This window comes from Macaca mulatta, chromosome 5, assembly GCF_049350105.2.
Source record: "Macaca mulatta isolate MMU2019108-1 chromosome 5, T2T-MMU8v2.0, whole genome shotgun sequence".
Lineage (NCBI taxonomy): Eukaryota > Metazoa > Chordata > Mammalia > Primates > Cercopithecidae > Macaca > Macaca mulatta.
The window spans coordinates 117,789,348-118,762,208 of record NC_133410.1 but is presented as its reverse complement, the minus strand read 5'-3'; the positions used below and the strand labels follow the sequence as shown (position 1 = coordinate 118,762,208).

Here is a 972,861-nt window from a genome sequence, read left to right as displayed (position 1 = left end):
AATAAGCACAGGAAAAACAAAAAAATTAGAAAAATGAATTTAAAATGCATGGTAGTCTGACACAATTAGTTACATTGAACAACCCTATTTATTCCACTGGAAATATGATAAACATAGTCCACAAGTTTCTGCCATCTGAGAAATTTCTAACCTAATATACTGATGGAAATAAAGTGAATGGAACTGTCATATACCAAACACCTGCTTTATAACTTGAAAGTGCTTTGTGACATCACCATGTCTCAGGACCAAAACAGATATTCATAGCTTTGGCCCTCAATTACAAAGAAAAATTAAATTATGCTCTGTACTCTGTTTCAGAAGATTAGAGGAATATAGAACCCACTTTGGAACTTTGGAAACTCTTTTACATATGAACAGGTTAGGTTCCAAAATTTCGATTGTTCATAAGTCCCAATACTCCCAAGTTCAGAGTAAGCCACATGTGCATTTCCAGAAAACAGAAAAGTGAGCCAGTCCTTTGCAACTTTAGAACCAAGCTTACTCTTCTCCTTTTTACTGATATAAGTTGTATATGGTGCACTCCAAACTAAGGCACGTATGAATCTCTTGATGATCATGTTAAAATGAAGATGCTTATTGGGTAGGGTTAGGATGACATGAGAATCTACATTTCTAGCAAGCTCCCAGGTGATGCGAATTCTGTTGATCCATGGACCACACTTTGAGTAGCAAGGTTCTAAAGGGCATTTTTTGTTGGATTTACATTTGAAGTCCCTTAAGGAAGGAAATTCCCCTCCTTGATGATCCTAAAGGAACTTCTTAGCAGCTGCAGTATATTCACACCTGCTACCACTCATGTTGATGTTGTACAGATTAAAATGGGCCTAGCACCCTTGCTTTCCATAATTTTACTTTCTTAGGCCTTTAAGATACTTGAACCATCTCCTAATGGGTTAATGGGCCCCCAAGGTTGACAGTGATCTCCTCATCACATAGTCAACAGTGTGTACATTTTGCCAATTACTTTTCTTCTTACTGATTATTGTTTATTATAGAAAAATGGTGAATTAGTCTGCTTTGGCCACCTTAACAAAATACCTTAAACGAGGTGGCTTAAACAACAGAAATGTGTTTTCCCACAATTCTGGAAGCTGAAAGTCTGAGATGAGAGTGCCAGCATGATCAGGTTCTGGTAAAGGTTCTCCTCCTGGCTTGTAGATGGCCACCTTCTCTCGCTGGTCCATACATGACACGCAGAGATGGGGAGAGAGCAAGCTGTCTGGTGTCTCTTGGTATAAGGGCACCAGTTCTATTGGACAACGCTCTGCCTTTATGACTGCATTTAACCTTAATCACCTCCTTAAAGGCCCTCTCTTGAATACAGTTACATGGGGGGTTAGGGCTTCAACATTTGGATTTTGGGGGTATGGAATTCAGTCCATAGCAAATGGAGATTTCATACAGCATGAGTCACTCTTTGCTTTTCAGAATTGTTCCTAATTTCAACTGGGTCATACTACTTTATTGTATATTTATTATTATGAATTTTCATTTTTAAATCTCTGCTTTTTAAATCTTCACGTCACTCTTACTACCACCTTCAAAATTCTCACTTCTTTCTCACTGACATCGATGTTGGGATTAATATTTATAAAGCACAGTTTTAAAACATAAACTCATAATAGGCCCCAAATTAATAAAAAGATGACCTACATCAGGGCACCACTATACCAGGGCACACTGAATGAGTGCAATTCATTATAAGATGTACCAAGATATTAAACCTCTTCAGACGCTGGGACAGCTAAGGGGTACTCAAGTGATCCTCAGGCTAGTCTTCTTTGGCTGCAAGCATCCTTGTCTTTTACCCAACAAAAATATCCTTATTTTCTAGCTGTGTTATGACATGAAGAGGCTGGGAAGCACTGCCCTAGACTAAAATTACTGTGCACAATCTTCAGTGCCATCTGCTGGAAGGAGACAAAGTTGCTATATTATGGCTCTAGAAGGTAGATTTATATATTCATTCATTCATTTGAGATAGGGTTTCACTCTGCTGCCCAGGCTGGAATGCAGTGGCGCAATCACAGCTCACTACAGTTTCAACCTCCTAGGCTCAAGTGATCCTCAGCCTCCCAAGCAGCTGGGATTACAGGAGTGCACCACCACACTGGGCTAATTTTTAAAATTTTTTAATAGAGATGTCTCTATTGTCTCGCTGTGTTGCCCAGGCTGGTCTCTCAAGTGATCCTCCAGCCTTGGCCTCCCAGAGTGCTGGGATTACGGGTGTGAGCCACCATGCCCAGCCTAGATTTATTGTTATGTGTAAAATTAAGTTAAAAGATCATAAGGAAGTATTTATGAGTTACTAAGGATTGGTTTAAAAACTTTTTTTACTAGTTAAAAGAATAAACTTCAATTACATGAAAAATGTAAAACACAGCTGTTTCTTAAAAAATAATAATAATAATGCCAGACAAAAAATGTTGCTGGGGCAGACCCAGTGGCTCACGCCTGTAATCCCAACAGTTTTGGTGGCCAAGGTGGGAGGATCACTTAAGCCCAGGAATTTGAGACCAGCCTGGGCAACAGAGTGAGACCTTGTCTGTACAAAAGTTAAAAAATTAGCCAGGTATGATGGTGTGTACCTGTGGTCATAGCTACTCAGCAGGCTGAGGCAGGAGGATCACTTGAGCCTAGGAGATCGAGCCTGCAGTGAGCCATAATTGAGCCACTTGCACACTCCAGCCTGGGCAGCAGAGACTCTGTCTCTAAATAAATAAATAAATAAATAAATAAATAAATAGTTGAACATACTAATTCAGTTAAAAAGGACACACTTTTAAAAAAGAATATTGATAAGTCAGAGCACCACTATGATGGCAGGGTGTTTACAAAGTTTGTGGTATACCATATACAAAAATCAACTCAAAATGGACGAAAGACTTAAAGACCTGGAACTATAAAACTAATGGAAGAAAACATAGGGGAGAAGCTCCATGGTATTTGTCTGGGCAAAGATTTCTTGAATATGAAAATCACGGGCAACAAAAGCAAAAATTAACAAATGAGATTGTATCAAACTAAAAACCTTTTGCACAAGAAAGGAAACAATAAAGAGACAACCTACAGATTGGGAGTAAAAACTATTTGCAAAGCATACATTTGAGAAGGGGATAATATTCAAAATATATAAGGAACTTAAACAATTCAATAGCAAGAAAACATATAACCCAATCAAAAAATGGGCAAAGAATCTAAACAGACATTTCTCAAAAGACATAAGAATGGCCAACGGATATGTGAAAAGATGCTCATCATCACTAATCATCAGGGAAATGCAAATTCAAACCACAATGAGATATCACCACATACCTGTCAGAATGGCTTTTATCAAAAAGACAAAAGATAGTGTTGGTGAAGGTGTGGAGAAAAGGGAACTCATGCACTGTTGGTAGGAATCATGGAAAACTATGGAGTTTCTACAAAAAACTAAAAGTTGAATTGCTGTATGATCCAACGATCTCACTTCTGGGTATGTCTCCAAAGGAATGAAAATCAATATGTCCAGGAGATATCTGCATTGCTATATTCATTGTAGCACTGTTCACAATAAATAACATACGGAACCAATCTTGGTGAATCAGATAAATAGATAAAGAAAATGTGGGCCAGGGAAAGGTGGCTCACACATGTAATTCCAGCACTTTGGGAGGCTGAGGTGGGAGGATTCCTTGAGCACAGCAGTTTAAGGATGCAGTGAGCTAGGATTGCACCATTGCACTCCAGCTTGGGCAACAGAGTGAGATCCTGTCTCTTAAAAAAAACAAATACAAAAACAAAAAGAAAGAAAAAAAGAAAATGTGAAATATACACACTTCCCAGTCTGGAGTGTGGTTGTGCTATCCTAGCTGACTATAGCCTGGAACTCATGGGGTCAAGTGATCTCCCCACCTCAGCCTCCAGAGTAGCTGAGACTACAGGTGTATGCCACCTCCCCTGACTAATTTTTAAGAATATTTTTGTAGAAATGGGATCTCACTAAGTTGCCCAGGCTGGAATGGGAAGATGTTGATCCAAAAGTACAAAGTTTCAGTTAGGAGGAATAAGCTTTAGTAATCTATTGCACAGAATTATGACTATAATAAATAATAACACATTTTATATTTCAAAATTGTAAAACAGTAGATTTTAAATGTTTTCACCACACAAAAAAGTAAGTATGTGAAATAATGGATTTGTTCATTAATTTAACCATTCCAAAATGTAAACAGATATCAAAACATCATATTGTACCCCATAAATATATCCAATTATCTGTCTATTAAAAATAAATTTTTGTTAATTTTTGAATTGATACATCCTATTTGATCATATATCAAATTGAGCATACATATTTCTGGGGTATGTGTACTATTTCGATGTATGCATGCAATGTTTAGTGATCAAATCAGGGTAACTGGGATATTAATCATCTCAAACATTTATCATTTCTTTGCGTTGGGAACATTCCAAATCTTTCTTCTAGCTTCTTAAATATACAATAAATTATTTTTAACTATTTTGCACTCTGCTGTGCCATCAAACACTAGAACCTATTCCTATCAAAATGTATTTTTGTGCCCATTAAAAATACAATTAAAAAATGCTTGTGATGTAAGAAATATTAAGGAATTGGGGGATTTGGGTTAGAGAAAAGATCATGAAAAATGATAAATTTCTTAAAATATTTTATAAAGTTACCTACTGAAGATTGGTCAAGGCTGTTGCTTCAGATGGCAGAACAAGGAAACACTAGTTGAATTTTGATATATGAGATATGTTCAAGCACAGGTGGATATACTTGTGCTGGGATTTCTGGAAAAACTATTCCCACATTGGGAGGAAAATTCCACTATATGCTCCCTAAGCTTTCCCCCAACTCCAGATTCTATATCTAATCTGTGATTCTATTTGATACTTGGATCTCATGTAGTTTGATATGTTCCATAATTATAAAAACTTGTATTAATGTCCTTAAAGCTTTTAAAGCCACATCCAACTTTAACTCTGGTATAAGCACCCTTCCTGTGGGGTTCTTCCTTTTCTCTGTATTGTATCCAAGGATTGAAGTTTATTTTCTTTATTTTGTTGATTCATGATCTCGTTCAAAAAGGTTTTTCCTGCCGGGCGCAGTGGCTTACGCCTGTAATCCCAGCACTTTGGGAGGCCGAGGCGGGTGGATCACAAGGTCTAGAGATCGAGACCATCCTGTCCAACATGGTGAAACCCCGTCTCTACTAAAAATACAAAAATTAGCTGGGAGTGGTGGCACGCCTGTAGTCCCAGCTACTCGGGAAGCTGAGGCAGGAGAATTGCTTGAACCCAGGAGGCAGAAGTTGCAGTGAGCTGAGATTGTGCCACTGCACTCCAGCGTAGCAACAGAGTGAGAGTTCATCTCAAAAAAAACAAAAAACATAATGTTTTTTCCTTATAACAACTTTCTTCTTCACTGATGAAAAGTAGAAATCTAGTATAGTCCTGTAGACAGTTTCTATGTAATAGATTAAAACAAATTAAAACAGGAATTTCTCCCATAAGATTCTCTCCTTCTAAATACAACAGAGTAGAAGGGGCAGGTGTGGTGGCTCATGCCTATAATCCCAGGACTTTGGGAGGCCAAGGCAGGAGGATCATTTGAGTCCAGGAGTTTGAGATCAGCCTGGGCAGCATAGAGAGATCTCATCTCTACAAAAAATTTAGAAATTAGCCAGGCATGGTGACACAGCCTTGTAGTCCTAGCTGCTCAGGAAGCTGAGGTGGGAGGAGTGCTTGAGCCTAGGTGGTCGAGGCTGCAATGAACCAGATATGTGTGTGTGTATATATACATATATGGCTTTATATATACATCTTTTTTTTTTTTTTTTTTTTTTTTTTTTTTTTTTTTGAGACGGAGTTTCATGCTTGTTGCCTAGGCTGGAATGCAATGGTGCAATCTCAGCTCACCGCAACCTCTGCCTCCCAGGTTCAAGCAATTCTCCTGTCTCAGCCTCCCGAGTAGCTGGGATTAGAGGCACGCACCACCACGCCTGGCTAATTTTTTGTATTTTTAGTAGAGACGGGGATTCTCTACGTTGAGGCTAATCTCGAACTCTTGACCTCAGGTGATCCGCTTGCCTCGGCCTCCCAAAGTGCTGGGATTACAGGTGTGAGCCACCACGCCCAGCACATCTTTGTTATATATATGTTATATACTCTGTTTTGTATACATAAAACAAAGTAGAGAATGTTAGTCCCCAGAATTTCTCTGTAAGAAAATGTCTCATGCAAAAAACATTCAGGAGGAGAGAAATACACTTTGTAGGGGATGCCACATGCTTCTTGCCAAGAAGAGAGAGAGAACTGGGAGGCCTTTAGCTGTCCTCTATGTATGGTTGGTGCAGGGGTACAAGAAAAACTTCTCACTTTTACACCATGTGGGAAGAAGGTAGTAAACAGGAGAGAAAGAAAACTGTTACATAACAACATGGAAGGATTGGGAGATTGAAAGAGGAGAGGGAGGATTTTAGCAGCTGTCATGAGTAGGGAACTTTGGAGAGAGGAGAGAGATAGAGAAGTATTGTAGGAAGTTTTACTTTCTATTTTTCTGGGAGAGACCCTTGTGTTACACCTTTAAGGAAACTCAATAAAAATCTCGATTGTTTATTAACATCAGTCTCATTATCTCGGAATGAGAATCCTCACAGAAATGATATCACATGGCACCTGAGTTGTAAATTGTGCAAACTGCCTAGCTGTTCTTTTTCCTGAATCTAGGCGATTTATGTCATGTGAGTGTCTACTTTCCAAAACTGAAAGCTCCTCACTTGGTCTTCCACAGAACTCCAGTGGAGTTCTAAATTGTATAGCTGAAAACAGGTCATAGAATTCATACACTTTCACCATAATTCAGGGCAGGGAGGGAAAGTCACTGGTTGTGGTATCTATGAGTTTTCCCTGTTAACTGACATTTGGAAAATATGTGCTCTGAGATGCTCACACTCTAGGTTTACATAACATTTCTTCTCTCGGTGTCTGTGTTTCATGTTGTTGTTGTAATTGGCCAATAGCACTGTAGTTGCTGCCAATATATGAGTTTGTTATAGATACAAAATATGGACATTTTGATAGTTAATGTGCACACACACACATAACACTATGCAATCAGAATTTTGTTACATGATCATTTAGCACAAATGAAAAAACTGTATACAAGTTACTATAATTAATGCCCTATAGTTTCTTTTTTCTTTTTCCTTTTTCTTCTTTTTGAAATAGAGTTTTGCTCTTATAGCCCAGGCTGGAGTGCAATGGCTTGATCTCAGCTCACCGCAACCTCCACTTCCCAGGTTCAAGTGATTCTCCTGCCTCAGCCTCAGAAATAGCTGGGATTACAGGTATGCACTATGCCCAGCTAATTTTGTATTTTTAGTAGAGTAGGGTCCAGCCCTACAGGGCCTATGGCTTTTTTCTTTGGGTGCAGAGACGAGACAGAGTAGAAAAATAAAGACACAAGACAAAGAGATAGAAGGAAACACAGCTGGGCCCAGGGGACCACGACCACCAGTGCTCAGAGTCTGGTAGTGGCCCCCAATGCCTGCAGGCGCTGCTATTTATCGTATACAAGGCAAGGGGGCAGGGTAAGGAGTGTGAGTCATCTCAAATGATTGATAAGGTCTAGCAAGTCACGTGTCCACGTGATGGGGCCTTTCCCTTTGTGACAGCCGAAACAGAGAGGGAGGACAGTATATGTCAGCATTTCTTCTGTGCACTTATCAGAAAGATCGAAGACTTTAATACTTTCACTGATTTTGTTACTGCTATCTTTTAAGAACTTAAAAGGAGGTGCCAGGTGTGCAGGCGGAACATGAAAGTGGACAAGGAGCGTGACCACTGAAGCACAGCACCACAGGGAGACGTTTAAGCCCCCGGATGACTGCAGGCAGGCCTGGTAATGTCGGGCCTCCCACAAGAGTTGGTGGAGCAGAGTGTTCTCTAACTCCCCCGGGGAAAGGGAGACTCCCTTTCCCGGTCTGCTAAGTAACGAGTGCCTTCCCAGGCACTGACGTTACCGCTAGACCAAAGAGCCCTCAAGTAGCCCTTATCCCGGCGTGACAGAGGGCTCACACTCTTGTCTTTTGGTCACTTCTCACAATGTCCCTTCAGCTCCTGACTCTATGGCCTGGTGTTTTCTAGGATATGATTATAAAACAGAAATTATGATAATAATAAAACAAAGAGCAACACTACCAACTAATGATTGATAATATTCATATATAATCATATCTATATCTTATTTTTTACTATAACTTTTTGTATTCTAATTATTTTTGTTTTAGTATACTGGAACAGTTTGTGCCTTCAGTCTCTTGCCTCGGCACCTGGGTGGCTTTCCACCCACAAGTAGAGACAGGGTTTCTCCATGTTGGTCAGGCTGGTCTCGAACTCCCGACCTTAGGTGATCTGCCCGCCTCGGCCTCCCAAAGTGCTGAGATTACAGGCATAAGCCACCATGCCCAGCCTGCTTACTTTCAAAATAAGGTAAAAGTCTGAGGAGAAAATAATAATTGTTCTCATTTTTGGAGCATTTAGCCTGTGCCAGACATTGTTCTATGTATGTTCGTATATTATTTCCTCAAAAAAGTAGACACTTTAATTCCACAGATGAGAAATCTGAAGCTCAAAGAGATTGAGAATCTCCTCCACACACATGATTATCCCAATCTGGTGAGTTGAATGAGAAACAGAAGTCAAAGGGGAAGAAGGGAGGGTTGCCTGAAAGACTCCAGAATCTGGATATAAAGGTGCATTCTCCAGCAGCTGCTGATGGCCACTGACAGGATTTTCTCTTATATATCTTAGTTGGGCATGAAGAGCATGAGAGATTTCAAGCATACTGAGGAATGACACTTTCAATTGCTTCCCCAGCCAAGTACCTTCAATGGACAGATTACCCAGAATTTAAAATTTAAACAAAAAATATAATCTAATTAGATACTAAAATTACATTGTCATGCCATATCTTTCTAATAATTAAAAAAAAATGGAGGTTTAAAAAAAGCATCGTGTCTGAGGCTCTAACATCCAACAGTCCTCTTCATTTTAATGATTAGTTTTGTCTGTTTTTGTTTTGAGACGGAGTCTCACTCTGTCGCCCAGGCTGGAGTGCAGTGCTGCAATCTCAGCTCCCTGCAACCTCCGCCTCCCTGGTTCAAGCAGTTCTCCTGCCTCAGCCTCCCAAAATGATTAGTTTTAAACACAGACCAGAGGCCGGGTGCAGTGGCTCATGCCTGTAATCCCAGCATTTTGGGAGGCCAAGGTGGGTGGATCACAAGGTCAGGAGTTCGAGACCAACCTGGTCAATATGGTGAAACCCCTGTGTCTACTAAAAATACAAAAATAAGCCAGGAGTGGTGGCGGGAGCCTGTAGTCCCAGCTACTCAGGAGGCTGAGGCAGAAGAATCGCTTGAACCTGGGAAGTGGAGGTTGCAGTGAGCCAGGATCTCACTGCTGCACTCCAGCCTGGGCGACAGAGAGAGACTCCGTCTTAAAAATTTAACGACGACGACGACAACAACAACAACAACAACAAAAATACCCAACAAACAAACAAACAAATAAAAAAACAAAACAAAACAAACCAGACCAGAAAGCCCCAACCCGCTTTTCCATCTGGACACTCTTCCTATGTGGTCTACAATGTCGGTGGGCTTCCACCGCCATCTGGTGGACAATGTGTAGATGTGCTCTGACTTGAGGAGACTTCACTGGCATGGAGAGGAGAGTGATTAATGAGAAGAGTTTTCCGTTCATGCAATTGATTTGAAAGCAATGCATAGGAATCTAAAAACTGAATAGATAAAAGTGCTTACTTCTAGGCAATCAAAAAGGGGAACAATTTATATATGTTGACTTATTGACTAGGATGAGATGAAACCAAATAAATTAACATTTTCTTTAATGCTGCTAGAATCCTTCAACTCCTTGCTCCATAGCATGTAACACTTTTTGAACAGTCCCAGCATCATGGACCTGCTTAAGTAAAGCTGTTTATGCAGTCGTCTCATTTGAGAGTACAGGAAGCTCTCTATCTACATCCATTTCTGTTTATCCTTATAATCAATCCCCTTGTCCTACACCTAAAATTTCAACATTAAGAATCTGCTTTCTCACTGGGGCCTGTCAGGGGTGTGGGGGGAGGGAGAGCATAAGAAAAATAGCTAATGTATGCTGGACTTAGCACCTAGATGATGGGTTGATAGGTGCAGCAAACCACCATGGCACATGTTTACCTATGTAAAAAACCTGCACATCCCATACATGTACCATGGAACTTAAAATCATAAAATAAAATAAAAAGAATCTACTTTCTGAGCTGGCTCACATCTGTAATCCCACCACTTTGGGAGGCTAAACTGGGAGGATCACTTGATCTCAGTGGTCCAAGACCAGCCTGGGCAACAGAATAAGATCCCATCTTTATTACAAAAAGAATCTGCTCTGTTCTGATAACACTGTACTATTTGTTTTTATTTTAAAATTCAGGTAAAGTTTTATCTGCATTTTAACCTTAAAGTGTTAGGGTGGGACATGGCGGGGGAAAGTGTGTGGCAGAGAATAAGCATTGGTACTGCAGCTACCATGTTGTCCTAGCATTCCACCGTCGGCACATGACTGCATTGCACGTGGTGATTAGGTTGGACCACGGGACCAGTTCTGGTCAGTGAGTTATGTGTTAATATTTTAAAAATCTATATGATCCTAGGCAAGTAGTTACCATGTGACAATAAGGCAGCAGAGTAGATCTCATAATGTTCAGTAATTTGGGGGGTTAATTTCCTTTGTATCCTCTTAGTTTGTAAAACAAATGAGACATTAAGTATACACCATGCTCAATGTCATCTTCTCCTACCATAAATATAGGACAAATGGTATGAATTGTGATACAATATAATGAAGTTAATTTTCTTCATACTTCTCAGAACATAGCCACATAAATAAATGCTGTCTTTCAAAGCAATCAGCTTGGGTAGTGATATGCTTATTTTAGCGATGTGCATGATAGGGTTTGGCTCAATGTTCCCACCCAAATCTCATGTTGAATTGTAATCCCCAGTGTTGGAGAGGACCTGGTGGGAGGTGATTGGATCATGGGGGCACATTTCCACCTTGCTGTTCTCATAATAGTGAGTGAGTTCTCATGAGATCTGGTTGTTTGAAAATGTGGAGCACTTCCTCCTTCACTCTCTGTCTCTCCTGCTCTGCCATGTGAAGACGTGCCTCCTTCCCCTTCACCTTCCACCATAATTGTAAGTTTCCTGAGTCCACCCCAGAAGCAGACACTAGTACAGTCCACAGAACCATGAGCCAATTAAACTTCTTTTCTTTATAAATACCAAGTCTCAGGTTTGTGTTTATAGCAGTGTGAGAATGGACTAATACAGTGCTAGTACTCGAAATAAAATCATAAGCTTCAATATTTTCTTAGTTCTGCCTGCTCATGCCTGTAATCCCAGCACTTTGAGAAGCCAAGGTGGGTGGATCACCTGAGGTCAGGAGTTTGAAACAAGCCTGGCACATGGCAGGGACACAGGGCACAAACATGGCAAAACCCCGTCACTACTAAAAATACAAAAATTAGCTGGGTGTGGTAGTGGACACCTGTAATCACAGCTACGCAAGAGGCTGAGGCAGGGAGAACTGCTTGAACCCAGGAGGCAGAGGTTGCAGTGAGCTGAGATTGCACCACTGCATTCCGGCCTGGGCAACAGACTGACACTCCATCTCAAAAAAAAAAACCAAAAATAATTTTTTTTTTCTTAGTCCCAATACCTTTAAAGTTGTCTGGGCTCAATCAATAGATAAGCTACTACTAAGCAAGCTATATAAGGAGCCTCAGCCCCATTGGTGGTTGTATCTAATATGTACACAAATGAGACCTAAGCCCTTTGTGTCGGCCAAAACACATCAAATCTGACTCTGCTCTACTTACATTGAATTGCCTACTACCAAATTTAGGGTCAGCCCTATAGTTGTATAGGTTCCTGGAAGACTTAGTTTCTTCCTTTTAACCTCTGACCCAGGTGGCTTGGTGTAGTGGATAACTTATTAGGATACTGTAACCAGACACAGATTTGGCTGCTCATAGCTGAAAAGCCAGACACGAGAGGCGAGGGTTGGTGGAAGGAAAAGCAGGTTTAATTGGAGAGCCAGCAAACCTTGCCATCTTAAATTGTAAAATTTATCATAGAGTTTTTTTTTTTTTTCTTTTTTTTCTTTTCTTTTTTTTTTTTTTGAGACGGAGTCTTGCTCTGTCGCCCAGGCTGGAGTGCAGTGGCCGGATCTCAGCTCACTGCAAGCTCCGCCTCCCGGGTTCACGCCATTCTCCTGCCTCGGCCTCCCGAGTAGCTGGGACTACAGGCGCCCGCCACCTCGCCTGGCTATTTTTTTGTATTTTTTAGTAGAGACGGGGTTTCACCGTGTTAGCCGGGATGGTCTCTCGATCTCCTGACCTCGTGATCCGCCCGTCTCGGCCTCCCAAAGTGCTGGGATTACAGGCTTGAGCCACCGCGCCCGGCCTATCATAGAGTTTTTAAAGGGAAATTTGGTATGGGAGACATGGGGGAGTGGTGCAGGATGTGGGGTCTGTGTGTCTTTGTTCAGATGGCTAGGTTGCATAATTCTCTCTGGAGGTCTGCTTGGCGTCATCTTTACTCCAGCCTGGTGGTGGTGGACTAATTGTTTGTGACCCCTGCTAAGTGGGAGGATGCTGCAGTTGGGACTCCACACCTAGTTTGTTTCAAAATTAGCCTCTGGAATTTCTTAAGTAGGAACATAATTAGATAAGCTTGCATTGCTGGAGGGGAGTGTCTAGAGAGGGAAGGAATGAAGAGGTAAGAGAGGAGGGAAGGAGGAAAGGGAGAAAAAGAGAATGGGTGATTAAAAAATATTTTTAAAACTGAGATCCTGGGTTCCAATTCTTCTGTCTAGTTCCACTGAATTTTCCTTCCTCCCTATTCCCATCTACTCCCTGGTTCTCATAGTTACAGCCATTCTTTCCCTACGGACCCTACTTGGACCCTTGTTGCTTGGACTAGGAGTAGACACTTGACAAAAACAAAATTTTGATTTTTAAAAAGGTAAATAAGAGTTCCTTCGCTCTCAATTCGGGAGTGAGAATAAAATAATCCAGTCTCAGTTTGGAATCTGTCTTAAATGGAGGAGCTGTAAATTCTTGAGTTGTAGGGGTCCATCTTCAACCAGACAGAATGCTTACCAAGGCATGTCCCTCCTCCACCTTGTCATTCCATTCATTGATATCAGTGAAGAAAAGGAGGAAAAGGATGAAAGACTGAATGAAGTATCACTGTGAGTGGAGGACTTGCAGAAAGGAATGACAAAGAGTACTGCTGCCAGTGATGAAGGGCCTGATTCCAGGCCGTTCCAGAGTCTCGGCTGTAGTCCCACTCCTTATAGTAAGAAACGCTCCTTCCTTTCTATTTAAACTGCAGGTTGAGTATCCCCAGTACAAAAGTTTCAAATCCGAAATGCTACACTGAGCATTTCCTTAGAGTCATGTTGATGCTCAAAAAGTTTTGGATTTTGGAGGATTTGGGATTTTCAAGTTATGAATACTCAGCCTGTAACTTGATAGAGTTTGTTTCCTGCAGCCAAATGAGTATAAACCAATACTCCAAGATTCTTGCATGCCTTCTGATAAAATTATTTAAAAAATATCTTCAGAGCCAGTTTATATGCCAACCACAAAATCAGTTTTACAACATTATAATTACCTTTTATGAGTTTGATGACATTTAATACAGCAAATAATCAGCAAATGCTTACTTTGTGCAATGCACAGTGCTTGTCAATCAAAGGAATCCAAAGATTAGTACAAGCTAACAGTTTTTGTGGGACAGAAAACAATTTACAAAAATAGTAATACCTAATAAGTTCCCTGACAAAAGTACAAGTAAAAAGACTAAGGGACAGAGAAAAGAGTGATTTATTCAGATTTTTAAAAATTATCAAATGTTGAAATACTAGCAATGTGCTGAGGAGTATATTATGATCCAGAGACAGAATGCAGAATAGAACATAGTCTCTTACTTCAAGGATTTTATCACAAGGGTAAACACAAGGGTGTTTGGCAGCCAAAGGAGCACTAACCATGTGTTGGGGCTGGGGGCAGGTTTGAGAAGGTGTCCAGAAGAGACAATGAGACAATATCTAGGCAGATATGGAAAGATAAAAGGTTAAATAAAATTAAATGAAGATGGGCTAGAAGAAAGAAATCTCAAATACAAAAGACTGATAATTTCTTTTCTTTTCTTTTCTTTTCTTTTCTTTTCTTTTCTTTTCTTTTCTTTTCTTTCTTTCGACTGAGTCTCGCTCTGTCGCCCAGGCTGGAGTGCAATGGAACAATCTCGGCTCACTGCAACCTCCACTTCCTGGGTTCAAGCAATTCCTCTGCCTCAGCCTCCCGAGTAGCTGGGACTACAGGCACCCACCACCACACCTGGCTAATTTTTGTATTTTTAGTAGAGACAGGGTTTCACCATATTGGTCAGGCTGGTCTCAAACTCCTGACCTTGTGATCACCTGCCTTGGCCTCCCAAAGTGCTGGGATTACAGTTATGAGCCACCACACCCAGCCAATAATTCTTTTAGCAGCATTAAATGCCCAACTCTCAGATTCCAATACTCCCTACTTTTCTGTTTTTCCTCTTACCCATTTGGCTCCTTTTCCGTCTTCTTCGCTCTAGGTTCCCTCCTCTTTCCCCTCCCCTCTCCTCTCTTGCTTGGAGTGTTTTTAACTAAGCAGTTCAAATCTTGAGACCAGAGCTGTGGTCAGTGAGTCCTGTTAACCTCCTGAGATCTGTGCCCTTCACCAAGTTCCTCTGTCACCTAGGGGTAGGCTGCTGGGTTCCCATCCTCCAGAAGTTTCCATGCCACCAGCAGGCTGAATGTTTCTGTGGCAGTCATACCTCTTCTGAGAGGCCTCTCAGCCTTAGTGGGGAAGATGCCCCTTCTAAATTTTTTATTTTTAGTTTTATTTATTTTTTGAGACAAGGTCTCACTCTGTCACCCAGTCTGGAGTGCAGTGGCGCGATCATGGCTCACTGCAGGCTCGACCTCCTGGGTTCAAGCGGTCCTCCCACCCAGTCTCCCAAAGAGCGGGGAATACAAGAGTGAGCCACTGTGCCTGGCCTGCCCCCTCTAAATTTTCACATTTTCTTCTTCGTGCATTCTCCATTGGCTTTAGAGGTAGTAGCTGCCATCTGCAGTTGCTATTTCTATACCCCTTAGAGTCTTCTTTATCTCTTTTAGTAGTTCGCCATATTTACTACTTAATAATTATTTATATTAAACTTTTCTGTTGATATAATTGGCATGTTTTTAGTCTCCTTATTCATCCCTGGTTGACATAATGAGGCAGAGAGGTGACTTGGGAATGACTCCACAAAAAAGCACAAACCAGCTGGGCACAGTGGCTTATGCCTATAATCCCAGCACTTTGGAGGCTGAGGTGGGAGGATCACTTCAGCTCAGGAGTTCAAGACCAGCCTGGGCAGCATAGTGGGACCTTGTCTCTGCCAAAAACAAAAAACAAAAATAGCCAGGCATGGTGGTACACACCCGTGGTCCCAGCTACTCAGGAGGCTGAGGTGGGAGGATCTCTTGGGCCCAGGAATTTGAGGCTGCAGTGAGCTGCGATCGTCCCACTGCACTCCAGCCTGGGTGACAGAGTGAGATCCTGTCTTAAAAAAAAGAAAAAAGAAAACCACAAACCATAATATAGAAGAACTGAATAATTTGACTTTATGAAAATTAAAGACATCTATTCTTTAAGTGATACTTTTCAGAAAATAAGCCAAGTAGGTTCAGTAGAAAATATTTGCAATACATATATCTGACAAAGACTTGTGTATGGAATACGCAAAGTATCTAAAAACTAAGAAGACTGTTAATTTGCTAGGGCTGTCATAACAAAATACCACAGTCTGGGTGGCTTAAACAACCCAGATTTATTTTCTCATGGTTCTGGAGGTTAGAAGTTCTAGATCAAGGTGTCGGCAGATTTGATTTCTTCTGAGGCCTCTCTCCTTGGCTTGCAGATAGCCCTCCATCTATTAGAAGCTTGTCTTCCCGTGGTGGTGTCCTCACATGCTCTTTCCTCTGTGCATGCACATGTCTGTGTGCTAATCTCCTTATAAAGACCAACGAGAAACTTGCAGGTTGCATGATCCAAGTGTTCTCCCTATTGCCATAGTCCTACTCCTCCCACTGTAGTAACCATTGTGAATCAAGTCTCTCCTTACCCAAATCCACATTTGGTTTTATTTGCCATTTCCATCTTGCTTACCATGTGTTCAGCAGTGGCAGCCTCGTGGGAATTGAGTAAATAAATAGCCAACTACAACCTAGGAAGGTATGTATTGTGCAGGGCCTGTTACATCATCTTCATGTAAGACGAAAATGCTGAATGCCTTATTCAAAAGAGAAAGGCAAAAGTGCCACTAACGTACTAAAATACGTTTTTCCTTTTCTTCTACAGTCTCTCTCAACTTGTTACGGTGTCTCTTTTAATTTAGTGTCATTGTAAATAAATAAAAATTAAAAGTTTTATTAGCATGAATTTACTGTTTATCATTATATTGTGCAATGTCAGTTAAATATATGTGTGGCCAGGTGTGGTGGCTCATGCCTGTAATCTCTGCACTTTGGGAGGCTGAAGTGGGAGGATTGCTTGAGCCCAGGAGTTCAAGACCAGCCTGGGCAAAAGAATGAGAGCCCTCTCTCTACAAAAAAACAAAAACAAAAAAGCTAGCTGGGCATGGTGGCACATGCCTGTGGTTCCAGCTACTTGGGAGGCTGAGGTAGGAAGATCTTTGAGCACAGGTGGTTAAGGCTATAGTGAGCCATGATCACATCACTGCACTCCAGCATGGGTAGCAGAGCAAGACCCTGTCTCTAAAAATTACATAAATAATAACCAAGCAAATAAATGCAAATATAAAAGCACTTAACCCATATGTGGAATTACCAAAATTACACAATTCATACATGCATATGCATTTTGTTTCCGAAAGAAGAGTGGAAATGCCTCACAAAATTAATTATTTTTTTCACTTCTTGATAGATGCACATTTTATGAACACTCTACTTTTAACTTGCTGAAAAATAAGGAAGGGTTGAAAGTAAAAGAACTATGAGTTCTTCCATATTTCCCTTTCCTTCTGCGTCATTTTTAGCATAGGTGGTTGGCCAATACTGGGAAGTAACATGCATAAGAAAGGATATGGTAAGCTTCCTTGATTGTTCGTGTTTCTTACAGTGCCATTCATTGTCTTCCTTTTTCATTCAAAGCAAATTCTTGTTTGAATGAAAAATGTGGCTTTTGGGGCTGTGTGCCAACTCTACAGTCATAGACCTAACATGCTTACCTTACGCTCCCTTAGAGTTTTTCATCTCCTCCACCATCACCACCATCCTCGTACAAGCTGCCGTCCTCTATCACTTGGACTACAGAAATAATTTACTGAGTAGTCTATCTGCATCCTGTAATCCATTCTACATAAATGCAGCCAGAGGGCTCTTCTCAGTGCCAAATCTGATCGTGTTATCCTCAGCAAAAAAAACCCTTTAAAGCTTTGAGATTAAAGATAAAACTCCTGTAGACGCCTGCACATTTTGCTCCTACATTTTCCCCCTAGTTTCAGTTTGTAGCAGGCTCCATATCAGTGCTCTCCATTCTTGAACACTGGCCTAGCAGCACCTTGATTAGCCCATTTATTTAGACTCTTTTCTAGAGAACTCTTCCCCACCTCCATCCAGCCCCTTGTGGAGGAAAAGGTAAATATTAAATTTGAACTCAATCGAACATAGACACAAACAATGGTCACCAAGTCCTGGAACAGGTTGCATGAGCCCCTTGAGGCATGCGTCCAGCACTGTTTCACAGAAATCTCTATTTCAGTCTAGTCCTATATGTTAGTTGTTGAAAAACAACAGACAATCGCAAAAACAAGTTGACCTTTTTGTGTTCCTTGAGTCCAGTCGCGAAGGGCCCTCGTGACTGGGCCTCATGCCAAACAACTCGTTACAAAACGAGCTATGGTCCCAGACCACACCAGAGCTTCATAAGACCTCTCCTCGTCTGTGCATGGACAAGTGTCCGACTCTGGAGCCCAGGCTGTTGCTTCCCAGTCTGGTGGTGAATCGTTCACAGTCTGGTGACTGTAAATATATATATCTTTTCCCTTCTCCTCTCCCCATTGCAATTTGCTTATTACATCCATTTGCTTATTATATCATTTGCTTATTATAGCTGCATTGCCATTTACGTGGGATAAAGGTTGTTTGCCCTTAAAGGTATTGTGTGTGTGTCTTTTCTTCTCCCCTCACGTGTTTCCAGCACAGAACACCCCCTTTTCGCCTAATGAAATTCCACTTATTCTGTAGATGAAAGTTCAAATATCCCTTCCTCAAGGAAGCCATCCCTTACCTTGCTGACAAGGCCAAATATTCTGATTATTTCTCATAGAACCATCTACTTCGCCTTGTAGCACTCATCACATTTGCACTTGTGTATTTATTTTTGTTATTTGATTATTATCCATCTTTTCTAATATGTGCATAGAAGAAAAAGAAGAAACCCCCTTCCTACATATATATTTTTTGTTTTCTTAACACTTGTTGTAGATGGTGATTGATCATTTATACAGGAGATTGCCTAAATAATGTATCTTTTGGAACAGACCTTTTTTTATTGTTCATTATTATTCTGCGCCACCTTCCATACTTGGAACTTTTCCTGATACACACTAGAAGCTTAACAATTAATCATCAAAGGAAATGATAGCCAAGTTGATTAGACTTTTCCTTCTTAATTTTAAAGAATTGCTGATTTCAGTGAGTGTCTAAGCACTGGAAATAACACGTCAGGATGTCTGAACCCTTCCTTTCTCCTTTGTCTTCCAGCTTTATCTTAGTCTCTTTCAAAATCTCAATTGCAGGATGGGTATTCTCCTAGCACTTTGAGGTGGAGAGCTTAAGGATTCCCATGAATCTTTATCTGCTTATCCCTCTTCATGTCCACTCACCTATGGGCCCTTTCCTTTTCTGTCTGTCACCTACAAAGCTCATGTTCAAATCCCCACCTCTCCTCTTCTTAGGCCAGTCTCATAATGTTTCCAACATCTGGAATGGCTTAAAGGAACTCTTGCCTGGAAATAGAAGTTCTTTCCAGACCATGATATAAATTTCTAGTAAAAGCAAATGAATGAATATATAGCAAGAAACAACAATTCACAAGGAAGTTGCCCTCGAAGTGGGCTGTTGTAGTAAAAGGAGGCATTTGCCTGTTACTGAGTCCCAATAGCCTGGTCACTCTTGCCCAATCAGGAACGTTCTGTCATATTGTGCAGTTTGCCATTGCAGTGCTCAGCAGACTGAGGATTACAGTATGTGCATTGGCACTTGTTATACAGCAAGTGCAAACAGCTGGGTTTCTTGCTGTTCATCAGTGCCAAGATATTATTCCTCATAAAACTTTTTAACTGCTTTTGCAGTTAGTAACATCAGTGACTGGGAAATCAAACATTTTATCTAGTGGTTTGTTAACTTAATACTATTTTCCAGATGTTTTTTAGGGCTGTTCCTCCAATGTTGATTTGTGGTGGCATTGATATTTTCTTTCTATAGCATTTTATTATTTTTGAGCAGTGATATTTAATTTAGTTTGGGGAAATGTCTTTTCCAAACTTTTGTTTCTGATGACACACAGTTATTCTGAATCTTGTATCAATCCCACAAACTATAAGACTTGGCCTGATCATAGACATGACTAGACGAAAGAAGCTCTAGAAGAGCTGTCACACCAGACTTTCACTTTTATTGAGGTTACCAGGTACACTGATAGATTACAGGCCCACGGCATTTTAGAGTCAGAGACATTCTTTACTCAGATCCCCTCTTTATTCACAACAAAATAACTGGAACTCATAGATGTCAAATAATTTTACCTTGGCCCACACAGCTAGCTGTTAGTAAAATCAGAACTACGACCAGGTCTCCGAGGTACAGGGGAGAGGAAGCCTTTTTTCCATGCCTCTCACCTGGAGGTGTATGTGTGAATCCACTTACCCCCTTTGGTGGCCCAGGGATTCATTCATTGGCAAAGAAGTCTCCTGACAGCGTTTTGAAGAGGCAGAACAAACTCCTGCTGCCAGTCTACAGGAGCCATCACTCTTTCCCAGTGAGCAGCTGGCATGTGGCCAGCCTTCCCTTCCTGCAGCTTGGACTGCTAAGGTATCACGTGGATGGAGCAGCTCTGTGCAAAGCCACTTTGCCAGAACTGTTTCCATGTCTCCACTCCCCAATCCATACTTCTCCCCACAAGCTCTCTCCTACCACACAAACCCACCAAGGGCCTCTTAAAGCTTTCTCCATCCACAGTGAGAGAGAGAGGGGGAGAGAATCAAGTTTGGTATGCTAGAACATACACGTGAGGCAGAAAAGTTCTGAAAGTTTGACAGCAGCTTATAAATAATTCAAGGTAGATGTTGCCGATGATAGGAAGTATATATGGGAAACACCATCATTAAAAAAATGTATTCCTTGAAAAATGAAGGATGACAGCATACAGACTAAACTCCCAAAAGCTTAACAGAAATTCTCATAAAGCTGTAGGTAGGCTTACTTTATATTACACAAATTTTAAACTCTGGATCTGGGCCGAAAACCTCACCTGCTTTAGGTCTTCAAATAGACACTTAAGAGCTGTGGAATAATACAATTGACCGGGAAAACACTTTAAGATTTGGTTGTAATCTACAGACTGTCAGCTTAGGGGTAACTGGTAAAGTAATTTGTGGTCTCCTTTTGTCTGTTTTAATTGATGATATTCCTCTGCAGCAAGCCTTACAGGAGAAATCGAAACACAGCTGCTACACTGTAAGTCCACAAAGTGAAATAAGCAGTGTCCAGTGGATAACAAGAAGGCTCCCAGAATAGCTCCTCAAAAAATCTGCCTTCTTCCTTTACTACCAAGAATCCTAACTTGCAGGCTCAAAGATGATTGACGGCAGTAGTACTTGGGATTCAAAGGCACGTTGGCCCAGAAAGGAGCCCACAGCATGCTGTTGGCAATTTGACCAGGTGAGTCAACAATAGCAAAGGCCTGGAATATGAGCTTTGAAATCCGAGTGCAAAGTCACCCCTATGAGAATATACTTGATTTATCTTATTTGATTATATTGACACTTTTGCTATTTGTCATCCTTTCAGCATGCATGCACTTAGATTTGTTAGTCCCACTCTCCTGTAACATCTCCCAATCCAGAACACATTAATGATCAGTAGACGGTGGCTGTCCAGTTCGGTGTCATCTTTAAGGGGCTCCTCTCTCCACGCAGGCCAGGCAAGACTTCACTGCACATTTACAGAACAAGGACCTACTGTCTCAGATGCCTGAGTCACCAGCTCCACTGCCCTGCGTTCCGTTCTCCCACACTCTTGGCTTCCAGTGTTGTTGCCAGTGGTTTGGGTCCTCACCCTACTCTTTCAACTCAGTGCTTAATATAGCCATGTTTGGCTTTTGAATTTGCTTTTCCCCTCAACTACATTTTCATCTCTCCACCTTGGCTTGAAGTAATCACAATCTCGGGACAACAAAGTCATTCTATGCTTGACTTTGGTAAGTCCTTAGAATTTACCAAGTCACAGCCAGGCATGGTGGCTCACGCCTGTAGTCCCAGCACTTTGGGAGGCCAAGGCAGGTCGACCACAAGGTCAGGAGTTCGAGACCAGCCTGGCCAACATGATGAAACTCCGTCTCTACTAAAAATAAAAAAATTAGCCGGGCATGGTGGCGGGCACCTGTAATCCCAGCTACTCTGGAGGCTGAGGCAGGGGAATCACTTGAACCCAGGATGCGGAGCTTGCAGTGAGCCGAGATCGCACCACTGTACTCCAGCCTGAGCGACAGAGCGAGACTCCATCTCAAAAAAAAAAAAAAAAAAGAATTTACCAAGTCACTTCCTGCCCTTTATTATGGACTCACCACCAATCTGTCCCAGCAAGGCCCAGATACTGTTTAAGGAGTGATGATAGTAAGTAGCATTTAAAAAAATTTATTCAAGGAGGTTGAAATAAAGAGGTTGGACATGTAAATGGGGAGTGAAACAATGGTTAAACTCACCTGTTCAGATTATTCAGCTATACAAAAAAAGAATACATGCCTTAAGTGCTCCAAAGGAATACAATTTGATGGCATCAACATGTTGCTTTTTAAAAATGTCCTGTATTCATTTGGTATATATATTCCGTTTGCCTATTAAACTCTTAACTCCTCAAGGGCAGAGATTGGAACTTCCCTTCTTTCCCTTCTTTCCCCTGCTGAATAGACACTCAATTTTAGTTTTAATTTTTTAATTTTACAAAAATTGAGATAGTGTCTCGCTCTGTCACCCAGGTTGGAGTGCAGAGGCACCATCATAGCTCACTGCAGCCTTGACCTCCTGGGCTAAAGTGATCCTCTGTCCTAGCTCCCTGAGTAGCTAGGACTACAGTTGAGATCACCATGCCCAGCTAATTTTTAAAAAAATTTTATAGAGATGGGGTTTCACTATGTTGCCTAGGCTCGTCTTGAACTTCTCACCTCAAGTGATCCTCCTGCCTCAGTCTGCCAAAGTGCTGGGATGACAAGCGTGAGCCACCACGCCTGGCCTATAGTCCATATTTTAAAGTGACAGATTCATTAAACCAAGGCCTATCTGTCTGAAGTGTGAGTTGTTGATTTGGATACAGATGTTGCAACCCATGTAGAGGGCAATTCCTGTGGATTGTAAACATGGTAAATCATGGTGTGTGGCATTGTTTTCCCCACCTCTCCACTCAACCTCGAAACACTGACGTTTTTATTCAGGTGAAATTCCATTAAAGTAAATTTGACTTTATCAAGATAACCAATGTTGGGCTCTTCAGTCAGTAAAACTGATGTCCATACATGTGTGTACCCGTGTGCATGTGTTTATGCATGGTAGTGTGGTGGCACAAGGCTGGGGAAAAAGTAGCGACAATTATCAAAAGAAGACAACATTTAGCCTTTATGGGGGGTCTGAGGAAGCGGGGTGGGGGGGTTGTCATTGCCAGGCCACTTACCTTTTCCTTCTTGCATTACTTAGTGAGTAGCTTTGGTAGGTGGAGACCTTAACAATACATTTTCCTCTCTAGCATGCTGTTTTCACTGTCTCTACTCTAGTTCAGGTCTTCATCATCTCAGACCTGGATTATTGTTAATAGCCTACTCATTTATTTTCCTGTCTCCAGTTCTTTTAATCCATCCAGAACACCCTTGTAAGATTAACCTCCCCATAGCACAGGGCTGATTATGTCAACTGTTTAGTCATAAATGTCCAGTCACTTTCATTTATTTAAATTCCCCATTTTTCCTTAATTCAGCACCATCCACAGTCTAGCTCTAACCGAGGTTCCCTACTCATCTCCCAGTAGTATCTTCCTGTACCTTCTCTTTCTGCTAAGTGGGGGGCTCGCTGCTCCCCAACACCCTCGATGCTTCTGCCCCTACGCTGTTCCAAAGCTGGCTGCCCTTCCCTGCAGTGTCAGGCATCTGAATCACTCTCATCTTCCAAGGCCCAACTTAAAAACTACCATGGTCCAAGGATCTTCCCTGAACAGCCCTCTGGAAGTGTTATCTGCCACCTCTGTTTTGCTGTAGTATATTGTAGTTTTATATTTCTCTACTCTTTTTTTTGTTCTTATTTATGTACCTGAGCTGAGTGGTTAAGTGCTGTGGGCTAGATGGCCTAGATTTTAATCCCAGATTTGGTCATTTACATGATCTTATTTGTTAGCCTTTTTAAGTCTTGGGTTATTCATTGTTAAATTGATAATAATTATAACTACCTCATACTTTCTTTGGTGAAGATTAATATAGTACACTTACCCCAATTCTATTTTAATTAATTAATTTTTTTTTTTTTTTTTTTTTTTTTTGAGATAGAGTCTCGCTCTGTCCCCAAGCTAGAGTGCAGTGGTACGATCTTGGCTCACTGCAACCTCTGCCTCCCAGGTTCAAGCAATTCTCCTGCCTCAGTCTCCTGAGTAGCTGGGACTACAGGTGCAGGCCACCAAGCCTGGCTACTTTTTGTATTTTTAGTAGAGACAGGGTTTCACCATGTTGGCCAAGATGGTCTCGATCTCCTGACCTTGTGATCTACCCACCTTGGCCTCCCAAAGTGCTGGGATTACAGGCGTGAGCCACTGTGCCCAGACTAATTAATTAATTTTTTTAAGAGACAGGGTCTAGCTCTGTCAACCAGGCTGGAGTGCAGTGGTGCATTCATAGCCCAGTGCAGCATCAAAATCTTGGGTTCAAGTGACTTTCCTGCCTCAGCTTCCCAAGTATCTAGGACTACAGGTATGTGTCACCTCTTATGATTAATTTTTATTTGGTATTTTTTGTACAAATGGGGTCTTGTTATATTGCCCAGGCTAGTCTCAAACTCCTGGGCTCAAGCAATGCTCCCGCCTGGTCCTTCCAAAGTGCTGAGATGACAGGTATCAACCATCACAACCAGCCTTAACCCAGTTCTGAACACACAGTAAATGACTGAAAGTTATAAGTTATTGAGTTTTTTCTATTGTTATTGTTTTAGTATCCTTTCCAGACTCTAACTTTATTGAGTGTTAAATCTCTGTCAATGGCAGGGGTCAGCAAACTTTTTCTGTAAAAGACAAGATAGTCAGTATTTTAGGTTTTGCTGGCAAAATATCTCAGTCATATACTCTTTATTCTCTCTGTCTCCTTTTTAAACAAGCTTTTAAAATGTAAATTCATCCCCAGCTCACAGGCTGTAGAAAACCAGGCCACATACTAGTTGCGGTTTGCCAACTCCTGCTATATAGTCCATAGTGCCTGGATCAGTGCTTTGTATGTAGACGTTAACTGAGAAATGTCTGGTTAATTCAACAAGTAATTGCATGATTGAACTCTGTGGAAGTGACTGTGTTTTTTATCTTTTGCAAATGACTCCATTTCCTCCTTTTCACCTTGCACCATTCTAAGTCCTGAATATTTCCAGTGAGTCTGATTCTATGAACAAACTGGGTGAAGCCCCTAAAGCATGCGGCTGGGGGTAAGCTGCCCCTTCTACACAATGCTTCCTCTCTGGGTTGTCAATTTGTTTCTGATCCAATCTAACCAGGGAGTTAGTACTCTGAGTCAGGGAGGATAAATTATTCTGGGACAAAAAGTGGTGTGAGTCTTAAAACAATAGTAAATACTGTATTATTGCATTTAGATGGCAGCTCTTTATGTTTCTCCATGAATGTGCAAAATCCATGCTCCCATGCTGATTTTAATTGATGTCTGACAAATCCAAACTTACTGTGGCGAAAGAAAATGAGAATGTTAATATTAGCATAACTTTTCTCTTTGTTAACTGGATTTACATATCAACTCCTGGGATAGCATACATGATTATTTTTTTCTTTGTGCCTTGATTTAATCGCAACAGCAATAATTACCTCTATTAGGCATCTTTCTATAGATATGTAGGAATGTGGATGAGGATGAATGGCTTACTCTGAGAATTATTATTACTAAAAATCTAAGCATTAGTTTTGCTTCCCTTACAAAGTCTACTTTAGGATATAATTAGTATTACATAGTAAATTAGAAACACAGACTTATGTGTATCTTCACACTTATTTTAAAATACTTCTCTTTTATCTTTTCACAATAATTGTGAGGCTGAATATTATTCTTATATTAGGTAAAATCTGTAACTTCACATTTGCTCACCAGAGCAATATTAAGAGAGATAATCGTCAGCAATATCCACACAAATTGCATTCCTTAAAGCAAACCAATTTCCTACTTTGAAGGTAAGTGAAATGATTCTTCACAGAGAAGTACCAAAATGTCCACTATGTGGTGCTGCTGTACCTGAATTACACAAAAGAGGGTAAAGAAGTACATTGTACCCTGAATTATACAAAAGAGGGTAAAGAAGGACAAAGTAATAATAATCCCACCCACAAATTCATTATCATCATTGTTCAAGCAATTGTTATTGGGAAGACAAAGAAGAATATATATGATACTTAACTTATTACTATATGATGTAAAATAAGCTATTTTTTTCAACTTTGTTTCATATATGGAAAGAAAACTATCTTAGGAGAGAAGCTAATAAGTCAATGTGGGTGTTAATTTTTTGGAAAAACAATCAGAAAGAATACATAAACAGAAATTTTAGGGCATGCAAAAATTATAAATAAAGTCTGTGTGCATCTATATATACATACACACAGAGAGAGAGAGAGACTTTAGACAATGCTATGTTTTAACAATGTTGAAAAAGTTTTGGCCAAGATAACAATTATTAATCTGGGAATTTGGTAAAAAACTTTTAGCAAGCAGAATTTTACTAAAAATTTTTCAGAAATTTTTCTGTAGAAATCAGAATTATGTAGCAAGCCAAGTCATAAAAGAAAAAGAAAACCTTAATTTTGATTTTGACTCAAAATTCAAGCCCTATTTATTTTACTTTCAGACCTATGGAGTACCAATGGTTGCCAAAATACTAAGCATAAGCTGTAAATTTTATGGACCATGCTTTCATTTACTTTTTAGGATTGAGATGTTGGAAGCTTTATAATGTTGATTATGATGATACCCAAGACTCAAGTTTAAGAAGAAAGGAGGCAATAAGATCACGCCTGCTGTTAGTATAGTCATCACAGTTATTGTGCAAAGGTAATGTGAAATAATGCAGAATATTTATGTTTTAATAGTTTCCTTTTTATGCAACCTGTGGGGAATGAGAGTTATCTAAGCTGTGGACTGTGCCCCTCTTCCCTCCAAAGCAGCAAAGCCCGCCATGAGAACATTACTGCTGCTCTGGTACTTCCCTCTTATGGAACGAATTTGCAAAGTCTGTGGCAGTGATTCATAGTTCAGGAAAGACACACCTTTCAGAAGCAAAGACGAAGAAAGAAGGATATTATATGTTTAGTCTTTGCTATTTTTACCCTCTGGTTTTCAGTTAAATTGTGACTTACAATTATTTGGTTATGGTGACCCATTAATTCACCAAACAGAAGCTCCATTTGAGTCAAAGACTCCTTTTTTTCAAACTTAAAAGAAAATGAATCTGTATGTTCTTATACTTTCCCTGTAACATGTTCTGTCATTTTACTAATGCTGAACGTCTATCCAATAGACCTGGACTCATCACAAGTAAAAATTCAGAGTTTCACAGAAATGGGTAAGGAGTAATTAGTATTTTCATTAAAAATTAACAAATATAAAGTTCAAATTAGGGTTTTTCTTTCGTGGCCCGTGTATATAATATGCACTAAAAATTACTGTTGTACTTAGGAAGTATTTTTAACATTGAAGTTGACCTCAATTGTACTGAAATACTTGAACCTTCTGGTTGGGTCATACGGCAGGGACTCTGTGCCACATAAAAGTGCTTTTTATGTATTAAGTGTGCCTATATTTCTTTAGCATCTGCCTCTCTCATTGAACTACAGACACCACAAAGACTGTTTTATGTCAACAGTGTCTATACAAATAGGTGCTTAAAATTTTTTGTAGAATCAACTGGCAAATGAATAAATGATGATAAACATTGCTGAATTAAATAAATGATATATAAGCCATGGCTAAATTCAACCTTAGTAAAAAAATTTGTGAACTGTGAGCCAGTCAGACTATTCCTAAGACTGGGTGTAGAAGTCCATTGGTAGGAGAAACATTAAAGATGCTAAGGAACTTACCATCTCGGTTGTTTCCTAAACTTTCTAGATCCTTAACTCCTACTGCAGAATACAGTTTTCAGCACTTTTCTTTCTTTCTCTTTCCTTCTTTCCTTCTTTCCTTCTTTCCTTCCTTCCTTCCTTCCTTCCTTCCTTCCTTCCTTCCTTCCTTCCTTCCTTCCTTCCTTTCCTCCTTCTTTCCCTCCCTCCCTCCTTCCTTCCTTCTTTCCTTCCTTCTTTTCTCTTTCTTTCCTTCCTTCCTTCTTCCTCTTTCTTCTTTCTCCTTCCTTCCTTCCTTCCCTCCCTCCCTCCCTCCCTCCCTCTTTCTTTCTTTCTTTCTTTCTTTCTTTCTTTCTTTCTTTCTTTCTTTCTTTCTTTCTTTCCTTCCTTCCTTCCTTCCTTCCTTCCTTCCTTCCTTCCTTCCTTCCTTCCTTCTCTCTCTCTCTCTCTCTTTCTTCTTTTTTCTTTTCTTTTTTCTGGAGTCTTGCTCTGTCACCCAGGCTGGAGTGCAGTGGCAAGATCTTGGCTCATCGCAACCTCTGCCTCCCACGTTCAAGCAATTCTCCTGCCTCAGCCTCCTGAGTAGCTGGGATTACAGGCATGTGCCACCATGCCTGGCTAATTTTTGTATTTTTAGTAGAGATGGAGTTTCACCATGTTGGCCAGGCTGGTCTCAAATTCCTGACCACAAGTGATTCGCCAGTCTCGGTCTCCCAGAGTGTTGGGATTACAGATGTGAGCCAACACACCTGGCCAGCATCTTGTTTCTTGACTCTGCTGTTTCATGACAATAAAACCAACACTCAGATTACAAATAACTGCATAATACTTTCTAATTTCATCTATGATCTCTAGTCACATTAGATATGCCAGGTCCGTGCCAATAAGCATTATTGTTGCCCAGGCTGGAGTGCAGTGGCATGATCACAGCTCACTGCAGCCTTGACTGCTGGGGCTCAAGCGATCCTCCTGCCTCAGCCTCTTGAGCAGCTAGGACCACAGGCACATGCCACCACACCCAGCTAGTTTTTTAAAAAATATATATTTGTAGAGATGAGGTTTTGCTATCTTGCTAAGGCTGGTATCGAACTCCTGGCCTCAAGTGGTCCTCCTGCCTTGGCCTCCCAAAGTGCTGGGATTACAGGCGTGAACCACGGGGCCCAGCCTTGTGTTTGGTTCTGTGCTAGTATTCTATATACATCATGATGTTTCATTCCTTTGTGCCTTTATTAATGGTGATTTCACCACCTTGAATCCTTTTTCTTTCCTTCTTTACTTGTGTAACTACTACACATTCTTTAAGGCTCATCTCAGGCATTACTTGCTCCATAAATCCTTTCTTGAGCCACAAAGCTGGAGTCCCATAAGCTGCCAGACATAGCTCTACTGGAGAACTTAGTATATTTTGTTTTGGTACACATAAACATTACCTGTTTATACGTCCATATGCTCCATTAGATCATGAGCTCCTCAAAGTAAAGCCATCAGAAGCACATTAAAGAGAAATACCTCCTATTTCCATTATCAAATATACAGACCTACTTGTTTCAGTATCCAAATACTCTGTCGTGCTTCCAAGAGAAATGGATGGACAGCCATTGATTCAGCTAAGGCCAATTCATCTACTTGGGCACTTCCCTTGCACTTGATTTACAGTTTGTCTCGGTATAGAATTCTACTTTGGAAATAGTAGAATTTTTCTTTCAGGATTTTGAAGCCATTGCTTCATTGTCTTCTTGCTTCCAGTGTTGCTAAGAAATCGACATCATTCCTATCATTCCTTCTTTGTTTATAAAAAGAAATCTGTATTATAGAAAATTTAAAATATGTTCAAAGAGAATTATATGATGAATATATAATATAATGAATTTCCATGTACCCATCACTCCACAATTGTCAACTTATAGCCAATTGCATTGCCTCTACAGCATATCCCCCACTTCTGACCTTTTAATTATTTTATTTTATTTATTTATTTACTTCCTTTTTTGAGGCAGGGTCTGGCTCTGTCACTCAGGCTGGAGTGTAGTGGTGCGATCATGGTTCATTGCAGCTTTGAACTCCTGGCCTCAAGGGATCCTCCCACCTCAGACTCCTGAGTAGTCGGGATTACAGTTGTGCACCACCACGCCTGGCTAATTTTCTGTAGAGGTGGGGTTTCACCAGGTGGCCCATGCTGGTCTCAAACTCCTGGGCTAAAGCGATCTGCCCACCTCGGGCTGCCAAAGTGTTGGGATTATGGGTGTGAGCCACCATGCATGGCCAACTTTTAATTATTTTAAATCAAAATTCAGAATTACTCTGTTTTATTGTAAATATTCAGTGTTTGTCTCTAAAAAAGATAAAGGATCATATTTCCAATCCTTTGCATGTAATTTGTTTTATTCTCTCTGAAAGTTTAGGAGATTATTTTTCTTCTTAGAGTTCTGAAATTTTATGATATGTCCGTTGTGCCTGTTTTTCTGTGGAACTTTTCTATCTGTAATCTCATGTTCTTTGCTTCCAAGAAGTGTTCTTGAATTGTTTCATTGATGATTTCTTTGCCCCATTACTCAGATGTTGGACCTCTTAGAATGGTGCTCTAACTTTCTTTCCTTTCTGTTTTTCATCACTTTGATTTTTTTGTTCCACTTTCCTGACAGATATTCTCAACTTTCTCTTCCTATCCACCTATAACAGTTTCCATTTCTGTTATTATATTTTAATGTCTTAGAGTACATTTCTGATTCTCTGAATGTTTCTTTTTTATGGCATCTTGTTTTTGTTTCATGGATGCAATATATTCTCTCTTTTTCTTTTTGATAACATATTTTTGAAGCTTCTCTCTCCTCCAAAGTTGCCTTTTTTCGTTTGCTTATTTTGGGTTCCATCTTGTTGAAAGAGGCTTTCTTCACTGGGCTTCTAATTCCTTTGCTCTCTGCTCATGATCAGCAAAGTGTGAGACTGAAAAACTGACGGGCACACTGAGCCTGTGGGAAAGACTTAACCTGGAGCTTCACTGAAGTGGAATCTGGGTGGGCCATTTGTAGAGGAACCTCTGCAGTTAGTATCCAGGTCTTGCTCTTGAGCAGGTCAGATTCTGCAGAAAAGAGGTTTACTCTTTCCCTTCTGGAGGATAAAGGTCTGGCTGCCAGCATTCTGGGAGTCGGATTGGGGAAGAAGACTCGTGCTGCCTGCATTTAGCACTAGATGTGGGATCACCAGATGCCTAGTCTCAAGATATCCCTCCTCTGTTTCCTCTAGGTTGGGGTCGGGGATTTGGGAATCTAACTGCTTCTCAAACAACTTTACCCACATCTCCTTATTTAGAAACCTGCTTTTACACTCAGTTTTAGATTTTTCCGGTGTTGCCAGTTTCTGATCATTTTGAGGACTATGGTGCAAATTATGTTGGTTTTGAACTTTCCTTGTTGCCAGCTAGGGATGTGGATTTCTCAGGAGTGTTAAATCAGTTATCACACATTGGTTAGCTTGCCAACTTCCAAAATTTTGTTGCTGCTGTATCCTTTACTATTTTCCTTACACTAGTAGGTTTAGGTATAAAACAAAACTCATTTATTATACTTCTGTGGGTTTTTAGGAAGGAGAAAAATAGGTGTCTATGTTCACATCATCTTAACTTGAAAGAGTCCCTCCTTTCCCCTTTTTTAAACCTTAAAATCCCACAATCATTGTTTAATATAAAAGTGAACCCTGTTTCCCTGTTTCTCATGGAGGGCTTATTGGTAAGATTTCTGGTGGCCAACACAGCCACCGGGGCCTCTGAATTTCTTGGATTTGCAATGAGGGGAGTCAGCTGGCAGTAGGGGCTGATCATACTGGGTGAGGATATCTTCAATCGCCTTCTTGAAAGCCTCATCCATGTTTTTCTGGTAATAGGCTTTGGAGATCAACTGGCAGATTTTGTAAATCTAGGTTATTTGACCCATGGGCATACCAGTGAATTGGTCTTTGTCCAGAAGCAGAACAGATTCTGCTTCTGTTGCAGTGTGCTTGGCTCAGTCATTTCCAGAGTCATCCATTCACCTTGTTGAAAGTGTTGGCCCGTTTGCGGTGCACCAAGACCCACACAGACTGCAGAGGGCCCTTGGACAGCAAGGCTGCTGGTGAGGACAAGAGTGCCTACCGTGCAGCTCTGCAACCAGAAAAGGAAGGGTCCCTTTTTGAAAATAACCTTCTTCCCTTGAAATCTGGGATTCCACACTTGTCTAGTTTTTTGTTTGTTTGTTTGTTTTGTTTTGTTTTTCTTACCTCACTGGCCATCCAATCAAAAATAATTATTTGAGAAATATTTTTTGAAGTGTTTTCTAGATGCTAGGAGCCATTTAAAATAAAGGCAAAACAGTCTGTTTTGTCTGTGATCAAAGCAGACAAGTTTCTCTCTCATGGGCCACATATTTTCTCTTTTCTTTGCTGGGTTCCTATTGTTTTTCTGGCCTCTAAATTATGTCGGGCCCCGAGGTATGGTCCCTATGTGTTTCCTTTTCTTCCTAAGTGATTTCCTTCAGTTTCATAGCTTAAAAACATCTATAAGATGATAACTCCAAATTTACATATTTACAACTCAGATCACTTTCCTGAATTCTAATCTCATATACCTCATTGTCTACTCAACATAATCACTTTACATCTGTAATGGCCTGAATGGTGGTGCCAAAGAAGATATTCTGCTTTCTAATCCCCAGATCCTATGACTGCTAAGTTATTTGAAAAAAAAAAAGGGGGTCTTTGCATATTTAATTAAAGATGTTGACATTAGATTATCCTGGATTATCCAGATGGAGACCAAACCCAATGACAGGTATCCTTATAAGAGACATGCAGAGGAGAAGACAGACACAGGAGAAAAGTCATTGTGAATGTGGAGGCAAAGATTGGAGTGATGTGGCTACAAGCCAAAGAATGCCAGGGAATGGTAACAGCCACCAGATGCTTTATTTGAAATGAAGATTGGCAATAATCTAAATGCCTGTCCATAGGACATTGGTTAAATAATTATAGTTCAGCCATTAAATGGAGTGCTGTGAATTGGTTAAAAAGTAAAAAAGAACAGGAAAGTTCTGTTTGTGTAAGAATGAAATCATTTCATTTTGAGTAGAAAAAAGCAAGGTGCAGAATAGTATGCTACCACATGGATTTTATGTTTACAAATGCATAGTTGCAATTATAAACATAGACTCTTTGTAACTATACACAAGAAACTGGCAACAACGCTTGACTTTGGTGGGGGGTGGGAGGGTTTGAGGAAAGGTTTGAGAATAAATCTTTTCTCTCCTGCTGAAGTTTTAGCTCACACACTTATTTGTTCTCTTTTATGTTTCTCTCTGTACCGCCTCCCCACTTCCTCTGACTCTTGTTCCTTCTCTCCTCCCACTCCCTCCCTCTTTCTCTTCTCCTCCTCCTCCTCATTCTTCTTTTCCCCAGCATTTTAAAAAGAAGTTTATTTTATTTTTATTTTTATTTTTATTATTTTTTTTTTTGAGACGGAGTCTCGCTCTGTCGCCCAGGCTGGAGTGTAGTGGCCAGATCTCAGCTCACTGCAAGCTCCGCCTCCCGGGTTCGGGCCATTCTCCTGTCTTAGCCTCCCGAGTAGCTGGGTCTACAGGCGCCCGCCACCTCGCCCGGCTAGTTTTTTGTATTTTTTAGTAGAGACGGTTTCACTGTGTTAGCCAGGATGGTCTCGATCTCCTGACCTAGTGATCCACCCGTCTCGGCCTCCCAAAGTGCTGGGATTACAGGCTTGAGCCACCGCGCCCGGTCAATAAGTTTATTTTAAATACAACATTTTGGTTGTTTTCCAGGAGGAAGAATTTGAGGTTACAAAGTCCACAATATTTATAGATATTGAAGTCATTATTTTTTAAACATATTTCGCAAGTGGAAACTGGGTAAAAAGGTCTGATCTTGTTAAAAAAAATTTTTGGAAGCATATTGCCAAATTGCTTCTTAGAAGATTATACCAATTTGCATTCTCACCTGCAGTTAATGGAAATGCCCCCTTCCTTGAACTCTCATTGGCATTTGGGCTATCATTTTTTAAAATGCCAATTTGATGGGCTAAATTCATATCTCATTATTTTAATTTGCACTTTTAAATTATAATGAGTTGAATGTTTTTTCAAAGTTATATTGGTCATCTGATTTCTCTTTTTATCTTTTTTTAAAAATAAAAATTTACACAAGAAAGGCATTGATCGCATTCTCACCATGTGTGATTGAAATCACAGGGGAAATACACAAATATAGGATAACGTGGTATTAGGTAAGGAATCTAACTTTTTTTCAGAATTAACAAAATTTTAAACCAGTTATTTATTGAAAATCTACCTTTTCTCTATTGATTAAAAAAGCACTTGACTAATTTTAAATTTGTATGTATTTTGGATGTGTCACTGGATTTGGAATCTTTTTCATTGATCTGTCTAGTATCATGCCAGAATTAAGTTGTCTACATATTTTGTCTAATAGTTTAAATTCTTCTATTTATTCTTTTGTTACATAATTTTGGAGTTGAAATTTTGAATGGAATTATATTACATTTATAAATGAAATTTGGAAGATTTGAAATTTTAAAACATCAATTATTTTCATCTGAGAACAAGGTATTTTGCTCCATTTATTTAGAACTTCTTTTAAATTATCCAATAAAATTTATATTTTTCCTTATGTCAGCACTGCATATTTCTTGTTAAGTTTACTCCAAGCTATTTGGAATTTATAGCCCCTTCCCCAGTGGTTAGGTTACTTTATTGTGTTCTTTGTGTCATATTATATGACTCAGTATCACTGTAGCTCCTGGCAGTACCCCTGCTGTCAGAATAGTTGATGTGAGCTTTGAATACCAAAGGTCTGGTGGATATTATTTATTCTTCTTGTGCTTGAATGTGGCCACTTCTTATTCTTTTTACTCTTTTTGTTATGGAGAGTTTGTGTGGAGCGTTTACAGTGACCTACTGCTGGACCAAGAACCAGAATCGGTAGTAGCCTTCCTTATTTACATAAACAGTTAACAGGTTGGCTGCCAGTTTTTATAGTGCCACCCCGCAGCGCGGAGAATACACCACTTGTGCTTGTGATCTCTGTTTGCATATCTAATTTCAGGTACTTCCTTTCTCACAGGACTTGTCCCCACCCAGGGCCCCCTGAAGAACCCTAGAAAAAACTTAATTGCTTGCTTTCATTTGAACCCAGAGGCTTGCTACTATATTTGTTAAATAGCTACCTGATATTATAGGACATATAAACTGCCTTATCCTGAATCAGAACATTTCAAAAACAAAGAGAAAAACAATAGCTTTTTTCTACCGAAGCTCTTTATGCCATAAGTGGGGAGTTGATTTTGTTTGAAGGTAAAATAAAATCTTATTAAAAAATTGTTTTCCATTTTTTTCTTTTTTATTGTGGTAAAATACACATAAAATTGACCATCTTAGCCATTTTTATGTGTATAATTCAATAGTGTTAAGTATAGATACATCATTATGCAACTAATCTCCAGAATTTTTCATCTTGTAAAACACATCTCTGCCCATTAAACGATAGCTTTCTATTCCCTGTCCCCTGACAACTACCATTCTCTTTTCTATCTGTGAGTTTGACTATTGTAGGTAACTTTTTGTAAGTGAAGTCATATAGTATTTGTCTTTTTGTGACTGGCTTATTTAATTTAGCAGAATGTTCTCAAGTTTCATCTATGCTGTAGCATGCATCAGAATTTCCTTCTTCTTTTTTTTTTTCCTGGAGTGCTGTGGTGCGATCTTGGCTCACTGAAACATCTACCTCCTGGGTTCAAGTGATTCTCCTGCCTCAGCCTCCCAAGTAGTTGGGATTACAGGCATGTGCCACCACGCCCAGCTAATTTTTGTATTTTTAGTAGAGACAGGGTTTCACCATGTTGGCCAGGCTGGTCTTGAACTCTTTACCTCAAGTGATCCATCTGCTTCAGCCTCTCAAATGTTGGGATTACAGGCAAGAGCCAGTGTGCCTGGCCAAGAGAAATCTCACCATTTCTGTGGGGTTTTGCTTGTTTGTTTTTTAGAGATAGGGTCTCACTATGTTGACCAGCCTGGTTTTGAACTCCTGGCCTCACGCAATCCTCCCATCTCAGCCTCCCAAAGTGCTGGGATTACAGGCATGAGCCACCCCACTCAGCCTCCTTCCTTTTTAGGACTGAACAATATTTCATCCTATGTGTATACCACATACATTCTTTTTTTAAATCCATTTATCTGTTGATAAACATTGAGTTGCTTCCACTTTTGGCTATTGTGAATAATGCTGCTATGAATACGGGTGTATAAATATTTCTTCAAGATCCTGTTTTCAAATACTTTCTAAGTGTTTTACTAGATGTATCTTATTTGATCCTTACTACAACTTTATAAATCAAAGTACTCTTAAGATCCCAGTTTTATTGATGTGGAAACTGAGGCGTATAGAGGGTGAGTTATTGTGATTCTAAAACTCCTGTGTTTAACACCTCTCTATACTGTTTTCCAACAGAAACTCTAGATATCTTGCACCAAGAAATGGAAAATAAAGAAGAGAAATGAGAACCAAGTTTGCACTGGCTGTCTATAAAATAAGAGGTTGGCATTAACTTTTATCATTCACTATATTCAAAGAATAGTATAGTAAAAATTATATTCAGGCTATATCTCTTCTGACAGAATGAATTCCAACAGACCCCAACCTTTTTGGCACCAGGGACCAGTTTCGCTGAAGACAATTTTTCCGTGGGGAGGGTGTGTGGGGCGTGGTGTTTCAGGATGAAACTGTTCCGCCTCAGATCATCAGGCATTAGTTAGATTCTTATAAGGAGCTCGCAGCGTAGATCCCCGCATGTGCAAGTTCACAATAGGGTCCGTGCTCCTGTGAGAATCTAATGCCGCCACTGATCTGACAGGAGGCGGAACTCAGGCCGTCATACTGCCCCGCCCGCTGCTCACCTCCTGCTGTGCCGCCCGGTTCCTAACAGGTCAGGTACTAGCACTGGTCCGTGGCTCGGGGGTTGGGGACCACTGAATTACAAATTTGAGCGCTTTCGAGATAATTCAGGAAAACAACTTGCTTTTGAGTTGCCTTTCAAAATAAATTTTATTCAGATGATTGCTTTGATATAAGTAATCTAGTAAGGCTATTCCGTATTTTCAAAATTAAACTCTCAATTTCCTGTTTGTGTAAATACAGCCATAATGAAATAGATAAGAAGCAAATTAAAAAGGAAAGAGAATGACTGGTCTGTGAAAACCTCATGAAACAGAGTTTCTTATTTAAACTGTTACTATCCACAATTATTGCTTTTAGGGTATTTCTTATATACTAAAATATCCTGTATAATCATTTGAAATATTATTCTAGGAAGGAAAAATGAGCCTGAACAATAGACTCTTCATTGTTAAATAGCCCCTGTGGGAAATACGGAGAACCTGGTGATGACTGTCACCGCATGGCGTGCATTCCTGTGCTATTGATGCGACTGTGTCTTAACTTGCATATATTCCACATATGCTTTTGCAGCACAAATTTCAAAATCTCATGAGAAATGTAAAAATGTGTGCTGGGGACTGTTTCTTAATGGGTTGTCTATAAAGTAAGTGTGTGTGTTGCGTATATCTTGATATTTTTTCTTTTTCACTTTTTTCAACTTAGCTGCACATTAAAATCATCCATCTTCCTTGGTCTCAAAACACGGCTGTATTTTCAGGATCAGGAAATAAACATGTTTTTGTTTCCTGCCCCCAAAATAAATTATTTGAGTTGTTTTTCTAGGCTGAATTGTATTTCACTTCCTTTTAGTTTTCTTTTACCACCAGACATTTTTTCAGTCAGTGTAAAATTTATACCCAGTAAACACATTTCTTTCAAAAATGTCAAGTCCTTTCTAAAAACAGATACTATTTAATACTTCTTCCACAAAATTATCCTCAAGATAGATGGAGAATGTTTTACCAAGTCTGATTAGTTTTGGTTGTAAAAAGATATATGTAGCCGTGGATAAATAAAGAACATATCTGAGGCAATTTAAAAATGGTCCCAACTTAAAAATAAGTAAAAGAAAACCTTGCTACTGAGAAAAATATGGAGGTTAGAGGTGAAGTTTTTATAATTGTTACTCTATACTGATCATATTTATACGATGGGGTTTTAGGGTGACAGTACTGGAATCTCATCACAGGGATGTCGATGACAATATCTTAAGTTTAATACATTGCTTTTGGTTATGTGACAGGAACTCAACTCAAATTTGTTGAGCTATGAAGGTGATTTTATTTACTCACTGATTCCAAGAAAAGGTTGAACAGGCAAAGCTGTGGCTTGGGCCTCAAGAAAAATTGGAACCAGGTTTTCAATTGCTGTCAGCACCTTGGTCTTTGTTTCTTTCTCTGCAAGTCTCCTTCCCTGTCACTGTAGACCAGATTCCTCCATGTGGCAGGAAGCATGGCCCACTGACAATTGCCCGAATCCTCCACTGCTAACCACTGTTCCAGACACTGCTGCTGCCCTAAACATGTGCCCTCGGCCCATCTCTGAGGTTACTTGCTGTTGGACAATTGTTCATCTATGGGTCCCAGGCCTCCTACCTCAAGCACCTACATCTTTCTGCCTGAGGATGTTCTCTGACTGGGGGCTGGGGGAAATGGGCTGGGTTGGTAGGACAAAAGTGGCAGGTGATTAATAGGCCCAGGAGTAACACTCAGCCACAGATGATGGGAATGTGTGCATAAATATGTTTCCTTACACTGCAGGGAGAGCATTGTGAGTTTTGTTCTATAGGCCTCTTAGAGGGTGCTCAGCAGGACTGAATATCTTTTATTATTGCTTTCTCCTTTCCCTTTCTCACTTCCACACTCTCTTACCATGCTTCCTGGGATCAGCTCCCAACTAAACTGATGGAATCCAAATCCTTGTCTCAGAGTGAGATTTTGAGACAATCCAGACAAGGACAACCACCAAAGAATAACAGGTTTGGGTTTCCTTTGTAACCCAGTGTAAAATCATGGAGAGATTGTTAGATTGGCTCATCTTAGGTCGAGTGTTTACCCACAGGCCAAGCAGCTGTAGCCATGTCTTGTAAGGACATGTCATTCACATGGTTAGAATAGGGGATAAAGTATTCTGAGTTCGAGATAAAGGGAGGAAGAGAAGGAGCAGGTTAAAAACACAGGAGGATATTATTCACAGAAGATAGGATATATTGGGATGGTGCATTGGTTGGGCATGTAGGACAATAGATATTTACCCATAAAGTAGTTAATAGCATAGTTTATAAAAAGTTTGTTCTGAGTCAATGTTTTTTGATAATTTTATTTTAAATTAATTTCGAACTTACTAAAAAGCTACAAGCATAGTCAAGGAACTCTCATACACCTATTGCCCAGATTTATCAATAATTTATGTTTTGTCTAATTTGTTTTTATAATTTTCTCTCTCTCTCTGTAAATGTATATATACATCTATACACACATATTATATATATAAAAATAACTTCATAGGTACAAATATATATTCATATGTATTTTTTCCTGAACCATTTCAGAGCATGTTATTTCATCTTATTTTACTTTATTTTAAGAGACAGGATCTCACTGTGCTGCTCAGGCTGGTCTTGAACTCCTAGCCTCAAGCAGTCTTCCTGCCTTGGCCTCACAAAGTGCTGGGATTATAGATGTGTACCACCGCACCCAGTCTGAGAGTACATTACAGATATCATGCTGCTTTACCCCTAAATACTTCAGTGTGTATTTACTAAGCACAAGGAGTTCTTACATAATTTAAGTGCAGCAGAAAATGCTCAGGAAATTTATCATTGATTTTATGTTATTATTTAACCTACCATCCATATTTAAATTTTTTCAAATTATTAACAGTGTACTTTGTATGTTTTATATTGCTATTTTCCTGCAGTCCAGGATTCAATCCAGCAGCATATGTTCCATTTAATTATCAAGTTTCTCTATTCTCCTTTATCTGCAATAGTTTCTTTAACCTTTCTTTTAAAAAAAAAATTTTCAAATTTATTTAAATTCGGGAGGGTGGTATATGTGCAGGTTTGTCACATGGGCATGTTGTGTGACATTGAGGTTTGGGGTACAAGTGATCCCGTCACCCAGGTAGTGAGCAGAGTACCCGGTAGGTAACTTTTCTGCCGTTCCCTCTCTCCCTCTCTCCTGCCTTAGTAGTTTACCATCTTATGTCCATGTGTACCCAGTGCTTAGCTCCCACTTATAAATGAGAACATGTGGTATTAGGTTTTCTGTTTCTGTATTAATCTGCTTAGCCTCTAGTTGCATCCATGTTGTTGCAAAGGACATGATTTTGTTCTTCCTTGTGGCTGTATAATATTCCCTCATGCATATGTACTACATTTTCTTTATCCAGTCCTCCATTGATGAGCATCTAGGTTGACTCCATATCCCTTCTATTGTGAATAGTGCTGTGATGATGAACATACAAGTACACATGTCTTTTTTGGTAGAACGATTTATTTTCCTTTGTGTATATATGCAGTAATGAAATTACTGGGTTGAATGGTAGTTCTGTTTTAAGTTCTTTGAGAAATCCCTAAACTGCTTTCCATAGTGGCTGAACTAATTTACTTTCCCACCAACGGTTTGTAAGTGTTCAAAGAACATTTTGAAGTTAATTGAGGAAATCTGAATTTGTGCTGTGCATCAGATGAAATGAACATTTACCAAAAAAAGGTAAAGATAATTGCCAGAGCCACTGGGGCCAACAATGCAGGTGAACCTCCTGAAGGGGCTGATGGCCTGGCAGCCCTGCCATGACTTGAAGTTCTCCACTAGGAACAGCTCCAGGAGACCCATGGTTGCATCCTTTGCACCTCAGCTATGTTCTCTTTTTTTTGACTTTGACATTTTTGAAGAGTACAAGCCAGGTACTTTATAGAATGCCCCTTAATTATGAAGCCAATATATTTTTCACTGGTGGGTATGTGGGAAGTAGAAAGAGAGGTAGCAGTGAGCAGGGTCTCCACAGATAGCCTTGACAGTTAGTTCATTAATTTTGAAGTGGCTTCTATTCCACCTGAAATGGTTTGGCTGTGTCCCCACCCAAATCTCATCTTGAACTGTAACTCCCATAATTCCCTCATGTTGTGGGAGGGACCCAATAATGGGAGATACTTGAATCATGTGGGCAGTTTCCCCATACTGTTCTTGTGGTCGTAAATAACTCACGAGGTCGGATGGTTTTATGAGGAGAAACCCCTTGCATGGTTCTCATTCTCTTTTTTTGCCTACTGCCATCCATGTAAGATGTGACTTGCTTTTCCTTGCCTTCCACCATGATTGTGAGGTCTCCTCAACCATGTGGAACTGTAAGTCCATTAAACCTTTTTTCCTGTGTAAATTACCCAGTCTCAGGTATGTCTTTATTAGCAGTGTGAAAACAGATTAATATGGTAAATTGGTACCAGCAGAGTGGGGCACTGCTGAAAAGATACCCCAAAATGTGGAAGTGACTTTGGAACTGGGCAACAGGCAGAGGTTGGGACAGTTTGGAGGGCTAAGAAGAAGACAGGAAAATGTGGGAAAGTGTGGAACTTCCTAGAGACTTATTGAATGGCTTTGACCAAAATGTTGATAGTGATATGGACAATGAAATCCAGGCTGGGGTGGTCTCATCTGGAGATGAGGAACTTGTTGGGAACTGGAGCAAAGGTGACTCTTGTTATATTTCAGCAAAGAGACTGGCAGCATTTTGCCTCTGCCCTAGAGATTTGTGGAACTTTGAACTTGAGAGAGATGATTTAGGGTATCTGATAGAAGAAATTTCTAAGCAGCAAAGCATTCAAGAGGAGACTTGGGTGCTGTAAAACCATTCAGTTTTAAAAGAGAAACAGCATAAAAGTTCAGAAAATTTGCAGCCTGACAATGCAATAGAAAAGAAAATCCCATTTTCTGAGGAGAAATTCAAGCTGGCTGCAGATATTTGCATAAGTAACAAGGAGCCAAATTAATCCCCAAGACAATGGGGAAAATGTCTCCAGGGCATGTCAGATGTCTTCACTGCAGCCCCTCCCATTACAGGCCCAGAGATCTAGGAGGAAAAAATGGTTTTGTGGGCTGGGCCAGGGTCCCTCTGCTGTGTGCAGGCTAGGGACTTGGTGCCCTGTGTCCCAGCTGGCCCAGCTAGGACTGAAAGGGACCAAGGTGAATAACTAGGGCTGTGGTTTCAGAAGGTGCAAGCCCCCAAGCCTTGGCAGCTTCCACGTGGTATTGAGTCTGAGGGTGCACAGAAGTCAAGAATTGAGGTTTGGGAACCTCTGCCTAGATTTCAGAGGATGTATGGAAATGCCTGGATGCCCAGGCAGAAGTTTGCTGCAGGGGCAGGGCCCTCATGGAGAACCTCTGCTAGGGCAGTGTGGAAGGAAAATGTGGGGTTGGAGCCCCCACACAGAATCCCTACTGTGGCACTGCCTAGTGGAGCTGTGAGAAGAGGGCCACTGTCTTCCAGACCCTAGAATGGTAGATCCATGGACAGCTTGCATTGTGCACCTGGAAAAGCCACAGATAGTCAATGCCAGCCAGTGAAAATAGCCAGGCTATACCCTGCAAAGCCACAGGGGTGGAGCTGCCCAAGACAATGGGAACCCACCTCTTACATCAACACGACCTGTATGTGAGACATGGAGTCAAAGGAGATCATTTTGGAAGATTTTGCCCTGCTGGATTTTGGACTTGCATAGGGCCTGTAGCCCCTTTGTTTTGGCCAATTTCTCCCATTTGGGATGGCTGTATTTACCCAATGCCTGTACTCCACTTGTATCTAGGAAGTAACAAACTTGCTTTTGATTTTACAGGCTCATAGGCAGAAGGGACTTGCCTTGTCTTAGATGAGACATTGGACTGTGGACTTTTGAGTTACTGCTGAAATAAGTTAAGACTTTGGGAGACTGTTGGGAAGGCATGATTGGTTTTGAAATGTTAGGACAGAATGATATGGTTTGGCTGTGTCCCTACCAAAATCTCATCTTGAATTGTAACTCCCATAATTCCCTCATGCTGTGGGAGGGACCCAATGGGAGATAATCAAATCATGGGAGTGGTTCTTCCATACTGTTCTTGTGGTAGTGAATACGTCTCATGAGATCTGATGGTTTTATATGGAGAAACTCCTTTTGCTTGGTTCTCATTCTCTTTTTTTGCCTGCTGCCATCTATGTCTAAGATGTGACTTGCCTCTCCTTGCCTTCCACCATGATTGTAAGGCCTCCCCAGCCATGTGGAACTGTAAGTCTACCTTATATTATGTCTAGCTCTGAGTAGACTAACACATGAAAGAGAATGTTCATTGATTTAACCTAGACAATACAGTATCAATGGAACATCTGGATGTAATCAAAATATCAGTGATGACTTTTTCAAATCATTCTTTTTAAAAAAATAATACTATTCAAAGGTGGTCTATAACCAAAACTTCTATACAGTACATGGATATGTTGAATATATCATAGGTATTTACAGCTAGGTGGAACTAGAGATTATTTAGTGCATTGTACAGAACAAAAACTGTAGATATACTGAACTTAGGAAATTTGACTATGGTAGTCCACAGAAAGTCAAGAGTAGATCCCACATCCTCCTGATATTCTGATCCCTTGCCCAGTGTGCTCTTTCTATTCTTCCCCAAGTCATCAAAACTATGGTACCCTCTGAAGCTGTCATCTAGATTCCTATCTGTGATTTGGTGGTAATGCCATTTTCAGTGTAGTTGATTAATCTCATTATCAAATGAAGCTTTACCTGGAAAGTTTTTACTTTAAGGGCTACTAACAAATGACACTAAAAATTAAACAGCTCTTCTGTACCTCAAAACATTCTGCCAATAGAAAGCCCTCCATATCTCAATGAACAACTGTTTTAATACATTAATCTCTGATGTTTAGATTATTATATTTTAGTTATTATTTTTAATTAGAAAAAGAAAGGAGTCTCTACTCCTTATATTAATTTAAGAGCAATGCACTTCGAAGGAATGCAGACCCATTCCTCTCAGTCGTGACAAAACAAGGGAGAGCAGAGCTCTCTCTTTAAAAGGAAGACGTGGCCGAAAGGCCTTCTGGTGTAGTGGGAAGCACAAGTGCTTTAGAGTCACTCAAATGGAGTTTCAAATTCTGTATCAGTCAATATTTGCAGTATGGCTTGGGCACATTAAGCAACCATTCTGAACTTCAGTTTCCTTATCTGTGTAATAGGATATAGTAATAATATCAATTATTTAACTCTCTCTGGTGCTGTAAGCGCTTACCCTTCTGGATGACAGAAAATGTATTTTAAAGTCTCTGATGTGTTGTTAATGCTCAATGGACTATCTTAGCAATAATTTTCAACTGGGTAATTGTCCACGACCTGTGCTATGAGTAGGTAGTCAGAAGCATCATTATAGGGTGAGGAAGCTGATCCTCTCAGCTGGTGCTAAAAATCATTCAAGACTGTTATAAACAGTCCATACAGTTAGTTATCTTTTAAATTTGCTTTGCTCCAGGTTTGGGACTAGCAGTTAGCAAGAGTTCCCCTTTTCTCCCCGACTTTTGTGACTGGTTAGTTGCATTAAAAACAGGCCGGGCGTGGTGGCTCACGCCTGTAATCCCAGCACTTTGGGAGGCCGAGGTAGGCGGGTCACGAGGTCAGGAGATCGAGACCATCCTGGCTAACACAGTGAAACCCTGTCTCTACTAAATATTCAAAAAAATTAGCAGGCATGGTGGCGGGTGCCTGTAGTCCCAGCTACTCGGGAGGCTGAGGCAGGAGAATGGCGTGAACCCGGGAGGCGGAGCTTGCAGTGAGCCGAGATGGCACCACTGGACTCCAGCCTGGGTGACAGAGCGAGACTCCATCTCAAAAAAAAAAAAAAAAAAAAAATTTCTTCACTTTTCAAAGTTGTCCTAGATTTTTTATTTTCATAGGTTTCACCAGCATAAGAATGTTTTGGGTTAGGGAGTCCTTACAACAAGACTTGTTCTGCACTCCCCTTCGGTGGCCAATGCTGTGATTATGTACCTTTTTCCTTTCTTAATTGAAAATGTGACTTAAGTGTCACATTTGGTATGTTAGTGAAACTAGACATGGTAAAGAGGCTTCTTGAAATGTAAAAACATCTTTATGTTTTTTGCTTTTGTATTAGTTTTCTCACCTCTAAAGCAAATTAATAAAATAAATTTCACAGTTTTTCATAGAAACATTTCTTCCCAGATTAAAGTCAGTAACGTTAAGTTAGGCATGAATTACAAAGCTCTGAACATGGGACCTGTAATGAAAACTGCAACTCAGCCATGTAAACACAGCTTTGCACATGTGAACCTATGATACAGACTCAGTCGCTGCCTGAATAGATTTCTCTACTTTCAAGTCCCATGGAATTGTTCCTCTCTATCCTTCTCTTCCTGTCTAAACAGAAAATATACCAATTGTATTAGCAGTTATCAGTATGAATCAGCTGCTTTTGAGCTTGATAATTTTCTTGGAAAAATGTTTTAATAGCAATTTGCCCAGCACAGGACAATCACAGAATTGCTAATTTGGGAAGAACAGGGAAGGTCACCAGTCCAACCTTCCAGTTGCAGTAGGCATTCCCTATTCAGTTTCTGATAGATGGCTAACTAGGCTCTAGCTCATTCAAAAGATAAAATAAGTCATTCTAAGGAAAAAGGTAAGTTTCTGTATGTTGGGCTTTACAATCCTTTCTACCTCATTTCAATCATCATTTTCCAGAAACAGAAAATACAAAACGAAAGCAAACTGGACGTTGTATTATAAACATGCACATGGGCACGCACAACCACACAGATGCTTAAAATATTAATTAAAAGTCTGGTGGTGAGACTGCTGAGCCTGATAATGAGGACTGGACATTTTACAAACAGCAGTCATGTGCTAGATGCAATGGTGTCTCACAGCAAGGTGTGATTTGTGTGCTCTAGCAGGGAGCTCTCAATCATAAGCCACACGGAGGTTCAGTCTCCTGGTATCTTTATTTCAGAAAGAGCCAGCAGGTGACGGGAAAGCTGTAACAGCTGAAAATAGAACCAGATATGATAGAAAGTACAAGTAGATTTTCTGTGGCATATTGTAAGCTTTATTTCTTGGTAGTCTTATATAGTAGGAAATTTTGTTTTCTGCCTGTCTTTTTATCTCTTCCTTGGGGAGATACTTTGATGATCAGTCCTGGTCTGATATTGAGCCTTCCAGCCAAAGACTACTGCTCATGTTGGGCTGCAGTTCCTGCTGGTGCCTCATTTCACACATGGATTGGTGTGTGAGGTGGAGGAATGACCACGGAGAGCTGGGAGGGAACAGCTGTCTGTCACATAGCAAACAGGGACGGCTGCAGATCAAGGCCAAGCTGAAACACATGGCGGGCTGCAAGGCTTTCAGAGTTGCTGAAAATTGAATCCTTCCTTCTAACTCCTGACCCTATCAAATCACAATGCAGGAGTTATTCTTAAGAAATTAGAGTTCCTAATTTTTATTTTACTCCACATATTTGCTTCTGATTTTACTCATGGTAACCAAAAGAAGACTTAAAAAGCAAAGAGATTAATATTTCGAGAGGTTGAGAGCATATGTCTCTATTGAAACCTCACTTGTGCTAACCAATAGGCACTCACAGAATTCAGTTCTGTTTTCCACAGCTTGAGTCTCTCGGTGCCAACCTTTTGAATGAATGCTCTTACGCTATCTATTACCAACCATTGAGCCTACCTTATGGTTACTGTTTATTATATACCGGTGGGTCACAAAATGAAAGATTAAGGTCACTATATGTTTATTTGCTATTGGAGATGACTTTAAAAAACAAACTCAGTGGCTGCAGAAATGAAATGTTTAGTCATTCCTGAACACTGATGTGGCCAGAGCAGCTTGTTTACCAGGTTTTAGACACTGACTACTTTCAGGACTCAAGAAATTCTAGCAATTAATGCTTGTTTAGGGTTGTTCCACCTACTTAGCATGGTGACTCTACCCAGCAGCCACGGTTTATTGACAATCCTTTATGTGCCAAGCACTCTACTAGGGGCTTCGGAGAATTACAAAAGAAGAAAGCACACATTAAATTGTAAACTCCTCAAGAGCAATTCAACCAGAGAAACATAAATAAATAGATACCTGTAAATGTAAGTGACAAAATAAAAATCAGTTCTATTCCCTTGAGTGTACTTGGTGCCCTTCGTAATAGATGTGCTACTCCCACGCCATAGGCACTAGGAACAGATACTTTCAGGGGTTCAGGAAATAAAAATCTTGTTAGTGTTTTTTTCTCTCTTGTCCCCAAAATGGTAACTGGAGTGCCATAGTTTCACAGTTCCTAATTAGTAAAGTATGCAACACAGTTTTGACTGAAAAACAGCAATGTTCTCAAGTATCAGAAATGATGCTTGAATTTGGCAAAGTAGTCAGTCCCAATTATGTAGTGAACATGCTCTTTTTTGGAACTAAATGGCCAGGATAGCATGTGTGGGATTCTGAGGATAGACTTTGTGATGCCATGGATCTAAACTAGGCTTGTCAATTTAGTTAATTCACTTAAGAAACACTGATTGAATGCCAACTACCTGCTCAATTCTGTTTTAGATTTGCGAGATTTAAAAATGAATAGCAGAGAGGACTTTTTCTCAATGAGTTCATAGTATATGGGTGAAGGGGAGAAGCTTGGGTGGAGTGCAAGTAAGCAGAAAACTGTATTATCTTATGGCAATTGCTATAGTGATTTTTATTTCCTACTTTGATTTTGTAGTGGCGTTCAGAAGGTTGGCAGCTGGCTTTTGGATTAACACCTCTAGTAAAGTAAAGAAAAATCTACAGATACTTAAAAGTCATGTCAAAATTATTGACAGGTTCAGGGAAAATGCCGGCTTCAGCCCTGAGTGGCTACAGTCCCTCTTTATTAAATTCCAGTCTTCTTTAAGGAATTGGTCAACCCCTTTATTAAGCCCTCTCTTGCTTATATGTCTTGTATTGATATTTGGACCCTGTATACACAATACTATACCTTGAATTGTTTCTTCTTGCCTAGAAGCAAACTCCAAATGGTGCTGTAAACTACACACGGACATGCCATTCTTTGGAGGACCCTTAGATCCACCCCAAGAGGCGCCCTAGCTGCTGTTCCCCATTCGAGGCCCCTTTTCAGCAGGAAGCAGCCAGAAGGAGTCATCGCCCAAAACCCCCTAACAGCAGTTAGTGTGGCATCTCCACATGGGGGAATGTTGTGGGAGTTATTAAGAAATTATTTTAGGCAGATAGACAGGAAAAGGGGTCCTTGGGAAGTTTTCTTTCTTTTTTTTCTTTTTCTTTTTTTTGAGATGGAGTTTCACTTTTGTTGCCCAGGTTGGAGTGCAATGGCACAATCTTGGCTCACCACAACCTCTGCCTCCCAGGTTCAAGCGATTCTCTTCCCTCAGCCTCCCGAGTAGCTGGGATTACAGGCATGCACCACACCCGGCTAATTTTGCATTTTCAGTAGAGACGGGATTTCTCCATGTTGGTCAGGCTGGTCTTGAACTCCCGACCTCAGGTGATCCGCCTGCCTCGGCCTCCCAAAGTGCTGGGATTACAGGCGTGAGCCACCGTGCCCCGCCCGAAGTCTTCCTTTTATTAAAGCATCTCCGCAAAACTTTCTTGTAAAGCCCCGGCTCTTATAGCCAGGACGGCAACCTTTGATATGCAAATACAAGCCATTAGAAACTGGGTCCACCCAAACATGGCGATTCCAGCGGCCTTCTTGCCGTTTGCCACATGTTTCTGGCAACATGGCCGCCCCCACGTAACCCCAGGTGTGTAGAAAGTCTTGGTGCCCTGCATTTGTATTTTAAAAGGCTTGGGTGGGAGGGCCAGCTTTTTCGCCGGCTATGTGAATGACATGCCTAGTCAAACCAATCCCCTGGGCCCTATGCAAATCTGACACCGCCTCCTGCAGCCTCTGTATATATACCTAGCTGGTATCTGTGGCAGGCGGGGTTCCCTCTCTCGGCTTTGGTCTCTGTACAGGGACGCTTCTTTCTTCTCCCTGCCTTCTTGCCCCTCCTTGCCTGTTAAATTCGCCTCTCATTAGAAAAAAAAAAAAAAGAGGTTGGCAGCTCTGCTGCTACTAACGTTTCTGAGGGTGGGGAGGATTTGGAGAGATGGTTCTGTGGCTGTGGATAAGTGTTGTGGGTCACAGACTTAAGGAACAAAATAGAGTGATGCTGTCTCCTGGAATTCTAAAATTCTGGGGCAGTGAATTATCAGGCATGACCATAAGGTGGAAGAGAGTCTGTAATAATCACTGTCAGTGCCTGGGCCTATTTTCTCTCTGGCTTGTCATTGTAGTTCACTATTATCGCTAACTTCTGACAACCTGATCAAGGTATTCTCTGGCAACATGGGCAGGCTGGGTAAGCCAGGAATCTAATGACCCCTTCCCAGACCTCCAGCCCCACCCATAACTGATGGGAGGAGGTGTATGTATCCCAGTTCTTTCACTTGTCTGGTAGAATAACTGAGACTTGACATGCAGAGTTCCAGAGAGCAATTAAGTTCCAGTTGCCCAGAGTGGGTAACACAGCCAGAGTGAAAACACATCTTAATTAGCTGATTTTTTCCCCCTCATGTCTCATTTCTTTATTCCTTCATTGGGATGACATCTATATCAACTGCAGCACTCAAAACTTTGTTTCAGAATCTGCTCTAAGGGAACCCCCGTCTTTGCAAACAATTGTTCACTGACATCCTGGCTGAAAACTAACTCAGCTGGTGGAAGTTTTTGGATGATCCTAGACAGCTGGTAAGGGTGGTCTTTATCAACTTCTCTTCTCAACCAACCCAGTTTTTTTCCTCTCCTGGGTCTAAATAAGATAAAGAATGTCCAAAGGTGAATGGCTGTAGATAAATATTCATGTTCTCAGCCTTACCCATAGACTCCTGCTGACCTAGGCTGATTTTCAGATTTGTTATGTGTAACTGGGTAAATTCCATAATGTGTAAGCTTGCTTTCTTGGCTATAATATAAATAGGTCTGGAGTGGGCCAGTCTATGAGTTGACTTACACAAGGCATTCATTCATTCATTCATTCATTCATTCAAAAAATACTTATTGTGTGCCAAGCAGTATACTAGGCATTGTGAATGTAGCATTAAATAAGGTAGATTTAAACTCATCCTTTATTAGGCTTTGAATGCAAAGCTTATAGAGATGGCAAGAATGAAATTGTTACACGATTCTTGGGGTGTCACTTCACCAGCTGGAAACCTCTGTGGCCAGCTGTGCCTTTGCCTGAGATTTGCTCAGGCCTGCTGGGCCCACTCAGCCTGGAAGGCTGTATTTGCCTCATGTTACTGGCCTGGATCCCATGCCTGCCAAGGATGACTGGAGTGGTGAGGGGTATGTGAGGCAGCAAGTGTGGTGTCTGGCCACTGCACACAGCCAGGCATACTGGCTGTGGTGGGGCGGGTAGCTTCAGGTGCCAGCATGAGCGCTGGCTCCCTGCGAGGCTGTGGCTGGACCGGGTATCCTGCAAGCAGCTTCCATGGCTGGCACGGGGGAACATGGTGGCGCCTGGAAGGTTGGGCGAGGCTGTGGCTGGACTGGGCATCCTGCAAGCAGCTTCCATGGCTGGCATGGGGGAACACGGTGGTGCCTGGAAGGTTGGAGATGTCAGGAACTGCAGAGCCCCAAAAAGAGTGTCACAGCCCTGGCTCAGGGAGCTCCTAGGTCTGGGCTTTCTGAAGGGCTGCAGCTTTTCTCTTTTTTTGTCACCTGCAATATGGTGAGCAAGGGGCATGTTTCAGCCCTGTCTGTGTTATAGCTCTTTCATCCCTGCCATTCGGTGGGTCTCTCATTCTTGTCTTGCACCCAGGAAGAATGAGGTATGTGGACAAGTGGAGGGTGAGCAAGGTGAAGAGGAGCTTTATTGACCAATAGAACAGCTCAGAGGAGACTCACAGTGGGTAGCTCCTCTCTGTAGCGGGGTGTCCTGACTAGTGTTCAGCCCTCAGCAGAGAGGAAACCCTGGAGAGGGCAGCTCCTCTCTGCATCTGGCTATCCCAATGTCTCCTGATTCTGGGGTTTTTATGGGCTTCATAAGGGAGGAAGTGCATATTGATTCGTCCATGGGTGGTCATGGGCAGGCCAGAAAAAGCACTATAAGTTCCCATTTCTGTCCTTGGGCTGGCAGCCTGGCCCCCAAGCTTCAGGCCTTCCCTGGCTTCACTGGGGACCCACCTCTTTTCATCCAGGAGCCTGTCTGCTTCCTGCTGCTGTTCATGGTGCCCAGGCTGTTCATGCCGAGGGGTGCCTGCAGGCCCATGCCAAGCTGCCCTTACCCCTGACTCAGTCTGCCTCTCATGCTCATTGGTGCCCAAAGTCCAGAGTGGGCTGAGGTGGAAGGAAGCTGGCATGTCAGTGCTGCTCCAAGCGTGCACACACACTGCGGAGAGATTGTCCAGATTGTCACAGCATCCAGGCTCAGCCTCAACTTTGCTCTGAGATTGAAGTGGGTGCTGGGAGCAGGGAGAGGCTAGGCAGCAGGAGCAGGCATTTCCGAGCCTGTGGGGGCAGGGGGTCTTCCTGGGCCCCCAACAGTGCAGAGATGCCCAGGTCTGCAGCCATGGCTTGGGTGGCTATAGCTGCATCTGGGAGGGCAGGGTTCCTGCCTGTTCCCAGACTCCAAGAGCACAGGGAGACCTTAGTCTGAAGCCATGGCTGTGAGGCTGCAGCTGTGCCTGGGGAGGGTGAAGCTCCGCCCTGCCAACACGGAAAGGGGTGGGGCTTCCACCTGTTCCCAGCTCCCACCGGTTCCATGAAGCGCACAGCCCCAGCTGTACTTCCCACACTGCAGCCAGTGTCATGACAGTGGCCATTCTAGACGGGCTGCTGCTGCCATCAAAATGGTGCCAGAAACTGGGAGGTATACAATAGTTACATTACACGGAAATACAGAAGCTATGAGAAAAGGAGAGTAGAGACCATTTGGTAGTAGAAGGAGAAGCTGAGAGAGACATATTAATAGAAGCAGAGATGAAGACTTGCAAGGTCATGGTAATGTTACAACACTAGATTTTTGGGACCCGTGAGCCTGCTGATGAGATGGCAGCAAAGTAACTGGGTTGTAAACGCTTCACTAGGTTCCAAGGATAACCCAGTTTTCAAACTCCATTCTGTGAGCTGCCTCTGCTTTAGGTCCTGTTCATCCATGTCTTTGGGATCTGAGATTCTGGTTTTTTATTTTCTGATATATTATAATTGTTATTATTTTTACAACAGAACTTCATTAGTTAAGGAACCTGTGAGTTCTTTTTCATTTTATAGCTGATTAACACAGAACTGTGAACATGAAATTTAATTCTCACTTTTAACAGATAATGAAACTGAAGCCCAATGAGGCAAAGTGATTTTCTGTTGAAGTAAAAACTCCGACTCCAAATTCACAGCATTTTAGATCTATCAGAACAAATAATAGTAACCTCACTTACTGTGAAGAGGCCCAGAAACAAGGCAATCTGTAGAATAGCCAGCATCCTAAAACTGGCATTTCATATAATTTTCAGGCCCAGAAACAAGGCGATCTGTAGAATAGCCAGCATCCTAAAACTGGCATTTCATATAGTTTTCAGAGGCTCATAAAAATCCTGTACATTTCACTAAATTTTCACTGGTCCAATTCACATTTATCAGTGCAATCCTCCAATCTTCCTTTTTGTTTTTGGTTTGTTTTGTGTTACCCCATATACATCTAAGTCAGTAGTATCAGGTTCACCTGGGAAATTGTCAGAGATGAAAATTAACAGACCCCATCCCGAACCTACTAAATCAGAAATTCAAGGTTTGGAGTTGAGCAGTTTGTTTTGATGAGCTCTCCAGGTAATTCCGATGGCATGCTAAAGTTTGAGAATCTTTGCTTTAGGCTAAGAAAATATCTGGATCCACTTATAGCAAATATTTTCCTATAGAAAAATTTTTAAAGAAGAAACAGTATGTTATCTTAAAAATTAATCCCTCTGATGCTTTTTAGGTGTAGTTTTGCTGTTTCTATTGTTGTTGTTGATGATGATGATGATGCGTGTTTGTATCTGTGTGTTTTTCAGTTCTAGGTACATGAAATCCAGTGGTGTGCTGGTAAATGTTTAATAACCAGTTCTCTGGAAAGGAGAAAGGTAAATATCCCATTTATACATTTGCTCATTTCTGTGGTGTAAATACTCTGAAAATAGCTGATTTCGAGCTATCAATATGACATTACTGAAGATGGAGCTGGGAAGAGGTGAGCATAAGTGACACTCAAAAGTCAGTACTGGCTGTACTCATTACTTTGGATTCCATAAATTTAAGCATAAAGTTAGAGATCTAGTTGTTATACTTAAATGTTAACTGAATGAATTGTGGAAGAGTAAACTAAGACTATGGGACTGGAATTTTATTTTTTGGGTAGGGAAAAATTTAGTGTGAATAAAGACTTTAACATATCAGAGTATTCTTCCTGGATTTTAGTGAGTGTCACAAAAGTAACAACAGAAAGAAAATTAAGAATGCATTTATTTAGAATATATTCTTTAAATAGCACTCTTTATTACATACTGTAACAAATCAGGCTATTTAAACACAGGCTGTTTTCAGCATAGCACTTTATGGCAATAAAACACTTTGCAAATCAATTTTATTGTTCCTCTCTGCAACCTCAGGAGGTAATAGATATGAGTTCCCTATTTTTACAGATGAAGAAAGTAAGGCACAAAGAGATCTTCAAACTTTCACATAGTGTGTTAATAGAAAAACTGGGATTACGACTTGAGCCCTGGAATTTCCCAGTCATAGTTTATTAGGTTATGTTTTCTGAAATGTGCATAATTTAATATGAGACTTTAATTGGCTTTCGTCTGCAGGGGTGGCTATGCTTTCTGTTGGTACAGTGTTGCAGACCTGAGCTACATTATGATGCTTGTTCTGTCCCTTCTTGCCAGCCTTGATCTGTCCAGAGTCTTTGCTGAGAAGGGCCCTTAGAGGGCCATGATTTCTATGGGATTCCTAAAATCATTCATCCCCCAAACCACAGCTGCTTGGATTAGAGGTGAACGCCAGACCCAGGGGTGACCGATCAATAGATTGGCCCGTGGCCTAAACATAACAGGACTACCATACTCTTCTCCAGAATTTGGAATAACAAAGAATGAGAAAATCAGTGTGGGAGCTGAAAGGTGAAAATCATGATGTAAAGATATGTTGGAAAGGGCAGGGTGAACTGTGGTTAACTAAAATCATGAGAGCAGAAATTACTAGTAAGTAGAAAGTTTGACTCAGAGAACAGATAGAATGATTAGATAAGAAAGCAAGTCGTTAGAGTAAGAAAAATAAATAAATATTCAGGAAAAATAAAATAGACATCATGAGAGACAAACCATGTAGCAACTGGGAGCTGGGGGAGACAGAGCAGTCAGTTCTTAGGGCTGCTCCTGTGACTGGCAGCTTTCCAGCTTCTATCCATGTATATATGTACAAGTTCTGCTGCACAGTCAGGAACTCTGCATTAGTGACTTCGCCCAAAGGGGGTTTGTAGTCTTCACATAACAAGAAGTCTGCAGGCAGGCAGCTCAGGGCTGCAGCAGCAGCCCCACAACATCAACAACACACCAAGCTGAGCTAGCTTTCCACTTCACCATCCTGGACAAGCAACTTTTCTCCTCATATTTGCCATCTCACAGCCTCCAGCTTCACATCTATTTCCACGAGAGAAGAAATGATGAAGAGAAATGTGTTTTCCATGTATAAGTATCCGGAATGCAAAACTTCCCCCAAAGATCCTGCTTTTTTTCTCATTACCTAAACAGTGACGTGGACTCTTCGCAAGGAAAACTTTTTTTTTTTTTTTTTTTTTTTTTTTTAGACAGAGTCTCAGTCTGTTGCCAGGGCTGGAGTGCAGTGGCATGATCTCGACTCATTGCAACCTCCACTTCCTGGGTTCAAGCGATTCTCCTGCCTCAGCTTCCCGAGTAGCTGGGATTACAGGCGTCTGCCATTACGCCCAGCTAATTTTTTGTATTTTTAGTAGAGACGGGGTTTCGCTATATTGGCCAGGCTGCTCTTGAACTCCTGACCTCGTGATTCACCCGCCTCGGCCTCCCAAAGTGCTGGGATTACAGGTGTGAGCCACCGCACCTGGCCAAGAAAACTTCAAGAAATATAAACCCCTTCTCCTTTTTCTGTTTTTAGTTTAGCACATTGTTGCCCAGGACAAAAATGGGAGTCCAGGGCTGGGTGCAGTGGCTCACGCCTGTAATCTCAGCACTTTGGGAGGCCAAGGCAGGTGGATCATGAGGTCAGGAGTTCAAGACCAGCCTGGCCAAGACAGTGAAACCCTGTCTCTACTAAAAATATAAAAATTAGCCAGGCATGGTGATGTGTGCCTGTAGTCACAGCTACTCAGGAGGCTGAGGCAGGAGAATTGCTTGAACTCGGGAGGCAGAGGTTGCAGTGAACTGAGATCCCACCACTGTACTCCAGCCTGGGCAACAGAGTGAGACTCCATCTCAGAAAAAAAAAAGAAAGAAAGAAAGAAAGAAAATTGGGAGTCCAGTTAGTAAGAAGAAGGGAAAGATTGGTGAAGCAACTAGCACTGCCTTCCCAGCATACTTATACCTAGACCCCCATTACTTGAGGAACTCGTGTGAATCTTGAAATAAATTAGAACCAGCTTGGAGGTAAGAGGTATGTGGTTGTTCCAGGAAAGGTAGTCTGGTCATCAGTCATCATAATTCTGCCATCTCCGACTTTGAGCAAATATAGCTGGCCCACCCAGAAGAGTGCTATCTTGTTTTAAAGTACTTGGGGGAAAAAATCCAAAACATTAACTGCTAATAGCAAATATGGATTTGTTAACAAGTTGTGCCACACTAACTTTATAAAACATTTAAAAAAATTACACTGAGAGGTGGGGAAATGCTGTAGATACAGAATGTTTTGGTTTTGGCAAGGCAATTAATAAACCCTCTTGGTGTCGCTGAAAAAAGATGGAGATATTTAATTTGATGATGGTAGAATTATCTAAACAAAAAGCTAGTTACATGTATTTACGAAGCTTGATGTTGACAAATAAATTGCTAATCCAACGAGAAGTCTGTAGAGGTGAACCAAGAGAACCTGCCCTTGACTCTGTCCTGTTCAATGTTTCTGGTGGTGACTAGGAAGAAGAGAGAGTTCACTGATCCACAGTTGGAAGAATAGCTTTTAATGATGAGTGATGGAATAAAAATATATGAGCAGAATGGCCATAGGTTGAAAGACTCAGTGACACAAATACAGCAGAGAGAGGATCTGGTTTAATAACAGTTCAAGGGAGAAAAAATAAAAAGGACTCCATTCAAAGTCAACTGTGATGATGCATGGCTTGCTTGCCCCTCTCTCCCTTTATCTTACTCACTTAGCAAATCCCCAACCCAGGTGAAATCCAATCCTTACCATCCCACACCTGCATTTGAGCAGCTGCAAATGGCAGGAGAAAAACACAACCGCATGGGAAGTCCTCACTTTAGATTTATGACCAAATAGGCCCTTAATGCTGCCACTCGTAGAAACATATAAATGTTCCTGGTTGCTTTAGGACTTTTCCTCATTTTACTCTCCTAAGTGAATATTTCACACATCCTCCTCTCTCCTTAATTCCTCAGCATCTCCTCCATTATCCTCCTTCTAAGCTGATGCTCCTGCTTTCTGCTTAACTGAGAAAACTGAGGTGATCATAAGAGAAGTTGCACGGTTCCCGCATCACCACTGCGTCTGCTCACCACTCAGCATCTCCACCCACAGGTACCACTTTCTTGTCTGTGACAGAACTATCTCAAGCACATACCTTTCTTTGTGGAGGCACCTTTCTTGTCCCCACAGAGACATTGCTTGAGCAATTCTCCCCTTCCTCTCCTACATCATCAGTTGTTCCCTCTCTGTTGAATAATTCCCATTAGCATTGAAACATGCAGTTCTTACTCCTTGAATTATTTTCAGTCCTGTGTGACTCTGGGAATTATTTCTCGCTTCTTTTCTGTGTTTCTTTCCTGGGCCTTGGGGAGTTTCTTCAGTTGAAGCCCCTCTAGAGGGAACCCCTGCAGGCCTCCAGAGCTTTTTCTTTGAGCAGTCCTCTTTGCTGTGCTATTCTGCTCTGTGAATTCTTGCACTGCCTTGTTCTCCCTGAATTCTCAACTCTGTCCCTCACCTCGGGGCACTCTGTTTGGTGTCCCCCACTGCGCAATGTGGCCGGAATCTCTATGGAGTTCGCTGGGCAGTCATATGGAGCACCTCATTTGTGTCCCGGCTCTCAGGGATCACTGTCCTGTGCTGTGTGTTTTCCACTGACTGAAAATTCTTTGTTTCATGAATTTTGTCCAGTTTTTCAGGCGTTTAAGGTGGGAGGGTAAATTCAGTCTCTGGTGCCTCATCATGACTGGACACAGTCTTTTCATTCTTCTTAAGCCCACTTTGGTGAGATTTTTTTTGCATCCGGCGCGTCCTCAAAATTTCTCTTGTCTGGGTTAGCCCTGATTTTTGGTGGTTTAATCTAATGCTCAGTCCTCACTTTATTGGCCCTGCTAGCCACATTTGATACATTTGATTGTGGTTTTGTACTACCTACGTTTTCTTCATGTGGCTTTCGAGGCCCATTTCTTTAGACCCAGAATCGTACCATTGCTCGTCCCCTCCACCGCCACCACCCTGGTCTAGTCGCCGTCCTCTTTCTACTACAATATGGCAAGAATCTACCTTGCTTTCCCCTCAGCCTGAAGGAGGTGGGGAGAGGAAAGATATTCAAGTCTTTTCTCAAACTAGCATCCTGAGTGATCCATTTAAAATACAAATCAGATCATTCCCTTCCTTATTCAAATCCCTGCAAGGGCTGTAGATTTCCCTCCGATAGAAACCCACCAGCTCCGAGGGTCTGTCGCTCACCTTTCTGATTTCCTCTCTTACTGCTCCCCCACCCACTCACTGGGCTCCAGTCACAATGGACTCTTTTTGTTCCCATAACATGCCACGTGGGTCCCACCATAGCATCTGTGCACTGCTGAAACATTCTTTTTCTTGGAGTCCCTGTAGTTAACTCCCTTGCTTCAAATCATTGCTCAGATATCACCTTCTCATTGAGGACTACCCTGATGAATTGATTTAATACAGCACCTTTCCTAACCCTCCAAGTCACCCATCCCTCTACATACTCACAGCAGGAACATGATAGATACTTGTTGAATAGAAGAATAAACAAGGGCTGGAAAGAAAAATCAAATATAATTTTAGATTCCTTTAGTAGAATCACAGTTTCCAAGCAAGAAATGTATAGTCTACTGCACTCTGGAGTAATGGTAATAGTTAAAAATTTTCAATAATTACTATGTGCTCTCTATATATCATTATCCCATTAAATATTCACAGCTATATGATAAGGTAGGTTTTCTGTTTTGTTGGTGAAGAAAATGAGACAGAAAGGTTTCATAAATTTCCCCATATGCACAGCTAAGAATTGGTAGAACCACAATTCAAACCCAGACAATTGACTCCAGAACCCAAATCTACTATTTTAAGCGACTACTTCTCTGTCACAAGAAGTTTATGCAGAACTCAGATGACCACCTCTTGGGTATAAAGGTCTTCAGGTGGAAGTTTAGACTTGCATTCTACCTGGCAGATTCTGTGATTCACATGCCCTTTACCTGGCGGCCCATTTAGATGCCAAGGGAAGTACAAGGAAGGGACATCTGAGACCAGAACTGCTCACCAGTGTGGGACAGAGAAGTAGCCCACTCCCATTCCCACCCCCTCCATTTTACAGATACCCTGGAGATGGGGGTATCATTTCTATTTCCTAAATGGGTGTGTTCCTGATAGGAATGCAGTGAGATTAAACACACAGCACGTTGTATTTTGCCTTAGTTGGAAGTAGGGCATATATTAACTGGACTCATGGAAAACTTGTCATTGCTCAAACTGGAGGAAGTCTGATGAGATAAATCATGTAGCTTTATTTGAAAAGAACTCAAGGAAACACATCTGACTAAATGCATCAAAAGAGGGTATCTCTGGGCGGGTGCGGTGGCTCATACCTGTAATCCAAGCACTTTAGGGAGGCCTAGGAGGGCAGATCACTTGAGGTTAGGAGTTCAAGACCAACCTGGCCAACATGGTGAAACCCTGTTTCTACAAAAAATACAAAGATTAGCCAGGTGTGGTGGCCCACACCTGTAGTCCCAGCTATTCAGGAGTCTGAGGCATGAGAATAGTTTGAACCTGGGAGGCGGAGGTTGCAGTGAGCTGAGATTGCACCACTGCACTCCAGCCTGGGTGAAAGAGCAAGACTCCACCAAAAAAAAAGAAAGAAAAAAAAAAAAAAGACATGTCTGTAGGGTGAGTGGGTAGGAAAGGACTTGAGGATGGTGGTGGTACAAGACTGGAAGCTGAGAAAAGCAAACTCCAAGTTTGCCCATTTCACACATTTTCCAGAGCCCTGGAACTGTTTTATTCCTTATTCTTGGTCTGAGTGGCTCCTTGGAAGTGGGAGGCGTCATGTCACAGCCTGCAGTCTGTTTGGACACCTGTCCGATCCCCATTCACATCCTGTCTATTCCACTTACTATCTGTGAGACTGTGAAATAGACAGTTCAGCACATCGATTAACTCCTGCCTTAAAGGGCTGTCTGTAGGATCACATGGACAAAGCCAAGGAGACATTGTTGCTCAAAAGTGTTAGCTCCCTTCCTTCTTTCAATCCAGGGAAGATAATCTTCTAAGGTCACACCACTCAAAAGGCGATTTGCCCATCAGGCACGGTGGCTCACACCTGTAATCCCAGCACTTTGGGAAGACAAGGCGGGCAGATCACTTGAGGTCAGGAGTTTGTGACCAGCCTGGCTAACATGGTGAAACCCTTTCTCTACTGAAAATACAAAAATACAAAAATTAACTGGGCGTGGTGGCAGGTGCCTGTAATCCCAGCTACTCAGGAGGCTGAGGCAGGAGAATCTCTTGAACCCAGGAGGCAGAGGTTGCAGTGAGCTGAGATTGCACCACTGCACTCCAGACTGGGTGACAGCAGAGTGAGACTCTCTCAAAAAAATAAAAAAGGCAATTTGCAGACTGTTGCTAGTCCAAGAACCGTTACTGGTTGAAGATGAGATAAGCAACTTGAGCCAAGCTGTAAACAGGCACACTACTTCTTCCATGTATAAAATCCACCAAAATGATGATGATGATGATAATAATAATAATTATTATTATTATAATGATAATAATAATAATGTCAGCTTATCTGTACGGTGTGTTTAGTGACCTAGTTGTTACATTCTGGTTGCAAGCACCTTATCTCATTGTAGACCAGTAATGAACATTCCATGAACAAGCACTTTGAGTAGCACTGTATCTAGATATGCTGTAATAAAGACTAAGGACACAGCAACTAGCTCCTGAAGACAGAACTGTCTAGGTTCAGATGCTGATTCCACTGCTTAGTAATTCTGGGCAAGTTATTTACCTCCCTGTGCCTCAGTAACCTCATCTGTAGTGTGAACATAATAATAGTGTACCTCGAGTTAATATATATGACACCTTTAGAACAGAGCCTGGCGTAAAGCAAGTACCATTAAAATGATGCCATTATTATTATTATTATGGACCTTTAAAGGGTTTGGGCTTATAGGGACTGAGGCAGTTTGCTTTCACTCTATTATAGATTGCGAACACGTTTGTGGATCTTTATTTTTTTGTGTCCTTCTCTTGCCTTCCCTTCCTTCCCTTTCCCTTCTCCTTCTCTCCTTCCTTCCCCTTCCCTTCTCCTTCTCTTCTTCCTTCCTTCCTTCCTTCCTTCCTTCCTTCCTTCCTTCCTTCCTTCCTTCCTTCCTTCCTTCCTTCCTTCTTCTTCTTCTTCTTCCTCCTCCTCTCCTACCCCTCTCTTTCTCCTCTTGAAATAAGTGACATCATGACTTTTCTGGTATTTTACTACCACTAAAGTTATAGTGAGCCCTTGGTGAATTCACTCATCAATGTTAACATTTTGGAAACTTGGCTTGTAGTGGATTGTGACTTAAAGTATAAGTTCTAGGTATGAAGATCTCTACATCAATTTTTCAGAGGAGGGCTGGCAAGGTGGCTCATACCTGTAATCCCAGCAATTTGAGAGGCCAAGGTGGAAGGATAGCTTGAGGCCATGAGGTCAACACTAGCCTTGGCAGCAAAGTGAACCTGTCTCATAAAAAAATAAAAATAAAAAACTCAAAAAACAAAATTAGCTGCTCATGGTGGTGTGCACCTGTAGTCCCAGCTACCTGGGAAGCTGAGGCAGAAGGGTCACTTGAGCTTGAGGAGGTTGAGGCTGCGGTGAGCCAAGATTGTGCCACCACACTCCAGCATGGGTGACATAGTGAGACCTTGTCTCAAAAAATTTGTATTTTCTGAACTGTAGTGAATGAAGTGCACAACAGCACCCTGTTGATTAGAATGGTGATCTCTGTTCTGTTGATGCAGCTCATCTTGACACTTGCTCTTTCTACCCACATAAAAACCACCAGAGTCAATCTTTTGTGACTTGGTTCTAAGAATAATTGATGTCACATTTGTGAAATGATAACATAGGAATAAAAGGTTAAGCACTTCTGTTAAAAAGTATATAATACAAGGATAAGTTTAATCCTGTAGTGTTTCAGGGCAGTGAGAACACATAGCCATTTGTGCCTGTGTACATTTCTGCTAGATATTTCAACTTGCTAATTCCATACTCTATTACATTCAAGGTCAGCTTTGAATAATACCCATTTGTTTTCCCAGATAGTCAGTTTCTTAGACAATCTGTTTTTATATAGTGTCCTCTTGAAACAGCACTTCAACTACTTACTTGGTTTGGTTTGTTTTTTTCTATGTGTGTGCCACTTGGATGACACTGTTCTAAATTTTAATTCTTTCTTGTTTGCACCGAGTAAATACATGAAGAATCAGTATTGCACTGTCAGTAGAATTATTTGTAGAATAAGAGAAAACATTAACCATCTAGATGTCTTCTCTCCACATACATCCTTTTTATCTCATATAAGACAGAGACTTAATTTTGGGGAGTTTCCAAAGCATGTAGATTCTTATAATGATATCACTAGCAACGATAATAGACATCATCAAGTCATCTTCACGGTGGCTTTTTATATATTTTTAGAAAAGGTAGAATACTCACTTCATAAAATAGGTACCTTATGCTATTGACGAATGTGCATTGTAGGGTTGTGTCCAATCTTGCCCTTCACATTGATCCTTTACTGGTCTTATAGGTCTGACTCTCAAGTTTTAGAAGTAGACAGAAAGTTATTGGAATAGAGTTTACTGGTTTTTGAAATAGGCTCTGCTGGCTTCTCATCAATTTTAGCTTTTATGATGCTATAAGCATAATCACTAAGCAACTAAATAAATTTTGAGAGTCTGCTTATTGGACTCCAAAATCGTATATTTTTAGGATTTCTGGTAATATTCCCAAATTAACAGAACCTACAGTGCTTGAGAAGCAAAACAACAATTTGAATGATAAAGTAGTAGAGTGTTAGGAAAACAAACTCATTTGGAAACCAGGTCTCAATTTCTATTCATGGTCCTCAGAAAAGATTCAGATGAAGCCAAGGAACGAAGTACCAATATTCCTTTTGTGTAAACTATGCTTTTTTTCTTTTTCTTTTTTTTTTGGGACAGAGTCTTGCTCTGTCGCGCAGGCTGGAGTGCAGTGGCGCGATCTCTGCTCACTGCAAGCTCCACCTCCCGGGTTCATGCCATTCTCCTGCCTCAGCCTCCCAAGTAGCTGGGACTACAGGCACCCAGCACCACACCCAGCTAATTTTTTGTATTTTTAGTAGAGACGGGGTTTCACCGTGTTAGACAGGATGGTCTTGATCTCCTGACCTCGTGATCTGCCCACCTCGGCCACCCAAAGTGCTGGGATTACAGGCGTGAGGCACTGTGCCCGGCACTATGTTTTTTTTCTATGTGTGAAATGAAGGTAGTGCTTGCTTACTAATTGGAAAGTGCTTTGAGTCTTTCTTTTTTTTTTTTTTTTTTTTTTTTGAGACGGAGTCTTGCTCTGTCACCCAGGCTGGAGTGCAGTGGCGGGATCTCAGCTCACTGCAAGCTCCGCCTCCCGGGTTCACGCCATTCTCCGGCCTCAGCCTCCCGAGTAGCTGGGACTACAGGCACCCGCCACTTCGCCCGGCTAGTTTTTTGTATTTTTTAGTAGAGACGGGGTTTCACCGTGTTAGCCAGGATGGTCTCGATCTCCTGACCTCATGATCCGCCCGTCTCGGCTTCCCAAAGTGCTGGGATTACAGGCTTGAGCCACCGCGCCCGGCCTTGAGTCTTTCTTATTGTAGGTATCCTAGGTGTACATATCATCCACATGGAGAACTAAGATAATTGAAGCATGATGGTAAAGATAATAATAAAGTAAACAATAAAGAAAATATTGGTTGTGTTCCCAGGGGAATAATCTGGCTTGGCTCTCCACCACAATTACACCTACAGGGCAATTGTTGAGACCTTGATTCCTTTCTCTCCTATATGTCTCCAAGCAAGTTCAATCTGTCTTCCAGTCCTATGACGTCACCACATCAATTTTCTTGAATACATTCCCTTTGTTCCTCCTCACTTTTGAACCTTGGTCTAGGTCATCATTATCTCCAGCCTGGATTCATGGGCAATGGCTCCTAACTGGTCTCTCTGACTACTCCTTGCTCCATATTGAGGAAAGAGGACTCTTACAAAATGCAAATCTGATGGTGATACTGCCTTGCTTACATCCCCTCAGCCCCTTCTCGTTGTCTTCAGGGTAAAGCCCAAATTCCTTAATGCGCTTAAAGTGCCCTCCCTGACCTTGCCACTGCCCGTTCCTCCAGTATCACCATTAACCACTTTTCCCCTTCCCCTCAAGTTCTTTTTACCTTTTCAAAGCAACCACACATTTTAATGTGCTGTTTCCTCTCACAAGAACATTCTGCTCCCACTTTTCACCTGCTATACTATCTCTCAGGTCGCAAAGATGCTGCTTTATCAGTGTCAAGACCTTGGGTTGGTTAGATTCCTTGCTATAATGTTTTTTAAATGTTTGTTTTCTTTACTAGACTATAAGCTTCATGAGGAACAGGCTATGTTTGTCCTTTTAGCTTCTATGTTCTTAATATCTAATCCAGTGTCTGACACATCAGAGGTGTTCAATAAATATTTGTTAAACAAATGAGTGAAGTGATTAGCACATTGCCTGGCATAGAGTGAGCATTTAATGAATGGCAGCTATCTGCATCTACATCTATTGATTCATACATACACACACGTGGCACAGTCAACATTAAGAAAATAATCTTGTTGTATATAACAGATGTACAGTGAAGACTGTGATAGGAAGGATATAGCCTACTTGTTTATTGAAATTATTGAAAGTGTATAAATTGGCTCTCCACCCAAACTGGAAAATAACATTATAAATAAACATGTTTCAGTGCTCCTGAGACTTAAAGTTGAATGAGCTTTCTGTGCAGTAGAGGTGGTAGAAAAGTACATGCGTAGTGAAATTTTAGTAGCCCATATTATTTGAACATATGCCGAGGTTATGGTGAGCAAATGTTGAAGTTATTACTGTTTGACACGTATGTTTGGTGCTGAGTGCTCACGTTGTGCCTGGGTACGGTGTATATTTTAAAAGTAGATGTGGTGCCTTGCCAAGTGGAGCTGCACATTCTGATTTAGAAAGGGCTACCACAGGCTTAGGTTTTATATTGGAACTTCATGGCATTAAAGGTGAAGGAGACGGTGAAGTGAGAGGCATGAGGAGTGTGAAGTTAGGGGAGTAACTGAAAGGAAGGAACCTTCAGCTGCTGGCTTCCAGTTGCTCCTTCCTTTCCAAAGGAAACAGTAGCAGGCATGAGGGAAAGCAAATTAGGGAGTTAGGAAATCGCAGCCTGTGACATTTGCGTCACCTTCCATGATTGAAATTTTGAGATAGGAAAGTGACTTTCCTAACTGATTTCTCATTGATAAGCTCTGTTTCAAGAATAGCTAAGCTATACTGAACCAATGAAGGTAATTGCTTTCACTTACTATTTTCTGATTTCAGTGTCGGCAGGACAAGATACATGCTCAGGAGGCTCTGTAAGTCTGCAGTGTTTTCCCTAAGGCATATCCACTTTTAAGCTCTCAAATATAGAAATGTATGTTTTATTTCTTAAAAGTTAAAATCAGAAATATCTTGAAAGATCAGCATATATACAGATTGGATAAATATCATTATTCAGCCATTCTCTCTAGCTCAATCAAAATCTGTTAAGTGGATACCATCTTTAAAGATTTCACTCTACACAGGGGAGCATGGTTGACTGGGCTCTGTTAAATATCTGTTTCCCATAACTATGTGTAATATTAATTCTGTGTTAATGTGTGTGATATATATTCCTGTAGTCTCTCTTTTGACTCTTTTTTTTTTTTTTTTTTTTTTTTTTTTTTGAGACAGAGTCTCACTCTGTCTCCCAGGCTGGAGTGCAGAGGCATGAACACAGCTCACTGTAGCCTCAACCTCCTGGGCTCAAGTGATCCTCCTACTTAGCCTTCCAAGTAACTGGGACTATAGGTGCATGTTGACACGCCCAGCTAATTTTTAAATTTTTTTGAAGAGATAAGGTCTTGGGTATTGTTATGTTGCCCAGGCTGGTCTCAAAATCCTGAGCTCAAGTGATCGGCCCGCCTTGGCCTCTCAAAGTGCTAGAATTACAGGCATGAGCCACTGTGTCTGTCTTTTGGCTCTCACTGTTCTCTTTTATTTTATTCACTCCAGTGGCATGGTGCACTATCTTTTTTATATCTGGATTGAGCATTTTCAATCTGTATGAAAAAGATGTCCATTAGGAAATCCATTTATGGCTGGATATGGTGGCTCATGCCTGTAATCCCAGCACTTTGGGAGGTTGAAGTGAGTGGATTACCTGAGGTCAGGAGTTTGAGACCAGGATAGCCAACATAGCAAAATCCCCACTCTACTAAAAATAGGAAAATTAGCCGGGTGTGGTGGCAGGTGCCTGTAATCTCAGGATTACACGAGGCTGAGACAGAATAATTGCTTGAACCTGGGAGGTGGAGGTTGTAGTGAGCCGAGATCATGTCACTGAACTCCAGCCTGGGTGACAGAGCGCGACTCCACCTCAAAAAAAAAAAAAAAAAAAAAAGAAATCTCTTTATGTATGAACATAATTAATAAAGTTAATATACAAAATACCTCACTTGATGTCCCCCTTCTGATTCCTAAATAAGAGCCATGTGGCCCTAGGAAGTACAGAATTCAATTTTCTTTCTCTTTTTCTTTTGAATTCTTCATTGAAAGGATTTGAACAGGTAACTATTTTTGTTAAGCTGTTAAAAATCCCGTACAAACAATATTTGCTTGCAACAAAGGCAGTCATGGAACAAGAAAAGTACTCCAAAATATGTAAAAGACTATAGCTCACCATACCCCAACCTTGGCCCAGTTGCAAACTCAAATTGCCCTGTCCTGTTTGCTGCAAAGCAGCAATGCATATTCATCCAGAGCTGGAGCCAGACTAACTCTTTTCCCCACAGTGACACTTTTCAGATCCCAAAGGAAGTTTGCTGTATGTGTTTAGTTACATTCTTTTTTGATTTTAGACACAACATTCGAGATTACATTAGACATCTTTGCAATACTTTTCTTCCAAATAAAGTTTTAAAAATATATGTCATAATCATGTCTTCCTATTAATGATCTGATGAAAAGATAGACATGCTCTTTATATATAATTTCCAAATTGAAGCAAAATCCATTAAGGATTTATATATTTTCAAAACATATTAGGAATTAATGGCATATTGACATGCATATTATATAGCAGCATTGTCTTTCCTACCATAGAAAAAGAGCCCATACTTATATAATTATATATTAGCTTTTTATTCATGAGAAGTAGGAAATTTTTTGACATGATTTTGTATAAATTATAGCTGTGAACATCCCTTCTTTTATTATTCTTTCTGTCTTTTTTGGTTTACTGGAAAAATAAAATCCACACTCAGTGATTTGAATAAGCAAACAATTTCTAAGAATATCTGTCATGGCTGTTCATAGTACTGCACAGCTGTTATTTTATTTAAATATCACAATTTTTAAGAGACACCGTCATTGTGGGACATATGATGCATGCATGGTATATAGCTGTTCTAGAAAGAGTCAAGGCAAATCCCATTTTTATGGCTTTAGTTTTTAAATCCCAGGAAGACTTTATAGAAAGAGACTGACAAGAGGGACAGGTGGATATTGGCTCCAACTTGGTGACAAGTTTTCAACCTCAGCTGCATTCTTACGACAGGGGAGTGAAGAGCAGCTGGCAGCCTGGGAGCCTCTGTTCTACAGATGGAATTCTTGTGGTGGAGAGAAGAATGTTCTATCTGGCTCCTCATGCTTAATGAACAAAGAGCACAACTTAAGAGATTGAAGCTACTGTTTGATCTAAACAGTGGAGCCCCACTCCCCCTTCCTTGTCACATCTTTTGTATTACAGTTCTAGTGATTTATGTTTAGAAAAGAATATAAAGTTTCCCAAATTACTATTAGTTACTGATGTCTTGAACTCAATATATTCTTTTAAAGGCCATTCTTTACAATTGTGAGATTTGGGGCAAGAATATAAATAGAGGCCTACAAATCATATATCGAAATATTTCCAAGTTATAAATCAAGTGAACAAATTGTTCAGTAAGAGATGCTCTTTCTCCTAACCTGGTGTTTCCTACCAGAGCGCGGAGGCATGGGGAGAGCCAGGCCCTGTCTCCTCCATGGCTGGCTGCATCTTACATGGCAAGGGGCTTCCTGTGTATGTGTGGACACCCCAATTCGCATACCCACGCGCCAACCACACTTCCTTGCTGACAGCTGCCACTTGATCACCCTTAGGTCTAGAAACTCTGGAAGCAGGTTGAGGATTATCTGGGCAAGGAATTCTGGGGTCTTGGAATTCAGAAATGGTCCCAAAGGGTGGGGGGTGTAACCTCTGAGTGGGCACAGGAGAATACTTGCAACATGGGGAAGAGTGGGGCCCTCTACAGCATGGGGCTTAGGACAAGGGTCCATTCACCTGGGTCTAAGAATGATACTTTTCTTTTTAAACCTCAATGTATATAATATTGTTCCCTCCATAGCCAGGTAGGAAGGAGAACTTTGTGGTCAACTTCTAAGTTCTCCATTTAATTAAAAATTATTAAAGCCAGTATTATTTACCTGGTGTTTATGGTCCATCTGCTCTTAAACTGGGAATGGTTTCAGTAACCACCAGGTACAGCCTTACTGCTGCATTTAAAGTATGCAACCTGGGGGTCTGACGTGACGACCACTCTTCCCCTGCATTTCTATAGCATTTGGAAGGGTAACTGCAACTGTGGAATGACCTCCTTCTAGTTGTATTTGAAAGAACTTTGGTCTGAAAGGTAAATGGCAACCATTATTCTAATCCTATAAATAAGGTAACTTGGCAAATCTTTTCGCTTTATGGTTACTTCAAATACACAATAAACTAGGAAAGGAGCCAGCAACAGATGAAAGAGTTCTACCTGTGCTTATAAACCAGTGAAATATGAGTTGAGGTAGAACATGAAAGATCTGAATAATAGTGCCTTTTGGTCCATCTCACAGAGATTCAAATGAAAGTGCACAGGAAGGAATCCCTATTTGCATTATTCACAGTATCCCCTGTAAATTAGTGGCATGATGTAGGTGGAACTCATATAGTGTAAGCAGGAAATCTCACAGAGATTCAAATGAAAGCGCACAGGAAGGAATCCCTATTTGCATTATTCACAGTATCCCCTGTAAATTAGTGGCATGATGTAGGTGGAACCCATATAGTGTAAGTAGGAAAGCTAATGTTACATAGGTTTTTACTTTACGGTCCAAAGGGACTCAGCCAAGTGGAAAAATAGCAGAGTTATGGTGGAAACCAGTCACCTTGTTAAAACTGAATAACCAGGTGTTTAGGAAAAGAATGGTATGAGAGACTGGTTTCTTTCCTGCTGAACACAGTCATTCAGTGTGAACACAGAGAGAAGGAATCTTTGTTACAAGCGTAGAGGAAGATAAAAATGTGTGTATTTCAATGTTTGAAAACTAACCTGTGTCACAAGTCCATTTTGGGTTTCATAATATAATCAAGGAGAGCTACATTTTGAGCTATAATTATGCTATATTTCCTGGACGAATCTTATTTGGGGTGTTTCAACACATGGTCTATAGCAATTCAAACTGGAATGCATTTGTGCATAGGTGCAGGGTATATTCATTTTTTCTATGTGATTTTCATTTTAAAGAAAAGTGAATTTTAGAAACTAGGGTACATGGATCATTCTCATTTCAAAATTAAAAGTTTTGGTGAGTATGTTGTGATAATGGATGAGAGAAGTTCAGGGTAATATTCTTGGCTTTAAAAAACCAGTGTTACCAAAAACAGTCATAAAATTTGACCTGAAAATATAAAGAATTATATTCATAAATACAAAATACAAAAAACTCTTCAGTGGCTTCCTATTGATTTTAAGATAAAACCCGGCGTGATCTGGCCCCTCTCTGCCTATCCAGCCTCATTTACCAGATGAGGGAAACTTCTTTCTCCCTGCTCTGCCCTGACCACGTTGACCGTCTTGTTCCGCCAGTGCCGTGCTCTTTTCTATCTCCTTCATGTCCTCTTCTTCCCTCTCTCCACTAACTGCTTCTTCTTCCAGTCTCAACTTAAATGTTATTTTCCCACGGATTTTTCTCTATTTTTACCAGACTGGCTGGGCTTTCCTGTTGAATGCTTCTATTAAACCCTGTAGTTTTCCTTCTGCACAGTAATAAAAATTAATATCAGAGAATATCCCTGGCCTTTTTCTCTCAACTTGGAAAAGTGTGCTGCTTTGTTTATTCCATTCTTACACCTCCAAGGAGGATTTGGGGATATTGTTGGGGAAGGGAGTGGAATGGGAATGGCGAAGAAACCAGGGAAGTGGAAAATGGGAAACAAACAGAAATTAAGAGACCAGTGTGGCCTCAGGATAGGGAATGAGAAGTTTTGTGGCTCTGAGGAGTCAGGCAAGTAAGAAAGGAGAGGGAATTTTTGGAAGTGTCGGTGAAGGAGAAATATTTTCTTCCCATTGTTACACTGGAATTACTCGTTAGTTCTAGACTTACTGGAGTTACTTATTAGTTCCTGGAATTAGTCATTAGTTCCTGAAATAATTACTCATTATTTCTTTGAAAGAATGCTGAGACTGCATCACTTGTGTCCTGATGTAACACTTCTTGAGGTGTACCATTTTTTATAATTATGCAGTTGTTTGTGCAATTGTTTTATGCTTTTATTTTCTTCCTCTCCTCCCGAGACCACAAGGCAGGGACCATACATATGTTGTTCACAGCTAAATTCCCAGGGCATTGGACAGAATTTGGCCTTTGGTGTATTCTCAACAAGTGATGAATGAATGAATGAATGTGTCAATCCATTGTGATTAGATGTCTAATCTCTAAATATCAACCTGGGGCTCAGTGACAAAATTATGCTTTCCTTAATGAAAGGTCTCTAGAAGAAGATGTTTTGAGCTAATTTCCAAATTACTGTAATTAGAAATCTTTAAAATAGTTTTTGTTTGTTTTCCCTGACACATTTCTCTGATGTTAAGAAGTGTAGAGATTGACAAGTTGTGTATTGCAGCACTATTTACAATAGCAAAGACTTGGAACCAACCCAAATGTCCATCAATGATAGACTGGATAAAGAAAATATGGCACATATACACCATGGAATACTATGCAGCCATAAAAAAGAATGAGTTCATGTCCTATACAGGGACATAGATGAAGCAGGAAAACATCATTCTCAGCAGACTAACACAGGAACAGAAAACCAAACACCACATATTCTCACTCATAAGTGGGAGTTGAACAATGAGAACACATGGACACAGGGAGGGGAACATCACACACCAGGATCTGTCAGGGAGAGGGGGGCAAGGGGAGGGAAAGCATTAGGACAAATATGCGGGGCTTAAAACCTAGATGACAGGTTGATGGGTGCAGCAAACCACCATGGCACACGTACACCTATGTAACAAACCTGCATGTTCTGCACATGTATCCCAGAACTTAAAGTAAAAAAAAAAAAAAAAGAAGTGTAGAGATTGAGTATTGACATGATTATTGTAATTGAGATGAAACGCACTAAGTACTTATGTTCTTTTCAAAGTATATTAAGATATTTGCTAAAATAATCACATCTTGGTATACATATAAGCTAAGGATTACTTTTCTACTGAAGAGAAAGACAAAACCTGGGATTATGTATTTATTGCTGCTTACTGAAAACTGACTATATGCCTAGCAATATGGTATTTGTCATACACATACTACATTTAACTACATTTAAACACATAAACAATATTTTGAGGTAGGTATTAGTTCCTGATTTTATCAATTAAAAAAACAATCAATTAAAAAAAACTGATGCCTGTAATCCCAGCACTTTGGGAGGCCAAGGCAGGCAGATCACTTGAGGTCAGGAGTTCGAGACCAACATGGCCAACAAGGTGAAACCCTGTCTCTACTAAAAATACCAAAATTAGCCGGGCGTGGTAGTGTGTGCTGGTAGTCCCAGCTACTTGGGAAGCTGAGGCAGGAGAATTGCTTGAACCCAGGAGGTGGAGGTTGCAGTTTGCCAAGATTACACTACTGCATTCCAGCCTGGGTGACAGAGCGAGACTCTGCCTCAAACAAACAAACAAACAAACAAAAAAGAAAACCAAGGTTGATTGACTTGCCCAGGACCTCTAAATTAGGAAATAGTGGAGCTGAGATTCACACCTAGGTCTGTTGATTCCAGAGCCAATGCTGGTGAACAACAAAATTCTCTTTTTAATTTTGAGGAATACATCACCTACTTTATTAAGAGTTTTATTTAATATATAACTATAAGAGGAAATAATGAGTTCACAGTTCTGGTCTGCCTTCTCTTCTCCAGGGATCACCCCAACTCACACTGCCTCTAGTTTACACTGTCAAGTCTAGAACCTGACTCCTATCCACTACAGGGCTAGATATAGACAACTTGCATTGTTAATGTACTTCCCATGTAGTCTTATGTTAGTTGAGTAACTTGTCAGAAGTTTAAAATAAGACAAACACTTACATTCAGGAATTCCTGGTTGTCACTTCAGCCCACCAGCTAATCCTCTGGATCAACTACCTGTTGATTTTTTTTGTTGTGGTTAACTAAAAATTCGCTTTGGCTTTTGCAATTTCAAGCTTTGTGTTATTAGCCCTCCAAGTCCATCTAGAAATTTTTCTCCCCATGGAAAGGATCACCAAATCCTCCTCTTAAAGATTCATGTAACAAAAATATAAATTGAAGCTAGCCACAAATTGGTCCTAGGAAATAAAGTACTTTGTAATTAATTAATTAATTAATTAATTTTTTTTTTTTTGAGATGGAATCTTGCTCTGTGGCCCAGGCTGGAGTGCAGAGGCACAATCTCGGCTCACAGCAACCTCCACCTCCTGGGTTCAAGCAATTCTCCTGCCTCAGCCTCCGAGGTAGCTGGGACTACAGGGTGAGCCACCACACCTGGCTAACTTTTCTATATTTAGTAGAGAGGGGGTTTTGCCATGTTGGCCAGGCTGGTCTCAAACTCCTGACCTCAAGTGATCTACCCATCCCAGCCTCCCAAAGTGCTGGGATTACAGGTGTGAGCCACCACACTTGGCCTAGAAAGTACTTATTGTTTTATGTACACATACACGCACACGCACATGCACGCACACACACGCACAGTCAATTCTCATTATTTTTAGTAGTTTATATTCTATAAAGTTACTGCTAATTCTGGATTAGTCAATACTGAACCTAGGGGAAATACAGGGTTATATTTCTGTGAGTCTCTAATCATAACATGTTTGTCAATTGATCAATACATAGCCTGTTTTATGTGTATTTCTGTACCTTATTTAATATACATTGTGGATTTACTAACATTGAACGCATGGCCAACAGAATTGTAATGCATGAGTGAACAAAGTTTACCTTTCATAGGTATTGCCTCTGTGAGGTGCATGACAGCCTTCTTGCGCTTACTGGACAGCACTTCAGCAGTACAGTTGGGGATGATTTTAAACAGTGAAGTCACCAACAAAAAGCACAAAAATGTAAACACTAAATAGACTGAGGAAAGGTCACTTGTTTACAGTATGAGAGTTGAAAAATGGAAAGTGTCACCTTGTTCAACTCAGTGGGGAATGTGAGCATTGGGCGACGCAAAATTTTCACTGCTCTATGAATGACCACAGAAGCCCATAAGCATTGATTGTTGGGGTTCAAATACGTTTTAGTGAGTAGGCGAATTTGCAAACACAGAATGTGCGAATAATGAGGGTCAGCTGTTATATGTACTTACTGCTAGTTAATATTTGTTGAGTGCTTGCTAATGCCAGTATTTATTTTAGGTTTTAGAAATATATCAATGTAGTTAATTCTTATAAAAGCTCTATTAGGTAGGTATTGATATTTTCTCTATTTACATATTACGAGGAAAAGTTAAGTGAAGTTTTCCAACCCACAGCTGGTAAGTATCCGAGTAAGGATTGGAGCCAGGCAGAGTGGTTCCAGAGCCCACACATTTATCCATAGTGCTATGCTTCCTTGTTTTAAAAGTCTTTCTATGATTATTGTTCACATTTGGAGAATATTATCCTATCAATGATCTTTTTCAAGGGGGTGTTTTTATGGATCATTCATTTATTCACTTAATTAGAGAAATGTTTCATGTGTGCCTACTTTGTGCTGGCACTGTGAGGGTTTAGCAGTGAAGAAATACATGACTTCTGCCCTCACACAATTTCATTTAGCTTACAATTAGGAAAGATAATATACATTACATAGCTTAGGATTACAATTAGCATTATATGATTTTAAAAATACAAATTAAGAGTGAGTTAAACATGATAGAAATTGATTTTTCTTTTACATGAATGGAGTCTGGAGGTAGGTTGCTCAGGGCTAGTAGGAAAACTCCACCATTGTCAGTGACCCAGCATCAGTGACCCAGGCTGCTTCTATGTTGCTGCTCTGCCATCCGCATGCTGCTTGTGGTTCACAACATCTGGTCTAAGCTCCAAGCATCCTGCCTACACTGCAGCCAACAAAAAGGAGGGAAAGGGAAGAAGAGCACTTCTCTTAAGGTGACTTGCTGTATGTTCCACTCACCTCACTAGATCTCATTTGTCAGAACTCAGCTACCTGGCTACAACTAACTGCAGAGGAGGCTGGGGAATGTAGTCTGTTAGTTTGGTGGCTATATGCTCAACTAAAACCCAGACTTCTACTTCTGTTCCCAAGGCAAAGGGGAAGAACTGTACATGGGAGGCAATTAGCAAACCTCTACATATATGGAAACATTTTCTAAACTGCAGGGACCTTTATAAAATTAAAGATCTATTAAATAGTGGGATAATGGCTGCATTTATTTGATATTACATCTATTGTCTAATGGTTTTCAGTCTTCCCTTGTAGTAATTATTTTTCATTTAGGATCTAGAGTTTTCATTTGATTTCTTCAGCAACTCCAGTATCCCTGAACTTATGCTGATCTTTTTGCTGTGCTTTGGAAAAAAGAAAGCTACATGACTTCATATATATTTTAGCAAATATATTTGGGGGGTGCCCAAACCTGGGAGTGAACCAGGCACTTGTTACATGAAAATTATAATGTTTGGCATTATACATTACACAAAAATCTTTCAAAATACCTCCAAGAGGTGAATAATCTTTGGAGGATAGTTAAATAATTAATATTATAATAAAGATTTTAAAAAGAACCTGTATAAAAAAAACTGGGGAAAATGAAGACACTGTTTTGAATGGAGTTGATTCTTGCACTGTCCACATGGAAAAGGATGAAGCATTGAAATACTTTAATTATGTAAAAATCTCAGATAAAAGTCGTTTTATGTTTTCTTTTACATCTGTGTAACCTAGAAATTTCTTCAATTCTCCATTTTATCGTTTGTGCATGTATCATTCAGTATCCTTGCAGGAAGCAGATAATACAATTAAAGGGGTCAATTGAAATGAGTTTGATGGAGCGACTATTCAAAATGGCTGGGCATGGTTATGAGAAGCAACAAGAAGCAGTGACTACCTAAGGATTAGTGTCAGTGGGAAGCTGTTAGAACTGTGAGGCCTGAAGTGGCAAGTGGAGAGGAAATGACTTTACTGAAAGCTGATGAGAACTGCAGCCATGCCACAAGGCCCATCCAACATGATCTCTGGCCCTACATAGAGTCACACAGTCATTGTCAAACCAGACCCTGGCACAGAGAAAGAGGGAGTTGGACAGGAAAGGATGCAGAACATATCCCCCAATTTCTCCATCCTCCAGCTTTCTCTGATCTCCTGATGGTTCCCTGTCATAGAATAGATCTATATGACAAATAAAGAATAACCAGCCACCGGGCGCGGTGGCTCACTCCTGTAATCCCAGTACTTTGGGAAGCTGAGGCGGGCGGATCACGAGGTCAAGAGATAGAGACCATCCTGGCCAACACGGTGAAACCCCATCTCTACTAAAAATACAAAAATTATCTGGGCGTGGTGGTGTGTGCCTTTAGTCCCAGCTACTTGGGAGGCTGATGCAGGAGAATTGCTTGAACCCGGGAGGTGGAGGTTGCAGTGACCCGAGATTGCGCCACTGCACTCCAACCTGGTGACAGAGCAAGACTGCGTCTCAAAAAAAAGAAAGAAAGAAAAAAAAAAGAATAACCAGCACAACTTGTAAAGGTGATTGCAGTCATTTGAACAGACCCTATCTCTCAGTCGTTATCACTGATTAAACAATGCCTGCTGACATCAGTATTATGCATTAATATTCCCAATCTTGCTGCAGATTAGCTTTTCAAGTGAAAACTTCACACACATACTTTTTATTTCATTTTATTTTTTTGAAACGGAGTCTCACTCTGTTGCCCAGGCTGGAGTGCAGTGGGGCAACCTTGGCTCACTGCAACTTCTGCCTCCTGGGTTCAAGCCATTCTCCTGCCTCAGCTTCCCGAGTAGCTGGGACTACAGGCACACACCACCATGCCCGGCTAATTTTTGTATTTTTAGTAGAGATGGGGTTTCAACACCATGTTGACCAGGCTGGTCTCGAACTCCTGACCTCAAGTGATCTGCCTGCCTTGGCCTCCCAAAGTGCTGGGATTACAGGCGTGAGCCACTGTGCCCAACTGAGAGACACATTTGTAATTTTACAACATGTTATCTATTTTTGTTCTTTTGATTTTGACTATACCTGTCTCTGAAAATGGCCATAGTTTTAGAAAATCACGCTAGTGTATAAAGATGTTAGACATAGAACAAGCGCACCTGCACTACTTGAGTTGACTACCAGGATCCATCAGTTGGGTTTTCGCTCTGAATCCTTGTTCTATCACTTCAGTGTTAACTACGAGCTGATGGAATCAGTCATGGATGGCTTAGGGGGGAGGTTCAGGAAACTCCAAAATTCTCTCTGTTCTCAAATGGTTCTTCCATCTATTTTTTGCCGTCACATTCTACCTGATGTGATATTCCTGCCATTAGATACCACTCTTCTAGACCAGAAAAATGTAGGGCCTTCTTTGTAAAAGGAAGCCCACCAGGCAAACTAGAAGGAGAGTGAGACCCATTTACCTTTTTCTATTAGCCAAGAGGTTTTTATGTTTTATGTTTTTCAGATTACTTGGTTTTCTTTTGACATGTTCAATGAAACAAATGTTGAGGAATCTTGGACAGGCAAGATTTAATGTTTGGGACAGAGAGAACAAGCAAATAACTAGGCCAAAATGAGCTGGCAGTGCGAGTGGCCTGCAGACTTAGAGGAAGGAGGTCTGAGAAGGAGGTTTTCACATGTATTGTCAAACTTTTCTTATTTGAGCCTCATCATCAGCCAGTGGCTTACACACAAAATACAGTATTTCTTTTTTAAAAAGTTAAAGCTTATAAAACAAAAAAAAACCAAACTGAAACCCAGATAAGCTTAAGTAACTTACCAAGAAAAATGGCTCAGCAGGCCAGGCCAACAACAGGAAACCGTAGATCTTCCCCGTAATTGTCGTGTGGCTAAGGGCAGACCACTTTGCTATTCGTGGTTCATTTCCTTTTCCTCCTTGCGGTATAAAAGAGTCTTTGAGAAACACACAGTGAAAAGTTCTAGAAATTCTTTAAAAATACACCTTGCATAAAATATTAGTAACCTGGCTTTTTAGTCCTTTGACTTAAGCCATCTAAGGCTTATTTTTCTTTCCCTCACTTAGCCTAGGCAAAAACAATGGGAAAAGCAGGAAGAGAACTGGGAGAGACTGCCATTGAGGAGAGCTGGAGCCTGGGCTGAGGGGTGGGGGTTCAGGTACAGCCTCACACTCTTCCAAGAACCTCTGCTCCTTCTGATGCCTGGATTGCATTAGTCAGTTCTCCAAAGAAACAGAACTAATAGCATATATAGAGAGATATATAAGAGGGGATTTATTATGGGAATTGGTTCGCATGATTATGGATGCTGAGAAGTCCCATGGTATGCCATCTGCAAGCTGGAGACCCAGTGGGGTAATTCAGTCTGAGTCCAAAGGCCTGAGAACCAGGGGAGCCAACAATGGAACTCCCAGTCTGAGGCCAAAGGATTGGAAACTAGGGGGTGCTGCTGTAAGTCCTGGAGTCCTTTAAGGCCCAAGAACCAGGAGCTGTGATATGCAAGGGCAGGAGAAGATAGATGTCTCAAGAACAGAGAGAAAAGTTACCCTTTCTTTCTCCAACTTTCTGTTCTATTTGGGCCCCGAATAGATTGGATGGTGCCCATGCCCACCCATCTTAGTGAGGACAGATTTTCTTTACTCATCTCCTGATTCAAATGCTAATCGCTTCTAGAAGCAACCTTACAGACACACTCAGAAATAATGTTTTACCAGGTATCCAGGTATCTTTAGTCCAGTCAAGTTGACACATAAAATTAACTATCACTCTGGACCGACTAGCGGGGTCATTAACCTCCCTGATTTGCCCAGGACTGAGGAGCTTCTCAGGATATGGGACTCTTAGTGCTAAAACTAGGAAACTCCTGAGCAAACCAGGACAAATTGGTGACCCTATGCCTGTATTCTCTATCTCTCTCTCTCTTTGTTTTTTCCACCAAGACAGAGTCTTGCTCTGTTGCCCAGGCTGGAAGGCAGTGGTGCAATCTCAGCCCACTGCAACCTCCACCTCCCAGGTTCAAGCAATTCTCTTGCCTCAGCCTCCTGAGCAGCTGGGATTACAGGCACGTACCACCACAGCCAGCTATTTTTTGTATTTTTAGTACAAACAGGGTTTCACCATGTTGGCCAGGCTGATCTCCAACTCCTGACCTCAAGGGATCTCCCTAACTTGTCCTCCCAAAGTGCTGGGATTACAGGTGTGAGCCACTGTGCCTTGCCTCTTTTTTTTTTTACACAAGTTAATTTTCAGTTTCCCGTCTAGCTTTAGAAATGATCAGTGTGTTTCCTCATTAAGAACCCCATGTATTTTGGTTTGCATTTAGGGGCTATAGGTACGAAAAACATTTTTTAAAAAATAATAGACTCATGCTCAATAAGGTGAGATGCTCATAGTATAAAAGCATATCAGGAACAGAATATATCCTATGAAATAGCAGACTCAACTCCAGCTGGAGCTTACACAGGGTTATAAATTCACTGAGAAGAATGGCCATGGAACTGCAAGCATTGTTGATATTGTTATTTATCTTTTCACTACCCAATACTCCTTGCTCCACAGGCATGTAAAATTAAATTCACAGAAATTAAATCCCTCCACTGATGAAAAAGGCATCAGGGTGTAAAAAGAAGATTAATCTAGCAATCAAAGACCTCGATGAATGTGCAGAGTGGCTTGGAAGTGAGCAGTAGTTAAAAACAAATGTAACAAAACATAAGATGGAATACTTTACATCACAGTTTTGGCTGAGGCTCCGAAGACTGAGAATGAATCAGTATCTGCCCAATCACCGCTGTGTCCCAAAGGAGGTGCTGGATTGCCTCTTCAGGACATGCTACATGGATGGAGAGAAGATTCCTTGGGGAGATTTGGGGTGTGGGTAACCAGTCCTTCCAGCACTGGAGAAAGGAGGAGGCCTGCACAAGTTGTACACGATTCTGTTCACCTGGAAACTTGAAACATGTGCCCTGGAGTTGAGGATGTTGGTTTAATGATACTGACCTACAATTGAGAAGACAAAAAAGGCGAGCCATACCTTCACGCAAGGAGGATGCGTGAGTTTTCCTGCCAAGCAAGTGAGATCACTGGACTATGGTATGGGGGAGTGGACTATTGGGGCCAACTTAAAAGTCATCTGGCTGATGGGTGTGGTGGCTCACGCCTGTAATCCCAGCACTTTGGGAGCCCGAAGCGGGCGGATCACGAGGTCAGGAGATCGACTCCACGGTTAAATCCCGTCTCTACTAAAAATACAAAAAATTAGCCGGGCGCGGTGGCGGGCGCCTGTAGTCCCAGGCGGGAAGCAGAGGCAGGAGAATGGTGTGAAACCGGGAGGCTAAGGTTGCAGTGAGCCGAGACAGCACCACTGCACTCCAGCCTGCGTGACAGAGCCAGACTCTGTCTCGAAAAAAAAAAAAAAAGTCATCCGGGTGAGAGGGCTGTTTGGACGGCGACGGAACCCCAGTAGAGAGAGGCTGGGGTGGACTGCCAAATGCCCGGGAGATTAGAGTTGAGGTAATTAGTGACCAGCCAGAGAAAAACGACCCCTTCCTTTAAAAAATGTAAACTTCTGAGAAAACTTCCGAAGCACTCTGCTAGGAAAAGTACCAGCTCCAATCAAGTCCCAAGCTCAGAGTGCTCCCATAATACCCGCTTCTCCCGGGGCAGGCTTTGGAAGGGTCAGGAGTGCTGACAAGGATGCTAGGAGAGGGGGTAAAGCTAGTTGGTGAGAAGGAGGGAGAGCAAAAGCTGACCCTTCACATCCCCTCTCGTCCCAGCCAATGCACAAAGCCTTCCAGGTATAAACGGGTTCAAGCTGGGACAGAGGAAAATCTCTACAGTAGATAAAAGTTGGAAATTTTAGTGATTTAATACTACTGGATGTTTTAATTATTCAAATATAACTTATTGGGATAGAAGATGATTGGAGTAATCTTGAAAATTGTGGAAAAGTTATAGGATCAGTCCAATATTTCATCCAAGGAAGAAACAAGATCTTATAATGGATTTAAAGGGACTCATGTGAGAGTGTGTGTGCGGGGTGGGGAAGAGGAAGTGCACCTATTGAGTTCAGCCTGTTTAATAACAGCTGGCATTTACAAAACGCCTACTGCATGCCTGGTACTGTTCTGTTACATGTGATAAGTCATTTAATGTTCACAGAAAATCTGTGAAACAGGCGTTATAATTACCCTCATTTAACAGGTGACGAAATTGAGACTGAGAGGTCTCAATTTGGCAAAAAAATTGGCAAAAACATTTGCCAAGTCCACACACTTAATAAGTGGAGAATCTGAGGTTTAAATCTAGGGGTGTATAGCTCAGGAGTTCATACTCCTAATCACACTGTGCTTTGCTTATTGGCTGAGAAAATGGCTACATAAAGATGCTGTGGGACTCAACAGAAAAGGGATTTTTGAATGAGCAAGTTAGAACAATGGTCTAGAAGCAGCAATGGGAGGATCTAAGCACCAGCACTTTGGATCTCCAACTGGAACTTGGGTTCAAAATTATTCTGGGGCTGCAGTGAGTTTTCACCCCCAGCGAGCTCTCAGTTGACCTGGCATGGTGGGCTTCCACTTCTGAATAACAGAGAAGACATTCTCAAAGGTGGGCCCATTTAGGGTTTTTTGTTTTAAACATTACCTAATCTGTTTCATCGTTGTGGTTTTGAATTATTTTGTTTCTGCTCTGGCCCCACTATCTGGGTGACTTTCTTTCCTGAGTCAGCAAGGGGCTAATGATAAAAGCCATCATAATTATTTAATCATGATCCCCTTTTAACTCCAAAATGACACTGCGCTGAACTGAAAAGCTTTTCTGATTAAGTGTCTACTAAATACCATATTTCATTTATAATGCTCACCTTTGTATGCAAGGAAAGTAGATGTCACAGCTCCAGAATGGGCTCAAAACCATTTTATCTGATTAGTTATTCTGATAAAGACTTGATTCCCATAATAAATTGGACATAATGGAGAATACATTCATGAAAAGAGTGGGTAGATACATTTTTGCACAGAGTTTAATTTTCCAATTGTGAAAGTCAGAGAATACAAAGTAAGCTTTCATAAACTGTATTACTTTCTCATGCTTTTTACATTCCTATGATATAGTGAAAGTTATTTTATTGCATGAATGCAAAATTAATGTCAAAATAATGAGGTTGCATTGAGGCTTACAGCAGGAAAACTAAGGAACTCAAATGATTTTTTTCTATCCTGTTAATTCTGGCCATAGCACCTAAAGTGCCCCATACCCTCCTGCCAGTCAGCTGTGAGAAAAAGGTGGCTGGAAATAGTGAGGAATCAGAGAAAAAAAGGTAAGATTGTGAAGTCGAGTTAAAGTTACCTAAGAGTATCCTGAGTTCCCCTCTTCTCTCACTATCACCTTTACCTTCCAACTTGGAGTTAAATGCTTAAAAGAATAAAATTTTGATAAGTTCAATAGGAAATTCAAGTTTTTCATATTAATTTTTTATCATATTAATATTTGCATGTAGTTAAAATGCAAATGATATAAAGTCTCATATAGCAGTCTAAATTGGGTCAAAAATTTCAATTGGGTAGAATATAGGGTTGCAGTATTGTAAACTTAACATAATTGGGGTGAATCTAGTTCAGAACCCATCACCAATTTCTTCGGTTATACTGAAATTCATAATATTGTGAGGTGTATGGTCAAGGGGTTTTCCTGAAGTTCTAAATGTCATAATTAAAAGTGGAAATTTCCCTCTCACCTTTTCATACTTCCCCAGCCATAATCTGCTTCAATATTTTGAACTCTTCCTACTGGTATTGACATTTTTAGATAATAATTCAGATAATTCTAATAGACTTATAGGGATCTGCAAGAGAGGCATTTAATTTTGATTAATGGCATAATGTATAGATAGTTTGTATTTTTAGATAATATTTTGGAATAACTAAAGAGAGTTATCTGGTTGTGATATCTGAATATTATTTGCTGAACAGTTAAGTAGTATACTATAATTATGGTTTCTTTCTTGTATAATTTTTAATTAAATTTACTTATTCAGTTTTTCATATGTTTATCCTCAATTCTTTCCACACACACCATCGGATCTTTCATATATCAATTTATTTTCCAAATGCTCAAATATATCAGAATATCATCTATCTATAATGTAAATTCAAGCTTACCTTTAGTAGCAATTAATTAATATTAGATTTGCTGTACCCTGTTGTTATAACTCCCCCCACCCCCAAACTGAATCAGAAAACAACAGGGACTAGTCAATTTTAGAGTTTTATTCCATTAAATGACTGGGAAAAGTTCATTGCTTAATGTGTATTTTAACTACCTTAGACTATTATTTTAATTTTTGAAATTAGAATAAAAATAAAATTTTAGGCCGGGCGTGGTGGCTCACGCCTGTAATCCCAGCACTTTGGGAGGCCGAGGTGGGCGGATCACAAGGTCAGGAGATCGAGACCATGGTGAAACCCCGTCTCTACTAAAAATAGAAAAAATTAGCCGGGCGCAGGGGCGTGCGCCTGTAGTCCCAGCTACTCGGGAGGCTGAGGCAGGAGAATGGCGTGAACCCGGGAGGCGGAGCTTGCAGTGAGCCGAGATTGCGCCACTGCACTCCAGCCTGGGCGACAGAGCGAGACTCCGTCTCAAAATAAATAAATAAATAAATAAATAAATAAATAAATAAAATAAAATTTTACTCTTGAAAGAGACTTCATTCATTCACTTATTTATTTTTTTAACAGATGTATTCAACAGATTTTAAAAACACTTATTCAACAGCTTTTCATTTAGCAAAATGGCAGTTTCATGTGATTCAAATTAATGCTGTGAGTCTGGCACTCTGCTAGGCACTTGGTCATAACAGTTTTATTCAGTCTCTCACTTTACATAGGGGAAGGAAAAACAAAGCTGTCTATTGATAAAGATTATTTATATTAAGAACAATAAAGGGTAATGCATTTCTAAGAGCTAAACAAAAATACGATTGTTAGTGTACGCATTAGAGGTTTACTTTCTGCAGCGTTATAGTTCCAAAGGCATTTCCTGATACTTTACTGTTCTAAATTTGAGCATGTTGCTGAAGTCCTATGTGATAGGTACTTAAGAGATGAAAAAAAAAAAAAAAAAAAACCTCCCTAAAGTATAAACAAATAAAAACATTATAGTGAGAGAGTCTGAAATCATGCCTATTTATTTGCATGTTAACGTGGAAAAGTCTTTAGCCTTCTGGGTAAATTCATTATCTTAATTGGCTCCTGACTAGTTAAGTCTTCAGGAGGATTAAAAAAAAAAAAAAAAAAAAAAAAAACTACCCTGTGGGTTAAATATATTTGCCGGAAAGTAAGAACTGGAATGAAAGCAACATCTGAATTTCACACTGAAACCAGAAAATCTAATACAGTAGTAATGATTTAGTCATGCTGCTTTTTCCAGGAATGATCAATAAAAGAGGGGAAGTCGAGTCCTACCTTGAGCCCTGGAATTCAATAAAAAATAAAGCATAAGAGCTGAAAAAGAAATCAGAACTATATTATTTGGAAGCACAGATTGGCAAAAGAAAGTCCAAACAGAGGAGTGTGAAGAGGAATGGAAAGAAACAAAACTGTTCCATTAAAAAGGTGTTTAAGGGGCTTATTCTCCCTCAGTGTGCATGCATATAAATTCCATTAGTGTTAATAGGACCTAAATGCATGACTCAAGAGGAGAATAGAGTGACTTGTGTACATATGGTTACATGAAGTCTAGGAAAAGTCTATTAAAGACGACAAAGGGCAGTTTAGGAGTCTAATAGACTTATAGGTATCTGCAAGAGAGGCATTTAATTTTAATTAATGGCATAATGCATTTTTCTTTTACTAAGGCCAAGAAAAAAAAAAACCTCATGAAAATGACAAAGGGAAAATAATTTTAAATAAGCCCAAACTTAGCTCTCAAAATCATAGCTTAATGCTAAGGAATATATTCTTGCACTCCAGGTGGTAAAATTGATCCCTTGTGCAAGGTTTGTAATTTACATTCAAATTGTAATATTGAGTTGTAGAGAGAATTCAGCTCATTATTCCCAGCTTTCACTGTGAGTGTGTGTGTGTGTGTGTGTGTGTGTGTGAGAGAGAGAGAGAGAGATGAGAGAGAGAGAGAGAGAGAGAGAGGTTGATTTCCATAGAAACTAAACTCTAGTCTTTGGTTATTTACAAAAGGGAGCATAATCAAGTCAGATTTTAAAAAATACATAATGGTGCACAAAGTAATAGATGGAAATCTCTTAACTGAGGGAGAAATCTGTTTCTAGGAGAATAATTTGAGATTTCTTTGCTGTAGTTAATACAGTTTCAAGTAAACAATAAAGTTATTTACCCAAAAGAGATAGAAAACTAAGGATGTCTTTCTTTATAGAGAAAAGCTGGGGGTTACAAATAAAAAAAATTAAAGAATATTTATTTCATATAAGCCATAAGAACGTTGAAACCAGGAACATTATAATCCTCCACTTTATTCTTCATAATGCTATGTGTATTAAATAGGTGCTCAAACACTTATGTAAAGAAGAATGCATGAACATGAGGGTGGATTTGAAGAAAATGCAATGTCTTACCTGAAGTGCTTTCTTTGAAGTGTCTCATCTATCCTCTGCATTTGGAAAAAGTTGAATTTAGCACTGAGAAATGCTTTAGCGGGAAATTGAATGCCTAGGCATTTATATGATCTCTTTTCTAGTAAAAAGAACTACATTTAGGAAGAAGAACATGAGTGAATGCTCTTTTGGGTAAATTTAATAAGAAGCAGATCTTAGAGGGACTCAATATCATACACTTGCATTACACTTTAATCTTCACTCTATGATGTTTCCAATATTACGGCACTGAAGTCATACTTCTTGCTGTGAACAAGTAATTCTCTAATATTGCTATGTTATTCCCATTCACTTTGTTTTTAGTCATTTTAAAGGGTTCTTTATATTTTAGGATCTAATACAGCATGATTTTTTTTTGAAATATAAGGTGTATAAAATTTGTACATTCACCTACTAGCACCAAGGGTGTGTGTGTATGTGTGTGTGTGTTTGTGTGTGTGTGTGGCTGTGACTATATATCTATGATTGTTACTACCAAATAGCTCCAAGTTAAGAAAAGTTAACTATGAGAAGTCTAAGGAGACTATACAGTGTGTAGTGCCATTTCTTTACTGACGATAGTGCATATCAGGTAGTACCAGAGGGGTGAATTTAAGTTTAGTGTAAATACTTATTAGCACAGGGAATGTAGGGATAGAAGGTGGGGATGGGAAGCCAAAAACTCTCAATACAGTGGGAGGCAGGTGAGCTGTATAGCATAAATGAGGAAATTTATTATGAGGAATTGTATTTATTTGCCATTACTTTTAATGGCAGAAACTGCAATTACTTTTGCACCAACCTAATAAAAGGGCTCTGCAATACCAAGTGTGGTAGGTACATTGTTGCAATCGCTTTGAAAAACTGGGTGGCAATATTTATTAAAGCTGAACATTTGCAAATCATATGAACCAGCCATCTCACTTCTAGGTACTTAAGCAACAGAAATGTTTAGATATTTGCCAAAAGACTCAGGCAAGTGTGTTATAACAACATTTCTAATAACCAAAAAACTAGACTCAACCCCAATAGTCATTAATAATAAGATGAGTAAATAAATTGTGTTATATCAAGTAAATAAATACATATGGGAACAGAAATAAATGAACTACAGCCATCTGCAAAAATATGAATGAATCTCACAAACATAGTATTGAGCAAAGAAGTCAGATAAAGACAAGTCAGTATTGTTTAATTTTATTTATGGAAAGTTAATAAAAAGCAGATCAAATTAAACTAGTAGGTCTCCAATGGGAAAAAGGAGAGGGACTGCGACTGTTTCTTAACCTGGGTACAGGTTACACGGGAGTGTTCATTTTGTGAAAAGCTATAAAGCTGTACACTTACATTTTGTACAGTGTTCTGTTTTTGTATGTGTGTTAACCTTCAATAAAAAATTTACTCTCCTTCTCAAATAAGTATAGATTTTGTAGACTCTTGAAAACTACCTATAAAGGCAGAACTTTAGGAAAACAAGGTGATGCAGAGCTTCAAATAGGAAGAAAAGTTGGGGGAAGTGTGCAGCCGATGCCTCCAATCTGAAATCACTTAGGGGGATAGAATTTGTATTTGGGTAAAACCTTAGGTCATGACAAATCACAATATAGACTGATATCCAAAAGATCTGAGGAGACTTAAGCTTGAGTCAGAATAGATACAAATAAGCATCTGGTAATTTGTCTGATAATGGATATCAAATAAGACCAAAGGCAGGGACAGGCTGGAATGCCAGAGTTTAAAAACTAAAGTTTCGAGGTAGGAGCAGTTTGTCACACAGTAGCTTGGAGCTGTCTGCCAAACTCTGCTTGGGTTTAAATGACTCTTGTCCAGGAGTGAGAGTGTGGCAACTTTATATGGGTTATAATTATGTAAAAGGCTAGAGAAAAAAACTACATGATGTAACATTTTATTTATAAGTCATTTACTCATATATAGTCATGCCTTGTATGTGAAAATCTCATTTTTCAAACTATGCTGGGACTTCTACATGTAAAACATGGTGTAACAAACACACCAGCTTTTATTTACTCATTTAATTCTTAGTCTCCCATCAATGTAGGGTTATAATTAAGACTGACGAAGACCCAAAATAAAATTCTTACTGATTTATGGATTCTTTGTGCCTTAGTCCATTCAGGCTGCTATGACAAAAATACCATAGGCTGGGTGGCTTAAACAGCATTTATTTCTCACAGTTCTGAAGGCTGGGGAGTTCTAGATCAAGATGCTGGCAGATTCGGTGTCTGGTAAGGGCCTGCTTCCTAGTTCGCAGACTGCTGTCTTCTCCCTGTGTCCTCACATGGTGGAAGAGGTAAGGGAGCTCTCCGAGGTCTCTCTTATAAGAGCACTAATCTCATTCATGAGGGCTGCATCCTCATGGTCTAATCACCTCCCAAAGGCCCCAGTGTCTATCATCATCACACTGCGGGCTAGGATTTCAACATATGCATTTTGAAGAGCTACAAATATTCAATCCATAACACTATATAAAGAGAAGCAATAATAAAAGCTAACAATTATGGAGTAGTTGCTACATACCAGGCATTGTTCTCAATACTTTACATATATTATTTAATCTTCACGGCTACTTTGAAACTTAGAGGAAAAGGCACATAGTAGTAAAGGACAGAGCCAGGGTTCAAGGCCAGGTTAGTCTGACTTCAATCTTTCTGCTGTGTTATTCTGTCAACTATATTTAGCTATCAGGCATAAAAATGCTTTGAAATCTCAATGAACATGCCTGTAGGTTTCCCTTAGTTCAGCCCTCAGCAAAAAGAGGTTACCCTTATACCCTACGAGGCCTCTTTTCAATTATGAGAGCTGGAGCATATCCACAGAGAGTAGGCAGAGGTAGATGCATAGGGCAGTGGGAGATTTTTCACTCCAGGAAAGACTAGGTGACCAGCTGTCAAAGACAATATAGTACACAGCTCTCACACACTTGAATAGTGCCCCTTTCTAGATTCTTTCTCTGTGCTGCCAGGTTTCAGCTCTTTCCACTCCTGAAAGGTAAGCTCCAGTTTCCCCTTTTGTCATTCTTGGTGCAAGCTCCAGTAGCTTAATTTATTTCCCCAGTAGTCCATAAAAATAGAGCCCAAAGTTTTCCTCTTTTTGGGAGAACAAAGAAGGGTGAGTCTTTGTGTGTGTGTGTGTGTGTGTGAGACGGAGGCTTGCTCTGTCACCTAGGCTGGAGTCCAATGACATGGTCTCGGCTCACTGCAAGCTCTGCCTCCTGGGTTCAAATGATTCTCCCGTCTCAGCCTCCTGAGTAGCTGGGACTACAGGCATGTGCCACAACGCCCAGCTGATTTTTGTATTTTTAGTAGAGACAGGGTTTCACCATATTGGCCATGCTGGTCTCGAACTCCTGACCTCATGATCCGCCCACCTTGGCCTCCCAAAGTGTTGGGATTACAGGCGTGAGCCACCACGCCTGGCCGAGGGGTGAGTTTTTAAACACAATTTCTTCTTTACTTTTCAGGAAAGTTTAAAAATTCACGGTTGCGCAGTAGCACTAGTGGCTTCGTGGTTTGGTCCTCAGACCTGGCAGCCGCCACTGGTGGTGAGCTGCTAGGAAGCCTCTGTTGGTGAGCTCGTTGGAGCTTGAACCCATTGTCACCCCTCTGACTCACTGGCAAAAAAACAAACAAAAAAAAAAGTTGAAGCAGATCGCCCAGGAAAGGTCTTCGTTGGTGGACTTAGTACGGAAACAAATAAGAAAGCTCTTGAAGCAGTATTTGGCAAATATGGACGAATAGTGGAAGCACTCTTGAGGAAAGACCATGAAACCAACAAATCAAGAGGATTTGCTTTTGTCACCTTTGAAAGCCCAGCAGACGCTAAGGATGCAGCCAGAGACATGAATGGAAAGTCATTAGATGGAAAAGCGATCAAGGTGGAACAAGCCACCAAACCATCATTTGAAAGTGGTAGACGTGGACTGCCTCCACCTCCAAGAAGTAGAGGCCCTCCAAGAGGTCTTAGAGGTGGAAGAGGAGGAAGTGGAGGAACCAGGGGAACACTCACGGAGAAGACACATGGATGACGGTGGATATTCCATGAATTTTAACATGAGTTCTTCCAGGGGACCACTCCCAGTAAAAAGAGGATCACCACTAAGAAGTGGGAGTCCTCCTCCTAAGACATCTGCACCTTCAGGACCAGTTTGCAGCAGCAGTGGAATGGGAGGAAGAGCTCCTGTGTCACGTGGAAGAGATAGTTACGGAGATCCACCTCGAAGGGAACAGCTACCCTCTGGTAGAGATGTTTATTTGTCCCCAAGAGATGATGGGTATTCTACAAAAGACAGCTATCCAAGCAGAGATTACCCAAGTTCTTGTGATACAAGAGATTATGCACCACCACCACGAGATTATACTTACTGTGATTATGGTCATTTCAGTTCACATGGTGACTATCCATCAAGAGGCTATAGCGATAGAGATGGATATAGTCGTGATTGTGACTATTCAGGTCATCCAATGGAGGTTCCTACAGAGATTCACATGAAAGTTATGGTAACTCAGGGAGTGCTCCACCTACACGAGGACCCCCGCCATCTTATGGGGAAGCTGTGGCTACGATGATTACAGCAGCTCACCTGACAGATATGGTGGAAGTTGAGACAGTTATTCAAGCAGCCAAAGTGATCTCTACTCAAGTGGTGGTGATCAAGTTGGCAGACAAGAAAGAGGGCTTCACCCTTCTGTGGAAATCCTCAACGTGATTCCTACCGCAATTCAAGCTGTGGAGCACTAAGAGGTGGTGGCCATGGAGGAAGCCAATCTGATAGAGGGGGAGGCAGAAGCAGATACTAGAAACAAACAAAACTTTGGACCAAAATCCCAGTTCAAAGAAACAAACAAAAAGTGCAAACTATTCTGTCATAACTACCCAAGGACTACTTAAAGGCAAAATTGTGTTGCCTTTTTAAAATTCCCTGTTAAGTTCCCCTCCATCATTTTTATGTTCTTGTGAGGAAAAAAGTAAAACATGTTTAATTTTTTTAACCTTATTTATTTATTTATTGATTGATTGATTGATTGATTGTACTTTAAGTTCTAGGGTACATGTGCACAACGTGCAGCTTTGTTACATAGGTATACATGTGCCATGTTGGTTTGCTGCACCCATCAACTCGTCACTTACATTAGGTATTTCTCCTAATGCTATCCCTCCCCAAGCCCTCCACCCCCCGACAGGCCCTGGGGTGTGATGTTCCCCTCTCTGTGTCTAAGTATTCTCATTGTTCAATTCCCACCTATGAGTGAGAACATGCGGTGTTTGGTTTTCTGCCCTGGTGATAGTTTGCTCAGAATGATGGTTTCCAGCTACATCCATGTATCTGCAAAGGACATGAACTCATGCTTTTTTATGGCTGCATAGTATTCCATGGTGTACATGTGCCACATTTTCTTAATCCAGTCTATCATTGATGGACATTTGGGTTGGTTCCAAGTCTTTGCTATTGTGAATAATGCCACAACAAACATATGTGTGCATGTGTCTTTATAGTAGCATGATTTATAATCCTTTGGGTATATACCCAATAATGGGATCACTGGATCAAATGGTATTTCTAGTTCTAGATCTTTGAGGAATCGCCACACTGCCTTCCACAATAGTTGAACTAGTTTACACTCCCACCAACAGTGTAAAAGTGTTCCTATTTCTCCACATCCTCTCCAGCACCTGTTGTTTCCTGACTTTTTAGTGATCGCTATTCTAACTGGCATGAGATGGTATCTCATTGTGGTTTTGATTTGCATTTCTCTGATGACCAGTGATGATGTACATTTTTTCATGTGTCTGTTGGCTGCATAAATGTCTTCTTTTCAGAAGTGTCTGTTCATATCCTTTGCCCACTTTTTGATGGGGTTGTTTGTTTTTTTCTTGTAAATTTGTTTAAGTTCTTTGTAGATTCTGGATGTTAGCTCTTTGTCAGATGAATAGATTGCAAAAATTTTCTCCCATTCTGTAGGTTGCCTGTTCACTCTGATGGTAGTTTCTTTTGCTATGCAGAAGCTCTTTAGTTTAATTAGATCCCATTTGCCTATTTTGGCTTTTGTTGCCATCGGTTTTGGTGTTTTAGTCATGAAGTCCTTGCCCATGCCTATGTCCTGAATAGTATTGCCTAGGTTTTCTTCTAGGGTTTTTATGGTTTTAGGTCTAACATTTAAGTCTTTCATCCATCTTGAATTAATTTTTGTATAAGGTGTAAGGAAGTGATTCAGTTTCAGCTTTCTACATATGGCTAGCCAGTTTTCCCAGCACCATTTATTAAATAGGCAATCCTTTCCCCATTTCTTGTTTCTGTCAGATTTGTCAAAGATCAGATGGTTGTAGATGTGTGGTGTCATTTCTGAGGCCTCTGTTCTGTTCCATTGGTCTATATCTCTGTTTTGGTACCAGTACCATGCTGTTTTGGTTACTGTAGCCTTGTAGTATAGTTTGAAGTCAGGGAGCATGATGCCTCCAGCTTTGTTCTTTTGGCTTAGGATTGTCTTGGCAATGCAGGCTCTTTTTTAGTTCCATATGAACTTTAAAGTAGTCTTTTCCAATTCTGTGAAGAAAGTCATTGCTGGCTTGATGGGGATGGTATTGAATCTATAAATTACCTTGGGCAGTATGGCCATTTTCACGATATTGATTCTTCCTATTCATGAGCATGGAATGTTCTTCAATTTGTTTGTGTCCTCTCTTATTTAGTTGAGCAGTGGTTTGTAGTTCTCCTTGAAGAGGTCCTTGACATCCCTTGTAAGTTGGATTCCTAGGTATTTTATTCTCTTTGTAGCAATTGTGAGTGGGAGTTCACTCATGATTTGGCTCTCTGTTCTTGGTATATAGGAATGCTTGTGATATTTGCGCATTGATTTTGTATCCTGAGACTTTGCCAAAGTTGCTTATCAGTTTAAGGAGATTTTGGGCTGAGACGATGGGGTTTTCTAAATATACAATGATGTCATCTGCAAACAGGGACAATTTGACTTCCACTTTTCCTAATTGAATACTCTTTATTTCTTTCTCTTGCCTGATTGCCCTGGCCAGAACTTCCAACACCATGTTGAATAAGAGTGGTGAGAGAGGGCATCCCTGTCTTGTGCCAGTTTTCAAAGGGAATCCTTCCAGGTTTTGTCCATTGAGTATGATATTGGCTGTGGGTTTGTCTTAAATAGCTCTTATTATTTTGAGATACATTCCATCAATACCTAGTTTATTGAGAGTTTTTAGCATGAAGGGCTGTTGAATTTTGTTAAAGGCCTTTTCTGCATCTGTTGAGATAATCATATGATTTTTGCCATTGGTTCTGTTTATGTGATGGATTACATTTATTGATTTGTGTATGTTGAGCCAGCCTTTCATCCCAGGGATGAAGCTGACTTGATTATGGTGGATAAGCTTTCTGATATGCTGCTGGATTTGGTTTGCCAATATTTTATTGAGAATTTTTACACTGATGTTCATCAGGGATATTGGTCTAAAATTCTCTTTTTTGTGTGTGTGTCTCTGCCAGGCTTTGGTGTCAGGATGATGCTGGCCTCATAAAATGAATTAGGGAGGATTCCCTATTTTTCTATTGATTGGTATAGTTTCAGAAGGAATGGCATCAGCTCCTTTTGTACCTCTGGTAGAATTCGGCTGTGAATCCTTCTGGTCCTGGACTTTTTTTGGTTGGTAGGCTATTAATTATTGCCTCAATTTCAGAGCCTGTTATTGGTCTATTCAGGGATTCAACTTCTTCCTGGTTTAGTCTTGGGAGGGTGTATGTGTCCAGGAATTTATCAATTTCTTCTAGATTCTTTAGTTTATTTGCATAGAGGTGTTTATAGTATTCTCTGATGGTAGTTTGTGTTACTGTGGGATCGATGGTGGTATCCCCTTTATCATTTTTTTATTGCATCTATTTGATTCTTAGCTTTTTTCTACTTTATTAGTCTTGCTCACAATCTGTCAGTTTTGTTGATCCTTTCAAAAAACCAGCTCCTGGATTCACGGATTTTTTGAAGGTTTTTTTTGTTTGTGTTTCTATCTCCTTCAGTTCTGCTCTGATCTTAGTTTTTTCTTGCCTTCTGGTAGCTTTTGAATGTGTTTGCTCTTGCTTCTCTAATTCTTTTAATTGTGATGTTAGGGTGTTGATTTTAGATCTTTTCTGCTTTCTTTTGTGGGCATTTAGTGCTATAAATTTCCCTCTACACACGGCTTTAAATGTGTCCCAGAGATTCTGGCACGTTGTGTCTTTGTTCTCATTGGTTTCAAAGGACATCTTTATTTCTGCCTTCATTTCGTTATTTACCCAGTAGTTATTCAGGAGCAGGTGTTCAGTTTCCATGTAATTGTGTGGTTTTGCGTGAGTTTCTTAATCTTGAGTTCTAATTTGATTGCACTGTGGTCTGAGAGACAGTTTGTTGTGATTTCTGTTCTTTTACATTTTCTGAGGAGTGCATTACTTCCAACTATATGGTCAATTTTGGAATAAGTGTGACGTAGTGCTGAGAAGAATGTATATTCTGTTGATTTGGAGTGTAGAGTTTTGTAGATGTCTATTAGGTCTGCTTGGTGCAGAGTTGTATTCAAGTCCTGGATATCCTTATTAACCTTGTGTCTCATTGATCTGTCTAATATTGACAGCGGGGTGTTAAAATCTCCCATTATTATTGTGTGGGAATCTAAGTCTCTTTGTAGGTCTCTAAGGACTTGCTTTATGAATCTGGGTGCTCCCGTATTGGGTGCATATGTATTTAGGATAGTGAGCTCTTCTAGTTGAATTGATCCCTTTACCATTATGTCATGGCTTTCTTTGTCTCTTTTGATCTTTGTTTGTTTAAAGTCTGTTTTATCAGAGAGTAGGATTGCAAATACTGCTTTTTTTGCTTTCCATTTGCTTGGTAGATCTTCCTCCATCCCTTTTTTTTTGAGCCTATGCGTGTCTCTGCACGTGAGATGGGTCCCCTGAATACAGCACATTGATGGGTCTTGACTCTGTATCCAATTTGCCAGTCTGTGTCTTTTAATTGGGGCATTTAGCCCATTTACATTTAAGGTTAATATTGTTATGTGTGAATTTGATCCTGTCATTATGATGTTAGCTGGTTATTTTGCCCGTTAGTTGATGTAGTTTCTTCCTAGCATTGATGATCTTTACAATTCGGCATATTTTTGCAGTGCTGGTACTGGTTGTTCCTTTCCATGTTTAGTGCTTCTTTCAGGAGCTCTTGTAAGGCAGGCCTGGTGGTGACAAAATCTTTCAGCATTTGCTTGTGTGTAAAGGATTTTATTTCTCCTTCATGTATGAAGCTTAGTTGGGCTGGATATGAAATTGTGGGTTGAAAATTCTTTCCTTTAAGAATGTTGAATATTGGCCCCCACTCTCTTCAGGCTTGTAGAGTTTTTTCTGCCGAGATATCCACTGTTAGTCTCATGGGCTTCCCTTTGTGGGTAACCCAACCTATCTCTCTGGCTGCCCTTAATATTTTTTCCTTCATTTCAACCTTGGTGATTCTGACAATTATGTGTCTTGGGGTTGTTCTTCTCGATGAGTATCTGTGTGGTGTTCTCTGTATTTCCTGAATTTGATTGTTGGCCTGCCTTGCTAGTTTGGGGAAGTTCTCCTAGATAGTGTCCTGAATAGTGTTTTCCAACTTGGTTCCATTCTCTCCATCACTTTCGGATACACCAATCAAACATAGATTTGGTCTTTTCACAGAGTCCCATATTTCTTTGAGGCTTTTTTTTTTACTCTTTTTTTTCTAAACTTCTCTTCTCACTTTATTTCATTCATTTGGTCTTCAATCACTGATACCCTTTCTTCCACTTGATCGAATTTGCTATTGAAGCTTGTGCGTGAGGCATGTAGTTCTCATGCCATGATTTTCAGCTCCATCAGGTCATTTAAGGTCCTCTCTACACCGTTTATTCTAGTTAGCCATTCGTCTTGATCTTTTTTCAAGGTTTTTAACTTCCTTGTGATGGGTTTGAACATCCTCCTTTAGCTCAGAGAAGTTTGTTATTACCGACCTTCTGAAGCCTACTTCTGTCAGTTTGTCAAAGTTATTCTCCATCCAGCTTTGTTCCGTTGCTGGCAATGAGCTGTGATTCTTTGGAGGAGAAGTGGCACTCTGGTTTTTAGAATTTTCAGCTTTTCTGCTCTGGCTTCTCCACATCTTTTTGGTTTTACCTACCTTTGGTCTTTGATGTTGGTGACCTACAGATGGGGTTTTGGTGTGGATGTCCTTTTTGTTGATGTTGATGCTATTCCTTTCTGTTTGTTAGTTTTCCTTCTAATAGTCAGATCCCTCAGCTGCAGGTCTGTTGGAGTTTGCTGGAGGTCCACTCCAGACCCTGTTTACCTGGGTATCAGCAGCAGAGGCTGCAGTATAGCAAATATTGCAGAACAGCAAATATTGCTGCCTGATCCTTCCTCTGGAAGCTTTGTCCCAGAGTGGCACCTGCCTGTACGAGGTGTCAGTAGACCCCTATTGGGATGTGTCTCCCAATTAGGCTACACAGGGATCAGGGACCCACTTGAGCAGCAGGCAGTCTGTCTGTTCTCTGAGCTCAAACACCATGCCGAGAGAACCACTGCTCTCTTCAGAGCTGTCAGACAGGGACGTTTAAGATTGCAGAAGTTTCTGCTGCCTTTTGTTCAGCTATGCCCTGCCCCCAGATGTGGAGACTACAGAAGTAGCTGACCTTGCTGAGCTGTGGTGGGCTCCACCTAGTTAGAGCTTCCCTGGCCACTTTGTTTATCTACTCAAGCCTCAGCAATGGCAGACGCCCCTCCCCCTGCCAGGCTGCTGCCTTGCAGGTCGATCTCAGACTGCTGCACTAGCAGTGAGCAAGGCTCTGTGGGCATAGGACCCCCCAAGCCAGGCACAGGATATAATCTCCTGCTGTGCCATTTGCTAAGACCATTGGAAAAGTGCAGTATTTGGTTGGGAGTGTCTTGTTTTTCCAGGTATAGTCTGTCATGGCTTCCCTTGGCTAGGAAAGGGAAATTCCTTGACCCCTTGTGCTTCCCAGGTGAGGCGATGCTCCGCCCTGCTTTGGCTCTCACTCCGTGGGCTGGACCCACTGTCCAACCAGACCTAATGAGATGAACCAGGTACCTCAGTTGGAAATGCAGAAATCATGTGTCTTCTGTGTTGATCACGCTGGGAGCTGCAGACTGGAGCTGTTCCTATTTGGCCATCTTGGAACAGAATCCAGAACATGTTTAATTTTATTTGATTTTATGACATTGCTTTCCAACAAGCAAATATTAAATGTGTTAAGACTTGTTGCACTAGTGTAACTTTCCAAGTAAAAGTGTCCCTAAAGGCCACTTCTGTCTGATTTTTCACAGTAAGTGAGACAAACAGTACTGAGATCTTCTACAAAGCATCTAGCCATGTAAAATGGAGAAATGAATCATTCTGCCTATACAAACAAGCTAGCTATTAGAGGGTGGTTGGGGTATGCTACTCATAAGATTTCAGTGTGTCTTCCAACTGAAATCTCAGTGTTCCCAGTATGAAAAACCTGAAATCAGATACCTATGTAAGGAAAGTGCTATTAACCCAGTAAACCCAAAAAAGCAAATGGATAATGCTGGCCCTTTTGCCTTTCTGACATTTCCTTAGGAATCTGCAAGAACCTCCTCTTTCCCCTCCCCCAACAAGACCATTTAAGTGTGTGTCAAGTAACTAGATAATACTAAATAAAAAGTTTGGCCAAAAGAAGAAATTCACATTTCATATAGGCTAGGAGTAAGGTAAAGCCACTCATTTTCCATGTGTTAAGTCAGTCCTCCTAATGAAACAAAACAAAAGGGGAAATATCAGTTTAGCTTCATAATAAAACAAGTTAAATATTTACATCCTGCTAATATAGTATTAATCCAAAAGATTAAGAAGAAGAGGAAAAAAAGTATAAGTACAAATGTGATAAATAGTAAACAAATAGCAAGACGACAGGTAAAAATCCAACTATATCAATAATTATGATATACATAAAGTATATAAATGTTCCAATGAAAATACAGATTTCTCTGACTGAATAAAAAAGCAAGACCCAACAACAATAACAAAATTCACATACACACACACACACACACACAATTGTACTTTAAATAAAAAGAGACAGGTTAAGAATAAAAGGATGGAAAAAGATATACTATGTAAACATTAAGAACAATAAATAGATAAAATAGCTGTATTAATATAATATAAATTAGACTTGAGAGCATGAAATATTATTAGGCATAAAGAGAATCTTTTCATAATTATAGAGAGGTGAATTCATCAGGAAAATATGATCGTAAATGTTTATGCACCCCAAAACAATGCTTCAAAGTACACAAAATAAAAAAGACCTGAAAAAAGAAGAGACCAGAACCCTCTTCAATTACATTGGAAGATTCTATGGCTCATGTCTCCATCATTGATGGGAAAAAATAGACAAATCACTAAGGATAATAGAAGACTTGAGTAACACTATCAAACCAACCAGCTAATTGATGTTTTAAAACACTTCACCTAACAATAGCAGAATACAAATTTTTTAACTTCATGTGAACCATTCATCAAATTGGATGATATGGTGTCCATAAAACATGTATCAACAAATCTATTTTAAAAATTGTTCTATTTTATTTATTTATTTTTTTTAGGGAAAGGATATTGCTATGTTGCCCAGGCTGGTCTTGAACTCCTGGCCTCAGGTGATCCCCCTGCCTTGGTCTCCCAAAGTGCTGGGATTATAGGTGTGAGTCACTGCACCCAGACGATCAACAAATTTTAAAGGACAAAAATCATAGAAATGATATTCTATGACTGTTATGAAATTAAATTAGAAACAAACACAAAAAGTTAATCTGTCAAATCTGAAGTTTTGGAAATTAGACACGACAGTTCTAAATAAACTATAAGTAAAAGAAGAAATTATAAGAAATATTACAAAATAACTTGAACTAAATGAAAATAAAAACAAAACAAATTAACATTTGTGGGATACAGTAAAGCAGTGCTTAGAGGGGAATGTATGGCTTTAAATGCTTTTATTAGAAAAATCTAAAATCTGTGGTGTAAACTTCACCTTTAGAAAGTAGAAAAAGGAAAAGCCAAAAAGAAACAAACAAAAATGAACACAAAATAATTATAAACAAGAATATGTTAAAGATAAGAGCAAAAGTCAATGAAAAGAAAATAGACAAATAATAGAGACAAACTACAAATATTGTGGTCAACTTGTGCCAGCATATTTACTAATTTAAATAAAATGGACAAATTCCTTTAAAGACATATATTACAGCATTTACTGAAGTCATATGAATAGCCTTTATCTATTAAATAAATTGAATTAGTTATTAAAGCCTTCTCCAGAAAAAAACGCTAGGCCCAGATGGCTTCTTATTTAAGGAGAAATATTACCAATTTCACATATACTCTTTCAGAAAAATGAGGAGAAAACATGTATCAACTTACTTTTCAAGGCCAGTATTACCTCAATACCCAAACCAGACCAAGACAGTATAGGAAATGAAAATCAAATTTAATCCCCAATACTAAATAAAAGGACCAGGAATCTAAGGTTGGTTTAACATTCAAAATCAATCAATGTAATTAATCATACAGACTAAAAATGAAAGACCATATGATCATCTTAGTAAATGTTGAAAAAGTTTTCTACAAAATCGAGCATATATTCATATTTTTTTTAAAAAGACAACTTCTCAACCAATTAGGGATAGAATGAAATTTCCTAAATCTGATCTAAGTCGTTTACAGAAAACTGGAAAATAATATCATACATATTATCAGAAAGCTGAATGTTTTTTCCCTATCATCTGGAACAAGACTAGGATGCTTACTCCTACTATTCATACTCTACTATCTATTAGAATTTCTAGTCAGTGCAACAAAGCAGGGAATAGAAGTAAAAGGCATATATACATCTATATACGCAAACAACATGATTGTGTATGCAGAAAATCCTAAGAAATCTACCAAAAACTCCTTACCAGATTAATGATTAAGTTTAATGAAGTCACATGGTACAAGGGTAATATTAAAAAATCAATTGTTCTTCTAAATATTTTCAATGTTTAATTGGAATTGAAATGGGAAAAGCCAGATTACTTTCAATTACATAGAAAATATAAAATACTTATGGATAAATTTAACAAAATATAAGCAAGACCTATACAAAGAAAATTACAAAAATGTTGCTTTGACCTTAAAGAAGATCTAATAAATGGAGAGATACACTATGTTCATGGACTAGAGATTTCATATGGTTGAGATGTCAATTCTTTCAAAGTCAGATCCAATACAATAAGTACCAAAATCCCAATAGGTTTTTCTGTAGAAATTGACAAGTTGATTTTTAAAATTTATATGGAAAGACAAAAGAACTAGAATAGCTAAAAAGATTTTTCAAAAACAAGAATGAAGTTGGAGAGTTATACTACCTAGTTTCCAACTTACAGAGTTACAGATTTCAAGATAGTGTGGTATTGGCATTAAGATACAAATCTAGATCAATGGACCAGGATAGAGAGTCCAGAAGTTGGCCCACACATATTATTGGTTGATTTTTTACAAAGATTATTAATGCCATAAGAAGAAATGACAGTCTTTTCAACAAAGGTGCTGGAACCACTGAATATTCATATGGAAAAAAAGGACTCTTGATCCTTATTTCGTACCATACATAAAATTAATTAAAATAAATCATCGACCAAAATATTTACAAAACCAAAACTATAACATTTCTAGAGATAAATATTCATAACCTTGGGTTAAGCAGATTCCATAGAACACCGAAAGCGTAAACCATAAAGGAAAACATCGATAAATTGGATTTCATTGAATTAAAATTATTTAACAAAAGATTTTGTTAAATAATTAAAAGGCAAGTTATAGACGGAGAGAAAAACACTTGAAGTACATGTCTCACAAAGGACTTAGATCCAGAACATATAAAGAACTCTTTTAAAATCTTAGTTTGGTCAAAATCTTAGTTTGGACCTCAGTGGCATGCATCCAATCCCTCCCCACTTTAAGGTGTTCACTTCCACAGCAGGCTGCCCACCCTTCAAGTCAGTTTGGACAGTGCTGGTCTTCAGTGCTAAGCTTTCCTACCTGACTCTGTTCCACTGGAATCTGCTCTGTGTACTTCCTTTAGCACACTATTATTTGCCCTTTATGGATACCTTAAATTTCTGGCCACTGTGCTTCTGGCTCCTCATTTCCTCTTTATAGAGCCAGATCTTAGAAATTCATGTTATTTTCACCTAACCCCCGCCCTATTAGATGACAACCTTACTCATCAACTAGATTTAGTTATATTTTTCCTGATTAGCCAGCTGAAAGGGACACCTCTTGATGGACCACACCGAGAGCTTTGACTGGAGGCTCTTGACAGAGAAAACAACAGGGAGTTTACTGACAGAATCAAACAAGCTTTCACAAGGCCTACAAGAAATAGGGCTGTTATTAATAATGATCACAAATTACCAATGTCTATCCAGAAACTTGTTCCTCCTTAGGATTTCACCAGTTAGCTCAAGTTGCAGGAGCCTTCTCAACGCTAGGAATCTGGTGTGAAGGTAGAGCCAGGATCCCTGGTCCCCTACAGATGAGTTTCTATTCCTCCTGCATCTCTGAGCTGGACTACAAATTTTCCTCTAGTTCAGAATGATTAGATGATTAAATATGCCCTAAAGGCTCATGGAAGAATAGTAGAATCTGATACTCAGACTTCAACTTATACGTAATAGGACACAATCCCTAAATCCTATTCTGAAACAGAACTCTTAGGGGGGGCTTCTCCTCTAAAGCCTCTGGCAGTAAAACTACTGGGAAGGAACTTTCATGGACTTGCTCTCCCACGGATTATGCTGCAGGGACAGGATCAACACACAGAGGTCATAAACTTAAGTGCCTACAGGAAGGATATTTCAATGACTGACAGTGGTGGTGAGTCCTTGTGGTCTAGATTTTCTATATAGAAAAATGGGGTTAACAATGTGTGTGTGTGTGTGTGTGTGTGTGTGTGTGTGTGTGTGTGTAGAGGGGGTGAGGGGGTTGGGGGATGAAATTGAAGGCCTAAAATTGGCTTTCTGATTACTAGAAGAAGGACTGGAAGCTTCATTTATGTAGCACTTTTCATTAGGTGGAGAAGGTGAACTGTGCGGGGTGTGAAGGCTGATGGCAGGGGACTGATGGGAAATGTGGTGACTGGAAGAAATGAGGCCCTCTCCAAGGAGGCAGCTTCCACTCGGCTCCAGCTGACGCTTGCCAGTTGGCAATGAGGACAGTTGCCAGATATACTGAGTTTTCAGAAGATGGAAATACAGATTTTTTTAAAATGGGAAATCTCTTATTTTTAAAACACGATGTGGGCCAAACCAAACACGTTTGTGGGCTGAATTCAGTCTGTGGCCTACCATTTTGAGACCTTTGATTTATAGTCCTCACAAAACATGACATTTCTGTTCCAATTTGTAATCTCGAGGCGTGTTACTTCCAGACTCAGTTCATTCTCTGCACTTCACCTTCCTCCTTCACTCCTTTATTATTTATACCTATGTCTGACTCCCCCTCAAGATTATACATTCTTTTAATGGCACAACTTACACTGTTTTCATTTTTGTATCTTCTCTGTGGTTTACTATAGTGCCTTAAAGAGGGTAACACTCAGTAAGTGCTGGTTAAAGAAGTGTTTGTTAAATAACGCATTTTCAAAGCTAATCTAAGGAAACTTGAAGCTCTACTTGGGGTCCATTCACTGAAACACAGTTTGCCAAAAACCAACTATCTGAAAGCCAATTGGGGATTTCCACTTCCAGTAACAGTCAACTATAATTCAGTCCAACCTTCTTACAAAATAAATTACAAAATATATCCAGAAAAAATATAGAAAACATCTTGTTATTAGCATGAAATACCTAAGAAAACTGGGAAGAATTGCCTTGAGAGAATAGAGTGATTGTAAGAGCAGAAATTGGTGAACTGGTAAATGTTTTATCCTGGGGGTGTTTGCCATCCTTAGGAGGTGACAGAAACAAGGGGATTGATAAATGGGGCAGGCTGGAGAACAAGACAGAGACCCTGGAGACCTACCCACCTTTCTTCCTATGTCCTTGGGGCTCTCCTTCTCCAACTTTAGATCTTTGACCTATTTGGGGAAACCGAGCAGTCCTTTGGGGTTTTCAGTGGCAGGAATAGAAGCTCAGAAACATCTGAGCTCAGAAACTGCTGTGACATACCCTTTCCCTGGGACAGGCGGGTGGCCTGGGTTTCCTTATTCAGCTTCCTTTTCTTGTAACTCACTTGATAAGGCTAGTGCTAAGTGAAATGACTCCCGAATCTATGGTTAATGCAGCTGTGTAAAGCTATGCAAAGTGTGCTGAGCATTAGTCTGAGGCAGTACCACCCTTGTTCTCCAGGCCTGTCCTTTCCAGAGTCCCTGTTTAGACCCTCGTCCGGCAATTCTCCTCCTCACAGAGTGAAGAATCCACTGGGCCAAGGACATATGCCCACCCAGTTCCACTGCTATACTCTCTTCCCAACCCCAGCCGTGCTCAACATACTGGACAGTGGAATTCCCTATCAAATAGTGCCAAGCCCCATTTCATAGGCCTCCACCTTCTTCTTCAGACTCATCCTCCAAAGGGTATAACTTACCATTGGGGTGTGCATCCCTTGGCCCCAGAGGGCGCTACAGAGCAGGCTGTGTGTGTTTGTGTGAAATGGGGGTAGAGAGGTGTGGACAAAGTTTGCCTATGAGGTTGAGTACCCACAAGACCCCACATGGTGTTTGATTACAGGACCCAAAACAGGTTACTGAAAAGAAGCAAACTATCAGTCATCCTGGGAGTGTTATGAACCTGGGGCTGTGTAAGGTTCTCTGCATGCGATTTGTTACTATGATAATACCAGAGTAGCCAAGTCATGATGACAAAATTGTACCTAACACCAGTCCTATTGTAAGGTTTGGATTCCCAAATCAGAGAAAGTTCTTTTTCAGGTGCCAGTTGTGTAATAGATGCCTTTATAATAGGTGGCCTGGAAGACTTAATTAATGAGGCAATTCAAATACATAGCCTGTCTGGATCTCTGCCTATATGACTCTTTTTATATGATATATCCAGAATAGGCAAATCTGGCATTGTACCCACTGCCAGGCCCCTCCTGATGCCATGCTCCATCCAGTACCAGAGATTTCCATGCAGTACTTATTTCTAGGAATTTACTTAATCACATCTTAGATCCAGACACATTAGTGACAAGAGTAATAACACGGACACTATGTTAGCAATGAGCTAAATATACTATTATATATATTAATATACTATTAATTATAGTAAGTGGTGTCTCAAAAAGTGAGACCTCAAATATCCTTTGAGATGGTAACATGCTCCAGAAAAAGCTTTTTGCTTTTCACAAACAAGCACTTCTGTCTTTAACACTTGTTTTAGGGATGTTGGGACCTCATGCCAAACACATTGTGTTGGGAGAAAATTTTGTTTTTTAAAAATTTTTCCTCTGAAAAACTACAAACTCTAACTGCATATTATATTCTATTTCAATTTGTATGTGGCAGATATGCTGCATGGGTGAGATGCTTAATCTTGATGTCTGTTTAATGTTTTAATTCTGTTGAATACTTGGTACTGTGTCTGGAATTGGTGGGTTCTACAATCCTTTAGCTAGATACAGAGTGCTAGTCAGAAAAGTTCTCCAAGTCCCCACTAGATTAGCTAGATACAGAGTGCTGATTGGTGCCTTTACAATCCCTGAGCTAGACACAGAGTGCTGATTGGTGCGTTTACAATCCTTTAGCTAGACACAGAGTGCTAGACAGAAGAGTTCTCCAAGTCCCCACTAGATTAGCTAGATACAGAGTACCAATTGGTGCATTTACAAACCCTGAGCTAGACACAGAGTGCTGATTGGTGCATCTACAATCCTCCAGCTAGACATAAAAGTTCTCCAAGTCCCCACCGGACTCAGGAGCCCAGCCGGCCTCACCCGGTGGAGCTTACGCTGGGGCCACGGACCGAGCTGCCCGTCAGTCCCGCGCCGCGCGCCTGCACTCCTCAGCCCCTGGGCGGCTCATGGGACCCAGCGCTGCGGAACAGCGGGGCGGCGCTCATAGGGGAGGATCGGGCAGCGCAGGCCCGATATAAAGAACTGTTCTTTATAAGCCATCCAGTCTATGATATTTTGTTATAGCAGACCAAGACACTAACACTTGTTATTATTCATGGTTTTATTATGACCATCTTAGTGGTGTGAAGTAGTATTTCACTGCAGTTTTGATTTGCATTTCCTTGAAAGTTATTGGTGTTGTGCGTTTTTGTATGCACTTGTTGGCCATTTGTATATCTTCTTTAGAAGAAATGTCTATTCAGATCCTTTGTCTGTTCTTTAATTGGGTTATTTGCTTTTTTATTATTGAGATTTAAGAGTTCTTTGTATTTTTTAGATGCAAGTCTCTTATCAGATAGACGATTTGCAAATTTCTTTCCCATTTTGTGGGGTGTCTTTTCTCATTCTTGATGGTGATCTTGGAAAAGTTTTTAATTTTGAGGAAGCCCAATTTATTTGTTTTTTCTAATGTTGCTTGTGTTGTTGGTGACATATCTGATGAGATTGGACACAATCAGGGTGGTATGGCCATAGATTATAGGTGTTGTGTCTGAGAAATTGTTGCCTACACCAGAGCCATAAATATTTACCCGTATGCTTTTTCTAAGCGCTTATTTTTGTTTTTGTTTTGAGACAGAGTCTTGCTTTGTCGCCCAGACTGGAGTGTAATGGCATGATCTCTGCTCACCACAACCTCCGCCTCCTGGGTTCAAGCGATTCTCCTGCCTCAGCCTTCCAAGTAACTGGGATTACAGGCGTGCGCCACCACGCCCGGCAAATTTTTTGTATTTTTAGTAGAAACAGGGGTTTTACCATGTTGGCCAGGCTGGTCTCGAACTCCTGACCTCGTGATCCGTCCGCTTCGGCCTCCCAAAGTGCTGGGATTACAGATGTGAGCCACCGCGCCTGGCCCTTCTAAGTGCTTTTTATTTTTAGCTCTCACATTTAGATCTTTGATTATTTTGGGTTAATTTTTGTATGTTTTGAAGTGGGATCCAATTTCATTCTTTAGCACATAGATATGCAGTTATCCCTGCCATATTATGTCTTTATATTATTTATATTATTTTGTCTAAAAATCTGAACACCTCCCCTACAAATAAATTTCTCTGCCATATTTCCCCATTTCTGCCCATATTATCATCATTTTTCCATAAAATGGAAACCTGGAATTACTGATCCTCTTTCCTTGAATCTTTCAGTCCTAAACTTCTCATTCTTTATCACTCCTCCTTTCATATTTTTTTTGTGTGAAATTTCAGTGTTCAGGCAGGTGATTATTTCAATCGCCTTGTGATAGTTTTTTGTTTAATTTTTTTGTTCCAAATGATTTTGTCCTGCAGCTCATCTCAGCCATTCCCCTTAAGGTCATATTCTAAATCAGTGGTTCTTAATTTGAATTAGAATTAGCTCTCAAGTAGAGTTATCCAAGGACCTTTAAACTAATGCCAGTGACAGCCCCACTCCAGTCTAATTATATCAAAATCTTATGGCATATGGGATATATTTCTAACACCACACCAGGGTTGAGAAACACTGCCCTAGACGTTGCCATCACCAGTGACTTTAATCCTTTCCTTCTATCAAGGATTCTACTCTCCAGTTGCCACACCTATTTTCCCATCTCATTGCTTTGAGTGTCCTAACTCCAACAAATCTACTGGGATCTAGAATCCATTTCTTTGCACATCTTGTCATTGTCCCTCACATCCCTGGTGCCTATACTTCCCTTATGTGGTAGTTTCTTATATGAGTAGTTTCCAGGCAATCAGGCCTCCCTGCATTCATGTTTATCTTTAGTCTCCTCTTGAAATGATGTTAGCCATATTACTTGTTTTAACCACTAACATTCAGTGGAAATGACATTGTTCTATGAGAAGAAGCCCAATTACCCTGATGAAGAAATGGTGTGAAAAGACCACAGAAAAAGGCCACGTGGAGAAGCAGTGGCCCCGAGGAAACATGTAGTAGATTCAGAGAAGGCAAATTACAGTGCGAATTCATAGTTCAGACAGTCCAGGTGATTCCAATGTGCAGCAAAAGTTGAGAACTACTGATTTCTATATGGATGAATCCTAAATATCTCTACTGTCCAATGGTACTTTCTGTGAAGCTCTATAAGGTTCTCGATGATGTACTCTCCACCTTGTTATCCCTCTAAATTTATCCCTACTTCCCCTTGCTTACTGTACTCCTGCTAGGCTGCCCTTGCTTTTCCTCAGACACACCCAGTATGCACCCATTTCTGAGCCTCGGCCTGTTGCCACTTTCTGCAGTGATCTTTTTTCAGATAGTCATATAATCCATGTCTCACTCCATCATCATTTTCTGGTCTTTTCTCAATGCAGTATAATAAATGCTGCAATTGAGTTAATTTTGCTAGTCTTGTTGAAGTGTCAACTAGCGCAGATTTATTAAAATATGTAAAGCTAAGAAAATAATAAAAAATATTACAAATGCCAGTTGGTGAGGATGTGGAAAAAGAGAAACTGTTATCTATTGCTAGTAGGTGTATAAATTGGTACAACATTTTTGGAGTATAATTTGGCATTATCTAACAAAATTAATGATGCATATATTCTTTTTTTAAATTTTAATTTTAATTTGAAGTTCCAGGGTACATGTGCAGGATGTGCAGGTTTGTTACACAGGCAAATGTATGCCATGGTGGTTTGCTGCACCTGTCAACCCATCACCTAGGTATTAAGCCCAGCGTGCATTACCTATTTTTCCTAATGCTCTCCCTCCCCTGGCCCCACCCTCTGACAGGCCCCAGTGTGTGTTATTCCCCTCCCTGTGTCCACGTGTTCTCATTGTTCAGCTCCCACTTATAAGTGAGCACATGCAGTATTTGGTTTTCTGCTCCTGTATGAGTTTGCTGAGGATAATGGCTTCCAGCTCCAGATGATGCATATATTCTATCAACTAGGGACACAGCTGTGGTGGTTTTAAAATAAGTCTGGAAATTATGTGATAGGTGGGGCTTAATCCCCTCAGCTTGAATAGGGACTAGATTTAGTGACTCACTTCTAATGAATGAAATATGGTGGAAATGACAGTGTATGACTTCCATGAATAGGTCATAAAGGCATCATAGCTTCTTTCTTACTTTGTCTCAGATCACTTGCTGTGTGGGAGAAGCCAGCTGCCATGTCATAAGAACACCCAAGCAGACTTTTGGAGAGACCTAAGTGACAAGGAACTGAAGTCTCCTGACAACAGCCAGGGAGATACTAAGGCTTCTCACCAACAGCCATGTGAGTGATCCATTTTGAAAGATCCTTCAACTCCAATGAAGCCTTCAGATGACTACAGCCCCAGCTGACATCTTGACTGCAACTTCATGATAGGCCTTAAGGGGCACCATTCTCAAATTTCTGTTCCACAGAAAGTGTGAAATAATTAAGTTTTGTTGTTTTAAGCTGCTATGTCTTGGGATAATTTGTTACACAGCAAAAATAGCGAGAGAAACTCTCGCATATCTGTAAAAGGAGATGTGTGTGTGGAATTCTTTTTTTTTTTTTTTTTTTTTTGAGACGGAGTCTCGCTCTGTCGCCCAAGCCAGAGTGCAGTGGCGGGATCTCAGCTCACTGCAAGCTCTGCCTCCTGGGTTCACACCATTTTCCTGCCTCAGCCTCCCGAGTAGCTGGGACTACAGGCGCCCGCCAACTCGCCCGGCTAATTTTTTGTATGTTTGGTAGAGACGGAGTTTCACCATCTTAGCCAGGATGGTCTCAATCTCCTGACCTTGTGATCCACCTGCCTTGGCCTCTGAAAGTGCTGGGATTACAGGCGTGAGCCACCGCGCCTGGCTGTGTGGAAGAATTCTTCTGGCAGCATTGCTTGAAATGGGGGAGGGGGGAAGGAAACAGAGACAACTCAAAGGCCCATTAACAAGATAATGGATACATTGTGGTATAGTCATACAGTGGTATATTTACAGCAGTAAAAATGTTTAAACAGTTACAACTTAAACAGATCCCTCAAATACAATACTGAGAAAAAAAGGAGTACATTATATGAAGTTAAAAAAGCTATATAAAGCTAAATAATACATTGCTTATGAATATATATGTGGAAAAATAAATGAAGGAAAATTAATAATCATATTCAGGATATGTTATATTTGTTATCTATTGCTTCATAATAAATGGTCACCAACATGAAGTGGCTTATAACAATAAACATTTACCTCATAGTTTTTGTAGGTCAGTAATTTGGGAGCAGATTACCTAGGTATTTCTGACTCTAGTTTTCTTATGAGATTTCATTTAAAATATTGGTTGGCACTACTGTCATCTGAAGGCCTGAATGGGGCAGGAGGATCCATTTCATCCACATACTTGGTAAATTGGTGCTGGCTATTAATAGAAGGCTTCAGTTCTTCACCACACGGGCTTCCTCTTAGGCTGGTTGAAAGTCTTCATGACATGGCAACTTGCTTGTCTTAGAGAAAGCAATCCAGGGGGAGGCAAACTTTACTCCTTCTCTCCCAAAACCTCCCCAGATCTCATCATATTGCAGCATCAATTTGAAATGTATCATGTTCAGGGCTCCTTAGTGGTCCTAGTTAACCAGCTTCCCCAGGAGCAATTTCCCTTTGGTCCAATTTGTATCAAAGATGAGTCTTAGAAACTGTCTGATAGTCAAGCAGTTTATTCATTCTGGCATCATTCTTACAAGATGGATAGCAAGAGCAGACTGTAGCATGGGCCAGATACAGTTGGGAGTCAGATGACTCCCTGACCAGGAGGGTCTTCCTCTGAAGACCATTCTCAGAGTTTGGGAGATTCTTCCCCATTTTTCATACTTGTATTCATTCTGGGTCAGTTACCAGGTCCTTGTTTTTTTTTGTTTGTTTGTTTGTTTGTTTGTTTGAGACAGGGCCTCCAGCCCAGGCTGGAATGCACTGGTGAGATCACATAGCTGCAGCCTCAAACTCCTGGGCTCAAGTAATCCTCCCACTTCAAGCTTCTTGAGTAACTAGAACTACGGGCACACATCACCATGCCCAATTAATTAAAAAAATTTTTTTGTACAGACGGGATCTTGCTATAATTGCTTAGGCTCATCTTGAACTCCTGGTCTCAAGGAATCTTCCTGTGTCAGCTTCCCAAAGTGCTGGGATTATAGGCATGAGCCACCATGTCCAGTCTCAGATGTTTCTTTCAAAAAGACAGGTTAAGCTATTCTTTTAACAGTAAGCAATGTTTTAAGGTTTATGAGTTGCATTGTGTTGAGGTGATTTTATCTCCTGGAAGTCTCTGGGCCAGGGTTAGAAATCACCAGGCCAGGCTGCATGCAGCATCATGCTGCTAAGTGACACATAGTGTTGGCTCTCTGAGAAGTTTGTGTGGGCCTTATGGCTATCATAGGCACACTACATCTCTCACTATATCACAGGCCTTATGGCTATCATTGGCACACTATATACTGTATCTGTCATAGTATACAACAAAATCAAAGATCTCATCATCTGATCAGACCCAGGTGTGAATGAAGCTCTTCAGATGTGGTTTCTTGATTAGGAACCTCAAGTTCCTCTCCTCAAGTATAGTTACTCTGCGTATGAGGACCTGTGAACTAAAGAGACAAGTTGTGTGCCCCACATCTTCCAAGCATACGATAGTGAGACTGACGTAAGATAAATGCTATAGTTACTTCTCTTTAAAAGTGGGAGAAAAAAGACCACAGGAATAACCAATCCACAGAACTTCTGAAATTCAGCTAGAATTTGGAATGTTTGAGGTTCTTCGATTAAGACTGAGGCCTCTTCCTTTCCAGGAATGATTTTTTTTGTGGCTATTGGCTCTGCATTCTGGCTCCTTTTTCCTGCTTTTAAGGTATTTTTCCTTTCTATAAAAGGTAGCTTGTGTTTGCAGCTCTACAATTTTCTCAGCCTGCTTCCTGCCTATAGAGATTTTGGGGTCCAAAGGCCTCTTTTCCTTTTTTACTGTTTCTGTTCATTTCAGTCTAAGTAGATGTTTTTGAAATTATTATTTTCTTTAAACATCTGTTGGTCTCCTATAAATATTATTGGCATTGACTCTACCTTGAGTTTCTGCTGAGCCTACTGAGGAACAGCATCCTTAAACTTTTAAGAAGCTCCATTGTTTGACTAAGTGTTCTGAGGTATTTCTAAAGTCTTAAAAGATTTTTATAACCATACGCTCAGCTTTTCTGTGAGTCACTTGATTCGACTTTCTTCAATAGTCATTTATTAATATTAGTATCAGTTATCATCTGGAGAGGCTGAGAATTTTTAATCCCTACAATTCCTAGCTTCTTTGATTTAACTGTCATTAGCTTATCTACCTTCTTTTATATTTTACCATACACAACCAGAAGAAATCTGTTGGCATCTTCAAAACTCTAAATGGAATCTACTCAGGTAGGTCACATAGTCATTAAGTACATTTTTTATACTCTTTATGTTATTGCAGGCAACAATGTTGTAGCATCAGACTCTACATAGTACAAATCTCTTTCATTATAGTTTCCAATGACACTTCCTCACTATCCTTTAAGCTGTCATCTGAAGTCTCTGGTAAGGCAATTAGGCATTGATATGTTGTGGCTGTGTATCCCCACCCAAATCTCATCTAGAATTGTAATCCCTATGTATTAGGGAGTGACTTGATGGGAGGTGATTAGATCATGGGAGTGGTTTTCCCCATGCTGTTCTCATGACAGCGAGTGAATTGTCATGAGATCTGATGGTTTAAAAGTGTGGCATTTCCTCCTCCTCTCTCTTTCTCCTGCCACCATGTAAGATGTGTCTTGCCTTCCCCTTTGCCTTCTGCCATAATTGTAAGCTTCCTGAGGCCTCCCAAGCCACACAGAACTGTGAGTCAATTAAACCTCTTTTCTTTATAAATTACCCAGTCTCAGGTAGTTCTTTGTAGCAATGTGAAAACTAATACAGAAAACTGGTACCAAGAGTGGGATACTGCTATAAAGATAGCCTGAAAATGTGGAAGTGACTTTGGAACTGGGTAAGAGGCAGATGTTGGAACAACTTAGAGGGCTCAGAAAAAGAAAGATATGAGAAAGTTTGTAACTTCCTAGAGGCTTGAATGGTTTTGTCCAAAATGCTGATAGTGATATGGAAATGAAATTCAGGGTGAAGTAGTCTCAGATGGAGATGAGGAACTTATTAGGAACTAGAGCAAAGGTTGGATTTGCTATGCTTTAGCAAAGAGACTGGCAGCATTTGGCCTCTGCCCTAGAGATCTATGGAGCTATGAACTTGAGAGAGATAATTTAGGGTATCTGGCAGAATAAATCTCTAAGCAGCAAAGCATTCAAGAGTTGACCTGGCTTTTTCTGAAAGTGTACAGTCATATGCATTCACAAAGAAATGATCTGAAATTGGAACTTATGCTTAAAAGGGAAGTAGAACATTAAAGTTTGGAAAATTTGTAGCCTGACCATGTAGTAGAAAGAAAAACCTGGGGAGAAATTCAAGCTGGCTGCATACATTTGCATAAGTAACAAGGAGCCAAATGTGAATAGCCAAGAAAATAGGAAAAATGTCTCCAGGGCATTTCAGGGATCTTCACAGCATCCCCTCCCATCACAGGCCTGGGGACCTAGGAAGGAAAAAATGATTTCATGGACCAGGCCAAGGGCCCTGTTGCTCTGTGCAGCCTCAGGACATGGCACCCTATATCCCAACCACTCCACCTCCAGTCATGGCTAAAGGGGGCCAAAGTACAGCTCAGGCCATTGCTTCAGAGGGTGCAAGCCCGAAGCCTTGGTGGCTTCCACATAGTGTTGGGCCTACAGGTGCACAGAAGACAGGAGTTGAGCTTTGTGAACCTCTGCCTAGATTTAAGAGGATGTATGGAAATGTCTGGATGTCCAGGCAGAAGTCTGCTGCAGGGGCAGAGCCCTCATGGAGAACCTCTACTAGGGCAATGCAGAGGGGAAATGTGGGGTTGAAGCCCCCACACTGAGTCCCCACTGGGGCACTGCCTAGTGGAGCTGTGAGAATCCTCCACACCCCAGACTGGTAGATCTATCAACAGCTTGCACTGCACATCTGGAAAAGCTGCAGGAACTGAATGCCAGCCCGTGAAAGCAGCCAAGGGGGCTGTACCCTGCAGAACCACAAGGGCAGAGCTGCCTAAGGCCTTGTGAGCCCGCTTCTTGCATCAGCATGCCCTGGTTGTGAGGCATAGAGCAAAAAATTATTTTGGCACTTTAAGATTTAATGGCATCCCTGTTGGGTTTTGGACTTGCATGTGGCCTGTAACCCCTTTTTTTGGCCAATTCCTCCCATTTGGAATGGAAGCATTTACCTAATGCCTGTATCCTCATTTTATCTTGGAAGAAACTAACTTGCTTTTATTTTATGGGCTCATAGGTGAAAGGGACTTGTCTTGTCTCAGATGAGACTTTGAACTTGGACTTTTAGGTTAATGCTGGAATGAGTTAAGACACTGGGGGACTATTGGGAAGACATGATTGTGTTTTGAAATGTGAGAAGAAAATAAGATTTGGGAGGGTCCAGGGGTAGTATGATATGGTTTGGCTCTGTGTTACCACTCAAATCTCATCTCGAACTGTAATCCCCACATATTAGGGAGGGACCTGGTGGGAGGTGACTGAATCATGGCAGCGGTTTTCCCCATGCTGTTCTCATGATAGTAAGTGAGTTATCATGAGATCTGATGGTTTTAAAGTGTGGCACTTCCTCTCTCCTGCTGCTGTGTAAGATGTGCCTTGCTCCCCCTTTGCCTTCTGCCATGATTGTAAGTTTCCTGAGGTGTCCCCAGCCACACAGAACTGTGAGTCAATTAAACCTCTTTTTTTTTTTTTTTTTTTTTTTTAATAAATTACCCAGTCTCAGGTAGTTCTTTATAGCAGTTTTAAAGTGGACTAATACAGGCATCTACTAACACAGTTTTCTAGGCTTTCAGACTTTTTCTATTACTCTCTTCAAGGTCCTTCCATAAAGTGTTCACGTGTGTTCAATTTTACAGATAGTGACAGTTTTCTGAAGTACTTGTGCAAATTTACATTACAACCAGCAGTGTGTGAGTTCTAGTTGCTCTACATTCTTGTTTAAATTTTTTATTGTTTATCTCTTTCATTTTAACCATTGTGATAGGTGAACAGTGGTATCATATGGTGTTTCAATGTGCATTTTTTCTTATAGGGTTGAGCACATTTAAGAATGTTTATTGTCCAAACAACCTCATTAAAAAGTGGGCAAAGGACATGAATAGGTACTTTTCAAAAGAAGACATCTATGTGACAACAATCATATGAAAAAAATCTCAACATCACTGATCATTAGAGAAATGCAAATCAAAACCACAATGAGATAGCATCTCACACCAGTCAGAATGGCTATTATTAAAAAGTCAAAAAATAACAGATGCTGATGTTGCAGCTTCTTTACTCCCACAGTTCAGTGAGCAGGAGGGAGTGATGCCCAGTGGCTTCTTCATTCCTGTAGTTTAGTGAGGAGGAGGGAGTGTTATGGCTCTTTCACTCCCGCAGTGTGGCAGGTTCCAGGTTCTTGTCTCATGACCAAGTGGAATGAGGTACAGAGACACTGCAAAGTGAATAAGACAGAGTAGAATTTTATTGAGCGACAGAAAGAAAGTTCTCAGCAGCAAAGAGAACCTGAAAGTGGGTTGCCATCTGTGAGGCTGAGTCCAGGGTTTTTATTGGGTTAGAAATGGGGGTATATATGCTTATTGCTTAAGAGTGGGCTTGGAAGAGGCATCATTCAGAAAGAACTCAGAGAGAGTGTGGGTACAATGGGGATGGAAGTTCTCACTCAGGTCCATGGATTCTATCCAAAACTGGTAGCTTGGTTTTTAGGCGTTAGACTGTCGTTGGCTTGAAGGTCAAGTTTCACCAGGGACCTGTCCCTGTCTGCCCAGGAATTTGTCTGTCTCCTGTCCCTATCAATTCCCCCTCTGAAGAGGTATATCTAGCTGCCATTAGGATAGGGAAAATGACTACTGTACCTGCTTCATGCTGACAAGGGGTATTGTTTTGGGAAAATGGCAGTCAGATCTCTCTCAGAGGCCTATTTAAGGGTCCCTGGTATAAAGGAGGCTGTCATTCAAGGCTCCATTTGCATGACCATCTATTGTTCGATGACCTCTAGGTGAGAAGAAACAAATTTTACAAGGAGGTTAAGTATTCATGGACCAATTACGAGATTATACAAAGAGGAGCTAAAAGGGAAAAATCCACGCCAGTGCGAGAGATAACAGAAATAAGAAGTAAAATAAACTAGCCAGTTTGAAAACAACGTTGTGACCAGAGCTGTTTCACTCTTGTGAAATAAATAAAATCTTATATAGGGGAGGGCAGTTACATTTTAGAAGAGATAGCAGTTTAGGAGAGTAGATAATCTCATGGGTGTTCAGAATTAAGAGGTCCTTGGCAAATATGCTTTATGGTGAGGAACAGAACAAAGGCAAGAACAGCAAGTATAAGCAAGACTATAAAGAGGATATCCATGGAAGGTTAATTATTGACACTTATCTTTTATGATCTTCAGCTCGAGGTCTCTCTTCACATTGGTACTTTGGGTGCTGTTCTGGGTCAACAGAAGTAATTCTGTCAGTTCCTCAGGCCTTTACTTCAGTATATGAATCCAAGAATCTATTCAAGTGACCTTTACTGCTGAAAGAGTAGAAAGAAGTGCAGTCTAAGTTCCCTCCAAATCCAGGCCTAGAGAGGGAGAAAGAGAAGGAAGAGCCTTTACCAGTACTAGGTCCCCTGGGTTGAATAAAGGTGGCCCCCTAGTTCATGGGATTGGGCCTCCAAGTTGTTTCAGTTCCTGTTGGAAATGGGCCAAAGAAGTTACATGTTTAATCAAATAAGAGGTTTCTTGGTCTAGGAAGAAATCATTGGTGAGAAAAGGCTGTCCATCCATCATTTTCAAGGGACTTCAAAGGGGTGTTTTTAACACATAGTAGGGTCATAGGAAGAAGAGTAATCCAGGGGAGATGAGTCTCCTGAGACAGTTTTCTGAGGTGCCTTTTGATAATATCATTTGTCTTTTCTACCTTTCCCGAGGATTGTAGTCTGCAAGCACGATGAAGATGGTATTGTATGCCTAATGCCTTTGAGACCCCCTCGGTGATAGCTTCCTTGAATGAGGGGCCATTATCGCTCTGGAGGTACTTAGGGCATCCAAAGTGAGGAACTGTCTCATTAATTAGTACTTTTATCACCTCATTGGCTTTCTCTGTTCAACATGGAAATGCTTCTACCCAGTTAGTGAAGACATCTACTCAAATCAGGAGGTATTGGATGCCCCTTATCTTTGGCATATGGGTGAAATCTATATGCTAGTCTTTTCCTGGGTAGCCTCACACTCTTTGGGTTCTTGCAGGGAGAAGCCGTTGATTGAGGGGATTATTTTTAAGGCAAGTCTCACAAGCATTAATGAGCTGTTTGGTCATTTTTTAGCAGATTTTTACCTGAGAACAACCTTTGGGCCAATTAATAGGTTTTATCCTTTCCTAGGTGGAAGGCTTGGTGAAGAATTTTAAGAACTTTCCATTGGCTGGAAGCTGGTAGATGAAGTTTGCCAACCTCATTGTAGCCACTCTAAGGGCTAAAAGGTGTATCCCCAAGAGGTGGCCCATTCTATTTCTGCAGGAGAATATTGAGGTTTTTATTTCTGTTACGGAGCCCTCCTATATCAGAGGGGCTTCAAGTGGATCAGAAATCTGGGGCCCTCTCATTGCCGATTTAATTGCTTGGTCTGCCAGTTTATTTCCCTCAGCTATCTCATCCATCCCCTATGGGGGCTTTTACAATGTATTACTGTCACTTCCCATGGAAGGAAAACTGAGGATAATAGTCTATTAATTTATTGACAGTATTTAATGGCAGACCCATTAGCTGTGAGGAAGTCTCTCTTTGCAGATAGTGGGATGGGCATGAAGGACTAGGAAAGCATGCTTATAATCAGTATAAATGCCAACTGCTTTCCTTCTGCTTAATTCAAGCACCCTCAAGCTCAGCTAGTTGAGAAACTGTGCCCAAAGAGAGGTGCACTCTCAGTAGTGTCATTCAGGGTGACTACTGCATACCCTGCTTCATGGATCCCTTGTTCTACAAAAGAACTTCCATCCATAAAGAGAATCCAGTCTGGGTTCTCTAAGGAGATTTCCTTGAGGTCCTCTCTGGCTGCTTAGGTTTTTCTCTGCTATCTGTTTGCAGTCATGTTCAGTCTCCTCAGGTTCCTCTGGGAGGAATGTGGCTGGGTTTAGACAGGGACAGGTTCTTTTTTTTTTTTTTTTTTGAGATGGAGTCTCGCCCTGTCGCCCAGGCTGGAGTGCAGTGGCACAATCTCGGCTCACTGCAATCTCCACCTCCTGGGTTCACGCCATTGTCCTGCCTCAGCCTCATGAGTAGCTGGGACTACAGGTGCCCGCCACCACGCCTGGCTAATTTTTTGTATTTTTAGTAGAGACGGGGGTTTCACTGTGTTAGCCAGGACAGGTTCTTAACTGAACTGTAGATCCCTCCAGTCGCAGAGCCTGATATTTGAGGAGGCAGTTGTCTGTTAGCTAGAGACTCCCTTTAGAAGACAGCAGTCCTGCCACATTATGTTGTTGTTCTCCATGGTTAACTTAGTGGACTCTGGCACTAGCAAAGCTACCACTGCAACTGCCTGGAGGCAGGCTGGCCATCCTTTAGCTACCAAATCAAGCTCCTTGCTTAGGTAGCTTACAGGCTGCTGGGCTGGACCTCAGGCCTGGGTTAGAACTCCCAGGGCCATTCCCTTCCTTTTTGATACATAAAGATCAAACAACTTCCCTATGGGAAGACTAAGGGCTGGTGCCCCAAGCAAGGCTTATTTCAACTGGTCAAAGGCCCTTCTGGCCTCTGGTTCACAAATTCAGGAGGGAGTCTTAGCTGCCTGAGTTTCTTTTATTAGGTGATATAAGGGATGAGCTATCTCATCCTACCCAGGTATCCATAATCTGCAGAATCCTGTCATGCCCAAGAATCCCTTCAGTTGTTTGAGGGTTTGGGGGAAGGGAAAGCAAGAGAAAGGCTTAATCCTTTCTTCACCCAGTGCCCTGGTCCCCTCTGACAAGTCTAGACCTAAGTACTTCACTGAAGTCTGACAGAGCTGAGCCTTAGATTTTGAGACTCTGTTAGCTAGGAAATTAAGAAGAGCCTTAGTGTCTTCCTGAGAGATTTCCTCAGTTGGGGCACAAAGGGGAATGTCATTTACATTTTGTAAAACTTTAACCTGAGGATGAAAGAACCCAGAGAGATCTTTTGAGAATGCCTGCCCAAATGGGTGAGGACTATCCCAGAATCCTTGGAGTAGCACCATCCAGGTTAACTGGGTGGTCTAGTTGGAGAGACCCTTGAATGCAAACAAATACTGGGAGTCAGGATATAGTGGTATGCAGAAAAATATGTCCGTTAGGTCCAGGACTGTGAGCCATAGTTCCCTCAGGTATTTGAGTTATGAAGGTATAGGGATTGGGAAACACTGGATGAATTGGAAACACAGCCATTAATGTGGCAGAAGTCCTGGACCAGTCTCCATTCCCCATTGGGTTTCTGTACTCCCAATATTGGGGCACTATAAGGGCTGTTGCAGGGTTTGAGGAGGCCCTGCATCCTCAAGTTATCAATGATGGCTTCCAGCCCTTTCCTAGCTTCTAGTTTTAGGGCATATTTTCTCTGGTTAGGGAAGGAGGTGAGATCCTTAAGGTGGATCCAGATCAGTATGGTGGTTGTGGCTCAGTCAGTTTTCCCTTGAGTTACCCAAATTTCTGGATTGATATCAGTCTCCACCAGGGAGAGGCAAGGAGTCTGTCCTGGAGCCATAGGATAGTGGTTCACATACGAGCTAAAATATCCCTGCCTCACAGAGAAGTTGGGCTTTCAGGCATGATTAAAAAGACATGAGTAAACACGACTTCACCCCAACTACAACTAAGGGGTTGGGAAAATTATCAGGTTAAAAGCTTTCCTGAGACATCCCTCATAGTCATGCTAAGGGAAGAAGGGAGGCCTGGATTGCAGAGGAGACTAGAAATGGCTGCTCTGTTATCCAGGAAGAAGTTCACCTTCCTCCCTTCGACCTCCAGAATCATTCAGGGCTCCTGGATGGTAATGGAAGTCTGAGCTGTCAGAGCCAGGGAGAGGAGCCCTGGGACCCATCAGTCCTGCTGGACCACTTGTGAGACTGGCTTTGGATCTGGTGACCTGCATCTCTGGGGACAGTCTACCCTCCAGTGGTCCCCACCGTAGATTGGACAGGGTCAAGGTGGCTTCCTCATGCTGCCTGGGAAGTCCTTTTTAACATCCCTGGTTTGCCACATTTGTTGCAGTTAACAGGTACATCTTTGGGATTCTGGGGTTTGTAAGCCTGCAGGTGACCAATAGATCTCAATACCTAGTACTGATGCCATGGATGGGCTCATGGCGTTTACACCATGGATGTGAACATGACCTCTACCCACGAAGTGGGAAGACCTAATTGGCAGGGATAGGCACTGTGCTGTGCCCTAGTCTTCTGCTGTTGACTGCCTCTTGGTCCCTCAAATCTAGTTTTCTTTATAGGGCTTCAAATCGAAGCTTGGAAAATACAATGGAGTAATGCTAAGGTGAAGCTGTGGAACCAGATCCTCTTCAAACAAAGGAAAGAAAAGGAATCCTGGGAATTGGGGACCTGGTCTAATAAGATGCCTTCCAAAAGGAAAACATTGATTCCTTGCATAGAAAAGCTCCTTGTATTCGCAGAATTATGTTGACTCTTGACAGGGTGGCAAAAAACAATTTAAATGCAGAGGAGGGAAGGTACCTGGGTGAAATAGCCTCTTGTTCTGTGGTAATGAGTTTCTTCAACAGGGGAAAGAGAAAACTATTTTAATTGTTACATCCGTCTATTTCTAAGAATAGACAGAAGCAACATTGTTCTGGATTACACTCCTGATGACTAAGCCAGTACTCATTCTATCCAGTAATAGTATCTCTTTTGGTTGCAAAAACACCCGTAACATTATCTATAAAGGGGATAGCAGTCAGGACACTTTTGAAAGAAAGAAAATGAGATAGGAAGGACTCAAAGCCATGGCCCAGCACCTGAATGGGCTGTGGGGGATTGGAGCTGATCCAGGAGCCTTCAGGTAACACCAAGGTGTGCCTTGGCTAGATACCTTCAGTTGTCCCAGGACCTTTTTCCAATCCCATGTGATGGCTAGACTTCCATGAAAGGAAAGTGGAGTGGAACAAGGCCAACATTCCCAACACTCGAGGATGAAGGGGGACTGACAATGTCCTCCTGAGCAAGCCTGTCCTCTGAGTCTTGTAGATTGGCAGTTGCTCTATTCACCCTTAACTGTCTGACAGAGACTTGGTGTTTTATCTGTTTTCAAAAAAAATGTGAGGATGAAAACCCTCAGAAACGAAAGTAAAGGGTCACAGATCTGATCTTACCCTTCTGAAGACCTGGATGAGCCTCCAGAAGGGTTGCAGCTTCTTTACTCCCGTAGTTCGGTGAGTGAGAGGGAGCGACTCCCAGTGGCTTCTTCACTCCTGTAGTTCAGCAAGAGGGAGAGAGTGGTGCCAAGCAACTTCTTTACTCCCATAGTTCAGTGAGTGGGAGGGAGTGTTACTGCTCTTTCACTCCTGCAGTTTGGTGAGTTCCGAGTTCTTGTCTCATGACCAAGAGGAATGAGGTACATGGACATTGGAGAGTGAGTAAGGCAGAGTTGAATTTTACTGAGTGACAGAAAGAAAGCTCTCAGCAGCAAGAGGCGACCCAAAAGTAGACTGCCATCAGTGAGGCTGAGTCCAGGGTTTTTATGGGCTTAGAATGGGGGAACATGTGCTGATTGGTTTATGGGTGGGCTTGGAAAAGACACCATTCAATTGGTTAAAAGGCATCATTCAGTAAGAACCTATATATAGAGAAAGTGGATAAGGCGGGGATGGAAGTTCTCACTCAGATCTGTGGATTCTATCCTGAATTAGTAGCTCAGTTTTCAGGCTTTAGACTGTCTGGCTTGAAGGTCGAGTTTCACCAAGGAACCATCCTGCCTGCCTAGAAATTTGTCTATCTTCTGTGGCTATCACAGCCAAGGTTGTGAAGAAAAAGGAACATTAATACACTGTTGTTGGGAGTGTAAATTAGTTCAACCATTGTGGGAGACAGTGTGGTGATTCCTCAAATACCTAAAGACAGAAATACCATTTGACCCAGTAATTCCATTACTGGGTATATAGCTACAGAAATATAAATTGTTCTATTATAAAAAACATGTGTATGTTAATTGCAGCACTATTCACAATAGCAAAGACATGGAATCAACCTAAATGCCCATCAGTGATAGACTGGATAAAGAAAACATGATACAAATACACCATGGAATACTATTCAGCCATTAAAAAAAGGTGAGATCATGTCCTTTGCAGGGACATGGATGGAGTTGGATGCTTAACCTTAGTAAACTAATATGGGAACAAAAAATCAAATGCTGCCTGTTCTCACTCATAACTGGGAGCTAAATCATGAGAGTATAGGACACATAGTGGGGAACAACACACATTGAGGCCTACTAGAGGGTGAAGGGTGGGATGAAGGAGAGGATTTGGAGAAATACTAATGGATATTAGGCTTAATACCTGGGTGATGAAATAATCTTTACAGCAAACTCCTATAAGTTTACCTATGTAACAAACCTGCACATGTACGAACTTAAAAGTTAAAAATGTTTATTGGCTGTTTTTTGTTTTTCATTTGTAAAAGTGCTTATTTAAGCTTCTGCTAATTTTTTTTATTAGGTTGGTGCTTTTTTGTACTGATTTGCAAGAAATCTTATACATTCTAGATAACAGTCTTTTTTCATTTCTATATTTTGCAAATATCTTTTCTCATTCTGTGTCTTGTATTTCAATCATTTTAATAAACAGAAGATCTTGATTTAATATATTCCAATTTATCAATCATTTCCTCTGTGGCTAGCTCTTTATGTGTATTATTTAGAAAACCCTGCCTCAATCCAAGGTCATGTTTACATTCTCCTTTATTATCTTTTAAATGCTTTATGCAAGAGATCTTCAAAAAGTTCATGGAAAAATGGAATTAAAAGGTAAAAATAAAAAATATAAACTTTATTTCTCAAATTAAGCTCCATCGAGTTCTAGGCACTTTTGTCATCAATCATCCCAACCTTTATTTAGTGCATTCCTAAAGAACTGAGGATCTTGGGAATTTAACAATGTTAATGCAGTCTTTTTTAACATTATTACCTAAAGAAAAATGAATGTCCCTTAAAGATTTTTTTAACATTAGGAAACAAAGAGAAGTCAGAAGGAGACAAATCAGGACTGTAGAAACTCTACCCAATTTCTGGGCATCTTTCTGCTAAAGCTTTGGCTAAGTTTCTCAAAACATTCTCATAATAAGTAGATATTATAATTCTTTGACCCTCTAGAAAGTCAACAAGCAAAATGCCTTCCTTGAGCATCCCCAAAATTTGTTGCCATGACCTTTGCTTTTGACTGGGCTGCTTTTGCTTTGACTGGACCATGTCCACCTCTTGGTAGCCATTGCTTCGATTGTGCTTTGTCTTCAGGAGCATACTGGTAAAGCCATGTTTCATCCCTGTTACAGTTCTTCAAAGAAATGCTTCGGGATCTTGATCCCACTTGTTTAACATTTTCATTGAAAGCTTTACTATTGTTGGCAGTTAATCTGGGTGCAATGGTTTTGGCACTCACTGAGTGGAAAGTTTTCTCAACTTTAATTTTACAGTCAGATTGTGTAAGCCAAACCAATCGCAATGTCTATGATGTTGGCTATTGTCTCTGTTCTTAATTGTTGGTCCTTTCCAATTAGGGGATGAACACAATTATTTTTTTTCTCATGTCAACGAAAAGAGTAAAACTCTGTAAAATATATGAAGAGTTTTATTCTGCACCAAATATGAGTGACTAATAGCGTGGGGCACAGTCCCAAGGAGTCCTGGGAACATGCGCCTGAGATGGTCAGGCTATAGCTTAGATTTACATACTTTAGGGAGACATAAGACATCAATCAGTACATGTAAGATGTACATTGGTTTGGTCTGAAAAGGTGAGACAACTCAAAGCAGGTGCTTCCAGGTCATAGGTGAATTCAACGATTTTCTGACTGCCAATTGGGTGAAAGAGTTGAATTACTGTCTAAAGACCTAGAATCAATAGAAAGGAATGTCTGGGCTAAGATAAGGGGTTGTGATGACCAAGGTTTCCATTATGCAGATGAAGTCTCCAGGGAATAGGCTTTAGAGAGAACAGGTTGCAAATGTTTCTTTTCAGACTTAAAAAAGTGCCAGACTCCCAGTTGATTCTCTCCTGGATCAGGAAAAATGCCTGAAAAGGGAAGGGGATTCTCTACAAAATGTAGATTTTCCCCACGAGACAACTTTGCAGGGCTATTTCAAGATATGGCAAAGAAACATATTTTGGGGTAAAATACTTTGGTTTCTAACAGCCCTTGCTATCTGTCACGTTGGTATCTTCTTGCTATAAAAAGACTGTTCTATCAGTCTTACGGTCTCATTTTAATGTTAATGCTGGTCAGCTGTGCCTGAATTTTAATGGGAGAAAGGTATAATGAGGCATGTCCGACCACCATTCCCATCATAGCCTGAACTACTGTTTCAGGTTTACCTTAGAATGCCCTTGGCTGAGAGGAGGGGTCCATGCAATTGGATGGGGGAGCTTAGAATTTTTGGTTTACACTCACAAATACATCAATTTGTGAATGTAAACTGTGATGATAAACTGGAGCTTTATCTTCAAAATCATCTTGTCCCTTCTAAAAATGAGTTATCCATTTGCAAATTGGTGATTTCTTTGTGGACACTGTCTCCTTAAGCTTTTTGTAAAACATCAGTGATTTCACCATTGTGCCACCTAGCTTCACCATAAATTCCATAAATTTGGTATCTTTTCTTGCTTCAATTTTAGGAGAACTCCTGTTGTTCTGATGGGGACTTTTTTTCAAACTGATGTTTTATCCTTAATACCTCAAACTAGATCCTATTAATATATGGTCTAACAAATTAGTATGAGTTTATTTTGGTGCAAAACATTTTGAAATCCATACATAGTTTTTTCATAACATGCATCTTCCATGAACTTTTTGAAGATCCCTCATATTATCACCTTTTATATTTAGGTTTATAAACTATCTCCCTTTAATTTTTGTGAATTCTATGCAGAAAAATTTAATTTTTTCTGTCTGAATATATAGCAAAATTGATCGAAAAGTTCACCTTTTCCTTACCCCTCTGCAGTGTTATTTCATTTTCATTTTCAGTACCTATATATATGTGGGTCTTTATTCTACTTCTTTGGTTTAATTTCTGTCCCTGAAGCAATGCTAAACTGGCTTAATTACTATATCTTTATAATATATTTTACTATCTGATAGAACCACATTCTCTTTTCTGTTCTTTATAAAAAGTATCTTAGTTAATCATCATCTCTAAGTGAAATGAAATTGTTCTCTTTGTTTTTGAAATACACAAAATAAAAAGTTGTTTATAAGTGTTCATAGCAGTTTTATTTATACAGCAAAAAAAATGGACCAAGTGAACAGATGAACAAGTCATGGTGTATTCTAACAGTGGAATATTACATCATAATAAAAATGAACAAAATATAACACTATAGACAAATCTCAAAAACATGTTGAGCAAAAGATGCTAGGCACATAAGAATATCTATGACTGGGCAGAGTGGCTCATATCTGTAATGCCAAAAATTTGAGAAGCTGAGGTGGGAGGATCACTTGAGCCCAGGAGTTTAATACCAGCCTGGGCAACATAGTGAGACCCCATCTCTAAAAAAAAAAAATTGCTGGGCATGGTGGCATCTGCCTGTAGTTCTAACTACTACTCAGGAGGCTGAGGTGGGAGGATCACATGAACCCAGGAGTTTAAGGCTACGGTGAGCTGTGATGATGCCACTGCACTCCAGCCTGGGAGACAGAGTGAGACCCTGTGTCAAATAAAACAAAAAAACCCCAAAACACCCACCAAAAACAAATAACAAAAATATATACTGTATGCTTCTATTTATATGAAGCTCTAAAACAGGCAAAACTAACCTAAAATGATATCAAATACATTAATGGTTGCCTGTTGTAGGGACTTTTCCAAATTATCCAGTAGCTGAAATGTTGCCCTGACGCTGTTTTATACTTGTAAACTGAAATAGGACTAAAATCACGATTAGGATATACCGTTGCCCCAGAGCATAATCGTATGGATTGTTCTTGCTTTTCAGTGTCGATGGGTCAATAAACGGACACTTTTAAAGTAATAATAATAATAGCAACAACAAGAGGTAAATGTATATTGCACTTAATATCTACCAGGCATTGTAATGCCTTCACAAACCATTCCAGCAAAAGATCCTAATGGTTAAGTATTATCATTCTTCTTTTATAGATGGCCCAGAAAAATAAGGCACAGAAAAGTGAAGTAATTTACCCAATGTCCCATAGCTATTAAATGGCAGAGCTGGATAATGAATGCAGGCAGACTGGCCTTGGGTTCTGTGTTCTTAATCATGAGCTGACTCAATGATATGAACATGTTCAGTGTATGTAGCATTATAAGAAAAAGTTGATTTGGAAGTTCAATGAAAAGTTGCCTCTTGTTTGAGTTAGCAATATAATTGGTGACTTTTGGGGAAGAACCCATTAAGTGGGGCTATTACCTTGTTATTTAAGATTTGAGGAAAAAAATTACCTCCTCCTTCCAAATAAAACAAAACAAGAACAAACAGCAAACATAAAACTGACTCTGCATAGAGGATTGATATTTTGGAGGGCTTGTATTATCCAGATTATTGCATTCATACAGCTGTAAGCCCCTTGCTTAACCAGGCTTGTATAAATGGGATCAGTTCCTTGATCTGTTTGAAAAAGAATTTTTCAGCCTGTCACTAAGAGCTAAATCCTTCTTTTCTGCTCTTCTGCTCCTAAAGATATTTATAATTTGTTTATGATTTATTGAAATTTGCCTGGCTGTGGGAGAACTGCATCTTTTAAGTTTCGGTTCACTTAACTCTTTGCTGCCTTCTCCATTCCCTTTAGGAAACTTTGTCTTCTTAAAAGATGTTTCCATGAGCTCACATTCTCATCTGAAGAATATAAAATAACATGCTTAATACTGTACACAATGTATTCTCCCATTTTCTTTATTAAGGTACTGAGTGGACGCAACGGGTGGTTGTGGGTATATAAAGACGGCCACAGGCCGGGTGTGGTGGCTCACGCCTGTAATCCCAGCACTTTGGGAGGCTGAGGCAGGCGGATCCCCTGAGGTCGGGAGTCTGAGACCAGCCTGACCCACATGGAGAAACCCCGTCTCTACTAAAAATACAATATTAGCCGGGTGTGGTAGTGCATGCCTGTAATCCCAGCTACTGAGGCAGGAGAATTACTTGAACCCGGGGGGGCAGAGCTTGCAGTGAGCTGAGATCGTGCCATTGCACTCCAGCCTGGGCAACAAGAGTGAAACTCAGTGTCCAAAAAAAAAAAAAAAAAAAAGGCCACAAATCTTTTCATACATTCGCTTCTGCTTGATAGCTTTGTTGGTGAACTTAGGTGAAAACTGTGATTATAAAAACCTTAGCCTCAAAAACCAATGATGCTAAAATATATTTTCTAATAAAACTAAATTTTTTTTTGCAATGTAGTTAATATCTAAAAAGAGCATACCATGATTATCTTAGCTATTTACTTTGGGCAGATAATCTTTCTAAATACACATAAACCATCAGAAATTTTAGTATATGTTAGTTTCTCACTTCTATGCTTTATGTCCTTTAAAGATTAGCCTCCTAGAGGTATATAGGAGTGGATTATGTCTTTTTCTTTTTAAAAAACACTTTTACCCACTTAAAAAGCTCCTTTCTTCTGTCTCAGTTTTCCCCTTTATCTTTTCTTGCTCTTTCTCCAGGTACTTTCTTTCTTACTTTAACTTCCTGATATGCCTCTCTGTCATTAATCTTTATTTCATTTTTTTCTGTCATGGAGATTGGTAACAATAGTACTAGCAGTGGGCCGGGTGCGGTGGCTCATGCCTGTAATCCCAGCACTTTTGGAAGCCAAGGCAGGAGGATCACTTGAGCCCCGGAGTTTGAGGACAGCCTGGACAACACAGAGAGACCCCATCTCTACAAAAAATAAAAAATTAGCCTGGTGATTACCTGTGGTCCCAGCTGCTCAGGAGGCTGAGGTGGGAGGATCATTTGAGCCCAGGTGGTCTGGGCTCAGGAGGCTGGAGTGAGCCATGATCATGCCACTGGGCTCCAGCCTGGGCAACAGAGTGAGACGCACTCTCAAAAACAAAGCAGAAAACAGTAGCAATGCTGAGTCCTGGGTCAGGATTCTGGCTAGGCTAGCATTAGTAGGGAGGAGAGATGAAAGTGACTATACAGCTTGGATGATTTATTGTTTTTGAGTTGCATTAATGGGAGGCATCAAAGAAACAACTTATTTTATTCAGTTTAATATGTCTTCATAAAGCGCATCTTAATTTTATATGACATGAGAGAGGGCATATCTCTCTGATCCTTTCCCAGTGGGCATGTCAATGAAATAGAAATGTATAAACATTTGACAGACAGCGCTTTGTTACTACAGGGTCTGCTTGAGTTGTAGGGCATTATGGTGGTTCCAATATCACTTATGATGCTGTAGCAGATGAACATTGATTTCTTGTGATCGTGATGATATTGGTTTCCTTTGCTCTTGTAACAAATTATCACAAATTAGTGGTTTAAAACAACACAAACTTATTAATTATAGTTCTGATAGCCAGAGGTCTTAAAATCAAGGTGTTGGCAGGGCTGTGTTCTTTCTGTAGGATCTAGGGGAGAACTTGTTCCTTATCTTTTGCAGCTTCTGGAAGTTGCTTATATTCCTTGATTTGTGACCCCCTTCCATCTTCTATGCCAGTATTCACATCACTCTCACCTCTGCTTTTATTGTTACATTGCCTCTCACTCTGAGACCCTGCCTTCCCCTTAGAAGGACCCTTGTGCTACACTGGGCCCACCCACATAATTGAAGAAAATCTCCCCACCTCAAGATCTTTAACTGAATCATATCTGCCAATCTGTTTTTGCATGCAAGGCAGCACATTCACTGTTTTGGAGATTAGGACATGGACATGTTTGGGTGTCCATTATTCTTCCCACTGCATACCTGTCCTATAGCCCGCTGTTTGCATTTTACTATTAATAACTATTGATATTAGTCAGGCAAATTGGAGTCAGCTGGACTATAGCATTTTTAGTGCTATTTTTACTTTTTTGAAGCCTCCACATTGGAACCAAAATAACAACTGTGCTTTGATGAATATACAGAACAACATGCGTTCAAACCCTCAGAGCTTTGTTGATCCACACGTTCTCTGTGCTTAATGCAGAGAATCTACTGGGTTTTGAAATCTTAGCACTAATGGCTGGTATATTTCTGAGGTATTGTGCCCACCAAAGACATAAAGCAAATCTAATCCTTTGGATAAAGATCTCAAAGCCACAAAATTCCAACTCTATCTCTCTACTAAGATCTAATAGTGCTGAGGGCTTGCAAGAGTTGTTAATGTACCTTCTCATGGCCAATTTACACAAAGCATGCTATAAGAACATTGCATCATCCAAATTAAATGTGTAACCTACTGTAGGCATCAGTCAAGACAGAAAATGGCTTTTCTAATGAAATTTTAAGAGCGGTGTGTTGTCCAAAAGAAAAAGCTCTTTATTCCCATTGTTTCCACACTTCAGAGAAGTTGATGTGGAGTGTCTGAGAGGAAGAATGAGCAATGAGGCTGTTGAGATGGTAGACAAGGGAGTTTGTTGTGGGGGTTGAAAGATGTAAGATCTTTGTCCTAAGGACAACCGGAAGTATTGAAGGACTCTAAATAGATGAGGAGAGGAGGGCAAGGGAGAAGTCAGGGCCGGCTACTGGGTATTTTGGCTTGGGGAGACTGGATGGATGGCAACTCCATTGGCTGAGATGGGAAACAGAGAAAGCAGAGTAGAGTTTGGAGGTAAGCTGCAGGTTAAAGAGTGAGACATCCAAATGGAGATGGCAAAGAGGCAACTGGCTACATGGATCTAAGGTTCAGGAGAGAGGTTTGGGCTTTCGATATGAATTTATGACTCATCAGTGTAATGATGGCCACTGCGAACTCTACTGGAGAGAGTATACAGAGAAGAGAAGATGGAATAGACAGAGGCCCAGGGAGCACCAACTTTCAGAGAAATGACAGGAAAAGCCTGCAGAGGAGACTAAGGAATAGTTAGAGGTTACGGAAAGAGTTGGTACATTAAAACATTTGTTCCCATTATTTGGGTCATTATTGGAAACATGTTTAATCACAATTAAATGTGACTTGAAATTTATCTCTTTAAAATTTACTTAAAAATTTTATTTATATTTAAAAGAGGAACAGTAATTCCTCACGTCGCAGGGTTATGAGGTTCAAAAAAGTATTTGAAAATATTTTGGAAAGTATTATACCAGTGGTTCTCAAACTTTAGTAGTATATATCAAAATCATTTGGAGGGCTTGTTAAAACACATTGCTGTTTTTTTTTTTTTTTTTTCCAGTAGTGGTAGTAGCTAGCATTTCTGATTCAGATCTGTGGTAGGAACCTAGAATTTAAATGTTGGCTAAGTTCTCAGGTGATGCTGATGTTATTGGTCTAGGACCATCCTTTCAGAACCACTGTGTAATATAAATGAATTATGGTTTTCACTTTATAGCAAAATTCATTGAGTTTTCCTCCAATGTTAGTCTCTTTCTTCCTCTAATGCTGTTATTTCCTTACCTTGCTTCATACCAAGCAATATCCGTTTACACGTGTGAAAGACCAACTAAGTGTAAGTATTTTGTTGATTACAGTCAACAACGTTACAACAAGCAACGACCTCAGGTTAGCTTGATCAAGGAGAATAGGAAAAATATATGTGTTTTTTTTTTTTTTTTTTTTTTTTTTTTTTTTTTTAATAGGGAGATAAAAAGGAACTCTTTGGAATAAGAGGTGGGATTTCTGTTTTCCCCAAAGTCAATTAGATGTCAAATGCTACTTGTTACCAACTTTCCAAAATCCCATTAGAGACCCTGTAATTTGTTCCAGCGGGAACAGCATGAGGAGAGTCAGGTAAGAGGAAAAACTGACTTCATTCTTCATTCCTTTCCTAAATCCTGAGAAATGCGTATACTTCAACACTCCCTTTTACAATCCCGCAAACCAGGGAATCAGGAAAACACATTAGCATCCTAGTACAGACTAGGAATACAGAGCTGGGAGGAGACTCTGCCGTCAAGACAAGGAAACTGGGGGAGGGGAGAGAAAACTTCCCCTCGTTGGAGAATCTGCGGGCGGCATTGGGAAGAGAAGGGAAGTGGGGAAATGTACCTCAGACGTCCGCCAGACACTTTGCCTCCGGGCATGTGGGAAAGTGAGGGAGGAGAGAAAAACGCTGCACCAGAGCGAGACAGCAAGAGCTCCTGCGGCTGCTTTTGAGTGAAGATCGGGAGAGATAGAGCGTTCTGCTTCACATCTTCCTCCCGGAGGCCATTTCTCCATTTTTAAGTGGGATAAAGAGGGGGCGCTGAACTGAGTCAGTATAAGCCAAAGTTGCCGCCTCTTGCGCAGCAGACCCCGCTTCGGCCTCTGGCCCAGGCCAGAGAGGTGGCCTTCGGGGACGCTGAAGTTACTCTGCGCAGGGGGAGGGGTCGCCAGGCTCCTCTCCAATCACGGTGGCCGCTCCAGCTATTTGCATGCATTATGCTAATAACAGACCTCCTGCCCCGCTCCCACCCAAGCTTCCCGCCCCCCTTGGGGGTTCCCTGGGCCGGCCCGCGGGCTGGGCCAAGGTGAATACATTATGATAATAAGGCGGGTTCCTGCTTTGGCTTCGGAAGGGGGGCGCGCAGCAGCGGCAGCAGCGGGAGCCGCGGGCCGGACGCCGGGCGCCGGGAGGGGGTCGGGGGAGGGACGTCGTGCTCGGAGCGCGCGCGCACTCACACTCACACACACACACTCACACGAGCATCCCGAAGGGTATTTAAGGATCGCGCACGCGGGGTTGCGGAGATCCTTCGGGCAGCCGCGACTTCGGCTTCGCGACTAGCATTGGCTCCTTGGGTTTATTTGGTTTTCCTCTCTTCTCCCCCTTAGCCGCCCCTTTCGCGCTGCGCTCTAGCGTGCTCTCCCAGCCTTTTTGCCTTGAACTGAATGCAGGTGGGAAACAGGTCGGCGTGCTGAAAGACACCGAGTAGGTAGAAATAAGGCAAACTCACAGAGGCGCAACAGGTTCGGTCCTCCGTGGCCAGGGCGAGCCGCGGCCCCGCGCCGTGCCTCCGTAGCGGTCCCTCGGACCCTGAGCGACCGCTGTCTGGGACCTCGGAAGAGGTGTCTGTCCTCTGGGAGTCGGAAGAGCTCTCTGGGTGGGCTTCGTCTTGCTTTTTACCCCACCACCACCCGGTCCCCGGTCTGAGGGTGCTTTTCACTTCCAGCTGGGAGGAGAGAAGAAAGCGGGGATTAGTGCACGCCTGCGGGTCTGGACGCTGAGCAAGGCAGGGGTCCATCTCCGCTCGCGGGCTTGACTCCACCAGCTAGTTGTGCAACCACAGGGACTGAACTTTGGAGGAATCGACCTTTTTCTTTCCTTTTAGGATTATTTAAGGTGTAGAGGGTGGGAAGCGAAGCCGAGACGGCCGACCCCGCCACGATGCTGCTGAAGAAGCACGCAGGAAAAGGAGGGGCCCGGGAGCCCGGATCCGAGGACTCGAGCCCTGCCGAGCAGCATTGTGCCCGGACCATGTCACCGTGCGCCTTCCTGGCGGCTCTTCTGTCAGTGGTAGCCGTGGTGTCTTGCCTGTACCTGGGTGTGAAAACCAACAACCTCCAGGCGAGGATCGCCGCTCTCGAATCCGCCAAAGGGGCCCCTTCCATTCATCTGCTGCCTGATACCCTGGATCAGCTCAAGGCTATGGTGCAAGAGAAAGTGGAGCGACTTCTGGCTCAGGTGTGAGAGGCTGGGGTATTTTGCATCTTGTACAAGCGTGACTCTGTGTGCATGACTAGCCGCTACCCTTACTGTACGCAAACTTGGTGTGGCTGTGTGTGTGCGTGCGCGTGCGTGTGTTAGGCAAGGATCTATGCTCACTGTAGCATATATTTACATGTGCACATCCCTTGATATCCCCATCCCTATTTCTAATCTTCCCTCACTCTCTCTTAATGTTTGCATATTAAACATATAGGAAGTTCTAAAAGGGGGAAAGGGCATTTTACCTCTTTTTAGTTATCCTAAGTCACATGTGAGGCTTTCCCAATTGTGGAGAGAATATTTCTTGCAGAAATAGCATCTGTTAAATCTTTTACATGTTATAAGATGGTTACGGTCATAGATATTAATATACAAAAAAGGTAATCACTCTTAAATGTAAAATAATCTCATGTATAATGTAAAGTCAATAATTTCACACCTTCAATCTTTTCATATTAAAAGTTTAAACGTTTTTTTAAAAGTAGCTTTATTTTTGGTAAAGGTTGCAGTGCCGGAGTATTTACGAATGCAGAGCCCTTGGAGTTGAGAGTTGAAAGGAATCTATGTTATGTTTAAGGGCAACTTTAGACTAGAGTAAGGGGGTTTTCTGGAACCTTACCCTAGCGGGGAGCCTATTTGGCAGTTGTTGCAGCCTAGCATGATAAAGCAGTTGACCTTCATGTATAAAATATTGGCTGTTATTGGTAAGCCACAGCTTACCTAGTACTGCAACATTTTAGTGCTAGGTTTTTACATTGACTGCATATGAGGGAGAGAGTGGTGGTAGGGAAGAATGGAGAAAGATGTTACACAAGTCCAGCAATGTTGATACCCTATCAGTGGTCATTGTCTTTTTTTAGGGCTTAGGCATGGTTACTTTCTTGACTAGAGTCCAAGTACTTATGTAAATGTTAATTATGCAGGTTATGAAATGCCGGTAAATCAGGCGTATGGCCAGAGTCCCTAAAGACTCCATGTCTCTACAGTGCTACTGATGATTGTTAATAACTCTTCTTTTCCTACAGAAATCCTATGAACATATGGCTAAAATAAGAATCACAAGAGAAGCACCTTCAGAATGTAACTGCCCAGCAGGTAAAATGGAACTTCTTTAACAAGGTTTCCTCCAGAGCAGAGCATTTTAAGACAAAGGTCTTGTGTCTGTCAAGTCTACCTGTAATAATAGTAAAGAAAGAATGCAGACTGCAACTTGCTTTAATAAAATCAACATGTCTCATTCAGAAGGATGGAAAATAAAGCCCCAAATATTATTTTAAGCAGCATACCAAGGCCTGTTGTGGGAAAGCAAAGGAGATAGAGATAATCACCAAAGAAAATATAGGCAAGGTGATGTACAAAAACAAACATCTTAGATTCACAAATTGAAAAATATTCTTCAATTAAATTGTCTTAATGTCCACAGTGAAAAGGACTGTAGAACTGTTAGATTCTGAATTCCTGGCTCGCTCATATTGCGTTAGTGCAGATTTTTTTTTTTTTTGGTTTATTCCCTTTGGCATACGATTATGTTAGTAAACCACCTTCACTTCCTTTCCTGCTGTTTCTATTCTCTTAAAAAGATTCCATCTCCTATTCTATAGCTAGAGATGATGACTGAAAGAAAATCAGTTCTTTATCTTGAGCTTCCCATTACAAACTCTTGCATTCTCAATGACTTTTGAAGAAGAGGCTCTTATACTTTTACCTTTTTTTTCTGTGTAGCTTCAGGGAACTATATTAAAGACAGCATATTAGTAGAAGGACAGGGAAGAAGGACATAATGAATAAGACCCCCTGGGTAATCATTAAGTCTTCCTTCATGTACCTTTGATGGCTTGGTAGTTATCTCAGACCTGACAATTTAGAAGCCCTTGGAATATGGCCATTGGAAACATCTAGTGGATTCAACTCATATAAGTCATGGAAAACTCCCATGAGTTGAGATGTTTATTTCAGATAAACATTGTTAACACATTTGTGAATATGATAGTTTCTTTTATCATCACTCATGGAAAGTGAGTCTCTTAAAATTTCTTTAGTATTAAGGAACATGATACTTAGGTACTTATATATGAAAAGGCAAGTTCTTGTTTTTTTCATATTCTGAAACCTTTTCCCCCTCATGATAACTTGTTTTGGCACAGCTAAACAAGGCACCACATTTAGAAATTTTAAATGTCAACTCCAGGTTGTACATTATACAAATTTTACTATTTATATTCTGTTAAATTTTTGAACATAAGGGAGTTATATTTTTTAAATGAAGCCCTTTTGAGTGAGAAGACATATACGTTAGGTACCAGAAAAACAAAGAGTTAACCTTTGACAGTGTAGGTCTCATTCTTAGTTGTTTTAAGTTGGAAAATATCTCAGAAGTCAAATATTCAAGGAAGGCACTTTTCTTGTGCGGGAATTAACTCACAACCACCTCATCAGCCTGTAGGGATTATTTAAATTCCCAGGACAGTTGGTACAGAACTTCACTGATCATACCACTTAGAGTCCAGCATTTTTTCGTATACGGTATTCTTACTAGCTCTGTGAACAATAGCTAGTGCTTAATTAATATGATTCTTAATGAACTTAGTAAAATTAGAAAAATGACAACCACAGCATTGAGTTCTATTTTTTGAGAAGATATAATTGTTTCAGGATGTTTAATGTAGGCTAGCTACGAAGTCTAACTTGTAATCTAAAAGAAATCTATTACATTTAAAATTTACTGTATATTATCTTGGATTATTTTGGACCATTTTTCATCTTAGCATTTTAATGTAATAATAAATGGAGATTTCCTAGGCTTTTTTGTTGGCTCCCACTAATAGCTGCTTTACCTCTTGCCACCACTAGAGCTCCACATTACATCAATTTTTACCTGGCAACTTTCGAGGTAAACATTTGAAGGTGTGCATTCTAATATGCAGAATCAAGCAGGTTTCTTGCTGACAAACTGCTATGATGGAAACACTATCTTTGGCTTGAGGAATAATCAGACATCATCAAAATAAGGACATTATGTTGAAAATAATATCCTGGGGAAAACTCGTTATTTCGAATTATGGTCTGTGAAGAATTGTTTTAGGGAATGAACGGGCTGACCAAGAGGATTAGAAAAGAGATTCAGCACTTCCACCTGGTTTGGCTCTAACCCTGGTTTGCAGTGACTAAGAGATGTCACCTAGACATCTGTTTGTAGGGCAGAGTGAGACAAGTCTGTGACCTCAGCTCAGTTCCTGTGGACAGATGCCTACCCCTTGAAGTTGACACTCTTGTTGACAGTTTCAGTCACAGAGCCAAGGACTGATAGCAAAGAAGCAATGCTGTGTTGTTTGCGTTCACTCTAATTGCTCTTGATAGAACTCAATCCCAGTGAGGTTTATTCAGGTAGGCTCTAAGGTAATCATAGAATTTATAGATATATTTTTATGCACAAGAAGGAACCTCTGTGAGGGAGAGATGAAAAAGACAGTTTTTAAAAAATGGCTTCTAATGGCAGGGGATGTACTCTCTAATTTAATTTTCACAAGGACCCTGAGTTAAGTATTAGTAATCTCATTTTACAGATGAGGAAACTGAGATTCAGAGAAGATGATTAATTTAACATAGTAAAGGCAAGGTCAGGATTCATGCCCATATCTGATAGAACCAAAAGCCCATTCTACCAAGGAATAGAGAATAAGTATAGGTTTTAAACCTGGATAATTCTGGATTGGAATCTTGGATCTGGTACTAAATAACTGTGTGACATTGGTAAAACTAATGAACTTTCCTATGTTCTAATTTCCTCATCTGCAAAACAAACAAACAAACAAACAAAAAAACAAGGAAAAAAAGACTAATAATACCTTCCTTAGGGTAAGCGTTTACCTAAATAGTCTGGCATATTAGTGGCTATCCATTAGACAATAGCAATTACTATTCTTTTTAGTATATTATATGCTACTTAGCTCTACTGTGATCTACAGAGACATAAGAAATAGGTGGGAAAACTGAGACCTGGAGATATTGTATAATTTGCTAAAAACCCAGTGGCTAACTAATGGCAGGTTTGGACTAGAACACTATACTTAATTAAATAAATATATCTGTAGATTATTCATGCAGATAACCATACTGGTCAGTATTTCTTGGTGCTATATAAATATTGGTTCTTTTTTGATATTTATATAAGTCTCCTAAATTATTCTTACAAAAATTGCAGGGAAAACTTTTGACCTTTTAGGTAAACCATGGTTGAAGTGGATAGGACCTGGGCTTAAAAGACCATGGGGATATTAAAGAATATCTTTACAGTTTTAATACCAGATGTTTACAGAAAGAAATAGCTTAATTGTGTGACTCCTTTTCATTTTTTAACAGCCTATTGCAGTAAAATTTATAATATTTACCTATTTTAAGATTTTAAAAACAGATTTATAGAGTTGGGCAGCCATCACCACAATCCCGTTTTAGATCATCTTGTCACCCTGGGAAACTTGCATTTATTTCTTTCATGCACTCAGAAAAACTCTATTTTAAAAAATATTTGGTTTAAAGAAACCCAAAATAATTTAAAAAATAATAATTTTTAAATTTCCATACAAATTGAAGCTTTATTTAACAGAATATTTGTTTTAGCAGTAGCCGAACCAGAGAAATTCAGCTGGAATCTGTGGCTTGGCCTCTGTAAAATTCAACTCTAATTGGAGAGAATAAGTTGGCTCTTTGCTATGGCTGTAGAATTTAGTTTTGGGTTCTGTTCTTGGAATCTTACATAAAGTATGCATAAACCAGGCATATCTATGAGAAGGTTTTTATGTTCCAGCTGATGAAGAACACTGGGAGCCAGGCAGCCAACCAAAAGATGTGTAGATCACAAAGCTTTCCGTATTTTACTCATCAGTAGTGTTGCCTGCCCAGGATGTTAGGTATAAGAACCTCTTTGGTATAGTGGAGGAAGAATGAGGATGCGGAATAAAGAATCCAAAGTTCTAATCCTGGCTTTGTCATTAACTTGTTATGTAATTTTGGGAAGTCATTTCCAAGAACACCTCTCACAGTTTCTATTTTCATATCTCCAAAATAGGAGTGCTGCACAAGAATGATTTTGAAGGGCATTTGTCAGTTCTTCAGGTTAAATGAAAAGGCTGCTGTATGCCAAATACCGTACTAGACATTGGGAAAATGTTGGTGTACAAGGCAGACTTGGTATCTTCCCTCATGAAGCTTACATTTTGATGAGGATGACAGACAATTCTTTAAAAATGACATGAATATACAGGTATGACAAATGCAACCAGGAAAAAGTATAGTGGGCTTTGGGGCAGATGACTAAAATCTCTTCCATTTTTGTAAACCCAAAGATTTTATTTTTCTTTTCTCTGGGGAAAATAGAGAAAAAAGTATAATTCTCTTCTAGAAGTTCACAATAGGAGAAAATCTGGTTTCTGATGAAAATAAAAGTTCTAGCAATGGATAAAAAGCTGATTTGCCTTTTAGCTCTCCAAGAATTTATGAACAGATAAGGGTGTACTGATACCTGGTATACTTACCCCATGTGAAACAAAAAAGTCACTTTTAATATGTAAAGGGTTGTTGTAGACAGGAGGAGGATGGCTTATTCTTCTACTTTTCTCCTGAAAATAGGGAGAGTTAGGTTGAATAAGGAGAGAAACTTCATGTCTGGCTTACTGAACAGTACCACTGGACCTGGCTCCTGTACATTCGTGATCATCATTCCATGTAACACAGCTAGTCATTTGCTTAGAGAATTTAACTAGACATAAAAAACATACAGTAGATAACTTCTGAGGTCTCTCTGTACACTCCAAGTCCATAAAAATGATGGTGTACAAAATAAGAATACAGGTAGGCAAGCAATTCACATAGGCAAGCAAGATTCATAAATGCAAACAATATTGCCCCTGGTGACTGACCTCGTTGTCTGTGTTCTCAGTTTTGGGTGGAAATAAATGTTAACTGTAGCTTGATGGTTGTGTACTCTTTCCCATTGTATAAGAAGAACCTTTAAATTACCTTTCTAACATAAATTTACTTTCTCACATAAAACTTGTGTTTCTTACTATACATGGTTTTTCACTTAGGCTGTATGTTTTTATCCTAACACGCTGCACAGTGAATGGAAAGAGTGCATCAAGTAAGGGAGTAATAATAGATTTTCAATTATGTAAGGTAAAGAATAGTCAGAAACAGTTTGCAGAAAGAAATCAAATTAAAATGCTATAAATTTTATTTAAATGAGAATAGCAGGCATTCCTCTCTTCTTATAAGGCCAAACAATACAATGTGATATCCGAGTGCCTTCAGGCATCCATGTTAAATTGTTTCAGTCCTAATGAGTACAACAGTTTGGATGTAACACTTTTAGTTGGTCCAGGAGTGACAGCTGGTAAAAATGCCCAGTCACCCAAAGGGCAAATGACAAATTGTCTCTTGAAGCAGTGTTCTTGTTTCTTGGCTTCTCTTGTCTACAAGTTATTAGGAAGCTAATTCTTAAACTACTCGTTTCTCTTTCTTGCCTTAATAATTCTATTTTTTTCATTAGCTGGGAATTACTTAAGAAAAGGGTACAAATTCTGCATAGAGTTTCATTCATTCCAGCTCATTCAAATTATACGTAGACATAAGAAGCCTTTCAGGGCCATAATATCCTACCATGCTTCTGATTGCTTTGTAATTGTACAAAATCAACTATGTGATGTTAATGAAAATAGTATCTGAATGTCAGGCTTAGGTCTAGGGATGAGAAGGGGCATCCTCTTAACAACAGGATTAGGTAAATGGAGAGCTGATGAGGAAATACGTCAGAATCAGGACTGCTTTGCAGCCCAGGGGGGCATTTCCTGTTGCAGGGAACCTCACAAGACATTTATCCAAATAACATCAATCTATGTTATCTCTAGTGGAAACCGTCCAAAACCTATCATGAAAAAGGTTTTTATTTCATACTATCACTTTATAAACAATTACTTGGTGGTTTGAAGGAAGCTGAGAATGTGAAAACAATGTATGAGTCAATCTGGGCTGCGGCTATAGCCTAGTATGTGATGGTTAAATATAGATGCATCCCCAGCCTCCCTGGTTTGCCAATATGGGTGAAGTTCCATGTGGTGGTTTAACACACCATGATATTTAACACTGTTTCCCCGGTTTGTTTTAAAAAATTACTGTGGTGTGCCCGCATACTAAATTCTTAGACATGGATAGTTACTGCTTCATTTGGGATTTATTCAGAAATCTTGCAATTAAGAAATATTATTTTAAAATTGACTGTTTTAAATAAGTATAGAAGAGTGAGAAGCAGAAGCAAGTGGAAATCACCTACAAATTAAAATTGAGCACTTTTCATTGGCATCATGTATTCCTCCAAATGACTATTCTGTGTCATTTAAACGAAAGGAGCCCTTGAGGAAATGACACCAGATGGCAGGTACCTCCCCTTTGTGACCACTAGGAGGAGGAACTGAGCTGAATAGCAGGACTTCCTCTCTTCTGCCTCCTCCTTCCCAGTTAAATCTATAGCTGACTTCTATCTTTTGACTTCTGTTTGCAATGAAAAAGATTCATGGAGGCAGCAAGGAATTTCTTCCACCTATATTTGAAAACTCTAGTGTCCTATCAGCTTTAAGATATTTAGAATAATCTAGTAAATTTCACATTTATATTAGTCAAAATGTTCATTTAGTAGATAAACTCACAGATATGAAGTTTAAGCTACTATCCCAGTAGATAGAATAAATGAACTAAATGTAATTGAACTTACCTGTTGAGGATTTTGTACTTACATTTTGGAATTTCTCAAAATCCAGAATCATTTGGAATCACTGTCATGCTTTTGACATAATTTCATCTAGAGTCTTCATTTCAACTTTAAGTTGCTACATAATATGAGAGTTGAAATGCATTTTTTATTTTTCTTCATATTGTATTCTTTAGTCTTATTGCTAAATTCATCTTTTTGCTATAAAGGCATATTTAGTAGACATACACCTTATTTGTCATGAATGCCAAGTCTATGTCTGTTCATTTGGATGTTAATTATTTAAATTTTAGGAACTCTAGTTTCCTGGATTATGTACACAATATTTTTATTCTTGTATTTGAAATGTGGTCAGCACATTTTAAAACACAATTTTCGCATTTAGGCTAAGTGGCTGAGTAAATTGTATGAATTGTAGCCAGCTCTAGTTTGTACATTATGGTAGTATTGAGAGTCAGAATGCGTCTAACTAAAAGTAGCTGATCAGGGAAGGGGTAAAGTCTATTGTTTTCCCTTCTTTACCAAAGAGTTCACATGTAAGGAGAGTAAAAGAGGGGAGGAAAAAGCCTCTTATATTTCCTAGTCTCTCAGAGTCATGTTTCTCTATCATCATATTTAGAAAACTTGATATTTTAGAGTTCTTATTGTTATATAATTCTGGACAATAGTTAGGGAGTCAGAGGAATTCTCCATTATAGCTTTGTATTATACCTCCATTTTTGATCTTTAAGATGCTACAGTGAAATATGTCAGGAAAATTGATCCATTTCTTACTCAGCATTCTGATGTCTTAGGTCAATGCTGGGAGCTATCAAAGGTAAGTTGTTTGTATTACCCTTCTAGGAATTATGAAACCCCAATGTGTCATCTCAGAGACTCCAGATTCCAGCCAGCATTTTAAGATAATATATGATACGATCATAAGATGAAAGTGATTTCCACAAACCACTCAAAAACCAACGCTTTTACTTTAAAGTCATGCCAGAAATGCTGGCCAGTTCTAGGGCTCCTAAGTGAACTTTGGAACACTAAAAATCATTTTTTACTGAAAGAATTAGGGCACAAGGTCAGAGCAGATGACGTTCAAATGGAAAAATGCTTCTTAAATAACTGCTTTTCTCAGGATGGTTATCAACTTGATTGGGAATCAAGTGGGTTAAATGGGTCAAGGACCAAGTGACTTTTGTGGGCAGATCCTGACACATGCTAACTGGTAGGTGGTCTCATGGTATAACTATTCTACTACCAATGTCATTTATGGGCTCACCGCATCCCCTAAACTTCCCTCCAAACCCCTGTAGAAATACTGACAGTCTCTTCCCAGATAAGCGATCTCATGGTACAGCTGTATTCCACTACCAATCTCACTCGTGAGCTCCTTGGCAGGGACTCTGGGTTGTATCTGTGTATCTCTAGGACTCATCATAAAGCTCTCTATAGAAGGTTCTCTATAAAATGGCAAGATGTTTATAACGAAGATCTGAAAATGTGGGTTGAGGCTTTTAATGTGGTGCATCACTTTCCATGCATTACTATTCTCATCCCCATGCCTTTTAAACCTTTTCTCTGAGAACTTTGTGAGCCATAACATATTAAAACTAATATAAATCTTGGAGATTAAGTAGTACAGGGATTTTATAACATTTATTTAAAAGGCTGAACCTTTTTAAAAAATGAAATTATATGAGAAACCCCAGCATATGAAATTGCACACAATGTTAGCTACACTGATTGACATCAGAGACTAGAGTGGGCAGAAGCCAATAGCCTCCATGCTCTTTCTTTCTGCTGCCCACCTCTCTCCCCGATGCTGGCCCCTGAGGCATCTCCAAAGAACCTTAGGACTCTGTAGGACACTATTAGAAAATTGTTGAAATTGCAAGCCCCAGAGGACTTACACTTGTCAACACAGAAGTGATCTTTGAAATACTGTACTAGAAGCATGACTAGAAATGATGGTAGTAAAATTATTTATTCAAATTAAAGTCTGAAAATGACTATTGTTGTAATATCATCTCTTTAATGGGTTGGAGTATTCTAGCAAGGAAGCTGATGTAATAATAGTATCACAGGAAAGCTGGGTAAATGCACTGTGTAACTGAGCATGGTACTGTTCACTAGAAAATCTACATCTCACCTCATCCTTTTTCTTAAAGTCTCTTATTTTTTAAGACTTCAAGTCACAATATTGTTCTTGTTCTTCTAATGACAATTTTCTGTTTTTTCAAATTTCTTCCCTTATGTTTTTACTTATTTTTTGATTCTAGATATTCACACAGAGCTTTATTACCAAGTTACAGCAGTTCATTCTTTTAAAATGTATTTACTTAAAGCAGTTGATTTTTTGATAAATAGTTAATATTTAGTCCACGAGGTAGTATATGAAAAATAACTCTTCCCTAAATTATATTATTTATAGAAAATATGTGTTATAAGACTTCTAAGATCTTCTAAAGATATTTCTAAAATCTCTGAGACTTTCTTACTTGATTTGATTTTTGGTTGTGTATGAAAATGATGATGTTTGCATATTGAAATTTAAGTTGATGGCACAATGAGAATACATGAATTGCACATAAATAGTAATAGGAAATATCTCTAGGAATTAACAGGATTTTAGCCAATAGTGAGATATGCAATACATTTCACATAGAAAGTATAAATCTGGCTACAATCATACTGTAATAAGTACTGCAAAAGAAAAGTTGAAAGACAATACTCTCCCTCACATTGAAATGAATGCCCACTGTCATCAGCAGCACTATTTACTGTATGAGTAGCTAGCTGTGGACAGTTGTTTGGCTAAGTGAAGCACCTTCGTCACTTGTCTGGTAGGACACAGAATGACACAGCAGTTATACAAGTTATCAAGCTTTGGTGAGCAATTTATTTTCTCTTTAATACACAGTCTCAAACTGTGGACTTCAAGGAAGACTGGAAGAGAAAATGACTTCTTTTTTAACTGGTTACTTTGTCTTCTGCAAAAAGACTATCAGTAAAGCAACAAAAATAGGAAAGTTGAACAAGTAATAAAGGCTGGAAAGACCATATAGGCCAAGCTTGTCCAACCCATGTCCCTGCAGGCTGCATGTGGCCCAGGATGGCTTTGAATGTAGTGCAACACAAGTTCGTAAACTTTCTTAAGACATTATGAGTTTTTTTGCAATTTTTTTTTTCTCATTGACTATCGTTAATGTGTGGTCCAAGACAATTCTTCCAACGTGACCCAGGGAAGCCAAAAGATTGGACGCCCCTGATACATGCCAACCAAAGCTATTATAAACTACAAAAAAAGAGATTTAACTAAACTGTATTCCTTAAATTTCCTTCCCAACCCCTATAGATATACTGACAGTTTCCCAGGATTTTAAGCAGCAAGTCTGACAAGTTTGACTTAGTACTACCATACATGTTAAGCATCTGGAAGTTTTTAATTTGAAAAACCCCAAACCTCTAGCATTGAGAAATTACATCCGTAAAGAGACCAGGACTTTTATGTTCTTGCATATAATTTCCTCTGTACAAAATTATTTAATGCTCCAAGTTTTAGCTACTTCTGGGGATACTTTCCTGAATATTGGGTTGGTTCTGCAACCAAGTTCTGTATGAGGAATGCTGTATATTGGTGGTAAAATTTATGTTACCATTTTTGGTATATTTAAAAAAGGTTCATTTATTTTTATAACAAAAAATGCCTTGAATGGAGAAGTTTCAGGTATACATTCTGTATTCTGTGGGTGAGCGCATGACATATTAGATTCAGAATGTCTTTTTTTTTTTTTCTTTTTTTCTTTTTTTTTTTTGTTGAGACAGAGTCTCGCTTTGTCGCCCAGACTGGAGTGCAGTGGCCGGATCTCAGCTCACTGCAAGCTCCGCCTCCCGGGTTCACGCCATTCTCCTGCCTCAGCCTCCCGAGTAGCTGGGACTACAGACACCCGCCACCTCGCCCGGCTAGGTTTTTGTATTTTTTAGTAGAGACGGGGTTTCACCGTGTTAGCCAGGATGGTCTCGATCTCCTGACCTTGTGATCCGCCCGTCTCGGCCTCCCAAAGTGCTGGGATTACAGGCTTGAGCCACCGCGCCCGGCCCAGAATGTCTTTTATTCTTTTAAGCTTTCATCTTTTTGAGCAGAAAACCCTTGCTTCTATCATCAATCCTCAAGAAGAAATCTCAGACAGAGGAATTTTATAATCAGTAACATGTATCCCCTGTATATATGTATCATACATCATTTTTTTCTCATCATTTTCAAGTTATTACATCCATACTTTTGTTTATTTGTAATCATATACTGCTAGCATTTTAAACATTCACACTGTTTCACATTTATAGGATGTGATGAGATTAATAATGTTAATTGGATTCCTAAAGCACCAAGAGCAAATACAGCAAACAGGCCCTCAATCAACAAGCATTGCCCTAATGTGATCCGCGGTTGGCAAGCAGAGTGGACAGGAATGTCTTTGGGAGGTAGCCATATAGCTATGAAACTACAAAAACAGAGGATGTTCTATGTCCCTACATAAGAACCCCATTCTACTCAGGGGGATCTCCTATCTTCCCTCCCCTTCTCTAGCATGGATAGAACCCCTATTTTGCCTCCATTCTGTTGATGACACTTTACCTGGATTACTGTCAGCTTCTGATTTGGAGCTTCATCACCCTTGGGTCCTAAAACCTCTAGACCTTTCCTGGGTGATAGCTATATTCATGATTCAATTTAGCAGCATAACTGAGAAAACATCAATGGCAAATATCAATATTTCTCCCACATTTCAAAAAGTAGCTGATTGTTTTCTCAAAAATTACTATTAAAATACAAATTTCAAGGAATAAAATTATGAGTTTCATACAGGTGTAAAATTAACAAGTGTTAAAGATTTTACTTAAATCATTAAAGAAGGAACTAGTAAGGTATTATAACCACTTCAAAGGAGAGTTTAAAGACATACATATTTTTAGTTCAGGAATGTTGAAATTGATGTACGAAGGGAGGCAAAACGGACTTTTTCACAGTGGGAAGTCGGTTATACTCAGATAGAGTTTGTATGTCTATAGACAAAAGTGATTTTGTGATATTGTCTACAACTTACACAGTTATAAAATAGCTCTCAAAGAATCAGAATCAGATACATAGGAAAGATGTGCTATAGACAATGCATAGTTTTCCATAGGAGCACACATTTTTCCCTATATGACTAAAGCAACTACATAGGAAACAGTTCTTTAGGTAAGCAAAAAATTTTGTGTATATATGTGTGTGTGTGTGTGTGTGTAATTTAGTATTCCTGGTAGTAATGATTATTTATTATTCTGTTTCCTTTCATATTCCTAACCTATGGATTTGGGAGACTAAATGGTTTCATTTCTGTTAAAATTAGTTATTTAAAAGACAGTTCCTCTGAGTTTGGGCTTTATATACTTTATCTGCTAGGCCCATGGGGGTGGTGCTAATTGTTATGCTATTGCATTACTGGTATGATTTACATCAGTGTAAAATGGAAAATTGTAACACTGACAATTTGTTTGAGTTGGACACCACTTTGGAAGACTCTGCTTCCTATATTTAGGTACCAATGAATAGTTCCACTAATGTTGAAGAAGGAGTTGCTGACCTTGTCTTTGTGTTTTGGGAAATTATGTACAGGCAGTTACATTAGCCTTTCTCCCTTTTCTGTACTTTCAGGGAACCACCCTATTAATAATAGTGCCTATTGTAAATATTTAATATAAAAAACCTGAAAAGTAAGATATACAAAGGGGTTAAAGATCATGTTTCATCATAACGGATTTTGCAGGGAACCACATTGTGATTAGAAAAGAAAATGTTTGTGAGTAAATCAATTCCATGTTCCTGTCTTATATTTTTCACTGTGTGTATTTAGCAACAGAGCAAACAGAGCATGTTATACTAACCCCATTACTGTATTTAAAATTTTGAGCTCATAAATGACATTTGTTTCGTAATCTACAAAAATATCTAGCCTTTTACTCTAGCAAGGGGTGTAGAGGAGGAAATCCTTAGTTATTCCTGAGCCTGAATAAGGCTGAGGAAGGGGAAGGACTGAAGGACCTTTTTGAATGGAGAAACCATTCATCTGTAGACTGCATTTGCTTGATATGAGCATATGGTTGCCTCTGGGATTTTATACTGCTATTTTGGCCCTCCTGGCTTTGACTTCAGATATCTCATCTCCTAGTTTGTTTTTTTCTTGGATACTTCCAGCCAGTTCCCATCTTACTCATGCATGTGTTGTTGCTTCAGACAACGTTGTTTTTAATCCATGCTTTGAAAAATTTGTCTATTCTTGGCCCATATGTCTCCCATTGGCCTGCCTTGTTTGATCTTGCTTTACCTCTTCTACCCACATGCAGCATTCACTTTATCAGCTCCTCAAACAGCTCGGCCTTCAGCTTCCTCGGTATGTGGATGCTCTCCTCTGCTCTTGCTTGTCTCAGTTGCTGCCACCTCAGCAACTTGGATTTTGGCAGAAAAATGGCTGAAGCTAGATGATGGCCTTGCCTATACATTCTAGGAAGAAAGTATGTCAGAATGGGGGCTATGGGTGAGGGGAATCCATTGAAACTACAGGTGGATTGGTGGGTTTAGTAGGGAAATACTTATCTTCATTTAAAAGCAAGTTACATTCTGGTTGTCTCATATTATTAGGTAGAGGAGGGATTAATTATAAATATTAAACATTTTAGATATTAGTATTTAAAAATGATATATTGTGGTTGATAACTGACCTCTGGTATTACCTAACGCCAGTAGACTCAGACAAAGGTGAAAGATCATGTGTATAGCAGTCTTTAAAAATTTTTTTAATTAACTAATAAAATGTTTATTGTGACTTACCATGGGTGAGACCCTGTGCCAAATGCCTGACTGTTTAGGGAAATAAGTAGGCTGCTAAACCCTTGTGAAGAGCTAATGGTGTCAGATAAGCAGACTGAAGACTGCAATAGAATTAATAGTTACACAAGTATGGCCTGTAGCCAACCGTATACAATTTTAATGGATTTAAACCTACAATGATCAATGATAATTGGTATTTGAACTCATAATTCCAGTTTACTTTTCATAACTTCAAAAATAGTAACGTGTTATCAGAGAAATTGGTATTTGGATTTTTTTTGTGTGTGTGTATTATGATACTTTGCAGAAATGCTGCTAACACACCAATGAGATGGTTTTTCTGAAGATAAATGATCTCTGCCAGTTGTTAGGTCAACTGTCACATTTTTAACCCTTCTCCCAAGATGCCTTCCATGGCAGTTATTGGAGCCTTGCTGGCTCTCCTAAATGTTGGATCAGACTCCATGGTCATGTTTTCTAGCGAAGGCGGCATCTCTGGGTCTTGGTTAGACTCCCTTGGGTTGTAAGAACAGAGATGGAATTAGGTGGCCTTCAGTAACAGTGATATACAGATTTTCAACCTTCCCATTACTGATATTTTGGATTGGTTAATTCTTTATTGTTGGGGGCTGGTCTGTGCATCATAGGATGCTTAGCAGCATCCTTTGTTTCTATCCACTAGATGCCAGTTGCACTCCTTGGCTTCCATAACCAAAACTGTTTCCAGATCTTACCAAATGTCCCAGAGGAAGCAAAAATCATTCCCAGTCGAGAATCATTCTTTACTTATTCCCAGTGAATGAAAAAGGCAAGAATATATACTCTGCAGCTAGTTCTCTTAGAAGAACAGGAAATGAAGGGTAGTCAGAACAGTCAGGATATATGATCATCTTCTCACCAGGAGGCATCCATTTATAGTACCTGCTGGGGCCTAAGAATTTTTATTTCTATTTCTATTGTTTTGTCAAAGCTGTTCTTTCCTCTGCATTGTAGCTGCTTCTGTTGCCTTATGCTCAAGGTGTACCTCAAGGTTGAACTCTTTCTTCGTGTTTGATGATAGTATTGTTATTATTAAATGATCCATGCATATAACAAAAATGCAAATATTTGAATTAAAAGTGGTACACAATATACCATCTCTGTTCAGAGGTGTCTGTTGCTATAGTTTGTTGCCTGTTTTCCTAACACAAATTGATTTACATCATTCTTTTCGAAGGCTATACACTATTGTATAATTATACCACAGTTTAATAGGATGACAGATAACTTTTGAAAGTTCAGATACTATTTCCTGTTTCTAATTTTTCTGTTTCCTGAGGAAGATTACTTTGATTCCTACTTCTCTTCCACCAGCCTCAAGCTGTATATGTGGGAGCCCAGTTAATTCTTCTTGGCTAAGATATTACTGATGTGGTATGCTGCTAATAAATGCTTAAGCACTTAAAAAAAAAAAACGCGACAAAAAACAACACAACTCTGATTTGTAGCATTTGCAAGTTTTTCGGTTGTAAATATCCTACCAGTGTTGCTTTCAAGTTAACAAAGTAACATTAGGAAGTGATATTTGAGTGTTTATTAGCTTTGCTTTTAGGGTAATTTTTAAATGGTAAGTTTATAAAATTTGTTTTAATAATCGCTGTGTTTAACAGTGGGCTTGCAAAATCCTGAAAGTTGAACCATCAGCTCTCTTGAGTCAGCATTCAGCTTCTCACACCCACTGGCACTGATAATCCCTTTTTTAGATTGTGTGAATTGCATTATTCCTGATAATGTTCTCTCCAAGGGACAATGCTGCCTTGGCTAGTATTTTAGAATCTCAGTGTTGGAGAGAGTGTGTTTGAAGGTTATCTAGACATACATTACATTTGATACTTGAATTCCCTTGATGACATTCTGGCTATAATGGTTGGTGACATAAGTCATTCAATTTATGATTATCATTTGAAATAGTACTTTCAATTTTGGACAAGTTTGTTAGAAAACTTCATCTTTTTGTTAGATTGAGATTCTTCTCTTTATATAGCATGGATCATTTGACTCTACATACCATTCTCGCTCTACATCATAAAAAACAAGTTGAGTACCTCGGTACTATGATAACTCTTCAAGTATTTAAAGTGACCTATTATATTTCCTATTGATGGTTTTATTTTTAGAATAAATTCCCTTAATTCATTCAGAGGTTCAAGCTCATCTATTTCTTTCTTAAATTTGTGCAATTGATTCTCAATGAAGCTCCAGATGTGGCCTGATGCATATGCAGGAATGGGAGAGAAAAAAACTTCCCTAGTTCTAGAAACTAGACTGCTAAGTAAGGCAGACTAAAATTATAATAACTTTCTTGCTGGTCTCATAATTCTATTGGTTGATACTGAATTTAGCACTGATGAAAATCCTTAAGTATTTTTTATATATGCTGTTAAGTCCTGTCTTCCTCACTCTTTATTGTATAGGATTTTTTTTCCTGGGTGGGGCATAGGGGGGGCAAATTCAAGACTATGTATGTATTTTTACTAAATATTTATCTATGTTTATAAAACCTAAATCCAGCCTTATCAGAATTTGTTGGAATAATTATTCTTTCAATAAATTTCTAGCTTCCTTTGCCTTCATGTGACTTGGAAATTTGATGAAAACTGACTAATGGTGTTCTCTTCTGATTTTGTAATAAAATACTTAAGCATGAGAGAGTTCAGCACAAAGCCCCATGGTTTTCTGGTAGTTTTTCTCTTTTAGTTGCCAATAATCTATTTATGAGCACCTTTGGAATTGCTTTTTTACAATGATCCATTTACTTGTCTTCTGTGCTTTGCAGTGCTTTCGACTGTGTTCCTCAGAGAACTACCGCTCTTTCTTTTCCCTTTGTTTCTTTTCTTTCTTTCTTTCTTTCTTTCTTTTTCTTTCTTTCTTTCTTTCTTTCTTTCTTTCTTTCTTTCTTTCTTTCTTTCTTTCTTTCTTTCTCTTTCTTTCTTTCTTTCTTTCTTTCTTTCTTTCTTTCTTTCTTTCTTTCTTTCTCTCTCTCTCTCTTTCCTTCCTTCCTTCCTTCCTTCCTTCCTTCCTTCCTTCCTTCCTTCCTTCCTTCCTTTTTCTTCCTTTCCTTCCTTTCTTCCTTTCTTTTCTTTCTTTTCTTTCTCCTTCCTTCCTTCCTTCCTTCCTTCCTTCCTTCCTTCCTTCCTTCCTTCCTTCCTTCCTTCCTTCCTTTCTTTCTTTCTTTCTGTCTCTCTATTTTTTTTTTTTTTTTGACAGTCTCTGTCATTTAGGCCAGGCTGGAGTGCACTGGTGTGATCTTGGCTCACTGCAACCTCCACCTCCTGGGTTCAAGTATTTCTCCTACCTCAGTCTCCTGAGTAGCTGGGATTACAGGCACGTGCCACCATGCCTGGCTAATTTTTGTGTTTTTAGTAGAGATGGGGTTTTGCCATGTTGGCCAGACTGGTCTTGAACACCCGACCTCAGGTGATCTGCCCGCCTCGGCCTCCCAAAGTGCTGGGATTACAGGTGTGAGCCACAGCACCTGGTCCCATTTCCACTTTATTGTTAACAAATATTGTAAGGAAGAAGATATCAAGATCAAATAAATCAGAGATACATTAAATTAAACACATACATGCAGATTTATTTACTGTAGGTTTTGTGCCTCGTGAATCTCCAAACTGGAGCATGTAATATAGCTGGAGCATGTAATATAGAATTTCCAAACGTTTTTGGTTATAGAACACTGTTTTTTTTCGCATTTAGATAAAATAATATAACTAAGAGTAAGCTGTTCTGTGGATTGATAGATGTTTTCCCCCAAGGGTATTTGGAGGGAAGTAGTTTGGAGGTTTGCAGAACTTTAGCTGAGATAGTCTAAGGTTAATAAAGAAAGTGTTTCTCAACTTGCAGAAGTAGGGCTTGATGAGTTTCTAGAAAGCAGGAAGAAACGGAAGAGAGGGGGAACAAATGTTAGTATAAATGAAGATACTCTGGGTCAGACTAAAGTCTAAAGCCAGATGGCAAACTCAAATGTCAGACAAGTAACACACTTGTGTGAAGTTTGTTAGACTAGGCTATCTTGCCAGCAGATTGGATTGTAAGACCTACCTAAAAGCATTCAAGTAATTTTTAAAAACACATTGCCAGCTGATGGGTCTCACGCCTGTAGTCCTAGCACTTTGGGATGCCAAAGTGGGAGGATCACTTAAGCACAGGAGTTTGAGACCAGCCTGGGCAACATGGTGAGACCCTTTCTTGAAAAAAAAAAAAAAAAAAAGAAAGAAAAATTAGCTTGGTATGGTGGCACATGCCTGTAATCCCAGCTACCTGGTGGGCTGAGCCAGGAGGATTGCTTGAGCCCAGAAGTTTGAGGCTGTACGAGCCATGGCCACGCCACTGCAGTCCAGCCTATACAGTAGAGTGAAACCCTTTTTGTTTAGTGAGGTCTAAAGCCTGAACTTCTGCTTTTCGTTCAGTGACCCAACTCAGCTATAGCAGCTATCTAATTCAAATACGCGGAGATATTTTCAGTTTTGGAGAAAAAAAGAAGTAATTTATATTTTATATAAATTTCTCCTTTTCAGCTCAATTATCCTCTCTACTTAATGCTGCTTAGTTTTTGTGTGTGACACATTTCAGAGTATATAGCTAGTTCTTATGTTCATTAAGAATATTATAGTATTTTTCTTTCCTTAAAAATATGATCTTTATCCTTTTTTTCTTCAGTGCTCTACAATGCATAGAACAATAATAATAAAGTTTAGGTAGTAACTAGTCATAATTAGGTACAATAAATATTTTCGTTTCATCAAAGCCTTTTATGTATAGCCTGAATCAAGTAACCTTTTTTTTTTTTTTTTTTTTTTTGAGACAGAGTCTCGCTCTGTTGCCCAGGCTGGAGTGCAGTGGCGCGATCTCGGCTCACTGCAAGCTCCGCCTCCCGGGTTCACGCCATTCTCCTGCCTCAGCCTCCTGAGTAGCTGGGACTACAGGCGCCCGCCACCGCGCCCGGCTAATTTTTTGTATTTTTAGTAGAAACGGGGTTTCACCGTGGTCTCGATCTCCTGACCTTGTGATCCCCCCGCCTCGGCCTCCCAAAGTGCTGGGATTACAGGCGTGAGCCACCGCGCCCGGCGAATCAAGTAACCTTAATACGACGTAGCTTAAGTGAGTGTTCTCAAGACTTCACATCTAGAACACAGCAAACTTAATATATCTGTGTGCATTGTTGATAATTACCTATAGGTGGAATTACTGATTCTAATTTTATGAACCCGTAATGTGAACAGCTAAATGGCACATTAGCCAGGGAAAGAAAATTCTGATCTCCAGGTATCCCCACCAGCATTGTGGTGAACTCTCAAAGGCAGGGTGATATAACCATAGTATAAATGATTAGCAAATGATATTGAAGAATATCTTTAGCAGTTCTTGACTCTATAAATAGTTAAATGACACCTTCTCAGAATTCCTTCCAAAATCCCTGCTCATTTTTCCACTGTACCACACATCAGTGATGTTTTATTGGGTTCAGCTTTGTCTTTTTTATTATTTTTTCTCATTTTTGTGCAACACCTTTTAGTTCTTTTCCACTTCTGCTACTGGCTCCATTTTTGTGCCTTAGAGGGGAAAACATTATAGTTATCTAAGATCAAAGGAGTATTTTTGTTAATAATAATCACTCTTGACGTTTTGTCCTGAAGATTTTGCAGGAACTTTCGTTTCTGTTGTTCTTACTCTTTGGGGAGCTGGATTTAAAACCCAGCCAGAAATCCATCAACATTTTACTGTGTTTTTTAGAGTAGCTGAAAAATTGCTTAGTATGAATGTCAGTGTTCATGTTAAAAAAATGATTTCGTTGAGAGATGAACTAGCTTTAAAAACAAACTTGAAGCAAAAGTATATAATTTAACTGTGCAAATCATCATTTTTCCCATTGAGTTGGTTTTCTGCTGCCTGCAGCATGGCATAATGACATACCCCCTTAGGCTCAGCTAGGAGAATTTATGCTTATATTAAAAATAGCACATTCGACTGTGACTTAGAAAGAGCACTCACTGTTCTTGGGGGCAAGTGTTTCTAAGGAAGAAAGTTTAGTAGTATAACAAACAAAAGTGCTTATATTGCTCTAAAATGAATGTATAGTTTTAAAAAGAAAACATCCTCTTGTAGTTTTCTTTGCTTAGCATTACTCCTTATTAACTAGATGGGTATAATCTTTTAGACCAGTTTCCTTCAAAATGATTAGATTAATAACCATGGAATAAACATTTAAGAACTTAGAAGTTGCTTTTTCTGTTATTAAATATTTGTTATCAAATATGTTGCTTTGTGCATATAAAATATAGTTTTGAGTAGATTATTAGTAGTTAACACATTGTTATCCCTTTAGGTCACAAGCAGCTCATATCCAGGTACCTTCTAGAAGGGACTGTCTGATCACCTAAACATTCCTAAGGTGGTTTGAGTGGTGGAGTGCTAGTAGAAATTAAAATTTCTACTGTTTGATTAAAAAGGAGCCTAAAACATCAAAATAACTGTTATTTCCATTCCTCCCACTTAAAAAAATACCATATTTATTTGGAATTTAGTTTTTTTTTTTTTTGCTATTGTAAGAAAAACATAGGAGCTGATGTGGAAATTTGTTCAAGAAAACAGTTTTTGGCCGGGCGCGGTGGCTCAAGCCTGTAATCCCAGCACTTTGGGAGGCCGAGGCGGGCGGATCACGAGGTCAGGAGATCGAGACCATCCTGGCTAACACGGTGAAACCCCGTCTCTACTAAAAATACAAAAAGAAATTAGCCGGGCGTGGTGGCGGGCGCCTGTAGTCCCAGCTACTCCGGAGGCTGAGGCAGGAGAATGGCGTGAACCCGGGAGGCGGAGCTTGCAGTGAGCCGAGATCGCGCCACTGCACTCCAGTCTGGGCGACAGAGCGAGACTCCGTCTCAAAAAAAAAAAAAAAAAAAAAAAAAAAAAAGAAAACAGTTTTTGGAGAATGACTTTAAGTCAATTTATAACAACCTTTGCACTGTATGGTTACTTGATTACATGCTGGATAATCAAGAAAAGTTAAGCAATCCCTGATCAGCTTTAGTTTAATTGTAATTTTATTCTCTGAAAACTAGTGAATGGTAACTAGTATATATATTGCTTGTAGTTAACTACACTTATTTAGAGGAGCCCTTTGCATACTGTTTTGTAAAGTGTTTTCTTGTACTCTCCCAATTAATTAATTAATTTCTTTTCTTATTTAATATTAAAGTCTAACATTTTAAGATGTGCTTTGTCTACCTACATATTTATATTTCTTATATCTATAGCTACATGTGTATGTAAACACATACATTTTGTTGAACCATTTGAATGTAAGCTGTAGATATTATGACACTTTACCATTAAGTATTTCAGCCACTTTGGGAGGCTGAGGTGGGCGGATCACGAGGTCAGGAGTTTGAGACCAGCCTGGCCAACATGGTGAAACCCCATCTCTACTAAAAATACAAAAAATTAGTCAGGTGTGGTGGTGCGTGCCTATAGTCCCAGCTACTTGGGAGGCTGAGGCAGGAGAATCGCTTGAACCCAGTAGGTGGAGGTTGCAGTGAGCGGAGATCTTGCCATTGCACTCCAGCCTGGGTGACAGAGCAAGACTCTGTCTCAGAAAAAAAAATTTCAGCATGAATTTTATAAAGATATAACCACAATACTCTAATCATACCTAAGAAAATAATTTCCTAATGTCATCTAATATTCAGTATACGTTCAGGTTTCTAGCACTGTCTCATGAATGTCTTTATAGCTAACTTTACTCCCCCAGACTAAGATCTACTCAAGATTTATGCATTGTATTTGTTAGAACGTTCTATGTTCTCAATTTATTTGTTTATGCATGGTGTTATTTCACTTGTCTGCTATTTCTTATGTACCTGTAAACTTGATAAGATTCAGGTTAAACATTTTTGGCAAGAGTATTTTATAGATTATGCTGTCTCATCTTTTGCTGCTTTAATATCTGAGTAGAATTCTATTGAATGGATGTGTAATTTCTAAAATACTCTGAATTGATGGATATTTGAGGTGTTTCTTGTCTCTAAACTTCTTTTGAACATATAGTAATGCACGATGGTGATCAAGAGAAAGTAAGCCTCCACATTTAATTATGTTGTCATTTTCATTGGTCAGTCCTGTGAAGTGTTTAACATTTTAAATTTTTATGTTTGTTTCTATAGCAGACCCAGATAGACCAGTCCAGGTAGTGCAGACCAAACTTGTGGAAAAGCTCTAGGAACTCTAGTTTCCTCACAAAACAATGTAAACCCTTTGCTAGATCTTAGACCCTGCCTCATCTTTCAGTATCCTGAGGATCATCAGATTGAGAATTCTTTATTAGAGCAGACTGTTCATGTTGGTACCCCAAATGTAGAATTTTCAGAACTGATTTGGTCTGCAGAAAACAAATGTAAGATAAGAAAGTAAAGTTCCAGGATGCTGGAGAAAGAGGAAATGTAGATACGTAGTAGAATAAAGAGCAAATGTTCACACGGTTGTTGTGGATATGGCTCATTAACAAAAAATGATTAATGCAATTGATAAAAGCTTTTCAACACGTGTGTGTGCGCCTGTGTATACATTTATCTTTTATATTGGTTTACTTTTATAAACATTTTACTTTTCAAAAACTCACAGTTTATTTCCAATTATGAGAGAGGTGTATTTTTTATTTTAATTGATTGAGACAGGGTCTTGCTCTGTCACCCAAGCTCACAGTCAGGGCTCACTATCGCCTCAAAATCCTGGACCCAAGCAATTCTCAGCTCAGCTTCTGGAGCAGCTGGGACTGAGGTGTGCGCCACCAGACCTGGCTCATCTTTTAGTTTTTTGTAGAGATGGAGTCTTATTATTTTGCCCAGGATGGTCTCAATTGACCTCCCAAAGCACAGGGATTACTGGCGTGAGTCACTGCACCCAGCCAGAGAGGTATATTTTAAAAAAATCCTAAAATTCCCTTCTTACTGGCCAAACACGAAATCTGTGTCCTTGACTATGTGCTTTCTTTGACTTGGAAATCTTACAGGAAGCCATATCATTAATGCAGGAATTAAAACAGAATTGTGAACTTGGTCCTTGACTATGTTCTTGACTATGAAAATCTTACAGTAAGCCATATAATTAATGCAGAAATTAAAATAGAATTGTGAACCAGTTACAACAAATTAGAGGATTAATTTATTTTTTGATGTGGTCTGGGTGTCTGTGTCTCCCCCGCCCCCTGCCCAAAAGTCATACGTTAAAAATGAATCTCCAGTGTGATAGAATTAAGAGGTAGGTCTTTTGAGAGGTAAGGAGTTCATGAGGACAGAGGTTAGATAAATTGGATTAGTGCCCACATAAAAAGGTCCGTAGGGAGTTGACATGCCCCTTCCACCAAGTGTGAACACAGCTAGAAGGTGCCATTCAAGAGGAAGCGGGCCCTCCCCAGGTACTGAATCTTCTGGCACCTTGATTTTCGACTTCCCAGCCTCCAGAACTGTGGGAAATAAATGTTAGTTTTATAAGCTACCTATTTTATGGTATTTTTGTTAGAACAGTCTAAAGGACTAAGAAGCTCTTCTTAAAAAAGAATCATTTGTCAAGAGAGAGTCCTTTAAGGGAAGTGAACGTTATGCCAACTCACCAAATTCCTTATAAACAGAATTGTAACTAGAAGGTGTTCCATGGGGACAATATTTTTGTTTTAACTACATCATTAACAGAAGGCCATTTCCTGCAATTAGCCAGACCTAAGTACTCAGTGTATTGTATTGTAAATTTTCATAAGAATACATTTCATATATATTTGGTAGTGTATTTAGTTTTTCAGAATACTCAAGGAGCTGGCCAATGGACCTTCAGCTCTACAAATATAATTTTCACAGGAAAAACATATAAAACATTTCCCAAAGAATTATAGGACTAAATTCAATACAAATTAATAGTTTAAGGCATCCAACCTTTTTCTTTGATGAAACTGCCAAATATTTTTTTGTAAGATACCATTTCAACATATAAGAAATATGAATGCCAGACAAAGGATATAATCACTGAACATTTATAAAGCTACATAGCTGCATGTTCTCTGACAAGTAGATTATGTTGGATTTGAAATTATATAGATCAAGTTCTAGTTCTGTGCTGTAGAGAGGTGACCTGAGTAGATATGCTGAGTCAGGTCAAGCTCATTAAAATAATAGCACTTTCTTTTTTTTTTTTTTGAGACAGAGTCTCGCTGTGTTGCCCAGACTGGCGTGCAGTGTTGTGATCTCGGCTCACTGCAACTTCCGCCTCCCGGGTTCAAGTGATTCTTCTGCCTCAGCCTCCTGAGTAACTGGGACTACAGGCATATGCCACCATGCCCGGCTGATTTTTTGTATTTTTAGTAGAGATGGGGTTTCACGGTGTTAGCCAGGATAGTCTTGATCTCCTGACCTCGTGATCCACCCGCCTTGGCCTCCCAAAGTGCTGGGATTAGAGGCATGAGCCACCGCGCCTGGCCAATAATAACACATTTTGTTTGCAGTTCTAGAAATGGGGAATTATATTAACATGGAAGTCATGGTATAACATAATAATAAAATGTATTAGTTGGGCCAGAAAACTCAAATATTGGACAGTAGAATCAAAAATGGATACATGGAAATGCTATATAATCTAAGTTCTCTGGAAGATTCCAAGGGTATTTACTATTAAGTGAAATTTTTCTGTGATTTATGTGTTGGTATTTTCAACAAAGACTCTTATTTGTTGTTTGAAGTATATGAAAATACAGGTTCTCTGGGGATGTTGTTCTGACATTTTCACATAGGACAAATCTAATTTAGTTGCTAGATACTTTCAGAAGAGAACATTTTTGAAAAATCTATTTCAAAACTGAAGAATTAGTTAAGATTTTTCCTCCCCCACTCTTCAGCTCCCACCCTAGCCCCACTCTTCTTTCTGTCTTTCAACCAGACTAATTACTTGAAGCAACTGCTTGTAATCTGTGGCTTTTAACAAAAGCTCTAAATTAGTATGAATGTATGGATAATAATGGACTTTATACACGAGTTTCTCTCTGTTTGGTTAAATACATGGTCATTGAGGAAACAGAATTTCTAAATTCTATTGAAGTTTTTAATCATCCCTTTCAGAAGCAAGGAGAGAGGGATACCAAGGAGAAGGCTAAAGGGGAATAATTAATGCAATATTAATAACAATATTGTTCCTGGAACAAAGTAAATAGTAGTTCTATTACATGATGCACAGTTTGAATCATGCATGCAGTATTTAGTTTCATTTAGAAGGAAATGGTTACAAATTAGAGCGGTTGCAGGCCGGAGCAATGAAGATGAAAGCATCTAAAATGTATCTTGTAGGAATAACAGCAGAAGAGAATGGAAACATTTACCTTGCAAAGGACAAGAACTAGAAGTGGTTGGTGGTAGTGATGTTAAGGAAAGCGTAATGGTTGTCTTCCAATGTGTGGTGGGCTATTTCTACTACAGGGCAGAACTTGGGTCCCAGGGTGGAAATGAACAGGGAGCACATTTCTGTTGAAAATAAGAGAACTTTTCCCCTCTAACAAGATTGTTTAAAAAATGGCTTTCTTTTCATGTGGTGGGCTCACCATCATTGAGAGAATTCAAGAATTCAGTATAGAGCAATTCCTGCCTAGGCCACACTGACTAACTTCTACCCTGAAACTACTCTATGACTGGACACCAGCCGCTAAAACCCTGAATGTTTCCTTCCCTAACCTCTTCTACCCTTTTGGAGATCCTGCTAAGACTTCTTCAAGGTGATGCTCTCTTCTGCTCAGTAAGTTGAATAAAACCCAGTTTTGTAAGATTTCCCCCAAAAGAATTGTACTATAAATAGTTATTAAGCACCTACTATGGCAAGTACTGTGTTAGATGTATAAAAAATAAGACTTTTTTTTTTGAGACAGAGTCTTGGTCTGTCACCCAAGCTGGAGTGCAATGGTGTGATCTCGGCTCACTGCAACCTCTGCCTTCTGGGTTCAAGTGATTCTCCTGCCTCAGCCTCCTGAGTAGCTGGGATTACAGGCACCCACCACCATGCCTGGCTAATTTTTTGTAGTTTTAGTAGAGATGAAGTTTCACCATGTTAGCCAGGATGGTCTTGATCTCCTGACCTCAGGTGATCCACCCGCCTCAGCCTCCCAAAGTGCTGGGATTATAGGCTTGAGCCACCACGCCCGGCTAAGAAATAAGACAATCTTTATCCTTGAGGGCTTATCATCCAGTAAGAACATGTAATGACAATTAAATGTTATCAGTTCTATGACAGCAGTATATATGGAGGAGAAGAATGAGCAGGGAAGTCTATAGAAAAGATTGTCTTTGAGTTGAATGCTGAATAATGGGTAGGTGTTTGCCCAGTGGATTGAGAAGCAGGGGTGGTGGAGGGAGGCTGTGAGGAAGGAAAATGCCCACACGACTTTCTCTGAAAATGCTGTAGAAGGCCTCTTGCCATTTTGGCATCAGGGTGGTGGCTAGACAAACCCTAGGGACTGTGACAATTCAACAACCCTACCAAGTGATTGCCTTCTAAAAAAAACTTTACAGAGAGAAACCTAATATTGCACTCCAGTTTTAAGTTTGCCTGGGGTTGAATAGGAATTGTCATTTGTATGAATATTTCTTGGAGAAACAGTGAAGGAGACAGGATCAGTACAACTCTTTGAGAGAATGCTTGTTAGCATTAAAGAGCACTTGTTTCCAAATGAAGACAGAAGCCCTTAGCCATCCTCATTTCTTTTCCCCCAGGCGCCTTTGCATATTCTGTAGTTGACTACATTCACTGTTCTCCATTCTGTATGGCGAGTGGGTCACACATCTCTGTCTCACTTTATGCTGGGACACACTAATCTTTTTGTTAGGACATGGTTGGTCACCTTAGCCTAAACCCTATGAAACCTCTGGGGAAAAATAGCTAGAGATGAACTTTTTGTGACAGATAGCCATCAGTTCAAAGCCTGTTTAGTGTCAGGGTTGAAGGAAACTATAATGACTCGTGAGAAGAGGCTCACAGGGGGTCCTTTTTCAGGGCAAAAGGACAGATGGTTTTCTCTACTTGAGATCATACACAATACACAATAGACCCAGTACTTGCTTCCCAGCCATGCTACGTGCACGCCTTCTTCATGAGGGGAACATACACTTTTTGTAGACCCAGCGGGGGGACATTTACTCATTGCTACTGTTCTTTTCAGCTGTTTTGTTGGTAGGCTCAGAGTGCCCTTTTGTAGAGTGACAAAAAGGGGTTTTAATAAAACATTGGCTTCATAAAGAGGGCCATTGTGTATACATGTACCTCTGTCTAAAAACTAATTTTATATTTTAAGTACAATGAAAGGGAAGTTCAATAACCAAAAACTCTGGGTCTCAATTATTTGAGGTAGTATATGATCAATGGTTTCACTGTGCCGACACATACTGAGAATTTTCATAGAGAGAGTTAATTATTCGCGTGTTATATAAGAAGATTCACAGTATAATATTCCTAGACAATATGTATTATAGACATATGTTTTGTACCAGGTTATTAAATAACCATTGTGCCAGTTTAGCTTGCTGAATTTTGTAATTATTTTCTAGTTATATATAAAATATCGCTTTCCAATTAATATTTTCAGGGGTCTTAAGTACTTAGTTTAATTTTAAAAAGGAAAAGATAGCGGTGCATATTTCTATGAATTCTTAAATTATTTGTTTTAACAAAAATTAATTGGCAAGATAATTTTTAGCATTTTAAAATGTCTGCCTCTTTTCTTTAGGATGTTTTGACATATGTTCCAGATATTCAACAATGTTAATATAAAATATTAGATGAAAGACTCTTTATTAGCTATTCATTATACGGAAATAAATAATCTTTCCATAGTTGTTAACGAATGTGAGGAAATCATCTCTCTCTGTAAACCAGTCTAAAGCTAAAAAGAATAGCTGTTGATTTATTGGAATCTTATAAAATGATATATTTTTGTTTTCATCTGTTTTTGTTATGTCCATCCTTATGACTTAGAAATTTGAGATGAAAGTAATTTGTACACAGGAATTAGGGTATGTTTAATTAGGGAATTGGAAGAGTAGACTTTGAACTTTTGATTATCAATTTTTTAATCAAAAAGGTAAATAGAACATTTGATTGAAAGGAAAATAAAAGATACTTTGAACAATTCAAAATGGTGTAACGTATATACAAAGGAATATGACACCATCCAAGGTTGATTTTCAAGTGAGTGATACTGTGTGTGCTATCAATTCTGAGGAAAGATGATTAGTAGTTCCGATTTTTGCCACCTGTACCCATTACATGAGGGAATTGGATTAAATGATTTCCAACAAGTATTCCTGCTTTAAAATTTGGCTATGAAAGGGTAGTAACAACTTGGTGTATTTAAAAGATTCCTTAATTTGTTTTCATTTTTTTTTTTTTACAGTTTATAATTGATCTCACATTAATTGTCTTATTTGATTCCAAGCAATAACTTGGACAGTAGATCTGACAGGCATTACTGTCACAATTTGCATATAAGAAAACTGAGACCCAGGGGTAAGGCTGTTTGCCCGAGGTGGAGGTGTTAGTGTCTTATTTTTCTCATTATAAGGATGGGTTTTCTGGTGATGCACAGAGTGATTATTAGCTTTACAACAGGATTGCTGTTGAACAGAGAAAGGTTGTCTTTAGTACTTTTGATAATATTGGAAACCACTGGGTCAAATATAATTGCTTTCAACCAACTAATTATATGTATTCAAAAGTAATAATCATATGAGAACATATTGTTTTGACAAGTTGGCATTTTGTCGTTTTCTAATAAGCAAGAAATATAAAGGTTATGTTACTTTTCTCTGTATTGATGATTATTTAACAGCCTAATTTACTGATGTAGTTCAGTGCCAATTTGTTCCTTCCATAGGACTGTATAAGACTCTGCATGGCACTTAGTAATTTGAGCTAAATTAAAATGTTCAATTGTTAGCATCTAGTTAAATAAACAATTGGGGATATATTTTTTACACAATTAATTTTTAATTTAAAGATCCATTATCTTTTATTGGAAGATTTCTTCTTAGTAACGAGGACAATTACTATAATCTTTGTTTTTTTAATCAATTGAGAATCTGGTAAGAATGAAATATCTTAGTGAGCCTATGGCTATAGTGGATTACAAAGAAAGTAACACCATGCGTGGCATCTGACCTCTTTTCATCCCTTTTGCCTTTATTTCATATATCCTCTTTCCCCTTTCCCATCCTCCCTTCCCCCGTTGATTTTTCACGGGGCATATATTGGGACATTTCTAAAATGCAAATCTTATATCATGCTTAAATACCTCCATTCCTTCACCATTGCTTTTTGGATGAAGCCCAAATTGACCCTAACTTTCCTTTTCTGTCCTACTTGATATTGTACTTAATACCCAGCCATGGAGGCCTTCACTCCCTCAGACCTGCTCTATTCCTGCTGTGTGACTTTGTCTTCCCTGCCTGGAATGTTCAGCACTCTCAATGTCTGCCTGGTAAATGCCTACCTATACTTCATGACATGCTCAAATGTCAGTTCAGATGATAAGGCTCCCTGCAAATCTTCCAAGTGTGGTTGGAAGCTTTATTAGGCCTTGATCCATTGCTTTTTGTAGTAATACCACTTTGCATCTCAATTATTTATTTCTGGGCCTAACTCCCATAGTACCTTGTCCATAGTACATACTTAGCTTCCATTTGGTGGAAAAGCTCTGCTTTCAAAGAACTTTATGAACAGTTGGGAAACGAATACAAACACCAATGAACACATATTACAAAGGAGATTATTTGGCTAATCTTAGCTAATACTCTCATAATTCCCTCTGTTCTATACCCATTACATGAGGGTATTGGATTAAATGATTTCCAACATGTATTCCTGCTTTAAAATTTGGCTCTGAAAGGGCAGTAACAAGCTGGTGTATTTAAATAATCTCATGTAGCCAGTGGTAGTTCATTTATACAGTGTGGCACACATTAATGAACACTTTCATCCTACTCTATAATTTTGTTGTAATATAACTGAAAAGAGATATAACTTTGATTTTTATTTGATTTATTTTTGAGACAGGGTCTCATTGTGTTGTCCAGGCTAGAGTGCAGTGGTGATCATGGCTCACTGCAGCCTTGACCTCTTGGGCTCAGGAGACTCTCCTACCTCAGCCTCCTGAGTGGCAGGAACTACAGGCACACACCACCATGACTGGTTAATTTTGTATTTATTGTAGAGATGGGGCTTCACGTTGCCCGGGCTGGTCTTGAACTCCTGGGCTCAAGCAATCCACCTGCCTCAGCCTCTCAAAGTGCTAGGATTACAGGCGTGAGCCACCATGCCCACCTTTTATTTTTAACTTTAAAAAAATTTACAAAAATGCACTGTATACCAAGTTGAATGAGAATTTACTGAAAATACCACTTAGAATAAAAACATTATTCGAATTCTGAGAGGATTTTTTTTCCTGCAAATTCTTTGAAAAAGTTTAGTGTGGGTACTATAAAATTATATACTTTTTCCTCAGGTTCTTAACCCCTATCTTAAAATTTGAAGTAAGAAGGAAATCATTGGTATGAAAAATCACTGTGGTGTTCAGGGTTGAAGTTTCTGATGTAAAGAACTCCCTGGAAAGATGCTGGTCAAATTTCTCTTCTGCATAGTTCATAGCATGTGACTGACACTCAATAATGTTTAATATAATGAATTACACAGACTTTGAAAATGTAGGCCTCCAAAGAGCAAATCCAAGATGGTAGATGGGATTTTCACATTACGGCGAAGACAGGGGTGGGTGTTGACATAGTTGGTCTTCTGGGAGTGCTTCATCACCTAAGTGAAAGAACCATATTCACCTAATTTATTTGACCAAGGGAAAGACTATTTATTCTCTTTATTAGCTGCTTATTTAAGGTCAAAGAGAAAAGAAGGCCAAAGGAAATATGTAATATAGTTTTCAGCTGGGTGAATTGGAATTTAGTACACTATAAAATTGGGCATTTTCTCTTCCAACTTCCTTTAACCAAGAACCTTATTTTATTGGCCTTCATTAAATTTACATTTTAGTTTTGCTTTTCTATGTTACTAGGAAATTTGCACCTAAGTGATTTTGTGTAACAATAATAATAAAAAAAGAAAAATAGCATTATATTCAAAACTGATGCAAAAAGAATCTTGGTTATTTTCCACTGAGGCAGCAGTGGTATAGCCAGTGGAAGGGGCTCAGCCTTTGGAACCAGATAGACCTGTCCCTAATTCTGGCTCAGCTATTTACCCACTATCCGGGCTTGGCAAATAACTAAAATCCTTCCAGTCTCAGTTTCCTCATCCATAAAATTGAAATACTAATATCTGTCAAGAATTAGAAATAATGTATAGTAGGCATTTAGTACATTGCTGGCTCAGAGGAGGGTATTCAATAAGTGAGTTTTGGTAATTATACTGGCAAGGTATTAGATAATTATGATCTTTAGATTCTAATTTTTATTGAAATAATTATATGCCATAGGTTTTCCAGGTGCCCAACACAGGACCTGACACATAGTATAGTCTCAAAAAATATTTACTGAGTAAATAAATGGGTTTAATTTTGTGCAAAAGGGGCTTGGTTGCATATACCATTAGTGTCACATGGTAAAATATGAGATCGGAGTAATTGAGGAACTCAAAAGTGGAGAAGTAACCAAGTGTGCCAGAATCCTTGAGATGTCATGAAGCAGTGCTGGACTGTATTCTCCAGGAGAAGGCTGTAGGAGAGGGACCTGCCCTTTAAGACTTTGCATCTTTATAGGGATGGGTGGAGGGATGGTAACAGTGAGGTAACCATGACCGTGGGAGCCACAGGAAGCCTCCTAGTTGAGGAAGCGGTCTCCTTAGAAAGAGGGAGCCTTTGGTCTCACAAGCTGGGAAGCTTGTTCTTCTGTTGAGCCAGCTCACACCGTTGGGGCTGGCTTTGCTGTGCCTCAAGGCATCTGGATTTGTTTCCTTTGAGCAGTGAAAGAAATATTCTTTAGAGATTACTTCTTCTGGTTTATACATTTTAGGTTATCATGATTGACATGTAATCTGTTTCATAAATGATAGTTTTAAATTTGCACATGTCTTTGGCTCTATATGTTTAATTTTAGAATATTTTGTTGTTTTTAAAAGGGTTACACAGGTTCATTGTACAGGAACAGAAAGGTGAAAGAGTTGTTACCCCACCCCTGAGCCAAACTGCTCATCTACCCAGAAGAAATTACAGTAACTGATAACTTGTCTATTTTTCTAGAGGTGTCCTATGCATGCAAGTAGCTATGTTCCATATCCTTTATAAACTTGAGCAGTGGTCGTCATTTTCTCACCTCACAGCAACAATAATTTACAGCATTAAATGGATATAAGAATCATGAAAAAATAGACATAAATGTTTATCTAATTTTAATAGTCTCCTGAAAAGAAAGCAAAGAAAAAGGAAAATGTTCAGATTATTGCAGACATTTTTCAGTCACCCAAATCTCTTTATTTTTTATTTTTTTATTATACTTTAAGTTCTAGGGTACATGTGCACAATGTGCAGGTTTATTACATATGTATACATGTGCCATGTTGGTGTGCTGCACCCATTAACTCATCATTTACATTAGGTATATCTCCTAATGCTATCCCTTCCCCCTCCTCCCACCCCAAAACAGGCCTGGTGTGTGATGTTCCCCTTCCTCAGTCACCCAAATCTCTTAATGCCTATGCCATTACCTGTGACAAAAGTAATTGTGCTTTGATAAAACAATACGCTCTTTATAATATATTGCAGATATTCACACCTCATTTTAACATGTTCAAAAGTGAGTTTTCAATCAGTAAAATGATGTACTTGCAGTGAAGATTTTATGGTTAATTTAGCTTGACATTTTAAAGTTTTGGATTTCTCCCCAAATTATTTCTCCTACAATGCACATTTATTTTTTTTTGTAATAATGAAGCGATCTTGACTGATGTATGTCATAACCAAGGAAAGAAGACAATATAGACTAGATCCAAACGTCAGATGGAGTCAGATTTGATTAAAGCTCTTTTAGGCTGTTTTATATAGGTCGAGTATCTTTCATCTGAGATGCTTGGGACCTGAAATATTTTAGATTTCAGACTTTTTTTTTAAGTTAGAAATATTTGCATTATATACTTACAGTTGAGCATCCCTAATCTGGACAATCCAAAATCTTAAATGCTCCAGAGTGTTTCTTTTGGACATCATGTTGGTGCTCAAAAAGTTTGGAATTTTGGAGCTCTTCAGAGTTCAGATTTTTCGATTAGGGATGATTCAACATGTATGATGTTATCCATAAAGGAGATATACTATACTGACTAAAGAAGAAACTGAAGAGTTAAAATACCTTGTTTGATTATAACACCAAAAACTTACAATGGAAATGCATTTAGTTTGATGGGAGACATTGAAGATTTTCTTTTAATTGGGTTCTTTTCTAGTTTCTTTGATTTGTTTTTCTTTTTTAGATTTCTGGATCTTTACAAATACAATTGAATAGGAGAGAACATTTAATGTTTTGAATTGAAAATGTGTTTTGTTTACCATGACTTTAGAAAGCTTTTATTCAAATAACAGGTAAATACAAGATTTAACCTGATTTATTGGGCTTTCTACATTTTGCCAGTTATGGGAATGAGAATTTGCAGTATTATTTGTCACTAGTGCTCGATGAATGCGAGTTTCTGATACCATATTTATACCATTTTTCATAAACCCACAGAAAACTCAGTGGACTTTTCCTATCTGGTTTTAAGAGCTATAGGTCGGCATTTGGGTTCATTAGCCTCTCTATCAGAGAAAGGACTGCATGCTGACATCACTTGGTTGCAGTTTCTATTGCTTAAAAAAATGCACACCAGTAAAATTTGTTACATTCTTTCTGTTTTCTTTCCTTGATTTTCTGAGTGCTTATTCTCTTAATGTTGCCTGTTTTAAATTGCCATTTAGCAGGCAGATTTAGGATGATCTCAGATTCAAGTGATGCAGTTTAATCTAATTAAGACATAAAGCAGAATAACTTGGAGTGCAATAGCGAAGGCTCCCAGAGGAGTCCCAAAAAATCTAACAGCACAAGTCATAGGTTCAGTTTATAACTATAATTCTACTTAGTTTTTGCTTGAAGAAAATGTAATTCAAATGTACAGAAAAAGATTTGTATCCACGTTTTCATGTCACTTTTTCTATGGTTGAGAGTAATCTTTATCTTCTCTTCCTACAATGAATACTATTTTTTTTTTTTAATCGTAGTGATGGATGTAAACATTACAGACTGAGGTCATGCCGACTGGTCAGGAGGCAACCATTTATTTATGAAAGCCTGTCCTAGATTATTAGTATATCCTCCCTGACCCCCCATATCTTCATAGGGTTAGTGCCAACAACATAAACAATCCACAAAGTCTATTTTAGGGTCAATGGAACCTTTAAAAAATTCTGTTACACTGCTTAAGGCATGAGATTGATATTGGCGTTCCTTCTTCAAATCGCTCCATTGTCATGTGAAGATATCTGAAGGTCATTCGTCTTCACCTCATCATTTCCAGAGAATAATTATAGCTTGTTCACTTCCTCAGCTGTTCATCCATAGCCTGCCAAGCAAATTAGAAAAATAATAGCTGACATTCATTATTCTGACTACCAAGCACTGTTTTAAGATCTTTTTCATGTATTATCTTAGTTAATTTTTACAACAACTTGTTATCCTAATTTAATAGACAGGATAAATGAGCCCTGAAGAAGTTAAAAAACTTTCATGTGTCATGTAACTTTTAAGTAGCAGAAGTTAGCTATGTCTTATTCAAGTTCAAGGTTTTAACTCTTTAACGGTTGCACCTGTTACTTCTCAAGAGAAGACCCTGTTTTAAAAAAGCTTTAGCACAGGAAATGTTTGGAGATAGTATTGGTAGCAGGAAGAAAAGTACCTGAGAGAAGAGAAGAGCTATGGAAAAGCACTAGGTTAATCTGAGAGGAATCCAGAGAAAGGGCTGTATGCTGACATGACTTGGTTGTAGTTTCTATTGCTTAAAAAATGTATGCCAGTAAAATTTGTTACATTCTTTCCATTTTCTTTGGTTGCTTTTGTGAGCGCTTATCCTCTTAATGTTGCCTGTTTTAAATTACCATGTAGCAGGCAGATAATGAGAGAAAGCAGATTAACAATTTGAAAGTAACATTTAGGAAGGTCTGGTGTTGTGCAGCACAGGACCGCAACAGTGGCTGTTCTGGAGGAGAATCCTGACATCACTGGTATTCTCCAGTTGTGGTATCTTGAATTCTTTATATAGTTCAAATGACGTAAAAACACAAACACTTCCTGCTCCTCCTTGACACACACACACACACACACACACACACACACACACACACACACACACACGTACTGTTATTACTGTAAGAAAACACATGCAAGAATAGGTATTTCTTGCCTTAATTATAACTTTAGTTTGATGGAAAAAATATAAGGAAAATGTTACTGTTAATTGGAAAGAGATACTAAAGAGAAAGCATAGTAGATTTATTTAAAGGAACCAGGGCTGTTTAAATTGTCCTTTGGCCTTCAGTGCAGAGTATTTATTGCCTATGTGATCATGAATTCAAAGCTGTAGCTCATGCTGAATACTGTGCAGTGTTTCAGCTCCCGAATGTTAATAGATAGGTTAATAGAATAGCAGAGTTAAGACAGATATAGCTTGTGGTTTGCCCTGAAAACTTGAGGATTTTCTAATTAAATACTGGATGATCAGTGAACTTTGCTCGGCTTACTAAATCATGAATTTTTCCATCTTAGTGACATGGCTAAAATTGGAAATGTCAAATATGTCTGAACAAGAGCATGATTCATGAACTTGGACCTGAACTTACTTTCCGTTTTCTTTATATAAAAAAAGGCATTATAAATAGATTAACTAGAAATTATGCTAAAAGAAGTTAACCTTTCTTTTAGCAAGACTGTGTTTCTAAGTTGGAAAACATTTCCTTCCTTCAACAAAGGTGATGTTGATCTTTATAAAATATAATGAAATTAATTAATTATTTAACATTAGAGTCAAAACCACGTGGTCCTCATTGGTGGGAATGAGTGGGAATGCTGAAGATACTTGTAAACCAGGGAGTGGCAATGATACCACATGTTGCTGGATTTCATTTGAAATTGCCTTGGGGGAATTTGATCAGTGGGCCTGATCTGTAGTTGGGCATCTCCAATTAAAAATGGCTCAGACTGAATCTATCATTCCCCATTCCACACTGAATCTGCTCTTCGCCCAGGCTTTTCTCAGTGAATGATGCTCATCGTTGGCACTAGACACTTGAGAACTATTCTTGACTTTCCTGGCACCACCCATAATTTTTCATTCACCATGTCCTGTCTATTTTCCTCGCGATTTTCTCAAGTTTGTCCATTTCTCTCTGTTCCTTGTGTGACTCCTTTAGTTCTGCCAACCAGTATTGTTCCTTGCGTGATGGTAACAGCTACCAGTGGGTTTCCCCCACTCCATTATCGCTCTCCTCCGTGTGTTCTGCACACCATACCCAGAGTGTTCCTTCTAAAGTGAAATCCGTGCAATCCCTAATAAAACCCAACCATGCCAGCATGGCTAACAGGCTGAAGTTTTCATTATCCTGCTTAGCTGAGTCTTTCACCCTTCCCTCTCCTGGTCGCACCATTTTCTGTTGTTTTCTTTTTTCAACTTTTTGGCCTTCACCCAAGATGTTATTGGAGAGCCTTCACCCTCCTTAGCCTTTAATTCCAAGCTTAAGCTTCTCTTCCTTTTTGAAGCTTAAGTTATCTTGCTTATATGCTTTCACAGAAATCTGAATTTCATAGAATTTTGTTTGTGTCTTAAAAATAATTTGTACTTAAAATCCTTTTTTGTTACTTCTTCTTGTACAGTTTTTCTGGTCCATTAGGCTCTAAGTGACATGAGTGAAACGGCTGTCTTGCTCACCATTGTATGCTGAGAGCTTCTCATGGTTTCTCGTGATGCTTGGTCCATAGAGGACATTTAACAAGTATTAATGAATGAACGTTTGAGGAGGTGTGCTGTTTTGTTTTTCCTTCTTGGTAGAGCACAGTATCTTTTATGTCATATTGCTAAATGCCTTCTCAAGGCAGTAGGAGAGAAGAATATTTAGTAAAAGTAAGTAGTAGAGAGCAGAGGGCCCAGTGTTCAGTGACAGAAAGCAAGGCAGCAATACAGTATGAAATTCCGAGGCAGAGAGGGCTTTGTTTTAAACAATGTTCAGTTTATCGTTCTGTCCATCAATTTCCTAGCAATTTCCAAGGGAACAGAGCTATAGTTTTCCATGGCAATTGATTGTAGAAACCAATAAACTTTAGGGAATTCTTTTTAATATCTAACTTAAATTTCTCTGCTTTAATATAAACTCATTTCTGATTTTTCGTCGGTGAAATCGAGAGCCCAATACACTTATACCATTGCCAAGTTTTCCGTGTTTCCCTCCACTATCCAATTTCTCCCCTTACATATAACTCTTGTTTTCTAATATTTTAATTATTTTTCTTACTAGTATTTGCAGCTTTTTGAGTATGCCACCCTCTGTCATTAACGGGGATAATAAAAATCTGTTTAGCACTGAATTCAGTGAAAGGACTACTGCTCTTTAAAGGCCCATTATTGTGTTCTTTTAAAATATGTTGCCAGAAACTCCCCAACATGATATATTGTAAAAGACTTCATAATTTACAATTTAAAAATATTGCTCTTAGTTTGAAAGTTTTCTTCTTGTTGTTGTTGTTTTGAGACGGAGTCTTTCTCTGTCACCCAGGCTGGAGTGCAATGGTGCAATCTTGGCTCACTGCAACCTCAGTTTCCCGGGTTCAAGTGATTCTCCTGCCTCAGCCTCCCAAGTGGTTGGAATTTACAGGCGTCCACCATCACGTCCAGCTAATTTTTATGCTTTTAGTAGAGTTGGGGTTTCGCCATGTTGGTCAGGCTAGTCTGGAGCTCCTGACCTCAGGTGATCCACCCACCTCGGCCTCCCAAAGTGCTTTTTTCATCAATGCAAGAATAAGTGGTAAGGAACATGCCTTCATGGGCCAGCATCATCTTGATTTCTAACCTGTTCATTTAAGAGCATTTCCCCATCCTCCCACACATTTATTTACCTACTGTATTTTTAAATGACCCATCTCGCCCAGCCTGAAAGATTTTTTTTGATAGATAAATTGCCAGAGATTTATTTTCTCTAATAAAATACTATTGTGCTTAACTTAAAATCACCTTGTATGATTTTTGGGGATGTTAACATGTGTAACTATTTAAGTGTTTTGTCTATATTGTGACTCTTATTACAGAAATTCTAAAGAAATAAATATGCATTTTGCAAAGTGGATGAAATTTTGCTTCTGAAATTAATAACTTTTACTGATGAACTGAAAGGAATGGTTCTTTCCCACCTGCAGTGGTTATAAACATATAGTATGATGCTTACCCTAAACTTTTTTGTTAATAGGTAAACTTGGTTATGACTAATGTAGGAGGATTTTTTTTTTTTTTGACAAGAGTCTTACTCTGTCGCCCAGGCTGGAGTGCAGTGGTGCGATCTCTGCTCACCGTAACCTCCGCCTCCCGGGTTCAAGCGATTCTTCTGCCTCAGCTTCCCAAGTAGCTGGGACTACAGGTGCATGCCACCATGCCCGGCTAATTTTTGTATTTTTAGTAGAGACAGGGTTTCGCCATGTTGGCCAAGCTGGTCTTGAACTCCTGACCCCAGATGATCCACCAGCCTCGGCCTCCCAAAGTGCTGAGATTACAGGTGAGTCACTGGACCTGGCCTGTAGGAGGCTTTTAGAGCTTGCATTATTTCATGCATTTAAAAATATAGTAGGTAAATAAATGTGTGGGAAGATGGGGAAATGCTCTCAAATGAACAGGTTAGAAATCAAGATGATGCTGGCCCATGAAGGCATGTTCTCTTACCACTTATTCTTGTATTGATGAAAAGTGCCCTACTTTAGGGGAATGAAAGGGAAACAACATGGAACAAGGATGTTTGAAATTATTGTATATCAAAATATTACTTGCCTATACTATTATTACCTGTGTAAGTCAATAATAATCTACTACGGGAGCATCATAACAGATACTTGCAGCGATGCTCAAGGGAACAAATGTTGCCTACTAAAGGGAAACAAAATGAATTTCTTTACATTTCTTCATTTTACAGACAGAGTCTTGCTTTGTTGCCTATGCTGGAGTGCCATGGCACGATTTTGACTCATTGCAACCTCTGCTCCCCTACACCCACCTGGTTTCAAGTGATTCTTGTGTCTCAACCTCCCAGATAACTGGGTCTACAGGCATGCTCTACCACACCTGGCTAATTTTTGTATTTTTAGTAGAGATGAGGTTTCGCGATGTTGACCAGGCTGGTTTTGAACTCCTGACCTCAAGTGACCCACTTGCCTCCCGAAGGGCTGGGATTACAGGAATAAGCTACCATGCGTGGTATAATTTCTTTATATTTAAAAGCTTGTTTCAATTAAATACATAATTATCACTTATAATGCCTAGAGTTAAACTGTGTAATGTGAGGAATGCTCTTTTTGATTTTAAGACTAAAGATAATAAAATCTCAAGGAAATATATTTTGAAATACAATAATTTGAAGTAAGGCTGCTTAAGCAATTCTATGGCTTTTACCTCCCAGTTTTTATCAGAAATATCGCTTGTTGCTTTATTTTGAAAAATGGTAATAACAATAACAATAATTTATATCATTCTTGTAATTTACAGATTACTTTTACATATAGAAATAAATTGGGCTAGTCCTTTCATCTTGATATTTCCTCTGAAACTAACTTTTGAAAATCTTTTTTCTTTTGTAATGTTGTTTTTTTTCCCTCCTGATTGCAAAATTAATATAAACTTTTTGGGAGAAAATGTAGCAAATAGAACTTATAGGAAAAATAGTCCTACTCACCCATGGTGACAACCGTTAATGTTTTAGCATGTGTCCTTTTACTTTGTTTAATGTAAAATACATTTTTTCATAGTTGAGATATGCTATGTTTTATTTTACTTTTTCATTTAATATAATTTAAACATTTTTCATGTAGTTAAAAATCTTCATAAACATTTTTCTTAATATTTACATGATAAAGATATGCCATAATTTATATAATATGGCTACCTATTTCATATACCTTAATTTGTCTTGTAGTACAGCTTAAGAGAACAAACAAACAAAAACCAGTATATGGCTAGGCATGGTGGCTCACGCCTGTAATCCCAGCACTTTGGGAGGCCAAGGCAGGCAGATCTCTTGAGGTCAGGAATTTGAGACCAGCCTGGCCAACATGGTGAAACCCCCATCTCTATTAAAAATACAAAAATTAGCCAGGTGTGGTGGTATGTACCTGTAGTCTCAGCTACTCAAGAGACTGAGGCGGGAGAATGGCTTGAACCCGGGAGGCGGAGCTTGCAGTGAGGCGAGATTGTGCCACTGCACTCCAGCCTGGGTGACACAGTGAGACTCTGCCTCAAAAAAACAAACGAAAAAACCAACAAAACAAACAAACAAAAATCCTAAACAAACAGTATGCTTTCAAGATAAGACTTTGAGAGGGGGGATAAGATATATTAAAACAATAATGGTTACTTGTATGAGTAGAGATGTGTATTCCCTGTTTAAGTTCCAAAATCGTTACTCCTTCCCCCTTGTACCCAATTTAAAAAAAAATTTGACCCACTCTTTTCCCTGTTACTTTTCTATGTAGCTCTCTCCAAATAAAGAACTCAGCTTATTATGAGAATATTTCTTCTCTTGCTTGCTGTTGACCAATACCTATTGAATAAAAAGATATTTCAAAGAACTTACAATATGATATCTAGCAAAGAAAACATTGCCAAAATATTGATGTGGAAAATGGAGGCAGCTTTGAATCAGGAACTGGGTTAAACTAAGGACAGTTTTTTACCTGTTCTACTTTGTACCTGGTACAGTTGCTCCTTGACTCATAAGTGGGAATTCTAGCTCTCCAGTAAAAATTTGAGAAAGAGTTCATGCATCTCCTGTTAGTCGTAAACTAAATCACTATTTTCAAGACTCTTCCCGCAAAGCATACAATGCATGGATGATAGGGCAGCCTTTGGCTACACTGCTTGTGTCTTTTCCTTTATGTTTTTCTATTGTTTTGAAACTGGCATTGCTTTAATGGGATGCCAGAGAAAGGTATAGATGCCAGAGATAGGTATAAAAAATGGAAATAGTAGCTATCTGCCTGCACACCCATCAAAGGTTGTTTATGTGAATGCAAATACTTAGAAGCAGAAACATGAATATATATTACATGTTTAAATTGATGCTTTGGGTAATTCTAACTATAATCTTTGAAGGTAGCCACAAGTCTTGGTAAGACTGTGCTGTTGAAGTTTAATGTGGCATTCCTACTGCAGCAGAACTAGGGTAATGCCTTGTGTAATGGAAATTAATCAAGCTTGCCTTTGGGCTTTATATATTAAATCAAAATAAAGATGTAGGAAAGGAAAATGCCATTAGTCACAGTGACAGAATTGTAGTTCCTGTCTACAGACTTATTCTTCCAGTCACCATGGCAATGAAACCCCATTTTTCTAGTGATTAAGAAGTACCAACAATATATTTGGAAAAAACAGGTGGTAGTTTGCAGCAACAGACATTTTAAATGAAAATGGATTCTTTTAAAGTTGAAAAGCCACTTCTTAAAGAAAAATGAGATTTAGTATCTGAAAACCTCGATTGAATTTTTGTTCCTCATTGTGAAAAGTAGTTTGGTTACCTTTTTCAACCACTCTATTGAAACTACTTGCATGTGAGAGATCAATAATCTCCGCACAGGAATCTGTACAGGCCTCCTTTATGTAAGGTGCAGTACTAAGGGACAGTGACGTTACATAGAGGTGTAATTCACAGTCCCTGCCCTCAGGGGCTTTACACAGAGAAAGCAAACATAAGGAGTTATCACTTATAAAAATATATCACATATATTTAAAAGTGATTTGTAAACTTTGACATAATATGAAAATATAGTGGGTTAAAATTTACTAACAATAAATTATTAAGTGCCACATAAAATGAAGATGAAAGTGTAAATGGAATTCAAAATTGTTAGACCATGACTTTTAGCTGGAAAAAAGATGTCTTAAAAGGGGTAGTAATTGGGCTGGATTTTTAATGATTATATTTAAGAATTTGATAATTTGAGAATGAGAGGATCCTTTAGATATAGAAAATAGCAAGAACAAATGCTTGGAATTATATTTAATGACACTAATCAGATAATTTTTAATGGGATTATAGCATAGTGGTTAAAAGCATAACTTTAAAGCCATATTACTTGTATTTAAATCTTGGTGCCAACACTGCTATCATTATTATTGTTAATAACATTTATGTTGAGGTGTTATACAGTATTTGGCCAAAAAAGCAATAGCAATTATAATTGCATTATTTTATTATAAACTTAATAATGTAACAATGATAGTGATTACTGATATTTTAAAAGAACTTTCTGCCTGCACTGTTCCAAGTATTTTACATATTTTATTCTCAAAATAATTATGAGAGGTACATACTGTTATTTATTCCCATTTTACAGATGATATAGTGAGGTACAGATAGAATAATTAACTCACAGCAGGTCAAACAGCTAGTAAAATGGTTATAGAGCCCACAGGTTGACTATGGCAATATTGGGATTCAGCTTTAATGTGAAAATGCATATGGGCAGTAGAAAAGACTGTAAGGATGAATACCGTATGGTTAGTGGAAAACCATTTTGATTTCTGCACAGAAGTGTAATATGGTCAAAACAGTGTTTTAGGAATATTAAGCTGGAAAATATGAAGTGTAGATGGACCAGGGCACAAACTGGAGACCACGCCAGTACATTTGTTCAGCTGTGAAATGATGAGTCTGAGATTGGGTGGGAGCAGGAAGAATGGAAAGGAAGGGCTGGAACTCAACTGGGCTCTGTTAACTGGTAAGGGAGAAGGCGGCATCATGATTTATAGGTGTCTCATTAGGTTAATGGGGATATCACTAACAGGTGGTCAGTGTGTTCTCATATTTTACCAACTTCCTAATGCTTAACATTTCCCACCATCCTTCCTTTGAAATTCTCTTTCCTTCTTCATGTTGGTGACCATTGTTAAGTTTTGGTTCTCCTCTTAATTCCTTCTTCACAGTTCTTTTCTGGAGTGTACAGTCTATGACGTCTCAATCTGGGACTAATTTCTCTTTCCTTTACATGCCCACTTCATCATACACTGCATATGCTGTCCCATTACCTTTAATCTGGAGGCAGCATAACCTCATCGAGGGAGACCACGCTGGGCCTGAATTCCAACTACACCATGCTTAGTTGTGGAATAACAATGTCTTTGATATTGGTTTACTCGTTTATAGATGGAAACAGCCTGTCTAATGGAGTTACTATGAGCACTAAAGTCTATGGAAGGATAGAACACAGTAGCCCCCTGACAAGTTTCATTTGCTCCTTCTTCCTATCCAAATATTTCTCTATAGTTCAAGTTGCTTTCCTGATGGGGACTCTTCCTACATTAAGAGAAGTAGTCATGATTTTCTTTTGCTTACCAGATGTTAAACTGTACGTGATCATCTTTCATAGATGAATAGCACAGTAATTGTCTTTCCGTTGTAAGCATGGAATGAGTTAATACTCTAAAAATATAAGAAAGGAACTACAAAGAGATGTAATAATAAACTGGTTTTATGTGAAATTACATTTCAGACTGTGGGTGAAAATTTATCTTCACATTGGATTCTTAAGTGCAGCATGAAGACAAGTTGTGGGAACATGATATATGAAATATAAAATCTTCCAAACTCCTTACATATCTAGAAATTTTATTTGTACAGATGTTACGAATGATATAATGATCTTTTATGTAGCAATTAGGCTAGGAATTTCATTTGATTGAACAGATGCTATTGTGAAAAGTACTTATCTCAGCAAAATACTGACTCATACGGAATGATATAAACCACTTTTTTCTGTAGATAGATGAGCCTAGATAAAATTGCTAAGAGAAACTTGTCAGTGTGGTCAAGTTAGTTAAGTTCTTGTTAGGGGATTAGAAGTGACCCAGAGAAGACTTTTCCCTGATTCAGTTAACCTTCTTAGATTCCAGTTATCTCAAAGATAAAATATTAAAAATAATCACAGAATATAGACTAGAAAGAGGTTTCGGTATGATCTAGAACAACCACCTTGTTTCACAGAGGAAGAAACTCAGACATAAAGACTTAAAAGAACTTGCCAAGGCATCCTATAATGATAGTGGCGAGTCAGAGGTCAACTTAGGTCTTTTTAATACCTAGTATTTTCACTGTTTTGCCACAAAAGCTCCAGGAGTGTTAACATTATGTCAACCAAACACTGGTCTAAAAATGAGGCTTCTGTGAAATTGGAAAAATGTGAGTAATAAGACTTGGAACTAAAACTTGTTCAATCATTATCCCTGATTACCTTTTCTACTCTTATTTTTTAAAAAATAAATTAAAAAACTGTTTGAGATCACAAAAATTCAGTTACCTCTCAAATATTCATGTGAAATGGCTGTGTTAGGAGCCTGTACCATGTTGGCACCCTGTGCACTTTCATTCTGCTGATGGACATATACCCAGTTTGAGAAGATGCCTTAAAGATCGCTTATGGCTAGGCTATTTGCAATTGTATGTATTCACCCAAGGTGAATTTGATCTGAAGAAAATTTATTTAACTGTCCATACATTTTCTGAATGAAAAAAATCTTACCATTTAACTATTGATCAAGTTTAGTTTTGCAAAATATCAGACATATAGCACCAGAAGGCTACTTTAAAACAATATGGTAAACTCTTTTGCTCTTCTCTCTAGGTTAAACTTGTACTCACACACACACACAGACACACACACACACACACATACAAACAATGCTTAACATGTTCATATCCACAAGTAGTTTCTCCATGTGGCTACTTTAGGAAAGGTTTCAGGTTCATGTGGGATGAGGTGAGATTAGCATTGATGAGCAGATGATGTGGGAACTAGGTATGCTCTGTTCTAAACCCTATTTGTGACTTCTGGACTGTCACTTGAAATCTTCTGTAAAATACTCATTTTACTTAACTTACTAAAGGTGCAAGAGCAGAATGGAATTGCAATGTTCTAAACTCAAAGCAAGTTTTGATGGAGCATATAACAGATGTAGTATTCATTGCGAGGTAAATATAGAGGAGACTGTCAGAAAGCATCAATATTATGAAATTACCAAGCATTTTAATGAGAGGAATTTATTTGTTGTTGCTATTTTCATTTTTCTATCAGCTTCTGACTTTTCTTCTGGCTCAGGGGAAAGCCAGAAAAGGTAAAGAGGTTTTTAAAAAGAGTCTAGTGCATAATAATGCTTGTTTGAATGAATGAATGAGCAGTTTCTCATTTGGGAGATGGGGTAGTTGTGAGGAGGGAAGGGGTTTCTTTAAGGATTCTCTAGGTAGTCTGTCCGACTACAGATATTCATCCTCTTTCCCATTCAGAGACACTCTACTTAGGGGAGAGCTGTGGCTTTAGAGCAGCAGTTGAAATACATTTGGAAAACACCCAAACCACAAGCCCTGTGAGCTTTGCACCAAATTTTCAACTTCAGTGGGGTCTGGGTTTGTTTTAGCAATGTGGCATTTTTTGGGTTTTGTGATTTAAGTTTTATTTTTTAAATTAATTTGGAATATAAGATGAAGTTATCCTTGAAATATATGAGTTTAAATATTACAAAGGTACTATTTTATGGGCAAAATAATTTTTCATTATGGCTCAGCTCAGAATTTTTGATAAATTACAAAAGTCATATTCATATTGTCCCCAATGGCAGAGATCTCCCATCAAGTAAACTTTCATTGAGAAAAGGCATATTCCCACCCAAACGGGATACTTATTTTTAATAATAGTTCAATTGCCAGCTTTCACTTAATAGAAGACAGGATTTTCCTTGCCCAGTGACTCCAGTTCATCCCTGAAAGGTGAGATTTTGTTAGCCTTGTATTTGCATTAGTGCTTTTTGGAACTAAAATAATTCTGTGAAAGCACTTAGCACAGTGCCTGGTGCATGATAGAAGCTCAATAAATGCTAATTTTCTCTTTTTCCTTTTTTTTTTTCTTTTGGAGATATATCTAGAGACATACAGAAGTCTTTTAAAAGAATATATTTACTGGTTTGAAAACCCTGTCAAAAATCTAGAAAAATCTCTTTGCTGGGCAATGTGTCTTATTTTTAAGCATATTGATCAAAACATAGTAATAGTCAAGCTTATTAAAGGAATTTCTTTAAATTCAGTTCAATTTAACTAAAATTTATTTACTATGTACTGTATGCAAGGCACTTGTGTAAACATTGTTGGAGACAGAAAGATGAGTACAACATTATTCCTATGTTTAAGGAGTTGATAATCCAGGGTTGGTGAAAATGAGGGGGCATATATTAAATATATTACACATGAACAGATATATATGTATATACACACATACTAATATATATATAAATATATGGCTATGTGTACATAGCACCCTGTTGTTGCTATTATGTGAGTGCAGACCACAGGAAACTGCTCAATAGCTTTCCCAGGCTTGTGACCTTGGGTAAGTGATTTAAACCCCCTTCAGCCTCAATGTCTTTGGCAAATGAAATGAACAATAATAATAGTAATAATGTTACTCTACCTTCCTCATAGGATTGCTTCGAGAATCAAATTGAGTACTGAGACAAAGGCAAATTTAAACTACAAATTCCCTTACAAATATTAATTATGATAGTGATTAAGACATGCAATACATAGTCTTTTCTGGCTATGGTGACATATAATGATCTATACCACAACTTGTTGGTGGGATTCATCAGGGTTTTTGCTTCGTTTCTTCTTTAAACAATTCTTTTAAAAATTTTTTACCTTTAAAAATCCTGTAAAAAGAAATACTTTATTTTTCTAACATTGTTATTATTTGGCGTTGGTCAAAAAGTGGATTTTAGAGTGATTCTAGGTGGAAAAAACACCTAGATTTTTTGAGTAAAAAGTTAGATTAAATGTTTATGAGTTTTTAAACTAGGGTATGATAGTTAATTTTGTGTGTCAACTTGGCTGGGCTGTATGGTACTTAAATATTTGGTTAAACATTTTTCTGGATGTGTCTATTAGGATGTTTCTGGATGAGATAAACAGTTAATTCCATAGACTGAGTAAAGCAGGTGGCCTTCCCCAGTGTGGGTGGGCCCGAATAGAACGAAAAAGCAGGGTAAGGGAAAATTTGCTCTCCCTGCCCGTCTTCAAGCTAGGGCATAGGTCTTCTCCTGCCTTTCTTTTTTTTTTTTTTTTGAGACGGAGCCTTGCTCTGCCGCCCAGGCTGGATGGAGTGCAGTGGCACGATCTCGGCTCACTGCAAGCTCCGCCTCCTGGGTTCACGCCATTCTCCTGCCTCAGCCTCCCGAGTAGCTGGGACTACAGGCACCCGCCACTTCGCCCGGCTAGTTTTTGTAGTTTTTAGTAGAGATGGGATTTCACCGTGTCAGCCAGGATGATCTCGATCTCCTGACCTCGTGATCCGCCCGTCTCGGCCTCCCAAAGTGCTGGGATTACAGGCGTGAGCCACCGCGCCCGGCCTTTCCTGCCTTTCAACTCAGACTTGGACTGGGCCTTATACCTTTGGCTTTCCTGGTTCTCAGGCCTTAGGACTCAGGTTGGAATTATACTTCCAACTCTCCTGGGTCTCTACTTTGCTGGCTGAAGATCTTGGAATCTTTCAGCCTCCATAATCATCTGCACAAATTCCTTATCATAAATCTCCTTACACCATCATATTGTCTCTGTTTCTCAGGAGAATCCTGCGTAATATAGATTTTGGTACCAAGAGTGGTTCTAGAGGAACAGAACCTTTAGTTTGAGTTTTCTGAATTGGTTATGGGGTTTCTGGAATTGGCTTTCTCATTTGATTAGATTTAAAAAGCTAACTGACTCAATTTCCAGTAGGAAAGAGAAGACACAAGTAAGTTACACGAGGAAGCAGTCCAGAAACCTATGATCGCAACTCCCTCTGCCTTGCCTTCTTTCTCCTAGCCTGTGCCTATGGCCTCACAGAAAGTTTGCTATGATCAGTTGAGAGAGGAGGAAAGACCTGGGCCAGCTTTACAGATGTTTCCACAGGCACTATGTGAAAGTGGACAGCAATAACACTATAGTCTTTTTCTGGGATACCCCTGAAGGACAGTGGTAAAGGAAAACTCACCTGGTGGGCAGAGTTCAAGCTGTGCACCTGGTTGTAAACTTTGCTTGGAAGGAGAAATGACCAGACATGCGATTATATACTGATTCATGGGTTGTATCCAGTGATTTCTCTGGACAGTCAGGGACTTGGAAGGAACTGATTGGAACATTGGTGACAAGGAAATTTGGAGAAGAGGTATATGGATAGACCCACCTGAGTGGGCAAAAACTATGAAGATGTTTGTGCTCTATGTAAATGCTTACCAAAGGGTGACCTCAGTAGAAGAGGATTTTAATAATCAAGTAGATAGGGTGACAGTTTTTGTGGATACCAGTGAGCCTCTTGCCCCAGCCACACCTGTTCTCACCCAGTTGGCTCATAAACTAGCCACCGTGGCAGGGATAAAGGTTTTACATGGGCTCAGCAGTGTGGACTTCCACTCACAAAAGATGATCTGGATACAGCCACTGCTGAGTGCCCATTCTGACAGCAGCAGAGACCAGCACTTAGTCCCTGATATGGCACTATTGGCCAGGGTGATCAGCCAGCTACCTGGTGGCAGGTTGATTTCATTGGACCTCGTCCATCATAGAAGGGGCAGCATTTTGTTCTTACTGGAATAGACACTGTAGATATGGATTTGCCTTCCCTATATGTAATGTTTTTGCTAAACTACCATCCATGGACTCATAGAATGTCTTATCTACCCTAGCAGCATACACACAACATTGCTTCTGATCAGAACTCACTTTACAGCTAAAGAAGTGGGGCAAAAGTCCCATGCTCATGGAATTCATTGGCCTTACAGTGTTCCCCAACATTCTGAAGCTGCTGGCTTGAAAGACTGTGGAAAGGCCTTTTGAAGCCTCAGTTACAGTGCCACTTCAGGTGGCAGTACCTTGCAAGGCTGAGGCAAGATTCTCCAAAAGACTATATATCCTCTGAATCAGTGTTAAATATATGGTGCTATTTCTCTCATAGCCAGAATTTATGGGTCTAAGAATCAAGGGTAAAAATGGGAGTGGCACCACTCACTATTACCCTTAGTGACCAACTAGCAAAATTTTTGCTTCCTGTTCCCATGACCTTATGCTCTGCTGGTCTAGAGGTCTCAGTTCCCAAAGGAAGAATGCTTCTATCAGGAGACACAACAATGATTCCATTGAAATGAAAGTTAAGATTGCTCCCTGGCCACTGTGGATTCCTCATGCCTCTGAACCAGCAGGCAAAGAAGGGAGTTACTGTGCTGGCTGGGGTGACTGGTCCTGACTAGCAAGGGGAAATTGGACGGCTATTCTACCATGAAGATAAGGAGGAGTATGTGTGGTATATAGGGGATCTCCTAGGGTGTCTCTTAGTCTACCATGCCCTGTGATTCATGTCAATGGAAAACTAAAACAACCCAATCCAGACAGCACTGCTAACAGCCTAGATCCTTCAGGAATGAAAGTTTGAGTCACTCTATCAGGTAAGGAAACATAGTCAACGGATGTGATTGCTGGAGGCAAAGGGAATACAGAATGGGTGGTAGAAGAAGGTAGTTATCAATACCATCTATGACCACATGACCAGCTACAAAAACAAGAATTATAGTTATCCTGAGTATTTCCTCTTTATTTTGTTATGAATATGTTTTTTTTTGTGTGTGTAAATATATGTGCGTGTAAATATATGTAAATATATTAAGCAAAAATCTGTTTTCTTCCCTGATTCCCTTATTATGTAACATAAGATGTATCACTTTCATATCATAGTATTAAGTAGTATTAATTTTACATCATAGTATTAAAATTATGGGATATCAAGAAAAAGATATAAACATAACTCAAGCACTTTACATCCTCTTCTGGGGAAAGGGTTAATGTGTTTTTGGTTGTATGCAGAATTGTTGTATCATGTTAGGCAGAGTTATAATCTTGTTATTGTCTTTAATTGGAGATTAAGTATGGTTTAAGAGGATGTATATGGGTTAACAAGGGTGAACTTCTGGTGGCTAGTGTTATGTGACAACTTGACTGATCTACAGAGTGCCCAGATATTTGGTTAAATATTATTCTGGGTGTGTTTGTGAAGCTGTTTCTGGATGTGATTAACATTTACATTGGTATATTCAGTAAAGTAGATTGCCCACCCCAATATGGGAAAACCTCTTCCAAGCCACTGAAAGACCCGAATAGAACAAAAAGGTAGAATAAGGGAGAATTTGCTTTCTCTATCACCAAGCTGGGGCACAGACTTCTACCTTTGGGATCAGACTTGGACTGGAACTCACACCATCGGCTCTCCTGGTTCTCAGGTCTTAAGACTTGAACCAAAACTACACCATTGGCTCTTTTGGTTCTCCAGCTTGCCAGCTGTAAATCTTGGGACTTGAACTTCTCATCTTCCATAATCATGTGAAGTAATTCTTTACATTCTCTCTCTCTCCCCATACGTGTGTGTGTGTGTGTGTGTGTGTGTGTATGTGTCTCTGTGTGTATATCTCCTATTTGTTCAATATCCGTGGAAAACTCTAATACATATGGTTAGTAAGTTTGTCTCCCCCCAGATATTTATGCCTTAAAACCCTTATGTTGTTTGGACAATACTAATTCTCTATGATATATCTTGGAGACAATTCAGAGTGAGACTATTGTTGTTTTATAGCAAATCTATCAAGCTGACATTTTTAGAAAAGTGAACAGACCCGGAAAGTTTAAATTTCTTGCCCCAGAACAAAGAGCTTATCATACCAGCATGGGGCCTAGAATCTAGGTCTTCAAACTCTTAAGCTGTTACTCTTTCCACTGTAACATGCCCCCAATACTACTGGTTGTCCGTCTCCTCCACAAAAAAAGTGGGTTTTGATTCCTACCTTTCATTTACTTAGTCAATGTAGCCCTTAAGGTCTTCAGTATCCTCCACACATTAAGATTTCTCTCTTGAAATTAGAGCATTTGAAGCAAGTGGGGGGTGAATTTGCAAAGTATAATTATATAGATTATTTATAAGTAAGTATAACTTTAAAATTATCTCAAGTACAGTTACCCAACTTCCTTGCTAACAAATGTTTTGTTGATAGAGGAAAGTAGGAATGTTATTTGGCCTCTTTCAATGAATATGTAAGATTTTAGTATAATTGATGTTTTAAAAATACCTAAAAACAGTTCATCTAGAAAGCTTAAGTAGGTCATAAATATTTAATAAGTTTTTCTTTTTTTTAATTTTTGAGATGGAGTCTCGCTGTGTCGCCCAGGCTGGAGTGCAGTGGCGTGATCTCTGCTCACTGCAACCTCCGCCTCCCGGGTTCACACCATTCTCCTGCCTCAGCCTCTTGGTAGCTGGGACTACAGGAGCCTGCCACCATGCCCGGCTAATTTTTTGTATTTTTAGTAGAAATGGGGTTTCACCGTGTTTGCCAGGATGGTTTCGATCTCCTGACCTTGTGATCCTCCTGCCTCGGCCTCCCAAAGTGCTGGGATTACAGGCATGAGCCACCGCCCCTGGCCAAGTTTTTCTCTTTAGTAAATCCTTTCTTTAATAGATGTAAAGGTGACGTTAAAACCTATCTTAATCAAAATGTGCTACGTTCAGTATTATTGACATTGGAATTATGATTATTTACTGTATTATACTGATATATAAAAACATTTTTGTTGTTTATTTTGTCTCTCTATTTAAATTTTTAAATTGATTTTAGCTGTAGAGAATAGACGATTCCCTCCCCACCCCACCCCCAAGCATCTAACTGTGTTGGGCCAAAGTGGACAGCAGGTAGTTTATTAATTCATTAATTATGCAAAGAACTACATTATGTTCTGGGGAATATGAAGATGTTAGAGATATGAGATATGAAGATCACATGAATCTTGGCTTCAAGTTACTTATTGTCTATTAGGAGATGATACATATAAGGAATTAAAATGTGGAATGTTCATCACGTTCCATAACAGAGGTCCAGATAGAGTGCTGTGAGATTTTAGAGAAAAGTCGTTACTTTTGCCTATGGAAACTCAGAGAAACCTTCCTAGAGGAGCTGGTATTTGAGTTGGGCTTTTAAAGGCTGGACTAGATTTGAAGAAAAGAAGACATTCCTGGACAGTGTCTACCATGTATGTAAGTTAGTTAAGTTGATAAAATATCTAGTCTTTATTATAATGTCTGGCACCTAGTGGATATACATTAAGTATATGCTGAATAAGTCCATGAACCACAGAGTTAATTGTATGCCACTAGCTGACTGTCTTCCTTATATGAGGGAGGTCAGAAAAGCAATTGGAAAATTTTTGGCCAGGAGATGACTTGAGCAGTGCTTATCAAGGACTTTAACTGCTGTTTCCTTACATTCATCTTCCCATAGACATTAACCATCATGCTTTGTCCCTGAAAAATGGTGCAGCTGCTTGGTGGCTATTTCACCCACCCCTCACTGATCAGCTGTTCACCAGAGGGCTGGACTGATGTCTGACAAACTTGATCCCCTGCAGGGCATGAGAGGAGGAGCCTGGCAGCTGGGAGGTACTAGTGGTTTGGCTTGGCTTTACTGCATGGCATGGGTGGAGATAGATGGATGCTTATTTTCATGTCATTTATGAAGATAGGAAGATGCTGATTCTTTTTGTGGAGGTACTTCTGAAATGCTGTGTCCGTGGAGGCAAGCAGAGTGTAGAGCCGAGTACAATGCGGCTCTGGATTCCTTGTCTTCACTGCTGCTAGTCGAATGGGTGGTTGGAGCAGGGGACTTTGTCAACACAACTGCCCTGATAACCAGTGAAGATTTCAACCTTCTTCTAGAGTCAAGATATATTCTGGACACACTTGTTAGTAAAATAAATCTTTGCCATAGTTGAATATATGCATATTTATTGATGAAAAGTTTGAGAGTGTAAAAAAAGGAAATATTAATTTTCTTGAATACTTAGAATTCTGAATAAGCTAAATGAAGAATAAAAGGTTTCAAATTACTCTGGCTAAGGACTAGAGAATGATAGTTAAAATTGTAGCAATACATTTATATAGGTATGTGTAGAAGGTAAAATATTCTCATATATTATCTTGACTTGGGACAATATGAGTTTTTCAACTCTTTTAGCAATTAACTCTGTTGACTATACCTCCTTCTGTGAACTTTGTTTCCCTTGACTTTCATGACATTAAGCTCTCTTGATTCTCTTCTTTCTCGTATCTCTCTCCCATCTTGACCCGTTTCTTGCCTTTGCTGGCTAAAAGCATCCCTTGATGTTTTACTTGGATCTTGTCTCTTATGTTTCTATATTCTTCCTCTTGGTGTCATCTGTTCTGATGAATCTCAGATCTTTGCTTTGGGTTTTGATCTTCTGAGTTGAAGACACATGTTTTTAACTACCTGGTAGTTATCCCATGTAGAATGCCTTAGTTTTTCTTCCCACCTAGCATGTTCAAGACTAACTTCATTTGCTAAATATGCTCCTCCTCTATCTATCTATTTACTGTTTTTTCAGTGTTAACTTCCTCCAGGTCTTCCTTTCCTATGATTCTTACATTCATTGGTGTTAAAGCCTTTGCATTGTACCTAAGCAATATTACATGTTCCCTAATTTAGGCCCACGTGACTGTCTGTAGGCTTGTCTAATAGTTTGAACTGGTCTTAATTGCTGTTTTGCTACATAAAAGCGTTAACTGGCTTCCTTTCTTTCACTTGTCCTTACCTGACATTCAAGCCTTCCATGATGGGCTCCTTTCCACATTTTCAATCATCCCTCCCTCCCTTCCTTTTTTTTTCAATCTCGCTGTGTCACCCAGGCTGGAGTGCAGTGGTTCCATCTCTGCTCACTGCAAACTCCACCTCCTGGGTTCAAGCCATTCTCCTGCTTCACTCAGCTTCCTGAGTAGCTTGGATTACAGGACCATGCCCGGCTAATTTTTGTATTTTTAGTAGAGACGGGGTTTTACCATGTTGGCCAGGCTGGTCTTGAATTCCTGACCTCAGGTGATCTGCCTGCCTCAGCCTCCCAAAGTGCTGGGATTACAGGTGTGAGCCACCACACTTGGCCTCAAGCTTATCTTTCTTTACTTCCTTTTCCTATGTTCCAGCAGATCTGGAATACTTTACGTTTCTCACATGCACAAACATCAAGCCTTTTGTTTTTTAGGTCTTTTATTACATTCTTCCCCCTTTAAATCCCAGTTCAGATGTAAGTTTCCTATATAGAAATAATTTGTTCATCTTCTGAACCTACCTTGCATTCCAGGGCATATTTTGTGCATTTTCCACCTAAGCTTGAAGATAGGACTCATGTTTGGTTTCATCCTTGTGTCCCTTACAAACCCTAAAACAGAGGCCTCCTTAATGATTTAACAAGTTTGTACAGTAGATAAATAAATTAATGAAGAAGTTTAACACAGAGTAGGTAAGAGAGAGAGAATAGAATCATATACAGGAGAAAAATGAGCATAGTAGTGTCAATTTTGTAGAAGAATTAAATTGGAATATAATTTAATTCTAAAGTATTTATACAATTTTAAGATTTGTTGAATGCCTACTCAGATTTTTAAAAATTTATAAAGATATAGATGTACTAATTATCAGAAACTTGGTAGGAAAGTGGATATGGTAAGATATCAAATAACTTTTGAGAAAACAAGAATTCCTTGAGATTTGGTGGAGTACTCACTCATCAATTAGAATACCATTTAATGTCTTTACCCTATTTGACTATCCAAGGTCAGAATTTCATTGATGTAGATGAAAATGATGTACTCTCTAGAGCTTACTTTTACTTTAATTATTTGTTTATGGCTAGAACTAGTAGTTTTCTAGCTCTACCAATTTACTGATTTGTCATTTGCATTTAATATCTCTGCTTAATTTTATGTTAAGATATTGGCATTTGCATGTCATACCTGGAGGACAATTTGAATATTAATCATTATAATCATCATTGTTTTAAAATGTTGCATGTGAGCAGTCTTAGGAATTTGAAGTATCTGCTATGATAGTATCTATTTTCGTGCTTAAATATTTTTTCCTACTTTAGGTATCCTTATTGCTGTTAATGTTTTCATTTTATGTATTGTTTATGCTTTTTAATTTTTTTTTTGCTTTTTAACAAAAAAGCAACTAGAGTTTCTTCTACTGAAAAACTAGTTTTTAGGCCTGGCCTCTGCATGTCTCTCCTCCCCATGGGCAAGGCACCCGGGTCTTCCATCAGCCGGCCTAACCCTGATCCTGATCACCGGGACAACTTCCTATCATGTGGCGTAAATTTGCCTGTCTTTAATCATTGAGTCGTTTTTTTGCTGCTACCTTTGGGGTGTAGTTGTATTAACTGAAGCTCTATCCTATTTCTGTTCCATGATTATTAACATAGGACTTCTATCTTTTTCTTTCAGATTTAATCCTTACTTTGTGCTGTAGTTTTTGTAAACAATCATCTGCTTTGTTTTTAGCTGATACCCTCTGTTGGTAGCTACTGCTGTACTCATGAACCCAAGGTTAAGGTAGACTTTGGTTCACAGCAGGTATTCATATAATGCTTATAGGTAATTGGATGATTAGATTCAATTCCAAGGGCTTACTGATTCTTTCCCTGCTTGTCTGGTACTCTGAAATGTTCCTGCATTTTCTTCTCGCATCACCATGCTCCACACATACCTTTGTTATTTCAAGTTTGGTTTCCATCATTGCTGACTTCTCCAGACTGGCTTTTGATAGATGCTTTGACCTCCAAAATAAACTTCCTTTCTGCACCTTCATACCAGTTAATTACCTCCTGTATACCAGTCCCAACCCAGAGGACCAAGTTCCTGGAGACCTTGCAGATTCCTATATTTGGCTATAACAAACTAGACTGTATTGGTCTATAATAAGGATGTTCATATTTTCTAGGTTTGCCTGGGAAAGTTAGTTTTTTTTTTTTTTTCCTATTCTGGTGTAATTATCAATGGGGCCTCCTTTACTCTCAAAGTATCTAGGTTTAGATAATCAATTATATAATATGGTCACTGAAACCCTTCCTAAGATATGGCAGAAGCTGAACTCTTAAATTTTGTCTTAACTGTGTCAATTGTAGTGCCATATTGAGAAAGTTGGAGGTTTACTTTTAAAAATCAGATAATATTAGTTATCCAGTGTGTTAAGTGACTTTTAGTTTATGGCTCTTTGAATAGAGATTATAAAAATATAGAGATACGAAGACACAAAATATTTTTCTAGCGATCTGCATATTTATCGGGCACTATATTATCATAGTATTAAGAGTTTCTGGGGAGCAAATTTTAAAAGATTTGCTTCGTGCCCTTCATCAAATATTCTGTGAGGCAACGTACTACCCAGACACTTAATTTGAAGCCTCTGTGATTGTATGTGTTTGGTTATGTAAGCTCTTTTGAGGACTGCAGTGCAAGTGCTGCAGTTATTGAATCGCTCAAGTGAAGAATGATAATTCTGAAAATACTTCATCTTGGGTATTTTTTAAAAAAGTGATCGGATGCCTTTCATGTGCAACATAGCAGAAAATAACTAGGCCCTCGTAATTATTCTCAGGGCTGCTTTGTGAATTAAAGCTTAAATGCCTTGAATTGCAGATGCTTCAACTCCTTTTTATTCACTTTGCAAAGTTGCTTAAAATTGTTGCAAATTACTGCAATAGAAGGGGAAGAGTGGGATCTTCTAAGTACTTTTAAATGAGGCATAATCATAGGAAGGCCTACAAAGTGACACTTTTCCTGATATAGTCTGTGAATTTAAGGATATTATCTCCTGCTTTTTTTAGTATGTCAGTGGATACTAAAATATTGGAAAGCGGAAAAAGATAATTCACAGTGTAGACACTGTTTTTCTATTGCGCGTAACTTAGGGAATTCAATGCCTGTTTTTCAGCTATTTTTCATGATGAAAAAAATAAACGTGCTTTTTTTTTTCTTTCTATTTCTCTTTACTTCTTCCAGGATAGGTAAAGAGGATAGTGTTTGTGTATGACTGTGAGATCAGCAAAGGTAGGGGTTTACTGTAGTCTAGAGCTGCTTTATGTAGGTCTGAGAATCCTCTACATAGAAAAGAACCTTTATCTACTGGACCGTTTTAATCTTTGATGGTCAACTTCACTGCCTTCAGTACTTTCTTACACAAGTAATTCTACATGCTCAATAGATGCAAAAGAAATTGACTCAAAAAACATAGATTTTATAGGTATAGAAGGGACAATGAAAGAATTTATCCTCTGACCTTCCGTTAGTACCACAACTCTCTTCTACAGGAAGATGGTAATCTATGTCAGATATAAAGACTTCAGAGTGGCTATTTCATTCCAATATTAAAAACCTCACTCTCAGAGAAATTTTTCTTAGATCTAATCTACATTTTTCATATTGGAATTTAAGGCTATTTCTTTTGGTTCTGTCTTCATTGTAGATAGAGAACAGCTGGTCACTGGAATAACTGATCAAATACGTTTAGAATGTTTTTAAATCACCCATCAGTCTTCCCTTCACCAGGTGGAATAATCCTAGTTTCTTTATTCTTTCCCAATAGATACTACCTACCCACCCTTTAATCATCTTTGTGGCTCTTCTCTAGTTGAGTTAAATTCGAACCCTCCAACTTAGGTACGGATTTTAAATAATTATTTCTTTTAGAATAAAGAGTAACTATCTGGTCCTACAGAGCTCTTGGCTTAATTACAGCTGCTCCAAAGGCCCCTCTCATCTCACAAGCAAAACTGGTTCATAGACCTTTTCCTTCCAAGTTCACAGAACCATTTCTTCTTTGTGTACTAATGGCATGAAGATGCCTGGAGTCGCAAAGAGATAAAGACTCAACTTGAAGGTTATACTCTTTTTAACTCCTATTCACTCACTCATTCCACATTGAAAAATTGTATTTAGTTTATGAATAGAACTATTAGTTGAAGATTTAAATAGTTTTAATATTAAGATATGAAAGTTTTCAGAGATACTGAAATCTACCTAGAAAAAGCTTTTTAAAAATTTTATAAAAGAAATACAAGGGAGATGTCGGTCAAAGGGTATAAAGTTGCAGATATGTAGGATGACTAAGTCTGGAGATACAATATCCAGCATGAAAACCTTAGTTACTAACATTGTATTTATATTAGAAATTGCTAAAAGAGTAGATTTTAGGTATTCTTAATACATATACACACACAAGATAACTATGTGAGATGATGGATGTCTTAAGTGGCTTGACTGTGGTAATCACTTGTGTATATCAAAACATCAATCATGTTGTATACCTTAAATATATACAATAAAAGATAAAAGAAAAGAAATATATTTGCTAAGTTCGTAATGAACAATTGTTACGCCTAAGGAACTTCCCAAACTCTGGAAATAAAAGAATTAAGAAAACTTCGGTGAAATAAAAAGCCAGTCACTTCTATCTATTTTAGAAAAGCGTTGGTGTCTAAATGCAAATAATGTCAATATCAAGCCACCTTTTACACAGAATGTGAGTTTTAAGGAATAGGTAAGAATCATCCAGAATAGTAGGTGGCTTATGGTCTCCTGGGATTATACCATAAGCCTTGTCCAGTTCAAGCTCCATCTTAAGAACACTAGTGTTGGCTAGTCTCCCAGACCATAAAACAACCATTCTTAATTTGACCTTCAGCCTCATCCCCTCACCTCTTGAAAAACTTTGACAAATTGAGTGTTGGTGTGTGTGTTTATTGCAAAGAGTGAAGTGAAGTGCAGGTGGGTTAAGGACGTTCATTATTCCAAGGTTAGTATTTGCCTTTAAAAAATGGGACTAAATACTTTTGAGCAGAATAGGCTGTTAGAAAAATTGTTAGTGGAATTGACTGTTTCTTAAATACATGATGTGAAGCAGGGGAAATGTCAATGTGAAACAGCAGCTATTAGAGCGTTTGTAGAAAAAGCTGGATGGCAAGAAGATAAGTGTAGCATTCCATTTTACAAAGCCTCAGGACACTAATGTCACAGAGAATGTGACATATATGAAAGGTGAAGCCCATCAGCCATTAATATTCCAGACCCAGGGCACTTGGTCTTTGTAGTCAGCTCCCACTACAAGGTTGACACAACTCAAGGACACAAAGTGGAAAGAAGTCAAGTCTCGATATGGTGACTTTCAACCTTTTTTAAAAAAGTGCAATAGAAGGATATTTTACTTGTAATAAAAAAGACTTATGAATACATCAGGAATCTGTACAAATGAATTAAAGTCATGGAGGTAGTTGTCTGGGGGTGAGATTGGGGTTACTAGGTTCCACTAACTCTACTTCTACAACAAATTCTAAATGTTTCCTGTGTTGTAAATTAGAAACTACTTGTGTTTAATTAAGACCATCTGTAAGCTCAAAAGGACATGGGGACTAACAGAGTGCCAAGGTGAAAACTGGTGGTGTCTACCCGAGTCATTTATTCCTCAAGCAATTTTTTTTTTCTTGGCTAGACAAATGTTTCATAGATTTGACTTAGCACATGACTTGTTTCCTCCACAGGTCCCCCATTAAGTGGCTACCAGGTGATTTAATGAGGCTGTATTCAGAAACCATCTAGAAAACAGACCACCCTCCCTGGTGTATATATGACTTAGTAGAATTTTTAGCAATAGATCTTGATTATTAAAACAAGGTTTCTATTATTTTAAAGATTGCACAAAGAAGGTGAAAGTGAAGAGACAAGACACTCTAGAAAATACAAACCATATTAGATGACATTTTGGAAAGAAAGAGGTCATTTAAGGGAGAATGTTGGCAAAGCTAAAAAGGAGTAGCTTCAAAACAGAGGAAAAATTATTTGACTCTAATGGACATTACAGGTTTCTAGAATGTGAGAATTAAAAGATACCTTAGAGATTCTGTAGCCCACTCGTTTGCATTTGTAGATTAAAAAAGGAAAAACAAAACCAAACAAAAAACCTCTTACATCCAAGAAAAGGCTTCCTTTCTTTTGTTTCTGTATTCTTCTACTGATAGGCTGATGGGATGAATGCTAAGGTAATGAACAGTAGTTCAACAAATAGATGTGAGAGGCATTGTGTAGTGTTCTGGAAGAATTAATCTCTGTTCAAATTAAAAAATAATAACAAATTGGCTTTAGGAAAAGCAAATAAGTACCCTCAAAAAATTATTTGTACTCTCTATTGTTTCTGATAGGATTTATACTATCATATGGGATAAAAAGATGTACAAGTGATCACAGTAACAATTGTTGAACTTAATGAACTCCCAGACTCCTGGACAGACAACTTAAATGTACTATTTCATTTAATTCTTTCAGTGACCTATAAGGTCACTTAAGAAGATGAAGTACAGAGATATTAAATCACTAACCCAAGTGACTGCATCAGGGTTTGAACTCAGGTCTTTCTGTCAGTGGGGTCTCTTTATGACTGTGATGTTACTGTGTCGCTGATTATAAAGGCAAAATACTAACATACTGCCAGAAAGATGTAAATGGACGTGTGAATTCAATAAGTGATGAAAACCATTTGGGCCATTGGAGCACAGGGCTGGAGGTGCATCTGAGTTGGTGGTCCTGGTAATGGCTTTTGAAGGAAGATTTTAGACATATATGAATGAGAACTATGTTCCTGAAAGTTTAAGGATGCCACATTACAGTTTTGCACTGCATGACAATGCTTAAAACAGTGATGAACTGCATATATGACCTTGGTCCCATCAGATTTTAATAGAGCGGAAAAACTGTCACCTAATAATGTCATAGCTGTTGTGATGTCATGGCACAATGCATTACTCACATGTTTTTGGTGATGCTGGTGTAAACAAACCTACTGCACTTCCAGTCATACAAAAGTATAGCACATAGTTATGCACAGTATATAATACTTGGTAATGATAATAAACAACTATGTTACTGGTTTATGTATTTACTGTGCTATACTATTTATCGTTATTTTAGACTGCTCTCCTATTTATTAAAAAAATTTTTAACTGTAAAATAGCCTTAGGCTATTTTACATCAGGAGGCATCCTGAAAAAAGCATTGCTATCACAGGAGATGACAACTCCGTGTGTGTCACTGTCCCTGAAGACCTTCCAATGAGACAAGATGTGGAGGTGGAAAGACAGTGATATTGATGATCCTGACCCTGAGTAGGCCTTGGCTAAAGTGTGTGTTTGTGTTTTAGTTTTTTAACAAAATGTTTTAAAAAGTAAAACCAAAAAAATGTAAAAATTGGAACTGTCTATAAAGAAAGTGTACAATGTGTTTGTGTTATAAGGTAAGATTTATTACAAGATAGTCAAAAAATTAAAAACACAATAAAGTTTGTAAAGTAAATAGCTAAGGTTAATTTACTGTTGAAGAGAAAATTTTTAAAAATAATTTTACTGTAGCCTAAGTATACTGTGTTTATAAGGTCTACAGTGGTGTACAGTAATGTCCTAGGCTTTCCCATTCACTCACCACTCACTCACTGACTCACCCAGAGCAACTTCCAGTCCTGCAAGCTCCATTCATGGTAAGTGACTTATACAAGTACCATTTAAAAAATCTTTTATACTATATTTTTACTGTAACGTTCCTATGTTAAGGCATACAAATACCATTGTGTTACAACTGCCTACCTGCTGTACAGGTTTATAGCCTACAAGCAATAGAATATAAATAATAAATAAATATACATATATAGACACAGACATATATACACACATATATATAATATAGCTACATTATACAATATAAATATTATGATATTACTATAATATAAATATAATATTACTACAATATACCTATTGTACATAGTGTAGCTGTATTATATAGCCTAGGTGTATAGTAGGCTATACCATGTAGGTTTGTTTAAGTACACTCTATGATGCTTGCACAATGACAAAATTGCCTAATGACGCAATTCTCAGAATGTATCCCCATCATTAAACAAAAGATGACCGTATTCCTTTAGCAATGATGGGATGGATTTAAGAGTAGTTGGTTCAAAGATCGCCATCAGCAGAAACCTAGTTGACTTGAGTAGATGTCATTGCCCTTATTGGGCCTCTCCTCAGGAGTTACTGGTTAGCCTATGAATGGGTTCCCCTTGGGTTGATAACACTGCTTCCATCCAGAAAGTGGCTATCTCTACTCTCCTACCCTCACCACTCTGCATGCAGGAGCCGTTATCATCGAAAGGGAATTTCCATGGCCTGCTCTGTACCAGAGAAGTGCTGGGCTTCATAAATATTGGTAATGGATGCCTGAATGGGGTGCAAGTTGGCAGACCCTCTGGAATCTGGACCAAGGATATACAGAGAATGGGCTAGGAATGGGGAAAACAAGGAGTAGTCCCAAGGAGAAGCAGAGCTGCTGTGAGAGGCAGAGAGCAGCCCATTCATGGTTCTCTGACCACACACCTTCTAGTTCCAAGGTGGTCAGAGGGATCTCTGTTTGTAAATGAATGAGCACAAAACACAGGACCATTCATTTGGCAGAAAATTGAGATCAAAGCTCCAAAATGCGTGATAGTGATACCTGGTACTGCAAGGACAAAAGGAAAGTTCATTAATACTTAGTCTACAGAGCCTCACATGCAGTAAGCCCTCAAGCACTTGGTCGATGATTGAACAAAAATTGCAAGCAGAGATAACAAAACTTTGAGATAGTTGCCTGACATAACCTTTCTTTGAATTCACATATTCAGTACATGGTTGTTACTGAGATTATCATAATGGGCCAAAACTCTGCCTAAAGTCTGTGGCAATACTTAAAAAGTATGTGTTTCTCTATTCTCTCCCTAAAGCTGCTTGGTAAAAAAACTTGATTAGGAAAAAGAAATCTAAGCCCAATAATAAAAATGTACCAAAATATTAAAAACAGAATTACCATAAGATCCAGCAATTCCACTTACGGGTATGTACCTCAAAAGAAATGAAAACAGGATCTCAAAGAGATAGTTGTATACCCACATTCACAGCAACATATTAACAATAGTCAAAATGTAGAAGCAACACAAGTATCCATTGACAGATGAATAGATAAACAAAATGTAGTATGTATATACAGTGGAATATCATATAGGCTTGAAAAGAAAAGATATTCTGACACATGCTATGACATGAATGATCCTTGAAGATATTATGTTAAGTGAAAGAAGGTAGGAACAAAAGGACAAAAACTATATTATTTTACTTAATGAGATACTTAGAGTAGTCAAATTCAGAGACAAAGTAGAATAGTGATTGCCAAGGGCTGGGATGGGGGCCTAGAAGAGGCAATTATTGTTTAACGGGCACAGAGTTTCAGTTTTGCAGGTGAAAAATGTTCTGTGGATGGGAGATAGTGATGGTTGTATAACAGTATGAGTATACTTAATGCCCCTGAACTGTACAATTAAAAATGTTAAAAGGTAGTTTTTCCATTATGCATATTTTATCACAAAAATACATAATTTTTTAAAGCAAAAAAAAAAAAAAGATTGCCATCAAACCATTCCTTTACCAGTATACATTCTGTGCATTAATACCAGTGGAAACTTGCTAATTGTGGCTTTAAATAAGCCTTATGGCAACTCTCTTATTTATTCATGTAATTTTTATTTCTCTTTTTACTGCCCTGGTTGAAGGTTTATGCCCTTGTAAATTTTTCATTTGAAAAGTTCCATCTGGGTGAACCCTAATTTTCCCCCAAAATAGGTTGAGCTCTGAAAGATAATTTTTCTAAATACCTCATGTATGAGATGTTTTATTCATCTCCACTTATGAATGGAGACGAATTGCCCTTCCTTTCTATTTCCCTAACTGTACCATTTATTTGAGCAGTTATGCCTTAGCACTTATTTTTTGTAGTGTGAAGATCACATTAGAAATGTTTTTCTGTTTCCTCTCTGCTTTCCCATGAAGGAGAGAAAAGTACTGCTGCTGGGATCCTGGGATGATACCTAGTGTTTTTATAAAATAAGGCATTCTGTAAATGCTATCTCTTGTAAATAAGTGATTCAGATCACTTGGCTTTTTAGCATGTTCAACTAACTGGTAGTATAAATTTTTAAAATTTTTAGGAATCAGATTTTAATTAAACATGCTTATGAGATATTTTGATGTATTTCCTTCATTTTCAGTGACCATTCTACATAATGTGAAACTATGTTACAATGTTCCTATAAATTTTTTTTTTGTACACTTAAACAATTTTTTTAGAGGAACAAAAAGAGTCTACTCTAATCTGGCTATTTTCTGTATCAATTCCTATTGAGAACTAAATATAATAAAGACTCATATTCAGTATCCATAGCTTTTAACATAGTTTGTAAGTGATATTGAAATAATGTAAGTCATTGGAGAGAAAGATTGCATCAAAAATGTTCTTAAAACAAATAAGATTGTCATATTTTAAAGTGTGTACGACAATAAATAAAAAGCCATTTCTAGAAGAAATTAGTTTTTGGAGGAGACTCAGAATGAAAATAGTTTTCTTGGATAAGGATGACTTTTTAAAATATAAACAGTATTTAGCAATCAACTAAATTTTGTGCCAGGCTTATAGATTGAACATAGTATATTCATTTCCTGAAGTACTGAATGGAAAAGTGACCATTTGTGGTTGTACTCTTAAGTTTTATGAGAGCTTTTAAGAATGAGCCAGAGGAGTTACAGGTGTTTGGGGAATGGCTTTGTGTTTCATTCAATTCAGGACTAATGTTCTCTGTCAGGTTCTGTTGCCTCTGATACCTAGCAAACCAGAAAATTCAAAATAGCTCTTATTTAGAGGAAATAAATCTTGGTTTCTTTTTTTTTTTTTTTTTTTGAGACGGAGTCTCGCTCTGTCGCCCAGGCTGCAGTGCAGTGTCCAGATCTCAGCTCACTGCAAGCTCCGCCTCCCGGGTTCACGCCATTCTCCTGCCTCAGCCTCCCGAGTAGCCGGGACTACAGGCGCCCGCCACCTCGCCCGGCTAGTTTTTTTTTTTTTTTTTTTTTTTTTTTTTTTCGTATTTTTTAGTAGAGACGGGGTTTCACAGGGTTAGCCAGGATGGTCTCGATCTCCTGATCTCGTGATCCGCCCGTCTCGGCCTCCCAAAGTGCTGGGATTACAGGCTTGAGCCACCGCTCCCGGCCAAATCTTGGTTTCTTATATCTTCCTTTATCTGGCAAATATATTCTTGAAAAATAGTGTATAACATAAAGTTTAATAATGTTTTAAGTGCATATGGGAGCTTCTAATTTAAAGAGATATTATAAAAGTGAAGAAATCTTTTGTAAAATGAATCACTTCTCTGGAGTTATATTTTTAAAAATCTAAGTATTTGTTTCTTGGTGGTTTCTTGAGCTGTTATTATTTTACAATGGGATATAACTTTTTATCCTTAATTTTATGAATATGAATGAAATAACAACAAAATATAAGCAATGTATAAGAAATCAGTATTACGTATTAAACTCCTACAGTGTATTCAGTCCTGTGCCTAATTACTGTGGGGTGTGGAGAAGTGTAGAAGAATCTGTGTCACAGGGAGATTCCACCTGGAGCTAACTGCCCAATCTGTGCTTTTGAGAAGGTTATTCTTAGAAATAACTGCTATAAATAAATAATGAATATCTTCACCATAGAAGAAATTACACCTGAATGTAACTGCAAAATCTGTGTCACACAAGAGATTACACTTAGCCCTAATTGTACAATCTATGCCCATAGATTGAGTTTTACCTGCACCTTGCTGTTTATTTGTTTTATGACTTTACTGGATGAATTCTTTCCTCTTTGTTATGTATTGCCACAGAAGTATTTGCTCATTGAATTTAGTGGTCGGCTAATAATTAGACTGAGATGTCCTTAAATTTCTTGAATCAGTAAGTCTCCCATTCTTAGCGAAGGGGCTGTGTGTGTGTGTATGTTTGTGTGTGGGTGTATGTTTGTTGGGGGCATACCTTCAGTGCTCCAGCAGTTTACAACTCTGTCTTAGCTTTTATGTATTGCTTGTGCATCACCTTAACGTCAATCAGAAATGAAAGATGAACTACTCGGGAGGCTGAGGCAGGAGAATGGTGTGAACCCAGGAGGTGGAGCTTGCAGTGAGCCGAGATTGCACCACTGCACTCCAGCCTGGGCGACAAAGCAAGACTCCATCTCAAAAAAAAAAAAAAAAGGAATGAGAGATGAGGATCTTCTCAGTTCTTCCCTGGATAGGCACACAGCCCTGCACGTGCAAGTGCCTATTTAGATCCTTTAGATCCCCCAGGAATATATTGGAGCTTTTCAAAGCCTGTTATGAATGTCTTATTAACCAGATTTTGCTTACAATTTTTTTGTGAGTCTCTTGTTAGCCCTAACTGGTATCACTGACTCTGGCCACTGAGATCTTAAAAAATTGCTGCTGATTGTTTTTAACAAACACTCTGGGGATAGGTATTTTCTCACTTAGCAATCTCTGAGTGGGGTCAAAAATTTATTCCTCAGAATAGAGCTTATCACAGGTCAAATTGTGACAAGTCTCTGGGATGGAGCTTTTGGGAGGAGCTCCAAACCTGTTCTGACCAAACAGTGACTGCTGAGTTTCACAGCTTCCATGGTTTTGAGGCTACTGGTATTTAAGGTTGGGAAGAAGGGGATGGGAATAGGCTAAGTTAAAATTCCACAGTCTGCTGTTCTTATAGACAGTCAACTGTTTTTCTTGAAAAAAATTCCTCAGATTGTTGTAGGCCTTTGGTTAATTTCCAGAGTTCTGGAAAATATGATTGTGACCATTTTTGCTGGTGTTCTTATTGTCTTCAGGGAGGAGTGAATTTTGGGAGGTCCTTATTTTGCCAATCTGGAAATGATTCTCTGGTGGCTTTATATTGAGGCAAGTTTTTTGTTATCTAAGATGGCTGGCAGCAGCAACTTTGACATGTTTCCTGATTCTTATCACGCAGCGGGAGGGGAGAGAGAAAGAGAGCAGGATTAGCTTTTTTCCCCCAGAAGCCCTGAGCAAACCAAATTGACATAGACCTATTCTTTTCTGAAACTAATATTAACAATTGTCAACACAGAAGAAATTGCCATAGTTGGCTTAATTTAAACATTTAGGAGTAGAGTAGATGTTGGAGAGTCTATCACACTGCTAACAGGCTTATTTCTGGAGAATAATGTTAGAAAAGGGGAAGGCACAGTCTTGAAGGAGAAAAACAGTTCAGAAAAAAGGAGAGTGGAGATGATTGAGAATTCTTGCCCAAGCCTTATCTTTAGTGCTTGGCCTTTATTTATTCAAAGAGATGTTTTGATGTGGGAAGAATATTTACTTTAGTTATACCATGGAAAAAATTAATTTGTCCACATAGGCTTCTACCATTATTTTTTCCATAATGTGATAATGCAGTAAGATTGAATAAGGCTACTTCAAGAAATAGTGTGGGGCAGTGGATTGACCATTGAGAACAAGTTTGTATGGAGTAAATAGGTAGGAAAACAGAATATTTGAAGCTGAAAAGTATTCTGTTGCACTTCTGTTGCTCAAGTTGTGGACCTTGTTAACATTGCAGTATTATGTTTGGAAGCAGTAGCTATGATCTGAAGACCATGAAATTATTCAGTAGATGGAAAAGGTGACAGAGTTGTACCTATCAAGCAGTATTAAGTGTGGTACATTATGTACTAATGCCCCTAGAAGCCTATAATTACCCACCACAGAACATTGCAGCATGAGTAATGGGGCTTCATGCACTATATGGTAATGTCAGAGGTCTCATTTATTAGTCATTCTTCAGAATATCTTTGTGAAGTATGTCAGTAGTATTATAATCTTACCTGTCTCATGTGTGATGAATAAATTGAATCTCAGGAATGTGGATCACATTACCAAAGCTTGAACATATAGCTTATAACTGCATTTTTGAATCTGTTCTTCCAGTGCTTATTCAATGCTCAGTGAGCTTTCTCAAACAGATGAAATTAGATGTGACTTTCTCCAATAGCCACAAAAAAGAAAAAAATCCACATACTCACTATCTTTCAATATCTCTGTTTCCTGATGTTCATAAGGTAAGATAGTTTTGTACCAGTTGGATCAGAATGAATATGACAGTCGGAGTACTATGGAAAGAAACCCAAGTGTAATTAACATGTAGGGACAAAGAAAGAACAAGACAAAGAGAACATGGATTTAGCAGCCTCAAAATAAAATAAGTATAAGTAATACATTTATTAAGTAGTTGATTATAAAAGTAATTATGTTTTCATTAGACAGTACATTCCTCTGTCCTGCTAAGTGAATTGGAATGCTATACAGATGATAAGCATTAAAAAGCTGTGTCTGCCTTTAAGAAATAAAAACAACCCCAGGTCCTTACATTCTTAATATGCAGGTGAAAGCCATATTTGGAAGGAAGGAAAGAAGAAGGAAGAATTCATAAGTAACCCCAAAATAGTTTTTGCTAACATTTGGTCCAATTCTAACATTTTGGACTTCCTCTTTTCCACTGAAGATAGCAGTTATCACTTTTTAATGTGGCTTTGAAATTTTAGAACAGAATCCTTGTGAAGTGCATCAAACATTCTTGAACTGTTTTCAGAACATTCTTTTCATGAAGCCATGGAACCAGCTGCTCTTCTGCTTTAGTCAGTTAGTGTTTTGTCATTGATGCTTTTAAGAATGTGGGTATAATAAAACAGCCTCTGAGACATTGATCCAGTTGTAGCTATTTTAAGGAGGCAATTATAGCAAAATGAGACACTGATTTATAATGTATTGTTCTTTCTGGTCTAGACCAAATTACATGATTTGTCACAGAGGTTACTTACATATATCTCAGAAAGAAAAATTCTATGGATGTAATTGCAGACCAATTGAATAGATATATTTTGTGTGGTAAAGGAGAATGCAGCTTACATTAGGAAATTATTACTGGCTAACATTCTTGATCAAGTCTTTCCTGGTAGCTACACAAGTGCATTTAATCGATGACACAGCTATTAGGATAATTCGGTCTAAAATCTTTCTGTTGAAGACAATGACTCTGTATGTTATAAAGGTGAATCAAAATTTCAACCACAATTTATAGGAGTGTTACTTAACATCAATATTTTCTCATTCAATATCTAAAGTCATCTTGTAATTTTTATGGACTGAAATAGTAATATGAACTATCTTACTTCTTTTTCAATGTGCCATGTTAGAAAATCAATTCATATGATGAATTCTAAGTATATTGTGCCAAAGACTTAGAGGGAAAAATTGTCAGTATGGATTATGATATGTTCTCTTGTTCATAGTGTGGCTTTATTGACAAAGTATTGATTTTTGTACTTACGATTTAAAGGTACATTTTTCTCTTACCATCTGCTTACTCTGCAAATTGGTTATATTAAGAACTGGGTGACTTCTGAATTCAGCAACAATCATATTTGGATTTTTGGTAACATCTGGGCTAACCCAAGAAATTGAGATGATGACTTCAGAATTTTTTGACATTATCCAGGGCCAAAGAACTATCATATGTTGAGTAATTGTATGTAACTAAAGTTCTGTGTTAGATATTCTTTATAGTTTAAGCTGTTTTGTTTTCAAAACACTACCATTTTGTGTAAGATTTTAATTTCCTTCTTCTGCACATAAAAAAACAAGTTCAGCAAGTTTCTAACTTGTCTAAAATCACACATTTCGTAACAGAGTGCTGAGGTTTAGACCAGGTCTGCCTGAATTGCAAGGTTGCACATTTCCATTCTTCCATGTTGCCTCTCAGCAATAAAGAAACATCTTTTACAATAAACCTTAATAAACCTGTTTAGAAAATCCCATTTAGTTTGGATGGTCAGGACAGAATTTAGAGTAGCTTAAAAAAATAAAGTAAGCAGAGCTACAGTGCTCAATCAAATGGTCTTGTTTGACTTCATCCCTGACCACACACCTCATGTCATGTAAAAAGAGCCACTGCCTCCCTGCAGTTGTCTTTCCTGGATTTCTCTGTGAATTTTTGCCTTCTTTGATATATAATACACACCACAAACAAGAATGTGCTGCAGCTTGAGATTACTGTAAACTGAGCTGGTGGTCACTAATATGTAAAATGAGGAAGTTGAACTAAATAATAGCTAAATCTTAGAAATTCTACATGGTAGAATTCTAAAATGTGTAGATTAGTTTGTCATGTAACATGAAGCTTGACTATGAGTATTTAGTGGGTTTGGAATACTGGAATGTAATAACAATTGTTACGAGTCACAATCATATTGAGTAACTCTCACTGGCCATGAATAATTTTATTGATTAACTTTAATGTAAATAATTTTTTAAAATTAATTTATTATTATTATTATATTTTTTATTTTTTTGAGATGGAGTCTTGCTTCTGTTCCCAGGCTGGAGTGCAGTGGCGCCCTATCTCGGCTCACTGCAACCTCTGCCTTCTGGGATCAAGTGATTCTCCTGCCTCAGACTCCTGAGTACCTGGTACTACAGGCGCTTGCCACCATGCCCGGCTAATTTTAGTGTATTTAGTAGAGATGGGGTTTCACCATGTTGGCCAGGATGGTCTTGATCTCTTGACCTCGTGATTTGCCCGCCTCAGCCTCCCAAAATATTGGGATTACAGGCATGAGCCACCGTGCCCAGCCTTACATTTATTTTTTACCTCTAATCAACACCTTGCAGATTAATTTAAATTTTTATCAACATTTTTGAGTTTGTGTTTTAGGTCATAGATACCTGTTTCTTTGTCACCTACTTCCATTTCTTCTCTGTACTGCTAATTCAAATGTCTGTTTGAATGTGCTTTTTTATTATTGTAATTTTTGATTAAGCATTTTTGAAATAGAACCTTTGGATTGGCATTCTGACATTGGCATAGATGTTCCCCTTTTGACAATTTAAACAATTTTATGTGGCTGTTAACATCATTGTTAAGTTTTTAATAAAATTTTTAATAAAATACAGTGACTGTTGGTTGTCACAAGGCAAGAGTGATTTAAATAATTGAAATTGATAAAAATAACACTGTTTATGGTACAATAATATATTTTGTTGCAGCATTACATCACTGAAAAAGGACCTTAGAAAATGCTGCTCTGTATGTATCAAATCTAAAATAGGGACTTCCCCTCGATGGTATGGCTTTATTGACCATGATGATGAGAGTATAGTTGATCCTTATTATTCATTGATTCTGTATTTGCAATTCACCTACTTTCAAAAATTTGTTTGTAACCCCTTGATATAGTTTGAATATTTGTCCCCACCTAAATCCCATGTTGAACTCTAATCCCTAATGCTGGAGGTGGGGGCTGGTGGGAGGTGTTTGGGTCATGGAGGCGGATCCCTCATGGCTTGATGGTGTCTTTGTGATAGTGAGTTTTCATGAAGTCTGGTTGTTTAAAAGTGTGTGGCACCTCCCCACCCCTTGCTCCTGTTTTGCCATGTGAAGTTCCTGCTCCTGCTTCACCTTCCACCGTGAGTAAAAGCTCCCTGAGGGAGGTCCCCCAGAAGCAGATGTCCCTACACTTCCTGTACAGCCTGCAGAACCATGAACCAGTTAAACCTCTTTTTTTTATAAGTTATTCTGTCTCAAATATTTCTTTATAGCAATGCAAGAACAGCCCAACATACCCCCGAAATCAATACTCATGGCACTTGCACAGCCATTGTCAGACATGTGCAGAGGGCTGAAAAATTTGAGTTGCCCAACACTCTAACAAGGTGATGTCCTGTCTTCTTGGTTCAGCTCTTATAGTGTAACCAAGTGTCATTTTCAGAATTTATTTAGTGCCACATATAAACAAGTTTTGTGATTTCTGTTGGTGGTTTTGCTGTTGAAAATGGTCCCCAAACACAGTGCTGAACTGCTGTCCAGCATTCCTAAATGCAAGAAGGCTATAATGTGTCTTATGGAGAAATTATGTGTGTTAGGTAGGCTTTGTTCAAGCATGAGTTAAATATGCTGTTGGCAGTGAGTTCAATGTTAATGAATCAACAATACATATTAAATAAGATATCTTTAAACAAAAACGTACATGAAGCAAGGTTATATATTAAATGGTTGCTGAAAATATTGTAACCAGAAGCTTGCAGGAATCTAACCCTGTATTTCCCCTAGGAGCAATGGTTCAGAATTTGTGAATTCAGTGTTTGCGGCAATCTTATACACCATAACTTTTGCAAATAACAAGAATAAGTTTGTCATGTTGGGGTCATGTGACAAAACGCCTCTGGAATAATCAGGGAGACCTTACACATGTAGCTATTTAGAAATTCAATTTTTTTAAGGGAGAGGGGCACCCCAGAGCTTAAAACTATTTTATGTTTTTAGCAGATGCCTCTCTGGGGGTTTTCTTTAAGACATTAAAATGTCTCTTGTGAATTTTTGTTCATTCTTATTTCCAAATTTTGCTACTTCTCTAGATCTGTACTGTAAGTTACCATATGATGGTATAAAAATGAACATTTCAGTCAGTTATGCAGTTGGGCGTTTAAAAATAGATTTTGTTTAAAGAATGATGTAAATAACTCTAAGATAGGCTATTTATAAACTAACAGAGATGGAAAACTTTTCCTACATCTTAGCCACCATACTATCTGGAATTCCACAGTAATACCAAAAACTTTAGTGGGTTCTGCAAATCCAGGGATGGTGGTGCTAGCATATTTGGTCTCTGGTCAAGAAAGGGATCTAGAGAGACCTATATCAAGTTTTCATATTGTAGGAAAAGCCTTGGTAAAATTCATTTTTGCTTGCTCTTACAGCCTAAGAAAGCAGTGCCTGTCATAATCCTGAGACACAACCCTGAACACCATAATCCCAAATGTTGAGATTCCAACAGATCAAAACCTCTAAGGATCTTTTGATCCTTAACATTTAAAATTTGTAACATCTAAAATTCTGAAAATAACAATTCTAAAAGGTTAAAATCCTGAGTGTTGAAATCCAAGAAGCCAAATTCTGGGGAAAGGGATTAGTGTATATCTGGCTGTGTGAAGGATAGTTACATCATGTCAGTTGCATCATGTTAGGTAGAACTATTACCTCATTATTGTCTTTATTTGGAAATTAAGTAGGGTTTAAAGAGATGTGTGTGGGTGCCAAGTAGACAAGGGGTGGACTTGTGGACTTAATTTTACTCTGACTGGATTTTAACCTGACTGGATTAAAGAGTACCTAGGAACCTGGTAGAGTATTATTTTAGGTGTGTGAGGGTGTTTCCAGAGGAGATGAGTGTGAGTCTGAGTGAACTAGATGGGGAAGATCTGCTCTCAACGTCAGTGGATACTATCTGAATGGATGGCAGGGGTCCTAGAAAGAACAAAATAAAGCAGGCAAATTGGTCTCTCTGAGAACTGAGACAGACTTTTCTTCTGCTCCTGGGGACATCAGAACTTCAGGCTTCCTGCCCTTTGGACTCCAGGATTTAACACCAGTGGTGCCTCAGGTCCCAAGGCTTTTGGCCTCGGCCTGAGAGTTATACCATTGTCTTCCCTAGTTCTGAGGTGTTCAAATGTGAACTGAGCCACCATTACTAGCATCCCAGAGTCTCTGGCTTATAGATGACCTGTCTTGGGACTTCTCAGCCATCATAATTGAATGAATCAATTCCCCTAGTAAATCCCTTCTCATGTATCTATATATGTGTCATATTGGTTCTGTCTCCGGAGAGCCCTGAGTAACACAGATTTGCTATCAGGGAAGCCGAATATCATTTTTTCTTATTATCTTCCTTATAACACAGTGGAAGAGAGCTGGAAAATTGTCCCCTTGCAGAAAGGCTGTGATAGGGTATGAGGCTACTTAATGGTGAAAGATAAAAATTTAAAAGCTAATTAATTGATGCTGTCAAAGCAGAAGATCACTAATTGCAATGGCTGAGCAATAACTAGACTTTCAAGTGGACAGCTTATAGTTACAAAATTTGTAGACTATAACCACTTTCCAAATACAAGTGCAGCAAGTGTTTAGAAGATTATAGAAAAGTGGAAATGCCAGCAAAAATTACAAGAAATCTCCTCTGCCAAGTTATTCAATCATGTATGACAATTGCTCCTTCACGCATAGTAACAATTCATTATGCTATGTATTTCATCTTCATATCATTTTTAATACTGGAGGTGTAAATTGTGTAAATAATTTTAGATAGTTCTAATTTGTTTTATGCATTTTTTTTTTTTGCTGCGAAGTTGACTCCATTAAAGTGCCTTATCACAATGTTGACTCTGTGGCTAAGAATTGTGTTTGTACATAAAAACATTGAAACCACCCCAAAAGATGAAGAAATGTCCTTTTTGTGTATCTACACTTGTGAAGGATGAAATTTCTCAAGATCTTGACTCTTACTGCGTATGTAGTGGTGACCTATCATAGTTTGTGATCAATCTTGTTAAAAGACTTAGGTTATTCATCATGGTATTTCAGATAACTGCAATTATATAGCTGGGTGCCCACAATTACCAACCATAGTGATATATGTTTATGCATTTCATGTTTTGACCTATTTCTTTATGAATCTGGTTCATCTACTCACAACTGCTGTACTCATGCAACTATTGTTACCATACCTGAGTGTTTGTGCTTGCAAAAATATGTATATTATTGTTGCCTATTTTATCATATTAACATAAGGTGGCCTGTCAAGTGTTCTGCCATGTTTTTATGTTTCCCAAATAAATCCCCCTTAAACATGTAAATAAATGTCTTTAAAATATTTTTTATTTTTTTCCCCCAGAATTATGTTTTTGAGATTTTGATCTTTTAAAATTGTGATTTTAGGGATTTTAGACTTCAGGGATTTTGATGTTTCAGAGTCTCAGCATTCAGGATTCGGTCTTTTAGGATTGTGTGTCTCAGGATTATTGCCCACACCCCTAACAAAGAGGGGAAACCTGAGATGTTTTTCCTTGGGATTGATAAGAGATAAGCCTTGATTGGTATTGAACATATGTAGGGATTGAATGCTGCTTTTCATAAATCTCTGCCATTTTTCAGTGAGAAAGTTAATATGAAACATTTACTGAGAAAAATTATTTTTTTCTTTTTAAAAAATAGAAAAATAGGGTACAAGTGCAGTTTTGTCACATGGATATATTGTAGAGTGGTAAAGTCTGAGCTTTTAGTGCCACCATCACCCAAATAGTGTACACTGTACTCATTAAGTAATTTCTCATGTCTCACCCTCACTCCTACCTCGCATTCTTCTGAGCCTCCAGTGTCTTATTATTCCACACTCCATATCCATGTACACATATTATTTAGCTCCCACTTACGAGTGAAAACATGTGGTTTTTGACTTTCTGTTTCTAACTTACTTAACTTAAAGCAATGGTCTCCAGTTCCACCCATGTGAATGCAAAAGACATGATTTCATTCTTATTTTATGGCTGAATAGTATTCCGTTGTGTGTGTGTGTGTATTACAAACGCAACGGAATACTATTGTGTTCCATTACAATAGTATGTATATATTTATATACATACAAACTAGTGTGTAACAAGTATGTATACATATTTATATAAATATATTTGTATACTATTGTATTGGAATACAATAGTATTCCATTTTATATACATGTAAATATGTACACACAATGAAATTGTATGTGTGTATATATGTATATATATAAATAGATAATTAAATTGTACACGCACATACAACAGTTTCTTTATCCAGTCATTCATTGCTGGACACAGGTTGATTTCGTATCTCTGCTTTTGTGAATAGTGCTGTGATGTACATACAAATGCAGGTCTCTTTTTGATATGATTTCTTTTCTTTGGGGTATATACCCAGTAGTAGAATTGCTGTATCACCATCTCATACCAGTTAGAATGGTGATCATTAAAAAATCAGGAAACAACAGGTGCTGGAGAGGATGTGGAGATACAGGAACACTTTTACACTGTTGGTGGGACTGTAAACTAGTTCAACCATTGTGGGAGACAGTGTGGTGATTCCTCAAGGATCTAGAACTAGAAATACCATTTGACCCAGCCATCCCATTACTGGGCATATACCCAAAGGATTATAAATCATGCTGCTATAAAGACACATGCACACATATGTTTATAGTAGCACTATTCACAATAGCAAAGACTTGGAACGAACCCAAATGTCCATCAATGATAGACTGGATTAAGAAAATGTGGCACACAAATGACATGGAATACTATGCAGCCATAAAAAGGATGAGTTCATGTCCTTTGTAGGGACATGGATGAAGCTAGAAACCCTCATTCTGAGCAAACTATCGCAAGGACAGAAAACCAAACACCGCATGTTCTCACTCATAGGTGGGAATTGAACAATGAGAACACTTGGACATGGGAAGGGGAGCATCACACACTGGGGCCTGTTGTGGGGAGGGGGTAGGGAGGAGGGATAGCATTAGGAGATATACCTAATGTAAATGACGAGTTAATGGGTGCAGCACACCAACATGGCACATGTATACATATGTAACAAACCTGCACGTTGTGCACATGTACCCTAGAACTTAAAGTATATAATAATAATAAATTTTAAAAAAGGAAAAAAAAAAGAAAAAAAGAATTGCTGTATCAAATGGTAGTTTTATTTTTAGTTCTTTGAGAAATTTCCATACTGTTTTCCATAGAGGTGGTACTAATTTTCCCACCAAATGTGTAAGTGTTCCGTTTTCTTTGCATCCTCGTCAACATCTGTTATTTTTTGTCTTTTTAATAATAGCTATTCTGACTAGAGTAAGATGGTATCTCATTGTGGTTTTAATTTGCATTTCTCTGATGGTTGGTGATGTTGATCCATTTTTATATCTTCTTTTGAAAATTGTCTATTCGTGTCTTTTGCCCACTTTTAACGGAGTTATTTGTTCTCTTTGTTGTTTGAATTCCTTGTAGATTCTCAGTGTAAGTTTTTTGTCAGATGCATACTTTGCAAATATTTTATTTTACTGAGAAGAGTTCTTTGTGGATTATTTTTCAAAGTTGTCAGATATACCTACTGAAGTGATAATTTAATTGGAAAGTCTACTCCTCATGAGAGCTGAGTGCTCTGTTTCTTAAAGTGTGGTACCAAGCCCACCCCTATCATAATCAGCTGGGGAGTTAACATTGCAGATTCCCTAGGGACTTACTCTAGGCTGGTTAAGTCAGATTTTCTGGGAGTGTGACTCAGGTATTTGCATGCATGTATGTAGGATGTATGTATGTATTTATTTATTTTGAGACGGAATTTTGCTCTTGTTGCCCAGGCTGGAGTGCAATGGCTCAATCTCGGCTCACAGCAACTTCCGCCTCCCAGGTTCAAGCGATTCTCCTGCCTCAGCCTCCTGAGTAGCTGGAATTACAGGCACCTGCCACCACGCCTGGCTAATTTTTATATTTTTAGTAGAGATGGGATTTCTCCATGTTGGTCAGGCTGATCTCAAACTCTCGACCTCAGTTGATCCACCCACCTTGGCCTCCCAAAGTGCTGAGATTACAGGCATGAGCCACTGTGCCCGGCCAGGTATTCGTATTTCTAACAAATATCCAAGGTACACTACAGTTTGAGAATCACTGTTCTTCTGAGTTGGTAGAAACAAGAATTTCTATCATATTTTTGTCAAGTAATTTACATTATTTGACTGAAATAGATTTGATTTTTTTTTTTAAACTTTAAGGAGTACAGATGTAGCCCAAGTTAAGTAAACATAATACATGAAAATATAGACAAACTCCCGGGTGAGATTTTAAGTTAAGATGACTGATATTTAAACATATATGCCCGAACTTAGAAGGACAAATAATCTTGTTCCTTTTAATGCAGTCACTCAAAGGACCTCCTCATGTGGTTTCTCTCCAAGGCCTTAAAGGGTTCTACCCATATATTAGTGGGCAATTTCAATGACCTTTTTTTGATATTTCCTTTCAGAGTTTTTCAGAACCTTGTTGACCAAATCCCTATACCAATTTGATTACTTTTTTCTCCTCCTTCTTCTTCTTTTTAAACACAAATGATACTATTTATTATGTTTATCACTGTTATCACAAGTCCTAGCTCCGAAAAACCTGTGTTTCTAAAAATCGTGTGTACTCTTAAAAGATAAAAAAGCATTGAGGATGTTAAAAAACATTAAAAATGCCAAGACAGTAGTTCAGAGCATATTTGAAGCAATGAAGTAAATTTCAGTATAGCACTTTAAGGTGTTTACTTGGAAGAAGATGACATAAATTCTGAGATACATATTTCAAAATTGGTAGATAGGTATACTTCTTAGATACGTAATTCATAAATGTCTGGGATATCAGTATCTTACACTCAGCACTTGTCACACACTAGTTTGTGTGCTATGCCTGGTTCTAAAAGACATTATTTAGTAATAGAAATAAAGGATCTCATCATTTAACCCCTTTACTGATCCCTATTATACAAGATGTTTTGTTAAATAATCGGCTGATTATTAAGACCTAACTGGTAAATGCAGCAGATAGGGCATACTTTCCTGTACTCCAAGGAGTTCTGACTCTACTAAGAAGCTTAGAGTAATTTAGGAAGGGAATTATCTTTATCCAAATGCAGGTCATTTCCCTAACTGTTAGGGTCAAGGTGGGGGTGGGGGAGATGTCCCCACTCACTTTCTTTCAGAACTCTTTTCTGACTTGGTTTTGGGTGCTGCCAGCTGCTAGCAGCTGTCAGCAACTAATTCTGCATACCCTGAAACTTTGGGGATATTGGATTCTAAAGTCAATATTTAAGACATAGAACTATCATTAGTGCAGTTTTTTTTTTTGGAAAATGTGGGATATAGTAACAATTTCCAGTGTTTTCATGTAAAAATGCATCCCAAATTTCTAAGAGCGCACTTAACAATAAGATTGAGGCCTGCCTGGTTACAATAGATGCGTTAGAATTGTAATGTTTATTTTTGGGTAAGGCCACATTGGTGACCTGATTAATAGGCTGAAATAGATTGGAAAGATATAAATACCTACAATAATAGAACATTTAAATTTTCATTTCTCTAAATGCCAGGAAATTACAAATTAAATTGTGACATGAGGAGATGGAAGCTGACAATTCCTTAAAGAAACATTTCCTAAGAGTGTATATATCTAAAGCATCCTTCAGGAATTAATTCTTGGTCTGTTTGAGTTGGTATATATGTGATATAGCTGGAGGCGAGAGGATCAGCTTCTGTGATGCTGTTCAGGTCTCTGAATACAGAATGTTTATATACCCATAACTGCTCACACTTATTGTTAGGAAATCAATTTGATTTGGATAATTTTTAAAAAATTAATAAAACTAATCACATTTCTTTCCAGATATATACAAGACAGAGTTATTTAAACAATAAAGTGGATTTGTAGAGACTCTGTTTTGTCTGGGAGTTATTTAAAACAATGCAGTTTTTTCATTCAGCAATATAGATTTACGGAATCTTGAGCCCAAAATGGACAGCCCCCTTTGGGAATACGTCTGGTTTATAGCTGTAGAGACAACATGACTTTTTAAACTCTCTTGGGTCACTGAGGAAATAGTTGACTAGGTGTGGGAAGTAAGCATTCTAAATCCTACATTTAGCAAGTAAAAGATGATGGAATTTATAAGTTAAACATATTAAAATGTTTACGTAGTAATTATTACAGTTGATTACTAAAATTAAATAGCTTAATATTAATTCTTGAGAACATAAATTCTTATAAATACTTACTAGGGGCCTAAGAGATTATAGAGTTGAGCTTTTAGTTAAGCAAGTTTCTCTGAAAATCAGTTTTTTAAAAATATAATTGTTCAAATGTTAAGAAGTGTTAGAATTGAGGTTAAAGAATAAAAAGTTGGCTGTGGATCATGCCTGTAATCCCAGCACTTTGGGAGCCCGAGGCGGGTGGATCACAAGGTCAGGAGATCGAGACCATCCTGGCCAACATGGTGAAACCCCGGCTCTACTAAAAATACAAAAATTAGCTGGACGTGGTGGCGCATGCCTGTAATCTTAGCTACTTGGGAGGCTGAGGCAGGAGAATCACTTGAACTGGGGAGTTGGAGGTTGCGGTGAGCCCGGATTGTGCCGCTGCACTGGCAACAGAGTGAGATTCTGTCTGAAAATAAATAAATAAATAAATAAATAAAATAAGTAAAAAATAAAAAGTTATTTGGAGCATTATGCTTAAATTACAGAATATGATAAGTATAATTATAAAAAGTGACTTAATAGTTGATGTTATTTTAAAATTTTATTAGTTTCTCTGAAAGAATATGCCTATTTTGCGGAGACTTGTGACTGCTTTATTCTTTTTTGTTGTTGTTTTTGAGACGGAGTCTTGCTCTGTCACCCAGGTTAGACTGCAGTGGCGCGATCTCAGCTCACTGCCAGCTCCACCACCCAAGTTCACGCCATTCTCCTGCCTCAGTCTCCTGAGTAGCTGGGACTACAGGCGCCTGCCACCACGCCCAGCTAATTTTTTGTATTTTTAGTGGAGACAGGGTTTCACCGTGTTAGCCAGGATGGTCTCAATCTCTTGACCTCATGATCCGCCCACCTCGGCCTCCCAAAGTGCTGGGATTACAGGCATGAGCCACCGCGCCTGGCCGACTACTTTATTCTTTAACTTCCTTTCATAGGAGTTACTACAACAGCAGCATTGACCCATAATTGTGTCTTTATCAAAATTGGAGTACTTTATTTATTTATTTATTTAGGCATGAAAAGTCTTTAACATGTATAATAACACTGAAGAAGACCAACATATAGGAACATTAAGATGTAGATACTAAATAGCGAAGTCTTTTCATTTCTGATATGATCATAGGTCCCTGCATTTTATAGGTTGATCAGTGAAAGGAAGGCCAAGATAGCTAGGTTTTTAGTAACACTGGTTAAGAGCCCATAACACAGAAGGTGTAAATTGGGTCACTTAACTGTTAACAGCACTGCAGTGATTTCACAATCTGATACTCAGAAGTAGTATTGGTTAAAATAATAGAAGTGTTAAAGAGTTATTTTCTGTCTATGTCTCAATTGCCTTTTAATCCCATTTTCTTGTTATAACAGGTATGCATACATGTTTTAAGTATTAGAAATGAAGTACTTATATCATATATTTTAAGGTCAGCAAAAACATGCTAGGTTCAGATGTGTTTCTGCATACTCTTGGAAACAGTAACTGTGGTTTCATCCGTTACTATTTCAAACAAGTTTAATGACTGGATGTAATTCCTACAGGTATAGATTTTTAAAGCACAGCATGCACTTTAAGAACTCATTGGAGAAATTTGCATGAACTTTCATTCTACTCTGATTTAAAGGTTATAGGCAAATTTGAAAAATTTTGAAATCGCTTTATTTTTCAGTGAAAATTTGTTCACACAAAGAGTAATGTAGGGCTATTTTTTTTTTTGCTATAGAATTTTATCAATTACTCATCCCGTATTATTTAGTACTTAATATGCATAAGATATTAATATGCATAAGATATTAAGTACTAAATAATACGGGATGAGTAATTGATAAAATTGTGCAGGGTTGGGAAACTCTTGCTTCCTGGAAATTTTTGGCTCTAAAGACTTATCCTCACATTCAGTGTCCACATTATTCAGTCTCGGTTCTACATTTCACCCATAAAATTTTCTGGAAAAATATCCACACATAACAGTAAAATAGTTGTCTACTTATATGCTTTTCAGAGGAATTATAAATGCAGAAACCTCATAAGCAAGGTGATGTTGAAAACAGTGAAATAACAATATTATAGGGAATAAATCATATTATTTTTGAGTACTAAAAGGAAAGAAAATTGTTTCCATGTGCTCTAAAGGAATTTGAATTTAGTTTCCAGAATTTGGATTTCAATGAAGTACTTTTGAACCTTTTTCTATGATTAGAATCTTAGTGACATTATCCTCATGAGGTTTGATTTGATTTTAATAGCAAAATACATTTCTATATGCTTATCGAATAATTCTACTATTAAAATACTGCTATGTGTGCAATATTAAACATATCATTACCATAGTTGATACATGATAGAATGAGTCCGGTCTTCAGATCTTCATTAAATAATGTTATTAAAATTCTCTGCATTCCATGGGGGAACCACAGGGTGTCTGGTGTAAAACCTTTTGGATAGTCTTTGTGTCTAGTTTGAATTTCTTTTGTTCATAAAATTCTGCTATGTAGAGTTATTTCTGAATATCTCATCAGTTGAGATAAACCACAAGTACCTGAAGTGAAATGGATGTCTGCGCAATCTCAAGAAATCTGCAGGTTCAGAAATATGGGATCACTGAAGAGCAAAATCAGTTAATCTTTAAAATAAAATGTAATGAACCAATAAAAGAACCACAGTTCAGATGGCTGACATCATACTAAATGTCTTCCAGAAAACAGAGATTTTTCTCATAGTGTGTTTTTTGGATGAATTTTTCCCTTATAGAATATACAAAGAGTTGATTGAGAACTCAAAGCAATTGGTGGCTCTGATATGGGTTTATTGCCTCTATTAGATTAGAAGTAAGACTATAAGTGACAGATGGTATCTTCTAGCCTGCTTTCTGATTAGAAAACAAATAATACTTATGGGTTTTCCTTCTCATTATTGAACACAGATACAAATAAAAATGACTTATTTTTCAGAAAATTATAATAGTATAGAGATAAAAAGTGTACAACTATTTTTATTTTAACATGGATTTCTGTTTAGTAGGATAACAAAAGAAGTTTATTTTTCAGAAGTTAAATTGGCACTTTGTAATTTTATATTGTCATATAGAAGGTGATCTCAAGAAGAAACTAAAATTGTAGCTATAACTTGGCCACAGGAAGTAATAGCTTTTTCCTTCAGGCATTAGTCAACAAAGTCATAGGAGGCTGCTTGTGCTAGGATGTATAATTTCCTCTTGAGTTTATGGAAAATAATAGAGAGGAATTATGGAAAATAATGGTGTGGCTATAGGAGGGGTTAAAAAAAAAGTAACAGAACTCATGCCCAGCTTTGTTTCTTTTGTAGGGGGTGACACAGAGAGTGGGAGTGTGGTAGGCAGGGTGGGACTGAGGAGGTGAGAGCCAGAGGAAGAAGCAGGGAACCTAGGGTGGAGACAAAAAGTAAAAACTGATATTTAAACGAATTATTTGTTCTCAGTCTTTCTTTGTACCTTAAAAAAAAAAAAAAAAAAAAAAAAGACTCATTCTCTGTGTGACTATTGGCAGGAACTACCTCAGAATACCAGGTTCTGAGAAACAAGAAACAGTATGAAGCAGTGGAGAGTACACTGGGCTAGAAACCTAGTCATGTGTAAAGTCAGTGTCTTCCACGGCCTCAATTTTATCACCTGTAAAATAATGAGTTTATAGATTATCTGCACAGTTCCTTCTAGTTTTATTTTATTGTGATTTGGTAATTTAATAAATAAAGCCTTCTGGACTTACTGACTTGCTTTTATGCTTGCAGAATTCCAACTGAGGATCACAGAGAACCTTCCCAGGGAAAGTTTATACTAACTCATTAATATAAACTTAAATGGGTTTGCTCTAATGCCTAGAAATTTAAAAGTGGCTGATCAAATTCTCCCTATAACTAGTTTGACATCATTGAAACCTCTCATTACACATTTTAAGTCCAGAAAGCAGAAGTTTTGTGAGCCATTAAGAGTCTTGTGGAGGTATTCTAACTACCAACCTATTTTGGCAGCAAATTTTATAGAGGAGAAAGAATTATCACCTTAATCCTAAACGCAAATCTATTTTAGATTTGAGTTCAGTGTAATCTCATTAGATAAAAAACTCTCATGAGAACGGCGGCTGAAGATTTGGTTAGAGGGCTTACATATTCAGGGACATGTGATGTGTTCAAAAGGTGAATTTTATGTTTTTTGAAGTGAAGAGGATACAAATTAGTGATATATAATATTAGATGCAAACCAATAAGTGTTCAAAAGCAGTTCATTGGGTGAGAATATTTACCCAACATATTCCTGAAGTTAGGAGACTCATGTGGTTTTTGGCATAAGAGCTGAGAGAGTACATACTGCAGTATTTGAACAAGGACATGGCAGATTGACAAATTACATCAAATCTGAGATGGGTGGAGGCACATCTAAACAGAGGATGGATTGTCCTGGGTTTGGATAGAGTTTAAAACTTTCATGGGACTTCTCTTTTTAAGCTGCCATGGAGAGTAAGTTTAGTTCAAAAGCCAAAAAAAAAAAAAAAAAAAAAAAGCAGCAATTGATTCTGCAGAATTTTAGTATTTAGTAACACTTTCCATTAATGGTACATTAATAAGTCATGTCTCCTAATGTACAAAGTCTTGTGAACCTTCCAAATCGTATCTTGTCAAACGTAACAAACCATATTACAGGATTCATCCGAAAGGTGAGTGTTCATTTTCACCATTACTGGCAACTGAGAAATGATTTTATTATATGACTTGTAGTACTGTCAGTATGAGTGAGCCAACTTCAGGAAAAACACATATCTCCATAAAAAAGACATGACTATAGAATAGTGCATAAAGGTGTAGCCAGATTGCCTGAGCACAAACCTGGCTCCACAACTTACTAGCTATGGGAATATAGACGGATTACATATGACTTGTATATACAGTCAGCCTCCATTTCTGTGGGTTTAGTATCCTTGGTTTCAACCAACTGTGATTTGAAAATATTCAGGGAGGAGAAAAGGATGGTTGTGTCTATACTGAACATGTACAAACTTTTTTTCCTGTTGTTATTGACTAAACTCTATAGTATAACAGCTACTTACATAGCATTTGCATTGTATTATTATAAGTAATACCTAATGTGTGTAGTTTATATGCAAAATACTACACCATTTAATATAAGGGACTCAAACATAATCTGCAAAGGACTCCGTGGATTATGATGTCCTTGGGAGGTCGTGGAACTAGTCCCCCACAATTACTGAGAAATGATTATAACTAGATATCTGGCTTGTCAGAGCCTACCTGTAACCAAGGTGAAATACTAGAGACACATTGCATTATACATTTCAAAGCTTCAGTGTTTCCACCTGCTAAATTATTAATAGGTTATTAATTGCATTTCTCTTAGAGTTATTTAGACTTAAAAGACTAATCTACAAAAGAGTTTATAAGTATGTCTAACACATAGTGTTTAAAAATGATAGCTCTGAGATTATTACTATTATTGTCTGTTTTGTATTTCAAATATATTAATGGTTAGATGGCCAAAGGAATAAACAGAATTTGCTTTAAAATAGGGTCAAAACAAAATAATTAAATATTAAATATAAAATTTAAAATACCTCCAGTAAAATTAATAGAATTATAAAAGTAACAAAATTGCATATCTGCCATCTGAAAAGTTGCAGTTTGGCATCTGAGGTAAAATATTAGCCCATTGGTAAGAGATTGAACTTTAGTGTCAGATTTGTCTATTTCTTAAGTTGTTAGGCATCCCAAAGATAGTATTTGTTAGGCAAACTTGCATTAAAAATTAAGAAAAGAGGCTGGGCACAGTGGCTCATGCCTGTAATCCCAGCACTTGGAGAGGCCAAGGCGGGCGGATCACCTGAGGTCAGGAGTTCGAGACCAGCCTGACCAGAGACATGGAGTCTCTTTAGTAGAGACATGGAGAAACCCTGTCTCTACTAAAAATACAAAATTAGCTGGGTGTGGTGGTGCATGCCTGCAATCCCAGCTACTCGGGAGGCTGAAGCAGGAGAATAGCTTGAATCCGGGAGGCGGAGGTTGCAAGTGAGCCGAGATTGCACCATTGCACTCCAGCCTGGGCAACAAGAGCAAAACTCTGTCTCAAAAAAAAAAAAAAAAAAAAGAAAAGACAGATTAAGTACTAAACTAAGAAAAATAATTAGGTTTTTAAAAAGAATAATGTAACCTATTGCTCTAAGAATTTCCTTTTTAAAATTCCTAGTACATCTTTTATTTATTCATTGTTCTACAACCAGCTTTGGTTGAATATTGCAGGAAATGTTTTAGTTAGGCAAAGTTTGTCTTTCTATAATCTTCCACTCTGGTTTTTGAGACCCTTACCTTAATATACCCTTCTTTTATTGTGCCCAGTTGTATTAGTTTTCTAGGGCTGTTGTAATAAAGTATCATAAACTGTGGCTTAAAATAATAGAAATTTATTCTCTCCCGATTCTTGAGACTTGGAAGTCGAGATGTTGGCAGGACCATGCTCCCTCTGAAGCCTCTAGAGGAGGACCCTTCCTTGCCTCTTACAGTTTATGATAGTACCGGGCATTTCTTGGCTTGTGGCAGAAGAACTCCAATCTCTGCCTGTCTTCACATGGCCGTCCTCCTTTTGAGTGTATCTGAATCTCTTTTCTTTTTATAAGGACAGCAGCCATATTGGATTAGGACCTACTCTAATCTAGTGTGACGTCGTATTCATTTGATTATATCTACAAAGACCATTTCCAAATAAGGTCATATACATAGGTATTGTGGGTTAGAACTTGAGCATATCTCTTTGAAGAAACACAATTCAACCCGTAAGCATTTTTACCATGGCAGCCCACTGAGTTTCTTCTTTCCCTCCCTCCCTCCCTCCCTCCCTCCCTCCCTTCCTTCCTTCCTATCCATCCATTACATAAAATGAACATCTGCTGTGTGCCAGACATTTTCCTAGGCAGTAGAAACACTGGATAAAGCAAAATAAAGTTCCTGACCTCATGTACTTATATTCTATTAGAAGTCAATAGACAAGTGACATGAAATTTATAGAACATCTCTGAGGATAATTTTTACAAAGATCAATAAAACAAGGAAAGGGGATCAAGAGATATGGGGGCAAAGGGGGATGGCATGTGGGTGAGAGGTACATTTCAGACTGGATGGTCAGTGCCAGCAAGCTGCCCTACTACCCCTATCTATCTGAACCCAATGTGTTGACTCACACATGTAATGTATTAAAAAGGTCTTTCTAAAAATAATTTTTTAAGGCAGAAGAGGGGTGCTAATATAGATTTGATTTTAGAATGTAGAAAAGATGGCTTTGAGGAGGGTCTCATGCTGTATTCATCCTCCCAATATGTGCTAAGTACTTACTGGGTGCTGGGAGCTGTGTTAGGTCAGAGGATGCAATGGTGAGCAAGAAAAGGTGGCCTCTGCCCTCGTGGGACTTTCTCTCAAATTCTGATACAATGTGGAAGACATTCTTAGATAACAAAGAACTAGATAGAACTAGCAGCTGATTGGTATATGGGGAGGAGTTAATTCAGATTTGACGTTACTTACGTCTTTCCTCCTGATTTCCAGGCAAAATAGCTGAATATAATCTAATTAGTTGTTTTAAAGACATATTCTACATACTTACATCTTAGTGACTAAAGGTCAGGTATCAAAATTATAGGGAGGTAAGAAAATTTTTGGTGTAAGTGTTGGTGGCTGACCTCCAAATAAACTATATTGTTTTCTTTGGATTTAATATGTTCTAGGATGATTTTTACAGAAATATTATGGTGGAAAATATTGTTGTGAGCTACATAGCCCAGATGTGAGTCATGAAAGCTGGTATAAACCAGATTTTATTTGATGATTTGTTTATTGACTTTTAGAATAGAGAATAAAAATAAATTATGTACTTTCATTTAAGAAAACAAATCTTCATTTTGTGAAGGACAAATCAAAATTTGCTAAGTAGCTCACCTAAAAAATGACCTAACTTGTTACCCTGATTTCCTGTAGACTGTATCTGCCAGCTATTGTTTTACTAGGATGAGTGAATCTCTGCCAAAGGATTTAAAAGCTCTTCTAGAACTAGAAAATTCCTTAGTGTACAGAAATAAGATTTGCTGAGATAAATGTTCATCAAAAGGCAATGCATCAAGCTAAGGGAAAAATCTCCAGGCACACAGGCAGATTGTACATTTAGATTTTCTTCTGTATCATGTTAAAAATTATTAAATGAATCTGTTGCTAATCTGGGCACCAGACTAAACCAGAATGAAACCTGTCAAGATCTGTCTCACTAGCGCTATGCCAGCCGTGGTGAGATCAAAGGGTAACCATGGCTTTCACGGAGCACTTCCTAAGGTCCTTTTGGCATCTTTGACTCAGACTAACATCAGCAGTTCTGATCTCTTCTGCTTGCTTGAAGCACAGGGTAGATGGTTCCTTACTTCCCTTTTGTTTTATGTTTTGTCTTGCATTGATACTTTTTTCTCCACTTGGTCCTTGTCCAACACAAACAAGTTACATATATTATATATATAAATATATATATCCAAATGGAGATGTTCAAAGTACTGTTGCAGGAAACTAAAAAATATATATTTAAGTAATTTTAAAGCAACGATTAGTGTTTCTAACGAAGTTCGTAATCTAGGACTTTCCTCAGTGTTACTGGTTACTATTGTTACTAGTGTTTCTTAGTGTTACTATACATGAACAATGTAGATTGACTTGGTGACTACTTCCAGGTTTCCATCGACTACGTATATAAAATATTAATTATAAAGTTAAGGTATAACACTGTCTATACGGCCTCTAAATGTTTTTGGTCCACTACAGTGGAGCCTCATTTTAATGCTATTGTATGAAACAACCTAATTGATTTTACGAAGTTTTCAATATGTTTTCTGTTACTTTTTTTATTCGTTTGAGGTTAAATGGTCAAAACGGAGCACGTATGAGGCTGAGGACACAGATTTAGTCCCTACGAGCCTGAAGTTTTATTCCCTTTCATAATCACATATCATACTGTCTTTAAAGCACAAATCATTAATCTCACCAATAGATGTCATTGGTTACAGGGAGAAATCAGTCAAAAGGCTGAGGATGGGTTGAGGCGAATCTATGATGACTATGGGGGCCTCTACCTTCTGATGTGTGATAGCAAGGTCACGTTCAGAGATGAAGGTGATCATGTGGGGGGCACTATTTTTACTATTTATGTGATAGCACATCACATTATAGCTTAGATCTGTTGCATTACTCACCATAAAATGTGATGGTAGATTCTTATGTTAGATGAAGCTCATTATCTTTAATTTATTGGGGAAAGGCAATATTAAACTTACAATTTGAACAGCTAAGGTTAGGACATTGCATTGTATAATCAGCCACCCTAAAACTTGGTGGTTTCTAGTAGCAATAATCATTTAATTTGCTTACAAACCTGCAATTTGGATAGGATTTGACTTTGTTTCGTGTGGCGTCAACTGGGATAGCTCAACTGGGGCTGCAGGATCCATTTCTAAGATGACTCACTTACATAGCTGGTAAGTTGGTGCTGTTAACTGGGAGATTAAATGGGCTGTTGACCAGGGTTCTCAGTTCCTCCCCACATGGTCCTCCCCATTGGGCTGTTTGGGCTCCCTCAACAGCATGCAGCTGGTTTCCAAGAACAAGTATCACAAAAAGACAGACAGTGAAAGCTGACAGCATCCTAAGGCCCAGAAACTGGTTCAACATCTCTTGTGCCACATTCTGTTAGTCAATTAGTCACAGAGCCCACGATTTAAGGGGGAGTAATGTGGATCTCATCCTTTAGTGGGAGGAGTGTTACATACTTTGCAGCTGTCTATAATCTACCACATACATTTCTTATGGTGAGTATTAATTATCTCAGTAAAAATACAGATACTCAGGCACTTCTGTCATCTTAGATTAGATTCTGCTAGTCATATTCCAGAACAATAGAAGTAAGTCAACAGATACCATGATTTAATAATTAGTATTCTAGAAATCATTCTAGCTTTTTTAGTCTTTTTCTGTTTCTAAGCACATACTGATGCATGAATCCGTTGACTTGACGTCATCCCCACGTCTGGGCAGAAACGGGACACCCTGTCAGTGGTCTCCAAATATTATAGGTTACACATCTCTATTATTACTTATAAAAAGCAAATATTTCTCCTATATATGTGGTAAAAAACAAGTGGGGACCTGTGTCACTAATTCTTATATGCTCTTACTGTGTAAGAAGAATACTTACTGCAGCAGAAGACAGATAATTTCTTGCCTTCATTCCTGTTACTGATTTTTTTGGAGCATGTACCATCCATGTACCACAGTACTACTATTTTATTTACTTTATACAACAATTAGAAATTTTAAAAGCCAAAGATAAAAAATTTAAGAACTTGTAATTTTATCCTCATGTGCATCTCATTTGAGGGAACTCACGGGTACTATTTTTCCCTCTTCCTTGGCTTCCCGCTTTCCTCCACAGTCATTTGTGATAGATAGTCTATAAACAGTTGGTTCTCTTCTGACATGACATATTGTCTTCATATCATGAAATGGAGTTTAATTTCCCTCTCCTTTAATCTGAGCTTGCCTTGATTTCTTAACCAATAAAGTGTGGCAGAAGTGATATTATGCACTAACTTCTATGAAGGCTTTCAGCCTGCCAATAGGCCTTTTAGAATGCTTGCTTTTGGAGGGCTCCCTTTTGGAACTCAGCCTCTATATTGTAACAATGCCAAGCCACATAGACAGTCTGTATGTAGGTGGTTTGGTTGTCAGGTCAGCTGAACACTTAGCTGATAGCCAGCATTAGCTGCTGGCCAGGTGCGTAGCCATCTTGGATGTCCAGCCCAGGTAAGGCTTCAAATGACTTAAATCTTAGCCATCATCTGTAACCATATCAGAGAACTACCCAGATGAGACTACACAAACATAGGAAAATAATGAATTATTCCTTTAAATTACTAAGTTTATAGGTGGTTTTCTATGAGCAATGAATAACCAGATCATCATTCCTCTGCATTCTGTCTAATTGGTGTTCCAATTATTAATGCCTTTCTATGAGTCAAGACTAGAGAATTATCATCTAAAATATTAAAATAACACATTGTTTTATAGATGAGGAAACTGAGACTCAGAATTAGTCACTCCAAGGGCAATCAGGAAATAAAGGGCCGGAAATTCAAAATACAGGTCTTATGACTGTGAAAGCCCACATTCTTTCTCCTGCTATAGCATTCTTCAGGTCGAGGCATTGTGAAATAATATTAGACATTGGTCAGCATGGTTGCCTGGAATTCTGAACAGACCATAGCAGATGGAAGCTCCAGTTGGATCTTTGGGTTCCTTAGGGTTTGGAAAGAGGTTAAGCAAACAACCAGATTAGAAACATATTTGGCAGGGGCAAAGGATCTCCAGCAATGGAATGTCTCTAAAATCCTTCATAGGCACCCTGCTAATGAAAGAGCTTTTCTTTCTCTTAACATCTTTAATTCTTTTTTTATTTTTTAAGTATTTTTTCTGAATATCTTCCAGGTTCATAGAATGGGATGCCCACTGATGACAATGCCAGGTAATTTGAGTAAGAACATCTTGCTCCCCATACCTCTTCTCCCTCATTATCACTCCCCATCTCTTAATATCATTCAGAAGGCTCAGAATGAATAGCTAGCAAACAGGATGGGAGACGATCAGAAAGGAAAAGTGTCAGTGTCACTCATGCCCTTCCTAAGTGGGAGGCTTTAAAAAAAACTTTTTGTATTTTTTAATTGTTATATATATATACACACACACACACTCACACAACATATATATATGTATTAAAATATTTTCTTTTTTCTTTTCAACTTTTATTTTAGGTTCATATGCAGTGCAGGTTTGTTACATTGGTAGATGGTGTGTCATGGGGATTTGGTGTAAACATAATTTTGTCACCTATATAATAAGCATAGTACCCAATATGTACTTTTTCAGTCCTCATCCACCCTCCTCTCACCGTTCACTCTCAAGTAGGCCCCAGTGTCTGTGGTTCCCTTCTTTGTGCCCATGTGTACTCAATGTTTAGCTCCCACTTATAATTGAGAACATACGGTATTTGGTTTTCTGTTCCTGTGTTAACTTGCTTAGGATAATGGCCTCCAGCAACATCCGTGTTGCTGCAAAGGGAATAATTTATTCTTTTTTATGGCTGTGTAGGATTCCATGTTGTATATATATACCACATTTGCTTTATCCATTTCCAGGTGGGAGGCTTTATCCAGGAATAGGGGGAACAGCTGGTACATGGAGTGATGTTGGCATCACTTAATTATAGCAGGAGACTGACTTTCTGGGGGTCAGACTGAGACTGCATTTTGCAACCTAAAGAAAATATAGGCATTTTATTACCTAAGAGTTATCAAAAAGGTCACGATTGTATGATTTTTGAGCCATGGTAGGGGAAGAACTTGTCCCACTGTGTACATGCTAAAAACGGTGGGAGGCAAAATAAGATTACATTGCAATTTTGTCTGTTGGAATATGCTGGCTCAACTTGCCTGCCAGTATCTTGTAAGGTATCTTACAGGTAGACTGCATTCTGCAGTGTTTTGTAAGGTGGGCAGAAACCTAGCAGAGTGACTGTTTTGAACTTAGACCATTATCTCTTTTGGATAAGAAGTGAATTTTAAAATTTTAAGTAGAAGAGGAGAAACACTCAGAAGTTTTACACAATTTTATTAAAATTGTGAAAATTTCAATATAAAACATTACAGTTATTCAATATAAAATGGAGTTTTCCGACAACCATATTATGTGGCTTGCAATTTGTTTTGATACTAGTAGGAGCCTTTTACCTCTTAGTGATTTTTTTTTTGAGGCTTATCTCCTTTATGTTGCACCCTCCCGTTTCCCTTCCCAAATTGGTTCATCACAGAACTATAATGAATAACAAGAACCATATACTGTATTTTAATATTTACTTTTTTTTTTTTTTTTTTTTGAGATGAAGTTTCGCTCTGTTGCCCAGTCTGGAGTGCAGTGGTGCTAATTTGGCTCACTGCAACCTCTGCCTCCCGGGTTCAAGCAATTCTCCTGCCTCAGCCTCTGGAGTAGCTGAGACTACAGGCACGCGCCATCACACTGGGCTAATTTTTGTATTTTTAGTAGATGGGTTTTCACCATGTTGGCCAGGCTGGTCTCGAATTTCTGACCTCAAGTGATCCGCCCAGCCGAGCCTCCCAAAGTGCTGAGATTACAGGCGTGAGCCACCTCTCCCAGCTTAAGGTTTACTCTTGAGAGCAAGTGTTTCCATTGAAAACAGAAGATACAGTAGTAAAGAGTGGGGATATCATATACTCCTTTCTGTGAGATATATACATTATGTAGAAATGCTCATAGTCTGTATTACAAAGATAATAATTATTTACTGAAGGTTTTTGAAAATAAAGTGAGGGAAATTTTATTAATGTTGTTACTAGTATGTTACTAATTATGGATCTCATGAATATCCCCAAAGATACTAAAATTTACTGCTATGTGTCTGGAAAGAAATAGAGTTTATTGGTTAATCTTTCTTGTTTTATTTTACGTTTTAATGTTGCCTGTATTTTTATTAGGAGAAACCCTCATTGATTTGGATAACATTTCATCTCTGAAGGAGTTCACTGGGTTATTCAGACATATATGAACATATTAGCAACTCTCATTTTTTTCTGGCATTATCTCCTATCTAGTTGTTTGGAATAAAACTGAAATCTTTACCATTCAGCATTGTTATGTGATTAGTTTCACCTGCTTTTGGAAATAGAAATAGATACTAGCTTATTCTGAATATGTACAGAGCAGTGTTCACCTTAACCCATTGTTTTGTCGCCATTCTTTGTTGCATGTAACTCTCACCTAGGCTGTTAAATTTACTTGAAAATATTAATTGACGGCCATCTTGCTTTACCAATATATCTAGTGGAAGAGGATCTGCAAAAGAAATGCCCCTCATTCTTTGTCATGTAAATGGAAGAAATATTCAGTGAATATAATGAAAAGCACAATAATAAAACATTTCATTCAATTAACTACTGTTTATTATGTACTCCCTATTTTCTCAGCGCAGTGCTAAAAGCAGGAGGTAGATAAGTGTTAAGAAGTAGTCTGGTTTATGTGTCTGAGTGTAAATGAGAATAGAGAAAATGCAGTGGAAAATGATCCTCTTCAGGGCACTTTGTATTCTATGTAAGATGGTTCTGTCACATGCTACTGTTCTCTGTAGCTTAATATAAAATAATTCAACTTGGTAAGATATAGGAAAGCTGTGTGGACTCATGTATATGTGTGCCTCCTCTCTAAAATGGAAACAAAATCATTTATTTGAGTTATCACTTTCTTTTGTAATGTGGTTCTTTGTAGTTTCTTCACTGAAGCTAATAATCCTTTCTATAAAACAATATATTAAAATTTTTTAAAAATCTGAAATCACTATGTAGATAAAATTGTGAGAAAAATTCCTGCTTTTAAACTATCTGAATGAGATCTAATAATTTGTTGTTTTCATTTTATTAACTAGTATCTTCTTTCTTGGAAAAAAAATTTTCCCTGCAGGGTTCTCCACATTCTGAAGTGCAGAGTGAGGTGGAGGCTGCATCCTTAGGGTGTGGAACAGTGTCTGCTAAAAAGAGATTCCTCAGTGTATGTTTGTTGAATGGATGAGTGAATGTGGATGGAAAGAATACGATAAATGACTTCTTTATTTTTGGTGTGTTGGATTGCTTGGATTCAGAAGCATAAGAGCTACCTTGTAGATGGAACTCACTCCTTAAGTCAAAGTAGTTTTGCCCAGACTGATGCATAGTAGAAAGCGCAAGACTCATTTCAGAGTTGTTAATTATATTTTAGCTGTTCCTGTGCTGTGATTTTCATATTGCATGGTGTGTTGGAATTAGCAGAGGGTATACAGAATGAGTATATATGCGTGTCTCTTTCTATAATGCTCTGTTAAACTGCAGGACAACCTAGTTTATGATCACTAGGAAAAATGCTGATTACATTGAGCCTACTTTAGAAAGACTAGAAGAGCTCTTTCAATGATTTTGGAAAAAGTTTAAGAGTGTCTTGGCAACCATTTTCAAAGTATCACATTGAGAAGCAATTCTTTAATAGAGTATACTTTATTGCTAGCACTGTGTAGGTAGGATTGACTTATAAAACATAACTTTAAGTATTTGGTGTATTATAAATTGAATGTTTACTTTCTTTTGTTTCTGACTTTTCAGCATCCTACATATTTTTTAATGATCAATTACAGGTATGGTCATAGTCACTAAGTTGTAAATAGAAGTTGGACACATTTTGAATTATGGGGCAATGTATAGTGCTTATTTCAAAACAATAGTTAACTTGTCATTTCTGTTTTCTTTAACACTTATCTAAACAGAGAAGCAGTGTTTTCTTGCTAACATTGGCTTAAGGGAAAACCATGCACTAGAAAATTAGCATTTTGAGAAATTTCAATGAAAAGTGACATTCAACACCTGAGCTATATCTTAAGTGTTTTGTCAGTGATAGAAACCTCAGGGACAAGCCATCAGGAGTGAGAGGAGAACTGTATTGAAGACCTCAGTGATCCTCTTGCAAATCACTCCAGCTCTAATATTACCTTACATCACTGTAACTACGCTCCAGGAAGACTGCCAAGATGTTAAAACTCCCCCGCCCCCACATCACCCACAGCTAATTGATGATCTGATATGGGATGCTTTGACTCAGCTGTATCACATATACACACAGTGAGGTACAGAGGCAGCTGGCACACTCCTCATTTCTTTGTTTGGCAACTTTCTAAAACAGCATGGGGTGTGCAGAAACATTTGGCACTTCACCTAAAAGCGAAGAAATCTGTTAGTAACCCCAGCACAAGGTAAATAGGAAGTTAACCAGAGTCATTAAAGTGTTGGATATTAGGGTAAGGACTGTAATTTATGAGTCAGATCATACAATTTTGGCTTTTGAATTTACCACCGTAGTTCTTATTTCTAACTTCTCTGCTGAAGCTATGTACCTAAAGCAGATTTCTGTACGTAATGAAGGAATGCCAACTAAAAGATCTTCCTTTGGTTGAGTTGGAGACCAGACTCAGCTGACTGGTTGGGTCCTCAGAGGTCGCTGATGTATTACAGCAGACAGTAGACGTGAGGGAGTTGTCAGACTGCCACCAGGGCTTTCTTTTTCCCACTCATCCCCGCCCTGGTTCTTGCCAAATCTGCTTTGCATTTGAAGTTGACTGAAATGGGTTTCACTGTTAACCTGTCAACTGAAACCCCTGTGATTTAGAGAGCTTTTTGTTCACTTCAGTTGTTGCAAGGCATTGAAGTAAAAAATCTGGATTCTTTTAGAGCGCTGAAGATGGCCAAATAGAGCAGCATCTGGACTTACCCCTAATTAATTGAAAAGTGTTGTCAGGTGCGAGAGATGAAACTTTTGTTAGAAAGGTGGTCCTTCAGTACCAAAAGTTTGTTGTGGGTGATGACCTTTCTGGGGCTGTTCAGCAAATCCCTGGAAAACATTATAAAGAATTAGACCATCTTGGATTTAAGGTGGATTTATTCTTCCTAAGAGCACAAAATGCTTTCGTATATAGGTTATTTCATTTATCTTCATAACATCAGCACGAAATAGTTTGTGGCAGGTATAATTATCCCATTTTTATGGAGAGAGAAGACAGGGTGCCAGGGGAAACCTTAGAGCCACAGAATGTTTACGTTTTATAGTGTTTTTCTCTCTGAATAGATAAAAGTACTTTATAAATATCAGAATCTGTCTTTAGTATATGAGAAAGCTATTTGTTGCGGGTAAGTTGTGTACAGTAGAAGGATATTAACCATTTTGTGCCATGAGGTAACGTTAGAGAAAAGCCGTAAGTTGCTGTCTATTAATCTTATATATTAAGTGTGTTTTTGGTGAATTGTAAGGATTGTAAATGAAAAAGATTTTTCCTGAAAAATGAATTAAAATAATCTTGTTCTTGGTCCCTAAAAACTGGGAATTTAGTTTGCCTGGGAGTATGAAACAGAACCAGATGTTGTTTCCCAGGGCAGAAAGCAGCCTGACGTGAGCACTTGGGTCATGGAATCTGGGGGTTAGGTCAATCTTAAAGCATTGTTATTGTATTACATCAGAGACACTGTGAAGAAAAATGATGTAAAATTATGGAAAGGGAATTGGACTCTTTGGAAAAAAGGTGTCTGGCAAATTTAGTATGTTGTCAAGAGCCCCTGAATTATATTTCAGGAAAGTGTTAGGTGAAACTTTATTAGATAGGATACAGATTTTTCTGAAGTAACGGAGAGTCTAAAAATACAATGACAATCAAGATAGAAGTTTATATCCCCTCTTGTAAGTCTGGGTAAGTGATCAGGGGTGGCCTGGAAGCTTGACAGTATCAGGAACCCAGGATCCTAATGTCTTCTGTATTTGATCTGAGGCTTTCATTTTATTGTCTAAGATGACTGTTTTTATTTTCCAATCTGTGGGGACTTCAAAACAAGCAGTGGGAAACCTGCTCTTTACTTTTGAGTGCACAAACCAGAAGTCCTATCTGTCAATCTGTCCACAATCCATTGGCCAAAATTAGTCCCATGTCCACATCCAACTTCAGAGAGGCTGGGAAATGTAGTCTTTAGCTAGGCAGCCATATGCCCAACTAAAATGTGAAGGGCTAATTACTGAAGCAAGCAAGAAAGAATGGATATTGAAAAACTAGCATTCTCCAGCACAGAAACAAATTGTGGAAAATATTTCATCTATTTTAAGATATATATCAACTCTATGATTGTTTTAGAGCTCAGTGTTATTCAGCGTGCTTTCTGGATAATATTGCAGATGAATGCATGTTCTCTAACTGATTTTCCATAATTCAGTGGAGACGCATGATGTAGCTGAACCATTAGGATAATGAATTATGTATTTCTTATAAGGGCAAAGATAAGTTCAACACTTTTTGCCACACTCCTTAATATTTTATATTGGAACAATCACACTGTGGTAACACACACACTAAGATAGTAAAGTTTTGTGGAAGCACTGACAATTTACTTATCTACTCTATATTTCAAAATCAAATTTATCAGTCACAGTAGAATCAGAACTGCCATTTAGCTGCAAGACAGAGTAATGAAAAGAATCCCACTGGGAATTTTCCCAGAGTACTAAGAATAATTTTTAGAGTCCCAGGTGTGTATTTTCCATTTTTTTGTCTTTTATTTGGTAGATATTATAACACCTTTAACAGGAAGTTTCTTTCAAATACCTTAAAAAATGTTTTCATTTACAGGACAGACAATATCAAATATCTTCCTGCTTGCTGTTGTTGAAACAAAGTAGTCATGTTGTGTCTGTAAGCAGATTGTTTCTGTAAAACAAAAGTTCCTTATGGTTTCTCTTTCTTTAAATGGCATAATTGGTCATTTAATCTTAATGTAGTATTTAAATTATTATCTGAATACACTATTGCTGGTGGTAGTTGTTTTTGTTTTGTTAATAACTGTTACTGTATTTTGGTTTTCTGGTTGTAATAAAAGAGTGTGCCTATTATATAGGCCATTTTTTCCTAATTATTCCTAAGCCATGGGTGGGGGTGGAAAGAGCTTTCTGGTTGTGGCATTTTGCTGATTCCTTCATACAATGTCTTTCAGAATTATTATCTCAAATTATAATGCAAAACTGATAACCTATATAAAAATGTCAAATTCCAAGTTGGAGTAATCCAGCCCCTTTGGGATCCTTTAGGATAAAATATTTTCCTTTGAAATTTTAAATATTATTAATACAGGTGTATAGTTTAAAAAATCATCATGATTATGGTAAAAGAGCGTTTTTCTACCCCACCTTCCCTCCACCCTCAATTTCTGTTTTATAGAAGCAACAACTTGAAATCATTTAGCTGCTGTTTCTGTTATTTACCTTCCTATTTCTAATAATAAGCTTGCAGGACTACTTTTTTATTTTAAAAAGTGTGTATTGTAAGTTTTCCATTGATAATTAGCTTTTATAGATGAAGATTTTATTCTGTTATTTCTGTAGCTGCTCCACTCAAAACACACGTGGATCTTCCCCTACCGTTTCAGTCTAGCTGTAATCATAGAACAATATGGCCCAACTGTGACAACTTTCTATTTAATCACAATAAAATATACACTGACATTTACCAAACCACAAATAATTATTTGATTTTATTATGATTAAGTAGAAATTTGTCACAGTTGGGCTGTATTGTTCTATGATTAAAATTTTCCCTTGGAATTAAACATTGCTTTACTTTTATTTATTTTCTTACTTTTCTATGCATGCTTTACTATTTATTTCACCTTAAGATACTCTGCTAAAGCTATCAAATTCATCACTATGGTAAAATCAGACAACCTGTAGGATTCTTTTTGTTTTCTTGGTGGCATCCTGCGGGAGTTCTCAGTTCTCCCTCTGGACTGGTGGTCTCTGGCCTGAGAAATTGCTTTCCTGAAGCTTCCCTCAGCATCATCCTGTGAATTCCTTTTGTTTCCCGTTCCTCCTTCCTGGGTCCCATTTCTTCTTCTTCGGGGGCGGCTCTGGGTTTGGTGGACTCCATCAGATCTTAATTACCGGGAAAGGGCAGATGAGAGGTAAAGTTTTTGAGAACTTTCATTTCCCAAAATGTCTTTGTTTGGTTGATATATCTGATTTTTAGTCTAGTTAGTAAATAATTGTACTTTGGAAATCATTCTAGTTTTAAAATTTGAAGGTATGGCTCGTCTTGTCTTCTGCTTTCCATTGTTATAGTTGAAAATTCTGATGCCATCCTGATTGTCCCTCATATGTTTCCTGTTTTCTAATTTTGTGAAGCTTCCTTTAACTACGATTTTCTGATATTTCAGTATGATATGGTTTTGTGTGAGTCTTTATTTAGTCATGAAGGTGGGACCTGAGGCCAGGGACTTTTCCATCTACAACATCCTCTAGTTCTAGGACTTTTAGGGGAAGAAGGTATTATTTCTTTGATTTTTTTTACACCTTTTTACTGCTATTATTCATTCTCATTCTCTCTTTTCTCCTGCTTCTCTCTTTATCCCCCATGGCTGCCTCCCTAACATATCCATATATCTGTACAGATGTAGATATCTCTCTTGCCACTTATCTTATCTCTATAAGATATAGATGTCTATGTATGTACAAAAGTATTATATCTCCATATAGCTAGATATCACTATAGATACAGGTATACACACATATATAAAATATAGATATGTATCTGTAGATAGATTGATCAGTTGATCAATAGATAATCTATTTTGTATCTTATGGCACAAAGTGGTTAATATCCTTCTACTGTACACAACTAACCCACAACAAATGTATATTTTGTAAATATTTTTCCCAGTTTGTGGCTTGTCCCTTCATTCTCTTAACAACATCTTTTGTGAATACTGACAACAAATTTACTTACTATTTTATGAAGTCCAAGTTTTTGGTTTTTTCTTTTATGGATAGTGCTTTTGGTTTTATATCTCACAATTCATGACCAAGTCCAAGATCACATGGATTTTCTCCTGTGTTATTTTCTAGGAATTATATAGTGTTGTGTTTTACATTTAGGTCAGTTATCCATTTTGAGTTAGACTTTGTGAAAGGTGTAAGGACTGTGTTTGGATTCTTTTTTTTTTTTTTTTTTTTTGCATATGGATATCCAGTCATACCAGCACTATTTGTTGAAAAAATATTCTCCATTGAGTTGCCATTGCTCCTTTGTCAGTGATCAGTTGGTTCTATTTGTGTGGGCCTGTTTCTAGGCTATTTTCCTTTGGCCCATTTGTCTATTCTTTTGCCAGTACCACATTGTCTTGATAACTCTGGCTTTATAGTAAGTTTTGAAGTCGGGTAGCATCAGTCCTCTGATTTTGTTCTTCATTATTGTGTTGACTATTCTGGGTCTTTGGCCCTTTCATCTAAACTTCAGAATTAGTTTGTCAGTATTCACAAAATGACTTGCTGGCAAGTTGATTGGGATTGCACTGAACCGATAGATCAAGTTGGGAAGAACTGACTTCTTAAGGATATTGAGTTTTCTGTCCAGGAGCATGAAATATCTCTCCATTTATTTGGTTCTTTGATGTCTTTCACCAGAGTTTGGTAGCTTCTCTGACATAGACTTTGTACATATTTTATTAGATTTGTACCTTTCTTTTTAATTTGTGGTAACATAAGTGGTTTTTATTTTTAATTTCAAATTCCAATTGTTCATTGCTGGTATACAAGAAAGCAGTTGACATTGTATATTAACTTCATATCCTGGAACCTTGCCATAATTGCTTATTAGTTCCAAGAGTTTTTGTTGATTTTTCAGATTTTCTTTGTTAACAATTTTGTCATCTGTGGAAAAGACAGTTGTAAGTTTTCCTTCCTAGTCTATATGCCTCTTTCCTTGTCTTACTGTATTAGTTAGGGTTTCCAGTGATATTGAATAGAAGTGGTGAGAAGGGACATTCTTGCCTTGCCCCTGAGTTTAGAGAAAGAGCTTCTTAATTTCTCACCATTAAGTGTGATGTTAATGGTTTGTTGTTTGTAGGTGTTTTTTCTCTGGTTGAGAAAGTTACCCTCTATTCTTAGTTTGCTGTGTGTTTTTATAATGAATAGGTGTTGGATTTTGTCAAATATTGTTTCTGCATCTATTTATATGACTGTATTATTTTTCTTTCTTAGCCTGTTGATGTGTGGTGGATTTCATTAATTGATTTTTAAATGTCGAATTGGTCTTTTATACCTGGCATAAATCCCACTTGGTTGTGGTGTATAATTCTTTTAATATATTATTGGATTAGATTTTCTATTAAACTCTATTCTTTATCATAAATTACTGGACCAAGTGCATACCAACAGAAAAGATAGCTTTCTTCATATTTTCATAGCAGTCTTGTGTTAAGTTAGCACTGAACACAGATAGGATTTGGGAACTGATTGAATGTGGTTAGTGAGGAAGATAAGATTATTGAAAATGACATTGATGTATTGAGACTTGTTGAGAATGTCAGTGAAGAAAGGACAGGAGGGAAATAAATATTCCAAAATATAAGTTGACTTTTGTGGTTCTAGTGATATGGGTAGGATATATATATATATATACACATATATATATATATATGTGTGTGTGTGTGTGTGTGTGTGTGTGTGTGTATGTGTCAAGTAACCTAATATGCAGGAAACAAATTTAGGATAGAGGGTTTTGGGAATCATATGTACATGACAGTGAGGGCTGAAGCTGTACAAGTGAATGAGATTATTGGGGAGAAATGAAAAAGAGATGAAAGATCTGAAAAAGACCTCAAGGCATACTTACACATAGAGAAATAAGAACCAACAAAGGAGACTTGGAAGATTCATGTTAGGAGAGGCCAGGTGCGGTGGCTCACGCCTTGTAATGCCAGCACTTTGGGAGGCCGAGGGGGGTGGATCACTCAGCCTGGCCAACCTGGTGAAACCCCGTCTCTACTAAAAATATGAAAAATTAGCTGGGCATGGTGATGCACACATGCAGTCCCAGCTAGGCTGAGACAGGAGAATTGCTTGAACCCAGAAGGCGGAGGTTGCAGTGAACCAAGATTGTGCCATTGCACTCCAGCCTGGGTGACAGAGAGAGACCCTGTCTCTAAAAAACCCACAAAAGATACATGTTAGGAGAGAACCAAAATGATACCATATCAGAAATAAAAGAAAGAAAAATTGAAAAGATGGAAAAAAAGCAAAGAGCTGTGGATTTGATGATTCAAAGTTCTTTAATATAATTGCCAGAATGCATGAGGTAAAATGGAAGTGAAGCAATGATTGTAGACTATGCTTTCAGAAATGCTGGCAGTGAAAAGCAGTTAACTCCCAGGCTTGGCAAGATTCAAGGAGGTGTCTCACCAGCAGTGAGGCTTGAGCACATCTGATTGTTGTGTGAAAGGAGCGACTGGAGAAAGACTTCGATGATGGAAGATGGAAAGTGAATAATAGAAGGAAGTTACCATTTCATTTATTGCTGCCTGAAAATAAGCCAATGTGTGATTGGTTACTTAATGATTTAGCTGCCTCTTACAAAGCTTCATACTTTAATATAGAAGGTCTGTGTCAGTTAGTTTAAGCTAGGTTACTCTGTGATAACCCATAGTCCCGAAATCTCAGCAGTTCAAAATAACTAAGGTGTATTTCTTGCTGACAGTCTGTGTATATTATGTAATAGGTCAGCTGGTGCTTTTGCTGCAGTTTATTCTTAACTCTAGTACCCATGCTAATAGAGCAGGCTTCTTCTTGAGCATTTCCAGTCACTCTGGCAGAGGACAAGAGTCATGGTAAATTACACACTACCTTTTAATGCTTCCAATCCCAAGTGACTTTTAGTTACTCTAACACATTTCGTTGACCAGATGAAGTCCCATGACCATGCTGGCTTCTAAGGGCTAGGGAAATACAATCCTAACCCAGGCTAGGAAGGGGAGCTAACCAGAGTGTTTGTAAATATCTCTAATGGCAACTATAAATATATACTTATTTGGATTACTGTATTCATGTATTGTTATAAAAATCTTTGTATTCATTTCTATAAAAAGTTAGTCATTAGTTTTTTCTTCTGGGAAATAATCCCATATCTTAACTTTGCTTCTCAGGGGCAAATAAGATTAAATATATCTCATTTTTATTTACAGTGCCATTTTCAGAAATGTAATTCCAGTTTTGACTGGGCACGGTGGCTCATGCCTATAATCTCAACATTTTGAAAGGCCGAGGCGGGCAGATGGCTTGAGCCCAGAGTTTGAGACCAACTTGTGCAACATGGTAAAATCCCACCTCTAGAAAAAGAAAAACAAAAGAAATGTAATTCCAATTCTGTACTGGAAGTACATATCATGGTGGAAAGACATGACAGGGATCCATTAGATTTTGCCAATTATCACTTTAAAATTAAAGTCAGAAATAATGAAATGTGTTAAGTAAAATTATAAAACATTTTTCTTTGAATCAGTTGACTAAAGATCCTTTGCATTCTTTAAAAATTCTGGATAATTCTTATAAAAAAAAGTCAAGCGCTTTTAGGAGGGAAATAGAAAGTGAAGAAAAGATCTGAACTTGGCTACACCCATCAAATCTCAAACTAACAGTTTATCTCGTTCTACCTGCGCACTCCCATGTTAAAACATTCCCTGCTGTCCCAACAGGGTCTTATTTAGATTCAGTAACCAATTGCAATTTGTAAATGCTGTACAGGGAAGTGTTTAGTGTTCAGAGAAAGAGCTGTGCTGTATTATCCTGGCTTCAAGCACAAGATTAATCTCATGAATCTGACAGATTATTCACAAATGTACATATTAGAAGTCTTCCCTTCCCAGGCATTTGTAGCATTATTAAGGATTTAAATTGTAAACCATTTGAAGTGTGGGTATGATAGAAGTAGCAATTTTATGGATTTTGAAATATTTTTCTCATCACAGCTGAAACAGATTTTTCATTAACACTTTTGCTGTGTCTGTTCAGAAGGGAGGCTCTAGAGCTAGCGTAGAATGCAATCAGGGTGTTACTGCTGTTGTGTGACTTCCATTTCCTTGATGTCCTCTGCAGACTTTTCAAGAGGCTTTCTCTAGGATTTGATTGTTTAATGACTTTTACCTGGTTATCAGTGAATTTAAGAGAGTAAAAGGAGTCTTTCTCTACAATATTAATAAAGTTTCTTTGGAACACTTAAAAAGAGTTGAAATCAGATGTTGAGAAGCCTGCCAGAGAGAGAAAATGGAATGTGTTCTGAACATTAGTTTCTCTTGATTAATGCATAGTATTAATAGCTACATATCAGTTTGTGTGTGTGTGTGTGTGTTTGTGTGTGTGTGTGTGTGTGTATGAATATGCAGAGTCTGATGCGGTTAATAAGGTGACTTTACTGTTTAAGGAGCTAAGAAAAGATGAGTTATTTCTAAAGAGGGACCTCCTGTCCTGTCTTGTGTTGGGTTAACAAGTCCACGAAAGAAGGAATCATTGGCCAGAGCCACACACTCATTTTTGAGACGACTGGGGTAAGATACAATAAAAAACGTTCAAAGTAAAAGCAAACAATTGATATAAAAGTACAAGAAAAATTATTTTTAAGACATGAACAATCAAAAATATCTTGCTGTTATAAAGAAGCAGAGTTTGTTTGATATGTGTTTTTATGAATGACAAAATGCGTTGAATGAATGTAATATTGACAACATAGTAAAGTTTCATTTATATTATTCATCTCAGTTTACACTAGTATGCATTCCACTGGTACTTGTTAGTTACTTAATTTTATTGAATATAACATGTTTTGATAGGATGAATAACTTATCTGTTGAATCAGTCACCTTCAATCTGTAGTAGTCAGGTATACATGCATATTGTCAAGTATTGAGTCTTACAAATTATAAGTTGATTTCAGAGACTCCGGATTAAGGTGTTGGCCTGATATGTTAAGTGAAATAAGGGTTTAGAAACAGCCTGTATAATGTTAGTGCTATGAAAATAAGTTACAGGCTTTTAAATTTATATGATTCCCAATGAGAGCACGCAAATTTTAATGTGAAATTTTAAAAAGATTGTCCTATGACTCTATTTATTTATTAATTTAATTTATTTATTTATGCTTGAGACAGGGTGTTTCTCTGTTGCCCAGGCTGAAGGCAGTGGTGTGATCATAGCTCACTGCACCTTCAGCCTCATGGGCTCAAATGATCCTCCTGCCTCAGCCTTCTGAGTAGCTGGGATTAGAGGCATGCAGCACCACACCTGGCTAATTCTTTTTATTTTTTATTTTTAGTGGAGATGAGGCCTCACTATGTTCCTCAGGCAGGTCTCAAGCTCCTGAGCTCAAGTGATCTTCCCACCTCAGCCTCCCAAAATGCTGGGATTATTGGTGTGAGCCACTGCGCCTGGCCCTGTCCTGTGACTTTACATATTTACTGTTGAACATATGGTTTGATAATTATATGTTTGTGGAATATATACTTGGTAAACAGATTCTAAGTGGACCATGAGTAACAAGAAAGAGCAATACTATTTGTCTGAAAGTCTTTGAATTTTGACATTACTTGATAATTGTGTTAAAGACTAGCCTCTCTAAAGTAATTCTGACACCTTTCAGTATTTTCACATTGATAATTAACATGTCTCTGCAGGTGATTGATTTTTCTGTGTTGCTCAGGAGCACTGTAGCTTTCTTGTTAAATCCACTACAGAGGTAGTGTGAGAGTGTAATGTATGTACGGTAAAGTACAGTCTCTGTTCTTACTTCTGTACACACAGAATAATGTTTTGAAATGACTTCTCTTTACCCTGAGCTGCACTAAGTTTTAGCTGGACAAATGAAAAATAAAACCTTTCTTTGAAAAGATTTGAAGTGGAGAATGCTGTCAGATTGTTGTATGGAATTCTGGTAGACATATGGTTGAGGATACATGATTTATGTCTGTGCTTACAGCTATATTAGAGTAAATGCATTTAACATACACTCTATATAAACGTATATGTTTACAAACATTTATATATACATATATACACATATATACACACAGTCACATATATACATATGTTACAATACATATATTTTTATAGTTATTCTTTCATACACTACAAACTATGTGAGAAACTTTCTCCTTTTTTACCAAACTTTAAATAAGCATCCAAACTGTGTACAAATCTGTAAATGTTACTTTGGACTTAAAGAGGAAAGGAAGGCTGTCTGATTGTATTTCCTTTCAACACTGCAGTGGTGATTGCCTGAGGTCTCGTCTCCCTGTAATGGATGTACATTATCTTTATTTGGCTCATCCCAGCCACTTGTGTATAGTGCACAGAGATCTTTGCATTAGGCATGGAGCATGAGTCCAAGACCACTACACTAGAAAAGTACAACATTTACTCTTTGGTCAATTACCTTCTTTGCTTCTGTTGCTATTTCAGGGGCAGGACAAAGGGTAACACAGGGCTCTGTAAATATGAAATTAGAAAGAATAGTTGGAAGTCCCTATACTGGGAGCCAAGTATACTTACCACATTCACTTCCTTCATAGAATACAGGAAAATGAAAAACATATGGGTTGACTTGTTGAGTTAATTTTTGTTCTGTACTCTATTCTTGTTACGGATTCGTTTCCAGAATCAAACATTTTGACTGCTTCTTGGTGGATGCATGTGGGTTTGAAAATATCACAGCATGTGGGACACAGTAAAACATGAATTTTGTTTTCTTTGGCTTCTGTATGTCATGATCTGTTCAATATGACAGTCTGGGAAAGAGTACATTTTAGTAAGGTCTTAGGGCTGAGTTGTGGACTTTACTTCGGTGAGTCTAGTAATGAGAAGTTGACTCATGTTCAACTTGGTTCTCCCATTTGTACAATTCATATTTTTGGGTTTTATAGTTTCTTACATTTTTGAAATTAGAACTTCTAATTATATGTCCAGGCTCATCCTACTATGATGTTTTACAACATGTGAAGTGCCTATTCATGTCTGTTAAATGAACAGAACACTAAGATCTATTAAGATAAGTCTATATAAAGTTGTATCCAGTCAGTTGTTGCTATAATAATGCAACATAACAAGCAACCACAGTATTTCAATGAAATAAAAACCGTTTATGAAGCTCATGTGTCTGTGGGTCAGCTGGAGGTCAGCAGATCTAGATTGGGCTCATCTACGGCAACTGGCTGGGGCTGCTCTGCTCCATGTGCTTCTCCTTATCCTCCTGGTACCAGTGGACTAGGCCTCGCCATGCTAGAAATGTAAGAAGGCAAGCCAGTTACACATGTGCACATCAATTTTTTTTGTCTATTTAAATATTAATTTTTTATTTTTAATTTTTGTGGGTACCTAGAAGGTGTATTTATTTATGGGGTACATGAGATGTTTTGATACAGGCATGCAATGTGAAATAAGCACATCATAAATAATGGGGTATCCATCCCCTCAAGCATTTATCCATTGAGTTGCAAATAATCCAATTACATCTTTATTTTAAAATGTACAGTTCTTATTATTGACTGTAGCCACCCTGTTGTGCTATCAAAACACATCAATGTTTTGATGGGAGGGTGTCACATTATACTTACATGTTAGCATGTCACATGGATCAATCGGAAGTCAAGGAGCAGAGAAATATTCTTTCTCTTTACTAGGAGGAATTGCAAAGTCACATGGTGTAAAGTGCATGGATACTGGTAGTGGTGAAGAACTGGGGCCATTAATATAATCTACCACGAGGTTATAGCTTATTTTCATATTCTTCCTTTTGAGGAGAACAAAGCATATATCTAGAATGGACTGATGGAATCAAAGAAGCAGTTTACAGAGTTACCCATCCCAATCTATTGCCTGATTTGGTATATAATTTCCTAATTATGTATCTTTCTCCTCCGCTCACTCCTTCTATATACTCCATGGGGTAAGGATGACATCTGCTTTATTCATCAGGGTATACCAAGGTCTAGAATAGTTCTCAGCATGGAAGCTCAGTAAATATTTTTGCAATGAATTAGTGAACTTTATCTAACACTAGGCTTCTCTCAAAATCAATTGAGATAACAGGCTAATAGATTTGTAAAGTTTTTCTGGGCACTTAGATATACATGACACCATGATGAACACTGTGTGGAATATGACATTGTAAAAGGAGTAACCGCTGACCTGAAAAGGAGGAGATAAAATATGCCTGCAAATATTCATTTTTTACATTAGCCTTTGCCACCACAATCTTCTCTTCACAGTTCATGAAAATGTCGAATAGGATAAGGATCGCTGGGTTTATTGTTATCAAATCCATTCCTTCTTGCCCAGATGTTTGAGATCTTGTCATTAAGGAGTCTGAGTTAGACCTACCAAAAATGCTTTAACAAGTTTGTATGCTCATGTTAGTGCTTAAAACAAATTGCTTGTTTCCCACAGTCTAATTTTTAAATAAAGAGAATAGTATTAGTCAAAGACCTTGCTCATCAATTAATACCTTTATCCCTTAACTCTTTCTTCTCTCCCTTTTCAGTGGTTTGTTCCTCTCGATACCATAAAGGCTCAAGTTGATTATGCAGTATCCTAAGATTTTGGTCTATGACTTTCTGTTGGGACTATAGCAGGGCTGGTTCTACAAGTTCTGAGTAAGAACCTGGTAGAAGACGTCTTTTCCTGATTTTTGTCCATGTTGTGTATTTAGTGACTCTTGGACCTCATCTGTGTTACTCAGGAGCAGCAGGGGACCCCTTCTCAGCATCCTGTCACCCCAAAGGCAATGAAATATCAGGGGTCTCTGACTGAAGTTGGTGCAGCAGGAGAACAGAGTAAAAGAAGAGGTGGTGATGAAATCACCTCTGTATTTTTTTTTTTTAGTTTATTTATTATTATTGTACTTTAAGTTGTAGGGTACATGTGCATAACGTGCAGGTTTGTTACATATGTATACTTGTGCCATGTTGGTGTGCTGCACCCATCAACTCATCATTTACATCAGGTATAACTCCCAATGCAATCCCTCCCCCCTCCCCCCTCCCCATGATAGGCCCCTGTGTGTGATGTTCCCCTTCCTGAGTCCAAGTGATCTCATTGTTCAGTTCCCACCTATGAGTGAGAACATGCAGTGTTTGGTTTTCTGTTCTTGTGATAGTTTGCTAAGAATGATGGTTTCCAGCTGCATCCATGTCCCTACAAAGGATGCAAACTCATCCTTTTTGATGGCTGCATAGTATTCCATGGTGTATATGTGCCACATTTTCTTAATCCAATCTGTCACTGATGGACATTTGGGTTGATTCCAAGTCTTTGCTATAGTGAATAGTGCTGCAATAAACATACGTGTGCATGTGTCTTTATAGCAGCATAATTTATAATCCTTTGGGTATATACCCAGTAATGGGATGGCTGGGTCATATGGTACATCTAGTTCTAGATCCTTGAGGAATCGCCATACTGTTTTCCATAATGGTTGAACTAGTTTACAATCCCGCCAACAGTGTAAAAGTGTTCCTATTTCTCCACATCCTCTCCAGCACCTGTTGTTTCCTGACTTTTTAATGATCGCCATTCTAACTGGTGTGAGATGGTATCTCATTGTGGTTTTGATTTGCATTTCTCTGATGGCCAGTGATGATGAGCATTTTTTCATGTGTCTGTTGGCTGTATGAATGTCTTCTTTTGAGAAATGTCTGTTCATATCCTTTGCCCACTTTTGGATGGGGTTGTTTGTTTTTTTCTTGTAAATTTGTTTGAGTTCTTTGTAGGTTCTGGATATTAGCCCTTTGTCAGATGAGTAGATTGCAAAAATTTTCTCCCATTCTGTAGGTTGCCTGTTCACTCTGATGGTAGTTTCTTTTGCTGTGCAGAAGCTCTTTAATTTAATGAGATCCCATTTGTCAATTTTGGCTTTTGCTGCCGTTGCTTTTGGTGTTTTAGACATGAAGTCTTTGCCCATGCGTATGTCCTGAATGGTACTACCTAGGTTTTCCTCTAGGATTTTTATGGTATTAGGTCTAACATTTAAGTCTCTAATCCATCTTGAATTAATTTTCGTATAAGGAGTAAGGAAAGGATCCAGTTTCAGCTTTCTACTTATGGCTAGCCAATTTTCCCAGCACCATTTATTAAATAGGGAATCCTTTCCCCATTTCTTGTTTCTCTCAGGTTTGTCAAAGATCAGATGGCTGTAGATGTGTGGTATTATTTCTGAGGACTCTGTTCTGTTCCATTGGTCTATATCTCTGTTTTGGTACCAGTACCATGCTGTTTTGGTTACTGTAGCCTTGTAGTAGAGTTTGAAGTCAGGTAGCGTGATGCCTCCAGCTTTGTTCTTTTGACTTAGGATTGTCTTGGAGATGCGGGCTCTTTTTTGGTTCCATATGAACTTTAAAGCAGTTTTTTCCAATTCTGTGAAGAAACTCATTGGTAGCTTGATGGGGATGGCATTGAATCTATAAATTACCTTGGGCAGTATGGCCATTTTCACGATATTGATTCTTCCTATCCATGAGCATGGTATGTTCTTCCATTTGTTTGTGTCCTCTTTTATTTCACTGAGCAGTGGTTTGTAGTTCTCCTTGAAGAGGTCCTTTACATCCCTTGTCAGTTGGATTCCTAGGTATTTTATTCTCTTTGAAGCAATTGTGAATGGAAGTTCATTCCTGATTTGGCTCTCTGTTTGTCTGTTACTGGTGTATAAGAATGCTTGTGATTTTTGCACATTAATTTTGTATCCTGAGACTTTGCTGAAGTTGCTTATCAGCTTAAGGAGATTTTGGGCTGAGACAATGGGGTTTTCTAAATATACAATCATGTCATCTGCAAACAGGGACAGTTTGACTTCTTCTTTTCCTAACTGAATACCCTTTATTTCTTTCTCTTGCCTAATTGCCCTAGCCAGAACTTCCAACACTATGTTGAATAGGAGTGGTGAGAGAGGTCATCCCTGTCTTGTGCCAGTTTTCAAAGGGAATTTTTCCAGTTTTTGCCCATTCAGTATGATATTGGCTGTGGGTTTGTCATAAATAGCTGTTATTATTTTGAGGTACGTTCCATCAATACCGAATTTATTGAGCGTTTTTAGCATGAAGGGCTGTTGAATTTTGTCAAAAGCCTTTTCTGCATCTATTGAGATAATCATGTGGTTCTTGTCTTTGGTTCTGTTTATATGCTGGATTATGTTTATTGATTTGCGAATGTTGAACCAGCCTTGCATCCCAGGGATGAAGCCCACTTGATCATGGTGGATAAGCTTTTTGATGTGTTGCTGAATCCGGTTTGCCAGTATTTTATTGAGGATTTTTGCATCGATGTTCATCAGGGATATTGGTCTAAAATTCTCTTTTTTTGTTGTGTCTCTGCCAGGCTTTGGTATCAGGATGATGTTGGCCTCATAAAATGAGTTAGGGAGGATTCCCTCTTTTTCTATTGATTGGAATAGTTTCAGAAGGAATGGTACCAACTCCTCCTTGTACCTCTGGTAGAATTCAGCTGTGAATCCATCTGGTCCTGGACTTTTTTTGGTTGGTAGGCTATTAATTATTGCCTCAATTTCAGAGCCTGCTATTGGTCTATTCAGGGATTCAACTTCTTCCTGGTTTAGTCTTGGAAGAGTGTAAGTGTCCAGGAAATTATCCATTTCTTCTAGATTTTCCAGTTTATTTGCGTAGAGGTGTTTATAGTATTCTCTGATGGTAGTTTGTATTTCTGTGGGGTCAGTGGTGATATCCCCTTTATCATTTTTAATTGCGTCGATTTGATTCTTCTCTCTTTTCTTCTTTATTAGTCTTGCTAGTGGTCTGTCAATTTTGTTGATCTTTTCAAAAAACCAACTCCTGGATTCATTGATTTTTTGGAGAGTTTTTTATGTCTCTATCTCCTTCAGTTCTGCTCTGATCTTAGTTATTTCTAGCCTTCTGCTAGCTTTCGAATGTGTTTGCTCTTGCTTCTCTAGTTCTTTTAATTGCGATGTTAGAGTGTCAATTTTAGATCTTTCCTGCTTTCTTTTGTGGGCATTTAGTGCTATAAATTTCCCTCTACACACTGCTTTAAATGTGTCCCAGAGATTCTGGTATGTTGTATCTTTGTTCTCATTGGTTTCAAAGAACATCTTTATTTCTGCCTTCATTTCGTTATGTACCCAGTAGTCATTCAGGAGCAGGTTGTTCAGTTTCCATGTAGTTGAGCGGTTTTGATTGAGTTTCTTAGTCCTGAGTTCTAGTTTGATTGCACTGTGGTCTGAGAGACAGTTTGTTATAATTTCTGTTCTTGTACATTTGCTGAGGAGTGCTTTACTTCCAATTACGTGGTCGATTTTGGAGTAAGTACGATGTGGTGCTGAGAAGAATGTATATTCTGTTGATTTGGGGTGGAGAGTTCTATAGATGTCTATTAGGTCTGCTTGCTGCAGAGATGAGTTCAATTCCTGGATATCCTTGTTAACTTTCTGTCTCGTTGATCTGTCTAATGTTGACAGTGGGGTGTTGAAGTCTCCCATTATTATTGTATGGGAGTCTAAGTCTCTTTGTAAGTCTCTAAGGACTTGCTTTATGAATCTGGGTGCTCCTGTATTGGGTGCATATATATTTAGGATAGTTAGCTCTTCCTGTTGAATTGATCCCTTTACCATTATGTAATGGCCTTCTTTGTCTCTTTTGATCTTTGATGGTTTAAAGTCTGTTTTATCAGAGACTAGTATTGCAACCCCCGCTTTTTTTTGTTCTCCATTTGCTTGGTAAATCTTCCTCCATCCCTTTATTTTGAGCCTATGTATGTCTCTGCATGTGAGATGGGTCTCCTGAATACAGCAGACTGATGGGTCTTGACTCTTTATCCAATTTGCCAGTCTGTGTCTTTTAATTGGAGCATTTAGTCCATTTACATTTAAGGTTAAGATTGTTATGTGTGAACTTGATCCTGCCATTATGATATTAACTGGTTATTTTGCTCGTTAGTTGATGCAGTTTCTTCCTAGCCTCGATGGTCTTTACATTTTGGCATGTTTTTGCAATGGCTGGTACCGGTTGTTCCTTTCCATGTTTAGTGCTTCCTTCAGGGTCTCTTGTAAGGCAGGCCTAGTGGTGACAAAATCTCTAAGCATTTGCTTATCTGTAAAGGATTTTATTTCCCCTTCACTTATGAAACTTAGTTTGGCTGGATATGAAATTCTGGGTTGAAAATTCTTTTCTTTAAGAATGTTGAATATTGGCCCCCACTCTCTTCTGGCTTGGACAGTTTCTGCCGAGAGATCTGCTGTTAGTCTGATGGGCTTCCCTTTGTGGGTAACCCGACCTTTCTCTCTGGCTGCCCTTAAGATTTTTTCCTTCATTTCAGCTTTGGTGAATCTGGCAATTATGTGTCTTGGAGTTGCTCTTCTCGAGGAGTATCTTTGTGGCGTTCTCTGTATTTCCTGGATTTGAATGTTGGCCTGCCCTACTAGGTTGGGGAAGTTCTCCTGGATGATATCCTGTAGAGTGTTTTCCAACTTGGTTCCATTTTCCCCCTCACTTTCAGGCACCCCAATCAGACGTAGATTTGGTCTTTTTACATATCCCATACTTCTTGCAGGCTTTGTTCATTTCTTTTTGTTCTTTTTTCTTTTGGTTTCTCTTCTCGCTTCATTTCATTCATTTGATCCTCAATCGCTGATACTCTTTCTTCCAGTTGATCGAGTCGGTTACTGAAGCTTGTGCATTTGTCACGTATTTCTCGTGTCATGGTTTTCATCTCTTTCATTTCGTTTATGACCTTCTCTGCATTAATTACTCTAGCCATCAATTCTTCCACTTTTTTTTCAAGATTTTTAGTTTCTTTGCGCTGGGTACGTAATTCCTCCTTTAGCTCTGAGAAATTTGATGGGCTGAAGCCTTCTTCTCTCATCTCGTCAAAGTCATTCTCCGTCCAGCTTTGATCCGTTGCTGGCGATGAGCTGCGCTCCTTTGCTGGGGGGAGATGCGCTCTTATTTTTGGAATTTCCAGCTTTTCTGCCCTGCTTTTTCCCCATCTTTGTGGTTTTATCTGCCTCTGGTCTTTGATGATGGTGATGTACTGATGGGGTTTTGGTGTAGGTGTCCTTCCTGTTTGATAGTTTTCCTTCTAACAGTCAGGACCCTCAGCTGTAGGTCTGTTGGAGATTGCTTGAGGTCCACTCCAGACCCTGTTTGCCTGGGTATCAGCAGCAGAGGCTGCAGAAGATAGAATATTTCTGAACAGCGAGTGTACCTGTCTGATTCTTGCTTTGGAAGCTTCCTCTCAGGGGTGTACTCCACCCTGTGAGGTGTGGGGTGTCAGACTGCCCCTAGTGGGGGATGTCTCCCAGTTAGGCTACTCAGGGGTCAGGGACCCACTTGAGCAGGGAGTCTGTCCCTTCTCAGATCTCAACCTCCGTGTTGGGAGATCCACTGCTCTCTTCAAAGCTGTCAGACAGAGTCGTTTGCGTCTGCAGAGGTTTCGGCTGTGTTTGTTATTGCCCTGTCCCCAGAGGTGGAGTCTACAGAGACAGGCAGGTTTCCTTGAGCTGCTGTGAGCTCCACCCAGTTCGAGCTTCCCAGCAGCTTTGTTTACCTACTTAAGCCTCAGCAATGGCGGGCGCCCCTCCCCCAGCCTCGCTGCTGCCTTGCCGGTAGATCACAGACTGCTGTGCTAGCAATGAGGGAGGCTCCGTGGGTGTGGGACCCTCCCGGCCAGGTGTGGGATATGATCTCCTGGTGTGCCTGTTTGCTTAAAGTGCAGTATTGGGGTGGGAGTTACCCGATTTTCCAGGTGTTGTGTGTCTCAGTTCCCCTGGCTAGGAAAAGGGATTCCCTTCCCCCTTGCGCTTCCCAGGTGAGGCAATGCCTCGCCCTGCTTCAGCTCTCGCTGGTCGGGCTGCAGCAGCTGACCAGCACCGATCGTCCGGCACTCCCCAGTGAGATGAACCCAGTACCTCAGTTGAAAATGCAGAAATCACCGGTCTTCTGTGTCGCTCGCGCTGGGAGTTGGAGACTGGAGCTGTTCCTATTCAGCCATCTTGCTCCGCCCTCCCACCTCTGTATTTTGCTGTGGTGAAACCACATGGTTTCTGTGGTCATTGACCACTCCTTTCTCAGTCTCTGTCTCTTCATTTGCCTGCAAGCTTTAGGTGTTCCTCCAAGTGTGTCTTCACATTTTTATTCTTACTCCTCATTATCTTCTTGAACAACCTTGCCTATTCCTATAGACAAGGATTTCCTCATCTTCAACCGCTATCAAGAAGACCACAAAATTTAGCTCATTCCTGAAGTATTGCCACATTAACAATTACTTAATTTACATTTTTACATGGATTGGATGTCTTGTCAGAACTCCAACTTAAAATTTTTCAAATTGAATTTTTTTTTTTTTCCCTTAAACCAGCTTCTTCTAGTTGGCTGAATTGCCACTGTTCATAACATTTCCTGGTTGCTTGAATTTAAGTCTTGTTAACTTTTACTCTTTCTAATTTTTCTCTGTCTGGTTGTAGCTGGTTGCTCTGAATTAATCCTTTTCTAAATCGCTTACATCTGTCCATTCCTGCATTACAGAATCTCCTTTCCTACTTTTACTAGTTTGCAAGGGCTGCCTTAACAAAGTATTACATAACAATATAGAAATGTATTTTCTCACCATTCTGGAGGCTAGAAGTCCAAGATCAGGATGTCAGCAGGGTTGGTTTCTTCTGATATCTTTTTCATTGCCTTGTGGATGGCCATGCTCTCTCTATGTCTTCACATGGACCTCTCTCTGTATGTGTCTGTGTCCAGCTCCCTTTTCTTTTCTTTCTTTTTTTTTTTGAGACCGAGTCTCGCTCTGTCGCCCAGGCTGGAGTGCAGTGGCACGATCTTGGCTCACTGCAAGCTCTGTCTCCTGCCATTCTCCTGCCTCAGCCTCCTGAGTAGCTGAGACTACAGGTGCGTGCCACCATGCCCGACTAATTTTTTTTTTTTTTTGGGACAGAGTCTCGCTCTGTTGCCCAGGCTGGAGTGCAGTGGTGCGATCTTGGCTCACTGCAACCTCTGCCGCTCCAGGTTTAAGCAATTCTCTGCCTTAGCCTCTGGAGTAGCTGGGATTACAGGCACGTGCCACCACGCCTGGCTAATTTTTTTGTATTTTTAGTATTTTTAGTAGAGATGGGGTTTCACCATCTTGGCCAGGCTGGTCTTGAACTCCTGACCTTGTGATCCACCCGCCTCGGCCTCCCAAAGTGCTGGAATTACAGGCATGAGCCACCGCGCCTGGCCACCCAGCTAATTTTTTGTATTTTCAGTAGAGACGGGGTTTTGCTGTGTTAGCCAGGATGGTCTCAATCTCCTGACATCATGATCCGCCCTCCTTGATCTCCCAAAGTGCTGGGATTACAGGCATGAGCCACTGCGCCCGGCCCACCTTCCCTTTTCTTATAAGGACACCACTCCAGTTAGATTAAAACCCACCCTCATGACATCACTTTAACTTAATTACCTTTTTAAAGACTCTGTCTTTAAAAACAGTGACATTTTGAGGTCCTGAGGGTTAGAACTTCAATATACGAGTTGGGGAGGGGCACAGCTCAGCGTGTAACACTGCCTGTTCCCTGTGATCACTGTAGTCAGTTCATCACTTTTATCTAGACTGTTGCAGACCCCCACCCCCAATTCTCTGCCTTTTTTCTTTCACCACTTTGCTGTACACCATTACTGGATTAATCTCTTTAATGCCAAGATCTTTTTTCCTTAGTGACACCTTAATCACTCTTAGCTTAACATACATGTTCATCCATTACCAGGTTGCCTCTGCCTTTCCAGGATTGGCTGCCACTGCTCCTCCACATACCCTGTATTCTAGACAAATGGAATCACTGTTGTATCCCAAGCAGATTCTGTATTTCCCTTGGCTGTTGCTCTCTATTTCTAATGCTACCTGCCCTTCAAGACTCAGCTCAAATGGCTATTTAACCTAGGAAGATCTCTCTGACACTTCTTGTTGGAATTAATTTCCCTGTGACCACTATTCCTGTTGCACTTAATTTCATTTCTTTTAGAGAAGTTGCCACATTCTCCTTTGATTACAGTAATTTAGATGGCTCTTATCTCTGGCACCAGTGTGTAAAATCTCTCCTAGCATAGAGATTGAATCTTGTGTTTCTCCGCAGTGCTTTCATACACTTGGTAAAATAGAAACTCACATGTATGGGGTACTTAGATACCTCTTCTGTGCTACCTTAGGGATTCAATAATTTGTGACATAAATTTTAAAAAACAGAGTATTGCTGTATATATAAGTGCTTCTCACAGTTCTTATCACTATCAGCATTCAATAAAGGATTTCAACTATAATCATTGTTTTGGGGGCAATAAATATTAGGTCTATTAACCTAAAATGTATGGAGACTCTTAAGGCCGAATGCACTCCTTACGGAAAACAGGAGAGTCCTCAAAGCTGACAGTGGCTGGCCGAGGTGAAAGGCTTTCAGGGAACGTGGCTGGAAACAGTGGGCTGCTAAGCCCTCAATCTTTTGAGCAGCTGCCGAGCTCCCTGTGTTTCATGTGTCCCTCTTTTGTGGGTGACAAGTACCAAATCTCTATGGCACACAAGGGAATGAAAATGAGAGTTTGGGGTTCCTGGTCTCAGCTGCTTGAATTTGTCACCCTGGTCAAATAGCACGAATTCCCTCCTGTCTCGTGTATTGTCCTTCTTGATTTCCCACAAGAACGTGTTTTTCCCAACCTGACAGGCAAATACATAATTTATTTCATCACTAAATTTACTGTGAAGCTAATTGTTTTCCTAATATGTGAAACCAATGTAAACAAAACCAAGAAGCATGGTTTGTGGCTTATTTAAAATCCTGCTTTCCGTGTACTACTCTAGCAAGCTGTTTGCTTCGGAATAGTGATCTGGTATGTATTAGCAACCTTGCAGGAAAATGCTGAAGCAATTTGCCATCTTCCCTTAAAAGTAACATGACTATAGACCAGAAGGGTGATAGGCTTTATGCCACAGATCTAAAATAATTTCAGACCTCGTAAATTAAAGCCATTCTCAAAGTCTTATTTTAGATGATCATTTTCCCTCCTTATGTGAAACAGCAGATGAAAAGATGCCACTCTGCAGCTCTGAATGTCAGCTTTGATGAGTGTCCCCAAGTTTGTTAGTTAGCTTTAAAATCCGCGGGCTTATATAAAGAGGAGATATGGATTATGATGTAATAATGAAATTGCAAGCTTTAGAATTTTTAGCCTCTTCTATGTAACTGATCAGTTCTTATTGCATCCATCCACTCCGTATTTTCTTCAAGAAGAAATTAAATCAGTGATTAAGCAGTTTCAGGCCTGTAAAAACTTCATTACATAAAACTGTTCCATTTTATCCATTCATACTGACTTTCTCTTAGACACTGACCAACCTACTGTCTTATTTTACAACCTCAATCTCTCACCTGCTCCTGCCAAAGTTGGATTGTTTATGTTCCAGAAAGAGTCTGATGATCCCCACAATGGGATTGCATAGGAGTGTGGATCTATGTTTGCCACCGATGTATCTTTCCTCCCTTCCACCTTCTCCTTCCCTGCCTTCTTACCTCCTTCCTTCCTCAATCTGAATGTTTTGTAAATATTTTCCTTATTCTTGTGATTAAAATATTTGTCAATATGTTTCTGGGCATTGGTCTCTTTCCATAAATTTTGCTTAAAATGTGATGAGCCTATCACATTTGTATATCCATGATTTTTTTTTTCAATCTAAGGAAGTTCTTCTTTGATTATGTCTTCTATTATTTTCATTCCAATTACTTTGGAATAAATACCAAAATAATAGACTGGCTCTGCATTCTTTGGTCCACAAACATGTTATCTTGTCTCATTTATTTTTCATCTGCTTGCTTGCTTCTGCATTTTAAGAGAACATCTCATACTTTTCTTTCATATCACTGACTATATTTTCTTAAACATATATTTTACTCTTTATTGCCTCTGCCCATTTATTTCTCTCTCTGCTTTGTTAGTTTTTTTAAAACATAAAATTGTAAATTAACATTTAGAAAAATACCACAAATGAAAGGAAAGGCAAAGGACAAATATTTGGTGGGGAAAAAAATCCCACCAATAGTAAAAGTCATTAAACTTAATGTAAAAAATGTAAACTTAATGTAAAAAAAAAAGAGTAAAAAAGCTCTTTCAATTAAAAAAGAATATCAATGCCTTAAGAGGCAAAAATGGCAGAGAGAATTACAAGCTATTCAGAGAAGACAAAAAAATAGGCAAATACAGGAAAAGTGCTTGACCTAATTAGTACAGTTTTTAAGTCAACATAATACTTTGAAATATGGAGCATTAAGATAAAAAGTAGATACAGTGCTGAGGTGGACTTTGTGAAATGGATAGTCACAAATATTGCTGATAAGAGCACAAACAAACTTCAACAAACTTTCTTGAAACCCACTTTTTTTTTTTTTTTTTTTTTTTTTGAGACGGAGTCTCGCTCTGTCGCCCAGGCTGGAGTGCAGTGCTGTGGTGGTGCGATCTCAGCTCACTTCAAGCTCTGCCTCCTGGGTTCATGCCATTCTCCGGCCTCAGCCTCCCAAGTAGCTGGGATTACAGGTGCATGCAAGCATGCTGAGCTAATTTTTGTATTTTTAGTAGAGATGGGCTTTTACCATGTTGGCCAGGCTGGTCTTGAACTCCTGACCTCAAGTGATCCACCCGCCTTGGGCTCCCAAAGTGGTGGGATTACAGGCGAGAGCCACCATGCCCAGCCCGAAAAATCTTAAATAGGAGAAAATTCATTGACACCTCAATCTTATTTGTGGGAATATATCTTAAAGAAATAATCAAAGATGTTATGAAAATTGTAAGCACAAAGGTACCCAGTATTATTTAAAATTGGAAAATATAAAAACCTAAATACCTAATAGTAAGAGAATTACACATGATAGAATATGCACTATGAAATATTATCCATCTTTTTAAAAATCCTGTTTTAAAAGAAAATGTAATGGCTTGAAGAAAACATTCATTTTAGTGTTAACTGAAAAAATAATTTAAAAAACCTGTATGATCTTCATTAACTAAACTACCTTCCCTGCCCCTGCCGCCACCACCGACACACAGAGAATCTTCATATATTTAACATTATTACTATTTACTTTGTCCCATGGTGTTTCAATCATACTCTGTTCTCTTCTTCTGGATTCCCTTTTCATGAAAGGCCTGCTGTCTTGCATTTTATGGAGGATTTCCATGGCAGATAATGTTTAGATGTTTCCTCATTCTTCTGATTGACAGTCTCCTTACTTTGTTTGTAGTATTCTTTTCCTTTTACACATTTGATTTTTCTTTACTCAGTCTTGAGATAAGTGATAGAACTATAGATGATGATTGCCAGTGGCTTGCCGTTGTCCCCATTCTTGGGACCCTTAGGTACGATTCCATTCTCAAAGCTACAGTTTCCTGAAGTTTGACACATGTATCTTTTAGCTCAGTTTTTCACATCTGATAGGCTTTTATCCAGTGTAGCTTAGCTGGATTGAAATGGTATCTTCTCTTGTGTTTGATTCCCCCACCCCACGTTTCTCTGATACTCTGAACATATGAAATCATGAAAAACTGCAAGGTGAAGTGTATTGCTTTCTGAAAGCTTCCTGGGTCCACTCTCAGTTACAGGATCCAAAGCACCATCACGTGTTCCCAGCCTTCTCTTCCTAAATTTTTTGTCCAATTGTTTCCTTCTAGCTCGGTCTCCTTGGAAGGAGAGTTAGTGAGGAAAGAACTGGATAGGGCATGAGGAGCATCCAGGAGAGGGGTGGCTGCCCAGTTGGATATTTGTTGTAGCCCCTGTATGTATGAATCAAAAAGAGATGGTAAGGGAGGAACGTCAAAACATCGGGTCTCCAGTCCCACTTTAGAGTTGACATTGCAATTATGATCTCTTATTGTGTTTTTCGATTAGTTTCATTGGCCTTGTAATTAGTGGGAAATTCTTCCATGTTCTTGTCACGGGTCTGTCTCCCTTACTCTCACTTTTCATTATTGTGACTTATCTCTTTTTGGAGGGTGCCTTCATAGGTGTTTTTTCAAGACGTTGGAAAAGCTGGTTTGCTTTAGGAGCTGCTTAACAATATGTAATTTTAAGTAGGAAGAATGAGGAAAGGTTTTTTTTTTTTCTCCCTTAAACCATTTTTCTTTAGTTGATGGCCTTGCATTGCTATAGTATGAGAGAAGTCATCACATCCTTGTACCTTGGGCAAGGGGAAAGCTGATTTTAACAAAATTACCACATTTCTCCATTGCAGCCTGCATATGACACTACAATCAAATGAAGCCACTAATCACAGAGGACTGAGAAAAAAAAATAATTTTTCAAAACTGTGTATTAGCTTCATTTTGAAGCTGCAATATGCTCCATAAGTATGAATTAATAATACCAAGTTCTGTAGCTTTTATAGTGTGCCAGCTACTGTTTTTAGCATTTTGCATTTATTAACTTATTTAATTCCCCCACCAACCCTAGGAGGCAAGTATTTGTTTTGAAATCTTACAAATGAGGAAACTGAAGCAGAGGGCAGTCAAATAACTTGCCGTAGGTTCTATAGGTGGTAAGTGTCAGCTGGGATTTGCAATCAGGCAGTGTAGCTCCATTATCTATGTTTTAAATTATGCTAGACTAGCAAAGGCCAAATGACTGAACATCCATCTTAAAATGCTTGATAAAGGTATTTCTGAATCTACTTAATTTAAATAAAAGTAAAGAAACCTGGAGAAGTCTTTGAGAAGAAGAAAAGGTGGAAAAGTTAATTATATGTGTGTGTGTAGAGAGCAAGAGAATACACACACACAAAACACATGACTCTGTGTCACTATTAAAAAAAAAGGTAGCATCACATAACAATAATTTCTATAGATTCTCCTTTCTTCTTTCAAGTATTAATATTTTGAAAATAATTTAAATCATTTGCCTTCTTTTATAGAGAAATAATGATTACCCCAAATCATACCCCTAAAGGTTGTTCCCTGTAACAATGATCAAATTGCATTAGCTTGTTATTTATGTTCTCATACCACTTTCCATAGACCATCAATAGTTTGAATTTGTGAGCTAGATGAACAGTTTGTAGTCCAGTTTTCGGTCACAGAAGAGAGCAAAGCATTTGCTGATGTTGAATGCATGACCTTGGACCTCCTCAGAAACATTCTCTAATCAAATGAACTCCTGGGAGCAGATTATTTACATCTGGAAGGCAAACATTATGTAAATGTTTATTCTTCTCACGTTTGTTTAGAGGGACTCAGAATTATCCCCAGGTGGGGAAATCTACATTTTGTTGTCTCTTTTTGTAGTGATCCTGTCCCATTTGTCAGACTGTGTAATGGTCGCCTTCTGGAGGGGACCACTTGAAAGGCAATCGCAGAAGGGCTTCCAATGTCTTCAGTGACCTTTATGGATTTTCAAAAATTCCTCAAACTGCTAGAACATTCTTAGATTTTTCGAGACGCTTTAAAAAAAGTTGTGTTGGGATGCTTTTATAGGCAGCATACAATAATGTAATTGATGAGGTCACAAGCAAAATTAACTCTAAAGCTAGAGATCTCTTTTCTGAAAAATTACTATCATTTATATAATTTTTCTTCTAATTTGTTTACATTAAAAATCCAGAGAATACAAATATCTGAGAAAAAGAGAAAAATGGAAAAAAATATGCAAAAAAGATGAGAAAGAAAGATTAGAAAAAGTTTTGTTTTCATGCAGATGGGATAATAGAGTGTTAGAACTGAGATTTCTCAATTTACCAAGAAGACAGTCAACCGAGAATTGGAGTGGTTTCTCTAAAGCACAGCAGTCAGCAAGTGGTCCACGGGAAGGAGATTTCCATGTGCTTCTCTTTCATCTCATTTATTCCCAACTGGAAGGTTGGAAGAATGACGAAAGGTCCTGGCAAGAGAGATGCTCATTGCCATTCTTTTCTCATATATTTGGTAGGTTTTAGCAAATGATAGAAAGATTTTAAATTAGTTTGCCCAGGCTGCCACAACAAAATACTTATTTATGTATTATGACTGGGTGGCTTAAAACAACAGAAATTTATTTTCTCACAGTTCTGGAGGCTGGAAGTCCTCCAGATCTAGGTCCTGTGGGGTCTCTGAGGAGGCCTCTCTTTCTGGCTTACAGATGTCTGGCTTCTTGCTGTGTGCTCTGGTGATGGGGAGAGGGAGAGAGAGGAGGAAAGGCAGAGAGGGAGAGGGAGGAGGAAGTGGGACAGGGAAAGGGAGAGGGAGAGAGAATGCACTCTTGTAAGGACACTAATCCTGTTAGATCAGGGCCACACCCTTATGACCTCATTTAACCATAATTACTGCCTTAGAAGCCCTATCTCCAAATGCAGCCACACTGGGGGTTAGGGCTTTAGCATTTGAATGGGGAGGGCACCAATATTCCATCCTTAACAGACCTGTAGTACCTTCTAATTTTAAAGAGGATTGACAGTGCTATAGAAATTCTTTCCAAAAAATAGACAAGAAGTTTTGAAAAGCAGAATAAATTTAGCTTAGGAATCAGACAGATCTGAATTTCAACCTGTGGCTCATCTACTGACTACCCATTGAGAAGTTATTTACTCTTCCTGAGTCTTAGTTTTCTCCTTTGTACCACGGAGACAGTAATGCTTCAGCTATTGCCTAAGAGCACTGAACACAATATTGTTTATAAGGATAAGTGCTCAATGTATGAAAATGATTATTATTATTATCCCAGAGATTAGGTGTATCCCAAGGACTCAATTTACCTAATCCAGGTAAAACTATCATAAACAAGTATTTCCTCATCCTTGACTGCCTTATGAATAATTTTAGGGGTAGTAAAGCTATGATTATGAAATACATAATTAGGGAAAAAGCAAAGCTAGCCATACCTTTTTTAAGCCTTCAAAACTGCCTTTCTTCAACCCTGACAATATTCTTGACTGCTCACAACACTTTCTTCTTTTCTATACATCTTTGAATTTCAAAACAACATACCAGTTTTATGCTGGTGAAGCTTTTCCACCGACTCATCTTGTTCTGGGGGCCCTAGAGGCCAGAATCAGGTTCAAGAGATGCGATTCCCCAGGAGAAAGATTTAATCTCTACTAAAGCAGGAACTTTGCAATAGTTTGAGCTGTTGAATAAGGAATGAGTTTCCTCACAAGGTGGTGAGTTCCTCATCTCTGAATGGGAGCCACTTGGCAGGAATATTGTGGTAGCATTTCAAGCAATGGACAGGAAACTGCTATACGTGACCTCGGAGAGCTCTTCTGCCCTGAAATTTTGTGATTCCAGAATGTCACTTTCAGGAAGTCTCTCACTTTAGAAAAGGATGTACAAATGGAAATTACCTCAGTGTCTGGCTTAGGACCTGGAAAACAGAACTCTGATTAACTTGTTCAGGCAGCCCTGGAACTTGAAGTTCTTTCAGACTGTGCTTTAAATCCTAGGGCTACTGACCATGACTTTGGAGCTAAATATAGTCTAAAAGTACCATTGTGTATCCGAAGCTAGGAACCAGTGCAGCCGACTTGCTTCTTACCTTGGTGTCTAACACTTCATTAGGCCCTGGACATGATCCTTTTGTTAGATGCCAGCACAAGCATTTCATTACAGATTCAGGAAATGATGAAGAGATAAATGTTAGAAAGAATGTTTCCAAGGAAGATATTAATGGAGTGTTAATGCATCTCACTCTCTTCCCAGAGCAGAATCCTCTAGAGGGATTTTAGATTTATGGGAATGAGAGTTAATCTATGCCAACAGAATCTTTACCTTCATTTAGCAACAAAGTAAATATGAATGTTAATTAAAGTGCCTGGTTTAGCACTTCCTTGTAAGCAAAATTTCTTGAAAACTGCTATCTGGAACAAAGCCATATCCTTGCTCAGTCATGGAACCCTAGAGCCAAGGAAACTAATGTATGCTTTTCCTACCTCTGAAGTGGAAGACAATAACAACATTATATTCTCCAAGCTGAAAAATTTTAGACAACAGCGTTTTCTTCGTGAAGTGGCCTTCAAAGAGAGTTGTGAAAGGACCTTTGAAAGGGTTTCTGGAGCCCAGTCTTTTTTTTTTTTTTTTGAAGCTGCTGTGTGTTTTAAAGGTATTAGTAATATAGGCTTCATAAATATTTTAAGTTTAAACATCAATTTATTCTTTACCTTTCGACTTGCACACTGGAAATCATGATGCTATTATCAATATTTTAGCTATTATTAAAAGCCAGCCAGGGAAATGCACATATGGGCATATGTGTTGTGCCTCCCTCATAAAGTTTGCCTTTAGGTTTAGCATTTACTTCTAATGACAAAGAATGCTTTACAGTTAGTATCATTTTTTTTTCACATTAATAGTTTCTAATGTTTTCAAGATGCCCCAGAAATCTGAAATACCTCGTTATAGTTCTTGATCTATACAAAGATAAAATACTACACTTGCTACGTCTACAAATCATTTTAAAAATTACCTTCTAGATTTGAAATCACTTAGAGTATGGGAAGAAGAAAGAAAAAGCACAGATAAGTCAGACAAGCTTGTAAAATGAAATAAAAGTCTTTGCATTTTTCTCATAAATCACAAAAATGCTTGTTGTTTGCTCCTGAGGCTTGAGGTGTGGTAATCTATTAAATTGTTATCTGTTCATCATTTGGTATGGGTCCAAACTTTTTGTCATCAGTTTTTCTCTGTTTTCATTGTCTTCTCTTTTTTCTTTTTTGTAGATTTTTGGCAGGTGGGTATGGGAGCAAAGCATCAGAGTCTTTGATATTACATCATCAGGATGCTGGTTGGGTTAATTTAATTTAAAACTTCCTTTAATATGTTTGTGGGCACGGGTGGGGTGGGAGGCTTCTCTCTCTGACACTGTATTACTGAGGTTAATGTCATATATGGCTAATACATTATAGTTCTGAGGGTTACATTTAACTAAAGTAACGAGGCTAATCCTAGTTTAAAATATTTCTGATGCCTAGGTATAAAGATTGCAAGAATAATGAGCAATGAAGTGGGAACAAAAAGGATTTTGATAAAGCGAAGCTGATTCTTTTGTGTGTGTGTGTGCTATGACCTCTATTGTTCTCAGAAAAGCAGCTTGAAGCTTGAAAGGTGAATAGGAAATCTTTTTTCCCCTTATATTATAGCATCAAAAGTTCTCAGGCTGCAAGTGTAATTTATCCTAACACCTGCTGGGGTAGACACCAGGACTCTATATGTGCCTCTAATTCTAATGGTCTTGTGGTGTGACCTCAGTCACTTACCCATAAAGTGAGGGAATGTTAAATGTCTGTCATTGCAGTTTTGTTTAATAGGAAGATTATATAAATTTTATGTAGTGAATGAATTTTGTTTTCAGCTCTTACCTGGGCATTCGTGGCTCTTTAGTACTCTTTTGGAACAGATGTGAGATGTCAAGAGTACCTATTCACCAGAAGATTGCCCAAATCTTTACCATGTTTACTAAATGTTATACTTTTAAACACATATTTTAAAATGAAGGATATCTTATTCAAATACTATTATGTAGCTGAGGGGATCAATATAATCATACTATAGTTTACCCTTTGCCTTCCTTAGTGATGAACAGACTCTTTTGCACATGCTTCCTGCTCTGTTCTTTACACAGTTAAAACTAATAACAAACAGCCATGAAAATGGTACAGCATTGGTGGCAATATAAATTATGGCATTATGGAAAACAGCCATGGTGGAAAACAGTGTGGAGTTTCCTCAAAAAATTAAGTCGAACTACCACATGATTCAGCAGTCCCACTGCTGAGTGCACCACAAAGGAAAGAAAATCATACCTCGTAAAGATATCTGCATTTCCATGTTCATCTCAGCATTACTTGCAATAGCCAAGATACGGAATCAACTTAAGTGTCTGTCAATGGATGAATAGATAAGGAAAATGTGGCCTATATACACAATGAGATTCTATTCAGCCTTTAAAAAGAGGGAAATTCAGTATTTGTGGCAATATAAATGAACCTGAAGAACATTATGTTAAGTGAAATAACACAGGCACAGAAAGACAAATACCTTGTGATCTCACTTACATGTCAAATCTAAAAAAGTTGAACTCATAGAAACAGAGAGTAGGATGGTAGTTATCAAGGGCTAGGGGCAGGAGGGGATTGGGGAGATGTTGGTCAAAGGGTATACGATTTCAGTTAGATGGGAGGAAAAGTTCAAGGGATATATTGTACAACATGGTGACTATAGTTAATAACAATGTATTATATACCTGAAAATTGCTGAGAGTAGATTTTAAGTGTTTTCCTCACAGAAAAATAAGTATGTGAGGTAATACGTATGTTAATTACTAGCTCAATTTAGCCATTCCATAGTGTATTCACATTTCAAAACATCATTTGTACATCAAAACATTTGTATAATTTTTATTTGTCAATTTGAAAAATGTAAAAAGTAATACAGTATATTCTGTTTGGAAATTTAGCTATTGTTTTTTACTTTCAAAAGATACATAGCAATATTTTAAAATATGTATAATAATATAATCTGATATTTTTACATAGAAATTAAATCTGTATTAATTCATCTGTATTTCATATGGGCAAATGATGTTTTACTGAAATATTAGATTTAATTTCAGGGTAAAAGCAAATAGTTGCCATTTAGAATAGGGAGTTCTATGGATGGAACTCTGGTCCATGAAGTCCCTGAAGTTCAGTGTAAAAGATACGTGTAGGTGAATTTTCAGGGGAGATGATCCATAGCTTTTTCAGATCCTCAAAGGAGTCTTCTCCACCCCACCCCAATCACATACATATAATATTCAAGAACCAGAGGATTAACATAAAGTAGAATGGGCTGTCAGAAACTTGGCGGGCTTGGGCAAAGCTTTAAAAATGTGTTTTTAGGAGTGCTGTGATTTAATAACACTGAAGCTTCGTGAGAAAGTGCTTCCTGATGGACAGAGCCCACTTTGCTCAATGCAGACCTCCAGAAATGTCTTCATGGAAACTTGCATTGCATAGATGGTATTAGTGTTAGGAATTATGACATTATATATTTGATTCTACCTCTCCTTCTGAAAAAAGATGTATCTCTAGAAATGTCACAAACATGTATCAAATCATGTTTTAATATTATGTTTTACAAATGCTAAATAGTCAATGAATATTTAATCTTTTCATTGAAAATATGAGTAACTTGCAAAAGCTGCTTTTATTTTCTAAAGTTGCAGCCCTTTCTGACATTGTTTCAGTGTAATCTTCCTTCAAGCCTCAAAACTATAGGTTTGAAGCTTGTTTTATAAACTTCTTAATAGAAATCTTCTTAATATAAGTTTTTGGTTTTTAAAAAATATATTTGAATTCTGAAAGCCCCGTATATAATCATCATCATTATCACCACCATCACCATCTGTAACAGGTGCTATTCTAAGTGCTTTTTATCCATTAATTCATTTAATTACTACAGCAATCCTATGCAGTAGAACAACTTTTAGCCCCATTTTACAGACTAGAAAACAGAAGCAAAGAGAGGTTAAGTAACTTGTGCAACTCTCTCTCTATAATAATATTTAAATGAATAAATACATAAATGAATGAACTTTACTATCCTTTAGAGTTTCAAAATAACTAGTTGTCAGAGCTGGAGAAATAAAAACCTGAATTTTTATGCATTTAACTCGTTATCTGCAGTTCAGAGTCAAAATTATTTCAGTAATCAGCTTTGTATTTTGAGGCTACTTTGGCAGTGTTGCCAGAGGTCTTATGTTATGGTCATTTATGTGTATTTACTAATTAACTTGACCTCTACAAGCAGTTTATTTACATTTTAATCTTCCTAAATTTCTTCTTCTCCAAATAAACTCTGAGAGCAAGATAATAAACACATGCACCAAAATGAAGGCTTCACTCTAACCAGACGTATTTCCATTTTAACATATTTATGCTTCTAACAACATTTATATATACTAAAAGCAGAGCGTTAACATTTTACCCAAACCACATGGTGCTTACTGCACTGAGGCATCTATTTGACAAACGTCCTAGAACACAATAATTAAAATATGCAAATCTCTTCATAATAGGCTGATTTTACAGTCTTTGCTCATGGAAAATCCCTATTGATTTCAGATGTGAAGCATTTTGTCATTAAGTTTTAATTGTTGATTAAATAACAAGAAACATACACAGAACTCTCTAAACCTCTATTTAAAAATAAAGCAACATTTTGATGAACCCTTCTAGTAAGTTTCCAAACTGTACAGAAGACCACATTAAGAAAAATACAGCTTCAAGAAGTTCAAGTTTGGTTTTGTGGAAGATCTGAAAAAAGACAGGTTTATAACACAAAGTTATAAGTGTTACATCAATAAGACAGGTGTTTAAGTGTTTTGTAACTGGTTATTTCAAATGATAAGATTTTTAAAACAAATTGAGATAGATGATTATATATTCACATGGGAATTACCTTTCTCTGTCCTAACATGCAAGGTTTCTAACAGGGGGTTTGGTTTCTGAAATCCAAAAAAATTGAATGAGGAGCAAGTGTTTAGGATCACGAATGCATATTAGAAGTCTCAGATGACCACGGCGTAACAGGATGGGATGGACATGCATAGTTGAACGGTACAGGGCTTTGAAATCAGCAGCTCTGGTGGGAGCTGCCCAAACAGCTGTTGTGTCAGGTGCAGTGGGGGGAGGTGAGGGCAGTTAAGGCAGGTTGCAGGGAAGGCTGGGACTCAATAGTGGGTGTGCTTCTCTTGCCAGCTTGGAGGCATCTCAGAGATGTTGATTTAATAGAGAGGAACACAGGTGGTGACTGTCACCTTGAAGCTCCTCCTGTCATTGCTGTGCCTCCAGACTAGGAAGTTGAGGATAAGATTTCCTGAATTCATGTCCCTGGTGGCAGATGAAACTTGGAAAAACATTTTAGGACAACTTTTTTTTTTTTTTTTCATTTTAAAAATGCTAGTCTAACATTTGCTTTAATGAGTATATTCCTTAGTGTTACTTGTTTGAATGATTAATATTCTACAGTCCTATTGAGGCTTTATGTCACAAAGGCACTTTTATATACACTGTTCCATTTGGTTAGAGTCTCAAAATTCATGTGAAGCAGATTGGCTAGGTGATGTGAAATCCATTTTTTTCTTTTCTTTTCTTTTTTTTTTTTTTTTGAGATGGAGTCTCGCTCTGTCGCCCAGACTGGAGTGCAGTGGCACAATCTCGGCTCACTGCAAGCTCCGCCTCCCAGGTTCACGCCATTCTCCTGCCTCAGCCTCCTGAGTAGCTGGGACTACAGGCGCCCGCCACCACGCCCGGCTAATTTTTTTTTTTTTTTATATTTTTAGTAGAGACGGGGTTTCACTGTGTTAGCCAGGATGGTCTCGATTTCCTGACCTTGTGATCCGCCCGCCTCGGCCTCCCAAAGTGTTGGGATTACAGGCGTGAGCTACCGTGCCTGGCTGAAATCCATTTTTCAGATGAGAAAACTGAGGCTTAGAGAGAGCAGATAGTTTATCCTCAGCCTCATTGAAGCTAACAAATTCAAGGTCAAATGTATACCTGCATCATTTGGCTCCACATTTAGTTCAAGTGCTCTTTCTGTACCAGGCTCCCACTAGATGGAAAAATCTGGTTATTATTATTTTTCTCTTAACTCTCCAATGTTTCGGCTAAAAGGACAATGTTTTGAAAAAGTATGGGCCCATACTTAAATCCTTACCCAACATAGTTGAAAACGTTTTCAGCATTTTGATTCTTTAGGAGAAACATATTTGGCAATTCCCTCTTTTAAGGAATGCTTCAGATGTTTGTTATACCTTATTTGAATGATCAGCATGAGGATGTATATAGGAGGGGCCATAAACTGCCAGAAAAGGAAAAATAAACTTATTTAAACTTATTTAAGTAGATAAGTGAATTAGGGCAAGAAATTAAAGTCAATTCCCCAGACATGGTATCAGTTTGTACTTAAACCTATTATAATGGATGAAAATAGATATTCTACTCATGTTTAATTCTCTTATTCATTTAGAAGTATTGCATTTGAAACACTTTACCTTCACTGTCTTCCCTCATAAGATTAACATGTCTCTCTGCTGTTTTGCAATATTTATATGGTTAACTTTGCTAATAGGCAGTTTGCAGTCAACTGATGTTTGCTATAGAGGCACCCCTCAACGCAAATTTACCTGGAACTGTAATTACACAATGAATCACATTACCTGGCAATTTATGCTTTCGTTTTAAATTATTCAAAAATGTTTTTGTTGGGAGCACTGGCACATCCTCATTAGCATGGAGCTGGTCAGCCAGGCTGCATCAATCATGCAGGGAGAATTCGTGTCCTGCCAGGCTTGTCACCTCCTGTTAACTCACAAGATAAACTTGGCCTGGAGCTCATCTTGGCTGGGAAGAGTAGAGGCTGTATTGATAGCAGATGGTGCCCACTGTATTTAGTCTAAAAGTTCAGCATCAAAATGGAGGAATGGGGTCTGGGATGGGGGTTGGTTCAAGGAGGAGACCTGTCAGAATAAAAGTTTTGTAGCTCACTTTGGTCCCCGGAGTAACACAAGATATTCCATTTTAATGTTTTTAAGTAGAGCTTTTTACCAACATTCCCCAAATGCAGTGATGGGTGGGTGGTTCTGTAGGCTGTTGTTCAGGTTTTGTTTACACTACGTTTTAACTCTCAACTTACTCTTCCTCGGTCCCCCTCACTCTACAGATAAAGAAATTGAGACTCTGAGAGGAGGGTGTCCAATGATGCAACTAGGCAACGACAGATGGGGCTTCTGATCTAGGCCAATACAGACTCCACTATGTTCCGTCTTTTTTGTCTTCAGAGATGAGAATATTATTTTCCAATTTAGAAACTACATTTTGTGTGTTTGCATATTCCTTCCTGCCATTCATTCCTAGACCAGGAAATCCCTCTCAGGTACCCCACCTATATTAGATTCCTAGGGCTTCTGTAACAAATTACTGCAAACTTGGTGCCTTAACACAAATTCAACGTATCCTTTCACAATTCTGGAGGCCAGCAGTCTACAGTCGAGGTGTCAGCAGCACCACGTTCCCTCTGAACTCTGGGGGAGAATCTGGCCTTGGGTTTTCCAGCTTCTTGTAGCTCCAGGTGATCCTTGATCTCGTGGAGCTCCTGCCTCTGCCTCTCTCTTCATGTGGCCTTCTCCCCTATGTTCCTCCTCTTCTGTCTGTGTCTTTTCCTTTTATTTTAAAGAAACTTGTCATTGAATTTGGAGCACCTGGTTAATCCAGAATGATCTCATCTTGAGATCTTTCACTTAATTACATCTGCAAAGACCCTTTTTTTAATGAAGTCATACTCACAGGTAGTGGGGACTAGGGCTTGGACATATCTTTTTGGGGACCACAGTTCTACCCAATATACCACCCTTAGGTTATCTTAACTCACTCAACACTCTATTCTTTTTCTTGGAGCTTTCTCATTTTCGCTGTTTCTTTTCACCCTAACCTGTATTTGCTGACCCTTTCTAGTTTTTGGGAGAAGCATCAATTATCAGTGTTTTCCCTGGATTCTATCCTCCACTCTTTTAAGCCAAGTCTCCTCTCTACCTTTTTTTTTTTTTTTTTTTTTTTTTGAGACAGAGTCTTGCTCTGTTGCCAGGCTGGAGTGCGGTGGCACAATCTCGGCTCACTCCTATCCCTGCCTCCCAGGTTCAAGCAATTCCCTTGCCTCAGCCTCCCGAGTAGCTGGGACTACAGGTATGCACCACCACGCCTGGCTAATTTTTTCTATTTTAGTAGAGACAGAGTTTCACCATGTTGGCCAGGATGGTTTTGATCTCCTGACATCGTGATCTGTCCACCTCAGCCTCCCAAACTGCCCTCTCTAGCTTTTATGTGAGCTCCTTGAGGACAGGGATTGTATAGTTTATCTTTGTGGCATCGATGGGTGGCCCTGGTAGGTGTCCAATAAATGTGTGCTGAATAGATGAATGACTGTATGGCAATTAGAACTTTTTGAACATTTATAGTCTACTATACAATTCTTTAATGCAGTTGTATCAAACAACATTCTTCACTATAAGTTAAGGTTTAACTCTTACTGGAAAAGACATTTGGTAGGTCATAAAGTATAAGCTAAAAATAATTTTAAATGAACTAGAAAATACCAATACCATAGGCCTTATAAAGATGTAGGAAAAAACTTACTAGTTACGACTAGACATCTGTATGTCTTCATTAGACAGGACTTGACCTGTGTTTTCAACTCTACTATGGCATTTTGTGTGGTTTAGACGTACTATTGGATGGCTAAAAGTTCAATAGATATTGAAATATTTTATTCCCTGAACAATTAAAACTATTCCTAAAAATTAAATTTTTGGGAAAGATGAATAAATAAAATCTCATGTTTTATGAATATTTGAGTAAATGGACTTAATGTACCAGTAGAGAAACATTTAATCATGAAAACGATGAGGGGGAAAAGTAACATGTTTTTAAGACATTATCACAATTGTGTTTTATATGAAGAACTCTTACTGGAATGCTGGGAATGCTGTGTAGTTCCCCAATATTGTGGTTCAGTGGAACAAGATTCCTCAGAACCTATGCTAATGTACACTACTTAAAGTTGGTTAATAATGATTACTTTGTGGAATATTCATTGAGTGGTATAGATTCACTTTCAGGGCCCCCATGTTCAAATCAAAATATATTAGCTGCATAAAAACCCAGGTTTGAGTTTGGCACAAACTATTTGCTTTGTAATGCTAGAAACTCAATGTGATTTTTTATGACCTTGGCCATGAGTCGAAGCCCCTAGAAACTTCCATATCCTTTTCTGGCAGTAGAGCTAAACACTCAACTGAAATGATGGTCTATAACAGAGGTCCCCAACCTTTTTGACACCAGGGACCAGTTTCATGAAAGACAACTTTTACACAGATGGGAGTGGGTGAGAGATGGTTTGGGGATGAAACTATTCCACCTCAGATCACCAGGGGTTAGTTAGGTTCTTATAAGGAGTGCACAACCTAGATCCCTCACAAGCGCAGTTCACAATAGGGTTCATGTTTCTATGAGAATCTAATGCCACTGCTGATCTGACAGAAGACAGGGCTCAGGTGGTAATGCTCACTCACCTGCTGCTCACTTCCTGCTGCGAGGTCCAGTTCCTAACAGGCCATGGACCAGTAGTGGTCTTCAGCCTTGGCTTTGAGGACCCCTAGTCTATAAGAACAAAAGGTGAGTGTTTAATTTTGCATTCAATAGCCAATAAAGTTGCTGTTTTAATTGCCTCCCTTTTACCCCACTGATGGAGGAGAGATTCCTGCCCTAGAGTTCTGGGGATGGTGGAATACACAATACTCAACATGGACAGGTGATATTGACAGCAGTTTCCTAGTCATTTATTCTCATGGCTGGGGGAGGAGGGCTCCACATGCCCTGTAGTGCCACAGACGGGTTGTACCCAGGAGCAGTGTCAATGAGCAAAGGCTGTAAGAGGTGGGCTTTGTAGTGTCAAGAGGGTGGAGTACCCCCTGGTTCCTATGGGAGGTTGTGATTGGCTTGCTTGAAAAACTCTGTGGATTGGTGGGGAACTGAAATCTGCTGCTCAGGAATAAGCAGGAGCTTTGTCTGGTCCCTGTGATAAAAAGGGATGTTTAGCTAGGGGACTTTGTCTGTCAGGACAGAATGGGGAGGCGGAGCTGCAGTTTGGCCATTTGAGGCCCTCCCGGTTTCATCACATGTCAAGGCAACATTTAAAATAGGGCTTTATTTTAGTCCTTACACCACAGTTGCTACTTGTATTCACAGACTTTTAGTGTTTTTAGGTATAAAGCTGAATTCATTTCTCATAAATGTCAAAGATTCTGAAGGTGATACCTTTTTACTTGTAGTCTATGGACAGAATTTAGAAAGCAATCTTAAGGTTATAGTTTCCATGGGCTAGCACCTGTCTCAGTATTTAGCTTTTAATACTCATAAAATTAAAAAATATAGCCATATGGATTGAGCATCCCAAATCCAAAAATCCAAAATCCTAAGTGCTCTAAAATCCAAAATGTTTCAAGTGCTGACATGATGGTGCTCAAAGGAAATACTCATTGGAGTATTGCAGATTTTGGAGTTTTGAATTTGGGATGCTCAACTGGTAAATATAATGCAAATATTCTCAAATCCAAAAAAAAAAAAATCCAAATCCTCACTTGTGGTCTCAAGCGTTTTGGATAAGATAATACTCAACCTGTACTGAATATATAAGAATTATATCTGACAATAATTATGTTTTTGAGTTTATGGATGATTTATTTTAAACCGAATGTAATTATTGACATATAACCAACTGAGTTCTTATTCTGTGAAAATTTCTGTAATTAAATTTCTTTTACACTAGTATTATTGCCAGTTCAGATTTGCCATTTGGTGGCTCATAGAAAAGCAATACTCATAGAGAAGCTCGTAGAAAAGTAATCAATTTCATAGTAAAAAAAGAGTATTACTTTGCATATTCTCATATACTGTAAAATTGTATGCTTCTTTAATGCAATGCAATTTAATACACTCAAAATAAGATTTCCCATAATATATCAGTCAGGAATCTAACTGAAGGACATTTAATTAATCAAGAAATATCTTGGATATCAGAATTCCTTGGCCTGTGATCCAAGCACTTTGGGAGGCTGAGGCTGGGGGATTGTTTGAGCCCAGGTGTTTGAGACCAGCCTGGATAATATAGTGAGACCTCATCTCTACTATATATATATTTTTTTAATTAGCTGGATGTGGTGGTGTGTGCCTGTAGTCCTCGCTATTCAGGGGGCTGAAAGAGAATGATCACTTGAGCCCAGGAGTTGGAGGTTGCAGTGAGTTATGATTGCACCGCTGCACTCCAACCTGCATGACAGAGTGAGGCCCTGTCTCACACACACACACAAACCTCGCACCTTAAAGTATGGTTTCTATAATGTCCAATTTTAAGAAGTACCCTGGCAACTTCTAATGGTACTTTTCTAAAGATCAAACTTCTTTACATTGCAAGCTACTAGATAGAATGTCATCAATCCTAAGATGTTTGAAATGCTTAAAGATGACATTTTAAATAGTATTTGTATAATATCTCATGTTTGTTGACCAGCCAGTCATGTTACTGCATACCCCTTGATGCACCTTCTATTATGTGGATTTAATTTGTTTTCACATTAAACTTAGATACAGTGACGGCTTGACAGAATGAGGAGTGGCTGTTTTAAAGGTACACGGAACATTGTATTGCCACTCTCAGACTTAAGAGACTTTAGAATGCTGTTTATTCAACCGAATTGCATTAGAGAAACTTTCAAACTTAGGCCTCTGAGAGGGATTCCAGATTTTAGCATCCTAACAGGACGAAAGAGAGTTCAGTTATTACAGAACTGAAATGGTTTGTGGCAAAGTGGTATAATCAAGATGGATTATAATCAAGATGGATTATGGTACTACAGGCAGGACACTTAGACCCACAGGAGGCAAGAAGGATCGGATTGTGGTCAGGACGTGGACTTGTAGAGAGGCTTAAATCAATTAAATTCATCTTCAGGTCCCAACTTAGACATTACTGCCTCAGGGATACCTTTTCTGCCTCCCACTCCCACCACCTTGGGATTCTCTTCTTGAGAAATACCTTATTCTTCCACGATTATATCTTATCACATTTTTTGTATCTGCTTGGTTAAATATCTGTTTCTCCTGCTTGGCAGTGCATTTTGTAAGGACAAAGACTATAACTGCATTATTTATTTTTCTTATCCCCATCCCTTAGCACAGTGCCTGGTGCAATAAATATTTTGGAACAGTGGATGGAGGGAGAAGCAAAAAGAGGCTTAAGTAGAAGGAAATGTTCTTAGTGAGCTCAGCAAGCAAATTGCTCCTGCCTCATCTCAGACTTCCAGTGCTGATTGTTCAGGTGGCCCTGCAGGACGTATACCCCTTAAAATGCCTGGAATGATTATATCAGATCCTAACCCCTTGAAGGGGAAACACTTTATTAAATTTTCTCATTAGGCCTTATTCCCTGGGATATCTCTGTCTCTGTGTCAACACAGAGACCCATATCCTCTGTGGAGACTGGTCTTTAAACAAAGGCGTGGACTTCACATCACTGATACCTTAGGGAGCACAGTCAGGGGACTAGAGGGCTCATGTGAGAGGTGTCCTGGATATTCATCATCTGTAGGAAACAGATTATCTTATTTGCATGCATTTCAAGGTATGTGGCCGTCATTTGTTCTACAAATATATGTTGAACACCAATTACATGTCAGGAGTTACATCAAAGTAGTGGCTATTCAAAGATGAATAAAATACAGCACTTACCTTGGAAGAGCTCAGAGAAAGACAAATAACTATGATAGAGGAGTTTTTAATATTTCTCATCTTATTTTCACTTTTTATTTCACACCATTCACTTTCTATTTTGATAAGAGAAAATGTGTCTTAGCCTGAGTTGCTGTAACAAAATGCCATAATCTGGATGGTTTAAGCAACAAACACTTATTTCTCAGAGTTAAAGAGCTAGCTAGTTCTTTGGCCTCTTCTTATAAGGGCACTATTCCCATTCATGTGAATTCCACCCTCATGACCTAAATACCTCCCAAAGGCCCCATCTTCAAATACTATCAGACTGGGATTAGGCTTTCAACATGTGGATTTGGGAATATGGGGAGGTGAGTCAGAAGTATTGCATTGTCTGTTTTACTCAATCTTTGTCAGTCAATGAAGTGAGGCAAGAAATGAGAACTTTGGGGTAAGAGTCCCAGCACTCTTAGTTGGCAAGACTCTGGCTGGAGCCTCTGGGATGCCTCCTTCTGCTCCTTTTTAGTCATCTGGTTCTGTCCATGTGACCTTCCACTGGATAGAAGGGCTAGGATACAATGGGTAATAGGTCTTGGTGGTAGGGTTCACATTCATTCATTCCATCAGTAGTAATGTACCGGGCAGCAGGGGACCAGAGATACAGAAGTGAAAAAGATAAAAAACAGTTCTTTCCCTCATGCAGCTTGCATCCTCTGGGAAGTGCCTGTACACATTTGCAGTTGATAGAGGAACTGGAAAGCAACAGACAGTACCCACAGGAACTACCACTGTGTGAAATGGTCATAGAAGCACAATGTGGGTCAGTTAGGTCTACATGTCACACCTGGACAACGGGATTGAGGGAGAATATGTTCTGATTCATTGTTTAAAAACTTTGGATGACACTTAAGCTATTTCTGCAAAGGATTGTTTACAAGTAAATATACCACTATGTGTTATTCATTTTAAGGAATCTTACTGAGTTCAAGTAAGAAAATGAATTTATTTCTCCTTCTATTCCTTCCCCTCCACCTGCCCATCTCATGATCTCCTTACCCAGCCATGCATTTGGGGGCATACCATGGACACGTGTACTCTGAATTGAGTTAGAATAAGTTCAGATTTTCTTTGCTACCCAGGAGTCAGGTTTTTTGTTTATTTGTTTTTGTTTTTTGTTTTTCAATCAGAAGATCATTTAGGCATTCATAGACAGTAAGAGTTCACACTGAATATTGGTGTTCAAACTCCTGAAACGATGTGTGAATTGTACGGCCTGCACCGAACAGGAGTAAATCCAGTTTGCTATTTGAATAAACAGAAGAGGTGAAAGCTGCTTATCATAAAATGTTTTTAGAAGGACCTGGTATGGATTTCCTGTTTCAAGAATTATACTTTTTTAGCATATAAATAAAATTGTATCAGTAATTGTCATCTTCCCTATTAGGGAATTATCTCTTCTCCTTAGTAAATAATCAGAAAAATAAACGTAGAATACTGTTTAATTTTCTCCTTGCTTGCATTTTCCCTATAGAAAATATTGATTCAGTAAAATTTATGGAACATGTCCTCAAGTCAGAATAGTTCTATGACATATTTTTATCTGAACCAATATTCATAGCTAGAAACACTAAACCTTTTAATATTTATTTTCTTGACTTGTACAATTAATATGAATGTTTATTCATTTATTATATATTATACATTTTCACATAAATATATGAAATAATACAGTTTTCAATAAGTATGGAATTTTAAATATTGAATTTTGTAACTCTTGGGGCTAATTAGACAATACCAGTATAATAATATGTTGCAAAGATGCAGGCTGTATAATAAGACAATTTTAAATATTTTCATTTATTTCTTTTGCTCTTTTCCCTTTTGAAGGAAAAATATATATTCTTGTGACTTTAGGTAAACTTTTAAATATAAATCCAAATAAATTAGTTGAAGAAGAGGTATGGTATAATTCACCATATTATAATGGAAATTAGTTGTTTTATAGATTCATTTGGACTATTTTGTCAAACTAAAATTTCTACAGCTGCAATAGAGGCTGATCATTTTAGCCCAAATGGTTCAATTCAGTCTGAATATGTCTTAAGAAAAATCATTTATCCAGTTGTCATTGAGCACTTATATAAAGCATTTGACAGGTGATAGAGATATAGATATATGCAAACACGCAAGGATAATCAAGACATGGTCTTTGCCATCAGAGATTATGTAAGCTACAGCAAGTGAAGGAAAAGGGAATACAGACAAATATGAGTCATATCATAAGGCACACAAGTAAGTGTCAACACTGATGAGCAAATTACCATGACAACTTTGTTAACCATTCCTGGCTACGTTAGAGAAGCTAGATTAGGGAGTTTGCCAGGCAGAGAATGGAAGAGTAGATAATTTTAAGCAAAGTAAATTGTATATACAGAAGGATTTAGCAAGGAGCACATATGGGCAGAAAGGAGGTATTGCATATGTGGCAGGACACACTGAGTGAATGAAGTGGAACGGTAGCTGAGGCTAGAGAGGTAGTTTGGGGATGTATTTATATAAGGACACTTCTACCAAGTTAAATAATTAAAATGTATGCCGTTGAGTGTGGGGTGCATGGGGAAGCTTTTAGACAAGAGGATATTATCAGGTTTTTAACAAGAATTATGTGCATGGTGTGGAGGAGGGAGATGTTGTGGAGAGTAGCCTAGAGGCACACACAGTAGTACAGGTGAGAGATGCCCAGAGAGAGGCTAAGCTGCTCAATATGTGGATGCAGAATGGCAAATATGGACGTTCCAATGAATTCACATCAAGAGATACAAAAAGATCCTAAGAAATTTGGTTTAAAAACATCTTATTCTCTCTAGGGTAAATCTTAGGATTTATATGCCTATGATACTTTCTGAATCCCATTCTGAAGTAGTTTGAGTCACAGCTTGGTTTAGTTTTGTCTGGTTCCAGATTAAACTTTTGGCATAGCCCTGAAAGGACATCTCTGCAAGGACACTTTAATATGATATATAGTAGCTCCTGAGAGTCATATATGTCAATTGAAACTGGAACTCCATCGGTATATTTTGAGTTTAGAAAAGGATATACTATAAATAATAATAGAAATTTGTGAATCTTGTATGACTGAGTGTTCTAAGGATTGTTTATGTGTTTGTTTCTGTGTAAAATGCATACAATAAAATTAGTTGGAATAATTATATTTCCTATTTTAAGTCAAAGGAAGAATCATAAGTTATGGTGAAACTCTAAAGCAAGAGAAAGTCGTTGAATTTACAAAGTGTACTAGCTAATACCCCCACTCTTTTGCTGGTAGTTGTTTTTGATCTCCATATTTATTCAGTAATATTTCTTCAGTCCATGATGGTGAGTATGCTCTAATAAATTCACTTAAACTTATCAGGATTTTAAAGCCAGAATAGAAAGCAAGAATGTAGGATTTCCGTGGAGTAAGAGTTCAGAGGGATGTACTAAAATTTCACATAACCTTGAAAACAATCCTAGCCAAGGAATTGCCATGGCTCCATTTAATTTTTCATGAAGATGCAGAACCTTGTTCAGAAGAAACAATGAGCCATTGTGAGAGATATGGATTCTCAAGTTTTAGTTCATCATTCTTTCTTAGGAGCCTCATAAATGGCAACCTAAAAAACCAACTAGTTAAGGTTATCCATGCCCTTTCTACCCAAATTGACTGGGTTGCAGAATTAAGGAAATACATGAATGGAGGCCAAGATAAACAGTTTTGATAAAATTGTTTCTCTAGTTCCATGAAATCATTAATTGGCCGACCTCCCTTCATTGATCTGAAATTACAGATAAGTTTTTTGTGTCACTCTAGATTGTCTTCTGTTATTTGTCCCCAAAACATTGGTACTTCTCCATTTTTTTCCTTTTACTTGTTCAATGCTAGTCTTTTCTTCTAGACTGTAAGAGACTCATTCATCTTGTCAGTGGGGTATATCCAGAGCTTAACACAGCGTTCAGCCCCAAGTTAATGTACGTGAAGTAACTCAAAAGCAAGGGAGAGTGAAGTAAGCAGGGGGAGTGGGGAAGAAGAGAAGCTGATTTTAGAAAAATAGAGAACTGGGTGAAATCTTATCACTTCAATTACAGTTACAAATGTAATTATCCTAAGGTTGTTCCTAAAATGATAGAAATGTCATAATGATACATTTTAAGAATAATGCCTGACACAATTAGTATTTATTTTTCCTAGATGTTCTCAAACTTATGTTCATTCATTCAGGAGGCCATAGAGAAAAAAAGCTTTATTTCTTCATTTTGTATTACACACATGGAATTAGAGACCAAAATACAGAGGAGTTATAGGGCATAACTCAGAAAGAACTTGGCTTTACTCTTGATGTGTCCCTTGCCTCACTTTGCAGCCATATATTGCCTAGGATTTGCACACATGTTATCCTGAATGGGACTCCTGAGAGAGAAAGATGAGTTTTATAAAATGTACTTCTGGTTCAACTTCAAGGATTATTTAAACCTACTTAAGATGTTACACAAATTCCTATAGGATTTTTGTTTAATACCCTCACGAACATTTGTCTAACAGGGCACCGTTCTCATTTTCATTTCATTTTGTAAGATTCAAGAAAAGCAAATTTGTTAAACAAAGACCTCATTGATCATATTCATTTTCTAGAAACTTTATTAAAATTAACTCCCCAACTTCAAAGGCACGGTATTTACATGAATCTTTCCCACTACCTATAAGTACTTTCCTCTTGCAGATTTTCCAGTCACTAACTAGAATGAAAGAAACTCTCATAGAAATACCAATTTCAGTAGAAATGTCTATTACTCAGCAATTACAAAAAGGAATTTCATGCTTCTTGAAAAACCCATTAGTCACAAGCTCTAATTTGTATATTAGATTCACACTCAATGAATGCATTATTTGGCATTACTTTCCAGAGAGAAACACAATGGCACAGTGCAACATTTAGAACCCTCCTAAGGCTTGTGTGCTCACAGTGCCAGGAAGTCTTTTCATTGTAAATATGTGTTGTTGTTAGCTATGACTTTACACAGATCAGTGCAGTACAAATCCCATTTCACAAATACTTTAATGTTTAGGCCTTAGGAAGACAGAGCACCTGTTCCAACTCCAAATACAGTAGAGTCACAGTAGATGGCTTGTTTTTGTTTGGGAGGCAAAAGTAATAGGGAAAATTAGAATTCTATGCACCAGATTTGTTGGAAAACTGATTCAGTTGAATTCTCAGCCAAAATAAAAGCAGGAAAACAACACTTATTTGATTGAGGACATAAAAGAAGGAAAAGTGACAGAATAATAGATTGGCAGAAAGAAGCTGTATCCCAGCTGTATTTACAGGAAAAGCTTTAAGGATGTTTAAGCATAAGTGGTGATGGAAGGAAAGAGATTGAGACAATTGATCTACTAGACATGCCAAATGAAATACGTTTGTTATTCAGTAGGAAATCTGGAATATGCCATGGAATACTTTTAGCTCATCTTATAAGCTGCAACTAAAAATACACACACTTTCACCCACTCATAGACAACTTACACTGATTTGAATCCTTCTGATTCGAAATTCAGGCACTACAGTATGTATATGACTTTTAAGTTGAAAAATTGAACTAATTTTATTCTTAGTGCAAGTTATTTTAAAAAGGAAAAATGGAAATCTCAACTAAAAAAGTCATTTTTTTAAAGCAAGATCTTAAAGAATTGGAATTTTTAAATGTTGTATTTCCAGATGTTTTTGATGCTAAAGATGTATCAGCTCAATAAACATTTATATTGAACAACTGTTTACGTACAAGCTTTCTTCTAGTTAGAGACTGTGCTTAATGCAATTTTAAAATTACACTTAATTTACTTAAAAAGTTCTTAATATTATGGAGATAGCATACACTTAACGTGAACTATACTTTTTCTCACTAGTATACACCATCATGACTACTAATTCTTTATTATCTTTTTTGAGACAGTCTTATTCTGTCACTCAGGCTGGAGTGCAGTGGCATGATCATGGCTCACTGCAGCCTCAATCTCCCAGGCTCAAGTGATCCTCCTGCTTCAGCCTCCCAAGTAGCTGGGATTACAGGTGTGCCCCACCATACACAGCTAATTTTTAAATTTTTTTGTAGAGACAGGGTTCAGTATGTTGCCCAGGCTGGTCTGAAACTCGTGGTCTCCAGTGAGCCTCCTGACTCGGCCTCTCAAAGTGCTGGGATTACAGGCATGAGCCACCATAGCTGGCCCTTCATTATTTTTTAAACGATGGACAGTGTCCAAAATTCCCTTTAAAGATCTTTGTATATGTATGCTTTAATTTTACCTATTTCCTTTTTTTTTTTGGAAATTATTAGAGATGACCCTGATAACTGATTTTAGGTCTTTGCTGTTAGCTAAGAAGTTTTTTTCTTAGCCTACATGCATGAGGACTTTGTGACCACTGTCTGTATTCTGCCTGAAAGCTATAAAACTTAAAAAAAATTTAAATTGCCCTTTCCTGTTTATGACCTAAATTTGAGTTAATATATATGCTTGAATTCTTATTTCTGATAACTCAGAGAATACGCAGTCTAGTTCTATGTGCAAAGGATGTTACATGACTATTATCATATGTTGTTTTTCTATTTGGAAGTAACAGTTTTTGTTGCAAACGTTTGGAAGACATCTCGGAATTCGGGTATGGAGTCTAAAACCACAGAATGAAGTAGAGCTCAGTGGTTTCGGAAACATATTTCTGCGAGACATCCAACCAGACTTAGTAATAAGCAAATTATTGAAAAGCAAGAAAGTGGTGGTGTTTCTAACTAGATATAATTGTGATTATTGAGATAGACTGGGCTGGAAATTTCATATTGCTAATTAATATCATAAAGCAAATTGTTGTGGAAATGCTTAAAATATTTAAAAGAACAAAAAGCATCCTCATGTAACATAGAAGAACCATTTGATAAAATGAATTCACATAATTTTATTTGGTACTATCCATTTATAAAGCATGCACCCTAGGGGACTTTTGAACAGATTAACACATGAGATAAATGATTCTTATTATTTAAATGATTAAATGAATGTTGCTAACCTAGTTTGAATTACAGACTTGCACCAGTTGGAGTAACCAACACTGTTTACACCAACAATTTCCTCAAATCCTGTCTGTTAACATTAAAAAACAAAACCAACCAACCAACAGACAAACAAATGTATTTCTTGGTTAGGTCAAACTCCAATCTCCAATGTGGGAGATGGAAGTCTGGGGGTAGAGGAGATGTCTCTGCTCTGTATTCTTTTAGGGATCCAGGATTCTTTCACTGTTTGACTATGCTAAATTCCTTTCAGGGCCGTGTCTTCCTCTCTTATCAAGCAGTGAACAGGAAAAGGAAAAAATCATAGAGGATTTGCATACTAGGTTTCTCGCACAAGCCAGGCCTACTTCTGCCTACATTCCATTGTGTGCCCAAGAGAAAAAGCAAGCGGAGTTTGGTGAATACATAGCATTCTCTTCTGTAAGCATTTCTTAAAAAGAAAAAAAAAAAAACCTTTGTAGTTCATAATTTTCACTAATTAAAACTGAGCCATACCACTCGTTAATTTATATCACTCAGGTTTTACTACTTGGATTAAGTAATTACTTAGCAGAAGTGTTGAAGCAATTTACAATTCTGTGATCATCAACATAGACCAATTTCACATTGGCTGAAGGCTGAAGGATCAGGAAATCCTTATGAATTATTTATTTTACTTTTGTAAATAAAAATGACTCTTTGGTGCATTGCAACAGATCAGAACCAGAAACCAGCAGGATTTGATGAGCAGAGACACAGGTGGCTTCTCATAATGAACCTGATATGAGGAATTGGGAGTAGTTCAAGAGCTGAGCTGACTTCCAGGTGTTCTTGTTCCCAAAGTCAGACTTCAGTTACCTGCCAAAGAAGTAAAACCTCATTCATCAGAAAACACCTTTAGCCATTTATGCTGTTTAGGCTTCCAAAATCTGCCACGCAGCCTGTGCAGCAGGAGTTCCTGCTGGGGGGAAATGGTTGATCTTCTGCAATTAGTCTGCTTCCATTTCCCTGTTGCTTCTTTTCTCTGTGTTGCTAGCCTACCTCTCTTTTGTCCTCAGTTCCTTCATACCTCACCTTGCATATTCTCTAGTCATATAGGCCAAAAAACTCTGGTCAGTTTTTACATGGCTGCAGCAAAGGCCATTGTATCTGGTGGAAACAATTTTGGGCAGATGAACTGGCAATGTAAAGCCTGTGCCACACACTTAGTAACACTGTACACATCTCTAAACCTTGCTGGATTTGACTACATAGATTGAAAATCAGCACACTAAGTACTTGGGCTGAGTTTCATTTAGTAGGTAGGATAGCTTTTGTCTTTGCCTGGGATGCCCAGAAAACATGGCCTGAGTCAGAAGCTTAACATCCTGGCACTTTACTGGGGAGTGCAAACCTAGGGAAGCAGAAGTGAGTGGGAAACGGAGCAGAGCAGGGGAGGTGAAAGGTAGGTGAACAAATATAAGGAGGTGAACTTCACCAGGCTGCAGCTTCACAAGAAGCGCTCCAAAGATGGCTCAGTCTCACAGCACGTCATCAGAGAGGACATAGGAACTAATGCATGTCAGAACATTGCCTCAAGGGGAGAAAGAGAGAACGACTTATCCATTGGCTCCCTTTTTAAGAAATTGGGTAAAATTCACATTAGTTAAAATGAATTCACTCCCTGGAGAGGAGGTCATTAACTCTTCTCCATGTTCAGGCAGCTGCTGGGATGCCAGTTCCCCACATGTTCAGTGAGGCTGGTCTCTGTCAGACAGTGCCTCTCAGGCCACATCTGTAGCATAGCAGGTAAATCAGCTGTTACAGTCTAGTAAACTTTGACTGTTTCCATCTAATTCATGTTAGTCACACTCATTCTTATTTCTATAGCTCCCATACTATCCACCTCATTTTTAAAGTGCTCTAATTGACTCTAGACATTCCTCCTGGCAACCCAAACTCAGTGCATGGAACTTGCATTGTAGTTAAGGAGACCAAGAAAAGCCAAGTAGGTAAATAAAAATGATTTTAGGGAGTCACAACTGCTATGTAGGAAGCAAAACAAGCTGATGGACAGTAGTTGCAGGTGTCTTGAGAATCCGTACAGCCTGGCACTTGGATGATTTCACCACTTCTTTTCCCTTTTCTGCATTAGACTGCTGACCTTAACAAATTAATTTCTGAGCACTCTCCAGTATGATCTGCCTGCTCCAGTCACTTAACAGCTACTTGCAGTTCTCTGACTTTGATTTTCTAATTTCTATTTTTGGGCCTTTGCATGTACCAAAAATGCCCTATACCTCTTTCTAGCCAGTCTTTCGCCTCTTCTTCCTTCAAAATTTGATGCAAAACCTTCTACAGGAAGCCTTTCCTGATATATTTCTCCTGCTATATCTTCAACTGCCTGCATTTATGTCAACTGTACCATATTATGCTAATTTGAATTGAATTCTATATTATCTTAAAAATGTCCTCATGTTCTTTTCTATAGTCTTGATTCTACATTACTTTCCTGGCCCCATAAGCAGAGCATTGGATATGATGTTGGAATGACTGACAGAGACCACACAGGAAGTTCAGGGTGCTGCAGAATGATTCACTAGATGTTACCTATTGCCTGAGGTTTGGAATGAACTACTTCTTCATACCTTACTCGAGTAAACACACGGTCCCTGGTGAAGTCACTAACTGGTCCGGGAATCTCAGGCACTTCTCATCTTATTTCTCACCTATAAGAAAGTTTTACAAATGAACTCCAAAGTCTTTTCCATCTGCAGTATAATTTTAAAGTATTAATATAGTAACTGGAATGTTACCTGTTTTTGTTTTTCTGAATTGTTTAAGAAAATACAATATAAATTCCAGAGTTTAAACATGGAAAAACAAACACTTTGTTATATAAAGCCAAGAAGATATTTGCCTTCCACAATTCAGAGTGCAGCAGAAAGAGTACAGGGCTGGATATCAATGTAAATTCCCTTGTCTCTCTCCTAACAATTCAGATTCATCATCAGGGGTTCAGAAAGCTTATATTTAAACAATCAATCCAGGTAATTATAGGAACAATATTATGTTACTTGATGTAGATATTTAGGGATAAGAAAGAAAGAACTGATTTACTAGATTATAAAGCAAATCAATAAGATGAACCAATTCAGGTTTCTATCAACTAGAACAACCTTGGCACTATTGGCATTTCAGACCAGATAATTCTTTGTTTTGTGTGGCTGTCCCATACACTATAGAATATTTAGCAGTATCCTTGACTTTTACCCAGTAGATGCCTGTCACACCTTCTAGTTGCAAGAATCAATGTATCCAGGGATTGTCAAATATCTCCTGGGTGCAAAATTTCCCCTGGTTCTAGTTCCCCAACTAGATCATGGTGTAGTTGAAATTCATATAAAATAGTTGAGGCCATGTGTGTAATCCCAGCATTTTGAGAGGTGAAGGTGGGAGGATCACTTGAGGCCAGGAGTTCACAATTAACCTGGACAACATAGTGAGAACCCTGTCTCAAAAGAGAATTAGAAAAATACTTATAATATGTAAATTATTATAAATTTTCCTATATGGATTATATAAGAGGTACAGAGTCTAACAAAATTCAAAATTTAAAAATAAAATACTGTACTGTTGTAATGAAAGGAAATAAGCCAATTACATAATAAGTAGGTTGGTAAAGGGATTTTAGGATATGCTCATTTAAAAACTTTATTTTTTGAGTTAAAAAAAAGAGTGAATCCTAATGAGAATTTTTAGTTCTTTCCTCACTTACAGGTCAGGCCAGCAGGTCACTGGCCATCCCTTGGGGTCAGTGCGTGGGTCATATAGCTCTTCCTGCTGACCTCAGGCTCACTGACTGTTTGAGGGGCCAACAATAGGCCAGTCTTGTAGTAATTAGTGCAAATATGCTAAACTGTGCAGATGGACAGAGCCTGTTCCCAAGGCGTCTTGTAGGTAGTAGTGGCTTATCCATGACAGGTTGAAGCGGGGCGAACTTAGGTATAAAAATATAAAATAAGTAGAAATCTCCTCTGCTTTTCTTTACCTTCAATTTAAAAACAAAAACTTGCAATAATATTTATTACTTGGGGTTAAGTATGGCCAATTTCCAAGGCAATTTTACTTTCTGTTAATAGTTTGCTCTATTTATAAACATAAGTTAACATTTTTGTTTGATTTTATTTTGCTAATTCAGACATTAAAAATGAACAAAAGAGATATTCTTTTCCTCAACTTTACACATATGTTCAACTTTAAGGAGTGATTGTGTTTTTTCTCAGACCTTTATTTACTCATGGATATATCTTGACTCTCAGTTAAGAAAAGCAATACAAATTTCTATGATAGAATATAAATTAGAAAAAACAATGTAAATTTTGGCCCTGGTGTTTAAACTTCGGTCATAGCTTTATTACCCTATTCCCTTCCAAGCATGGTATCTTTTATAGTTTTTCTATTTACCTATTATAAGAGAAACTGGTTTTGTCACAATTATAAACTTTTGTTATTTTACACTCTGACCTCTTTGAAAGTACATGATTTTAAATATTGATTTTGTGTCATTTGTTCTGTGGTAATCAGTTTTATTTCCTACCTCACTAGCATTCTTTGTTTGGATTGCCTCTATATTATATGCAGATTGTTCTATTTGTTTATCATGCTGACAAGCTTGCTTGCTTTCACATTTTTGATCCTCTCTGCTAGCTCATGAATATTTCTTCTGTTCCTGTGGATTTCACTCTTCTGCCTCCAAAATGCTAGAAATGGTGTAATATTGATAATACTTTCTAAATCCACTATTTTAGCTACATAGTGAGAATCCTGTCTTGTGAGTTTAGAATACCTCAAATTGGAGCCTTTTCCTTACAGTTTTCTTCATGATTAATGTTCTTCATAGCTCTTTCTTTTTCCTTTTCTTCATTCTATATTGTGAACCATACTTCATACTATCAAATTACTCAACTGCTGGCCATTGTAGTTATTTGGAAGAAATCCTGAGGGAGCCAGTGCTGGAGAGGCAAAGATCTAGCAAAGGATGGTGGGACAGGGGTGGTGCTGGAAAGCGTGGGGTGCGGAGGATTCCCTGTCATGTGTATTCTTGTGCGTGTCTCTAGTAGTGAAGAGAAGTGACAACTGCCCATGTACATTATCTTTCTATTTCATTAAAAAATTGTCACCAGACTCACCACTATAAGCATAGTGAACATTAGGTTAGCTCATAACCCAGTTACCCACTTAAGTAATGTATTCAATTATCTGAGACAGTAATTTTAGATTTAATTAAAGCCCTGTACTGGAGCATATTTTTAAAGGTATTCTTGCCATTTTCTTTTTTCCATCTAGAATGCATGTTATATTTTCTTTTATTTTGTTTCCTGTTTCTTTTCTTCTTCTCTACTTTGAAGCATTATAAAAAAATTTTTAGCATGTTTAGTAAAAAGAGAATTTTACTTGATATGTACTAACATTGGAAGTCTGTTTTTATGGATTGCTCTACTTACTACAGAGTGGCTTTTAGTCATAAAAAAATACATACTACGTAAATACATAATAAAATGCAATATACTCATGAGAATGTCATTGGCAAGCAAAGCCTTTATTAATCAGGGAAACAATATTAGAGTGTTATAAGAGACTCTTGTGTTAACATTGGATGCTTAAGGGAGAGCAAGGTAACTATGGACAGGTGTTACAAGGAAAGTGTTCAACGTATAACCATTTCTTCCTTCTGATTTTTTGAAGCAGGTGACTGTTTAAAATATAGTGTTAAAACTTTATAACTTAGGGTATTTTCTTTAAAATTCTCAAGTTTGTTCCCTGCAAAACCTTCTGTAAACCACTGAGGCACAGTACCATGTACATAGCTCTCTAGATCCACGAATCACATTTAATTCCAGTAATTGCTCATGATCTCTGTCCTTTTTATGGATAGTCTTGAGGGCAGGGCCATGACTTAGTCTTCTTTTTATCTCTGGAGCCCAGATTTGCTCCTAGAATATTGTAGATACTTAGTAGGTTTTTTTATAAGTGGATTAACATCTTGTCTTTTATGTTTATTTCCACCTTGCTTTACTACCATTATGCCTGCATATTTAACATGTTCTGAATAAAAGAATATACTACATAGGAGAATACAGGTTTTTAATAGTATTTCCTAGAAGGGTTTTAGTTGGGGAGAGTTGGAGGCATTGTTGGGAAAATGTTTAATCTGTTTTTTTTTTTTTTTTTTTTGTCTTTAAAACATTGGCATTCACAAGAAGACACACAGATTGGTAAACATTTTAACAAAGGTATTCCTTCACAACCCTAAAGCATTTTGCATTTTGATAAACTAAAATGTAAAATTTTCTTTTTTTGTTTTTTAATTTAAATTGTCATAACTCTCCATAGGCTGGATATTGCAAAGCATTTAAAGTAGAATATATGCATAAAAAATTCAAAGAACCATTTTGACAGAAATACACAGGGAAAAGTGGTCTTATAGGGGCACAATTTATTTTTTTTCTTTAGTTTAACAGGTGGTTTGTCAACATTCATGTAATTTTATATAGAAGTATTCAGAGGCTTTAGTGCTGGCTCCACATCTAGAGCTCTAGATGGTGGCATGCCAGTTATGCCCGTGCCTTTGATCCTGCGTGTGCTTTAGCGCCAGGAATGGCACAGTGCCCCACGCTGTGCTCTGCAGCAGTGGCTGTATGGACACGTGCTAGGTGCCAATGGCCTAGTGTCTCGTTTCAGCGACTGCTCCCCTGGGCATAAGCAGGGAGCTATACTTGCAAAAGATGTATTTTTTATATATAGATGGTTGTCTGTTACCAATAACCTATCAAAATCCTTGTAAGACAGGATTGGTGATTTATAAATAAATATGAAATAAAACTGTGCCAACCTTTAAATTTTACTTTAGCAAGAGTATTAACATGCTTTTGAATGTATTATTATCTCTCCTTAAGAGAGGTGATTATCATTCTCTTTAGGAGAAATGATTACCATGTTTCTTTATGTACACATTGAACATGTTGTCTTCTAGGTTCCCTTGAGGAATTATGAAATAGTACAGGTGAATATATTGGAAAAACCCTACAGGAAGCACCTAAAGTTATTCTGTTGACTAAATTATGGAACAACTTGCCTCTGTGCACTGTACTGAGGAGGTCATCTACCAGGAAATTTCCTATGCTGAGTTAATTGAAAATGGTTAAGATCTTACTGGAGTATGCTCTTTGGATTTTAGTTGTCTTAACTCGAGTTTTTCAATGAGACGTAATCTTGAAGATATGAGATTTTAAAAAATCCCAGTAATTTTTGTTGAGTCAAAATTCATTTTGTGAACTTTTATTTCAATTTCTTCATTAATTGAGAATATCCAAAATACACAGTTCTTCTCTTCCTTCAGTCACTGTGTCCTTCGTGGGAATGCCTTGTAAGTTGTTCAATTTCAGGAGCTACATGGGAGGCAATTGACTATCAGTTAAAAATTTGAATGTAGGCGTATGACCTTGCCCTAGGTCTTGTGCACTTCTTTGCTGTGATCCTTTTGCTTTTGTCAAGCTTAGGTTGAAAATGAAAGAGGTGCTTTAGATACTATAGATAGAATACACCTGCAAATTCACATAAATCTGGAAAAGTGGCTCTTGAGTTTTGTTGGGTCACAGACATCTTTGAGAATCTAATGAAAGGTATAGTACCTATACACAGAAAAATGTACATTTGCAAAACCTTCACTGATTAAACGACTCACTGGAGTGCAAATAAGAACCTTTAATCTACAGTTCACTGAAAACAAAAACTGGATGGAATAGAGTGCATTTTTGCTTTGTTTCATGCTATTTTCTTGTATCCGTGTGATTTATAGTTGAAATCCTAAATTATCCCTTTTTCCCCATACTCTTTCCCCCTTATATCTTCAAACAGGCCTTAGTTTTTGTATCTCAGCATGTGAGTTTGCTTTGTAGTTGATGTAGCAAAAGCAATATAGTGTAGACTTGGGGCAATTCCAAAAGGAATCAGCGGTGATGGCAAATTGAGACAGGAAGCCAAATTTAAAATCACTAACAGATGAATACCTTTCATAGTTTGCTGTTTGACCACTAAGAATTAAACATTCTTAACTAGCTAATTTTGCTAGAATATGGCATATAGCTTGTTATGTTACTCCTCTGTTTTCACAAAGTACACCATCAGACTTTGGGGGAAAAAAATCAAGCCGGCTTTCAGTATTTGAGTCATCCTCATTTTAGTCCAGGGAAGCCTGCTTCAAAAGCTGGGTCTAAAAGGTCTTTAGCTTTTATCTAGAAAAGACAACGTGCTTGAGAAAGTTCCTTTAGTTTTTTGTTTCAGTTGACATTGACACACTGGGTCAGACTTGTCCCAAAGCACCATGTCTAAATGGCTTCCTTTATGTGGTTCTAATTGGGATTCTTTCTCAGGAGGTCAAATTAGAGCTCCTGCAGTTGGAGCTACAGCACCGGCAGTTGACAGCATCAGCTCGGTTCTGCCTCTTGAGACATGTAAGACAGCCACTTAGAGTTTGTTCCTACAGACCTTTGACAAATGGCCCTACTCTGACTGTGTACCTAATAGACAGTTTTTGTTTTTCTTATGGATCTGTGCCAAAACCAGGGTTTTTCCTTAAGCACCTTACTTCTGCTTTGTTCTCTTTGCTTTGCCTTTTGTTTGCTATGATTCAGTTTGTCCAAAAGCTTTGGCTAATTTTCTTGTTTATGAATCATACCTGGCGTACTTACATAATGGTGCCTGGTTTAACCAGTTTCATTCTATGTGAGTGAACAAAACAGAACTTTGGACATCTGAATTGCTCTGTTGGTCCATGGATGAAGATAATGCATGATAGATTAGTCTGTGATAATTTATTTTGAACATCATAGCAATAAAAATTAGTTGATTAGCTGTGACAGGATATGATCTAAGATTCATTCATTCATTGATTACTTTCTGTGTAGCGAGACCTCTGAAGAGATATGTTTAGTGCGTTACTTTTAACCTTATCTCTCTGGCATTTTGTTATACAGGCTTTCTAGGATACCATTTTGGGTAGCTTTGAAACAGGGAGCTTTTATAAAGATTTTAAATTGCCTCATACATCTGAGTTTAGTTACTGGAATTTAAGTACCTTACAGTGTCCTTTAAAAACCCTGTTGTTTTAAAGCCCGAGAAGTAATTTATGACTGTGAAAATAGGAGTGATAAATTGGAGACCAAAATATGTATTGCTTTTTCCCAACAGCCTGGGGGATAACAGAGGAGGTCAGACAACTTAAGTCTGTTTCTCTTTCTTGGGTCTGTAGTGTTCTTGTAGAAGAAGGAGAGGAATTGTTTCTGAATAGTAGAAGCAATAGTGCCAAATGACTTATCCTTAGTGCTGTAAAGTTTGGTTAGCTCTATGCTCCCTTAACCAGAGTTGCTTAAAAAGGGAATATTTAATCTTATGAATATACTTAACACTATTAACATCATCCCTGCCTTGCTTTGAAATACTTTTAAGTGATATCAGAGCTTCCTTTGTAGTCAGAAAGATCCAAATATATGGGAGGGGAAAATGGGAAGGAGGGAAGCTAGAGAGGGTATAATATGATCATTTTTCCCCTTGCTGTAATAGCTAAAGATATATTTGCCAAGCCCTTCTCCCTTGTCTACTAAGGAAAGAAGACGACGTATCTTAATGATAGAAAGGATTGCTTTGGATTGAAATCTCAAGAGTAGGGAAGTTAAATTAAAAGAAGAGAAAGACTTTCTTTTGTATTAATTGCTTCAGTTGACACGCATGGGATTTTAATTCCTTGGGGAAAATGCTTTCTCGTTTTCCACCAAGGATTTCAATTTCTTATTTGCATAAGCTTATTGATGACGATTGTGAATGTTTTCTGACTCACTCATGTTAGGCAGTGTCTTCATATTCTTGCTGATGAGGCAGCTGCCTCAGGAGAGGAACAACTGTCCTGCCAATGTCTTCAAGTCTGTATGTGCCCCACAGACATGACCCAATAGTCACACCGTGCAGTCCCTAACTTTTTCAGACCCACCTACCTCGGCAAACCACTCTTCCCTTGAACTTTGGAAATAACTCATTTGTTTTTGTGCTTGCGTGTGTTTGTGTGTGAGAAAGAGAGATTTTAAGACAGCTCCTGAGTGGCAGAGGACTTCAAGAAATGACCTTAGATAACACTGTACATAAATTGTAGAAGACAGATGGTTGTTTTTGTCTGTTCTGAATTCTTAAAGATTCTAATACATAGAAATTCCATCATCTCCCTGGGTAGCTTTTAATTGCTACTCATTATTTAGAATATAAAATATATTTAACCTAGATTTGACTTATTATAAAGGTGAAAGTCATAAAATATGTTTAACCTAGATTTGACTTACCATAAAGATGATAATCATAAAGGATATTTAGCCTCCATTTGATTTACTATAAAAGCAATAGTCAAAAATCCCTGAATTATTTCTAATTTGCAAATAGATTGTTTTTTAATTTTCTTGCTACTACTTTAAATTTTCATTTGCTTAAGTATATTGGTTTCTAATTGCTCAGGGGCAAGGGCCATGTGTTGGTAGTACAGTCAGGCAGGCCCCCCTCAAACTGTGTGTGCTGCTCAGCAAGCTGCTTAGTCCTGGAGCTTCAGCTTCCTCATCTGAAAAGGGGCATAACACTGACCTTATGGGATTGTAGTACACAGCAATTGAACTAAAGTATATATGGTGTTTGGTACACATTAAGACACTTAATAAAAAGTCTTCTTAATAAAAAGTCTTATTTTTTTTTAAGTTCCCTAGAACTCATAACCATGATGAACATAGAAAAGTCAGTGTTAGTTGAGTAATCACTGGTTGATAAAAATAATTAAATATGTATAAATTCTACTGAACCAGTATCAACTCCCTTTTCTAGTATATTCAAATATTACATATCTTCGCAAAAATCAATCAAGGTGTATGTTGTTGGTGACTACTAAGTTTCATTGAGAAGTTGAGTGGTAAAATATGTGGCTCTTCTTTGGAGGCATCAGCATTATAATGAAAAGGAATAGAGCCCTGTTGCGAAATATTTCCCTTTGGTTTAGCACCTAGTTGTGCAGGTGCTGTTACTCTTCTTTTTCTTTCCTTTTTGGTTATTAAAAAAGCACATACAGAGTATTTTTTTTTTTTTTTTGAGATGGAGCTTCGCTCTTGTTGCCCAGGCTGGAGTGCAATGGTGCGATCTTGGCTCACCACAACCTCCGCCTCCCGGGTTCAAGTGATTCTCCTGCTTCAGCCTCCCGAGTAGCTGAGATTACAGGCATGTCCCACCATGCCCAGCTAATTTTGTATTTTTGGTAGAGATGGGGTTTCTCCATGCTGTTCAGGCTGGTGTCGAAAGCCCGGCCTCAGGTGATCCGCCCACTTTGGCCTCCCAAAGTGCTGGGATTACAGGTGTGAGCCACCGCGCCCGGTCCAGAGTACTTCTTTTTTAGCATTTAAAAGTACTTTAAATCTTTAAAATTGCGGTATAATATATTAATACATGATATAATATATAACATATATCTCTTTAACCACTTAAATGTGTAGTTTTGCGGTACATTCAGGTTGTCATGCAACCATCACCATCATCCATCTCCAGAATTTTTGTGTCTTCTCCAACTGAATCTCTACCCATTAAACCCCATTTTCCACCTCTCTCCACTCCCCCAATTCCTTTCCCTGCCCCTGGCAACCACCATTCTATTTTCTGTCTCTATGAAGTTTACTACTGTAGGTACTTCATATAAGTAAAATCATACAATATTTGTCTTTTTGTGATTGGCTTATGTTACTTAGCAGTATGTCTTTAAGTTTCGTTTATGTTGTAGCATGTGTCAGAAATTCCTTTTTTTAAGGCCAAATTACATTCCATTGTACGTATATACTGCGTTTTGTTTTTCTATTGATTCATCCTTGGGTGCTTAGGTTGCTTTTACCTTTTGGCTTTTGTGAATAATGCTATTTGTTTTGTTTTTTAAATACCATAATTAGGTACCATTTAAAGTAAACATTTGCTTCGCTATATGACAATTAAATGTATAATACCACTAATGTGGAAATACTGGTATTTTTAATGTTATCAGAGGAGAATAAGTTTTAGGGAAAAATGTGCAGAATAGCTCTATTACTTTACAGTGTAGGATACCTTCTTTCTCTTAGGTGCTATTTCCGAATTTTGCTTAGCCAGCTACAATTAAATATATGCTAATGAATTTGTGTAATGTAAACCCATCAGAATTCAAGTATAATTTTTGTGGTTTTTTTTTTTTTTTTTTTTTTTGAGACGGAGTCTCGCTCTGTCACCCAGGCTGGAGTGCGGTGGCCGGATCTCAGCTCACTGCAAGCTCCGCCTCCCGGGTTCGGGCCATTCTCCGGCCTCAGCCTCCCGAGTAGCTGGGACTACAGGCGCCCGCCACCTCGCCCGGCTAGTTTTTTGTATTTTTTAGTAGAGACGGGGTTTCACCGTGTTAGCCAGGATGGTCTCGATCTCCTGACCTCGTGATCCGCCCGTCTCGGCCTCCCAAAGTGCTGGGATTACAGGCGTGAGCCACCGCGCCCGGCCGCAAGTATAATTTTTGAACTCCACTTATTGTATTCTGCTAAGTTAAATTTTGTCCCATTGATATTTTATCACAATAAATATTAAGGATTATTTGTCTTCTTTGGGGCTCATTATTGAGTTTTTTTTTTTTTTTTTTCCCAGTAATACAGACACTTGAAAGTAAGAGTCTCTCTTCCCCTTTTAGTGTAAGGTAAATGCCACTTTTTTTTTTTTTTTTATTAAAAAGTCATGCTTTCTATTGAAAATTACCTGTTCATATAGAGAATTTGAAGAATTGAAGTTGTACTTCTAAACACATACATTTCATCTAGGAACATCATTAGGAAATATTGGACTAGATCTAATCAAGCATCCAATTAAGTAGAAGTTTAGCAATCAGCTTAAAACTCTAAGCACAGACGATTCATTGTAATGGATACCTTTTTATGGAAGCTAAGTTAGCTTTATTAACTGGTTAGTAACAATTTCTTTATTCTTGGCATATAGTGCCAGATGCAATCAGATCAGATAAAAGTTGGTCATATATTCAGATAAACTTTAGAAACATGGAAGACTCTATTTTTAGAGTCAAAGGAGATTAGCCAGCTTTGGAGGAATTGAAAAGTCAGAAAGTGGTAGTTTGTATATACCAACAGTGTGAAATTTTACTTTCAATATTTCTAGGATTCCTTGGGACAGCTTGGAGGGATTCCTATAACCAGTTGATACAAAGTAAAGAATTTTTAATGCTGCTGCTGAACTTTAAATTTTGTTTTTCAGGAAAATCAAGAATTTCTTTTTTTTTAAAATGAGGTTACTGGCATTATATATGCCTTACGTAGATAATTTTTCTCCCAAGGAATTTTAATAAAACACTAATGCGGAAAATTGAATAGACATAAGGCTCTGTGCTTATTTTGTGGTTAATGCGATTACATCACTATGGGAGAGTTAAGAGAAAGCTAAGTCTAGTGTGTCTTAGAAGAGATACCAAATGGTCAGCTATCTCAGGAGGTTCTCCAGTTAGGAAGACATCATACATTGGAACGTTTGCTAATTTGTAGGTAACTTGCAGCAGGATAGAAACGGTCTCTATTAGCATCCATACGTTTTTTTGAGGGGAAATTCATATAAGATAAAATTAATCATTTTAAAGCATGCAATTCAGGTGTATTTTATACATCCACAATGTATATACTGTTTTTTACTATGTGATAAATACTATTAATATCTGTGGCATTTTTAGAATTTACTTTTACGCAATTGAAGACCTTTTAAAAACATCTCAAATTTCTCTTTTTGCAGGTTATAACTAATTAATTTTCAACTAACCAAAATAAAAGTCCAGTAAACAGAAATGTAAACAGACACAGTAATAATTATTTACACCTGCATTTGCAGACCTTAACAAGTTTGGAAATACTAAGTTAAAAAATGAATTGAGAACATAATCTATTTTTTAAAAGTTTAAATGAAGGAATGTAATTCAAGAGTAAACAGATTCTTTAAAATGAAATTCAATGATAATTTGGTGTACACATCGTCTTGACATCTAAAATTATTGTCCTGATGGCAAAATTGTAAAAAATATAAGTGTGTATTTAATATTTTCCAGCACTGAAATTTGTCATTAGACATAAACATCCCAATGTCAAGTTTAATTCTCATAGAAAAAGTTGTTTTTCCCACTTTAATTCTACATACAGTTTTCCTATCTTATATTCTGCTGATTATATTAATGATAATTATTTTTGAAACACACTGTTAAAATAAATTAGATAGCTGCAAGAAACTTTTCGCCACATCTTGATATTTTGCCTTTTTACCTCCAGACTGAAATAAAAGTTCTTGCTACGGAACATCCCTGGGGTTTATCCAATGTATAAATTCCCATTTTCTTGACAGTCTAGAAATTATGACCCCAGTTTTCACTCATCTCAGAAGTACCCTTAGGAGGCATTACCTGATTAACTAGACAGGAGAGAACTGCCAACAACCTTAGAAGCTTAAGAAACCTAATAGATTCTCCTTTTAAAAATCACAGTGGGGCTCGACAGCTTTTAGAGAAATCATAGAAAAAGAGATCAGAATGTGATCACTCATAGTATTTGATGGCCTATTTGATTTGTTTTCTGTGTCTCAAACTAATAGCAACCAGTCTGTTCACAGTAGCTTAGATAAGTTAGAGACAATACAGTTTATCACATGTTCACATACACACACATGCTGACATACAAACACACACACACACACACAACTACACATACATACTAACACATACACGTACACACATACCTACACACACACATACATACACATACACATACACACACATACACACACCCACATATACACACATGCACACACATATACATACAGGTACACACACATACACATACACACACACACATACATACACACACGCATGCACACAAAATTATTTCCAAAAAACTACCAATCCAGAAAATTTAATTAGGTGTGAACCTAGAAATGGCCTCTGGATCATTTATATATGTCTACATTATCATTCATCTAATCCTGTAGAACAACTAGCTATTTATGCTTCACATCATTTTTCACATATATATATATGCATATTTTAAACACCAATTTAAAACATTCCAATTGTTTAAGAAAGAAGCTGCAAATAAAATACAAGTAGCACTGTGCCAGATATTTCACTATAATCACAACTCAGCATCCATAGAGATGTCTGATTTGTTGTGATTTGTAGACTCTTACATGTCGCAACCTCTCACCTCAGTGACATAACATATATTATCCTTATGGCTATAGCCAATGCCATAAATTTTTAGATTGTAAATTCTCATGGGCAGAGGTTATATTTTATTAATATTGTTTAAAATCACCTCAGTACACAGCACTGTTATGTATTTGAGTAGGCTCAATCAATATTCACTGATGCCAACCAGCCTGGGCAGCACAGTGAGACCCCCATCTTAAAAAAATTCATTGTTGAACATTGATGAATAGTGTAGTTTTTATATATTTCAATATTTAATTGCTGAAGTTGAATGTTATTAAATGATTTAATATTTTTCAACTTTTCTTTAATCATGACAAATGATCCAATAGGAAACCGTTTCTGAAATGGCTCATGATCATTGTCCATTGGCAATCATAAATTCATTGCCAAAGTGATTTGACTCCACAAATGTCTATAGAGTACTTACTTGTAATACGTTGGAAAGTAAGGCTACAGAAATCAGCATACAGCTCATAATTTACCGGTGTATGCAAAAGTTGAGATTAGGGATATCTGGAAGAGAAGTGTATGATAATGCAATTGAAGGATGTTGTGATAATAAGCTTGTGGAAGAGCAATTTACTTGTGTGTTTTTGAAGAAAGACTTCAAAGGGAAGGAGAAGTGAAGATGTGTGAAAATATGCAAAATAGAGAGAGGAGGAAGACAAGAAGGGAAGTGGGTGGGAAGAAGATTCCAAAAACAGTGAGAAGCATTAGCCAAGCCAAGGAGAAGGAACATTTGGGGAAAGGTGAGAAGGCTGGGCAGCTACACTGTAAGATCTGGATGGAGGAGGGGCAGCAGGGGAAACTGGCCAGAGGTTAAAGTCAGAGTGGGAAAGGCCATGGAAACACGCTGAAGGGTGGCGATAAGGAGCCACCAGAGCATGAAAAGCAAGAGAGTGACAGGGTCAAAATTGTAAATGAGAAATAGAATTATTGCAACAGTATGGAGGATGGATTGGAATCGAGCAAGACTAGTGGCAGTGAGATAGGTGATCAGTTCCTGGAATAGAGCAGGGCAGTGTGAAGGGAGACCAGGAAACAGACTCTGGAGACTAAACGTGGTGACAGATGAGCAGGCAGCCACGGAAGTGTTTCCAGTTTCTAATTTGGGTACCTGGTGGGATGGTAGAATGAATATTTGTTTTTGATAAATTGACGTGAGGTTCCTTTGTAAAGGTAAGAACAGGCAATATATTCTTTTTGCGTGTTAGGTAACCCTTGGAATTCATTGCAAACTATGTATAAGTAGAATTGACATCTGTTCCTATTTTTAAAATATATCATTTTTTATCGATTTTTTATATCTGAAAAGTTGTGTGGCAAGTGTTTAAGAATTAAATAGTCACTAAGATTTGCTCAAGTTCTAGATGCTATGACTATAAATTTCTGTTGATCTAATTATTTGAACTGAAACATTCCCGTAGAACAAAAAGAGACAATAGTAATGAAATTCTAGTCCTTTATACTTATTGATACGTTCTCTCTATAGTATTTATTTTCGCTTTAATTTGCACTCCCTGGGCCTTTTTAAAACTGTGTAGAAAGTGAGGGAACCCCGCCCTAACAACCAGTCTAAAAGGGACTATTCTCTCCTGGACTCTTAGCTTAGTGATCCTGACCTTCTGCTATCTCCTATGGTAAAAGCAGTATCTTCTCTCAACTGGCTGACCTTACAAGCACTCCATTCATACAGGCAATACATTCTCATTTAAAAATATTTAAGTAGAAATACTCTAATACTTTTTTTTGTTTGAGACAGAGTCTCTCTGGGTCACCCAGGCTGGAGTGCAGTGGCACAATCTCAGCTCACTGCAAACTCCATCTCCTGGGTTCAAGCAATTCTTGTGCCTCAGCCTCCTGAGTAGCCAGGACTACAGGTGTGTGCCACCACATCCAGCTAATTTTTGTATTTTGACTAGAGACAGGGTTTCACCACATTGGCCAGGCTGGTCTCGAACTCCTGACCTCAAGCGATCTGCCCTCCTTGGCCTCCCAAAGTGCTGGGATTACAGACGTGAGCCACCATGCCCAGCTCTAATACATTTTCTTTTTATTATTATTATTATTATTTTTAATTATACCTTAAGTTCTAGGGTACATGTGCACAACATGCAAGTTTGTTACATATGTATACATGTGCCATGTTGGTGTGCTGCACCCATTAACTCATCATTTACATTAGGTATATCTCCAAATGCTATCCCTCTCCCCTCCCCCTACCCCACGACAGGCCCTGGTGTGTGATGTTCCCCTTCCTGTGTCCAAGTGTTCTCATTGTTCAATTCCCACCTAAGAGTGAGAACATGCAGTGTTTGGTTTTTGGTCCTTGTGATAGTTTGCTGAGAATGATGGTTTCCAGCTGCATCCATGTCCCTACAAAGGATATGAACTCTTCCTTTTTTTATGGCTGCATATTATTCCATGGTGTATATGTGCCACATTTTCTTAATCCAGTCCATTATTGATGGACATTTGGGTTGTTTCCAAGTCTTTGCTGTTGTGAATAGTGCCACAATAAACATATGTGTGCATGTGTCTTTATAGCAGCATGACTTATAATCCTTTGGGTATATACCCAGTAATGGGATTGCTGGGTCAAATGGTATTTCTAGTTCTAGATCCTTGAGGAATGGCCACACTGTCTTCCACAATGGTTGAACTAGTTTACAGTCCTACCAACAGTATGAAAGTGTTCCTTTTTCTCCACATCCTTTCCAGCACCTGTTGTTTCCTGACTTTTTAATGATCACCATTCTAACTGGTGTGAGATGGTATCTCATTGTGGTTTTGAATTGCATTTCTCAGATGGCCAGTGATGATGAACATTTTTTCATGTGTCTGTTGGCTGCATAAATGTCTTCTTTTGAGAAGTGTCTGTTCATATCCTTTGCCCACTTTTTGATGGGGTTGTTTTTTTTTTCTTATAAAATTGTTTGAGTTCTTTGTAGATTCTGGATATTAGCCCTTTGTCAGATGAGTAGATTGCAAAAATTTTCTCCCATTCTGTAGGTTGCCTGTTCACTCTGATGGTAGTTTCTTTTGCTGTGCAGAAGCTCTTCAGTTTAATTAGATCTCATTTGTCCATTTTGGCTTTTGTTGCCATTGCTTTTGGTGCTTTAGACATGAAGTCCTTGCCCATGCCTATGTCCTGAATGGTATTACCTAGGTTTTCTTCTAGGATTTTTATGGTTTAGATCTAACATTTAAGTCTTTAATCCATCTTGAATTAATTTTTGTGTAAGGTGTAAGGAAGGGATCCAGTTTCAGCTTTCTCCATATGGCTAGCCAGTTTTCCCAGCACCATTTATTAAATAGGGAATCCTTTCCCCATTGCTTGTTTGTGTCAGGTTTGTCAAAGATCAAATGGTTGTAGATGTGTAGTATTATTTCTGAGGCCTCTGTTCTGTTCCATTGGTCTGTGTCTCTGTTTTGGTACCAGTACCATGCTGTTTTGGTTACTGTAGCCTTGTAGTATAGTTTGAAGTCAGGTAGTGTGATGCCTCCAGCTTTGTTCTTTTGGCTTAGGATTGTCTTGGCAACACAGGCTCTTTTTTGGTTCCATATGAACTTTAAAGTTGTCTTTTCCAATTCTGTGAAGAAAGTCATTGGTAGCTTGATGGGGATGGTGTTGAATTGATAAATTACCTTGGGCAGTATGGCCATTTTCACTATATTGAGTCTTCCTATCCATGAGTATGGGATGTTCTTCCATTTTATTTTGTTGTCCTCTTCTATTTCCTTGAGCAGTGGTTTGTCATTCTCCTTGAAGAGGTCCTTCACATCCCTTGTAAGTTCGATTCCTAGGTATTTTATTCTCTTTGAAGCAACTGTGAATGGGAGTTTACTCATGATTTGGCTCTCTGTCTGTTATTGGTGTATAAGAATGCTTGTGATTTTTGCACATTGATTTTGTATCCTGAGGCTTTGCTGACATTGCTTATCAGCTTAAGGAGATTTTGGACTGAGACAGTCAGGTTTTCTAAATATACAATCATGTCATCTGCAAGAAGGGACAATTTGACTTCCTCTTTTCCTAATTGAATACCGTTTATTTCTTTCTCCTGCCCGATTGCCCTGGCCAGAACTTCAAACACTATGTTGAGTAGGAGTGGTCAGAGAGGGCATCCCTGTCTTGTGCCAGTTTTCAAAGGGAATGCTTCCAGTTTTTGCCCATTCAGTATGATATTGGCTGTGGGTTTGTCATAAATAGCTCTTATGATTTTGAGATACGTTCCATCAGTACCTCTAATACATTTTCAATGGATTATCAGTATAGACCCAGAATAAAATGAATTTTTAAAAAACCTGTTTAATAATACTTTTTGAAAGTAAATATTTGACAGGCAGTTCCTTCTTAACTGATTCTCCTGTTCTAGGGTTCAGAAGAGTGAACGATTCCCTTAGGGTTGTCCACAGGCTCACCGTGAGCAAAGTGAAGCCTCCTTTTTTAGTGCCAGTGGGTGGTTGATGGGGAAGCCCGGAGACTCTTTCTTGTTTCCTTGGGTTAGAAGGGAGGAACTGATTTCACTGATTTTGTGTTAATCTGTAAATGTGTTTGCAATTTAGAAGCATACATTTAAATTGTGTTAATCATTGGGAATTTTAAATTGAATAACAAGCTGAGAAGCAAACTCAGGTTACAATTAGGGAAATACAGGTGAGAAATGCAAATGTTGCCAATGGTCTTTAACTGCTGGTGATTTTACCCTTTCTCTTGCCACAGCCTGCTGTCATGGAGAATACTTTGATCCTCTGTAGGTCCACGCAGTTTTGTGTTTTTTGAGTTTTACACAGTTTTGGTGGTCCTTGTTCCACTTTGTGTCAGGTAGCTATTAAATGTTTTTTTCCAGTGTGTGTACACACACACATATACAGATTTGGTCCGAAGATGTTTGCAGAATCCAAGAACACACTGACGCAACATTCTTAAGCCCAGTAGTTATCCAAGTGTAAAATTTGGAGGTCATTAATTGAAATAAATAATGGGAAATGAGGAAAGGAAACTTCATATTCTGCAAGAGTGTAAACCTCCTTCTCTGTCTTTAAGGGAAATTGCTGCTGGGGGACATGGAATGCATCACGGCTGCCTCTTGACAGGTTCACCTTAGAGAGACACAAATTAAATCCTTTCAGTTGCTGTTTTGAAGCTAAAAGTGTTTGACCATTTCAGCCCCTGAATGGTGTTTAAAGAATAAAGAGAAAAGAGCAGGAAGTTCTAATTGGCAAATTACTCCTTGTTATTTAGTTTGGCTTCCAAGTTGGAAATTCCAATAATGAAGAGCTTTGTGGGACTTGCCCTAAAGCAGAACCAGGGGGCTTTTTGTTCAATTACTGTTTAATGTGAAGATATTCAAGAAACATATTGTAACATTTAAGCCATCACTTTCTATTAAACATTGTCATATAATGATTTTTAAATCTTTCTTCATGGATGCTTTTATGATTCTGAACCATCTAAGTGAAGTGTAAATTGCAAATAAGATGTAAATAGACTTTTCTTATTACACAGTAATTATGAGGGGTGTTAGTACTTAATGAGAGCATCTCAAAATGTTAGAAAATACATTTTTACTTAACAGTTACTTCTTAATCATAGTTATTCTAATTCTGATTAAAAAAAAAAACCTCAAAAGCTTTTAAAAATCATTCCAAACTGAATTTACATTAAGATGAATATTTCTTTTGATACTAGTATTTGAAAATGTTAATGAAGAATTTATTTGATTGTTTATATTGTTACAGAAGAGCTTTTTCACATTAAGTTTGATTTACACATTTAAATTAGAAAGAAATAGGCTTCAATTTGCACAATTACCCTACACATTAATTAATATTACTGTAGCATGGAGATAATATAAAATATTTGAATATTTGGAGATATATCCAAGTAGTAAAGAAGAGTATTTTATACTTTCGCTCTTTTTTAAAAAATTTTTATTTTATTTTTTGAGACAGACTTTAGCTCTTGTTGCCCAGGCTGGAGTACGATGGCGTGATCTTGGCTCACTGCAACCTCTGCCTCCCAGGTTCAAGTGATTCTTCTGCCTCAGCCTCCTGAGTAGCTGGGATTAGAGGCACCTACCACCGCGCCTGGTTAAATTTTTGTATTTTTAGTAGAGACAGAATTTCACCATGTTGTCCAGGCTGGTTTCAAACTCCTGACCTCAGGTGATTCACCCACTTCGGCCTCCCAAAGTGTTGGGATTACAGGCGTGAGCTGTTGCGCCCCGCTTGTACTTTCTCTCTTAATGGTAACACTGAACTTTACTATTTGACCTTGTCAAAAATTATAAAAGGAATGAAATAAAGAATTACAGTTTTGCTCAATGAAAGGCAATTTTAAGGATGAATGATTACAGTATGTGTAAGTTTTCATTGAACTTCTCAGAACGTAGCTATGTCATTTAGATAAAAGCTGAGGTTTCAGTTGAAAAATTCTGCTTACTTTCATTTCATAGAGTCACTGGATTTTATAGGAGTTAAAGATCTTTCCTGTCTTGATTATTAGAACTTTCCATAGTCACTTAACAGTTTGTTTCTTGGCTAAAGGATTTTATGACATCAATATTACTTGAAACAATTGTGCAGTTGAAATGACTGTGAATTAATTACTAGTTTCCTTTTTACAAATAAATGTCTCACATAGGAACAATTTGTATAATGCTTTTGGAAATGCTAACGGCTCCTAAGGTCCTAATCTTACCTTGTTTCTGAGTAGTTACACAATTGTGTCTCCCTGAGTGGGCCATGGACTTAGACATTACTGTGAAATGCTACACAGAGGTGTTAAGTTGGTAAATGGAATAGTTTTCTGATGAGATGTGAGTCTGAAGTTTTTCCCCAAATATGTTTGGCTTCACTGAACAAGAAGAATGAAATTTCTTGGGCAGGGCATCTCTGAAAGAAAGGCAGTAGCCCCAGTCAGGGGCTTATAGATAAAACTCCCATCTCCCTTGGACAGAACACCTGGGGGAGGGACCGGCTGTGGGCGCAACTTCAGCAGACTTAGAGGTTCCTCCCTGCTGACTCTAAAGAGAACAGCAGATCTCCCGGCACAGTGCTGAAGCTCTGCTAAGGGACAGACTGCCTCCTCAAGTAGGTCCCTGACACCCATGCCTCCTGACTGGGAGACATCTCCTAGCAGGGGTCAACAGAGAAATCATACAGGAGAGCTCCAACTGGCATCTGGCAGATGCCCTCTGGGACGAAGCTTCCAGAGGAAGGAACAGGCAGCAATGTTTGCTGTTCTGCAGCCTCCGCTGGTGATACCAGGGCAAACAGGGTCTAGAGTGGACCTCCAGCAAACTCCAGCAGACCTGCAGCAGAGGGGCCTGACTGTTAGAAGGAAAACTAAGGAACAGAAAAAAAACCATCAACATCAACAAAAAGGACATCCCCTCAAAAACCCCATCCAAAGGTCACCCACATGAAAGACCAAAGGTAGATAAATCCACAAAGATGTGGAAAAACCAGCTCAAAAAGGCTGAAAATTCCAAAAACCAGAACACCTCTTCTCCTTCAAAGGATCACAACTCCTGCTAGCAAGGGAACAAAACTGGACAGAGAATGAGTTTGATGAATTGACAGAAGTAGGCTTCAGAAGGTGGGTAATAGTAAACTCCTCCGAGCTAAAGGAGCATGCTGTAACCCAATGCAAGGAAGCTAAGAACCTTGAAGAAAGGTTAGAGGAATTGCTAACTGGAATAACCAGTTTAGAGAAGAACATAAATGACCTGATGGAGCTGAAAAACACAGCACAAGAACTTTGTGAAGCATACACAAGTATCAATAGCTGAATCAATCAAGTGAAAGAAAGTATATCAGAGATTGAAGATCAACTTAATGAAATAAAGCATGAAGACAAGATTAGAGAAAAAAGAATGAAAAGGAGTGAACAAAGCCTCCAAAAATATGGGACTATGTGAAAAGACCAAACCTATGTTTGATTGGTGTACCTGAAAGTGATGAGGAGAATGGAATCAAGTTGGAAAACACTCTTCAGGATATTATCCAGGAGAACTTCCCCAACCTAGCAAGACAGGCCAACATTCAAATTCAGGAAATACAGAGAACACCACAAAGACACTCCTCGAGAAGAGCAACTCCAAGACACATAATCATCAGATTCACCAAGGTTAAAATGAAGGAAAAAATGTTAAGGGCAGCCAGAAAGAAAGGTCAGGTTACCCACAAAGGGAAGCCCATCAGACTAACAGCAGATCTCTCTGCAGAAACCCTACAAGCCAGAAGAGAGTGGAGGCCAATATTCAACATTCTTAAAGAAAAGAATTTTCAACCCAGAATTTCATATCCAGCTAAACTAAGTTTCATAAGCAAAGGAGAGATAAATTCCTTGACAGACAAGCAAATGCTGAGAGATTTTGACACCACCAGGCTTGCCTTACAAGAGCTCCTGAAGGAAGCACTAAATGTGGAAAGGAAAAACCAGTACCAGCCACTGCAAAAACATGCCAAATTGTAAAGACCATCGACACTATGAAGAAACTGCATCAACTAATGGGCAAAATAACCAGCTAGCATCATAATGACAGGATCAGATTCACACGTAACAATATTAACCTTAAATGTAAATGGGCTATATGCCCGAGTTAAAAGACACAGACTGGCAAATTGGATAAAGAGTTAAGACCCATTGGTGTGCTGTTTTCAGGAGACCCATGTCACATGCAAAGACACACATAGGCTCAAAATAAAGGGATGGATGAAGATTTACCAAGAAAATGGAAAGCAAAAAAAAAGCAGGGGTTGCAATCCTAGTCTCTGATAAAACAGACTTTAAGCCAACAAAGATCAAAAAAAGACAAAGAAGGCCATTACATAATGGTAAAGGGATCAATGCAACATGAAGAGCTAACCTAAATATATATGCAACCAATACAAGAGCACCCAGAGCCATAAAGCAAGTTCTTAGAGACCTACAAAGAGACTTAGACTCCCACACAATAATAGTGGGAGACTTTAATACTCCACTGTCAATATTAGATCAATGAGACAGAAAATTAACAAGGATATTCAGGACTTGAACACAGCTCTGCACCAAGCAGACCTAATAGATATCTACAGAACTCTCCACCCCAAATCAACAGAATATACATTTTTCTCAGTACCACATCACACTTATTCTAAAATTGACCACGTAATTGGAAGTAAAACACTCCTCAGCAAATGCAAAAGAAGGGATATCATAACAGTGTCTCAGACTGCAATCAAATTAGAACTCAGGATGAAGAAACTCACTCAAAACTGCACAACTACATGGAAACTGAACAACCTGCTCCTGAATGACTACTGGGTAGATAACAAAATTGAGGCAGAAATAAATAAGTTCTTTGAAACCAATGAGGACAAAGACACAATGTACCAGAATCTCTGAGACACAGCGAAAGCAGTGTTTAGAGGGAAACTTGATAGCACTAAATGCCCACAGGAGAAAGCGGGAAAGATCTAAAATTGATGCCCTGACATCACAATGAAAAGAACTAGAGAAGCAAGAGCAAACAAATTCAAAAGCTAGCAGAAGACAAGAAATTACTAAGATCGGAGCAGAACTGAAGGAGTTAGAGACACGGAAAACTCTTCAAAAAATCAATGAATCCAGGAGCTGGTTTTTTGAAAAGATTAATAGAGACCACTAGCCAGACTACTAGAGAAGAAAAGCAGAAGAATGAAACAGATACAATAAAAAATGATAAAGGGGATATCATCACAGATCTCACAGAAATGCAAACAACCATCAGAGAATACTATAAACACCTCTATGCAAATAAACTAGAAAATCCAGGAGAAATGGATAAATTCCTGGACACATATACCCTCCCAAGGCTGAACCAGGAAGAAGTCAAATCCCTGAATAGACCAACAACAAGTTCTGAAATTGAAGCAGTAATTAATAGCCTACCAACCAAAAAAAACCCAGGACCAGATAGATTCATAGCCAAATTCTCCCAGAGATACAAAGAGGAGCTGGTACCATTCCTTCTGAAACTATTCCAAACAACAGAAAAAGAAGGAATCCTCCCTAACTCATTTTATGATGCCAGCATCATCCTGATCCCCAAACCTGGCAGAGACACAACAAAAAAAGAAAATTTCTGGCCAATATCCCTGATGAACGTCAGTGCGAAAATCTTCAATAAAATACTGGCAAACCAAACCCAGCAGCACATCAAAAAGGTTATCCACCACGATCAAGTTGGCTTCATCTCTGGGATGCAAGGCTGGTTCAGCATATGCAAATCAATAAACATAATTCATCACATGAACAGAACCAATGACAAAAACCACATAATTATCTCAATAGATGTAGAAAAGGCTTTCAATAAAAATCAACACCCCTTCATGCTAAAAACGCTGAATAAACTAGGTATTGATGGAATGTATCTCAAAATAATAAGAACTATTTATGAGAAACCCACAGCCAATATCATACTGAATGGGCAAAAGCTGGAAGCATTCACTTTGAAAACTGGCAGAAGATAAGGATGCCCTCTCGCCACTCCTATTCAACATAGTATTGGAAGTTCTGGCCAGGGCAATCAGGCAAGAGAAAGAAATAAAGGGTGTTCCCATAGGAGGAGAGGAAGTCAGATTGTCTCTGTTTGCAGATGACCTGATTGCATATTTAGAAAACCCCATCATCTCAGCCCTAAATCTCCTTAAGCTGATAAGCAACATCAGCAAAGTCTCAGGATACAAAATCAATGTGCAGAAATCACAAGCATTCCTATACACCAATAATAGACAAACAGAGAGCCAAATCATGAGTGAACTCCCATTCACAATTGCTAGAAAGAGAATAAAATACCTAGAAATACAACTTATAAGGGATGTGAAGGACCTCTTCAAGGAGAACTACAAACCACTGCTCAAGGGAATAAGAGAGGACACAAACAAATGGAAACATTCCATGCTTATGGATAGGAAGAATCAATATTGTGAAAATGGCCACACTGCCTAAAGTGATTTATAGATTCAGTGCCATCCCCATCAAGCTACCATTGACTTTCTTCACATAATTAGAAAAAAAACGACTTTAAGTTTCATGTGGAACCAAAAATGAGCCTGTATAGCCAAGACAATCCTAAGCAAAAAAGACAAAGCTGGAGGCATCACGCTACCTGACTTCAAACTATACTGCAAGGCTGCAGTAACCAAAAGAGCATGGTACTGGTACCAAAACAGATACATAGACCAATGCAACAGAACAGAGGCCTTAGAAATAATGCCACACATCTACAACCATCTGATCTTTGACAAACCTTACAAAAACAAGTAATGGGGAAAAGATTCCCTATTTAACAAATGGTGTTGGGAAAACTGGCTAGCCATATGCAGAAAACTGAAGCTGGACTTATTCCTTACACCTCATACAAAAATTAACTCAAGATGGATGAAAGACTTAAACGTAAAAACCATAAAAACCCTAGAAGAAAACCTAGGCAATAGCATTCAGGATATAGGCATGGGCAAAGACTGCATGACTAAAACACCAAAAACAATGGCAACAAAAGCCAAAATGTTCAAATGGGATCTAATTAAACTAAAGAGCTTCTGCACAGCAAAAGAAGTTATCATCAGAGTGAACAGACAATGTACAGAATGGAAGAAAATTTTTGCATTCTATCCATCTGACAAAGGGCTAATATCCAGAATCTACAAGGAACTTAAACAAATTTACAAGAAAAAAGCAACCCGATCACAATGTGGGCAAAGGATATGAACAGACACTTCTCAAAAGAAGACATTTATGCGGCCAACAGACATATGAAAAAAAGTTCATCATCACTTGTCATTAGAGAAATGCAAATGAAAACCACAATGAGATACCATCTCATGCTAGTTAGAAAGGGCTGGGTGCGGTGGCTCACACGTGTAATCCCAGCACTTTGGGAGGCTGAGGTGGGCAGATCACAAGGTCAGGAGATCAAGACCATCCTGGCTAACACAGTGAAACCCTATCTCTACTAAAAATACGAAAAATTAGCCAAGCGTGGTGGTGGGTGCCTGTAGTCCCAGGTACTCAGGAGGCTGAGGCAGGAGAATGGCGTGAATCCAGGATGCGGAGCTTGCATGAGCTGAGATCGTGCCACTGCACTCCAGCCTGGGCCACAGAGAGAGACTCTGTCTCAAACAAAACAAAACAAAAAACAAAACAAAACAAAGCAAAACAAAACAAAACGTCAGGAAATGACAGATGCTGGAGAGGATGTGGAGAAATAGGAATGCTTTTATACTGTTGGTGTGAGTGTAAATTAGTTCAACCATTGTGGAAGATAGTGTGGTGATTCCTCAAGCATCTAGAACCAGAAATACCATTTGACTTAGCAATCCCATTACTGGGTATATATCCAAAGGATTATAAATTATTCTGTTATAAAGATACATGCACATGGCCAGGCACGGTGGCTCAAGCCTGTAATCCCAGCACTTTGGGAGGCAGAGACGGGCGGATCACGAGGTCAGGAGATCGAGACCATCCTGGCTAACACGGTGAAACCCCGTCTCTACTAAAAAAAAAATACAAAAAACTAGCCGGGCGAGGTGGCGGGCGCTTGTAGTCCCAGCTACTCCTGAGGCTGAGGCAGGAGAATGGAGTAAACCCGGGAGGCAGAGCTTGCAGCGAGCTGAGATCCGGCCACTGCACTCCAGCCTGGGCGACAGAGGAAGACTCTGTCTCAAAAAAAAAAAAAAAAAAAAAAAAAAGGCCCCTGCACACTTATGTTTATTGTGGCACTATTCACAATAGCAAAGACTTGGAACCAACCCAAATGCCCATCAATGATAGACTGGATAAAGAAAATGTGGCACATATTCACCATGGAATAATATGCAGCCATAAAAAAGGATGAGTTCATGTCCTTAGCAGGGACATGGATGAAGCTGGAAACCATCACTCTCAGCAAACTAACACAGGAACAGAAAACCAAACACCACATGTTGTCATTCATACGTGGGAGTTGAACACAGGGAGGGGAACATCACACACCAGGGCCTGTTGTGGGGAGGGAGGCAAAGGGAGGGATAGCAGTGGGAGAAATACCTAATGTTGATGACGGGTTGATGGGTGCAGCAAACCACCATGGTACGTGTATACCTATGTAGCAAACCTGCACATTTTGCACATGTATCTCAGAACTTAAAGTATATATATATATTTAAAAAAGAATGAAATTTCTGTTTTCTCCCTACTTTCTTAATTTCTCTAAATTAGAGCATGTATTTGAAAGGGGTGATAATAACCAAACATGCTTCAACTTCATGGCTTCTTCTTTGAGATGCATTAGGATACCTTACTCATTGGTTAATAAGTTCAGATTCCTTTAACCTGATGAGGTATTATACCAACCACTCCACAGATGCTTTCTGAGCTCTTACTAAATTTGGGTCCTTGTACTCAGTCAAAATTGTGATTTGGGAGATGATGGGAATAAATAGGAAGTAAATATATGATTTGTATAGCAGCTTATATTGTTTTCCATAATCTAATGAGATATATACTTAGCTTTGCTTTTATTAGGATAATCTTAGTACAGTTTGGGGGTAGATGGGAAGGACACCAGACTCTAGGTGGGGAAATGATTAAGGGGTTGTTGCCAGTGGTCCAGGTTGGAGATGATAGAGGCCTTAATTAAGGCAGTGGTCCAGTGGATCTTAAGTGGAGAGGGGAGCATCTACAATGTTTAAAAAGTTAATTTGATTGTTGACTGATTAATTTGAGGAGTGAGGTACAAGTTTTATACAGGATATTGAACTTTAGAACTAGAATTTTGTAGCAGAAAGTATTGTTTGCTTAAGTTTTTATTTTCATTGATAGTTCCAGATTTTTATTTCAAGCTTACTTTGACAGTTTTACTCAATGTCTAAAATTGCAAATAGGAACATTTCATCTTTATTCCTGCTTAAAACTCTTCGGCAAATTCTCATTCTTTTAGGTTAATGCTCAACCCAATACTTTAACATGGTATATTAGCAATCTATTGCTGTATTAACAGATTACCCCAAAGCTCAGTGACTGGAAACAACTCACATTTGTTACCTCACAGTTTCTGTGGGTCAGGTATCTAGGAATGGGTGTTCTGACTCCGGGTCTCTCACAAAGCTTCTATCAAGGTGTCAGCGAGTGCTGCAGTCATCTCAAGGGAAAATCTGCTTCGAAGCTTACTCATGTCGGCTCAAAGAACATGTGGGCCTCTTCAAAGGAAGATGTGGCAGTTGGCTTCCCCTAGAGTGAGAGATCCATGGAAGAGTGAGGGCACCTGAGACAGAAGCCCTATATCTTGGAAGTGACATCCTAACAATTTTGCTATATACTGTGTGTTAGAGGTGGGGCTGTGATCCACATGCAAGGGCTGATGACTGCACCAGCTGGGGGTCACTGAGGCCTTCTCAGGGGCTGCCCGCCACACATGGCTTACATCATCTACACCCTAACTACCCATCTCTCCAGTTGGTGCCTTGCCAGTTTTCCATTCACACCAGACTCCAGACAAACAAACCTTTTCAGTTCCTCAAATGCTTCATGCAATGGGACATTCTTCCTTCTCCTCTTCATTTGACTGACTCACATGTGTACTAAAGACTTCAGTTTGAGTATTACTTCCTCAGGATGCATTTCCTGACTAATCTCTCCCAATTTTCCACATTTGAGTAGGAGCTCTTGCTCTTTCTTCAATTATAGCATATATTGGACTTTAAGATTATGATTATGATTATGATTATGATTATTTTGAGACAGAGTTTTGCTCTTTTTACCCAGGCTGGAGTGCAATGTCTCAATTTTGGCTCACTGCAACCTCTGCCTCCTGGGCTTAAGCGATTCTCGTGCCTTAGCCTCCTGAGTAGCTGGGACTACAGGCGCATGCCACCACACCTGGCTAATTTTTTTGTATTTTTAGTAGAGATGGGGTTTCACCATGTTGGCCAGGCTGGTCTCGAACTCCTGACCTCAGGTGATCCACCCGCCTTGGCTTCCCAAAGTGTTGGGATTACAGACGTGAGCCACCGCACCTGTCCTATTATTATTTTTAATTGTGTGCCCTTTATGCTAACTGTAAGCTGTATCCCTGCCACCGGGGCTTTCTGCCTGGTACGATACTAAGCACATAGTAATATTTGTTGAATGAATGGATAAATGAATACCAAGATGCTTATGCCATATATGTGAGACCATGTGCTTGTTGATTACATTAACTGTGTCTCACACTCTAAGCTGTGTACAGTCTGTACAGTGAATGTGACCAACAAGCTTATGCTCTCTATATATGGGTCTATCAGAGAGCTACCACATATGAGTTCCTCTCAATACATTTTATTGAGTCAGGTCTGAAGTCTGTGGCTTTGGGAAAAAAACAAACCCAGATTTCTGTTTTATATGACTTCATTCTATTTTTTATTCTCATGTTTTATGACTTTATGACTTAATAAGTAGATGTGTGTTGCAGATTGAATTTGGAGTTTAGAGAATAAGATTAAGAAAAAAAAGAAAGAGCTCCATTTAAGTGAAACTTCAATTGTTTGGGAGAAACCAGTCCCTGTTTTGACTTAAGCTGTCCTCACTTGTGTTGAAAGTTGATAGCACATTCAGAAGGATCAAGGGAATTTGGTTTGAGTATAGTATATTTGCTTCTAATCTAGGTGGAGTTTAGTTTCCTACTCACTCTTCAGTTTGATCTAACCTGTCTTCTGCCTCCCTATTTTCATGGAACATCTGACAAAGCTCAGTAAGACCAGCTTACTACCAAAAGCAAGAGGGTCCAAGTCCTGATCTTATTGGACTTTTCTACCCCAGTTCACTCTTGATCACCACCTTTTATCCAAAACTCTCTCTACTTGGGTGTTTCTGGATGGCATTCTCTTTGTTGTTGTTGTTGTTGTTCTTCTTCTTTTTTTTTTTTTGACAGAAAAGTTTACTTTTTGGGAATTTCTTTTCTGTTATCTTCTTGAGTTCCTCTTTGCCCTCTCCCTCAGGAGAACTCTCCAGGTTCTGTTTTGACCCTCTGTTTCTTCTTGATCTATAAGCAATTTCCTTACTTGCATTTTATCCATCATCTATATTCTGATGACTTCAAATCTCTAGCTCAGAATTTTTCTCCAAGTCTGACTTGTATTTCTAATTCCTGTTGACCTTTCCACGTAGTTGTTTGCAGGCATCTCAGACTTCAAACTTGCTCCTTCTCTGCGCCTTCCTCCCAATCTCGGTTAATGGCTTCACCATCCGTCTAGTTCATACAATAATCGTGGATTCCTGTTTCCCCATCACTCACTCCTTTATGTGATTATCTAATAACCAAGTCCGGGTGATTTTCTTCTTAGTTTTTTCTTCCCCAGACACATGAGGGCTATGCCATGCTTATAGGTATCATAAAGGGTTACAATGTTAGTGACTCTCATTGGAAATGGGGAATGCGCTTCTTTGCCAAAATCTTTAGAGGGAGTGGAGGGGCCCTGGGTAGATTGAAACAGGGTCCCACATGGTACCAATAGACTCCAGAGATTGAGAATTGCCATCCTAAGTATTGTGTAAATCAGATGCTCCTTTCCTTGCAGATGCTACTGTATTAGTTCAAGCCCTTATCAGTTCTCTCCTTGACTCCTAGAACACCATTCCACCTTATGTCTAATCTGTCTTCTACATTGTTGCCAGAGCAATTATGTAATATAAAAACCTATCATCTCCTACTTAAGACTCTTAAAGATTCCTCATTACCTATAAGAGAAAAAAAAAAAAAAGCAAAAACCAACTGCTACAATCTGGTCCCTGTCTTCCTTTCTAACTCTGCCTTTCATTTAATCTATAGCCATGTGGAACTTGTCATTTTTGAAGACACCTTTTTTTTCTCATCTTCATGCTTCCCTCTGTCTGAGGTGTTTTCTTTGATTCTTATCTGGCTGTTTTTCATCATTTAATACTAATTTCTTTCAAGAAACATTTCCTGACTGCCATCCCTCTCCCTGTAGTTCTTCTAGGATGTGTTCAATGTGTTTACATAGAATTTTGTGAAAATCTCAATCAGTATACTTGACATATTTCAGTTTTATTATCTATTCTTTTCTATCTCTCCTAATAGACTGAGAGTTTTTTGAGGTTATGGATCATATTTTATTCATCTTTATTTCCAATATTTAGTAGAGTGTTTCTATATGTTCATAAATGTCAGAGAAAAAGGTGAATTAATAGACTTAAGCAGTTATCCATTCCTTTACTTTGAAAATATTTGTTGAGTGCCTACTTTGTGCCAGTCACCATTCTGCACACAGAGTGTTGCAGTAATAATTGAAGGCCATACATTTCTGCTGCTATATATCTTACATTCTACTGCTAATACATATTAACATAATAACTGTTGATATTTACAAGAATATTTTCATACGGCAAGGAGACTTTCCTAACAAACATTGAGCAAATTTGTCCCTTTCTTGGTGAACAACTGAATCTCTGCTTGTTGTTTTCTTAATTTGTACTGTGGATTTTTTTTTCCTTCAATGTCTTCATAGGCAGGTACTTATTAGGTAGAGTTTTGGGGAAAATAACCCAACAATGACCCTATAGGTCATAATGGTAAATATTAGACAATGCCAGATAATAATGAAATATACTATTACAATAAGATCTAGTGTTTTCATAAAATGTTACTTCTATTACTTGGGTCATAGCAGTAAACCAAATGTATTCTTTCTTCAATACTTAACAGAAACTAAAATTGTTAAATATGTTTCCTTATAGCTATTTCATTCTAAATGATATGTCAAGAGAGAAAAGAATTATATTCTATCTGAAAACCAGTGTACAATAGACCTAGTAACAGACCCATAACTGCATTCTAATGTAGTAGATGATGTTCTAATTAATATTATAAATTAATTCTATGTTGAAAGTTTTTTCTTTAAACAAGAATGAATATAGTTATTTTCAGGAGGAAAAAGTCAGGTCCACAAATTAAATATTTCATTATGAAAAATGTAAATGAATACATAGGTCTCGTACACCCATTTTTGTGCCACATTATATCACCATGAATTAATCCTCACAGCTCTAATACTGCTATTCAGTATTTGCAAGTAGAAAAATCAAAGCAGAACATATTTCCACAAAGTAATATGGAAATCTAGAAGGTTTATAGAACTGTATTATTAGAAGTGGCTTTGAAAATTATTCTTTCCAATCTTTTATCCCCTGAAAATAAAAAATCTATGTCATTACTTATTACTTTCTTACCTTCAGAGAAGGATAATGCATAATGCAGAAAACACATTCCAATATGTCAAAGCTCATATTATAATTTAATTTGTTTTCTTAATAGCTAATCAAAATTTCTCCTTTTACTTAAATTGATTCTATGATTACTTAGTTAATGTCATAGAATTCATTTAAAATGTAGTTTACAGAATCAAATTACGAAATAGTCTTTTGAAATTTTTATTTAAATTAAAATTCTTTTATATATTGTCAGGATTAAAGTCAATAAAAGCAAATCTGAGATAAGGCCCTTATTTTATGTCTCTCAATAATAGCTGATATGTTAGTATTGGGTTCAAGGAAAGTAAGTTCTAGAAAGGGTGTAGGAAGCAGCCTCTTTGAAAACTTTTCTTAAGAATCTGGGAGTGAAATTATAATAAACAAAAAATAAAAACAAATCATATAAATATATTTGTGTGTGTGTATGTATATGTGTATTATGTATATTGTAAAGGTCTAGACTATAGACTATTTAAAGTCTAATGGCTTTCCCTCTCTGAGGCTTTGTTGGATGGGCACCAACCATTCCCTCTTTGTGACACTCTTACTGATGCATTTGTGACTGTCTCTGCCCAATTCTTTTTGCTTTTACTAATCTAATATTTTTCATTTTAAAACCTCATTGGCACTTCTCAGCACCATGACTCTCTAAGTCTAGTTAGGATGAAGTTGCTGAGGGGCCCTTATCTCTAGCAGAGAATGGTCCTCCTTTCTGTTTGAGTCCCTGGTAGTATGAAGAGAGAGCTGAGGATCACTCAGCCTCCCCACATCCATTAGATGATATCAGTGATGAATGTGCTGACACCGTCCAGCAACAGCGCATGCTTCTCCTTCTTGGCACTGCGGGGTTTCTCACAATGCAGTGCCACTGTTCAGGGGCACCATCTGGGTTCCTGGTGAATGGAGAGGTGAGGAGGACTTGCGCCTATGATGGGCTGGCCTCAGTATGTGCTGCCCTGCCTTTTTGTGAGTGTCACACTCCTCCTCTCCTGAATATAGGTTGCATCTGGATAATGAGATATGAGAGGGAAGATTTTACTGCTCTGGATGGTGATATCTTGATCACACAGCTTTCATCTCCCTATACCCCGATCATGAACTCCGCCTCACCTTTTTTTCCTTGTATATTCCCACTGAATAGCTATAAAATATGTGGTATTAAATAACAAAATGCATACCCTACCAAAGATGATCTGATTGAGTAAGGCAGTGAGTACAGCAGTATGTTTAAAACAACATTCAGAATTATCTGGCATTCCATCATCTTTTATATTTCAGCCACATCAGTATAGAGGGCAATACCGTCCAATGGAAATACAATGTGAACCACATACGTAATTTTAAATTTTCTAATAGTCACACTTTTAAAAGTAAAAAGAAATCAGTAAAATTAAATTTAATAGTACTTTAATAGTAAATTAAATACATTAAATTTAATAGTACTTTTATTAAGCTAGTGTTTCCAAAATATTATCTTTTCAATAAGCAACCAACAAAAACATTACTGCTGAGATTTTAAAATTATTTGTATCTTCTCTTTAGAGTTCTTTGTCATATAAGGCTAATCATGATTGTCTAACCATATCTTATTGCCAAATTATTTGCAATTAGCCAAAAGAGTGTTTGAAATATTAAGTTTCATTCACTATCATTATGCTGAACCTTGATGGTATAAAACTATCATGATTAGCAAGATATTTAAAATTATTTTTCATTTCTTATATCATTCCTTTAAATTTTCTGTTTTTGGTATATGAATTATAAACAAATGATTTAATAATATGCAATATAAATAAATATGTATTTTTAATGCAGGTTCAATATTGAAAGGGTTACATGATCAAAAATGTTCAATGACCAGTGGCATATAGGATAAAGTACAAATATTTCAGATTAGTTTTTCAGGTCCCTCTTTCTTGCCAGATATTGACCCTATTGAAACTACCAATGCTTTTGCTCATGCTTCCTCTAAATCAAGGCCATCAACTAAAAGCCAGATTTTTTTCTCTTTGTTTGCTTGGACCCGACATACTTATTTACTTCTCATTTCTATGATTTTGTTCAAGTTTATTTTCTAGTTTGCTTCTCTCCTTTCCCTTTTTACTGATAAAAATATTCATCTTTGATGATTCAGAACAATTTCTATCACCTGGAAATCATCCTTGATCACACCATTCTGTATTCCTGTCTTTCTAGCTGAATTCTTATGTTATTTTTTTTCAGTGCCGTTCTTTGGGACATCTATTTATGTACTACCTTCTATTACTATTTATAATTTTTTAATGTGTATGCATTTACAACTAAATTCTGAGTATTTTGAAAGTATTTTGTGTGAACATTTACTGTCTGTTATAAGGTAGAGCACTATGTAATATTGTGCATATAAACACTAGTGGAAGCAGAAATTTAAACTTTCCTGTCGTTTTGACTTTAATCATTGTCATAAGTATGGCCTATTTTAATCTCCACAGTCTAGAGGGATTTTACTGATTAATGTATGTATGTGTATGTATGTATATTCTGTGGAAAGATGGATTTAATAAATTATTAATTGCTTTGTTAAGCCAAGGAATTTTCATCTGTTATCCTACCTCAAAAGTTCACAATTCTTTTATTCTTAAACAACTTTGCAAGAGAGAGAGACAACTTAGAGACTTTCCTTCAAGGGCTTATTAAACTTGGCCAAATCTATATAATCTATAACTTCGTAGTTTACTATGACAGTCCAGCAGGAATGAAAATATGGTATGGCTGCCACATCGATTGCCAAAAAGATAACATTTAACATCTGTCGAGGGAATAGAACAAATTTTACAAATCAAAGACTAGCCTGGCCCAGGATTCAGTTTTATCACACCATATAGTCATCACTTAATTCATATTTTGCCTATGTTGTTCATAAATTGTCCACTCTAAACATTTTTGTGGTATCTCTTTATTTTTATTACTTTTGAGGAAAATTATATTACTTTATAATATAATTAGATTTGAGCACAATGATTGGGATTCAAGTGAAAAACTACAGAAAAATTATAGAAATTATTTGACAAAGGGCCAGGAGTGGTGGCTCATGCCTGTAATCCCAGTACTTTGGGACGCTTAGGTGGGTGGATCACTGAGGTCAGGAGTTCGAGACCAGCCTGACCAACATTGAGAAACCTCTTCTCTACTAAAAATACAAAATTAGCCAGGCATGGTGGTGCAGGCCTGTAATCCCAGCTACTGGGGAGGCTGAGGCAAGAGAATTGCTTGAACCTGGGAGGTGGAGGTTGCAGTGAGCTGAGATCACGCCATTGCACTCCAGCCTGGGTAACAAGAGTGAAACTCCGTCTCAAAAAAAGAAAAGAAAAAAAATTATTTGACAAAGTAAGGTCAACTAAGTAAAAGCATGAATTATTCACTGATTCTCAAGCCTGGTTGTACATCAGAATCACCTGAAGAGCTTTCATAAAATGCACATATCCAGGCTCTCCTTAGACATGTTACATCAGACTTTCCAGCCTGGGAATCTGTGTTTTAAAATCTCCTTTGTTTAGAAATTCCTGACTTTTTCTGTTCCCTGGTTCACGTATTGTTATAACACAACATACTTCATACCATAGCTTGAGTTCTACAAGTAAGACTGGTCAGTGGTCAGACAAGCCAGAAGGAACCTTAGATACCAGCTTCTCTGATTTGCTTATCTAATGCTCTTATCCAAAGGAGACTTTGGTGATTAAATAGCAGAAAATTCCCTGAAGTCACCATTGCAAGGTTTCTTCCAGTACACCATGGGCCCCTGTTTTAGTCTTACATTAGTGTCAAGTCACTGTCCTACTCTGGGATACACAGAAAAGGAAGGTGTTTATTTGCAGGGCACCAAACAAGGACAATCTGGGCAGCTCATGCTTGAGACTTGAGCTCCCTGATGTCTTGCAGGTAAGAGTTTTTAAAGGCAGGAGTAAATTTCAGGAAAGAAGTTATAGAGAAAAGTCATAAATCAATACATAGAGGCTATACATTGGTTTAACCTAAAAAGGAGGAAGAGCTCGAAGCAGGGACCCACAGGTCATAGGTGGATTGTAAGATTTTCTGATTTGTGATAGGTTCAGGAAGCAAAGCTTTGTCTAAAAATTTGAGATCGGCAGAAAAGAATGTTAGCTCTGGCTCATGAGCATCACCTCCTCTAGGCTCCTCTGGAAGAAATTTTGAATAAGGAATGGTGGCCAGAGTTTAGTCCTCAGCTTCCTCTTATCTAAGGTATATGTGCCAGCAGATCTGTTTGGTGGGGGTTTGGGTTTCCGAAAAACAACTCAGGGACATATACTGTTTTAGTTTTTACAAAGGAACCAAACATCTCCTGACTCTAACTTCCTTGGTTATTGTTTTAGGCTACTATTGTAGCAGGATGAGCCATGGACAAAACCCCACAGACACAGAGATGGTGAAGGAAGTAGCTTTTAATCAGCTGGAAGCATCGGCAGACTAGCGTCTCAAAATCCGAGCTTGTTGATTGCACAATTTCTGTCCTTTAAGGGCTCACAACACTAAAGATTTTACATGACAGGATCGTAATTGATTGAGCAATCTAGGGGATATGTGACAAGGGCTGCATGCACCAGTAATCAGAGTGAGACGGAACAGAACAAGAAGTTTCATAATGTCCTTCCATACAATGTCTGGAATCTATGGATAACATCGGTTATGGTTGAACCGTAACCGATTCTAGGTCTAGGTAACCGTAACTAGGTCATGGGTTGAATTTTAACTATCAGGCTAAGGTCAGGCAGGCCCAGCCTGGTTTTGGGTCTGGTGCCTGGCGCCAGGCTGCCTACCTTTGGTTTTACTTCCTTTTTTTTTTTTTTTTCTCAAATCAAGTAATGAGCATAAAACAATATAGAACAATATGGGGGAGTCTCCTTCTCTTTTCTCTCATTTCCCCCCTTTGAGACTCTCACTTATTTTATTAGTAGGAGTTCTCACTTTCATTTTCACTATTTATGTCTTCCTGTGCAACAGATTGATAGTGATTCATGTAATATATTTGTGCTGAAGCATTCTGGTGAACTCAGGTAGTGATGAAGCTTTTTATCATTTGAAGAAGTACAGGTAGCAAACAAGGGAGTAGTAAACAGGTTCCTATTACTATTACAACTCCTATTATACTGGCCTGGCGTTCGCCCTCCTTACGACTTTCTCGGCGGCTTGTTGCATCTCTATTTACAAATACTTGATTAGCTATCTCCAGTAATTGCGAGGTATTCATCACTGCAAAACCAGCCTGTTTTTGCAATTTCCTCCGGATATCTTCCATGCTTTGACTAACTAAGGCCACGTTAATCATACACTGATTTTCGGGACTATCCGGATCGAAAGGAGTGTACATACGATAGGCCTCACTCTTTCACTATTACCTTCTTGCTTATCAAGCTGCTTATTTACTTCTCAAGGCCAGCTAGGTGCTTGGAATTTCCCTTGAAGGAACTCAAGGTTTTCCTTTATTTCTATTCTTGGGAGACTGCAGGGCCTTAAAAAGATAGTCCCTGTTCTGCCTCAATTTCAAAGAATAACTCTGTCATTTCTCATTAGTTTTGACAATTTAGGTTCTATTTAAGTTTATTTTATGCAAGATTTAAAAATCACTTAAGCTGAATGATACATAAACTGTGAGCGGGGCTGTACCTCTCCTTTTATCTACTCATGAAGTGGCGTCCTTGGCTGGGGTAAATACCCGAGGTTTGTTGTCTCACAGCCAGGAAATCAGGTATGCAGACACACAAGAAGTGGGTTTAGGAGCGGAGATTTAATAAGCAAAAGAAAAGAAAGAGAAAGAAGAATAACACTCTCCTGTGAGAGAGAGGGGCGCCCGAGTGGGACGTCCCCCAGCCGCAGAGTGCACAGGGTTTTATAGATAGGCTTGACGAGGCGGTGTCTGATTTATATAGGGTCCAAAGATTAGTTGAACAAGGTGTGACGTTTACACAACCTGAAACCTGGCACTCCACCCTAATCTTGTTATGCAAATTGAGTCTTTGCCTGGCCTTCCCCTTGTTGTCTGCTCCAGATTGCACATGTAATTGTCAAGGAGAAGGGAAGATGGAGCCACCATTTTGAACATGCCTGGTCCCCAGGTAGCTCTTTTCCTATTGGCACAACTGCTGGCATTCACCCGTGCAAGCTTCTAGCTTGCCTTGCTATGTCTGCACCTTAATTACACAGGCTGCCCTTTGTTAGAAAAGAAAATGATTGGCGGCTGCTTTTCATTGAAAGGAAAACCTTATCAAGGCCCTCCTTACCCTCACTATCTGCCTAAATCATTTCTTTTTAACTCCTATATCACTCATATGTCTGGGAATTGTGATTAGGTTTGTAGTATATGCAGGACCAATTTTTTTCCCCTTTAAAAATGGGTATAAATTTAAGGATACAAAAGTGCAGTTTTGTTTCATGGACATATTGCATAATGGTGAAATCTGGGCTTTTAGTATACTCATCACCTGAATAGTGTACATTGCATCCATTACATAATTTCTCATTCCTCAGCCCCTCCCACCCTCCCACCCTTCCGAGGCTCCAGTGAGTATTATTCCACCTTGTGTGTCCATATATACACTTTATTTAGTTCCCACTTATCAGTGAGAGCATGTGGATTTTGACTTTGTGATTCTGAGTTGTTTCACTTAAGATAATGGCTTCCGTTTGCAATCATGTTGTTGCAAAAGACATGATTTAATTTTTTTTTTTTTTTATGGCCAAATAGTATTCTACTGTGGAGGCTGAATAGTATTCTGTTGTGGATATATATATCGCAATTTCTTTATCCACTCATCCATTGACGGACATTTAGATTGATTCCATGACTTTGCTGTTATGAATAGTGCTGCTGTGAACATTCAAATGCAGGTATTACAGGGCCAGTATTATATATACTGTTCCACATTCAAATGATAATTATGACCATCACATCACCATCACATTCAGTAATATTTCTTTACTAATTAGATATATATTGTACACAGATACAGAATATAAAGACAATATCTCAAATGAAAGAAGCTAATGTTTACTGCCTATTAAGTACCAACTAATTTTTAGCCCGTTTAGCCCCTCGAGGTTGGTTTTTCTTCTCTTTTTTTCTCTTTTACTAATGTGGAAACTAAAGCTCAGAAAGTAACTTGTTTGGCCAGATGTGGTAGCTCACACTTGTAATCCTAACACTTTGGGAGGCCGAGGTGGGAAGATTGCTTGATCCCAGGAGTTCGAGACCAGCCTGGGCAACATAGACCCTGTATCTATTTAAAAATAAAAATAAAAATAAAAATAGATTAAATAAATAAATAAAAGAAAGTAACTTGTCTGAGGGCACCCAACTAATAACCACTGGAGCTGTGTTTATGTGCGTCACATGTATGAAACAAAAATCAGTGATTTTTCTACTTTGGCATACTGTTGCATACTGTTGCAACTAGAAGTTGATAATTAATCTCTTCCTTAAGTATTGGAAAGAATAATGGACCAAATTATGACCAAGCAGTGTTGAGGTTCTATTATGCCTTGTAAATGTTTAATTAAAGTAGCACACACTAAGGAATGAAGGTGTGGTCCTCATACTCAAATGTATCATAGCACTTTGGAATATTTTATTGCCAAGAAATAATACACTGTGCCAGTGTAATGTTCTGTCAGATTATGAATCATTCTTTTCTTTAAACTTTTTAAAACTAACGTCCTTGAGCCATATGATTATGAGTAATTCTTATTCACTATTCTGAAGCTTTTATCTCTTTCCCCATTTCTGTTATTGTTCCCATCTGTTATTGTTCTTTCACTGAATGAAAAACCAAAAATTGGGAAAATAAGAATGTAAAAGGGAAGTGAAGAAGTGAAGAGAGAAGTTTCTTGAGAGGTAGCATCTCAAAGCTCTTCAATATGAAAAGTTATCAGGTTATCTAATATAAGACATAAAGTTGGGGAAAACAAAAATTGGGAAAATAAGACTGTAAAAGGGAAGAGAAGAAGTGAAGAGAGAAGTTTCTTAAGAGGTAGTATCTCAAAGCTTTTCAAAATGAAAGTTATCAGGTTATCTAATATTTGGAATAAATACAATAGACATTGTGTAAGCCTGTAGTATCTGTTACAATCTGGCTTCTTTTGTCCTTAAAATAAGAAGAGCTGTTATAACTTTAGAACATTATTTAAATGTGCGATGTTTTGAGTTTATATTATATCCTAATATCATTGTGCTTTGTTTTTACTGTCAGTATATGACGTAGTGATATGGTAATGAAATTTTCCCAAATTCTTGATCTCAAGTCAAAGCAGACCGGGTTTGGAAGCTTTGTTCTACATTCTTATCTTTAGAGTTGGATTTAGGTTTGATTCACATTGTTTGCAAATACATTCTTATTCCTTGAAAGTCTCCATTGAAAAGAAGTTATATACAAAATGAAGTAAATTAACCTCTGATGACTCAGTTTGTCTTTTTAGAAAAAATGTCAACATTTATCAAGAAAGTATGTTTTTCATTTGCATGCTTTACTTTTCTTTTTTACCACGAGGATTATTAAAAAAACATTCGGGATTTTAAAAAAACCTCTTTCCATTTCAAGTAGCAAAATAATAAAATTTTCTTACCTACATGTTTTCTTCCTATAAAAATTATTACGGCACAGCAAAGCACATAGGAAATAATTACAGAGCTTGGTGAACTCATAAAAAGCTTTGTGGCTTAGTAATATGAATTGGAGTTATTATGTGTATCTCTTCCCACCTTTTTGTTTCCTTCAAAAGAACAACGGTAACTATTAGTAGATAGTATTTTTTAAGGTCCCCAAATATTGCTTATTTAATAATTTTACAAGAAAAATGGCAATGTTTGTGTTTACTTGATGTTGAAATCATGTTACGCATTCTTTCTGTGTTTGTATCTGATCAGCTCCCTGGGGCTTCCACTGTGGGGAAACTGTTAGCTCTTTTCTCAGGAGTTGTGCCAGTATCCAGTTTACTCTTCAGTATCTACAGGCCACTGATTCCATGTGGAATGAAAATTGATTCCATGAAAATTGATTCCATGAAAATTGATCACCATTGCAACAATAATGATGTTAAAATACCTGTTCCATCAACTGCTAGTTCTTCTCAGCCAGTGACCACAGGCACACAAACCTTAGGAATAATTTTATAGAGAAATGAAGCAAAGAAATGTTGACAGTTTGTATTCTAGAAATACTAGGTTTAAGAAGATGCATTAACATTGCCTATTTTAGTCTCACTTTTTGAAGACTCCTTCAGAGCTGCTTCAGTGTGAGCATGAAAATATACCCATTGAAAGAAATCGGGTGTTCGGTACCCTGCCAACTGTATTTAGCACATGGTTCCTGTAATTTAGAAGTGTTACTTCCTGAGAAGGCTATTTTCCCTGTCACTAGAGATAAATTTACATATTGAAGAAACTACCTAGATTGCAGCAACTGCCTTCCAAAAAGTCCTTTTCATCATTTGTGAAGTAATACTGTCAGGATTAGTTCTTTAAGGGATAGCCATCTACTACCTGCCTTCTCTCCACATACACATTGTAGTAATAGATAAGAGTTTAACTTTATACGTCCCTTTGATAACTCAGTTTCCTGTCTGTAGACGTAGATTCTATCAGAAATAGAGTCTTTTTAGGTGGAGTAAAATCTTAAGACACTTCTGCCTACCTTTGTTGTTGTTATTCTAGGCGAAAAGTTTTGGGGGGTGGTGTTGCTTTGTTTTCTGTTTTTAAATTCTATAATATTAAAGCAACTATGTCAAATATATTATTTCAAACTTTCAGGACATTTGGTCAGTATCAAACACAGTTAAATATATTCATTGGCAAATTCCTAGTTTAAGTTAAGGGGGAGATAATATATACACATATTTTTTATATCTTGCTATATATTGTTCTACCCAAAGGAAAAAGGTAAATGTGTGATTTTTTAAAGAATGAATTAGTAGAACTGCATTATTTGGCTATATAATTCTCTGTTTTACTCATTTGATTTTGGGTAGAAATCCTTTCTAGGAATTAGGACAATTTAAGGTGAGAGATGGAGCATTTTGCATTTATTGTTGCACATCTGCTGTAGAGGGTAAACTTAATTATTTAATTAAGTTTAATTAAATACACACATTTATTTTAAAGCCATGATAACCATTCTCTACTAGCAATGAAAGATTAGAAGCTGGAAAAAAAAATTTTAATTCTTCGGTCTTTGTGAGTTGATGTTTTTTATGTGACATTCTTTTGTTTTTAGACTAGAAAAATAAAATTAAAAGTTTGTGTATTAGTAAGGAGAGGTTGTAGCCAGAATGGAAAATTTCACAAAATCATATATTTGAAACTTTTATTTTAGAAAGTGATTATAGCTAATAATGTCTAGCCTTCTCTGAGTAATTCGCCCACATAATTGCATAGGATAACTTAAAATTACATTTTTGGACGTTAATTAAAACCTTGAATTTAAGTCAGAATAAACTGCTGAAAAATACGTGGCAGAGGAAAGCTGAATAACCATCTTACTGCATAAAATTAAAGAGGTATAGGGAGCAGGGATTGTCAAAAATACCATTTGCATAAAGTAAAATGCTGATTTTGCAAATTTTAAAGTCAATGTCACTGCCTGAAACAGAATAGTAAAATAATAGAAAGTAGAGTATTTCCTTGTGTATTTCTAGTTTTACATTTTGTGAAATTTTTTTGTGTGAATGAAACATACTCTGAACTTTTAATGCAAAGTCATTAGTGAAAAGTTTGGGACTGGGCAAAATAGGTTGAAGTAGCATGTAGATTTTATGTATCTGTTCCTCAACTTGTATAAACTTACCTTGTTTGTTTCCATTTGTGTGTCAGAGGCACACAAATCAGGATCAGGAGATACAGGGGTTTCAAGATGAAGGAGAAATTCTGTAGATGTCTGTTAGGTCCGCTTGTCGCAGAGCTGAGTTCAATTCCTGGATATCCTTGTTAACTTTCTGCCTCGTTGATCTGTCTAATGTTGACAGTGGGGTGTTAAAGTCTCCCACTATTATTGTGTGGGAGTCTAAGTCTCCTTGTATGTCTCTAAGGACTTGCTTTATGAATCTGGGTGCTCCTGTATTGGGTGCATATATATTTAGGATAGTTAGCTCTTCTTGTTGAATTAATCCCTTTACCATTATGTAATGGCCTTCTTTGTCTCTTTTGATCTTTGATAGTTTAAAGTCTGTTTTATCAGAGACTAGAATTGCAACCCCTGCCTTTTTTTTTTGTTTTCCATTTGCTTGGTAGATCTTCTGGGTTGTAGAGTTTCTGCTGAGAGATTAGCTGTTAGTCTGATGGGCTTCCCTTTGTGGGTAACCCAATCTTTCTGTCTGGCTGCTCTTAACATTTTTTCCTTCATTTCAACCTTGGTGACTCTGACAATTATGTCTTGGAGTTGCTCTTCTCGAGGAGTATCTTTGTGGCGTTCTCTGTATTTCCTGAATTTGAATGTTGGCCTGCCTTGCTAGGTTGGGGAAGTTCTCCTGGATAATATCCTGAATAGTGTTTTCCAACTTGGTCCCATTCTCCCCATCACTTTCAGGTATACCAATCAGACGTAGATTTGTTCTTTTCACATAGTCCCATATTTCTTGGAGGCTTTGTTGATTTCTTTTTATTCTTTTTTCTCTAAACTTCTCTTCTCGCTTCATTTCATTCATTTGATCTTCCATCTCTGATATCCTTTCATCCAGTTGATCAAAACAGCTAAAGCTTGTGCATTCATCACATAGTCCTCATGCCATGGTTTTCAGCTCCATCAGGTCCTTTAAGGACTTCTCTGCATTGGTTATTCTAGTTAGCCATTCGTCTAATCTTTCTCAAGGTTTTTAACTTCTTTGCCATGGGTTCGAACTTCCTCCTTTAGCTTGGAGAAGTTTATCTGAAGCCTTCATCTCTCAACTCGTCAAAGTAATTCTTCATCCAGCTTTGTTCTGTTGCTGGTGAGGAGCTGCATTCCTTTGGAGGGGGAGAGGCGCTCTGATTTTTAGAATTTTCAGCTTTTCTGCTGTTTTTTCCCCATCTTTGTGGTTTTATCTACCTTTGGTCTTTGATTATGATGATGTATAGATGGGGTTTTGGTGTGGATGTCCTTTCTGTTTGTTAGTGTTTTCCTTCTAATAGTCAGGACTCTCAGCTGTAGGTCTGTTGGAGTTTGCTGGAGGTCCACTCCAGACCCTGTTTGGCTGGGTATCAACAACGGAGGCTGCAGAACAGCGAATATTGCTGAACAGCAAATGTTGCTGCCTGATCATTCTTCTGGAAGTTTTGTCTCAGAGGGGTACCTGGCTGTGTGAAGGGTTAGTCTGCCCGTACTGGGGGGTGCCTCCCAGTTAGGCTACTTGGGGGTCAGTGACCCACTTGAGGAGGCAGTCTGTCCATTCTCAGATGTCAAGCTGCGTGTTGGGAGAACCACTACTCTCTTCAAAGCTGTCAGACAGGGACATTTCAGTCTGCAGAGGTTTCTGCTGCCTTTTGTTCGGCTATGCCCTGCCCCCAGAGGTGGAGTCTACAGAGGCAGGCAGGCCTCCTTGAACTGTGGTGGGCTCCACCCAGTTTGAGCTTCCTGGCTGCTTTGTTTACCTACTCTAGCCTCAGCAATGGCGGGTGCCCCCCAACCCCCAGCCTTGCTGCTGCCTTGCAGTTTAATCTCAGACTGCTGTGCTAGCAATGAGTGAGGCTCTGTGGGCATGGAACCCTCTGAGCCAGGTGTGAGATATAATCTTCTGGTGTGCTGTTCGCTAAGACCATTGGAAAAGCACAGTATTAGGGTGGGAGTGACCTGATTTTCCAGGTGCCATCTGTCATTGCTTTGCTTGGCTAGGAAAGGGAATTCCCTGACCTCTTGTGCTTCCCAGGTGAGGCAATGCCTCACACTGCTTTGGCTCATGCTTGGTGCACTGCACCCACTGTCCTCCACCCACTGTCTGACAAGCCCCAGTGAGATGAACCTGGCACCTCAGTTAGAAATGCAGAAATCACCCGTCTTCTGCGTGGCTTACGCTAGGAGCTGTAGACTGGGGCTCTTCTTATTCAGCCATCTTTGAAGGAGAAATTTTAAAGAGGGAGGATTAATCCATGATGGCTGTAGAACCAAGGCCTGTGTCCAAGAGCAGCATCTAGCCTCATTGAGCACTTTAGAATAATTGCAAATATATCATGAATCTTTATATAAATGTGGAAATAATTTCATTTTTCAATTCCAGTATTATCAATAGAATATTATTTCTTTGTAATTGTGAAATGCCTTACTTCTTAATCTTTGGTTCAAATATAAACATATTACTCCATACATATTTTCTTAGGGAGAAGTTCAGTTTACTTTATGATTTGTATTTCCATGTAGTTATTAATTTACCTAAACTCTATTTTTGCCAGAACTTAATCATATCAACTTACATTTATTTATCCCTTTAGCTCACATTATTAATATGGGCTAGGCTTAATATACATCAGATTGTGAAAATAATTAAAATAAGGTTTCATTTAGAGGGACATATTTAATAGAATGATATGATTTTGTTTTGGTAAGCGAAGGTTTATAGATTATATTTAAAGAAAAAACAACCTGTTTTTTTTTTTTTAGGCAGTTGCTCTAGTATCACTGGCATTGGATCCTTATTTTTATGGCTGCTGTTCATTTACTGGGGAGGGAAGACATCCTTATTAAAGTTCTTGTTGTCAGAGAAAATTTGATAAACATGTCACAACTCAGCTATTTATGTGAATATTCTGCCCTACACTTGAAAGGTATCAAATAGATATCTTTGGGAAGAAATTTCAAATCCCTTAAATAGTGGGATTAATTTGCAGGATATTTGATTCTTCTTGTATAGCTTTTGTGGGTCTGCACATTTGAGCTTCTTTTATTAAATAAGCAAACTGCAGATAACTAGGTATGTCATCTGGCATGATTACTGGTGAACAGCACATTCCTCCTCAAGTCTTGGTTGTCTTTACACTTGTTTGCTCTATGGTCATTCCTTGGCATTGGCTTATTTCTGAGGACTGTCAAAGTGTGTGAATAACTCAGTAAGTATATTTCTCTAATTTCGTGGTTCACATATTTTCCTGGAAAGTTATTGCTTAATAGACTTACTGTCAAATATACTTTTGGATATATCTAAAAACTATGCTTACGTGTCTCTTTCTGTCCTTGACAACATTCACAGCTCCAAATGTCCTTCCATTAGAATTATGACTTCTTTCCCTTAGAAAGTTCACTGGGAATTCATCACAGTCCCATAATCAAAGTTGCTATAAGATATAACTTACATGTTACAACATATAAGTAATGTCTTCCTTTCCTAATTCCTATAGCACTTTCTTTGTGGGCATCTTGGTCATCTCACATTCTATCTACTTTTGCTGCCAAATTTATGACAGATTTCCCTTCCTCTGCCCTCGATTCCCCTCATTTCCTTCCTTCCTTCTAATAAACTTAAATTTTTAGAGTAGTTTTAGGTTTATAGCAAAACTGAATGGAAAGCACAGAGAGTTCCCATGTATCTGCCCCCTCTTCACCTTCCTGTGCTATCAACATCTCATGCCATTGTGGTACCTTCGTTACAATCAATAAGCCTACTCTGATCCATTGTTATCACCCAGGGCCCATAGTTTACATTAGGGTTCCCTCTTGGCACTGGACATTCTGTGGGTTTGAGCAAGTGTATAGTGACAGGTAGCCAACATTGCAGTATCATATAGAACAGTTTCACCATCCTAAAATCCTCTGTGCTCAGACTGTTCATCCCTCCCTCTCCTCTAACCCTTGGCAGCCACTAATCTTTTTGCCATCTCCATAGTTTTGCCTTTTTCAGAATATCATATAGCTGGAATCATATAATATGTAGCCTTTCCAGATTGGTTTCATTCACTTATTAGTATGCATCTAAGTTTCCTCCATCTCTGTTCATGGCTTGATAGCTCATCTCTTTTTAGCACTGAATGATATTCCATTGTCTGGATGTATCACAGTTTATCCATTCACCTATTGAAGGACATCTTTATTATTTACAAATTTTGACAATTATGAATAATGCTGTTTTAAACATCTGAGTGAAGATTTTTGTGTGGATATAAGTTTTTAGTTCCTCTGGGTAAATATCAAGGAGCACTATTGTTGAATCATGTGGTAAAAGTATGTTTCATTTTGTAAGAAAATGCCAAAATTTCTTCTAAAGTGGCTGTATCATTTGGCATTCCCACAAGCAATGAATGAGAGTTCCTTCTGCTCCACATCTTTGCAATTTATTGTTGTCAGGGTTTTAGATTTTGGTCATTCTAATAGGTGTGTAGTAGTATCTTATTGTTGTTTTAATTTGCAATTCCCTAATGACATATGTCATTGAAATTTTCTTAGGTTTACTTGTCGTTTGTATATTTTCTTTGGTGAGCTACCTATTTAGATCTTCGGTCTGCTTTTTAATTAGGTTGTTAGTTTTCTTATAGTTGAGTTTTAGGAGTTCTTTGTATCTTTGAGATAATCACCCTTTATCAGATGCCTCTTGCAAATATTTTCTCCCAGTCTGTCTTTTTCTCTTTACATTGTTTTTCACAGAGTAGATTTTAATTTTAATGAGGTCCAGTTATTTTTTCATGGTTTGTCACTTTGGGGTCTTATCTAAAATGTCATCACAAAACCCAAGTTTATCTATGATTTCTCCTGTATTATCTATCATATAGGAGTTTTTATACTTTTGTTAGTCCTTCAGATTTGTTCTTCAGTATTGAGTTAGCTATTCTGGATCTTTTGCCTCTCTATGTAAACTTTAGAATCAGTTTGTTGACATCCACAAAGTAACTCTCTGGGATTTTGATTGGGATTGCATTGAATCTATAGATTAAGATGGGAAAAATTGATGTCTTGACAATATTGAGTATTCCTGTCCATGAATATGGAATGTCTATTTATTTAGTTATTTCTTTGATGTCTTTCATCATAATTTTGTAGTTTTCCTCCTATAGATCTTTCACTTTTTTTTAGATTTATACCTAATTATTTTATTGTTTTGAGTGCTAATGTAAATGATAATTGTTTTTGAATTTTTTGTTTTTTTCTTTCGTTGAGATAGAGTCTCACTCTGATGCCCATGCTGGAGTGCACTGGCACAATCATAGCTCACTGCAGCTTCCACCCCCTGGCCCAATTGATCCTTCCACCTCAGCCTCTTAAGTAGCTGAGACAATGGGTGCATGCCATCACACCAAGCTAATTTTTGTATTTTTTGTAAAGATGGAGTTTTGCCATGTTGCCCAGGCTGGTCTCAAACTCCTGGGCTCAAGCAGTCCGCTCGCCTTGGCCTCCCAAAATGCTGGGATTATAGGTGTGAGCAACCACACCTGGCCTGGTAATGTGTTTTCAATTTCAAATTCCTCCTATTTATTGTTGGTATATAAAAAAGCAATTGACTTTGTATATTAACCTTTTATCCTGAAATCTTGTTATAATTGCTTATTAAATTCAAGAGAGTTGTTTTTTTATTTTTTCCAATTTTCTACATAGATAATCATGTCATCTACAAAAAAAAGGGGCAGTTTTATTTTTTCCTTCCTAATCTGTATACCTTTTAATTTCCTCTTCTTGTCTTATTACATTAGCTAGACTTCCAATACGATGTTGAAAAGCAGTGCTGAGAAGAGACATCTTGCCTTGTTCCTGATCTAAATGGGAAAGCTTTGAGTTTTTTTTTTTTTTTTTTTTTTTTTTTTGAGAGGGAGTCTCGCTCTGTCGCCCAGCCCAGGCTGGAGTGCAGTGGCCGGATCTCAGCTCACTGCAAGCTCCGCCTCCCGGGTTCACGCCATTCTCCTGCCTCAGCCTCCCGAGTAGCTGGGACTACAGGCGCCCACAACCGCGCCCGGCTAATTTTTTGTATTTTTAGTAGAGACGGGGTTTCACCGTGGTCTCGATCTCCTGACCTTGTGATCCGCCCGCCTCGGCCTCCCAAAGTGCTGGGATTACAGGCGTGAGCCACCGCGCCCGGCCGAGTTTCTCACTCTTAAGTATGATGTTTGCTGTAGGTTTTTGTCAATGTTCTTTATCTGGTAGAGGCTCCTCTCTATTAGTTTGCTGAGAGTTTTTATCATTAATGGGTGTTAGATTTTGTCACATGTTTTTTCTGAATCTATAGATGCAGACCATGTGATTTTTCGTTTTTAGGCTTATGCTGTGATGGATTGCCTTAATGAATTTTTAAATATGGAGCCAGCCTTGCATACTGGAGATAAATTCCACTTGGTTTTGGCGTATCATTATTTTTATACATTGTTGAATTTTATTTGCTAGTATTTTGTTGAAGATGTTTGCATCTGTATTTATGAGAGATATTGATTGATAGGTTTTCTTTTCTTCTAATGTCTTTAACTGGTTTTGGTGTTAGGATAATGCTGGCCTTATAGAATAAGTCAGGAAGTACTTCCTCCGTTTCTATCTTCTTGTAGAGCTTTTTAGAGAATTGATATACTTTCTTTTTTTAAATGTTTGGTAGAATTCACTGAATCTATCTTGGTTTGGTGCTGTTTTGGAAGAGTGTTAATTATTAATTCATTAATAGGCCTACTCAGATCTGTGTAAGTGAGTTTGGGCAGATGGTGTGTTTCAAGGAGTTGGTCTATTCAATCTATGGGCATAGAGCTGTTCATAGAATTCTTTTGTTATCCTTTTAATGTCCATGGGATCTGTAGTGATGTTCCTACTCTCATATCCTTTATTGGTAATTTGTGTGTTCTCTAGAGGTTTATCAATTTTATTGATTTTTTCCAAAGAACCAGTTTTGAGTTTTGCTGATTTTCTCTATTAATTTCTTATTCCTTTACTTTCTGCTCTAATTTTTATTATTTCTTTTATTCTGCTTATTCTGGATTTAATTTGTTCTTTTTTTAGTTTCCTAATGTGGAAGCTTAGATTACTAATTTTAGATATTTCTTCTTTTCTAATACATGTATCCAATGCTATAAATTTTCCTCTAAGCACTGCTTTCACTATATCCCACAAATTTTGGTAAGGTCTATTTTTATTTTCATTTAGTTCAAAATATTTTAATAGTTCTCTTGAGATTTCTTCTTTGACCTATGTGTTATTTAGAAGTATATTGTTTAATCTCTAAGTATTTTGGGATGTTTTAGCTATCTTTCTGTTTTTGATTTCTGGTTTCGTTCCACTGTTATCTGCCAGCAAACATTTTATAGTTTCTATTCTTTTAAGTTTGTTAAGGCATGTTTTAGCCCAAAAATGTGGGGTATCTTGGTGAAAGTTCCATGTGAAATTGAGAAGAATGTGTAGTCTGCTGTTGGTTGATGAAGTAGTCTATATATGTCAGTTATATCCAGTTGATTGATGGTTCTGTTGAGTTCATTGATTTTCTGCATGGTGGATCTGTCCATTTCTGACAGAGGGGTGTAAGTGCCCAACTGTAGTAATGGATTAATCTATTTCTCCTTGCAATTATATCAGTTTTTGGCTTTCATAATTTGATGCCCTTTTCTTAGGCATATACACATTAAGGCTTTTTTGTCTTCTTGAAATGTTAACCCCTTTATTATTATGTAAAACCCTCTTTATTCCTGGTAACTTTTCTTTCTCTGAAGGCTGCTTTGTCTGAGATTGATATAGTTACTTCAGCTTTCTTTTGATTAGTGTTCCCATGGTACATCTTTCTCAATACTTTTATTTTTACTTTATTTACTTACATTTTTAATTGACAATTATTATATGTATTTATGAGGTACAACATGATGTTGTGTTATATGTGTATGTCATAGAAAGAGTAAATCAGGCTAATTAACATACCCATCACTTCACTGTGTTATTTTTTGTGTGGTGCGAATGTTTAAAATGCATTATTTTAGCAATTTTGAAATATTCAATACATTATTATTAACCGGGGTCACTATGCAGTGTAATAGATCACTAAAACTCATTCCTCAAGTCTAACTGAAACTTTGTACCCTTTGATCAACATCTCCCCTTTCTCTATTAATACTTTTAGTCTATATGTCTTTATATTTTAAATGGATTTCTTGGAGACAAAATATATTAATTATTGTTTTTTATTTACTCTGATAATTTCTGTATCTTAATTGCTGTATTTCGACCACTGATGTTTAAAGTGATTATGCCGTATTTGGTACTGTTTTCTGTTTGTTGTCCTTGTTCTTTTGTTCCTATTTTATATTCTGCATTTTTTTCTGCCTTTTTGGTTTTAATTGAGTATTTTATATCATTCCATTTTCCTCCTTTTTTTAGCACATCAGTTATACTTCTTTTTTATTTTTATCTTTTTAAAAACACTGGTTTTAAGTAGTTACTCCAGAGTTTGCAATACACTTTGCAAGTAATCTAAGTCCACTTTGTAAATACACTGTACCACTTCACAGATAGTGCAAATAATTTATAATATCAAAATATTTCTAATATTCCTAATGTCTCTCTTCCATCTCTTGTATCATTGCTGTCATTCCTCTTATGCATAAGTATATATAAGCGTATATATAATATACATGAGCACACATAACTGAATACATCGTTGCTATTATTTTGAATAAAGTGGCATTTGTTAGACCAACTAAGAATAAGGGAAATAACAGTTTTCATTTTCCTTTCACTTAGTCATTCTCTGATGCACTTTCATTATGTAGATCTGAGTTTCTAACCTAATAATTTTTCTCCTGTCTGAAGAACTTCTAACATTTCTTGCAAGGTGGTTCAACTGGCAGCAAATTCTCTCAAGTTTTGTTTGAGAAAGTTTTGATTTCTTCCTTATTTATAAAGAATAATTTCACAGAGTACAGAATTTATTTTGATGGTCCTTTTCCTCTCAACACTTTAAATGTTTCTACTTTCTTCTTGTTTACATGGGTTCTGAGAAGAAATTGGATGTAATTCTTGTTCTATTTAGATTGTTCCTCAATAGGTAAGTTGTTTTTTTCCCCTCTGGTCTCTTTCAAGATTTTTGTTTATAACTGATTTCTGAAGTTTGAATATGATATGTATGCCTAGGCGTAGTTTGGGGGCATTTATCCTGCTTGGTATTCATGTGTGGCTTGGGATCTGACATTTATTTTGGAAAATTCTCAGTCATCATTGTTACAAATATTACTTCTGTTTTTTTCTTCTCTTTCTTCTCCTTCTGATATTCCTATTACACACGTTACACTTCCTAGTTTTCTCACAGTTCTTAAATATTTTGTTTTTTTCTTTTCTGTTACTTTTCTCTTTAGTTTTCAGTTTTGAAAGTTTCCATTGTCACATTCTCAAGTTCAGAGATTCTTTTCCTCAGCCATGTCCAGTCTACTAATGAGTCCATCAAGGCATTCTTCATTTGTGTTACAGTGTTTTTAATCCCTAGCACTCCTTTTTAAATGCTTTTTTAGAATTTCTGTCTCTTTGCTTACATTAATCATCTCTCCTTGCATATTATATTCTTTTACCATTAAAGCCCTTAGCATATTAATTACAGTTAAAAAAAACCCTGGTTTGATAATTCCAACATTCTTACCATATCTGACTCTGGTTCTGATGCTTGTTCAGTCTCGGAAACCATATGTTTTGCTTTTTAGTATGCCTTGTAATCACTTTTGAGAGGCGGGCATGATATACTGGATAAAAGGAACTGTGGTAAAAAGGCCTTTAATAATGTGGTAAGGTGTGGGGAGAGGAGGAGAGCTCTATAGTTCTATGAGTAGGTCTCAGGTTTTGGTAAGCTGTACCCTTAAGCTGTGAACCTCAGCAGTGCTTATTTCCCCTTTCCCTGAAGTAGGATAACATAGTTAGAGGAAGATTAGGCTCTGATAAAACCACAACAGGCTACGCTCTGTGAAAATAGATTCTCCTGATGGAGGCCTTGTTGACAAGAATAAAATGCTGTTGTTATTTCAAAATGGTTTATTTCCCCTCCTTCACCTGAAAACGCGATGTTCACTGCCTTTTTCTCCAGTATTCACTGTGAGCCCCTGGCAGAGCTCCTAGAGGTAAAACTCACGAAAATGTGGGGGCCCTGTGACTGTGTTCCTCTGGAGTTTTTGATTCTCATTGTTGTCCCTGCTGAATCTCCAGCAGTTCATCAACTACAGTTCGGGTTTTCCTATCCTGGCACTGGTTTCTGCTGAGTTCCAGTAAGTTTTGATTCTCGGTATCTGCCTGTCTGTCTCTCCAATTTTTGGAGCTGTGATCTGTCCTGTTCCCTCACTTCTCTGATAGATTTAAGAAGATCAGCATCTTATCTGTTATGTATGTAACCCAGGGGTCACCTTTAGGATACATGGTAGGTGTAGGGGTTGTTTCATGTGCACTATTGAGATGTCATCTTGGCGGCAGCTTCTCTCCGTCTCGTGCTCCTTTTATATATCTCAGTGCTGCTTGGACTCCTTTTCACATTGATACTTTGGGAACTAGTATTCGTTAACTATTGCTTTCTTGATGCATCTATCTGTACCCAGGCCTCTGGAGAGCGGGGTATTAGAAAAGCTACAGTTCTTTTTTATTGCCTAATATTTTAGTCTTCTCCTGAAGGTACATCCTTAACATCTCCACACAACTTCCTGTGGTTTTAAACATGTTTGCCCAAGGAATGGGGATGATTGGTGGATGTTAAAACATAGAAGAAGAAAGATACAAAACTGATGTTGTGACCGTCCCCTTAGTTCAAATGAAAGGAGCTAAAAATATTTAAGCCCTACCCTTTCCATTGTGTAGCTTTGTTCCCTGACTTAACGTCGGCCCTTCAACTTTTGACAGAGCTCTTCAAAAACCTACATTTTGACTCTTTACCTGCTCCCACCAAATTTTACCCTATAGGATTTGGTCTCCCTAGAATTCATCTTCTTTTCAACACAAGAAAGTCTTTGAGGTGCATTAATCCTATAGCAGTTCCCACTGCCTGTAGTGTCACCTAAAATAATATCTGGAAGTAGAGAAGAGAAAAATAAAGGTATTCGTTTTCTTTGTGTTTAGGCAAATCCCCTAAGTATCAGGTGTGGGGTTATTTTTTTTCAGCTGCTGTTTATGTTAATTATAACTACTATTACAAGAATGTTATACCTTATTTTGACTCTTATTTAACATGTGAATTTGATTTGGGGCCAAAAGCATTTTAATGTATTTTGTTTCTGTTTTACAAGTATTTCACTGAATGCCTATGTTCATAAATTTTTAATAACATCCTGCTTCCTACTGTTCTAGCAATTAGTGGTGCAGTCATCTAATTTGACTGTAGTTTGATTTTGCTTGAACAAATACTTTACTGAAGCTGTTCTTTACTATGCTGGTAATTTTCTTGTGCCTTAAATAGATAGCCACTCCTTCTTTTGGAAGACCAAAAGTTGGGTGGTCCTGATTATGTAGTACTACTACAATTTAAGTGTAACAGTAATTTTGGCATCCACATTGCCATTTTTAGTTGCTGCCAGTATTGTACATGCCCTTCATAAGGAAAAGACCCCATTCTCAAGGGTTGGCAACATCTTACTCTGGTACCTGCCAAAAATGAAATTCCTGTATGTCACATTGATTTTCTTGGTAAGTGTGTTGGGTCCTACGCTCCAGCCTTCCTGAAGTATTTATAATCCCCAGGATGCACCGGGCTTTCTTATGTCTTCATGACTTTCACATGCAGCATGCAGCTCCCTGGTCCTACATGGCACATTCCACCTCTCAACTCCATTCTACATCACTTTCTGCACCTGGATGATTCCTGATGTTTCAAAGCTCAGCTCTGATGTCAGATCCTTTGAGAAGGCTCTTTGTGATTCTGTCATCTCCCTCAAGTCTGGATTGAATGTTCACCTACATTCGTACTTACTCATAGTCATCTGTCTTTGCAAGTATACAGTTTTGTAAACCCCTATCCTAAATTGTAATCCTGTTGATCTCAGGAACTATGCCGTTTATGTTGATATTGCCAGCACATAATTAAAGGTTAGTTGTCATTTAATGAACTGATGGAATATTACTTGTAAATAATTAATTGAGTGTTAATTCTAGATTTTCTGTTGTTCTTGGATGATGTATGCAGAGTTTATCCTTATACAGAACTACTCATAAATCCTATAGGAAGGATGTTTCACTTCTTAATATCTTTGTATCTTGTTCTAGAACTATTATCATCGTGGTTGTTTTTATTTTTTGATGATAATGGACATTGGCAATTATTGGTCATCTTATTACATGCAAGACCTTCAGCTAGGTGCTTAATATATTTTCTCATTTAGTGCTTTTGGTGATTCTTTAAGATTTGTTTCTTTATCTTCATTATATAATTGAGGAACTGGACACTTGGGGATGCTAAGTTACTTAGTCAATTTCATATCTGCTCAGTGGCAGAGCTAGGATTTGTATTCTAAGTCTATTACTTAGAGCTCATGCTTTTTGTACTACATATGTTGCCTTTCTTCAGCTGCGTATGGAAATGCTTATGAAAATATGTAGTGCTCATGAAGTGCTTATGAAGGGTTACCATAAGGACAGTCTCTTTTATGGAAATAGCATCACTGGAGTGATTCATAGAATGGTTAGTTCAGTCAGCAAGCTTTCTTTATTGCCCAGTTTACCATAAACAGCTATTTAGTTTTAAATGTATTTGATGTTAAATGTATCCAGTAACATTTTAACATTAACAACAGAATTAATATTTTCAAAAACTATATTGATATAAAAATAAAGTCTCCTGGATACATGAGAATTACAGCAAATGTAATAATATTTAAACTAAAAACAAAATTACATTTGAGATCACACACACACAAAATCCATATATGTTAAGCCATCAAGACAGAATTTTGTGTTAAAAATTCTCTTGTGTTATTAGAGGATCACTTTGGAATTCCCTAAAAATGTGGTATTGCAGCTCTGCACAATGTCCAGGATACAGGGTCTGGTTTGCACATTGGTGACAAATCTCTTCCCAGAGCTGCAAAACAATTTGTTTCTGTCATCAGGGGGTTAAAGAACCAGTTTTCTTCCTGTGCTGTTAAGAGACATTTTTTTCCCAAAGAGATCAGGGGAATACATCAGAAGAAGAGATTATTCACATTTGCCCCAGTGCTACTAAAACAGTTGTTTGTTTTTCTTCTCTCCGGTGTAGGAGCCTTTCCTATTCTCCACTTATCAAAGAAATTGAAGAACTAAACCTATGTACTGCCACCGCTGCTGATTCAGTTCTTTGGTTTTCTGCCCTTATCAATCAGAGTTAAACTTGACTGTGCAGGGGTCTTTAGTTGAAAGCTCAGCTGAATTTGGTGGTCCTTCTGAAAGTCTTTATGGATGTTTGCCAATTTTGTAAAACTACTACAGGGTTCAACAGACTTTTTCGTTCTTGGCAAGGTTTCACCTCTGAGAGATCTGGGGTAAGAACAGAAAGAATGCTGCACAGAGAAATAGAAAAACCTTTGTGGAAATGTGATGAAGTAGTTTATATTATATACTTGTTCACTTTTCTCTGCTCTGTAATTATACGAATTTTTCAGGTTGTCTTAAACATAAAATTTACTTTCTTTGGGACTAGTGTCATTTTTCTTTCTTTTTTGAGGATAAGTTTCCTTAATAAGGAAATATGTGCATATTAGTTTTACTTGAACATTTAATATAAACTGAGGACATATATTGAAAAAATAAAAAATGAAATCTGCTTTTTAATAAATACCATGGTAGAATAGAAACATTTTTTTCTAATATTTTATAAAATCATATATTTTAAAAAGCAAATAAGCATAATTCTTAACCAAAGAGGAATTTGGGGTAAAGAAAATTTTCATTCCATAATCCACCATATTTATTACGGTCAGACAAGCATTAGCTTGGGAAGAACACATGTGCCTTTATTTACTTTAAGAAAAATAGACTGTGCTCACTGTCTTTCATTCCATCTGCTTCCCAGGAGAAGAAGTAAATCACCTCAGAATGTTGGGTGGTTGAGTGGGGGAGGAATCTTAGGCCCCATTTAAATATCCTGTAGATCTCCTATAACAACAGAGTTTATTAACCATGTTTATTGATAGGAAAATGAAAATATAGCAAGGGAATTAATTAATACTACTAAATCAATTCAGTCATTCATTTACTGTTTTTTTTTAATTCCCTCAATAAACATTTACTTAATAAAAATAAAAACAAGAAGATAAAGCAACCAAGACTAAGAAAAACAGGCAAACAAAAACTAGGAGTAGCTAGGAAAAATAACTTAGATTAAATGTGAGATTCTTCAAATGTATTGGTACATGAATTTCTTTAGTCTTAAGGGCTTATTCACTGGAAAAAAATGCTATTGAACTAGCATTTTATTTCCCTTCAATCATTATGTATTAAGCATCTACTATATTCCTGACATTGTCTGGTATTGTGGATATAACATAAATACTACAGTCTTCCTTTAAAGAGCCTATAGCCTAATGGGAGAGAAAAGTAAACACATATTAATTACAGGATGAAAGCCGCGTAATGGAAATTTATCCAAAGCCTAAAAATTAATGACTCTGGGAAGGGTAGGGGAGGCTTCACAGAGAAGTATACTGTTTGAGCTGAGACTTAAAAGCTGAGATGAATTTTACCAGAAGGTCCAGCCATTATCCACTGTCTGAGGCCAAATCTAGACCAGAAGCACTGGGCTGTGTCCAAGGAATCCTTGAGAGAACTTCCAGAGGAAGGATTCTGAAGGCAAGACAGTGAGGGCATATTATTGGTTTATTTGCACTGGGCCAGATAAACAAACAGGTTGTGACATAAGACGTGAGATGATGGGTTGTGAGTGGAAGACTTTGTAAAGCAAATAATCCACCATAGATACAGGACTACATATAAGGGGAAGCCAGGAGGATATATTGGCACTTCCAGTCTAGAGGAGGCTAAGAACAACTGAGGAATGACTGTGGGATAGGGTCAGGCCAGGGCACGTTTTCCTGGACTGGATTCTGGCCCTCACGGTTGTTGTAAAGCTGTCAATTCCTGTTGGATACAGAGAAATGGAAGAGAAGACCTTTCCTACAGAAAGAACAGTCATTGCAAAAACACCACATAGTAAATCAAAGAAACACAATTTATGGCGGAATAAAGACTCCATGTGCAGGGAGGAGGTAGAGAAAAATCTGGAACAGTGGCCAGAGAAAGATTTTGAAGGGCCTCATGTGCCACACGGGGTTTTAAATTGATCCTGTAGACAATGAAAAATGCTTGAAGGGTGAATGTTGTCAGCTTTGAATTTTACATCACTCTGGAACTGCTTTGGAGGAAAATTTCAGAAAGTTGGAATTGAAATCATGGAGCCTGAGTAGGATGGTATTGCAATAGTGCCGACAAAAATAGATGAAGAACCAGACTAAGATGGTGGTAGACATGGAAAGAGGAAAGGGAAATGTATATTCTCCAGAGCTGATGGGCTTTGGATACTTATTCATTGTGTGGGGTGACGCAGAAGTCAAGGAGAAACTCCGATTTCTGGGTAGACAATTGTACCATAACTCTTGACTGAAATTAGAGAATGAAGAGGAGCAGGAAAAGTTTTAGCAGGAAAAATGCGGAGGAGAGAAGGAACAATGTGAACATTTCATTTCTTACATTTGAGGGGTCTGGAGATTTTGCTCACGTGAAATTGGTAATATTGACCTGGAGATCAGGAGTGATATAAGACCTAAAACTACAGATTTGGGAATCATTCATATTTAATTGGAGCCATAGAAGTAGGTAAGCCCCTGCAAGAAAAACAGCTAACAGAGAAGAGGGTAAAGGACATGAGCTTTGAGAAACACTAACATTCCAGGGACAGTGAGAGGAAACAGGGTCTATACATAACAGAATGGCATTATGGGAAGCAAAAGGAAAGTTTCAAGGAGATGCTAAAAACATAAACACTCCAGAGAATAAATGAGGCTTCCTGGGTGAATACCAGCTGAAGATCAACTCTGGGTACAGATCACAAATCACTGATTTGGTACCTTTTTGGGATCATGTGGTTGTCTCAAGCCCAGTGATTCAAAACTATTAATATAAGAAGAAACTATATTTGCTCTTGATGCTAATTTTTGAACATCCCTTCTGTACTAGATGTAGACTGAAACCATACAGAATGAAACACAAAGAATCCCAGACCTCTAGGCTCTGAATATAGAGGCGTGAAAACACAAATTCTTACAATCCTGGTGTTCGTATTTTTGTGAGAAAAGAAACGTGGTGAAGGAATGGCCACACTTCCGTTTATAAGATGGAAATAAGGGATTTAAAGGAAGTGGATGATGACCTGTGAGATAATAAGAAAGCTGATACGTGTGTCTATCTTCTCTGTGAGGGTTGGAGCGTCAGTGAGGATGCCATCACTGATCATCTCTGTTTCCATGTCTAATACATCTTCAACACTGGTTCTGGAACTGCTCAGATGTGGATGTAGACATTAGGGAGCAAGATAACCAGTCCTGCATTTTTGTGATTAGCAGTCCAAAAACAGTGCTAGATATGGGGTTAAGAGCATTTCAGATGGGTAAACTGGACATATACATCCTCAGACACAGAGCACCTGGTGACAACCATGAACCGTGAAAGGGAGCCACTGAAGCAGAGGAAAGCAGGGAGAGTTCACATTTCATTAGTTGTTTTAGGTAACAGCTTGTTAATATAAAGATGAGTTTATGCCGGGCGCAGTGGCTCCTGCCACCTGTAATCCCAGCACTTTGGGAGGCTGTGGCGGGCAGATCATTTGAGGCCAGGAGTTCGAGACCAGCCTGGCCAACATGGCAAAAACCCATCTGTACTAAAAATACAAAGATGGTGGTAGACATGGAAAGAGGAAAGGGAAATGTATATTCTCCAGAAATGATGGGCTTTGGAAACTTATTTGTTGTGTGGGGTGACACAGAAGTCAAGGAGAAACTCCAATTTCTGGGTAGACAATTGTACCATAACTCTTGACACAGCCAGGTGTGGTGGTGCACATCTGTAATCGCAGCTACTTGGAAGGCTGAGGCACTGGAATAGCTTGAACCCAGGAGGAGGAGGTTGTAGTGAGGAGAGATTGTGCCACTGCAATCCAGCCTGGTTGATAGAGCAAGTCTTTGTCAAAAAAAAAAAAAAAAAAAAAAAGAAAAGAAAGAAGGAAAAAAAAGATGAATTTATTGGCATCTTCATTTTTTGAAAGGAATAATTATTTGCCAGTTTTTGAAAGTGTATATAAAGTATTTTGGAGTTTTCTTTCTTTCTTTACCTGATTGTACAGGCATACCTGTACAATGGACTCAGTTACAGACCACCACAATAAAGCAGATATTTCAATAAAGCAGATATCACAATAAAGCAAGTCACAGAAATGTTTTGGTTTCCAAGTGCATGCAAAAATTATTTTTACACTATATTATAGTCTAAGAAGTATCCAATAGCATGTCTAAAAATGTACATAAATATTGCTAAAAAAGTACAAAATACTTTATTGCTAAAAAAATTTAAAAAACCATAATGAGTACCATTTAAATTTATTTTTTAAAAAAATCACCTTAATGAAGGATTGGAGGAAGAGAGAGGGGTTATTAATAAGGTAACAGAAAGATCTAAAATTAAAGCTAACGATTTTTGGTGAACAAAAAATAAGTGGTGAGTAACGATAGGTTATTAGCAAAAATGGAGGAGTAAAAAGAAGTGATGCTCACTGGTGTCTCTGAGTGCTCTGTAACAGGGTATTTGGTGCTCGGTTCTTCATGACTGGGTTACCAAGCATCCCGAATAGCATGCGTGCATCATTGAGTTGTAGACCAAGGACTTTCTGCTGATCTTTGCCTTAAAGGAAACAATGTGGTGTAACTGGAGGGATAAGAAATACTGAAGATGTGGATGTAATGCTGACCTTTACACTTGTGACGATCAGTAGCTACTCCCCTCTTCCACCCTGAATGATGATTAATTCATGCAAACATTTAAAAGAAAAGCTCTCCTCGGAAATAATTTGTCCCTGGAATTTATGGCACACACTCAACCTCCTGTATTTTTTTGTAATATTTCAAGGTATGGCTATACTAGGAATAAATATTTGGGCTTTTTAATACTATATGTGTATATACAAATGCTCCTCTAATTTATGTATGTGTATGTTTTGTAAATTAGACTGTGCATTGAAGCAAATATAACCTAAACACAGTATTTGATTTCTCTATCCACAGACAAAAGTTGTCATTTTTAACCTAAAATGTAAAATTTTTACAAATGTTTTCTACCAGATGCTATAAATATCTATCTATATTCTTACTTAAGATGTAGGTATTATAAAAATTGGCCATGTACATCAATAGGTTTTTAAGGTATGTAGAAAGTTTACACTGATAGTTTTCAGATGAAAAGAAAAAGAATTGGAGGAGTTGATCACATGGAATTAGAAGTTAAATGGAATTTTTAAAATGCTGTTGCACATTCATGCCATCCTCTGTTCAGTGGTAAGCTGTGTATACATGAGGTGCCCACAGTGAGGAAAAGAACAAAAAGCTTGGATTTATTTTTCAGTATTTTTTATTTGTTTTGGTAGTCACATTGGTGGTCCTCTTTTGTGTAAAGGCTATCAGTTCTGGTATTTGTTAGTATGACTTTACAGGTGTCAGTAATATTCTAGATGCTGTTTACCTTTTAAATAAAGGCTGGCATCTCTCTTTAATTTCTCGGTCTATTTTAGGTAAAATCACGTGATGAAAGGGGAGCAATACTTGCTCCTCATCTCTTCTTTTTTCCGTTGGACTTTTCTTCTTCTCACCTCTAGCATTTCCAACTTTCACTTGTCAATGATGAAAAACATGTTATTATCTTACTAAAGTGGTTAGTTTCCTTTTCTCAGCAAAAATGGATGAAAAATGTTTTATCACAGCTCAAAAAATCTATAATACATATTACTCCTGAATTGTTACACTGAGGTATGTAAACTTCAAAATATGTAGTCATCTTTGAGGTTGAAATAGGAAAAATAAAATCTGTAAATACAGACTTTGTGGAAAATAACTCCTGAAGACTATCGTTGAAGTCCATTTAGAAACCTAGAATATAATTTTTCCTAGAAAATAATTTTCCCTTAGGTATTTTGTAGAGACAGGGTAAAAAAGCTGTTCTCAGTAACTACCTAATTTTCTTTAATATTACTTTTTGTCTAAATTGCTTCATTGGAACTTATGGTGGATACTGAATTTATCATTATGATTTACACTAAACTAAGTTTTAAAAATTTTTCGAAGCACTTATTAAATTTTAAATGGACCAGTCGTGTGGCTCATGCCTGTAATCCCAACACTTTGGGAGGCCGAGGAGGAAGAGTTGCTTGAGCCCAGGAGTTCAAGACTAGCTTAGGCAACATAGTGAGCCCCCATCTCTACAAGAAATAGAAAAAATTTAGCAAAGCGAGGTAGCCTGCACCTGTAGTCCCAGCTACTCTGGAAGCTGAGGTGGGAGGATCACTTGAGCCTGGGAAGTCAAGGCTGCAGGGAACCATGATTGTGTCACTGCACTTCATGCTGGGCAACAGAGTGAGACCCTGCCCACTCCCACCCCCCACAAAAATTTTTTTTAAATGGATATTGAGAATTACACATGCATATAGTCTCAAAGTGATTGGTAGGGCTGAAATTCTGCTCCATTTTGGCAAGAACTTTTCATTCCTGTTTTTATAGCTAATATTCTCTGCCCAGTGTTAGAAAGATACAGGCACAAGTTCTCCTAGCTATACTTTTCCAGAATAACACTCCTCACATTGAGTTTTTTTTGGTTTCTCAGATAGCTGAATACCTCTTCCAGTGTCATGAATAATCCTATAAGGTAGCTGTGGATGAGCATAACAGTCTCAATCACAAATCTGTCTTGTAAAGTATACAATATGAGAATTTCCCAGGTTTTTTATTTTGGGTGGGGAGAAGGGGGCAAACTTTAAGGTAAAAACTCATTGAACTATCAAAGTAAATACAAATGCCAATGTATTGATTTTAAGTCAGTATAGTGTGTGGGAAAGTTGACAATTTAGGAGGAGTTGGAACAGAAATTTCACTGTTCATCACTCCCAAATTTTAAGAAATGATGCCTGTGGCTGGTGTCATAGGTCACTGTCACAATCATCTACTGTAGACAATTGTGGGATAGGAGTAGGGAGGCAAAAAGAGAAAGATAATTTGTGTAACTCATCAGTATGTTTAGAATTTATGTTTATTATAAAGAGACCAACAATGTTCTTTTTCCTGTGTTATCATCCTGATTATGTGAACGAGATCCCTCATACTGAAAATGTAGAAAGCACAGTATTCATTCACTAAATGTAATAGAGGATGGTGTCTGACATCCTTAATAATAAGATATTCTTGAGTAAAATTGATAATTAAGATTGTCATAGAGTAAAGTAGTTTTGACAGAAAACTTTACAGCTTCTAGAAACTAACCATATTCAATAAATGGAAATAAAATTGATAGGTTTCATAAAAGAAGTTGAAGTGTATTTAAAAGGAAAAGCTGCTGCTTGGTACATTAAAGTTTGCAGAAGAGGATGTGGGGTTTCATTTAATATCTTTACCTTCTGTTTCCTTGGGAGAACCATCCTTAAGGGCAAGTGCCAGAGCTCTTCCTAGGGTCATTTTACATTCTTTAAAACCAGGAAAATGGCATGTTTCCAAGTGGTGAAGCCTTATTTATCCACCTTTTCATAGCTCTCCATTTTCTTTCTGTTATTTCCATTACATATCATGAAATTATCACCAATAAGATTATTTAATGAACTTATTCCAATTTCTTTGTCATTTAGTTTAAATGCAATGAGAGAGCAGAATTCAGTTTTTAGAATTTTGTTTGTTTGTTTGAGATGGAGCCTCTCACTGTGTATCCCAGGCTGGAGTGCAGTGGCACAATCTCGGCTCACTGCAACCTCCGCCTCCTGGGTTCAAGTGATTCTCCTGCCTCAGCCTCCTAAGTAGCTAGGATTACAGGTATGTGCCACCACGCCCAGCTAATTTTTGTATTTTTAGTAGAGATAAAGTTTCACCATGTTGGCCAGATTGGTCTCGAACTCCTGACCTCAAGTGATCCACCTGCCTCGGCCTCCCAAAGTGCTGGCATTATAGGTGTGAGCTGCTGTGCCCAGCCTAGAATATTTTTATTATAGAAAATTATAAAAACAAATGTAATAGTATTGAGAATAGCTTCACAAAATAATTTATCCCCAACCAGCCTCCGCAGTGATCAGCATATGGCCCCTATTCCTACCCACTTCCCTCTATCACCAGGATTATCTTGAAGAAAATCCAAGGTAGAATATCATTTCATATGCAGGCATTTCAATATTTGTCTGTAAGAATTAGGACTTTATTTACCATAACCACAATACTATTACTGCACCTAATAAATAGCAATTTTTATTAAATCAATAGCATTATTGCATCTAATAAATAGCAATTTCTTATTATCACTAGATATCCAGTGTTTTCTTCTTTCTGATTGTGTTATTAATATTTAGCAGTTATTTTATTTGAATTAGAATTCAAGCATCATCTTACAGCTGGTTGAGATGTTTAAGTTTCCTTTAATTTATAGGTTGCCTCTCTTTTTTTTTTTTTTTGCTGTTTTTGAAGAAATTAGGTAATTTATCGTGTAGTTTCCCAGATTCCAGATTTTGTTGTTGCATTCCTAAAGGTGTCTTTTAATGTGTTCCTCTGTTCCTTGTATTTCCTTTTAATTGGTAGTTAGAGTTAGAACTTAGGCAAAACTAAGTTCATGTTTTGGCAAACCCATGTCATAATGGGAATTTTGAGCTTGTGTTAGGAGATACATCATGTCTGATTTTTGCTCTCTCTTGCTCTCCTTTATCTGGCTTTAATAAACATTGATTGGAACTCTGAATTCATTACAGATTGCAAAAAAAAAAAAAAAAGAATGATTTCCTTTTTATTTATTTATTTATTTTGAGGTAGGGTCTTCCTCTGTCACCCAGGCTGGAGTGTAGTGGCACAGTCACAGCTCACTGTAACCTCAAACTCTTGGGCCCAAGGGATTCTCCCACGTCAGCATCCCAAGTAGCTAGGACTATGGCCATGTGCCAACATAACCAGCTAATTTTTCATTTTTTAAATGAGACAGGGTCTCGCTATGTTGCTAGGGCTTGTTTCAGACTCCTGGCCTCAAGCAATCCTCCCACCTCGGCTTCCCAAAGTGTTGCAACTACAAGCATGAGCTACTGAACCTGGCTAAAAAGAGTGATTTTCTAATTCTAGTATTCCTTTTGCATTTGTAGTTGGAATATTTCTATAATAAATTTTCTGTTAAAATGTCTGAAATCATTGTCTGTTGAGTTATGTTGAGCCATAGTTTCTATAGAAAAGAAATGATTCCCACTTAAGTCTTTATCCGTATTCAAAATAATGAAGTCATTTTCTAGCATCTTCCAAAAATGACCAATGTGTATACTTTTGAAACATTAAAAACTCATGGATTTAATGTGTCAACACTTTGTGTTATTAACCTTATTCGTGATCAAATTGCACCATCTTTTATCCAAGTTGGCTCTGAGCCCTTTGACAGAACACTAGTGGTTGTGATAGCTTCCATAATAAGATGCTGCAGGTTCAGTTTGTTCATCTTCCATTGTAAACATGAGTTCAGACACTTCTCCAAAGAATCTTAATTTCTTTCAGTGAGAAATGGTATTTTAATACCACAATTCTGGGTATTTTTGTGTTTTTTGAAGAAAAAACTTACTTTGAAACTTGTTCGACAATTTAAGAGAAAGTACATACTTGGTTATATGGGCAAATAAAAAATTGGTGACTTATAAGCATGACCCCATGGCTTTAGGTATGATCCTAAAAGTAGGTGGGAAATGAATTTTTATTTTAATGATGGAATAATTGACTAACACAGATAGTGCACAATAAGGGGTGAGGCAGAAAACAAAAGTATTTAGTAATACTACCAAAAGGAGCATAGATTGCAGAGTCTCACTGAATTTGTCTAGAGAGTTAACATTTAGCAAGATTTGATTTGTGAAATTATTATTTTAGAAATGTAATTTGGTGCAAAGAAAAAGAATAATGAACTTTCTATGAAAACATTGAATTTTTATTATGGTCTCTTATTTGTTTTGCATAGTGATGTATGAGTTTATTTGAAGTTAATGAAATAAGATCTCTTTGTAGCATCAGCTAAGGACAAGAATGTGTGTTTCAGAACATCAATGTGTTGTTGTGACTCTTAAAGGTTTCTGTGTTAAGAGATCTTTCGTTTCTTGAAGGGTAGTGCAATTACCAAACTAATGAGATACTTATAGTACTTACATGATTTATAAATACACAGCAAGATAGAAGATTTAAATTTAAACATAATAATAATTGCATTAAATGTAAATAGTCTACACACCCCCAATTAAAAGTCAGAGATTTTTCAGATTGGATAAAGAGCAACTCTATGCTATCTGCCAGAAACTGACTGTAAGCATAAAGTAAGCTGAAGTGGCTATATTAATATCAAAGTAGATTTTATAACAAGGAAGATTATGAAAAATACATAGGGATACTTTATAATGACAAATGGGTCATTTCATCAAGGGGACATAACAATCCTAAATGTATATGTAACTAATAACAGAGCTTATAAGTATATGAAGCAAACATTAACAGAACTGACAAGAGAAAATAGAAAAATCCCACGATTTTAGTCAGAGATCTCAACATCCTTTTCTCAGAAATTGATAGAATAAATAGAAAATTAGTTATGAAATAGAATACCTGAAAAACATTATTAACCAACTTGATTTAATTGACATTTGTAGAACATTCCACCTAACAACAGAACAGTCTGTTTAAGTGCACATGGAACATTCACCAGCAAGACTGTATTTCTGGACCATTAAAAAAGTCTCAATAAATTTAAGAGGATTGAAACCATATAGGAAATATCTGACGATAATGAAAGTAATTCAGAAATCAATAGCAAAAAGATATCTGAAAATTATAAAACCACCTATAAATTACACAAAGGTTAAGGGAAAAACTCACAAGAGTAATTAAATATATCTTTATCTACCTGTATAAAATTTACAGTTTTACACATTGTATTTTACTTGTAAAATACATGTGCATGCATAAAAAGTTGAGTTTCAAACATATTTGAGTTTCTGTGAAGTTAGTAGAATTAGAATAATTGAAAGCAATTGATTTCTATAAGGTGAACATGATAATGTTTATGCTCTGTATGTAAAAAAAGTGCTCTTCATAAAGATTTTATATCCTAAGGGAAACAAAATATCACAGAAACATACATGTGATATATTTCATATTAAACTTTTATAAAATTGATAATCTGGATAATGTGTAATGGGCTATTTATTTATGGAATGGGGTTCATTGAACTCTTGGTTGTGAGTTTTCATGGGGGACAGGGAAGATCATTTCATCCGTAGCTCAGTAAGTTCAGGGTGTGTGAAAGGCGGGCCCAAGAGAAGCATTGAAAGGGTGTTTGCTTTCTGAGACAGCCAGATGTCAGCCTGAAGAGTGGGCTTTGTCTACTTCCATGCTGAGTAGAGAGCGTTTCATGAAGGAGATAATAAACACATGGAATAAATTACTGGGAAAAGCAATTGGAGGAGCATAGATGAGTTCAAGAGACACCTACACTTGTTTCTGGAGAAAAGGAATTGGTGAATATTATGGGAAAGCAGGAGGATTGGATTAGCTTCTGCAAACACAGTAGTGATACTGAGATTTTTTTTCTTACATACATTTTGTACGTTTTTGCATATTTTGAAATCTCGATTTTAAGAACTATTCCCCTCTTCTCCCAAATTACCCTGATCTTTTAACAATTCTTTTGCAACTTTATCTTCCACAAGGTCAGATAGGCTTAGGTTTGGGATACCAGGGGCATTTTACTGAGCTTATTTAGCAAGCTTTACTGCTACTGACTGCCGCTTTTCTCCACTGTCCTCACTCTTTCCTCACCTGCAGTCACGGAGGGCTCAGCCTTACCTGTGCATTCCTCCCCGGCTTCTACCTCTCTCATCACTGTCATGGTGAAATCACACAGTGTTTGGTGAAACACATTGAGTCTTGTGGTTCTTCATCACTGTCATGGTGAAATCACACAGTGTTTGGTGAAACACGTTGAGTCTTGTGGTTCTTCTTTACTCCCTTGGAATTCTATTTTGAAGTATTTTTAAATTGACCAAGACAATTCTGTGACATCAACAATAATACTGTCATCACACTATAAAGGGGAAGTTTTGAGTTGCGTCCTATTCCTGTTATTTTCCAGTTCGATCTAAGGCCCCTTTGAAGTAGCCACTTAAAATTTTCCTATGATGGCTCTAGAATTCTTAGACCAGAAATAGCTAGCTAGTAAACTTTTATTAAATTGGTCAGAGAAAACCAACCTGAGTGTGGGTGAGGTCACCTTTTCAGAACCATCACTGCCTGAACGTCTACCTGTCAGTTCTGAAGTCTGATTATGAAGCAGTTGGAATTGGGAGTATTTCACTGTCTCTGGGATTGCGGTGTATAGCATACCTCCTTCTCCAGTGTCATATTCCCAACCATGAACTCTGTAAAACAAATATTTCCAGGTTATTTTTATGGAAATTCATAATTAACAGTACTTACTAGAGGTTAACATTTTTCTCTGGAGAAGATAAGCTTGGTGTTAAAGGTGTTAAAGAAGAGATTTTTATTCTTTACGTATAGAAATGCTATAGGGAAAATATGTATAACTTTTGTGGTCAAAAATTTAGATAATATGAATAAGATTAAAAAACAAACAAGTAAATGAAAAATGAATTCTCCTAATTTCAATCACCCACAGACAGCAGGAGACCCACCTACTATTAACTTGTGGGTGTATGTTTTCAGCCTTTTTTTTTTTTTAAACAAAAATGGGCTTATATTTTATCCAGTTTATATAGTTTTTGTCATTGGTTTTGATTTTATTTAAAAGTATTTTGAAAATGTTTTTAATATCTAATTGACATTCTACCTTTATGATTTTTAATGAGGGCTACCATTCTTTGATAATTTACTTAATGATTCTTCATTGCTGAAAATGACTGCATGTTTTACAGTGAACAAACCCTTGAGTGCCTCCGTGCTTATTTCCTTAAGTTAAATTACTAGAAGTAGTGTACCAAATAATATGCTTAAATTACTAAACTGCCCTTCAGAAAAATTGCACTATTTCCACTCCTACAGCAGTGTATGGATGTGCCCGATTTCTTGTGAATTTGTCATTCTTTTCAGTAGACTTAATATTTTTAGAGTAGTTTTGGGCTTACAGAAGAATTGAGAGGAGGGTAGAGATTTCCCACATGCTGTCCCCACACATGATGCTATTATTTTTAATCTGCCAATTTGGAGATGAAAAAATAATATCGCTGCTGTTTTAATTTGATTGAAAGATGGCTTTCCAAATATTGGCAGTTCAAATAGTTTTAAAAATATGTCTATTGGCCTTTTTTGTGTGTTTCTGTGTTTTGTTTTTTTTTCTTTCAAATTAACTATTTTTGCCTTCATGTTTTCATCGGAATTTTTTATACATTAGTTATGCATATGTATTTATTTTTTCTCCTATTTACCTTTCAGACTAATTTATGGTGTTTTAGGATATGTAAAAGACTTGACTTTCATGTATTCAAATGTATTATTTATTTTTCTTTTTTTTAACTCTGGAAGAACCTATTTTTAAAAGACTTCTCATCTTGTTTTATGTCTAATATTCAATTATTGGTTCTAGAAGTTCCATAATTTCTTGGATTTTTTTTTCTATTTATTTTTGACATTACATATGAATATTTCATTTGTAATATAGGCAAAGGATCACTTTCATGGAAGTTAAAGAGAACTTTTGGTAAGAATGGAATATTGTATTTTTGTATTAAAAAAGTTTTTATATTAAAAAAGTTTTTTCTTTTATATTAAAAAAGTTGTATGTCATTAAAATATACTGCCTCTTGTCTAGATATGCAAAAATTTCAATTGGAAATCTGTGCAATGGTGGCTTTTCCAAGTCAGTTTAAGAAAACTTTTATGTTGGTGTAGATTTCTCATTTCTTATTTGTTATTACATCTACCTTTTCCCAAGCAAGACAATCATTCATCTGATTATTTGCTTACAAAATTCTGCAAAAGGTTCGGGTTGGTAGTTTTGATTTTGCTAATTTTTCCTATCACACACAAAACTTCTTAAAGGAAAGCATCTTATTAACAATATTTAGATCATTAGACAATAGTATAAAATAATAGTAGAGCTAACCTTCACTGTGCATTTGCTGTGTGTCCCACATGCCCTGAATGCTTTACATAGATAACCTCCTGTGAAGTAGCTATTTTGTAGATAAGGAGACTGAGCTTTTACAGATTGATATCCAAGCTCATAAACTGCTAAGTACTGGAGCCAGAAATGAATTAAGGCAGTCTGATTTCAAAATCCATACTTTTAATTATTACCCAATATAACTGCTACTTTATTTCACTCTGTTGTCTAATCTTTCAAAGTTTGCAATTAACGGTTGTTGTAGAGGAAACATCCTGTGCTTAAAGTAGGTCGGGGAATAGGAGTCATTTTGTACTTTATCTTCTTGATGAATTATATTCTTGCTATCAGGTAAAATTATTCGACCTAGACAGTACATGAGTAAAGAATACTAATGTGAATAAAGAAGATTGATGAAGGCTTCAATGATCTAAGATGAAAATTTTGTTTTGTTTCTGAGCATAAGAAGATTTAATTATCATCCAGAGAGTGAAAATGATGCATAATATTGACAATAATTGAATTATACTTAAACTGTATCTATGACACAGGCAGATATTTACTGTAATATGAGCACTTGCTTTATCTTATCCAAAGTCTTACATCTACATGGATTATGGGTCTCCTCGATTAAAGCAGGTGCTGGTATCATGAACAGAAAGAACCACTTGTCCAGAGGTGAGGATTCTTGGGTCCCCAGTTTCCTATATTTCAGAACACTTCTAAGTAACCATCGCTTACATGTCCCATTACCCAAAGCCTTCCCTTGGCCCACAGACACTTTGGCAAGACAGTATGGGTCTTAGAAACTGGGTGTCAGCTTAAACAATTTAGCACTTCTGTGTCTGCCTAAAGAAAAGTAGCATACTGTAAAATGAGAAAGTAGATGATATTGATGAAGGGTCGTACAAGTGTTGTCTGGAGCAACAAAAAGGCTTCATGTAATGTGCATTCACAGAATAATAACAATAGTCTCCTGAAGCAGAGGCCTTTATGAAATTGATATACCATCTATCCCTAGAGAATGTCATTGCTCCATCATTTAAATGGTTTTAATTTGCATCTTAAAAAATGAAATTTGGGCCAGGTGCCAGTGGCTCATGCCTGCAATCCCAGCACTTTCAGAGGCCGAGGTGGGCGGATCACGAGGTAAAGAGATTGAGACCATCCTGGCCAACGCTGTGAAACCCCATGGTGGCACATGCCTGTGGTCTGAGCTACTCGGGAGGCTGAGGCAGGAGAATCACCTGAACCCAGGAGGCAGAGGTTGCAGTGAGCCAAGGTCACGCCACTGCACTCTAGCCTGGGTGACAGTGCGAGACTCTGTCTCAAAAAAAAAAAAAATTATGTTTACCTAAGATAACATAATTTTATTTATTTATATGTTTATTTTTGAGATAAGGTCTTGCTTTTTTCACCCAGGCTGGAGTGCCATGGTGCCATCCTCCCACCTCACCCTCCCAGGTAGCTGGGACTACAGGTGCGTGTGACCAAGCCTGGCTAATTTTCGTGGTGTTTTTTTGTTTTCTTTGTTTTTTGTTTTTTGTTTTTTTGAGATAGGGTTTCTCCATGTTGCCCAGGCTCGTCTCAAACTCCTGGGCTCTAGTGATCCTCCTGCCTTGGCCCCCCAAAGTGCTGTGATTACAGGCACAGGCCGCTGTACTCGGCCAGATAACGTAATTTTAATTAGCATGACTCACTTGTAAGTGTTAAACGAAAATTATGAGAGGACATTGTTTTGAACTGAGCTCTTGCACTTGGCCCAAACAGACCAGACCAAACCAAAATGGAGTCAGTCATGCTAAATGCCACATAATCAAACTGAAACTTTAAAGAAGCAGATAGATTCTAAACGGGCCAATTTTTCCTGCAAACAGGGGATTTCAATCTACTTGAGCCAGCATAACACGAAGTTCCTTCTGCTTTTAACCCTTACAAAGAAAGTAACCTAAAGTAACCTGATGTTAACTAGTCAACTTTTTTCCTGTTGTTCTGTTTCCTTGTTGCTACCTTTTACCTCTCATTATTATACCATTGCCCAGTGGGAGCTCTCATTCTATTTTGTAGAATGGAGGATGCCCCGATTCATGAATCATGAATTAAAGCCAATTAAATCTGTAACTAAATTTGTCATGGTATTGTCTTTCGACATCAGCAACTGGTGCCATAATCAGGGAGGGGGAATAGCTATTTGTCAAGAACTGCAGCTGAGTGCCGTTCTATGACAGGCCTGTTTTTTGGTTGATTTATTATACAAAATTAAAAATAGAAGAAATTGAACTTATGAAAAGTTTTTATTAAGCTAACGCTTTGACAAATGGCATTTTAAATCTATATAACTTTTAATAATAATATAATTACGAGTTACTTAATGATGGGGATATGTTCTGAGAAACACATCCTTAGGCAATTTTGTCCTTGTGTGGACATGACAGAGTGGATTTACACACACTTAGTGGTATAGCCTACTGTATACCTAGGCTGTGTGGCATAGCCTGTTGCTTCTAGGGTACAAACCTGTACAGCGTGTTACTGTACTGAATATTCTAGGCAATTGTAACACAGTGGTCGGTATTTGTGTATCTAAACATAGAAAAGCTTGTTGTGCTATGACATTACATAGGCTACATCACTAGGCAATAAGAATTTTTCAGCTCCATTATAATCATATGAGACCACCATCATAAATGCAGTCCATCATTGACCAAAGTGTCATTATGTGGTGCATGACAGTAATCATATTACTAAAGAAAGTCCCTTAGTAGTGAACTGTAGAAGAAAAGTTTTATTATCTACTGAAAAAATGATAATAGGGCAAAGTTTGTTTACATTCAATACATTATTTTGCTATGCATGAAGAAAACATGCATTAAATGGTTAAGTGATAATGACAATATTCATTTGGCTATCATGTCGCCAACCCATTGTTTTCTATAGCTGTCTAACCCTTCATCCTGATTCCAGACACTTTCGCTCCACTTCAGTTTCCTAACCCTTTACTCAGTTAGTGAATTCATCTTCAACTTGTGCACAAATTCCAGTCTTTGAGTGTGCAAAGACCAAATTTCTATTCTTGGTAAAAAATTTCTCTTGCTACTCTTATGTGATGAATTTTGTGCTGTGGACATGCCCTTTAGGGGTTGCCAGGCATCATATGACAGCTGATCCCCTCTCTCACTTTTCCACGTAAGAGCCTCTAGTAAGTAAGAAGATCAAGTTGTTAATCCAACTAGGCCTTGTTTTACAAATACCCTTGTCTCCTACTCCATTACTCTTTATTTTACTGCTATCTTATTGAAAATAATTCTTCAAAGGGTTTTCAGAAGGGCAGCTGATTTTCAGAACTGGTTGCAGAAGGTTTACTTTAACTTTCCCAGGGGACAAATGAGTTGTGCATGCATTGTCTCTGCATGATCTCTTGGTGTGAAACCTTTGGGCCCTGACATATTGGCTGCGTGTGGGCTGCACACCAGTAACGTGCACTTAAGCAGGCAAGTCAAAAGAGAACCACAGTCCCCATTCATTTCTGGCACTTTGGTTCTGCATCATTATGCCCTCTTCCCAATGAAAAATAATGGAATGAGTTTCCCAAAGCATGTCTGAACACCAAATTTTTACTATTCCTAGGTTTTTTAAAAAAAACAGTATATTTTGATAAGAGAATCACATTTATTATCTACTTTGTTCTAACAGAGGCTGAGTACTTACAAGCTGAGCGTCTTTGGTGTTCTGACAGACAACATGGAATGAATTCTTATTGCATCCTAGAGTCATTTATTAGTTGGTAGCAAGATAATGATATGTCAATTTACTGTCATTGGAAGAGTTAGCATCTGAGGAATTTCTGAAATTTTAACTCATTACTTTAAATATTGAAGTAACTGATTTTGTTACATGTGCTTGAAATTTTCAGTGTATTGCAACATTATTCAGTGAACACAGTTTATTTGGGATGATGTTTTACCACATTAGCAACTAATGGTGGTTGGTTATATGGGAGTAGAATAAAGTGAATTGTATTCTTTGAAAGGTTGTAATAATTAGAGAAGGGAGAAATGTAGACCAATTATTCAAATGCATGATTAGTATATATTTAAACTGATCTTTTCTTGTCTAATCATTAGAAGGCTTTGCTTTACTTTTTGTAGTTTTGGAAGAATCTGTTTTCAAGTATAGTCTTTGTAATTCATCAGATGACTTAAAGATAGACTTATTTTGATTTTTGGGGAGAGCATTTGTAAACTAATCATCAACAATCTACATTTCCACTGATGATTGTCTGAAATTCTGAAGTTTTCAGACATGTGGAATAGTGTATTACCAAAATGTAGTATCTTAATGCTGCGTGATTTAAATGATTTGATTAAGTTGATAGTCAGCTACCAAACATGAGAACCTTATGTCAAGGACTAGGTATGAATGTGAATTAAGCTAAGTCCAAAAGAAAGTTGTAGTTATAAGAAGGGAGTAGAAGATTCCTAAGTTAGCAAATATAAAAACCACACATTCTCTTTGAGGAATCATTTTTAATTTTTTTTTAAGAAAGGAAAGTTAAAAAGTATTATGGTACACAGTGAACTTGAATGTTCAAGAGGATTGCAGTGATATATTTAATGGTTCTCTTCTGATGGGGCTAAGTGTCTGCAAAGCAAATGTAATGGAAAGGAGGAAAATTAAATTCAAGGGTTTGCCTTGTGAAATCTTAGTTCTTCTGGCAGGATCTGAATGAATATTTGTTTGACTAGTCAACTCTAAATACTTTTATCCGTCATGTGCCTGTGGTTTGGATGGGTTTCCTTTTGTATTTTTATGCAACTGACAATGGAGAAAGGAAGAACCAACTCTCTTTCACTGGAAGGATATTTCATGTATGTAGAAAGGTTTTACAAAACCTTGGGAGACAAACTTATCATTTATTCACTCATTCATTTATTGTTTCCTTCATTCAGTACATATTTATTGAAGCTCTGTTGTTTTTTAGGCACTGTGCTGTATTTGACTAGTCATATAATATTAATAAACAGGGCTTGTGAAATTATAATGTCTTTGATTTGGTATGGATATTTTCCAACTAAAGTTCTAAACGGTTAAAAACTTTTTTTTTTTGCAGTGAGAAATACTAAGTTGCTATAAATTTAGAAAAAGGAAAAGGCTTTTGACGATAAATTTGAAGTTAACAAAATGTTGTCATCCAAATTGCATTGAGAATTAGTGCAAAACATGCTTTTAAAAATGTTAATTTCATGTTTGGCCTCATATATTATTTTACAGGATTGCTGTTAGTTCTGAAAATTTTTCTTAGTCCTTGAACTATAGTATTTTACTTTAAAGTCCATATTTTGGCTGTGTGTATTTTTTTTTTTTTGTTCTTTTAAGAGATATGGTCTCGCTTTGTCACCCAGGCTGGAATGCAGTGGTATGATTACAGCTCATTGCAGCGAGCCTCAAACTGCTGGGCTCAGGCAATACTCTCACCTCAGCCTCCCAGGTAGCTGGGACTACAGACATGCACCACCACAGTCAGCTAATTTAAAAAGGGTTTTTTTTTGTTTTTGTTTTTGTTTTTTTTCATAGAGATGGAGTCTTACTGTATTGCTTAGGCTGGTCTCAAACTCCTGGCCTCAAGTGACCCTTTCACTTCAGCCTCCCAAATTGCTGAGATTTTAGGCGTGAGCCACTGCACCCAGCCTGTATGCATTTTTTAAGAGGAAGGATTAAATTAGTTGAGATATCAAATGATTTTTAGTTGCATTCTGTAAGAGGGTTAGGAACTTCATCTTAGACTAAATAGGGGGGCAAAGAGAATGTGATTTTTAGTTTTAGTTTGTATTTTCCAAAGCCTTATTAAAGTCACGTCTCATAGTTCCCTTTTATCATTTGAACTGCACATGTGCTTGGAAGATCTTGGGGTTTAAGACTTCTTGTTTTGTTCTGGCCTGGAGTAGGAAATCTGACCAATGTTCAGCATAATCTTTCCCAGTGAGGATAAAAAAAAGTGACTGTAATTTTACTTGATTTTGTAAAGCAGTTGGCAGAGGTAAATGTTTTTTTTTCTTTTTTTTTTCTGGCAGTAGTACATTTAACCTTCAGTCTTCACAATCTCCTATGAATATAGGTTATTTTTACCCCAATTCTATAGGAAAGGAGCCTGAGGTTCACACAGATTGAGTGAGTTGCTTGAGGTCCGAGACTCAAGTTGGATCTTCTCATGCCAAGTTACATGCTCTTTTTCACTCCGTTACAGCAAACTGTAAGAAATCTTAGAAAGTAAGGTAAATATGCATATAGGGACACTAGACAATGTCTTGTAGACATTGTGCCTTCACAGTTACCAAAATCACTTTTTTAAGTTGGCAGTAAGAGGGACAAGTTTAAGCAGTTTTGTCAAATCCATAATTTAGTACAGGTACCTTAGAATTCAAGATAACTTCTAAGAGAGTAAGAAGGTAAGGGAGTGGACCTTGAGGGTTGCCCCAGAGGAATTTTATTCTTTGTGGAAAGTGATGGCTGTGTGTGATGTGGGTGGCGTGGTGTGTGCACGCATGTGTGCATCTCGCTCTGTTACCCGGGCTGGAATGCAGTGGCGCGACCATAGCTCACTGCAGCCAGCCTCAGACTCCTGGGCTCAAGCAATCCTCTCACCTCAGCCTCCCAGGTAGCTGGGACTACCTGAGACTGCACACCACCACACCCAGCTAATTTTTTTAAAAAAGAATTTTTGTAGAGACAGAGTATTGCTATATTGCCCAGGCTGGTCTCGAATTCCTGGCCTCAAGCAATCCTTCGACCTCAGTCTCCCAAAGTGCTGAGATTACAGATTACTCAACTTCTTTTTAGGCTTTGTGCCTCTGTCTCAGATCTCCCTGTGGACTTGTGGTAGTGGCCCTTGTCTTATGGTCACTTTCCCTGGGTCGCAGATAGCTTTCTTTATTGCATTAGGGTGCTATAAATCTCTCATGATCCCAAACGGAGTTTTAACCAGTCACCTCAAGGTGAAAAGCTCAGTATCACATTACTGTTTCCTTGGGCTGTCATCCATTGCTCCTGACCAACATGTCATAAATGTTTTAAGAGTCTGCGTCTTTCGGCTTTTGGCTTGCTGCTAATCTGAGGCATACATCGCTGGCTCACATCTCAATGAATCTTGGAAAACTGCTCCTGCACTTGTGTGTTTATGCAGAGCAGCCAGACCCTTCAAAATAAGTGGTGATGTGTCCTGGCCTATTTCAGATTAAAATGGATTCCCTCTGAGTCTGGTGTTAAGGATTGCAGTATTGTACAGGGCTTTTTTTTTTTTTTTTCCATCTGAAGAGTTATTAGTCAGATATCTGAGCCACTATTTTACTAGTAAGCAGAAAGGAAAGAACTGTCTTGGAAATGTTTTAGCTGACTTCTAAAAGAACTCTCAGGAAGTGATATATGCTCTTGAGAACTCTATTGCTGTGCATGGTGAACTATGTGTTAGGTGTTGTGGGTTTGTATAAAAGTATAGGCTAGACAGGCAGACACGCACACACACACAGACAATTTGGATGAAAATAACGGTTTAAATAACAACATAGGACATCTCAGAAAGAAATGCATGATTACTGAGTATTAAATTATCTAGATAATTGCTGTAGTGGTTTTGAGTGTAAAGGAAATTCTTTGGACTGAGAAAGACTTGGTAAAATGAGTTTGAGTTGCATCTGAAATAGTAATGGGACTTAGAGAGACGAAAAGGGGAGAAGAGGGTATTCATGAGCACAAACACAGAGAGAAAAAGCAAACACCTTTTGGAAGTGTAGGGAGAGACCAGTCTAACTGTAGTTAAGGAGTTACAGAAGGAGAATCAAAGCAACAAATTAGAAATGAAGGTTGTAGTCAGAGTATTGAAGCCTTTAGATGTCAGTCTGTTGACTAGACTTTATTCTGAAGCATTTCAAAAACTGCTTCCTTGAACTGCCTTTTCAGCCACTTATATGATTCTTTTTCTTCCAGGAGATGTTGCCAAATTTGTGTTTTGCCTTTCACAGTTGGGGAAAAAAGAAGGAAGCCAGGAAATTTAATGTCTATTCCTGTACATAAATATATAAGCTGTCCTGAGGAGAGGTCTTTCCTCAAAACATTTCATTTGAAAATTTTCCCTTTGTTCAACCCAGGCTATAAATGTTAGCAGCTTTGATTTAACTTTGATGATGCACACTCATCCCTTGAAGATGTCAGTCACTAATGCGGAGTCCAATAGACTGTTTCCTAAGTAGTTACATCACATTGGGCTGCTCACTGTAGTTCTCAATGATGTTAATTCAGAAAATAAACTTTCAAATGGAATTTTAAACTGATAATATTCCACTTGGCATTCTGACCAAGAAGTAAGTGGGTGACTAAGTAGTAAAGAAGGTTTTTGCTTTTTAAAAAAATAGCACTCATTTATAAGTATATTATCTTTATAAGACATTTAGACACAGCATAACTACATTTCAGCACTTGCAAGCAGTATATTTAGTTCTAGTTGCTATAAGTTCTAAAACTGTATATTTTAATTTTAAATTCTGAAAGCACTTGCATAGTTTCCTAACAGCCTCTTGACTTTTTGATAAATGCAACAGAATGACTGATGACAGATACTCTCCTCTATGTTTAATTAAGATGAAAAGTCATTTACCAAAGTGAAAAAATTTTCATGTGAAGGTAAGAGGTAGAAGAAAAATAAAGAAAACCTACTAACAAGGAAATCATAGGGGACAAAAATTCAGATTAAACATTCATGAATAAATTAGCAAAGGTTTGCTAAATAGAAACATCTTACAAGTTTCTATTACATGTAAGTATTACATATTTCTATTACATTTTACATGTTTATATTATATATGCACTATATTCTTAATTAGAAATGTTTTACCTTTTTTTCATTTTTATTTATTTATTTATTTTTAATTAATTAATTAATTATTATTATTATACTTTAAGTTCTAGGGTACATGTGCATAATGTGCAGGTTTGTTACATATGTATACTTGTGCCATGTTGGTGTGCTGCACCCATCAACTCGTCATTTACATCAGGTATAACTCCCAATGCAATCCCTCCCCCCTCCCCCCTCCCCATGATAGGCCCCGGTGTGTGATGTTCCCCTTCCTGAGTCCAAGTGATCTCATTGTTCAGTTCCCACCTATAAGTGAGAACATGCAGTGTTTGGTTTTCTGTTCTTGTGATAGTTTGCTAAGAATGATGGTTTCCAGCTGCATCCAGGTCCCTACAAAGGACACAAACTCATCCTTTTTTATGGCTGCGTAGTATTCCATGGTGTATATGTGCCACATTTTCTTAATCCAGTCTGTCACTGATGGACATTTGGGTTGATTCCAAGTCTTTGCTATTGTGAATAGTGCCGCAATAAACATACGTGTGTATGTGTCTTTATAGCAGCATGATTTATAATCCTTTGGGTATATACCCAGTAATGGGATGGCTGAGTCATATGGTACATCTAGTTCTAGATCCTTGAGGAATCACCATACTGTTTTCCATAATGGTTGAACTAGTTTACAATCCCACCAACAGTGTAAAAGTGTTCCTATTTCTCCATATCCTCTCCAGCACCTGTTGTTTCCTGACTTTTTAATGATCGCCATTCTGACTGGTGTGAGATGGTATCTCATTGTGGTTTTGATTTGCATTTCTCTGATGGCCAGTGATGATGAGCATTTTTTCATGTGTCTGTTGGCTGTATGAATGTCTTCTTTTGAGAAATGTCTGTTCATATCCTTTGCCCACTTTTTGATGGGATTGTTTGTTTTTTTCTTGTAAATTTGTTTGAGTTCTTTGTAGGTTCTGGATATTAGCCCTTTGTCAGATGAGTAGATTGCAAAAATTTTCTCCCATTCTGTAGGTTGCCTGTTCACTCTGATGGTAGTTTCTTTTGCTGTGCAGAAGCTCTTTAGTTTAATGAGATCCCATTTGTCAATTTTGGCTTTTGCTGCCGTTGCTTTTGGTGTTTTAGACATGAAGTCTTTGCCCATGCCTATGTCCTGAATGGTACTACCTAGGTTTTCTTCTAGGGTTTTTATGGTATTAGGTCTAACATTTAAGTCTCTGATCCATCTTGAATTAATTTTCGTATAAGGAGTAAGGAAAGGATCCAGTTTCAGCTTTCTACTTATGGCTAGCCAATTTTCCCAGCACCATTTATTAAATAGGGAATCCTTTCCCCATTTCTTGTTTCTCTCAGGTTTGTCAAAGATCAGATGGCTGTAGATATGTGGTATTATTTCTGAGGACTCTGTTCTGTTCCATTGGTCTATATCTCTGTTTTGGTACCAGTACCATGCTGTTTTGGTTACTGTAGCCTTGTAGTATAGTTTGAAGTCAGGTAGCGTGATGCCTCCAGCTTTGTTCTTTTGACTTAGGATTGTCTTGGCAATGCGGGCTCTTTTTTGGTTCCATATGAACTCTAGAGCAGTTTATATATACTGAATTTGGTAAACTCAGACTTCCTGCAGAATTATAATACTTCATATTTATGTGACTTTAATTGAATTTTTGAAAAAAAAAACAAACAAACCTATGCAGCACTTATACTTCTAAAATACAGCTGGGCATGGTGACTCACACCTGTAATCCCAGTATTTTTGGAAACTGAGGCAGGCAGATTGCTTGAGTGCAGAGTTCAAGACCAATCTGGGCAACATGGCAAAACCCCGTCTCTACTACAAATATAAAAATTAGCCGGGCATGGTGGTGCATGCATATAGTCCCAGCTACTTGGGAGGCTTAACTGGAGAATCACTTGAGTTCAGCAGGCAGAGGTTTCAGTGAGCCGAGATCATGCCATTGCAGTCCAGCCAGAGTGACAGAGCAAGACCTTGTCTCAAAAAAAAAATTAAAAAAAAATATATACTCAAGTGAAATAATAGATGTAACTGTCCTATATGCTTCAAGTAGATCTGATCTCGTAATTTGTAATCATTCAAACCGGAACTGAAATGATGTTGACCTTTGTGGTTTTTATGAAAAAAAAACCAGAGTAAATAAAATGAGTACAGGTTTTATATAAGAAATTACTGTCAAGCACTTTTTAATTATCCACTTAGCAGAAGAGAAGCTATTATTTATTAAATGCAGGAGCTGCTATATGCCTTCTTCACGTCCTGTGAGGTAGGTATTCTAGTAAAGGAATGAAAGATGAGAGATTGAACTGACCTGCCCAAAATGAATTAATGTAATTTCATTGGAAATAACCTGATTGTTTTGCCAGGATGATTAAATGGTCCTTTGTCTGTAAGGTAATGAGGTTATATCTCTATTTTGATTGTTCCGTGTCATCTTTTTCCCACAATGTGATGGCTTTTCCACTTCGTGTCTTCTTTCGTTTAATATTTCCTTGAATTACTCTTTCCAAATGTCCCACTGTGCTTGTCCAGCCCTCCTCTTCATGTGCTGGTCATGGGCAGGTGAAGCTCCTTTTTCACTTCTCTCTGAAAATTTTTTTAATAAAAGAGTGAACAAGTCAGGCAAAGATGCCATTTTTGTTTCTGCTTCTTTCTCTCTGCTGTATGTGGTTGATTTCTGAGAAGAGGGTACCACAGTATTAAAACTGGAATTCTCCCAGAGGAAAACTGCTTGAAAGAGTTCTCTGTAATCACTGTCTTCATTCTCCGGCTCAGCTGGATTCTATCCCCATTATCCATTCTCTTGTCCAAATCACCAGTAATCTGATGTTGCCAACTTCAATGGTTACATGTAGCCCCACAGAGAAGAGTATATCTTCTATTCAAATGTAAATCCCCTGAAAGCAGGGAAACTGTCTCAGTTACTGCTATAAATTCAGTGCCTGGAACACTACCTGGTTCTTAACAAATATTGCTAATTGTGTAGTTATCATTCATTCATTCATCAGTTTTGAATGTCTACTTCACAGGCACTGTGTTAAGCTTCATGGGAGCAAGTTGAATGAGATAAGTTCCTGTTTCTAGACATTTATAGATTTATGGTGGAGGCAGACACATCAACCATTTTAGTACAGTATGACTCATGAATTATAATGTCACCCCATAAATTTATACAATTATAAGTTGTCAATTTACAATTAAAAATAAAATTACCTATTTGAAAACAAAACAAAAGATCTCAGAACCACTGATCTGAGCCTCAGTTCAGTTTTGCCACAGGTGGCATCAGAACCTTAAACCATGCCCCATACCTGCTCCTCATTGTGGAGCCACAATTACTCTAATTTTTTACAGATTCAGACTCATAAAGCTGAGAAAATTAAAGATGTTTTTGACACTCAACACAGCCTCTAAACTGTATCAACTTCTTCTCAAGTGCTAGACAAGATTGATAAAATTAAAACTTACAAATCATCTGTCAATAAGAGCAGCATAAAATATACTGTGTGTTGATTAATTCTGAAATCTTATTTCAGATTTTAATATATATATTAAATATACATATTTAAAATGTATTTTCAATAAAAAAGGAAACTTAGAGTCCATTCATTACCACAGATGCTTCAGAGTATTAAATAACTCCTGTACTAACTTTTTGGATGCCAGTCAAGTTGTGTGTTGTTTTTAAAATATAATGATATGAATAGTGTATAGAATGAGGTTTAAATAATAATCACAGAACAATGTATATCTCAGTCCACTGCAGCTATTTGACCCAATTTCTAACTATTATGGGAATTCTAATTATTCAAGAAAAAATACAGGGGAGATTTTATATGCAAAAAGCAATAAATTTTTGAAGAATATATTTCCTAATGTAAGTATTTGAATGTCTATATTTAATAACAGAGTTTATTAAAATAAAGGAAGCAAAGTAAAAGTAATATGACTTTCACGGCATATAGTAAACAGATCAGTCAGTAGTATATTAAATGTTTCTAATAAACCTGAAGTGTAGTTCAATAGAGTAGAGGACCACTGAATATGCAAGAAGGGTCATCAATGTATTTCTTGATGTGTGCATGTAACTTTAGAAAGACCACTTCTATTTTCAGGCAAGTATGGCACATGGATCACTTCAGAGAAGGCACCTGGATTTCAAGGCATGAGTTAGGCAGTGGCATTTCTATATCTGGTGTCATTTAGGTATGGTGCAGTGGGGATGGGTAGTGCAGTTAAATTTCTGTGTTTTAGGTGCAGACTCCTCTATTGTTTTGTTCAGTTAAAAAGTTTTATGCAATCTTAAGGTTTCTTGTCTATGCTGCTTCCCTCAAAGAGAAGCTTTTGGTTTTTATTTTTTTAAATTTATTATTTATTTATTTATTTATTTATTTATTTATTTATTTATTTTTTACTGAAAGAATAATGCCACAGCATGGATGCTAACGGTCACATTGTTGAGGGCTGGGGTCCAGCCATGGCTCTTGGATTACTTCAATGTTGCTTCTCTCCTAGCTGCTTGGAACATTTTGCCATTTTGCCCACACACTGGGTGGTTGATAGGCCTGTCCATATTCAGCCCTTTATACTCATACTTGCACTCTGAGTAGGAGGGATCCCACACAGACTAGGTGACAGCAAGTGTCCCATTGTTCACTGTCTTTTGACTCTTTTCTTGTCACCCTCAACCTCCACGGGGCCATATGAGACAGCACTCCATGTCAGCAGTCCTATCAGTGAATGTATCTGTGGTACTTTGATAATGCTATGGGCACTAGCATGTGATGTTCAACTAACTCCTGTAAAGGTGTGTAAGGGGAGCCCGCTACATTGCAAAACAGCTTTCCTAGGCCCCTCTGAGTAAAAACAGACTCTTCCAAGAAGAGTTAGCCAGAGTTTTTATTTGAATAGCCAGGCATGAGTGATGGATAATTATTAATAGTCAAAGAGCAATTCCCAACAGTCAAGCATAAACAGGGAATAACACTGATTTCTTATTTAGATGCATTAAGAGTCCTACTTACTTATTATAGTGACAGAACCAGGAAGGCTGATTAAAGAATAGACTATAGAGCTTTTCTACTTATTTTTGAATATATTAAATGTCATGTGGTTCAAATTCTACTATAAAGATCTCATCACAAAACATATCTCAAAGCAAAAATAGGAGATGATAAATTATCTGGAAAATAATCATTTAAGGGAGGATTTTCCTCACTGTTCTCCCAACTTCATCATCATTACTAGACAAATTGGCATCTCTTCCTTCAATTTATGGATGTTAAGAGTAAAACATGCAACATATGTTTTAATTTACCAAGTAAGATTCCTTTTCTCTGTTGGTACCAGAATGTTTTTGAGCTGAACACTCAGCATCCTTTGGCCAGTGTGTTAATTATGCTTTATTCATAGTGAAAGGTTTAAATTTGTTATGCTGCAACTGTTCAGCCCTTGACAAATGACTCTGATAGGTGACACTCCTTTTTAAGTAAATAAAGAACAGCAGGAACTGAATTTCTTCTTAAAAAAAAAAATGTGTAGTACTGGGAGCTTCTTTGGCAAGTTACCATTCATCCTCTTACTTTAAGTCTAAAAAGTCATGTGCTTTCCAACAGAGCTAATAATATTTCAGAGGGGGAGTGTCCTCCTGGGGCTTCCTTAGTAGCTTCCACTCCCATTCCTCCTTTGGCTGGTTCTACTCTTTGGATTTAGTGAACTTTATAGTAACTTCTACCTCATCCTTATAAAATATACTGGATGTTAGTTTCAGGGTAAAAGATTCTTACAGGCTATCATGTATTCTTTTAACAAATATTTATTGAGCACTTTTATGGGCTAGGCAGTGTTCTTGGTGCTAGCAGTGCTAAGATAAACATCTTCACTTGGAGTATGCACAAAGATTTAGTATGTCGGTTTTGCTGAGATGCCAAATCCCTAAAGGGAGGAGAAGTAAATAGGTTGGAAAAGTGGTAGATATGGTAGATATTGCAGGGAACATTGAATGCTAGACAAAAGTTTTTGCGTTCTATCCCTTTATGGCTTTTTGTGCAATGGAAATAAATAACTAGATATGTCCTTAAAGAAGCTTAACATAAGAGCAGTATGTTTAATGCATTGGAGAGGGGAAAGACTAGAAACTAGTTCACTTGAAATTTTGTAGTTGTCCAGGTGAATGAAATTGACCTACATTGAGATGGAGTCAATGGAATCAGAAGAACGAATGAGTGCAAGATATATTGCAGAATAGAAAAGAGAGAAAGGGAGTAAACTTTTAAATAAAATCAGAACCTGAGAGACAAGGAATATGCTATACTTCATCTGAAGGGAACATGCATTCTGTTTCAAAATGTTGAATTTGCAGAGTCTGAAGGTTCTGGGGACATGGAAGACAATTACAAATGCAGACTGGCCTCGTGTATGGGGCTCAGCTGACTCTTTAGATGCAGGACTCAGTCAGGTAGAGGTAACGGAGCCCTGATTTCAATGGATGAGAGAGTAGATAAAGAAGACAGTGGCACAAAACCTTGGAGAACAGGTACACTGATGTCACAAAGCGCATGAGAACCAGGATCATTTGGTGTCACAGAAACCAAAAGGAGGAGAAGTGCCAAATTCTGCTGTGACATCTAGACACGGAGGCTGATAAAAGAAAAAGGTCATTGAATTTGAAAAGTTATTGGTGACTTTTGAGAGGGCTCTATTGGAATTGTAGGGATAAAAATTAAAATGCAGGAAAGAATAAGGCATTTATTAAAATGTAACTTAGGTTGCCATTTGAAAAAAACAAAAACAAAGGAGCACGAGACAGTATACTGCAGAAAACAAAATAAGATGAAATGCCACAACCTGAAAACTAACCAGGCAGCTCTCAGATGTGAAAACTACTGATTTATGCAAAATGAGAGATTGGTTTTGCATTCTAAATGAATCATCCTGGGCCCACAGAATACAATGTAATATGGGCTTCAACATAGGGCGTAAAAACCTGGTGTGTGGTTCTTGCTATAGCGTTGCTTGTATAATAACATACAAGAATAAATTCTCGGGGAATTCAATGTAATATAATCCAATGTAATATAATTCAGTGTAACACTACAGGCTCCCCTGTAGTGTTAGAGATTAAGTATGTGATATGAAAATAAACATACTTCAGTCATCTGGGTTACCAGAAATGATCCTATCTTGTGAATTTGTGGTGAGCAGTGTGTTCTTTCTACTGTATGTTGCTGATTTTTTTTTTCATTTTGAGAGCTAACTTATAAGCAGCTTCCTTCATTACAGTTTTAGTTTTTAAATTTCAACTCTGTGAGAATAGTATTAATACTGTGGCCTTAATTAAGGCAAGTCATACCTATAACTTACTCATTTTTGTCTTTCAACACGTTAGTTAGGGAAGTCCCTTTCAAATTCTGTACTGTTTACCTAGAAATCCAAGGGAATATGTGTCCTTTGCCCTCAAGGAACTTCCAGTCCTACAGTCAAAACAGATGGAACAAATTAATACAGTCATCTGTTTTATTCTCTCAGACAGATGTATATGATTGGAAAGGGACTCAAAATGAGGAAGCTCTAAATTCTGCTTCAGGACAAGGTCCTCAGGAAAAAGCTTTGTAGAGTTTGTGACACAAAATGAGTCTTGTGTAGTGGATTGTTCTCTTTTCTTGAAACAAAACAAAATGCCACATGTTGTCTTTTTCTTTTAATTTAAATTGTTGTTGTATTGTATGATAGATAAGAATACAGGAGAGAGAGAGAGATAAAAATATGAAAGGCAAACTGACATGAAAAACTAGGGAGATAAAAGCTATTCCTTTTTTGTTCTCTTTATATCTTTCTTTGTGGAAGATTATTACAGAAACTTGCCTACTCTCTGTAGTTTTATATGTATAAAATATTGTATTTAGTGTAAAAGTTATTGGTGTGTCTGTATTTTGGTCATACTAAATAGCAGTTAAAGAAGAAATAAAGCAGTCTGGAATGTATGGAGTAATAAAATTGTTATGCTTTCCTTTAGAAATTTTTTTTTCATTTTTTTTTAGGCTTTCCTTTTTTAGCCTTTCACAATATCACTTTTTGATGTTTAGAAACAACTAAACAAACTAATTTACATCAGTAAATCACATTGATGACTATTATGGAGTTAAAAATATCAGACATTTTTAAACCAGACATAGGCAAATACTTAGATTTGTTTCTCAGAAGGTCCTGAAATAGATGAATGCTTCTTTGTTTGGAAGTCCTATTAAATTTTCATTACAATATCAGATTTTTAAAGCTGCTTGTGCCCTTTACAAAGTCTTATTTTAGAAATGGCTGTATCAAACTTATTTTATATGCTAGAGTTTTCATAAATATCCTTCTCTTATCATATTATATTTCTCATCTAATAATTTTTAATGAGGTTCTTTTTAGGAAAAGAGGGCATTATTTTGTTCAAAATATCAGTTTCTGTTAACTCTTGGGTATTAGGCTTAGTACCTGGGTGATGAAATAATCTGTACAACAAACCCCCATGCCAGTAGTTTACCTATATAACAAACTTGCAAATGTACCCATGAACCTAAAATAAAAGTTTTTTAAAAAAGAAAAAAAGTGAAAAGGCAACCCACAGAATAGGGAAAAATATTTGCAAATCGCATATCCCACAAGGCACGTGTATGTAGAATATAAAAAGAACTCTTACAACTCAGAAATAAAAAGACAAACCAATTTAAAAATGGCCAAAAGATCTGAATAGACATTTCTCTAAAGAACATAAACAAATGGCCCATAAGCATATAAAAAGATGCTCAATTTCATCAGTAATCAGGAAAATGCAAATGAAAACCCCAATGAAATCCTACCTCACATGCACTAGGACGGCTCCAATAAAAAAGCCAGATGGTAACAAATGTTGGTGAGGACATAGAACCGTCACGCATGCTGATGGGAATGTAAATGGTACAGCCTCTTTGGAAAACAGTCTGGCAGTGTCTCAAATAGTTAAAGATCGAGTTTACTAAATGACCAGTAATTCCACTTTGGTCTGTACCTAAGAGAAATGAAAACATATGTCTATGCAAAAACTTGTACAGAAATGTTCATAGCAGCATTATTTTTTAACAGCTAACCAGTATAAACAGCTCAGATGTCCATCAGCTGATGAATGGATGAAGAAAATTTGTATTTCCATACAATGGAATAGTACTTAGCTATAAAATTGAATGTAGTACTGGTACATGCTACAACATGGATGAATCTTGAAACATTATGCTAGTCGCACAGGACCACATAGTATATGATTCTATTTATATGAAATGTACAGAAAAGACAAATCTGTAGAGATAGAAAAGAGATTAGTGGGCCAGGTGCGGTGGCTCACACCTGTATCCCAGCACTTTTGGGAGGCCAAGATGGGTGGATTATGTAAGGTCAGGAGTTCAAGATCAGCCTGGCTAACATGGTGAAACCCCATCTCTACTAAAAATACAAAAAGTAGCTGGGCGTGTAATCCCAGCTACTCAAGAGGGTGAGGCAGGAGAATTGCTTGATCCGGGGAGATGGAGGTTGCAGTGAGCCGAGATTGTGCCACTGCACTCCATCCTGGCTGACAGAGTGAAAAAAAGAAAATAGATTAGTGCTTGCCTGTTTTGAGAAGATAAAAGTGTTCTGAAACTTAGTGTGGTGATGGTCGCATGTATCTATGAATATACTAATTATCAGTCAGTTGTGCACTCTAAATGGATAAACTGTATGGTATGTGAATTACATAGAAATAAAGCTATTACCAAAAAACACACCAAAATATCAGTTTCTGAAAAAATAGTATAGTCAGTTCAGTTTTGGTTCATTACTAATGTTTATTAAATATTACAACTGTAAGAAATGAAAGCAAGTAGAATTAATATTCTATCTAATCTAAAGAGATTTTCTTTAATTTTTGTATATCCCTTGCCCTTTTTTTCTGAATAGATGATCTAGAGCCTGTTTTTTGATATGAGACAAAAAACTGTAGTGGGTGATAGAGTATTGAAAGCTGAGCCGTAATGGTATATTAGATAGGAAGGACCTTGTACATTGTTCCGGTCAAGCATAAAACATACATTAATCAATTCATATGTGTGAGGCAGAGGAGATGTACAGTAAATTACGATGGTAACTTGGGGGAAATATTGACCATGCATGAAATGCTTCTGAATTCTCCCAGTAACCCTACTCACCAGCAATGTGACCTTGAGCAGGTTATTTAATCTCTGAAACTTTTTCTTACCTGTTCAATGTGGATACTACTACTCTGCTCAGAACTTTTATAAGGCTCAAATTAGATAAGTATATTATGCATCTAGCACAATGCTTGGCATATCATATGAGCTCAGTAATTTGAGTTGATTGCAACAACTGAAGTAGGAGATAGCTGAAAATAAAACAGTTTCATTGAGGGTGGAAAGGAAGGAATATATCTAGGAAATATTCATAAAATTTAGGTGGTAAAATCTATGTACAGTTGTGAAAGAATAGTAATAAATAGGATGCCGTTTAAGTCTGATATATCTAAATAACATAAAAAACGGAGGGTTCCTGTGTAATACTCATTAGAACTCTGGGTTCAACATCTTTTGATAGTTACATAAAAATATCACTGCGCATCATTGTTCTTAAGGTAATTAGTGAATTATGTGTTTTAAAATTAGTCCTATATGTTGGGTTACTTAGGTGAGAAAAATAGAAGAGTTTTTGGAAAAGAACTTGTCAAATTTTGCAGTAGAACACCTTTGGATAAGGGTATCACAGACTTACAGTGTCCTACAGGTGATTTATCCCTTGCTTCTTATGTATAAATTTAATATGTTTTTCTATTAGGATTAACTCTCTTAGGTAAATATTGTATTACTGCATTTATTATTATTATAGTTTTAAAATCCATAGAGAAACAGTTTAGTATAATGGTTAAGACCTAAGACTCTAGAGCCAGACTTCCTAGCTCTACTACTTAATAATTAGTTAAGAAATTATTTAACTTCACTATGCCTCAGTTTTCTTACCTATAAAATGGGAATAACAGTGGTACCTATCATATAAAGTTGAGGTAAGGATTACAGGAGTGATTAATATCTATAATAGCACAGTACCTGGCACATGCCTCATGCTACGTATGTGTTAGTTGTTAATGGTGATGTGGTGGTGGTAATGATAATGACAGCACAATTTGGTGATGACAGTTTGCAAACAGAAGCTGGCACAGCCCAGTTCCTTGAGTAAAGCACTCAACTGATATTAGTATAAACACCTCTGTACTGACTGGAAAGAAAGCCATTGACCCACTTCCTATTTCTATTACTTTTGTAATGAGTTTAAATTACGTATCAATGGTTCCTATTCCATATTGCCCCCGTAGTCTCTAATTGTTTCAGTAGATATGATGAAATTCTCAAAACAGCACCAGTTTTAACTCACTTCTAAGAGTTTTAACTCATTTCTAAGACTTTTCAGGAAGACTGGAAACCTGTGACACAAAAGTGTGCTTGTCAGCTCCAGAATGCTGGAAAACTACTCTAAATCGATAGAATATTTTTTCTTAAGTTTTGCAGTGAAGAGTCTCAATTTTCTCAGCTGCTGCCTCCTATAAGCCAGAATTAACTCCTTTTATTGTGTGCACTTTTTAGCTATCTGAGCTTGAATTTATTCTAGCTCGTATCATAGGTGTTTGCATATCTCTCTGTACATACTGAAATCCTCACAAGGGTAAGGGCGATGTGTTATTTTTCAGCTTTTCATGTCAGGACTTAGAACAATACCTAACCCATAAAATGACAACATTTTTTGTTGTTGAATAAATGAATGTATGAGTCAATTCAGAAGGATTGCTCAAATGACTATAAAAAAATTTTCAGTTATACTAAACACTATGCTACACAGTTAAAGTGGATTGATTAATGGTAAATAGTGGAGAATATTCTTCAATAGAACAATGAGAGCATTCAGCTGTCCAGCTGGAAATCTATCTGGACACTGAAAACAAATGGAAATCTTGGGTAGAAAAAAAAATCCACCTAATAGATTGCCGAAGCTTTACTTTAGTTCAGTCTGAATCTTGCGATTATTATGAAACTGTATTTCAGAATGATCTGTCTTATTTAACACCATTCTTTCATTCACCTCCTGAAAAAGCACAGTAACCTAGATCATCAATCTGTTTCCAGGAGCATCAGCAGAAATTGCAAGATTCTTTTGACCACAAGACTCTGTAGGCTTGCCAGTGAAAACATGGATTTTTTTTTTCCTTGCCTTTTGCACTTGGCATTCCATGTAGTAAGCAGAAACAAAAATCTGGATTCAAAATCTCTGTAGGCTGCTCTTTCCCCAGAACTCACATTCAGAAATGCATCTTTGGAAGCCAGTGTGCTGTAGCTGCTAATCATAGCAGGCAGGTGTTCAGGATTACAAGGGCAGGTAGGAAGTCTGCCCATGCTGCGGATTTGTGGGCACTTTACAGTGTTGGTACTTCTGTCACAACATAGTCCGTGCTAGACTTCTGCCTTGCAATTCATCTAGTTTTTCCCCTATGGATTTTAACATTTCACCTAGAAATAACTTTCCTACATATTATAAGCCCTATTTAAACATTTGGGTGGGCTTTTGTGTAAATAGTGTCTTTTTTTCCAGATTCCATTTTAATAAATGTGAATTCTTAATCTGATGCCAGAAAGAACTGTGAAAAGCAGCTTTATGATAAATATTGTTTAAATGTGCTTTTCTAAACTTTTATTTTTGAGAAAAGCCTGCATGACAGTTTTGATGATGCAAATGCTGTGCCATTTATTTTATTTAGTTTAAAGAAAAATGCATATTCAAGAATATCTGGCAATTTATGATAAATAGATAACCTCAAAAATTACATACAGTACTGCTGAAATTCACATGGTTAACTTAATTACACTGTGGTAAATACTCGGAGGGAGCATCATGAGTGTCAGAGGTTACTTTTAAATAGTACCAAAATCCCTGACTCTAATTTAAAAAGCAAAGCAAAACAAAAACCTTCAACACATTCTAGGAAATGAGTTATGGGTGATGTTATTCCAGTGTTGTTTTGAGTTTAGGAAGGTATAGGAAAATTATCAGAAAATGAGAATTTAATAGAGAAACCCAGACACTGCAAAAATCTTCTTAAAAGACAAACAAGTCAAGAGGGTATCTGGACAGACCTGGGTAATGGGTGACATCGTAAGATCAACCGAGAAAAGATAAGAAAACGCCCCTACTGCTACGACCAGACCACTTGCATCCTCTCTTCCCCCCAGAATTATCCTTTATGGGTGGTGGCGAAAGAACTGAATACCTATATCTCAAACTACTCGAAATGTGAACATTTCAGTCATCCAAAAAGCAGCAAGTAGGGAGACTACCCTTGTCAGAGTTATAAATGACCTCCTCACATTGCAGATTTTACTTTCTCCTGCACTAAGATCCTTCCGCACTTGATCTTAGCACAGATTTCAACACCATCTATTATGGCATAGCTTGAAAATGCTTGAGGGTGTTTGCCTTTCTGTCTGTTTCCGTTTTAAAATGGTTTCATTCTTACCCTTCAGATGGTTAACATCATGTATCAATGGCTGCCCATTGCTCTGGGGCTAAAATGTTTGAAGCTGGTATTCATTGGGCTTCTAATACAGATTCAGCTATTTAAATTTTTTAGGCTGCCTTTAGGCCTAGTGCCTGCTAGACAGAATAGTGGCTGTCAGTGTTAGCTGAAGAAAATAATGTTTAAAATAATGCTGCCACTTTCGTTCCTTAGCAGGAGTGGGGGAAGAGGCAGTAGGTGGAAGGCTAGTTTTGTTTTTATTGACATTATGGAAATAGAGATCTGAAAGAAATTCCACAAGCTGATAGTTCACCCCATGTTCCCTAGAGCAGTGCTTGGCCTTGTGCTTAAGTATTGCAGTATAGGTATGGATTCCACAGTCTCTCATTTTCTGCTGTTTCCGTTCTAAAAGTTTATTGTTTTAAAAAATTTTCCTTTATATGACTTTAATGCATCCTGATTTGGTTTTCCATTTTCATTTAGACCAAGGTGGTCACTTATCAAAACCTTTACTTACTGTTTGGTACTGTGCCAATTAGCTCATCTGATAATTTGCTTTAAACACAGCAAGAGCAATCATTGCAGGACCCTTTACTGCAGAGGTCCCCAGTCCCTTCAGAGTTCGGGTATCGGTCCATGGCCTGTTAGAAACTAGGCCTCACAGCAAAGGAGGGGAGCAGCAGGCAGGCAAGCCAGTGAAGCTTCATCTGTATTTGTAGCCACTCCCCATCGCTTGCATTACTGCCTGAGTGCCACCTCCTGTCAAATCAGCAATGGCATTAGGTTCTCATAGGAGCGTGAATCCTATTGCAAACTGTGCATGTGAGGGATTTAGGTTTCGTGTCCTTATGAGAATCTAATGCCTGATGATCTGTCACTGTTTCCCATCACCCCCAGATGGGACTGTCTAGTTGCAGGAAAACAAACTCAGGGCTCCCACTGATTCTACATTATGGTGAGTTGTATAATTATTTCATTATATATCACCATGTAATAATAATAGAAATAAAGTGCACAATAAATGTAATGCCCTTGAATCATCCCCAAACCACCCCTAACCACTGGGTCCATGGAAAAATTCTCTTCCACAAAACCAGTCTCTGGTACCAAAAAGGTTGGGACCACTGCTCTACTGTACTTATTAGTGTAGCAGATATTCTTATTAGGAATGATATGCAAAATGTTCTTCATTGTTGTCTCAGGAATCAGCAGAACACCAGGGTTAGCACATAAAAAGCACTCGATAAGTGATAAATTGATGAATATATTAGTAAGCTACTAGGGTTAATAAAAGTTGAAAGTGGGACAAAGAGCAAATTCCCTCTTAAACAGAGAGATCATTTTACTGTGAAGCACAAAGCAGATATTGCTGATATAGTTTAAAACACCTAAAAAATCATATTAATGTGACCCTTAAGAATTCTGATGAATGTAGATACATAGTTGTTCCTTGGTGTCAGTGGCAAACTGGTTCCAGGACCTCCCATGGATACCAAAATCCATGGATGCTCAAGTCTCTGATACAAAATGGAGTAATATTTGCATATAAGCTATGCATATCCTCCCTTACACATTACATCATCTCTGGATTACTTATAATACCAAATACAACATAAGTGTTATGTAAATAATTGTTATACTGTAGTGTTTAGGGAATAATGATAAGAAAGAAAAGTCTGCACATGTTCACTACAGATGCAACTCTTTTCCCAAATATTTTCTATCTGTCATTGGTTGAATCTGCGATACAGAATGCATGGATACTGAGGGTTGACTGAATTTATTGTTAATGCTTAAACATTTGAAATTTGCATTGTCAGTTAGAATTCTCAGGAAATACTCGATGTTTTGGTATTTATATGGGCTTTTAAGTGCATACATAAGATCATATCAATTGTTAATTTGGCTAAGTCTGTGTGGACTGTATGGTGGGTAAAATATACAAAGGAAGTGAAAGACATAAAATTCTTAATATATTTTCATTACATATTGTGTTAACTTTTTTCCTTTGGGGCTACATTTTTTTTCAATGTTAATAGATGTCTTTGGGGAAAGAAAGTATAATTTAAAAGTGTGTACTCTCCCACAATTTTATGAGAAGATCTAATAGGTAAAAAATAAGGTTTTAATATACTTTGATATTTCATCTATTTTGTCATTCTATTTTATTCATATCATATAATATCAATTCTTATGATCATTTCCCCCTTCAAACATGATTCTAGTCATGTCTTGTCTTTAATTCGAAGTATATAGAATAACTTAAAATTCTTCTCTGTTCATATGTACATCTAGCTCTATTAATAAAACACTCCCAATTTTAAAGTATACGTATTTAGATAACTAATTTAGTAATTATTTTATTATAATAGGAAAAAAGTGCCTACAAATCACTTGAAAATTATTTAAAAGAACAAAATAATGGGGCTAACAGTGGTATTCTGTTCTGGTGTTAAAACTTCCACCATAGATTCTAGCAACTCAGTGAATGCTGGTGTTTCCTGGATTTTGAATTGGTACTTAACTGTCATATTCTCATCATAAAACTGTGAGATGATGCCATCGGGGCAATATTGTCTACTTTTAGAGGACTTGTGTTACTGAGAAAGTTAATAACCTATTTTGGTGAAATGACCTTTTTTTGTTGTTTTGCTTCTTTGTTAGGGATACATGCAATACAGAGCTCACCTCATTTTAGCATTATGTTTCAGGGGACCTATTTTGTGTACAAATGTGTGAATTTATGTTACCAATTCTTCTTAAGTCATGCACATACTTCTTACAGTCTTACTAAGAAACTTAATGTTTTACCGGGGTCTGAGTGATATCAATGGCATTCTAGTAACTAAAAATTTGTTGAAACAAGCTCTGTTTTCTTAAGTGAAACATCTATGATTTTCTTAGCTATATGGTTCCATTGAATGCCTGAATGGTGGCATTATTGTAAATGTGTAAATCATTTAATCGTATTCTCATAACTAATGAGAATAATACACAGAACTCCCTTTGGATAGTATGTTAATTTCATTACTTAAACTAAGTCACATCATCAGGAATCCAACTGCCTTTAGATTAAATTTGATATTGTTTAAGTAGCTTGGGAGAACTCTTTGGATTTTACACATTAGCTAACCCTGTTTAGCATTTCATATAATTTGGCATGACTATGTTGTACATTTATTTCATATTCTGTGACAATGGGAATTTTCAAGAGTAGTTGCTTATTCTTTCTTCAAAGCAAAGAAAGCCAATAATACTCTGAGGGGTAGGACTAGAATTGTTTATTTTTTCTGGTGCCACTTTTATTTATTTCTCAACTAGTCCAAACAGCTACATAGAGTCTGCCTATGTCAGGGGTCCCCAATCCTTGGGCCACTGACTGGTCCTGTTCCTTGGCCTGTTAGCAGCCGGGCTGCACAACAGAAGGCAAGCAGTAGGTGAGTAAGCATTACCACCTGAGCCCCACCTCCTGTCACATCAGTGGTGGCATTAGATTCTTATGGGAGCGGGAACCCTACTGTGGAACTGCGCATGCGAGGGATCTAGGTTGCGTACTCCTTATGAGAATCTAATGCCTGATAATCTGAGGTGGAACAGTTTGATCCCAAAACCACAGCCACCCACTCTTGTCTAAAAATCGTCTTCCATGAAACTGGTCCCTGGTGCCAAAAATGTTGGGGACCACTGGTCTAAATAATCTACATCTTTTTGTGAGTTGAATGATTAGGGTCTGGGCAAAAGGACATTGTTTTTGTTTTCTATTTATTAATCTATTATTTTCAGTTGTGGCATTGTATCATGGAAATGACATTGAGAAATTAGTAGAATCCAACTAGTGAAATGACAGAAAAGTAGTAGACAGAAATAGTGAAATTAGTAGAATTTGGCAAAATAATAGAGACCTGAAGATATGATCTATGAGAAGATATTAAATGCAGTGCTTTAAGCCTCTAGGGAAAGCAGCCAGGAACGATACGATAGCATCTCAAAGTATGTAAATTATTCCTACAATGAGTAGAGGAACATTGATTATCAGTAGACCACACAAGCAGATGAAGCTACAATATTCCAAAGGATACATTTTGTTGTGGTTCAGAGATAAACCTTAAATATCTAGCAATCAATAATGAAATGCTATATTATGAAGCCAAAATTCCAGGGGGCACTTATTAAAGAAGATCTGCAGCAATTGTGTTATTATTTTTGAGTAAATACACACCAGGTGGAGGAGCCAGCTCAAAGGATGAACATGAGTTTTGTGCTTTTGGAATCTCTGGTCTAATGGGTCTCTGCATTCTCATGATGCCCATCATGGAGGTTATTTCTAGAGTTATTTCCAAATCCTAGAGTGATTTTAAAGGAAGATTAGCAGCCGAAGTTACATTCAGGAGTTGAAAGGTGTTTGAAGTGCTCATTTATTCTGAGGTAAGAGGCCAAGGTCTTGGTTTCTCTCCCTCCACCACTCCTCCCCTCCTCCCCTCCTGAGAACCACCAAACACCCATGCACATGTGCCCCCCCCCCCACACACACACATATAATCAGTATCAGAGGTTCTCTGAAATAGGCCAGATTGTGTGTATAACAGTATAGTGATCCCATCTGGAAACTGAGGGAATAATGGTAAATCTGTCCTCAGAGAAAAGCCTCGACCAGATAAAACTTGATTTCAGGGACCAGCCCAGAACACAGTGCAGGAATGGAATAAGCCATTAAATCCTACACTGTGCTGCAGAATCAGGGCAACTCATGTTGGAGGTTGGAATGGGGTGGTGGGGAGCAGTATAAAGTTTTATGTGGGCCCCCTGTAGAGTTATGCACTGATTTAACACATCTGGGCAAGGAATAGCTTGGCAGCTGTAGTGCTGATTGCAAAATTTATGATTGAGTAGTAAGACGTCTTGGTGAGAGTGGGGATGCGTAGTGGTCATGGTGTTGTCATCTCAGAGCCTTCAAAAGGTTTCAGAAAGAAAACAGAAATCTACAAGCTAAGAATGTAGTTGAGTCTGTGTTACAGAACTCAGAAAGGACAGAAGTGATGAAATCACTATTAGCCACCAGATTTGGAAGACCCATATTGATTCTATAATTACGGGGAGAACAGAATTCTAAAATCTGGGGTCCCTGTGCTATGACTGGGTTACGTTTTACATAAGAAAGAAAACATCAATGATGATAATAACCACAATACCAAATTTCAAAATAACGCAGAGATTTCTCATTGTTTGACTCTCTCAAAACTCATCCATACAAAATACATAAACTGAGTTTATGAAAGAGGAAATGTAACTATTAAATAAAAAATGTTCAGCCTAATTAGGAAAGAGGAAAATGTGAGTTAAATTAAGGTAACACCGTTCATCTGTTAACAGAAATTTGAAAATTAATGACATTATCCAGTGGTGACATAGGTATGGAGACTCAAAGTATTATATATTTCAATACATAATAGTCATTATGAATTAGTATATATATTTTGGGAAGCAATTAGGCAGTATGTGTCAATTTCCACAAAATGGATTTTCGACTCCTGTTAGCCCAGGAGTTGTATTTCTGATACTTCATCCCAAGGAAACAATCCCTATTATGAAAAAAAAAAAAAAAACACAAAGAACCGTATCTGCACGAAAATGGTCTTCATGTTAAGAGTAGCCAAAATGTGTGGGCAACCAAAATGTTCAACAGTAAAATCAGGATCATGGATTATGTAATTATTCTAAAATGAAACATCAACTTAACCAAATATGATTAAAGATTGTGAATATGAAGATTGACATAACATGGAAAAGGCTTATGATGTGGGATTAAGTAGAAAAATAAGATTTAAAAATGTTATGCACATGAAATAAACTTATCAAATACATGCTCATAAAAGTACAGTGGCGCCAAACAATGGTTGTGTCAGCAAAGTGAGCGGGTTTGTTTTTTTGTTTTTTGAGATAGAGTCTTGCTCTATCTCCCAGGCTGGAGTGCAATGACATGATCTCGACTCTCTGCAACCTCCACCTCCCGGGTTCATCATTCTCCTGCCTCAGCTTCCCAAGTAGCTGGGACTACAGGAGCCTGCCACCATGCCCAGCAAATTTTTTTGTATTTTTAGTAGAGACGGGGTTTCACCATGTTGGCCAGGCTGGTTTCGATCTCCTGACCTTGTGATCTGCCCAGCTTGGCCTCCCAAAGTGCTGGGATTACAGGTGAGAGGGTTTAAAAAAATATATATACATATATATATATGTAATTTTCTTAATTTTTGAAATGTCCTGTTATATAGTTATCTTGCTTTTATTTTCAAAAATTGTATATTTTAATATTTAGCTATTTAAGGTAAGTAGCATATGCTTATTTCATATATGAATAAATAAAGTGAGTTTTCAAATGTTTAGACGCCAGCAGCTTCCACATTTCCTGGACAATTCCAGTTCTCATGATTTTCTCCAGGAAAAGAAAATAGCGCCATAGAGGGATATGAAGATTTCATTTACAGAGAGCCCAAAAAGTGTTCTTGTCTTGGCCTGCACTAAACGTCCCAATTCTTTATTTTTCCACCTTCCTTTTAGATGTAGTCACAAATGTTTGCCATTCAGCTTTCGACTTCAGCATACTTAGACTGCTGGGATTGGCCTAAATGATCATGGTCCCTGATGCTCTACATTTAAGCAGTAGTTAAAAGTTGACGTGAAATTCCACATACTTTAAAGCTAATTAGGGGCTGGGCATGGTGGCTTTCACCCAGCACTTTGGGAGACTGAGGTGAGAGGATTGCTTGAGGCCACGAGTTTGAGACCAACATGGGCAGCGTAGCAAGACACCTTGTCTACTAAAAATAAAAATAAATCAGCTGGGTGTGGTGGTGCATGCCTGCTGTCCCAACTACTGGGGAGGCTCAGGCGAGAGAATTCATTGAGCCAGGGAGGTCGAGGCTGCGGTAAGCCATGATCATGCCACTATACTCCAGCTTGGGTGACAGAATGAAATCCTGTCTCTTAAAAAAAAATTAAAAAAAGAAAACTAATTAGGTATTGTTAGTTTTAAATTGCCTTTTTGGCAAGTCTGCAAGAGTTTTCTGCTAAGCCCAAAAATATTTTAATAGTTTAAAATATTTGTATTTTGTAGAGTGGTTAAATTATAAAGTGAAGAAATTCATCTTTCTTGAGGGCTTAATATGTGTCATAGCCTCTGCTATTCATATCTCACCTCATTCTTCATCATGATTATTTCCTCTTATAGGACTTGACTATGTCTTTCATAGGACTAATCTCAGTATGTAAATATGTGATATATTTCTTGGTTTCCTTATCTCCTGTCTCCTCTGTTTGTATGTAAGCTCCATTGTAAAGACTCTGTGCATCTTTTCTCTGTTTTAACTATACCACCGAACCCAGAGCCAGGCAATAGTAAGGTCTCTAATTATTTTTGAATAAGTAAATACTTCATGAGGTCATATTTATTATTTCCATTTTATAGATGAGAAAACTGAGAGCCACACCTGTTGTCACATTTAGAGAATAACGTATTTAGTGGTGATAGGATTATAATACAGACCTGTAAGCACCAAAACCTATTATCTTTTCATTTGGCCATGCTGCTGGTTTTATATTTTAAACTACTATATAGGATTATCAGATTTATCATAGGAGATTCAGAAGTAAACTTCCTTTGACAAACTGACAATTTTAAAAATCCTGAGTTTGTTTGCTTTCCCTCCCATTTTGCTCTTTCTCTTCTCTCCTTTTCCCTACCTCCCTCCCCTTCCCTGCCTCCCTCCCTCCCTCACTCCCTCCCTCCCTTCCTTCCTTCCTTTTTTCCTTCCTTCTTCTGTCCCTCCCTTTCAGTCTGGCTGTCAAAAATTGTAAATCTGTTGCGTGTGCACCAGGTCCTTAGACTAAATATCCTGCTTACTCATTACTCATGTTTCTTTGTTGCTTTTATCTTTTCATTCAACTGTAATAATCCAATGTTGTGTTGAGTTTGGGGAGCCTTTAATATGTCATTAGGAAGACTTTGATAAAAGAAAAGGGCAGGTGTCCCACCTGTGAAAAAGCAATAATACAGGGGATTAGTTTCCCAAGTCCAGCATGGGGCTTACTGCACTGGCCAGCTTCCAAGCTACTGAAGATATGCACAGCTGGCCTTGGAGGAACCACCAAAAGCAATGGCACGCACCCCAGTAGACTTCTGGTTATTGTGTAATGAGAACTGAACTTAGAAGACAAACTTGGTTTTCGATTATTGTTGCATCTGTGACGTTCCTTTGGTGAATCATAATACCCAGTATGGAATCGTAATACCCAATATGCATTACCCAATGAAGGCACTGTCTCACTGACTTCGGTTCTGAGATCTGACCCTCACAATTTCCCAACACATACTTTAATTGTGTTGAATTCTATTGAGAAAACTCTTCATTTCTCGAATCCCTTTTCTTCTATCTTTTCCTCCTATTCCATTTTGCTTCTTTTCCTCCTTAAATCATTACCATAGTCTTGGCCTGAAAAATATCAGCATAAGCCAAAGGCAGTCTCTTGAGGGAGATATTACTTTCATGTGTGGCCTAAACTTAGTACATAAACTACTCCCTGGAAAAGAAAACAAAAACTGTTCACCAGGAGATGGAGAGTATATTCTTCTGTAAAGAAATTTTTCCACTGTGCTTCCTGATATCCTAAATGTTCCCCAACACGATGAAACAAAATTTAGGTTCCTGTCTGGCACCAAAATATTGTCCAATGGAAATATTTTTAAAAACACTCTGTGACTGTAATTTTTAAACGCAGTGAAGACAAAACTACTTTCAGTGTTATTTTTTTCCCGTAGACATCAAAGAGTTTCACTGTGTTTAGATTAAAAGTGCTGGGGTAGGGGACCCCGGTGCTCAATGGAGTCTTAACCATTATATATGTTCAAAAAGTATGGGTATTTGAAGAATATAAGTTCTTGAGATTATTTCTATAGTGAGTCAGATGAAAGTATTTTTTCTTAATGTTGATATTTTTATATCCATAGGATGTTCCTTTATAAAGTTTATTATGCTTCCAGAGGACAGTGGCAGGTGTAAGACACGAAGCACAACTAACTCAAAAAGAGTTCCTTCTTGGGACTGTTAGTTCACCATTGCTATCTTTATATGTGAAAGCCAAAAAAAAAAACCTTGAAGACCACATGTGTCTATATGAAAAGCCTTATAAGAAGTTGCAAATATTGTGTAAGAATGAGAATAATTTTATCTGAAAGTATTATATGATCAAGGTGACATGGTGAAATTTGATTTTGGGGCTGGATGTAGTCGCTCACACCTGTAATCTCAGCATTTTGGGAGGATTGTTTGAGGCCAGGATCACTAGAGACTAGCCTGGGCAACATAGTGAGACTCCATCTTTACTAAAAGATAACAATAAAAAAATTAGCCAGGTGTGGTGTCATGCACCTGTAATCCTAGCTACATGGGTGAGTGAGGCAGGAGGATCCATTTAACCCAGGATTTTGAGGCTGCAGTGAGCTATGATCGTGCCATGGCATTCCAGCCTGGGAGTGCTGGAGACAGAGCAAGATCCTGTCTCAAAAAAAGGAAGAAAGGAATTTGATTATTTTAGAAGTCATTCATCCATAGGTTCACCAAGGATCTATTTATACTCTACCATCCTAGGCACTAGAGTTCAAGATGAATTAGACTGGTTCTCTGTTTTTTAGTGCTTGAGAATAGTAGATGAATGCTAACTTATAAAGAAAGAACTGCAATACAACATGATATGTGCTGTATTGATGATGGAGATAGGCAGGGTAGTATTCAAAGTATTTATCAATTTGCCTTTCAGCAAATCATAATGGATGCTAGTCTCAATGCTGGAACCAAGTTTGGGAGACCTCCTGCTGGGCCAGGGGTTTTCTTCCTTGAGTACCCATTTTGTGTGGCATTCCAGGGGCTCTGGGGAAGGGGCTAGGATGGTCAGGTATTAGGAAAAGAGGCACTTGGGGTGAGTTGTGCTTCTAAAACTGACCAACAGCCAGTGTGATAGTGCTGATGTGTACCAGCTGCAAATCAGCTCTGGATTTGGGGTGATCATTTCATTCATTTAAATATGAATGTCCAGATATTTCCATCACTATTATTCTAGATTGCTGTCTATTTTAGCTTCACTGAGTACATTTCTGCAGCTGTCACTAAGCTTTGCTTTAAATGATGTATGCACCGCCCCAGGGCAGGTGGGGCATGTAAGGAAGACTTTGATGGGGCTCTGCTCAGCTCCAGGTTATGGATTTAAATGACCGATAGCATGTGTGGGTTCACCAAAGACATTACTACTACAAAAGGGTAGTTATGTGCTACCTTTAATCTGACCATATTGCATTTCATCATTGGTTGCTGCAGTGAAATAAAAAACCTTGCCATACAGTGAATACTTCAATCTGTCATCACAAGGAAGGTCTTGTCAATTGTGGCTCAAAATCTAGGCCTAATGACCAAAGATAGTCATAAGACTGGCATAGTCTTTAAATAAAAACAGAGTTGTTCAGTAGGTTCTCTTTGCAAGACTTCCTCTAAATTAATATTAGATATTTTTGGTTGTTTCATCCAATGGAATAAAAATAAGGGATAACATTAAGGGAGAAAAAATTTATTTCTTAAACACACATGCATGCACCTGCGTGCGCGCACACACACACACACACACACAGAGCACCAAAAAGGTATTTGCAAGCCATTTGGTGGTGTTTGGATTGCTGCATCAACATTTTCTAGCACAACAAACACAACATGTTTCTGTCAGGTAACTAAAGAAAACAGTTCCCTACATTCTTCTGGAATGTACAACTGATCTGGCCAGATTATAATTGACATGGCTGGACAAGGACTGGCTATTGATTTATCACAATTTGTGATGCAACTGAATGGGAGTGTTCCTACTTCTAAACAGTCCTCCCTCTCCCTCACAAGAAAGACAGAGTGTGTAGCCAGATCAAACAACTGTGCTTCATGATTGCGTGTACGTGGGCAGAATGATTAGGACTCCAGAGGGATTTGTATGCCTGCATCATGCCCTGGGCACTTCCCCTCCTCAATCCCTTTGGAATTTCTCAGCTGTAGCCATCAGTCCAGTCCGAGGGGCTAGATGAGCCCGAAAGGAGCAGAGCACATTGCTCTCATTCATTACCACTCGTGAGTTCTTGCCACAGTTCTGGAAAGCCAATAGAATTCTGCAGGCTGACTGCCCTCCTTAGCGGTGCGTTGGATACACCATGCTCTACTTCTACCCTGTACCTCCTCAAGGTGGTGCTTCCTATGATACTCACATAATGATCTGCATGCCTATTGGAAGTGAAATCAATTGACTTGGCTGGCATTCTTGTATTTACTTTGGTGGACCTAGCGTTAGGGCTTTTGTAGGTACTGGAGACCAGGTGTGGTCATTTAGTTAGAAAAAAAAAATGATTTTCTTTTGCTTCTCATAGAATCATATTGTTGGAAGGAAACATGGAGCTCCAGTACAGTCCTTTCATGTTATAGATAAGAAGTCTAATATTCTGTAGAACTTAATGACAATGCATGGGAGGTCTCTGGCTCTCTAGCCACTGTTCCTGCTGTCTTCCTAGTTCAGGAATGATTCAAATCAATATTCAACTGACGGAAATTCTGAATTAAATCACTGTATTTGAGTGAAAATATCAGAGTGGATTTTACAGATTTTAAGGGAATCAATAGAAAGATACAAACAACCTTAGTAGGTTTGGCCTCCGTTTGTTGATTTGTTGGTAAGTATTCTGTAATGTTAACATCAACTTATTATCCATTTACTTGTAGAACTTTGTAATTACTTCTACAAAACTAACCTTGCATACTGTGGATGCCCAAATACAAGAACAAATGTTTTCCAATTTTTGGGGCAAATCTTCAAGTGTAAAGGTCTGTGCGTATCGTGTTAAAAGAAGAAAGGTAGACTCCACAGAGGATCTAATTCATATAAATATGCCAATATTCTGAAACTGTTTCCAAGGCCTAAGCTTGACATCTGACTATCATGTTAATGGCAGAGGGATCTTTTGTTTAATCTATCCGATGTATGTAAACAGTACCACCAATTTTCTATTCTATAAGGCTCAAATCCTTGGAGACCGTCTTTGAGTTTCAGCCTGTTGTATTCAGCTCCTAAATCTAATTAATCCTCCAACTTTGACTCTTTTTGTCAAGTATTACTTTCAGTTTCTGTTTTTTGTCCCCATTTGTCACTAGTCCCTTTATCACTGTACCTTAGCTTCTGTAAGAGACTCATAATTGTGTTCTCTAATTCCTGCCAGGTTAGTCCTCGCAAAACACCATTTTCTTCATGTCATTATCTTACTACTCAATCTATATTTGATTCCTGTTATGTATTGGAGAATTTCTTAACTTTTTCTCCTGCCATTTGAGGACTTTAATAATCTGGACTGGACTTACTTATCCAATCTTATTTCAAACAAAAATTCCAGTGAATGTTGTCTCATGGTGAGCGGCAGTGCATGTGGCTAGCTGTGTTTATGCCGTATTATTATTATTAGAGACAAGGTCCCACTGTGTTGCCCAGGCTGGTCTCGAACTGGGTTCAAGCGATCCTTCCGCCTCCACTTCCCAAGGTATTGGGATTACAGATGTGAACCACTGCACTGGAGCTGTGCCTCATTTTTTTTTTTTTAATCTTTCCTTATCCTCTTTTATCCATTTTTTTTTTTTTTTTTTTTTTTGAGACAGAGTCTTACTCTGTTGCCCAGGCTGGAGTGCAGTGGTGTGGTCTTGGCTCACTGCAACTTCTGCCTCCCAGGTTCAAGCAATTCTCCTGCCTCAGCCTCCTGAGTAGCTGGGATTATAGGCACGTGCCACCAAGCCTGGCTAATTTTTGTATTTTTAGTAGAGACGGGGTTTTATCTTGTTGGCCAGGCTGGTCTCAAACTCCTGACCTCAGGTGATCCACATGCCTTGGCCTCCCAAAGTGCTGGGATTATAGGCATGAGCCACCACACCCAGCCTTTTATCGACTTTTTAAAGTTAAATTAAAATTTCTCTTTTCCGACAACCTTTTCTCAACTCTCTTCTCTGAGCAACTGTGGCATAATCAATGCCATTTGCAGTGTAATACTGTATTGTATATTGGCTGACAGTGTTCTTTATTTTTATTTTGTTTTTGTTTTAGGCCTTGCATCTCTCACAAATTCATGAGACCTTTTCAGAAGGAAACCCAACATACTCATAAAGTGTTGATGGCATAGGCACTCATGGCTGTTTTTGACTTAAAATATTTTAATAGTCAAGAACTGTTTTAGTTGCGTCCATTTTTATCTCAGCATAAAATATTCAGAGAACAATCTAATTCAATCAGGTGTCTTGGGGATTTATGTTATTTATAGTAATCCTTTTTCATGTTGTATATTAACAACTAACTTCAAAGCTTACCAGTAGAATTCAAGAATTTCTTAATAATAATTGTTTAATGAAGAGGCTGAATATGAGGAATGATTAAACCTGATTAAGTCATGCATATTCATAAATATGCATGTGGATGGAATATAGGTTGTGTCAAAGTGGATTAAGATCCTAATTTCCTCATTTTTGTTCTTAAATATAGATATGAGTATCACTACTAGTGAAAATTTATTCTGTTGAATATATTTTACACAAAGCTTTGTGTACAAAATTTATTTTACTTATATTGTACAATTGTCTTATTCAAGACATCTTTTGTGTCATTTTACTAAGGTGCATAAAATAGACTTCATAGTATCCATTCTATTTGTGATTATTACAATTCTTCTATATTTACTACAGTTAATTTTTTCCTTGAAGGTTTTTCCTCTCATGTTACTTGGTATCATAATAAAATGCCATATTTTAAAACTGTCTTATTTTATGAAAAGCCCTTATGATAGTCAAGTTGCAAAATAAAAGAACTCAAATTCTACTTTGAAATTACCTTCTCCCTCATAACCTAAAGTTGTAACCCTTGAGCTTTCACCTCTGATAGTTAGCTCCTGAGCTCTTGATCTACTTGATCAAGGACCTTTCATAAGTCTTTTAAGTTGATTGGCACTTGTAGGTAGACCTCTGACACTCGTCCAAACCTCAGCATGCTTTGAAGCTTCCCATCTTCATTAGTACGAAAGACGCCAGATGGAAAGCCAATAAAATTTTGGTGTATGTTTTCTTTATTACCTAAGGGCAAAAGAGTGTCTGTATATCAAGGCTTTTGATATTTTAAAAAATTCTGTGTTAGTTACTATGCAACATAGGAAAGAAACTCAGCCTCAGAAGTTAAAATCATGTCTTGGATTGGCCCATCTGTAGTTTCATTGGAAAAGTTTTACTTGCCATGTGATAGATATAGCAGCATTAAAGTGCTAGAATTATTATGAAATCATATGGGGAAACATTTTATTCATAGAAATCTACTCATGATGTTTTTGTATGCTAGGGAATTTGCCTGTCAGTATGAATCTGAAATTTAACTGTAGGGAAATAACTGTGTTTATTCTGAAGGAGGCAATGAAACTCAGTAGGGGAGGCTAGGAGATTTTAAGTATCTTTTTAAATGGTTAAATGGGATTTGATTTTCTGGTGAAGATCACCTATGTTAGCATTTTCTATGGGAGGCCAACTGTAATCCTAACCTACACTGCACTGTGTTCTCAGTTAGTTTAGCAAGATAATTTGGCATTTTGTAGAGCACTTTTTACATGCATGACATTTCCAAATACATCATAGCATTGAACAAATTAATTCCTTAAATAGACAAAATAGCAGCTCCTCCTTAAACTATAGTTTGAAGTATGAAATCTATTCCTATTCCTATTTAGGTAACTGGAGTAAAATTTTAAAAATGTTGTGCTTTTACTTAACGACTCTATTAAAATTGAACTGTATTAACCTGGTAGTGATAGTGAAGAAGGCAGAATTTCTATCCCAACAAGAATCAATTCATGGGTATGCTGGAAAAAATACTAGAGGAGAAAAATGGGCCAAATACATGGCAAAGGAGAAAGGATTTTCAGTCCTCAATTATGTCTTTTAGAAATTAAATTTAAGTAAGGAGAGCACAAGAGTGATGAAAGACCAAGGATTAGGCAAGACAGACTCTTTTAGGTAGTATGGAGACTTGGGTTGGATTTGTTAGATAGGAGAAAACCTTGTGTGTTGGACCAATGTGTAAGTACTTCCTCCCTTATGTAGCGTGAAAACTTATTGATCTGGAGAATTGCATGATGAAAATAGGTTAAAATGATTACCCTAGTAGTTTATGCAGGTGGATTTGAGACAGACCAGTAAGCAGTAAGCATTTAGAGTTGAAAAGTATAGGCCCAAACTATAGCATCAGCATTGGGAATGAAAACAAAGGGACAGTCAAGAGTTGTTTCAAGGAAAAATATTGATGAAACACTAAATTTCCCAAGAATGCAAGGGAAGGACTAAAAAATTACCTTGATATTTTAAGCTTGGGTGAATGAAAAATTGTGTCATGACAGCCCAAATTCTGAAAGCCATGAACTCATTTTGCCAAGAAGGTAATGGTTTTTTTTGTTTTTGTTTTTGTTTTTTTGGAATATTTAGTCTAAGTTGGTACTGAGCACCCAACGTGTGGAAGGTACCATCTGCAAAGGGCTTCCTAGACAAATGAAAAACATTCAGAGATGTGAAAAATCATTACAATTGGTAACATCTAAAGAATGTTTACTCTGTGCCAGACGTGTATGCAAATGGACCAACTGCTAACATGTTCACAAAAACGAAATAGATGCTATGATTTACCTCATCTGCCAGAGTTCATGTCCATTATCATTACGCTATGTGATACTGTTAGGGTCTGACATGGCAAGGGGGCAATGAAGGGGGGTTAAGGGGGCCATGGAAGGATTGTAAGAAGAGACAGGTCACTTTGGGAACCTTGTGAGGGCTGGATTGTAGGCTGAAGAGGATTAGAGGTTGCTCTTTCCTCCCCGATTATCTAATTCATCAAAGTCAAGTCCCCTAACCTAAATATCTCCTAAGTAGCACTTGCCTTTATGGGCACAGATGCTGTGTCTCCACAGCTGCTATGTGCTCAGTACCTCACAAGTAAAATATCTCACTTGACAATCGGAACAAGTCTGAGATAGGTATTATCGACATTTTGTAGATGAAGACAAGAGTTCTAAGAGGTTAGTTTGTCCAAAGTCACATAGCTAAATTGTTGAAGAGACAGGTTCAAACACAGGCCCTTATGGCTGATTTCAGAAGTTGTGCTCTGCCATTTTTTTTGTTTTGTTTTGTTTTTAACTAGCAGAAATACTACTTTAAAAAGGGTCATCTATTTAACATTTAATTATGTGCCAAGTACTGAGAATACAATAATGAATAAGACAGGCAATATCCCTCCTTTCTAAAAGATCAATATTTTTCTTATTTCTGTCACTTTAAATACTTATATGTAACAGACTGGGCAAAAACTGCTGTGCATGCTGTAAGAGCATATTAACTGAGCTTAAACATAAATATGTGTTAATCACATTCCCTTAGGCTAGCCATGAGTGTTCTCAGTGTATGAAGAGAGAACACTGTCTTTTTAACTTTGTAAAATAGAAGTTTATTAACTGTTGGCCAGTGATTTCTCATGATTATTTTTCCTTTAAAATGAAAAGCTAAAAATAAGCCTATAAACAAAGATTTTAAATAAAGGGCTTCAGAAATACTCATGAACGTATTTTTTCTAAGTTGACTTAAATCTCCTATTTTCTTTTGGGCAGTTGTGTGTTTTTGTATCAGAAAATACAGTGATCTATAGTGTGTTTAATAAGTGACCAAATTGTTAGTTTCAGCATTTGTAATCAACGTGTCAGGCTGTCTTGATATACATCCCTAACCCACTGTTTACTACCTATGTGCTGTTGAGCAAATCTTTTAACCTCTCTATATCGTCACTTTCCAAAATTGTATTGAGATCACACAACTAGTAAAAATAAATGAGACCAAGCATGTACAGTGCTTAGCCCAGTGCAAGGTGTGTGATGGCACTCATAAATGTTAGTCATCATCATTGTCCCTTGTATTATTTCCTAGTATTTTGTGCTTTTCCCCCACATGATACAGGGGCTCACTAGGTTCTCTGGCTTCCACAGACAGATCTTACTCTATCATTCCTGCACTGATTGTTTTAGTATGCCCGTGCCTTCATGCTTATTTCACTGGGTCCAGACTTCCATGTTACCCTCTCTCTCTGAACTACTCCTACTCTTACTCGAATGGCTTTGTCTTGCCTTTCTGTTTTTTCATTTTCTATCACTCATTTGGAGTGTTAAACCAGTTCTGTATTATTATTCTATGAGTCTTTTTACTACTAGGTGGAAATTTTGGCATCATGCTAAATGATTAATTTAGCACCCGCTTAAATATCTGGGCTATTTACATATGTGTAATGGTGTGTGTGGTGCTGCTGTGTTTAGTTCATCCATCGGAAATTTGGCAAAAGCTTGTGGTGTCACAAAGCCATTAATAAAAACAAATCCTAGTTTCTATTAGCCCACTTTTTAAATTTTCCATGAAGATTATTTCAATCTTTGATAAATAAAAATTAACATAATTTTATTTATTGAATATTTGAAAAACTACATTGAACTGTTGATCTTATTTTTTTGTGTTAGTTTAACATTTTTGTTTATCTTTAAAAGAGGTATCTACCACTCTCAATTCCATTAGAAACATGTAATCTGCAAAGCTAATTTAAAATATTTTTCTGAAAGCTTGGAAACTGTTTTTCATGTTAATATATTACATTGTATAGATAATAGTCACTCTTGTTACATAGCATGTAATCTCACAAAGAATCATATCTTTCCTATTTCCCAACCCCTACTCTCTGACATTTTGCAGCCCCCATCCCCACAAGTAGAAATAAAAAAAGCTGTCATGATAAATCCCCTGTAGGATCCTGGGGTAAAACATTCTAGTGCCATAATAATGAAACACTTTATGTGTGGGAAAAGAATGATAGAAATAACAACTGTGCCACATCAGACCTCATTAAAGTCAATGAACTGCAACATCAGGCTGTTTGTAGTCTTGAACAGTTTCTATGGAATATTCTACTATATTTATTATCTAGATATTAAAAACAGCAACAAAGATAACCCCTCATTTTCTGGAATTCCATTTCTGGAAACAAAGCATTGATATAAAGCCCAGAAAACATTGCACTCAGTTTGGAAATCCATTTCTTTTATGGTTTAAGTGCAGTAGTATTTTCCAGTATGTCCTTGTGAGAGTCTCCGGTTATCTCATGAATGTGATCAGTTTTTCCTACTTATGAAATTAATAAATATCAACGAATTCTCAGTTAAACTTGACATACTTCATTTAATCCTGGCACCACAAAGAACTAAACTTACACTGCGATAACTGGGAATAAGTTTTAGAAGGTAATTTTGGTTTATTGACCTCTCTCCACAGGAGTAGAAACTCAACCAATTTAAAAATAACTCTAATGATCACATAATGTTGAGAATTAGATTTACCACAATTCTGATGTAATCTATTTGTATTTATTTAAAATATCTTAATGGCAATTGTGAAAATTTTCACTTTATTTCAAATTGGGGCCAGGCACAGTGGCTCATGCCTGTAATCCCAGCACTTCTGGAGGCAGAGGCAGGTGGATCACATGAATTCAGGAGTTTGAGACCAGCCTGGCCAACATGACAAAACCCCATCTCTACTAAAAATATGAAAAAAAAAAAAAATTAACTAGGCGTAGTGGTCCCAGCTACTCGTGAGGCTGAGGCAGGAGAATCATTTGAACTCAGGAGGTGGAAGTTGCGGTGAGCCAAGATCACACCACTGCACTCAAGCCTGGGTGACAGAGTAAGACTCTGTCTCAATAAGTAAATAAATAAAATTGAAAAAAATATAGAAACAAATAAGAGTCCTGCTCTCAGTGCATTTCACGAGAAAGATAACATGCTTTTCCAGAAGGGCATACCTTGCTGCTTAATAACTCTCTTAGGCCAGGCACGATGGCTCACACTTTTAATTCTAACTCTTTGGGAATCCAAGGCAGGAGGATAGCTTGAGGCCAGGAGTTTGAGACCAGTCTGGGCAACAGAGTGAGACCTTGTCTCTACAAAAAAATAAAAGACTTAGCTGGTCGTGCTGGTGTGTGCCCACAGCCCAAGCTGTTCAGGAGACTGAGACAGGAGAATTGCTTGAGCCCAGGAGTTTGAGGTTACAGTGAGCTATTATCACCACTGCACTCTAAGTAGCGATGTTCAACACCACTTACACTGTCACCAGCCTCAGTGACAGAGTAAGACTGTGTCAAACAAAAAATTTTCCACATGAGAAGTATATTCTGGAATAACTCGCCCATTTTCTTCTAAAGCACTGACTACTACACCAAGGAATATTACATTTTACATTTAAACCAGTACACACATACATATCCTCTCAGTTGGTTTTAGGTGGTCTAATGTATATACTGATAATGCACCCACATTTATTAGCCACTTGAAGAGAGTTTTTTTTTAAAATCTTTTTGTACCTCCCATGGGCTTTATTGTGTTTTATCTTCATTCGGTGAACATAGTTTCTGCATATTCTTTATGTTTTATAAATTTTATGTGGAACTATCATGAATCCCTTGGTATAAAAGCTTGAAAATAAGCATATTTATGAAAGGACTATTCATAAAATGAAATATTTGTTATTTTTATTTGATTTTAAAAATATCCTCTAGGAATTTCGCAAAACAAACCTAATTACTTTAGGGGAACAGTATATTACAAATATTCATAACTTTATTAAAATTATGTTGCTCTGATTAGGTTATACAAATAAAAATTTGGCAACTTAATTTTTGTTGTTTCTAACTAAAATACTGTAAAAATCTTACTAGCAAAGAATTAATTTAAATACGTTTATTACTTTAATAATGTGTAAGGAAATAGTCCCTCAAACATTTGTTAGTATATCTTTTGTATTGTTAAAAATAAGGGAGAGAGACTTTTCCAAATTTTCAACTCATTATCTTTAAAATGATTACTGTATATCTGAATAATACTCTGTAGTGAGAGTTATGGAACTTGGCTATTGCAAGCTGAAATTATTTCCTATTATTTATTATGATTAACTTCGTTTATAAACTGACATTCCACAGAAATTAAAACTTGAGGAAATTTGAAACAAAAATACACACATAAAAGATATTTAAAACAAACAACCCTGTATTATGTATAGTAGAGTACATGCTGATTGAGAAAATCTTGGGAAATAAATCTCCTGAATAAAAAAAAGTCATTTCTTCTAAAAAATTAATGTATTAGGTTGGTGCAAAAGTAATTGTGGTTTTTGCCATAAGAGTATGAAATAACGTTGGTGTGCATCAAATAGCTCATAGGCGGTGCTCCTTTATTTATTTATTTATTTATTTATTTATTTATTTATTTTTTAAATTTATTTATTATTATTATACTTTAAGTTGTAGGGTACATGTGCATAACGTGCAGGTTTGTTACATATGTATACTTGTGCCATGTTGCTGTGCTGCACCCATCAACTTGTCATTTACATCAGGTATAACTCCCAATGCAATCCCTCCCCCCTCCCCCCTCCCCATGATAGGCCCCGGTGTGTGATGTTCCCCTTCCTGAGTCCGAGTGATCTCATTGTTCAGTTCCCACCTACGAGTGAGAACATGCGGTGTTTGGTTTTCTGTTCTTGTGATAGTTTGCTGAGAATGATGGATTCCAGCTGCATCCAAGTCCCTACAAAGGACTCAAACTCATCCTTTTTTATGGCTGCATAGTATTCCATGGTGTATATGTGCCACATTTTCTTAATCCAATCTGTCACTGATGGACATTTGGGTTGATTCCAAGTCTTTGCTATTGTGAATAGTGCTGCAATAAACATACGTGTGCATGTGTCTTTATAGCAGCATAATTTATAATCCTTTGGGTATATACCCAGTAATGGGATGGCTGGGTCATATGGTACATCTAGTTCTAGATCCTTGAGGAATCGCCATACTGTTTTCCATAATGGTTGAACTAGTTTACAATCCCACCAACAGTGTAAAAGTGTTCCTATTTCTCCACATCCTCTCCAGCACCTGTTGTTTCCTGACTTTTTAATGATTGCCATTCTAACTGGTGTGAGATGGTATCTCATTGTGGTTTTGATTTGCATTTCTCTGATGGCCAGTGATGATGAGCATTTTTTCATGTGTCTGTTGGCTGTATGAATGTCTTCTTTTGAGAAATGTCTGTTCATGTCCTTTGCCCACTTTTTGATGGGGTTGTTTGTTTTTTTCTTGTAAATTTGTTTGAGTTCTTTGTAGGTTCTGGATATTAGCCCTTTGTCAGATGAGTAGATTGCAAAAATTTTCTCCCATTCTGTAGGTTGCCTGTTCACTCTGATGGTAGTGTCTTTTGCTGTGCAGAAGCTCTTTAGTTTAATGAGATCCCATTTGTCAATTTTGGCTTTTGCTGCTGTTGCTTTTGGTGTTTTAGACATGAAATCTTTGCCCATGCCTATGTCCTGAATGGTACTACCTAGGTTTTCCTCTAGGATTTTTATGGTATTAGGTCTAACATTTAAGTCTCTAATCCATCTTGAATTAATTTTCGTATAAGGAGTAAGGAAAGGATCCAGTTTCAGCTTTCTACTTATGGCTAGCCAATTTTCCCAGCACCATTTATTAAATAGGGAATCCTTTCCCCATTTCTTGTTTCTCTCAGGTTTGTCAAAGATCAAATGGCTGTAGATGTGTGGTATTATTTCTGAGGACTCTGTTCTGTTCCATTGGTCTATATCTCTGTTTTGGTACCAGTACCATGCTGTTTTGGTTACTGTAGCCTTGTAGTATAGTTTGAAGTCAGGTAGCGTGATGCCTCCAGCTTTGTTCTTTTGACTTAGGATTGTCTTGGAGATGCGGGCTCTTTTTTGGTTCCATATGAACTTTATAGCAGTTTTTTCCAATTCTGTGAAGAAACTCATTGGTAGCTTGATGGGGATGGCATTGAATCTATAAATTACCTTGGGCAGTATGGCCATTTTCACAATATTGATTCTTCCTATCCATGAGCATGGTATGTTCTTCCATTTGTTTGTGTCCTCTTTTATTTCACTGAGCAGTGGTTTGTAGTTCTTCTTGAAGAGGTCCTTTACATCCCTTGTAAGTTGGATTCCTAGGTATTTTATTCTCTTTGAAGCAATTGTGAATGGAAGTTCATTCCTGATTTGGCTCTCTGTTTGTCTGTTACTGGTGTATAAGAATGCTTGTGATTTTTGCACATTAATTTTGTATCCTGAGACTTTGCTGAAGTTGCTTATCAGCTTAAGGAGATTTTGGGCTGAGACAATGGGGTTTTCTAAATATACAATCATGTCATCTGCAAACAGGGACAATTTGACTTCTTCTTTTCCTAACTGAATACCCTTGATTTCTTTCTCTTGCCTGATTGCCCTAGCCAGAACTTCCAACACTATGTTGAATAGGAGTGGTGAGAGAGGGCATCCCTGTCTTGTGCCAGTTTTCAAAGGGAATTTTTCCAGTTTTTGCCCATTCAGTATGATATTGGCTGTGGGTTTGTCATAAATAGCTCTTATTATTTTGAGGTACGTTCCATCAATACCGAATTTATTGAGCGTTTTTAGCATGAAGGGCTGTTGAATTTTGTCAAAAGCCTTTTCTGCATCAATTGAGATAATCATGTGGTTCTTGTCTTTGGTTCTGTTTATATGCTGGATTATGTTTATTGATTTGCGAATGTTGAACCAGCCTTGCATCCCAGGGATGAAGCCCACTTGATCATGGTGGATAAGCTTTTTGATGTGTTGCTGAATCCGGTTTGCCAGTATTTTATTGAGGATTTTTGCATCGATGTTCATCAGGGATATTGGTCTAAAATTCTCTTTTTTTGTTGTGTCTCTGCCAGGCTTTGGTATCAGGATGATGTTGGCCTCATAAAATGAGTTAGGGAGGATTCCCTCTTTTTCTATTGATTGGAATAGTTTCAGAAGGAATGGTAACAACTCCTCTTTGTACCTCTGGTAGAATTCAGCTGTGAATCCATCTGGTCCTGGACTTTTTTTGGTTGGTAGGCTATTAATTGTTGCCTCAATTTCAGAGCCTGCTATTGGTCTATTCAGGGATTCAACTTCTTCCTGGTTTAGTCTTGGAAGAGTGTAAGTGTCCAGGAAATTATCCATTTCTTCTAGATTTTCCAGTTTATTTGCGTAGAGGTGTTTATAGTATTCTCTGATGGTAGTTTGTATTTCTGTGGGGTCGGTGGTGATATCCCCTTGATCATTTTTAATTGCGTCGATTTGATTCTTCTCTCTTTTCTTCTTTATTAGTCTGGCTAGTGGTCTGTCAATTTTGTTGATCTTTTCAAAAAACCAACTCCTGGATTCATTGATTTTTTGGAGGGTTTTTTGTGTCTCTATCTCCTTCAGTTCTGCTCTGATCTTAGTTATTTCTTGCCTTCTGCTAGCTTTCGAATGTGTTTGCTCTTGCTTCTCTAGTTCTTTTAATTGCGATGTTAGAGTGTCAATTTTACATCTTTCCTGCTTTCTCTTGTGGGCATTTAGTGCTATAAATTTCCCTCTACACACTGCTTTAAATGTATCCCAGAGATTCTGGTATGTTGTATCTTTGTTCTCATTGGTTTCAAAGAACATCTTTATTTCTGCCTTCATTTCGTTATGTACCCAGTAGTCATTCAGGAGCAGGTTGTTCAGTTTCCATGTAGTTGAGCGGTTTTGAGTGAGTTTCTTAGTCCTGAGTTCTAGTTTGATTGCACTGTGGTCTGAGAGACAGTTTGTTATAATTTCTGTTCTTGTACATTTGCTGAGGAGTGCTTTACTTCCAATTACGTGGTCAATTTTGGAGTAAGTATGATGTGGTGCTGAGAAGAATGTATATTCTGTTGATTTGGGGTGGAGAGTTCTATAGATGTCTATTAGGTCTGCTTGCTGCAGAGATGAGTTCAATTCCTGGATATCCTTGTTAACTTTCTGTCTCGTTGATCTGTCTAATGTTGACAGTGGAGTGTTGAAGTCTCCCATTATTATTGTATGGGAGTCTAAGTCTCTTTGTAAGTCTCTAAGGACTTGCTTTATGAATCTGGGTGCTCCTGTATTGGGTGCATATATATTTAGGATAGTTAGCTCTTCCTGTTGAATTGATCCCTTTACCATTATGTAATGGCCTTCTTTGTCTCTTTTGATCTTTGATGGTTTAAAGTCTGTTTTATCAGAGACTAGTATTGCAACCCCTGCTTTTTTTTGTTCTCCATTTGCTTGGTAAATCTTCCTCCATCCCTTTATTTTGAGCCTATGTATGTCTCTGCGTGTGAGATGGGTCTCCTGAATACAGCAGACTGATGGGTCTTGACTCTTTATCCAGTTTGCCAGTCTGTGTCTTTTAATTGGAGCATTTAGTCCATTTACATTTAAGGTTAATATTGTTATGTGTGAACTTGATCCTGCCATTATGATATTAACTTGTTATTTTGCTCGTTAGTTGATGCAGTTTCTTCCTAGCCTCGATGGTCTTTACATTTTGGCATGTTTTTGCAATGGCTGGTACCGGTTGTTCCTTTCCATGTTTAGTGCTTCCTTCAGGATCTCTTGTAAGGCAGGCCTAGTGGTGACAAAATCTCTAAGCATTTGCTTATCTGTAAAGGATTTTATCTCTCCTTCACTTATGAAACTTAGTTTGGCTGGATATGAAATTCTGGGTTTAAAATTCTTTTCTTTAAGAATGTTGAATATTGGCTCCCACTCTCTTCTGGCTTGTAGAGTTTCTGCTGAGAGATCTGCTGTTAGTCTGATGGGCTTCCCTTTGTGGGTAACCCGACCTTTCTCTCTGGCTGCCCTTAAGATTTTTTCCTTCATTTCAACTTTGGTGAATCTGGCAATTATGTGTCTTGGAGTTGCTCTTCTCGAGGAGTATCTTTGTGGCGTTCTCTGTATTTCCTGGATTTGAATGTTGGCCTGCCCTACTAGGTTGGGGAAGTTCTCCTGGATGATATCCTGAAGAGTGTTTTCCAACTTGGTTCCATTTTCCCCCTCACTTTCAGGCACCCCAATCAGACGTAGATTTGGTCTTTTTACATAATCCCATACTTCTTGCAGGCTTTGTTCATTTCTTTTTCTTCTTTTTTCTTTTGGTTTCTCTTCTCGCTTCATTTCATTCATTTGATCCTCAATCGCTGATACTCTTTCTTCCAGTTGATCGAGTCGGTTACTGAAGCTTGTGCATTTGTCACGTATTTCTCGTGTCATGGTTTTCATCTCTTTCATTTCGTTTAGGACCTTCTCTGCATTAATTACTCTAGCCATCAATTCTTCCACTTTTTTTTCCAAGATTTTTAGTTTCTTTGCGCTGGGTACGTAATTCCTCCTTTAGCTCTGAGAAATTTGATGGACTGAAGCCTTCTTCTCTCATCTCGTCAAAGTCATTCTCCGTCCAGCTTTGATCCGTTGCTGGCGATGAGCTGCGCTCCTTTGCCGGGGGAGATGCGCTCTTATTTTTTGAATTTCCAGCTTTTCTGCCCTGCTTTTTCCCCATCTTTGTGGTTTTATCTGCCTCTGGTCTTTGATGATGGTGATGTACTGATGGGGTTTTGGTGTAGGTGTCCTTCCTGTTTGATAGTTTTCCTTCTAACAGTCAGGACCCTCAGCTGTAGGTCTGTTGGAGATTGCTTGAGGTCCACTCCAGACCCTGTTTGCCTGGGTATCAGCAGCAGAGGCTGCAGAAGATAGAATATTTCTGAACAGCGAGTGTACCTGTCTGATTCTTGCTTTGGAAACTTCCTCTCAGGGGTGTACTCCTCCCTGTGAGGTGTGGGGTGTCAGACTGCCTCTAGTGGGGGATGTCTCCCAGTTAGGCTACTCAGGGGTCAGGGACCCGCTTGAGCAGGGAGTCTGTCCCTTCTCAGATCTCAACCTCCGTGTTGGGAGATCCACTGCTCTCTTCAAAGCTGTCAGACAGAGTCGTTTGCGTCTGTGCAGAGGTGTCTGTGTGTCTTAGTTTACTGTGCCCTGTCCCCAGAGGTGGAGTCTACAGAGACAGGCAGGTTTCCTTGAGCTGCTGTGAGCTCCACCCAGTTCGAGCTTCCCAGCAGCTTTGTTTACCTACTTAAGCCTCAGCAATGGCGGGCGCCCCTCCCCCAGCCTCGCTGCTGCCTTGCCGGTAGAGCTAGCAACGAGGGAGGCTCCGTGGGTGTGGGACCCTCCCGGCCAGGTGTGGGATATGATCTCCTGGTGTGCCTGTTTCCTAAAGCGCAGTATTGGGGTGGGAGTTACCCGATTTTCCAGGTGTTGTGTGTCTCAGTTCCCCTGGCTAGGAAAAGGGATTCCCTTCCCCCTTGCGCTTCCCAGGTGAGGCAATGCCTCGCCCTGCTTCAGCTCTCGCTGGTGGGGCTGCAGCAGCTGACCAGCTCAGATCGTCCGGCACTCCCCAGTGAGATGAACCCAGTACCTCAGTTGAAAATGCAGAAATCACCGGTCTTCTGTGTCGCTCGCGCTGGGAGTTGGAGACTGGAGCTGCTCCTATTCGGCCATCTTGCCGGTGCTCCTTTAAAGTTTTCTGAGTGGTCAGCCTCATGCCTGCTGCTGGAGATACAAGGATGAACAAGAGAATTTCTCCCTTCATGAGCTTACAGTCTAGTGGAAGGCTGTCACAAGGATTAATAATACATCTGTCTAAGTAGCGATGTTCGAAAAATACAAGGTGGGCCATTGATAAAGTACTTTGGAAAGTTCGGGCTGGCTGTGGCCAGTTGTGTCTGTGGAATGTGAATTCGAAACTGACAGGCAGCGTGATGAGCTACTTTATTAAAATTATGTTTCTCTGATTAGGTTATAAAAAATAAAAATTTGGCAACAATTTTTGTTGTTTCTAACTAAAATACAGTAAAAATCTTACCAGCAAACAATTAATTTAAATACATTTATTAGTTTCATAATGTGTAAGAAAATAGTCCCTCAAACATTTACTGGTTTGGAATCAGGAAGCTGGGATCTGCCGTGTGGGACTGTGGGCAGGTTTTTCACCTCTGTTAGGCTCAGTTTTACATTTGCAGAAATGTGAATCATTTATAAACTTGTTTTAGCCATGGAGGTTTTACTTTAAATGGTTGCAATTCAGTATGGCAATCTGGAGCTGCTCTGATGGTCCAGGTTCTAAGCAGAGCATGAAAACCTTTGGCTCATATGACCTCGTGGGTCTGTTGTAGTACAGACATTTTATGAGTATGGAGAGAATAAATTTTAGTTAGTGTTCTACTTCTACCAGGCATTGCCATTTAAGCCTTTTACTTCTAATTGTGGAATGAAAGGCTTTGGTCCATCTTGAAGGAATTTCAGGCATTAAGCAAGCAAACAGGTGGGAGGACTTTGGGGAGAGCTCTGAAATTAATCTGTGCCTGCTTGTAAGGTTAATCCAGAGGACCTGAAGGTAAACCTGGTTTAGTCTCTGAACGTAGCTGGAGAATGGGGGAGGTTGGTTGATAAAGGATGATCCGCTGTCTCCTCTGCCCAGACAGGTTCCTCCCTCCCAAGAGCCAGCTGCAGCTGTTGGCGACCTGTTCAGGGGTCCTTTGGGGTGGAGGAGCATCTTGGGTTTGCACACATTTGTCCTCCAGACTTCCCTACCCCAGCGTGCGTCCATCAAGAGGGCTGCTCCATCTGCAAAGAGCTTCATCCTCACTCTGTCCCTCCCAGACCACAAGTTCAGTTTCCTGTCCTTTCCTTTGCCGTAACATCTCCATTTTCTGCCTCGAAAACTCTGAATAAGAGTATTTTTTTGGAATATTTTCTACTGTTTGAGGTATTTTATGATTTTTTTAATCTAATGTACTTAAAGTTCCCTGTGCTTCTGGGGATGAAGCTTCTAAGTTTCAGCTTTTTATTAGAATGTGTCAAAATCTTACTATTTTAGCAATCTTACTATGTTTAAAAACGTTACTATTCTTATTGATGAATATGACGGTAATATAGCACGGAAATGGTTTATAAGCTTCAACACATGAATGAAAAATGAAAGAAACACTTGTTTAGTATAATGTAATAGCAGTTTACAGTTTCATCCTCACAATAATCATACAGATGGGGCAGAATGAGTATTATTTACCAGATAGCAGATTAAAATCAAAGAGATTAGTTGAAAGTCAGCTCAATTCACACAGCAGTGAAAAATCCATAGGTTTTTAACTCTGTGCTCCATGTTGTCTTTAGTATATTAAATTGCCTCTTTGAATAGTATAATTATAAGGTGATATTAATCTCTTGCAATCTTGTTCACACACATAGTCAACTTTTATAAAATTATCAAGTAGAATCACAATGGACTAAAAAGAAAATATAAATAAAGTAAAAGAGGGAGCTGATATTTATTGAACACCTAGTGTGTGTCTTTATATTCATTAATTACCTCCTCCATTCAGTCAGGAATTTATCGTCCAATGGACCTGTGTCAGTGGCGACAACCGCTAAGCCATTCTTGTAATGAGCTAGCCATCTTCTCCCTATTCTCAGGTGTTTATGACAACACACACCTAAGCACAATCACCCAGGGCGTGAGCCTTCCCTTTGCTTTTTATCCACATGATACCTGCTCTCCAAAAGCAGATCCAGCCAGAAATGTGTGTTGAAATAGAAAACAAGAGGTCAAAACACCTAACCAATGATGAATTCTGAAACTTTTCTCTAAATACTTCCTGTGTGTTTGTTGTAAGTGTTTATAAAAGGTAAAAATATTTTCAAAGAGAAATAACATCACTGTGAAAAAATCTCTTACTGGAGTGCCAAGAAAGATTACGTTTAAACTCAGCCTTGAAATATTATACGCTTAGGAGTGGAGAAGAGTGAACAGATCCAGGTAATATGGGTAGAATTGACAGGTTTTGGTAATTCATCTGATGAGCCAGGGAAGAGTATTCCAGCTACTTCCAGTAACCACCCACCCTCACGATCATATGAGGGCCCATAGAGTGGCTTATGTTTCCTTCTAGGTACATATCTAACTTTAGAGAAGAGCCTTATCAAGGGGGTACATCATTAGTGAGGAACTGGAATGGTTTAGGAAGCTTTCCTTTGTTAATTGATGAACTGGGTCTGTCTGAACTTGGGTTTATAGTCACTGGTTTTTAAATAATTACCATGATGGCAAATTTTTACTAATTCTATCTCAGGCTGACAGTTTGCATCTATTTTTGAAAGTTAGCAAGAACTCTTTCTGAAGCATGAATAGTACCAATTGTCCTGAATTTTCTAACACTGAAGAGCAATCTGGTTTTGTCATCTCTCTTTGTTTTCTGTAATTCATTCTTCATTGAATGAATTTTCTGCTTGTAAGTTTTCACTTCCTCTGTTGCTGATAGCTTCTGTTTTTTCTCTTCCCATTCATATTCTTGAGCCAGTTTCTTTTGCAGAGTCATGTCTTTCTGCTGATAGAATTTACTGAGAATTTCTGTTGCAAAGATCTGGCCAAGTTTAGTGAATGAGAACCATGTTCCAACTTCTGTATGTGTTCATACAGCTCATGCCTGGCTGACAATTCATTACTCAGTTTGGAATGGAAATGGCCGCTATCTTTTGTGACAATTGTTAACATCAGTTTTGTCTGATTTCTCTTTTCTGATTTGTTATCTTCTCAGTCTGTTCTGCCAGCTATCCATTGCCAAATTTGTCTCATCCATTTCATTTTTATTATTCTTTTTGTCTTTAAATTCAGAAGCAAGATCAAATTATTTGATCTGCACAGTAGACTTCTTCAAACATCAGATTATTCTCTTTGTAAGTAAGATCTTCACCTAGACTTTTCTGAGAGTTTTGTATAATTTATTAGTTCACCAAGCTCAGTATAATGCTCCCTGCAGTTTTCTGATTCCGATAATAATTATAACCTGCTTTTCTTAAATCCAGTATTTTCTTTGTAAATTCATTAGTTTATATTCCATCTTCTCATAACTTAGTTTAAATTCATTTTCTCTGTCAAATATTATGACATTCTTTGTAAAACCCTACCATATTCAACAGATATCTGTCTTGCCAAATGCCATTTCAGTTTGCTTGCATCCTGTTCTTCAATTCTCAATATGACAAGCAGATTTACCACAGCATTTGATTCATTTCTTTAAACCTTCTGATTGAATATTTAATTCAGATATGTTCAGAAATATTCGTATTTTGGTTTTTGATTTCTTCAAAAGATGTGAGTGCTTCTTTAATCATTTTTTTCATAATCTTCTCTCTGTTAAATAAAATAAAAATTTATTCAAGTTATTTCTTAAACATTTGTGCAATCTATTGTTTTTATTTGATGAAATCTACTGTTGAAAGACACATTCTTCAGGGGGAAAATGGCAAAGAAGCTAATTCCCAATAAATAAGTAATAATTAGAGGCCTCTAAGACATGTTGTAAAAATCAGGGCTGGGCCTTTCTGGCACCTTTGTTGTAGGTGAGACAACAGTCAGTCAAAGTACTTTCCATTATAATTTCCCTCTGGTATTTCCTAACATTTTTTTTTTTTTGTCTTTGAATATTCCTAAGTTTCTCCTTCCACATAGTTAGGGTGAACTATTTTTACATGCCACTTGAAATATAAGTTAAATCATAGGACTACTATATTCAGTTTTGGAAAATTCTCATCTGTCATCTCTTCCACAATGGCTTCTAATGGTCCTACCATGTGAACCACAGACATTATAAGTATATAGTGGTTGCTAGAGAGTTTTTAGTTTAAGTGATGTTGTACTAGAAAAAGTATAATTCTTAGTCTTAAGGAAGTTTTATATATCAGATTATGTCTCTATGTGTAGTGTGTGTGTGTGTGTGTTTGAGACTTACTCTGTGTAAGGGATTGGGAGGAAACTAACTGCCCCACTGATGTTTTTATTTCTCATGATAGTGTTTCCATGTGGGAGCCGGTAGCTCAGGATCACATTGAAAGTCTCCTGGATACTAAGGCCTGTGCTGCTTGTGTCTTGAACTTTCTAAAGTTTGGAAGTCATCAGTCCTACTTAGCAGCTCATTCTTTAAAATCAGGCAGTTCTGTATTTTCCTTGGCCTTCTTCTCCTGGCAAATATTATAAGACCTCAATTCTCATTGTGGGCTAATTATTCTCTTCTATTTGCCTGAACCATAATTCAGTGCAAGGCTACTCCTGACCAAGGAAATGAGGACAGAAATTATATAATTGAGAATAATGGCTTGAAAGCCATGAACGTCTAGAATCTTGTGCTAAGTCTGATACATACTAGCTTGGTGGTCTTTACCGGTAACTCACCGGGGAAAAAAAAAAAAGAAGTTTTATTTCTCTGCTTTTAAAATGGGATCATCATAAAGGCTAACTATTTATTGAATGACAATAATGACCTTGCCCTTGTAGAAAAATCAGATCTATAATTACTACCTAAATACTGCCCTGTTAAAAAGGTTGTGATTTTATTCAGGTGGTTGTTGATCGGTGAAATTCCAATATATTCACACTTAATGAGATATAAATATTTGTAAGGATTATCTTCCATTACTAATGTATACATTTAACTAACTGCCAACTAAACATTTTCAGAATATTATGATGGACCTGACTGAAAAGAAACTATAAATCATTTGGACTTAGTACTTTTAAATTATTAATCAGTACTTTAATTATTCATATACTGAAAAGAAATATTCCTTAGAAACATAAAACTCAACACTAACAATTTTCTTAGCAAACTCTTTCTTTACTGATCATATTAAAGCAGGATGAACAAAAATTCCGAATCATTGGTGTTAAGTAACCCTAGATGATCATGTATCTAGAGTAGCTTTTATAATTAAATGAACCTTAAGAGTTTTGCTGAAACACGAAAGACAGTACTGACCTTTACAAATAGCTGGTCTCTTTCTTGAAATTGGTAGATAAAAACAATGAGAAAATATATATAAATTATTTACTAGACATTTTGGTGGAACCAGGAAAAAAAGTTAAACTACACTCAAAACATTATCCTTTGTATTTCAGGCCCTCCAGGGAAACGAGGTAAGAGAGGCCGAAGAGGAGAATCTGGTAAGTCTCTCTTTCAGCTGCTCTATGTCACTCATGTTCTGGTTAAGTTCCGGCATCTGTTCTTCCTAATTAATGATAATATTGTCTTGTTGGAGGTTGTATGTGTGCATTTAAATCTTCTCTGCTAGACCTAGTTGGTTTTTTTTTTTTTTTTAATCTTTTTATTTCTATCAAACTGCAGAAAGGGGAAGTTTGCAAAGTATTGTTAATTGCAGTTTAGTAACAATTGGTACCCATTTGGGGCTTATTTACTGGGTCAAGTTAAGTCTGTCCTTTCTGTGTACAATGGAGGGTTTCTCAGCTGCACACAGTGTGATAGCATCAGCCACGTTTCCATCTATGTAGGTGGTCAGTAAATGTAGGTCCTTTGCAAAAACATCTGCCTTGGGACAATAGGGCACGTGTCTTAGAAAGCTGTGTTGCTATTTTATCCAGTTGGCACAATTTTGTCATGCTTTTACTCCCATTGTTTTCAAAATTTGAGAATGTGTTATCCTTCTTGTACAACCATGGAATTTTATTAATGACAGGAGCCTTAGTAATCAATCCAGAATTTCCATTTTGTAGCTGAGGAAATGGAGGCCCATAGCAGTCAGGTGATTTGGCCAAGGCAGAACTTGAAACAGAACCAATTGTCCCGATTCCTACTTCAGGACATTCTTGCTTTCAGGTCAAATCCCTGTATGTAAAACAAATCTCCAATGTAAAACAGAAAAGTCAAGTAAAATTTCTTTTGAAACTGAGGTGATCTGTATAAATGAGTTCACTTACTGTTTTTCTTTTTTTTTGGAAAGTGACCACATAAAGTCTTATGAGGCCATTAATTCTTCCATGCAAGATAAAGTAATTTAAGATTTGACTCTAGCATGCCGTAAATTATTTTTCAGTATTTTCTCTAAATATTTATCAATATTAAAAATAATCAATTACTAAGTATTGAAACAGAAACGTTAACCTATCAAGAAGAGCTGATAGCAGATTGATGTGTGGGTTTTTTTCTTGCCTCATGTCCTCTTCCATTTTAAGAAAGATGTAAAAGTAAAAAGTGTTTATGAAAATTTATTAATTTGAGCAGTGTAGTTGCTTATTTTTTTTTAAAGAGTGTTATCAAAAGCTACCTTTAAAGCTCATTGAATCTAAATAATTGGAAACTTGTGTAGGTATTGCTTCATAAAGTATAAAGTTTTCTAATAAAGGATACTTTGTAAATTTGTTTTGAGGAAAAAGAAATGATAAAACATTAGTGGAATCAGATAATCATAGAAATGATCTTTGATTGTTGTCAAAAGAAAGAGGATTGTGGGGAAAAAGTGAAAAATGTATGCTTATACAAAGTTTCTTAGAAAATAAAAGCCAATTTCCAACTTCCTAGCTACTTAGAACTGGTATTTTAATTGAGCATAATGGTATGTGAAATATTTAAAATTGTCTCAGACTTTGCCTGTTTTGATGGTTTTAAAGAAATTTATATAAACATGAGGAACTAGACTTTTATATATTTATAATAGTGTCGAATAAAAAATTCTAAGGACAAATAATAGGTACATTTCTCATTTGGCTGTTTTATCAAACTCAAGAAGTTATATATCAATTCCCTATAACTGGTCTATCATAAATTACCAAATATTCTCATAATTCATACTTATCTAAACTTTTATAAATTAGTCTTTACTTAAGATATATGAACCTCTCAGTAATTCATAGACAGGCTTTAGGCAATCTAAAAATCACTTGAAATTTTATGTAAAATTCTGTGTACAATTATAAATTTTTCTGAAATGGTCTCAGAGGTTCCATGGCCTAAAAACAGTTAAGAATCAGTGAATTTTTAAAAACTTCCATGTCTGTTATATCATGCTGATTATGCTCATATCTTTTGTTTGATCTTAATATTTTGCATATTCACTAACTCATCTCTCTCCCTCTTCTTCTCTCTCTACCTGCTCCCCCAATAGGTCCTCCTGTAAGTACGTTTGCTGCACTTTGGCTTGTTTGCATTTATCAGGATCACGTATGTTAAAACTTTGTTAAAACACCAAAATATAGCCTATATGTCTATTAGAAAAATGTTACTGACCTTTTAAGAGTATACTTAAAGTTTGGAAAATTATTTCTTAAATACACAGTTTTGTGATCATGTGATATGTTAGAATGCAGTGTATGTCCATTTAAATTTGTTTTAAATTTTTTTATTTCCATAGGTTATTGGGGAACAGGTGGTATTTGGTTACATGAGTAAGTTCTTTAGCAGTGATTTGTGAGATTTTGGTGCACCCATCACCTGAGCAGTATACACTTTACCCTATTTGTGGTCGTTTATCCCTCACCCCCTTCCCACCTTTTCCCCTGAGTTCCCAAAGTCCATTGTGTCATTCTTATGCCTTTGCATCCTCATAGCTTAGCTCCCACTTATGAGTGAGAACATACGATGAAAAACATTTATTTCTGATATGATCACACACCAATACCCTCATGAGATTTTTGGATAACTTATGAAGCTTCTGATTTTAAATGCTTTTCCTGGAATTCTGAGGTTTCTTTTGCAAGCAAATCTCCAAGCTATTTCACACTTCTTTTTTCATCTGTTTAAACTTGTATCTGAAATATTTGCATTTGCCAGTCTACCAAATGTAGATGGCAACATGATCATGGAAATGATACCCCCAGTGAGCTTGGACCAGTCCTCCCTCCTTAGGCAACACTTCTTTTGAAGTCTGTTGGAGTTTTGCCTGCATAAAGAACATGAGATGGAGCCCTTGGAGAGTTTCACTTTCTTTTTTCTTTCCTTGAGTAGGTCATAGCTGCAGCATTCCAGTCTGCTTTGCACTCACAGGAACAGATTATCTTGTCAGCTCTGAGCTAGATGTGTTTTTGAGTAATATGCTGGATAACTGTATCTGACCCCAGTGTTTATACGGTGCACTGTGCATTTACGGTAGCAATGATCATTGGCCTTGAGATATTTTCTCATCCTGGATAGCCAGTTTGCTCCAGGGTTTGCAGACTCCACATTGGCAACTTATCTAACAGGCCAGCGTGGTCCAGGGAGAGGGGCTTAGCGTATACTCGTTTACTTTATTCAGAGGAAACATTGGCTTCCAAATATCTTTTGCAGTCTTCCTGCCACGTTCAAGGATGGAACATTAATCATGTTAGAAATGACTTTGCTTCTGTAACTGACTTTCAGCTCTTGCTTAATGCTAGGCAGATGGCATGCCCTAGGTCTAAGAGTCTTTACTTTTTGGCTTCATACTTAAGTCTCTTCATGTTAAATAAATAACAAACCACTACTACCCAGAGGAAACTCCTGAGGTTACGGCTGGAGTAGAGTGTTCAAGGCTTCTTTTTGTGGCATCCACATTAGCTATGCCAAGAGGTAGTTAAATCTCATTTCTGCCTTATGAATTCTTCAGAATTCTAGTACTTCCTCTTTGATTCCTCGAAAATTCAAGCAACCATATAGTTGTCGCTTTCTTGAGGCCGTTAGTCCAAATTTTCTACCTAAAGATGTCAATTGTTCCTCCTTTTCTTATTATATATAAATAATTAGCATTAAGCCCCTTATGTAAGGCAAGCAGTATTCTAGGCACGTTGCATGTATAATATCATTTTGTTCTCACACCAACCCTCTGATGTTACCATTCCTATTGTTCAGTGAGGAAACAGGCTCATAGAGGTTAATTACCAAAGGTTGCACAGCTAAAGGATTTGCAAAGTTGAAATTCAATTAGATATGTCTGATTTCAGATCGATTCAGCTTACCACTTTATTCCATTCCTTATGAATTATAGTTGTGTTATAACATGGATCATTGTTACATGGGTTTGTCAGGCCATGGGTGAAATAATATTCTTTCATTAAAATAATCACATATAATATAAAATTATGGCCAAAAATGCAAAATGGCTAATCTATAAAACATGTATTGATACTGTCCCACCTTGACTACATTTTAAAGAAGTTAAAATATGTTTGGCAAACAGCATCAAATCCAATAAATAAAGTATAATCATGAGTTTCCATACTGACTGGAAGATAATTCAAGTTGCTTATATTTGATAAGATGAAAAAACATTGATTGTACAAAAGAGAAAAAACATTGATTATGCTATCTTTACCAATAAAATAGAAGCCTACCATAGTACTTAGGACCCAATATCATGGGCTTCCTTGTGGGTAAAATACATTACGATGAAATCCTCTTGAGTCTCCAATTCCTAAATCTCCACATATAATATCTAAAAAGTATCTGCCTTCCATCACATTTTGCTTTAGAATAGGTGGCTTTATAACAAATTTCTGGCATGTTTTTATATCGGAGTAAATATTAATGAACAATGGGATTATTGCAATTAGATAACTTTATCAGCAATATGTTTATTTAGAGACAATACCCAATTACTGACAATTTGAATTTCTAGAAACGATTCCTATTTTTACATCACCTTAATTTTATGTACAGTTAACCCTTGAACAGTGTGAGGGTGAGGGGCACCAACCCTCTGCTCAGTGAGAAATCCACAGATAACTTTTGACTCCCCAGAACTTTCCTACCAATGTTGTAAAGTTGATAGAAAACCTTACCGATAACACAAACAGTTAATTAATATACATTTTGTATGTTGTATGTATTACATACTGCATTCTTACAATAAGCTGGAGAAAAGATGTTATTTAGAAAATCACAATGAAGAGAAAATACATTTACTATTCATTAAGTAGAAGTGGATCATCACAAAACTCTTCATCCTCACCATGTTCACATTGAGTAGTCTGGGGAGGAGAAGGACGAAAAGGGGTTTGTCTTGTTATCAGCAGAGAAGGAAAACTGGCATATAAGTGGACCAGTGTGGTTCAAACCCATGCTGTTTAAAGTCAACTGTTTATTTTTTCCTTTCACTTCTTTTGCCTGAACTAAAATCTGACACTTTCTGTAATTTTATTTTTAGAGAAATGTATTGTCCTACTTTATATATTTTAAAACATTATTCAACTATCTCCACAAGTAAGCTATCGAGGGATATATTGTCATATTAATCACAGTTGCCCTAGCCTCCATTCTGCACTCTAAATATAAAGCACAAAATTGGTCTGAGAAGTTAGTCTTGCTTCTGGTGAGCAATCCTTGGCACAAAATCTACGTCAAGTAAATTTCTCAAACTTCTTTCTGGCCTGCAGTTCCCATGGTGCTGTGGCTTCATGTGTACAGACAGATTAGAAAGTGTAACCTGGGGTCTTGATGTGTATTTTGCTGTCATTCACTTTCACTTCATTATGGAATGTGCTCCAACAGTGCAAGAGACATTTGGGCACTAATTCAGACAAACAAACAAATGAACGAACAAATAAAAAATTAGATGGCCCAGGGGATAATGGCAGATCTCCCTGTAAGATTAAAAGAAACAAAAAAGTATTAATGATAACATTTAATTTAGCAACCATATATTTACAACTTTACTTAGAATGTTTTGGAAAACTTGGATATATTCCACTAGAATTGTGTGTGGATATGTAACTATGTGTTTCTTTTGTCAGTTTTTGTAGTCTTGCATATTGAGATCATTTATAATTTAAACTTGAAATACAACTTGAACTAGATCCTGTGTATCAGTTTACTCTCTAGGAAGCTTTCAGGTTATTACTCAGCCTTATCTATTTTGATACACACACACACACACACACACACACAGACACACACAATCAGAGGAGTCTGCTAAAAATGGCTGCAACAGAGCAATTTTGTGTTAATGTATGTAATTTGTTTTTAAGTGAACATCAGATACTTTTTTCTATTTTCTTTCTCATAAAGGTAACACATACTGGAATATTGTTCTAATGGACTCTATGCATGTGCTTTGAGCATCTAGCTCAGATATCACAACTGTATTTGCTAGAATGATTTGTCAGTCCATTGTATTATATGACTGTCAAATGATACCTTCTGTTTTGGATCATTTAAAAATAAGTTTCTACTTTAATAGGAGGCAGAGAGAGTTTGATCAAAATTTACAAAATGACTTTAGGGTTTTTAAATGGAGCAAATTTTACACATAGTTTTGATCTTTTTCAGAGTCAATAGTGGGTACAGTCTCTCTGTCTCTTTGTCCCAAAAAGAAGTGTTATTCTAAAATTCACAGGTCACAGAATCAAGCAAGTCCTGTAACTATAGCCAGAAAAGAGCCAGGAGACCTTTTTTTAACTGGCTGTTTTATTTGTATCAGTCTATCAAGCCCTACAATGATGCTTGACTGACAGGGATATGATGTTATTGTTGGTCGTGTAGAACCCTCTGAGGTGTGAAATATGACTCTGTTGTGCAGCCTGCTCTGTCCTGTCCACCTTTAACAATTGTCAACTCGGTTTGAACCCTAGAATCTTGTTGACAGATGAATGAAGCAGACTTGGCCAAGTTAAGCTTACAATGCTATTTCTGCCAATGTGGTAGATGAATTAGGACAAGAAATCTCAGTAGAACTTTTAGATGAAAACCTCTGATACCTTTACTGCATATTGAAAAAATGATAAGATTTTTAAGTCAGATTATGTCTTTTCCTGATATACTAATAACTACAATTTATAGCAGCTACCTACCATGTGTCACTTTACATACCAGTTCTCAGACCACCCTGTGACCTAGGAGTTACTATACCTATTTTACAGAGGAGAAAGCTGAGGATTGGACCAGTCAAATCATATACCCAAGGGTGCATGCACATCTAGCAGGAGGCAGAACTGAAATATGAACCCAGGTCTGTTCCTCTTCAAAGTCCCCCATATTTCTATAAGATGTTTTTCAGGCAAGTAAGGTTTAAGTGATACCACCTTCTTTGTAAGCATCTTCTTTGTTGTATCTTATCCTATCCTCATCCTGTATGGTTCATATTAAGCTCTTAGTTATTTGTAGATCTTACATCTTATGCCTGCTCTTTTAAATTGCCAGTTACTCAAAACAAACTCGTAAATCATCTCATTATCATTTAACAGAAGCAAATCATGTGGAGGTATGAGCTTTGCCTCTTTGAGTTAAGAAAACTAGGTATAAAATTTTCTTGAAGTTTTTTAGCAAATATTCCTTTAATTACTCCTTTGTTATATTCCTACTTAATTATTATAATATTTAAACATTTATATTTGGACTCAAAGAGTGTGCTTTTCAATGTGCAGTAACTGTTATTTTTTCCTATAATAACAGGGTGTTATGATTATTGATGGAGGGAACAAACTATTATCTTGTAGGAGGCAGTATGGGTGTAAAATACCAGCATAGCCAGATCAATTCAGTCATTATAACAGTCACCATAACAAACCAAAGAAGCAAAACCGAGAGAATTAATTTGCCCTGAAAGGCTGTTTGGGGGTAGAGTTTTAATAGAATGATCTCAGGCTGTCACTTGTCAAATGAACAACTCAGGTTGTTCATTTTGAGACCCTGCACACTGATTTGTCTTCTAGGCCAGAAAGCAGAAAAAGAAAAAGAATATAACTATGAATGTGTACATAGAAGAGTTTCTCTAGTGTCTTTTCCTGTCTTCTGTATTGAGTGGTTTGGGCTTCCGTGTTTGTAGAGGGCACTGTGTCTAGTGGCAGTCTGTTTTAATGCTTCCTCTGCTATCGTTTCTGTAGATGTAGTGCCAGGTTAATCAGAATTTTGGAATTCTGGAAGTGACAACATTAAGGGGCAAAGAGCTGCAAACTGAGCTTAAGTAAGGCTGTTAAAGTAAAAAAAAAATTTAAAAATAAAATTTTAAAAAGGAACAAGGAAGAAGAAATAGACATACAAAAATATTGACAATTTTTTTCAACATTATTTTTTTCTTATAGTCTATTTCTGAATACCATCTGTTTTAGAATAACTTTAGCTGTTGTAACAGACGGACCTTAAGATGTTAGTGGCTTACCACAGTAAAAATTCATTTTTTATGCATAGTGATGGGCAAGGCTCCTTGCAGGAGCCCAGACTGCTGGAGACTCTGCCATCTTTAACACGTGTGTTCCAAGGCTATCTTGGGCACGGATGCACCGCCATAGATAAGGAAAGAGCGGTGGGTCAGATGGGAAGATTCTTTTGATCATTATTGGAAGTTTAGGATTTTATGATTTATATCTCTTCTGACCACATTCCTTTGGCAAGAGTCAAGTCACATGTTCATACCTAACTGCAAGAGAGGGAGAGAAATGTAGCTGTGGGCTCAGAAGGAAAAGTAAACAAATTTGGTGAACAGCCAGTCTCCACAGACCTCAGTCTCCACAGACCTGAGTCTCCACAGCCCGACTGGAAATAATTCCTGAAGAAATAAAAAGAACCAGAAATCATCACTTGGGAATAATGTGGTCTCAGTCTTGTAACATTTTAGAGAAGAACATTCGTTAAAACTATTATCACTAGAAACCTAGAACAGAAAAAAAATTAAAGGAACAGGATTTAAAAAAAAAGTGTGACGTAAAATTTAAGGGTGGTCTGTAAAAAGAGAAAGGTATTCATGGCAGGTCATGAGACCCAGGCCTTCCAGATTACTTCATAATCTCATTGATGATGAGGACTTTTTATCTTTCAGCATTTCTCAAATCTGTAAGCACTTGTATTCATTGTTACGGCCTTCTCTTTCCTTGTACCGTTTCTCTTGCCATGGAGTGGCTTAGATCTATAACAGTATTGGGTCCAGGGTAACCTCCTCAACTAGGCACAATTCTGGTTATCTGTCTGGTTTCATATTCCCAATTGTTTCAGGATAAAGTTTAATTTCAAGCAATACTTCTGTGAAAAAAAAGTGACTAACACTTTTAGAGTCAGTTTCATGAGGCTTGAAGAGTGAGCCACTGCCATTCTTATGGTAGGAAACGGTAACATTTTAAAAGTGAGAGTTTAGGACTGAATCCTTTCTCTCCCCAGGATACTTGATAGGTAAAATTAACTTTGCTTCTTTTCAAATTAAAAAATAAAAACCAAAACAGACAGTACAAGGCAGTCAAAATTTCTAAAAGGAAAATTTAAAAGGAATGCCTCAGTTTTAAAGTCTTTGCTGTTAGCTGATGATTGGACACCTGTGTACCTTTCTAATGTCCAGAGTCCGAACAAATAGGGTGTCATGTCACTGCTTCCTGTTTTGCTTTCTTATGACCAAATACTTAGTCATGTTGCTGAATTCCTAGGGCTGTCTGCCTAATGCAGACCTGTAAATATCTTATGGGACTAATTAGGGAAGTAATTATATGACTCTTGCAGGTTTGTGAGGCAATAACTAGCTATATTCAAGAAAGCCACTTGAAAATAAAGCGCTGTTACAAAGCAGCTTAAACACATTTTGAATGTTAATATTTTGAACAAGGTCAAATGAGTGAATGATTATTGTTTCCTCATGAATGGCTAAACATTTAATAATCTTTGGCAGCATGTGATCAGAGAAGGGCTCAATGTTCCCATTCTTCCAAACTAGCTATGTGAAATGCTGTGATTCCTCTTATACAAAGGGTGGCTTCTGTGTAATTCTAATTATGTGGACACCATGAAGCTGGCCTACATTTGGTCTAAGTTAACTAAGTGCTGTGTTTGGTCTTAACTGGGTCATGGACTATAATGTGGAAAGAATCCCCTTCTTTAGTCATTAAATAAGTTTTTGTTTCTGTTTTGGTGGAATTAAAAAGACATCAGGATGTGGAATCTAAAGTGTTCCAGGTTACCTAGATGTTCTTAAGTTTTTAAAAATTGATGATATTTTTATTACACTTTTTGAAACAAGTTCTCATGCATCCTTAAGATTTGCATAGGGTTAAATGAAATAAAACATGCATCTTTTGTTACTTGCTAATATCTTTGGCCTCAAAGATATACACACACACAAGCAAATATGGACACATATCTCTAGTTCTTATTTCTGCATACTTTTGAAAGAAGGTATTTCTGTATGGTCAAGGAAAGATAAAAGGATGGAATATAGAATTTAGAGACAGGGGAGACTTTAAGGGATTGTTAATAATTAGTTCATGGAGTTATTTAAAAGATAATGCATATTCTCACACTGATTCATTCATCAAACTTATACTGAGTGCTTAATACGTACCACACCCTCTGCTATATGATGAGGATAAATGGCAAATAAGACATGGCTTTTGCCTTCAAGGACCTTATCATCTAGAGAGGAACAAAACAAAACAAAAACATAGCAATCTTGTGAGAGAAGTATGCTCGGGATATGCCAAGGTGCAGTGGGAAGAGAGTAGAGAATACAATCCAGATTTAGATGTGGAGAGGATCAGGAATGCCTGTGGATCTGAGATCAGTGAAGGACTTGTCAGGGTGAAAAATCAAAGTAGTGTGTATTTTCCAAGAGGTTAGCATTTTCAAAGCCTTTGGAACCCAAGAAAAAAAAAACTGGCATTTTTTGAAGTGGTGTATGAAATAAAGCTGAAATGTAAAGTTCAAGAAAGAGATTAGGAAGTAACTAGTAAAATCAGAGATTGGAGCAGGATGAGGCTATGGAGAACTTTGCATGCCATTCCAAGTGGTTACCCTAAAAGTATGCAGTCTTAGAAGGGCTAAAGGAGCAGGGTGGCAAGGTCAGAGGAACATTTGAGAAGGCCATTCTGCTAAAGGACGAGGAGGAGGGCAAATGGGAAGAGAGAGATGATTAGGGTATTGTTGCAGCTAATCGGGGGGACATAAAACGATCTGGAAAGAATGGTAGCAGGGGAGATGTAGAGACTGGGGAAGATTTAGGTGGCATTAATGAGGTAGGAATGACAGATGTGTGATGATGTAGGAATGAAGAGGAGATAGAAGTGGAGGTGGCTGTCAGTCCTCATTCTGGCAAATCATAGTGAGGCCACTGAGATGGAGAATACAGACAGAAAAGCAGACTTGGGTAGGGGTTGATGGTGAGGGCTTTCTCTGAGAAACTGTTTCATGAAAGAACTATAGGGTTGCTGCAGTAGACACGAGCAGTCACCCAGAGGAAGAAGGGAAGGATGAATCTCCAGTAGGGATAGAGGGGGACACTGCAGGAACAGCAACTCAAGAAAAGAAGCCTGTTATGGGAAGCAAAGATTTCTGGTTTGAACATTTGAGTTTGAGCTATTGGTAAGACAGCTAAGTGGAGATATTTATTGACTTTGAGAGCCACCAAACTCTTCTCATTGTGTCCAAAAGTGCTCATTTGCTCAGGACTTTATTGTCTGTATACTGTATTGCTGGAATGATTGGAATGCACATGTTCCTGCAAAATGGCAAATAAGATAAAGACTAAAAAGAATCCAATGGGTTTACCAATAGAAACAGCCTTGATGATTGTATCACTCGGGGTGCTCCAGAGAAACAGAACCACAGGGCACCTATAGAGGTACGGGGATTTATTTTATGGAAGTGGCTCATGCCGTTGTAGGAACTGGTAAGTCTGAAATCTGTAGGGCAGACCTGAAGGCTGGAACTGAGGCAAGATTTCTATGTTAAATCTTGAGATAGAATTATTTCTTCTCCGGGAAACTTCAGTTTTTGTTCTTAAGGCCTTCAAATGATTAAATGAAGCCCTCCCACATTATTGAGGGAAATCTGCTTTACTTAGTGAACTGATGGTAAACATTAGTCATATCCACAGCAACATCTAGACTAGTATTTGTCCAAACAACTGGGCATCGCAGCCTAGCCAACTTGACACATCAAATTAACCATCACAGTAAGGTTGTAAACAGACACCTCTTCAAGTTCTTTTTCAGATCCTTACTGAACATGCACAGATGTACCCTCACACTTGTCTTTCATGGCTTTCTTCTCCTCTCTCCGTAATTCCTTCCTCCTCCTTCTTTTGTCCATTTCCTTGATTCAGCTTTCATATTCCATGTGCATAACCTTGTAACTTGGCAGTGTTATGTAAATATGCATGCCTGATTTGATAAGCTTTCCTGACTAATAATAATATAATACATTTAATTGAAAGTAAGTCATCAAAAGCCCGTTCAGATAGGTCATTTGATGCTATGACCCCATGAAGAAGGCAGGACTGATAAAATTGTGCTATTTTACTTTATAACTGTCAGCAAGGGCTCAGAGAAGGAGAGTGACAGACTTAGGGCACACATGGCTCAGAAGTGACATGTGGGCCAGCTCTAAGCTGTGGAAGTCTTACATTTTATTTTTCTGTAGCAAATAAATACAGACCCACACACTTTTAGAGAAAAGTTACAAAAGAGTCTCTCTGCTAGTGACACATGCCAGGATGAAATATTCCTGGAAAACTGGCATTCGGAACCTATGTAAAAGACATTGATTGGTGCCAGCATTTCTGCTGCCCAGCAGAGGGGCTGGTGAAGGATTGCTGGTAGCAGAGGGGCTGGTGAAGGATTGCTGGTAGCACTAGTCAGGAGTGTTTTGAGAGCCAGCCAGAGTAGGCTGCGCTGCAGACCATGCCAGACAGCCTCACTGTGTGCTCCCCTCATCCTGGCTTTGGATCCATCATACCTCACTGTGTTCTATGGAGGAAGAGGAGAGTGGAGATAGAAGAGCTAAAGAATCCATACAAAGTGGCCAAGTCACCACTTCCATTAATAAATGAAATCCACATTTTTGCAGCTAACCCATGAGAAAGAAGGAGAGTATTTGGCAGGCAGAGTAGAAACCCAATCTGGAAACTACAAATTTAAAAACAATTATTTTATATTTTATATCACAAGCTTCCTTGTGGAGGCCTTTGTTAGCTCCATCTATGTTATGATGTTCTTCTGGGAGAAAAAAATGGAAGCATTCTAAGAGCTTTGTGCTGCCCAGAGCACAAGGATTTTATAGGACACATGAAAGCGTACTTCAGTCCTGTACTGCAGACATAGTCTTTTATTCTGATATATAATTCCATTCAACTGTAGTAGACACACATACTTTGTCTCTTGATTTGCAGTTTAGGGAACAATTTCAACTTGCTCCCTTCCAGACAGCATTATTAACAACCAATTGGCATACAGTTCAGGCTTTTTCACAGGTGAGAGTGAAAATTGAAAGAGTGGATTAGAGAGTTCTCTGCAGGCATGCTGGATAATTTATCACCCTTCTGTGGTAATGGCTGAATATATATCTTTCACCATATGTAGCCTTCCATTTAGACTTCTAATCAATGGTGAAGAATAACAACTGGTTTTTAAAAACCATCCCTTGGAGTGGAACTAATCAGCTTGTGGTTTCCTTTCAGGTAGTCTGACCATTATTCAATATGCCCTGTGTATATCCTTGGATAGGAAATGACCTAAACTTCCACTTCCAGTTATGTGGATTATTTATCCTGATGCCCTCTCCACATCCACCCAACCCTCTACTTTGCATATTAAAGTTAAGCCTCTAATCATTGAATCTTCATGTCTGGAAAGCTGATCTGGAGTTGCCATTACATACAAACTTACTTTATACATTATATGGCATGAGTTGAAAAGAAAATGTTATAGAATTCTTGTATTGTTTGCTAGTTTGAAAGTTGCGTGAAAGATGAGAATTTATTCCTTTGTCTCACTAGATCCCCTGTGTTTTATTTGTTAAGAAGGTTATTTTCCTATAGGCATTAGCTCATTTGTTTAGAGGAAAAAAAAAATCCTTTTTAAATCTTTAGTTTGGGCCGGGCGAGGTAGCTCACACCTGTAATACCAGCACTTTGGGAGGTCGAGGTGGGCGAGTCATGAAGTCAGGAGATCAAGACCATCCTGGCTAGCACGGTGAAACCCCGTCTCTACTAAAAATACAAAAAATTAGCCGGGCGTGGTGGTGGGCGCCTGTAGTCCCAGCTGCTCGGGAGGCTGAGGCAGGAGAATGGCATGAACCTGGGAGGCGGAGCTTGCAGTGATCTGAGATCACGCCACTGCACTCCAGCCTGGGCGACAGAGCGAGACTCCGTCTCAAAAAAATAAAATAAAATAAACATAAAAAATAAAAATAAAAATCAAATAACATAAAAATCTTCAGTTTGGTGATATTAGTAGAGTTTAGGAGAAGAGAGTTTGAAGAGCATAAACAAACTGATGGCAATTTTAGATCTTTGGAACATTTTAAACAAAATGAAACATTGCTTGACCTTGTAACAAATATTGTAATTTATAAGAAATTCACTACAAAAATTGTATATTTCCTATAATATGAAGTTTCCTATGTGTAGATTTTAATCAAAACCACAAGGCAAATGAATTTGGATTGGGAAACCTCTTCCTATTCATCATTGAGAAGGAGAAGCTTTTATTTTGTCATTAAAAAGTATCCTTAAAAAGTAGGAAATTTCTTTCATCCCTGTTCATTTCTAGAACTTCCAATACTATCTAGAAATTCCAATAACTAAAGTACCCTGGTCATTTCTAGGTTTCTGTTCTGTTAAAAGTAAATTTAAATAGAAAGTTTTTATTCTTATAAATTATTATTGGAAATTGATCTGTCTCCTCTCTCTTTATACTACCTGGCGCCCAAACTATTGCTCTAAAGTACTGTGATTATGAGGATGTAACATACTTTAATACTTCCAATGATTTATAATACACTTATTATTTTGTCAGTAAATTAGACTCCATGGACAATATAAGCATTAATTTTAGGAAGAGTTTGGTAACAGTTAATTGATGGTTTACATTAGAAGATTTCTTGCTTAGGGACTGGAAGTCAGCATCATTTCAGATGTGCCTTTGTTGGCTGATAGTAGCCATGGCAGGTAGCATACTACTAAAATCAATATGATAAATCTCTTGAAAAAGGATACTTATTCTGTTATTCTGTTACTATATGTTCTCACCTTGTCTCACCCTACGCTGGATATGCTTTTAAATCCTTTAGGATACTAAAAATGGTATCCTACATTACAGGCCTTCAAACTTCTTACTTTTAAACTATAACCAAAATTAGCTAAATGTTGTTTGACTTTATCTATCAAGGCATCATATGAATCCCAGTAATATGAATATGTGTCCTTATATAAGATTTCAGCTCCGTGTCTAAACATCCAAATACAGAGCCCCATAGTGGAGTGTTACATTTTAATATTTGGTATTTATAAGCTTTTAATTTCAACAAATTTCAAAGTGATGCATATATAGAAATTGACCAAGATTATTGACTTGTCTTGTTGGAACTGTCTTGTAGCTCAAACTTTTCTGCTAACTAGATAAAAAGAATCTTTCAGAAAGATATTTTCCTGAAATTTTTATCTTCAAACCATGAAAAGTTTCAGAGTACATAAAACTTATAGAATTGATAAGAGTTAATGGGAAAGTTAGAGATTGGGTCCAAGCTAGGTCTTCATTTTTTAAGTTAATGAATTGAAAGTGAAGCCCAAATAGGTATTTGAAGAGGGATCTTGTCACATGGACAGAACCACTCTGCAGTGATGAAAGTGGACACAATGAATTATGGTATACTGTATGTTGTTGCATCTAAATTAATTCATTTCTAAGGGAATATCTTTTTTAATGCTCCATATATTTAAAAGTTCAATTCATCAAAGTCATCATGCCATATCTGTTAAAAAGATTCATTTCTTGCTGAACTATAGCCAACAAATTTTCCAGAAATGACATTTTTCATAGTTTATTGTGTCCTCATTATCAAGGCAAAAACCACATCAAATGTGTTTCTTGAGTGACACTCAAGATGAATGAGAATGTGCATTCTGTTTCTGTATGTGGAGCTTTCAGTTTCTTAAGTATAATGAGAACTTTTAGGTAAAGATGTTTTTCAAGTTTCAATACTACTACATTTTTGTTATTTAAATATTTGAGTGGTTAAGGAATAGAATAGCACTACCAAGGGAATCTATTTTCTATTCTTTAAGTACTATAATATTATTCTTTAATTACTTGAGTTAAACCTCAAAACTTTGTTAATCTTTAATTGCTTGTGTTTCACCTTAATTTAAATGTCCATAGAATTGAGAGGAAGTTTGGGAATCTGTTTTTTAATTAAAATATTTAAATAATTTGCCATTATTTGTTAACTTTGATTTTATTATTCCTTTTGGATTATTATTGTTAATGTTTGTGCAAGTATAAGAATAAAAATTTATTATGTAATGATGTAAGATTAATGATGTTTGGTGTAAAAGATATTACTGTCAAAATAAATTAGCTTTTTTTTTTCCTGCAAAGATTAGAGGAAAAGTTGATTTTATAGCATTAATAAATGGGCTAATATTCTTCATTATTCTTTACCTGCTATGTGTTCTTCATGAAAGGGAGATGTTGAAGACAATTTAGAAACCTGGAAATTTTCTACACCAAAAATTAGGCAGGTTAAAATTCCATTCCCCAGATCCACAAAAGCAAAGAGGTTCCCAATGTTTTGTTTCCTTTCAAAATGTGAAAAATCTGAGCCATAGTTTGGTTGTATTACTTGACCTTTCTCATCTGATGGGGACTGCCTTTCACTGTTCCTGCTATCACAACATGACTGTGCAAACAAGGGGGCCAGATTTCACTGTGCTGTGGATTGTTCACGTGGAGCACGATACATAGGCGCTAAAGGAGCCCAGAACTGTTGTGCGCCTGCCCTCTGACATTGCTGAAAAATGCTCCCATGCCTAATGGCACAACCGGGTCCCTTGACTACCTCTGTGAATAAGGACAGTGCTACATAACTCTCATGTCCTGGTTCATGCTTCATACACCTATACATTCTTTGTGTGTATGTGAATCTGTACATGTGTTGTGTGTGAACTGAACTGAAACTTTTCCCTGAGCTTTCCTTTCAATGAGGAAAAATAAATGACTGAGGTTTGCAATTTGTCAAAAGCTTTGAAAAGATTGCTTTAGCAGACTTTATTTCTAAAGGTTCCTACTGCCTTTCCATCCTTTATGGAGGACCTGGTGGGATAGCCTAATTTACTTCGTGCACCAATTATTAATACAAATGTCTACCTTGGCCTACTTCCTTTCATTTATACAATTTCAGGGATGGCTAGTCAGCCATGCTCCAGGCGGGACGTAGACCCATTCATGCATGGGGCAAGTGCTTTATTGTCTCCCCAGTAGACTCAGAGCATGCTGTGGCTACAGCCTATGGAACACTTTCTTTCATCCCTCTGCAGTTATTTAGAATCGTTCAGAAAGAACCTGCCGAGCCTCATCAATAGAGGTAATTTAGCCAGTGGCTCTAAAAATGCTAAGCTACATTCCTGTCTCAATGGAGAACATTTATGCTGTAAAAGAAAAGAAATGTATTCAGATACTCTTGATTATAACATTACAGTATCTGATTTAATCTCAGCATCGCTAATTGTATAATGTTATCTGTTAAAATAAATTAAGGCGATTGATTTCTCGTTACAAAACATTTTATTGCAGTGAGCAGAGAGGACTTTAGTTTCCACAACTTGAGGCTCTGTCAAAAGATTTTTCAATTGCTTGGCAAGTATGAGAATAAAGAATGGGAATCTTAAAGTGCACTAACCTTTTTGTGTTTCTTGTGACCATAAGTTCCCCTGTTGAAGAGTTTAGGACTTATTTTCCTTGTTTCTCTCGCATCACTGCAGTGCCTGGCTTAATAAAGGTGGGCTGAATCAAAATTCATATAAGAATGAATTTTTAAAAAAATCAAATGTTTATGGCATGCCTTCCACTGTGGAAGGACTATGTGGTGTAACATCATGGTTAAAAACCTAGGCTCAGGAATCTGGCAGACCCGAATGTATGTCTCAGTATTTCCACTTACTAGTGGTGTGATCTTAGACAAGTCACTCAACATTTCCTGGTCTCAGTTTCCACAGCTGTAAAATGGGGCTAATAATGGTACCTACTGATGTCTGCAAAACCAACATCACAGTACCTGACATATTGTAACAACACTATAAGTGTTAGCTGTTCAAGGAGCATGCAGTTTAATAGAAGACACAGGCTATCAATACCTGTATTTTAAGGCAGAATGTAATGTTATAAAAGAATTGAGACAATGATCTGTGTATATTTAGAAGAAATAAAGTTCCCATCTGCTATAGGAAAGCAGACAAAGCTTTGGGAAGAGGTGAAAGCCTCAGAGCATGGAAGTGAATGAGCGGGAGGACGCACCAGGTGGTGGGTACAGCAGGAACAAGAGTGTGCCAGGAGTCAGGAGCTTATAGCAGTTGGAGGGAGGTCATGGGGCTAAGGGCCTCTACAGATGCTGGAGCCAAGGGTTTTGACTGCCAGGTCTAACTATGCCTTGATTTGGTCAAAATGAGATGTCATTTTCTTTGATGGAGTAAAAGTAAAGCTTTAAAATGTGATCAGTACATCTCGCTGGAACTGCTTGAGTGCTCCAAGTGCCATTGCTCTCCCTCTGGTATTTCAGCAGCACTCGGTTTACCCAGCTCTTGTCATCCTTAAGGTTTTGTGACCTGGTGGGTGAAGTTTATTTGGTCTCGCTACAGAAAATGTAGGAATGGTGATTTCCGTCAATTCTTTTTTTAAAGTATGGTAACACGTCCGGGCACGGTGGCTCACGCTTGTAATCCCAGCACTTTGGGAGGCCGAGGTGGGCGGATCACGAGGTCAGGAGATGGAAACCATCCTGGCTAAAAGGGTGAAATCCGCATCTCTACTGAAAATACAAAAACAAAATTAGCCGGGCGTGGTGGCGGGTGCCTGTAGTCCCAGCTACTCGGGAGGCTGGGGCAGGAGAATGGCGTGAACCCAAGAGGCGGAGCTTGCAGTGAGGCGACATCGCGCCACTGGCACTCCAGCCTGGGCGACAGGTATTGTAACACTTTAATATATGCATATAGTTACTGAAAGTTGCTTGGCATAAGAAAACAGGTCTGCTTAGTAGTTATCCTGATACACACTGCATAAAATGGAGTTTTGTCCAGGTACAGTGGCTCATCCCTATAGTCCCAATACTTTGGGAGGCTGAGGCAGGTGGATCACTTGAGCCCAGTTCAAGACCAGCCTCAGCAATATGGCGAAACTCTGTCTCTACAAACAAATACAAAACATTAGCCAGGCATGTGAACCCAGCTACTTGGGAGGCTGAGGTGGGAGAATCGCTTGAGCCAAGGAGATGGAGGTTACAGTGAGCTGTGATGGCGCCACTGCACTCCAGCTTGGGTGACAGAGCGAGACGCAAAGCAACAACAACAACAACGACAAAATGAAGTTTTACCCTTTTAAAAAATTTTAACAGGCATTGCACTATGGTACACATGGAAGCCTGACTTTAATATGTCCATGTCAATGTGAAGAAGAATGACTACACAGGCCTTTGACCTACCTCAAAGCTCCCATACAGACCAGAGAGTCTACATGAATCTTGGCTGAGTCTTTGCAACATTGATAATTCACTACATTAGCCACTTATTCAAGGGTCTTTCTCAGACATAATCCTCTTTTGTCTTCACAACTACTGAGTTTGTGCTGTGGGTCCTTGATGGTTCCCTTCCTCTTAGACCTGTCACCCAAAGCCCAGCTCATTCCTTGCCCCTGCCTGTCTTCTCTGGAGATGCACTACAGGCTATTCCACTTGAACTCTGTGGCCAGTGCTGAGCCAAAGTGTGCCCAATGGTGGAGCGTAGGATGGGAATGATGGGGTAGCTGCCTCTCTCATAGTTCAGGTGTGGGGATTCATGAATTCTAAAGACCAGAGGGGCAGGGAATCTGGCAGCAGCTTCTTCCTTCTGTTGCTATTTCTTTCATAGCCTATCTTGTTGCCTTCTGGGAAATAATGACCCAGGCACCACCTCTCTGGAGGGATGTGATACTCTGACCTGCCTTCTGCTGCTTGTGTCTCAATTGACCTGTTCATGAGGCTTGGCCATCTATTTTCATCCTGAGGAAGTAAAGAATAGAGCATCCGAACTCTGAGGAGCAGGAGGTATGGAGAAAGGGTGCATTAATGTCCGTAGCAGGTATCAGCTGTGCAAGGAAAATATTGAAAGCAGGGAGTAGATGTAGGTTCTTTATCTATGAGGTGCCTGGATGCCTCTGATTTCCTGTTTTCAGAGTAAATTCTGTAATAGCTCATCATGAATAATATATAAAGACAATAATGTCTAAGAATTGTAAGGAAATTAAGAATATTGTAGGCAGGAAATTACAAATTTGTATGAGTACTCTGTATTTCTGAGTTTTTGAGTTCTTAGTGAATAAATATAGACAATATTATCTATATTATTTTTACATAGTAGTTCCTTCTTGTCCAAGGGGATATGTTCCAAGACCCTCAGTGGATGCCTCAAACTGCAGATAGCACCAAATCCTATATATACTATGTTTCTTCCTATAAATATGTATACACACATACCACACATACACCTATATAAAGTCTAACTTATAAATTAGCCAAAGTAAGAGATTAACAACAACAATAATAAAATAGAACAATTGTAACTATATACTACCATAAAAGTTATATAAATGTGGTCTCTCAGCATATTTTATTGTGCTGTACTCACTCTTCCTGTGATCATGTGAGATGACAGAATGCCTACATGGTGAGAGGAAGTGAGGTGAATGGTGTAGGCATTGTTGACATAGCATTAGGCTACTATTGACCTTCTGCAGGTGGTGTATACAGCATAGTTACATTAGACAAAGAGGTGATTCATGTATTGGGCGGGATGGAGTGGGATGGCATGAGATTTCATCCCGCTACTCAGAATGGTGTGCAATTTAAAACTTAGGAATTGCCTCCCTCCTGTATCATTGATTTTTCCTCTCTTCTGGATAATTTCATTAGCATAGAATTATTCCATAATATCTTTTGTCCTTAAAACGAAACTTCCTTGACCCCATATGTTTCCCAGATGCTGTTCCATTTCTTTATGGCTCCCACTCCCTTTTACAATGCAACTCTGGAAAGAGTTGGCCACACTCATCAAATATTGTTTCCCCACTCTCTCTAATCTAACATGGCCTCCATCGCTACCACTGTACTGAAAACATTCTTCTTAAGTACACTAGTTACCTTTAATATGACAAATTTAGTGGTCAGAATTCAGTTCCAACTTTGCTGGACCACATTCAACACAGTGAATTGGTCTCTTCTTGAAATACTTTCCTTGATTATCTCCTAGCTAGTCCTTTCTTTCTTGCTTTCTTGCTTTCTTGCTTTCTCGCTTTCTCTCTTTCTCTCTTTCTCTCTTTTCTTTCTTTTTTGATAGAGTCTTGCTCTGTTGCCAGGCTGGAGAGCTGTGGTACAATCTCGGCCCCTTGCAACCTCTGCCTCCTGGGTTCAAGTGATTCTCCTGCCTCAGCCTCCCAAGTAGCTGGAACTACAGGCGCGCGCCTCCATGCCCAGCTAATTTTTGTATTTTTAGTAGAGATGGGGTTTCACCCTGTTGGCCAGGATGGTCTCGATCACTTGACCTTGTGATCCGCCCACTTTGCCTCCCAAAGTGCTGGAATTACAGACATGAGCCACCAGGCCTGGCCCCTTTTTCTTCTTCATGGTTTCTACATGTTGGAATGGGCAGGGCATGGTGGCTCATGCTTGTAATCCCAGCACACTGGGAGGCCAAGACAGGAGGATTGCTTGAGCCCAGGAGTTCTAGACCAGCCTGGGAAGCATAGCAAGAACCTGTCTCTACAAAAAAATAGAAAATTAGCTGAGTGTGGTGGTACGTGGCTGTAGTCCTAGCTACTGGGGAGACTGAACTGGGAGGAGTGTGAGACTGCAGTGAGCTCTGATCGCACCACTGCACTCTGGTCTGGGTGACAAAGTGAGACCCTGTCTCAATAAACGAATGAATGAATGAATAAATGAATTTTGAAATGCCTGATGGCTCAGAACTTAGACCTTTTTTCTTCCTTATTTACATTGCCTCATTAGGCGATCTCATATAATCTCATGGCTTTAACTATTATCTATATGTCAAAGTCTCCCAAATGTATATCTCCAGTCTGAACTCTCTGAATTTTGGACTTGTATATCCAACTATCTATTCAATGTTTGCACACGGATATCTCCTAGAAATCTCAAACTTAACATGTTCAAAATCAAATGCTGGAATTCCACCCTTACTCTCCAAAGCTGCTCCTCTTCTAAATCTTCCACACATCACTAAAGAGCAGTTCCACTGCTCTAATTGCTCTGGTCAACCTTTCGAGTCATTTTACACTCCTCTTTTTTCTCACACCCCACTTTCAATCTATCTGCAAGTCTTACACCAGAAACTGACCACTTTTTACCTCATTGGTTATTATTACCCTGGCCCATCCCATCCTTTATCTTTCACTTAGAATGTTACAAAAGCCCCCAACATCTCTCCTTGTGTATACCCCTGCCTTTCTACTGCCTTTTCCCCATAATAGACATGATCTTTTTCAAATATAATTCAGATTGTGCCCTTTCTCTGTGCAGAACCTCCTCGCCATGGCTTTCTATTTCATCCAGATTAAAAGCCAAGTTCTTACCATGACCTGCAAAGTCCTGTCTGATCTGCTCCCTCCCTCTCTGTAACTTTCCTCCTTACTCTTTTTCCTCACTCACTCTAGTCCAGACACACTGTCAGTTGCTGGACACACTAAGCATATCTCCGTCTTACAGAGCATTACCACTTGCTGTTTGTTTTTCCTCCTTTTTTCCGTTCAAGGCCTCCCATGACCACCCTGTAAAATAGCACCCTCCCATTGAGTTGTTCTCTAGCCTCCTTATCCTCATGTGCTTTCCTGCTGAGTCCTTATCGCTGCCACATTATTCATAAACATTCTCTTAAAGCCTGCTTCCCCCACAAAAGTGATAGCGGGGCTTTGTTTCAGCTACCATATTTACTATATTCCTAGTACCTGAAGAATGCCTGCACACTGTAGGTGCTCAACAAATATTATGCAAATGAATAAATAATCAATTTTATTCCTCTCACACCTGCCCCATCCCTAGCAGACTTCTATTTCAGAGTCCTCTGAGATTTAAGGAATGGAATACGTCCATTTTCTGCCTCTGTACAGCAAATTGATCTGTATTTATTCTCACTTTCTTTCTTCTCATCTTATACAAGATGGTGTATTTTTCCCCACATTCTTCTCTGACTCCACTTCCTTTTGTGTTCTGTTGCATGCTGATACTGCTCTGCAAGCCATTTCTTTTCTCTATGCCCTGTCCGTTTGTAAACATTTTCAAGTACCTCCCACCTTATCACAAAAACAAGCAAGAAAACTTTTCCTTAACCCTATATGCCTTTTAGCTACGCTCCTATTTCCTTTCTTCTCTTCATGCACAGTTACTAAAAAGAGGTGTCTACTCAGGCTAGCAAATCGTCGGCACACATGTTTTCCATTATTGCTATCTGTAGACATTCCCTATCAATCCCACACCCTTTTCCAAAGTCTATAACTGGCCTCCAAACTTTCTAAACATGTTATTCCAGGCAGTTGTTAATAACCAGAGTTGACACTTCATATGACACCTGCTTGCCATCTATGGAGCTTATTCTTGTCTTAATTTGCTCACCTCACTGCTCAATCAATTACAATACAAATTCCAACTTTCTACTTGTTAAATGCAATGGACTCCTTGTTTTAATCAATTTCCCTTCTTGAAATTCTCTCCAGTCTTGATTTCTGTAACTCTAATTTGTTGCCATTGTTTTTAGGTTTTTTTCATCCTCAGTTTCCATTTTGGAACACTTTTCCTCTCCCGCTCCTGAAATGTTTACATGACATTACCCCTAGTCAGGGGTTCTGAACTCAAGTGAATTATTTCCTAGAGAATCCACTAACTTAAGAGTCTGTGTGTGTGTGTGTGTGTGTGCAGTGTTTTATATGTGGATATTTCTAACTACTGCATCTATAGCTTTTATCCAGTTCCTAAGAGGGCTAAGAATCACTGCTACTTTCTTTCTCTGGGTAATCTCACCCAAGCCCATGGGCAACCAGCATGACACAAGTGAGAGCTCAAAAGGGTCCAAGTCAAATAAACCCATGTTCATAGTTTGAACTTCCCTTTTAGAAGCTGTTTGACTAAGGAAACGTTACTTAACCTTTCTGAAACTTGGTTTGTTCAACTGCAAAATGGTGGAAATGACCCCTAATTTGCAGGGTTATTGTAACAAAGAGAGATGTCATTTATAAAGCTCTTCGTGTTGTGTAGTGGTCAGTAAGTGGTAGCTATTACGATTCAGCCACAAACATCTGGGTCTTTCAAGAACATAAGCTTGTCAGCTTGCAGAGCCTCTCCTCCCTCATTTTAAAACAGGCTTCATTTTTAGGATTCTGCCTTAGTGAAGCAGTGAGGATGATGTGACTCATGCATTATAAATTAATTGACTCTCTGGGTGTTAGAAATCTGCTAGCATGCATTTATTAATGCGAAACATCTAGGACAGCTGCAGAGAGCACTGTCAAGTCCATCTTTGTGCACAATATTTGGAAAATCAGAATTGGGCACATATAAATTTAATCAGACTGAAAGATGTTTATAAATTGGCTTCCAGTATTTATCTGGAGCAATCAAAATAGCACACATTAAGAATGTTATTAAACATAGCAGAAACCAAATTACTCAATATATACAGTGTAATAAAAATTGGTAGGGCAGTAAAAATTGCCTGGGTATATGTTTTTAAAGCAATGGAAGCTGAGCAGGTCTCTTTTCAGAAGTATTCCGTATTTGTTTATTGTATCCTACTAAACATGTCTGTAAAACTGATCATTTACTTACACCTTGATTGCCAATCCTAATTCCATACCGGCTGGTGAAAAGGCTTGGATAAGCATGATGTTTTAGACACTTGACAAACATTTATAGTCAAAAGTGTAAGTTATTTATACAACTCCGTAAAATAATGCAGTTAAATTACAACCCAGATATTTTGGTTTGCAAAACAGCAAAGGATCCAAGGAACTCTGTGCCTAGCAGGGATCCCCAGTTGATGTGGAGCCATGACCTCTTCTCGTTGGTATTTAACTGTATAACTCTTATAACTCTCCTGCCCCTTTCTCTACTCCTACTTCCAAGTGATATGTGGCATACAGAAAGGTACATTTAAAACCCTTACTTACTGAATTTTTGAGAGCATATCTTAAGCATTTTGCAACATTCTTCCAAGTAATTAAAAACACCCTGAATTGGGAGAAAGTTAGAAACTGGAATTCAAAATCATTGACCTAGATCTTTGAGTAAATGACTAATATGGAAAAAAATTAACAACTTATGAGTTTAAAAGTTTTCTGCAGTTAATTAGTTATCATGTGACAATATATGGAAGCTAGTAAAATTTAGAGAAGCATTAAAAACTAAAATAATAAAAATGTTTACTTATAATCCTGTCATCCATAGGTAACCATTATTTTTGTACATGTTTTCTTTCTTCCTCTCTCCCTCTTCATCTCTTCTTTTCTTTTCCTTCTCTTTCTTTTTTTAGATTGATTTCTAACTATATATCTGAATAAATATGTATATATGCAAAAATTATATCCTAGAAAATATATAACCTGTATTTTGTATACTACAATATAAATAAACATAATATATAAATATATATGAACTTAATAATTGGAATAACACTGTATTTTTGTGTTATAAAGAAATAATCAGAAATATAGTCAGATATTTACAGATGCTCCTCAATTTATGATGGGGTTATGTCCCAATAAACCCAGAGTAAGTTGAAAATGTTGTAAGTAGAAAATGCATTTAATACACCTAACCTACTGCCCATCATAGTTTAGCCTAGCCTACTTTAAATGTTCTCAGAACACTTACATTAGCCTACAGTAGGGTAAAATCATCTAATGCAAAGCCTATTTTATAATAAAGTGTTGGCTATCTCATGTAATTTATTGAATACCATACTGAAAGTGAAAAACAGGATGGTTGTATGGGTACTCACCATGAAGTAACATACACAGAAGAATGCCCGCTGGTGAAGAATGTTTGAAGCATTGAACTAAAAATAATTGCTGTATGATGGAGATGCTGCACCAACAGGGTTATCAGTCTCTCTCTCTTCTGAAAGGCTTGAGAATAGCAGGTAGAAGGGCATTGACACTTGTTGATGGTTTAGCAGGCACAGTGTTCTTCCAGAAGATAGCAAGTTTTAACTGTATGATTTGTTTCTTCTTTTCATCATATATTTCTCTTTATCGCAAACAAGAGCATCCTGTATCTGCCATCAGTGCTTGTGAATCTCCTGTAATTGACATCTGTTCCTCTGACTTCCAAAAGCCATTGCTAATAGTAGTAGCAAATATTTCTGCCAGTTTCTTTGCTGTGAACTTTCTTGGTGCCTTGGACATCACTTCTGTTTTCTCTGCCTCAACTTCTTTACTTCTTTCTTCCTCCAATTCAGTCAGCTCCTTGTTGGAAAGTTCTTCAGCCTCGATGCCAACAAGCTCATAAATTTTCTCTTTATCAATGTCCAATTCTAGTGATTTCCTAAGCACTAGTATATTGTTACTCTTTCATCAACAGCAGAATCTTTGCTAAAGCCTTTGAATGTGTTCACATATGTCTTCATAACTTTCTTCCAAATGCCGTTCATGCATTGCCGTGTGACTTCTTCCCTTGTTGCGGCCATGTTCTGGATAGAATTTAGAATGCAGCCAGATTTAGTCGCTCCAACAGCCTGCGCAAACGTCTGGCGTATCAATGTGCTTTGAACGCAGCTCTTGTGCCTTGGTGCATGGGTTGAATGAAAGCATTTGTGTTCAGCAGCAGATTCACAACATTTACATCAAGATGCATGTCACCGATATTCTGTGGAAGCCCTGGAGCATTGTCTAAGATTAGAAGAATCTTGAATGGAATGTTATTTTTCCTACAATATTCTCTTGCCTATGGAATAAAACAGTTCAAAAACCAGTCATCAAACAATGCTGATATCCAGGCTTTTTCTTTATGGTGTACAGTTGCTCACATTCTTGAATGCTCTTGGGTTCTCTGAGTGGTAGATTAGGAAAGGCTTTAATTTGAACCCTGCAACACTTCTACCCCAGAATAACATTTCCACCTCAAATTAAAGCCTTTCCTGTAACACCCCAAAGCAGTGTTACACAGCCTTTGAATGCCGTAGACCCTGACATTGGACTCTTGGTGAATGTATATATGCTCTGGCGTATACTTGCAGAATAAGCTCATTTCATTGACTTTAAATATTTGTGCTGGTAAACACTTGTCATCCACACTTACCCTATGCAGCTCTTCCCAAAAGCTTTGGTACCTTCAATATCGGCACTTGCTGTCTCACCACAGATCTTCATATTATGAAAATTATGATGCATTTCGAAGTGTTGGAACTGGCCATGTCTTGCTATAAACATTTGTATATATGTAGGATCACTGGTATACTTTTTGACCTTACAGAACAGACTTCTTACCCTAGCCTGAATCATCGGTAGGCTAAGTAGTATGCACCTCTGTATCTGGTTTTCCATCCACATGACAAGTAATTTTTCCATATTATCAATCAGCCCAGCTCTTTTCTTTGTGATGATAGTGGATTTAACCAATGCTGATGATTTCACTGCCTCACTGATTCACATCTTATCCTTTAAGGTGGTTGATATCATGGATCATGAAAGTCCGAACTCTCTTGCAATGGCCATTACTGGCTTGCGCCTTCATACTGGGCAGTTATCTTGAGTTTCATCTCAAGAGTAATTGCCTTCCTCTTCTTCTCACCAGAAACAGGAGATGGATGAGTGTTTTGCAGACATGATAGGACACAAAAACACAGAACACAATATCCAAAACATGCCAGCAACGCAGCACACAGTAGAGTATTGGTTGTTTACCTATGTGACTGAGTGGCTGACTGGGAGCTGTGGCATGCTGCTGCTGCCCAACATAAAGAGAGTATTGCACCAGGTATCGCTAACCTGGGAAAACAGCAAAATTCAAAAACTTCTACTGAATGCGTATTGTGACTGCACCATTGTGAAGTCAAAAAGTTGTAAACTGGACCATCATAAGGTGAGGACCATCTGTATATAGAAAGACATAAACGTTATTTATAATAGTAAAAATCTGAATAAACCTCAGTGGAATATTAGGTATCCAATAAAATTTAATAATGCAAATTAATGAATGAGTCATTTTCTTTTTTATGTTCTGTATGTAAAATTTTTATAACAAAAATGCATGTGATAAAATTTTTTACTTATGTTCCACATATGAACATGTTAGTCATAAGAGAGAAAAAATAAATATGGTATTGTGTTAGAAAATATAATATTTTAAAATTAATGTGGCAACTTGTTGACCTGTTTAAACATGAGTAGATTTTTAAATACAATTATATATTTATGAAAAGCAAATATCATGGAAGAAATCTTCCAGGTTTTGAATCTTTTCTTTTTATATTGAACCCCCCATAATAATCTCCATGCTCATTCTTACTCTCTGTCTCTTTCAAATTTTTAAAAAAGAAATATCCATCAGGTTTTAGATGAGCCACTTATTTTCCTCTGGAGTAGAATATGGCTTTTGCTTTCCAGCGTTAAAACCGTTGAGAATTGTTTTCCAAAAGAAAACCTTAAATTGAAAGATTATTGTCTAAGTAATATTATTTGACTGCAGCTAACTTGCAGAATTATTAATATCTATGCTGTAGGATAGCACAACAGGCAATATAAATTATGAATAATGTTTATCTCAGTCAAGTGTATAAGAATCCTTGGAAGCAAGAGCAGCTTGTAGACATTGGGAGATTATGCAGTCTTTGCAAAGCCACTTTAAAATTAATATACATAATCCATAATGCTTTATGTTTTCAATTGCTTCTCTCTCTAGTATATCATTTACATATTAATTAGTTTTAAAAATTAGTTGATGCTTTATCTAAATTTGAATGAAATGAAGTGTTAGAATCAGATATATAACCTATTTTAAACCTCCATGCAACACTTACAGAGCATAATTTACAAAGTAGTTTGATATAATATTTTCATATGAATTGGATATGGAGACCAAATCAAACTAGAAAGTAATTTTTCTTCAAGATGGAACTCTCTTTTGTATTGGTAGGTGTATACATAGGCTCCTCTGGCCTTTGGCTGCCTCAGTTTTCTTTATTATCTGAATAAAATTCCACTGAGTGTGCATTATATGGTTTGGCTCTGTGTCCCCACCCAAACCTCATCTCCAGTTGTAATCCCCATAATCCTCACATGGCAAGGGAGGGACCAGGTGGGAGGTAACTGCATTATGGGGGCAGTTTCCCTTGTGCTGTTCTCATGATAGTGAATGAGTTCTCATGAGATTCAATGGTTTTATGAGGCAGTTTTCCCTGCTCTTGCTCACTCTCTCTTGCTTGCCACCATGTACGATGTGCCAGCTTCCCCTTCTACCATGATTGTAAGTTTTCTGAGGCCTCCCAAGCTATGTGGAACTGTGAGCTAATTAAACCTTTTTTCTTTATAAATTACCCAGTCTTGGTATATTGGGGTCTGGGACAGAACTAATAGGATATATATATATGAGTTTATTAAATATTAACTTACATGATCACAAGGTCACACTGTCTGCAAGCTGAGGAGCAAGGACAGCCAGTCTCAGTCCCCAAACTGAAGAACATGGAGTCTGATTTTTGAGGGCAGGAAGCATCCAGTGCGGGAGACTAGGCCGATTTCTCTTTTTTCATGTTTTTCTACCTGCTTTTTGTTCACTGGAAGCTAATTAGATTGTGTCCACCAGATTAAGGGTGGATCTGCCTTCCCCAGCCCACTGACTCAAATGTTACTTTCTTTTGGCAACACCCACACAGACACAGCCAGGATGAATACTTTGTATCCCTCAATCCAGTCAAGTTGACACTCAGAATTAACCATCACACTTGGGTATGTCTTTATAGCAGTGTAAAAATGGACTAATACAGTAAGACTTCCTTTTCAACATTGATGCATTTATTCTGCAGTGAACAGAAGCCAAGAGAATACTTTCTGGAACATTAGATTGAGAACTTACATTTTGAAAATATACCACTGTAATGTAAGGAGAGTAAGCATTCTACTGGTTCTTTAAAAATATTATTGTCTACCCTCTTTGGGCTAGTCGAAATAGGCTCACATTTCAGCAGTTCAACAATTGTTTCAGATGCACCTTATAGCTTGGGGTCTGAGATATTGGAGAAGAAAATGCAAACACATTCACAGAGTTGAGGATGGGCAAGATCCCTACTCCCTGGTGCTGCAAGTGTAGAATACATCTGTTCCACTAACTGGCACAGACTGTAGGTCAAACTGCAACTCTTGTAAGGCTAAGGGTCCCATTGAGAGGACAGGACCAGGCACAGTGGCTCACACCTGTAGTCCCAGCACTTTGGGAGGCCAAGGTGGGTGGATTACCTGAGATCAGGAGTTTGAGACCAGCCTGACCAACATGGTGAAAGCCCGTCTCTACTAAATACAAAAAATTAGCTGGGAGTGGTGGTGTGCACCTGTAATCCCAGCTACTTGGGAGGCTGAGGCAGGAGAATTGCTGGAACATGGGAGGTGGAGTTTGCAGTAAGCTGAGATTGCACCATTACACTCCAGCCTGGGCAACAAGAGCAAAACTCCATCTCAAAATAAAAGTAAGAAGATGGGATGAGGGACCAGGAGAGGGTTCCATGACAGGACTCCTATTGGCCCTCAAGACCTCCTGCCACCAGAACAATCCTGCAGCTACTCAGAGTCTTTTTGAGGTGGTTCTAAAGCTTTATCTGGATGCCTACTACAGGTCTTATTTTACAGGTGCTTTTCCTTTCACCTGAAAAGAAAAATAAACTTGACATCTCAGTGTGTAAATTTGAGAATTTTAAAGATAATGAAATTATAGTAATCATTTCAAATGATTGTTTTAGATGGCAAGGAATCTAACAATTCAAGAGAATAAAAACATCCAAATATGAGTGTACTAAAATAAAAGTAGTAGTCAAGCTTGGGTTTCTTAATGATGAGTTTCTGAGTTATTGAGGCAATTTCTTTCTAATTATCTTGAAACAGAGGTAGTACCTTTTAGAGTTGCATGAACAATACTAATATTTCCTCGAGTTTTTGTAGATGGACGTTTTGAATTTAAAATTGATCACAGTAAAGATGTATGTGGATCTGTTATCCTAATCAATATTTAAAAATAATAGTGTACTTTAAAACTACAACCTTTCTGTGCCTATCTGTGAGTGTGTTAAATGGGAGAGCAGCATTTGTCCTGTCTGAAAAGGAAAGACACAGATTTATGATGTATAAAAAAAGTATCATGTAGTGAAACTAATTGCCTCAGTCAGAGATCCAAATGAGTTTGTCAATTCAGAGAATTGTGTTAGCACTTACTAGCAACTATAATTGTGACAATGTTACAGGATCCTTTGGGTGTCACTTTTCCAGCTGGAAACCTTTGTGGCCAGTGGCGCCTTTGCTTGAGTTTTGTTCAGACCCACTGGGCTCATTCTGCCGACTTGGCCTGGCAGGCTGTGCTTGGCTTGTGCTACCGGCCTGGGTCCTATACATGCCAAGGGTGAGCCAGATGCCAGATGGTGAAGGGTGTGTGAATGAGTGCAGGGTCCGGCCACTGCACACAGCCAAGGTGCACTGGCTGCTGCAGTGGGGCGGGCAGCTCCAGGCGCTGTCACAGGTGCCAGCTCCATGCAAACCTGTGGCTGGATAAGACGCACTGCAAGTGGCTTCTGCTGCGGGCACCCATGTCTGGGCAAGGGGAATGTGGTGGCACCCAGAAACTTGGAGACACCAGAAACCACAAAGCCCCGAAGAGGGAGTCACAGCCCTGGCTCAGGGAGGCCCTAGGTCTGGGCTCCCTGAAGGGCCACAGCTCTTCTTTTTTACTGATGCTCACAGCATGGCGAGTGAGGGGCAGGTGTTTAAGCTCTGTTTGTGTTACAGCTCTTTCAGTCTTGCCATTTGGTGGGTCTCGAGTTCTTTTCCTACATTCAGGAAGAATGAGATACATGGACAACTGGAGGATGAGCAGGACGGAAAGGAGACTTATTAAGCAACAGAACAGCTCTCAGGAGACCCAAAGTGGGTAGCTCCTTTCTGCAGGCAGGTCATCCTGATGAGTGTCCAGCTCTCAGCAGAGAGGAGACCCAGAGTGGTGGCCCCTTTCTGCAGGTGGTAGTCCCCATGTCCGTGTGAGTCTGGGGTTTTTATGGGCTTCAGAAGGAAGAAAGTGAGTGCTGATTTATCCATGGGCAGCCATGGGCAGGCCTGGACCCAGAACTGGCAGTCTGGTCCCCAGGCTTCAGGCCTTTCCTGGCTTGAAGGAGGAGTTTCACCAGGGACCCACCCCTTTCTGCCTAGGAACCTGTCTGCCTCCCACCATCATCAACATGTCTTCCATGGCACCTTGGCTGTTCATGCCAAGGGGCACCTGCAGGCCTGCACTGCGCTGCCCTTAGCCCCACTGGCCTCCATTCTGTTCTCATTGGCACTTAAAGTCTGGAGGTAGCTGAGGCATTGGGGGGCTGCTATATCAGCACCGCCCTGATTATGCAGACACCCAGTTTGGTTGTGACAGTGTCTGGGCTCAGCCACAACTTTGCTCCATCCTGGAGCCGGCACTGGAAGTGGGGAGAGGCCAGAGAGTGGGAGCAGGCACTTCTAAGTCTACAGGGGCAGGAGGGGCTTCCCAGGCTCCCTAAATGCAGGGAATGCCAGGGTCTGGAGCCATGGCTGGGCAGCTGCAGCTGCCCCCAGAACTGCAGGGCACCCGTCCCACCAACTCAGTAGGGGGCAGGGATCCTGCCTGTTCCTGCCCCCGCTGGCTTCATGGAGCACACAGTCCTGGCTGCATCTCCTCTGCTGCAGCCAGCATCTTCACAGCAGCCACTCCAGATGGGCCGCTGCTGCCATCAACAACAGTCCAAAAAAGAATAGTTAATATTGCTCTTTAGTTGCCTAAAGTAATGCATACTCCTGTGACAGGTCATCTCATTTATCATGTTCCATTGTGGCTTACTTGCCTCGCCAAACTTTCAACCTCCTTTGAATACTTTCCTGTAAAACATCAGCTACTGGCTGATTGTTTTCCACTTTGCTGTTCTTATGACCAGTTTTTAAGATCAGCTCCTCCTGCTGTTTCTTCTTCTTCCTGCTGGTACCTAAGCTGCCCTGAGAGCATTGCATTTAACTGTTGATGTACAGTGAGTCAGTGACCCGGAGCACTCAGTATTCTCCACTTTCTCATGTATGTTCCTAACTTCAGTATGTCTGTGACTTAACTGTTTCACTTGGCATGGCTTTTGCGTTTAATAGATTCAGGTTTTTATTTATGAAGCATTTTGGTGATTTGCTTGGGAAAAACAATCTTTTCAGGAATTCTATTTTTAAAAAGGCAACTTACAGTAGTTATAAATTATAAATCGTAATTTATAACTACTCATTCAGGGTGTCCTTTAGAAAAAGTTAACCTTCCCAGTTAATTATCAATAGTGGTCACTACCTTTAAATTACAATTAACTAGAAAAATACTCAGTAGTGAATGAAAATATTTGTATTAATAAAACTACTCAGAAGCAGCTTAAGGAAATTCTGAGATGTTTCTTTTTGATTAGTCTGGGCAAAGTCTTTATCACCACATGCTGTCAGTCACTACGAAGTTTCTGAGACACTCTCCTGCTCTCCCTCTATTCCACGGCTCCTGCTTAGAGCAGATACCATTACCATATCCCCAGAAACCTCTCCTCTGATCATGGCCCTGGTTTTGCCAGATGGCTCTATTATGACGACTGCAAGACTTGCGCTGTCAGATTGTCTTTTTGCAGGTAGGTGCCTGCTAGTGAATAGATTGTTACATCCTAGTGAGTGAGAGGACCTGGTGTAGGCAGTCCTGGAATCTCCTAGAAGAGTGGTAAGGCCTGTGTTGTGTATTCCAAGTTTTAGATCAGAGTTACTGAATTCGTTATATTGTATGCTTTGTTTCTGTGGGAAGCTTCTCTATCAACCACTTCCTCTTTTCTCTCCTTTTTCTGTTCCCTCCCCCAACACACACGCCATACACCCCTGAAATTCATATTATACATTAATCTGAGTTCCTTTAGTACTATAAACTTTCCAATGCCTATATAGATGTCAGTTTTTAGTAGTAAACAGTTATTTATGGCTGTTTGTTCTATCACTAACATAAAATCCATAATGCAATATATATTTTATATAATAGCATATAAGTGTATGCACGCATCGTGCCACATCATTTGGTCAGTGTAATGGCAGGAATGCGACATATTAAAGATGGACAGGAAAAGTCTGTCACTTGTAGAACAACCACAGGAGTCTGAAAATATCACAACTATACTAAACAAATTTTCGTTTGAAGAAATTCTTCCTGGTTTTACAGAATCCTGCATTTTAACTTTCACATAACACATATAAGAGATGTAATATATTCTGGGATTCTATAAAATATTCATGTTCATTTTTTTTTTTTTTTTTGAGACAAAGTATCACTCTATAACCCAGGCTGGAGTACAGTGGCACAATCTCAGCAAACTACAACCTCTGCCCCCCGGGCTTGAGTGATTCTCTCACCTCAGCCTCCCGAGTAGGTGGAATTACAGGTGCGTGCTAACACGCCCAGCTAATTTTTGTATTTTTAGTAGAGACAGGGTTTCACCATGTTTTCCAGGCTCATCTCAAACCCCCGACCTCAAGTGACCCGCCCACCTCGGCATCCCAAAGTGCTGCGATTACAGGCATGAGCCACCACGCCCAGCCACATGTTCACATTTCTGAGTTTGCATTAGTTCAAAACATCAGAAAGACCAAAAGCTTAGAGCTGAGGGGAGTTGGTGGGGGGCGGGGCAGGGGAAGAGTGCACAAGAGTGACCACATGTTTGTAATTTCACCCAGTACATGGATCTGGAAAGATCCATAGTTACATGTAAGTGGTTCTTGGGAGAAAACCTTTGTAGCCAGCCTAGGCAACATGGCAAGAACTCAAAAAAAAATTTTTTTTTTTTTTTGCAAAGTTAGCCGGGCATTGACAGTGGCATGTGCCTGTAGTCCCAGGTACTTGGGAGGCTGAGGTCAAAAGATCACTTGAGCCTGGGAGGTCAAGACCACAGTAAGCTGTGATTGTGCCACTGCACTCCAGTGTGGGCAACAGAGTAAGACCTTACAACAAACGAACCAACAAAAAACCTTCATAGTGTCTCCACAGAAATCTTCTCTATGTTTAGTGCTGATTTTAGAGCTATTATCCTCAAGAAGCTTTGCTGAACTGGCTTCTGTATATGTATCAGTTGCAGGTAGGAGTGCCTACTGGTCCTAGGTATGCTTCTGGAAGCAAAGATTCATGCTGTGGCAGCCCTGGAGTGGTTGGGAAGTTTAGAGTGTTACCGGCTTGAAGAATGCTCTTGTACCATAGTTGATCTGAACAAGTCTGTATATAACTGTCAGCTTAAACTTCTAGGCTGAAAGGCAGAATGACCTGGTAGAAAATGCATAAATTGTGAAATCAGATTTGGATTTAAACTCTGGCTTTTCTATAAGTTTGTATAAGTTGTAACCTTTAGCTTATTTCTCTGAGCCTCAGTTTCTCCATCTGAAAAATTCAGGGCAGTTATGAGGAATAATTGGAATCGTATATCCAAAAGTGCCTGGCACTTGGTAAGGAATTAATAAATGTTATTCTCTTTCTCTCTCTTTCCACTGCTGGAAAGTAGAGGATTGGGGTGAGTAACATCTGCAGTGACTTGGTTTGGCTCCCCTTCCTAGTTTGACCTGCCAACTACATTTTCAGGCAAAGTTATTGGAAATCATCTGTTCTATCCCCAGTGAGTTAGAGAACAAGTACCTAAGGAAATTGCAAGCCTGGAGAGAGGCTAAGAGAGACAGTTCCCGGGCCTTCTCTGGGAGCTGTATTAGCTCCACACTTTCCTGTGTGATACTTGTGCCACACAGCTGAGACAATGAGACTGCACATTATTTATTTACTTTTTAAGATTTCTTAACTCAGTGTGAACATTTTTTTCAATCTCATCTAATACAAAATCCAGTTGGAGGTTATAAGAAGTTGATATGTAATCCATACTTTTATTCACAGGTGATTGATCTTTAGCTAGAAGCATTTACAGTTATACTGCTTTGAAATTTTTGATCAGCTTAAACAAGAAAATGACATTTAAAATAAATTAGATTGGACAGAGGTCACATAATCTATTGACTGTGTGAAGAGTTAGGATGCGTGATCCAAAGGCATCTCATATCCTTTTAAAATGTCCTTAGGCTCAGTTATGCAAAGTAAAAGATAAAGGTTTATTTTTTAAATTAACTTAAAATGTTATTGAAATAATGAGAAATTAAAAGACTTGATGAGCTCTAACACTAAAGTATCTGCATTTATTTTTTAAAAATGTAACTCTGTCATGTTTGAATATGTAGCTCGCAGTCTGTGCTTTGAATAGCTCATAGTTTGGGCTCATAGCCTGTCCTGGAAGACTCTTCCTTTAAGTAACCCCTTCATCACGATAATACTAGGTATGGTATTCCTTTCACCTTCTCTTTTTCCAATTAAATTTTAGAGCACGCTAAAACCCTGGAGTCATTCTGGAGTTAAATAGACTATAATATCAGATTTTAGATAAATAGCATAAAGTAAAACTAGTAGGATGTGATATGAGTTTTTTAAAGCCACAAGTGAAATTTATCAGTAGTTAGGGTATTATCTTCAGAAATATTTGTAAATATTTCCAGAACTAGTTTCAGTTTTGGTAGTGAAAATATTCACTTAGGATACAATTTTGTAATTGTTTTTCTTTTTCTTCTTCTTTTTAATTTCAGGGTCAGCGTGGGCCTCAGGTAAGATAATTCTTTTCTGGCAAATAATTATTTTCCATTTAGAATTTTTCCAGTGTGGAGGTCTTTCTGCAAATCTTTCAAAAGATATAAAAAAGCTATGAACTGGTAATCACAACACCACACAGTAGACCAAATATTTCCCAGGAGTAAACCCTTGGGGCCTCTTCAGGGTTGTGTGAGCCACATCAGCTGTTGGGCCAGATGGCAGATTTAACAATGTACTATCATATAAAGCAAAACTCTTAACTGATCTGAAACAGTGCCACAGGACTTTAATGTAAGACAGCACGACATAAAAGTCGAGTCTGAACTGGCTTGCATTATGTACTGATTAATCGTGTACTAATAATGTTGTGAATCCCTGCAGACTCTGATTATTTAGACTGTGATCCTACCAGCTACTTTTGATTCATTACAGACAGATATTGAATTTTTAATTTAGAAACAACTGCCAAAGACATGATTTATAATTAAGCATGAATGCAGTCAACAGAAAATCTTACTGAGCCCTAAATCATATTGAAGAAAATAAGCAAATTTTAGGAAGAGGAGGAATGTGGTTTGAAGATGGAAATACAAAAGAAGAAGTGAGTTTTCAGAAATGAAAAGTCAGTACAAAAAACTCAAACAAGAAATTCAGTATCAATACTAATTATAATCCGTAGGATTCTATAGAGAAGAAAATGCAGTTATTAATGTTTTACTTTTAATACTCCAGTGCCTATAAATAATATAATTCCTTACTGAACTCATCTCCATCGCTTTCCCCTTGATGTACTGAATGCTATTTCTGCCTTAGATTGTTTCACAAATAAGCCATTTTCATGATAGCTTTGTAGTCAACATCATGAATTATCTATTGTGTGCTCCACCTCATACCAGATCACAAGAATATTATTTATGGTTTGTATGATCTCTATATATAGATGTCTAATGAAACAAAAAATTCCACATACTTCAGTAAACAAGTTCTTTTCACACCAAGCTTATGAGAAAGTTTGACTTTTAATTAATTTGTATTGATATCTGAAAATACCTATATTCTCATCATTTGTGATTTTCACTCTTGTATTCCATGTTGGTTCAAGGTAATTATTAATGGAATAAAACCCATAGGAGAAAGTTATAGCTTGTTTACTAAATTTGAAATAACCATATTATAATGGAATGAAGACAAGTAAAAGATGTTTTGCATGGTTTCTTTTGTTTTTTGGGGGTTTTTGTTTTGCCTTTTTTTTTTTTCTCTGAGACGGAGTCTTGCTCTGTCACCCAGGCTGGAGTGCAATGGTGCAATCTTGGCTCACTGCAACTTCCGCCTTCTGGGTTCAAGTGATTCTCCTGCCTCAGCCACCCAAGTAGCTGGGATTACAGGCACCTGCCACCACACCCTGCTAATTTTTGTATTTTTAGTGGAGATGGGGTTTCACCATGTTGGCCAGGCTGGTCTTGAACTCCTGACCTCGGGTGATCTACCCGCCTTGGCCTGCCTCCCAAAGTGCTGAGATTACAGGCATGAGCCACTGTATTCAGCTTGCATGTTTTCTTTTATTTGATGCTTACAACAGCCTTGGAAAGTATTATTAACCTACGTGTGTGTGTGTGTGTGTGTATGTGTGTGTGTGCACGCGCGTGTGTGTATAAACATACAGAAACAGAAGAGATAAATTACTCACATTAATAACACCATGAACTGGGAGCTAAACTGAAGTCTATATCTAAAACCCTCATACTTTGTAGTGCTCAGCCCTTGAGAGAAGGTGGTGAGACAGCCGATGATAAAAGAAGTTGAAGAGTTGATTTTGAGAGATCGTAATCTTTAACATACTTTAATTATTAATAGGATCTCTGTCTTAGCTGTACCTTCTTTCCTGCATCCCAAAGCAGTTCTTAAGAAATTGAGCATAAATAATTTATTTGAGACATGATCCTAGAAAGCATCATGAGAGAGTGGAGAAATGACATAGGGAAGGCAACACCACCAAAAAATGGGTGCCTCAATTTGCAGGTTACTGCTGTGGACAATTGGGGCTCAATCCTGCTGAGGAATCTTGAGAGACTGTGTAGAGCATGTTGCAGAATCATCCCAGAGAGGGACAAGGAAGTTGATGGATTTATCCACTAATTTCCCTGCCTTTACTGTTGAGGGTCGCAGCTGGGTGCTGGCTTTTCAGCACTCCTGGCCTGCTGTGAAAGCAATTTAGGAAGCCATAGCGACGTATGGGACCTGTATTCTAGCACTGTCTTAGAGCAGGTAGTGGTGGACAGGCACCTACATGTGCCACAACATCCGAGTGTACGTGTCTTATAGACAAGACAGAGTAGAAAATTCAGATATGAATAGAAAGACTTGGGAAATTAAATATAAAGGCAGCATTAAATGCATAGTAATTAATAAGATACTAAAGAGAGTAACTGTAAAAAGAAAAACAGTCATAGTAAATCTTGAGTATACAGCCACAGTTAATAAACAGAAGAAAGATCATAAACCAACATTGGAAACCAAGAATGGACAGGACCAGAAAAACCGTGGATGATGGTGGCTGAGAATGAACATATATCATGACACTTCAGAACACCTTCACATAAGGTCCTATATTTACTATGGCTCTGCAGAAACATAGTCTGCCTAACTGCCTATGCTGGAAAATGTTGAAAATTTGCAAGGAGGTTGGAACCAGCATTTTCAAATGGTCCCATTCGAAACCTGCTCTGGTTTCCTTTGTTTTGGCTACCAGTTTGCCTTTAGTGGATGTGAAATCTCATGATCATTTAGTTTAAAATGTCTTCCTCACATCACAGTAAAAGGAAGTCAATAAATTGAGGAAGGATATTTATTGACTTTTCCCTCATATGAGGGAAAACATGAAGCCAAGACATACCCTCACATAATCTTTCCACAGCTCAAAAAAGAAGTGAAGAGTTGTTGTTGTGTACCCAAGGAAAAGCCTGGCCTACCTCTTACGCCTACATCATCATAATATTTTTCCAAAGAAACTTCCATTGTTAGATTTAAAATTAAATAACTCTTCATGAAGTTTTGCATTTGGTGCTTGATAGTCATTAGCTTTTCTCTGATACTCTTTAAATTATAGATGAATTTTGTATAGGCTCTTATCCATCTGTATATTTTGTTTTCCCTATTACCTATTGTAATGTGTTACTTTCCTAACCCCTGCTCTGCTCTTGGGAAATTTTCTTTTACAAAAAACGTGGACCTTAAACTGACTTTTAAAAAATTACTCTTCAGCAAAATTAGTTTTATTTATTATTTTTTTAACTTTTATTTTAAGTTCAGGGTTACATATGCAGGATGTGCAGGTTTGTTACACAGGTAAACGTGTGCCATGGTGGTTTACAGCACAGATCATCTGATCACCCAGGTATTAAGCCCAGAATCCATTAGCTATTCTTCCCAATGCTGTTTCTTCTCCAAGCCCCCACAGGTGTCCAATGTGTGTTGCTCCCAAGCCCCTACAGGTGCCCAATATATGTTGCTCCCGACAATGAGTCCATGTGTTCTCATCAATCAGTTGCCACTTATTAATGAGAACATGTGATGTTTGATTTTCTGTTCCTTAAATAGGCTTTCAACCACAAAACAAATTTTATCTATCATAAATATGAGCACTTAGAAATGATATATGTAGTAGATTTGATTATAAATATCTGCAGCAGAGTTTTTGTATTTTATAGTTATATCTTACATTAACACCTTACTGTAAGCCTACTTTTTCTTTGAGTAAATTTATATAAACTGTACATTAAATCTGTTTAGCATAGATCTATAAGGTAAATACATACAGTGTGTTAATGAGCAATATGCATTTTAAACCCAAATTAGAGGGTGAACGCGATGGCTTACACCTGTAATCCCAACACTTTGGGAGGCTGAGGGAGGCGGATCACTTGAGGTCAGGTGTTTGAGACCAGCCTGGTCAAAATGGTAAAACCCCATCTCTCCTAAAAATACACACACAAAAATTAGCTGGGTGTGGTGGTGCACACCTGTAATCCTAGCTACTAGGGAGGCTGAGGCAGGAGAACCGCTTGAACCTGAGATGGAGGTTGCAGTGAGCCAAGATAACTCCACTGCACTCCAGCCTGGGAAACAGAGTGAGACTCAAAAAAAAAAAAAAAATAGAAAGTTGTTATGGGTTTTTAAGTTGTTGAAAGCTTTCGTTTATTTGATCAAATTTTTCTTAAAATTTCCATGTTCTGTTTACTTGGCTCACTGAAAATTATCCTTTTCACATACAGTATATGTCTAGTAACAGGAACTTGAAATTTTGTCTTTTCTTTTTTCCTCTTCTTTTTGTTGACTCAAAATGATACCTACTTTTTTCTTAAAATGTCAACCCTTTTGATTTCTTTGATTTTATAAGATTTCTCACCTAAAATGTCAAAACTTTTTTGTTATTTATGTACAATTCAGTATAACTGGCCTGATAATTCTGTTCCTTTCCAGCTCTGGGTCTCCCTAGCACATGCTGTTAGCTGTGGGAAAATGGAAGGGTATGGACATTGCCTAAACTTCTTCTTTTACTCTCCGTCTTCTTTTGCAACTAGTTAAGGAAAACAGCTTGTCATCTGTGCAAGGTTTCTACAAACAAATTCTTCCTTAGCCAACCCTTAAATCCACATTTCCCACCCCTGCCTGAGTCATGGCCATGCCATTCAGACTTTTCTTAGGCAGCCTACTGCCACTGAAAATCTACACTTCTGACTTTCAATGGATTTTTCATTAAGACCCTATTACTAATAATGGTCTGTTTCTATTGTACAATGGGGATTTCTTTTAGGTACTTTTAAGAATAGGCTTTTGTGGATTAGGCTGGGAAAAGAAACCATATTCATATTGTGATTCCTATGGTAAGATATAATTAGGTTTCCAAACAAAATACTTCCTCCAAAAAAGGGTTGTAAATGTTTAAGTTGGGGGATTGATATGGTTTAGACCTGTGCTCCCACTCAAATCTCATGTGAATTGTAATTCCCAATGTTGGAGGTATGGCCTGATGGGAGGTGATTGAATCATAGTGAGAGGTGACAATGTGGTAGCCATCCTCGCTCACTCTTGGCACCTCTTCGGCCTGGACGTCTACTCTGGCCACACTTGAGGAACCCTTCAGCCTACCACTGCACTGTGGGAGCCCCTCTCTGGACTGGCCGAGGCCAGAGCCGGCTCCTTCTGCTTGCAGGGAGGTGTGGAGGGAAAGGCGCGGGTGGGAACCGGGGCTGCTGCGCGGCACTTAAGGGCCAGTGTGAGTTCCAGGTGGGCGTGGGCTCCAGGGACCCCACACTCAGAGCGGCTGACTAGCGCCGCTGGCCTGGGCAGTGAGGGGTTTGGCACCCGGTCCAGCAGCTGCAGAGGTCACGCCAGGTCCCCCAGCACTGCGGCCCCCCCACACTGCTCTGGAATTCTTGCTGAGCCTCAGCCATCTCCCCCTGCGGTGGGCTCCCAAACAGCCTGAGCCTCCCCAATGGGCACTGTCCCCTGCTCCAGGGCGCCCTGTCCCACTAACCACCCAAGGACTGAGGAGTCCAGGTGCACCAGTCTGGTGGGCAGCTCCACCAGTGGCCTTGGCTTGGGAGGGATCCACTAGGCGAAGCCAGCTGGGCTCCTGAGTCAGGTGGGAACTTGGAGAACTTTTGTGTCTAGCTAGAGGATTGTAAAGGAACCAATCAGCACTCTGTGTCTAGCTTAAGGTTTGTATATGCACCAATCAGCACTCTGTGTCTAGCTCAAGGTTTGTAAATGCACCAATCAGCACTCTGTATCTAGCTCAGGGATTGTAAATGCGCCAATCATCACCCTGTCAAAACGGACCAATCAGCTCTCTGTAAAATGGACCAATCAGGAGGATGTGGGTGGGGCCAGATAAGGGAATAAAAGCAGGCTGCCTGAGCCAGTAGTGGCATCCCACTGGGGTCCTCTTGACACTGTGGAAGCTTTGTTCTTTCGCTCTTTGCAATAAATGCTGCTGCTTGCTCTTTGGGTCTGCACTGCCTTTATGAGCTGTAACATTCACTGCGAAGGTCTGCAGCTTCACTCCTGAAGCCAGCGAGACCACAAACCCACCAGAAGGAAGAAACTGCAGACACATCTGAACGTCAGAAGGAACAAACTCCGGACATACCATCTTTAAGAACTGTAACACTCACTGCGAGGGTCCGTGGCTTCATTCTTGAAGTCAGTGAGACCAAGAACCCACCAATTCCAGACACAATAGGGGTGAATCTTTCATGAATGGTTTAGCACCACATCCTTGGTGCTGTCCTTCTGATAGAGTTCTCATAAGATCTAGTTGTTTAAAAATATACGTAATACCTCCCTTCCCTCTCTCTCTTGCTGCTGCTTTGACTTTGTGAAGTGCTGGCTCCCCCTTTGCCTTATGCCGTGATTGGCAAGGAAGCTTCCTGAAGCCTCCCCCAGAAGCAGAAGTTGCTATGCTTCCTGTGCAGCTTGCAGAATCGTGAGCCAATTGAGCCTCTTTTCTTTGTAAATTACTTAGTCTCAGGTATTTCTTTACAGCAATGCAAGAATGGACTAATATAGAGATTGTGCATCCTTTAAAGTTTATTAAAAGATTTGAACAGAATTGTAATTAACAACTTGTTATTCACGTGCAAGTGTTTATGTCAGGGAGAATTGTCTTGCATAGGTTGAACATTCTCTTTGTTAAGCTGTTCTTGCATTGCTATAAAGAAATACATGAAACTGGTAATTTATAAACAAAAGAGATTTAACTGACTCATGGTAGTGCAGGCTTTACAGGAAGCGTGGTGCTGGCATCTGCTCAGCTTCTAGGGAAGTCTTAGGAAGCTTGCAATCATAGTGGAAGGCAAAGGCGGAGCAGGCACATCACATGGCAAAAACAGGAGAGAGAGAGAGAGAAGGTGCCACACATTTCAACACCCAGATCTTGTGAGAATTTGCTGTCTCGAGGACAGCACCAAGTGGATGCTAAATCATTAATGATAAATCCACCCCCATGATCCAGTCACCTCCCACCAGGCTCTACCTCCAACTCTGGGGATTACATTTCAACAAGAGATTTGGGTGGGGGCAAATATCCAAACTCTATCGTTCCCACATCATCGTATTCATAGTATTTATATTATACAGTGCAAACTCCTCCTTAGAGAGTAAAAAAAAAAAAAAAAAAAAAATTCAAATCTATTTGTATATCACACGTTATTTTGTAAAGCCTTCCAGATTAATAAGGTTTTATTTTGCTGACTGATGGTAAAAAGGGAAAGTGTCTTTTATTCAGTGAGTGGTTCTGATCATCTTCCTAAAGCTGAAGACAGCATAGATTGTTGAGAATTGCTGGGACTAGAAAGCTAAATGGCAGCAAATTCTTTTACAGTCATAGTATGAAATTAAATAAGAAAGGAGACCTCAGGGAAGAGAGGTGAGTCTGCATTTACCTAAATGAGTGAGAAAATGGTTCTTGACAAGGGAAATGAGATGGTGAAAGGGTATTAGAATTAAAAAAGCAATCCTCACAGCTGTGGTTAAGATGGAAAAAGGGCGAGGGAAATGAAGAGAGAGGATATTGCTGTGAATCTCCTGAATCAAGGGAAATAAAACTCTTGGAGAGGAAAAGAGGGGGAATAAAGTGAATAATATCACAGCAACCTGGAAAAATAACAAGCAACAACAGAGGGTAAAGGCAGAAAGAAGACAGAGAAATGAAAGAAAAGGCAGATGAGCATTTGTATTTCATTTTGTTTTTGTTTTTATGAGATGGAGCCTCGCTCTGCCTCCCAGGCTGGAGTACAATGGCCCGATCTCGGCTCACTGCAAGCTCCGCCTCCCGGGTTCAAGCTATTGTCATGTGTCAGCCTCCCCAGTAGCTGGGACCACAGGCGCCTGCCACCACACCCGGCTAATTTTTGAATTTTTGGTAGAGACGGGGTTTCACCGTGTTAGTCAGATTGGTCTCGAACTCCTGACCTCAGGTGATCCACCCACCTCAGCCTCCCAAAGTGCTGGGATTACAGGCATGAGCTACCACGCCCGGCCTTTTATATTTCAAACTAGAAGTAATGAGAGTTTTTGAGAGTAAGGCTAAATTTATTAAAATGAAATTTACCCTGATATTTGTTCATTAATTCATATTAACATAATTCAATTAACTACTCAACAAGTACTAGCCCCTATATTCAAAGCACAATGTGCAAGGCACAATAAGGCAGTGTAATTGTGGTAGATAAACAGACCCAGTCTGTGTTCTTGTGATAGTTCTGGTTTTTTTAATTTTAAAAATTGTATAAATTAGTTTAAGTTCTTTGTAAATTCTGGATATTAAACCTTTGTCAGATGGATAGATTGCAAAAATTTTCTCCCATTCTGTAGGTTGCCTGTTTACTCTGATGATAGTTTCTTTTGCTGTGCAGAAGCTCTTTAGTTTAATTAGGTCCCATTTGTCAATTTTGGATTTTGTTGCAATTGCTTTTGGAGCCATCATTCTCAGCAAACTAACACAGGAACAGAAAAGCAAACACCACATGTTCTCACTCATAAGTGGGAGTTGAGCAATGAGAACACATGGACACAGGGAGCGGAACATCACACACCACAACCTGTCAGGGGTGGGGGACAAGGAGAGGGAGAGCATTAGGACGAATACCTAATGCACACGGGGCTTAAAACCTAGATGATGGGTTGATAGGTGCAGCAAACCACTATGGCAGATGGATACCTATGTAACAAACCTGCCCGTTCTGCGCATGTATCCCAGAACTTAAAGTAAAACAAAAAAAAAAAATTGTATCTATATTTTTATTTAAAACTACTTAGTAGACAAAGACTGAATATACTCAAGATGTACAATGTGATGATTTCACATACATATTTATTGTGCAATATTATAATTTTTCACCACCCATGTTGTACATTCAATCTTCAGAACTTGTTCATCTTGTAATTGAAAATTTGTGCCCTTTTACCAACATTTCCCCATTTCTGCCACCCTCCAGCCTTTGTTCTATGCTTCTATGAGTTTGACCTCTTTAGATTTCACATTTAGATGAAATTATGAAATTATAAAATATTTATATTTTGGTGTCTGGTTTATTTCCCTTAGCACAATGTCATCCAGGTTTATCCATGTTGTTGCAAATGGCGGATAGTCTTTTTTGTGGCTAAATAATATTCCATTGTGTATGTATACCACAGTTTCTTTACCTGTTCATCAGCTAATAGACATTTAGGTTGATTCCATATCTTGACTATTGTGAGAAATGCTGCAGTGAACACGTGCATGCAGATTTCTCTTCAACATACTGATTTCACTTCCTTCAGATATATACCCAGCTGTGGGATTGCTATGTCCTATGGTAGTTCTATTTTAATTTTTTGAGAAACTTCTGTACAATTCTCCATGATGGTTGTACTAAATGATATTCCCACCAACAGTGTACGAGGATTCCCTTTTCTCCACATCCTTACCAGCACTTGTTATCTTTTGTGTTTTTTTACAGTAGCCATTCTGACAGGTGTGAGGTGATATCTCACTGTGGTTTGATTTTCATTTCCTTGGTGAATAGTGATGCTGAACACCTTTTCATATCCCTGTTGGCCCTAGGTATATCTTCTTTGGAAAAATGTCACATCTCTTGTGATAATACTTTTAATGTTATCAATAATAGTCTATAAAGTGTCAAAATTCTCAAATGTTGCAGACCCATCCCTTCCAAGGATGACTTTAACCCCACCTGCAAGTCCTGCTCTGCATCTGCACATCTGGGTAATCTCCAGGTTCAATGGAGACCTTAAACATGAGGCATTTAAATAGGCCCTTTTCCAATATGCAGGTAACTCAGGGTCAATACTGTTATTCTAAGAATGGTCCTAGAGTCATGCCTTAGTTCTCAGACAATTAAGTTTCTGCCCAGATTCTAAAACCCTTGCTCTGGAACTAAGTCATTTCCTGGATCCCCATCTCTGCATTCCCTTTCTACCTTGTTCCTTTCTTCATCCCAGTTCTCCTTTCCCATTCCTCACTACTGCCAGGTATTCAAGTCACAGTACTAATACTTCGTGCAGCTTTGCCAGCGGCAGACTGAACAGTTTAAACTCTGTAGCTCACTGCCTACCTGACAGGATCTCACATGCCTGTTTCTTTTAACCCTGGTTTCCCCATTGCCATTCTGCCCACTGTGAAGATATGCCTGTTGTCTGGCCACTCATTGCTGCAGGGAGGCAAGTCAGGAAAGTGAGTAGTTAGCTTTTTATCTGTATCTGTAGTGCAGGCATTTAGGATTGAGTGTACTATCAACCAGCAGCATCCTAATACAATTATATATCATAGTTCTGATTATGTCACTCTTCTGACCTCAAAACCTTGAGTCTTAATATGTTTTTCATTTAGAATACAATAGAATCTAGATTCTTGCTTGACATTCAAATCCTCTTACCTGGCCTGTTTTCTAGCCTAATCTCCCACTAATTTTTCATTAATGCCCTTTCTAGACTATGCTTCCCCCAAAACAAATCAAACCATTTACTTCTTTTCTCTTCAAATCTTTCTTTTTGCCTTTTCTTATAGTAGCCTTTCCTCCTAACCCCTGGACACACTCAGTTTCCACACATCCAAATAGGATACCCCTTCATATCTGAATGCTGCTTCTCCTATTAACAAGTCTTTACTCTCCCTTAACTAAATGTAATTTCTCCCTTTTTCTGAATCCTGACAATATTCTCTCTCTCTCTCTTTATATATATATATATTTTCTTTTTTTAGACAGAGTCTCACTCTGTTGCCCAGGCTGGAGTGCAGTGGCACAATATCGGCTCACTGCAAACTTTGCCTCCTGGGTTGAAATGTTTCTCCTGCCTCAGCCTCCCAAGTAGCTGGGATTACAGGCTTGTGCCATCATGCCCAGCTAATTTTTGTATTTTTAGTAGAGAAGGGGTTTCACCATGTTGGCCAGGCTGGTCTCAACCTCCTGACCTCAAGTGTCCTCCTGCCTCAGCCTCCCAAAGTGCTGGGATTACAGGCATGAGCCACCAAGCCTGGCACTGTGTAACTTTTTATATAACACTTTACAATTAAAATAGAGGGGCATGGACCTTGATCAGACAGGTTACATAATTCAAATCCCAACACCTGCAAGCTATCTATCTTTGGCAAGTTACTCAATCAGGCTAGTCTCATTTTCCTCATCTGTGCAGCAGAGATAATTATGTCTTATCTCAACAGTGTGAGGATTAAAATAAGATAATATATGTAAGATGTCTAATGTGGTGCCTAGTTCATAGCAATCACTCAGTGAATATTAATTTCCTTCCTCCGGTTTCCTCTTTAAATTGTGTTATAATTATTCATGAACATTTTTTTCTTTTATCTCTTTTTTTTGCAGAGCTTTTTTTTATTATTATTATTCTACTTTAAGTTCTAGGGTACATGTGCACAATGTTCAGGTTTGTTACACACGTATACATGTGCCATGTTGGTTTGATATACCCATCAACTTGTCATTTATGTTAGGTATTTCTCCTAATGCTATCCGTCCCTCAGACCCCGACCCCTCAACAGGCCCTGGTGTATGATGTCCCCTGCCCTGTGTCCATGTGTTCTCATTGTTCAACTCCCACCTATGAGTGAGAACATGCAGTGTTTGGTTTTCTGTCCTTGTGATAGTTTGCTCAGAATGATGGTTTCCAGCTGCATCCATGTGCCTGCAAAGGACATGAACTCATCCTTTTTTATGGCGGCATAGTATTCCATGGTGTATATGTGGCACATTGTCTTTATCCAGTCTATCATTGATGGACATTTGGGTTGGGTCCAAGTCTTTGGTGTTGTGAATAGTGCCACAATAAACATATGTGTGCATGTGTCTTTATAGTAACATGACTTATAATCCTTTGGGTGTATACCCAGTAATGGGATGGCTGGGTCAAATGGTATTTCTAGTTCTAGATCCTTGAGGAATCGCCACACTGTCTTCCACAATGGTTGAACTAATTTACACTCCCACCAACAGTGTAAAAGTGTTCCTATTTCTCCACATCCTCTCCAGAATCTGTTGTTTCCTGACTTTTTAATGATTGCCATTCTAACTGGTGTGAGATGGTATCTCATTGTGGTTTTGATTTGCATTTCTCTGATGACCAGTGATGATGAGCATTTTTTCATATGTCTGTTGGCTGCATAAATGTCTTCTTTTGAGAATTGTCTGTTCATATCCTTGCCCACTTTTTGATGGGGTTGTTTCTTTCTTGTAAGTTTGTGTAAGTTTTTTGTAGATTCTGGATATTAGCCCTTTGTTAGATGGATAGATTGCAAAGATTTTCTCCCATTCTTTAGGTTACCTGTTCACTCAGATGATAGTTTCTTTTCCTGTGCAGAAGCTCTTTAGTTGAATTAGATCCCATTTGTGAATTTTGGCTTTTGTTGCCAATGCTTTTGGTGTTTTAGTCATGAAGGTTTTGCCCATGACTATGTCCTGAATGGTATTGCCTAGGTTTTCTTCTAGCGTTTTTATGGTGTTAGGTCTTACATTTAAGTCTTTAATCCATCTCGAGTTAATTTTTGTATATGGTTAAAGAAGGGATCCAGTTTCAGCTTTCTCCATATGGCTAGCCAGTTTTCCCAGCACCATTTATTAAATAGGGAATCCTTTCCCCATTGCTTGTATGTGTCAGGTTTGTCAAAGATCAGATGGTTGTAGATGTGTGGTAATATTTCCGAGGGCTCTATTCTGTTCTATTGGTCTATATCTCTGTTTTGGTACCACTACCATGCTGTTTTGGTTACTGTAGCCTTGTAGTATAGTTTGAAGTCAGGTAGCATGATGCCCCCAGCTTTGTTCTTTTGGCTTAGGATTGTCTTGGCAATGCAGGCTCTTTTTTGGTTCCATATGAACTTTAAAGTAGTTTTTTCCAATTCTGTGAAGAAAGTTATTGGTAGCCTGATGGAGATAGCATTGAATCTATAAATTACCTTGGGCAGGATGGCCATTTTCATGATATTGATTCTTCCTATGCATGAGCATGGAATGTTTTTCCATTTGTTTGTGTTATCTTTTATTTCATTGAACAGTGGTTTATAGTTCTCCTTGAAGAGGTCCTTCACATCCCTTGTAAGTTGGATTCCTGGGTATTTTATCCTCTTTGTAGCAATTGTGAATGGGAGTTCACTCATGATTTGGCTCTCTGCTTGTCTATTATTGGTGTATAGGAATGCTTGTGATTTTTGCACATTAATTTTGTATCCTGAGACTTTGCTGAAGTTGCTTATCAGCTTAAAGAGATTTGGGGCTGAGATGATGGGGTTTTCTAAATATACAATCATGTCATCTGCAAACAGAAACAATTTGACTTCCTCTTTTCCTAATTCAGTACCCTTTATTTCTTTCTCTTGCCTGATTGCCCTGGACAGTACTTCCAATATTATGTTGAATGGGAGTGGTGAGAGAGGGCATTCCTGTCTTGTGCCAGTTTTCAGAGGGAATGCTTCCAGTTTTTGCCAATTCAGTATGATATTGCCTGTGGGTTTGTCATAAATATCTCTTATTATTTTGAGATACATCCCATCAATACCTAGTTTATTGAGAGTTTTTAGCATGAAGGGCTTTTCTGCATCTATTGAGATAATCATGTAGTTTTCTGCATGTATTTTCTGCATCTATTGAGATAATCATGTAATTTTTGTCATTGATTCTGTGTATTTGGTGGATTACATTTATTGATTTGTGTATGTTGAATAAGCCTTGCATCCCAGGGATGAAGCTGACTTGATCATCCCTGATGGTGGATAAGCTTTTTGATATGCTGGTAAATTCGGTTTGCCAGTATTTTATTGAAGACCTTTGCATCGATGTTCATCAGGTATATTGGCCTAAAATTCTCTTTTTTTGTTGTGTCTCTACCACGTTTTGGTATCAGGATGATGTTAGCCTCATAAAATGAGTTAGGATTCCCTCCTTTTCTATTGATTGAAATAGTTTCAGATGGAATGGCACCAGCTCCTCTTTGTACCTCTGGTAGAATTCGGCTGTGAATCCGTCTGGTCCTGGCCTTTTTTTTGGTTGGTAGGCTATTAATTATTGCCTCAATTTCAGAACCTGTTATTGGTCTATTCAGAGATTCAACATTTTCCTGTTTTAGTCTTGGGAGGGTGTGTTTGTCCAGGAATTTATCCATGTCTACTAGATTTTCTAGTTTATTTGCATAGAGGTGTTTACAGGATTCTCTGATGGTAGTTTGTATTTCTGTGAGATTGGTGGTGATATCCCCTTTATCATTTTTAATTGCATCTATTTGATTCTTCTCTCTTTTCTTCTTTATTATTCTTGCTAGTGGTCTATCTATTTTGTTGGTCTTTTCAAAAAAACAGCTCCTGGATTCATTGATTTTTTTTGAAGGGTTTTTTGTTTCTCTCCTTCAGTTCTGCTCTGATCTTAGTTATTTCTTGCCTTCTGGTAGCTTTTGAATTTGTTTGCTCTTGCTTCTCTAGTTCTTTTAATTGTGATGTTAGGGTGTCGATTTTAGATCTTTCCTGCTTTCTCTTGTGGACATTTAATGCTGTAAATTTCCCTCTACACACTGCTTTAAATGTGTATCAGAGATTCTGATACATTGTGTCTTTGTTCTCATTGGTTTCAAGGATCTTTATTTCTGCCTTCATTTCATTGTTTACCCAGTAGTCATTCAGGAGCAGGTTGTTCAGTTTCCATGTAGTTCTGCGGTTTTGAGTGAGTTTCTTAGTCCTGAGTTTTAATTTGATTGCACTGTGGTCTGAGAGACAGTTTGTTGTGATTTCTGTTGTTTTACATTTGCTAAGTAGTGTTTTAATACCAATTATGTGGTTAATTTTAGAATAAGTGCAGTGTGGTACTGAGAAGAATGTATATTCTGTTGATTTGGGGTGGAGAGTTCTGTAGATGTCTATTAGGGCTGCTTGAACTGGAGCTGAGATCAGATCCTGGATATCCTTGTTAACTTTCCGTCTCATCGATCTGTCTAATGTTGACAGTGCGGTGTTAAAGTCTCCCGTTACTATTGTGTGGGAGTCTAAGTCTCTTTGTAGGTCTATAAGGACATGTGTTATGAATCTGGGTTCTCTTGTATTGGGTGCATATATGTTTAGGAAGTTAGCTCTTCTTGTTGCATTAATCCCTTTACCATTATGTAATGGCCTTCTTTGTCTCTTTTGATCTTTGATGGTTTAAAGTCTGTTTTATCAGAGACTAGGATTGCAACTCCCGCTTTTTTTTTGTTTTCCATTTGCTTGGTAGATCTTCCTCCATCCCTTTATTTTGAGCCTATATGTGTGTGTGCATGTGAGATGGGTCTCCTGAATACAGCAAACTGATGGGTCTTGACTCTTTATCCAATTTGCCAGTCTGTGTCTTTTAATTGGGCCATTTATTCCATTTACATTTAAGGTTAATATTGTTATGTGTGAACTTGATCCTGTCATTATGATATTAGCTGGTTATTTTGCTTATTAGTTGATGCAGTTTCTTCCTAGCATCGATGGTCTTTACGTTTTGGCATGTTTCTAGTGGCTGGTACCAGTTGTTCCTTTCCATGTTTGGTGCTTCCTTCAGGATCTCTTGTTGGGCAGGCCTGGTGGTGACAAAATCTCTAAGCATTTGCTTGTCTGTAAAGGATTTTATTTCTCCTTCACTTATGAAACTTAGTTTGGCTGGATATGAAATTCTGGGTTGAAAATTCTTTTCTTTAAGAACATTGAATATTGGCCCCCACTCTCTTCTGGCTTGTAGAGTTTCTGCCGAGAGATCTGCTGTTAGTCTGATGGGCTTCCCTTTGTGTGTAACCCGACCTTTCTCTCTGGCTGCCCTTAACATTTTTTCCTTCATTTCAACTTTGGTGAATCTGATAATTATGTGTCTTGGAGTTGCTCTTCTCGAGGAGTATCTTTGTGGTGTTCTTCGTATTTCTTGAATTTGAATGTTGGCCTGCCTTACTAGGTTGGGAAAGTTCTCCTGGATGATATCCTGCAGAGTGTTTTCCAACTTGGTTCCATTTTCCCTGTCACTTTCAGGCACACCAATCAGACGTAGATTTGGTCTTTTCACATAGTCCCATATTTCTTAGCGGCTTTGTTCATTTCTTTTTACTCTTTTTTTTTTTTTTAAATTTATTTATTATTATTATACTTTAAGTTGTAGGGTACATGTGCATAACGTGCAGGTTTGTTACATATGTATACTTGTGCCATGTTGGTGTGCTGCACCCATCAACTCGTCATTTACATCAGGTATAACTCCCAGTGCAATCCCTCCCCCCTCCTCCCTCCCCATGACAGGCCCCTGTGTGTGATGTTCCCATTCCTGAGTCCAAGTGATCTCATTGTTCAGTTCCCACCTATGAGTGATAACATGCGGTGTTTGGTTTTCTGTTCTTGTGATAGATTGCTAAGAATGATGGTTTCCAGCTACATCCATGTCCCTACAAAGGACACAAACTCATCCTTTTTGATGGCTACATAGTATTCCATGGTGTATATGTGCCACATTTTCTTAATCCAATCTGTCACTGATGGACATTTGGGTTGATTCCAAGTCTTTGCTATTGTGAATAGTGCTGCAATAAACATACGAGTGCATGTGTCTTTATAGCAGCATAATTTATAATCCTTTGGGTATATACCCAGTAATGGGATGGCTGGGTCATATGGTACATCTAGTTCTAGATCCTTGAGGAATCGCCATACTGTTTTCCATAATGGTTGAACTAGTTTGCAATCCCACCAACAGTGTAAAAGTGTTCCTATTTCTCCACATCCTCTCCAGCACCTGTTATTTCCTGACTTTTTAATGATCGCCATTCTAACTGGTGTGAGATGGTATCTCATTGTGGTTTTGATTTGCATTTCTCTGATGGCCAGTGATGATGAGCATTTTTTCATGTGTCTGTTGGCTGTATGAATGTCTTCTTTTGAGAAATGTCTGTTCATATCCTTTGCCCACTTTTTGATGGGGTTGTTTGTTTTTTTCTTGTAAATTTGTTTGAGTTCTTTGTAGGTTCTGGATATTAGCCCTTTGTCAGACGAGTAGATTGCAAAAATTTTCTCCCATTCTGTAGGTTGCCTGTTCACTCTGATGGTAGCTTCTTTTGCTGTGCAGAAGCTCTTTAATTTAATGAGATCCCATTTGTCAATTTTGGCTTTTGCTGCCGTTGCTTTTGGTGTTTTAGACATGAAGTCTTTGCCCATGCCTATGTCCTGAATGGTACTACCTAGGTTTTCCTCTAGGATTTTTATGGTATTAGGTCTAACATTTAAATCTCTAATCCATCTTGAATTAATTTTCATATAAGGAGTAAGGAAAGGATCCAGTTTCAGCTTTCTACTTATGGCTAGCCAATTTTCCCAGCACCATTTATTAAATAGGGAATCCTTTCCCCATTTCTTGTTTCTCTCAGGTTTGTCAAAGATCAGATGGCTGTAGATGTGTGGTATTATTTCTGAGGACTCTGTTCTGTTCCATTGGTCTATATCTCTGTTTTGGTACCAGTACCATGCTGTTTTGGTTACTGTAGCCTTGTAGTATAGTTTGAAGTCGGGTAGCGTGATGCCTCCAGCTTTGTTCTTTTGACTTAGGATTGTCTTGGAGATGCGGGCTCTTTTTTGGTTCCATATGAACTTTATAGCAGTTTTTTCCAATTCTGTGAAGAAACTCATTGGTAGCTTGATGGGGATGGCATTGAATCTATAAATTACCTTGGGCAGTATGGCCATTTTCACGATATTGATTCTTCCTATCCATGAGCATGGTATGTTCTTCCATTTGTTTGTGTCCTCTTTTATTTCACTGAGCAGTGGTTTGTAGTTCTCCTTGAAGAGGTCCTTTACATCCCTTGTAAGTTGGATTCCTAGGTATTTTATTCTCTTTGAAGCAATTGTGAATGGAAGTTCATTCCTGATTTGGCTCTCTGTTTGTCTGTTCCTGGTGTATAAGAATGCTTGTGATTTTTGCACATTAATTTTGTATCCTGAGACTTTGCTGAAGTTGCTTATCAGCTTAAGGAGATTTTGGGCTGAGACAATGGGGTTTTCTAAATATACAATCATGTCATCTGCAAACAGGGACAGTTTGACTTCTTCTTTTCCTAACTGAATACGCTTGATTTCTTTCTCTTGCCTGATTGCCCTAGCCAGAACTTCCAACACTATGTTGAATAGGAGTGGTGAGAGAGGGCATCCCTGTCTTGTGCCAGTTTTCAAAGGGAATTTTTCCAGTTTTTGCCCATTCAGTATGATATTGGCTGTGGGTTTGTCATAAATAGCTGTTATTATTTTGAGGTACGTTCCATCAATACCGAATTTATTGAGCGTTTTTAGCATGAAGGGCTGTTGAATTTTGTCAAAAGCCTTTTCTGCATCTATTGAGATCATTATGTGGTTCTTGTCTTTGGTTCTGTTTATATGCTGGATTATGTTTATTGATTTGCGAATGTTGAACCAGCCTTGCATCCCAGGGATGAAGCCCACTTGATCATGGTGGATAAGCTTTTTGATGTGTTGCTGAATCCGGTTTGCCAGTATTTTATTGAGGATTTTTGCATCGATGTTCATCAGGGATATTGGTCTAAAATTCTCTTTTTTTGTTGTGTCTCTGCCAGGCTTTGGTATCAGGATGATGTTGGCCTCATAAAATGAGTTAGGGAGGATTCCCTCTTTTTCTATTGATTGGAATAGTTTCAGAAGGAATGGTACCAACTCCTCCTTGTACCTCTGGTAGAATTCAGCTGTGAATCCATCTGGTCCTGGACTTTTTTTGGTTGGTAGGCTATTAATTATTGCCTCAATTTCAGAGCCTGCTATTGGTCTATTCAGGGATTCAACTTCTTCCTGGTTTAGTCTTGGAAGAGTGTAAGTGTCCAGGAAATTATCCATTTCTTCTAGATTTTCCAGTTTATTTGCGTAGAGGTGTTTATAGTATTCTCTGATGGTAGTTTGTATTTCTGTGGGGTCGGTGGTGATATCCCCTTTATCATTTTTAATTGCGTCGATTTGATTCTTCTCTCTTTTCTTCTTTATTAGTCTTGCTAGTGGTCTGTCAATTTTGTTGATCTTTTCAAAAAACCAACTCCTGGATTCATTGATTTTTTGGAGAGTTTTTGTGTCTCTATCTCCTTCAGTTCTGCTCTGATCTTAGTTATTTCTAGCCTTCTGCTAGCTTTCGAATGTGTTTGCTCTTGCTTCTCTAGTTCTTTTAATTGCGATGTTAGAGTGTCAATTTTAGATCTTTATGCTTTCTCTTGTGGGCATTTAGTGCTATAAATTTCCCTCTACACACTGCTTTAAATGTGTCCCAGAGATTCTGGTATGTTGTCTCTTTGTTCTCATTGGTTTCAAAGAACATCTTTATTTCTGCCTTCATTTCGTTATGTACCCAGTAGTCATTCAGGAGCAGGTTGTTCAGTTTCCATGTAGTTGAGCGGTTTTGATTGAGTTTCTTAGTCCTGAGTTCTAGTTTGATTGCACTGTGGTCTGAGAGACAGTTTGTTATAATTTCTGTTCTTGTACATTTGCTGAGGAGTGCTTTACTTCCAATTACATGGTCGATTTTGGAGTAAGTACGATGTGGTGCTGAGAAGAATGTATATTCTGTTGATTTGGGGTGGAGAGTTCTATAGATGTCTATTAGGTCTGCTTGCTGCAGAGATGAGTTCAATTCCTGGATATCCTTGTTAACTTTCTGTCTCGTTGATCTGTCTAATGTTGACAGTGGAGTGTTGAAGTCTCCCATTATTATTGTATGGGAGTCTAAGTCTCTTTGTAAGTCTCTAAGGACTTGCTTTATGAATCTGGGTGCTCCTGTATTGGGTGCATATATATTTAGGATAGTTAGCTCTTCCTGTTGAATTGATCCCTTTACCATTATGTAATGGCCTTCTTTGTCTCTTTTGATCTTTGATGGTTTAAAGTCTGTTTTATCAGAGACTAGTATTGCAACCCCCGCTTTTTTTTGTTCTCCATTTGCTTGGTAAATCTTCCTCCATCCCTTTATTTTGAGCCTATGTATGTCTCTGCGTGTGAGATGGGTCTCCTGAATACAGCAGACTGATGGGTCTTGACTCTTTATCCAGTTTGCCAGTCTGTGTCTTTTAATTGGAGCCTTTAGTCCATTTACATTTAAGGTTAAGATTGTTATGTGTGAACTTGATCCTGCCATTATGATATTAACTGGTTATTTTGCTCGTTAGTTGATGCAGTTTCTTCCTAGCCTCGATGGTCTTTACATTTTGGCATGTTTTTGCAATGGCTGGTACCGGTTGTTCCTTTCCATGTTTAGTGCTTCCTTCAGGGTCTCTTGTAAGGCAGGCCTAGTGGTGACAAAATCTCTAAGCATTTGCTTATCTGTAAAGGATTTTATTTCTCCTTCACTTATGAAACTTAGTTTGGCTGGATATGAAATTCTGGGTTTAAAATTCTTTTCTTTAAGAATGTTGAATATTGGCCCCCACTCTCTTCTGGCTTGGAGAGTTTCTGCCGAGAGATCTGCTGTTAGTCTGATGGGCTTCCCTTTGTGGGTAACCCGACCTTTCTCTCTGGCTGCCCTTAAGATTTTTTCCTTCATTTCAACTTTGGTGAATCTGGCAATTATGTGTCTTGGAGTTGCTCTTCTCGAGGAGTATCTTTGTGGCGTTCTCTGTATTTCCTGGATTTGAATGTTGGCCTGCCCTACTAGGTTGGGGAAGTTCTCCTGGATGATATCCTGAAGAGTGTTTTCCAACTTGGTTCCATCTTCCCCCTCACTTTCAGGCACCCCAATCAGACGTAGATTTGGTCTTTTTACATAATCCCATACTTCTTGCAGGCTTTGTTCATTTCTTTTTGTTCTTTTTTCTTTTGGTTTCTCTTCTCGCTTCATTTCATTCATTTGATCCTCAATCGCAGATACTCTTTCTTCCAGTTGATCGAGACGGTTACTGAAGCTTGTGCATTTGTCACATATTTCTCGTGTCGTGGTTTTCATCTCTTTCATTTCGTTTATGACCTTCTCTGCATTAATTACTCTAGCCATCAATTCTTCCACTTTTTTTTCAAGATTTTTAGTTTCTTTGCACTGGGTACGTAATTCCTCCTTTAGCTCTGAGAAATTTGATGGACTGAAGCCTTCTTCTCTCATCTCGTCAAAGTCATTCTCCGTCCAGCTTTGATCCGTTGCTGGCGATGAGCTGCGCTCCTTTGCCGGGGGAGATGCGCTCTTATTTTTTGAATTTCCAGCTTTTCTGCCCTGCTTTTTCCCCATCTTTGTGGTTTTATCTGCCTCTGGTCTTTGATGATGGTGATGTACTGATGGGGTTTTGGTGTAGGTGTCCTTCCTGTTTGATAGTTTTCCTTCTTACAGTCAGGACCCTCAGCTGTAGGTCTGTTGGAGATTGCTTGAGGTCCACTCCAGACCCTGTTTGCCTGGGTATCAGCAGCAGAGGCTGCAGAAGATAGAATATTTCTGAACAGCGAGTGTACCTGTCTGATTCTTGCTTTGGAAGCTTCCTCTCAGGGGTGTACTCCACCCTGTGAGGTGTGGGATGTCAGACTGCCCCTAGTGGGGGATGTCTCCCAGTTAGGCTACTCAGGGGTCAGGGACCCACTTGAGCAGGGAGTCTGTCCCTTCTCAGATCTCAACCTCCGTGTTGGGAGATCCACTGCTCTCTTCAAAGCTGTCAGACAGAGTCGTTTGCGTCTGCAGAGGTTTCGGCTGTGTTTGTTATTGCCCTGTCCCCAGAGGTGGAGTCTACAGAGACAGGCAGGTTTCCTTGAGCTGCTGTGAGCTCCACCCAGTTCGAGCTTCCCAACAGCTTTGTTTACCTACTTAAGCCTCAGCAATGGCGGGCACCCCTCCCCCAGCCTCGCTGCTGCCTTGCGGGTAGATCACAGACTGCTGTGCTAGCAATGAGGGAGGCTCCGTGGGTGTGGGACCCTCCCGGCCAGGTGTGGGATATGATCTCCTGGTGTGCCTGTTTGCTTAAAGCACAGTATTGGGGTGGGAGTTACCCGATTTTCCAGGTGTTGTGTGTCTCAGTTCCCCTGGCTAGGAAAAGGGATTCCCTTCCCCCTTGCACTTCCCAGGTGAGGCAATGCCTCGCCCTGCTTCAGCTCTCGCTGGTCGGGCTGCAGCAGCTGACCAGCACCGATCGTCCAGCACTCCCCAGTGAGATGAACCCAGTACCTCAGTTGAAAATGCAGAAATCACCGGTCTTCTGTGTCGCTCGCGCTGGGAGTTGGAGACTGGAGCTGTTCCTATTCGGCCATCTTGCTCCGCCCCTCTCTTTTTACTCTTTTTTCTCTACACTTCTCTTCTCGCTTCATTTCATTCATTTGGTCTTCAATCACTGATACTCTTTCTTCCAGTTGATTGAGTCAGTTACTGAAGCTTGTGCATTTGTCACATAGCTCTCATGTCATGGTTTTCATCTCTATCAGTTCGTTTATGGTCTTCTCTGCATTGATTATTCTAGTTATCCATTCTTCCATTCTTTTTTCAAGGTTTTTAGTTTCTTTGCACTGGGTATGCAGTTCCTCCTTTAGCTCTGAGAAATTTGATCGACTGAAGCCTTCTTCTCTCAACTCGTCAAAGTTATTCTCCGTCCAGCTTTGTTCCGTTGCTGGCAATGAGCTGCATTCCTTTGAAGGGGGAGATGCGCTCTGATTTTTTTGAATTTCCAGCTTTTCTGCACTGCTTTTTCCCCATCTTTGTGGTTTTATCTGCCTTTGGTCTTCGATGATGGTGACGAACTGATGGGGTTTTGGTGTGGGTGTCCTTTCTGTTTATTAGTTTTCCTTCTAACAGTCAGGACCCTCAGCTGTAGGTCTGTTGGAGTTTGCTTAAGGTCCACTCCAGACCCTGTTTGCCTGGGTATCAGCAATGGAGGCTGCAGAAGATAGAATATTGCTGAACAGCGAGTGTTCCTGTCTGATTCTCGCTCTGGAAGCTTCGTCTCAGAGGTGTACCCAGCCGTGTGAAGTGTGAGGTGTCAGTCTGCACCTAGTGGGGGATGTCTCCCAGTTAGGCTACTCAGGGGTCAGGGACCCACTTGAGCAGGCAGTCTCTCTGTTCTCAGATCTCAACCTCCATGCCTGGAGAACCACTGCTGTCTTCAAAGCCTTCAGACAAGGACATTTACATCTGCAGAGGTTTCTGCTGCTTTTTGTTTAGCTATGCCCTGTCCGCAGATGTGGAGTCTACAGAGGCAGGCAGACCTCCTTGAGCTGCGGTGGGCTCCACCCAATTAGAGCTTCCTGGAGCCCTTGTTTACCTACTTAAGCCTCAGCAATGGCGGGCACCCCTCCCCCAGCCTCACTGCCACCTTGCAGTTAGATCTCAGACTGCTGTGCTAGCAATGAGGGAGGCTTCATGGGTGTGGGACCCTCTGGGCCAGATGTGGGATATAATCTTCTGGTGTGCCATTTGCTAAGACCCTTGGTAAAGCGCAGTATTAGGGTGGGAGTTACCCAATTTTCCAGGTGTTGTGTGTCTCAGTTTCTCTTGGCTAGGAAAAGGAATTCCCTTCCCCCTTGTGCTTCCTAGGTGAGGAAATGCCTCGCCCTGCTTCAGCTCTCGCTTGTCAGGCTGCACCCACTGACCAGCACTGACTGTCTGACACACCCCAGTGAGATGAATCCAGTACCTCAGTTGAAAATGCAGAAATCACCTGTCTTCTTTGTCGCTCATGCTGGGAGCCGGAGGCTGGAGCTGTTCCTATTCAGCTATCTTGGGCGCCCCCCTCCCGGAACATCTCTGAGGTTCTTAAGGCCTGAGACTTTACTGAACATTTAACAGTTTCAATTAAGTTGCTTCCACATGGCTTGGAGTATGGATACCTTTGTTTCCTTCATTATAGTAGTTTATTTATATCGATATTTAATCTGTGGTGAAAATAAACAGTACTAACCCAGGGCCATACTTATGATATGCTATTTCATTTTGTAACTATTTGTGGGGTCCGAGGCTTGGCTTTCTTGGGACTGTCATAGAAAGTAGTTCACAGTGGTTGTGTACAACCCCATATTGCTTAGATATCAATATTCTTCCACTAATAAAGACTTTGATAAAAATTGTAGAAACTAGTCATATTTTAAAAGTTTCTCAGGATTCTATCCTGTATTCTTTACCAAGATATATTGACCATGACTTTGGCCCAAATAACCCCATCAGTATCTTCAACAGAGGATAGTGAAATAGTGGGACATTGTATTAATGGCCTTCCATTCTAAGGCCATTTCTTTTGCATAAAATTGTTAGTTTCAAAACCTCATAACTCTCTTTCGGAGTTGCATGAACATAAAGGAGATATAATTCCCTTAGGAATTTGGAGGACTAAAGTGTTATGCATGTTGTAATTCTGTATTACTCAGTGAGAAAAAAATGTAAGAGAAACCACAAGCAAATACCATCAGACAACTGCACACAGAGACTTGAGGCTGCCATTTGTACTTTTTCAGGTGCTCTTGAAAAGAAGTGGAGGATGTCACTTTGCCTTTTCCCCCAAATGTTTCTTTGCTTCCTTCTGTGTGTGTATTCTAATCATTCATTTCATTTCACAGTATTGTACTAAAATTTACAAAACTCAAGCTGTGTGTGCCTTATAAAGAAATTATTCCTGAATAAAATATTATATTTGGGGCAGCATTTAACTTTCTATTCATATGTTTTTAATTATATACTAAGCTCCTTCTAACCTAACACTTTAGAAATTCCCATATTTCATGTTTGTGTTCCAATCCAGCCCTTTTCAGATCGTATAGCCTGACTTGGGGGCAGAGGGTGGGAGTAAATATACATTCTCCAAGAAATTCAAAAAGCATGTGCCTTTGCATGCATATGTGTGCATGTGTGTGCAGAAAATATTTTGCTCCCTACACAATAGAACTGTCATATTGAGCTAAGAATGTAGTCTATCCCAAAGAAATCATGCTAGACTTGCAAAGTATTATCATTCTCTGTTATCTATATTTTATGTGGTGGTTACATTATAAAGAGAATGATAATAAAAGTCTTATTATATTAGAGTTTTTGATATTTTATGAAGTAGATGGTTAATATGATATGAAAAACTCCATTGTACTCTAGATAGTTTATGTCTTTAAGAGTACACATGGTATAATGGCTTACTTATTTTACTATAATCCATATTTCATTATTTTTACATGATCATTTGTGTATTTAAATGGTATAGTATCATCTCAGAGTTTACTTTTATCTTAGAATTTTTCTCACTGAAATTAGCTGAAGAATTTCTATTGCCTACTTAATGCTATGTTTTCTATCAAATATATTCCTCTCAATTCTGCCTGAATAAAGGTGAATAACACATAGCATTTCATGAACAATTAACTTAGTCCAACAATGTTTTGCATCTGTAGAAGCTGTTATCACTCCTTGAATTTACTCATTATTGCATCTTTATACAATACTGATCTATAGAAAATGCATAATAAATTTCTGTTAAATAAATGTATATATTTAATCATTCAGATTTAATGATAATTTTATATGCATTTGATGATGAAATTCTGAGCCTACTGAAAATATCAGCTTTTAGCAGTCTATTTGTACAATAGCATATGAAACACATACAGGGTGAAGGGTATGGGCTCCAGGGGTAGGTACCTGGGTTTAAGTTGTGGTCTACCACTTATGAGCTGCATGACTTTGGACAAGTTAACTTTTTTCCTCCAGTTTTTCAATGCAAAATGAAAATAGTTTGTTTAACTTAATACATGACCTAATGAAGCACTTAAAACAGTGTATTGGCACACATATATAACTGTTATTAGTAAAGGCATATTTATGCACATGTAAGCACCCACATATATACCTTCTCACATAAGCACTCATACTGAGATGGAGCCATAATGACTTGATATTGCCCTTAGAGGTGGTACTTTACTTGCTGGATAAGCACTTAATATAATAATAACCTCAAAATGTATAGATTTTTGGGATAAATAATTCAATATTAAAGTTAAGAAATACATGGAGCAACGATCACTGTGAGATATGGTTATAGCATAGGACCCTCTATGTAAAATAAGCATTTATGTGCACACGGTGTGTATAATTTTCTTTAAAGAGAGCAAAGAGTTTTAGTTCAAAATGTTCTTCAGTGAAATAAGATTAATTCACTTTGAAATATTTCAAACTTTAAAAATTTTATTTATAAATTTTGTGATGTATATTATTTCTGTAGATATAACTTCACACATATATTTTTATGGATTCTTTTGTTTGAAATCTTTTTTTTTTTTTTGAGACGGAGTTTTGCTCTTGTTGCTCAGGCTGGAGTGCAATGGCGTGATCTCAGCTCACTGCAACCTCCGCCTCCCGGGTTCAAGCGATTCTCCTGTCTCAGCCTTCTGAGTAGCTGGGATTACAGCCCCACCACTACACCTGGCTAGTTTTTGGTATTTTTAGTAGACACAGGTTTCACCATGTTGTCCAGGCTGGTCTCAAACTCCTGACCCCAAGTGATCCATCCGCCTTGGCCTCCCAGAGTGCTGGGATTATAGGCGTAAGCCACTGCGCCCGGCCTATTTGGCAATTTTTATATCCTAACCAAAATTCTTGGTAGGCTAATTTTATTTTCTCTCTGAACATCTTCAGACATTTCAACTGACACCATATTTTAAATATATACTTAATTTTTGGATAGTAAGAGATTAAAATGAGGAATGCTATATGATAGTAGTTAGAAAAAGAGTTCCAGAAACATTTTGTTCTGTTTTCTTTCTTTTGGGTAGGGCATGCTTAAATCTTGTTAGCACAGTGAGTGTAAAAGAGTCTAATCTTTCACCAAGTTAATGTTAGCCTGTACACTTTAAGGTTTGTTTTTTGTCTCTCCAAATGATCAGTATATGCAGTGCTAATTATTGGAACTCTTAAATCAGGCAGAATTGATCATAGTAATTCAAAATTAGTAAATTTTATTTTAATAAAAATACGCAGAATTGAAGACAAGTCAAAGCTGATGTATCCATAATTGATATAGTCAAGTCAATATCAATTATCATTTTGCTTAGAAGAGTTACAGCACGCCTTCCTTGAAACCTCTTACCTGGCAACTTAAGCTATGGAGCTATTTGAAAAAAAATAAACATAGTAGAATTTTTCATTTGCAAAGGAAACATTACTCCTTGCAATAAGCTCAGCACCACCATTGACATTTGTGCACACTGTGCACTGCACAAAGCAGCTCAGCCAAGGGGCAGGCACAGTTTGAAATCCAGCTTCTGCTCCACTTGCCTAACTAGGAGTCTGGCAGGGAGCTTCATCTGGATTGAAGCCTCCTCTAACTGATCCAGTCCCAATTTGGGCCAGCAGGACCCTGAATAAAGTGCATGCGGTTTACTCAGAAGAAAACTACCAAGTCTTTGTGGTGAACATAATGATCTGAGATGAAAATAGCACATCCAGGAGCAGAAGTAGAGTGGTCAGTAGGCAGAGTCCTGGAGAGAGACCACAGTGGGATAGAGTGGACAAGTAGTAGCTGACACTGTGGAAATAAAGGGGATCCCCAGAGAGCGTGTAGAGGGGAAGAAAAGACAGAAATGAGGATAGGGTTAATTATGAATTGCAGAAGAGGGGAAGGTCCAGGGAAGGAAACTGAGAAAGCCTTATCAGTCGAAGACCCGCAGAAGAGTGTTGCCAGTGAAGCTAAGGGAGGAATGCGGAATGTGAAATGTTATTACTGGGTTTGCAAGTAGAAAGTTATTCAGTAACTTCGGTAGCCTGGTGGTTTTCAGTGCAGCATTTGCCATTGTTTAAGGAGTGACTCGGTATTGAAAATGTGGGGAGAGTGAAAACAGAATACTCTTTCTGAAACTTTGAAGTCACAGAGAGGAGGGAAACAGGCCAAAGATGTCTGCCTGTGTTTGAAATGTGAGAAAAACATTGCATTGAATACTGTTCATTTCCTCTCCAGGAGACTGTGCAAAGTTTTTATTCTTCTATTAACTCTTCTTACCTAGTGTCATGAGTCAACACATGAGAAATTGTAGTCACCCCAAAAGGCACAATTTCTAGTTGAACTCTACCCTCATAAGCACTCATTGGAAGCATGTTGAGTACACAGATATCTGTGTCTTTTTTATTGCTATCAGGCTATTTAGCAAATACTAATTTTGGTCCTGATGTCTTGTTAAAGGCCTTTGTTGCAGAAAATATGCTAATGTATTTATTGGATATTTACCATGTATAAGGCACAAAGCTACACATTTGAGAGGAAGGGAGTGAAAGTAATATTTACAGAAAACCCTACATTCTTTTAATTACTTTCTACAGCTTGCATATGAGGTAATTATTCTTTGCTCTAGGTTACAGATGTGGAAACTGAGGTTCAGAGAGGTTAAGTCATCTGCCATAGGTCATGTGGTAGTATATATTAAAGCTTCCAAAGTCAGTGTTTGTTATGTTTCCCCATGTACCTCTTTTCCTACCCTCAAGGGCCCTAGTATTTTATTAAGAAACAAATCTTATTCCCAGCAGGGTGAGTTAAGTTTCATAAGAGTGACACAAGTGTTTTAGGAGTTCAGAAATAGGGAAAGGACATATTCAAAGGGTAGTCTGGTAATGCTTTGGGAAGCGAGGTCATGGATATAAGTCATCAATGATGGCTATAGAGATTGTGAGCTTCTGGGAGAGGTGGAGATGGGACTGTACTGCAAGAACAAAATTTTCTTCCAGAAACTCAAAATTCTATTTTTTTTTTTCCAAGTAGCTTCATAGCTCAGGCTTCCTGGTAAGAGGTTTAAGAAAGGTATCCACGGCCTGGTGCAGTGGCTCACGCCTGTAATCCCAGCACTTTGGGACGTGGAAGCAGGTGGATCACAAGGTCAGGAATTCAAGATCAGCCTGGCCAAGATAGTGAAATCCCATCTCTACTGAAAATACAAAAAATTATCCAGGTGTGGTGGTGGGCATCTGTAATCCCAGCTACTCGGGAGGTTGAGGCAGAGAATTGTCTGAACCCAGGAGGCAGATGTTGCAGTGAGCCAAGATCATGCCACTGCACTCTAGCCTAGGCGATAGAGCGAGACTCCATCTCAAAAAAAAAAGAAAAGAAAAGAAAAGAAAGGTATGCTTTAACTATTCCAAGCAAAATGACAATTGATAATGTTTATTCAGGAGAAGGAAGAAGGACGTAAGTAAAGATAGAGAGGTCATTCTGAGAATAGATGATATTGAAGACAGGCTGGAGAAGAGGCTCCTTGTAGAGAACTGGGGAAGATAAGGCAGAAAAGGAAAATTAGGAGCAGGTTATAGAAGGCTTTGGTCACAGTTAGAAGTTAATGCTTTATTTGGCATGAATTGGAAGAGCATTTTAAAATAAATTTTTAAATTATTTAACTACTATGGGAATGTTCAAAGATTCTCAAAAGGAGGAGAAAATAGTATCATAAATTGACCTAGACCTATCACCCAGCTTCAAGAAACATCAGTTGCTAATCTTACTTTTATGAATCCCTTTCCTCTCATTTATTTTGTTTTGTTTAGTTTTTGCTGGAAGCGAAGCTTAGATATTATGTCGTTATGTTTACAAATACTGAAATATGAATCTCTAACTGACAGAGGCTTTGGAAAACATAACCACCATTTTATCATCAACCCTAATAAAATTAACAATGATTTCTTCATATCAATACCCAGTCCGTATTTACATTTCACCAATAGTCTAAAAAATGTCTTTTTACAGATGTTTTGCTAGAACCAAGACCCAAAGCCTGCACTTGGCATTTAATTATTAAAACTCTTCAGTCTTTCTTATTCTATAGTGGTCTTCCTTCCCCTTATTGTTCCATGAAATCAGTTTTTCTAGGACATTTACTCTATATTTAGAGTGTCCCACATTCTGGATTTGTCTAATTATTTCTTTTGGTATTATTTAACTTGTTCCCATATGTTCTCTATTTTATTTAAACTACGGGTTACATTCAGAAGATTGAGTAGGTTTGGCTGAATTTTTAGGAAAATCTGTAATAAATGTATAGTATAATTCTTAGTTCATTATATCAAGAAGTACATGGTTGATCAGGAGGTCAAGGTATGTTGACCTGATACCCAGCAACCTTTCACCAAATACATCTATTGAAGATTGTTGTCTATGGCAACTTTTTCATTGTAGATTACAAAATGGGCCCCTAAAATTCTTTCAGTTGAGGAATAATATGCTCAGCAATGTGATTTAGAAAAATTAACCTGACAAAAGTATGTAGGATGGATTAGAAGAGGTAAGGCCAACAGAGGCTTGTAGATTATTCCAGTTATCCAGGAACAAGGGTGCAAGAAACATGAAAAGATGGCCATAGATTCAAGGGATTTTGTGGAAAATGAAATCTATAGGACTTGGCAATAGATTAAGTTAAGTGAATCAAATATAATACTAAGCTTTTAGACTTGGAGGAGCAGTACTGTGTTTAACAAAAATAGGAAAGTCAAGAATCATGAGTGGCTTGCAACAAAAATTGAGAAATTTGGTTTGAGAATGTTGAATTTGAGCTGATGATGGTATATGTTGGCTAATACATCTGGTGATCAGTTGAGAATACAGGATTGCACCCTGGAAAAGAATTTAGAACATAAGTCAGATAATAGTTATAGCCTTAAGGGTATATATTTCATAGCTGATGAGGGAACAGTAAAAAACAAAAAAGGTTTAGACACAGATTTGGGCAATCTGAATATTTACAGGTTTTGTCAACCCCATCTTCCCAAAACTCCAGTCTATTTGGTTTTAGTTTAGCCAGAGATAACTCCTGTCTCGTGCCTGGAAGACTGGTTCAGCAGTTTTCCTTCCCATAGTTCAACTTTCTTCTTCCTAATGGAAAGAAATGTCCCCAAGATCAGTATGTATTTCAACTCATGTTTATTTCTCCCAAAACAGACTGTAAAAATATGACGTCTATTCTGCTACCTCCCTCTCTGTCCTCTAATTCAACTTCCTTTCTATGACCTATCTATTGTTTAGGGAGACAGTGAGGAAGAAGATAAGACACTAAAATGAGGGAGTAATGGGCAAAGTCAGCTTTGCTTCCCCTTGTCTTTAGGAGAGGGCGAAAGAACATGTTTGAAGGGCATAGAGAAGAATCCAAGGGAATGGGAATGATTGAAGAGACAAGTGAGAAAAAGAATAACTAGGGCAAGGTTGGGGAGCAGGCACAGAAGTGGGTAGGTACAGTTTTACCTTCACTCCACAGACAGAAGGATGAAGGTACAGAAGACTCTGAAGATGGGGAGTGTTGTAGTAGAAGCTTGTATTAGAAGCCTTTGATCATCTTAGGCATCGACTGAAAAGGAGGGAGATCCAATATACATTGGAAGAATGAGAATGGTAGACAAGCCCTGAGAGTCAGACTCTCCTAGCCTCATCTGAGAGTCATTTTTTAATTCCTTCTGAGTATCTCTTTAGACTCCACAGAACATCCTACCCTTATCCTGTGTTGTGCTCAGCGGCCCTTCGTAAAACCTATATTGCTCTATATACTACTGCAAATGAAGCAAAGAATCGAACTGACCAGCAAACAATGTTTCTTAAGTAGCCCGGGTAAAATTATGTTGGGACGATATATTAGGAAACATGCTGAAATTGATGATTGTAGATTAAACCCAAGGTATAAACATGAGCATATCTCTGAATACATTTGAATCGTTTTGAGGACAGGAAGAGCATTGTAGGATAGATTGCACCATTAGCTGTAAAATCACAGGGTTACTAGGGCATTAAAAGAGCAAGTTGATACTTTCTTTCGACAAAAGGAATGTTTAGGATTCCAAGTCTTTCACCATGGAGTTCATTTTATTTGACCTCTAAAAATAAGTTTAAAAAAAAATCAAAGTTAAACAAAGAAGTTTTAGAAATTTCTTAAAACATTTAAGGTAAGGAATGATGCTAGGAAGAAGGGCCCCCTTGGTTTTGATTGGCAGGAGCGGTAATTTGACTGTATTTAATTTGCATTGTGTTAGAAAAGAAAACCAGAGAGAGCGTCCCTGATTCCTGCTGTTTTATAAGCCTTTAACTCCATTGAGCTACATCAGTCTTACTTTTGAGAGTCCTTTTTTAATGTTTGGTTTTTCTAAATTTTCTTTCGTGCTAGACCCACTAATTGCTTCCTTATGGCAGCTGCTTATGATTTAAGACTGATCATGGGCACATATAGTCCCTTGTTCAGGGCTCAGATGGACATCACAAAAAACCTTATAGTTAGGATCTTACTGTGGAAAATGCCCAGAAAATAATAGCCATAAAAATTTGTTTTCTAGTAAGTGAGGCTGGTTTTGATATTTTAAAAGTTTCTGTTTATACCCACCCCCTCTGCTTGGTCTCTTTTAATCTTCAGTGCACACTGAAAGGTGTAAAGTCTGAAGCTATAAATCTGTTTATAGCTATAATTCCCTTCCCTGGCTTAGCAGAGTTTGACACTATAATAAACACGGTTCTTCTGCAGCAACATTGAATCTGGTTCTTCTATAATTCTTTATATGTTGCTGCTTTGAACACTGAGAGTTTTATTGCATTCTTTTCTTTCTGGGCCTTTCAATTCAGCAAGAACTGGTTGGGCATCTACTCTATGCTAAGGGTGACTAGGTGGTTTTAGGGTCTGATGTTTAGTCTATTTTATTCATAAAAGTAATGTGGTTAAAACTACGATGAAGTTTATTTGTTTTGTTTGGTAATAGCTCTTGAATGATAGAGGTAGACTATATTAGACCTTCATATTCTCAAAATATTTTCAACCATCCCCCAGGACATTTCCCAAGGCATTTTCTTTTGGTTTAGGAAATCGATTGTGTTTCTTTTTTGTTTTGTTTTATTTTGTGTGTGTGTGTGTGTGTGTGTGTGTGTGTGTGTGTGTGTTTTTGAGACAGAGTCTCGCTCTGTTGCCCAGGTTGAAGTGCAGTGGCACGATCTCAGCTCACTGCAACCTCCACCTCTCCGGTTCAAGCGATTCTCCTGCCTCAGCCCCCTGAGTAGCTGGTATTACAGGCGCCCGCCACCACGCCCGGCTAATTTTTGTATTTTTAGTAGAGATGGGGTTTTACCATGTTGGTCAAGCTGGTCTTGAACTCCTGACCTCATGATCCGCCTGCCTCAGCCTCCCAAAGTGCTGCGTGAGCCACCATGCCTAGCCAGGAAATCTATTGTATTTCTTTATCCTCAAGTCAAGTATCTGGAAAAGAAATTTTATTTTATGTTTATGATAATTAAAATATTAAAAATATGGAGTCTGTACTTGATAATTACCATTATACTATGGGTAGGACAGGCATTTTATAAGTTGCTTCATGTATAATATTTTATTTTAGCCAAACAGTGGGCATTATTTTCCCCATTTTACAGATTAAGAAATTGAGGAACAAAGAGATTAATTAACCATTTAAAGATCACACAGGTGATTACAGCCAGGATTTCAGTCTGCATCTGTTTGACTCCAAAACTCAAGCTCTTAACTACCAAGATACTTTATTTCATGTACTGCATTTTAAAGTAGCTCTCAAATTATACTTTCACTTTTTAAAACTTTTTACTGAAGCATTTAAAAAGATATTAAACGCAAGTATCCACACACACAATTTATCTATACTTACTATAGGGGAACTCCTATGATTTTACATCAGTTTTTTCAGAAAACTTTTTTTAACTTTAACATTTTCACATTTGTAGTTGAAGCTATTTGCAAAGTTGAAAGTCTATAAAACAATGTAGTGGTTTGAAGAAGAAATGTCTCTAAAAAATATATGCCAGTAAAACAGAAAACTATGTATGAATTTAAGGTGAAAGTAAATACTCGGAAGAACACATGTTCACATTCTAGTTGGGGGTAAACCTGTACTACATAAAACACTTTTTTCAGAAGTAGAGTGGATGTATCCTCACCTAAATACCTAGAATCCCTATTTTTCAAGTAAAACACTAGATTTTCAATTGTTAATACTATTTGCAATGTGATTTTCTGCAGTTTTGGATACCTGCTAAGAAACTGTGGTACCAAATTCAGTTTCCTTATAAGTGTGGGGTTTGCATATGCGTGTCATTGGCACTATGAGCCAAGTTCATCATGCAATTTAGGGAGTAGACAGTAGAATTGAAGCTTCTATCCTAGTTGTACAAGAGAAAAACTGGATATTCCGCTTCCTTCCTTCCTGGGAGATTGTGAACATTGATAACGTTTGCTTGTGCCTGAGCACATCAGAGAGAAGACCCACGTCAGGCGTGCAGTGACCATTGAGGTTGTGCTGTGCTGCTAGAGAACAGCTTGTACAGCAGACTATCTTCTTTATCTTTAAAAGACTAGGAAACTTGTAGAGTTTAAAATAGAGTAATTCCATATTCAGTTTACAGTTGAAAAAGTAGAGGAAAGAAAATGTGATAAAGGTGTCCTGTATTCAGAAGTTAACATGGAAGAATGGTGGCTTCTGAAGGGAGGCAGTTATGACTACCTCTGTGCTGCTTCTGCTCAACGGTGATGATAGAGAATGTTTTCTCTCTCCTCAGCTATTTCCAATTAGGCCAGCCGAAGCTGCCAACACTGTGGATTTGAAATATAACCCTAAAACCAGATTTAAGCTCTATATGATTCACTTAGCTGTGGAACTGCTGTGTTTATCTGGGTTGAACCAGCTTAGGCCAATGTTTGTCTGCAAATGCACTAAATTGTGAACCTTGAAATGAGTAGGACTTGTTAAAACATGTTGACACCTGTTAGTGGCCCCCATGTCCAATCAGTTAACTAGTCTTGTTGACTTTTACCTGAGAAATGTCTCCTGAATCTAGAACTTTCCCTGTGCCTCCACTAGCACAACCTTAATTCAAAGCTTTACCATCTCTGTCTTGGACCAAGGCAAACACTTCCTAAGAATCCCGAACACCCCATGTTCTCAGAGTTCCACAAAACAGAGCACACTGCGTCTCCGCACTCCTTGTTACGTTGATGATAGAATCCAGCCCAAACACCCAAGTGTGGTTAACCAGCCTTTGAAATCTCTTTCCTGCTATTTTCTATCTCCACTCTCCACATGTTCCACCCTGAACTCCTTTCTCTGACAACGTGGTATTTTCTCACAACTGGGCATGTGCATCCCTTCTCCCCGGCCTGCTTCGCTCCTCCTCCCTCCATCCCCTTGTTTCCTGGACACCTTTCAAGAGCCAGTTCCAATAGCATATTTTCAACTCCAGCTCTCCGTCCTCTTTCTGCTCTGAACTCCCACAACACAGTATTTAGTCCACTGATTGTGATTATATTTACATGTCCCTCCTCCAGACTCAGCGTACACCGCCTGGCTGATAGTGAGCCAGAAATGCTTAGAGAATGAAGCTTGCTTGTCCTCATTTCTATAGCAGTGAATAGATGAATCAGAAGAGATTTCGTTATATTTCATGAATAAAAATAAACTTATCTATACTTTCCTGGGATAAAAGTCATAACCCCGTTCTTATTCCAGGAGCTCGGGCTGCCAAGAATTCCCAATGTTTGCTCCTTTTCCACTTTTTTCTACCTCAAGCACAATTTAATTTTGTTTTCATGATTGTCATCTTTTAAAAACTATTCCCGCCTTGATTTTTTCTGGTTCAAAGCAAGTATAATTTATACTTCCAGTAAATAAAGGACCATGATTGGGTTACTCCGGGCCTGTGAATATATCTCTCTTTTCCAGCTGTATTTCCATTGCTGTTATGTAGATTGAAATTCAATATTTTCCTGAAAGTCATTCATTGTGCCTCTCTTTGTTTTCAGTTTGGTTTTATCATTTAATTGAAATAGACAATAGAGGATAGAAAAAAAGCTAAAACCTTGGTTACTTAAACAGAAGTAGGTTTGAGGAGACTTAAATTGGTATAGGCCAAAACCCACATTAAAGACTTTTTACAAATAGAAGGGTGGTTCCTGCAGATTCTGAATGTAAAGCCATTTGAACAGGGGCTAATTTGAAGTTTGCCATGGAAATTTATAAATCCTTTGGTAGGAAGTTAATAACATTCCAACAATGCCCTAAAATAAACGTTCTAATTACTAACAACAATAATAAATAAAAACTTTATTAGCACCCTTAAGTACTTATTTCTGCAATTAACTTTAGGATTCATTACACACAAGTAATTCAAAAGATCATTTCAAATATTCCTACTTATTTATTAAAGTGGGGCTTATAAAAGACCTGACTATTGGATTCTAGACCAAACCAGGACAAGAGTCCCCAAAAGGGCCTTCTATAGAGCTGTGACTCACTATTCACTTCCCTATGACTGCTGATTTTACCATCTTTCCTTTCCATTGACCCTAACCTTGTTGGAGCAACAAAGTTTTATCATCGAATAGTTACCAACCAGCCATTGGTACTGTCACCTGAACAATAAATATGTCTACTAAATATTAGATTGTTGAGCTTGGTTTAGTTGGAAACAGCAATGTGCCGTTGAAAAATAATTTGTAATTCAAATAGCCATTAATTTTTATTGCTGCCTATCCTTTAGTTAATACTAGTTAGCTTTTTTAATGCTAAAGATAGAAAAAAATCATTAATACCCCAATTTTAATTTTAAAGGCTAATGATCAAATAAACCTTTCTTTCATTTGTAATTTTTTGACCTAGAAAAAAAGTATGGCTTCTAAATTTTGGAAATATTATACTATCTGTGTTTACTAAGGTAGCCCACTTTGTTCTGCAAATTCAACCCATATTTTCAGTGAAGAGGGTCCAATTCAGAAAGAAGAGTGGGATTTCAGTCAGAGCAGAAGAAAACACCTGCTGTTAATCCCAAGTGCACAAGTGGGGGCTGGAGCGTCCGAAGCAGCCCCTGCAGCTGTGTGTGGAGGTTGACCTCGGCTTTGCTTCTGTCCTAAGCTGGCAGGTGCCAGGACGCCATACTGTCTGCTCAGAAACACCCTCTTTTGAGGCAGCAATATTTATTGCTCAATTGTGGGTGCAAATTTTCATGTGTTCATGAATTAAGCATCCTTGCTCAGGGTAAGCTGGCTAAAGAGCTCTAGTTGACACGTGGATTTGGCATGAGTAATTGGACTTTGAGGAAAAGGGTTGTCTCTGTTCCTGTCAAATAACTTCACAAAATCTTTGTCCTTAAAGATGCTGTGTAACCTAACAAGGTGCCTTTAGAGGACTGGTACAATGGGAGATGTGGCCTCTGAAATCTCACTGGCAAAAGCAAACAAAAGTTTAAAGAGAAACCTGGGAAGGGGGTGGATATGGAGGCTGGGGAGATGTCCATAGTAACAGTTGACCTTGATGTACCTGAATTTTCTGGAGGTCATTTATTCTTAATGCTAGTATGTGGAAACTGTTTGCCTTAGACACTAGGCTATTTAGCTTTTCCAGGACAGGGACCATGTCTTTCCAAATCAACCTTTCCCAACATATGTGTCCCACCAGTGCTTACAATGTTGCCACACTGTATAGACATTCAACAAATGTGTGTAAAAATCAAAATAAAGTTAACTAACATGCTACTTAAATCAAGACTAGAACCTCGATTGTATTTTTTAAATTTGGTGATATCCTCTCATTATTCTTTTCTTGGGCTTTCATCTGCCCCACCGCAAATAAAATGCTACTTGTATAACCTTAGTAAGCATTTTGCATTTGTTAAAAATAATTGAATAAAGTCCTTAAACTTAACTTTCCAGAGATGAACACACAGACCGTACTCACTAATTACTACTTGATTCACGGAAAACAATAAAAATGTTAAAAATTTATTGAAAACAAAATTGTTTCTCTTTCCTCTTTTAAATGGCAAAATGATTTTGGGGGTAAGAGATAAAAAGGTTTTATAAAGTTGATTCCATTATCTTAGTCCCTTCTCCCCCTCATCACTCCTTCTCAATTCTCCTTTCTCTCATTTTGAACTTGAGACGTTGCGACCAGTGTCTGTGACACTATGGAAAATGCAGTGGGAGGCATTTTAGATGGCCCTTGTTGAAGGCAGGCACCAGATAGGTATCCTTCTTTCTGAGACTCTAGTTCCAGAGCTGTGTTCCAATACTTTGTGTCAAAACCTCTGCATTCAAAGTCACACATACTGGGTTAAAGTCCTGGCTAACTCACAAGAAGCCTAACATTGATAGTCTTTGAGTTTCATTTTTGGTGTCTGTAAAAGGATTTTCATAATACTTTTCTCATTGGATTGTGGAAAAGATTAAATGCAATAACAGGTGCAAAAGTTTTTTATCAATGGTAAAAGATACAAAGCATAGGACATGGTGTAGTTATTAGTAATTTTATGATAATTTCACAGCTGTTACCAGAAGGGCCACACTGAGAATGAGAATTTGGTGCAGTTCTTCTGTAGCTGGTACTTAGCAGAAGGAAATGTTTTGGAAGGTGGAGCATTGCTACATTCCCACCTGCAGTGACATAGAGTCTCCACTGGCACCTAGGATGGGGTACTTTGTTAGAACCTGGGCCCATTTCCTGTCCAGCCTTGTCCTTTTTCCTCAGCCCTGCTGAAAATGGAGGTGAGAGAAGGTGACTCTGAAATGCTCCAGCTCCTCAGGTGGGCTGAAACCAAAACATGACTTTATCTTTAAGAGCTAGAAAAGATAACATAATCAGTGCCTCTAGCATTAGTATTTCTGTTCAAAGGTAAAGAAGATCTCAGTGAGGCCCAGGAATAGACAGCTGCCCAACAAAATAGAAATTCCTGTAAAAAGCCACATATATAGCATCACTTAACTTATGACAAAAGTAATACTGTACTATAATGGGGAAAAGGTACATTTTCAAGAAATGGTGTTTGGTTAATTTGATATCCACATTTTAAAAAAACATCTTGACTTTTACCTAACATCATACACAAAATCAGTTCTTAATAAATTCAGATTTAAATATGAAAGATAAAATAATGAAGCTTTTAGCTTTTAAACTAAACATAGCCCTCTTTATGACATTGAAGTAGGCAAAGATTTCTTAAGTGGAATATAAAAAGGGACAACTATAAAGGATAAAAAATGTTAAATTGAGTTTTATTAAAATTAAGAACTCAGAGGTATTCATCAAAAATACCTCTAAGAGAATGTAAAGGCAGTAAACAAAGTGGGAAGATATATTTGCGGTAAATATATCTGACAAAAGACTCATTCAAAATATATAAATAACTCTACATCTACCTACATACATATGTACAATGTATAATATATAATAGATAAAGAACTCTAGCAAATCAACAGGACGATTCAGTAGGCCAAGGACAAAAGGTATGAAGAGACACTATGAAAAAGGATGCAAAATGGTCAATAAGTATATTAAAAGGGAGTTCAATTTACTGATCACTGGGTAAATACATATTAAAACATGAAGCGAAATTACTACATCACCACCAGAATGCCTAAAATGAAAAAGATAAAAAATATCAAGTATTGGTAATATGGGCAACTGAAATTCTGTACATCACTGACGGGGCTTAAATGGTAAGAATCACTTTGAAAAACCATTTGGTAGCATCTTCTAAAACTGAACATATGTATAGTCTATAACCTAAACAGTTCCTTTTCTAGATATACACCCAGCAGAAATGAATATAATTTTTCACAAAAGATGTGAATTACTATGTTTGTAGCACCTTTTTTTTTTTTTTTTTGAGACAGTCTTGCTCTGTCGCCCAGGCTGGAATGCAGTGGCATAATCTCGGCTCACCTCAACCTCCACCTCCCGGGTTCAAGCGATTCTCCTGCCTCAGCCTCCGAAGTAGCTGGGATCACAGGCATGCGCCACCACACCCAGCTAATTTTTGTATTTTTAGTAGAGATGAGGTTTCAACCATGTTGGCCAGGCTGGTCTTGAACTCCTGACGTCAGGTGATCCACTTGATTTGGCCTCCTCAAGTGCTAGGATTACAGGCATGAGCCACTGCACCTGGCCATAGCAATATTTTTATAATAGCCAAGACCTAGAAATTCCTGGAAACAAATGGCTGCCAACAGTAGAATGAATAAGTAAATGATGATATATTCACACAGTGGAGTATTATAAAGCAGTAAGAACAATCTACCACTACACACAAAATTATGGATGAATTTCACACTAATTAAGCAAAAGAGGCCAGACTCTGTGATTTTATGTACATAAAGTACAAAAACAGGCAAGCTAATCTATATTGTCAGGGGTCAGAATAGTGGTTACTGTTGGTGGAGGGTAGTGACAAGGAAATGTCCCAACAGGAGCTTCTAACTTGTAAGTAATGTTCGGTTTCTTTAACTGGGTTCTACTTGCATATATGTGTTGAGTTCGTGAAAATTTATTCAGCATATTATGTACTTATGACATGATATGTACAGGTATATATGAACAAACATATATGGTTATATGTTTCACATTCTAATATGATCATAGTTTAGAAACCAAAATTTCTTGTGAAACCTCATTGACAGCTATCTCTGTATTCTTTGAATGAATCTTTTGACTAACCTGACTGATCTATTCAGTTTACAATATCTTTTTTAAATTAAAATATTTTTCTCTTTTTTTTTTTCAGGGCCCTCCTGGTCCAAAAGGTGATAAGGTAAGAAAATGCATACCAGAAATAAAGTTAGTGGAGATCCATATTGGCATGACCTATACTGTGTTATATTTTGATCTTTTTAATGAGCATCATGTATGTATTTTGGCTAAAACTGTTATCTCACCTTTCTATTCTACAGGGAGAACAAGGTGATCAGGGACCTCGGGTAAGTTGTGCTCTACCTATCCTGGGCAGAAGATTAGTTTCTAACTCCAAATTTATTGAATGGAAGTACCCCAGCTTCATAATTGCCTTTGTGCCACATGGTTCAGTAATGGCTGGCAAAAATACCATACCACTTGTAAGTGAAAAAAACTGACAATTTGGATGTATTCTGTTGCATTATCTTTACTTGATGCCTATAAGTAGAAAATTCTACAATAGTTAGACATACTGACAAAGGGCCAGAATCACATCTAAGAGTCAATAGCAGCCACCTTGCCAGTGACTGTTGAGTCCTTCAGATTTGCATGAATTGTTTCGCAACATAGAGGCCATATGGATTTCTATTGAATTTGGCCTTTTGCTGCAGTTAAACTTTACGTGCTATTGCATAAATGTTTTTTTTTTTTGCAGATAAAATTATCAATGCATTTTACATATTTGTTCTTTGCCATAAGTTTGCATAATACTTGTTTGAATTTCTAGCTTTTGTAGATTTTTAAGCACATAAAAGGTGTAATACAATTTAGCACTGCAGGGAGGAGGGAGCATTCTTTTAAGCTTCTCAGATGTGACCCTTTTAGCCATTATAACACAATGGTGAATGCTTTGTTGTTACCTTGGTAGTGCCAAGTCCTCTACTTCACATCTGTGCCTTATTACCCAAATGTTCAGACATACTGTTTCAATGATGTAGTGGCTCCATTCAACATACCTCTCAATTTTCTCATGTCACTATGCACAAAAGCAAGTATTTCGTTGAATAGAGTAATTTTTTACAGTGGAAAGGCTTATTTAAAACTTTCAGGTTGAAAACAGAAACTATGTAGGTCTTTCTGTAAAATTCACTGTGCTTGGTTGCTTATTAAATGCATTTTTACTGCATAGAGATATTTTTGCAAAAGATGCAGTTGATGCAAACTTGAAAGGTTTGTAGTTGCATTATCTCCTCATGTTTCTTAAACTAGATAACAGTTATGCTCTGATTTGTTATACTTTCCCTTTTGTTCTTCAGCCACTTCTTCATATAGGAATACTGGTTATGCTTCACAGCATTTTGTTTCTCATGGCAGTTACTCTGGCTGATGACTAGCTTCACGCCAAAAGCTCATTTTAGGAGATTAAACACCACGTTATCCACTGTCATGGATGTGAAGAAAATAAGACTCTTATAACCTTAAGTGATTAGAATACAGCCATTTGCTCCGTATGTGGTGATTATTTCACATGACATGTCTCTTCATATCAAGTATCATTTCTTTCTACACGCAATATCAAAATCACTCAACTTCCCCTTTCCAGGTAAGAGGGAAACTGTTTCCATTCTGAGAAATCTTCTTTTGGCAAAGGAAGTGAAGGGTGGTTCACAACTTAGCTGTCATCAGTATGCATGCAGTCCTCATTTTCAAAAAGGTGTGTTGGCTTTCATCGTTACAAAGAGTGATGATTGATTATAAAGCTAGGCCAAATTTTCAGGATGAAACCTGAAACCATCTGAAGTTCACCTGGTTTCATGTTGCATTACAAACTAAGACTTGGACCAGGTTCCTTGAAAGTTTGGCCAAAGTTCATGAACTACTTCGACAAACCCAGACTGCCTTTCATACAGATTTCAGCCAGTTTTCACACTGAATGGGGCCAAGTTTCACTCAATTCAGAGCTCATGTAGCATTTCAGGTGGAAAGTGGCAAAAAGTGATCTCATTTTCCTCTGTATTTTGCTTTGTATTGAAGGAATTTGGATTGAATTCCTAATACAGGATGAATCTTCATGGGTACAAATCTAAATGTCCTGGAAGGTAGAGGCGAAAGAGAATGAAAACCCACTGACTCACCTGTCTTTTCTCAGATTCCAAGCAGGTCTCATTCAGTGCTCTTAGAATTTTATAAACATTACTATCTAGTAAGATAGTATTAACTACATATTAGGAAATTGATCATATCAAGATAGTAAGATGAAGGTAAGAGTTGGAAACATCTCCAATTTTAATGAAAATTAATTTTACCCACATTCTCTGTTTAGGCACAGTATTCTTGCTGATAATGACCAAAGGCTCTCTTTTTTTAAATCTAGAGTTTGTATTCCAATACCCTGTCCATTTTCATCCTGTTGCAGATTTTGAATTACGCTTTTTACCATTTGTTTCCAATAGTTTATTTCTTCCCACAATTAACAATATGAACTCCAAACTCCATCATGTCAGCTCTTTGTCAGGTGAATTTCCATTATGAGACCTTTATCATTTTCTTGAATATTTGGAAGTTTTTTCTCTTTGACTCCCCAAGTATCCAGTGGGAATAAATTAAGCCATAAGAGGTAAATCAAAGCAGGAAAAACTTGAAGATCATATGGAAATTAAGAATGTGAGACTATTTTTAAGTACTTGGACATATATTCAGCAGTATATATTGAGCAGCTACCATCTTTAAGATACTGGGCTTAATACTATAGACACAATAAATGTGTCCACTTATCTCTCTTTTCTACTAACTACCAAATTCGACTTACTTTCATATTCTTGATTACTTCAGTGGCTTTCCAATTAATCTTTCTATTTCCACTCTTAACCCTGTATAATCCATTTTCTACACAGCAGGCAGAGAGATCACTTGACTTGTAAATTAGATCATGTTACTCCTGTGTAAAACTTTAGAATGAAATCCAACCTGCTGTGCTTAGCTCTTGCCCATTCCCACCAGCTCATCTCACACTAGTCTCCCTTCCACCTATGACACTTGACCAAACTGTCCTCCACTGCACTTTCACCCAACTCAACAGCTTTGCATTTGCCTGGTCTTCTTGTGGTCTTCTTGTGATTGGGTTCTTCTTATTCTTGAAACTTCATATCAAATATCACCTCCTCTGAGAGAACTTCTTTAACTACTCAATCTAAAGCAGAGATTATTCTATCTTGTTTATGTATTTACTTGCTCATTATCTATAAAATATGCCCCCCTCCCTCCTTAGATCCTATATTCCGTAAAAACAAGGTTCTTCTCTATCTTGTTCATACCACCTTCACATAGAATAGTGAATATCCAATAAACATTTGTTGAATATATGAATAAAATACTGTTATATCATTATGGCCCTCAAGAAGCTGATAATTTCATGGGTACCTGAGTAAGAAAACTGTGTGGTTATATGTTATCTGCCTCAAATAGATATACCAAGAGGTGCTAGAAAAGTGAAAATTATTTCATTTTAAATGAGTGCTGGCAACTGTGGAAGAGGTGACACTTGAGCTAGAATTTGATAAATGGGTAATCTTTAGAGGATACGTTGAAGAGCAAGACATTGCATATTCCAGGAAGAGGAAATAGTATAAACAATATGATCCAAGTAGAAAATGGCAGGATTTAGTTAAGGAACAATAATATTCCATTTGTGTTTTAAAAAAATGTGGTATACACAATGGAATACTATTTAACCTTAAAAAGAAGGGAAGCTTTTCGTTTGCAACAGCATGGATGAACCTGAAGGACGTTATGTTAAGTGAAATAAGGCTGGCACAGAAAGATACATAACCACATGATCTCACTTACATGTGGAATTTTTAAAAGTTGAATACATAGAAGTAGAGCATTTAATGCTGGTGACCCATGCAGGATTTAGTTAAGGAACAATAATATTCCATTTGTGTTTTAAAAAAATGTGGTATACACAATGGAATACTATTTAACCTTAAAAAGAAGGGAAGCTTTTCGTTTGCAACAGCATGGATGAACCTGAAGGACGTTATGTTAAGTGAAATAAGGCTGGCACAGAAAGATACATAACCACATGATCTCACTTACATGTGGAATTTTTAAAAGTTGAATACATAGAAGTAGAGCATTTAATGCTGGTGACCCATGGCTGGTGGGGAGGGGTTTTGGGAGATGTTGGTCAAAGGATACAAACTTCCAGTTGCATAAGAGGAATAGAGTTCTACTGTACAGCAATGTGACCACAGTTAATAACAATATATTGTATTCTTGAAATTTGCTGAGAGTACATTGTGTTCTCACCAAAAAAGATAAGGATATGAGGTAATACAAATGTTAATTAGCCTGAAATAGCCATCACAGCCATCCCATGATGCATACATATTTCAAAACAATATATATATCACAAATATATGTATATATAATTTGTATTTGTCAATTAAAAGTAAGTTTTAAAAAGGACCCTAAAAAATAATATTCCATTTACCAATAAATAGGTTAAGTAAAATATTGTGTCATATAGACTGAAAATTTTGGATTGAAGTTGTATTATGGAGCATTTTGAATGTCTAGTGTGGTAGGCATTAGAGAGCCATTGAGAATTTTGAGTAATCTGTGCTTATCTTCTTTTGAGACTATCTGTGCTGATTACCAAATGTTCCTTATAAAAATATTTTTGAGGTCAGACACAGTGGCTCACACCTGTAATCCCAGCACTTTGGAAGGCTGAGGTGGGCGGATCACCGGAGGTCAGGAGTTCAAGACCAGCCTGACCATCATAGTGAAACCCCATCTCTACTAAAAATACAAAGAGTAGCCAGGCATGGTGGTGAGTGCCAGCTGCTTGGGAGGCTGAGGCAGGAGAATCACTTGAACCTGGCAGGCAGAGGTTGCAGTGAGCCAAGATAGCACCATTGCACTCCAGCCTGGGCAACAGAGCAACAGACAGAGACTCGGGCTCAAAATAATAATTATTAAATACATATATATGTTATATATATATATATATACACACACACACACACATATATATGTATATATATATTTGGTGGTAGTATCTGCTATAGAATACAATTGGAAGAGACTGAAAGCAGGGTGACCAAGTAGACCATGAAACTATGTCACTCATTTAGGACAAGGTCATAAGAATCTAGGCTGTACTGACAATGTCCAGTCCTCAGTGGAGAGGTAAGTGAAAAGGATGAGTTGACTTAGCGTGGAACGTCAGGTATTGTTGGAGGCAAGGACATATGCTGAGTAAAAAGGTCAGTGTCAGAGTGAGAATTTCAGCAGGGGATTAGGGAGAGAGGTAGAGTGGGAGGTCGTAAGTTGATGAACCAAGAAAGAGATTCCAAAGTGGTCACCAAAATATGGACAAAAGTTCGAATTTCACCGTGAAAGCTAGGATATGAGTTTATTTTTCTCACATAAAAAGAAGTCTGGAGAAGGCAGTTGATAGTGTTATTTATATAATTAAATGGTGTTACTATTGATTCAATGATGTTACTAAGTCTGTGACTCTCTTGGCCTTGTCTCATGATTGCAGGAAGGCTGCTTCAAGTCCAACCATTGCATCTAGGTATATATCAGCAGGAAGGATAAAGAGAGAAGAGTCTGAATCAAGAAAGCAACGTTTTCTCTATGAACTTCTTAGTAGACTTCTGGTCATGTCTCATTGGCTAGGTTGTGTCACACGGTCATCCAAAAGCTGGAAGGGACAAGGGGAATAGGGCTGAAAGGGAAGTTAGGTCATCCAGTCAATAAGGTTTACCACAAGTGCCAAGCAAACACCTGAGTAGACAAAGAGGGAAATCAGGGCTGACACTGAGAGAGAAGCATTTGGTGAGAGAGAAGTCTTGAGGCAGAGAGTGAAAGATGGATCCCGTCCCTATTCAATTTACACGGAGGACCTGTGACCCTGGGTGGAGTTGTAGTCAGGTTAAAGTTTTTTTAAAAAGCAGTCAGGAAGTGAAATGGAAAGATGCTGAGGTGAAAATTTAAGACAAATCTTGAAGCTAATTGGATGTAGGGGATGCAGTTGAAAAAGAAGATAAAAATAGGGCTAACATTTCTGGCTTGATGCTTGATAAAATAGGTCAGAAGAAAGTTGGGAGGATAAGTGAAAAGATGGGTTTTAATTATGTTGAATTTATGATCTTGATGAGATATTTCATTGGAATAGTGTAACAAACAGAAACATGAGATTAGAATTCTGAGGCAGTGCCATAACTGGAGGTAACTGTTACATAGATGAACTATCACAGAGGGAGAATTGAAATCCTAGAATTTGAAAAATGGTAGGCAAAGAGTAAGAAGAGTACTGCCCTAGAATAGAACCTTTAAAAATACTCACACGTAAGGAGTGGGATGAGGAAGGAAGGAGTGTCAGCAAAAGAGAGAGCATTTGAAGGTAGAGAAGTAGGACATTGCAATGTGTGAACACTACAGACAAAACTACTTAAAAAAAAAAAAAAAAAAAAAAGAGTGGCCAGTGTAATGTTCAGATGAGGTGTTTTAAAAAGCTTTTGAATTTGCTGTTTTGGAGTCATGTACTATTAAACGAATACATTTTGTTAAGTAGTGAGAGCGGAAGTCAGATTGCAAGACGTTAAAAGGTAAATGTTGACCATCTTTGAATACAGTTGATGGCATATGATCTAATGCAGGAGAAAGTGGGCTAACTTTTCAGCATTAACTTTCTTTCAGTATACATTGAACCAATTTCAGGCCTACAGTTTTAGGTATAATATAACAACCACAAATACCATTTGGTTTTATTCTACGAAGCACTGAGTGTTACATTTCCACAAATGAATGCATCCTGACATAAGAATTGCACTTCCCGCCTTGATTCTTGGGGAGATGTCATTGCAGATTTGCCACTAATCTTTAATTCATTCTTCTAAACACAGTATTTCATTAGGCCTTTAGGCTTAGGGTCAGGATGGTGCTTTATTTGTGCTGTCAGTCACCACATATAGATAAATTAATAGATAATTGATTCTCTTTATTTCGTCCTCATAGCTTTGTATTGCAAAGTTTTGAGGCTATGACTTTACCAAGCTTGTATTTAAGTAGAGATTGCACGACCTGCTGAAAGGAAGTTGTCAGGGATTCCTAGGTTGAATAAGGAAGTTGGACTAGGAAATAAGAGCTCACATAGTAATTATAATCGCTGATAGCTTAGTCTTACAACTTGTTGGATACTTTTCTAGGTAAGTTGCACACATCATCTCTAAGCCTTCCTATAGCGCAGAGAGAGAGATTATCGGGGGATGGGGGGACAGGAAAAGTAGATGCAGTCGAGTAAAATGATTATCCACATGGGCTGAAGACAGGCTGGACAGGGATCAAATTCTAACTCTACCACTATCTCTATGATTATGATCAGGAATAAAGTAATATACGAAAAATCTGTAATAAGCTCTCAACAAACCGTACCTCCTTTTTCTTCCCATATTTCGTATGAGGAATATGGGGTAAAGTAACTTGCCAAAGTTGACACAATTTGTAAATGGTACAAATGGGATTCAAACCTGGCTTTCTCAGCTTCTAGTTTGTGCTGTTTTCAGTGAACAAGACTGCTTCCCTATCAATAAGGTAGTTGTTATAAAGTCATCAACATTAATGTGAAATAATAGGGGTTACAGAAATATCTGTTTGAAATAATAATAATAAGGATACTTTTATTGAGTTCCTAAAATATGCCAATCACTCTATGATGTCACACCTTATTTCAACAACCCTATGAAATACTTACTTTTATTATTCTCATTTAATGGATGTGGAAACCAAGACTTCGAAAATGTAAATATTTTGTCCAAAATAATAATCACTCACTGACAGAACCAGAATTTGAACCTAGATATTTACAGATTACATTTTCCATGTGTTCTCTCATTTATCCTCTAAAGTAATGCTGTAAGGTAGTAGAACATGTATTAATATAACCTTTCTTTCTATTTCTTTCTTTTTCTTTCTCTTTCTTTCTTTTTCTTTCTCTCTCTTTCTTTCTTTCTCTTTCTCTCTTTCCTTTTTCCTCCCTTCCTTTCCCTTCCCTTCCTTCCTTTTCTTCCTTTTTTTTCTTTTCTTTTCTTGTCTTTTCTTTTCTCTTTTCTTTTCTTTCTTTTCTTTTAAGACAGGGTCTTACTCTGTTGCCCAGACTGGAATGCAGTACCACAATCATGGCTCACTGCAGCCTCAACCTCCCAAGGCTCAGGTGATGCTCCTGCCTCAGTCCCCCAATAGCTGGGACTACAGGCACACACTACCATGCCCAGCTATTTTATTATTATTATTATTATTATTTTTAGTAGAGACAGGGTTTCATCATGTTGCCCAGGCTGGTCTTGAACTCCTGGACTCAAGTCATCTGCCTACCTCAGCCACCCTGAGTGCTGGGATTACAGGTGCAAGCCACTGCACATGGCCAACTTTATTATTATTATTATTATTTCTGATGAGGATTGAACTCAAGCAGATTAAATGGCTTGTTCAAGTTCTTTCACATACATTTACCAAAGACAGTGTTGGGACTCAGTGCCAATTTGAAATCCTGCTGTCTTTCCACAATATCAAGCTGCCTCCAGATGGCTGCAAGGAACCCTTTCAACTTGAAAATCCCAGGCCTCTGTGAATAAGATTGAAAAAGCTGGGGAACACAGCATAAATAGGTGGATATTTTTTCTTTGCAATTACGATAGACTCAGTGTATGCAGGCCATGCACTGTCAACCCAACAGAAAAAAATGAATGGATGAATGCCATATAGTAATACTCCCCAAAACATAAATGAATGAATGATTGCCACATAGTAATACCCTAGAACCTGTATATCACTGAGTAATACCTTAGAACTCACTATATGGAGCAAAGAGAGGCAGGGCAATGTTGACCCCCCTCTAAGGATTGTAAGAACACCCAATTGCCTCATTATAATATGGATTTTGCTTCTCAACTCAATAGCACCTATTTGAAAATTGTAAATATTATCACATCAGTCTTAAAAAATTTTTAAAAAGAAAATTGCATATCAAGATCTTGCTTATACTTGCTATTAGTAATTGTTTCTCCAGGATAACCAGATGGATGAAATTTGTTTTCTGCTCTTCATAATGCTGAGTTTGCATAACCTATAAGCTATGTTGTTGATTCCACTTTTATTCTAAGTCTCTCTTTGCAAAAAAAAAAAAAAAAAAAAAAATGAACTTCATTTCTTTATCAGTAACAGAATCGCAATGTCAACTGTAAAAGTCTCAAGACTTTTAATGCTTCTCCTGTTGTCATCTACACCCACTACTGCTACCGCTGTCTCTCTTCATCATTAAAGAGGGCTTTTTGTTTGCCCAGTTCATAAGGGCCTCTGCCCTCATCATGAACCATAGCCCTGGAATCACAGTGACACCCAGGGCTTTGATGATAATGGCTCATATTTCTTTTCTCTGTCTTAGTGACTTAAAAACATAGCCTTAAAAATAATCAAAGCTGTTTTAATATTTAATAATGACTTTTTAAAATGGAATACTATGTTATTCTGAAATTGTGGCAAATTTATCAAACTTAGGCAATAAAATGAACAAACATCATGAAGTTATCTTTTGATTATATATTAATCTTCTAATCAGTTGGTTACCATCACCTTGCCAAATAACACAGAGTCCTGATAAATAGGAGCTTTAGTGGTTATTGGTCTCGACATCATCAGCCAACAGCTGGTTTTAAATGAGTCCTAAGCTCTCACAGTTTCAGTAAGCCACCCAGGAGCTCTGCTTAACTATTTTCATAAAATTCCTTTCTCCTCCTAGTGTATTCGAGTAAATTTTCATAACAGCTGGGACTATGCAAAACTGATAGCATCTTAAAAACATCTTTGGCAAGACAGATTAAGTTCCAGAAAAGGAAAGCATTTAGAAGTTTATTTTATTATCTTAACCTTTGTTGACTTGAATGATTAAACAGATTTTTTGGCTCTGCTAAAGCATTTAGGCCTGGATATTAATTTGATGTTCTTATTTGTTTAACCCTTGCCTTTCTCTGTAGCCTTAATGAATATACTACTCATTGGGTGCTGAATGTATTGCCTGAGAAAAGGGAATTGGATATAACACAATGGAAAGAAATAAATTATGTGAAAATTATTTTAACACTTTCCAGATTCAGAAGCTGGCATGGAAACAGTGAGATCATTAAGATTTGCAAATGTTATTATATTTTCTAATCAGAGTTCTCTTTTGAGTGTTCTCTGTCATACTTTGAAACACTGAAAAGTTGTTGCATTGAATTGAACCCAGGAATATTTGTAAATTTGTCCTAATATGGGTCAATTTAGAAAATAACTTTTTTTTTTACAAACAATGGTAGATGTGTTGACAATATTTCCTTGGAATTCAGTGTTTTGAATTTTATCTCAGAGTTAGTGGTTGAATGGCTGGGCTCATCAAATATGAAAAAAAAAGAGAGATTTGGAAAGGATGAGCAATAATGGGTCTACCCATATTATGTCACTTTAAATCTTGTATATATGTCTTTAATGTAAAAGATTATGTAAGTAAATCTATCTCTACGGAATAAATATAGTAATTCAGTTGAGTCAACTTTTATACAAAATATATGAAAGTAAGAAGGAACATTGTGCAAGATGCTTATATATATAAAATAGTATAGTAGTGAAATGCCTGAGATGTGAGCCTTTAACTGAAAATTCTGTTAATGACCACAGAGATATTAAAATCAAAACCAAAGCAAAATCCAATCCTAAGTACATCCTCTGACAAGAAATTCTGGAAAATGATGCCAACCAGTTTAAATAACCATTGGATTTCCTTTTTGTCTTTTGAGTACAGTGACCATCATATGTAAATAATTATTTGATTATTTACATTATTTTAATTAATTTTATTGTTTACTATTTATTATTTATTATTTTATTAATTTAATTTAATTATTTACATTGTTTAATTATGATATGGAAGAAATTATTTACATATGATATATAAATAATTATTTCCATTTTATGGAGTAAAGAGATTTCATTTGTCCACACTTTTGTGCTCATTGTTTATGTAAACTGCAATATTCTTCTCACTTTTTCACGTTACATATATCTCTGGATGTATGCCTTATCTTTTCAAGCTTAGGGGCACTATTTCACATTTTTCTTGAAATAAGTAGAGTGACATATTTTAATTGAAAGAGAATATATTTGTGTATGATATTTAATATTATTCCATTTATATTTCTTTTGTTTGGATTTTTATAAGTGCTGCTTTTTATAAAATATTGGTTAAATAATTTAAAGACTTCCTTGATAAGTAATATATTGATAATCCTCTCTCAAACATGAAACTATACAGAAGGTTTTATTCTTTGTCTTATATTTAAGCAAGCTTATTTTTTACCTGAATCCAAATAAAATTTTAGATTTATTTATTCATGTAATGTAGAGCTATGAGTTGCACTAATGCCTACAATGGAGGCATATGCTAAAAATGTGAAAGTTGATTTGGGGTTGGTGACTTTCAATATTATGTAGAGAATGTAAGCCTTTTAGTAAATATACTAAAACCTGTATTTGAAATGTTAAAAAAAAATCCAATTTATACTTTAGCTGGTAATACCTATGAATAATGAACGTATTGTGGATAGAAAATACAGCAATTTATAAACAATTTACACTAACAAAATTGAACATTATTACCACCATTATTTTTGTATCACTCCCAAATGTAGAATTATAGTTGCAACTGGAAATATTTGAAGTGGATTAAACAAATAGAAGTCAAGAAAGTATAAAACAGCAGATTTTAATGGTGCGTCACGATTTACAGAAGGGACTGGAGGGCAGGATTATATTTTTGATTCTTCCCTTCAGAATGGGTGGAATAATGGCTTATGCATTGACAGATCATGTTCAGGGAGAACAGTTCCTATAGGTCTGAACAAGATGGGTCTCTGGAAAGTCATTTAATGCCAGACAGCCGCATCCTTTCATAAGCATACCTGCACTAATGTGTCCAGCAGTCCCCTGCAGCAGACACAGCCTGTAAATCACAATTGGCAAACAAGACTGGCTTTGTAGGAAAAGGATGTCAGTTGCAAGGCCCTACTTCAAATGTAATTCTACAGTGACTTTGGGGGATGAGGAAGCTTTGCTTTTCATCTCTTAGAAGCCAGTTAAACTTTGCTTGAAAAATGTTGATATTCAGAGAAAACTTTATTGATCACTAGTGGGTTTTATTAGCACAAATGGATTATTTAACACACACATAGAGAGACAAATAGTAATAATAATAATAATAATAACAACACTATTGGTTTTACAGTTTCACATACCAAGAACTTCCAGGCATTCTTATGATGCTTTATAAGCTTGTGAATTTAGCATGAATCTGATTGACAAAAGAGTCAGTGATGGAAAGGTAGTATCAAAAACCTCCAGTGTAGCATTCCAAACCATCAAATAACTGGTTACATAGGATACTCTTTTCAGTACAGGTATGTTAGTCAGCTTCAGGCCTAAAGTAATTCCTTATAATTAAGAATTAAGGGCCGGGCACGGTGGCTCACGCCTGTAATCCCAGCACTTTGGGAGGCTGAGGCGGGTGGATCATGAGGTCAGGAGATCAAGACCATCCTGGCCAACATGGTGAAATACTATCTCTACTAAAAATACAAAAACTAGCCGGGCGTAGCACTTGTAGTCCCAGCTACTTGGGAGCCTGAGGCAAGAGAATTGCTTGAACTCGGGAGGTGGAGGTTGCAGTGAGTCGAGATCCCGCCACTGCACTTCAGCCTGGGTGACAGAGCGAGACTCCGTCTCAAAAAAAAAAAAAAAAAGAATTAGGGTAGAGAAATGGTGGTGGGAAAACAAAAGGAGAGAAAAATTGCCATGGCAGAGTGAGAGTGCTGTCCTGGCTTGAAGCCTGTGGGATGCAATGGGAAATGGCAGGAACCAACTGTAACATTAGGAAGGACAAGAGAACAACAGGTGGTAATTCCTGTCTCATTTGCCATGTCTTCGAAAGAACGTGTCAGCCTGAATATTCTGTTTATTGGCAGGGGAAGAAAAATCTAAGGAAGATACAATCAAAATTTTAATTAAGAATACATTCAATTGTTTTCAAAAATATTTTTATACCTTTGGCCTTTCATCAGACTTATTATTTTTAGAGGCTGAGTTTAATTTACTTAGCTAGACTATTTAAATTGTGGCCCAATCTTGAAATTTCATGCCAAAATCTTGACCTTGTCATCATTGAGAGGAAGCCACCACTTTGTGATATTTCCGGGACTGCTAAAGGGAAATTCTTCCACTGGTGAGGTAGGAAGTACAGAATGAAGGAAGTGACTGAGGGAGTGATGCCCAAGCACAAAACGGAACAGAACAGAACAGAACAGAACAGAACAGAACAGGAGAACCTTCTGAGATGTGCCTTAGTTTGAAGTTGCATATGCTGTAATCATATGCGATTAAAAACTAAGTGGCAAATCTTGTGAAAGACAATCAAAATAATACATTTTGGATTGTCTTTTGCAAGATTTATGAATTACTTCTTATATTAAGAATTATCAAACACTTGCCTTTTATAGCCAGTGGTTTAAAATATTGTACTGTATTTCATTCCATATGCTAGTGTGAATGCATTTCAGTTCTCACTGACAGGAATTAGTCTATATCTAGGTATATTTTATATACACATATCTGTGTGTGAATACTTACTCATAATTACACTCACCAATAATGTCTTTATGAAGCAGAGTTGTCCATAAATACAGATTCTCCGCATATACAAGATCTAAACATGCACAAATGTGAACCTATTCCTGTTTGTACTCTAATTCCTATTAAGAAAAGATAGGTAAATGTTCAAAGAAATCTATGAAGCTTTTTAGATTAACTTGCTATATCTTCCTTAGCTTTTTGCACAAAAATTGTTAAGCTCCTCATCTTCTAATTAATTGTTTTTTTAAAAGTATTTTTCTATTCAGTATAGCATTTCAGGGTTAAAGAGAATGTAAATTAACCATAATTTAGTGCTAGAGGTTTCTTCTTACATACCTTAACATGCAAGGAAATCATTTTTAGTATTTCTTTGCAAAGTGAGATGGAAGCAAGCACAGTGGAAGTTCTTGATACTTGCATCAAAGACTGGCTCTGACACGTTTTCAAGGTAATCTTGAGAAACAAATATTTACCTTGACTTCAGTTTTAGAGGAAACTTGGAGATTAATTCAGGAGACAGATGACTTTTCTTAGATATAGCTTTTCTTTCTATTTTGTAGTGGTTGAAGAAGATGGTTCTAGAATGCCAGCACCAAAGCTTCCTTTTAGGAATGCAGACTTTTACATATAAAAGGGGCTCTAATGTAGTCCTTGAATTTAACAGAAGTTATAGCAGCACTTTGTAATTTTTCAGCCTTGATTCTTCCCTATCCTCAGTTCATTTTTATCCTACTGAACTGTGCTTTGAGAACATAGCATTGGAAAGATTTTAAACCACTGGCATAGTTTTATCTCATGTTTTGGACATGAAAAATTACTGTATTTTGTCTTTGTTAACATGGCTTATATGCATGATATGGTAGAAAGCCACTAGCTACAATTTAACCATTTTTGTTAATGTTCTTACATTTCTTTGGTGGTACATCTTTGTTGTTTAAAAAATGTGTAATATAGTTGACAATCAGTATAATTTTGATGATGAAAAGAATAGTAAGGAATATGCTGTCTTTGAACAATCTCTTTTTCTTTCTCTGCCAAATAGATAACTACTATGTTTACGTTAAGAGCTTTACCCCACTACACACGTTATTTCATTTTCTGGCATAGATAAACATTATTTCTAGGTTGACAAAGTGAATTTTCTAAAAGATCTTCTATATTAGGAAACTCTGGAATACAACATTATAAAGCCATTCTATTTTTGTTGCCTTTTTTGTTCAGTACAACATCACTTTTCAGTCTTGCAACCTTTTGTTTAGTAGTCATTTGCAATTATTCAAAAATTTTATGAAAGGAAATGAATTTTGAGGAGTTTCAGGAAGAAGGGAATATCTGGAGATCTATTAGACTTTTTGGATTTGTTCAGAAAGCTAATGTAGAGATTTATAACTTCACCTTTCATTTTATATTTTTAGGCAGAAAAGTCAAACAAAATTGAATTGGAGAAAGCTTGCTATGTCACCAGTACTATGCTGAATGTTAATACTGTAACTCTATACTGGTCTGTGGTATTACTTCCACTTTGGAGCCATGTACTTCTAATAAAATGTGTCAGAGAAGAATGCAAAGTTTGAGTCATTGTATCTACCCAGAATTTTATATTGTAACTGTTACAACAAGTCACAATTTTTAGAATGTGTCAAATGTAATGGCATGTGCCAACAGGGTTGTAGTTTGAGAAACTGTCACAACTAATATGGAATTTCTTTTTAGGGTAGAGATTAACACCTTTGGTTGTAGTAGGGAAAAGGAATTCAGTGTCTTTATTTTTTTCCTGTTATTGGAATGTGTTCACTATTTGGTGCAATCTTCCTTCTATATTTTAAATTAGTAATTCACAAAGGAGCAGATTAGAGGCTGCAGACTGGTAGCCTGTGAACCAGATTTTGGTAGTAGATACATTTCATTTTTCTTTCCCAGATTATTTGCTAATACTGGGTGATTTCATATAAATCTTTTTTTTAATTTATTTTTTATTATTATTATACTTTAAGTTCTAGGGTACATGTGCATAACGTGCAGGTTTGTTACATATGTATACTTGTGCCATGTTGCTGTGCTGCACCCATCAACTCGTCAGCACCCATCAACTCGTCATTTACATCAGTATAACTCCCATTGCAATCCCTCCCCCCTCCCCCCTCCCCATGACAGGCCCCAGTGTGTGATGTTCCCCTTCCCGAGTCCAAGTGATCTCATTGTTCAGTTCCCACCTATAAGTGAGAACATGCGGTGTTTGGTTTTCTGTTCTTGTGATAGTTTGCTAAGAATGATGGTTTCCAGCTGCATCCATGTCCCTACAAAGGACACAAACTCATCCTTTTTTATAGCTGCATAGTATTCCATGGTGTATATGTGCCACATTTTCTTAATCCAGTCTGTCACTGATGGACATTTGGGTTGATTCCAAGTCTTTGCTATTGTGAATAGTGCCGCAATAAACATACGTGTGCATGTGTCTTTATAGCAGCATGATTTATAATCCTTTGGGTATATACCTAGTAATGGGATGGCTGGGTCAAATGGTACATCTAGTTCTAGATCCTTGAGGAATCGCCATACTGTTTTCCATAATGGTTGAACTAGTTTACAATCCCACCAACAGTGTGAAAGTGTTCCTATTTCTCCACATCCTCTCCAGCACCTGTTGTTTCCTGACTTTTTAATGATCGCCATTCTAACTGGTGTGAGATGGTATCTCATTGTGGTTTTGATTTGCATTTCTCTGATAGCCAGTGATGATGAGCATTTTTTCATGTGTCTGTTGGCTGTATGAATGTCTTCTTTTGAGAAATGTCTGTTCATATCCTTTGCCCACTTTTTGATGGGGTTGTTTGTTTTTTTCTTGTAAATTTTTTTGAGTTCTTTGTAGGTTCTGGATATTAGCCCTTGTCAGACGAGTAGATTGCAAAAATTTTCTCCCATTCTGTAGGTTGCCTGTTCACTCTGATGGTAGTTTCTTTTGCTGTGCAGAAGCTCTTTAATTTAATGAGATCCCATTTGTCAATTTTGGCTTTTGCTGCCGTTGCTTTTGGTGTTTTAGACATGAAGTCTTTGCCCATGCCTATGTCCTGAATGGTACTACCTAGGTTTTCTTCTAGGGTTTTTATGGTATTAGGTCTAACATTTAAGTCTCTAATCCATCTTGAATTAATTTTCGTATAAGGAGTAAGGAAAGGATCCAGTTTCAGCTTTCTACTTATGGCTAGCCAATTTTCCCAGCACCATTTATTAAATAGGGAATCCTTTCCCCATTTCTTGTTTCTCTCAGGTTTGTCAAAGATCAGATGGCTGTAGATGTGTGGTATTATTTCTGAGGACTCTGTTCTGTTCCATTGGTCTATATCTCTGTTTTGGTACCAGTACCATGCTGTTTTGGTTACTGTAGCCTTGTAGTAGAGTTTGAAGTCAGGTAGCGTGATGCCTCCAGCTTTGTTCTTTTGACTTATTTAAAGTTTTCTCTTGAGAAATGTAAAAAGCTGGCACCATTGAGTTTACCTTCCTTTATAAGGAAGGTTGGCTGAAGGTGAATGGAGTCTGTCTGCTTTAGGTAGGCCACGCATTTTGGATTATCCCCCGTGACACCCAACCTGTTCCATTTACTTACATATGTGTGCAGTTTCTGTTGGCATTGAAGTTTGCAATACCTGGATTAGATATTAGGATGATTTTGCTTTTGATGTTATGATGACAAACTCCATCAAAATATACAAACACATAGATCACAAAACAATTAATTATGAATCATTTACTTTCTATAAAAAGAGGCTATAATAGTTCCTTTAACATAATTTACATATGGTTTGTTTTAAAATTATATAGAATTATTTTTATACTTGTGGTTTTCAGTCTATGGTACTGTAGAATTTTTATTAGTATACCAGTCTGCTCAAAGATTAAAATTAGTATAGTTCAAACTTGGTAGTTTTGCATGAAGAGTCCAACAGAATTTATGTTATCTGCAAGATTTTTTGTTTAAAATATAAATTATAGAATAACAGAATTTTTAGAAAGTTAGCACAGTTGTAGACAGAATAACTGTCTTTAAGTAACATGTAAATAATGTGAAAAAGATGAATTTTAGTCTTTTAATTGTGTATGTTTAAAATTAGAAACACAGAAGACTTTGAGGGGGAGAATTTCAGAATCACTCCTTTAACGAAAAATGGGAATCTAAATTTCAGAATTTCCTAGAGGTTTTTTTTTTTTAAAAAAAAATGTTGGTTTATCACCTAAGATGATCTCGCTTAGATATCTTATATAGGTCATAGCCAAAATTCATAGATATTTAGAATCATATTGTATTTAGTTGCATATGTTTTCGTTGTTGGACCCAAATAATTTCATTTATAATACTAGTCCATATACTTCTGTAAACACCCATGTTTTAAGTTATTATATGTACTTTCTGGATTTTGTTTGCGCAGTTGGGTTAATGGAACATTTTCCCTTGTAAGTATTTCTAACAAAATTGCCCTGTTGAGGCATCAATGAAGAACAAGATCATGAATTTTTTGGAGTTGCCCCTTATGGTTGTATTGACAAATCTTAAGATGAAGAACTAATTTGGGTTAGTATTATTCAATTCTTTTTTCTTTGTGTCCACTTTGATATAAAAATAAATTGAAAGTTAATTTATCTGACTGCAATAAATATAGAATTTAATGAGATGGTCTGAAGGTTAAAAAATAAAAAAGATGACATAAATAGAATCCTATATGGTAGATTGCATTTCCTTTTATTGGAAAGAGTTGAATGCATCTGAATTTTTTTTTCTTATAGTGTTTTAAACTATTGGGTAATATAGGAGGTCACATTTTGCTTTTTATTAGAATTAAAAATGGTTTGGCAATACCAGAAAGACTTTCTAGATAAATGATCGTTGTCCTATTTTAAAAGAGTGATGAGGAGGGGGAAGATAATATAGATAAGAGAAATTCATTTGCTGCCTCATCAGACTTTTTCTTATAACAGTAAAATAAACCCATGTCACCCATTTAGGCAATTGGCCCTGCCAGCTAATTGCCTAGAAACTTCTATAGGGTGTCCTAAGCTGAGTTTTATTCAAACATCTTCAGTGACAAGGAACTCACTCTTTTAAAAAGCAGACTATTCTAATCATAGATAGTTCTAACATTGCAAATTAATTCAGTCATTCATTCAACAAATATTTATTGTTCCTTCTTTTGAATCAATGTCTACCATTCTCTACTTCCTATACATTTAGTTTCAGTCCTGTCTTCTGAACTAATTATTCTTAAACATGACTGTCCTTCAGTGGTTTATAGAAACACTGAAGCTCATGGGTGAAATGAACCTTAAAGCTCTTCCATTATTGGTTATATTCTTTGGCAGTGATGGCCCAGCTGAAACTGAATACACTCTGTGGTGGTGGTGGTTCTACTCTGTGCTCTTCCTTCAGTTTTCAGCCTGTTTAAAATACCTCTCATGTCCCATCTCATCTTCTCCTGCTCCAACCCCGTCTTCTTCATCCATTCTTCATGTGAACAGTTTTTGCCCTCTTACTGTCATGGTTCTCTATACATGTTCCTATGTCCTCCTTAAAGGATAATGTGTAGAAAGCAAACACATTTATCCAGGCACACCTGGATAAATGTGTTTGGGATAAAACCTACCTCTGTATGTGTCTGTTTATGTTAATACAGTCTGGAATTAGATGAGCTTGAAACAACATTGGCAGCCATATCATATATTAATGTATAAATTTATCAACTTAAATTCTAAAATTTTTTTTTACTGTTATTCTTAGGTCCTCAATTGTGTATTTACATAACTAGTTTATTGGATTCACACACCGTTACTTTCTTTTATCCATGTTATTAGTATACCACTCTCATCATTCCATCCTGTTGAGGTCCCCTCTGGATTCTGATTTGCAATCCAACAATCATTATACCTCTTCTTCTCTCCTACTTCCTGGATATTTGAGATATAGATGTAGAAATATTCATGTAGAGACAAAAATCATTCCCACACCCAAAGTTTGAGAAGACTGATTCATTAATACATATATCGAGGCTGGGCACAGTGGCTCATGCCTGTAATCCCAGCACTTTGGGAGACCAAAGCAGGTGGATCACCTGAGGTCAGGAGTTTGAGACCAGACTGGCCAACATGGTGAAACCCCATCTCTACTAAAAATATAAAAATTTGCTGGGTGCGGTGGCACTCACCTGTAATCCCAGGTACTCAGGAGGCTGAGGCAGGAGAATCGCTTGAACCTGGGAGGCGGAGGTTGCAGTGAGCCAAGATTGCACCATTGCACTGCAGCCTGCGAGAAAAGAGCAAAATTCTGTCTCAAAAAAACAAAACAAAAAAATGTATATTGAATGGATCAGTCAGGAGGTCCTGAACTGTGTGACTGGTTAAGCATTATTATCTGTGTAGATTGTTCAACCAGTTATAAATCCATTCTTTTCATTGATTTTCAGTTCAGATTTCTCCATATAGAATCTAAGGATAATACAGGAAACCTTGGCATACCACTTGCTGAAATCCAGTTACATATGTGCATCTACCTACTAATAACCCTTTTTAACAAAGGAAATAAAGTTAGTATTCTGTTATAAATTTTCACCAACAATCCTTTTAATAATATATTCTCATCTTTACTTAGGTCATTATACATTTTAGCAATCTGTCTATACTTCACAGAACTACCTTTTTCTCTCTTCTATTGCTTCTTACACTTTTCACAGTTCCCGAAAAAGTGATGTGAATGGTTGAGTAATTTTTTTGGCAAATGCTCAGTATTTTGAAAGCTATTTATTCGGGCTAAAACACATTTATATTTGCAAAGTTTTCGTTAGTAATCTCTTCACTTTCCTTGGCATTTAATACACCAGTATTTGTGGCAATGTTTAATTCAAACAACTATATTTTTTTCTGTTTGACAGAGAATTAGAAGCTAAATAGGAACTGGTTGCTATTGCTTTCTTGTATCAACTATTCACATTTTATTCTCAGTTGACTGAAAAAAATAGATCTATTATTTTATTATGCTTCTCTGTCTGAATCTAACAGAATATGCTCTTTTTGTTGCCCTTAGAAATTCCTCCCAGTCTTTATGGAGCCTAAGTGCTCCTGACACAGATCATAATGTTCCATGCTACTCTTCTGTGTTAATCCTTGGATTGACTTTCACTTCCTTTTTTATTTCCTTCCTTATTTGTAATTAAGATATTCATAAAGAAGGAAATCCTACAAAGAACAGGAGAGGGGAAGGGAAGTCCACTCTGCAATTTGTGAATTATTAGGCCCTTAGTAATTCACAAATTGAGTAATTATGCCTTGTACAAAAGTTGACTCGCGTTTCCCTTGAAAAATCTTTTTTTTTCTTAGTCAAATTTGTTTTGTGCCACTTTTCCAACATTAACTTCCCCAACATTTCGCAAGTCAGGAAACATGGACAATTTCACAGTTAAAGTTTATGAAGCTTAATCTCAACTCTTTATAATGTTACGAAGCTTCATCGCAGAGCTATAAAATAGTAACTTCTTCTTCCTCTCTTTCATGTTTCTTACTTGCTAAAATCCCATATCACCCAAGGAGAATGATTGACATTCCCTTATGTGAAAATAAGCAATTCAATTTCAATAATGACATGACAGACATACATCTTGTAATTTTTTTAACCACATATGTGAGTCATAAAACTTGTAGCTAATGAGGTGGTAGAACTGGTCACTTATCTGGGTATCCCAGATGCCACCTGGTTTTTAAAACATAAACTTTGTTCCTGTGGGTACTGAAATCGAAGACCCATTAAAAAAAAAAAAAGATTTATAACATACGTCTGTATTTTGTAAATTGGGCTATTGCTTTTAGATATTTTAAAACATCAGAGAAAGTTTTTTCCTTGGTCTGGATTAGTTATGCATTCAAACCGAGAGCATTGTCATTCCCTTTTTTTCTCTTTTATTTAATAGCAAATAATGCATATATATCATTTAAAATTTACTAAGTTGAAAGACCACGTTACACTTTGAATTAATTCATGTAACCATAAAAAGAGAAAATCTTTTTTCTATTATATATGGACAATTTTCTTTGATAAATGGAATATTAAGTACATTTAAATAAAGAAAGAATTGTTCCTATTCAAAATTGTACCTAAGGCATATTTTGAGCCCTCATTTTCAGTAACAAAGACAATCTAATCTTTACTCTTGACATTTTTGTCTGCCTTATTATTATCTAAATTTGGAAGCATAAAAGTACTTGAAATTTGGAAGTATAAAAGAGTTTTGAGGTTAAATATGAATATTATCAGTGTAGCTATTTCAAGTAAATTATATGTGCAAATAAATATCACTTTTAAGAATTAAATAAACATGATGGCATGTGATACACTACTTAATATGAAAAATGTACTGCATTTCATTAAATAACATTATCAACCACTAGGAAATTAAAACCAAAAAGTAGAAAGTTTATTTTATGATTTTTCAATATTTATGTCATTCTAAACTTTAGATTTAATTTCATAGAAGTCAGGAAATTTGGTTTTGACAGTCCCAGAGAAACCATAATTCTCATGTAGATTACAACAGCCTCTTTCATTAACAGCAAATCATGGGACTCCTCCCAGATGAATTAATCACTATGGGATGTAGGTACGTCCTTTTCAAAAAGGAATTATACCTTGTTCTGTTATTATTCCTGCTAGAGATAGTGTATAACAATCGTATTTTGACATTTCTATGATTTAAGAATCAGTGCTGTGAATTACAATGTGTAATTGATACAATAAGAACCAGTAACCCTTTCTTCAAATGCTAATGCAACAAAATAAAGTTCTATCGGTTGGGCTAAGTGTGCTGTGAGGCAAAGTCCTACAGTTGTTTTGTTTGTATTTCACCATTCAAAAACAGTAAATCAGAGATCTTTAACTGGTGATCTGTGAGACAAATCCTACTATCAAATGTATTTTCATTTGGAATATAAAATGTGTAAACAAAATTTCAATTGTTAGCAAACATTAAAATCTGAAGCATTTATTTTTTTCTTAAAAAAAGACTTTCATTTCTGGTTTCTCATGAAGCAGGTGAAGATGTAGCCACACTAGGTCTGCTTTCATCTGTGGCAAAAATCAAGGGATTAGTTATTGTTTCCTTTCAGCCCCAGCTTCACTCTTCTATTCAGCGAAGTCTCCCCACTTCCTTTTGTCTTCAACCTGCTTCTTTATTTACATTATCTGCCAATTCTTATAGTCATTTGAATTTACTCCATATGTACAAGTGACATCAAATACAAAAATAATTACAGAATGTTCAAATATGTCCTAAATTGCAATAAATATTTTAGCCTCTTTGGGAAACATGCAGAGTTCAGGGATGCCCTCAAGCAACAGACTCTATTTTACTGTTGTATAATTGAGCAGACCCTGAGAAAACACTACAAAATTAGGATTTGAACTAAAGGAGGATGTTGGAGAACAGGACCAGATGAACTAGTAGAGAAAGGTACCTAGAAGAGTACCACTGCAAGTAACGTTACTCTCTGCTCTACTGTTCCAAGCACTCCATTATCTTTTTGAAGAGTTCAGTTATCCCAGAGGGCTGTCAGGCATTTACTGTGGGCTAAACCTTATTTAGGGTGGATGTTGAACTTCAGAGGTATACAAGGAAGTACAGGATGATTTTCCATCCATTATAGCCATCTACTTCTTCCATGAGTAGAAAAGAGGCTACATTCAGGGTGCATGCCCAAGGAATTTTAGAGTCAACTCAGTCTAGTATCAAACAAGGATGTTTAGCAAATGCTCATTAAATGAGAATACTAAATAGAGTATCCAGAGAATGGCAGGACACTTATGCTTTCTCTCCCAGCATGAAACATCCAGAAAAAAAAAGTTGAGGTTTTCTTACAGACTACTGGAGAAATGCCTGTTTTCCCTTTAGTGTCAGGTGCCCTGTCAGCTACTGATCTTCTTTCCTGATCCATGCTGTGCCTCCTCTCCCAGATGTAGACTGTTTCCTTTCAGAAAATGGATGGGATATACTCAAGTTGAGATGAGTCCTTGACCTGGCAACCTCAACTGAAGAGCAGCCTAGGTTTTATAGAAATGTAGTTCCAAAATATTATTGTATTGCATGCTATTTTTATACTGCACCATCTTGGAAGAGTTTTTGAGAATTAAAAAACTATATAATCTGAGCTCCATAATTCAAAATTTGTATTTCAAAGGCATATTGCATGAAATTCAGATAGGGCTGAATTCAAGCCTGCTTTTGCACCATTTTTGTTTTCACAGGGAGGTTTAAGTAGATTTTTATGCAGTGTTTGACAATCAAATTGACGTTCTAAACAGGACTGCTGGAGAATTTTTTTTCATTTCATAAAAGGACAAAATTTTCACGGTTATTTTTTGCTTATTTGAAAAACAGGTGCTAATTATAAATGTCCTTATTTATTCATTAAGGCAATTAATTAAAAGATGTATACCAGACAATTGATCATAGTAGTTCTTATTAATATATAACACTGAAATCATAAAAGTAGATTTATTTTTAATTACTACAAACTGGTATAAATTATAATATGTAATGCAAATTGCCATATATTGAGACAGGGCATTTTTTAGACTTGTCTATAATTAATACATTTTATTGTTCAAACCCACATTCATTTCCTTAAATTCAAAACTTATCACTCTTTCTATAATCTTCAGTTCTGCTGAAGAGCTCTTTGTCATTAATTTTGAACTAGGCTCACAATCCCTTCTTAAAACTCTTGTTAGTTAAGCGTGTTTCAGAACTTAGGGTTTTTAGGAATTAGAAAGTTAATTTAGTTCATGCTGTGCATATTGTCTGAAACCCTTAGGGGCCTGAGACACCCTGTAATCAAACCATCAAATTCTACAGTGAAACATATGCATATTCACACTTAGAAGGATTATTAATGACCATAAATAGCCTTACATCTGTTCAAGTAAGTTTTTTCCATCACATAAGTTTCCTGAAAACAGGAAAAACTTTAAAACTTAAGAAAAAATATTTTGGCTGGGCGCGGTAGCTCACGCCTGTAATCCCAACACTTTAAGAAGCCAAGGTGTGTGGATCACCTGAGATCAGGAGTTTGAGACCAGCCTGGCCAACATTGTGAAATCCCATCTTTACTAAAAATACAAAAATTAGCTGGGCATGGTGGTGGGTGCCTGTAGTGCCAGCTATTCAGGAGGCTGAGGCAGGAGAATCACTTGAACCTGGGAGGCAGAGTTTGCAGTGAGCTGAGATTGCATCACCGTACTCCAGCCTCTGCAACAGAGTGAGACACCATCAGAGAGACAGAGAGAGAGAGAGAGAGAGAGGTAGGAAGGAGAAAAAAAATTAAAAAAAGAAAAAATATTTATCTTCGGGGACTTTGGATTTTGGAACTGCAGATGAAGGATCATGAACCATATCTGGGTTTTTAATCTGTTCTCTAACTGTGTCAGAATTGTCTTCCTCGTACTCACATGGCATGGCACCTTCGTTGTATAAAAACCTTCATGGCTTTCCACTACTTCACTCTTGAAGCTTCTTTTAAGACCTCCCACATCTGTGCCCTATTAATTTTTCCAGGCATTTATCTAAAATGTGTGTGCTTCACCACAGCCAAACTCACCTTATCAGAATTTCCTGAGTGTACCTTCTCCTTTGTTCACTGTGCTACAGACTGGAATACCTTCCTCCAGAGGCCTCCAGTCCACACTTCACTGCAATACCAGGATCCTAATCATCTTCACATGTCTTAATTTCTACCTTTATGGGAGTCTTACTCCAGTCCTCAGACAGAATAAGCTTAAGTACTGCCTGCTCCTCTAACCAGAGCACTAATTTAACACATTTTCCATGTGGATTGACATTCATATGACAATTCCCTCTCCCCCATTAGATTTGAACCCCTGCAGCTTCTTTCACTGTACTTGGCATATAGCATGTATTCCAGAGAACTTTGTCACACGAAGGAATGCATGTTTTAGTTCATCCCTCTTGTTCTCATCAATCTGACCTCCCACAGGAATCCTTACAACCCTTTGCCATTGCCCTTGTCTTGACCTTGCCCAAATTGAAGAACAGAGTCTACATCTCCAGGGAGAGTTCCTAAAATAGAACCTAATCTCTATATACCAAGTGTTGATTCAGTATGTCTTTAGAAAAGGAAAATATATTTTCTATTTTTTTCCAGTGTTCATCTAGGCGGAAGTATCAGGAAGGAAAAGTATCGTTGCCCTTTGAGAGTGGCTAGCCACAAGGGTCTCCTAGTGTGTCACGACTGCACCTATGGGGCATGGGAATCTTTCTGCTACTTCTGTGCGGTACTTCAGGCGGGGGAATCCTTTGCAAGCCTGCTCACACATGTCTATCTGACATGCCACATGGCCATTTCTTTGTGGTGTTGCTTTCCTGGAAGTGCTGCTGGGAAGCAGAGCTTAGGTCCCTCTGTGCTCTCGGAGACTACAGATCTCTTTCCTCACTTCTAGTTTGGGGGAGTGTCTTTCTAGGTATTTTTCATTTCTGGAAATGTTGGTAGACAAGTTACGTCTTGCACTCTGCCTCCTTATGCCTCCTCTGAGGCCCTAAGCAAAGGGTCATCTAAGAGCTTGATGAAGGAGTGGGGAGGAAATGAAAAAATACAAGAGGAAAAGAGCATGGATAAATGTTAGCAAAAGAGATCCCAGCCACGTTTGAAGTTGCTTGTTTCATGTCTACCTGCCTTCATACATTCTAAGCTCCATAAGGCCTGGTATAAGGTCTATCTTGTTTACGGCTCTAATCCCAATGTCCAAATATTGCCTTGGTCATTGTGCAATTGTGTTAAATTCTTATTGAATAAATGAATAAGTGAAAATGAAATTCAGAGACTATGAAAAATTTATGGAAGATATGGGGCTGGACACGGTGGCTCATGCCTGTAATCCCAGCACTTTGGGAGGCCAAGGTGGGCGGATCATGTGGTCGAGAGATTGAGACCATCCTGGTCAACATGGTAAAACCCTTCTCTACTAAAAATGCAAAAAAAATTAGCTGGGCGTGTGGTGCTGCATGCCTGTAGTCCCACCTACTTGGGAGGCTGAGGCAGGAGAATCACTTGAACCCAGGAGGCGGAGATTGCAATGAGCCGAGATTGTGCCACTGCACTCCAGCCTGGGTGACAGAGTAAGACTCAGTCTCAAAAAAATAAAAAAAAAGAAAAATTTATGGAAAATATGCTGGTTAAGATGGTTGACACTGGAGCAGGTGGCCAGGGGGTGACTCGTGGCTCTGCCACTTACAGATGGGTGGGCGAGACCCCTCACCTCTTCGTGTCTCAAATTCCTCATCTGTCAAGTAGTTGGTGTGAGGATTAAAAAAGTTAATATTTATAAAACTCTTAGAAGAATACCTCACGCAAAGGAAGTATCATATAAGCCTTAACCACTATTAATACCATCATCACCATTGTCATTATTTATTATTTTAATTATTATTAAGAAACCCTAAGACCGGACTGCTCTCTTGATGTTTATTTGTAGAGAATAGCTCTGATCCAGTTCTAGCAGAGTATATATAAATAAAATCAATACAGTTTTATTTTTGTATATCTTCCCAGACTTCAAGGCTGCTTTATTTTTCTTCCCTGTATCCTGTGTCTATACTTCTCTGGTTCACTCAGATCAGGAAAAACCTTCTTCAGGAATTCTACCTCTTTTCATGGGGTCTCATCTTCTATTGGCCTTTCTTAGCTGTATGTCATTAGGGAACACTTTACAACAAGCCCTGGAATCCCCTAATAGATTATATACAACAAGTAGAGCCTTCGGCACTATATGAGTAGTTTAGGCACTTTTCTTAATACTTTGCACTTGCCAGTGTTGAAGTTTATCTGCTGTCTTCTTATTCATAGATCTTTTGCAGGCTGTCTTCACTTACTTAGCATTTTAGTAGCTACAGTATTTAATGACATTTGTCAATACAGAGATTGCATTGTTTTGTTTTTCTTCCAAATGACTTGTAAAATTACGCTTATCATCGACGTATAAAAAGATAATTCCTGGACTGGCTAGGGTTAATATTTATGATAAAACATAGTAGAATGGAATTTAGAGTATCTATAAAAAAATAGTAACTTCTTGAACAAGTTGAAAATATTATATTCAAATAACTTGTAAAATTTACACTTACCATTTACAGACAAAAAAAGATAATTCCTGGAGTGACTAGGGTTAAAATTTATGAGAAAATGTAGTAGAATAGAATTTAGAGTATCAATAAAATAGAAAAATAGTAATTTTTTGAGCCAGTTGAAAATATTATATTCAACTACAGAAGGCTAATTCTTCCCATAATTAATACTACCATGAGGCAATCTTTTACCATCAGTTATAACTTCTGATTTCCACAGGCTCCAATTATTATACTGCATGATTGTTCAAAAATTCCTTTAGCTGTTTAGCTTTATATAGTTGATTTTTCTTTTCAGACAGATAAATTATACCATCTACTGCAATATGGAATGATCTAGTTGCAGATTTCCTTCTCTTAAATTCTTTTCTTTCTTAATTTAGCCTTCTAACAGTTTCTGCTAAACTGAAGCAATTCTTTTACCTAAATATTTTTGTATCCTATTATAGTGTTTCCCCATCTGGTCTCTCTTAGCTAGAAATTATTTTATCAACTTTGAGGAGTATTTATCTCTATTTATGCTGCACACATGCCCACTGTAATGGTCGTGTTGTAATGCATGATGTATTTTGGGCAAACAGAATCATGATAGTATTTACATTATGGAGAAACTTGGAGATTTCATTTCTCAGCATAATGCATATTTTTTATTTAATATGACTTGCTATTGGGACCCTTTGACTCTTTGTAAGTAAAATAATTATCTTTTCATCCATAGCCCTGCAACCTCAGGTACACTCCCTTGTGCTGATCAATGATCAGCCATTGTCAGTGACACTGACCATTGTTAACCTGTTCTTGTTATGAGTCATTTATGTGATTTAGGCAGCATTATTGATGATGCAATAAACAGCAAAGTAAAGTATGTGCATCTATCATTTTGAGTCATTTGCCTGACTAGAACTTTTGTGAGGAGAATTACCATTCCTCCTGCTTCTATAGCCACTCCTTTTCATCTTCTTTGTGGTTGCCTCTTCCTCTGCTCATCCCTTAAACCTAAGTCTTTTGAAGGGTTCTTTCCTAGGACTGCCCTCTCTACAACCTCCCGAGGTGACTTCGCATATCCCTATGGCTCATAATTCTCACCTGTCTTTCTTTCTTTTTTATTTATTTAATTTTTTATTTTATTTATTTATTTTTTGAGACGGAGTTTCGCTGTTGTTGCCCAGGCTGGAGTGCAATGCCGTGATCTCGGCTCACTACAACCTCTGCCTCCTGGGTTCAAATGATTCTCCTGCCTCAGCCTCCCGAGTAGCTGAGATTACAGACACCTGCCACCATGCCCAGCTAATTTTTGTATTTTTAGTAGAGACGGGGTTTCACCATGTTGGCCAGGTTGGTCTCGAACTCCTCATGATCTGCCTGCCTCAGCCTCCCAAAGTGCTGGGATTATAGGCATGAGTCACCGTGCCTAGTCATTTCTCACCTTTCTTCTGTTCTATATGCATGTCCAACTGCTGCCCCTTGGCTGTCCACAGACATCTCAAATTCAGCAAACCTGTAGCTGAATTCATCATTCATAACTACCTGCCTATCCCAGAAAGCCTTTTCTTTGTGTTCCCTCTACTATCCTTCCATTGTCCAAGCTAGAGACCTAGGACCATTCTCTGCTCCTCATTTACCCTTATATTCTCAGCCAAGTTACAAGTCCTACAAATTCGACTTCCTTAATAACAATTCAAACAATTGATTTGTCCTTCCTCTAGTTCTAAGACACAATCTCACAGCTAGACTATTGTCATACCTTCCTAAATGGTCTATCTTTAGTTTTACTCTTCCTGTACCAACCTCCAGCCTCTACTTCACCTGGCTTGGGAGGTCTTCCATGGCTCCTGAAACATGTGTCTAGTGCACATTTTATTTTCTTTGTAGCCCCCCCACTTCTCCACCATAATACTTGTCACTCTGTATGACAACTGCCAGCTTATTTCTATTTCTCCACTAGATGGTAAACCCTGTGAGCATGGGATCTTGCTCACCATTCAATCCCCAGAGTGTGGCATAGTGAATGTTGCGCAGAAGGTGCTCAACAGACGCTTTCTAAATATTGTTGAATGTTAGTCAATTTTTAAGCTTTCTAATATTTCAACTGTAAAGCAGGTAGAAGAAAATTATAAACACATAAATTGCATAATGACAAAGTTTAGAATCAGAAGACCTGGATTGAATTTCTGGCTCTATCATTGCCTTACTGAATACGTTTGAGAAAGCACAAAATTTTCTCACTATTTATAATCTTATAATACTCATTATTACTGAGTACACAATAAAAATGACAGTAACACCTTGAATGTATGGCCTCTAAGTAGTTAGAAGCGTTTCTTATGAATTATTTATTTGTTCAATATCCCTTTGGGGTAGGCTTGCATTGTTTCTTCTAGTTGGTAATGAAGGGGGAGATATAGCCTTTCCTGTCATGATGTCAAAATACTGGTTGTGAGATGGTTGCCTACTTCACAGAATGTCATGAAGACTCATGAAGCTGTCTGAGGCTTTATGCTCTCAGGAGGGAAAAAAATGAGTTATATATGGTAGTTTTACAGCTCTTATTCATCTGATTTCTTAATAATTCAAAGTATTTGGGGTGAAAATGTGTACAAATTATTTCAGGCCGGGTACAGTGGCTCACGCCTGTAATCCCAGCACTTTGGGAGGCTGAGGTGGGCAGATCACTTGAGGTCAGGAGTTCGAGACGAGCCTGGCCAACATGGTGAAACCCCATCTCTACTAAAAATACAAAAAAATAGCTGGGCATGGTGGTGCATGCCTGTAGTCCCAGCTACTAGGGGGGCTGAGGCAGGAGAATTGCTTGAACCCGGGAGGCAGAGGTTGCAGTGAGCCGAGATCGCACCACTACACTCAAGTCTGGGCGACAGAGTCAGACCCCATCTCAAAAAATAACAACAATAACAAAAATTATTTCAATATTCAGTATTCAATATTCAATATTCCTGGATTTTTTTCTCCATATTTTTCTGGAGACACATTTGTTTTTCCACACCCACTCAAACCGTCTGTGTACCAGGCAAACTTTCTGAGATGCAAAACCAAGTAAAGTATGTCCATTTTATTTGTTTCGAAAGGATATGACTAATGATACTGTGGGAAAAAATGGTATAGTTAATAAAAATTGTATCCTCTGTATGAGCGGCTAGAGAAGCCGAGCAGGTGTGGCCACACAAAGCCATAAGGTGTCAACACTTGTACTGAGGATAGGTGTCAACACCTGTACTTTAGAAACCAACCCTCCAAAGAACTCACACAAGAAGCAGAGTCAGTGTCTACCTAGGATCTGGAGGCAGCCCCTGTGAAATGGGATTTTTCTACCACCATCAAATGGTGAAAATTTTTAAAACGTGTCCAATTTTGAATGCTATAACCCTATAATATATCAATGTTTGCTTTACATAATAATGTTTAAATGTATTTGCCATTAATTGAATAGACTTTTTTAGGAGGATGGACCATATTTGTTATTGCTTTGAAACACTCTGTAGGACACCAGCATATACTCTCAGGGTTACTTTTACCCCAGTTTGAAACGCACAGGGTCCTAGGACATTGCAGCCCAAATCATGGGATTTTTGTTAGCATTTAAGAGAATCCGTCCACATGTCCCCTTTTTACTTTGCTACACATAAACTCCTGAAAAATTATTTTGCCTGGCATGCTAATGAAATCTTTAAAATGTAGCTCTAAACACCTAATTGGTAGCATTTTCACAGTCAAGATGATTAAGGATTATAAATTAGCTTCCTCAAATAGAGATTATTCTGTTTGAGGAAAAAGATCTTTCTGAGGTGAGAATTGCCTATCCACTTCTCTCTTTAGATCTCATTAAAATTGGAACCCAAACTAAGGAGTTATACAACTTGAGACTTTGTGTGTGTGTGTGTGAGCATTTTGAAAATATGATCAAATAGAAAGCTGGTCATGCTCAGACATGAGTACAAGAAGTGACTTATTTATACATTCAAATTTCAAAATATTTGTAAGGCCTACCATGTGTGCTGCTAAAAGGTTTTTAATTTAAAACTATTTTGTTAGATAATCCTGTTTCAAGTGACATTATGATTTATCGCCACTAATCAAGATTCTGATCCCTCATAGACTTCTTGTTTGTATCTGTTTTTGTTCTTTGTTACATAAATATGAGCTTTATATATAAAATTCTGACTGTGTAATATAGGGCTAATGAGTCACAGATGGAAAGATGCTGGCACATTACCATCTAATAACATTTTAAACTCATATTCCATAGTAAAACAAAAGCAAATTGTATACATCTGTTTTCCAACTTGTAGCATTTCTGAATTTATGCAGAATGTATATTTAAAGGACTTGTATTTAGAGAGAAGAAAAAGAGGACATAGGTCACCTCAAAACTACGGAGCCACTTAATAGCCTTATCAGAACGGACTTGGCAAAAGATAAGATTTTCTCTGTTTTGCTTCCTGAGAAGTTGTAGTCCTGAAGACTGAGAATCAAAGGCATTGGAGCTGAAGAAGTGTCTTCAGACTACAAACTAATTTTTCTGCCTTTCTTAAAATGAAAAACATATCTCTAGTGTGAGGCATGTGGGGGGTGAAATATTCACAAAAGTAATAAAACTAAAAATTTAGAAATTTCCTGGGCTTTCCTAAAAATATCTGCAAGATAAATTTGGGTGGGAAGAGAGAGAGCCCAGGCCATGTATTGCTGTGGTTGTTGTTTATTTTATTTGTATGGTAAACTGGTAAACATGTTCTCTCTGTGTGTGTGTGTGTGTGTGTGTGTGTGTTGGAAAAAAAAGGAATAAAAGGCTTTAGTTTCACATGTTCTTAGAAAAGAAATAGAACAAAGGCAAAATTTCTCTCTCAGACTTAACCAATTGATAACGCCTGTGAGGAGGAGTTAGTACAAGTTATTGAAGAACGAGTCTCTAAAACATCTCTCCGTATTCTCAGGGAATTCAAAACTGCTTTTCTGCATTAAGGGGTTGTGTGAACTGTCAAGTTCTTTCGGAAAAGTTATGTGACAGAAGTGATTACTGCAGAGTGTGACCATAAATCCCCCTGACATGAAATACACATGTTATAAGAGACAGATTTTCATCCACCACCTCTGCGTGAATTCCCGAAACAGGAGAGTTCTGAGATTCATCATATGATTGGAGAGAGAAATTTTGATATGTGGGTGGCAAGACTGTATTTTGTGAGGTGTACTGTGTTTATTCTGGGGAATAAGTATGATCTGATGGCAAAATTTTGTTCCCCGTTGTTGTCCAAAAAAGAATTAATACATGTATTGTATATCCTGAGCTGTAAACAGAATGTCAATGGAGGGAAATTACAGTGTGGTTTTCATAACAGTGTCTATAGTTATCTCCATTTTGTACTAACATTTTGTAATTAAGATGTTGTAATTTTGTAAGATTCCAGAAATGCTCCATGTAGCAAACTCTTTACACCGTGTAGACACAGATCCCGTTGTACCTGCCCCAGGCTCAATGACCATGAGCTCTCAGTTTCCCCATTCCATGCTTTAGGAAATTATTGGTTTGACTAGGCATGATGGTTTATGCCTGTAATCCCAGCACTTTGGGAGGCCGAGGCGGTCAGATCACTTGAGGGCAGGAGTTTGAGACCAGCCTGGCCAACATGGTGAAACCCAGTCTCTACTACAAATACAAAAATTAGCTGGACATGGTGGCACATGCCTGTAATCCCAGCTACTGGGCAGGCTGAGACAGAGAATCACTTGAACCCTGGGGACAGAGGTTTCAGTGAGCTGAGATTGTGCCAGTGCACTCCAGCCTAGGTGACAGAGCAAGACTCCGTCTCAAAAAAAAAAAAAGGAAAATAAAAGTCTGGACATGGTGACTCACGCCTGTAATCCCAGCACTGTGGGAGGCCGAGGTGGGTGGATCACTTGAGGTCAGGAGTTGGAGACCAACCTGGCCAACATGGTGAAACCCCGTCTCTACTAAAAATACAAAACTTCACTGCGCGTGGTGGCGCACGCCTGTGATCCCAGCACTAGGGAGGCTGAGGCAGGAGAATTGCTTGAACTCGGGAGGTGGAGGTTGCAGTGAGCCTAGATCAGGCCACTGCACTCCAGCCTGAGCAACAGAGTGAGACTTCATCTGAAAAAAAAAAAAAAAAAAAAAAAAGGTTTATTTTGGGGCCTCATGTGTCTAATTTTGTTTATGGTGTGTCAGACGAGGCAAGACTTAGAACCAGGGAAGGGAGGCGCTAGGTATGTGCTTGTTTTGTTTGTCCCCCAGTGAAATGTCTGTGTGACGTTTTATGTTGTGTTGTTTTGGTGCTGTGCTACGTCCATAGGGCCTGCCAGGCTTCCCCACAGTTGCTGCCCTGCACAGTAATCAGATCCTCACCGTCAAGGTTTGTGGTTGTTACTCATGCCTGTGTAGTCAGAAATGCAATCAGCATAAGCGTGAGCAGGAACCATTCAATTGGCTTACCGAGCCCGTTGGCTTCCTCTCATCATATATGTCAAGTTACTGGGCACTTGGGACCCCACTTGTATCATTGAGGTCAAATGTCTTTTAAGAGGGTATATCCTGAGCATACTTGAGAGGAGGATATTGACGTCAAACAGGTACTGTGAAGAGAGGTGGGCATAGCGATCTAAAACCATGCCATGCCTTGATGGCTTAATTTGTATGCATTCTAATGCTCTGTAATATTTTTCCAGTCAATTAAATAATCCTAAGTACTCTCTCTGGACTTCGGGTGTCAATCAAATGGCAGTCAAGTTCACGTCACATTATGCTGGTTGACAAGTCTGATGGAAATGGAACTGGCATTTTGTCTCTAGACTTTCTGCTCAGAGTGAAGAATGCAGGGGTGCACCTGCTTACCTGCTTCTGGGAATAAACTACATTAAAAAGATCCAACGTCCACAGTGAAATGATGAAGCACAAAAAATGTTCATTACCACTGAAGATCTGGTCTCAGCATCGCATTTCAGGATATTTCTTTCGAGAAGAATCAGTGGGTCTAACGTTAGACATAAGTGCCAGTTCTATTTTGTTTAATAATCATTATAAGTCTAATGTGTATATCTTTATTTCTTTCTTGGGGCCTTCTGATGTCTATTCTTCAACTCTCTCATCTCTGAACTTCAACCTTTGACCTCACCTGACTGATCAGATGGTGTTTCCTAAAATCAATCATGGGTTTCTCTCTGCTGATCAGCAGCTCATTAAACGCCGCCTGATTAAGGTAGTGCTTATTCTTGCTGAAGTCTGATTTCTTCTTTACATTGGTTATTGCTCTGTATACCTATTGCTTTACCGTTTATCTCTGATGGGTGGGGTGTGGGCGGTGGGTGGGTATTTATTTGGAAATATCCTCAAACAAAATTACGTTTAGTCAGCTGCTTTTGTTTGAAATGTTAGATACAAGTACCAAAAAAGATACTAAAAGCCTATCTAATTTTTTCTTAATTAAAAAATTTTAAATTGTAGCTACTAACAGATCCAGTTTCTAAGCTCTCTAGCTTTGGTAATTTATAAATTATTATGCAATATGATGGGAGCCTCATATGCTTAATTTTATAGGGTATGAAAAAGTAAACACATTTGTCTAACTTTAAAGGCAGCCATTTTATTAAATGAGGTGAATACAACTGATGCAGTGTTATGGATAAAGTAATTCACACATTTTATACCAGCTCTGACTGTAGTGGTAACATATACACTATTTCAAAGAATGGAAGTGCTGGTTCCTGAGCTGCTTTGATTTTAATAGCATCTACTCAGTCACCCAGCGTGAATATTTATTTGCTCCCTGCTGGGAGGCAAATTGCCTACAGGCTTTATATTTGTGGTTGTTCTGGTTCTTTTCATAGTGTAAATGTGGATCAGATAATGCAAATTTAAGGTGCTGAAAAGAAGACCTGAGTCTTTATCTTTCATGGTTATTGCTGGTCTGTTCCTTTCTCCATCACAGGGTGACCAAGGACAGGCAGGGCCTCCAGGACCCCCCGGCCCTCCAGGCCCAAGAGGGCCACCTGGGGACACAGGGAAAGATGGCCCCCGTGGAATGCCAGGAGTACCTGTGAGTCACTTTTTAGATCACTTATTCTCACACGTTTTGTTTCGTGTTAAGGGCTGAGAACTAGGGTGGAGCAGGGTGGTGAGGGGCATCAGGTCAGGGGGTCAAGTGAGTGGAGTGGGTTGAGGGAAACGGGATGATGAGTGGAGTGGGTTGAGGGAAGTGAGATGATGGGAAAGTCCCCACGCAGCATAGGGCGCTCCCAGCTGCATTCCTCTTTGCCACTTAATCCACTGGGGATCCAAGCAAACCACAAGAGACACCTGGAGGCAGCCACTAAACTGTTTTTGAGGGAAGCCTCAAGAAGTCTGTGATTGGAGTTGCCCAATCCCAGGTGTAACCTGACTGCCATAGTGTGCACCGGGGCCTTTAGTTTAAGTGGGAGATTAGTCTGAAAAACTAAGTAGGAGGCTAATAACATTTTCCAAAGGTTCAATAGCAGACCAATAAAGTCCTATACTATTTATGGAAAGTAGAGGAAGTAAAATGTTCTAATATTTATTCCCTTATAAATAACTTGAACCCCCAAAATTGCTAATAACCGTAAAATGAATGGTTAAAACATCGGTGGGTATGGTTTAAATATCATTTGTCTTTTGTATGTAAGGCTTATTCATAGAAATAATTTAAAAGTAATCTCAATACTTGGCTACAAAGATTGGTCAAGTGTCAATGATATAGTAGTAAAACATAGAAGATAAATGGTTTGGTTTCAGAGGCAACCCAGCAATTAAAAGAAATATATGGAAAAGGTCAAAAATTTTAGATTTATTTTATGACTTTAGGACTAGAAATTAAGGTTTATTACTGGATTAAATTATTTATTAAGTGTATTTATTTAACAAATTATTTTCATAGTATTTTTGTGGTACATAATAATAATGAAAATATTTATCCACAAAGCAGAAAATTTTGAAAATAAAACCAAAAAAGTAAATAATTACAATACTCATTAATGTTTTGGTATATTTTCTTTCATTTTTATATGCATATATTTATGCATTTTTAGAAATAATGACTCTTTATAAGAATATAGCATACTTTAAAACTTCTGAGACAGCCTCATAAGCCTGTGTCCTTTTCTGAAAGCTGCTGTGAATTTGTTGATATAAAATGTGGAATTGTCTTTCAACATATGATTTGCTAGTTGTTAGGACTGCTTTCACTCAACCTCCAAAGACAGTAGTTGAATTCTATAGCTGTCTTCTAATGCCTTGCTTTTTCTCATGATGATATTCCAAAAGGCAGAGAGATCCACAGCTTTAGGGATATTTAAAGCTCTCCCATTGATTGCTGGTTGCCACAGAAATACAATGGGTGTCTCTTCAAAAAGTAGTTAAAACCATTTTGATGGTACATTAGTCAGATCATTGAGCATTATATACTATACTCAAATTCAAGATATAAATTACTTTTAAAAAATTTAAAGGTATGACAAACCACATAATCCAAAATTATATCATTCTTTAAACAAATATAGTTTATTCATGTAAGTAAGAAATGGAGCTTTCTACACATAGGACAAATTAACTTGTTTTAAAATTTTCAAAAATATAACTTGAACTATATATGGTCTCAGAGTTTATTTATATGTACTATGATGACTGCTAGAGAAAGATTTCTTTTTCTTTTTTTTTGAGATAGAGTCTCGCTCTGTCATCCAGGTTGGAGTGCAGTGGCGTGATCTCAGCTCACTGCAACCTCTGCCTCCCGGGTTCAAGTGATTCTCCTGCCTCAGCCTCTTGAGTAGCTGGGACTACAGGTGCCTGCCACCACGCCCGGCTAATTTTTTTGTATTTTTAGTAGAGATGGGGTTTCACCATGTTAGCCAGGATGATCTCGATTTCCTGACCACAGGTGATCCGCCCACCTCGGCCTCCCAAAGTACAAAAAGATTTTTTTGTGTGCAATGAGGTCTTTGCTGTGTTGCCCAAGCTGTAGTGCAGTGGCTATTCACAGATGCCATCATAGCACACTGTAGCTTCAAAGACCTGGACTCAAGCAGTCCTCCTGCCTCAGCCTCCCAAATAGTTGAGATTACAGGCATGTGTCATCATACCTTGCTAGAAGAAGACTATAAAAATAAACTGTGAAATATTGATTTTGAAAGACCAGCAATATCTATATTCATTGGCATTTTAAGACAAAAAATATTTTTAGCCAATGACTGTCATTATGACAATAAAATATGATAATTCTATATCAATCTGAATATAAGAAAATGATAATGTCATGATATAGTGTAATTTTCTGTATCAAATTTAATAAAACATGTTACTTCAGCCATCATTAATCCAGGAAGACCAAAGTTTAACATCAGTCTCTGCTCATTTTATTAAACACCTGTACTAAGAGCAATTGTCTCTCTGTCCTATGTGTGAAAGTTCTGAGTTCTCATAAAGACACCATGTCCTTATCTTTATGTCATCCTAAAGAAGACATGATAATCTAGACTAATTTTATTAAACCCTAAATTTGTAAAGTTTATTTGTAGAAGGGAAATTAGCTCTCTTTTAATGTGCTACATTCCTCTATTTAACCTGAAGAAATATACTTGACATTTACATGCCCCAGTCAAAGAAAAAAAATGATTGAAGGGTTTTTTAAAAATACTTACAGCATTACTAAAATTATCACTATTCTTTTTTAAGGGTGAACCAGGAAAACCAGGAGAACAAGGCTTGATGGCAAGTATCTCAATTTATCTTTTTCTATACTAAGCCAGGTTGTTTAAAACTATGGTCAAGATTATGTGTGACAAATATATCTGTCATATGACAGACTATAATAAAAAAGTGAAAATTAGTAAAAGTTAAAAGTAATATGGCCTATCTACTACATGCTAAGGGTCATAAGACTACATATCTACATTGCTGATGCAGGAGAAAAAGAAAGAGATTCCAGGTGTAGGGAGCGACAGAGATGCTGCAGGCCAAAGGAGAGAATTAATTAAGTGACTCTGCTGTAAGAGAGATTAAATTTAGGGGCATGCCTCTTAGCTTAAATAGAAATGGAAATCCCATTTTCAAAGGGATCAGGTCTGACTAAATGAATTCGCACAGGAAACTTTGCACAGCGATTCAGAGTTTTTCTACCGTTGAACATCTCTATCCAGAGAAAAATTGCTGTGCCTTTTGGTTCTCTGTCATTTAAAAACAAACAAACAAACAAACAAACAAACAAACAAAAAAGGTCCTGAAATGATTCCACATGGACTTACTCATAGACACACAGGTCCCAGTTCCCCATGATTTGTTTATCTTTTGCTGGTAGAAAAGATGTTTGGTTAGGAATTCCTTCAACCTACCTCTTCCTGTCCCCTCCTCTCTGTCTCCTGAACTGCCTCTCTAATCTGTTACGATGTGAACACTGTTGGGAAGCACAGGGTAATTCTCTAATAACCCAAATGCCAGAAGAGGGCTCACACTCATCCTGGATACTGAAGGAGTGGGCCCAGAGAGTGCCGGGTTGCCAACAGGTGACCACAATCAGCTTGACACTGTCCATCCTGCATAATGTTAGGCTGGGCACGGGGGTTCATACCTGGAAACTTAGCACTTTGGGAGGCCAGGGAGGGGAGGATCACTTGAGCCCAGGAGTTTGAGACCAGCCTGGGCAACACAGTGAGACCCTGTTTCTAAATATATATATATATTTTAAAAACAGGTAGGTCCTAGTGAAACTAACGCATAGAGTCAGGAATCAGCAAGGCTTCTTTGGGCTTGAGATGCATTTGCAGCTCTCCTGGGAAGTCAGCTGTAGGTACAGCTGCCTTTGCAGGATCCCTGGTGAAATGAAAGCATCCCGGGTCCAGATCTCATCCACTGCCTGGAAATTCTGTTCCTGACCTGTAATATCAAGAAACAATTTTATTTTACATTTATTTTTTTTTGAGATGGAGTCTTGCTCTGTCACCCAGACGAGTGTGGTGGCGTGATCTCGGCTCACTGCAACCTCCGCGTCCCGGATTCAAGTGATTCTCCTGCCTCAGCTTCCTGAGCAGCTGGGACTACAGGCATGTGCACGCCTGGCTAATTTTTGTATTTTTAGTAGAGATGGGGTTTCACCATGTTGGCCAGGATGGTCTTGATCTCCTGACCTTGTGATCCACCTGTCTCGGACTCCCAAAGTGCTGGGATTACAGGCGTGAGCCACCGTGCCGATACAGATAATTTTTGGTGATATAATGGTTTTTGTTTAAAAAAGAAAAAAGTGGAAGGAACGGAAAAGAGTCTATAAGTAAAACTTAAAACCTTTGTCATCAGTGGTAACTGCATACAAGTGCAGCGTTAGCTCTCAGTGGTATGGAGTTATAGAGTATGAGGAATTCTGGGAGAACTACAATATAAATTTTGAAATTAATTTAAGCAATTGAAAGTACATGTACTTTTTGTCCTGGAAAATGGTGAAAACACATTCTTCCCATATATTCTTATATCAAAAGCTATGTGGGCTTCTCAGGAGCCTTTGTTTGTCTCCAGGTGTGCACAGACTACTCAGATTTTTATCGCTGGCATTGGCTTTTTTCCCTGATAGCTAATACAGCATCCTAATGTACAATATTCTGAAATAAAATGGATATATTTTTTAAAATTATCATCTTCCACTCAAGGAATTCTCTCTTACATATTACATATGCTCTCCAGGATATACTGTGTGAATAACAATATAATCTCATTTGCTTGCCATTTCCAGTTTGACATAGTTAAATACAAATGTTTGACCTGATCCTAAATCACTTGCATTATTATCTTAGCATGCTCCAGTTCCCATTTCATATCAAAACTTTCTCAGGTGAAACAGTCCTGGGCTTTTTTTTCTACAAACTTTTCTTGACTCTTTAAACTCTTGTAATTTAGTGCATGTTCTTATTTTTTAAATGCATTTAAGAAACCTACTGGAAATGACAAATGTTTCAAGGATATGTAGATTAAGTGATCTAAATGGCATTTAAAAATTACTGTTTTTAAAGATGTAAGATTCCTTTCAAAGAGAAAACTTCTTTAATGTATATAAAGAAAAGTGACAAATTATAGTGTATATCCCAGTGAATTTTCACCAAGTGAACAAACTATATACAAACCAGATCAAGAATGAGGACATTATCTTAAACCCTTCTTTACCCCCAGTTGCCACCCCAGAGGTAACCTCCACCCTGACTTCTGTCACTATACATTAGTTTTGCCTACATTTGAATTTTATAGTAATCGAATCCTACAGTATGTACACTTTTGTGTCTGGCTTCTTTCATTCAACATTGTATTTGTGAGATCATCTACCTCTGTTTTAATGGCTTTCACAGCTTGTTTAAAAAAATAGGAGGAAGAACCATATTTCCTTGACTACCCCGGTACTTGACTACATCATTCTGATAGCAGTAAATGAATGAATGTCCGTCTGACCTTGGGCAAGTCACTTAACCTCTCAATTTCTCATCTGTGAAGAAAGGATAATAATACTCTCTCTGACCGCCTTAAAAGGTTGCCAAAGTCAATGCAATAAATTAGGGGAAAGCACTTTAAAACATATAATGAAGAACTATATGAGTATGTTACTATTATTATCACTCAGTTGTTCTCTCTAGAGTAAATTACAGGTGAGTGTGGATTTATATACCAGATGTATTCCTGTAAAGTTTTGTATAAATTAGATTTTCTTGAATCAACATATTTTGAATGTTCCAGGGAATTTTGCTGTTTAAAGAAATCCTATTCAGAATCTTTCTGCAAATCAGTGTAATCCTCTAATTCTTCTCCTCAGCAAACTGAATTTCTACTTTTTATGTTTGTTTAAGATGAATATTTCTCCAATCTAAAAATCTATCTTTTTAAAAAGAAATCATGATTTATTAACTTGAACAGCACCTGTATATTTTAACTCATACCAAAAAGAGAAGAGGATACTAGAAATATAACTGCAGTTTCCATGAGGTGGAAATTTTTCTTTTTTCTCTCTCTCTTTTATTATTATTTTTATTATACTTTCAGTTCTAGGGTACATGTGCACAATGTGCAGCTTTGATCCATAGGTACACATGTGCATGTTGTTTTGCTGCACCCATCAACTCATCATTTACGTTAGATATTTCTCATAATGCTATCCCTCCCCCAGCCCCCATCCCCTGACAGGCCCGGGTGTGTGATGTTCCCCCGCCCTTTGTCCAAGTGATCTCATTATTCAATTCCCACCTATGAGTGAGAGCATGCGGTGTTTGGTTTTCTGTCCTTGTGATAGTTTGCTCAGAATGATGGTTTCCAGCTTCATCCATGTCCCTGCAAAGGACATGAACTCATCCTTTTTGATGGCTGCATAGTATTCCATGGTGTATATGTGCCACATTTTCTTAATCCAGTCCATTATTGATGGACATTTGGATTGGTTCCAAGTCTTTGCTATTGTGAATAGTGCTGCCATAAACATATGTGTGCATGTGTCTTTATAGTAGTATGATTTATAATCCTTTGGGTATATACCCAGTAATGGGATGGGTGGGTCAAATGGTAATTCTAGTTCTAGATCCTTGAGGAATCGTGAGGAGGAAATTTTTCTTAGAAACTTAGAAATTTTCTTTCACACACTGTGGGGGTGGGCGGGGGGGGGGGGGACCTGAAATCTGCTAGGGAGAAAAGTACATTGTATCAGTAGTTCTGGTTTTAGAACTACTTAGTGGTATATGACTATAGTCTGTGATCCTTTTTACTGATCTATAAAATGTAGGTAATAATTCCTATTCTACCTGTCTCACTGGGTTATGGTGAGAAGCAAGTGAAATGATAATATGAAATGTTTTATGAACCACAAAGAGTTCCATAAATGAGAAGTATTACTATTAAAACAAATGTCTGGTGATATAACTTGGCATACAGAAAGGCTGCTGTAAGAAATGTAAGGGCTAAGAACAGTTGAATAATAGCTACCAATTAAATTACAACATGTCAAATACTGCAATTAAGAGTGTAATTTATTGCTTGTGTCCTGTTTGTAGTTGTTGTTTTAGCCGTCCCACATATATCGTATCTTCTTACATTATTAATTTTTCATAACATTCCCCTTCTCACCCACTTATTAAAACAAACAAAAGATAATAAATACCACTACTCTCATCTTTTTCACATTATGTAAACCCCACTACATTTGTTGGTTTGTGTCATGGAGGAGTGCTTGCTTACATAAGGGTCTTAAGAGGCGCTAGAGAATTGTTATAAATTTAAAATGTCTGTGATGATGAAATGAAGAAGCTAGAAACAATCTAAAATTAGCTCTTGAAAAACTTTATGAGTGTATCAGGTAGAGAATTAGTTTTCATAATCTAAGATATATAGTTTATATTGCAGAAGTAGTCATCTGATGATTAACAGCATCTATGATAGAATAAAAAAGGAAAACCTGCAGCTCATGCAGTCCACATTTATTTAATCCTGCCCTGCATCTATTCTGTAAACATGACCTTCGGGTTTCCAGGAAGTTCAGGATGAGCTTTTAAAACCCAGATCTTGCACTTAAATAAATTTGACTCCATCTAAATAAGGAGAGAGCTGCTGTATCTTACAAAACTAGACCCAAGAGTGAAACAAAGGAATGACCATAATTGGAAGTGATCAAGTTCTGGATCCTAGCACAAATGATCTTTATCTTTCAGTTCTTCAGAAATTTAAATCGTTGTTAAAATAGTATTTTAAAAGGTATCTTTCCTTTCGATCTTCTTGCTGTTTCTTTCTTTGACAGATGCAGAAATTTTCAAAAGCATGAAAGATAGATGGTATTGAAAAAGATATACCAAATAGCTCCAGTTTCATGTATATTATTTTTCTCCCAAATTGTCTATATCCAAGGTTTCAGAGACCAAATCACTTTCCTGTTCTGAAACTCTTTATTCCTTTCTTCTCCTCCCCTAAATATATATAAACTCCATAACATACTCATTTATCTTCTACTGAATTATAAGAATACTTAAAATGTTCCTCATTGGGCCCTGGTGGTATCTGAGAGTTCAAAACTCAGAAATATTTGCTGTTGTAGTGCCGTAAAGTGAAATTTGGACTTTTTTGTCCGAACAGTTTACAGATACTTTTAGTTTGTTTTAATTTTACCTGTAAACACATTTAATACGTTTGGGTCAAGTGAATATAATGTTTTTAAAATATTAATTAATAACATAAGCATGAGAATGTTTCAGTTGCATTTAAAATAAAATGGAAATAACCAGTATGTAAAGGTTTACTTTAAATGTGTTCAATTTATAATGTATTGCTATCCCACGGATTTGCTAAAACTCATGGCTTTCCTTCACTGTGCTTTGATCTGCCTGCTATCTTGATCAACAGATGGCAGACACTAAAGACAACGGCAGACTTCCCGATTTGGATCTGGCAGAGGAAACAAGACCCCCAAACCTTCAAATCACAAATAACAAAAATGACTGAAATCATCTAATTGTAGTTAGTTATTAGACAAAATTTTGACAACAAAACCTTATTTGGTAAAACTGCATGTCCTTCAGTTGTGCACGCTGCCTGCTGAGATGCCTTAGCAACCATTCTAATGCTTTATCAGCCTCCCTTAATCTGATTGTCCATGAAGTACATATAAATGGCACACCTGCAGGGCTCTTCCCACCTCCTTGGCACTTTTGCCCAGAGCCTGTAGTGTGTTTTTCAAATGGACCAGAGAAAGCAGACAAGTGATGCCTTCTATTTCTGGTGCTGCCCTGCCACCCCTTCCAGGGAGTCCTGCCGTAGAATCAACACAGTGGAGCTGTGTCTCCCCAGCCTTGGGGGACCTGCTCTGTGTTGATTCCTCTGTGCACAGACTTTTCTCTAGAGGTGTCTAAAGGTCGCTTAGTGAGGTGATAGGAAGGAACGTTTGACTTTCCTTTGAAGCTGGTTCTGTCTCCTGGGAACAAAACGTCATCTTGGGGAATATTTTCAACAATGATTTAGAAGCATGATTATGTAGCAGAAAGACAGTCTCAACAGCTGAGTAGATGACTCTGTCTGTATTCCTCTCTCATTACTTCATTTTGTTTTCCTTAATGACCTCTAGGCTATGAATCAGCTCTAATATTAACTATTTTTTACAGTGGCTCAAACTCAAGGTCTAATAAGTTCTATCATTTGGGCAAATTAAGGTATCTAGGCCTTAGATTCCTCATCTGTAAGGAATGGTGAAACTAAACGGTATGAGTTCCCTTCCAACTCTAAAGTCCTGTCATCCTGCTCTGTTTCTATTATGAATGCACAGATGCATATTATATGTATCTATTATATATGTTCTGTAAATAATTAAAAGCAATGAACAGTCATATACTAAGCTTTTAATAGAAGAAAGTCTTAAAAATTGTCTCCTTCCTCAAAACCATAATCAACTTCTCTAGTTGTCACTGCTTTTAACTTTAGAATTCAGCTTATTGTAGCTCTACTGAAGCAAAGTAAGTGATTCTTGTATGAGAATATTAACTAAGTTATAATTGATCTGTCTCATCAAATTCTCATATTTCATCATTAGATAAAGAAGAAATTTTTAAAAATAGAGTTAAGTCTGTTTGAATGTGCTTCACCTTTGCTGACTTAGGGCAAATGTACAAGTTTTAGGGCAAGGGGAAAAATGGGAGTCCTTATACAAAGTGTCTAAATATTTAAGTTATAAACCAACCTAATGAAACTGTTCAGTAAAATATGTTCTATCCTCCAACCTTTACAGATATATTCTCATGATGACTTGGAAAGTTCAAATCCAGAATTCTTGCCCTCCTTGGAGTTCAAAGCCACAGTGTGGTGGCACGAGGAGGGCTGTAACTAGCCCTAGCCCTATCCTTGGCCTGCTTCCCTTCTCTCCCACACCTTCCTCCATTCTTCAACTTGATAAGACTCAGGCTCTAACTTTATAAAGGGTTCTTGAATGCTCACAGGACCAAATTTCATCGATCCCCCTCAAAATACCCACCTCTTCGCCTTCTCTTCCAATTTGTTATGGTGCACACCAGTGGTATGGTTCACATTCAGAAGAACAGGCCTGGGAAGAGGCAACACAGAGTCTTTGAAGTGAGCTCAAGTCACTGGGGCAGAGAATTCCAGAGTCCTTAGTACCTGAAGGTCAGGTGGCTGGGGGGCTGGTAGGGCTGAGGGTGGAGGGTATGTGTACGGGTAAGCATGTTCTCTTAGACCCATGGATTCCTAACCCCCTGGGAAGCACAACCAGAAAAGGGCCCTTTAAAGCATGGGCTCAAGACAAAAGCCTCCTTGCCAGATCGAAGGGAAGTTCAGGATCCATGTGTCTGAGTGGAGCCTTAAAAAAGAAATAGACTTCTGCTTGGTCACCTCCTTTGAGGAAACCTCACACACATGCATACACTTTCACACTCCCCCAAGCTAAGTTAGAAGCTGTCTTCTCCCCTCCTTCACAGCATTTATCACATCATATAATAGTTTTTGGTACTTAATGTGTTTAATAAACAGAATGACTGAATGATGTGAGTTAATCAATTAATAAATCAGGCTCTAGTACAAATAAATGAGCTTTATGTTTTTCTCCCAATAGATGTCATGTCATTATGCCCCAAGGGTAGGATTGGGCAGGATAAATCCAACAGAATTACATAAAATTGCTCTTCTTTTTCTTCTTTTGTTTTGTTTTGTTTTGTTTTGTTTTAGAGACAGGTTCTTGCTCTGTCACCTGGCCTGCAGTGCAGTGGCATGATCACAGTTCACCTCAGCCTCCAACTCCCGGGTTCAAGGAATCCTCCTGCCTCAGCCTCTCAAGTTGCTAGGACTAAGGCATGCACCACCATACCCGGATTTTTTTATTTTTATGTTTTATGGAGATGGAGGCTTGCTGTATTGCCCAGGCTTCAAGCAATCCTCTTGCCTAGGCCTCCCAAAGTGCTGGGATTACAGGTGTGAGCCACCACGCCCGGCCTGCATCTTTTTATATTTATATATGTGTTATAGATTATTTGGAGTATATATGTGCTTATAAATATGCATGTTATAACTAAAAGAATGATTTTCATGAGGACAATGGAAAAGTAATTGCATCAATTCTAGTCACACCAGCCGGGTGCGGTGGCTCACGTCTGCAATCCCAACACTTTGGGAGACCGAGGTGGGTGAATTACCTGAGGTCAGGAGTTTGAGACCAGCCTGGCCAACATGGTGAAACCCCGTCTCTACTAAAAATACAAAAAATTAGCTGGGCATGGTGGTAGGTGCCTGTAATCCCAGCTACTCTGGAGGCTGAGGCAGGAGACTCACTTGAACCTGGGAGGTGAAGGTTGCAGTGAGCCAAAGTTGCACCATTGCACTCCAGCCTAGGTGACAGAGCAAGACTCGGTCTCAAAAAAAAAAAAAAAAAAAAAAAAAAGCCCCAAATTCTAGTCACACCATATGGCTATTTATTAAGTAGCATATAAAAGGTTTAGAAGAAATCTTAGAAATAATTTAGCTTAGCTTTTCACAGAATAACATCAGAGTGAAAAAGAAACTGCCAAGGTTACAAAATAATTAGTGACAGAACCAGGCTAGAATCCAATTCACTGATTTCAGTCTTGGGTGTTCTGTTGTCTAGATCTGCACTGTTCAATGCAGTCAGCATTAGCTACATATGGCTATTTAAATTTAAAGTTGGCCAGGCTCTTTGGGAGCTAGCACTTTGGGAGGCCCAAGTGGGTGGATCACTTGAGCTCAGGAGTTTGAGACCAGCCTGGGCAACATGGTGAAAACCCGTTTCTACAAAACAAATAAACAAAAACAAAAATTAGGCTTGATGGTTCATGCCTGTAGTCCCAGCTACTTGTGGGGCTGAGACGGTAGGATCACTTGAGGCTGGAAGGTGGAGGTGGAGGTTGCAGCAAGTCGAGATCACGCCACTGCACTCCAGCCTGGGTGATAAAGTGAGTCCCTGTAGAAAATAAAAATAAATAAATAAATAAATAAAATTTAAAATTCAGTGTCTAAATATTGTACTGGCCACATTTCAAGTGCTCAGTAGCCATATGTGATTGGTGGCTATCCTATTGGTTTGACCAATATAGAATGTTTCTATCATTATAGAAAGTTCTGTTATTAATAGACAGTCCAGATCCATCTAGGTAGAAAACAGATCTGAATAGGATATGACTATATATTATAATCTTAAATTTAAGAACTTTTTCTGTGGATCATGAGTTATTTAAATTCTAGCAGCCAGTGTATCTCAGCATTGTTGATTTAAAATAGGAAAAGCACTTACACTGCTCAATGGAAATATTTTTTACTGAGTGTAGTGTAGGGTGATAGGCTTTTGTGAACCATAAATTTGTTTCCTTTATAGTACTCAAGGGAAGTATGTTTAATCACAGAGGGCAGAGAAGCCTGTTAATTTTTTCTTTCTTTTCGGATCATTTCCATTTTGGGTTTAGCAATAAGAAGCAGTTTATTAAATATTTTGAAGAGATGGAGTGAGCTAATTTTAGTGTGGATATCTGGCAAGAGGTAATATAGAGTCTCTGTTTTGGAATCTGATCAAAAATAGATTTTTATATACCTAGATTTATCTTTAATCTATGGTATTTAATGCTCAATATTTAGTCTTGGGTTCTGGTTTTGTCAAGTGGTGAGAAAAATGTATTACTTCTTTAATTTCCTGAGCTTTAAGAGACCTCCCTTAAAGAGGTCATAGCCTCATGATTTTGAGAAACACCAATAAATGAATCATCCTGGTTTAATATTTTCCTCAAAAATTCAGCACATGAGATAGAGAAGTCAAAAAGAATTTGCTCTTTTAAAAAATAACTACCGCATGTAGAACTTTTTTTCATCAAATGCTTATGAATACATATAATGACATGTCATCTTCCTAACAGGCTCTGGGTTGTAGAGGAACTTTTTCAAATAATAGGAATTATGGGGTGATATTACTGAAACAAAAATCTCTGATAGTTAAACAGAACAACTGCCTCAAAACTGGGAACTCTTTCAGTGATAGAGTTATGATAGTATGAGTGTTGAAATAATGGTGGAAAGCCAGTAAACAGAATTTAATAATTTTTAAATTCATTCATTCATTGTTTCCATTTAGTCAATAATTATTTATGTGTTAGGCACTAATCTAGGTGCTGATGATATGAAATATATGGCCTGAGGAAGTTGCTACCTAGTCAAATGGATTTTTAAAATAGGTAAATAGGTTAAAATACAGCTGTTGAAATGTGCTAAAGAAACACAAAGGGTAAAAACAAGCTTCGTCTGGGTGCGCTGGAGAAGGCTCACGAAGGAAGTGAGTTATGACCGCTGGGCCTTGAAGAATGATTAAGAACTTCACATGAAGACTGATTGGAGAAGGATATGGACTTCTTGGGAAAATATAAATGATGAAGTGTGACTGAAGACAGGATCTAAGAAAGACCTGAAACAAGAGATGAGGCTCTCCCTTTTCAGCACTGTCTTGCTCTGCTCTTGTTTATGCTGTGTTCCTTCATACCCACTTCAACTAAATCACGGGCTTTTACATTGAAAACATTGCAGTGCACTCTCTTATATTCTAAACATTTCCCAACAGTTTCTAGTTGGCATTTCTACACACTTAAGCTATGAAATCCGAATCTTGTAAAACATCACTTGAATTACACTCCAGACATATATATAATAGTGGCTAGAGTTTATGTTTCTTAACCTTCCCACATCAAACACCCAAGCAGAACATGGCATTTTATATACATGCATCTTAAATGATCCCTTCTTAAGTAAGACAAATTTCCTCTTACTCTTTATAAACCAAGTTTATGTATTTTGTGATCTCATGATGCATTACACCAGGTTAATATCTTTCAAAAAATTGTAATTAAAATCTGTTGTACCAAACCCTTGAGAAAGTCTGGTACTAATGTTTTATGACTCCATCAGTTAGATTATACGTGTTATCATTCTTCCCTTTGGAACTAGACTTTTAAAAGTATTTTCTTCATTTTGCCTAACTTTTATTAAATCATGGAAAAATTCTTAACTCGAAAAGGAAATAATTTTAAATGGCTTAATAGTTTTGGGCTTTTATCCTCCCTTTCACAGATGGACCACCTCTTTTTTTGTTCCCTGTGTTTTTTATTACAGAAGCTAGTTGTATATTCTCGTGTCCAGAAATGACCAGCAGCTCTCAGAGCTTCAGATTTTACTGTTAGTCATCAGGGACAGAACAGGAACTGTGTCCGCCCCCTACATCATTTCCTAATAGCAGGCAACCAGAACTTGCCTTAAAACATGTCCCAAGAGGCATCCTAAAGCACATCATTTAGGAACTCAGCATCCTGTTTAAGTAATTAATACCTCAATCAAATTTGTGCTAACATCAGTAGTGTCAGAAAAATTCATTAATTTTTTTCCATCCCATGATGTATCTTTTTGTGTTTTTTTTTTTTTTTGTTCACCAACTGGAAAGTACAGCCGATGCATAATGGTCACAGCATCATTCTTTTCTTAACAGCCTACTTTGAAGATTTACTTGGGTTGATAATTCTATCTACTGTTTGCATAATTGTTTTCTGAAGTGCATTGGAGACCGTAGGCCTACATACACATACACAACACTCTCAATTGTTAATGATACCATATAATTTGGATGATTTTGTCTTTGCTGTATTCATATGGAAGTCATGACCTAAATTCCTCTACTCACGCTTGCAATTAGAGGTAATCTGGAGGCTATTAGAATAGACCAGCAATGTTAGAATGAGTCAGGTGAACAAAAAGAGTGAAAAATCCTGCCATTCCTATCTTGAAACACTATTGTCTAAAGTTTAAGAAAAAACAAAACAAAACGTGATTTGCTTTATGTATCCATTTATTCATTTCTTTAATTTTTATCCTACTCAAAGTAAACATCATTGTGCTTACAAGTACCTACAAGGCCATACACATACAATTGTTCTTTCCTGTTCATATCCCCATCTCCCGCTACTCACTGATAGCCTCCTTGGTGTTCTTTGAACACACTTAGCATGTGCCCAACTCTTGGTCTTTGCATTTGCTCTTCCCTTGCCTGGAATATTCTTCCCCCTTCTATATACATGGCTCTTTGCCTGACCTCTTTATCACTGAGAGCTTCACTAAATGACCCCCCCCCCCACCCTGCACACACACACACACACAATTTAAACTATTCCATCTACTTCTCACAATCCATATCCCACTCTTTGCTTTAGCACTTACCACCTGACACAATTTTATATTTTATTTGTTTACTGTCTTACTACATTCACTAGTATATGAAGTCCAGTGGTATGCATTTTTATCTTATTTTGTTTTGAGTGCTCACTGAGTGGTCATTTTGTTTTGCCTTATTTTGTAGGCAAAATAGCACCCAGTAGGCTCTTAAAAACTATTATGTGAATGAATAAATGAATTAACCTCAAAATGATTCACTGAGCAATCACTATGTGCCAGCTACTGTGCATGATAAAGGTAATTCAGAGTGAATAAAGAAGTAACCAGACAATTATGATTATTGTTGGTAAATTCTACGAAAACATCATAGGGGTACTTTGGAGAACAAAAGAAGGCACCTAACCCCAAGGGTGAGGGCTCTGAGCTCTGATATTTGGAATGGATGCAGGAGAGGACAGGAGAGAAGAAAGCCCTTTATAGGAACAGACAGAGGTGTAGAACTATGGAAGCCTGGCTTATGCAGAAAACTGCAACTACTGCCAAATCTCAGACTCTTCTAAAAGGCTATGAAAAGCCATTGAAAGATATTTAAGTATGGGAAAGGTATGAACCCATTAGGGGAAGCTCACACAGGCAGCAGTGTGCAGAAAGGATTGGAGGAGACCAAAAGCAGGGTGGTCATTAGGTGAACATTACGTTAGCTAAGGGAACGAGAAATGGGTTTAACAGGAATGTAGCAATGTGACTGGAGAAGAGGGCTGGACCATAGAGATATTCTTAAGTATCTGATGGACTGAAGTAGGAGTAAAACTTTACTCTGAGGCCCGAGTAACATGATTTTGGTAAGCAAGTCACCAACATGAGGTCTATCAGGTTTCTTTAAGTTTCTCACCATATGCTGAATACTGTACATAAATGTTTAGATATGGAATCTAGCAGGGGAGAGGAAAAATTGGAAAGAATATCAAGTATACTATATAATTTCTTACTGTGTTTACAAGTTTTTATCTGAACTTTATTTTGCATAACTTTCCATGGTGTTTTCTGAAAGATTATTAAAACTGGTATAAAGATTTATATGCAGATTAGTGCCGTTACTCCATGTTTAGAATTTTTCAGTGACTCTTTGAGTTTTTGTCTTTTTGATAAAGTTATACTCATGATGCAGAATTCTTCAATAAAAAGTTTTTACAATTTATATCACCCAGAACCTGTATTTAAATAGGTGTATTTTAAGGTTCTAATTATAGTTGACGTTTCTGGAGTTTAAAGAAATGTAGCTTAGTATGTTGATATTCTGTATGTTACAGTTTTTAATCTTGACATACATGCAAAAAAATTATTTTGAAAAAATCAAACTAGATGTTTTCATCTTAACTGGTTATATACAAAGTATATGCAAATATAAATAAAGAAGGACTGCCTCATCGATTAATAAAGATGAACCGAAAAGATTATGACTCTAGGTTGGAAATCTACTTGATCCAAACTTACTAAATCATGAGGATAACAATAATGGAATTGTTTTAGAAATCTTGAATCACTAGAACAATTGACTTTAATTTTGGGAATAGTCAGCATTTGTTTGATGAGTGAATAGTGAATTTATGGCATTATTCATCCAAGTTGTTGTGCAGGATGAAAATATAAACAAGTGTAAGGAAGATTAGATAGGCTACGTGTAGTAGCTCACACTTGTAATCCCAACACTTTGGGATGCCAAGGTGAGAGGATCGTTTGAGGTCAGGAGTTCGAGACTAGTCTGGGCAATATAGCAAGACCCTGTCTCTACAAAACATTAAAAACTTAGCCAGACATAGTGACATGTGCTTGTAGTCCCAGCTACTTGGGAGGCTGAGGCAGGAGGATTGCTTGAGCCCAGGAGTTTGAGGCTGCAGTGAGCTATGATCACGCCACTGCGCTCCAGCCTGGGCAACAGAGTGAGACCCCGTCTCAAAAGGAAAAACAAAAATAAAAAAAAAGATTTGATAAATTAATGAATGTTTCTATGGTATTTGCCCATTACTTTATAAACTTACCTTTGTACCAAAAACTGCAAGACTAATCAAATGTAATCATCTTAACCAACTGGTAGCAACATACCCTAATTTGAAAATCAATTTTTGGGAAGGGAAACTTGGATTTGTAAGCTTAACTTTAATTACCACAGTGTTATAGATATATAATGGTATTATTAATCTAAGGGTACTCAAAACAAATGTATGTAAGTAAAATCTTGCTCAGTAAAAATAACTAGTATTTCTGGATGTGTGCATGCATGCACACGTGTCTGTGTGTGGTGTGTGTGTATGTCTGTCTGTCTGTACTTAAGTGTCCTATATTTTATTCTGCCTTAATCCCAGGTCACCCCCTAGTAATGGATGATACTCTTGTTATATCTCTACCATTTTTCCTGCCAGAAAGATAGAAGTATATGCACATTTCTAGTAACTGTGAATATATTCTTGGCAGCATAGTTATGAAAATTCTGTAAGACATGTATTCCCAATTTAAAATTAATGTTAAATCTTAAAAACTGCTTTTATTTTTAGAGGTTACCAGAAGCAGCAGTAGTTTCCTAACAGTGAAGGAAAATATTGTCTTTGTAGCCATCCTTAGATTTTCATTAAATATTGTGTTAAAATATACAACTTATTTAATTTTATGAATTTCAGAGTTATGATTAGTCATTCTAAATCTCTGATTTTATGTGATTATGCAACAGAGACCAAATTAGAAAATATCAGATATGTTATTCTCTAATTAAAATACTTGATATAGAATTCACTCTTATTTTCATTTGAAATATCCCCTTCCGGGGTTATATATCAATGTGATGAAAGAGACAATTTTAGTGAACATTTTTTTTCAAGTGGCAGTTAGGTTTACAGTGGGAAACAAGCCTTTGTGAATTGAACATACACATTCTCAGTCTAAATACTGAATTAATGTACTCCTTGTTCTATGATTTCCTTTCTAACGTCAACATTTTAAGAAGTAAAGTACTCTAGAGACACTGGAGAAAATGGAATGATAGACAATGATAAAACCCAAGTCCTTTCTTGATTCTCAGATCTCCTATCACCACAACCTCCAAATTCTGCCCTTACTTGGTATGATAACATGAACATTTACTTCCCAAACAATTTACCCAAGTGAGGAAATGATTAAATATGTTTATATGCTAAGGGGAAGAACTAGTGAAGAAGTGGAGCCTCTGATACAGATGCAGGGGTAACTGATTGCAAAAGATCCCTGAGGACAGAGACAAGGATGGATTCCAGAGTATACCAGATGAATTTGCCTTGTATAGGAGGAGGGGCTCTTCTTCCCCTGATACAGGAAAGAGGTACACATACATTTGGTTTGATGAGAGACAAGATGTCGAGGGAATTTACACTTGATAGTCTCTATTTTCTCTGCAAAATCTAAAACAGGGAGAATTTTAAATAGAGGGAGTGAGATAAGTAGAGAGAATGTCTGACCACACAGATAAAGCAAATAATAAGCTCGTTAAACAGTTGGTTGGTTGAGTAAATTAAATAGAAATATATAAAGGCAATATTGCACAGTGTACTTTCAATAACCTAAAGCTGATTATATGAGGAAATTGTTAGTCTTCCTGTGAGGATTGCAAAATAACATGGGGAACAGATTCTCTGAATGTTCCTAAACATTATATATTTTTAATAAAAAGGATGCATGAACAGATCTTCCTCTAACAACCACCCTAGTGTTTTATTTAGTGTTATAGAGTAGGCATGCAACATGCTGATTAACTGAAATGTCACACACTGAAAATAAGCTGGTCGTTAGTTAAATGTCATGGAATAAAGAGCTTTTAACATGAAATGATGCGTGTCTATAACTTTGCTGAAACATACTAAAAAATATTTTTGAAAGAACTGGAAGAAAATGCTTAATAGTTATATTTTAAAATAGATACAAATAGAAATATAGCTATATCTCTTTGAGTTATTTTCCACTGTCTCAAAGCCATGCCTTGCTCTAAATAAAGCCAAGAGAATCCCAACACTGACTTTGTGGTTGAAAAACTGCTAAATCTCAAAACTGCTGCATTTCCATGCTGTATATATATTCTCATTCATCTCACTAAATCTCCTCCACCCAGTATTTTAGTCCAAGAAACAACTGACAGCATCTTTTGTTCCCTTTTCTAGTATATACTCGGTATCATAGTTGACACTGGCCTCCCCTAGTTTGTAAACAAGTTTTTGTGCAGGTTAGTTGACTATATTTCCTAAGAGGAAGAATAGAGAAAAAAACCCCAAAAAACAAAAAAACATGTTTCTTTGTAATGGCATTCAATTATTTCCTTTGCAAATCTGCTTACTGAAGATTTGCAGGCGCAGAAGTCATCTAATGTGTCCATTTGCTGAAAAACTACATTGCATTTTAACTGCTTCTAAGGACTATATTTTCAGCCTTTTAAATGAGATTAATGTGATACATTTATAGGTATTTTTTAAAAAAACAACATGTGCTGGAACAGCAAAGATTATTTTTTAATAGCGAGGACAAATCAGAATCCTGCTGTATGTGCTTAATGTTTTTCACAAGAATATTAGAAGAAAAGATCCATGTGGTACTTCAAACTGAAATTTTTCTTTCCTTTTTTTTCCTGATATATGAAATGTCAACATAGTTCAGTAGAGCAAAGAGAATCTTAGAGAACAGGACAGTTTAAATTGGTCATCTAAGCTTAAGTGGCTGTAATATTATGTTAATTGAATTATTTTTCTTTTTTAGGGTCCTCTAGGGCCTCCAGGACAAAAGGTAGAGTATAAACAACAATACTGTGAAAGTAATTATGCTCTCATGACCTAATGGCAAGCAGGAGAGGTGAATGAAATTAGCTACTGTAAGCCATGCTGAAGCAGTTAGTCTGGTTTGTGCATTCTGCTTTCTAAAAATACAGTCATAGAATGTGAGCATTAGATGTCTAATTGACTCCATTATAAAAAATTCAATAAATCCAGAGCAGACTCTTTTTAAGTTGTCTGCTGAACTTGTCCGTTATTGAATTTTTAATTCAAATACTGGTAAAACATTATGACAAAATTTAAAATGTGAAAGATAATTTGATATTGCAAAATGAATGCATGGCCTTCCTCAATTATGTGATTGCCAAACGGCCAGGGAACTGAGCCGGAAAAAAGGATATTACTGGGTTCACTATATTCAAGTGGCCTATTGGTGTCCTTCTTGCTGAGGTAACGTGAAAAGTGACTTCCTGATAGTCATTTCATTGTTATCCACAATCATCAGAATTGACCATTAAATTCTGATGGAGAGGCCAGATGCAGTGGCTCACGCCTGTAATCCCAACACTTTGAGAAGCTGAGGCGGTTGGATCACTTGAGGTTAAGAGTTAGAGACTAGCTTGGCTAACATGGTGAAACCCCTTCTCTACTAAAAATACAAAAATAGCTGGGTGTGGTGGCACACGCCTGTAGTCCCAGCTACTCAAGAGGCTGAGACAGGAGAATCGCTTGAACCTGGGCGGCAGAGGCTGCAGTGAGCCGAGATTGTGCCACTACACTCCAGCCTGGGTTAGACAGAGCAAAACTTGGTCTCAAAAACAAATTTTTTTTTCAAATTCTGATGGAGAAGATCTAGGGTTTCCAAAATTACACCTATCCTATAGTAGTAAATATCTTAATAGCAAATAGATGGCATTTTGCCAACAAAATATCACTAAGTCCTCATTCCCCCATCCTCATACCCCTCAATCGGGGAGGGGGGTATTTAACCCGCGGAAAACTAAAGAAAACAATTGTATTATAACAGGTGGAAAAGTGATTATTCTTTATCTTTGGAATCCATCAAAGATAGAGACTTTTTATCCCCCAAGCACTGGGCATGTGGCATCTGTTGAAACATAATCCTACAAACCAAGTAAAAGTCCATGGGTTGCGAGACAACTTGTGCATAGGAACACTTTGTCCTTTGCAATAATGTCTCTATTAAGCATGGTGTGAAATTGTAAAGCTACTCTAATCCACATACGACCAGGATAAAATTACTGCTTCAGGCTTCGGGAAGTCCTTTAATGACCCATTCAATATAATCACTGAACGCAGTAAGGAACTTGCCATCTCAATTTGTTTTCGTTACAATTACTGTTTTTTCAGTAGACTACTTTTCAGGGGAGTTTTTGGTCTATAATTGCTATTTAAAAAAAAAATATTTTCCCCGTTATTATTAAAGAAATGTAATATCATACATCTACTAAGAAAAATCTGTTTTCCAGTTTTAGACAAAGAATAAGCACATTGTATTTAAAATGGTTTCTCCAGAGCCTAAATGGAAGGTGTAATGGAGGGAAATGACATCACTGTTTGAAAATATTTGCTAATGTTTCTGTATCCAGTTAAATGTCATAGATTTTTCTCAGGTAATAATTAGCTTTCTTATTCTCCAGCTCACCCATCTATGTCCAATCATTCATACTCACGCCACTATGCATGTGCACACACATGCCCACACGTGCTCACACACACACACCTTAACTTTTTTGTAAAGAAGTTGTGTTGTTCCTGGTCAGTGTATAACATTTTTTACACCTTTTTGAGTCACTCTGGAAGACATATTCACATTCATGTGGCTTAAACTTACTCCTTGAAAGTCTGGGAGAAAAATGCTTAAAATACAACAAATTTGAGTTTACGACATGGGTCCCTTATTTAACTGCAGAATAAATGGTTGTTATTTTAATTACCTTTTGTTTTATGGTATTTTAACTCATTAAATGCAAGTGTTACTGCTACTGGTAGGCGTTTTCCAGATGGAACTAAGCCTATTTATTCTTAAAAACATGAAAATTTAGAGCCATGTGGCCCTCTGATAGGTATGATCAATTTATCATGTAAATTTCTTTAAAACATATTAAAGTTAAGTGGATACTTAGAAGCAAGTTTTAATTTTAACTCTGTAGTTTCTGGGGAAGCTTGAGGAATCTGCTTACATTATATATTTGAACATAGTGGATAAGGTCTGAAAAATAAAACTTCCTAGAAATGTTTTAGCAAGGCTTACATAACTAATACAATATAAATTTAGAATTGAAATATTTTGTGTATGATATCAACTGAATTTAATCATGTGTCTCTTTAGGGTTCTATTGGAGCACCTGGAATTCCAGGGATGAATGGGCAAAAGGTGAGTTCTATAAAATATTGTATTTAAAAAATAACTTGGTGACCATTGAAATCACAAAATTATTCTAGTTCATAATGTTAGTAATAAGCTTATATGCTTATAAAAACACTACGTATACTTTTGAAATACAGGAAGATTGTGCTACAAATGACCAAATTAGTTTAATTTTTAAAGATGCATTAAAGAGTCAGGAATTCTTTGAAAATTTTCCATTTCAAGTATTTTGGATGTGTTACTGTTCAGTAAATTATGTATGTGATGCAACTATATCTTTCTCATAAATAGATATGGAATTGGAAAAATTTATGTTTAACATTGATTGTGATAAACAAAATGCACTTTAGTTTATTCTGGTCGTGGTAAAACTAATATGTATTAATAATTGGCTAACAAAAGTTATTCTCATAGAAGGAACTAGTAAAACTTTCTGAATCCAGAAGGAAGCTCTTTTCACTGTTAAGCAAAAGTAGAAATTAAATAGGTTTGTCCTGCTTTGGTATTACATACACTTTTATTGTACTGTTAATAATGAGGGGAAAAAGTAAAGTGAAAGAAACAACAATACACTCTACATACACATGTCTATGTGTTGTATACATTTACTCCTGCAACATACTTACTAGGTGGACAAAGCATAGCTCCTCAACATCCCTGACTGGCTCTTTAGCCTGGAACCTTCACAGAAACCAGGAAAGCCATTGTGATCGCTGACAAAGCCCATTGCTGAGCCAGTCCGTCAGGAGCCAGGGAGCTGAGCGAGGGACTTTCCTGTCTTCCTCAGAGTTCTTGGCCTGGCCCTTTTATACCCTGTGACCCATTATCTTGCCTTCCCAGAGTATTTTAAATCCACGTACTCTGGACCAAATTCTGAAATCATACGTAACTCAACCCTTTCAGATGCAATAAATACTCCTTGTGATGTTTTCCATCACGTCCATCTTTTCTTTCTGTCAATAAGACATAAACAACCACAACTTTAAACCTAGTAAGTTGCTAAGAGCATGAGTCTACCACTCAGAGGCTGTGTGAATTTTGGCAAAGTCCTTGGAATTCTCTGGCCTCAGTTTCTCATCGGTAAAGGGAGACAATGGCGGTGCCTACCTAATAGAGTCAATGAGAGTTAAGGGAGTAAATAGATGTAAAGTCTTTAGACTGTATTTGATATTACCATTAAACTTTTCCTTCACTTCAGTTCAGTGGAGTTCTGAAAATTCAGTTAATCTATGTTTTTAAGAGGCTCTCTGTTCCCAGAAGTATTCAATTCCCACATGAAATTAATGTTCTCAGCCAAGGCTTATGTTGTCCTTTAGTCCATAAACGAAACACCGCACACTCACCAGTAGTTAACCATCCATGTCACAGCTACGTTTTCCACTTAGTAAAATGCATATCCATTTGCTTCACAAATCCTGGCAAAGACAGAAGATTTAGAATATTGCAGATCATGGAGGGAAACCTAAGCAAAAATTTAAAAGTGTATTCATTCTCAGATGGATCTGAAAATTATATAACTCAAGATAACATTTAGAAAGAACAAAATACAGATATGGCATAAATATTGTTTTTGACATTGGTGAAAAACAAAACTTGTATGCCTAAGGTTAATAATGTTTTCCTTTTTCTTCTTTGTTTCTTTTCATTTTTCAACTTTGAGACAATCATGAAAATTTATAGAAACTTTTAACGTGAAACAAAACAACTTTAAAACTGTCACATATACCTTTTGAAGACTGCATATTCTTTATTTTTGCAAAGGAAATATGCAATTTCCTTAGCAAGAGAAAGGAATGTGACATTTTCTTGTCCTAGTCACCAAGTTTAAATTATATTTCAAGGAAATAGACAGTTAATATTTGCAGTTTTATGTCTTGTTATACATCTTTGTGGCATTTTAAAAGTGTTTTCTGTAAAACCCAGGGAAATGAAATGATTTCACACTTTTATGAAGGCATCAGCAAAATGTAATTTAAATTTGTTTTCCCTCCTTCAGAGAACTAAACCTAAAGCTTTGTGTATGGAATTTCTGTTAGGTCTAGTCATTACTTAACATTTGTAATATTTGCTGTATCATTTTTAGGAAAAGAAAGTGTAAAAAACACGAGTCTCCTTCACTGAAACAGCAGGTCACTTAGTAAAAACAAAACTGGCAATAGAGTAATAATTTTACGTACTTAGAGCATATGAGCATATGAAATGAACTCTAGAATTTGTTTTTAAACAATTTTTTTGAACTCTAGACTTTGTTTTTCTGGAGTCTTGAACTCTAGAATTTGTTTTTCTAAGAAAGGAGCTTACAATGACATTTTTTTTTAGTAAGAGCACCTCAATATCCTTAAATTGTCTTGAGAAAACATTTTCTTCTCCAATACAATTTTGCTTTTTCCAAAAGAGTACTTTTGATACTTAGAAAAGTTTTCAGACAGTGGTTAGGAGAGGATATAATTTCTAAGCCATCAGAAATATGGCAAATAATATCCAGCTACTTGGGGGCACTGAGGCAGAAGGATTGCTTGAGTCCGGCCTGGGCACCATAGTGAGATCCTATCTCTTAAAAAGAAAAAAGTAAGAAATATAGCCAAAACACTCAAAAAACAAAACAAAACAAAACAAAACCCTGGGGAATAAAAAATTCTCTTCTTATGTTTGAAAAAAAGAAAGAAAAGTATACTTTTTTAAGAAAACACTGGCCAGGCGTAGTGTCCCATGCCTATAATCCCAGCATTTTTAGAGGCTAAGGCAGGAGGATTGCCTAAGCTCAGGAGCTGGAGACCAACCTGGGCAACATGGTGAAACCCTGTCTCTATTTGAAAAAAAAGAAAGAGAGAGAGAAAGAAAAAAAGAAGACAAAAATGCTCTGTTTCCCATAGAACATTGTCCATCCATTCAGGATGGCAAAATAGGTGAAGGCCTTAGCACATAAACTTGGCATGACATTTTTCCTACACATTATATTTTACATTTTGATCACCTTGATTGCTAATCTAAATATTTATTTTTATAGTGGTTTTTCATTAAGAGAAAGGACTTGCTTAAGCAGTGGCATGGTATTAGACTCCAATCTTGCCCCTTCTGGCATCACAACCTATGAAGGGCTACAGAGCATCCTTCTGTGAAATGTAGGAGGCAGTGTGGTACAGAGAAAAGGGCATGGTCTCTGCATCTGAGAGAGAATGTCCTCATTTGGGCCAGTCACTTCACCTTTCTAAGGTTCCAGTGTACACTATAGAGACAGACCTTGTAGTATTAATTAGGCAACATATTCCTCCAGTAGTATTCTCATGCCTTAAGAATTTCAGCAGGCTGGACACAGTGGCTCATGCTTATAATCCCAACACTTTGGGAGGCCAAGGTGGGAGGATCGCTTGAGCCCAGGAGTTCAGGGTTACAGTGAGCCGTGATCGTGCCACTGCACTCCAGCGTGGGCAACATAGTGAGACCCTGTCTCAAAAAAAAAAAAAAAAAAAAAAAAAGTGTCAGCAAATGAGCCCTAGACTTACATTCAAGCAGGGAGGAAAAGCCAGTTGAATTCCTCACAGAGAGGAAATGAATATGCAGAATTATACGTAGAGGTAGAATGTGTTCTCTGTACCCTGGCTGTCTCCCTGACCCTAAGGACTAAGGGCCCCAGCTCTTAAGGACTGGGTGGTTGGAATGTCACTGCTATAGATACAAGACACGTTTCACATTATTATGAAAGCACAGTCACCAGCGGGCTGATGTAGGATCCCTGTCCTTGTGTCAGAACACTCTGTACTCTTTCACCTCTTGTGTAGCCTTTGAAGGACTCCTTTTCTCTCCGCATTCAAAGGGGCTTCATTTGTAAAATGAGAGCAGAAGCTGTACCAATTTATCCCTAAGTTTCTCAGAGATACTATGAGTACACAAAAAGTCCCCCATCCCCCATGTCTTGTTTCCAATTGAACTAGCTTTCAGCATCCTCTGTTCCCAATTCTGAAAGCTGATGTTTTCGTAATTTGGACTTGTTTCCACCAACCAAGCAGTTAGGGCAGATCTAATGCAAATCCTACCCAAAAATATAAAATGTTATCTATTTCTTCTTTGGCTAATTATATTGAACACAAAAATAATGTAATTCTCCTGAAGATCTTGTTGGTTTAAACATATAACTAACATTTTATTTATCCTCCATAATGTATTCTTTCCCCTACCATGTGTGTGTGCATGAGTGCATGCACACAAACACACACACACATATAATACATGAAGTGATGTATATTTGAATATTGATCAGTTAGTTCCTACTTCAAATACTCTGGAGAAATGTGAGCTATTTAAAATAATTTTATGGTCGAAACGTGTTTTTAAAGTGAAGAATTATTTGGCAAAATACATTGCTGTCTACAATTTTTGTTTACATACTTATGTCAGTTTTTAAAAATCTGAACTGTTAAAAGGTGTTATTAAAACTCTGTATTTTTCTACTTTTTCCTGATTTACATCTTTCTTAGCATCCATAAGAACAGATAATCACTATGACAGTTTATTTGAAGAGCAATTAGTGCCCAACACTGTGCAAATGCCGTGAAAGAGGAGCTGGAGGCCGGGCGCGGTGGCTCATGCCTGTAATCCCAACACTTTGGGAGGCCGAGACAGGTGGATCACCTGAGGTCGGGAGTTCGAGACCAGCCTGACCAACATAGAGAAACCCCGTCTCTACTAAAAATGCAAAATTAGCGGGGCATGGTGGTGCATGCCTGTAATCCCAGCTACTCGGGAGGCTGAGGCAGGAGAATCACTTGAACCCTGGAGGTGGAGGTTGCAGTAAGCCAAGATTGCGCCGTTGCACTCTAGCCTGGGCAACAAGAGCAAAACTCCATCTTAAAAAAAAAAAAAAAAAGAGCTCGAGACAGATGAAGTCCATACAAAGTCCTATTTTTACTCCTCTTAATTCACATCCTTGTCTCTTGATTACTACAAAAATAATGTTGAAGATTTTCAGGATTAAAATGAAATTTTTTATGTCTATGTAAGCTAGAATTTTTCTGAGGCCTGCAGAGTCATAGGGATTGTTTCCAAACCAAGAGATAAATATCAGATGATCTTGATTCATGCAATTTTAAGTGCTTTCTAGAGTTTATTGTTAGTTTTAAAACTTCAAATATAACATAAATTTAAAAATTGATATTAATGTATCACCTATGAATCCATCACAAATAGCTATGTGATTTTTAAGTAACATTAAATTTTAATTAGTTTACAGTTATGACATTTGAAATTTCTTTTTATCTCTTATACCTGGGTCACACAGTTCTTCACTGACATTAATCTTTACAGCATACTTTTAATGGCATTTTTATTGTAAGTATATTTAGAGAACAGATAAACTGAAGCTCTTAGACTTTCAAAGCTTAAGCCATTGATTCAAGTCTATGCAGTGGACAATACAATAAATCCGATATTTTTTATTCCCCGTTCACTTACTATAAACACTAAACACAGGTTTTTTTGTTATTTATTTATATATTTATTGCTACCTACATTCCTGAAGGTTTTCAACATGTAGGGCTGTTTTTGTTTTCTAGTTAATTAGCTTAAAATTTTCCTTTAGCAGAATTTACCCAGTAATTTATTACGCAATATATTTGTGACTTTCTAATGCTAAACTTTAAGAAAAGATATTGAGACTAAATTAAGTGATTGATTGATGATTCCAGATTAGTTAATAGTTCAAGGAAAGTATCTTACAACAATTCAATCTTTTTTGTGTTAAAAGTGAGAATTATATTTTTTAATTTTTCAGTTTTTTAACATTAATAATTGTATATATTAGAATTCCAAGAGTACATGACCATGAATGCTTTCTTCTTAAAGAAGCACCATCATTTCCTGTTACAGATATTTCATAAAGTCAAGTCACTTCATCCATTCCTGAGAATGATTTATATATTCTCAGCCATTTTTATACAAAAACCTACTCTACTCTTAAAGACTTTTTTCACTCAATTTTACTTGTTAAGCAGAACACAAGATATTTCTTTTCTTCATGTAATTATTTTTGGGTTTCTTTAGGAGAAAACAAAAAGTTAGTTGAAGGAGGTTTTTTCCTGCTGGCTTGAAATAAAACTATTATAGTAAGATTTTCTTTAAAACCACTTTCCTCCTGACGTTTTTAGGCATGTTACTATAAAGTTTGATACCAGTTACTATTCTAGCAAATGAAAATATTGGGAGAAGGAAGAGTAAGCAGTTGAAGGATTGGGATTGCTGAGAGAAAGGGGTAGCTGAGGAAGTAAAGCTTCTCACTCGCTGCTGCAAAACAGAAAAACAGCGAAGCAAATGTTTATGAATGAATTATGACATCATGAAATCCACTCTTTTCTATTTTAATGTAAAAGACACTGCATTTTATAGAAGAAATCACAAAAATACTGACATATTACATCTGATTAAATTGTATCCATAATTGGGAAAAGCTTTTTAAAGAAATTTCCCTTAAATGTACTCTTTGAGTCACTTATGAATTTCCTCGATCATTCATTTAACAAATATTTATTTAACCCTTACTAAGTGTGAGGCACCAACTGAACACTGAGTTTACAGCTGTCTCTGCCTCACGGAATTTCTAGGCTAATGTGTAGTAGGGGGATTAAATGAATAATTATATGAAAACTCTATAGATATTTAAATTAGAATATTGTGAAGTATTATAACAGAAAAGCACAGGGCTCCCTGGCCCGGTGCAAAGGACTAAGAGCGAGCACTTCCCCGATCAGAGACTTTCAGTGAGGCTCGCAGTATAAATGGGAATTGGCAAAAGAAGAGGAGCTTTCACCATGTTGCAATATTTACAATTTAAACTATAGATAACCTTGGTCTTAGAATTCTGTTCCTAAAACACCATATTGTTGATATTATTGATCACTATAGGGTTTTTGTATTCATCATGGACAGCTTTTCCTTAAAATTTCTGACTACTAAAATACTAAGTCAATATAAACCACACACCCTGTTTTTGTATCATTAGGTCTAATCTCTGATACTCTGGATTTTGAGATATGTGTTAAAAATAAGACTGTAATGTTATAATTTATTGTCAAAAATCATAACAGGTGAAATCTACCCAGTACCATTTATTTGATGCCAGGCCACATGGCCAAGGGGTAGCCATGATCCAACTGTGAGACAGCCTTGGTGGGATTCGTTTATGAGAAACTGAATTCCTTTCAGGATCCTCTTCTCTGTCTTCTCTGCCTAGTTCAGAGAACAGAAGCAGTATATCATATTTACTAAAATGTATCCAGTGTTTATTACCTGCTGGGCAGCGCCCTAAGTGTTACAGGCATCTTAGCTCATTTCGTCCTCATAGCAATTCTGTGAAATAGGCACTATGATTATCTCCATTTTCTTAATGAGGAAACTGAGGTGCAGAAAGAGTAAAAGAAGCCCAAGGTCATCCAAGTGTTAGTGGCAGAGTAGAACTTAAGAGCCAGGCATTCTGCTTCCACTGCAGGGTAGTGGTTAAGAGTGTGGATTTTTAAATTCAGAAAATCCTAGCTTTGCTGCTCGGTGTTTGTATGACCTTGGACAAATTGCTTACCTTCTCTGAGCCTTAGTTTCCTCATTTTTCAAATAGGAATTATAATGTTCACCTCTAAGTTTAATCAGAAAAGATAAAGGAAGTAATACTTATAACTGTCTATTAAAAGACTGTTAAATAACAGTAGATTGTTTTCCTCTTTGAATTGGAGGCATTAATGCCTCCATGATTCAGAAACCTCTAGGTGTCCAAATGAGTATCAGTAAGAAGTATTATCTCATTCTCTTCATTGACCTTTAGAATTTTTCCACTTGGACATAAACATTTAAAATTTCTATTAATAATTAAACACATTCTCTTTCCAAGAGAAAGAATAATTTATCATTCAAACTATACACAGTATCTTTAAGAACTATACTTTAGGAAATAAAGAATTAGCTGGGTTTTAAAGCTTTCAAAATGGATATATTTTCAAGGACACATTATGTTACAAGTCATGGAAACCTAAGAGAACCAGGTGAAAAAATAAAGGTATTTCCTTAAGTCATATGAGCTTGAAAGTCCAGCGCTAATGCAGTCTTCAGCTTGGCTTTGTTAAACCGACAACTAAACTTCATCACTAAGAACCCAGGTTCCTTCATCTCTTGGTCCTTCTTCCATGTTCCTGCTGTCAACCTAGTTCCCGCTTTCCTCTCAGTTGTAAGGTGGCTGCCAATCACTCCTGGCGCTGCATTCTTTCATATCTACATTCAGAGCGTGAAAGAGTGTCTTTCCCAAAATATACAGCAACTCTGTTGAGCTCCTTTCTGACTGGAGACACGTGGGTAGAGGTCTTTTCCTCAACCTTTTGCCAGGGGAATGTCAGATGAGGATTGGCCACTACTGCTGAAACTTCTTTTCTCGTGATCCCAGTCCAGTGGAAAGTTGTAATAAACACGAATTGTCTAATTTAGAAGAGATTCTTGTAACAGAAGGGAGCTGAAAAACTGCTGTATCTGACTTTTCCCAGCCCTAAGAAGCTCACTTCATATGACTCCCTTCATCCATTTTGATATTTCATATTCCTATCTCGTAAGCTTTTATTCTTAATCTTTTTCCCCCGTAAGAGTACATTGAGGATAATATTTTTATATTCAAAACGGAGAACCCTCTGTGGCATCATGCTCTCTGGCTGGTTTGGGCTCACTTTTGCATCTTTCATGCTATTTTAAAAGGGGATGCTGGGTAGTGCTTCCCTTGGATGCAGGCGAGCAGTGCCCCTCTTCTAAGCCTCCTTTGTCCATCTTGTGGTATCACCCTCCTTATAAGTGAGGAGTCCATAGGGCCAAGGAGACTTGCCTGCCCATAGTCTTGTCTTCCCACTTCCAGATCATGTCTCAGGTACCTGGAAGCCAAGAGTTCCTGCCTCATCTGTCTTGAGTCCATTGTCAGTACTGGGCCCTCCCCAGATCTGTATTCTAGAGTGGACCATCCTGCCGGCATGTGCACCCCTAAGCCTATGGGTGGCTGTGGAGCACTGTTGATGAGGAGCTGTGGGCAGGGCTTGGAGGCTGTGGTGTTCACATGTAATCCCCAAGGCACTTCATAGAGAGAACTAGGGCTGGAGAGACAAAGAGGATGACCATGCATACTCCTACTTAGACCTTCAGATTTTGTGAGTGTCCTCAAGGCAAATAATTCCTCTCATTTATGTAAATTTCACCCAGATAAAGTCAATTTAGTATCTTTCAGGACCCCACCCCACCCCCCCCGGAAACTTCTATCTCTCTGCATTACATTTCCTTTGTTCAAATTGTATTGTATATATTTCTGTCTACATGAACAGTATGAAAATCTAAAATTAAAAGTGTTAACGAGAAGACTTATTTCTGAAACACCTCATACTGTTAGATTATTGATACAACTATCATGTTTTCTTATTTATCATTTTTAGACATTTGTAATTTTGGGGTTTTTTTTTTTTTTTTTTTTGAGACAGAGTCTAGCTCTGTCACCCAAACTGGAGTGCAGTGGCGTGATCTCAACTCACTCACTGCAAGTTCCGCCTCCCGGGTTCACGCCATTCTCCTGCCTCAGCCTCCTGAGTAGCTGGGACTACAGGCAACCACCATCTTGCCCAGCTAATTTTTTTTTTTTTATTTTTAGTAGAGATGGGGTTTCACCGTGTTAGCCAGGATAGTCTCGATCTCCTGACCTCGTGATCCACCCACCTTGGCCTCCCAAAGTGCTGGGATTACAGGCATGAGCCACCGCGCCCGGCCAACATTTGTAATTTTTCAAAAGGCATAAGGAAGGTTTGGTCACCAGGTTAAATTTAGTTATTAAACAGTTTAAGACCCATTTCAGCAAATTACCCAAAAAAGGGTATTTGTATTAAGTTCCTGGCTGATATACTTGTCTGCTTTTCTACTATTTAGTATTCACATTACCAGTGTGGACAAAGAGATTGAAACTGCCTTTGCAAAATTATAACTAAGGAAATTATAACAGTGAAAGATATCAGACTTAACCATCTCCATCTTGCTTTTAACCTCTAAACTGTCCTTGTCCATTCCTGGGCATAGGTTGAACTAGTCTTGGATTTTACTTATGGTTTAAATAATAGCCCTTCCCAAAAGCTAAACTGTTCTTGTAAAATGAATGAAAGGCCACCAGCCACCGAGTAAGGATGAGAGGGGCTGGAATTCTAAATATTACCAGCCGTTATTCCAGAGGTCATAAGATTTGCAAGTTACGTCACTATTGTGAACCTAAGATTGGCCTGTTGAGATGTCTTTTCAGGTTTTTGCATTTCCACCTCCACCTGACAACAGGTTCTGTGGCCCCCACCCAGGAACTGACTTAGCATAAGAGAACAGCTTCCACTCCCTATGATATCATCTCTGAGCCAACCAATCAGCGCTTCCAATTCACTGGCCCCTACCCACCAAATTATCCTTAAAAGCTCTGAGCTCCGAGTTTTGGGGGAGACTGATTTTAGCAATAATAAAACTGTGGTCTCCTGCACAGCCACCTCTGTATGAATTACTCTTTCTCCATTGCAATTCCCTTGTCTTGATAAATTGGCTCTGTCTGGGCAGCCGGCAAGATGAGCCCGTTGGGCGGTTACACGATTCTAATTTTAAGGAGGAAGTTTGCTGTTTAGATAACCCAGTAGGGATGCCAGTTCTCTGACACATAAGCAAACCTAATTGTCCAGGCTAGGGGTTTTCTCTTTTTACTTTTGCGTGTTACACAGCTTCCTGTGCTTCCAGGAATGAAAAGGAAAAAGAATCAGGGATTGGGGATGCAAGTAGGAGCTAAAGACTGCAGAACTGCTACACACAGAGAGAAGCCGATTTCCTAAGATGGTCTAGGAGGGAGGGAAGAAGGAGAACAGTGAGGTGGAAGAGGGAGAGAGGAGAAGCCAGTAAGATGAAGACAGACTCAGCTCCGTGATGACGCCTTCCTGAAAGACCAAATGGTGAATCTTGAATTCACGAAATTCCTGCAGAGAGGAATTCTTGAGGAAACTGGTGAAGAATTGACTGAACCACGTGAATTGGTGTGGGGCAAAGCAGAGACATGTATAGATGCAAGGCTTGAGCAGGGGACTGGAAAAAGCAAGTCTTAGACTTGAGCCAAATTTAGTCAGATCTCTAAGAAATAAAGAATGACCGGGTAACGTCTTTAGTCCAACAACAACAACAAGAGCAGCAACAGCAACAACTAGTAACAGTAATAAATCTTACTCCTTTAGAGTTGGAAGAAAGCAAATATTTGACTCAGCCCCACACACTTTACAAGAGAAAAACAGCCCGAATGGAAGCATAAGCAATTTGTTCTTTGTCATAGAACTGGAAGTTCAGTACATCTAACACCAATGTACTGAACAGCTATTATGTGGAACAGCTGGTATTATGGTATTAGGCTGGTACTAGTGTCCTAAAGCCACTTTACTATTTTATGTGAAAATTAAACAGAAAAGAAACATGATAAAATTGAATAATATTTTTAGACACAAGCTGCTTGAATAGAAGAAACACAAGATGAGGAATCAGAAGACCTGGGTTTTAATCTCACATCTACCTCTTTGTGGCTCTTTGTCTCTGGAAAAGTTACTTCCTCTCTCTGAATGTTTCTTCCTCTGTTAAGAATGACTGGCTTGGCTCCTTTCACTAAAATATTTCACTGTTTTGTGAGTGCTCCTGCTTAGGGAAAAGCAGATGTTAGTGAGTTCATGGAGTAAATGATGACACTTGCGTAAATTCTGAGAGGGTCTTTGGGGAACTTTAGATGACATGAAAATTTATAGAACCAGCATCGTCCCAGCTACTTCTCGCCCCTCACCTGAGGCACTGGGGGTGAAGGAAGAAGCAGACGGAAGAGATGAGCAGTACATGGAAATGTCGACAATGCCCCAGGCTCTGGACCCACAGGCTGAATTGCTGGAGCCTTTAGTCCTCTAGGTAAACACTCTTCCCCCAACAGAGTCCTGGAGGGATTTTCTTGGAAGACATTGACGTTCTCATTGCTGTCACCCTGCCCTTCACAGACTCCTCTTCTAACTCACACTCACCTCACTTCACTCTACCCCATGCTGGGCCTGTGTCCTTCAATCCTAGCGATTCAGACTGACCTGGGCACAACTTGGAGGTGCGCCACTGCAGAGTTAACATTTCTCCCATCTTTTCCTTGCTCCCTTCTCTTTACCCATGGCGGCTGCCTTGCAGGTGCCTGAGACAGAGCCATCTCTTGCCGTGACAGTTATACTATTTTCCAAACTCCCAGTTGAGCAGCCTTGCTGTCTCGTTTCCTACCTGGCCTATTCAGTGCTTCACATCTTCATGTAGGCTTAATGCATTTGGTTCTCCTGTATTCATTCATTCCTCTAACACTGATGTACCGAACAGCTATTATGTGTGAGTGGTTTTAATAGGCGCTGTGAAAGAGTAATGAGCTAAATAGACCAAGTCCTCTGCTCAAGGAGCTCATAGTCTAGTGGTGATGGGGGTATGGGAGTGGAAAATAGAGTTGTCAGATAAAATATAAGATGCCCTATTAAATTTGAATTTCACATAACAACTGAGAATTTCTAATATGACTATGTCCCATTTAATATTTGGAATATATTTAGCTAAAATATGATTCATTATTTATCTGAAATTTAAATTTAACTCCGTCTCCTATATTTTTGTTTGCCAAACCTTAAAGTCCTAATGGCGGGAGACCAAAAAGAAACACAAAGTTGTATCTTAGGTCGCAGTTGGTATAATAGAGAAAGGCACAGGCATATACCTTTACAGGGAGTGGTGATGTGGTTAGGGGAGTGGGGGAAACTCAGGGGTAACCCCTGTAGTAAGGGGATGCTTGATTCAAAGCTAAAGGAGGTGAGAGAGCAATCCTATGGCTATCTGAGGAAAAAACATAGGAGGTCCATTAGAGAACGCCCAGGTGCAAAGGCCCTGGGCAGGCGGCTACTTTCCACACTGGAGCAAGGTGGGGACGGGGTTCAGTGTGGCTGGGGTATGTGAGGGGGCAGCAGAAGGGAGGTCAGAGGAGCAGTAGGAGTCAGATCATGTGGGGCTGGGGCCATTGTAAGGATGTCGGCTCTTATTTTGAATGAGATGGGACAGGCTTGCAGAGAACTGAGTGAAAGAGCTCTATGCCTGACTTGCTTTTAAGAGAATGTTGGAAGCTGGTGGGTGGGAAAGAACTCCTTTAGTTCGTCCCTAGAGTCAGCCTCTAACCACTAGCTTACGATACAGACAGTACAGAGACTGGCTGTGCCATGTTACACACAAGAACTTGATCTCCTGGACCCTCCAAAAGCCACTCTGGCCTGAGCCAGAGCTTGCTTCTAGTCTCTCCACCCGCCACATACTGCTCCAGCTTGGCAGAGTTCTCTGGTGCATTTTAACTGCATATGCAATGGAGTGGAGTCTCCATTTTGAAGTCTTGCTGTATGTTGACTTGCTTTAATACTGATAGTACTCCTTCCTTGCTTTTAAAGGCTTTTGGTTCATGATGTCTTCTAATAATTAAATACTTTTATAGTTTAAACCAATGCTTGAGAGAAGCAGAAATATAATGCAAGCCTCAAATACAAACTGCATATGCAATTTTTAAGTTGATCACATTGGAAAAAGGTAAAAAGAAGTAGTATTAATTTTAATAATGTAGTTTTTAAACTCAGTGTCTATTCAAAATTATCATTTTAACATGATATGAATTAATATTTCAAGAATAATAATATTCACATTTTTAGTGAGATATTTTACACTTTTTGCCCTACTAAATCTTTAAAATTGTATTCTGCACTTATATCCATTTCCATTAGGACTAGCCACATTTCCACTGCTCCATAGCTGCCTGTGGTTAGTGGTAGCAATTGGACAACACAGGTTTAAACTCTGCTCATTTTCCAGGTATAACGTATAGGTCCATTCCATTCTCATTCCAATTTCCAGAAAGGAAATCTATCGTGATTCAAGTGATGATGAGCAATATTACTGCTAGATGACACACTTCCTTTGAGCACTCAGTATTTGTAAGAAAACCGCATTTCTTTTTATCCTTAACTATTCATTCAAGTAGCCCTTGAATGACAGTTCCTGAAATAATTGTAATGGCCGTGAGTAATGTTTTACATTAGAGTTCCAAAAGAGTTGGATTTTTTTTTTTTTTTTGAAAAATGAAAGCAGCAAGCCATCCTTCTTAAAAGTCAGTCCAACTTGTTTTCAGCCTAAAATGGAAATGGCCGTTTGGGAATGGTCATACTGGGAATAGCCTTTAAATTTAAAGTATAGTAGACAAAACTCCATTAATCTACCTGTGGTTAAGATGTTAGCTGCCGTTTTTCTTTATTACCATCTATGGAATACCCTCTGTTTTAAGTATGAAATGTGTTCAGAAATAGATGGATAGATTGTGCAACAAACATGAGACCAGCTCCCCCCACCCACATACACACACACACAACCTGGTTCCCATTTTTTTTGTTTGTACCTTTCTGATATATTTTTCTGTATATGTACATGTTCACTATTATGTAATAGTGTAACATCATGATAACTTTATTTAGAGGATTCATGATAATCATTTTTGTCCTGATATATTGAAAGATATTAATACAAGATGTATGCTTTATCCCTCAGTAAGACTTCTCATTGATTTCTATTTATTATGTTTCTTACTTCATGAAGTGCAAGAAAACTTTCCCCCAAAAATGTTTCATGAACTCAATTAGATGCCACCTAATGTGTATATGTATATGTGTATATGTATACATATATGTATATATTTCCCCCACTCAAAAATAAGCTCTTTGGGCACAGGCACTTGTCATGTCTATTTCATCTTTATGTCTCAGGAAACACTCAGTCCAGAGTAGAACATATAGTAAATTTTCACTGTTAGTTGAATAATCAGCACCTACAGACTTCTGTAGCTTGGCTATGAAACTCAGACTTGTACAGTGGTTTATCTTTTATATTCTTTGCACAGAACCTGGGAAACTAAGTGTGGACAATAACAGAATGCTCTGTAGTCCCTTAATCTAACTTGGAGTATGTGTTGCTTGATATAACTATTATAAAGGTAAAATGCTATCAGTCATTTTTTCCTCTAGCTTTATTCACTTTTCAGCTGTAACATTTTGTGAATACCTACTTAAATTATGAACCCATCAGAAAATATTTAAGCTTACAAGTAAAAAATTTAAAACTGAAAAACAGTAAGCTCTCATTTGTGCATATTAAAATGGCCACAAAAATAATTAAAATTGTGATATTCAATGCTGTTGTGAAAAACCATTGTTGTAAAACGTTTTGAAAAAGTAACACAGAGTGGATGCCTATAAAAGCAATGCCTATGAAAAACTTTTTAAAGTGCCTATAAAAGCAAATAAAACTCAGAACTCTTTTAGAAAGCAATTTAGAAATATGCAGTTAGTGCCATAAAATGTTTCCATTGACTAATAAAACAAATTTAGATAATTTATCATAATTAAATTATTTGACAGAAAAATATGAGTATATTTACAAAGGTGTTTATTTTAGTTTATATTTAATAGTAAAAATTGGAAGAACACGAGTATTCAACAATGTGGGACTGATTAAACAAATGATCACACCTGACTTTGATAGATGATTAAACTATTCACAAGACAGTGTTCACAAATACTGTGTGAAAACAAATGTGCGTATAAAGGTTTAAAAAATCAGAACATCAAGCTATGCAATATGTTTACAATTGCTTGAAAATATGTAACCGTAAATAACAAAGACCAGAAGGAGACGGGACAAAATGAAAACAATTATTACAGACCGATGGGGATTACAGGTGCCATTTTTTGCTGCCTTTTATGTTAAAGATTAACAACATAAAAAATCAAAGAAAAAAAGGAGATCAAGCTTTAGTCCCTCAATGTTCATATATTAAGGACAATGTTATGCAGATACCTCAGCAACATTTCTCTTCCTTGCTTCAAAATCTCAGCATGAATTTTTGTCCTGTTCCAGAGGCTTAACCAGTTTTTAAAAAAATAACTCTGCTACAATGGTTATTCTTTGAAAGTCTAAACAAAGTTTGCCTTGTTTCCTGGCGGCATCTCTTATTTGCATTAAACCATGAGTTATGATATTAGTGCTTCCTGTTGTGGATTCTTTGAAGCAAGCAGACTCCATAGGTCTTTTTCTGGTTGCACAGTAAATGATACTCCTTTTTCAGGATGTATTCTGTTTCCAAGTTCTTATCCTTTGTTATGTACAAATGGCATATCAAAATTTCCCCGTAATGACCATCATTATTCTAAGTCAACATTTTTTCCCATTTTACCAAGGAAAGTGCAAGAGTTACAATTACAGTGTGACTTTATATAGGAAGCAGAATTTTTTTCCAGGAGGTTAAGACTTTAGCAATTTTAATAATCCACTATAATAGTAAAATACTTTTCGCTATTCTGGAAAGACACCACAAGCTTCACATTGCTTAGTTTATCTGGTAGATATTAAAAAATCATCTCTATGTAGGTTATATTTAATTCAGGTTTCTATATATTCTGACAGTCATTTATAAGTGGGACTATAAACCAAATAATAATTAAGATAGAAATACTCATCATCTACTCTCTCCCAATTCCTAGATATATTCATTCACTTATCAGTGTAACATGGTGTTAAGAGCATAACTTCTTAAACCAGAGCATAACTTCTTAAGCCATGAAAGTTCAAGTCCTGACTATAGTTATGTAAATCTGGACAAATTACTTAACTTTTCTGTGCCTTAGTTTCTTTGCCTGTAAAATAGAGATAAAAATAGTACCTACCTCATGGAAATTTGTGAGAATTGAGTCAATGACTATAAAGATCCTGGCACTTAAGAAATGTTACTATTATTATTAACATACATGTATTTGAAGCTGAGAACACAAATGTAAAAGTGACAGAATTCCTGCCCTCCAGGTGACTTAGAAAACATTCTCAAAAATCAATTAAGTTTGCAGTGAACCTAAAACTGCTCTAACAATAAAGTCTATTTTTAAAAAATCAACTAAGGAGCAACTTTACTGGCCTTAATGGAAAGAAGAAGGTTGTCCAGTAATTGGGGCACACAGTGAAGGGCTTTCAGAATGTTTTAAAATGAGAACAGAGTTCTAATTGCTGTAAGTTTGAGCCACATGGAAGCATAAAGGGCCAAAGTATCTTTTCCTTGTTTCTGGGCACTTCAGGGAGCTTTGCCTCTTTGGAAAACAATTGCTGGTTCAGAGTCTTGAAAGACTGGTAAACATCATCATCTTTCTGAAATAGGAAATTTTTTCTAGCCTAATAGCCATCATCTTTTGTCCAAAAGCGTATCGCTTGATATGACAATGAGATCCATAAGTCTGAATGTTTTATTCTTCTTCTTTTTATAATAAAATTGGAAAGAAAAACCAAAGCTATTTTTAGTGTTTACTTTCGTGTCAATGTGTCTAAATGAATTAAGTAGGTGTTCAAAGATGTGTATGTTCTTCAAGATTTAGGTTTGTAAATGTTCATTTAAGTCTAATGTGAAAACAGAATGATTTATTCTTTCTTTTTCTGAGCTGATGAATCACTTAAAAGTTTTTTGCCAAGAGAGTCTTGTATTTTCAGATGTCTTTTACTCATTCAGAAAATATTTATTTGATGTTCACAATGTACCCAGCAACATGCTAGATATTAATTTCCACTGGTAAGTTGCCTCAGTTTTCTTAATGATGATAAGACTGAACAAAGGAAATTAATCCCGTTGTATCCTTGCTCCATTACGTGCAGCATTTTGGACCATGGAAGCTAACTTGAATTTAAACTAATAGTCACTTATTCTTTATCTGTTTCTAGAGAATTATTAGATGGCTGTCTCCTCTAATGATCCATGTAATGTATTGATTTTGTCTATTTTACTTAGTAGTATCTATTTTTCTATTTTGAGGGTGAGCCCGGGTTGCCTGGAGCAGTAGGACAGAATGGAATACCAGGACCAAAGGTTAGTACAAATAAAGTCAAGCAGAATCATTTGACACATGAATTGTCAGGAAATTGTAAGCTATTATTTAATACAATTTTTAACAATCTCACCGGTTGTACTTAAATGAGTATTTTGTGAATAGTATAGTATGCTACAGTATAGAACTTTGTTAGTAATGAATTAATTACATTTGTGATTCTCATTAGTATTAAATGCAGAAAAATAAATGGGATGTGATTGTCTAACATCTTTATTCTGAGATACTTAAATAACATGAGTAGGCCTATGTTTCAAATCTGACTGTTGTCATTTTACCACTTAATGGGTACATAAAAACATAGGTCATGTCCATATTGCCTAAAATTTTGATATTTACATATGCTTTACTAAAGATGACATTCACTATGGCTTTTCCCCAAGATTTGGCCACCTCCAACTCTTACACAACATAACCAGTTAATCAGATGAAGGCAGATTAAAGATGTTTAAAATTTAAAAATGGATGTAGTCTGAATTACTAAATAGGGGAAAAATGTAATGAAGATTTTTTATTCCAAGTTTTCTTTGTTTCTTAAAAAAAATTGAATCAGTTAAATATAAAAAGATTGGTGACAATTTAGTTTAAATCAAGCAGGCAGCCAAATCCCAAATCCTTTGATGAGCGAACATCCCTTGAAGTACAAAACTAATGTCTAATCCCATCAGCTGTGCTGGTATGTATTCCTACCCACAGATGCCTGTCAGCTGATTTTACAGATCATTTGCTATTGACAGGCGCCTAGGACAGACCTTAAATTTATAGACCTGTCCTTTGTCCTGCAGGAGAGGAAAGAAAATATTCCTTTTGGGACTCTAGCTGTTTTCCTGTCTTCTTCTCTCTCTTTCTCCATGCTAAAACGTCAGACAATAGGAGTTAATGCTTAATGTATGTTCACAGTGCTATTCTGGTGTTGCCTAGCGACCGTCAGGATGGGTGTTGAGCAGTGAAGGTGACCAGAAATGCAGAAAGCCAAAGGGTCAGATTGAGTTCCAGAGAAAAGAGTCTTGCTTCCAAACTGACTTCTGCAGTGGGTTATAAATTAAAAAAAAAAAAAAAAAAGATAATTGCTTTATTTCATCTTTTTTCCAAAGCAGTCTGATCTTATGGCAACATTCACTCAGGCTTTTCATAGGAAACTACATCATAATGTATATGATTTACTTTAGGACTCCTACTCTGCTGCTCCAACCTCTGTTCTTTGCTGGGTAAAGTGAAAATGAGATTCTCTTCAGGGCACCATTTTGCATTTTAGTCCTCATGCCATCCAGGTCATCATTTTGAGTAAGGACATCATTCCTAAACTCACTTCAATTCTGCCCCATTCTAGTGTCTTTCCTGAAGGTGCCTCCTAAAATATACCTGATCTGGAACATGCTGGTTACCAGAAGCTAAAGAGAGTTTATGATATTGTAAGGGGTTCAATATTAGGACTGTTTATGATCATGTTAGGGCAAGACAGATTGGGTAACTACCCTGGCAACCTAGAACCTTGAAATGATCTACAAACCAGGAAATGCTTTGAATAAAAGGATTTTCAGAAAAACATGCTAGTCCACCTTACTAACTCTGAGTTTTAGCAGAATGAAAATTGTACGCTAAGAAGCCTCTCAAGATACTGAATTGCCACACCATCATTCTCCTTAGTGCTCCAAAAGCCAGTTTCTGGATGATAATCTTCAAATACATTTCTTAGTGCTATAAAAGCAAAAAATTAAGATTACATTTGATAATTGATATTCATGCTCACATTCTCCAGGAAACTCATTTTATCATTTGTTTTCATATAGCAACTACATGTAGCCAAAATAGAAAGTGTCATGCATAACTTACCTAGTAAGTTCAATATCTGTTTTGTTTAATAAGGATCATAAAATTAGATGTTTTATGATGTGATGTCACCCAATCTCTGTCCTTTTGCTCAGGGAGAACCTGGAGAACAAGGTGAAAAGGTAAGAATGATTCTGCCAGTATTCCTCTCTCCCTACTCCCCACCAGCAGCATACCAAAGAAGTACCCAAACTAAACTGTATGCGTGAATGGATGGATGGGTGGGTAGATTAATAGGTAGGTAGGTAGGTAGATAGATATAGATATATAGATATAGATACAATGACCCCTGTGTTTTTTCAAACTGTTAATTAGTGGAAGGAGGAAATAGTGTGATTCTTATGTATAGACAAAAATTTGGGTTTAAAAAAACTTTTAAAAAATAAAGAGAAAGGTGCCGATGTACCTTCAGAACAAATATTTAAAAATGAAGAGAAAGGGAGCAAATTTAAGCATTCTGTATCAGGCTTTTAGATGGGTTTCAAAAATCCTTAGGCCTGCGAAATCTGGTCTGCCTACTATGCTACTTGCTAATGCCGTTCTAATACTTTTCCAAGCACCCGCATCTCTCTCTACTGCTTCTGATGTCACTAGGTTAAAGGGATACAGATGTTTACCTGCAGCAATTATCTGAAGGTTGCCCACAAAGAATTCCCATAAAAACCAAAAAGAGAAATAGGAAAAGCAGAGTGTTAAATTATCCTAGACTCTTTTCCTTACTTGGGCCTGTCCTGATTATTTTTAGGCTCTGATTGCATGTTATGATACTTATTTTCCTGGTTCTCATGCTACTTATTTTAATAGTGTTTGAAAAATATGCTGAGTAGGAAACTACCAAGTTACTGCATCATGCTCTTCGTAAGTGATATGGTCTTTCTGACAAATGAGTTTTATAACCTCTAATCTCAAAAGAAGTTTATATAAAGATCAAGAAAAATTCTTGATTACAACTGTATTTTTCAACATTGTAAAGAAAACAAAAACATTAGTGGAGGGGTAGCAAAATATGTGGGTGGAAAGGGCAGTTTCCTGAGGGGGCAGTTCAGTTAAACCCTTCGCTTTGCAATTACTCTGAGCCAGTTTCCCTACTAAGAAGGTTTGTTTGTTTGTTTTGTTTTTTAATAGAGGGATTTTTGTGCAATTTTATAAAAAGCATGCAAATCAACTGCCTATCAAAGGTCCCTCATAACACATTACTAGGGCATTTATTTAGCATCCAATCAGTTCATGGTAATTAATTTGAAATTAATTAGTCACTGGGTGACTCTTTTGTATAGAATTTAGGAGGGAAAAAGAGCAGTATCAGCACCGTACCAGGCATTCATTAGAGAAAGTGTCCCAGGCTCTCGTGGCCTGCCGCAGTGTATTCATCACCATAAACAAATGCCCAAGCAGACTGACTTCATGCTTATTTGAAAGAATAAAGCAAAATACAGAGAAAAAATGAAAGTCTCCCTTCCCAACTTCCTTTCTCCCCTCTCCCAAGAAAGTTATGATCAATAGTTTCTGTCCTATTTTGAGAAACTTTTTAAGTAATAGAAAAGTGACTGCATTCCAGCTATGGAATATGTGAATAGTAATGCATTGGTATCATTAATAGCTTATGATGTGCCAGATACTGTCCTAGTTACTTTCCACACAGTGTAGCACTTATTTCTTATAACTGTGTAAATTATCCTTTCCCTTACATTGCACAGGAGAAACCTGATGCAAAGAGAATCTCATTTGCCCAGTAGGTGCTGGAACTGGGCTGTCTCCCTGGCTCCAAAGTCCATAACATTTCCACATAACATATTGTAAGACTTATATTGAAGAATTCAGAATTGAAGGAAGAAAGCATGGATAATAAACGAATGCTTTATTTCCCTAATGCATTGCTCTGTAGGCAAAAAAGAGATGTCAGTGAAGGAACAGGCATGGGAAGTCTCAAAAATAACAACAAAAAAGCATAAACTATGATTTTTAAAATTTTTCTAGTAAAGCATAAAACATTCATTTCACAAATGCAAACCATGTAGGCCCAGATAAATAAATATTCAGTCCACAGATTTTGAGGGCCCTGTCATGTACTTTGAGGCCCTGGAGATTTGAGATATGCTTGAAGACAGGGCAGGATTTATACAGATGGAAAGGGAAAGAGAGGCGAGGGATCCAGGTGACAGAAATAGTATGAAGAAGGACTCAGAGGTGGTAAGGCCCATGGCATATTCAGGGAACTGTCAGAAGAAAACCTTTGTTTGAGTGGAGCTTTGAGGAGAGACAGAATTAAGGAGGCTTTAGGTGCCCAAATAAGGCATTGGAAGATAGATAAGCAAGTGTCTTCTGTTAATACTGTGGAATAGTTTAAAACTGTTCAGCCATGTTAGTTGTAGTAAAATTTCTTTTATTGATATCAGACAACTGGTCAAGTATAAATACGTTAGCTCTATAGAGCATTTGCAACAGATTTTAATATCTAGTGTTCATGAAAGAAAGCTTAAAATAATGAAAAATACTCTTTGCTTAATGTCACCAATGTATTTTACATGTGTCACTTGTTTCCCCTCCTCAGGGAGACGCTGGAGAGAATGGCCCCAAAGGTGACACAGGCGAAAAGGTACAGTTTTGTAAGATATGAAAGGGTACATATATCAGCAAGAAATTTTATTTCAAGTTATACGAAGATGGGAGATTTTTAGAGAGATGAGTGAGAGTTGCTAAATATGAAAAGGTCAGAGATCGTTCTCCAAGATTAGAAAACATTTAAGTATTTGATTTATAAAAGGTGATTACTCCACAAGCTCCTATCCACAAATTAAAACATTTTCAAAGTAAAATGATATATCAAAAATTATAGAAAATGTGTAGCTAAGTTTTCAGCAATATGGCTTTCAAGGAATTAAAACACTTATTCATGTGTAAATGGGATGCTCCCTTATACTCAGGGATATGAAAATAGAGACCTAAAGTGATGCAGTTTGTACCAGTTTCAGGAGAGAACATGTCAGAGGATTGGAATGAGATGTAAAAGTTTGATTGTAAGGCATAAGAATGATATAATGGATTTTGGGGCCTTGGGGAAAGTGTGGGAGGGGGCTGAGAATAAAAGACTACACATTGGGTGTTGTGTACACTGCTTGGGTGATGGGTGCACCAAAATCTCGGAACTCGCCACTGAAGAACTTATCCATGTAACCAGACACCCCCTGTTCCCCCCAAAACCCATTGAAATAATAATTTTAAAAAGAATAGGAAAAGAAAAGTTTGATTATAAGTTAATGTCACTTGATTAGACCCTCTAATGCAGTCTTGAAAATTTACCTCAATTCAAATTCCACTAAATCTGGATATTTTGTCAGGCTTCGTATTCTGTCCTGGGCAAAGGGTCTTTTAAAGCTTTACTAGCATTTATACTGCAGTAGCTTTGGGGCTTGTCTCCTACCTCCTCTCTTCTTATTTTTCCTCAGTCTATCACTACAGCTTTTGCTTGGATTCATACTTTATAGATACTCTGACATAGGAAGGTTGTTATACTTCACTTGTGCTATGTTTTCAGGATTAAGAAGATCTTTTAAGAAATTGAAAATCGATTAAAGTCAGATGGGTTTTAATTTAAATCAGGCTAAGTAATTGAGTGATGAAGATGTATTTATTTAACCTTACAGCTGAGACTTTGGAAATTATTCCACTTTGAAAATTATTACAGTACAGATGGATAATGGTTAGTCATAAAAACATAGCCACAAAATAAAAAGAAATTTATCTTTTTCCTTCTCATAAATATTAATATAAATATGACATGTGTGGTAGGAATGAATTAATGTCACCAAGTAGCAATTGTATTTATATTCAAAGAGTCTAGAAATTAGAGTGGGCTCTCAGTTTCTTATAGATCTGTGTTTCTCAGCCTCAGCACTATTGACATTTAGGGCCAGATAATTCTCTGCTATGGGGCCCTCAGATGTTTAGCATCATTTTTGGCCTCTACCCACAAGATCCTATAGCACCTCTGAGTTGTGACAATCAAACATGTCTCCAGGCATTGTCAAATGTTACCTGGGGGACAAAGCCACCCACCCACAGTTAAGTATCACTGCTATAGGCCCATTTTATTTATCTGCCAACTTTAAGTATCGTGCTGCAATCAAATATGGCATGAATCTGTTTAATACAAATGAGACCAATGATATACCCTGATTACTCTCAAAGTCAAAATTTGAAACCCTAAATATATAAACCTGGTGTTACATCTAACTTGCTTGTTTTTGCTTAAAAGCAGAAGTCAGTAAAGTGCCAGAACATAAATATTTTAGATTTTGTGGGCCATGTGTTCTCTGTCACAGCTACTCAACTCTGTTGTTATGGCATGAAAGCAACCATAGACAACACATAAACAAGTGAGTAGGCTGTGTTCCAATAAAACTTTATTTCTGGACACTGAAATTTTAATTTCATGTAATTTTCATGTGTCATGAAATATTATTGTTATTTTGATTCTTAAAAACCACTTTTAGCTCCTGGGTCTTGCAGGTGGCCAACTGAATTTGGCCATAGTTACCAACCTCCACTTAAAAGAAAGGAAATATTCTACACAGAGGGCAAGTGAAAAAAATTTTTTCAAGTGAAAAAAATTTATACTACATCTGAACTATGCCTATGTGGATTTATGTAGAGAATTTTATGCTTAAAAGATGTCTTTTTAAAGTTTCATTTTTGGAATGTAGGACAAAAATTGTTTCTTTAATCATATTGTAAAATTAAATTTTTTGCAATTTAATTTTACAATGGTAAAACAGCTTTTTTCTTTGAAAAGACCAAGGTCATCTCAAAGGAATACCGTTCTTATTTTATATATTAATGCAAATCATTTCCCATACTGACTCACACATAATAAACTCTCAATAAATATTAGCTTTTCTTCCCACATGGAAATTGAAATCAACTAGATTGTTTTTCTTTTTTTATCAAAAAGTTTTATTAGTCAGCTGAAATTAAGTATAAGAAATGCTTCAGTTAAAATGGAAATCATTTCTATAAACCTTCAATGGGTCTAAACAGGGGATTGTAAATAGGAATCTGTAATGTGTATAATATGTAATCCGACCTGTAGCATTTATCCCAAGAATGCTGTAATTGCAATAAAATTTTTGATGTGTTTTTTAAACATTTCCTCCTTCTGTCACATAATTTGTTTCCAGCATGTTGGAAACACTCTTCTCATGGCCTTTGTGTACAGTATGTGAAACTCATTCATCGTTTACCAAGTTTGAGATGTAAAAATTTTTAAAAATCCTTCTTTTCTGCCATTGATGTAGTAAATTACGTCATTGATTGACTTTAATAGGATTTTTTTTTTTCCTTTTGATTCAACTCAGCGCCTTTGGATGGTAAAGTAATCTAAACCTTTCCAGACTGGTCATCTGGAAATACTGTGGAACCATAAAAACCACTAGACTGGGTTTTCTTTGTGGCCAGCAACTTCAGCACACTCTGGCCAACAATCATGGTACACCCTAGGTTTAAGAGCATAAACCTGCCAAAGACGGAGTTCAGCCATGTGTAGAGTTACTGTCGAAGGATTATGTCCCACTCTTTGGAGTGTTAACCCCACCAACAAATGTAGAAATTGATTTCTTATCTATTTTCCCCTGTGCGAAATGGGGTGTTTGTGCTGCACACTAAATGGTTTGGCCACATCACTCTACTCTTCACAATTCTGTCTGTTGATTCAAAAGCTCTGCCTTCGCTTTCTTAGCATTGCCTGTTTTTTTTTCTTTGCTCCCCTCTCCCCCATTTCCATGTCTATGTGTATTTACACTTGTCTTCATCTTCATACTTCATATCTACACAGCAAAGATGCATGTATGAAGTATGAAGTATGAAAATGCATCTTTGACTTGCATCCTCTGAGCCTTTTCAGAAGCCACATCGTCTTTAGAGCCAACCAAACTGTCTTCTTTTCATAAAATCACACCTGAAGGCCTATCCCAGTGGGCACTCCTGCACCAATCAGTGCCGGGCCTTCCCTAATTAGCACACATCATTTCCATAATTTAGAATACTGTTGCTGTCTGTCCTCCTCCCCCGACTCCTCATCATCACTTCTCTACTTTCTAATCTTACTTATTCTTCAGTGCACTATAAACTTAATTTATAAGTCATTTCCCTGGAGCAGCCTTCAGTCTCCTCTGGACTAGGTAGGTCACCTGCTATATGCTCCACAGCACTCCTTATAATTCCTTTGATAGCCATGCATTTGCGTATCGCGTCTTCTGTGCATGCATAGTGACACAGAATTTTCCAAACATGACAGTCTCTTCCTACACCAGATTTCAAAAAAAAAAAAAAAAAAGGAAAGAAAGAAAAAAAATAAATTATCATTCATACTTTCCATCAACAATATTTTTGCACTACATATATTAGAAAATGATCATTGTAATGCAGGACAAGGACAGGGATTGTAACTGCATTGCTTACTGTTATCTCCCAGCTCTCAGCATCTATTAATAGACATGTCTGGCACACAATTAGTGCTTGATAAGTATTTGTTGAATGAATTAACGAATGATAAAAATAAGTCACTACATTCACTTCATATATCCACATGTGCCTTATTAACACACACATATAATTATCTACTGAGTGTTGTTTTGAAAATAATCACAAACAAAAATGGAAACTATGCTTGAATGAAACATAGTAAAGTCAAATTCATTTATCTAAAATATCTTCTTATAGTATTTCCTCATCTATAACTTACCCTGTAGAAATGTTTATTTCTAAGCCAACTGACTTACGAAGCTAAGAGTGTACTTAAGACATAGTTGGGGTTTTTCCCCCTACTTTAATCCAGTATTCATTTTCACTTTGTGGGGAAGGAGGATTATAAACACACACTATTTTATTTCCACTACTTGCAGCATTATCCTTTAAAATGCTTAACTTATGACTGTCTTCCAGCAGTCATGTTACCACTTAAAAGTTGTAAAAATTCCTTGAGATTTCACAGTTCTAAGTCTTTAAAAAAGAAAAAAAAAATCACTCTTAGTTGTCCATCAAACGGAACTGCTCAGATTTCCACAAATATATTGCCCTTTCAAGAAACTGTCTTTTTCCTTCCATCCACTTTTTATGAGAACTAAATCTAGTCTTTACTCACATTAGGGATTATCTGGATGCTTTTCATTAAGATATTGAATTAAACTACAATTAATACAAGCAGCTTCCTTGTATTTACAAGTTTACTGTCCTGTTGTCAAGATGAAATAAGCCAACAATTCTTTTCTATTCCAAAAAAATAAAAAACATGGCAGTAGAATTTAGGAAGCCCCAAATTCATTCAGCTAGCTGCTTTGATATCCTTGTTTATTAAATGGAAATAATAATATCTGCCCCCTTTATTTCATGAGAGTTTTGTGAGGTTTAAATGAGACAAAGTAGGAACTTTGTAGAGTCAAAATTGCTTTTGTGAATTCAAAGATACTATTGTATAAAATATTACAAACCTGATTCCTTGATGGCTTTCACTGATACTGATGGCTTTCAGATTTAATTTAGTAGAAATAAATATTCTTTTTATTGGACATATTTATGTTGCTTCCCATTTGGAACTCAATTGGATATTAATGATTGGCAAGAGAAATTAGTCTCATTCTACAGTAAGACGGTATTAGGGTCCTCTTCTTTATGTTTAGTTACATTTTAATTTTCAACAGGAGGGATAGCAATTATAGATGTCAAAGAAACTCACATAACTATCGGTTTACTTAACATGCTAATTTGCTATTTCCTTCTCTTTCCTAAGCTTTTTTTTCCCTTCCTAAAGAATTTTACTTTTTGATCCCTGACAACTAACCTGTTTAAAAATTCTTTTTGAGATTTGTTCATTCATTCACCATATATGTATTGAGCATATCCTATGGGCCAGGGCACTGAATAAAAATAGATCCAAAATCTGCTCACATTCAACTAACTGTCTAACAGAGAGATAGACAATGAATAGGCAGGAAACATGAATAGTCAATTAGAAAGTAAGCTGCAGTGGACATGAACAGACCACGATGCTACGGAGTAAGATGTGTGCATGAGGGGCATGCGTCTGATGTGTCTAGGCTGGTTGGTGAAGGGGTCTTTGAGACAAAGCCACTTAGGCCAAGAATTGAAGAGAGAAAGTGCCAGCCATGGACAGAGGGGAGAGAAATTGAGGGAGCTGGGCAAGTGGCTCGTGTACAGAGGCCTGAGGCCTTATGTCTGTCTCTAAAAGAGATTGATGAGGAGCTTCTGGAATCTAGAACAAGGAAATGGGCCCCCGGAGCTCCTTGAGCATTTGTACAGATGAGACAGCTGAGGAAATCCCAATATGTGCCTCCCTCCTGTGGCTGTTTCTATTTTCTTGACAGTCTCAAATGACCTTTTCTTTTTCTTCTAGCGTATTCATGAGACAGAGAGGGCTAGAAGGAACTTGAAATTCTAGGCCCTTTGCTGACCTCATTTCAGAAATAAGCAACATTCGCAGCTACCCTCCATATCATTTTCCCCATTAGTTCCTATCTGCTTATTTATAACACGTTTGCTTTAGAGAAGCATTCACACTCCACGAAATCTGGCTGGAATACAGTGCCTTTTAAAAAACAGATTCTGTCTCAAGACTTTCTCTCAGAGCTCACATGTGTCCCCCTCACCCACAAGTCATCCATCATCCTGTAACTTCCTGGTGCCTAAGTTACAATGAAATAAGTTTAAAGCTGGAAAAAACATGCCTGTTGTAACTGTGACAGTGCTTCATGAGGAAAACAAACTGATCTGCTGCGTGGCTTTTTCTAACTCGACATCATTAACCTCTGACTTCATCTGTTGAACCTTGACTTGCTGAAGAGCAAAAGGGTCAGGGAACTCCCAGTAAATGATAGCTGATGGCATTAATAAATTCCAGGAATAGAGAAAGCCAAAAGTTCCATATCCCTAAATTGTAATTTATTGCTTCACAATGTATTTTTAGCACTGTATCCAGGGAAGAAATTCATATTTATGTTTATTTCACAGAATGTAATCCTTATGTATCTGCATGCGAAGTAAACTCATGTTTTTAGGAAGTGCATTGTTTATCTTGGAAATGTTGACATCTTAACAGCTGAGATATTGGTACAAAGTCTTATGGAGCATAGTTAGGCCCATTAGTCATGAGGTACCCTTTAAGTACCTGTGTTGGTAATGGCTCTCTGGGTGCTTGTGATGTTTCCTATTCCCATAACTTGTGGCATAATCTCTCCTGGGTTTCATTTTAGGGTGACCCTGGATCATCTGCTGCAGGAATTAAGGTAACTATAACCTTGCAAGTGTTTGTTGTACTCCAGGATTTACAGTTCTGATTTTTATAGGCCTCTACTTTCTCTCCCTTTTTAGCAACTTAGGTGGTTATCTCTCTGTTCCTATTCTCCTGCAATAATTGGACTTCCAAAAGCAATAGGGAATATCTGTGGGAAATTTGATGGAGGTTTAAATAAGAAGTCTTGCATTCTCTTCCCTTTCTGATTGGTTTTTATGGAAATGTGATTTATATGTGATCTATAGGTATATTTACAGCAAAAAAAAAAAATTAAATCAGTATGTCTAATGAGATGTAGAGTCGCAGGATAAAGGAAATAAAAGACATGTGGTTGCAGAAGGGGACTAGGCCATCCCAGTGACGGTGCCTAGAGGCCTAAAGGTTTTAGAAAATTCTTGTAAGATCATCTTTTTCATCTTCGGTTTTCTTTGGCCAGGGAGAACCTGGAGAATCTGGTCGTCCAGGGCAAAAGGTAATATCTCTATCTCTAGTGTGTTCTTACTGTCTCATATTCACCATTTTATATCTACCATCCACTGTGTAATATGAAAACAATTATTACAAAATGATGTGGTTTTCATGTTTTGCATTACAGAGTGTTATTGGTTATTTTGCATTTTAAAAGTTATTGATGATGACCATAGCACAATGTGCAAACAAACTTTATACATGTAAAAGGATGCTTTATGAAATAAAGTCTACATATACTTAGCTGTTTGAAACTAACAAAGATCAGGTGGGTTGGAATGCCAACAATTTATCTTGCATGTCTAATGGTAATCTGCATGTTTCTATCTTTTTTAAAATAACTTTTTAATGGAAAAAAGTCTATAACTGGCTGTGTTGCTTTGATGTTTCTATCTAACTATCATTAAACTGTCTCAATAGTGATGAACAATTCTTTATGAATTATATTCCTTTTCCTATCATTGCAAACGCTTCCATACTGATAATTTTTTATGTGACTTATATCTACTTGTGCCATGAGTGTTGTTAAACACACTAAATTTGTTAATGAACTAAATTTTAATTAGAGGCACTAGCCATACCATTTTATAGATACATTAGTTTTTGGTTTTTGCATTTGTACATCATTTTAGCAATAAATTAGAGGACATGCAGTGAATCTGTTTAGATTCATACTTTCATTTGAGTCTGAAACAGGAAACACATGCTAGCAGTTTATTATCTGAGCATTTGGATATCGATGCCTATACAGTCAGATTTTAGACCACAGATGTAGCTAGCAAGTAAATGTGGATTCTATATTAGGGTAAATCTTAAAGATCATGACTCTGCCTTTGTCTAGCAGTAGCTGATGTTGTAGATAAACATATGAATAGAAAAATAAAATTTACCTCATTAGCAGAAAAGGGAAGAGAGAATAAATCCCTTCTTGTATTTTAGAACCTTAAGATATAGTAAAATAATATTTCCACCTTCTTGAAGTCATGGAGAGGATAATTACTTCATTTTAAACACTTAGGATGAACATAATTTTTGAGGAGGCCTTTCACATTCTTTTAACATTTCTCTAATTTAAAAACAGATTTTTCTCTTAAAACTAAGAGTCTAAGCAATGACTCATTAGGCCCAGTTTTAAGTAAAGTTGAGACTCTTTCAAAGAACCTAGCAGAACTCTGCAAATTTTACTATTTATTTTCTAAGATTTCCTATCAGTTCTTTATTTGAGAAATTTGGAATTAGCGATACAGAGATCCATGGTCTGCTTTGGTTTGAAAAAGCAACTGTTCTTCTCAGACAATCTAATTTTAGGTCCTTTAGTTTTTCAAATTTAAAGTCTAAGTTTTTACTGCTCTCCAAATCCCTGATTTGCTAAAAAGTCTGTAAGACAGTTGTGTCTCTAAAAAATAAACCAAAACAAACCTGCTATAATCTTGTATAGTTTTCACTGTTTTCAGAGGGGAATATTCAAATAGATTTTCAATTACTTAATAAAATGTTGCCTTATCATAATGATTACTTAGAAATACAGTTTAGATTCATTCTGGAAGTTTATAGATTTACACATGGGAACACTGGATTTCCTTTGCATTGCATTAAAAACCAGTTTTAAACTATATTGAGAGAAGGGGCAGAATCCTGAAAAGCTTACAGTTCTCCTGAATGAATATGTGCCCTAAAGTAAGCATCATCTTTTTCATTAATATTTAGGCCAGATTCTACCCTTTGATACAATCCCACTTTCCCACAATATTATGACTTCCTTTGTCTAATATCGGGATTTGGCAATACTTAGCCCAATGTTGATTTAAAAGTAAAGTATGTCCATGCTTGCTGCTGATGTAGATTAGAGAAATAAACTGAACTGAGTACCGAATTGCTTCAAGAGATCTTCCACGGCATTTTCCTCTCCATTGCAGAACAATGCTGGGGGTTCATTGGCACTTAGGCTCCTGTGTCAGAGACACCCCAGAAAAGTACAGAATATTGTGACACAGCAAAAAACTCATCAGTTAGCTTTCCACTGTGTGGTCTTTTTCAGCATGACAGTTTGAGATCTAGAGTTATATTCATAATGTAGGAATAATTCATTGGATTTTCTTTCTTTTATAGCCTCAAGAGTTTACTATGTGATTGATGTGTGAGTTGGAGTGTATATATGTGCTTGTAGAGTGAGTGTGTAGATTTATAAAATAAGTATTGTGTTTCATCACCTAATTCTTTCCTTCCTAATTTTCCCACATCTTTTTAAAATAAATATTTTAATTTTAAAGGAGTAAAATTACTTGATCTCCTATCAGAAGGGCCCCTCACAGTTAAACTCTCTAGAAATATATAGAGCACTCTAGCAGGGACATGAGGTGAAGGCTGAGTCCTGATTTTGAGGTTCTCCTGTAATGGAGAGTGAAAGGTGAAAGGAAGGGGAAAAAAGCAAAAGTCTAAACCTGAAGGTTAAGCTTTACACAGATATGTTACACTTTTGATTTATTTTGATATCCCCTTTGAATGGGATAATGAACCAAATCCTAATTATGACCAAGATCTGATCCCAAATTTTGGGCTGTGCATCCCCAAATTGAGTTCTTGAGAGAAGCCCCTGAGCCAAGGAATAGGCAAGAATGGAGAAGTTAACTGAAAAGCTATTGCCTAGTTCAGGAGTGTCCAATCTTTTGTCTTCCCTGGTTCACATTGGAAGAAGAACTGTCTAGGGCCACACATAAAATACATTAACACTAACAACAGCTGATGAACTAAAAAAAAAAAAAAAATCACACAAAAAATCTCATAACGCTTTAAGAAAGTTTATGAATTTGTGTTGGGCCACATTCAAAGCCATCCTGGGCTGCATGTGGCCTGTGGGCTGTGGGTTGGACACACTTATCCTAGTTAGAAGATAACCTTTTATGGTATAAAGACAGAGGATTTATATAGGAAAAAAATGTCTTCCTAAAAATGTTAGGCGGTGTTCCACAAAGGGTAACATTACATGTATTATAATCTTTCATCATATCAACTAATAAACATAAACTTGGAAAGGTCAAATTATGAAATATGAAAACTATGAGAAATAAGAATTTCTAAAGTATCTGTTCACTAAAAAATATATTTATTACTTAATACACATACATAGTACACATATGATGTAGAGAAAAGTTAAATGCTCAATCTCTGTAAGTAGTCAATCTACATTATAAAATATTCCATAATGTCTTACACATCTTTTTCTTGATTAAATATATGGGTGTGTGTCTATGTATGCATGCATGTTTAAATAAATATCTTTCTTTAAAGTAGTCATTCAATCCTTTCATTTGGTGGGAGGGAAAGATATGACGAGAACACCTGTTGGACAATAATGTTACAACCTACATATTTCCACAAATGTTTCAGATGGAATGTCTTCAAAAATGAGTTTTGGGGGACTTTTCTGAAACCATACAAAGCTATAGATTTGCCATCAATATGTTTACTTCTATTAGTTGTATATTCTATTGCAATTTACTGTTTTCAAGGGCCTTATACTTTTTTAATATAAAAGAATTTTCAGCAAAAAATATATACAAACTCTTTTCACTGGATCCTCTTAAACTCATTGATGGAAAGGTAAAAGAGAAAGTAAAAGAAGATCAAATATATAATGTTATATCTGTGTGAAATTTAACTACTTGGACATTCTTTGAATGGAATAACAAGTTCTTAATAATCAGCCTTTCTCCTCTGGCTTAATCTCATTTTAGTCTTATTGTTCATAATGCAAACCTTCATTTATATAGTTTCAGACAGAATCATTTTTCTTTTGCATTCCTGAAGTAACTTTGACCTAAATCATCAAGAAAACCATTGTCCTTTTTTGGTCTAATCACACAGCTTAACAAGCTGTCTCAGACATCACTTTGTGATAATACTGGAACAAACTATGCTGTTTCATAATTTGAAAGTAATAATACTTTCTGGTTGGACTTAGTGGATGTACTTTGAAATGCGGATTGTTAAAGCATTTAGATGAAAGGAAATGCTTTATTTTGTCACTTAACTGTTAATTTAATGCTCCTCTGTCTTTTAGTTGTCATCCCACTAACTGGCCATCATGAAATAGTATCACCCTTTTGCCTTCAAATGTTATTTCCACAAAAAAATAGTCACTTCAATCCAACAGAGAGGACTTTCATTTTCTCCTGAGATTCCTTTATACTTCTTTAGTAGAATTCAGGAGATTTTCTAAGCAATGGAACCTCTTGTTATCATTCTTTGGGCTTAAAATAATGTAGACAACTCTGTGAAAATGAGAAGGTTAAGCTTGACTCCAACATGCTCACCCAAAATGTACTACTTAATCTCAAACCTGTATTCAGCAACAGCTGCATAGTACCATTAGCCCTAAGCTGCTAAGCAGGGTTGCTCAGACTCAACAATTGTCAGAAATACAGACTGGAGTTAGGTTTAATCTTAAGTATTCATTTTTCTTCTCATCGTTCAGGAATGAAAAGGAAAGCTTACTATACTTTTTAAGTGAGCAAGACTTTTAATGAATATTGTTTTGATGTGACCATCTGTTCATACAGCCAACTCTTGATTATCTAAGGTGAGGGAATACTGCAATAGGATGCATTGTTGAAATGCACACATTATCTTCATTTGGGCAAATAGATTGAGCCTCCCCAACAAATCATTTAATGAAGAAATAATGAAATATGGGAGTTTCTTCTCTTTTGACTCCTCTTTCTCGCCATCTGACAGTGATACCAATGTGCAGTGAACTGAAAGGAAGAGAGAAAATCCCAAAAAATTTGTGAAGTGGTCAACCCATTTCTAAATCAAGAGTTGACTGAATTGTATAATCTCACAAAACTTTTTGAAAGTAGGCGGTTTTTTTATTTATCTTTGCAGAAAGTGTTGAGCTAGGAACATTTGCCATGTTTTTCTCCAGATATTGTGACTGAGTGAAGATCATTCTATAATGCTATATGATTTTCCTATGTAGGGTGAACCAGGGCTTCCTGGGCTTCCTGGACTTCCGGGGATAAAGGTAAATACTGCACGGACAGTCTTGGCTTCACAGAACTGTAATTATGAGATTCACCCAAATTGGAAAAAAATAGGGAAAAATGAAAAAAAAAAAATGCTGTTCTCTAAGTACTCTCCAGCCATCTCAACTAACTAAATTTTTAAATTAAAAATTAAGCACAGATACCTCAAGTTTGCCGTGGCGAAATGGATTGTTTATTTCTCCATTTAACTTACTATTGCCCCTTAAATAAATGTAAATGTCACTTCATTTGAAGTCACAGGAATTCTTTAAAGTCTAAAATGTCTCTTTACCTTCACATTTTAATTTTATTCTTAAGACTCTATCAGATTTTGATCAGAATTAGAGTCTTAACATCCCCATAAATCTAACATTTAGGCAGCTGTTTTTGTGATTCACTCATTATAATAATCCCTTTAAAACATTTATCTTCTACTTCCTCTCAATAATTATCACTGCAAAGTACAAATCATATTACTAAAATATTTTGACCCAACACATACACTGTCCCCATAAACTTTCTAAATATCTTTTGAAATAATTGTTTAAAGTTTAGTTTGAAAACATTTGTTTTAAATGGGTGTAAACCACTTAAAAATGTTAAAAGCATTTTTAAAAAGTGTTTGAAATTGTTTACATGGTAACTGACAAGGCTTAAAGTTCTACTGCCTCAGATATAGTTGCTCCTTTAAAATCAGCTTCTTATTTTAAAACTTTTAAGATATATTCTAGAACTACTTAATAGGGGTTAACATAATGCAAATACATTTTCCTTTTGTTGTTCTCATCTTACAAAGTTTTGAATCAATCTCTGTTGTACATTAGTCCATTCTAAAGTTAGTATTCCTAGACTAGGCATGGTGGCTCATGTAATCCCAACACTTTGGGAGGCCGAGGCGGGCGGATTACTTGGGTCGGGAGTTTGAAATCAGCCTGGCCGACATGGTAAAATGCTGTCTTTCTGAAAAATACAAAAAAAATTAGCCAGGTGTGATCTTAGCTACTCAGGAGGCTGAGGCAGGAGGATCTCTTGAACCCAGGAGGTGCAGCTTGCAGTGAGCTGAGATCACGCACTGCACTCCAGCCTGGGCAACAGAGTGGGATTCCATCTCTAAAAAAGGAAAATAAAGTTAGCATGCCTACTTCTAGTGTGAGAGTTGTGTATACTGTTTTATGAAGGTTCTGCTTTGAGTGTGAGTTATGTGAAATAATATGATTTTAGGATAGATATATTATTGAGTTCCCAGAGGTCATATGATATATATAATATTTTATGAGTATATTTGGTATAATTGATAGACATGAAAGCTATGTCTTCTTGGTTGGCATTCAGCAATTTCAGTTCTATCTTTTTGTTTGATGTTTCTAGATTAGTATCATAAAAGTTCAGATATGTCCTTTTAATAGATTTTTAGTCTTTGGATTCTTTGGTGAAAAAGTAACACTCTATGACAGCAGTTTACTAAAGAGTTGAAGTCACTTCCTTATCATTTGATATTTAGCAAAAATAACTTCACAAATTAATAGGTGGTTTCATATTATAGAGTTAAATTATGGCATTCCGTAGTAACACACACACACACACACACACACACACACACACACACAAAGATGGCTTTTTACAAATAATAGGAAAGTCATAAAAATTGTAAAACTATTTGTTTAAAGTGATAAGAAAGTGATACTCAGCATTAATCAAAAATAACCTTGTAGCATTATAAATAAAGGGGAAGGCATTTAAAAGGAGGGGCATTAGGAAGGGCTGAAGCAGTTTGTAGGTGATCCGGTTATCAGCTTCTCTCACAGGAACCTCTGTACTTTGAAATCCAGTTGTCCCTTCTCCTGAGCTTGAAGCACTTTCTTGGAGAGAGAGAGTACTTGAGAATGTGAAATTCATTATTTCCCTCCGAAGGAAAAAAAAAAAAAAAGCAATTTTGATTATACTATTTATCATCTTACTTTAGTCTTATATCCTCCATCACAAAAATATCCCACTGGATCCTCGGAATTTGCCTAGTCGTCTGTGGACTAGTCAGAATGTTTTGAGCTTTTTGAAGTTGAGAGGGGTGTTAAACGATTTGCCACCTCTAGCAAACGCTTTTATTCCTCGGGTCATAGGAAATGGCCAGATGGAGTTTGTCGAGGCCAGGTAGCTCTGATATTTTCTTTTGTTTTTCTCTCATTGACTGCTGACTATAGTGAAAAGAAGCTATTAATTGACAAAAACTCTTTTCATCAATCACTAGAGATACTCATCTACATAATTACCAAGTACTGTTGGGTAACTATCTGGTATTTGATTTAAATCTTAGGCTCTGTTTTTGGTTAATAAGCTTTGTCTTCTCTAATCAGGATGTGGGAGATACGCTTTCCTTATAATGTAGTCAGTGCTCACTATAAATTAGTAATTTTGAAAAGGAGACAATTTAAAGATACATCACAACTATTGGTCATTGGATATTTATAAATGTAGAGTTAAAGGCTTATAATTTTATGACATAGTTTTCTTAACTTAAAATGTTCTTTTTTCCTTTAATTTACATTTCTTCTATTAGGTAGCCACCACAGGACAGTTAACTATGATTTCATAGTTTGAACGAGTAACAGGATTTAAAAGATGAAACCACCATGTATGGATATAGAATGTGTGGTAGCAAGCACTTTACTCATAATCTTCCTAGACCTGTGTGTTTGTTTATGCTTTGGAAATACTTCCTGTTGCTATTCATCTCCTTCTTATCTGTTGGTGCTACAGAGAGCATGTGAATGCCATCCGTTATTTCCAAGACTTTGAGGAAACCAGCCATGACATACCAGGGAAGCTTTGATTCACCACCTGTTGCTCTCGGGGAATGGTGGGAAACTTAATGAGCATCCACATGCCTTCCACAGCTCTCAGGAAATGAGCAAAGTGCCTAAATACAGACAGCAGACTCATCTATCTATCACCTCAGGGTCCCACTCAGAGAAAAGTGCTAATACCTTAGGCATACATAGTAAAAGTCACTAAGAACAGGCATAACTTAATTTCGAGCTACCCTTAAGCTTCCTGCAGAAGTATCCAAAAGTCCTCTTACCATATGGAAGATATTTGGAATTCCTATTTCGTGCATTCATGGTTCATATAGTGTCACGATGTTCAACTGGGAAAATTAAATTATATACAATGTACCATGCAGACATTGATCTTCTGGAATAAGATTTGAGCCCAGAAAATTAGTTTCTGAAACAAGCCTTCACATATTTTTAATGAGTAAAATTATTGTAACCAGCTTTTCTGGTACTACATAAAAGAGTAAGATTCTAAGTTCCTATTTTCTCCTTGCTCTCTACACTTATTTTGAAAAACGTAAGTACATTACTTACCCCCTTTTTATGGTTATGTTACCCTAGCAGTAAGCAGGATAGAGCAGACTTCAGAACAGACCACCGATGTGCAGATCCTTGTCCACCCCTTGCCAATAACATAATGTGGGCCAACTTCTATCATCTCTCTGTACTTCAGTTTCCTCATAAAATGGGACTCATGGACCATAACTCAGAGGGTTGTTGTGAAAATTAAATGCACTAATACATGTAAAGTTCTTAAAATATTGCCAAGCATGTAGTATGCTGTAGCAGTTTGGGTTATTGTTATCTCTTTCTTTCAGGGCAGCTCAAAATATTGGAAACATTGGTTACACACATGTTCTATACAGTCTTTCCTCATGTAATTTTAACCTATAGGATATAAAGCCATGTATATTCTGTAGGTTAGTAAATGTAAATTCTGAAAACTCCTTTGCAGTCACCAGTGGATGTTACTTTAAGAGAAGTCAGGATCACCTGCTTTTTCTCCAAACATGACATCACACTATACACCTTTCCTATAACCCAAATGTATCCCAGGAACAAAGGATGAAGAACCACAGTGTTGTGGGCATAGGACATGGCACTTTCAATGTTCTCCTTCCTGGTTCTCTTCACAGGAAAAGTAAAAGCAAACCTTGACTTGTAATGATGGAAATTCTCCAGGCCCCAGTCAATGTTATCTAACCCAAGACATTTTTCAGAAATATAGATCTTCAGCCTGGGCGCAGTGGCTCACGCCTGTAATCCCAACACTTTGGGAGGCCGAGGCGGGTGGATCACCTGAGGTCAGGAGTTCGAGACCAGCCTGACCAACAAGTTGAAACCCCATCTCTAGTAAAAATACAAAAATTAGCCGGTCGTGGTGGCAGGTACCTGTGGTCCCAGCTACTCAGGAGGCTGAGACAAGAGAATTGCTTGAGCCCAGGAGGCACAGGTTGCAGTGAGCCGAGATTGTGCCACTGCACTCCAGCCTGGGCAACAGAGCAAGACTCCATCTCAAATAATAATAATAATAATAAATAAATATAGATTTTCAGCACTTGCTTTTCCTTCTTTCAACGTGTACCACCAGGCCAGGCACAGTGGCTCACGCCCATAATCCCAGCACTTGGGAGGCCGAGGTGGGTGGATCAGTTAAGGTCAGGAGTTCGAGACCAGCCTAGCCAACATGGTGAAACCCCATCTCTACCAAAAATACAAAAATTAGCCAAGTGTTGTAGCACATGCCTGTAGTCCCAGTTACTTGGGAGGCTGAGGCAGGAGAATCACTTGAACCTGGGAGGTGGAGGCTGCAGTGAGCCAGGATCGTGCCACTGCACTCCTGCCTGGGCAACAGAGCAAAACTCCATCTCAAAAAGAAAGAAAAAAAAAACGTATACCACCAGTTTATTTCACCATATTCAGAAAGCAAAAAAGGTGGGGGGGCAGGAGGGAATGTGGAGCAAGGGAGATGTAATGCCGTAAAAATTATATGAAATCATTTTATTGGCAAATACATTTTCACAGTACTAGCATGCTTCAAAGCTTGATATTTTTGTTCTGGCTTCCACGTTAGTGAAAATTTGACATTAAGATCAAGAACTTGGGGACTAGGAGGGTATGAGACAGTAACTAACTCTTTATATCCCAGCATATGAAATAATTCTTGCCACTAAATTATATGAAGACTAGCTTTTACAGGTGGCAGAAGCATTTACTCTGGCATTCTTAGGATTAAGTACAGTGCTCGGTAATCTAATAGAAGCTTATCTTCTAAATCCACCAGAGATGAGGTTCCTTCTTCAAAAACATCAAATCACATTTTAAAAATAGCAGAGAAAAACTTCTGGAAGCAACATAGGATGTGAAATGAATTCCTAAAAGAGAAAAAGAAAATGGAGTACTGGTTAAATGAATAACATTGTGTTATCGTTACATATAATTATTTCCTGCCTGCACAAAGTTCACCTGAAAAGTTGAATAATTGGAGAGTCCAATTTGGAAACTCAAATAACCAGAAATCAGAGATTTTTAGCAGCCAGAATGAAGCCGCAAATAAATACAAGGAATATGCTTTCATGATGTAATCCGGTTAAGAAAAAAAAATCACAAAGGTATGTTTTCTGGATTTTAAATAAACCTGCTATTATAGTTCATTTTAATCAGTGCCACCAAGATGTTTTAATTTACACTAAAATTTGATACTTAAGGGAAATAAATGTTTTGGGGGCAGACTCTACTTTCTCATTCTTTTTCCCCTCAATAATTTTACATATCAATCATTACCAAAACTGGCTGCCTGATGGTTCTTATTATAACAAATGTTCTTACTGTAATCCTCAAAAGCAGGTATCATGCTGCCTTGAATTCTAATTAACCTTTAAGCAAGAAGAATATTGTATGGCTAATGCATTCAGTGTCAAGACACGTTAATCAAAATTGTTGGTGATGCTTTTAGCACCCAGGCAGATCAGCACATATTTTTCAAGCCCTGCTATACTATTTATTGGGCAATGAAAACTGGATCTTCTCGGGGGTAATAAATATCATGGAAAAAAGTACTTGCTTTAACCTGGTATACTAGAGGGCTTTTTTTAGAGGGGTTAAAAAGTAATTTTTTTACTCCTTTAATTGATAATGACTTATAAAAATAAAACAAATGGTAAAATGAAAAACCAGAGATTTTTCTATGGGCAACAGCTAATCAGTCAGGACATTCTGGCCACCATTCCATTTAGCAGACGGTAAATTCTGGAAGTTTATAGGGAAACACCTGATGAGTCATTTCTGTACGAAGGAAGCTGTCCCCTCCTTTCTTACATTGACTAATAATCCCATCTAAGTATTTGTTGATTCTTCTCATCATTATGTAACTTTGGCAAAAGAGTGTTAAGTGAACTGTCCCAATAACCATTTTAGAAGATAAAATAAGGTCACCTGAAATACTTTTTTGCTACATAGTAAATGTGGGTTTGAAGAACAGTCAGTCATGATTTTATTATTGAATCCTAAGACTTAATGAGACCTTTGGTAGTCATTGTTAGATTTCAGAAATGTCATGTTCCTAAGGAATTTTCCAGCTTTGCCTTGCCTTTCTGTAAAATAGAAGGCCAATATTTGTTTGTTTCCCTTGTGGTTGCTAGAGATGGTAGTTGTTCGTATGGTTTTATTTATTTGTTAGTTTTTTTGCCTTTTGGCCAGAAGACAGTATTTAAGCTGCTATCTCATTAGACTATTTGAATTTTTAAAAAGTAATAGCAAAGGAGTTGAGGAGAAGGGGCATCAGTCAAAAATCTTACCTTAAAGGTATCTATCTTATATAGAATGAATAGGACCTACTTTCCTATAGCTAAATCTTTTGTAGTTTACGTCATTTCTGTGTGTACATATAGCCAGTTCATGGACACAAGAGGAAAGGAGAGAGAGAGAGGTTTAATGCTCATACCCTAATCGACTATGGAACTTTTTGTTCCTTGCAAAAATAGGATCCTTTTTCAAATATAGTGCACGTTAGGTACTGTGGCTGATAGTCACTGAGCTTATACTACAAGATTGAAGTTATGACTGCCTAAATGGAAAGATCAGTGTGAGACAATGAGGCCCTCCACAGTTGGTCATATGAAGATACACCTCTGATTTCAGCTAAAGTTATTCTCCACAGACTTGCTTCTGTATCATTATGTGCCCTGGCTGTTTAAATCTTTTGTTCAAATTAGCAACCTGTGTCAGATTTTCAGCTTGCGGCTGCTCCCAGCAGTTTACTGTCAGGCCTACATTGTGTTTTATCCTGAATTAATAGCATTTCTTCTTTCCTAACTGAACCCCAGGTTGTTGCCAAAACCACAGCTATTCTATTATTCATCTTTTCTACCGGGTCAACAAAGGGAAATGTGCTGTAGTCTTAGCTTTGAGACCTGGTTTTTTAACTCATTGATGGTGAGCTATTAATTAATGTTAAGAATAACCAAAGGATAAAATGCATGAAACAATTCAGGAAGAAATCAGATGCAATATCCAGGAGAAGACTAGAAAATTAGACCAAATTTGTCTTCATTTTGGAATTTGAAGCTGCATTAGTCCTATGCTATAATAACACTAACAGGGCTGAGATATCCATATTGCGGACATCCCATTCAGTCACTGGTTAGCATGTGGCTTGGGGAACAGAATAGGATGCCAGCTATTACGTGTTAGTAATTACAATTTTGGATTGCCCTAAGCGTTCTGATAAATAATGTTATATATATTTTATCCCCAGGTTTTGATTAAATCATAGTTCTATACTTATTTTAAGGGTTAGATAATACATCGTTTAGATTGTTCTGTTTGTTCCAAGAGTAGATCTAGTTGGAGATTTCCAGGACACATAAAAACAAAACAAAACAATACAGAAAACAACAAAAACAAAGAGAACAGATTAAATCTGGATTTAATTTTTATGGTAATGGAGAAAGGAGGAGAACATTTTAAAACGCCTGTTCCTCTCCATTATTTCTCCTCTTGTCTTCCTCTCTCTCTCTCCTTCCCTCCCTCCCTGAATTCCTCACTACTCCTTCTCCTCATCCTTGTCTTCCTTCTTTTTACTATTCCCTCTCACCTTAGTTAGGCACTAACTTTATATATATATATATATAAAATATATATATATATATAAAATATATATATAATATACACACACACATATATACTTTAAGTTCTAGGGTACATGTGCACACCGTGCAGGTTTGATACATAGGTATACATGTGCCATGTTGGTTTGCTGCACCCATCAACTCACCATTTACATTAGGTATTTCTCCTAATGCTATCCCTCCCCCAGCCCTCCACCCCCCGACAGGTCCCAGTGTGTGATGTTTTCCGCCCTGTGTCCAAGTGATCTCATTGTTCAACTCCCACCTATGAGTGAGAACATGCACTGTTTGGTTTTCTGTCCTTGTGATAGTTTGCTCAGAATGATGGTTTCCAGCTTCATCCATGTCCTTGCAAAGGATGTGAACTCATCCTTTTTTATGGCTGCATAGTATTCCATGGTGTATATGTGCCTCATTTTCTTAATCTAGTCTATCTTTGATGGGCATTTGGGTTGGTTCCAAGTCTTTGCTATTGTGAATAGTGCCACAACAAACCTACGTGTGCATGTGCCTTTATAGTAACATGATTTATAATCCTTTGGGTGTATACCCAGTAATGGGATTGCTGGGTCAAATGGTATTTCTAGTTCTAGATCCTTGAGGAATTGCCACACTGTCTTCCACAATGGTCAAACCAAGTTACACTCCCATCAACAGCGTAAAAGTGTTCCTATTTCTCCACATCCTTTTCAGCGTCTGTTGTTTCCTGACTTTTTAATGATTGCCATTCTAACTGGTGTGAGATGGTATCTCATTGTGATTTTGATTGGCATTTCTCTGATGACTGGTGATGATGAGCATTTTTTCATGTGTCTGTTGGCTGCATAGACGTCTTCTTTTGAGAAGTGTCTGTTCATATCCTTTGCCCACTTTTTGATGGGGTTGTTTGCTTTTTTCTTGTAAATTTGTTTGAGTTCTTTGTAGATTCTGGATATTAGCCCTTTGTCAGATGGGTGGATTGCAAAAATTTTCTCCCATTCTATAGGTTGCATGTTCACTCTGATGGTAGTTTGCTTTGCTATGCAGAAGCTCTTTAGTTTAATTAGATCCCGTTTGTCTATTTTGCCTTTTGTTGCCATTGCTTTTGGTGTTTTAGTCATGAAGTCCTTGCCTATGAGTTAGGCACTAACTTTGCAAGCAGCAATGGTCTCAGATCTGTCTCTTGGTTGCCTTCACACATTCCCTTCCACACACTGTCTATCCTCAGCACCAATGTGAGGAATCCCAGTTGACTTTGTCATCTTGTTCTCACTGATAACAAAAGTAAAAACCTAACATGCTGTCTAACTTGAGATAGTGAGTGAACAGATGGAGATGGAGAATGTGGAATATCTATGAAATGAGAGAAGAAATATGTATAATACCTGAGGAAAAAAACAGATTAAAGTAACTCTGAAATAACTGGTGCTCTACCCAACTTATTCTTATGCTATTCATTGGCATCCTGATAAATGCAACAAGCCAGAGGTTTAAGTCTTTGTCTTTTCCCTATTTTTCTTAGACATTTTTGTTATTTTCTTTAAAATGCATTGACAGAACATTAACTTTAAATACTTTCAGAAAATGTCCTACTTTATTGTTTTTACTTCAATGGTAGAGCTATTTTACTTGTAGTCTGCCTGTTTAAATCCACATTTCCCTGATAATGGGAGTAGGACATGCCCTTTTCAAAGGATCTCTGCTTTATGTTCTCATGTTATTTCTAAAATGGTCCATTTTGAAATTATGATTTGGATTTTCTAATTTAGGTAATTGCCCAGTAAAAAAGAAAAATGAAAAAAAAAACCCTCTGGATTTATTTTTTTCCTTCATTAAAAGTAATGTAAGTACTTAATTCTATTATAGTTCCAGTTTCCTCCCTCACTTTGTCTACTCAGACAAATACGTGTGGATTATTTTCAATTTACTACTCTCCTATGTCCCATTGATTAAGGGAGATTAAATATGTAAAACAGCTGTGATAATTATTATACATTCCAACATAAAGTTATTTCTCCTGTTTGTTGCCCTGAAAACTGATGTAAGCTCGTTTTTGTGAAGTCTGATTGACTCCAAAGATGATTTCCCAAAAGTCCTTTGCCTTTGAATCGTACTTCAGCTGCTTCCTCCTGCCTTCTTCCCCAACCTGGTCTCTTTCCTCTACCCTGGTTAACAAAAATTGTGACTAATTGGGACTATAGTGTAGTAGTCATTTGCTTATTTTTTTATTACAAGAAAATATTTCTATAAACTTTGATCGTCATTGCCTTTCGCCTAGACATTTTAGGAGATTCTAGAACCTTTAAACCGCATATCAATTCTTTTCAAAAAGATGGTTTTTTTTTTGTTTTTTTTTTTTTTTTTAAGATTACATTCATTTAGGGAAATTGATAGGTAGGAACATTTTCTTCTGTCCCTCTTTGAAGGAAGAAAACTCATTCTTAGTAAACTTGTCATTTCTCTATCTTACACAGTTCTGATGTGTTTTAAACATCTTTTGGTTTTGCAATCTCAACTGCTCTGGCAGATGGATATTGTCTCATAAACTAATGACATATTCAACTGAGAAAAGTTAGGGTTTCTTCTTGAAAGAAGTTGAAGTACTATTGAGTATAACCCTAGGCAGGTTAAAAGGTGACAAGAAGGCACCTTGTGTATTACCAATTAGGTTGCAGAGATGTTGTAACACTACTACTGCTGCTGCTGCTGCTGCTACTGCCCCTGCTGCTGCCGCTGCTGCTGCTGCTGCTGCTGCTGCTGCTACTACTACTACTACTACTACTACTACTACTACTACTAGACAGCTAACGTTTGTAAGCCTGTAAGATAAGGGAAACAATAATAACAAGCATTTATTGCACGCTGACTTCATTCTAGGGAGAGGCTAAGTGCTTTGCTTGCAGTTTTGCATGGTAAGTCTTAACTAAGCCATACCTTAACAAAGCCAGAATCCTCTATTAAGACTCCAGCTTGAAAAGTCAGTCTTTAATAAAATTCTGCATTTTTGTTCTAGCAGTTCTTGAACTTTTTGGTCTCAGAATCCCTTTACATTCTTAAAAATTAGAATTGAAAGAGCTTTTGTGTAGTATATGTATAGTGTTATTTCTGCATTAGAAATTAAAGCTGCCTGGGGGCAGTGGCTCACACCTTTAATCCCAGTGCTTTGGGAGGCAAAGGCAGGAGGATTGCTTGAGGCCAGGAGTTCGAGATCAGCCTGGGCAACATAGCGAGACCTAGTCTCTACAAAAAAATTTAAAAATTAGCCAGGCGTGGTGGTGCACAGCTATAGTCCAAGCTACTCAGGAGGCTGAGGTGGGAGGATCCTTTGAGCCCAGGGGATAAGCCTGCAGTGAGCCATGATCATACCACTGAACTTCAGACTGGGCACAGAGTGAGACCCTGTCTCAAAAATGAAAACAAAAGAAAAAAAAGAAGTTAAAACTGTAAAAGTTCTAAAAATCCATTACATGTTAATCAAATAGCATGTTTTATGAAATATAACTGGTTTTTAAGACAAGATTTTTAAAAAGAGCAAGAAGAATGACATTTTGAGAGATATATGCATGTGTGTATATATGTGTATGTGTGTGTATATATGTATATGTGTGTGTGTATGTGTGTGTATATTTATATATAGCAAATCTGATGCCTGACTTAATAGAAGGCAACTGGATTCTCATATCTGCTTATGCATTCAATTTGTTGTTTTGATTGAAGTATATGAAGAAAAACTGGCCTCATGCAGATACGTAATTGGACAGGGGAAGGTTAGCCTATTCAAATAATTGTTGGTATTTTTCTTTGCTACTATCCTAAACCCCACAAGTAGTTTCTTAAAGGTTAGGTGCAATGTGGAATCTGGAACCATATAATAAACCTTTCTTTTTTGTTTGTTTGTTTGAGATAGAGTCTCCTTCTGTTGCCTGAACTGGAGTGCAGTGGCGCAATCTCAGCTCACTGTAGCCTCTGCCTCCCGGGTTCAAGTGGTTCTTCTGCCTCAGCTTCCCGAGTAGCTGGAATTACAGGTGCAGGCCACCGTGCCCGGCTAGTTTTTGTATTTTTAGTAGAGACAGGGTTTCACCATGTTGGCCAGGCTAGTCTCAATCTCCTGACCTCAAGTGATCCACCCGCCTCGGCCTCCCAAAGTGCTGGGATTACAAACATGAGCCACCACGTCTGGCCTATTGAACTTTTCATACTCCGTGCACTCATGAAGGAATGAAAGTAAAAAGGCAAATAATGTCTTTGTGTTATTGTAAAAATAGTTTGACCTTAAAGACTTTCTGAAAAGGTCCAGAAATCTCCAGAGGTCCCCAGAGCACACTTTGAGAACCTCTGGTATAAGCTTAGGGAAGTAACAAATAGCCCAACTAGCTGAAGACCATGAGTCAACATATCCATGCCTTATTTACTGCAACAACTGTTTTTGAAGTCTAAGAGAGAAAAAAGAGACCAATAATTAACTCCTGCCCATCCAGCCAAGATATAGAGAAAATGGAGATAATGTTTCTAAAGGGATGCAGACCTCTGGAAGTAAATAGATGAAAACTGTGATCCTAAAATTAAGTATGTGGTTTTCTCCTTGAATAAATTGAAATAAGAAGTGTGTCAGAATGTACAGATACGGTAGATGCTTTCTTAAAGTGGCATGATCAGGTATAACGTATCATACTCAAAGCCTTTGAAATTAGCCAGTCAATATTAATTGTGCTAAAATCATTGAGATTGTCAAATGCAGTGCTAATTTTGTATCTAGAAATAAATTTTCCCCTGAATTTTTTGTTTAAAAGAACTATCAATGCTTTTAGCTAGCACATTAAAAAAAAAGAACTTTCTATACACTTACTAAAGGAAACAACATATCTTCTATTTTTTAAAAAAGGAAGAAAAAAACACTTTTACCTGGCAGCTGAGATCGCAAAGCCTTATTTTTTGTTTGTGAACTATGCACCTGCATGCTTCATCTGTTTATAAAGTAAACACTAACCTGTATAAGAAATATGTTTTTGCAACATTTACTCTTTTTGCTTCTCTTTTATTTGTATGCTTTAATGGTGCATCTATTTGTTTTGCTAAAGAGTGAAATCATTTTATTTTCACTTGAATGTATACAAGAATTCCTGTCTTCCTATAAACTTTCAACATATTAACTTGCATTACATTCCCCCGACAGTAAGTTGTTACCAATGATACACGTTGACTTTAACACAGCATTTATCTTGGGAAGGGAGAGGACATATTTATTTGTATATATCATTTTGTTAGGGGAAATATTTTACATGTAAACAAATGTATTCCTTGGAATGTTTTTGTTTGACTTTAGTTAAACTCTTTCACTAGAAGTAGAATAATCGCCACTGATTTCTCTGAATATAGTTCAGATTTTCATTTTAGACCGTTAAGAGATCCACCCAAAATTATATTTTCAGATTCTTCTTTCTAATAGGTGTAAGGTATGGGACAGGTAGACTAGAGAGTTACGGAAAATGTGCAAACAATAAACCTAAAGCATTAGTTCCCCACTCCTGCCTTTTTTTTTTTCTTAGATCAGTCTCATGAGCACCAGGGCTAGAGATAAATATATATGAGTTATGTATCAATATATGTCTGGTGGTGGTGGTATCCTTGGGTATACCCAAGGTTTTTTATAGCATATTTTAAAAATTGACTTGTGTGGAAAATATTTGATGACATTCTAGCCTGTCTTTTTGTTTTGTTTCTTTGAGACAGGGTCTTCTCTGTCAACCATGTTGGAGTGCAGTGGCACCATCACGTCTCACTGCAGCCTCAACCTCCCTGGCTCAAACGATCCTCCCGCCTCAGTCTTCTAAGTAGCTGAGACTACAGGCTCGCACAATCCCACCCGGCTAATTTTTCATATTTTTTGTAGAGATGGGGGTCTCCCTATGTTGCCCAGGCTGGTCTCGAACTCCTGGACTCAAGTGATCCACCCACCTCAGCCTCCCAAAGTACTGGGATTACAGGTGTGAGCCACTGCACCCAGCCTGACATTTTATCATGTCTTATAAAACATTTTATCTATACATTCCTGCTCAGTTCCATGTATCATGAAACAAAGGTTGAAATACTTCTGCCTTATAAAGAAATCAAATATATTTTAAAATATTAACAACTACTCCAGAAATCATCCAAGAGGGTGAACAAACAGGAACTGAGAACAAAGCCATTATGGCTTTTGCTTTAAAATTTTCTTATAGATTTTGGGTAAACTCTTATATTTGACCTCAAATAGTTAAAAAAGAAAATAAAACTTTACGGATAGTCAAGATAATGTGAACGCTTATCTCAAGTATTTGCCAACACGAAATATATAGTGTATTTTCCAACACCAGTTCTCTACCTCTCTGATTCTCTGACACCAACTGGGTGTCCTACAATTCGATCCTGTTCTGGCACTAACTCCCCAGGTTGGTATCAAACAGATTTAAGGGCTGAGTCTTATAAGAGTGACCTCATTTTGGTCACCAGGCACAGGTATTGAGCCCCCAGGTTACCTGTACTATAAATTCAGGGGTTTGCACATCCCGCCCCCAACCCCCCGACTCAGGATTGATATTTGCTATGGCAACTCACAGAAATCAGGAAGGTGCTATATACTATTATAGTTAATAAAAATGAACAGCCAAATGAAGAAGTACATAGGGCGAGGTCCAAAAGAGGCCAGAGCACAAGAGCCTCTGTCTCCATGGAGTTGATATATTCTACCCTCCCAGTGCATGGATGCGCTCACTGACTTGGAAGTTCTCTAGTCCCTGTTGTTTAGGGCCTTTTATGGAAGTTCCATTACGTAGGCCTAATTGATTAAATCATTGGCCATTGGTGGTTGGACTCATCTCCAGACCCTGTCCCCTCCCCAGAGGCTGGGAGGTAGGGCAGAAAGTTCCCACACTCTTATACCGTTGGTCCCTCTGGCAACCAGTTCCTATCCTGAAGCTGTCTAGGGTGTCGATGAGAGTCACCTCAGTGACATAGACTCAGGGATGGTTGAAAGGAACTGGTTTGAATAACAAAAGATGCTCCTTTTCTATCCTATCGCTCAGAAAATTCAATTTTAGGAGGTTAGTGCCAGGAATCACGGACCAAGATGAAATATATTTTTGTTTTACTGCTGGGTTTCTTCTAGGTGGTGGAGACAAGGTTTTGGAGGTATGGCAAGGAGAGATAGTTTTCTTTTCATGTTGAACACTCCTGAATCTCTTCCCTAACAACATTCATTGCATCAGTTATCTATTGCTGCCTACCATAATACCCTTAAAATGTTAGTGGCTTAAAACAACAAACATTAACTGTCTTATAGTTTGTGAGGGACAGGAATTCAAGCACAGCATAACTAGGTGCTTCTGGCTCAGTCTCCCATGAGATTGCTGTGTAGCTGGCAGCCAGGCCTGTGGTCTCATCTGAGGACTCTAAAAGGGTGAGGCACTTGCTCCCAAGTTCACACAGGTGGTTGGGCAGTCCTCAGTCCTCACAACATGTGATCCAATTAAGAGAGAACAAGAAAGGGCCCCCAAAATGGAAGCCACAGACTTTTCACAACTTAGGTTCAGAAGTGATACCCCATGACTTCTGCCATATTCTGTTCATTAGATGTGAGTCAGTAAATCCAGTCTATACTCAAGAGGAGAGGATTACACAAGGGGATGAACAACAGGAGGTAAGATTATTGAGGCCCATTTTAGAGGCTACCGACCATATATACCCAAACATAATGCATCTTGTTTTGGTAAGTGGTAAGAAACACTGGACAACAGATGAGGAAGGAAATTATAAGGACATTTATCTGATTACTTAGTCACTTTTACTTTCTAAAACTTCTCCAAAGTTTTGCTCAAAGTGTCTTCACTGATTAAAACCAGTTTTGATTAATTTTATAGTCAGTACCTGGATCTTGGCAAGAAAGCTGTGTACAATCAAGGAAGTAAAATCTCAGTAGAAGAAAATGAGTTTAGCTGTTTGTTTGTTTATTTATTTATTTATTGTCAAATTGTTAATGATCTCATATGCCCATGTTTTTAAAGGGAGAACCAGGTTTCATTGGTCCTCAAGGAGAACCAGGCTTACCAGGTTTACCAGGAACAAAAGTAAGTGGGCCTCTTTCTTTTTCTTCCTTTCCTTCCTTCTTTCCTTCCTTCCTTCCTTCTTTCTTTTTTTTCTCTTTCTTTCTTTCTTCTTTCTTCTTTCCTTCTTTCTTCTTTCTCTCTCTGTCTTCCTTCGTTCCTTCTTTCCTTCCTATCTTCCTTCCTTTCTTCTTTCTTTCCTTCCTTCCTTTCTCCCTTTCCTTCCTCCCTTCCTTCCTTCCTTCCCTTCGCTTCCCTTCCCTTCCCCTTCCTTTCCTTCCTTCCCTTTCCTTCCTTCCCTTTTCCTTCCTTCCTTCCTTCCTTCTTACCTTCCTTTCTTCCTTCCTGCCCTCCCTCTCTCTCTCTTTCTTTCCTTCCTTCCTTCCTTCTTTCTTCCTTTCTTTCTCTCTCTTTCCTTCTCTCTTTATTTTCTTTCTTTCTTTTTCTTTCTTTTATTTTCTTTCTTTCTTTTCTTCCTCCCTCCCTCCTTCTTTCCTGCTTGATTTCTTCTTTCTGAAATTTTTATCATATATTTTTAGTCTACTATGTTGAAAGAAATGTGGGATAACTTCATAATTTAGGTTGCCAGATATTTTTGCCTAATAGAGAATGAAAGCAGCTTAACCTACCTATTACTAACACTTCTAATGGGACCACTGTGTTTAATATTGAGTAGTGGAAAGTTAATTCTAGAAAGCCTTAGGCAAGACAACAGGATGGTGGAATATTTTAATTGTTCCACTTGTCCCCCAAATTGCTCCTAAACTGATAGGATGCTATTAGCCTCCTGGCCATATGGAAAAGTAGAGGAATTCTGAGGAGGAGAGATAGAACTCATTAACTGCTGCTCCTCATCACCATTTTCAGGGTATACTTGTAAATCAAAGGTTATTACAATTCCCATTACTCCCCAGATTTCAAAGGCAAGTACTGATGTCATATAGATTCCTAAGTGCCTCATCCCAAAAGGATCTACTCTGAATAATGTCTGCAAAAATATTCTATAATGAAAACCATCTCATGATCTTCTGCTTGGCAACCCTAGAGAGGGCTCTAAAAGCAAAATCTGTGTGCTGCCATGTTAAAAAAAAAAAAAATGCTGCTATGAATACAGTCAGACCCAGAATTCTCTTTTAATCTACCCTGAAAGACATAAAAAGTATAGCTCTGATGATGGAACTTTACTCATGACAGACTCATGAATCAAAGAAGGGGCAAAATTATATCAAACTACATTCTTTTATTTTTAAACCACAGCAGTCTTTGCCTCAATGTGTATTGCATTCAACAGAAATAAGCCAGGGATGATTTCCAAGAGTTGCAGAAATATGTTCATGGTCTGTTCTGACAGAAGGGTCCTCATTTCTTCTGGTCAAGTGAAAATAACTCTAAACCTAGTAAATGGAAACTATGTGTGTCCTAGGGGGGACTGAAACTCCATCGGATTATGCAAAATTGTTTTCTTAAGAAATTTCTTCACATAATGAGCTGTCAGGCTTATTAACAAAATATGAGGAATGCCTGTTTTAGCCTGAGCAGATTCACACAAGAAATGTCTTTCTGGAATAAAAAGAGAGAGTGAGAGCAAGAAAATAATGAGCGTTCCCTGTTAATACAAGAACTGTTGTATTTATTCAGGCTTGCAGCCTCAGAGCCAGGGGAGGAAAGAAGGCAGCCTCGCAGATGGGCGTGATACACAAAGAAAGGGAGGCCTGGTCAATGAAGGAGAAAGCCAGGCGTGAACTGGATCTAAAAGCGTGTGTGGCATTTTGTGTGCTGTACAAGGGAAAATAGAAAAAACACAAGCAGTGGAGAGTGGAGTTCATTCCTAAATATCTTTTCTTTAGTTACCTGATTTTAAACTATTCTGCAGTTTCAGAAAAAGTTCCAGACATAGAGGCATAAAATCAACATTAATTACTGTTATGAAGAACCTAGCATGATTTTATAGACCAGGTACTCATATAACAGATACTACTCTGAACCCCAAATAAAAGTAAAGAATGTACTGTACCTATTTTGTATTTCCTCTGAGGGGATATGGATAGGAAATTCATTTTACTAACATTACTTTGAGGTTAATTGTCAGCTGAATTACCTACCTTAAATCAGCTATTAAAACAGCAACATGCACGTGCACATGTATACACACATGAATATTATTTAAATATCTAATTCGTGTTGAATCCACATATGCTAAGTATAAATGTTATGGTTGGTTCAGTATGATAATGGGAAAGTCATGATTATTTTAAAAATCTCTTTTAGCTGAACACCACTCTTCTACTTGTGTAGACAATCTGGATTTGTATCACTAAATTCAGATTTAAAAAGTAGCTAAGACTATGTTTCTTATTCCCAACACAGTGAAGAGAGATTATAATCAAGGAAGATGTGTAATGGCATCAAAAAATGCTGCATCTTTTGTACCTACATTAGTACCTGAGAGGGACCTAGATCAGGCTAAGAAAATGGGGGGAGGAGCCTGGGAATGGTGCCTTGCGCCTGTAATCCCAGCACTTTGGGAGGCTGAGGCAGGCAGATTGCTCGAGTCCAGGAGTTTGAGACCAGCCTAGGCAATGTGACGAGACCCCATCTCCACTAAAAATACAAAAATTATCTGGGCATGGTGGCGCATGCCTGTAGTCCCAGCTACTTAGGAGGCTGAGGTGGAAGGATCACCTGAGCCCAGGAGGCAGAGGTTGCAGTGAGCCAAGATCACACCACTGCACCCCATTCTGAGTGACAGAGTGAGACCCTGCCTAAAAAAAAAAAAAAAGAAAAGAAAAGAAATGGGGCTATAGTCAGAATATTTTAGAATACTTTTACTAATACCATTTATTCATTAATTTGCCAATGTTTTTACCAAATATTTTTCTACATTTAAGCATGGGAAGTAAATGCAACAGCAACAGTTTCTATTCTCCTGAAGCTTACATTGCAGTGTGGGTGAGGAACAGATGAAAGGAGGGAAAGAAGTAAACAAATAAATAATATGATTTCAGAGAGTGATAGGGAACTAATAAGGGATGTAACAAAAAGTGATTCTAGGTGGGTGTGGTGGTGCACACCTGTCATCCTACCTACTCAGGAGGCTGAGGCCAGAGGACTACTTGAGGCCAGGAGTTTGAGGCTGTAGTGTGCTATGATAGTGCCTGTGAATAGCCACTGTACTCCAGCCTAGGCAACATAGCAAGATCCCCTCTCTAAAAATATATAAATGTTAAAAAGTAAAGATGTATAGACTTCATTCTTGTGGCAAACTACAGATAAATGATTTTTAAGGGGTTTTCATAGTGGACTGTTTTAGAATTTTTCTGTAATTCTTAAAGTAAAATATTAAAAGAAACACCAAATACTTTACAGTTTTTTAATAATTTTCATATACCAATAGAAGCTCCTTAGTCTCACTCAACAGGGTAATGGGGTGGGGGATGACAAAAAGCAAAAAGTCCTTTCGTTTCTGGGCCATTGTGTCTATCTCCTGTATGTAGAGAAGTCCCTTATCTTTCTCTCAACCTCTCCATTTTCACAGCCTCTTCAGTTGCTGTTGAGAAGCCGACTGAGTCTTTAACTCTTGCCTCCTGTCTTTCTTAACCCTTGACTAACCTGTCCCGCCTCCCCTACAAAACCACAAAAGCTTCCCAAAGTGGGCATGATACAGATAAGGATCTTGGAATTTAAAGCCCTACATGACCCACCACAGATCCAATTCTATTTTCTTATCTTTTCCAAGATGAAGTATTTCCTTCAGTGAGGAGAGCACCTCTTTCATCCATAAATGTGTCATCAACAGTCTGAATTCTAAATGTTTGATGATTGAAATTCTGCCCCTTATGCAAGAAGCCAGACACTCTTTACTCTGTGTTTAGGGAGTATTAAAAGGTACCATCTTCCTGGAGGGCAATTTAGCAAGTTTTTTAAAATACTCATACTTTTTGACCTAGCAATTTTCCAACTAGGAATTTATCCTGAGAAAATGATCAAAGATGTGCAAAGATGTACATTTAAAACATTTATGCAAAAATTGAAGTTTGAGTACAATCAGTTTTACCCACTTTAAAAGCTTTGTGACTTCGAACAAGTTACTTAACCTCTCCAAACTTTGGCTTCCTCATCTGTAGAATATGGATGATAAAACTTTTCTCATCTATCCTGAGGATTAAATAGGATAATGCATGTAAAGTGTTTTGTGCAGTTCCTGCACTCATCCATGCTACAGTCATCAACAGCAACAATTATGAAATAAACCCTACTCATACTTCAGGACACAATTCAAGTCTCACCTCCAGGGATCCAATCCACAATAACAGAAATGAATGGGGATTCCCCTTCTGTCATATATGGCCTTATATTACTCCTTAATCCTGAACTATTTTGGTTTTTTGCGGCTCTTGTCTGCCTAACTACATCACTAGGTCCTTGAGGACAGTAGCCATATTTATACTTCACAGAGATATGAATATATTTAAAAAACTGTAAAACCAGTGTGGCTAGCATCATTCTGAACACTTTTACATTCATAAACTATGAGATGAGTACTATTAACTTTGTCCATTTTACAGAGGAAACTGAGGTATACAGAACCTAACTAACTTACCCTAGAACGCAGAATTGATAAATAGCAGAGCCAGGAGTAAAACCTAAGATGCTGGATTACAGAGCCAGGAACTTAACCACTTTGCCATGCTTCTTGCCAGCAGTGCTTAAAAAGTGACTACAGAATGAAAATGGATATTCGTTCCTATTTTGAGGTATAATGATGGTCTTTATCAATTCCATTTAAAGGTCTTTCTATTTATCAACATAGCTATTTGACAGGCATTTACCAAACCATTTCCTTATCCATAAAATGGGGATGATAATACAAACATTGGATAATTGCATATTAGTCAAGGTTCTCCAGAGAGACAGAACCAATAGGATATATCCAGGGAGATAGATAGATGAGTGGGGATTTATTAGGGTAATTGGCTCATGCAATTGTGGAGGCTGAGTCCCAGAACAGGCTATCTGTAGGCTGGAGGAGACCCTGGGTTGACAGTAGCATGGCTCAGTCCAAGTTGGAAAGCCTCAGGTCCAGGGAGGCAGATGGTGTAACTTTCAGTCTGAGGCTGAAGGCATGAGAGCCTGAGGGGCACTGGTGCAAGTCCCAAAATCCAGAGACAAGAACCTGGAGTTCTGATGTCCCAGGACTGAGAGGAAGAGCTCTCAGCTCCAGAAGAGAGAGTTTGCCTTTCCTCTTCTATCCGGGCCCCCAGCAGATTTAATGGTGCTGCCCCACATCGAAAGTAGATCTTCCTCACTCAGTCAATAGACTCACCCACCAGTCTCCTCCATTAACACCTTCACAGACACACCCAGAAGCAATGCTTTATTATCTTGCTATGTGTCCCTTAATCCAGTCAAGTTGACACCTAAAATTAACCATCACAAATTGTTTTGATTATAAAATGAGATAATTCATGTAAAGAGATTAATAAAATGCTGGGTACTGGGTAAATCAGTGAAAACTCTCTGCTTTATTTGGTTTCATTCAACTCATTTATTAATCTACAGGGACCAGCCTGGGTTAGGGGAATGGCCACTTACCTGTTTTGCAATTTGTGACAGGGTGAACGGGGGGAAGCAGGACCTCCTGGAAGAGGTGAGCGAGGGGAACCCGGAGCCCCTGGACCAAAGGTCAGTTATTCTTACATTGGAAAATAACCATTCTCTGGCTTGATTTGACAAAAAACTAAAACATTCTCAACAGGTATTAAAACAACCCAAATCACAAATAGTTTGTTGAAATGCGCACCAACTGGTTCTTTTCAAAAGAGATTTTACAATTCATCTCACCCTGTTTACTCTGTTCAGTGAGCAAACTGATAGCATATCCAAATGTAAAAGAAGTGCTGTCATATTAACACATTATCACTCAATGTATATTAAAACTTACTGAGAAAAAAATCCCTGTTGATAAGTGCTGTGTTAGTTTCTATGGTAACTTAATGGAGCGTAACACCTTGAAAATATTAGAGCTAAGGACTTATTTGACTGTTTAACCTTATTCATTTAAACTTTCTACAAACTAGTATGGTCACACTTTATTTTAATAGCCCATCCTGGAGACACAGGAAACGATTTACTCTTTGATGAAAAGGAAATTGATGCAGGCCAACACTGTTGAGACTAATGAGAATTGTTCACAGAACTCTTCTCATCCACTGATGGGAGGGCAGCCTTCAGAATAATGGAATGAACTGATGATATAGTGATGATAATTATGTTTAGTATTATAATAACCAACATTCTGTAGAGCCATATATTGAGGCAGTTAAAATAAAGTGTTTCCATTTTTCTTCGTTATTCTGAGTGACTGCTAATTTCTTTTCTTCTGTTCTTATCTCCTCTATAATTTTATCTTTTTCATACTCTTATTCTCCTGTAATAGGGGAAACAAGGTGAATCAGGAAGTAGAGGCCCAAAGGGGTCAAAGGTCAGTAACCAGATAACCATTTAAATATAACATGAGGCCTTCAAGATCTGTGCTTTTTACCTTTGCCACAGAGGCATGTTTTTCATGTTTTAGATTAAACTCTTTCACACAGTGGAATTGCAATATTTACTGCAAAATGGATTGCAGTAGCTCTATGATGATATCTCAAAACAATACATTTATTTCATCTTGCTTGTTTTTGCATAGTCTTGTGCTTCAGAAAATTCCTTAAGAAAAGTTGTATTTCCTATTTCATAGGAATAGCTTCTTTGAAAAAAATTAAGAACTTTCCTTAAATTATGTGTTGTATAATCTAATTTTTCATTTCCTGGCTATCTTTGTGATAAATGCTCAAATTATACTCTGTTTTTTAATTGACTGCCTTCATTGCATTAAAATTTTACTGCCAATTGAAATTCTCCTCTATATCATACTCTTTATACTATCTGCAATAACATATATAGTGTCAGCAGAATCATGTTATTTAAAATGCTGTTAGCTACTAACATGGAAAAAAATGTGTGCAAGATGAAGAAAATAGAGAGCAAAGATTATTAATGCTTCATTCATAGCAAATTTATTATGATCAATGTTATTAGCATACTGTGGATGGGAAGAATTATAATCCTTTTTCCTGCTTATCTTTATTCATCCTTACCCAGTTTATGGGAATCTGTAGAAAGACGTATAAAAATGCTTTGAAGTCTATACAGAAAAAGAACCCTATCAATTTAAGGCTGTTTTAAAGAACCTTTAAATCTACATAGGTTCAAATCTCTTCTCCAAAGTTTCAGTTTACATTTCTAAGAATTTTGAGGGCTTAGACTATTCCTCCTGCTCTACAATTGAGGTAATGCCACCATCAATGAAACTTCAGATAAATTTCATATTGCACTGAAAAAAGAGCGTTGGGTTTGCCCTGCCTCTGACCTTCAGCCCTGCCAACCTGTTCCAGCTGGCTGCTGTCCACTTCAGCACTGTCTGAGTGTTAAAATGCCTATACCTACAGATGAACTTTTCCTTAGATTCCCATCATCCGAGGGAGGCCTAGCCTGTGACCTTCCTTTCCTAATTCTCCCTAGAATGAGCTCTCTACTCCTTTCCTGTCCCAATTATCTATACTTTTCTTCTCAGAGGAAAAACAACACAATTGTTGGCTCTTTTTCCCTTTGCCCCAAATCTCTTCATAAAAAGGAAGAACATGGCTCAATCTGCAAGGTAAAAGCTTGCTTTGGGTGCCATAGAAACCACTTGCTTTGCCTTTGCAGATCCTACCTAGTGAGACAGTTACCATATATATTGTTGTTTCAAGATACTCTATTACCTGAAAAGGGAGTTTTTTTAAAAAAGAAATTTTAGTTCTTTTCAAGCTGTATCTTAAAAAAAGCATTTGCATTTTGGTGGTGGTTGCTGTTATTTTTCACTTCAGAGGTTCATATTAAAGGTGCTTCTGTATGGTATAAATACATTCTTAGATGAGAGATTTCTAGACTCTCCCACTTCTAATTAAGTTTTTTCTCTTTCCAATGGGAAAAGGGGGATCGTGGAGACAAAGGGGACTCTGGAGCTCAGGGACCAAGGGTGAGTGTTCCTCTCATCCATCTAAACTTTTGCTTCCTACAATCCCAGATTTGAATTCATGTCTGCATGGCTATTCATATGACATCTGTATTAATAATACTCATAACAGTATTGGAGGTAGACTACTGTAATTATTCCTAAAACGCCCCTACCTCCTTTATTTTCCTCACCAGAAGCAGTGATTGTAGGGATTCCAACACATAAACTAAGTTTCTTTGAGAAGGTCTAAAGAACTCCCCCTGTCTACTTTCCGTCTGTTTCCATCCAGCTAATAGAATTTTCCACTTTTCAATTAACTCAATTATAACGAAAGCAATAACCCATATGTTCAGTGTCCTTTTTAAAAAACATCAGGGAATTATGACATGACTAATGGAAGTTAAGTAGCAGATCTAGTAAGTAGGGTAGAAGTCTTAAAAATATACATGTATTCTATTGTTTGTTCCCTATTTGGTTTAATGTGGCATTCATTCCTGATGGGAAAGCCAACATTTTTCTACAGAACAATGTTCTATCTTTTTAAAGAATGAGGGCCAGGTGCAGTGGCTCACACCTGTAATCCTAGCACTTTGGGATACCAACGCTGGTGGATCACCTGAGGTCAGGAGTTCAAGGCCAGCCTGCCCAACATGGTGAAACCCCGTCTCTACTAAAAATAGAAAAATTAGCTGGGCATGGTGGTGCGTGCCTGTAATCCCAGCTACATGGGAGGCTGAGGCAGGAGAATTGCTTGAACCCAGGAGGCAGAGGTTGCAGTGAGCCGAGATCACGCTACTGCATTCCAGCCTGGGCAACAGAGCGAGACTCCATCTCAAAAAAAGAATGAGGAAGCAATATATGAAGTATGGATGAGGAACAAAAGGTTAGAGAATGCTTTAATAAATGTGAATAAAGCAAATAAAATTGTACAGGTCACATCAGGGTAGCCTATATTGTAATTTTCAGAAAATAGTTTCAAAAATTAAATTGTTTTTTAATCAGATTTCATATATTGGACCTACCAAAAACAGGATATAAGAAGTGGTTTTCCTCCTTTGAAATAAGGATACATTTTGAACATAATTATTTATATATTCTAAAGTACAGTTGGGCCTTAGTAGGGAAATGATGGTCAGAGAGACCTGTGAATTGTGTTTCTGTTTCTGCCATAGTCCACCCTACATGCTAAGCTAATACCCATGATTTTCCCTTGATTGGTTTTGTCATAGGGTCCACCTGGTCAAAAAGGGGATCAAGGAGCCACTGAGATCATAGACTACAACGGCAACCTCCACGAAGCCTTACAGGCAAGTGACTGTTCCCTGCCCTGACATACACTGAGAAGGATGCTGAGGAGCACCCATGTAATGTGTGCAAATATGAGCTTCCACACCCTCTATCCTCAGAGGACTCCACTGCTCAAGGCACCCCTTCTCCCTGTTCTCAAGAACCCATCCCCTTCTCTCTGCCCCAGTTTATCTTCTTTATTTTGTAGCATTTTTCCATCCTTTCTTTCCTTTCCCTTCCACCTTCAGATATAGTTAAGCCTTATGAGGGATAAACCTTGTGTTAGTTTGGCCAAGTTTTGCCTCCTTGCTTGCAGAGGGAGCGTGGCAAGGCAATCAAGAGCTCTGTGCCTCTGGGGCTGGAGCTGCTTGCATTCAAATCTCAGCTCTCTTGCTTACTAAATGTGTGACCTAGGGTAAGTTATTTCACTTCTCTGTGCCTCAGTTTCCCTGTCTACAGAATGAGGATGGTAGCAGTATCTGCCTCATAGCGTTATTGAGAAGACCAAATGGCACAATATATATTATACTGTTAGTATAGGAGTAAGCACATAGTAAGCTCTCTATAAGTATTTCTTATTATTGCTACCATATAATTCTTTTCATCTCATTAAGTAAGCAATCGACTATGTGGTTGTCTCTATCACCTTTGCTTCCTATTCATTCTTTTCATGTTTAGACTCCTGCATTCTAGCCTTTATCATCATTCTGTTGCCGCTTCTCTTACAAAGGTCAACGATAACCTCTACGTCAAGTCCACTGGACTCATCACCCCTGACCTTTTTGTGATATTGATATCAAACCACCTTCCTTTTGAAACTTTTTTTGTGTCTCTCTGACCTTCCACTTTCATTTCATTTTTTCCATTTTTCTTCTCTGGCGTATCACCTGTATTTTGGTGTTTCTAATTTCTCTGTCTATTCCCTAGTATCCTCAAATCTCTGATCTTTTCTTGGTGCAGCCACTCCCTCTGTGTTCTTCCACATTATGGCTCTCAATTCTTTCATCTCCAGATATAATCTGTGTATGCTCCCAGCTGTCCAAGAATATTTTCATTATGGATGTATGAATGCTTTATCAACTTCCACCAATACACACAATTATACTGGTTACCTTTCCCACCTACCTAATGAGTCCCTTTTTTAAGTAACCGGTTTCTGTTAGTGATACCGTGAATCTGGATTTTGGGGGAATAGAAAGTTTAGAGCAATTTTTAAACTATTCTTAGTCCTTTACTTATTCTATCTCACCAAGGGGCTTCTATTCCCTTTTTCAAAGTATCTCTTGAGATTGCCTGTTCTTTCCATTCCCAACTGAGTCCACATCCTGTTTACTTCATGCCTAATACAGCAACAACTCCCTGACCAATGACTCTTTCCCTAGTACCTCCTTGTCCTTCTAATTCATCTTGTGTATCACTCCAAGATTAATTTTTATAAACGATCATGGCTTTGATGCTTCTAATTTGCTGAGAAACCTAATGACCCCCTTCTGCCTACTCTATCAAGCCAAAGCTTCTCCATCTTAAGCCTCTATAGTCATGCCCTTCCTGTGGAGAACTTTTCATTTCTCCACAGCAAGTCTCCCCTGGAATAATCATTTTTATCATATCCATACAAATCTCCCCCTTTTTGCCTGTGTTCATCCCACTCTTCTTTCCTTTCTTTCCCATATAAATTCTACACATCAATCCACTGCTGCCACTCAAATGAGTTCTTCCTCTTAATCCTTTAAAACATTAGTAGTGGGGTTCTGGTGGTTTACCATTGAAAATCAAACTCCATAGTTGATTTTAGTCTTACCTCTTATGAGATTGTAAGCTTAGTGATAGAAAAACATTTTATGCTTATATTGTCTAGATATGTAAATATTAAATAAACGGTTATTGGTTGAATAAGTATACTTAACTCATGTACAAGCCATTTCTTTGCTTGTAAGCCAAATTAGTTGTTTTAAATATTTCTCTGCCACTTTGTACCTGTTTGATTTTTTCCATCTTTATGATTTTACTAACACAATCTAATTATGACAGATCTGTACCTCTAATAGGTTCTTTGCTACAACTATCATTTTTAACTAGTAGAGTACTAAGTCTTTTTTTTTTTTAATCTATCTTCAGCTCAGCCTATTTTTTGGCCTTTTCATTCTTTTTCTTCTGGTAAAATACAAAGAGAAGCATGTTTACTGCTTGGAGAAGTGTTGCTTGGACAGTATCTTTAGTCAAGAGCTTGAATTAGTGTTCCTCTGTGTAACTGGATTCAACGTAATCAGTGGCCTCTGGGCTACTGTCAAGTTCTAGAACTAGTTTTCTAAATTGTTCCCTTTCCCCACAAGTTGATAACTATTTAAGGAAAGAAAGGGAGACAGAGAACACAAAGTTTTGGTGTGCCTACTGTGTTTTCAAAGTTCTTATAAAATATAGGGACTTTTTAAAAACTTAGCTTATTAGCAATGTTGTAAATTGCCCTTGAACTACTTCCAATGGCCCCATAATTCTTGCTACCACCTTTAAGGGGTATCTACTTTTTTATCCTCCAAGAACTGCTCCAATATAATTGGGCATTTTTCTGCAACACTGTGATCAAGTTCTCAAAGCATTCTTTGCATGAACTGGGCCTGGCATGAGGCAAGCTATCCTTAGTCTAAAATGGAAATCTCTATTTTGATCTCCCCTCTATTAGCTCAGTCATTTAGGGGAAATTGCTTAATGTATCTATACTTCATTGATCTTATCTGCAAAATGAGGATGTTATTGGAATAAATGTTTTTCTGTAAGTCCACAAAACCTAATACTATTCTTAGGGTGATTTCTCAGAGCTTCTGAGCACTTTCTACTGATATGCCTAAAAGCATTGTACTTTTTAAAAAATGTGACACCTATATCTCGATATGAAAAGATACCTCTGTTTCTTTTTCTCATCTTTAATTCTATATGACTACAAAACAATCAATATCCCTCACTAGTTCATGCTTATGTCTCAACCTAAAGGTTTATTCTTCTTATGGGGTTGGTTGTTAGGCAACTATTTGCCTTGCTTATAGTTATCTTTTCACATCAAAACTATTGGTTTTCCTAACATAGTGCTCTAGTGAATTGAGTCCCTCATAAAATTAATACATTAGATTGAGAAGAGATAGTAGACATTTATTCTTCTAATTCTCTAACTAGTGATGGATATTTACACTTTTGCAGGTATGTCATTATTACCCCTTTTAAAGCAATCTGCTACAAATACTCTAGGATAATCAGATAAGTAGAAGTATATTACAGTTATAATCATACCATATTAGAAATATAAAATTTGACTGTTGCCTCTATTGAAGATTGTGATTTACATAAACATTGCCATAAGCTATTTATTTTTATTTAAGGTGGTTAAATTTCCACAAATTAGCAGTAAAACCTCTGTTTCCTAACTGACTCTTTAAAAAAATTCTCATTGCCATCTAAACCAAACCTGTTCTCTAGTATGAATCATGGGCGAGTTTAAGCTTTCACCATTATGAGAAATGAAAGAAAATAACCTTTAATTCTAAAGAGATTCAGATAAACATTTCAGGGAATAAATCACAAAGCAGGCTGCTGGGCTTTACCCAATTTGCAGTTTCTGTAGTTCATGCCTCCCATCTCACATCGTGTCTCACTAGCGAATGGCATGTCTTTCTCCATCACCACCAAAAATTCTGGTTTTCAATTCATTATTTGAGTTCAGGACAGAATCCTGCTGAGTTTATATAGCTTTAACTTAAATTTGCCACATATCAGAAATGCACAGTGAGCCACATCGTTAGGACTTCTCTGTGTGTCTGCATACTGGTGCTTCCAGATGGTGGTCAAGACTATGTATTTGTGAAGTTAGCTCAGCTTATTGTCATTTGTGTTTCTATTAGCTGGATGGAACACTATACAATTTTAAAGTTTCACAAACATAGTTATTTAACAAAATCATTTAAACTCCATCTGTTAGGTCAGTTACCATTAATAATAATCTTTTATTTTGCAGCTCATTATTAAACATGTTGTTATCCTTAAATATAAAAAATACAAACTACCATTATGTTCAGGTAAAAAATGAATTAATATATGGCACATGTTGGAAAACCTCAGAGAGCTCAAATTTGAAGCTCCCTTTCCTTTTTAGGGCTTTATGATCCTGTTTTCTAGTTAAAAAGTAACATGTAGGGAGGGAGCGGTGGCTCACGCCTATAATCCCAGCACTTTGGGAGGCTGAGGCGGGCCGATTATGAGGTCAGGAGATGGAGACCATCCTGGCTAATACGGTGAAACCCCGTCTCTACTAAAAATACAAAAAATTAGTCAGGCGTGGTAGCGGGTGCCTGTAGTCCCAGCTACTCGGGTGTCCGAGGCAGGAGAATGGCGTGAACCTGGGAGGTGGAGCTTGCAGTGAGCCGAGATCGTGCCACTGCACTCCAGCCTAGGTGACAGAGCGAGACTCCGTGTCAAAAAAAAAAAAAAAAGTAACATGTCATTAGAAGGCAATGATAAAGAAATTATTTCTACTCCTTAATTTTCTAATAGCCTTGTTTAATGACTTATCTGCACTGTAGGAACAACACCAACAAAAAAGTAGCTTTCTCATAACTACAAATCCAGTTCTTGTTCTAGGTGAATCCCTGAAGAATAAACTGAATGGAATTATGTTACACGGATGTGATGGAAAATTCTGGGACCTTACTTTTTCCTTATAACCTTGCCCCCAGTTTGTGGACATTTTACCTTTTACAACAATTTAAAAAAAAAAAAAAACAGTAACAACAGCTCAAATCAGAAATTGGAGTGGAATAGTGGAAAACACAAGGATGGCGTTCAACGGATATCTACAAGTTTAAATGTAATTGAATAATGTTTCTCTATGACCAGATTCCGTAAAGGAAACGTTCTCCCCTCTGTGAGTTCATAAAGTGGTTATCAACCCCATAGAACTCTCAGCACAGAACTTAGACCAGAAAATGTTAATTCAAAAATATGATTCATGGATCAGGAATTATGTTTTAGAGATTAAGACTTTTGAGACAGTATATTTTGTTACAATTCTCTAGCACTTTAAGAAGTTAGATTAATTCTTTCGGTATATACCCCAGTAATGGGATTTCTGGGTGAAACGGTATTTCTAGTTCTAGATCCTTGAGGAATTGCCACACTGTCTTCCACAATGGTTGAACTAAATTACAGTCCCACCAACAGTGTAAAAGTGTTCCTATTTCTCCACATCCTTTTCAGCATCTGTTGTTTCCTGACTTTTTAATGATTGCAATTCTAACTGGCATGAGATGGTATCTCATTGTGGTTTTGATTTTCATTTCTCTAATGACCAGTGATGATGAGCTTTTTTTCATATGTTTGTTGGCCACATAAATGTCTTCTTTTGAAAAATGTCTGTTCATATCCTTTGCCCACCTTTTGATGGGGTTGTTTTTTTTCTTGTAAATTTAAGTTCTTTGTAGATTCTGGGTATTAGCCCTTTGTCAGATGAATAGATTGCAAAAACTTTCTCCCATTCTGTAGGTTTCCTGTTCATTCTGATGATAGTGTCTTTTGCTGTGCAGAAGCTCTTTAGTTTAATTAGATCCCATTTATCCATTTTGGCTCTTGTTGCCATTGCTTTTGGTGTTTTAGTCATGAAGTCTTTGCCCTTGCCTATGTCCTGAATAGTATTGCCTAGGTTTTCTTCTAGGGTTTGTACAGTTTTAGGTCTTACATTTAAATCTTTAATCCATCTTGAGTTAATTTTTGTATAAGGTGTAAGGAAGGGGTCCAGTTTCAGTTTTCTGCATATGGCTAGCCAGTTTTCCCAACACCATTTATTAAATAGGGAATCCTTTCCCCATTGCTTGTTTTGTCAGGTTTGTCAAAGATCAGATGGCTGTAGATGTGTGGTGATATTTCTGAGGCCTCTGTTCTGTTCCACTGGTCTAGATATCTGTTTTGGTACCAGTCTACTTATGTTTTGGTACACGTATGTTTATTGCAGCACTATTCACAATAGCAAAGACTTGGAACCAACCCAAATACCCATCAATGATAGACTGGATAAAGAAAAAGTAGCACATATACACCATGGAATACTATGCAGCCATAAAAAAGAATGAGTTCATGTCCTTTGCAGGAATGTGGATGAACCTGGAAACCATCATTCTCAGCAAACTAACCCAGGAACAGAAAACCAAACACCGCATGTTCTTACTCATAAGTGGGAGCTGAACAATGAGAACATATGAGCACAGGGAGGGGAACATCACACACTGGGGCATGTCAGGGAATGGGGGGCAAGGGGAGGGATAGCATTAGGAGAAATACCTAATGTAGATGATGAGTTGATGGGTGCAGCAAACCACGATGATGCATGTATACCTATGTAACAAATGTGCATGTTCTGCACATGTATCCCAGAACTTAAGTATAATAAATCAAGCAATCAATTTTAAAAACTCATTTGTTTTTCTGATTAAGTTCACAAAAAAATGGAATGCCAAAAAAAAAAAGAAATTAGATTAATTCCATGTCGACTAATATCTTTAGTCATGGAACACACACACACACACACACACACACACACAGTTAGTTTTAATGCAACAAATGGGCTGCAGACTAAAAGAGAAAAATATACAGTTGGGTATTTCTGTTTTTCATAATGAAGTGCTCTCTAGAATAGAGCTTTTATCAATAGCAAAATTTCTCAGTTCACAATTATACTGACAAGCCTCTAGCATATACAACTTTACTGCATAATTTTTTCAATCAGGTGAATTAAAATTTTGACATTCTTTTTCTTCAGCTATAGGTTTTTAAAATAGGATTCTAAAAATAATTTTTAAAAAATCTCTACAACTATACTGTATTGAAGATAGGAAAATATGTTCTCAGTATCTTGTCAACTCCTTATAAGATCACAGTAGCCAAAACATATTCAAAAAGTTGATTATTTCACAAATGTATTAATGTACTTTGGCACACAAAATAGATAACTCTGTCTTTGTCAATACATTTTCCCAACAGAGGATTACCACCTTAACTGTCACGGTAACTCCTATTGCATGCTTTCTGTGGTTTGTGGTTTTGTATTTGGTATTGATGCATGCCAGTCAAAATGGTACTAATGTAGCTATTGTTTTTATCTGATACTTAATTTTATGTTTTCTTGTATTAATAATCTTTTACATTTGCTCCAGTTGAATCACTTTGTCTGCTTAGTGAAAAGGTCAAGAAAAAAAGTGATTGCTAATTTTCTTAAAAGTCTCTGACCTTATCTAAACAATATAGCTTTATTCTGTAGGGTCTGGGAAATCAAAGTCTTTGGGGTGGAGGGGCAAGGAGCATATGTAGAAACAAAGCTAATATTCATAGCCTAATTCATCCCAATAGGATAAGTGTGGAGCATGGCAGCAATTTTACATTGCCTTACCGAATCTACCCAAAAGACCTTCCATCTTATCTTTACCTCAAATGTGTTCATATGTTAGTATATAAATAGGTGGGTTTTTCTAATTATGTAACTAGTAAAAATTTTTCCTCATTGCAAATTTATATTTGGGGATATCTGATTACGATAGAAATAAGGGAAGTGTATAGTGTGCCTATTTAAGGCATGAATTTTGATACATATAATTACTACTTTTAAAAACTGTGCTTTTTCTTGATTTAGGGTCCTCCTGGGCCTCCTGGACCTCAAGGACTACAAGGGCCAAAGGTTATTCTTTATTTACTTGTTTCCATTTATCACATACAGTGCAGACAATCCCACATTAAGTATATGCATCTTTGAAAATCAGTCTTGCAAAATGCTGAAGAAACTGAGATCGGCAATATTGTTTTAGAGAGTGAAGAAAGGAAATTGAGGTCTGGACTAAAGGAAGATAGACATTAGAAAAGAATTAGGGAAAATAGGAAAAGAAGAGAGAGAAATTTAATTTAGGGGAAGACATTGAGAAAAAGAATATTAAACAAGGGAAAACAGTTCCACAGAAATTATAAATGTAAGAAACACTAAATGTGGTGTATGAAAAAAAGAAAATATTTAATTAAAGGAGGGTTGGAGAAAATTTAATTTGACACCAAGAAAGATCCTTGCTTCTAATGCTTTTCTAATAAAAAGAGTAAGGGAAGTTTTAGTATGGTGCATTCACAAATCAAAACTTTAGGGATCATTTTTCATAATGCAGTCTTTATTATTTACTTTCAGACATTTTGCCATTTAAATCTTATCCAATGAAACATACCAACTAAAAATAATAGAAGGCTAGAATTGCTTGCTTATATCTAAACTTTGTTGATGGCTGTATCCCTCCAAACTGAAGCTTAGTCATTCAACCATGTTTGATCAATTAACACATGGCGAGTGATTCTGGCTTTTCAGAACTGAGCTACATGTGTTGAAATATGACTTTCGTCATTGGATTCTTGTAGGAGATTCAAGTTATTTCAAAATTCATCTTTTGTTTACGCTTCTTAGGGCAGTTTATTTGCTAAGTCTATCATAACACACACGCACACATATCAGCTTTCATACTCTCTCAAGATACTTACAAACAGAAATCTAGTATATAGAAAATTTATTTTTCTATTATATAAAGGAATATAAATTACAATATTACTGAGCTCCTTGCCTATATATTTAGAACATAGATCCTAATTTCAAATAGATTTCATGTGTAACATTAATATAAGGTGTGGGATTTTTAACTTTCTATTTCTCCAGCACATTCTTGTCCCTAAGAGACATAACACAAAAAATTATACATAATCTTTATTCTTGGTGAGCAACACTGCCTGGACCCCCATTCAGTAATATCTTGGTGAACTGGACTAGATATCCTAGAAGGAAATCTGCAATTTCTTTTTTCCTTTGTGTAGAACCAACCAAGGGTCTAAGTTCATTATTTCACCTCCTCACTTGACTAAGACTCCAGAACCAAAATTGTCCCCAAAGCTAAATACGTATCTTATTTCCCACAAACCTCAAAAGTTTCTAGGACTTTTCTCAACAGTCCAAAGGCCTAGAGAAGCCCCAAAGGCACACATTCTTTGACCCAAAGAGGCAAAAAGGACCTCCTAGATTAAAAAAAAAAAAAAAAAAAAAAGCTGTATCACTAAAACCTGTATTCCCCTGGTTTTTACAATCCAGTTGCTATTCATGTCTTAATTCAGTTATTCAGTAAGTAATTTTTGAGCCTCCACTCTATGGTAAGGACTAATATCTAGTAAGGATACTAGAAAGAAATTCCAATAAAGGGCTTATGGCCTAGGGAGGGAGATAGGCAAGTAAAGGTACAATTGTTAATAGAGTGAGTGCATAGAAGGTCCCTCTAAGTCTTAAGAGCCAAGAGCGGCTTTGAGTTGAAACTGAAAGACAGGAAGAAGTTGCCCAGATGAATATCTAGACAAGCAATATGAAGGAGGGTTGAGTCATTCTCGCTTACCTCCTACCCTTGCCATCCTTCCCAGTATGCTATCATCCCTCCCCCACCCACCCCACAATGGTCTTATAATTGAGATCTTGTGTTAGCTGATATAGTCCTGTATGTGTTTCATGATCTGTCCTTGAGAAGGTTGGGATAATTGGGGTGGAATGTAGCTATGACCAAGCGACAGCAAAATGTAGCTTGAGTCAAGTATAGAACCGCTTCTAATCTTGGAACTCAGACTGAATGGGAACTTACTCAATTAGCATTTCTCCTTCATTTATCACACAAGAATTGTTTGATTCCCTACACATCAAATAACTCTTACAAACCCCATTTGAGAGGTGAAGGATAAATGAATAACTCATGAATTATGTTCTCCTTTTAAACACTTGTGAGTCATATTTTAAAGGGAAAAGCCTAGCAAAGCCATCATTATTGGACCCACAGTGCTGACAAGTATTCAGACTCTGAATGAAACTAGGGCTTAGCCAGGTGCATCCAACCTCAGCAGACTTGTTTGTGGCAAAATAAACTTTGCTGCTACCACAAAGAGCAGGAAATCTGAAATAAGAAAAGGCCCTTCCCCCACTGCTGTTCTTGCTTCATTTGTTTATAACCACAAGATCATACCTTCCTTAAACACTGGAAAGCTCAAATTTCATGCTGTACCTCATAGCTCTTAAAGTTTTTACCAGGGAAAGGAGCTCTAGCCATTTCAATATTGTCGTTTATAGTATCACCAAACAGGCCTTTCTAGAAAATATAGGCTCCGGTCAGCTCTGTTGGAAATCTGTCTGTGAGGCAGGCCTCTCACACTCAGAAGAGCTGTTTTTACAAAGTTTCCACAGTGTGGGATTCAGGGATATTTGTAATGGGATCCACATAAATGACTCATTGATACAAAATAATGCTTACTTTTCAAGGAATTTATTTAGTCACTTTTCAAAACTGAAAGGTGACTAAACATTCACTGTTCGATTAACTTTCTGGCATATTGTATAAATTTGCTTTTAATGGAACATCTTCAGTTTGAAAAGGCAAACAAAAATCTCTATATTTTGAGTTTGTCAAAAATCTTTATAAATCATAACATGAATAGTAAATATTAGTTCATTCATGGCACAGTGAAAGAAATCGAATTGATTCAAAAGTAATTTTATGTAGATTAAGATATCTGATTTATGATATCCTTCAGTGAGGCTTTTCTGGAAATTGCACACTCACAATCATGAATTTGTAACTAACTGTTTGAACTGTGCCAATTAAAATATTGTTGCAAATTCATGAGGCTTTGCATTTTATTTTTTTAGGTTAACTGTTATGTTTTCCTTTTTACTGAAATTGGAAAGTAAGAGAAATCATACAGAGGTTGTATGAAGAAAAAAGTTAACTAACTGAGGCAGATAGGTTGTTGTTATAGGATATGGTCAGCTATCAAATTATGTCTATCAGTTTTCTTTGACCACTCTGTTTTAACCTGCATCTCACATGGAGAAAAAATAAAAACACTAAAAGCATTGGATCTTAGCTACATATAAATACTATACATAATCTTGAAGAAAGATTATTACTTCCCTTAGTTTAGATATGTGCTATAACAGAATATTCTCGGGTTATGATGCATTTGCTGAAAGTCAAATTGTACTGTTAACCAACTAGCATTGTTTTTTTATGTAGTGCAGTATGTTAACAATGAGAATGGAAGCAAGTCATCTATTTTTACCTTAACAGGGAGAGCAAGGATCTCCAGGAATCCCAGGAATGGATGGAGAGCAGGTAATTTTCATGGATATATACTATTATTCAAAGCATCATTCTTGATTACTACTTTTATTGTAGGTTTGAAGCCAAAATGTCATGAGCATTGATATTTGATAACTTCTTTCTTTTAACCCTTTGTTCTAGAGACTTCATTGACTCTAAAAAGCAATTAGTTTGAAATTAGACCTTAGTTTTCTTTGCAGAAATATCTAAGCCATATGATACTTTAGTCTGGTTCTTAATACCTTATATCAACCTACCAGTGACTCCCCTGCAAATTTTTAGTAGACTTGTAAAATCATTACCAAGTTAGTAAAACCAGCCTAATTTTTGTCAGTTAATACAAATATGTCAAGATTCAAATCAGTGACGATAGCTTCCACAAAACTAAATCTTGCCTATATGCCTTATTTAGACAACGTTTTCCTTTCCCAAATAAAGATGACACCTAATCCCTAGATCCTTAGAAAATACAGAAACAGGCCGGGAAGTTGTAGCCTGGCAGAGTATGGTAGTATATCTCTGAGGGTTCCCCCTAAAACAGAAGTCGGCAAGCTTGGTTAATAAAAGTCCAGATAGTAAATGCTTTAGGCTTTACAGGCCACATACACTCTGTGCTGAACTTTCCTTTTTATTTATTTATTTTTGGTTAACACCTCAATATATTTTTTTTTTTAATTCACTCTGTACAAAAACAATCCCTGGGATGGATTTGGCCTGTGAGCCATGGTTTGGGGACCCCTGCCCTAAAAGAATCTGAGCTGGAGAACATGGACAGTATTCAGAATTTGGAATGGAATCAAAAGGGTTCATTTCAAGATCTTTAGTGTTTTCTTAGTTTCCATTATTTACCCGAGAAATGGCTAAAATCAGGAAAATCATAAGATATCAAAAGGATTCTTAATACAGCTAGTGAACATGTACTCCTTAGAAGAAAGTATTAGATAGGAAAATTAGGTTTAGGAGATGTTATTTTTAATATCAGAGTTATATGTTGAAACAATAATAATGCCATATTAAGTGAACATGTGATAAAAAAAAAACATAGATACCTTAGATGATTTGCTATATCATAGATCACTTAGAATTTTAAAGTCTGTCTATGTTACTTCTCTGACCATTGGTCATTATAAGTAATTAATTTGACATGCATAATGATATACAATGTGACTCCTACAGATATAGCAGCTAGCTTTTTTTTTTTTTTCTATAGGCTTTGCAAGGTCTTCTTCTGTCACTAAGTTGCCGTCTGGCTGCTCTCTGTTAGTAGATCCCTAAAAATAATCCAGGTGTTTTTAATCAGTAAGATCCATCTATTCATTCAGGCATCTACTCACCCAGTGGGTAATTCTGAACTAGGTACTATTAAATAGGTACAGTTAACAAGAAAAGTTCCTTTCCATAAATAATTTTTATCCATGAATAGTTTTTAATAAAGAAAAGATAAACAGGTTTGTGCAGCCTAGAAGCCCCTTACCATAATAACTATGATCATCTCTACTGAAGAATGAGCCATCAGTATATCGAAGTGAGTTTCCTAGGATGAAAATGCTTAAAAATATAAATTAATGTCAGTACTAATATTATAAAATTCAGGCCAGGCATGGTGGCTCATGCCTGTAATCTCAGCACTTTGGGAGGCCACGGTGGGCAGATCACCTGAGGTCAGGAGTTTGAGACCAGCCTGGCCAACATGGTGAAACCTCGTCTCTACTAAAAGTACAAAAATTAGCTGGGCATAGTGGTGCATGCCTGTAGTCCCAGCTACTTGGAAGGCTGAAGCAGGAGAATGGCTTGAACCTGGGAGCCAGAGGTTGCAGTGAGCCAAGATCACGCCATTGCAGTCCAGCCTGGGTGACAGAGTGAGACTCTGACTCAAAAAAAAAAAAAAAAAATTACAAAATTCAGATTTGTTAGCATTCAAAATCCATATTTATTTCCTCACTGTAAAGGAGAATAAAAATAACATTCTGGCTCACCTCATAGAGACATCATGAGAACAAAATAAGAACACTGTGAAGAGGTTGTCATACTTTTAAGCATTGATTGAGCATTAGTGTGCGGTAAATGATCCAATGATTTACCAGTCTGTAGACTGGACCATTGCAAACTGATGGTGACTGGAACTTCTGCCTGCAGTTAGGAGGGAGGGGAGTATAGTGGATAGAGATGAGAGAAATTTTTCTGGACATTTGTTATTATATAAAACTAGGTCCCGGTTCAGAATACATCCTGTATTGTTGAGAATGAAATCTATTAAGTTGTTTTCAGGTGTGGTGAGATAGAATTAGCTGCCAGGTAAAAATATAAAATCAGGAGAAATTATGTGAAAACCTAAGTTCATGTTTTTCATACTTAAATGGCCTAATAGAACTTAATCTATTTCATTATAGGGAGAAATAGTACTGATTACATATAGAAGGGTGCTGTAAGAAATAACTCGACCTAAAAACAAAAATCAGAATCATCTCAACATTGAACCCACCTACTAATGAAATTGATCTGGAATTCTATTTTCCCTAGGATGTAATTATCAGGGGTCAGTATGCTGCTTACATGCCAACTCTATCTATCATTTTTAGGGACTCAAAGGCTCAAAGGGAGACATGGGGGACCCAGGTATGACAGGCGAAAAAGGAGGAATTGGACTTCCTGGATTACCGGTATGTTTATAGTTTTCGTTTGTTTATACTTTTTATGTTATGTTCTTATTAAGGTAAATTAAACAATCAGAAAAGAGTTATATCATTAGCTGCAATCTCATCTAGTGGTTCATCTAATATTTTTATTTTGAAATATTTGAGGGGTATTATTGGTTAATTACTCTAGGGAACTCAAATTGTAAAGCTTGTAACCAAATGAATTATAAAGTAAGCCTTCATGTTTTCCTGAATTGTTTTCCCTAGAAGATAATAAAATAAACACAGTTGGCCACTTTAATTTAGTATGCATAAGATGATATTAACTGGTTATTATGAAATAAACCATAATAAAGAAATGAGCCAAAAAATACAGGACAATTAAAAAACAAATTTCTCTGGAAAGTGTCCTCTGTGTGTATGATACTATGGGATGGTGTTTTGTGGTTTTCCCCATAATTCTAACCCAGAATTTGGAGGAGAAAAATGTAAAAATTGTTTTAAAAAATGTAGTAAACTACACTGCCTTAGACTTTTTTATAAAACAAGGAAGTATATAAATGTCAATAAAAACTAAGTTAAAAGACTTACCTTTGCTGTTTAAATTGCACACCACCATAAAAGATATAACATTTATAACTCAATATATTTAACACCGTAGGACTTTAACCAATCAAGCTCAAGCCAGTTTGTATTTACTTTATATTTTATTTTACATATCACCCATAATCCTAGAGATTTTAGTAAAGTTGCTATTTTAAGCTAGAATGCAAGGAGATAAATCCTTCTTTTATGTAGCAAGTGCATAATATTATAAAATGTCAAGAGAACAATGGGATTGGGGAGAAAATTCAGTTGTCTCTTACACTGGAAATAACTTTATCTGCTTAACTCTGCTACTGGTTGTTTGTAGGGAGCCAATGGAATGAAAGGAGAAAAAGGAGATTCTGGAATGCCAGGTCCACAGGGTCCTTCTGTAAGTCCATGGTGGCTGAACTTCCATGGTTCCTGAGCCTCCTCACACGCTGACCTGTTACTTACCTATACCACCTCTGCCAGATGACTGAATAACAGTAGACAGACCTCAAACTTCTTGGTTTGTCAAACTGTAGAAGAAACATCCGTCAGCCTTGCACAGTGAGAGACAAAGTATATCAGAGGTCTGAGGTAGAAGCAGGTTTTCAGAGGACTGTCTAATCCTGAGGGAAAAAAAATCAATGGTTTTCTCATAACAATGGATAGATCTTTGTGAATATAGAACATACTTGTTTGTTTTCTCCAGAGTCCTGCTTATGCTTAGTGAAATATTTGAGTTTGATAGTAGTGACATTATAGCGTTTCTTGGTAATCAGTTGCTTCCTTTTCTTTTAACATACTTTTGATTTATTCTGGCTTTTGTAGAACTTTTTTTTGGAGTATTTTTTTAATTCTCACAAGGGAATTTCTAAATCTAGAGAATCAAACACATCACTTATTCCAGTATCTTTCTTCCTCTGCAACTACTAATGGCCTTAGCAGAACCCCAGCACAAGATTCAAGTTGAACTGCCTTATCTAAATGAAGTAACCAAAAACATTTTTATTTTTTGGACATACAGATCATAGGCCCACCAGGCCCACCAGGTCCCCATGGCCCACCTGGCCCCATGGTAAGTTTCCCTTCTTTCTAAAAAGTAATTGCTTATTTATGAGCATGCTACTAGAGAGAACATGAACACATCCCTCTAAACAGTCAGCTTGTATTTTGTACTACTCTCTGTGGAATGGATGGAAAATACCAGGTGCTTTGAGATATATTAACTTTATAGTGTTGTCATTCACTCTCCCAAACACATATGTTGGGAAGAGATAAGAGTAGTTTCGTGATAGAGGTGAGGAAAGACAGACAGATATAGCAAGCTCTACTACAGCCTTACAGCGTGAACACTGGCAAATCATTTTATCCAGCCGCTGCTCTAATACCAGCAGAATAAGATTTAGAATGAGCTGGACACAATGGCTCATGCCTGTAATCCCAACACTTTGGGAGGCCGAGGTGGGCAGATCATTTGAGGTCAGGAGTTACCAGCCTGGGCAACATGGCAAAACCCCATCTCTACAAAAAATACAAAAATTAGCTGGCCATGGTGGCACATGCCTGTAGTCCCAGCTACTCAGGAGGCTGAGTTGGGAGGATTGCCTGAGCCCAGGGAGGCCGAGGTTGCAGTGAGTTGTGATCGTGCCCTTGCACTTCAGCCTGGGAGACAGTGAGACCCTATCTCAAAAATAATAATCATAGTAATAGTAGTAGTAGTAATAGCCATTAAAGAATGATTCTGACAAAGTTTGAGGTTTGAACATTTTAATGAAATGTTCAGTAGGAACATTTACGTATAAGGTATCAAAACATCATATCGTATCCATAAATATAGTTATGTGTCAATTTTAAAAAAGGATATTTGTAAAACAGTATGATAAAAATTGAAGCTTACTTCCTCAGATAACATATATTGGTAGATCTTTTCCTTCTTACTTTTATGATACTTTGATTGATTCATTGAGCCAGGGCCAGTGTTAACTGCAGGTGTCTTGCAGTGGCCAATGGTGACAGTGACCCTGCCCTGAAGGAACTGATGTCCAATGAGGAAGGCAGCCATTAAGCAAGTATAATTCTTTAAATGTCAAACCAATGACGGTTGTGTTAAGGTTAGAATGTCAAAGGCAGAGTGCTTCAAATGCTTTTGACTGGAGCAGAATAAGAGCAAGTCAAGCAGGCTAGAAGGTCACATGTGTCTCTCAGGTGTAAATTAATCAAAAGACTTCAGTATTACAGAATAAGTAAATTATGGTCACTCTTTCCTCCCATTGCTTAAGAAAGAGCATTATTGGAATGATCTAAGCCACAGAGCATAGCCAGTCATCCCTTTCTGACTAGCTCCATTTCTGTTTTACACCATAAACAATTATTATTGACTTCTTCTCCTTCTCCTTCTCCTTCTCCTTCTTCTTCTTCTTCCTTCTCCTTCTTCTTCTTCCTTCTCCTTCCTCCCTACCTCCCTTTCTCGCTCTTTCTTTCTCCTTTTTTTTTTTTTTTTTTTTGAGACAAGGTCTCACTCTGTGGCCCAGGCTGGAGTACAGTGGCACGATCATGGCTCACTGCAACCTCTATCTCCTGGGCTCAGGTGATCGTCCCACATCAGCCTCCTGAGTAGCTGGGACTACGGCACATGTCACCAACCACGCCCAGTTAATTTTTGTATTTTTTGAATAGATGAAGTTTCACCACATTGCCCAAGCTGCTCTTGAACTGCTGGACTCAAGTGATGTACCCGCCTTGGCCTCCCAAAGTGTTAGGATTACAGGTGTGAGCCACCTCACCCAGTGTGACCTTATTTTCTTAAAACTAGATGGTTCATTAAGAATTAAGCAAATGGCATACTTTTGGCTTTTTTTTTTAATACCTCCTCTACTATAAGATAGAAAGTTAAATTAGAAAATGCTACAGCCTGTTCATATCATAAAATTAATTAGTTTAGAGGAATTTTAAGCCATTATTAAAATGAGATAAGAATACCTGATAAAGTAACAGCCATTTCCTGAAAATGCTTACCTGACACTTATCGAAAAGGAAAATATTATTCTAATGTGGACATATGTAACAAATATATAGGCATTGCTTAATATAAATTTTTCCTGAAGTTTTATAATTTTACTGATGGATATTTAAATACTCCTTTCTCCAAATAGTTTGTTTAAATCTCTTGAAATGTTTACAGCAATCCACAGTAACCTTAGTTAATTTAAGTTGACTAGTCTGTATATTTAGATTTTCTACAAAATACGTGTTTTATAATCCTGAGTCATGCATGCATTATGACTTTCTTCCACCGATAAACAATTATTACAAGAACTTTGAAGAATTTGTTTTTGTAAAAATAAATGCAATCTAAATAATAATGCTTAGCTTTCCTACATAACAATTTTTTCTTTAATCTTAAATGATGCTCCAGAATCCCAAACTTGGGTGTCATCTCCTCACTTCCTGTCTTCTTTAGATTATTCAACACCTTGGGTCTGGAAGAGTTAATGGAAAACCTCTCCTCTTCCCTGTCACTTAAAATCTGGGGCTTCTCTTTGGCAAATTTCTCTTCAAAGTCATATTTTTATTTCATTTGAACTCATGAAGCATCTCGCTTATTCTACTCAGACTTTTTAATGGTTTTTCAAAAAAAGAAAGAAGAGAAAGAAAGAAAGGAAAAGAAAGAAAGAAAGAAAGAAAGAAGAAGAGAAAGGGAGGGAGGGAGGAAGGAAAAGGAAGAAGAAGAAGGAGAAGGAGAAGAAGTCAATAATAATTGTTTATGGTATAAAATAGAAATGGAGCTAGTCAGAAAGGGATGACTGGCTATGCTCTGTGGCTTAGATCATTCCAATAATGCTCTTTCTTGAGCAATGGGAGGAAAGAGTGACCATAATTTACTTCTTCAGAATACTGTTTTTTCCTACTTCTTTCTTCCACGTAACCCTGGCGGATTTCTCCCTCCTCAAAGGTATTAGCAGACAGAATTGCTATTAATGAATTTCCTATTACAGAGCAATCCAAGAACTGGCAGGAACTTTTGGTAGGTAATAAATAATATCCACTAGCCTGCCTCTAGCTATAGCTCAAACAAGAAGATTCTTGTCTTACATCTCTTTTGTTATGTGATATAATATTCACTCCTGCTGGGAAACAGAGAATCAATTCTTAATTAAAAGCTCTGTTTTCCATTTTCAGGGACCTCATGGACTTCCTGGACCAAAGGTAATCCAACAAATCCCTTGATTATTTGATTTCTGCTTCCTTGATAATCATGGAGAAGCATGACAGAAGCATGTCTGTCCTGTCTTATTTGCCAAGTAATGTTGATAATCTTTGAGCCTTTAAGCATCCAGATGTTTAAATCTCATAACACAAAATGACTTATAACAAATTTAAGTGATCACCTGGAGATAAATTATTCCTCATTTTGCCTTTTTCCTGGTTACTATGTAAGCTTCTCAAATTATGAATCATAATGTACTCAAGTCAACCATTTAGAAGTGAATCTGATGAGATTCTCAGACTAGTCTAGATGCTTTTTTTAATGGTGTCTCTAGCTGTATATTTGGATGTTAGTAATTGATATTTCTTGCTTGCCATGTAGTCATACCACATCTAAATGCTTTGCCTCTCCAGCATCTTAATTTTGTATTTGCCCAGAGGTCATTGGTCTAGAAGTGGGTGGGGTATTTCAGGTGTGCTATACTGGGAAGAAGATCACAGCACTTACATGCATTCTATACTTTTGGGTTAAAAAGAGAACATGGGAGAAAAGCTCCTCTTTGTCAGAATTAGTGTAGCTTGCATGATGAAGATGGTCTCCACCTGTCCTTTGCCTTAGTCTAGACCAAGAGGACATCCCAGCAGATTAAAATAAGCCCTGAAAGACAAGCTCCCCCTTTCAGGGAACATGTGTGATAAAGACTTATGTTCTAATCTCAATCTTGCCAGGCTGTATCACTTTGAGCAGATTATGGACCCTCTCTGATCCTTTATTTACTCAACTGGGTAACTCACCTTACAGTGCTGTGATAACTTAATGAGGTATGATTATAAAACACTTAGCAAAATATCTGGTGCAGCTGTTGATAAATATCAAAAGACAGCTGTTATTGTTGCTATGTGATACTTGGTTCTGAACAGAAAAATTCTATAACTCATCCTCAAGCCTGCTTGAAAGAAGGTTCATGAACTCCTGAGAGTGCCTCAGTAGTGAGCTGGTGCAACTAACAGGTAGGGGCTGGGAAGACACATAAAGGCAATGTTGGCACTAGGCGTCACAAAGCCCAGAGGCAGGCCACTGTCTCCTCGGGGGACGCTGGCTCTCTTTAGCCCACGCAGCTCTAGGGATGGTGGCAGGTATTGGTCTGACTCAGAAAATCTGGGTTTCCTTTTCCCAGTCAGGCAGGTGACACCCAGGAATGGGAGAAGTTCACGCCTCTTTATTCTTCTTAGACTACCTTACCTTCCAATAAGGCCAGTGAGTTAACAGTATCTCAGAAGCATCAATTAGACTTTGGGGTGAGAGTACTATCTGGGGGAGTCAGAAAACAGGAGCACCATCTATCAGCTTTGTGATCTTAGTAGTTGTTTAATCTCTCTCAGCCTTTTTCCCCATCTGGACAAAATCAATGCTTCCTACTCTTGGATTTTTGTTTGTTTGTTTGTTTGTTTGTTTGAGATGGCATTTCGCTCTTGTTTCCCAGGCTGGAGAGCAATGGTGCAGTCTCGGCTCACTGCAACCTCTGCCTCCTGGGTTCAGGTGATTCTCCTACCTCAGCCTCCCAAGTAGCTGGGATTACAGGCACCCACCACCATGCCCGACTAATTTTTGTATTTTTCGTAGAGACGAGGTTTCACCATGTTGGCCACGCTGGTCTTGAACTCCTGACCCCAGGTGATCCGCCTGCCTTGGCCTCCTACAGTGCTGGGATTATAAGCTTGAGCCAACGCGCCCAGCCCTACTCTTGGATTTTAAGATGCCAACAAAAACCAGCCTGGTCATAATGACTAAGAATAATGTCACCAAGATATTTAATTTCATAAGTGATTCAGATATGCCATCACAGTTGGATTAGGAGATGCCCAAGAAGCTTTTGATTTCTAGAATGCAACAATTTATTTTGTCCATACAACTTCAATTCTTACTTAAATCATAAGTTTCAGATATTATAAAGTTGAAAAGACCTCATCGATATCTATGCAAGTTCCCTGATTTCATAGATGATAAACTACAGGCCCAAACAGTTTAGGTTATTTGCCCCAAATTACACAGCTAGTTCATGACACATCTGGGACTAGAACTTAGGTCCAGACTTGAAATTTGGTCTTTCTGTCACTGGATTTAACCCCAAGTACCTCAAGACCACTTGCTGAAAGTACACACACATGCAAAGCCACAGATCTCAAATTAGTCACTGACTATTGAGCCTTGGTCTTAATATCGTGTCCTCAATCAGTAGAATTCCCAGGATACTATCTTACCAACAACCGGCACATTTGGACTTCCTAGAGTGGCTGTGCAGCAAACATCCTATCTTCAAAATCCTGGATTTTTTTATGCCATGCCAATGTGTTTATCACTTTGTGACCCCCTTTGAAAGTTCAAATACATAACATGATTCCATGCATGAATCTAGCTCAGTGTTTCCCAGAATTTCCTGATAAGAATCACCTGGGAGGCTTATTAAAGATACCCATTTCTGTGCTACCATGGACTGGGTGGGGCCCTGAACTCTTTATGTTTAACAAGCGCTACACTGACTTACATCATTAGGCAAGTTGAGTAAATATTACCCAGGTTAAAAACCCCTTCTGTCATGTCAGTATAGCCTCTTCCCTTTCCCGTCCCAACCCAGCAAGACTCTATAGGGCATTTGTGTCTGAAATCATCTCTCATTCACAAGTCCTTCAAGATTTTCTTGGCAAATTAATGTCTACACATAAAAGTCAAAAATTATACAGGTCAGAACTTGATATCTAACATGTTGTTACTGATGGAAAATAGGTGTACTGTATTTCTTGGTTTTTAAAAATGGAGTCAATAATTTACCATTTACCGTGGCTTTTATAATGTCACCCTGAGTTAAATTCATACTTTCTTTATTCTAACATTGGGCAGATGGATAGTTAGTAAAACTACATTTAAGTTCTTTGATCTTCATATTTTATCCTGGGATTGGTGATTTGTTGATTAGTCCATGTAGGGATCTGACTTGGCAAGGGCAGTGAATGAGGACTTGCTAAATGGCATTACTTCAAACATCAGCTGCTACATTTTTAGTTCATTCCGTTGGACAACATGCTTAAAGGCTTAAAATATCTGTCTATAACCCTGTCCTGCATATTCCAGTTTTCCATTCCAGCAGAGTGGGTTTTTGTTTTTCTTCTACTGAATCTTCTTCAGCATCCTCCACTCGATTGTCTTTGAATTATTTGATCATAAAAATGTGGTATAACATGAATTTCCTTGAGATAGAACTGAAAAATTTAGGAAATCAACCATACATATTTTTATTGTAAGGAGCACACTTTCCTGGGAATTTTGATTTCTAGAATATTAATTGTTGATGTCAGTTTAGTAACTAATTTTAACTTTAAAAATTAATATTTGGTGCAAGACAAATCTAGCCTGACTCTGCTGTTTCCTAAAACTGGAATCTGCAACTATTTCAGAGACTGGCTCTCTTCTCTCACAGTTTAAACACCCATAATAGCAACCAAAATTGGCATTTGCTTTTGCATTTAGGGTGAACCAGGGTTAAATGGTGTTAAAGGATTGAAGGGTGAACCAGGTCAAAAGGGTGACAGAGGACCCCTTGGTCTTCCAGTAAGTAAAGAAAACTTTCCATTTTAGTGCAAATCTCAGATTTTTCTTTCTACCCTACGTGATAACTCTAGTTTACTCAGCAGCTCGTACTGTTGAGGTTTCTGTAATTAGGAAACACATTATGTTCGAGGAGAGCTCAGCTCAGTTTTGTGTCTCTGATGCCTGCTTTTCTGTAAGAGGAAGACCCGCAACAAACAATGCTCTAAATGTCCTGTCATTCTTCAATTACATACATGCCAACCTTCCTCTTTTAGGGCTGACAATTCTTCTCCCATTATCCCCTTCTTTTAAAAGTGTTGTGCTCATTATTTCATAGTTTCTCCCAAACACTTTTTATAGTCTAGTGCAGTTTAAAATGCCTCCTTAATTGTTTTTTCTCCTTGGATACCAAAAACTGTAGCCCTCAGTTGGTGGCAGGTATGGAATTGGCCATTGTTGATGGCGTGAGGTCAATGCTGTGGCTCCTTACATTAATCAATCATATCATGTTCTACGTGTTTTATGTTGTTCGTATTGAAAATTCCCTGTTATGAGGTTCTTGTGGCAATAGTGAGTAGTATAAAAGAAGTATTTTGCAGTTGTTTAGAGATTTTTATTTTTCATGAAGAAGGAATCTCCCCCTGGCTCTTCGTTTTCTTTATGTCAGCCTTCTTTCCACAACAACTAAATGGAGATTTTTAAAAAATTGTTATTACGAGGCTTTAATTTCAAGCCTTTAATATGCTACCTATTAGGTGAATACAGATACAAATCAACAAAGAACAATACAGATTACATGAGTAAAATATGACATAAGATCAGTAGCAGAATATAGTTTATACACAATTTGAAATGTGGGAGGAAAAAAAGCTGATGACCACTTATTTCATTTTTGCCATGGGTATTATACTTTATGCCAGTTGATAGCAAGTGCCTTACATACATCCCACATATAGTAGATGGTCAGTAGGTATTTATTTATTGAATGACTGATGTAAACCTTGTATTAAAATACAGGTTTATTTAATTTATTTATTTTTGAGACAGAGGCTCTCTCTGTCACCCAGGCTGGAGTGCAGTGGTGCCATCTCGGCTCACCACAACTTCCATCTCCCGGGTTCAAGCAATTCTTGTGCCTCAGCCTCCCGAGTAGCTGGGATTACAAGTGCGCACCACCATGCCCAGCTAAGTTTTCTATTTTTAGTAGAGATGGGGTTTCACCACGTTGGACACGCTGGTCTCAAACTCCTGACCTCAGGTGATCCACCCGCCTCAGCCTCACAAAGTGCTGGTATTACAGGTATGAGCCACCAGCCCAGCCTAGAATATAGGTTTAATCAATTAATCACACCAATTAGATCAATGGACTACAGGCATAAAACCTCTATAATTTATGTGAGTCATTAATTCAGCATTCTAGGTAGATATAATAGTATCAGTGTAAAATTATTACAATTTCACCATTTATTTTCTTTTTTCTCTTTTTGAGACAGCGTCTCACTCTGTCACCAGGCTAGAGTCTAATGGTACAATCATAGCTCACTGCAGCTTCAAAGTCCTGGGCTCAAGCGATTTATTTTTTTAAATATTTTACAGAGATTGGGTCTCGCAATGTTTCCCACGCTGATCTCTAACTCATGGCCTCAAACAGTCTTTCCTCCTCAGCCTCTAAAAGCTCTGGGATTATAGATGTGAGCCACTATGCCTGGCCTACATTTATTTTCAAATGTTATAATAATGGTAACTGAAGAAAGTATCAAAAGGCAAAAGAAAGTTTGGATTTTCTATTTTATTTAAACTTTCAATCTGATTTATTTAAAGTCTGCCCTAATTTAAAATTTAGGGCTATTGATAATTTTTATGGAACATTTAGCTAACAGCTGTACCTATGCTAACCTTAAACAAACGAACAACAATATACATTTTTATTGTAGTTATTGCTAACAAAAGACATATGTAAGGCTGGGCACAGTGGCTCATGCCTGTAATCCCAGCACTTTGGGTGGCCGAGGCGGGTGGATCACCAGGTCAGGAGATCAAGACCATCCTGGCTAACAAACCCTGTCTCGACTAAAAATAAAAAAATTAGCCGGGTGTGGTGGCGGGCGCCTGTAGTCCCAGCTACTTGGGAGGCCGAGGCAGGAGAATGGCATAAACCTGGGAGGTGGAGGTTGCAGTGAGCTGAGATCACACCACTGCACTCCAGCCTAGGCGACAATGCGAGACTCCATCTCAAAAAAAAAAAAAAAAAAAAAAGATGTACGTAGGCCAGGCACGGTGGCTCACACCTGTAATCCCAGCACTTTGGGAGATCAGGAGTTTGAGACTAGCCAGTGATCTCCCAAAGTGCAGGTGATCAGTGGACATCAGGAGTTTGAGACCAGCCTGGCCAACATGATGAAACCCTGTCTCTACTAAAAACACAAAAATTAGCTGGGTGTGATGGCGCATGCCTGTAATCCCAGCTATTCGGGAGGCTGAGGCAGGAGAATCGCTTGAACCTGGGAGATGGAGGTTGCAGTGAGCCAAGATTGTGCCATTGCACTTCAGTCTGGGCAACAAGGGTGAAACTCCATCTCAAAAAAAAAAAAAAAAAAAAAAAAAAAAAAAAAGTATGTATTTTGCAGTTATAGTATGGCTCATAATAGGATTATACAGAAGAAATTTTAAAATAAAAACTCAAAATACCCAACATGTATATAGAGTTTTCATCTGGAATCGATTTTTTTTTTCCATTTTGTATTATTAACTGCATCTGAAGCATAAAATTGGGAAATAGTTCTGCGATCTTGACAAGAGAATTTTTAGGGCCAGTGCATTTTCTTTCTTAAATACTCCTTGATCTAACCAATATTTTTAAAGGACTATAAATAAATACTAGCGCTTTGAAACACAAAAGCCGTATCAAAGAAATAATTGTGCTTATTCTTGAAACAAACATTGAAAATGCCATTTTTTAATCATACACTATTTATGTGTAGCCTAGAGTTCAAAGTGAAGAAAAGCGTGCATTGTCTGAGAACATTAAATTTTTAAAGTTATTTCCCCAGTCGGGCTTTGATGCAAAGATTATTTGAAGGAATCGAGAAACAATTTAGTTTGGAAGTTATTTTTTGCTTGGTCGCACGAACTGTTTTCTGGCTTTTTCCCTTTCCTAGAAGTCCCTCTAGTGGAAGGTAGTGTGAACAGTAGGAACAAATGAGAAAACAATGAGTAATTATTGTTGATGTAAAATCCACCAAGAGTCATCCTAACATGTGAAAACCCTGCATTTGTTATTCATAAACACTATTTTAACAAGTATAACCAGAGCTCTTTTTTTCTCTCTGAAATGCTAAATTTGATTGATTATTATAATGAGCCCTTTTTTTAGCCCATTCTTTTCTCTTCAGAACCTAAAGAAATATATGGTGAACAGCATAGTCTTTAGAAAATGAATTTCATAGGGAAATTAGATAGAAGCCTGCGACTGTTATGAGTGACTACTTTGTAGCCCAGTTTATACACTTCATTAGCTTGATTTCTAAATAAGAATTTGTCAAATAGAAATGTCATTAAAATGCCATTATCTGTGGGGTGTTTGTCATGTGGTTTTTTTTTTTTTTTTTTTTAAACTAACAATTTGTAGCAATGTGATATTCATCCCAGAACCCTGTAACTGCGTATTATGTTGTTTGAAGTGTTACATTTGTTCATCGGTACCTCATACTAATCTCTGTTCTTGTCATTCGTGTTACACCCACCAACCCTGCTACCAACCAAATCACACAGGGAGCATCTGGCTTAGACGGAAAGCCAGGATCCCGGGTGAGTCAGTCCCTTGTCTTGTTCTGACATGTTTTGTGGCTGTGAATCGTGCACTTCAGGACAGACCCCTTTGCTCCATGTCCTCTCATCAAATGATGAGGGTGTACTTAGAGCTGTCGTAAAAGGGGAAGGTGGACAAAGATGGCCGCAAAGAGGGGAAAGGTGGACAGAGGACGGTTGCAACTCTGTCTGGAGAACAGCTAAACTGCCAGAACATCTTTCTGAAGCTTGTGTTCAAGTCTGGATAATTTGCTAGGTGGGAAGAATGACCAGACTAATTCTTCATTATCTTAGAATCCCGGACGAATTTTTCCAGAACCAGTAGACAGACATCCCCTACAATTCCATGAGAGCGGCCCTCTGAAAAGATTAAAATAATGTGAAATTATTGTAACTTGCTTTTCCTTTTAGACTTATGCCCATCAAATGTAACTTCTTCCTTGGCACTAACTTTCAATTTCTGTTCATAGAAATGACTTGTCTGTCTTCTGTCATTTTGTCTTTTTTTCTTTGGTTCTTAACAGCTCCAGCTCTTAAATTTCAGCCACAAATACTCAGTATTTAGAAGTCTTCTGAACGTGAACTTTGAAATCAGGCAGTAAGAAAAATATCAGTTAAGCTGATGAGAATTCGGCAACATTAGAATGAATTTTAAACTCTGAATTCTTTCTTATCACAAGGCTCTAACAGAATAAACCAGAATAGTAGAACAGAAATGGGAATACTAAAGAAAAATCATGCTGAAATAGTTCCTACATTTGCAAATATTATAATCCATTTTGTGTGAATCTAAACATAGTCATCCTGGAAATGAGCAAGTATACTCGAAGTCCTGGCTACAGTTTTAAGAATCTAAAAGAAATTCCCATCTTTTCAATTCTAAAAACTTATTTCAGGCAGTCATGATTTTCACTGGACCTCAGCGTTCTTACATTCATTCAAATATCACCTCTTCTCCCGCAGAAATCCTAATCCTGAACTAACCAGGGGTACAAAAGGGAATTCTATATTTAAGTTCATCTTGGCTGCCTGGTTTGTGAGTTGTAAGCCTAGTGACCAGCCACTGCCGCAGAATCTATAAGAATAGATCCTTTCCTGTAAGCGCCTGCTGCCCCCAAGAGAGCTGCAGAAAGTTTGGATTGAACAGTTATACACTGTTTTCATTTGCTTCATAATTTTCTTCTACTTGTGTAACTGTTCAAGCCTCTTAAACAGCTGAAAACAAGAGTTCAGAGCTTGCCCGGCTAAGGGTGGCAGTGACTGTAGAGAAGGGCTTGAGGAAAAGGTGACAGGAAGGAAAAACAATTACATTTTTCTTCTTAGGATTATGGGGCAAAGTGAAGATGCTCTATTTATTTATTTATTTATTATTTTTTGACACCGAGTCTCGCCCTGTTGCCCAGGCTGGAGTGCAGTGGCACGATCTTGGCTCACTACAATCTCAGCCTCCTGAGTAGGGGAATACAGGTGCCCACCACCATGCCCAGTTAATTTTTGTGTTTTTAATAGAGACGAGGTTTCACCATGTTGGCCAGGCTGGCTGGCCTCAAACTCCTGACCTCAGATGATCCACCCACCTCAGCCTCCCAAAGTGCTGGGATTACAGGCTTGAGCTACTGCACCCGGCCAATGATGCTTTATTTAGTCAGAGGAAAAAGATATAATTAAATATGATATGCAGCTTTTTGTGTGTACCTTTCATTGAAACATGCAGTTATATAATTCATCCTTTTTGCATGAGTTTCTTGAAAACCGCTGGCCTGAAATAATCAAGCATGAAGCACTTTGAAAGGAGATGAGTTGTCTTACTGGTATTCTTAGGCACCATTCACCTAGGAAAAATTCAGGATAAATTATAACTGCTATTCCTGCAGCCCTTGTGATATATCTCATATTATCTTTTTTTTTTTTTTAGGGAACAGATGGTCCTATGGGACCCCATGGCCCTGCAGGTCCCAAAGGAGAAAGAGTAAGTTGTTGCTGAGGTTATAAAGCTTGTACTAAAGAAAACACAGAGCATGGCTTTTCCATATTAGTTGAAGTGTTCATTTTTCAGAAGAAATAAAGGGCTATCTAATATTAAATAAAAAGAGATACCATTCTAAGTTCTATTCAGAGTCCTAATATTGAGAGAAGAAAACCACAGAGCATAAAATAGAACATGGCTGCCTTAATAAAAACAACACATACATTTACATAGCTAAAATAAATAGCTCAGATGATTCTTCCTTCACCCATAAGGAAGATATTTTCATTTGGCCTTCATCCAGAAAGTTGAAGTCAATGGAGCTAAAATTTCCAGGAGTATGTATTCTGGTTGATAATCTTTTATATAAAGCTACTGTACTCATTCAGAGTAGCTTATAACTTTTTTCCAAAGGAAATAATGAAACCTAAGTATTCTTTTCTGCACAGTTACACATGCTCCCCCTTTTTTAAAGCTAAAGGATAGGCTGTTTTTCTTTAACCATAAGGAAATAATTTCAGTGCATTATAAAACAAAAACCTTTCACTAACCTCTCTATTGCTAGGCCACGTTTCCATATCTTTTGGGGAAAAAAAAAGACATTCAGAATGGAAGATAAATGGTCATCTACTTGAAACTTTCTTCTCTCTTCTCCCTCTCATGCTTGCGCTCTCTCGCGCTCTCTCTCTCTTTCTCTTTTTCTCCCACTATTTCTTTTCCTCACCTTGGAAATCTTAGAAGTATTTTTGTGTGTCTGAGTGAAATTATGTCATCAATTTCCCTACCATCCAGGACAGGATATAAAGAAAGTATTTTAATAGTGAGGGCTTCAAAATGTTGGAATGATTCACTGTGCAAGTTTGTGGTCTTTTAAAAACTAGATAGATTTCATCAGTCTGGGATAATTTGCTTTAAAAAAAGAGGGCCAGTAGTCATTTCTTTAACATACCTTCCAACTCTATAATTCTGTGTTCTGTAGAGTGATCTCATTCATTTGGGAAATATTTACCAAATGCTACGATGTGCAAAGCATGGTATCACTGCTAGTGTGAGCTGGAAACACTCTCCTCCCACTTAGGCAAAGCCTATTTTGCTCATTTGCTTCAGTACATTGAATAATAAATACCATTATAATTGATTAATTATCTCCCCGTCTTTTATTAATATTTTTATTAATATTTATTAATATATACTGAATGCTGCAAAAAAAAAGCAGCTATTCTTCTTGACCTAGAAGAGTTTACAATCTAATTGCAGAGAAAGAAAAATGCATGCAGGAAATAACCAGAGAATGAGGCCAAAATAATACAAATAGTACAAGCTGTACAGTGATGAAGATTGGCTTTATCCAAGAATGCTTGTAGAAAGAGATGAGTTCTAAGGGAACGTATAATCTGAATGTGCAATTGTCATATTTCTAAGATCAAACCAATGACTTCTGAAGATCATCTTAATTAAAAATATTTAAAAGCTAAAAGCCTCAACGCTGCTGACGCATATTGGCTTTCAAGCATTGTATGAAGAAACCCAGCCCATGTACTAAAAATGGAGCAGCAAATCTCAGGCAGTCTTTTGGCAGAATGCCCTGGGGCTCAAGAGGGTTTACCATGTGGTAAATCAGCTGCTACTTCCGATAGCTCCACAATGTCACAAGAGTATCAGGTCTCAGTGCTGGAGCAGAATTAACCAGAAGAGCAAATGAAATTGCTAAGAATTTGAAGGCATAGTTTCAGTCAAATGGTGTGCAGTGTAAAGTGTTACTCTTGTATTTACTCAGGATGTTAACTATCTTAACTGGATCATATATCAGTACTCTCCAAGTGCCCCTCACTGGAAGTGCTGAACTGGAGTGTGATTCTCAGAGTTAATTGATGGAGGCGCCATCTGGATTCTCTCGAAAAAGTTTCAAATTTTAAAGAAGTCAGAATCAGCAAAGGGAGGTGTTCTAGGATAACGCCTCAGTGTTGACGTGCAAATTAAAGAACCCAAATGAAATTAGAACAACCTAAAAGAAACCATGCATTTGACAGGCAATGTTATTCAAACATTTTCAAGTGTATGACTGACAGCATTAATATTCCACTCTGCAAGCACCTGATCCTCCCTACCTTAGCTGATTTCTTCATTTGGCTTTGGAACTCTATAAAGTGTATTAAGCTTGAGAGGTTGAAAAATACTTTTGGAATTGCTTAATCCAGGAAAAGGAGTTGTACATTCAAATCCCTGTGTTAATATTTCATTCCTAAAAGCTTTCAAGCTGGAATCATTAGAATGCTTTTTGGCTCTAAGTGACAGAACCCAAATTCAAAATGGCTTACACAATAAAGAAATACATTATTTTATATAAGAAAATATTCAAAGGAGGACTCTAGGTTTTGCTTGGGAGCCCTTTTCCACATGTTGGCTTTGTCTTCTGACCATAGACAAGCTGGGCACAGTGGTCCAAGCATCCTCTCTAGTGAGACACCAGCAGAGAACGGAGAGACTACCCCCATGTCTCTTCCTGAGCAGAGAGGAAGCTTCCCCAGCGCTTCCTGGCTGATGCCCCTGACACCTCATTTGCCAGCACTGGGTCAGCTGTCCACTTCTGAGGCAGTAACTGGCAAGAGAAATGGAATTGTCGTTAATAGCTTGAAGTAATTATTGGGGGTGGGCTGTTCTAGAAGAGGAGTTTCACGGACACCTGTTGTAGTGACAGCTTTATTCAAATAAGCCATAGTATATTTGTTTGAAGAATAAGACAAAGCCAAGATTCTCAGCGGAGAAGGGAATGGTTATATCAAAATAATCTATGGAGATTTTTCCAATTAGACCCATTCTAATCTGTGGAGTTGTTTCAGTTATTTCAAACTAGACACAGTCCAGTTTATGTGGATCTTTCCTTAAAACCCTCACCTCCCACTACACGTGCGTGCATGCGCGCACACACACACACACACACACACACAGATTAGATAGATGATAGATAGATGATAGATAGATAGATAGATAGATAGATAGATAGACAGACAGACAGACAGACAAACAGACACAGACTTACACACACACATCTTACTAGTTACTTTGTTTGGTTGTTTTTTTTGAGATAGGGTCTTACCTTGGTCCCCAGGCTGGTCTCAAACTCCTGGCCTCAAATGATCCTCCTGCCTTGAACTCCCAAAATGCTGGTATTACAGGCATAAGCCACTGCACCCATCCCTTGCTCCATTCTTAAAGGGATTGTTTTTGATATTTCACTATTAAGTCCTATGCTGTAGATATTTTTTATAGGTGTCTCTTAACAAGTTAAGAAAATTCCCTTCTTAAAAAAATGTTTAATGTTTCATTTAAAATCTGGCCACTGTGCTGAGTGCAATTGCTTCTGCTTTAGTAATAACCATAAAGTAATAATGAGTAAAAAGTTTAAGCTTTTATCATATTTATTTTCAGTAATCTCACCTGTACCATATTGCCTGTAGGTGACAGTGTTAATTAGTTCCACTGACCCCTCAAATTTAGATAAAGAAAATGCCAACAGGGACCTGAAATTTGCTCACATGGGAATCTGGAGAAACACAGGCATATCAGGTAGCTCTGCAGGCACTGTTATCAGCTGAACCTGGTGTTTTGCCAAGAAAAAAGATTTGCTAACCTTTAAACTCCTTCAGGGGTATGATAAAAGGAGATAAGATTTTCTGTTTGGCTACTTATATAAAATCACCATTACTCCTGAAGTTTTCATACTAAATACTGACAAATACTTCAATTTGGAGATGGCAGCAGCAGAAAACACCATTTGAAATACAGAACATCCCTTTCTTTAACATCACAATTATTCTATTCACAAGATTACCTCCAATAATACTTATTCTTTATAAGCATTCAAGAATATCATGTAAGATGGGGAAAGCTATTCTATTTAAATAGGCACTTGGAGAGAAAGTGAGGAAGATAACATATACCTACTTTATCTAGCATTCAGAGGGGTTGAAAGTTTTTAAACCCTTTTTTTTCAAGCCAGGCATGGTGGCTCACCTCTGTAATCCCAGCACTTTGGGAGGCTCAGGTGAGTGGATCACTTGAAGTCAGGACTCCCAAACCAGCCTGGCCAACATGGTGAAACCCCGTCTCTACTAAAAATACAAAAATTGGCCAGGCGTGGTGACAGGCGCCTGTAATCCCGGCTACTCAGGAGGCTGAGGCAGGAGAATTGCTTGAACCCGGGATGTGGAGGTTGCAGTGAGCTGAGATTGTGCCACTATACTCTAGCCTGGGCAACAGAGCAAGACTGTGTCTCAGAATAAAAAATAAATAAAAAATACATAAATCCTCTTTTTCAGAAAGGAAGCAAACTGTGTACATGATTATATAGATTTGCTTTGACTCATTCATTCAACAAACAGTTCCTGATGTGCCTAACACTATTCTAAGCTATGAGGATGCTATAGGGAACAACAAAGCTAGAGGCCCCAGAACCTTCATGTGTGTATTCTAGTGAGGGTAGCAGAGAATAAGCAGGTCACGAGCTTTATGCATCTTCTGGTGTCTAAGGGCTGTGAAATAAAATACAGCTGGTGGTAGGAAGTGGGCAATCAAGGAAGGGTTTCCCTGAATAATTGTTTTTTGATAGAAGAAAAGACATTTCAGGCCAGGCACTGTGGTTCAAGCCTGTAATCCCAACACTTTGGGAGTCCAAGGTGGGAGGATTGCTTGAGGCCCCAGAGTTCAAGACCAGCCTGGACAACATAGTAAGACCTCCATCACTACAAATAATTTAAAAACTACCTGGGCATAGTGGTGCTTGCCTGTAGTCCCAGCTACTCAGGAGGTCGAGGTGGGAGGATCACTTAGGCCCAGTAGTTTAAGGTTTCAGTGAGCTGTGATCATACCACTACACTCCAGCCTGAATGAAAGAGGGATACCCTGTCTCAAAAAAGAATGGCACTTTATTCTTACATTTAAAGGTGCTAACAAAATAATTAGTAACAAATAAATGCTTCACACTAATGCCAAAAAAACCCAAGTATGGCATCTGAGATATACAAATGCTTTTGCACAGCTGGCCAGCGGCAATCTTGTGCTGCCCCTCTTTCAAAGGTGATTTAGCAAAAGATGCTACTGTAGATTACTTTCCAAATATCACTGGCAGTGACTCTGTAAGAGCCTAAATCTTTGAGATTTTCATAGAATGGTCCTTGAAATAGAGGTTTTAGACATAGGGCATGAGAGGGAGTGTGTGAATGGGGGTGTGTGTGTATGATTTGAACTTTCTACTTTTCATTTTAGGGTGAAAAAGGAGCTATGGGAGAGCCTGGACCAAGAGGGCCCTATGGGCTGCCTGTGAGTTCCCGGTCACATGCACATCCCCACCTTCCGCATGCATAGATGACCAGTCACTGACACGGTTAACCCTTCCCTTGTGGCAGACTAATGTTAGAGAAGAAACAGCAATCCACTCATTACCTATAAATCCAGTAATTCCATGTGCTTCACAAATAGGTCATATTCAGTATCTCGCCCTCTTATCATGTACAGACACATATCCAGGCACTTCACGAGATTGACAAGATCAGAGTCTGTTTCTAGAATAAACTGTTAACCCAAGAACAGGATCCTGTCAGAAGATGCCCTCCCTACGTCATCTGACTGGACACTCATAACTGGTACTTCCTTGGAAGGTCACTGGATCCAAAAATGGCTGTGGAAGCTTCATTGAAAACAGCCTTCTTCAGACTTTATCTGTTCCTATAGACTATTTACTAAAATGACTCTTGCTAGTAAAAAGTATTCCCCAAATTACATTGATATTTATGACGACTTGATGTTTCTGACTTTCTAAATTACTGTGATGACAAATGATCTTCAGAACATAGAACATTGATAACGTTCTGTCTTCTGAAAATTATTATTATTATTATTATTATTATTATTATTATTTGAGATGGAGTCTTGCTCTTTTGCCCAGGCTGGAGTGCAGTGGCGTGATCTTGGCTCACTGCGACCTCCACCTCCCAGGTTCAAGCGATTCTCCTGCCTCAGCCTCCCGAGTAGCTGGGATTACAGATGTGTGCCACCACGCCCAGCTAATTTTTGTATTTTTAGTAGAGATGGGGTTTCACTATGTTGGCCAGGCTGGTCTCAAACTCTTGACCTCAAGTGATCCGCCCTTCTCGGCCTCTCAAAGTGCTCGATTTATAGGCATGAGACACTGCGCCTGGCCTGAAAATTCTTAATTACACAGAATTCATATTGAGACCTCTGATTTGCTTTAAAAATATCATCTTGGGAATGATTATAATTGATTCATTAAGATAGGGTAGGATGACAGTAGAAGCGTATGTTGCATTAAGGGTTTTAACCTTTCCATATCTCCCACATGCTTTTTATGAATTGAAATAACAAACATAGTCCATGATTACCTCAGTGCTAAATAATAAAAAAAAAAAAGATGCTGATTTTGAAATAGGTTTCAAAATCTAATTGATGAAATCAAAGTAGCCTTTTGTGAACTTTGGATGGATCCATACTATGACACAATAGGGTCATCACCATGATAATCTGCACCATGGGAGTGAATTTATCATTCTTGCCTAAGTCTTACGACTTTTAAAAAAAATATTTGGGGATTATTCATTTACAAAGCTTACTTAAAAACAGCTTTTCAGTTGCAATCTTCACACCCTTCGTACATGGTGTGCACATCTAGCCAAATTAAAACTGTATTTCTACATTCTTTACTCATTTGTGAGCTAACTACTAAGTTATCGAATTAAAGTAGCATTGATTCATATCCTCTATTAGTGCTGGTATGTTTTTAATTCAACTAAACAGTATTTTTGCTTTTAACTTAACTCCTGGACTGGTAACTTAGATACCAAGGTTTAAACACCAGCAGAATATTAGTCTATTTAACCCAATATATCATATAAAATTTTCATGACCCTTAACTTTAACACTAACAGTCACTAATCAACTAAACAGTATTTTTGCTTTCAGTGTAACTCCTGGACTGATAACTTAGCTACCAAGCCTTAAATACCAGCAGAATATTAGTCTATTTAACCCAATATATCATATAAAATTTTCATGACACTTAACTGCAACACTAACAGTCACTAATCCAAATGAGAATCTTTTTCACATTTCTGAAGTAGTTATTCTAGTACTAGTGTTGCATGTTCAGACAGCCTTAAATAAATCTATAATCTATTCATAAAACTTAGAAACACTAATGTAGCTACTATGGTTCTTTGGCAGGGGAAAGATGGAGAGCCTGGTCTTGATGTAAGTAATAAGTACAATAAACATCATCCTATTATAATAGATGTTGATGGTCTCCATCATCAATAACAAAAAGAATACTTATTTTCTGTGCATATAGGTATGCATAGAACATATATTGCTGTGCATGTAAACAGCAATATACAGTAGGGTTTGCATGAGATAAAACAGAAAAGCAAAAAAACACAATTATCTTGTATAAAATTAATAACTAGTAGTGGATAGTGGCACTTCAAAATACTTTCCCAAGTTGAGGATACTCTTAACATCAGTATGACCTATTTATGAAAAATATGCATAAAATCAACATACTTCTCACATGCTATCCTTACAGAATGATATGTTTTTTTTCTCAAAGCAGTTAGGCATTATTTTTTTCCTTTAGCATTTAGTCCCTATATATCTTATGCTAATATGTTTCTGTGAAAATAGAGAATGTCAAAAGCAAATGCCTCTAGACACAATCACTGCTCATCCTGTATTACATGAATAATGAGAATACCAAAAGTAATACAAATACTAATTACTGTTTATGAGCACCTGTTATGGGCAGGCATCATTCTGGTACTTTGTAGTGCATCACCACATTTAACATTCACAACAGCTGTTGGGTGGATATCATTAACCCCATTTTACAGTCAAGGGACTAAAGTGCAGAGAGGTAAGTGATTTGCCCAAATCTGCACAAATCAGTGAACTTCCAAGAATTCAAACTAGTATCCTGATATTCTTTCTACTCTCTACGTCTTAAAAGAAAAAGCAAGCAACCTGTTGTGTATAGATAATTGAGACATTAGAAAAGTTACATTTCTAAGCACTGCTTTATTATCTCACCAGTCTTAAGACTGGTGAGCCATTTTGTGTTATATTTAAGTTCAGAAATGTAAAATCCTAAAATATTTGTTTCTAGATGATTTTGCCACTATTACACCAATAGATCTTTTTGGTTTGCTTTTTATCTTACAGGGCTTCCCTGGTCCACGGGGTGAGAAGGGCGATCTAGGAGAAAAGGGAGAAAAGGTAACCTCTCCATCCCAGCATGTACCTTGTTTGATTCTTCTCCTGCTGTCTGCTTTGCTGTTCAGCTTGTGTGATTCCATTTGACACTTAATCTTTTTCCATCCTGTGCTCCAAAAACATACTGATGCCTGATTTAAGGAATCAGGTCTTCAGAGAGGAATGAAGAAGGCTGTGCTGCCAGAGTAAGGGCGCTGCCTGGCATAGAAGAAAAAATTATTATCCCCAGATATTCAAGCTACAGTTTTTCAACCACCTGACACCAATTTATTGAAAAGTAAAGGATTTTTGAAAAAAAATTATTTTAAAAAGTAAAATTAAATGGCACAAATCTGCAATGGTATTTGGCAGAGCTCATTGAACCCTGCAAAACCAGCATCTCACTTGTCTTCACTACTTCCCAGTAGAGAAATGGAGATATGTTTTGTACCTTGATATTTTTTTTTTTTTTTTTTTTTTTTTTTTTTTTTTTGAGACGGAGTCTCGCTCTGTCGCCTGGGCTGGAGTGCAGTGGCCGGATCTCAGCTCACTGCAAGCTCCGCCTCCCGGGTTTACGCCATTCTCCTGCCTCAGCCTCCCAAGTAGCTGGGACTACAGGCGCCCGCCACCTCGCCCGGCTAGTTTTTTGTATTTTTCAGTAGAGACGGGGTTTCACCGTGTTAGCCAGGATGGTCTCGATCTCCTGACCTTGTGATCCGCCCGTCTCGGCCTCCCAAAGTGCTGGGATTACAGGCTTGAGCCACCGCGCCCGGCCGAAAATGGAGGAGAAGCAGTGTGACTGATACACTACAGTAAGTTCACTACGCAGGACTAGGACTTGCCACTTTCAGGTTCAGAGCAACAGGGATTTTTAAAACGGAGATATTGGTGTATTTTATGAGGTTGATTTTGAAGTTCTATCTCTGAACCAGCAGCTCCATGGTCTTTAGGAGCCAATATCAGGCAATATGGTTTTGTGACTTGAAAAGAAAAGTTTGGATTATGGATTTTAAAAGCCATTTTTTCCTTTCTTCTCCTTTGTTCTTTTCTCCTCCCCCTTCCCTCCTTTCCTTTTCTCTGTTTCTTTTCTCTCCTTCCCTCCCTCCCTCCATCCTTCTCTCTCTCTCTCTCTCTTCCCCCACCACTCCTTTCTCAGTATTTTGCTTGGGTCTTTCACCTGGTAATAGATCTAAGGAGAATTTTTTACGTTGGACACAACAAAAGAAGCCATCAAAAACTCAATCCCTCAATAGAATAGTGAAAATCTTAAAGTGGCTGAAACTATATTTCACAGTACAAATTTAAACCTGTTATATTTCTCAGGTTAATTTATGTCCCTGCTCTCTTTAACCCTATCAAGTCTCTTGGACAGTGACCTTCATAGCTGTTGACAAGCAAGGCTAAATGAGAGTTGTCAAAGAAAGAAGATTATTAAGCTTGTGGTGTAAGTTTTAGGCCTTAAGCATTGCTTAGACTCTCCCCCCACCCGTTGGTAAGACAGCCCGCGTAAGTGGTTATCTGAAAGCCCCGTCATCATCACCAGTATCATCACATTTACTGAGCATTATGTGCTTTCCCAAGGGCTTTACATATGATAAGTCTTTTAATCCTCATAACAACCCCTGAAGTTGGCATTATTTTCCCCACTTCACAAACAAGAAAACTGAGGTATAAAAAATTCTTTTATTCTGAATTATAAATTCTGACTATAAAATATATATGTTTTGAGATAAATTGTGCATATAAGCTTTCAGCCCAAGATGGGTGTGTTTTAAAGATGATATGTGGCTGGGTGCAGTGGTTCATGCCTATAATCCCAGTGCTTTGAGAGTCCAAGGTAGGAGAACTGCTTAAGGCATAGAGTTTAACACTAGCCTGGGCAACCCATCTCTAGCGAGACTCCCAGCTCTGCTAAAAAATAAAAAAATACGATGGGGCATGGTGGTGTGTACCTGTAGTCCCAGCTACTCCAGAAGCTGAGGTGGGAAGATCACTTGAACTCAAGAGTTTGAGGCTGTAGTGAGCTATGCTCACACCACTGTACTTTAGCCTGGGTGACAGAACAAAACTCTGGCTCTAAAAAAACTCAAAAACATATATATATATATATATATGCATTTTATATTTACCTAATGGGTTATATGAGTCTAAAATCTTAATCACGCAAAAACATATTACTGCCGGGCGCGGTGGCTCACTCCTGTAATCCCAACGCTTTAGGAGGCTGAGACGGGTGGATCACTTGAGGTCAGGAGTTTGAGACCAGCCTGGCTAACATGACGAAACCCTGTCTCTACTAAAAATACAAAAATTAGCTGGGGGTGGTGGTGGGTGCCTATAATCCCAGCTAGTTGGGAGGCTGAGGCAGGAGAATCGCTTGAACCCTGGAGGCGGAGGTTGCAGTGAGCCAAGATCACGCCATTGCACTCCAGCCTGGGCAATAAGAATGAGACCCTGTCTCAAAAAAAAAAAAAAAAAAAAATACCATTAGGAGGATACTCATGTTTACGAGAAAGAAATTACCAGCATTACAGCATAGGAAAGCATAAAAGCTAGAAACTTGATCCTCAGAATAATGTTAATCACCCATACAAAATATTTCCATGTTCAGCTGCCATGATTAGAAGTTTTAAATTTACAAAAATTGATTCTAAATGAGAATAATTCATGTATATAATTATTTGACATGGGAAATAAAAGTTATCAAGAACTCTCATGTACTCATACCCACAATGGCATGGTTTTGTATTGCATGGGGAATCAGTACATATTACAAAACAATGCTGACTAATAATAACATTGGCACGTTATTCTTCATACTGTAGTGTTTCTTTTCCGTAAAGCTTGAGGCTCACTAAAATATTACTGAAAAATGATTCCTATAGTCTGGCACAGTAACATTCATATGACAACATTTTTCTGTTGAGTGGTTAATCTGAGTTGATTTGCCAATCAAATAATGAATTGAATTCCAAAGTAATAATACCCAACACACCAGTCTCAGACACACCTATGTGAAGAAGAGTCCACTGCCCTCTGGGAGGGAAGAGCTCACCCAAATGAGTTTACATCAGTTTTATCTCATGGTACTGAAGTGATTTATTAAGGAAGGATGTTGATCCATCTTGAGTGAGTGACCAACTTACTTCTGAATGTTCCTCCCATCTTACTTCCTATCACAACTGCTCTCATTTCACCCTGGCTTCTGGGGTCATCATTGTCTTTGATCATGATCAACTAAGCCACAGAGAATGTCTCTTTGCCCCATATTCAAGAAATCCAAGTGTTTTTGATTCTGAGCCTTCTGATGCAATCTTTTTGGCACACAGGAGCTAAATGAAGAGCTTTTGCTCATGCTGTCAGAATGAATGTATTAATTTGAATGCACATCTCATATATTTCTGTTATGTGTATCTCTTTTCACCTTTCAATATTCATGTTGCTTTGCTTCAGAGATTATTGTTTTATTGTAACTCCCATCCTGATTGCAGAATGAATACATTTTTTTAAGTATGTATTGTATAGCATTTTGAATTCTGCACGGCACTAACTCCCTGTCTATAAATATGCAGAGATATTGATGTTAATATAAAACAGCTGAGGTGCATTCCTTCCTTCTCCTCCTTTTGCCTCCTTTCCTTAATTCCTCTGGCCCTGTGATCCATGCAGATTTCCCACAACCTTTACCTTGATTCCTAAATACTAATTTCCATATCTACATTCCCACTATGTAATTATCCTGCCTACCTCATTTTACTGAGTCCAAGCTGCTTTTCCTCTCCTGAACAGATTTTTTTTTTTTTTTTTGGCTTTTGTCACATTATGAGTAAGCTGGAAACTCATTTACCATTGTAAATACATGGCATGAGATCAGTAAGAGAGTGAATTAAAGAAGATCCCTAGGTTTATAAATAAGTCGATTTCTCCAGTTGGCATTGCTGCAAACTATTAGCACTTTTAACATTTGTTACCTGACTTAATAAGGAAAGTATTTGCTTTTAGTTTCTTTTAAATGTTTTGCTGTAACAAAAGGATATAAAAAATATTAAAAGAAATAGCATATTTTAAGACATTGAATATTTTTGAATGAGAGTTACACAAGTAATATCAATCATAAAGTTGGATACATTTCAAAGAACTAGACACTGTTAACATTCTTTCCTTTTCCTCTGGTTCAATGCAGCTTTCATCTGTTACAGGATTAGAAAAAAGAAAGGTGACAGGTATTGAAAATTGAGTGAAGTATCCATTATTTCCCTGAACTTCATCTGCCACTGGCTGGCTTCAATGCTTTTGGTACCTGTCATCCTCACAGGATCTGTGACTCAGACACCTAATTCATGACTGTGACATTGTGGTCTAAGTTAGCACTTCTGATGTATCAGCTTTTAAGCCTCCTTCTGTCTTGTTGAGTTTCTTAAATAAAATCCCACATGCCCCTGCCCAGAATCCATTGTCACTCTGAAAGTATTAGCTTTTATAATATCATGCCTTACCTAAATCAGAAAACAGTAGTAAATGCCCTTCCAGAATTTTCTTACCTAAACCATCTTTTGAATTACCATTATTTCCCCCCAAATAAAATTTGTCTTTTATTTAAACCCTTGTATCCACAGGGGGAAAAGGGAAAGAAAGGCAAAAAGGGCCCTAAAGGGGAGAAAGGAGAACAGGGTGCTCCTGGATTAGATGCACCCTGCCCGTTGGTATGTCTGACTCCTGGAACTGTCTCCAGATGTTTGTGTGAGGGGATCAGATGGGAGAAGAGCAAGCTGGAGGGATCCGTAACAGGAGGGTTTCTGATTGGGGTCATTTAACACGGACTTCAAGATACCCAGAAACATTTATCACAGTTATCCTGATATGTTCCACATCTCATCTCTGGCCACTAGCTCTGCCTGGTTTCTTAACCCCCAAATATCACGGCACAACTGGAACCTGAATGTAAGATCCGAAAGGAACCGGCACTATTCCATACCCCTCCAAAGAGAGGCCACTGTTTTCAAACAAGCCCCTGTTGTAGGAATATGTCTCCCTCCATTTTACTTTGTCCAACTTCACTGGATGTTACTTTTCCCTTCAGAGTTGCTCCTCTCCCAGCCTTTTGTTGTTGTAGTTACTTCTTTCGCAGAATTTGTGCTTAAGTGATTTCTTGTGTTAGTAACATTATCAGTTAATCTTTACAAACAGGGATTCCGTGGCGTTAAGGGGGAAAAAGGGGAGCCAGGCCAGCCTGGCCTGGATGGGCTGGATGCCCCTTGCCAATTGGTACAGTATTTCTCTTTCCTACCACCCTGCATGCAGTTCCTTTATTACATGTTCATCTCTATCAGTGTAAAGTGGTGCATTCTGGGCAAGCTTTACATGATAAACACACTACATGCATGTGCATGAACAGGCTCCTTCTGCCACTCTGCAGAGTCAGAGGGCAAGCACGCGTTTCTATCAATGAATGCAAATTAATCTCCTGATGTTGTTCTCACAACTGACATGACCACCTTTTTTGTGTTCTTTGGAATATTAATTTTTTCCATAAATATTTAAAGATTACAGTAAAATTATATGAAAATATTTGATGCAAAGACACTGCTGGACCATAGCTTTTGGTTTTCCACCTAAGTTTGACTTTTTTTCTTTTTCTCTAAAACAAATAAAGGTATTTCTGCCTTTTTCGCTATATTTCTATCAGGCTGTAAATAAGGCCCAACCTACGGAATTCAGCTTCTGTTGTCAAGTGTTAACCAATTCAAGAGAATGGTTTAAGAGACCACAGAGAAGAGGACCAAACTTCTCTGAGCTTCTAAAGATGATAAGAGTCTGCAGCCCCAACCCTCTTCTTTGTCACATAACCTTTTCAATTTAATGGTCTCTCCTTTTGAAACTCACTTTCCTAAAGTAGACCAAACTCCCTTATCTCCATTGGCATGAACTCAAAATCCTCCTGATACTAAAATCTAAAATTCTGCTGGTTGAACCTTCTCCTTGTACCAATCTGGCATTACCAGTTTTTCCCAAATATTTTATGAAGCTTTTCAAAAGTGTTCTTTTTTTTTACATTTAAAATGAAAGTATATTCATATTTTCTGAGGTATAAATGAAAAATTTTTATGTTTGCATTGATGGTTATACTGGTCTGCATGTTCTTATATTATTCTTCAGGTATAAGCATGATTCTTTAAAGATAAATTTATATTTCTCTTTAAGAGATTGTATTTATATTTTTAAAAATTAAGCAGTCAGTGATTATAGTTAGAAAATCTCAATATGAAGTTCCTAGTTCTTTGTTTGCTTGGTATTGATGATAAATCATATTTTATGATCATTTTGTCGGGGGAAAAGTAGAAGCATGCCCTCTTGATGTACCAACTCTTCCTGCCTTATTTGTATCATTTGTATCTGAAGAATGCATACACTTTAAAATACATTTTGCCACACTTAGGAACCTCTTATTTTATTCAGAATTTGTTAACTTGTGAATAATTTAAATAGAGAAATTGATGAATGTTCTAGATAATATTTTATCATAAAAATATAGATAGGCTGCTTGTCTTCTAATTCAATTGAGTATGTTCTACTGTATTTACTTTCAATATAGAAAAGTGAAAAATACTGGCATGTGAAGAGCTACAAACTTCGGATAGAAATGGTTTATCATTGATTATTCATCATTATCATGAATTCAGCCATAGTCTAATAGTGACCAGGAAGATAAGTTATTTCGGTTTACTTAATAGAGATACCAGCGAGACCTGTTTTAATGAAATTGAGTATAGATTTATTATCTAAAAATATAGATATGAATAGAGCACTATGCTTTGTAAATTGCTTTTTCAAAATTAGGCATAACATTTTCTATACTTTATGTGTTTTCAAAATGTGTACTCACTCTGGAAAACATTTGAATTTTCTTTATTTTACCTAACACTGGGTAATATATTGGGAGTTGCTAATTAGTAAAAGATGCCCATGACCAAAGCCACTAATGGGTAGAAATTTATTTTTAAGCCTCTGAGCATGTGAATTATGAAGTTTAATCACTCTTATGGAGCCTGAGGAATTCTTTTTCTTCTCTTTAAAACAGGGGCCAGATGGCTTACCCATGCCTGGCTGTTGGCAAAAGGTAGGCTTTACTGAATAATTTCTCAAAAGAAGCACTCTCCCTTTCTCTTAACCTGGACTAGCCTTTTCCATTCCGAACAGACCTTTGGATGTGACATTGCGAAGAGTTGTTTGGATATTAAAAAGCAAAAGATTTCATCTCCAGAATATCTTTTGATCAGTATATTTACTGCTGATTTCTTCCTAAACTGATCAGCTAACGCAATTCTTAGCAAACATTGCAATTTGGAACCTTCCCTATCTAATCCTTTCTTTGGAATGGAAAGGGGCAGTGCACCCTGATAACGTTTTACTTGTCTCTCAAAATCTTTGTCTTCCTAATGTTTAAACCTATTCTCAATTGTGATTCTTCTTCTATTTATACTTACTTACACAGACAAACATGCTAATACATGGTAGAACCCTGTCAATATAGTCACAGAGCTGAGAAAGCAGAAAAACATAAGCATCATTTGTTTAATGATGTCTTGAGTTATGTAGGAGAAACTGAATTAAATTTAAGTGGTGTCCTTTATGAATCAGTTTATTCTAGCCTCTTCATATGACTGCCCATAGTCACTGTGTGTGTATTCAGTGAGGAATGGAGTTTATTTTTTATAGAGAACCTTCTATGTGCAAAGGCTGTATGATAAGCCTTTTCATATAGAGAATATCATTTCATTTAATCCATACAATGACCCCATAAAGTCGTATTACCCTCAGTGATGCAGATGAAGAAACAAATTCAGAGAGGTCAAGGACCTTCCAAGAGCACAGAACTAGTGTGTAACACAACTAGGAGAGGGAGAGAGAAACAATAGAAAGCAACAGTGAAACTGTAAGCAAGGAAGAGATCATCCGAATGAGCTGTGCTATTCAGAGAATACCAAACCTTTATGCAATAATGGTGAAGATCTAATTATAAAGGCTGTGCACATGCTACTGAAGGATAAAAGCATTCCAAGCATGTAAAAATGGGCTGAGAAAATGCACAAGATGCTTCAATCATTTTGAAATTTTTTTTCTCCAGCACCTTGTGGCTTCTTCAGTAATTTTGGACAGGCATGCTTCATTAGCAACATTACAGCAAAACTATGTAGCAATGCAGAAAGATGGGAAACCTGACTCTCTTAGTTGCATCTTACCTTAGCAACTCCATGGTGAGAAAATCCTGAATAACTCACTCTCTTTCTTAATCAGTTTCACCTACTTGACCAGAGAAAGTAAAACCTCTCTCAGTAGCGTCATTTATTTAGTAGCTTCCCATACTCCACTTTCAGCCTGTCAGATAATTAGCTTGATCACATACAGGGTCAAGTGGGTCTCATGAAAATGGACCTATCATCATATTCTTCTTCACCTGAGAAAACTATCCCTCCCCTATCATAACCCCCGTTCACAGAATTTTTAATACCATCTTGAGCTGGAATTACCACTTACTCTCTAACCTTTGCCCTGTAATCTAATAGTGTAATGATTTTTTAAACCAACCATTAGCACACTTCACATAGCGGAGATGCAGTAGGCTTGCTTTATCCAGCCTTCTGACACCACTCAGAACTTGGGTTCACAATCGTTCTTAGCCACCTCTGAATCGCTGCCTTTTTAAAGGGGCTTATTATACCCTTAAATGGCAACAAAGAACTCATCATCTTTTTGGTTCATGAAATGGCCAAAGCTGGTAGTAATATGAATACTATTAGAAAATCAGAAATTTTCCTTTTAAATACATATTTTTCCACAGAATAGACACTACATGCTACAGAAGATTAAAGATCTTATGAATCTAGCATCTTATATAAAGAATAAGAATTATGAAACTTTAGTATTGTTTACCACATCCACCCAACACAGACAAATGCAAATCATTCTGATCAACCTCTCCCACCCATCCCCAGAAAGGAAAGAAACAATTAGAAAATGAAAACGTTCTCAAATTTCTTATGTGGTCAACTTAGCTGTGATATAAAATAGTCAAATAAAAATTACTTTTAAAATTATATTTTTAAAATAAGGTCAGCGGATTGCTTTTAGTGAGTCCTATTTTGGGTGTTATCACCCTTTTGAACACTGCTGTGTTTATTAGGCTGTAGGGCACAGTGGCAAATTTTTACTTGACTTAAAATTCAAATTGTGGCAGTCATATAAATCACTGATTACCACCTCCTCTTGGTTATGCTCCTCTCAATGATTTATACATGCAAAACTATTTCATCTTTGTTTAAATTAGTTTTCTTTCTAGATATAGTTCTGTTTTCTAAATTTACCAACACAGGAAGAGTTAAGAGAGATAAGTGAGGGTTTGGAAATAGGAGTGCTTCCTATAGACACATTTTTTGGCATTGGCATGACAGGCAAGAATATTGAGTGAACTCCATCTCTGAAGATTAGAAAGCAGCCTCCAAAGCACACCTAGTAGAGCATCTATTTTCCTTGAATAGAGAAAAACAAATGTTGATAAATAAACTTAAAGATGACTCCATGCATTGTGGAGGGTGAATGAAGAGACCTCTGTTATTCTCCTTGTCTGTACATTCTACTTACTGATTTTTCTTTGAGTAAATGTCAAGGATGTCTCTCAGATTTGCTTTGTAAGTGTATATCTCAAAGACCTCTGTTCCTCAGACCTCTGACTTAATGCAGTTCTAGGAAAACCTTAGTAATTATGACTGCTATGAGAGAGAGGTGAGAAACCAGAAATCTGTGGTGCCTTAGGTTACAATGGAACCTGTAATACAGATTGAAGGCCTGAGAGCAGGCAGGTCTACCTTGCATAACATTCACAGTGGGCAAGGCTTGCAAAAGGAAGGAGGAACCAAGAACTGAAGAATAGAGGATTAGAGTCAGGTGTTGGTGAAGTAAACAACATTATCGAGGTCAGTCCTCAGCCCTTTCCAAGGTTGTATTGTAATGCTTGCAGAAGATTATGTAGCTTACAAATACAGAATTAAATTTAATTGTCATACATATGTGATAAACATCCTAATTTTCTGCTTTCCCAGAACAGTTACTGAGCAAAACACTTACCCTAAAATTCTCAGTGGCAAAGGAAAAATGTGGAATGAACCTCAGATGGAAATTGCCGTGACATCTTGGAGTTTAGAAAGTAATATATAGCACACATATCAGATAATCAATTGGCTCATTGGTAGCCAGTCAGTTGGCTTATAGACTCTATTCAAGGTTCTACCAGTTTTCTTAAAATAAATATTATTTAAAATTTTAATTCAAGACTACTAATTCCATGTATTTATCTTTTTGTTGTCTTTTTCTGCAGTGATGAATCTAACCTTTCAAGCATGAAGTTGTGTATATAATGGTCCTCTTTTAATATTTATAGTTGAAAACTGAATTGCAGATTTTACAAGTCTGAGATATGTTTACATAGGGCTGCTTCTTCCTGCTGGCAATAGTATACATGTCCATTTTTACTCCACTTACATCTGAAATTGGGCAATTTGTGAAATCAGTGAGAAACCTGCAAAAAATATAGATCAGTATCTCTTTATCTTATGTGAAGATACGTATTTATATGGACAAATCAGTGGTAGATAATGATTGATTGTACTAGCTATTTTCCTTCTTCGGGCTTGCTAATTGCATGGACAAAAAGTGCCATGAAATAGTTTACATGAAATGGTGACCAAATATGGGCTCAAAGCTATGAAAATGTACTATACTGACTGATTTGAGAGTTGATTATCACATTCCTATTCACCTTTCGTGTTGGCGTTGACTCATACCTACACTACCCATTGAAATTGACTAAAAAAGCATGACTGTGTGCCAAACCTGCTTGCTGTGCAACTTCAGATGCTAGCATGCTGATCACAAGTCCTTTGATTACATCTGAGCTTTTATTCCTTTTGTCATCTCAAGGGGGTTACACCATGGCTTATTGCCAAAAAGAGATAAGGTGGTGGAGAGCACACACACAATTTGTCTTGTATTTTGAGGGAGTTGCAGTCCTGACTGCAGATCTTCAGCTTCCAGTATTGTGGGCTCACGTGGCCACTTTGGTTGAAATACGAAGGGGTTGAGCCTGTTGCTGCCGCCAGTTTTCCTTGGGCTGCCCTTGGCAGTGAAGACACGGGAAGAGGACCGATTCAGCCTCCAGCACTGTCTCTCGTGTGACCAAGTAGGAAAGAGGTTTACAGATGCAAACATGCAGAACCAGACTTAAAAAATATATATAAATAAACTGAATTTCAGCAAGTGTTAATATGGGTGGTTTTAAAAATGACAGAGGCACAGCGCTTCTTTTGGAATAGGAGATTCTTGGAATGGGAGCCCTTGTCCCTGAGGAAACAGGGATGTGCATCCCACCAAAACCTGGGTTACTGAAGAAATAACATGTTCTGAGAAGGGATCAGCCAAAATCACCTTTCCTGATGATGTAGGAGAGCTTACTGGGACATCTGTGCCAAAGTTGTTGTGAGAGCTTTCCTTCCTCCAAAGATCCAACCCATGTCAAACATTTCCTACAAAGTTTGAGAAACAGAAAGGTATTTTTCATTCTTTTTAATGCTTTTTCCTTTTTCTTTCTTTAGTCCCAGGAATATTGAAAAAATATTCATTTCAGTTTTTGTCACATATGTTTTGAACAATTTTTTTAAGAAGACTTCAAATCATAATAATTTGGCTCCGATGGCCAAAATGACCTTTTACTAACTTCTCTCTTGTTTTGGATAATTGGATAGAGTATAAAATAAGCTCCACTTTCAGTCTAATCATTGTAAAGCATGAAAGTTACACATTTTTAAGTATGTTTTGACTTTCTTTACATGATGAATGTAACGTACATGGAGATTATCAGTTAATATAAAGCCAAGATTTTGTCACATTTGATAATATTAATTTCTGTTTTTATGGTTTTAAGTTTTGTCTATATTTAGATTTCTTTCTTTTTAACATTTCTAAATGTTTGTCTTATCCTCATATCCACAGACCAAATCTAAGATCTCAGAAAGCTGTGAAATATAGTTGCCATAAAGAGAGTATTTTTCATCTACTTGCTCAAACTTTACCTAAACGTATTAGACGGAACATTTCTTTGCACAGTGAAGAGTTGGTAGCATGTTTTGAAATGGCTTATTCTAAGTGGAAGTGTTACATTAAAAGAAACATTATCAATGAGGAGTAGGCACCCTTTCAGCCCATTAGAGAATTTAATTTCTCTCCTGACTCGATGCCGTCTTCTGGGAAGATTTCTAGTTTCACGCGTAGGTGTCACCACCAGAAGGGAAATTAACTCATCACTGGCTTATAGTTAAGATATAACCATAAGACAAGAAACCTAAAATCCTCATGATCTCATTTATGTTATGTAACCAAATGACGGTCATACAAAATGGCATCTTCTTTTTTTTTTCTATTAAATTTTTAAAGTTGAAAGATGTTTAAACTATTAGATCAGTCTAATTGGTAACATCTCTGGTAACATTCCACACCCCTAAGCCAGTTTAGCATTTTGAAAATAATGGAGGGCATTTTCTAACAATTTCTTGTACGGCATGGTGTTAGGATAAGGTATTGCTCAATGTCTGACACAATTTGTCTTAAATGGTTTGGAAAAATGAACTGAAGTGGGTGGAATGACATTCTCTTCAGGAAAACAAACTACAGTGTCCAGTGGCTGTAGTTTTTCCCTTCTATCTTTTTTTCTGCTTCTCTAGTAGAAAGAGGTGGATTGAGATGGATCACTATTTAAAACTTGCACAGCTTCAGATGATACCTCAACATCAAAAGAAAAACACTTTATGTACAAAAAATTTGTTTTGAAATACAGCCCTTCAAAGAATACTGTTCTGTCCTGTGTGTATATTGAGTTTTTTCTCTATAACTGATTTCACAACATCGACTTATTTCATGATTAAATGAGGTTATAAACTTCCATTACATTTATTTCTTTGGGAAAAACAAAGGGATGATGATACTCCTCCTTGTTCAGTGGAATTGCTAGGTCTTAACCATAATGGATAATCTTTAACTTTCGGTTACTACAATGTTTTCAAGCATCCGTTTTGTCATCAATATAGAGAATTCTTAAATAATTTCTAAATGAATGAAAGAATAGTGTTTGTTGATATGTGTTGATAGATAATATACTTTCCTTAAAGATTTCTTTAATGTATGTTATTGGATAGAGGGTTGAGAAAATATACATGAAAGACACATTGGAAATAAGGCAAGGTCAGTTTCTATTTCTGATAAAACATTAAAAGATGGCAAATTGATATGTGTTTTAGATTTAAAATTGTTTTTCATGTATGTTGGTTGGTGCTAATGTATTTCTTTTCCTTTTTCTCTATGGACAATGCACCTACTATGGATAATTTTATTTCCCTGTTTAATAGCATTCCTAAATCATTAGTGTGTGATTTTATTTTTAAAGTTCATGAATTTGCTATAATTATGGTCCAATGACCAGGCTTTCTTAATGTAAAACAAAACAGTGTACCTATAGATGGATGATGTGTGTTTACTCGGATCATGGATCCTCCTCTTTCATAGTCATTTCATACATCATATGCCTTTATCTACTTTCATGTGTCTCATCTTTTTCATTCACTCATCTTTTAGTTTATATGATTTGATGAAACATGACAAAACTAGCATTAGAGAAGTCTGCACACACCTTATAGAGTACTTAGTGCACAAATATACCTAATTTTTTCTTTCAGTTTTTGTTTTTCATTAGTAAAAGCAGTCTTGGAGGACTTTTTTTTCTCATGTGATTTTATAGAGGACATTAGAATATCTTTAATTCCTACTAGAAGAAAGGTCTTGTTTTTAAATTTACATTCTGTGCATACGATGTTCTGATGGGACAGCAAGAACTTACACATCAAGTAGTTTATACTACATGTCCTTTGTCTATCTATCTATATAGACAGATATATATGCTAGTTTAGAAAACTGTCAAATCAGCATGTCAGTACCAATGGAAAAATTGTCTTTGATATGTTGTATTTTTATCACTTAGGAAATGTGCTTAATTTCCAAGGTTTATTTTTTTTTAATGTTACTATCAAAGCATGAACACTTAACATAATTTGTTATCCTTTCTTTCCCCACTATATATTGTCTTACCCAGAATTGGGCTATACTTTGGTGGTATTTTAACATCTTCTAATAAGTGATCATAAGCAACATACAGATGCTAATATTTGAAATCTTGTTTTTTCTTATTTCCTAATAATCAAATTATATTAATATTTCACACTTCAAAAAAATAGGATTTTCTAATTTGTAAAAACAAAAGCTCCTGCTATCTCTTGGAAGTTAAGTCCTTAGGAACCCTATCTTTCTAAAAATAAGTAAGAACAATCTGACTATTATTGTGATTCTGGCTATTAAAATCATACATCCCTAGTGGAATTAACAAGCTTGACCAATTATGATTATGCTAAATTGTTTTAGACTAGAAGGACTGTCAGTCCCTACTTCTTCCCATTTTTATTGGGATATCTATGTTGGCTAGATTTGTTGCCAACATAAAGTTGACACAGCAGGACACTCCTCTAACTTAAATTTTTAGTGGAGTTTGGTTTTTGCTAACCCCATACTAATAACCACTTTAATGACTTTTTTCATTTCAAAATATTTAAATGTATAAAATTGCCTGTGCTGCTTATTGAAAGAACTGTCCTTTTGGGAATAGGAAGATTTTTTTCAGCCTAAACAGTTATGCGTGATTTATTAACAACTTAACAAAGAAAGTACCACATTTCTCAAAATGTAGTTGATATTCTCACCTATCTCAGAAATATTAATGAACTGGATTCACAAAAGAATGTCTTACATACTGTTGACATTTATGTGAGTATTCTTTATACTGTTGTAAATGTTTCATTCAACTTAACATTTTTAAAAGATGTATGTATCTGATTTTTCTTTAGAAAATATTATATTTTTATTTGTATTTTTTACATTTTAAAGTTCATCTCTATGTGCAGCTATTTTTATATTGCCAAAAACTCACATAAATACAAAATAAGTGAAATATGCAAAAAAAATATTTTGGCAAGCATTACACTGCATATTTTTTTAAATGTTTGTGGGCCAGTCTCATATAATTGATTATTCTAAGAATGTGTTGTGTCTTATCACTGTAAATATGGCACAAACCTGTTTATCTTAGTAGTGTAAATAATTGAAAGATTGAATTCTCCCTGTTCAATTTTTACTTTAATTTCATTGTACTTTCTCCAGCTGACATTACTGTATCAAAAGATGCATAAGATTTTTGATTTGCGGTTTGGAGATAATTGCATTGTGTTCAGTTTCCAATTTGTTTTTATTTGCTTTTTAAATTTGTTTTCAGGGTTCCTAGTTTGTGAGAAGTTGATCTTCAGAATTATTTTTACACTATTTATGACTTATTTTCATAATGTAAAAAGTGTGTAATTATTACAATATTAATCCAAACAATGATAATGAATTGTATTGTTATAAAGCTTTATTGATGTTCATGAAAACCTTGGCCTCTTTTCTTTGATTTAAACATTATTCATAAAGAATTTTATTCTACTCTTCTACAATATTGTAACCCCATCATTTAACCTGGTGCACATACCTAGCTATAGGGATTTTCTAAAACTAGAACTTTCTGGTTTTTGATTTTGTTTTTGTTTTTTGAGATGGAGTCTCGCTATGTCACCCAGGCTGGAGTGCAGTGGACCGATCTCGGCTCACTTCAAGCTCCGCCTCCTGAGTTCAAGCGATTCTCCTGCCTCAGCCTCCTGAGTAGCTGGGACTACACATGCCCACCGCCATACCTGGCTAATTTTTGTATTTTTAGTAGAGACGAGGTTTCACCATGTTGGTCAGGCTGGTCCCAAACTCCTGACCTCATGATCCACCTGCCTCAGCCTCCCAAAGTCCTAGGATTACAGGCGTGCGCCACCGCACCCGGCCTCCCCTCCTAATTTTCCTCCACTATTTCCCGTCTTGGTGAATTAAGTTACCTCACATTTAGTTGCCTCTTACCATCCTCCCATCAAATTGGTCATCAGTATATGATTAGATTGTAGCGCATAAGAGTCACTTAATAAGTATTTAATGGGCTGGGTGCGGTGGCTCACGTCTATAATCCCAGCACTTTGGGAGGCTGAGGCGGGTGGATCACGAGGTCAGGAGATCAAGACCATCCTGGACAACATGGTGAAACCCGTCTCTACCGAAAATACAAAAAATTAGCCGGGCATGGTGGCAGGCACCTGTAATCCCAGCTACTCAAGAGGCTGAGGCAGAAGAATTGCTTGAACCAGGGAGGTGGAGGTTGCAGTGAGCCCAGATCGTGCGCTGTACTCCAGCCTAGGGGATAGAGCAAGACTCACTCTCAAAAAATAAAAAAATTATATATATATATATATAGTATTTAATGAATAAATGCCTCCAAAGATACCAATTATTTACAAGTCCCAAATAAAAGACTACTTCCCAATGCTCACCTTTTATTTTTGCTTTTGTAATTGAAAGATAAAATTGTGTGTATTTATTGTGCAAAATACGATGTTTTGAAGTGTATATACACTGTGGAATGGCTAGATCTAGCGCTCATCTTTGTTGACCTTGCCAGCAGCATCAGATGCAGTTGACCACTGCCACCCTCTTCAGTGCTCATTTTAGTTCTCAAGTCTTTATGTTCTTGTCATTTACTCCTACTTTTCTGTCTTATTTTCCTTTGCCAGCTCTTCCTTCTCTACCTGATCATTAAATGATGATTCTCAGGGCTCCGACTTTCATTCTCTCTTCTGCTTTTGCTCTTCTCAGCCATGCATTCCGTCTCTCCAGAAGAGCTCATTCACTCTCACAAAGACCACATTTGTGTCTTCATCAGACTTCCTTCTGACTTTCAGACCAACTGATAAAGGCATGTCCACCTGGATGTCCCATAGGTGCTTATCATCTTCCGCTTCACCCCTGGTTTTCTTACAGACTTCCATATCATAATGAATGGTGCCACCTTCCCCACCTGCCATCCAGGCAAACAAGGTGGAGGCCTCAGAATCATTTTGGACACTACACACCTCCATCACCCACCCATCCCCTCACACGCACAGCATCTAATTCATCACCAAGTTCCTCCAATTCTGCCTCCTAAATCTCTGTCAGATCTACCCCTTCTCTCCATCCCCATCCCACGGCCTCAGTTTAGACTTTCCTCATTTCTCTCTTAAACTTTTGGAGAAACCTTCTAACTGACCTCTCTGCAACTATTAACTATCTCATACCCTCTATCACTCTGAGAATGATGATTCAAAGAAAGCAAATATGGCTTTATTTATAAATTCATCCTTTTATTTCATTTCCCGTAAGATTTAAGACAAATTAAAAGAACATTTATAAAGAACACTATTGCCAGGCACAGTGGCTCACTCCTGTAATTCCAGCAATTTGGGAGGCTGAGGCAGGCAGGTTGCTTGAGCCCAGAAATTTGAGACCAGCCCAAGCAACATGGCAAAACCCTGTCTCTACAAAAAAAAGTGCAAAAAGAAATTATGCAGTCATTCTTGTACACACCTGTAGTCCCAGCTACTTGGGAGGCTGAGGCAGGACAATCACTTGAGCCTGGGTGATCAAGGCTGTAGTGAGCCAAGATGGCGCCACTGCACTCCAACCTGGGTGACAGAGGGATACCCTGTTTCACAAAAACAAACAAAAAAACCTTTTAAAATACATAAATTAGTTTAAAAATAAGAACCTGGAAAAACATATGTAAACATAGTTCAAGACCACAAGGAAAGTTATAATGAAAAGAAAGAAAATATAAAACTCCATAGTATCATTCAATGAAACAACCAGCATGGCTCTGAGCTTCCTGGTGTTCATAGCAAAAGAAAAATCAGTAACACACTTGTATCATCCATAAGGTGACAAAGCACAGGTTCCTCAAAATAACCAAAGCTAATTGAAAATATATATACATATGTTTAAAGTATATATATTTATATAAATTTATAAATATATAAATTTATATATATACTTTATAATTTGATTTCTATATATATTAAATATAAATATATATATATATATTTTTAGATGGAGTCTCACTCTGTTGCCCAGGCTAGAGTGCAGTGGTGTGATCTCGGCTCGCTGCAACCTCTACCTCCTGGGTTCAAGCAATTCTCCTGCCTCTGCCTCCCGAGTAGCTGGCATTACAGGTGCGTGCCTCCATGCCTGACTGATTTTTTGTATTTTTAGTAGAGACAGGGTTTCACCATGTTGGTCAGGCTGGTCTTGAACTCCTGACATCAAGTGATCCGCCCACTTCAGCTTCCCAAAGTGCTGGGATTATAGGCCCGAGCCACCACACCTGGCCTGAATTTTTTTTTTTTTTTTTGAGACGAAGTCTTGCTCTGTTCCCAGACTGGAGTGTTCGGTGATATGATCTCGACTCACTGCAACCTCCGACTCCCTGGTTGAAGCGATTCTTCTGCCTCAGCCTCCCAAGTAGCTGGGATTACAGGCACACACCATCATGCCTAGCTAATTTTTAGTAGAGACAGGGTTTCACCATGTTGGCCAAGATGGTCTCCCATCTTCTGACCTCATGATCCGCCCGCCTCACCCTCCCAAAGTTCTGGGATTACAGGCCTGAGCCATCACACCCGGACTGAAAATATTTTTTATGTGAGATATCTTATAAAGAACACTTCTACAATAACTACATCAGCAGATTTTGATAGTGTTTCTCAATGTAAGCCAAGCACGTGTATGTCTTAGCTTATTTTTCTGTTGCCAGAAAGGAGTACTTACGGCTTGGTAATTTATAAAGAAAAGAGGTTTATTTGTTTCAGGGTTCTGTAGGCTGTACAAGAAACATGGCATCAGCATCTGCATCTGGTGAGAGCTTCAAGCTACTTCCCCTGATGGTGAATGGGGAGCCGGTGAACAGAGACCACATGCAGAAAGCAGAAGCAAGAGAGCAGGGGAAGGTGCCAGGCTCTTTTTAACACCAGCACTTGGGCAAACTGTCAGAGAAACTAATAAAATGAGAGCTCACTCATTACCATGAGGATGGCACCAAGCCATTCATGAGGGATCCATCCCCATGACCAAAACACCTCCCAGTAGGCCCCACCTCCAACAGTGGGGATCAAATTTCAGCATGAGACTTGGCATGAACATACCATGTCCAAACCATAGCAATGTGCCAAACCCAGCTTCCCTAAACACAGTTCCACAGAGAAATTTAATCATGCTATTCCTTTGCTTAAAATCTGCCAGTAGTCTCCCATCCTCATGCAGATACCTCAGTGTAGAATCCGAGGCCCATTGTGAGCCAACCATGACTAAATTTATAACCTCATGCCTCGCTGGCCAGCAACCCTCACCCAACGTTCTCCCATGTTAAACTATTTGAGGATCCCTTTGGTTGCTCCCTAGCCCTGAAATAGTCTCCATCCTCATCCCTGCCATTCATTTGAAGAATACTTGCTCTTCTTCCAAGACTCAACATATGCATCAACTTACTAAACATCCCTTCCTGCCAAGCTGAGATGCTCTTTCTCTACTCCAATAATTTCTTGTACTTGGCACTGCCAAAACACTTATCAGATGGCTAATAACTGTAGTTTGTCTGTCCCCCCCACCATATGGTAAAACTGAGCAGGAACCCAACTCAGTGAGTTCTCACTATTTTTTAGTAAATAAACGATTATTTCTCTTGGAAGAAAAAAAGAAAAGAAATAACAAAAGCTTCAAGAACAACAAAACTCACTAGGACTTCTGAATTTTATTAATGTGCATGATGGGCAAAACAATCCACAGAGCTTGTCTGTAGCATGCTAGCTACTTCTCAAACTAAGGGAAGATGTGTTGCGATCTTTTACTAAAGATATGTTTTATATAAAGTATGGTGTGATATCACCGGCTTGGTGGTAGATGGAATATCACCTAATAAGTGATCGGGGGGAATTTAAAGAAAGTAGAAAGGTTTGAATTAGTCCATGGAGAACAAGAGTAAAGAGCAGGAGGCCTACAATGATTGATGTGTGGTTTAAAGCAAGTCAGTGAAACTGAGGACCACGATTTTGTTCCGATCCCTCAGCACCTTTGTACAGTACACATGTTGTTATCTATTTAAATATCAAATGTTTGCCTTCTAAATCTCTCAATTTGTATTTGTTGACTTTTCATTGTCTCTTCATGTTAGGAAGTTAGATCTAGTCTGGAAGTTCTCAAACTTCAGCATTTATTAGAATCACCTGGAGAACTTGCAAAAACAGATAACTGGGTCCCACCCCCTAAATTTCTGATTCAAGAGATCTGGTATGGGACTTGAGAATTTCTATTTCTAACAAGCTCCTAGGTGGTGATAGTGCACTTGTTCCAAGGTCCACACTTTCAGAAACACTGCTAGTCTAGTCTATTTTAATAAAATATAAATGACATTAATTCAGGGGTGGTGACCATCCTTTTATTGTGAACCTCTTCTATGAATTTTCTCTCATCAGTGCCTTAACTAAAATTCTGAGGTCATTCTTTTGCAACTCCTTCAAGTGGAGGCTGCTGATTTTCCCACAATCCTCCCACCTAGATGGGAAGAAAGTTGGGCATCCACATTGCTCCTTATTGCCAGTTCCACACAATTAATTCTTCATCCATGTTTAGAAGGCCCCACTTCTTTGAGTCGTGTGATAACTGGTTACTAGTAACCCTCTGCCCTTCTTTGCAGCCATCTTCTGTCATTACCTTTATTAATTGAAGCCTTTAGCATGTGGTTCACAGTCCTATTTTTCTCTATGTTATCATTTGAGGTAACTTACATGTCAACATGGGTAATATAACCAACACCTTATTCCATTATCTTCTCAGACCTCATTTCTAATGACTCTTTGCACCCTCCAATTCTGCAACTCACTCCCCTGACACACTAATTTGTGTCAATCCCTGAAACTGCTCCGACTCTGGAATAATGCATTCAAACATCCCACTCTGAGGACTCTACTGTCCTGGCAGGGTTTCCTTCCCAGTGACTCCCACTGTAACTGTTCTTGCACCTAACAACCACTTCCATTCCCTATATCTCTCAGCCCTCCTTACCATGCCCAACACAGCTCCATTTCCTCTGCTTTCCAACTTAGGTTGCACAGAACAAATTTTCACCTACACTGATGCCAACAAACTTCCTTACCCCATTGTTCCATGTGCCCACTTGCCAAAAGCCAAATATGTAATAGCCCATCTGTCCACCTTCTCTGCATCTTTACCTGGTGTAGTCCACTCAATGCTATGGGAGAAGATCACTCAGTAGTCCAGATTGGTTCATCATAAATTCAGTCTCCAAATTCACCTGTGCATTCAACAACTACCAATAACCAATATTCTGTCTGTGTTTCCCTAATCATGGTGGTAATTCAAACTTTTTCTACTCTCCTTTAATTTCTTCCCTTTTCATTCTCAGTAGATGATCTTGCATTCACAAAAGAAAATAAATCCACAGAGAGACTCTCTCATACCCCTTCAGCTGACTGAAAGTGGCCCACCTCTACACCCTTGATTCCTTCCTTCCCTTCTATCACATTTGGAAATGATGTCACTCTCCCTTCTTACAGCTAACCTCTGCCACAAATGCTCTACATCCACCCCAGGCTTCCCAGGAACCTTGTCCTGTTGTTTCAACTTGTCCTTCCCTTTGACTAAACACATTTAAGAATATTCAGGTATCTTCCATTTTTATAAAGGTCTTTCCTCAACCTCATGCACTCCTTTAGCTGCTGGCCTTTCTTTTTGCTGCTTTCCCTTAAAGACTGACTTCTAGGAAGTTGATTATGTACTCACTATACCCACTTCCTCACATTCCATTCACTCCTCCATCCATTATTAAGCCCTCCCCCACCACACAGTGAAACTACTCTCTCCCCTAGTGAGCTCCTAAAGCCTTAGGAATTAAGTTACCATCAACATGCCACTCTCTCCAAGCTCCAATCTTGATTGCAGCTGCATACTTCTGGATGTGCAACAGGCACCTCAAACTCAACACATGCAGAACTGATCTTGCCCACTGCCCCGCTGCCACATTCCTCCTCCTCTGCCCCACACAGTATCACTATGGGAATAGTATCACCACTCACACAATTGATGAAACCAAAACTTACCTGTCACATCTGACCCTACCTCCTCATCATCCCCAGTCACTCTTCATGACCAGCAGATTCTACTGATTCAATATAAACTACCACCGCCATCTTCACAGCATTGCATGGCCACAACCTAAGGCCAAGTAACTTGTCATGTGTGAATTACTGTAACTGCAGGTCTTACAGTGGTTGGTCCTGCCCTACACAGTAGCCAGAATTATCTTTCCCTGCTTGAAACTCTTTAACTTGAAGCACTGTTTCTCTCAGGATAAATCTCAAATTGCTTGCCGTTTACAAGGCCCTTCTCTATTCCGTCCGTATCCACTCCTCTAGCCTTACCACTCGCCATTCTTTTCCCTGTCATTTATCTAGACAACCTGCACTTACTTTTCAGTTATTCAACCAGGCTCTTCTCTGTCATTTCCAGACTTTCTCTCTGCCACTGTTTCATCCCTCCTTTACCTAAAAACCCACTTTACCTCCCTAACTTCTACTTATTCTTAAAGTGTCAGCTTAGTTGAACTTGTCTCAGAGGCTAAAAAAAAAAGAAAAAACAGGCCGGGCGCAGTGGCTCATGCATGTAATCCCAGCACATTGGGAGGCTGAGGCGGGTGGAGGACCTAAGGTCAGGAGTTCAAGACCAGCCTGGCCAACATGGTGAAACCCCACCTGTACGAAAAGTTCAAAAATTAGCTGGGTGTGGTGGCACATGCCTGTAATCCCAGCTACTCGGGAGGCTGTGGCAGGAGAATCACTTGAACCCAGGAGGTGGAGATCTCAAAAATGAGTGAGACTGTCTCGGAAAAAAAAAAAAAAAGAAAAAGAAAAAGTAAAAGAAAAAAAAAATCTCAGTTCAGTCATTACTACCTCTGGGGAAGCTTCTCTGGATTTTCCAGTGTTGGTTGCGTAACTCTCCCCATGCTCCCTTTGCCTCTTGTACTTCATTGATCATAGCACTTTTGACATGCCATGGCTCCATAAAGAGAGAGCTCTGTGTTGTTTGCCCTTATGTCTTTAATGTCCAGCACGTAGTTGGCACTCAAATCCATACTAATTAAAGTAATATATTTATGAAAGCAATTAACCAAAGGAAAAAAAGAACAAGTCATCCAGGGATAATATTGGGTGTGTGAATATGCAATGCAACAGTGAGCATGTAATTCATATTAAAATCTGCATGACTTTTCTACTGATTCAGAATTGATAACAAAGAATCCCTCGACTGGGCGCAGTGGCTCACACGTGTAATCCCAGCACTTTGGAAGGATCACAAGGTCAGGAGTTCGAGACTAGCCTGGCTAATATGGTGAAGCCCCATCTCTACTAAAAATACAAAAATTAGCCAGCCGTGGTAGCGGGTGTCTGTAGTCCCAGCTACTCAGGAGGCTGAGGCAGGAGAATCATTTGAACCCGGGAGGTGGAGGTTACAGTGAGCCAAGACCACACCACTGCACTCCAGCCTGGGTGACAGAGCGAGGCTCCGTCTCAAAAACAAACAAAAGGATCCCTCCAAACAAGGGACACAAGTCTATGTGCATTTTCCCTTCTATTCTCTGTAGTATCAACATTAAAATGTGATAGCAGAAAAGACTTGGTGGGGGGGCTGTTCTTTACTTCTTCTAAACCAAGTTGTGTCCTCCAGAAAACAATTATCCAATAAAATAGTGATAAGTATTCCACAAATAAGATAATTAAACATAAGAATATGAACTGGGACTGGGTGCGGTGGCTCACATCTGTAATCCAGGCACTTTGGGAGGCCAAGGCAGGCGGATCACCTGAGGTCAGGAGTTCGAGACCAGCCTGGCCAACATGGTGAAACTCCATCTCTAGTAAAAATACAAAACTAGCCAGGTGTGGTGGTGCATGCCTGTAATCCCAGCTACTCTGGGAGGCTGAGGCAGGAGAATCATGTGAACCCAGGAGGCAGAGGTTGCAGTGAGCTGAGATCACTCTATTGCACTCCAGCCTGGACAAAAAAAAAAAGAGCAAAACTTGGTTTCAAATACAAAAAAAAAAAAAAAAAAAAGAGAGAGAATATGAACCGGAATGTCTGTTAAAGAGATAAAGGATATGTCTTTCATAGACGCAATTTGGGAAATGCCGTCCGGCAGCAGTGTTCGCTCCAATTCAGTCAAAACTTGCCATATCTGAGGTATGCATGGCCTTGTTACTCAATTGGCATTCCTATCACAGGAGTTGTTCCAAAGAGTGACTATTCAGAGCTGTATTTGCTGGTAACTCCTCACTCTTTGGCACTCCTTTCCATTCTTTTAATCTCCACTGCACTCCACCCTCAATCCCTTCTCATATCTCCACCCTAAAATGCCCCAGGTTTCACATCTTAGCTTGAATTGAAGCCTGCTTTCAGCATCCACCAAATCCATCATTCAAGGACAATGACAAGTTCTAAAAGTAATAAAGTCCCATTTGGAAAATGTTTTTCAGTAGAGTACATAAAAGGCAGTCAAGCAGATATAAGCTTTTCCAAATTATGAGTTTATACTTACAAATTAAAAGGAAGGTTGGAATACAGAAACAATGAAAGAAAAAAAAATGAGTCATATTTACAATGAGCAAATATATCAAGTCACTGGCTGAGAAGACAGGAGTTCTGAAATGGTCAAACAGTGGTGGAAATAGTTGTTGACTTCATCCATGGTTGAGATGTTTAGTAAATGGACAAGGTATCAAATATCTTAGCCATTTTGGCATTGAATAATTATGGAGTTTCCTATACTGTTCTTCTACCTTCAGAAAATGAAAACAAACGTAAAAGCAAGAGATAATGAAAAAATTGGGTAAAGATGTTCGACTTGGCCAGGTGCAGTGGCTCACGCCTGAAATCCCAGCACTTTGGGCGGCCAAGGCAGGTAGATCACCTGAGGTCAGGAGTTCGAGACCAGCCTGGCTAACATAATGAAACCTCATAGCTACCAAAAAAAAAAAACCAAAAACAAACAAAAAAAAATTAGCTGGGTGTGGTGGCTGGCGCCTGTAATCCCTGCTACTTGGGAGGCTGAGGCAGGAGAATCCCTTGAACCCAGGAGGCAGAGCTTTCAGTGAGCCAAGATCACCCCATTGCACTCCAGCCTGGGCAGGCAACAGCAGCAAAACTCCCATCTCAAGAAAAAAAATATATATATATATCAGACTAGAGAACCTACCCTTAGACAGTTTTAGCTACATATTTTACACTATTTGCTATTTTAAATTTACTGCCCACAACTTACTGTCTATAATTTACTGCCACAATCAGCTCTCACTTTCTTCTTTAATTCATCTAGCAATTTTTGATACGCTTTGAGAACTCACCAACAATAAAGTTATTCTTTCTACTTTTAGGGCTAAAATATTTATTAATTTTTAAAGACTACTCTCCTCACTGACTTTTCCAAAAATGTAAGAAAGAAGGACAAAGCCTAATTATGCTATTTTGGGTACAAAAAGAGGATAAGAAATGTATAACATAAGAAAGGGGAAATTAAGATATAATATTTGATAAAATTTAATAGGTATTCTCTGATTTTAAAATATGAAATAGAATGAAGTTTTCTTAACCTGACATAGGAATGAACATATTAAAAACCTATAGCAAACATATTTCTTATTAGCAAAAAGTTATAAACATTCCTTTTAAAATGAAAAACAAGAATAGAACATTGAATACTACTATTAAGAGAAGCAATAATAATAGTCTAATTATACTAGTAATTATTAATAGTATATGTAATAGAAGCAACAATGCAATTAGAATATGCAATTAGCCAGTGCAAATAATGCAATTAGCCAATGCAAGTAGAAAAGAAAAATAGGCGGGGCATGGTAGCTCACGCCTGTAATCCTAGCACTTTGGGAGGCTCAGGCGGGTGGATCACAAGGTGAGGAGGTCGAAACCAGCCTGACAAACATGGTGAAACACTGTCTCTACTAAAAATGCAAAAATTAGCCGGCATGGTGGCATGCACCTGTAATCCCAGCTACTCAGGAGGCTAAGGCAGAATAATTGCTTGAACCCAGGAAGCGGAGGTTGCAGTGAGCAGAGATCAGACCACTGAACTCCAGCCTGGGCGACGAGCAAGATTCTGTCTCAAAAAAAAGAAAAAAGAAAAGAAAAAGAAAATAAAAGGGTTGAAAAGAAAGAAAACTGCCTGTATTAATTCTATGGCTGCTGTAACAAATTACCAAAAGTCGGTGGCTTAAAATAACACAAATGCTTTATCTTACAGTTCTGTAGTTCAGAAGTCCAAAATGGATCTCATAGTGCTAAAATTAAGGTGTTGGCAGGGTTGCACTCCTTTCTGGAAGCTCTAGGGAAGAATCATTATCCTTGCCTTTTACAGCTTCTAGTGGCTTCTTGCGTTTCTTGGCTCATAACCCCCTTCCTTATTCCTCAAAGACAGTAACATTAGGCCAAGTCCTTCAGATGCTGCAATCACTCTGGGTCTCTCTCTTCTCTTCTCTCTCTCTCTCTCTCTCACTTTTTAGAACCCTTGTGATTACATTGGACCCACCTGGATAACCCAACATACTCGCCCTATTTTAAAGTCAGCTGATAGCAAGCAACCTTAATTCTATCTGCAACCCTAATTTCTCCTTGGCTTACAGCATAACATATTCACAGGTTCCGGGGATTAGGACATGGATATCTTTAAGGTATCATTATTCCGCCTACCACACTGCCACCGCTCACAGGTTGTGTATATAGATAAACCTAAAGAAACTGTAAACCATCAGATTTTGTGATATTGTCATCTTCTAAAAATTGTAAGTGGTTAGCATAGCATTGCTGTTTTTATAAAATAAAGATACTTAGCATAAACATGGGCTGCAGGTAAAAAATAAAAATAAAATAAAGATGCCATTGGCATCTCATACCTTTCACATGTTCCTCTAGTAAGAATACGTAAAACACTTCCTTTCTTTTTTTTTCTTTTTTGAGACGGAGTTTCATTCTTGCTGCTCAGGCTGGAGTGCAATGGCGCCATCTCAGCTCGCTGCAACTTCCACCTCCCAGGTTCTAGCAATTCTCCTGCCTCAGCCTCCCAAGCAGCTGGGATCACAGGCACGTGCCACCATAACCGGCTAATTTTTGGTATTTAGTAGAGACAGGGTTTCACCATGTTGGTCAGGCTGGTCTTGAACTCCTGACTTCAGGTGATCCACCCGCCTCAGCCTCCCAAAATCCTGGGATTACAGGCGTGAGCCACTGCGCCCCACCAAAACACTTCTTCTTATGGTAATACTTAACAAATGTTTATTGACTTCAATTTATCTTCAAAATATTATGGTGTGTGATTTTTGCTACTTGTATTGATCTCAGTTGGCAGCCTGTTTTTGGCTTTGTTTTGTTTTCTTTTAGTCTGAGGATTTCCTGAGAGAGCATGTGACAGGACACTGCACTTTATCCTCATACCCCTGGAAAGAAAATATAATTCTCTTTCACAAATAAAGCCGAGACTCAGAGAAGTTGGATCACCAGCCCAAGATTATTAAGTAAATAAGTGACTGAGAAAATATTTTAATGCAGGACAAATGTTACAGCTCTTTCCACCCCGCCACTATGCCTTGTTACCAGATGACTCTAACACTTTCTCCAATTCTGAGATGACATGATTCCATATGTGGCTGGTGAAAATAAACAACTATAAATACCACTTTATATTTCCATACCACTTAGTGTTTTTAAATCATTTCCTATCAGTTCTATCTGATTCTTCCAATAACTATAAAAGATTAATAGCATTACTATTTTCACTTGGAAAAAATAATCCAAAGAGAATGAGTGACTTAGCCAGTGTGATACAACTATTAACAGCAGAGCCTGGAACCAGAGCCTCCTAACTCTTATAACTTTGTTCTTTCACCGGGACATGAAGCATGAAAGCCCAAAAAAGCAAACAGTGTTCCAAAAGCCTTTCTAACATGTATTTTCCATGAGAAGTTTTTGGGCAAGAAAAAAATCTACTCTAAATTTTCGTCATTTTCTTCTTTTTCCTTTTTTTTTTTTAATATTAGGAAAAAGTTATTTCTAGAATATTCTCAATTGATGTTTGCAAAGTCTTTTTTGGCATCCAAAACACAAATAGGTTAGTGTTGAAGAACTCAGTTACTAGAGCCAATTAGCCTTTTTTTTTTTTTTTTTTTTTTTTTTTTTTTTTTTTTTTGAGATAGAGTCTCACTCTGTCTCCCAGGCTGGAGGGCAGTGGTGTGATCTCAGCTCACTGCAACCTCTGCCTCTTGGGTTCAAGCGATTCTCATGCCTCAGCCTCCCACATAGCTGGGATTATAGGCATGTGCCACTAAGCCTGGCTAATTTTTGTATTGTTAGTAGAGACGGGGTTTTGCCATGTTGGCCAGGCTGGTCTTGAACTCCTGACCTCAGGTGATCCACCTGCCTTGGCGTCCCAAAGTGCTGGAATTACAGGCATGAGCCACATGCCTGGTCCAATTAGCCTATATTTGAATCCCTGTTCAACCACTTACTAAAGCATGTTATCTGATCTCTGTGGGCCTTGGTCTCCTAATTTGTAAAATGGAAAAGATAAAATTACTCATCTCAAAGTGGTAAGTTAATACACATATTTAGTGAGTTAATACACATACATGCTTAGGTCAGACTCTGACCCAGTCAATTCTCAATGAACCACTAGCTACTTTTCTCTTCAGAACAGAAGCCTTGTATGTCTATCAGATCAGTAGAAAGTTTGCAGTGATTAAGAAATTCTGCTCTATGTTCAGAATGTGAGACATTTGTTCTTAAAAGCTAAATGCTTTTTCTTGCATTTTAATGACTACTTAGGGACTACTGGCTTAAGGACTAATTTTTATACAAAAAGTAATGAGAAAAAAGGGTAGTTTTCTTCAGATAAACTAAAAAATAATGAATGTCACCACCCCTTAAGACACTTAGCAAGTTTCCTTGTGTAAAAATGATAAACTATTCATAGGAAAAAGATATGGGACTCTCAGGACTGAACAATTTGTGAGAAAGTCATCAAAAGACAGCTATATTAAGAATAGTTGAAATAGGGGCATTTTGCTACATTCTTGCCCCTATTGTTTTCACAGCCTAGTTAAACTGCTGGACAAGCTGGAATTCCAAGTGTCTTGCTCAAACAGTTGTGCATGCCAGAACACTTATATAACCCTGAACTTTTGTATTCCAAGCCTGGCATCATGCAGCGTATTGTAATATTAACACAAAGAGATTATTAACACCTAGCTTAGGGTAATGGGCTTCTTATGAACTAGTCTCTTCCTATTCAACTAGAATAGTGCAGAATTTTATCGACATGCAATAAAGATTGACTCATAAGAATGTCGTTACATCACTCTTTTGTCATATAACTTTTTAGCAATTCAGTGTGTGTTTGAGCTCTTTTAAAGATATTTTCATTTTGACTAAAACATTATTAAAGCATTATTATATAAAATATAGCACAGCAAGAAGTCAATAAGTAACTATTATGATGCTTCCTCCACAGAGGTGATGCCTCTAACACACATGTGCATAGATTGTTTTTCTAACACTAGTGATATTTGCAATGAACCAAGAAAATGCTCTTGTTCGAGGTCCTTCAAGGCCAGTGGCATGAATTTAAGTGATCCACCAACATGTCCAAAACTAACTGGTTCCTTGGCTCTATATAATGGAGGCACTAGGTGACCAAACTCTGATCAATCAGTTCCGTTTAACAGTCTCAGAGGGCTACAGCTAAGCTCTTTGCAAATAAGACACGAATTCATGAGCACCACAAGTATAGAGGTAATAGTAATAGATGTCATTGACTTAGTGCTTACCACATACTATTATGCTGAGCCATCATATATCTTATTTCATCCTTATAACCACACCGTGAACTAGGCATATTACTACTCTCATTTTACACATCAGAAAACTAAAACTCAGAAAGATAAGTAATTCACCCAGGCTCACACAGCTAGAAAGCAGCAGAGACAGAATTTGAAACTAAGCACCACACTCTCATCTACAAAGCTAAAATGAAGAGCCTTACAGCCAATGCAAAGTTAGAGATATACCCAGAGTACACCGTGGCACAAAGGAGGAACATTTGACCAAAGCAAATCCATTTCTCACTGTACAATTCAAGAATGCTAAAAAAAAAAAAAAAAAAAAAAAAAAATTGTTACTGGACTTAGGATAGGAGGTCACAAGTCCATGCAGGAATCCAAAGATCTCCCAAATGTCTGTTTCCAACATCTGGAACTGGTCCATAGGGGATCTGGAAGGTGAAGTCTTCCCTCTTCTCTAAGACCCAAACAAAAATTAGAAATCATGATACTGGCTAAAAATGTTTTCTGTCCCCTCCATCAAACACATTAAATCCCATAATAAATTGGGTCACTATCTGTTGAGATTTTCACTTCAAAAGCTAGCCATTGTTAAACACACCCTTCCTTCAATATAATAAACAGTAATCTATTTCTTTGTTAGAGTAAATCTGACAGCAGTAGGACGCCAATTATCATGGTTAACCTAATAAAAACTTCAGGTATAACTCTGGACCCAGACATCAAATACAAATATATATGTAAACATTATATATATATGTAAATATATGAAAATATGTGTTTTTTTTACTTTTGTGTCTTAGAACAGTAGGAAATAGCACAAAATACATTAGAAAACACGGTAAGAACAAAGCCTATTGTATAGAAGCAGCTGGCTGAAAGTAATGCTCATGCCTGAAATCCCAGGACCTTGGGAGGCCAAGGTGAGAGGATTGCTTGAACTCAGGAGTTTGAGACCAGACTGGGCAACATAGTAGACCCCATCTCTACCAAAAACGTAAAAATTAGCCAGGCGTAGTGGCTCACGCCTGTAGTCCCAACTACTCGGAAGGCTGAGGTGGGAGGATCACTTGAGCCCAGGAGGTTGAGGCTGTTGTAAGCTGTGATCATGCCACTGCACTCCAGCCTCGTCAACAGAGCAGCAAGACTCTGTCTCAAAATAAATTAATAATAATAAAAAAAAGACTGCTGATCCATATTCTGAAATATATAAGGATAAAATACGATAAAATTAAGACAGAAAAAATAACCTTATTGTGAGATTAAGGTGCTATGTTGTTATATATACTATACTCTGAAAATATTCAACCATTTACACTAACATCACTTGTGAGAGATGTGAATCAGATAATGAAAAGGGATGCATAAGAGAAAACTAATAATCAGAATAAATATTGTTAATACTCTGAGTTAGAGCGTTAGAGCGTTTTGTGGTGAAATAACCTTCACATTCTCCTCAATTAACCAGCCCTTTCACAGTAAGGGAGGAAATAGGAATCAGAACACATACATAACTGCATGTATCATGTAAAATTGGTAATTATAATAAAAACTTCCATTTAATGGTACTCCATGGTTCAGAGTACTTCTATGTACTCTCCTAAAAGTAATTATATTTTGAATTCATACTGTGTATGTCCTCTAAAGTGCTGAGGGTACCTTTACATATACAATTTAAGCAAGCAAAACTTACCCAGGGAAAGGCAACATAGTGTCAGTGAAATGCAAGTAGGAATTATTTGCAGTGTATTCCAGGACACCAGTGAATTCAACATTCAGACTTTCAGAAAATCAAAACCTGATTTAAAGAGAAATGGGAACGTGGTGGGCAAGTAAAAGATATGGATGTTGGGATATATGCAGGAAACCAAAAAATAAACATATATTCAGAAAAGTGGCATTTTGGTCAAGCATGGTGGTTCACACCCGTAATCCCAGCACTTTGGGAAGTTGATGCAGATGGATCCCTTGAGGCCAGGAGTTTGAGAACAGCCTGGCCAACATGGCAAAACCCCATCTCTATTAAAAATACAAGAAAAAAAATTACCTGGGTGTGGTGGCACACGCCTGTAATCCTGGCTACTCGGGAGGCTGAGGCACGAGAATCGCTTGGACCTGGGAGGTGGAGGTTGCAGTGAGCCAAGATCATGCCACTGCACTCCAGCCTGGGTGACAGGGTGAGACTCTGTCTTAAAACAAACAAACAAACAAAAACCTGGCATTTTGATTATCTGAAAGGGTTCTTAGTTTCTGGGAGCCTCAAGTGTTCATTGGCTGGTATTAAATAGATGGCCTTATCCCTGTGTATTCACATTGTCTTCTCTCTCTAAGGGTCAGTTTCTGTGACAAAATTTCCCCTTTTTATAAGGACTCAATCATATTAGATTAGGGCCCATCCTAATGACCTCATCTTAACTTGATCATTGGCAAAGATCCTATTTTCCAAATCAAGTCATATGCACAAGTACCGGGGGTTAGAACTTCAACATCTTTTGAGGGGACACTTTAAACTCATTAAAGGAGGATACAATAGGCCGAGCCCAGTGGCTCACACCTGTAATCCCAGCACTTTGGGAGGCCAAGGTGGGCAGATCATGAGGTCAGGAGTTTGAGACCAGCCTGGCCAATATGGTGAAGCCCCGTCTCTAATAAAAAAACAAAAAAGAAAAAAGAAAAAACTAGTCAGGCATGGTGACGCACACCTGTAGTCCCAGCTACTCAGGAGGCTGAGGCAGGAGAATCGCTTGAACCAAGGAGGCAGAGGTTGCGGTGGAGATTGTATCACTGCATTCCACCTTGGGCAATCTCAAAAAAAAAAAAAAAAAAAAAAAGGAGGATACAATAGAAGAAAGAAACTGAATACAGGTATGACACCTACTGCCCTGCTTTTCTATTCCCCAAAACCGTGGAACCCAGTAAACTGCTGTGAAACTTGGAGTAATTTTCTGGAAGTGGTGCTGATATTCTGGCATACAGTATGTTGTTTGTTTCTGCTGAATGCTTTTTAAAAAGAGAGGGCTTCATAATAAAGAAATTTTTGTTCTGGTATTCTTTTGAGTTTGTTTATTAATAACAGGATTTTATGTAGTTAACAATAGGAATTTTATACTTCAGGCTGTACCAAAGTCTACAAGTCAAACAACAGGGACAACAAATAAGTCAACAGATAACTCCTAACTTTAAATAGTCATTTCCAGGCTAGGTGCGGTAGCTCATGCCTGTAATCCCAGCACTCTGGGAGGCCAAGGCGGGTGGAATACCTGAGGTCAGGAGTTTGAGACTAGCCTGGCCAACATGGCGAAACCCCGTCTCTAGTAAAAATACAAAAATTAGCCGGGCATGGTGGCAGGCACCTGTAATCCCAGCTACTCAGGAGGCTGAGACAGGAGAATTGCTTGAACCCAGGAGGCAGAGGTTGCAGTGAGCCGAGATCAAGCAACTGTACTCCAGCCTGGGTGACACAGCAAGACTTCATCTCAAAAAAAAAAAGAGAAAAATAGTAATTTCCAAAGACACAGATTTCTTACATTTTATTTTATTTTTGACCCATAATTTTGCATACTTATGGGACACAGTGTGATCTTTAAATACAGGTATGCATTGTGAAATGATCAAATCAGGGTAACTGGCTTACCTTCGCTTCAAACATTTATCATTTCTTTGTCATAAGAACATTCAAAACTTCTCATTATTTTGAAATATTCACTATTGTCAAATATAGTCAAAAATAGGACACCAGACCTTATTTCTTCAAACTAGCTGCAATCGTATACCCGTTCACTAACCTCTCCTCATTTCCCCATCCTCCCTATCTACCCGACCCCACCGTGACCCTCTGGTAACCACTATTCTGCTATATTTCTAGGAGATCAGCTTTTAAAAATTCCTCCAAGAAGGGGCAGCTGGCACATGGCGACACCAAGAGAGTGAAAGCCCCCAGACTCTTTGAGGGTCTCAGCCACGAAGTGATCGTGTCTGCAGCATGTGGGCGGAACCACACCTTGGCCTTGACAGAAACCGGCTCTGTGTTTGCCTTTGGGGAGGACAAGATGGGGCAGCTGGTCCTTGGCAACCAGACAGACCCTGTCCACAGCCCCGCGCAGATAATGTACAATGGCCAGCCAATTACCAAAACAGCCTGTGGGGCTGGATTTAGTACGATAATAGACTGCAAAGGAAACCTCTGTTCCTTTTGGGTGCCCTGAATATGGTCAGCTGAGACACAACTCAGATGGGAAGTTCATTGCCTGGCCACAGCAGATAGAATACGACTGCAAACTGGTGCCCTGGCAAGTGGCCATCTTCATCGAGAAGACCAAAAATGAACAGATGCCGCCTGTACCAAACGTGGTTGTGCAAGACGTGGCCTGTGGCGCTAACAACACACTGGTTCTGGACTCCCAGAAGCAAGTCTTCTCCTGGGGCTCCGGTGGCTATGGCAGTTTGGGCCATGCAGAGCAGAAGGATGAGATGGTCCCCTGCCTGGTGAAGCTGTTTGACTTTTCTGGATGTGGGGCGTCCCAGATCTATGCTGGTTACACCTGCTCCTTTGCCATCAGTGAAGTGGGTGGTCTGTTTCTCTGGGGGGCCACCAACACCTCCCATGAATCTACCGTGTACCCAAAAGCAGTGCAGGACCTCTGTGGCTAGAGAACCCAGAGCCTGGCTTGTGGGAAGAGCAGCATCACTGTGGCCGCCAATGAGAGTACCATCAGCTGGGGCCTGTTGCCCACCTTCGAGGAACAGGGCTACAGGGACCACAAGCTCAAGTCTTCCACTGCAGCCCAGGAGGTGAAGACTCTGGATAGCATTTTCTCAGAGCAGGTCGCCAAGCGCTACTCACACTTCTTGGTGATAGCAAGAGACAAACGCGAGACCGAGAAAGAGAAGATCAAGAAACTGCCAGAATAAAACTCCCCAACCCTCTGATACTCCCAGAGACTCCTCCAACTCCACACTTCTCGCAGCAGATGTCATTTCCATGAGCACTGGGAAGTGAAGTCAAACTAGGAATTTTAAAAAGCAAAAGTTGCTGGGCGCAGTGGCTCAGGCCTGTAATCCCAGCACTTTGGGAGGCTGAGGCAGGCAGATCACCTGAGGTCAGGAGTTCAAGACCAGCCTGGCCAATGTAATGAAACCCTGTCTCTACTAAAAACACAAAAAATTAGCCAGGCATGGTGCCTTGCACCTGTAATCCCACCTACTCGGGAGGCTGAGGCAAGAGAATCACTTGAACCCAGGAGGCAGAGGTTGCATTGATCTGAGATCGCACCACTGCACTCCAGCCTGGGTGACAAGAGCAAAACTCCTTCTCAAAAAAAAGCAGAATTTGACCAAAGATGCATTTTTGTTTAGGCTCCCTGAGGTTCCGTTTTACAAGCCATCCAACATTAACTACCTTTTTTTCTGTATGCTTTCCAAAGTATGCTTTTTCCTCTTAATGTTGAATTAAAGTATTTGCTCATAGTTGACTTACTATTCCTACAAAAGAGGCAGAAACTTTGAGCCATCTAGGTTTTTTTTTAAGTTTTTTCTTTCTTCCTCTCCTAAATACACTCCCCAAAACACCCCTTTCCAGTTATAATTAGCATCATGATCCAAGCGGATGCTACATGGAAGAGGAATTGCCATTTACTCAGAAAAAATGCCCCTTACAGGAACTGGCAGCAGCCAGCTAGGCAAAGTTGGTCCCCACCGGCTGGCCTCCATCCAAAATCACACTCGCGGGCTTCAGAAGCATCCGTGACACTCCTTTCCCGCTTTTTCTTGCACATCAGCAGAGGCCGGTGTCAGTTCTGATTGAGGCCAGTATCGGTTCTCTTTCTCCCCCTTGCTGCCTATAGCCCACAGCCTTCTGGCTGCGCCATTATAGAATCTGCCGTGTCCCTCCTGGTAGGGGTGTTGGGGGTCTCTGTTTAGCATTTATACCTACTTTGGCTGTAAAAGAAGTCCAAATGAAAATCAGGTGATGGTGGAACCATGGGACTTGGGGGTGGGGCAGAGGTGGGAACATTTGTATCAGTTGAGTTAGCTTCGTGGCTCCCTGTGGGGCCAGGGCTGAGCCTTGTCACACACACTCACCAGTTAGAGATTGATCAGCCAGCAGTCAAGTGCATTCTCTGGTCCTTGCAAGAAGGATCAGTCCTGTCCGTACCAGCCCTGTGCAAGACGTGCTTTGGTCCCCTTTTCTCTCCCGACTGGATCCTGCCTCTCACGGGCCATCCTGTTGCTGAGACTCAGGGTACCTTTCTGCTGACCCAGCTCCCTCTAGTCTTGGCTCTGGTACCAAATAGTCGGGATTACCGAAGAGTCCCCTTTGTCGCGTGTCAGCACGGATGCTGTGACTGCCAACCGCGTCCCCATCAAGTGCTCATGCCCGAGCTTGCCGCCCTGTGCGCTGTGCTGGGTGACTAACGAGGTGCCTTTCCTGGAACCCTCCTCTCACCTGGACCCAAGACAGGTGACAGCTCTGGCTGGGGCTTTTGGTTTCCAGAGGGTCTAGACTGGTTTGGGTGCTTTAAAATAGATATTTAGTTCAGTGGTGCTAATGGGGGAGATGGGAATAGAACTTAAGTGTGAAACTTGGGTGGATGGGGGTTAAATATTGGTCTCTTCAAGGTTCGTTTGTTTGTTTGTTTTTCTTTTGTTGTTGTTACCACTTATCACTGTCTCTATGTTAAAATGCCAAAAACGATCTAGTTGTTGCTTTTTTCCCAAGTTTCCACCCCAGTCGCTCCTTACCATGACTCCTGCTGGTGGAGGGTAGGTAGCAGTGTCTGTCCTGGCAGTCCAAAGGCCCTGTCGGAGGAGACTGGCCTGCATCTCTCTAAGACCTAGTCTGACACCATGCTTATCTCTTGTTCTGTGTTCAATCAGTAGTCCAGGGGAGCTCTTCCGCCACTTCAGAGCTTTGTTAAACTAACCTAATTTGTCCAAATCACCCCCAAACCACCATCTCTGACTCAAGTTTCCATGCAACTGCCCAATCTGTTTCTCTGGACAGGTCTCTTTCCTGGAACACAGGCCAAGCATGTGTTGCTCCTCGCATCCTTGAGGTCTCTCCTTTGAGTCGTGGTCACCGAGAGGGTTGAGGAAGCAGCACCCGAGGTCCCAGCCTTTGCAGGAGCCGCCTTGGGCAGAGCTGGGCTTAGATCTTCTGGTGGCCTCATGTAAACCCGACAGCCAGGCTCTTCTAGAACCCTTGCCAGGGACTGGAGCAGGAAACGGACCTTCGAAGTGAAGACTGCCATGTCTGACACCTCCTTTTGGCTTAGACTGAAAAATGAATTTCCTAATGGGTTAAATCCCTTAAAACAAGGAGTTGCGGGGAAGGACGTCATGCACTCCTAGAGAAAGGTACTCAGTTGCCCGGCTGGGAAGGTGCTTTGCACTGACCCCGTGGGCATCTGACTGGTCTTCCAGCTCAGGAAAAAGAATTTGAAAGAGGCTTAGAGTGAAGGGGAATCAAAGAGGAGGTTGTGATTTGGTCGAAGGTGCCTGGTTTAGCGCTGCAATTATTTCGTGTGTGTGTGTGTGTGTGTGTGCGTGTGTGTGTGTGTGTGTGTATATATATATATATAAATTTCTTGGAGTGAACATTTTAAACAATTTTTTTTTGAGACATAGTCTCACTCTGTTGCCCAGGCTGTAGTACAGTGGTGCGATCTCCACTCACTGCAACCTCCACCTGCCTGGTTCAAGTGATTCTCCTGCTTCAGCCTCTTGAGTAGCTGAGATTACAGGCTCCTGCCACCATGCCTGGCTAACATTTGTATTTTTAGTAGAGACGGGGTTTCTCCATGTTGGCCAGGCTGGTCTCGGCTTCCCAAAGTGCTGGGATTACAGGCGTGAGCCACCATGCCCGCTTTCACCCATTTTTTAAAATTATATTATTGGTTTTCTTGGTATTGAACTGTGTGAGTTTCTTACATATTCTTAGACATTAACCACTGGTCAGATGCAGTTATTTATTGTTTCTTTTGTTGTGCAGCTTTTCAGTTTTGTATACTTCTATTTGTTTATTTTTGCTTTTATTGCCTATAAGTTTGAACTGTTATCCAAAAAAATCTTTGCCCAGAGCAGTGTTATAAAGCATTTCCCCAGGGTTTGCTTCTAGTAGTTTCATAGTTTCAGTACTTATATTTAAATCCTTTAATTTTTTTTTTTTTTGAGAGAGAGTCTCATCGCCCAGACTGGAGTGCAATGGCATGAACACGGTTCACTGAAGCCTCGATCTCTAGGGCTCAAGCAATCCTCCCAACTCAGTCTCCCAAGTAGCTGGAACTACAGGCACGTGCCACCATGCCTGGCTAATTTTTTTTTAATTTTTCATAGAAAAGCGGTCTTGCTCTGTTACTCAGGCTGGTCTCGAACTCCTGGCCTCAAGCAATCTCCCCACCAAAGCCTGCCAAACTGCTGGGATTATAAGGGTGAGCCACCATGCCTGGCCTACATTTATATTTAATCCATTTTGACCTGATTTTTGCATATGCTGAGAAATGGGGGTCTCTTCAATAAACGGTGGTAGAAAAATTGGACATTCACATGCACCATTTATTGAAGAGACTGCCTTTATTGAAGACACTAACTTTATTGTCGAGACTACCACCATTTATTGAAAAGACTGCCTTTTCCCCAATGTGTGTTTGTGATGTCTTCATTGGAAATTAGTTGGCTATAACTGTGTGAATTTCTTTCTTTGTCCTCTATTCTGTTCCACTGGTGATGTGTCTACTTTTATGCCAATACCATGCTGTTTTGGTTATTACTATAGCTTTGTAATATATTTTGAAGTCAGTTTTAAAAACAAAGATGGTTTTTTATTTCTGTATTTATTTATTTATTTTGAGACAGAGTCTCACTCTGTTGCCCAGGCTGGAGTGCAGTGGTGTGATCTTGGCTCACTAAAACCTCTGCCTCCCGGGTTCAAGCTGTTCTCCTTCCTCAGTCTCCTGAGTAGCTGGGACTACAGCCACGCACCACCATGCCCAGCTAATTTTTATATTTTTAGTAGAGATGGGGTTTCACCATGTAGGCCAGGCTGGTCTCGAACTCCCGACCTCAAGTGATCTGCCCGCCTCAGCCTGCCAAAGTGCTGGGATTACAGGCATGACCCACTGTGCCCAGCATGCACAGTTTTTAAATTACAAAAATGCCAATGTGTAAACCCCGTTAGATTCCACAGCCCACTCATGTAGCTTTACTCCCTAGAGAGTAATATATAACAATGTATTTTCTTCTCCAAGATTTCTCACATGTTAATTTTTTAATGCCAAAGAAAAGATTACATAAAAAATAAAAACAATGCAAAAGAGCATGTAATTTTAGTATTTTTCACTATTTAATAATTCCATTAAATGTTAATTTTTTAATAAAGTTATATTATAACTTTGTTTCATGAAGTTATAATTTCATTGTAAATTAAAAACCCTTACATTGGTGGTGTTATGCAATGAACTAAAAAAGTTATCTCTCTGAATATTTAGAGTCTCATTAATAATTAACAAGAGCACTGGGTTTACTATTAGTGAGTAACTGGTTTACAAAAAGGATCAAGACACGTTTATGTAAAACCAAATAGTGTATTCAATGCATGGAGAAAATGGAGTGGACTTTACTCCTGCATCAATAAAGATGTCCAATCCTTCATTTAATTCAAGATTTTTAAATTACTTCTTCTTCTAATGGTGAAATTTAAAATGTTTGTAATTTGTCTATTTTTCTTTAACTTTATCCCTATCCTTTCTGCATTAACAGCAAATCCCACAGTGAGAAAAATTACAATTTGAGTTTTTAAAGGGTTTTCTACCTCATTCATATCTGACCTCCCATACACTATGCCTAATTGATAACATTTATTTCAATCTAGTGCGGAATTCTGAGGGATAAAGGTATATTTATGCACATATCACCGATAGAGGGCAGACCCTGAATGCCAAGGAAAGTTATGTATCCTTCAATGCCCTTGAGCCCAGTTTCCTTATAAGCTCACACATAATAAAGAATTGCAGCTGCAAGTCTTTCCACTTAAGTCAGTGACCCCAAATCTAATGCACTTATTTGAAATATGTTTTCTCTACACATACATCTTATCTTTCAAATAATTTTCTGTTTTTAAGAAAATGTATCAAAAAGCAAGTAAATAAGCAAACAAATGTTTCTACAAGTCCCAGATCCAAATAATGCAAGAATTAGAATAAGACTTCACATATACAACTAGCAGATTTTTCCCGTAAATCCAAGGAAAGATGTGTATTAATAAAATCCAAAGGCCAGGCGTGGTGACTCACGCCTATAATCCCAGCACTTTGGGAGGCTGAGGCAGGTGGATCTCCTGAGGTCAGGAGTTCAAGACCATCCTGACCAACAGGGTGAAACCCCATCTCCACTAAAAACACAAAAATTAGCCAGGCATGGTGGCCCATGCCCGTAGTCCCAACTGCTTGGGAGGCTGAGGCAGCAGAATTGCTTGAACCTGGGGGAGAGAGGCTTCAGAAAGCCAAGATCCCGCCACTGCACTCCAGCCTGGGAGAGAGCACGAGACTCTACCTCAAAAACAAAACAAAACAACAACAACAAAAAAATCCTGAAATCTAGGTGCTAACTATGGAAAGATTTATATTTCAACTAAAATAATAAACTATAAACAAATATATTTGCCCCAGGAAGACTCATCTAATGAAAACTGGGTTTAATGAAAACAGTCTTTGCAGGAGCCGCCCTGGGCAGAGCTGGACTTAGATCTTCCAATGGCCTTATGTAAGGGACTTGCCTGAGTATTAATGAATTCTTGACTTTTAAAATTTAAACTTAGAAATTTAATTAAAATTTAAAATTAAATGAATTTTTTAGGTTCTTTAAAAAAATAGTAACATTGTATTTTATAAAGTCACCTTTATCAAATTGAGAGCAAGTTCTAACAAATACAATTAATGTAAAATTACTGGCCCAGGAACGGTGGCTCACATCTGTAATCCCAGCACTTTGGGAGGCCAAGTTGAGCAGATCACCTGAGGTTGTGAGTTCGAGACCAGCCTGACCAACATGGAGAAACCCTGTCTCTACTAAAAATACAAAATTAGCTGGGCGTGGTGGCACATGCCTGTAATCTCAGCTACTCGGGAGGCTGATGCAGGAGAATCACTTGAACCCAGGAGGCAGAGGTTATAGTGAGCTGAGATTGCACCACCGCACTCCAGCCTGGGCAAGAGAGTGAGACTCTGTCTCAAAAAAAAAAAAAAAAAGAGAGAGAGAAAAGAAAACAAGGTTTTTGCCTTCAAGGTATGTGCAACCTATATGGCAATATAAAATCAATGCATTGGAATGTTCCAGTAGCATAAAATAAATTCTACACTAGTGTCACAAAGAAAGTGTTATGGGGAAAACTGAAAAGAAACATTAAATAGTTCTTGAACTAATGGTTCTGAAAGTGAAGAAAAAGTGCTTTTATATCATCTACATGATTTTTAAGCCCTGAATCAGGGTTTTCTTAGTGAGTAAGTACATTCCAACTAGGGTTTAACAAAGGTTCAGTTACAATTGAAAATGAATTTGTTTCTGCACAAATTCATTTTCAGTGGTAGACTTTAAATATAGATTAAATGGTAGATTTTACTATTTTTCAATGGTAGATCTTTAATATATAAAAATCTTTTGGCCAGTCATGGTGGTTCACGCCTGTAATCCCAGCACTTTGGGAGGCCAAGGTGGCTGGATAACCTGAGGCTGGGGGTTCGAGACTAGCTTGACCAACATGGAGAAACCCTGTCTCTACTAAAAAAAAAAAAAAAAATTAGCCGGGCGTGGTGGCACATGCCTGTCACCCCAGCTACTCAGGAGGCTAAGGCAGGAGAATCGCTTGAACCTGGGAGGCGGAGGTTACAGTGAGCCGAGATCGTGCCATTGCACTCCTGCCTGAGCAACAAGAGTGAAACTCTGTCTCAAAAATACATACATGCATACGTACATACATACATACATACATACATACATACATACCTTTTATATATTACCAATGGACAGGCAGAGCTGTGACCTGTCTGGGAGTGGACTGGAGTCCTAGGGCTGTCCCCTAAAACCAGTGGTGGCTTTGGGCCATGGTGACCCTCAAAATGAGAGGAATTCAAAAGGAGGGGTTCCCAGAAAACGATGTATCTAATAGTTCTGCTGGAACACATAGGACAATCAGTTGTTTTTATTCCATGACAGAATGTAGTTAAGACTATGGAAAATAGCTTGTGATTTCTCCTTCAGCCTCTGCTAATCCCTGTGTTTACTGAGGTACAAAATAAGAAAGTAGTTCAAGGATCAAGAAAAAAGCACATTTGGAAATAAAGGAGAATGTATTTTCATTTATTTTTGAGCATGAAAGAATCTGTAGAGCCAGGTACAGTGGCTCATGCCTGTAATCCCAGCACTTTGGGAGACCAGGGCAGGAGGGTCACTTGAGCCCAGGAATATGAAACCTGCCTTGGCAACAAAGTGAGACCCCCATCTCTGCAAAAAAATTGTAAAACTTAGCCAGGTGTGGTGGCATGCACCTGTAGCCCCAGCTACTCAGGAGGCTGAAGGGGGAGGATCGCTTGAGCCCAGAGGTCGAGGCTGCAGTGAGCTATGATCGTGTCACTATACTCCAGCCTGGGCAACAAAGTGAGACCTTGTCTCAAATAAAAATTTTAAAATGTACAAAGGATCTATAAATATAATGCCGATATGCCCCCTCTACTCTCTCCAAAGTTATCCAAAAAGCACATGGTTTGTGTAACTCCACATAAGAATCTCCCCAAAATTCTATCTTCCTTCTTCAAATTATATATCATGGCAAATAATTAGCAACATTTGACTAATATACATTTTATAATCTTCCTTCTATATAATATCTTGCCCAAATGCTGCCACCACTGTAAATGGAAAAGAATCATATGCCTAAGATCTTCAGCATTATGAGGACTCAAAGAACTAAAAACACGCTCTAGGTAAGCCTTGAGGTCACGCCTACTAATAAAATAAGTGCACTTACTACTGTTACCATTATTATCAACATATCACACAGTAACTTATCTTATGCACATTCCCCAACTTAAAAATCATTCCATGTAAAATGTCATGTGAATCTTACCCAATCTGTAAAAACAAGCTCAGGAAAGTGAATTGCCTTGCTGCCAATCCCCCATAGGAAGTGAGGAATAGGGACTAGAATCCAAGCTTCCTGGCTCCAGCTCCAGGCAGAAAGAGTTTCAGAGGTCTCAAGAAAGCTAAAGCTGTCAATAATGAGTTACTATTAGGAGGTTCAGAACCATTTTAATTCAAGATTACAGCAAAGTGCACGGTGATGCACCTTCAGGGATAAGGAATAAAATCAACCACTAGCCCTACATGCGTCCTGGTAATTCAGCACTACTAGGTTTATTATCTTCCTGAAACTGGAGGTGGGAAACTGGTTTGGGTCAGAAATAATTCACTAAAATAGCCTAGCACATTAACAGTAAGAACCAACATATTTACCGCTCATCAGGATTATTAATTTATTTACCCTCCCTCCTTGCAGAGCCAGCTACCCTATTTTACCCAAGGAAACCAAAAAAAGAGAAAAACTAAGTGATTTGACCAAAGGTCACACAAGTAAGCTCTGAGTCAGGACTTGAACCCAAGCCCTCTAACCCTAAAGTCACCAAGTCACACCAAGCTATTCTATATCTCAGCAGAGCTCCTCACAATTAGAGCACTAGATAGTTCTGCTCCACCATGACAAAGGGCAGGCAGGAAAGCTTCTTTCTTTTCCAGAACTTCTTTCTAAAAAACTCTTTGCCAGGCACGGTGGCTCATGCCTGTAATCCCAGTACTTCGGGAGGCTGAAGCAGGTGGATCACCTGAGGCCAGGAGTTCAAAGTCAGCCTAGCCAACGTGGTGAGACCCCATCTGTACTAAAAATGCAGAAATTAGCTGGGCGAGGTGGTGCATTTCTCAGCAGGCTGAGGCAGGAGAATCACTTGAACCCGGTAGGCGGAGGTTCCAATGAGCCAAGATTGTGCCACTGCACTCCTGCCTGGGTGACAGAGTGAGGCTTGTCAAAAACAAAACAAAACAAAACACAACAATAAAAACCTCTCTTTATTTATCCCAGTACTTTGGGAGGTCAAGGTGGGAGGACTGCTTGAGCCTGGGAGATTGAGACTAACCTGGGCAACATGGCAAAACCCTGTCTCTACAAAAATTACCTGGGTGTGGTGGCATGCGCCTGTAGTCGTAGCTACTTGAGAGGCTGAGTTAGAAGGATTGCTTGAGCCTGGGAGGTTGAGGCTACAGTGAGCCAAGACTACACCACTGCACTCCAGCCTGGGTGAAAGAGTGAGACTCTGACTCAAAAAAAAAATCCTCTTTATTTAGTATGACATTCAAAATCCTGGCATATGGGTGTATGCTTCAAATACCATGGAAAGTTGCTATCAACCCGAAGCAATAATAGGAAAACAGACTGAAGTGTGAGGAAAACTGAGTAGCTTGAAAAGGCAGAGTGTGCTGTCCACAGGGAGAGGATGCACACTGGCAGGTCGAAGATTCTGCATTAGAGGACAAATGACAAGCAGATTGTTGAAGTGCAAACAAAAACATGGAGTATATTTCTTAGAACTGACAGTACTTTTTTTTTCCAAATAAAATATATGTATGTATCAACAACATTTTAAACTTATTTGGTCAGAAGTCTTTATCTTTAAAAAGTGCAGAGATGTTTTTTAAGCTTCTATGAACCTTCATAACTGATATAAGTGATCAGTTGATTCTCTTTTAGTTAATTCCTCTGGGAAAAAGAGGTGTGGGGCGCATGGGAATTCACAGCTCTTACATTTCAATCGAATGAAAGTGCAAAATCATTAATCAATGTCTTGCCAAACCAGACATTTTACATACATAATAATAACAATAATAGCCGCCATTTACTAAGTACTTGCTGTAATACCAGACATGATTGAAACTGCCTTTGCAAAGATTATGATAATAAAGTCCAGCATGGCTGACTCCATCTTGCTTCTAGCCCCACAAGCTGGCTGCCCTCACTCAGTCCTGGACATAGGGCAAGCTAACCATGGGAAGAATTTAGTTTCTAGTTTAACTTTGAAGCAAGGATGATAACAGTCCCTCCCCAAAACTAACCCCCTCCTTGCCCAGGAACTGAAACCACTTTTGTAAAACTAGTGAAAGCTCCCAAGATTAGGATTACGGGAGGGGCCTGAGTTCTGCTAAAATGTAGGCGTAGCGTGCCTTGCTATAATCCTTCACTGTGTTGGAGGTCACAAGATCTGAGACTTCCCCAACTGTTCCTATAGATAACATCATTACTGTACAACGTAAGATTGATATTTTGAGATGCTTTTTCAGACTCTTGCCTTCTGGCTACTGATCGACTCCACCCAAAGCCATGACTCAGGATTCAACCAGTCCTGTGGACCCCACCCAGAGGAGTACTCTGTTTTTTTCCACACCCCTATGATTGCATCCCCAACCAAACAACAGCACCCATTCCCTAATGTCTCCATGCCCACCAAACTATTCCTGAAAAACCCTAACCTCTGAGCCTTCATGGAAGTGGATTTGAATAATAAATCCCATCTTCCTGTTCAGCTGCCTTGCAATAATTAAATTATTTCTCCACTGCAATAACATGTCTCAGTGAATTGGGTTTATCTGTGCAATGGGCAAGAAGAACTTGTCTGGCAATTACACTAAAGTGCTTTACTGTATTATCTCATTTGACATTCCCAACAACACAGAAGGTAGATGCACTGATTTGCCCCATTTTCCTTTTTTTTTTTTTTTTTTTTTTTTTTGAGACACAGTCTCACTCTGTTGCCCAGACTGAACTGCGGTAATGTGCTCTCTGCTCATTGTAACCTCCGCCTCCCGGGTTCGAGCAGTTCTCCTGCCTCAGCCTCCCAAAGTGGCTGGGATTACAGGTGTAGGCCACCACACCGGCCAATTTTTGTATTTTTAGTAGACACGGGATTTCTCCGTGTCTCAAACTCCTGACCTCAAGTGATTGGCCCACTTTGGCCTCCCAAAGTGCTAGGATTACAGGCGTGAGCCACCGGGCCCAGCTGCCCCATTTTTTATAACAGAAAATTGAATAACTTATCCAAAGTCACATGGCTAGCAGATGGTAGAGCCAGGATTTGAATCAAACACTTTGGAGTCAAGACCTGAATTTTTAACCTGTATATGAGATGTCATTTAATTCAAGCCTCTTCACCATCCTGTGTCCTGTGAGATTTTTTTTTATGGATGAAAAAAAAAAGTGGTTCAAATGGGTTAAGCAATAGAAAGAGAGATCGGTTGCAAATTCAGGTTAGCCTGTCTCCAAAACTCCTCTTCCCTCTACCAGTTTCCCTAAAAAGAAAAGCGGTACCAAGGATGAATACAAGAGACAGGCCTGGGAAACTCCACCGATGGAAACGTCATCTTGCCCCCTCAAAATCCAGGAAATAGTGTCTATAAACCCCCTTCTGCATTTTGAGAGAAGTCCCACACAGGATCCTGAAGACCATGGTTCCCAGGCATGGCCAAGGTTACTGTTTTCTCTTCACCATCTCTGCCTTACTTTCCCATGCCTGCAAAACCCTAGTTTTCACTCTTGCTGGGGACACAGGCATGGAATTCAGCCCTGTTCTCACGATTTCCACAAAACAGTCACATGGTAAATACAGTGTGTGTGTATGATATGCTTGCCTAAGGCTTGGTGGCATGAAGGGTCTACATGACTATATCAAATCAAGCAAATCAGAATGGAATAATGGAAAGATTCCTTGACCTTTCCTTCTCTGCAGGCTCATCTCATCTCTCTCTTCTTCCCACTGGTCTCTCCTCCTCGAGCCCTCCATCTCCAGAGCAAGAATGCTCTTCCTCTTTTCCAGGGGGAGCAATTCAGTCACTCACTGCCCATTTAAGACCCTGCCCCCAGGCTTACAATTTCATATCCAGAAGCCTTAGGCATTTTGCTTTCCACAGTAACTCTCTTTCCCAAAGGAAGCATGATTCTGGTTTTTACAGTACTGATTTTCTCCTAGCTATAAATCATACCACATATCTTTATAATCAGGAAAACTGAAGGAGTGGTGTTTAAAGGTTCAAGACTACAAATATTAAATGCCATGAAAACCTCAGTATACTTAGCTTTTTTAAAAGTTTACATTGGGAGGCCAAGGCGGGCAGATCACAAGGTCAGGAGTTCGAGATCAGCCTGGCCACCATGGTGAAACCCTGTCTCTACTAAAAATACAAAAAAGAAAAACAAAAACAAAAACAAAAATTAGCCAGGTGTGGTGATGCATGCCTGTAATCCCAGCTACTTGGGAGGCTGAGGCAGGAGAATTGCTTGAACCTAGGAAGCGGCGGTTGCAGTGAGCCAAGATCATGCCATTGCACTCTTGCTTGGGTGACAGAGCAAGACTCTGTCTTGGTGGGGAAAAAAAAAAAATGTTTATAAGGTCCAGGCATGGTGGCTCCCATCTGTAATCTCAGCAATTTGGGAGGCTGAGTCGGGTGAATTACTTGAGCACAGAAGTTAGAGATGAGCCTGGACAACATGGCAAAACCCTGTCTCTACAAAAAATACAAAAATTATTTAGCCTGGCATGGTGGCACACGCCTGTGGTCCCAGCTACTCAGGAGGCTGAAGTGTGAGGATCACCTTAGCCCAGGGAGGTCAAAGCTGCAGTGAGTTGTGATTATGCCACTGCACTCCAGCCTGGGAGACAGAGTGAGACCCTATCTCAAAAATAAATAAATAAGTAAAAATTTCAAACAAAAAGTTTATAATACTTAATTTATAATGTTAAATTAGATACCCACTTTACTTCCATTTTTAAAAGTTGAACATACATACTGTACAACTTGTGCTGCTTCTGGTCTGCTTCCATGTCCTTGCAGTCTCAGGGACAAGCCAGGAAGAAAGGGCTCTCATTGGGCAAGAACTTGGCAGCCACATGGCTCCTAAGGCCTGCCAGTTCCCAGAGAAGCTGTTTCTTGGAAAGCTGCCTGGAGGCGTGGGTACCCCATGTGCCATGTCTGTTATTGCAGTGTCACCCATTATTTCTGTACCTACTTACCTAGAGACTTATTGACATTTCTGGACTTCTTCCACATAAACGGGAACTATAATATGTCCGCTGAATGCTGCTGCATAGATGGCTTTTTAAAAAGATTGTTCCATTTTTCCATTTCACTATGATTTTCAAACATAGACTTTCTCCAGCTGTTTGGGTGAAGGAGAAAGGACAAGATGGAGGAAGGTGAACAAGAAGGCATAATCCATGTTGCTTCCAGGTTCTTCCTCACCAACTTTCCCACGCACGGGAAAATGCAGCCCACCCCGGGAAGATGCAGATCAACCGAGCATGCGCCAGGTGATGTCAATCCAAAGAGATCAAAACTTACCCGGCCACGCCTACGGAGACGCCCCTATCATGCCCTTATCCCGCCCACTGACCTCCCCCTTCCAGTACCAATGCATAAAAGTCCGCTGCCGGCAGGAGTCGGCGTGACTTCTTCGGCCCCTGCATTTGTGGACCGGAGAACATCACCCGAGAGCGCCAGCGTGACTTCCCTGGCCCCCCACACCTGAGGACCAGAGAACCTCGCCTGAGAGTGTGTGCATATTTGCAATAAAAGACTGCCACTTTCTTATGTACTTTGGCCTCATGTTTAATTACTTACCTCTCCTAAATTAAGTTACATTAAATTAAATTAAAACAGTTGGTACCGAAACCCGACCCAGGAGGAGACCCTTCCTCAACATCCCCTAAGGGTCTAACAAACCTCCTCCACAGGGAACCGACTCCCAACCCAACCAGCCATGAACACCAAACAAGTGTTCCAGCTTTCCACTGGTGCCGCTCTGAGAATTTCTTCTTCGGTGAGTACTCCCCTTTGTTAACCATCTCCGTCCGTTTCCATGTCCCTGGCCTAGAGTCGTACGTACGCCCAAGGACGTAGCCACCCTGTGGCGCAGTGAGGTCTTCAACTCGGAGACGTCCATCTTGAAGTTCCTCAATTCTCCGTTAGTGGCTCCAGGACCCCCCGGTCTCCAGCAGCGGCAAAGGACGCTTTGCCACTGCGTGAGGTCAGTTTCCATTTCTGGTGGTTAAACAATGGGAACCTCACAATCGAAAATCCCTATGAACACCCCTTCAAGGTGTCTCCTCCAAAACTTGGAAGCCTTACATTTAGTTCAAGATTTAAAACGAAAGTGGCTAATTTTCCTCTCCACTGTGGCATGCCAAAAACCCAGGAGGAGACCCCTCCTCAAGGCCCCCTAAGGTCCGAGGAGCCTCCTCCTTCCACGCTGCGGACGGACCAGGACCTAGACATCGCTTTCCACACCTCCAAGTCTCCTAGGGGTGAGTATCTCTTGCCTCCCTCTCATACTCCTTGGCCAGAAGTCCTGCACAGGCCCAAGGTTTTTTGGTCACCAGGTGACCCACAGGAGAGTTCCTAAAGGTAGAGACGTCTGCCCAAAGGAACTCCATTCCAGTCCATGTGAGACCCATCCAGGACAGAGATGTCCACCTGGAGGTAATCTCCATTCCGGCTCCAGGAGCCTCCCGGTCTCTAGTGGCTCCAAAGGACGCTTTGTAGCCAGGTAGAGTTCGGTTTCCGCCTACAGGCGAGAGAAAGGCAATGGGAAACCCCCAATCCAAAATACCTAGAGATACTCCTTTAGGGTGTCTTCTAACTAATCTCAAAACTTTACAATTAGAGCAAGATCTTAAACGAAAGCGACTGATTTTACTCTCCACTGTGGCATGGCCACAATATAAATTAGACAACCAGTCTCAATGGCCGCCTGAAGGCACCTTAGACCATAACATTTTAATTAGATCTCTCTAATTTCTGCCAGAGGCTCGGAAAGTGGTCAGAAATTATCTATGTCCAAGGCTTTTAGGACTTGCGCTCCCGCCCAGACCTGTGCGCCCAGTGTTCAATGGCCCAGGTCTTATTAGTTAAAACCCAGCCCTCAGCCCCCACACCACAAGCAGAGGAAGATTCTACTTCCATCTCAGACGAGGCCGATGGTGGGGCACCTCCCTCCCGACCTTCCAACCCCCCTCCCTATGCTCCTCCCATAGCCCCTCCCTCAGCCACTCCTCTTACCTCTCCCATTTCCGCCCACACTCGCTCCAAGACCACCGTAGCAGCCCCCACTAGTCAGCCCTCTACCAGTCAGCCTGCCCCAACCCCCTCTACCGGTCAGCCGGTCTCAACCCCCTCTACTGGTCAGCCGGTCTCAACCTACCCGACTAGTCAGTCTGTTTCAACCTCCCCTGTTAGTTTGTTGGCCTGCCTCCGAGAGGTTGCCAGAGCCAAAGGACTAGTTAGAGTCCATGTCCCTTTTTCCTTGGCAGACCTTTCCAAGATTGAAAAACGGCTCGGCGACTTCTCTGCTAACCCCACCCTATATTCCAAGGAGTTTCAATACCTAAGTCAGGCATATGATCTAACCTGGCATGACTTACAGGTCATTTTGTCCCCCTCCCTTAACCCAGAGGAAAGAGAGTGTATTCTTGCAGCCGCCAGGCAACATGCAGATCAATGGCATTTAACTGATGCCACCATCCCATTAGGAGAGATGGCTGTCCCGTCCATAGAACCAGATTGGGATTACCAGCCACAGCAGCCCGGCCGCCATAGGAGAGACATTATGGTTCAATGTCTCTTGGCCGGTATTCAGGCAGCTTCTAACAAAGTGGTCAATTTTGATAAACTAAAGGAAATCATCCAGCACCCAGATGAGAACCTGGCTTCCTTCCTAAATCACCTTACAGAGGCACTAGGCCAATTTACTCAGCTAGACCCCACCTCCCCAGCCGGAGCAGCTGTCCTAGACTCCTATTTTATCTCCCAGTCAGCCTCAGATATTCGAAAAAAGCTAAAAAAGGTTGAAGATGGGCCTCAAACCCCCATACAGGACTTAGTAAAATTGGCCTTTAAAGTTTTTAACTCCAGAGAAGAAGCAGCTGAGGCCGCAGAGCTAGACAAGGAGAAAAGAAGGGCTGTGCTTCAGGCGCAAGCTCTAGTGGCTGCCCTCCAACCAGCATTGCCCACTCTGCCAGCAGGGAAGACACAGGGCAAGTCTCCCAAGGGCTCCTGCTATAAATGCGGAGACCCAGGACACTAGGCAAACCAGTGTCCCCAGGCCAAGCTGGCCACTCCGTCTCGTCCATGCCTTAAGTGTGGCACAATTGGGCATTAGGCAAAACAGTGTCCAAATCCTCGCCTGCCTACCATGCCATGCCCAACCTGCCAACAGGAAGGACATTGGAAGTCTGATTGCCCCGCCAGCAGGGCAGGCATTGCGCCTCAACATGGTGCCTCTCCTCAAAGGCCGGAAGGCTCCTTCCAGCTCCTACACCTGGACGACACTGACGGTGCCCACACTTGGAGACCCCTGTCACCCTCGCCGAGCCTAGGGTAACTCTACAGGTAGCGGGTAAGCCAATTTCTTTTCTCATCAATACGGAGGCTACCTATTCTGTTTTGTCAACCTATGGAGGTCCTAGCCAGCCAGCCACCATCTCAGTAGTTAGGGTAGACGGTAAACCGTCTAACCCTCGCCAGACCCCAATGTTAAATTACTGCCTGGACTATGCATGCTTTGCCCACTGTTTCCTCATCATACCCTCTTGTCCCACCCCCTCTTGGGATGAGACATCTTAACCTAACTCAAAACATCTATTCCCCTTCCCTTTCTCCAGGTGACCAGGTTCTACTCAAGGATCAACACCCTCCTCAAATTTTCCCGCTTCCTCACCATTCTTCATCTTAACTTAACTGACTTTTCCCTCATAAACCCAATAGACACCCTCCTTCCCAACCCATACCCCAACCAGTAGGTTTCCCAACTTTTTACTTTCATAGAAGACCTAGCTTGGCAGGGTGCCCTTTGTGATTTCCTAATTCCCATACTAATCCTCTGCCTTGCCTTATATTTTGCTCCCATTTTAATAAAATTTCTCCGAGCCAGGGTCCAAGAGATCACCCAAGTCACCTTCAACCAAATGCTTCTGCATCCCTTCACCCAACTGCCAACCTCAGACCCTAACTACGCCCCCTAACAGCAGGAAGCAGCCAGCCAGACAACGGCACCCCAAATTCTTATAATCAATAAGAGGTTGGACTGTTTGGGTGAAGGAGAAAGGACAAGATGGAGGAAGGTGAACAAGAAGGCATAATCCATGTTGCTTCCGGGTTCTTCCTCACCAACTTTCCTGCGCAAGGGAAAATGCAGCCCACCCCGGGAAGATGCAGATCAACCGAGCATGCGCCAGGTGATGTCAATCCAAAGAGATCAAAACTTACCCGGCCACGCCTACGGAGACACCCCTATCATGCCCTTATCCCGCCCACTGACCTCCCCCTTCCAGTACCAATGCATAAAAGTCTGCTGCCGGCAGGAGCCGGCGTGACTTCTTCGGACCCCGCATTTGTGGACCGGAGAACATCACCTGAGAGCGCCGGCGTGACTTCCCTGGCCCCCCACACCTGAGGACCAGAGAACCTCGCCCGAGAGTGTGTGCATATTTGCAATAAAAGACTGCCACTTTCTTATGTACTTTGGCCTCATGTTTAATTATTTAGCTCTCCTAAATTAAATTAAATTAAATTAAACAAAACACCAGGAAAATCAGCTGATGCTGTCATTCTCCTATGCGCAAGGAGCTTTGTCTTAACTCTATGTTAGCAGAGACTATCTTGGTACTGCAAAGAAGAGAATAAACACAAAATTTTGAAGACAAGAATTTTGAGAAGAGGGTAAATAACAATGGCACATCAGGTGGCCCTCAAAGCAGTCAGTCAGAATGGAAGGGGCACGGATTTTAGAGTAAAACAGAAACAGACAGGAAACTTGTCCTGGTTCTACCCCAAAGCAGCTCTGTGGCCTTGGGCAAATCGTACAACCTTCTGAGTCTCAGTTTTCTTCTGTGAAAATGGAGATAATATCTACCCTGCTGATATGAAGATAGGAGAGATGTAAATCCAAGTAGCCAGCATATACCAACCACATGGTGGGAAGAGGCAAGAATTTGTAGCTGTGATTGTTATCCACTAATTATTAAAATCGACGTCTATTTTTTAAGTATTTATTGAGAATCTATTGTGTACCAGACCCTGGACTAGATGCTAGGGTAAGTGGAATAAGGTCAGATACAGTCCCTAGCTTATAGAACTTTGACTCTAGGGAGAAAAAAATAGGCCTTAAGGATATAATGATGGCTGCTCTGCCCATGGAGCAGCCATTATTTTATTCCTTTACTTTCCTAATAAACTTGTTTAAAATATATATATATATATAATGACACATCTAATTTTTTAAGTAATTAATTCAAACAGTTTACTTCAAACACAATGCCATTCTGAGCTTTTTCTGAGAGGTGGCAGCAGAGTAGACATGACTGAAGAGCACATGCTCATTTTTCATTGCTAGGTGTTTTGCCATCATTCTCCTGAATGGTACAGAAGTCAAGCTGTCTTTTCTCCTCCCGATTCTTCATCTTCACGCTTTTTTTGAGGAATGTTGAACATACTGGTACAAAAGAGCCTTGCTACTTCTTCCTCTATCTATATCAAGTGTTTACTTTGGAAAACAATCCAAGGCACATATGTACAGAAAGTAAAAGGACTCAAAGTGTTTCCAGTCTTTCTGTGTATCTGACATTTTCTCCTTTCCACAGCACATGTGATGCTTATCAAACATGCCCAAGCCCAGCACAACAATACAGCACTTCTGTGCCAAGTATTTCTGTGCTGCTTCTAACTTACTTAAAATGAATTTCATCTTTCTTTCTTACTAGGCCCATTGACTGGTTTATTATAAAGGATATCACAAAGGAGGCCAGGCGTGGTGGCTCACACCTGTAATCCCAGAACTTTGGGAGGCCGAGATGGGTGGATCATTTGAGGTCAGGAGTTCAAGACCAGCCTGGCCAACATGGTGAAACCTTGTCTCTACTAACAATACAAAAAATACAGGCACGTGACTGTAATCTCAACTACTCGAGAGGCTGAGGCACAAGAATCGCTTGAACCTGGGAAGTAGGGGTTGCAGTGAGCTGAGATCACACCACTGTGCTCAAGCCTAGGTGACAGAGTGAGACCCTGTCTCAGAAAAAAAAAAAAAAAAAAAGGATATTACAAAGGATACAGATGTAGAGATGCATAAGGAGAGGTATGAGGGAAGGGACGTGGAGCTTCCATGCACTACCTGGGGCACCATCCTCCAGGAACCTCCACATGTTCAGCTGCTGGGAAGCTCCCGCATGGTGGCGGGCATCTGTAATCCCAGCTACTTGGGAGGCTGAGGCAGGAGAATCACCTGAACCCAGGAGGCGGTGGTTGCAGTGACCCAAGACTGTGCCATTGCACTCCTGCCTGGGCAACAAGAGCAAAACTCCATCAAAAAAAAAAAGAAGGAAAGAAAAAGAAAAACGAATTGGGGGCTTATAAACCATCTTAAGAAAAGAAGGGAGAGGAAGAGAGGAAGAGCACTTATGAAAAAAACAAATGGATGGTCTGGGTGCTGTGGCTCATGCCTATAATCTCAGCACTTTGGGAGGCCAAGGCAGGCAGATCATCTGAGCTCAGGAATTCAAGACCAGCCTGGCCAACATGGTGAAACCCCCATCTCTACTAAAAATACAAAAAATCAGCCAGTCATGGTGGCAGGTGCCTGTAACGCCAGCTACTTGGGAGGCTGAGGCAGAAGAATCGCTTGAACCCAGGAGGCAGGGGTTGCAGTGAGCTGAGATCACGCCATTGCACTCCAGCCTGGGTAACAAGAGTGAAACTCCATCTCAAAACAAAACAAAAAACAAAAACAAAAAAAGAAAAAACAAATGACATTTAGGAAGAATAAATGGGTCCTTAGGAAAATACTTGGGAGATAAGATAGTTTTGTGGCAATGTCTGCTTAGGTGATCTCTTATCCTGAAGCTGGCTTCTTGGGCTCTGGTGACAAGAGTCAATCTTCCCTCTTTGTGAAACTCCTAGGGAGGGAACTTAAGATGATTGAGTTCCTTCGGGAGACTCTGCTTTTAGGTAGATAGGGGAGTTGAGAAAACAAGCCTCTCTGTCATCTGTTGATTCTCAAATACCTTCAGCTCAAATTAACTTTTATTCCACAGTGGCATATTCTGCTCCACTTCACCACTGGAGATAAACTCATGAGAAATAAACTGAAGCCATATACTAGATCCCTGTCTCCATCTGGAGCACCATGAAGTGCAAGTACCAGTCATCAGCTTCTTGAGTTTTGTATGTGGCTCCTAGGTTGGCTAGAGGTTTCAGTGAGAACTAAGATGAGACTGGGGTATCTAAAATATAATCTTACTCCCCCTCTCCAGAAGTCTCCCCTCACCACACACAAACACAAGTCTGGAGGACTCCTCTGGACTTAGTTTGGAAGGGAATTTCAGGATGAAGGGAGTAGAGAAAAAGGTTTATGCAATTTTAAAATTTAATTAATTTATTTAGAGAAAATAAAGATGGAATCTCACTATGTTGCCTAGGCTGGTCTCGAACTCCCGGGCTCAACTGATCTTCCCACCTCAGCCTCCCAAAATGCTGGGATTAGAGGTGTGAGCCATTGTACCCAGCCAGTTTACACAATCTTGATGTGCCATTGATACACAGTAGAGGCACACATTCACACATATTGCTTTGTTTTGTTTGAGACACAGTCTCACTCTATCACCCAGGCTGGAGTTGAGTAGTGCAGTCTCAGCTCACTGCCTCCACCTCTTGGGTTCAAGTGATTCTCCTGCCTCAGCCTCCCAAGTAGCTGCTATAGGTTCATGCCACCTCACCAGGCTAATTTTTGCATTTTTAGTAGAGACGGGGTTTCACCATGTTGGCCAGGCTGGTCTCAAAATCCACCCACCTTGGCCTCCCAAGGTGCTGGGATTATAGGTGTGAGCCACTGCACCCAGCCCACGCATATTGTTGTTCAAATGGCTTCTTTGAAGTGGTTTTGAACTCCCAGAGATAGACACCTGTTTTAACCTGTCAGCCTCCTTCTAATCTGAACTAGGAGCTGTGTGCCCAGTTATATGCACATGTTGACAGCAATGTAGAGTTCTCAGGTGAAGTTCAGACATGTGAACTATATTGCTCATGCAAAGTTCTGTTTGGGATCAAAGATGCCCTCTTTGGATGTCGTGTGTCAGGTCAGAAAAGCACCACACTCAGCATTTGTCCTAGACGATGTATGATTTTCAGAAAATGCAAATCCCTGTGAAGGGTAGGGTAGATTAGGGCATGACAGGGTAACAGGAAAGAGTGAAAACTTTCAAATGCCCATGTTCCATCTTGAGTAATGTCTAATAAGCTGAATAATCTCTGTTATTGGGAACGTATAGTTCACCCACCCATTTTTGCAGGGTTTTTACCAACAAGAAAATTAAAACTTGCCATTCAGACTCTTCTCATTGGACTATTGAATGGAATTCTTATTTTTCCAAGCTTGTGTGGGCTGTACCTCCCCATTTCAGTCATGCACAAATATGGTTTGTTTGACCAAGCCTTGGTTGTTGAGAAATCTATGACCTTCGGATCAGGACTCACTTAATAGAGTGAGCCAATCAATAAGGTCAGAACCAAAACTGAGAGAACATCAACTTCTTTTTTCCTTTTGTTTTTTGTTTTTTTGTTTTTGTTTTTTTTTTGACAGAATCTTGCTCTGTCACCTAAGCTGGAGCTGGAGTGGCACTGCAGTGCCTACACCTCCCAAGTTCAAGTGATTCTCTTGTCTCAGCCTCCCGAGTGGCTGGGACTACAGGCACACGCCACCACAGCTGGCTAATTTTTTGCATTTTTAGTGGAGATGGGGTTTCACCGTGTTGGCCAGGCTAGTCTTGAACTCCTGACCTCAATAGATCTGCCCACTTCTGCCTCCCAAAGTGCTGGGATTGCAGGTGTGAGCCACCATGCCTGGCCCAAGTGTCAACTTCTGGAGAGAAAATGCACTACAGTATACATTCCTACCATATAATTATACATTTGAGAAGTACATGAGAAAATATACCCCCAAATACCTTGGGATTTGTTTTTTGATAAAGCTTTGTATAGTGTGGTTGTCTGTCGACTTTTATCCGTCCTTATTTTGATCCATTATGTGTCAGTTCTTTAAAGACTGTCCTTGGTACTTAGTCAATATTATATATTCTATTGTGAAAAAAGTTAAATAATGGGGAAATTATCTTTTATGTAGCAATGGCTTGCTTTCCCTTAAAAGGTAATGAATCTAAAAAGCCTTCTCCTAAATAAATGCTTAAAACATAAGTTAGCACTCTTCGGAAAGAGTGAAGAGAAAAGAAGAGGGCTCAGGACTCTACTTTTATAAAGACAAAATCATGATCTCATTCAAGCCATACTTGTAATGCTTTGAGTTGGAGGGTTTCTTCTTTTTATGAGACAGGGTCTCACTGTGTCACCCAGGCTAGAGTGCAGTGACACAATCTTAGCTCACTGCAGAGTCTTTCTCCTAGGCTCAAGGGATCCTCCCACCTCAGCCTGCCAAGTAACTGGGATTACAGGTACATGCCACCATCTCTGGCTCATTTTTACATTTTTTGTACAGACAGAATTTCACCAGGTTGCCCAGGCTGGTCTCAAACTCCTGAGCTCAAGTGATCCACCTGCCTCGGCCTCCCAAAGCGTTGGGATTACAGCTGTGTACCTCCCCACTAGCCAGAGAGCTCAGTTTTCAATACAAAGAAATTTGGCCTCAGAAAGGTTAAGAAGCCCAGCTGGTTTATGGAAGAACCAGCTCTAGAACCCAAGACTCTTAATCCAGGGTTTCTTAAGGCACTGGGAATATTAACAACAAGAATCCATAAGGTTTTGTGAAGGAAGCATGACTACGACTTCACCAGGTCAGGGTGGTTTGAGAGTAGATATATAGTTGGCAATATCTTTCAGGCACAGAACTAGACCAAGATTACATAATTGGGATTTCTTGTGAGTCTCCAAAGTGCTTCCAGCTTTTCATTTATAAAACATGGAACTCTTTTTTTTTTTTTTTGAGATGGAGTCTCACTCTGTAGCCCAGGCTGGAGTGCAGTGGCATGATCTCAACCCACTGCAACCTCTGCCTCCCGGGTTCAAGCGACTCTCCCCACCTCAGCCTCCCAAGTAACTGGGATTAAAGGTGCCCGCCACCATGCTGGCTAATTTTTGTATTTTTTTAGTAGAGACGAGATTTTGCTATGTTGGCCAGGCTGGTCTGGAACTCCAGACCTCAGGTGATCTGCTCAGTTTGGGATTAATCCCAAAGCGTTGGGATTACAGGCGTGAGTCACCACGCCTGGCTTAAAACCTAGAATTAACACAGTGTTTCTCACAGGACTCCATTTCTCTTTCTACCTTAGGCAATCCAATTCTACGCCTCCTGCAGTGCATGAATATATATTAACAACTTTTTTCAAGAGACAGATCAGTTGCAAATATTTATCAAATGTGTTGATAGATACAAATTAGGCTTTCCCTACTGCCCTTTCAAAAGAGAGAGAATAAAATGACCTATCCTTAACCCAATGACGAAGTGTTTGTGTGAACTTGAATAAACCTTCACCTTTCCTGTGCCTCATCGTTCTTATCTACAGAGCAGAGAAGTTAAACCAGATGACTTCTAGTTAAAATAATGTATGATTTAATGATACAGTTAATTAAGATTCTACCTGTGCACATGTTTAGCTTCAGATATGATCAGTGTGAGAAGACCATCTTGAGGGAAGTCAAGAAATCTAAGAATGAGTCCCGTTTTCAGCATCCAGCGGATGTGTAATCATTAGAACAAGGAATAACCTCACTTTCCCCGTTTATTAACACTCGTGGTCATCTCTCAGGGTTATTTTGAAGACTGAACAAGATAAGTCATGTGAATGTGTTTTGTAAGTTGTATAGTTAGAAGAATTAGAAGTGTAATTATTGTTAAAGGAGATATTTGAAACACTGCCTACATCATTACCGCCAATGGAGATAACAGGCTGAGTCCGGGTTATTTCTCGTTAGGACGCGTCCTTGTGCTGAGTAAATGGTAGGTTACCTTATCCGACTGCGCAGTGAGTCTTGATCCGGGAAACGCCTAACTCCTCAATTTTTACCAGAAAATAAAAGACTACACTAAAAAGAAACAGAAAGAACGTGGGAAGGAGGGAATTCGCAGGCAGAGGAGGAGGAAAAGCAAAGGAGGCAAAGTTAGGAGAATGAAAGGAGAATTAGAGGAATGATAGGGGCGGGCAGGGCCGAGCCGCCCGGGCAGGACAGGGTGGTGGCGAATGAGCTGCTAGCCCGGCGACCTGCCCGCGGCCCCGGCGGGGGAGGAGGAGGGACTTGGCGGAGGTCAACACCAGAGCCAGACTTAAAAGGGAGATAATCCTAGCTAGTTGATGACACCAGTGACTTCCGACGCCCCGGGCAAGAGAACGCCACGAGGGATAACCGGAGGAAAGCCGGGGCCGCCAAGGCAGTCCCAGGCTAGCGAAGGAGGTGCGCAGACCGGACAGACGCCCTGCACCCCGCCACCATGTGCGAGCTGTACAGCAAGCGGGACACTCTGGCGCTGAGGAAGAAGCACATCGGGTAAGGGCACCCTGGCCCAGAAGAAAGTGCAGAGAGGGGGCAATAACGAGTGCAGAGGTTGGAGAGATGACGCCGGGTAGGGAACCAGCGATGCCACCGCCGCCCTCCGTGCCCGCCGCCCCTGTGCACACGCCCTGCGCGCCTCCACCTGCAGGGGCCGCGCGGGCTCCCAGAAACGCTCCTGGAGCCCGGAACACTGGGCTCCCTGCCCGCTCGAAAGTCCCCGGCTCGCTCTGCAGCCTGCGGACTAGCGGGGGCTGCCGGCCGGCTAGAGGGGTTGGTGGATGACAGCCAATAGCCCTAGCAGACACCATTCCAGGGATGGGAGGTGGGAGGGAGAAAGATAGCGCCCCGCCACCCCCATCCAACTCGAAAGTTTTTGGAAACTGTGAACTCAGAAATATGTTTTCATGATGGCTCTGCAAACAAACTAATTCTGACAATTTTTACTTAAAGTGAGTTTTTTCTTCTTGCATGCTTGGTTAAGCGGTGAAGTGTTAACCTAGCCAATGGAAAACTTGAAACCACTTTCTGTTAGAAAAGCAGAGATTTTATTTGGATCCCTCTTACCCAACTTGGTCTCCCAAGCTGTGTTCTCCCCAGTCTGCTTGTCTTGCCCCTGTCACAGACGACTTGGTAATCTGATGGTGAGCATATAAGACCGACGGGGCTCTGGCCCTCGTTGGGTGTCATATTCCCTGTGTGACCTCTGTCAAATTACTTTAATTGTCTCTTCTATGAAAGTAAGAATAACATTCTACTTCACAGGAGCAAGCAGATGAGATTAATATGTTAGTGTTTTGTGGGTGGTTTTTAAAAAGATACGTGTAAATATAAATGATGATTCATGATCCCGAACACTGTAAAGTCAACCGTCTGCAATATTCACTTGAAATGAAAGACTGCAGCGGGGCCAGTGGGCATGAGAGAGCGCTTGAGGTTACAAGGAGGAAAACAATCCGCATCCTCTTCGGAGGAATGCTGGACAGTTTCTCAGACTGAAGCTCCTCACCCAACTGGAGGGGTTTCTAGATGGTGGTTTGGAAGACTAGTCCCGTCTCTCTCAGCCGCCAAGTGGGGTCAAAATAGTCCAGTTCTTCCCCCATTAATCAATCACTACCCTACTTTTTCTAATCACTCATTCTGTTAGTTTTCAATCTTACATAGTTAGATTCCAGTGAATGCCTAATAGTTTCTGACATGAGCAGAACAAATTTTCTAAAAGCACGAGTGTAGCCATGGGCTGACTGGAAGAAGGAGAATTTTACCTCAAGTCTGACGGGCAAAGTGGAAAACGTGTTAAAAAGGCAATGTGAAGTCTGCAGCTTTCAGCCCACAACCTTAACAAATATTTTTTTTTGGATTTTAACTTTTAGGTGTAAACAGCTGAGTTTGAACCAATAAGAAATTCTTATAAAATATTATTTTCATTTCAGCTGATGATGCTGAAAAAGCATCAATATATAACACACCCTTATGCAATTTTAAAATTTGAGGTTACCTACTGCTCATAATAATCAAAATTCCTTCTAAACAGTTACATATCAATTTAGTATATTTCTACTACTAAAACTACCTCCAATGCGTGTGAGGGCTTTTTTGTGTGTATGCAAAATCACCAAAATAAATAAATATATTTAACTTTAGTTCTTAAATATTCATAAAGCCAAGATTAGAAGGCTTTATGAAATTTCTGTGTGATAAAATGTATACTCCAGACATTCATCCAAATAAAAGTATGGATGACTTTATTATGCTCAAAAAACATATTAAGTGGTTAGAAGCATAATTGAATTTCATTAGTTAATAATGGAAAATCCATTTGATACAGGACAAGTACCACTCAAAATACATGAAAATGAAAATGATCTATAAAACTTCGTAGTATTTAACTCTAGGTTATTTGTATTTAGTTTTCAGTGCTATTCATGTCTTTATACATTAGATTGAAGGGGAAATAGAGATGTCTACCTTGGGCGATGGCACAACACAGCCTACTTGCAAATTCTGATTTTCTCATTTACTGTCTGTGGAACCTTAAGCCAGTTTCTTAATTTCTCTGTGCCTTGGTCTCCTCACCTGTGAGAGTGAGAATGATAATAACCTCTATTGCATAGGATTGTTGGCAGAATTAAATAATATTTACAAAATATGTAACAGTTTCTGACACATTAAGCCCCCCAAAAAAACTTGTCTTTTTTTTTTTTTCTGATAGAACAAAATTTCTCAAAGGAAAAGTAGTTATTGGTTTGTGTGATTAGAACCATCAGAGAGCGGATTCATGTGCCTCTAATAAACTGTCAAATCATGGCACATTTAACATAACAAGCATAAGGAATGTGAACAATGTCATGAATGGGAGATTAACATAAAAGTTTCCAGGTTTACATGAGATGAAAAGAAATGTATGTCATCCAGGTTGTGCTTTCCCTTTCCTTTATGTAATTGTACTTTTCCACAGATGGTGACCTTCATTGAGAAGGAAAAATACTGAGAGTAGTCCTACCAGACCAAAGTGTTTCCTTTGATTATTTCTAGGCCCTCATGCAAAGTTTTCTTTGCGTTGGATCCCATCAAAATAGTGAGAGCCCGGAGGCAGTACATGTTTGATGAGAACGGTGAACAGTACTTGGACTGCATCAACAATGTTGCCCATGGTAAATGTCCTGTCCTTGCAGTGCTTTGAAGGAAATGTTCATGGAGTAAAACTGACTTGGAACACTTAATATTTGTCTAGGGAATTGCAGTGGCTGCAGTTCCTGTGCTGAGTGGGCCAGTAGTCCTAGCGGGGAAAATCTCAGTAAAATATGGAAGAGAAAGGAACTCAACTTTTGTTTGTTTGTTTGCTTCATCATTCCTCTTATTCCCAGGCACTTAGAATTCTAACTTACTTGTTGGGCTTTTGTTTCATAAACTTTAGTGGGACACTGTCACCCAGAAGTGGTCAAAGCTGCCTTGAAACAGATGGAACTGCTAAATACAAATTCTCGATTCCTCCACGACAACATTGTTGAGTATGCCAAGCGCCTTTCAGCCACTCTGCCGGAGAAACTCTCTGTTTGTTATTTTACAAATTCAGGGTATGTTTCATGGTTTCCCACCCCTCCCCATTCCCACTAAGCTTTGTCTACTCTTTCACACAAATCTTTCCTTTTGATTCATGGTGGAGCTTGTCTAAAAAGGTCTGCTGAGTTTCTTGCCATTCACTAAGTGATCACACATTAGGGACCTGGCCTTTCTGGCTCTCCCACTTTATTCCAAGACTCTGAATCAAACTGGTCAAATGATGCTCACCTCCTCAGGCAGTGCAATAAGTAGCTAAAGGATCAATAGGCCAAGATATTCTTTCAATGAGTGTATGAGGAACTTTAGCCAAGAAATAACTCTACTAAACAAGCTATAACTTTTTAAAGATTTTTGATTGTTGAAAATTGAGCATATTTCCCCAACACAAACACAAGAAAAGAAAGAAGGCCTGCCTGTAAAAAGTGGCTCGCACCTGTAACCCCCGCAGTTTGGGAGGCTGAGGAGGGCAGACCACGAGGCCAGGAGATTTAGACCATCCTAGTTAACACAGTGAAACCCTGTCTCTACTAAAAGTACAAAAAATTAGCCAGGCGAGGTGGTGGGTGCCCGTGGTCCCAGCTACTCGGGAGGCTGAGGCAGGAGAATGGCATGAACCCGGGAGGGGGAACTTGCAGTGAGCCAAGACCATGCCACTGCACTCCAGCCTGGGCAACAGAGTCAGACTCCGTCTCAAAAAAAAAAAAAAAAAAAAAGAAAAAGGAAAGAAAGAAAGAAAGAAAGAAGAGGGAAACTCAAATAGATACATTTCAAGTTTCATTTATTTATTTATTTAGTTATTTTTTTGAGATGGAGTTTCGCTCTTTTTCCCCAGGCTGAAGTGTAATGGCACTATCTCAGCTCATTGCAACCTCCACCTCCCGAGTTCAAGCGATTCTCCTGCCACAGCCTCCTGAGTAGCTGGGATTACAGGTATGCGCCACCGCGCCCAGCTAATTTTGTATTTTAGTAGAAATGGAGTTTCTCCATGTTAGTCAGGCTGGTCTCAAACTCCTGACCTCAGGTGATCCGCCTGCCTCAGCCTCCCAAAGTGCGGGGATTACAGGCATGAGCAACCGCGCCCAGCCAGAAGGAGCACCACTGGCCTGGAAGGCCATGCATGAGGCTACCAGCAGCACCTCAGGGTCAGTGTGTGGTCCCTGGGGCCAGCACCAACGCCCACAGGCTGGCCATCCCCACGCAGGCCCCTTGGGCCGCCTCAACTTTTTAACTTAGTTTTTTTGTTTTGTTTTGTTTGTTTTTTAGTGACAGGGACTCATTATGTTGCCCAGGCTGCTCTTGAACTCCTGGACTCAAGCAATCTGCCCACCTCAGCCTTCCAAAGTGCAGGGATTACAGATGTGAGCCACCGTGCCTGGCCCCTACTTTTAAATTCTGTAAATTCAAATCATTGTATATCCATTCTATAGACTATTATGCAGATATCTAGAAGTATGTTTTTGCAAATGCATGCCTAAATATGTGCTTGAAATGCAATATTATATTAGGGGAAGCTATATAAATGTATAGTAGAAACTCCTATTTTAAAAATGAAATATGGTTGGGGGTGGTGGCTCATGCCTGTAATCCCAGCACTTTGGGAGGCCAAGGCGGGTGGATCACGAGGTCAAGAGATCAAGACCATCCTGGCCAACATGGTGAAACCCTGTCTGTACTAAAAATACAAAAATTAGCTTGGCGTGGTGGTGCACACCTGTAGTCCCAGCTACTTGGGAGGCTGAGGCAGGAGAATTGCTTGAACCAGGGAGTCAGGTTGCAGTAAACCAAGATCATGCCACTGCACTCCAGCCTTGCAACAGCATGAGACTCCGTCAAAAAAAAAAAAAAAAAAAAGAAAAGAAAAAAGAAAAGAAAAGAAAAGAAAGAAATATATATGAAAATTAACTATTAGACATTTTGTGAATATTTGATTATATGACTCTCTGTGATTCACTTTGCATTAAGATATTTTAAAACCAAATTTATATCCAGCGTGGTGGGTCACACCACTACACTTGGCTCAGCTTCCCAAAGTGTTGGGGTTATAGGGTGAGCCACTATGCCTGGCCTAATTTTTGTGTTTTTTGTGGAGATGGGGTTTCACCATGTTGCCCAGGCTGGTCTCAAACTCGTGGGCTCAAGCAATCTGCCCGCCTCAGCCTCCCAAAGTGCTAGGATTACAGACATGAGCCACTGCACCCATCCAAGACTAATATTCTTTTTTTTTAATTTAAAAAAATATTTCATTATTTTCAGAGACAGGGTCTCGCTAGGTTGGTCAGGTTGATCTTGAACTCCTGACCTCAAGAAATCTTCCTGCCTTGGCCTACCAAAGTGCTAAGATTACAGGCATGAGCCACCACTACCATGCCTGGCCAACAAAATATTCTTAAAGTAAAAAAGTCTTCAGTCTGAATCCTGCTCTACCTCACATTAGCTATGAGACCTTATTCTGATTACTTTACCTCTCTGAGGCTGTTTTATCCTTAAAAAGGAGATGGTAGTACTTGTAATGTTGTTACAAGAATAAATACAAGCAAAATCCTCAGCATGATGTTTAGCAGATAGTAAACATTCCACTTATTATTATTTTCTTCCTGTGTTTGGTAGTATATTTAGATTATATGAAATACATAGGAAAAAATTTGATACTCATTTTATAGAGAAGGAAGCTAGTCAAATATTGGGTAAATACGACATAGGTTGGCAGCCAACCTAATGGGCCCTCAGTCTCCCATTCCTCCTGTGGAGATCAGGTTTAATGAAGGCTTCTTCACATCCTCAGTCACTATGTGGCTGAACTAAAGTCTGAAATGGGCAGCATATCCTTAATGTTTATTGGGTTTCTTCTATATGTCTCATTCTTTATTGAAAACATCTAGGGAAACTTACATTAGAAGGGTAAAGTGGGTGGGCAAGATAGAGGAAGGAGAGGATTTCAACTTATTATTTTGTAAGTTTCTGAATAAATGTAATCTTACAACTTTGGTAATTAACATCCTAAATGTTTTTTTTTTGTTGTTGTTGTTGTTGTTGTTGTTCTGGAGATGGAGTCTCACTCTGTTACCCAGGTTGGAGTGCAGTGGGGCGATCTCCACTCACTGCAACCTCCACCTCCCAGGTTCAAGCAATTCTCCTGCCTCGGCCTCCCAAGTAGCTGAGACTATAGGCCCACGCTGCCATGCCTGGCTAATTTTTTGTATTTTAGTAGACACGGGGTTTCACCGTGTTGCCTAGTCTGGTCTCTAACTTCTGAGCTCAGGCAATCGGCCCTCCTTGGCCTCCCAAAGCGCTAGGATTACAGGTGTGAGCTACCGTGCCTGGCACATCCTAAATGTTTTAAAAAGAGATTGTGTCAGTGTCCTCTCTCTCTGTTATCTTAATAGATCCGAAGCCAACGACTTAGCCTTACGCCTGGCTCGGCAGTTCAGAGGCCACCAGGATGTGATCACTCTTGACCAGTAAGTGTTGGACACAAGGTTTCTAAGCAAGAAGATTCTTCAGAGACAAAATCGTATTGATCCTATCCATACTAGTACCATAAACACACGTGAAGGAGGACAGATATATGGAGCAATGTTTTTTAAAATTATGTACTAAGCTATCAAGGCCGGCTTAAATCCAGAGGAATACTTAATTCCTTCTAAGTACCAGGAAGTGGGAGAGGCTCTCTTGGGTACTGTGGGGGATGTAGCTTCATGGAGTTTGCATGAATCATAGATTACTTTTCACACATTATTTTTTGAGCCACTAGTAACATGTAAGTAATAAAATTGCTTTCCAAATAAGAATACAATTAATTTCCAAAAAATTCAAGCACTCACTTCACTATTACGATTATTCGCGGTCACTAATTTTAAAGATAACAATTTAAAGCAAATTTTAAAGAAAACCAGCAGCCAGGTAAAATTTAAAACTTTTTCATTAGCCTGTAATTATTAACAGTCACTATCTAATCTTAGCTCTCAAACATGAATTTATTACATTTTAAATAAGAAATCTGGCAACTTCCATCTTTCTTAGACTTTTTTTTTTTTTTTTTTTGAGACGGAGTCTTGCTGTGTCGCCCAGGCTGGAGTGCAGTGACGCGATCTCCACTCACTGCAACCTCCGCCTCCTGGGTTCAAGCAATTCTCCTGCCTCAGCCTCTGGAGTTAGCTGGTATTACAGGCGCCTTCCGCCATGCCCAACTAACTTTTCTGTATTTTTAGTAAAGACAGGGTTTCACCATGTTGGCCAGGCTGGTTTTGAGCTCCTGACCTTAAGTTATCCGCCCTCCTCAGCCCCACAAAGTGCTATGATTACAGGCGTGAGCCACCAAGCCCAGCCTAGGGATATTTTTTCTTTTAAATTTTTGTCTACTCCTCCACCCCACTCACTGACTTCAGATGTAGAGGGTGAAGTTAAATATGCACCTCATTTCATGCCCTTCCCAATTGCTTTTGGGAACTTATTAATAAACTATTTGCCAAGGCTGATGTCCAGAATGGTATTTCCTAGGGTTTCTTCTAGGATTTTTACAGTTTTAAGTCTCAAATTTAAGTCTTTAATCCATGTTGAGTTAATTTTTGTATATTGTAAAAGGCAGGAGTCCAGTTTCATTCTTTTGCATATGGCTAGCCTCAATCTTAGTTCTTAAAAAGGCCTCCTTTTCCTTATCAAGTAGTATTTGCCTAATATTTGCAAGTGGACATGCTTTAGAAATCATCCCAAACAGAAACAGATGCCCATTCTATGAGATAAAGTTGTTTTTAAATTTACTAGAATGTAACACACATTCTTTTAACACATTTAAAGAATACATACATGTAAAGTATTGCATGAGGATATAGAAAACAATTTTTCACATTTAGACAATCTGATTTAGCAATATAATCCAAATACATCAGTTTTTCCCAACTAAAAAGAAATTGTCAATGAGGACACATGCTTGGCTTTCTGTGGGTTTTATTACATGTAAAGGAAGAATTGGACACATTAAGGGCCAGTCTTGCCATGAAAAATTAGATCCCATATAGTCAAATCTGGCACCAATGTTGAGATTCTCCCTGGATGGATACATATGGATGAAATGCAACACTGGTTTTCGTATATTTGAAAACATCTCTCTTGGAATTATTTTGGTTATTTTTTTTTTCTCTTTTCAGTGCTTACCATGGTCACCTATCATCCTTAATTGAGATTAGCCCATATAAGTTTCAGAAAGGAAAAGATGTCAAAAAAGAATTTGTACATGTGGTAAGTGTCTTAGAATCCTAAATCAGAATGTTAGTACTGGAGGAATGCTTAATGATAATCCAGCACAATGCTTTCATCTAAATGAACCATGAAAGAGAAACTAAAATCAAGAGCAGTTATGTGGCTTGCTAAGGTCAAAGGGCTAAATAATGACAGAATGTTATTTAAAATCTGTTTATCTATTTAAAATATATCGATGAGTATTACAATAGGCAAATTAGTTTAGTAGTTGTTCAGAGCTATCATTTTATTTTTCTTGCTCCTTAATCTTCAGTTACATTTTCTGTCACAAATGCCAACTCAAAATTCAGAGTTGAACTAAGTGTGTATTTAAATTGCTCTTGGCCGGGCACAGTGGCTCACGCCTGTAATTCCAACACTTTGGGAGACCGAGGCGGGCAGATCACTTGAGATCAGGAATTAAAGACCAGCCCGGACAACATAGTGAAATCCTGTCTCTACTTTAAAACAGTACAAAAATTAGCCAGGTGTGGTGGCAGGCGCCTGTAGTCCCAGCAACTTGGGAGGCTGAGGCAGGAGAATCCCTTGAACCCGGGAGGTGGAGGTTGCAGTGATCTGAGATCATGTCACTGCACTCTCCAACCCAGGTGACACAGCGAGACTCCATCTCAAAAAAAAAAAAAAAAAGGAAAAAAATAAAAAATTACATTGCTCTGTAGAATAATGCTAAATTATTATATAGCTTTATTAAGTAAAATAAAGAAACCAACCAAGGTGTTGAAAAAGTAAAGTTTATTTGGTATGTTTGTCTTAACTGAGGATCAGCATAATTTCCTTTTTTCTTTTTTTTTTTTTTTTTTTTTTTGAGACAGAGTCTCACTTTGCTACCCAGGCTGGAGTGCAGTGGCATGATCTTGGCTCACTGAAACCTTCGCCTACCATGTTCAAGTGATTCTTTAGCCTCAGCCTCCAGAGCAGCTGGGATTACAGGCATACTCTACCAAGCCCTGCTAATTTTTGTATTTTTTGTAGAGACAGCGTTTCATCGTGTAGGCCAGGCTGATCTCAAACTCCTGACCTTAAGAGACTGGCACACCTCAGCCTCCCAAAGATTACAGACGTGAGCCACCGCGCCTGGCCAATTTCTTGAGAATCATCAATACTTTCTTTCAAGATTTTAAGATCTGGAGTGAGTGCTAACACACTCTAGTTTTCTGAATGATTACGATTTGTAATATAGTTGATCAGTGTTGGCTCATTTTAAATACTGGCTAGTTAATACAGTTTCCTTTCACTGACATTTTAAAATAGTATCATCACACTTGTTGATTTGAATTTTCTATTTATGTGAGGAGGGATATAGTCTTGATTTATAGCAGTCTGGAAGCAAATCCAAGCTTCTGTTCACAATTCGAAGATGTCAGTTCTTCACAGAATTTAGAAATGTTAAGGAAAAAAAAGAACAAAAAAACCTAAAGTATCTTAAGTTCACATGATCACCATTCTAACATGTTCTTGTGGGGAAATGCCTTTTTGTTTTGTTTTATTTTGTTTTGTTGTTTTTGAGATGGAGTCTTGCTCTGTTGCCCAGGCTGGAGTACAGTGGCGCAGTCTCGGCTCACTGCAAGCACTGCCTCCCGGATTCACGCCATTCTCCTGCCTCGGTCTCTTGAGTAGCTGGGACTACAGGTGCCCATCACCACGCCTGGCTAATTTTTGTATTTTTAGTAGAGAGGGGGTTTCACCTTATTAACAAGGATGGTCTCGATCTCCTGACCTCGTGATCCACCCGCCTTAGCCTCCCAAAGTGCTGGGATTACAGGCGTGAGCCACTGCACCCGGCTGGGAAATGCCCTTTTTTTAAGGTTTGTCGAAAGGGCAAATTACAAGCAACTGCATTATTTGACGTTTTCAGGCACCAACTCCAGATACTTACAGAGGAAAATATAGAGAAGACCATGCAGACCCAGCCAGTGCTTATGCAGATGAAGTGAAGAAAATCATTGAAGATGCTCATAATAGTGGAAGGAAGGTTTGTATTTATAGCTTTGGAAACATCTCAACATCTTTTATAAAAGGGATTGGAACTGTTGGGATTCAACGAAGAGATGGAAAAGGATTATATCTAATGTCCCTTTCTGTTCTTCTCTAGTTATTTTTTCACTTGATTCAAACTTCAAAAAGTGCGTTATTACAATCATACCTCTAAGACTGTCTACTTTTATTTATCCTGGAAATACAACCACTATCTGGTTCCAGAACTGGTGGCCTAATTCTGACCTTTTCAGTGGTATGCAGGGTCTAGTCTAGAGGGGTAGGGGTCATTATATGGTGAAGGGAAGAGAAGAGACAAAGTAGCCCTGGGACCTCAGGATCAATGCAGACTTCCAGACCCACAAGGGAGCCTTGGTGCTTCCCTTGAACTTCAACCTTCTTGAAGCCATGGAGCCTGGGGCTGGTTTGCACCTGGGTAAGCCAAGGCAGAAAATGTTCTTCCGAACTGGGCCTGGACTTCTAAGACAGAAACAAAATCCTTGAGAGCAGGAAAAAAGTATTTTCATTTTCTCAGTCTTCACCCTACTGTCTTCAGCTTAATACTCAATTCTCAGCCCATCTGTAGGTTACTTATGTGGATTTTAATGCAACTTGACAATATTTTGCCTTAAAATTAGCTTATGGCATAGACTTGGCTATTTTAAAAAACCTTAACTGAAATAAAAATGAGGCCTTTTCTTTTTCTAATTAACTCAGATATTTCTGTCTTCATTACTGGAGAGCCATTGACATTTCTTAACTGCTGCTGCTGCTTTTTTTTTTTTTTTTTTTTTTTTTTTTTTTTTTTTTTTTTTTGGCTAACCCGTTTGTTTTTCATATCTTCTTATGTGAAACGTCTGTGCAGGTAGACATAAAGCTCTATGTGTTGTGGGGAGCTTCAGACTCTTGCTCTTCAAATGTGGTCTGTACCTGTTTAAACAAATGGCAAACAACACTTTTAGGAAAAAATTTACATTAACAAGATCTTACAGACTCTTTGCTGCTAAAAGAGGGTTTGAATAATTTTTCGAAAACTTAGCATTCAACATTTATTGGATTATTGCTATCATATTAGCAGTGCTGAAAGCAATGAACAAATATAAGATCAGTGCTTCAGAATATTAGATGTGCTTGCAAAGTCCTGGAATGGTACAGCAAAAATCTTGAGTCCAACAGCCTTATTTTATAGCTAAGAAACTAAATATCTAAAAAGTGAAGGATTTAACCCAAGGTCTTACAATTACTAAGGGGTAATCTGAACTAGAACCGGAGTTCTCTTGATTTCTCATCTCACATTCTTTGTGCTTTCCCTTCAACATTATCTATTTCCTACTTCTCTTTTCTTAGTCTCTAGAATGATTCATCTGTAGTTCCTATTGTTAACTGCTTACTGTTGAGTTAAGCGTGGTTTAGGGCAAAACCTAGAAATACAGCACAGTAACTATAATGTGTGGCCACAAACCACCCTCCCATTTCCATGGTGCAAGTTCCAGCCTCAGGCAGCCTTACTTCAACAAGCTTAAGAAACAGGCATCACAACAATGCCCTTGGAACCTAGGTAACTTTTTACAGGTTCATAACCAAAGACTAATAAAAATATCAGTCTTACTCAGTTCATCCTAATGAAACTGCTGCATGTAATGATAGAGAAATGGAAGTTGCCCTCTCATCTCCTCTATTTTTCAGGGTAGCTTTATTGGTACCCTAGATTTTCAGAAGTTAATGCTTTAAATCAATTACTTTTCCAGCATAGACACCCTTTCTTTTTTCTTTAATCAAATGGCCAATTTGCCACTTGCTACAGGTCTATTCCTAGCTATTTTTTTAAAAAACCTGCTCTATAAGATATCCTCTTTTTGGGGGGGTTGTAGGGGGACCTAATGGACTTTGACCCCATCTTCTCTTGTATAGATTGCTGCCTTTATTGCTGAATCCATGCAGAGTTGTGGCGGACAAATAATTCCTCCAGCAGGCTACTTCCAGAAAGTGGCAAAGTATGTACTTGACTTGGGCCTCCTTGGTCAAACTTGTGAGAACACTGTGACAATTCTGTAGGGCCATACTAGTTGCTAAGATATTAAAATAATTCCTGATTAGCTGGTAAATAGCCACACCTGAGCGCCTGCCATCCCAGGACTCCTGGATGCTCTCTCAGCCTTCCCCAAGATCCAGCATGTACAAGGTTAACACATGGTCCAACAACGGGAGTTCAGAACTCTGCTCCAGCCCCCAGCCTGCATCCTCTCTGATTGACTAGTACCAAATCTGTATTAGTCAGGGTTCACTAGAGGGACTGAACTAATCATATATATATAATCATACACACACACACATATACACACACACACACACGGGGGTATTAAGTATTAACTTACTTGATCACAAGGTCCCACAATAGGCTGTCTGCAAGCTGAGGAGAAAGGATAGCCAGTTCAAGCCCCAAAAGTGAAGAACCTGGAGTACGATGTTTGAGGGCAGGAAGCATCCAGCATGGGAGAAAGATGTAGGCTGGGAGGCTGGGCCAGTCTCTCATTTTCACATTTTTCTGCCTGCTTTATATTTGCTGGCAGCTGATTAGATTGTGCCCACCAGATAAAGGGCAAGTCTGCCTTTCACAGCCCACTGACTCAAATGTTAATCTCTTTTGGCAACACCCTCACAGACACAGCCAGGATCAATACTTTGTGTCCTTCAATCCAATCAAGTTGACACTCAGTATTAACCATCACACAAGCCTTCCCAATTGGTAAATATTTGAAGACTAACCCTGTTACCAACTACTTGTTTGATTCTTTCTCTTCCCACTTAACATACTGTAATAAGACTGGGTGCTGTGGCTCATGCCTATAATCTTAGCACTTTGGGAGGCCAAGGCAGGAGGATCACCTGAGGCCAGGACTTCAATACCCTTCAATAACAGGGCAATATAGCAAGACTCCCTCTCTACAAAACTTTTAAAAAAATATTATCTGGGCGTAGTGGCCCATGCCTGTAGTTCCAGCTACTCGGCAGGGCAGGCTGAGGTGGGAGGATGGCTTGAGCCCAAGGGTTTGAGGTTACAGGGAGTTTGATCTTACCACTGCACTCCAGCCTGGGCAACAGAATGAGACCCCATCTCTCTTAAAAATTTTTTTTAAAATACTGCAATATAGCTTACTTTAAGCAGCACAAACCCAACTGGTATGGAATATATCTAATTTAAAAATTATGTGATTATATTGTAAAATCAATGACATTTATGTGGGGTTTAGAGTACTGAAATGTTTTTTAACAAAAATTAATTCTTCAGGTTAACAACTTTTTTTTTTTTTTTTTTTTTGTCTACAATAATTTGCATCTTTGTGGTTGGGTTTGGGGATCTCAGTGACCTGAATGCATTAGACTGCTGCTTTGCTTTTCAGATATGTGCACGGCGCAGGGGGTGTGTTTATAGCTGATGAAGTTCAGGTGGGCTTGGGCCGAGTTGGGAAACATTTCTGGAGCTTCCAAATGGATGGTGAAGACTTTGTTCCAGACATCGTCACAATGGGAAAACCTATGGGCAACGGCCATCCAGTGGCATGCGTGGTAACAACCAAAGAAATTGCAGAAGCCTTCAGCAGCTCTGGGATGGAATATTTTAATACGGTACATTTTGGTCTCCAACTTTAATGCTAAGAAGGAAAAACAATGCATGTTCTTATATTTTTTGACAATGTAGTGAAGAATAAAGCTCAGTATTGTCAGCTAACCACCCAGAACTCTGGCCAAAGATTTTCTTATTTTAATAAAACATGTAAATTTTACTTTAAGTTCCGCGATACATGTGTAGAATGTGCAGGTTTGTTACATAGGTATACATGTGCCTTGGTGGTTTGCTGCACCTATCAACCCGTCATCTAGGTTTTAAGCCCCACGTGCATTAGGTATGGCCAAACTTTTATCTAACCGGATTTCATTCTATCTGGCAAAATGCTTCTTGTATTTCTGCTTGTGTATCTTTACCTGTCCTAAAACAGTCTTATTAATTTTTCCAATGATAGATGATTGCCTTGCTAAATTCCACAGGTTATGATATTTTCATTTCTTTGTTTCATATCATACTTAAATTTCCAAAACACTTCTAAAGTATTTTGGTGACTCAGTACTATGAATGTTATATGGCTGTCATAAGAGATACTGAATTTTTATCTTTGGGATATTATATTTCTTTGCTTTATCCCCATAAGCTTTAAGCTTGGAAAAATTATTGTAGTTTGTTCAGTATATATAATAGGACTTGTTATATCTAAAAGTAAGATTCAAATCTGAGGACATAAATTATTCGGAGAACATGTCATTGCTTAGCTATTTTTACTCAGCTCTTCAAGGGCAGAAACCCCTATTTCCCTCACTGGGCAACACTATGAAATCCTAAACTCCCAACATAATGTCTGGTTTTTGTTTGGATGAGCAAATAAATTCCCTGGTAGTCCTTCATACCAGTTATGCAGCTTGGAGAGTATAATTTAGAATGAATTTTCACTCAATCCTGAATAAATAGAATCATGCTCTATTCTAAATATGAGATGCTAATATTATAAGAGAACATTTTATTAAAATTATATCTTCACTTATGTATGTATGAGCCAAATTCTTATGGATGAGGGAATACCACCAATTCAACTGGTACATTTTCTCATTTGTTGTCTTTTTTTTTTTTTTCACAGTATGGAGGAAATCCAGTATCTTGTGCTGTTGGTTTGGCTGTCCTGGATATAATTGAAAATGAAGACCTTCAAAGAAATGCCATGAGAGTAGGGAATTATCTTACTGAGTTACTGAAAAAACAGAAGGCTAAACATACTTTGATAGGCGATATTAGGTATGTTCATTATGAAGTTGTCACGTAGTTACTCATTTTTTTCAAAATAATAATAGTTTGTAAGCTAGGCGACATGGCGAAACCCCATCTCTATTAAAACTACAAAAAATTAGCCAGGTGTGGTGGCGCACACCTGTAGTCCCAGCTACTCGAGAGGCTGAGGCATGAGAATCGCTTGAGCCTGGGAGGTGGAGGTTGCAGTTAGCCGAGATTGTGCCACTGCATTCCAGCCTGGGTCATAGTGTGAAATCCTGTCTCTAATAATAATAATAGCTTATATTTTATCTTGTAAGTTTGCAATAAAGTACATAAAACTAAATCTATAAAACACCAAAAAACAGAGATAGCAAAAATTATTCTTATTCCAGAATCCAGATATCACCACTGTTAACATTTGGGTAGGGCCGGATGTGGTGGTTCACATCTGTAATCCCAGCACCTTGGGAGGCAGAGGCAGGAAGACTGCTTGAGCCCAGGAGTTTGAGACCAGCCTGGGCAACATAACAAGACCTTGTTTCTATAATAAACAAACCAACAACAACAAAAAACATTTCGGTACATGTCTTTCCTGACTTTTATACTTTTTAAATAAAGTTAGGATAATGTCAGCACCCAAAAGATGAAAAGAAGGAACTTAATGTAGCTCTAAATAATTTACTGAAAATTATTTAAAATGCTATTCTGAAAAGCTGGATATTTTTCATATATATATGAAATATTAACATATACATATATGTTAACATTTATCATCATTAACATCCTGAGAAACTAAATAGCATGAAAGGGTTATTTTTAAGCCATTTTCTTTTATAATTGAGAAAAGAAAACTGGATGACAAAAACTAATTTATTTCCAAAAGTAGAAACAACTGTGAACATAGATTGGTATCTTGGATTAGTTAGAATTAAACTTGGAAATTAAATGGAAGTTTGGGGATAGTGTTAACTTTTTGTGACAATGGATCATTGGACAGATTGTGTGTCAAGTTTTTCTTTACCTCTCGCAGGGGCGTTGGCCTTTTTATTGGAATCGATTTAGTGAAGGACCATCTGAAAAGGACCCCTGCCACAGCTGAAGCTCAGCACATCATCTACAAGTAATTCACCCCCACACCCACCTGTTTGGTATCTTGGCTGCAGGATGCCTACCCACTTGAAAACTTGCTTGACTTCCTCCCATCCCTCTGAAAAAGGAAAGTTTAAAATACATCCTATTTATAACGTGGGATTCTTAAATGCAGAATACTTAAACTGCTCTATGTTCACGTCATTCTTCAGTAATTGTAGTTATCCTTTGCACGCACTCACATGCATTTCCTACACAAATTAGGATGAAAGAAAAACGTGTGCTTCTCAGTGCCGATGGACCTCATAGAAATGTACTTAAAATAAAACCACCTATGTGCTTCACTGAAGAAGATGCAAAGTTCATGGTGGACCAACTTGATGGGGTTCTAACAGGTGGGTCCATGGATCTTTAAGATGTCTTCTTGTTGCCTCTCCCAAACCCACCGGCCTAGTCATAATGACCATATGCATCTTGTTATTCATGATGGAAGTGAGGCAGGGCAGAAATAAATGTGTAACTTTCCATTTAGGACTAGAAAAAGATAACCAAAAAGTAACCACATGGACTCTTAAATTGAAATTTTCAGTTTGTACTCATATAACTCCAAATATAAGTTTTTGCTGAAGGAACATACTGTTTTGTCATTTATTTTTACTTATACTAGCTAGCATATTTAAAAGTGCATGTCTGCATTGTGCCATGCACCACAAATACTACAGTGTAGAGTATTTCAGCATTGTGCCATTAATACATGAAACATTTCTGATAAAAAAAATTATATAGGCTAGAGTGTGACAGTTCTTTGCTATATGCTGAATCGTTTAACTTTGCAAGGTTTTTTTTATTTTTTAATTTTTTTTGAGACTGAGTCTCACTCTATTGTCCAGGCTGGAGTGTAGTGTTGTGATCTCAGCTCACTGCAGCCTCCGCCTCACAGGTTTCAGTGATTCTTCTGCCTCAGCCTCCTGGGTATCTGGGATTACAGGCACCCGCCACCATGCCTGGCTAATTTCTGTATTTTTAGTAGAGATGGGGTTTTACTGTGTTGGCCAGGTTGGTATCGAACTCCTGACCTCAGGCGATCCACCCGCCTCGACTTCCCAAAGTGCTAGGATTACAGATGTAAGTCACCGCATCCAGCCTAACTTTCCATTTTTAACTTTTATTTTTTAATTTTTATCTATTTATTTTCTGAGACAGAGTCTTGCTCTGTCACCCAGGCTGGAGTGCAGTGGTGGGATCTTGGCTCACTGCAACCTCTGCCTCCCAGGTTCAAGCAATTCTCCTCCCTTAGCCACCTGAGTAGCTGGGACTACAGGAGCGTGCTACCATGCCCATTGTCTATCATAAAAATGTATCTTTTGTTTATATTTTCTATATTATGCAACTAGGTTAATTTATTTCTTTGTTATGAACATACATTGGATTAGAAAGTAAATTAGTACTGTAAAACCATGTTGAATAGCATAAAGCATGATACAAATTATAGGTATTGTTGTTTTTGCTTTAGTTATATTTTCACAATTCAGGGTGGCATGGCAGCACATGCCTATAAGATCCCCGAATCCAAAGTAGGCAGATCGCTTGAGTTGAGATCAGGATCACTCAGGAGCTGGAGACCAGCCTGGGCAACATGGTGAAAGGTTGTCTCTATTAAAAAAAAAAAAAAAATACAAAAATTAGCTGGACATTGTGGTGCATGCGCCTGTAGCCCCAGCTACTTGGGACTTGGCTGAGGTGAGAGTATCACTTGAGCCTGCAAGGTGGAAGTTGCAGTGAGCTGCACCACTACACTTCAGCCTGGGTGACAGAGTAAGACCCTGTCTCTCAAAAAAAAAAAAAAAAAAAAAAAAGATTCAACTTCTTTACTCAGCTTTTAGAGTAAAACTGAGAAGATAGGAATCCATATAGCATACAAAATAGATAGTGAATAGTGAATGTTTGGAAACTTGAGAGTCCACCAAAGTTATTAAAAATATGGTCACTGTCTTTGGACTCAGAGTGCATGCTCACATCCAGACCTGGCAAGCATTCCTCACAAGCAGGTGTGTCCTTTGATCCCATAGGGCAGGGTACAAGACAGAGTGTGGCTTGGGACAATCTGTCACTCTACATCTGCATCAACTCAGAGCTTGAGTATTCTTAATAATGGACCAGAAGAACTTCCTTTGAATAAAGTGAATGACAAATAGGTAAAATGGGCTTAGTGCCACCTATAAATGATAATGGTAAAATACTACAAAAAAAATCTTAAAGTGATTTTAACAGTGACTTTTTTTTTCTTTGTCTTTTTCTTTTCTTTTTTTTTTTTTTTTTTTTTGAGATAGAGTCTTGCTCTGTCGCCCAGGCTAGAGTGCGGTGGCATGATGTCAGCTCACTGCAACCTCTGCCTCCCGGATTTAGGTGATTCTTCTGCCTCAGCCTCCCAAGTAGCTGGGACTATAGGCGCATGCCACCAAGTCTGGGTTATTTTTGTATTTTTAGTAGAGATGGGGTTTCACCATATTGGCCAGGCTGATCTCAAACTCCTGACCTTGTGATCCACCTGCCTCGGCCTCCCAAAGTGCTGGGTTGACAGGCATGAGCCACCGCGCCCAGCCCATTTTTTTAGCACATAACATTTCCTTCGATTCTTCATTAAAGGTATTGCTAAGATACCAAAGAGATTTTTTTCTTAGGTTTTTATGTTATTTTATGTTATGTCTTCTCCATAATACCTTCCTTGATTTAGTTTTAGAAGAAGCCACGGGAACCAAAAGTGAAAGTGTGACCTCTGAGAATATTCCATGCAAAACAAAGGTAAGAGTCGGCTACTTTATTTTTAGAGGGAAAGTTTAAAATTTGGGGAATGTTTAAAAAGGGAATACAAATTTTCAAAAAATTGTGCAATGACCATTAGAACAATACCAGCCTGTATTAGGTTGGCTTATTGTTGCAATTTTGAGTGCACAATTAAATTTCCACAGCAAGTGTCACATCATTTGACAGGACTAAAGCCAAAGAACCATTCTTACAGGATCATTCCCATACCAAAAACAGCCTCGTGGGCCTGCAAAGATGGCCTACAAAATATAGAGGGAGGATTCAACCCGCCTAAGTTCCTTCCTGTTTTTCCTGAGGGCTGCCTGAGACTGCCTCCGATTCTCAAACACTGCCTTTACAATCAGCAGAAGCATTAGCAGGGAGGTTCTGAAGTGCCAGAGTTCGGTTCTAAAATGAACTAAAGTGTAAGCTTCGAATGGCAGTGGGGCCTGGGAACTGTCTGGCACTGCCTGGCCTAGTTTCTGCATTTGATGTGCTTCCAGGAGAGAGCCTTGCCATTCTCTGCTGAGCTGCCGAGGGTGTGAGAAAGAGCACCCTGGACTGGGAAACAGAAAGGCAAAAACTTGAGAGGCTTTGTTGCATAATTTGTTATTTGTTTATGAGTTAGATGCATAAAGGAACACCCAGTGCCTCAAGCCTGCCTGCACATCCAGTGGAGTCAGCAAAGTCTTTTTTCATGATTAAAATCATCAGGCTGTTTGAAGGAGAGCGAGTGATTTGCTAACAGCATGGCTTCTGTCTCGTCTAACAACACAAACCAATTAAAGGAATCAATTATTCTTTGATGTCAAGAATAGTTTATCAAGTCTAAGACAGAATTGCAGCTGTAACTGCTGGTTCCCCAAGCATTAAAAAGAGTCCTGCAAAAAAACAAAACGAAACAAAAGTGTTCAGCACCAGAAATCCCACTTTAGGGTTAGCAAAGTTGGCACACATTTTATGAAAAGTTGACTCGCAGTCCCAGATTTTCTGTTGACATCACATTTTAAATGTCTATTGAAGACACTGAGGAGAGGGTTAGAAAGGAGCAAGCAGTGTTGTTTTGTTTGGTTTCCCTGTGTCCTTTGTTTGTGTGTGGGCTTGTTAAGTCAGTCCTGTGGAGGCTGGTTGGGATTAGAGGTGGATGCCCACTGGAGCTTTGTGTGCCTGTCTTGCAGATGCTGAAAGAAGCCCACGTAGAACTGCTTAGGGACAGCACCACTGACTCCAGAGAAAATCCCAGCAGAAAGAGAAATGGAATGTGCGCAGATACACATTCACTGCTCAGTAAGAGGCTCAAGACATGAACGATTTGCATTTTAAAGCAAGATGCGATGTCCAGAGTTATAGAGAATGAGTAGATGTGTCTTATCAGTTAATAGCTCTATTGTACCTCTAAAGGTGGAATTGTCAGTTTAGATTCGTAAACAAAAAGGTAAATGAGTAATCAGAATAACCTAAGTGATAATCAAACCGTGTCAGGATTATTAGTTCAGACTCTAGCCTGTTAATTTTCTTACTTGAGATTTCTGAAGCTACCTGATTTATTCTATTAAACGTAAGCTTGCAAACTCAAAATACATTGGCAGGTTTACCTCTCATGTTTTAATGTTTCAAATTAGAGAGCAAAGTGTAACAGGCTCCTTCACTTTTGAGACTTAGTGCCTTAAAATATGTATTCTATAAGGATTTCATATATAAAAGTATATTTATTGACTGTAATAAAATAAAATATGATGTAAACAAAAAAATACCAGAAAAGTGTTTACCTACCCTTTGCAGGGAATATTAAGGGTTGGGATGGTAAAAGCAAAGTCATTCAGAAAAAAGTCATAAACAGCAAATATTAAAAAGAGATAGAATAATTCAGACCTCTAGCAAGGAACTTGGTTAATCACCATCCTGTGGGGATTGAGAAGGGAACAAGGAGTATACACAGAAACACACGCATAAAGATGTTTCTGGAACAGCAGCCATAGCTGAAGCAGGGCATTCAGAGTCAGGAGACTTCTGCTTTTTCTACTCATGGATTGTATCATTTACCTGTCAGGTAAGAAATTATCTTTTGAGGCAGGATAGTTGCCCAGGCAACTAAAATGAACTGAAATGTAAGCTTCGGATGGCAGTGGGGCCTGGGAACTGTCTGGCACTGCCTGGCCTAGTTTCTGCATTTGATGTGCTTCCAGCAGAAGGCCTTGCCATTCTCTCCTGAGCTGCTGAGGGTGTGAGAAAGAGCACCCTGCAGTACAGTGGCACTATCATGGCTCACTGCAGCCTCGACATCCCAGGCTGAAGCAATCCTCCCACCTCAGCCTCCTGAGTAGCTGGGATTGCAGGTGCACACCACTGCACCTGGCTGATTTTTGTATTTTCTGTGGAGACAGGTTTCACCATGCTGCCCAGGAGGCTGGTCTTGAACTCCTGGGCTCAGGCAATTCGTCCACTTCAGCCTCCTAGTGCTGGGATTACAGGCGTGAGCCACTGCATCCAGCCAAGAAATCTTCCTCTTATCATCAAGTTTATCATCACTTATGCACACCCCCCGCATGCACTCTAGCAGGAGCACGTGAGTGCGCGCGCGCGCGCACACACACACACACACACACACACACACAATCTCTAGCCCAGCACTGGCAAAAGGAAGTTGGAGGAAAGTAGGACATTGAGGATCTCTTAGTTACATGATGCTGCCATGAGAGGTTCATTCGGAGGCTAATAGACTGAACTGGATGAAATTTGAATTTCAGGGTTAATATTTCCCATTTTCTCCCTATTGCCTTTCTAATAATTATTAAACTTTGATTTATTTTTATTTTATTTTTGAAACAGAGTCTTGCTCTGTTGCCCAGGCTGGAGTGCAGTGGCAAGATCTCGGCTCACTGCAACCTCTGCCTCCCAGGTTCAAGGGATTCTCCTGCCTCAGCCTCCCAAGTAGCTGGAAATACAGGCACACACCACCATGCCTGGCTAACTTTGGTATTTTTAGTAGAGATGGGGTTTCACCATGTTGGCCAGGCTGGTCTCAAACTCTTGACCTCACGTGATCCACCCACCTTGGCCTCCCAAAGTGCTGGGATTACAGGCGTGAGCCACAGCGCCCGGCCTGTGTTTTTTTATTCCATAAAGAAAAGATAATAATTTTGTTACAGCTGTTTAAAGATAGCTAAGCGCGAGGTTGAGAGGAAAATTAATTGTAAAAAGCTTCCTTCCTGAATTCATCATAAAAATGCAGGGTCTTATTGTTAAACACTTTTTGCTCCTAAAACTACACTTGTGACTCTGGACCCTGGTTGGATAATGCTGAGGTTGGTTGCCAGGAGCTGGCGAGGAGGAGGTGGGAGAGAGATCCCTGTGGTTTGCTTTTGGGGGCAAGAGCATTTCGAGAATAATCAGATCTTTCACAGATTGACACTCCTGTGAGCATATTTTGTCAGCATGCTCAGAGAGTGCCCGACCACTTTTGACTCCTTATGTCTAGGGAGCAGCAGGAGCCCCTGTGTTGGCAGGGTTAATTGACCGTGATCAGCAGGTTGTTATTACGTTCTTACCGGAGTTGCTATTACGTTCAAGAGAGGGGGAGGAAGCAGAAAGTCTCATACCTGTGTTGTGAGTTCTCCAAGTAGAAAATAATTGAAAACTAAGGGTTTACTTTTTGACATACTCCACTCTTCTTTATTACCTATAATTTAGGTTTTATAACCAGGAAGGAAGATATAGAAATAAATGACTCCTTCCTGAATACAACAGACGTACCACTTGTGAGTGAGGTTTCAGGTAGCTGCCTCGTTTCCATGGTGTCAAAATCAAGGCTGTGTCAGTGTGGTCCTCTTGGACCCCAGACACTGCAAATAATCCCAGGGCCACAACTGGACTCATCATGTCCCTTGTCCACGATTGAAATTCCACTCACCCTCAGCTAACACTTCCGCCCATCTGGACATGCACCAATCGTCATTCCTAAGGAGTCTGAGCCGCTGGTGACCATGCCCTTCTTGGACCAGGGCTGCTGTATTTGTCCATTCAGAGCTACAATTAGACAAGGGGCACCAAGGACACCAAAGTGTGTCCTCTGGGTTCCACACATATCCTTCCTGCCCCTACTGTGGAAAGCAGCCCTACCTACCTGCTGATCACGGTCAGTTAACCCTGCCAACACAGGGCCTCCTGCTGCTCCCTAGACATAGGGAGTCAATAGTGCTCAGGTGTCAGTCATAGTTTAACAATACCCTTGCTTTTTCCCTTGGCCAAAGTGCACCCCCTTACGGGACCAGGGCCTCCAACCTCCCCAAAGTTGCTGGGATGGAGAGAATAAAATTCTCCAGGGAGTCACTGAAGGTAAGTGGGGCCACTGCCTGATTTTGCCTCTTGGCAGGATCATATTGGAGACACAGTGACATGGAAATCTCTGACTCAGTGCAGCTACTGCATCCTGAAGGATGGCACCCCATGCTTGCAGACTATTGCCCCTGAGCTGGTGCCTCACCTGCACCCCCAGCAGTATACTCCAATTCTACCAACCTGGCTGCCTCTGGAGGGTGTGAGTGTAATACAGCTGGTCAGTCTCATGGGCACGGGCCCACTCCTGCACATCTTCATTGTAGTGTGGCTCTGCTCTTTGGATGATCTGATTTATGGGATTCTGTGCCTGGGCATCGGGCACTCTATTCCTGTGGGAACAAATCTCTGGCTCCTCCAGGATGAAAAGGGCTCAATAAAGTCAACTTGCCGCCAAGTGGCTGGTTGGTTTCCTCAAGGAATAGTGTCATATTGGAGGCTCAGTGTTGTTCTCTGCTGTGAGTAGATTAGCTATGCCAGGGGCCCATAGTTAAATCTGTTTTGGTAAGTGGGAATGCATGCTGTTGACCCATGCATGGCCTCCATCTCTGCCACTGTGTACACTTTGTTCATGAGTCCATTGTGCCTGTTGTGGGGTGGCTGGTGACAAAAACTGGCTAATGTCAACCAGTCAAGTAATTTTGCCTACTCAGTTGTTCAGTCCCTCTTCCGGGGTGGACACTTCTTAGTGGATATTACATGTAATACAAAAATACCAAGTGGTATTTACTCCCTATACCCATTTATATGCCTCTATCCCATATCTCCTTTGTCTCAGGTATTCTAGTACATTCAGACTCCTGGCTAGCTAGCCAGGCCATTCACCACTGCTCATAACTCCATATATATATGCACCTTACTCCTCCTTCCACACAAGGTGGATGACCAAGTGTGCCACTCAAAGTGCTGCCAGTGGGAAGATTTTTCTTTGCTGCTCTTTCAAGGCCACCACTGAGTGTGGCTAGAAAGCAGCCAGCATCTATTTTACAAAATGGCAGGATTCTGAATCTTCATAGGGTTTACCTCCCGCCCTCCCCAGCATGCTTGTTTTACCCAGGCCTCCAGTGTACTGGTTCATACCGAGAAGCACCTCTTACTCCTCCTGCTGAGTCAGCATGGTGTCATCAACATAATGGATCACTGTGATACTCTGCAAGATGCTCAGATGGTTTGAATCTGTTCAGATTAAGTTATCACAGAGGGCAGGAGAATTAGCATAGCTCTAAGACAAAAGTGTAAAGAATATTGTCCGTTCCATAGGAATGCAAATTATTTCTGATTTTCTTTAATGATTAGCTTAAAAATAAGTATATTCCCCCCATTTAACAGCCAAATATATCATGTAGGTGAGGTCTTACTAATTTGCCCTGGCAACAATACTATGCCTGGCACTGCAGCTGTAATTGGGGCTACTGTGTGGCTGAGTTTGCAATAATATGCAGTCATTCTCCATAATTGTCATCTAGTCTCTATGCCCTACTGGCTAATGGAGAGATGTTATGAGGAATAGAAACCACCACCCCTGCATCCTTTAGATTTTTAAGAGTGGCACTAGTCTCCCCCATCAACTCCCTAGAATGTGATGTTGTCTTTGATTTATTACCTTGGTTGGTGGGGGAACAGGAATGTGGAGTGGTAGCTTCAGGTGCCCCAACCTTGCCTACCTAACCATGACAGCTCTTATTCCACAGGCCAAGGACCTGGGGATTACTCCAACTGCCAAGTACAGATGATCCTCAACTTATGATGGTGTGACCTCCCGATAAACACATTGTAAGCCGAAAATATTCTAAGTCAAAAATGTACTTAATACACCTAACCTACTGAACATCATAGCTTAGTTCAGCCTCCCTTAAACATACTAGGAACACTTCCGTTAGCCTGCAACTAGGCACAGTCATCAGGCAGCACAGCACACTGTAGATCTCACTTGTTTATCCTTGTGATGCCCGGGCTCTCTGGGAGCTGTGGCTCGTTGCCACTGCCCAGCATCACGAGAGAGTATCCAATGATGTAGCACTAGCCCAGGAAAAGATCAAAATTCAAAATTTAAAGTACAATTTGTACTGAATGAGTACCGCTTTCACACCACTGTAAAGTGAAAGAATTCCAAGCGAACAATGGTATGTTAGGGCGTTTCTGTACGTCCATCCCAATCATGTATTCAGGAGCTGCGGAAATGACACAGGTGGTCTTGACTAGTGAAGCCTTGAGAGGCAGTGAATTTTCCTGCCCACATCCTTCAACAAGGCACGCATTCACTTGAATAAGATGATAAGGCTTTCTTTGGGGCAGTACAGGCAAGCACATAAGTAGGCGTTAAACAGGGCACTTTGTGAAGAGGGTGGAGGGATATTTTTCAGGGAGAGTAAGAAAAAAATATTCTCAATATCCAAGATAAGACGTCAAGCTGAAGTAGATGCAAGGAAAATCCGGGATCCTCTCCAAGATTTCTGAAATAAAGAATCTATGCCTTGATTGGTCTACATTTGGTTAGTTTTATTCAGAGGTACTTGATATATTATGGTGCCATTGCAAATGGTATCCTTTTAAAAATTCCATTTTCTGACTGTTCTTAGTATTTAGTAAGTGATTTTATTTTATTTTATTTTGTTTTATATATTTATTTATTTTGAGACAGATTTTCACTCTTGTTGCCTAGTCTGGAGTGCAGTGGCGTGATCTTGGCTTACTGTAATCTCTGCCTCCCGGGTTCAAGTGATTTTCCTGCCTCATCCTCCCCAGTAGCTGAGATTATAGGCACATGCCACCATGCCAGGCTAATTTTTATATCTTTGGTAGAGACAGGGTTTCACCGTGTTGGTCAGACTGTGAATGATAAATTTTATCAAAGGATATGTGTATCTATTTAAAGGATGATATGATTTCTTCTTTCTTGTGAACATGTGGTGATTATATTGATTTTCTCTTTCTTCTTTTTAAAGCATGTTATCTTTTACTGACCATCGATGCTTTCAGTACTCTTTGAGGACTTCCTTTTCATTGTGCATTCTCTAAAAGTCACTTTACATTATCACTTTATTTTAATTGTTAATCTCCTTCACATCAGTAGCCATTTTACGTTTTGTTATTTAAATTTTTCCTTCTCCAGGAAAATTCTTATAAATTTTTTCCTATATATTTTTCTCCAAGTTTTTATTCTAAAAAATTTCAAAGCTTTGGTGAAGTTTCACATTGTATCCTTCACCTGAATTCACCAATTGTTCATATTTTGCCCCACTTGCTTTACTATCTACGTACACACACACACACACACACACACACACACACACACAGTTTGGGTTTTGGCTCAGCCATTGGAGCCATTTGAGATTTGGTTTTGGCTGAGCTATTTGAGATTTAGTTGCAGACTAAATCTGATTCATTAGGCTGTGGGAAGGAACATGAGTTTTCATTTCTAATAAGCTCACAAGTGGTGCCCATGCTGCTAATCTGAAGACCATGCTTTGAGAACCACTAATATATAAACAAGGATAAATGATAAGACAAAGATGTATGCCAGATAATAGAAGTCCTAAAGAGAAATTAAAATAATATTTAAGTCCAGGCATGGTGGTTCATGCCTGTAATCCCAGTTCTTTGGGAGGTCAAGGCGGTTGGATCACCTGAGGTCAGGAGTTTGAGACTAGCCTGGCCAACATGGTGAAACTTTGTCTCTACTAACAAAAATTAGCCAGGTATGGTGGCACATGCCTGTAATCCCCGCTACTTGGGAGGCTGAGGCAGAAGAATTGTTTGAACCCAGGAGGCAGAAGTTGCAGTGAGCTGAGATCACACCACTGCACTCCAGTCTGGGCAACAGAGTGAGACTGTCTGAAAAAAAAAAAAAAAGGAAAATAATAATTTAAAAAGTTTAAAAAAATAAAGGAGATAAATTTTCAAAACTAAAGGGGGGGAAAGAATAAAAGACCTCAGAATGGAAGGCTTCATAGAGGACTAAACATGGGTAACAAGATAAAAATCCACTCCTAGAATAAGAAGAAAAAAATTCTAAAATCTACTGTACAGAAAAATAGATCACCTACCAAAATTAAAATTAGAGTAACACCAAATTTTTTCAACAGCAACATGAGAAGCAAGACACATGAGATAATATTTTCAAATTTTGAAAGAAATGCAGTTTAAATTTTATATCAAGCCAAACTAACATTCAGATATGAAGGCATCATAAACATTTTCTCAGGCATACATGAACTTTAGCTGGTTTGTGCATACAAAAATCCACTTTGAAGACAGTATTAGATGAAATGTTTAAATATCAGGAAAGAGATGTATAAGATGCCCCAAGAGACATGAAGTGAAGAGGATTAAATTCCTTGGAAAAGTTTGACCTTGTCATAAAAACTAGCTAAGGTAAATGCAAAACTAGAACTATTTATAACAATAAAGTAAGTAAAATTATATATTTCCCTTTAGGTTTCAAGAGCTGCCTACTCTGTGCTCATCTCATTATCTGAGCAACTCTCCTCCAAATCCTGTCAGGTAGTGGGGACAAATGGCACCTCCTCCCTCCAAAAGAAAATATTCACATGCCTTTTGACAAAAATATACTTTCCAAGATGGGTGCTTGCTTAATATGTAATCAACCTCTAAATTCATGTTTCCCTATAGGCCTATTTCTCCTGGGAAAGTTACTTAAATCTTTAACCAATAACTTCAACCTGGACAGTCCTACCTCAGGAGTTTAGAAGTGGCCTACACTTATTCAGACAAGTTCTAGCAAAAATCTAACCAAACAATTTCTTGAAGGGGAATAACTTCTTCAGTTGCAGATAAATTCCTTATCTGGTCCCTCTTCACAGGACTCACACAGCAACATGCAGTACAAACCTTAACTTCCTAACAGAAGGAAAATGACTTTTGTCTAACTTCAAGGTTATAAAGGTAAAGAGGTATTTTTGGTAAGGAATGTTATAAAGAGATTTTGAATATAAAACAAGATCTTGTATGATAAATTATTGTCCTAAAGTAAAATGACTGGTTGTTAAAAAAAAAAGAGGGATGTTTACAAGTTAGAAAGTCCAGGCATGTCATAGATGGTCTGTGTAAGTCATGAACAAATTTATGAAATAAATGTTGTATAGTTTAAAGGTTATTAGGCCTATTAAATGCTTCATAAACTGCTACTATGACTCTTACCTGTACAACTCGCCTTCTTTAAAGCTAGGTAAGGCCAAAGGACACACAGAGTTGGCCATTGCACCTAGCTATGCTGGTAAGACTCAAACATTATCTGCATTTCTGTCTGGTGTTCTAGGCTCCACACTTAGTACACAATTAGAATTACTTACTTACCAAAAGTAAAAGTTGGTAAGGGTTAGCAGTGTAAAATGTACTTGAGACTACTGGGAAAATAGTTTTACGTGCAAGGTGTATAAGGAAAGTAGAATGTGTTTTGGTAAAAGATTATATAAGAAGGCATGGCCGGGCGTGGTGGCTCACACCTGTAATCCCAGCACTTTGGGAGGCCGAGGCAGGTGGATCACAATGTCAGGAGTTCAAGACCAGCCTGAACAACATGTTGAAACCCCATCTCTACTAAAACTACAAAAAAAAAAAAAAAAAGAAAAAAACCTAGCCAGGAATGGTGGCACACGCCTTTAGTCCCGTAGTCCCAGCTACTTGGGAGGCTGAGGCAGGAGAATTGCTTGAACCCAGGAGGCAGAGGCTGCAGTGAGCTGACATCATGCCACTGCACTCCTGCCTGGGTGACAGAACAAGTCTCGAAAGAAAAAAAGGAAAGTATACTTTACTCAAGTGCTGAAAACTACAAATAGCTTTTTAAAAAGTGTTATTAACTCTGGAAAACAAAACAAAAAGAATGAGTGATGTTTTAAACAAAAAAATTATTTCAGTCCTCCATCAGTTCAGTCCTATGTAATTAATTCTTATTCTGTCTGACATTAATTTAGCAGTTTTATGAGTCCAGTTTTTCCCCCAATGGAGTTATTGAAATTCCTACCCAGTTCAATTGCATGATCTCAAGGTCATAAACAAAGATCTGTATTTCAGATTACCTAGCATAGTCTTTTTATCCTTTCCCTTAACCTCCTTGAAGACACAAGACTTTATTATTTGCAAAGAGCTTTTAGAAAAATATCAGAATAAAGCAATTTACTGTGTATACCAAGACATATCAGATTTTTAAGAATCTCATATAATTTTGAGACATATTAATATCCATACAAATGTAACTCAGAGTTAAATATCATTTCTTATTTGATTTCAATGCTTCCTATGTGATTTTAACATAACAAATAAGCCTAATATGTCTGTCTTAGATATCCGGGGGCCCTTTTTTGAATGTCCAAAAGCCAGTTCAAGGTAAAAAAAAAAAACAAAAAAAAAAAAACAGGCTTAATTTAGAACATGAAATTTTGATTTGGGAAGTTTGTCAAATACCTAAGGTTTACTTTGTTATCAAAACAAGAAAGGTTGAAAACACTTAATCATAGGTCACAAGGATCATAGGTCAGTATAAAATAATGGTCATTAATTTAGCTAAAATGATAATTTAAAGATTTCAAAAAGCAAAAATTTTTCTCTTTGACAGAGAGGAGACTCTATTTTTCAAACAATCAAAACATCTGATATAGACAACATGAGACCAACAAAGTCTGTCTCTGTCTCTTTCTTTTTATGAAGTTTACTCAGAAGGCAAACAAAATTTTTTTACTATCTCTTATTAATACCAAATGAAAATATTGTTTAAAAGAGAAAACCAAATTCTACCCTTCTATCAGTGTATTAATATTAAACATAATTTTAGTAAAACCTTATAAGCAGATCTATCTAATCTCAATCATGTTTGACCACAAAGAAGATTTTCATGAATCTTTTATAACCTCTCACAACTTTTCCCATTCTATTTCTTTCCCCAACTTTCTATATTCATTCAGTTTTATCTGTCATTCTTACTTTATTCCTGGAATTTAATTGTTTACCTTGTAAACAACCTCTAAACTAGACAAAATTACTTTTTATTTAACAAAACTCCATTTTCATGATTTTCTCATAACCTTCCTTTCCAAAACACATCCTACTTTCCTTGATCTCAAGGTCATAAGCAAAGGTCTGGATTTCAGATTACTTAGCAGAGTCTTTTTATCCTTTCCCTTAACCTCCTTGAAGACACAAGACTTTAATATTTTCATATATAATTATTTTTAATTAGAATTATATTATATATTATATTTTAATATAGAATTATATTTTAATATTTGTATATAGAATTATTTTTCTTATACGTAGTAGTTTTAATTACATACATTACCTACAATTTTAAACCCAAGTAACTTTAATTCACAGTAACAACCTATGAAGTAAGCAGTTTTTAATTATCAGTCATATACCAATAATTTATGAATATAGTCCAGGTGCAATGGCTCACACCCGTAATCCCAGCACTTTGAGAGGTCAAGGTGGGCAGATCGCTTGAGCATAGGAGCTTAAGACCAGCCTGGGCAACAAGACAAAACTGTCTCTATTTTTAAAAAAATAAAGAAAGTCTCCAAAAATGGGGTGTATAGTGCCTTTTTTGTGTTCTTCAAGGGGTCTCAAGGCTGCTAGAAATTTCTTCTAGATTTCTCTGTGTGCCATCAAAGAAGGCAAAAGGAAGGAGGAGAAGAAGTGGAAGGAAATGGAAGAATAAGCTTTAGAGGAAACAATCTGTGGAGATTTTAAGCTTTGTAAAAGGCCAATAAAGCTTTACATTTTTCTAAGCAAAAATCATGCTAAAAAGAAAGAGAGAAAACAGACACAAAACATTAAAAGAGCTTTCAGTCAACTGAAAAAATTTCAGAAACAGGATGCAAAAGAGCTTTTAGTTAAGTTGACTTTTGACTATAAAGCTCTTAAGAAATATAAACATATTTTTTCAAATCTCTTATCAGATTTCCGCCAGGAAAAACAGCCATCCTGGCTTGAGCTTTGTTTTGTTAAACCAAAAGTACCTTCTCAAGTCATTCACAAAACCAGTAAGCCTTCACCAAAGTTACGGCTTAAATAAGGATGCATGAGACATCTCCGAAGTGGTTCAAAGTAATCCTCCCAAGATCCAGAACTACCCCCAAAGACAACAACAACAAAAAAACCTTCACTACTTGCAAGGAAAGTATAACCTACAATTCTGTCAGCCACATTCTCTAGGGTCTCAGCTTCTCAGCTAACCATCTACACACAAAGACTCGAAAGCCCGGTGTGCCCCACAGATAGAAGAAGACAGGAAATCAAAAGCTGTTCATGGAAGGGAAAAGGGTCAGTAACAAATGGTTATTCTGAAACGTCAAGAGTCACACAAATAATTTGCAGTGGTGTACTTACTCCAATAGCAACTCAGTCCAATAAGCTACTTGATAGAGAGCCCAGTAGGTAATTTTCCAGGTTTAGAGTAAGTTTTTACCATATAAGCTAGGGGTGTTATATGGAGAGTACATAGAAGAGTCACTCCCCACAATCCCCAAAAATTCATTTCAGGAATAGGTTAAGATAGCAAAAAACTCTTGTTGCCACAGGTGGTTGAGGGTGGCATTTGGGCTTATGTTGTCCCAGTATCCCACAGATTTGGGAGATGGGGACAGTCACTAGTCACAAACCCCTTAGTCTGTGATGCCAGGTAGCCCCTCCTGGTATTGGACTTTTCCAGGACTAACCAGATAAAGAATGTTAAAATGAAAAAAGTCTCTATGGATGGGACTCCTTAAAACAAACTCCCCTGAGAGCTTGACATGTTTGGAACAAAGAGTGTGCTGCTTAAATCTTGTGTTTCGAGTTCCCAGCCATTTTCTGACTAGCTACCAGATATGAACTGAAAATCACATCCCCTGGATGGCAAAGACCAAGAGAAAGTGCTCCCACTTAGTCACAAGCTAAGCTATCAAGGACGTCAAACAGGATGAGAGGGGAACCTTATCCAGTTTTTACTTCAGGCACCTACAGCAAAGTTTGTCTAAATAGACATTTGTCTCATCAGAACCAAAAAACTGACCAATCGGCAGGACCAGTTCAAACAAAGGGCTTATAGGAGTTTGGGGCCCATTTTCTACCCTGTGGTACCTCTCTTTATAATACAGAAACACAGAAAGCGGCCGGGCGCGGTGGCTCAAGCCTGTAATCCCAGCACTTTGGGAGGCCGAGACGGGCGGATCATGAGGTCAGGAGATCGAGACCATCCTGGCTAATACGGTGAAACCCCGTCTCTACTAAAAAATACAAAAAACTAGCCGGGCGAAGTGGCGGGTGCCTGTAGTCCCAGCTACTCGGGAGGCTGAAGCAGGAGAATGGCGTTAAACCCGGGAGGCGGAGCTTGCAGTGAGCTGAGATCCGGCCACTGCACTCCAGCCTGGGTGACAGAGCGAGACTCTGTCTCAAAAAAAAAAAAACAAACAAACAAACAAACAAAACAAAACGAAAAAACAAAAACACAGAAAGCCAAAGACAAAGGGAAAGTCTACTTCTGGGAGGAAAATGATTAGACAATTGTGAATATTCATACCAAATGTACACCAGAGTTTATACCCCCAAGACTAGTCACACAAGTCGTTTTCTCTCACAAATAAAGATTTTAGAGAAGAAAAGGGGACAAACGGTGATTTTACCATCTGCTTGACCAGATTCCACAGAAAGAGAGGCCAGGAGCTTGGCTGGTAAGAACTTCTTAACCTTCTGCTGGCTTGTCAGGTCCTGAGTTCCCTTGACTATGGTTTCCAGAAGAACAGAGTGGTTTTGGTGTTCTGCTCATAGTTATTGTCAAGGTACTAGCTTTTGATTTAGGTGTTGCTTTCTCAGGTATTTATTGCATTAATTAAAATATCTAATTAAAAAACTGAATAAAACAAAAGACTATGCATGAACCTATGAGGAGGATATAATGTGACCAACAATTTTGATGAATTCAATTCCGTGCACATATACAAATAAATCTTTTTAATGGAAGAAAAGATGGAAAGCTAGATGAAAGGAAGAAATCACTAACATTGGGGAACTTGAAACAGAAATTGTTTAACACTTAGACTAGTACTTTATGCATAGTTGGTTGGTTGGGTTTCTATTTCCTCACCTCTCTTAGTTCTTTGCCCCTGCATGCCATTTCAAAAGGCTGAGTATCAACCTTCATTAAAAATCTGTAGAACACATGAACTACCCAATTTTCTGACCCATTTTTAAGACTGCCCAACCTCCAAACTAAGAATGTGGCAGAGAGAGTTTACTCTTGTTTTATATCCAGGAGCAAGATAAAAATAAATAAATAAACCTTTTCATCATAGCAGTTAAAAGGAGTGTTCTCAAATTTTGGTGCTAAATGAATTACCAGGGAACTTTTTTCATGTGCAGATTTCTGAGGCCTACCCTTAGAAATTCATTTTCAAGTATCTGGATTTTGAACAATCATTCCAGATAATTCTGATAGTGGCAATTTGAGGACATATTTTGAGAAATACTGGGCTAAAGACTTGAAACAAGAGAGGTGTTTGAAACAAGAAAGCTCCCATTGGGGTAGTGACTCAGTAATGGAACAATTGAGAGTTCCAACTATTAACCAATTTTATTGTGGGCAGAGTAAACCTTGTAAATTATGAGTTCATTAGGAAAATGATTCTCTTCTTTTTTATCAGTTTATTCTGTGTCTTTTAAGGATTTATATTAGTCCTTCGGAGATGGGAATGAGTGTGTGTGCATTATATGTATGTGTGTGCATTTCTTTTCCAACACATACCTCCTGGACACTTAGAAAAATGAACAAGTAGTTCTGCAAACTCACTCAGGCAGGGAGTCTGTGAAAAGGATTGAACTTGCACAGACCGACAGCCACCCAGCGTGGGCCTTCTGGAATGATATTCCAAAGCTCACTGTACACTGTACTGCAACCAAGTCAGTTACTCATAGTTGAATCTGTTTTTTTTTTTTTTTTCATTCAAATAGAATGTTGCAAAGTGACCCTCAAGGTGGAGAGGAAAAACTAGCATTTGGATTTCAGATATTATTAAACCACTGCTAAATTTGTTTTTTCTAAATTAAATAAACCCAGTTATTTCAGGTTTTTTCCACCCAACCCCCAATCTCTCATCTTTGGCTAAAGGCTTTCTTCATAGAAACCAGTTTACCAAGCATTGATCTTTTTTAAGTTCAGGTTTATCAAAGTATAAAATTATACACAGTAAATCTGCCCTTTAAAGGCGTACAGATTGGTAACAATATATTTCATATTTGACTATATATATATGAAAATCAGGACACAACCAGACCACCTTCTTTCCGGTCTATGGTCAATGTGTGATTCTAGGAAATACAGTTATCAGAAGAATTATAGGTTAAATTAAACAGCTGCAAGGGAGAGGCAAGGAGAATATTTGAGTCTTCTGTATATCCAAGTTGTGCTTGTAGAGTTTATATACTGTGTTAGTCAGCTCAGGCTGCCATAACAAAATACCACAGGCTGGGAGACTTCACCAGCAAAAGTTTATTTTCTCACAGTTCTAGAGGCTGGAAGTTCAAGACTGGGGTGCCAATATGGTCACGTTCTGCTGAGGGCTGTCTTCCTGACTGTCTTCTCACCCTGTCCTCACACGGCCAAGAGAGACAGCAAGCTCTCTGGTGTCTCTTCTTCTAAGAGCACTAATCTCATCATGAGGGCCCTACCTTCATGAATTCATTTAGACCAAATTATCTTTGAAACCCCTTGTCCCCAAATACCATTACATTAGGGGTTAGGGCACAACATATAAATTTTGGGAGACACAATTCAGCCCCTAGCATACTCATTCTCATAGCATTCTCATAGAGTGTATTTCAGGGTCAGAGCTCCAGACTTAGACTTGGGTAGGAATAAAGAATCTCAACTTCTACAGAAGCACTGATTCTCCTGTTGTCAAGTCCTAATGGGGAAATGTGAGGGTCAACTGTTTCTGTGGGCAACACAAGAGCTGGGTGTTTTCTTATGCCTGTTCAGGTCAAAGGATGTCAGGATGAGACTCTAGATTGCTACTCCTCAGTGTCATCACTTGTGACTCAAGAGTTGAAGTTCTGGCTTTCAAGGAAATCAGTGTCTTCCCCAGCTCTTTTTTTTTTTTTAATGAGATGGAGTCTCACTGTCTCCCAAGCTGGAGTGCAGTGGCGCGATCTTGGCTCACTGCAACCTCTGCCTCCTGGTTTGGTTTCAGGTGATTCTCCCGCCTCAGCCTCTAAAGTAGCTGGAATTACAGAAGCTCACCACCACACCTGGCTAATATATATATATATATATATATATATATATATATATATATTTTTTTTTTTTTTTTTTTTTTTTTTTTTGAGACGGAGTTTCACTCTGTCACCCAGGCTGGAGTGCAGTGGCCCGATCTTGGCTCACTGCAGCCTCTGCCTCCCAGGTTCTGGCAATTCTCCTGCCTCAGCCTCCCAGGTAGCTGGGATTATAGGCAGGTGCCACCATGCCTGGCTAAATTTTGTATTTTTAGTAGAGATGGGGTTTTACCATGTTGGCCAGGCTGGTATCAAACTCCTGACCTCAGGTGATCTGCCCACCTCAGCCTCCCAAAGTGCTGGAATTACCCGTAGGTGTGAGTCACCCATGCCCAGCCTTTTCCCAGCTCTTGAAGTACATAATCAGATGCCTGACAACTTGAGTTTAATTTAATCCTCTTCATCCTAACCAATGAGGTCCTGATAAGTCTGATTTTAAAAAAGAGTCAAGATAATGAATTTTCTCTGATATTTAAAGTTTTAAAAATAAAACTCAGAAAAGTCAAGTTGACTCTGAAGGATTAGAATGAAGTCTAAAGCTTCTGCAGTTGGTTATTTACATAAGGTTTGCTTTTACACGAAAATGTGAAAAGTTATTGTTGCCAAGAACTGCTTTGGAAATCATCAAACAAAAGAATTAATTTGTGTATTCAGTAGGAAAATCTGTGAAGAATACAAAATTCTAACTGAACCCTCAAACTGGGTCACTTTGTACAAAAAATGATAATTATACAAATAAGACATCTATAGCTTTGAAAATGAAACTGAAGAGTTTCTCCAAAATCCTCTAACATGATGAGATCCAACTATAAAGACAATCTGAATAAATAAACTTTGCACCAAAAATGCATAAAATCCTTTCATTGCAATTGTTTCCATGTGTCTTTTTGAAAGCCTTGCAAGTAAAGTCCAAGACTGATATAAAACAGTCTTTTTTTTAAAAAATGGCATGTTTGCATTAGATATTCCTGCATTAGTGTTGTATCTGATCTGGCTTGATTCTGGGTGTTATAATTTGGGAGTGCAGATTGACATGGCCCCTAAAGAGGAAGTTGCTGCCAGTTGAAGGAAAGAGAAGCAGAGTATCCTCTAAGTTACCAGATGATTAGGACTGGCAGTGAGATTTCAAAATAAAAGATAGAAAAATGTTCTTATCTCCATCCCCATAATTAAGTAAAGAAAGTCTTGACTTTCCCTAATGAGTAGCCATGTGGTTTTAAGTAATGCCTTAGTTTGGGTTTTTCTAAAAGCAGACCCTATGACAAAGACCTGGAAGCAGATAGCTTGCACTGGAGATAATCCCAGGAAGCAGAAATGAGGAAGTGGGGAACTGACCGGGATGGGAGAAAAGCAGTCATAAGGGAATCACCATCTTGGGCGAACAGGGCTGTCTAACAAGTTTTGTGGGACACATTTTAGCATTTTCCCACTGCAGGAGGGGAAACGTGGAACATTTTTCCACTCACTTACTCCCTCATCGGTTGAGGGTTGCCCTAGGGATATTAATGCCCGCACTGTTCTGGGTTGCATCTGCTTGCATTGAAGCAAACTCCCAAAGCCCACAGATGTTATTCTGGTGAACTCAGTAGTCCAAGGGACTGTGTCAACAGTGTTTGATGCAATGAGGCCCACTGGAATTTTTCTGAGGGCCCTGTCTAAACATACAAACAGAATTTTGAAAAGAATCAAATACATACATATATTTATATACATGTATATGTATATGTATATGTATATGTATAGAGAGAGGGTCTCGCCCTGTTGCCCAGGCTGGAGTGCAATAGCACGATCTCAGCTCACTGCAACATCCACCACCCAAGTTCAAGTGATTCGCTTCAGCCCCCCAAGTAGCTGGGATTACAAGTGTGTTCCACCACACCCAGCTAATTTTTGTATTTTTACTAGAGACGGGGTTTCGCCATGTTGGCCAGGCTGGTCTCAAACCCCTGACCTCAAGAGAACCACATGCCTCAGCCTCCCAAAGTGCTGGGATTATAGGCATGAGCCACTGTGCCTGGCCAAAAGATACATTTTTGAAGAAGCTGAGCCCTCATCTTTGAGTGCAACTGATGCCATTGGCATAACCATCCTGCTTAGATCAAGTCCTGAGACCCAACCAAATCCCTTCAACTTTTCCAGGACATGAGCCTTTGCAGAGTCCTCAACAGCCAATTTATGCTCCAACAAACATCACTAATGCTATCACTAACAGGAGGCATCAGGCTTCTGCCCTGGGACCAGACAAGGAAAACGGGAGGGTGTGTGCACCTGTGTCACAAGCGCCATCTGCAGTCTGTTCCTTGGCCCTGCAAAGGAGCATCTACTGTAAAATGAAGCCTAAGCTTCAGGGACCCTCTTCCACAGACCCTTTCCAAGGCCTTAAATGGTTCACTGCCAATAGGTTCACTTGGTCATTTGTTTCTATAAAATTAGCAAATCAGACATTTGTATTTTTCTTCAAGAGGGCCAGAGACTGCATAAGTTTTAGGACCCACACAACCTGGATTTGCACCTACATCCCCGGTTGTATAATTTGGGACTACATCATGACAATATCCAAACTTTGATTTAATTATTTTTCCTTTTCGATTGCCTAATCTTGATTTTTATCCTCCCTGTTCTTTCTCAATCTTTCCTGCTCTCTCGGGCTCTTTCTATTATTTGCTAGGTCTTCATAGAAGCAGAAACAAAGAAAGGGTGGTAGTGAGGACCACGTTTGTGCCCCAGACTAAAGAACAAAAGGGTCAGAATAAAATGGCAATAGACAAAGTCCTGGGTCTACAAGGTGAGAGGCCAAAGTACCTTATTTTCTCTCATTTTTATGTCTTTTTAAAAAGTTATTTGAGGTCATTAATTAAAGGTTAAATACTCCCCATGATTTAGAATTTTTGTGTATCTTTCTAAAAATATTACCAAGCTGGGCTTGCTCTTGCTATATTTGTGTCCCTAAGTAAAAGGGTTACGTTCAAGCTGAGAGTATCCGATACCCCGGCTCTCCAGCCCCAGCCTGTGACTGCAATGTGGACATGTGTAGTAAATGTCAACCCTGAGGAACCATTTTAAAGCCCATCTACACTACGCTAGAGGAGGAAAGGAGAGACGGTATGGTTCATGAGAGACCTGAAGACAAGATGAGGTGACAAAGCACGATCATCCATGCCTTCGGCAATTCCTTTTTGGATTTTTCCCATGTTCCTGCCTAGCAGCGTTGGCTTCTACCAGAACAGAGGTAAAGAGCACAATGACAGCCCTCCCTTTTACAAGAATTCTTGTGATTACGCTAGATCCAGCTGGATAATCCGGAGTAATCTCCCTGTCTTGAGATCCTTAACTTGGTCACATCTGCAAAATCCCTTTTCACTACAAAAAATGTAGTGAAAACATTGGATAAGAAGATAAAAAAAATATTTTTTGCAATATAAGGCAACATTCACAGTTTCAGGGATTCTAATGAGAACATCTCCCAGGACCATTATTCAGCTGGTCACAGTGGTAGCTTCCAAGTGAGAGACAAGTCAAATGAAGCCACAAAATACAAGGGAATAGCTTAGAAGTAGGGGAGCTCTAGGATGGAAAAATATAACATTTGATTTTATTTTCCCACATGCAGAATAAGAAGCTTGTTACAAATGAGCAGACCATCAATGAATATACTCAGGTGGTAGGAATTAGTATTGTGAATGCTCTAGTTTTTTCTCTTCTTATCCAATGTTTTCACTACATTTTCTGTTTGCTTTAATTATGTAAGTGCTGTAAATCCAGGGTTGCAGTGCCCCACAGAGTCCTGCAAAACATAACAATGCTCTCTTTCATGAGGCTTTGATTACAATCTCAAAGTTGGCAAATGCGGCAGTGAAAGCACGTTGATGTATAGATATTCAGGGAATATATCTTAACTATTTCTCTTTGAGGCCCTTGAGAGCAGGAGGTCCTCTGATTCGTATTTTTATCTCCCACAGAGTGATACACATTCTACAGTAGACATTTGTTGTCGGGTGACCCAAGTATACCTTCCTCCTTTCCACATCCTAACTACTAGATCTTCAACTGAATGTCAACCCACACATACACACACACATGCACACATTGCTGAAGCAAGTCAGCACGTTCCATTCCTTGGGCCACAGTCTACAGATCATTGGCCTAACCAGGTCCAGGCCAAGTGAGTGATGAAACAGAAGAGCTCTTATGTTATGAGGGTGTGAATTTGGAACTTCTATAAACACTTAGCCAGCAAAAGGATAAAAGTGATACCTCCATATAGAGAAGCACATCACTGAAACACTGAAAAAAATCAACCCTAAAGCCTGCCCTTCCTCTGGACTTTCCAGTTAAATGGGCTAATTCATCTTTTTATTCATTAAACTAGTTTGAAATAGGCTTTCTGCTTTTGCGAGCTAACATTTCATAACAGGGACATATTTATTCCTTGCTGAATCAATGTAAGTGAATAAATGAATAACAAGTAAAACTCCTTCATTATCACATTCTTCATAACACTACTCAGAACATTCTTTGGACTGATATTTTTAGTGTTGATCTCATCAAAATATCTGCTTTTTTCCTGAGTTTTGGTAGAAATCAGGAATATATAGTAATGTAAGTTTAGAATTATGTATGTCAAATAGAGATATGACAGAAGTGATTTTCTGTATAGAGGGTTTGAGTGGCAGCAAGCCCAGTCAGATTGCTGAGAAGTTCCTGGTCCTGGAGGAGTTTTGCAAGGTGAGCACCTTGATTTCCTTAGTTTATATGAGTTTGGGGAATTGTTTCAGGGCACTGATGGAGACTAGGAGGATGTCAAGGCTGCTCCTTGATGCTGTTCCTGGATCAAAGATTGCTCCTCACATCTTTTCCAAAAATTATTTAGTGTAATTAAATATCAAATAAGGAAATGGAAAATTCAATTGCAGCACTGAAAAGGGACTCAGTCCCCAGGTCACTTTACAGTTGTTAATAAGGCAGCTAAAGGAAGGAGAATGTAAAAGGTAGAGGCTGCCCACCACTTCCCTAGCTCCTCCTCACTTCACATATTCCATTTAATCAACTGCATTTCCATGAACACCCTGAAAGGCAGAGGACTGAGCATTTTTGACCCTCCAAAATCATAGGATAGGCCTAAGCCGCCTGCATGGTGACCTAAGAAAGCCCTTACAAAATTGCCTCCCTGCAGCATTTAAACTTCTCCAGACTCTTATCTGTCCTGCTATTCTGCCTGATTTGTCAATTTGTCTTACTCTACTGACTCTTAGAAGAAAGTGCAAAACACAGCCTTTTAGAGATTTAAAATTTCTGCTGACTTTTCATATATGCTAACTGCTGCTACTGCTATCTTAAATATTTTAATTAAATGTAACTATTTTATTCCTGGGTCCTCACTGCATTTTTTTTTTCATCAAAAGCACCCTTTTTAACTATAAATATATCTAAGCATAGTGAACAATATCTTTCCTGCGCAGTTCATGTAATATATGTGTAAATCGCATTTTCACTATCCCATAGCAATAATATAGAATACAATTGGCAAAATGCATGCAGAAGCTCACTAACAATAGACCCTACACTTCTGATTTTTCACTGCTTGTAACTGGTAAATTCTTTCCTAATGGTGTTGGTAGAACTAGGCAGGTCTCTGAGAGAAAAATGAAGATAGATCTTTAGCCCACAATTTACTCTGGGTTAAATCCCCTGAAGTAAATGATTTACATTAAAAAAAAAAAAAAAAAAAACTAGAAAAAAATTATAGAAGAATTTTTAAAAATATAATCCTGAAGTGCAGAAAGTCTTTATAAACAAGTTGCACAATTCAGAAACCAAGAAAAGAAAAGACTGAGGAATCTGCCACATAAAAATCCATTTGTAACAGCTCTTAAAAATTTAAAAAACTATTTGGAAATGTATGTGTGGAGATTTATTAGCAAACTGTAGCTAGAGCAATGTAATTTTCATATTAAATATTCTATGTAAATGTGTGCGTACATATGGGGGTGTGTGGAATAGTAGGGTCCTCAGACAGGAAAACTGTCTTCCTCAAGTCACACTCCAGTCTAAGTCCTCACACATTGTAAAATGTCTGATCTCCTCCTCCTCCATTCTTGTCTCCACCTAGAGGCTGGAGAGAGGGGCAGCGGCGGAGTAGAAACGACTCCCGGGCTGCCTATTAAGGAGGGGGTGGAACCTAGTTGAAAGCTGCTTGCCTGGAGAATCTCCAGCGTCATCAGGCCCATTTGTAGCCACAACAAAACTGCCACCTCCAGGTATCTGAGCCCTCGGACAAGGGTCTTCATCTGAAGCTCTCCTTCATCTGATAGGGTTGTTTGAGAAAATGGAGAGAAGAAAAGGGTGTGGAAATAGGAAGTACTATATAGGTACGATGTTATTATTATTCTTGACAACAATAACAATGACAGAGGGCTTGCAAATTGCACATATGTCCACCCATTCATGCCAGGGTGGATTCTCTGGCTGTCCTGGGGTCCAGGGATTCTGGGGAAAAGAACTGGGACACAGCAGTGGTTAACTTTCTGATCTAGAAGCCCAACAAGTGGTTGGTTGTATTTGCTCAAAGAATTCCCCTGGGATGACAGAAGTGATCATTAATGGTGGGAGGAGCCTGGGGTGGTGCCCAGAGCCATGAGTGGGTGGAGTCATCGAGGAGAGCGGCGGGGTGCAGTATCCCGCCCACTTCTCGGCATCTCTGACTGAGTAGAGCAATTGCTGGGGAGCTGCGCTGGAGTGCGAGCAGCTCCAGGCTTGAAGCAACTTAGACTTGACCAGTGTGTGAAAACAATCTGATATACACTAGCGCATAAGGGTGGATAATGGGCAGGTCTGGGAGGAACTGAGAGAGAGGTTAACTGAGGAAATACTCACTTTTTTTTTTTTGTTCCGGCCAGTGTTTTCTTTTTTCTTTTTCTTTTTTTTTTTAAGTCCTGGGGTACATGTGCAGATCGTGCAGTTTTGTTACATAGGTATACACGTGCCCTGGTGGTTTGCTGTACCCATCAACCTGTCACCTACATTAGATATTTCTCCTAATGTTCTCCCTCCCCTAGCCCCCCACCCCCCGACAGGCCCCTGTGTGTGATGTTCCCCTCCCTGTGTCCATGTGTTCTCATTGTTCAACTCCCACTTACCAGTGAGAACATGCGGTGTTTGGTTTTCTGATCTTGTTTGCTGAGAATGATGGTTTCCAGCTTCATCCATGTCCCCACAAAGGACATGAACTCATCCTTTTTTATGGCTGCGTAGTATTCCATGGTGTATATGTGCCACATTTTCTTAATCCAGTCTATCATTGATGGACATTTGGGTTGGTTCCAAGTCTTTACTATTGTGAATAGTGCCGCAATAGACATACATGTGCATGTATCTTTATCGTAGAATGACTTATAATCCTTTGGGTATATGCCCAGTAATGGGATTGCTGGGTCAAACGATATGGAAATAGTTATTCACTTTCTACTTGTTCCTATTAGCTAGCATTGAGTTTATAGTTAAAGCAAATGAACCATCTACTGTCGTTTGGTAGGGAGATAACACAAGTAGCAAGTGGAGGAGAAAACTAACTACCAAGTACAGTCCATCCAGCTCTAACCATTGCCTGCCTCCTGCAGGATGTCTGCAAGCTCTGACCATCTGCCTGCCTAGTGCAGGATGTCTGCAGTCACTCCTCTGTGTGGAGGTTGAAAGAGACAGAGGAATTCAAACAGGGCTTCCTGACCTGCCTCCTGAGCCACCTATTATACATAGTCTTCTTGATCTGGTCCCAATTTCCAGAAGGAAAATAATTTAGGCCAATTTGAAAAGGAAAGGAGTCTTGGGTAAAATATGGCGGCTCTTCTGTAAAGGTATACTCCAGTAACCAGAAATGACTGGTTGTTGAGCTCTAGAAAATTTCACAGAATGACCAGGCACAGTGGCTCACGCCTGTAATCCCCACACTTCGGGAGGCTGAGGCAGTCAGATCATGAGGTCAGGAGTTCGAGACCAGCCTGACCAACATGGTGAAACCCTGTCTCTACTAAAAATACAAAAAAAAATTTAGCCAGGCCTGGTGGTGCATGCCTGTAATCCCAGCTACTCAGAGGCTGAAGAAGGAGAATCGCTTGAACCTGGGAGGCGGAGGTTGTGGTGAGCCAACATCTTGCCATTGCACTCCAGCCTGGGCAACAAGAGCAAAACTCCAACTCAAAAAAAAAAAAAAAAAAAAAAAAGGAAAAGAAAAAGAAAATTTCCTAGAAGGAGAAAAGGAGAGGCACTGAGTTTATAAATGCTCAAATTGAAGCTGTAATTGATCACAAAAAAAAGTGTTTGATTCCAACCCCTTCTTATTATATAGAAAGAAATAGAGACTTAGGGAGATGAAGTGATGTTCCCAAGGTTGTACAGTGCCCCTCCAAAGTAGACAGTTTTTGGCCAGTCTGCCACATCTGCAAGCAAATAACCTCCCCGCACCTTCTGTGGGAATTTTCCTCAACACAAGTAGATCCCTAAGAGCCGTGTTTGTGCCCTGTGCTCTTGGCCCACTTGCTATAACTGATTGGGCCAGTATACCCAGCTGTGTCAATCATTTGATCTGCCTCAGTAATTGAACTATCTATGATTAAGACTATGTGGCTAGAAATACAATTTGTAAATTCAAGAAATATCAATGTAAATATGTTAGACAACCATATTCCCCTGCCTTGTATCTGTGTACAAGGGAACAGAGAAACTGGGCAGCATAGTGAAGTAGCTGTGCAGAAATCACAGAAAAACATGGACAGAGTGAGCCCCAGGCCTTCTCATTCCCCTTTCCAGTCCCTCACTTAGCCCAACTACATTCCTGCTCTTGAGTTCCATGGTGCCCCTTTTCCTCCCTCCCCCTGCCCCTTTCCCCCCTTATATTAATTCAAGTAACTTGCTTCTATTACTTGCAACCAAAGAATACTAATTAATACCTTCCACAGTAAGTGCGAGTAGATATTAGTGCTGGGATAACTCTTTCTGCTTGCGCTCTACACTATCAAGCAGGGAGCCTGCCTGATCCTCTCTTCTGCTGTTGACTGCTGAGGAAACACTGACACAGAGAGATGTGGAGAGCTGCTTTACTAGTCTAGAAGGATAAAGCATGGAAGGGACATTGCTAAGAATACTAGGATGCCCACTTGGGGATGCATATAAAAAGCTGGCCACAAGGGCCTAGGCCACAGCTCAGCTTGTCTGATGATCTGGATTACTGCCCTCAAACACTTCTTTGGACAGCCTAGCAGTGACTTTTTCCATTTCTCTATCTGCAGTCCCATCACGACTACTTGCTGCCATGGTCTCTGTGTGTTCTTGGATCATGTCGTTATGGCCCTTCTGCAAACCTAGCTAATCTGGGTCCCCTCCCAGGAAACAAGCCTAATGCAGTTTTTCTGCTGTCCCTTCTATCTCATAGACTCAGGACTGTGAACCTGGCATTGTCCAGCAGGAAATAAAATCAAAAGACAAATCGTGTGTGGGGACCGAAGATCCCTGTATGAAGAAGTGACAAGCTCCAGAACCTTGTGACTCATGCCGGTGTTCATCCCTACTCAGCTTCAGCTGTAAGGGAGCAGAATTAGATCCATTTCACCTGATTTTTCACACAGGAGATGCTGTTTTGGGGCATTAGTCATGCATATGTGAAGATGATGGTGTTTGTTTTTAAGAAATAGCATTACTTCCATGGCTGTTCCAAGATTTTTTAATCCAGTCTCTCTTTCCCTCTTTTCTTTCACAAATACAAATGCAGCATCAAGAAATCCACTGGACAGAGATATTTGGCCCTCTGTTAAAACATATCATAGTCAAAAGAGCATGGACTTTGAAACCAATCAATTATAGACTTAACTCTAATTCTGCTTTTGTGGCTTAAAAAATCCTTCCAAACCCTGAAGTCATGAAGACATATTCCAATATATTTTCTTTTTCTTTTTTTCTTTTTTTTTTTTTTGAGATGGAGTCTCACTCTGTCTCCCAGGCTAGAGTGCAGTGGCGCGATCTCGGCTCACTGCAAGCTCCACCTCCTGGGTTCACGCCATTCTCCTGACTCAGCCTCCCGAGTAGCTGAGACTACAGGCGCCCGCCACCAAGCCGGGCTAATTTTTTTGTATTTTTATTAGAGACGGGGTTTCACCGTGTTAGCCAGGATGGTTTCGATCTCCTGACCTCGTGATCCACCTGCCTCGGCCTCCCAAAGTGCTGGGATTACAGGCATGAGCCACCACGCCCGGCATTCCAATATATTTTCTAAAAGCTTTATAGCCTTTAACATTTCAGTATTTGATCGTTCTAGCATTGACTTTTGTATTTGGGGATTTTCCTCCATATGGCTACCCAATGGTACCAACAACGTTTATCAAAAAGACCACCTTTTCTACACTAGCCTGCAATGTCACCTTGTTACATATCAAGTTTCTACATGAATATGAGTTTGATTCAGGCTCTTTTCTGTCCCATTGGTCTATGTGTCTATTCTTGGGGCAACACCACTCTGTCTTACTCAGTATGGCTTGTAGGTTTTTCTATTTGGTAGAACAGGTTTTCCTGCTTTATTATTTTGCTTCTAGACTGCCTCACCAATTCTTGGTCTTTCACGTTTCTGTATGTATTTTACAATCAACTTGTAAAAATAATTATTGGGATTTTTATTGTGATTGTTGAGTCTATAAATCAATTTCAGGAGAATTGACATATTTACAGTATGATTCCATTTATATAAAGTTAAACACCAGTGGTTCTTAGTGGTTGATAAGTTTTAAATATAGAAAGGAATTAATTACCACACAAGTCAGTAGAGTGGTTACCTGTAGGGAGATGTACAGATCATCATTTGGGAAGGATACATAAAGAGTTTTGTTTTATTTCTTGATTATAGTTTTATGTCTGCTTCATAATTATTTATTAAAATATGTATGTTTTTTGTTTAATTTTTGTGTGTATATTTCATAATGAAATACTTTTAAAATTTCAACTCCACCTCTTAGCTAGTTGTTACATTAGTCCTTGTTCCATTAGTGTCTTTCTCTCCTCAGCTTTCCCATTTGTCAAATGGAGCTAATACCTGCATCACGAATTTGTCTCCTAATATAATACAGTAGTCCCCCCTTATCTGCCCTTGCACTTTCTACAGTCAACTGACGTTCGAAAGTTGGTGAATACAGCAAAATTATGTAAATATATGTAAAACAGCAAGAGGGTAACCGCCCCGTAATTCAATTACCTCCCACTGGGTCCCTCCCATGACGTGTGGGGATTATGGGAACTACAATCCAAGATGAAATTTGTGTGAGGACACAGCCAAGCCATATCACTGGGATTACAGACATTCACCACCACGCCCGGCTAATTTTTGTACTTTTAGTAGAGACAGGGTTTCACTATGTTGGTCAGGCTGATCTCAAACTCCTGGCATCATGTGATCCACTCGCCTCAGCCTCCCAACGTGCTGGGATTATAGGCATGAGCCACTGAGCCCAGCCATTATATTTTGAGACAGAAAGAGAGAGAGAGAGGCCATAGTCACATAACTTTTATTATAGTATATTTGGTATTTTTTTTTGAAGTGGAAACAAGTTTATTAAGAAAGTAAACGAATAAAAGAATGATTACTCCACAGGCAGAGCAGCCCTTTATTACAGTATATTGTTTAATTGTTTTATTTTATTGTTAATTATTGCTGCTAATCTTTTACTGTGCCTAGTTTATAGATTAAACGTTATCATAGGTATGTATACAGAGAAAAAAGTATAATATACATACATAGGATATACATACATAGGATTCCATATATCCACAATTTCAGGCATCCATTAGGGGTCTCAGAACGTAACCCGGTAGATAAGAGTAGACTACTGTGTTACAAATAGCATATAGTACAACACTTAGCACATGATAAATAATTTTTGTAACGCTTATTTCATTCCCCCTCCCCAAAAATCTCTAATAAGATTAGAGCCAGAGATGAGAGGACAACTTCTACACGGGTTACATATTCAGGAGTGCCCTATATGCTGTCCTGGACTTACATTCTGTCCTGCACAAAAGCAACGTTGACTGGACAGTGAGGTTACCTCTTGCTCTTTCTGAAAGTCATGACGTCTATCAGTTTTATCACCTTAGGTGTAGGGCAAAGTGAAACTCATTCAATAATGCTTATCTCTAAACAAGCCTTCTGCCAGAGTCGCAAATTGGCAGAGGGTTTTTTCCCCACCCCTTTTACTCTGTCCTTGAGTCTAGAGAAAGTGAACCTGTAGCCTTTGATCCCTATTGGTAAGCACTGCCAGATTATAACAAATGGTGGTAGAATTTTTTTTTTTTAAGAATTCATCCTGAATTGAGATCTCTTTAAAATAATGTCATAAAGCACCTATGACATGTAAGTTTTATATATATGTCCTTTGCAGATCTCATGAGTTAGGGACCAAGATTGGTCCCTTAATAATAAAAACTAAAACAGTAATTGTTAAGATATCTTGAGTGGTTATTAAATGTGCCAAGCATTTTGCTAAGTATTTTAGGGTATTATTGTGTTTAACCCTCACATGATAACAAGTATTATTTTTCTTCCTCATCTGACAAATAAGTCATCTGGACCTTAGAGGAAGTATAACTTACTCAGTGTCCCACAACTAGTAAACTGGAAACTTAGGAGATCGAGACTAGCCTGAGCAACATAGTGAGGCTCCATCTCTACAAAAAATAAAACACACACACATATTTACTCAATATCTAAATTTGTGTAAGGACAAGTTATGGATTGAAATGGTAGATATACACACACACTCATGTATACAATCCAGCTCACATGCCATGTGTTCTATTTCTACAATGAATGTCACAATAATAGTACATTCCCCAATATGTGTCATTTATCTACAGCTGATGGTCACATATCAGATAACTGATTCATCTGGTTAGATAAATGGTGAAAAAAACAGAGAGAGAGAATTGGCAAATGACCATGATGTTATTGATTAATGAGTTATCATTTATCATGGTAAAAATGAGATCATGGAGGAGGAAGAGTACACACCTTATAACCTCAGTTACATTTTATAGTCAAATTGTTCCACCATCTGAAGGAAATAAAATTACCAACTGCACACAAAATTAGCTGCTGGTTGGCCTTAGAGAAATTATCTGTGTAGTCACAAGTGATTCCTGACCCTAGACCATTAAGATCCTCAGCTACAAAATCTGAAGCTAGAACAAAGAGTGGTTTGAGTCTCTTTTTTAGCCAGAAATGTAGCACATAAACTCAGGAACTCTGAGGAAACCATATACCCCATGCCTAGAGGAACACAGAAATCTGCTCACCAGAGAAAGAGCAGTAAAACAGTTGTACAAAAAGAAGCAGAAAAGCAGGGTTAGGAGAAAGAACTCCGAGAGTTTGGGGGTTTTTCATTCCAGTGGCCCTGGAATCTCCATCCCATCCTATCATCCTTTTCACTTGTATCCGTGGTGGTTGTGTGTGTGTGTGTGTGTGTGTTTTATTTTTTGTAGAGATGGAGCCTGACTATGTTGCTCAGGCTGGTCTTGATCTCCTAAGCTCAAGCCATCCTCCCACCTAGGCCTCTCAAAGTGTTAGGATTACAGGCATGAGCTACCACACCCAGCCAGTTGGTTGGTTTTTGTCTTACACTAGTTTGAATGTAAACAGGAAGTTAAAAAGAAGATTCCTCCCTTTTTCCACAGCAGAGCTTAGAGAATATTTATTTGCCAAGCCTTCCAGCAGAGCCCCTAGCTTTCCTTCATGTCTGTCTTCACTGGGGCTTCTCACCCCTACTCCAAGCTTCCCTGTCAAGCTCCTCATGTGCGCTTTGAAGGTCGTTTAACAACACACCTTACCAACATCGTCATTTAGCCCTACTTCCAGACTTATCATATGGTGTCCATTTATTTATTTATTTATTTATTTATTTATTTATTTATTTATTTTTGAGATGGAGTCTCGCTTTGTCGCCCACGCTAGAGTGCAGTGGCCGGATCTCAGCTCACTGCAAGCTCCGCCTCCCGGATTTACGCCATTCTCCTGACTCAGCCTCCCGAGTAGCTGGGACTACAGGCGCCCGCCACTTCACCCGGCTAGTTTTTTTTTTCTGTAGTTTTTAGTAGAGACAGGGTTTCACCATGTTAGCCAGGATGGTCTCGATCTCCTGACCTCGTGATCCGCCCGTCTCGGCCTCCCAAAGTTCTGGGATTATAGGCTTGAGCCACCGTGCCCGGCCTGGTGTCCATTTTTAACAACAAACAAGATGGACACCAGAACCTGTCCCTTTTAAAAACAATCAAAAAAGTACAATTCTCTAATTGGTTAGAGGTGGCCATGACATAACCCTAGGCTATTTTCCAAAACAGAATTAGAGGCCCAAGCCTGCTATTGGACAGAAAGAAAAGACAGAAAATGAAGGGAATGTAGACAGATGCATGTTGGAATCACCAGGGGAATTTTTAAAAATCATGATGCCATAATCTCACCCCCAGAGAGATTCTGATAGAATTAATCTGGGAACCCAGCATCAGAATTTTTAAAACACCGCAACTCCTGAGGTGATTCTAATGAGCAGCCAAGACTGAGAACCACTGATGTAGAGGGGAGTTGGACAGGTTTTAGGAAAAAAGAAAGGTGATGACAATTACATTGTCTAAACTTCTTACCCTCCACAGCATCTAGTTTCAAGTAATGACTCTCTATGGAGCACATGCTGTATGCCAGAAACTATGCTTTACATTTCTCCTCTCCATCCCTCAGAGGGACCCTGGAGGTTTTTCAGCTAAGGAAGCTGAAACTCAGGGAGGTCAAGTAACTCCACTAAGGACAAACAACTTCTAAGTTGCAGTTTGTATCTTTCCTGATTCACTGGTTATTCTCCGACTTCTGTGTGCATGAGAATTACCAGGGGTGTGAGTTAACAATGCATTTCTTGGTCCTATCACGCTGGGAGTACATTCAGTAAGTTTAGAGGGGTTCAAGAGTCTTCCTCCCCAGCACCTCAGGTTAATCTGATGCAGGTAGTTTATAGACTACTTTTTGAGAAAATGTTTCCTGACTCCACTGTTTCCTCTAGCACAGTGCCCCAAATATAGTAGATACTAAAGAAAAAGGAGGAAGAGGGCCAGGTGTGGTGGCTCACACCTGCAATCCTAGCACTTTGGGAGGCCACGGCAGGCAGATTACCTGAGTTCAGGAGTTCAAGACCAGCCCGGCCAACATGAGGAAATCCCACCTCTACTAAAAATACAAAAAATTAGCTGGGCATGATGGGGCACACCTGTAGTCCCAGCTACTTGGGAGGTTGAGGCAAAAGAAAAGGAGGAAGAGGAGAAGGGAGAGGAGGTCGGTGATGGACTTAGGACTTGGCTACAGGAATAACTGAGACAGCTGTGACACAATAGTTAAAAATATTAAAGGGTACACTTCACATATCTGTGGGGCTTATTTGTCAGTCTTTCTTTTCATTTGATGTCAAAGATGTAAAATGAGGAATCCTGAAGGTCTGGTGCTTAGAGGCAAAGAAGGGGCAAAGCCAGCAGTTGGAAGCAGATGAGGTGGATATGTCCTTCTGCAGAGCCATCAGGGTGGATTAGATAATAGCAACAACACATCCAGTTCCAAAAACAGGTCTCTTGACCACAAAGGTGCTTTCTTGTCCACATACCTATTCTATGTAGCTTGGCTTTAACACTCATGAATAAAAACATCCATTAACACACATAGGATCTCAGAGGGTGAAGCCTACAATTCCAGTGGGCATTTTAGTTCTTCATAGTAAATAGTACCATCTAGCCAGAAGAATCTCACACTTAAAGAAAAGATCATAGGCAAAGTGGCAAAAACAAACTAGATTTGGAGATTAAATAAGTCTTCCTGCATAAGCAGGAGAGAATCACTCCAAGTTAGATGCCATTGCCTCCAAAATTTCCATATTGAAAAAAATAATAATTTCCAAGCTCCAGTGGCACACAATATTTCATCCAACCACATTTGTGGCCAGTAAAGAAATCTGGAAAGCCCCTCAGAGTCTGTTCTCTGCCAATGGCAGAATTATAATGTTGACAAAGGGCCAAGCCACATCTCTTTCTGCTTCTCCCTTCTCCGCAGTTCTCTACCATCACCATAAATTACCTGTCAAACTAAGTAAAAACAGCTGAGCAGGGACCCAGAGATATAACTTCAGCGAACATTTCCCCTTACAACGAAACATGTGGACACAACTGGTCTATCATGGACTTTCAATGTGTGTTTGTTGAATGAATGAACAAACTAATGAATGAATAAGTGAAAGAATGCATTAACCATGAGACAGCCTGGAAATCAAGGTTAACAATGTTATATAGCGAGAGAAAAAGACAAATGCTTGGCATTGACTCAGAAATACTGTAGTAGTTGCTCAATAAATGACTGTTAAATGACAAGGGGTAAGCACCGTATGAGACACTGACACATAAGAAGCATATTTATTCAAAATCCCAGGGCAATGTTCCACAATTTGCCTACTACTAAAAAGTATCTGGTGTTCTTATTAAAAATACAAATTTTCAAACTCTATTTCTGCAGATCTGTGGCAAAGTCTGAAAATCTATATTTGCAAAATACGTAAGTACCCTAGGGCCATAGCGATAGGGTAGTTTGCTATTTTTCTTCAATCTAGTAGAGTTTGACCAATTTATTCATTCATTAAACAAACATTTGTTGAGTTTTTACTCTATACTAGGCACAGAGTTAGGCACCAGGCATACAGTATGACAAAAATAAATAAATAAATAAGGTTCTCTTCCTTCTAGTACTTATCCTGGGGGAGATTTGAAAGTCATTAGTAGGAATAAGATAACACTCATCAGCCTCTGAAACCAACACAAACAAAAACCACCTGTATAAAGTTCCTGGTCTGATGAATGAGAAAGGGTAGAGGATACACACAAACACACACACACACCTCTCTAAAAAGGATTAAAATTCAAAGTTTAGTCAGGTGCTAGAATTTGTACCCACTGCCTCTTTTCTTATCATTCCCCATACCTTGGGTGGTGTGGCCTAAGAAGGGAAGCATTCAGGGTCACTTCAGTGACAAGAGGTGACAATGGGGCCAGGGCTAATGCTCCCCCATGACTTCCAGAACAGGAATGTGTCTCTCCCTGGGACCTATGGGACTTGACTTAGAAGAGGTTCCAGAAAATAAATGTTATAATTACTGCAACAGATGAGTGAAGCTTTCATTGCAAGCTGAAGAGCATTTGTTGTGAATGTCTCCTTAGGGAGGTGATTGTGGGCCTGGGGCCCTGGTGTTTCCATCTTTATCTCCAGCAGAAAGTAGGCAGGGCTGAAGTGCAAAAAAGCACCAGTTTTGGAGTTAGGGAGAACTGGAATCCCAACTTCTCTACTTATTTATTGGGTTAGTCAAGGTAACTCCTTGAGCCTCAGTTTTCTTGTCCCTCGGGGTTACTGGGGTCATTAAATGACAAAATACATAAAAAGTGCTTAGCAGAATTACTGGACCATAATAAGCAATTCACAAATCTTTGCTATTATTTTCATAGGTGTGCAAAAAAGGGTAGCAAGGATCTCTATTTACCTATATCTGTGCATATTAACTTTGTAGCTGTCATCTTGACAAGTTTCCTACTTATAGAAGCTTGGAGTTTTCATACTTGCCTTCCAGATTTTCTGTATACGAGATATTCATGAATTGGGGAAGGTTATGAAAGTCAAAAAATAAAATAAAATAAAATAAAATAAAATAAAGATATTCATGAAAAACTTTCCTTATTCAAAGATGTAAAGGTGAGGACCTAGTGGGTTTAACACCATCAGCCTCCCAATTGACTGGGATTACAGGCACTGGACACCACGCTAATTTTTGTATTTTTAGTAGATATGGGGTTTTACCATGTTGGTCAGGCTGGTCTCAAACTCCGGAACTCAGGAGATCCACCCACCTTGGCCTCCCACAGTGCTGGGATTACAGGCGTGAGCCACCATGCTTGGCCGAGATGATCAGTTTTTCCATTACCTTTCCCCTCACAAAACATACTCCAGTTCAAGAACACATGATTTATATAGTCAGTTCAGCTTTCCCAGACTTCAAAATGTCAGAACTTTTTCCTTTTCATTCCCCTATATACCTCACATAAGATTCTCCTGTTTGGCCTCATGCTCATTCCTTTCTTTAATTTTAGCAGCTTTAGAATTCCTGTTTTTGTTTAGAGTATTCATTTTTTTTTCTCAAACTTCTTGTCCTCTGCACAAGAATGAGTCCTTAATTCTCTGACACCTATGATTGGAGACAGTTTAAAGAGTTCGAAGGGAAAGTGCTCGCTAGATTTTTTTCTTCTCTTCCCTCTCATCATTTCTTCTAACGTGACTTTTTGTTCTTAAAATCTATGATACGGGTTAAAAATGGCTGGTTCATCTTAAGGTGATTGATAGAGTAATTCATTCATATACCCCCAAACTGATGACTCTTATGGGATTCAACACAGGATTTACTTATATTTGAGCTATGTCTACAGTTTTCTTCAAATCTCCCTGTCTCCATTTCCCCACTATGGAGAATGGAAATCTCGTCAAATTCCTGCCGACCTCACGAGGGTATTATAAAGGTTAATGAGGCAATTTCCCAGCAGTTTTTTGAGAGCCGAGAGTTTATGAATTTTATTATTGCAAGATTATTGAGGCTTTCAGTGCTTATGAAATAGCAGACATTCCCCTCAAACTATTAGATAAGAGTCTTTACTTTCAATTTTTCATGTTTTGGTAAACTCAGCTTCTTTCATCTTTAGAGTTTTGTTAAGTATTTTGTTAATATTTTGATGAGATGGAATTCCGAAAGTATTATATAAATTAGAATATATAAATACAAATATTTATATGCATTTATGTGTGTGTAAATACTTGTGTACCACATCAGTGATTTTACATATAATACTAAAAACGTTTTCCAGATAAAAGTTTCTCAAATAATAAATATTAAAGGTTTGAGAAAGGAACACTTAACTCTCACTAAACCGTCCACCCACTACCTGAATTCCATCCAAGACATCCCAACAGTTGTCGTCCTATCTCTGCTTACATCTCTCCATTGACAATGTGTTCCATTCTGTTAACTTCCTATCATGCAGAGATTCCCTCCTTTTGCTAGGAAAGGGCTGTGTCGTGTTGTCTCCTCTCCCCTGAAATGTCCAACTCTTCCTCCATCCTCACTAAGTGAACAGTCTGCTTCCTCCTCTGCTGAGGAAACTGAAGCCATCAGAAGAGAGCTTCCACAGTCTCCAGCACAATATATTCTGCTTTCTCTCCTCTTTCTATGGCTGAAAAAACTTTCTGTGCTCCTAGCTAAGGCCATCCTCTCTCATCTACTTTGGGACGTCGCACCAGCATTCTCCTCGCTGTCACTTGCGTCTTCCATTTTTCTTTCTCTACTCAATTACTCCTATCAGCATACAAATGCATTGTTAATTTGCTCATCTAAAAATAACTTTTTAAATCTCACTTGTCCCACCAGCTAATATTCATTTCTCTTCATCCCTTTTCAGTAAAAGTCCTTATAAGTACTGCATATACCCACTGATCTGATCTCTCTCCTTGCATTCCATCACAAACACATCATTCAAGTTTCCGCCTCCACTGCTCCCCTGAAACTACTCTTTTTAAGGTCACCAGTGAACCTTGCATTGCTAAACCTGATGATTTCCCAGTCCTCACCTTACCTGACCTAGCAGGGTCACTCTTTCCTGCTTAAATAAATACCTTTTTGCTTGCCTTCCAGGACTTCACATTTGCCTTGTTTTCTTCTGACTTTTCTAGCTGCTCATTCTCAATCTCCCTTGTTTGTTCAGCTTCAAAACATATCACTTCTAGCCTCACTGTAACTGTCCCTTCCCTTGTCTAAGCTCCTGTAATCTATTGCAATTAGCCTCATAATTGATCTCTCAGCTACTGCTCTTACTGCTTTAACAGTAGCCAATTGATGCTGTTAAAATATAAGTTAAGGCCAGGCACGGTGGCTCATGCCTCTAATCCCAGCACTTCGGGAGGCCAAGGCAGGTGGATCCCCGGAGGTCAGGAGTTTGAGACCATCCTGGTCAACATGGTGAAACCCCATCTCTACTGAAAATACTAAATTAGCCAGGTGTGGTGGCACATGCCTGTAGTCTTAGCTACTTAGGAGGCTGAGACAGGAGAATCACTTGAACCTGGGAGGTGGAGGCTGCAGTGAGCCGAGATCACATCACTGCACTCCAGCCTGGGCAAGACAGAGCAAGACTCCATCTCAAAAAATATATATATATGTGAATATATATATTATATATATTCATATTATATATCAAGCTGAGTTATTCTTCTGTTCAAAACACTCCAGTGGCATCCCATCTCATTTGAAGTAAAAGGCGAGTCATTATCATGTCCCACCAGGCCCAACGTGATGTGACCCTGTGTTATCTTTCCAACCTCTTCTCTCCTGCTACTCTCCCCTTATTCACTCAACTCCACCACACCAGCTTGCTCAACGATCCTTGACTCACCAGGTCCACTTCAACCTCAGGACCTTGGTACTTGCTCCTTTTTCTACCCTTCCCCAAAGGACCACATGATGGGCTCTCTCACTTTTTTCATTTCCTTACTCAAGAGTTACCTTCTCAATAAGGCCCTCACTGGCCACTATATCAAACACCATGAACCTTCCCACTCCCTGAGCTCCTATTGCCCTTCTCTACCTTTTTCTTCTTTATCAATTCTCATATCTACCCATAGTTTACTCATTTGTTTATTATCTGACTTCCACACAAGAATATAATCTCCGTGAAGACAAGAATGTTGTTGATTTATTTACTGTTTCATCCTGTGCCTAGAATTATGTCTGGAAAACAATAATCACTCATTATAAATATTCGCTAAATAAATGAATGAATAAAGTAAATAAATAAAACCATTTATTAAATCTAGCATATTGTTAAGAAGAAAAAATCCAAATATTGACATCAAAACACCTAATCCATAGATGGATTAGGCCATCTATGTGCCCTGTAGGCTCTGGTGTTACTGAAGCTGAATAGACTGAATGACCTTCACCCCAATTCCACAGCACCACTTGCTGGCGACATGCTTCCCTGCAGTAGCTTGGTACGTACCCAGAGAACACTGGGTCTTTCCCAGGAGTTTACCAATCTCATCACTGTTAACTAATCAACAGAGGCAAATAGGATTTTGTCCTTTTTCAATATTCAACTAGGTTATCAGGTCTCAATCTTATTAGCTTTTGCCTCCTAGTCTTGTTCCCAAATCCAACTGGTGATGATTTCTATTCAGACTTAATTAAACTCCTAGGGAACTGGCTGCATTATAATTTTCTGCCTCTCTGATTTGGCTCTCAGTGTCAGCCTGAGCATAAACATTTAAGTAAGATATCATTCATCAGTCAACAAACATTTATAGAGCTATCAGGTTACAGGCATTGGATGCAAAAATACAGGCAATGGATGCAAAAATAAATAAGGCCCAGTCCTTGCCTTTGAGGAGCTCAAAGTCTAGAAGACGAGGGAGACTTGTAGACGAACTCAGTACATTAGAAGCTCAGTGTTAGACAAAGCGTTATGGAAACACTGAGCAGAGAGCAATTAAGTCGCAAAAGTGAGTTTTGAAGGATGGCAAGATGCTTTCTGAAAAGGTAAAGTGCATTGTAGTCAAGATAACTGCACAAGATTCAACCCACCCTCAATGTCTTCGGCTTTGCACAATACCACATGAGTCACTTTCTGCTTGTCTTGAGGTTAAACAGTGTTCCAGAGCTCCAGTTTAAAATAACTTGAATTTTTACAAAATCGTATATATTTCATATTCATGGCATTTGATCCATCCCCAGGAATTCCCCTCTCTGGAGATCATCAGTCTGGATAAAGTAATCCAAGGTGCCTACTTGGTACATTTTTCACTGTGAACTCACAGACTATTAGAGCTGTGAGTTTGGAGACCAACTTTGTTCAAACTTGACCCTCTTCACTGCTGAGAAAGCCAAGGCCCTGAGAAGGTGACAGCCTCCCCAAGTGTGCATGGTGATTTAGTCACCTCATTTCTCAACAGAACCTAATCTGAAGAGGTATCAATTCATGCAACACATCTCCAGCATCTGAGCCTGTTTTACTTCTCTCCAGACTTGAAATAGGCAACATTGCTCTGTTCTACTGCCCTCTCCGCTCTTGGCAATTTGATTGCCAAGTGTCTATGTAGCCAGCAGAAGTCAGTGTCAGGAGTCTGACCTAACAACTTTCCCACATCTTATCACAATCCTAGAGTCACCCCAAGCTTTGCTTTTAAAAAGGTCCCAGTGTGTCTGGAAGGTCTGTGAGTCAAACTTCATACCTAGTTCTTTGTCGGGTGTTAAAGCCTATCACATCTCAGCATTGCAGACTTTTTCAGATTCTCCAGGGTGTTCCTCACTGACTCAGATTCTCCAGAGCTTGCCTAGATATAGAACAAGAAAAGGAATGATATGTTCCCTGCTCAGTACTTATCTTCCCTACCTGTCTGTAGCTTTGTAAAGTAAATGTATGTAGCCCAGCATCATCTAATGTGAATGTTTGGCTCTTTCAGTTTCCATGCTCAAGTTGCCTCAGTTAATGAGGACTTATTTAAAGTACCAAAGGGAAATAAGAACAGGAAGCCCTCTTAGCAGTCAAATCATTGGGCTGTGCAGTCACTTAGAATACCATGGTAGACTGGTAGTCCACCAGTCTGAGTCTGGGCTATCCGGTCATCTCTGCTCTGTTACGTCCCCTATTCCCCTCCCCTCTGCCTACTTTTTCATCTTTTATTAATGCTTGGTCTACCTCTTCTGCTGCCACCAGCCACCATTTAAAAATATATGATTAAATCATTTTTCACAGTCTAATGCATTTCACTTCTGTTAGTCTTGATATAGGCCACTAGTCGGTCTCTGTCTCACTGCCTTGGCCTCAGGGAGCATCTGTGGATGGGGTGAGATCAAGGCCGCCAAGCCATAGCACATGGAGATCTGGACATAAAGAACTACCTGTAATCAATCATCTCAGAAGGGAGCACGGTAAATGCAGGCCAAATGGCATGCCTAACCCAAATGGCCTGTTCTGTACACACAGTTTCAAACTCTGTGGTTCCTTTGAACTCTTCCCTGAAAAACAGCATCTGTGAGAAATGTCATGTAGAGAGGAAAGTATAAGAGCTATACATGTGCACAAAGTAGGCAAAATTCCTTATCTTTTTCTGTTTCATCTTCTTAAAACTTGGGCTTAAAATACCCAACTTATAGAACTGTTTGAAGGACTTAAAAGTGCTGCACACAAGGCCACACACAGCAATATGAATGTTCATTCCCTCCTCTAAAGCATACAATGATGCATGTCGAGCGTTTAAACAAGGTCTGTTCCTCCCTAGCTAAGCCATGGTCTGCCTACTCCTTTGGATCCAGGCGAGGGAGAGCAATAGTAACACCTCATGTTTGCTGACAGCTTTACCTATGTTAACTCCTTTATATATAAGACCTCTTTATATATAGAACTCCTTTATATATGATATATGTGTGTATATATGTATATATTGATATATGTGTGTATTATATATGATATATGTGTGTATATATGTATATGATATATGTGTGTATATATGTATATATGCATATATATGTGAATTGTATACCCTGATTCATTTATATATAAAATATGTGTGTGTGTATATGTATATGCATATATATAGGTGAAAATAAATATATAATGTCTGGGAGACAACTGTTATAAAGGAAAATGAGGGTAAGGATATAGTGATATATATGTATATATATTTTTTATATATACACATATATATGTATGTATAAAATCTTGAATGTAATCTTCGAGAGTTTAAGGACCTATGGTTGTTCCACTGCTGTATTGCCAGGGCCTGCAAGTATACTTGACAATTAGCAGCATCCTTTAAATACTTGTTGAATAAATAAATGACCTATGATCCAGGTATTATGATTACCCTTTATTTCAGGAAAGGAAATTTAGCACTTGAGTAGTCAAGCAAATAGCCCAATTCACATAGCAAATAGGTGATGGAGGCCAAATTAAAACCCAGACTGACCCTGGAATCCCCATGCTTCACCATTGTTCTCCATGGCCTCTTGGCATACGGCACTGCCCAGGTGCTCTGAGAAGAAAGCCTTTCTTTCACTCTGCTTATTTGAATCAGAAGCAGACCTAGTTCTAAAAAACAGAAACAATTGTTATATTTTTGAACTAATGCTATTTATGATCCCCAGCAGCACAATTTTTACCCCCTTCCCCACCAGAAAGGGAAGCAGCATGGCAATCACTGTATCCAAAAACATACCTGGTCAGGGGCCATTGTTAGTTCCAGAGAAGCAAACCACATGGAACCTCAACAAAAGTGATGAAATACCAGCATCTCAGAAAGTTAAAGTGAATGATCCTTCACAGGGGTTGCCCAATGGTGCTGTAATCTGAACTATTGCACAAATAAAGGCCTTTTGACAGCTGATTTGTGTTTTTCCAATAGATGAACCATCAGTCCTTCACAAACAATAAAGAACATGTCCCACATTGACGTGTCCTGAGTGAGGAGTGTCAGGGTCACTTCATTTGCAACCTGTTGAAACTGTCACATCAAGATTGTCACAGAGGAAAAACTTTCAGCTATGTCTAAGGCAACAAAAAACCTTCAAAAACAGAAGTGGCTGGCTAAAGTTAGGTAGTAATACTTTTTCCTCACAAGTACACGTGTCAAGAGAAGAATAATAATATAATTTAAATGGAATAGGAATTATAGTATTTGAGCTAGAAAATACTGAGCTAGAGGATTTTCCCTTTCATAACAATTTATGAAATGTGACTGATATTTATGGAATATTGTAATTTTGGCCTAATAGCTATATTCTAAGAAATATAATTATTCTAAAATACACATTTCTTTACAGATAAATACATTTCTTATCATCTGGGATTTACTTCAAATCAACCTGAGTTGGGAGCGGGGGAATGAGGATATACATTGATTAAACAAGACTGGCCATACATTGATAACAAGTGAAGTTAGGTAATGGGTAAGAAGAGGTTTATTATACTATTAACTTTGCTTTTACTTATGTTTAAAATTTCCACAATAAAAGTAAAAAGATAAGCGAATAATACAAACAACCTTTAAACAAGACTTACTTAACCCGTACAATGTGCACACTGTGCTCTGTACAATGGGTTGTGCAAAACCAGGTTCTTTCCTCAAGGAGCTTAACAGCCTCATAAAGGAAAGACAGCAAGCATGAACTCACCCAACAAACTGAAATCCAAAGTGAGTGCCAGTACGCTGAGAGAGAGAGAGAGAAAATCCAAGGGGCTCAAGTTCCAGTTGCCTGGTTAGGCTGTGCTAATTGAAACAGCTCTTTCATTAAGAGTTGCAATGCTGTTCCTACCTAACTTACAGTGCCCATGATACTAGTCGTATAGAATAAACATCTGTCATCTTGCATGTTGTCAGATATGGAGGAAAAGAAGAGAAATTAATTTTCTTCTTGACCAGGATATAGCTATACTCAAGTATACTATTTTAAATAAGATACAAATACTTGGCTCGGAAAAAAGCTGGGGGTTGTAATGACAGACATAATAAGTGTAGTAGGGATAGTCTCAGATAGAGATTTTATAAGAATTACATAAACTACCTGAGACTGAAAAAGAGTTTAAAATGTTGGGACAAAGTTGGGTTATTTGCAGAAACTCAACAGATTCTATCAGACTCCAAAACAGATGTACTGGGATGCTTCATAACCATATATTATTGACTGTTGCTAAAGGTTAATGCCATTACCTGGATTTTTAAAACAGTTTGCATGGCAGTGAATATAGCAAGAAAATGAAAAATAAACGTATATGTAGGTACAGCCATTTGATATAAATCTGAACTCATTTCAGTAAATGAAATGGCAAAAGACATGGCACTATGTAAGAAGCTGAACTAATTCGTTTCACATATCAAAAAATAATACTAAATGTTAAAGTATATAATGAAACTGTGCACACAATATCAGTAAAGTAATACATAGCATTAAAAGCGATCCACTTAATTATGCCAACCTTGAAATACCTTACCAACTAAGTATATGTTGAGAAAGGCAATCCACCATGGGCCCTGAGCATCCTCACACCTTCTTGCTGGGTATGTAAAGCATGCAAGGCCATGACTGATCTTTACCCAGACCATTGCTCAGGGTTGTGCTTACAGCAAGCAACCTTGAGAAATAAGATAATGTCTCCCTCCAGACAGAGAGCAGGTTTGCTTACTGTAAAAGCAGCATATTCCCCAAGCTTAGTGCTCCCAGGCTGCCACATGAACCAGCTATGTGTAAGCATCAACATAGGCCTTTCTCCATCGTCCCTGTGGGACTTGAATTGTGTTGGAAAACCAATGCCGACATAAAACTCATTTTACTTGCTCCATTGTGAGTAATAAAGTCCTTTCTCTCTGACCCAGAAGTCTCATGTCCTCTGCCAGTATCCATGAAAGAATAATAGGCTAGCTTATTAACTTGCAAACAGAATAAAATTCCAGATCCTGACACTGCATTAGCTTTGGAAAAACGTAATCAGATTATAAAATACACCAAAGCACGAACTGTAACACAAGTCAGCAGTTCTAGCAATTTACTAAATGTTCATTGGCTCAAGTGGCATAGATGGCAGACAAATTAGTTGAGAATTTATTTTACTTGTAACATCTCACATGATCTAAACATTTTAGATGAAGAAGTCGTTTCCTAACAAGGTGTGGGGCATGTGACTGGTTTTTATGTAGCTTAAATGTATGTACAGTCCTGACCTCTATTGTCAATTATTTGTTAAGTATTCATTAATCAACTACATGTCAAATGTGGTAGCTCATGTCTGAAAATGACTCAAACGTGATTACTTCTTACATTGGTTAGTGAATTAGCCAAAGATGCCCCAAAGATGGCTGAACAGAGACAGCTAACATGAAGTTTTGGAGAAGTTTTACTGACAGATCATCAGGTGGGCCTCAGGGGCTCCAACTGATAAAGTTACCTCTATGGTTCTTGAAGTTCCTTGGCTTTACAAGATCAGAAATGCAGTTTTGTGTGCACTTTGAATTATTCAGTCTCAAGAACATGACCATATTTACAAGATTTAATTTGTAAATTCCAATCCCAATGTATTGCATGAGTGTCTAACATGGTGTTTGTCACAACCAAAGCCCTGTCTGAGGTAGCCTTGTGACCACACACCTCTAGGTATAACTGCCTGGATCAGAGGTGGGCTTCCAATGTGTGGCTAACCAAAGCATGAGGCCTGGCTTGGAAAGATAAACTGGATGAATTATAATTATCAGTAGAATGAGTCTGCTGCAAATGAAGCTGAAGCTGAAAATATACATACAGACTACAAAAAAAATCAGGGGACTTAATGTGTAGAGATTAATTTAGGGATATAAAGAGTTAAGATTAGTTCAAGTTGGCTGGGCAAGGTGGCTCACGCCTGTAATGCCAGCACTTTGGGAGGCTGAGGAGGGTGGATCATGAGATCAAGAAATCGAGACCATCCTGGCCAGCATGGTGAAGCCCCGTCTCTACTAAAAATACAAAATTTAGCTGAGCATGGTGACGTGCCACCTGTTGTCCCAGCTACTCAGAAGGTTGAGGCAGGAGAATTGCTTGAATCCGGGAGGTGAAGGTTGCAGTGAGCCAAGATTGCACCACTGCACGCCAGCCTGGCAACAGAGCGAGACTCCATCTCAAAAAAAAAAGAAAAAAAAAAAAAAAAAAAGAGGAATAAACTATGAATAAGAAAGTTATTAGGGAAGATACTTGGCAGAAAAAAATTAACCCCAAGTGTCCTGGGATGCTTATAGCAAATCAGCCAATTCTTATATTTTCCTGAAGGGTTACATGGAGTCATTCATTGAATATTTATTGAGCATGTATTATGTCCAGGCACTGATCTATGTCTTGCCTTCATGTAACTTATATTATAATCTAAATAAATAAAATAAACAAGTCAATTATATAGTATGATAGACAGCACTAAGTGCTATGGAAAAAAAATTAGAAAGGTAGAAGTTGTAATTTGTAAACAGAGGAGGAAGGGAAAGCTTCATTGAGAAATGACCTTTGAACAAAGGCTTGAAGGAAATGGGGGAATGAGCCATCTGGATAGAGAGGAAAGGCCCTGAGGCAGGGTGTGATTGGCGTGTCTGAGGAACAGTAAGGAAGGCAGTGTGGACAGAATGAACTGGAGGACTAGGAGATGAGATCAAAGGATGGAGAGGGGGAAGAGGCGATGTACAGGGCCTTTGGGGCCACTGTTAGGAATTGAGCTTTTATCATGAAGATTTTATCTGAAAGATTTTAATAAGAGGAGTAAAACTTTAGCCAATCAAATCAGGAAGCGGCTTTGGTGAGTAGAGCCAAAACAGTGGGAAATGGGTGAACCTAAAATGTCTCTTAAAGAAGAGTTTGAGGCACGTCTTTCCTTTACTGAAATAATCTTGCCAAAGGCTCCTTCTAATCTGGACAGTGCAGGAGAAACCTTGGTTTGGAGGATTTTCTTTTCATGGTCTGGCCTGATCCTCCCGCTTTTATCTCCTGTCTATCTGCAGACCCACCACAGCACAAGTGAACAGGTCTCCTGGGATCCAACATAGCTCGCCTTGATTGGAGTTGGGTGTTCCCAAACGTTCAGTTCCACATTATGATTGCTCGGCTTATAATCCAAAATAACTAATCACCTCTATTATAGGAAACTTTTACCAGTTTAATAAAGGGGTTTTTGTTTCTCATTTTTCTAAGTTTATAGTATAGCTCACCTCATTACTGAAGCCATTAACCCCCTATACAAGTAAATTTCCTTGATTTATCCTTTCTCATACCTGAATTTAGTAAAATGAAATATAAAAGCTGCATTATAAAAGGAAACATATGTACATATAATCTTGCACATACAGTTTGGGTAGAATTAAACTAACGTGCTTCCAAAGGGAAGCTATATGAAAAAATACTTTTCTAAATTTCAAATAAATGAGGCCATGTTAAATATCTATAATTAGTAATAGATGAAACAATGAACATATCCTTTGTAAACTTTAAAGCATTCTCCAAAAGTTATTTCTACTTAAGTCCCCAAACATATATCAAGATATATATAAGATATATGTAATATATAATATTATATATTGTTTGGGCATGGTAGCTCACAGTTGTAATCCCAGCACTTTGGGAGGCTGAGGTGGGCAGATCACTTGAGGTCAGGAGTTCAAGACCAGCCTGGCCAACATGGTGAAACCCCATCTCTACTAAAAACACAAAAATTAGCCGGGCATGGTGGTGTGTGCCTGTAGTCCCAGATACTCGGGAGGCTGAGGCACGAGAATCACTTGAACCTGGGAGAAGGAGGTTGCAGTGAGCCAATATCACACCACTGCACTCCAGCCTGGGTGACAGAGTGAGACTCCGTCTCAATAATAGTAATAATAATAATAATATGTACTAACCATTGTTCATATTGCTCAGATGCAAAGACAAGTGAGACTAAACTGATAAAACTTCTAAGTGCTACAACAAGTGGGTATGAATATATAGCTAGAGGGATGATGCAGAAAATTTTGTAAAGTAAATAAGAAACAGAATCAGACCCTGAACTTAGGCACTTTCCAATCTAGTTGACTCTTTTTAAAAAAATATTAAAAGATTATTATTCCTTTGAGGCCAAATAAGGACACGTTCCTAGAAGACTCCATTGTGGTTAGGAGCAGAGGTTCTGGATCTCGACTGCAGGTTTGCCACCTAGGACCTGTGCACTCTTTGGCAAGTGAATTAATCTCTCTGAACCTATTTTCTCATCTATGAAATGGCCTTAATTGTACTATCTCATAGCATTTTATGAGGATGCAGTGAGTTAATATGAAAAATGCCTGGAACAATATCTGGCACACAGTATGCTCTTAATAAATATTAGCTATTTTTATTACCCGTATTTCCTTGAACAGCAAAGCTTTTCACAAACAAAGAATAGCTTCTCAAGGAGAAGAATTAGGGGTTAAAAGGGTTAAAAGTTCTGGAAAATGAATCAGCATTTTTCTCTTCCTTGTTTATCCCTGTCTATTTAGCAACACTGATCAACAGCTCAGAGGAAAAGGTCCAGAATGAACTTGAATGACAAGGAAAATCTTCCCTAGGCAATATCCTTATTAAAGTTTCACTTTAGTAACAACCAGGTTTTCACTGAGGCAGGTCGGTTGGGATGGGGTGGGTAGAAAAGGAAAAAGTAGGCCAGGCATGGTGGCTGACGCCTGTAATCCCAGCACTTTGGGAGGCCGAGGCCGAGGCTGGCGGATCACCTGAGGTCGGTAGTTCGAGACCAGCCTGGCCAACATGGTGAAACCATGTCTCTACTAAAAATGCAAAAATTGGGCCGGGCGCGGTGGCTCACGCCTGTAATCCCAGCACTTTGGGAGGCCGAGGCGGGCGGATCACAAGGTCAGGAGATCGAGACCACGGTGAAACCCCGTCTCTACTAAAAATTACAAAAAAATTAGCCGGGCGCGGTTGTGGGCGCCTGTAGTCCCAGCTACTCGGGAGGCTGAGGCAGGAGAATGGCGTGAACCCGGGAGGCGGAGCTTGCAGTGAGCCGAGATCGCACCACTGCACTCCAGCCTGGGCTGGGCAACAGAGCGAGACTCCGTCTCAAAAAAAAAAAAAAAAAAAAAAATGCAAAAATTAGCCAGGTGTGGTGGCGGGCACCTGTAGTCCCAGCTACTCGGGAGGCTGAGGAGGAGAATTGCTTAAACTGGGGAGGCAGAGGTTGCAGTGAGCCGAGATCGCACCACTGCACTCCAGCTGGGCAACAAGTGAGACTCCATCTCAAAAAAAAAAGAAAAGAAAAAGTAGTTCTGCCTCGACATGCGAGACCCGAAAGACCCAGAGATACAGATTCCTTTTCTGGGCCACTTGTCTGCACTTCTGAAAATGCTGACCAGGTGTGGCACACAGGCAGTGGGACACCAAACCACATGGTCCAGACAGATGATGAGCGTGCTGTGATTACCTGCACAGTTTATTCAACCTCCTGGTAGCTCCGTGAAAAGGCATGTACGCCAAGGGGGAATGTGCCTTTTCCAAAGGGACACATGTCTGGGTTTACTAAGTGGAAGAACTAGTAGTTTGTCCTGGTTTCTCTCTGAGAGGTTATCTAAGAGTCTGATGAATCTTATTTGATTATTCAAGCAGTTTTAAGTGGTATTGCCAGCTTAAGTTCAGCCCCTGTCTTAGGACATCTATAGCTTAGAAATGTTAAAGTACAACATAACTACTACCCTACAATTGAGTGTGGCCTTTTATAAAATAATAACCAATATTGGACAACTATTAGAGAGCTTTGAGAGAGGCAAAGAGAAATAAAATTTCAGAAACCTCTGAATTTTTCTACTCCCTGTTTTGAAGCATCACTTAATTGGTATCTAGGGAAAAAAAGATGGTATCTATTTATAGATAAAAGATAATAATAATCAAAAATGTATGTATAATTTGAAAATGTTATCAAACTTCTCATGACTTCTGTACCCTATTTATGATCACAATTGCTTTTAAAAATACATTTTCCAGCTACTGAGCTCCTGGGCAGTATTTGGAGACCACAGAAAATGAGACATATCAGCTTCTTCACAAGTCCTGGACTGCTAAGGTCACTTAACCCCAGGCCTCAAATCGTGGCAGCTAGCACTGGGAAACATCTCAGCAATCACCTAATCCAGTTTTCTACAGGGAGAAGTTCCTTCTTAATAAAATGGTAGCGCTCCTTTGAAAACTTCACCACATGTAAAAATAATTTGAGATAGGCCTAAGAACATTATTATATAAATCTGAAGCAGCAGCAGGATTATGCTTAGGCCAAATGCCTGGCACATTTGGTAGACACTCAATAAATGCTTCCTACGACTAATAAATGATGACTGAGCCAGCGAGTAAACTTAAGTACTATTCAGATATCAAGAGCCCCATCTGCTGGTCAAAGAGAATTCACCTGTAGCCCTGCAGATAGTGATAAGAAAACTCGTAAGTCAGAAAATTAGAAAATATTGAAAGGGGCCAGGCGCGGTAGCTCACGCCTGTAATCCCAGCACTTTGGGAGGCCGAGACGGGTGGATCACAAGGTCAGGAGTTCGAGGCCAGCCAGGCCAAGATGGTGAAACCCCGTCTCTACTAAAAATACAAAAATTAGCCAGGCACGGTGGCAGGTGCCTGTAATCCCAGCTACTCGGGAGGCTGAGGCAGGAGAATCGCTTGAACCAGGGAGGCAGAGCTTGCAGTGAGCCAAGAATGTGCTACTGCATTCTAGCCTGGGCGACAGAGCAAGACTCCATCTCAAAAAATATATATATATATTAAAAGGAATATCAAATAGGAAAGGGGTATTAGGGATAATCTGCTCAACTTACTTACTTTACAAATGAAGACACTTTTTACGACACTGACAAATTCCCAACCGGAAGTGGAAAAAGTCAAATACTGTGGTTTATCAAAATCATGGTTCATACAGAGTAAGTCTGAAAAACATTGACCGTCATACAATGAGTATGAAATCTTGTGAGGTGAAAATAATCTACTTATTGAAGATGCTTTCTGGTTTAAAATTGCTTCCTGCTCTTGATTATGAGAGTTTGGACTTGTCGTTAAACTAATGTCCAAATGGAGTTTCCACCATTGCTAGCTATTTCTTGGTTGAAGTATCTCTGTTAATGTCCTTTATCCTTAATGTGTGAGTCACAATACTCCACCATGAGGATACAAGATCACCTATTTAAAGTATAATGGCAGGCACATAGTAGGAATCCCAAAATTGGAGAAAATGAAAGGGTGGCTGTGGGTGTTGCTATTATTAATATTGTGGACTAAAAATAACTTTCCTACATGCCTCACACCGGGATTGTCAGGAGAATTGAGATAATGTATGTAAAAATTCTTTGTAAACTGAAAAAGTATAACAAAACTAGAAGTTATTGTGCTTAGACACAGAGAGATAGTGATGTACCAAAGATTATAATTTTAATCATCAATTTAACAAGAAAATTTTTTTTTTTTTAAAAAAAGAATAAGGCTGTGCACGGTGGCTCACACCTGTAATCCCAGCACTTTGGGAGGCTGATGTGGGCAGATCACCTGAGGTCAGGAGTTTGGGACCAGCCTGGGCCAACATGGCAAAACCCCGTTTCTACTAAAATTACAAAAATTAGCCGGGCCTGGTGGTATGTGCCTGTAATCCTAGTCACTTGGGAGGCTGAGGCATGAGAATCACTTGAACCCGGAGGTGGACGTTGCAGTAAGCCGAGATCACGCCACTGCACTCCAGCCGGGGTAACAGAGCGAGACTCTATCTCAAAGAAAAAAAAAAAGAATAAGTAAGTAACATTTCTTGGATAAGCTATGTTTTAAAAACACAAGTTTTCATTTGCTGCCTGGAAAGTTTGTTCTGGGTTCTGTTTCCTCTAAACTCAGCTTAGAAACTGAACAAACCTTAGTTCATCTGTCTCTTCTTGTATTTCATAATATACAGTAGAAGACAATTGACTTGGCACTTTCTATTTTCTCCCCAGCTGGATCCATGAGTTCATTAGGTGCCCTTTCTATGCCCTCCCACCACCACTGCCTCACATGGTTAGAGCATTAGCAAACTTCGCCTTTACACAACAAAAGTCCCTTCTCTTCAGCCTCCAAGGTCATTGACCTTACTGTCTTGAAGCATCAACAGCTCCCCTTTCATTGTCTTCTCCAGGCCTTTCTGGCTTGTATTTTTCATCTCTTCAAAACCCTGGAAGTTTCAATCCACTGTCTGGTCCTAAAGACACACATTCATCCCAGTTATTGATTGCTGATTAAAAGCAAGTTGAACCTTTAGTGGCTGGAAACAGTTTATTCCTATCTCCCAAGGTCCTGCAGGCTGACTGGACTCAGCTGAGTAGTTCTCCCTTGGGGTACCTCACATAGCTGCAGTCAGAGGGCAGGTGGACTAATGTCCATGAAGGCTCCTTTGCAGGACTGGCAGTTGATTGTAGCAGCCAGCTCTGAGCTCAGCTGATGTTGACAGTATTGGCCACATGTGGTTTTTCCATGTGGTTTGGGGTGCTCACGATCCTGCAGCTGGGTTCCAAGAGGGTGCATCCCAAGAGCCAGCATTCTCAGAGGCAGGAAGCAGAAGCTGCCAAGCGGTTTCAAAACTATGCCCAGCACTGGCAGTCACTTTGGCCATCTTTAACCAGGCAAAGCGGTGACAAGGCTGGCCACATTCCATGAACAAGAGAAATTATCTTCTTCTCTTAATAAGGAGTAGCAAGGTCACTTTGTATAAAACATATGAGTTAAGAGCTACTGCTGCAGTCACTTTTGGAAATGACAATCTGCCATTTATAGATGTTTTAAAAAATTTCTATCAACTCAAAAATAATGAGAAAGAAGGTGAAATAAACTTTGAGAAGTTAGACAAATAAAGTGAGAAGAGATATAGAAAAATCCAAATATATAATACAGACAGTCCCTGACTTACAATAGTTAAATTTAGGATTTTTCAACTTTATGACAGTGTGAAAGTGATACACATTCAGTAGAAATCATGCTTCTAGTACCCATACGACCATTCTGTTTTTCATTTTCAGTACCATTTTCAATAAATTACTTGAGATATTCAACACTTTATTATAAAATAAACTTTGTGTTAGATGATTTTTCCTAACTAGGGGCTATGTAAGTGTTCTGAGCATGTTTAAGGTAGACTAGGTTAAACTATGATGTGCAATAGATTAAGTATATTAAATGCATTTTTAACTTTCCATATTTCCAACTAGTGATGGGTTTATCTGGACGTGACTCCACCGTAAATTGAGAAGCCTCTGTAATCATAATTCCTGAAAGTAGTACTGAACTCACTCATTAAAAGACAAGATTGACAGAATAAAACAAAAATAAACAAATCTATATGATATTCATAAGCAATACCCCTAAAATATAAGAACGAAAAAAAAGTTTCAAAGAAAGTTATAGAAAACAATACATGGCAAAACAACATCTGCAAACAGTTGAGTTAGCTATACGAACATGAGAGTCCATCAACTTTGAGACAAAAAATTAGTATGATATGAAGAGGGTCACTACACAATGATGAAAACCTGAATTCACCAGAAAGATATGACAATCGGATTTTGTAAAACTGATAATATGTTTAAAAATTATAACCATGGTAGAAGATACAACAAACTTTATTATTATTATTATTATTATTATTATTATTATTGTTTTGAGATGGAGTCTCACTCTGTTGCCCAGGTTGGAGTGTAGTGGCAAGATCTTGGCTCACTGCAACCTCCACCTCACAAGTTCAAGCAATTCTCCTGCCTCAGTCTCCTGAGAAGCTGGGACTACAGGCACACACCACCATGCTCGGCTAATTTTTGTATTGTTAGTAGAGACAGGGTTTCACCATGTTGGCCAGGCTGGTCTCGAACTCCTGACCACAGGTGATCCACCCACCTCAGCCTCCCACAGTACTGGGATTACAGGCGTGAGTCACCACGCCTGGCCCACAACTTTAAATTATTGATGTGTTAAACAATAGCTCAAAAGCAAGCAAAACAAAATGATATTTAAGTATTCATAAATATGTGTTAACACTATTCTTTAAAAAGCAAAGAAGTGCTTTTATATGCATTGAAATACAAAGATAAAAAAGTAAAGGTGATAAACACAAATTCAGGGCAGTAGATGCCTCTAGAAGGAAGGGAGGGAAGTGGATAAGGATAGAATACAAATATAGTATTAAGAGTATTGGCAATATTTTAATTCTTACATTGGGTTATAGGATCACAGGACTTTATGCATTTTATTATGTTTTATAATGCATAACTGTTTCATATATGTTTGAGTATATTAAATATTATAAAGTAAAATGTATATAAAAGCAGGCCATGGGCTGTGGCTCATGCCTATAATCCCACACTTTGGGAGGCTGAGATGAGAGGATTGCTTGAGCCCAGAAGTTCAAGAACAGCCTGAGCAATATAGTGAGACCTCATCTCTACAAAACAAAACAAACAAACAAAAATTTAAAAACTAGCCAGGTAAAACAAAACAAAACAAAACAAAAAACTACCCAGGTGTGGTGGCACATGACTTTAGTCCCAGCTACTCGGGAGGCTGAGGCAGAAGGATTGCTTGAGCTCGGAGGTCAAGGCTGCGGTGAGCCAAGATTGTGCCATTGCACTCCAGCCTGAGAGACAGAGCAAGACTCGGTCTCATAAAAAAGAAAAGAAAAATGACAAGAAGTCAAGCTTTATAGGGGAAACAAAGGAATGTAAAATGACAAACTATAACTTAATTGAATTAACAGTCGGAGTCCTTTTCCATAATCCATTGCTTTAAAAAATTTTTTCCTCTGTCATTTTTTTTTCAACCTGATAGGGGTTCTTAAGCTGTGTCTCTGGATGATGTACCTTAGGACATTCATGAGCTCCCTGAAATAACAGGGAAAACTCTGTGTGTGTGAGCGTGTGTGTGTGTGTGTGTGTGTGTGTGTGTGGTAGAGGGGTAACAGGGAAATAATAGCACCCACCTCTCAGTGTTATGATACAGCTGAAAGGAGCTAATATATGTAAAGAATTTGGCACCATTCCTGATACAGAATGTACCTGTTTTATTTCTCTTTTTATTGTAACTTTAATCAAATCTTCAATTCATGCATGACTCAAAAGATTAAGCATCACTCTTAGAAGAAGCAACTCCTTCCCTTGACTCTGTGTATTTGGATCTCATTTATCCATTGTAAATAAGCAAAATGATCATGAGCTCACTTTTTCCACTGCAACATACAGGCATATAAAGAGTTAGATTCTGGAGACAAGTAAGTAAAAAGCTTACACCTTCAAAGAAAAACTAGCTTTAAAATGTTTCCTATTGAAATATGTCTTACAAACATACATAAAGTGCACAAATCCTAAGTGTACAACTCAGTGAGTTTTCCCAAAGGGTACATGCTCATCTAAGTAATATCCGAATGGAGAAACAACATTACCAGCAACCCCCTTTACATCCCTTTCTGGTCACTACCCCCACCTCTCAAAGTAACCATTATCCATAGGAAAGACTGACTTTTAATAATGAATTAGAGTGTAGGATGAGTGTAGGATAATTGTATGATGACCCCGTTGAAAGTACAAGGGTTTTAGAGCTAGACAGACTTCAGTTCAATCCCAGCTGGTCCCTATTACAAGGAGACAATAATATCTACTAGCATGGATTCTTGTCAGTGCTGGAAGTCATATGTATAAAGTACCCAGCATGGTACCTTCCTTTGTTGACTTAGCTCTTTCTTGTTATGATATTAAAAGATCTGGGAGGTGGGTGGGGTCCTTGTTAGAGTTAAATGAGATGATAGATGTGAGGCCACTTTTGAAAGTTGAAATGTGCTATTATACAAGTGTAAAGTGTATGTGAAGAGATACAGTACAGCAGTTGCCATGGGGGGTTAAACTTGTTAGCTATTTTCCTATCATCTCAGTTAAAATAGTGCAGACAGTGCTGGGGACTCTGATTTATAGCTGTTCCTACCTATTAACCTGGTTAGACCTTGAGTGCTCTGTGTGCTCACACTCCACTGTAAAGAGAAACCTTTTTTTCTGAGATGGAGCAATTGCCAACATAAGCACTTAATGACATGTGCAAAGGTTCATCCGCGACAGGAGGCATCTAAAGAAATGGACTTTATGAAGAGGAGGTGCCATCTATTACCCAAAGGCAGCTCCTTGGCCTTCAGTCGAGCGGTGGCATCATGCTGCTTTGAAACTATTTCCACCCTGCAATAGATACAACATAAATCATAAAAACACTGTTTTCAATGAACATAGAAATAAAAGCAGACATTCCATGATGCAACTATATTTATCACACTTGCCAATGTATGCACATTTATACCACTTCCATCCCCAGAGGAGAATGTACAATTATGCATTGAAAAAACTATGGGATGTGAGGGGGAAAATAACTACAGATAAGTGGAGAAGTAACATTTGTGGAGCACCTCATATGTTCCAGAGGTTGTGCATTATCTCATTTAATTATCAGAACATCCCTATGGGGAAGGTATTGTTATCTTCATTTTACCAAGAGGAAAGTGAGGCTCGGATAATATTTAACTTGCTAAAGGTGAAACAGCTGGTAACTGGCAAAGGTGGCATATAAATCCAAATCCAAATCTAATTGGTTAATAGATTAGGAGAAGTATTTAGCCACCAAAATGGCTATACTGGTCTAAGCATAAGCTTTCCAAGAGCAGTACATATTCTTTTGGGGACTTTATTTTCAAATTAACAAGGACAACCTAGAGTGCAGTTAGACAAGAGTGATCATAAAGGAACCAGACCTCATGTTTCTGAGCCTGAAAAACTAGAAATGGCTAACCTGAGAAAAATGGAGGCACACGACAGGCTTTTAATATTCGAAACGCTGTCTGTCATTATGGTGTGTGGCTAAGTATGTTCTGTATAGACACAGGGTGGAACCAAAACCAATGAACTAAAACAAAAAAATAGCTTTCTAAAAGACAAAGTGATCTCAAGATGGAATGGGCTGCCTTGAGAGGTAAGGAAGTTCCCATCACTGGTAATGCCAACAGTAGTTAGAGCACACCTCATTTTGGCTAATAAAATTAGAATTAGAATTTTCTTGTATATCTTACAACAAATTATCTGAACTAAATTCCATAAACTTGATAACAAGTGGACTTCGGGTAATCTTGTAAAGAGGTAGCTAGACCACTGGGTGCAGCAGGACTGAGGGATGGGCAAAGAGGAAGGAAGAAGTAGTTTATAGTCAAGGGTGTGCCCTATTAAAAACTTGACTTTTTAGGCCAGGCATGTGGCTCACGCCTGTAATCCCAGCACTTTGGGAGGCCAAGGTGAGCGGATCACGAGATCAGGAGATCGAGGTCATCCTGGCTAACACGGTGAAACCCCATCTCTACTGAAAAAAAAAATACAAAAGATTAGCTGGACATGGTGGCAGGCACCTGTAGTCCCAGTTACTGAGACAGGAGAATGGCGTGAACCGGGGAGACGGGGCTTGCAGTGAGCTGAGATCGCGCCACTGCACTCCAGCCTGGGTGACAGAGCAAGATTCCGCCTCAAAAACAAAACAAACAAACAAAAAATAAAATAAAATAAAATAAAATAATAAAATAAAATAAACAAAAAACTTGACATTTTAAAAACAGCTTTAAGATATAATTGACATTTTTTTTTTAAGCTACACATATTTGGGCCAGGCCTGGTAAGCCACGACCTGTAATCCCAGCACTTCGGGAGGTTGAGGTGGGAGGATCACTTGAGGCTAGGAGGCCCAGTCCAGCCTGGGCAACATAGGGAGACCTCATCTCTACTAAAAAATGCAAAAAATCAGCCAGGTGTAGTGGTGCGCACCTGTAGTCCCAGCTACTCGGGAGGCTGAGGTGGGAGGATCACTTGAGCCCAGAAGATGGAGGCTGCAGTGACAGCCGTGAACACACCACTGCACCCCAGCTTGGGCAACAGAGTGAGACCCTGTCTTAAATAAATAAATAAGTAAATAACTAAATAAATAAACTACATGTATTTAAGATGTGCAATCTTGTAAGTTTGACCTTTGTTCTGGAAACCATGCCACAATCAAGATAAAGAACATATAATGTGGAATCTAGAAAAGTTGAACAGTAAAATGGTGGTTACTAGAGGTTGGAGAGTGGGGGGAATTGGGGAGATGTTGGTCAAAGAGCACAAAATTTCAGTTAGGCAGGAGGAATAAGTTCAAGAGATCTATTCAACATCGTGGTGAATATAGTTAATAATGACATATTGTATACTTGAAAATTGCTGAGAGAGTAGATTTTAAGTGTTTTCACCAAAACAAAAGGTAAATATGTGAGGTAATTCACACATTAATTAACTTGCATAGCCATTCTACAATGTGTGTGTGTGTGTGTGTGTGTGTGTATATAATGCACATCATGTTGTACACTGTAGATACATACAATATACAATTTTTATTTGTCAATTAATTAAATTTGAAAATACAAACTTAAAAATACTGTAAAACATGTTGTATAGATTAATCTTGAATATGACTGATTTATTTTCTTCAAGTCAGACATTTTAAAAGGCCAAAATTATGAAACATTAAACAGAAAAATATTACCTTCACTTCCTTGCTAGGTATGTCCTTGGTGATGTAGCGCTGGGCTCACAAAAGAGCACTTGCAACACCATTTTTAATAAATTCAGGAAAAGATGCCATCTGGCATCCTATTTTTAAAATCTATACTCAGTGATGAATATATATGCGAAGTTGTAGCTGGTCTTCACTTGAAATGGTACTTCATAGACACGTTCCTTAACTTTACTTATGATAACTAAATTGATGGAGTACTATACTTTATAAATAGAGCCCAGAGTTTTGCTCTTTGATAAGCTGTGTCAAGACAAGATCATTTTTTATCTCCCTAGAGTTCCCTTGGCTGTTTTCAAGTCCCACAGACTGGTAGACTATGTGAATTAAAAAGAATTTTTGTCATCTAGAAAGCCAGCTGAGGGGCACTGATCAGCCCAGTAATGTTTTCAGTGCCTCCTCACAGACAGAACCAACTTCTCTTGGTTAAAAGGCAGCTGGGTCTGTGTCCACTCAGGAGAGGATCCTAGTACTATACTTGTAACCTTTAGTCAAGTTAATGAAAAGCTTGGCATATGGAGGGATAATCTTTGGCATATGTCTGCAATATCCCCTGAATTTTAAAAGTTTAAAATAATTTTATTAAGATATATCTTGGAGTCCATCATTTTGGTTCAGTTTTTCCGGTTACTACATGATCTTTCAAAATAGTTTCAAATCTCTTATTTCAGGAAAAATAATTTGTAAGTATAATTTAAGTATTATAATTCCTTCTTTCCTTCCTTCCTTCCTTCCTTCCTTCCTTCCTTCCTTCCTTCCTTCCTTCCTTCCTTCCTTCCTTCCTTCCTTCCTTCCTTCCTTCCCTCCCTCCCTCCCTCCCTCCCTCCCTCCCTTCCTTCCATCTTTTTCTTTGCATTTTTAGCCACTGGAAGGGATTGAGGCCCTGGTAATGCCCTGAGGCATCCTGTTCAATTGATCTTAACGAGCGTCTTCCCATTCTCTTCATCCATGGGTATCTGATGGTATCCATTCTTTACATCCAATTTTTAATACTATTGATTTCCTTCATAAACTACCAAGGTAGCCTACTTTTTTTTTTTTAAAAAAGTAAAATATAATGAAAATATCCATCACCCAAAAAAGTTTCCTTATGACCTTTTGTCACTCCTCCCTCTCATACCTCCCACTCTGCTCCCCAGATCCCACCCCACAACCATATACAACTAGATACAAGTCATTTGTCAGATAAATATTTTGAAAGTATCTTCCAACAGGCTAAGGCTTGCCTTTTAATTCTCTTAATAGTATCTTTTGAAAAGCAAAAGTTTTTAATTTTGATCCAGTCTAGTTGATTGATGTTCTTTTCATTTATAGCTTATGCTTTTGTGTATCATATTTAAAAATCTTTGCCAAGCCCAAGGTCACTACATTTTTCATCCATGTTTTCTTCTAGAAGTATTATGATTCAGGCTTTTATATTAAAGTCTGTGATCCATGTAATTCATGAAGTTTTGTATATGGTGAGGTAAGGGTTGAAGCTTTTTTTTTTCTTTTTTTGCATATGGTTATCCAATTGCCCCAGCACCATTTGTTAAAAAGGCTATTCCTCCCGGGGGCGGTGACTCACACCTGTAATCCCAGCACTTTGGGAGGCCAAGGTGGGAGGGTAACCTGAGGTCAGGAGTTCAAGACCAGCCTGGCCAACATGGCAAAACCCCATCTCTATTAAAAATACAAAAATTAGCTGGGCATGGTAGTGGGCGCCTGTAATCCCAGCTACTCAGAAGGCTGAGGCAGGAGAATCACTTGAACCCAGGAGGTAGAGGTTGCGGTGAGCTGAGATCATGCCACTGCACGCCAGCCTGGGCAACAGAGAGAGACTCTGTCTAAAAAAAAAACTATTTGTTCCTCACTTGGAACTTCTACCAAGTCGATGGGTCATATATGTGTGCATCAATTTTTGGACTCTCTTCTGTTTTATTGACCTATTTGTCTATCCTCATGTAGATTAACTTTTTTCAGTCATTTCAAATGTATTACAACTTCTTTAAGGCCGATCTTATGGACTATCATGGTAAACATATGATGTGCACTTTAAAAAAAAGAATGTGCACACACATTGTTGGGTGTAGAGTTTTGAAAATGTAAGTTGAATCAAGGTGGTTGATAGTGTGATTCAGGTCTTCTAGGTTCCTGTTAATTACTTGTCTCGTTGTTCTATCAATTTCTAAATAGAAAATGTAAAAATATTCAACTCTGAAACTGCTTCACTCTCCAATTTTGTCCATTTTTCTTTGCATATGGTGAAGGTCTGTTATTAGGTGCATACAAATCTATTATTGTAATGTCTTGTTGCTAAATTCACTCTTTTGACATTATGAAATTGAAATACACATTTTTTTCTCTGGGGATACTTTTTGTTTTGAAATACATTTTAGTAGACATTAGTATAGTCAGTACAACCTTCTAGTGCTACTGTTTGCATAGTATATCTCCTTTCCCATTTATTTTGAGCTGTGTCTTTATATGAAAAGTAAGTCTCTCATAAACAGCATACAATTATGTATATGTGTGTTCATCCATCCCAACAATCTTAACCTTTCAATTAAAGTGTTTAGTTCCGTAACATTTAATACAATTACGGGTATGGTTGTTTGAGCCCACCATTTTATTGTTTTCTATTTGTCTCTTCTGTTTTTCGTTTCTGTTCCTCCTTTCCTGCCTGTTCTCAATTTTGCATTATGTGAGGCTGGGCACAGTGGCTCATATTTGTAATTCCATCACTTTGGGAGGCCAAGGCAGGCATATCACTTGAGGTCAGGAGTTCGAGACCAGCCTGGCCAACATGGCAAAACCTAGTCTCTACTAAAAATACAAAAATTAGATGGACATGGTGGTGTGCACCTGTAATCCCAGTTACTCAGGAAGCTGAGGCATGAGAATCATCTGATCCCAGGAGACAAAGGTTGCAGTGAGCTGAGATCACGCCAGTGTACTCCAGCCTGGATGACAGAGTGAGACTCTGTCTCAAAAAAATACATATATATATATATAATATATATTATATATTATGTACTATAATACAACCTTGCAACTGTAGGCCCATATCCCATCTCTAATCATTATGCTATCATGTTTATTATAGCTATGTACATTATAAACCCTACAAGATACAGTTGTTATTCTTAGTATAAAGTTGTATGTATTAAAAAGAAATTAGGAAAAAAATTTAAAAGCCTTTTGCATTGATCCAAAAATCCACCATTTGACACCCTCCATTGTTTTATAAGGATCTAAATCTCCATTTGCATTATTTCCTTTCAGTCTGAAAAGCTTTTTTCTTTTAGTGCAGGTCTTTGGACAAATTTTTTGTTTTCTTTCATCTGAAAATTGTATTTCATCTTCAGTCTTAAAGAAAATTTTCATTGGTTATAGAATTCTGGGTTAAGCAACTTCCCCACCCTCACCTCTACCTCCAAGCCCCCACATACAAAGCACTTTAAATATGTTGTGCCAGTCTATTTTGTGCTCCATAGTTTCTGGTGAGAGGTCAAACGCTGTTCTCCAATATATAAAATAAATATTGTTTTTATCTTGCTGCTTTCAAGATTTACTATTTATCTCTGGCTTTCCACAGTCTGACTACGAGATCTGTCTTGGCATGAATTTCTTAATGTTTATTCTGGTTTGTGTTTATTGAACATCTTTTATCTGTAAATTTCTAACTTTCGTCAAATTTGAGAAATTTTCAGCCACTGTTTCTTCAACTTTTTTTTCCAACATATGCTCTTTCCTCTCACTTTATGGGATCCCAGTTATGTTACACCATTTGATACTACCTAAAGGTTCCAGAAGCTCTGTTCTTTAATTTTTTTTCTGTGTTCTTCATCTTGGATAATTTCTACTGATTTATTTTCTTTTTTTTTTTTTTTTTTTTTTGAGACGGAGTCTCGCTCTGTCGCCCAGGCTGGAGTGCAGTGGCACGATCTCGGCTCACTGCAAGCTCCGCCTCCCGGGTTCACGCCATTCTCCGGCCTCAGCCTCCGGAGTAGCTGGGACTACAGGCGCCCACAACAGCGCCCGGCTAATTTTTTTTATTTTTAGTAGAGACGGGGTTTCACCGTGGTCTCGATCTTCTGACCTTGTGATCCGCCCGCCTCGGCCTCCCAAAGTGCTGGGATTACAGGCGTGAGCCACCGCGCCCGGCCTGATTTATTTTCAAATTCATTTGCTCGTTCCTTTGTCATCTCCACTTAGCTAAGTCCATCCAGTGAATTTTTGCCTCAGAGATTTTATTTTTCAGTTCTAGAGTTTTCTTTTTTTTCACCTCTGGGAGCACAGAACATAGGTTTTTCAGTTAACTCTTTAATATGTGTATTTCTCTGCTGAGATTTCTTTTTTATTCCCATTGTTTAGCATATTTCACTTTACTATGTTGAGTACCGTTACATTATCTGTTTAAAAATCCTTGTCTGTCAGCCCGGGCAATATGGCAAAACCCCATCTCTACTAAAAATACAAAAACTTAGTTGGGCATGGTAGTGCGACCATGTAGTCCCAGATACTCTGGAGGCTGAGGTGGGAAGTTGAGGCTTCAGTGAGCCATGATTATGCCACTGCACCCCAGTCTGGGTGACAGAGTGAGATCCTGTCTCACAAAAATAAAATAAAATAATTTTAAAAACCAAAAAATAAAAACCTGATCTGTTAATTCCAGTACCTTGTTCATCTCAGGGTCTATTTCAGTTGGTTTTCTTTTCTCTTAAGAATGGATTCCCTTTTGGCTGGGCATGGTGGTTAACGCCTATAATCCTAGCACTTTGGGAGGCCAAGGCGGGTGGATTGCCTGAGCTCAGGAGTTCGAGATCAGCCTGGGCAACATGGTGAAATCCCATCTGTACTAAAATCATAAAAATTAGCTGGGCGTGGCATCAGGCACCTGAAATCTTAGCTACTTGGAAGGCTGAGGCAGGAGAACCGTTAGAACGTGGGAGGTGGGGGTTGCAGTGAGCTGAGATCATGCCATTGCACTCCAGTCTGGGCGATAGAACAAGACTCTGTCTCCAAAAAATAATAATAATGATGTGCTCCATTTTCTTTTATTTTATATGGTAATTTTGGATTTGTTCTAGACATTACTAATGCTCATTTGTTAAAGTTATTTTTTATGACAGACGTTTTGCTTTAGCAGGAATTATCTATGTTGGACTTGAATGGAAACTTTGTTTCTTCGGTGACAGTTCGTCTTAATTTGCATCTTTACTCTCTGAGCTGCTTTGAATCTATTTTGTGCATGTGTGGTTCAGAGATCAGTCAGAATGTGGTTAGATAAAATTTAAACATCTCCTTTCAGGAGTCCCCCACTCTCTTCAGCAGCCATAGTTACCCTGGTCACTAGTATTTCTTCTTATTCACACATTATGCTAATTGCAGTAGGCCAAGAAAATTTACTTCATTTAGCTCCTGTCCTCCCTTCTTCCCTGTTTGTACTCCTCAGCAGAATCTTCTCACTCTTCAGAGCTTTGAGAAGTTGCTTTTTGTATTACATTCCAATTTTATAGTTGTTTACTATAAGGAAGTCATTGAATAGGTCTTACTCTGTTATACGCAAACGTCAGAAGTCTTTCCAGTCATTTTTTAATGCACACATTTACTTTCTTTCCTTTTCTTTTCTTTTTTGAGACAAGGTCTCCCTCTGTTACCCAGGCTGGAGTGCAGTGGCACAATCTTGGCTCACTGCAACCTCCACCTCCTGGTTCCAGATGATTCTCCTGCCTCAGCCTCCCTAATAGCTGGGATTACAGGTGCACACTACCACACCCAGCTAATTTTTGTATTTTTAGTAGGCTGGTCTCAAACACCTGACCTCAAGTGATCCACCCGCCTCGGCCTCCCAAAGTGCTGGGATTACAGGTAGGGGCCACTGCACCTGGCCTTACTTTTTTTCTTTAACAAAAATGGAATCTCACCCAATTTTTTTTCATTGAATGTATCATGAATAGTTACTACTTTATTAAATATTCCTCTATAAAATAATTAATGGTGATATAATATTCTATTCAATATGGTTTATCTATTCCCCTATCACTGATCATTTGGTATGCTTTCATTTTTGCTATTTTTAAGAAACATTATAGTGAACACCCTTGTACGTACATCTTCATGCATATCCCTGGTTATCTCAGGGGAGATAAATTCTTACAAATGGAAATCGCTAGGACAAAAGGCATACATATTTTCAAGACTTAATACATTGTCATTGTCTTCTAAAGAGATTATACCAATTTGCACTCAGTATGTGAGTAAACACTAAATATATTTTCATGTGTTTTGTCTTTTAAGAATTACTTGCTTATGCCCTTTATGCATTTCATTTTGAAGAAGCACTAATTGTTTCAAATACTCTCTCTCTATTCTATAAAAGTATAACTTTCTTAGGATTCGCTCTCTAGAATGACAGAGAATGAACTGCATGACAGTCTTTATGATACCTGAAGACAGTTAATGAATACCTCTCCAGTAAATTAATACCAACCACTTTTCTCTGGTTTGGTTTCAAAATCCCCAGTGCAAGCCAACGTGGTTTCAAGAATAGCCTCGTTATTCTAGCCACCCACTTCCCTTTACAATTGTATTCTAGAGCAGGGATAGGCTTTTTTTTTTTTTTTTTTTTTTTGATATGGGTCTTAAGCTAAGAATTGTTTTTATATTTTAAAAATCAAAAGAATATTTCATGAAATATAAAATTCAAATTTCAGCCGGGCACAGTGTGTCATGCCTGTAATCCCAACACTTGGGAGGCCAAGGTGGGCGAATCGCTTGAGGTCGGGACTCTGAGACCAGCCTGGACAAGGTGAAACCCCGTCTCTACTAAAAAAAAAAAAAATTAGCCAGGAGTGGTGGTGCACACCTGTAGTCCCAGCTTTTCAGGAGGCTGAGGTGGGAAGATTGCTTGAACTCAGGAAGCAAAGGTTGCAGTGAGCCAGTAAGATCATGCCACTGCACTCCAGCCTGGGTGACAGAATGAGACTCTGTCTCATTAAAAATAATAATAAAAATAAATAAAAATCAAATGTTATTATCCATCCATAAAGTTTTATTGGAACACAGCTACACTCATTTGCTTATGTATCCTCTGGCCTCTTCTGTTTTATATTACTACAGCAGAGTTGAGTAGTTGGGACAGAGACTGTATTGCCCACAAAGCCTAACACTTACTATCTGGCCCTACTTAGAAAATGCTTGCTAACCCCTAGTCTAAAGCAGTGGTTCTTAAAATGTGGTCCTTGGATCAGCAGCATCAGTACCACCTGGGAACTTCTCAGAAATGCAGATTCTCAGACCTCATCCAGACCTGCTGAATCAGAAACAGTTACTTCACACTTAACAATTCAAATAAACATTAACAAATATAGTATAATCTTTCTAAGCAAAATATATAGGTTTTCTCCATTTTAATTCTATAAACAGCATTTCTTTTTTCTTTTTTTTTTTTTCAGACAGAGTCCACTCTGTCACCCAGGCTGGAGTATAGTGGTGTGATCTCTGCTCACTGCAACCTCCACCTCCCGGGTTCAAGTGATTCTTCTACCTCAGCTTCCCGAGTAGCTGGGATTACGGGCACGTGCCACCACACCGGCTAAATTTTGTATTTTCAGTAGACAGGGTTTCATCATATTGTCTAGGTTGGTCTCAAACTCCTGACCTCAAGTGATCCGCCCACCTCCCTCTGTCTCCCAAAGTGCTGGGATTATAGGTGTGATCCACCATGCCAGGCCAGTATTTCTTTTTTTTTGTTTTCTTTTGAGATGCAGTCTCACTCTGTTGTCCAGGTTGGAGTGCAGTGGCGCGATCTCAGCTCATTGCAACTCCTCCTCCTGGGTTCCAGCAATTCTCCTGCCTCAGCCTCCCAAGTACCTGGGACTACAGGCGTATGCTGCCACGCTTGGCTAATTTTTTGTATTTTAGTAAAGACGGGGCTTCACCGTGTTGCTCAGGCTGGTCTCGAACTCCTAAGCTCAGGCAATCCACCCGCCTCAGCCTCCCAAAGTGCTAGGATTATAGGCTGAGCCACTGCGCCTGGACCAGTATTTCTTTATCATAGGTTTTCTATATAAATTTGTAGGGCCCAGTAATCTGTGTGTTAATAAACTCTCTACTCTGTTTGAGACCCATTGGTCTACACTAGTGCTGTCCAACAGAAATAAGCAAGCCACATATGTTAATTTTAAACTTTTCCAGTAGCTACATTTAAAAAGATAAAAAGATGAAATTAATTTTGATATTTAACTAAATATACACAAAAATTTCAACTTGTAATCTACATAAAGAGATATTTTACTTTTTGATATGAAGTCTTTAAAATCCAACATGCATTTCATACTTACAGCACATCTCAATTCAGACTAGCTCCCTTTCCAATACTCAATAGCCATATGTAGCCAGCAGCTACTCTATTAGACAGATACCACATAATGCAATTATATTTGCTACTTGAGATGGTAGCACTGTTTACTTTACATTTAGTTAATTCTATTATTGGAATCATTCCAATTTGAATTACTTAAAATTCTAATAATTTGGCTGGGTGTGGTGGCTCATGCCTATAATCCCAGCACTTTGGGAGGCCAAGGCGGGTGGATCACTTGAGGTCAGAAGTTCGAGACCAGCCTGGCCAATGTGGTGAAACCCCATCTCTACTAAAAATACAAAAATTAGCAGGGCGTGATGTCATGTGCCTGTAACCCCAGCTACTTGGGAGGCTGAGGCAGGAGAATCACTTGAACCTGGGAGGTGGAGGTTGCAGTGAGCTGAGGTCGTGCCACTGAATTCCAGCCTGGGTGGCAAGTGAGACTCCATCTAAAAAAAAAAAAAAAATTCTAATGATTTTAAAATGATACCTTTTTCAATTAATACATTAGATAAAAGGATGGCTCTAGTGTTCTGTAGCACAATAGGGTGACTATAGTGAATAATTTATCATATATTTCAAAGTAACTAAAAGGGTGGAATTGGAAGGTTCCTAATGCAAAGAAATGATAAATACATGAGGTAATGGATACCCCAGTTACCCTGGTTTGATCATTACGCATTGTATGCTTGTATCAAAATATCACATGGACCCCGTAAATATGTACAATCATTATGTATCCATGATATTAAAAAAAACAAAAAACAAAAAACAAAGACATACATGGTGTATGAAGAAAGCATCTTAGCAAATTTACCGGTGTTACAAGAAATAAAAAATATGGTGAAAAGCAAGTACTATCATCCCTTGGTGCATATTAATGCTTCCACTGTTCAGACCTTGAAGCACAAGCCAACAACCTAACCCAACTCTTTGAATGTATTTTCCAACAAGTAAGAACACTCTAGGTAAATACATCAACCAAACTGGTCAACTAGTCTTTTCTCTGGCACTTTTGGACTTTGAGTCTGTTACGGAATCAAGGAAATTTCCTCTGTGGTGGCTGAAGGCGTCAAGCATAATAATCAAGATAGGTTAGCAGTCACGATTCTCACCACTCTGAACTGGAAGTGACCAGTTTTATAGGGAGGAAAGCATTACACAGACCCATACAATATATCAGAAATGAACAAGAGTCCTTCCAGTACATTCCCCATTCTAGTACTCCCTGCTGCATGCTTGTCTTTAGTATCATGATTCTCCAGTATCCTAACATATTATCCTCTTTAAGATAGCTTGAGTTTCTCTTCCTTGCAATTAAGTCTTAGTATGTAAGAAAAATGAGTAAAAGATTTGGACAAACGTGTATCAGTGCTCGAAACTTTTAAGCAGACTAGTAACTCATTGTTCCAACAACAAACTACAGCCTTCCCTTACCTCAAATCTGGGTTTAGGTGTTGCTCCCACAACAAAGAGAATTTGCGCCTATTTGTGTGTATTCAGCAGACTGTAAGTACCTGGACAGATGCTGTATTTTTCTTGCTCATTCAGATGTAATCCAGCATCTGGCACATGACTTCCTTTGAATAAATAAATGTATATTTCTTATTACTATGTTCAAAGACTGATCTTCTGCACCAGAAAATAGCAGCACATAATGGAAACAACTGCTCTGCTATTCAGAGCAACATTCAAGCAAAAAGAATATTTTTCTTCCAACTTTACCTTTCAGAAATGTACCATTTACTGAGCACCTAAGTTACTTCTAACTTTGCAATTCAAGTAAAGAATCACAGTATAATCATTCTAAGCAAATTATATAAGATTTCATTTTAATTCTATAAATAGGATGTTTTCTTTATAAATTTTTGGCAGAGATGTGCTGCTCAGATCTCCCCTCAAGAAAGGACTCGCTACCCAGCTGTGGCTAGCTGATAGCCCCCAGTTACTGGCTGTGTCAGTAACTCAGAAAGTCTACCTCAACTTTCTAGCCAGGTGAGGTGATCCCCAGCCAATGACCTAACAATGCGGTGGGACCGTAGTCTACCCATTTCTGCCCAACATATCACTCTAACAGGGAGTCTCTGCTCCGGAGCTCCCACTGGGCTGACAGCAGCTTTGTCAACTCTGCATCACTGTCTAACAGTTTCCCATAATTCTGCACCCTTCCTTCTCCTTTTGCTGGAGTTATGCTCTACTAAAACATTTTGCACTTCTAGCTACACTTTAGTAGCCTCTCCCTGGGGTATCTTTCCTGTGACAAAATCAAAGATTTATTTATTTCCAATTTAGTCTGTAAATTTACTCTCTCACCTATTTAACCTCTTTCATGTTAATAATGCTTGGCAGGCTTCCCCTCAGACTGTGACATTTTGGTTTCATGTCCCCAAAACATTTTAAACCTAGTACAATGATTGTTTCTTCACATAATCATTGTACTTTTACCAGCAACACACTTTACACATTGATTTAAAAGTTTATATTATTGATTATATTTTAAAGTATAATTATTTTAAATATATTTCACTTTATTTGGTAAATATACATTTATTATTCCCTGAAAAGCCTTAAGAGCTTTGAAACAGAAAGAAACAACAGCACCATCTTATGGTACTTAAATAGGAACTGTTCACTACTCAATCAATATGACAAAAAGCAGACTTTTAAAGCCATAATCACCTATGAGTTACTTCCTGTCCACCTAGTTCGAACAAGGTTTTAAAATACAGCAAATGACCAAAAAAAAAAAAAAAAGTTATTACTATTGAATCAAGCCTTTTAAGCTGATAAGTACCTAAGTACATACAGGTACTGTTTTCCTCTCTCAAGGCTTTGGAATATGGCAACCCTTTTTCTCCATCTCTCTCATTATTCTCTATAATACAGACCTTCACTTGCCTTGCTTTTTTCCCCTTTGTTGAATTTATTAGTATCTGACAGTTTAAAACATTTTAAGTATACTGACTGATTTCCCCACAAGAATGTAAGCTCTATGAGGGCACAGTCTATTCATTTTACTCACCATGACATTCTCAGTGCTGCCTAGCATGAAAGAGGTACTCAGAACTTTTTGAATAAGTAAGTCTTTTTTTACTTAAAGAATTGTTATAATTAAATCAGCCTTGGAATAAGCAGGAAAAAAGCTCACTTGAGAGAAAATTTCACTATAAACTTAAAGATCTTAGGAAAGAATGAATTGAGTCATCAGAGAAGTGAAGCCCATGGCCAGCCAGAAAGAACTGAAAGGCCTGCATAAAGGAAATTAAGACCAGATTGGTCCAGAGATGTTTTTACGTGTGCTCATCCAGCACATTCACATTGACAACTCTGACACTGACACAGATATGCAGCCTGTGCTTGAATATTTACAAGGATATAAAGATGCTAACTCTCAAGGCATCCTGCCAATCATATTTTGAAATCTTAGGCTACCAAAGTAGCTACAGAAAGTCATAAGATGGGAACGAATGATTAATAGACCAAAAACTTAACACTGTCAGTTAAAAAACAAACATGAAAGGTATTAATTAGAAAAAGTATTTATTTCTGCTCCTTTCATTCCTCTTATTGTTCAGGAAACAGTCTTACATACATATCTGAAATAATCTACCATCACACACTCTAGTTAAAGGCAAAGCACCACAGGTAAAGCTGATCAGCTGTCCACAGTTCTCAGCTTATGGAATCTTGCTTCTGGATTTTATGTTAATTTCTGAAAATCAGAAATGTCATCTCCAAAAAATGTTAAGGGGGTTGTAAAAAACAATCACTTTATTTGATATTATAGTTGTAGATATGGAGTATATTTTCTTTAAGAAATGAAAAACTAAAAAGAAAATGCCACTCAACATTGTTGGTATAGCAATAGGTCAGCAGGAAAAAAAAAAATACTGTGATAAACTTGTCTCTTTAATATCAAGAAGAAATTCTAGTGCAAGCTTCAATACGCTTCCTGTTTTTTCACTAGATATTTCTTTTACTGCTGCTCTTCATTCTTTTCCACATGTCATACTGGAGGATTGGTACAGCCTTTAAAACTTCATTGACAGGAGCAAATCCAGTATCCACTGATTTCTTCTCAAAGGCACTCTAACCCATCAGATAGCCCCTGCAGAAATACAATTATCAGCACAAAAAGTGAAAAGAATTGTTTTTATATTATTATTATACTATTTCAAAATGCCAAAACAAATTCTATGATATAAAATAACAATCCAAAAATATAACTCCATGTTCTTCATTATGGTCCTTACTTCATATCTTGCCCCCCTCACCCCAATATCCAAATAAATTACTGAGCCTCAGTTCTACTATCCTTCCCTCTTTTTCTTTTTTTTTTTTTTTGAGACGGAGTTTTGCTCTTGTTGCCCAGGCTGGAGTGCAATGGTGTGATCTCAGCTCACTGCAACCTCCGCTTCCCAGGTTCAAGTGGTTCTCCTGCCTCAGCCTCCCAAGTAGCTGGGATTACAGGCGCACGCCACCACGCCTGGCTAACTTTTGTATTTTTTATAGAGATGGGGTTTCACCATGTTGGTCAGGTTGGTCTGGAACTCCTGACTTCAGGTGATCTGCCTGCCTTGGCCTTCCAAAGTGCTGGGATTACAGGGATTACAGGCGTGAAGCCCGGCAAAGTTTTTTGTTTTTTTGTTTTTTTTGAGATGGAGTTTTGCTCTTGTTGCCCAGGCTGGAGTGCAATGGCACAATCTCAGCTCACTGCAACCCCAGCTTCCCGGGTTCAAGCAATTCTCCTGCCTCAGCCTCCCAAGTAGCTGTGATTACAGGCGCCCGCCACCACACCCAGCTAACTTTTTCTATTTTTAGTAGAGACGGGGTTTCACTGTCTTGGCCAGGCTAGTCTCAAACGTCCACGCTTAGGTAATCCATCCACCTCGGCCTCCCAAAGTGCTGGGATTACAGGTGTGAGCCACTGCGCCTGGCCCTTCCCTCTTAAAGTTACAAAGCAATGTGCTAAACAACACAGAATAAGAAAAGGAAGTAAAGAAAAGAAAATGATATCTAAAAGTTAAAGTTAAGAGTCAGAATCAATCTATTTTGGGCTCTCAGAAGTGCGACAAAAATCAAACTGTTTTTTATGGAAATAAATTGGTTTGGATTTCTAAAAACTCTAGTATTACCAGAAGAGAAGTGGGAAAATCAGAAGCTATTTAGAACTGGGAGGTGAGCCTTTGAGACTTCAAAAAAGTGTGTACAAACATCTGCCCCTGAACCTCTAATACTTTAGGAAAAGTCTGGATAACAGTTAGGAGCTTTAGCTGTACCTGCTGGTAAGGTCAAACTTCATGCTGGTCAAACAGGAGATCCTTTTATTAAATGTGCAAGTTAGGCCCTGAAATCCCCTTTAAATTAAAGCATTAAATCTGGTGTCATAAAAGTTCCAAACCTTTCCTTTGGCAATAAACCCTTAAAGTCTATTATTAATTAAGAATCTACAGGATCAGGAAAAAAAATGGAAAAATTATGTACAAGTATCCACATTAAGAAAGGGTTTACTGGGCCGGGCATGGTAGCTCACACCTGTAATCCCAGCACTTTGGGAAGCTGAAGCAGGTGGAGCACCAGGTCAGGAGTTTGAAACCAGCCTGGTCAACATGGCAAAACCCCACCTCTACTAAAACTACAAAAATTAGCTGGGCGTGCTGGCAGACGCCTGTAATCCCAGCTACTTGGGAGGCTGAGGCAGGAGAATTGCTTGAACCCAGGAGGTGGAGGTTGCAGTGAGCCAAGATTGCGCCACTGCACTCCAGCCTGGGCGAAGAGAGTGAAACTCCATCTCACACACACACACACACACACACACACAAAAAAAAAAAAAAAAAGCGGGGGTGGTTTACAACACCCTACACTCACTGACAGCTTCAGAACACCTCTCCTTTTGACCCTGCTTCTACCACTCACTGCGTGAGCCTGGCAAACCTCACTCAGTTTCCTCATCTGTAAAATGGAGTTACCTCAAAGAGTTTTAAGGATTATAACAGAATCTACTCATACAGTACTTGCTACTCATAGTTATATGCACTTGACAAATGTTAGCTGCTATTTTTAGAGTCCCAAGTTTCTTCACTGGTAACGTAGGATTTATAAACTACTTGATAATACTTAGGTCTCCTCCAGTGCTTGGCACACAGCAAACACTCAAGAATGTGACTTTCCTCCTTTTCAGCTACTGAACTCACTTGACTCCCTGTATGACTTAGACTTATGTTCAGCTAATGCAATCAACCTAGAACTCATACACTCTTTTCTTTCTGCTATATCAGCCTGGCCAATCCACACTCTGAATAAAGAGAACTTTCATCTAACACAACCACCTTTACAACCCAATACTTCTCACCTCCTCCCAAATCCAAAACTGAACAAAAATTTAAAAATAAAAAGGTTTGGCTGGGCACAGTGGCTCACGCCTGTAATCCCAGCACTTTGGGAGGCCAAGGTGAGTGGATCACGAGATTAAGAGATTGAGACCATCCTGGCCAACATGGTGAAACCCCGTTTCTACTAAAAGTACAAAAATTAGCTGGGTGTGGTGGTGCATGCCTATAGTCCCAGTTACTCAGGACGCTGAGGCAGGAGAATTGCTTGAACCCGGGAGGTGGAGGTTGCAGTGAGCCGAGATCGTGCCACTGCACTCCAGCCTGGCAACAGAGCCAGACTTTGTCCCCCGCAAAAAAAAAAAAAAAAAAAGAAAGGAAGAAAAAAAGAAAAAAAATTAAAAATTAAAAGGTTCTTTGGATATATACATTGACTTTAAAGACCTTACATAAATTTGCTACTATAATGCCTGATGTGTCACAAAAAGGATACTTTAAAACATAAGCTTCACAAGAAAAAAAAAAAAAAGGTTCAAGCAAGCAGCCACTAATATTTACACTCTATAGTAGAAGTTACCCAACAGCTAGCTTACACTATGAAACAAGGGTACTAAGGACTCATTAGGAGTAACTTCTCATCATTTGCATATACCTATATACGAATATATACTTTGTACTCTATCTCTTAATACAGCTATATATTATGGTATCCTTCCTTGTAACCAGTGGGTGACCTATGCTTGTCAACCTATATTTAGATAGAAAAGAATATTTAAATAGACATGTCCTGTTCAAAGTTGCCAAACTTAAAACAGTTTTACCTTAAGGACAATTTTGGAGATACTAAGAAATATTATAATGCTATAAAGATACCATGTTAGAAAAAAGAAAAGAAGAACAAATACATTACTATACTTCTTGGTAGGAAATAAAAATAAAATTGTTGAAATACACTAACTATAATATATACTCAAACATTTAGCCCCCTCTCAGGACCCAGAAATTTCATAATCTTATATTCAGGCCTATGAGAATTTTACATAAGTAAAACTGTAGAGAAATACAATAAAAAGTAAATCAAGTACTCAAAAACCAACTAGAGACAGGAGAAGTCACCATGAAGGCCCTTCTATTTAATCTTTAAGGCTATGATTTCAATAATCACTTAGTGCCTCTGTATATTAAGGCAAGCACTGTGCTAGGTTAGCACTAACAGAAATTTCTCAAAACACTACCACATTCATTATTGCATTTAACCCTTGCAACAATCTTAAAAAGGTGTGTGAAACAAGGATTAGTCTCATTTTACAGTTGAAGAGTGTGACAGCAATTAAGTGCTTTGCTCAAAATCACAAGACCAGAAAAGAACAGAATCGGCATTAAAACACAAGTCTCCTCATGCCTTGTCTACTACCTACTCCAATGTTCCTAGAAATGGAAACCTCACTTTCTTCTTTTAGAAACAGTAATGGTTTATTCAGGCCGGGCACGGTGGCTCACGCCTGTAATCCTACCACTCTGGGAGGCCAAGGCAGGCGGATCATGAGGTCAGGAGATCGAGACCATCCTGGCTAACACAGTGAAACCCCGTCTCTACTAAAAATACAAAAAATGAGCTGGACGTGGTGGCGGGCGTCTGTAGTCCCAGCTACCAGGGAGGTTGAGGCAGGAAAATGGCGTGAACCCGGGAGGCAGAGTTTGCAGTGAGCCAAGATCGCGCCACTGCACTCCAGCCTGGGCAACAGAGCGAGACTCCATCTCAAAACAAAAGAAAACAAAAACAGTAATGGTTTATTCATTTATTTTTGAAACTGTGGCCATCATCTAACTTGAGACATAGAATTTTTAGGACTCTATCTTTAGAATGAAACCACTGACATTGATTAACACTTACATTATGCTTCAGAGCACACCTTCTCATTTAATCTTGACGACTGTAACTCCCCAAGGTATATTATTATACTTCATTTAACAGGTTTGGAACCTGAGGCCAAGAGAGTTCACAGAACTAATCCAAAGTCTCAGAGCTATTAACTGGCAGGCCGAAACTGGACTCCAAATTCCTCACACTCTCTACTACACACTGTCCTCAGCAGCTGTACAAATGTTTTGTTTCTTTAGAATGAATTACCTCCCTTATTTGCTAAAAATGAACTTTGGATATAAGCTTTTTAGCCACTGAAACAATCCAGCTGCCAGTTTCTCTACAGTCTTAATTCTCTAAAATACAGCTCCAAATCTGGAAGGAAATGAAAGAGACTCTCAAACATCTGAAAGTATGGTTACAAAGCCAAGCCATTAAGCTCTCCTTCAGCCAGGACTGATTTAAAAGGCAATTAATAGCTAGGCTATCTATTCCCTCAAGTCATAGAATAACCAGCAAACTGAAAAGAAGAAGAGAGAAAGGATGAAATTACAATAGGTATATACTGATCGCCACGAGAAGTGACAGGTCAGTGAAATCAACAAAACTGAATAGTAGTACTATGCATAACAGAAAGGTAAAATGACCCTCAGTGGAGAAGGTTAAATTATGCTTAATCTCACAGTGTCCAGCAAATAATAGTTATCAAATAATAAATATTTGCCACATACAAATGTGAGTGTTAACATGTAATACAACAAACACTTTAGAAAGAGGTCTGTCAAAAACGAATACAATGTTTTAGTATTTATGTATTTTCAATTACATGGAATCACATACATGCATCATATCATTCTCTAAATGATGTTAGTTTAAATATTATTACATTCATATTTTTTACTCCTTTCTCCCTTTAAGAGAACTTGTTTTCTGAACTGATCTCATGATCGCAGGATTTATCCAGAAGCTCCTTAGCTTTTCTTCTCAAGCTTAATAAACACTAGGTGAAACTGCTAAAAAGCCATTTTTGCCAGCTGAAATAAGGCAGGTCTTTTGTCCTCAATTATATGATAGACTCTATTTCAACTAGTTTTATACAGCTTTATAACAAATTTGCCTGAATGTAGGAACCCATCCCTCCATCTCCAATTGAACACCTTGCCTGATTTTAGGGCATTACCATGCCACCACAGGCCACCTTTTATTTTTATTTTTTTTTAAGATTCTGCTTTTGGTGGCTCACACCTGTAATTCCAGCAATTTGGGAGGCCAAGGCAGGCAGATCACTTGAGGTCAGGAGTTCGAGACCAGCCTGGCCAACATGGCGAAACCTCGTCTCTACCAAAAATACAAAAATTAGCCTGGCGTGGTGGGGCATGCCTGTAATCCCAGCTACTTGGGAGGCTGAGGCAGGAGAATCGCTTGAACCTGGGAGGCAGAGGTAGTAGTAAGTCGAGACCACGCCATAAGAGTGGAGGCTAAAGACAATCTAATGAAGATTCATTATTTTTCAGAAGAACCAAGTTCAAACTTATACCAGTCTTCTACTCGGTAACCGAACATCATTTTCTTTGAGTCTATGTATATTTAAAATGCAGCAAACATACGGATGCATACATACATGATTTAACATACGTTACCTCATAAATTATATTAGAACATTTTCATTTTTGCAATGAAAACTACTCCTTTGAGACTGTACTAATAAAAATATTAGGGACTACGGTTTAATTTTTTCCTTTTAAATGTACTGCTATGTGTGCAAAGTTAATAAACAGTCATTCTTTTTTTTTTTCTTTTTTTTGAGATGGAGTCCCACTCTGTCACCCAGCCTGGAATGCAGTGGCACAATCTAGACTCACTGCAACCTCTGCCTCCTGGGTTCAAGCAATTTTCGTGCCTCAGCTTCCCAAATAGCTGGAATTACAGGCGTGTACCACCACACCCAGCTAATTTTTTTATTTTTTAGTAGAGACTGGGTTTCACCATGTTGGCCAGGTTGGTCTTGAATCCTAACCTCAAGTGATCTGCACACCTCGGCCTCCCAAAATGCTGGGATCACAGGCCAGAGCCACTGCACCTGGCCAACAGTCATTTATTTTATTAGCATCCACGTTTCTTAAAAGTCAAAACATCAAATAAAACATGTTTTAATTAGTAAAATTATATCAATGGGGGAACATCAGGTCTCAAAAAAGCATAAATCAGAAAACAGAACCAGTAATACTGTTTCAGTGCTACTGTTTTCTCCTTTTCAAAGGCATCTCTTGCTAAAAGTAACATCTTTGTAAAAAAGAATTCCACCCTGGAGGTTATCATGGTACACCTTATGATACAGCCATCCTTATCTCAGATGCCAGAAACTTAGTTGATTTGGAAAAACCAGTGGCTATTGGTGTTTTTTTGACATCTTTTTTATTGCTGTGGTTTTTCCACTCACTACTATCAAACTGTTAGGTCATCATAGATAATTTGCGTGAAAGAAGAAAGATACACCCTTTCCTTGCTGGGATAGTAACCACACCCTGTTGTGTGTAATACAGGACAATAGTCCTTGCTCATCATCTCCTATGGGGCCTGCAAATATTCTGGGAAAGGTAGTATCATTACTTCCATGTCTTACATAAAACTGTCCATTATCTCTCCCCACTCCATACCCAAGATACCAGGCATTAGGAGCTGCAAATGAGAAATGATATCACAAAGGGAGCCATAAATTCATCTTAAAAATTCAAATATTAGATTTAGTTGCATAACAAGATACAGAAAGTAGCAATTTTCTGTTTGGACCACTGTCCTGTTTTGATTAGATCTAAACATAATCCACAACTGAAACCCAGAAAGTATACCCTTTTTCCCTAGCCTGAAGTTTGGATTTAGTCAACAGTGTTACACACTAGCCTATAGAATGTGGATAGGAAGACCAATGTTCACATAAATGATTGCAAAAGTAAGATGAAAGAAATCCCGAGTATTAAACGCTTGTCAAAGCTTTTCTGTCAGTAGGAGATAGCTCTATCATCCTGAAAGTCAAATGCCAGAGCTAAAAGATAAACACCTATTTTCTTAATAGACTCATTCCTAGGAAGAGGACCTAAAACTATAAAGAAGGAAAACACTACGTAGAATGAAAACAGTAGGTAGAATGAGAACAAATCTGTTTCTATAAGCAAAACCAGGACACTTTCTCTGTTCTGACACATGCCTCCAAAGGTTTCTTTTGTTTAGGTTGTTAATTTTCTGTTTTTTTGAGACAGAGTCTCGCTCTGTTGCCCAGGCTGGAGTGCAGTGGCACGATCTCGGCTCACTGCAAGCTCCGCCTCCTGGGTTCCCGCCATTCTCCTGCCTCAGCCTCCCGAGTAGCTGGGATTACAGGCACCTGCCACCACGCCCAGCTAGTTTTTTGTATTTTTAGTAGAGACAGGGTTTCACCGTTTTAGCCAGGATGATCTTGATCTCCTGACCTCGTGATCCACCCGCCTCGGCCTCCCAAAGTGCTGGAATTACAGGCATGAGCCTTTCAATAACCTCTTTATACTATCTGGGAGTCTCCTCTTTTCTTGCTCTGCTAATGAAAACTTCAGTCTTTTCTATACCAGTATACCTTACCAGGCTATGGTGACTTACTGCTATTAGGAGCAAAAAACAAAGAATAAAAAGAAGAAGCTGGAGTACCTTAGTCTTCATACAACTTAGCCAATGGCCAGAAATGCCTTCCCCAAATGAAAATAAGAGCTGCTGGATGGGCGCAGTGGCTCACGCCTATAATCCCAGCACTGTGAGAGGCTGAGGCAGGTGGATTATGAGGTCAAGCATTCCAGAATAGCCTGGCCAACATAGTGAAACCTTGTCTCTACTAAAAATACAAAAAAATTAGCCAGGCGTGGTGGCGGGCGCCTGTAATCCCAGCTACTTGGGAGGCTGAGGCAGGAGAATCACTTGAATCTGGGAGGTGGAGGTTGCAGTGAGCCGAGATTGCACCACTGCACTCCAGCCTGGGCAACAATGCTAGACTCCGTCTCAAAAAAAAAAAAAAGGAGCTGCTGCCAGAGGAAACTGAGGCAGCTGGATGGCCACACAGATATTCAGCTGACAAAGACCTTCATGCTGTCCCTCCCATCCCACCAGGACTAAAATGGGAACACGATGATTGTGGGATAAGTACTTTTGCCCATTCTACCCCAGGGATGTTACAGACAATGGACAGGTTAAGTCACAGAACAAGTGAATTTGTAAAATTCAAACACACTAAGAAATCAATATAGTTGACACTTGATGTTTAACACAGTTCCAAAAAAATAAAATACTAAGAGCTAATCTTTGCGGTATGCTTGCCAAATTTCCTGTCATTACTGTAGTTACTAATGCATCCATAGATTAAATCAGTATATATGGAAATGTGATATTTGTTCACATTTCAAATAATCATAAACAGAATTATGAAAGATGCCATTAACCATTTTATTTTTCTTCTAAAGATATTGAAAAGTTTTCTGAATCAAAATAATCTTTAAATACACATTAAACACACACACACGCAAATATATAAACATCCTTTTCCTATCTTTTTGAAGGGCAATAATTCTCCTTTCCCATTCACAGCATAATTTCTTCCCACCAATATTCAAAGAACAGTAACAATGAGTGATTTGAAGCTATTCCCTACCATTAATACTAATGGAATCCTGTGTTACAGATTAGCCAAAAGGCATTTTAAAGAAATAATAATAGCAGGGCGCGGTGGCTCATGCCTATAATCCCAGCACTTTGGGAGGCAGGAGGATCACCTGAGGTCAGGACTTCAAGACCAGCCTGGTCAATGTGAAACCCCATCTCTACTGAAAATACAAAAAATAGCTGGGTGCTATGGTGCGTGCCTGTAATTCCGGCTACTCAGAAGCCTGAGGCAGGAGAATCGCTTGAACCCGGGAGGCAGAGGTTGCAGTGAGCCAAGATCGTGCCATTGCATTTCCAGCCTAGGCAACAAGAGTGAAACTCAGTCTCAAAAAAAAAAAAGAAAGAAACAATGACTATCTTCAGTCATTGATGCCAGGACAAAGTAACTAAATTTTCTCATGAACATTCATGGGGATAACAACTAAGAAGATCTATTAGTTTCAATTTTTATTAACTATAGCTATAACCTGACCAAGTCACAAATATATTTGGTTTCTGGATTTTTCACCCATGTAAATGAAAGTTAAATTAAATCTCCTATGACTTTACGTTTTCCAGGTAATCATTTTACCACTTTGCAACATAAGTTGCTGATTACACAAATAACTTACGGCAGTTTCATTCTCATGAATACTCTAGCCATGAAAAAACTCAGTAGGACACAGACGAATCCAATGAACAGAAGAAGAAATCTATTGAGTTTTGGGATATTTGGTGCATTCGATCGGTCCAGGATTATGAAACCTAAACCTCCCATTGTAAATAAGAAGCTGGATGCAAGTCCTTCCATAATATATTGTCCATTTACTCTGGAAAAGAAAAGAATGACCATAGGAAGATAATAAATAGAAATGTTTCCCTAAGTTGAAATTCCTATCTCCGTTTTGTGCTAAAACATTTTTGTGCTGTATTTCTTATTCTTACCCTTACAACTATTTCACTATACCTCTGGATATTCATCTGTCCATTCAACAAATATTTATTGAGTCTATTAGGTAGTAAGCACTGTTTTAGGTTCTGGGAGATACAACAATGAATAAAACAGACAAAAATTTTTGTCTTCATGGAACTCACATTCAAAAAAAGTTATAACACCTCAATTAACACAACCATTTATGTAAAATGCTCATATTTTATGTATATGAATGCTTTACCCAGAACTTCAGCTTAGCTTTTTTTTTTTTTTTGAGACAGAGCCTTGCTTTGCTGCCCAGTCTGCAGTGCAGTGGCGCGATCTCGGCTCACTGCATCCTCCACCTCCCAGATTCAAGCAATTCTCCTACCTCGGCCTCCTGAGTCGCTGGGACTACAGGTGAGTGCCATCACGCCTGGTTAATTTTTTGTATTTTTAGTGAAGATGGGGTTTCACCGGGTTAGCCAGGATAGTCTCAATCTCCTGACCTCGTGATCCGCCCACCTCGGCCTCCCAAAGTGCTGGGATTACAGGCGTGAGCCACGCACCCAGTCTAAGTTAGCTTTTTTAAAAGAAGTTATGCTATTTAAATTTCTACTATCAATTTCAAACTAATTTTGAATTGGTGAGATGTGTTTCTTGAAGTTTTATGTTAATAATAAACGTCCTGTTTCAAATGGAAATATTTTAAAAAGAAAGTGTTCTTAAATAAGGCTCCATGAGCCCCGTAAGAACTTCAGTGAGCTACAAACCCCTATAATTATATGTAAAAGTGTGTGTGTGTGTGTGTGTGTGCGTGTGTGTGTGCGTGTGTGATTTTTCCAAGGATACAGAGCTTTTATCAAATTCTCATAGTTCAGGGACCTCAAAAAGAAAATTTCTCGTTAAAGGGATGATTTACACATAGGCATATGTAAAGAGGGTTTTTTTTTTTTTGGTCCATTGTTTTCATTGAAAACACAATATATGCATCACGTTCAAAATTCAAACAGCGTGAAAGAGGGCACTATAAAAAACCTCTCTACCATCAACCTGTCATTAACTCCCATCCACAGAGAATAACAATAAATCTTTCCAGAAATATTCTATGCATAAATAGCATTACTGCAAATAGAAACATATAGCCATGTTTAGGTAGACATTTATTAAGTAAATTTTAGAAAGCAATATAAACACTGTTTAGGTGAACAAAACCACACTGGAATGGGGTTTCACTGCTGGAACGGAACCCTCAAGTCTCAAAAATATTTTTGTTATTTAATGGTATAGACCAGGGTATAGTCCAAAAATATTTTCTTAAATACCCATATAGTAAATATCTTAGGCTTGCAGGCTATATGGTTTGTGTCATACTTATTCAACTCAGCCACTGTAGCTTGAAAACAGCCCATAGATCATATACAAACACATGGGCATGTTTACCTCCAATAAAACTTTTTTTGGGGGAAAAAAAAAGCAGCTATAGTTCGCTGACCCCTAGAACAATCTACAAATATAGTTTAAACTGACACCCCACTGTAAATTCGTGATACATCAATCATTATGAAATACCTTATTTCTTAATAAATAATATACTCTTGTTGTTGACTCACTTTCTGCCATTTCAGAATTCAGCATTTTTAAACAGCGGTTGTCTAAATATAGATGGATCCCAAAGGTTGCAGGCATACCCCAGCAACCTTTCCCACCACCAAATCATTCAAAAAGGTATCTTTTACCTGTAGGCCAAGAAAGCTACTGGCCTCTGATGCCCATGTTCATCAGTCATAGAGCCAACACTTGGAGGTTCAACAATAACATCATAAATTATTCCTATAAGAAAGACAGCAGAACAGATTAGATTGTATTCCTAATTTTTGAAAACAGGATTTTAGCTTTCATTGTTTCTTAAGGTTCATTTACTTTTTTTTTTTTTTTTTCTTTTTTTTGAGACAGAGTCTCGCTCTGTCGCCCAGGCTGAGAGTACAGTGGCGCCATCTTGGCTTACTGCAAACTCCGCCACCCAGGTTGAACCAATTCTCCTGCCTCAGCCTCCCGAGTAGCTGGGGCTACAGGCACCCACGACCACACCCAGCTAATTTTTGTATTTTTAGTAGAGATGGGGTTTCACCATATTGGTCAGGCTGGTCTTGAACTCCTGACCTCAGGTGATCCACCTCCCTCAGTCTCCCCAGTCTCCCAAAGTGCTGGGATTACAGGTGTGAGCCACTGCACCCGGCCAAGGTTCATTTAAATATGAATGTTTTGATTGTATTATTAGAACCAAATGTGGCCCAACTAATCTAAGGTTCTGAAAAATCATTCAGACATTCAACTCAATGTTTTAGAATTACTTCGAAAACAATATGATATCTAAATGAAGTACAAATTTCATAAAGGAAATTCATCCAGTAACAGTTGCTAATACTCAGGAATGACTTTAGTATAAAGGAGATTTAAAATTAAAGGCTCTACTTCAGTTCACAAAAATTGTCTCAGATATACTTAGATTTGTTTCTATAAGTTGAAAAATAACTAGAGAAATTGCTTAAATGTAAAACAAGGGGCCATTTTAAAACCACGCCATCAGGCAGAATGGCAATACTAGAGATTCATAATCATTAACACTAATGTCCACCATTATGTCATAATGTCATTGTGATCATTAACATTAATGTTCATCAACACTAATAGTTTTCTCAGTCTCCCACTGTCAACATCTACTCTATCTTCTCCACTGTTCTCAAACATCTTCATCTCCAGCTTTTTTAAAGCATAACAAGCCTATCTCCCTTATCCTAGCCTGACAAAACAATCCTATAGGAATTCCCTTGTCTTCTCCCCACCAAATCTACAAATACCTGGTACCTGCATCCATCCTCACCCTCTCCTCTCCAGCTACATAGAGGAAGATTCCTACCTCCTATTATGTGGGATCTCTTCTGCAATTATCAGGAGTCCATTCCCACTTGTAATCTCAGGGACTTTATTCCTTTGGGTATCTCTCCTCTCTCCTGTATTTTCAAGCTCTCCTTCCCTATATCAATCCTCCTTGACTTCAGATCCTCCTAGCTAACATCCTATTTCTATCTTTGTGTTTTGAAAGGGAGTCAGACCTTCTTCTGGAAAGACTTAGGCAAACTTGCCATCTCCCCTTTCTTACTTACCCTTCATTCTTCAACTCAATCCAATCTCGCTTCTGCAACCATTGATACTGTTCTTTCTAAGGTCACCAATGATCTCCATGTTGTCAAATTCAATGGACACTTTTCAGTTCTCATCTTAGGAGACTTCTCAGAAGCACTCAATCCAGTTTACTAAACCAATTTATTGAAAAATACCTCTTCTTATGGCTTTTGTGATACTTCTCTTCATGGTTTCTTGCCACCTCTCTATTGGACCTCTTCTTTTATAAAACCACTAAATGTTGGAGACCCTCAGGGATTGGTCCACTGTCCTCTTCTACTTTTCTTCAAAATGAACTCCCAGGGCTTTCAATTTCATGTGCTAAAGACTCTCAGTGTGATGTGCCAAGGCCTCTCAAATAATGCCAGTACCACTAGAATTACATGTAAGCTCCTCAAGAACAGGGACTTTGCCTATGCTCTTCAATGTCTCATGGGAGTTCCAGAAATGTCTGTTAGTTTACCAACTTCAACACAGGCCTCTTTTTTCAGGTCTAGACTTCCATCTGTACATTTGACATATCCAACTAATTTTACCCCAGAAAAACCTCTGGTGCACCATTTTCCACCAAAAACTTTGTTTTTTCAATCTCAGGAAATGATACTTCCATCTATTCAGATGCTCAAACCAGAAACCTTTAAGATTCCTTCCCACTTCATTCTTCCCCTACACCCAGTAAATTCAAGACCTACTGAATCTACTTCCAACATATCTTTCATTATATTATCCTAATCTCCACTACTATAAACCTTGTATAGTCTATGTCAACTACAAAGGCCACCTAATTGGTCTCTTGGTCTCACATTTGCCCTACTTTTCCCTCTGCCTAGCATATCCTTTCCCCAAACTCTTCAGATTTTGGCTTACATATCATTTCCTAAGGAATCACATCCAATCCAATCCAATCCAGATGATGCTTCCAACTCCCTTTATTTTCTCAAAAACCTCTTGTTCTTTTCTTTCACCGTATTTGTAACCATTTTTTTGTTCGTTTTTATTTTTTGAGACAGGATCGGGTCTTGCTCTGTCACCCTGGTTGGAGTGCAGTGGTGCCATCACAGCTTACTGCAGCCTCAGCTTCCCAGGCTCAGGCAATCCTCCCACTTCAAACTCCTGCACTGTAGTCCCAGCTACTAAGCTTGGCTAATTTTGGGGTTTGTTTTTTGTTTCTGAAACAGGGCCTTGCTCTGTCGCCCAGGCTGGAGTGCAGTGGCACAATCTTGGCTCACTGCAACCTTCATCTCCCAGTTACAAGAAATTCTCCTGCCTCAGCCTCACAAGTAGCTGGGACTACAGGCATGTAACACCACGCCTGGCTAATTTTTTGTATTTTTAGTAGAGACAGGGTTTCACCATGTTGCCCAGGCTGGCCTCGAACTCCTGGGCTCAAATGATCCAACCGGCTCAGGCTCCCAAAATGTTGGATTATAGGCATGAGCCACTGCACCTGGCCTGTTTTTGTGACCATTTTTAATGGACAAAAAAATTATGTGACATTTAACATGTCTCAACTATGACATTATAAGCTTCAGGAGGTCAGGGTCCTTATGTTTTGTTCTATTATCTCCAGTACCTAGTGCCTGGAAGTTAACAGGGACTCAATATCTATTTGCTGACTATTTGTCAGCAACAAATAGTTTATTTGTAAAGGTGCACTCAGTTTTTAGAAGAGACTTCTTCCCTTCCAATGGCAAAACCAATTCATCATACCTGATACCTCACAGACCTGGCCACTAAAAGGCATCCTTTCCACTTTCCCCCAATGGTTGGGACAGAGATCTCCCCATTACAATAATCAACAGGGAAAAAAAGAGGGCCACAAAGAAAACTGAGGCTTCTCAAAAAGAATCCGACTCCAAGGGAAGTAAGGGTTACAGGAAAGAAACTAGCATATTCATTATCATTATTGAATAATGATTTTTTTTTTTTTTTGGTCCAATGACCTTCGTGAACTGCAAAAATATGGAATGCTTCACGAATTTGCGAGTCATTCTTGCACAGGGGCCATGGTAATCTTCTCCCTATCATTCCAATTTTAGTAATGTGCTGCCGAAGCGAGCACTCAATAATAACATTGAATTACTCTATATTATTTATTTTTAAAAGTCTATTATTTTTAAAAGCCACATGCATTTTAAATTTTGTTTATTCAGTAGAGTAGCTATTAACTAGATGAGCAAATGTTAATGGTTAATGTTAATGCAATGCTAGATAGTATCTTGTTACCACAAAACTATTTAAATGTAACTCAAATATTTAAATGTAATTTATTTAAAGGAACATAAGTTAGTTCTCGCTACTCTAGATTGGGGAAAGGGGGTAAATTCAAAGGTGCCTTCTAGAACTCAAGCTCTCTCAGTTTGAATCCCCCCATTCAGTGCCAACTATTCTCACAAAACATCTATGAAAGTAACAATATATGGCCACTCCCTTAAAAGTAGAACTACTTTTGCTGTCCCAAATCCGTAGCTTTAATTTTATAATTTCCAGGTTAAGTACACCACTTCCCAAAATCTAATTTTATAATTTCCAAGTTAAGTACACCACTTCCCCAAATCTAAATGTACACAGTAGCACAGTTCTAAGTAAATCTTGGAACTGTGGCCTGAAAGGGTAGTGGCTCTGAAAAGACCAGCCGGATTGCCAACTCACCAGTACATAAGGCAACGCCCCTTTGCAATTTTCTATTTGAAAAGGACAGAATAAGATGACAGATAATTCAGAAGCGTTTAATAGTAATGTTGTTTATCTTATTTTTTTAATTCTCAACTTCTGCCCACTGAAACACAGTATAGTCTGCAAATCTCATCTCCGATCCCAAATATTTATCAAACCTGTGATTTCGGAAAATTCCATTCATATTTATTATAGGTCATGCAAAAGGCAACACAGGACGGTAGGTATGAACCAACAAAACTAAAGATTGTCAAGTCTCTTCCAAGATTCCAGGACAAAGACAAGTTTAAAAGTCCCACAAGCTCTTGACCAACCATGGGAGCGGAGTTGGCCAAACTAGACTTTCCCAGGACCTTTATCAAACAACGAACCATGGAAGCGGAGTTGGCCAAACTAGACTTTCTCGGGACCTTTATCAAACAACATATGGTAAGCAATAAAAAAGCAACAATTTGGCCTTGAAAAATATATTTGACTCGGATCCCTGGGATGGGGGGTGCTAGCAGAGGTAAGGCAATGGGAGTGAGAACACGAATTCTCTCAAGACAGGGCGTCAGGGCGAATAAACTTGGACGTTAACACTCCGGACCCCAGAACTCCCCTCCACCCTCAGAAAGGATCCAGAGCAGAGCGATGCTTCCCCCGGGGCTGAGAGTCAGCGGAACAGATGCGCCTCACGGGGCGGGTCAGTTCTCTGCGCCTCAGCCGACAGCCCGAGTTACCTCCGGTAATGAGGAAGTAAGACACCACCACCAGAGCATACACAGTCATGGCCGACGGCATGTGCAACCAGGGCGGCTTCTTCAGCTTCAGGTTGGGACATTCGAGCACTAAGAACGGGACACGGTACAAGGTCTCCATGTTGGTGGCAGCAAGGGCCGTTCTCGGCCTCAAGCCCCACGCGCCACCCGGAAACAGGCCCGCCCTCCCTAACAACTGCGCGTGCGCGCGGAAAGGACCCGCAGATCCGTAAAGCTCGGAGGTGGTTATTATATTCATAGAAGAAAATAAGAAACTAAATAAAACAAATAAATAATGTGAGTAAAATGTTGTAAATTATTTAATCTAGTTAAACTTAAATTGTGATAATGCCCTCTACATTTTTCTAATGAATATATAGGTGACTTGTGTACCTTCAAGGACCTATGGGACTTCTAACGTGGCCAAGCCAGAGAAGCGGAGGCCAACGAATCTAGCTGAGCCCCGCCCACTCGCAGACGCAGGGAATTTGAAAGTTGATCGGACAGGGGCGCTCCCGGTTCCCAGAGCGGGAGGATGAATGGGAATTTTGGATGGAAATGCATTTTATATAAGCGGTTTTTTCAAGGGATAGGAAAAGCCGGAGGCTGCTGAGCTTTTACTCCCCGATGTAGTCGTGGTAATAATAAGAATTAATAATAACTGCTAAAGTAGTATGTTATCAATTTTTTTTTAAATTCACCTTGAGTCACGAATGTCAACAGGACATCTCTACAGGGATGCCTTAATGCTGATAGCTTGGCATGACCACAATACTATTTTGAATAACTCAGCCTCTCAACTTTGCTCCTCCCTTGGTCATCTGTATGTCGGTAAAAGGTAAAATCACTCTGGCCAAAAATTTTAAAGTCGTCTGGATTTCTCTCCTTACTAACTGACCTTTTGCATTCAAAATATTGGTAGGTCTCTTTGGCTGTACTACCGAAATATCTCCAATTCATCTGCCCCTCACCATTCCACCACTACTACCACCCTAGTGTGAGCCACCGCCATCTCTGGTCTGGGCAACAATCAATCCAAATAGATGAAAATATATGATGGAGAATTAGTCATTAGGGATGGACTAGAAGGTCTACAACGTTTTTTGTTTAATGTTTTGCTTTTCTTTTTTATATAATCTTTTAAGACTCTACCAATATTAACTTCCTTTTGGAGCAAGAGTTAAGAGTCACTGATTACATAAGTCCAGAGCATACTGACACATTATAGAGCCAATGTTTTTATATTTTTTTATTTGCTTGTTACTAAGCCTGTGGTATTTTTTTTTAACAGGATGCCATGTATTGGTTCTGCACTTCTAATTAGCTAACAACTCAATTGTTAAGAAATTGAAGACCATATGAAAATACTATCAAAACATTGTAGGATCCAATTCTAAGTACAGATCAGGCTTGCTGCCCTTACGGTTCATTAGTTAGAGTCTCCCCCAGAGTCTTATTACCTATGTCTTAATGCAGTCACACGAATCTTAGGTTATGTAAAGGCCAATGATAACACCAATAATAAATGCATTTACACCAGAACCAGCGTTTATATGTAGGAAGTTTCTCTGGGCACTGTAAAGCAGAATGTTTCTGAAATTCCCACAGTTTTATAAGTAAGGAACACTTTGGAACAATTAAAATATTTTGCTTTGGTATGAAGAAAAAAATAAAAATAAAATATTTTGCTTTGGAAAAACTTCGGGATTAAAGGTTTTTTAATTGCCTTTATAACTTAAAAAGGAATCTAACATTAATTAACCGCTGCTTGGCAAGTACTATGTTAAGTGATTTACATTTGTGCTTATATACTCTTCATGACAATTCTGTTAGGTAAATACTAGTATAACTGCTTTACATATGACAAAACTGACTCCTGGGAATGGAAATAAACTAAAAAAGTATAGTATAGTCTGTGACTGGATGAGACCTAAAAGGCAATTGCTGTAGAAGTAAAATAGATTTAAGAGGTTTAAGATGGTATATGTTTATATACTTATCCTTCTTCCTGTATATATTAGGGACATGTAATTTCTCCATACATTGTGGAAAACATAAAAATTAATATATAATTTTAAAATAAAAAATTAGCTAATAAATATTATTTTATTATTGTTTTATTTATTTATTTACTTATTTTATTATGTAATATTATGTATTATTATATCATAAATAATAAAATTGCCAAGTCAGAATACACTGCATTCATCTATATGTTGAATTATTACTGTCACTTTCCAAAAAGTAAGTTTGCTCCAGGAACCAATTCATTATTATTTTTTAACCTCTTAAGCTTTGAAATATTTTTCAACATGAGTTTGTAAAATTCTATAAGCCACACATAAAAGAGACCTTTCATGAGTAAGATATGCGTATCTGTTATCATCCATGTCCTAACCCACAATTCCTACAGAAAAATGTTCTATTTAAACATAACATAAACTCTGTAACTGAAAACCAAAGAAATAATGAATATAACAGTGGGCATTACAGCATGCCGTTAAACAAACATTTAATCTAATCAGTAGTTGTCTATTTTACAGATGAAGAAGGACAAATGTTGAGAGAAACACAGTTTACAATATACAGAAGAGCTGTCATCTTAAGCTACACATAAAAGCAAATGTTAATCATTCTTACTGTGCACAAGCAAATATATATTCAAAGAAAAAAGCATAAAGGTGATATCTACCAAGCTTTCTGTGTTCATTGCAGAATATTTTAATAAAAAGCCTTGAAGTCAGAAATGGTTCCGCCAGTCAAAAGAGAGGGAGAGCTCCACAAATAAGTTTTTAACTAAATTCTAAACAAACCAGAATTACAAAGGCTACAAATATTATTGATTTCTGTTTATTTAAATATATGTTGGAGAGGAAATTAGTAGCTTTGTTTTATGTAGGATAATAATACTAATATTAACCTGGATTTTTATTTATGAAGACATTTTGCAGTTTGGTTGACAGTCTCTTGAATTATGTTCTTTCCCGCTAGGTTCTGTATAAGCATGAGTATGAAACACTATTATGTCTCATGATCTAAATAAAAACTCTTTCTAATGCAATATTGTGGGGTTTGGTGTTATTGTAGTTATTTTACATTTTGAAGGTTGTTTTTAAAATTATATGCAAGTAATGGCTGGGCATGGTGGCTCATGCCTATAATCCCAGCACTTTGGGAGGACTCCTTACCTGAGGTCAGGAGTTCGAACCCAGCCTCACCAACATGATGAAACCCCATCTCTACCAAAGAATACAAAATTAGCCAGGCATGGTGGTGTATACCTATAATCCCAGCTACTTGCAAGGCTGAGGGAGGAGAATGGCTTGAACCCAAGAGGCAGAGGTTGCAGTGAGCCGAGATCACACCATTGCACTCCAACCTGGGCAACAAGAGAGAAATTCCATCTCATAAAAATAAATAAATAATGAAAATAAGAAATAAAATTCTGCAAGTAAAACATAGGTACATGCCCAATGTAAAATAATTAATTTATTCAAATATTAGAGACACATATGGAACAAGTTTCCCATTATCACTACTCTAATTTTACTTCTCCTTCCAGAGGTAGTGAGATCACTGAGTTCTGGAATGTACAATTGGGATAAATGTACTCAGCATATGGAAGAATCACCATATTGGTTTCCTGACCCATATAGTGAGGGCGTTTATGGTAGGAAAGTCTAAGCGTAACCAGTAGAACTGCTTTTACCTACAGAAACAATAAATCTAAAGTGACTGCAGTGACTGATGTGCTATCAAAGACTTGAAAGATGCTGAGTGGTGATTTCTGCCACATTTCACTCAGTTAACTTGGCCCTTGCAAAAGAAAGATGGACCTTGGAGAACAACAGTGGATTATTGTAAATTTAATCATTCGGTTACTCCAATTGCAGCTGCTATTCCACTTGTGGTTTTGTCACTGGAGCACATCAACACATCTCGTGGCACCTGTTAGCTGTTCTGGCAAACGCTGTTTCTACTTATACCTATGGTAAAGATCATCATCAGAAGTTTGCTTTCAACTGGCAGAGTCAGCAACACAGCTCTATTTCAGAATTATATCAATTCTCCAGCTCTGTCATAATCTGATTTGCAGGAACCTTGATTGCCTTCTCATTCACAGAATATCACACTATGACATTGCATTGATAATATGCTAATTAGACATAGTGATCTAAGTAGCAACTACACTAGATATATTGGTAGGACAAATGCATGTCAGAGGATGGAAAATAAGCACAATAAAATGTCAGGGTCTCCTCAGGGAAATGTCTAGGGGTTAAGTGATCTGTAACACATAAAATATCTCTTTTAAAATAAAGGATATTTGCTGCACAATGCTCAATGGATGAACCACTTAGAGTTTGGGAGGCAACGTATACTTCATTTGGTCATACTATTTTGAGGTATTTGCTGAGCAATCCAATAAGCTGCTAGTTTTGACTGGATCCTGAATAAGCAAAGGTTCTTCAATAGCAAACTGCTCTGCCACTTGGGCCATACAACTCAGTAGATCCAATATTACTTGTAATGTCTGTGGTAGATAGGCATGCTTTATGAAGCTTTTGACAAGCCACTACAGCACAAAGCCTTAGAGCTTTGGCACAAACCTATGTCATCCTCTACCAAGAAATAATCTCCATTGACAAATGACTCCAGGCTTGCCACTGAGCCTTAGTAGAGACTAAACTATTGATCATGGGCAACAAGCTACCATGAAACTTGAACTACCCATCATTTGACAATTTGGCATTGTCTAATCTATCATCCAATAAATGTGGGTGTCTACAGCAACATTCCATCATCAAATGAAAACGTTGTGTATGAGATCAAGCGCAACTAGATCTTGAAGGTACAAGTAAATTGTACAAAAAATAGTTCCAAATGCACATGGCCCACATTCCTGCCATATTGTCTCTTTTCTTAACCTATATCTATGGCATTATACCTTCAGGCAACCTATGACCAGTTGACTGAAGAAGAAGAAAAGCCTGATTTACAGATGGTTCCACACAATGTGCTGGCACTCTCTGAAAGTAGATGGCTTTGCACAACAGCCTCACTTTGAAGGGTAGGCCTGAAGGAAAGTCGTGAGGAAAAATCTTCCCATTGGGTAGAACTTTAGTAGTGTACCTGGTTGTTCATTTTGCCGGGAAGGAGGAACAGCAAGAGTTGTAGATCTATAGTGATTCGTGGGCAGTTCAATCATTTAGTTAGATGTTTGAAAAATGGGAAGGAACACAATAGGAAAATTACTGAGGTGGTCTAGGGGAGAGGCATGTGGATAGACCTTCCTGTAGGGGTACAAAATGTAAAGATATTTGTGCTTTATGTGAGTGCTTACCAAAGAGCAATCTCTGCCTAGGAAGATGTTTATAATCAGGTGGACAAGATGGCCCATTCTGTGGACATCAGTCAGCCTCTTTCCATATCCATTTGTGACCTTGCCCGAAGGATCTACAGACAAAGTGGCCATGGCAGGAGGGACTGAAGCTGTGCACAGCCTTTCATTCGCTAAGGCTGATCTGGCTAGAACCACTGCTGAGTGCCCAGCCTGCCACAGGAGAAACCAACAATGAGCCCACAATATGGCACTATTCTACATGAGGATGAGCCAGACCTGGTGGCAAGTTAATTATATAGGACCATGTCCAGTAGGCATTTGGTTTTTACTGAAGTAAACACACTAGAACAAAGTTCCTTCCTTACCCACAATGCTGCTACCAAAATCACTATTCTGTAGGCCTAGGGAATGCCATAGTCATCACCATGGTTCACTATACACCATTGCTTCTGGCCAAGGAACTCATTTAACAGCAAATGAATTGTGGCCATTGGCTCATGTTCATGAAACTTACTAGTCTTAGTATGAGAAATGGTGGAATGGTCTTTTGAAAACTCAGTTAAGGTGGCAACCCCTTTGGGAGTAAGTCCATGTCTTCTAAGATGCATATATGCAGTAAATCAGTAAGCAGCATATTTCTCCCACAGTTAGAATTCACAAGTCCAGAAATCATGTGTAGGGAATGGGTATTGCTCCTCTCGCCTTTACTCAACTTAGGGCTCTACTGATCTAGAAGTATTAGTACCAAAGAAGAATACTTCCACCAAGGAACGCGTTAATGGTTCCATTAATTTGAGAGTTGAGACTGTCAGCTAGCCACTTCACAAATCCTCGTTCCAATGAATCAAAAAACAAATAAAAGAATACTTTATGGGCTAGGCAGATTTATCTTGACAATCAAGAGGAAATTAGACTGTCATCACAAAATGGTAGTAAGGAGGAGTAAGCCTGGAATGCAGTAGATCCCCTGAGATGCCTTAGTAATCCCATATCCTGTGATAAATTTCAATGGAAAATTACAGCAACCCAATAGAGGCAGGACTGTTAGTGGCTTAGACCTTTCAAGGATTAAGGTTTAGGTCACTCCAACAGGCAAGAAACCACAACCAGCTGAGATTTTTGCTGAGGGCAAACACAATATGAAATGGGTAGTGGAAGAATGTAGTTATAAATATTAGCTATGACCATGTAAGCAGTTATAGGAATAAGCACTGTAATAGTTAGGAGTATTTTATTTTGATACAAATGTTTTTGTATATATTACCCAATTTTTTTCAGGCTCCCATTCTCGAACCAAATGTAATATACAATTTGTTGATAATATTTAAGCTCTCAGTATTTAAGTCACTGGGTATCAAACAGAGAATATGAATCATCTAGAAGAGAGATGATTATCACCCCAAAATGGATAAAGGGAGTTTGTTTCTTCTTTTGGGGAGACAGCATATTTCAATTGTATGAGGGATAGTTACATTATGTTAGGTGGAAGCATAATGTTGTTATTGCTCTCATTTAAAAATTAAGCAGGCCAGGCGCAGTGGCTCATGCCAGTAATCCCAGCAATTTGGGATGCCAAGGTGGGCAGATCATTTGAGGTCAGGAGTTCAAGCCTGACCAACATGGAGAAACCCTATCTCTACTTAAAACACAAAATTAGCTGGGTGTAGCCAGGTGTGGTGGTGCATGGCTGTAATCCCAGCTACTTGGGAGGCTGAGGCAGGAGAATCGCTTGAACCCGGGAGTTGGAGGTTGTGGTGAGCTGAGATCACGCCATCGCACTCCAGCCTGGGCAACAAGAGCGAAACTCTGTTTCAAAAAAAAAAAATTAAACTAGGCCAGGTGTGGTGGCTCACACCTGTAATCCCAGCACTTTGGGAGGCTGAGGTGGGCAGATTATTTGAGGTCAGGAGTTCAAGACCAGCCTGGCCAACATGGTGAAATCCTAAAAATACAAAAATTAGCTGGGCGTGGTGGCACACACCTGTAATCCTAGCTACTCGGGAGGCTGAGACAGGAGAACTGCTTGAACCCAGGAGATAGAGGTTGCAGTGAGCCAAAATCGTGCCACTGCACTCCAGCCTAGGCAACAGAGTGAGCTCCTTCTTAAAAAAAAAAAGAAAAGAAAAGAAAAATTGAGCCAAATATGGTTCTGAAAGGTTTATATAGATATTTAGTTGATAAAGAATCATCTGTGGTGGATTTGTATTGTGTTAACCTAGCTAAGCTGAACTATATCTCCCAGAATCCCTTCATTGCTGAGCTCTAAATTAGTATGGGCCATAAAAGACATCATTATTTTTAAGAAACATATTGTTTAACTAGTGAAGTAACTTTCCAACTGATCTTCAGTTATTTCTGTAATATTAAAAATACCCAATTAAAAATAGTGGATTAATTAAAAAAATTGTAAAGCATTCATACAGTGGAATATTATACAGCCATTAAAAAGCACACTGTAGAAGTTTATTTTCTGGAATGGACAGATGTCCAAAATAGCCTTTTTTTTTTCTGAGACAGAGTCTTACTCTGTCACTCAGGGTAGAGTGCAGTGGTGCAGTCATGGCTTACTGCATTCTTGACCTCCTGGGCTCAAGCAATCCTCCTGCCTCAGCCTCCCAAGTAGCTGGGACTACAGGCACGCACCACCTTACCTGGCTAATTTTTGTGTTTTTTTGTAGAGATAGGGTTTCACCATGGTGCTCAGGCTGGTCTCAAACTCCTGGGCTCAAGAGATCCACCCACCTTGACCTCCCAAAGTGCTGGGATTACAGGCATGAGCCACCATGCCTGGCCTCCACAACAGGTTTAGAATGAAGAAAATCAGACCACAAAATGTTTGTAGACTATTGGCTCATTTGTTATTGTATGCATTTTCCACTGGAAAAAAGTCTGAAGGAACACAAAGATGACTGTGTCTATGTGATGTGATTATAGATTATTTTTCCCTTCTTTGAAACTACTTGTATTTCCTAATTTTTCTGTAATAAGCATATATTACTTTTGTAATTAAAATAAACTTTTATAATAGTACTTTGTAAGAACACAAAGTACTTTCTGGTCTTACACCAGCACATCTGTCTCTCTACCCAGGTGTTCACTGCTGTATTCTATAAGTGATGCATAATAATGCTTCTCATATCTGCTTACATTCAAGTAGGAGTGATTAGATGTTTATTACTATATACCATTACACAGTGAATTGTAATATCAGAAACTCAGGGTCTCAAATTCAGAGACAAAATCTTTTTCACCATGGAATTCCTACCACCTCTCACAGTGCTGGCACATAGTTGGAGTCATTAAATAAGTTGAATGAATTAATAAATGAACCCTTGATTCTTCCGTTTCCTTTGATCCTTCAAGGTGTCATCTTAGCAACTGCACTTCTTTAATGTTTATTTAGTTTGTTCCTTCCTCTCTACCTCCACCACCACTTATTAATTCAGATCCACCTGATGTCCTGCTTCTATTTCTCTCCACATTGCAGCTAGGGTGCATTGTTTAGGAAACTGAACAAATCTCACTATGCCAACCAAGATGCTGTCTTTACTGCTAGCTAGAGAGAAGTAAGTAGCTAAACGGGAAGTAAAATTTGGTTATTTTTATTCATTACTGCCTTCTTTGCTATGTTACAACTTTCCATATTTTAATACTTGTTTTGTGGAAATTTTGGATGTACTCTGAAAGCATCTGCCTAATCTCACACACTTCCCTCCATTTCCTTGCCAAGATGGGAATCAATGACAGCAGGCAGGGCCGAGCACAGTGGCTCATGCCTGTAATCTCAGCACACTGGGTGGCTGAGGCCGGTGGATCACCTGAGGTCGAGAGTTCGAGACCAGCCTGGCCAACATGGCAAAACTCTCACTAAAAATGCAAAATTAGCTGAGCATCGTGGTAGGCATCTGTAATCCAAGCTACTTGGGAGGCTGAGGCACAAGAATCAGTTGAACCTGGGAGGTGGAGGCTGCCGTAAACCGAGATTTTGCCACTGTATTCCAGCCTAGGCAACAGAGAGAGACTTCGTCTCAAAATCAAACAAACAAAAAAAGACAGTAGGCAGTAGTGCTGGTGATGACAACGTTCACCATTCATTCATTCATTCATCAAGCATTTATGGAGCATGTAGCAGAAACAAGCTGTCCTAAATGCTGTCAGTGCCAAGATAACCAGTGCATAACTCTTATCCCCAAGAAACTGTTATCCTAGACTGAGGAGAATGCACGCTATGGCAGAACTGCCTGAGAAGCACATGCCTATCGGAGGTTTGGGCCAACTGGACTTGGAGAGACCTGAGGAAATAGTGATTAATTCTCACAGGTAGGCAGGGTGCGGTGGCTCACGCCTGTAATCACAGCATTTTGAGAGGCCGAGGAGCGTGGATCACTTGAGGTCAGGAATAGCAGGTCAGGAGCAGCCTGGCCAACAAGGTGACACCTGCCTCTACTAAAAATACAAAAATTAGCTGGGTGAGGTGGCACATGCCTGTAATCCCAGTTACTCAGAGGCTGTGGCAGGAGAATTGCTTGAACCCAGGAGGCGGAGGTTGCAGTGAGCTGAGATCACACCATTGCACTCCAGCCTGGGTGACACAGCAAGACTCCGTCTAAAAAAAAAAAAATTCTCAAACAGATAAGGAAAAGGCAGGCGTACAGAAGTGCTCACATTTGAGCTGCAGCATTGATAGAAGAGCTGGATTCCTGGGTTGGGAAAAGGCTTTCAGGCATGTGGGCAAGGCTGAGCAAAGGCAGAGAGATGGGAAAGCCCCAAAGAAGGTGATAACAGAGTGATGGTGATGATGGAGGAATATAAGTGGAGATGCAACCTAAAAAAGAAGAAGCCTGAATAGAGAGGGTCTTTCAATGTCATGATGCTTTTAGATTTCATTATTTAGACATAAAGAAGTATTGAAGGATTTTAAAACTTGAAATGATTAGTATTGTGTCTGGAAGAATAGATGAGGTGACAGAAAGACCTGAGGCACAGAAACATTTTAGGACCTTAGTGTGGAAGTCCAGATGAGAGATAGCGAGGGGCTGAGACAGACTGGGAGTGAGGAGAGCAGGGAGGGTGGTGGTAAAGCAAACGCTATAAAAGATATATAGTATATATAGTGTGTGTGTATGTGTGTATGTGTGTGTGTGAGCTGGAGTCTCACTCTGTCACCAGGCTAGAGTACAGTGGCTTGATCTCGGCTCACTGCAACCTCTGACTCCCTGGTTCAAGCGATTCTCCTGCCTCAGCCTCTCAAGCAGCTGGGATTACAGGCACCTGCCACCACGCCCAGCTAATATTTTTTAGTAGAGACGGGTTTTCACCATGTTGGCCAGGATGTCCTCGATCTCCTGACCTCATGATCCGCCTGCCTTGGCCTCCCAAAGTGCTGGGATTACAGGCGTGAGCCACCACACCCCACCATAAGATCTTTCTGCGCAGATAGAAATATGAGAATTTGATTAAAAATAAATGTAGGGCTTGAACACTCTGGAAAGAGAGGGCTCTGATGAAAGTGAATTGTGTAACAATGGCTCCAGGCAACACTACAGCTGTGTCCAAGAGCTGGACCAGAGAAGGCTTTTCCTGGAACCAGAGGAGAATGGGAAAATGGCCAGGGTCAAGTAGTAATTCCATGGATAGCAAGAGGCAAGGTCAGAACAGAGCTTCTGCACCCCAGGGACTCGGATTATACATGCACCCCTCCCATCACCCTCAACCCATCCCAGCCTCATGGAGGGACGTGCAAGGAGTGGGAGACAGAGGTTCTGCCACCTGCCTGATAAGAACGATTATTCTAGAAGGACCCTCCAGGAGGGACCTTGGCAGAGTCAGGAAGATGGTCGCTGGAGCATGGGAAAGAGGTTTAGGGTTGGAGATCCAGGAAGCAGCAGCATGTAGATGATAATGGAAGTCATCACAGTGGAAGAACGTGACTACACATGAGGTGGAGCTGGTCAGTGTTGTTATTGGGAGGGTCACAGACCTCCTTGCAGAGCTGAAAAAAGCTATGAACTTCCTAGAAAAATGCACGCACACACACACACACACACACCCCCAAATGTAGTGTATAATTATAGGAAATTCACAGAGTAAAGTTAAAAGAATGAGAGAGAAGAAAGCTGAAGATGGATGCCTAGGGAATCACCCCCATGATTAGGAGGATACTACAAAGTAAATACAGCAAGATCAAAGGAACAGAAGAGCCAAGGGAGCGGTAGCAAAGAAGCCTTGGAAAGGGAAGTTTCCAGCATGTCAGATAGAGAGAAACTGAAAGAAGACATTTAGCTTGACAATTAGACATTGGTGACTTTTGGCCAGTAAGTACAATATATTGTCAAGTACACAGTATTATAATGACTTGAGTTTCTGAGCACAGTGCCTGGGACATGGTATCATGATAAATGCTTGTAAATATTAGATGAATTAATTCATTAATTTCAGTAGCATGTTGGCAGGAGAAGCCAGATTGCAGAGGGCAGAAGTAGTGATAGGGATTTCAAAAATAATAGTAGTGAATGATTTATGGCACTCAACACAGCTGTGTATGAACAAAAGAAGACAGCTGAAGTGGTAATGACAGAGGTTTTTATGGATGATGAGACTTGGGCATGTTTGTATAAGACGAGAGAATAAAACTGTGGAGAGGAAGGGACCAAAGATGTCAGAGGGAGGGGAAGGAGTTAAGTAACTGAATAGAATCAGGGTCATGGCAAGAGAGTGTGGGATAGAGTTCAACAGCGGTAAAATTTACCCTGGAAAAGATGCATGCCATCTGCTAAAGAAAAGAGAGCAGAAAGAAGAGTAGAGGCATAAGGCAACCAACACTTAGTATCTACTATGCACAGGAGTTGTATTAGGTTGTCTTACTTAATCCATCCAATAATTCTTTGGAGTAGGCGTTATTAATTTCATTTTTTAGATAAGAAAACTGAGGCTCATAGAAATTGGGCAACATGCTCAAGTTGACACAGCCAGAAATTGATAGAGCTCCGGTTTGCCAATTTCAAAGCCCATGCTTTTACAGACATTAAAGTTTTGAGGTGCCAAAGATGAAAAGGGAGTTACAGAAGTTCATAACTGATAGTTTCTACATTTACAGGTATTAGAAGGCTGCTGGGAGTAAGACTGAGTGTTGCATTAGGAAGAGAGGTAGAGTTGGGACAGCCACTGTGAAGAATAAATTGTTTTGCAACATTAGGGACCCAGATTTAAAAAAAAACACCCACACATGCACATAGATATTAAAACGTGTTAAAGAAAAATAACTGTAGATCTACACGTTTTTTACCTCACTTGCAAAGCTGTTGCAATTCAACTAAATAACAACAGCGTTTTTCTAACAGCTGCCCACATGTAATTCCTTTCTGTGGCCACAGTAGGGCAGGAGTTCTCTTTTATAAGAACCATAGTCCTGCATAATTTTATCCTCAACCAAGTGTATTTTTGATACTTTGAGATTTACAAACTATATTCACAAGCATAATGAAAAGGCAAACTTATTTTAAAGAAACTTGCCTCAATGCTGTGATCAAGTAAATGCAATTAAACATTACATAAATGGGAAAAGCTGCATCCCACAGCATTTGAGCATATCTTTAAAATGCAAATGATTTACTTCTTTAATGATGAAAGAAAAAATCTTGTGAAAGCATCATTTTCAGATGAATAAAATATCAAACCCATGGTATTTTTTATATCTAGTTGCCTTACAAATATTTTACACATAGGCTTGTAAACTAAAAAAGAAAAAAAAAAGTGTATTTGGCACGTTTTGGTAATTGAATCTTAAAAATAAATAATTTCTAGCTAAGCTTTCAAAAGTATACTTACTAGATTTCATTTTTCAATTCAGAAATTTAAAGAGAATTAATAACAAAAATGGTCTACACCACCATTATACAGATGATTCCTCTTTTTAAAAAATAAGATGACATGTTTGGAGTTATAAATTCAAAGAGTACAAATAATTTTAAAAATGCAAAGCAAATGTCACCTTCCCCTTATCATCTTCTCCCCTTCCCTATTGCTTCTCCCTGAAAGTAACCACTGTTAGATTCTTGCGATTGAAGAACATTTTCCCAAGGAATGTTTTACCCTAAGATTAGGAAGGCATTTAAAACAACAGGCTTTAATCACTTCAAAATAATTTGAACCAGAAGCCAGGTTGCAATTTGGTTGCACATGTGAAATGTGGCGATGGCCTCAGAACCAAAACTCCAAGTAAAGGGCCAGCTATTCCCCCACCATTCCCACTGACACCTTTCAGAGAGAATGGGAAATCAAAGTGCCTGCTCACCTCCAGAAATGATCTTTCCAGAGGTAAAACATTTGGGGTATGCTTAAGCAGCAGCTGTTCCTGCTGTCTGCCAGAAGCCCAGAAAAAAGACTCTATCTCCTGGGCTGTCAATATGGTCCTTTCTTACACACTGAGATCAATTTAACAAAACAAAACAAAACAAAAATATTCTAGCTTAGAAATGACAAGGAATTTAGCCATACACATTGAAAAGTGTGTTTTACATATATCCTGAATAAAGTATCTAACTTTTAAAGAATGTGGTAAAATATTTCCATATGTACATTATATCAAAGTACTTTCCCCAAGTTCAGTTGAAAGGAAATACCCAGAGCATTAGGCCCATCAGAAATGATGTCTCCAGTTGTGGTTTTCAGATGCCCTGCCATGCATTTGCCCAGAAGTAATCAAAGACAGCTTGATACTATCAGCCCGTCTGTGTGTGTGTGGGTGTGTGTGTAATTTCTTACAAAGAGGGAAAAAAAATCATTTTGGGTAAAACATGATACAGGAGGGTATCAGTTGGCTTTCTGGTTTATTTTCAATATTATCACTGCTCTTCAATCGTTCAAAATGAGAAGACTTCATCCTGGCCATCTTGACATACTTTCCGTGTTTCTCTGTAAGTAGGTAAGAAGACAGCTCTTGTACTGCAAGCAGGAAAGAGGCTTACTGAGCATCTCTACCATGAACCACGTGCTCTGTGACATGGACAACACCAGGTATTTCAGCAACCCTCAGAACCTCTGAAATTATGATTACTTATCTTCATTTTTACAGGTGAGGTGACTAAGATGGAAAGAAGGTAAGAAAATTGCTTAGTCACCTGACTGGTTAATAGTAGACCTATGATTTAAACCCATGTTTGTCTAACACCCAATCATACACAGTTTGTACCACATCGTTGTGAAAGGACAGTTCAAGATCCATCTGGGTGAAAATCAGCTAGGAAATCTGTTACCATGAAAATTCTTGGTCTGATTTGCAGAAGTTCTGATTGGGAACATCTTTGATGGAGCTCAGGTATCTGAATTTTAACAAGTTTCCCAGAAGAATCCCTAGTGAATCTAAAGTGTGAGACCATTGACAATATTGTTAAGTTCAGATTTTTGAAACAGAAAAGGAAATTTCAGAAGACAAACCTCATGGGAGCTTCTGATGCCAATTTCTGAAGACATGGCAATCCCAAGTGTTTTCTTCACTGCTGATCCTGTCCTTTGCATTACCTCTTAGCTTTGTGTTACATTGAGTAGAGTGATCCTTGACTCTAAACAGACTGAGTTACCAGCTTCCTCTGCTTGAAATTCCTTCAGAAGAAGTCAGTCTTTCAACCCACCATCAGCAATTACAAAACTAAAAATATAAACACTCCTTAAGGAGGGAACACGTTGACTCACATGAAACGAGCATGTGCGTGGGTTTGGGTGTCTTGGGCAGGGGTTCCAGGATTATGTCCAGAAGGGGAGCACACATTTAGGGTTAGCATGCCCATTGGTCCACTGAATTATTTGCTTTTGGGGTGGGATATTGGCAGGAGAAAGCCAGAGCAACACCCTCTAAAGCACGGGACCCAGAGGAGAGGCCCCTTGTCTGAGGGCTGCACTGGTCCTAGAGATGAATGGTAAGGACCCAGACAACCTGGTGCCTGGAGAACTCCCTAACCTCATTTCTGTTGCGCTTTCCCTCAGCTTCAGGACTTCCTCCTGCCTCCAGACTATTCTCTGCTGGAAAGCTCTTTCCCACATATCCTCATGGCCACTCTCCTCACTGCCTTCAGGTCTTTGCTTCAATGTCCCCTTCTTAGGGAAGCCTCTCCTCACCAGTGTATTCGAACTGCAACCATCTACTTCTGCCCTGCATTCTATCCCTTTTACCTGCTTTTTATTTTGTATAGCATTTATTGTTCATATCACGTTTTTTACTTACTTACCTACTGACATATTACTTATTCCTTCATTCATTTATTGTCTGTCAGCCCTCACTGGAAGGTAACCTCCAGTAAGGCGGGGATTTTTGTCTATTTTGTTCATCTTAGTGCCTACATTAGCACTTTGTACAGTCAACGAATTGTAAATAAAACTTGACTGATTGTGAAGAAATTTTAAAAATCAGGGGCTTGGTGTCTTTCCCATCTTACATATAAGGGAAATGTTAGGCATTGGAGCAGGATATCCTGGCTGTCACTAGGGGACGACGTAAACTCAGAGATAATGTTGAATGGGGTGAGGGAGAATGATGACGATTTTCATTTAGCGACCCTATCCTCTTTCATCTCCCCCACATGGTCAAAAAAATGAATTTTCCTGAGGGAATCCCTTGAGAATGTCACAGAGAGCATGGTTGAAGAAGCAGCAATCAACACCTTATTTTATCCATGGGATAAAGGAGTGGTAAGACTCCATGACTCTCTCTTTTGCTTGTTCTCTCTTAAAAACAGAATTGTAGGGCCGGGCGCGGTGGCTCACGCCTGTAATCCCAGCAATTTGGGAGGCCAAGGTGGGTGGATCACCTGAGGTCAGGAGTTCGAGACCAGCCTGACCAACATGCGAAACCCGTCTCTACTAAAAATACAAAAATTAGCTGGGCGTGGTGGTGGGCGCCTGTAATCCCAACTACTAGGGAGGGTGAGGCAGGAGAATCACTTGAACCCGGGAGGTGGAGGTTGCAGTGAGCTGAGATTATACCATTGCACTCCAGCCTGGGTGACAGAGCTAGACTTTGTCTCAAAAAAACAAAAAAAAAACAAAAAAAAGAGAAAATTGTGGGAATTACCAATCAGGAAAATATTTCAACATAAACATATATTAGCTTAAAATTCTATGAAGGAAATGGAATGGTAATGTATGTCAAAAAGGCTGGGCACAGTGGCTCACGCCTGTAATCCCAGCACTTTGGGAGGCTGAGGCGGGCGGATCACGAGGTCAGGAGATCGAGACCATCCTGGCTAACACGGTGAAAACCTGTCTCTACTAAAAATATAAAAAATTAGCCAGGTGCGGTGGCGGGCGCCTGTAGTCCCAGCTACTCAGGAGGCAGGAGAATGGTGTGAACCCAGAAGCGGAGCTTGCAGTGAGCTGAGATCGCGCCACTGCACTCCAGCCTGGGCGACAGAGCAAGACTCCACCTAAAAATATATATATATGTCAAAAAGAAAAAGGGGTGACACAGTGGCTTACATCTATAATTCCATCGCTTTGGGAGGTCGAGGCAGGAGAATCACTTTGAGGCCAGGAGTTTGAGACCAGCCTAGGCAATGTAGCAAGACTCCATCTTTTTTTTTTTTTTAAAAAAACAAAAACCATTTTACAAATTAGCCAGGTGTGGTGGTACATGCCTGTAGTCCCAGCTGCTTGGAAGGCTGAAGCAGAGGATTGTTTGAGCCCAAAAGTTTGATGTTGCAGTGAATTAGGATGGCACCAGTGAACTCCAGCCCAGTGAACAGAGCAAGACCCTGTCTCTAAAAAAAAAAACAAAACAAAATGGAAGAAAAAAGAAAAAGAAAGAATATAAAACTTCCAAATGTCAGAAAAGCTTATTCCTGTCTTTTTGAAAATGGCTACTATACCATAAAAAAGAATAAGATCATGTCCTTTGCAGGAACATGGATAGAGCTGGAGGCCATTATCCTTAGCAAACTAATGCAGGAAGAGAAAACCAAATTTTGCATGTTCTCACTTATAAGTGGGAGCTAAATGATGAGAACACATGGACACACAGAGGGGAACAACACACAGGGTGGAGGGTGGGAGGACGGAGAGGATCAGGAAAAATAACTAATGGGTACTAGGCTTAATACCTGCGTGATAAAATAATCTATACAACAAATTCCCATGACATAAGTTTACCTATATAACAAACCTGCACATATACCACTGAACTTAAAATAAAAGTTAAAAATAAATAAATATATATAAAAACTCAAAAAATGGCTACTATGGACCTTTTGATACGCTTAAAAATTGATAAAACAGTTCTCTTTAAAAGTATTACAATTTTCACTCTGTTGGAAATTATATCCATTGCAAGGATTTACATTTTGAGTGAAAACTTTTAGATAACAATCTGAAAATGTGCAAGAGTCTACATAACTTTCCAAAATGTTAAGGGGTACTCAAGTAAAAAGAAATATTTAAAGATCATTGCACTGTACCATTGTTTTAGTGGTATGCTGCTATGTAACAAATCACCTCAAAATTGAATGGGATTTATAAAGCAGCCATTTTATTTTTTCCTACCATTCATTGGGCTGATTAGACTTAACAAGGCAGTTTTCTGCTGGTCTCACTTAAGGTCTCTCATGCAATCACAATCAGATGGCAGCTGTGGCTAGAAGCAGTCATCTAAAGCAGGGTCCCAAACTATGAGCTAAGGACCAAATCTGACCTGACATCAGTTTTTGTAAACAGAACTTTATTGGAACATAGCCATGACCATTTGTTTATGTATTGTCTAGGGCTACTGACACTCTACAATGGCAGAATTGAGTAGTTGTGACAGAGAGACCATATGGCCTGTGACATCTTTATATGACTTACACTAAGATGCAATAAACATGTTAATTTTCTTCAAGACCATTTGTTCTTTAGACAAGTCAAGCTGTAAGCTTATTTTCAACCCTAGAATGAGAGAAAGCTGAGAGAGTAAAGCCTTTAGGCTATTTGCACATGCCAAGGAATATAGAAGCTGAATGAGTATCAAGGGAATTTGGTCAACAAATTTGATCCTTTTCCTCCTTAATGGTAGGTGGTTGGTGCCTAAATTATCTAGGGGATTGCATAATTTAAATATCCCCTAATGCAGAGGAGGATTTATTTGCTCCTAACTAAAACAGTTTAGGAAAGCTTTTCTTTTGCTGGTCTCCCTTAGGATGGAAAAGTAGCCCTGGGGCCACACAGGTATACTAAAAGCTATGTGCTGACAGGGATGTTCCTTCTTAGTGGTTAACGATTAGTTCACACATTTCAGGTTTATTGGCCTCTAAATATTGAGAGTGAATTGGATTGCCTGTATTTTTTCATACAAGCTATTTCTTGACTTAAGGCATTTGCACATGTTGGTTTCTATGTCTGGAGTGTTCTCCCTTTCTGTCACCCAGCCAACACCTACTTATCTTTGTTGTGAGCTTAAACATCATTTTCTCAGAAAAAGCCTCCCTTAACTCCCCCATGAGGTTCCCTTTCCATATTGTTTCACAGCACTGTGGACTTTCTTTTTGTGACTATAATCCTAGTGTGTGCAACAACAAATGTGTTTATGTTCCCCATTTAACATTGTCTCTCCTGTGTGCCATGAGGCAAGAGAAGAGTCTCATCTGCTTTGTTGATTACTGTATTAACACTTACCCAGCGGCACAGTTTCTGGTACAGTGTAGTTTCTAATAAATATTTGTAGAGTGAATGAATGAAAGCCAAAGCAATTATAAAAGAATGTAAATGTTTGGCAAAAACACTTACATAATCCTTTAGGTTAAGAAACATTTAAGATTTATTAAAAATTATTGAATAGCTAATATTTTGGAAACCCAAAAAGCATCTTTTCATTCAGAATTATTGCAGATCTTATCCTTTAATTTAGAAAATGTTAGGGACTGAATGTTTGTGTCCCCCTCAAAATTTATATGTTGGAATCCTAACTCCCAATGGGATGGTGAGGCTTTGGGGAGGTATTATAATTAGATTTTGAGGATGGAGCCCTGATGACGAGATGAAGGTCCTTCTAAGAAAAGACACGAGATAGGTGATCTCTCCACCACGTGTGGATACAGCAAAGAGATGGCCATCTGCAAACCAGGAAGAGACATGGAATCTGCCAGTGCCTTGATCTTGGACTTAGCTTCCAGAACAGTGAGAACTAAATGTTCAAGCCACTCGGTCTGTGTGGTAGTTTGTTACAGTAGCGTGAACTGAGATAGAAATGAAATTCATAAAGACAGTGTTAACTTCTCTTTTTTTTTTGAGACGGAGTCTTGCTCTGTAGCCCAGGTTGGAATGCAGTGGCACAATCTCGGCTCACTGCAAGCTCCACCTCCCAGGTTCACGCCATTCTTCTGCCTCAGCCTCCAGGTAGCTGGGACTACAGGCGCCCGCCACCATGCCCAGCTAATTTTTTGTATTTTTAGTAGAGACAGGGTTTCACCGTGTTAGCCAGGATGGTCTCCATCTCCTGACATCGTGATCCGCCCACCTCGGCCTCCCAAAGTGCTAGGATTACAGGCGTGAGCCACCACGCCCAGCTAATTTTTTGTATTTTTAGTGGAGACAGGGTTTCACCGTGTTAGCCAGGATGGTCTCCATCTCCTGACCTCGTGGATCCGCCCACCTCGGCCTCCCAAAGTGCTAGGATTACAGGCGTGAGCCACCGCGTCCAGCCAGATAGTGTTAGCTTTTCTACACCTGGTTTAGAATACTGTTTACCACATCTAGTTTTTAAGAAGATGAAACTTTCCCCTTTGCAAGATTTTTAATTCCTTTCCCTTCCATTCATGCGGAGAACTGGTCACACAGAGAACTGGATTCAATCAAAGGCTTGTTTTGGATTTTATAAAATCAAACCCCAAACTCTTTACAGAATCACAGTATTAATAAGTACTTACAACAAAAATTTGTAAAGTACAAGTCATTATCAAACATGTACCAGATATATATCAGAGCTCCTGGTACCAAGAGCATACTATATTAGTTGTGATCACAGAATATAACTTGAGTAATATCTAGGGATGTGCTGGTAGTATTTAACCTCCAGCTCTCTGGGGGAAAACAGGATTTTGTAGCATTTGCTGAGGTGTTAATACTCTCACCGTAACAATCTCAAGGTGCCAACCAGACGTCATTGGATGCAAAGCTGGAAAGAGATGCCCACAACTGGCTCTCGCAAGCTGAGGTGAGGTAGCTCCAACACACCAACTTGTACTATTGGACCTAATAATGGCAGAATAATTATTACCAGCAATAAATAACCTACTTTAGAGAAAAATCGTAACATTCAGAACTGCTTCACAATCTTATTCTGTGAGGATTATGTGATTTTAGTTGGTTTGAAGATGCATAGTTTACAGTGAAAGTTGGACATAGCCCTGACTATCAAAACTCTGGAAGCCCAAGCTCTTAATCATTAGGGTAAAGATTATAGGATGTTGTTAAGTTACTAGAACAAACTTGATTTGCTTATTTAAACATTTGGAGATTTAATGTTTTTAAGGGTAAAAGAACCCTTTCAACCTTGTAACAGAATCTATAAGCAATTCAATGGAAGGAGAAATATTAGACTTTAAAAAGACCACTGACTACATTCACATGTCTTTTTAGGAACCTATCAAGAATACTTTGTCACACACCTAGAACTGGATTCAGTAAGAACTTCATTTTGCTTTTTACAAAAATGAAAACCCAGAAGTTACAGAATCCATCTGGGTCACTTGGACAGAGTCGTTACTATGTTAACACCAATCAATGCTCTTTGTCTTCTAAATACTGAACTTCAACACCAGCTTGTGAATTTTAAGAAATAATTCAGTGTAAGTGAAATAATCAGATATATAAGAATGCTCATGTTTTAAAATAGAGAAAAATTGGAAATAGCCCAAATGTTCAAAATAAAGGGAATGTCTAAATTATAGCATGTGAATTTGATACTGCATGCAGCTACTAAAATATTCTTTGAAAAGAAATATAATCACAGGGGTTATGTGGGAGGAAAAAAAGAGTTGAAAGTTTATATATGCAGTGGGCTTCCAGTTTTTACTTAAAATATCTATTTTATTCCTGGAAAACAAGATGGGAAGAAAAACATCCAACTATCACAAATGACTGAGTAGTGGCTGGGCGTGGTGGCTCGAGCCTGTAATCCCAACACTTTAGCAGGCCGAGGCAGGCGGATCTCCTGAGGTCAGGAGTTCGAGACCCGCCTGGCCAACATGGCGAAACCCTGTCTCTACTAAAAATACAAAAATTAGCCAGATGTGGTGGCAGGTGCCTGTAGTCCCAGCTACTCGGGAGGCTGAGGTAGAATGGCTTGAACCCGGGAGGGAGAGGTTGCAGTGAGCTGAGATCGCATCAATGCACTCCAGCCTGGGTGACAGAGTGAGACTCTGTCTCCAAAAAAATAATACAAAGACTAAATAGTGAACTTGAGATTTTTTTATCATTCTATTTTTCCAAACGTTCCAAAAAGTCTACAAAGATGTTTGTAATTAAAACAATTTAACATACAAGGAATTCTTTGAAAAGAATGTATACCTCAATTCCTTCACTTCCTTATGTTTCTCAAAGTTCACCCATTTCGTATTTTGCTGAAACTTGGTAGTTCCCACCAGCTAGAGCCTGTGTGTCCAGTCATGTTGTTGTACCTAACTTGCAGCAGCAAGGAGAGGGAGAAGCCTCCCTCCACCAGCAAGAACTCAGGCTGGGGTGGCAAATTGGCTTTCCCCTCCACAGCAATTTTTCAGAAATTACATCTCAAACCTTTCAAAAACTAGACTGGCCTAAAGAGCAGCCAATTAATTGAATTTAAGTTTTAAGGCACATTATTGAAAGTGCCACTTTTTAGATTGTTACATCAAACACAATAAAACATGATCACAAAACTGCTTGGTGCAGTATATATAAGCCTAAATCATGAGGAAGTGATGTAAATCTGCCTTAGAATTCAAGCTTTTCAATTCTATCCCCATTTTATAATATTTTCAATATTGTGATTAAGTATTATACAAGATAATTAATTCTACTATGCTGGTTGCTTAACAATCTTTGGGATTGGCAGGTGTTTGGGGAAAGCTAATGGATCTCAATCGTTTGAGACTATGAATGCTGACAACAGGAATCCCAGCTATCATTGATTCTGCTGGCATTTATCAGGGTGCCCGATCATTAGTCTTACTCACCAACACAGCTGCAAAAATCCTACCAACAGTACAAATGGCTCTGGGTTTTCTATAACCTCTGTCTCTTCTCTCATCAGTAAAATGGGAATAAAGGTGTTGCAGTTGCTGGCAGGACTAAAACAGATTTGGTGGAGTCAGGCACACAGCCAATCAGGTGTACTGTGGTTAAAATGAAATTCTTAAAAGTGAGTTCAAGCGCCAGCTTTGCCACTTACTAGTTCTGTGACTCCTCTCTTCTTCTGCAAAATGCTAATTAAAAATTTTATATACCAAGAACAAGTTAGCTGGCAGTGGGGTAAAGGTGTTATGAGGTCCTATTTTTCTTGCCTTTTACCTTAAGAGGTATTCTTATTTTTTTCTTATTTTTTAGGCAGGGTCTTGGCGAGCTGCCCAGGGTGGTCTCCAACTCCTGGCCTCAAGTTATCCTCCCACCTCAGCATCCCAAGTGTTGGGAGTGGGACTACAGGCGCGAGACACTGAGTCTGGTCTAAGAAAAGCATGTTCTTTTTGGTTTTTTGTTTTTTTGAGACCGAGTCTCGCTCTGTTGCACAGGCGAGTGCAGTGGAGCGATCTCGGCTCACTGCAACCTCCGCCTCCCAGATTCAAGCAATTCTCTTGCCTCAACCTCCCGAGTAGCTGGGATTACAGATGTGTACCACCATGCCCAGCTAATTTTTTGTATTTTTAGTACAGACGGGTTTCACCATGCTAGCCAGCATGGTCTCGATCTCCTGACCTCATGATCCGCCTGCCTTGGCCTCCTGAAGTACTGGGATTACAGGCGTGAGCCATGGCGTCCAGCCAGAAAAGCGTTATTTATAAGAGGTAACTCTCCTCTGCTAAGTAGTTACATCATGCCAGTTAGTAGATACATTTTCCTCAACTGAGGAAAATAGTCAAAATTTACTGTACTCCCCAGGTACTTCAGCTTCTGCATTCCCTGATGGTTCAAGGTCTCTGCTCTCTACTCAGAGATTGGAATAAGCTTGTTATGGCTTTAAGAGATGGTCCTGGCCATGTGCAGGGGCTCATGCCTGCAATCTCCGCACTTTGGGAGGCCGAGGAGGGCAGATCACTCGAGGTCAGTTCAAGACGAGCCTGGCCAATATGGCAAAACCCCATCTGTACTAAAAATACAAAAACCAGCTGGGTGTGGTGGTGGGTACCTGTAAACCTCTGGAGGCTGAGGCAGAATTGCTTGAACCCAGGAGGTGGAGGTTGCAGTGAGCCGAGATCGAGTCTGGGCAAGAGCGAGGCTCCACTTAAAAAAAAAAAAAAAAGTTGCCAGCCAACAAGTTGGGCAGAGTGGCTCATGCCTGTAATCCTGGCACTTTGGGAGGCCAAGGCAGGCAGATTGCTTGAGCCCAGTAGTTTTGAGACCAGCCTAGGAACACAGTAAAACTGTTTCTAAAAAAAACCAAAGATGAGCCAGGCATGGTGGTGCCCACCTGCAGTCCCAGCTACTTGGGAGGCTGGGGCAGAGAATCACTGGAGCCCGGGAGGTGGAGGTTGCAGCAAGTCACGATTGCACACCAGGCTGGGCAGCAGGAGTGAAACGTTGTCTGAGCTGGCAAAAACACTACATAGTTCCCAAGAAAAATGAGGTCTGAATTTTAATATTCTGGTCTGGATAATAAATCCAATGTAGATCAGAAACTATACCCTTGACCCAAGGTTTTATATACAGTAGCTCACTCATTTGTTAAATAAGGAGTTTTGAGCTCTCCAAGATACCATTTTTGAACTGAAGTGACCTAAAAGAACAGAGGGTTTAAAAACAATCTTAAAAAGGTTCCATTCCAAGGAACTAGAATACCCAGGTTTCTATCCCGTGAAACTTGCTGATGTAAAGGAGATACTATAATAAGGATCAAAAGGATATTAAAGGTTCAAATAGAAGGGTCATTCCTCCCAAACCACCCCTAAGTCTTAGCCCACAAAGGGAAGGACATTATGCTCCAATGCAGCGGTAGAGCTGTCACCAAAAAAATTCTAGCAATCAGTGACCACCAATTGTTTCTTCAGAAAAAGTAACCCACTGGCTGGGTGTGGTGGCTCGCACCTTATTACCAACACTTTGGGAGGCCAAGGTGAGTGGATCACCTGAAGTCGGGAGTTTGAGACCAGCGTGACCAACATGGAGAAACCTCGTCTCTACTAAAAAATACAAAATTAGCTGGGCATGGTGGCGCATGCCTGTAATCCCAGCTACTTGGGAGGCTGAGGCAGGAGAATCACTTGAACCCAGAAGGCAGCAGCTGTGGTGAGCCTAGATCGTGCCACTGTACTCCAGCCTACGCAACAAGAGAAACTCCGTCTCAAAAAAACCAAACCAAACCAAACCAAACAAACAAACAAAAAAAAAAGAAAAAGTAATCTAAAAATTACAGGGTCTCCAAATACCATACAGAAGCAAAATTTGTATACTAACACATTATAACAGAAAAAGAAAAAAATCATACATAGAGCAAGTCTTTTCATTTTTATTACTCAAAAAAGTTTCATTTTTTTATTTAGCTTTTTGACTCTGTGCTTGTGCCTTCAACACTTTCACAACGATTTTCTGCTCCTCGATAAGGAAAGCACGCTTGATCCTAGAAAGGAAAATACCAAATTAATCGTTTCTTTAAAATGAACTTCATTTTTTATTTAGCATAGAGAAGGCAAACATGGTAAAACAACTAAGCAAAGCAATCAGGGAACCCAGGAAACTACAGGAAGCCCACAAATACAGAGTAAAACTTAAAAGCTAAAATTCATTTAAAGCAGGATAATCCTTCAATTTCATGCCAGTAGTTATCTGTTCTTCTCAGTCAAGATAAACTATAAAGTCATCCCCACAGGAGACCACTTATGAGAGTTCTAATTTATTGTTAGGATCCAGGAATAGTGGTATTTCTTGATTTGCAAAAGTCTTAGACTATTTTAACCATATTTTTGAAAATTCCCAGTAAAAAACAACACAGAAGGGGCTATGTGCTAAAAATTAAATTAAAAGGTAAAGGGATATTAGCAAGAGACACCTCACCAAAAGCTAGGATTTTAGAGCCTGTTTACGGCCAATTCCACCATACACTAGCTGCACACTGGACAAGTTACCTTCTCTATATTAAGGTACAAAATAGTTTCACACCTATTTAACAGGCAGTTTATGAAGATTAAATTTGGAAAGATTTTTCTCGTCTTTGAACCTCCATCTGGGAGTGCATTTTACGGATCACTATCATTACAGTGTTGTACAGGACCTAGCAAAAAGCAGGTCTTCCTAGCATTTGTTCAATCAGTTACCAAGAGAGGTAAAGCACTCCTCTTGCTTCAACTTAAACCTTCCCCCACCCCATTTCCCATTGGTAACCCTGGTTATCAAATAACCTAGCCTCAAAACTCTGGGTTTTCTAATTTCTTCAAATCTCCCCCAAGTGATCCTATCAGAGACACATACAACTGATGTCACTTAAAAATTCCCTTAACTTACCTAAAGCACAGACCACATGCAGACCTGCTCAGCATCACAGCTAACAATGCTAACTTCTAGGCTATCCTGTAAACCTAAGTTCAAATCTTCAGGAGATAAGGCCTGAGAATTTGTATTTTTAATAAATTTTTAATAAATGTGCCCATCTGATTTTGTGTTCAGCAAAGTTTTAGAACCAAAGGCTGGGGGAAAAAAGCCAAACTTCCTCAGCTTAAAACTCATGACTTAAATCCAATGTACATTTCCATTTTCACCCACAATGTGCCAGATCAGTCTGTACTTTCCTTGCCTGGAATGCCCTTTCTGCACTCCAGGCTGGGCTACAGAGCGATACTCTGTCTCTAAATAAATAAATAAAGCTAATCTACCTTTTATTCTGCAAAATCCCTCATAATCTGGCTTTTCTTTTCTTTTTTTTGAGACAGAGTTTCGCTCTTGTTGCCCAGGCTGGAGTGCAATGGCGCAATCTCAGCTCACCACAACCTGTGCCTCCCAGCTTCCAGCAATTCTCCTGCCTCAGCCTGAGTAGCTGGGATCACAGGCATGCGCCATTACGCCTTTTCGTATTTTTAGTAGAGAGGAGGTTTCTCCATGTTGGTCAGGCTGGTCTCAAACTCGCAATCTCAGGTGATCTGCCTGCCTCCACCTCCCAAACTGTCGGGATTACAGGCGTAAACCACTGCACCTGGCCATAATCTGGCTTTTCTATCTTTGTTGTCCATCATCTCCTGAAACCCTATGCTCCAGGCACATGAGAACACACAGCTCTTCTGTTCCTACACTTTTAACACCTTCCACACTCCATCTATGTTTGTCCAAACCACTAAGAGACTTTCTTACCCACCTCCTGAACAAAACCAAGTTCCTTTTAATCTCCACATCTAGCATAAATATGTCCCCAAATTGTTACTCTGAATATCATTTCTTGCTTTGTGCAGCATCAATTATCCATAGTGAAGGAAGGATTCTCAAGAATGCAACTGGTTTAAAATGAGTTGTTTCACCATTGTACTGATTAGCATACAGTGTAACACACACACACAAGAATCTGCTAAAGAAAGCCCATTTAAGCATTTAACTTACCTGTCACGAACACATTTAGCACACATGGAACCACCATAGGCCCTGCTGACATGTTTCTTTGTTTTGGACAATCTCATAAGAACTTTAGGTCTTACAGCACGAACCTTCATAAGAAAAACATTAAGATTATTTTGTGATGCTTTAACAGAAATTTCCCTAAATTTTGTTAAGTGTTAAGGGCAAGTTTAAAGTAGGTTACAAAGGGAAATAGTATACTGATTTATCTGAAAGGCATTTCACCGCATTTCTCAGATTGGTTTAAAAAGTCTACGTTCTTGGCAGATTTGGCTCATGGATGATTAGTAATTCTCAACCCTCTTAGTGGTAACCTCTCCTTGATTCATTCCATCATGAAGGGATGAAAGCTCAACAAGTTCAAGACTTGTTAGGCTGCTCAAAGTAAAAGGTACACTTACCCCTCGAAGTCTGCCTGGGCACACACCACATGCAGATTTTGGTGCTTTCCCAACCTTCTTGGTATAAAGGTAAACAATTCTATTACCAGGGGTTCGGGACCTAGAAAGTGAAACAGTCAATAGGTCAGCATTTTGTAGAGTAAATGATAATATATACTTAAAATTTTTAGAAATACTTACAGCCTAGTTTTGTTAGAGGCTGTATTGTAGGAAAGCCTACGTCGGTATGTCAAACGTTGGACCATTCTGAGTGCCTAAATTAAGAACAGAGTAACATCAAGTCTTTCCATTGTAATAGTAGATAAAATCTCAAAACAGCATTATGTGGTCTATTTCATTCACGTACAAATCCTTGTATGTAACACCCTTAAATTAAGATGTATTATTCATGGAACATTTCCACCTTTCAAAACTACTTGTATTTAAAGGTGACTGATAAACAAGAGGCCAAGAATGTTAGCTTTCCTGATGGTAATCAAATGTGGTACTTCCTTAACATTGTGATGACCAGGCTCCTTACTCAGAGTCTGATTTTGTTTGGAGTGGTGTCCAGAAAAGGGCTACGAGACCAGTTGGAGAAACACTGCTTTCAACAAAGAGCACAAGAAGTGGGCTCTGAAGTCCAATCCTTAACTATGCCATTTATTGGGAATACACAGGGCAAGGAGCTAGCCTCCTTCTCTCTAAAATGGGAATTCTGCCTACTTTATACAGCTGTCATTAGGATTAAACGACGTGAGCTATCCCTCCCAACACAATGCCTGGCACATGTATCAGGGTTCAATGTCTTGCCCTAAAGCACCACCTGCGTAAAGGCATACCCTTTAATACTAATTTTGGTATTACACAAGTTTCCTTGGGTTATGACACCTGCTTTCTTCCCACTTCTGGCAACTTGATGTTATTTAGCAAAGCGGTTATACAGATATGCATATGAGCAACTTCGTTAAGTGAACTACCCAAAGTAAAACATAATCAACATTTGAACTAATTGTCTTCCCATTCCGCACCTTGTAACCACTTCATAACATTATTTTGTTATTTAAAAGAGCCTGCATTTGTTGTCACAAGCCTCTCACTATAAAATTAAACTCAAACAGAACTACCAGACACCAAAACTTGACACGTAAAGTCAGTGCGAGTGATTTATGAAGCCACTATTCTGTTTGCATCTCCAAAAGCAAGACAGAAACTTCTCTCTCACTAACACATTTTTCTCTTCCTAGACATGGGCCTTGGAAACAGAAGCCAAATAGCGAAACCACCACCCGAACTTGCCGGTCCCCGCCCTCCCAAAGACTAAGGACGTGTACAGGAGTGCTGTGGAAAGGTGGGTGCAAAATCTGAAAACGTTCGGCGATTTCCCAGTCTCAGACCGCCAAACCACAACTCGTTTGTCTCCAAACGCTGCACTTGGAAAGGAGCAAACTCCGGGGTGGTGAGCTCTGGCTACTCGCGGCTTTGGAGGGGCCACCAAGAACAAGGGATTTCCGAAGATCAAAGAAAGGAACTTCCTCACCACCAACCTCCCTGTTGTGCCCCTTACCCCTACGCCACCTCAAATGAATGCTCCTGAGAGCGCTAGGCTTCCTCAGCTCCTCGGATGGCAGCCGATTGTGAATGAAATAAAGACAGAGAAAAATAGAACAACAGCCATACCTGCAGACAACGTCCCCGGAAGAGGAAGAAAAATGCCTTTGCGAGTTCAAAGGTCAAATAGAATTGCGCAGGACAGGAAGTTGCGTCAGAACCAGCGGCACGGCGGAGAGTGCGTATCCGTGTTGTACGGAAGCCGACGCACCTCTCCGACGTGGGCGGAGATGCAGGGAACCGCCACGTTGTACGCCAAGCAACTTGCCGCCCCACTGTGGGCGGGGATGCAAACTGGCTGTCTCTATCAAGGCCACGCAGAAATCTATTGGGAATCGCTGTAGAAACAAACGCAAATGACAAGCCGCAAAGGGCAGAGGTGGGACAAAGTCAACTTCCTTCGTTTTCATGGAAGCTACATGTTTAATCTAAAGGGCTCCAGCTCTGTCGTTAGACCTGTGTTTAAATCCCAACTCTTGACATTTATGGTTAAGGGACCTTCGAGGACCTTCCCTTCTTTAACCTTCCCTTCTCTTTCCTTGTCATTTATTCAGAGCACAAGCTTTACAAACAAATTGGGATTTTAATCCAGTGTCTGCTAATTATTAGCTGTGTTACTTTGAGCAAGCCCTTAAATCTCTAAAAGGAAGATATTAGGAACTACCCTGCCGTGTTATGTCATGATCAAAGGCATTATGAAGTTAAAGCACTTAGCACAGGGCCTTATAGAGAGGAAGTGCTCAGTAAATGATTGCTAATCTTATGATTATGTACAAAGAGCTACTTGAGGCTTTTCATGGGTGGTAAAGTTTAACCTTTAAAACAGTACGTAAAATTTTACATTAAGTGCACGTGTGTATTTTTCTGAGAGGTGGGTCCCTGGCTTTCATCACCCTGTCAAAGGGATTCATGACCTCTAAAAAAGTAAAGAACTCTTTGCCTGGGCTCTAAGGGAGAATGCTAAAAGGGACCTTTAAGTTTTTAGTCTTAGATTAGGCTCCCTGGAAACACACCTCAGAGAGACTTGAGTGTTGGTTTATGGGGAGCGCTCTTAGAATGCACCTCCAGGAAGCTGAGAAAGGTGGGGTCAGGTGATTCACAACGTAGTTGCAACTGAGGCCTCAGCTGTTCCAACAGGGAGCTCTGGAATTAGGATAAACATAGTTGTCCCAAACAAGCTAGGAAGCTCTGCCTTTGTGCTCCCACATCAGCCAGTTCTTGGCATGCTGCTCCCTGAGCATGGGTGAAGCGCTTTCCTGAAGCTGAAGGTAACGTCCAGTGAGGAAGAGAGCTGTGAGGCAGCTGCATTGCCCCAGAAGAGAGGATTTGGGTAGAATATCCCAGTACCCACTCAAATTTCCTTCTAGGATTTCTAATCTATCTGGCAAATCAAGAAAGCAGGCAAGTGACTGAGGGCATGTAGTCTGTCTTGAACTGTGAGGCCTATTAATTCTATCAAGCCTCACATCACTGCCATCTTTGTCACAACACCAGATGGAAGGCTCTGGTTATATCCTTCCCTCTGCTCACTCTCAAATAGCTGCTTCTCCCCTGACCTTGTCATCAACTGCTTCCCTCTTTTCCAGTCCTTTGATTTTTGTCTTCTGAAATCTTTTTCGTCTCTGTGCCAGGCATTGAGATGGAAGCTTGCATAGAGAGACAAATGTGGTTTTTGAATAAATGCACAAATGAATATATTTACTTGCAATATGTTCTCTATATTTCAAGAGAGACTTTGCAGAGCAGAAGAGAACAGGAGATGGGAGCCCTTGCCACATTATATTGTTTACATCTCTGTCCGTGCCTTCGCCCACCCCAGTAGATAAGAATAGTGGTCTCATTATTGTAGTTTTCCCTTAAGATACTTAATCCAGTTCCATAATACTATTTTTCCCTCTCTTTAAATTTGTAATTGCATTTTTTCTTGATCAGTCTTGAGAGAGATACGGCGATCTTATTAAAAACTTCAAAGACAGCCAGGTACAGTGGCTCATGCCTGTTAATCCTAGCAGTTCGGGAGGCTGGTACAGAAGGATCGCCTGAGACCTGGAGTTAAAGATCAGCCTGGGCAACATAGCGAGATGCCCATCTCTGCAATTTTTTATTTTTATTTTTTAGTTAGCCAGGTGTTGTAGCACATGCCTTTAGTCCCACCTACTCAGGAGGCTGAGGCTGGAGGATCACTTAAGCCTAGAAGTTTGAGGCTGCAGTGAACCATGATTGTGCCACCATACCCCAGCCTGGGCAACAGAATGAGATCCTGTCTCAATAATAATAATAATAATAGATGTATGAAACTTTGGTATATGACAAAGGTAATAGATTGGTGGGGAATTTGTGACTATTCAGTAAATGAAGTTGGGAAAAATGGTTATACATATGAAAAGAAAAAAATTGTATCCTTAAGTCACTCTACACAGAAAAAAAAAAAACCTTAAATGAGTCAATAATAAGGCTTTAATTTATTAGGAAATATAGGTGAATATCTTACAGACCTTGGAGTAGAAAAGGATTTTTTAAATACGACACAAAAAGCACAAACTCAGAAAAGACCAATAAATCTGACCACATTACAATTAATAGCTTTTATCCAAAAACCCTTAAATAAGCAAATGTTAAACCTCAAAGATTCCCAGTCCAAGCCAAAAAAAGTATGATAGGTTCACCTTATTTTAATTTCACAAAAATTTGTAAAATATGTAGTAAGTGCACACAGAAATTAATGAACAGAGAACAAAGAGAGATTAAAAAAACAAATTAGATTATTTAGGCCGGGTGTGGTGGCTCACGCCTGTAATCTCAGCACTGTGGGAGGCTAAGGCAGGTGGATAACTTGAGGCAAGGAGTTCAAGACCAGCCTGGCCAACATGGAGAAACCTCGTCTCTACTAAAAATACAATAATAAGCTGGGCGTGGTGGCAGGCGCCTGTAATCTCAGATACTCAGGAGGCTAAGGCACGAGAATCACTTGTGCCTGGGAGGTGGAGGTTGTAGGGAGCCAAGATTGCACCACTGCATTTCCGCTGAAGTTTGCCAGCCTGGGCAACATAGAGAGACTCTGTCTCTAAAAAAAATTTTTAAGGGATTTTGTACATGTGATTATGATTACTAATCTGTAAACTAAAAATGAAGCCAAAATTAGAAGGAGAATGAAGGAATGTGTTGCAAGACACCAACAGCTTTTGTTATGCTAAAAATAGAATTCATTATTGGCAGTTGTTTTTTCTTTCTTTCAGTACTTTGAATATATAATTATATTGGATTTTTTTTTTTACTTCCATAATCTATTGAGAAGTCAGAAATTATTATTATTATTATTTTTTGCTTCTTTAAAGAGAATTTGTCTTTTTTCCTCTGGTAGTCCTCTAAAACATTTTCTCTTTAGATTTAATTTCTAGTAGTTTTAGTATGATATGCTTAGGTTTGCTCTTCTTTTTATTCTGTGGGTTGATAGGGATGTTTAAGTCTATGTCTTGATCTCTTTCATGAGGTTTAGAAAATTCTCACTCATTTATTTGTTCAAATATTGTTTCTGCCCCATTCCCCACTCTCTTTCTGGGACTGCAGTTGCATACTGTATCCATATCACTGTATCTCAAGATATTTTTCCTGGTAATCAGTTGCTGCATAACAAACCATTGCAAACTTAGTGGCATAAAATAACCATTTTAGTATGCTCATGGATTACATGGATCAGGAATTTCTACATGGTATAATGAGAATAATTTGCCTTTACTATGTAATGATTGGAGCCTCAACTCGGGGGTAACTTGAACAGCTAAGGTGTGCATGGGTTCTCTAGAGAAACAGAACCCATAGGATATACATTTATTTATTTATTATAGGAATTGGCTCATGTGATTATGAAGGCTGAGGGGCCCTGCAATCTGCCATCTGCAAGCTGGAAAACCAGGACAGTTGGTGGTATAAGCCCAATCAGTTGGGACTCTGAGTCCAGAGTCCCAAAAGCCAGGGGTGCTGATGTTCACGAACAGAGAAGATGAATGTCCCAGCTTAAGCAGAGAGAAACTTCACTCTCCTCCACATGTTTTTCTATTCAGACCCTCAACAAATTAGATGATACTCACCAACATTGTTAAGGCAATCTTCTTTACTTAGTATACTGATTCCAATGCTAATCTCTTCTGGAACCACCTTCACAGACACACAGAAATAATGTTACCAGCTCTCTGGGCATCTTTTAGCCCAGTCAAGTTGACACATGAAATTAATCATCAGGCTGGGCATGGTGGCTCACACCTGTAATCCCAGTGGCTTTGGGAGGCCAAGGTGGACAGATTGCTGGTGTTCAGGAGTGTGAGACCAGCCTGGGCAACATGGCAAAACCCCATCTCTACCAAAAATACAAAAAGTTAGCCAGGTATGGTGGTGCACACCTGTGGTCTCAGCTACTCAGGAGGCTGAGAGGATCACTTAAGCCTGGGAGGCAGAGGTTGCAGTAAGCTGAGATGGCACCACTGCACTCCAACCTGAGTGACAGAGTGAGACCCCATCTGAAAAAAAAAAAAAAAAGAAATTAATCATCACAGGGTGGGGGTAGAGGGTGGAATTATCTGAATTATTTTTAGTTTAATGCCTGGATTGGGCTGCTTCAAAGGCTGGGCTCTCATGTGGAACTGTCAACCAGAGCAACTACATATAGCCTTTCTATAAAGCTTAGAATTCTCACAAACAGCAATTTGGTTCTGGGAGGGAGGTTCTCAAGAGAAAGCATCTAGAAAAAAAGCATTCTAAGAGAAACAACAGAAGATGCATGGCCTTGGAAGTCACATAGCTTCACTTCAGTCATACTCTATTGGTTAATGGTGTCACAAACCTAAGAAGATTTGAAGGCAGTAGACATATATCCTCATTCTTGATGGAAAGATTATCAGTGATTTTAAGATTATATTTTAAAACCATCATAGTTTCTTTCCCTCTCTTTAATATTTAAACCTTTTTGTTCTTACATGCCTCATTCTGTTTTCTTCTGACCTGTCTTCCAGTCCAGCAATGTCTAATGTGCTATTAAAACCATCGATCAAGTTTGTAATTTCAGTTATTACATTTTTCTATTGTAAACTTTCAATTTCTCTGTTTATATTTCCTATTCTAGGCTGAAATTTTCAGTCTTGACTTTTTTCCTTGAATCTTTAAACACATTTAGTGTAGTTATTTCAATGTTTCATTATCTGGATTTTCTTAGGATCTCTTTCTACTGTCTGATGTTTCTTTTGGTTTTATGAAAAATTGATTTTAGGTCCTAGATATTTACTCATTTTCTAAGACCACATTGTTTTAATTCAAGATGCTTTGTATAATATGATTTAATATCTAGTAAGACTGATCCCTCCCAATGTTGTTCTACTTTTTCAGAGTTTTATTGACAATTCTTACTGATTATTACATACACATTTTAGCATCAACTTGTTTAACTCCAGACAAAAGTTGACATTTTTATGTGTTAATTTTGTATATTAACTTCAGGAGATTTGACGTCTTTATGATCCTGAGTCATCCTATCTAAGAACATGGAATATCTACTTGCCATGTCCTTAAAGTTTTATCCCTAAAAGCTCTGTACATTTCTTACTAAGTTTATCTCTAGGTATTTTATCTGTTTTGTTGCTAACGTAAGTGGTATACTCTTTGCCACTACTCCATTTAATTGTTTTCTTTTAAATTGAAGGCTATGGATTTTTGTCTTTTCGTGTATGCCCTGCTACCTTACTGAATTATCTTATGATTGGTATTAACTTTTTATTGATTTTATTTTTTCAGATATTACCTCTTCCTTTCTAATTCTTACACCTGTTGTTCAATCCCATTGGCTAATATCTCAAATGCAATACTAAATAGAAATAGTAGTCTAGATTAATGGCATTTTTGTCTTATTCCCAAATGCAGGAAAGCATCCATGTTTCTCCACTATGACATATGTTAATAAGAAAATAGCCACTGATCGGAGCTTGCAGTGAGCTGAGATCCGGCCACTGCACCCCAGCCTGGGTGGCAGAGCAAGACTCCGTCTCAAAAAAAAAAAAAAAAAAAAAAAAAAGAAAATAGCAACTGATTACCATTTCTTCTTTTAAGCCATGTCAGGAATGGATATTAATTTATGAGTTGCCTTCTCACTATCTATTAAGATGAGAGTTTAAATTTTCTCCTGCCAGTTGTATTAAAGTATAGCATATACACTTATGTACAGTACATAATGCTTGAGAATGATAATAAATGACTATGTTACTGGTTTATGTATTGACTATACTATCCTTTTCTCATTATTTTATTTATTATTATTATTTTTTTGAGACGGAGTCTCACTCTGTCACCCAGGTTGGAGTGCAGTGGTGTGATCTTGGCTCACTGCAACCTCCGCCTCCTGGTTCAAGCTATTTTCCTGCTTTTAATCTCTTTACTTGATCTCTTAAAAAATGCCTTTATTAATCCTGTGTTTATTTGTGAATAGGCCAATTATAGTCATGTGTGGCTTAATGACAGAGATACATTCTGAGAAATGTGTTGTTTCATCTTTGTGTGAACATCATGGAGTGTACTTACACAAACCTAGATGTTAGAGTCTACTGCACACCTAGGCTTTATAGTATAGCCTTCTGCTTCTAGGCTACAAACCTGTACAGTATGTTACTGCAGTGAATAGTGTAGGCAATTGTAACACAATGGTAAGTATTTGTGTATGTACGCATATCTAAACATAGAAAAGGTAGAAGAAAAATATGGTATAAAAGATAAACAATGGTACACCTGTGTAGGGCACTGACTATGAATGGAGCTTGCAGGACTGGAAGTTGCTCTGGGTGAGTCAGCGAGTGAGTGGTGAATGAATGGGAAAGCCTAGGACATTACTATACAATATGGTAAACTTTATAAACACTACACACTTTATATATACTATATATATTTATAGTGTATATATAAATATAGTGTATATATAAATATGTAGCATATATAAATATACAAATATATACTGTATATAATATATAATAAATATATAAATATTTAGTGTATATTTACACTATATAAAAGTATATATAGTGTATCTATATGCTAGATATATTTTATATACACTAAATTTATAAAAAATTTTCTTTCTTCAATAATAAACTAACCTTAATAAGCTTACTGTTACTTTTTTACTTTATAAAGTTTAAAACAAATTTTTAACTTTTTGGTTTTTTGGTAATAACACTTAGCTTCAAACACAAACACATTGTACAGCTGTACAAAAATACTTTCTGTCCTTGTATCATTACTCTATGAGCTTCATTCTCTTTTTAAATTTTTTTAAGCCCTTTTGTTAGAAACGGGGACACACACACAGTAGTCTAGACCTACACAGCGTCAAGATAATCAATATCACTGTCTTCCTCTGCCACATCTTGTCCCATCTTGTCTTCACGGGCAATAACATGCATGGAGCTGTCATCTGCTATTATAACAGTGCCTTCTTCTGGAATGCCTCCTGAAGGACTGCCTGAGGCTGTTTTACAGTTAAGTTTTTTTATTTTTTATTTTTGGTAAGCAGGAGGAGTACACTCTAAAATAATGAGGCCAGGCATGGTGGCTCACACCTGTAATCCCAGGTACTTGGGAGGCTGAGGCAGGAGAATGGCTTGAACCGGGAGGTGGAGGTTGCAGTGAGCCAAGATCACACCACTGCACTCCAACCTGGGTGCCAGAGTGAGACTCCGTCTCAAAAAAATAATAATAAATAAAATAATGAGAAAAGTGTAGTATGGTCAATACATAAACCAGTAACATAGTCGTTTATTATCATTACCAAGTATTATGTACTGTACCTAAGTGTATATGCTATACTTTTATACAGCTGGCAGGATGGTAAGTTTTTTTACACCAGCATTACTACAAACATGTGAGTAACATGTTATACTATGATGGTTGTGATGGCCACCACATCATTAGGTGATAGGAAAGTTACAGCTCCATTACAATCTTATGGAACCACTGCCTTATGTATGCAGACTGTCATTGACCAAAATGTCATTATGCAACACAAGACTGTATAGAAGTTACATTACATTTTGTGTATTAAAAGGATTAACTGGTTCAGTGTAAACATTTAAAATATGTCATGGCTTGCTTGAGCTGTAATTTAGCAACAACTTTTGCTACAAAGAGTTAAAATATCAAAGCCACTCTAAATAACCACTGTAAATTTTAGAAATAGGAATTTGAAACAAATTAGATTTTTCTAATAGAAATGTTCTGAGCCTAAAGCCCTAAAGGGGAGTAAGGAAACCAATTAACTTTAATTTAAATAATCATGTCTTAAGTAGCAAATGAGCCAAGTTCTATTGTTAAAGAACAACTGTACTAAATCCCCGAAAGGTTGGATTCAAAATGGCATAAATGCAGTGGTTTCACATCTTACTAATGAATTAAGTTTCTACTGGTCATTGTAACCTCTGCTTGTTGTCTTAGTGGACATTGTTACTAGAGTAGAGGAAGGGAATGATTGAGATTAAGGGTAGAATAATTATGTGCAATTCCCGTTTATGTTGCTATTGTTAGTAACTTTTTAAAAGCAACCAATGAAACAGCTAATAATTCTATTCCTGGGAAAAATTAAGAAAATCTGAGCAACGCTTATTTTCTTCTTCTAAATCTTGTATATGTAGTATATGATTTTCTATTTGTACTTGCTATTTAAAAACAATGTATTTATAATGACTGAGGTCACCATGCTGTTTTATATACAAACATGCCCAGTATTTATAACCACAATGACTGAATTTCTGCCAATGTCTATAAGCGTTAAAGCAACCATCAAAAATGTATTAATAAGGCATATATTATTAATAAGGTATAATACAGTAGATACTAAACTCATGCCTGGAGTTTTATTCTGGATGAGATAATGTAGTAGAGTAGGAAGAGAATGAGTTTGGCAAGCAGTTTGAAGCCAGATGGCGGAAAGTTTTAAATGCTCTGCTTAAAGGCTTAAATTGTTTCTCTTGTGCCTTCTCTTTTGATTTCTTTCTCCTCACGTGCTGCCTTTGTGACCTTCAGAAAGCAAGTTAACCTCACTGAGACTGTCTCTTTATCTGTAACATGGAAGTGGGAATCCCATATTGTGGGTGTGCTGGGGGAATTAACAGAGATAAAGCACGTGGCTGAGGCTGGCACACCATGGCCGCTCAATAGATAATTGGTCTTAGTATTGTTTTCTATAAATGAAATGCTGCCTTCTGTTCTTCCTTATTAACCAGTTTTGCACGTCACTGTTACATCTTATACCTTACTAATGTTTGGTGGGTTCTTAGGAGAACCTTTTTATTTCCTTGTGGTATTTTGGGGAACTCTAGAAAAACCACTATAGAATTTATCAAAATGGAAAAATAGCATGGATTGACAAAAAAGGGCAAAAGGAGTTAAAAGGATTAGTGTGTCAACTCCTTGACTTTCTGGAGATCCTTTTTTTTTTAAATTATTTTTATTTTTCCAAAACGTAGCCACTGCCTTTGTGTCTTGTTCCATGACCTGTGTCTTGTTCCAATTATTTATGCAAATGAAGATAACTGTTTTCCTATGAAAGCTTGGTGAAAGGATGCTATAGAAAAATCCAGTGCATTTTCATTATTGCTTGCTCAACAGCAATACTCTTTTGTAGCAAGAAGAAAATAATTTTGCAAAATGCTCCCCCACCCCCACATGAAAAGTAAAAAGTACATAATATCATGTTTGTGTTGAAACTTTTTCTTCCAAAATGTCATAACCCCATACGAAAGAGAATTAAAATCCTGTTATTTTAATTTACATCTAGCCACAAGATAAGTAAAGTTATCATTGAAATTCTAATTAAATGGGATGATTGACTAAGGTAGCACATCAAAGAAGAGAAGTGAATATGATAAGTCGAAGACTTATTAATTAGTCTGCGTGGAAGAAATTCCAGGGATGTCAAGCTGAGCCTGCTGCAAGGAGAAAAAAAGCAGACAAGAAAACGTTCGTTTCTTTGAAGTTAGGAACTGAGATAGTGATGGAGGTAATTGCGTCTGACTGGATCCAGTAATGAAGAGCTGTAAATCAGACCGCAGAATCGAAAGGAAGATTCAAGTAACGAATGTGGCTGCCTCCCCCTGCTGTGAAGAAACAGAATGCAGAGCGCACTAATTGACCCAGCCTATTTCCCAGTAGTTCTCTGTTATTATTTATTAATTTTTAATTTCTGAATTATTTACGTCCTGGGAAATTATTCTTGACAGCCTGTTAGGCGTGCCAAAGTTAATGGAGGATGAAAGGACTGGTACCAGAATTAGCAAGGATGTAGTCACAGGCTACTGGATTTAATGATTTTGGAAAGAAAAATTGATTTCACACAGCGTGTCACTTTATACTACTTTAGGGATACACCAGCTATTTGATTAATTGAGGAATAACCAATTCAAAGTATATTTGAAGTGTAAATGAGTCACAGTGCTCAGCTGTTTACTTTTCTCTCTTTCTGAGAGATCTGAATTTTCTTCAAGCTGATGATTAAAAGCCGACGAAGACACACTTGCATGCTTTGAATGCGCACCTGTTTGATTCGTATTAAACTCAGAAGGGAGGAAAACCCTGAAGTACATGAGAAGATAGTTTCACTTATTTTTTTCTCCATTCTAATCGCTTTATGTGATTTCTTTCCTCCAGCATATAGCACAGCAGTAGTTGCAATCTGCATCCCTTAAGAACGAGGCTCAAGAAAGTTTCTCATTTGCTTTATGACCTGTGAGCCCAATCAGAAAGAAGCAGTGCTTGCTAGTGAATAGAAGAACCAAGTAGAAAAGATGTATTAACAGAAAACAATGACTTTAGTGAATAAGGGAAGAGGATTAATCTATTAGGAAAATGAGGCAGAAATATGCCATCGCCATCCAGGCTAAAAGCCCTGTGTCATTTCTGTCTTCTCCCTTTGCAGGCTCCCTCATTAGCCACCCTCTTTGTTCAGCTATCTTTGGCCTAGTCCTCTAACTGGTTTTCTTAGGTCAAGTCTTCCTCTTCCATTATATTCTATCTCGGTGGTTCTCAAATTTTAATGTGCAAACGAATTGCTTGGGGCTCTTGCTACTGTACAGGTTTAGATTCTGTGGGTCTGGGATGGGGGCCTGACATTCTGCATTTCTAGTAGGCTCCCAGGTAAAGCCCATGCTTCTGGTCCCTGACCACTCTCTGAGCAGCAAGGTTCTACAAAACTCTGACAGGCACATTTTCTTTAAAACACTGATTTTAACCATGTAACTCTCTCATTCAGACACTTTAAGTGATTTTCAGTGCCTACAGTTACATAAAGATTCCTTAGCGTGGCATTCAAGGTCTTCCTAATATGACCACAACCTGCCCTTGTAGGCACATCCTATACTTTCCCATCTCCAGGCTTTTCGTTTTGTTTTTTCTTCTTCGTGAAACACCTTTGTCTTTGGAAATTCTACCAGTGCCTCAAGGCGTATTTCAAATTCCACATCCTCGATGTTGGCCCACTCAATAAGACATGAGCTGTCCTTCAAACTCTTCCTCTCATACCTTTTTACTTTTTTTTTTTTTTTAACTGGTCTCTTGAGAAAGGACAGATGTTTTACCTCTTTCTTGCTATGTGGTATCTTCAGTCTCATATAATTGCTATTAATATTGCAATTTCTCCTTGTTCACATACAAAATTGTGAGTTATGTAAGAGTAGGGACTGTTCCTTGTCTTTGTATTTTCCCCAAGTGCAGGTGCAGAGCACAGAGTATGTATCTCACAAATATTTCAGTTAAACTGAGCTATGTAAGAACATTCTCTCCATGGTCATTCCTACTCTTGCAAATTTGCAGCATCTCTGAAATCCTTCAGAATAGCTCACAGATCCTGATTTTTTGCTAATTTATTCATTCATCAACATACCCATTTAGTCATAAGCATTTGAGGGTTCTTTTTGTGTCAGTGCAGTGCGAGGGACTGGAAATATTGAAGTAAAACAACAGTCTTTCACTCCTAAGCTCCAATGATCCCCCCTCCCCACATTTATGTCCTGCTCCCCAACTTCTATATGTACTAATGTCAACCCCCAAATATAAATTATATAAGCAATAATTCTGGCTGGGCACGGTGGCTCACACCTGTAATCCCAGCACTTTGGGAGGCCGAGGCAGGTGGATCACTTGAGGTCAGGAGTTCAAGAACAGCCTGGCCAACATGGTGAAACCCCATCTCTACTAAAAATGCAAAAATCAGCCGGGCATGGTGGCAGGCACCTGTAATCCCAGCTGCTTGGGAGACTGAGGCACAAGAATCGCCTGAACCCAGAAGGCAGAGGCTGCAGTGAGCTGGAATCACGCCACTGCACTCCAGCCTGGGTGACAGAGTGAGACTCTATATATTAAAAAAATAAAAATAAATTATATAAGCAATAATTCATATGTATTTTTAAAAACCGAAATTCTTCTTGAAAATTCTTGTAACTGTTGTAGGCTCAAGCACCATTCCCTCAGAATATGGACTTCCACGAATCCTGCGAGACTTTCTGCTGAATCTGGACCTTACATTCATTTTCCTCTCAAAAGGATTTAAAAACCCTTAAAGCCTTGGCCATTCACTACACTACATTTCTCACCTCACCCCCACCCCCCAACACCCATTTTTCAGCCTTACATCGGTTCTCAAACTGTTGCTTCTACCTGATCTAATCTCTCTGAGGGGAGGGCACTTCAACATATTTAGAAAACTTACCCCTTCATTTCTTCTGTCCTCTTATTCTGTCTGTTCTATTTGTGTTTCGTGCCCCTTACCCTACTCTGATTTCCAGCCTTAATCCCTATACCGTACCAAATGCAGAGGGAAAAAACATTTTTAAAAACTTCTAATTTTGTATCTTTCATAAAGATTCAGTCAAGAATAAACCACAACGAGCACATGTGACACAAAGTGTGTGACAGGGAAATGTCCAGGAGTCTAATTGTCTAAACTAATTAAAAGAGACCAAAAAATTATATCATGATTCTTTAGTTGCAGGCAACAGAAGCCAACTCTGGGTAACAAGCAAAAAGGGAAGGAGAAGGATGCAAGGGCTGCTCAGAGAATAGATAATATTATAAATATTAATAACAATAATATGAGACTGAAGATACCACATAGTAAGAAAGAGGTAAAACATTTGTCCTTTCTCAAGAAACCAGTTACAAAAAAAAAAAAAAAAAAAAGTAAAACAGGTATGAGAGGAAGAGTTTGAAGGAGAACTCATGTCTTACTGAGTAAAAGAAGGTTAGAATAGCCAACCTTGATTCTGGTTCTCCTTGAATCCTGGCTGTTCAGCTTTTCCTCCACTGATTTTTACCAGTGAAAGCCAAGGAACTCTAACTGATACAAGAGACAGTTGCAATAGCAGGTGCTCAGTAGAGGTTTGCTCATCATCTATGTGGTTTATCAGATATGAGCAGGTGAGTTTTTACTCTTTCACAGCTCTAGAAGATTTACTAAGAAAAACATCCTTAAAGAAAAGGCAGTCAAAGAAAGTTCTAATGGCAATATTTATTAATACTACTTAAAAGGCCAAACTCTGTAGCTGCTGAGATAAAGCAAAGCGAAAGTAAAGAAACTTTTGTTGGGATGTTTTAGGCTGATATATTTATATCACCATACGAATGAGTGATTCAACCTACTAGTTATTAAGGAATATTACAAAGCAAAAGCAATGTGGTTCTGGTGTAAGGATAGACAAATGGAACAGAGGGAGAGTTCAGAAATAGATCTGTATGCATATGGGAATTTGATATACAATAAATGTGGTAAAAACTGGAAAAGAATGCCTTGTTTAGAATGTAGTATTGGGAAAACTGGCTCACATCTGGAGAAAAAGCTGGACTTTTACATTACACTATACAAAGATGGACTCTAAATGAATTAAAGACCTAAATGAGACAGGTAAGTATTCAGAATCAGTAGAAGAAAATAAAGAATTATCTTTGTGAAGTTTATTAAACCATTGAAGTACAAACAATAAGTGAAAAATTGATGATTTAGCTACATTAATGTAAGGCATTTTGTTCAGCAAAGGATACCAAAAACAAAGTTAATAGACAAGGAGAAGATAGTTGCAACATCCAAAACAAAGGATAATATTTACATCAGTGCTGTCCACTAGAAATAAAATGTGAGTCACATATATAATTTAAAATTTTTAGTCACATTAAAAAGTAAAACCATTCTGGCCAGGCATCGTGGCTCAGGCCTGTAATCCCAACACTTTACGAGGGTGAGGTGGGTGGATTGCTTGAGCTCGGTTCAAGACCAGCCTGGGCAACATGGTGAAACCCTGTCTCTACAAAAAATGAAAATAAAAATTAGGCATGGTGGCTCACACCTGTAGTCCCAGCTACTTGGGGGGCTGAGGCTGGAGGATCACTTAAGCCCAGGAGGCAGAGATTGCAGTGAGCTGAGATTGCACCACTGTACTCCAGCCTCGGCAACAGAGTGAGAACCTGTCTCAAACAGAAAAAAAAGAAATGGATAAAGTCATTGTTGCTGATTTTTATTATGAAGAGTTTCAATTTCAACATAAATTGTTGTTCCTGTCTGGCTAAATCACAAATAAGCTCTTCCTTTCTTTTGGAGTTTAAAATTTAGCTTGTTCATATGTAGCGTGATATCTGTGAGAAAACATAAATCATATTATCATTTTGTCTTTGATTATTGAATATTCCTTCCAATTCAGGAACGTGTTAAATTGGAGTTAAAAGTATTTTCTAAAAATTCTTCCACAACTCTACCAGTGAGCACAGGCAGAGAACACAAGATTACGAAAATCATCGTCTTCTATTTCTTTCAAAAGTTCCATAACTTGGCAATGATTTATAGCATTAGTGTATAGATACTAAATAACATTTATTTATTTATTTATTTATTTATTTATTTATTTATTGAGATGGAGTCTCACTCTGTAGCCCAGGCTGGAGTGCAGTGGCGCGATCTCAGCTCACTGCAACCTCCGCCCCTCCAGGTTTAAGCAATTCTCTACCTCAGCCTCCGGAGTAGCTGGAATTACAGGTGCACGCCACCATGCCTGGCTAATTTTTTGTATTTTTAGTAGAGACAGGGTTTCACCATCTTGGCCAGGCTGGTTTTGAACTCCCGACCTCATGATCCACCCGCCTCAGCCTCCCAAAGTGCTGGGATTACAGTGTGAGCCACCACACCCGGCTATTTATTTACTTATTTTGAGACAGTCTTGTTGTGTCACCCAGATGGGAGTGAAGTGATGCAATCTCGGCTCACTGCAACCTCTGCTTCCCGGGCTCAAGCGATTCTCCTGCCTCAGCCTTCCTAGTAGCTAGGATTACAGGTGCCCACCACCATACCTGGCTATTTTTTTGTATTTTTAGTAGAGACCGGGTTTCACCATGTTGGCCAGGCTAATCTCGAACACCTGACTTCAGGTGATCTGCCTGCCTTGGCCTCCCAAAGTGCTGGGATTACAGGTGTGAGGCACCACGCCTGGCCCTAAATGACTTTAAAGTAATTGTACTCCATAACACTTTTCATACAGTGTGCTTTAAAAAACTGAGCACAGAGATTTTCAGTACATATCACACAGTGGAACAAAGCAATAAATAAAAATCTCTTGTCTTCCCATACCAACAAATCTGGATTTTTACCTAACATAGATGGGCCACCATCTGTCATTACAGGCACAAATTCTTCTTTGATGGTTATAAAAGATGAAAAACTACTCCAGAAATTTACATGTTTTTAATTCCAATTTAATAAAACTTCATAATTTTGGAAGTCCTTTGAGACACAAATATACCCAAAGTATTAATAGACATTGTCTTTTTTTTGAGATGGATTCTCACTTTGTAGCCCAGACTGGAGTGCAGTGGTGTGATCTTAGCTCACTGTAACCTCCACCTCCCAGGTTTAAGTGATTCTCCTGCCTCAGCCTCCTGAGTAGTTGGGTTTCCAGGTGCCCGCCACCATGCCTGGATAATTTTTTTTTTTTTTTTTTTTTTTAAGTAGAGGTGGGGTTTCACCATGGTAGCCAGGCTGGTCTTGAACTCATGACCTAAGGTAATCCACCTGCCTTGGCCTCCCAAAGTGCTGGGAATGCAGACGTGAGCCACCATGCCCAGCCGACATTGTCTCTTATATCACATCATCTGAAAAGTACTTGTAATTTTTTGAATTGTTAATCAATTGATCTTTGATACTGTATTGTTAGAAAGTTCTTGTAATCTGTGAGCCATTGTTTAATGGCTTAGTTGAAGGTCTTTCACTTTTTGTAAAATATCTTTTTTAGTCTTTTTCTCATAATTTTCTAGCAAAATTTCCACAACTAAAATAATTTGTTTTACTGTCTGACTAAAAATAACTTTCATTTTTCATCCCTCCCTTTCCCCTCCCTTCCTCCCTCCCTCCTTCCCTCCCTCCTTTCTTCCTTCCTTCCTTTTCTGTTTCCTTCCTTCCCTCCCTCCTTTCTTTCTGTAAGAATCCAACACATTGTTTAGCTGGCTAAAATTACAAGCTCAGGGGCCAGGTGTGGTGGCTCATGCCTGTAATCCCAGCATTTTGGGAGGCTGAGGTGGGTGGATCACCTGAGGTCAGGAGTTTGAGACCAGCCTGACCAACGTGGCAAAATTCCATCTCTACCAAAAAATATAAAAAAATTAACCAGGCATAGTGGCGTGCACCTGTAGTTCCAGCTACTCGGGAGGCTGAGGAATGAGAATCGCTTGAACCTGGTAGGCAGAGGTTGCAGTGAGCCAGGATCGTGCCACTGCACTCCAGCCTGGGCAACACAGCAAGACTTTGTCTTAAAAACATAAATAAAATAAAATAAAATAATAATCTCAGATCCTGTTAAGAACCATAAAGGATTTTTTGGTCATATATTCAACTCCTATTTTGAACTACAATTTTGATTCTTTTTTGACTTCCAAGAGGAAATGTCTTATCAAATTCATTATGTATTTACTTAAAATGTCTCTCAATATTGTCTAATTTATTGCTTAAAATATTTTTTACACACAAATAGCTTTTTTCATTTTGCTGTGTTACAGCAAATTGCAGTTTCCATTCATCGTAGAATTCGTGACATGCTTTCTTTAAGTCCTTTTCTTTTAATAGCCCAGTTGTAGTACTAGTTTCTGTATCTCCATTTTATTCTGCATTAGTGATATGCATTCATTTTATATTTAAATTTGGTTCATTTTTAAGCTATAAAAATGATTTTATTATAGTTACAATACTAGGTTTAAATTTAATTTCTTCTCAGACAAAGGAAGCTAAGAGAATTACCAGTCAACCTACCTTTAAAGAATGACTAAGGATATTCTTCAAAGGAAATAACAGCAGGCATGGAACTTTAGAAAGAAAGAAAGAACAATGGAATGAGAAAAAATAGGGTAACTGTAATAGAATATTTTTTATCTCCTGAGTTTTAAAAATTATGTTTAATGGTTTAAATTTGTTTCCTATTGCTGCTTTAACAAGTAACTGCAAAACACAAGGGCTTAAACAATACAAATGTATTATCTTACAGTTCTAGAGATCAGAAGCACAAAATGAGTCTCACTAGGCTAAAATCAAGGTGTCAGCAGGGCTGCATTCCTTCTGGAGACTCTAGGGGAGAGTGCATTTCCTTGTGTTTCCCATTTTCTAGAGGACATCTGCTTTTATTGGCTCATGGCACCTTTTTTACATCTTCAAAGACAGCAATGTTGGTTGAGTCCATCTCACACTCACACTGCTACCCCTCTGGTTTTCTTTTTTGTCTTTCTCTCCCACACTTATGTCTGTCTGTCTGTCTGTCTGTATATTTGTGTGAGATGGAGTCTTGCTATATTGCCCAGACTGGCCTGGAACTCCTTGGCTCAAGCAATCCTCTCACCTCATCCTCCCCAGTAGCTGGGACTCTGGGCATAGGACTGGCTGCTCTTCCACTTTTATGAATCCTTATGACTATATCGGGCTCCCCTTGATAGTATAGAATAATCTATTTTAAAGTCAGCTGATTAGCAGCCTTAATTCCATCTGCTACCTTACTTCCCCTTTGCCACATAACCTATTAACTGTTTTGGGAGATTAGGATGTGGACATCTTTGAGGGTGGGCATTATTCTGCCCATCACAGGATTAAAAAAGTATAATACCAATTGGATGTGGTATTCAATGTATGTGGAGGAAATACTTAAGACATTATGTTTAAGAGATGGGGAGGGATACATCGCTAGGGTATTATGTTGAATAAAAAAAGCCACGTATAGGTTGTATACCATATGATTTCATTTTTCTAACATTTTGAAATGACGAGGTTTTAGGAATGGATATATATTGCCAGGATAAACGGCTGCCAGAGGGTGGGGGTGGGGGAAGGTAGGAGGATGTGGTTATGAGAACAACACAGAGGATCTTTGTGTTTTGGAACTGTTGAATATCTTGATTGTAGTAGTGGGTACATGACTTACACAGGTGATAACATTGTATAAAACAATATATAAACACATAATAAAAATAAAATAAAGACAAAAACAAAACAATATATAAACACACACAGACACACAAATGAATACTAGTAAAATTAAGACATCTGAATGTAATCAATAGATTGCATCAATTTCAATATCCTGCCTTTTATGATTATTTGATAATTTCTGAAGGGATGGGAAGTAATGGATTTAATTTGTACATTATTCCAAGTTTCTCTGCAGACTGCAGGATATTTTAGGATATTAGTCATCTTGTTAGTCTAGAATCTTAAAAAGTGGTTGACAGAGGTGGGAGGGAGGTGGATGTGGGTGTAAAAGGCATCAGGTGGACTCCCTGTCATGTTGGAACTGTTCAGCATCTTGACTGTGGTGGTGGATACACAAACCTGCACAGAAGATAAAAATATATGGAACTTGGCCGAGCGCGGTGGCTCACGCCTATAATCCCAACACTTTGAGAGGCTGAGGCGGGTGGATCACCTGAGGTCAGGAGATCGAGACCAGCCTGGCAAACATGGTGAAACCTGTCTCTACTAAAAATACAAAAATTAGCCAGGTGTGGTGGCAGGAGCCTGTAATCCCAGCTACTCGAGAGGCTGAGGCAGGGGAATGGCTTGAACCCGGGAGGCGGAGGTTGCAGTGACCCGAGATTGTGCCACAGCACTATAGCCTGGGCAATGGAGGGAGACTCTGTCTCAGAAAAAAAAACAAAAAGAAAATGTATGTATATATACACACACACACACATACACACACATATGTGTGTGTGTGTGTACATATGTATATGGAACTTAATATATGTATATGTATATGGAACTTAATACATCACACACATGCAAATGATTCCAACAGGGGAAATCTGAATATGATATGTGGGTTGTATCAATGTCAGTATCCTAGTTTTACTGTTATGATACAGTTTTGTAAAGTTTTACCATTGAGGAAAACTGGAATCAGCATATAAAGAATCTATCTCTATTATTTCTTACAACTGCATGTGAATCTACAATTAGCTGAATAAACATTTCAATTTAAAAAAGTGAGAGAGTGAAGGGACCTAATGGAAATAAGGGTTCTACACTCAAAGTGGTAAAATGTCAACGCTGTTAGACTGTGATAAATTTTGCAAGTGTATTGTAATACCTAGGGAAACCATTAAGAAAACTATTCAAAGAAATATACTCAAACAACTATAAAGTCAAAATGTAATTCTAAAACATTTTCAAGTGACCCACAGAAGGGTGAGAAAGAGGAAACAGAGGAATGAAAAACAGAGGGAACAAACAGTAAACAATTAATAAAATAGCCAACTTAAGCCCAGCATACCAATCATTACTTTGAATATAACTAATCTAAATATGCTAATTAAAAGGCAGAGATTGGCAGTGTGGATAAATTTAATTATCAAAGATGTTTTAAGTAGGTATCACTATGACTCTTGCTGTTTGCATAAAATATTCAAATAAACACATTACAGTGTTACATAGTTCATAGAAAAAAATCATTCAAACCAAATCAGTCCATTGACACTGGCTATATTGGTGATGTTTTTATGTATAATACATAAGAAATAATACATAAGAATATGTTATGTATAATACGTAAGAAATAGTACATAAGAATATTTTTATGTATAGTACATAAGAAATTATAATATATATAATGTATAAGAAAAATGTGCACTATAATAAAACAATAACAATATCTTAATATAACAGTTAAAGTAAAATGTACATTTACCAAAATGCTGCTTCCGTTTTAAATTTAAATTAAATGGAATGAAATGAAAAATTCATTTCTGGCCGCATTTCAAGTGCTCAATAGTCACAGACCCAGCGTAGACATAGAAATCCCATATAACAAAAACAACCCAAAATTTAAAAAAATTGAAAATGTGTAAAGCATGTTAATAGGTAATTCAGTGACAAAGACATTCACTAGTAATCTGAAAGTTAATTAAAATTCTACGTGAGTTCTGAAAGCTTTTACCCTTAAGTAATACATATCAGTTCAATTCACATTTCCTCCACCAAAGCAGCTTCTTCGTCACACTTATCATCAAGGATAAAGTAAGTAGCTAGGAAGTGCCGTCCTACTCTGTGCTGAGCAAAACGTCTGGAAGTATTTGGAGAATAGCATTATTATCTACATAAGCCACATATGAATTTTTTTGTTATATTTGTTTTTGTTTTTTTTTTTTGAGACAGAGTCTCACTCTGTCGCCTGGGCTGGAGTGCAGTGGTGGGATCTCGGCTCACTGCAAGCTCCACCTCCCGGGTTCACACCATTCTCCTGCCTCAGCCTCCTGAGCAGCTGGGACCACAGGCGCCTGCCACCACGCTTGGCTAATTTTTTTTTTTTGTATTTTTAGTAGAGACAGGGTTTCACTGTGTTAGCCAGGATGGTCTCGATCTCTTGACCTCATGATCCACCTGCCTCAACCTCCCAAAGTGCTGGGATTACAGGCGTGAGCCACCGTGCCCAACCTGTTATATTTTATATTTGTGAAGTGGAGAACTGAAAGCAATCTAGCTGTCTCTTACCAGGTGGATGGCCTTTTTTTTTTTTTTTTTTTTTTAGATGGAGTTTTCCTCTTATTACCCAGGCTGGAGTATAATGGTGCGATCTCAGCTAACCGCAACCTCTGCCTCCCGGGTTCAAGCGATTCTCCTGCCTCAGCCTCCCGAGTAGCTGGGATTACAGGAATGCATCACCACACCCGGCTAATTTTGTATTTTTAGTAGAGACAGGGTTTCTCCATGTTGGACAGGCTGGTCTCGAACTCCCGAACCCAGGTGATCCGCCCGCCTCGTCCTCCCAAAGTGCTGGGATTGCAGGCATAAGCCACCGCACCTGGCTGGCACTTTTAATTTATGTTAATTATTGCTACCATTCATTGAGAGCTTAATTTATGACTCACTGTCCTAAGATTTTGCATTTAAATGTTTTAATTTTTTGAGATGGAGATTCACTCTTGTTGCCCAGGCTGGAGTGCAATGGTGCAATCTCGGCTCATTGCAACCTCCGCCTCCCGGGTTCAAGCATCGGCCTCCCAAAGTGCTGGGATTACAGGTGTGAGCCACCGCACCTGGCCAAGATTTTGCATTTATTAATCACATTTAATCACCCTATATATCCATGAGGTAGATATAGTGCTAATTTTCCTTGTATTACATTAAGGAGTAACTTGCCGAGGATCACTCCTCTGTTAAGTGGCAGAGCTGGAACTTGAACTCACTATTTCTGACTTTATAACCCATGCCCTTTTATCCTTTAGGCTGTACTGCCTCTTTTGATCAGTTTGCCCTGTTCATGGTTATGCATGCCGATGGAGACTGCTTTTGAAGCTGCTTTACTGAAGGAGCAGGAGAAGAGTAAGAACGTTGGAGAGGACTAAGAAGACAGGAAAGAAAGAAAAGCAAAAGTAAGATAGAGGTCAGTGAGAAATGAGTGACAAAATGGGTTTTGGTTACCTCACAGGTTTTTTAAATTTCACAGGGCCCTACGCTGTCCTCCAGATTTCTTGCTGGTGGCTCTCCTTGTCTGAACACAACCACAGGGCACGTGAATCTGTGATACAATCCATAACGGTCGACTTCCCATGACACAGATTAGAGTGCAGAAAAAACTCCAGCATGTTTTCTTCTTTCTTAATTCTTTTCTTCCATTAATGTTGGTGGGAGCATATCCTTACTAGCTTCTTGAGAAAGAGTACACTGGAATTAAGTTTTTGAGACCCTGATTGTCTGAAATTTTTTTTTTCTTTTGTTTTTGTTTTTGTTGTTTTAAGACAGAGCCAAGGGCTGGGCGCGGTGGCTCATGCCTATAACCCCAGCACTTTGGGAGGCCGAGGCGGGCGGATCACCTGAGATCAGGAGTTCAAGACCAGCTTGATCAACATGGAGAAACCCCGTCTTTACTAAAAAAATACAAAATTAGCCGAGCATGGTGGCACATGCCTATAATCCCAGCTACTCGGGAGGCTGAGGCAGGAGAATTGCTTGAACCCGGGAAGTGGAGGTTGCTGTTAGCCGAGATGGCACCATTGCACTCCAGCCTGGGCAACAAGAGTGAAACTCTGTCTCCAAAAAAAAAAAAAAAAAAAAAAAAACCCAAGCCAAGCTGGGTGCAGTGGCTCACATCTGTAATCCCAGCATTTTGGGAGGCCAAGGCAGGTGGATCACTTGAGGTCATGAGTTCAAGACCAGCCTGGCCAGCATGGTGAAACCCTGTCTCTACTAAAATACAAAAATTAGCTGAACATGGTGGTGCGCACCTGTAATCCCACCTACTCAGGAGGCCGAGGTGAGAGAATCACTTGAACCTGGGAGGCAGAGGTTGCAGTGAACCTAGATCACGCTACTGCACTCCAGCCTGCGTGACAGAACGAAACACGCCTGTAATCCCAGCACTTTGGGAGGCCAAGGCGGGTGGATCACCTGAGGTCAGGAGTTCAAGACCAGCATGGCCAACATGGTGAAACATCGTCTCTACTAAAAATACAAATTTTAGCTGGGCATGGTATGGCACGCACCTGTAATCCCAGGTACTCAGGAGGATTAGGCGGGAGAATCACTCAAATCTGGAAGGCAGAGGTTACAGTAAGCCGAGATCCCGCCACTGCACTCCAGCCTGGGTGACAGAGCGAGACTCCAACTCAAAAAACAAACAGCAACAACTAAAAAAAACAAGACGGAGTCTCGCTCTGTCGCCCAGACGGGAATGCAGTGGCAGGATCTTGGCTCACTGCAACCTCCGCCCTCCAGGTTTGAGTGATTCTCCCACCTCAGCCTCCCAAGTAGCTGGGATTACAAGAGTGTGCCACCATGCCCATCTAATTTTTGTATTTTTAGTAGAGATGGGGTTTCACTATGTTTTGGCCGAGCTGGTCGTGAACTCCTGGCCTCAGGTGATCCTCCCGCTTTGGCCTCCCAAAGTGCTAGGATTACAGGCGCGAGCCACAGTGGTTGGCCTGAAAATGTTTTTCTTCTTCCCTCCTGTGTATTTGACAATTTGGCTGAATCTAGAATTGCAGTAGGAATGCTTTAACTCAAGAATTTTTGTTGTTGTTTTTGTAAAGACAGTGTTATAATTGGCAAACAGATTCTTACTGTCCACTGCACAGACAAAATCAATTCACTGAGACCACAGCATTGCAGTAGAGTTTAATTGACATGAGTCTGGCCCATGCAGGAGAAATAGAGTGATCACTCAAATCAGCTACCCTGAAGGCTTGAAGGTATGGTTTTTATGGTCAATTTGGTGGGTAGGGGTGTTGGGAATGGGTGCTGCTGATTTGTTGGGGATGAAATCATAGGAGTGTGGAGAATGGTCCTTGTATGCTGAGTCAGCTTCTGGTGAGGACACAGTATTAGTTGAGACCTGAGTCATGAGTGTGGGTGGGGTCAGTCTGAAAAATATTGCAAAAAATAATATAATACTTTTAGGTTTTACAATAGTGATGTTATCTCAAAGAGCAATTGGAGAAGTCACAAATCTTGTGACCTCTGGGCATATGATCCCTGAGCAGTGAGGGATTATAGAAACTACTCCTATGTTTCAGCAGAGTTCAGGTCCCTCCCATAATCCTAACCTTGTAGTTTTACATAAGTTTTACAAAGGTGGTTTTCAGTCCCTGAGCAAGGAAGGGCTTAGTTTTTATTTATTTATTTAGAGACAGAGTTTCGCTCTTGTTGCCCAGGCTAGAGTGCAATGGTGACATCTCGGCTCGCTGCAATCTCCACCTCCTGGTTCAAGCAATGCTCCTGCCTCAGCCTCCCGAGTAGCTAAGATTACAGGCACCCGCCATTACACCTGGCTATTTTTTTGTATTTTTAGTAGAGATGAGGTCTCACCATGTTGGTCAGGCTAGTCTCAAACTTCTGACGTCAGGTGACCCACCTGCCCCGACTTCCCAAAATGTTGGGATTACAGGTGTAAGCCACTGCGCCCGGCCGGAAGGGCTTAGTTTTAGGAAGGGACTATTATCATCCTTGTTTTTTTTTTTTTTTTTTTTTTTTTTTGAGACGGAGTCTCGCTCTGTCGCCCAGGCTGGAGTGCAGTGGCGTGATCTCGGCTCACTGCAAGCTCCGCCTCCCGGGTTCACGCCATTCTCCTGCCTCAGCCTCCCGAGTAGCTGGGACTACAGGCGCCCACAACCGCGCCCGGCTAATTTTTTGTATTTTTAGTAGAGATGGGGTTTCACCGTGGTCTCGATCTCCTGACCTTGTGATCCGCCCGCCTCGGCCTCCCAAAGTGCTGGGATTACAGGCATGAGCCACCGCGCCCGGCCATATCATCCTTGTTTTAAAGTTAAAATACAAACTAAATTTCTCCCAAAGTTAGCTTGGACTACACCTGGGAATGACCAAGGACAGCTTGAAGGTTGGAAGCAAAATGGAGTCAACCAAGGTGGATTTCTGTTACTGTTATAATTTAGCAAAGACATTTTCAGGGTCTTGCTCTATTGCCCAGGCTGAAGTACAGTGGCACAATGATAGCTCACTTAAACTCTTGGGCTCAAGTGATCTTCCTACATTTGTGTTTCAAAGTGCTGGGATTACAGGTGAGCCACTGCGCCTGGACTCAAAAATTTTGAAGGTCGGCCAGGCATGGTGGCTCACACCTGTAATCCCAGCACTTCGGGAGGCCAAGGCGGGTGGATCATGAGGTCAGGAGATCAAGACCAGCCTGGCCAACATGGTGAAACCCTGTCTCTACTAAAAATACAAAAATTAGCCAGGCATGGTGGTGGGCACCTGTAATCCCAGCTACTCAGGAGACTGAGGCCGGAGAATCGCTTGAACCTGGGAGGTGGAGATTGCAGTGAGCCGAGATCATGCCATTGCACTCCAGCCTAGGGAAGAGTGAGACTCCGTCTCAAAAAGCAAAAAAAAAAAAAAAAATTTTTTTTTCAAGGTCTTTCTCTTGTCTTATTGTAGTTGAGAAATGTGAAGGCATTCTGATTCCTAGTCCTTTCTAAGTAGTCTATTTTTCTCTCTGCAAGTTTATAGGATCTCTGTCCTCAGTGTTCTGAAATTTCAGTGATGTTTCTTGATGTAGCTCTACTAGAATCTATTTTGCAGGAGCACTTGGCCCTTTTCATCTAGCAATTCATGTCTTCAGTTATGAAAAATTTTTGTTAAATTATTTTACTAATGATTTTTCTGCTTCATTTTCTTCTTGCTCTCTTCCTGGAATCTTTATTACTCATATGTGAGAACTTCAGGTGTGCTCCCTTTATTTTTCTTGTATCTTCTCTTCTATTTTCCTTCCGTCGTTTTGCTGTTTTCTTAACACTTTCTTGAACTTTATCTTCAACTCTTCTGTTGAATTTTTCTTTTCGGCTATTAGCTGCTCTTTTTATTCTCTGAATTTTCTTTTGACATAGCATCATTTTCTATTTTCACAAAGGAAATATTTTCTCTTGGTATTTTTTTTTTTTAAGACAGTGTCTTGCTCTGTTGCCCAGTCTGTAGTGCAGTGTCACAATCTTGGCTCACTGCAACCTCTGCCTCCTGGGTTCATGCGATTCTCCTGCCTCGGCCTCCCAAGTAGCTCGGACTACAGGCATATGCCACCATGCCCAGGATGATTCTATTTTTAGTAGAGATGGGGTTTCGCCATGTTGGCCAGGTTGATCTTGAGTTCCTGACCTTAGGTGATGTGCCCACCTTGGCCTCCCAAAGTGCTGAAATCACAGGCGGGAGCACTGCACCCGGCCTCTCTGAGGTTATTAAGAATAGCTTTGTTTGGGCTGGGCGCGGTGGCTCACACCTGTAATCCCAGCACTTTGGGAGGCCAAGATGGGTGGATTACCTGAGGTCAGGAGTTCAAGACCAGCCTGGTCAACATGGTGAAACCCTGTCTCTACCAAAAATACAAAATTAGTTGGATGTGGTGGCGCATGCCTGTAATCCCAGTTACTCGGGAGGCTGAGGCAGGAGAATTGCTTGAACCCGAGAGGCGGAGGTTGTGGTGAGCCGAGATTGTACCATCGCACTCCAGCCTGGGCAAGAAGAGTGAAACTCTGTCTCAGAAAAAAAAGAATGGTTTTGTTTGGCCAGGCACGGTGGCCCACTTTGGGAGCTGAGGTGGGTGGATTGCTTGAGCTCAGAAGTTCGACACTAGCCTGGGCAACATGATGAGACCCCCATCTCCACTAAAAATACAAAAGTTGGAGGTCGGGGGAAAGGAGACAGAGAGCATTAGACAAATACCTAATGCACGCAGGGCTTAGAACCTGGATTACAGGTTGATAGGTGGAGGAAACCACCATGGCACATGTATACCTATGTAACAAGTCTTCACATTCATTACATGTATCCCAGAACTTAAAGTAAAATTTAAAAAAAAAATACAAAAATTAGCTGGTGGCCGGGCACAGTGGCTCACGCCTGATATCCCAGCACTTTGGGAGGCCAAGGCGGGCAGATCACTTGAGGTCAGGAGTTTGAGACCAGCCTGGCCAACATGGTAAAACCCCGTCTCTACTAAAAAAAAATAAATAAAAATTAGCTGAGTGTGGTGGCACGTGCCTGTAATCCCAGTTACTTGGGAGGGTGAGTCAGGAGAATTGCTTGAGCCTGGGAGGCAGAGGTTGCAGTGAGCTGAGGTCAAGCCACTACACTCCAGCCTGGGTGACAGAGCAAGACTCTACCTCAAATAAATAAATATATAAATTAATTAAATTAAATAAAAAAAAAATTAGCTGGGCATGTTGGTGCATGCCTGTGGTCCTGGCTTAGGTGAGAGAATTTCTTGAGCCCAGGAGATCGAAGCTGTGGTGAACCAAGATAGAGCCACTGCACTCTAGTCTGGGCAACAGAATGAGACCTTGTCTCAAAAAAAAAAAGAATAGCTTTGTTGGAGTTTCCCCCCACCACCACCCGCCACCGTATAGTCTCTGTTTCCTTCGAGTTGCTTTCTTTTGTTTATTGGTTTGGTTTTTATCTTCCATATCTTGTCATCCTTTCTTTATGATTAAGAACAAGGGATTTAAATCATAATTGGTTGCTCTGGGTGCTTCTGTGGAGCTTGTTTACTTTGGATGTCACTGTCAAGTGATCTGGATAGGCTCTTTGTACTTCCAATGTCAATATTTAAAAAATCTTTCCTCCTGGCAGGGCATGGTGGCTCATGCCTGTAATACCAGCACTTTGGGAGGCCCAGGTGGGCAGATCACTTGAGGCCAGGAGTTCGAGACCAGCCTGGCCAACATGACGAAACCCCGTCTCTACTAAAAATACAAAAATTAGCTGGGTGTCATGGTGCATGCCTGTAATCCCAGCTACTCGGGAGGCTGAGGCAGAGAATTGCTGGAACCTGGGAGCCAGAGGCTTCAGTAAACAGAGATTGTGCCACTGCACTCCAGCCTGGGAAACAGAGCAAGACTCCATCTCAAAAAAAAAAAAAAAAAAAAACCACACACACACACAAAAACAAAAAACAAAAAAAACCAAAAAAACAAAAAAACTTTCCTCCTACGTTGACATTTTTAGCAGAAAACATTCTTCCAGTCTCCTTACTAAAGGGAAATGACCAGGCTTCTGGCATTCTGGAAGCCAAGTGGAGGAAGCAGTGAAAGGTTTTAGCATTCCATATGCATTCAGTCATGCAATCTCTCTGTGTTTGGTATGATGATACATCTTTAATTGTATCTCGTGTCCTGCATTTCCAAGGCCTTCTGCTGTGCTTACTCCTCAGAATAAATTAGGTGAGGAAAGGGCAATGTGAGTGAAGATATAGAGATTTAACCCAATGGAACAGCTTTCACTCAATGTTTATTTTAGCCTCTTCATTATTTTGGCCTCCCCTCTATACCAGTGGTAGGGGTATATGGCACTGCCAGTTGTCAATCTGCTTTTCAGATTTCAAAATTTTCTTTCTTCCTTCCTTCCTTCCTTCCTTCCTTCCTTCCTTCCTTCCTTCCTTCCTTCCTTCCTTCCTCCCTGCCTCCCTCCCTCCCTTCCTTCTTTCTCTCTTCTTCCTTTCTTCCTTTCCTTCCCTTCCTTCCCTTCCTTGCTTTCCTTCCTTTTCTTTCTTTTTTCTTCTTCTTCTTTTTTTTTTTTTTTTTCTGGAGTCTCACTCTGTCACCTAGGCTGGAGTGCAGTGGTGCGATCTTAACTCACTGCAACCTCCGCCTCCCGGGTTCAAGTGATTCTGCTGCCTCAGCCTTGCAAGCAGCTGGGATTACAGGCGCCCACCACCATGCCTGGCTAATTTATGTATTTTTAGTAGAGACGGGGTTTCACCATTTTGGCCAGCTCCTGATCTCAAGTGATCTGCCCACCTCCCCCTCCCTAAGTGCTAGGATTAGAGGCATGAGCCACTGTGCCCAGCCTTTTTTTTTTTTTTTCCAGTTTTTTCTTTGTTTTTTAGTTTCTTCTTTTTTGTTTTTGTATTCTTTTTCATGTGAGTTGTGCCTTTTCAAGAAAATCACTTTAACCAAGTTTCAGTGGAATTTTGTAGAGGAGCAAATTTAGATGTGTGGTTTAGTCTACCATCTTAACCCAGAAAACCATTTAGATCTACTTTTGCTCCTTTTAAAATGAATGAAGCAGAAGTTTCAGGATACTGAAATAAAGACCAAAGCGTTCTTCTGTCTTCTTTACTTTCTCTCCATGACAATGTGAAACCATATTTAGATCAAACAAGTGCTCATTTAAGCCTGTGCTTTTGAGAAAAATAGTTTTGAAAGTTTGAGCAATCTGAGCAAACTTGGCCCTTGGAGCTGCCCCAAAGGAGTTTTCTACAAACCATGACCAAACTTTGTGGACACAGAGGCTGCTTGCTTAAAGAACAGACCTCTTCTAGGTTAGAAATGATAGGTTCCACTGAAAGCAAATTTAAATTTGCTATTTCATTTGAGGGAATCTCAATATCTAGGTTTTTCTCTAATAAATACATTAAACAACACACAAGCTTAATTTTTCTTGTGTTACTTATTACACAATTACAGGTGTTACTGAAATATGGATAAATTATATTTTAGGAAATGTTGATTGAGGACTAACTATGAAGTACAATAAACAGAAAGTCAGAAATACTACCATTCATTTCCTATTTAAAAATGAGAAAAATAAATTATTAATTGTATTGTAAGAGTTATGGATACTTCAGGACTATAAACTGGGAATTTTGCCAAGTGTCTCTCAGACCAACCTTAATTAACACTCATTCACCATTCATTCATTTATTCATTCATTCACTCAAACATGTTTCTTGATCCCCCGTATATGCAAGGCTCTGATCTAGTTACTGGACCTCTACCTGTGAACAAGGCAGACCCTGCCTTCTTGGAACTTGTGCTCTGGTAGAATGGAGAAGCATGAAACAAGTAATTGCCACATGATTTACTGTCGTAAGAATATAAGAGAGGGGTCCTTACCTTAATCTCAGGTGTAATGTTTGAGCTGAGATCTGAGAGAGGAGTAGAAGATATTAGGCAAAAAGCAGGCATAGGCTAGGGGACCTGGAAATCTACCAGACCTAAGTCACAGAACAGTCAGTGTAAATACCCAGAGACGTTCCTTGAGACATAGACAGGCACAGACACAGAGAACAAGAGGACTGGGCAGGAAGCAAAGTTCACATCATGATTAGCCGTAATGCTTCCTCAGGAAGACAAGAACTCCTCACGGCAGAAACACAGGGCAGAGAAATTTACCTGCCCAACAGTTTGAACGGTCATCCTGCTTCAACATGACAAAACAAGCCAACGAAAATATTTTACTCAGGACAAGTTTTCAAAAAGTATAAATGCATTTTTTAATGGTTTGGACTTTTATTTGAATATAAAATACAGTCTCTTACTGGTGAATAAGAACAGGATCTATTAAGAGTACCCAAATACCATCTATTATGTTATTTGCTAAGGTATTTATACCACTCCCTCAACCCAGTGTTTTTGTTTTGTTTTGTTTTAATCACAATTCAGTGTTAAAAAGATAAAGCTTTTTAAACATTCACTGTTGCTCAAAAGCTGAGTGCATGTGCTGTCCCAGATCATGAGGTTAGTGGTGCTTATTTCAATATTAAATAAAAGGATTCATTTTCATTGAAGCAAGCAGGGAATTAAGCTTACAACTTCAATTACCAATAATTAATTCCCCACACTGCAAGCCATGCAGTTTGCATTTAAACTCCCAATGCCCCAAGGATAAGAAAAATCTATTTTGATCGCTTTTTATTTTCATCATTTAAAGCGTACATCTTATTTCAATTAGGCACATACATTTCCAGATTATGAGAGAGAACAAATATCCCTTCTAAAAAAAACCCAGGGAATTGTGGGGAGTGGGGGACGGAGGACTTTTAAGCATGACAAAGACATTTCTGAGATATTTTCTTTCTCTTGCTTTTATCGAAAGAGCACCTAATATTGTTGAGAATTAGCTCCCTCATATCCATGAAGCTATTATTTACAGGCAGATGAATAATTTCCCTAAATTCATTTTTTCTTATGCTTTAAGCTATTCTTTGCTGGCTTTTCATTATTTAAGAGAAAGGAAGCAATTGAGCACATGATTTAAAATGAGACAAAATTAAGTCCTGCTCCAAAGCCAACCCCACCAACTCTGGAAGCAGGCATAAGGATGAGAAGCACTCTTCAGAGAGAGAGGCTTGACCTAGCGGTGGGTAAGGGAGACTGAGCTCAACAGGATCTTCCACATTCTTTTGACAAATTCTGAGCAACAGAAAGGAACCGCCAGGGTGTCACCAAAGCAAAGACACAATCAGAGTTGGAGTTCTTAGAGATAAAAAGAGATGCTGGGAATTAGGTTTCATCAGAAAGAGGCAGACCTGTGTGGCATCCAGAAAATAAGTTCTAAGAAGACTCTTCTTTCAAGTTTTAAAGACATTAGGTTTCTTTCAGTCTGTAAGTGCTAACTTTGCCCCAAATAAATCTCATAATTCAGAATACAATTGACCATGTTACAGTAAAATCTCATTTAAGTGGAACTTAATTAAATGAAACCATAAATTAACTAGAATTAGCTTCTACACTTGACTTTCAGGAAAAATAGGGGAATAACTAAAAAAATGCACTATCAGTCATTTAATAAAAAGTAATACTTACGAAGGCAAGTTCTAAGGTCAGTACATCTTCATCCTAGTCTTCAATCCACAGCTGTACAATGTCCAGACATATCCAGAATCTTGATCTTAGTACCCTACAAGATCTTTAATACAGGAAATAATATACTTTGGTTTTTGTTTGTTTTTTATTTATTTATTTTTGAGACGGAGTTTCCCTCTGTTTCCCAGGCTGGAATGCAGTGGTGTGATCTCAGCTAACTGCAGCCTCTGCCTTTTGGGTTCAAGTAACTCTTGTGCCTCCTGAGTAGCTGGGATTACAGGCCTGTGCCCCGGCTAATTTTTGTATTTTTAGTAGAAATGGGGTTTCACCATGTTGGCCAGGCTGGTCTCAAACTCCTAGCTTCACGTGATCCACCCGCTTCAGCCACCCAAAAGTGCTGGGATTACAGGCATGATGCACCACACCCAGTCAAAATATTTTTAAAGATTCTATTAAAAAGATTTGAGGGCTGGGTGTGGTGGCTCATGCCTGTAATCCCAGCCCTTTGGGAGGCCGAGGGGGGTGGATCACTTGAAGCCAGGAGTTCAAGACTAGCCTGGCCAACATGGTGAAACCCCATCTCTACTAAAAATACAAAATTAGCTGGGCGTGGTGGCGTGCACCTATAATCCCAGCTGCTTGGGAGGCTGAGGCAGGAGAATCGCTTGAACTGGGGAGGCGGAGGTTGCAGTGAGCCAAGATCGTGCTGCTGCACTCCAGTCTGGGTGACAGAACAAGAATCTGTCTCATAAAAAAAAAAAAAAAAAGAAGGATAGAGGTTCTGGCTAAGTGAATCTTAATGATTACAAATTTTAATACCTGTTCAACCTGTTATTCAAGCATTCTGATTAACTTTTTCCAACATTACATAAAAACTTATACATTAAAAGAGAGCCACCTGCCTAATGAAATTCAACCAAAAGTTTCCAAATGCTAAGAGAAAAGGGAAGCCTTTGCTGATATTAGTATACAAAACAGAAACAAAAACAGATTTTATGTCCCGAAGGCCAAGAGCCATATCTACTAAAATCATTTATTTAAGAAGCCTGGCCACTGGCTCTGCATCTGTATGCTTGATGCATTGTTGCTAGCATAGGCAAATATTTCCATCCCAGGAAATCAAATCTAAATAGTATAATAAGCAATGTCTTTTCACAAGACAGACTTTAAAGAAATCATTTCTTATTTTAATGCAAAGTTTTTGTTAATGAATCACTCTAACAGAAAAGTCAGGAAATTTATTTTGCTGGGGAATTAAAAGTGACAATATGACATTCATTTCTTGGTTTCTGTCTTTAAATCTTTCAAGATTATGCCTTTAGCAATAAAGGTAAGTAAGTCCTGCATTTAGACACTTTATTACTCCTGTCCCATCCCATCTATAAGACACACCTTCTCTCGTCATTGAAGGCTTTGGTTCCTGTTAATGGTTTACTGAAGTTTTTAGCACAGACAAGCAAATTCTACTCAGGAACTTTATTGTGGTACTATACAAATGTACATTTCCAATCACAATGGGTATTATTAGCCCAAAATATCCCTGATGGACCACACAGCTCTAAGATTCAGTCTCTTGTCATAGATAGCCAAGGGGGAACAAAGAGAACAGAGAAGCCTCAAATTGGCTTGGAAAGATAGGCCAACCCCAGGAGGTCTGGGACAAGAAGCAGCTGAATGCCTGACCGGTTTCCCATGACATAGCTGTTCCTGCCTGGGAAGAGGGCAGGGAACACTGGTACCCACTTTATAAGATTCTGTAAATGACAAACTCCTGAAGGCAACAGCCTACCACCAGCTAAAAACATCTGTGGGAACTGAAAACAGACTATATTGGAATGCCAATGAGATCTGCATTGCTTTCCGTTTGGAACCGGAGGCTGTCCCCAAGGTTCAATAGTCAGCCAAAGCATGGAGATGTGTTATTTTTCACAAGGAAAAGAGACACCGTTTATGGCTGTTGTCCGTCACTCAGGCATGTTTGAGTTGTTTTTCCACTAGAGATGATGGTCTCATACTCCCCTGCTGTATGCGCTGTGTTACCAGACTAAGGTTTTTGAGGTGACTACCTAGTTAGGGTACAAATTTTGGTAATGCAAGAGGGAGAATGTTGATTGCTTTTTGAGGAAATAAACCTCTGTTTGGGCCCTCAATAGTGTCAAGCTCAATTGAACTAACTCTATTTAGCATTGTCTTCATTTGTTTCAAAGAGATTTGAAAATGAAAACAAGTTTGATTATGAAATTAAAAAATACACTAGATATTCACTTGTTTTCAAAAAAGTAAAAATTTTACAAACTTTTTTTGTTTTCTTTTCATCATCACAATTTCCTAAGCTGCTGGCATTCCTGGGTAGGTTGACAGAATAAATCAGATAGCCGGTCCATCCAATTCCCTGTTGAGGGAATTTTGTTTAAATTAGTGGTGTTTGAAATTCAGCATTTCTTAAAACGGTTTACAGGTTTCTTCTTCTTCTTTTTTTTTTTTTTTTGAGACGGAGTTTCGCTCTTGTTGTCCAGGCTGGAGTGCGATGGCGCGATCTTGGCTCACCACAACCTCTACCTCCCAGGTTCAAGCAATTCTCCTGCCTCAGCCTCCTATCTAGCTGTGATTACAGGCATGCACCACCACACCTAGCTAGTTTTTTATTTTTAGTAGAGACGGGGTTTCTCCATGTTGAGGCTGGTCTTGAACCCCTGACCTCAGGTGATCTGCCACCTCAGCCTCCCAAAGTGCTGGGATTACAGGTGTGAGCCACCATGCCCGGCCTTACAGGTTTCTTCTTAATATGTCTTCTCTATCCTATCACGTTTTCTTTGTTACTCTTTGTTGGACCCAATTATTCTCTTGCAGTCCAGTGAATGAACACTATGAAATGAAAGTTTAGAGAGGTCAAGTGACTTGTCCATGGTCACACAGCTAGTTAATGACATAACTGAGGCTTGAATTTATATTGCTTATTTGTTAGTTCAGGCAGGATTATTTTCTGTTACCAAGCTACTTCTGAGACTATAAATAGTTGTGGTAGTTAAGATGGATTTTTTTTTCTCCTTAATGAATTTCAAAAATGAAGAAATATCTCTTTTATCTTTTTCTTCAGGATCTTCAGTACAAGGGTAAGCTCTATTAATGTGCTTAGCATAATAGATGATAGGTTTTCTTGGCTTTATATCTGCCCTTATACCTCCATTGTCATTAACAACAGCCCCTCCCAAAGTGTTAAAAGTAGTCTCTTAAATTTGCAACAAATATGATTAAAGAATTGAAAAGTAATGCTTATGAAGGAGAACAAGGGATGATCTAGTGGTCTTCAAGGATTCAGAAAGTCATGGGAAGGTTAATGTATTCCTCTCTATTTTCAAAAAGGAGAACTTTCAAGTAAATGGTTTCTAATTATAGCTGCAATAAAATCAGATTTTATTTTAAAATATTACTTGTGTCCACCTATAGGAATAGAGGAAATTATGTTTAAGAAAGAACACCACAGGAATGATTTCTTCCATGTTGGAGTGAACGTTGGTATGCATTGATCAAACAGTTCATACATTTTGCCTCAAAAATACTGCACCACAGCTGGACGCGGTGACTCACTCCTGTAATCCCAGCACTTTGGGAGGCTGAGGTGGGAGGATCATGAGGTCAGGAGTTCAGGACCAGCCTGACCAACATGGTGAAACACCATCTCTACTGAAAATACAAAAGTTAGCTGGCTGTGGTGGCATGCGCCTGTTATCCCAGCTACTCAGGAGGCTGAGGCAGGCAAGTAACTTAAACCCAGGAGGCGGAGGTTGCAGTGAGCCAAGATGGTGCCATTGCATGCCAGCCTGGACAACAGAGCGAGACTCTATCTAACAACAACAACAAAAAACCCAACAACAACAACAACAACAACAAAACCCCAAAAACTGCACCTCTCCCAATACCCATGGTTTGGTATTGTATGGTTTTTACACTGTGAAAGGGGGAATGCATGGTTTTTACATTGTGAAAGGGGGAAATTTCAGAACCAAGTAGGGCAGGAAAAGGCAGACTCATTTGAAAACTAAATTTAGAACTGTCCTCTGTAGAAGAATATCTTGATGCTTTGTTGTATAATCCAGTGACTTTAGCCCTTTATTTTTAATTTGACAAGAGTCATAGGTCATATAACATCAACTCTTATTGCATAGAAGTCCAAAGAAATAAAGTGACTTAAAATTTCTTGAGATCATAAAACTAGCTAATAACCAAACACAGGCTTGAACTCAGACCTCTTGTTTGCTTACTCCAAAACTCTTCTCACTTTACCGTGCAGAGTATATTAATCATTCCAGTTTCTAAGATAGATGTTATTCCGCTCTGCAGCAGGCCAAACAGTGGCCCCCCAAAATGTCTATACCATAATCCCTGGAACCTGTGAATATGTTTCATTACATGGCAAAGAGGAATTAGGGTTGCAGATGAATTAAGTTTGCTAATCAGCTGATTTTAAAATAGGGAGACTATCCTGGATTATCGGGTGGGTCCAGTGAAATCACAGGGGCCTTTGTTTTTTTTTTTGAGACAGAGTCTCGCTTTGTCCCCCAGACTAGATAGAGTGCAGTGGCATGATCTCGGCTCACTGCAAACTCTTCCTCCCAGGTTCATGCCATTCTCCTGCCTCAGCCTCCCGAGTAGCTGGGACTACAGGTGCCCACCACCACACCCAGCTAATTGTTTATATCTTTTGTAGAGACGGGGTTTCACTGGGTTAGTCAGGATGGTCTCAATCTCCTGACCTCGTGATCCACCCACCTGGGCCTCCCAAAGTGCTGGCATTACAGGCGTGAGCCACTGCGCCCGGCCAATCACAGGGGTCTTGACATGTGAGAGAAGGAGGTAGAAGATTTGGCATCAGAGTGATGTAAGAAATCTTGACTGGCTGTTGCTGGCTTTGACAATGGCATGGCAGTAGTAGCAAAGGAATGTGGGCAACCTCTAGAAGCCAGAAAGGCAAGAAAATGGATTTTCCCTGAAAGGTCCCAGAAAGGAAGTGCCCTGCCAACACCTTGGTATTAGCCCAGTGAGACCCACTTTAGACTTCTCATCTCCAGTACTGGAAGAGAATATATTTGTGTTGTTTAAGCCACTGGATTTATGGTACTGCATGAACCAATATTATGGAAATATGTTACAGCAACAATAAATAACCAATACACTTTCAAAAAAGTATTTTAAAAAACCACATGATAACAAAACTCAATAATACATCCTACTGTTTTATTTCCCTAATAGGCCATTTTTTTTCCATAGGTTTTTAAGGGAACAGCTGATATTCAGTTACATGAGTAAATTCTTTAGTGGTGATTTATGAGATTTTGGTGCACCCATCACCTGAGCAGTAAACACTGAACCCAATTTGTAGCCTTTTATCCCTTACCCCACTTCCCACCCTTTCCCTGAAAGTCCCCAAAGTCCATTGCATCATTCTTATGCCTTTGCATCCTCATAGCTTAGCTCCCACTTATGAGTGAGAACATATGATGTTTGATTTTATTCCTGAGTTACTTCACTTAGAATAATAGTTTCCAATCCCATCCAGGTTGCTATGAATGCCATTAACTCATTCCTTTTTATGGCTGAGTAGTATTCCATCTTATTTATATACCACATTTTCTTTATCCACTCATGGATTGATGGGCACCTGATAGCCATTTTAAGGACTTTACATTATATTTTTATTTATTTATTTATTTATGTTTTTTGGAGACAGGGTCTGGCTCTGTCACCCAGGCTGGAGTGCAGTGGCATGATCACGGCTCACTGCAACCTCCACCTCAGCCTCCTAAGTAGTTGGGACTACAGGCATACACCACCACACCTGGCTAATTTTTGTATCTTTGTAGAGACGTGGTGTCTCCATGTTGCCCAAGATGGTCTTGAACTCCTGAGCTCAAGCAATCCACCCACCTCAGCCTTCAAGAATGCTGGGATTAGAGGCATGAGCCACCATGCTTGGCCTATCTACTATTTTTAAAAGGAGCTATTATTCCTTTGAGGTCTGATCTTTACCAAGTTGTAGCAAATAACAACAAATATCCAAGGAGAAAACCTAGTATGTATCAAGAACTAGTCTAGATGTTAGATACATAAAACTCATTTAGCCCTTGTCAGAATGTTATGAGGTGGGCTCTATTATCATCCTAACTTTATGGAGAAGACAACCAAGGCACAGAGAAGTCATACAGCTTACCCAGGCTCACAAAGCTGAAAAGTTCCAGAACTGGGATTGAACCCAGACAGTCTGGCTCTAGAGTCTGAACACTGCTGCGCTCTTCTGCTTCTCTCAAATGGTAGTGGCCAAATACATAGCATCTTTACCAAGCGTAGACAGAGATGATCTTGCCTTTTACCCAGGAGATAACCAAAATTGCTTATGGAAATATATATTTTTTCTAATTCACAGGTTTTCCTTTGAAATATTTTTAGCCTTTTCCTGTAAGCTTCTCATGCTGCTACTTAAACTTTTCTCTCTCCCTAGCACTGAGACTGTTTTCATATGTAAATCACCAACAGTTTTATAATCTTGCAGATATTTATTATTCAAGAGCTGATCAACATGTCTGTGGCTTTCCAGCTCAGTTGTCTCTACATTTTTGTGTCTTGCCCACTGCAGATCCCATGAACCCATCTACCAGTCAACATGTAGTGAAGGACAGAGAAGGTGAAAATAAAATCTGCAGACTTAGTTACTTGTTAATAACAGCTCTGACAAAAGAGGAGGTGTGTCTGTGGTTGCCTACCATTGATTTTTTTTCCATTTCATTTTTAAATGAAATGTACGCTCTTTGTAGTGCTATGATTTTTATATTTAGACATTTCTTTTAAGTCCCATTTCTAACATAGGTTTATTAATTTGATTCATTCATGCTAAACCACACTCTCCAATATCACAGACAATCAAGAACTGACTTTAGTCATTTTTTTTTTCAGTTTCTAGACACAGAAAACCAAAACAAATAGTTAAAATCAATTTGTTCTTCTTCAAGGTTTGCTTCCCGTTTTAAATTTGCTTCCCTTTATGCTATAGCCCAGCAATGGAAATAGATTAGTAGTGGCTGATGGATCAGCAGAGACTGTCCAAAGTATTTTTGAAAAGGATTTTGTGGAAAAATATAGACTCTATGGGAAAGTTTGGTGACCTATTCACTGATGTAGATGTTTATTAGTAGACATAGACATATGTTTTGGAGGTGAGCTGGGTATTGCACCTGCCACATACTTGCCATCCCTGCTGTAGCAAGTCAAGCACTACCTCACCGTCAGTCCCCACTGAGCACCTGTGCAGAGGAATTCAGGTATGGGTGGCACCATATGTTTCAACATTACCATGTTTTTGAGTCTTCAGAGTTTTCAGGAACAAATAATGGAAACCATACATAACCACATAGAAGACATTATGTGAGTCTCTAAAATATAGCCAAAATAGATTGAATTAGGATAAAATTAAATACAGAGAGTTTTGGGCTTCAAATAACATTTTACCAACTGGAAGGATTGTTAGATAATGCAGAAAGTCATTGGGAGCTGGTTTAACCTTTCTTTTTTAAGATAACAGTAGCTGGTTGAGCTCTTTTTATTTGTACAGCCCTCTGTGAAGTGACTTTAAACAATTTATTTAACCCTCATCCAAACCTGGGAGGTGGATTTTTTTTTTTTTTTTTTTTTTTTTTTTTTTTTGAGACAGAGTCTGGCTCTGTCGCCCAGGCTGGAGTGCAGTAGCGCAGAGGTGGGTATTTTTAACTCCCAGTTTGCAGAAGAGAAACTGAGGCCAGTGAGGTTAAGTAACTTTCATTTGGGTTTGTGGAAATGCAGGCAGGATGTCAACTGAAGACTGCCTGAAACAGGTCTCAGAGGAGTCTCTCAGGAAGGCCTCAGTGGAAGGTTGCCTTCCAAACAGGAAAGGGGCTGGATAGATGCCTTGTGAACGTCACCTTCAGCCCAGAGAGGAAATTTAACCCATTTTATATTATCCCCATTCGAAAGAGGAAGAGCCATTAAAATAGAAATGTTTGAAGTCACTGAGGGATTAGACAGAGCCAGATCTCTGAAACATCTACCTCCCAGGATTGCATGAAGTGGAGCAACCAGGCTCTCTCAGTTCCTTTTATCTCTCTTTCTAGGTCAGTCCCTGCAGGGTTTCAATCCTATCAGTTACTCTTCTCTACATCGCCTATCAATTATTTGCTGTTTTGCTCTAGGGTTGTGATATTTAAAAGAAGATACAAGTCAAGCTGTGAGATTTTGCCTGAGTTTTCTGGGTACTTGCCTCAATTTTATGCTGAATTTCTACTTCGGAGACCAATTACACAATGGATGGATAGTCTTTTGCATTAGAGTTCCTTGTAGGATATTTGGAAAGCTTGGTAATTAACAATGGTTCATAAAATCAAACCTCTGCCAGAAACTTAAACTGAATGAAATATCAATCCAGAGACTATTGGAGGTTCTGTTGAGGCATTGTCTGGGTTTAAGTGTTCAAAAATTCATAGCTGAAAAAAAAACAAACAAAACAAAAACTCATAGCTTCAGCTTCAAATTGGTTCATGCAGTCAGTACGCCTTTGAAAACACTGGTTTGAGTCACACAGGCCAGGAAGAAAAGAACAAAAAAAAAAATGGGTTATGTTTAATATGATTCACTCAAGCTTTCAGGATTAAAGTTAAGTTAAAGTTACTGTGTCTGCCATTTTTGATAGCCAAGTGAGTGGAAAAGAAAAGCGCTTTCAGAGATTCGGATAATTGGATGGGAAAAACTGAATCTATGTGCCTTGAAGAGGCACCTGAGACACAGATGATTAAACACGTGACATAGATGGTTACTGATTTCTAAATACCTTTTAGTTAGAATAGTACCATTATTTTATAGACTTTACATTTATTATTCCACCTAAAAACCAGATGACAATATCTCTAGTTATAAGAACAACTGTGAGATTATATTCTTTGTTCAAGTCCCTGCTGAGGCTATAGAGATTTTTGTGGAAAGATTGCTATGTGTCCACCAAAACCCGTTTTCTTACTCCCTGGGTAGACAGACTACATTTCCCAGCCTCCATTGTACTTAGTTGTGACCATGTAACTGAATTCTGGCCACTGGAATGTGGGTAGAAGTGATGTACAATACTTCTGAGCCCAGTTACCATTCTTCCCCTAACCCCCAACAAACCCAAAAGACTCTTGTAATGTTCTTCATACACTCTCTGATGTCCATCCCCTGGCTATAAGATCCAACAGAAGAGTCTGAGACCCCAGTTATTTTGAAGTCATAAGATGGAATGACCACATTGGACATTGTGTCAGAGAGAGAAATAAACTTCTATTGTGTTAAGCCATTTTAGACCTTAGGATTTGTTATAGCAGCCAGCATTACTTACCCTAACTAATAAAAAAATGGTTTTTGCAATCAAGGTAAAAGATGGTGTTGTTATTAGCAGGCCTAAATGCATAAAGCTCTCATTTTTGCAAGTTCAATTGGATTTGAATTGAGATATCAAAATTGATGTTCTTATTGCTATAGCATACAATAGCCAAAAAATAACTAGCTGGTATCCCGTCAGCTGTTCATTGTGCTATTTTATCATGTTCAACAACTGGTTTGTCTGATATTTAAGTTAAATTAACAGATATTTAAATTCAAGAGACTATTTGGTAACATAAATTTTCAAGTGCCTCACTTCTTATGTTAGGCATATGAGAAATTTATTTTTTAAATCTGTTTTCTTTTTTATTTTTGAGATGAAGTCTTGCTCTGTCACCCAGGCTGGAGTGCAGTGGTGCAATCTCAGCTCACTGCAACCTCTGCTTCCCTGGTTCAAGCCATTCTCCTGCCTCAGCCTCCTGAGTAGCTGGGATTACAGGCACTGACCACCACAACTGGCTAATTTTTGTATTTTTAGTAGAGATGGGGTTTCACCATGTTGGCCAGGCTGATCTCAAACTCCTGACCTCAGGTGATCTCCCTGCCTTGGCCTCTCAAAGTGCTGGGATTACAGAGTGAGCCACTGAGTTCAGCATCTGTTTTCAACTATAGTAAAATTAATAGAATTTATCTTTTTGAACCTTTAGCTTATGTGAAGGCATTTAAATATTCAAGGTAAAGGAACGATATATAATTTATCCTCAGATTATCTCAATGAGCCTTTCACCAATTTTGTTTATTTATTTATTGAGATGGAGTCTTGCTCCTGTCACCCAGGCTGGAGTGCAATGGCCCTATCTCAGCTCACTGCAACCTCTGTCTCCTGAGTTCAAGCAATTCTTCTGCCTCAACCTCCCAAGTAGCTGGGATTACTGGCGTATGCCACCATAATTGGCTATTTTTTGTATTTTTAGTAGAGATGGGGTTTCACTATGTTGGCCAGGCTGGTCTTGAACTCCTGACCTCAGGTGATTTGCCCACCTCGTCCTCCCAAAGTGCTGGGATTACAGGCATGAGCCACTGTGCTCGGCCAATTTTATTTATGTACTTAGGTTTTTTTTCCAGAGAAATGAGCAAGTGAGTCTAGACTCTTTTAAGAAAAAAATGATAGGGAATATGTTGCAAAATAGTGAATTTTAAAATTATAATATTCATCATAAGATTATTCTGTGAAAAAAAGTAGTAACAGAATGAGGTTTCCACCCCCCCGCCCGAGACAGAGTCTCTGTCTGTTACCCAAGCTGGAGTGCAGTGGTGTGATCTCAGCTCACTTCAACCTCCGCCTCCCAGATTCAAGCGATTCTCCTGCCTCAGTCTCCTGAGTAGCTGGGATTACAGGCACGCACCACCACACCCAGCTAGTTTTTGTATTTTTAGTAGAGGTGGGGTTTCTCCATGTTGGCCAGGCTAATCTCGAACTCCTGACCTCAGGTGATCTGCCCACCTCGGCATCCCAAATTGCTAGGATTACAGGCTTAAGCCACTGTGGCTGGCCCAGAATGAGAATTTTATGAATGAATGTGCTTTCTAATTTTATAATATGAGAAAAATGGAGCTTTGAAAAACAAACCTCATTGGTAGAATTCAGATGACTTTTGGAACACAAACTGAAAGCTACTTATTAAATAAGGGTAATTTGTTCAGAGTCCACACCATAAAATGGCTTCAAACGTTTTTAAAGTAGGTCATTTGAGTACTCTAAAATGTCTGGTATGTGGTAACCTTTTTAAGCAAGTTCATATGAGAGTTAGAGTGTATCCCAAAAGCATCCTTGGGATTTCTGACCATATCAAAGCAAATGGAACTGCATTATCAAGGAGCTCTAATGAGACAGTTTGTTTAATTGAAATGCTTTAAATTACTATGTAGTACAGCATGAAAAAATCATTATTTTCATTAGCTGAACTATTTCTGTTAGCCCCAAACTAAAGTTTCTAATACTGAAGCATGATACATGCATTGCAAAACCAGTAGGTCACGAGGAGGAATTTAAATGAAAGAATTCATCTAAAATATCAACATTTTGCCTTAAACATTACACATAGGCTTCAATATCCTATCACTGACTCTCCCAAGCCAGAGGAAGTATTAACTAGAAATAGGCCCCATCTATACAAATAAAAAACTAATAATTGTAGCATCACCATTTAGTTACTTTGTCTTACTAGGCAACACAGCTCTCCTGTCAACACATGGGCATAGTGGGTTTCTTAAGACACAGTCCACTTAAGAGTTTTCCTTTGACTTTTTTTTTTTTTTTTTTTTGAGACGGAGTCTTGCTTTTATCACCCAGGCTGGAGTACAATGGCGCGATCTTGGCACACTGCAACCTCTGCCTCCCGGTTCAAGTGATTCTGCTGCCCCAGCCTCCTGAGTAGCTGAGATTACAGTGGCTGCCACCACGCCGGCTAATTTTTTGTATTTTTAGTAGCGACAGAGTTTCACCATGTTGGTCAGGCTGGTCTCAAACTCCTGACCTCAGGTGATCCAACAGCCTTGGCCTCCCAAAGTGCTGGGATTATAGGCGTCAGCCACCTCACCTGGACCCTTGGACTATTTTATTATGAAAGATAAATTTGTTTTATTTTGTTTTGTTTTTTTCTTAAGATGAAGTCACCCAGACTTTGTCACCCAGGCTGGAGTGCAGTGGTGCAGTCTTGGCTCACTGCAACCTCCTCCTCCCGGGCTCAAGCAATTCTCCTGCCTCAGCCTCCCGAGTAGCTGGAATTACAGGCATGCACCACACACACCCGGCTAATTTTTGTATTTTTATTAGAGACGGGGTTTTGCCATATTGGCCGGGCTGGTCTTGAACTCCTGACCTCAAGTGACCCACCCTCCTTGGCCTCCCAAAGTGTTGGGATTACAGGTGTGAGCCCCCGTACCTGGCCATAAATTTGTTTTGACTTAAGAAGAACCCACCTATAGTAAAGAGGAGAATATTCATATAGCATTTGCCTTGATCATCTTTCTATGGAGAAAAACTGGCTAAAGTGAAATTCCAGAAGTAAATTTCCCATTCAGTTAAAATATGATCTATCTCAACAGGAACCACTTTTGTTTTAAAGAAGCAAGAAAACGTGGACCAAGAATTGTGCCCCTCACTCGTCTGATCTTCCGTAGCATAAGTTAGATCAAGAAGGCTTCCTGGGAATGGGTAGGATGTGAAAGAAGATGCAGAACAGAGAGGGCCTGAATCTCCTTGGTAGGCAAACCTAATGTCACTTAAGGGTACAGTTTCCATTAATAGTAGATTAGCTCAATCTTAAGAAGAAAAAGAATAAGGTTCAACTTGGATGACTGTGAAGTGATTTAAGATAGTTTTTTTTTTTTTTTTCGAGACAGTCTCGCTCTGTCACCCAGGCTGGAGTACAGTGGCACAATCTTGGCTCACTGCAACCTCTACATGCCTGGTTCAAGCCATTCTCCTGCCTCAGCCTCCAGAGTAGCTGGGACTACAGACATGCACTACTGTGACCGGCTAATTTTTGTATTTTTAGTAGAGACAAGTTTTCACCATGTTGCCCAGGCTGGTGTCAAACTCCTGTCCTCAAGTGATCCATCTGCCTTGGCCTCCCAAAGTGCTGGGATTACAGGCGTGAGCCACCACACCTGGCCTAAGATGGGTATTTAAAATGTTGACTATTAGCAATAGAAAATAATCTTTGCTTTTTGAATCACAAGGAGGTTTGAATTATTTGCTTTTGTTTTGTGCAAAGAAATAATTATAATGAGAAAATTTCCTTTTTCATGGGTTAGGTATATGGAGGCAGTAAATCTTGAAGATTTCTTCTCTTATTTTTCTGTAATTTTTGTGTCATGTAAATTTTGCTGGTCTCTTGTGATTCATGATTAAATGGGTTAGATGCCATTCCACTAATAATCATTACCAATAATGAAGTTCAAGGGTTTTTCCAGTTTCATACAAGGAGTAGTTATGGACAAGGAGGACTGGATCCAGGAACTTTGCTTCATTAGTTTTCTTACACCTCTGACATATTTTGTACTCTCTCTCTCTGTCTCTGTCTCTTTCTCTATATATAAAATATTAAGGGTTCTCTTTTAGGGACCCTGGAAGAACTCCTCCCAGATAAAAAGCATTACTGTATTAATAGATTATGTAAACTTTTTTTCTGAGGTGTCATAAAGTAGAAAGTTGAATATTCCAGTTTTTTTTTTTTTTTAAAGGAAACTTGAATGTTTTGATCATTAGTCCCTTGCATCTCATTCTTGTTTGGAGTTTTGTTTTCCCATTCCTGATCCAGTCTGATGTTCTTTGTCTGCAATTCAATCTCTATTGCTTTAATCATTTTGGATTGTACCAGTGCCTTCTCAGTAATAAAAGAAATGGGGAGCCAGGCTTGGCATGGGACAAGTCTCTTCAGCTGCAGTAAGATGTTACATATGAGTTGTCTACCCACAAAAGGGCCCACTGTCAGATTAAATTAATGAGCTGCATGTTTTAATCATTAAGGTAATAGCAATATGTGGATTATTTGCCTAAGTTTTAATCATTTCTGTTTTTACCAACTAGGTCATCAAATGCTTTCTTTAAATAATTCTTCCTATTTCATAGCAGAGAATAGCTTCTATGTGGGGCAGAAATAAATGCTTCAGAGTCCTAAAACACTGAACAGCTCCAAGGTTTGGTAAAATTTATATTTATGGCTTTGTCCGTCAACACAGAAATTTGGAGACTGGCCATGGTCACCATTAGCAAATGGAACCAGCATGAGTTCCAATTTGCAAAGAGTTGAAGTAGAATAGGGGAATTTTAGGTCTCAGCAGCTGAGGTGGAAATGAATTATTTTGTGGACCATGGGCAGCACTGAGACCGGGTGAGTTGAAAGAGATACTGCTGACTATGCCTGCAGGGGATCTGATGGCTTTGCCTCCACTGGAAATTCCTTTGTACAAACTTTCAGCTCACAGTCTGGTATCTGCATGGCAAATGTTGGCAAGAAGATTTGCTGTTCTCAGGAGAGTCCATAGTAAGCAGATCAAGACACAACTTCTACAGCTAAGCCATGCTTCAGAAAAGGAGGGATGAGTTTTAACACCATTTGCATTTCTTCTTAGATATTTAGGCTATACTCAAGTGAAACCTAGAGCATAGGTTCAAAAAGAGAAAAATCCAACTTATTACTTACATTGTTGGGGTAATGCCAAGCACACAGCTCAACTGATTTTTCACTGAATTTGCTAAATTAAAAAAATCATTTTATGAACTCTGTGATAGTACTGTCCAATGTGTTACCACAGCATTTGTTCATAGCTCAAACATAGCTCTTCCTATATGTGTTATAGTGAATTATACCATTTAGCTATGAGCTTCCGGAGGTCAGGGACAGTAACATATTAATCTGTGTGTCCTCAGGTCTTTATACAGAGTTGATGATCGTAGAACATAATTGACAGTGTAGGGATCAATGGAGAGTTTCTGCTTTCCTTTCTGGAAACTGTGGTGTGGTGGGAAACCAAATGATATAGGGGATGGGTTTAGAAATATAGAATTACAGATGAGAAGGGCTCTCAGAGATCACGTAGTTCTACACTTTCATTTTACGGATGAAGAAAGTGAGGTCCAGAGAGTTTAATGACTTTTCAAGGTCAAATAGTTGGTGGCAGAGCCAGGATGGAGGCGACATTGGAACTAGCATTTACCAGAAGCTGCTATAGACTGGGCATTGTGCTTGACCTGTGCTGTCTGATTCATCCATTCTTCTGTCCTTTTTTTTTTTTTTTTTTTTGAGACGGAGTCTTGCTCTGTAACCCAGGCTGGAGTGCAGTGGTGCCATCTCAGCCCACTGCAACCTCCACCTTCAAGCAATTCTCTTGTTTCAGCCTCCCAAGTAGCTAGGATTACAGGTGCCTACCACCACACCTGGCTAATTTTCGTATTTTTAGTAGAGATGGGCTTTCACCTGTTGGCCCAGGCTGGTCTCGAACTCCTTGATTTCAAGTGATCCACCTGCTTTGGCCTCCCAAAGTACTGGGATTACAAGAGTGAGCCACGGCACCCAGCCTCTTCTATTCTTTTTTACTTAAAATTTATCAATTTTTCATGTGTTTGGAAAAGGACTAACATTATTTATTTTGAGACTAAATCATTTGGTAAAAATATTAAAGTAAATATTGTATTTAAATATTTGCTTTGTCCTTGTTTCTAGTATAGATCTAATATTTTGTCCAGGTGAGAAAAACAAAAGACAATCTGGCAGCTCCGTGTGGAGTATATTTCCCATACGGGCAGCCTAAAGATGATTCTTGCTGAGAGTTGAGACAAAGATATTTTACCATAATTTTGCTCTGAGTTCTAACATTGCCCAGATACAGATGCCTAAAAATGTGCCCAAAAAGTTGAGGTCCCAGCTAGTCGGGAGGTTGAGGCAGGAGAATCGCTTGAACCTGGGAGGTGGAGGTTATAGTGAGCCGAGATCGCGCCACTGCACTCCAGCCTGGAGATAGAGCGAGACCTGTCTCAACACACATACACACACACACACACACGCACACGCACACGCACACACACACACACACACACACACAATTTAGACACACGAACCCGTGCTTTTGATGAAAGAGGAGTCAGATTTTCCCAAAGACTGAATTCACCGTGAATCTATTTGAAGAAATACCCACCTCATAGATTTCCTGGCTGTAGGGGATGTTGGTATAATTTTTACCGCAATTGAGTTTACTGTCAATAGAGGGCGCCAAAGGATGGAAAAGTAAAATTATTGATGACTGGTTCATTTCTCCAACTCAATTCGCTAGTACTTTTTTTTTCTTTTAAATAAACCTTTGAAAAGTCATCTTTCCATCGTTTTTTGTTTATTTGTTTTGAGACAGAGCCTCGCTCTGTCACCTAGGCTGGAGTGCAGTGGCGTGATCTTGGCTCACCGAAACCTCCACCACCTGGGTGCAAGTGATTCTCCTGCCTCAGCTTCCCAAATAGCTGGGATTACAGGTGTGTGCCACCACGCCCAGCTAATTTTTGTATTTTTAGTAGACATGGGGTTTCACCATGTTGCTCAGGCTGGTCTTGAACTCCTGACCTCAAGTGATCTGCCCAACTCAGCCTTCCACAGTGTTGGGATTACAGGCATGAACCACCGCGCCTGGCCATCTTTCCATCTTGAAAAGGGAGAATCAGTACCTCTGTCCACATGTGTAATGTCATTTCTGCCCATCCAGGCAAAGCCAAGCTGAACAGAGTACAGCCTGAAACTGGGCTTTGGTGTATGGATGGTCTATGAAGTTGAGAAAAAGTTTCTACTCCTGCTTTTTTTTTTTTTTAAACCAGAAGATATGGTCCATATTTCCACAGATAGGACTCTGTCCAACAGCTTTATGTGCACTAGTCCTTTAATTGTGAGCAATTCACATTCCAATTCCTGCCATATGGTAGGCACATTGTTAGTTTCTGGGGAAACCAGGTACTAAAACAGAACCACCTGCATGCAGCCTGCAGTATAGTGGGCAAGAGAGACATTAACGAAACAGTCACACAGGCATACCATCAAAAATTATCTTGACAAAGTGGTGTTTGAGTTGAAAACTGAATAGGTGCTAACTAGGCTAAGTAGGGAGGGTGGAGGAAAAATATTCCAGTCGCAGAGAACAACAGGGTCCACACATCTGAGCCAGGAGTGAACATGGGCACTCCAGGAGTGGAAAACCAGAGTGACTAGAGCCTGAGAAATGAGAGTGGGTGGCTGAGACTGGATGGGGGGCAGAGTCATATCATACAGGGACTTGGTGGCATGGAGTTTGGATTTTGTCATCTGTGCCAGGCAAAGTTCTTGATAACTGGTGATACGCATAGATTGATGTTTTTCAAAAAGATTTCTCTAGCTATTTTGTGGAGAATGGTTTAGAAGAGGGTGTGATCATGAGGAGGCTACTGCCACAATCAGATGGGAGAGTGGGAGAATGTGATAGCTTGGACCATGATGGTGATCATGAACATGAAGAGACATGAATAAAGAGGGAGATAAAATTGGCGGAACTTCGTTGTGGATCAAACACAGTGGTGAGGGAGAGGGTGGATGACCTCTAGGTTTCTGGCTTGCAAAGTACACATAGGTTAGAGTTTTTAAACTTGGAAAATACAGCTGGTGGTGTTTAGGAAATGTTGTCATTACTGGTGTGAGGTGGAAATCAGGAACGTAAACACTCGACCGTAGCTCACTGGGCAACCCAAGTTCTGGCTGTTGGTCTTTGCATCAAATCTCTAAACTTCTGTCATTAAGTGGATGTTTCAAGCAGAGCTAGGAATGAGCAACAGCATTGTAATGTGATATTTAAATACGTAGCCTATACCAACGTGTACATATGTATATACATAGAAAAATTCTGGAATATAATTAAACCATTAACTGTCATGTTTGAGGAGTGAGAGGGAGTTCCAATTTGAAGTCCAGATGTTACTGTGTTGTTTGAAAAAAACTAAAGTAAGGCTTAATTGGTCTTCTAATTAGCAAAACTCATAAAATCACTGTCATTTCCAATAAAAAGCTTTTCAGTTGAGAAATTCGAAGCCCTTGTGGAGCCCCAGTAGTCTCTCACCTCCATTACATTTCTCTACAGGAATTTAGAGAGTCTTTCCATTTTGGGACCTTCTAGCTCCAGAGAGCATAGATTTCTCTCACTGCAGCTCATTAGAGATGCTCAGAAAATCAACTTGAGGACAAGCTACAGAGGCCCTCCCAGCACCCTTTGATCTTTTGAGTAGCAAATGTGTCATTTGTAGCATGATGGTCCAGTTCTTATGTGAGGCTAAAATAGAGCCACTCCAAGATGCTTTTGAGACTCCCTGAACTCCTACTAACTACCAGCCTTTCTCCCAACTGATGTATCAGTTCTGCCTTCTCCCCCAGGACATCATTTCCACTTGCTTGGTAAATAATTAGCCTGGCTGCCTTTGGCTATAGCAAGGATTATAAATATTTTAAGCACTGCAAGTGATTGAAACTGTTTCTATTTGATTTTGTCTATTCCTTCGATGCTTTGGATAAAAACTTAACTCTAAGTAGGAAACATCTTTGGGAAGAACAGTGCTCTAGGTACGAGGGGATGACGTGTTGTATAGGCTGCTGAGGTCATCGGGCATTCAGAAGCATGCTATAAGCCAGTAGTTTGAACCTGTCCAGTTTTAGCTCACACTAGTCAATGTTTCTCACATTAGAGAGATAAAAGACCCCATGTCCTAAGAACATTTCTATGCTTATGGGATTTTTAAAAAAATAGACCCTGGATTTTTTTTTTTTTTGAGACAGAGTCTTGGTCTGTTGCCCAAGCTATAGCGCAGTGGCACAGTCTCAGCTCACTGCGACTTCCGCCTCCTGGGTTCAAGCGATTCTCCTGCCTCAGCCTCCTGAGTGGCAGCCTCTCCTGCACCACCATGCCTAGCTAAGTTTTTGTATTTTTAGTAGAGACGGAGTTTCACCGTGTTGGCCAGGTTGGTCTCGAAATCCTGATCTTGTGCCCACCTCAGCCTCCCAAAGCGCTGGGATTACAGATGTGAGCCACCGCGCCTGGTCATAGACCCTATTGTTTGGAGCAGTTTTAGGTTCACAGCAAAACAGAATGGAAAGTTCTTACATGCCCTCTGCCCCTACACATGCATAGCTTCCCCCAACGTCCTGCACTATAGAGGTACATTTGTTACCTCGGTGAACCTACATTGACATATCGGTATCACCCAAAGTTCATAATTTCTATTAACTTTCACTCTTGGTGTACATTCTATGGGTTTTGAAATGTGTAATGACATGTATCCATCATTGTAGTATCACAGAGAATAGTTTTACTGCCTTAAAAATTCTCCATGCTCCTCCTATTCATCTCTCTCTCCCTCTACCCACTGGAAACCACTGCTATTTTTACTGTCTTCATAGTTTTGCCTTTGCAGAATGTCATATAGTTGGAATCCTTATAGAAATTTAAAAATAATTTCTCTTACAGTAAGTTATAAAACATAAAAGTTCCCATTCATATAATCAATTCTAATCTTTACAGTGAATTCTTTGTGATTACTACGGAAACCCAATGTCTTAATTAGACCATGTCTGTATCTTACTGGAGGCTCAGGGACAACCTGGTGAGAGCCACCGCCCCATGCAAGGCAGGCAGGGAAGTTGGGGTAGAGAAGATACTCCTACGTTGGATAGGGGATCTATCCAGAGATCTGCAGAGTATTTGTTCTCAGCTCTTTCATTGTGACTTGTGATGGAAATAGTAGCAAGTGCCTATTGATCCAAAAAATAACATACTACGATGGTGTACAAAGTAAATACTGTCCATGCTTTAATCCCCCAGAAATGACCTGCTAACAGTTAATGTATATTCTTCCATATTACAGATGGGTTCATACTACACTTATTATTTTGCAACATGCTGATTTTATTGAAGAGTGTATCATGGTCCGTTTTCCATGTCAATTCCTGAAAATCTCATCTTTTTAAAGATATATAAAAATCTATTTAATCCTCTATGGATAGTAACTGATTATTTTCAAATATTTGCTGTGAAGCACCAGCAATAAAGATTCTCATGCCTCTCTGCACATTTGATTATTTCCTTAAGATAAATTCCTAGAAGTGAAATTTTCAGATCAAAAGATAAGCATGTTTAAAAGATTTTTTAGTTTGTTGTGTTTAAAATTTTTATACATGTTGCCAAATTATACTCTTACCAAAAGCATATGGGAATACACTTTTCTACATCCAAGTTAAGAGAAATATTAATCTTTCATCTTTGCCAATTTGTTAGGTTAAAAAAAGGTTTTAGTTTTAACTTTTTTATTCAGATATTAATGACGTTTAATTTTTATTTCAGTGCTGGATTATATGAGTGTATTTAGATTGTGTGAGCTATATTATTTGTGATATACACACTTTATTGGGATAAGTATTATATATTGGCCTTTGCGCAGGAGTGGGGGAATTTCTTTCTTTTTTGAGACAGGTTTTCACTATGCCACTCAGGCTGGAGCACAGTGATGCGATCCTAGCTCACTGCAGCCTGAACCTCCCAGGCTCAAGCAACACTCCCACCTCAACCTCCTGACTAGTAGCTGGGACCACAGGCAGGCACCACCATGCTTGGTTCGTTTTTAAATTTTTGGTGGAAAAAGACTCTCCCTAGGTTACCCAGACTGGTTCTGAACTCCTGAGCTCAAGAAATCTTCCTGCTTCAGCCTCCCAAAGTGCTGGGATTACAGGTGTGAGCCACTGCACCCAGCCAAGGTTTCTTGTGTATCTGTTAGGCTACTTAGGGTTGCAAATAACAGAAAAGCCCAAATCAAATATGTATAGATATATTTGCATTCTCTCATATAGCATGAATTCCCTAACTAGGGTGTGCAGGGTTGATGAATTCTGCAGATCAGTGCATCCTCAGTCATTCTCAGTGCTTTGGCTTAGCTCCACTCATGCATGCCAGATGGCTGCAGCAACTCCATGTCTCACGGGGAAATGCTGCAATATCCAGTGGGAGGAGAGAGACCATTTCTTTCTACCTATCTTTATCCCATATCTGATGAAAAGTTTTTCTCAGATACTTCCCTCCTCTTCCTAAGGTTTGCTTTCATATCTAATTGGTCAAAATTCTGTCATGCCTCTATACTTCCACTAGTCAATGGCAAGAGGAATGAGAACACCATGACTGATCCAAACAGATAAAGATTCTCCCTCTGCGGCTGCAGCAAGGCCCACCTCCCCTGCAGTCCATTCCTGGGTGGAGGAAATCAGCAGTGTTTGCTGGAGATGGAGTGTGTATAGGAAAGCAATGGGAGATCAGATGGAAGAGGCAGAGGGGAGAGGATTGGGACAGACCTGGGTTGCCAGTGCAGATGGACTTGAAGGGAGATAGCGCAGACTGAGAGAGCTGTTAGCAAGCCACTTTATAGTCTACAGAAGATAGTGAAACTCAGTATTCATTGAGGCCCCTCTCAGTGTCAGATAATGTGCTGGGTGCTTGTGGATACAGTGAGGACGAAAGCAGACTTTATAGACATTGCAACCAGCATCTTAACTCAATGACATTATGATTCCATTGCATTGAGAGGCATAAAAATGATATTAATAGTAGCTAATAGGCCAGGCGCAGTGGCTCACACCTGTAATCTCAGCATTTTGGGAGGCTGAGGCTGGTAGATCACGAGGTCAGGAGTTCAAGACCAACCGCGCCAACATGGTGAAACCCCGTCTCTTCTAAAAATACAAAAATTAGCTGGGCATGGTGGCACACGCCTGTAATCCCAGCTACTTGGGAGGCTGAGGTAGGAGAATTGCTTGAACCCAGGAGGCGGAGGTTGCAGTGAGCCGAGATCCTGCCAATACACTCCAGCCTGGGCGACAGAGCCAGACTCCGTCTTGGGGAGCGGGGGGGGGGTGTGGGGGGTGGGGGGTGGGAAAGGCTAATAGTTACTGAGAGTTTCCTACAGCTGGGCATTGTTTTAAGTACTTTAATGCTTTAATGAATTAACTCATTTGGTGCTCACAGTAACTTTAGGAACTAGGCGTTATCACTCCTATCTTAAAGGTGAGCAGACTGAATCAGAGAGGTGAAGTATAATCAATTACCCTAGGTCAAAGGGCCAATACATAGGGGAGACAGGAATTGAGCCCAGGCAGTGGGACTTTTGAGTTCATGTTCCTAAGTGATCTACTGTGTTGCACATGAAACCCACACATCAGCAGCTAGAATGTTAGTAATATGAACGGTGGACTCAAGTGGAAGCAGTATAAATAGAAAAGGGGGTAGCTGTGATTATATTCCTATCTGACAATTACTGAGTGCTTACCATCTGACAGCAATTGTGTTAAATGCTATTTATGTATAATCTCACTTAATTCTCACAAGTCTGTAAAATAAGTACCCTGTTCCACCTGTGAGGAAACTGTGGCTTGGAGATGTTAAGTCATTTACCAAAGGTCAAAATTGTATTTGAATCTGGGTCTTTAAGACTCCAAAGCCTATGGAATTGGTTAATTCCACTATATTAGTATGAAAGTTATTTTCCAAACAGAAGACAAGGAATTCTGAAAAAGAGCACTAAAGGATGTAAAGGTGTCCTTATGTTCTTTTTTAATTGAAGAACTTCAAGACAAATTTTAAATGTTCTATTGCACTCTGCCTGGTCTGAGCCGGCCTTCACATCGGCCATGGTACACTGATCAGACATGATACGTTTTTTTTTTTTGAGATGAAGTCTCACTCTGTTGCCCAGGCTGGAGTGCAGTGTTATAATCTCGGCTCACTGCAACCTCTGCTTCCCGGATTCAAGTGATTCTAGTGCCTCAGCCTCCCAAGTAGCTAGGATTACAGGCGCCCACCACCATGCCCGGCTAATTTTTGTATTTTTAGTAGAGACGAGGTTTCATCATGTTGGCCAGGCTGGTCTCCAACTCCTGACCTCAGGTGATCTGCCTGCCTTGGCCTACCAAAGTGTTGGGATTACAGGCATGAGCCACTGCATCTGGCCAGATATGATACTTTAGGATATCTCAAATTATTTTTTCCCAAGGAAACTAAACCCAGAATTCAGAAACCCCTTTCCAAACATTTTTTCCATTAAAAAAGTTATGTATGTTAACATTTTATCATGCATTTAGTCTTTCCGCAATACATATGTGTACATAATAGGCATCTTGTATTTACTAATTTTTTTAGATGAATGCGTATCAATTTTAATTTGTATAACCAACCAGCCATTCCATTGCTGACTATTCTCACAAACCAAGAGCTCCACCTCACCCCACCCCCATTCAACTACGGTCTGCTTGTGGAGGGAGGCTTGCTGTTCTGCAGAGTTGGGGAGCACAATTACCTTGAGTAAGCCTGTCCAACCCACAGCCTGTGGCCCACACGTGGCCCAGGGTGGCTTCGAATGCCACCCAACACAAATTTGCAAACTTTCTTAAAACATTGAGAGTTTTTTTTTTTAAAGCTCACCAGCTATCATTAGTATTAGTGTATTTTATGTGTGGCCCAAGACAATCTTCTTCCAGTGTGGCCTGGGGAAGCTAAAAGATTGGACACCCATGACCTAGAGGGTTTTTGTCTTTTCTTTTTCGGTTTCCAGGGAGGTTCTCTCAAGCCCTCGTCCAGATGTTAGCGTGGCACAGGTGGCATTGGAGTCCCAGCTTTTCAAATCTTCTTTCCTTTACTAGAATAACTGGGTGGAGCAAAGGAAATTCGTACAAGGTATTATGGTTTCTTTCTCTTCTAAGCTGAGTTGAGTCCAGACAACATCATCAGTGACCAAAGTCACTGCCATCTGTCATTTGTGGGAGCCCCAAACAAGTGGTCTCCCTCTGCTCCCAGTGAACAGGTAACTTGCATCTCAAAAACCAACACCTCCCATCTGAAACTTATTGGCAGACTCAAAAGAGAATCCAAAAATGAAATCAGTCACAGAGATAGAACACACTGCTTTTTCTTGGAGCTGGTATCTCCTGGGTTCAGGCTTGTGGCATATGGGTTGAACAATTCAATCAAGTTTCCCGATGGTATAGGCCAACTGAACATACTTTTCTAAAGCACAGTCTTCTACCAAAAATGGAAAGAAAAAATAAAGCCCAAACCAAACACACCCAAATCAGCTCACTTCTCTGGCGTGCCATATAAAACATTAATAAAATTGCCTGCCGTGAAGATATTTGAATTTAAATTGTTGTCAGGTCTAAGTAGGGTTAGCTGCTTAACAGATAATCAGCATTCTAACAAAGTACAAACACTATATACAAAGGACTAACACTATAATTAGTAAACACAGGTGGAACAACTTCTTGCTTCCTCTTCCTTAGATATATAGAGATTACCGGGGGAATAAGAATGACAGGATGGAAAAAAAATAGAAAACATGTAAGGAAATAACTTTATAAATAGTCAGAATACAGTATAGTTTTGCATCAGAATGACAAAAATAAATGCACATCTCTTTAAATATTATTTTATTTTGCAATATTTTATACACATGTAAGTATATAGGTATATAAAGTTTTATTCATCACTTTATGTTAGGCTTTACATAGCATTGCCTCTCATATGCACTTCAAATAACAATATACAATTCATTTCAAATATAAACCACGAGTTCCATTATAATAATATTAAAGAAAGAGTAAACAATTTAGGTGGGTCAGGGACATGGGAAGACTATATTTGAAGAGTAGTCTGATGTATCCCTGGGGAGGCTGAACAGGTAGAGATTTAGAGGGAATATTTGTCCTGCACTCAACCAGTGCACTCAACTCAACAAAAATGTCTTATATACATACATTTTTCTCTGGAGCTTTGAGCATCAAATAAAGGGAGTGTAAGTAGGAGAAAATTCATGAGCTCTGACATCAGACAGCCCTGGATTTAACACCTGGCTCTGCTACTTACTAGCTGTATGACTTTAGGCAAGTTACTTAAACTCATTGAACTTCAGTTTCCTCATCTATAAAATGAGAGTTGTTAACACCTTCCTGGCAAGCTATTGTCAGGATCAAATAAGATAATGGTATAGGCCATAAAGAATGCTTCACTTCTGGGCACAGTGGCTCATGCCTGGAATCCTAGCACTTTGGGAGGCTGAGGTGGGCAGATCACTTGAGGTCAGGAGTTTGAGACCAGCCTGGCCAACATGGTGAAATCCTGTGTCTACTAAAAATACAAAAAAAAATTAGCCAGGTGAGGTGGCGTGCGCCTGTAATTCCAGCTACTTGGGAGGCTGAGGCAGGAGAATCACTTGAACACAGGAGGTGGAAGTTGCAGTGAACTGAGATCATGCCATTGCATTCCAGCCTAGGCTACAGCGTGACACTTCATCTCAAAACAAACAAACAAGCAAACAACAGAAAGGAATGCTTCACCAATGCTGTTTCATTTCGTCTCGCTTGTCTGTAGGTGTAGGAATCGGTGTTATTCAGGTTACCAAATAGGTTTCTCAGACAGAGACAAGACAGCTTTAGCAGACTGGAATCCAGTCTTTTCTATCTTGCCCTCTTTTTTCTCTCTTTTCTCTTCCTTTTTATTTTTCGTTGTAATAATAGTATGATTACATGGCCCTAATGGAAGATCTGATTCACTTTCAATGTTCTTTTTCACTAACCCAAGAGTAAAACCTACAGTTTTCACTTCTGGTAAAGAAACATTTTCTTAATTGTTAAGGAAAATTTATAATTCAGCCACACAAAGCTTAATTTTTCTACCTCAGAGAGAGCATATGAAGGATAAAAGAACACTAAGGACGCTTGCTTTGAGGTTATTTAGGGTCAGTTAGAAATTGTGCTTTTCTGTTTTTAAGTCTATATCCTATTCTATCTCAAAGTGATTGAGATTCATATAACAATTCTGTTGGTCTGGATTGGGATAATTCACTCCTATCTCATTGCTTCAATGTTGTACCATCATGGGCTCCTGAGTGTACATGAGTTTGTCAATGTCTGGATGAGCCTATTTGTTTTATACTTTTTATAGTGCCGGCTACACATTGGGGCATCTAGGAAGCAGTCAGTAAATTCTGAATGAGCAAATGATGCATGAATACTTTTAGAATAGTATTTCTTCAGTTTTTGAAACTTATGCTATCTTTTTAAAAATTTTTATTTATTATTATTATTATTATTTTTGAGATAGAGTCTTGCTCTGTGGCCCATGGTGGAATGCAGTGGTATGATCTTGGCTCACTGCAACCTCCACTTCCCAGGTTCAAGCGATTCTCCTGCCTCAGCCTGCCCAGTAGCTGGGATTACAGGCATGCACCACCATGCCCAGCTAAATTTTATATTTTTAGTAGAAATGGGGTTTCAGGCCGGGCAAGGTGGCTCACACCAGTAATCCTAGCACTTTGGGAGGCTGAGGCGGGCAGATTGGCTGAGCTCAGGAGTTCAAGACTAGCCTGGACAACAGGGGAAAACCTTGTCTCTATCAAAAATGCAAAAATTAGCCCATTGTCGTGGTGTAATCCCAGATACTGGGGAGGCTGAGGCAGGAGGATAGCTTGAACCTGGGAGGCAGAGGTCAAAGTGAGCTGAGATCCTGCCACTACACTCCAGCCTGGGCAACAGAACAAGACTCTGTCTCCAAAAAAATAAATAAATAAAATAAAATGAAAAAAAAATACCAGGGTTTCACCATGTTGGCCAGGCTGGTCTCAAACTCCTGACCTCAAGTGATCCACCTGCCTCAGCCTCCCAAAATGCTGGGATTCCAAGCATGAGCCACCACGCCTGGCTGAAAATTATGCTATCTTTTGATCAACAGCTCCCATTCCCCAAATGTGATACTCTTCTACAGGGTACCCTTCCAATGATAATGAATTGTATTCTCCAACAGTTAAAATTTTCTAGACCCTCCCACCCTAATTACACACTGAAAAAATACTATTGGATATACTCTCTCCCACCCAAGGTTCTGCTGTTTATCCCATTTCCAAGAGTATCTGCACCATTTTAGATCAGAGGCCCCAGAAAGACAGGGACATTCCTATTTAAACATCTGTCACGCATAGACATATTAGGTACCAAATAAGTGCTTTTGATAATGACACCAAGTGACAGCTTTGGGAAAGCCGTAGTGCCCTACCATCACCGATTACATTCAGCCATTCAAAACTGGATTGAAACCCAGACCTCCCAAGAAGAGTCCCCATAGCCTAGTCTGAGATGGAATGCATGGCATTCTTCAACCTCTCTTCCTTAAGTATCTGTCCAGATTATGCCCTTTCGTGTGTTTTTGAAGTAAAAAGAAAATCATATCCTCTCCTAAAACTTTTCCTGACTCAGGCATTTAATATTATTAATGAAGACTGAATGGCTGGAGTTTAATTATTTTAATGCTTCCAGCTCAAACTATAGAAGTCTAGGAACCAAATGTTTGGCTCATCGTAGCTAAAAGCCTGCCTATACTTTTCATGTGCATGACTATAAAATGAAAAACAAGGAAAGTGGCTTGTAATTGTATAGCAACGAAACACATGGTTTTCCCCTTTCCTTTGGGATGAAAATGCCTTCCTGTAGAAACTAAGGTTATGCCCCTACTTCTGAAGCCCAAGGAGGGACACTTTGATGTGAAAGAGGATCCTGGCCAAGTAACGGATGCAGAAACCAGTGTGGGAATAGGAGGAGCCTCCAGAAACAGGAAAAGGCATTGTCCCAGGGAGGGGTTATTTCATCCCACTCTGTCGTCATTCGGGCTGTCTGGTTTATTTCCTCCCCCAGGTTGGTGTGAGTTGGAAGGACAGTCCTTTGTTAATGAGGTCAAGAACAAGACTGACCATTTTGTGAGGTGGTTAGGGCTGAACTTTCAGATTTCAGATTTTGTAAGAAGTGCCGAGAAAAAAAATTAATCTGGGCTTCATCTAAGCAACACCAAGGCAACTGGTTAGGAAGTGAGAAGTCCAATCAAATAACATCAAACACCTTGGTTTTTCTAAGGAAATATTTCCACTGGCCAACAGCTTAGGCTTTATGCAGACATAAGACTGAAATCCTGCCTGCAGCCAGGTTCCCTCAATAAAACTCGCTAAAATAAAAAAGATTTTATTTTAAGAGTTTCATATTACAAATGAATAGCTGCTGGTCGAAGCACTGATAAACACAAAGCAATGTATAGAGCTGGGAAAATCCCTGGGCTTGTTTTCTGGGACAGCATCAGCAATGCCCCCATGTGGGTTCCATCTTTCTTGGGGACTTTCTCAGCACACAGTGTGTGTGCCCTGCAGCTCCTTGTGGGAATACTGATGCACGGGTCCTGGCAGAATCTTCAGCCAAACCTCTGTCAGCTGGGAGCAGCAGTATGGGAAAGAGTGGCCAAGGCTGGTTCCATCTGGCACAGGCCCGAGGCCTCTGGCCACATTATTTTCATTGTACTTAGCACTGAATGCTTCATAGTGCTTGAGAAGGCTTTGTCTTTATTAGTTTTCACAACAGTCCATGTTGTAGGATATCTTTAATATTAGATTTCCCATTTTAGAGTTCAAGAAGCTGCTGATCAGAAGGCTTAAGGGACTTGTCCATCATCACCTGGAAAATGAGTATTTGACCCAGGATTAGATTGCATAAATATGCCTGGGTCTCTAATAGCTGCATAGTCCACATAGAGCATTGCCATTTTCTCTCAGAACCTAAGGGAATACTTTTCTCATCTCGTAGGAACCCCTCTCTTCCCAGGGCCCAGGGTAGCCCCTGCCAGTCTTACCTCAGGACATGAACTTGGTCTGAACTGCTGGAGGCACTCTTTTTTTTTTTTTTTGAGACGGAGTCTCACTCTGTCGCCCAGGCTGGAGTGCAGTGGCTTGGCTCACTGCAAGCTCCGCCTCCCGGGTTCAGGCCATTCTCCTGCCTCAGCCTCCCGTGGAGGCACTCTCTTTACTGAGGTTGGGCTCAGCTCGGCTCTTCATTCTATGTCACACAAAAAGACCCATGAGGGTTTGAGATGAGCTTGTTTTTTATTTTATTTATTTATTTATTTTTCTAATCTGCAATACTAGTACATAAAAACAAAACCTTAGGGAGCATAAACTGAATAAGCCAAAGCTAACCTTATAAAGCAATTCAATCTGATATGGCAAAATATGAGTCATCTTCCATGTACAAGACCCAAGGATGAATGAAAACAGTCCTGACACTCCAGGAGTTCACAGCCTTCTGAGGTAGACAAATGCACACACACTCGTTTGCACTACAGGGTTCACTGCATAATTGTTACGCAAGAACTAGAAACTACATGTTAAGTGGGCCCAGAAGAGGAAGGAGACACTGATTCTGACCAGGGATGTTTGGAAGCTGTCTCTGAGGAGATGGGAGGGGCCCTTGACAAGTCAGACTTGCAAAAGCAGAAACAGAGGTCCCGAGTAGTGTGATTCGCCCAAGCTCAGAATGCATTTCTTCATCCATCATACCAAATAGCTTCAGAATCATTATCTGAATGTTACGAGGGAGATATGGTGTATTGTAAAATTGAGATGATTTTTATTCTCAGCTCTATTTTGCTAAAAAAATATTCCAGGAATAGGGCAATGGCAGAAGTGACCCATTTTTCTCATTTTGCATAAATTTGTATTTAAATTCTCACTATTAGGGACTTTCATAATAATAAGATTTATCCAGAGCCTTGCATTAGTGTTAAAGAAAGACGTTCATTCAGAGGAAAATTTTCAAAAAGATCAACATGCATTGAAATCCATTTATGTTTTCTATGTTTCTAATTGGCGTTTCTTAAAATATTTGCTAATTGCTAAATTATTTTAGCCAAGATTAAATCCCCTGGTTTTTCTACTTATTTGAGTTAGTACCAAGTGAATAGATAAGGCGAAATCTATTTCCTCCATGGAAGGAGATTAAGAGGTTATAAACATAGAATTAGACCTAACTACAGTATTAAGCAGGAGAAACTGGTCATAATGTATCACAATGAGTTTTTTCCATGTTCAAAAATAGCATACTTGTCAAAGCACCGGGGCATTACACTGAGAGATGCTTCATAAATACTTTCTATTAATATCTCCCCTTTAAAAGTAGGTTTCCGAGAAATGTCTAATACAAAAACTTTGTTCTGCTTAGACAGATGTTCTCAAGTGTTCTTTGTTTTAAGGTATCTACTTGTGTGGAAATTTCTGCTTAAAACCAGTACTTTGAAGATGGATGTGGTGGGTCATACCTGTAATCCCAGCACTTTGGGAGGCTGAGGCGGGCAGATCACTTGAGGTCAGGAGTTCGAGACCAGTCTGGCCGACATGGTGAAAACCCCATGCTACTAAAATACAAAAAAATGAGCTGGATGTGGTGGTGTGCACCTGTGGTCCCAGCTACTTGAGAGGCTGAGGCAGGAGAATCCCTTGAACCCAGAGGGCAGAGGTTGCAGTGAGCCAAGATTACACCACTGTACTCCAGCTTGGGCAACAGAGTGAGACTCAAAAAAAAAAAAAAATCCAAAAAACAAAAACACCAGTACTTTGAGATAAGATATTGGGTACATGTGAATCTGACAGAGAGACTGTATATTTAATTTTGTCCAAAAATCTTAAGTCATCTGATTATACGTAGTATTGTATACAGTGTTTTTCCGCTGAGAGCCGTACAACCCCAAGGTTGATGAATTCAGGCCGAGCTCCGTGGCTCATTCCTATAATCCCACCACTTTGGGAGGCCGAGGTGGGAGGATCACTTGAGCCCAGGAGTTCAAGACCAGCCTGGGCAAGATAGTAGGACCCTGTCTCAAAAAATAAAATAAATAAAGTTAATGAATTCAGTCATTTGATTAATCATTATTGAATACATATGATGCACCAGGTATTGTACTACATGCTAGTGCTTGCTTTAAAGAAGCCTACAGTTTATAGAGTAGACAAACAAACACTAAACATACAAACAACACTCATTGAATGTGATGAAAACTCTATTTTCTTGAATAGAAATGGCACAGGTTATAAAATGCACCATTTTAAAAAAGTCACTTAGAAAAACTGTGGCCAATTAAACTATGACACAGTTTTGATGATAAGATTCATCCCAACTTCAGCAATGTTAAAATATGAAAAAAAGTATATATCAGAATCAGCGAAATGCAGTACTCTCAAGGAAAAACAGGACTGTGTTAGACTATCACAGGGAGATCTTTACATAGGGATGGCCTCCACTCTGAGATACATTTTAGCTCGTACCTTAAGAATAAGAAGTTGGTCCTACTTCAGCCCAAGAGGAACGTTCCAGGCAGCAGGAAGAGCCTCAGGTCACAGAGGCATGTTTGAGGTGACTAAATTATATTTCACAGTTTTGGTAGCAGTTGTCTTGGGGCTTCTTCCAAACCACCACTGTTTTATTATAGAATTCTAAACCATTGAGGCATCTCCCTTTCCACATGGTCCTCTGCAGCTGTTGTAGCTTTCCTGCTGTTGTTGTGTGTTCTGCTTTCAGGCTGCTCATCGGCCCATCTCCTCTCATGACTGCTGCTCTGGGGACCACCTCTCTGCTCTCCACTGCTACCACTCTAGCCTGTGGCCTGCTCCTGGTTGAAGAAGCCATCAATCAAAATGAATACCACTCTGGAAATCTTGGGTGGCTTGACCTGATATTTTCGCATAGTGGCCACAGATATTTTAGGCCCCCAAGAGGTAGTCTTACTCTTTCAATTTTACTGGCTCCACTGTTTGAGGAACTTGGAACAATTTCCCCAGGGACTGGTCTGGAGGTACTGTTGAATAACACCACATTGTTTTTCTTCCTCCCCACTAAGGGCCCGTTGATGTCTCAAGACCAGACATAAACCTTTTGGTGTTTAACTCACTCAGAATAAGAGCCCTGCTTTCCCTCAGCACTCTTGCCCTTCGAGGGTGGGGCCACATGTTTTCTTCCTTTATTACTGGGGACATTTGATCCTGGTTTTCGTTATTTGCCATTCCCAGGAGAATTTAGTACCCTGTGTCTTGGTAAATTGTAAGACCACTGTGGATTTTGGAGTTGAGACTCATTTCCCTATCCCTCCCTTCAAGAGAACAAAGAAAGAGAGAGAACACCCAAACCCTTCATCGTTGCTCACTCACCTGTCCAGAGCCTATGGAACAGTCATTGGGGCAGCTGTCATGAGCTGTCCACACAGCTTTTCTGAGATATTGACAGTCTCATTAGGAAGTGCTTATAACTCCCTGCAATGGTTTGAATGTGTCCTCCAAAGTTTATGTGTTGGAAACTTAATACTCAATACAACAATGTTGTCAGGTGGGGCCTTTAAGAGGTGATTAGATCACAAGGGCTCTGTCCTCATGAATGGATTAAGGTTATTGAGAGAGTGGGACTGTTATGCAAGCAAGTTTAGCCTCCTTCCTGTGCACTGTCTCTTTTTCTCTCTGAAAAAGAATGGAAGTTATTAGATGCTTTTTTTTTTTTCAAAAAGAACCCTGGCTCCTCATACGATCTCTATGAATTTCTTCACATCCTGTTCTAACTCCTCACATTCCATTCCTCCTTCATCTTATGTAACCTTACTATAGTTTTCATTTTCACCAAGATTTATAGTGACTAGTCAAAATGATTTCATAAAGGATGTTAGCCATCGTGACCAGTTGGCATGTGGTTAACCACTCTTCCACTCTTAACACACCCTTGGCTTCCCTGACACCATGTTCTTTACATTTTTTCCCATACCATTGGGTTTTATTTCACTCCTTTTGGGTTTTCTTTCTTTGCTCAACTCCTAAGTTTTTGAGTATTCTATAGGCTTGATTTTGTTTTCTCTGTTTGTTTTGTCTTTATCCTCATTCTAGGCACTCTCATAACCACCAAAATTATGACAATTTCCAAATTTATTTCACTAGCCCCACTAAGATCCAAACTTACATATCTAACCTCCTCCTTGATATGAAATTTGATAGCTAATAATCATTTGAAACCAAAATTCTTGATTCCCCTCTCAAATCTGTTCTTGTCTTTATCATTTCAGTAAATGACAGCTACTTAGTTGTTCAAGCTAAAAACCTAGAAGTCCTTATTGATTCTTTCCTTTCTGTCACCCCTGTGTCCATCCATCAGCAAATCTAGTCAACTCACCCTCCAAAATGGATCTCAAATCTGATTATCTCTTTTATTCTCTACCTTTACTCTCTTAGTCCAAATAACTGGCTGCAGTAACTATCTAACTGGCCTCCATGCTTCTATGTTTGCTCCGCCTTACAACCCATCCTCTACATAGCATTCAGGGTGATTTTTTCAGAAAAATGTCACTCAGGGCATGTCTATTCTCTGTCATTTAAATTAAACAAAATTCAGCTTCTTCGCTTTGTGTAATTTGGTCTCATCACACAAGCTTTATCCATTTGAGATTTTGTTTATTTGTTACCAGGTCCAAAGATAGATCCTTTTATTTTTTAAATGCAGATATACCTTTTCAAATAGATCCTTTCACTTTCGACTAAACCCCAGTTTTGCTGGCAAAAGGACACTGCTTTTCCTTTTTAGGAACTGGTTGTGGGCAGGTTTAAGGGACTGATAGGATGACCAGATGTGTAGTGGAGAACCCCAGTGTCATTGCACAAATGCCAGCCTTCCCCATGTTCATGGCTGAGCCTAGTTAAAACTGTAGGGGAATTAAAGTTTTCTTCAGCGCACCAGCCATTTTTTTTTGGGGGGGGGTAATTATTGGTGGGAATGCCGTATCACTATCACCTGCCTCTCCTGCACTTATTTGCAAAGTTTATAGTGCTTTCTTCTAGGCTTCCATAAAAATTTGTTCTCATAATTTCTATGTGTGAAATGTAAACCCAAAAGTATCCCGAGACAGGTCTCAATCAATTTAGAAAGTTTATTTTGCCAAGGCTAAGGACACACCCAAGACACAGCCTCAGGAGGTCCTGACAACATGTGCCCAAGGTGGCAGTGTACAGCTTGCTTTTATACATTTTAGGGAGACATAATAATACATCAATCAATACATGTAAGATTTACAGCAGTTCAATCTAGAAAGGCAGGACAACTCGAAGAGGGGACCTCCAGGTCATAGGTAGATTTAAAAATTTTCTGATTGGCAATTGGTTGAAAGAGTTATTATCAGTAGAAAACAATGTCTGGGTTGTGATAAGTCCAAGGTTTTATCATGCAGATGAAGCCTCCAGGTAGCAAGTGTCAAAGAGAATAGATTGCAAATGTTTCTTATCAGATTCAGAGTTTGTGTTGATGTTAAATGCTGGTCAGCTTTTCCTGAATTCCAAAAGGGAGGAGGGTATAATGAGGCATGTCCAATCTGCCATTCCCATCATGGCCTGAACCAGTCTTTCAGGTTACCTTAGGAGTGCCCTGGCCAAGAGGAGGGTGTCCATTCAGATGGTTGGGGGGGTCATAGAATTTTATTTTTGGTTTACAGAAATCATCTGTAAAAATGTATTAAAAACAACAAAACAAACATTTTGCATTTGTTTTTAAAAGATAGCCATGCCTTGTGGCTCATACTTGTAATCCCAACACTTAGGGAGGCCAAGGTGGGAGGAACACTTGAGGACAGGAGTTCAAGACCAGTCTGGGCAAAATACCGATATCTCATCTCCAAAAATAACAACAACAACAACAACAACAACAACAAAAATTAGCCAGGTATGGTAGCATGCACCTGTAGTCCCACCTCCTCAGGAGGCTGAGGTGGGAAGATCTCTTGAGCCTAGGAGTTTAAGGTTATAGTGAGCTATGATGGCACCACTGCACTCCAGCCTGGATGACAGACAAGAAAGAAAGAACAAAAGAAAGGATGAACAAAAGAAAGAAGGGGGAAGGAAGAAAGGAAGGAAGGAAGGAAGGAAGGAAGGAAGGAAAGAAGGAAGGAAGGAAGGAAGGAAGGAAGGAAGGAAGGAAGGAAGGAAGGAAGGAAGGAAAGAAGGAAGGAAGGAAGGAAGGAAGGAAGGAAGGAAGGAGCTCATTTGACAAAGACTCCCTTATTGAGCAAATGTAGTCAGGCTCCTCTGAGCCCTCCTTTTGACTAGACTTTATCTTTGGCCCAATCTTTGGCTTTCCCAGTCTAGTTTTAGCATTGGATACTGCTTAGCCAGTTTATAGAGAATCCCACCACCTTTGATATCTAACCAAGCTCTCCTCCATACCCTTGATGTCTAATCAAGTTCCTCTCCCCCAATGTCCTTGATACTTAACCAAGTCCCTCTTTAGTATGTTTCTATCCAGTGACTCCCTCATCATGCCCCTTGGATATATTCCCACTTATTCCTGTTGTATTTATTTATTGGTTGATTTTTGAGGTAGGGTCTCACTCTTGTCACATAGGTTGGTATCCCTGTTGTATTTAGAATTGAATTCAATCTCTCTCCTTTATTGCAATTGAAAGGACACAATGAAAGGACACAAAGATACAAAAATGCGTACCCTCCCTTCCCCCCCGATGTTGCTAAACTCTTTGTTCTGCTTTCTAATCTCTGCACGTACCAGAGGTTTCGTAAGTTCTGTAAGTACATGTTTTTCTTTCTGAGGCCAGGTCACAAGGAATGTTTAAGTAAGATAGCCAGGTCACAAGGTGTGTTTAAGCAAGATAGCCATAAACTGGTTGTGCAACCTGACGCAATATAATTAACTGCCTTTGTGTAAAACTGCTCTTCCGCCTCAAGGGTTGTACTGAAATATCAGAAATGGCGGGAACCAATCATAGTTTGCCAAATCGCTTTGTTCAAACTCCAGCCAATCATACCTCTAATTTGTATAATGATTCTATGCCTACTTTCCTTAGACTATATAACATTGTTCGGAGCTCAGTGGGGGAGCTCTCCTGCCCGTCTCGTTTCACGAGCGAGGGAGAGTTCCAGGTTCGAACCTGTAATAAAGATCCTTGCTGCTTAGCTTTGACTCTGGACTCTGGTGGTCTTCTTCGGGGAATAAACGGTCTGGGCATAACACAATAGTCTTGAGTAAAGTCTTCCTTGCTATTTTTAACAAGTGTCTAGTGCAAAATTTCTCTTCAATGTATTGATTCTAAGCACCTCTTTTTAACTTTTAAATTATCATTAATACTCCCCCAATTCCCCACAGTATAGATCTTCTCTTCTCACTAAGTTCTGACACATTAATTATTTAAGCAAGTTTATTATTATTTTTAAAATCATAGACATCTATCTATTCCTTGATCTCTGTTCTTTAGAGCTGCTTCACAGTTGTAATCCTGATATCTCTTTCGCATTGCATTTTGGGGATTCTTTTTGCCTTTTTCTTATGTAGGATTCCCCTATTTAGTTCCCCCGTCATATTCTTTTTAATTTTTTAAACAAATTTTTGGGGTACACGTGAAATTTTGTTACATGTGTGTAACGCACAGTGATTAAGTCGGGGTATTTAGGTTGTCTATCACCTGAGTACAACACATTTTTTTGTTAACTATAGTCACCCTACTCTGCTATCAAACATTGCTTTTATCTCTTCTATCTAACTGCATGTTTGTACCCTTTAACCTATTTCTTTTCATTCTTTCTCCATTCCCCAATTGCCTTTCCCAATCTCCATTATCTCTTTCCACTCTACCTCCAGGTGATCAAGTTTTCTAGCTTCCACATGTAAGTAAGTACCTACAATATTTATTTTTTTATGCCTGGCTTATTTCACTTAATATGATGACCTTTCATGTTGCTGCAAATGATATGATTTCATTCTTTTTTATGGCCAAATGGTATTTCATTGTGTATATTTACCACATTTTCTTTACCCATTCATCCATTGATGGGTATTTAGGTTTGTTTCATATATTTGCTATTGTGAATAGTGCTGCAATAAAAATGCAAATGCTTTGTATCCCTTTATCCCTTTGGTCTATTGGTTTCATTTGGATAGGTACTTGGTAGTGGGGCTGCTGGATTGAATTCTGTTTTTAGTTTTTTGAGAAATCTCCATACTGTTTTTCTTAGTGGCTGCACCAGTTTACATTCCCAAGAACAGAGTAACAAGTTCCCTTTTCTCCACATCCTCATCAACATGCATTATTTTTTTGTCTTTTTATAATAGCCATTCTGACTGGGGTGAGATGATGTCTCATTGTGGTTTTGATTTGCATTTGTCTAATGGATTAGTGATGTTGAGCATTTTGAGCATTTTTTCATATACCTGTCGGTCATTTGTATGTTGTCTTTTGAGAAATATCTATTCATGTGCTTTCCCCCACTTTTTTTTTGAGACTGAGTCTCACTCTGTCACCATGCTGGAGTGCAGCAGCATGATCTCAGATCACTGCAATCTCTGCCTCTCTGGTTCAAGCGATTATCCTGCCTCAGCCTCCCAAGTAGCTGGGACTACAGGTGCACACCACCATGCCCAGCTAGTTTTTGTATTTTTAGTAGAGATGGGATTTCACTGTGTTGGCCAGGATGGTCTCGATCTCTTGACCTCATGATCTGCCTACCTTGGCCTCCCAAGGTGCTGCGATTACAGGTGTAAGCCACCGCACCCAGCCTCCCCCACTTTTTAATGGAATTATTTGTTGCCTTTTTTTCCTGTTGAGTTGTTTGAGTTCCTTGTGTATTCTGCATATTAGTCCCCTGTTGGATGAAGTTTGCAAATGTTTTCTTCAATGCAACAGGGTGTCTCTTCACTTTGTTAATTATTTCTCTTTTGTGCAGAAGCTTTTTTTTTTTTTTTTGCTTAATTAAGTCCCATTTGTCTACTTTTATTTCTGTTATCTATGCTTTTGAAGTCTTAGTCATATATTCTTGGCCTAGACCAATGCCCAGGAGAGTTTTCCCTAGGTTTTCTTCTAGTATTTTTATAGTTTTAGAGCTTGTGTTTAAGTCTTTACTCAACTTTAAGTTGATTTTTGTATATGATGAGAAATAGGGGTCTAGTTTCATTCTTCAGAATGTGGCTATCCTATTTTTCCAGCACCATTTATTTAAGAGATTGTCCTTTCTCCGATATGAGTTCTTGGTGTCTTTGTCAAACATCAGTTGACTGTAAATATGTGACCTTATTTTTGGGTTCTCTGTTCTGTTCCATTGGTCTATATGCCTATTTTTATACCAGTATGATGCTGTTTAGGGTATTATAGCCTTGTGGTATATTTTGAAGTCAGACAATATGATGCTTCCAACTTTGTTCATTTTGCTCAGGATTGCTTTGGCTCTTGGGTTTTTTTTTTGATTCCACATGCATTTTAGGGTTATTTTTTCTAGTTCTGTGAAAAATAATTGACGTTTTCATTAAAATTGCATTGAATCTGTAGATTGCTTTGGTCCATATGGCCATTTTAACAATTTTAATTCTGATCCATGAGCTTGAGATGTTTTTCCATTTGTTTGTATTATCTTCAATTTCTTTCATCAGTGTTTTGTAGTTTTCCTTGTAGAGATCTTTTACCTCTTTGGTTAAATATATTCCTAGGTTTTTGTTTCTTTGTATGTTTTTTGTAGCTATTGTAAATGGGAATGCCTTCTTGATTTCTTTCTTGGCTAGATCGATATTGATTTATAGAAATACCACTGATTTTCGGGCATTGATTTTGCATCCTGCAGCTTTACTGAATTCATTAGTCAAATCTAAGAGGGGTGTGTGTGTGTGTGTGTGTGTGTGTGTGTGTGTGTAGTCTAGGTTTTTCTAGGTATATCATATCAATAGCAAAGAAGGACAATTCAACTTCCGGTTTTCCATTTTGGATGCTGTTTATTTTTTTCACTTGTCTGATTGCTCTGGCTAGGACTTCTGGCATTGTGTTGAATAGGAGTGGTGAAAGTGAGCATCCTTGTCTTGTTCTAATTCTTAGAGGAAAAGCTTCAACTTTTCCACATTCAGTATGATGTTAGTCGTGGGTTTGTTGCATATGGCCTTTCTTATTTTGTGGTATGTTCCTTTTATACATAGTTTCTTGAGAGGTTTTTTTTAAATCATGCAGCCATGTTGAATTGTATCAAATGATTTTTCTGAGCTATTGAGATGATTATGTGGTTTTTGTACTTCATTCTTTTGACATAATATATCATGTTTACTGACTTGCATATGTTGAACCTTTCTTGTATCCCTGGTATAAATCTCACTTGATCATGGTATATTATCTTTTGTTTTTTATTTGTTTGTTTGTTTGAGACAGGATCTCCTTATGTTGCACAGGCTGGAGTGCAGTGGTGTGATCTTAGTTTATTGCAGCCTCAACCTCCTGGGCTCCAGCAATCCTCCCACATCAGCCTCCTGAATAGCTGGGACTACAGGTGGATGCCAGCACACCTGACTAATTTTTGTATTTTTTGTAGAGATGGGGTCTCACTATGTTGCCCTGACTGGTCTTGAACTCCTGGGCTCAAGTAATCCTACCACCTCACCTTGGCCTCTGAAAGTGCTGGGGTTACAAATGTGATAATCCCATAGCAAATCCAACAGCACATCAAAAAGATAATACACTCTGCCAGGCCCAGGGGTATTATCTTTTTGATGTGCTATTGGATTTGGTTTGCTAGTATTTTGTTGAGGATTTTTGTGTCTATGTTCATCAGAGATACTGGCCTGTAGTTTTCTTTTTTGTTGTCTCCTTGTGGTTTTGATATTAGGGTGATGCTGACCTCATAGATGAGTTAGGAAGAATTCCCTCCTCTCTGATTTTTTGAAATAACTTCAAGAAGATTCATATTAGTGCTTTGTACATTTGGTAGAATTCAGCCGTGAATCTATCTGGTCCTGGACTTTTTGTTGTTGTTGCCTTACTCATTCAATCTTACCACCTGTTATTGATTTGTTGAGGTGTTCTATTTCTTCATGATTCAATCTGGGTAGGTTGCACGTTTTCAGGAATTTATCTATATCTTTAGGTTTCCAGTTTGTCAATTTATAATTATTCATCATAGTCTATGATGATCTTTTGTATTTCTATGATGTCAGTTGTAATGTTTCCCTTTTCATTTCTGATTTTGTTTATTTGGATCTTCTTTCTTCTTGGTTAGTCTAGCTAGTGGTTTATCAATATTGTTTATCTTTTTGAAGAACCAACATTTCATTTTGTTGATCTTTAGTATTTTTTTAAGTCTCTATTTCATTTAGTTCTGTTCCAATCTTTATTATTTCTTTTCTTCTGTTAATTTTTGATTTAATTTGTTCTTGCTTTTCTAATTCCTCAAGGTGCATTATTAGAATGCTCATTTGTAATTTTTCTGCTTTTTTGGTGTAAGCATTTATTCCTATAAACTTCCCTGTTAGCACTGCTTTTGCTGTATTCCACAGGTTTTGGTATATTTTATTTTCATTTTTTTCAAGAAATTTTTTGATTTCTGTTTTAATTTCCTCATTGGCTCCATGGTCATTCAAAATCATGTTGTTTAATGTCCTTGTATTTGTCTAGTTTTGCGAGTTTCTCTTAGTATTGATTTTTAACTTTATTCTATTGTGATCTGAGAAAATACTTGATATGAATTTGATTTTTAAAAATTTTCTGATACTTGTTTTGTGGCCTAACATATAGTCTGTCTTGGAAAGTGTTCCATGTGCTAATGAGCAGAATGTGTATTTGGCAGTTGTTGGATAGAATGTTCTGTAAATGACTAAATAAAACCTACTTTAAATTCGATTTTTTTGGTGTCAATTTTCTGTCTAGATGAGCTGTGTAATGCTGAGAGTGGGGTGTTGGGAAATCCCCCACTATTACTGTACTACAGTCTATCTCTCTCTTTAGATATAGGAATATTTGCTTTATGAATCTGGATGTTCCAGCCTTGGGTGCATATATGTTTAGAATTGTTGTATTCTCTTGCTGGATTGACTTTTCATCAATATATAATTATCATCTTTGTCCTTTCTTTTCTTTAACTCTTCTTGATTTAAAGTCTGTTTTATCGGATATAGCTACTCCTACTCACTTTTGGTTTCCATTTGCATGGAATGTCTTTTTTCATCCCTTTGCTTTCAGTCTATATGTCTTTACTAGTAAGATGAATTCCTCAAAAGCAGCATATAGCTGAATCATTTAAAAAATATCAATTCAACCATTCTGTATCTTTTATTTTTATTTTTTATTTTATTTTATTTATTTTTTTTGAGACGGAGTCTCGCTCTGTCGCCCAGGCTGGAGTGCAGTGGCGCGATCTCGGCTCACTGCAAGCTCCACCTCCCGGGTTCATGCCATTCTTCCACCTCAGCCTCCGAGTAGCTGGGACTACAGGCGCCCGCCACCACGCCCGGCTAGTTTTTTGTATTTTTAGTAGAGACGGGGTTTCACCATGTTAGCCAGGATGGTCTCGATCTCCTGACCTCGTGATCCACCCGCCTCGGCCTCCCAAAGTGCTGGGATTACAGGCTTGAGCCACCGCGCCCGGCCAACCATTCTGTATCTTTTAATTGGATAATTTGATCCATTTACATTCAAGGTTACTATTGATATGTGAGGCTTTGTTCCTGTCATGCTACTAATTGTTTTCTGGTTTTCAACGTATTCTTTGTTAATTTTTTTCCTTTTATTGTCTGTCATTGTAGTTTGGTGGGTTTCTGTCATGGTACCATCTGAGTCCTTTCCTCCATTGTGTGATTGTTTTACCAATGAGTTTTACAGTTTGATGTGTATTCATGATGGCAAATGACATTCTTTTGCTTCCAGGTTTAGGATGACCTTGGGCATTTTTGTAGAGTTGGTCTAGTGGTAATGAATTCCCTCACCATTTGCTTGTCTAGGAAAGACTATTTCTTCTTCATTTATGAAGGGTAGTTTTGCTGGATCTAATATTCTTGGCTAGCAGGTTTTTTTTTTTTTTTTTTTTGTTAGCACTTTGAATGTATCATCCCATTCTCTTCTGGCCTTTAAGGTTTCCGGTGAGAAATCCACTGTTGCTCTGATGGAGTTTCCTTTAAAGTAACTAGATACATTTGCTGTTTTTAGGATTTGCTCTTTATCCTTAACATTAGACAGTCTGACTATAATGTGCTGTGGAGAAGAATTTTTTGTATTGTGTCATCCTGGGATTGCTGAATTTCCTGTATCTGAATGTCTAAACCTCTTGCTAGACTTGGGGAGTTGTCATCTTTTATTTTGTTAAATAGATTTTCTAATTCTTTCATTTTTTTATTTGCCCTTGGGGATATCAACAATTTGTAGATTTGGTCTCTTTACATGTCCCAAACATCACAAAGGCTTTACTCCTTATTATTGTTTTCTTTATTTTTATCTGACTGAATTATTTCAAAAGACCCATCTTCAGTTTCTGATATTCTTCCTTCTGCTCGATCTAGTCAATTGATGAAGTTTTTAAATGTATTTTGTATTTCATTCAATGAATTATTTACTTCCAGAATTTCTGTTTGGTTCTTTTTAAAATGTCTATGTCTTTAGTACATTTCTGATTCATATTCTGAACTGTTTATCTGACTTCTCCAAGAATTCTCTTGTATCTCACTGAACTTCTTTAAAATCAGTATTTTGAATTCTTTATCTGGAATTTTATAAATTTATTTATTTTTGAGATGTCATTCTGTTGCCCAGGCTGGGGTGCAGTGGTGTGATCTTGGCTCACTGCAACCTCTACCTCCCAGATTCAAGCAATTCTTCCCGCCTCTGCCTCCCAAGTAGCTGGGATTACAGGCGCCTGACACCATGCCCAGCAATTTTTTTTTTTTTAATTTTTAGTAGAGATGGGATTTCACCATGTTGGCCAGGCTGATCTCGAACTTCTGGTCTCATGTGATCCACTCACCTTGGCCTACCAAAGTGTTGGGATTACAGGCATGAGCCCTGAGCCCAGCCTATAAATTTCTTTTTGATTGGGATATGTTGCAGGAGAATAATTTTGCTCCTTATGAGGTTTCATTTTTCCTTGCTTTTTTATGTTGATATTTGTGTATCTGGTGTAACTGTTGCTTCTTCCAATTTTTTGAAATTGCTTTCTTAGGGAAGGACTTTCTCCTGAAGGTGTATATAATGTTGTTGGTTGGGTAGGGCATTTTGGCTTTTCCTTTTGGAGCATGCAGTATTGTAATTTCTGTATGACTTCTTTGGCTATAAACAGTATCAATGGTATCTGTGATTTACTCAGTGGCTTAAGATGTGGTTATTATTTGAGACTGTGGTGAAGTTTTGCTGGGGAGTAGGATGCCATGGACCAGTCACCAGGTCTCAGTGGTGGCAGCAGTGAGCTTAGCATGCCTGTTCTTTGGCTTCAAGGCAGCTTGTGCTGTCACCAGTGTTATTGGGTTCAGGAGGGTAGTTGGGGGAGGAGACTAGGATAGAAGACTTGTACTCATGCCCCCAGTAATACATTCAAGTGCTGACTGTGGGGGTGATCCCCAGGCTACCAGGGTAATACTCAAATGTGGGCAGCAGTTGCTGTACTATAGGTTTGCCTACAGGGAGGGTGGGGCCTCTTTCAGCTGGAGCAGTATAGGCAGGTAGCTGGAGAATGCAGTTTACTCATACCTTAGTCCCATAGAAGCCTGCAGGAGCAGAGGTGAGATTTGTCCTCGAAGCACATAAAAGTGCCTGTGCTTCCCCTCTCCCTCCTTCCTTGGCTTGGTGGTACAGGGACAGGGTCATCCCCAGCCCTAAGTCATTATGCACACCTTTGGAGGATAGATTCTCTGAATGGCACCAGCTATGGGCTTGCTACTGGGGAGGGCAGGGTCCTTCTCAGCTGAAGCAGCATAGGCAGGTAGCTGTGGGTAGATTGCTTATCATGCCTTGGTCCCACTGCAGCCTACACAAGCAGCAATGGGATTTGTCCTAGGGGTGCATGGGAGCACCCAGCCTCCCTTTCTCCTTTGCCTGGTGGTGGCAGTGGCACCATTAGCCCTGGCCCTAGAGCAGGATGCAGACCTTTAGAGGCTAGACTCTCAGAATGGCACCAACCATGGGCCTGCCACTGGGGAGGGTAGGGCCCCTCTCAGCCGGAGCAGTGCAGAGAGGAAGCTATGAGGAGTGCAGTTTGCCTTGGCCCCGCAGCAGCCCACAGCAGCAATGGTGGGATTTGTCCTTAAGGTGCATGGAGGTGCCTGGCCTCCCCTCTCCCTCCTTGGTTTGGTGGTGCCAGTGACAGTAGCAGTTCTAGGGCAGTATGTGGTCCTTTTGGGGTTTAGCTCTCAGGATGGCACCAAGCTGCAGCTGCGCAGAGTTCAGATGCCTGTGGGACTCTGTGAGTTCATTCCCTGGAGCAGTGCCTCTTGTTCAATCTCTAGTCAGATCTCTGTTAGTTTTTAGGCCCACATAGATCAAGACATCCTCCCATAGCTAATAGCTTAAAAAACTAGTGGGAGAGTTGAACCCTGTGAGGACTAGAGGGGGAGTCTCTCTTTTATTCTTTTCCTAGGAGCTTCTCCCTGCTCTCAGCCAATCCTGGCTGAGGAAGTGGCCTTGCTTCCCTCTTCTTACTTGCTTTTGGTGCTTCCCTTCACATCTCTGTTAAATCCCAGTGTTCTTAGATGAGCTTTTTAAAGTGTGAGTATTACTTGTTATTTTGGTTCCCGTCTGTGGAAGAGGTGTATACTAGCTGCATCTGGTCAGCCATCTTTTTCTGTTTTCCTCTTTCTTGGCCATTTTAGTAGAGTGCATCTTCTGGGAGCTTCCTGAGAAGGGATATATGATGTGGCAAATTATTTGACATTCTTCCCATTGAGAGGGGTATATATTTCCCTTTCTCTTGAATTTGGACTGACTTGTGACTGCTTTGACTAATACAGTACGACAGAAATGGCACCATGTCAATTCTAGTCTCAGCCTTTAAGAGGACTCACAATTTCTGTCTTGTCTTGGAACCATGTAAAAAGTCCAATTAATCTGAAGTAGTCCAGCTGTGAGAAAGCCCAAACTAAACATGTGAAAAGCTATGTGGAAAGAGAGAAATGCCCAGCAACCCCCAAGCTGTTCAACTCACCCATCTGAGATAATAGACGTTGAAAAATAGAGACAATCTGTCTCCTCTGTGCTCCATCCAAATTCTTGGAATTGAAAGATATAGCTGCTTCAAGTCACTAAGTTTTGAGATCTTTTTTATGAAGCCACATAAAGCTGCAACATATAGGAAATAATTTGAGACCTTGAATGTCTTGAAATGTCTTCTATTTATCACTTATTTAGTAGTTTGTACGGATATAGAATTCTTGATAATTAGAATTTTTCTTCAGAACGTTGAAGGTATTGTTCTGTCATCTTCCAGCTTCAAGTGTTGCTGATAAGACATCTGATACCATTCTGATCCATATATCTTTGTATGTGATCCAAGCTTTTGTTTTGTTTTGTTTTCCTCTATGGAAGTTTTAGGTTTACCTCTTTGACCCCAGTGTTGTGAAATGTCAATCACGATATGTTTTGTTGTAGGTCTTAGGTTAAACTTCCTCTATCAATATAGGGGAAAAAACCAAATAAATTGTTTTTACCTACTATACTCTCAACCCTCAACACAATAGATGTGTTAGTTTTTTCCTGCACTGACTAATTCTCTGACACCAACTGAATGTTCTACAGTTCAATTCAATTCTGACACTAACAGGAATTAGCTAAGATCCCATAGGTTAGGAGTTCAGTCCCACAAGACTGCTTCCCCACTTCAGATATCAGTTGCAAGTAGTTCCTCAAGTTACCCACAACTTCTGTCCAATTTGGCTAAAGATCAGAGGTTCCCATAACCTCCTCCTTCAGTTTGATCCTTTGCTAGAATGGCTCATAGAACTCAGGGAAACACTTTACTTACTATTGCTGATTTATTCTAAGAGGATACAACTCAGGAACAACCGGATGGAAGAGATGCATAGGGCAAAATATAGAGGAAGAGGTGCAGAGCTTCCATGCCCTTTCTGGGTTCACCACCCTCTACATGTTCAGCAACGTGGAAGCTCTCCAAACCTTGTCCCTTTGGAGTTTTATAAAGGCTTCACTATGTTGACATGATTGATTAAATCATTGACCACTGGTGATTAACTCAACCTTCAGCTCCTCTTATCACTTGATTGGTTCCGCTGGCAACTATCCCCTATCTTGAGGTTTTCTAAGAGTCCCCAGCCATTAGTTCCCTCAGCGGAATACAAAAAGGCACATATTACTTCAGAGATTCTGAGGGTTTTCTAAGCTATGTGATAGAAAATGAGGCAGTGATCAAGTATATGTTTCTCATTATAATATCACACTGTAGTTCCTCCATCTACATCCTAGTGTTCAAAATTGTGTTGTTCTACCCCTCTATTACTATCATTCGCTTGTAAACTAATTCCTTATTAAGCCATCTAGTATAATATTAATAGGATTAGGGAAACAGTGGTTATAATTGTGTGTGCAGGTGACCTGTATTTCTGTTTTGTATGCTGTATTATTTAGAATTATTTGTTTCACATTGTCTCCCCTATGAAATTGTAAACTCCATGATTAGGGACCATTCTCTTTTTCACTACTGTATCCTCATCTCCTAGCACAGTGCCTGGCATGTAGTTGTTATTTAATAAACATCTCTTAAATAAATGAATAAAGAAATGCCCAAGGCAGGAGGCCGGAAAGATGGCAGGGACAGACACTTCAAAATAAAACATCGTAATATCCCTCATCATTTTGTCTAGACCAGTGATTCTTAAAGGAGGGTGACTTTACCAGCCAGAAGACATTGGTAATGCCTGAGGACATTTTTGATTACCAAAATTAGAAGGTGGGACAGTTTGCTATTGACATCTAGTGAGCAGTGTCCAGGGATTCTGCTAAACATCCTACAATGTGCAGCACAACTCCCTACAACAAAGAATTATACAGTCTAAATGTCAGTAGTGCTGAGGCTGAGAAACCCTGGTCTAGACCAAGCACTAATATATAGCTAATATTTATAATTTGGTATTTCTTAAATACCTGGCCCATTTTCAAAATACCACAAACATGGGTCAAACCTTCTACCTTTATGCCTTTTTGGGTGTATGGGCTCAGTGGAGAAGTACCAGGTTTGAATATCCTATGGCTCACCCCTTTACAGTAGTTGATTTTACATATTCCCTGCCACTTTTTTTGAAAGCTAGGATTAGTGGACAAGGAAAAGAGTGGAAAAGAAATACACAGAGTCCCTACTTAATTCATTAATTTTCTTCCTACCTTCAGTGGTAAGTAGATTTAATGGTGTCTTACATTGTTTCTCAGCTGTTTCCCTATCTTCTCAGAGAAAAGTGCCTACCAGGCTATTCACAATAACGAAACAGGGTAATCATAGCACTCTAAGACTGGAAGGGGCCTCGTTTTAAGATAAAGTCATTATGCCTCATGTAGCTAGCTGAATATAGAACTAGAATAAAAATTTGGGTTTGTACTACAAGGTAGCTGTATTCTGTTGTAGCATGTTCTTTGAATTAAAAACAACAGCAGCCACAAAACTCTGTTGACTACACAAATCTACCTTCAACAACACAGTGAATAAAATGCTTACCCTATTCTACTTTCATAAAAACTGAAATCACCTGGGGCGACCATTCCATGTTATCCAACCATACCAAATGCTACACCACAGACAGTTGATTATGACCTTGCAGACAAAGCATGGATTTGTAGTTATATGTTGTGACATGCAGCATATTTGGGAATCTTGCATAAACTATGTTTTGATGACAGCTATGTTTGCAGAATGAATTCATTCAGGCTAAACTCAGCGGTTAGTCATGGTTGGTTATTTAATGCTTTACCACTCCCCAACTCCACCTCTCTCTTCCAAATTCATCATTTAAGTCCAGACAAAGTTGGCACAACATGGATGTTGTGCCTTCTCCTCTGCAGTTCTTGTTCCCCTAATGACTTGTTATAAATTCAAAGCTAACCATTTTGCTTTTGTTACTCTCTCTCTAGAAGCTGGATAATAATATGGCCTCCTTCATCATTTTCTTCTCCCAGAGTTTTTTTTTTTTTTTTTTTTAGATGAAGTGGAGTATAGTGGCACGATCTCAGCTCGCTGCAACCTCTGCTTCCCGGGTTCAAATGATTCTCCTGCCTCAGCCTCCTGTGTTGCTGGGATTACAGCTGTGTGCCACCGCACCTGGATAATTTTTTGTATTTTTAGTAGAGACGGGGTTTTGCCGTATTGGTCAGGCTGGTCTTGAACTTCTGACCTTAGGTGATCTGCCTGCCTTGGCTTCCCAAAGTGCTGGAATTACAGACATGAGCCACTGCGCCTGGCCTTCTCCCAGAATTTCTGAAAGCCAGTAACACAAAGGTTCTTTGACATCTTCAGATAAATGAAAGCCCTGAACCAAATCCATGGAGTCTCTGACTACTTCTTCCTTCACAGCTCTGTATGATGAGCGTTCAGTCATTCCTTTCTTTCTCACCTGGCCTAAAGGTGTCCTCTGCCTCCAGGCTCTGCAGTACTTCTTTAAGCCTGAATATTTAATCACACGTCTGGGCTGGATTTTTAAGAGGTCACTCAACCTTCTCATTGGGCCACAGACTGGAGTGGATAATCCGCCATCATCTGTGACCACGGAATAGCTTTTAAGCTCTTTTCATCGCCAAGAGGGAGCCTGGATACTGGCTGCTTTTCTATCAGTCCCCCACTGAGCACTTCCTCCTTCCTCATTTATGTTCATTTTCTTGTATCATTTATGCACGTTACTTCTCTCCACTAAATGTAGTTCCTTGAGGACAGGACTCTATCCATAGAATTGCCATGACAGCCAGCTCTATGGTTTGGCCCTAATGGGTTTAAATAGTATTTGTGCTAGAGTGATAGGGGAAGTTATATCAGATGTGCTCTATGCCCTGGTTCTTATTTCCCTATTTACCTTATTTATCTGGTGATTTCCTATTTATGTAGCTAGACCAGGGGGCATTCATTTCTTCAGGGGTTTTCAATGATGGGATCAGAAAGGAAAAAATGCAAATTCTTGCAAAATAAATTTAACATCAACATCTTTGTCCTAAATATTAAGATGGGAAAAATTTTCAAGGATAAGCAAGTAGGTAGAATCATTTTTTCTCCTTCCTCCCCACTTTCCCTACCAGGTCAAGATCCCAGCAACTAAAGATAGAGAAAGAGTGTGGGAGGATCAAAACAATTTAGGAAATTAGTCTGGCCAGGAGCAGTGGCTCATGCTTGTTATCCCAGCATTTTGGAAGGCCAAAAACGAGAGGCTCACTTGAGGCCAGGAGTTCAAGACCAGCCTGGGTAACATAGTGAGACCCTGTTTCAATAAAAAAATTTTTTTTTTTTTAATAAGCCAGGCATGATCATGTGAGCCTGTAGTCTCAGATCTTCAGGAGGCTGAGTGAGGAAGATTGCTTGACCCCAGGAGTCTGAGGTTACAGTGAGCTATGATTGCACTACCGCACTCCAGCCTGGGCAACAAGGTGAGACCCTGTTTGTAAAATGAAAAAGAAAGAAATTAGTCTGTCTGTGGACCTTGTCTCCTGCCCCAACCCCAGAGAGCTTTAGGATATCTCTGATCTGAGTTTACCTGGTCTTTCTGATCTCTTCTGGAACTCATCTATGACTCAGAGAAAGAGGGTAGAGATAGCATTGAGGGTGGAAGGAGCACAGTGAGTGCCTGTGACAGTTCAAGGTTCTTTGGGGAGCCCAGAGGACTATAGATGACTGATCTTCTGGTTCCATAAGAAAGTCCGAGAAAATAGGGACAGAAGGAGAGGGGAGAAAGGAGAGAGAGTGGGGGAGAGGGGAAGATTAAAGGAGAGAGAGAGAGAACCCACTACCCAGCAAACACATAGAAGGAAAAGGTAAAAGAAATAGAGAAAAAGGAGAGAGAGGAAAAGGAAAAAGGGAGGGAAAGAAATGGATTACTTTCTCTACCTGGCTTGAGTTGAGACTTTCTACAAACTAGGAAAGGGTCGTCTGAGAGATATGTAGTAAGTAGACCAAAACTGTTTCGTAGACCTGAAACAATTGGTTGCCAGCAATATCATATCAGTTAACCTAATACCACAGGCAGGGCTGCATGGTAACTTTCAGGAGCAGTAGGCACTTCCTCCTTAGAAAAAAAGTAAAAAGTATATTTTATGATTAGGTTAGAATAAAGGTGAATATATTAACATTACATATTCAAACACGTTCTTTGACCTAAAACTTTATTTTTTCCTTCTGATTTCTAAAGAAATAAAAATCTGTTCATGGGCCCTAAATATATTGTGAGTCTCTAGTCACTGTGCCCTTTGTGCCTGCTGGGGATCTTGGCCCTGGCAACAGGATGAACATGGGCCACTGGAGCCTGGAATTCTGCCACTGAGAGATTCCCTGGAAGCATGGCTTTCTTTTCTCTCCTGGGTTCCATGGATTCTCTCCTCCCCAGGTATGGTGTGCTAGTCCCTCTTGCATTCCTATAAAGACTACCTGAGGCTGGGTAATTCATAAAGAAAAGGGGTTTAATTCACTCACGGTTTGGCAGGCTGTACAGGAAGCATAGCAGCAACATTGGCTTGGCTTCTGATGAGTGCCTCAGGAAGCTCACAATCATGATGGAAGGTGAAAAGGGAAGCCAGCATATCACATGGTGAGAGCAGGAGCAAGGGACAGAAGGGAGAGGTAGTAGACTTTTTTTTTTTTTTTTTTTTTTGAGACAGGATTCCACTCTGTGACCCAAGCTGCAATGCAGTGGTGCAATCACGGTTCACTGCAGCCTTAACCTCCTGGGCCCAAGCAATCCTCCCACCTCAGCCTCCCAAGTAACTGGGACCACAGGTAGGTGCCACCATGCCCAACCAATTTCTTTTTATTTTTTGTAGAGACAGGATCTCACAATGTTGACCAGCTGGTCTCAAACTCTTGGACTCAAGTGATCCTCCTGCCTTGGCCTCCGAAAGTGCTGGGATTACAGGTGTGAGCCATTGCACTTGGCCTCCAGACTCTTTTAAACAACCAGATCTCACGTGAACTAACTGAGCAAGAACTCACTCATCACCAAGGGGATGGCACTAAGTCATTCATGAGGGATGTACCCCCATGATTCAATACCTTCTACTAGGCCCCACCTCCAACATTGGAGGTCATGTTTCAACATGAAATTTGGAGGGGACAAGTATCCAAACCATATCATATAAGTTTCTCCTGCATTGACCTTTATACAGGTAAATAAATGCCTCTAATCTCGAACCCCAATCAGAAAGTCCCTCATGTCATTAGTAAGGATAATTCCATTTCAACTGGAAACTAATTGTAAATGCAGGGCTTTCGTGCTGCTATGTGTATTAGCTTGACAATCCAGTTGACAGCGGCTCACTCTAATATTGCAAAAAACAAGCAAAACCTCAAAGCATCACTCTCACCATATGGATACAGAGCTCCTGACCACCATGCACATTGTGGCTAGTGACCAGGGAAGGGAACTAAAAGCTCGTCTTCATTGTTGGGTTCATTCACATATTGGCAAGCTTGCAGAACTCCCACCCATTTCCTTCTCCACTAATTGCCCTACTAAGACTGCAGCAGAAAACACAATGGATCCTGCTCTGAAAACCACAGGGGCTCATAGGAGTGAGTGACATTTTATTTCTCTGCCCTTCAGGAATTAGCCTCCTTACTGTCAGACCAGCCGCAGAACTTTCTCCCACTTATCCCTTAGATGTCAACCACCCACACTTCAAATGACCCTGGAGACTGATGTGACTGGGATGATTTGACTGCATGTAGGTCAGAGCTGCCTCCAGGCAACTTGTGGGGCCAAGGCTTTGTGGCTAAAAGGAAGTGAGCATTAACACATCGCTTAGAACAGCAAAGAGCATCATCTGAAGATCATCATCTGAAAGATCATCATCAAAAGAGCTGTGAATATCACTGATCTGATAATTGGGTATTTTTGGTACCCCCCCCCCCCCCCCCACACACACACACAGCCCTGCTTTTGTGGGAACTGCACTTAAATTGATGTGGGTGGAGGTTTTACTGAACTGAGTAATTCTTAATCTTTGGAGTATAACACCTAGTCTCCTAATTCCTGTCCTGAACAGCATGCCTAATACAGTATTTTAAAATTAGAGATAATTAAATTTGATTTTGTTTCAATAATTATTTTGACAGTTTTAATATACCTTTTGGGATTGTTTGTACCATTGCAGTCTTTTTCAAATCCAAGACAAATGAATTTTTCTAGCTATTTATCCTATCTTTGAGTTAAGAACATAGGTCCTTGCATTTCAGTTTAATAGGTGATCCTTTAAAAGTTGTTTATTTATTTAGAAACAGGGTCTTACTGTGTTGCTGGCTGGTCTTGAACTTCTAGGGTCAAGTGATCCTCCCACCTCAGCCTCCCAAGTATCTTGGATTACAGGTGTGAGCCACTGCACCTGGCTCTAATAGTTGATTTTTGAAATCATATGGAAAATTTCAAGTTAATAAAAATTTTTAATTAAAAAGTATGTGCACAATTCACAGATGACCAGTCTTTTGGAATTATTATAGAATATTTTTGACAATAAAACTATGCTGAACTCAATCTTTTAATGATTATGAAGATATTTTCTGATTGTAAAATTATGAAAGTTAATGTTCATTGTGATATTGATGTGAGTCTAGGTCAATGTGGAGTTCTGGAGACAGAATAATACCTAAAGTAGATCTGTTTTTCACTTTGGGAACTGATTATAACACCTAGAAATTATGTATATATTATTTAATCAAATGAGATAATGTATATCAATAAACCAAGCATTGGGGCTTGGCACATAGTATTTTTCAGTCAATAAGAGAAGAGTTTGAATATTAAATTATTTACGCACTGGGGAGTAACTTCCTAGATCTATTTCTCTATGTGCTTCCTCTCTGTCAATCTCACTCATTCAAATACTTATTAAGCATATACTACTAACGTTATGTTGCATCGATTATATGTCAGACACATAGTCACATTTTATTAACTCTAAAATTGTGATCAGTTTTAACATTGCAGGTGGCTTACAAATACTGTCAGTTAGAAGCAGTCGTAATGTACTAGTTGGCTGTTCTTTTTGATGGCACAACTGGATAACTGAGCCCCTTCGTGTTTCTGTCAACCGACCTTTATGTTTGAGGAAGACATATGAATCAGGGCCATTGTTTGAAATCTAACCTTTGGCAAAAATCAATAAGGAACTAGCCCTCAAACTTGCCTAATAGTGGGTGTCAGCAGCTTGGATGAAAACTCCCAGGGATAATAGTGGAGTACTCTTTTAAGAAATAGTGAGCATCAACACTCTCGATGGCACAGAAGATGGATACTGTGGGAAAGTCAGGGACACTGACCACTCAGTTTGGAAGGTAATTCAGCAAATTTAGACTCACACATATAAAGAAGTTTAGAAAATTGAACCAATTACTTTTGCTTATATTTTTCTTTTTATGCATGTGTAAGAGATAAGATAAATATCTGTGACTAAATATGTCTCTTATACCAAACAAAAAAATATATCCAAGAAGAAATTATAATGTCATTGTTTCATTAAGCATTATGTCATGCTTTTTGGAGGCATTTCCACCCTTTCTTACCTTTCTTAATGGTATATAAAATTGCAGTGCATTTCACCATCAGTGGTTCATTGGATTCGATGAAGTCTAAGTAACTGCTGGACCCTGTGTTAGGCTTTTTAGTTACAATTAATTAAGCAAATATTTATTTATTTATTTATTTTAATTGAGACGGAATCTGGCTCTGTCGCCTGGGGTGGAGTGCAATGGCACCATCTCGGCTCACTGCAACTTCCGCTTCCCAGGTTAAAGTGATTCTTCTGCCTCAGCCTCCCAAGTAGCTGGAATTACAGGCACTTGCCATCATGCCTAGCTAATTTTTGTGTTTTTGTAAAGATGGGATTTTATCATGTTGGCCAGTCTGGTCTTGAACTCCTGACCTCAGGTGATCTGCCTGCTTTGGCCTCCCAAAGTACTGGGATTACAGGCGTGAGCCACTGTGCCCGGCAGCAAATATTTATTGAATGCCTACTGTGTGCCCCAAACTGTTCTAGGTGCTATAAATGGGCCAGACAAGCCGTCAGGGAAGTTGCCCTGGCTGGGAAGACAGACATCAAACAATATAATTCCAGAGCTGGATAAATACTAGGGAGAAAAAAAAAAATGCATGATGTATTATAATGGATATTGCCATAGAGTTAAACACTGGGATTTAAGACACAATTTCTGTTCACAAGGCATGTTTGATCTAGGGTCAAAGATAGATGGACATTTTTTAAGTGGTGGGTAAAATGCCATGAACTCCTGAAAAGTGCAAAGGAGGTAATAGTTAAACTGCCCTGAAAAGCTAGTAAGGTTTAGCCAGCTGAAGAGCATGGGAAGGGCATTCCAAGCAGAAGGACCGTCATGTTTAAAGGCCAAGAAAGAAGAGGGAGACTGGTGAGTTCCTTCAATAGCAAGTAGTCAGATGGCAGAGTCTACAGTGTGAGGGGCAAAGGATAGGCCTAGAAAGGTAGGCAAGGCTTGGAAGATCTTGAATGTTATTGTGAGTCTTTTGGTCTTTATACCGAGAGCAATGGAGAGATACTCCAGGATTTCATGCAGAGTATAAGCATGATAGGATTTGCATTTTAGGAAGATCACCCTTGCTGGAGTATGGAGAGTGGATTAATCTTCTTCCCTCCCCTTCTGCAAGCAAAGATTACAGTTGCAATCATTCAAAAATGAGAAGATGGTAGCCATGTTAAATTCCCCAATTTTCCCAACTTGATTGGATTGTTTTCCTGTTTGTATGGGGTCTTTATAAGAAAATGTCGACTTCAGTAACCTCTGATCTCTGCCCAAGGTGAGCCCAGTTGCAGACACTACAATCACTTTTAAATGAAGTCCTGTCAAGTTACTTGCTTAGAAAAACAGATTAATAAACCCACCGATCTAGTGAACAACCTGTCAATAAAAATGCTGCCCCAATTACATGATAAAGTCAAAAATCAAAGCGTACTGTTGCCCTCCAAAGCTTCTGTGGGACTGAAGAATTTCCATCTGAGATTTATCAAAGGGTCTCAAAAGGCAAAGAATGGTTTAGATGAAACTCAATTGATTTTATATTTCTGCCAGAACTCTGAGCTTTGTACAGGTCACAGCTTGTTAGGTATTACAAAAATCATAATTTTATCAGAGATTCCTTTTACGGTTTAGAAGGAAGAATGCCCCAGCAAGTGCTAGACTGATAAATGCTGGTCATGTGTCTGTTTAAGCAGATATAAATGAAAATGCCAAAAGGCTCAAGTTCAAAGGATTCAGTACCTGAGAAATGTCCCTTTATGGAATTCCCTCTTTGGAAATGTACTTGGCAAAAAGGTTTCTTAAGCAGGCTGGGAAGCCACAGCTTCAGTACAGTGTGCGCCTCTCCCAGCCAGCTTGACCACCATTTCTTCTTGGAGCCCATAAAGGGCTACAATGCCCAGAAGCTCACTTGGAGAGATGTGCTGTTTACTGAGCTACCCTGGAAGGCTCCAGATCACAGAGCGTTGACATGTGTTCCTCAGTTGCTTATGCCATTTTGAAAGTACTTGAATTTCATAAGCAAACTCTTGTTGCAAGGAAATAACAATGGGCCAGATTAGTCACCTCCAGACATTTTATCCTGTGTACTTTTGTATTTCTGTACGTGCACAGGGCTTAGTCCTGCAGGGAACCATTTAAAGAATGTAGATAATACCTATCAGTGTTGAGTCACCCTGTCAAGAGAGTAATGTACAACTGTGCATCCTTGTAAGTTATTTATTATACTCCGAGGCTTGATGAAATACAGTTTCCTTGATGAAGAGATAAAAAGGAGCAACATAAAAGCAAGGTAAAAGAAAAACACTTCATTAAAACTGAATCTACCTTCTGGTCTTAACTTTTTTTGGTTGATTTTTTTTAAATTAGTAAAGTATTACTAAAATTTATCACACAAAAATTTACTTTGTAGAGCATCTTTCCAAAAAACAAATAGAACATGCTCATGCCAGAAGGAATAAGGTTGAAAAGGGACAGAAATACATGGAGACAGAGAAAAGCAGAGAGATTCAGAAACAAAACTAAAGCAAAGATGAGAAAGAAAGAGAGTTAGAGAGGGAGAGTGGTTGAGAGTTAAAGAGAGATAAACTAAAGAAATTGAGTTCTGTAGAACCGGAATCTTCAAAGCACATTTAAACAAACTAATTCCCTAGAGAATGGAAGTAAACAACTCTGAAAAAGCACCAGTTTTCTCTGTTGAAATTAGTGAGAGGAGTTCTGTCCAGTTGAACAGAAAGGACTGAGCCCAACTCCATTTCACTCCCAAAAGAGGGTTATAAAATGAGGTTATAGAGAAAAGGACAAGTCAACAAGAACAACGGATTCTAACTTGAGCAAACCAGCACTCTCACCTAAACATTAGGGGTCGAAGCAAAGGTTTTGTAAGGTGCTTTGTGGTTCTAGAATTCTATGTCTCTCAGGGTGGGTAGGGTGACCGCTCAGAAGTACAGTGGTGGGCTCAGGTCCAAGAGAGGGTGGAGAAGGAAGGAAGTTGGTGTTTTATTCCATGTTGAAGTTTAATTCAAATTCTAGCTTGTTTATCCTCTTTCTTCCCACTGCTCCTTTAGAACAGAACCTCAGGACTAAATAACTCTCATAAAAATAGCTGATTTTCAGGACAATATTGGGGTTTAGTTAAATAAGCAATGCAAGAAGTCAATGCTTTTAAAGTACCACTTAATACTGTGACTGTTTAAAAGGACTTAAGTTTGAGCTATATAAATAACATGAATACAGTTTCTTTGTAAAAATTGAAAATATTATATGTAAGGCTAAACTCCTCTTTCACCACTACTTTTTTTTTTTTTTTTTGGTAGAGTCTTGCTCTGTTGCCCAGGCACAATCTTGGCTCAGGGCAACCTCCACCTCCTGGGTTTGAGCGATTCTCAGGCCTCAGCTTCCTGATTAGCTGGGATTACAGGTGCACGTCACCATGCCAAACTAATATTTTTTGGTATTTTTAGTAGGGATGGGGTTTCACCATGTTGGCCTGGCTGGTTTTAAACTCCTGGCCTTGAGTGATTCGCCCACCTCATTCTCCCAAAGTGCTGGGATTACAGGCATAAGCCACCGCGCCTGGCTTTCACCATTATTCTTAATCTCAAATCATCCCAGCCTCTCCCAATCAGTTTATTACATTTTCTTAACAGACCTTTTTCTAGGTAGAAACTACATAGTGTTGTTTCATGTTTGTAAGTATGTCTGTTAATATGAACAATTTATTTTTTTAAAATATGCCTTAGCACTATTCACAATAGCAAAGACTTGGAATCAACCCAAATGTCCATCAGTGACAGACTGGATTAAGAAAATGTGGCACATATACACCATGGAATACTATGCAGCCATAAAAAAGGATGAGTTTGTGTCCTTTGTAGGGACATGGATGCAGCTGGAAACCATCATTCTTAGCAAACTATGGCAAGAACAGAAAACCAAACACCGCATGTTCTCAGTCATAGGTGGGAACTGAACAATGAGATCACTTGGACTTGGGAAGGGGAACATCACACACCGGGGCCTATTATGGGGTAGGGGGAGGGGGGAGGGATGGCATTGGGAGTTATACCTGATGTAAATGACGAGTTGATGGGTGCTGACGAGTTGATGGGTGCAACACACCAACATGGCACAAGTATACATATGTAACAAACCTGCACATTATGCACATGTACCCTAGAACTTAAAGTATAAAAAAAATGCCTTAGAGATGGATCCTTATCAGCATGTAAGTAAGTTCCATCTCATTCCTTCGAACTGCTTTTTTAGTGTTCTGTGGCTTAGATGGATCACAGCTTATTTAGTCATTCCTCTGTGATCTACAAGTGGTTTCCAAGTTGTTGTTTGTTTTTTTGCTACTGTAAATAAATGCTGCATCCTTGTATATGCTTCCTTGTATACCCTACGCAATTGCTTCTCTAAGGTAGAAATAATTTGGTTTTTATAGCTTTTGGGTCTCCAGGTCTTATGAAGGCAGCTTGAATTTAGCTACATGCCACAGAAAATTTGAAAAATGGCCCCAAATTGGAGAGAAGAGTCACTTTTTAATCTTAGCAAAACAATAACCCATTTCACAGGTTCATAAAATGACTACTGTATTCGTTTTCCTGTCTAGGTGAGACTATTGATTAAGGATGCTACATATGGCATCACACAGAAAAATACTATTTTAGTGCTCGTCTTGGCAACATATATACTAGAAAAATACTATTTTAATATTCTTTCTTTTGTTGCTTGCATGTTAAAAATGTGTTTCAGGAATAAAAAATAATTTTATATTTATATGAAAACATGTATAAAGCAAGACTGTCAACATACTGCAAAAAGCCACTCTGTAAGAGTAATGTATTTTCTTTTACTAAATGAACACTTCATCAATAACATGAAATGGGCAAGAATGAAAAGGGAATGATGTCAAAATTGAAAAGCAGCTGAGAAGCTCACATCATCATTTTTGACATGTAATGTCTATACTGGCAGCTTTAGGATCAATCCAGTCACAAATCCTTTGAGCAGCTGTTTGTATGCCTTCGACTAATGAAGCTCTTTGAGTGCTCTGTTATTAATGTCATAAAGGGGGAGAGGGGATAAAGAAAGAGACAGTGGACCAAAGAAGAGACATTCTAAAAAGAGACTCCCTTTCCCCAGCCACTTGTGGAAATCCATTTCAGGTCAACTGGGACCAATTGTGAGTTCTGGCCTTGGGCAAAATTCCTATTTGCGGTCAATAAATTAATGGGTGACACCTTGAAATGGGTTAGCTTTAACTGAATCAATGTCTGATGTGGCAATCTATCCTCAGGCCAAATTCCCACTGAAGTTCATAGGTTGGGGCTCACTGAAGAAATGGATTTGTATCCTTGAACGTTTTTTTTTTTTTTAAATCACTTCTTTAAAAAGCAGCATTCAGGCGCTGTTTTTACTTTTCTGTCCTTGCCCATCCTCTCTTTAATTGGCATGGAAGAACTCCCAATATTAATTGATTTCATTTGTACAGAAGTCTACAATGTACAGAGTTCTTTGCCTGGGTGATTTTAGTTGAATCTGTTTCTTCTAAAAAAGTTGTCCATAAGGCCAAAGAGGTAACCGTTCCTTTACAGTAGCTCCTTTTGAAACCTCTAGGCAGCAGGAAACAGAGAAGGGCTGCTCTGTTGGTTCAGCTGGCTTTTACAGCTGAAGATAACATGAACCACAAATCTGTCGAGGTTCATGTTTTCTTGGAGGGGGAGGAGAATTCAGGGAGCAAAATAAAGAGAAGTTGAAGTTTAATGTTTCATAACTGTGTGCTCTTTTCCAGGTTTTATTCCTGTAATATTCTCTGTGTGTGGCCAGGCCCTTCATAACACAGTGCTATTGAAGAAGAAGGAGAAGGAAAAGGAAAAGGGAGGAAAGGGTGGAGGTAGGGATAAAACTAGTCTTTGGCGGGGGGCAAAAAGACCACTGCTTTTAAGTAACAACTGTGACCTTAACTGGAACTAATCAAGGCCTCATGGAATTGAGTTAGCCATTCAATTCTGAAAATAGGATAGGGGGTAAGCGTGTGGATGGAATTTGTAGTTAAGCCAGAAAAGGGAAATGACCCACTTAGAATCTTCTCTGGAAAAAGTGGGTTCCTGAGGCATCAAAAAGTTGATGGGCTGAGAGCTTTCCTTTCCCTGAGGGTATACGTGGGTAATGTCTGCTAGGAAAAAAAAAAAATTGAGGGACAAAGATGGTGGAAACATTGGAACATAATCCTTTTTTCTATTTTGGAATCTGTTTGTGGGATTAAAAATTGAGAGAAATATTTAAAATCTCTGGAAGAAAAGCAAGCATTGGCAAGTCTACATTACGTATGCAATGCTATTCCTGCCACCAGATGGGGAGGCTAACAAGCTTAGCAGCTGAGGAGAAGCATATTTTACTCAAGTTGGCCAAGCTGTTTCCTGCCCTTGGAGCAAAAACCAGTACAGCCAGTGCACCCTGATGATATTTGTTTTCTGCGAATATCAGAACCTTTTAAATAACAAGCACATTATTCTTTTGAAGGCTCTGAAAGCATGAATGGAGAAATAGAACAACACCATTGTATCTCTTCCCTTGAGAACACCCTTTTCTCTAGAACTATACAACATTGCTGGAGTTTCTGAATGTAAATTTAGAAAATGACCATTTTTCTTTTCTTTTCTTTTTTTTCCGCCCAAACTGGACTCAAATTCCTGAACCCAAGTAATCATCCCACCCCAGTCTCCTGACAGCTGGGATTACAGGAGACTGCCACTGCACCTGGCTGGCAATTGTTTTTTCATCTCTCACGAGTGGGAAAACACAGCCAAAACACATAGTAGTGATGAAGTCCCATAGCCTTGAACAGAGGCAATAAAAATAAGGCCAGTTATGGTTTCTGAGCTGAGCTGGGGTCTCTCAAAGCTGAGCAGAGTGTGCTGGGCAGGGCGGAGGAAGAGCGGGGGCGGTAGTGGTACCTGTGATGGAGAGGCTCCACAGTGGTGTTTGACAGTTCATGTCATTGATGAATAGTTCTCAGGTGCATAAGCCTAGAGCTATAACAGAAAGGACCTTAGATTTCATATAATCCAATTCCTTTATTGTACAGAATGACTTGCAAGGGTTAGTGGCAGAGTCAAGCCTAGATTTTGGGGCTCTTGTCTTCCAGGTTGGTATTTTCCATTGCTTTGAGTTGGGCATTTTACCAGACAGGTTAAAATACACAGTCTCTGTCTTCTAGTAGCTTACAATTTAAAATGTCTGTTTCCCAGAAAAAAAAGGAGTAGTTTAGGGAAAGAATGAACACTAAGAGGACCAAAAATGATACTTGGTTCCAAGCTCGTGTCACTGCGTGACCATAACAAATCCTCTGATCTTGTCTGTGCTTGCGAAGGAAGCTGAGGGAAAGCGGGGTCTGGGGAGCAGCTTCATTCACCTTTTTAATAGTTATTGGTTCTGCACGAAACCAACGAAGGCTCTTTACTGTGCCATGCGGGATATATGAGTGGACAAATGTGAGGTTAAATTTCTCATTTGAAAGTGTGATAATGGAATAATAATATTAACTGTTTCTCTAACAAAGGTCAATGTGCATTCTCACAGTGACACAAAATACCCTGGCTCTGTACTTCTTCCTTTACAAACAGGCCCATGTCAGCTTCCTGGCTGACTTCTGGTAAATCATCCTAAAACGATTCCTGGCATTCACCTCATAGAGGGTTAAAACTTCCTCTGCACAAACCAAGGGCTACGCACAGAGGAGAGAGGCTACAAAGGAGGATATTGTTGCTTATTTTATACCAACTGGGAGAAGAGAATACTGAAAGGAGAAAATGCTATGGTATAATTTTTAAAATCCAGATTCATAAGAAAAATGTTATGGAGCTTATTTTATTTTATTTTTTAACTACATTTTTTTTCCTCTCTGTGTTCCTCCCAGCCTAAACCATCCCCAAAAATGTCCTTATTTGGGTGAGAAAGACTCTTAATGCTATGGAATTCTGTGTGGAAACCCAGAAACAGAAGGTTGACCAAAGGCAGCACACGGAGTGGTTAGTGGTATTGACCCCTTGCCTTCTCACCCTTGACCCTGGAAGGGCTTAGTGGCAAAAGGAGAGTTTCCTGCAGGGCTGCGTTCATCCTTCCTGTTAGCAGAACTGGAGGAAGAATACAATGTACTAAAAAGCAGCCCCACCCTCATTCCTCTGCCCTGTCTACTTCTTTGAGAGAAATGAAAGAAGGAAAATATCCATATCCACCAACAACCCTGAGGATCCCTGACAAATGGCCCTAAGGTATATCACACCACATTCTTGGAAACCAGGAAGAAACCAGGCAACAGGGTTGGGTTTAGCTCATTTAATTGGGTTTAGCTGTAATTACTGTGTGGAAAACTGCAGCATTTTCCTTACCATAGATTGGATCTTCACCCCTCATGAATACTGTGCTGGTCAGTACTACATCTTGCAATCTTTGGCTGGTGTAATTTTCAAAGGTGGAATATATGTAATGAGGAATTAATGTCTGTTGAAAATACATCGAGAATGAGCTGCTGGAAACTTGTATGCTGTTACATTAGAATATGCAGACAAGCTGATATAGTGCATGTTGGAACAGCCCAGAATGAGACAATATTAAAAATATTTATTTTGGGACCTGAGGTAGGTGTTGAAATGTATATGAAGGGCATGCAGCCTCACCCAATTGTCTTTCTGTGCATTGCTGTTTGGTTTAAAGGGTCAAGCACCTCTTGAGAGTTGATGCGCTTTATTTACTAAAAGTAAAAATATCTTTGGTCCTATTTTTCTTTCCTTTTGGGGGTAAAAAATAATTTGTTAGTTGTCCAGATAGCCAGGCTGAAGAAAAAATGGCTTTTCCCCACCTTTTTAACCTGCTTTGGTGACATAGTAACCAAATAACCAAGTGGTTCATATACACTCAAAATATTGAATCACAGTCTCTAGGGGCAGGGCCGGATCATCAGAACTTTTCTAAAGTTCCCCACATCACTCTGTTGTGTCATCAGGATTGAGAAACCACTTGTCTGAAGTCTCACCAGTTTAACTGACATTAGTAAGGAGAAAACTTAGTCCAAAAGGGAACGCTAGGAAAAGGAAACATGTAAGTCAGCTATGAAATATGAACGTGTTGCTTCAGGAATTGCTTCATCGAATTAAGGGCATGAAAAGAACTTTGAGAGTTCAATTATTTCATTCATGTGCATCCGGATAGAAACATACTCCAGGAATTGATATTCTGTTTTTAACAGCTTTCAGTGCTACTTATCCAAGTATCTTTTTGTAATCCGTTCCCAAATACTGCAATGGATGGAAAAGCAAGCAAGCAAGTAGACCAAGAGTACAAAACATTATAGAAGGAACTTACTTTTACACATAATAAAAATGGAAGTAAAATTAGTTACTTTAGGATTAGTTAAATTGGGACAAGTTAAATTAGGATTGAGATTATGCATCATGGGTAAATTTTCATATATGCATATTACAAATAAACCTGATTTTGCAAGACCAATTTATGACTATTCTTAGAGCTTCCTACCAGAATATTTCTTCTTAATTCCAGAGAGGGTGTTTTTAGCTGTTTCTCTGATCTCTTATAAAGGTACTGGCCTGGCTAGATTTATAAGTAATTTTCAGGTCATAATAGCAATAACCTATAACTTACTGATATTTGAAAGCTGTAATTATTGGAAGAGAAAATTATAGGTGAACCTTTCATCTTCATTGAGATACAAGGGGAAAGGAAAGCTTCATAAAAGAAAAGACCAAAAAAAAGTCATATAAATGTTAAGGTTGAAAATATAAGATCTGTTTTCTTAGTTAAAGGAATTTGGCCACATATAATAGTAAGAAGGTTTTTTGTTGTTATTTTGATTTTCAGAACTAAATAGGCAACCAGCTGGGCTGAGCTCCATATCTGATGGTCTCACCTCTTTGTTTCCTTGAGGGCAATTTCCTTTTGTCTTGTCTCACTGTACCCAAGAGGTCAGTGGAGATCCTTAAGGAAGGTGTGATTGGCCATGGTGAGAGACCTCAAGGTGGGATTCCATTCAGTTGATAGCAGGCCCTCACTGTTTGTATGAAGCAAAGTTCAAAGAGCTGAGCACAAGGAAGGAAAGCAGTTGCTGAACAATGATGAACAGGATCCAATAGGAGACACAAAATCAAGAAGCAGGGAGCAGTTACTTAGCCCACTATATTAAATAGTCAGACTTTCCCAGCTCAGCCCAAACTTCCCAGGGTCCTCTTAGGATTTTCATGAACCCTAGGATGCTTTTGTCTTTGTGTGTACCTTCCTTCATTGAAACAATACTAAAAATTATATTTTATGACTGTGTTGATATAAAGACAAATAATTAATATTGTATGTTAAAATACAGTTTTTAACCTAGAATTTTTTCCTCTGATTTTTAAAAGAAGCTAAACATTTTTGTGGGCTCCTAAAAGCATGGCTCAGACCTTTGGCACTATGCCAGCTGCCTAAAGGGTAAGTCAACCCTAACTGGAGTGGGTTAAGTGAGGAGAGGACTAGCAGACTTAATAGGAATAATAGCAGTGGGACAGATCACATAGGGCCCTCTAGGTCATAGTACAATGAAAAGGATGTCGGAGTTTATTTTCATAAGTGAGATGGGACATTTTTAAGGGTTGTAAACAGAGAAGTAATATGACGTGAAACATTTTAAAGGCATAGTTCCTTTTGTAGAGAATATGCTATAGGAGGTAAGGAAGAAAATCATAGAGACCAGTCAGGAGACCATTCTGATAATCCAGGGAAGAGATGATGTGGCTTGTCCTAAGGTGATGGTAGAGGTGATAAGAAGTGGACAGGTTCTAAATAGATGTTAAAGGTAAAGGCAAAAAGGATTTGCTGATGGATTGGATGTTGAATGTGATAGGGACAATTCAAAGGTGACCTCAAGGCTTTTGCTTGAACAACTGGAAGAGTGAAGTTATTTATTGAGATGGGGAAAAATTGCAAGCAAAGCACATTTAGGGAGGAAAACTGAGAGCTCAGTTTTGGACATGTTAAGTTTTACATGTTTATTAGACATACAAGAGGAGATAGATATCTGGAGTTTAAAAATGTTTAGACTGAGGTAGAAATTTGGAAGCATCAGCTTACAGGTGATATTTAAAGTCAAGAAGAGAGGATGATATCAGAGAGATAGTACTATGTAGATTCAATAGAGAAGAGATTAAAGGACTGAAATCTCAGGTATTCCCATATTTAGAAGTTGGGAACATGAAGAGGAACCAGCAAAAGAAGCTTTGTAGAAGTGGCTAATTTTTGCCAAGAAAGTGCGGTGTCCTGGAGACCAAGTAAAGAAGCACTCAGGTCTGCATGAACAGTTGCTTTCAATCTTGGACCATCTCTGGCTGCTTAACACCACAAGAAATTATGGTGCACCCACATACTTCCTTCCTGATGGGGGAGGAAGCTAAGTGCCTACTGCCAAAAATGGAATGGAAAATTAATCTAACAACCATTTCCCCCCTCTATATGACAAAAAAAATTTAATCTCATATGGTTCAGTTAAGGCGCAAATACCACTAAAAGAGTAAAACATGCCCAAGAAATAAGTTCTTTCTCCTGGCAGGAGAGTCCTTTCTGTAGACAGAACCTCTCTTCTGGTCACATCTGAAAAGGCATATTCTTCCATAGAGCTCCAACATGATTTTAGATGTACAAAAGGAAACAATGGGAAGCATGTACAAATGGCAGTCTGAGGAAGGAACCCAACAGTGAATTCTGTCATGGACGTGGACATGGTGAACATGTAGATATGATGATGGAGAAGCTTAGAAAAAGGAAAAGCATGGCTTAAACCTAAGAGAGAAGAAAAAAGATGCAGTCATAAAAAACCCCAAACATTCACTGATACAAACTGAATGTTGATGTCCTCTCCCACCTGAAATTCATATATTGAACTTCTAATCCCTGGTGTGATGGTACAGTAATTCCCTCTTTTCCGTAGAGGATATGTTCCAAGACCTCCAGTGCATGCCTGAAACTGTGCATAGAACCAAACCCTATATATACTATATTTTTTCCTATACATACATACCTAAGATAAAGTTTAATTTATAAATTAGGCATAGCAAGAGATTAACAACAATAACTTATAACACAATAGAACAATTATAACAATATACAGTGGACCTTTGAACGATTCAGGGTTAAGGACCACTGATTCCCCCCTCCCACCTGTGCAGTTTTGACCTCACTTAACTACTAATAACTTACTGTTGACCAGAAGCCTTACCGATAACATAAACAGTCAATTAACAGATATTTTGTATGTTACTTGTATTACATACTGTATTCTTACAATGAGGTAAGCCAGAGACAAGAAAATGCTATTAAGAAAAATCATAAAGAAGCGAAGATACATTTACTATTTATTAAGTGGCAGTGATCATCATAAAGCTCTTTATCCCTGTCATCTTCACATTTAGTAGAGTGAGGAGGAGGAGGAAGAGGAAGGTTTGGCTTGCTGTCTCAGGGGTGGCAGAGGTGGAATATGTGGAGAAGGTGGCAGGGGAGGCAGGTACATTTGGTATAACTTTACAAAAAAAATTATAATTTGTATATGACATTTTTGCTGTTACAGTTCTTGAAAAATGTTTCTGGTGATACCAATCCTTCTTCCATCATTTGCTTTAGTTTCAGTGCTTGTATAAAGTGATTCCATGTTATAAAAGAAGTCAAAAGCAATCTTGAATAATTGGAACCCTCCTGCCAGCTTGTCTAATGTCAACTTGTTTTCTGACACTGCTTCTTCTACATCTTCCTCACGGTCTGGCAGTGGTTCAGGAGCACTCATCTCCATCAAGTTGTCTTCTGTTTATTCCTCTGGTGTGGCGTCCATTAGAGCTTGAATTCATCCAAAACCTGTATCCTAAAACCTTTCACCTTCTACCTTTTTTTTTTTTTTTGCCATATCCACAATCTCTTTCATAATTTCCTTGATTGACCCTGTCATAAATTGTACAAATCTCAACACCATTTCTCCAGTAGGAATTAATTTTTTTCATGCTTAAACTCATTTATGCCTAATGTTCCATTATTGGAACTATTTATATCCTATTACTCAAGGTCATCACCAAGGTCTGATTGCAAAAATTCAAAGAATTGCAGCCTCGGTCATAAATGCGTTAATGGCTTTCATAGTTTTCTCTATAGCAACGATGGCATCTTCAATGGTGTAATCCTTTTGGACTTTCATGATGTGCTTTCTATCGGGGTTCTCTTCCATGGCATTGACTATCCTTTCCCTACAGTAATGTGTAATGATCTTTAAAGGTCCTTATGACCCCCTGCTCTAGATGCTGAATTAGACACATTGTGCCTGGGGGCAAGTAGACCATTTTAGCAACCTTGGTGTTGAACCAAAGAAGAACCCATGGTCTACTTGCCCCCAAGCACAACCATGGGTTCTTCTTTGGCCTGGGGCATTGCCCAATAGCAAACATTAAAAGGTTACTGGCAAGGTACTTCCTGACTTCAGAGACAAAGCATTGATGGAACCAACCCAGAAAAAGTGTTCTCATTGTCCAGGCCTTCTTGTTGTACACCAAAAGACTAGCAGCTGATATTTATGTTTTCCCTTCAAAGCTCACAGTTTTAGCGACTTTATAGATAAGGGCATCCCTGATCATAAAATGGACTGCATTTTCACAAAATAGTAAAGTCAGCCTATCCTTCCTGCTTTAAATCCCAGTGCTTGCTTGTCCTTCCTATTAATAAATTTCCTTTGTGGCTTTTTTTTTTTTTTTTTTTTTTTTTTTCAGAATAGGGCATTTTTGTCTACATTAAAGACCTGTTCAGGCAGATACCCTTTCTCTGTAATGATTTCCTTCACGGTGTTTGAGAACTCTTCTTCTGCCTTTTGGTTGGCAGAAGCTGCTCTTCCCGTTATCTTCACAGCTTTTGTTGTTGTTATTGTTGTTGGTATTTAGATATGGAGTCTCTCTGTGTTGCTTAGGCTGGCCCAGAACTCCTAAGCTCAAGAGATCCTCCAGCCACAGCCTTCTGAGTAGGTCGGACTACAAGTGCATTTCATAGCACCTTACCTGGACATTTTTAAAGCCAAACCTCTTTCTAAAATTATCAAACCATCCTTTGCTGGTGTTAAACTTTCCAGTTTTAGATCCTTCATCTTCCTTTTTCTTTAAGATGTCACATGATAACTTTGTTTTTCTCAGATTATATTAGAGTCTGTAGATATGCCTTTTTATAGCAATCATGAACCCACATAAAAGCTGCATTTTCAATATGAGATAAAAAGATTTTTGCAGAAATGCAATGTTTTTGTGCCTGCTGGAATAGCTGCAGCTATTGCTTCACACATTTTCCTTCCTTCCTTCCTTCCTTCCTTCCTTCCTTCCTTCCTTCCTTCCTTCCTTCCTTCCTTCCTTTCTTTCTTTCTTTCTTTCTTTCTTTCTTTCTTTCTTTCTTTCTTTCTTTCTTTCTTTCTTTCTTTCTTTCTTTCTTTCTTTCTTTCTTTCTTTCTTTCTTTCTCACAATGGTCCTTACACTGGGTTCATTTATCTTGAAATGGTGGGCAACTGCAACTCCTGACCTCAATCTGCAGTACATATCAAGCAATCAGCTTTTTCTTGTCATGTTGTAGCTTTTCTCTGCCTCTTGGAAGCACTTCCAGCATCACTAGTGGCACTTTGTATGGGTCCCATGGTGTTATGCAAGGTTTATGATATTGCACTACACACAGTGGAAAATACACGAGAACCACAAGAGATCACTTTTTACTGTGATGTGCAGTTTACTGGAGAGATGAACTGTTCACATGGAGATGATTAGCATCACAAGGTATTTTAAGCAGATATTCGTAACACTTGTGTTCATCACAATAGCAACAGCAGATAGCTATAAAATTATTACAGTTGTATGATATTACTACAGTTAATTTTATACAGTTATGATTTATGCTTATTTATATTTCTTTTGACTGTAAATGGTGCCATATACAGTACTCTGTTTGTGTGTTTTGATAAATTTTAACTTTTCATAACAGATTTTTGTATATTTTATGGTAGTAAATGAGAAAACAGACTACTACCTACATATATTTTATGCATTCATGACATACCTATGTTTTTCTTAATTTTTAAAAATACTTGTAGGCTATGCAGTTTGCAAATTTTTTCAAATAGTCTCAAATCTTAAAACATTTTTTCAATATACTTATTGAAAAAGGTTTGCATATAGGTGGACCTGTGCGGTTCAAAGCTGTGTTGCTCAAGGGTCAACTCTACCATAAGAAAAGTTATGCAAATGTTTATTTCTGGAATTTTTCATTTAATATTCTTGGACTGCAATTGACTGAAGGTAACTGAAACCTCAGAAAGTAAAACTGCAGACAAATGCGGGAATACTGTATTTGGAGGTGGGGATTTGGGGCGGTAACTAGATCACCAGGGTGGAGTCCACGTGATGGGTTTAGTACCCTTATAAGAAAAAATTCGAGAGAGACAATCTCTCTCTCTGCCATATAAGGAATCAGCAAGAAGATGGCTGTCAACAAATCAGGAAGAGGACTCTCACTAGACATCAAATCTGCCCATATTTTGAGAAGTGTGAGAATTAAATCTTGGTTGTTTAATTCACCCAGTCTTTGGTATTTTGTTATAGCATCCCAAATTAAGATATTTGCTTTGCTCCAAATAAAGCCTTGCACAAAAATCAAAAGTTACACTTAAACATGATTGTCATGGATTTAGTCAGACATTGACCATAAACACAGTGTCAGCACCCAAGGCTGCCATTATAGTATCTCAGAAGACTTTGAGAGGATGGTAGAAGAAAGTCTTGGGTCACATTTATATAGGGATATAGCTTTAATTTTTTAAAAAAGGTGTGGGAGAAGGAAACTAGTTGCCATTATTCATGGAGGGATGGAAGGGGATGTCTGAAGTTTGTAAGCAATTGAGAAATAAAATCTTTTTAAAAGTCCCTGCTTTCCTGACTCTAAAAATATAAATACTGTTTATATTTTTATAATAAATGCTATTTATATTTATTAACCTCATTCTGTTCAATGGGGTTAAAAGTATAAAGAAACAAAGCCAGAAATAATAAGTTTATGACTTTAAAAATTACATGCACATCTCCCTCTATATGTCAGTATGAGGTAATATAATCACATGAAACTTTGAAAAACAAAGAAAAGACCAAAAAATCATCCCACATCAAACTACCCAACACAACTACTATTATAGTCTATTTCTTTCTAATCTTTTTTTCTAGGCAAATTTTAAAAACTGTAGTTATAATTATAAGATAAATTAATGTTCATATCTTACTTTTTCCAGAGATCATTAAGACATAATTTTTAAAAGTGGATAATTGCCTTTCTAAACTGGAAATTTCTTACAGCAGGATCTTACCTACCTTTGGGCAACAACTCTTTTATAGCTTCAAAATTATTTTCTATAATCAACTGCCCTACAGCAAGTTTCCTTTTTTTCCCCTAACAACCTAAATCCCACTTTTGTAAAGATGTTTATACATCGTTTATTTGCGCCCATTCCCAACTGCAAAGTGATTGTAGCCAGTTCTGGTGGTCCATTCTTCCTGTGAGGGATGAGTATGAGCATATAATTCAATTCTATTTAATGAAGTGTAAGAGGAAATATGGGGAGACTTTGTTATTAGTAAAAGAGTCATGAAGAAGAGACAGTCTTCCACTGGACACTGTCAAATCTGTTTGATAAAAAAACTTTGGAACTCTGGAAGTCATCTTGCAACCAGGAAGAGAGCGAGCCAAGGAAAAAGCAGATATGCTGGGGTTGGTGGAAAAAAAAGATGAAAGGAACCTAAATACTAATTTAGGTGTTTATGCTCTACTTAACATCCTACTTAACTGTTTGTTATTGCTTAAATTGCTAAGTTAAAGTCTTCTGTTTCTTGAAGCCAAAGGCATCTGCATTAATACTGTGCCACTGGCCTGAAGCTCGATCCTCTCCTCATTAGGAATTGAGGCCATCACTTGGGTTGCTCAGAGAGAAGGACCCCCAAAGTGGTTACCCTTAGCTCCTGATGTTGTTGAAGAGTTTGGACTGTTGTAATGACTACTTATTTTTCTCTGATCTGTGCTTTTCTCCGTTCCCTTAATTTCATAAACAAAGCTTAAAGTGTCTCTAGGATCTGGTATTAAGTGTTGCAAAGCTTACGTTTGATATTAATTCATTTACATTTGAGCTCTTCCTCTGGTCTTGTATTAGACATTGCAAGTATAAATAAAAATGAATTATAATATCAGTCCTCAGGTTGTTGAATCAATATGTATTGATTGCCAGTCATGTGTTAGATGCTGTTATCCTAGAGCCCAGAGTCTGATGGGAAAAGACAAACATTCCCTCCATACCTAAACTTAATATAATGTACTATGTGTTCCAACTGTGGCATAAATAAAATATTATAGGAATCAAAATGGAAAGGTGACTCATTGCCAAACAGTCAGGAAAAATTATACTAACTAAAGGCAAGAATGTTTGGCTATGATGTGCCCGCGTACAGAAATAATATTTGAATTGGGTACTGCAGCATGAGTAAAAGTTTTTCTGGTGTGAAAGTGGAGCAAGAAAAGCTGTCTTTGACAAAGAGTGTAATATGAATAAACATGTAGAGTTATGTTTAAAAAAACACAGAGAACTTCAGGAGGGCAGGAGATATGTGTGAGAAGAGTTAGAGATGAGCCTACAGAGATTGATGTGTGATTGCAAACAACCTGGTGGGTCAGGCTAAGAACTTGAGATTTTATCTTGCATGTAAGTGAACTTGCACACCAGGGGAACATGGAATATGGCACTAAATATGCAACTGCAGCCATCCAATTTAAGTCTTGTGGCTTATTATTGTGAATTTTGCAATCCTACTCCATAATATGTTTGACATAAAAGGCAATATATTTTTCTAAATCTTCAAGTAAAATTGATGGTTAAGGAAGATGTTGCCTTTTTTTTCTATGTATTAGTCCTCCAGCATACTGTCACAATCTTAGAGAGTACGTACCACAGATTGAGATGCACTCTGCAGGCAATGGGAAGCTAAGAATTATTTTTAAGAAGCACTTAAGGAACAGGAATGGTGTACCCCACCATCTCCTGAAGGTATCAGTAGCAGATGAACAAGATAGAGAGAGAAGTGACAGGTGACATGTGTGTGGAGAGAAAGCACAAAATGAGACTTGGCGAGAAGTGGGATTTAAGATAAAGTGAATGTTGGTTTGTCTTCCCAGCTTCTATTTCCCCTCCTTCCAGCAACAACCTGGCTTTAATATGTGTATCCACTCTTCAGTGTTCTACTTTCGGCTCATATGGTCTGCGTAGCGCTGTGCATTGAGCCCTAGCAATGGAGAGCTTGACTCTGCTCTGAGCCAATCAGCAAGTGGCATTTTCCTGACCACAGAGATGGATTAAAGAGCAGTCATGTGACCTAAGTGGGTTCAATCAGACAAATCTCAGAATTTATGCTAACAATGCTGGGAAAAAGATATTTGTTTTTTTCTACTGAATTAGAAGCCAGAAAGATTCAGCCCTAGAAGCTGTTGGAAGCTTTCTTCTGATTATTTGGACCCTGAAGCAGGAGCAAGAAACAGAGAAAGAAATACGAATCCTGGCTCAATTTGGACACCTCAGTTATATAAGCAAGTAAATCTTTGTTTAAACCAGTTTGATTTGTATTCTCTGTCACTTGCAACCAATAGAATCCTAACAGAGAGAGGAAAAGAAAAGAACTCTGTTCTATTTCTGTGTTATATTTGATGAAGATATGTTATGGGTCAAGTTCTGTGGAAAACTTAGAGATATGAAGAACTTTGTATATTTTTTAGGCTTCACTGTTCCTTGCCCAAAAGTAATCAAGTTTTCAGCAATACTGATAATACACACAAAAAGAAAAAAGCTAAGTTATTAAAATTAGATATGTAAGAAGATATGCTTTTCAGAGGCTATGTTGGGAATCTCCTTTACATACACACACACACACACACACACACACACACACACACACCCCTTAATTTGCATGGAGAATTTTTGCATAACAGTGATTTGGTGGAAAGCCAAATGAGAAACAAGATCATATCTAAGGTTATTCCTCTCTGGCAAATCCACTGATATACTTTGAAGCAACTTGCTTTAAAAATCCACTTTCTCTACACCAAAACCACAACTGAATACTGAAAGTAAAAAATAAAAATTGCACATTAAGTAATAGTTTCTAAACTCTAAAACTGTTCTGACGTAGGCTGAATCTGTTCTAGAGATAATCTGGCACTTATATTGCTTGAGCAAGCTAGAGCTACTGTCAAGGTCATTGCCTCTACTTCTTCGTCGTGTGCCTCTCCTGACTCAGCCCCATCCTGGGTTGCCTATTGCAGTGATTTGGCACCCCATATAGAGACCTACTGACCCAATAAACAATGATCAAATCTTTGGTTCAGACATTTCAAGTCAGAAATATATTTGCAGCCCTGATAGTAGCTGACACATCAGATTTCCGTTTAACTATTAAAAGACTAAGCCGAAAAGTTCAGAAAACTTCTCTCCTCATGAGTGTTCCAAATGCAGTGTAGTGTGGTCAGTAGTAAGCAATTAACAAAGAAACAGACCTTATTTTTAGGGTTCTCTTGGATAAAATTTTCTCCAAAAGATGCTCCAAAAAACAGGCATTGCTCTGTAAAACATTTAAAAATGATTGGTTTTGGATGATAACTTTGATAGCTGTGTAGCAGATGGACTAGTAAGGGCACTGTTGCTGCAATAGCCCAGATAATACTTGAAGAGCACAGAGGTCATGGGTACAGATAAATGAGCCTTATGGAGGAATCTTGTTAGTTGAACAAATACATGAAGGAACAAATAAATTACCCTGTGTAACCAGTTCTTACCCTGCCCTCCAACGCTTTCCATAGTAACATTTAACTCCTACCAAGCCAGATACCACTTCTTCGGACTAGACTATATTTGTTTGTTATACGATTTTATTATTCGCTGCACTCTTCCTTTATTGTACTCATTAAACTACTCAATGTCTGTTATTCTTAATAGACCATAAGCTCCATGAGAGCTGGAATCATGCCTGTCTTGTTTGCTGCTGCACTTAGTACATTTGTGGAATGAATGATGCTACATAAATATTATTTAGTATTCTTATCCTTGTTTTGCATATAAGGAGACCAAGTCCTCTGGAAGCTCAGCGACTTGTAGAAGTTAATAAGGTGCATCTCAGAATATGTTAAATACATTGAAAACTCCAAGGTAGACTGTAATGAGAAATGCTTTAGAAGTTAATTTTTAATTTCTTCGGTCATTTTCATTATTTTGGGGCCATATACTGTAATTTCAACAATTTTAAAGATATATTGAATGCAAGAAATCAGAACACACATACACTTACACGTACACACACCTGCCTGTGCACTCCACTTTTTTGTAAGTGTTCTGTATATTTCAATCTTTGTTAGTGCCTCAGAGCATTGAGTTAAAAATGGGAAGGCCTAATCGGGTATAAACCTGGTGTAGCTGGTAGGCAAAAAATTATGGTCGAATGAAAAATAAAAGCCAAAATAAAAACTTCACACTCTCAAACAAACAAGAATCATAGAAATGATAATAGCTAACTTTTGTTAATTGCTTGGGATATGCTCAAAACTCTGCTAAAAGCATGCCATTCTCTCTCATTCAAGCCTCACAGCAAAGGCATGTGGTAGACGTGATTAATATTCTTACTTTATACAGAAGTAGACTACCTTGGAGAGGTTAATAATATTCCCAGAGTCACACAGAAAGTGAGTTATAAAACTCAGAACCAAATGTGTATCTGTCTGATACCCAAGCCTATCTTAGAGAGAAAACAAAACACTGGGTGCTGCATCACAGTTAAGGCCCCTTAGAAGAACATTTTATACTAGTGATGAAAAACTTTAGCCTCTAGAAATTTGACAATTTCCATATGCATTAGACTAGGTTTTAATATTGTTGCTCTAAAGCACTTTTTAGAGCACGTTCTAAAGCACGTTCCAGGATACATGTACAGAACGTGCAGGTTTGTTACATAGGTAAATGTGTACCATGGTGGTTTGCTGCACCTATCAACCCATCACCAAGGTATTAAGCCATGCATGCGTTAGCTATTTGTCCTGATACTCTCCCTCCCCTTGCTCCCTGTGACAGGCCCTGATGTGTGTTGTTCCCCTCTCTGTGTCCATATTTGCTAATTGTTCAGCTCCCACTTATGAGTGAGAACCAAACAGAAAATCTTTGGTTTTCTGTTTCTGTGTTAGTTTGCTGAGGATGATGGTTTCCATCTTCATCCATGTCCCTGCAAAGGACATGATCTCATTCCTTTTTATTGCTGCATAGTATTCCATGGTGTATATGTACCACATTTTTTTAAATCCAGTCTACATTGATGAGCATTTGGGTTGGTTCCATGTCTTTGTTATTGTGAATAGTGCTGCAATAAACATACATGTGCATATATCTCATAAGAGAATGATTTATATTCCTTTGGGTATATACCCAGTAATGGGATTGCTGGATCAAATGGTATTTCTGGTTCTAGATCCTTGAGAAATCACCACACTGTCTTCTAAAATGGTTGAACTAATTTACCTTCCCACCAACAGTGTAAAAATATTCCTATTTCTCCACAGCCTTGCCAGCATCTGTTGTTTCTTGACTTTTTAATAATCACCATTCTGAGAGGCATGAGATGGTATCTCATTGTGGTTTTGATTTGCATTTCTTTAATTATCAGTGATGTTGAGCTTTATTTCATATGTTTGTTGGTCACATAAATGTCTCCTTTTGAGAAATAACTGTTCATAACCTTCGCCCACTTTTTGATGAGGTTGTTTGCTTTTTTCTTGTGAATTTGTTTAAGGTTCTTGTAAATTCTAAATATTAGACCTTTGTAAGATGGGCAGATTGCAAAAATTTTCTCCCATTCTGTAGGTTGCCTGTTGACTCTGATGATAGTTTCTTTGGCTGTGCAGAAACTCTTTAGTTTAATTAGATATCATTTGTCAATTTTAGCTTTTGTTGCAATTGCTTTTGGTATTTTAGTCATGAAGTCTTTGCCCATGCCTATGTCCTGAATGGTATTGCCTAGGTTTTCTTCTAGGGTTTTTATGGTTTTGGGTTTTACATTTAAGTCTTTAATCCATCTTGAGTTAATTTTTGTATAAGGTGTAAGGAAGGGGTCCAGTTTCAGATGTATGCATATGGTTAGCCAGTTTTCCCAGCACCATTTATTAAATAGGGAATCCTTTCCCCATTTCTTATTTTTTTCAGGTTTGTTGAAGATCAGATGGTTGTAGATGTGGTGTTATTTCTGAGGTCTCTGTTCTGTTTCATTGGTCTATATGTCTGTTTTGGTACCACTACCATGCTCTTTTGCTTCCTGTAGCCTTGTTGTATAGTTTGAAGTCAGGTAGCGTGATGCCTCTAGCTTTGTTTTTTTTTTTTTTTTTTTTTTTTTGTTTTTTTTTTTTTTGTTTTTTTTTTTTTTGCTTAGGATTGATTTGACTATCAAACTACATAAAATTTCATATGAATTTTAAAGTAGTTTTTTTCTAATTCTGGGAAGAATGTCAATGGTAGTTTGATGGGAATAGCATTGAATGTATAAATAACTTTGGGCAGTATGGCCATTTTCATGATATTGATTCTTCCTATCCATGAGGATGGAATGTCTTTCCATTTGTTTGTGCCCTCTCTGATATCCTTGAGCAGTGGTTTGTAGTTCCCCTTGAAGAGGCCCTTCATGTCCCTTGCTAGCTGAATTCCTAGGTATTTTATTCTCTTTGTAGCAATTGTGAAGGGAGTTCATTCATAATTTGGTTCTTTGCTTGTCTATTGTTGGTGTATAGGAATGCTTGTGATTTTTGCACATTGATTTTGTGCACTGAGATTTTGCTGAATTTTGCTTATTAGTTTGAGAAGCTTTTGGGCTGAGATAATGGGATTTTTAAAATATAGGATCATGTCATCTGCAAACAGAGTCAATTTGACTTTCTCTCTTCCTATTTGAATACACTTTATTTCTTTTTCTTGCTTTATTGCCCTGGCCAGAACTTCCAATACTTCCTTGTTGAATAGGAGTGGTGAGAGAGGGCATTCTTGTCATGTGCCGGTTTTCAAAGGGAGTGCTTCCAGTTTTTGCCCATTCAGTATGATATTGGCTGTGGGTTTGTCATAAATAGCTCTTATTATTTTGAGATATGTTCCATCAATCCTTAGTTTATTAAGAGTTTTTAACAAAGGGATGCTGAATTTTATTGAAGGCCTTTCTGCATCTATTGAGATTAATCAAGTGGTTTTTGTCATTGGTTCTGTTTATGTGATGGATTATGTTTATTGATTTTCATATGTTGAACCAGCCTTGCATCCCAGGGATGAAGTCAACCAGTTCATGGTGGATAAACTTTTTGACGTAAAGTACCTTGTTTAAAAACGTTTTTTCCTGATATTTGGAAACATGACCAAACAAGTCTTTAAATCCATCATATTTTGTGGCTGCAAAGTTGGCTTAAAATGAATGTATTTCTTCTTCACTAGACAAGGAATCATTTTACTGTATTCTCTCTCAACCTATCCCCAAAGCATGTCCTATCAAAGAAGCTAGATTTTTGGTACAAGTGTGGTCTGGTGGTCTCCATTCCTGGCTGTGCATCAGCATCACTGGGGGAGTTTATTTGATTTTTTTTGACTACTGTTAATATTTAAAGCAAAACAATTCATAAGTGAAGCAAAACAACAACAAGACAAGCACTGTGTTAAATATGTTACATTAACCTTCTCAATCCTTCCAGTAACTTTATGATATTAGTGAACTGCAGTGCAAAGAAATTGTTAGTTCCCAAAGTCACACAGTTTTAAGTGGTCCAAGCTGTTAAACGCCGGGATACACTATTGCCTTTCATTGACAGTATCAAAACCATTTCCAAAATAAACTTAACTGGATCCCTGCACATTAACTAATATTCTTTTCGTTTATTCCTTCAGAAGGCCAAGCTCATCCCTTAGGTGGTAATTCCACATTTCCTTTTGTAGAAGCTACATTTTTTTCCCATTGTTTCTAAAATTTGTCTAAAATGAAAGAACTTCTGCTAGAGGAAACACAAAAGTACCCTTCATTGGTTGCTATAGAAAATTATAAAATTTTCATTTAAAGAGGCATTCAAAGAGCATGCAGATTAAAAAGTAGAAAAATATTTCAGAAGTGTCAGGTAGTTAGTACACACATTCTCTTAACCTGGATTTTGTGATGCTTATAGTATTTGCCACTTTTGTAAAATTATTCTTAAATAGTCACTTTCTTACCTAATGGTACTTTTAAGTTCTGTTTCTTAAAGAGCTCTCCAAGTGGTATAAGCATCAGCTCCCACAGAATGGGATATGCCCCTGGGGAGCTAACCTATGAGTAGAGCAACATATAGCTATTACCATCTTCTAGAGTCCACCTGTTATTCTAGAACTGGATTAGAATGTCATGGATAATAAAAAGTAACTATCTTGTTAGTTTATATCAGCTGCTAAATTGTTGGATTAAAAGGAGTCTGTGACTGAGTAGAAAGTTAAGAATGTCCAGTTAGTTCTCATTTATCCCTGCTTGGTTTCAAAAAGGAAGCAATCCATAAACTAGTCAGGAAATGAAATTAACATAACTGTACTGTTGGGAGTATTTAACGGAGTATCTGCCTTATGTTGTTGTACCAGTTGAGTTGGGCCTTTTCTAAATTTTCTATGTGATCATATATTTTGGCAAATGTCCCTTAACTACTAGTATACCCAAATCGACTGCATTTAACTTATTGAACAGGTGACCCCAGCAGGGGTAGTGGTCTGTAGCCTGTTAGGAACCGGGCCGCACAGCAGGAGGTGAGTGGGGCAAGCGAGCATTACTGCCTAAGCTCCGCCTCTTGTCAGATCAGCAGTGGCATTAGATTGTCATAGGAGAGCAAACCCCATTGTGAACTGCACATGCGAGGGATCTAGGTTGCATGTTCCTTATGAGAATCTAATTAATAATTAATGCCTGATGATCTGAGGTGAAAAAGTAACATCCCAAAACCATTCTCTGCCCCACCTTCCCCTACCCCGATGTATGTGGCAAAAGTGTCTTTCACGAAACTGGTTCCTGGTGCCAAAAAGGTTGGGGACTGCTGTATTTGAAAGTGGCTTATTCAGCCATTTCAATTTTCTTGAAGACATCTGCTAGTTCAGAATAAAGTGGAATAAGACAGGCAAGTGTTGTCACAAATTTCATTCATTACATGTACACTTTAGTCATAGATCAGCCACAGCAGTTTTCACTTCTTCTACTAAATTTAGTTATATGATTGCCTACCAGTAAGTTTAAAACAAGTAAAAAATGAAGACATGTGGTGCATGCATAGGGTGCTACAGGAAGGTAGAATTACTTTGGATATAAGAAGGAAGAAAAGCAATGAAAAGAAGAGACAAGAACTTAACTAGAAAAGGAGCTTTTAGCATGAGGGCAAACAGTTCCATGTATTATAATTGTTCCTGAGGACTTGCATAGTAAATGATGTTCATAATAAACAGCTCTTGGTCATGCATAAAAGTTTGATTTTCCTTGGTATTCCTTTGAAAATAATATTAAACATTGTGGTGCTTAAAATTTTGATTATCTAAAAAATTATTTTTATATATCAGTTTATCTTAAAATAATGTAGTTTGAAAGATAATAAACTGTAATAAAGAGCCACGCTAGAACAGCATTCTACTTTATCCAACTTTGGAATGCTGTTTGTGAGATTTTTCCAGGTGTTACTTGCTTTGATGATATTACAATTATTTGCATTCCCTGCCCACTCATCAAGGACAAGTTAATGAGTCAAATATCTTAGGTTAAAGACAATATAAGATTAAATAACAAGATTAAATATTTGTTGTTTATAATTCAAAATGCGCATATATGTAACCCACGCACGATAAAGAGTAACTATGTGCCACCTGTGACGATGGATGTAAAACCTTCCTCCCTATATTCAGGACCACATGAGCTCTTGTTTCTGAAGTCGCATTGTAATCCCCCAGTAGATGGCGCTGAACAAGCAGGGAGGACTGGACCGGGAGCCTTTCCGATCCCCCGCCCCCATCCTGACTCTCACCTCTCCGCTCTGCTCGGTGCTTGATGTTCTGAGAGCGATTGTTCAGGAATGTCTAACGATAACAAAACCTCTTTCAAACATTACACAAACACAAGCCGAGGTGGGTCAACATCATTAGCGGACTTCTCCTTTGTCTGTTATTAAAAGGAGTGAAGCCCAGTAGCCTAAAATGCAAGCTGGTGAGTTTCCAGTTATCTTTTCAGTAACAAGGCACCTTTTGAAAAACATGGATTATCTGTTTGAGGTGGAAGAGAGTAAAGCGGGAGGCACAGGATAGAAGAACATTCAAAAAGCGTGTGTGAGTGGGGATAGAGGGGAGAAATCTGAATTATCCTTTGACAGCCCGGTTCAAGACTCAGACACAAGCCCCCTAGAGTCAGATGTTCTTGTGTTTGAACCTGCATATTTATAGAGTCAAAAAGAAAGGAGAAGTTATTTATGCAAAGCTGAAATATCATACACTTAAATGGATAGCTCCTTGTAACAATAAGTGACTCATATGTCAAGACAAGTAATCAATTTTTCATTCTGATTAAGACCTTTCAACTTAACGCAGGGAGAATGCTCCTGGCTGCCTTAAATACATCCTGTTAAAACAGAAGTCTGCACTTAATCGCTCCTTTTTAGAACATGAGTCTGATTTCAGGCCAGGCAAAAACATGGGGGGAAACACTTTAGGAATAAAGTAAGCTTTGTTTCCACTTTTGCGCTGGAAAAAAACCCAAAAAGCATTTGATTAATGTTAATACTTAGGTGTTCGTTTTAGAGAAACTTGGGGGATCTAGTGAACTGAAACTAGCTCCTAACCTTATAAATCTTAAAGAACTTCAAGTTGAAGGAATTTACCTTAAAATAATGCTATCAAAAAAGGAAGTTAAGCATTATTACTTTTCTGTTAGTATTATTGCCAAACCAACTAGAGCAGAATTTCTTGACCAAGACTATGAATCTACAATAGTTCTTTCTGTAATCGACCAAGACTGGCATAACGCTTCCTTCATTGCTTCCTCCAGGGAGAAAAACCTGTGTAGAAGTGTGTATTGTACTAGTTTCTATGTGCCAGGAAACGTAGGGGATGTGGACAGTGGAGTATGTTTGGGGAGGCAAAGGAGAAATTAGGATGTATATAATATCAGAAGTAGGGATAAAATTGCAATCATAGGCAGTTGCAGCTATGGGTCTACAGACATATGCAGGAAGCGAGAAACGGCTGGGCAAGAGGGAATTTGCAGCCAGGAACAATAGAAATGGGCATGGATGTGCCCGTGTGTTTCTCAGCAGCCCTGTTTTGAAGGGGAGCTTTGTTTTAGGATGGAGGTTGAGAAGAGTGAAAACAGACTGGGGAGGAGGGTGGAGACACACCAAAATTCACGCCCCTAGCAAAGGTCAAAGGACCCAGAAAGTTATTCTGGTGCCTTTTCACCAAGTGCCACGCTGTGTTACCACCAGCAAGGCATCAAAGCTGCAGCCCGTGTGCAGATCCCAGGCAGCTGGGCTATGTGATTGCTGACTGCCAGCACTGAGGCACCTCTCTGGGTGCCCACCTAGTGGGAAGATCCTCACAACAACATAGTTGCCTGTGGCTACTGGGCTCTCACCTGGAAAAGGAAAACCGTGCAGCACCCTCATAAATGGCGCCAAGTTGCTGGGGCAGTTCACCACAGGAGATGGCCTTGGTGAGGTAATGATGAGGAGTGGTGAGACCCAGTGTCACAGCATGTTAGGTATTTATTGTTGCACAAAAATTACCTAAAACTTAGCAATCTAAAACAATAAACCTGTATTATCTCATCAGTCTCTGTACATCGAAAATCTGGGATTGACTTAGTTGGGTGGTTTTGGCTCAGGATTTCTCATGAAGTTGCAGATATTGGTCACGACTGCAGGCATCTAAAGGTCTGACTGAGGTCAGATGATCCTTTTCCAAGGTGTTTCACTTACATGCCCGGCTGGTTCCTCCTGGCTGTCGGCAGGAGGCCTCAATTTCTTACCCAGTGGGCCTTTCCACTGGGCTGCTTGAGTGCCTTCATGACGTGGTAGATGGCTTCTCCCAGGACAGAGAAGAGAGAGTGCAAGAAGGAAGCCACATGGTTTTTATGACTTAGTCTTGGAAGTCATATACTGTCACTTCTGCCACATTCTGTTAGTTAGAAGCCAGTCATTGAGACCTTTCCACACAGAAGAGGAAGGGAATTAAACTCCATTTTTCAAAGGAAGAATTATCAAACAATTTTTGAATGCATTTAAATGTCACTACAAACAGAGAGGATGCCCATTAGAGGATGACCAAATGGATATATTCCAGAGGGCTAGGGCAGATATCTGTCTTCCACAGACCCTGGAAGAGTTGTATATTGTCTCAGTTGGGAGATTTAAAAAGAAATGTCAGCACAAGAGTCCCAGTCCAGACTAATAGGATAAGAATCTTTCTGAGGGTGGAGTCTGGGAATCTGTATCTTTAAAGCTTCCTGTACAATTTTGCATACAGGGAAGTTTGAGAGCCCCTGATCTAGAACAGTGCTGTCCAGTGGAAATAGAGTATAAGCTGAATATGTGATTTAAAATTCTCTAGTGGCCATATTAAAAGAGTAAAGAGAAACAGGTGAAGCTAATTGTAACATCTACTTCCATTAATATGGCCAAAATATTATCATTTTAACATGTAATCAATGTAAAAATGATTAGTGAGATATTTAACTTATTTTTTCACACTAAGTGTTGGAAATCCAGTATGTATTTTACACTTACAGCACGTTTCGACTTGGTCTAGCCACACGGATCTAGTAGCAATTGGATTTATTGATTAGTGCTGGTCTAGAATAGAGGGCCATGATCATGGGAAGCTGGACTATTTTGTTCACTGCTTTGTGCAGATCCTGGGACATGGTGTGTTTCAAGAAGTATTTGTTGAATAGATTAATAATGTGCTGATAGGAAATTAAAGGTCAATTATAAAGTACATATCCTTTTCATATAGAGATTTCCTAAGATTCCCATAATTTTCTGGACTTTTCCAAAAAGGATTGAGCTATGATATGCAATGCTAAAGCTCTTCACAAGAAAACTTTCTGGTGCTTTGTTATATCTTGATCTCCATTCAATCCGAAAAAAAATCTAAATAATTTTATCCTCTGTGTATTTGATCTGACTACTACAAGTCTACATATATTTTATTATTTATTTATTTATTTAATTTCAATTGATTTTTAGAACAGGTGGTGTTTGGTTACATGAATAAGTTCTTTTTTTTTTTTTTTTTTTTTTTTTTTGAGACGGAGTCTCGCTCTGTCGCCCGGGCTGGAGTGTAGTGGCCAGATCTCAGTTCACTGCAAGCTCCGCCTCTCGGGTTCATGCCTTCACGCCATTCTCCTGCCTCAGCCTCCCGAGTAGCTGGGACTATGGGCACCCGCCAACTCACCCGGCTAGTTTTTTGTATTTTTTAGTAGAGACGGGGTTTCACTCTGTTAGCCAGGATGGTCTCGATCTCCTGACCTCGTTCGTGATCCACCCGTCTCAGCCTCCCAAAGTGCTGGGATTACAGGCTTAAGCTACCACGCCCGGCCCATGAATAAGTTCTTTAGCAGTGATTTCTGAGATTTTGGTACACCCATCACCCGAGCAGAGTACACTGTACCCAATCTGTAGTCTTTTATCCATCACCCCACTCCCATGCCTTCCTCTGAGCCCCCAAAGTCCATTGTATCATTCTTATGCCTTTGCATCCTCATACCTTAGCTCCCACTTATGAATGAGAACATACAATGTTTAGTTTTCCATTCCTGAGTTACTTTGCTTAGAATAATGTCTCCAATTCCATCCAGGTTGTTGCAAATGCCATTATTTCATTCCTTTTTATGGCTGAGTAGTATTCCATGGTATATATACACCACATTTTGTTTTAACTGTAAAAATGGTGTGTTTATTGCAGAAAGTTTAGAAATTACAAGGAAAAGCACAAACAAGAAAATTAAAATTAACATTCTTGAGTATATAATTTGTTCTTTTGTCTACATATATATTTTAAAAAGATTGAACTCATATTGTATGTACCACTTATAATCTTTTTTTCATTTAACAGTATAATAAGTAATTTGCCATATCTTTTTTTTTCTTTCTTTTTGTTATACTTTAAGTTCCAGGGTACATGTGCAGAATGTGCAGTTCTGTGACATAGGTATACATGTGCAATGGTGATTTGCTGCACCCATCGACCCATCACCTACATTAGATATTTCTTGTAATGCTATCCCTCCCCTAGTGCCCTACCCCCTGACAGGCCCCGGTGTTTGATGTTCCCCTCCCTGTGTCCATGTGTTCTCATTGTTCAACTCCCAATTATGAGTGAGAACATGCGATGTTTGGTTTTCTGTCCTTGTGATAGTTTGCTGAGTGGTTTCCAGCTTCATCCATGTCCCTGCAAAGGACAGGAACTCATCCATTTTATGGCTGCATAGTATTCCATGGTGAATATGTGCCACATTTTCTTTATCCAGTCTATCATTGATGGACATTTGGGTTGGTTCCAAGTCTTTGTTATTGTGAATAGTACTGCAATAAACATATGGGTGCATGTGTCTTTATAGTAGAATAATTTATAATCATATACCCATTAATGGGATTGCTAGGTCAAATGGTATTTCTAGTTCTAGATTCTTGAGGAATTGCCACACTGTCTTCCACAATGGTTGAACTAATTTACACTCCCACCAACGTGTAAAAGCATTCCTATTTCTCCACATCCTCTCCAGCATCTGTTGTTTCCTGACTTTTTAATGATTGCCATTCTAACTGGCATGAGATGGTATCTCATTGTGGTTTTGATTTGCATTTGTCTGATGACCAGTGATGATGAGCATTTTTTCATATGTTTGTTGGCTGCATAAATGTCTTTTTTTGAGAAGTGTCTGTTCATATCCTTTGCCCACTTTTTGATGGCTTTTTTTTTTTATTCTTGTAATTTTGTTTAAGTTCTTTGTAGATTCTGGATATTAGCCCTTTGTCAGATGGATAGATTGCAAAAATTTTCTCCCATTCTGTAGTTTGCCTGTTGACTCTGATGATAGTTTCTTTTGCTGTGCAGAAGCTCTTTAGTTTAATTAGATCCCATTTGTCATTTTTGGCTTTTGTTGCCATTGCTTTTGCTGTTTTAGGAGTTTTTGCCCATGCCTATGTCCTAAATGGTATTGCCTAGGTTTTCTTCTAGGATTTTTACGGTTTTAGGTCTTGCATTTAAGTCTTTAATCCATCTTGAGTTGATTTTTCTATAAGATATAAGGAAGAAGTACAGTTTCAGTTTTCTTCATATGGCTATCCAGTTTTCCCAACACCATTTATTGAATAGGGAATCTTTTCCCCATTGCTTGTTTGTGTTAGGTTGTATCAGGTTTGTCAAAGATCAGATGGTTGTAGATGTGTGGTGTTATTTCTGAGGCCTCCGTTCTGTTCTATTGGTCTATATATCTGTTTTGGTAACAGTACCATGCTGTTTTGGTTGCTGTAGCTTTGTAGTATAGTTTGAAGTCAGGTAGTGTGATGCCTCCAGCTCTGTTCTTTTTGCTTAGAATTGTCTTGGCTATGCAGGCTCTTTTTTGGTTCCATATGAAGTTTAAAGTAGTTTTTTTCCAATTCTGTGAAGAAAGTCAGTGGTAGCTTGATGGGGATAGCATTGAATCTATAAATAACTTTGGGCAGTATGGCCATTTACACGATATTGATTTTTCCTATCCATGAGCATGGAATGTTTTTCCATTTGTTTGTGCCTTCTCTTATTTCCTTGAACAGTGGTTTGTAGTTCTCCTTGAAGAGGTCCTTTACATCCCTTGTAAGTTGTATTCCTAGGTATTTTAATCTCTTTGTAGCAATTGTGAATGGGAGTTCATTCATGATTTGGTTCTCTGTCTGTTACTGATGTATAGGAATGCTTGTAATTTTTGCACATTGATTTTGTATCCTGAGACTTTTCTGAAGTTGCTTATCAGCTTAAGGAGATTTTGAGCTGAGATGATGGGGTTTTTTAAATATACAATCATGTCATCTGCAAACAGAGACAATTTGACTTCCTCTCTTCCTATCTTAATACCCTTTATTTTCTTCTCTTGCCTGATTGCCCTGGCCAAAACTTGCAATACTATGTTGAATAGGAGTGGTGAGAGAGGGCATCCTTGTCTTATGCCAGTTTTCAAACAGAATGCTTCCAGCTTTTGCCTATTCAGTATGATAGTGGCTGTGGGTTTGTCATAAATAGCTCTTATTATTTTGAGATACGTTCCATTGATACCTAGTTTATTGAGAGGTTTTAGCATGAAGGGGTGTTGAATTTTGTTGAAGGCATTTTCTGCATTTATTGAGATAATCATGTGGTTTTTGTCATTGGTTCTGTTTATGTGATGGATTACGTTTATTGATTTTGTATGTTGAACCAGCCTTGCATCCCAGGGATGAAGCCAACCTGATCATGGTAGATAAGCTTTTTGATATGCTGCAGGATTTGATTTGCCAGTATTTTATTGAGGATTTTTGCATCGATGTTCATCAGAGATATTGGCCTGAAAATTTCTTCTTTTGTTGTGTTTCTGCCAGGTTTTGGTATCAGGATGATGCTGGCCTCATAAAATGAGTTAGGGAGGAGTCCCTCTTTTTCTATTGTTTGGAATAGTTTCAGAAGAAATGGTACCAGCTCCTCTTTGTACCTCTTGTGGAATTCTGCTGTAAATCCGCGTGGTCCAGGGCTTTTTTTGGTTGGTAAGCTATTAATTACTGCCTCAATTTCAGAATTTGTTATTGGTCTATTCAGGGATTTGACTTCTTCCTGGTTTAGTCTTGGGAGAGTGTATGTGTCCAAGAATTTATCAATTTCTTCTAGATTTTAAGTTTATTTGTGTAGAGGTGTTTATAGTATTCTCTGACGGTCGTTTGTATTTCCGTGGGATCGGTGGTGAAATCCCCTATATCATTTTTTATTGCATCTATTTGATTCTGCTGTCTCTTCTTCTTTATTAATCTGGCTAGAGGTCAATCTATTTTGTTGATCTTTAAAAAAAAAAAAAAAAAAAAAAAAAAAAAAAAAACCAGCTCCTGGCTTCACTGATTTTTTGAAGCGTTTTTCGTGTCACTATCTCCTTCAGTTCTGGTCTGATCTTAGTTATTTCTTGTCTTCTGCTAGCTTTTGAATTTGTTTGTTGTTGCTTCTCTAGTTCTTCTAATTTTGATGTTAGGGTGTCAATTTTAGATCTTTCCTGGTTTCTCTTGTGGGCATTTAGTGCTATAAATTTCCCTCTATACACTGCTTTAAATGGGTCTCAGAGATTCTGGTACGTTGTGTCTTTATTCTCATTGGTTTCAAAGAACATCTTTATTTCTGCCTTTATTTTGTTATTTTTCCAGTAGTCATTCAGGAGCAGGCTGTAATTGTGCAGTTTTGAGGGAGTTTCTTAATCCTGAGTTCTAATTTGATTGCACTGTGGTCTGAGAGACTGTTATGATTTCCGTTCTTTTGCATTTTCTGAGGAGTGTTTTATTTCCACTTATGTGGTCAATTTTTGAATAAGTGTGATGAGATGCTGAGGATTATATTCTGTTGATTTGGGGTGGAGAGTCCTGTAGATGTTTATTAGGTCTGCTTGGTCCAGAGCTGAGTTCAAGTCCTGAATATCATTGTTAATTTTCTGTCTTGTTGACCTGTCTAATATTGACAGTGGGGCATTAAAGTCTCCCACTATTATTGTGTGAGAGTCTAAGTCTCTTTATAGGTCTCTAAGAACTTGCTTTATGAATCTGGGTGCTCCTATATTGGGTGCATATATATTTAGAATAGTTAGGTCTTCTTGCTGCATTGATCCCTTTACCATTATGTAATGCCCTTCTTTGTCTCTTTTGGTCTTTGTTGGTTTAAAGTATGTTTTATCAGAGACTAGGATTGCAACTCCCACTTTTTTTTTTTTTTTTTTTTTTTTTTTGCTTTCCATTTTCTTGGTAAATATTCCTCCATCCCTTTATTTTGAGCCTATGTGTGTCTTTGCACGTGAGATGGGTCTCCTGAATACAGCACACTGATGGGCCGTGACTCTTCATTCAATTTGCCAGTCTGTGTCTTTTAATTGTAGCCTTTAGTCTGTTTACATTTCAGGTTAATATTGTTATGTGTGAATTTGATCCTGTCATTATGATGCTAGCTGGTTGTTCTGCCCGTTAATTGATGCAGTTTCTTCATAGTGTCAATGTTCTTTACAATTTGGTATGCTTTTGCAGTGGCTGGTACCAGTTGTTCCTTTCCATATTTAGTGCTTCCTTCAGGAGCTCTTGTAAGGCAGGCCTGGTGGTGACAAAATTTCTCAGCATTTGCTTGTCCATAAAGGATTTTATTTCTCCTTCACTTATGAAGCTTAGTTTGGCTGGATGTGAAATTCTGGTTGAAAATTCTTTTCCTTAAGAATGTTGAATATTGACCCCCAATCTCTTCTGGCTTGTAGGGTTTCTGCTGAGAGATCCACTGTTAGTCTTATGGGCTTCCCTTTGTGGGTAACCCGACCTTTCTCTCTGGATGCCCTTAACATTTTTTCTTCATTTCAACTTGGTGAATCTGACAATTATGTGCCTTGGGGTTGCTCTTCTCGAGGAGTATCTTTGTGGTGATCTCTGTATTTCCTGAATTTGAATGTTGGCCTGTCTTGCTAGGTTGGGGGAGTTCTCCTGGATAGTATCCTGAAGAATGTTTTCCAACTTCGTTCCATTCTCCGCATCACTTTCAGGTACACCAATCAAATATAGATTTGGTCTTTTCACATAGTCCCATATTTCTTGGAGTCTTTGTTTGTTCCTGTTTATTTTTTTCTCTAATCTTGTCTTCTAGCTTTATTTCATTAAGTTGATCTCCTATCACTGATATCCTTTCTTACACTTGATCGATTTGGTTTTTGATACTTGTGTATGCTTCACGAAGTTCTCTTGCTATGGTTTTCAGTTCCATCAAGTAATTTATGTTTTTCTCTAAACTGGTTATTCTAGTTAGCAATTCATCTAACCTTTTTTTCCCAACATTCTTAGCTTCCTTGCATTGGGTTAGAATATGCTCTTTCAGCTCGGAGGAGTTTGTTATTACCCACCTTCTGAAACCTACTTCTGACAATTCATCAAACTCATTCTCCATCTAGTTTTGTTCCCTTGCTGGCAAGGAGTTGTGATCCTTTGGAGGAGAAGAGGTGTTCTGGTTTTTGGAATTTTCAGCCTTTTTGCCCTGGTTTCTCCCCATCTTTGTGGATTTATCTACCTTTGGTCCTTGATGTTGTTGACCTTTGGATGGGGTCTTTGAGTGGACGTACTATTCCTTTCTGTTTGTTAGTTTTCCTTCTAACAGTCATGCCTCTCTGCTGCAGGTCTCCTGGATTTTCCTTGATGTACACTCCTGACCCTGTTTGCCTGGGTATCACCAGTGTAGGCTGCACAACAGCAAAGATTGTTGCCTGTCCTTTCCTCTGGAAGCTTCGTCTCAGAGGAGCACCTGCCAGATGCCAGCCAGAGCTCTCCTGTATGAGGTGTCTGCCCCTACTGGGAGATGTCGCCCAGTCAGGATACATGGGGGTCAAGTACCCACTTGAAGAGGCAGTCTGACCCTTAGCAGAGCTTGAACACGTGCTGGGAGGTCTGCCGCTCTCTTCAGAGCCGTCAGCAGGGACAATTAAGTCTGCTGAAGCTGCGCCCACAACTGTCCCTTCCCCCATGTGCTCTGTCCCAGGTAGATGGGGGTTTTATCTATAAGTCCCTGACTGGGTCTGCTGCCTTTTTTTAAGGGATGCCCTGCCCAGAGAGGAGAAATCTGGCAGTCTGGCCACAGCAGCCTTGCTGAGCTGCAGTTCGAACTTCCCAGTGGCTTTGTTTACACTGTGAGTGTAAAATCACCGACTCAAGCCTCAGCAATGGTGGACCTCCCTCCCCCCACCAAGCTGGAGAGTCCCAGGTCCATCTCAGACTGCTGCTGTGCTAGCAGTGAGAATTTCAAGCCAGTGGATCTTAGTTTGCTGGGCTTTGTGGGGGTGGGACCCGCTGAGCAAGACCACTTGTCTCCCTGGCTTCAACACCCCTTTTGAGGGGAGTGAACGGTTCTGTCTCGCTGGCGTTCCAGGCACCACTGGGGTATGGAAAACAAAAACAAAAACAAACCTCCTGCAGCTAGTTCAGTGTCTGCCCAAACGGCCCCCCAGTTTTGTGCTTGAAACCCAGGGCCCTGGTGGGGTAGGCACCACAGGGAATCTCCTAGTCTGCTGGTTTTGAAGACCATGGAACAAGCGCAGTATCTGGGCTGGAGTGCCAGGTTCCTCATGGCACAGTCCCTCACAGCTTCCCTGGGCTAGGGGAGGGAATTCCCTTACCCCTCGTGCTTCTCAGGTGAGGCAATGCCCCACCCTGCTTTGGGTTACCCTCCGTGGGCTGCACCCACTGTCCAACCAGTCCCAGTGAGATGAACCGGGTACCTCAGTTGGAAATGCAGATATCACCCACCTTCTGCGTTGATCTCAATGGGAGCTGTAGACTAGAGTTGTTCCTATTCAGCCATCTTGATCAGGATCTACCTCATTTTCTTCATCCACTCATTGATTGATGGGCATTTGGGGGTTCCATATTTTTGCAATCGTGAATTGTGCTGCTATAAACATGCATGTGCAAGTATTCTTTTTGTATAATGATTTCTTTTCCTTTGGGTAGATACCCAGGAGTGGGGTTGCTGGATCAAATGGTAGATCTACTGTTAGTACTTTAAGGAATCTCTACACTGTTTTCCATAGTAACCACTATGGTTGCACTAGTATACATTCCTACCAACAGTGTAAAAGTGTTCCCTTTTCACCACATCCATGTCCACATCTATTATTTTTTGATTATGACCATTCTTGCAAGAGTAGGGTGGTATTGCATTTTGGTTTGGATTTGCATTTCCCTGATAAGTAATGATACAAGCATTTGTTTATGTGTTTGTTGGCCATTTGTACATGTTCTTTTGAGTATTGTCTATTCAAGTCCTTAGCCCACTTTTTGATGGGATTGTTTGTTTTTTTCTTGCTGATTTGTTTAAGCTCCTTGTAGATTCTGGATATTAGTCCTTTGTTGGATGTACAGATTTTGAAGATTTTCTCCCACTCTGTGTGTTGTCTCTTAACTCTACTGATTATTTCTTTTTCTGTGCAGAAGCTTTTTCATTTAATTAAGTCCCATCTATTTATATTTGCTTTTGTTGCATTTGCTTTTAGGTTCTTGGTCATGAAGTCTTTGCCTAAGCCAATGTCTAGAAGGGGTTTTCCAATGTTATCTTCTAGAATTTTTATAGTTTCAGGTGTTAGATTTAAGTCTTTGATCCATGTTGAGTTGATTTTTGTATTAGGTGAGAGATGAGGATTCAGTTTCATTCTCCTTCACGTGGCTTGGCAATTATCCCAGCACCATTTGTTGAACAGGGTGTCCTTTCCCCACTTTATGTTTTTGTTTGCTTTGTCGAAGATCAGTTGGCTGTATTTGACTTTATTTTTGGGTTCTCTATTCTGTTCCATTGGTCTACATGCCAATTTTTATACCAGTACCGTGGCATTTTGGTGACTATGGGCTTATTGTATAGTTTGAAATCAGGTAGTGTGATGCCTCCAGATTTGTTCTTCTGCTTAGTCTTCTTTGGCTATGTGGGCTCTTTTCTGGTTCCATATAAATTTTAGGATTGTTTTTTCTAGTTCTGTGAAGAATGATGGTGGAATCTGATGGGAATTGCATTACATTTGTAGATTGCTTTTGGTAGTATGGTCATTTTTACAATATTGATTCTACTCATCCATGAGCATGGAATAGGTTTCTATTAGTGTTGTCTATGATTTCTTTCAGTAGTGTTTTCTAGTTTTCCTTGTAGAGGTCTTTTACCTCCTTGGTTAGGGATATTCCTAAATATTTTATTTTATTTTTATTTTTTGCAGCTATTTGTAAAAGGGGATAGAGTTCTTGATTTGATTCTCAGCTTGGTGGCTATTGGTGTATAGCAGAGCTACTGATTTGTGTACATTAATTTTGTATCCTGAAACTTTGCTGAATTCATATACCAGTTCTAGGGGCTTTTAAAATGAGTCTTTAGAGTTTTCTATGTATATGATCATGTCACCAGCAAACAGTGACAGTTTCATGTCTCTTTTTTTTTTTTTGAGACAGAGTCTCACTCTGTCACCCAGGCTGGAGTGCAGTGGCACAATCTCAGCTAACTGCAACCTCCGCCTCCTGGGTTTAAGTGATTCTCCTGCCTCAGCCTCCTGATTAGCTGGGATTACAGGAATGCACCACCATGCCCAACTAATTTTTTGTATTTTTAGTACAGACAGGGTTTCACCATGCTGGCCAGGCTTGTCTCAAACTCCTGACCTTGTGATCTGCCTGCCTTGGCCACCCAAAGTGCTGGGATTACAGGCGTGAGCCAACATGTCTGGCCCTTGACTTCCTCTTTAACAATTTGGATGCCTTTTATTTCTTTCTCTTGTCTGACTGCTCTGGCTAGGACTTCCAGGACTATGTTGACTAGGAGTGGTGAAAGTGGGCATCCTTGTCTAGTTCCAGTTCTCTGGGGGAATGCTTTCGAGTTTTCCCCATTCAGTATGATGTTGGCTGTGGGTTTCTCATACATGGCTTTTGTTACCTTAAGTTATGTCCCTTCTATGCTGATTGTACTGAGGGTTTTAATAATAAAGGGATGCTGGATTTTGTGAAATGCTTTTTCTGCATCTATTGAGAGATCATGTGACTTTTGTTTTTAATTCTGTTTATGTGGTATATCACATTTGACTTGCAGATGTTAAACCATCCCTGCATCCCTGGTTACTTTAAAGTTCAAAACATAGCCCGCATCTGTCCCTGTGCCCAACACCCCTACACTGCCTCCTTGACTCTACTCCACAGATCCTTGTCACTCCTGGTTCATCGGATTTCTGGACTTTTGTTGTCTGTAGTGGGAGGGAATCATGAAACTCCTATTCAGCCATATGGCAAGAAGCCAAATCCCTTTCTCATCTTCTTTAGCATCTATCTATTTCATGAACAGAGTTCAGCACACTGAAATAAGCTCTTGGATAACTCTTTTGGGATATTTTGCTTTTCAGGATTAAAAAGAGTGTCTTGAAATTACAAAAAGGCTGAAAACTGTGATGACACAAGAGAAAAAATAGAACTCAACTTCAACAGACCATATATTTTAAAGATAATAACCAGAAGCTGGAGAAAATATACTTCTAAGTTATAAATCTAGAGGCCTGTTTTTGCTCAAAATTATAAATATGATGCTTGAAAGAAATAAATATGAGCAAAAACTTTAGAAAATCTGTTTAGAAAACCTATGCGTGTAAAAGGCAGTATTCCAAATTCAAACTCTTCCAGTTACTTTTTCCAATTCTCATATATATACAAAAACGTTTTTAAAAGTGGGAAATTACTTGCTATTCTGCATTACTTTTTTTTCTCTTAACAGCATATTGTGACTGTATTTTCATAACTCCACACAGTCATTTACCTCATCATTTTTGGTTGAATGCATAAAATTTCATGGGAGTATGTAGTATTGTTCTCATTATAAATGCTACATTAAACATACCTGGACAATGAAACAAAACAAAACAAAACAAAATAGGAGAGGGTTGCTTAGCCTCAAGTGAACAGCCCTGAGTATATAAACAGTGAAGAAGAGCTAGAACAAAATTCATGAATTTTACTATTCCACGAGTGGGGGTGTTTAATATAACATATGACACTATCCACTGTGGAGCTTATACTTTCTGGATATCTTAAACTATTTCTAGGGGCCAGGAATTCCATTGGTGAGCAGTTAGAATACTTTGCCAAAAGCTGACTAACAAAGACACTGGAAGTTCTCTGTCAAAGTCATCAGCCAAGTAAAATGACTGATTCCAAACAGAGAAGCAATCAAGAATGCATGTAGCAAATAGCACGGCTAGTTTACTCTCCCATGTGAGATTGATTCTTCAGGCACTGCTGTCTGGGCTGAGTTGGAATGGGCCAATAAATGGTGGAATGATAGGTAAGGTGAGTCAATACAGCTCCTACTCACTTCAGCAAAAAAAAAAAAAAAAAAAAAAAAAATGTAACTCCATGTACTGGGTCTATAATAAAGAGATAGTAGTTCTATGTTGGCAGCTTTTCAGGAAGTACAGCATACTCCCAATCTTGTAGATTTTAAGTTACAATGACCTCAGAGCAAGTATTTCTTAGTGACGTGACACTGGGCAAGTCACTTAAACTCTCAAATTCAGTTCTGTCATTTGAAAAATAAGAACCATAGTAGGTAGATCTTAGAGCTAGGGTAAGAATAAAACTCTTTCGTAATCCATGCAAAGAGCTTAGGACAGGATTGGGCACATAGAAAACACCCAATACTTGGTAACTGCTGTTATTATCTGGAGGAGCTCCAGGAAGGAAGAACATGTGAAATCTACATAGCGTGTGACACAAGATAATATATTCACTGATACATCAAAGTTAACGAATGTACCTGTGGGAGGAAAAATTGGCCCATGATTCGGTGGGAATAAATTCCCACTAAAACAATGTTCAGCTTCAAAAACATGAAAAAAGACTAAAGCAGACATCAGATAGGGCACTGAAAGTTGTTGCTCGAAGACAATAGTTTACCTCCCACATGGATTCCATTCAGTTTGTTAAGTGCTAAAAGTCAGATCACTGTCAGGTACTGTACCTTATTTTCTGTCCCCAAGGGCATGGTAACCAACCAGAGCACCCGGCCACACGTCAATGATCCATGTTGTAATGGCAGCTCTGACAATGCACATTCGTGGCGTCTCTCCAGGGATGAACCAAGCTTTGTCATTTCCTGTTTAGTTTCGCAGCCTGGTGATTATTTATGGGGTAGCAGGAGGTTTTTCTTTTCTTTTTTTTTTAGGTTGAGCAACCAAACCAATTGTGGGTTTTGAGGTTTCATTCTCTAAATAACAGTAAAATTAATAGTTTGGTTAATCCAAGTTAATACCACTGAGGGGAACGTCACTACACTTGGCATTGAGGGGATGTCAAAAATACAACTCCCCAAAATATCCTGGAACTCTCCATAGGGTTCTGATGTCACTGGTTTCACTGTTTGTTGGCAGCCATTTCCTGCAGTCTCTCCTGCCAGGAGTGTCTATACCTGGTTGTTGACTTGTTTCTGGCCTGCCATTCCTCCCCAGTTGAGTACCTTCTCATCACCCTTGTGAGTTTTCCTAGTTCCCTTTTGGCTACAATCCCTGAGATCAGGCTTTTCTCTGCAAGGCCTATAAGACTGATTTAAGGCTGCAGAAAACAGAGAATTCCCCATTGTTCTTGGTCCAGTGTGATGCATAGGCCAGCCCCAATTCCCATCTTTCTGAAGAAAGTCCAGGAGAATTTGCTATTTGGTGTCTAGAGTCAACTTCCTGTTAAGTGTTCGTAGCTAAAGAAGGTCTTTCTGCTTTAGTCCAAGGCAGGGAAAAGTGGTGTCTTAAACGTCCATTGCCTTCTCACATCCACTCAACACTAACTTTAGGCAACCAGCTCACATGGAGCTAGCTGCATGCACACCTGAGTTTCTGGACAAGAAGACACACCACATGCATATATTCTTATTTATGTATTTATTCAATGTTTATCCCCATCCCAAATTGTATTTCTGTGGGGCTCAAAATGAGCAAGAGGAAGAAAAAGGGCAACATGAACAAATGGTTTGGAAAAATTTAGGAACACTTAGAAAAAATGTATTTAAAGGCAGGGACCATGCCAATTTCATTCATCTTTAAATCCTGAATTCAGATATAGTGGCACTGTATTCTTGGCATCCATTCCCAGTTCTTCTTTTTCAACAGTACTCATTTTCCATTTGTAGATTATGTGGTTCCAGGGATGACACACCTCGCCTGGGCTAAGCCAATTATTGTATTCCTTCTTCTGGTCCTAGTATTGGCTCAAAAGTGTGTGTGTGACCCAAAGTTGTCCAATTGCAATAAATCTCAGAATATTGCTAGGAATTATGAGGCAAATAAACTCTTTTTGGGAGCTGTTTGTAGCTATTTTGGGATGAGAAGGGGATGATGCAGAAACCATAGAAAGCAGACCAGAGAAACAGAGGCAAAGAAACAGGTTCCAAGTTAGACATGTTGAGCCACTGGATGACACCCAGCCAGAAGAAGCCAGCCCCATCTCTGCACTTTTCAGTTACATGACCCCAAACATTTTCTTTATCTTCAAGCTGTTTTGAGTCATGTTTATTTTTATATGCCACCGAAAGCATCCTCACTAGTATATTGTAATGGTGCCTGCCACATAGTAGGTACTCAATAAATATTTATAAAATCAGTAAGCTATTGAACAATCACACCACATTGAAACTTTAATAAAGAATGAAAATATCTTTGTTATTTCTCTACTTCAACAATCATTAAAACTAGGAAAATTAGGATATCAGAATTAGAGGAAGTCATCAATTTATATGAAGTGTTCTAGTAGTAGGTTTGAATATGTCTATACAGCCTTTTCCGGATGAAAACACTGGTAACCTTTTAACCCAGAAGTATGTAACATAATGGAGATAAATACCCTGACCATCCTATCAAAAGTTACAGCCTCTGCTGCAACACTCTCTAATACCTTCCTTTCCTTTTTCATGCATAACAAGCATTACCATCTAACACATCAGCTATTTTCTTTTACTTATTTTACTCATGTATGCATAAGTGTAAGCTCCAGGCATTGGGGATTTTCATCTCTTTTATTAAGTGCTGTATCCTCAACACGTAGAACAGCGCCTAACATGTAACAAGCACTTGTAAATAATTGCCAGGTGAATGAATGAATGATCACCTTCCTTAACAATCAGCAGTAAAGGCAGATGGCACACAAACCATCATTTAGAATAATACAGGGTCTTCTCTTTCAGATTAGCTAAGGGAGTTTACTGAGGACCCAAAGACATCCTAGATCTGAGCTTTTGGAACCCTTATTTCACTAAAGATTGGATGGGAAACATCCATTTCATTTTGTTCAAAACCAGAGAGAGACACAGTTGGTCGAGATATCTCTGTGTCCTCTCATCCATATTGTTGTCATTCTCATCTGTGACAGGCTCTGATTTGAGGCTCCTTGAAGCCAATTTCAGTGAATCTTTAAAAAAAATAGTTTCCAGGCTAGTAAATCAAACACAGGTGAGGCCAGAATAACAACAGTTGCATTTTGCTCCAGGAGTAGACAGTGCCTTTAATTCAGCTGCCGTTTTTCAAAGTAATCAAGCATTGTAGCAAAATTTAAGGAAAGGTTGTCGCTCTCAGGAAATATTTTTATCAGAATCATATAAAATACTTTGGGTCCAAGTGTATAATTTGTCAAATACATTTATATCACAAGTGTAGTCACAATAGCCTTCTAAAAAATCCTTTGATTTTTCCAAACCAAACAAGGAGACACATTTCAAAGCATTACAGGAATTCACTGTAGGCTGCATTTTGTTCTGGACATTTCTAAGCTTTTCCAAAATTAGTGGCGTTCTTGTTTCTATAGAAACTAATGCACTTTAAAGGGAAAAGTAGAAGAAAACTTACGGCCAAAAGTGAACAAAATGAGAAAGCCTTGTGAAAGAAATCAAATACCTGAGGGAAGAGTTGTCAAAGAGTTTTCCTGTAATTGAAGGAACTTTTGACTGGAAAAAAATATCTTCAAGGAGTAGCTCATGAAGTTGTCTTACATTAATAGTTATGAATTATTTTTTTCCTTGATCTTTATGTGCTGGATCATGCTGGAAACTGGGTAGGATCAGGTGAAATGGAAAAGATGATCCATTAATTAAACAGTGATAAGCATTTACTTAAAAAAAAAACTGACATAAAGTTGTATGTATTTATCATGCACAACGTGATGTTTTGAAGTACATATATATAGCTGGGCTCAGTGGCTCATGCCTGTAATCTCAGCACTTTAGGAGGATGAGATGGGAGGATCACTTGAGGGCAGGAGTTCAAGACCAGCCTGGTTAACATAGTGAGACCCCTGTCTCTACAGAAAGAAAAAAAGGAAGTATATATACATTGTGAAATGGTTAAACAAATGAATTATCTCACATAGTTATCACTTTTGTGGTGAGAACACTTAACACTCACTATCACTAGCATTTTTCAAGAATAAAATACGTCATCATTAACTATAGTCACCATGCTGTACAATAGATCTCCTGAGCTTATTCACCCTTTCTTTTCTTTTCCTTTTTCCTTTTTTTTTGTCAGGGTCTGGCTCTGTCCCCTAGGCTGGAGTACAGTGGCTCAATCACAGCTTGCTGTAAAATCCTCTTGTGCTCAAATGATCCTCCCACCTCAGCCTCTTGAGTAGCTAAGACTACAGGCATGCAGCACCATGTCTGGCTAGTTTTGTTTTACATTCTTTTTTTTGGTAGAGAGAGGGTTTTGCCATGTTGCTCAGACTCATCTTGAATTCCTGGGTTCAAGTGATCTGCTTGCCTCAGCCTCCCAAAGTGTTACAGGCATGACCCACCACATCCAGTCTTATTCACCCTTTCTTACTGTAAGTATCTATTCTTTGACCATCATCTCCCCAAACCCACTTCCCTCTAACCATCGCAGCCTCTGGTAACCATCATTCTACTCTCTACTTCTACGAGATCAAGTTTTTAGACTTCACATATGGGTGAGAACGGGCAGTATTTGTATTTCTGTGCTTGGTTTATTTCACTTAATTATGTCTTCCAGGTCCGTCCATGTTGTTGCAAAGGACAGGATTTCCTTCTTTTTATGGTTGAATACTATTCCATTGTGTATATATACCACGCTTTCTTTATTCTTTCGTCTGTTGATAGATCTATCTTGGCTGTTGTTAACGGTGTTGCAGTAAATGTGAGAGTGCAGATATCTTGATTTGACATACTGATTTCATTTCCATTGGATATATGATTGGTAGTGGGATTACTGAATCATATGGTAGCTCTATTTTTAGTTTTTTGTGGAACTTCCATACCATTTTCCATAATGATTGCACATTCTCACCCACAGTGTGTAAGGATTTCCTTTTCTTCACATCCTCTCCAACACTTGTCTTTTGTCTTTTGTCTTTTGAATTCATCTGTTCAGATTTTCTATCTCTTCATAACTCTTCTATCTCTTGATAGGTTGCGTGTGTCCAGGAATGTATTCATTTCTTCTAAGTTACTCAATTCATTGGCATATAATTGTTTATAATAGTCTCTTATGATGCTTTATATTTTGTGATCAGTTTTAGTGTCTCCTTTTTCATCTCTGATTTTATTTACTTGAATTTTCTCTCTTTTTTTCTTAGTCTAGCCAAAGATTTGTCAATTCTGTCTGTCTTCTCAAAAAACAAACCTTCATTTTGTTGATCTTTTCTATTGATTTTCTAGGCTCTATTTCATTTATTTTTGCTCTGATCTTTATTATTTATTTTCTTCTACTAATTTTGAGTTTAGTTTATTCTTATTTTTCTATTTCCTTAAGCTGCAACATAAGGTGGTCTGGTTTTTTTTTTTTTTTTTAAGTAGGTGTTTATTGCTATAAGCTTCCCTCTTTGTACTGCTTTTGCTGTATCCCACAGGTTTTGGTATAATGCATTTCCATTTTCATTTGTCTTAAGAAAATTTTTAATTTCCCTTTAAATTTTTTAATTGATCCCCTGTTATTCAGGAGCATATTGTTTAATTTTTATATATTTGTGTGAATTTTCCAAATTTTCTTCTGTTACTGATTGCTAGTTTTATGCCATTGTGATCAGAAAAAAAGTATTTGATATGATTTCAATCTTCTTAAATTGTTAGGATTTGTTTTGTGACCTAACATATGATTTGTTCTGGGGAGTGGTCCATGTGTAATTGGGAATAGTGTGTATTCCACAGCTGCTGGGTGGAATCTTCTGTGTCCTAATATGTCTGTTAGGTCTATTTGGTTAGAGTATGGTTTAAGTCTGATGTTTCCCTGTTGATTTTGTCTGGATGACACATCCATTGCTGAAAGTGGGGTGTTAAATTCTCCTACTATCATTGTATTGCAATCTATCTCTCCCTGCAGATTGATTAATATTTGCATTATATATTTAGGTGCTCAGATGTTGGGTACATATATATTTATAATTCTTATATCCTCTTGCTTAATTAACCTCTTTATAATTATATAATTGCCTTCTTTCTACAGTTTTCGACATAAAGTCTATTTTACCTGATATAAGTATAGCCACTCCTACTCTTGTTTTGGTTTTCATTCGCATGGAATTTGTTTTTCCATTTCTGCATTTTCAGTGTATATGGGTCCTTCCAGGTGAAGTGAATCTATTGTAGGGAGCATATAGTTAGGTGTTGTTTTATAATCCATTCAGTCATTCTGTTGTTTGATTGAATAATTTAATTCATTTACATTCAAGGTAATTATTGGTAGGTAAGGATTTACTATTGGCATTCTGTTAACTGTTTTTCAGTTGTTTGATCGATCCCTTTTTTCTTCCTCTCTTACTATCTTTGTGATTAAGTGATTTTCTTTAGTAGTATATTTTTTATTTCTTATTTTTTGTGTGTATGTATTATAGGTTTTTGTTTTGTGGTTACCATGAGGCTTACAAAAAAATTCTTACAGTTATAACAGGTTATTTTAAGCTGATAACAATAACTTTGTTTATTTAAGCTGATAACAACAACTTTGTTTATTATTAAAACTTTCACATCACTCTCCCTGATACATTTTGGATGTCATGTTACAATTTACGTCTTTCAATATTGTACATTCCTTAACAAATTATTTGAGTAATTAATATTTTTAATAGTTTTGTCTTATAATCTTGATACTGCAGATATAATTGATTTACATATTCCTATTACAATACTAGAGTATTATAAATTAGACTGTGCTTTTGTTAGTGAGTTTTATACTTCCACGTGTTTTAATGTTACTCATTAGCATTCTTTTCTCTCAGATTGAAGAACTCCCTTTAGCATTTCTTGTATGACAGGTCTGGTGGTGATGAACTCCCTCAGCTTTTCTTTTTGTCTGCAAAAGCCTTTATCTCTCCTTCATTCCTAAAAGATAGCTTTGCTGGGTACAGCATTCTTGGTTGGCAGTTGTTTTCCTTTAGCACTTTGACTATATCATCCCATTTCTTTTGGCCTATAGGATTTTTGCTAAGAAATCTGCTATTAGGTGTATTGGAACTCCCTTATATATTAGTTGCTTCTTTTCTCTTGCTGTCTTCAAGATTCTGTCTTTGATATTTGGTAATTTTATTATAATATGTTTTGGGGCAGTGTTATTTGGATTGAAATTGTTTGGTGGCCCTTGAGTTTCCTACATCTAGAGGTTTCTTTCTTTCTTCAGGTTTAAAAAGTTTTCTGCTCTTTCTTTAAATGAGATTTCTACCTCTTTGTCTTCTCTACTTCCTCTTGAACTCCAGTGACTCTAATATTTGCTCTTTTTTATGTTGTCCTATTAGTCCTATAAGCTTTCTTTATTCCTTTTCATTCTTTTCTCTTTTTTCTCCCTAACTGTGTAGTTTCAAATAACTTTCAGTTCACAAATTCTTTTTTCTGCTTGATCAGTTCTGTTGTTGATGCTTTTTATTGCATTTTTCATTTGTTTATTGCATTTTTCATCTTCAAGATTGATTTTTTAGATTATTAATCTCTCTGTTATAGTTCTTAGCCTTTTATTCTTTTCCTCCTTTCATTGAAATGTTTCTATTTATTATCTTGAAGTTTGCTGTGCTTCCTTAAAAAAGCTACTTTGAATTCTTTTTCAGGTAGTTCATACATCTCTGTTTCTTTAGGGTTGGTCATTGGTACTTTATTTTGTTCGTTTAATGACATCAGGTTTCTCTGATTGTTCCTGATTCTTGGGGTTGTGTGTCAATGTCTGTGCATTAAAGAAGTGGGTGTATATTCGTCTTTTTAGTCTGGCTTTGTCTAGGAATGCCCTTCAACAATAAGTTTGTCCAGAGATACTAGGCAGGTCATATGGCCTGGTCCCTAAGCCTGTGACCACTGCAGCTGTTTCAGCACTAGGGGACACACTAAGTCCAGCACCTTCATGGTTGGCACAGTGCTAGGCTGGAATTCTGTGGCCACTGAGGCTGGTGCAGCATTCAGTCTACTTGAAGATCCTGCCACTGAGGCCGGTTCACTCTTCTGCTTTGTCTGAAACTCATGGCTGCTATAGCTGACTGACAGTGATTCAGGCCAGAAATTGAGTCAGTTTTGCATAGGCCACAGGTTCCCTGTTAACACAGAGTAAGTCAGGAAGTTCAGTCCATGGGTACTGGCCTGGATTCACTGGATTCAGGGGCCATGGGAGTCTGTCTGGTGGTGGGTTTTACTGTGGTGGGCCCAGTGTTGGAGACCAGGGCAAAGTTTTACACTCAGTTTCCTCACTTTCCCCTAAGTGAATAGTACCTCTCTCCTCAGTGTGCTGCTCGGGATTGGGGGAAGGGTGACATGGGACCGTAATGTAAAACGGTCCATCCTACTCTTTTTAATGTTTAATGTGTCTTTTAACATTATCCCATAATCAACTACTGTTATCTCTCACCTGTTTTTCTTAGCTCTTGCTAAGGTATGTTTGTGCACACATAGTTGTTCAAATTGATGTTTCTGTTGGGGATGGTTGATGGAGAGTCCTATTCTGTGATATTGCTTTGTTGTCTTCCATGATAAGTATTGAATTGTGTGGTATTGTGTCCGGAATTGGTGGGTTCTTGGTCTCGCTGACTTCAAGAATGAAGCCACAGACCCTTGCGGTGAGTGCTATAGTTCTTAAAGATGGTAGTAGGGATTTTGTTCCTTCAGATGTTCAGATGTGTCCGCAGTTTCTTCCTTCTGGTGGGTTCGTGGTCTCGTTGACTTCAGGAGTGAAGCTGCAGACCTTTGCAGTGAGTGTTACAGCTCTTAAAGGCAGCACGTCTGGAGTTGTTCCTTCCTTCTGGTGGGTTTGGACCCACTGGGAGGTAGCTGAGGCCTGGCGAGAATTCGAGAGCGGTGCATGTGGGCTGGCAGTGCTGGGGGACCCAGCAAACGTCTGCAGCTGCTGACCCGGGTACTAAGCCCCTCACTGCCCTGGGCTGGTGGTGCTGGCCGGCCTCTCTGAGTGTGGGACCCGCCGAGCGTGCTCCCGTGCCCGCCAGAACTCGCGCTGGCTGGAATGGGCGCGGCCCCAGTCCCCCTGCCTCTCCCTGCACACCTCCCCAGCAAGGAGAGGAAGCCAGCTCCAGCCTCGGCCAGCCCAGAGAGGGGCTCCCACAGTTCAGTCGTGGGCTGAAGAGCTCCTCAAGCACCACCAGAGTGGATGCCAAGGCCGAGGAGGTGCTGAGAGTGAGGGCTGCTAGCACATTGTCACCTCTCAGTATGATTTCTTGTGGCTGCTAAAAGGCAAGGAAAACAATAAACTCAGAAGGTGAGTACTGATGTTATGTTCTAAGATGATAGGCATTATCTGGGAATGGCACATAAATACATTGCAGTAAATAACTTAGCAAGATCAGGTATCAGTTTAGCAAGATCAATGTTAATTTAATTTATTTGTTCACAATCAAGAAGAAATTCTCAAAAGAACTTACCATGAAATTTATTCTGCATATGTGAGCTTGAGTGTGTATACACACACATACACACACACACATATCCATGCATGTGAAAAATGTGGATAAAGAAAATATCAGCAGGGAAACTATGCAGTATCAGGATCTAACTACCAACAGGGATTTTATGGCATTTCAATTAGCTCAAGGGAATTTTAGTGAAATGTAGGTATATGGAACAGGATGGACAGGAGCAGACAGAGAATAGGCATGACTGCAAAATCATGTCATCTATCATTATCTGCCTAACACACATGTACATTTCTTGCAATATTAAAGCTGAATCTATATTTCACAGTCTCCACCCAGGAGACTTCTCAGTTGAGTGAGGCTGAGGGAATGATATTTCACAGCATACAAAAACCTTGGGTTCATATTGGCAGAAGGAATTGACCTAAAAGATATTTGTTATGTTTTTACCTAGAACCAGTACTTCAGAATAGGGTATATACTTGTAGGCTGACACATATTTGCACAACTAAATAAACATCTGCATTTTGGATGACTGACTTAACTTGGTAGAAACAACAAACCACCAAATCAATTTAAATATAAGAGTGAGAGAAAAGTAAAAGAAAAGAAGGTTAGAAGAATAATTTTATATCTTATGAAGATGTTAGCATTATAAAATTTTTACCTAGATACACTTCATATTCTAAAGGCAGTGATGTAGGAAGTATGCAGATAGACAGAAGTCAAGGTTGAATTAGTCAAGTTAGGCTAAAACAAGTTAGGCAAAAGTCAAGGTTGAATTAACCAAGTTAGGCTGTGATAACAAATTAATTCCCAAATCTCAGGGCTTGATGCAGTGAAAGATTTTTCTAAATCACACAAAGTCCAATGCCTATTGTCAGAGACTCTCCTCCTCCCAAAGACTCAGGAATCTAGGTTCTTGCCACTTCAGGATTCTGCTGTCTTCACAAGTGGCTTCCAAGTTGTTAGATGAGACAAAGATGAGAAGGCTATGATGGTTACTTTTTTTTTTCTTTGAGACAAAGTTTTGCTCTTGTTGCTCAAGCTGGAGTGCAATGGTGCGGTCTCAGCTCACTGCAACCTCTGCCTCCTGGGTTCAAGCGATTCTCCTGCCTCAGCCTCCCGAGTAGCTGGGATTACAGGTGTGCACCACCACACCTGGCTAATTTGTTGTATTTTTAGTAGAAACAGGTTTCACCGTAGTGGTCAGGATGGTCTTGAACTCCTGACCTCATGCAATCCGCCTTCCTTGGCCTTCCAAAGTGCTGGGATTACAGGCATGAGCGACCATGCCAAGTGGATGGTTACTTTTATGTGTCAGCTTGACTGGTCTAAGAAATGACTAGACAGCTGGTAAAACATTATTTCCAGGTGTATCTGTGAGAGTGTTTCCAGAAAAGACTAACATTTGAATTGGTGAACTGAGTAAAGAAGATGGCCCTCCCCCATGTATGTGTGGGCATTTTCTAATCTACTCAGGACCTGAATAAAACAAAAAGGCAGAGGAAAAGTGAATTTGCTCTTTCTCTATTTGAGCTGGGACAGCCATCTTCTCCTGCCTCAGGACATTCTGGCTCTTGGGCATTCAGAGCAGTACTTACACCAGTCCAGCACCAGCCACCTCCACCCTCCCCAGGCCTTTGGACTCAGATTAAGACTTACATCATTATTTCCCCAGATATCTATATCTGTATCTATCTTCAGATATCTACATCTATCTATATATCTATCTATCAATCATCTATCTGTCTGTCTGTCTATCTATCTATCTATCTATCTATCTATCTATCTATCTATCTATATTTTCTATTGGTTCTATCTCTCTGGAGGACCCTGACTACTCAAAAGCACTCTGGCTTTTAAGTACCTTAGTCTGAATGTTACATTTGTTATTTCTCTTCACAATCATATTGCCCCAATTCAACTCTGGGGGAGTCTGGGAAATGGAGAGAAGCATATGCATGTTCAACAAACATTAACTGACTTAGCAACTGACACTGAAAGAAATGACAGATAATGGGTGAATAAAGGAAACCACAAATAAGTGAATGAGAAATGTAATGGTGGGAGGGCAATAATGACCCCCAAAATCCAGCCTCTCTCTCATGGCATTAATGGATGATCTAGGGTTGATTTTAATCTTCATTTATAAACAGTGCTTTTCCTTTTTCATGTTTCTTAATTACAAAGTAATACACAAGGACATTTAGGGGAAAAGAATAAAAAGGAAAATAAAAATTATATGTATAATTCCACTCCCTGATATAATTATAACATGTTTTTCTCACTTTTTAGATTTTATGTGTCAGAACTAGATATTTTGATGCCCCTTACCTATGAAGTCTGCAGTAAAAACTCTTTTAACTATTACTTCCTCAGAAATCCTCAAGGAATCCAGACTAGTAGGAGGTTGGGATGTGTGGAGGTCTAAGTCTATAAAGACCATGCAATACACAACATTGCTGGAGTGTGCTAGGGCAGGATGGGGCCATTAAATGCAGTTAATAACTTATACCACAGAAACAGAGGGCCATCTGCTAATGCACAGGATAAAGGTGGAAACTATAGGCATTTCAGAGAAACATAGGTTAAGAAAAAAAAGTGAGCTGGGAAGACCTAGGATGTCCAAGACTGAGATAGAGCTCAGCAGAAATAACTAGACTATTCTAAATTCTAACAATGAGAGACCTGTGAGTATATTTCAGAAGGCCACGAGGTCTTCTGTACATTTCAGAAAGGTTACCACGAGGTCTTCCAGAGAGGGTTTGCTCTGAAGCTAAATGGACTGACATGTCAACCAGACAACATATTCTTTTTCCAGGAAACAAAACATAGCCTTGGATGAAAGACTAAAAATTTTAACAAGAATAAAGACAGGATAGTGAATAAAAAGGACTGGGCTTTGCGATGGGGGAGGGACAAAAATTGGGAGAGAGAAACAGGGAGAGAGAGGGAGACACTGTCTAATGTTTGCTGAGTGGAACCAAATGCTTTAAACCTGTGCCAGGCTAATTGAATAATGTGAAGCTTTGCGCTTATGACTCACGTGATCTCTGTGTCACCTGTGCTTTGAGATTCTCTTTCATTGTTGTATACACAGTTCATACACATGAACTGATTATGTCTTCTGCAGTGTGGAAAGGACATGGCTGGAGGAAAGAATGAGAGAGAGACCAGAACTCCCAGGAGCACCCTGTTTAAAGGAAACAATCCTGATATTCCCCAGGTGAGGTAAAAATAAATTTAAAAAAATAGAGAAACACAGAGAGAAGGGCAGTGCTTTCTACTTGGAGACTGTTTCTGCAGTCTTCCTCTCACATCCCCTTCTTGTTGAGAGGCTCACCCTGTTCTGAGGAAATGGTCTGATCCAGCTTTGGAAAGACAGACTTGGATCCTTTAAGCCTGCTGCGATGAGTCATGGGCAGGACCTACATTATTCCAAAGCAGCAGAGAGAAAGGCTGTGCTAGTCTCTGCTACCACCGTGACACTTTGGACAGTCTCCAAACCCTTGGTACATCTCTCCAACTCTCAAAAGAAAACAGCCAATTGGAATATCCTTCCTCAGGAATGACAATTTTTTATCAAAAACCTGGGCATGATGAAAAATTAAATAAATATATTGTCAGTTCAGACTTAAGGCAGGTTGAAGATCCCACAAAAAGGAGGAATGGAAGTGAGTGGGGGAACTGTTGCCCATGGGAACCAACAAGTAACTAAAGGGGAAAAGTTGAGGCATGATCAGAAACTCCAGTATTTAGACATTAAATACAGTCATGTGCTGCATAACAACATTTTGGTCAACAACAGATTGCATATATGATGATGATCCTATAAGATTATAATGGAGCTGAAAAATTCCTACCACCTAGTGACGTTGTAGCTGTCATAACATCATAGCACAATTGATACAGTTTGGATTTGTGTCCCCACCCAAATCTCATGTCGAATTTTAATCTCCAGTGTTGGAGGAGGGGCCTGGTGGGAGGTGATTGAGTCATGGGAGCGGATTTCCCCTTGCTGTTCTCGTGATAGTAAGTGAGTTCTCACAAAATCTTGTTGTTTAAAAGTGTGTAGCACTTCCCTATTCTCTCCCCTGCTCCGGCCATGTGAAGACATGCCTGCTTCCCCTTTTCCTTCTGCCATGATTGAAAGTTTCCTGAGGCCTCCCCGGCTATGCTACCTGTACAGCCTGTGGAACCGTGAACCAATTAAACCTATTTTCTTTATAAATTACCCAGTCTCAGGTGTTTATAGCAGTGCGAGAATGGACCAATACAACAATGCATTACCTTTTCTAAGTTTAGATACACAAATACCTTGTGTTACAATTGCCTGAAGTGGTCAGTATGAATATATTCTGTACAGGTTTGTAGTCCGGGGCAATAGACTACACCATATAGCCTAGGTGTAGAGTAGGCTATTCCATCTAGGTTTATGTGTATGCACTATGATGTTTACATAATGACGAAATCACCTAGCAATGCATTTTTCAGAATATACGGCCGTCATTAAGCAATGCAGGACCGTACTCTCAGTTCACACCATAACACTGTAGAGAAGCATTCCCTATAAAGTTGAAACAATTCTAATAATATTAGCAATAGAGAGCTGGCATTAAATCTATAGCATATCAAGTACAATCACTGAGAAAACTGAGGACAAAACAAGATGTGATTTTCTCTAGGTCACATCATTATTGAAAATGTGACCCAACACGTGAAAGAATATGCAAATGACCCATCAATATGCTGTTGTGGGACCCCTGCCAGCCCTCAACTGAAAACAAATCATCCTTCTCCCATCTAATAAACACAAGTAGAGCCTGCTAAACACAAATAAAATTACAACCACCAAAAAAATGTATCGCCACAAAACAAAACAACAAACTCCTATAGCCATAAAAGTTCACTTTATAAAAAGTGGTGTTATGGCATAGACATTTGGCAAAACTTGTGACAGGGAGAGGATTTGCATCTCCAGACTCTGAATCCATCTGAATGTTAGCACTTGTGACCACTCCCATATATTAACATTGATTTGCTGTCCAGTCTCTACTCCCCCAGGGACACAGACCTAGATAGAGCCTACAGTGGACCTAAAACACAATGGCGAGGAGACCTCCTGATTCCTCCCCCTACTGTGTCCTCACTATGTGCCAGGTGCTTGACACCCATTATCCTACTTAATTTTGCAGAAGCCTTGTAAGTTACCTCATCTACCTTACAGATGAAGTAACTGAGGCTCAGAAACATTGAGTAGCTCTCACATTCACATAGCTAGTGAATGCTTAAGTTGACACTTAAGCCTAAATCATGTTCTTTTCACAATGCATCTCTCCAGGTCTTGGTTTTGCTCAGAGCTACAAAGTCCAGGCCACATCCAGGATTCAACTCAGCTGCTCACATGCCCAGGTCACCCGCATGAGTGAGATCTTAAGGCCCATCTGTGAGAATCACTTCACTACATCCTAGTGGCTTCTTTCTCCTGATAAAAGCAAGAGAGGGTGTCACTGGTGGTGGATCTCCAAGCGTGGTGATAGCTCTCTTTAAATAAGTGACCGTGTTTATTTGAAAACAGCACTGGCCTCATGATGCAGTTGATTCAGAGACTTGGCCTGCCATTCAATAGCCCAGCTCTCATCACATCAGCACTGACCACCATCCAGTACCTCTCCTATGGGTCTCTTTGCCTCTTAGGCACTGTCCCTGGCCCCAAGCAGCATAACCCTGGCAGCAGGGCAAGGGTATGGAGAGAGAACACCTGAAAAAAGAGAGGCCAAGTTGGCTGCAAGAGAGCCTCCCTATTTCTTTCTGACTTCAAAGAGATATTACATGCAGTGGTTAAAAACCTCAGGGATTAGAGTCTCTTGCCTGTTCTGACACGTCCTATTCATGTTTTTTGTGAAGGAGGTGGCCCGACACATGGCACCCAACACTAGACAGATGAAATCAACAGCTGTTTGTTAGTCACATATACTCACTGCCTCGGGGAGGTGAACACTCCACAGAATACAGGATCACACAAGGGTTTTTCCTGGGAGCAGAGTGAACCAGAAGGGGCTGTGGGAGGCAGGCTCTATAGTAACAAGAGGGTGAAATGCACCTTGGTTCCTGTGGAAGGATGAGATTGGCTTGTTTCAGTAGTTTCAAAAGCTGGCAGGGAGGTAAAAGACATTAGGTTGAGGACCAGGTGGGGTTCAGCTGGTCCAACTAAGAGGGGAGCTAGCCAGGGGGGAAGCCTCTCCTGCTGAGTCCTGTGGGGGTCGGGGGCAGGCAGGGAGACAGGCATATGTGGTGAGAACAGGGAAATTTCATGGTTATGCTTCTGGGGCCCAGTGAGGCTCAAAGATGTTCAGGCAGCGCTTGAAATTTCAAGCCTTACAATACATTGCCCAAGGTTGAACATTTCTGCTCCACTATGTTCTGGCTGTATGACCTTGGTCAAGTTACCTCCAAGCTTGCTCTCCTATGCAAAATGCTGTATAGTACTAACCTCATGGAGCCACTGTGAGAATAAGTATAAGGTGCTTTATGTGCCTGGCATCTAAGTGCTGAGTAGATGTTAGCTATTGTCATCATCATCATCATCATCATCATCACTGGAGAAAGTAACTATTGTGTATGATTTCCTTCAATTTTTCTCTTGGTTGAGCAGGTATTTGAGCAAGATCCTGCTTTTAGGTTTTGGATCATGTAGTGGCCTCATCAGTCACATGGAAAATGCAAACATGACTGTGTTCACATCAACTGCCTTGACTTTACTTGGTAGCAAATACTTTCCAGCATTACGAAACAGATGCGAAAGAGGTCAGTAAGTGGCTTAAAAGGTGAGAGGGAGAAACAATTCTAGCCAAGGCCTTTCTTTTTGGCTGAAGATTTAGACTACTTATAAGTTCTTTCCTTTTTCTGTCTAAAAAAAAATCTTTATTTTGATCAAAAATGGAAACAAAGGGATTAAAAGAATCAGAAGAGTGATTTGTAATTGGTCTCCAGACTGCACTTCTGTTTCCATTTGTAAAGAGCAAGCTAGTGAATAAAACTTCATGGAAGGACTTCATTAGCAGTAGCTTTCCTCCTGCAGCCTGGGATTAGAAAAATACTTTAACCTTGATACATTCGTTTTATGATCACAATGCCCTTCATCTATCTGTCTATTTTCCTCTTTTCATATTGCCCTGATCCTGGTAGAAGCTTTCAAAATTAACGGAGAATCGTTCCATGTTTTTTGTTTCTTTCTCTTTCTGTTTATCGCTCCCTTTCTCTCTCTCTCTTTCTCTTTATCTTCCCCAAATGTACCCACCAATCTTTAAGACAGAAAAACAAACCCTTAAGTCTATTAGTGTTGCAATGTTGTTTACATGTATTCTAGAAGTCTGCTAAAAGGACGTAAGCATTGCCCTCAATGAAAAGTCAATGCATATATTAACAGCATTGATTTCCAAAAAGAAATTTATTGAAATTAATAGATATCCAGGAAAAGCACCAAAGAGCATGTATTTTTCTACATGTCACCCTCTTGTTACTACAGAACCTGCCTCCCACAACCCCTTCTGGTTCACTCTGCTCCTAGGCATAACCCTTGTGTGGTCCTGTATTGTACGTAGTGTTCAAAACCTGGTAGGGAGGTAAAGCACATTAGGTTGAGGACCAGGTGGGGTCCTGCTGGTCCAACTAATAGGGGAACTAGCCAGGTGGGAAACCATGAACTCATCTGCAAAGAACAAAGGAAACTGGGGATGTGTATATGAGAAAAATATGCATGACACATTGTATCAGTGTGGTGATTATGAAAAAGATACATAACCTTGTTTTTAAGAATTGATTTGAAATTGGTGTCTGTGGGTGCCACTGATGTGCATCAGTCTCTGAGGTTCAAGTGTGCAATTGACTTGTATGTTTGTTAATGTGAGATCTTTATTCAGAGTTAAACGTTAATTATAAAACACTTGACTACAGTATCTCAAAGACATAACCACCTTTCTTGTTTGATAGGTGGGAAACCTATCCATTGTACACCAATTTAGTATAATTATGGAGTTTTATTTTACTTTTTTCTTTATCCAGCAACATTTTTGACTTATTTTAGATTAAAGTGTATGTCTCGTTAATTATGGCATTTAGTTCTCAGCTTGTAATTGGTATCTGGTGCTTCTAACTCCTAGTGCTCTTACTGTCGCTGTTTCAAGAGAGCCTGATGAATTTGCTTGAAGTAAACGAAAATGGAAAGTACCGACTTTCTGAAATAATTTGAGTTATTTCTTGTGGCTTCCGCAATTTAAGATTGCTCCAGCATAGGGGGTGGGAGTGGTGAAAGGTAGGTGGTACATCTGATTATCTTCCAATCAGAGGGACTGAGATAGGGGCTCTATATTACTAGCAGAGCTGTGTGCCAAAATGTAATCAAATAGGAAACTGGGTGCCAATGGTAATTTTTTGAAATGTGCTTTTATGACATCCTCCACAAAGATGAAAGCAGTGTTCCCTAAAACAAACAAACAGCACCGGACTTGGGCTAAAGCTCTGATATGAAATTTATTTATGTTTCACCAACCCCAACTTGAAAGTAATTGTACATGATTTGAAACTTTTAATTGTTCTTGTTGTTTCTCCCTGCAAATAAGGAAATCCTGGCTTTCTGCAAAAAACTCTAGATCCTGGCTATTGGTTCCTTTTCAAGGTTCTGCCACACTAATTGCTTTCTGTTTGATTCTGTGCCCTTCTGAAATTGAAGGTTGCCTCAAGGCAGGGATAGTAGCTGCGGGATGACTTGTGGGTTTGGGGACTGGAGTAACCCACAGCTGTGGCTGCAAGCCAGTCTCATTATCCCACAGCTCCACTGGGCCATCCAGGGGGCCCGCTTTACTGCTTCAGATCTGTGCCTATGACTAGAAGGGTTAGAATCTCAAGGCTTTTTCTTTGCATTATTTATCATTTCTGACTGATAACAGCACTACTTTCTTCTAGGAACCAAACACTGGTTGTTATGGTTTTGTTTTAATGTGGTGCTTGGCATTGTATTTCACTGCTCTTCAACCACAGTTATAAAAACTAAGAATAGATTAAATGACATGTATTTCACAGGAAATAGACATTTCATTTCTTTTCAGCAATCCTGTGACTTTATTGCTTTTACACTGACATATTGCTAATATTACCATGCAGTTGCTTCTATTAAGTCTGTCTACACTGATATGATGAAAGTTGAAGTGACTTTATTGGTATCTGTGAACAGGCATATGTTCAATGAAGTCAAAGACAATTTCATCAGTTGTGTAACCCAATGGTTTTGTAAATGGAATTTCAAAACCATGAAATCAAAATATTGTATTAATAAAATGAATTGCTTAGTTATCTAGAAAAGTTGACTCCATGGGCTTTATAAACATCCCTCTGGATGAAAACTTTACAGAGAGTGATAGTTAACAGAGAAGGCTGTGATCCAGACTGCCTAGGTTTAAATGCGAGCTCTATCACTGTTGCTCACCAGTGAGGAAGCTCGACTGATTAACGTCTCTGTGCTTCAGTTTCTCATATATCACCTCAGGGTTATAATGTTACCTGGGTCATAAGGTTGTTAACACATGCCTAGTGCTTAGAACAGCACCGGGCAGCTGGCGGTGGTTTAGTAAATGTCAACTGCCATTATTTTCCTAAAATGTGCTAGGCACTTCTTTTTATTTTGTTCATTAAACATGATTTAGACTTTCCTTGCATACTCTGGGTCATCATTAGGGACTTCAGTGATTCCAGGGGGATTCCCTGGAGGGGCTCTGAGGGGATCTACCTGCTCTCGGGGTGGTGCGGTTATATCCTAGAGCCATTAGTCACCCACCCACCACCTTGTGGGCCAACCAGAATATTTTCTTTTTTTTTCCCTCACATCTCTCTCTGTTTTCTACCTCACTGCTTTTTTCTCCCCCAATTAAAATACAACTTCCCACACTACCCTTTCATCATAGTCATCCTGCTTATAATGACCCAAGTCAGTCTTTCCCCCAACCCTCTGGCATTCAGTAAGCTCTCCGAGTCCAGGACCACACACCCGTCCTGTCCTGTGCTCTTCCTCAGGGCTCTGATGCACAGTGTGTATTCTACTTATGGGCACGTGCTTCAGTGGCCCACTCCCTAGGTTCAGATTCTGGTTTTAGTTTGCTGACCTGTGTGATCATGAGAAGATTACCCAAAATCTCAAGTTTAAAGCTTTAGTGACTTGATTAATTAAAAAGTTGATAACAGTAATGACTTCTCAGGATTGTTGCAGGTATCAGATGAAGCAAGTCAAGTGAAACAGCTAGAATATAAGTGCCCAATAAAAGTTAGCAGTTATAATTGTGACTAAGCTGAGAAAGCAATCCATAATCTTCATCTATGTACCTCTTGTATGCTTTGTTGTAGTGTTGGTGAGAAATGTACGAAACTCTAACATGATCAACAGAGTAGGAGTTTTTGGTGTAATGTTGTGACATTGCAAATAGGACAAAGCAGGGAGTTGAAATAACTATTCTGCTAATTCAAATTAAAACTAAATATCATCTTTTGGCCAGGCGTGGTGGCTCATGTCTGTAATCCCAGCACTTTGAAAAGGTCAAGATGGGTGGATCATGAGGTCAGGAGATTGAGACCATGCTGGTCAATATGGTGAAACCCTGTCACTACTAAAAATACAAAAATTAGCTGGGTGTGGTGGTGGGTGCCTATAATCCCAGCTACTCAGGAGGCTGAGGCAGGAGAATCGCTTGAACCCAGGAGGCAGAACTTGCAGTGAGCCAAGATCATGCCACTGCACTCCAGCCTGGGTGACAGAGTGAGACTCCATCTCAAAAAACAAACAAACAAACAAAAACCTAAATATCATCTTTTGACTCTTAAAGCAGCATGTTTCATTTTCTAAAAGGCACCTGCTATCTCATTTTATCTATGCATTAAACTTCAGCTGGACCTGAATTACCTGAACTTTTTGTCCACATGGCCCAAATTCACTAGATAATTGCAGGTATGGACTTAAGCACCATTCTGTCTGTAAATTTAAATAAAACTACTCCTTGTATTTTCTCTGTTTAATGGTA

General features: G+C 38.6%; 4 protein-coding genes, 1 long non-coding RNA gene, 1 other non-coding gene and 2 pseudogenes across 12 annotated transcripts; 4 read left to right on the top strand and 4 right to left on the bottom strand.

The window, feature by feature from the left end:
* Positions 1-88,413: 88,413 nt before the first annotated feature.
* LOC100425190 (RNA-binding motif protein, X chromosome-like) lies at positions 88,414-89,524 on the top strand (annotated as a pseudogene). Its single transcript, XR_013417464.1, has one exon. The product of XR_013417464.1 is annotated as an RNA-binding motif protein, X chromosome-like (transcript).
* A 23,342-nt stretch (positions 89,525-112,866) lies between these two features.
* Positions 112,867-114,502, bottom strand: LOC144340824 (uncharacterized). Its single transcript, XR_013417268.1, has 2 exons — positions 113,788-114,502; positions 112,867-113,366 (listed from the first exon to the last, which is right to left on the bottom strand). It is a non-coding gene; the product is annotated as an uncharacterized LOC144340824 (long non-coding RNA).
* A 15,042-nt stretch (positions 114,503-129,544) lies between these two features.
* On the top strand, positions 129,545-634,135 carry COL25A1 (collagen type XXV alpha 1 chain). Its single transcript, XM_078002085.1, has 34 exons — positions 129,545-130,861; positions 131,911-131,980; positions 402,414-402,458; positions 404,414-404,421; positions 439,080-439,097; positions 479,572-479,598; positions 479,738-479,764; positions 513,679-513,738; positions 515,311-515,418; positions 518,067-518,102; positions 535,317-535,343; positions 537,684-537,728; positions 555,661-555,714; positions 557,659-557,685; positions 560,115-560,159; positions 566,827-566,859; positions 567,304-567,339; positions 572,314-572,358; positions 588,338-588,400; positions 593,990-594,058; positions 596,394-596,438; positions 597,647-597,724; positions 605,368-605,412; positions 608,858-608,902; positions 611,470-611,550; positions 612,440-612,502; positions 613,124-613,174; positions 616,279-616,305; positions 619,832-619,912; positions 623,663-623,698; positions 625,614-625,667; positions 630,930-630,983; positions 632,901-632,927; positions 633,891-634,135. The coding sequence occupies exons 1-34, from the start codon at positions 130,565-130,567 to the stop codon at positions 634,026-634,028; spliced, it is 1,965 nt and encodes a 654-aa protein (XP_077858211.1). The 5' UTR covers positions 129,545-130,564; the 3' UTR covers positions 634,029-634,135.
* Positions 634,136-667,767: 33,632 nt separating this feature from the next.
* On the top strand, positions 667,768-672,082 carry LOC144340821 (protein RCC2 pseudogene; annotated as a pseudogene). Its single transcript, XR_013417265.1, has one exon. The product of XR_013417265.1 is annotated as a protein RCC2 pseudogene (transcript).
* Positions 672,083-693,351: 21,269 nt separating this feature from the next.
* Positions 693,352-714,304, top strand: ETNPPL (ethanolamine-phosphate phospho-lyase). The gene is made up of 13 exons (XM_001087348.5): positions 693,352-693,544; positions 696,083-696,201; positions 696,465-696,624; positions 699,994-700,068; positions 701,755-701,845; positions 703,722-703,838; positions 705,752-705,834; positions 707,242-707,467; positions 708,529-708,683; positions 709,690-709,779; positions 710,013-710,143; positions 712,483-712,550; positions 713,732-714,304. The coding sequence occupies exons 1-13, from the start codon at positions 693,489-693,491 to the stop codon at positions 713,858-713,860; spliced, it is 1,500 nt and encodes a 499-aa protein (XP_001087348.4). The 5' UTR covers positions 693,352-693,488; the 3' UTR covers positions 713,861-714,304.
* A 66,998-nt stretch (positions 714,305-781,302) lies between these two features.
* OSTC (oligosaccharyltransferase complex non-catalytic subunit) lies at positions 781,303-798,321 on the bottom strand. Of its 3 annotated transcripts, none has more exons than XM_015138990.3 (4): positions 798,126-798,321; positions 793,281-793,374; positions 791,261-791,458; positions 781,303-781,887 (listed from the first exon to the last, which is right to left on the bottom strand). In XM_015138990.3, exons 1-4 carry the CDS (start codon positions 798,262-798,264, stop codon positions 781,869-781,871), a joined length of 450 nt encoding a protein of 149 aa, XP_014994476.2. In that variant the 5' UTR covers positions 798,265-798,321; the 3' UTR covers positions 781,303-781,868. The 3 variants fall into 3 exon arrangements, with proteins under 3 accessions (XP_014994476.2, XP_028704494.1, XP_077858207.1); XM_078002081.1 differs by lacking the exon at positions 781,303-781,887 and adding an exon at positions 785,567-785,866; XM_028848661.2 differs by lacking the exon at positions 791,261-791,458.
* On the bottom strand, positions 796,684-796,788 carry LOC114678492 (U6 spliceosomal RNA). Its single transcript, XR_003729938.2, has one exon. It is a non-coding gene; the product is annotated as a U6 spliceosomal RNA (small nuclear RNA).
* Positions 798,322-819,897: 21,576 nt separating the features above from the next.
* RPL34 (ribosomal protein L34) lies at positions 819,898-827,356 on the bottom strand. 3 transcript variants are annotated; one of them, XM_015138987.3, is made up of 5 exons: positions 827,292-827,356; positions 825,813-825,886; positions 825,633-825,732; positions 825,217-825,320; positions 819,898-823,252 (listed from the first exon to the last, which is right to left on the bottom strand). In XM_015138987.3, the coding sequence occupies exons 2-5, from the start codon at positions 825,875-825,877 to the stop codon at positions 823,168-823,170; spliced, it is 354 nt and encodes a 117-aa protein (XP_014994473.1). In that variant the 5' UTR covers positions 825,878-825,886; positions 827,292-827,356; the 3' UTR covers positions 819,898-823,167. The 3 variants fall into 3 exon arrangements, with proteins under 3 accessions (XP_014994473.1, XP_014994475.1, XP_014994474.1); XM_015138989.3 differs by having other exon boundaries at positions 827,179-827,315; XM_015138988.3 differs by having other exon boundaries at positions 827,190-827,315.
* Positions 827,357-972,861: the final 145,505 nt, after the last annotated feature.

Bases quoted from the DNA above. Each gene is read 5' to 3' on its own strand.
- COL25A1 (XM_078002085.1), top strand. From the start codon at position 130,565: ATGCTGCTGAAGAAGCACGCAGGAAAAGGAGGGGCCCGGGAGCCCGGA. The intron at 612,503-613,123 runs GTAAGTCCATGG...TTGGACATACAG, and splicing joins CAGGTCCACAGGGTCCTTCT to ATCATAGGCCCACCAGGCCC. The intron at 625,668-630,929 runs GTAAGTTGTTGC...TTTTCATTTTAG, and splicing joins CAGGTCCCAAAGGAGAAAGA to GGTGAAAAAGGAGCTATGGG.
- ETNPPL (XM_001087348.5), top strand. From the start codon at position 693,489: ATGTGCGAGCTGTACAGCAAGCGGGACACTCTGGCGCTGAGGAAGAAG. The intron at 701,846-703,721 runs GTAAGTGTCTTA...TGACGTTTTCAG, and splicing joins AAAAAGAATTTGTACATGTG to GCACCAACTCCAGATACTTA. The intron at 710,144-712,482 runs GTGGGTCCATGG...TCCTTGATTTAG, and splicing joins ACTTGATGGGGTTCTAACAG to TTTTAGAAGAAGCCACGGGA.
- OSTC (XM_078002081.1), bottom strand. From the start codon at position 798,264: ATGGAGACCTTGTACCGTGTCCCGTTCTTAGTGCTCGAATGTCCCAAC. The intron at 791,459-793,280 runs GTAAAAGATACC...TTTCTTTTCCAG, and splicing joins GTAGCTTTCTTGGCCTACAG to AGTAAATGGACAATATATTA. The intron at 785,867-791,260 runs GTAAGTTATTTG...TTTTGTTTTGAG, and splicing joins TTCATGAGAATGAAACTGCC to ATGGAGTCTCGCTCTGTTGC.
- RPL34 (XM_015138987.3), bottom strand. From the start codon at position 825,877: ATGGTCCAACGTTTGACATACCGACGTAGGCTTTCCTACAATACAGCC. The intron at 825,321-825,632 runs GTAAGTGTACCT...TTTCTTATGAAG, and splicing joins GCCCAGGCAGACTTCGAGGG to GTTCGTGCTGTAAGACCTAA. The intron at 823,253-825,216 runs GTAAGTTAAATG...TTTCCTTTCTAG, and splicing joins GCTAAATGTGTTCGTGACAG to GATCAAGCGTGCTTTCCTTA.